At 43.3% G+C, this 1,084,643-nt stretch overlaps 12 protein-coding genes, 1 long non-coding RNA gene and 2 pseudogenes across 50 annotated transcripts; 7 read left to right on the forward strand and 8 right to left on the reverse strand.

The window, feature by feature from the left end:
• Positions 1–48,943: 48,943 nt before the first annotated feature.
• LOC133376669 (uncharacterized) lies at positions 48,944–99,835 on the forward strand. The gene is made up of 3 exons (XR_009760550.1): positions 48,944–49,154; positions 89,197–89,299; positions 99,302–99,835. It is a non-coding gene; the product is annotated as an uncharacterized LOC133376669 (long non-coding RNA).
• Positions 60,356–63,046, forward strand: LOC133376077 (eukaryotic translation initiation factor 3 subunit G-like; annotated as a pseudogene).
• On the reverse strand, positions 94,967–566,220 carry TNS1 (tensin 1). Of its 18 annotated transcripts, none has more exons than XM_061609240.1 (34): positions 566,173–566,220; positions 404,409–404,523; positions 373,630–373,667; positions 272,311–272,349; positions 260,248–260,289; positions 239,991–240,040; positions 238,119–238,290; positions 237,507–237,557; positions 235,719–235,841; positions 223,186–223,250; positions 221,851–221,934; positions 219,235–219,347; positions 215,890–215,950; positions 213,997–214,072; positions 212,819–212,948; positions 210,466–210,531; positions 209,460–209,576; positions 175,280–177,007; positions 167,668–167,754; positions 158,619–158,818; positions 156,857–156,995; positions 149,369–149,461; positions 139,022–139,057; positions 130,617–130,824; positions 126,469–127,346; positions 123,766–123,852; positions 116,562–116,693; positions 114,492–114,584; positions 112,737–112,814; positions 108,165–108,236; positions 106,379–106,547; positions 105,866–105,934; positions 104,351–104,383; positions 94,967–98,162 (listed from the first exon to the last, which is right to left on the reverse strand). In XM_061609240.1, exons 4-34 carry the CDS (start codon positions 272,332–272,334, stop codon positions 98,018–98,020), a joined length of 5,421 nt encoding a protein of 1,806 aa, XP_061465224.1. In that variant the 5' UTR covers positions 272,335–272,349; positions 373,630–373,667; positions 404,409–404,523; positions 566,173–566,220; the 3' UTR covers positions 94,967–98,017. The 18 variants fall into 18 exon arrangements, with proteins under 18 accessions (XP_061465224.1, XP_061465228.1, XP_061465229.1 ...); XM_061609244.1 differs by lacking the exons at positions 167,668–167,754; positions 566,173–566,220 and adding exons at positions 166,365–166,406; positions 438,007–438,274; XM_061609245.1 differs by lacking the exon at positions 566,173–566,220 and adding an exon at positions 438,007–438,274 and having other exon boundaries at positions 156,920–156,995.
• Positions 566,221–590,888: 24,668 nt separating this feature from the next.
• On the forward strand, positions 590,889–624,727 carry RUFY4 (RUN and FYVE domain containing 4). Of its 7 annotated transcripts, XM_061609260.1 has the most exons (14): positions 590,889–591,080; positions 593,781–593,974; positions 596,668–596,730; positions 599,210–599,316; positions 600,363–600,491; positions 601,998–602,104; positions 603,833–603,976; positions 605,126–605,189; positions 606,934–608,943; positions 609,335–609,412; positions 613,479–613,585; positions 615,119–615,265; positions 617,470–617,604; positions 623,612–624,727. In XM_061609260.1, exons 3-14 carry the CDS (start codon positions 596,685–596,687, stop codon positions 623,712–623,714), a joined length of 3,177 nt encoding a protein of 1,058 aa, XP_061465244.1. In that variant the 5' UTR covers positions 590,889–591,080; positions 593,781–593,974; positions 596,668–596,684; the 3' UTR covers positions 623,715–624,727. The 7 variants fall into 7 exon arrangements, with proteins under 7 accessions (XP_061465244.1, XP_061465242.1, XP_061465243.1 ...); XM_061609258.1 differs by lacking the exon at positions 593,781–593,974; XM_061609259.1 differs by lacking the exon at positions 593,781–593,974 and having other exon boundaries at positions 590,889–591,003.
• A 16,289-nt stretch (positions 624,728–641,016) lies between these two features.
• On the reverse strand, positions 641,017–650,178 carry LOC133376671 (C-X-C chemokine receptor type 1-like). Of its 2 annotated transcripts, XM_061609265.1 has the most exons (3): positions 650,069–650,178; positions 648,827–648,986; positions 641,017–644,169 (listed from the first exon to the last, which is right to left on the reverse strand). In XM_061609265.1, exon 3 carries the CDS (start codon positions 644,146–644,148, stop codon positions 643,063–643,065), a length of 1,086 nt encoding a protein of 361 aa, XP_061465249.1. In that variant the 5' UTR covers positions 644,149–644,169; positions 648,827–648,986; positions 650,069–650,178; the 3' UTR covers positions 641,017–643,062. The 2 variants fall into 2 exon arrangements, with proteins under 2 accessions (XP_061465249.1, XP_061465250.1); XM_061609266.1 differs by lacking the exon at positions 648,827–648,986.
• Positions 650,179–719,350: 69,172 nt separating this feature from the next.
• On the forward strand, positions 719,351–754,604 carry ARPC2 (actin related protein 2/3 complex subunit 2). 2 transcript variants are annotated; one of them, XM_061609267.1, is made up of 10 exons: positions 719,351–719,585; positions 730,398–730,432; positions 731,052–731,164; positions 736,155–736,200; positions 736,820–737,006; positions 738,356–738,449; positions 740,751–740,877; positions 747,118–747,218; positions 750,618–750,718; positions 754,165–754,604. In XM_061609267.1, the coding sequence occupies exons 1-10, from the start codon at positions 719,512–719,514 to the stop codon at positions 754,187–754,189; spliced, it is 903 nt and encodes a 300-aa protein (XP_061465251.1). In that variant the 5' UTR covers positions 719,351–719,511; the 3' UTR covers positions 754,190–754,604. The 2 variants fall into 2 exon arrangements, with proteins under 2 accessions (XP_061465251.1, XP_061465252.1); XM_061609268.1 differs by lacking the exon at positions 719,351–719,585 and adding an exon at positions 719,667–719,717.
• Positions 754,605–755,840: 1,236 nt separating this feature from the next.
• On the reverse strand, positions 755,841–775,868 carry LOC133378200 (keratin, type I cytoskeletal 18-like). Of its 2 annotated transcripts, XM_061612981.1 has the most exons (8): positions 775,328–775,868; positions 767,492–767,574; positions 762,510–762,666; positions 761,921–762,085; positions 761,185–761,310; positions 758,891–759,111; positions 757,780–757,808; positions 755,841–755,990 (listed from the first exon to the last, which is right to left on the reverse strand). In XM_061612981.1, exons 1-8 carry the CDS (start codon positions 775,712–775,714, stop codon positions 755,893–755,895), a joined length of 1,266 nt encoding a protein of 421 aa, XP_061468965.1. In that variant the 5' UTR covers positions 775,715–775,868; the 3' UTR covers positions 755,841–755,892. The 2 variants fall into 2 exon arrangements, with proteins under 2 accessions (XP_061468965.1, XP_061468966.1); XM_061612982.1 differs by lacking the exon at positions 757,780–757,808 and having other exon boundaries at positions 755,872–755,990; positions 775,328–775,865.
• LOC133378503 (5S ribosomal RNA) lies at positions 767,786–767,904 on the reverse strand (annotated as a pseudogene).
• A 502-nt stretch (positions 775,869–776,370) lies between the features above and the next one.
• LOC133378201 (intermediate filament protein ON3-like) lies at positions 776,371–806,089 on the forward strand. Of its 3 annotated transcripts, none has more exons than XM_061612983.1 (9): positions 776,371–776,739; positions 785,002–785,210; positions 785,501–785,561; positions 787,590–787,685; positions 787,940–788,104; positions 788,935–789,060; positions 790,333–790,553; positions 792,337–792,386; positions 805,618–806,089. In XM_061612983.1, the coding sequence occupies exons 1-9, from the start codon at positions 776,452–776,454 to the stop codon at positions 805,779–805,781; spliced, it is 1,380 nt and encodes a 459-aa protein (XP_061468967.1). In that variant the 5' UTR covers positions 776,371–776,451; the 3' UTR covers positions 805,782–806,089. The 3 variants fall into 3 exon arrangements, with proteins under 3 accessions (XP_061468967.1, XP_061468968.1, XP_061468969.1); XM_061612984.1 differs by lacking the exon at positions 805,618–806,089 and adding an exon at positions 798,988–799,184; XM_061612985.1 differs by lacking the exon at positions 805,618–806,089 and adding an exon at positions 798,959–799,072.
• Positions 806,090–821,658: 15,569 nt separating this feature from the next.
• On the forward strand, positions 821,659–829,965 carry GPBAR1 (G protein-coupled bile acid receptor 1). Of its 2 annotated transcripts, none has more exons than XM_061612988.1 (3): positions 821,659–822,095; positions 827,597–827,699; positions 828,458–829,965. In XM_061612988.1, exon 3 carries the CDS (start codon positions 828,556–828,558, stop codon positions 829,573–829,575), a length of 1,020 nt encoding a protein of 339 aa, XP_061468972.1. In that variant the 5' UTR covers positions 821,659–822,095; positions 827,597–827,699; positions 828,458–828,555; the 3' UTR covers positions 829,576–829,965. The 2 variants fall into 2 exon arrangements, with proteins under 2 accessions (XP_061468972.1, XP_061468971.1); XM_061612987.1 differs by having other exon boundaries at positions 828,495–829,965.
• A 10,009-nt stretch (positions 829,966–839,974) lies between these two features.
• AAMP (angio associated migratory cell protein) lies at positions 839,975–860,661 on the reverse strand. 2 transcript variants are annotated; one of them, XM_061609270.1, is made up of 11 exons: positions 860,474–860,661; positions 858,945–859,073; positions 858,142–858,261; positions 856,820–856,959; positions 853,268–853,412; positions 852,403–852,486; positions 851,280–851,395; positions 846,054–846,157; positions 844,444–844,534; positions 843,279–843,433; positions 839,975–840,791 (listed from the first exon to the last, which is right to left on the reverse strand). In XM_061609270.1, the coding sequence occupies exons 2-11, from the start codon at positions 859,054–859,056 to the stop codon at positions 840,716–840,718; spliced, it is 1,143 nt and encodes a 380-aa protein (XP_061465254.1). In that variant the 5' UTR covers positions 859,057–859,073; positions 860,474–860,661; the 3' UTR covers positions 839,975–840,715. The 2 variants fall into 2 exon arrangements, with proteins under 2 accessions (XP_061465254.1, XP_061465253.1); XM_061609269.1 differs by lacking the exon at positions 860,474–860,661 and adding an exon at positions 860,298–860,467.
• Positions 860,662–873,499: 12,838 nt separating this feature from the next.
• On the reverse strand, positions 873,500–894,546 carry LOC133378203 (protein lifeguard 3-like). Of its 2 annotated transcripts, XM_061612989.1 has the most exons (12): positions 894,425–894,546; positions 886,529–886,608; positions 886,014–886,099; positions 885,037–885,101; positions 883,259–883,312; positions 882,693–882,743; positions 881,610–881,649; positions 880,242–880,279; positions 877,214–877,301; positions 875,466–875,561; positions 874,963–875,016; positions 873,500–874,179 (listed from the first exon to the last, which is right to left on the reverse strand). In XM_061612989.1, exons 2-12 carry the CDS (start codon positions 886,578–886,580, stop codon positions 874,036–874,038), a joined length of 768 nt encoding a protein of 255 aa, XP_061468973.1. In that variant the 5' UTR covers positions 886,581–886,608; positions 894,425–894,546; the 3' UTR covers positions 873,500–874,035. The 2 variants fall into 2 exon arrangements, with proteins under 2 accessions (XP_061468973.1, XP_061468974.1); XM_061612990.1 differs by lacking the exon at positions 883,259–883,312.
• Positions 894,547–907,179: 12,633 nt separating this feature from the next.
• LOC133376675 (protein lifeguard 3-like) lies at positions 907,180–958,558 on the reverse strand. Of its 2 annotated transcripts, none has more exons than XM_061609272.1 (12): positions 958,051–958,558; positions 925,326–925,543; positions 923,678–923,760; positions 922,600–922,664; positions 920,706–920,759; positions 919,071–919,121; positions 918,287–918,326; positions 915,467–915,504; positions 912,948–913,035; positions 911,410–911,505; positions 910,765–910,818; positions 907,180–907,777 (listed from the first exon to the last, which is right to left on the reverse strand). In XM_061609272.1, exons 2-12 carry the CDS (start codon positions 925,516–925,518, stop codon positions 907,631–907,633), a joined length of 909 nt encoding a protein of 302 aa, XP_061465256.1. In that variant the 5' UTR covers positions 925,519–925,543; positions 958,051–958,558; the 3' UTR covers positions 907,180–907,630. The 2 variants fall into 2 exon arrangements, with proteins under 2 accessions (XP_061465256.1, XP_061465257.1); XM_061609273.1 differs by lacking the exon at positions 958,051–958,558 and adding an exon at positions 927,222–927,275.
• A 4,588-nt stretch (positions 958,559–963,146) lies between these two features.
• Positions 963,147–1,018,288, reverse strand: LOC133376678 (probable hydrolase PNKD). Its single transcript, XM_061609280.1, has 9 exons — positions 1,018,095–1,018,288; positions 983,175–983,290; positions 981,657–981,769; positions 977,070–977,128; positions 976,171–976,263; positions 975,341–975,504; positions 974,704–974,790; positions 973,967–974,082; positions 963,147–967,656 (listed from the first exon to the last, which is right to left on the reverse strand). The coding sequence occupies exons 1-9, from the start codon at positions 1,018,253–1,018,255 to the stop codon at positions 967,483–967,485; spliced, it is 1,083 nt and encodes a 360-aa protein (XP_061465264.1). The 5' UTR covers positions 1,018,256–1,018,288; the 3' UTR covers positions 963,147–967,482.
• On the forward strand, positions 985,085–1,070,209 carry CATIP (ciliogenesis associated TTC17 interacting protein). Of its 6 annotated transcripts, XM_061609274.1 has the most exons (11): positions 985,085–985,572; positions 1,003,692–1,003,733; positions 1,047,089–1,047,242; positions 1,049,947–1,050,147; positions 1,051,674–1,051,729; positions 1,053,714–1,053,800; positions 1,055,408–1,055,578; positions 1,056,856–1,056,980; positions 1,066,032–1,066,108; positions 1,066,432–1,066,520; positions 1,067,902–1,070,209. In XM_061609274.1, the coding sequence occupies exons 1-11, from the start codon at positions 985,321–985,323 to the stop codon at positions 1,068,112–1,068,114; spliced, it is 1,467 nt and encodes a 488-aa protein (XP_061465258.1). In that variant the 5' UTR covers positions 985,085–985,320; the 3' UTR covers positions 1,068,115–1,070,209. The 6 variants fall into 6 exon arrangements, with proteins under 6 accessions (XP_061465258.1, XP_061465259.1, XP_061465260.1 ...); XM_061609275.1 differs by lacking the exon at positions 1,003,692–1,003,733; XM_061609276.1 differs by lacking the exons at positions 985,085–985,572; positions 1,003,692–1,003,733 and adding an exon at positions 1,018,357–1,018,552.
• The last annotated feature ends 14,434 nt before the right edge of the window (positions 1,070,210–1,084,643 follow it).

The following is a 1,084,643-nucleotide window of genomic DNA, read 5'->3' on the forward strand; positions in this document are numbered from 1 at the left end:
TGCCAGATTGGTGCATAATAAGATCTCCCTCATTCATGATTTAACTGTGGATGAGGCAGCCAATCTAGCATGTATAACCGAGACCGGGGTGGGTGAGCAGGGAGGAGTCAGTCTCTCCCAGCTATGTCCACCAGGGCACCTGGTCCAGCATCAGGGTAGACCTGAGGGTCAGGGAGCGGGGTTGCTGTGGTCTATAGGAGATCCATCTCCGTCTGCAAGCACCTGTCCATGTGACTACTGGTCTGGAGTGTTTGCACCTTGTGTTGGGTCAGCGGGACAGACTGGGGATTCTGTTGGTGTACTGCCCACTCTGCTGCCCAACAGACTCCCTAGCTGAGCTGACGGAGGTGGTCTCAGGTGTATTGTTGAGATCCCCCAGATTGTTGGTTGTGGGGAATGTCACCATCCATGCCGAGGCCACCTTATCTGGGGTGGCTCAGGATTTCATGGTCTCCATGACAACCATGGGACTGTCCCAATATGCCATTGGCCCAACACATGTAACAGGGCATACTCTAGATTTGGTTTTTGCAACTGGACATGGAGATGGTGATCTGAAAGTGGGGGGCCTTACATCAGTCCCTTTGTCATGGACAGACCACTGCTTGCTGAAGTTTAGACTTACAGCAGCTTTTCCCCTCTGCAAGGATGGGGGACCTATTAAGTTGGTCTGCCCCCAGCGGCTAATGGATCTGGATGGTTTCCTAAGGGCTCCAGGAAGTTTTCCGGCTGATAGGGCTGGTGCTCCTGTCAAAAACCTGGTGGAATACAGAAATGACACAGGCAGTTGACATGATTGCTCCTGAGTGCCCTCTCCTGTGTAGAGCTCATACAGCTCCATGGTATACCCCAGAGCTGAGAGCGATGAAACAATGTAGGGGACGGCTTGAGAGCAGATGGAGATGAACTCCTGGTGGATGCAGTCACACACTGGTAAGTGCCTATGGTAAGCTGTATTTAGGGGCAGTGCAGGCAGCAAAAAAAACAATACTTTGCTGCCACTATCAAATCATCACTCTCCCATCCAGAGGAGCTCTTCAGAATTTTCCTGGGGCTATTACATTCTGGCCCCAAGGACATGGTAGAACCATCTGAGGCCCGCTGTAATGAATTTGCTAGGCACTTCCAGGATAAAATCTTTTGCATCCGCCAGGACTTAGACTCCAGTATTATAGCAGGTGAATCAAGTGAGGTATCCAGAGCACAGCCTTGTCCTGATTTCTTGGATGAGTTTCAGCTGGTACAGCTTGAGGAGGTTGACAAGGTGCTTGGACACGTTCGTGCAACCACTTCTGGACTGCATCCTTGCCCTTCTTGGCTAATAAAAGCTAGCAAGGATGGAACAGCCGGCTGGGCCAGGGAGTGATTAATGCCTCTCTGTGAGAGGGAGTGGTCCCTGGCCACCTGAAAGAGGAGGTAGTGAGACCACTCCTGGAGAGACTCTCCCTGGAGTCCAGAAAATCTTAATAACTATAGGCCAGTGGCAAATGTTCCATTCCTGGGCAAGATCGTTGAATGAGTGGTGGTAGGCCAGCTCCAGACACTCTTGGATGAGACCAATTAACTGGATCCATTTCAGTCGGGTTTCAGGCCTGGTTTTGGCACGGAAACAGCCTTGGTATGATGATCTCTGTTGGGAGAGAGACAGGGGGAGTTGGACTCTGTTGATTCTCCTTCATCTCTCAGTGGCTTTCAATACCATTGACTGTGGTATCCTTCCGGAATGACTGGCTGAGTTGGGAGGGTTGGCTCCAGAAGGTGGTGCTTGGGGAACATTGCTTGGCCCCATGGATTCTCCAGTATGGGGTTCCACAGGGGTCAGTTCTGTCCCCCATGCTGTTCAACATCTACATGAAACTGTTGGGTGCGGTCATCCAAAATTTTGGGGTGCATTGCCATTAGTACGCTGATGACACACAGCTGTATTTCTCCTTCTCATCCTCTTCAGGTGAGGGTGTCAATGTGCTGAACCGGTGCCTGGTTGGGACAATGGACTGGATGAGGGCTAATAAACTGCGACTCAATCCAGACAAGGCTGAGATGCTGTTAGTGGGTGGTTCATCTGACCAGATGGTGGATGTCCAACCTATCCTGGATGAGGTTGCACTCCCCCTGAAGTAGCAGGTTTGTAGCTTGGGGGTTCTCTTAGAACCATCTCTGTCACTTGAGGCTCAGGTAGCCTCGGTGGCATGGAGTGCCTTCTACCAACTTCAGTTGGTGGCCCAGATACTCCCCTATCTGGACTGGGATAACCTGGCTTCAGTTGTCCATGCTCTGGTAACCTCCAAGCTAGATTACTGCAAAGCACTCTACGTGGGGCTGCCTTTGAAGACAGTTTGGAAACTGCAGCTTGTGCAAAATGCAGCGGCCAGATTGGTAACAGGGACCAGATGGTTCTAACATATAAAACCGATTCTAGCCCGCTTGCATTGACTGCTTGTATGTTTCCGAGCCTGATTCAAGGTGCTGGTTTTAACCTATAAAGCCTTACATGGCTTGGGACCACAATACCTGATGGAACGCCTCTCCTGACACGAACCCACCTGTACACTACACTCAACATTTAAGGTCCTCCTCTGGGTGCCTACTCCGAGGGAAGCTCGGAAGATGGCAACAAGGGAGAGGGTCTTCTCAGTGGTGTCCCCCAAATTATGGAATGATCTCCGTGACGAGGTGCACCTGGTGCCAACACTGTTATCTTTTCAGCACCACGTCAAGAGTTTCCTCTTCTCCCAGGCATTTTTTAACAGCAGTTGAATAGCACGTTTTTAACTTGCCTATAGGTTTTTATGGGTTTTAATTTGGTAAGGTTTTAAATTTGTATACTTGTTTTGAATGTTTTTAATTGTTATAAACCGCCCAGAGAGCTTTGTATATATATAAATAAATAAATAAATAAATAAATACTGGGAACTCCCCCAGGGCATTCAGGAATCCTATGGATTCCATTAGTCTCTGGGGGCAGACCATCTTAATCTGTCCACCACCTGTGCAGGGAAGGATCAGAGCCATAAGTCTAAACTTCACCAGGAAACAGTCTGACCATGACAATGGGTTGACATCGATCCCCCCCCATCTCCAGACCACCCCTTCCTCCATCTGGAGCAAAAACAAAGTCGAGGGTGTGCCCTGCCCTATGCGTCGGGCCAGTGACAACTTGAGATAACCCCATGGTCGTCATGAAGGCCATGAAGCCCCAAGCCGGAACACTAGAAGCAGCCTCAGCATGGACACTGAAATCACCCAGGACTATCGTTCTGGGCTCCTCCATTACCACAACCGAGATGGCTTCTGCTAGCTCAGTCAGAGAAGCTGCCGGGCAGCAGGGTGGACGGTACACCAGCAGCAACCCTAGTTTCCTGTATCCTTGGACCGACACCAGGTGCAGGCCCTCACAGCCAGCTCCAAGACAGAGTGGTTTCTTGGTGACAGAGATGGAAGTTCTGTAGACCACAGCAACTCCTCTCCCATGTCCCTGCAGCCTGTGCTGGTGTTGCACTAAGTATCCAGGTGGCCAAAGCTGGATCAGATCATCTCCTCCCAGCTCACCCACCCAGGTCTCAGTAATGCACACCAAATCAGCACCTTCATCCATGATCAAATCCATGATCAAATCATGGATGAGAGTGGTCTTGTGTACCCGATCTGGCATTAAACAACAACACACACAGGCCAGTGGGCACAGCAGATGCGCAACAAGAAACCCATCTATGAGAGGAGTGGGAGGGAGGAACAAGGCATAAATAGCCTTGTCCTCATCTTCTATGGAAATTCACCACCACCCCATGGCTATACTTCCCTCTACCCGTGATCACTGAAATTGGGGTGGCATCACCCATGTCCCTCCTTACTAAGACTCTTCCTAAACATCTGATATGGACCCAACAAGAGCCCACCAACAAAACCTATCTGAGCCAATTATCCCAGTACACCTCTGCAAGAATTGGGAACAGTCAGACCCACTCAATACTCAGAACTTGTGTTCTGCTTAATTGACACCCAAAGTCACAGAAACTAAATGCAAAACTGACTTGACAGGATTGAGTGTGTTGACATGCGGCAAAGAGAAAAGGATCTGAACATCTTGCTTTTTTCAAGCAAGTACCACTAACAGAGCTCACAAAGAGCAGACAGCAGACAAGAACAAGGTAATACATTGCTTCAATCAACCTTCCCCAAAGTATTGTGATTGGAGAGTCCTGGTAAAACAATTTCTCTGATTAGAAGCTAGATCTGTCAGACCCAAATAAGCTCTTCCTCTTCCCTCTCTCTACCCTGGCAAGCTTCAGGATAAATATTTCAGTTTGTTTGTTTGTTTGTTTGTTTGTTTGTTTGTTTGTTTGTTTGTTTGTTTGTTTGTTTGTTTGTTTGTTTGTTTGATTGATTGATTGATTGATTGATTGATATCCCGTCCTTTCTCCCAATAGGAACCCAGGACAGCAGTAGGAGAAATTAACTTGTTTTTTTAAATGTTCAAATCCAAAAGCACCCCTAAGTGCTTCAGAGGTTCCCAGTTCAGTTCAGGGTGCTTGGAAAGATCCCAAATCTGTCCAAAGTCGCTTGCATGGGATTTGTCCAAATCCAATGCACACACAGCTCTCCAGCAGCAACAGAAGTCTGATTTCAGCACTGCTAGCGTTTCAAAGCATGTGGGGGTAGGACACTGAATTCTCAATTTGGCAAATTCTGCACCCATTTAGAAAGAAAGAAATATTTTGATGTTATTCATACAAGTTATATAATACCGTGCTATTGATAAGCTTGCATCCAATGGCACTTGAAAACCAATCATTTCTCCTCTTTCCAGAGGGGTGCAGATTTTGCCAAACAGATTTTGCCAGATAGATTTTGCTAAACGTTTATTGGCAAAGAAATTCAGGAGCAGAGGATTTGAAGCTTTCTTTCACCTTTCAAGTCTAGAAGTCTCCACTTGGATGTTTAAGATCCAGAATTTTAGCTGGTTTTAGATAAAATATGTACTTTAAACATGTAATCTGGGAAGTGAAAAATGACAGCTTTGTATTTTAACTGTAAATAAAAATAACTGTATATACTCTATCCAGCCATGTTTTCATTTATGAAAGTGGTGCCTGGTGTCCAAACCTGGTGCCCCCAGATGTTTTGGACTACAACTCCCTGACTATTGGCCATGCTGACTGAGGCTTGTGGGAGTTGTAGTCCAAAACATCTGAAGGGCACCAGATTGGAGAAGGCTGCTGTAGTCATTACTGTACTGGTTTGTTGTTGTTTTAACTCCTTTCAGAAATTAATCTGAGCCAGAATTTGACCCTGGAACATTTGAAGTCTTAAAGCATGTGCTTTTGAACATGTGCAAGGTGAATTTCCCATCAAGCCAATACTTCCATGTCCAGCTAGGCATTTAGGATTAAAGGAGTATGGTTTCTACATTAGAGGTATTTTATTCCCAAGTGTTCAGATCAAGACAGCTGAAGTATGGAAGAAGGGGAGTGGACCCCTCTTCCTGGCTGTTGTGATTTGTTCTTCTCTGGTTCTCCCATATTGTTTTGACTGTGATGGGTAAGGGTTTGTGGGTTATGTGCATGCTTTGGAACAAGCTCTACTGAATTCAGTGGGGCTTACTTCTGAGTAAATAAATATGAGTGGCCCCCACTCTCTGGAACTCCCTCCCGTTCGATCTGCGCCATGCCCCTTCCCTGGATACATTTCGCTGAGCCTTAAAAACTTGGCTCTTTGGACAGGCCTTCGGGATTTCCGGGGTGGGCTAATTTTTCTGTGATTGCTTTATAATTATTCATTGATTGCCCTAAATGATTTTATACTGCTGCATTAGTGTTGACTGCATTGTATTCTATTTTGTATTATATTGTATTTTATTGAATTTTAATGTGTACGTCGCCTAGAGTGGCTCTGGCCAGATAGGCGACACAAAAATTAAATTTATTATTATTATTATTATTATGCATCAGGTCCAATTACACAACATTCGCAACCTGTTGAAGTGGTGGGGTGGGAAGTAACATGACTATCTAAAGGGGGGGCTGTAAGGCCATTAATTGTGCAAGTGTACAACCATTGGACAAGAGGGAAATAGTCAGCAACCAGCCCCAGCCCAAATTGTAAAAACCTTTATTTGGTTTGCATCTCCACCTCATGGTTATGCAGCCTTGAGCCCTTATGAAAAATGTTGACATACCTAGGGATGGGCAAATTTGTCAATTTCACTACCTCATTTTTCCAAACTTAAGTTCAGTTCTCCACATTTCCATATCAGTTTGTTAATTTTTTTTAAAAAAAATATCCTCATGAAAATTCATCAGCATTTTAGCATAAATCTCTCTTAATATGCACCTGTTTGTATGCAGTTTTGCCTAATATACACATTTTTGTATGTTATTTTCACTAAGATATGAACTTTGTATACATTACTTGTATACAAGCCAAATCAGGCCCATTCAGACTTTTTGGGCCTCGGCCAAGTTGGGTTCTGACAGTCATAGATTCGATGACCCAGAGCAACCTGGTGCTGTCAGGTGGAGGGGCATCAGACAGGAAAAAGAGGGAGCCTTGCCCCCCCTTTCTGCCTCATGAGCAGAGGCAGCGATCCTCTGGGGGTGTGGATGTTGTTTTGTAAGGGGCTTACCTGCAGTAAAGCTCTTAGCAAAACAGCATTGTGCAGGATCACTCTCTCTGCCCCAAAGCTGGGGGAATGATTCTGGGGGATGCTGTTTTGCAAAGGGCATTCCTGCAGGAAAGCCTTTTGTGAAACAGCATCATAAACAGAGAGATTTTGTCTTTCAGTTCAGGAAAAGCAGGGAGAGATACAACCAAACATACAGAGGAAAACTCCCTCAGAAATACACTGCCAATCAGAGTAAAGATCATGCCACTCTGCCTGGTTGCTAAGCAACACCTCCACTCCCTCTCTTGGTTGACTGACTTTCTAATTACAGAATTAACCCTTAAATTACAAACTGAATTATTCCTACTCTTGCACTTCCAACACATACACACACACCCCACCATCACCACCATCTTAATTGTTCTTAGATGCTGTCTTCACAGGGCCAAAGCAGCAGGGAATTCAATGTAGAATTTGCAGAAGCAAGCAGAAATATGGCAGGGAAGTTCACCAATGCAAATCACACATTTTAATCAAAACATGTATGAGTCCACAGTAGTCCTCTAGAAAAAAAGGCACCTTCCAGCCCAGAAATTCCATGGTTCAGTTTGGCCAACTGATTCCAGAGCTGCTGTGGGTTGGGGGGGGAAAAAGGAAAGAAAGGAATACCAGAATCCAGAGATCTATGTAGCACTATTTCCACAATGTTCTTAAAACTGGAACTCTAAAAGATGACCTAGAAACATAAGTACAGACCTTCTTACAGAGCTTAATCCTTCATATATAGCCTCACTTCACTCTCCCCCCGCCCTGCCCCCCCAGAAATGAATGCAGCATGGCCTTGTGGTTAAGAAAGAAATGAACTCTGGAAAGTCCAGCCTGGGGATTTGGGATGTTTGAGGTCATCCACTTGGCTTGCTGCTGTCTGCATCTTGGTGGGGAGCCAGGGGGGAAAAAGAGCTGTTTCCCCTAAACTGATTTTGTGGGATCAGTAAATTTATCAAAATACTCTCAAAGCCTTTTTAATGACAAAACGTGGGAACTTACCTTCTACCAAACCTCGACTTTTCCATCCTGGAGTAGGCTATTGGTCCAGCTAGTCTGTTATCTTTCCTGGGGCTGCAGCCAATTCCTCATGCCTCGGGAAGACAGTAAGCCTCTGTAAAGCACCTGGACAATTCTACAGGGCTACAAAACTGTGGTGGACAGAGAAAGAGAGAGAGAGCTCTCCTGGCCTCTGCAATGATGTTAACATGCTAAAGCAAGTTATCTGGTTACTTTGTTCGGCTACAAGTGGTAGTGATCAAACCTCCATTAACCAACTCTCAAAATTTAAATTCACTCTGTGGGTTTGGCAGAAGGTTCAAGAGGTTTCATGTCTATTTGCAACAGGCAGCTTGTCTTTCATTGTCCCCCATCCCTTGGGCATCCCACAAATAGTCTGTCTAATTTGAAAGCCAGTTTCCAACTGTGATCACACCTCTCCAGAGGGATCTCTTAGGGTTGTGTTCAACATAGCAGTAAGTCAGATTTTTTTCCCCTTGCACACAGAATGTTTCCCCCTCTTCTCCCTCTGCATGCACCTTAAATCTGTTCTGAGGATTCCCCCAACCCTCTGGAGCAGATGTGGGGATGGCGTGGAACACACACAGGGGAGGAGGGGGGAAATCCCCTTGAACTAGTTGAATCATTCCACTAATGCAAGAATTAAGCTGAATACCACCCACAGAATGAGTTGCTTTGTACATCATTTCACACTTGACTCCGTTCCAGCAGGATTATTCTTCCACCTGTCCGGAATGCCAACATTTTGAAAAATTTCATTGGATCAGTTCTGAAATTCTACCAGGTGTGCCAAGCATCAAGGAACTGCATTGCTCGGGACATCAATGATCCACAGCCTATCTTTTCAATAGCATCCTTTCCCATTCCAGCCAATAAGAGTTCTGGCATGCTAACTGGACATAGAAGAAAGGGTGGTGACTTGCTGCCTTCCTTCTGATGTCATGTACAATCACTTTGACATGGAAAGGATGCAAAGGAGGGAGTTGGAAAGTCTTGAAGCAGTTAGGATTGGCCAGCAGTAGCAAGCCACTAGTGATTCCAAAAGGAAGTTTGGGTGTGTTTTTGATGAGAATCAGCTGGAGCTGAGCACAATAACAATGTAATTTGCTCCTAATGCTAATTTTATTTGAATCATACTTGTAGAAACCAAACATGCAGGGATTTGTTTGACTGGAAAAGGATGAAGGATGCTTTTATGGAACGGTCAAGGTGTATAAACCAGGATGCATCCATGTTGGTTGAGTTTCATGAGTACATTGGTAAAACTTTGTTGCTCTCTCAGTCCATGGGCTGACTGGTCAAAATCATCAGTACAAGCTGTGACTATTCCCAAATGCTCCATGCAACTGTGTTCTATAAGGACATCTTGTTCTAGCTGTTATATATTGCCATGATTACTTGCAGAACATGAGTAATGTTTAAAAAGAAGAACTTGTGTTTTAAGGGCTTGTGTTTCATGCATCGTGTTTTTAGCATGTGTCCATAGTGTACACATTATGTAAAAAAAATAGAATTTTTATTTCAAAAGATGTGTTTTCAAACACACTTGCAATATGATGCACGCTGCAGGGAACCCCAATTGTCTATAGCTCCATGCACTTGTAGGAAAAATGTATTTTCCCATCAAAATGGGTGAAGAACCCACCATAGGTCATTTTGCAGCTTAGATTAAGAGCCAGATTTGAGATTTAGGAACAATGTCTGATCTAGCAAAATCCTAGACAGCTAATTCACAAACTCCACTTCCTTCCTCATCTACTGTCTGTATTTATGCTTTCATTGTTAGATATTCTCTCTTTTCATGTAGTTATTTAAAAAGAAACATTGATTTAACTGTTATTTAAGAAGAAACCATCACCCCACCACCGCCCCCATGTTTTTGGAGCAAACCCCTCAAATCATATCTCCAGCTAGACTCACTTTATCTTCTTAATTTCTGTTCTGGATAAAATGAATGGTCCATCCAGGCAAGTACATATGCTGTCTTCAACACTGACACAAAGTAGATTATTGAAACACAAGTTAGATATAATAGAGCAACTTTAAGTTGTTCATTCAGCAGCTTCTGCAAGCTGCAGTCTGCTTGTGCAATTTTCAAATCAGACACTCTCAAGCGTAATGGCTACTCCTGTGGAAAGGGATTTCTGCTTTCAAGTGTACCCTGCTCACTGCAGGGCCACTGCAGTCTTGCCTATCATCCTGATAGTCCTACTACATCAGGAATAGGGAAGCTGTGGCCCTCCAGTTGTTGCTGAACTACTATTTCTATCAGCCCCAGCCAACATGGCTAATAGTCAGGGATGCTGGGAGTTGTAGTCCAACAATATAAGACTATCAACTGCTTGTAGTCATGACAGCATGCCACTGAACCAGGAATCTAAGGAGGCATCAATTTCTATCCGGCTCTGGGTTCATCACAATCAGTGCTGTTTCCATTCTGCTGCAATTCAGCATCCTCTAAAACCTATGTTATTCAGATCACTATCTGCTATGGCCAATACTTATGTACTTAATTACATAATTAGGTTAGTAATTAATTTCAGTCCATGTCAATGGAAAGGAAATATCAAAAACAATGCAGAAAGCAATGTAATAATTGACATAGCATTTATGGACTTATTTTCGTTCCTCACCTCAGATGACCATGTGAATTGCATGAATTTCCACTCCTGTTTCTGTTTCAGATGGAGTACTTTGACATCCCTAATCTGAACACTAGTTGCTGTGGAACATGAGTGGAAGAGTGCTATTGAGCTCATTCCATGCTTATGGGCCTCCCATTCTATCTGAATCAGGAGGTGGAGGTGTTGGATAGATGCCTGAACAAAGTGATGAGCTGGCCAGACAAGAGCCAGTAAACAAGCTGGATCCCTTCCTGTCCTGACAAAACAGAGATCCTGTAGGTTGGTGGTTCTTAAGTCCAGGAATTAAGGAGATGGCCTGTTTTGGATCGGATTGCACCCCCACCCTCCCTCAAAAGGATAGGTACAGACCTTGAGTGTTCTCCTTTCAAAGGTGGCCTCAGTGGCAAGGACTGCCTATGCCCAGCTACAGCTGGTTCACTGGCTACGGCCATTCCTGGACTGGGATAGCCAGTTTCAGCTATCCATACTCATGATCAGATTACAACAATATATTCTACATGGGCAACCCTTGAAGTTGGCCCAGAAGCTGCAACTGGTGCAGAATGTGGCTGCCCTGCTATTAAGCTAGATGGGATCATATAACACTGATCTCTAAAGGACACAGGACCCAAGTCTATAAAGGAGATCCTCCCCCAATACCAACCAGCCCATATTTTCAGATCAGCTGGGAAGGCTCTGCTGATGATCTCACCAACAGAGATGGCCCATGGTGTAGTGACTGAGGCCTTCCCAGTGACAGCACCCCAACTATGGAATTCCCTCCCTGGGGATATGCAGTTGTCCCACATGTTCTTAAAGATCCAGATGTCGATGGAAAAAATGTGGGTTTGCCCGGCTTTCAGAACATGATTGTTGCCCTAGGTCTGAACCATGTTATCATTGTGCTGCTGTACACTGTTATTATTTTAGTTGTGTTATTTTAAAGATGTTTTTAATTATTTCACACTATTGCTGTAGTTGTTATTATGTTGTTCACTGCCCTGGGCTTTGCTGAGAGGAAGGGCAATATAATCATCGTCAGCAGCAGCAGTAATAGTATCTGGTTGGCTGCCACGGGAACAGAACAGAAAACAACAACAACAAACAACAACAACATTCACTATGGGAACAGAATGCTGGACTAGGTGAGCCTTTGGTTTAATCCAGCATGTTCTTACCTATAAAATTAAAGTAAAATTTGGATGAAGGACAGGAAGGGATGCTATTTTCAATATTACACAGACAGCAAGAACATGATAAACAGATAGACAATGGGAGGCAGTAGCACTGAATAAAGTAAAGTCACTAATACAGCAAATTTAGTTTATATCCATTTTAATTTGTCTCATTTGTCTTTCATCTCTGGCTTCTGCTGCTGTACTGTGGCAGGATGACAATACAGATTTTACATTGTATATGTTTGCAGCTGTTGCCTCACTCTTTGCAGCTGCAGAAGTCATGCTTCTCTCCTATCTTTCGTTTCCTCCATGTCTTCCCACTGAACTGAATTCTGCCAATCATTTATTTGGACCACAGGGACATCTGCTGGTCTAGGGAGGCATGGGATGGGCTTGCTGTCCCTTCCTCGAGTATCTGGTCAAATAAACTATTCGGAAGGCTCCTGCAGATGGTTTTAACCAAGATTGCAGGTGTGTGTTTGTTTTTAAGTTCTCTAGCCAATGAGTAAGCTCCAAGATCAGATTTGTTTGCTTGTCTTTTCTTTCCTGTGACACAGCTGAGCTTGGAAACATTACGGTCAAAGGGTGTGGACTGGACTTCTCTGGAGCAAAGGAAATCAACTTGTTCTGGAACTCAAAAAAACAATACTCTGCACTGTGACAACTTCTGAGAGAGCCTTGAATTGGCTCATGTTTTACTTAAATAATTTGTTTGGAATGGAAAATACTGCAATACCAGCTAGGGTCAAAAGGCCACTGACACTCTAGTACTAATAAGGAAGATGCAGGGACAGCCCTACCATTAGGCAAAGTGAGGCAACTGCCTTTGGCAGCAAATGCTGTAGGGCTATGAGCCATTCCCCTCTGTTGAAGAACAGAGCCACTTATACTACATGACCTGTCATTGATCCCCTCAACTGCTGCCTTCAGGTGGGGTGGAGTTACTTATATCTCATTACCACTGTTGAAGAAAAATTAACCTGCCAGTTCAGCTGGCTTTTGTATGTGGAATGGGGAGGGAGTGCCTTCTTGTCCGGTGCCCTAGAGAGCAAAATGTCTTGGACTGGCCCTAGGAAAGCACTGTTTTCCTTATCTTTGGCCTGTACAACTTGTGGCTCACAAACCCAAATGCAGAGGGACCTTTGCAGGAGGTGAACTCTCCCTACATCCACATCCATTGTTTCTGTGGGTGCAGCCTTTTTATACCCCCCATTCAATCAAATGGAGTGGCATAGTTCCATTAAACTGAATAGGATAAGAGAGACTACACACATGAAAACTTCTGATAGTGATGAGCAGCCTACTCATCTCAGAGGACTTCCTCAGTAGTTTTCATAGGTGCAGTGGTAAAAGCAACCCAGGGTTTGTGGGAGTCTTATAAGACTCCCTGATCCTTGCCTGCCTTTGACATCCTTGTGTGGCCAACAAAGGTTCTAGAGGGGCTTCTTCTGACCCAGGTAGCTGTCATTTTAGAGTTATAGGGCTGGCCAAGTGAGAAGGGGTAAGCTGGGCATTCTTGAATTAGCATCTGAGCCAGAGCGGAATTTGGGGGATATGCAATGTTCGACTCTTCTTTGATGCAAGCATTATGAGCCCAAAAGTGAAATCTGGGCCTGAATCATCAAGCTTCAGTGGCATAATTGTACTCACAGCCAGTTCTGTCATTAGGCAAATTGAGGCAATTGCCTCAGTCATCAGGTGCAGTGGGTGACAAACTAGCACTCCACAGACCTCCCCTCATTTCTCCTGCCAGCCTGTGCGGCCATCCAGTGATTGCCCACCCATGTAGCCACCCAGATTGTTTACGGCTCTTCATATCCATCCCTTCATCATTACTGTTCCTCGGCCTCACTTACTCCTCTCCCCCCTCAAAAAAAGTATTTGTCACTGCTAATGGAGCAGCAACTCAAGCCATGCCTTGGCTGCTCGCCCTCTGAGAAGGGCTGGGGGTCCTTCAGAGCAAGGCATTCTGGGTAAGGCGGCCCAGGAGACTGCATGTGATGCCATGCCTTTGCCACCACGCCTAGACATTCTCAGTCAAATTTAGTTAAAAGTTGTTAAATTCTTAATACTTTTTTAAAGGGAGTTCTAGATCCCTTTCATGCTGGCAGGGGATGATGGGAATTGTAGTCCAAGGCTGTAACCACACTAGTCGCCAGATCAAAGCGTTTCCACTAGCCACAACCAGAGGGGGAACAGGTATATTGGCCAATCAGTTGCGAAATCTCTTAGAAGCTATCTTTTTTTAAAAAAAATGACACTCAAGCTGCTCCCACCAGGTTTTACAGGAAAGAGTGGTGGGGTTTGAGTAGCATCATGTGTCCCGGTTTTCAGAAGAGAGAGGTGGAGATGCACCGGAACCAGCAGAACAGTGAGTGGGTTTCTATCTCCAAACACCTGGAGGGTTCTACATTGGTGATGGCTGCTCTGAAGCAATGAGCTTCTTCTTTTATGAAAGAGAACCTTTTGCACACTGGCGCTTTTCTTAGCAGTATGACATTTACGCTACAGGAAAGCCACATGAAGCTAAGCTGGGGGTATGGTGGTGGTGGGGAGCATCACTGCAGCATCATTCCTCAGCTAGCTATTCCCACATCGTCATCTCACTGACAAATGGAAAAGTATTTTTATTCACAGCTGTTTAGAAAGTGAATGGGTATGCATAAACAATGGTTGATGATATTTCTCTACCGCAGTCATGTCCTCTACGTAGCATTATTCAAAAATCTGTGATGGAAATTAAGGCCAGATCTCATATGAAGTTTACCAGAATCTTTGGCAGCGGAAAAACATGAAAGAGAAAAGCTAAGTAAACATAAACCCAGGAGTAAAAAGCAGTGAGTCTCCAGATGACACTTATGATGAATTTTAAGAAATACTTTAGAGTTCCCTGGGAAGAGGGATTGACCGTTAAACCACTCTGGAAATTGTAGCTCTGTGAGAGGAATAGGGGTCTCCTAACAACTTGCAGCACCCTAAACAGACTGCACTTCCCAGGATGCTTTGGGGGAAGTCATGACTCTTTAAAGTGGCATGACTGCTTTAAATGTATAGTATAGATGGGGTCTTACTTCCAGGGCCTCGGCTATAAAATATGGATTCATATTTTTTGTAATTCTAGTAATTGTTCTTCCAAAGAGGTTGACAGAATTATTGTTTCTTACATAAAAATTAGTGTAGGGAGGTAGCCTGTCTCTAGAAGACATCATTCTGCTTGCTTTACATGCACATGCACACGCACACCTTTCCCAGCCTTTGTCCACAAATTCAGGAGACAATGAAGTCTGTTCCTCTTCCTTCTCATCTGAAAAGGGACGTCCCCTTCAACATAAAAGTGTGCTCATTGGGAGGATAAGCAGAGAACAGGTTGTGAAGAATTATTGGGGGGATGGATTTGAATGTTGGTGGGGTTTCAGAAAGCAAATGCACCCATGGCTCAGCCTGGACCTGTAAGACAAAGATATATAGCTCCTGGCACTGAAAAGTCAGGAGATTAAATGACAAATTTATTCTCTGCAGATTGATTTTTTTAAAAGGCAGTGGCAATTAAACCCAGTCTTCAGGGCATCTCATCATCATCATCATCATCATCATCATCATCATCATCATCATCATTATTATTATTATTATTATTAAAACAAACAAACCCTATATTGCTTAACAAATACAGCTGAGATTGGAATGCTGTTAAAACAACATTTTAAATAAAACTGACCCATCTGTTGCCCATTAAACAATTGTCTGTTACTGCTGCATTCATATAAAAACCTTTTGGCAAGTGAGCGCCACATGTGCTTTATCTTCCAGTGTGGCCTACTAAAAAGGGAATGACCCCAATTTAGGAGTTTACAGAGGTTGCAGGCTTACTTTTTATTTTCCCAGCTGGCCACTGCAGCTGGACTTGTAGCAGAACTTCCAGAACAAAATTTATTTATTTATTTATTTATTATTGGATATATCCCACCCTTCTTCCCAGTAGGAACCCAGGGCGGCAAACAAAAGCACTAAAAGAGATTTTGAAATGCCCATTCGTTGAGAACTAGCTTGAAGCAAATTTGCACCTGGAAGCAGTGAAGGCTGGTCCATAAGGGCAAATGGGGCTCTGTCCCACAACCTCATTCTGCCCTCAACCAATCCTCACCCTCCCTGCCTTCTTTCTTACATCCAGTTCAGGGGATGACCCTGGATGTCAGCTTCCTCCTTTTTAGTCTCAGTGTTGCCCCTTGTAGAACTCAGCAGGGAAGAGGCTGGGGACAAAACTAGAATTAGTTGGTTCTGCTGGTCATTTGGCTCTGGCTCCACCTACTGTTGGGCTCCATGCCTTCTGCCCCACCAGTCTCAGTGGGTGCCAGCCACCAATGCCTGGATGTTTCTTTCATACATGATAGCCCCACCACTAGGGATAAAGGAAAATGTGTATTTCCCTAAACAATATTTGGACCAACACACTATTACTCCAAAGCACCCTCTCCCACTGGGGAGAGCTCGCAATGCACCTTGATTTACTCAAACCTTGGGCCTGATGAAATGGCAGGGATGATGGCTAGAGTGATAGTGGGGGAAAACTCGAACTGAACACAGGCTAGAGCTCATTTTCAAGCCTATCGTGGCAGCAACGAAATCTCACATCTCTGCCACCATTGCGTCCGCTCAGTGTTGTCCAGTGATGCTTTTCTGGGTGGTTTAAGGGTCCTTGGGGCTCTGGCCCTACACTCGATCCTGAGCCCTCAGTTGCTCACTGTGACATGTTTGTGAGACACTTTGCAGATAAAATCACTCGCATCCGGAATGACTTGGACTCCTCATTGACTACAGTTGTGCCAGATGTTGCCAAGACTTCCTCTGGGCATTTTCCTATTGATACATTTCAGCTTGTAAACCTTGAGGATGAGGACAGGACTCTTGGAGAAATGAGGGCCACTACTTGCTTTCTTGATAATCCTTGCCCATCCTTCCTAATTAAATCTTCCATAGGGGAGTGACCATCTGGTTGGCATATTTAATTAATACCTCCCTAAGGGAAAGTTTTATGCCAAGGCTGTAGAAGGAGGCTGTGATAAGACCTTGGTTAAATGTTAGATCCTGCGGATCTTAACAAATTCTGCCCACTCTCTAATCTCTAATTTAAAGTTGTTTGTTTTAGTGTATTTTAATGTCTTTTTAAATGTTGTTTTAAAGTGTTTTTAGTGTTTTTGTTTGCTGCCCTAGGGTCCTGCTGGCAGGAAGGGCAGGATATAAATCAAATAAATAAATAACTCCCCATTGGGGACAAAGTGATTGCAAGGGTAGTGGCTGCTCATCTCCAAGTTTTTCTGGATGAATTAGATTATCTTGAGTAGGCCCTTTTCAATCAGGCTTCAGGCCTGGTCATGGGACAGAGACTGCCTTGGTCGCCTTGCTTGATGACCTATGCCAGGCATGAGACAGGGGAGTGCATCCCTGTTGGTGCTGCTGGACCTTTCAGCAGCTTTTGATCTCATTAACCATGGTATCCTCCTGGGCCGTTTAGCTGGTATGGGATTGGGAGGCATCATTTTATGGTGGCTCCATTCCAACCTGTTGGATGGGTCACAGAAAGTGGTTCTGGGAGACTACTGCTTGACCCCCACATTGTATATTGGGAGAAATGTCCACTAAAATGCTAATGAATTTTCCTGAGGAGTTTAAAAAACAAAAAAAACACAAACACAAACTTATGTGGAAATCTGAAGAACTGATTTTAAGATTAGAAAGTGAGAAACTGAGAGAAAACTAATTTGACAGATTTGCCCATCCTTGCCCACAACAATTGTTCATAAATTCATAAGTTACTGTGCTCAAAGCACCCTCACTTTCTCCTTGGGTGAGTGAGGGCTTTAACTAAATGAAAAAAAACCCTTCTGCTGTACTGCTACTAATCTGTTTGGCAGGGGCAAAGAGGAGATTGAATGGGTGTTTGACTGGTCTCCTGGCCCTGGGTCCTTAAGGCATTAAAGATAGGCTTCTTCTTTTTTGATACCTTATTGTATTTCTAAATTGTGAAATAATATTTGCATTGGTGTTTGGGAACACAACCAGTCCATAGTTTGGGGAAAGCTATTTGGCTGCAGTTAGGAATTTTACAACTCAAGCCCATCCCTTCAAAAGCTGTGTTTCCTTTCCATCAAGCCAAGAGCAAAATGAGCTGGAGCCTGAGAACCAGGAAGAGAAAGCAGTCACATGAGCCAAAGGAGAAAAAGTCAACAGGAATAAGGGCACAGATGATAACAAAACCAGAAACCAGAAATTTAGGGAGGCGGCACTGACCGTGATGGAGAGAGTGTGATGTGACATCACTAGCCAAAACCAAAAGCCAAAAACCTTGAGCTGGGAGGATGGTGGAGGTCTCTGCGCAGTGATTTTGAAGGGGTGTGAAGATGGGCAGAGGAAATGAGAGCCATTCACAAACAGTCACAGCTCCATCTCATGCTCTTTCCCCCTAGTCATCCAAGCCACATGGCAGCTGCCTCTGCTGGCCCAGCACAGGCAAGGCAGCCAGCAGTCATGCTTTGCACACCACAAATAATACAGCATCTCTTTTTTTAAAGGGATCCACCGCTTTGAAGTGCAAGCATTCTATCAAATGTTTCTCACCTGTATGGGTTATTGTGTCCAATTCAGTAGAGGCTTCTATGAGTAGAAAGGGGAGGAAGGAGATTTTTTGCAAATTTCCCCTTAATCATAAAGTCCCTCCATGCTACCTATTCTGTTTCAAAGGGTCCCCCAACCTTCTGGAACAGATTTGGGAAGGCACAGAGGGCTGCAAAGGAAAGGGGCAATCAGCAAAATTGGTCCCTGCCCCCCTTCCACTCATGGAAACCCCAACTATATCAAAAAACCTTCTTCAGCAGAGAGACCCACGGAATATAGCCCACTGGCTTGATTTGGCTTGACCTTTGACATTAGGAAAGTTAGTCTGAAATGGACATAAATAGCTTTCCCCAGCGTGGTGTATTCTAGATGTTTTGGACTACAACTCCCATCATCCCTGACTGTTAGCTATGCCAGCTGGGGCTGATGGGAGGTGGAATCCAAGAACATCTGGAAGGCACCAGGTTGGGCAAGACTGTCACAGACCATCCCTTCAGAACTAGCTGAGGGATGCCCTTGTAAACTGCTATATGAACAATGAAATATAGTACACACATAGTACATCCCCCCTCTCCAAACTCCCACTCCAAAACAAGGGTGAAGGAGGAGGAAGATCATATGCCATTAGTGTTGTAGATACGGAATGGGGAGGCAGTTATGTTATCAGGGGAGAGGGGAATGCAACAGGGTGCTGGTTGCCCCCAAACTGTCTCCCCTTGCAAATAGCCTGGATAGCCTTGGTGACAGTCCCCCTGGGTTGAAATTGCTGCTTGTGAATGCCAGGTCGGTGAATGGTAAAACAACGGCCATTCAAGACTTGATCCTGGATGAACATGCCGACCTGGCTTGTATTACAGAGACCTGGTTGGATGAAGCTGGGGGGGGTAATCTCTCTCAGCTGTGCCTGCCAGGTTTCTCTGTGCAGCAGCAAGCGAGACCTGGGGGGCGGGGAGGTGGAGTTGCAGTGGTCTATCATGATACCATTTCCCTGACCAGGTGCCCTATCCCACAGTATCCAGGGTTCGAGTGTGTGTATCTGAAGTTGAGTGGTCGGGACAGAATAGGGATTCTGTTGGTGTACTGCCCACCCCGCTGCTCAACAGTCTCCCTTCCTGAGCTAGCCGGGGTGGTCTCGGGGTTGATGTTGCAGTCCCCTCGGCTTGTGGTGCTAGGGGACTTCAACATCCATGCTGAGGCCGCCCTGTCTGGAGTGGCTCAGGACTTTATGGCCTCCATGACAGCCATGGGTCTGTCCCAAGTAATATCTGGCCCCACTCATGTCGCTGGCCACATCCTGGACCTTGTTTTCTATGTGGAGGGGGATTATGGTGATCTTGGTGTGGAGGAACTTTCTGTAGTTCCGTTGTCATGGACAGACCACTACCTGGTTGGGTTTAGACTCACTGGGACTCAGAACCTCTGCAGGGGTGGGGGCAGAGCTTGGAAAAGTTACTTTTTTTGAACTACAACTCCCATCAGCCCTTGCCAGCATGGCCACTGGACTGGGCTGATGGGAGTTGTAGTTCAAAAAAGTAACTTTTCCAAGCTCTGGGTGGGGGACCGATTAGGATGGTCCGCCCCAGGAGGAGGATGGATCCAGATGGTTTCCTGTTGGCTCTTGGGGATTTTCCTGTCACCTCAGCAGGCGATTCTGTCGAAGCTCTGGTTGACCTCTGGAATGGGGAAATGGCCAGGGCGGTGGACACGATCGCTGCTGAGCGTCCCCTCTCACGAAGTGGAGCCAGACCAGCCCCCTGGTTTACCAAGGAGCTGGCGGTGATGAAACGAATGAGACGGAGACTAGAGCGACATTGGCGGAAGACTCGGAGCGAGTCTGATCGAACACGGGCTAGAGCCTATTTGAAGGCCTACTCCGTGGCAGTACGGGCAGCAAAGAAAGCATTCTTTTCTGCCACTATTGTGTCTGCAGGGAGCCGTCCAGCGGAGCTGTTTCGAGTGGTCAGAGGTCTTTTACATCTTGGCCCCCGTAGTGATAATATAGACCATTCAACAGACCGCTGCCAAGAATTTGCACGGCACTTTGCAGATAAAATCACTCAGATTCATTCCGACTTGGATGCTATAGTTGATACAGTCTCAGTGGATGTAACTTTGGCTCCTGCCTGTCCAATAATAATGGATTCTTTTCAATTTGTACAGCCTGAGGATGTGGACAGGATCCTTGGAGAGGTGAGAGCCACCACATGTCTTCTAGACCCCTGCCCTACCTGGCTCATTAAATGCGCCAGAGAGGGACTGGCTGAGTGGGTGAAGGGAGTGATCAATGCCTCCTTACAACAAGGCAGAGTTCCAGTGTGCCTAAAGGAGGCAGTTGTAAGGCCTTTGTTGAAAAAGCCCTCCCTGGATCCCTCCATAATGGATAATTATCGGCCAGTGTCCAATATCCCATTTTTGGGCAGGGTAATAGAGCGTGTGGTGGCCTCCCAGCTCCAGGGATTCCTGGATGAAACAAAGTATCTAGATCCATTTCAGTCTGGTTTCAGGCCTGGTTATGGGACGGAGACAGCTTTTGTCGCCTTGGTGGACGACCTACGCAGAGAACTGGACAGGGGGAGTGTGTCCCTGTTGGTTCTGCTGGACCTCTCAGCGGCTTTCGATACCATCGACCATGGTATCCTTCTGGGCTGCCTTGCTGGGATGGGACTTGGGGGCACTGTTTTACAGTGGCTCCATTCCTTCCTGGAGGGACGAACCCAGAAAGTGGTGCTGGGGGATTCCTGTTCGACTCCTTGGCCGTTGGCCTGTGGGGTCCCTCAGGGTTCAGTTTTGTCCCCCATGTTATTTAACATTTACATGAAACCGCTGGGAGAGGTTGTCCGGGGGTTTGGGGTTCGGTGCCATCAGTATGCTGATGACACCCAACTCTACTTCTCCTTTCCACCTAACTCCAAGGAAGCTGTCTTGGTTTTAAACCGGTGTCTGTCATCAGTGGTGGACTGGATGAGGGCGAACGAATTGAAGCTTAATCCAGACAAGACAGAGGTGCTCCTGGTCAGTCAAAAGGCAAATCAGGGAATAGGGATTCAGCCTGTGCTGGATGGGGTTACACTCCCCCTGAAGACGCAGGTTCACAGTTTGGGTGTGCTCCTGGACTCAGCTTTAAATTTGGAGGCCCAGGTTTCTGCGGTGGCCAGGAGTGCTTTTGCACAATTAAGATTAGTGCACCAACTTTGCCCGTTCCTTGAGCCGTCTGATCTGGCCACGGTGACACATGCCTTAGTTACATCCCGCTTGGATTACTGTAACGTGCTCTACATGGGGCTGCCTCTGAAGACTGTTCGGAAACTTCAGTTGGTGCAACGTGCTGCAGCCAGAATGTTAACTGCGGCTGGTTACAGGGACCATACAACTCCCCTGTTACAAAAGCTCCACTGGTTGCCACTCTGTTTCCGGACACAATTCAAAGTGCTGGTGATGACCTATAAAGCCCTATATGGCTTAGGTCCAGGCTATCTGTCAGACCATATCACCCTATATGAGCCTGCCCGGGCCCTGAGATCCTCAGGAGAGGCCCTTCTCTCAATACCTACGTCCTCACAAGCACAACTAGTGGGGATGCGAGATAGGGGCTTTTCAGTGGCTGCCCCGAGGCTTTGGAACTCCCTTCCTAGGGAAGCAAGAATGGCCCCCTCCTTGCAGTCCTTCCGTCGGCAAGCAAAGACTTTTTTATTTCAACAAGCCTTTGGAACTGAAGGCTGTTAAGGACAGGTCTTGAAGGGTGCTGCATTGCTGTTGCCTAACTGTATTATTTTAAACTGAGTTTGAATTATTTTAACTGTATGTATGAATGGTTTTAATACTGTAAATTGTTTAATTTGATTTTAATCTAGACTTTTGTATGTTTTTAATTATATGTGTGCTTTTATCTGGAAGCCGCCGTGAGTTCCAGTTTTGGAAAAAGGGCGGGGTAAAAATAATGATAATAAATAAATAAATAAATAAATAAATATTTTTAAATTCATGTATAAGCATGCTATGTTTTTTAATATAACATTGACAAAGCTTTTAAGTTCTAGAGGGGATGGGGGACCTACTACAGCCAACAGGAAGTGATGCAAACATGGGTAGTTCTGACTCATGCATGTGCAGGTTAATTATTATTATTATATTATTATTATTATTTATTAAATTTATATACTGCCCGACTAGCAATAGCTCTCTGGGCGGTGAACATGGCAATACAATAACATAAGAAATACAATAAATGACACAATATAGTACAAAAATAATGCAATCTAAAATCAATACAATAACATTTTTTAAAATTAAATCAATTTAAATTAAAATGCTTCAGAGAATAAGAAGGTTTTAACCTGGCGCCGAAAAGAAAGCAGAGTCGGCGCCAGGCGCACTTCCTCGGGGAGACTATTCCATAGTTCGGGGGCCACCACTGAGAAGGCCCTAGATCTTGTCATCACCCTCTGGGCCTCCCTATGAGTTGGAACCCGGAGGAGGGCCTTCGTAGTAGAATGTAGTGCACGGGCCGGTTCATATCGGAAGAGGCGTTCCGCAAGGTAACGTGGTTCCGCACCATATAAGGCTTTATAGGTTAATGCCAACACTTTGAATCTGGCCCAGAAACATATTGGCAGCCAGTGCAAGCGGGCCAGAACAGGTGTTATATGCTCGGACCACTTGGTCCTTGTTAGCAGTCTGGCTGCCGTGTTTTGCACTAGCTGTAGCTTCCGAACTGTCTTCAGAGGTAGCCCTACGTAGAGAGCATTGCAGTAATCCAAACACGAGGTTACCAGAGCATGTACCACTGCTGTAAGGTCCTCTTTACTCAAATAGGGACGTAGCTGGGCTACCAACCGAAGTTGGTAAAACGCATTCCTTGCCACCGAGGCTACTTGAGCCTCAAGTGAGAGGGAAGAGTCTAAAAAGACTCCCAGACTACGAACCCGCTCCTTTAAGGGGAGTGTAACCCCATCCAGGACAGGGTATATATCCACCATCCGATCAGAGAACCCATCCACCAATAGCATCTCAGTCTTGTCTGGATTGAGCTTCAGTTTATTAGCTCTCATCCAGTCCATTATCGCGGTCAGGCAACGGTTCAGCACATCGACAGCCTCACCTGAGGAAGATGAAAAGGAGAAGCAGAGCTGCGTGTCATCAGCATACTGATGACAACGCACTCCAAAACTCCTGATGACCTCTCCCAACGGCTTCATGTAGATATTAAAAAGCAGGGGGGACAAAACTGACCCCTGCGGGACCCCATATTGGAGAACCCACGGTGTCGAGCAATGTTCCCCGAGCACTACCTTCTGGAGATGACCCGCCAAGTAAGAGCGGAACCACTGCCAAGCACTACCTCCAACTCCCAACTCCGCGAGCCTCTCCAGAAGGATACCATGGTCGATGGTATCAAAAGCCGCTGAGAGATCAAGGAGAATCAACAGAGTTACACTCCCTCTGTCTCTCTCCCAACATAGGTCATCATACAGGGCAACCAAGGCTGTCTCGGTGCCAAAACTGGGCCTAAAACCCAATTGAAATGTATCTAGATAATCAGTTTCATCCAATAGCGCCTGGAGGTGGCCAGCAACCACTCGTTCCAAGACCTTGCCCAGGAATGGAACATTCGCCATTGGCCTGTAGCTGTTCAAATTGTCTGGGTCCAAGGAAGGCTTTTTAAGAAGCGGTCTCACCACTGCCTCTTTCAGACAGCCCGGGACCACTCCCTCTCGTAAAGAGGCATTTATCACTTCTTTGGCCCAGCTACCTGTTCCATCCCTGCTAGTTTTTATTAGCCAAGAGGGGCAAGGATCTAGTACCGAAGTGGTTGCACGTACCTGTCCAAGCACCTTGTCCACGTCCTCGAGCTGAACCAACTGGAACTCATCCAGCAAAACATGACAAGACTGTGCTCCGGACACCTCACTAGGATCAACTGCTATAACTTGAGAGTCTAAGTCCCGGCGGATACATGAGATCTTATCCTGGAAGTGATCAGCAAATTGATTGCAGCGGGCCTCCGATGATTCCACCGTGTCCGGAGGGTTTGAATGAAGAAGCCGCCGGACAACTCGAAAAAGCTCCGCTGGGCGGCAGAGAGATGATTTAATAGTGGCAGCAAAATGATGTTTTTTAGCTGCCTTCACCGCTCCTACATACAGCTTAGTCGAAGCACTAACCAGAGCATAATTGTATTCGTCGGGAGTTCGCCTCCATTTCCGCTCAAGCCGCCTCCTATCTTGCTTCATCGCTCTCAGCTCCGGAGTATACCATGGAGCTGTATGAGCTCTACACAGGAGAGGGCGTGCAGGAGCGATCGTGTCAACCGCCCGGGTCATCTCCGTATTCCACAGAGCGACCAGGGCTTCAGCAGGAGCGCCAGTCCTATCAGCCGGAAAATCCCCCAGAGCCCTTTGAAAACCTTCAGGATCCATTAGTCTCCAGGGGCGGACCAATTTAATAGGTCCCCCACCCTTGCAGAGGGAAGAGGTTACTGAAAGTCTAAACTTCAGCAAGCAGTGATCTGTCCATGACAGAGGGAGCGTTGTAAGACTCCCCACATCCAGATCACTATCCCTATGTTCAGTAGCAAAAACAAGGTCTAGAGTGTGCCCCGATGCATGCGTTGGACCACTAACATATTGAGACAGCCCCATGGCTGTCATGGAAGCCATGAAGTCCTGAGCCGCGCCAGACAAAGTAGTCTCAGCATGAATGTTGAAATCCCCCAGTACTAATAGTCTGGGGGATTTCAGCAATATCTCCGAGACCACTTCCGCCAGCTCAGTTAGGGAAGCCATTGGGCAGCAAGGTGGGCGGTACACCAAAAGGATTCCCAGCCTGTCCCTCTGGCCCAGCACAAGGTGCAAACACTCCAGGCCAGTAACTGCATGAACATGGTGCTTGGTGAGTGAGATGGAACTCTTATAGACGACAGCAACCCCACCTCCCCGACCGTCAGATCTACCATGATGCTGAACCAAGTACCCCGGTGGGCAGAGCTGAGAGAGACCAACTCCTCCCTGCTCACCCACCCAGGTCTCGGTTATGCATGCCAGATCGGCTGCCTCATCCACAATCAAATCGTGGATGAGGGAGGTTTTATTATATACCGATCTGGCATGTAAGAGCAGCAACTGGAGATCTGAGAGTTGGCTGAGAGGACTACTAACGACCTTGCGGGTGTGGGAAGGACCGGAACAAGGCACAGCCACAACATGTCTGAACCGCGTTCCCCTTACCTGGCACGTCCTTCTCACAGCGCCATACCTTCCTTTGCCCGTCACTACGGCGATTGGGCCCCCCTCAAGTCTCCCCACCTGATAGATGAAACTCTCTCCGAAGCACATAATAGAAACTTATATATACAACAATTATATGTGTAAACAACCATACATACAAACATATAAACATACACACACTCACACATACATTCATATAGCCAACCACCCATTCATCTCAAACCAGATCAACACACCAACATAGTCCCGCACCCTGTGCGCGTAGAAGCTGGCTCCAAGATCTCTCTTCCTTGCAGATGATGACACCTTGAACGGCCAGATGACAATGGTGGCAAAAAACAAAGGCCACCAATAAGAAGCAGCAACCACAGCGGCAATGGTGGAAAAATGCAAGCACAGCCGCAAAAAACGCCAGCAGCAGCAGAGAAACAAAGCCGCACTTGCCACAGGGCACAAGCAGCGGCGACAGCAAAGGGTTAAGGCTTGCTTCAGCGTGGAAGGATGTGGAGAAGACAGGGAGAACTGTGCATTAAAATGTTTTGGCCTGATCCAGTCTTGTCAAGGGGTTTTTATTCAGAATGGAACTCTTGACAGGCATTAAATCATGCTAGGCTGTGACTGATAGTGTGTTTTTCCAGGCATGGGCTGATGTAGCTCTTTGGCAGATGAGGAGAACAATGATTTTTTAAAAAAAAGTTACACAGTGAGAGACTCCTACTTATTTCTGGCAGGCTTCAGATGGGAGTATGTATCATGTTACATCAGCTATCCCTGGGATAGGTGGTCTTTGTCTGCTGTTTATTATTTGTAAATATATCATTTGGTTCATGTGACTTGGATTTGTCTGGACGATGTCGCCAGTGCTGCAGCAGAGGGGAAATGCCTGCTTGGACTTAAGCAAGGTGTGAAAGACTAGAGAGCCAGAGGCTGAGTCTCATATCATGCCTTTCCACAGCTGTCATTCTCATAGGTACGCGCTGAAAGGTGAAAGTCAGAGATTCCTTTCTTACAGACAGCACCTTGCAATATGGAAAGATTGCATGGAAGGGTCAAGGGACAGTAGCTGCCAACATACTGCTGAAAAGGTGTGAGAAATCCCTGACCTGCTACGATCGCAGTCAAAGCAGCACTGACCCTTCCTATTTATTTTTATTTTATTAATTCTTACACATATAGCCCACCTTTCCTCTACAGAGCTCAAGGTGGTGTGCACGGTTCTCCCCTCTCCGGATTATCCTCACAACAACCCTGTGAGGTAGGTTAGGGTGAAGGTTGGTGACTGGACCAAGGTCACCCAGTGAGCTCTGCAGACAAGTGGGGATTTGAAACCTAGTTCCCGGGTGCCAGTCCAACATTCTAACCACTACACATTCAGATTTTCAAATTCTATCCCATCACAACTGGGAACATGCACACTGCCTGTCATGATGTGACATAAATCATTCCCCATATTCTGAATTGTGGGTGTGTGTGGCCCATGTAAGAAAGATGGGGAGGCATGGCCTGCCCAAACAATACCCCCTCGATTTTGCAGGAATCTGAATCAGCAGCACTTCTTTATTACATTTGTATTATCTATTCCACCCCCAAGGACTTCAGATTCCATATGGATTATAGCAGTTTATTCTCATAACCACTATGAAAGGTAGGTTAGGCTGATGCCTGGGGCTACCCAGTGAGCCTCAGGCCTGAATAGGGATTAGAACCCGAATCTCTCCACTCCAACATTCTATCTACTGCACTGAGCAAACTCTTACCTTGGGATGGAAGGGCATTACAGCACACTAATGTTTAAAAAGAAAGTTTGGCTTATTTAAATGGTTGAGAGTTTGGAATACAATGGATGTATGCGCCAAAACTAGTGGGGAATAATTTAAGGTGCTTACCTTTAAAACCCTAATTGGCATGGGGCCCAAACTCCTCCAGGGATCTCTCTCCCTATACCGGGGTAGAGAACCTCAGGCACAGAGGCCAAATACAGCCTTCCAGGCCTTACCTGGCCTTTCAGATTCTCCTCAGGCCACATGCCCTCCCAGGCACACACACCCCATCCCACAGCTCTCACTGATTTGCACCCTCTTTGAGTGTTTTTGCCTGCCTGTAATGTGACTGATAATGCCTCCTGCTTGCCTGGATGGAAGATAGAGAAGGCTTGGTGAGTATATGTAGAAACTAGCCTATTATAAAAAGATCAACTTCTCTTCCATTGCCCCACCCACTTTTGCCTCTGGGCCTGCCCACCACTGGCATTTGGCCACCGGAAAGTTGTCCAGAAAGAAAGGCCCTCCAGTTGAAAAAGATGACCTGCTCCTGCTCTATACCAACCTGCCCATGTCTTAAGATCTGCAGGGGAACCTCTTCTCAAAGTACATTCTACTTCAAGATTAGCCAACATGGTACCATCCAGATGGTGCCATTGCCTATGTTGACTGGGGCTGATGGGAATCGGAGTTCCACAACATCTGAAGGGCATCACATTGGCTAATTTTTATGTGGCAATTAGGGGGAAAGCCTCCTCTGTTGTGGCACCTCATTTGTCTAGAAAGGTGCTACTGGTGTGGACCTTGTAATGCTTTCGGTGCCAGATCAAAATGTTTTGCCTGGGCACTTCAAGTTTTTAAGTTCATCTTACAGTATCCTTACTGCTTTATAATGACATTTTATTATTGTATTAGGACTGAAAAGTGGGACAAATTGTTATTTGAAGGGTCAACTACCAGATTTTATTAAGTAGGTAGTGGGCAATGGGGGAGGCCAAGGGGAGGGAGGGAGGCCAGCTGGAGAGGGAGATGGGCAGTGGGGGAGGAATAGTCACAACAAGCCAGGGCAACACCTCAGCAAGCATCCTGCTCTGCTGCCACTGCCACCTACTTCATCAACAGAGGGTTAGGAAAAGGGAAGTGGTGGGAGAGCAGGACTGTTGCTGAGGAGCTGCCCCGGCCTGACCTTCCTGTACGACTGTCCCTGCTCTGCTTCCCTTCTCCTCTTGGGAGAGGCTCTGGGGTGGCTTGTCAACCTGAAGAAAGAGGAGAAAGTTCATCTGGGAGCCTCGGGAGCTCAGTGAGGGGGTGCCTGGGGTTTCTGTCCCTGGGGTTAGGTGGTAGGGTTGGTGCACAAAGTGTGCAGGACGGAAGCCCCTACTTTTCCATATCAAGCTTTGTGATGAAGTGAACATTGCCTGTTTCTTCTGTCCTGGGAGCAGAGTGTTTCCTTCTAAGTCAAATCTTCACTCCTCACTTACACCTTTCACAACTGATTCATATTACACTGAAGGCATTAAAGACAGCTGTACATCTGAGGACAATATTGTAGAAAAGTAAAGCCAATTTATAAAGAAAATATATCGTTTATACTTAGAACCTTGACTGGAGACGCGAAAGGCCTATTATAAAAGGAGAATATACATAAGGACATACATAATAAAAATGTACATCACCATAATATTTTTATGAGTTGTGTTGAGATATAAATACTTTTTATAAATAAATATATAAAAACATAACTAACTTTGGAAATAGTGTAACATAACTTGGAGTGCCTTACACTGGATATACAAGATGCAACAATTCTATATTATTTTGACATTTGCAATCCTTCCCTTTTCACCCCCGGCAGAACTTTTAACAGTATGTGCTTTCCACTAGTTGCTATGTCTGGGACGAGCTTTGGCAGTTCTCCTGTTACACTTAACAGTATCCCTGTGACATCTGGTTACTGATGAGATTGAGTGGAAGATGGGAGGACTTTGGGAAGACAGCAAGGAAATTAAAAATCTACTCTTTACACACAATAACCCAGCATTCACCAACCAGGTTGTAGTCCAGATGTTTTGGACTATAACTCCCCTCAGCCACAGCTAGCAAAGGGTGCAACAAGCCATGTGTTTATTCACTAATAAGCAAAAAAAAAAAAAAAACCCTGGCGATTCATGAACATACCTATAGCCAACATATATTTCTATCAAACTTTAAAAAGCAGGGAAATTCGGCAGCTATAGTGAATGCACCAGGTGAGCAGGAGACCTGATCTCCTCTCTGAGATATTGTACTGCTCTACAAATTTGTCAAAATGCAAAAACCATTTGGGTTGGTCTTTCACATTCCAATCCACTTCCTGTGTAGCTTGAAGAATGTGGTAACATGTGCCTCTGAGTATATGGTGAGTGGTGGCAACATCTGCCATCTCCAAAGACGAAGAAATATATTTCTGTATGTTTGTTGGTGTTCTTCTTACTTTGCTTCTTTCCAGTGTTACTACTGTTTCTACAGAGAATCTAACCTAGAAAATTATATTTCTCTCATTATTCATCCTAGAAATCTGTGTTTTTATTAATTTCAAAGCCTTTTTATTGGCCAATGTCATATGATGGTGAAGACAGCCTTTTGTGTTTCAAACTGGAGGTTATGCTTTACTTCTATTTTGGGTGCATTTGAATCTGAAACTGCACTTTGATGTAAAATTAGATTGATTACAATATGTTGCTACATACAATGAATCTAGCTTTTGGAAAAACGTGGCCTGCCCAAGATGCCTGTTTTCAGCCTGCTATGCTTAAACCACTCCACTTAAGGAAAGGTGGGCATGGACAATGAAAAACATAGAACACACCTAGAATTTTGCTAGAATATATTTCATCTTCCACTGTTTTATCTTGTGCAAACCGAGACACTCCTCTTGTCCAGTGGAAACTATTCTGTAGAATAATCAGTGCCATTATAGCACAATTGTTTTTGGAGGTTTTTAGTGTTGCAAATTGTTGCTGTACTTCACATACTCACAGAAACAGAAGCAAAAGAAAATGATTTACTATAGGAAACTTCACTAAAATTGTGAAGTAAATCAAACATATTTACAGTGACTATCTGAACTATATCAGCTGTCTTAATATCCTTGCTTCTTTCCTTCTAAAACAAGATCAGCACAGCACATGTCTTGTTTGTTATTTGGGCTGATTGCAGGTGTTGCCATCACTCCCTATATGCTCAGAGGCACGTTACCAAATTCTTCCAAGCTACACAGCAAGTGGATTGGACTGTGAAAGACCAACCCAAATTGTCTTTGCATTTTGACAAATTTGTAGGGCAGCACAGTATCTCAGAGAGGAGGTCAGGTCTCTTGCTCCCCTGATGCATTCACTACTGCCCAATTTCCCTGCTTTTAAAAGTTTGATAGAAATATCTTTGGCTATAGGTATATTCTTAAACCGCAAGGTTTTTTGCCTATTAGTGAATTTCTCTGCTTTTTAATCTGGAAGGTAAGAAATGGAATCCTGTGCAAGTTTGCTGAGAATGGATTGATCATTTGCATGCTTACTGAGTTCAATGGGATTTACTCCCCTGCAATCATGCTTAGGATAGGTGAAACTGACCACAGGGAATGGGGAAGGGGGAGGAGGAAGGGAGCAGGCAGAAGGAGAAGAGGGGAGGAGGGCAGGTTTGATCATTTGCATGCTTATTGAGTTCCATGGGGTTTACTCCCATGCAGTCATGCTTAGGATAGGTGAAACTGACCACAGGGAATGGGGAAGGGGGAGGAGGAAGGGAGCAGGCAGAAGGAGGAGGGGGGAGGAGGGCAGGTTTGATCATTTGCATGCTTATTGAGTTCCATGGGGTTTACTCCCATGCAGTCATGCTTAACATATGTAAAGCTGACCATGGGAGGGAGGGCTAGAGTGGGCAGGGCAGGAGGAATAAGGAAGAGGGGAGAGGAGGAGGAAGGGAGGAGGAAGGGAAAGGGGAAGGAGGGGAAAGGCAGGTCTGATCATTTGCATGCTTATTGAGTTCAATGGGATTTACTCCTGTGCAATCATGGTTAGAGTAGGTAAAACTGACCATGGGGGAAGGGGAGGGAGAAGGGAGAGAAGGAAGGATGAAGGGAGGGGAGAGGGTACCAGAAGGAGGGAGGAGATAGGGAGGGGAGAGGGTACCGGAAGGAGGGAGGAGATTGGGAGAGGAGGGGGAGGAGTGAAGGAAGGGGGAGGGAAGGGGCAAAAGGAAGGTGATGAGAGGGTGGAGGAGGGGAGGGCAGGTCTGATCATTTGCATGCTTATTGAGTTCAATGGGATTTACTCCTGCGCAATTATGCTTAAGATAGGTAAAACTAACCATGGGGGAGGGAAGGGGGAGGGGAGAAGGGAGTGGAAGGAGGTAGAGCATGAAGGAAGTGATTTGAAGGGAATGGGGAGGAGGAGGAAAGAGCAAAGGATGGGCAGGGAACGGGCAAGAGGGAGGGGATAGGAGGGGAGGGCAGGTTTGATTATTTGCATGCTTTTTGAGTTCAATGGGATTTACTGCTGTGCAATCATGCTTAGGATACATGACACTGATGTGGGGGAGGGGCATGAAGGGTGGAAGAGAGAGGGAGGGGAGGAGGAGTGGAGGGAGGGGGAGGGGAGGAGATTGGGTGGGTGGACACTGGGCAGAAGGGAAGCCCCTTTCCTTTCCAAAAAGAAAACATTGGAAACAGTATAATTGCTTTTCAGTGTTTCCTCCACCTTTTTATTCTACAGCAGGCACATGTAGTCTCCCACCCAAATTTAAACCAAAGCTGTCCCTGGCCACATCCACACCAGGCCTTTATTTCACTTTAGACAGTCATGGCTTCTCCCAAAGAATCCTGGGAAGTGTAGTTAGTGAAGGGTGCTGAGAGTTGCTAGGAGATGCCCTTTTCCTCTCACAGAGCTTCAGTCGGAGCGGCTGACTGTTAAACCACTCTGGCCACTGGAGCTCTGTCAGGGGAATAGGAGTCTCCTGTCAGCACACTTTACAAGCTACACTTCCCAGGATTCTTTGGGGGAAGCCATGACAGTCTAAAGTGAAATAAAGGTCTGGTGTGGGTGTGGCCCCCTGATTCGGCAAGCCCAGCAGCTGTGAGTCTGGCTTTTAGAACACTGACAGTTGGTTCTTACTGAGCATGCCTGGCTTTATCATTGACTGTAATGCTGAATTTCTTAAATTAATTAAATATCAGCTAGGCATTTTTTTAACTTTAAAACTGCAGAAGATGAAGGTCAGAGTATGGGGTAAGGTCAGTAATAGGACTCAGAGCTTGGAAAAGTTACTTTTTTGAACTAAACTCCCATCAGCCCAATCCAGTGGCCATGCTGGCTGAGGCTGATGGGAGTTGTAGTTCAAAAAAGTAACTTTTCCAAGCTCTGAGGATTACAAGTACTCTGTTAACATGGCTGATTTTTAATTAATTGTAACAAATTATGAGAACTCTGACAGAAAAAGTCCAAAAGGGGTCAGGTTTCTCTCTCTCTTTTTACACTTTGAACTCTCAATTCTCTCCCACTGTTTTGTATATCACTATGAAAATTTAGAGGGTTGTTAAGCAAGCGTTTCTGAGTTCAGAACTATAAGTTTTGTAATGTTTTGTTTTGAAATGAGCTTATGGGAAGCATCAGAATGGCATGTGGGGGTATTTTCAATTTAACATTGTGGAATGTGAAAAATCCATGCTGGCTATAGCCACTCTTGTGGCTGTATAATCTGGCAAGAGACCAGTGTTGAATGCAGAATACAGCTGTGAGCTAGCAATGCAGATGCACGCAGGTGATTGGGTCAGAGGTTCATTGCCATTCTTGTCCTCAATCTCATCATAGTCTGGATGACAGAAGAAGACTTTTCCAACCGCTCTCAAGGAATGAAGCATAGTTCAATAATTCCCACAGTGAAGAAACTCGGCACTAAACAGACAAAGGCACCAGCTGTCTGAGAGTGGAGAGAGGAGGAGACAAAGAGTAACTGTTCTCCATTCAAAGGCTGATTTGGGTCTTCTTGACATCATCTGCTTTGGGTTAATAGTACAATAGAGGAAGGCTGTCCTTAGCCACCCTACGGTTGGAAGAGAAATTCAATTTTGTTTGCATTTTAATTAGACACTACCTAATGCTAACTCATTGGATCAATGTGTGAAACAAAACACAGCTATCCTGCAAAATTGCTTGCAGAAACGTGCATATTATTCGTTAGAACGGTATACAAAATTGTTAGGAGAAATCCACACAAACCCATTAGGATTTTTTTCCCCACAAAAAAATGCAAATTGCTGTAGAAATGCCGAGAATTGGATTTAAGATTGGGTGGAGAAGAAAAATGGAGAGAAACTGAAATTGACAGATTATTCCATCCCTAGCCCACCCCAATCAGATTCTCATTTAAGGAATCCCCATATCCTTTCAAGCTCAGCCTTCAGTTTGCACAATCCTTGCGCATCTTAGGGAATTTGATTTGCATTTGGGAAAGGGAAGAAAAATATATTGAGTCGGGATCATAAAGTAGGCAGACTGAGCTTCTGCTCTGTTAGCAAAAGAAATTAGCAAGATGGTGTCATGCTGAATTGTTCAAAGGCTGCTACCTGCACAAGGGTGGGCAGATTGTATCATGCGCACAAGTGAGGCTGGGAATTACACATCAAAAATGCTGTGATTACACTGTTGTAACTTTCTTTACTACAAAACAACACATGTTTAAATGAATTAAAAATGTAAATAACAACAACATTCCCTACTCCCCATCCTAATATTTGAAGGTGGAAAGGGAATATGATGGCTTAGAAAGGGGACAGCATGAGATTTCTATGCAGGGCAGTTATTTAAAGGTTCCTTTTTCCTCTTGAATGTGATGTAACCAATTGAATAAATCTTGGAAGTGGAGAGCTAAAGTGACACACTGGGCTGTTTTCAGTGTACTTTTTTAAAATGGATCTTTTAAAACACTATTTTTTTAAAAAAATCATTGGCATATTTGTGCAACAGCAATGGAATGAAAAAAATGCAAGAACAAATTTAAACACTGTTTTTTATGTTAAAAGCTTTTGGGTCAGTGTCATCTTTGCAGTATGGTATTTTGCTTTGCTTTTGAGGAGCTTTTAAGTAGCGCTAAAACCATTATTATCATTTCATTTAAAATCTATTATTAAAGTAATTGTCCAATTGCACCTAAATTAAAAAGTTCTGTACTGCAAATCAAAAACTTGGGTTTAAAAACTGATTTTAAAAGTGTTTTTATATTAAAAAAATAGTGTGCTTAGAATACTTCCTTTCCACACTCCTGCATCACCCCCACTGGTGTGGACAGTACACAGCAGGACATAGATATACCCCTCCCCAAAGGGTAGAGAGTCAACTGCAATTTGTTCTTCTGTTAAGCTGCATGCAGTGATTGTATAAATAAGTGATAGAAGCCACCGGTGTGGAAACACCCATAATCTTTGCAACGCTGTGGTTTCTCATTTTCTTCTGTTACAGCACATTAACATAGCAATTGTGCTATAATTAATCTCTAGTATTTTATATTCCCTAGTTTACTAAACCCCAGTGGACCATTACCACCTGGAAAGACATTACAGTGGAACTGTAATTCCAGCAAAAATGCCAACAGGGCAAGGTTGCTTCTCTCACGCAGTCACTTTGTTCTTCAGCACCTTTGAAGCCAGAGACTGGGACCATTTTGCCTTAGATGCACACACACAAAACCGCTTTCTCCCCAGTCTCCACCCAACCCAAGGCAGGCCTATAAAGAACAAGGCTCGCAACATCCCCCATCCAAATATAGGACGCTCTGATCCCCTTTCCCTACCACAGCCTCGGGGAGGATAATCATGTGGTGAGAGGACATCTGGGGACTGCAGGCATACACAGCCATCCTTCTGCTTGTCACGTACAACAAACTTACATCAACTGTTCCTTTCAGGGTGGGGATGAGTTCCTCCTGTTCTCTCTCTTTCTGAAGTGTAGATATCACGACACAGTGAGACACGGTGAGACCAGAGTTCAATTTCGGAGCCCCCCTCGTAATTCTGGTCTCCGCTTTTATTTTACCTCCGCTTGGAGGCGTGGATTATTTTCTCTCCATAAACAGCCTATGACCTTTAACTATTGTATAACATCACGTACATACATAGTACAACAGCATTATCTACGTGGCAATATGCAGGCAGTTATTTAACCACTACAGATGTCAGTATCGTTTACAGCCATAAAGTTAACCACATCCTGTTTTTCCACTGGTCAGATCGCAATGTCTTGAGAGATAGTGTACTGAGAACAGCAGCGTGGTTTGCCAACGTATGCTGTTCATTCAGTCCACCCCACATCTCCCCCTTTTTTATTTTTTAGCAAAAAGTAATTACTACGTAATGGTCGCGGAGCAACAGGTGTACACGTCTGGAAAAGGTATTGTAAAAAACAGCATAAGCCTATACTTAAAATGAGTAAAAGAATAGCATATCTAAGAATCTGACTTAGCCATCCAGTGGGCAGCCAACTCCAAAGCCACTGCCACCAAGTTGTAGGGGCGTCCTGCAAAATGTTATTAGCTAGATCCTTCAAGTTTTTTACCTGTGTTCTGATTTCAAAACTGTTGTCAGTCAAATTAAAACAGCACATATTCTTTATAGTTTCGCACCCCAACTGATGTTGTAATAGCAGGTAATCTATAGCTGCACGATTATCCAAGATAGCTTGTCTTAATATACCCTGCTCTTCATTTAACAAAGCAATGGCTCGAGAGGTGGCATTTATCATCTTAACATAATTACAGGCTAATTTATGTAATTGATTGCTGTTACTTACTGCCAATGCAGGAAGTCCAACAAGGGAGATGGCTAGTGATACACTTTCTGCTTTATTAAGCAATTCCACCTTGTCATTACAATCAGCCGGCATGGCAACAGCTTCTCGTTTCCTACGTTGGGCTAGCAACTCCCTTTTATGAAGGAAAATGGGAACCAGTCGACTCAGGCAACAGATGGTATCAGAAATATTAGCGGGAACATAATTAAAAGTGGTTTCTCCACATGTCCAAAACCATCCACCTGGTAAAGGAATGTGTCCGTACATACTGGATATGTTAATGTGCTGTGTACAATTCCATGTGGGTCTCCCAACCTTTAGACATCCCTTCTGCACCTTATGTCGACTACAATTAACCATCCGAGCACACGTATTATTAATGGAATTTGCAACATGTGATGTAAATAATTGAAAAGCATTAACAGGCAGCTGGAAGGTTGGAGTTCCCCAATTCGAAACAGTATGATATTTAATCTCTGAAGTATTCATGAACCGCCCAAGTCCTGTAATGTTCCCAATATCCCCAGGTGCTTTGCATACGGGTATTAAACATGTTCCCAACATACCCATTTCCTGTACATGTTCAGTCATGCAAAAGTCACTCACATTTGTCATTCTTGCTAACTGAACCCAGATATTGTGTTGAAACCGCATCCCCAACTCCTGCCCCAACCTGTCAGCCCCGGCGCTTCCTAAAATCCAACAAATGCAAAGTACAAAAATAGAATTTGTATTTAAAGACGCAATTAAAGCAAGAATGGTATTCTCAGTTGTCTTGTCCACCCCGGCTTGTTCCATTGCTTTTTCTGCTTGTGTTGCTAAGTTCTTTATTTGGCCCCAAGTCACGGGAGGTTGCGGAACATTCCGACCACGCTTCCTGGAAGACATCCCAGTATCCTGAAGTTGCAGAGAAAAATTAGGGATGGGATTCTTAAGATTATCGTGCCAGGACATCGTCTTTCCAGGGCCGGATACACCTAGCAGGTACCCACACAGGACCGTCAGGCGTAGACACAGCCGCGTAACCTCGACCCCACGTTATAAGCGGAACTGGGCCTTTCCACTCTGGATTTGGTAGTTGCCGAAACTGCACCCGCGGGGCAGGTAGAGACTCCGACTGCTGAAAATGCCGCTGCGCTCGAGTAGAAAAGGAAAAATGAGTATTGGGAGATTGAGACAAATTTAAATGATTAATGGTAAACAACACTTGTGCCAGCCACTCCTCTTTGGTGGCCAATCCCAGTGGTACTCCTCCTTTTTGTTTTTGTTTAAGCAAATGCTCTTTAAGGGTACGATTGGTACGTTCGACGACAGCTTGACCTGTAGAATTATAAGGAATACCAAACAAATGTGTAATGGACCACTTAGTGCAAAACTGTGCAAATTGCTGTGAAACATATGCAGGACCATTATCAGTTTTTATCGTCTGAGGTTGGCCCATGATGGCAATAGAACGAATGACATGATTAATAACATTCTTAGTTTTTTCCCCTTTCTGAGGAGTTACCCATATGTATCCGGAATATGTATCTACTGTAACATGCAAATACTTCCATGGGGAGAAAGTAGGAAAATGTGTAACATCCATTTGCCACAACTGGTTAACTATGAGACCTCGTGGGTTCACTCCTGGTTCTGGGGATAGAGTTAACTGTGTGCATTGGGGACATTGTTGAATAATGGCAGAGGCTTCCTGGGCAGTAAGATGGAATTGCTTCTGGAGTGCTTTAGCATTTTGATGATGAAGGGCATGACTTTCTATGGGTGTGCAAAGGAGGGCACGAAGAGCCTGATCAGCATATTGATTACCTTCTGTTATATGATCAGCTTCCAGTTGCTCCTTTACCAGTTGGTGCAGAGCTTCTAATTTTTCTTTGGGTAAGGGCCATTGTTCTACCCAAATGGGTATGTCTGTCTTCCATTGTAAGGAAGAGCTGCCTTTTGTTGGCTAATCATTAATAACAATGGTGGTCTGGAATTGCTCCAGTAAATCCCTTCCCCACAGATTTACTGAAATGTCCAAAATACAAGGGCGAATGTGGGCTATACGATCACCATCAAGAGCAACAACTTGTATCCAATCCTTACTCCGTTTTGAATCCTGAGCTCCGCCCACTCCCCACACAGAAGGGGCCACTTCTACTGGCCAAGAGGATGGCCAGTTATGTTCAGCAATTACTGTGACATCTGCCCCAGAATCTATAATACCTTCAAAAATAACATTGTTTAAACAATACTTACGAACCGGTTTCTCCCTGGTCACTTCTGCCAGTACTGCAGCTACCTGTGGATGGAAAGGATTACCTGAAATACTCACACTCGGCGATTTCGTCCTTGTAGATCCGAATCCACCAGTACGTTTTTGGGAGGAAGTGTTCGATGTGAAAAGACGATATGGCAATAACAATAGTTGCGCAAAAGAATCTCCCTTCTTCAACTGAAGGGGAAGGTGACTCCAATACTGAATATAAATAATTCCCTGATAATCAGAATCAATAACACCAGGTACCACCATTATATTATTCTTGGAAGCAGAGGATCGCGGTAGTACAAGGCCTACGGTGCCTTCTGGTAAAGGGCCAGTGAGTGTGGTAGGCATTAAAAGAACTGCTCCAGGCAAAGGAACATCTTTTGACTCTGCATGTATTAAATCAATTCCAGCGCTTCCTTGAGTAGCAGGGGTGGGTACACTTCCTTGAGATTCGGGGCTGGAAGCCTGCCCCAAGTTCAGTTTCCCTCAATAGGACGGGAAGACACATTGGTATTGGTAGTGGGAGCTGAACGACACTGATTAGCCCAATGATAACCCTTTTTACATTTCGGACAGATTTTCTTTGGCCGGTTTGTAACAGTGCCCCCACCTTTAAATGCTCCTCCGCCAGGAGCCCGACATTCCCTTCTGAAATGACCAGGCTTTTGACAATTAAAACAATTGCCTGTAGGTTTGTTACCCTGTCTTAATGCCCCAGCTAACAATGTCATGGCATGAACATGTGTACCTACCTCTGCACAAGCTTGAATCATGTCTCCCAATTCATATTGCGGTCTATGAATAATGTTTTTCAAAATCTTTTTACAGTCTGTGTTAGAATTCTCGTAAGCTAATTTTAACAATAATTCCCCTTGTGCCTGAGGGTTATCAACCTGCCGTGTCAGAGCCTCTTTCAAACGGTCAACAAACTGAAAATAGGGCTCTGTTGCTTGCTGCCGTACATTCGTAAAAGAACGTAAGGGTTCTTTCCCAGCAGGCACCTTTTTAAATGCTTTCTGTATACACTCAGCAGTTCGATGAAATGCGGCTTCAGGCAATACCCCTTGTTGTGCTATGGTAGCAAAATTACCTGACCCATAAATTTGCTCGGGAATGATATTAGCATCCCCAGCTGCTATAGCAGCATGTCTAAATTCTTGGTCCCAAACTACATATTGCGAAGGAGTCAAAATCATCCTAAAGAGATCCTTCCAATCTTGAGGGATCATGTTATATCCAGTAGCTACTCCTTCCAACATCCCTTGTACATAATTAGCCGTAATCCCATATTCTCTTACTGCCTTATTTATTTCTCTAATAACAGAAAACGGAAGAGCTGTCCAAGTTGCTATGCGATTATTAGCATTATTAGGATCTGGCTGATATGTAACGGGAAAAGCTGAAATTGTACCCTCCCAGTCTCCCATTTCTTCCATAGATAATAATCCTGAGGCTGCAGCCTGAGCTATGGCTGCTTTAACCTTCCCAGTAACCTGTTCTTGTTGGACTGGAGGGCTATATGGAGGAGCATTTACAAATTTCTCAATATCCTTTTCAGGTGTAGGTAAAGAAAGTTGGGGATAAAGAGGAGTTTTCTGGTCAGAATTGGCAAACAGCGATGTCTCTTTTATCCCTAAATGACTAATGGCCTCAGCACACTTTTGCCATAATAAGAGATGGTGAATAGGTGCTCTTGGTTCTTCATGTAATTTTCTCCCTATCTTTATCCAATCTGACTGACGTAGTGATCCTTGCTCTGGATACCATGGACATTGACATTGAATTGTTTTTAACAATGATTCAATGTGAGAACGACTTATAAAAGCTGAGGTATCCTGTTTTAAAATTTTTTGTAGCTCTTGTGCATGAACCTTCTGCTGAGCTGACAATTCCCCCCCCATACTCACGAATGGGAGCTGTACGCTGAGGTGCACCGTTGGCTGATCCTGCCAGTGGGTACGAGGGTGTTTGTTCTGAATCACGTCGGGGTCACCAGATGTAGATATCACGACACAGTGAGACACGGTGAGACCAGAGTTCAATTTCGGAGCCCCCCTCGTAATTCTGGTCTCCGCTTTTATTTTACCTCCGCTTGGAGGCGTGGATTATTTTCTCTCCATAAACAGCCTATGACCTTTAACTATTGTATAACATCACGTACATACATAGTACAACAGCATTATCTACGTGGCAATATGCAGGCAGTTATTTAACCACTACAGATGTCAGTATCGTTTACAGCCATAAAGTTAACCACATCCTGTTTTTCCACTGGTCAGATCGCAATGTCTTGAGAGATAGTGTACTGAGAACAGCAGCGTGGTTTGCCAACGTATGCTGTTCATTCAGTCCACCCCACACTGAAGCCACAGAATTTCCCAGTACTACCACCATTCATCCTATTAGATCTTGGAGAGCGAAGCCCCCCTCTGGCTTCCTTCTATCTCAGACATGATGGAAGGGGGGGTCTTTCTTTGTCTCACTATGATGATGATAACCAAATCAGCACTGTTGGGGCTGGGATGCAGGTGACTGTTTTCTCCAGCCAACCTTCATCTCTTAGATTCTAATAAAGGAACACCACCAGGACTGAGGACGAATTACAGGCTCTTTCTTCCACACACCTTGCACAGTGGCATTCAATGCTAAACTGACCTACTAGAGAGAAACCACAGGGCTGGGTCATGGCTGCTTCATCTTAAATTGTGTGAAAGAGCTCAAGGTTTCACATGCAGTGCCTTACATTTTCTCTTTCCAATCTCCCACCCCCACCTACCCCCACTCCATCCAGCCTGCTTGTCTCAGTGTCTGGGCAGACATTACTGTTTCAATTAGAAAGCAAAAAGCACAGGCCCACAGCTGGGCTGCAACCATCTGGATTCAGAGTGGAGGAGGGGGAATGAGGAGCAGTTGGAACCAGAGTTTCCATTTCAGCATGTGTTTAAAAACGGTAGCAGCTGGTTCCCAGCACAGCCCTGATGAGTGCTTCCGCTCACATACATACATATACACATACATACAGACATGGTTCACTGGAACCCTAAGAGGGAGAGTGCATTTTCTCCCCTGCTATACTGGATAGATGCTATGAAACCACTGGAATATCAAGTTTGCGTGTCCAAATTAGTGCTGTGCCAACAATTTATTCTGCATCCCCTCCATGTTCAACACATTTATGAGAAAAGAAATTGCACCTGAAAATTAGCAAAGGGTAATTATCAAAGGTGTCTATCAATTCCTAGCTAAGGTATAGATTCCCCAATTTAGGGGAAAATCTAACGTCTTCCTCTGCTATCATGTACTTCTCATTTATTATCCAGTATTATCATGGGCTAAATCACATGCTTAGCAAAAATAAATTTAAAAATCCCTACTTATATTTTCCAATCCCTTTATCTTATGCCACACACCTTTAAAAGCCAGTTGGTTTTCTGCCACATCATGTCAGCCACTGGTGGAGATTTACAATCATCCTTTTATTACAGTTTCCATTCTCAAACCTCTGCACAATTATGAGATACCTTAAGGACCGCCTGAGTCCTTATATCCCAGCTCAGTTACTCTGATCATCCAGAAGGGCACTGTTAGTTGAACCCTGTGTTACAGAGGCCCAACTGGCCTCCACTAGAAATTGGGCATGCTATGGAATACTCTTCCAGCAGAGATTTAGCAGGCACCCTCAACTGTTAACTGTCAGATGTCTCCTAAAGACTTTTTTAATTCTGACAGGCCTATTCAGTTTAATAGCCAGTCATTTTAATGATTATTCTGTATTGTGTTTATGGTATTTTATGTTTTACTGTATATGTATATCTTGTTGTACACCACCACCTTGATATTTTACATGAGATGGCAATGCACACACACGGGATGGGTGAGAAGTTCAATTCAGCATTTCAAACACAATCTACAAAATTCGCACTGTCTGGAACAATATGAGAATCGAAACACAGCTATCTTTCAAAATTCACTTATATGAACTTTGCAATGCAGTTTGCCAACCGATGTTTACAAAAAGCATATGTTAGGGTAAAGTGTGCCTAAAAATGAATATATGAGTGAAACATACAAAAATTCATTATATGATGACAAATTTCTTGCAACAATATGTACATAAGTCAAAACTGCTTACAAAAATGTGCTTTTTAGGAGAAAATTGCACTAAAATGCTGTAGCGTTTTCATGAGGATTTTTTTTAAAAATCACAAAGTGCTGCAAAAATGTGGAGAACAGGATTTAAGACTGGAAAAATAAGAAACCAAAAGAATCAAAGTGACAGATTCTTTTCATTCCTAATACACACACACACACACACACTGCTTTTAGTAAAAAAAAATGAGGTGCTGGTATTCACAGCTTGATAAAAGTGCTGTAGGCACTAGCACAAAATGGCTGCCACTGGCAGCAAAAAAAGAGGGGATGGAATTCTGTAACTCTGTACAGTGAGAACCATCACAAAAAAAGCTTCCTTTGACTCCCAGCCAAAAGCTCCAAACTGCTCCCCACTCTGGAACCCCAAGTCTTTCAGATTAGATCCATTGATCCTGATACAGCCACAATCTCCAGCCACCTTTCCTATGGCTCTGGGCAAAGTCATATGGTGAATGGGACACTATCTTCTGGGATATCATTTCAAAAGCAGATACTCATGAAAACATCCATTGTTCACCACCGCCACTTATTTGTCAATATAAATGTGGTGCCACTGGGATACCAGATGATAACCAGGATCGTCTCTAAAAACAGCTGATGTTACATTATGTTACTGAAGCCTTCCATTGTAAAGAGTGAAAAATAGCCTCCTTCTGGGTGATAAGAACACCTAATTCCTTTCTTGGTCAACAGGAAGAGAGAGAGAGAGGGAAGGAGGGAGGGAGACTCACTCAGCTGCTCAATTTGCCAAAGGCAGCTAACAAAAAGTCAGATTGGGTGATTGCTCTGACAAAAATTGATGGGAGTCATGTGGCAGGCAGCACGGGAAGGAGCAATCCAATGCAAGGATTTATTATTATTTTTGCTCAAGTTTGCAGTTGCTTGTGGTATGTCGTGCCAAGTGGGGTGTGGAAGCGCAAATGAAATGAAATAAAGTTGAGGCACTGCGTCAAAGAGAGATTGAGCAAATCCATATATTATAAGCATATGGAGGTACTGAGGGCACGCCAGTTGGTTCACCACTAATTGGAAAAGGCCTGCTTACCCTCTTATTGTGGCCATTAGGAGTAACCTCATGGTTATGAAGAGGGAACAAAGGATTAGAATAGAAGACACTCGTCTGTGGATCAGAAAATGTTTTGGGACCCTCTGGATAATTTTAGCAAACTGCAGTGAGTTACTAGATTCATGTGGCACAGGAAAGGACAGACTGGGGGTAGAAAGTGGATGGCACTCTCCCAAGTGCCACCCACAAAATCATCTCCCTGTGACAAAAGGGGAATCAGTACCTTACCTAGGCATGAGTTTAAGTCCCCGCTCATCCATGTGCTCTACTGATTTGCCTCTGGGCATAGTCCTCTATTTCCCATCTGTAGAATGGGAATGTTAGTGATCTGTTATGAGAATAAATGGAGGCAGTTATCCTTAGATATATTTGCTTTAGGAATCATCAGTATTAGTAGTTTTTAACCTACTATACGTAAATGCATAGAAATCATCAGTATTTTTTTTTTACAATAATTTTTATTCAAATTTTCATAAAACATAGAAAACAAAATCATAAAACATTCAAAGACAAAAAACAAAACAAAACAAAAATGATTAAACAAAAAAAAATAAAATGTTGACTTCCCATTTGTCACATATCAAATCAGTTATAGGTCTACAATATATAACAATCCTGTCTCTTAAATCATATTATAAAATCACTTTCCTCCAGTAGTTATCTTAATTAATCATCAAATCTCATAAACATTACTTTATTCTTTCCACAAAAAGTCAAAGAGAGGTTTCAATTCTTTAAGAAATATATCTATCAATTTTTCTCCAAATAAACATGTCAATTAATCCATCTCATTAATAATTATAATAATCTTATTGTCATAACCATAGTCCAAATAAACATTTCGATTAATCCATCTCATCAGAATCTGTTAGGTCCAATAATTTCAATAGCCATTATTCCATTATCCCTATTAGTTCCATCTTCCATCTTCAATAGTCCTGTTAAGTCCAGTAATTTCAGTGTCCAATCTTCCATTATCAGTATTCCATAATAATCTTGCTGTTGTAGCCATAGTCATATAATAAGAGTCTGATGGGAATTTCCTCTATCCCAAATATTTTCTTGCCATCCATTCTGAATAAGTTGCTGAAATACTGTTGTAAAGTCATATCTGTGTTCTTCTTTTTTACAAAATGCACTGGCTCATCTCTTAAGAGTTTTTCCATTGTCACATGGCTGCAGTTAATTCCATAGATTTTCTCTATATCAAGCTCCATCACATCATTCCAGTCCAGAAGATTATCCAAGCCATTGATAACTTTATCTCTAATATCTTCATTAATTTCTTCAGAGATAACGTTAAATTCCAAACAGTAGATTTTATTTCTAAAATCCATAAACTCCAGATCTTTTTCCAATTCCACATTTGTTCCAATCTCCAGGGCTTGTATCTTCCCTTTATTTTTTCTTTTCTCATCTCTGATCTCATTCTCCTCTCTCACAGGATCCCCTATTTCTTTAAACTCCTGCGTCATTTTGCTCAGTTCAATTTTCAGCTCCTTACTACCCTGTCACAGGGTTTGTTTCGTTATCTCAATCTCATCCATTATTTTCTGAAACATAGTTACTTCCAGATTCTCAGCCACTTTCTTGATTGCCATTTTTAAAACCACGAAAACAAAGCAAAACAAAAATAAAGAAAAACCACTTCTTATTTCAGCAACAATTGGGTTAATATTCCAGGCTTGATGACATCAGTATAAACAAAGCAACCTGCCTTATCTCTCTATGTTCAAGAATGCAAAACAAATTTAGTTCCCAGCATCAAAACAGTTAGTGGTGTCGTGAAGAAGCAGATTCGTCAAAACAAAATAGACCAAAAAGAGAATAGTCCCAGACAATATAATATTCCTTGGAATAGAAATCAGGAATAGAAATCCGTCTTCTGTGTATATCTTTAGAATGCACTTCCAGGACAGCTTTTTGCGACAGAAACAGAGATAAGCTGTTAATTTCGTGGATAACAGAGAAGAGTTATAGCTCACCCAGAAGCTGTCCAAAGCCGATCAATCTGACAAATCTCCTTTTGCTGCAACAATTTAAACCAAGTAAAAAAAATAATAGAAAGAAGGGTGCTTGCCTGTTAGTCCGTTCTCTCTTTAAAGAAAAGATAAACGTATCGCTTAAGCAGATAGAGCTTGTTCGAAAGTCCGTCCGGCATTGTTGGCTGGACCTTATCTCATAAATTAATGAAATCCAGTCCTCCCAACAAAAACAGGCTTTTGAGGTTGATCTCTACGTTTCTCCCTGCCCGGGAGAAATTTCATCAGTCAAAAAAAAAATGTTCTGACTGATTTATATCTGAATAAGCTTCTTTTGAGGCGGGAGCCCGTCCCAAAAGCAGGCACAAGCGAAGTCACCCTTCCCAGAAGTCAAAATCATCAGTATTTTTAAAATATGAGATCACATAGCCTTATTTTAAATACTTTCGGGGCTTCTGCAACTTAACCCTCAGCTCCTGAAATATGAGCAAAAGTCTCATGGGGAAACTGGCAACAATCCAGAACTATTATTTGCACTTTCCCAAGGAAGGATAAATTACCCATGTTCCATGTCTACTGAAATATGGATGTATATGCCAAACTGTCAGTACTGGGTAGAGTGTCACATTTTGTTATCCTCGCAGTTAGCAATGATGAAGTGCATCAAGAGTTGGAAGACAAAGATGATGGATGGGATTCAGTGCTAGTCCTACTCAGAGCCGACCCATTGAAGTTTACAGACATGTCTAACTTAGGTTCTTTAATTTTAGTGAGTCTACTCCAAGTAGGACTTAGTTGATTATGACCCTAGAGACAAAAAAGTTTTGAATAGGATGACTATGTGCCCTGTTTTGGAGAGGACTGTTCTGTTTTGAAGAGTTGTCCATTCCAAATCTGCTTTAAAGATAAAGAACTATAAGAAGGGCGAATAGGGGCCTTGAAGTAACTCATCAGCACTGAGCATCCAGTTAGCCCAGCTCTACAAACGAGAGAGAGCCTAAGCTGATGCACCATCTCAGCCAAAATGACAAAGCGTCAAGGTAAAAAGCAGACAGGCAAGTTAAGCACATAGCTGAATTTAGTAATAGGGCAAGGAGGCCAGTGTGGTAAATTCTTCCCTCTTCTGGTGGTAAATAATTTAGCTTTTCAGGTAAACAACAATAAAGAAAAAACATTAAAAAGATGACAGAGAAGCTTTTATACTGACTCCTGGAGGAAAACCAACAGGAGCTGAGGAGCATCTGGTTCAGGATGAATCATCCGTAAGGAATGAAGGTGAAAATGTTTTTGATTTCTCAAATGGGGATGGAGTGCAAATAGGCCAAGAACCTACAGGAGAAATCAGGAAGGCACCGTCCCTGCCAAGTTCCAGATGCCTGGTGAAAAGCAGAGTATACATTTAAAAAATAAATTCATTAAATAAATGTTAGCCAGTCAAAGAAGCCAGTGGGCCAGAAGGGAAAATGTACATGAGGACTACTGCTCCTCAAGGTCCAGTTGCACTTTCTCTTATGAAGGTTTGGGGGGAAAAGTGAGGGGACACAAGACTCCAGGCACCCGCATGGATGAGTGGAGTAGTGGCAAATTTAGAAGTGCAGGGTCCCTTCATAACAGTCACAGCACACCCCACATAACCCTCACAGCCACATCGCCTTCTAAGATTATGCAACCTCCTAAGATTATTTTATTTATTGATTTTTTCCCCTGCCTTTACTCCCAAAGAGACCCAGGGTAGCAATGCAATAAAATTGTATTTTATTCAGTAAAACTAAGGTTTCAGTCTCTGCGATTGATAAGTGAATTGTTTGGACACCAGGAATCCTTGGGGGCCTAAAGAGCTGCTGTTTCCCCCTCCTCTGCACAAGCTAGGGGCTTCTGTCTCCTTGTAATCTCAGTTTGAGATTAGGTACACCTTATAAATTATTTGCTGCAGATTCTACTACACAATAAGTGTGGGTGGATGTTAAAAAAATCCCTTGGTATAGATGTCTACTCAGAGAAACAAGTCTCTTTGTGTTTAATGGGGCTTACTCCCAGGTAAGTGAGTACAGGGTTATAGCCTAGGCTTTCTTGTGAGGAAGGGACAGAGGAGAGTTCAGGATGAAAGGAGTAAGCACACTGGAATACAACTGGGATTTATGCATGCATCAAAACATACGATCATGCCAGATTGGTGGAAGCCTGCAGGTGTACTAAGTGGGGTAGGGGGTAGAGAAAAAAACATGTCATTTCCTTTATAAAGAGGCATCTTTTTGGTTAAAGGGAACAAAGTTTTATGCCTATAATACAAGCACTAAGTCTGCAATCCAGTACATGTCTACTCAGAAATAAGCTTCATTGGGTTCCATGGGACTTACTCCTAGGTAAATATTATTGGATTGCAGCCTAAGTCCCCCTTTGCAGCCATTTTACATCTCCTTATATATCTTCACAACACTCTGTGAAGTGGGGTTGCCAGGCTCAGGGCCTGAGAATGATTCCGTATCTTTAAGAGAAGAGAAAATTCAAAGTGCAGGTGTTCTTGCAACACTGTAATGGGAAAAACCACAAGGTGGAATTCTCCCTTCCCCCTGCACAACTTTTAAAGATACAGAAGATCTCTTGGTTGCCAGGCCCAGCCTTCAAGAGGTCTTCTGTATCTTTAAAAGTTGTGCAGCGGGAAGGGAGAATTTCACCTTGTGGTTTTTCACCTGCACTTGGCTGACTTTTCTCTTCTCTTAAAAATATGGAATCATTCTCAGGCCCTGAGCCTGGCAACCCTATGTGAAGTAGGTTGGGCCCAAGGGCATCAAATAACCTTCATGGCTGAGTGGGGATTTCCAATCCTTTTTGCTCAAAACTGGAAAAAAAATCTGTAGTTATTATGAAGTAGTAATAAATAACCACCACAAATGAATCAGGGCTTGATTTTAACTATTTAGATCTTGAATTTATCCCTGCATGAGCATCTTAACAGAATTGCTATAAATCTTAAATCACTTTCAACCCCCTCCTTCTGAAATACAATGCCTGATTGTGCACTGAATGTAGCATTACCAACCTAAGATCAGACCTACCATAGCATAACTCCACCTCCCCAACAGAAACATCCAGAAACGCACCCAGCTATATAAATATGCACGTGCACACACTTCCCCCTCCCCCAACTTATTCTCCCCCCCCCCCGCTTTCCCTCCCTAACTCCTGGCTTTGGGCTGGAAGAAAACCATACATCCCAGCCTTTTGGGGCTTTTTTTTTTTAAATAGAGAAAGTTAGCAATACACTTTCCCCTCTCTGCTCCAAAAGAGTAAGGTACCAATCTGAGAAGGTTTCTAATTACCGCTTTAGAGTGGAGGGGGCCCCTCCCACACAAATAAAGATCAGTCGCATGGGATTTCATTTGCATCGCCAGAGTTTTCTGATGCTCTTCCTACAATTGTTATTGAGATTCACACTTACCTGGTAGTAAGCCCCACTGAATGCAGTTGGACTTACTTCTGAGTAAGCATGGATAAGGAATGGGTTGTAAAGCTGCCATCCAAAGCACATTTACTTAGAAGTAAATCTCCATTAAACAAAAGTGCGCTCTCGCTCTCGCTCTCTGTCTCTCTCTCTCTCACACACACACAACACACACACACCCCTTGAACAACCCTGTCCTTCAGAAAACTCCTCTCTGGGGCAAAGGAAAGGAAGCACTCACTGGCAGACAACAGCAACTTCAGCATGCAAGGACCCATATACTGCTCCACACTTCCCTTCCCAACTTTTTTTCAAAGCAAGCCCCAATCACTCCTCCAAAGCTTGCTGCTGGCTGGCAGTCTGAGCTTGCAGCAATCATAAGAAAGTAAGTACCTGGGCTTCATTGCCCACCCTCCTTTCTATGTAAACTTCTATCTCTCACAACAACAAACGGTAGGACCCAATTAGTGTGCAAAGGAGATCTACGTTGACTGCTTATTGGCTGTAATGACTGGGAATTGCACAACTTGACTGGCTGTAGAGACAGAAGGACTCTAGGAGGGGGCCATCTTCCAAAAAAGTAACGGGACTGCGTCCCAAGGGAGCTCATTGTGAAAATACACCAGCATAAGTGTTGGCGATGGAAAGATCTGTCAGTTTTGCTTCTCTCGTTTCTCATTTTTCCAATTTTAAGTTCAGTTCTCCACACGTTCTGATTTTTTCTTTTAAAAATTCTCATGAAAATTCTACAGCATTTTAGTGTGAATTTCTCCTAAAAAACACATTTTTGTGGGCAGTTTTGACTTACGTACACATTTTTGCAAGCAATTTGTCATCATATAATGCATTTTTATATGTTATTTTCACTCATGTATTCATTTTCATGTACACTTTCCCCTAACGTGCTTTTCTGTAAACATTGTTTGGCTGGTGTACTGCATTGCAAAATTCTAATAAGCATGAATTTCAAAGGATGGCTGTGAGTTTCTGTTCCCATATTGTTTCACAAAGTGCAAATTTGATATATTCAGCTTGAAATGTGAACTGAATCGAATTTCTCACCCATCCCTAATAAGTGTGTAACAGTTATACTAACTAGGGGCTTGGCTGCACCGCAAGCACCACAAGCCAAGAGGGCTACATTCTAGTGTCCTGTTTCTGATGTCCTGTTTCATTGTTTCAGTAGTGGCTACATCTGTAGAATGGTTTGCCTGTTGGTATGGCCTGAAACTCTTTTTCCAAGAATCCATTTCCAGCATTGATGGCCAAAATACATGTTTCTCTAAGTAAACAGATTTCTTTTCACGTTATGGTTTCCAGTGCAGAAAGCATGCAAACTTACAACAAAAAGCCTGATACAAAAAATGAAATGAATGGGAGAGTGATACCAAAGCACCTAACTCTGCAACATTCCTTGATAGCTATGACTTGAATGTGGTGAGCCTTGTGGGTTCGTACAAATGCAAAGTCACACAAACTCAAATGACAAAACACCTTCAACATCTGACACAAACTGCTTGGCCTCTTCAGCTGGCCTATTTCCAATAGGTGAGGCAGTCTGTTGGCTAAGAACAGCCTTCCCCAACCTGTTGCCCTCCAGTTGTTGCTCAACTCCAACTCCCACCAAGTCCAGCCAGAATGGCCTATAATAAGGGATGATGGGACTTGTAGTCCGAAACATCTAGATGGCACCAGGGTGAGGAGGGCTGGCTAAGATGGGCACTTCAGCATTCTAGGCCTGCTTAGGCCAGAGTTGGAGAACCTGTGGTCCCCCAGATGTTGCTGGAACTACAACTCTCATCATCCCTGAGCACTGGGACTAGGGTTGCTAGGTCAGAAGCATCCCAAACACTGAGATTTCAGGACTGGGCTCTAGTGATGTCATGGGGTGGTACCCTAGTGATATCATTAAGCATGATACATTAAGCATCAACCACAGTTGCTTTGAGCCTACTACTAAAAAAAAATTTATCCACTTGGAAATTAAGATAGAAAGCTAAATGAGGATATTCCCAGGTCCAGCTGAAGTGACAGAATAATTCCTTCTCACCTGTTTAGGGAGCCTAGTTAGGTAACATTTAATCTACCCTACTTGCTTCTGGCAAGAAGGGTTTAAATGGCCTCAGGCCAGGCCAGTCACAAGAAAGCCATTGTAGGAAGAAGGGAGCCTAGTGTTGTGGAGATGTTAGATGGGAGCACTCAGAGTAAAGATGGATGCCCCTGAAGGATGCAATTCTAAGCACACTTACTAAGAGACTAAGCCCCATAGAACTCAACAGGACTTACTTCTGAGTAAATATAGTTAAGATTCTGCTATTGGTAAAGCTTGACTAGGGATCCTCTGCAAAGATATCAATACTAAAATATTCTTGGCAACCCCCTGCCTAGAATGCCCTACCTGTCTTTTAACGTGGCTGCTCCAAACCTCTTTACAGACTTGACCCTTCATGCCAGGGTTGCCAGGTCCCTGGCCTGAGACTGATCCTGTATCTTTAGGAGAAGAGAAAGTCAGCCAAGTGCAGGCCGGGCCTGGCAACCAAGAGGTCTTCTGCATCTTTAAAAGTTGTGCAGGGGGAAGGGAGAATTCCACCTTGTGGTTTTTCTCATTACAGTGTTGCAAGAACACCTTCACTTGGCTGACTTTATTTTCTCCTAAAGTACAGTATCAGTCTCAGGCCAGGAACCTGGCAACCCTACTTCACACACAGAGAGGTTTGGGAAATGGGTAAGAGTTAAGAAGATTTTCTACCATTTCCTGCCTATCCTATGCGCTGCTATAGACTCACTTTGACACCCAACCCAGTTCCAGTGAGTAATAATTGACAGAGAGAAAACACACATGGTTTGGTCTACCTTCACAGGCAAGGTACAGCTTGGGAACAGCAGCAATTGAAGCCACACTTCCCAGTATGTGAATTCTCTTTTTCCACTGTTGGGCAAGAAACAAATAATCATGCAAATAACAAGGTGCATCATCAGTGGGTTTAAGGGGGTTTAGCTGACCACATAGAACCATTGTTGTTGCTTCTATGGCTGTAAGGGAGTAAGGTCAGAGGTAAATGAAATGCAAACAGAAAAACAAAAAACAGTGATGACTTCCTAAATGCAATATCATGCCAACCACAACAAGATTCCTATGAGTAAGGCAGAAAACTCAGAATCTCACAACCAGTCAGGGTTCCTAACTTAAACTAAAAAAATCCTGGCTGCCAGTCAGCCAAGGTGACAGAAATCCCCATGCAGCACAACCTGACCAGGGGGCTGCAGTTAGTGCAGAATGCTGCAGCACGATTGCTGACATAAGTGAGACCCCATCAGCACACAATACCTTTGCTCTGAAATCTGCACTGGTTGCTGTCTTGCTACCAGGCCAAGTTCAAGCTGTGCTTTCCATGTTACAGGTGCCACATAGTACTTGTTCTGCTCTTGTAAGAAATTGATCCTTTAGTGTGGCAGTACCTACACTTGGGAACTCCCTGCCTATTTACATTAGGCAAGCACCTTACCCAGCCCACCCAGGCATGTACAAGCTATTACTCTTTTTATCTGTTTTTAACTCATTGTTGGTTTTATTATTCTGAATGTTTAATGCCTGTCTTCTATTGTTTTTGCCAATAATTTATTTTTTTAATTCCTTCTGTAAACCACTTTGAGGTTTTTTACAATAAAGTGGTATATAAAAGTTGTAAGTAAAATACATCAATAAATTTCAGAGTCATTGTGGCCCTTAGGTCTCTTTCCTCTTTAAGGAACAAAGGAATCTGCCTTATACCAGGTCAGGCCACTTGGTACTATCTAGCTTAGTAATGATGATGTGGACTAGCTTTGGCTCTTCAGGATTCCAGGCAATAGTCTTTTCCAGAGATTGGAGTTTGGACCTTAGCATGCAAAGTACATGCCCTACCACTGAGCTACAGCCCTTCTCCTGTTTAAAAATTATCTTTTAAAAATTTTCTTTTCAGTTTGCTAATGAATGCACAGCATGGGGCAGATCCACACCATGAATTTAAAGCACACTCAACATACATTTGAAGCACATGAATCCCGCCACAGAATCATGGGAACTGTAGTTTGTTAAGGGTGGTCGGAACTATAACTGTGAGGGGGGAAACTACACTTACCAGGATCCTTTGGGAGAAGTCATGTGCTTTAAATGCAAGTTGGATGTGCTTTAAATGTATTATGTGGATCTGCATTACTTCATAAAATTTGCCTACGTATAAGTCATTTTAATTATTTTTAAAAATGTAAATCAGCTACAAAGTTTACTTGGTGACCATGGGCTACTCACCATCTCTCAGCCTAATGTGCCCCTCGGAGTGCAAACAATGGAGGAGGACCATGACCACACCAAGCAAGAAGGGCACACTTAAAATGTAGAGGAAATACTAATGTACAACCATAGTGTGAAATCAGATACATATTGAGACATAGTATGAAGAAATATTTATATAAACATGCATGTCAAAGATGTTTATTATTTATACAACCTGTAAAGATATTTATAGTGCAATCCTATGCATGTTTACTCAGAAGCAAGTCTCAATGTATTCAAACAAAGAAGTGTACACAGGACTGCAAACTCAAATGATAAGCAACTTCACTCACCCAATCAAAAATTCAGAATCATGCCACTTTAAGCTGTTTTGCAACTATTTTATACTTAATTTATGGTTATTGGATTTTAAATGACTTTATTTCTTGTTGTGAGCTGCCTTGGTTTCCAACCCTAACTCAAAAGGTTGTTGGAAAGATTCCATATACACAAATACTGGAGATATAAAAATACATACACCCTGTATAATTAGGGTTGCCAGGTCCATGGCCTGAGACTGATCCTGTATCTTTAGGAGAAGAGGTCAGCCAAGTGCAGGTGTTCTTGCAACTCTGTAATGGGAAAAACCACAAGGTGGAATTCTCCCTCCCCGCTCCACAACTTTTAAAGATACAGAAGACCTCTTGGAGGCTGGGCCTGGCAACCAAGAGGTCTTCTGTATCTTTAAAAGTTGTGCAGGGGGAAGGGAGAATTCCACCTTGAGGTTTTTCTCATTACAGAGTTGCAAGAACACCTGCACTTGGCTGACTTTCTCTTCTCCTAAAGATACAGAATCAGTCTCAGGCCAAGAACCTAGCAACCCTATATATAATAGTTTATTGTCAAAACCAATTGATCATTGCAGAACTTTTTTTTTTTAAGTATTAGTTGCCTACCAAATAAAAGCATTGACCTTTGGGTGAAGGGCGGGTAATACATTCTTATTCTAACAATAATTCTAAGAAAGCCCTGCCTAGATATTTTAAACACAAAAGGATTGGAGAAGGAGAGAAAGATTTACAGCACAATCGTTTGCTATGTTCACTCAAAAGTCCCATTGATTTACAGCACAATCCTAACCATGTCTACTCAAAAGTAAGCCCTACTGAATTCAATGGGGTTTACTCCCATGTGTGTAGGATTAGCATTGCAACTGTACTCCCATAAAGTGGGTAATAGTTTAAAATTTCATATTGGGAAGGTTTTCAAAATAGGCTATAAATTGGACAAATAAACTGCCTTCTTCAACAGCCCAGTAAAATTTAAACTTGTTTGACTCCTTATAATTAGAAAAGTATAACATATTATACACTCATTCAACTTCTGATGTGCAGACAGGAAAAGGAAACTGTTTTCAAGATTTGCAATGCGTTCTAGCTATTGCCTGGAGGTCAGCAAATCTCTTGTCAATCACAACCCTGATTTCACTTATTGGCTAAAAACCTGAAAGGGTGGGGATTGGAGCAGCTGGCTTCTAACAGAACTTGGGGAGGCTAATGTTTTGGTGTATATCTCTTGAACCAGACCACCTAGAAACTTATTTTATTTTTAAAAAATGAAAGCTAAGAGTCTGGTGATTAAGGTGACCCACCTAGAGACCTGGAGAGGACCCAAAAAAACTGGAGTCTCTGGGTGAAAACCAGAGACCTGGCAAACCTTGATGGGACTTATAGGAGTTGGAGTCCAACATCTGGAGGGCCACAGGTTCCCCACCCCTGGCTTAGGCTTTGTTATGTGGCATAAATTAACTTTGAAGTGGAAGACAGAGGCAAAGACAGCCCTAGATATTTTGATGCCTAAGGCAGAACAGCAAATGGCACCCACCCACTCACCCAAATTACGACTGGCACTGCAAGCAAAAAAAACAACCCACAAGTGCTCTCCCCCTTCCAAAAGCAGGCAGCAGGTTCAAAACATTATTCTTGACATGGGCTGATCTGGTTGCTGGGGGGGGTGTCTTCCCTCCCCAAATGCACCATTGTTCCACTGTTTTCAAAAAATATAAATATAGGGTTCCCCCCCCCCATTTTGGCTATTTAAATATATATATATATTATCTAAAGACTGAAGGCTCATGATGAAACTAAGTAGGTCTGAATCTTGGTCAGTGCCTGGATGGCACACTGACTGCCTGAGAACCCCTTGAGTTCTATGATGGAAGAGAGATGGGATATAGAGATAATAAATAAAAATAGATAAAATCATTAGATTCAGTGGCATTCCCGGGGTACTTTGGAGACTTATGGAAACCCCCTTCTGGCCCCATGGTGCACTGGTAAACTGGATTGGAAACTGGAGACTTAACTGTTTATTTATTTATTTATTATTTGATTTATATCCCGCCCTTCCTCCCAGCAGGAGCCCAGGGTGGCAAACAGAAACGCTAAAAACACTTTGAAACATCATAAAAACAGATCTTAAAATACATTAAAACAAAACGTTAAAAACATTTTTTTAAAAAGCTTTAAAAACATCTTTTAAAAAAGGGTTTAAAATTTTATTATTTAAAAAACACATATTAACAAGCAATTCTAACACAGATGCAGACTGGGATAGGTCTCAACTTAAAAGGCTTGTTGGAAGAGGAAAGTCTTCAAAAGGTGCCAAAAAGAGAGCAGAGATGGCGCCTGCCTAATATTCAGAGGGAGGGAGTTCCACAGGGTAGGTGCTGCCACACTAAAGGTAAATTGTTCTAGCTTCACCACGAGGAATAAATTCGGTGTAAATCACACTATAAATTGGTAGTGCTTTTTTTTCCTGCTGACATGATGTGCTGAACGAAGCTGCCACACTAGCTATCAGGATTAGTTGGGCTGAGGGATCGACTTCAGTCTAGAATTAGGCTCTCCTCATTCACAGTCTCCAGTTCACTGACTCCCCCACCCCACCAAGGGTTACAGTGGGGGCTTTTTTTGTGACAGTACTCACTGATCCTGAGTACAGGCACCTCTTTTTTGCCTCCCACAGCAGCCATTTTGTACTGGTGGGGCACCCATGGCACTTTTATCAAGATAAGAATACCAGCACCTCATTTTTTAAACTAAAAAAAAACACCTGGTTATAGTAATTGTTTTTCTTAATGATATGATTCAAAGGACAAATAAATTAATGCAGGGGTTGGGAAGCTCCAGCCTGGCCCATGAAGCTTCCCCATCCAGCTCACAGTCTTCCCTCTTCAGCCCCTTGCCCCCATGGGGGGATGCAGCTGGGAAGGATTAACCCTCCCTATTTGCTGTAAATCCCCCCAACCCAACCCCCAAATCACACACACAGATACACAATATTTATGACTATATCTATTTATTACACACAGACACACACCATTGGTGCCATATGGGGTGATTTTTTTAGTGGTGAAGGGATTGCAACTGGGGAGGGAAGGGTCACAGCAACACACATCCCTCCCCCTGTTGCACGTACACAGCAAACAGGAGCTTTTTAAATAACTTGTGTTGTGCATGTGGGGGGGATTTTCTGGGGGGGATGGATCAGAATGTATGGGGAGGGCAGAGTTAAACCCCTAGCTGTGATCCCCTCCAAATCACCCCCACAAAGCAATTAGACTTTAAATAAGAACCCATTTGCCCAAGCAGAAACATTTAAAAACCCTAACTGCTTTGTGGGAGCTTCCCCCCTCCCCTTCTAAAGTCTAATTTGGCCGGGAGGGGGGACAGGACAGGACCAAGGAGGGGAAGCAGCTGGGGAGCGGAGAGAGAAACAGAGAGAAAAGGGGGGATGACAGAGAAAGAGAGAAGAGAAGGGGAGAATGAAAGAGAATGTCATAATGTTTATGTGATTTTATGATTGTATTTTTCTATTTTGGCTTTAAGGCCATTCTTAGTGGGAAGCAATGTACAAATTTAATTCAACTAGCTTATCCCAAACCTAAGAGAGAGAGAGGATGAGTGAATGGATGGGCCATAGCTCAGTGGTAGGGCATCTGCCTAGCATGCAGAAGGTCAATCCTGGCATCTCTGCTGCCCGTCACTCTACTGAGCTAGATGGACTGATGGTCTCACTCAGGACAAGGCAGCCTCTCATGTCCCTGAGATGGATAGATGTATGTGTGTGCACAAAAGAAAAAGAGTGTCCAGTAGTTCTTGCTCCCTGCCACTGCTGGCACGTGACCCCCAGAAAGCAATGCAACCACAGCCCTCAAGCTGAAAAATGTTCTCCTGCCCTTAACATATGGTAAGGAACTGTGTAATTCTATACAGTGTATAGTATACACACTTACCTCACAGTAAGTCCCATTGAACTCAGTGGGACTTACATCTGAGGAGACACTGGAAGAGTAGCCCAGTCTAGGCGTTGTACTTACAGGCAAGAACAACACGTGAGAGGGGAATGGGGCTGCGCTGAGTAGCCTCAACCTTGATGTTGCATGCTCCATCCACATATTCTGGATTGTGTGGAAGCTTTCACCGCTGCAGCTGTGCACATGGACACCAGGAGGAATGGTTAGTCTGTGTCCAAGAAGTCAGGGGCAGGGCTAATTGGTACAGTCCCACTTAGGTGTGGCTCTTTCCAGTGACCTGAGTGGAGATTTTTATACTTGTCTCCTCAGAACTCCCCTTTATGTTTGATGGGGCTTACTCCCAGAAAGTGCCCACAGGATTGCAGAGTCACTGCCCATGCACTCCACCCCAGATTGGAATAGGCATGCAGTTATTTTTAATATTTAACAGGTATATTGATTTGTAGTCAAATACATTAAACAAAAGAGCAACAACTCTGTGTGGTAGCTTAGGTTGAGACAATATATGTACATAAGCAACAGTTGGTAGTTGTAAGTGGTACAGCATTAATAAAGTATAGCCCCTGAAATGCTGAAATGTATTCTGGTGGAGTCCAGTCCTATATATGTCTACTCTGAATCAAGCCTCATTGAGTTAAGTGGATAAGTATATAGGATTGCAGATTAATTTTTACCTCTGAAAGGAACGCGCTGTCAGACACAGAATTTAGAAGACATACTTTTGTGGACATGTTTGAAAGAGGTGGGTAGGTGGGAAGTAGGGTTGCCAGGTCCATGGCCTGAGACTGATCCTGTATCTTTAGGAGAACAGAAAGTCAGCCAAGTGCAGGTGTTCTTGCAACCCTGTAATGGGAAAAACCACAAGGTGGAATTCTCCCTTCCCCCTGCACAACTTTTAAAGCTACAGAAGACCTTTTGGTTGCCAGATAAAAAAAATTACAAAGGCAACTAGTAAAGTCCTAAAGTTTGCATTTTCCTTTGATGATGGGGAATTGCCATATTGATAAAAAAAGTATTTTTGTTGTTGTTGAAAGGGGTGCTGCGGTGTTTTTTGCAGCACAACACAGGCATGCCTTCATGCCAGTTCAGTACTGGTGGCAACAAAATGACTGTAAAAAGGCATTCCTTGTCTGATGTGATCTTTGAGCAAAGATGAGACATAACAGAAATGTATTGTAAAAGCAGCATTTCAAGTGTAAAATGTGATATTGAGTTAAAAAGTATGTGTGTGTTGGGGTCACCATTGCTGGGGTGAGGGTAGGGGGTGGATGTGAGATTCTGTTAGGCCACTCTATTAAAAAAATATTCTACTACCCTCTGTGTGTGTGTTTATTTTTAATGTTGTTTTAGGCTATTTAGATGTGCAGCAGCCAAGGCCAGCACCTTGTAGGCACTCAATTTTTTTAAAAAAGTAACTTAAGTGTAATTGTAGTGATTACTTTTGTGTAACGGTAAACAAATCAGTTACTTTCAGAGCAATTGTAATGGTAACTTACTACTTTTTGGGGCCATGTAACAGTAATTGTAATTTATTACTTTTAAAAAGTAATCTTCCAAGCTCTGCAACTGCTTCATAGCCAGGAATTAGGATTGGTCCCTTCATTATTTTCTAACATTAACTCTCAAGTAACATGATTTTCACTTCTTATAAATGCAAAAACTCACTCAAAGGGCATTTGGAAAACAAAGTATGTTGAAGTGAGCTCTAGGTCATGCATATTTCCCCAGGCTCCTTCCCAGGGGCGTCACTACCGGGGTGCAGGGGGTGCGGATCGCACCCGGGTGACACCATGAGGGGGGTGACACCCAGAGCCACACACCCTGCACTCCCGCTAGTGATGCTGCTGCCCCCCGGCACCCGGTCCGGTGCACGCTGAAAGCAGGCACCCGCTCGCTGGTGGTGAAGCCTGGACAGGCCTTCCACCGTCAGACTGCAGCGCATGAGAGAGGGACCAGCCACCCCTGTCCATACCGCTGGGAGGGCACGCGCCAGAGGTCCGCACCCCCACGCACTCCCACTAGTGACGCCGCTGCTCCTTCCTTAATGGCATTGAGGACCTAAGCAGGCCTTCCCCAGCCTGGTGCTGTGCTGGCTGGAGCTGATGGGAGTCTAGGCCAAAGCAGCCTTATTCTAAGGTTCTTTGGTTTGCCAAGATTACTCCCCCCTCCCTTTCTATTTTTCCAATTAGTGTTGCTACTAAATACTTTTATGGGATGATTTTAACATTTGATATATTTTCATATGATTTATATCATTTTGTTAGCTGCCTGGGAAACTTTCAGTCAAAAAAGAGGTGATAAATATTTTAATTAATACATCCATGCATAAATTAAAACCTTTATAACATGGTTATAACAATCACAAAAGGCAGTACATTTTTAAAAATTAAACAGCTAGGGCATGTTGAGATGTTAATATTGATCACAATTCTTGCCAAAGACGAATGGCACTTATTTAGGGTTGTTGGGGGTTTGTTGTTGCATTAACTTGGCAGCCTAATCCTAAACATATTTGTTTGGAACTCAGTCTGCTCAGAACTGTAGCCTAAAACTCATGGAACATTTCAGTGTGCTGAGTACAAACATTAAGAGCAAAAAGGGTGGGTGGAATATTGTATAGTGGCTTTGTGTCTGAGCCTAAAGAGTGGGAGAAATGAAAGAACGTCCACTTGTTCAGCTTCAGAAACTGGAAGATTTTTTTTAAGCTGTGGCCCTAAGAAGAATCAGACTTGAAAGTAAGTCTCGCTAGAAATTAATAAACAGCATCCAAGTGAGGCATCTCTAAAATCCCATCTCTTGATCTGTGAGCAAAGGGATGAGAAAAATACTTTCTGGCCTGGGATCCATTTTGCTGGCTGTGGCCTTCATCTGACCGGAGTGGCCGCCAGATCATTGCCCAGAGTGATGAAAGAGTCCCAATCCACCCCACCCCCCAAGGGAGCCTCAAGTTTCACTTCTGGTTGCAGGAAGCCCATGGCATCTTGCCAATGGCTGAGCAGCTATCAGAGCCCTGATGGATGACAGCATCGACCACCTGAGCCAATTTCCACTGGCAGCACCACAGGCCAAGCTTTCATCACCCATCAAGACATCTGTTGGTATCCACTGGGGCTCTGAGGCTCTGTTACAGTGAGGGATATTTTTACAGCTGAGTGATGTGACTGAGATAGGTGAGAGTTGGAGGGCTGAAGGCAAAATCTCAAGACACTTTTCTGAAGGGGGGGAGACATAGGAACCCCCCACAACTTCATGGAAACTCAGGAACCAGAGTCAGGGAATCGATAATGAGAACACTGACAAGTGAGACCACTTCATTAGTATGCATTTTACCCTGGATGACTTTGTGCCCCCTTCCACAGGTACTAGCATGTGGTCATAATCCTGACTGTAATTTGCTTTAAACTTATTTTAATATTGTATTTTCCATCTGCTGTAACCCGCTGTGGGTCCTTATGATGAAGGGTGGTTAAAAAATCGAATTAATCATAATAATAATAACAACCCAATCCTACACATAACTTCTTAGCAATTAGTTCCATTGAGTTCCCATGTTTTGAAAGTCTCATTTGCATGAACATGACATTTTTAAATGCCCAGGGTGCTTTGTACTTTATTTCATACAAACCCCTTTCAGAGAAACTGGTGCAGGCCAATTTAAGTGGGAGAGGTGCATCAAATGTACTCCACCAACCTTTCTAATGAATTGATTTTAAAAAATCTTGGTACTCTGATAGTAACACATTGGTCGGTTAAAGGGGCGGAAGGAGTCAATATTAGGGATGGGATGTGCAAATTTGCTGCCACCCCCTCTACCAACATGGAAAAGGAGAAGGAAGGAGAGGAGGGCCTCCCAGGCCAAATGGTACAGTAGAAGCATTGGCAACAGCCTCTGCAGCAGGGCCAGGCTGCGGAGGAGGGAGAAGAGGATCAGAAAGACAAGGTGCCACACCACGGGGAAGGCAACAGGCTGCAATGGACAAATATCCTCTTGATTCCAATGACCACCACCCCAGAAGTCAGAATTGTGGATATTTGCCCATCCCAGCCTGTTTTCCCCATGGTGTTGTGCCTCGCCTTCCTGTTTCTGCTCTGAGGCCTGGCCTTGATTGGGGAGGCTGTTGGCAAGGCCTCTGCTGTATCATTCAGTCCCTCCTCTCCTGCCGCCTTCTCCATGTTAGTGGTGTGTGTGTGGGGGGGGTGAATTTGTGGCGGATGGATCCCATCCCTAGCCAATATACTCTGACTTGGAATTCATGCTGTAAGATTAATATCTTGGAATGGGAGTCTTAAGTGGGACAGTTCATTCCATTTCCTTAGACTTCTCCCAGCACCGCTGGCACCAAGGTGAGGCTCTTCAGTTAGGGTCTGTGCACAACTCTGATAGGGTCAAGCAACAACAGAAACTGCATCTCCCAGGATGCTTAGCATCTGTTGAGGCCCTCTGCTTGTGTCACACCTGGGGAGTTGTTGGACCTGCTTCCTGAACTTGAGGCCTGTATTTTCCTGCTTATGCTGCTATTGCTTCTCCAAGCCCAACTGGGCAGACCAAGAAGGAAGGAGGAGATTGTGATCAATGTATCGCCAGCAATCTACTCAAGGGCATCCCCCCTCAATGGAATGCTGAATGGAGGTGGAGGAGTGAGCATAAATACTAAGCCAGAGCTTGTAAATGGAGGATCCCTCCTTGTCTCCAAAGGAGCCTCTAAATGGCCTCTAAAAGGAGCCATCAAGCACAGATAGGAAGAGAAGGGCTACCAGGTGAAACTCACCTGCACCTTCCAGATTGAGACCCAGAAGGTCTCAAAGGCTATGGCAAGGTGGTAGAAGTTTGGCAACTTGGAGTTTAATGCTCCTGGCCCAAATGTGGCCACAACCAATGTGAGTGATGATGTCTTCTCGTGAATTTCAACACCAGCAAGGAGGACTTGCACTGCCAAGCAGAGGAGTACCCCATGAACATGTTGAAAGGGCAGAAGTTGTGTCTTGCCAGTTCTGCAAGGGGGATCACTTGCAGTACAGATAAGGACACAGTGGGGCTCTGTACCAAAGGAGCTGGCTGAGCATCTGGGGTTCTCCACAAGCATCAAGGACAAACTGCCAGGAGAACAGGGATCTGTTCCAGCCCAACAGAGCAAGATAGGGAAGTATGCCCACCCAGCCTGAGAGGGTAGGCCATGCAGCCTAACTGCAGAGCTGATGATAATGTCACCATCCATGCCACCAATTTGTCTGAGGATACCTAAAAGACTGGCCTGCAAGTGCTCTTCCATTCTTTTGTTTCCTTATGCCTCATCTGCTTCATCAAGGATGAAACCCCTGACCAATCCAAGGGCTTTGCCTTCATCAGCATGGCTCTGTGGCAGAGCATCTGCTTTGCTCACAGAAGGTCCCAGGTTCAATTCCCAGCATCTCTAGGTGGGGCTGAGAGAGAATCTGGATTGAAGTCCTCAAGAATTGCTACCCATCAGTGCAGACATCACTAAGCTAGATGAACCAATGGTTTGACTCAGTGTAAGACAGCTTCTTATATTCCTATGTTCATAACAGCTTCCACGGCGCTGAAAATGCTGCCAGGGCCATTGCAGCGGTATCTGGCTTTGACTATGATCACCTGATCCTAAATATGGAATGGGCGAGACCTATCTTGGAACTGGCAGGTGAATCGAATTTAAGGGCTCATCTACATGAGGGCATTTCTTTGTAGGAAATAAACTTCTTTTACCATCGATTTTTATTTGCATTGTCCACAGTTCCTGCTCAAAAGTTAGGGGACAATTGCTTTTTCCCATTCACACAAGCAGGCATTCCTCTGGGGAGGATTAGTCTTGCTTTTTTCTTGTGGCCCGCCCTCTAATTATACATCTCCATTCCCTCTGGTTGCTAGGTGACCAAGCATGCTCAGTCTGTTCTATCAGCGGCAAGTAGGTTCCTTTAAAATAAACCTGGAAGTGTGAATATCTGTGTGTTTTCCTGGTAGGATACAGCTGAAATACAAATCTTTGTTTGAGCAGAGTTGTGCTTGTGCGCACAAGTCAGGGGAAGAAGAAATTTGCAGCAGTATAAAAAAAGGCCAGCAGACTGAAGGAGAGCAACTGGAAGTTGTTTGTCAGCCTACAGGAAATAAAATGAACGAAGGGAGGAGGAGGGAGTGGACGTGGCAAGGGGAACAATTGAGATTTTGCTTTATTCGCTGTTCTGCAATGTTTCCCCAACATTACCGCATTATTGGTATTTGGAGGAGCATTCCTGCACTATAGCGTAACAAAAGCAGGACAAAAACACAAACCCCTAATCATCTGTGGGATGAGAAGTTACAGAATTTCAGCAAGAAGCTATGGTGCATGTTTCACTGGCTCCTGCTGGGAGGAAGGGCGGGATATAAATCAAATAATAAATAAATAAATAAATAAAATATGAAACAGTGTGTCTGCTCTGAGACTTTTGCAGACTGAAACAGTAATGAAAGTGGGATAGTGTGTAACAGTCCCAACACCATCATGAGCACAAATCATCAGGAATGCACAATAAAAAGGACATGTGGAGGAGCCCTGTATCCAGTCTTTATTGAGTATTCATTTTGATTTGTTTATAGGGCAGTTATACAACAATGACCATTCATGCTGAATGGCTTGCAGGGTGTTTATATACCTTCCTGTTAGTCAGTCAGTCATCCCACAGTTTTCAATGCATTTCCCCATCACTTTCTAAACTGCAAAAAGTCTGATTCTTTTTTAAAGTAGATTTGTTGTTTTAGGGCGACAGAGAACTTTAATCCACTTTAAATGTGTAAATCTAAACTTCCGACATGCATTCAAATCCCTCCTGCAAAATAGTGAGAGTCTGGAGGCCCACTTAAAATTAAAAACCAGTTAGGAGGTTGGGGTAGGGGTTATTATCAAGGTTTCAGCATGCAGGGACGAGAGATTAGGCCTTCCTTCTCCAGCTGAAATCTCCATAAAAATCATCCTTCTTAGTGCAGCAATTGGTTTTAGGTGACAAAGTGAGATTAATTTGCTATCATTTAATGTTGCAAATGTTTGTTTGGGCAAATATTGTAAATATCTATTTATCCCAGTGATTGTGAAGCCCTTCCTTGTCCATTACCCTTTCTTATGTTTCTTTTTAAAAAAGCTTTTGATCTGTGCAAAATATCTACCTATTCATCATTTCCCCCTCTTTGTTTCTACTCCTTTCCCATTAACCTTGAAAAACTTTCAGCTGCTTTGCAGTTTCACAGACCGCAACCATTTCTTTTGCTCAACCCAGAAAAATTAGCTATGCTCCTGTCTGGCATTATGTTAAGTAATGAGCTATCATGGTATACTGCATGAGCCTAGAAGATGGGTGACCCAAGCTCGAATCTCCACTCAGCCATGAAGCTTACTTGGTGACCTGAGCCAGTCACTACCTCCCAGCCTAACCTATTCCACAGGGTTGTTGAGAGGATAAAAGGGGAGACCATGCCCACTGCCCTGAGATCCTTGAAAGAAAGGATGTTGTTGATGATGGTAATGATGATGATTTATTACCTGTCCTTCATCCTGAGGTCCCAGAGAAGGTTATAGCAGTTTAAAAATACATTATTAAAAACTACTAAAAACACAACATCACAAAAAATAGGGTGGGTCCTAAAACTACACATCTCAGGTGTCATATCCCAAGATAAAGAAATGCATCTTCAGCACCTCATCAGAGTAATCCTTTCCTCAGAATAAGAAATAATATATCAATATTTATTATATCAATACAGGCATACCCCGCTTTAACGTATGCAATGGGACTGGAGAGTATACTTTAAGCGAAAATAACCTTTAAGTGATGCAATTGTCTTCGCTTGTACTACACGCAATCACCACTAGATGGCAGCGGCGTCATGCCAATAAAGTGTACGTTATTGCGAAGCGCACAAATGTTAAGCGGGGTATGGGGACGAATGGAGCATGTACGTTATAGCGAGGCAACGTTAAGGGGGGCAACGTTAAGCGGGGTATGCCTGTATCTTTAAAGCAGCACAAATTTCTTAAGAGGAAAAATAGTACATGCTCAAAATGCTTTCTGGGAGCAAAGCAGGAGGTAATAAAATGTGAACTAAAATGGAGGAGGATTGGCATGCTGCAGTTCCCACTCTCGCCCATTGAAGATGAGGTGGCCACTGAAATGTTCTGCTGATCATGGAGCAACCATAATCATTTCCTGGAGGAATTCTGTAAGCATGGACCAGAGAGATTCTCAGCTCACATGATTATTGCTTTTTGAGTTTTTGATGTCGCTATGGGTTGGCATGGACAACACAAACCCTGCTCAGAAACTCCCTCCCATTCCTCCCATGAATTCATAGAGGACAGCAGCAGGCCCACATTTGCTGGCCCAACTCTCAACATCACTGTCTTCATCAGCTCCACCCTGTTGACCCCTGTCCATTCAGCAGAAAGTCTAAAACATGGAGCCTCCCCTTCAGACTGCCCATTGAACACATCGAGGTCAGAAGGGGCAAGTGTGCCCCTCTTCTCTTCCACCCATCCCCCATTAATGACTGCATGGAGGGAAAATTCTGAACAGAGCTACAGGCATGCATACATTTCTGTTATTCTTTAACCCTTTCCAGCATTGTTCATGAGCTGCTGCCATTTCTGATGGCAGCAATACAGCCACAACGAGCTAAATATTTCATAGGTAAACCTCATGTTGAACTCGGTGAACCAATCCCCAGACCAAAGATCCAAGGAGAATCCAATGGAAATTTTGGATTTATTTATTTTTGCTGGCCTTCTCAATGTTGCCAGTAGTGTTTTCCAGAAAAAAACAGAATGGGTGCCCAGAAATCCAGCACAAAATGCCTCCTCCCAGCCTCTGTTTACAAAATTATAAGATTCCCCCCACCTCTTCTTTTTTTGTCCTAACTATTCTCCCATTACAATAATATTCTTCATCTTCCGTTTGAGTCAGTGCATGGAAAAAATTATTTCACCCTGAAAACATTTCTGATGAATCAATATGGAGAAAGTAATCCCGTGCAAATGAAGAATACTGGGATTTGAGGGGTAAATCACCCTTGAAGCAGAGGCGTCCAGCATGTGAGCTCTAAGAACAAGCAAATCATCCTTAGCTATTTCCAGATGGAAGGGAAAGGATATATTTTCCAGACGCCGTTTTGCATGTTGCACCTATACTTAAAGCAGTTTGGGGTTTTGCCCGTGCCGTAGGAGAATCATAACATGAAATGAGGAACATATATTGCCTAAATTGCAAACAAATGGATGGATTCACAGAGGAAAATCTCCTCCCAAAATTGACCAGAGTTGAAATAAAGGTAGGAGTTCAGAATTAGGAGCCAGGCAGACCAATCCACAAATCAGTTAAATATTTGTAGGAGGGTCGAGCTGATTTAGATTCACTGAAGTCAATAGGAGTGAAGTGGCTCTAAATCCAAGTATTCCAGCTTAAACCATTTGTGGGTTGGGATGAGGCCAGCTGCTAGTAATTTCTCCATCTCTGGGAAGTTTTTTTGACTTAATCGCTTCTGAGTTTCTCTGCACAAATAAGATGGAAGACAAGAGCATTTATTTTGCAGTGATGCACATGAACCGTGTCTGCTCATGGACGGCTGTCCCATGGTGATCATGTCCCTACACCGTGCCCTCTGACCCAATCTCTCTGTACGATCTTCCTGCCACCTCCTTTCAATTGAACTTTAATAGAAATGCAAGGGTATTACATTCAAAATGGCAGCAGCAGTGGGTAAACCCATGGCAACAGTGGATAGGAAGCTTCTGTGGAAGTGCTATTAAGCCTGTGTTTTAACAGGACCTAAACCACTCTATGGCCTCTTATGTTTTTTATGGTGCCACTTGTTCTTCTTGCACAAGTCCCATTGGCAGTCTGGTTCCAGAGACTGATGCAGCCTAAAGGAAACAATCCTGAAAGGGAGGAAACAATTGAGTCCAATGCACTTTACCTGGTAGCAGATAGCAGAATGGGGCAGTGACACTCACCTGATCTCCAGCTGTCAGTGTTGCTGCTGGGATGGAGAGGGTGAGGAAGCTGCGAGGTCCTTCTGGTGCAAATGCATGTACCAAAACACAACCATCCTTTGAAATTTGCACTTTCCTGAAATTTGCAATGTAGCTGTCCAGCCAAGTAACGTGTACAAAAATGTGTATAATTGGGTAAAGTGTGCATATAAATGCAAATATTAGTGAAGATAACACAAAAATGCATGATATTGTGAAAAATTGTGTTGCAAAAATGCATATATCAGGCAAAATTGCATACAACATTCTGTATATTAAAGTCAAACTAAAATGCTGCTAGTTTTTCTTTTTCTTTTTCGAGGACTTAAAAATAATAATCACAAAGTGCTGTGGAAATGTGGATAACTGAAGCAAAGACTGGGAAAATGAAAAACTGAGCGAAACCAACACTTGACATCTCCCCCCCCCATTCCCCCATTCCCTCATCCCTTCTTGTTTCTTATGTATCCCGGATTGAAGAATAGCCCCAAAGGATGGTCTGAAAACCTCTGTCACACAGTTCCACAGCACAGGTTGCCATCCTTTCTTCAATGAACAACAACCTGGAAATGAAATGTAAACAGCTTGGGGGAGGGTTGCAGAAGTGCAAATGCACTTAATAAATTTCAGCCACTGACATGCCTGTCCTCCAGGACATTGTGCAAACGGGAACCCCTTTCCGATGGCTGGCTGGGTTTGTTTCCTCCCCACCAAAAGAGGCAGCCTGCTCTCCTGCCCCTTTCCCCTTTGCTCTTCAAAGGCCTTCTATCTTGTCAAAGGAGCTGAACTGTAACAGGAATAGCATCAGCCCTGGAAAGCTGGCCCAGGGCCTGGATAGAAAAAGCTGCTTGAAAGGAAGCCGCCGACTGGCATGCACGGTGACATACCACTCAGTCCATCCTCTGGCCGAGCGATTTGCTATTGCCCCTTTAACCTCTCCAGCCACAGCTTCCTTTGTAGAGGATGACTAACCCCTAGTGACAAAACCCCATAGGCCATGATGGGGATTATGTTGCTGTTACCAATCCAAACAGCCATGTGAAACTCAACAAGAAGAGAAAGGAAGGAGGGACCATGCCCCCAACACTATTGTCAGGGTAAGATTTGGGGGCACAAGTCCAGGGCCTCGATTTAGCGGGAAAAGCAGGATGCCCCTCCCCCCAAAACACAGCAGGTCTTTCTTAACACATGGAGAAGTACGTGAAGTAATACACGTTATCATCTAAAGAGCCTCCCTGCCCTCCCCCAGTAAAACAATTCAGTCCAGGATCTAAAATTACTTAAATAAACCACAGATAGTCCTTATTTGGGGTGACACATCTGCGTAATACAATAGCAATACTTCACCTTATTCATAGGGTTGCCATATTGCCCGGTTAGCTGGGTTTTACCCGGATTCTATGCATGCCACCCGGCGCCCGGCTAGCCCTTTAGGTGGCCCGGATTCTCAGCTTTAATTTTTTAAAAAATTAAGTTTCTAGGTGGTCCGGTTCTCGAGATATACATAAAAACGTCAGCCGCCCCCCCAACTGTTAAATCTTTCTTTAAACAGTACTGTATAGCACTTTGTAGCTTTAACCCCACCCGTTCAGGATTGCAGCCAATCAGGGATTGTGTTTCAGTTTCATTGACCTTAGGCAGTGTCTAGAAAACAAAATGGTGGTTTCACCCCCTGTTTATCTGAAAATCTCATAAATTGGGTAAGTATATACATTTCAGTTTTTTTTCCTCTTGTGTGCAGGAGTCAGATCTTGGGCAGTGTTTTGAAAACCTTCCCAATGCTTGCTTTTTGTAAAAGCAATGCTAATCCCATATGCCCAGAGTAAATCCCATTGAATTCAATAAGACTTACTTTTGAGTAGACATGGTTATGAATGTGCTGAAAATCAATGGGACTTTGGAGTGAATGTAAAAAAGAATTGCGTTTGTGCCCTCCAGTCCTATTTTAGGTTCCTACCTGCTCGTGGTTACTGCCTGTCTCTAGGCACCACCAGGGACTCCACCAGTCCGGACCGCTCTCTCTTATGATTTCTCTCCCCGCTCTAGCACAGATCTCAACAGATCCCCCTGCTAGGCAACCACCAGTAACGTCCCAATACTAGTATTCCCAGAGACTCTGAATACTGGTATTGTTATTCTCTTCACCGCTGCCACCATTTGTTACAGTTCCCCTTCAGCCTTGGTCATTACCTTACCCTCCCTTCTGGTCTGTGAAACCCCAGCCAAGGATCAGGCCTTTGGTAAACCAAATTAAGTATTTATTACAGATAACAAAGCTAACAAGATTAACAAGATTTCTTCTGAAGGCACATAAGCATATGGTTTTACTCAATACTAATCCGAACTCCACCTCCCTCCTTCTTCACTCTCTCCTGACAAACAACTCTCTCAAACCCCACCAAGCAATCCACTCTTTCTCTTCTCCCCCCTATTCCACAATTTACCACCTCACATTCACCCAGATTTACCTGTCATCCTTTCATTTATACTGTCAGCCATTTTTCACATTCAGCCAATCATCAAGCATTCTATTGCCCATTCACTCCCCCTCCTCTTTCACTACTTACCATGTATACTCTAAACAACCAGCACTTACCATATATACACTAATATATAGGAACATCACATTTCCCCCCCCTTAAACAACGGCAGAGTATTATTCCTGTTCCAGGATTTATACGTCGCGTTAACAAATAAAAGTCTCTATGGGGAAAATGTCTTTCTTTGTTCCTCTGTCTGGTCACGTCACTGCAGTCCCAGCCACTTGCCTGGAAAGTCCATCGGCCAGTACATTGTCCTTGCCTTAAAGCAAGTAGGCAGGGCTTACTTAGGTATTACAGTTTTTATTCTGTAGGAAAGTAATACTGATTTTTTTAAAACTAATACTGATTTTTCTGCAATGACCAACTGGTTTGACAATAAACTATTATATGGGCTGTATGTATTTATACATCTGCAGTGTGTGCGTGTGCGTGTGCGTGTATGGAGTCTTTCCAACACCCCTGTGAGATAGGGTTGGAAACCAAGGCAGCTCACAACAAGAAATAAAGCCATTTAAAATCCAATGACCATAAAAACAAGTATAAACAGTTGCAAAACAGCATAAAGTGGCATGATTCGGAATTTTGGGTTGTGTGAATGAAGTTGCTTATCACTTGAAGTTGCATCTCTGTCCCTGTTTGAGTAAGCCCCACTGAATACGCTGGGACTTGCTTCTGAATAAATAAACCTAGGATTGCACTATAAATATCTTTACAGTTTGTGTAAATAATAAATATATTTGATAGTCATGCTTTTATATAAATATTTCTTCATTTATCATATTTTTGGTTGTGAGATGCTTAGTTTTCTGCCTTACTCATAGGAATCTTGTTGTGGTTGGTATGGTATTACATTTAGGAAAGTGTTACTGCCTTTTGTGTTGTTTTTTTCCTATTTGCATTTCACTTATCTTTAACCTCACTCCATTACAGCCATAGAAGCAACAGCAGCATATGCAAGATAATTAACTCCCATTAGTGATAAGAACAAGAATTTATAATTATTATTTCAATTAAAACAAGAGGCTTATCAATACTTTGAAGAGGACCAGATATTTATTTTCTTTCTGAGCCCAGGACTGGGTCTTTCATGATGCCCGGGGGGGGGGAGCAGGAGAGTAGTCGATAAGACAGACATCCTGGCATTGGTAATCTAATTAGCAAGGTATGTGTGGGGTTGTTGCACACTTCCAGGCCCAGATTCATTTTGAGTATGGAGTTGGAACCTGTGTAGATGTGGTTGATCAAAGGGAGAAGAAATTTTGAGTTAAGCAAAGCTCTGCTTTTATAAAACCTAAGAAACATACAGATACTTTGAATGTCTGAGTGCCTGCACCAGTGGAATACTGGAGGAACTTGTAAAACTTGCTGCAACAGTATTTAGAACTGAGCATGTGGTGTGAAAGACTCCTTTTCCTAACATTTTGGCTTCTTGTTTTTCTCCACCCACCACATCTTTGAAATATATCGTATATGGTTAACCGTACTGTTGCCCTGACTTACTTTATGTTTGTTGCTATTTTGTGTTTTTATTATGTTTTTATATTGATTGTGTATTTTTATTGTTTTTATTATATTTGTAAGCTGTGCTGAGCTCTGTTTTTAACAGCAAAAGGGCAGGATATAAATTCTCTTAATCAATCAATAAATACTCCATAGTGTTGGAAACTAGAGTCTAGGCATTTATGGCTAAAAGTGTTGCTTTTAAAAAAAAGATTTCTCACATCTTTCCCCAGTTTTTGGTGGTAATTCCTAGGCACAAAAACAAAACAACTGGACAATCCAAGTATTAATATGCAAATATTTGCATAATATGCAAATAATATGCAAATAATTTGCATAATATGCAAGTAATTTGCATAATATGCAAATACTTTACATTATATGCAAATTAACCTGTCCGGATTTGTGGAACTGGAATATGGCAACCCTACTTATTCAGCTTTCAGGATTCAAGGTTTTCAAGATGTTTGCAACTTTTTGGCAAGAACTTGGGGGAGTAAAAGGAAACAGGAATGGGAGAGCATAGAAATTGGGAGTGTGTGGTAAGTAAAGGAAGGAGGGCAGAGGGCAGACAAGGGGAAAGGCCAGAAGCTGCAGTTAGGGATGGGTGAATCAGTCGTTCGTTCCTCTGTTTTTTATTTTTTCCTAATCTTAAATTCAATTCTTGTCATTTCCACATCAGTTTGTGATTTTTTTTTTAATTTACAAAAAGCCTTCATGGAAATTGATCATCAACTTAGTTGAATTTCTCCTAATATACACATTTATGTATGCAACTTTGCCTAATATACACATTTTGGAAAACAATTTCCCCTAATATATTGCAGTTTTGTCTGTTATTTTCACCAATATATGCATTCAATGCACACTTTCCCCAAGCACTGCAAAATTTGGAAAAGTACAAATGTCAAAGGATGGCTGTGTTTTGGTTCTTATTAAGGCTGTGCTGAGCCCTGAGCCAAATCAGGCCTATTTGGAGGCATCTAAACCTCGGCAGAGTAGGGTTGATATAGGCCCAGATTTCTACAGGTCGGGTTGGGTGGCTCACAGTGATCTGGAGCTATCAGGGGACAGGGTGTCAGGCAGAAAGGAGAGGCAGGCATGCATAGGAAGACAGAGGTCAAACAGAAAAGGCATCTTTTTGTGGGAGAAGGTAGGTGCCTGTCCTGCCCAACCTCTTCATCTCGCCAGGCCTTCCCAAGCCCCGCATGGTTTCCAATTCCACAAGTGCTGACATGCTGCTCACAAAGGAGCAGGACCCAGCAGGATGGAATCTTCCCGCTGATCAGTTGGGAAGAAAGAGGATTCATCCTGGTGGTCCCAGTCCCTGCTCCTTTGCAGGCGGCTTCCCTGCGTACAGAGAAGCCGCTCACAAAGGAGCAGTGACCAGCACCTCATCAGCCACCTGCTCTCGGGGATGGTCATGAAGAAGGAGGCACAGCATCTTTAAGCATCCTTTAAGTTAAAATAGAGTTTAAAAAACCCATAGCCCCCCCCCATGGCTTGGGGGATGGATCTGGTGCAGGGCGAGTGGTCCCCTGGTCAGGACAGGGCAGATTAGCCCTCCTTGGGGCCCATAGATTGCAGCCACAGGGTGGATCAGGAGGGCTGTGCACAGCCCTGAATCTTGTATTATTTCAGAAAGTGTGAATAGGCAGGCTTGTCTTGAAATGTGAACTCAACTGAATTTCACGCTCATCCCCAGCTGCAGATCACAAAACCTTGAGCCTGGAAGCTCTGTGCAAATTTGTCCCATTCTCTTTATCCGTACAGAATTCCTGGACACAGAACACAGAGAGGGGCTGTAGCTACAGTACTAAAGCAAGCCTTATGCATACAGAAGGCTCCTGGCATCTCCAACTAAAAGGGCAGGTAGCTGATAATGGAAAAGATCCTCCTCTGTCTAGGGCAGCGGTCACTCCAGAGAGTCCATGAACTGGGTGAAAGACACACACACCCATTTCCAATGCAGTAAAATACACTGTGTTTATTTATTTATGGAGGTCCATAGCTTTCATCAGATTCTCAAAGCGATCCGAGACCCCAAAAAGGTTAAGAACCACTGGCCTAGAGAGCCGCTGCCCATCAGAGCAGGCAACACTGGGCTAGATGGACTAATAATCCTTCCTGAGATAAGACAGCTTCCTATGTTCCTGATGTAGACATCAGAGGCTGTGAGGGCTAGGGCTGTCCCTAGGGGGTATGAAGAGGAGCAAGTGCCCCCTGGCCCTGTTCTTTGGGGGGCTTTGCACCTGGCAGTAGTAGCCTTGCTGCCTGGCCTACTCTGCTACCTCCCAGCCAGCCATGCTCTCCACCTCCTTTCTTCCTAGAGCAAGCCAGGGAGGAAGATGGATGAGGCAACAGAGGGGAAATAAAGGCAATTGAGGACGAGGTGGGGGGAAGAGAGACAGTGTGATTTTCAGGGGTCCTGCTCCTCCTCTAGAGATAGCCCAGGGGAGGGATTCAAGGTTCTAGTTCTGGTGTACAAAGCCCTATACAGCTCAGGACCAGAACACCTGAAAGACCGTCTTACCCCTTATATACCGAGTCGATCACTGCACTCTGCAGGTGAGGACCTCCTGCAGATACCATCTTATCAGGAGGTCCATTCTGCACAACATAGGAAACGGGCCTTTAGTGTGGCAGCACCTACCCTGTGGAATTCCCTCCCTTTGAATATTAGGCAGGCGCCATCTCTGCTATCTTTTCAGCGCCTATTGAAGATTTTCCTCTTTCAACAAGCCTTTTAAGTTGAGACCTATCCCAGTCTGCGTCGGTGTTGGGATTGCTTTTTAATATGTTTATTTAAAACCTTTTCCCCCTAAACAATATGTTTTTAACCCTTTTTATTTAAGATATTTTTAAGCTTTTTAAAAAATGTTTTTAAAGTTGTTTTGTTTTAATGTATTTTAAGGTCTGCTTTTATGATGTTTTAAAGCGTTTTTAGTGCTTTTGTTTGCCGCCCTGGGCTCCTGCTTGGAGGAAGGGTGGGATATAAATCAAATAATAAATAAATAAATAATTTACTTTTCAGCACTTGGGACTCTGATCCTTCAAACCAGTAATGCCCACAAAAGTCATTCCAGGGGGTGGGTTAATTTACTTTCTTCTCTGTAGGAGGAAACCTCTGCCTGTCTGCTTTGCACACCAGCAAAAGATATCGAAAGGCAAAACCAACTGCCACATTTAGCAAAGGGCTGACATATGGATTTAGCTGTTGCTTGGTGGCAGGTTGGGGCCAGAGTACATTAAATTGGCCAGCTTGGTTTCTGCGCATTTCCAAGAGACAAAGGCATTGCTTTGTTAAACCCAAAGCTTGGGAGTGGGAATGAATCCTAGACTTTAAAAAAAAAAGCCCTATGGGGAAATATGAGGATTCTGGGCAGAAACCATTCTTGTGAAAGAAGGATTCCAGGCACCACTCCTTTCCCAGTTTTCCTAGTGGGCATGCCAGAATATTGCTGCTAGATCAATACTCTGGGACAGGGTGAGAGAAAGTGGGCAGGGATCTGCTGGTAGATCTCTGGGTAATTTGCGCAAGATCTAAAAGGGTTTCTCAGACTCCCAATTATTTTAACAATAACAACAAAACAAATTTTCCCACCTGCATTAGACTGCTGAAATGAAGAAAGCTAATTTGGGTGGACTTTTGCGTGAATGGAATGTGAGTTCAGTTTAGTTCTAGTACTAAATGTATATTGTAAAGTCTGTTTTTAAGATGTTCTAGTGTGTTTTTAGTCTTTTTGCCACCCTGGGCTCCTTCCGGGAAGACAGGCAGGATATAAATTTAATAAATAAATAAATACTATAAATAAATAAAAACAAATTCCTAGGCTCAGAATGTGCTTAGAAGTGCCCTGGTCTTTCATTAAAACTGTTATGTCTTTTGCATTTGGCTCTGGATGGTAAATATTGACATTCTTCAAAGCTTTTTTTAAAAAGTTTATAACGTTTTGTGCTTTTGTTTGCTGCCCTGGGCTCCAGAGACTTAACTGGATTGGCCAGTTGCTTTGCAAGGAATAGAGGCAGGCTTGCAAAAGCTTTAAAAAGAGCAATTGGGGGCTGAGTATAGACTCTGGAGAGATCAAATGAAAGGTTGCTCAAGGCAATTTTAGATCTTGTAAGCCTAACTTCTATGTAGGGATGGAAAGATCTGTCAATTTCATTTCTCTCAGTTTCTCAATTTTCCAATCTTAAATTCAGTTCTCCACATTTCTACAACGATCTGTAAAAAAAAATTTTTTTAATCCTCAGGAAAATTCTCCACCATTTTAGTGTAAATTTCTCCAAATAAACACATTTTTTAGGCAGTTTTGACAAAGGTACACATTTTTACAAGCCATTTCTCATCATTTCATGCCTTTTTGCATGTTATTTTCACACTTGTATTCTTTATACACACTTCCCCTAATATATGCATTTTTGTAAATATTGTTTAGTTGGCGAACTGCATCCCAAAATTCTAAGAAATGCAAATTTTGAAGGATGGCTGTGTTTTGGTTCTCTTATTGGTTCAGAAATTGCAAATTTGGTAAATTCTGCTTGCAATGTGAACTGAATCAAAATTCTCACCCATCCCTACTTCAAAGTGGGCTTCTAAATTCCACCCTTTGCACCCCTCTCTCTGATGACTTGCCCATCTTTCTCCTCAGACCTTTAACACTGGGAAAATGAGAAACTGAGAGAACCAAAATAGACAAAACTTTTCATCCCTACCCTGAAGTAGGGATGGGTGAGAATTTTGATTCAGTTCACATTGCAAGCAGAATTTACCAAATTCGTACTTTCCAAAACAATAGGAGAACCAAAACACAGCCATCCTTCAAAATTCACATTTATTAGAATTTTGGGATGCAGTTCGCCAACTAAACAACATTTTTAAAAATGCATATATTAGGGGGAAATGTGCATAAAAATGAATACATGAGTGAAAATAACATGCAGTGATGAGAAATGGCTAGCAAAACTGTGTACCTTTGTCAAAACTGCCTATAAAAATGTATTTTGAGAAATTTGCACTAAAATGGAGAATTTTCATTAGGATTTTTTTTAAAAAAAATTGCAGACTGCTGTAGAAATGTAGACAACTAAATTTAACACTGGAAAAATGAGAAACTGAGAGAACTAAAACAGACATCTTTCCATCCCTACCCTGCACAGCCTGTAACAGGGAACACACTGTGGATGAGTGAGGTAAGAAGAAGAATAAAGAAAGGAACTATCTGGCTGCTCAGAATGGAGGCTTTACAGGTAAACCAGAAAGTGTTTGGACCAGTCAGGTGTAAGGCCAGACCAAGAGCATCGTTTACCCAGAGTAAGAGTGAAGCTTTGGGTCTTGTTCATGAGGGAGAAAAAATAGAAAGTAGGAATATGTATAATGGCCTTTACTTCCCTTTGTAGAAATACAGAAGTGCAATGCTGCCATCTAATGGGCAGAACAGGAAAACCATATTTTAAACCTTCCTATTTTAATGTGTTGTAGAAAGTCTTGCCACTGATGCTAAGCTGACCTGTAAAATGGCTAGGTATTACATATGTGCCTAATGCAAAAGGTGCCAAATTCATGAGATGGCTGACCTTCCCAAAATAGGAGAGAGAAGCCCTCGGACTGATCATATGTACAAAGATGGAGAGTCATCTTCCTGAAAGCAGAATTTCCACTAGTGGTCTATTCTCATAAGGTCACACTTCTCCCTGCTATCTCACATGTACAAGGCTGAATGAATTCCCCTCAATATATATCCTAGTGAAGGGCACCCAGCATGCTCCTTATGAGACAGTTGTTGAAAATGCTTTGGAAGACCCTGCTGTACAGAATTTTGCAGCTTGGTGGAGAGAATATATTACTCCTGTTGGGAGCCAGCGACTCTGGATTCCTGATCCATTAATAGTGCTTTAGAGTAAAGGCAACACATGAAGGTTCTTTTGAGGTTGGTGTGACAGACCAGGCTGGGATCCACCTTCTCCATCTGCAGCCAATCCTGTAATTGGAATGTTGAGAAAGGAAGAAAAAATGAATGTTCGGTCAGTTCGGGGTTTGGATCATTTGAGCTAGCAGTTAGCTTGGGAACAGGAACAATATGGATGTAGGTGGTGTTAGTAAAGGGTTAGGGTTAAGCAAGAGAGGAGGTTCAGGGAAAGCTCAAATGTTGTAACCATGTGTCATTCAAGCCTATGAGCCAGCTATGCCTGTTGTTTGTGAAATGGTTTTGGTTTAAAATAAAAAACTTCCTTTGAGTTATCATACTGCCTGGACTTGTTGAATGCTGAAGGAATACAGGTATATTATTCCTGGAACCCATCTGGTTCTTATCACGGGTTTTTGCATTGTCAGGCCTGATGGCTATTCAGAATGGAGCTTTGGGTTGTAAAACTAATCTGGTGAATGCGATCTGAATACTGAATTATACCTAATGGGTATCTTGGTTCAGCTTTGTTGGATCCCAACTTATGTGGGCATTGCTGGGAACAAGATGGCTGACCAGGTGGCTAGGAAAGCTTTGATTTTGTGTTGCCTCTGTCATTTGCAGATGTTAGGAGTTGGGCTAAAAGGATGCTATTGGGTGAGTGGCAAAGGCAGTGGGAGGCAGATTCTACAGGTCAACCGATATTTTCCTTTTGTCCAGTTTTGGAGAACTTCACAGTGTTTCATCTGAAAGGGCTGCAGAGACAAGTCAGTCTATTTAAAGTTCTAATGGGATGCTGCACTCTTCAAAGTGGTTTGTACAGGGTTAGAAGATTGGATTCTGAGTGTTGTAAGCTTTGTGGGGTGGTGGAAACAGTAGATCATGCTATCTGGGATTGCATGAGATATGCGGAAGACAGAGAGCCTCTTCTCTGTAGGTTTAGCAACTTGGGGGTTACAAACTTGATGGTGGGATTTATGAAAAGCTGAGAGATGTTTTAAAATTTTCTGCAGTAGCTGGCAATACTAGGGCCTTTCCTTGGCACTGATTCACCATTAAACTCCAGAAGAAGAAGAGTGTGGTTAGTTGGTTGGAGAGCTTGTGTTGGTTGGTGCTTGATGTTTGTGGTGGATAGCCAGAAGAAGGAGAAGACAGCAGAGGAAGAGGATCAAGGAAGAAGGAAGAAGATGTGAAAGGAAGGCAAAGTGGCTTGGAGGCTGAGGATTTGCTGGAGTAGTTGGCTCAGGCTGAAAAGATGCAAGGAGAGTGTCTACAGCATTGAGGGAGAAGAAATGAGAGGCAGTATGGAATGCTAGGCTCCGGTGTTTGGTAGGAGAGCCACAGGAAGATTCCAGAACAGGACAGCAAAACCAGATCTGCACTTCAATGGGTCAGTAGGAGTTGAAACGGAGGCTTCAACAAAATTCCTCAATGTTAGTGTTGGTGAGGCTTAAATGAAGCGAATACAAGGGCATCTGGCAAAAAGAGCTTTCATATACTAACTACTTCCTCAGAGCTGTCTTGGCTTAATAACAGCAGTGTAAACTAAGCTGTATTTAAGTAACAAGTTAACAAAATGTATACTCATTTAAAGAGACAGCACTATATTAAAGTAACCAAATAAGCTTGTGCACTACATAATCTGGTAATAAATACACGTTAATATCTTTGTCAAATATAGTAACTTGGCAGCCATCTCTCTGTAAAAGCTGACATCAACGCTGAAATTCAGCATCGGCTGAGCTCTGCGAGTGCCACATTCTCCCTAATGAAATGTAGAGCGTTCGAGGATCGGGATATTCGCAGGGAGACCAAAATGCTTATTTACAAAGCCATTGTACTACCGACCTTACTGTATGCCTGTGAAACATGGACCATCTATAGATGCCACTCCCAACTTCTTGAAAGATTCCACCAACGGTGCTTCCGGAAAATTCTGCAAATTACTTGGGAAGATAGGTGGTCTAATGTTAGCGTATTGGAAGAAGCAAAGACCACCAGTGTTGAAACAATGATCCTCCAACATCAACTTCACTGGATTGGCCATGTTGTTCAAATGCCTGATCACCGTCTTCCAAAGAAGCTACTTTACTCCCAACTCAAGGATGGAAAATGGAATATCGGTGGACAGCAAAAGAGATTTAAAGATGTTCTCAAAGCTAATCTAAAAAAATGTAACATAAGCATTGAGAACTGGGAAGCCTTGGCCAATGAGCGTCCCAATTGGAGGTCGGCCATTATCAAAGGTGCCATGGACTTTGAAGAAGCACAAGTACAGAGCGAAAGGGACAAACGAGCTAAGCGGAAGACACGTCAAGCAAATCCTCATCGTGACCATCTTCCATCTGGAAACTTATGTTCTCACTGTGGGAGGCTGTGTGGATCCAGAATTGGCCTCCACAGTCACTTACGGACCCACTGTTAAAGACCTTATCCTGGAAGACAATCTTACTCGGCCACGAGTGATCGCCAATGAATGAAATGAATATCTAACTGCCTTTATACTACATCCACTATATATCCCAGAGTTACCATGGTTATTGGTAAGTTAAGGGTGGAAAGGGTATTAGTGATATTAAATGGTGGCAGCAGTACAAGGTTGGGAAAACCATTGAAGTGGAAATTGTGTTTGTTAACAAAATAAGTAAGGAAAGACCCCCTTCCCTCCACAATCTACATTAACTTTTTCAGCAGCTGATTGTATAGGATCTCTTGGGAACTGAAGCTTTGTGGCAAACAAATAAACAAACAGAGCCAGGGTTTGATAGATGTTTTCACCCAACCATTTTGGTTCACCTTATTTTCAATGATGGATAGATTCCACTGCCCACAAGTTGAATTACAGATTCCCACTTTCTCTTGGGAAACACAAACTTCATGGAGCCTACTGATTACTGCTGATTCTCTGCTAAACAAATCTCCATTAGGTGTTCCAAGACGATACACAGAGTTGTTGGACTTCCCATATTTTGAGGGAATGTATGTCATTACAGAACAAAGCAGATCAACATAAGGTTTGTACTGAGCCATATGTGGCATTCAGCTGACACAGGTCTATGTGCACCTTTCTTATTTAAGTTGTGTAACCTGCAAATCTTGCTACATGGTTCAGAGTTTGGCAAGACAAAGAGATACACTATTAAACAGAACCAAAAAGGGACTGAGGTAATTTAGGCATACAAAAAGAAAATGGCATTATACCAAATTCACTAATAGGCAAAAAACCTTGCGGTTTAAGAACGTACCTATTGCCCACAGATATTTCTATCAAACTTTAAAAAGCAGGGAAATTGGGCAGCTATAGTGAATGTACCAGGGGAGCAGGAGACCTGACATCCTCTCTGAGATATTGTATTGCCATACAAATTTGTAAAAATGCAAACACAATTTGGGTTGGTTTTTCAAAGTCCAATCCACTTGCTGTGTAGCTTGGAAGAATTTGGTAATGTGCCTCTGAGCATATGGTGAGTGGTGGCAATACCTGCCATCTCCAAAGATGGAGAATTATATTTCTGTATGTTTGTTGGTGTTCTTCTTACTTTGCTTCTTTCCTGTGTTACTAATGTTTCTACAGAAAATCTAAACTAGAAAATTTTATTTCCCTCATTATTCATCCTAGAAATCTGTGTCAAATTTATCTTTATTAATTTCAAAGCCTTTTTATAGGCCAATGTCATATGATGGTGAAGACAGCCTTTTGTGTTTCAAATTGGAGGTTATGTTCTATTTCTATTTTGGGTGCATTAACAGTTGAATCTGAAACTGCCGTTTGATGTAAAATCAGACTGATTACAATATGTTGCTACTTCAGCAAAGACTCTAGCTGTTGGAAAAAAGAGGATGCATGTTTTCAGGCTGCTATATTTAAACCACTTTATTTAAGGAAAGGTGGGCACGGTCAATTTAAAACATAGAGCACATCTAGAATTTTGCTAGAATATATTTCATCTCCCACCGTTTTATCTTGTTCAAATTGAGACACTCCTGAGGTCCACTGGAGACTACTCTGCAGAAGTCAGTGCCGTTATGCCACAATTATGTTTGGAGTCTTTTTAGTGTAAATTTTGCAAAGTGTTGCTGTACTTCACATATTCACAGAAATAGAAACAAAAGAAAATGATTTCCTATAGGAAACTTCACTAAAATTGCAAAGTAAATTAGACATATTTAAAGTGACCATCTGGACGATATCAACTGTCTTAATAATGTTGGTTCCTCCCTGCTAAAACAAGATCAGCACATCACATGTCTTGTTCCTATTATTTGGGCTGATTGCAGGTGTTGCCACCATCATCCTATGCTCAGAGACACGTTACCAAATTCTCCCAAACTACACAGCAAGTGGATTGGACTGTGAAAGACCAACCCAAGACTCTAATCACTTCCTTCTCCATTCATGGAGGGGGTGTGTGTACGCAGGGAGGGAAAAGGCATGGATAATCTAATCAAGGGGAGGGTTTTCAAATGTGTATCAAGAAACCACACCTACGCTTGTGGACAGTAGAATCAATCTAGAATGAGAGCAGCATGTTGAGGATGAGCATGAATGATTCCATACTGAGAAAATCTACACTTTTGTGCTACAGACAGGTTAGTATATATACAGTCTATGTTCCCAGAGGGTTCTCCTAGCACATTTCTAGGTACCTTCCTCACTAGAAAGTATGCCTACATAATGTAGATCACTTTTGTTCTATGAAACCCAGAATATGTATGATGGATGGAGCCAAAACAGGGCGGGGGTGAGGAACTACATAGTCAACTTAAAGAACACCACATTTTCATTCCAAATATTTGGTTTTGTGTCTATAGTTTTTCATCCCTAACTATGAAAAGTAATACCATCCCAAACTCTGAGACTGTATTTCAGTCTTGGAAACAAAAAGGGAGATTTTTCCCCCCCGTAGAAGCCAGTCATGGAAAGCATTGCGGCTTTGCCTCCAACCTCATGAAGGAATAACAAGAGCATCTACTAACTAGGCTTTGTCAAAAGGATCTGTGGCAAAGGACATGATTGCTGTTCACTGGAATAAGAGAGAGAAAAGTAAGCCAATGAGGGGGCAGGGATCACAAGGCTTGTTTGACATAGTTGGGTGAAGGGGCTATTGCCACCAGTGCAGTGAATGAGCTGTTGCAGGTAGGGATGCTTGATGAAACTGATGGGGATCAGCATTCCAAAGCAAACTCACCTGAGCTGCAGCTCCCAGATTAATGTGCAGATTCCTACAAGGGAATCCACATTCCTACAAGGGCTACCTTTTACTTTATAGTCCCCCCTCCCTAAAAAAAACCAGGAAGTTATTAGGGCTGTGCATTGGATTCAGCAAATTCCCAAGTCCTAAGCCAAATCTGGTCTATTCGGATGTTTTTGCACCTCAGCCAAGTTGGATTCTGACAATCATGGATCACTATAGATCAGATTTGATAATAGAGCAACCTGGGGCATCGGGCAGGAAGAAGAGGCAGCCACGGCTCTCCTTCCTGCCTGATGAGCAGGGGCAGTGATCCTCTAGGAGTGCGGGTGCTGTTTTGTAAGGGCAAACCAGCATTGCAGAGGATCACGCCCTCTACTCACAAGCCAAGGAAGCGATCCGGGGGGGATGCTTTTTTGCAAGGAAAGCCAAAACCTTTTGCAAAACAGCATCATGCAGGGCAAATTGACCATGCTCTCCCCTTCTCCCTCCCTGCCATATGTTGAATTAGTGGGGTTTTTATTTTTACTGTAATTAAACATGAGTCCCACCCTGAACTTATTTGGAAGTGGCTCCGATCCAAGGCAGGGGGTCCCCAAGTCGACCTAGGGCAGGTTGGCCAGATGCCTCCCTTCCGGACTGGAGCCACAGGGAGGATGTAGGGAGTGTGCTCAGCCCTACAGGTCACTGCTTCTTGAAACAGCACAGTAGCTACCACACACATTGGAAATGAGGCTGAAAATGCCACTGGGGTTCAGGAAGTGACAGGACATAATCATGTTCCCTACTTCCTTCCCAGGGACTGTGAACAGAGAGAAAGAAAAAATAGGTCTGCCTCCATGGTTAATGAAGCCTTCCCTGATTATTCTAATAGCTTTGGAAGGTAGTGAATGTTCCTGTTTGGGATGTGCACCTAAGGCAAAATTCCAATCAGGTCTAGCTTTGTCTCTTTGGAAAGTGGGTCAAATTCAGCTTGGACTACTGCAGAGGGCACCTGCTTTGACTTGGGTTCAAGTGGAAACCTCACTTTAGAAAATCCCTTCATTTTGGTCCCCTCAAGTGAGCCAATCAAACACTGAGGAGGGGCAGAGCTTGGAAAAGTTACTTTTCTGAACTACAACTCTCATCAGCCCCAGCCAGCATGGCCACTGGATTGGGCTGATGGGAGTTGTAGTTCAAAAAAGTAACTTTTCCAAGCTCTGGGAGGGGGCACTCAAAGGGGCCCAGTCTTCCCTGCCAAGCTGTCCTGGTCCCAAAGTGGGAAAGGTTAGGAGCCAGGAGGATGAGGGCAGCAGGCAGCAGCTTCAACAGCTGCTCCTGCTGGCAAGGTCTTTCACCTATGACCACCTGGGTTGACCCATAATGCCCATCGGCCCCATATGACATATATTCAGTCCTGGCAGTTCAGTAGGAGTATGAAGATGGGCAGCAGGTCTAGGTACTGTCACTAGATATTTGAGAAAAATAGGGATGGGTGAGAATTTTAATTCAGTTCACATTTCAAGCAGAATTTATCAAACTTGCAATTTCTGAAATAATATGAGAACTGAACACTGCCAACCTTTTTATGAGGCTTTGATGTGTTTTTAGCACCTTTGTTTGCCGCCCTGGGCTCCTGCTGGGAGGAAGGGCGGGATATAAATCAAATAATAAATAAATAAACCTTTGAAATTCGCATGTATTAGAATTTTGGGATGCAGTTCGCCAACGAAACAACATTTACAAAAATGCATATATTAGTGGAAAGTGTGCATAAAAATAAATACATGAGTGAAAATAACATGCAAAAAGGCATGCTTGCAAAAATGTGTACCTTTATCAAAACTGCCTGCAAAAATGTGTTTCTTTTGAGATGCAATTAAGATGGTAGAGAATTTTTATGAGGATTTTTTTAAAAACAATTCGCAGATTGCTGCAGAAAAGTAGAGAACTGAATTTAACATTGGTAAAATGAGAAACTGCGAGAACCGAAACTGACAGATCCTTCCATCCCTAGAGAGACATCAGAATTCCTAGCTTGCTGCATTTCATAAGAACAGCCCTGCTGGATCAGGCCAGTGGCCCATCTAACCAGCATCCTGTTCTCACAGCAGCCAACCAGATGCCCTAAAGGGAAGCCCAGCAGCAGGACATGAGCTCAAGAGCACTCTTCCCTCCCCTCCAGCAGCCTTAGACTGTAGAGGCAAAGCATAGCCATCATGGCTAGTGCCATCCATAGCCTTATCCTCTATGAATTTGTCTAATCCTCTTTTAAAGCCATCCAGATTGATGGCCCTCACTGCCTCCTATAGGAGTGAATTCCACAGTTAACTATGTGCTATGAGATGTACTTTCTTTTGTCTGTGCAGAATCCTCCAATATTTGGATGTCCACAAGTTCTAGTGTTGTGAGAGAGGGAGAAAAACTTTGCTCTATTCTCTTTCTCCATACCCTGCATAATTTTGTACATTCCTATATCTCCTCTTATTTGCCTTTTCTCTAAACTAAAAAAGCCACAATGCTGTAACCTTTCCTCATAGGGGAGTTGCTCCATCCCCTTGATAATTTTGGTTGCCATTTTCTGACCCTTTCCCAACTCTACAATATCTTTTTTAAGAGGTGAGACAATCAGAACTGTACACACTATTCCAAACGCAGTCACACCATAGATTTATATTACAGCATTATGATATTGGCAGTTTTACTTTCAATTCCTTTCCTAAAGATCCCTAGTGTGGAATTTGCCTTTTTCACAGATGCTGCACACTGGGTCGACATGTTCATTGAGGTATCCACAATGACCCCTGTTGGGGTTTATGAGCTAAAACTACTGTATAGTTCTATCTCTAGCAGAGTAAAAATAGCAAAAATGGAATTGAGCAATAACTAGCCCAACCACCCCCTCACACTGTCTAGCAAAACAAAGCAAACAGTTTTCTTTAGTAAAGTATGTAAAATAGATTTACTCATGACCTTTTCATGTGTATAGTAACTCAAGCTTAGCTTGAAGAAAGAAAGAAGGAAGAAGGTTACTTCAATCCATAGTTTCAATTTCTGTTGAGGAGCAGCTCCTGCTCCTGCTTAGTCCATGTGGTAATGGAGAATTCAAAAGGGCGGAGTGAGGAAGGAGGGAGGACAAAACAACAAACAGGAAACTGCATCACAACAAATTATAGAGCTTTCTTGAGTCTTCCTAGAGATGGCACAACTAACTTACTGTACTAAAGTATTGCTGCGCACCTCCCCAATCTCCGAGCGGTGAGATTTCCAGGGTCCCTGTGCTCCTCCAGGGTTTGGTTTCCTTTGGGAAGAAGATCAGCGGAGACTGCAGTGTCTTTATGAAATATGGTTTATTTATATACACACATTCCAACCTGAGATTAGGATGGAGGGGTTCAAGGCATCAGCAGTCCAATATCCAGCTTTCCCATAAGTGTTGCAGGAGGCACCCCAAAGGCCATGGTGCAGAGAGCCAGTCTCTCTGTCTGCCTCCAATTCTCAGCAATTCTTGAACACAACTCAAAAACCCAAGCCTCTCCTAGTAGCCAGGAAGAGGGGGGAGGCTCTCCTGAAGAGTTTCAATGACAAAAGGGTCTTCCTGGCCCATTCACTGTTGCTGTGCAACTGATAGACTCATTATCCTACCTGGCCACTCTATTAGCTTAACAAAAGACTCATCTGACTAGCAGAGCGAGTTCCTCATTCCAAGGCACAGGATTCCAAATCAGAGGTTGGAAGGGGACCCACAGGGATCATCCATTCCAAACCCAAACTCATAACAGTATGTACAACCCTGCCCCTCTGGTGGTAGCATGCAAGGTTGCCTATTCTTAATAACCCCAAGGTCTTGTTCCTGGTCAGTCACTGCCAGTTCAGACCCCATGAATGTATTTGTGAAAATGCGTACACATGAAGTTGCAACATTTAATATTTGCTTACGCTGAGTTGCATTCGCCATTTTACTACCCATTCACTCAGTTTGGAGAGGTCCTTTTGGAGCTCTTCAGAATCCTTTTTTTAACCACCCTGAACAATTTAGAATCATCAGCAAATTTGGCCACCTCACTGCTCACCCCCTAACTCTAGGTTATTTATTACCAACTTTAAAAGCACAGGTCCCATTGCCGTTCCTTGGGAGACTCCGCTTTCTACTTTCTACATCCCTCCATTGGGAGAATCATCCATTTATTCCTATGCTCTGCTTCCTGTTATTTAAACATTAGCTGGGTTCCTGGCGAGTTGAGTCTGTAAAGTGATTGTACATAAAAGCTGTGAGCCTGGCCTGGAAGCCCTTTGTGTAAATCTTACCTCACTTGTAATACAAATACCATTATAATATTGGTCTACCTACAGGGTAATTGTGAGGATTACAGAGGTAGCAAGAACTTTAAACTTGAAAGAGATTGGGTACCTGTGGTTGAAGCTTTTTGTTAAAGTCCTTTTCATTTCATGGCACTTGTACACCACTCAGAAAAGTAAGGCAGACATTTTGTCCAGGCATTGAGAGATTATCCATGCAGGAGCATAGCCTTCATACTAAAGACGCTGCTTTTACCGTCATGATAGATTTGCAAGGTCCACATTGGTTCTCAATGGAAGCTTCATATCCACTGTTTTCCATTCACACTAGTAGGCGTTCCTCTAGGAAGAATTAGTGCCGCTGTTTCCTTGTGGCCCTGCCCTCTAATTTTACATGTTTACTTCCTCCAGTTGGAAGCTGAAGCCAGGAGAGTGCCTCAGTGTGCAATTGACAAGAAAAAATGCAACTGACTAGACCCCCCCCCTCTCCCTTTTTCCATTATCCAAGCCTGAATGAAAGGTGGATGGGGGGCGAGTGAGTGAAAGGCAAAGTAGGCAGTGGCTGCGGCAGCTTTTGTGGGCAGCAAAGAGAGAGGGAGCAGGCAATAGGGCATTAAAAGAGAGCCCACCCACTAAAAATATCAAAGCAAAGCACCTACAAGGCGTGGCCAGCACAGCTGAGACGGCTTTTCCTTTCCTTTTCACCTTATCAGCAGATTGGGTTAACACGGATTTAAAGGGGAAAACTGCATGATAGCTTCTGCTTGCCTGCAACGTCATGTGAACCATGTGAATTACCAGAGGATGCAAGTAGCACCAGACACACACTATAGTGTGCGGTTCCATACAATGTTGATAGGGGAGCTCCGATGCGTACCAACAACTTACCCCTAAATGATTCTTCAGTTATTTTAGCAAATGCATGGTAAGCAGAGAGAGGAATCACCAGCAGAGTATTTTAAGATCAGAAGAGGTCACACAGTAATTCTTGGTGCCTGAAGGATTGGCATCTGGGCGTGATGTCTGAGGATGGGATCCAACACAACCCTAAGGCAATCATTCTGTCAGTGGAAGTGCAAGGATTTCTGCTTGCACAATGGAATGTTCTCCCCTTCTCCTGGGCACCCTGAACTGTATTCTAGGCGTTCCCCCAAGCCTCTGGAGTAGATTTCAGAAGGGTGTGGTGTGCATGCAAGAGGGAGGGGGGAGTCCCATTGCACAAACAGAAATCCTTGCACTGACAGGACTCATTAGCAGAATACTGCTCTGAGGTGCTTGGCTGGCATTTATTGTCTAAATTTAACATTATTTGTTTTTGGGACCCTCTTTTTCCCCTAGGAATAAAAGACAGCCGACAACATTTATTTGATTAGTCTCAAATTATTAAAGCATTGATGGCGGGGGGGGGGACTGGTGTCCCTCCCGATGTTGTTGGATTCCAGCTCCCATCAGCCCACGCCATCATGGCCAATTGTTAGGTCAGATGGGAGCTGTAGTTTAGCAGCATCTAGAGGGGCACAGATTCCTCCTCCCTGATTTATTGAAATGGTCACATTACAACACAACTCTTGGAGCAGATGTATACAACATTGGACTGCCACTGGAAAACTATCTCCTGCATCCATTTCTCTTCAACACAGCTCCCAGCTATCCTAACTAGTAACTCACCTTGCCCCACAACTTCCTGATACCATGATGCTGTACATTTCCCATGCCTGTGATCATTGGCTGTTGATGGTGTCAGAGAGGGGGAACAAGGAACATTCATCCTGATTGGCTTGTGGGGTGTTTGCACATCTTCTGTTAGTCATTCATTCAATCCCACACTTGCCAGTGATATTTTCCCATCACTTTCCAAACAGCAAAAAGTCTGATGTATTTTAAAAGTGGGTTTAAAAGGGTGACAAAGCCTTTTAGGTTTCCACATTTAAAGTGGATTAAAGTTCCAATATGCCCTTAAATCTCTCTTGCAAAATGCTGACATTCTGAAGGCACATCCCTTGTTTCCTAAAGAGAGCAGGAGTGGTAAAGTGTGGAATGTGAGAATCCTACCCACCTAACTGGTGGAAAAGAGTTCATTAGGTGCAATATATCCAAGCATGATGTAGATGTGAATGACCTCCCCACTTTCTCTGTTGGTTTCCAGTGTAACTTAACTGAAAAATGGTTTGACTTGGGATAAGACAGCTTCTATATTTCTATGCAGATTTTTCTCAGCTCTTTATCTCATCTTCCCCCAGCACCCTTTTTCTTCCTCCCCTTTCTTTCAGCCACTTTTTCACTTGTGCCCCTGCCATTTAGCTTTTCCATCTTCTTTTACCTGCTACCTCCTGGGAATCTTCCCACTTGGATTTCTACTATTGCTTCTCACTAAGATCACTCTACTCCCCTTTGCTGCTAAAACAACTTTTCATTTTCTTCCCAGGTTTTGTCACATTTTTGGAAAGTCTTCTCAGTGGCTATAATGTCTGTAACTGTTCTGTGACATCACAGCAACTCAGCCAGTAGCAGCAGGAGGATGATTACAGGTAAAGACTGTCAGTTTTTAGCCTATGATATATTTTTTTAAAAAACAGTCCCCCATGTTCTCACTGAGAACCTCTCACAAGCTTGTTGATCACCAACTGAACATGAGCCAACAGTGCTATGTGGCTGCAAAAAGGCAAATGCTACATAAGGCTGCATTAACAGAAGTATAGTTTCCAAATCAAGTGAAGTACTAGTTCCCCTCTATTCGGTACTGGTTAGGCCTCATCTTGGTACTGCATCCACTTCTGTACACTACTTTAAGAAGGATGCAAGCAACCAGAACAGGTTCAGAGGAAGGCAACAAGGATGATGAGGGGACTGGAAACAAAGCCCTATGAGGAGAGACTGAAAGAACTGGGTATGTTTAGCCTTGAGAAGAGAAGACTGAGGGGAGATATGATCGCACTCTTCAAGTACTGGAAAGGTTGTCACACGGAAGGGTCAAGATCTCTTCTCGATCATCCCAGAGTGTACAACATGGAATAATGGGCTCAAGTTACAGGAAGTCAGATTTTGGCTGAACACCAGGAAAAACTTCCGAACTGTTAGAACAGTACAACAATGGAACCAATTACCTAGGGAGGTGGTAGGCTCTCCTACACTGGAGGTGTTCAAGAGGCAGCTGGACAGCCATCTATTGAGAATGTCCCCCCTGCCTAGGAATGAAAGATTGTTTTCCATTCTGCACAATATTCACTGCATGTGGCACTGTTTCCAATTGGCTGCAGTTGGTATTCTGCCAAAAACTACATTATTCATCTTGCATGTCCACTGTGGCAAAATGTTTTATAAATGTCATTGTTATTACATTATTCTGCCCTGTTCATTTCAGTGCAAAGGGAACACAGTGCAGGTGTAATCAGGTCCGTATCGTTTGTGGATTGAAATCAACAGCAGCAGCAAATACTGTTTTGGCTAGATTGTTTTCTGTTCTGGACATGGATGAATAAGCTTTGGTCACATTTTCTGTCATCCCTACTCCTGCCTTACTCAAGCTCCCCAACCAGACCTTTTGTTGCAGAGGCTGGGGTGCTCTAGGGAGAAGTCAACATATGCCTTAACATTTGCTTAAGTGATAATCAGTGACAAACTAGGTATGTGAAAAAGCCCTCCTAAAACTGCTATTGGTCTTCTTGAAATAATTTTAGCCTTCCTCTACATTCTTCAGGTTTTTTGGCCAAGCAGGATTGGCTACATTCATCTCAAATTTCACTTTGGGCAAAATTCAAGGGCAACTCTAGAGCCAGCTGGGGGCTTCCTCTGTTATGCTTTGCAGTATACAAACTCTTTGGTGTGAGAGTGCAAGGGAGTAGGAGTGAACACAGCCACCACCATGATTTCCCTGTGCAAAAAAGTAGAGAGTCTTTATTCCTTCACTCCTTTAAAGTTCAAGATACAATTCCAGCAATCCAGACACCAAGCTGGGCATTGCAAGCAACAGTATATTTCATATAATTGATTTTGTTTAAAAACTTATCATTTATAAAGCCATACATGGAACTGCAATGAGTCAAGATAGCTGTACAAAGGGAAAGGAAAGCTTAGTTGTGCATGGCCCATTCACATAGGAACCATGAGTGATGCAGAGCCGTCTCTTATAGAAGTGACAAAAGTTATGGGCACAAAGATACAAAATATAAAGGGGAATTCTCTCTGTATAAATACATAGAAAGAGGGTTACTTCTGGGTTTCCCCCATCCCCTCTTGCTCCTCTTTGCATATGTGCAAGTGTGCATTTGCATGTTTGGTGTGTGTGTCTGTGTTTTAATAAAATTGGGAGGGAATGCAAGAAGGAAAAAAAAGGTTCCTTTAAAATACTGATAAGAAATCTGTAACCATAACAACAATGGCAGTCATAAAACAAAAACAAAAAACAGTTAATAGACTTTTTAAACTCCGGATCTGTACTGCTTATATTGGTTGCTTTAGCTGCAGTCCTAAGCATGCTTAAGCTACAATTCTGTATACACTTTCTTGGGACTAAACTCCATTGCCCTCTTACTTAGGGGTAAATCTCACGGATGTACTTCCTAGTAAACATTTTTAGGTTTGACCATTTGACTTTAATCTGGAAATGACACTGACCTCTAGCGGACCTACTTCAGCATATATTGAATGCAACTACTGGAAATCAATGGGATTGCTCCAGAAGAAGTCATTCTCTGCTGCTCTTTGTAAAGGTCCCTACCGTAACAGAAACCAGCACCTTAGTCCTAAACCCATTATTTGTAGGATCCCATGATTTAATGGACATTTCCAAGGAATATGGTTAAGAGTAAAATTTGTGAACCTCAATATTCCTGTGCCATTTTATGATTTTTTTCATTACGTCTTTTAAAAATAGCCCTATAGCCCCCCCCCAACAGTGTCAGGTATATTGGATTGCTTTAGCTAATGGAACATTTGGACAACAGGTTTGTGGATGTGCTGCCAGGTTGCCATTACTGGGGCACTGAATGAAAGAGGGACCGTGTTGAACAAGGTCCTTTAGTGTGGGGGAGAATGTTGATGGATAGATCAAAATGCTTTACAGACACTATTATGGCAAAGAATGGAACTACTACTTTTAAACTTACTGGACGCTTTACAAGGGGGCTGGAATAGGAAATGCTAGTCTTTATTGTTTTGCATGACAGAAGCTATTATGTTCATATATAAGGTTGGGAACTTATTACTCATGCAGGCACAGTTAATTCATTTAGTCTTCTCCCACTTGATTTTTAACTGACCTTCTTAGGTCAATCATAACACTCTCCCACTCCTCCAAAAATGCTCACATTCTTTCTGTTTCTGCTCTAATAAATAAAATTGCATGAAGTATTTTATTTACAATTCAAGAATGTTTTTTATCTTTTGAAAATGTGTATTAGGAGGGAACAGGGAACCCAGTGAATATAATATTTTATGGATGGATTCAGCTTGACAAGTTTGCTTTGTTTTAAACAAATTAGTTTGGGCTGACTTCTCTTGTCAGTGCAAGCTGACTGGAGATGAGGATTGTGTGAACATTTTTAGCCTCCTCTCTAGAAGTTAGATAGATCCAGCGAGGTGCAACAATGAGAGAAAGCGAGAGAAACTTAAGCATGCTGAAGAGGTTTGAAGCTAAAGTGGACAGCACTGTCCAGCCCTTTCCTATAGTTAAATATATATTTTCATGGCACCATTATACAAGTCAGGGGGCAGTGACCCACCTCCCAACTGATTTAATAATGCCTACTTCATCTGTGTCACATTATGTTGGGATGGCATGCATGTGGGTACTATGATTATGGTCATCTAATGCATAAAAGGTAGATCCAGCAATGGCTATTATCCATGATGGCCAAGGTACACTCTTAAGATTTTTAGTGGGCAGCTGATCACAGGCCAATTTTTCAGACAATGTCTGTGCCTTCTGTCTTCCAGAAAGGCCAGCAATTAAGCAGGCATAATGTTCACTCTGGAATTTAGCAGGGTACATTATTATGCCTACCAACCACTGGTTTGTTAGTTTGCCAAATATTTCATGAACCCACAGGATGGAATCAACCCAAATTAAGCCTGTTTTAAGTCAACCATGATCAAATTACTAAATCTGATTGCCAGAAGAGAATAATGGGCCGGTTGCCTCTTCATGTTCTTCCAGTGTGTTCACTTCAGATGCCTGGGAACAGGCTATTGAATGGTTTGGGGCATTGGTCTAGTATAGCAGTGTATCCTTATGACTTTGGCCAGTATTACATTAGCCAGCTACAATATTAGCTAAAAGCCCTATGTAGTGTAACAGTGTAGCCAGTCACCACAATGTAGACTTTATTTGGACGTCAAATAACCTCTGCAGTAGTAAAATATTCAAAATCTTTGCCAATGTAGGTAAACTACCCAGAGACAAAAAGGCACACTGCTTTCTCTAATGCTGTTTACTTTCAGTTTCTTTCAGAGGCATTTAGGAAGGGAATTAGCATTAGAAAATGGTTACTTATTTGAAGTGATATTTAAAACAAGCAATTGCAGCAACTTTAGGGGAAAATGTGGGATAGGGGGCTGTAGTTTTTATGTGTTAAGGCTTAGGGAATAGGATGTGAGGGTATCTGAATGGCTTTGTTCCTGTTCTCATGAAAACATCTTACTATGGCTTCCCAGTAACTTTCCTCAAATCTCAAGTTATATATAAAATTAGTTATCACCACCCAGCTGTTGGAAGGGTGATCAGAGTTTCACACATTTGCTAGAGAAAAACATAATGTAACAAATGAAAGTCACTAGGAAACAAGATTTAAAAGAAAACAGACAAACAAACTAAACAGGTAGGAAAGGGGCACATACAATAAATGTACAACCAACAGAAAGAGGAAAGTGCATTTCAAACAGGTATCTTTGGCAAGATTATGCAGTTCTTTGTGCACAGAGGAGGGTGTCTGTGTGCATGTGTATAAAATATAAGACCTTCTATTGGAAATGTTGAATTATTACTACATTGCATACATGGGATAAACGTAGATATCAGTCCCAGGCATTGGAAAGGAGATGGTGCCTTTCAAATAGGAGAATCTTCTCTTGAGCTCTTTCAAAGAAAATCAACAAAGGGCACAAGTTTGTTTTGGGGGTTATAGCAGCTCCTCCAGCATTTGGGGTTTGGCAGAAGGCAAACTAAACCAGTTTAGAATAGAGGCCCTCTCACCTGTGTCACAACAAGCCTTCCTAACTAAGCCAATGAAGAAACTGTGGCTGAGACAAAACAACAACCCAACCCAAGGATGACTCATTGAGTAAGCCGCTCACTAGCATCCTGGGCAAGTGGCTAGGTGGGGATCAATGGATAAAGAACATGGTGTAGGCTAATAGCCCCCAAGACAAAGGTAAAACAATCTGCTGCCCCCTGAAGTTGTGACAGTATTTTGAAAACTGGTTGCTGTCTTCTCACATACATAAGGATGTTCCTTTCCTGGGTTGGCACTGGCAGTCCATAAAAATGGACTGGAGGTGTACATTGAAATTTGAGTTGTCTTCTTTTGAGCCCTGCCCTATGGCTCTTAGCATAACTGGAGAGGCACACTGTCAGTTCAGGGAAGGAAAGGAAGGGTGAATAAAAGTCATACTCTTGCTGATCCAATCAAGATATACACAGAAATGGTTGGGTCTGGGGGAACTGTCATTACCCTGGCAACTGCTTGTGCCTCTTTGGGTTCTCTTCTTCACATGCACTTTGATAACCCTGGATCTAGAGCCACACTGGAGGAGCCACACTGGGAACCTGATCAATGAAAAATTGGGATAATAAATGCAAAAGTTACTCCTAAAAATTCAGCTTTTGTCTTGAATGCAAACTGGAATAGCAAAAACTTACATAATGTGATTAGCTTTGCCTCTGAAAATAAAGCCATAATTAGCAAGTACACCTAAAATGTAGGGATCTTTAAACTTTCCATCTTCAGCTAGTGAGTTAGTAAAGGAGCAGTGAACAGCAGGTATTCTGTTTGACATGCGTGTGCTTGCCATGATATTTACTTATATGTGACCACTAGAAATATTATATCAAGGTTCCTTCCTTTGAATGACAAAATAAAAATGAACCATAAAGTCTCAATACCACTCTCTGTGGCAGGACAGCAAATGATGACGTGGAAGGGTGAAATTGCAAATTTTAATTTTTGAAAGCAGTGAAAAAATGAAGTCTGAAAAATAGAGACTTTCAAAAAATATATATATTTATAATATTTATATATATATCTATAGACACAGTGTTTCTCTAATTGGTTAATGGCAGGGTGAGACAGTCGCAGGTGAGGGAAGGGAATTACCTTGCTTGAATTTTGCAGAAGGAGGGAATTATTTGCAACCTAGAAGATAATAAGCTATCACAGTCTCCAGTGTCCCATCTGGATGGGACAGAGCCTGGACAATAACACCAAAAACTGATGCTCCCACTCCATCCAAGGGACTGTCTGAACAATAGCTCTTGGATGCAAAACTCATGCTTTATACAGTATCCAGAAATACATCTCTCTCCACACACTTTCACACATATGCACACCGCTAACCCTTGCATCACTCAGCAATGAAGCACTAATTTATATATGCTCACTTGCTCATTACTAAAAATGAGGTGGTGGGGATGGGAAATGTTCATATTCTTGCACTGCCCTGTAGCATAATATCAAAATATATTGCTTTTAGGGGGCTCAGGAGAAGGGATGGACATAATCTTTTGAAACCTTGCCCATGTCAATAATACTAACCAAATAAGCACTTTGCACTAACTTATACATACAAAAGTCTATAATATAGACTGGGGTGGGGGGGTTATGGAGGGAGATGCAAATATCAGAGGAGGTATAAGACAGATTAAAAGAATTATGGCAAAAAATAAATACTTTTTGTGTAAATTTCACTTAATTTTTTTTTGATTACCTTACATTATTTTGTCAGTATATTTCATACATACATACATACATACATACATACATACATACATACATATATATATATTATATCAAGGCAATGAGAGAGCCATACTCTCTAGGAGAATTTAGGTGTCTACATAACTTGGAAGTCACATTTCGACTTTAAGTGAATGCTGCATGACTTCATATTGAAGTATCTCATCAACGCATGGCCTATCCCTAAAGACCTTCCCTCGCTATTTCAGGTTCTGTTTTATCAGATATCTTGAGGGAATTTTAGGGGAAGAAGCTTTTCATCAATTGCTTTTAGTGGAGAAACCTCTTGGAGGGCATCAGTCCAACCCACCCAAACTGTGCGCTATTGAGTCCCATTCAGTGTTATCAGCAAAGGATGTGAAGGGCTTACAGCCCACATGCTCTGTATTTGTTGGCTCAAGTTATTGCCATGCATGCTTGTCTCTTCAGAAGCTTTTGACCAGTCCCCATTGGACCAGCTGACAAAGCAAGCCAAAAGTGACTCGCTTTCAGCAGGAGCCTTGACTCTAGGTTAAGTAGAAGTTGAAGAATTCACAATAAACCCAAAGGATTTGACAAGTGGGAACATCTATTTGTCCATTCAGCATGTGGGATTTGCCAGCTGTAGATGCTTGAGAGGATGATAAGAAACTCCCACAATGCTATAGGAATCCTAGGCAATAGAAGAATCCCTCCACAGCCAAACAAATATCTCCTGCTTTCCTTACCCAGAGCCATTAGGGAATAGACAGCAATTCTGTGCACCTTCGCCCTCAATTAGGAATGCCAGAAGTCATGCTAGCAGAAAGACGGATTTGTGATGTTAGCAGAAAAAGACATAGTTCCTCTGCAGTTGCCACAAAACTACCTCATTTGCTATGGAATTTGCTGTGCAGGAAATGATTTGCAAGGTAGGAACTGCCTCCCTATCCACAACAAATGTCAGTCAACATTGCTAACTATGGGCTAGCGGGTCAGTGCAAGATCTGATGCTTGATGCTTCCAGAAGCAAATGCAAAGCTTAATGCGGCAAAACAATGAACTAATTCTGCTAAAAACCAAATTTGGAGCCCCAAATGGATATAGATTAACCAGCTATGGCCACTGGTTTTTGGAACAGGTATGGCCATGCTTAAGCCAAAGCTCACACCAACCTGGGTCTTTTTAAATCATTATTCTTAGTGGCTTCAAAATAAAATCTCCCCCCTCCCCATCACCAAATCATTCATTTTGCCTTTGCGTAACTGAGTAATTTCCAAGTAAGATAGAAAACGTGCATGTCTTCCAAAGGAGAAGGGATAAACTTGGACAGGGTTGTTTTTCCCTTACACAGGAAAGAAATGGCACTCCCAAAGTGCTAGTATTTTCAAATTTTAGGGACAGAGGTGATAGGACAGTTTTCCTGTTCATATGATCTACCATGGACCTCTTTGCATAGAAACTAGAAGATACTCTTTTGATTTGGCTAGCATACTCTTGAAATTAGCTGGGCAGGACTCCTTCCTCTGCAACTCTGGTATACAAATTATATGTGCACATGCATGTGCACTCATATTGGGGTGTGTGCACGTGTGTGACTCTATTGGTTAAAATCAGAACTTCTCACCTCCATAGTACATCTTGCACTGCTAGGACGTCCTCTAGCTGGAGTAATGGAGGCCTATCTTCTCGGAAGAAGGGGAGAATATTGGTGCCAACAATTCTGAATAACCCTCACTTGAAACTCAGCAGAGGCATGACCCTAACATTGCAAATTTCCACAGATACTCATCAGAACATGTGCACACCACACAAATGCGCACACCCAGGCACACATCCACACACCCCATATATTCAGCAGTTGAAGAGTTGGGAGCAATTACTTTCAGAAAGGGGTACCAATAATTGCTTGTTTGGCATGTCTCTCAATGTGATTCCTGCAGCTCACGTATACATGATTTTAAAAAGTTTGCCTTATTTTCTAAACAAGCAACTACTATATAGTCCTACCCCACAAAAGTTAATAAGATCCGTGCTTTGGCCAGTGGGGCTGAATTCTCTGATTTCATGCTGATCCAAAAAGCCAAAATTGTCTCCACCTCTTGAACTTGGCAGGGAAAGGCGATGGTGTCAGTTCCTTGGTTTCTGCTATGTACGGACATTTGGTTGGTTTGGGCTTTCCAGCAATTCAGACCTTTTCCCCTCTCCATCTTTCTCCCACCCCCATTGGTTCACTTCCCTCTCTCACAATGCACTTCCTCGCACTCGTTCTCGGAACAACTCCAAGTCCTTCTTCAAAATTCAAGGGCAAGAAGCTGCCTTCAAGGGGAAGGTGTCAGTTCATCTCTTCTGAGCAGAGCCGAGCATGACCCTGGAAACAAAGTTGACAATGGCGCCAGCTGGTTGATTGGGGTCCAGCTCAGCAAAGAGATGGCACACGTTGTCCGTTGTACTGCCTTGCTTCCGAGCCACAAAGCCAAAGAGTCTGCAGAGATGAGAAAGAAATGGGGGGGGGGAATGCATGTGTGAGAGAAAGCACACAGGAAAAGCCCACAGCTGTTTGTGGAGCAGTGATTGGTACCAAACTTAACACCCCTGGTATCATACCTGTGTTATCAGATAAGCTATCTACATATTCAATCTTCTACCAGTGGAACTTGAGACAAAACAAATGTACAACATTTTATGTGGAATGGGAGGGGGTGGGAAGGATGTGAATTACCAATGCTAAAATCTCATTGTCTTAATAAGGACAACATGGGTTTTTTCCCCAATTAGAACTTTTTAAAGGAAAGTTATAAATACTAGATGAAAGAGAAAGAGAATGTGATCCTGCTCCTGTCATTTCTAATTAGAGAGAGAGAAATCCAGACAGCTGGAGGTTCTAATAAAAACTCCCCTTGCTATAGACAGTACCTAAAATTAGTGGGGCCCATAAACCCTTAAGGTCCTGCTCCCAAGCTACTCAGCTAGCAGCAACATCAGGAGGAGAATGAAGAAACATAACCAGAGAGAGGAAGTGGCTGAAACTAGTCGCAACAGCTTGGCTTTTAATGAGACTTTTTTTCCAGTAAAGAAAAAGTATCATATTAAATAAAACAAACAATTTCCAGTGATGTACAGACTTTATACAGTGTTAGGTTCGTGTTACAGCCATATTAGACTTTCTGGAATCAAGCAACTAATAAATCTAATAAATAATAATAATAATTACAGGAATATTCCTCAGTTGTTGAATTGGAAAAAAAATATTAGTCTGATTACATTTTTCTATTTCATATTTTAATCCTATTTATTTTGCTAAACGAAAATGGAAAATCTTGGAAAGATATAAACAAGTCTCTGCATTTTAGTAATTGCAGAGAAGAAAAGGAGCTGAAATATTTTTCAGTCTCTTGCTCTGTCTGGTCGCCCTCCCCCCACGTCCCCCTTTGGATACATATGAAATGTGACCTCAACATGAAGTACCTGACTCCCCAGTGTGAGTATTGACAAGTTAACAACAGACAACAGTTTTTAAGTGAGTTGGACATTGGTATGATAGACTGCCATCACTGTTCGCGGTATACACATTCATTAATTATTCTGCTCTTGTCTCTAAATAAATTTTATATTTTTTTGAAGAATTGAAAGAACATGGAAAACCAGAGATGAGAGAGGGACAAGGACACACACCGTGGCAACACTGGCTCTTTCATAGTCCTTGCAACTTTCTGGAGAAAAACCACAACTATTGTCTGACTCCAGTCACAAGCAGAAATGCCAAAGGCATTGCCCTGAACCAGGAAGGGTGATTTACAGCAGGGAGGCAGGTGTCTGTATGTGGGGCCTTTTTGCCGGATTGGGAGCTGTATGTGCACACAGTTCTCATGGCTGGATCTCCACATCCAGAAGCCAGGGTTATGTATGCAGTTCCATTTGACTGATTCACATATGCAATGCCAAGCATGGTATTGACAGGATTGATAATTAGTTGGGGGTGAAGCTGCCTGAACCCAGGGCCTCTCCCCATTCCCTAGAACAGATAACCTGCACCAACTGACTAGGAAATGGGCACGTGCTGCTGCACGTAACTTTAGGAACAGGTCATTTTCCTTTTTGGTAACCAGACTCTCTTAAATACTTATTATTCAATTGTGTTCTCTGGTGTTGTTTTTTAAATCAGCATTTTCCATTGTAAATGAAGTGAAATTTGACCTGGTTTAAATAGTTTCCTTAAGCAAACAATTAAAAAATCCAAGCAACTTCATGGGCAATGGAGGATTCAGCCAGGATGACTTCCCTCAGGATTTCCTCACAGAGTTTAAAAACATTGAGCTATATCTCTGGAGATTTATTCTACTCTACTCGATATTATCAGAGGCGGATTCTACCCTTCTTTGTGATATGAATATGTTATTTGGAGAAGTAAACAATGATGCAATATGGCAGTGGTATATTCCTCCATTGGGAATCAGGGGCCATATAAACTCATGTGGATTATCCATGTGCCTTTGTGATTAGGAATGGGCTTTCCCACTTGTTCAGAAAAATATGTGTGCCTAATTGTCATGACAGGAGCGACAGGGAAACTCAACACTTGTGTAACATAAAGGCCAAGCTGGCCCCTTTCCCTAAAACAAAATAATTTCCTGGAACCTTTTGGCTCTTAGATCTTTCTCAGTCTGGCATTGCCTGCTTTCAAGACTTCTAGACCTCAGAGTTGGGACATACATGGAATGTAGTGGTTCAGTTCAGACCAACTCTCCATCTGATTACTTCTTCTCATAGCTGTGTGATCCAGGACCAGGTAGGCCATGTCTGGAAAACCTGTGAGAATTCACTAATAGGCAAAAAACCTTGCGGTTTAAGAACATACCTATAGCCCACAAACTTTAAAAAGCAGGGAAATTGGGCAGCTATAGTGAATGCACCAGGGGAGCAGGAGACCTGATCTCCTCTCTGAAATATTGTACTGCCCTACAAATTTGTCAAAATGCAAACACAGTTTGGGTTGGTCTTTCACAGTCCAATCCACTTGCTGTGTAGCTTGGAAGAATTTGGTAACATGTCCCTCTCATACGGTGAGTGGTGGCAACACCTGCCATCTCCAAAGATGGAGAATTATATTTTTGTATGTTTGTTGGTGTTCTTCTTACTTTGCTTCTTTCCTGTGTTACTAATGTTTCCACGGAGAATCTAAACCAGAAAATTTTATTTCCCTCATAATTCATCCTAGAAATCTGTGTCAAATTTATCTTTATTAATCTCAAAGCCTTTTTATTGGTCAATGTCATATGATGGTGAAGACAGCCTTTTGTGTTTCAAATTGGAGGTTATGTTCTATTTCTATTTTGGGTGCATTAACAGTGGAATCTGAAACTGCCGTTTGATGTAAAATCAGACTGATTACAATAGCTGTTGGGAAAAAGAGGATGTATGTTTTCAGCCTGCTATGTTTAAACCACTTTATTTAAGGCAAGGTGTTCATGATCAATTAAAAACATAGAGCACACCTAGAATTTTACTAGAATATATTTCACTTCCCACTGTTTTATCTTGTGCAAATTGAGACACTTCTGAGGTCCACTGGAGACTATTCTGCAGAGGTCAGTGCCATTATTCCACAATTATGTTTGGAGTGTTGCTGTACTTCACATATTCATAGAAATAAAAGCAAAAGGAAATGATTTCCTATAAGAAACTTCACTAAAATTGCAAAGTAAATTAGACATATTTGAAGTGACCATCTGAACGATATCAACTGTCTTAATAATGTTGCTTCCTCCCGGCTAAAACAAGATCAGCACAGCACATGTCTTGTTTCTATTATTTGGGCTGATTGCAGGTGTTGCCACCACTCACCATATGCTCAGAGGCACATGTTACCAAATTCTTGCAAGCTACACAGCAAGTGGATTGGACTGTGAAAGACCAACCCAAATGGTGTTTGCATTTTGACAAATTTGTAGGGCAGTACAATATCTCAGAGAGGAGGTCAGGTCTCCTGCTCCCCTGGTGCATTCACTATAGCTGCCCAATTTCCCTGCTTTTTAAAGTTTGATAGAAATATCTGTGGGCTATAGGTATGTTCTTAAACCGCAAGGTTTTTTGCCTATTAGTGAATTTCCCTGCTTTTTAATCCGGGTGGTAAGAAATGGGATCCTGTGCAAGTTTGCTGAGAATGGATTCATCATTTGCATGCTTACTGAGTTCAATGGGATTTACTCCCCTGCAATCATGCTTACGATAGGTGAAACTGACCACAGGGGATGGGGAAGGGAGGAGGAGGAGGGAGGGGTGGAAAGGCAGGAGAGAGGACTGGGATGGGAGCAGGCAGGAGGGGGAGGGGAGAATAAGGACAGATGTGATAATTTGCATGTTTATTGAGTTCAGTGGGATTTACTCCCATGCAATCATGCTTAGGATAGGTAAAACTGACTGGGGGGGAGGAACGGAGGGCTGAAGTGGACAGGGGAGGAGGAAAAAGGAAGAGGGGAGGGGAGGAGGAAGGGGGAGGAAAGGGGAAGGAGGGGAAAGGCAGGTCTGATCATTTGCATGATTATTGAGTTCAATCGGATTTTCTCCTATGCAATCATGATAAGGATAGGTAAAACTGACCATGGGGGAGGGGGAGAGGGAGGGGTAAGGAGCATATTGGAGGAGGGCAAAGGAAGGGGGAGGGGAGACCAGGATTGATCATTTGCATGCTTATAGAGTTCAGTGGTATTTACTTCCGTGCAATCATGCTTAAGATAGGTAAAACTGAGGAGGAAGGGAAGGGAGAGGAGGGGGAAGGATGGGATTGGAAGGGGAAGGGGAGGGGGAGGGGCAAAGGAAGGGGGAGGGAAGGGGCAAGAGGGGGGATAGGAGGGAGGAGAAGGGAGGGTGGGTTTGGTCATTTGCATACTTTTTAAGTTCAATGGGATTTATTTCTGTGCAATCATGTTTGAAAGTGGAAATGGACTGCCTTCAAGTCAATCCTGACTTATGGCGACCCTTTGAATAGGGTTTTCATGGTAAATGGTATTCAGATGTGGTTTTGCCATTGCCTTCCTCTGAGGCTGAGAGGCAGTGACTGGCCCAAGGTCACCCAGTCAGCTTCATGGCTGTGTGGAGATTCGAACCCTGGTCTCCCAGGTCGCAGTCCAACACTGACCTGGGGGAGGGGCAGGGAGGGGAGGAGATTGGGTCGGTGGGCACTGGGCAGAAGGGAAGTGCCTTTCCTTTCTAAAACGAAAACATTGTGAACCGTATCATTGCTTTTCAGCGTTTCCCCCACCTTTTTATTCTACAGCAGGCACATGTAGCCTCCCACTACGGTTGCCAGGTTCAGGGCCTGAGACTGATCCTGTATGTTTAGGAGAAGAGAATGTCAGCCAAGTGCAGGTGTTCTTGCAACACTGTAATGGGAAAAACCACAAGGTGGAATTCTCCCTTTCCCCTGCACAACTTCTAAAGATACAGAAGTTGTGCAGGGGGAAGGAAGAATTCCACCTTGTGGTTTTTCCCATTACAATATTGGAAGAACACCTGCACTTGGCTGACTTCTCTTCTCCTAAACATACAGGATCAGTCTCAGGCCCTGAACCTGGCAACGCTACCTCCCACCCAAATTTAAAACAAAGCTGTCCCTGGCCACATCCACACCAGGCCTCTATTATACTTTGGACAATCATTATTTATTTATTTATTGTATTTATATACCGCCCCATAGCCGAAGCTCTCTGGGCGGTTTACAATAACTAAAAACATTAAAAACAAATATACAAATTTAAAAACACATCTTTTAAAAACAATTTAAAACACAATTTAAAACAATTTGTCATGGCCTCTCTCAAAGCCATGGCTCAAAGCCAATCACGGCTTCTATCAAAGAATCCTGGGAAGTGTAGTTAGTGAAGGGTGCAGAGTTGCTAGGAGACGCCCTGTTCCTCTCACAGACTTTCAGTGAGAGTGGCTGCCTGTTAAAACATTCTCTCAGTGGAATAGGAGTCTCCTCGCAGCACCCTTCACAAACTACACTTCCCAGGATTCTTTGAGGGAAGCCATGACTGTCTCAAGTGAAATAAAGTCTGGTGTGGGTGTGGTCCCCTGATTAGCTAAGCTCAGTAGCTGGGAGGCTTTTAGAACACTGACAGTTGGTTCTTACTGAGCATGTCCAGCGTTATCCTTGGCTTCAAGCCAAAATTTCTTAAATTAATTAAAAATCAGCCAGGCATTTTTTTAACGTTTAAACTGCAGAAGATGAAGGTCAGAGTATGGGTAAGGTCAGTATTAGGATTACAGGTACTCTGTGAACATGGCTGATTTTTAATGAATTACAACAGATTATGGGAACTCTGACAGAAAAAAGTCCAAAAGGGCTCTGGGGGTTTTTCTCTCTTTTTAGACTTTGAACTTTCTATTCTCTCTGACTGTTTTGTGTATCGTTATGCAAATTGAGAGGGTTGTTAAGCAAGCGTTTCTGAGTTCAGGACTGTAAATTTGGTAAGGTTTTGTTTTGAAATGAGCTTATGGGAAGCATCAGAATGGCATGGGGGGTATTTTCAATTTAACATTGCGGAATGTGAAAAACCCATGCTGGCTATAGTATACAGCCACTCTCGTGGCTGTATAATTTGACCACTATGAGAAGGGCCCCTGTTCTTTCTAATGTTCCAACACTGAGCCTGAAAACAAAACAGGACTTACTTTGCAGAGCCATCACTGTCTGACTTAGTCCACCTGAGGAGATAAGAACAGCCTTTGGTTAATTTTTATAGGGACAGCAAACCACGATGATCCTAAGGTCAAACACTGAAGTATGTTGGAGTAATTACTGTGGGGCATGGAGATGGGGAGGCCTGGAGGTAGGCCTTTGTCTGGCTCAGTGGCTAGTTATTTGATCCCTATCTCTTCTGCCTGAAAATAACAAATAATTACAGCCAAGCAAGGGGATGAACCACATCTTTCTTCTACTGTTGTGAGAATCTCCCCCGCTCCCAGCTAACTTATCCCTTTATTCTTCTGATAAATTATCTGCTGCCAGGAAAATATTAAGACTCGATTCTCAGAAGTGTTGTGAGTATAAACTGTTGGGAAAATGACTCTGAAATTCAAGCCCAAGATGCTGCTATAGTGCCTTCACTGACCACTAGACAGCATTGATAAGCAATGAGCAATGTAATTTTTGCAGTCCCTTCCAGCCAGTCTTGTGTAATTGCATGTCAAAAGATTTATGCCAATAAATGCCCACATAACTGACCCTTCATTACTGTGCAAAGCAAATGGAGTGAAACTTCAGTCAAGTTCAGCTTGTCATCTTTGTTCCCCATGCAGTTCCTTACACAGGAAAATCAAGCATGTGAGGAGTCTAGAAATCTCACCTACTGTTGATCATTTCTTGTCTTGTTGCTTAAACGTATTTCTTGAAACAATGATTTTTGGGTCTGGAAGTGAATGAAAGCACCTTGCAGCAGCATCACAGAGGAATAGCAGTTTAATGACAATGATTTCTGCTCTCATGTGGAAACTGGAAACTGAGACAGCTTCATGCTTTCTCAGAAGCAGAGCAAGGGAATGCAGGATTCTGAGAAGCTAGCCCACTTCCCATTGTTCCAATGTATCTCACCACTCCAGCCAATGATAAACATTAGTTCTAATAATGATGTGTGACCTAACATCTCCTATATTTCACCTTGTTCAGCTGTGGGTTAGTGCTGGTTGTTAATAAGGAACTTTCCGGACATTTTCAGGTGCTGACTCTTAGTCACCTGAACCGACAGAAATTAGGAGCTCCTTGATGGATATGAACCTGTTTTATGAAACTGCCCATTCTTTCAGAGGCCCTGTTCCAGTTATGGCTACTTGCAGTCAACCAGTAATGGTGCCCCAGTGACTGCATTAGCTTTTAGGGGCTAGTCTCCTGAACTTTTAATGAATGATGCATTTCACTCCTGCCTTCTCTGTCTTTTCTTGCTACTTTTACTGTTTATATTATTCCTAAAAAATTAATTATTGCTCAAATATTGTTTTTAAACTGCTTATTGTTAGGCTTTTTGTAAGCTGACACTAAAACATTAAGAATAAAATTCTATAAATAAGTAAGGAAGGAAGGAAGGAAGGTACTAGGAAACAGAAAGACAACATTTTTCTAATCTAGACTGATGTATGTACCTACAAGTACTTGAGTTTCTATAAGCAGGAAAAAAATCCAATGTCACTTACTTTCTCTTCTGTGGATCCACATCACAGAAGGTGACACTGGTGATGGGATAATGTCGTCTGAAGAACAGCCTGAAACAGAAATATGGATAAGAGTAAGTGATATAACTATCTGAAATGATGAATGATGATGGGTCCATTCTCACAAATAATCAAACAGTCCCAGGCTAAGCTTGAACATCAGTACCATCCAACTACACATCAGGTGCAGATGTTATGGCACAGTGACAAACTGTCTGAGCTCTTCATCAGTCATATTCAAGACTAATGAAAGACTGTCTGGCAAAGATTTATTCAATGCAAAATACCCTTAGCTTTATTTGATGCCTTGCAAGATGTCATTATGGCAACACACAAGTCTGAAATGGCTTATGCTGCTGTTGAGAGCTTTACCTGTAAGGCAGAGAGTAACTTAGGGAACTTCTCACTAACAAAACCAGTAATGGGTATGTAATGACAGAACTCTTTTCCAAAGGCCCAGATCACCCTGAGCCCCAGACCATATTTTGCTCTTACTTCCTCTGGTTGTCTGTTAAGGTGATTCCTTGCGTCGAAACTTTGAAGTGGACAATGGTGGCAGACGGTGGGGTGTCAGCGGCCAGTGTCTCAGTGATAGCTTTGGCGATGGCCTGTGGCCCTGTTAACGATTCCATCTCCACTGAGTTAATAAAGAGCACATTGCAGGCTGGGGGGAAAGAGTGGCACATGTATGAGTGGGACGGCACAATGCAGGAGACTAGACACACAAAGGTTTAAGCAGGCTCAATCCTGCTGTTGCTTGGACTGTGAGGAGGATAATGTACCCGTGTCTTTGCAGCCCATTTGCTAGGGAACGTGGATCAGATTCGGACTGCCTTTCTGCAAGAAGTCAAATCAACAAGCAGGGCTCTTTTGTGTGTGACAGTACTCACTGGTACAGAGCACCAGCGCCTCTTTTTTTTTGGCTGCCCATAGCAGCCATTTTTGAGTATTGGTACCTCATTTTTTTTACCAAAAAAGCACTGACTGCAATGTTAACATTTCAGTAATTAGAGGGCCTACACTCTACGAAACCTCAGTGAAAAACAAAACCAAAAACTTCAGTCAAAAATTTATAAGTGAGTACACTAAATCAATATACAGTGTTAACTCCCCAGTTTATACAATCTCCAAGTACTGTGCATCTCAGAAGCTGCAAACCTGCATACACCAGATCAATTTAAGCTGCCTAGCTGCGTGCAGGATTGCACTAAATCAACTTTACTTTCCCAACCCAGAACCCCCTCCCCAAATTGGCCACTTTCAAATGCCATAGACCAGTCTTTGGACTACAGCTATAACCATCCCTGACCACTGGGCAAGCTGCTGGCTGGGAGTGGTGGGAGCTGAAATCCAACAACATTTGGAGAGCCATAGCTTAGCCATCCCTGCCATAAAACCCTTCTGGTTCCATTGTCCACTATCTTTATTCCAGTTCCTGATCCTGCTGGGATCATTGTAACCTTCTTCTAATGGCTAATTTCCAAGCCAGATTTCCATTGGTCAAAACGAGTAGATAGTATCAACCATCTCCCAAGAACACTAGAAACGATTGCTTTGTTTTTATATAACCAACAACAATAGTACAGAAGTAGGGAATTGCTAGAAGTCTTAATTTTGCTTAGGCAACTGACAGTCAAGTTATGGATATTGGTTGGGGTGCCTGTGACATTGTATGAACAACTTGGCTGATATTTAAAACTGTTCAAAAAATAGCAAAGCTGTCTTCAACTAAACTTTCAGAAGTAAATTTTAACATTTTAAATAAATTGTTTTTAAAGTGCGGTGAAATTACAATACCACACAACAAGATTTTAAACATTATGAAATTACAAATCCTCACAATGAAACTGGAACACTCAGATAAAAAAGTAATCGGTTTAAAGTTTAAAGGACAAAACACAAAATGGGCACTGCTATCTCATGCCCAGTATAAGTTATATTTATGTATAAGTCCCACTGAAGCCTCTCTTGGAGGAGATAGCTGACTTTGCACTGCTCCATGTGCAAAGAACTGCAGAGCTTAAAATATACAATGAAGGAGGAAAAGGACCATGTCTATGTGTGCAGAGCTTGCTCTGTGTACTCTTAAATTAAGTAGAAATGATATTTTTAAGAAGTTTTCATGCAGTGCAATCCTATGCATGTTCACCTGAAAGTAAGTTCCAGTGACTGTGTTTAGGCCCCAGGCAAGTATGCAAAGGATTGAAGCCTTAGATTTTCATTTCTGTAAAAAGATCCCAACTGGTTGAAATGACTTTCCCTTTCTATTTGAACAGCTCACCTGCTCCCTGTTTGAGCAAGCCTGTTGCTGAGTTGCTCGATGAGGTCATCTCTTTTGTCTCATCCATGGGATCTTTAAAGAAAAAAAATGGAAGAGAAGTTATTGATCATTGGCAAGCACTCTTCAAAGTGCACATGCTCAGGCCCAGTTAACACATCCATGTTATCTTGCTGTACTCACAATCAAAGCAGTTAAAGAACATTAAAAGGGTGCAGATTAATTTCCCCTTAACAACTCTAGCAATACATTTTTATGTATGGAAAAAAGGTTCTCTCTCATCTTTGTACTTTTGTAAACAGAACCAGTGGGAGGTAGCTATTACATGTTAACTAAACTGGAGCAAACAGGATTGTCTTGAATTTACGATACAGGAACAAAAGGTTATTGCCTTTTACAGAACTTTTTTCTCTGCATGTCTCCCAGGAGACAATCTCTCTCTCTCTCTCTCTCTCTCTCTCTCTCTCTCTCTCTCTCTCTCACACACACACACACACACACACACAGAATTGTCACTCACTAATATCGCTGCTTTCTATTTTTCTTTCAATGAACCATGCTGGCAACAGAATTTATGTTTACTAAAGGTCCTTACTATTCCTTTATTAAATATGTGCATTTTTTTCCTCCAGTTCCCTTGACGTAAGTCTAAGGATGGGGGAGGAATCTGCGGAAGCTGGATTCCAAAGCGGATTCACCTGATTTAATCTAGATCAGATCATGAGTCCAGTTTAGAATATGCAGTCTGGCAGATTCCTTTACAAGATGGCCCAAAGGCTCCAGCGTTGCCTCTGCCCCCTTTTTTATTTTTAATTCCTTTTCAAAAGTTCTAGAGAAGTCTTCCAGCCATCCATGGTCTGAGCAGCTAGTGCACAGGGTCTTCTTGCTACCAGGCACTTTGAACAGAGGAATAAGTTCCCCTGGGAGCAACTGGACTTGATGATGTTCCCATTGCTCTCAGAGGGAATTGTATGGTAAAAACATGGCAGCCACCATGTAAACACTTTATTTATTAAATATAAGCATTCTTTTTTCTCCAGCTCCTTTTCTGTAAGGGCTCATGTTTTTGAACGTATATTTGTGTTGTATCCAATTAAGTCCAACTCAAAATTGACCCACTGAAATTAATGAACCTAAGCTAGTCATGAGTATTAACATCATAAGAACATAAGAAGAGCCTGCTGGATCAGGCCAGTGGCCCATCTAGTCCAGCATCCTATTCTCACAGTGGCCAACCAGGTGCCTGGGGGAAGCCCGCAAGCAGGACCCGAGTGCAAGAACACTCTCCCCTCCTGAGGCTTCCGGCAACTGGTTTTCAGAAGCATGCTGCCTCTGACTAGGGTGGCACAGCACAGCCATCACGGCTAGTAGCCATTGATAGCCCTGTCCTCCATGAATTGGTCTAATCTTCTTTTAAAGCCGTCCAAGCTGGTGGCCATTACTGCATCTTGTGGGAGCAAATTCCATAGTTTAACTATGCGCTGAGTAAAGAAGTACTTCCTTTTGTCTGTCCTGAATCTTCCAACATTCAGCTTCTTTGAATGTCCACGAGTTCTAGTATTATGAGAGAGGGAGAAGAACTTTTCTCTATCCACTTTCTCAATGCCATGCATAATTTTATACACTTCTATCATGTCTCCTCTGACCCGCCTTTTCTCTAAACTAAAAAGCCCCAAATGCTGCAACCTTTCCTCGTAAGGGAGTCGCTCCATCCCCTTGATCATTCTGGTTGCCCTCTTCTGAACCTTTTCCAACTCTAGAATATCCTTTCTGAGATGAGGCGACCAGAACTGTACACAGTATTCCAAGTGCGGCCGCACCATAGATTTATACAACGGCATGATCATATCGGCTGTTTTATTTTCAATACCTTTCCTAATTATCGCTAGCATGGAATTTGCCTTTTTCACAGCTGCCGCACACTGGGTCGACATTTTCATCGTGCTGTCCACTACAACCCCGAGGTCCCTCTCCTGGTCGGTCACCACCAGTTCAGACCCCATGAGCGTATATGTGAAATTAAGATTGTTTGCTCCAATATGCATAATTTTACACTTGTTTATATTGAATTGCATTTGCCATTTTTCTGCCCATTCACTCAGTTTGGAGAGATCTTTTTGGAGCTCTTCGCAATCCCTTTTTGTTTTAACAACCCTGAACAATTTAGTGTCGTCAGCAAACTTGGCCACTTCACTGCTCACTCCTAATTCTAGGTCATTAATGAACAAGTTGAAAAGTACAGGTCCCAATACCGATCCTTGAGGGACTCCACTTTCTACAGCCCTCCATTGGGAGAACTGTCCGTTTGTTCCTACTCTCTGCTTTCTGCTTCTTAACCAATTCCTTATCCACAAGAGGACCTCTCCTCTTATTCCATGACTGCTAAGCTTCCTCAGAAGTCTTTGGTGAGGTACCTTGTCAAACGCTTTTTGAAACTCTAAGTACACTATGTCCACTGGATCACCTCTATCTATATGCTTGTTGACACTTTCAAAGAATTCTAATAGGTTACTGAGACAGGACTTTCCCTTGCAGAAGCCATGCTGGCTCTGCTTCAGCAAGGCTTGTTCTTCTATGTGCTTAGTTAATCTAGCTTTAATCATACTTTCTACCAGTTTTCCAGGGACAGAAGTTAAGCTAACTGGCCTGTAATTTCCGGGATCCCCTCTGGATCCCTTTTTGAAGATTGGCGTTACATTTGCCACTTTCCAGTCCTCAGGCATGGAGGAGGACCCGAGGGACAAGTTACATATTTTAGTTAGCAGATCAGCAATTTCACATTTGAGTTCTTTGAGAACTCTCGGGTGGATGCCATCCGGGCCCGGTGATTTGTCAGTTTTTATATTGTCCATTAAGCCTAGAACTTCCTCTCTCGTTACCACTATTTCTCTCAGTTCCTCAGAATCCCTTCCTGCAAATGTTAGTTCAGGGTCAGGGATCTGCCCTATATCTTCCACTGTGAAGACAGATGCAAAGAATTCATTTAGCTTCTCTGCAATCTCCTTATCGTTCTTTAGTGCACCTTTGACTCCCTTATCATCTAAGGGTCCAATCGCCTCCCTAGATGGTCTCCTGCTTTGAATGTATTTATAGAATTTCTTGTTGTTGGTTTTTATGTTCTTAGCAACGTGCTCCTCAAATTCTTTTTTAGCATCCCTTATTGTCTTCTTGCATTTCTTTTGCCAGAGTTTGTGTTCTTTTTTATTTTCTCCATTCGGACAAGACTTCCATTTTCTGAAGGAAGACTTTTTGCCTCTAAGAGCTTCCTTGACTTTGCAAGTTAACCATGCTGGCATCTTCTTGGCCCTGGTGGTACCTTTTCTGATCTGCGGTATGCACTCCAGTTGAGCTTCTAATATAGCGTTTTTAAACAACTTCCAAGCATTTTCGAGTGATGTGACCCTCTGGACGTTGTTTATCAGCTTTCTTTTTACCAATCCCCTCATTTTTGTGAAGCTTCCTCTTTTGAAGTCAAATGTGACCGTGTTGGATTTTCTTGGCAATTGGCCACCTACATGTATGTTTAATTTAATAGCACTGTGGTCACTGCTCCCAATCAGTTCAACAACACTTACATCTCGCACCAGGTCCCGGTCCCCACTGAGGATTAAGTCCAGGGTTGCCGTCCCTCTGGTCGGTTCCATGACCAACTGGTCTAGGGAATAGTCATTTAGAATATCTAGAAACTTTGCTTCTTTGTCATGACTGGAACACATATGCGGCCAGTCTATGTCCGGGTAGTTGAAGTCACCCATTACTACCACATTTCCTAGTTTGGATGCTTCCTCAATTTCATATCTCATCTCAAGGTCTCCCTGAGCATTTTGATCAGGGGGACGATAGATCGTTCCCAGTATTAAGTCCCTCCTGGGGCATGGTATCACCACCCACAACGATTCTGTGGAGGAGTCTGCCTCTTTTGGGGTTTCGAGCTTGCTGGATTCAATGCCTTCTTTCACGTATAGAGTGACTCCGCCACCAATACGTCCTTCCCTGTCCTTCCGATATAGTTTATATCCAGGGATAACCGTATCCCACTGGTTTTCTCCATTCCACCAGGTCTCCGTTATGCTCACTATATCAATGCTCTCCTCTAAGACCAAGCACTCCAGTTCTCCCATCTTGGTTCGGAGGCTCCTAGCATTAGCGTACAGGCACTTGTAAGCAGTGTCTCTCTTCAAGTGTCTTTGGCACTTGTGGTTTGGCCTGTGGTAATTTTGCTCTTCTGAATTGATATCCTGTGCCCCTGCTCTCACAATGCCTACTTCTAGGCCTACCCCTTTTAAAATTTCATCAATGGGTCTACCCTAAGTAGGACTAACATTGACTACCACCCATTGTTTTAACTGTAAAACTCAAAGAGGTGAGCTTGGAGAGGAAGGTTCTAGAACATATAATTGGGCCATTTGTATCAAACTAGGAATACAAAAGAAGTCTTGAACACAAACGTGGGAGTATTTCTCTCTCGCACACACACTCCTGAGGAATATTCTGGAACATTATCTCCATGTACTCTGCCTGAGTCCAATGGTTGCTTTACACCCAACAAATATATATTGATGTTAACACCTTTACCTTGATTAGGAATGACCAGCTTGCAGGGCAAGGCCAGAGGCATGATGGAGTGCTGGTACACCAGAGCTGACAAGCAACCTGGGAAGAGAAAGGAATATGTGTTCAAAGTGGAAGATAGTTAATAGTGTGATGTTGGTGGCACTCAGTTTCTGCTGCTGTAACCTATCATGATGCTATGCTTACCCTTAGCGATGTCTATACAATGCACCAAATGAACAGGATACTTAGTTATCTAAAAGTCCAGGATCAAATTCTGAAAACTGTTGCTCAGATTACTTCTTATTCCAGGAGACACCCTCTACTGCTTCATTTCTCACTAGTGTCTAGCTCTAAACCTTGTCTTATTCCAGTGATGTTCATTCTGTTGCCCAGGGCTCCTCTTGTGGCAAATGCCCTCAGTACTTTAGTTTTAGCCAGGATTTGCTTGGCATCATAAAGTGTTTGCCTATGCTGTTTTTAGGTATACATGGCAATTAGTTGCTTAATAGGAAACAAGGGGAAATTTCAGAACCTCAAAGAAGCACTTAGGGCTGATACATAACATATACTGTACAGAGACTAGCATAGCTACTGCTTGCCCATAGCTGAATATCATGCTGCTTTGGACTTGTAACTGACTGGCAAAGTCCCTGTGCCATTTTCAAAGGGACATATCCTGCTAACACATGCAATAAATGAGCCAATAAAATGAAGTAAAACATCACAATAGTATGTTAAAAATACTGTCGATGTCCACTCAGTTGTAGCATGCCCAGCCCTTATTTGGCAGTGCTCTGTGTACATTCAAAGGGATACTGGACAATAGCTGCTCCTAACTAATACTTTGGAATTTTGGCTTTAATAGATGTATCTTTGTTTTTTTTTGTTTTTTTAAAAATATATTTTATTTGCAAGAATTTATTATACATAATAAACAATTCAGAAAAATATACTAATATTAAGAAATGAATATCAATACAATTATTGTGATGCAACTTGGTTTTTTATATACCCTATTCCCTGGTACCAGAAGTCGCAAAAATATATTTATATATTTCACCCCAGCCTCCACAAGAGGGCAGGATGGGACAGAGCATCTATCTTCTGTTGTTATTTCACCTTCCACACACATCTCAAGGCAATTTATAAAATACAATAAAAACAGCTAAAACACAGTTTAAAACAATATAAAAAATAACAGCAGATAAATTTAATAACAGTACATAGTAGACACTAATGGCAGAGACCAATTCATCTAGCTGGGAAAGCTTGTGGGGACAAAAATGTCTTCCATTGTTTCCAAAAAGTGCAGATACTGGGCATCTGTTGCATCTCAAGAGGAATGCTGTTCCACAGAACAGGGACAGTCACATCAAAAGCCTGGTTCCGAGTTACTGTGGAGCAGGCTTCTGATATCTTTGGAACCTGGAGAAGCCCTTTTGCACATCACCTACTGGGTGTATAGGGGATAATGCAGTCTCTCAAGTAACCTGGTCCTGAGCAGTGTAGGGCCTTATACCTTCACCTTGGCCCAGTAGCAGATTGGCAGCCAGTGCAAATCCTGCAAGCGAGGTACTATTATATGCTGGCAGTTGTTGGCCCCACAAGCAACCTAGCCACCATGTTCTGCACCAATTGCAGCCTCCGGACCAACCTCAATGGTAGCCCCTTATCTTCTATAGGACCCAAGATAAAGGGATGGGATCAAGCTATTTATAAAAAGCAGAGGGAACAAAAGATTTATCATTTTTTAACACAAAATAATAATTTACTTACCAAAATTTGGTTCATTGGGGCATCCTTTTAGTTTCACACCTTTAGGGCTAGTTTCTATCAGGAAGTGCCTAACCAGCTCATTAGTGATATCTCCTGTAAGGGCAAACCAATATTTCAGAAGAGATTCTAATTAAGATATAGAAATTGGGCCATAAACCAATATCATGCTGCCCTTCATTGAAAAATTAAGGGGAAATTAATTTTTCACTGAAAAATTAAGGGGAAATTTCTCATTTATGACAATTGATCTACACTAGGGATGGGCAAGAATTTCGCTAAAATCAAACCTGGCACTAGATTTCTCTATAGTCTGAACATTCAATATCTTTACAGAACAATACTGAATGCTGCAAACCTCTGTGGATTTTCCCAACAGAGTTTTTTTTTAAAGAGATATCAAATACAACAATATCATTGTATTTTCTGTGCTGTGCTGCTGTGCAAAGTGAAACTGACCAGTATGGTTCTTTGCTGTGCTAACATGAAGGATGAGGTTTTGCTTTGCTAAAGTGAAAGTGATTATTTATTTATTTATTTATTTATTTATTTATTAAATTTATTAGTCACCCATCTGGCTGGCTGTCCAGCCACTCTGGGCGACGTACAAAATAAAAACATACGAATACATTAAAACATTAAAAATCTCAACAATAATAATAAAACCTAACCCACCCCAGTACGTATAGTAGGGCCCTGCTTTTCAGCACTCCGCTTTTTGGCATTCCACTAATACGGCGCCAGAGGGGCGATCAGCTGTAGTGCGGGGAGCTTCAGGGGCTAAGCACTGCCAAGCAGCTGGAGCTCCCTGTGCTACAGCTGATCGCGCGCTACAGCTTATCAGCTATAGTGCACAATCAGCTGTAGTGCGGGGAGCTTCAGGGGCCAAGTGCTGCCAAGTGGCTGGAGCTCCCCGCGCTACAGCTGATTGCTGTCAGCTACAGCCGCTGCGCTCCAGCTGACAGGGATCAGCTGTACAGTACAGCTGATTGCGCCGGAGCAGCAGCAGGCTTCGGGCTATGTCCCACTTTCCGGCAATTTCTGCTTTTTGGTGGGGTTCTGGAACATAACCCGCCGTATGAGTGGGGCCCTACTGAATCTTTGTTTTGCTAACCTTGCACTGTTCAGCATTATTGCTTTGCTAAGGTAAAACTGACCAGCATGGGTTTTTGCTTTGCTAATGTAAAACTGACCAGGCAATCTCTCCTTTTCTTTCAGGGTAACTGACCGTGCCATCTCTTGCTTTCAGTGGGGCAGGGAGAGAGAGATAGAGTATGATTAAGGAACAGAAGGAGGAAGCGAAGGTGGGGATTGAGGGGGTAGACACTGGGTAGGGAGAAAGTTCCTTTCCTTTTCTTTCAGAAAGGAAAACACTGTTAGAAATAACAACAATATCATTATTTTTCAGGAGGAAAAAAATAAAAGGATAGCAGAAAAATAATAAAAACAGACCACCTGCTAATTTGGCAGAATGCAATCTGAACCAGGACCAGCAAGCAGATCCCATTCCTAATCTATGCTACATGTTGGTGGCAGGTTATTTCCTCTTGTTGAGCTGACATGAACACTTAGAATAGAAAGACAGCCCTCCGGCATGTGTACATTTGATTTCTAGCAACTAGAAATCGCCATGTAAGAAGCAATGCAAGCTGGTCCTCAGCTTCACTATTTATGGCACAAGGCTGTTGTACTGACAACACAAGATGGCATAGCTATTTGCAATCCAGATTAAGAATGTGCTGTATAGGGAACTAATCATATCAGTCACAAGCCCCAGTTTCCCCTGCCACAGCTCAGTTCCCTTTTAGAAAAGTTTTTGATGGCATGCAAAATTTCTCTCTGTTCCACGATTATAGAACACATTTGGAACCTACTTTGAAAACATAGACTTACTATTAGAACAAGCCACAAATGTTGGCAGGGATATGTATGCAATGGAATAGCCCTAATATATCCCATTTGCATTAACTGATTTTGGCAAGGTTGAGAGAGATCTGCCGTTTATGTGCTCTATGAGAGCTAAGGGGCAGATTGGGTGGGGGAGAGACTGTTAAAAGCAAAAGAAGGCTGTACCTTTCTTGCTCTGTTGTAAAACACCAGGAGGAGGAGAAGCAACTTTCATGGCCAATCCATAGGCACCCCGGAAGGAGTGGCTGTCTCGAATGATAAAAGCCCCAGGTTCCTTGTCTTTCAGCAGCACAATGGCTGGGAAAGGAGCAGAGCATATCACATGCGATTAAATGGATCCAAGCAGTAATGAACACTTAGTGTACAAATATAAAAGAACTTAATAGGTAACAGAATGATTAAATGTGCAAGAAAGGGCTCTGAGGCTGAATGACTCTTGCTTTCTTAATAGTGATGGACTGACTCTTGCATTTAACTTGGAATCAATCCACTGGAAACATTCATTAAGAAAATGTACTCCCCACCCCACATTGAGTTATCCTAGGGATGGCAACAGGGGCCAGGAGGGCCATAGCAAGCTACAAGGCAGGCTTTAGGCCCCCTCATATTTCTGATAATTAAACAGAAATATGCCAGGATCCTAGAGCAGCAGCGGTCAGCAGGGAAGCACAGGCAGGTCAGTGTTGCTCACCTGCCTTCCCAATTTTGAACTCCCTGTGCCTTGCCCCTTCTCATCTCAGCAGCAACAAGGTGTTGGGAAGGCATATGAGCACCGCCCCATTCACTGTGTCACCCCACCTGTCTATGGCCTTCATGCAGACTCTAAAGTGCCCACCTCCAAAAGGACCACCCCATTATGGAAAAAAGCTCTGATAAGATCTGCAGCCACTCTATCACTTTTCTAAGCATTAGGCATTCCTATGAATATGGGCAACAGCTGTCATGACAGACGGGTGCATACTCTCAAAGATGACAATAGTCAAAGTTCCTTCTCATTTCATGTGCAGTGGTGGAAAAAAGGATACAGTCTTAAACAAACAAATACAAACCACACAAGTCATTCTCAGCTGACCAGGCAAAAGATTCCTACTAAAGTGCCTTCCATTCAAATTCTATATAAAAATATGTATTTTCAAAGGAATTGATGAGAAACCAAATGGCTTTGTTGCATAAGAAAAGCTACAAAGACAATACAGTGCCAGCATTCACCAGCTTGTTAAGCAACATATTTTGATAGAGGCTCCACAGAAAGATAAAAGTTCTGCACTGCAACCCCACAAGCATTAACGGATCTTGAGGCTTGACAAGTGTTACCAGTTCAACACTGGAAGCTCAGGTCAACTGGAACTCTGCACATGCCCTGGAAATGTTTTTCCATTTTGGCTTTGTTTGAGCAATGAGTGCAACACTACTGCAAGCAATGAGAGAAAGCTACAGAATTCAAGCTAAGTATCTTCCCATCAGATGTGAAGTCCTAGTGGTTTCCTCAAAATATCCTCTCCATTGTAGCTGCAGTACCAGGAACTTCCCCACTACAGCAGCAATAATATTAGTGCATGCCTAATTAGTTGTCAACCTTTGCCATATCTAATCCGGGTCTGTATCTCTATGTTCTTATTCAGGTATTAATTAACTCAAGGAAAGTGACAACTGGGCATTCTCCAGAAAGCATATTTCCTCCGTAATTACATTGTCTAAATTTAAGTTTCCTTTGAAACATCTTCAACTTTCCCCACAAGGGAAAGTTACATGGCTTGTGAGTTGTGATTGGTCTAAGACCACTATTTGTGCCTTTTGTAATTTAATGACCTTCTCTCTACCCCTGTCCTTAACATTATCACCTTTGTGTTAGAGGTAATATGCATCAGGAAGTCACTTTTCTAAATGTGGGCATCTCTCAATCCCCGCGTTGTTCAGTCTTTCTTTACTGTGGGAGTACCATGCTCCACTTTTCTCTCCAGTTCAGTCCCTTGGATATTGTCTTACTGGACTGCTCCACACTGCTTTTCCCCAGCCCTGTGGATGTCTTCAAGAGCCAGGCTTTTTCTGCTTAGCAAGATCCCATAAATTGCCCCCACTCCCCACCTTAATGCTTCTCAAACATGTTTGTTGTTTTTTGCTTGGATTAGTCAGGACCCTTGTAGGAAGCACAAGCCAGTGGTATCTCAAAAGGAAGCTTTTAATTTTTTTCAACCTTTTTAACCTTATTGGGAAGAGCCATGGGGTGGTGTTGGTTCTTTCTTTAATGTAATCCTGCACTTCCTTTTCCTGTTCCTCCCCCCTCAATTATGTTTTAACATATGCCATCTGGCGCAATAATATTGCATTTTAAGTGTTCTCTATACGTTAGTGATATCCAATGGAAATTATATATAAACTTTAGATATATCCCCCCCCCAAAAAAATATGGTGCAAAGGAGTAAGCCTATATAAAGAGCCCTACTGGACCAAAAATTTATCTAGCCCAGTCATCATCAAGATGCCTCTGGCAAGCCCTGAAGCTTGGCATGAAAACAATTTCCTTCTCCTGTTGTTGCTCCCTAACAGCTGGCATTCCCTCTGAACCTGGAAGATGCATCTAGCTATCATAGCTAACAGCCACTGATAGCTTTATCTACCATTAAGTTGTCTAATCTCCTTTTAAAGTCTTCTAAGTTGGTGGCCATCACTACATTTTGTGGTAGCAAATTCCATAGTTTAACTATGCACTGCGTGAGGGAAGTACTTTCTTTTGTCTCTCTTGAATCTCCCAACTTCTGTCTTCATTGGATGGCCCTGAGTTCTAGTGTTACGAGAGAGAGGAAAAAACCTTCTCTATCCAGTTTCTTCACACCCGATAGAATTTTAGACAACTCTATCATGTTTCTCTTTATTTGACATTTTTCTAAACTAAGAAGTCCTGATAATTGTAGCCTCCTCTTATAAGGAACATTTTCCATGTATTTTATAAAAATTGTTAATCTGCCTTATATACTGTTATATATTATTATGTACCATTTGTTTGCATGGAAGTATGGAATACATGGCCAAGAAATAAATGTTATCTATACTAATTATTATTATTTTCTCTAAGTCCTTTCATTTCTTTTAACACCCTCACTCATTATCTGTGTAGATTCTGATATCATTTGTGAGCTTCTTCCCTTTACGGATGCTCTAATTTTCTCTCAGAAAACTAATAGCTTTCCCTCTAAGAGCCTCCCACCTCTGGACTTTTAGCCTAGTAATGGGTTATGATGTCAGCAGTAAAAACTGTATCATGGGACAGAAAAATGGCACTGGGAGTTATTGGGTGGAGAGTGAGGGGATTCAAAACATTAGCAACATCACAAGTATGGGAAAAAAGACACGTTCAGGCCTGGTCTATTTCCCTTCTTTAGGGATGTTTTCTCATCCACTTGTGCATTTTAATGTGAATGTCCTTCTGTGACTTGATTAAGAATGGCCTTGCCCCAGAGAATCTGATCTGAAGCAGGGCCAGCCTCCATTCAGCAACAGTCACTTTACGCTTGCAAGGCGAGACATGAAGGAAATGAGGGGACGTGTTCTTGGATTAAGGACGGATCTGCAGCGCTGGGCTGCCAAGTGCCTCAGCTGTTGAATGGGTGAGAGGAATTGCTGTTGACAGAGACATAAACAAAGTCCTTTAAAGGGGTCATCCACAATTATCTGAGTGGCAACTTAACAGCATTGCCTGGGCACAGAAGCACATTATTAATCATTATTCAGTGGCCTATGACCAAAATTGTGACCAATATGTTTGCGAAATCTCTAAGCCTCAATATATTGAAGACCCCAATATAGCATATTCTTATTTGCTTGTCATTGCGTGTAAACTTGAAGCCTCATTGGCCTAAATTAATGTATACACTATGATTTTTAAAAAAATGTAATATTTAACATAGCACAATACTACTGAAGTTATTAAGCTACTATCATTGGGTGCCTCCCTTTTTTCAGTCACTGTGGTATAGCTCTTCATGCACGGTCGCATGTCAATAGAGGGATTTGAAATGTGTAGCCACGTCTGTTGTAGACTTCCCCGTTACATGTGTTATTAGTGGTTCTAACTATCTATTTTAGGAGGTGAGAAATTGCACAGAGGTGAGGATGAATTGTTAATCTGTGCTGGGCATGAAACTGTACGCTGCTGAAGCTAGTACAAACAGCAGAAAGGTCTACATTTCAAGGCACTCTTAAGTGGAGAAATGTCTTGCTCCAATTTCATATTACCCACTGGATCTTTCTACAGATCGCTTTGCATTTCTCTCTCCATACCAGTGGCCAAGCTTAATATCCACTTAGGCCTAAATGTTGCAATGCCAAATGCAGGTTTGTGTGGAAAAAAATCCTGCACTCAGGTTGCTGAAATGTGTGGTGTAACGTCAATGCACTGTGTGCTTCCTCATCCATGTTCTATATTATAATTGCTACTGGGAGGGAGCAGGGAAGCTCACAGTATGATGACATCACATGGTGTACAAACATTACAGGGAAGAGGGGAAATGTATTCAGTGGTGGACTTGTTTTTAATATCCCATCTGGTTGTTCCCTTAGTGAATCAGCAATTGGAGACTTCTAAGCATCATCCGCCTCTACTGATAGCTTTTCATCTGTCATGGATTTTTGGCACAAGGGTGATCAGTGAAAAGTTGAGGCTGTAATGTGGCACAGCAGATGAGACAGACAGAACCCAGCCTCTAAAGACTAAACTAAAGATGTCATTATTCACAATTTTTATAAAATGTGCTTAAGCTGGCTGCTCTTACTTGGAAGGAAAAGCTGCATTTAGGGGGCCATTTTGGAACATGTTTACTTGGTTTCCCAGCCACCTGCCACCACCATGACAATTTGTCCCCAAAGCTGCTATTTACTTCAGGAGCAAATGGCAACCAGGTGAGGGGATTTTCAACAGGAAACAGGTGAGGGGCCACAATCCAGATCAGGAGCACATTCCAGGGTGGGGCCCTACATGGCTGCTTTTCCTTCAGAACAAAAGTAGTCAGCTTAAGCATGCTCTATAATAAGCATTATTAACCTAATAGGCAGTATGGCCCTTAGAGCCAGTTTCAACACTACATGTGTAGGTTGCTGAATATCCCTTATGTGCAACAGAACCACTTAGTGGGCATAATGTTTTAACATCTCCTAATCACACACAGCATCACCATGCCAACATAGTGCATCCCTGTGGTGGCAAGAGCTTATAGATAGATGCAGTTGGAATAATACACAGGATAAGAAGTTTTAAGGCACTGTGCCCATCACATGGAGTTCTACCATGGGGAGGAGCTATTCATCTGCCTTTCCATGAGAGCCAAAATATTTAAATTAACCCTAACAAAGAGCCAGAGAAAACTGGCAGGCACAGATTGAAGCCCGACAAATTCTGAATATTAGTGGATTTAAAGAATAATAATTGAGGGATAGATATATAGAAAGCTCTGGTGCTCTTTAAACATTATAGGGGCATCATGGGAGATGCTTTTTCTGTGGAGTCCTCCCACAGTGCTCCTGCAACATGTGGGTGGGGCCAGCTGCATGGGTCCTACTCACAGAATCACATCTCTGTTGCCAGTTCTGTGTAGAAAACACGCATGATTGGTCCCACCATATTATTATGGACCCTTAAACATTGCAAGAGGACTATTAGGCGAACCTATGGAAAAACACTTGTAATGATTAAATGACACCCCATCCCAACTCTTCACATTATAAGTGAAATGGAAGGCAGTGTGATTTTATTACCCTTATGTAGAGTAGTTGGACAGAAGAATTTATTCCCTAGTTTATGAAACAAGCTTGAGAAGTCTTCGTTGTGTGCCACTATCATGAAGCGCAGCTAATGTGATCTGTTTCCTGCCCCTCTCCATACTCATTCTAAGGTCAGATCCACACCATACATTTAAAGCACTCTTATAGTGCTTTACCAGTCATGGTTTTCACCCCAAAATCCTGGGAACTGTAGTTTTGTTAAGAGTTCTGAGAGTTAGGAGACTTCTCACAGAGCTACAATTCCCAGCACTCTTTAACAAACTACCGTTCCCAAGATTCTTTGGGGGAAGTCATGACAGTTAAAGTGGTATAAGATTGCTTTACATTTATGGTGTGGGTATGACATAAGTCTTTGTTTAAGAATGTGAAAAGTGGATGGTATCATCTTGTCTGTGAGTATGTGCACATGAGGTGCTGTGAAAAAGGGCGCTGGAAAGGAGAACATTTGCTGCAGACATTATTAAAAACAACGGCTTAAACAATTGCTTAAAAAAGAAGATAAACACATTGCAGGGGGGTGGAAGTTACCTAGAGAATTGTAAGAAACATTTGGACAAGCATCTGTTAGGGGATACAGGATATTCTGCTTTAGGATAGGGTTTAGACTAGAAAGATCCATTGCAATTTCTAACCCTTTCCGATTCATTTTGTTTTCATTTTCTGGGTCTTATAAAAGTTTCAGAGTAAAATCCAACTCCCTTTGAAATTAGAGAAGGATTCCACTGTTTGGATTTAATTTGGAGGAGGGAGAGGAATACAACTAAACTTTCCATTGCTGAGCAGAGGAACAGGTAACATCCAAAAGCTTTGGACTTGTCCATCACAACTTAAAATAGCCATCAGACACAACTGGCCACTGAGTGAATCGATGCAGTGACGTGTGGATGAAAGGATATCTCCTTCAAAGGATTAAGCTACTTAATTGCATTTTATTTTTAATACTGTCAAATTGGCTAGGGTTCAGAGGATAGAAACAAAGAAGGCTAAGTTTTTGGAATACCAGTTCTATGAGGGAATGGTTGAAGGAACCAGAACTGTTTAGTCTAAAGATGTAAAGATTTTAAAGGGACGGTGAGGTGATGAGATTACTGTTTTCAAACATACAAAAGAAGCATCTATAAAGAGAATGTGAATCCACCATTTTCTGCCAAGTCAAAGGCTTATGTTGGCACATGAACATTGTACCTGCCACCACAGTCTAGGGGCTTGATGCAGACTAAATCTAGATTCTGCATTAATTTCTTCCATCACTAATGCCAATGATTCCATGTATTCAGCCAAACTATTCCTGTGAGATATAGCCTGTGGTAATGAGAATGTTATCACATTTGGTGCAGATGTATTGTAAAATGGCTAATGGTAATCACCCATGGCTACTGCAGAATCATTGTGGCTTGCAACAGGGGCTCAAGAGGACTTACAAGTGAGTCCTGTCCTAATGAAGCATCCTGGAGAGGAGGGGGAAATGGAAGAATTTGGTATTTCCTTGCTCATTTTGCAATTTCTTTGGATGCCAAGTCACACATATGCTTGGAAGTATGATTGCCATGTATTGTTTGGTGAGCCACCCTGGTTTGCTAGATCAGAAACTCACCTTGCTCCCTGGAGATCTCTGGCTTGTACCAGTACTTGGAGGTATCCTGGACAAACTTCACGTTAGCTCTAGTCTCAGGGCTGCTATCTAATAAACAAGGAAGAGAAGCAAATGGAAGGTGAAGAATTCAAGGAAAGGAAAGTTTACAGGGTCTCACCAAAATAATGCAATTTTATTCCAAACAAATTCATCTGTGATAAGTAACCACCTATAGTGCTTTTGTGTTTACTAATAAGGAAAAGAATTAGAACCCCACTCTGTAAAGCTCATTTCATGCAGACAAGTTAATTCTGAACATCCTTATGGATCAATGGCAGATTTATATCATTCAGTGGAATCGAAATATATTTAACTGCTTTTGATCACATTTGTCTTGTTAGCGTTGCCTCTGCCTTCCTCTCTGTTCTGCCTTCCCCCCACCTTGTCTAAATTAAGACTATAAGCTGTTTGGAGCAGGGGCCTGTCTTTCAGTTATGTTATTCTATAAACTGCTTAGAGGTTTGATGATTCAGCAGTTTATAAATCTTGTTAAATAAATAAATGTACGCTGAAGGCATTGTAATCCTAAGGTATAGTCGAAGCTTTAGACTCTAGAAGAGCAGGGTAACCTGTAGTCCTCCAGATGTTGTTGGACCCTATAACTCCCCTCATAATTCCTGACCCTTGGCTATGCTGCTAAGGCTGATGGGAGCTGTAGGCCAACATCATATGAAGAGTTACAGGTTCCCCATCCTAGTCTAAAGAACATAAAGTAACAACCTTACTGAAGGAAAGCAGGTCTGGGTCTGTTTAGTGCCTGGATGGGAAACTATCCAGGAACATTATATATGTCTGGAGTTCCATGATGAAAGCTAGGTGAGATATTAAAACAGCAACATTTGTGGGAAGGTTCATACAATCATCAATTAATAAATGTTGTTAGTCCAGAATAAGGGCATGGTATATATGCTCACAAATTTATTTATTACACTTATATCCCATGTTTCCTTCCAGGAGCTTAAGGTGGGTGTGACTGGTCCTCCCTGAATTTTATCCTCAAAACAACCATGTGAGACAGGTTAGGCTGAGAGGAAGTGACTGGCCCAAGGTCAGCTAGTGAGAGCTTCATGGGCTGAGTAGGGATTTGAATCTGGGTCTCCCCAATCCAAATCCAACATTTTAACCACGACACCATGCTGGCTCTTAATCAACAAAGCAAATGAGAATCACCTTAAAAGACTCTCATAAAAACACATGTTTATCAAGGCTACTGAGGGGAATAAGTAAAAGTGGATTCAAGCTGCAGCTGTACATTGGACAATGAAAAATCTGTGAAAGAAAAACTGGGAATAACCTTCCCTGGGAAGTCTCAAAAGAAGACTCAATGCATATCTGTCAGGAGGTAGCCGACTGAACATACTTTAAGAGCCGCTGGAAAAGCTGAAGTCTCTTCCAATTCTGTATTTCTGGAATTATCCTATGATGGTGATATGGCTTTAAAACTTAAGGCTTAAATAATGGTTAAAACCTCAGACATTACGAGTTGAAGAGGTACCTCCACACCCAATACCATGTTCAGTGAAGAATGATACTTTTATCCACTCAAACCATGCCAAACCACATCAGAAGCAAAAAAAACACGAGGGGAACCTAGTGCATCAGGGTAATGGTGCCTGTATGACACACTGCAGAATACCTACAGGAAGTGGATCATTTCAGGAAAATTCTTGATGGTGATCAGAGCCTCACCCATTAAGGACTGATAAGTAGGGCATATAATTGATCAATTGCTTGCTGTGACTGAAGTACTGATCGTACTTTCTCTGAAAGAGCAGGTTTGTAGTCTGGGGGTGCTCCTGGATCAATCTATTTTGCCAGAGGCCCAGGAGACCTCAGTGTCTAGGGGTGCCTTTTACCAGCTTCTGCTGGCAAGACAGCCACTGCTGTTTCTGCACCAGGATAGTCTGACCGCTGTTGTCCATGCACTGGTCCATGCACTCCAGGTTAGATTACTGTAATGCACTTGAAGTTGGTCCAGAAGCTGCAGCTGGTAAAAAATATGGTAGCATGGCTGCTCACTGGGGCAGGGTATCACCAACATGTCACACTGCTGCTGAAAGAAGTGCACTGACTGCCCATTAGCCCCTGTGCCAAGTTCAAGGTCCTGGTTTTGGTGTAGAAAGCCCTATGCAGTTTGGGACCAGGATACCTGAAAGATCGTCTTACCCCTTATATACCCAGTAGATCACTACGCTCTGCAGGTGAGGGCCTCCTGCAGATACCATGGTGTCAGGAGGTCTGTTCTGCACAACATAGGAAGTGGACTTTTAGCGTAGTGGCCCCTACCATTTGAAATTCCCTGTCCATAAATATTAGGCCAGCACCATTTATGTTATCTTTTTGGCACCTACTGAAGACATTCCTCTTTCAATAAGCCTTTTAAGTAGATACCTTATCCCAGTCTGCATCTGTGTTGGGATTACTTTTATAGATGTTTTTAATGCTTTTTAAAAACAATATGTTTTAAAAGATACTTTGTTTTAATATGTTTTAAAGTCTCTTGTTTTTAAGATGCTTTAGTTTTTAGTGTTTTTGTTTGCTGCCCTGGGCTCCTTCTGGGAGGAATGGCAGGATATTAATCATAATCATAATAATAATAATGCCCCTCGTTCCTATAAAACCTGCTCCTCAGGTGAGAAGTAGTAGCAAGAACTGAGATATTACCTGGCATCGAGAATTTGGAGAAATCTGGCAGAGTATGATGAAAGGCCATGCTGCTCCCACTGCTGGGACTGGACATACCACTGGAGATGGGCGAAGAGGTCTTGCCATTCACTGTGGCATAGTTAGGCAGACTGTTGGACCGATCCCCCGATGACATCCTTCTCTTTTCTGGGAGCAGTGGTTGGGTTGGGGTGGGACTGCCTTGCCGGTAGACTGCTGAGTCAGGGGAAGAGGAATGTGGGCTACTAACTCCATGGTAGTAGGCTGGGGAAACAGGAAAAGATGGGGTAGAGGGAGCTTGATAACCTGAGGCACTGCTTTGGCGGGACAGCGTTGGGCGCTTCTCCTCTGGAGTTGAGTATCCATATATGATGTGCCGATCCAAGTTGGGACTCCCAGAGACTGTGGATGCGCTGCCTCCCATTACAGGCTGGTGCCGATTAAGATTTGGACTCCCAGGTGTTGCAACGAGGTTGCCATGTGGCCCCATTAAGTGCCTGCTCATACTTGGGCTTCCTGGAGCAGCTACCATGTTGGCATTGACAGCTCTTCGCCCAAATCCAGGGCTAGGGGGAGTGTTGGTGGCTACTGTTCTGTGGAGAGAGTGGGGGCTTCCAGGCATAATCTGGACCCCAACTGCATTGACTTGGGGCTGAGGCCTTGGGTGGCTATCTTGTTGAGTGCTGGCTCGGCCATCGGGGAAGTCGGTACTCATATAGGCTGGGAGGCCCTGAGTTGATGTAGATGTGTTTTGGTAGCTGCTGTGTGGCGACAGCCCCTGAGAAAGATTGGTGGATTGGAAGCTGGACTCAGCAGATGGCTGGGAAGGTATGGCTATGCTGGTACTGTTCTCAGAAGGGTAGCTACTTATAGAGATCCTAGGGAAAGCAATGGGAGAGATCAGAATTCATTATCATTCATTATTCAGAATTCATTATTCCTAAAAAACATGATATAGAGCTGGAGGTAACATGGCCTTTAAGATTCAAGCATAGCAAAACCTACCTTGTCAAAATCTCTTATCCAAAGTTTTTGTTACTCTTAATTCTCCATGAGTGCCTCATGTAGTCTGAGGTCATCATGACCTTAAACCAACCAACTAACCAACCAAGTGCCATATCCAGACTCCTCCCTTTGATATCTACTCAGATAAATGACAGTATTCCTTTTTTGTTAAGAATGTTCACATTGTGCTTCTTTCTTCCTGCCATAAACTTTCAGTGGAGTCAAATCATTTCCTGTAAGGCTGTCATTTTTGCTTCATCTTTAAATTTCAGTTTGTAATCCATTATCTGATTCTATGTGTGTAAACATTTTGGAGGGGGAAATATTTTACAGTAAGCTGAGGATGGAACCTTTTTGTGTGGACAAATATATGTGTATGTCAACATGGTGTTAACAAAAATGCCTGTACTTGCAACCTCTACCCACAATCCATTAAGAAAACAAGAGCACTGCATTTAATAGAAACATTGGGTTGTATTCAACACAGTGCTAAGTAGATTGTTCCATCAGTGCAAGGATTTTTCTTTGTGCAACGGAACAATCTCCTCCCCAGATGTGCCGTTTCCCCCAACCCTCCAGAACAGATTTGGGGATGGCACATAGTATGTAGGAGGAGGAAAGCAGGAGAACCGCATTGCACTAGTGCTAACTATAGCACTAGCACAAAAAATAGTTGAATACCGCTCATAGGAATCTGTCTTATGTCAGAGCTTTGGTTCATCTAGCTCAGTATTGACTACATTTACTGGCAGTTGCTCTCCAAGATTTCGGATACATTTTTTTCCTGAGACCTATCTGGAAATGCTGGGGATTGAACCTGAAACATTGTGCATGCAAAGCATCACTGAACTACAACACTAACATTTAGTGCAGTCCACTGCAAATTTGTTTGGTGTGAAAGCCTGGTCTTTAGATGCATCATATTTACATAGAATACAACAAAAGGAAATATGTTTCTGAAGAAAAATGACAATAAGGAGAATAAGATAACATATGTTTTTCTCTGTGTATTGATTTATTGTTGCATGAGCTGTCACAAAAAAGACCCACCCCCAATTGAAGAAGGTTTATCTAAAGCCTGGCCTACAACCTAAAAAAACTCAATAAAATGATTTGGAGGGGGTGTAGGTCAGTGGGAGAGCACGTTTTCCATGCAGAAGGTCCAAAATTCAATCCCCAGCACCTCCAGGCAGGGCTGGGAAAGACCCATTTTTGGAAACCCCAGAGATCCCCTATCAGTCAGTATAGACAGTAACAAGCTAGATGAACCAACACTTTGGCTCAGTATAAGGCAGAGTTCTACATTCCATGATTAAAGTTCTGTTGAAATTCAGGGACATAACCCATCTTGACAAGAAACCAATTATACAATGCCCATTCATCCTTGTGGCCTGATTAGAACTTTGCAGTGGACTAAATGAAGTGGTCTGTCTAAACAAGGTTGTGTGGGTGGATGATGCAAGCATTGGTATAAAATCAATGGAGTAGGGAGTTAACAGCCTCTTTGGTTCTTTTCCAAATGTGACAAGAATTCTAAATTCTGTTGCATTTATGAAAATATAAATTAAAATACTGATAAGCACTCTTGGTGCTCACCTTCCTAAAACTAGTCAACCAGCACACCCCCATCACTCCAAGAGGAAAAGTGGGGTCATTCTTTATCTTGTCTTTCCTTATTCTAACTGCAATAAATCCTTCCGTATTCACTTATATGCCAAGCCCACAAATGAATATGAAGATAACCATTTCACCTATGCATACAAAAACACCTTTATCTCCGCCCCCATGTTTACAGCTTTACATATATACCAGGAGCGGGGAACATTTTTCAGGCCAAGGGCCACATTTCCTCAAGAGCAACCTTCTGGTGGCTGTAAGCTAGTGGTGGGCAGGGCCAAAAGCAGGCAGTGCAATGGATGTGCTTCTTACTTTTGTACAACAGTCTACATTCCAGCCATGCAGAAGTTTCTAACACAGACGCACATATCCATCCAGGCAAGTGAGAGGTCATATTACAGTTCAAGAACATATTTCAGCCTGGAAAAAATATTCCAGAGGGTGTGGAACAGGGCCAGTGAAGGGTGTGGGCCTGCACAAAGTCCCAAGGGCCAGTATCCTGGAGGGCTGCATTTAGCTGCCCAGCCTGAGGTTTCTCTTTTATTCATACCAGACCCTCTAATGATGCCTCTCTCAGAAAATGGCCCCATTTCCCCCCATTTCTCCCTTACTTCACACACAGAAGCATCTTTTTGTACAACCCTAGGCACATGCAATCCATATTGCCCACACTATTTTTTTTATTTTTGTACATACATATAACATTGTGTGCTTCTTTTGCACATAATGTTACTGGATTTGCTCATTTCCACAATCTTTGATGCATGCTTCATTTCATATTTTCACAACCCTTTGTAAGTACAAGTATTTTATGTTCACACATGTACACACTGACGCAAGCTCCTACATACTTCTCACATCTTCCTCACACTTATGGCAAGTTCATACATTCAGGCTTCTAGTATGTTGCCATACGGTGGTCCAACAGGGAGCACTTCCCAGCTTGGCTCTAATCTGAGGATATTTGCCTGACATGGTAAGAAGCAATGAACATGGCAAACCATCATGTGATCTGTCCAGTCTTGTGCTTTGTAGAAGAATCACTGCAAAGTGAAAACTGAAGCTGCAGGGTATATTTACTGCCGATCATGAACTCCAGAATATTTTTTGTCTCTGCCCCAGCCACCATCAGGTCTGGCTCTGGCCACCACCATCATATGGCCCTCAACAGATTCCTTTGAGAAAAATGTGGCCCTCAGCAGAAAAAAGATCACCCATCTCTGTTCTAGTCCATGCATGATACAAGAAAGGGCGGAGGAACCTATAATGACTGAAGCAGTTAGGATTATCTCCCTGCAGGACAAATGCTTTCCTGATCAGTTGACTCCAAAAGCATGAGTTGGCATGGCCTCATGTCTTCTATTTGGAGAAAACAGCCTCCCAAGATCATGCATGGAAGAGTTTATATATGTAAGCAAAAGGGCTGCAGTCTTATTGCTAGCTGTCATAGTGGAGCCCTACATAGTCCAAGCAGTATGTGACATCATCAGCCTGTTGAGATTGGTGAATTACAGCAAATTCCTTACCCATCCATGCTGTGCACTGGGCTGCTGGCAGCAACAGGGCTTGGCGAAGTGAAGGAATTGGGAAGGGACCCATTCCTCATTGATGTTGTCTCGGTGTTGTAGGCCTGTGGTGCTAGGGATGTCTGAGGCTTCCCAACAGAGCTGCCACTGCCGCCACCCCCACCTGCTGCTGCTGTACGGGCCACTGATTCCACATAGCTCCGGGGCTCTGAAATGAGGCAGAAAGAGAGAAGCAAAGATGATGAGTGAAGTGTCTGAAGAAGGGGGCCATAAAATCCTTTATTTTACTGCTTTTACAACTGATAGTCCCAATTGACATAGCTTACAAAAAATTCCATAACATACATACAGAACAATAGCAGCAATCTAAATTGCTAACATTAAGGCAAGCATCAATTGGGTCCCAAAAGCAAATGAGCTTAACGTGGAGGCTGGGGCAGATTCCTTCCCCTTCTTTCTGAAAACCTGAGAAAGGACCATTGAGGCTTTCTACTCCATGATCTTGCAACGCAGGAGTTAGATCCACACAGCCAAACTCTCCTGTGCACAATGCCTCCTGACTGCGGTGTAGAGAATGTAACATATCACCTGAACGATGCAATAATAGAGCTACCGGGCTTTGTGTGAGCATAGTGGTTTGGCAAAGTGCACAACCTCCAAAATCACTGCCAGGTAGAGTTGGCTGTGGTTGACCTGTGGACACATCTTCCGTGTGACTGTGAGACTAAGCATGATTGCTGATCAGGAAGTACTGCATACAGAAGAATTTGACTGTGTAAACTGGCCCTAAAAAGCTTCAAAAACTGACAGAAGCTTGGACTGCAAATACAGCTTTTCTCCCTGCCCTCCTCCACCACCACCTTCCTTGAAGGCAACCATGCAGTGGAAATGTCCCTTGGGAACTTGTTTTACTGCCCAGCTAATCTTATGGTTACCATAAAACAATTATCCTGGAATTTTAATTTCAATCTCTTTCCATATAATTTAGGAGCATTTCCTCTTCTGTCCACAACGATCACAAACAATGTTTTTATATATAACTCTGTATGTGCACGTGTGTGTGCATGCCACTGCACTCCTTTCCCTTCTCAACACTGAACACTCTAGGTTCAAAAGCCTTTTCTCACTAGTCTTGTGTTCCAAATCCTTTAGTAGCAACGTTGCTCTCTTCTTGAGAATAAGGCTAAAATGGTGAGAGGGATTCTAATGATAAGTATACCCAATGTGAGAGGGACTCTGATATTAAGTGGAAAGAAGGGGGGAGGCATAATTCACAAGTTCCATCTCTGAACCACATGAACTGGAGTGCGCCTCCACTGATTTCTGATGCACTAGCTGGTACAGTAGGACAAGTCCAGGTGTTTGTGTACTCTGGACAGAGTCTCAGGACTGTGGCCCCTTCCCTTCCTAGCCATTACCTCCTTCTTCTCATCCCAGTTGGAACAAATAGAACCATCATCTTCCCTTGACTCCTCTTAGGATCTTGCTGCCACCCACTCCTACTCTTGCCCCCATCCCCTCCTTTCCTAGTGGAGAATTTGGAAAGGCCATTTTCCATTCAACTCTTGTGCCATTGTCATGCAGCCATTAGTTTTTCCTTTTTGGTAAGGTTATAAGCAGTGATTTTAAATCCTGGTACAACTGTAAAATGAGCTCACAACTTGAATGTTTCATAGGCCTCACATCTTTGCAATTCAGTGGATCACATCTCAAAGTAGCTTGCCAGTTCTCCAGGGCAAGGGCCAGTTTTTGCCACACCCAACAGGCAGAGAAAGAATCTTAAACAGAGGGAAGCCACAACCCTACAATCTTTAATACACAAGTATCAGAATGGTCATAACTTATCTAATGGAAGAGGTTGAAGGACATAAGCAGGGAGAGCTTTTTCAGCAAGACAAGATGGGAGAACTTAACATAGAACACGGAAACATCATTTGAGAGGGGTCTTATCAATGAAGACTAGGAGAGGTCTGATAGGTAGACTTATCAGAATTGCAGTTGAAATCCATAAAAGACAAACAAGAATGTGCAAGGCAGATAGAATCAAAATGCAGGACTTTGAACTCTTTAGATGTTTCTGGGTTTTGTGGTAAATCAACATTTTGGAAAGGGGACATTTCTTTACAAGAAATTGCTGGAATTCTAGAGGAAGAAGGGAGAAAAGGGTCAAGTAATGCCTTGCATCTGAAAAATGTGAAATGCAGACTTGTTCAGTGTCAATAAGGGGGTCATATTGGAGAATATTTGGAGAGATGCACATTTTAAAAATGAATTTAAAAATAAATACAATAAATTCATGTCCAAAATTCTCAACGAACACCCTGTGTTACCTGCTCACAGTTTGGAAATGTTCTCCTTACTGCAAACAACTGCAACTGGGAGTGTGATCTTATAAATAAAATAAAAAAATAATCTTGAAGGCAATTAAGCCATAATTTTTAAATTCTAGACTGCTGTTTTTCAACACAGGATATTCTCTACAAGCAGTGCCTTTTTGCAATGAGTGAACAAATCAGGACACTGGTCCACCATCATGTACTCATTTTTCAAATCCATGTGGCTCCAGGGAACACAAATACTGATGCTACTATTTAATGGTAAAAAAATACACTCTCCTTTCAACACTTTTGTCAGAAAGCATCAAGCTTGAAATACGCGCCAAGATACACCAGAGAGCAAACTAGGAACAAAGTTCCAGTAGCACCACAGTCAGGCAAGGTGTAATCTTCTTCTGAGCCTTGTAATTGGTGGGATAAAATGTGTGCAAACTGTACTTTGGGGTTGCTCTCTCAACACTTCTCATTTGGAAAACAAATAAGCATGGGCCTGGTTTTACGAAGATGAAGTTGGATTTCTGAACTGGCAAAACAAATCCGGCGGCCAGGCTCTATCCTGTTATGTCCAAAGTTGTTTTTGCCAATTAACCAAGCCCACCAAGGAAGGAAGGAAGGAATGGTATGAGGATAAAGAAGGTTCGTCTGCCCTCTTCATACTGAACATTCCATAAGGCAAAAGCCCAAACAACAGTCTTGGCCAAACCAAGAGAGGCCATGGACGTTTGGTTGTCTTGGTACTGGGCTGAAGTGTAGCCTCAAAAGATTTGCAAAATGCATAATAGGCTTTTATGCTACTTAAAATGATTACATCTGTTACACATTTCCTGCTCCCCTCCCTAACTAAAAATAGCCCGGCTCTGTATCCATGAGTTAGCTTGCAAGAGGCTAATGAGAAACTCCCAGGAAAAGCCAAAAACTCCTGTTAAATGGGAAAAGAAATTATACTTTTTTAAAAAAATTAATACAAATATTTTAAAAAAAGAAATGTTAGCAGGTGATGAAGATGGAAGCCGAAACGTTTTGGTAATACAATAAAAACCTCTGTTTTGTTAATCACAATTACGTGCATATATTTTTAGGTGATTCATGGAATCCTTATAGGGATCCAGAGCAAGCTTGGGTGAAGTTCTGTTTGTTGCTTTCAAAACTGTCTATATATATTGAAAAACGGACGCCTTTCAAGTCGATTCCGACTTATGCTGACCCTATGAAGAGGGTTTTCATGGTAAGCGGTATTCAGAGGGGGTTTACCACTGCCTTCCTCTGAGGCTGAGAGGCAGTGACTGGCCCAAGGTCACCCAGTGAGCTTCATGGCTGTGTGGGGATTTGAACCCTGGTCTCCCAGGTCGTAGTCCAACACCTTAGACCCTCAAAAAATGTGAAAAGTAAATTTCTCTTTGTCCTCAAACCAAGGGGTTCAGGGATGCAGGATAATAGCAAAGACCAGGAAAAAAAGGTGGGACAGCAGAAATTGATGTATCCCATGTCATTTGTTTCTTCCTCATATATTAAAAATAAGGGTGAGCTGCTTTTCGTTTAGGATATTTTTTCCTTTGTGAATTTTTTTTCTCATTCTGGTATATAATTCCCTACCACCACCCCTGCTCTGATACTAAAGCCTTGCCCAGACGTCATCCAGGCCTATACACATGCTAAGTTCTAAATCCTAGCTGTGTGCAAATTATTCAAGTGATATTGAAAAATTAGCATGAACAAACCATTTGTAAATGCTAAATGGATGAGAGAATACAAGTCTTGGATCCCATGCAAGAATCACTTGGCAAAGCTCCAAGTCCTGTGCCATATTACACTATATCTAAAAATACCATCTCTGTATTAATATGTGAAGCAAGCAAACAGTTTGTTGTGTGGTAGGAAATAAAAAGGGAGAGACTAAACAGACACCCCTATGGGGTTGGGTAACATGAAACAACCATGTTAACATCACTGGTTACATTCTCCTATAGCCCATATGAAGAGTGTGTGTGTGTAGATTTCCATCCAGCATCTCCTAACTATCACCGAGCAATCAGGGAGAGCTACCCATTGCTGGCAAACTCTGAACATCTTGCTAGAGCCATCAGCAGGCCTCCTGTTGTAGCATTTCGCCAGCCTCCTAATTTGCGCAGACTGTTGGTGAAAGCTGTGCTTAAGCCACCTATCACCAATCCAGGGTCTCATCCTTGTCACTCCAAACGCTGTATCACCTGTGTGTACCTCAGGGAGACAGCTACTTTTACAAGCCCTAGGACAAGCAGGACATATTACATCAAACAGAACATCACCTGCAGGTCCTGCAATATAGTTTACATCATTGAGTGCAAAAGACCAGGATGTCATATCCAATATGTAGGAAAGACCACAACTGACCTACGCACGCGCTTCAGGAACCACAAGTCGGCAATCTTGACAAAAAAAATGGAGCAACCAGTTGCAAAGCATTTTAACATCGAGGGTCACAGCCTGTTGGACTTTTCCATAACAGCGATAGAGATGCCAGCAGATCCAGCAGCATTGACCAAAAGGGAGAACTTTTGGATATACTCTCTGGACACATTGGCACCACATGGCCTGAACCTGGAGGACAGTACCACCACTACTTAGCTTCTGCAAATGAAGCCCCTCTGAGCGTTCCATCCTCAAAGCTCTATAACTGCCCCTTGGTAACAGCAGTTGCATGTTAGCAGCTGATGAAGGCGGAAGCTGAAACATTTTGTTAATACAATAAAAACATCTGTTTGGTTAATCACAATTACGTTTATATATATTTTAGGTGATTAACGGAATCCTTATAGGGATCCAGAGCAAGCTTGAGTGAAGTTCTGTTTGTTGCTTTCAAAATTGTCTTATATATATAAATAATATATATATATATATACTGTCACCCGAATTCACACACACACACACACATATGTATAGATAGGTAGATAGATTAGATAGGTAGATAGATTAGATAGATTAGATAGATTAGATAGATTAGATAGATAGATTAGATAGATAGATTAGATAGATAGATTAGATAGATAGATTAGATAGATTAGATAGATTAGATAGATTAGATAGATAGATAGATAGATAGATAGATAGATAGATAGATAGATAGATAGATAGATAGATAGATAGATAGATAGATATACATACTGTCACCTGAGTTCATACTTTCAAATATTAAGTACTGGCAACATTCAAAATTCACTACAGACTAGCACAATCAGTTTGCATCTGTACTGGAATTGTTTTAAAGATGTTTTTATTTATCTATCGCTTTTTGTTTGATACCCTGGGCTCCTTGGAAGGAAGGGCAGGATATAAATTTAATTAATTAATTATGCTATATTACAAGAGTCCAGGTGCCAAAAGAAGTGGTGATTGATTAAAGGATTCTGTGCTTATGTCCTTATATACATTCTTTATTTAATGCGTTTTAAAGTTGAAATGTCACCAATGTGGGGGACAACCTGATCACAGTGAGGAGGGAGTTCCATAAACAGGGAGCCTCCACCACGAACACCCTGCTCTTGGTAGCTGCCCCAGGGACCTCACTAGCTGGTGGCACCATGTGCAGAGACTCCCCAGCAGATCTCAGAGCATAGGTTGGGAATATCCAGGAGGCACTCCTTCTTTCTATGGTGCATACTGAGGGGATGGGGACCAATATCTTCAATAAACTGTATATTTTTAAAAAAATGGATATTATGATTCTGGGACTGAATTAATGCAGAAGTGGAAAAGTGTGGTCTTAGGTTATGCACTTTTAGGCTAACAGACGTTTCATCAAGAAAGGTGTAATGGAGAAGAGATACTGGCCCTCCCAAACACGATTTCAACTATATAAAGCTATGCTTAGGAAACAAGTCCAAAGGTGAGATGCTTTTGGAGAGATCACCTGAAAAAGAAATGTTTGCACTTCAGTATGCCTGACCAGCAGGGCTGGGCAATCCCCATAAACATCTTGCTTAAGTTTTATCTCAGTGACATTCTTTACCTACAAGCAGCTGGACATCCTGTCCAGAGAATGTTTAGGATTCCAACTGGGTTTTGTTTGAGATATCTAAAAATGTAGCAGCCCTCCAACAGGCTAAGCTAAACCCCAGCTGGGTTCTGTCCAAAACAACATTTTAAACTTGTGAACTCTTCTCTTGGCTTTCTACTGATTTTCACTCCCCTAAAGGTCAGTAGAGCAGCACATATCTTGGGGATTATTAGGAAGGCAGGATCTTTGCACAGTTATGGAGCTGTGCCTAAATGCAGAAAACAAATGTCTGGGGGCTAGGATGAGGAACTTGTGGTCCTCCAGATGTTTCCAGTTGTTACTGGGCTTCAGCTTCCATCAGCCCCAGTCAGCATAGTCAGGAATGATGGGAGATGGAGTCTAACAACACCTGGTTCTCCAGCCCTACACGTAGAGTTGAGTTGTGTTGTAGTCTCTGCACCCGTTTTTATTTATCTCTACACAATGGAGCTGCAGTGGAGCCATGTTTTTTCCATGGTTTTTTTGAAAGCAGGTCAGGGAAATGTTTAACATAAAACCATCAGAGATGAAAGGCTTTAAAACCCTCTGTTCTCACGCCTCGTATTGGTCTTCTGCAGAGACTGCAGCATTAACAGCTCCATTTAGTTTTTAAAAACTCAGCAAGACTGTATAAGACTCAGGGGGTTGTAGCCAACTAAGTCCTACTCAGAATAGATTCACTGAAATTAATGAATTTAAGGTTAGTCATGTTCATTAACTTCAATGGGTCTACTCTGATTAGGACTAACAACTACTACAACCCAGGATCATAAGTCATTTGGTTCATGCTTAGCAGCAACAGATTATTGTTGTGAGTTGCTGTTGCTATGAGCAGGGATGATGCAAAAAGGAAAAGGGATCCCTAAGCACTACTTACAATTGTGATGCAATTACAAAATGATGCCTAAATATGCCACCTGCAGTGATATTACATACATGTGCAGTTGGGAACACATAACTCATGTCTGCTTCAAAAGGTTGTTGTGAGGATACAGCACAACTCTGAGGAATGGTGGGATGCAAAATGTAACCAACAGACAAACAAAGAGCACTAGATATTATTCCAATCATCAGCCTCATCATGACGATATCAAAAAATAAAATAAATCTTCATCTGCACTAAGTAATGTAATGTGTAAATAGAAAGACTGACTAGGAGAAGGGAAATGCCACTGCAAAACCCAGGCTTTACCTTTGTGGCACTGGAGCTGTTTCTTGGCAGTCTGGCCCTATGCCAATGGTTAACATCTGAAAACACACTTGCACCACCTGCTAGGTGATGGTGGCATGAGACGCAACCATGTCGTGATACCTATCCCTCATGGTTCCAGTTTTCATATGTCAGCCATTTAGCATGGGATTGGTTCATGTGGAAGTGGTTTCCATACTGGGGAATTAACATTTCTATCAGGCATCAAGATGCAATCTACTTGGAAAGAAGCCCCATTGAACTCAACAGAGATTACTTCCAAGTACACTTGTGTGGGATTGTGCTGCTTATCTCACACCTAGAGAGGCCAGTGTTGAAGAAATGATACCAGGAATCTTAACTCACTAAGACTGATGCACAGTCTCCAAAAGTGCCACATCTGCTACAGAAAACTACAAAACAATGGCTCTTAAAATACGGTTTGGTAGAAGTGGAGACATTTGCTCAGGAAATCTGGCTTTTTGCGAGGCATTTTAAAATAGAAAATCTGTCTTTGCATCAGCACATTCACATCAAGGAAGCAGAAAGTATTCTTAGAAAAGTAATCGCCTCCCTGCCAATTTCTTTGCTCTCGTTTATTTACACATAGATTAATTTCTGTGTAAAACAGCTCCTGGCAATCTGTGGTGCAGTGAAATTCTGGGAGGGAAATGGCGTTTTCTTCACTCTTCTGACCATACACAGCAAACCTGGCAGATGCCTTGTGGCAACTGGCATTAACAGTGGCCTACAATCCTATTCATAGGGTCTCCATATGTTGGAATCGACTTGAAGGCAGTCCATTTTTTCACTAACATGTTGTTTTGGCCAAGTAGTTCATGTAAAATGAAAACAATTCCCTCCTTACCTCTGTCAGATTCAGCTACTGTCTCCCCATTTAGTTCTGAGGGGCAAGAATAGAAGAAAGAAATGTTTGCGGAGGGAAAGGTGGACAGTGGCAAAGAAATGAAAATGGAGGGAAGGAAGAAAAAAGTGAAATTCAGATTAGCAGGATTTTGCTTAGTAATCAACTGAGAATATCAGAAGAGATTGTTCCTAGTTTAAATTATGCTAGATCTGAACCATATAAACACCACAAATCTACTTCTAAGGATCCTGAATGTCTGTAAAACATTATTAGGAAATGGATTGGCAATTTCCATCATCACATACCAACTATGCATTCCTAAGGGCTATTTTAAAATGAACTCTGTACCATACCATTCTTCAATAAACTCAGAAGTCTAGCACTCAATCCGAGAGTTAGAAAAACATGAAAAACGTATTTCGTTTTTAAGACAGTACATGTGTAGATTTTCATCCTGTGCCCATTTAAACCAGATTTTCATATTTTGCAGATGAAAGCAATAAACCTTTAGATAGTCTTGGGAAACCAATGAGCATAATCACACAAGATATTGCTAGAGTAAAAGATCCTGCTCATATCAGAGAGAACACATACAAGGAGAGGTTCCCAGGGCTGAATAGTGGCCAGCATACTTATCATTTCTAAGAGTACTTCCAGATGACCTGTTTATTGAGCATTCATCCTGATTTGTTTGGAGGGAGATTAGACAACGCTGGCTATTTACTGAGCATTCATTCTTTCCCTCTCCAGCTATCACATCTGCCACAAATGTATATGTATCCTGAACGACTGATTGAACTGGGGAAAGAGTGCCACTCTCCTCCACCTAAGCCGCTGTTTCTTGACTAGACTAACACAAGCAACTATTTAGACAGCTTTTCAATTTGTCATCACTGATGACACTGAGGGCCAATGTGGCACTTTCTGTTCTCAGGATATATTCTGGTTCCACATGGTCTCTCTCTCTCCTCCACTTGCACGCTCTCAGTCACAATGCCTTTGTTTTACCTTCTTTTAATTATACTTGGAAGAGGCTTAAACAATCATTTCTTGCTCCCAGAGAGGCTAATCAAGACAAGGTTTGTAAACCATTGGCATGAAGCAGCTCTAATAATGAATCAACACACACTTTTCATATTAATAAGTTCCTCATCTAGCCACCTTAACTGTTTTTAGCCATGTAGTAATACACACACTGGGGATGGGATCCATTGGCCATCACCAGTTTGAAAGCATTCCATCGACCTAACAGGCTGGTAGTCATTTGAGTTCATTCTCTGTCCAAAAACCACTGCTCTTTTATCTCTGTTTTCCCTTTGGAAAAAACATTGACATTAATTTCAATATTTTGAAAGGAAATATCAATAAATTAAAGGAGAGGTCAATAAGTTGAAGGAAACATAAAATATTGATATTAGTATCAATATTTTAGATGCATTTTTTAAAAAAAATCTATTTCTGAAAATAGCAGCAGAAAATCACTATATAAAAATCCAAACTGCAATGATAGCAAATGAGCAAATTAATGGAAAATTTGGTACCAAATCTGAATTAGGCAAAATTTTAGCACATCTCTAGCACACGATAAAAAAACCCTACAAAAACGCTGACCAGCCTGTTGGCTTACACTGAGTTATGCAGCACAGACCAGTGGTCCTGGCAAGCTAGTCTCTTGGATTGGCTTTTTATTTTTTCCTAGATGAATGTCCTAGCGGTCAATTGCAAAGGTTAGTTATTTCAGTTCCAAATCGAGGATCTGGGCGTGGAGACAGAGCAAGCGTAAGATAATTTTACTTCGACCTGATGTTCTTAAGCCTTTGGGGAAACCATTTTTCCTCCAGTTTTGCATTATCAAAAGCCTCCAAATGGCAAAGGATCCTGTGTTGCATTAAAAATAACTGAAGGAGAGTCCTGCCCAAGACATTTTGCTACCTGAGATGGAAAAGCATGCACGCACATAAACATGTCAAGATGCATAGTCCCAAGGCCAGACAAGTTATTTTGGCACCTTAAGCAGAAAATCCCACAAGCACCAATCCCCTCCTCCTGACAGTAAAGATATAGCAAAAATACAGCAATAGATTGCATAACTATGTTTTTTTATTTTATTTTTTTTATTATAGATGTGTTTGTCACCCTGGCCTCCTTGGGAGGTAGAGCAGGATATAAACTAACTAAAATAAATATTTGCTGTCCCCAAAAATCACATACCTAAGGTAGCCACCTCATGCCTAATGGTATGGACAGTTCTGCCTGGGAACCATATCTTGAACCATATGTATAATGCATATGCCATACTTTTCCCCCAGCTTGCTTCAATTGGCAGGCGTATGTGGCATATAGATTGGAATGGTCTCACCATGACATGCTTGGTCACTTGCTGGTTTTCAGCTAACCTGGTCCTGAACAGGGATCCACTTTAAAAGCTGATGCAAACACACAAGGGTGCGTTTAATACCTGAGTCTGTCTCACCTGAGAATGTACATAGGGGAGAGTGCTTGTTTAAAAATGCCAAGGAACTCTCTACACATGGAAAACGTGTATGTTGGACAGAAGGCTTCTAGCCTAGCCTTGAGTCCTCCACCCACCCATGCACGCTCTGAGATGCTACAGTTAAGTAAACAACTTTACAATCTGCTCCAACATGCACTTCCTCAAACTGGACATAAGCAAAGTCTGATAGCATCCCATTATTCAAGAAATTAATCGTGGTCTCTAGTATTAACTAAGAAGCCAAACTCTCAGTCTGCAGTTATTGTTGTTTTTAAAAAGTACGACATGTTCAATAGCCTTTTATGGTGTTAAATATTGTCCAGACAGTGGCTGATTATAATCATGGAGATGGGATAATCTTGTAAATATATATATACACATATGCCAGGCTTGCTTGGGGTTTGAGTTTCCATCTTTCCTAATCAACCTCAACTTATTCATGCTTGTGCAAGAATCTGTAGCAGGCACCTCCATGCTCATGTAAACTTTTGCAAATATTGACCCAGTATCTGAACACTCAGTTTAGGCAGCAAACTGCCATTATTGGGGCTGACCTACTGTCCTTCAGCTGTTGGATTTTATCTCACATCTCCCAGTTTGCTTCATTATTCACATTTCTTATACTTACCTTTTAAGAATCTCAGATCAGTTTACACAAATTCTTCCCCACCTGCCTGGCAGCTCCTCTATCCAGACACTGACCAGTGTAAAATGCGCTTAATTTAATAAAGCATTCTGGGGCCTTATACCTGTTGTTCAGTAAAGCAAGCTATGAGACTCACAGACAGGGATTTTTAGTGAGTGCAATAAACGGGTTAAGCAGAGCAGAACAGAGCGCCAGGTTTGTCAAGGTCAGCAGCTGGCGGGCAAGTAGATAAGAAGGAACTTGCAGAAGCTCTGGTGTGGGGGAAAGTAGTTTGGAGAGAGAGAACTGTTCTTTAGTATTTTTGTCAGTAAAGACTCTTACAAGAAACTTGCCTGGCCTGGCTTATTTACTGATCTATGCATCCCTAGAATTTCTTCTTTGTATGATCTCTATACGCACACACCAACAGGGGTTATGGGCCCAGCTTATCATACAAAGTAAGGGGTTCAAGTGACGTTGCTGCAGAGAGAAAAGAAAGTGCAAGAAAGAGGCAAGTAAGAGTGGACAACATGGCTGTAAACCTGTCATCCGGGATGCCGATGGAGAGACTGAATGCTGTAAACTACTCCAGCTGGAAATGGAGAATGAGAGCAGTTCTGATTAAAGAAGATTTGAATGATGTCGTAGAAAACCCCCCTCCGGCAGCTCCTTCAGCAGCGTGGATGAAGAAAGATGAGAAAGCGAAGGCTTTTATTACTCTGGGGCTGTCTGATTCTCAACTGTTGCTGGTGAGTAATGAGCCGACAGCTAATCAAATGTGGGAGAAGCTAAGGGCCGCTCATGTGCAGCAAACCGCAGGGAGCCGGCTGTGTTTAGCACGGAAACTTTATCAGATGCGTTTTACAGATGAAGTGACTATGACAGAGCATCTGGCTGAATTTCGTAGATTATTTGCTGAACTTCAAGAAAGAGGAGTGCATCATAGTGACATTCAGATGGTCTATATACTGTTATCTTCATTTGATCGAAAATGGGATGTACTGGTCTCGAGCTTAGAAACTTTACCAGATGGAAATTTAAATTTGGACTTTGTAGAACAAAAACTTCAACAAGAATGGAATAGGAGACAAGAGAGTAAGAAGTCTGAATTAAAAGAGACTGATGCTGTACAACAACATCAATATCAAAGAAACAGGCAAGAGAATAAAATATGTTATTTTTGTGGGTCCCGAGGACATATACAGAGACATTGTTTAAGTAAGAAGAGAAATAACAGGGACTTTGGACGTCAGAGAACAAGCGTGAACTTTATTACTAAGGAGGACAATAAACTAATTAACTCTAAATGGCTGTTAGACAGCGGAGCGTCTAATTGCCTGATCACAGACTCTAGTTTATTTTACACATCAAAGCCAGTGCAGGAGAAGATTTATCTGGCTGACGGATCGACTCAGGACGCAATTGCAAGAGGCACGCTTAAGTTAAGTAATTTGGGAACTATATTGACAGATGTGTTATTAGTTTCTGGTTTAAAATATAACATTCTATCGGTACGAAAACTAGCTCAAATAGGTTGTAAAATTACATTTGAAGGGGATAGATGTTTTGTGAGAAAAGATGGTGAAATCTGTATGCAAGGGAAATTACAGAACCAAATGTTTATGGTAGAGAGCAAGCTTGATAAACCCACGTGTGCCTGGATAGGAGTAAATAAAAACAAACACGAAAACTGTATACATGAATGGCACAGAAAATTAGGGCACGCACATTTTGAGAAAGTGAAAAATACTCCAAAGCATAGTCAAGATTTGGAACTAACACATTGTGAGCATGTGGATGAATGTGAGGTATGTTATAAAACAAAAATGACGGTGACTCCTGTAAATAAGAGCTGTGAAAGTACTACCACTAAACCCTATCAGCTCATACATGTGGATTTGGCTGGACCTTTCCAGTGTTCAAAAGGTGGGGCAAGATTTTATTTAGTGATTGTAGATGATTTTTCCAGATTTACACATGTGTTCTTATTGAAAAAGAAAAGTGAAGCAGAAGATAAATTAAAGGCATTTATACAGAGGACAGAGACACAATATGGGGTTGTTATCAAAAATATCAAATCAGATCAAGGTGGTGAATTTACCAGTAATTCATTTAAAACATATTTGGAAAAGAAGGGAATAATCCAAAGTCTCACTGCTCCCTTCAGCCCATCCTCCAACGGAACTGCAGAGAGGAGGAACCGGTCACTGCAGGATTCAATGAGAGCCATGCTGGCTGATGCAGATATGAATAACACCTATTGGGGTGAATGTATTCTGTACACTGCTTACATTCAGAACCGCCTTGTGCACAGAGTAATAGGCATGTCTCCATATGAGAAACTGACTGGAAGAAAACCCAGGGTGAAACACATAGAGCGTTTTGGAGCAAAATGCTGGATGCATGTGTCAAAGCAGAAAAGGCATGGTAAATTAGCTTCAAGAGCTCAGGCAGGTCGTATTTTGGGATTTCAGAATTCATATTATAGAATTTGGTTGCCTGAGAAACAACAATTAGTATTAAGTAGAAGCATAAAGGTGATAGATAAACCTTGGAGAGACAGTCAAACAGTAATACTTGATAGTGCGAGCAAGCAGGAAGCAGCAGATGTTCCTTTTGGGCATCAAATACCATTAAGAACCGCATTGACTGACTTAATTCAAAGTGGCAAACGTACTGTGAAAAGACTGAGAAGTGAAGACATAGCAATGCAAGATAAAGAGGTGCCAGGTACTAGTGCAGGAACAAGTGCAGACACAGGTGCAGGACCAAGTAAAATTGAGAGTGAGGAAGAAATGGAAATAGATACTGTTAGACGGTCAGAAAGAAAAACGAAAGGAAAACCACCTCATAGATTCACATTTAACGTTACACAAAAGAATGATGAAACAGATGAACATCCCGTAGAATGGGAGAAAGAAGGGCCAATAGACAAAGAAACAATGGATCTCATGTGGAAATACTGTATTGAAGAATGAAATATAAATGAGTGTTATCAAATAAAAGTGAACAAAACTCTGTAAAACTTGTATGAATAAAGAAAAAAAACTGAAATGTAAATGTAAATAGATACTGTAAGGAAACATGTACTGATGTGTATTGAAATGAAAAGTTAGATTGTATAAAAGTAACAATGAACATGTAGTTTTGTAATCTGTGAGTCTCAGGTGGGGGCTGTTGTTCAGTAAAGCAAGCTATGAGACTCACAGACAGGGATTTTTAGTGAGTGCAATAAACGGGTTAAGCAGAGCAGAACAGAGCGCCAGGTTTGTCAAGGTCAGCAGCTGGCGGGCAAGTAGATAAGAAGGAACTTGCAGAAGCTCTGGTGTGGGGGAAAGTAGTTTGGAGAGAGAGAACTGTTCTTTAGTATTTTTGTCAGTAAAGACTCTTACAAGAAACTTGCCTGGCCTGGCTTATTTACTGATCTATGCGTCCCTAGAATTTCTTCTTTGTATGATCTCTATACGCACACACCGACAATACCATGCTTAGGTATTGTTTTGGTGAGAGTCTTCAACAAAAGTGCTTCTGGGGCATTGGTCCAATTGGTGATAGGGACCTGTTTGTGGGTCACCATGTAGAAATACATGGTGCAAAATGTAAAAAGGGAGTTCCCAAATGCATGTCTGGTCTAAGGATTGGTCATTGGTCTGAAAACATTGAGGAGCATAGTTCTGTGAAGATGGCTACTAGGTGTACAAATGAAAGTGAGCTGGTGTAAAGTAGCAAAGTAGGAAGTCCCACGTTTGAACGTCACCTCTACCATGAATTTGCACCAGGTGACTTTAGGCAAGCCACTCTTTCTCCATCCCCTATATGCAACATGGAAGAAAAGTAGTGCCGACAAGGTTGTTCTAAGGTTTACAACATGATGCATGTGAAAAGTTTGTACTTTTGAGGCACTATATAGACGTTAAGTGTTACCATTGCAAAGGGTGGAGGGGAAGGGGCAGCACGATCACTACTTCATCTGTCCCTGACCTCCATATATTCAAGCTCCCACCCCCCCGGAACAGGGGCCTACATATGTACACCCCAGCACATGTAGGCTCCTTACATATCATCTATACCCTCCACTTTTGTGGGTGAATGGACACACATATGTCCCTCTGCAAACAGGACTTTGGAACACATTAATATCAGCATGGTGCCAACTATCTGCAGAGGACAGTTTATATAGTCACAGAGGTTTCCTAAGCAAATGCCACTGATAATTAAGATACGACAAGCAAACTAAGTGTTGCGTGACACACCTAAGCTAACAGACTGGAAAACAATTTTGCAATATCTCAGCTCCTCTGCAACTGGAGCTCAGCTGCTATGGGTGGCCACCATCTTAGATTGCCCAAAATGCAGTGCCTGGTGTTGACAAAACAAAGTGCTCAGTAAGGACAATCTAAGTCCATCTAAAAGTACCACTGCCCACCAGTTAAACATATCTGGAGGAAGTGGAGGAGTGGTTGCTCCTGCCTTGGCCCAACACAGTACCACTGCTTGCTGGCATCATTGCCAGTCACTCACTGGCTCCTCTAAGATGTGTTTGCTCTGTGGGTGGTGGCAGCAGTGCTTCTGGGTGGAAGGCAGCTGAGTCTCTACTTGGGTCTGATTTGTGGTTGGTAAACATGTCTAAGGGGAGTAACAGCAGCAAGCAGCAGTGCCAGGTGGGGCTATAGCAGATGCAAACAGGGGACCAGCCAGGCTGAGCAGGAGCCCCACCAGCAGGGCGAGCAGGGCTGGCAATGGGCCACTCCAGACCCTGGGGCCAGAACCATTGGCAGGTGCCTGACCATGCCAATCTCTGGCCCTGCCCTGGATTATTGTCTTCTATTGATCTGGTGTGTCAATGGTAACGGGATTGATCAGGGTAACTGTGTATTTAGGATTTACAAATACTAGCAATTTGTCTTTCTCAGTTCGAGACCTGGTGTAGCACAGTGGCTAGAAGTCTGGACTGTGAGTCAATAAATTCCTGGTTTGAATCTTACCTCTGCCAGTAACTAATTCTCCTTTTGCCTTCCCGCCCCATCTGAAATGCAGTGATAATAATACTGATCTACTTCATTGAAATACTCACTATTACTAATGAGATTTTTGAGCCTTTCCATTACTTAACAGACTGCCTTCATGCACCCATCTAATACTTCACATCACAGCTATAAAACTGTGTTTTAAGCTACTGCTGCCCATCCAGTACTGTGGGAACCATCCAGAGGTGTTTTGTTTTATTCATAGCGTAAGCTCAAGCTCTCACTCCAATGCTGATTTCAGTCAGGAAAGTTCACCATTCCGTTCTAACCCATTTCACCAGACTTTAAAGCACTTTAAAAGGGGCTTTTTAGACACTTTTAAAAGAGAACACAGCAGAACCCTAAAAGGAGGATGGAGGAAGGGGTCTTGCGTACACATGATCTGGAATCCATCTGGAACAACCTGGGACAGCTAATCTATAACAGGGGAGCACTTAGCAGTGGGGTCAAGGGCTTCCTTACAGGGAAGAGGCAGAAGTGAGGTATTTCTTCATTCAAAAGTCTGTCAGGTTAAAGTTTCATTAGCACAGAGCCTCTCAAACAGTCTGTGAGATGAGAACCACATGTAAAGTAGAAGAGAGAGAGAGAGATTGCTATGATGGGTAAGCATACACACACACAAATAAATCCTGGCACTAATTTTGTTTAGATTGTCTCCACTTATAGGTTAAGCTAAATGGAGTGCCAAAAGTTTGAATTTAAAAGAGAGTGGCACGCAGGAAGATAAAATAAATAAAGCCAAGGTGCCACATCAGTTTTCCACCGTATCATTAGCTGGGACCTACCAGATGTTAGTAAGTCCTGGCCTCTGGGTGGATGGGAGAGCAATATTCTAACTAATTCTCTGCAAGTATTTCAAAAGAGTAAAGTCTTTGCTTTACTATTTTGCTTTGATGTACGTTCTCCAAGGTACAATGTAGCTGCATAACCATCGCCTATTTAAAGAGTGGCTTGAAATATATTCCATTAGAGCAATTTTATACTAAGTAGCATATCTTAGTTACTGAAACAAGGTCTCAACATCTGTGTACCTACAAAAACTGGAACAATACTGAATATTATACGCAGGGTCACACCCAGTAACTCACTGATTTGTATTCTGCATATAAATGTAAATCCCCAGATACTGATATCATCATCATCATCATCCCGCCCTTCACCTTGAGGTTCCAGGGTGGGTTACTACAGTTTAAACCACCGTTCTTCAGTTTAGGGTCCTCAGATGTTGTTGGACTATAACTCCCATTATCCTTGGCCATTAGCTAAGCTGGCTGGAGTTGATGATAGTCTGACAACATCTGAGGATCCAAGGATGAAGAACAGTGGTTTAAAATAATTGAAAATTTCAAGATGTCATTCCTTTGTGCCTCAATCGTGTTAAGAAGAGTCAACTTCATCGGTATCCCGATGAGATACTTATCTGAGCCCCAATGAATTAGCTGCATGTGTCTTTTGAAGCATATGGGGAGATGTGGTTCCCCATCCAGAGACCATATCACATGCAATAAGCTGCAGATTATTTGAGTTGGATCAGTGCCATAGAAGAGTTGCATATGATTGAATCTGTACAAAAAAGCCCTTTAAGGGCAAAATTATGAGGAATTTCAGGCTCACCGCAAATTTCAGAATGTGCATCCAAAATCTGAGCCTTATAGTTGAAATCCAAGTTCTGTGACATTTGGTATCCAAGATAGACAAATAAGTTCAAATCTGATTTGTATTTTCCTCCCAAATCTGCCTTGGTTCTTTAACTTAACATTTATCTCCCAATGCCATCCATAATTAAAACTAAACAAGGAACTAAAGAATATTTGAACATCAAATAGGCAAGAGCAGAACTGAGGACAGAAAACAACTTTTCATACCACAGACCTTGATGACGGCTGATAGAACTCACCACCACAGGGGCAATATCAAGGCCCGGGCTTAGTAAGATTTGAACAAAGACTGCAAGAACAGCAAGACTATTTGCTAGAACAGCTGGTGCTGTCCAGCTGAGGGAAGAAAAGCTGTAAATCTATCTCAGATGGGGTGAATAAAGTCTGCATGCATTTGATATCTTTAAAACTACTTAATGCAAACTTTGTGCATCTTCCATATTGGAAATGGGGCAACAGGCTGGACAGACAACATATAATATCAAACAATGTTGCTATTCTCCATGATACCAGCCTCTCCGTTACTGCACTACTTTCACTTACCTCCCGTCTGCTGCAACAAGATCTCAGCTGGGTTATGAGGTTTTAGGCCCAGTGCTGACAGCGGAGTTTTAGCCAGTCCTGGTGGAGATCGCACTGTTGTCAAAAAGACAGAGGGAGAGAGAAATTTAACAGCAGAACATAAATAGATGAATTAAATTGCAAAGGTAAGAAATCCAGATATCGCCAGCTTTGTTGTTAAATGGCAGTTTATAGCAAAAGCTAAAAAACATGATTGTAACTGAATCCTGGCTATGACTGGAACTGCTCAGGGTGAGTGGTCTCCTGAAACCATGAGAATGGAGCTGCCGACAGTAGGCCCCCTACATCTTTGGCTAAGAAATAGCTTCCCCTTTGAAGATAAGAGATCAAGCCAGCCTTCCAAGTCTATGTGCATAAAAGAAAAAGAACCTAAAAATTGCTGGAGAGTAGAGAGTGCTATCTCTTCAGTAGTGTGTGATTTCTTAAAGCAAGCAGATCTACAAAATGGAAGCTGAAAACTCTGCCTTTGGCATACTGGGAATAAAGATTTATTAATGCCATAGTCTTACTAATGTCTTATCAAGCTCTTTTGTCAAGATGTCTCTCCAAGGTTTGCACGTAGCTGAGAGGACTTCATCATCCCAGAACACTTGCTAGGGCTACAATTCTACAGCCAACTCTAACATCTTGCCCTGTGTTGGCACCAGACTTGGTGCAACTGGTCAAGGACATTTGGTATTCATGTGCCCAACAATGACTGTGATAAATATTTGTGACAGTTTTTTTCCCTTAATGGTAGCTTTTGTGGAATTATGTGCAAGGTCAACTTACTCCAGATTTTCAGCAAGTCAGAGCTTATCCTTATTCAAAACACATGCCTCCAGCTTCTAATGGCATGACAAATAGTTTTATATTATTCACATTTTAGATCTCGGCCCAACATCTACCATATTATGTTTGCTCTAATAGCAAGAGTGTAACTACAGATGTCTTTTCAGATGCTGTACTGAGCCTGTAATGAAGCAACAAGTAGTCCAAGCCCTAAGTCCCACTGACATGGAACTAAGTGCTCATGTTCCATAGCAGCACTGGATCACTGATTAATTTATCTGGACTGCATCTGATAACTGCACAGGACTGTAATCCTTCTGCCTCTGTTCCTCTTTATGGAACATCCCTTGAAAATATCTGCAGGGCAGATACATCCACATTTCCATCTCTCTCTTTTCCAAACATTGAAAAGTTTTCACTACATCTCCACCATACTTCCCATTTATGGCTCTTTGGGAGATTATAAGGTTAATGCAAAAACTTCCAGGTTTCTCTCTATGTGCTCAGGAAAACAACCCAAGGAAAAGCAGAGACAACCTTGGTACCAAATGACCACAGCATTCCCATCCCATTACCAGGATGTTTGAAGAACAATCATGAATGAATAGATGACATCATCCTATGTCACAGTTTTGCCACAAGGTAGACATGGCATCTGCAAAGATCACGAGACAAGAAGAGGGATTCCTAAACATTGTATACCAATGGCATTGTATGCCACAAACAGCATACATCATATATGTAGATGTGGATGCTTACACTGATGACATGAATCAACAGAGTATTTGCACAATTTCATCAACATATGTTTGATGCCTAGCCAATCAAAAAGAAGAATAACATTTAGGACTGCCATGCATATATACACAATATATAGCACAGTAAGCAGCAATGGAGCAAATAGATGCAGATGTATAAGTGAGATGTGTATGAAAGAGCAAGTCTCACAAAATCTCTTTCTAATGTGGGTTTCTTTCCTTTTTTCATTCTCCTGCTATCTTTGCTACTGATAGCACACTTCACCAGCTCCAAACAATTTACGCTTTCTAACATGAAGCTCAAGTTCTTGCATAGTGGGCGTACCCAGACAAGTGAAGTACTATTGTCGATTAAGGAAACATTTGACACATTCTCCATTACTTGCATTGCAATCCTCTGACTTACGGCTTCAGATGGGCACCCACGCCGGAGTCACAGCAGAAGGAGGGAGGGAGGGAGGAGGCAGGGAGGCACATTAAAGGAAAGCCAGTTACCAAGAGCATATATTTCATCATTGGCCAGCTAGGATTCATTGCTCAGTGCCAATAAGTGACTGGGAAACAAACGATTCCACAAACAGCAATTGAATGTCGAAAATATCAAATAGCTCAGTGATCAATCTGCATCCTCCAGAGCCTATACAGCACTTTATTTTTGTCCTCAAACTGTGCAAGTCTTGTGGACTTTGTTGACAGTTTGTGGTTAAAGATGATAGGCATGTGTTTAACACAGCGCTAAGCAGATTACTCTGTCAGCACAAGCATTTCTGGTTGTCTGATGGAACTATCTCCCCTTTCCTCCCCCCAGCATGCTGTTCTGGGGGTTCTCCTGGCCCTCTGGAGCAGATTTGGCAAGGAGGGGAAAGTCTTGTTGCACTAGTGGGAATCCTTGCACTGGCTTCCACTAGTGCAATGAGTTAGTTTAATATAGCCCATTGTTACCAAAATTATTCACAAAGCGGATCTGGAACTGTTCAGCGGTCAAGCTATACAGTCACATACTTAACTGTAAAGCTACCTTCAGTCTTCTACTCTAAGAATAAGTAGCAGGCCCAGGCTGCAGAAGGCTTTTGAAACATCATCCTAACTCAACAGAACCAGAATGAATGGACATCTCTGCTATATCACAGCTGTACATGTAAAGCAAGAGTCAGTCATGATGAAGGCTTTGCACACTTATTTGGGAGTAAGTTCTACTGAAATCACTATCACTTCTGAGAAAAAATGTATGGGATTGTGCTGTGTGTTCCCTGGAAAGCAATGGAAGTCACAACTAAGCTACGCTGATTGTTCTCGTGTTATACAACTAAAAGCATATAAATGTTCCCAGCAAAGGACTTTTAAGACACTTTCTGCACTGACAGTGAGGTGCTCACCAAGCAGATTACACAGCCTAGCCAAGCTAGGATTATGAGGATCAGATGTACTCTTATTCAGACGTTGAAATGTGAACACTATGGCCCTTATATGTCAATGTTAGTGGACTGTCTGAAGGAGACACAGCTGAAGTGTGGGAGATTCTATTTTCCCTATAACTTTAGGACTTGTTTTAAGCATTAAGCTACTTGTTGCTGCTATTTCTCAGGGACTCATTCACCTTGGTGCTACATATCTATGTTATGGTTCGCTCTGCATTGGGAAGAAGGAGGCTAGGTTTTAAAAAATACCTGCTAAAATCTATGAATCACAGTAGGTGCTAATAACTAGAGCGCTAATATGTGGGAGTACCAGGGCTATTCTGTAATACAAGCTAGCCTCTTCTGGAAGCAACAGTATAGTTTCCAGTTTAGAGTCATAATGCTCTGAAAATATCCCTACTTGGAGATATTTGCTGTTTCCCAGTTGTTCACTGACCCACTGCTGTTAGTTTACATTTACCCATGTTAGCACTGGCCTGATGAAATACTGGCAGAACTGTTCAAAGCCAAATGAATTACTTTAAAAACCCACCACCAAGTTATCAAGGATTAGTCAGAGGCATGCTTGACTAAAAAAGTAAAGGAGACAGAGCATGCAATAGGAAGTTAAAGACCAGGTTTTCTCTCACAGCTTCAGAAGCTGAGCTACCACTGACATCTTGAGACGTCTGTGGATTACAATGCCTGGGCTTATAGCAGCAGCATCCATGGCATAAACATGTCAGATGTGCAGCATTTAATAACATGGACTTACTTTACACAGAGAGCCAGTGTGGTGTAGTGGTTAGAGTGTTGGACTACAACCTGGGAGACCAGGGTCTGAATCCCGACACAGCCATGAAGCTCACTGGGTGACCTTGGGCCAGTCACTGCCTCTCAGCCTCAGAAGAAGGCAAAGGTAAACCCCCTCTGAATACCGCTTACCATGAAAACCTTATTCATAGGGTTGCCATAAGTCGGGATCGACTTGAAGGCAGTCCATTTCCATTTTACTTTACACAATTATACTTATATTTTAACTGCACTATACAACTTACAAGCTACTGTCACAGTACAACTTCATTGTCAGGAATGACTCTCTCAAATCAGCTACTTCCTTTGGAACTTCTTTGTCAGATGGGTGGAATACCTGTCAGCTGAGAGTAAGGTAACTAATCACTCAGCTAAATGGTCTACAAGACAGTGCCTCTATGTTGGCCTGATACAACTTCAAATGTGATCTATCTAAGAAAAGCAACCCTGATAAATATTATCTAAACACTTAAATTCCATATTTGGGTATAGCAGTGTATATACTGGTATCTAAATTGGCCCAAAGGCTTGATTGGGCTCATTTACAGGTCTCAATTTGGCCCATGGGGTCATTTTCCTCAAACAATACTGACCTGTTCCACACTTCATATGTAACATCAGGTGTGAGGCAGTTAAGGACATGGCTACAAAGGAACAAACCAGAGCTTAAAGTGACCTCCTGGTTGTTCCTTTGCCAGTGGGGCTTGTTGACAGCACTGACCAGATGTAAACAGACTTCAAAGGGGCTTCCTATAACTTTGATGACGCACTCTCAGCACCAGTCAGACCCTTTGAGCTTTGACAGGTGGGCAGAGCCTTCCACCTGTCAAAGATGGCCTGTGAAGGATTCCAGTACAGAGAGAGAGAGAGAGAGACATTTGCCGCTATATTTGTCCCTTCCACTGAAGAGCTAGAGATGAAAGAGTACATGCACCTCTTTGGCCTCTGGTTCTCCAAGCTTTGGACTGTAAAGGTACATTTGCACCCACTGATGCTATAGCATTTTTGCTGTTGATGGCTTTGCCATCTCAAGGGTACTTTGTCCTCAACTTTCTTTCATTCTTTCATTCCTTTTTTGAAATATTCAAACCTGCATTTAAAAAAAAGCATATCTACATGTTGTTGACTTCCATTTGAGGACCGAAGATGTAACAGATGTGCAACGCAGTAAATGTTCTAAAATGACATCCTTCTAGAACAGAAACCAGACATTTAATGTGTGTGTGTGCCCATGCACACATACATGTACACACATATGGAAAAAAATGTTTTATCTGGGATATGCTCTCTCTCCCTCTTTCTTAAATTTATGCCCCATCATTGGAGTCCAAAAGGAGAGAGAAAGAGAAAGACATAGAGATTTGTTACTTTTGTATCCCACCTTGCCATCAATTAGTGCTTACTTCAAATCAGGGTTGGGGGACCTTTTTCCTTCTGAGGACTACATTCCCTTATGAGTAACCTTCTGGGGTCCATATACACGCAGTGGGCACATACACAAATACATGCCCCATTCACATCCATCCACCTGCTGCCCAAATCCACCCATCCACCCAAATCCACCCATTGAAACATCCACGCCCCATTCATCCACATCCACTCATTCACACACCCCTCCCATTCACATATCCACACTCCCACAATTCAGACACATCCATATAACAGGGTCATATTTCCTTTAAGCTCTCCTTATGCAACCTCCCTGAGATTTCCCCTCCCCCACTGCTCAGCTGATTGGCAGAAACATTTGAATAGTGTGGAAAATGTAGCTGCAGAAGGGCAGGATCTGGGAGGAGAGGTTGGCAGCCCAGATAGGATGGTCCTGTGGGCCCTGCTTTAAATGCCACACTTCATTTTTATAAGATTTTGTACACTACATGATCTGGTTCCAATTTACAACTGGCAGTTTTTGGAAGTGCAAATAGAGAGTAGATCAAACTGGAAAAAGGGTCCAAAACACTGTGTGTTTGGGATAGAAGACCAGTGGCTCTTTCCCCACAAAGAATGCATCTCTCCATCTGTTCTGCATAAGCATGTGTCCTGTTGTGGAGGTATTTCAAGCGGGTCTTTAGGGTTTGGGTTAATTTTCATCCCATCTGCACAAAACAGCTGCCCCCCCCCCCCAAAGAGACAGGAAGCCACATAAAAATTGCCTAAAGTAGGATCTGCATGCCAAACATCCATACTTTAAATAAATCTCTTTTGGGACATTCCATAGCTAGGCTCAGGTGTTAGGCTTAACCCGTTTCTTTTTTCTGTCTCATCAATATTGGCAGGTTTGGGGTATTGTTTTTATGTCTAGAAAGGCAGTTAAAGGTGCTGTGACTGACTGACATGTGTAACAGCAGTTTTATGGATGGAGCATTTTACTGTTTCCTCCTGAAATACATTGAAAAAATAAATAAATCCCTGGAACACTACACTGGTCAGCATATCTCTGAATGATCAGACCAAAGGGATTTCTGTAGCTTACGCACAGGGGCTTGAACATATGCTTTTATATGTCAGTCAGGGAAATATAATTACTGATTAAAATCCATGATCCTTCCAGATACTTCACAGGATGGGAAATTCTTCATTCATAATAACAATGACCAGAATGTATGACCATCTAGAATTTATGAACTGGGAATCTTCACAGTACAGAATAAAATTTCCACAGCAAGAAAGCAAATTTACCTATGAAAGTATTGTCAAAGAGGTTCATAAATCATGTCATTGTTATAAGTACATTTCATACCTTGTATGATTAACTACTAAGTGTTGCTAATATATATGAGGAAACTATTCTGAGTATTATATGACCTTCTTTTTAAGCCAACTTTGTGCTTTGGTCCATGCTAGGGAGAGCAAGTTTTTGACATGTCCAGCTAATTTAATTATTCCCCCCCCCAACATCTAGGCAGGCATGTATTACGTACCAAATGAAATGGGTTTCTCTAAAATAGACCTCCACAACTGACATCCTACAAAGCCAAATAAAGTCCACCAGGCATATACCATGGTTTAACAACCACACCACACCCCAAGATTGTGATCCCAAATTGACAATAAGCACAAGAGGATTACCAAGCCCCAATTAGGCCACCATACGTGGCTGGTGGGCTTCACTCAGCTTAGTGTATGATATGTTGTGCAGTTCTGCTCTGTCTTAACTGCAAAACCTTTACACAATAAACAAAAGAGTCTTGTGGCACCTTGAAGACTAACAAAAAAGTCAAGTGGCTACAAGACTCTTTCTTGTTTGCTGCAATGCCACCACTCTGAAATTTTTTAAACAATAGTGAACCTTCATATCTGGTAGGCAATGTGAAGGAGAGTGCAGGAGACAACACAGGGCTCTATTGTTATGGTTCATGTTGACATCTAGAAATGTGGCTCCTCTTCACCACTTGCTGGTAGCTAATAGCTCGGATCGTATTCTACGCCCCCAAGAATTGCAAAACTTTGTTGTGATTAGAATTATTGTGGATGAATGCATACTTATTGGTGGTATCATGAGAAATTTACATCAAGCAGAGATGAAAGGTGATGGGGGAAGCAGCCAAGACTGGCAGATGGACAGAAACGAGAAAATGAGGGTGTGATTAAAATGGTGGTGGGTGTTGGGAAGCTGAGAACGGTTTGACCAAATGCTTCTAAGACTGGCTTTGCCAAAGCCATCCACCAATGCCCCTCTCCCATCCCTTTGCCCAGGCCATGGAACTTACACAGGTTACTGTAAGGGGTTTGTGGTGAGACAGGGAAGGCAGGGGTTGGGGGAGAGGTCTCACCACCACTGGAGGGTGGACTGCTTGGAGGGGTTCCCTGCATCTCTTCAAAGGCCTCCTTGTAGCTGTGGAGATGGGGCTGTCAAAGAGAGAGAGAAGAGAAAGCAGAGTAAGTTCCCAACATTCAGTACCCCTCTGTCCTCTCATTAGCAAATTGGGCAGGAGGAATGTCTGCCTTCTTTTTGCAAGATGCCTTTCCCCCTGATCTGGTCCTAGTTTTAAACCCTATGACTCCCTTTCTTGTCTTTTCATCCCTTTCTTCCACCCCTAATTTCAGAGAAATTTTTGCTTCCATGATTATCTTCTGATCCCCATACTGGCAGGAAGGGCTCCTTCAGATGACCTCTTAACCAAGCATTCATCCTGCTTTGCTTGCACAAAGCTTAAGTCTGGTCTTTACTTAGCATTCATTCTGATTTGTTTGCAGGGTGATTATACAACAATGAGCATTCACCCTGGTTTGTTTGCATGGAAGTTATGTATCTTCCCGCCCACTGACATTCATGCCACAGTTTTAAATGGATTTCCCTGTCACTTTCCTATTTGCAAAAACCCATGTGTTTGTGGGTTTTTTTAAGTGGATTTGTTGTGCTAGGGTGAGAGTGATTCAATGCACTTCATTTGTGCAAACCTAAATTTCCAATATGCACTCAAATCCCTCCTGCAAAATACTGGCAGTCTGGAAACAACTAGAGAATGACCAGAATAGGAGGAAATGGTGGTGGCTCTTTCCAGTTTCAGCAACACGTGTCAATTTGTAACCAATTTTTTTATCATTCTCTTTTAAAAATTAGAATGGTCCTCTTAAAATGTTGACTTAGCTGTTGTATTTACACTAGTTAATAGTGTTGGACTACGACCTGGAAGACCAGGGTTTGAATCCCCACACAGCCATGAAGCTCACTGGGTGACCTTGGGCCAGTCACTGCCTCTCAGCCTCAGAGGAAGGTAATGTTACCTCTGAATAGCGTTTACTATGAAAACCGTATTCATAGGGTCACCATAAGTCGGAATCGACTTGAAGGCAGTCCATTTCCATTTTCAAGGACAATTAAAATATTCAGTACTGTATGGAAAACAGGCTTTTTCCTGACTCTTCGGCAAAATTGTAAAGCCATGCATTATGCTGAATAGAATAACGGTTGTCGACTGTTTCCATAACACATTTGACAAAGGGTAGGTTTTTGAAAGGTGGGAATCAAAAGAATTGGAATGAGATGTTTATTTTTAGGACCCACCCTATTTTGTGTGATGTTGTTTAGGTTGTTTTAACTGCTTTTAATTATGTGTTCAAAATTGTTGTAACCTGCCGTGGGGCCTTTGGGTGAAGGACGCGTAACAAATTCTAATAATATTAATACTAATAACAACAGCAATACAGGTTGCAACTGGTATTCCGTCATTTATGATGCTGAAAGTGGGAACAACCGTGGAAATTTCAGAGCCCCAAATTATTGCAATCACCTCCAAAACTGAAGAAGACACTTCCACCCAAGGAATATTTAGGAAGGGCCACCTATGCATGCATCATTTACTTACTCCATTCCACTGCCGAACTAAATTCTTTCCCCTTCAAAACCCTGGCCTTTTCTGCCTACTATCAAGCACTGAGGTCAAAAGGCTACATGCCCTTCTGTGTTTCCATTCACGCGAACAGTAAGGTCAGAAGGAAAAATAATTTTAAAAAGAGAAAGAAAAGCACCTCCTTGGGCCTTCCTCCAGGGTTGGCAGCGATGGTGCTGACTACCTCTGGTGAGACACAGTGAACTGGAGAACGAACTGTGGGGCTTCGTGGTGAACTAGAGTCCTGGGGACTGTTCTCATACTGGCCTTCACTGGTTGTACGTCTCCTGATGGGAGCTTCAGTTTCTTCTGGCAACTTCTCCCGTGGTGACTGTACTCCTGAAAGTTCAATTGTACTGTGAGAAAAGTGGGGTTTCAAGCATGGGATGAGCTTTAACGCATTTAAAACATCTTTATGGGTCAGTATTCAGATCTTTGGGCTATGTCCTGGCATTGGAAAGAAAGAGGACATGGTATAGAGGCATCAATTAATTAGGAGAGGAAATAGGCAAGTCATTCAATTTCTGCTAGCAAACTATAGTAAAAAAAAACCCACAACCAAGCACAACTCAAAATTGCATTGACCCAGTTCATACATTTAAAGATCACCCCATAATGAAGCAGCTGCACTGGAGACAGCATTAGCCATGAAGTTCATCTGAAGCCAAATCCCCAGGAGGCCCTGCTCATTTCCTCTCTCCCCTTCTAAGCAGGGCTTCTGGAGAATCCGGCATTGGCATGGATGCTTTGCATCATACTTTACTCCTCTTGCATGGCTGTGGCAGGGGGGTGCTGTGATAAGATTTGTAAACATATGAACCAGGGCATTGATTTTGGTGGGGTGTACTTAGAGCAGGGAAACTTAACAGTCTGATTGGTTTTTTTGGTGATCAGCTTCCATGCATCTGATGTTGCCAAATGTTCTTTGACAATGTGGACATCTCTGTCACAGAGATATATCTCCTCTTATCCTCATACCTTCCTCCTCCTTGCTCCAACATGTTCGTTTTAATGGTCCAGGAAACAGTTGGCAGGATAGGCAGATACAAGAGTTAAGAGAAAAGTCAGCTCAAGGAGTTGGAAAGGACCGATAACCCACATGATCCACCCTGCTTCCAAAGGTCTGACAATCCCACCCACTACCTACCAACTCCCTACAGACCTATACAATGCATTCCAGACCACAGTGAGCCAGAAGAAACGGGACAGTGCTTGTGGAAGAAATAGCTCCAAGAGACTCAAGCAACTGAGCAAAGCCAAACACTGAAAGGGAAAGCAAAACTCCCCAAAGCCACAAGCACTAGCTAACCTGACCCGGAAAAGAAACCTAAAGAATTATAAGCCACTTGTTGTTCCTCAACTGTCAGAGCCAATCTAAGGCAACAGAGGGGAAGGTTCTATTTTCTGAAGTAGTGCATCTTAATACATGCTTTGCGACATTTCAGTGGCTCTTTACCCCACAAGCATATGTTCCCTGACTGAATTGTGGGAATTGTTGATTGGTGAGGGTGCTGAGAACTCTCTTAGTGGTCCCTAGGTTTGCTTCCCTGCCCCCAACTAACATTCTCAGACTATTAAACTTGTTTATGTCAGTGACGTTGCCAAAATTTGTAACGAGATGTTCAGAGTACAAGCTTCTTTCATTTGGAACTTCTGAACTAATCACAAACTTTTCCAAACTTTGGGCTCAGCTCACCCAAAGTTTGCCCTGGCCCCAGTAGCAGCCCTCCCCCTCCCACTATTAACATCACCATAGTGGACCCTTTCCGTTTCCTGCTGAAACTGACTTGGTGGCAACAGCATAGAGAAAAGTTCCTGCTGCAGTGGTTATTGGGCCCTGGAACACTGTAGCAGCATTGTGGGTGCCAACACCCTTAAGAAATGTAGGTTTATTACTAGGAAGCCCAGGGGAAAGCCCAGGTAACTGTGTTGCAGCAGCATTCTGAGAGCTAATCAAGGTTGTAAGAGTAGCCTTTTACTTGCTGCTGCCAGGTAAGTTGGGGGGAAAGGGAAGCAGCTTGTTGGGGCACCTTTGGGCATCATTGTGTTCCCAATAACACTGTCGGGAGTGCAACAAGACCTAGAGCTCAGAGTGGGCTCCAGCTTAAAATGAGCTCAGCATGGGCCTGCTCTGAATCAAGCCCACATTAGCTTTTTCTAGGTGAGCCCATTCCAAATTGAGCCTTGAGTCTGTGGGTGGATATTCCCTAAGATCCCTAGCAACCCCCTGCCAAGTTCCTCTAGTATGCACCGATGTCAAAATGAATCTCTGGTTTCAGCAGAGATTAACAGCGAAATCCTGAAAGTCATCTGTTGTAATGGTTTTTGTTAACATGAAGAGGTGGTTGCTAAGAAAAGCACCTGCAACATTTCAAATGTACCCTGCAGCTGTAAAACAAAACCGCAGTGCCAGGGAACACACGTGGTCAGAGCAAGCAAGAGACATCACACTGTCATCAGTTGTGAAGCTATATAACATATTTGTTGCAATGACTGGACTACTTCTTTTTCTTAAAAATAAACCTTCCACCAGAGAGAAGGGTCTCACTCACTAAAGGAGGCAAGCTCGTTTCACCTCATTTCCTTAAGTTCTGCAGGCGCAAACTTTGGAGATACTACACTTCAGGATGTTCAAGCCCCAGCTACGGAACAGAGCCAGGGATCTGGATCATGTCCCAGACCACTTATTCATCTTCATTTATATAAGCAGCAATGAATTTGCTCCCTCACATACCCACCTGGCAAACACGCACACACACACACACACACACACACACACACACGGCCTTGGGAGACATCCTTAAAAAGTTTATAAAACTTGTGGGATTTTTGAGCTGCTTCTGAGTCCCTTGGCTAATCTGGTTCTCTCCATGATTAGTAACAGCTATGCCATTTTCTCAGCTGCAGAGTGTTTTGCCTTTCACACAGGGAGAGAAAGAAAAGGGATTTTTTTAACAAAAAAGACAAAAGGAATCGGAATGCACAGATTTTAAGCAGTGCTCTGAAATTCCCAAAGCAGAAACACGCTTAGGAAGAGAAAGAGGAGGGAGCCCCAATCCATGGCAACAGAAGCAACCACAATGCAACATCCGGAATGAAGGAGTAGTAAGCTCAAACAGCACCACACACAAAATTCAGTAAGTAAGTAAAGTAACAGAATTTTGTGTGTGTTTTCACACACAAAAGCAGTAGGGCTGCTAACTAATGGGCTCAAGTCCAGGGCCTGTGCCACCATACAGCTCAGTGGCCCCCAAGCATCCCCCAAGACTCCCCAGTGGTGCACAAGGTAGGAAGCAAATGCTACATTGGCTGCCGAGGCTCTAGCTGCCCACCATTTTAATTTTAAAAATTGCTAAGCCCAGGGCAAGAACAACAGAAAGCTAAGCCAATCAGACAGCAACTTTGGGGTTATGAAGCCAATGACAGAGAGCACCAAGGGTAGAGGGCTAGGGGGCTTGATCTATCCTCCTGATGCTGTGGCACTCTCATTGGCCCTATGGCCCCAAAGCTGGCATCTGTTTGGGAAAGTTATTCTCATCCTGGTGTTAGCCATTTTTAATAATTAAATGGTGGGTAGCTTGAGCCTTAAAGTTACTGGCTGGTGCAGCACTTCACTTTGCAGTGTGTGCCAGCCAGCCAGACAGCAACTTTCCCATATTAGCCTTCTGCAAACCAGGTCAGGGAGGGAGAAGAGTGTGGCTCCCACCAAGGCAACAATGATAACAAAAGGTTAAAAAAGCCAAAGCAATGTACCAGGAAAGGAGCAAACTGGAGGGCCATAGCCCACGGGGGGCCCTCACACTTGGCAGCACCTCTATGCGAGACAGATCCCTTTCTGCAAGCACTACTGCCTGGCTCTTTTTAAATCTTGTAAAAATCCTTTCCAGGCATTTTTGAAAAGTTAAGCTATAACAGTCAAGTTTCAAGATTGTCACATTTCAATGAACTAATATATGCAAAGTATATATTAATTTTTCTTTTATCTGCCCTTGTCACTGCAGCAGCACGAGACTTCCCCTTAAGAATCATGGAGCTGGAAGAGATCCAGTGAAGAGCAACTGGATCCAAATCCATGAATCTCTAGAGCGGAAGTGGGTGGCTCCAGCTATTTCCAAATTGTGCTGTCTTCCTTGAATTGCCTTGAATTTTGAAGCTGAGAATAACACATTTTCAGGGATAATGCCCCTTTTGTTTATACTCACATCATTTGGCATCAACAGGCGGTAGATGGATGGAAGTTGGCTTCTTTTCTAAAACCCTTATCCCCACTGAATCATACTTTTTAGAGTTGCTGGCATAAGCCTGAAGGTCAACACAAGCTTAACTTTGCAACTTTTAAGTTGTATCCTAAACATTATGAGCACATAGTAAAAGCAAGACATCAGCTTTCCACACCAGGAGATCTTGAAGAAAATCACAAGCCTGTTCTCTGAGTTGAGAGAGGAGCATGGGGTTCATGAAGGAAGGAGGGAAAGAGAGTAAGAAAGTAACAGCCTTGCTGGATGCTTGAGTGGGAAATTCATTTGTAAACAGTGAGATACAGGCAAAGGTCAGTGCCCACTGCAATGGGAGCAAAAATCAGAATGATTCTGCTAACATGTGCAGGGAAAGATGCCATTGCCCTCTGATGCAATGCATTCCATTCAACTCCCACACCAGAAGAGTAGCTGCCATAATTTCTTTTGTATTGCTGCTCCAGGCCCATTTCAAATGTATTCCACCCCAGGCTTCAAACCCTTTGTACCAAACTTTAGAAATCCTTCCATTCCTCCTGCCTTAATATGATTTACTTCCCTTTTCCTTTTAAAGTGGAGGGGGAAAGGAGACCAGGACCAGTGTTTCAGAGCCAAGAGTAGTGATGCCTTGGGTCAGGGTGAACAGGCTCCCTGGAATTATTGAGAAATTAGGAAAAGCTGAGCAGTGGCAAAAGTGCCAGTCCATGAAATTACCTCTCTGGCACTCTCTTTCTTTTGTGTTATATTTACTAGCAAAATTCTAAGCTGAGAAGATTTGTCCCAACCTTAGAGAAAAGCCACCATCTTCTATAACCTTCAATCGAGTTCTTCAGCCACATTGGGGAACAAAAGTTCCCTCCCGGCATTAACTGAATCCAGCAACAAGTGAGGGCCATCAAGAAACTTTGGATCGAGGGGCAGCTTCAAGGTGAATCACCAAGTTGGCAGTAGAGAACCCTACCAACAGGGGCCAAACTAGACATGCTGGGGCAACCACACATATTACTTGCATGCCTGCACTGTTTACATATAACTCAAATCTATTATTTATATGGAGATCACAGGTGAGGGGAGTTAAACCATCACCACTCCTCTGGGTCTCTACCTTGCTGCATTTTCTTGCTTGATGTACCAGAAGTAAACTGGGCAGGTAGAAAATTACTGAAGGTAATGGACCACAGCTCAGTGGAGTATCTGCTTTGCATACAGAAGATCCCAGGCTCAATCTCCAGCATCTCCAGGTAGGGCTGGGTGACCCCCCGTCTGATATCCTGGGGAGCTGCCGTCAGTCAGTGCAGAAATGCATAGTGTACGTATAACTCTGAAGCAGCATCAGTACATGGGCACTGGTCGTAGCTCAGTGGCAGAGCATCTGCTTTGCATGCAGAAGATTCCAGGTTCAATTCCTGGCATCTCCAGGTAGGGCTGGGTGAGATCTTGGGGAGCTGCTGCCCGTCAGTGCAGACAATACTGAGCCAAATGGACCAATGATCTGACTCAGTATAAGGCAGCTTCCTTTGTTTTATCCCTGGCATCTCCTGTAAAAAAGGGATAAGGTAGGAAATTGTGGGAAAGGCTCCCTGAAACCTTGGAAAGCTGCTGCCAGTCAGAGTAGACCAGCTTTCCTTAGCCTGTTGCCCTCCAGATATTATTGGGCTACAAATCCCATGAGCAGCAGCCAGCATGACCAATGGTCAGGGATGATTAGAGCTGTAGTCCAACAGCATCTGGAGGCACCAGGGTGGGGTAGGCTGGAGTAGACACTACTGTAGTACATGGACATCTAGTCTGACCTGGTATGAGGCAGCTTCCGATATGAAACTTCCTATGAAAGCAGCAAGGTATTTCCTCCTTGCTATTGCTGCCTCTTCACCTGCTCTCTCTGAGCAAGCAATTAAGCAAGCAGTGGGAATTTCAAGGAGAAGCAGCAGTAACCTCTGTACACTTTGTCCTCTGCTTCTGGGAGGTGTTGTATGGATCGGGACCCAGAAGGAGAGGCAAGTGAATGAGCAGCAGAAGTTCATATATGCATTTACATGTATATTACCTTGTAAGTAAATACATAACTTTGCTTTTTTAATGCAGATTAAGTTCCTTCATCTTCTGTTTAATTGAATATGATGGGTTAACTGCATACTATTACACTCAATGACCTAGGGGAAAACATACCTTTTTTTAACCATTTGACTGCAAAGCACAGCCTGTTGATGTACATAAGAGCAGGACTGCTGGATTAGACAAAAAATGGAAATGGACTGCCTTCAAGTTGATTCCGACTTATGGAGACCCTATGACTAGGGTTTTCATGGTAAGCGGTATTCAGAAGGGGCTTACCATTGCCTTCCTCTGAGGCTGAGAGGCAGTGACTGGCCCAAGGTCACCCAGTGAGCTTCATGGTTCTGTGGGGATTTGAACCCTGGTCTCCCAGTAGTCAGGCAGGTGCTTTTTGGAAACCAACAAGCAGGACATGAAGCCAACAGTTCTCACCCAGTCCCCCAGCAACTGGTATTCAGCAGTACGCTGTCTCTGAACATGGAGGCTCCATTTAGCTATAATGGCTAATAACTACAGTTGGGTGAATTATATTTTGTATTACTCTACTCTTCAAGGATTCAGACAGCATACTTTATTTGTTAATGTGCATATTTCCTTTTGTGTGTATGAAAACCTCCTCTGGCATTCTGGAGCAGATGCCAAAGGAATATTGCAACAGCAACTCCTCCCCTCTCAAAGACAAAATGGAAGATTATTCACAAGAAATAAGAACACAGGGGCTTAATTCACAAGACCACACTTGTGCACATAGGAAACATTCTTTCATTAATATAGTTTTGCATCTGGTTTCTTATTAATGGAATTATATCCAGAGCAGCATTATAGCCCAGTTCAGAGATAGCAATCTTGGCTTAGTAAACCATTGTTTACTGGACCGAGAATGAGCTGCATGCTCTCACGCTGTTTCCTGTGACATCTATGGTTTAATCTCTGCTTACAAAGTTGGTTTGGATGTCGCATAAAACTGTTGTTTCACAAGCCAAGGTAGAAGCACTGAAGTTGGGTGCATGAGGAAAGAGGAGAGAGGAGAGGAGGGATTGTTTGAATACACAGCTTGCTCTCAATCCAATAAACCATGGTTTATCAGAAGGAAATCATAACATCTCAACCAGGCTTATTACATTGACAACCCAGGGCATGTCTCTGGGGGCACCCCACCAATATTAAGAAGTTCTTCCATTTTAAGTAAAAAAAAAAAAATCTCTTCCCATTTTAGAATGTTATGGTCCCATGGGAACATTAAGGAAAAATGTGTACATGGGGCCCAGAAGCAGTGAAATAACACAAGAGCACATTCCTTTAGCCTACTGCTCTCTTTTGAGTGTGGCATGCTATGATATACATCTTCCACTCCACTAGAATTAATTTGAGAATTGTATGCATACACCATAGACCATCATTCCAAGGGGAGACTGTAAGCCAAAGTGACAGGCTATCAAGCATACAACATGCTGCTGCATTCATCCTGAAGCAGTGTGTGAGAGAGGCAAAGTCTATGAGATATTTTCTTTGGGCCACAGTGGAGGATAAGCAAAAGGCAGTGTCCAAGTCAAACAAAGCTGTGTGAAATTTTTACAGGAGTACAAATACCAAACCTGTAGGGAGAGAGGTGGATGGATTCAGAAGACCCAAGTATCCTGTATTGGGGCAAATGAAAGAGATAAAAAATATAAAAAATAAAAACAACCTCTTCTGTTAGAATGGCAACCAGTACTTTTGGGGGTATAGAGATGACACACATCAGCAACCATTTCAGACGTATTCCAAAGACCACTGAGAAAATGTCTGTTAACTTTTATACACAAAGGCTGCTACACCAATGAAAGAGACAAATAAACAAAACAAGCATCCAGGAGCCTTTGCTGAACATGATGTTCTAGTGAAAACATCTCTTCTGGCTCCAAGAGCTCACGTTCCATAAACCCCATATGCACAACAGGGACACTCTGGAGCATCCACCCTTTTAAAATCCCATTGACAGGCTCCTTTCTTCAGTTCTGAGTAGGACTGCTGCCTCTAAGAATGTACACACATCCACTTGCTCACTTCTCCTGCTAGCCATCCAGAACTAGAAGACTCTCTCCTGATTCTAGTTGATATTGTGGAAAGATTTGAAGTAAATCACCCCATTGATTTAACACACATAGTCCCTATATAAACTTTGGTGTGTGGCCAAAGTCTACAATGGGTGACCATCCCACCAACAGACTTTAGTCTTCCTTTTCACCTCCATCCTCACCCATACAAATTCCTCCCCTCAGTATTTATGGAGACATTGACACAGCACCAATAACAAAGCAGGAGCAAGTGTGGTGCGCATTGAGATAAACAAGCCTACACACACACACCAATCCTTTTGCAAGTGATTTCTGGTTATACATCACAGATGAGCATCACACGTAGCAAATGAATTCACCAACAAGCTCATTATACACACTGCAAGGGGAAAGTAGGAGGAAGCACAACCATTGGTTTTTTAAAAAAGAAGGAGCTTTGGGGTTAGAGCAAGGCTGTATTTAGAGTCCAATCATGATAGGCACAAATATACCACTCAGAATTCCTGATGAATACCTGTTTATCCAGCAGAACACAAAGCTGTTATATGTGAAGAAGGTACCTGGCAGTGTCAGAGGCAATCCTGAACATTGAAAAAAAGCAGATAATCAATTTTTCGGGCCTTTCCCTCTGCAAATTAGGAGACAATCCTATTCTAGGTTTTTCTAGTGCGAATATGGAATGGACTCTAAATATCCACATCCTTCCATTCCTACAGTGTGGAAAGAAACCCCGCCTTTCTGCTCTGACGTCCATGCAACAGCAAGGGAGCCAGCAACCATGCAAGAGATCCAGGGAAGGGAAGACTGAAGAGAAAGGAAGAAAAGCAGCAACAGAACAAACCAGAAAAGGAGAAGGATCGCTGTCGATGAAGAGGAGGATGGGGGCTTTTCATGCTCTTCCGGATGTCCCGGAGTTTGGCGTTGTAGTCTGACAGGGGGAGACGGAGGTAGGATGGATAGGAACAGAGGAGCAGGACAAGGTCAATCAAGGATGAAACAAAATCCATCATGGTGAGTGAGGTGGAGAGAGAGAGTAATCAGAGACAGAACAAACATCAAAACAGACAAAGGAGAAGGGGGGGAACACAAGAGAAAATATTAGTTGGAAATATACCCCAGATCTAAAGAAACTGTAATATGGGGTATGGGTGGGTCATCATCAGAATATGATACCAATAAACCAATTCAGTTACCAGCTTCTTCACAGGATCTTGGGTGAGTAAGGTGACCTCAGAAGTATGATTTGTGGGGTAATAAATTCCATGTAGATGCTTAACTTCCTTTGGATTCAAGAGGAGTTAGACATTTATACTACATGACTGATAATCCTTATCTTCCTTGTATGGTGTCTCTGGGCCTCAGATATCAATCTGGAATTTGGGGAAGACGCTTCTTGGTCTAATTCACAGAATAAGCATGCTGACTGTAGACACTGAAATATTACAAGATTGTGGCAAGACAGGGCTTTGCAGATACACTGGCAGAACCAATCTGGCACTCCCACTGGTGCACCTGCACAGACCCGCAACTACCTTTCCCCACTCCTGCACTGTCCTGTTAAGTGGCAGCAACATCACTGTAAGGCAGGCAGTGGCACAGCACCATCACACCAGCTGCTCCAGCAAGAATGTGATTAGAGGGCCCAAAGGTGTGACAGACCATAGCCAGCAGCATCAGAAGCCAGCACTGCTGGGAGCCTGTCAAGGACCACATCCCGGCAGGGGCTGACTGCAGCTCCCACCTGCCTCTGCTCTTTCTTGCTTCCTTCTAAATGTGGATGAGCAAGAAAAAGGGAAGCAGCCTGCACTTGCCATGCTCTGTCTTGCTGGGCAGTGGTGCAGAATGGGTACAGAGGGGGGAGTAAGTGAATGGGCAGCTGTGACAATGGCAAGGAAGGCCCACTGAAGGCATCTTGCCCAAGGACCCACCTCAGATCTGGAAGTGGATGCTGAGAATAAGGGCATTATGCAAATTTGGGCAGTATGTAAATAGAGCACAAATAACCAACAGTGCTGGTATACCTTGTGGCTTGAAGAGGGATTTCCAAGAGAGGGTAAACAAAATGCACAAACAGGAATGAAATGATATGTGGAGGCATCTCTGACTCAGCTACATCATGCTAATTGTTTCAGGACTTCCATTTCAGGTCCCCAGGGGTCTTGAGCCAGGCATGATTTGCAGTAGTTAGAGTAATGGTGATGGTGAGTCCTCCTAGAGGCCTTTTGCCTTAATCGTTATAGGACTGCTCCCATCTTGCTACTGCAGTAGGAAATCTGAGTTCTCATGACAGTGTGAACCAGGCAGGAGGATGATCTGTGAAATTCCACACATACTCGCCTTGGAACAAACAGGCAATTTATAGTAGCATGCATTGTAAATAACATGCTGGCCCCTGAGCTCTCTTGCACTCTTTTCCTCTCTCACAGCTTGTTCTGGCCAGTTCCATTCCCTCCACTCTCCTCCTCTTCATTCTTTAGCTCCTGCCAGATCTCTAGCTTCACTTCATGTTCTATGATCATGGGTCACTTAACACTAACTGTGAGCCTTGAGTACAAGCTCTTGCTTCCACATCAGCTATTCTTTCCCCAGGATCTAAGGACATAAAGTGCCCTGGGATTGTATGTTGGCTCATATGCATCTCAGGTAAAAAGCTCCCATGATATAACAACACTCTGCAAGGCTGCCATGTGTCCCCATATCAGGCACTAATGAACTGCGACACTGCACATGTCGCAAGCAGGTAATTCTACACCAGTTTCCTCCCATGTTTTTAATTCAAGTTTGCCCATCCACATTACTTATCATAGTATACGCACAGAAGACAGGAGATAATAGGTTGGCAAATTCCTGCCTGCAGCGTGGCCATGGGGGAAGGTAAGCAATGATGTCATCATCATACCCTGCAGCCAGACATATCTTTCCATATCAGTCTGTTCGAGTGCTAAGATCTTCGCAGGAGGCCCTTCTCTCAGTCCCGCCACCCTCAGGTACATCTGGTGGGAAAACAGGAGAGGGCCCTCTTGGTGGCCGCAAGGCTCTGGAACACCCTCCTTTAGGGAGTTTAAACTGGCTCCTTCCTTGCTTTCACACTGACAGGTGAAAGTTTTTCTATTGCAACAGGCAAAATGACAGAATGGAAGGATGTAGAAGTATGTGTTAGTTGTGCTTATATATATAGTGCTTTTCTTTGGGCTCAGAGTTCTGGGTCTGTTTAGTGCAGCTGCCAGTCTTTCTAGTGCTGAGGATTTGTTATCAGCAGAGTCTCAGACCTCTATAACCACCAGAAAAGCATCCCAGTCTCACTGGAAGCTCAGTAATCTGTAACAGTTGCAGTGGCCTTGCCATTCCCCTGGTACTATCTATAACTACATGTAGCAGTTGTACCCATCAGATTAATCCTATTTCCTTGATGATATTATACATTATATATCTCCTTGATATTATACATGAACTTACATGTAAATGTGTATTATGCTCCTGAAAACCATTAGCTGGAGAGCAACAGTGGGAGAGGGCTGTCACCTTCAAGCCCTGCTTATGGACTTCCTAGAAGCATCTGGTTGGCCACTGTGGGAAACAGGATGGTGAACTATATGGACCACTGGTCTGATCCAGCGGGGCTCTTGCATTCTCAAGCTCAAATCAAGTTTTGCTGTGCGTTTGTGTGTTGTTGTTTTCTACTGCAGCTTGAGCCCAGCTTCCCCCTACCTTCACAATGCATTTGACAAATGTAATGACCATCAGATCAAAACACTGATTCATCAGTTTGTCTCGTGCTCCTCTTATGCTTCAGGTGGGCTTCCTACATTTCTTCTTACTTTTTAAGCACTAAATGTAGGTCTCAAACTTTTTTAAAAGGAAGAATTGTTTTTGCAAAGCACCGAAAAACTGGTCTGGAGGCGATGGGGGACATGGCCTAGTGATGTCACCAATTTCCAGAAAATCAGCTGTTAATAGCTAGCTTGTGCTGTGGACACACAGACCTTGTCTCCCCTGAGCCCAGCCCTCAAAAGAAAACTGAACATCTAAAGAAAATGTGGTGAGTCCATTTCTGTAGCTCCTCAAACCATGTACATCCATACACACCCTTAGCTGTGCCACAGTGACTCAGCCTCCAGCTTGGCTTCCCATCCTCTAGTCCTCCTTATCCCAGAACCAAGCCATTTCCCTTCAGCCAAATACTTTTAATGGCTGAGGCCTAGGAGGTGAACTGGATGGAGCCAAGCAGCTGAGCCTGGCATTGCAGGTTGGATTATGTCTAGGACATTTCTGAGGAGCTCTGCAATTACAACAAATTATGTCTTAATTACCAGACCCAGGAATTGCTAGGGCCACGGCTGCATACTGGAAGCAGACATCACAATAGTCCTTAAGCAGCGGTGTATTGTGTTTGTTGAGAATCTGAAATGCTTTAATCCCAAAGACTGATAATTTTGGAAAATGTCCCCCACCCCATCCTTGCAGTGTAACCCATAATTTATGCCTGGGCAACCCAGTCTATGGTGTGACCTGTGAAGAATTAGGGAGGATGCTCAGGGTAATGACAGTATGGGGGGGGAAGTCTCTATTCTGGGGCAGCCCATTAGCACCCACTGAAAGAGAAACTCAGCTATACACATCAGAAGACATTGAAAATACCTAAGACAAGTCACACATCCATGTGCGTCCTGCATACTTATACACAGCATGGAATGGAATCTAGCCTAATGGTGATGAAGGTGATGCAGGCTTCTGGACAATGTCTGCTTGAAGGGATGGATCAAACTGGATGTGTTTGACTGAAAAGGTGACCAGTAGGGGACAGAGGACTAATTTGGGTTTGGATTTGGTACAGAGAGGAAAACTTACACCCTTAAGCCCATATATTTTCCTCTCTGAGGATTACAGCAGCTTTTGGGGAGGGGTGATTTAGACTGGGGCTAGGAGAGCAAGAGGTTGGACCACCTCATTACTCCCCCATGCCATGGTTCCAATCTAAATTGCCCCCTCCCGCATGACAACATTTTCTGAAATATTAAGACATAGGAGCTCAAAACATGGAGCTCCTGCATCCTGCCTGTTTGGACCCTTGGATGTCAAAGAAGTGACCAGAGGAGGAGGATTTGGTGTTCCCACCTATGTCTCTCCTTGTGACTTCCAGAACCAATTCTCCCCCATTCCATCATCTTCAGTCCATGCCTTCCCCTCTTTTGTTGCTTTTACTATTGCTTGAGTCCCTACAAAACATCCTGAATTTTGCAAAAGCCATAAGCAGAATGAACGGTATGGATTACACCCATGTAAGCAAAACTGCATAATTTGTTCTGAGTCAATTTCAGTTCCTTTGGGGCAGAGAACACAGAGCCCTGCCCAAGACTGCCAATGCTCTGGACTTCAGAGGAAGGCATGAAAGACGCTCCCAAGGCTATGGAATATTATACTTTTCTGGGTGTGGTTGACATTTCCTTCCTGACTCAGTACGTAGCAGCAAAATCATTAAAGGCCCTTGTGCCACTTACTCAGTGAGCATAACATTAAGTCAGAGCCCTGCCTTGTTTACAGCAGCGTCCTGAGCAGTTCCTAAACTCCAACCCCGCCATCTATATTGCGTCATATGTTTTAATGTCAAATACCAATAAATTACAAATCAGATATGTTGGCTTTCATCTGTTTTAAACTGCAGGTTTGTGGCAAGCTCAGCAGAAGCTTGGCAATGGCCACTAGGACCCAGGGAGAGACATCTAAATCTAGACAAATATGTCTGACTGCCCCAGAGCAACAATGGCTCCATGTACAGGGAACAAGTATGAAGTCTGGATGTACTCATGGATCCATTTTTGTTACTTGAGGCATGGTGGCGTCAGCAGAAGAAGCTTCAGTTGGTAAGATGGCTATGGTTGTTCCTGGACCAAGGCAGCTTGGCTGCTGTGGTCCTGGCATTGGCAATCAACACAACAACAACAAAGCTTTATTGCGTATAGCCATAGGCCATTTATTGCCATAGGCCTTTGCAAAATACAAAAGGGTTTTCAATAAAAGTGGGGTTAAAACATCAAATAGGCTAAAATAGGCCGGAGTTAAGAGAAAGTCACATGGTGTTATAGGTCTTGATGTGATTCACTCGCAGCTTCTTGGCGGCCAGCGCAAAATTAGCCATGGAAAGTGTTACTTGTTTAGCCTTATCACCTAGGAGCTCCACTATCAACTCCCGGGAGCAATTGCCTGGGTGCAAGTGAATGTAACGGGCCAAGAATTTCCTTCTAGGATCATCGTACAACGGGCAGTGTAACAGGTAATGGGAGATGTCTTCTATACAGTTACACCCATAAATGCATCTCCGTTCCTTGGATGGAATCCCCAGATATCTCCCATCGAGGAAGGCTGAGGGCATCATTTGGAACCTGAGTTCCGTAAATGCCCTACGAAGGGGGGCGTATGACAGAACCTCAAAGTAGTGTGATCTGGCATGATTAACTTTGAATAGGGGGTACCAAGGGGAAAAGGGGGCAACAGCAATTGTTGCCCAATCTTGACACGCGCTGTGATCAAGATCCAATTCCTAAGGGCATGTGGACTGAGGCTTAGGAATTCCCTCATGGAAAGATTGTTCATCTCCAACTTTACTTGGCACCAGTGGGCCCACCCCCCGTTCTTGAGCTGCTCCAACCAACAAAGTTTAGTGAGAGAATGCTCATCCATCCTATGTATTCTGCACCAGTATCTAAAGTAGGCTAGATCGATTCTGGCTGCAAGTGAAGCGAGACCAAGCTCCGCTCTGAGGTGAGCTACAGGGGCCCTGTGAGGGAGTCCCAATATCTGTCTCATGAACTTATCATTGGCAATCTCAAAACTGGATTACTGAAATGCACCTCTATGTGTGGCTTTCCTTGGGCTTGGTTCAGAAGCTGCAGCTGGTGCAGAATGAAGCATATAGGTTGCTGACTAGGGCTTCCAACATGCTGTTGGGTACAGTTCAAGGTTTTGCTTTTAGCATTTAAAGCCCTAAATACCTTGGAGCCAGGTTACCTAAGCAACCACCTTGCCCTACCTATCCCAGCCTGGCAACTCCATTCCTCAGATGGGGCACTTCTGAGAGTGCTGAATGCCCCAGAGGTGCACTTAGTTTATATTAAAAACTAGACTTTTAGTGTTGCAGCTCCTCCAGAATCAATTACCAGCCAAAATTAGACAAGTGCCTCACATCTTTATATTAGGCCCCTACTGCAGACGTTTATTTATGAAGGTTTTCCCTGAAGTGTGACCCAGTCATTTTGTGGAATATTAACTGTGTAACAGTAGAAATGGTTTTATTGTTTCTAGTTTATTAAGATTGTATCTTTGTATTTTATCTTGTTTTATCTTATCATACATAGCTTTGGTTTTGGCTATGAAACTATTTCTAAATCTATAATACAAATAAAATAAAATAAAATCTACAAAAAGCTTGGGGAAAGGTTTGCAATGATCACTGTTAATTTATGCTATAAGGAAACTAAATGTCAATTATGGGTAGCTAACATGTAGCAGGGATGCCACAGGTGGGTCTACAGGCAGCAGGGATTTGAGGTGTTTCTGGACAGCAACAGGAGAGTCCTGGCTATGGGTCAAATTCAGGGCTGAACTCCTGCCTGCTCCCCAGAGGCAAAACCACCCCAAGGCAATGTGGACCATAGCTCAGTAGGAGAACATCTGTTTTGCATGCAGAAGGCCCCAAGTTCAATCCCTGGCATCTCCAAGTAGGGCTGGGAGAGACTCCTGGGTGAAATCCTGGACAATTACTGCCACCATCAGTACAGACAATACTGAACTAGATGGACCATGGTCTGACTCAGTATATTACAGCTTCCCATGTTGGCATGCTGCTCCACATATGGACTACAGTACATATCAGACTGGTATTAATACTTTGGCTTTAAGTATAGCATGTTTACCAAAAAAAGCCAGTCACCACTGGCATAGATAGGTCCTAATACATGTGCATGTGTTTACAAGTATGACTGGAAGAGTACCCCCAGAACTGTCATCATAACTTCCTATTTTCTAGCCACACCAGCTAACTCTGACTTCCATCATTTTTCCTACTTCAGTGCACCTCATTCTAAAACTCTTCAACATAGTCATCTAATGTGGGCTGTAAACTCTTTGGACATGAACCATGAACTTGTGTGTGATGCACAGTGCCTAGCTCATTGCTTGGTGCTTAATAAATAGTTAACAGCCAAAATAGCTATAAAGGACATGTTTAGAGAGGGGCTGTAAATAAGATGTTCAGTTCCTTTAAACAGATGGGTTTTGTATTTTGTACTTTGTTCCACCATAGGAACAGTTCATTTTAGTCATTCGACTTTGGATTAAGCCACCTGAAACAAGTCATGTCCCTAGAGATGCACCTTTTTCCTACCACCCCTAAAAGATATGGGAGAAAAAACATTTGAGTCCCAAGGATAGAGACTCCAGACAATAAGGCTTCCTACCTGCTACCCTCTGGGCCACCAGACCTTCAAGGTGCAGAGGCTCTTCCTCAGAGGGCCGAGAAGGTTCTTCAAAATTCTCTGCATCCTTTATTGGTACCTGGGCTTGAACTGTCATCACGGGAGATGGGGGTGATGTCAGCAGGGGATGTGCCATGGCACGAGGCCTAGGAGATGTAGGAGGGCTTCCTGCAGTCTGGCCATAGCTCCTTGCTTGTGATACAGTTGGCTGCTGGTTCTGATAGCCATAGGGCGAATAGGCCTCTCTGTAATCCTGCACTGGGTACTCTGGCTCTCCAGCATTGTGGAGCAATAATTTTGTGGGATGAGCTTTAGATGCTGGTTCAGGCAACTGGGCCACAGAGGTGCCCATGGAGTTGTGTGAAGGGCTTCCTGGAATAGGGCCAAAAGGATTGAGAGACTTTGGCTGCACCACCTGAGGGCCAGTCACAGGCTGAGCAGACACTGAAAGAGCCACTGGGCGTGGCTTATCTTCTCTGGAGGACACCGGGACACTCTGGGATTTGTGCATCATGGAGACAGAGGGATCCAGGTCAAGCATTAGCATGTTGAGGGCCTCAATTGACTGCTCTATTTCCTTCTGAGAGGCCACCCTGGGGAATTCAGGGATGCTGATGCTTTGAGGCGGTGCTGCTTGTGAAGGGCTGGGCTGAGGGCTTGCACTGGAAATGCTGGGACTTTGGCTCTCACAGCCTCCATCTTGTTGACGGGAAGGTGGTCTGCTGCCTCCACTTTGCTGTTGCCAAGAGTTAAGTCCCCTCTGGACAGCTTCCCGGCTACTCGTGCTCCGGGCTGGTGCCTGGGGGAGCTGTGGGGTCTCAGCAGTAGCTGTGGGGAAAGACTGTGACCGGTATATGCTGTTTGGGTCATAGCCATATGGGCACTGCTGGCTGGAGGCTGGTGGCTGGAGTTGTAACCAGCCAGGAGTGGGGAAGCCATGCTGATAATAGTCAGCCAAATTTTCCTGGGCAGACACTGAAGGACGGATGTGCCCGTAGGGATCCTGGGGGTGACGTCCCATCATGCTCCGCAAGGAGTTCTGATTGTTGTAGGGGTAGCCACCATTGATCACCGTCTCTGAATCATGCAGCTTGTCTATGCCATTGAAGTTGGATGACCCATTGGGCAAGGAGGTAAGGCTCTCCATCCGGGGGGCCTCATGGTATCCCATGTCACTAGTGTTGGTGGTGCCATCGAACGATGAGAGGGTACCCAGGCTTCCCACACTATGCCCGTCCTGGTTGGGCAACTCATCGTCCAAAATGTCCGTTTCCCTCTCAGCCACCAAGCTGGCGGCTTCCCCATTGACGTGCACCTGAGCTGGAATGATGTGGCAGCCAGATGCAGTGGAGGCGACCACTGCTCCTCCACTGGGGTTGTGGTTATGCATGGTGGCTTCGTTTTCCAACCCAAAGCCACTGAGCAAACTCTCGAGCTCCTGCTTCTCCTCAGGGGTTAGTATAGGATTGTTTCCTCCACTGCTGCTGGGGACTGTGGACACTGCCTGCTCATCAGTCCTGTCTGTCTTGGTGGAAGCAGTAGAGTTTCCTGAATCACTGCTGACCGAGAGTGTGTGCTCAATGTGGTTGGGCGCAGCTGAGAGAGTAATGCGGTTGGTGTTGACAGTGCCGGTGCTGCCGTGGAGTGAGTCTTTCTTCTTCACCTTGGCATAGAGGCTACCATCCAGAGGTCCTTGGGTGTGCCCAACCTCTGCAAGGAGGAAAAGAGAAGGAAGACAGGAAAATCAATATTTGTTATGCTGCAAAAAGCTAAATGTTCCAAGAAAGGCACAAGCAATACCTGGGTTGGTCATTTGCACTTAGCTACAATAATAAGGGACCCAGTGATCCTGCCAACCTGCTGCCAAATGTTATGACATCATGTCCCCTCCAGGCCTCTGAAGACAAGAGACGCCAGAGTGTCTCTCTGAGGGTAGCACAGCCCCTACCATGGTCTGCTCCCACAGGAGTTAAACACAGCCAGAGAAGCACTGATGGCTAACTGGAACAAAACACATTTACTGGCTATTTTACTTTTTGGGCTGTCATCAAAACACAGGCTGTTTTGTAGCAAATGCACCAGCATTGATCCAGGGATACATGAAACCTCTTCTGCAAATGGAAAACAAGCTGGGAGAGGTTGTGAGGCCACGAAAGGAGAAGACCAGAAGATCATCTAGTCAAGGCTTCATTACGTTGTGACCCACCAAGACAAAGGACTTCAATACACCTATTTTGCTGCAAGGCCTGGAACAACAAAGACAGGAGAGCCCCAATACACAGCTGGTGGGCTGTGTTTGACTTGGTGAGTCACAAGTTGTGTGGTCGTGTGGCCCTGATGTTGTACAACCCTGACGTAGTGCGAAGGCAGAATCCTCCCACCGAAGACTCAGAGCATGCTACCCCCTCATAACAGAGAAGCCAACTACTAGCTTTCATCCAATTGAGTACTTGACTGAAAGAGAGAAGTACCCAAAGTGTGCCATGCCAGAGGAGCATGCAGATTTGTCTGGCATCTAATTCAAGAGACCAAGAAGAGTGGGAAAATGTGAAAACCTCATTTCACCAACTAAAATACACACACACACACACATTGGGTTCACTTTGCAATCCAAAATAAAACAAATGGTCTTGACAAAAAAACCCGAAATAATCCAGCCGGTGTTTCATTCTGTTTCTGATTAAGATGTAGCAAATCCAAGAATTATCTGTTTAATTTCCCCTCAACACCCATTTAAGTGATTATTTTGTTCTGCCCTCCTCCCAAATATCAATTCAGAGTGAGTGCCATGCAATGAAGGAAGCTTGATTTAAATATGAATTAGGCCAAACCTGATTGGCTATGTGGCATTATCACATCATGACACTAATGTGGTGCCTGATTGGATGGGATCACTCCAGAAAATAGAAGAAACCCTAACCAAATAAAATAAAATAAATGATACAAAATTAGCAGTGAAGAGAAGAAATAATGGCTATGAACAGCCCTGGAAAAAGTTTTTTAAAAAACATTGTTTGTGCATTTGTGTTGTGGAATATTTCAGCCAGCTGAAAGTACACTTTTCACTCTGAAAATGTTCATGGTTTCATTTCAGGGCAGCCCTACAAGAATCGAACTTGAGGTGGTAGTTCCTCTTTTAATTATGAACAAATAATCTACAATATAGCTCACCATAAGAGTTGTTCAGATTGTTTTATATAAACCACTTAGATGTTTTTCTGATTAAGGGATATATTAATGTAGACAGACAGACAGATAGATAAGCAAGCAAACAAGCAAGAATAAACCTCTGTTTACTTGCCTACCATTACCTCACAAGGGAAGACCCATCTAATTTTCACTGGAACCAAGGGAACTAAGCAATTTTATAGATAGTTATGGGGATGAACCTTATCCTGTATATGGTTTGCAAGACAAGATAGTCATGTTTCTAGATCTTTGATCTTCTCCACAGATGTGTGATTACCCGCCTTCTTTGGGTAATTTATTTTAGCAAACAAAAACTGTGGCAAAGACTTTGGTGGCCATTTACATTGGTATGGAGGACCCACCTATTCTGCTTCAGCTGCACTGGCAGCCTATATGCTTTTGGGCCGAATTCAAAGTGCTAATAATGACCTTTAAAGCCCTGAACAGTTTTGTTTATTTTGTATATTTTGTTTTAATATGTCATGGCTAAAAATCTTGGTGGCTAATAAATATATTGAATGTCATGTTGTGCAATCGCCACTGGGAAACTGTATGGTCTCATTAGATCATATATTGCTTTCTCTTTGCAAATGAGGTTTCAAGACTGCTCCATGTAGGGATTTTAAGCATGTATGGGCTATAGACTAAAAAGAAAAATGGTTTTTATACTTCAATATTTAATCACACAGAAACAAAGCAATCTGAGGGGGTAATTGTTCTAACATGAGTTCCAGTTCACATTGGAGGACCCTTTTTTCTTACCCAGAAACCTTTTGCCTCTTTTTTCTTAGGTCCCCTGTGAGGTTTCCTGGAACTAACTGCACTGCAATATGGAATGCTTTCATTTAGGGGAAAAAGTGACTTCTATCTGGCAATGAGCCAAGGACTGGCTTCAGGAACGGAAGATGGGCTAATGGAAGAGTATGAAGTCAGACAGCAAGCACTTCCGAAACTGCCCCATAATGCTAACCTTCTAGCAGGAAGCTGGCTTTCTTTCCTACAGAACACCCCCTAAGCAAACGTGTGTGTAAATGCATGCACACACACATGCGCGCGCACACAGAGAGAAGCAGCAATGAACACTGGAACAAACGTAGATTCAGAGCAGCAACGATGCAAAGCCATCGAGCAAAGGAAATTGTGTTGTTTTCATTGAACACATACCCAACTTTCCTCCCCTCTTCTTGGGTACCAAAGATGTGGAATATTTAAAAAGAGGCAAGAATATCCAACTTGTGTTTGTATGCAGGGATAATAGTGTATGCACATTAGAGATTCTGTGCATAGACTAGATTGTGTTCATAGACTAGAGGCACAAAATCAGATTTGGTATCGAATCCTGGGATAATCCGCAAGTCCATCTCGTCGTCGAATAGGCTCCTACTCTTTGTATGCGCTTGCGGCTATCAGGAACACTGGGTTTTTTTTAAAAAAAAAATCTGCACTGAGAATTACGTAATTATTTATATAATTACTTTTGTAATCTGCTGCTGTTGTATTCGTTATATAAATTATACAGCAGCATAAAGAATAACAGAAAAATTATGTAATTTTCAGAAAAAATAAAAATAAAAAAGAGAACTGGGAATTGCACTAACTAGCAGAACACAATTTATGGCAAATCATAACTGGTAGCCATTTGATGAACTGAAAAATGAAATGTTATCAGATAGCGGACCCCATTCCTAATGCACGCACACACACACAAATGTACACATTCATACATGCACTCAGAATAATCACCACCACTGGCAAGAGGTGGAGTAGTTTGGGTGAGCTCTAAATGAAGGGGGTGGTTTGGGCAAGGAGATTAGATGACAGGGTGGGTGAGCAAAGTGAAGCGAAGTGAGCAGGGGTGACACAGAGTAACCACTAAGAAATAAACAAAGAGACAGTTGTTCCCAGTACATGTGTAAAGAAGAAAGACCACACAATATACATTCTTTCATACACTAGCAATTACTGAATGGCAATATAGATACACATTCAGCACCAATCCAAAATTTATTTAAAGCAACTGTTTTCCAGTGAACATACATACATCCTCACAAAGGTGTGGCCGTAAAATATACTAGTTTACCTCCCAGCGTTTTCTATATATCCAGCTAACCCAAGCCTAGCAAATAATTTCTGGCCTCTTTCGAGAGGTAACTCTCCCCACACTGTTTCTCTGAAGTGACTTTTCTCACAATGGTTATTTGTAGCCCAGGTTGCTGGTCGGCTGGCATGCCTCTCACTTGGCTTTAAAAAGATGGGATGAAGCTCTAACATTCTTCCCAAGGGCTGGGCAGCCACACATACATAGACCTCAAATCAACTGGTGAACTTTGTGGGGAAGCCACAAAGTAGCACTGAAGGAGAAAGTTTGCTTTACTCTCCCCCTCTTCTTGAAGGAACCATCAGCTATTGAGAGCCCTCAGCCCTTCTTGGTGCTGTAACAAGCTAGTCTCTGTGGATAAAGAGCAACTGTGGCCTGGGCGAATTTGTATAACCATGTCCCTTGGTATTGATGCTGTGTAAGGCGGATGGGGCAGGCCAGCTAATTAGAAACAATGTGATAGAAGAACAGAATGCACAAAGCTCCACAACCATCTTCATTTAGAACCCGCCTGTTGCTGCCAGCAGAACCATCTCCAAGTTATTCTGCTGCCAAGCTCAAGAGTTTATTTTTTAAATTAAAAACATAGCCAGAAGACATCCCAGAATGCACTCTGGGCATCATTCTATTTGAAGGGCCCATGGTAACACTAGCAGGGGGCAAAGAGGAGAGAGACTCATCCTTTCCCCAAATGCCACTTTCACAGAGGAAAGAGCAGATTAATAGTTCCTCCAGATGTCATCATTCATCCTGATTGCTTGCACAAAGCTTATGTGTTGGTTAGACTATGTCCGGTCTTTACTGAGCATTCATTCTGATTTGTTTATGGGGCAATTATATGACAATGAGCATTCATCCTGATTTGCTTGTGGGGTGCTTACATGTCTCCCCATTATTTATTTGTTCATCCCACACTTTTCACTGCATTTCTCCAGCATTTTTTCAACCTCAAAAAGTCGTTAAAAATAGTACATTTGTTGTGCTAGGGTGACAGAACCCTTTAATCTACTTAACTGTGCAAACATAAAGTTCTGGCATGCACTGAATACCTCCTACTAAATGGCTAACATGTGGAGGCACCACAAATCACTCACCGAAAGAAGGGTGGGGGTACTTGAGGATGTTTTGGTGCTCAGGTTCCATGGAACATATCTTGCTATGTAGCCCACTGATGATGCTTATAATGGACCCAACAATATTTGTAGCAACTGGTAAGTTCTCATCGATGTATGACAGTTCAGGGTCAAACCAGATGTGATGTAAGAGATCTGTGATCAGGCTGGCATGCTATTTTGTTTATTTTTTAAATAAAATAACAGCTGCAGGGAACTGTTGGAACTATTTATTTTATTTAACAAAATTTAATTGACCGCTTCATCAAAAAGAAGAAATATCTCTAAGTAATTTACATATAATAGTGTAAAATGTTTCCGAGCTAGATTCAAGGTGCTGGTTTTAACCTATAAAGCCTTACATGGCTTAGGACCACAATACCTGATCGAACGCCTCTCCCGACATGAACCCACCCATACACTACACTCAACTTCTGAGGCCCTCCTCCAGGTGCCTACTCCGAGGGAAGCTGGGAGGCTGGCAACAAGGGAGAGGGCCTTCTCAGTGGTGGCCCCCAAATTATGGAATGATCTCCTTGACGAGGTGCACCGGGCGCCAACACTGTTATCTTTTCGGCGCCAGGTCAGGACTTTCTTCTTCTCCCAGGCATTTTAGCAGTGTCTTTAAATTGTTTTTTTATTTTTTTAAATTGCGTTTTTAAATTGTTTTTTTGTGTTTTAAAATTTGTATATTTGCTTTTATTGTTTTTAATTGCTGTAAACTGCCCAGAGAACTTCGGCTATGGGGCGGTATAAATGGTTTATCAAATAAAAATACAGATAAAATCAAGACAATTATTGTTGTCTGTATTTCTCTTTATAGATGGCATTATAGTATAGAAATAACATGCTGCTTTAATGCTGGCACTTTTGGACATAATTCTGTCACCCTAGTACAACAAATAATCCAGAGGGGTCAGTGGACCACACAGAGGCTAGAACGGGGCTAGTCACATAAAAAACTATGGCACCCTCTACCTTTCCTAGAGGTAGCTGTTTAAGCCAGCACCAAGACAGTTGCTCTCTGTTCCATTCTCACTGCTGGGAGCAACATGCAGCACCGTTGGTGTGCCATTCTGTTTTCTTGCACTGGCTTCTCTAAGCTCCACAAACACACATACAACATGCTATTAACACAGAAGTCCTAGGTTTTCTTTCAAAGCTCATGTTGTCAAGCCCCCTGAATATATGGTTTTGCTTCCTATAGGCAGTAACCCCTTGGCAGTCTTATGTAATTACAAGGAAAAGGGTAGATACAAGATCTGAACAGGGTGGTTCATGACAGATGCTCTTGGAGGTCACTGATTCATAGGGTCGCCATAAGTCGTAATCGACTTGAAGGCACATAACAACAACAAAGGGAGGTGTTGTGCTCCACATTGTCTCTTTTTCTTCATTCTAGGAGTCCTTTCAAGGAGATCAGCATTACTACCAATACACTGCTATCATGCAGAACTGCTATATGTGCCACAAACAAGAGTCTAATGGTTAAAACTACACTTACATGCCCTCTTTCAATAGATTTATTTTAACATTTTATTGGTCTCTCTTTCTTGCACATACTTAATGAATGTTTCCAGCTTGCAAAAGGACCATTCCCTCCAACCAACCACCCCCAAAGCTGGATGGAAAAAAAAATCTGTTGCGATGTCCAGCCTAATAGTAACAGGTGCCCTTCTTGTCAATCTCCTCTGTTACGGTAATGAGTGCCAGCAGAGCCATTCAGTCAAGTGGCACGAAGAGAGAAGGAGGAGGAAGAACACCCGTTTGTTTATTGACCCAGCTGCCAGAGCTGTCAGAGGTATTTGATACTGCAGTGGTATGAAGGGGGGAAGAAACTGCTGAAGCTATCTGTATTGATTCAGCCAGTAAGAACAGGGATTGCAACACCAGGAGATAACAAACCTTTTCCTCTCCAGATCTCCCTGTCTTTGATTTACTGATGGACATGTACCATACCCTGTCTTTGCAGAGACACATCTGTCACTGAAATGGATAATAAACCCGTACATAGTATACTAGTATCGCCAAGCAGTTTTCTATTGCCTTGCATCCTTTTCTACATATCTGCACCCCTTGCCCAACATACAAAAAAAAAAAAGTCTGTGTCCTGATATACAAAAGATATAAAAAGAAGAAGTGGTAAAGAAGGTGGTGCTGCCAACTGGGACTGTGTCCAGCTTTCTGAAAATGATGAAAGTCAATTCCAAATATACTTTTGCAAGCCTAGGTGGCGTCAGTTCTATGCCTGCGTAAAAATACAAATGAGAAGGAATCGTTTACATTGTTTACTGTTGTTGAAGTAAACAACAGCCCCTAGGGCAGAGAGAGTATAAAATCAAGTCTTTAGCTTTTGGTGTATTGGGGTAAGGGAGATTGGTTTTATTCCTCAGAGTTCAATCACTATGCCCTCAGGATTTGAGCAAACAGGGGGCCAGCTTTCAACTACTGTTAAACATGTGTTACCCTGAGAGTTACATTTGGCAGAAATCAGCCCACCGTCCCAACCATTGGCCCCAGAGAGTACCGATTTGCACTCAAAAGCTCTGGGTAAAGCTTTAACATCCCATCACCCTTGTACCGTCCAGAGATATTGCATGACAAGTCTGAACACAAGGCAGATGGCAAAAACATCTTGAGGGGGCATGCCATGAAGATTAACTTATGCAAGTTCCATCAGGTTAATACAAGGCTTCTATGGATGTATTTTGCAAAATATATATATATCACAAAGCACTTTGCCTTAGGCAAATTTCTAGTTTGCTTGCAGTAAAGAGTGGCATCTGTCTGCAGCACCAACCCCAATGCTCTCTCAGCAAGTGCGCAAAGACCCTGAGGACACAGCTATGCAGTAGTTCCACTGGGAGAGCTCTAAGCACTCTGTACTCTGATCCTCAGTGCCAGCCTAGATTCTGTTATGAGGCTGGCAATACCCAGAAGCTATTCCTTGCCTCAGCACCATCACCTCAGGTGGGAAGCACTGAACTTGATCCCACTTTGCCATGCCCTAAGCATAGATCATCCCAAGAGAAAAACTAAACCCTAACACAGGGAAGGTGAACTCACCATACAGGAAAGCCTCTGCAGCTGGAGAGAAACTGGGCTTGGCTGTTTACTTTTTAGAGCTGAAGTGTACGGCTGCTCCTGCAAGACCCCGCAGAAGAAGCACACTGCCTTTCCATCTGTCAGGCATGGGAGTGAGGTTTATTTTTCCCCTGGCTTGTAGGAAGCGAGTGGGATAAAGCCCTGTCTGTAATTTCAGCCAGTCAGATCCCGAGGGGTTCACTTATCATCCCGTAGTTATGTGATTTCAGAAATGACATCACAGAAGAGGCAGAGTGACCGGAGTGTGGAAGAAGGAGGGCTGCTGGATGCTCCTAGCCACTAAAATGCTCAACAGAAGACACTAAGAGGCACAGAGAGTTGGGGAGTGGTGGCAAGGAAGGGGGGGGAGGAAAAGAGGTGGAGAAAGAGAAAGAATGACAGAAAGGAGTGGGAAAAGAGTGCACAGGGAGGGAGGGAGGGAGGGAGGGAAAGAGGGAAGGAGTTAAGAGAGAGTTCTGCCCAAAGGGGAGGAGACCAGGGACAGAGCCAGATCATTCCTTTCCATTCCATACTCGCCAAAACTTTTCTCTTTCTTCCAGAGGGACTTCACACAATCACAGTAAGATTTTTCCAGCTGCTGAACAATGAAGGCATGGAAAGGGATAATTTCCCCGCCCCCATTTTAAATAAGGGGAGATGACATTTAATTTAAATGGCAACGTTCAGCTGTGCTGAAGCTCATGCACTGATGGGTTTAGACTATCAGAAAATTAAAGATCAAGGCAGGAATGTAATTGATTCTCCACACTTCTTGGCACTGGCAATGCTCCCTGTTTCCCTCCTTCTCTCTAAGCTCCTGTCATGTTCTTTCTCCCCAGCCCAGTTCCTCGGTAGTGGAGGTGCCAGCTTTCCCCTGACCCTATGGCAGACTACACTGAGGAGGCTGCCTTAACTCAAAGTCATACCTGTGCGTGTGGCAAGGCTGAGAGTTTGTGATTCGCCACAGAATCATAGAGTTGGAAGGGACCTATAAGGACATTGAGTCCAACCCCCTGCTCAATGCAGGAATCCCAACCCAAAGTTGTTCTCCTCCATTGGATATTTTTCTCCATTTCCTCTACAGTCTCCCATTAGCCCCCAATTCATGGAGTACTTAATGTTCATTTTCATTTTCAGTCATTTTAATACATCAATAAATCTGGGAAGGGCAACCAAGAGTAAAGCAGGTGCAATGGCATGGAGCTGGCATTGATGTCTACTGGAGACATGGGATCCATCTGTGATGAACAAAGTTTGAGATGGCATGCATTCTGCAGTACTCTGACCATTTAGTAGACCTTCTGGTCTGTCAGTAGTGGATTGCTCTGAAGTCAATTCAAATGGCCATTGGTGAGAGCTGCAAGTCTATCATGTTTGCAGAATAAACTGCCATGATGGGCCCAGAACAGGATCCTGCTCACTCAGCTGGTTTTTAAAAATAAATAAATTGCCAAGACTGTTCAGACAGAGGCTGGAAACATTACTGTTGCATACTGAGCAATATAGTCATCTGATGCTCCTGCTATATTAACAGCCAGATGCAGGACAGTGAGATCTTTAGGGTGTGCATGTTCCAACCCCCCCCCCAAAAAAAACCAATTCCAGCCAAATGCACTTATTGTTCTAACAGAAAAACAGAATTGTTCTAACAGAAAAAAAGTGCCTCCTTTCCTTTCAGAGGAAGGTAGGTGACATCATCCACTACTTCAGCGATCAATGGACAGTGGCAGGGTCTGCTCCTGAAAGGTGAAGCCAGTTTGCAGCATGTAGCTCTAAATACATTTCCAACTGTCCTGAGTGTTGGGGATTGCAACAGAAAGGTGAGATATAAAGGGCTGTAGCTAAGTGGCAGAGCTAAGTGGCATCTGCTTTGCATGTAGAAGGCCCCAAGTTCAATCCCCAGCACCTTCAGGGTGAGACCCCGATCTGAAACCTGAGCCACTGCCAGTCAGTGTAGCCAGTACTGAGCTAGATTGTCTGGCTCAGCATAAGTGACTTTCCTATATTCCTGAATTGTCTGGAATATTGTCTGGCTCCTCAAGGGACTGTTGTTGGACATTTGCTGGGACCCCCAAGACTGAAAAAGGACCCACTGTCCTGACATCAGGATCATTCTCACTTTGTACAGAGCAGCCAAGAAGGTCAGAGGTGACATGAGAGAATTCTCAGGTAGTGAATCCCACCTATTCTGTGTTAAGGGAGAGTCAATGAGGATGCCTTTCCTGAAGTCCCCCTCCCTCCAAAAAAATCTGGAGCTAGTGCCAACAAGTGTTTCCTTCTTTTTGTTTTTAACCATTTGCATTTCTGTAAATGAGGACATGGGTCACTTGCAATCTCCATATTCAGGAGGCTAGTCCCTATGCTACTTCTTGTGAGTCCACTGGGTGTAGCAGGATCAGCATAAGCAACAAAATACTAGTGCACCAAAACTGCAAGGGCAGCTCTAAAAACCATACAGTGCGAAATATCTATTCCTTGAAGTGCTTTCTCAAAGTGACATCTGGAACCCAACTAAAACAGCATAGAGCTTCTAGAATTGATAGTGGAGATGGGCATCCTATCTAACAATAAGGTGGTGGTGGAGGATATTTATTTAGAAGCCCAAACAATTCCAGGGAATAGTCTATATCAAGCAGATATGGGAAGATATATCTTCCAATCTCTAAGGCTTAATTCCAGAGCTGGAAGGTATTTCCAGAGGAGATGTCATCATTTCCACAATCGTTTTCACATAATGCTCTGCATCTCAGTGCAGAGCTGGCCGTATTCACAACAAAGGCTTTGGCACTGCAGTAGTCAAGAAGACGTCCCGCCAGCTCCTAGGTCTGCACCTTGAAAACCCAGGCCATGGCTGTCCATGCCAACAAAATGGGGAAGGATTAAAGAAAGTAGATTCCTCTTGCTTTAGTCAGCTATTGAAAGGCAAGGAGACAGCCTCCATCTCCCTATGGGAAAGAATGAGGGGGGAAGGAGGGAGGGAGAGCAAAGGAGCCAGACACAAGGATGAAAACAAAAGCCTTGTGCTTGCTGATGGGAGTTTCATATGGGTTGTCAATAGCTTTAGCAGTTCAGGCTGACCAAAAGCCCTATTCAGTATGAAAGGCAGTCAGTCACTCACCTCCATCAGCTTTTTGTGGTTTGAAAGTGCATTGACTATTGTGGTCTTTCCACTCACAAGATCATCTGCAATCTCATCCTGGCATGAGACTGATGCCACACTCCCATTTTAATGTTTCTGAGGAGGCCAGGGCAATGCACAGTGCTCAAAGTGACCCATATGCCTGCTTGATGGCAAATCAAAGAATATCACCAGCAGTGTTCGGCAGGGCCCAGATTGCCCCTGGTGAGGAAGACTCCCTTCCTCTGCCGCAGAAAGAGACAGGATCAATAACAGCCATAGACAAATCAAGAACAGATAAGAAGACAGCTGCACAACAGATATGCTTCCCAATGTTTTTTGAGAGAATACTGTGTCAAGGTCTGTCTAGGTGAGCTGAAGAAGAAAAGTTGTCTCAAATAAGAAGTCGTTTTGAGCAAGATGCATTAAACCAGGAGGAGTCCATGTAGTGCTCTCTAGATATGGTTGGACTACAACTTCCACCATCCACGACTACTGGCCATGCTGGCTGGAACTGGTGGGAATTGAGAGTCCAACAACATCTGGAGGGTGCTATGCTGGCTATCCCTTGCTTAAGCATTCCCTTGAGAAAGAGTTTCCTTGCAATGTGCAGCATATATTATGCAGCTCATCCCTCCTCTTTACCACTAGGTAAACTCATGTTCTAGACCAGTGGTTCCCAAACATCTTTCCCCACGGACCACTTGAAAAGTGCTGAATATCTTGGCAGACCACTTAATGATTTTTCTGCCTGTTGTAGTATGTATAATACAATTAAAATTATGCAGCTTCTAGCAGAGCGTATTTTTTCAGGCAGGCTATGGACCACCTGAACAAAGTTCGCGGATCACTGGTGGTCCACAGACCAGTGGTTGGGAACTGTTCTGAAGTGTACAGCTGTGTATCTGGCCGCTTGTGTTCATTGTATTTCACATGCACTCACCATCATCAGTATCTGCTTTTCTCATTTCTGAATACTAAAAGGATATCTTTTCATTTCCATGCTTCAGCCAATGCGTCAGTATTTGCCAGTCCATCTGCCTCATCCAGATGGATGACCAGATTCCCCTACCAAATTAAGTCAGACTGTCACCAAGTGCAAACTCAGTAACCACAGACTGAAGGCACTAAATTAAAACACACTCCAAAAGCGGAGAAGGACAACTGTGTAGCCAACAGGACAGAGACTCAGTGCATGTTTGCTCACTGCCTTTGTTCAGACTCACAAACTATACATCTACTGAGCTGATCCCTGGACTGATGCCTAAGGTGGAATGCTCCACGTAGAAGAATATTGTAGAAAACCTGACTTGATTCACAACCCTGGCACTTTTGTTACCTAAACCTGCAAGGTCTATGCATAAACTTCCCAGTCATTGCTATGAAATGGGAATGGGAACAGAAAGGAATATCCTGGAAAAGGGCATTACCGGCTGGCTAGAACCCTGAACAGGATAAATCCAAAACTGAAACATATTGTTGCAGGTCTCTATGCTATTTTCTAACAAGACACTCAGCTTAGGGCACCACGTTATGGGAGCTTACATGACTCCTTCAACAGGATTCATCTCACCTCAAGTAATCAGCATAGATGCAAATGGTCAAAAGCCCTTCCTTCCCATGACCCCATTCCCAAAGATGAGGCAAGACCAGATCAAAAACCAAAGATATGACCCAGGCCTTTTCTTCCTCATAGACAAGACAACAAAGAGCTTGGATGACTGGTGGCCTCAGTTCTAACCAAAAGATCTTGAGCTTCCCAGTGTAAATAAAATATTCAAATTTTTGTAAAGAAACTTTCCTACAAGATTTTACAAAAGAGAAGCTTTTCTCGTTGTATTTTCCCCAGCTGAAGACTTAGGTAACCACTTAACACATTTCAAAAAAGACTCTGAAAGTGATGGACTATGGATTTGGGCAAAGGAGCAATTGTTCCAAGAAGAAAATAACTATTTTACATTCAACAAACACCACAGAATGATGTTAATGATATCCCAAGCCTACTTTCTGGCTTCAGCACAGCCATTTTTCTTTACCTTTTACTAGACTCAGTAGTATACAAGGCAAATCATAATTCTATACAAACACACAGCAAAATGGCTTACAAAGGCAGAGAAGACCATTCCCCTCTTTAAGTCTTTCTTTGAATTTTGAACATAAACACCATCTTTGGCTCCATTCAATAGTACAGGTTGTGTTCTGTTCAACCATGCCTAGCAGATCTTGGGCACAAAACAAATACAAAATAGTAGCAGCAATGCCCCCATTCTTGCAAATATTTCAACAAAGTGATGTATGCAAATGAGCAGTGCCCATGATTCTCCATCTCCCCTCTACTGCCCCTTAAATACTACTGACATGTTGGGATCTCATCATTTTCCGAAGATGGCCAATCATCATAACAACACAGGGTGGCCACAAATACACATAGACAGAAGTGGCTGCCAGGAACAGTCTGTTGATATTCATCTTCACATCCTTCCCACATGAATGTCCCCTGATCATTTCTATCTCTCAGTGTCCCAGCATGATTTAAGAACCCACAGTAGCTTGGTTACATTCCCTGCCACTCTCCTCCGTCCTCAAATGCTATTTCTGAGACAGCCACAAACCCCTGGACAAACAGGATAAATATGGTGCCTTACAGATACAGTCCCTTAAATAAACGTTCTGGGAGATCTATTTCTATTGGCCCTGCATGGTTAGGCCCAGATTTATTTACTGTCTCTGCGGCTGAGACTGGGCTGAATTTTTATGTCCATAGAGCTGGTGGGAATTAAAGGAAGGGTACTTTGGGTGTTAGATGGTAGAAGGTTTTGACCGATCTTTTCTGCACACAATAGTTAGGAATCAATTTCTAATATACTATTCTAGAGCAAGGTGAGGTCAAGTGGGAGCAATGACTCAGTTCCAGGGACCACTGGATGATGTTGGTTATTTTGATCCCTATCAATCTGGCTTTGAGCCTTGTTTTGATTTCCCTTGTAGATACCTAAAGACCTACAGGGGAGTGTGAGTCTGCTGATTTCCTTGGACTGTTCAGTTGCTTTCACTACCATCAGCCATGGTATCCTTCTCGGTTATGTGGAGCTGGTGTTATCTCAATTTCATGTTTTCTCTTCTACCTGCCCTACTGGTGATGGTGGAGGACTCCTTCTCTGTCACATATAGTACATTGGGTATGTACATTGGGTTTCTACAAGTTCGGTATTTTCCCCTATGCTATTTTATATCTACTTAAACCACTGGAGAAGATTGTTCAGAGATTTGAGGTAAAGTATCATCAGTAAATTGACAATACTCAGATTTATTTCTCTTTCTTACTGGATCCAGGTGAGATGAGAGATGGCCTAAACCCACTAACTAGCTGGAGTCAACAAAAGATTGGATGCATATAAATAAACTGAAGCTCAATTCAAACAAAAAAGAAATGTTGATAGTGGTAGGTCTGACTTATCTGGTAGTATGTGGATCCCAAATTATGGATGGGATTGTACTCTCTCTAAAAGGTCAGTTATGCAATTTGGGGGTGTTTCTGGAGCCTGGTGATGGCCATAGCAAGAAATGTTTTTCACCATGTGGGTGATTCTCTTGTTGTGATCACTCCTAGGAAATAGTCACCTGCCTTAGCATGATACATGACTGCTATAATTGCTTTTAAAAGTTCAATTAGTTGTAAATATGACAGGCTGCTTATTAGCAGAGTGATCAAAGAACATTTGTGCTGTAGCTCACTGGCAGAACACTTGCTTTGCATGCAGAAGGGCCAAAGTTCAATCCCTGGCATCTCCAGGCAGGGCTGGGAAAGATTCCCCATCTGAAATCCTGGAAAGCCATTGCCAGTCAGTGTAGGCAATACTGAGCTAGATAGACCAATGGTCTGACTCAGTATACGGCAGCTTCCTATGTTCCTAACAGATCTTCACTGGCTTCTAATCTGTTTCCAAGCACAATTAAAGCACAGATGTTAACATTTAAAGCCCTAAGTGCTCTTGATCCAGTTTATATTCGAGAATGCTTCCCATACAATCCTTCATCCACATGCTCTAGATTTGAGGACCATGAATATGGCCTTCTTTATAGTGGCACCCTTAGCATGGGACTCTCTCCCCAAAGAGGCCTGGCACAACAGCTAAGCCTTTAAATTCAGGTTTCTACAAACCTTTTCAACAGGCTTTGGGGAATATAGCTATCAGTGAATGAATGACCTCTCAAAGATTTTCATGTTGTTTGAATCTGTTAATTTTTTTTCTTTCTTTTGCTGCTGCTGAAGTATTGCTAACGTGTTTTTAAAATATTTTTTATTATTACATGTATAATGTTAAATACATATCATTTTTATTATTTTGTACCATGTTTAGTCTATCTGAGGGTTCCATCGAAACATGCTTAGCAGGATACAAATTTAATAATAAATAAAGTGATATATCAAAGCCAGTAAGCATAGAGCAATGATGATGGGATAGTGGGCAGGCAGCAATTAGTATGTGTAGCATTTGTGGCTAGATCTAAACCACTAAGAATGATTTACGCAGTGTGCTTGAGTTCTGGAAGGCATGAAGGCAAGGTGCAGTTTGTGACCCTGATCCTAACCCCTGGGTTGCAAAAAAATTTTTTTTTCTGATGGTCCTTTGAATATACATACTTAAAAAAAATTAAAAACAAGCAAAGGATTTTAGGGTCCCACTCTTTATCTATGAAGTTCATGTCCCTGTAAAACTCTACAAGAGGGTGTCTGCAGACCAGAGATTTGCCTTTTAAGGGTGCACACTCGAAAAGAGCCATGATCAATTCTTTTAATATTTGCATTTATCCACATTACTCTTCTAAATGTACTGTTCAAAGTAAATACATTAACTGATGCCACTTTTGAGAACTGAATAATAGATATGGATGTTTCTGTCTACTTTTCTAACTTTTGTAAACATTAGTCAGAAGTCTTGCCACTGGATTCTAGTAAACAATTTCCTAATAGTTTTTCTGATTTCTGATCCATCACAAGGACTCACACAATGCTGCAAACATAGAAAGACCAGGCAAGCAATTTGCTCCAACAAGGCTGGAGGTGAACTGAGGCTTTATGGCATCCAGTCTTCCCCTCCTAAGTTCCACCCCCTTGCCTGAAGAGTTTGAACCCTTAAAAGGTCAATCTCCGGTCAGCAGACAAGTACTTCTTTCTGTGGCCTCCTGCTGAACACTCCCCTGCATTTCTGGGCAGGTACAGTGGAGCACGAGGCATCTGAAATGGACGTAGAGGAAGGTATCCACAAGGGCCCGGGCTTGGATTCTACAAACCCTTGACCACTTGTCAAGAACCTGTTCCAATTTCCTCAGCTAGTGGAATAGCAGTCCTAGCTTATTCTCCTCTGACTCTGGAGCTTGAGGGCGGGGCCATGACTATAGCTGCACGGGAGCTGAGCTCTTGTGGTGAGTTTTTATTTAATCTATTACTAGCAAATTCTCCTTCAAAGGTATACATGCAACTAACATTAAATGCAGAGGGCAAAGGACACAAAATTATTCTGGGAGTATGGGCAGGATGCAAATACAGGGTGTAGTGATAGGCTTCTGTCTGACAGGGGAACTTCACCTATGAAGGGTCCTTAAAGTTTGGGCATGCCCTGCTTCATGCTATGACATAAAGGTGACAAAAATATCTGAAATCCTGCCTAAAGCCAATATTTATAGCCTTGTGGGTATTAACAAGCCAGAGAGACAAGACACTTGTGCCGCAAGCAGCAGCTGTGAGCATTTTCCATGCCACAACCCGCAATGACCTCACCGGCAAACTAGATATAGCCCCCCACTTACTACTCTGCTCCCTGGTGTGAAGGGAAATGATTTACAGGGGCTTCAGCAGTTAACCCAATGAATAAAAAAAAATGATACCAAAGATGGGGAGGGATCGACACAGTGGGCTGTAAATAACAATATGGACTAGGCAGGGAAAGCATGGCAAACATCTGAAGACAGAGAGCCCAGTGTAACGTATACATGTGCTGACGACAAAAGGGAGCTACTGCATGAGTTCATAGCACAAACATGTGTACAGAAGTAACCAACACGCACACATGGAGACACAGATCAAACATGTTTTCCAAAATACACAGAAAAGGCTATTTTTTGCTTATCCTGAAGAGCCAAAAAGTTTAGAATTCTGCACTAGCAACGCTTCTGAATTATCCATTCAGAATCTATGTAAATTATACACATAAGGAAATACGTGCATTATTTTGATTATATTTTTCCAGTTATTCAATCTAGTCTGGGAAATTTATGACCTATATTTGTGTAATCTGAAACACTCTTCCTGACCTTTTTGAATCAAGGGATTTAATGTAGAACTTATTCTGATAGAACATCCTTTTCCAGCCCAGTGCCCTCCTAATGTTTTGGGCTAACATGCTGGCTGAGAAGTATTTGGCACTTTTAAGGTCTTAGATTAACAGTGTTCCCTGGAGATAATCCTCACTTTATTCAAGGAACTGAGAATCAGAAGTGATTAGAATTGCCAAAAAACCTGATTCCTAAAACCAATCCGTTGAACAAGAACACTAATACTAATCTGATCAAGTTCCATGCAGGGAACCCTGGATCACGCTTCCTGAGAACCTACCCCATAGTTTAATCAACATTAAGCATCCCCTCTCCTAACAATGCTACTGAAATCACAATTCCTTCCCTCATTGTTGCTTTTTGCAAGTCCTTGGTGTTTTCTTGGCTGACAAAGCTATTTGAATATTATCATTTACGTTTATATCTTGTCTTTCCTTCAAGGAGCTCAAGGCAGTGTACATAGTTCTCCCCCTCCCATTTTATCTTCAGAACAACCCTGTCCGTTAGGTCAGTCGGAAAGATAATGACAGTCCCCAGATTACTCAGTGAGCTTCATGGCTGACACACTAGCATGCTAGCACTCCAGATGACAGAAGCATAACACCATAATTCAGAGAAAGAAAGGGAAACTAATTAAACCAAAGCATTTACCTACAAACAGCAGTTTTTAAAATTCAAAGTAATTTTCCATGAGGTGGCACGATTGAATTATGATGTTATTGTTATTACTATTACTAGCCATTTGAGCTTCACGGCATGTAACAGACATTTGGAGATAAATATATGTTGAAAAGTAGTAGGGCATCCCACTGTGTGCAGAAAACAAATGGCTTTACTCCTCACCCTCATTTTAGTTTCTGATCCCAACATAGAAAAACAATTACCTTCTAGACACACAAGCGCAGCAAGAAACTGCACAGCCGCCTGCCTCACAACAAGCTCTCCTGGTAGGGACGTCTGCTGGCACAAGGCCACTGGGTAATTAGAGTGCAGCAGGAGTGATTGCTTCTGGCAGCCTGTCACAAGTATTGCGAAGATACATCCTTCACTCTGCTAATCCAGCATTTCAGAGAAAAAGGGGTGGAAGTTCTTGTGGCCCTGCCAAGCAGCTGCACTTGCAAAAAGCTTCGCATTCTTCTTGAGACGCCCTTTTAGGATGCAGTTCACCATCCTGCCCATTATACCTTTCTCCTCATGGAATTTACCCCTCTAAAAGACCTCTTAGAGCCACTTTACAGCAAATTGGAAACACACTGAAGAATAAGCCTATGTTGATTAAGCTGGTACTGGAGTGAAGTTTCAATATAAATTGGCTAACTTGCTTTTTCAATGTACCGAAAGAGATAGAGAATTCCATTTCAGACACCTTAAAGATGAACACTTTTAAATGATATAAGTTCGCTTGGGCTAGAGTTCTTTTCATCAGATGCATGAAGTGTCAAAGTGAACCCTAGTCTATGAAAGCTTATGTCACAATAAAATGGATACTCTTAAGGTACCACATGACAAGCCAATTTGTTGATTTGCTACCACAGACTAAAATGGTTAAACTCTTTAAATACAGTTACCCATTGCAAGCTTTCAAGATGGGGGTGGGAGGGAGAGAGATTACAAATAACTAAGTGACAAAAAAGTAAATAGAGCATGTGGTTTCTCTGTAGTATTTACATATGAAAGCCGTGGTAGTTTGCCATTAACATCAAGGCCTTGCAGCATTGCCTGTGGCCATAAACTACTGGGACCGAGTGAGGTACCCTCCAGATGGTGCTGAACACCACATCCCATCTACACCACCCAACATGGCCAATGGTCAAAGATTTGGGGAGTTGTAATCTAACAACATCTGGAGGACACCACATCATCTATCCCTGCTATAAACTTCGAATGGAAAGTGAATTCCACAATTTTTGCAATGAGATAGCTCTTGCGAGTCAGGCAATGATTACATTTTAAAGTAGGCCTTGTGACACAATCTTTTGAGCACAAGTCTACTTGTAAGTCTATCAAGTGCCACACAGCTCTTGGTTGTTTTTGGCATACTACACTACATTAACAATGATTAAATACTGCAACTTATTGGTATATACCTTGTGATGTCTGAACTGTGCACTGGAGAGTAACTTACAGATGCCTACGAGCACAAAGCTGTACTGAGATCCTGCAGTGCACGTACCATGCCACTGTACTGGGAACTATCTTCTCAAGAAGGAGGATGAATAAAAGGGCAGTTTTCTGGACAAGTGCCAGCCTCTGTTCTCTGGAGGTACCATGAAACTGCACTGGCTCTTTCCCATGACTGGTATGTTTTGTGTTGTTTTTTTCCTATAGGGCTCCAATATTCCACTACCATCCTTCAGACTTCCAGGAAACCAATGCTATTGCAAAGGAACTCTTAATGAAGTTCTTGATCAGACTGTGACCTCCCCTCATCTCAAATCCCTCTTCATCTAGTAAGCATTGAGGCGGGAATTCAACTGGAGGGGGACAGAGCTCTGGCCAAACAATGTAGCATCTGTAACAGAGGGGCTATCTTTGGAAAAGTCATTGGCATTGCCTCATCCATGTGACCAGGCTCAGCATGGCCCAAATGCATTTGCAAGGGTTGTGAAGTAACTTGCCAGTGGCATAACGGAATGAGATATTTGGCTCAGCTGAAAGAAACCACAGCAGAGACTTGTGCTTAAACGCAGGACTGTGGAGTCGGTACGCCAAACCTTCGACTCCGACTCCTCTATTTTTCTACTGTCCGACTCAGACTCCTTCATAAATGGCAAATGCATATTAACTAGTAATAACAAATTTACTGTAGTAATATGGTAGCACAAGGCATTTCATCACCACCACATGAATCATCAGGCTAGATTGATAGAACATAAAATATATTTATTTGATTAAAATTTCTGAAGAAGAAAACTTTCCTAAATTCCTATGAAAGTTTTTATTTTGAAGCCGGAGTCGGTACATTTCTACTGACTCTGACTCTGACTCCACCCAAAATTGCTTCCAACTCCGACTCCACGACTCTGACTCCACAGCCCTGCTTAAAAGGGTGGCGTTTCTTAGAAGATACAAACTTTAGATTGGCAAGAAATATATCAGCCCTGAGTTGTTATTGCTAGCAAGACCCAAAATCCCCATTGGCTTCATTTTCATCTGCAAAATGTTGAATTTTGCAGTAAGTTTCATATGGGTTTATGTACCTGAACACTAGAAATGGTATACACTGGTAAAATTCACTGTTATACATAGCAGTTTTCAGTTGGGGAATAAAAGATGGCAGAATATCTCCACTCTCATAGTTTTAAAGATAGACTGGAACTGCAGGATCCCTTCATCCAATGGATACTGCTATTTTCTGGTCTCTCTGCTGACATGTCAGCCACTTCCTTTTGGGGCAAAAAAACCTCATGGATGGGGTACAGAATCTGTGGTAAATATGGTCATGGCAAAAATGATGGAGGCAGCAGTAGAGTATGTGCTTTGCATGCAAAACAACAACAACAGGTTGGATCATCCCTGGCAATTTTGGGTAGCAAGGTTGAGAAAGATTTCTGTCTAAGACAGGTGTAGGGAACCTTGGCCCTCCAGATATTACTGAAGAACAACTCCCATCATTCTTGGTCATTGGCCTTGCTTGCTAAGCTGATGGGCATTGTAGTTCAGCAACAACTGTATGGAGCAGTGGTCTGACTCTGTATGAGGAACATTCACTCTGTAAAACTCTGGCTCCAGACAAGGCTGTTGTGCACGTAACATGCCACCTGCAACCTGACAGTGTTCAGCCTTCAGGGGAAAAAAACAACTTGTGGCCCAGACAGCAATTTCTGGCAGGAGCTATTGTATCTCTGCAGAAATGTGCTAACTCTACATTGGAAAAAGAAAACAGGTTCAGATGGACAGTTCCTTTTCATTCCCCCATGACCCACCACTTCATTCTGGAAAATCTAGCAAAAACACACTGCACAGACAAGCTGCTTTTAGAGTTTCAGCCCTTCCAATGTGCTTGTGCACCAGGGAAGGGGGGTAAATGGTAGGTACGCTCATTTGATCACCCTAGATCAGCATTTTTCAACCAGTGTGCCTCCAGATGTTGTTGGACCACAACTCCCATCAGCCTCAGCCAGCATTGCCAATGGTCAGGAAAGATGGGAGTTGTGGCCCAACAACATCTGGAGGCACACTGGTTGGGAAAGGCTGCCCTAGATCAACAGCTCGGCCACTTCAACTCTGTAGCTGTAACTATATCTGTAGTAGATGTAGTTACTACATTCATTAACCCAATTAACTGTTACCCAGGCAAAGATTTCTTTCAAAGAGGCTAAATTAGCCAAAAAATTGCACGCTTGCAAAGATGTTCTGCACCTCCATAATATAGGGGTATGCAGAGCCTTCGTCAACACTGCTCCCCCTATGCCACTGATACCCAGTTGGACTGAACACCCACTCCCTTCTGAGCTCGAGACTAAATCTTCATTATGCGCCGAGGCTCCATTAGAGGCGAGGTCTACTCCAACCTATGATGAGAATGATATTTTAACTAACATGGAGTATGATCCTGCCCCAACCTCTACTCTATGCCCCCCTGAACCGCTGAATGAAGATCCGGGGAATGAAACATTTGCCACAGAAGATTATGATTTACTCAAGTCTTATGGGGCCTTACCTTTTCAAGCCCAAACACACATAATATCGAGACTGGACACTCTTAGATCTCGGCTACTTATTTCCTCTCAAACTGTCAAAGGCTCCAAGCTGGTTATACAGGCGGAAATCAATCCTGTTGCTGATAAGTATTCCTCATTGGACCCCGTGTTCCCCTGTGTATGAAGCAGTGAATGACTCAACCATGACACTGTCGAAATTACCTAAGTTGTCGGCCCCGAGAGGCCAGGGGCCCTCTGAGCAGAATATTCTTACAAATATAAATTTTAGTCCCACATCCCTAAACGGACAAAATCAGGAGATTAAAGGTTTCCCAAAAGGGGGACAGGGCAAAATGAGAGCTTTTGATGGCTCCACTCTGCAAAGTGCTCCCCCCACTCTCCTTAATGCCCCTAGTGTATGGCCGATCGAAGCAGACCACCTTGGGCCTCCTTTAACTTCCACCGGCCCTTCTGATGGCACTGCCGATTCTTTTGATAATGTGGTGAATCTCACAGCCTGATATAAAATACCTCGGTCCGAAGATCTGTTATGTATAGTCTCCTGGAACGTGGCGGGCTGGACCAATAAGGGCCCAAACCCCTCATTTTTCATGTTCCTTAACCAACATCATATAATAATGCTCCAGGAGACCTGGCTCACAAGCGAACTCTATTTAAGTGGGTTCGCAAATTATTTTCTTGAGGCAGTTTCTAGCCCTGACGGCGGTCGGCCAAAAGGCGGTTTAGCGACATTGGTTTCGACTAAATTGGATATTACGGTACTGAGCATAGACAGGCTGGAAAACATATCACTGATCTTGTTGTTGAACTTGCATAACGACCTTCTTTTGCTAATTAATGTGTATCTCCCCCCACTTGCCAAATACCAATTAATAAGGGAAGTCTGGTCGAAACTACAAGAATATATTCTTAAATCTCTGGCCAAGTTTCCCCAAGCATATGTTATTTTGGGTGGGGATTTCAACGCTAGGACAGGCGTTAACGACGAAGCCTTATATAATCACTTTCACCTAGCTCCCCCATTATCCGATCTTCCCCCCTCCTGTTCGAGTAGACACTAAGGACAAAGGCTGCAATTTTGCTGGCCTTTGATTCCTTCAAATTACCCACGTCTGTGATTTGGTTATCCTGAACAGTGGGGTGTTGGGCGACCTGCATGGCGAATTCACCTACGTCTCGTGCCGTGGGGCGTCTATCATCGATTATATAGCGGACTCCTCCAATTTGGCGGAGAAAGTCTCCAGGTATTCGATAGGGTTTAGAGATGATGGTGATCATCTACCTCTGATCTGTTCCTTTAAGTTGGGTCGCAAAAGGCTGTTTCTGGTTCGCGAACCCACCCTTAACCTGGCGCCCGATAGAAGAAACACCTGTATCAGATGGACCCCTGCCACCGCCATTAAACTCTCCAAATCTATACACTCCGCTGAGGGTACTGGCCTCAGGAATAAGCTTCTGCAAGAAATTACCCCGTCCTCTGTTTGTATCTTATACCAGGAGCTGGTGGGGTATATAAATAATCTTTTAACCTTTAATACCCAGCCATGCTCAGGCACCCTGGAACGGATGTCAAAGCCTTGGTACGACAAGGATTGTGTAGCATTGAAGAAGACCCTGTTGTCCACCTATAGAAGCTATCAAGCCTCAGAGCTATCAGTTCTCCCCAAGGAATACCTGGCCACTAAAACGCGCTATAAGGCTTTAATAAAAGCCAAAAAAAAATCCCATCAAGAGGAGTGCTAGAAAAACTTAATAGCAGCCTCCCGGCTAAAAGACTCAAGAAAGTTTTGGAAATTGGTAGCCGTGGGTCACACGACTGCCCCCCGAGTATCGACTACCATATTCCAGCCGGTGAGTGGGAATCATACTTTGCTGGCATATTTGCCAAGAGTCATAATCTTGACAGCCCTGTGTGGGTTGACGCTCATACATTACCCATATGGCCACCGGTCCCTGTGTGTGAGACAGCCGCACTCATCGATAAACTGAAATTAGGCAAGGCGCCTGGAGTTGATAACATCACCCCTGAACTCCTTAAAAAACATCAGGATGGTGGGCTCCTATCCTTGCGGCGTTGTTCATGGCCATAGAGAAATCGATCTCAATCCCTGACGATTGGCGTATGGCCATCGTAATCCCTCTCTACAAGAAAGGCCAATGGACGGATCCGTCCAATTATAGAGCAATTAGTCTCCTCGGTGTTATAAGCAAACTATATGCAAGCCATCTTCTAGAGAAGCTTAACGCATGGATGGAGGACGAAAAAGTCCTGGCCGTTGAACAGGCAGGCTTTAGATCAGGCTGCTCCATAGTGGACTATGGACTAGTCCTTCAGCATCTGGCTGGAAAATACTCTTCCCATAAGGGAGGGGCCTTATTTACTGCCTTTATAGATCTCAAAGCAGCTTTTGATTCCATACCCCGTGAGAGACTGTGGTTGAAATTGTTGGAGACAAACATCTATAGACGTTTGGTCTCTTTAATCCGCTCTCTGCACGAGAGGACTCAAATAAGGGTAAGATGCAATCAGGCTGGCCACTTGTCAGCCCCGATCACCTCTACTAAGGGAGTAAAACAGGGCTGCGTGTTGGCTCCCTCCTTATTCAGTATCTATATCAACTCGCTGACAAAATGCCTGTCAACAGTAAATTCTCATCCCCCAGTTTTGGCAAACAAACACTTAACATGTTTATTGTATGCAGACGACATAGCCCTGTTATCTCAAACGCAGGTGGGCTTACGTCGCCTACTAAGAGAACTTGCCTCCTTTTGTGTTGACGAACTTTTAAGAATTAATTATGAGAAATGCAAGGTTTTAGTTTTCTCCAGGAGGAGATATAAATATCGCTGGCGAATTGATAACCACAGCATCGACCAAGTCAATGTTTTTAGTTATCTTGGCATTGCCTTCCAGTCTTCAGGCTCTTGGAATGCGCATTCTGTTCGGTCTGTGGCGACCGCACAGAAAATGGTAAAAGCTCTATTGGCCTTCTTTTATACAAAGGGTGGACAGTACATTCCAGCAGCAGCTCAGGTATTTAATGCCAAGGTACTCCCCCAACTTCTCTACGGGATCCAAATTTGCAGTGGAGGTAATTACTCACTGTTGGAGGGGGTACAATCCAAATTTATGAGGTCCATTCTGGGCACCCCGAGTTGCATCCCCATTGTGACTTTACGCTTGGAACTAGGTGCTCTTCTGATTGAGACCCGCATTTGGATGTTAAAATTCAGCTATTGGCTGAAGTTACTATTTCAACCCTTAGGACTGGCCCCACTAACTTTGGAGGATACCTTTCAATCTCAATGGAAGCAAGAAATGATCAATAAACTTGGAACTCTTGGTTTCTCACTTCCTGCGATTGGGGCCTTAGGCAATATGACCGCCAAAACAACAATTATCCAACGCCTCAAAGATATTGAATTTCAGAACAACCTGAGCCTGGTTGCAGCTCATTCGCACTGTTTTATTAATGTTAAACCTTGTATCCCTGTTACTTACATTTCAAGTTTACCTACCCCGAAACTTAGGAGAGCTTTTACCCTAGCACGATTCAATACTTTGCCCTCAGCACTATTGGAGGGTAGATATAGGGGTGTTGCATATCGTGACCGGATTTGCCCTTGTGGAGTAGAGGTGGTGGAGACTGTGAACCATGTGTTGCTCTACTGTCCTTTTTATTCCGAGCTCCACCTCAAGCTCATTTCCCCACTTCTGTCCAATTGTTCTTCATGCTCAGAGGTTACGATTTTGCAATACTTACTGGAAGACTCAGATTCCCGGACCACTGCCAAGGTTGCCTCATTCTGCGTAGCTGCTATGGCTCGCAGGAGGGATTTAATGTGTTGTGCACTAGATTAAGGTACCAGCTAGCTCAGTATGTGGAGTTAGTTAAAAATGTCCCTGTATTGTGATGATAATGTATTGGATTCTGTGTTCTCTGATACCCAGAGGTCTTGTAACTATAATTGCTGGTCTTGGACCGTAATAAAGATTTTACTAACCCAATTAACAAAATATCAAATCCAGACTGTGACCCAACATCACCAGCTGCTTTGCACTTTGGAAAATAAAGAAGCAAGTTGCACTGGCAAAGAACTTGCACACTTTCCTTGTAGTAGTCAGGAAGAGAATTTGTTTCATTCTGTTATCCTTCTTTCCCCCCCCCCCAAGAAGGGTCTTGCACATCACTGAGAACTAAACCATCATTGTCCAGAGAGACTTGCCATCCTTCACTGTTTGTATCTCTTGTGTTAGTGTTCTGGGGATGAAGCTACCATCTGTCCAGTCTCACTCTGACTTCCTCAGACTCATGCCAACTCCTCCTGACCAACACAGACACTTATTCTTGCAGTGCCAGAAACTCTGCATGCAGTTCCATCGCCAAATAAGGCAAGAAAAACTAAATAAGGAACATTCTGCCTCCACCCTAGTCCAGCCCCCTGCCCTGTGCTGACCATGTATCCTGATAAGAGCTTCTGCTAGGCAAAATTTCCAAACAGCTTGGGGTTGTCTGTTCCTTTCCCCCCTTTAAATTAATAGTACATATGCAAAGGCACTGAACACCAAGGCCTCTTACTGCTCTGATACAACAGCTGCTGAAACCAGACTGACCAAACATCTGCCTAGATCCAAACTTGTATCTCTGCATCTCCTGGAGTACATCAGACATTACATAATATATGGGCAGCAGGAAGCAGAAGTGATTTGCACTTCCTGTTCTTCGTGCTTGCTTGAAGAGAAAAACTTTCACCACCTCTCCCATCCTATCCTTCCATGTTATTTAGAGTCAGTACAGAAAAAGGAATGTAGAGAACAGGGAGGAAAGTCCCAAATGCAAAACAGAAAAGAAAATGCAAATCCAGTTCACAGAAGACTTTCTGTAATCTGAGCATGAATTTGCACAGACATCTGGCATAGAATCTACCGGGAAACTGGACCTATAACAAAGCAGATTATTTATTATTTAAATTATTTAAAATGTATGTACTCCAGTATTTAAATCCAAACAGTTTGTACGAAAGCACTTCGAGGCAGCCTGCAACCAGATAACAAAAACATTAAAAAAATTTACTTCAGAGTGGGGAAAATATGTGTAGCAATTTTGATGGGGATTACTTGAAATTAAATTTCAAGAACAGACACTCCTGCTTCAGGAAAGTACTGCTATCCTCAGGTAGATGGTCAGTGTGCTCCTACCATCTGTCTACCATCTGTTGTGAACAGATTACGGTCCTCATTGTGGAGTCGGTCTCTCCAGGTAGAGGTGGGGAAACAGATGCCCATGGACTAAATGCAGTACTTTGGGCCTCTTTGTTTGGCTCCCAGAACTCTTCCCAGCCACAGGCTCTCTCCTCAAGCCACACACCCCTCACTGGCCACACTTTGCACCCTCTTTTGAGTGTTTTTGCCTGCCTGGAATGTGTCCTTGAACTCTGACAATGCCTCTAGCTTGTCTGGGTGGAGGATATAGAAGAGTGTGTTGATGTGTGCAGAAAATGTCCTACCGTGCAAAGGTATAGTTTACACTGCCCACTTTTGCCTCTGGCCCTACCCACCACTGGCATTGGGGCCCTCAGAAAGCTTCCCACAAGGAAATGTGGCCCTCTGGCTGAACAAGCTTTCTCAGTCCTGTTCTTCTAACAGTTTCAAATCTATAATGTCTACTCTGAAGAAAGACCCGTTGTGTTCAGCAGGGCTCACTTCCTAATTAGGGTATACAGAATTGCAACCCAAATCTTTGTGAGGTTAGCTTCTCTGACACCACCATCACCACTATGGCAATACTAGCCTTGATCCTGCTTCACTAAAATGAAGAAGATTGGGATACCTTTACTGCAGAGCTGAACGCCTGTTTACTCCTTTTTTAACAAATAAATGAAGAGCTTTCTATTGCCTATATCCTTGAAGAATGTGTCAGAAGTTCTCCAATGCTCCAGCTGTGAGGAAGAGAAGCAGAGCAGCAGAAGAAGAGGACGAACAGGACTGAATACCAAACCAAACTGAAAAATGAACCAAGCCCTCTTAAGCATATTTCTGGCTCAGTTCACCTGAGTATTTTCCATGTGGTTGCCATGCAAAGACTTTGGCCAGCAAGTAAAGATTCAGCATTAGGAAATACAATCCCAACTTTCTCTTCTCCACACATCTTCTGCCTTCTGAAAACACAGGCCACGTGAAAAGCAAGGAGAAGCCATAAATACCAAATCTTAAGCAAAAACCTCTTCGACATTTCCACAACCATTCATTATAATTAATGTTTCCTTGCATATGGGATCAAGTGCTCCAGGAAAGGAAACCATTACACACCTTACAAGGGAAAGGAATGAGTTCTACATGGAAGATTGGCAGCCTTGTGGGGCCTATTCAGCACAAACGCATAAGGCATTACTGTTTCTCCACATCTGAGAATTTATATTGTGAATCCTATAGCTGGAGACAGTGTGTTGTGCCTGAATGGCAGAGAATTCTGCAAATGAGCTTGGATTTTTCAAAGCGTGGAGACAGTTTCTATTAATCTGTGGGTCTCTACATATAAATATGATCCCTCAAACTACCTACCCTTGTTCAGCCCAATGCAATATTTGAGTGCATTTAAACATGCTTTCACATATACCGATACATTTCAGATACATTTAAATAACTATTTTAAGCACAAAGGCTGTAAGACGTCAAAGCTCTGCTAAACAATTTTCTCAGTTCTATGAAATCACAGGGACAAAGGAGGTTTTAGAGGTCCCTGTTTCCAACACAAATAATAGAAATCAGTGTCTACATAGTATAAATTAGAAAGGACTGTGAGGAACAGCTAGGAGTTTGAGAAAAAGAGATCTGATGCAGCAGGTGTTGCTTTACCGGTAAGGAGCAGAAGTCAGAACTGTTTGTGTCCATCTCAGCAGTCACCCTAAGCTTCCAGGCATAATCCTCAGCACAGCACCCCTATCGCTTTAGCCTATAGAAGGGATGGGAAACCTGTTGCACTCCAGGTGTTGTTGGACTCCAACTCCCATCAGCCCCAGCCAGCATGGCTAATGCTCAGGGATGATGGGGGTTTTATAGTCCAGCAACATGAGACACAGGCTCCCCATCCTTGGCCTGAATCACTGGGGTTATAGTGTACCACAAAATATAAATAAAGAATGTCAAAAAGTATTCTACGATAGGAAATCTTTTTGTGATACGCAACCATTTGGCTCAAGTGAGAATGCCAGAATACAAACAGAAACAAAACACTCCCAAGATTCACTCCCTCAAACAGAACCAGAGAATGGAGAGATTCTCGCCTCCCCCCCAAAAAAATAGGATGACTAGACAGACAGCAATTGGTAGTGGATGCAAGGAGTTCCTCTGTTGCACACATGGAGTTTCCTTCATTTCACAGTCTTTTCTGCATGTGGATCAGTTGCTTCCACTAGAATTCATTGGGGATATGCACTTAAGAGCTTTGTGAGGAAATAATATCTGTATACAAAGTCTCCCAGGAGAAAACATTCTCATTTCTTTAGCACCATCCTAAAATCTGAATGGAAGGGTGGGTGACACACACACTGCCAACTCCAAGCACACCCAGAGAATTTTAGGATTAAATAAAGACATCTTGAGCCCAAGAGATCACAGAGGCCAATATGAATCACTTCGTTTTCCAAGGTTGATCCAATTTTTCTGTTTGGTTGGTAATTGTGGTGATAGTACAACACATTGCTTAAAATTCTTTCTCCCCCCACAACAACACATGTGAAAGAGGCTACAGAGAACTAGTGCCCAGACTCCTGACATATTGATAACATCATCCACGTAAGAAAATGATTAACTATAGGCTTCTGCTGGATGAGAGGCAGTTAAATCGTGCGGGTGCCATCATTTGCTACATGATTTTGATTGGATTATACACACACACACAGGTCTTATCTCTGTTGCTTAGTTAGATGCCTTGAATGTTCAACACTGTTCTTTCTGAAAGATGATAAGCAAAAACCTCTCTACAGCTTTGCTGGGTAGGAACTTATTTCTGCCCATCCAAATATAAATGCTGAAGCACTGTCATTTGAGAAACTGTGTCACGACTGCAGCCTGTGCTAGGAGCAGCACTGGTGAGCTCATGTTGAGCTATCTGGTACACCCATCACGTGTTCAAGTCAGTGAGCCTGCCGTGCCTGTTTTCTTCTCTCAGTGAAGAATCCAGAAGTTACCCCACGGCCAGCTTTTACAGTCGCTACCTATAAAGCTAAGATGGGAGGGAAGCAACACCATTTCAGCCAGCTCAATAGCTGGAGTGCTCTCTCTTCTCTCTCTCCCTAGGAAGCTGAAACATTCTGCCTCTCTGTCCCTCACTATGAAGACTTGGGTGAGACTCCACAGAACGTCTTGGCTTCGCTCTCTGTACCTTATCATACACACCACTCTGGCACTTTGCAAACATTCATGCCATCTGTTTCTCAGGCAGGGCCCATTTGCAGCCCGTGACCTTCAGGCTGTCCAGAAAATACATCTGTTCCCACCTCTCCCCATTCCTCTTCATGAGCTGGCTCTGAGGCAGGCCGCCCGTGACAGTCTGTACTATGCTTGTGGGCAGGGACAGGAGTGACCAGGACTTAGCAACTGAAAAACCAAGGCAAAATAAAATACTGTTGCCAAGTTTGTTGAGTGACCTCAGTAGATATTGGCCCTAAGCAAAGGAAGGAACCTTTTAGTGTCGTCATGGGATTCTACTAGAAAGGAAGCAAACATCAGATGATCCCAAACCAATTTAATTCTGCTAGGCGCAGTGGTCAAGGCAAGGGGCTGTCTGACTAAAAGGTGTATTTGCAGTGGCTATTTGCATTAGCAGTTGCTTCCTTATGAATGAAACCATTTTTTGCCCACTGAGGGGGAATTCCAGACATGACACTAAAAGCATTTTCTGAGCCTCTTATTGAGAGTGTTGTTAATGCACAGTAGAAAGCGAGAGAGCAAATGTAGGTTTGGCATTCATATTACAAGCAGCTTAAAAGAAAAACTGATTTTAGCATCATAGAGGAAAATGTTGCATGCATTGGTTCACATTAATCTTCCAGTTCTGTAATCAACAGTTGATTTTCAACAGAACTGCAGGAAAAAGCCCCCTCTCTCTTTACCTGTTCTGCTGTAGTTGTGCTGTAGGACTTTGGATACTTCATAAGAACTGCTGGGTAAGGTCAGAACAATGGTTGATTCAACCCACTGTCCTGTTTCCAAAGTGTATTGTAGAATAATCCCCCCCCCAAAAAAAGCACTTTTACAATAAAGCTATTCATCCAAAGCCATTCATTCCCAAGCATCTAACAGACTGAGGTTTATGGAGATCCTGAGCATCTCTGTTGAACAGCCATTGGCATCTCAGAACGCATTTAATCCATTTGGAGCTCCACTTATACTTCCACTGTTGGCATTATTCCACACCAGAGAATTTCACAAAACAAATATGCTGCTTTGAGGTTTTTTTAAAAGACAGCTGAATATATCAACTTCAGTGTTATATGCTGACACCCAGAAGTGGGATATCTTGCTCCCTACCCTTGTTTTAGAATGTATCTGATCTTTGATTTTCAAAAGGCCACCATATACATTTTTGCAGCTACTTAATTGCAAGTTTGCAGCACTTGCCTGTCTGTGTACTAGTTGTTTTTCTCTATCCCTTTTGCGTCATTCTATGCCCAGTCCGTCCTCCCCACACAGGCACTTCCTTTGTCAGATTGTTCGGTAGGAAGGCCACCATCTAATTCTGGCATTCTTCAAACGTGTGGCCACACTAAGGGAAAAGGCTCAAAGTAGAAATTGCACAAGCATTCTAACATGAAGGTTTGGTTTTCAAGAACTTTCATTCAGAGACAGGGATAGGAATAACAGAACAGAAAAATACTGATTGAGCCCTATTCAGGGATTGTGATTCCTTGCTTGACTCAGATCTGGCTTTAAACAAAGAGCCGATAATATAACCCTTGTTCTTCTAGCATCCCCTATTCCTTCCCTCTCAGTATTGTTTTGTTACCCTCTCCCTCTGTCTCTGTTCCACTGTCAAATTTGGACTGTAAGCTTCTTGGGGCAGAGGTCTGTCACTTGCTTCTGCTTTTTAAAGTATCATGTGCATTGATTGGGCTAGGTAAATGCTAACAAGCCATGAAGTACTGATGAACCTTTTCCTGCTACATTTCTGGAGCTTCCCCTTTCATAAGAATAGTCCCAATAAGCACCTGTCAGGTGCCTACAAATACTTATATTGTCCTAAAATGTTATCTAAAAGGATGGGGGGGAACCACTTGCAAATGACACCGATGGCTGAGGATGATGGGATTTGCAGTCCAAACCGTCTGGAGGGGACCAGGTTGGCAAAGAGGGGACTAGAGGTTGTACATCTGTCAATCTGTTATATAAAATTTGGATCACAAAACTAAAGTGTAAAATAGTGGTAGTATTTATTTCATGCAAATCAAAAAGCATATCCCTAGTATACCAAAAATCCTATTTCTTTACCTAAGCTGGCATTTGTCAGACAGCACACAAGCATGCCTGCACGTGGAAGCAATGGGAATCTGGGCCACCTACCTTCCATGCTGTCTTCACGGCGGATGTTGAAGTTTTCATAGGAGTCCCTGCGGATGAGTGGATCTGAGGTGTTGTAGTCCACTGAGACACTGGGGCCGTTCTCAAGATGCTCCATGCCTATGAAGCAAGGAAAGCATGGTTTCAGTAACGGAGGTAGCCAAGATCTTTATGTGCCTACTCAGTCAAAAAAGATGTCATCAGAGGGAAATGAGATAAAAGTGAAATGGGACACAGATGAAAGTATCATTGGTGTGAGACCCAGGGGTCAGGAAACAAGGAGACTATCCAGTCACAACAAGGATGGTACAAGGAGAAACCAGAGCCAGAACTGAGTCACAGCTACAGAGTCTGTTCAAGGTAGCAAGGAGTAGGGAGAGGCTGCTGGTGGGGTGGGAAGCCATGGAAGAGCTTGAGCACAAGCTGGGCCATAGCTCAGTGGTAGCACATCTGCATGCAGAAGGTTCAAAGTTCAATCCTGGCATCTCCAGACAGGACTGTGAGAGACTCCATTCTGAAACCCTGGAGAACTACTGCCAGTCAATGTAGATAATACTACAATCTGACGTGGTATAAAGCAGTTTCCTATATTCCTAAAACCAGATAAACTGCAACTCAAGCAAAGACCTGAGATTGATCTGGGAGATTTTATTCCTACAAGAGTCAATGGTGGCCATCCGGGAATGTCATGGATGGAGCGTCAGTCAACATGGCAAGCATGTATGGGAGATGAAGCTGTCAGCTGATGTGGCTATGCAAGACCTGGTGCCTCAACTGGATCAGTAGCTGGCTGCTAGCTATGATGGTGCTGATGAACCCAAACTTCCCAGCGCTGGCACAAGGGGAGGAGGAGGCCTAAATCAAGGTTACCTGCAAAGGATGACAAAGCTGCAAGGGGATCAAACAGTGGCTGCATCCAGGGATCTGTAATGCCTGGGAATGGGGGGGGTAGACAAAAGTGGGACAAAGAATGGGTGCGGTAGGTGCTAGTGGGTGGAAAACACAGTACCTTGAATCTTCTCAGGGCCATAGGAGAACACAAACTCCACCTTCCCATACTCTGGAAACCGTTCATCTGTAATGAAAAAAGAAGTCAGAAAGTTATTCAGGATATCTGTCCATACTGATTGAGATATTCAGGATATGTGTATGTCCATACTGGCTGAAGACTGGGGCAATATTTCTCCTTTTCATCTTCTTCAGGTGAGGCTGTTGCTGTACTGAACCGCTGCCTGGCCGCGATAATGGACTGGATGAGAGCAAACAAACTGAAACTCAATCCTGACAAGACTGAGATGCTGCTAGTTGGGGGGCCCTCTGCTCAGATGGTTGATGTCAGACCTGTCCTAGATGGGGTTACACTCTCCCTAAAGGAACAGGTCCGTAGTTTGGGGATCTTATTAGATCCGCTTCTGTCACTTGAGGCCCAGGTAGCCTCGGTGGCACGAAATGCGTTCTACCAGCTTCGGCTGGTAGCCCAACTACGACCCTATCTGGACAGGGAGAACCTAGCCTCAGTTATTCACGCTCTGGTAACCTCTAGATTGGATTACTGTAATGCTCTCTACGTAGGGTTACCTTTGAAAACGATTTGGAAACTTCAGCTAGTGCAGAATGCTGCGGCCAGAGTTCTTACTGGGACGAAGAAATTCGATCACATAACACCTATTCTGGCCCAACTGCACTGGCTTCCAATATGTTTCCGGGCCAGATTCAAAGTGTTGGTCCTTACCTATAAAGCCCTTAACGGCACTGGACCGCAATATCTGATGGAACGCCTCTCCTGCTATGTTCCTACCCGTTCACTCCGCTCGACGTCTAAGGCCCTTCTCCGGGTCCCAACCCATACAGAGGCCCGGAGAACAGTAACAAGATCTAGGGCCTTTTCGGTGGTGGCCCCCAAATTATGGAATGCCCTCCCAGATGAGATATGCCTGGCACCTTCTCTGTCATCTTTCCGGCGCCAGGTAAAAACCCACCTCTTCACCCAGGCATTTTAAAGTATTTCAGCTTTTAATCTTTTTTTTTTAGTTTTCTTTCACTTTGTTTATATAATGTTTATATTGTCTGCGCAATACACACTTGCTGTATTTTAAATATTGTGGTTTTATCATGTTGTACACCGCCCTGGGAGCTGCTAGCTATAGGGCGGTTTAGAAATGCAACTAAATAAATAAATAAATAATACCCAGCCTGCAAGGAAAGCTGCATTCGGTAGGGATCTCTTAGGGGATATAGGTACAGAGACAACTGCTTCAATGCCCACACATCCTAGGAAAAGATTTCTGGGGTCTCATGCCAACAAGAGCATGTCAATTTTTATGACAATGAGTACCATGAAGAGTGAGGGGATTTCTCTAATTATCTAGTGCTACAAGACGGCTCATCTTGAGACAGAAACCATACAGCCCCAGGTGTAGACACAGCACTGGCTCTAGTGAGGGTGTGCTTATGTCATTTCTTCCTATCCCTGCACTTCTTGGAGAAGACCAAACTGATCACAGCCAGCAAACCATCTCACATGTCATTAGGCAACTCCCCCTCCTCTAACATGCACTGGCATTACATTAATAATGCACAAGAGACCTTTTTCCTTTGGATGAAAGTAACACTAAAGAGGTTTGTTCTTGGAATGGCTGGCAGCCATGTAGGAGTCACTCACATGATCCGTTCAAGCACTTATCCCTGCCCACCACTGGCAGAACAATTAGAATGACAGGAGGCCCATTCCTGCATCTGGTATTTCAATTGCCCAGTAAAGTTGAGGTGGTGGTGCAGAGAGACTCTTTTATGCACTTCCAGGCCAACCAACTAGACAATTTGAAGTCTTTAACTCTCCTGATCCTAATATATACTAAAAAGTAAAAGCTTGGGACCAGTTCACTTGAAGGATCACCTTGCCCCATATGTGCCTACTTGACCACTTTGATCTGTGGAATTTGCACTTTTATAAATGCCATATAATGTTCATTCCAGATCTGGCAGGAATTGATCTTTTAGCATGGCAGCATCTATACTTTGGAATTCCCTGTCTGTTAACATTAGGCAGGAACCCTCACTATACAATTCTGGATGCCTGCTTTTTTTAAAAAAAAGACTATCCAGTTTTTAGTGTTTTTATCTGTATTTGTTATAATTATTTCATATTGTTTTATGTACACTGTTATTAATGGGTTTATGCACACACACACACATTTCTTTATACTCTCTAGTGCCAGTACATGAAAGGGGTATTACATGAAAGTCATGGCACCGGGGGGGGGGGGGGGAATCCACGCTCCCAAAAAAGCATTTTTCTACAACGCAATCCTCAGCTGACCAAGCCAGCTTCCCTTCATTCCTGTTTATACAATTATTCTTACCTTTAAAGGCATCGTCCAAGTCCTCTTTATTGAAGACAATAGCCAGGTCATGAATGGCACAGGTATGGAACTGCACTCGGAAGATCACATCTCGTGTTGGGCTACGGAACTCTTTGTGATAGCATTTCAGCTGCCAGGGAAGAAGAGATGGGGAGAAGAAAAGAATCATCAGCTTGGGGATTTGCCAGGAAGTGAACCATTCTCTCATCCCCATGGCTGTGGGCACACTAGTCATTTCAGAAGTAGCAAGAATGATTTTTCTGGCTGTGTTTTGAATTGACTCTGCCCTTGTCTGGACATACCTCCCTGCCCCACTGCTAACTTCAGGTTTTTTAGGACTGCCCATAGAAAAGTGTTAGGCCAATCACTGTCTCTGCCTCAGCTTGCAACAAAGTGTTTCCATTGGCCACACCTGGAAGACAAATGGGTAGATCTACCAATCAGTTGTGAAATCTGCCTGAAGCTGATTTAAAAAACAACAACGAGCTGATCTGACTAGGATTTTAGAGTAGCATCATGTGCCCCAATTTTCAGAAAAGAGAGGTGGAGACGCACTGGAACTTTCACAACAGTAAATGTGTCTACCCCATATCAACTGTGAACTATTCGGGCGTAAGTAAACTTTGGTCTACAGCTTCTGCATTTCTCAGGTATCCTATTCTGGTATCACCAAAAGAGAATCATCAACTAAAGCTGCATCTAGGGATGAATGAATCTGTCAATTTCAGTTCCTCATTTTCCCAACTTTAAGTTCAGTTTGCCCCATTTTTGCATCAATTTGCAACTTTTCTTTAAAAATTCTCCATGAAAATGTACAGGCATTTTTGTGTGCATTTCTCCTGACACATACATTTTTGTATGCACATTTGCCTAATATACACATTTTTTTGCAAGCAATATCCCCTAATATAATGTTTTGTATGTTTATTTTCACTAACATACGCATTTTGGTAAATAGTTTTTGGTTGGAGAAATGCATCACAAAATTCAGAGAAGTGCACATTTCAAAGGATAGTTGAGTTTCGGTCCACTTTTTGGTTCGGGAAGTGCAAATTAAAATGTGAACGGAACACATTTCTCCCCCATCCCTAGCTGCATCCAGTGAGCCAAAGCCCCACAATGGCAGAAAATGGAAACAAAGCAAGCAAACAAACAAAAAAGCCATGTTTGACTCGTACCAAGATGTCTCCCTTTAAGAGTAGCCCAGGCTCTATAGTGATGCAGATGCTGGTCTGGCTGTCTCCCTGGACATTGCTACAGAGAAGAATGAAGAAGATAAGCAAAGAGGACAGACTCTGAACAACCAGGCAGTGGGGATGTTATTCCCTAAATCCATGTCCTGATAGCAGCTTCATGTACTCGGGGTAGAACTAAACAGGAAATTGAGGTGAAAATACTCAGGAGTACCACCAAGTATGGGAATTTGGGGCTACCTTTGTTGGCTTTGTGCTACAGCTCCCAACCAATACTGATCCTGCTAGCCTATTTAGACTTGTAAAGGTCAGCACAGTAGATCAGCACTGTGAACATGTCAATTATGCAAGACAACCTATATCAAATAGCAAAGACGTAAGTATCTACCATTAAAAAGTTACCGTCTGGCATTGCTTGCATGCCAGGTCATCTTCACACAGTCTTTGTCCCAAAATTTACCATGACTAGTTTGCACAATCTTTACCTCCTTCTCTAGGCAGATATACTCAGCGCTTCCACTTATGAGTTTCTTATTGTGGAAGTCACTACCTTGTAAACAGGTACTAATCCTTCCTACAGTGTTACATGTATGTGTCTAGACAAATGTTTGCCCACTCTTTCAACTTCCCCCCAATGTCCTATTGTTGCTCCATGGCAAATGGAGTGTCAGTCAGTAAATTAATCAACCAAAGCTTTTGTTGGTCAAAAGTCAGTCTGGACAAATTTTAATTGGTGGGGTTGCAACTGAAGGACACACTTGTTGATATGAATGAAAAAGAAAATATTAAAGAGAGGCTTTCTTTTTATCTCACATTTCCTTCACTATTTTGAATAAAAAACCTCTACTAAAGTAGTGTAGATTTATTTAATATGCACATTTGTATTTAATTAATTAAATATAATGAAGCACTAAATTAAAAATAATTAAGCAGTCAAAATTCAGATGGGTAGCCAGTTTAAAAAAATATATGTAATTGATGAACACCTGTAGTTGTTTCATTGTACAACAATTTGTAACTTTCCTTGGAAGAAAAGCGAGCTGAATTCAGCTTAACACTGTATTTATTTATGTATTAAATTTATATCCTGTCCTTCCTCCTAGAAGGAGCCCAGGGCGGTAAACAAAAGCACTAAAAACACTCTAAAACATCTTTAAAACAAAAGACTTTAAAACATATTAAAACAAAACATCTTTTAAAACATATTAAAACAAAGCATATTTAAAACATATTAAAACAAAACAACTTTAAAAAGACCTTTTTTAAAAGCTTTAAAAAATCTAAAAAAGTAATTGCAGCACTATAGACATAGTAGATTATATTTTTCCCACATGGAGATAGCCTCCATGTAGAAAAAGGTTGGTGTCATACACAGATAGTCTTAAAAGCTGGTCCCATAAATGCAAGTATGTGTGTAATATCTTTGGCTGTGAACACACCATACATTTTAAGCACATTTCCCACCCCCAAAGAATCCTGGGAACTGTAGTTTGTTTAAGGGTGCTGGGAATCATAACTCTATGAAGGGTAAACTTCAGTTTCCAGAATTCTTGGGGGGGGGAGCAATATCCTTTAAATGTACAAATACACGGTTTATGGCTTGAGTTTCTTCTCCCACCCTTTGCTATGCCTATGAAGCTCCAGAGGTTTTCAGGGTAGGGACTATCTCCCTCCTTCAAGATTTTCTTAGATCTGGCAAGGCAGATTGCACAGGTGTGTGATATCCCAAGAGCAAAGTATAGAATGATGTGGGGCAAGAGGCTGCCAAGAGCCTTCCATCCAAGAACCAGAGTGAGGAGTATCCCTATGATTGGAGGAACAGAGAGAAAATTGAGTGCTGGAAATCAAGAGTAGTACCAACTCCAAGGCAATACTTACTAGATTCCAGATGTGTAGACAGGCTGCATAGCCTGGTATATCTTGAGGAAGGGCCGGCAGCCTAGAAAACATAAATCAGAGACAGAGAGAAAAGGACCTTCATTAGTCAGGGAGATGTTACAGAGAAAGGAACACAAACAGTTAGAGTCCAAGACAAACAGTCTAGCCTGGGGGAGACGTTTTCAGTGACACTGCCCTCCCTGCAGCTAACAGGACCAGGTCTATGACAGTGACAGATGCCCTGAAAAAGAACACTGCATGGTCAAACAGTAAATCTTCCTTTACTTTGAGGCATATGAGGTTCAGATATCCCCCAAAGGTGCTGCCTAACTCCTGCACCCAGCTCTTTGTTGCAGAGGTGTGCTGAGTGTCCAAAGCCCAGGAGAGAGAAAACCAAATGAACTAATGCAGCATTCAGTTTGGCAGTCAAATAAGGAAAATAATCTGCCAGCCCAGCACATTCGCATTAGATAGGGATTATTGTTGTTGTTTAAATGTATTACCCACCCTTCACCCAAAGTTCACAGGATGGGTTACAACAGTTTTAAAATACATTATTGAAACCAATTAAAACAACCTAAAATCACAACATATCCTAAAAATATACGTCTCAGGTATCAAGGGCCAGGATAAAGAGGCATGTCTTCAGTATTCACCTAAAACTTGCCAGATGCAGCTCAGTGGGGAGGAAGTTCCATAATTTATGGGCCACCAGGCAGAATGCCCTCTCCCGGACTACCACCACCCGAGCTTCTGAGGGTGGTGGAAATACCAAAAGGGCCCCCTCCACTGACCTCTCAAGAGGGTCTGTAGGGAGGGAGTTGGTCTTTCAGATATTTGGGACCTAAGTCATTTAGGGCTTGAAATACTAGCCTGAGCATCTTGAATTGGGCCTGGAAACAACCATGCAACCAATGCAGCTGTTTTAGAACAGGGGTTATATGAGGTCTAAAGGGAACTACCCTGGACTCCTGCTGGGAAGAGGGGCGGGATATAAATCAAATAAAAAATTAATTAAATAAATAAATAAAACCCCTGCCAGTAATCTGGTCACTGCATTTTGGACCAGTTGAAGTTTCCAAGACATCTTCAAGGGCAGCCCTACATAAAGTATATTGCAATAATCCAGTCTGGAAATTACCAGAGCGTGTAGTACTGTGGCCAAGTCATCTTTATTCAAAAGGAGCCGAAGCTGGCAAACTAGCTGGAGCTAGAAAAAGGCACTCTTAGCCACTGAGGCAACCTGAGCCTCCAGTGACCATTTATTTATTTATTTATGGTATTTGTATACCGCCCCACAGCCGAAGCTCTCTGGGTGGTTTACAGCAACTAAAAACATCAAAAACAAACATACATATTTAAAACACATCTTTTAAAAACAATTTAAAACACAGTTTAAATTTTTTTTTAAAAAAAGTTGGATGCAGGAGTAACTCCACCTGCAAACCTATTCCTTCCAGAGGAGTGCAACCCTGTCCAGAACAAGCTATCTCCCCACCTCCCAGACATGAGAATTCTGGACACATAACACCTCTGTCTTTTCAGGATTCAGCCTCAATTTATTGGCCGCATCCAGCCCATCACCGGCTCCAAGCACCTTTCTAGCACCTCAACTGCCTCTCCTGATTCAGATGGAACAAAGAGACATATCTGGGTGTTGTCTGCATATTAAAGATACCTCACTCCAAATCTGCTGATGACAGCTCCCAATGGTTTCATGTAGATGTTAAACAGAATGGGACACAAGATGGAACCCTGTGGAACACCACAGGACAGCATCAATGGTGCTGAACAATAGGCTCCCAAAACTACCTTTTGGGAGTGGCTCTGGAGGGATGAGTGGAACCACTGAAGCAGTGTCCCCAATCCCCACCCCCCTGAGATGCTCCAGAAGGATACCATGGTCAACAGTATCAAGATCAAGGAGAACGAGCAGAGTCACACTCCCCCTATCTCTCTCCTGACAGATGTCATCAATCAAGGTTGCCAAGGCCTGAAGCCAAACTGGAATGGATCTAAGGCATCAGTTTCCTCCAAGCATGCTTGAAGCACCTTCTTAAGCACCTTGCCCACAAAGGAGATATTTGCCACTGGATTATGTATATCAGATATATAACTGATAAATATCAATTAACAAAGACAGTGTTGGGCATATGACCATATAGTTTTTAGACTCCTAGAAGCTTGGCATTCACATCATGGAATGGATCTCTCCATCATTATGACAATTTACAGAGGGGTAGCTATGTTACACTATTGCAGAAAAACCAATGAAGAGTCCTGTAGTACCTTTAAAAACTAACCCATTTGATTATGGCATCAGCTTACATGAAGTAGAGTCAAATGCATGAAGTGCATGAAATGCATGAAGTTGCAGTTATATCTATGCAAAAGAATCAATGGACACAAATCTGGTAACACCAATGGCAATATTCATAAGTCAAAATTGCAACATTTCAGTCTACTGGGATGCTCTGCACCTGATCGTAAGATGGCGCCATATTAGCAAACGCCGAAAAGCAGGGCCCTACTGTATATATGCCTGCCAACACTTCATGCACCTAATGGATATGATCTAGTTCACAAAAGCTTATGTCATAATAAAATTTAAGGTGACACAAGACTGTTGTTCCAATATTGTGCTGTGTCTTAAGAGTTATCATAACTGACTAAAGGGAATACTGGTGTTACGAAGCATGGCTGTTCTTATGCTCTTATCAAACATCCTGAACTGGAATTGAATAACTGTGGGGACATTCTCCCCTAGGAGCTTATAATGGTTGTTAATGCAGGTGGGTGGAGGAATCTGAGCTATCTTTCAACAGGTAAGAACATCTTCTCCAGTTTGATGTGATAGTGTAACACAGCTTGCCAAAATAAGCTGCTGAAAGCTAAAGCAATGGGTTAAAGAGCTGCAGTTGTGACTGTGACTGAGACTGGCCCAATGCATGTAATTGAATTAAGAGGCAGAACAGTGAGGCAGTAGAACAGACTGCATAACTACAAATATGGGACACCAGTTCTGAACACTCCCCCAAGTAAAAAAGAAACAGAAAACTAGCACGTCAAGGAAAATGGTTCCAAATGAGCCCCTTCTGTTATCACTTTCTATTTGCAAGGAGTTTGTAACATAGAAGAACATTCAAAAACACGAGCCCCACCCTGCATTCTAAAATTGTACAGTTCAGTACACACCACAGTATTCTATCACTTTACTCTGTTGCATCTGTGGGTCTGTAGAGAAAGGTGTAAATTATGGGATTCCTGATCAACCAACATGGTTATCTTTCAGTCTCTTAACAGTTATGTTTGTATGGTATTGGCTGGATTGGAAAAGCCAGTTACCTCCTTGAGACTCAAAGTTGGGGATTCCATGCATGATGACATGATGCAGGAAGAGGGGCTTGTTATTCATTTTGATGGTGCCAGACAGCAAACCACTGAAGTAATGGACATACCTAGGGAAGAAACCAAAACAGAAGTCAGGCAGTTAGTTGGAGCCTCCTTAAGGATTGATGCTTCAATGAAGAAAGCAAACAGTCTGTGAATTTGGATTATTCTTTCTTTGTAATTTGTGCTAAGGTCTCTAGCGCTTACACTTCTAAATGTGCTTGTTTTCTAAATTGGCCTCATAATTAACTTCCCTTAAGGTATCTCAGAAGCTGGCACAGAGGATTTTGACTGACAGAACTTGCTTGGAATTATTGTGTGGTTTCCCCAGTTTCAGGCAGCATAGGGTCTGTTTTTGAATCATCTGCCTGACAGTTCTTGGCACAGGGCAGTATTCAACTAAATCCTTGTGCTAGCAGAACTAGCACAAGGGGATTTCCCCCTCCTCCACCTGTGTGAACCCCACACTTTCTCCAAATCTGCTCCAGTGTTGGAGGGACACCCAGAACAGATTTATGGGGTGAAGCGGAGGGAGAGAATGTTCTGTTGTGAAGGAAACATCCTGGCACTAATGGAACGTTGGACTTAGTGCTACATTGAATATAGTCCACTGATTTTATTCTGGGGTACCAACCAGTGATTTGCATTCAGTGTCAAAGCTTGCCAACGCAATTATGATCTTGGATAGATATCGTCATTTGTAGTACAGCATCAAGGAAAATGCAATCTTGTTACATGGCTGCATTTACGCTGTGTTGGTGTCTCCCATCCTGGGTAACCTAGAAACATAATCTGGGTGTCTAGGTATACGTTTCTGAGGTCAACAGAGCCATTGAAAATGGTCCTAATAGCACTAAGTCAACCTGTGATTAGACACTCAGGGTTGTATTCAACATAGCGCTAAGATGATAATGGCATAATCACAAGCATTTCTGCTTGCCCAGCAGATCAATGTCCCCTCTCCTCCCCCTGTACACTGTTCTGTAGATTCTTCTGACCCTCCAGAGCACATTTGGGAGTGCACGGGAGCACATGGAGGGGGGAGAGGGGGAAAGTCCTGTTGTGCTAGCAGGAATCATTGCACTGGCTTCTACTAGTGCAATGATTTCGTTTAACATGGCTCCCATATTCTGTTTCTAGGTTACCCAGGAGGTGTGACCCTCCCAGGTTCCATTCCGTGAATGCAGATGTCTACCTAAGTCTCTTCTGTTCTTTGCATGCATTATCTACAGTGCCCACAGTTCACTAATCAGTTTTCACTTTGCTACAGGGCTCTATATCAGGGACAGGACTGTTCCACTTTATATGCAGGCAACCGGCTGCAGTACTTAAAAGGCTGACATGAAAAAAATGTTTATATTGTGTAACTTAAAGTTCATATTTTGATGCTGAAATAATCATGGATTATGCCCTTTAAAAGCCCTTTAAAAGGAGAGTGCATGCTGAGATGTTGATAGTACCTACAAAACTGAAGGACTTTTGTCCATTAAAAACTAAAGACACGCCTTGGCTGGCTCCAGCACCATCTAGTGAAACTGAGTGGAAATACATCAGAAGTCTAATAGGTATCCTACTAGCAACTTTTAATAATTCAGCACAAAAGAGAGAGTGGGCTCATCCACATGGGAGCATTACTTTGTACAAAAAACACTGTTTTTACCTCGGTTTTCTCTTTGCACTGTCCACAGTAAGGGCTCAATGCCAGCTGCAAACATTGTATTTTCTATTCACCCTGAGGGGAAGGATCAATCATGCAGTTTCCTAATGACCACATCCTCTAATTTAACATTTCCACTCCCTCTAGTTGCTTGGCAACAGAACATGCTGCAGTGGGCTCCTTTAAAAAAACTTGGAAGTGTAAATATCTATGTTTTCCCTGGTAGGATATAGATGAAATACAAATCTTTGTTTGAGCAGTGTTATGCTTTCGTGTGCAAGTTGGGGGGGGGGGGAAATAAAGGCACCTTTTGCAACAACATAAAAAAGACCAGCAGAATGGAGGAGAGCAGCTAGCAGTTGCATGTAAGCCTACAGGAAACAAAATGAGGGACGAGGAGGAGAAAGTGGGCGTGGAGAGGGGAACGATTGACACCCACCTAAAAGCATAGGAGCAAAGCATCTGCAAGCACTAGAAAAATGGAGTGAAGAGGTTTTTTTCTTCCCTTTTCATATTATCAGTGGATTGGGTTAGTACGGATTTACAGGGGGGAAACTGTGTGATAGCTTATTTAGTTTTTATTATTTATTTATTATTTGATTTATATCCCACCCTTCCTCCCAGCAGGAGCCCAGTTTCTGTTTGCTAGTAATGTCATGTGAACCATGCGAATTAAAAGGAGAGGGGAGTAGCACCAAATACACAGTAAACCACCGTGTAGAAAAGCCCAGACTCTCTTTGCAATGTGAGGAACACTCTGAGCTTTGCTATCTATGTTCTCAACCTGGGAACACTCATGTTGAATATCTCACAACAAAGCAGTCTGTTTTATGACTAGTGTGAGAAAGTAGTACAGAACCCATGTTCAATAGACGGCAGAAGAAAATCCTCCTCATTCTGCCCTCCAGACTAACCTCTTCTGTGATGGCTGCCCCACTGGGATCACCTTGTCCTCGTAGAACCTCTTCATGGCAAACCGGTCCAAGGCTTGGTCGGCACTGTGGAATAAACAGAAATGTTGGCACAGACATAGTCCATGGGAGATGGAAAAGGTACTAGCTGAGTTGATAGAAAGGAAGGGCCCCAAGAAATATGTGGGTTCTTCCTTAATGATGTATTCAGGGAGTTTCATTAGGGATTTTGGGCTGCAGTCCCAGGAGCAGCTAACACGGGACTCTCCAGATGCTGGTTGACTCAAACTCCTTTTATTCCTGACCATCGGCCATGCTGAATGGGGCTAATGGGAATTGTAGTCTAACAGCATCTGGAGGGCACCACATTGGCTACCCTGCTATACACACTCACCTGGAAGAAAATCTGATTGAATTCAATGGAACTTCTGAACAAACATGTATAGGATTTCACGGTCACTCTGGGTCATTTCAAGCCTTCTCCCCACATTGTCACAATTTTTGTTTCAAATTTAAAAATTCTAACATTTATAGGGATCTTATCAATGAATTAAACATTTAGCCAGTTAACTGCATTGATCCAATAAGTCAATTGAAGTTTTAATATCTTCAGTACCACAATGGATCTTCATATATCACATCTCATTGTTTCTTTCTCTGTTGTGGTAGGTGTGTAATCTTGTCATTTACTAGAGATTCTGCCTCCATTAATATTACTTTTTTTCCCATAGACCCCTGTGGGACTAAAACATTGAGATCCAGAAGATGAAAGACTCTGCAGTCAATCTCAGCAGCCCTAGCATATGGAAAGACACTTCATGTTCTCATCCCTCCTCACTGGTCTTGCCTTCCAGCCTCTCTCTCTCCCCCCTTCTCTGGCCACCTTCCTTCATGCTCATTCACTGGAGCATTGGTCAGCAAGAAGCTTTCTTGGGCCCTTTGCTCCCTTATAAACTAAACAGAGAGGCTTTCTCTAGCTGCCAAAGAAATGTGGGCAATATCTCCCACTCACAGGGGAATGGAGAGAATTATTTCCCATTAGGTGCTGGAGTTCCACAGAACACCATCACGGAGGTACATATAAGCACCACCAGTTTTGATGCTGCACACCAGAGAGAGCATGAATGCCTGTAAAATGGTGGGTGAATTAGGCCTTTACTTCAGAATAGTAAGTACCAAAGTTGCTTTCTGGGCTGCTATGATAATTTCTAAATGCTAAGGTTGCAGAGACTCCAAAGAGCCCATTCCCTTCCCCCCCTCCACCTTCTACCACCAGTATCACACTAAAACTATAGTCTTCGCTGACCCTCACACAAACATGGTGTGAGGCTCTCTTACCTGGCTGAAATGTTGCTGTAGTGCATGTAGGCGGCAATAACTACCCCTGTCCGGCCTCTGTTCCCCTGCAGGAGAATATGAGCAAAACAGGAGGTTTAGAGTCACCAGTAATAATGCCTTGGTAAAAGAGAAAGCACTTATTTGTCTTCACTAAAGGTGCCAACAGGATGAAACTCTCCAAAGTGAGTAGAACAATTAGTGACAGGAGCATCTGTTTCCAGTCTGTGTCAATTTTACCTGTGTACACCTGTTTCCACTTTAATCTGCTTTTTTTTAAAAAAAAAATCCACACCAAAAAATGCATTCAAATACATATTTTTAAAAATGTATTTATGCATTTCTAAATGTATTTTGATACTTTTTTTGCACTAAGAACTGTGGCAGAACATTCAGAAAACATGAAAGCCGATGGACTATAAAGTTCCAATCTACACATTAGTCCAGAAGTTGCAAGTATGGTCAATTAGTTCTGGACTTTGCAAAGAAGTCCTTTCTCAAGCATAAGAACCACATCCCACTGATATGCTCTGTTTTTTGAGAGGAGCAGACCAGCTAGCCTATTACTGGAAATGAAAAGAATCAAAGGTTATGTTGGCTGGCAGGGAGAAACCATCTGGACGATTCTTCTTCCGAATCTCTCTCCTTAGAATGCATTTCCCACCAGGAAGGTGTGACTGGTCAATAGGTGTCGCTGTTCCCTTTGAGACTGACTTAGCTGGGGGGAATCTAAGAAGCTGTTGAAGAGCTCTGATTTTGCTGCATCCTCCCATACCCTCACTCTCCCTGCTGTGAAGAAAAGACTTCTCAAAAGAAACCTCCGGTCCACCTACAGTCACATCTCAAACACAGAGAGGAAGAAGAAATCGCTCTTTGTGGTACCAGGGAACTATTTTAATATGAGAAAGCCACTACACTGCAGTCAATAATGGAGAGCTGTGCATATATCTTTGCTCGGCTCTGGAGCCCTTGGGTGTAGTCTAAGGCAGATTGCTATGTTGAAAATTAGAATATGATTGACTGATGCCCCACCTTTCCTCAAAGGTGTTCAAAAGCACATTCTTCTCCCACACCTTTTTATCCTCACCACAACCCTGTGAGGTAGGTTAGGCTGTGAGATGGAGGCTGTCTAAACTGTGCTTCATGACTTTGAACCTGGCTCTCCCCAGTTTACCTACCTCTCACATATTTATGAATGTTACAAAGGCTGTATGTCATATCTTTGCATATTTACTCGTAGCTGCTGCTTTGGGTTTGTTTTTATATACATGATAAATTACTACTGAAAAGTGGCAGTATAATTTTACTCTCTTCACGCAGCAACCCACAGCCACACACAACGGGAATGAACAGAATGGCAATGCAAAGGAACAACAGCCCAGCTGCATCCTGCCACCCCGGCAGCACAGTCCAAACGCAACAGCTTCAGCATAACCTTAGAAATCTAAATGTATGCATACTGACAGCACACCAATTAAATGCCACTGCATATGCCAAAGGGCAAGGAAACTGTGGTCCTCCAGATGTTGTTATTATTATTATTATTATTATTATTTATTAAATTTATATCCTGCCCTTTCTCCCACTAGGAGCCCAAGGCCTTGTTGGACTCCCCCATCATCTCAGACCTCTGGCCATGCTGGCTGTGTCTGATGGGCACTGGAAGTCCAACAACATCTGGAGGAACAAAGGTCCACCACCCCAACATACACAGATTTGTCAGATGTAGGGTTTCACCCAGAAAAGTCAGGAAAGCCCCATATCTCCACTGTTGAAAATCTATGGACCTAAGGGCCAAACTGGATGTGGTGGGGCAGCCATGTTTATTCACCTGTCTGCCCCATTCACATATATAAAGTAGTTCCCCCCCCCCATGAAATAGGGTGTGCGAGTATGGGGAATGAAGCCACCTATTTCCCTTGCCTTTCATCACTGCGCTCCATTGCTTTAAGTCAGGGTGAGTCAGTGTGGTGCCCTCCAGATGTTGTTGGCCTATAATTCCCTTCACAAAGATCACTGATAAAAGACTGCTTATAAGATGTGTTTTAGAATATTTGTAACTATGCTTTATTATTTTTAACTGTGTTTTAGAATGTTTTTAATTGCCATTGTATTTTTGGAATGTTTTTTAGACTGTTTTCAGTATGTATTTCCCCCCTTCTTTTTCTTAAATTATTTTATGTTTGCCGCCCTGGTCTCCCCCGGGAGGAAGGGCAGAATATAAATTCAATATATAAATAAGTAACTGGAGCTGATAGGAGTTGGAATCTAACAATATCGGGAGTCTACCCCATTGACTACCTGTGCTTTCAGCCATTTTGTCTCAGTTGAACTCCAATACTGGAAATGAATGGAACACTGGAGATACGGTGTGCAGTGAAGTAAGGGGGAAAGGGGTTAACACCCCCTCATCTATGTGCTCAATTCCATTTTTAAAAAATAGTCTTCACCCCAACCCTGCTTTATAAGGTATCGGTACAGTTTTGTGAATAAAACATGGCTGCCCTATCACATCTGGTTTGGTTCAGAGTCTGTTCTTAGGGTTTAAATTATTTTATTTGTTGTACTTAAAAACTTGATCAAACCAAAGCAGGTTACAGCATAAAATCATAAAACACAACGCAATTCAATACAATATGGTAAAAACACAAAAAGGGAATAAAACTCATAAAAAAGCAGTGTGATAAAAACTGAAGTGGCAGATAAATTGCAGTACCCTTCAGACTGGGGTAAACTATTGGCCTTGGGGAAAACTAATGGCCTTGCAGGATTGATCTGGGTTTGAGATCTTGGTCAATAAGCTGACATTAAACTCCATTTCCTCATTTTGGACATAACAGGGAATTTAGTGTGTAAACAGGAATTCAACAGGGGAGGTCAAGGGGGAGGTCCCTAAAAATAAATTTAAAAAATACTAATTCTTCTTGTACAGTGCACCACATACCAGTGGGACTCTCAAGTTTACCCTGAAGTAGGAGAGGACAAAGCATAGGCCACTCCAAAACAAGTAGTTAGAAAGAAACAAAAGGTAGAAGAGAGTATGAATGGGAAGCATACTCCAGTGGTTGTGACTTGCAAGGTGTGTGCCATGTTTGTTTTCTCGCCTGAGAACAACATGGCGTACACGTGCAACAAGTGCAAATTTGTGGCACTGTTGGAAGAAAAAGTGAGAGGCCTGGAATAGCAGGTGGCCACACTGAGGACTATAAGAGAAGATGAAGAGTTCTTGGACAGAATGCTGGAACAACAGCAGCAAAGAGTAGTGGAGGTGGAAGAACAACAGCATGTGGTAGAAGAAGAGGAGACTGCTTTGGAGAGGAACAACAAAGTGGAGGAAACTCCATAGAAAAGGGTGACAGTTAGGAGCAGAAGAGCTAGAAGACACCCTTCACCAGTGGAACTATGGAACTGCTTTCAACCACTCAAGGATGAGACTGGAGGACAACCTGTGGTGGAAGAATTACAGGAGACCCCATGTGACAATGAGCAAGAGCTGAAGCTCAATCAAGCAGGGACAATGAAACCATGCCCCACAACAAGAGAAGAGTACTAGTAGTGGGAGACTCCCTACTGCATGGGATCGAAACCCAAGTATGCTGAGAAGATCCGTGGACTCGCCAAGTATGCTGTCTACCAGGAGGATGGATTAGAGATGTGACAGAAGGGTTGCCATCACTCATCACCGACAGGTATCCCTTTCTCCTCATCCATGTAGGAACAAATGATACTATGCTATGAAGAAATCACATCAGACTTTGAAGCTCTGGGAAGGAAACTCAAGGACTTTGGGGCCCAGATAGTTTTTTCATCCATCATTCCAGTACTTAGAAGAGGAGTAGAAAGGGAAAGAAAAATACTCCATGTGAATGAATGGTTACGAAGGTGGTGCCAACGTGAGAGATTTGGATTCTGGGACCGTGGGCTATGCTTCCTGGAAGATGGACTGCTGGCAAGTGATGGATTGCATCTCACAAGGACTGGGAAGAATCTGTTTGGCCACAGCAAGGAGAAGTTCATCAGGAGGGCTTTAAACTGAATTCTAAGGGGGAGGGAGACGTAAACTTGGTGGTAGCAACTGATGAAGGCTTGTGCACAGTAATGGGAACAGCGGATCTCTCAGTGGCTTTTGATACCATTGACCACGGTATTCTCCTGGACCGCCTGGAGAGGTTAGGCATAGGGGGCACTATACTGCAGTGGTTCCATTCCTTCCTCTCTGGTAGGTACCAGAGAGTGGCATTGGGGGATGAGGTTTCAGATCCTTGGCCTCTCATTTGTAGGGTTCCACAGGGTTCCATCCTCTCCCCGATGCTGTTTAACATCTATATAAAACCGCTGGGGCTATCATCAGCGGATTTGGGCTGCAGTGTCACCAGTATGCGGATGACACGCAGCTCTATCTCTCATTTAAATCTTCACCGAGGTTGGCTGTAGAAACCCTGTCCAAGTGTCTGGAGTTGGTGAGTGGCTGGATGGGAAGGAACAAGCTGAAGCTAAACCCGGACAAAACCAAGGTACTATTCATGGGAGACAAGAGAAGGTTGGGGGATATTGACCTGGTGCTCAATGGGGTACAACTGCCCTTGAAAGACCAGGTCCGCAGCCTGGGGATCATTCTTGACTCCCAGCTGTCCATGGAGGCTCAAGCCTCGGCTGTGAGCCGGGCGGTGCTGTATCAACTCCATCTGATACGGAGGCTGCGCCCCTACCTTCCCACCTATCTGCTCCCACTAGTGGTACATGCCCTGGTCTCCTCTCGCCTAGACTACTGTAATGTGCTTCTATGTGGGGTTACCCTTGAAAACGGTCCAGAAGTTGCAACTGGTACAGAATGCGGCAGCTCGCCAGATTAAAGGCAGCCGCCGGCAAGATCACATTACTCCAGTGTTAAAGGAGTTACACTGGTTACGTTATTTTCCGGGCCCAATTCAAGGTGTTGGTTTTGACCTTTAAAATCCTGCATGGTTTCGGCCCAGTCTATCTGAAAGAGCACCTCCAGCATCATCAGCGATGCCGCTCAACAAGATCAGCCTCAAAAGACCTTCTTTGCATCCCACCAGTTAAAACAGCTAGACTGGTGAGAACTAGGGAGAGGACTTTCTCAATTGTGGCCCCCACCTTGTGGAATTCCCTGGCTCTTCAGGCAGGTTTTTGGGGTGGGTTAGATTTTACTTACTGTTGATTTTAATGTTCTAATGTAATTATATGTTTTTATTATGTACGTCGCCCAGAGTGGCTGGACAACCAGCCAGATGGGCAACTAATAAATCAAATAAATAAACAAACAAACAAACAAACAGAGAGATCGGCTCTAACAGGGACCAGTAACAGTCCTCAGAAAAATGTAGTAAGGAAGCCAAGCCATAAATCACGTCTTTGAAGTCTGTATACTAATGCGCAGAGCATGGGAAACAAGCAGGATGAACTTGAACTCTTAATACAGGAGGGTAATTACTTGATAGGTATAACTGAAACTTGGTGGGGTGATTCCCATGACTGGAATACAGCAATTGAAGGATATAACTTGTTCAAAAGGAACAGAAGGAATAAAAAGGGAGGTGGAGTCGCACTATATGTTAAAAATATATTATCGCTGCACAGAAATACAGGAAGATGAGCTTGGTAGCTCCACCGAGAGTATATGGATTAAAATTAATGGGGCAAGTAATAAAAGGAATGTGGTGCTTGGAGTCTACTACCGACCACCCAATCAAGGAGAAGACGAGAATGTAACTTTTGAAAAGCAAATTGCCAATGTTTCGAGGAGGCATGATGTAGTAGGAATGAGGGACTTCAATTATCCCAATATCTGTTGGGAGACAAATTCTGCCAAACACGGCCCCTCCAAGAAATTTCTGACTTGTGTTGCAGATAACTTTCTCCTACAGAAAGTGGAGGAAGCAACCAGAGGATCAGCTATCCTGGACTTGATTTTAACCCAGCCTTTCCCAACCAGTGTGCCTCCAGATGTTGTTGGACCACAATTCCCATCTTTCCTGACCATTGGCAATGCTGGCTGAGGCTGATGGGAGTTGTGGTCCATCAACATCTGGAGGCACACTGGTTGGGAAAGGCTGTTCTAACCAATAGAGATTATTTGGTGGATGAAGTGGCAGTTATGGGAATTCTGGGGGAAAGTGACCATACCATACTTGAATTCTGGATTTTAACAGAAGCAAAAGCTGAGAGTAGCCATACGCGCACCCTGGACTTCAGGAAAGCTGATTTTAATAAACTCAGAACAATTGTAAGTACAATTCCATGGCAAGCCACCCTAATGAGAAAAGGAGTCCAAGATGGGTGGAGTTTCTAAAAAAGGAAATTCTAAAAGCACAATGACAAGCAATTCCAACAAGGAAAAAAGGGGGAAAACAGCAGAAGAAGCCAATGTGGCTTCACAAAAAGCTTAGAGCTGACCTGAAAACAAAAAAGGACACATACAGGAAGTGGAAAGAAGGCCAGGCCACAAAGGAAGAGTACAGGCAGGTATCACGCAATTGCAGGGATGGTGTCAGGAAGGCTAAAGATGAGAATGAGCTGAGGTTAGAGAGGGATGCTAAAAGCAACAAAAAAGCTTTCTTCAGGTATGTCCATAGTAAGACAGAGGAAAGAAATGGTGGCACAGCTACTCAATGGGGATGGCAAAATGATGACAAAAAAATGGAGAAGTGCTCAATTCCTACTTTGTCTCAGTCATCTCCCAAAAAAGGGTCTATGACCCTCCCAGGAAACATGAAGTAGAAGGGGCAGGATTGGAGCTTGAGATTGATAGACAAACGGTCAAGGATTATCTAATCACTTTGAACGAGTTCAAATCAGGAGGGCCCAATAAACTGCATCCTAGAGTATTGAAAGAACTGGCTGAAGAACTCTCAAAACCACTGTCTCTTATCTTTGCAAAATCATGGAGGACTGGTAAAGTGCTGGATGACTGGAGGAGAGCTAATGTTGTCCCTATCTTCAAAAAGGGCAAAAAGGAGGAACCGGGGAACTACAGAACAGTCAGCCTAACATCATTCCCTGGAAAAACTCTGGAGCAGATTATAAAGCAGTCAGTCTGTATGCACCTTGAAAACAATGCAGTGATTACTAGAAGCCAACATGAATTGATGAAGAACAAATCCTGCCAAACTAATCTTATCTCGTTTTTTGATCGGGTAACCTACCTTGTAGACTGTGGGAATGCTGTGGGCATAATATATCTCAACTTCAGCAAAGCTTTTGACAAAGTGCCCCATGATATTCTCATTAGCAAGCTAGCTAAATGTGGGATGGATGGAACAACTATCAGGTGGATCCACAGTTGGCTCCAGAATCGTACCCAAAGAGTGCTTATCTATGGTTCCTTCTCAAATGGGGTGAAGGTAATGAGTGGGGTACCACAGGGCTTGGTCCTGGGCCCAGTGTTCTTCAACATTTTTATTAACGACTTGGATGAGGAGGTACAGAGCATGCTTATCAAATCTGCAGATGATACAAAATTGGGGGGCACGGCTAATACCGTGGAAGACAGAAACAAAATTTAAAGGGAACTTGATAGGCTGGAGCATTGAGCTGAAAACAACAGAATGAAATTTAACAGGGATAAATGCAAAGTTCTACACTTAGGAAAAAGAAACCAAATGCAGTGTTATAAGATGGGGGATACTTGGCTTAGCAATACGACATGCGAGAAGGATCTTGAAATTGTCGTTGATCACAAGCTGAATATGAGCCAACAGTGTGATGTGGCTGCAAAAAAGGCAAATGCTATATTAGGCTGCATTAATAGAAGTATAGTTTCCAAATCACGTAAAGTATTAGTTCCGTTCTATTCAGCACTGGTTAGGCCTCAACTTCAGTACTGCATCCAGTTCTGGTCTCCGCACTTTAAGAAGGATGCAGACAAACTGGAACAGGTTCAGATCAGGGGACTGGAAACAAAATCCTATGAGAGACTGAAAAAACTGGGCATGTTTAGCTTGGAAAAGAGAAGACTGAGGGGAGCTATGACACAACACTCTTCAAGTACATGAAAGATTGTCACACAGAGGAGGGCCGGGATCTCTTCTTGATCATCCCAGAGTGCAGGACATGGAATAATGGGCTCCAACTGCAGGAAGCCAGATTTCGACTGGACATCAGGAAAAACATCCTGTTAGAGCCATACGACAATAGAACCAATTACCTAGAGAGGTAGTGGGCTCTCTGAAACTGGAGGCATTCAAGAGGCAGCTCGACACCATCTGTCGGGAATGCTTTGATTTGGATTCCTGCATTGATCAGGGGGTTGGACTTGATGGCCTTATAGGCCCCTTCCAACTCTACTATTCTATGATTGTATGATACTATGAAACAGACAGGATTGGAGAAGTGAATTCAGCATTCAAATAGGGAAAGGAGGGGAAAGGCATGGGCCCCATATGCTTTCATGGCTTAAGTATGGTTTTTAAAGCCTGGAAGTTTGCATCTGAAAAGGCCATTGGGACTGAATGTCATCAGCATTTTGATGACATCTCACCCACAAAATCACATGCAATCTCTCAAAGTAGCTCCATGTAGATTTCAGAACAAAAGAGGGCCATAACTATCAATGGCAGAAAACAAAAGGGATTTGCCCAAAGCTGTAACCCAAAACGCCTGTAATGAATCCTCCACATTTATCTGACAGATATCAAATCCGTTTATCGAAGAAGCTAAGATACTGCTATCGGAAGATATGCTTCCTTCCCCTTTTGCAACTTGCTGAATGCCTAATCTCCCATCCAACTTCCACCCCTACTTTACCTACTATGCTGTGCTGACCCCCTTCCAATATTCCTGTCTCACATCATACTTTGCCTACATTTCTGAGTGAAGCCTAATGAGTTCAACAAAAGAGCAAGAACCTACTACACAAATACTTCCTTAATGAGCAATAACACTCTCTAGGCTCATCTACATGGTGGTTTACTCTGTGTTTGGTGCTACTCACATCTCCTTTAACTTTGCATGGTTCACATGATGCTACTGGCAAACAGAAGCTATCACGCAGTTTCCCCCCTGTAAATCCATACTAACCCAATCCACTGATAATATGAAAAGGGAAGAATAAAACCTCTTCACTTGCTTTCTCTAGTGCTTGTAGACGCTTTGCTCCTATGCTTTTAGGTGGGTGTGTTAATCAGTCCCTTCTCCATGTTCATTCCCTCCTCCTCCCTTCGTTCATTTTATTTCCTGTAGGCTGACAAGCAACTTCTGGTTGCTCTCCTCCATTTTGCTGGCCTTCTTTATGTTGCTGCAAATGGTGCCTTTATTTTATTTTCCCCTTAACGTGCACACAAAAGCATAACACTGCTCAAACAAAGATTTGTATTTCAGCTGTATCCTACCAGGGAAAACACAGATATTTCCACTTCTGGGTTTTTTTAAAAGGAACCTACTGTAGCTGGTAGAACAGACTGAGCATGCGTGGTCAGCTTGGCAACCAGGAGTGGAAATGTATAATTAGAGGGCAGGGCCACAAGGAAAAAGCGAGACTAATCCTCTGCAGAGGAATGCCTGCTTGTGTGAATGGGAAAAAGCTATTGGCAGCTAACTTTTGAGCAGGAACTGCAGACGATGCAAATGAAAAGTGAAGTAAAAGAAGTGTATTTCCTATGAAGAAATGCTCCCATGTAGATGAGCCCTCTGTCCTCATACAAAAGCAATGAAAATAACGACATGCCCAAATATAGCAACAATGCTGCTTCATCAATGTAATACTGGCAGCACCAGGGCCGGCCCTACCATTAGGCAGAGCGAGATAGCTGCCTCAGGCAGCAGATGTTGTGGCAAGGAAATGGGGTGAAGTATTGGAGGAGAGATATGTGTGTGCTACACACAGCCTGTCTACTACCCTCAGGTGCTATGGAGGAATAACATTCAACTGTCAGTGTTGAAATAAGATCCACCTTCCAATTGTTTTTTGCTTAAGGCAGCAAAATGTCTTGGCCTGGCCCTGAGCAGCACAATGACAACAAAAGAGAGAAAATGCAGAATATATATTCCATATGCTACTGGCCCAGGTTCAAGGTTCTTGTGTTGATATACAAAGCCCTGAACAGCTTGGGTCCAGGATACCTTAAGGACTTCCTGAGCCCTTATATCCAAGCCCGATCACTGAGATCATCCAGAGGAGCACTGTTAGTTGTCCCCCTCAGCCAGAAGATGGGCATCTTGTGCTGCCAGTCTCATGCAGCAGAACACTCTTCCGGCAGATTTTCATCAGGAATCCTCGCTTTTGACTTTCAGGCATCTCTTGAAGACTTTTTTTGTGCTGACAGGCCTATGCAGCTATTTAAAATGTTTCTTGAGTAGCCAGTCATTTTAATAATTGTTTTGTATTGTTTTAAAATGTTCTTATGTTGTTGTACACTGCCCTGATGTTTTGCAAGAGGGCAGTATATAACTACTTTTATAAACAAACATGCGGCAGCTCCAACAATAAAAAAAACAGATGGATTGCAACATAAATTCACCCCCTAATAGTAACAACAGAAAGAGTAGCCACAATACAACAGAAGTGGAACAGCCTCCACTGAATGCTCTCCAAAGACACTGCAAACACGTGCTCATTTTTATACCAGGCTTCCGTCAAACTTAAGAATGGTAGTTTGGTGAAAATGTTAAGAATTATGTTAAGATACCCCAATCCTACCTCACATGCAACGGTGCCCAAGATGCCCACTGGAAAGAGAATTATTTTTAAACCACTTCAAATCTGTGGTATAGAAATGCCCCAGAGCACAATCCTTGAATAAGTGCATTATGAACTCAAGGAACAACAGCGAGGCAACACACAGTTATTCACAGAATAACCACAAATATACAGCAGTGCCAAAGTACAATGATGATAAGAATGCCATCACATGGCAGCACCCACAATCCTGAGAGCTAAACAGAGAGAACAGGAAGTGCTGGTGGGAAAAGCAGGTACTACTTCTATCACAGGGACACCGTACAGAGATTCTTCATCCTGTTTTCACCACCATCTGCCAATGAAGACAATTCAGGGAAGAGCACAGGCTGAGTATCTAGCTGAGCATGGGCTTCTAATGCAGGGGTGAAGAACTTGTGGTCTTCCAAATGTTGTTGGACTCCAAACTCCCATAAGCCACAGCCCACATGGCCAGTGATTGATGATGGAAGTTTTACTCCAACAACATCTGGAGAGCCATAGATTTGCTGTCCCTGTTTTAGGGTCAGATATGTATAAAATGTTTTAAAAGGTGACCGTGCAGAAGCACCATGTGTACTGCCACTCAGCTCATGTGCCTGGTGTTTTTTTTCCTTCTGCTTCTAGCAGCTCCACGTTCGTGGCAATAAAAATGGCTACTTCTGTTCATGGCCAACCATTTACCAGGAATATGAAGCCGGAGGAAGTGGTGGAATCCTGAGCACAGAGTTGTCCCTCAAGGCGTGTGTTTGTCATGGGTTTACTGAAGCGGGATGAGCTTATTTTTTTGCAATTATTTCCTGTCTATATCAGGCCAGATTCAGGGCTCTCGTGCAAGTGTACAAAGCCCTGCACAAATTAGGCCCAGGATACCTTAAGGACTGCCTTATCCCGTAAGTCCTAAGCCAGGTGTGGGGAACCACTGGCCCTCTAGATGTTGATGCTGAACTACAACTCTCATCAGCCCAAGCAAACATGGACAAATAGCAAGGGATGATGGAAGTTGTAGTTTAGTAATATCTGGAGGGCCATAGGTTCCCCACACCTGTTCTAATCCAATCACTGATGATATTGGAAGATTCAAGACAGACAAAAGAAAGTACTTCTTCATGCAGCAGATAGTTAACCTATGGAATTCACTCCCACAGGAGGCAGTGATAGCCACCAACTACGATGGCTTCAAAAGAGATTAGACAAATATATGGAGGATGAGGCAATCAATGGCTACTAGCCACAGTGGCTATGCTCTGCCCCCACAGTCAGAGGCAGCATGCTTCTGAATACCAGTTGCTGAAAACTGCAGAAGATGAGAGTGTTCTTGCACTCAGGTCCTGCTTGTGGGCTTCCCATAGACATCTGGTTGGCCACTGTGAGAACAGAATGCTGGGCTAGATGGGCCACTGGCCCAATTCAGCAGATGCTTCTTATGTTCTCTGGATGAGCATATTAGTGGTCCCCCATGGACCAGAAGCATGACTTATGTCAACGAGGAGTCATGCCTTCAGTGTAGTAGTCCAGCTCTATGGAACTCTCTCCCATTAGAAATCAGGCAAGCACCATCCCTGGTAAGTTTCAGATGCCACATTAAAACAGTTTTATTTCAGGAGGTCTTTGCATGATGAATACTGCCCTAATGTTTCAATTTTCTGATGTTTTGTCCTATGTTTAACATTTTGTACATTATATTTTTTATTTTTTTCCTGCAAGTGGGGTATACATTTCATAAAGAAAGAAAGAATTCAAACTACTCTGAGGTTTCATTTGCTATAGCTACCTATCTTCTCCTTTCCCATGGCACTCTAATCAGTGGCAGGAACCACAGGAACACTCCCCAGAGGAAACTCTCCCCCTTCTCTCTCACCTTATTGTGAAGAACCACCACATTGTGAGGATCAGCATTGAGCCATGTATCCATGGCCTTGCAGATGCTGCATATCTTCTCCAGGGCAGGTGTGTGCAAGTCGGGCCATCCAAAATCCAGCACCTGTGGCACAAGGAAAGAGAGGAGGTTTCCAAGTAAGAGGAAGAAGAAAAAGGGAAGTGTTAAGGAAGATGAAGATTCCCCTTTAATACTTTTGGTTAGAACAGGCTGTTTTACTAAGGTATTCTATTTTACAGGGCTGGCCCTACCACTAGAGAGGACGAGGCAAGCTCACTTCAGGCACAAGATAAAGGGCACCAAATTCCCATAGTACTGTGAAGGTCAGTACAGGGCCATTCCCTTTTGTTTTCCTGGGGAGGGATAAGAGTGTGATGTTGAAGCTGTTTTGCCATGGCTAGCACAAGATTCTGTCCCTTTTGAGTCACGCAGTACAGTTTTTTAAGGTGTCAGTATTATGTCAAAGTTTAAGGATATAATATAATGACAACATTTTAAATTTTTTATTATGTCTTCTAAATGTTTGTAAGATGAGTCTATGGAGTGTGGTCGCTAAAATATTCTGTTTATGCTTAAGACCACAGTGTCTTCTCCTCTATATTGATTTGAGTCTGTTTTAATGTTTGTAGCTCCTGAAGAAGGACAAGTTCCGAAACACGTCGAGCTCACAATAAATTTCATCTAGCACCAGAGCTTGTCTCTCTTTCCTGCCCCATCTTAAATCTAACCATAGTTCCATGGACTGCAAGCCTTTCTAGAATCTAATTCAGCGACCCCAATGTAAAACCCCAAAGTTTCTTCCTTCTGGGATCTGACAGAATCACAGCTTTTTTCTGGTTGTCAAAAAGATGCCCTTTGCATTGTCACTGTCTGTGAACCCAGGTGAGTCTTCCTGGGCCAGAGACCTGTTGTTTAAATATCCAGCACAGCATGATAGGATCCAAATATATGGCAACTGATTTTATTTTGGGAACTTTCCCTGAAACAACAGCTCTTGACCTCTCAGAAAAACAGCTTTGGCATTTGGACTCTGGGGCCCTAATGCTGCCAAGCTCATTTTCCCTGAGCCACTGAGGACACAATAACTCACCTTCATGTTCTCAAAGTCATGAGCAATACACTTCTCCATTCAGTCATGAAGGATGACAAATTTGAGAAAATATACTTAGGTTGTATCCAACAAAGTTATTCCATTAGTGCAAAGACTTCCACTTGCAGAACGGAACTTCCCCTTCCTCTCCTCTCCTCCATGCCTCCCTAAATCTGCTCTGGTGGGTTGGGTGAAACCCCAGAACAGATTTGGGGGTGTACAGGGGGAGGAGAGGGATGGGACATTACACTGTGCAAGCGGAACTCCTGTCGTCCCTGTTTGTGCAGGGACAACTTCATTGGATACAACCCACTGCGATGTTAGAGGACATCTTCCTCCAGTCAGGGACTGAATAAATACCTTCAGGCTTTGCCCTTTTGCTCACCGAGAGCTGAAGGAGAAAGGATGGATATTCAACAGGTGGAGAAAGAGCAATGGCAGCATCCCATAAACAAACCCAAATCAGGGAAATCCCCACCCCCAACAATGCTTGTTGTGTTCAGCACAAATGTAAAAATTGGAATTGCCACTTTTAAAAAAGTGTCTATTAAAAAAGTGATGTACTTCTCACACTTTGCCCACCCATCAATGGAAGAAAAGAGTTTTCTTCCTCGCCCTGTTACTTCTCTCTCATTTACCCTCTCCACCAGAACATTTATCCATAAACAGCTCCATCTTACCTTGGAATGGAGCTTGCTGATGTCATGTCTCCTCTCTGACAGGTTAAAAAGCTAGTGGAGGGGAAAGAAATATACACTGTTAAAAGAGTTGGTTTGTGGGGGTGGATGAAGGCCTGTGGGCAACAACATGGTAGAAAACTGGATGAGAGCTACAGAATTACAGCATGTTTCCCCACACACACACACGCACAAGTGCTTTTCTTTTTTGGTATGTGTGTATGTATGTATTGATTGATTGATTGATTGATATCCTGCCCTTCCTCCTGGCAGAATTGCAAACATAAGTTTTATACTATAACAACAACAACAATACACATTCTAGATTTGCACAGTACAGAATCCAAAATGTGCCATCATAATTAAAAGGGTTTTTTTAAAAAAGAAGTCAATAGAGAAGGGATGGATCATTGGCCAGGAAAAAGATCCAGACTTTGGTCCAGACCAATCACAAAAAAAGGATGAACATCTTTGATATAAGATATGAGCATTTGTGGGAAGTGGAGCACAGTGAGAGGTGCCAGAATGCAGCATTCACAGAATATAGTTGCTTCCCGTGCAATTTTTCTGAAGAAGACTGTGTAAAACTGAATCATAATCTTGCACAGTTCTTACCAGGTAACTGTCCCCATGCTTGGATTTAAGCATTTGCGCCACCTCCTTCAGGTTGCTGCAGAAGGTCTGCTCCTCCGACAAACTTGCAAAGTTGACGGCAATGATCCGTTCCGTGACATAAACCAGGTCTAGTTCACAAGTGTCCTCCATGGCCTGATTTAGGCTCAAGCTCCTAGGTCAAAGAGAAGCAACTGAATAGTCAATGGTAGGGATATGAGCAAAGGTTTGAAGATATGAAGGCTGGGTAGTCAGCCCCGAACACTGTTTCACTTTGCTTCTGCTGACAACTCTTGAACATGTTCATGGAGCGTTACAAGTGGGCTTCTGAATATCTTTTAAAGTTGTTCCGTGGAGGTTTTAATTAAATCAACACGTGATTATGAACATTTATCACAAGTAAGGTGATACTACTGCTCCCAGGAAGAGAGAGATCATTCTCAGCATTTCTCTTTGTGCTTCTCTTTCATTGGTACAGTTCTGCAACACAGAATATAGGTCCATCGTGCAGGACTACTGATGTTATATGTGGAAATCTGAACCCTAGGTATAACCAGAGACTCCAGCAGCCAGAGGAACTATTGTGAGAATCATTTCAACTAAGAAATAAAGGAACATTAAGAGGTATTGTTGCATAATAAGTATGTGTGTATGACAGTGTGCATGAGTGTCTGGGGGAGGGGGAACATTTTTTTGTATGAGGGGCAAAATGCTGAGTGATAGCATTGACACTCCGTAACAAAAGCATAAGGTGTTAAGAAAACACATTTTTTAAGTGGGGATAAAACAACAAAGACTCTTGTAGCACCTTAAAGCCTACCAGAATTATTGTAGCATAAATGTTCATGGACTAGGGTTCACTTTTTTCAGGAATGAAATTCACAAATGTTCAGCTTTTAATAAATGTCCTGAATTCAGAAACAGGCTGCCAAAGATGCATGTGTATCCATGAAGGGGGAAAAAACAAAAACAAATGTTGACTTTTTGTACAGGATGCTCTGCACCCTGCAAAATAATGTTCTGGACAGAACTTAAACAGGGAACAAATATCAGCATAGCACCCTATGCAAGAGCAGATTAATAAGAACGTTTTCTAAGAAGCAGCATGAGTGCACATGAGCTCATATTAAAGCCAGTTTTGAATGAGTAAATAAATAAATAAATACAATGGGTACTAGTGATGATGGCGAGACACAAAATGCCTCTGAATGCTAGTTACTGAGGAGAAATAGTAAGAGAGGGCTACTACCCTCCTGTCCTGCTTTTGGGCTTCCTAGAGGCATGTGGTTAACCACTGTGGGAAACATGATAGGCCTTCAGTTTGATCTAACAGTGCTCTTTTTATGTCCTTAAGGTTATTCCATTCCATTCCAAAATGGGAATGATGCACAGTTCATCTAGTTCTCTGTGCTTTTCAGACAGGAGTCATGTGCAACATGTGCCAGATCTCTGTGCCTTTAAATGAGAACAAAGCAGTGTAATGCCAGGTCTGAAACATGAACATACGAAATAGCTATTTGGAAAAATCCTACCCTTGTAAAAATGGCATATTAGCTTTCGTAGATAAGCTATTTGAACATGTGTTATCAATTTTCAGCAAGACAGAAATATCCATGGAAATAATAGTGAGTTTTGCATATCCCTAATGATGAATAGTGTAAGAACATCAGAAGAGCCTCACTAGATGAGGCCAATGGCCCATCTAGTCCAACATCTTGTTCTCACAGTAGCCAAGCAGATCCCCATGGGATGCTCACCAGCAGGACCTGAGTGCAAGACCCCACTGAGTGCAAGACCCCACTTGCGATTCCCAGTGTTTGGGGTTTCACAAGAAAGACTCTCACCGGAGTAGTTTCACCAACCATCGAGCCTTACCTTGAGGGTTTACGTCGTGTCTGAATAATTTTGGGGGACTTGGCAAACACCTAATAAAATGAGAGTGACAAAAAGAGAAAAGGGCATATTACTAGAGTATTTTACTTCAGTGTAGAGTGACACATTCAGCAGGAACAGAACCAATTGGTCTCCTTCTGCCTAGCTTTCAGATCCCATACTGATGGCAAAGGTAGAGCCTGACCTGAAAAATATAATGTTAATGCGGCTGCAAAAAGATATTTTCTGCTTCCATACACAAAATCTTCACTTTCTAAACATTTCATAAAACCTAACATTGGTACATCTATATTTAAGGTTTTTGAGTTTCAGATAGGCTGAAACCTTTTTCTTTTCCTATCTCTCAGGTGTTTGCATAGCCATCAGTACTGCACCCAGCATTCCTTCAAATGTTTCCTCACTGAAGATCACCAATGGAGCAAATTGAGGATATTTTCCTTATTTTACAGCTGGACAAATGAAATCCAGAGTCAGTACCGATGTCCTAATGTCACATCATGTTTCTCCTCCAAGAAGGAGTTCATGTGGAAGATACTACTTTGTATTGCCAAAGGAGGGGGGGGATTTTATAAGCAAGATGCACAAACTAAATTCCTGCTCCTGCTCAATAATCCTTTCTGCAATCACTTTCCAATACTGCTTGATGGAAAGAAAGGGATACGTCAGATTCAGGTCAACTGACAAGTGCCCCAAACTGGCATGGAAGGGAGCTCTGAGTTAAAATGTGTGTAGATATTGGAGGCTGACTCCCCGAAGTCCAGAGCTTCACATTAATAGCACTTGCATTCAAAGGGGTTGCTTAAAGGGGTGGCACAATTTGTAGGTTGCCCCTCACCCCCAATTTATGTATAGATGTAACTGAAGCCATTCACCTTCACTAGTGGCCAAGGAACGTAATGATCCCTTTCAAGGATGCAAAAGTTCCCTGTACTGGCACCTGCACTGCACACCAAATGAGAGATGTGCTCCAGCATGATCAGTAATGTCATAGCAGTTACTGGCACACACTCTTCAAATGATGCACCAAAATCACTTGAGGCAACAAAAATGTCTTGGGCCAGTCTCAATGATGTCTGAAAGGACTTGCTCTTTGACAAATAGTGCTGCTACTCAATCCTGGTGGGATGGTTTCCACAGGTCTGATCTTACAGCGACTCCTCTTCATCAAGGAGCAAATGCTTTTAAGACAACACATAAAATCAACACAGAAGAGCTTCAGGCAGTTAACAGGCTAGCTTACAGGCTACCTAATAGCACCCTTGTTTTCTCTGGACTGTCTTTCCAAATCTGCAAAGTTGTGACCACCTGCAGTTTTGAGATTGTGGCCAGAAGGCACTGTTAAATAGGATGGCTCTGGGTTGAAAAAAGATTGCAGGTCAAGTATCACCACACAGTTTTTCTTCTATAAAGATTATCAGTTCAAAACTTCAAAACAGAAGAGGCACTGTGAAATCATAGGGTCTGAACAAAATAAGGGACCATCCAATATGATCTATGGAGCAGTGATTTGTTCTGAAATAAATAAAGAATCATCATTCTTTATTTCCAAATGCATCCCCGTGAACTTCCTGGCCTCTTCCTGGTTTAAATGAGGGGTCATGGAAGATATCATTTACTGGTGACAGTTAAGCTCTGTGTAGCAAAAAGATCCTTTGGGAGTTCAACAGCCTCTCAATAAGCCCAAACCCTGATAGCTGTGGTGGTGAAACGAAAGTTCATGCCACAGATATTGGCAGGTAAGGAACTACATATGAAAGTCTCACAAGAAAAGAGTATAAACAGGCAGATGAGAACAAACAGGCAACAGTGAGGCTGGAGAAGAGCTGTAAAACATACAGGCAAGGAGCAGACGCTATTTTAAACTGCATAGGTAACTGATACATATAATGCTAAATGTGTGAGTTGCTTTCTGTTGGGGTTGTTGTTGTTGTTGGTGGGTTTTCCTAGATGAAGAAATATACCTATTCATCAATATGAGAATGTAGTATTGCTGAGTACCTTGTAGTGAAACTGCTGTGCATCAACTTGCATACTACTATAAGTATCTCCAATAACAAAGTTCAATCAAATCGCAATTATGAAAAAATGGGGTATTCCTCAAAATGAGATATAGTACCTTCATTCACAATACAGGTTTCCTCCCAAGTAGCTAGGATGACTTTTCAGACTATGAGTGCTTCCAGACAGTTGTGGGATTGGTGCTCTTCCTGCATGTAAGGTTTTTTTTTTTTTTGCAGTCTACACAACATCATTTGCATCAACACAACTGACAATGTTTTTTCTCCATTTAATCCTTTACGAGGAAACTCAGATGTGTCCAATGACCCATTTGTGATATCTCAACGACCTATTTGCAAGTTAAGCTGGGGTGGGTGTGTTTGGAAGCCCCCTCAAATAATGGAGAAGGAGAAAGAGGTTCTCACAATCCCGTCTCACTATTCCTTCGCCCTCCACAAATCTTCTTGCACAAGGAAATGCAACACTGAATCCTCCTATCCTTCAGAGTCTTAATGCCAGCTTCCCAGCAGGTGGGTCACTGTTATTTACTAGGAGGGAGAAGGGATGGGGAGAGATGGTTAAGAAGTCAGGGAGGTGCAAACGCACCAACAGGAGTGCTAGATTGGCTCTCCCAGAGCATTTGCACTACACCAACCTCCCACCACCTCACCCCGTTTTCTCCCGGTAAGCAACAGTAGCCCCTTTGCTGGGAAGGTAACATAGTGGCTCCGCCACACCTGGGGAGCCGCTTCTGGGCCCTGGGCTATTAATATATTGCCTCAAGATGTTTATGGAGATGCCAAAGGCATGATACTCTTGCCATATGTAGGAGTTATGTGATTGCCCCAGCCACATTCAATTACTTGTTCAGGACAGAAACAGCACTACGACCCTGCAGAGGCCTAGGGTGGCTTTGGCATCTGCCATTAAATCTCAAACTTATAACAAGCCTTGTGTTCTTTTCCTCATCAGGGACCCCCCCCCCAAATTAATCAGATTAGGGGGGAGTCTCTGCACATTGGACAGAAGAGGTGAGAAACTGCTTAACCCTTTTCCCTCTGATAGTTTTCCAGCTCAGAATCATCCTTCCCTGGCTGGTTTTTTTTAAAACCAACAGTGGAAAAGGTGCCTGTGACGCCCTTCCCTGGCTCTCCCTGTCAGGTTCCTACCTGCTTGTGGCTACTGCCTTTCACTAGGCACCACCAGGGACTCCACCAGTCCGGACTGTCCTTTTTTATGGTTTCTCTCTCCGCTCTAGCACAGATCTCACTAGATCCCCCTGCTAGGCAGCACCACCAGTCACGTTCTATCACCAATGTTCCCAGAGACCTTGCCTGAGTCTCCCTCTATCCGGTTACTTTTGTGACTGCGTGCTTATGCTGTTCCCAACCCCCTTGTATCAATGTAGATAACTCATATAACTCGGGGTTGCTCTGGAAACTTGTAATGTTATTATTCTCCTCTGCACCGCTGCCACCATTTGTTACTGTTGCCCTTCAGCCTTGGTAATTACCTTACCCTCCTTTCTGGTCTGTGAAACCCCAGCCAAGGATCAGGCCTTCAGTAAACCAAAATAGTATTTATTAAATAACAGAAATAACAAGATTACTTTTCTAATGGTACTTAAGCATATGGTTTCATCTATTCCTGTGATACTTGACTTAGCATTAACTAGAGCTCCCACTCCCTCTTTCTCCACACTCTCCTGACATCCACCACCTAACACCCACAACACCTCTAAAACACCTCACAAAAAACTCTCCAATTCAACTGTCATTCTTCCATTTATACTCTCAGCCATTCAAACGCTCAGCCAATCATCCAGCATTCTACTGCTCACCTACTCCCCCCTCCTCTTTCATTCCACTTACCATGTATCTTCTATACAAACAGCACTTACCATATTTACATTAATACAGGAACATCACAGTGCCCATGCATTTTAAAAGGGGCTACATTTGGGATTTTAGGTGTTGTCTTTAGTTTTTATTGTTTTATGACAGTTGATGTCTTAGTTTTATGATGGCTTATGTTTTGCTTTTGTAGTATTTTATTGTTATTTTTTAATGGTGTTGCTATTGTACACCATCCTGGAATCTATGTTGATGAAGTTTTCTTTTTTTAAGTAAGTAAGATATGGGGACCCTGTTTCTCTTTCTTCACATGTGAAAACTAGGTTGTTTTGCCCATAGAGTTAAACAGTTTATATAATCTGCCCAGGCTGATTTTGCTTTTTAAAAAATAGAAGAAGCAGCAGCAAGGAAGAGAAACAGAACTCCATGCAATGCCTTGGCTGAGCCTACTGTGTTTCAATTCCTTGGTCCTACTAGCAGAGATAATTGGGTAATTAGCAGCCCCAGCTTACAAATACACAGGGGATGAAGGCCCTAACAAGGATCATTAGGAGACTATTTATCAGTCTGGGCAGAACAAAAGCCACAAGGGAGGGAAGAGGAGGAGGAGAACTGCAGGAAGTAATTTAAGGCTGTGTTGAGTGTTTCATTTTCTTGAAAGTCAGTAAAGCACTGGAAGGCCAGTGGACTCAATATCAACACAAGTCCAGCTATACTGCACAGGCACATAGGAGGTTCTGCTCCCCTCACTACCATTAAGATATGAAAGAGCACTTTTCTAGTCAAAGTATTTGTGCCTGGATTCCAACACAGTAGAACCTAGTGGACTGAATCCACTACCCTTCAACACATTGATTCAATTAGATAGGTCAGGACATCTGTCCTCCACTGAGGGTAAGAAAATATATGGGGCACTATACTAGGACATCCTATACATGGCAAATTATCTGTGATGTTATCAAGGGAATATCTGCTACACAGATTTTCAGGCTCTGTCTTGCCACTGCAGCAATGTCAGTATTACTCTAGGATGAACTATCCTATGACTGAATGTTCCCATGTAAAGAGACATAATTTAAATGCTCCCTTGTAAAGAGTCTTATACCAAGGCTATTGTTGGCAAATAATTGGGTGTTAGAACAAATTAAACCAGAACTATCACTAGACGCTCAAATGATGAAACTGAGGTTATCGTACTTTGGACACATAATGAGAAGACATGATTCACTAGAAAAGACAGTATGCTGGGGAAAACAGGAGTAGAAAAAGAGGAAGACCAAACAAGAGATGGATTGATTTCATAAAGGAAGCCACCGATCTGAACTTACAAGATCTGAACAGGGTGGTTCATGACAGATGCTACTGGAGGTCACTGATTCATAGGGTCGCCATAAGTTGTAATCGACTTGAAGGCACATAACAAGAACAACAAATGATTGAGGATGGCTATAGTACTCAACACTGCATTGTGCCTGGTACCATCAGCAGCATGGACAAGTGTGGGGTGTGCATGACAAACTGTGCACCACACATGTTTAATGAGCATCTGATCTGTGCAAATGCATACAAGCAGATTCAGCCTCAGACAATAATTTGGAAAGCTGTGCATGGCTTTTTTTCAGTCCACTTCTAATAATTCAGATCTTAATGCTGCAAGTTTAGCATTCCAGAAGAAGAATCACAAACCACTCTTTGAAACCAAGACCTGTAGATTAACTGGGTTCTTCTGGCAATCCCACCCCATATATATGGTCTGCCTAGTAAACGTCGCAAGACGCCACCCTAAGAGTCAGAAACGACTTGCACTATAAGTGCGGGGACACCTTTACCTTTACCTTTTTTCTGTTTGACAGAGCTTTGGCTCACATTCCTGACAGTACATTAGTATTTTAAAACAATTGGTGAGTCCCAAAGATATAGTCTGGTTGGCATGGAGTGGTTTCTCTAAGTGTGCTCTCTTGTCTTCTGTTAAAATAATTTGATGAGAACTGTGCAATTCCATATAAATAGTGGCCATGCAGACTTATAGATCAGCATCCTCTGTATTCTATATGGCAGCCTTCCACAACCTGGTGCCCCCCAGATGTTTTGGACTACAACTCCCAATGGCCAATTGTTAGGGATGATGGGAGCTGTAATCCAAAACATCTGGAGGCCCCTGGGTTGGGAGGGGACTGCTCTACATTGTTTCTCACAACGGACTAACTTAATGAATTAGAACAATTATGCAAAAGCCACTTTCCTTCATGCATAAGATGCTGTGTGCTGCATAGAAGCGAAACATTCCCTGTTCACAAAGTGTACAATCTTGATAAGCCTCTCCACTTGAGGGATGCATGAATTGCAGTGGGAGTAGAAAGTGCAAGGAGAGTATAAAGACAATAGGAGCTTTGCCCTAATTTAAGAGGGGGAAGGGTGGTATGCTAGTTTAGATAGCAGCATCAGAATTTTGGAAAGGTGGAATCAGATCTGCTGCTACAGAGCTACTGATACATTACCTTCCTCTAGGTCCTAGAGTCTAGGATAACCCTCCTAACTAAACACTGTTCCAAGATTTTCTAGGACATTTAAAAGCCACTATCTCAATACACCCTGAACAACTTGAAAGACTAATTTGGCACACACTGATCCACTGAATAATTCAACAGTTGATAGCTTTAACATGTAAATGACAATTATGTGAATGAGGGCAAAGCCTTGCCACTGGATGCTACAGAATTTTGGATGCAGGGAATTTCACAGCCCCATTATAACTCACTTGGAGCAGCCCAGTAGTATGGCTTACAGAGTGCCAGCAGAAAACATTGCCGTATGCAGCAAGAAGGTCTCCCAAATCCATTAGAACTGAACTCTGGTTTGCCTTGGCTTGGGCCTTCGTGGATCAAAATGCCAGGAGGAAATGGCTCAGTTGTCAGAGCAGGAAGCTTTTATTTATGCACCATTCCCATGGCCCCAAAAATTCCATGTGTGTTCAGTTTGTTTGACAACTTTGTGACCTCAGCTGAAACAATAAGTAGGGGTTCTAATTAAAGAAATATCTGACAGGGATAAAATTGTACATTCAACACCTCGCTTGTTTTAGTACCTTCAGTTAAAACCATTTTTAAAAAGGAAAATAATTTAACCTCTCATTGCAAGGTTGCTCACACTCATGTCCAAACTTACTTGGCACTAGCTTGCAGAGCTTTAACCACCCTAACATATAATCAACTCCTTTTAAAACAGCTGCTGGATTATAGAGGGTCCAGTAATGGAAAAGGCAAGTGAGAGAACAATGACAAAGCAGAATGGCGAACACAAAGGAACCATGATGGGTGATCATTAGGGATGGGGGAGAAATTCGATTCAGTTCACATTTGAAGCTGAACCTATGAAAGTTGCACTTTCCAAGATACTATGAGAACTGAAACACATCCATTCCTCAAAATTTGCACTTATCCAAATTTTGCAATGCATTTCTCAAACCAAAGAATGTTTTCAGAAATGCATATATTGGGGAATGTTCATAATAATGTATAGTGAAAATAACACACTAAAATGCATTCTATCATAATACCGTTGTATAAATCTATGATGGGGCCACATTTGGAATACTGTGTGAAGTTCTGGTCGCCTCATCTCAAAAAGGATATTATAGAGTTGGAAAAGGTTCAGAAGAGGGCAACCAGAATGATCAAGGGGATGGAGCGACTCCCTTACGAGGAAAGGTTGCAGCATTTGGGGCTTTTTAGTTTAGAGAAAAGGCGGGTCAGAGGAGACATGATAGAAGTGAATAAAATTATGCATGGCATTGAGAAAGTGGATAGCGAAAAGTTCTTCTCCCTCTCTCATAACACTAGAACTCGTGGACATTCAAAGAAGCTGAATGTTGGAAGATTCAGGACAGACAAAAGGAAGTACTTCTTTACTCAGCGCATAGTTAAACTATGGAATTTGCTCCCACAAGATGCAGTAATGGCCACCAGCTTGGATGGCTTTAAAAGAAGATTAGACAAATTCATGGAGGACAGGGCTATCAATGGCTACTAGCCGTGATGGCTGTGCTCTGCCGTCAGAGGCAGCATGCTCTGAAAACCAGTTGCCGGAAGCCTCAGGAGGGGAGAGTGTTCTTGCACTCGGGTCCTGCTTGCGGGCTTCCCCCAGGCACCTGGTTGGCCACTGTGAGAATAGGATGCTGGACTAGATGGGCCACTGGCCTGATCCAGCAGGCTCTTCTTATGTTCTTATGTTCTTAGAAATTGCTTGCAAAAATGTGTACATTAATCAAACCTGCATACAAAAACATGTTTATTGTTATGCATTAGCAGAGAATTTAACTAAGAGGCAGTAGAATTAAACTATGTGTGCTGTGCAACTTACCTGAAAGGAGCAGGCTTTTACCTTGGATTCAGTTCATTAAGACTTTATAGACTTTGTAAAATAAGAAAAGCTACTTTATTTATAGAAATACATAGATGATACGAAAGGCATAACTAGTTATAACTAACTAAGTTGGAGGTGCAATGGCCAGGTTTGGTCATTTGTCCCATGCTGGAGGAGAGGAAAAATGTCTCCTCTTCCTCGGCTGGATGGAGAAGAAGGAAGGACGGAGAGGAAGGAAGTGAGGTCAGCTCTCTGAAGGTACCAGTTTCAATGGAAGACAGGTAGAGGAAACATGTAAGGCAAGGCAGCCTAGCCAGCTGAAGGACCCTCTCCATATCTCAGTGTAGGAGTGCAAAGAAAACCAAATAGGAGTTGCTTCTGCCACACTTCTAACATTTATTAGGAAAAAGTTGCACTAAAATGCTGAAGAATTTCATGAGGATTTTTTTTAAAAAAATTGCAAATTGCTACAGAAATGTGGAAAACTGAATTTCAGATTGGAAAAATGAGAAACTGAGAGAACTGAAATTGACAGATCGTTCCATGCCTAGTGGTCATTATGGGTTTGTCTACGTCTACATGTGTTATACCTTGCTGAATTACATTTTACACTTATGGAAGCAAAGGGGGCGATGGGTGTTGTGTTAAATCTGGTATCAAGTATAATTAACAGATCCCCAACCAGAACTCACTGAAAGATACCTGCCGAGCTTTTCTTAGAGCCAATTAACACATTACTGTTATTCACTGATCCTTCAGAAAGATAGGAATCAGATTGCTCCCATTAGAAGGGTAGCACAGGTAATTTCATAAGGAAGGTTTCTGCATGATCCTCTCCTGGAAAATCCTGAGACAGGCTCAGGTTTGATGCACACTGTGCATCTTAACAGATTTGCAAAAAAAAAAAAAAAGCCATGTGTATTCAGTTCAAGCGTGACTGTATCATGGACATTCAGCCTATGGAAGTGGGGGGAAAGCAGGGAGAAACGAAAGCAAGACTTCAGGCTTTTGCTGTATTGTAGTGTTTGCTAGTGCTCACTTCCCTTGAAGAGAGACGTCATCTCTTCCACATCTAATAAGCTCTATGGAAGGTGAGGGAAGGTACATCAAATGGCACAATTACAATTAAGTTACAATTTTAATTAAAACAAAACAAACTGACAAATAAAAATGGAGAATTGATCTTCCCACCCTATCACGACAAATGAGCTAGAGCTCTCTGTATAGAAACTGCTGCTTCCAGGGACATTTAAAAGCAGACAAACCACAGTCCCAGAGTGTCCTGTTTCAGATGCCAAAACCCAGGACTTTGGTAATTTTTAAAAAAATTCTCACAGGACTGCAATTGTACTTCTGCAGGAAAGTTTAAACATGGGTGAAAAATCAGAAGTAGCTGTGTTTCCCTCTTTCCTCACTTTATTGTTGAATGGTTCTGTTCTCTTCTGCATTTCTCGCCCCCGAATTTCATTTTAAATAGGATAATTTCTAAAATCAATTCCAGAATTGAAGCACATGCAGTCTGCTACACAGCTTTCAGTTTCTTTGGTTCATTTGCCCCTCCCTACTCATGTCAACATTATAGCAGTACACATGCACTGTTAAAGATGAATAATCCTTTTTACTGATGTGTGCATGCACCACACAAAAAGAATCTCGATAATCCCATACTTACAATCACATCAAGATTACATGCCCCTGTTTTTACTAATGCACATCTGTGCATCAGTAATATAAGGGGAGGGGAGATGGAAAGCACAAATACACTGAAGGAATCGAAAGATATGGAATACTGCAAATGCATAGACCTCTGTAATGAAAGAGAGCAATCGACCTTTGGTCAACGAAAGACAGCAATGGAGAATTCCTACTGCATCTGATCCACTTCTGAAACAAGACTGGGTAATTCAGAACTTCAAGATCCAGTGAGAAATTCAGACAAAAGAGAATTTTGGAAGCAAGGCAGAAGTCTCCCATCTAGAGATGTGAAGGCCTGGGAAAAAAACAGAAAAAAAAGAGGGGGGTTCCATCCCCCCTCCCAATTTTTTGGAAAAACACCAAAAAAAGGCTTCAGGAGAAAAGGGAGATAAAAGGTCCCCCCCAAAAAAAATTTTCTCATTTTTTTCCTGGGCCTTCACGTCTCTACTCCCATCCTCTCTCACACACAAGGCCTCTCTCCCACAAATGCTCACTTCTACCATTTTCTTCCACACACATGCATACACAGAGACACAACCATTTTCATAAGCATGCATACAAAGAGGCTTGAACATTCTCTCTCACACACACACACTGAAATATACAAAACATCTGCACAAACACTGTGGAAAACACACACTCTCCCACAAGCACACATACACATCATTAAACCACCTCTCCCATACATAAAAATTAGCATACACATATGCATGCATTCCACATACACAAGCCAATCAGACTGGCAGCTGAATCTTACTTCAACACTGGTGAAGGGACAGTGTCCTCCACCATACCTGAGGGCTGCGGGCTAGTGTGGGGGTGCAGGTGAGGCCACATGACACAAGCAGTTCTGTCCTCCAACACTTCACCATCACTCCCCGATTCCCCATCCCAGCATATGCTGAGGCCTGAGGCGGCTGCCTTCCTGTTCCTAAAGGTAGGGCTAGCCCTGTTTATTCTATACCTCGGGTGGGAAAGGGTGTGCTTTCATTTTCATCTGGGGGTGGGAAAAATCCCAGCCCTAGCTGAAGGGGAGAACAGATCTAGGTCACTATGCAGCCTCCCCTTACCCAAGTGGATTCATGCAGGCAGGGTGACATGGGGGTTTCATCACACACTAATGGCTTGGCTTCAGGGGGCTGCAGATGTCACATGTAGACACTGACGTATATACAGAAACAGCTTGTATCTCTTAACGCTGATACATCTGCCAGTACTTTCCCAGCACTGTCTGTGCTTGCTTCGATGGCTAAAACTGACATACACACAGCATGTTTCCATTTATTAAAATTGGTTAACTCTGAAATCTTATTCCTTTAGATACATACAAGGGATTTTTAACAAACACAGCAAAAGAGAAGCCCGTGCAACATACTTGAATGCTTGATATTATCTAAATTGCCAAAAAGAAAAGAAAAAAGGTTATGTTTTATTTTGGGGGAAGGGGGCAGCCTCACACAAGCATTAAGGTAAAAGTTTTAAGCCACAACAATTCAGCCATACTCCATCAGGTCCCTCTAAGTTTGGTTAGACTATATCACAAAATGAGTAGATTCTCAGCACCAAATAAAGTTCACACTGATAAGAAACATAATCCTGATTATATGTGGTATACAATATTCAGTCTTTAAAATAAGAACTCTGAGGAGTCTGCTGTTTTGGCAGCTTCATAATGCTGCTTGAATTTTCTCCCTCCTTGGTGTCATCCATAGATACCCAAATAGATTACTCAAAGGTAGCTGAACCTCCTGGCCTGGATGAAAGTAAGAAAAACAGCTATATCCACAGCCAGGTCTGGATTCCCTTTCTTCAAAACAACACTACATGATACTGCTCAAAAGAGCTGTGTGAAAGAACAATGAGGGTGCAGGAGTCACTACAGTTGTTTTAGTTAAAAAACAACTATTGTTTATAGCCATATAAAGTTCTGGCCCAAAGATTCCAACCTGCCTCAGACAGAGCTCAATGCAACCCACCCCTTTGGAGATGTTTAATTAATTCCCCACCCTATTCTATGTGCAAATCCAATTACAAGATTTGGTGCCTCCACCCCCAGCACCAACACACAACACACCCTTCCAACCCTAAACAAAGGCTTACCTTAGGAAGAGTAACACTTTTGTTAATCCATTTCCAGGGCATGGTGCCCACTCTACCTGAAATCTCCTTTCAGAGCAATCCCTCTCTTCTCCACCGAGACTCAATCCAAGGAAGTCCACAAGAATAAAGGGACAGGGCTTAATCAAACTGCACAAGCCTGGCACCACAATATCACAGTAGACACCATGCTTGGGGTGGTCAGTCTCTGATGCTAATGTTTGGTCCCTGTGGTTGAGCTCACAATGCAACATGCTAACCACAAACAGCTCTCCTGTTGTTATTACTGCAGATGGAAACAGAGCCCCACCCCTTCCTGAAACTGTCTCCCCAACACACACACACACACACCACGAGGAACAGTCAGGCAGATATCAGCTGATAGGAGTAACAGCTTCCAGGCGAATTAAATGCTATGAAGACACTCTATCCAAAATTCAGGACCAGGCAGGAACAGTATGAAAATTACAAAAGGTTTCTTTCTAAAGGCTGGGACCCCAGTTATCCTAGAGAGTTACCCTCAACATCACTTTCCTTTTTCCTGTTTGACACACACCTTGCTTTGATTTCTAGAATGGTAGTCATGACAGTCTGTTGTGGCACAAGCAACAATGACCCACAAGGCACCCTGCTTCAGTTACCAATGAGAAATCAAGGCCACTGCTATAGAACACGAGACTGACAGTTAAATTCATAGAAATGGAAGGTAAAAAAGAGATCATTGAGTTTATTCTCCTCTGAAGTAACAATGTGTAAATCTGCAGACACAAAGGTCCCTAACAGATTAGCATGCATGAGTGGTTTTCAAGCTGTGTTCCTTGGAATCCCAAAAAATTCATCAGGGGTTCTTCAACAAGATCAATAAAATGGCAGGCAAGTTTCCCTGAAAGACAGCTTGCCCATTGCCACTACCAATCATTCCTAACATATGCAGATGTGCTACATGTGTTTTTTTCAGTTTACCTAAGGCCCAGGTAAAAACATAAGAACATAAGAAGAGCCTGCTGGATCAGGCCAGTGGCCCATCTAGTCCAGCATCCTGTTCTCACAGTGGCCAACCAGGTGCCTGGGGGAAGCCTGCAAGCAGGACCCGAGTGCAAGAACACTCTCCCCTCCTGAGGCTTCCGGCAACTGGTTTTCAGAAGCATTCTGCCTCTGACTAGGGTGGCAGAGCACAGCCATCACAGCTAGTAGCCATTGATAGCCCTGTCCTCCATGAATTTGTCTAATCTTCTTTTAAAGCCATCCAAGCTGGTGGCCATTACTGCATCTTGTGGGAGCAAATTCCATAGTTTAACTATGCGCTGAGTAAAGAAGTAGTCCTGCCCAGTGGTCTGTGAGAACCGACTATATGCCTCACAATAAGCCTCCTGAATCTTTTGCAGCACACAGGGTTTCTCCAGCAGATATGCAATGCTCCTTGCCCCATGGGTCAGTATGGAAGACTTTCCTGAAGGCAGAAAGTTTGAAAATACACTGTCCAGATTAGATTATGCTAAGTACAGAGAGAAGGAAGGACGAAAGTATATACAACACATGGCTAGCCCCATCCCTTGGATAGATTGAGCATGGGTCCAGGGTGACAGGTCTGGACATGGTGCTTTTGCAAGCACTTATTGCATGCCATCCTCCTCCCTGTTCCCATTACTCCAGCTCTACTCAGTTAGCTGGAAAACAAACCAGAAAGGTGCATTATGGTTCCCTAGCAAGTGCTAGACATATTGCCCAGTGCCTAACCACTTCCAGGCTACATGTAATTTGGCTTCTTCCTGATGCTTCCACTTCCTGAAACTGTGGTTTTTCCGTGGCTACTTGTTCCTATAAATCTTTCTATAAACCAGGGATGGGGAACCCACGGCCCTCCAGATGTTGCTGGACTACAACTTCCATCACCCCTGACTATTGGCTGTGCTGGCTGAGGCAGATGTTAGTTAACATCCAACAATATCTGCAGGGCAACATATTCCTCATCCTTTCAATAAATGACACCCCCTCCAACACATCAAGATCTGTGTTACTTTCCAAATGATTAATTTCATACATTTGTAGGTTGCTTTCATCCATGCAGGAGCACCCTTCTAATAAGGAGCCATGGAAGAATTACAAGAACCTTAGACAATTTTAACTGAGAACAGGCATTAGGGAGAGGAGACACAGATGCCCCCACCACCACCAATTTGCTGCCTCCATCAGAGGCTAGGGTGTTTGCTATCAACAACAGGATCTTTTCTTTAGTGATTTCCTTTGGAAAACTTGTTTGAGGAGACAGATAAAAACCTTTCTGCATAAGATCTGTGAGGTACAGTTATCTTATTTGGAGGCTTCTAGTGAACATTGTTGCTGATGTGTTATTTGTGATGTAGAATTGCTTTCACTCATTTTGATGGTTTCTTTTTCTTAAAAAAAAATCTGTTTCATGTATTTATGAGCCTTGCTAGCTGCCCTGAGGGCCACTTGAGCTGCCCATTTGCTACCGGGCCAAGTTCAAGGTTCTAGTTTTGGCGTACAAAGCCCTATACAGCTTGGGACCAGGATACCTGAAAGACTGTCTTACCCCTTATATGCCCAGTTGATCACTGCGCTCAGAAGGTGAGGGCCTCCTGCAGATACCATCTTATCAGGAGGTTCGTTCTGCACAATATAGGAAATGGACCTTTAGTGTGGCGGCACCTACCCTGCGGAATTCCCTCCCTGTGAATATTAGGCAGGCACCATCTCTGCTATCTTTTCAGCACCTTTAGAAGACTTTCCTCTTTCAACAAGCCTTTTAAGTTAAGAACTATCCCAGTCTACATCTGTGTCAGAATTGTTTAATATGTTCTTTAATAATGTTTTTAACCCTTTTTTAAGGTTGTTTTTAAAATGTTTTTAATGCTGTTTTGTTTTAATGTATTTTAAGATCTGTTTTTATGATGTTTTAAAGTGTTTTAGTGCTTTGTTTGCCGCCCTGGGCTCCTGCTGGGAGGAAGGGCAGGATACAAATTAAATAAATAAATAAATAAATAAATAAATAAATAAATAAATAATAAAACTAATTCATTTCACATTGAAGCTAACCACTTTCTACTTATAGAAGTTGCCTGCACCCAGTTTTGAGTGATTCCTCCCTCTCCACCCAGCTGTCTGTGCCACAGCTCAGACCATTCAGGAGAGTCCTAAACCTGGTGTGAAGTATTGGTTCCCCTCTATTCAACACTGGTTAGGTCTCATCTTGAGTACTGTGTCCACTCCTGGACATTGCACTTTAAGAAGGATGCAGACAAACTGGAACAGGTTCAGAGAGGGGCAACAAGGATGATCAGGGGCCTAGAAACAAAGCCCTATGAGGGGAGACTGATAGAGCTGGGCATGTTTAGCCTTAAGAACAGAAGACTTCTTAAGGGGAGATATGAGAGCACTCTTCAAGTACTTGAAAGGTTGCCACACAGAGGAGGGCCAGGATCTCTTTTCGATTGTCCCAGAGTGCAGGACACAGAATCATGGGCTCAAGTTACAGGAAGCCAGATTTCAACTGAACATCAGGAAAAACATCCCAACTGTTACGAGTGGTACAACAATGGAACCAATTATCTAGGGAGGTGGTGGGCTCTCCAGCGCTGGAGGTCTTCAAGACGCAGCTGGATAGCCACCTGTCAGGTATGCCTTGATTTGGATTCCTGCACTGAGCAAAGAGTTGGACTTGATGACCTTTTAGGCCCCTTCTAACTCTACACTTCTATGATTCTATGACTTTTCAAGAGGGCAGGGCAGGGGGAAATGCAGAAGAGAGGAGGGGATGGAAAGTCTCCTTGCACCAACACTCTGATGTGTGACACCTCCTATAATCCAAGCCACTTTCACTGCACATTGCAGGGGATTGTTGGGAGTAACTGGGAAGCTGTCTTTCAGGAACTTTTGTCCACCACCATTGATTTTCTTAAGGAGAAATACTCCTAAAGCTTTCCCAGTATACAGTATGAAAACTCACTGCAAAAAAAAGTTGTAAAAAAACTGGATAAAATAAACAAATCCCTTATATTGTTGATGACCCAAAACGAACAAAGATAACTACTGCATGTAAAATTACAATCATGCTCCTCAAAGACATCACTGAATAGTAAGGGGTACCATGGCTATGAATAGACACTCAACTCTGGGGAGAGGCATATATTAATGTTTAGAGGCTACACATGTAATGGAAAAAAGGGGACAGTGCCAGAAGAATCTTGTTTTCCTAAACACACAGAAGCCTTGTTCACTTCAAATCCACATGATTTGATTTCAGCTTTCCTAATTATTAAGAATTTGGACTGGAGTGCCAAGGAGGGAGCAACCCATCTCATGAGCAGCAGCTACATCCCCCTCCTTTACCCCAGGCAATGGGACTGAATGTCATGGCCCCTTCGGAGGACTCATCAGACGAGGATGACTCGGGAGTAACAGCAGCAGACCCAGAAGCAGCAGACCCAGAAGGAGAAACGGAGGAAACTCCTGAGAACCCAGCTCCTTCTCCCAGAGCACCCCAGACACAGCTGAAGCCCTTCAGCCAGACGCAGTCAGTGAACAGGATACTCCCCCCTCACCTGCAGAACGTAGACAACAGAAGGTCAGGCAGGAGAGGGGCAGGCCTGTCCACTTAAGGCCAAAACGCTGATGGTTCACACCTGCTGACAAACCTGCTCCTTAAAAGTCAAACCTTGGTTTCAGCTTGTTGCTGACTACAACATCAGGTGTGGCTTTGTGTGTTTCCAGATTTCCTGAACCTTATCTCGGACTGACCCCTTAGCAATTGAACAAGGACCTCTACTGACCTCACTTCTGGACTTCTGGCTTGGCACATAAGCTTGGAAAAGGCCTTGCCCTTATCACGCTTCATCCTTGTTAGCCTGGCAGATTTACGACCAGGCTGCCAGCTAAGGACTTTCCCACCCTGGTAAATGCCCAGGAATTTCCAGCCCCTGCCTGCACTGCTGTCTCAGTGCAGAGCTGACACTGAAGGCCCTGTAGTGTAAAGACAACCACAAGGGGCTGGATGAGTCTATCTGGAGAGGCATCCAGTGGCATCCTAGTGTAAAAAGGAACACAGCTAATGTAAGATGGGTTGGAACCCACATTCCATCTAGCCTAATATTCTGGGCAGGTTTTACTAGATGTTTTAGGTGGATGTCTAAGCAAAAAAACCCAAACTTCTCTGGAAGACAAACTGGGATTGCCCAGGAAGCACTTCCTCATACCTTTGTGTATGTTCAAGGGCCATTAGGCTTGGGGCAAGAGGTTTTACATATGTCCTCAAATAATAATAGTTATGTTTCCAGAAATTCCTTGAATCTCATAAAACTTCCATCCTCTGAGAGTAGGTGCAGTTACATTTCTGAAGATTATCTATTTGTCTTTTCATGTTTCAAAATGTTTAAAGTGAAGGATCACACATTCCAGTTGTTACATCTGTGATTAGGAAAATAGCTTCTTGCAATTTAGCTAATCACAGAAGTAGACCATGCAGCCTTTGTGACTCTGCACTTCAGACATTACCTTCACATGCAAGTTGACCACCCATGGGAACAGTTATTTACAGGGGTTTAACAGCTGGACAACTCCCAAAGTACTAGCTTTCCATCACTCTTACATACTGATTCCTACAGGTTTGATAACATTTCAGCTATACTGTATATAGAATGAAGCAGGCGAATGGCACACTGGAATTCCGAATAGCAGAAATATAAAAGTAACCAAAACAAGAACATGCACACACAGTGGAAAGGGACAAAATATTCTTTCAAAATTTTTACTCTGACAGCAATGTAATACAATTATCCAAGTGAGTTTCACACAGTTTCTCTTCATCAGAATAACAAATTTAATGTACACCACAGTGCCAGTAGCTGAGAAGACTGCCTATGTGACTTCTAGTCTTTTTGCAGTGGCATGTACTGTGGCTTACTACTGAGTACATTAAATGTGTTCCCTGATCAACAGCTGCAGTGCTTCAAATGCAAAAAGATAATTTTATTGCATTTTCATTGGGAAAAAAACCTTCTGTGAGTTTCCATGTCTTTTTCCTGTTTGCGAGTTGGTATAACCCTTCTTCTGTTTCATAACCTAATGGAAAACCCAGTCAGGAGCTCTGCAGAATAAGATGTCTCACAGCTCCAAAAATGCACACAGAACAATCCCCCCACTTCATAAACACTACACAGAACTCCTAAGAAGGGACCACACATTTCTCCTCATTGCTTCAAAACATGACTTTGTTTTGGGGATTTGGGAGGAAATTTTTATCTGGCATTCCTGAACAGTCTTTTCCAAAAATTGTGTTGTGTGAGATAAGAAGAAAAGCTGTTTTCTGACATTTCTCAAAGTTGTTTATTTCCCCAGAAGTTTTATTGTGTCCTTAATTATTTGTTCTTATTGTACAGGATATGTTACCATCATCTTTTCAGGCAGGCTTTTGGGGTGGGTTAGGTTTTTTACTGTTATGGTTTTAAATTTTAATGTATTATTTTATCTTGTACGTCACCCAGAGTGGCTGGACAACCAGCCAGATGGGCGACTAATAAATAAATAAATAAATAAATAAATAAATAAATAAATAAATAATAATGTCTTTCTTTCTGGAGATGTTTCTGCACCCTTTAGATATAAGCTTGCTACTGTTCTCAGTCCCAACATATATCTGCTATGCAGCAATCAATGGTTCTCCAATATGAGTTGGGGCTCATTAGGGAGGCACAAGCTGTTCCCAGGAGAAACTCAAGCCCCTCCCCTGCCAGTGACCCAGTTCACACTAGGGATGTGCTAGAATTCTGCCCAATTCGGATTTGGTACTGAATTTTCCATTTATTTCTTTTATTGGCTATTGTTGCAGATTACATTTTTATGTAGTGATTTTCCACAGCTATTTTCAGAAACGGCTTTAAAAAAAAAATCCATGTCTAAACTATTGATATTTATATCAATATTTTATAGATATTTCCTTTGATTTATCAAGGTTTCCCTCAATTTATTGGTATTTCCTTTTAAAGATTCAATACTTCCTTTACAAATATTAATATTAAAATCAGTATTTTTTTCAAGAGAAAAATAACAGATCGGTAAAAGGAGTGGCTTGTGGACAAAGAAGAACTTGAATTGATACCAACCTGTTAGGTTGACGGAAGGCTTTCGAACACGCACCACCCAACAGATCCCATCCCTAGTTCACTAGTAATTCTAAGCCAAACCATATCTCAGTCTGAATTCCTGACTGTGAGTGGTCCCAGAAAAGACAGTGCAAATGTTTTTCTCCTCCTCCAGTCTTCCTGCCACTACAATACTGTGAGTTAAGTCATGATATGGCTTAACATAGTGTCCATACCTGGGCTCACAGTTTGTCTCACTCCAGACAAGCCACAAGCTGTAATCAAGGTTTACAGCTCATGATTTGTCTAGGGCAAGACAAACCACAAAACCAGGCTGACATGCTAAGGCAAACCATAGCCTAGCTTAAAGCAGTGCAGCAGCAGCAGGCCAGAGGAAGAGCAAAGCAACTGTGATCTCCTGTCCAAAGCCTGCATGCATGGTTCACTCTAAGCCATAGTTTGCATTGGCATTACAGATGAACTGAGCCAGTGTGCATCTTGACTAGGTGTGATTCAGCACAGCAATATCCATCAATCAGTGCAATACAGAAAACTGTGCATGTCATGTTCTGTTTGACCACACTGAAGTGGTCTTATGACTCATTCCGAACATATCAAGATCACAACTCAGCATGCCAGTTCAAAACATGTCCATCCACTGGAAATCAACATGTGCTGGTTTGAAATAAGACTGTAACCTGAATGCAGAATACACAGGGGACTCTGGAGCAATCTTAAACTGGGCTTAGCAAGACTCATTGTGACAAAGTTCCTTCCCAAACCCCACTTCCTAAATCATGTCATGTGTGATTGTTTACTAATAGTTCTTATGGCTTGATACTTGACTGCAAGATTGTTTGCATTATGTTCACAGACCTGAGAAAGCTGCTGCTTGACAGTGAGATGAAGTGCTATTGCTAAATGGACTAGAGACATAGTAGGATAAGCAAGACTGAAGATTAAAGGATGTGGCGCCCTGAGATTTTGGAGGGAGATTGTGGAGAGAAAGACAGAAAAGCTGCAGAGAAGTAGATGGGAAGCCATGTGACAAGGAGCAGAAGAACTGGTCACAAGGCAATGGGGCACTCCCTCTCCTAAATGTACTCTGCTGTAACAGAGGCAAGTCATTTCACTTACCGGGGTGTCTACGTGCTTCGCAGGATTCTCCTCAGTGGATGGCTGTATAAGAGAGAGAGAAAGATAAAGTATGAAGGCTTAGCTCAAGTTCAAAGTTCCCCCACTTATTTATAGTACTAAACTGCATATTCTCAGGCAACGTTCAGAAATCCCACTTCCTTCCCATAACTGAGGAAAGAGATTCAAAAGGTCAGGAATCCCTGTAAGCTGGGCCAGTCTCCTTAGTTTGTAACAAAGTTGATTTTTAATGGACAGAGAGGAAGTTAATGTTTAGTGCATAACAAATCACTCAGAGAACCACTTTTAAATTTTTATTAACTCAAGAGATCTGCATCGCCATGTTAATCGTAAAAAAAAAGAAATTGTTACCATTACAACTCTGTGTTTTCATTTAGTCCAGGGGCCAGCCCAAGACATTTTGCTACCTAAGAGCAAGATGGCACACACCCAACAATTCCATATGCAGAAGCTAACTGGACTAGCAGCTGAATCTTGCTGCCAACACTGGTAAAGGGGCAGTATATCTGACAGCAGCAGGCTCACTTAAGGGGCACAGGGAGACACTGCATGGCACACACAGCCCTGCCTTTGGGAATGCAGAAACAACCAGGGGGGCGTGGTCAAAGCCTCCAGTGGTGGAGTCTTAGTGGAACTGGCTGGACCAGGGAGATGCCACTTCACCCTCTACCAGTATTTAATCCCAGAAGCTTGTCAGAGGAAACCATCTCAGTCAAAAACTGAGAGAAACAACCAGAGCCTTAGGGTGGCAAAAAAGCAATCTCCCATGAAGGCTCCTTTTTCAGCAACGCTTATGACCGGCTATTACTCATTTCTAGATTATATGCCTCATCTACTGGTGCTTTTTAAAAGGACTGGATGGTTGAGCTGAGCTACTGGTCTCCTGGGTGTATGCATGGCATATTGGGACAACAGCAGAGATACACAGGCTTCCGCATTACACAGTCACTTTTTTTTCCAACACAAGTTGTCCTGCTGGACTGCAGGAATAGTATCTTGTACCTTGTTGCTAGGACCAAGCAATGTCCTCTCCTTTCAGGGCAGAAGCCTTAGCTAAATGACATAGAACACCATTTGCCTGCGGAAGGTCCCAGGTTCCATTCCCAGATTCTCCGGTTACAAGGATCTCAGGGATCAACATTGAGAAAGATCCATATCTGAGACCTTGGAGAGCAACTGCTAGTCAGAAGAGACCATGATGAACTAATAGTTTTTCTCAGTAACGGGCAGTTTCATAGATTCAAATGCCTTCTAGAAGACATATGAAGATAAAGATGTGACAGCCTGGGGAAAAAACTTTTTTCCTGCTTCCCCCCTATTTTTTCCATTTTTTTTAAAAAAAATGAAAAAGCAGGGAAATTGGTTTTTTTCCTGATTTTTTCTGGGCCTCCACATGTCTAATGAAGCTGCCTTTAATGATCTCTATTATCATAGAATAGTTGGTCTACACCAACTCAGAAGTAACATATACACTTATCCTACCCAAGCAAGCATTCTGGGGAGTTCCTTTGCAACATGGAATCAAGCTTGCCATTTTCAGCTCATGACAAGGCAAGGGATACCAGCAACTTGTTGCTGATCCAATTCTGATTTAATTCCAGTGAACTGAAAGGCGGTTCCATCCCTTTTGTTTGTTTGTTTTCACTATCTTCTGTGTTTATCTGGTTCAACACTGCCCCCCAGCAAGGTTAGAAGGAAATTTAATGGGTTAACACCACTATGTTCAAAAGACAAGCCCAGAGAGTCTTCTCAACTTGGCCACTGACTCAGTGTTCATGTTAAAGAGATTCTCTAGACTTGCCTCCTATTCTCTGGCATATTAACCCCTTAAATGTGCAGAAGGGTGGGAAAAGCGAAAGGAAAAGGTGGAAGCAAAGAGCAGTGGACTCAGCAGTGTCTCCGAGCCGGGCTAGATTGTGGAGATAGAGGAGGTTCCTTGCATGGCAAGCTCTGGTGTGGGACAAGCAGCAGTGGCTCAGTGGCAGCAGCAGTGGGGGGCTCCGGAGCCATGGCACCTCACAGACCTGCAGGCAAAGGCACAACTCTCTTTCTCTCTCTCTCCCATGATTCCTCTGTCACACCCCAGTCTTCCAGATCGCTCCCCTTTCCTTCCTCCCTTCTCTTCTTTCCCCCTACTTCCCTGGTTGCTTCATTTTCTGTTCAGCTGCTCAAGTGCCATTTTGAGTCTTGAAAGCACATAATGCTCCTGCAGCATTATGTATATTTCAAGGGAGGAGAGTAACTCACCTCGCCATATCATGATGAAGGGGTCAGTTGAGGGGGACTTAAGCGAAATTCTCACCCAATGCAAATCTGGTGTCAAGGAAAAGCCACTGAGTTTGTAGCAAGCATGCTCCCTCCACAAACAGAGTGAACAAGTGAGCTATTGTAAAATCTGGTGTCAAAATCTGACTGAAGCACCCATCCTTAGTCAAGGCCTACCCACCCATCACTACATCAGTCATTCAACTGATCAAGAAAACTAATTAGTTCACAATAGTCACTTTGCAACAGCCACAATGGTTTCCAAATTTTAAAAAGTCACAAGGAAAATCCAGTTTTATTTACAATTTTTCACAATTCGTATTGCAAATGTTGACATCAGAGCTAGGCATTGGGGGGGGGTGACAAAAAACTGGGAGTAGTAACAGATGCCAGTTCCCTGACTCATATGTTTGGTTAAATAGTCTTTGAGTTTTCCCCAGCAACTTGCCAATTTTTATAGATTACTTACAAGTAGTAAGTGCAATTCTTCAGGACTGGGTGATTACCATGACGACTTTCTCAGTTATGGAGCTGATTCTGTGGAATTCTCCATTTAGTCAGATCCTCTGGGTGGGTTCCCTTCAGACCCTTAGAAGAGGGTGTAGGACCATTTAGTTCTGAAAAGCTTTTAGAGATGGCTAATTGAACTATTCTTCTTATTCTTTGCCATTTTATTTGATTTTCTTTGTAATATAACATCTTTTTCTTTTACTATTATAATTTATAATAATGTTTGGCTGTTTTATGAACTTTTTAGTTCAATTTTAGTGTTATTTTAAATAGATGTAATTGCGCACCATCTCAAGGACCTTATTGGGCCAAAGTCAGCATACAAATTGAATAAATAAGCTAATCAATTTCTCCATCTACTCTTTCCAAAAGTAAAGAAAGAAAAAGAAATGCCTTTGTAGGAAAAAGCACATTTGGTTCCTTGCACAGAACAATGTTAAATGTCCCAGATGTAATTCAATTAGCAACCTGAGCTGTGATCACCCAGAAAAGCAAGGGAACCCAACTCATCTCCTGAATCAGCTATAAAAGCTGGGGCTTCCCCCCCCCAAACTGATGTAAATAACAGAAGCAGCAAGGCTCAGTGCCACTGGAGGTAGATGCTCCTCTCCAAGCCAGCAATCATGAAGCACAATCCATGCCTAAGGTAGTTCAGATGCACATAAGAGACCCCTGTTTTCTGTGGCTTATGTGTTGCTCTGCCAGAGTAGTGGCTAAGACGCTTTGCTGGAAATATTAAAAATAAAACCTCTAGCATATTAGTCCTGACAGCAGTTCAAGGCAACACTCGGGATCTCAAATTCTCATTTGTTGTTGTGTACTAATTACGAATATTTTTAAAAATATTGCTCACAGCTTTATTTATTTATTTATTTATTGAAGGGTTTTTCAGGAGTTCAGGTTTCCTCTTTAGTTCACATACTGCTTCTGTACATTAATAGAGCAAAATATCCTGCTCTATGCCTTGTTCACATTTCTGAATAGCATTTTAGCTTACATCTGGAAGAATGCATCAGATTGGACCTATGATCCAGGAGAGTCCACAATTTAATCAGGGTTGCCAGGTCCATGGCCTGAGACTGAACCTGTATCTTTAGGAGAAGAGAAAGTCAGCCAAGTGCAGGTGTCCTTGCAACCCTGTGATGGGAAAAACCACAAGGTGGAGTTCTCCCTTCCCCCTGCACAACTTTTAAAGATAGAGAAGACCTCTTGGAGGCTCAACCAAGAGGTCTTCTGTATTTTTAAAAGGTGTGCAGGGGAAAGGGAGAATTCCACCTTGTGGTTTTTCCCATTACAATGTTGCAAGAACACCTGCACTTGGCTGACTTTCTCTTCTCCTAAAGTACAGGATCAGTCTCAGGCCATGAACCTGGAAACCCTAAATTTAATTGAAGTATTTTTCTTACAAGTTGCAGCCCTAATTCTGAGAAGAGAGGACTATTTCAGCCCTATGCACTGCAAAGTACGCATGACAAATCAAGGATAAGGATTTGACCCAACATGGCCATCTCCTCACATCTCTGCGTAGCCAAGATGCTTTCATGCAAATGAGAAACAAGCAGAAACTTAACAACAGGGCAGGCTGGGAATTTATGACCAGCAAAAATATTGCAGAATGGAAAGGAAGGGAACATCCACCTGAGAAGAGGAATGGCTAATGGTAACATGCTTCCTGAGAAATATGGATTCCTCATGGCTGCTGTTTTAAGGGAAGATGTTTGCTTCACTTAACTTGGGAAGCATTCACTGGCAAGCATTGACTTATAATCCTCCAAAATATTTCCCACCGGCAACTGCTAATGCCTACCAGCCAAGGAACCCTGAGCATGCCACACTGTATCTGCACAATGGTGCTGTTGTGGATATACTGTGGGCTCCTGGCAAATGTACAGGTTTTTCGGCAGCCCTTCAGGAGAAGCTGGCTCCTAGCACACCACACAGCTTCCTTGACAAACCCACAATAACAGTCCCAAAGAGACCAGAGCATGTGCCTTCAACAGATAAACGTCAATGGCCAGACTGGGAAGCTCTCTTAGGGCCCTCGCATTTGTTGTGTTTACCATCCAAATATGCCCGTGTGTGCACAGCGATTAATCTGCGTATTGAGATAATAAGAGGCAGACCACTTGTGAAAATAGACTTACAGAGCAGCTGGCAGCAAAGGAGCATGAAAACAGAGTCAAAATGCCCTGTTGTGACCAAGGAGAAACAATTGGATTTAAAGAGGCATGCATGTGGCTTGGCAGGGATTGCAGCAGGTACCTGAATGAGACCAGCTCTAAATGCTAACTTGGCTTGTTGCCTATCCGGAAGGGGTGTAACACTGAATGGCCCAAGAAGACAGAGTTCTGTATGCCAACAAGACAGCTACCCAAGCAAGTTGCTTTTTGGCAAAGGATCATAGGGCATTTGGAGGGCTCTAGACCTTGGTATGTCGGCTAAAGAACAGACACACACATATCAAGAGTTACCAGATTGGAACTTCAAAAATAATGGCCGACTGGAACTGAGTTTGGTCTGATTCTGCAATCTGTATTTCAAGCAGGAGACAACCATGTTATGTTTATCACTACCATCTGATAAGATATACTTTCTCCGAGCATGAATGAACTGTTTAGCTGCCAGAGCTAAGATAAGGATAGAAGTCCACAAGTTCTGCCCACCCTTGGCAGCTAAACAAATGTTGAGCTCACTATCAACCAGTCCCTCCCCAAAGGGGCAGGGTCAAGTGCCTGACATATCAATAAACTTTGGGGGTGCTTCTCCAGTGCACCTTTGGGGAATTATCCCCCATTCTCCTCCCCAGCTCCAAACAGGAGAGGATGATGGAGGCTCATCCCAGCTGCAGAGAGCTTTGGAGGTGCTCTAAATAATTCCACAGTCTCCAGCTTAGAGCTGGGATTGGGGGCTTGTCCCTGTTGTGCTTGTGTGCTCAGCTTCAAAAGTGCTCTGAGCACTTAAGAAACCTCCCCTCTTTCCCAACTCAGAGATGGAGAGGGGATTGGAAGCTTGTCTCTGTCACATTGAACTTCATGCCTGCCACAGAAAGGAGGGGCTCACCATGGGAAGCACAACAAGAGAATGTGTGAGATTTGTTGGGATTTTAGATAGATGATAGACAGACAGATAACATCTTAAAAACAAAAGACTGTAAAACATATTAAAACAAAACATCTTTAAAAACATATTAAAACAAAACATCTTTAAAATATCTTTAAAACACAACTTCAAAAACATCTTAAAAAGCAATTCTAGCACAGGCACAGACTGAGATAAAGCCTCTGCTTAAAAGGTTTGTTGAAAGAGGAAGGGATTATAATGCTGGTGAATATGGCTAATCTGACAGTATGTTCCTCTTGGGCTTCCATACACACAATGGCCCCAACCCCAGCACTGCTGTATGCTAAAATACCATTACAGCCACTGATGTTGCTGAAATTCATATTTCCTTGGCTAAAAATACAAACCATGGGGATGTGGAATGATTGCCTTAAACACAAAATAAACATTACAGACTCAGTTCTTCTCTGGCTCAGATTATCATCTAAACTAAAGCAGAACTCGGAACAGAGAACTCGAAACGTTTCCCTCCCTCCCATTCCCACCTAGCTACTGCTCTAGAGACAGCAGAAAGGCATATCTCTCCTTACCTGGCACCTGGAAGAAATGTTGCTACAGCAGCATCTCAGGTGAAAGGGACTCTGGGAAATATAGCTGATTCTCTGGGCAAAACTGCATATTTTAGGATCTCCAGTACCCAGGATGCTGCAGTACTATTGTGTAGCAGCATCAGGGCATGTGTGAGAGAGTTGACATGCCAGTGGCAAAGTAGCATGGATTGGGAGGCCCAGTGGGGCAGCAGTTTTGAGACCATTTAGAACTTGGCAGGGGGGAGGATAACTTTTTCTTCCAGTTCTACAATGCTTCATGTTATTGACAGCCCCAATCCAAATCAAGCCTGGGGGAGACTGTCCATTACTAGTCACAGCTTTTATAATGAGAAAACAAGAAACACCTATGAAAAGGAGGACATGCCTCCTGCTCATGATACTTGTTTATGTCAGCGCAGATGGAACATGCTTCTTTTAGAGAGCTTCTTTTAGAGTTCTTTGCTCCTCTTTCACAGCAACTTGGGGCTTTTCAAAGCTTTGAGCCAGAGTACCCTGCTGCCTGTCTAACAGCTTCTGACTTACTCACTTATTCGAGATTTCCAGGACAAGGAAAGGCCAAAAATAAAGATTTGGGTAATAATGACAAAGTCCAAAGAAGCATCTGCTGGAATTATTGTGTTACACTGGAAAGCAGTGCCAAGCACTCTGAAAGAATATGTGACACAGAGCTTGTATAGCCTCAGCTGTGTCTGGCAGGAGGAGGACCGTTCTAAGAATGGAAAGGGCACAGGAGAGGTAACAATTTGATGGGCATTTTGGAGATGTGGGTTTGAACTTGGTGATCTGCAGTGAGATCTGCAATGGAGCCAAATGCCTGATTTCACTCCAAGTGTAGAATGCTTACATGGTCTGAGACTGTGGCCATGCAAGTTAAGGGATATCCAGGAATGATGCCTCTACACTGGAACTCTAAAAAGGTTGGATAGGCATTCCACATGCATCTACATGTGCCAGGGTCCACAGCCTATGTTCTCCATGCACTCCTGCTTTAGTGTTAGAAGTTGCTCCACAGATGCTGCACCCATGTAATTTTAGCGGCAAATCAGAAAGCCTGATCACCTCAAATCAAGATGCGGGAGGGGGTGTCCCTGTGACCTTGCTCTAGAATATGGAGCTAAAGGTGCAGGCTCCCCTCTGTGATACACAGAAGGTTCATGTGGACATTGTGGGTCAGTTAAAGTTTTCATCACCAAGTAAGAGAGGCAGACAAACCATTTTATCACAGAAGACAGCTAGAGACTTATGGCACCAACTGTATAAGCAAATAGGGTTGCATGGTGTAAACTAATAATACCACACTAGCACAAGTGGGCTGACAAAACCAAATGCTACCCAGCAGCAACCCATCATATTTGGGGGGGGCAAAGGTGGGTCCATATAAAAGCAACTATTAAATTCAAAAGGGATCCCAACTGTACTGAAAAGACACCGCTCATGAATATTATAGAATACTAGAATAAGCTCACTATTCAAGCTTAACCTATCCACTCTCAACCTCACCTCTGTCAGTCTGTCTCTCCACACTTTAGCACTTAGCTCAGGCCCACCCTCCACAGGAAAGCTCCACTCCCAAGGCACAGCGAGCAAGACAGTAAGTTGATTATTGGGTCCCAGAAAATATGCAGCAGTCTCTCTATTCTTTACAAATTAGCTTTGGCTACAGCAGCAGGCCTTTTTGTGTGTGCCTGATCATCTCGGGGTGGGGGACTGGGGTCACCTTCCTCAGCCAACCTTTGGGGAAGGGGTTCTAGGTCCCTCTATGCTCCCCATGTCTTGGATCCCTCCCACTAAGTGGCCTGTGGGGACTGGCTGAGTCCATATTGTATACAGGGGAAACTAAAATTCTGCATGCAGAATAGCCTGTGCAAAGTTTGCATTTACCTAATTCTTCAAGCCCATGTCAGCGTGTTTTTGCATAACTTTGAAATTCAGGGCAGATATTTATAATGGGACAATGACAAGGGATGGATGGAGAATGAAGAGAGGATGCTCAGAAGGGTGAAAATTAGGGATGGGGGCATGTACGGAGTTGATTAAGTAGGAATGCACTGCTTTGGACGGTAGCTAGTTTTACAGGAGAGGGTACAGAGTGGCGGTGGGCTACAGTGTTTTTCTGCCAGCAGTTCCCATAACAACAGCTGCAAACACTCTCTTGCCACCTCTTTCTCTGCAACATGGGGGTGAAGAAACACATGAGATCAGAGGGCCAGGTCTTGTCAGGGGCCATCTACTGCTGATCACTAATGTAGACTTTTCCCCCAACCACCACAAGCCACCCTCATACTGCTTCTGACTTCTAAGGCTTCTGCAGATGCTGTTCATCTTTTTGCAAGTTTTCCCGCTACAACCACATGGGCTAAAACAATACTCCTTTTTAAAGTGGCAGGCAGAGCTTCTTCAGATGCCACCAGATTCACTGCTAGAAAGCCAGATTACAACCGCTGGACATGCAGATGTCTATACTCCTAGATCACTTTCAGACAACCTTTTTACTGCCATTCATCCTGATTTGTTTGTGGAGAGGTTATGCAGTGTCACATCAATAGCCATCCCACATTTTTCTGTGCATTTTCCTTACTGCAAAAATAAAAGTCTGTTTTTTGGGGGAAGTGGGTTTGTTGCACAAGAGTGCCAAATCCATTTTAAATGCATAACCTGAATTTGCTAGTAGGCAACAGAATCCCTTCCACAAAATAGCACAGAGAATCCCTTCCACAAAATAGCACAGTCTGGAAACACCTCTGGTTTATTTTTCCTGAGCCAAGGGCATACCAGCTCTGCAGCCCACTGTAGCCCACTGTAACTGTGATTTCCAGTTTCCCACTGTGGAAACTGTCCGTGCCACTAAAGGGAAGGCCTCAGTTTTTAATGTGAGTACCAGAAAAGAGTTGTATTCTTGGAATGGAAAATGTTAGCCTTTGTAATCCCAAGTAGGAAGAGTAGGAAGATGTTTTGTCTTCAGACTTCTTTTTAAAAATGTCAGAGGGGTCCTTGGCTTCACTGTTTGCAAATAGACTTCTTGCACAGCTGCTACAGCATAGACCCCAAACAAACCTCCTCCTCCCACCTACCACCCACCCTCTGGGTGAGCCAAGGACATGATTTCCAAAGTTAAACTCTGATTTATTCAGGCTGGGCCCTACAGTGCGATTGGACCAACATGTGGGTGTTTTTAATATGTAAGAGTTGCAAACCAATTTGGAGCTTTTGCTAAGCCAACTCCACCCTTTCCAGATCTGGGAGGGATGGAATCTGCCAGAAGAATCTGCCTTTGCAGGCTGGACACTTTTTCACATGAAAACAAAACAAAACAAAATTAAAGGAGAATCATGTTAAAGTGAGAGTCAATCGTGATAGTGCTGGAATGCACCACACAGATAATGAGAGAACAGCATTTCAGTGTAGCAGTTCTTTGCTTCGTACAGGAGTTCCAATGAACACAACAAGGCCAGGGACATTGTTAGCAGGTGGCCCAGGGGACCCAAGGATCTGGCACTTTTGCACCATGCCCTGGATCTCCCTCCCCTTTCCCTCCACCCTCCCATTTTTAAGCTTTAAAATGCTGACAGAGAAATTGGGTGCAGTGGAAAGTTCAGTGCTGGTTGGAACCTCAGCACCAGCAGTCTTAGTTTGACCCAAAGCATCTGTTCATTTCAAGTAGCATATGCACAGATATGTCATGGCCCTGTGCCTCCAGAGCCCTAAAAATACCTAACACCCCTGCACAAGGTTTATTCCCATGGCAATGTCCAATTGGGGCATTCTCTTCAACATTAGAAGGAATGGTGCTAGGCTGCTCCACCGTTCCAGGATGCAGCAGAGTTTTTCTTTGGGGGGGGGGCTGCAACCACCTGGTCATAAGTAGAAAATCATTTCCTGAGTATTAGAATTCAGCAAGACCATCCCTCTGAAAGACACCCCATATCCCGTCTACTTATATGGGGACAAAATGGTCCTGCAAAAGTATCAGGGGCATGGTGGGTATTTGGGGGCCACATATCACTACTTTGCCTATGTAAGGAATAAATAGCAAAGGCTTGCTATTCTGCCTTCTCAGCAGTGACACCCTATCTTTGGAATGCCCTTCCTAGGGAGGCTCCCCTGGCACTGACCCCAATGTCTTTTCATCACCAGTTAAAGAAGTTTTTAATTTTCTGTTTTAAACTATTTCTTTATTTAAGGCATTCACACACCATTTAATCATAAACATTTCCAAGTGGTTTTAACCTGAATGACAAGCAGCCATTTCAGATGTAACAATTGTGACTTTCTACACCATTGTTTAGGAAGTCAGGAAATAACTTTGGACCCACATGTTCCCCATTCATCACTCTCCTCCCTTTTTTTGGCATGGCAACCCTGGTCTGTTTAAACCGGGGTTCCCCATTATATATGAAACAGGGAACTCTGTATTAACGTTAGTTAATTAACCAGGACTTTAAACCATGGTTTGATCGTGTTAGTTTAAGATCTTGGTTAGTAAACTAACTTAACAGAGTTCCTTGTTCTGGTCACATCAGGGAATTCTGTTTTAAACAGATCAGGACTGAAATGCAGAATGTGGGACACAAAGATAGGAAGGGAGGGGAGGGGAGAGAGGATAGCATATGCAGGCCTGCCCCTCCTTCTGGGCATCCTTAACTGTAGTTTAGGAAGCTGTGGTCATTATGTCCTATCAGGCCACTGTCTCAGTTTTAAACTTTATTTTTGTGCCCCTCTTCTGTTTTTCATTTTATTGCTGTTTTCTATCGTTCTTTTAAATTTTAGTGAACTGCTCTGAAAGTCCCTGGAGTTGAAGACTGGGATACTGTTGTATTGTAGACAATTTAAGAGAGACACCAGAGATCAGTCTTCATCCTCTTTATTCCAGCCACATTCTGCTCCACCCGTTCAAACTCCTCCCCTTCCTGCTCTATATCTCCCAGCCTTATTTTACTACCAACCCCAATATGCAATTCCCTTAGCAAGATATCACAGATACAAATGCTTTTTTAAAAACAAACAAACCCCACAATAAATAAATAAAGCCTTTATAGTATAGAAATGGATCCCAAGGTTTTTTTTGTTAAGCTATCTAAAAGATATTCTTTGGCAGGATAAGAAGATAGTATTTACTATCATATTAACAGCAAAGAATGTATATAGAAACTAGACAGTGTGTCATGATTACAAGGATGATTTGACAGTCTTTATGGCACTAATAGGACAGATTGACACATAATATACATGTTTAAGAAGGACAATATAGAATTAACTCCAGTTTTGACAACTGGACATACTTTTTTTGAAGGATATGTGTAGCCCAGTACTATGCATCAGTAAGCACAGTAAGCAGTATGCAACCAAATTCACTTAGTATGAAACGTATGTTTGTTTACACTGTCTATTTTTTCCCCTTTTATCTGTTTGTCATATATTTTTATAACACCCAGAAAATCAATTAAAAATAAACTCATGTGTGGCTGAAACACACTGTAAGTTTGCAGGCTCTCCAGTTGCCTGTCTTTCTGCAACCTGTGCGCAAATGCCTTTGGTGGTTAAGGTGGCAGCAGAGGGGAGAAAGCAGCAGCCAAAGGGAAAGAAGAAACAGGTCACTTACCAGCTCATGATTGCCAGCAGGCATGCAAGGCGTGGCAGCCTAAAGGGCAAAGCACAAAAGAAAACAGTTTTAGAATCCTTGCACTCACAGGAAAGAAAGAAAGAAAGAAAGAAAGAAAGAAAGAAAGAAAGAAAGAAAGAAAGAAAGAAAGAAAGAAAGAAAGAAAGAAAGAAAGAAAGGGCAGCTTTATTAGCATTATCTGTGCAATGTAACCACCTCCCTTCCACCACCCAAGAGCAGCCCTACCAGTACTGAGCTGTTCCACCTGAACTGGGAAAATGCTCCCCGCCCCACTAACTGGAATCTTAACCAGACCTCTGAGTAGTTGCTTGGGAAAAGATCCAAAGTATACAGACTTCAAGACCCCACTGTAAGATCCCTTATAAGTCTGCTTCCACAGCAACTGCCCAGAGGTGAAAAGTCATATCAAAGTGGCAGTCTAGGGAGGATAAGACACATTCTGGACTGCTTCAAGCTGTCATTCAGAGAAGACAGGAGGATCACCAAGACCTGCTGAGGGGTCTTGCGTTATGAAGCAAAAGGTGACGGACAGGGAGTTGGGTTACACAAAACGGGTACTGCTCTTCTGAATTTCATATTTAAACCTTTTTTGTTTTTTTACAGCCTGAAGCAGAAACACTAAATAAGAGTCTAGAGTCAGGGATAGTGACAGTGACAAATGTAACAGCCTTTGAAGATAATTTCCCTAAAGCTCTCTAAGACCCATTCAGTCAGCTTCTCTGAACAGCAGAACATTCAATTTCTTGCTGGGTTCTTCATTCTAGTTAAATGCTAATTCTTTCTCTCCCCAAAATTATGTTAAACTTTAAGCACCAGGCTAAATATTAAGACTTTTTCGTGGCAGGGCCACATCACTATAATCCCATCCCCTACTATCTCCATCGAGCCTCCTCTTTGACTGTTTTCAAATGGACCATTTCTAGCCATTTCTTGAATGATTTTATGCTGGCTGAAGCTTACTTTTATATTATACTGTTACACATTTTGAAGTATTGTTTTTTAAATTATTTTGCTGTTAGCTGCCTTATGAGGACTTGGTCCCAAAAGAGGGTGTGTGTATGTGTCTAAAATATTCAGCCTGCCAAAACTATTTTCCATCTTTGCACATGGCTGCCACGTACAAATGACCACAACTTGAGCCACTATTGAGACTGCAGCTGAACACATTCACGATTAAAGCCTTTTCTGGCATGGATGGGGAACTTATGGATTTTCGGATGTCGTTGGATGCCGAATTCCATCAGTCTCAACCAGCATGGCCAATTGTCAGGGATGATAAGCACTGTAGTCAAGCAACATCTGGAGGGCCACTGATTCCCTATCCTTACTTTATAGAATCAGTCCAGCCTGTCTCTGAAAAAGACAAACTCCATGAGAAGATTCCTTCTATTTCTAGCATTCTAATGCCCAATGAAGATTTTTCTGCAAGTTCTGAAATCTCACACTGACTCCTTGCTAGGCTTTGCACATAAACACTGTTGAAGACAGTGCTCAAGCACTGTGGGGCAATAGTTAATAGAACTGGTTTCATATCATGGACTGACACTGCCAGATCAACTTTTAAGAAGAGAGGCCACTGCAGCCCTGTAGTCTCTCTGGCATGTGGAGTTCAGTCCACAGTCCTGTGCAGTAATAATAAATAAATCCTCCATTCTATAGGTCTTTAACAGTTTGATGAGGTAGCTTCTTACAACCACTGGTACACATTAAAATTGCAGAGAACAGGAAAGCAGGAATGAACAGATAATGGGGCAGTCGCACTGGATCCCACCAGTCCTACAAATGTGGGTGGTAGCCTTTCTTCCTGACCACAGACACACCATGTCCCCTAAACCATGGAGTGTGAGGGTGGTCTACTTTTGAAATGCATTAGTTATCCAGATGTTCCCCATATCATTGTAAAGCTAGTGAATGAGCCTGACAGGAACCATATCATCTTTCACGCTACTTCAGGAACAATCAGATTTAAAATGCATTACTTTTAAATTGGGGTTTCCTTCTTCCCCTACTTGGCTCTGAAGCAATTGATCATCCCTTCCTGCCCCCCTGGGATTATCATTAACTTTGAGTTTGATGGCGCAAAGTTTTGTTAAAAAATTATAGGACCCCAGAATCATTGTTATCATTATAATCATCTTTACCATTATTATTACCGTTTATCATATCATCATCATTGTTGTTGCTATTTACAGCATTTTAGTGTACATAAAGCTTCACAGTATTTACCACATTTTTCCTCACAGCAATCCTGCAAGATAAACTAATAATAGCGACTTGCCCAAGGCCACTAAGTAGGTGAGGAGAAAATTCACATTCTAACCAAACCCTTTGATTCACTGTACCACATCGGGCTCACTTTTTTTTGAGGGTGGGAGGAGAGACAAGTACTTGCAAAAGCCCTCAAAAAGTCAAGAAAGTTGGCCACAACCAGAGGGTCCTCATATCCACTTAATTAAACACCCATGTTATGAAATATTTGTAAAAGAACAAAAGGGGACGGGGGAAGAAATTTTCCACAGATGCCAAGTAAACACCAGGTCCAGCCAAAATATAGTTCCACTCATTTCCAGAGACAATTGCATTTGGCCTTGTCTATTATAATGTGCCAATTTTTTATTTTTATTTTTTTCCTTCTCTTGCAGTGGAGTCTACCCACAACCCTTGCTGCTGTAAAAAGAAGAAACTCATTACAATATTGACTTCCAAACAGTAGAGGGCATCAACACACTGAAGCTGTGAGAGCTCCCAGGAGCCTGTCACATTTTGAACTATTGTGCAGGCTTTGCCCTTCATCTTCACAGAAACAAACAGGTTCATTTTCTGGATAAGATGCACTTGGAATCAAGCACTCTTGACGTACAAAGTCAGGCAACCAAATATCCTCTGAACATCACAGCAAGCAATGCACAAGCCTGGCTGATTCAGCAAGAAGCCACCAGCCTGGATTTGAACTTGATCCAGTCTGTTCCTCTTTATTAAAAGTAAAATAATTCTTCCCATATCACTCTGCTGTACATTGTTGCTCATTCTGCCAAAAGGAACTGTCCTAAGCCTTCCAACACACACTAAGGTCTTCTCAACAGGAAGTATCTCCCCGAATTTCCAGTGAATTGTACTGTTGACCCAGTATATAATTTGCAGGAAAAAACTCTGTGGCTAAGAACTATTTCTGGCTGAGCAAAGTGAGCCCCAGCAGTCAATGTGATGATGTTTCACTCTTTGGGTGTGTACAAATGTAGCCTTTGAAATACACACGGGTCATTTTCCCCTAGAGAACTTTTATACATAATGATTTGCAATTGTACACACCTTCCCACCGTAATATTTGTTAAAGCCCCAGCTGCTACCCGCACCATCTATACATGCTGGTGATCCAGTTTGCCAACTAGAGTGCACTGGCCGTCTCTATTCCCCTCCCCTCAATTACTGTTCCCATGCCCTCTGAGTGCTGCCAGAAACAATGTAATGCCCTGCTGCAGCTGTGCATGTTTAATTCTACCAACCTTTATTTTATTTTATTTTTCATGGGTCTTTCAAAAGATAGGATATCAGAAAGAGATGGGCTGGAAACTGGTGTATTGATATGTTGATACACAGTTTGTTCCCTGCTTTTTGATCTCTCGAGTGATGTGCTATAATTGTGGTGGCTGCTTCTAAGTTGTTCTTGAATCTTTTTCCTCCCCCCAAATATCTAGAAGATTGAGGATTTCTTGTGTTTTCCAGGAAATACCTCTTCCCTTTCCATTTACTGATATACCATTGTCCTCTATTGCAAAAGCACCAACCCCTGCCTTTACTGGAAAGGGGAAAAGGTGAATGGTTACAGAAATGAGGGGCAGTGGCACAGCCCTGCAACATCAGAAGGTCCAGTCCAATAGGAGGTCACCTAAGGAAGCACTCTCTGTGTACACATTCAGGCAGCAAGTGCTTGAGAAGTACATGCTTGGGACAAAACAGATTATAGTCATTCCAGCAAAAGGCACTTTAGATTAATGATTAATGAATAGTGTGAGATAGAGATGACATGGGGATGATGTTGTGCGTACAGCACCCAAAAATGTGCCTGCATCCTGCACTGGATACACATTAACACTATAGCATGTACACAGGCATTGTCTGTCCTGTAATTGCAATCACTTTTTAAAGCAACAACTAAATGATTTCCAAACAGACCTTTCTGAGCAGAAACCCCAGTATAATTTTCATGAAAGCAGAGTAGAGCTGTAAAACCAAAACTGGCTTTCTCGAAATTGGGTCCGTAAGAATCACACAAGTAATGTAGTAGCCAGAAAGGATGCCAAGGAAGACCAGCAATTACCATTTCAACTGTAGCTTATTGTCTACTGTTTGGCTAAAAAACACAAACCTGGTTACAGAAAAGATAGTTGAGTGGTGTCCCTTCTATTGCTATGGAAGATGTGTGCAAGACTGAAGATGTAGAAGTGGAAGAATCTGTTTAGGTTATCAGAGATAACTGGTTCTTTTAAGTCCTTGGTTTAGTGAAGAAGAATGATAAACAACAAGAAGGATCATTTTATCATATGTGGTGGCTGTGTAAAAAGGCAAAATCATTTTGGGCACAGATAGGTAGGAAGATGCAAAAAATTCTAAAGATAAATATTCAATCAAAACCAGAATTTTTTTTATTGGGTTTTATGGATAAACAAATAGAAAAGAAATATGGAAGAATAATATTATATATGATTACGGCAGCAAGATTATTATATGCACAAAAGTGGAAAATGGAATCAACACCAACAATGGAAGAATGGCTATTGAAATTAATGGACTTAGTAGAAATGGATAAATTGACATGTTTACTTAGAGAAAAATCGACAGATACATTTCTTAAGGAATGGAAGCCTCTCTTAGACTTTTTGTTGAAAGATCAAAATAAAATGATGATATTGGGATTTGACGATTAATTAAGACAGCCTATGGAGAAAAGGGATTCTGTATGTATATATTAAGGGACAGGTTTGACGTATATTGTATACTTATAGCTGATCTGCGACAAATCGGAAGTCAACTATTTTTTTTTTTGTTGTGGTGGTATTGTTATGTTTTTTTGACTTTGTTTGGTTTGTTTTTTGAAAAATTTGAATAAAAATTATTAATAAAAAAAAAAGAATGATAATCTGAAGAGGATAAATGGACAGTACAAAAAAACCAGTGGCCAAGTGGTATATCATAGGGTGCATGTCACCACTACACAAGCTAGCTGTCTGTAGTGTCTTGCTACATAGTAAGGCATCTTTTAATACTGCACCATTTGGAGATTAAAAGGCAGATTTAAGAGGACATTCAGGGCACAATCCAGTGCTAAAGATCCTCCAGCTGAGGGGAGAAAAGATTCACAGAAGGCTCACTATGCCCGTGGAATGCCAGATGCGCTGCCACCGTGAGAGATACAGTAGCAGAACAGCCCAGATATGTGAGAAGAATGTGCCACTAACAAAGCCATGTTCTGGTGGAATGGATGAAATGGAGCATAGTCGAGGGCAGGGACAGGGATGGCACAGGGGAGGAGCACACTTCTGCCATATCCTGCGCCTCTTCAGTTCACGGCCATGTCCCTATTGATGGCACAACTTTACACCAGCCAGATTTGGCACAAAGAGTTTCTCTCCCATTTACTTTGATGAAAAGTGGAAAACCCTGAAAACTAGCTATTTACAAATCGATGACTGCCCTGCCCACATTGCCATGACAGACCATAGGGTTGGCAACATAGTGCTCAAAGGCACATACGTGCTTGGACAGGCCTTTCTTGGATCCTGCAGGGGGGGCCCCTCTGAAATTAAGACTTGAAATAAACATTCTATTGTAGCCAGTAGCATAGGCTGCAGGGTGTGTGCTTGGTTGGTTAGGGGGGCAGGGGGCACTACAGTCTTTCTAGTTTACAAATGTGTCCATGGGCCCAAAAGGATTTGAGACCTCTAATGTAGCTCAGCTCAACTCACCTGAACAACATCCAATCACAGCACACCACCATTGGTATATAAACCACACACAGGGAGTCCATAACTCTGATGATATAGGGTAGCATTCAACAAAGTACTAAGTTTCTCATTCCATCAGCACAAGGATTTCTCCTTGTGAAATGGAACATTCTCCCACCTCTTCTCCTCCCGCCCCCTCCACATCTGTTCTAGAGCAGATCTGGGGGAGGGTGTAGGGCACACGGGGGGGAGAGAGGGAGAGAAAGTCCTGTTGCACAAGCAGAAAGCCTTGCACTGACAGGAGGGAGGTGAATACCACCCATAGTGTCTGCAGCATGGGGCCATATGTCTCCATGTTGCACACAATTAGAGCTCACAAGGGGGAACTGTGGTGATGAAAAATTATGGGGAAAATACACTTTTCACACATAGGGAGCACTGTGGACAAAACAACTTCACCTCACACATGGGAACCTGACCACATTGCTCACACTTCTCTGCCTAGAACCCTCATAGGGACTTCACCTTGGGGCTCCAGCCTCAAACACCCACCATCAAATTCAACCTCTATATTTATTTATTTATTTATTTATTTATTTATTTATTTATTTTATTAAATATATCAGGGTATTCCAGGGCAGAAAATGCCACAGGAGTAAGCGAGGAAAGTGGGGGAACACTTGCTGCTAAGCACAATTGACTTGTAACTGTCTCATATACCTGCCCCTCATCCCCTTTGTCATATGTGAACTTACTGCCTCAGCTACATTACTCTAATCTGCTTCCTTTCCCCCCCCCCAAGTGTTTCCCACAGGGTTTTCCACACAGGTAATCATCCTGTACACTCGAAGGTAAGCTCTCTGTTGGCAAAGGCCAGGCATACCATCTGACCATTGCTACTGCTAATCCAAACACTGATTAAAACTTTGGCCCTGGAGGAGCACAGCTGGGGTGCATGAAACAGACCAAGAAGCCACTGTATGTGTACGTGTGTGCACACGTGCGCACACACAGTGTTTCACTATAATCCCTGAAGGGGAAGTATACTACAGTCTCCCTCTCTTCCATGAGCCTCTTTGGCTGAGCACCCTTGTGGCACTGCTCATCCTCATGAGCTCCAGTTGTTCATTTTTCTCCCTGTGTGTCTTCCTTCGTTCTCAAGCAGGCACAAGATCAATCCTACATCCTGTTCTATCCTGACCAAGATGGGAGCCCACTCCATGACCAGAAGAAGTGGCCAGGATACTCCTGCTTGTTCCTCCATTACTTGTTCAAGGCAGGATCTTGTACTTCTTCAGTCATGGAGAAATGTCTGAGCAGTGGTGTCCAACCATTTTTTTTATACTTGCCAAAATTGTGGCAAGTGTTCACCACATAAAACAATTAACTGTTTTGAGGGTAGAAAAGTACACAATAATGTTCTGAATTATTTATCGATAGAAATAATAATAAATCTGACAAATATTTTCATTAAGTCATGCAGGGAAATCAGGCACAAAATCTCAATTCCGCCTCTAAATTTTTGCAATATCTGCAACCTATATTTTGATTGCACCATTTTTACCACAGAAAAAGCTGAACCAAAAACTGAAAACACTTTTGGCATAACTGTATTTAAAACCACAAACTCATTTCAATTTAAAATATGGATCTACTTCATAACGACTGAATCATCTTTGAAATGTTGAGTGCTTTGAAGTAAAATCACATCTGTCTCGAAAAGGTGTCTCTCCAAATAAAGATTCCTCACAAGCTCTCGAGACAGTCGAGAACTGCAGATGTCAAAGTGCATTTTGCAGCATAGAGGACTCAATGACAAATCTGTCGTTGTTAAGGGTAGAGGGTGGTCACTTTTTTGAAATAGAACTTGTATAAAAGAATTGTATTAAAAAAATTATTTTAAAAAAAGGTGGCGGAAGTAAAGTGCCAATTTGCCACACTGGTCAATAGCCATTTCGCCAAATGTGGTGAGTGGTAACCATCTTGGACATGATAGATTTAGAGCTAGCAAACTGCATTCAGGGATCACAAAAACTGCCCAGTGCATTCTGCATGACCATGGAAGAGGCTGTTTGTGGATGGATCATATGCTCAGTGGCAAACCACCACTGCGTTATCAACCCAGCAAAACCATGTCTGGGCAGCTAACATGAATATATGGATGATTTCTATGGAATATCACAATGTTCTTTTTGGCCACAAAAGAAATCTGAAGTCTGGAAACAGTCTATGAAACACGGCAAGAAGCAGAACAGCAACATTGTAATAGAGATTTCAAACCTCATTGGGTAAGTAGAGCCTTTGGGCCTGAGTGCAATGAAGCAAGAGATGCTGTTTGTAGCTAGCTAGACAATTAGCCAACAGCATTGGAAAATATATGCTGAAGAATGTTTCCCCCTTATTCTGACTCTTCAAAACTATTTGCTGCACCCCCCCAAAGAAATGTCTCAGCTAATTCACCAAGTGACCAAACAAAGCTCATACGAAAATGTTTGCTCTCCCCATTGCATGTCACGCCCTGCCTGTCAGACACACATTCCTGCATTATCATCCTACTGATGGCTGAGAAGAGGTTTTTTTCACACTCCTAATTATTTGATCTGTTTTCCCACCCAAGGGCTCCTCAGCATTACTGCTCCCTGGCCTGCACTGAACACATTCCAGCGACTGTGTTTGTGTTCTCTCCTCTGTTTTGTTATGGGTTGAGTGGTTGTGGCTTTTTTTTTTAATTCTAATGGAGAAATGCTACCATAAAAGGACCTTCTCCTAGCCTTCAAGGCTGGCCCTGATCCACAAAGCGCAAGGAATGTTCTGCTTGGACCCACTTGTAAGTTACAAGAGATTTTGGCTCAGGGAAGATATTATGTTTACACAGCATCTCCAGGCAATTGCACAGAGAGGACCAATATTTCAGAAGCACCCTCTGGGTCTCCTGTAGCACACCTGAAACAACCACTTTCATTAATTCAAAGAGTCGCTTTCTTTAACCACACAATCATTTGTGCAATCAAACTATGGTTGAGCCATGTGGGTTTGTGAGTCTGACCAGCAGCAGGTCCAGAACAGACAAAACAAAATATTTCTCCAAGCAATGTATAATTAATGTATGGAATCCACTATCATAAGATGTGGATGTGGCCACTGCCTTAGTTTGCTTTGTTTTTTAAGGATTTGACAAATTATTGGAGGAAAATCTCTAAACTGCCATTAGTCATGAAAGCAAAATTGAACCTTTATGTTCAGAGTCAGTATACTGCTGACAAGGGATGACCCAACCATTAAGCAGAGTGAGGCTGCCTCCTCATGCAGCAGATGCTGGGGGTCTGGGGACAGGATGGCAGCAAGGTGTTGGAGGACATCCCATAATTTAGCCTTATCATCAGTGTTGAAGACTGAAATGCCAATCTGGTACGCTTCTGTAAATGGAATCCGGGGGTGGGGGAACCTTGTCCTTCCTCATTCAGCAAAATACCTTGTGCTGGCTCTGAGTGAATACCAAATGCTGAAGAGAGTGTATGGTTGCCATCATCACACCCTTGTGACCTTCCAGAGGTATCTGATTTTTGGTAACTACATGAACTGTGGCCTGATCAAGATTCTTGTGTTCTTACAACAAGACCCAACATCCATTCAGTTCTCCTGCCAACACAGAGATAATAATTTAGGGAAATAAGCACATTGCAAAATGAAACTATCCCTTTTGGTATGTATCATGGAGCACTTACTAAGTTCTACAGAGTTATAAGGTCTGTAGCACCTTATATAAGGGATGCTACTTTTAAATAAGGACCATCCCTTCTATAAGCAAAGGATAGCTGGTAATCCTACCCCCATATCCATCCTAGCAGTAAATTCAGTTGCCATATAAATTGAAACTTGAGCCTTATAATATTTTTTTTAACACACAATAGAAGCTGCTCGTGTGCAAAGGCACAAGAAAAGGTTGGCATTTGTCAGTGAGAGAATGTTGTACATGCATGCAACAAGCGCTTGCTTCCCTGGAATTCTAGCTTTAGATTGAAATATCATATCAACAGGGAACTTCAGTCTTGAAGATTCCTCAGGTAAGAATTAGAATCAAAAGGGTGGTTTGGTTTTTATTTCTTTGTAAAGTACTCATTGTACCTTTGTCTGTTTGCCACTTGTGTGTTTCTGCTCCACTGCTTGTAGATTAATAACACATTTATTTTGTGTTTTGTGCATCGAGGGTTCAGCAAGTTCTTGATTGCACTTGTGGTTGGCACACAAATGGCACACATGCCATGGCAGTGGAAAAGAAAACTCTGCTCGGATGTTCATCAAGTTTTTAAAGTCAACACTGGTGAAATGAATTGCTGAGAGGAAAATGGAGGTTGCACCAGACAAGAATCCCAAAGTATAAGGGGAAATTCCAAATAATTATCAATCCATCCACTTCATTACAATCAACTAAACTAAAATAATATAGTGAGTTTGAGCATTTTTCTCTATATATAAGTTTTGCAAATTCAGACATTTTAAAGTCATAATGATCACAAATATCATCTGGACTAACCTCTCATCTAGCATTATCCAGTATATTTGTCTATTGTGGGCAAAACAGCATTTTCTTTTCCTGTTATATACACACACATATAATTTCACCATGAGGCTCACCAAAAGCATTCTTCCTCCATGTGTTGCCTGGCACTATTACACCTTTAATCCCTGAGATTCTGGGCACTCAAATCAAACAGTCCAATATGGTATATGTAATTCTATCCCACATGAACAGGTCATGGATTTCCCCAGGACCACTACATCCTGTTAACTCTTCACCTCTCACATACAGCACCTGTGACTCACCATGCAGCTTCAGGGATTGGAGCTATACTGCAGCACAGTGAATGGCCGTAGTTCAGAGACAGAGCAGAAGGCCCTAAATTCAATCCCCACCACCTCTAATTAGGATTGGGAGATAACCCTGTTTGAAACCCTGGAGGACCACTGCCAGTCAGAGTAGATGGTACTGAGCAAGATGGACCAATGACCTGACTCAGCATAAGGCAGATTCCTATGTTCCCATGTTCTAGTGAAGCCCACTGATTGTTACTTGAACTTGGTACCAAGAATTTGAGTCACTGACATTTCCATATCCACCTTTTGATGCCATTTGCAAATGTGGTAACCCTGTAAGATACACATTGGTGACATTCCCTCATTTTATTCTCTCTCCATCAGAAAGAAATGTTTAACACTCCACAATGAAGAACAGGGGACAACAGGAGAGACTTACCAAAAACATATGGATGACATATCAGCCAGATAAACTGTATTCTAAACTGCATGCAAGACAAACGTGTGGTTCATTGGCATGTGATTTTGTTGCCTAACATCTTGTCTTTGCTCTTACCCATGATATCTACATATGCCTCCCCGCTCTAATAGTTGCCCCACTAGCAAATGGCAAAGCGATGCTTCAGCCTGATTGCTGGCCACTAAGATGAAGGGCATTCACTTTGATCATGACCTCTCCTTAGCCATCTGATGTGTTTTTCTGTGTTGTCCTATCTCAGTAATGGCCTCAGCAAATCTTCAAATAAAAGCTTCCCATAATCTGCACTTCACCAAAGCTCTCTGGTGTCTGCGGCACTTCTGATTGTTGGCCCAGCATGAAAGCCACTGTGCACATGGGATCCATCAGCCTGCAAAGCCAGACACAGAGCAGCGTTGATAGCACACCAGGCTCATATTCCAGGACTGAATTTATGCAGCAGGAGAAGCGATGGAAAGATTGGCACATGCAATCTGAGCTCAAATAATGAAGTAGGTACACTGAGTGGCACCAGATATTTGGGGGAAGGGATTATGTAGCACAACACAAATATTCTGCCCTGGACTGAAGCGGTTGTTCCAGAACAGATGTAACCTGCAAATTCAGACACGTTAAAGTCAGAATGATCACAAATATCATCTGGACTACCCTTTCATCTAGCATAATCCAGTATATTTGTTTATTGTGGGCAAAACAGCATTTTCTTTTCCTATTATATACACATTTCTGGCCTGGCTTATTTAATGGACAAACTTGTGCTAGATTGTCTTCTGCCTTTAAGGATGAGGAAGAGTTTGGATACTCTCAGATGGAATCAGTGCTGTTCATGCGCACAAATTTTACATACCAGCCACATGATTCCACCATCAAAATACCTTTTTGAAATTTCATTTTGATTAATAACCCATTATGAATCCGCAGTCAGCACTGGTAAAGATGCTTGGTTGTACACTTCAATGTTGTTGTTTTTAATTTTGGTGGGTGATTTGTCATGTGTGTGGTAATAATTTGATGAGGGGTCCCTATACTACAACTCTATGTCCATTTGCTCCTCCCATAAGCACATCCTGGCCATTTTGTTCTGGCAGCCCAAAGGATCTAAACATGCCTATTTCCACCAATTATTGCATACTGAAAGCACATTGAAATTTTAACAACTCTGTCTGAAAAAGCTGTTCTCTCAAGATCTTAACATGCATGGGGGATTACCTAGGAGATTGCAATTGCAGTACGTACATTGGGATTTTAAAAAGAAATTCATACACAGGTCTTGTGCAAGACCTCTATATCAGAATTTTGGCATAGGTAAGTATCACATCACTTCTGATAACTTGTTTATTGAGCATTCATCCTGATTTGTTTGTAGAGAAATTAAATGACATTGGCTACTTAATAAGCATTCATCCAGATTTGTCTGTGGGGAGATTAGACGATGTTGCATCAAGCAAATGTTATCTCACACTTTCCAGTGCATTTTCCCATCACTTTCCTTATCACAAAAAGTCCGATCTTTTAGCAAAGCGGGTTCGTGTCACAGGAGCTCCAATATCAGCTTTAATTGTGCAGCCTGGATTTGCTGGTATGTGATTGAATCAAACCCCAAAATAGTGACAGTCTGGAAGCACCCTCAATCTTGCTCAAGCCTCTGCATTAAAAATTATTTTTTTAAAAAAGAAATGGATGTCCCTCACACACACACACACCCCAAAAAGCATAACCCTCTGGGTTGCATTCAGTGTAGCGCTAGGGCAATCATTCCATCAACGTAAGGAGTTCTCCTTGAGCGATGGAACGATCTCCCATTCTCCTCCCTCCCTTGCGCCGCTCAAAAAGTTAGTGAAATACCACCCTCTTATTTTGCCCATTGTGAACAGGATGTCTAGAAGCTGGCAATGTTTGCTCTCACACTCCTTCACATTTCCTGGGGATGTATATGTAAATTGTGTATATATAGTTGCTTGGGCTCACAGGTGCAGAGATACTGCATAGATACCCAGAATGGGAAAAGTTGAGGGCAGGGGAGCAGCAGTGATTGAGATGAGGGCATGGAAGCACTCCATCAAGGGCTACCCGATAGCGTGCATGGGAAACAGTGGAATAACTATGAAAAAGTCTAAAAAGGATGCGGGGGGGCAGTTGCATGCCAATTGAGCACACAGAAAAGTTGGATCTGAATGACTTACTGGTGACATGAAGCCCCTGTCCTGAAGTACACCCTTTGTGTAGGTCAACTGAGAGTTTTCCCTCTGAGTTCTGAAAAAAGTATGATAGAAAATCATGTCCATTTGAGCACTCAAGTATGTATTGGTTTAGCGGAACTGCACAAAATCTCCAGCAAGCTGACCTCACAGTCTTTTTCTTTTCTCTAACTATAACTCTGGGGGTCTCCACAAATGCATAAAAATTGGTGGCTAAATATTTCTGTCTGCCTTACCCATGACTGTGCCCACCACACCAAGATGAAGAACTCCACATTATCTGATTAACTCCTTGCACCACAGGAAAGGAATACTGGCTGATCTAACTGTACCAGCCAGGGTATTATACAGCCACGAGAGTGGCTGTATACTATAGCCAGCGGGGATTTTTCACATTCCGCAATGTTAAATTGAAAATACCCCCCATGCCATTCTAAGGCTTCCCATAAGCTCATTTCAAAACAAACCTTTACAAAACATATAGTCCTGAACTCAAACACTTGCTTAACAACCCTGTCAATTTTCATGGCGATACACAAAACAGTCACAGAGAATAGACAGTTCAAAGTGTAAAAAGAGAGGAAAAAACCTTAGAACCCTTTTGGACTTATTTCTCTGAGAGTTCTCATAATCTGTTGAAATTCATTAAAAATCAGCCATATTCACAGAGTACCTGTACTCCTAATACTGACTTTGCCGCATACTCTGCCCTTCATCTTCTGCAGTTGAAAAGTTGAAAAAATGCCTGGCTGATTTTTAATTAATTTAATAAATTTTGGCTGGAACCCAATGATAACGCGGAGCATGCTTAGTAAGAACCAACTGTCAGAGTTCTAAAAGCCTCACAGCTGCTGAGCTTAGCTAATCAGGGGGCCACACCCACACCAGACTTCATGTGAGACAGTCATGGCTTTCCTCAAAGAATCCTGGGAAGTGTAGTTTGTGAAGGGTGCTAAGAGACTCCTATTCCCCTGAGAGAATGGTTTAACAGTCAGCCACTCTGATTGAAGGTCTGTGAGGGGAACAGGGCATCTCCTAGCAACTCTCAGCACCCTTCACTAACTACACTTCCCAGGATTCTTTGAGAGAAGCCATGACTGTCCAAAGTGAAATAAAGGCCTGGTGTGGATGTGGCCAGGGAAAGCTTTGGTTTAAATTTGGTAGGAGGCTACATGTGCCTGCGGTAGAATAAAAAGGAGGGGGAAAGCCTGAAAAAGAATGATTCTGTTTACGTTTTCCTTTTCGAAAGGAAAGGGGCTTCCCTTCTGCCCAGTGCCCACCCACCCAATCTCCTCCCCTCCCACTCCCTGCCCCTTCCCTGGGTCAGTGTTGGACTACGACTTGGGAGACCAGGGTTCGAATCCCCACACAGCCATGAAGCTGACTGGGTGACCTTGGGCCAGTCACTGCCTCTCAGCCTCAGAGGAAGGCAATGGTGAAATCACCTCTGAATACCGTTTACCATGAAAACCCTATGCAAAGGGTCGCCATAGGTGGGGATTGACTTGAAGGCAGTCCATTTCCATTTTCAAACATGATTGCATAGAAATAAATCCCATTGAACTCAAAAAATATGCAAATGATAAAACCCACCCTCCCTTCTCCTCCCTCCTATCCCCTCCTCTTGCCCCTTCCCTTTGCCCCTCCCCATCCCCTTCCAATTCCCTCCTTCCCCTTCCCCCTCATTCCCTTCCCCTCCCCATGGTCAGTTTTACCTATCTTAAACATGATTGCACGGAAGTAAATACCATTGAAGTCTATAAGCATGCAAATGATCAAAACTGCCCTCCCCTCCCCCTTCCTTTGCCCCCCTCCAATACGCTCCTTCCCACTCCCACTCCTCCTCCCCCATGGTCAGTATTTCCTATCCTAACCAAGACTGCATAGGAGTTAATCCCATTGAAAATAAGCATGCAAATGATCAGACCTGCTTTTTCCCTCTCCTCTCCTCTCCTCTTCCTTCCTCTTCCCCTGCCCACTCCTGCCCTCCCTACCTCCCTCCCTCCCCCGGTCAGTTTTACCTATCCTAAGCATGATTGCACGGGAGTAAATCGCACTGACTTTAATAAACATGCAAATGATCAAACCTGTCCTTCTCCTCCCCTCCCCATCCTGCCTGCTCCCATCCCAGTCCTCCCCTCTGCATTTCCTCCCCTCCCTCCTCCTCCTCCTCCCCTCCCCATCCTCTGTGGTCAGTTTCACCTATCCTAAGCATGATTGCAGGGGAGTAAATCCCATTGAACTCAATAAGCATGCAAATGATCAATCCATTCTCAGTAAACTTGCACAGGATCCCATTTCTTACCTCCCGGATTAAAAAGCAGGGAAATTCACTAATAGGCAAAAAACCTTGCGGTTTAAGAACGTACCTATAGCCCACAGATATTCTATCAAACTTTAAAAAGCAGGGAGATTGGGCAGCTATAGTGAATGCACCAGGGGAGCAGGAGACCTGAACTCCTCTCTGAGATATTGGACTGCCCTACAAATTTGACAAAATGCAAACACCATTTGGGTTGGTCTTTCACAGTCCAATCCACTTCCTGTGTAGCTTGGAAGAATTTGGTAACATGTGCCTCTGAGCATATGATGAGTGGTGGCAACACCTGCAATCAGCCCAAATAATAGAAACAAGACATGTGCTGTGCTGATCTTGTTTTAGCAGGGAAGAAGCAACATTATTAAGACAGTTCATATAGTTCAGATGATCACTTTGAATATGTCTGATTTCCTTCGCAATTTTAGTCAAGTTTCCTATAGGAAATGATTTTCTTTTGTTTCTATTTCTGTGAATATGAAGTACAGCAACTTTTGCAAAATTTATACTAAAAAAACTCCAAACATAATTATGGAATAATGGCACTGATGTCTGCAGAATAGTCTCCAGTGGACCTCAGGAGTGTCTCAATTTGCACAAGATAAAACAGTGGGAGGTGAAATATATTCTAGCGAAATGCTAGGTGTGCTCTATGTTTTTAATTGACTGTGCCCACCTTGCCTTAAATGAAATGGTTTAAACATAGCAGGCTGAAAACATGCATCCTCTTTTTTACAACAGCTAGAGTCATTGCTGAAGTAGCAACATATTGGAATCGGTCTGATTTTTCATCAAACTGCAGGTCCAGATTCCACTGTTAATGCACCCAAAAGAGAAACAGAACATAACCTCCAATTTGAAACACAAAAGGCTGTCTTCACCATCATATGACACTGACCAATAAAAAGGATTTGAAATTAATAAAAATAAATTTGACACAGATTTCTGGGATGAATAATGAGGGAAATAAAATTTTCTAGGGTAGATTCTCTGTAGAAACATTAATAACACAGGAAAGAAGCAAAGTAAGAGGAACACCAGCAAACATACAAAAATATAATTCTCCATCTTTGGAGATGGCAGGTGTTGCCACCACTCACCATAAGCTCAGAGGCACATGTTACCAAATTCTTCCAAGCTACACAGCAAGTGGATTGGACTGTGAAAGACCAACCCAAATTGTGTTTACATTTTGACAAATTTGTAGGGCAGTCCAATATCTCAGAGAGTTCAGGTCTCCTGCTCCCATGGTGCATTCACTATAGCTGCCCAATTTCCCTGCTTTTTAAAGTTTGATAGAATATCTGTGGGCTATAGGTACGTTCTTAAACCGCAAAGTTTTTTGCCTATTAGTGAATATACATGGGCAATCAGTACTAATCGTACCAGCTGTTGTAGCTGAGTGTAATTACTACCCACCTACAACTTCCATACCTATGACTACCTCATGATAAGGTAATCAGCTGTAAACACAAAATAGTTAACCAGTGTGCAGCCCAATCCTATGCATGTTTACTGAGAAGTAGGTTCCACTAAGTTCAATGGGACTTACTCCCCAGCAAGTATGTTTAAAACTGCAACCTTACTTTCTTACTCCTGATTCAGATTGACTTCTAGTCTAAGGATGCTCCTGTGGATACTCCTCCTTGTACCTTAACACCAAAGATGATGTACAGGGAAAGCCACCTGAATAAGAAGGTACCATGTGGTCTAGGAGACTTCTGTGCAAATATTGTAGGTTGGTTGTGCAGACCCTGCTGCCATGCAGATAGAAAAGGAAAAGTCTGAGTGCAGCTTATATACAGTAGGGCCCCACATTACGGCGTTCTGCTGATGCGGTGCCTTTCATTTTCAATTTTAAAGGGTTTTTTTCCCCTTTTGCGACGTTTTGCGCCATTTTCGCATCATTTTTGCGTGACGCGGCCCATTAAAGTCAATGGGGTTCCGCTTTACGGCGGCGGTCCGGAACGGAACCCGCCATATAAGCGGGGCCCTACTGTAACACGGGAGGGTGGGAGGGCCCCATATGACTGCATCTTAATGCTTATTTCATTTGTCCCAACTTTCACCCATTCCACACCTGAATTCCACTTCCTGGCCCTCTTTCAAGTTTGTGCAGCAAATGCAAACACTGAGAACACTGAGTTTTCAAAAGCTGCAACTATACCCACACATGAACAGTCACTCTGACTCAAAGAGCACAACAGCAGTAACTACCTCATATTCTCCTAGTACCTTATAAAGCCCTGGAAGCATGCTGTCTCCCAGTAAGAGCTAGTGCAGGGCTGATAGAAAGCAGGCTGCATGTGGCTACCAGCACATCCCTCTGCCAAAGTGTCGTGCAGAGGCAGAGCACCACAGTGCTGAAGGATCATGCTATTACTCATCTGGCTTGGAAGTGCTGCCCATTCTCATCCATCAAGCTGCCCGTAACTCTTATGCTCCTTTGCTCTGTGCCATTCCTGGAAAGCCAATCTCAGCTCAGCTCCATTTGTTCTTGACCGCTGATTCCTTCCCTTATATAGCTTTTTCCCCTTTTAGTGTTGGGAGGGGAAGAAAAGAAATGCACGGGAAATAATTTTCCTTGAGAGGAGGGGGAGCGGTCACTGAATGATGCGATCACCTGACTATTTGAAGTTGTTCAGCTGGGAATGCTTTGGGAGTGAACACACAGCTGGACCAAGGCATGGTAACTGCTGCTTGTTTGTTGAGAAATGCTCATGTGGCGCCACAGGCATGTGATTCCTAACCCTGTACACAGCATTAGTGAAATCTGACATCTGTGTTTTCAAATGGGCACTGGCAACAGTGTAAAGAGAGACTTCAAAAACAAGGTCCTTGAAAGCCTGCCTTATGGTCCAACACTTGAAAAGAACGCACCCGTGTGAAAAGTTAACACATTGGCTTCGGGGTACATTGTCCCTGAGAAGGTGTGTCCCACTGAGACATCTCCCTCTCACATACAAACATAGAATCATAGTATAGTAGAGTTGGAAGGGGCCTACAAGGCCATCGAGTCCAACCCCCTGCTCAATGCAGGAATCCAAATCAAAGCATTCCCGACAGATGGCTGTCCAGCTGCCTCTTGAATGCCTCCAGTGTTGGAGAGTCCATGGATTAAACCAAAGGCTTGTTTAGTCCAGCAGTTTTGTTTCCCACAATGACCAATCAGATGCCTATGAGCATCCCACAAACAGGACATGAGGACATACACACACACTTAATGGTGGAAATCACTGTATGTTCCATTCCATTCTTCCATCAGCTGTTCAGGTGGGCATGTGGCTGATTTATAATGCGTGAAGTTACCCAACTGTGTTGTTACAATCAATAATTTCTTTAAATTATTTTTTGGACAAGGTTGCTTGGACAAGATGCCCATAGTACTGAATGCAATGGATATTAAGTGTGCATCTTAAGTATTTTAATCTTATTTGTTTCATGCATTCCTCTGAATTCCTTCCTTTTTTCTTTTTTAATACGGGCACTTTCAAATAGAGTTTTTTTAGTGTAAACGTATGGATGGATCTCTGACTCAGACTCTGATCCAAAAAGGAAGATCAGGAAATTAATCAGGCCTGCATAAGAGGCACAGCTCAAACTAGGACTTGCAGCAGGAGAAAATCTCATGCACCCCTGTATCTCCTTCTGCGCTACTACTTTTCATACTTTGGTTTGCTAGAATTGGGGATGCCCAGTAATGAAAGGAACCACCATCTAAGCTCAGCCTATGGAATACGAAGAGCTGTTCTGAGACATTCTGGAAGCAATCAATTTGTTATTCACTGCCTAACACAGAAGACAAACGCAGATGCACTTGTCATGTGCACTTGTATGGAGTAAACCAGGTGGTTTACTGCATACAAAGGTCATCACTGGTTGATTTCATCCCATATTCATAAAAGCAGTGTATGAACTGAACCTCAAGGTGCTCTGTGCAGATGGTACAAGAAGAAGTACCCAGCGTAGATCAGGTCACTCACACCACAACTATAAGGGCCTTCTTGTAGCAAAAGTATTGAGGTACAAGCGTATGCAAGAACACAATTTTCTACCCCCTTGCCCTTCGTTCTCTTCTCCCACATCCAACCTGTTCCCTCAGCTAAAGAGAGCATTCTCCTCTCTTGAGTCATCTCAGCTACTTTAATCTCCTCCTTCAACTAAAAGACTTTCCTAATCTAATTTCCCTCTCCCTGCTGCCATCTGACTCTCACCAGTTTATTCTCCTATTTGAAAAGCCTTGCCTCTCTGTGTAGATTGCAAGCCTTCTGAGCAGAAATTGTGACATTTCTGGGTTCTGTACAAGTGCTCAGCATGCTAGTGGCATTTTATGAATATTCAGTAGTCAAAGCTTCAGTTTTAGAGACAAGAAAGTGGGTTAACCAGCAGACCACCAAGAGAAAACATTCATGTAAAGAGAAATTTAAAAAATAGTGTTTCTAGATATGAGCCCTTCCTTCTGCTTCAGCCAGAGCTCAGTGAAAGAAGCAGAACAGCCTTGAGCAATGACCAGCTGAGCTTTGCGGTCGATGGGTGAAATAATACGCAGACAACAGCAGCTATGGTTGAATCAAGGGCCACTTTATTAAATTATAAACAAGAACGTTTAAAGCAACCTGCAGAGGTGAAACCTAAGTGCGGGAACTAACTATAGGCAAGCAGCTTGCCCTACAGCTCTCGGGCGACCAGCCCCTGCTGGGGCAAATGGCAAGCCCCCTTTTGCTTACCCCTTGCCCCGGCCACACCTTGTAGGTGAGTAGGGAGGCCTTCCCACGTCACCACCCCCCGGGGCCGTAGAACCCTCAGGTGGATGAGGTAAGTTGGCCCCAAAAGCAGTCCATATCCTGCCCTCGGGCCGTATAACCCTGAGAGACAGGCCTCCGGAACCACCAATCACCTTGAAAGGTGCCTAAGGGGGCCACCTAGCTGTCATTACCTATTTCCCCTCCCGCACTTTACCGAATCCGTGTCCAAAATATGTCCACGTTAATAATTTGATTTGAACCAAATTAGCCAAAACACAGCCTATTAATCACGACACCCTCTAACCCAGTTCCCTCCATCCCCCAAAGTGTGGAGCAGGCAAAAAACCTGCCCGCCAACAAGGGTGGGCAGGATAAAAATTCCTACTCAGCCCCGAAGCGACCATGGTCACACTGTAAAAGAGGGAGGGTGGGACGGGCGTCGCGAGCCAAGAAGAAGTTGGAGGGGGCTGAGCGGGCTTAGAGCTTCGCGCAGGTAAGCGAAGCTGCATATACAGGCAGATTACTTCAGTCTTCATGATGAATTAGGGAAAGTAGTGGGTGGGTGGGTGGATGAGTGGGAGATGTTTTATATGACCATTGCCCATAGTTCTCTCCTCTGCTTCAGGAAGCTCCTCTAGTTCGAACACAGTTGGCAGACATCCCAGTGCCTTGTGTCACAATGGATTGTTAGGCCCATTTCTGATGCAAATGCAACTCTTCCTTTTGGTATTTCTTCTACCAGATTCTTTAAATGTTCCTCCTGGAAATGTCATGTGACCATGGCAGATTAGAAGCTTAAACCAATGGGGACGGGGACCAGAGTAGAATAGTGTTAATACAAGGCAGTTCCTCTGCACAATGTATATGCTGAAAGTCATGAATGGCTTCTGAAGTTCATAACATGTTCATTCTTTGAAGTTAATAACATTCTTTCCCACAGTCCTTCTGCTCTGAAAGTCTGGATCACTGTAACAATTCTTTGGTAGCCCATCAATCTTTACTCACATCAAGCCTAGTTGCACTCTTTCTATTCGGTGTCTCTTGATACTAATGTGAACTTCCTTATCTTAACCACACTTCCATTTGCCTTTAATCAACAGCTTTACTACAGTTTCAATATCAGGCAGTAGTGTAGCAGCAAATTCAGAAGCTCAGAGTCCCTTCATAATAGTCACAGCCACGGCCCCACAGCCACCCCCCACAACCACACCCCCTTCCAAGATTATGCAACCTTCTAAATTTATAGAATAATCTGGACAAGCTTGAATGCTGTTTTCTGCTTCCCTATCACTGTCACCATTTGACTGCCCTTTCTCATTGCCAGAGATATTGCTTGAATTACTGAATTCATTGTCTACACATTTATCTCCTGATGCTACCAAATTGCTTGATGACATACATGGGATGCTGTGCTTAGGATTCACTGACTCTTCTTCTGCAATTACAGTATTCCCAAACTTCACAATTTGTGTTGGCTTTCTGAAGTAGGAACTAAAAGGTACTCCTTTCACTCTCATTGGCTCAATACAAACGACGAGGAAACAAGTTAAAAGACCCTTCTCAGTGGCTAACACTGAGACCCTTTCATGCTTATTGGCCCACAGGATGCTGGAGACATAGGGACCCTGCTGGAAAGTAAGGGGTCTAAGGCCCTCTAAGACCCTGGACGACTACATCCCTGATCTCAGGTCTCAATTTATTTATTTATTTATTTGATTTATATCCCACCCTTCCTCCCAGTAGAAGCCCAGGGCGGCAAACAAAAGCACTAAAAACACTCTAACACATCATAAAAGACTTTAAAATATATTAAAACAAAACATATTTTTTTTAAAAAGCATTAAAAACATATTTTTTTTAAAAAAAACTTTTAAAACATTAAAAAGCAATGCCGATATTTATTTCATTTGATTTATATCCCGCCCTTCCTCCCAGTAGGAGCTCAGGGCACAAACAAAAGCGCTAAAAGCACTCTAAGACATCGTAAAAACAGACTTTAAAATATATTACACAAAACACCTTTTTTTAAAAAAAGCTTTAATATATATATATATTTTTTTAAAAGGTTTAAAAACTTTAAAAAGCAATTCCAACACAGATGCAGACTGCGATAAGGTCTCTGCTTAAAAGGCTTGTTGAAAGAGGAAGGTCTTCAATAGGCGCTGAAAAGATAACACAGATGGTGCCTGTCTAACATTTAAGGGGAGGGAAATCCAAAGAGTTAAGTGCCACTACACTAACATTTCCTATGTTGTGCGGAACAGACCTCCTGATAAGATGGTATCTGTAGGAGGCCCTCACCTACAAAGCACAGTGATCAACTGGGTATATAAGGTGTAAGACGGTCTTTCAGGTATCCTGGTCCCAAGCTATATAGGGCTTTGTACACCAAAACCAGAATCTTGAACTTAGCCTGGTAGCTAAGAGATAGCCAGTGCAATTCTTTCAACAGCAGTGTGACGTCTTGGCAATAACCTGCCCCAGTGAGCAGTCTCGCTGCTGTATTTTGCACCAGCTGCAGCTTCCAAACCAACCTCAGGGCAATCCCACATAAAGCACATTACAGTAATCCAACCAGGAGGTTACCAGTGCATGGACAACAGTGGTCAGGCTATCCCAGTCCAGAAATGGCTGCAGCTGTCTTACCAGCTGAAGCTGGTAAAAGGCATACCTGGCCACTGAGGTCACCTGGGCCTCTAGCAACAAAGATGGATCCAGAAGTATGCCAAGACTATGGACATGGTCTTTCAGAGGGAGTACGACCTTATCCAAAGCAGGCAACTGACCAATTATCCGAACTCAGGAACCACCAACTCACAGCACCTCTGTCTTTTCAGATGTTACAGAGAAATAAAGCTGGGTATCATCAGCGTATTGCTGACATCTCGCCCCAAATCTCCTGATGACCGCTCTCAAGGGCTTCATATAGATGTTAAACAGTATGGGGGACAAGATGGTACCTGGCAGCATCCTACAACTGCAACACCTGCAATCAGCCCAAATAATAGAAAGAAGACATGTGCCGTGCTGATCTTGCTTTAGCAGGGAGGAAGCAACATTATTAAGACAGTTGACATAGTTCAGATAGTCACTTTAAATATGTCTGATTTACTTTGCAATTTTAGTATAGTTTCCTATAGGAAATCATTTTCTTTTGTTTCTATTTCTGTGAATATGTGAAGTACAGCAACACTTTGCAAAATTTACACTAAAAAAAAGTCCAAAAATAATTGTGGCATAATTTCACTGACTATTCTGCAAAATAGTCTCCAGTGGACCTCAGGAGTATCTCAGTTTGCACAAGATAAAACAGTGGGAGATGAAATATGTTCTAGCAAAATTCTAGGTGTGCTCTATGTTTTTAATTGATGATGCCAACCTTTCCTTAAGTGAAGTGGTTTAAAGAAAACATGCATCTTGGGCAAGCTAAGTTTGTTTTTTCCAACAGCTAGAGTCATTGCTGAAGTAGCAACATATTGTAGTCAGTCCAATGTTACATCAAACGGCAGTTTCAGATTCAACTGTTAATGCACCCAAAAGAGAAATAGAACATAACTTCCAATTTGAAACACAAAAGGCTGTCTTCACCATCATATGACATTGACCAATAAAAAGGCTTTGAAATTAATAAAATAAATTTGACACAGGTTTCTAGGATGAATAATGAGGGAAATAAACTTTTCTAGTTTAGATTCTCTGTAGAAATAGTAACACAGGAATGAAGCAAAGTAAGAAGAACACCAACAAACATACAAAAATACAATTCTCCATCTTTGGAGATGGCAGATGTTGCCACCACTCACCATATGCTCAGAGGCACATGTTACCAAATTCTTCCAAGCTACACAGCAAGTGGATTGGACTGTGAAAGACCAACCCAAACTGTGTTTGCATTTTGACAACTTTGTAGGGCAGTACAATATCTCAGAGAGGAGGTCAGGTCTCCTGCTCCCGTGGTGCATTCACTATAGCTGCCCAATTTCCTTGCTTTTTAAAGTTTGATAGAAATATCTGTGGGCTATAGGTACATTCTTAAACTGCAAGGTTTTTTGCCTATTAGTAAATTAGAAATAGGGGATGCTAAGGAATGAGGGCCAAACTCGACAAAAAGTAAATCACAAGAATGAATGTCACATATCTCTATGGGTTTTTCATTACTTCCTATATTACATTTTAGTAAACCACCCAGGGGGAGCAGGGGGAGCTCTAGTGACCTGTGGGGGGCGGGGGAAGTTCTGGTGACCCATTGGGGGGCAGGGGGAAGCTCTGGTGGCCCATTGATGGCAGGAGAAGGTCTGGCAACCCTTGGGGTGGGGTGATGCTCTGGTAACCCATGGGGGGGCAGGAGGAAGCTCTGGTGACCTGTGGAGGGGGCAGGGAGCTCTTGTGACAGCAGCCGAGGTTGGCAAGTGAAGCAAGCAGGGGTGGCAGCCCCTAGTATTTAAATAACAGCAGTAGTGGGTATGTGATTCAGAATGTGGCACACAAGGAGTTTTTAATCCTGTTCCCTGTGCCACAATCCTGATGAAAATTCCCTCCCTCAGAAAAAATACTGCTATTTGGGAACCTGGGTAAGAATCTCACCATTTGCACTAAATGATTCATACACTATGGAAGAATTGGTGCTTAGGCTCCTAGGCAATAAAAGTCAAGAAACAATATTAACAATTTAAAGCATAGCAGGTGCCCATAAAAGTACAATGAATTTGTGGTGTGCTGCAAGTGGCGGAACATAGACAGTATCTGTAGGATTCCTGAGAAACAGAATAAGCCAGATCCTCAAACCATTAGGGAAGGGGGAGGAGGTTACAGTGGTTTTTGGTTTTTTGTAGACCTGATTTTAAGAGAGACGAAAAAGGAGTTGATGGAAAACTGCCCCAGATGTTGCTCAGTGGTTGGTCCTTCAACCTAATGCATATCCTCAGGCTTTGCTTCCTTTCCCAGAGAGGAAGAAGGAGAGTTCTGCACAGTATGTTTCCTCCCTAGCTGGAAACTCTGGGAAATGCTGAAAAGCCTCCACTGGGAGAAAAAGGGGGGGGGTTAGTGACACAGCAAAACAAAAAAGCAATCTGATTAATTGCTCTGAGTTTAACAAATGCCATTTCTCTTCAAAATTCTAGATGCCTGGATTCTCCATTTCTCAGCAGGCAATTTTCTGTCTGCCCTGTCAGTTCTGCCTGTTTACAGATTCAGGGTGTTGACTGGCTCAGTTGCAAAGCATGGCAAAAATACTGTCTTGGAACAAAAAAGCACACAAAAGTTATCTTTGGGATGTGTGAATGTTATGACCTACAACTGCAAGAGCTGTCAACTCCCTCAAAAATAAATGTTCAGGGAGAATTTTTCATTTAATTAAAAAAAATGCTGGCTTTGCTGAGCACCATTACATTTATAAATGGTGAGCTCTCCAAAACTCTGCCTAATCTCCTTGGGATTGCGACCCACTGCTCTAATGCAATCCAGTGTCTCTGGGGCACAGGCAAAGGTTTAAGTCCGCAAAAGTATTTCTATAAAAACAGGGGCTTCCCTGTTCACTTGAATGTTGGGGATACAATCCCATTACACATAGGATGCATGCCACAGCACTGAAAAGCACCCTCTGTTTGCACAAGAGCTTTTAAAGCCCTATGGAGCTTCAGAAAAGAAATGGTTAGCTGCTGGATGATAGGCAATATTTGGCCTACTGGACAATTTTATCTGGCCCCACATCTTAATCTAAGTGAGGTGAAAGGTTTGCCCACTCATAGGTAGGGATGGAAAAATCAGTGTATTTCTGGTTCATGTCACTTTCGCATGTGTTCAGTCACAAGCCTGTTCCACCCAGTCTCCATATTAATCTGCAACTGCATGAGCATTCACATTTAAATAATTTTTTAAAATATTTTCTCTCAAAATGTACATTTTGACATTTTATTTTATTTTTAGCAGAGAACTGCAACAGAACATTCAGGAAGTGTGAAAGGCAGTGGATAACTAAATTGTGATCTGCACAAATAGTCCAGGAGGTTCGGGTCAGTCCATATCAAAATTACAAAGATCAAATTCATCAAACATCCCTCCTCTTTGTAAGAAAAACAACAGTTGCATGTGAGAGACATGATTCATGCTTTAATGCTGCATCTGGATCCATTTTAATCGGGGTTTTGGCATTGGGACTGCCTTGGTTGCCCTATATGATAACCTCTGTCAGTGGAAAGACTAGGAAGTGTGCCCCTAGTGATTCTCCTTGATTACTCAGTGGCTTCTGATGCTATCATCCATGGTATCCTTCTGGAGAAACTGTCTGCATTAGGGGTGGGTGGTACTGCTTTGAAGTAATTTTGCTCCTACCTGGATGGTCAGCTCTGAAAGGTGGTGCTGCAGAGGTACTATTCAACCTCATGGAGCCCACAATATGGGGTTACACTTACTTACTTACTTACTTACACACACAGCATGCTATTTAACTTCTGCATGAAGCTATCTGGAGTTCTGGAGTGTGCTATCATCAATATGCAGGTAACACACAGCTTTATTTCTCCTTTTCATTGTAATAAAATGTGATGGTGGTGGTGGATGTGCTGAGCCAGTATCTTGGCAATGGACAGGTAGAGAGCCAATAAACTGAAACTCAGTTCAGACTAAACAGGGACTCTGTTAGGAGGTGGCTCCACTGCCTGGAGAAGTGTTGTTCAATCAGTTCTGAAGGATCAGGCTCATCGCCTGGGGGATACTCCTGAATCCATTGCTACCACTGAAGGTACAAGCGGCTCTGTGGCATGGAATGCCTTCTATCAGCTTCAGCTAACTCAGCTATGTCCCTATCTGGATGTGGATAACCTAGCTTCAATGGTCTATGCTGTGATAGCAGTTATCAAACTATAAAGTTATGTGTTATATGTCAGACTGCTTTTGAAGGCTGTCCAAAAACTGAAGCTGGCGTAGAACTCAGCAGCCAGACTTTTAACAGGAACCATACAGTCTGAGCATAGTACACTGATTCTGATCCATCTGCACAGGCTTCCAATATGTTTCCAGGTCCAATTTAAAGTACTGGTTTTAACCTATAAAGCCTCACACAGATTGGGACCCCAGTACCTCATGGAATGCCTCCTTCAATGATTCTACCTGGACATTAACGTCATTGTAGGAGGCCTTTCTCTGAGTGGCCCTCAGGCAAAAGTTTGAAGTTTGGTGATGAAAGAGAAGACTTTTTCAGTCGTGGCCTCTGTTTATGGAATGCTTTCCCCAAAGAGAGTTGCCTGGCATCTACTTCAACATATTTTCAACAACAGACAAACAATTTTCCCCCCTAGGTATATCTTATCGGTATTGCTGGGGGGTATTATTTAGTTGGTTAATTTTATGATGATCTTGTTTATGTGGCTGGGAGGGGTAGAGTTTTGATTAACAAACTGAGATTTATAAGATCACTTATAAAAAAGATATAAAATGTAAAAACAAATATTTTTGTTTGTTTTATTATATGTTTCATATAAGGTGATTAATAAGTGACATAAATCATAATCATCTCCTCTCTTTGGATTGTATATGAAATTTTCCTGCTATGCCCAATGCATTTATTGTGAAGCATCGGTTTTATTTTGGAGGCAGATCATTGCGTGAGGAGACCAGTTTGATTGGCAAAATACATTTTTGTTTACCTAGACCATTGTGTGGAGAAGAAAGCAGCCCTCAACATAGAACTTGACCATTTCTACTTTAGATCACAGTAAACTTTTACAAAAGCAACAACTATGGACAGTCAAATATATAATGACAAGAGTATACTGTAATCTGGGGAAGCAGTCCAAGGAACAAAACTAATGTAACAAAATTCCAAATAAGAAGAGGCAATGGGATGTTGTTACATTTAATGTGCAGCTCCCTACACAACAAGCAAATCAAGCATCAGTTCCTCAGTCATGAAGAATCAGTTGTGTAGTCTCCAAAACCACCTCTTCTCTTAACAGATTGAGATGGGTAGTCTCCTCTGCCAACCTTTCCTAACCTTCTAAGAAACTCCAAGGAACCAAAGCATGAAAGTATGGAAATGAGCTGCCACAGAGACTACATCATCTATCCTCAGCATCTCTCATCAGATTGTCCATACGGCCCCAGTATATGTGCACCTTCACCATATTTTGATTAGTCAACTGATTCATGCTCATCGAAAGTATACCACTAAAGCTAAAAAAAAGATTTCATGAACATTCAATGTTCAACATTCAATATGTTGAAAATTTAGGATTTAAAGAGTGAGAGTACCCTTTTCCCAATTGATTTCTGTAGTTGTTAGAGCAGTTAGCACATCAATACCTGATGGAACACCTCTCCCGACATGAACCCACTCGTACACTATGCTCAACATCCAGGGCCCTCCTCCAGGTGCCTCCTCCGAGGAAAGCTGGTAGGCTGGCAACAAGGGAGAGGGCCTTCTCAGTGGTGGCCCCCAAATTATGGAATGATCCTTCTGACGAGGTGCGCCTGGCGCCAACACTGTTATCTTTTCGGCGCCAGGTCAAGACTTTCCTCTTCTCCCTGGCATTTTAGCATGTGTTTTTAAATTCATATATTTGTTTTTAATGTTTTTAATTGTTGTAAACTGCCCAGAGAGCTTCAGCTATGGGGCAGTATACAAATGCAATGAATGAATAAATAAATAAATAAAATCAGTGACATTTATCCTTTCTCATTCCTCTCCTAATGAACGTCATATTGAACATAAGTTTTAGTTTGACGTTCAATAGGAGAGGAACAGAAGAATGATTTGTGTTTTTATGATTAATTTGAATTTATCTAATCTATTGTATGCTTTTTAATTTTTATGTACACCACTTAGAAACTTTGGTAATTAAACAGTATACAAATAGCTTAAATAACATTAAAGAAAAATGATTTTGAACCCTGACCTGCAATAACTATTGTTTTAGCTTGTGACATCACCCATTTCTGAGGACTAACACAAAAAGAAACTCCAACAGATGAAGCCAATACCCCCCCCCATGAAATACCACACAAACCTGAAATAGCAAACGAAAAGCTTTTGTTTTTCATGCCTGGGTTATTTTCTTATCAAAAATAAGAATGTCTACACGAAATTCTCAAATGCAAGAGTTCATCTTCCTTTACTACCACCACTTCATTTCTGCTCCACAAGGAAACTAATTTGGCTTAAACAACCACCAATCTGAATCAACTGAAAGGCCTAACAACATCCATTCTATTTGTATGGGAATTCTAGCTTGGAGAATGGAAATGGCCACTTAACTGGTTAACACAACACAGTGCCTTTCAGGAATCCCTGGATGTCAGTGGAAGATACTTTGCATGAAATTATCTCCAGGATAGATGGGACCCACCTTTACAGCTTTCCTTCCTGACACACAAAATACAGTCCCATTGCCTCTTTTCCCCAACCTCTGAACATAAAATTACAGACACACCCAAGGCTAAAGCCAACACATTATTTGAGCCTTGAGAAAATGAATACAAGAGATGAGAGAATAAGATTTTTTTTAAAAAATTGAAAGATCACATAATATAATCCCTGCAGTATCATTCTGCTGAGTCTTCTTGTGGAAGAGCGGAGTACACGTCTCCGCTGGTGAAAAACAAACCTGTGTTCTGCAGTCTTCTCTGGTTCTTGATCAACAAGTTATATGTTTTTGGGATGCAAACCCAGATGATTAAGTCAAGGGAGCTCAGCTACAGGATGGAAGGGTGGAGTGTGGAAGTCAGTCAATCCATGAATATAATACCATAATCCATTAATTTACTCCCATCTCCCCGAAAACATATGAGCCACTTCATAAAAAATGCCTGTGTCATCATGCTATGACTGATGTCTATTTTCCCCTCCACAGACACAAATGCAGTTTTTAAAACTGTATTCTGTTACATGCCATGGAGCTGGGGGCCACATACATCTCAAAGGTAGACCATTTAATGTATTTTACTGAAAAAGAATCTAGGAATCCCTTTGCAACTACATCCTTTTGAGCAATATGTGAAAAAAATTGCTTCCTTTCGTCTGTCCTGAATCTACTGCCAGTCAGTTTCATTGCATTTCCTCAAGTCAAAGAAGAAATTTTAACTTCCCTGCATAATTTTACAAAAATGTTTTTTCTTAGTCTTTTCCCCTAAACTACAAAGATCCAAATGCCTTTCCTTACAGAAAGGTTGATTCAAGTCCTTGATCATTTTAGTTGCCCATTTCTACAACTTTTCTAACTCTAGGATATCCTTTTTGAGATGAGGCAACCCGAACTGTACATGGAGCTCCAAATGCAGTTGCACCATGATTTGTATATGAAGGCATTATTATACTGGCAACTTTATTTTCAATCCCTTTACTAATACTTCCTAACATAGATTCTGCCTTTTTCACAACCAAAAATGACTGAGTTGCTTGATGATCTCTCAGTGTTGCTAGGGAATTATAGTACAAGATGGGCATGCAGCTGAACATTGTCTTTAACAACTTCACAACACTCTTGTCTATAAGTCATGATGACTTGGCTACTGGGGAAAGTGTCCACAGTCCCATTGTCATCAGCTGACAGCTCCATCTTCAAACAAGTTCTGCTCTATCCCCTTATCCTCCTCATGCAGAAAAGGAACTGGAAGTGATGGTGTGGGTATTTGGTAGAAGGGAATTTGGGGGGCCAGATGGAAGGTTTTCATGATTCTAGCACTGGGACTGGGGACCCACACGCCCTAGAGTGGAGATACTACAGCTATCTACATAGAAAGATGGTTTCTCATTGAGATATCATAAGGGGTTCAAGGAATCAAATTCTGAACATGGTCCAAAAGCAGATCCTGCCTTCACAAGTACAAAAGCAGGACATCAGTTTGAAATATGCCTTGCTAGTAATAATGAATTGAGCACGAGTTTCCGAGTAAGAATGATTTAAACATGGCAGTCTGTAGCACAGAGAAGCTGGAAGAGTGCCAGTAGGTTTTCTGAACCCACCCTCAAAATGTGAAAGAGGGGGAACATTCCACTCCTACTTTCACTTTGCACCCACACACACACACAATATTGCACTGACACCCCAAACCAAACTGGAAGGCTCCTGTTGGCTTTCCACAGATATCCCTGACATTTGCCCCTAACATTTGTCTTCACTACAGCTGCCCAATGTTTCCATCAGTAGCATGTCACCATCTCTCACAATAAATTCCTTTGCAGAAGCTCAATAATATGCCTCTGCCTTATTTTTTTTCCATGCATGAGACATTTTCTTACAGCCTCAGATAATATTCTGTTTATACAACATGAGTACGGGATGTTTCTTTTGCATTAATTTTTTTTCCATCCAAGGATACAGTTTTCTCAGCTGTTTTTCTCACAGAAACACAGCTTGTACCTCCATTACTATCCTGACTTCTCAAATACTCAAACCCTTGAATTTACAATCCCACTCAGATGTACAGGAGAGACAGAATGGAATGCTGAACAATGGATCCCCAAGGAAGGAAGGATCCTCTGGATCAGGAAAGAAGACATATTGTCCAAACATTTAGGAGCTTCCTTGTATCTCTTTGTTACCAATCAGCTTCAAATCTACTTTGTGGTCAGGTTCACAGGCCTTTTTTATACCCAGCTTGGGGTATAGTCTGAGACACAGGGAACTGAAGTGGTTTGGCCTGAGTCGCAGGGTGAGTCAATGGTTTGGGATCATCAGAGGCTTCCCTTTCCTTCTGTAGAAACGCACATCCCTAGACAATACATTGGATAAACAATTAAAACAGGATGCTAGATGGATGAGAACTGCTCAGCTAAAATTAATCTAAGTCATTATCTAAGTCAGAGTTGTCAGCAGCCATTGCTAGCCATTTCAAGGTACAATGGGGACAAGTTTGGAAGTCTTGCATGGGTGGAAGGAAAGTCCTTCTATGAGATGCTTTTCCAGACATTCCCACCAACTATCAACCCTTTGCTATTGTCATGTAGTGTCACTGGAATGTAGTGTCATTATGGGCAGGGTGGTGGCAGCTGTCAATTGGCTTCTGCCAAGAAAAGCCCACTGCTGCTGCCACCACAGTTATATAGTTTTGACAGCAAAACTATATTTTTCTAAAGATGTACCAAAATATCCTGCCAGACTTTATTCAGCAATGGGACAAAAGATGTCCCTAAAGGTATGAAGGAGAAGGAAATTTCAGTGACATTTGGGAGGGGGCAGGGAGTTGATGCATACATTAACTTTATGAGGCAGTTGAGAAATTTTTTTCCTTCTTCTGCTAAGCCACGAGTGGGGAACCTTTGGCCCTCAAGATGTTGTTGAACTACAACTCCCATCAACCCTGGCCATGCTAGAGTCCAATAACATCCGGAGGGCCAAAGGTTCCCTACACATGTGCTAAACTTTCTCTTATCAGCACAAGACTTTGCAGCATCTCCACAGCCTCCTGGCTGGCTGTACGTCCTGAAATACCCATGGGAGGAGATGCCAGAAAGCCTTGCATGACTATGAGATGAGAGGCTTTTTAAAATAAAAGTTTGAAGGGAAAGGAAAGCCCCTTGGCTGCTTTGTAAAGTAAAGGTAAGCACCAATCACCAAACCCCCAAACATGCCAAAATCTAGTATAAAGAACCCTGGACAATCATTTTTCCTTGTTTGTTTTTTTTACTTATAATGAGGTTTTTCCTATGTAAATATAAAAAAACGAAGAACAGTAATATATGCCTTTTGTTAGTATATGATAGAATGTGCTATTCTCAGGCCCTCTATGTTTGTTCTCTTATTTAAGTTTCTATTACTTCTATTATTTCTTATACATATAGATAATGTAACATGTTTCTTAGGAATGAAAGATATATGGAAAAGTAGATATTTATAATATGTTGGAACACAAATGATAAAGTAATGTCCTTTTTTCTTTCTTGTGTTATAACTTACAATCTAGGGGGGAAAGTTTTCTTTTTTAATTTAATAAAAATGAATTTTTTAAAACTGCTGAAAATTTTACCACAGTTCTCCTATCCCTGAAAAAAACAGAAAAATTTGCCCACTTTTGCAGTATTTTTCTTTTCTCTTTTTGCAAAAAAAAAAGGGGGAGTCTATGGTATAAACCAGGGATGGGGAACTGTGACTTTCCAGATGTTGCTGAACTACAATTCCCATCTTCCCTGACCATTGGCCATGCTGGCTAGGGCTGATGGGAGTTGGAGTCCAACAACATATGGAGAGCCAGAAATTCCCCATCCCTGCTTTAAAATGGGGGGGGGGGAAGAGAGGAAGCCACTGCCACCACAGTAAGCAACCTCCTGAAACAATGTAAACAATTTTGCCACATCCCTGTACCCCCAAGTTTCAGAGGCCCCAAATCACCCCCACCCTCAAAATCACTGAAAGGAAGTCTTTAGTGTTTTTGGTCCATGCTTCTATTCTGCCATGCCTGGAAGACGAAACATAGTTGCCCCTCCAAGTCCTGTACCTGTATAACTAACATGCACTTCAGTACTCAGACTTCTGCTGTAACGTTTCAAGGGTTAACTGGAAAATCTGTTAGAAGAAATTGGGAGACGCAATCTAGTGTCTAGCAAAATGAGTTGAGGCAGGATTCTTTACACCAGAGTGATGCCTATCTCTCATTTTTAATTAATAAAGAATGTCTAGAGGTAAAAATGCCATGTCTATTTGATTACATTTATACTCTGCTCTTCCTCAGGCATGCTAAGAACACAGAGCATCTGGCATGTGGCTCCCAGGCAGGATTCCAGTCGCACAGCCTATAGAGCCAGACTGGTTTAGCTTTAGTAGCGGACGTACACGTTCAAGCTATTCACCTTGCTCACCTGCCCAACAATTCTGTATGTTAGAAAGCATGTCTAGTACTGACCTGAAGTTACCTGCCTACAACAACATTTCCCCATTGATGTCCTGGGCATGGGGTATTAATCATAATTCTAATATTGTGGGGGTTGCCTACAGTTATATCTACTAGTCTAGCAGTATTGGGATAAGGAAGGCAAAGACGGTCCCAAATTCTCTTGTAACTACTGTGTTTGGGCATCCAATCTTCACTGTATTCAGTAGCAGATGGTGGGGCAGAGTTGTTCACCTGGCTTCCAATGCCGTGCATCACTGCCAGCTACTGAGAGCGGGAAGGACAAGGCAGCAGGGAGCTTAGTGCAGTGCAGGCGCAGCAGCACAGCCAGCCTGATGTCTGCTGGTTGTGCCCACACCATGCCAAGCTCCCCACTATCCGGCCCCTTCCACTCTGAGAAACTGGCAGGTGAGCAATGCAGCCCCATCTGTGCTGTTTGTATTTAATTCCCAAACACTTATGCCTCTCATCGATATCTGTCTGTCATTTATTGGGGAGACAGGTTTCAAATGTTGTTGTATATGAGAAAAATAAACAAAAGGGAACAAACCAAAGAAGGTAAAACAGTAAGCTTTTGTTGACTGATGTAGAAAGTATCCAAGCTTTCAAATTTCACATAATTCCTTCAGCAGCACTACCGGAAACATTTGCAAGCAAAGAGAAAGGTGTGTATGTATGAGTGAGTGAGTGAGTGAGTGAGTGAGTGAGTGAGTGAGTGAGTGAGAGACAGAGAGACAGAGAGACAGAGAATGTGGTTGCGTATGTATGTATACACTCACACATTGGAATATAAATGAATGAAAAGCGTATTTTTTATTTTCATGTTTATATTCTAGCATTTTCTATATATTCCTGAAAGGCTTTTCCATTTCCATTCTGCCTTCTGAAGAGTTCTGAGAACATCTGGAAGCTTGCATACAGCTACATACAACCTAAATTGACCCAAGGGGAAATATAACTTTGCCTATTTTGTATCTTAAGAATATAAGACAACCTTTGCTGGATCAGACCAAAACCATATCTAGTCAAATATTCTGTAAATTTGCCTCAGGACACACACACACACACAGAGGGAGCATCTGCCCAAAACGTGGACCTGCTCTTACCCTACTGCTTAGCAGCTTTATTTTGGTGATAGCCATGATCCATTCAAGCTGATTTAGATGGAATCTGACCTGAAAGTGACCTCTAAAAGCTGGATTCTTTCCAGGTTAGGTTCCCGACTACTGGTGGGGAATATGTTTCTGTGGAAGGAAAGTGAGTGGGCTTGTTTGAATTTAGACCTTAGTGAGGTGACATGGAAGAAGATGTTTAATGCAACATTGGCAACAATTTGGTCACAGAGAGCTTTGCCTCTTTGGTTATAGTGGTAGAGCCTTTGCATCTAAACACAAAGTCTTTGCTGCTCAGGGAGATAAGCCACACTCTGCAGAGTTAATACAAAACAACATATAGCCATATGGTTGTCTCATCTGCATACTGAAATGAAAGATTAAAAATGGTTGGCGCAGGCATTAGGGCCATATGACTGCAGATAGCAATCTCAGAGACCATCACAGGACCATACAGTGCAAGATCATCAGTTTTCTGCACACTCTGATAAGCCCACAATCTGGTGCTCAGCAGAAGAGATGACTTGATTCTTATGTGTCATAGAGGGGACATAAGGAGGAACTGTGAACATTAACATTATCTCCAAGAGATAGAACATTATCAGGAAGTTACACCGCTGAATACGAATGCAAGCATTTTATCCTAGTTTAGAACAAACTATTTTCGAACAAAAAAATAAAAATAAAATGTTTCATTTCGGCTACAATCATTATTAAGAAAAGGACAGAAGATGCTTCCACACTGGCCCTTTCTCTGGAGTTGCTATCTTTTGTTCATTCACTTTTTAAATAAGGAATCCATACAATTACACTGTTAAATCATTACATTCAAGTTGTTTTTTAAAATCTGATTTGTTGGTTTGTTTGTTTGGCCTTCAAATGCATTTAAAGGAAGAGCTTGTCCAGTGTGGACAGGCAAACTACTATTAGGGCTTTTAAGGGATACTGCTCATTCAAGTTCAAGTCTAATAAAGGTTTGTTCTAATGCTAATTGAAAGCTTCCTGTTTGCAGTTTTAACCAGTTTTATTGCTTCCTTGGTCAGCACCATTGACGGATTAATGATGTATTGTCAGTTATTTAGACAACTTTTGTCCTCTGTGTGTGGGAGGATATCAAAATACTAGTTTCTTTACTGTTTCCTCCATCTTTTTCCCACTATAGAGAAACAATCCTATTTTAGTATCAAGACAAGAGACAGATTTTAAAAATAATGGAAATAAATGAGAAATTTATACACACCCAGCCGGCGACAAAAGGGCAATTCAGCACCAGTTCAACTAGACATACTGACCAAGGAAGTAATAAAAAGACTGAACCTGAAAACAAGAATCTTTCAATTAGCATTAGAACAAAGCTTTATTAGACTTGAACTTACTTGTGAGTAGATATTACAGGAGGATGTTATATAGAGAGAAGAGCATTGCTAGTTAAAATAGCACTAAATTAGCTGCTGTGTAGAACATCTATTTTAATTCTGCTTCCAGCTAACTGTGGAAAAGCAATGCCTCAGCAGCAATAAAAGGGCTCTAGAATGGAAGCAACCAGAGTTGCAAAGAGTGATGAGCCATGGGGATGCAATGCTTTAGAGCAGTGATTTTCAAAATCTTCAAACTGAAGCCCAGGGGTCCTTGGAAGATTATCAGATCAGCAGTGGTAGATGTGCTTGCCTGAGATAGACTGTTTGGCTAGCAATGCAGGGTTACAAAGCTGTCTTATGATGAGCTAGAACATTGATCCATCTAGCTCAGCACTGTCTACACTGACTGGCAGGAGCTCTCCAGGATTTCAAGCAGGAAGCCGTCCCAACCCTGAAGATGCTTCAAGTGACCTTAGCCTACATGCAAGGGATCCTTGACAAAAGGCTCCTTGAGCTACTACAAGAAATGAAGCTGTACTGAAAGAACCTCACAGAGATCCACCTAACTTCTCCCAAAAGGCTCTGAAGTGACAACTTTAATGTGGAGATGGATGCCTTCCTAGGGAGAAAAAAGTATTTTAGTAAAAGGCAGAATTAAACATATTCAGCTTGCTTCTGTAGGTGCTATGCAGCACAAAACATGCATTCCAACCAAGAATGCTACTCCCTAGGAATCTTCCCGTCTTCATTTTTTCCCCCAAAAAGGGAAATTTCTAGCTTTTATAATGTTGCAGGAAAAGTCTGAAAATGTGCACAGGCTATGGAAAGGGAGCTGTGCAATGAGCTTCCAGCGACACAGGGGGTGGGATGTTCTGTTCTTGGCACAGGTCTCCCATTCCTCACCTCGGCTTCTAGCCCTTGGCCCTGGAACCATCTGTTTTCCACCTTTGCCCATTTCCACCATCCTTCATTGGTCTTTTATTACACCCAATCTTGCCAAAATATTCCAGCAAGAAATACCAAATGAAAAAAGGGACAACCAACCAACACATATTACTGGGTGCTAGATTAATGCCAAATAGAAATAAAGGCCACACCGATTAACAAACCTAGAATTAACTCATACACACCACACACACACACAGCCTGGGCTCTCTTCATATGATTTCTATGACCTACCATCAGCTGATCAATTAATCCACCCAAACTGTAGCTAAATCAATTTTACTGTAATAGCATCTATATCAGGGGTTTGGACAGGAACGCACATTTCAAATTTTGAGAGAGTGCGGGGGGCACTAGTCACAAAACGGTTGCCATGGGGGCATGGCATGACACAAAATTAGAGAGTAGCCATAGTGAACCTTTTCCCATAATTGCATTCCCATACTAGAAAAGGTTTGACCTCAGAATTCACTCATTGGCTAAAAACATTGAAAGGCAGGAGCAGCCAGACTGGCTCATTTAACATAAATAGCTTAGCACAGTACCTGCACATTTTACTTTATAGTTTTCTTTCTAGTGTTAGAGACTTACTTTTAAAAAAAGAGTAATTAAAGCTCAGATTCTGGGCTACCTGCTGGGGGCACCACTGAAGACCTTCAAGGGTGCCATGGAGGCGACAGGTTGGTGACCCCTGATCTATATTATCAAAGACTAACACTTTGTTAGTAAACCCAAAAATATCCTGCAGTGGGGCATTGCCATAGTTAATGCATTGTATTTTGGAACTATAAATCCACTGCATTCCTTTGAATTCAAATATGTGCCTTATAAGAGGACAAGAAATACAAGAAAGCCCAATGATCCCACTGGCATCCACAATCATACATCTATCAGATCTCTCCCACCTTCTTTCCCAAGGATTCCATTCCCATCTGGCTCTAACTTGTCCTGCCATGGAATCCCAGCTCCTTTCTGGACAGCTATGTCTTCATTTATTTAAAAACTTGGATCACTGATAAAATATTAGTAGCACTTGAAACATTGTAATCTGAATTTAAGAAATACCATTACAAATGGCATCAGGAAGTCTCATATTTATAGCCTGGTGTTTGTTCCAGATCAGATTTAAAGAGATTATAAGCAAAAGCAAAAATGTTTCTGTTTTTCCTTTCTTTCTTGTATTACTATTCTTACTATCTGCTAGGCCAATCCTACTCATTAGTCCACCCTTCCTGGAATCTAAGTTCAAGCAAGGGTCTTTCTGGCTCACATCTTCACTGCCAGGAAGAGGATTCTACTTAGTTGACAATTCTGTGTCCATAAAGCAGCAGTACCCCACAGCCAGGTTGGTGTGTTGATTCTGCAGGGTTAAAAATGAAGGAAGATTTCTCTTTAAGGACCAAGCTAGGTGAGATGATGATGATCTGTGATTTGATCTCCCATCTCTTTAAAAGTTTACAAAAACAAACACACACTGGGGATATTTGAATCAAGACCATGACACTGAGGGAGGCCTAGTTTAACCCTAACCCCCCCCCCCACACACACACAGAGTGCTATCAATGAAAAAAAACTGCCTCAAAATTACTTGCTTCTTTAGGAAAAACGTAGGGTGCTTCCACACTGGAAAGTGTGGAACAACACTTGCTTGATGAAACATCACCTGAACTCCTTGCAAACAAATTAGAATGAATGTTCAATAAATAGCTAACATCACATGAACTCATTGCAAACAAATCAGGATGAATGCTCAACAAACAGGTCATCTGGAAGTTACCTCATTTGGGTCAGAAGATGTCATTACTGTCAGAACCACCCTTCATTTTATAGCCTTTAAAAACAACCCAATAGCTATAAATCTTGCCCAGCAGCTGTCAGAACATTGCCTGTTTTGTGCTTGTAGAGTGGGAGGCAGGATAACAAAACTCTTGAATACTTCCTAGAAACGTTCATTGCTGTGCGCTTTTGAGCAAGGCGGCAGGCAAGTGACAGCTTCCTACTTATTGTTGTTTGCATAAAGGGAAGATTTTTATTTGCAGCTGGGACTTTCAGTTTGCTCTGTTGGCTCCCTGGCCTAAAAAGGCAAAGTTTACAAAGCATCTCTTTGGGACTCATAGAGGGTGATGTTGAAAATTGGCTCAAAACCATCAGCTTCGAAGTCTGCAGATGATCTCCTGACCCAAAACCTGAAATTTTGCCTTGACTTTGTATCTAAATCCACTCTCCCATAGAACCCTGTCCTGTGTGATCCTATGCTTACACATATGCAACAACACTTGTATGCTTCTAGAGGACATCACAGTTACTATAAGGAACATCTAGACAGGGCCAGACCAATGATCCATACAGCCCAATATTCTGCCTCCAACATTAGGTGGAAAGAAAGAGAAGAATTGACATTCACCACCTGCAAATTGCTTGCAGCAACCCTTTTTTTAAAAAAAGTTATTAAATTAGAAAGAGTATTTTGCAGCTATGTGATTTTATATTTAGAGCATGCGCTACTGCTGAGTGTGTGTGTATGACCTGATCTTCCAGAGTTCTAAATTGTACAAACAGCCCACATCAATGGAATGCACTCCCTGCTTGCAGAAGTTCAGCCCTAACATGTGGAGAGTTATGGGAGTGGCAATGGCGATGCAATGGAAAGGGTGGGGCCAAAAAACACATCCACACACTTGCTATAACATTTTGAGAGGGACGCCTGAACAGGACTTGTGTATGCACACCCTCGCATGCCTGTGCTCCCATATTCATATTTATGCCTTATGGTAAAAAAAAAAATTGGTTAACCAATAAACCAAACAGACTGACTGACATTTATACACATATTTAGGTTTAATAGCTGACCTATTCATAAAACTTGGGGCAATTTACATAAATATTTACATGGCAGTGGAGGTGGGGGGAGAGAAAACTCATTTCTTGCCCGTCAACTGATTTCCCAGGCAGAGATAATGGCATCCCGTTCAGGATTGTCAGCTTTTTAACAGCCACTGTAGTTATGACTTTCAAGTAAACTTGGTGTGCAGACATTTATTTCATTTCATTTCTTTTAGATTACTAATATCCCACCTTTAATCAGAAAATATTAAGGTGGGTCACAATCACCACAATTCATACAGTAAAATATGCAGTATCAACAACAAAAAAAGACAAAATATCAAACATCTTCCAGCTGAACATGAGTCTCGGTTACCAGAATCCTGTGTAAAAGCCATGTTTGGAGCTGATGCCTAAACACCAGCTGATTTTCTATGGACAGGGAGTTCAAAGGGCAGAGTGTCCACACAGAGACAGCCTACATTAGTAGGCATTAGGCAATCATGTTCACCTCCATGCTGTGAAATTTCCAGCCACCAAGTGCTGCACATCAAGCTTCTCTAAAAGGCACAAGAGCAGGCCATTCTGTTTATTTCTCTCAATAGTTGGTAGCCCTACCCTGAAAAGAAGATCCTAGTCCTTGACAAGTTCTCACTCTAGTGTGTGCGTGTGTGTGTATGTTAACGAAGATTTCAATTCAGTGCTAGTCCTGCTCAGAGCAGACCGACTGAAGTTAATGCACATGACTCAATTAGGTTCACTGATTCCATTGGGTCCACTCTGAGTAGTCAACCCTATGCTTAGGGACCAACTTAGGTGGCATGATTGGGCTCATGATCCTATTGCAGCCAAGAAACAGGTCCATGGTATAAAAATCCATCCCTTCCCTCTACTACTATCCCAGTGCTCTGTTCTCCAACCCAACCATCTCTAGTGCTTTGTTCAATCCACTGAAGAAGAATCCTGAGGCATCCCTGCTCTCCCCTCCAGGCCTGTTTCCCTGATCAACCCACACACAGGACACCAAGACCAAATAAGGAGAGACACCTAGCATGCCAGCAAGGCTATCAATCTCCCCATCTGTCGTGTTTCTCACACACAAACACTGTGGAAAGAAAATGGCCTCTGGTTGATACAAAATGTAGGAACAGCCAGCGTGGTGGGATGATGCTGCAGAGCCATTCCCTCCATGGGGAGTAAAAGGACAGGGTGGCCACAAGGTCAGGGGCTGCATGGGTGCCCTGCCAAAGCCAATCCTGTATTTTGCCAGTATGCCCACATAGCTCTGATCTCACTGTCACCCTACCTCAGCCCACACTATCCATGTAAACAGCACCAATGCCAGTATCGGGAGAGCCGCTCTGTGGCACAGCCCTGTCTGCTTCTGCCGCTCTGGGCTCCTTCTGGGAGGAAAGGTGGGGTATAAATTTAATAAATAGTAATAACAAAATAATCAAATGAAAGTGAGAATGCTGTAAACCATGTTTGAAAAGAACCACTTGCCTATGGCAAGAATTACTAATATGGGTACATGTGAGCAGGTGGCCTAATAAATGTTTTGACAGGTTAGTTACTTTTACAGACGTCTTTGAAAGGCAGCTAAAAACCATGGAATGTATGCATTTCTATACCTTCAGGTCAGAAGCCTGTGTATTTTCCAGAGGCCAATGCAAAGCTAGATCCCACTTTTTTTCAGAAACTCAAAACTCAGCATAAGCTAGCAAAGTAGTTAATGTCCCTTTCACCAAATCACAAAAGCATTATTTTATTTTATTTTTACCAGCCAGCTAAGAATACCAATAGTTACATGTGGCAAGATACCAGGGAAATGATCTATTAAGCAGTAACAAAATGGGGGTAATGGAAACTCTCTACATGGTAAACTAATTTTAAAATGCACAAATAATGTTTTAACTTCTCCAAACGCCTGTGAGTTTTAACTTCTGGAAGAAAAAGAGAAAAAGAAGACAAAGTCACCTGCAGATTTTTAGCCTACTTAATATGCTAATCAAATTCCCTTTGCACCAACTCTCCCAGCTAAACTCATCTAGAGTTTGCTATGTCCGTCTACCCAGATAAATGATTTACCAGCTTTGATTTATCCCTGGCAGCAGCCACCAGCTGACATCTGAAGGCAGTGGGGGGGGGTCTCATTTATAAACATCTGCCTTACCTTATGGGTTTACTTCCTGGCTTGCGTCCTATTTCCCAAGCGGAGGCAATGACCCCCACCCCGGTAACCAATATACTGAGTTCTTGCTCAGGATGAGGGTAGGAAATCCAAGTTGGCATCATCCACTTATTCCAGGCCAGCACACAGCCTCAGGGAATGCTACTTATGTCTGCTACAAATACAGGTTTTACCTGTCACACACACAGCCAAATCCCATACTGGAATGGGCACAATGCAAAGTGGTGAGAAAAAAAGCCAGCGCAAAGTTTGATGCTACTGACCTGTCACTTACCCTTCCGCTGGGTATGATCAGTTACTTCACAGATGAACAACAGTTTCCTATCTCTGACCTTAGGCTTGAACAAAAATAACTGTTTCCCAGTTGCCCATGTTAGTACATTCATGTTTAGCTTTCATGCTACAATTCTTCAATAAATGTTAAGCTAAACTACTGCATTCATTTTGAGCTGCCTCCATCGGGATGCTTTTTCACATTCCTTCACATCTTTAGTTCCCATTTTACAGAGTTGAACCTGTGCAAACATCTCAAGCTGTTGTGTTACATATACCAACCTGCCACATTCTCACTCCACTGAATGCATCTGATAAAGAAGTACATGGTTGCCAATGGATGTTCACACAACAATCAATCACTTGGCCTCCTAAGAGTCCCTAACACTACTACAGACATGGCTACCCTCCTGGAATTTTCCAGGGACTGGCACTCTGGCATCCAGTGAGTTCTTGTCGATTATCCCAAGTATAATGCAAATTAACCACAATGCCTGGAGTACACAATACTCTTACACATAGTATAGTCTTTGCTTAACCCCTTCATTACTGATCCCAACTCATAACTTGTTACTCTTGGCTTTCTCCTTTTCCTTCCCTCTGTTTTCTTCTCTACAGTTAAAATTTAGATTGTAAGCTTCTTGGGGCAAGGACCTATCTTTTCTGCTTACAATGTACTGAATCCTGTACCTTGATAGCACTATATAAATAAGATCAATAAACTTCTTCTGCTTCCTTCAATAGTTTTTTGTATCTCTAGCATTTTTGAAATACTGGGAATCCTTTAGTGAATGATCTATGATTTGCTTTTGAATGTTTGAACAGCTCTCAGCAGACTGGTGTCCCCATTTTGTTACTGGGACTCCTTCATTCTAACATTCACAAAACATATATAGCGAGCAAGCATGTCCAACCTGTGATTAAAAAGTTAAATAGCACCAGGATGTACTGCTTTTGCAACAAACAGAAATTTTGCCAAGAACCCCATCCAAGAAAGCATGATGCTGTGGCCAGCTTTCTGATGCCAGACCTAACAGCTCAGCTGAAGTGTACGCCTATGTGCTGGTCTCCTCCCTTTCTAGGCTGGGAGGATTTCTTGGATCCATGTACGCTAATGAAAACCCAGGCAGGGAGACATGGCCAATCCATACAAATGTGACTCAGCACAACCCTGCCAAACATTCTTAGTAGTGCCAACCAGCATGTCTGTTAGCCATCTGGTTCCCACTCTGGGCGTGCAATAAAATAAACAATACAATCCCACGTAACAGGCCAGAATAATGGAATACATGTACATGCCCCAGAGCATATCAATACATTTCTTCCCCCACCCCATGACAGCATGCCTGATGCACATGTTTGAAAGCCTTCACATGTGAGAGGCTTCACATGCTAAGCACTCTGAAGCCAATGAGAAAACTTACACCAAGACACCTTTCATTGACAATAAGCATGACATGTAATGGCTGGAAGGTACACATGTCACTCACCACACAGACTACCCAACCCATAAGAGTTTCCTTGCCAGTGCCAGTTGCCACAAGCAACATGATGCCACCTTAGGGCAACATTTCCACAAGTCTCCATATAGTGGCTACAACTTTGACAATTGGACACTAGTGTGTACAACCGTAGAGATGAAAAGAGCCAGTGTGGTGCACTAGCTGGAGATAGTGTTGGACTTGATCTGGAAAGACCCATGTTCAACTCCACACTTAGCCATAAATCTCACAGGGTGAAATTGAACCAGTCATGATTTCTTAGCCTAATCTTCTCTGAATGGTTGCTGTGTAGTAAAATGGGGGCAGCTATATGTATTGCCACCTGAGCTCCTTAAGGGAGGGGTGGGAAAATACAGTGGGATACCATCCATTGACACTCCAACAAGAGAAAAGCAGAGTCTGTGAATGCATATGAAGATTACAACGTGAAGCAGGGAAAGAGTAAGAGGGCACAAGGTGAATGTGTCAAAAGGAAAAAGCATATGTTTAATCAACAAACAATATCCTTGCATATATATTCCCATTGCAAATCTGGAAGTTCAGAGAGTAGTTATTGGCTCCAGAGCTTCCACTTAGTTACACTTGGCAGTATGTAAGCACAACACTGCCTGCAAAACTCACTTCAACCTCAGACCAAGAGCAATTTGCTGTTATTAGATCTGAACTAAGATACTGCAAGAACCAGCAGGCTTGGGAAAGGAGGTCTGTCTCCAGAGGCGAATACCACTGGCCTATCTCAGACATCTTTAAATGCCACTCCCACCCACCCTCCCCCTTGTAGAAGACAGCAGCCACTTGAATGATTTATACCTGGTGGGAAAGGAACGGGGGGGGAGTTAAATTAAAAAGTCTTAGAAATCATATTTTCCAACTCTAAAGAGAAACTAGGATGGAATGGATTAGGATTAGGCTCAAGAAAAGAAGATGAAGTAGTATAAAGTAATTGATTTGCACAACATGAAAGAACAGAGATCAATTGTTGTCTGCAGGTGCCGAGGGTAGCGGTAACAGGGAACCAGTTTTCATTTTATAAAGGTACATTTAGGGTTCATGTTATACTCAGAAATGTTGAAAAATGTGGATATGTCACTCTGTTTGATCTGAATACAAGCCTTGGAGTTATGCAGAATGTATTGCCAAGGACTGGAGGTGAGAGGTGGGAAGGAGAGGGAGTAAGGTCAAAAGGTGAAAGCACTAAAGTATACATGCCTGTGATTAAATGTTAACAGAAGCTTTCTAACAACAGTGAAAGCAGAGTACAATCCTAACCCACTCCCTGAATGTTAATGGGTGGGAAGGGTAGGACTGTGTGTAACTGCACGAATGGAGGATGGCAGGGAAGCAAAGTGCCAATGGGGGAAAGGATGGGGTGCTTCACCTCAGCAGAGACCCCAGTTTCAACCACATGGGCTGAAAGCTATTGCTGATTATTCTCTCACCAGTGGTAGTAATCAAAAAGCCCTGAAACAGGGCATTTCAGGGGAGAGATACCAATGGCTTTGGATCTGTTGGACTAAATCCACAGTCCCACAACCCCCCCCCCAAAGATGTCAATTCTTGGGCTCCTAGATATGGAAAATTACAAGAAATCCTTCCCACCCACCCACCCATCCATCCAGTGTGAGCAGGCAGGGATTGGGATGTGCTGGTGGTAGATCTGCCACATCGCTCCATACCATATTCCATTTAGGATTAATAGCAGAGGATTAAGGAGATTCCTTCTTGCCTAAAGCTCTAGGAATTCATATCCCTGCCCTGTCGCTAGGGATGGAAGGATCTGTCAATTTCGGTTCTCTCAGTTTCTCATTTTTCCAATCTTAAATTCAGTTCTCCACATTTCTGCAGCAATATGTATGTTTTTTTAAAAAAAAATCCTCATGAAAATTCCTCAGCATTTTAGTGCAAATTTCTCCTAATAAACACATTTTATCCATGTTCACTAATGCACACATTTTTGCAAGCAATGTATCCTAATATAATGCATTTTTAATGTTTTCACTAATATATTCATTTTTATGCACACTTTCACTATATATATGCATTTTTGTAAACACTGATTTGAAAATTTCATCACAAAATTTGGCTAAGTGCAAATTTTGAAGGATGGCTGTGTTTCAGTTCTTATATTGTTTCAGAAAGTGCAAATTTGATATATTCAGCTTTAAATGCTAACTGAATCAAAATTCTCTGTCATCCCTACCTGTCCCTATCCCAATTATTCACCACACCTACCTTAGGGAGTAGGATGCCTTCTAATACTTATGGCCCTTACTTATGATCATGCAAAAGTCCCACTGTTGACATGTCAACAATATTCTTCAGCAATACACTGAAGAAACATTGAAGAGGCACAGTGCAGCCAGCCATTGTTGGAGTGGCTAGCAGAAGGTATGGGATGGTCCGTGGAGACAACTAAGTGTAGCCAGTCCAAACAAGCAGAGAATAAAAACACTTCCCAAACAAGGGGAAAGAAACTTGGAGCTTCTCAAAGAGTTCCACCAGCCGCAGGAAGTTTCATTAGCGCTACACCCTTCCACAAAACAATGCACCAACCATGCTGCTTTAAGTGCCAAAGCAGATTTGTTTAAAAGAACTGCAGCTCTTGGTTAAATGTTTGGACTGCTTTGCTACAGCCTGTCCCTTTTCAACCCACTCTAAGAACATGAGAAAAGCCCAAACATAGGTTAAAGCCACGTAGTCATCTCTAAACGTTCACAGCATTCCTCCTATGCAGGAAAATTGGTTTCATGAGAAAGTAAGAAATGTGTAAATCTAAAGCAATTTGGGGGGGGGAAGGTACTGGTTAGTTTAATTTACCCAGGTCATATTTTCCCACTATAACTTAACTATGTGCACTGGTAGCTAGTGTGTATACATATTTATTTATTTTAACCTAATTGTGGGTACCCAATCACCTGCAAACAGTGCCTATTTGGACAATATGATGAATACTATCTTCACTGGAGAAGTGAATCTAAAACTCCTAGCAGAGAATTTTGAATATTTTAGTTTTCTGAAACTGAGATACACAAGAAGAGGACTGGCCACCTGTTTTCAACACAGAGGTAAAATGTTAAGATGGCTCTCCCCAGCACAACTTACTTCTCTATTTATCTCACTCTGCTGCCACTGTCACCACATGGCAGGCAGCTTTTTAAAGTTTTACAAAATTATTATAAAATCAGACAAAATCTACCACACTTAATGGCTTTTGATATAAACAGAGGGTGCACATCTCCACTCAGGACCTGACAAAATCTGAATCAGGGCCATAAAATAAAACAAATGTCCCTAAAATATTGAAGGGCATGGCATATTGTACTCTGATCCTCAACACACAGGAATCACTCCAGACAATGCTAGAGATGTTTCTGTTTAATTGATATAAATGGGACATAGGTTAGAACTTAAAAGGCCATTTATTTCAGAAACTAAACGCTTTCCCAACCTTTTCCTGAATTAGGCCCATTATGTGATTTCAACTGAACTTTTTTCCATATAATATTTAATGCTGATATGCCATACAATATTTATTGGTGGTATGTTTATTACTGTGGCTGGGCTCAGAGGTTCTGTGCACCAAGGTTCAGAATGTACCTCTAAACAGGCATCTTGCCACATATCTGCATATCAGTCTGTATTTATGATGCACAACTCAGGGTCCTTCTGCCTGGAAAAAAATGACCCCTTTGCTATCGTCCCCCCCCCCCACAAGTGAGGGATTCCTCCCTGCAACCAAGAATGCTCTCCAATATGCCCAAGATCCCTGCCATAACATGCAGTCATTCCTCATCTTTTCTCTAGCATGCACTATGACATTCTGCCTAGAGGTTGTTGATTTCTGCAGCCTCCAGCGGGTCATAAGTAACTTCCTACAGCGGCCTCTGTTTTGCTTTTTTTGTAGAATGACGCATCTATTTCCAGGCTTGCAAGGGCTGTTTCCTTTTTCAAAGAACAGATCACAGACCAAGCCTAAATCCATCTGTGCTTAAAGTTCTGTTCAGAGTGTGAAACCAAGCCAAGCATACCATAGTTTTAGCCTAACATTCTTTCGGAATGTCAAGCTTCTCTTGAAAACTCTCCCAAGAAAATAAGAGCATCTGGGGTACAAGACAGATACTTGCCATGCTAAGGTACTTGAGAAAAAACCCCTTAAATTTCTACATCTCATGATTTTGAATTTCACACCTCCAAATTACATCAGCATTAATTAAATCACCAGAACACCTACTTAAGGACCTGACATCCAAGACAGAGAGGCGATTCCAGCCACAGATACTTCAGACTGGAGAGTGGGCAGAATAATCCTATATTTTACTTAATAAAACCCCCACGGTCTGTCCATATTGCTATTAAAGGATGGAGCAATGAAAGCAGGTGAATATGGACAGCTTTGCAAAGAGGTTGCAAATATCTATTGGAAAGTGGGTACCTGCTGCCTGGTTAATGAGGAGCTTCGTTTAAGATGTGGAACAAACTATCACTGAAAAATGTGAGTAACTTTGAATCCGTGTGCTTTGAGGGATTCTCAGTTCAAATCTGGACCTGTTGCTGACTCTGACATTCAACCATGACAACTTCAGCTTGTCATAACAATCTCTACTAAAAATCAAAGCTAATATTAGCTGCAGTCCATGTGACACATTGATTTCACCATTGACATTTGCTAAATACACAAACATGCTACCCAAAAAAAACAAACCAAAATCACAGATAAACAATCAATGACAGGGATCTGTTCAACTCTGATTGTGAAGTTATCAAACGTGGCAAGTTATGAGTGTGCTCATCTCCACATTGATCATTTAGGAAGCTGATCAAATTTAAACTCTGCTTTACAAGTTTGGTATAATTTTATTATAATTACTTTGGGAAGAATTATAACCCCTTCCAACATAAAGGAACTTTACTACTTTGAAACCTAATTTTGGCAGTCTGTTCTAACTGCTGGCTGCCAAGCCTCACACCCTCCACCCAACTACTTGTCTCCATAATTCTTGCCCAGCTAATGAACCAACAAATGGAGGGACAGAGTTTAAGTGCAGGCACCCAACCTCAGCTCCTCATTCCCTTCTTCACCTTCTCACTGTAGTTACTGTTGAATCGAAAACTATCCTATCAAACTTGCCTGCTATATTCCCTTATGCCAGCTAACAGTGGTGCTAGAGGGTTATGGGTGCAGAAAGTCAGCCAGTCTCCTTTACATACCAAATAATAGATACACTGTCCCAGCAAAAGGGAAGGAATGCACAAGCACACACAACTGAAAATAGATTACCATGGGAACAAAAGAGAGGTACAAAACATAATCCATCAACAGCATGTTCCAAACTTCCTTCAGATGTTCACTGCCTCCCCAAAATGTTCAGCTGGTTTTTTTTAGTTAGCTGTCATCATTTTACAATTCTTGTATAATTCTAGCCACCCCTAGATTTTTTTGTGACTCAAATGAATAAATTCACACATTTCAAGCAAATTCTGCAGTCACTTCTCCCAACTTCCCTATTCAATCAAGCAGGCACAAAAATGACAGATAAACAACAGTACCTGGTTCATTACGCTTCCAAAATCCATCTCGCTGGGTTGTTTTATTTTCAGATTGCACCTCCAAGATGATTACTACATCCAAGGGACAGGAAACTCTTGGCCTCACCTTAGTTAGCTTCTCCTTCTGCCATAGTAAAGCAAGAACCAGCAATTGCTTGTGCAAAAGTTAGCCAGCACTGATTATGTTAGTCAAAGCTGGCAGAGAGGGAAGAAGTTACACAGTATTCTGTCGAAGGGGGAGAGGAGCCAAGGTCTTAGATTCGGACATCAGTGAAAGGGGAGACAGACCTGTTTGCCTCAGGCTTTCTGGGGTGGTGAGCTTAGGAAAGGAGTGTGCAGTGTGATTAAGCAGAGAGGAAAAAGCTTTCAGATCTGACTCGAAAGGGATTTTCCTTCCCAATCTCCACCTTATTAGCACAGCCTCTTCCCCCCCCCCATGCATCACTGTCCAAGTACAACACTGCACACGCCCAAAAACAACACCACTTGTTGTGCGGGACTCTTTTTTCCCCCCTCTCTCCCTTCAGCTTTAATGGGCATGGCATCCATAAGCCAGCCCATATGAAGAATTAGTGTGGGAGTCAAGGGGGAGGAGAGCAAGAATGGACAGTTTGGAGGTTGAAATAAAACACTGCAAGTGCCCTATGCAAACTGGCTGCCTGTCTGAGTCTTATCAGCCTGTCCAGACACATAGCTGAAAAATCTGGCACATCAACCATGCCACTGTGGTGCAGAGTGGAGTAGAACAGGAGGTACCAGGAGGGCCTCCTGGGGACTGGCCCAGACACTTCACTTTACACTTCTCCATCTTAGAAAATTACATCTCCACAGAGCTCATATTGGCCTGGCCTACACACACAGGTGACTATGGTGAGAATGGGGCAGCATAGTTCTGTGGTCACCGAATCGAATCGATTGTACTACTTTCAATGGTGACTGGTGCCTATACGGACTGGCAGGGCAGAAGGCAAAGACAGCAACAGGTGGAGCTTGAGCCAATGACAGGCAGAGCCAACTAATTTTAGTTTTGTCCCCGTCCTCCTCCTCCCTGCTGAGTTCTATGAGGGTAATTATTGAGACTAAAGAGGAAGAGGAAGCTGACAGGCAGGGCCACCCCTGAATTGGTTGTAAGAAAGAAGCCAGGGAGGTGGGAGCTGGCTGAGAATACACTGAGGTTGGTGGGGCAGTGCCCCATTTGCCCGAATGGACCAGCCTCCACTGACCCCTTCAGACTGCAGGGGAGTGAGCCACATTTGTTAATGTTTAATAGTTTCCTCTAAAAAGAACACTAACACAGCAGGAAAAAGGCTGACCTATATATTTTCTCCCTGGTATGCTACTTTTTGTTGCAGGGATTTTAATATGGTAGAACATTTAAAAAAAAAAAAAAGCACCTCCTTACTTGCACTCTGAGAGGGTGTAGTCTACCACCTCAGGATTTACCCACTTCACTCTGCTGCATGTATAGACAAACCAGACATTTATTCCACTTTAAACAGTCACGGCTTCCCAAAGAATCCTGGGAAGTGTAGTTTCAGAAAGGTGCTGAGAGTTTCTAGGAGACTGTTATTCCCCTCAAAAGAGCTCCTATTCCCAGAATTGTCTGGGAAGAGGGATTGACTGTTAAACCACTCTGGCCACTGGAACTCTGTCAGGGGAATAAGTGTCTACTAACAACTTTCAGCACCCTTCACAAACTACACTTCCCAGGATTCTTTGGGGGAAGCCATGACTATTTAAAGTGGAATAATAGTGGAATAAATGCCTGGTGTGGATATGGCCAATGCCAGATAAATCTCCATTTCCAAAGAAAATCCATAGTCCAGATAGCCCACAGTCCTTAAGAGTGTGATCTGTTCTCATATGACATAGGAAGCTGCCTTATGCTGATTTCTGAATAATTATGCATTGGGTTGTGCTGTAAGGCTAAGAAAGAAGAATAGAGAGACTGCATTTCTATGGCTTGAAGAAAACTGACACGTTACATGCAAATGTTTAACCCTCTCCTCACCAGCCATTTTTCTGATGGTAAATATGTCTCAAGCTGCTTCTCCCCCACCCCAAAGTTCTAGAAGTGTGTTTACAAACCATGGTGGGGAACTTGTGGCCTTCCAGATGTTGTTGAACTCCAACTCGCATCAGCCCCAACCACCATGGTCAATGGTGAGAGATGGTGGGAACTGTAGCCTGACAACATCTGGAGGGTCACAGATTCCCTTGGTTTACAAGGGCATACACGTGTCTTTGGAACCCTGTGGGGTAGAAGGGAAGCAGAAGGGCAGGGGGTAGGGATGTTTCTGAGAAGGAAAATGGCTAATAGGGGGATAAAAGATGTGCCCAGAATAAATCGACTTGTGCCCAAAGGCTGCTTTTTACTTCTGATTCCGTAGGAGGCTATTACTGAAACAACAGAAGTTTAGAGCCTAACAATGTTAAGAGAAAAAGGGATGCCCACTTAATATAGTTTCTGTGCCAGGCTCCACAGTTTTCATTAAACAGGTATAAAATATACATAGCATTGCCCTTTTGTTAGCCCACCCTTTCTTACCTGAACCCCCAACTCCTGCAGGATCCCAGAGAACACAGAGAAATTGATATTTTGCATTCATTTATTCACGGCAGATGCTAGCATTCACTGGGTATGGATGATACAGCAACAAAATCCATGCAGCAGGAAGATTCCACTGAGTTCTTTTTAAACTGCCCAAACATATGGGCAGCTGGACAGTTCCTTAAAGGGCAGTTCCTTGGAAGACAGCACAAGAACTGGTCTCCCCCTTACTTCTGGGACTAATTCTACTTTTTTGTAAAATTCCATCAGCTCAAAGGGGAATCACACTGCATACATTACGATTTCACCTCACACACACCTCCCTGGCCAGAAGCCTACCTCCCAAAACTCAGCCAGCCCTTTATGAGTCAAGCTTTCCGGGTGCCTCCCCCTCTTCCCATCCCTATGCTACTTTATTGCACATCTGGATCCAGTTGTGGCTTGCACATTAGGGGCACTTGGGGATGGCTGCTTCTAAAAAGCTAGCGCCGCCAAATGTTTCAAACAAAAGAAGAAAGAGAGGAGAAAATTTTAAAATCAAGTAAGTCTGAAGGGATTTGCTGCTGTTCTCAGACTCAGCCACGACAGCTTGCTGAAGATGGCAGCTTAGATGAGGAGCCTGAACAATGGTATTACCATGCAAAGTGCCTGGTCACTGTGGAATCGTTTAGAAAACAAGAGATGACATACCAAGATGAGCTCTCAATGATGTAGAAAGGCAAAAAAACTCACACGGTATTGCTAGGCAAATGAATGAAGATCCACAGGTCTTCCTCCCAGCTTGCTCTTCCACAATTCTTCCTGTCTGTGCTCAGACTGTTTCAATTGTGTCCACCCCTTCTCCACTTCTGTACAGCAGTGTGCTGAGCTGAAAGATGGTGCCCAGAAGAGATTCATTGTTCATGAATTGATTTCTTCAGTATGCAAAGTGTCCATCTGACTGCTGGCAATTGGCATCTTGTTTATTATTTATACGATTTATGGACTAATATTTTAGCTTGAAATCTTCCACTTTCCTATTGTAGAGGGCAGTGCATTTTCTTTTTGGAAGGCTCAGTGGATGGGTACTGAATTTTCCCTCACATCATTCACCAGAGCAGACAAGTTGCTGATGACTAACCAATCCAACTACAGCCAGCCAGTGCCTCTGTGTTTCTGTTACCTGCCTTAGATATGGGGAGGGAGTCCAGGAGGGCACCACAGATGGCTGGTGGACTGCACTGGGCTCGATAGCCACAAGTTGTGCATACATGAGCACAGCCTCCCTCACTAGAAGCCTCACCTCCTTCCAGACTGTTTGGGTTCCTCCAGACTGTCACTCCTTTGCAGGAGGGATTTAAGCACATGTCAAAACTTTAGGTTTGAACCATTAAAGCAGATTAAACGGGTCTGTCGCTCCAGCACAACAAATCCACTTTAAAAAAAGGAATCAAGAGACTTTTTGCAATTTGGAAAGTCATGGGGAAATGTATTGAAAGTTGTGGGGTTAGAAACCTGCTCTGTGTTCTGCAGGTTCCAGTGCGTTTCCACCTCTCTCTTCTGAAAACAGGATACACAGTGCTAGTCAAACACCACCCCTTTGTACTGTAAAACCTTGTGAGAGCAGCTTGAGTACGTTTTTTGTTTAAATTCAGCTTCAAAGAGATTTCGCAACTGATCAGCAGATCAACCCATTCCCCCTCCAGATATGACTAATGGAAACACTTTGCTGTAGACGACTAGTGTGTTCACAGCCTGGGATGAACGAATGATTAACAGGAAGACATATAAATACCCCACAAGCAAATCAGAATGAAATCGGGATGAATACTGATTGACGTAGAACTGTCCCACAAGTAAATCAGGTTCAACACGCTCTATAAACAGGTCATCTGGAGGGGGCAAAGGGCAGCCCTTGATGAGTCAATCTTTGGGGTGTTTCCCTCTCTTGCTCTCTCTTCTTGGTACCTCTCCCTGTTGGGGGCAGCATCTGGAGCTGCTTTCTTTCCCTCACTCACACGGCTGGTAATATCCTTGATCCTTGTTTTCTTCTTATTCTCTTGAAGAACTCATTTCCCCCTTTTCCTTTCTTAGATTACCATTTAATTATTTTGTTCGTCATTCTTCTTTATATTCCTCCTTTGGCTCTCATTCTCTTTTGACCTTCAGTTACTTGATTCCAAGAACTTCTGTTTATCGTTTTCTACCTTCCATTTAATCTACTTCCTTTGTGGACTCTGCAACTTCATTGCTTACCTTTGCACTTTCTTTCTCACTTGACTATTTTGCTCTATCGTCTTCTGGATCATGCTGTCTTTCTTCCTCTCATCCTGCTCACTCCAAGTGTTCATTATCTCCATGCTTCTGCTCATTCTGCAGAACGTCTATGGGTCTTCTTCTCCTTCATTAAAGGTTTGTGCTTTCTTCTCTGTGCCTTTGTTCTGTCCCAGCCTAGGTAATTTACTTATTCTTCTCTTATTCATATTCATTCACAATCCCCTACTCTTTCCTATTTTAACTTCACTTCTTTAATCTGCTCTTTGTCAACAAGCTTTTAGCAAATTCTTTTTGAGTAAGATTTTTTTCCTATCAGCTCTTCATTCTTGACCCTTTCTTCTGCTTTGTTTTCTTCTGTTATTTCTTCTATGTCATTCAGATGCTGTTTCCTTTGCCTTTTTCCCTGTGATTTACCAAATCTGTTTCCCCTGGATTTTCCCTCCTTCCCTTTTACTCTACTTTCCGAGAGCTTTATAAATAAATACATAATACACCTTTCTGAAATACAGCTGCCCTTTAGGTCTGTCCAACAATGGTCAGGATTACAAGAATGGACAGGTTCAGGAATGGCCGATTCCTCTTGATCCAAGCACAAGTAATATTAAACAGCATGGGCTGTATCAGTTATGCATCAGAGAAAATGTACTGCCAACAGCATTTAGCATGGATCAACATTTCCCCCTTTTTAAAATAATACGTGTACAAGAACCAGCTCTTTGTTTTATGTTTATTTGCTTCTTTGTAATTAAAAAATGTCTTCTTATCCACAGCTACAACTGGTGGGCAGTGTGGTCCACAGGTCACCAATGTGGTGCCCTCTAGACCTTGCTAGAGATCACCTCCCATGGGAATTGTAGTCCAATAACATATGGAGGGCACTGCATTGGCTACCCCTTATATGATGGAAGGAAACACAGATGTTTCTCTTTAAGACTGGATTATTGTTTTTTCTGTCAATGCTTATTCCAAACTCTGTTCTCTGAGTGGATCAAGGTACATGAACAAACTGAGACCTTTATGATGGTATGCACTACTTATCTGTGCTACAATAACCCTGTGGAAGTTATCAAGTTAACGCTTCTAGTTCAGATCACAACAGACAGGCAGAGCTTGCTGATTCAGGCTGCATCCCTCTGACTCATTCTGCCAGTTGGCAAGAGAGTTAAAAGATAGTCTAGTGAAGCTGCTGCTGAACGTACAGCAAAGGAATGATACAATGTGCAACCACTATAAATGTCAACTCAAAAAACACACAAAGCCATACATGGGTATTGCCAAATAAAATGAAAATGTAGCCATATACTTCTATCTTGGAATGGCTTTTTACAAGCATTCTTCATCATACACATGAAAAAGATGACAAGCCCAAAGGGCATTATGAAGTTATCCCATTTTTAAATTTCTTTTCTTCTCTTTGTGGTACAGTATCAAATTATCCTGCATTGAAAGACTACATCTGAAGCATAGGACAGAAACTCATGTGATCTTTGTGGTTCCAAATACCAGTTGCTGGAAACCATGAGAGGAGAAAGTGCTCTTTGCACTCAGGTCCTGCTTGCAGGCTTCCCACGAGCAACTGGTTTGCCACTGTGAGAACAGGTTGCTGGACTACATGGGCCACTGGTCTGATGCAGCAGGCTCTTCTTATGTTGTTATGATTAAGAGAGCTAAACTAGTTATTGCACAGTGATGTCTAATGATGCTATGACTATACATGGAAATTACAATAAAATATTCATTTAAAAAGTAACAGCCATGCATACATCATACACAGCCATATCACCATGGGGATCCTAAAGTAAAAGTTGCTGCTTGTACACTGATCAGAGCAAGCCTGCCCTACTTTCAGACTGTGCATCAGATTCCTGACCAGCACTAGAAGTAACAAATCTGGGAATTTTGTGACTATTCTGTGTGAGGGCTGAAAATCAAAGAGTATGGGTATGGCAAGGGTCAGTCATTCACTGATTAACTTCCTATCCTTGAAGGAATCTTCAAGTGACTGACCTTTAAGAAGCACCCAACTCTCTCAACATTTACATTTCATTGATCAGTGACTTATAACTATAAATACCCATTTCTGTGACAAACTTAATATATATTTATTGCTGATGGTAGACTTTAGGATTTCTGCACCCAAATAACTGTCTTACATGAAGGTAGGTATGTTATACAAAACAATCCATTCCTAAACAAAGCAGCTATAGCACATTGATCTAAGCTAGACTCTCATTAACTGAAACAGACAACAGTCAGATCATCTGGCATATAGGACTGGTAGGATACTGCACATCCTGGAGTAATTGACAAATATAGTTTACATAGTCCATCAAAGTCACTTGCCAAATTCAGCTTGGGGTAACACTACTAATTAGAACCCTACTGTAATCCACCTCTCAATCCCACCCTAAAATCTCTTTCACTACACAAAAACTATTCCCATTTACAACATCCAACAATGCTGCCTGGTTCTAGGCAGGTGCTTTTTCACTCTCTGGAGCTGTTGCGTGGAAGCCTTGCATGATGCTCTGAATTGTGTTAGCATTACTTTGACTGCCTTGTCATTAATGAAGTGAGTAAAAAGGAAGTGAATGTCCAGGGACAGGCACACACTCCATTTCTCCAAGTGCAATGGCATTCCTGAGATTCCAACAGCTTCTTTCCAGGCTCTGTGAACTGCACTTCCTTGGGAAAACATAAAAAAAATTACATCTTCCACACAAAAAAGTGCAGAAATCCTGGGAAATATTGGGTACTAGAGAAACAAGAGATTCCTGCTGAAAGACAATGTCCCAAGCACTGCAAATGGAAAACCACAACAGAAGTCCAAGATTCATGAACAGAAAAGGTAATTCTTATTAGGGTTGTCCTTCCCACAAAGCCAGCTAAATGCTTGGTTACTTCTGGGCTAGCAGTGCCTGATAGTAACTCTTTAAGGGAAAATTTGTGCAGAAAAATTGCACAAGCTGATGCAGATGAGGGACGAGCCCAGGTCAGATTTCCAGTGGCCAAAGGCCTGGGTTTCCATTTCCTTCATAGCTCTATGCACTTCACCATGAGCAAAAAGAAAGCAGAGTTATGCTAAGTATGTATATCTGATTAATTTGCATTACATTTCCCCCTTTCAGGCACATAACTTATATTTTTAGCACAGACTATACCCCCTCCATAAACATGACTTAAGGGCCAATGGCTATGTGCAACCTCAAACTCCTTTTGTGCAACCTGCAATCGTGGAATCTTGAGGATGCCAACTTCATGTAAAATTACATGACAGACAGACAAAAAGGCAAATACAAGTAAGCCCAGGCTTTCCACTGCTTCCTAAGCGCATATCAATGTAGGGAGTTTTGTAAGAGCTTGAATGAGGTGACCTAGTACACCTCACTCTCACAAACACCACTGTCAACAAAGAAAGGTGGAATCATAGACACTGTTCATATAGTGGAATACTGGAAGAAACCCCATACCCCACACAATATGGTAGCTCCTCTCGCCCCCTCTTTTATTTTCTCTTTTCTATCCTAGAGCCCTCCAGAAATACTTTTTATTGTACATTCACAACGATTTGTGCTCATCATGGCACTGGGACAATTATACAAGATCCCACTTTCAATACTGTTTGTGCCTGCAAAATGTTTGGGACAAGCATACTGCTTAGTTTCCAATCAATGCATGTCCCATAGTTTCCTGATGAAATCCGGTAACTTTTCATGCCACAAATGTTTGTTGGGGGGGGGGGTTGGCCCATTTGTGTTGCCCTATAGTGCAAAAGTGCCCCTCCAGATGGCAATAATGTGATAACATGAGGAAGCATCACAGAATACCTAATAACGCAGAATGATGCATGGACAGTCCAGTATAAATCAACCACTAATGCACTGTCATTGCATCAATGATAGATTACGCTAAAAAACCCCACCAGTCTAGAGGGGTCCCTTGTGTATTCTGATGTCAAATAAGCATTGTGTGAAACTCTTTCTGGGGGCATGCTCTAAACTCATTCTGGCCAAAGGCAGGATAATTCAAGCAAATGGAAAATTTTAATGAGAAACATGCTTCCACTTATTAGGCTGATACAGGGCATATTTTGATATTGGCAAGAGGAAAAGGAAGATCTCCTCATGCAGGCTAAGGAATAGCTGCTTTTCTTCTCCCTTTCATGTGCAGCAGAGATTCATGAGCAGAGATTGTAGCCCCAAGCAGCTAAAGGAAGGTGTTTCAAAGTTATCCTCAGAGCTGGAAAGCAATGACACATCCCAGAAGCATCCCTCCCAAACCTTGTAGGAGGAAAGCATCGCCTCTGATCCAGACAGTGACACAAAAGCCTACTTCCTGTTCCCAGCCATTTTTCAAGAAGCCAGCCAAACAATGTGTCTAGAGCAAGTGGGCGTAAAGAGAACAACTGGAGTTAGAGGTGAGGCACCTCTGAAAAGTTTAGCAGGGCCTGGAGACTGGGAGGAGAAAGCTGAATTCCCACTAATGGTCAGATGGAGATAGTCTCTCTGACTCCACAGTTTATGTGGGGCTTCCAATTAGAATCTCCTGTGTCCACAGTATAGAGTTTTCTCATACAGCACATAGTTAAACTATAGAATTTGCTCCCACAAGAGGCTCTGATGGCCACCAATTTAGATGGCTTTAAAAGAGAATTAGAAAAATTCCTGAAGGATAAGGCTAAAGGGCTACCAGCCACGATGGCTACATTCTACCTCCATGTTGGAAACAATATGCCTCTGAATACCAGTTGCTGGGAAATGCAGTAGGGAGAGTACTGTTGAACTCATTGCTGCTTGTGGGCTCCCCATGAGCATCTGGTTGGCCACTGTGAGACTAGGATGCTGGACTAGATGGGTCTTTGGCCTGAATCAGCAGGGTTCTTCTTCTTCTGTTTTATCCTTCTGGCCTTATTCACAAGTCTGGCACTGTCACTGTAAAGATGCACAGTGCCAGTTCCCTTTTGTTCCATTTCTCAACTTACAGAGCAGACACAGGGCAAATAACTGTGTAGCATCCCCAATCCTCCCGCCTGCTTGACTACAGTGAACTGTTGAAATCTCTGAATCATCCAATGGAGAAAGAAAGTTGTCACACCCACTCCTGGAAGAAGCCCTGCTACTTGGGGCAGGAAACAAAGAAACCCAATGGAGAAGAAAGTCTGTTATCACTAAGAGATGTCACGAGGCCTAAGAATTTAGGCAATGACTTGAAGGTGGAGCCATTTAAAGCATTTTATTGTCATAGAAACCAGTGTGGGTTAGGCAGTTATTAGGCCCTTTCTCCCATCAGGTATATTCCAATCACATGTGTGATTCTAACAGAGGAACTTTTTTAATGCCAGTACTAATAATGCCACATCGTGTCTGTACAAAACAGATGCAAGAAAGGAGTAGCCTTGCTGTGGTGGGAAGCAGGAAATTTATTTATTTAACAAAAAGTATATATCTCTTGATTGTAATGAAATATACAAAGAGGTTTACAAATATATATCAATAAAACACAGTTAAAAACAGGTATTTATAATTGTTCAGAGACATCATAAAGTACAGAGATAAACATTGTGTCTGCCCATCTACTTGCAGTTTTTAATGTTAGTTCCACAAGAGCAACTCTGAGGTGTTCCAAATAAGTTTCCAAAGGGGAGGAAAAGAACAGGCTCCTGCTTTGCTCTCTGAGATACAAGATACCGCATTCCCTGGATACTTGCTGTACAAAAAGCCCACATGTTTTGGATTCCCAAGAACAAGAGGGTGGGTATGTCTGTACTGTAAGGAGACAGAAAAGCAGCACAAATATGCTTAACACCACCATCATCACCAGGTTAAGAAGGCATAGGCAAAGCCAGGGGGAAAGTGCTAAGTTGCTCCTCACTCTTCTCTGCACTTGGGTTTGCCCAGATCCCTTCAGTAACTGTCCTCAGAACACAATGTTCAGGCTCAACCAAGGCTTGGCTCCCAGGCTTCTCTGGCTGCTGTCCAACAGCCTGTTTAATAATGTACACATGGGCATTAACTTAGATTTCTGAAGAGGGGAAAAACACCACACTAGTTTGCAAAAACAAGCAGCTTGTGGCTCAATAACATAACACATTGTGCAAAGCAGATACCATGTCACTATAAATGAACAGAGTGAGGTATGAGGATCCCAGTATAAGGGTCAACAGTGAGATATTAGATCTGTGATACTTGTGGAAAGCACAAAAATATCCAGGCAATGTTGAGTATTCCCCTCAAGGATCACAACATTCCCAACAAAATGTAAATAATACATTGTAAGTAAAACATAGTAACTTTTCTGTGTGTGTAGCAGTGCTATACACACAGAAAAGTTTGGACAGCTTGATAAACCATGGTTTGTTGGAATGGTAATGAGCCTAGGCAAGTCTCAGGCCTGTGAGCCACCCCCACAATCCTCCTCCAGTAAGCCGCAAAGAGAAGTTTAGAAACAATTGCTTCTGTTTTTTTATTAACCCACAGCTTCTTATTTTATTCAAACCTGACAAACTATGGTTTGTAAGTAACTCTGGTTGGTTTAAAACAAGCCAATTTCAAACTATGGGTTACGAAACTCACTTGTTTCAACAAACCATAGTTAAGTTTAACCACAGTTGGACAAAAAGCTAAAGTGCAGTTAACCAAATATGAAAGTAAAAGCTTCCAATCTCCTCCTTGTGGCCGTTCCAGAGCACAGGGGAGTGTGCAAGTTCAAGATTCATCTAGGCTCATTCCCATCATGATAAACCATTGTTCAGATATGGTTAGTGAAAGCTAGACATAGAATGGGGAAACAGCATTGCTATACACACAGAAAAAACTATATAAAGTGTAGGGAAGACATGAGTAGTCAAATACTCAAGTACCCACCACTACCATCTCTACCATCTCCCCCTTTCTCTGCCCTCCCGAAGACCCAGAAAAGATACCCTGGGGACAGAAAAGGAGAGGCAGCAATTGCAGGTGCTCCTTCTCTACAGCAGAGTGTCCTTTCATGTCAAGAAGGGGACTAGTACTACAAAGCTCAAAATATGACACCATTCACATTCATTTCTTGTAACAGAGGGACTCAACATTTCTGGTGCTATATTATCAGATTGTCTCCAAGTTGAAACTGTAAGCTAAAAAAAAAAAAAGAATACTTGCAATCTTGAGCTTTCTGGTTCAATGGAAATGGACTGCCTTCAAGTTGATCCCAACTTATGGCTACCCTATGAATCAGGTTTTCATGGTAAGCGGTATTCAGAGATGGTTTAACATTGCCTCCCTCTGAGGCTAGTCCTCCCCAGCTGGCTAGGGCCTGCTCAGCTTGCCATAGCTGCACAAGCCAACCCCTTCCTTGTCCGCAACTGCCAGCTGGAGGACAAATGGGGTCCTTGGGACTATGCAGCTTGCCCACAGCTGCACAGATGGCAGGGCACATAGCCCCTGAGCCACTCACTGTGGGGGTATTCTTTAGCTGGCCCTTGACACCCACGAGACATGAGCAGGGATTTGACCTCACAGACTCTGGACTCCCAGCCAGGCTCTCCTCCCCACTGTGCTAAACTAGCTGTACAGGGAAGAGATTATCTGAATGACTCCAGGTCATTTAATCCCCCCCCCCAATTTTCCCTTGTAGCAGTTTACATAAGTAGCCACTCTTGGCCGTCAATAAAAATTACATAACCAAGAGGGATCTTGCCACTAATGCTTATAAATCAATTACTGTTGTTCTTGGTTTTCTTGCTGTGCCTGCCTATGACAACTTAGGATCGCTTCAGCTTGTGCAAGGCTACCTGAAAAGAGGACAAGGGCCAAGTCTGCAATGCCCTATCTGAATCTAAGCCACCAGGAGCTGGCCTATTAATTTGATCCTGAGTTGAGCCAGAGAGCACGCCCATACTGCAAAATATCCTGCCTTTGCTGCTTCCAAATAATCTACAACTCCATTAGCCATACTTTCTGGCTGTGCCCAGAAGCTGTAATACACCCTTTTCCACGGTTCATTTGCTTATTATTTTATTTATTTTATTATATGATTATTATTGCTTGTTTCTTAACTTTACCATAACATGGCTCTCTGGGTGATATAATTTTTTAAAAACTTTTTATTGTACAAAGTACAAACTGTACAGTTTTCAAAAGCTATAATCAAATCCCATAACAGGGCAGATAAAACAAAATCTAACTAAATTGAAATTCACCTAGTCATGTGGACAGCTAAAATCATGTACAAGCTCCCCATCTCTTTCCAAGCCAAATTCAAGGTGCTGGTCTTAATCTATAAAGCCTTATATAACTCAGGATCCCAATGCCTAACGGAATGCTTCTCCCAGCATAAACCTATAGAACCCTGACAGCATCATCAGAAGCCCTTCTCTGAGTTCTCCCTCAAAGGGAGTGACAACTAGGGACAGGACCTCCTCCGCTGTGCTCCTCCCACCTATGGAATACTCTCCCCAATGAGGCCCACCAGGATCAACTGTTATCCCTCCAGCACCATGTTAAAACCATCATCTTTTCACAAGCAGTTATGAATTTATTATTTAAATTATTTATATATGTAATCATTTGCATTTTGAAGCGGTGTACATAAAAAAATCCACACATAAAATAGTAAACAAACCATACATAAAATAAACAATAGAACAATAAAATCATATAAAACCAATTTGATGGAATATGATGAGTTGTGTGCTATGTCTTATATGTTGGGGTAGATACTGCTGATATTGTTATTATTAGCTTTTTAGAGATCGGATTGGTTTTTGCTGTGTTACCATTGTTAATAATTTCTGCCTGTTTTCAAAAAGTTTTACTTTTTTGTATTTTTTTTATTTGTTACAAGTCACCTGGAGACTGATTGAGGTGACAAATAAATTTATTAATTAATTAATCATCCAAGCTAAAACATGAGAGCTAAGAGCAACACAGCCACAATAAAAGCAAAAATAATATTGGTCTTTAGTAATGCTAATGATGAAAGAGGATGTTAAAAGAATATTAAGAGGACTGGAAAAACAGTTCAATGTAGATGCCGGACAAGCCTCCCCAGGGAGAGCATCCCATAGCCAAGGGGCCACCAAGCCATCTGTCAGGAATGCTTTGGTTTGGATTCCTGCACTGAGCGGGGGTTGGACTTGATGGCCTTATAGGCCCCTTCCAACTCTACTATTCTATAAGAAGGTCCTCTCCCTCCTAGCCACCCTCCCCATAAATTAGAATGAGATTGCATTTGAAGACAAACTTCAATTGATGATCTTAGGCATGGGTAGGCAGAGAAAAATGCATTCCTTTAGGTACAGCCCTTAGGTACAGCCAGGTATCATCTGTGCCCTAGGACAAAAAATGCTATACTTTTACTGATATTAAATAAAGATGATGCCAAATAAGAAAGGCAGGAAGCAAGCAGGCCTGAATTTAAGCCAGGGCTCACTAAGACTGAGCTGCTGAACCAGGAGCCTCAGAACTTATCAGTGCCAATCCTGAAACATGTGAAATAATAATAAAGGGGAGATGTATCTGAGCAAATAAGAAGCCCAATTTTACTTCCCCTGTGAGTGCCCACCTGCCACACCAAAACACATCTAGAATAAGATACAGCCTTCAAGTCAGAGGGCACAAGCTACAGAGTGGGACATCAACAACACTTTTTTTTAGAAATTAACCTCCAGAAGCAAAGCAAAGAAGAAAATGTCCCTAAGGTTGCCCCATACATAGAAATAATGTGAGAGATTTCACCAAAATGTGCTGAATGCCCAGGTGGTTGAGACAGAAGCAAGATACATGGGAAACCAGCACTCCGCTCCTTTTCTGATTAGGAGAGCTCCCATTGACAAAGATGGAATTATTTCAGCATCATGCAGACTGAACGTGACAGGAGACAATTGAATATAACTGGGAGGCAACAAGGGAGAACCAAGGATTCTTTCTGTAGGGTGGCCAAAGGCTGCTGTGCAATATACTGCCAAGTAACAAATGTAAAGTAGACTTGCACCTTCCAAAACAGCACCATGCTGGTTACCTACATAACCACTATACAACAGTGGCTTCCTTCCATAAGACAAACAGTATAGGTTATACACATTATGAGCAATGATAGGAAGAAACACTGCTAGTTTCTTGTGTCGTATATTTTGTTATAGTGTTCTTTGCTTGAACTTGTGGCCTAATGTGGTATACAGGAAAGGGAAGGAGATGGGGGAAGGGATAAAAATATGTTTGCACTTCACAGATTCAGAGCAGGCCAACACCCTTCATAGTTCTTTACATGAGCCATGAAAACAGAATGCATTTGTTTCACTGACCTCTCTGAATCCTCAAACTCATGAGCGTCCCTGATGGTCCCAGAAGGGAAAGGCACGGGACAGAGTTCACCACTTCCCATGCTCTTTCCATCCTGGAATCTGGGAAGAAACAAATCTCCAGTGGCAGATGGATGCAGACCAATGCAAGAAGCATCTTCAACCTCCTTTTTCATGCTCATTTAAACTTCTCTCACTCTCCCTCGCTCTCCCTCTTAATATCTCAAGTTCTCGAAGCCAAACATCCAGGAGGAAAGCCACAGAGGGTGGAGCAGGAAACTTTTTGAAGCAAATTACTGCTGTTGAATTCTCACTTCCAGGTTAACAGATTAGGCATTAAACATTGGCTGCTCCCATTGGCTGTAGAAGGAGGAGAACCATTTCACAAACCAAGATTTATATTACAGCAGCTAACCTATTGGAAAGATGCCTATGCACTACTAAGAAAAGAGTCAAGACAGATCCAAACACAGTGAGTTTGTCCACATGGCACCACTTCCACCACAGCCAACTCTACCCTAGGCTAGAGGATTTAAGCTAGCGCATAGCCCAGCAACCACAAGACTCTTTCCATGTTTTGGAACAAAGAGCAGTGCCTACATAGGGCTTTAGTCAACTCAGATTGTACCCATAGAATCAGCGCCAGCCAACAAAAGCGCACACAGTACTTTTACATTATCTCTTTAAAAAGAAATAATGGAGTTACTAAATCCAACGTTAGCATGATAAGATGAAAGAGTGCCACCTGCTGATGTGGAACCTAGCAGATAATAACTGGTCTTGATTTAAATGGAGGATGAATAGAAGCTTTTGTTTGTTTCCTTGTTCACTTGCTTGCTTCCTTGCTCAAAAAAGGTCTGTAAGAGGAATTTCTGAGGTGAATTTTCAGAGATTTTGCATTTTTTGTTTCATTTTTTTGGTTTTTTGCATCAGAAGTTGTTCTTTTGATGAGGTCAAACTTTTCATTGAAAAAAAATACAACCAATAACAATACAGTTATTCAGACTGCTCAATCACTGAGAGTTTGCAACCCCACTTAGGGCACATCTGCAGCGCGGGTGAGACAGAAGCACCAGCCATGCATTTTGTACAAGAACCAGCTATCATTTCCAAAGTCAGGAAACTACATATTTTCCCTTCCTTTGAACAATGGAAAGCTGCCAGGTGGGTATGCAGCTCTTTGCATCTGTGGCAGGGCATTCCACTGTGATCTTCCCTCTCATCTAGCTAGACAGCTGAATTTTCCTCGGTAGCATAATCCCTAGGCGATGAACTTCGGGTATGTCTTATGGAAGTCTCTCTCTGTGGTACATTTGTCAGAGCCTGAACAAAAAGACCACGTCTGGCAGTACTAGAAGCTCCTCTCTTGACCTGTGTCTCTGCCTGCTGCAGCCCAAGAGTCCAGGTCATTTCCCAAGCTCCAAAGTTTTTCACATCTGGACAGCTGGTGAGGAATAAAGGGAGTTGAGGAGGGGGAGGCTTTGCTCAAAAGCCCCATGGGTGAACAGCCTCAAACAAGGAATACGCCAAAACAGGGGGTGGTAAGGCAGCCTCTTGCCCATGAGCAAACTTCTCCAGCCTGCACAACCTCAAGAGAAGGAGGCAGTTGGTAAGGAGGCAGGAATTCTCATAGCCATGTTGACCCTTGAGATAATTCCTTTTCTGGCTACAAGAGCAGCTTTAACACGGTTATTCTCAATTCTTAATGATTCCCAGTTGATGTGCTGCTCATTCCTGGACTGGCATAATTTCTTTTCCTGCACAACTGGGTTTTTCTCTGCTTCTGAACTTTCTCCACTTTGGATCAGATCCTGACTGATTATCAACAAGCCAGTCTTTGGGCTAGCATTTCTCCATCCAAGTCTACTCATGACACAAGAAACATCTCCCAAACTGCCTACCATGCAATTTGATTTGGTTCTTGGGGTGAAAATCAGATGTGCATACATCTGTTAAATGCACACTTACTGGTTTGGCTACCATGTTGGGGAGGGGGTGCCTACTTTTATCACTAAGGCTACCTCCAGACAATCAAGTTTTTTGCAGGAGGGATTCAGCTGCACACTGTAAATTTAGGTTTATGCAATTAAATTAAAGTGCTCTAATGCAACAAAGCCACTTTTTAAAAAACAACAACTGACTTTTCACAATTAGGAAAGCAACAGGGAGATTCATCCAAAAGTGTGGGATAAATGATTGATTAGCAGGGAGATGTATAAGAAGAAAATCAAGAAGAATAGTCATTGTTGCATAACCTCCCCACAAACAGATCAGAACAAAGACTCAGTAAAGAGCGGACATTGTATAACTTCTGTGTAAGTTTTGTGCAATCAAATCAGAATGAATACTCAATAAAACAGGTCATCTGGAGGAGACCTAAATGAAGTGTGCAGTGGATCACGGCTCTTGTGCTATGGGTGGACCTGGATAGAGAACTGCCAGCCCAAAGCCTGGCTTGTTGATAAAACCCATCTTGCTCTCCTGCCTTACCTATCCATGCCCTTCTGCCTGAAGACTCTCTTTCTCTTTTTCTCTCTCTCTCCCTCCCTCTCTCTCTCTCTCTCTCACACACACACACACACACATTTCCAGTATCAGATAGAGATGGGGAAGAATATTCGCTAAATTGGACTTAGTACCTGATTTTGACTGAATCCGACAGTCTGCTGTCTTTTCGGACTGGCACTGATTCCTTGCAACAGGCTGCAACTGTAATCGGCATGACTTTTTTAAAAAGCCCCTCCCCAATTTTACATAATTATCTTCATAATTACAATCGCTATTATCCATTAACTTCCATGGATTTACATAAGCATTTATGTTGAAAATTACGTAATTTTTTCACCACCAAAGAACAACAGCAGATCGAATCGGCAAGTCCAAAAGCAAGTGGGAACAAAAAAAGGCAGATCAGGATTGAAGGATGGACTATCGGAATAAAAGCAGATCGGAACGAGGCAGCAAACCCCATCCCTGGTATCAGAGTGGGGCTGCAGCGGGGTGGGGAATTAAAGCAGAGTAGTTTGGGGAGGTAAGATGGGGGAGGCGGGCAGATTTTCCTCCCAACCCGTGTGCCCCGTTTAGTGACAAAAATAGAAAAACCCAACCCTACTTTATAGCCAAATTAGTACACTTGGGTTGTCCTCAGTGTAGCACTTGTTCTGTCAGTGCAAGGGTTATCCCTTGCACAACGGCACATTGTCCCCCTCTCCTTCCCCTCTGTGCCCCCTAAATCTGTTCTGGGGGTTCCTCAAACTCTCCAGAGCAGATGTGGGTACAGCGCTGGGCATACGCAGGGAGAGGAGAGGGGGAAAATCCCATTGCACTACTGCTAATCCTTGGGCTAACGCAAATATTTTGCTGAATACCCTCCCATATGTTTCACACATCTGTCCTCAATTGGCAGAAAATACTAGGCGAAATCTGCAAGAGTGAACACATCAGCCCACAAAGAGTACAACATCTTTCTGTTCCACAAAGAGTTCTGCTTCAGTACAACACCTTTCTGTTCCAGAATGCTGTCCCTCTCCTTCTTGCCAGGATCAAACATTGTTTCGCCTTATTGCATTTTTTATCTGAGGGTCTGCATCTTATGCCTACTTCGTAGGAGTGTTTCTGTTTCTCCTGTCAACAATGTTGGCTGCTTAGTATCATCCCTAGTGGATAGACATTCTTCCCATAGACAGATTTTTTTCTACATACAAACATCAATAAGTAGAGATTGGGTTGTAAACTGCAAACCACGGAGCATAATCTAAACCAGGAGATGAACGGCTATCTCGGAGTTCAGATGTCCCAAGCATGAAAGGGACCTCTTGTGCATACTTAAAGATCTCTTATGTTTACCAGTGATAAACAGAAATTGGAGCAAGGCATTTAAACTAATCCTCCTTCTCCATTCCCTGCTGCTCCCCACCATCACCAAATACAAAGGTGATCATACAGTGCTAAGCAAAACAGAGGATCTGTAGCAGCAGCATTGTTCTCTAATTACCAGCTGCTTTTGAGAAGTCTTAAGAAGACACCCTCTGGCATGGCTGGTTCTTTTTCTTTTCTTTCCCCTCTGTTGTGGTAGAGAGTTGTCTGTTATTTATACTTGCAAACCAGTCGTTGCTTTTCTCCTGCTCATGCATCCAAACATACAACCCAGCTGGAAGTGAACAAAGAAGGTCCCCGTTTTAAGCCTCACAGTGCAACTGCTGTCACACAGACTGCCAATGATTAATGGCCCACATTACTCCTGCTACATCAGCACCACAGCATCATATGGACAAATGGGAGATGGGCACTGACCCTCTCATGCAGCAGAGTAAGTGACCTACTCTAGGAGAAACATAGGAAGCCATCTTTTACAGAGTCAGACCATTGGTCTCTCTAGCTCAGTATTGTCTAAGCTGACTGGCGATGGCTCTCCAGGGTTTCAGAGAAGGATCTATCTCAGCCCTACCTAGAGATGCTAGGGATTGCACCTGAGACCTTCAGCATGCGAGGTAGATGTTCTACCACTGAGCTACGGAAAGATGAAGGCAGGAACTGATGACTGAATGGTGCAACAATGTTGGCACTAGTGGAGTGGGGAGGGTGGTTACCATTTGGGATCCACTTCAGGCAACAAAGTATCTTGGGCCAGCACTGCCTGAGATTAGAATGGGGAAATGTTTCAGGGAGCAGATAGACATATGCATGTATAAAAACACATGGTAAAAACAGAGAGGGCCTTCATACGAAGCAAGATGAGGTACTCATCGCAAGTGCTTGATTTCAGGTGACATTCGAGGCAACCGAGTGGGAAACAAAGAGGTATAACTAGAAGAGCAAGCTCTTTCATGTGGCACTTTACTGATGTGAAACATCACAAAGAACAATCTTGATGTGAACATAGTAACACAAGAAGTTGCCTTATACCAAGTCAGACCATTGGTCCCTCTAGTTCAATACTGTCTACACTAGGGGTTTCCAAAGTGTGGTCCGTGGACCACCACTAGCTTCATTCAAATAGTCCTCAATGTCTGTAAAATAAAACAACTAAAAATCATACAGCACCTAGCACAGTGCATTACAATTGCTACAACAGTCAGAAAAACCAATAAGTGGTCTGCCAAGACACTCAAGCGTCTGTGGAGAAAAATTGCTACACCCAACTAACAACCACTGTCCCAGGTTTCATATAGAGACTATTTCCTGGCCCTACCTGGAGATGCCAGAGATTGAAGCTGGGATGTCTGCATGTAAAACAGATGCTCTACCACTGAGCTATGGCCCCTTCTCCGACTGTACATATGACTGTGCTTACAAACCAAAATTCTTTTTACATGGTGTTTTACCAATGTGCTGGGGCACATCCATCCATCAAACCCCACACAAAAAGCATAATGATGCGTTCATATGTACAGTCCCATCAAGGCTGCTTTTTTGCAGGGTTTTATGAATACACAGATGGACATCAGTAGCATAACATGTGGGGCAGAGAAGGGGATGCAGATGAACTGAAGGGCTGGCCAGACTGCATACTCTTCAGTTCTTGAATTAATTTTAGAAATTCTCCTAAACCAAAATTCAAGAGAAGTGGAACTCACGCAGGGCAAAGACCCCACAGAACTATCAAGGAAAGGACTGGGGGACAAGATTCACTAGCTCCTAGTTGAACTATGCAGTTTTTGTTGGGAAGCTTTCAAAAACATTAATCCTTATTTCATGTATGTTTGCTTAATATAAAATGGAGGGAGGGATTCAGAAACAGAGTTCAGAAATATAACATTTCTGTACGTCTATAAAAAGTTCATCCTAAATATAAGTTGGTACAGAAATATGCCTTATTTCTACAAAGGTGGGGGACTGTAAAGCAATATGCAGGACTAAGGGATACTCCCTCTGCAGGCCCATAAATTAAGCCACATTCCTTAAACCCAAGAGTTCTGCACATTTTAAGAGGGAAATAGCAGGAACAATATTCTCTCTGTTGGGTCATGCTCTGCCCATGAGTTTATGCAGCTGAGAGTCTGCTGCATTACCTGTTTATACTAGCATTTGCCTAGTGATGTCTTTTTCCCTACCCTTCTGCCCCTTAATCCTTCTCATTGCCAAGGTTTTGCTCAGCCACAATCCTCCCCCCCTTGTAGTTTCAAATGGATCAAGTGTGCTAATCCTTAACTCAACATACACATACACTTTAGCAGGCTTCAAAGGGACCTTTCACCTTGAAACCCCAGGGGTGATGACATCACACCAAGGAATTGCTGATCTATACCATTAAGCAGGGCAGAATTTACAAGGCAATGAGATACTCCTCTCTTGATCTCAGCAACAGCATCTTTAACAACTATATATGTGCTACTTGTATATGAGGCAATCACAGTCGCTGGTGAGAGGTGAAATGAAGAACACACAATCTCCACTTGCTGATTTTGCAAAGCAAATCCATAACGGCACTATCAGCAATTTAGGGTCTCTCAGCCCAACCACTTTATTGCACAAGAAATACAAAGATTTGCAGCAAAGGGTTGAGATGACTTTGCTCGATATATATATATATTTATTTACAACATTGATCTACTGCTTAATCATTTGCATTTCTAAGCGGTGCACATAAAAATGAGCCATTACATAAAATGAAAAAGTAAAAGCATCATAAAACCAAACACTGCCTTAAAATGCTTGCTGGAATGGAAAAAAAGTCTTAATCATGCACCTGAAGTTCAACAAGAGGGGTGCCCGTCTAATCTCAGTTGGACGGGAGTTCCACAGGCTAGTGCCCACTACACTGAATGCACAGTTTTTAATTGTTACAAACCATGCATCTGAGCCATGGGGGACCACTAACAGAGACTCCCCCAAAGATCTCAGTGACTGGGCCGGGATATGAGGGATCAGGCGGTCCTTAAGATATCCTGGACCCAATGTAGAGTAGGGGTAGCTAACATGGTGCCCTCCAGATGTTGCTGGAATCTAACTCCCATGGGTCCCAGCCAGTATGGGCAATGGTCAGGGATGATAGTAGCTGTAGTCCAACAACATCTGAAAGGCATTCTACAGGCTATCCCTGATGTAGAGCTTTAGTTGTAGAGTTTTCACATCGTTTTAGCACATAAACTGCAATCTTTTGTTACTAGGAAATTGTAATTCCTCCCTCAGTTTTAGGGCTCCTCCAGAATGTTTTATTGCGGATGTGTTCTGCAACATGTTCTTGATACAATAATAGTGCATTAGCAGTGGATTCATTCTGCTTTAATTTGTTCTGTGATGCTTCTCCAATGCTACCACATTACTGCTGTCGAGGGGCTACAATCCAACAAAAGCAGGACAAAAATAAACCAGAATATTTGTAGTATAAAAAGCTACAGAATTTCAGCTGGAAGTTGCGGAATATGAAAAACTGCTTAGTAGTGAAGCAATGTGACCACTCCCAAAATTTTGTAGGCACAAACAGTATTGAAAATGGGATCGCATGTGACTGCCCCAATAGTATTAACAGCACAAATCATAATGGATGTGCAATAAAAAAAGATATCTGGAGTAGCCCTTACATCCACAGACTACTCAACAAAGACACAAATGCAAGGCCTGACCAGCAAGAAACCCAGATGCCAACTGTCCCACATCTGCCAAAGCAACACTATTACAAGATAACATAAGCCAGAACATCAAGGATTCATTCACCTACTCATCTATCACCATGATATATGCTATTATCTGTCACCAATGTGCTTCTCCATTAATTTTCTACAAAAGACTAAATGGACACAAATCTGACATCAGAAAGGGCAATATTTGGAAACAAGAGGAAGAATATTTCAACCTCCCAGGCCATTCTATTGCTGACCTGAAAGCAGCCATTCTTTAACAAAGGAACTTCAGAGGGTAATCCAATCATGAAACTGCTCAATTGCAATTTATTGAGACAAATCAATCCTATCACTTCTGGCTTGAAAAGAGACTATAATTTTCTATCCCAATACAGCTTTTAATTATGTTAAGACTGTAAGGATGTTTATGTTGTCATTAATTACTGCTGTCGCAAGTGGTCACTCAGATCAAGTAATCAAGTAAAGTAATTAGCAACTTCTTATTTCACTTACATTGAAGCTTTATGAAACTGTCGCAGACTGAATTTCTTTGCATTTAATTTTCATCTGACCTCCCTATTTCATTGTTTCTCTCTACACCCATGTGCATGTAGTGCCAGCTGAGGATAACATCTGATGGAGTCCATGAATGTTTATCCATTAGTAGATGTGTTAGTCTTTAAAATGCCACAATATGCATTTCTGCTGCAACAGACTAACATGGCTACTCTTCTGGAAATGTGGCCTCTGGAAAAGGAAGCCTTGGGTGGCATTGTTGTTCTAGTGAGAGGGCAATTTATAATACTTGTATCCTGGGCTCTTATTACTTGCATAAGAATCTTAGCCAGTGTTTAATTGGCCCTAGATTGATACCACTGAAGATACACCCTGACTGTAAAAGGAATAGAGTTTTCAGGAAAAACAGATATAAATTTACTATTTATTACATTTCTATCCCAGCCATCCTCCAGAGAAATCAGGGTAAGATACAAAGTGCTTTCCCACTCGACTTTTTCCTCACAACAACCCTGTGAGATACATTAAGACTAGCCAAAGTTTCCCAGTGCACTTCATAGCCGAATTGAGATTTAAACTAAGGTCTCCCCAGCCCCAGACCAACACCATATCTGATTCTTGTTACAACTTACAAACTAAGAAGTTACAAACAATTTTTGGGTTTCTTCAAAGGAAGCAAAGAACCTGGATTATTATTTTTTTACTATCTGGAAGAGCCTTTTTCTTCTAGGAACTCTAAGCAATTCACTGAGACATCTAGTGGCTGAACAGCACACTGCAGATATAAGTGGAGACCACGCTGTCCAACAACTCAGCTTACAAGCACTCCTCCTTCTTGTTACAGAAATTGCCCCTCATGGAGAAGACAGAGGAAAACACCATTGACATCCTAGCAGTTTGGGTACAATCCTGAGGACTGCTCATTCCATCACTTGCTGTACCACTTTGTCTAATGAAGTTGTCACTCACTGGCCCATGAAAACCTTGTCAAAGTGAACTGCTTAGTTTTTAAAGATACCACAAGACTCTTTGTCATGCCACAGTGTCAGATTCCTGTAGTCCAATTTCTCCTTGCTCTGGATGTCTCTTCTATTCAGATTATAAATTCATCCTGATAGGAAGATGCCCTGCCACAGAGATGAAGCCAGCATTGTCCACATAGGGCCCTATTGCTCCATGGTCCAGAGCAAAACGAGTAATATCTGCAGAACCTCAGCTCTAGTAATGTTTTAAATCAGCAAGTCTATGCTTCCTAGAGTCACTATAGAGGATTCCTTTTGGGGCTGTTTATCCAAAAGCACAAAGAAGGTAACAGGCCAACTTCACAGCAGTACCCTGTCTATGTATTTAACAAAATTTATATATTGCTGGAATGTAAAGACCTCTAAGCGGTTTACAAAAAACATTAAAATTATAAATAAAACAGTTTAAAACATATAATTAAAACATATTTTAAAAAATTAAAACAGCTACTAATTAAAAAAATTAAAGCAGATCAATATCTATGTGTCTGAATAGGCTTGCCTATACAAAAAAGTTTAAGCAGGTGCCAAAAGGAATACATTATTCTTCATAGCACTCTCATGCAGCTTCAGAAACAAACAAACTGTGAGACTAGTGGGGGGGAGTATAGAGTGTCAACCTTTGCAACCTTCCTTTTGTAATCAGGGTATTACATAATATTTGCTAAGACATTCTGCATTTTCTGTCCAAGAGACCCTTCTTCCCAAGGTATCTCTCCCCTTGATTCTTCTTACACTAATATTCTTCAAATATGCCATATGCACCTTGAAAAGGTTGTATGATCTTTGTATCATTCATCACTCCAATAGGCCAGATGTATCTTGGAAGGGCTATTCCCTTTGTCTCCTCCATTGCTGGCCATGGCTAATTCCAAGATGGAAAACTGCATGAGGCATCCACATCTATTCCTAGCTCAAGCTTGGGAAGTAGAAGATACCAGAGTGCCACTGATTAGTTTTTATTAATATTGAACCTTCCAGAAGAGTCAAATGGACCATGAAACAATAGCATCTTGTCCAAAAATTCAAGTTAACAAGGGCCAATGTGATCACCTGACCGTCTACCACAGATTTTCAGGGGCAGAGGAAAAAAGGAGATAAATACACATCTGAACAACTCTAGGAAGGGCTTTCCCAGCAATGTGAGCTGTTCCAGAAGCCCCTGGCTTTTGCCTGTGCAAGAGGCTAAGCTCCTGTAAGGAACAGCTCTTTTGCCCCCCAATCCCTCTCCAACTGGTTGCTGCTGGGGGCTGCTTTTTCATGACCAGCCTCATGACGTTCAAGCATAACACTGACCAGATGTCAGCAATTTTAGCAATCGAGTGCCAAATAGGTTTGGAGCCAATTCAAGGAAACAGTTTCTCCCCTGGGGGAGGGGGGGGGAGGGGGAGGGGGACGGGGAGTGTTCCACATCCCCATGACCAGGAATGCAGGGAAGAATAATTGCCAAAATGTTGAGGTAAGTGCTTATTAATAGCACAGACTAACTTTATGGGCAGCCCTACAGCGTTGTTGTATGCGGCAAGCAACCTCCGACCTCCCACACCGGGGCTCTCAAGACATCAACTCAGGCCAGTAAGACTCCTAAAGATGCATCTATCTATAAGACATGACAAGTGAAAGCTTTGCTCCTCTCAGCACAGCTCAGCTGAAGCACGGCCTCCAGTCCTATGTCCCGTCTTGTTTGGAAGATACTAATGAAAGCAGAAAAAAACTTCTGAGGAGGGCAATGCAGGGTAAAATCCTAAATCCACTTTTTAAAATAACGGCAACAACTCTACAGTAGTCCTGCTGTTAAACAAAGATACCGTTCCAGAATAAATTGGTAAGATTGTCAAAATATAATACTAGGAATGTTGCTTATGTCAAATTGTCCAAGGATCAAGAGCTGCATATTCTCTCCTGAGCAGGTAAATTCTCTTGCGTGTGCCTTTAAAAAAAGAAAAAAACAAGGCAAATCTGCATATTTGAAAATGTTTGAATGGTTCCTTGTAGCTGTTCATAATACAGGAAGTTGTGGGATGGCATGATTTCTTGTGGCCAGTTAACTTCAGTTCAGTTTACTGGCCCAATACAATACTATATAAAATAGCAATAAATGCTAGCATGAGAGCCAGCATGGTGTAGTGGTTAGAGTGATGGACTAATACCTGTGAGAACAGCGTTCAAATCCTGATTCAACCATGAAGCTTGCTGAGTGACCTTGAGCCAGTCACAGTCTCTCAGCCTGTTGTGAGGACAAAATGGAGAGAGAGGAGAACCATATACACTGCCTTGCGCTCCTTGGGGAAAAGGTGGGGTATAAATATAATAAACAAATAAATAAATAGTATTTATTTATTTATTTATTAGATTTATATCCTGCCCTTCCTCCAAGGAGGAGCCCAGGTTGGCAAACAAAAGCACTAACACTCTAGTCTAAAACATCATAAAAACAGACTTTAAAATATATTAAAACAAAACATGCTTAAAAAATTAAAATAAAATATCTTTAAAAACATCTTTTTTTAAAAAAAAAAAAGCTTTAAAAAACATATTTTTGGGGGGGAAAGCTTTAAAAACACATTTAAAACATATTCCAACACAGACGCAGACCGGGATATGGTCTCCACTTAAAAGGCTTGTTGAAACAGAAAGGTTCTGATCAGTACATGCCAGTACAGTACAGATCAGATTTCCAGCAGTGAGAGAAATGAGGAGAATCTGGTGCTCTGCAAAGAGCGATGTCCCTAACCAGAGTCCCCAGTCCCTGCTCATCTTCCCCTGCTGATCTCCCTTCCTTTTATTTTATTTAAAATATCTCTGTCTCACCCTTCTACCCTATAATAGGGCACTAAGGGCGGCTTAGAAACATAAAATCAAACAAGTACATAATAAAATTGTAAACAGTAAAATCACAAAAACATTAAAATAAATTAAAATACATAAAATACTATATATATATATATATATATATATATATATATATATATACACACACACACACACACACACAGGGATTGGTACTAAAAGGACTACAAAGGTAAAATTTAACGTAGAAGACATAAAATCAGTGTCATGTTCTACCTTCAGTCCCTCCAAAAGTTTCTCCAGAACAAGATTGTTTTCAGAAGTCTCCGGAAAACCAACAGGGAGGGAGCAGAGTGAACTTCTTGGGGTAGGGTATTCCAGAGCTTGGGGCCACAGCTGAAAAAGCTCTCTCCCGCATGCCCGTCAATCTAACATCTTTCACTCCAGGCATGCAGAGGAGACCAGAGGCAGATGATCTTAAATCCAGGATAGGTACATAGGGGCGTAAGTGGTCCCTCAGGTACGTTGGTCCAAGGCCGTTTAGGGCTTTAAAGGTCAGAACTAGCACTTTGAATTGGGCCCAGAAACAAATTGGGAGCCAGTGGAGTCGATAAAGCACAGGGGTGATATGCTTCCTGCGCCGTGCTCCAGTTAACATTCTGGCTGCTGCATTTTTAACCAACTGCAATTTCCGAAACGTTTTCAAAGGGAGCCCCACATAGAGGGCGTTATAGTAATCAAGCCTCGATGTCACCAATGCATGTGTCACTGTGGCCAAGTCAACTGCCTCCAGGAATGGACGCAGCTGGTAGACAAGTTGGAGTTGGCCAAAAGCACTCCTGGCTACCGCAGCAGGGCAGGATCCAAGAGGACTCCCAAACTGCGGACCTGCTCCTTCAAGGGGAGTGCAACCCCATACAGAACAGGTTGCAACGCCATCCTTGATGTAGTTTTTCCCTTGACCAGCAGTACTTCCATCTTGTCTGGATTAAGTTTGTTTGTTAGCCCACATCCAGCCCTTCACAACCTCGAGGCACGGGTTTAGGATAAGCACGCCCTCCCTGCAATCAGGTGGTAGGGAGAGATGGAGCTGTGTGTCATCAGCATATTGATGACATTGTACTCCAAATCTCCTGATGACCTCTCCCAGTGGTTTCATATAAATGTTAAAGAGCATGGGAGACAGAATGGAACCTTCAAGCAGTAGTCTCCCAGCACCACTTTCTGGGTTCTGTCCGTCAGGTAGGACCAGAGACACCGTAAAACAGTGCCTCCCAATCCCATCCCAGCTAGACAGTCCAGAAGGATACCATGGTCGATCGTATCAAAGGCCGCAGACAGGTCCAGCAGCACCAACAGGGATGCATTCCCCCTGTCTGATGCCCGGAGTAGGTCATCAAGCAGGGCGATCAAGGCAGTCTCTGTCCCATGGCCAGGCCTGAAGCCTGATTGAAAAGGGTCTAGATAGCCCAATTCATTCAGGAAAACTTGGAGCTGAGCAGCCACTACCCTCTCAATCACCTTGCCCAGAAAGGGGAGATTAGAGACTGGGCGGAAGTTGTTAGGATCCGCAGGGTCTAATGAAGGCTTTTTAAACAAAGGTCTTATCACAGCCTCCTTCAACAATGTTGGCATAGAACCTTCCCTTAGGGAGGTGTTAATTAAATATGCCAACCACTTCCCCTCTGGCAGATTTGATTAACCAGGATGGGCAAGGGTCAAGGGAACAAGTAGTGCCCTCGATTCTCCCAGAATCCTGTCCACATCCTCAGGCTTTACAAGCTGAAAAGTATCCATAGAAAAATGACAAGAGGAAGCTTTGGGGACATCTGGCACAACTGTAGTTAATGAAGAGTCCAAGTCAGTCCGAATGCAAGCAATTTTATCTGCAAAGTGCCTCGCAAACATGTCACAGCGAGTGACTGAGGCCTAATGTAGGGCCAGAGCCCAAAAGACCCCGAACCACCCAGAAAAGCATTGCCAGATGACACTGAGCAGACACAATGGTGGCAGAGAAGTGCCTTTTCTTCGCTGACATCACTGCCACATGACAGGCTCGAAAATGGGCTCTAGCCTGTGTTCGATCAGAAGCAGACTGAGTTTTTCTCCATTGTCGCTCTAGCCATCGTCCCTGCCGTTTCATCAGGCCCAAGGTTTGAGTAAACCAAGGTGTATTATGGGCCTTCCCTGGTGGGAGAGGGCGCTTTGGAGCAATAGTGTCCACCGCCTGGGTCACCTCCGTATTCCAGAGATTGACCAGGGCTTCAGCAGTATCACCAGCCATGCTGGAGATATCCCCCAGAGCATTCAGGAAGCCTTCTGGATCCATGAGTCTCCAGAAGTAGACCATCTTAATCGGCCCTTCACCCCTGCGAAGGTTATTGGGGGCACAAAGTCTAAACCTAAAGTTCTTACACATTCCTGCCCCAGATCTTACCAAAAGAGTATGCAAATTTGAAGAAGGGCTGCATTAGGGCACAGCAATCAACTCTTTGCTATGAGCTATGTTGGAAACACACATGCTTTGTCATGCGAATACGCATTACCAGAGGGATGTAACATTTTTCAAATGCATACATTTGTGCAAAAGGGATAGAGATCAAGTTGCCACTATGGCAATCTAAGGCAGTAGATCCCAACCTTTATGACAGGACCCCTTCTGTAACCTCAAAAAATTTCGTGACTCCCGCATGTTTATTGTTGCCCCTCCTGCTTCTGCTACTCTAGCCAACACCACAATTGGCATGCAGGCGGAAAAACAGAGGCAGAAGAGAGAGAGAGATCCACCTGGCAGGAAATTAAAGGCCAATATTATGTAAAAAATTTAAACAGACAGTTCACGCAAACCTATAGGCAAAATCAAAATAGGAGCAAACTTGGGAGCTGGGGGTGGGGATGGGCAAGTAGGAGTGGGCAGACAGAGAAATAAAAGAGAGGAAGAAGTAATGCAAAGGGAGGGGGCAGGGTTAGAAGGAGGAAAGGTGTGTTCAGTTGTGGGTGGGGGAGAGGTTTGGTGGGTCAAAAGGCAGCAAGTAAGAGGCAGTAGCAGCTGGAAGAGTGAAGAGGAGCAGCCACTGGGAGGGAGGACATTTGGGACATGAGGGCAAGGAGGGGAAAGAGGGGGAGGGTTGGAGTAAAGTAGGCTGTGCATCCATTCTAGGTTCTTCCTTTCTTGGAGTGACATGTGGTGGCAGTGAGACCTCAAAACAAATACATGTGGTCCCAGTCCTCTTCTTTCCCTCACTCCCCGCTCCTGTCCCCTTACACCAAAGGGAGGGTGTCCCATGAGAAGGAGAAAGGGAAGTAGACGGTGAGGGTGAAGATGGAATCCTCCTCAACCACCGCCTCTTTCTCTCCCTCTCTTCTGAGGCAAAGAGTGACCTCCCCTTCTTTTCTCTCCCTCAATGCCCCCCATCACTACCCCCCTTCTTGTTAGCCTGGTAATGACCTGTGTGGGACTATAGGCAAATGCACGGGTAGGAGAAGAGTGTGCTGCCACTGCTGCATGCCTCTTTCTGTGTGATTCACGTTGCAGGAGTCTGGTGGGTTATTGGAAAGGGTTGCCAGAAGGCCAGAGGACCCACCTTCCTTTTTTTTTATATATATATATATATACATACACACACACACACACACACACACACACCTCCCATTCAGTACATTCGCCGCCATGTCTGCACTCTTCTTCCGCTATTGCTGCTCCCGCCACCTGCAGCTGTTTCAGCCGTCCTGAAGGCTTTTTAAAACAATTAATAAAGAATTCCTCTCTTGGCTCTTTGCGCCCCCCCAGGACGACTACCCAGCCCCTCTGGGGGTCATGGACCCCAGGTTGGGAACCACTGATCTGAGGGCAAAACTAAGCATGATGTTAAATGCATTTTTGCATTTTTATTTATTTAACAGAAATTAAATACCAATTAGAAAAAAAGACCTCTACGCCATTTACAAGACAGTCTAAAATATCAATTTAAAATATAGAAATATGAAAAATAAGATGTGTTTGTATGTATATTTGTGTATATATGTATGTATACACACACAGAGTAATTTTAAAACACTTATAATGCCTGGGCAGGCTTGCTGGAACACAAGCATTTTTAGCAAGCAGAGAAAACAATACAGTGAAGGTGCCTGCCTAATATCAATGGGCAGGGAGTTCCAAAGTGTAGATGCTGCCACACTAAAAGATCAATTTCTTGCATGTGCTGAACAAATACTATATGGTAGTTCTGAAATGCCAGCTCAGTATTAGGTCTGTACACACAGAACTCAAACCCTGTTTAAGCACAGCGTAACACCCACCTCTCTTAGACACCAACACATGCAGTCAGTATCCATGTAAAAGGGACCCTACATGAATTCACGGGTACCAAACACCTGAACAGGGCATCAGTATTGGCGCTATGTAGTTCAGACTTTGGGGGTACCTTGGGCAAGATACCCATAATCCCCTCAGTGGGCCCCTCTCCCTGCCACTGTCCTTTCTGCCCATTCGGTTGTCCTCTTCTCAGCCATCATCACTGCCCAAAGGACAAGGATTTAGGCAACAGAAAGCTGCTTTCCTCCTTCTGCTGCTCCTACCATCATCTGCATACTTGGAGAAGCAGGTGAACAGCATCCATTACAAGGAGAAGAAGGAGGAAGAAGAAGAAGATGATGATCACGGGGCTCTTTAGATCAGCTATGGGCCCTCTGCTGAAGTATGGGCTTTGGTAGTTGTCCAATGATGCCATATCGTGACTCTGGCTCAGATAGAAGTTCCACCATTTGGGTTTCCACTGACAAAGTTCTGTGCTTAACTCAGGGATGGTGAACTTGCAGCCCTTTGTTGTATGGCCCATGGGCAGGAATGATGGGAGCTGCAAGTCCAGCAACATCTGGAGGGCCACAGGTACTCCATCCCTGGATGAATAACATATGAAAACATTTAACTGGTCAGTCATCTGTCACATGCTTAAACCCACATTTGCCCAAGCTGTCCCTAGATGATGTCAGGATAGATCTCTACATCTTGAGCAGCTACCAGGCAAAGGCTAGATACAAACCCTAGAAAAGAAATCTTGCCATTTGCTTATGGAAAAGATGTTGCCTTCTAAATGAGTCTCCCATTACGTTAATGCTTCAGACCAAAGCATCCAGAGGAAACCTTGTCTTTTCACAGTCCATGGTATGTGCAAAGCTCTCCTTCAACACCACATTTCAAAGGAGTTGATTTTTCTCTTATCCCCTTTTTCCAATGTCCAACTTTCACATCCATACATAGAGATCGGGAATACCATGGTCTGAATGATCCTGCTTTAGTGTTCAGTGATACATCTTTGCATTTGAGGATCTTTTCTAGTTCTCTCATAGCTGCCCTACCCAGTCCTAGCCTTCTTCTGATTTCTTGACTATTGTCTCCATTTCGGTTAATGACTGTGCCGAAGTATTGATAATCCTTCAGAAGTTCAATGTCCTCATTGTCAACTTTAAAGTTACATAAATGTTCTGTTGTCATTACTTTAGTCTTCTTGACGTTCACCTGTAGTCCTGCTTTTGTGCTTTCCTCTTTAGCTTTAATCAGCATTTGTTTCAAATCATTATTGGTTTCTGCTAGTAGTATGGTATTGTCTGCATATCTTAAATTATTGATATTTCTCCCTCCAATTTTCACACCTCCTTCATCTTGGTCCAATCCAGCTTTCCGTAGGATCTGCACACAGATTAAACAAATAGGGTGATAAAATACAGCCCCGTCTCACACCCTTTCCGATGGGGAACCAATCGGTTTCTCCATATTCTGTCCTTACAGTAGCCTCTTGTGCAGAGTATAGGTTGCGCATCAGGACAATCAGATGCTGTGGCACCCCCATTTCTTTTAAAGCATTCCATAGTTTTTCATGATCTGCACAGTCAAAGGCTTTGCTGTAATCTATAAAGCACAGGGTAATTTTCTTCTGAAATTCCTTGGTCCATTCCATTTTCCAACGTATGTTTGCTATATGATTTCTGGTGCCTCTTCCCTTTTTAAATCCAGCTTGGACATCTGGCATTTCTCGCTCCATATATGGTAAGAGCCTTTGTTGCAAGGCAAATTCACTGTATGCCAATGACGGCAAATTTGTGTATTTTCGTGTACACTATTCTCCAGATGCAATTCCAGGAGCCAGAGCTATCCAACTATCTAATTAACACAGATGTGAAGGTTGAGAGGGGAAGTTGGAAAAAACAGGGGGGAAACAGCTTGTTTTTCCATTTTTCTGGGTTTTCAGGGGAAAGGGGAAAACAACAACTGTTTTTCTCAATTTTTTCTGGATTTTTTCTGGACTTTCACATCTCTACTCATGAACGGTCAGGCTTTATGGTTAAGTTGGGATCACCTAGCAGCAGTAAGGACTGATATTGAGCCTAAGCACTTGGAAGGTACACAGCCATTGACTGAGGGGCAGGGGAAAGAGGAAGGTGAAGCTAAGGAATTAGTGCTTCCTGAAAGATTCCTTCAAGAGACAGCTTGGCAGTTGTGCATTAGACGTAATTTAGTAAAATATAGGTGAAACAAACATGGAGACTTAGTGGCCATGTGTGCAAGCAATGCTAAACCAGGTTTAGCACTAAGCAAATGAGCCCAAGCAAAGCACCAAGCTCATGCACAACACACACACACACAATCTCAACTCTTCTTCTCACCATCAGTTGGAGAAAAGAGCGCAGCAGAGCTTAGTTTCACTTTTAAAGGATTAAGGGAGATGGGGAGGCATAATTCAGAAGGTACCTGGTTCAATCCCTGGCATCTCTAGATAGGACTGAAAGAGACCCCTGCCTAAAATCCAAAGAGCCAGTCAGTGCAGATAGTTCTGAGCTAGATAGACCAATGGTTTGACTTGCTATGATGGCTTCCTATGTTCCCAGCTTGGCATTAGTTTTGAAAAAATCTGGATGAGGGAGAAGATCCCGGAAGACTTTAAGGATGCCATAATTATCACTCTTTTCAAGAAGGGTGATAGAACAGATTGTGGGAACTACCGAGGCATCTCTCTTCTAGCTACTGCAGGTAAAATCCTTGCAAGGATCCTCACAAATCGCCTCCTACCTATCTCAGAAGACATCCTCCCTGAATCCCAAAATGGTTTCTGCCCTTCCAGGGGGACAGTGGACATGATATTCTCTGCACAACAGCTTCAAGAAAAATGCAGGGAGCAAAACCGACCTCTGTATATGGCGTTTATTGATCTGACTAAGGCCTTTGATATTGTAAATCGAACTGCTCTCTGGACCATCCTTCTGAAAATTGAATGCCCTGATAAATGTGTGAATATTTTGCCACTCCTCCATGACAACATGATGGCAACAATTTTGGAATAACAATGGCTGTCAAAGTGATCCATTCAAAGTGGGATCAGGCGTCAAACAGGGATGTGTCATTGCTCCAACCTTATTTGCTATTTTCATCGCCATGATTCTACACTTTGTTCAGGGGAAGCTTCCCACTGGCATGGAAAACATATATCGAACAGATGGAAAGCTTTTTAATCTCAGTAGGCTGAAAGCAAAAAGTAAGGTAATTACAACCTCTGTTGTAGAACTTCAGTATGCCGATGATAATGTAGTCTCCGCACATTCAGAGGAAGATCTTCAAACTATCCTAAATGTCTTTGCAGAAGCATATGGAAAGCTTGGCCTCTTGCTTAACATCAAAAAATACCCAGCAGGTGCGAACCAATCCCTCTGCAGCACCATCAATCCAACTTAATGGTGCGACGCTGGAGAATGTCGATCACTTTTCTTATCTTGGCAGCTATCTCTCTGTAAAAGCTGACATCGACGCTGAAATTTAACATCGTCTGAGCTCTGCGAGTGCCGCATTCTTCCAAATGAAGCATAGAGTGTTCAAGGATCAGGATATTCGCAGGGAGACCAAAATGCTTATTTACAAAGACATTGTACTACCGACCTTACTGTACGCCTGTGAAACATGGACCATCTATAAACGCCATTTCCAACTTCTCGAAAGATTCCACCAATGCTGCCTCCGGAAAATTCTGCAAATTACTTGGGAAGATAGGCGGACTAATGTTAGCATATTGGAAGATGCAAAGACTACCAGTGTTGAAACAATGATCCTCCAACATCAACTTCGCTAGACCAGCCATGTTGTTCAAATGCCTGATCACCATCTTCCAAAGCAGCTACTTTTCTCCCAACTTAAGGATGGGAAAAGGAATACTGGTGGACAGCAAAAGAGGTTTAAAGATGTTCTTAAAGCGAATCTAAAAAAATGTAACAAAAGCATAGAGAACTAGGAAGCTTTGGCCCATGAGCGTCCCAATTGGAGGTCGGCCATTATCAAAGATGCTATGGACTTTGAAGAAGCATGAGTACAGGGCGAAGGGACAAACGAGCAAAGCGGAAGGCACGTCAAGCAAATCCTCATCGTGAACATCTTCCATCTGGAAACCTATGTCCTCACTGCGGGAGGCTGTGCGGATCCAGAATTGGCCTCCACAGTCACTTACGGACCCACTGTTAAAGACCTTATCTTGGGAGACAATCTTACTCGGCCACGAGTGATTGCCAATGAAATGAATGATTAGATTTGAACCAGAAATCCTAGTTTAAAGCAAACAATGGTTAGTCTAACTAGCCAGTTTTGCAACCCATAGTTTGAAGTTGGCTTATTATTGTTGTTACTATTATTTATTTACTTACTTCCCATGAGGCATCCCAAATCAATTTAAAACACAATGAACATATATGGAACAATTGCATATACAAAAACAGTTAAACCATTTTAACATTATTATGAAACTCGCTGTTTGTTTTAAACCAGGATTCCTGGTTCAAATGTAACACTAATCCGTGACCCTTTAAAACAAACTAAACACTGACGAGCTCCTTCTGGCCACATGGGAGGAGGAGAGGTGCTGGGGAGCACACAAGCCTGACATTTCATTCAGGCTCATCCACTAAACCATGGTTTAGAGTTGTGTGCAAATATGACCAGTGCTTCTTTTCCTGACAAGCAGAAGCATGAGCAAACTTTTTTAATTACCTTTATCAAAAATTAGCAGTAATTCTAGGGCACTATGGTAGTAGCACTGGCTCAAGGGCTGCTTGATGCCCTTGGACCTTCCTTCTCTCCAAACAATATGAACCCAAGCTGTACAAAATATACCTGTGCAGACACAGCCTAGATATCTGCATTTATCTGGCTAAGAATGCAAAGTTGGGTGATGCCTTTCTCAAGTGAAAGGTCTATGCAACTGTTCTTCAACTTGAATCCCCAGTAGGGTTGCCAGGTCCATGGGCTGAGACTGATCCTGTATCTTTAGAAGAGGTCAGCCAAGTGCAGGTGTTCTTGCAACTCTGTAATGGGAAAAACCACAAGGTGGAATTCTCCCTTCCCCCTGCACAACTTTTAAAGATACAGAAGGCCTCTTGGAGGCTGGGCCTGGCAACCAAGAGGTCTTCTGTATCTTTAAAAGTTGTGCACAGGGAAGGGAAAATTCCACCTTGTGGTTTTTCCCATTACAGAGTTGCAAGAACATCTGCACTTGGCTGACTTTCTCTTCTCCTAAAGATACAGGATCAGCCTCAGGCCAAGAACCTGGCAACCCTAGTCCCCAGATGTTGATGGACTACAACTCCCACAATCCCTTGACCAGTGGCTAAACTGGCTGGGAATTATGAGAGTTGTAGTCCAAGAACATCTGGGGACCCAAAGTTGAAGCACAGTGGCTACATCATGCATACCTATGAGAAGTCAGAATCCAAAATTCCAGCCCATGGTCCTGCACTCCTCACCCACCACATATAAAAGAATAACACTAGAATGCACAACAGAGTAACAAAGTTCCATAAGCCACCAAAACAGCTGTCCTATTTCAGAGCATAATTTTTAACCACAATTGCTAGCCCTCTCTCTCTCTCTCTCTCTCTCTCTCTCTCTCTGTGTGTGTGTGTGTGTGTGTGTGTGTCCCCTCAAAACATACCTCTCCCTCACCACCATTTCCACCTCTTGCCTAAGCACACAGCCAGATTTATAGGTAGTACTACCCATTAAAGGAAGCATTGAGAAACACAGCTAGAGCAAATACAGAAACCCTTAAAAACAAAGAGCAAACAAAACACATCAGCATTTAACTGACTCCAGTCATGTGACGAGCAGAACACTACAAGCAATGAAAGGGGCACTAGTTTAAACACACAAAAGGTGACCTTGGCCGTTAAAGCACATGCTCCTGAAAGGCCACAGGCCGCTGCAGACCTGAATCCAATTCTGTGCCAGTTCACTGTGCCATGAACTCCCAGAGTGACCTTGGGCATGTCCTTATCCCTTTCTTGGGGCCTCCATTCCTGCCTTAATCTTTTCTTTCATGAAACACCGCCAGACGCTTTAACCTTCCCTCACACATCACATATTCTCTAGAATGTTCCAGCCATTAATATCCCCCCTCAATCATTCACTTCCTCTTCAGCCCACATTTCTTACCTACAATCCACTGCGCTGCATTGGGAAGGGAATGTAAATTGTGTAAATTATGGGTATTATTTACTCTGGGATCATGGCTAGGAAAAAAGGACTGAGAAGGAAGCATTCTCTCAGCCATTTCCTACTGATGTCATCCAGTGCAGTCGACAGCATTATGGATTTGGAGTAAGGAGGCATGGGTTGGTTCCACTCCATACTCAGCCATGAACTTACCTGGCTGACCTTGGGCAAGTCTCTACACCTCAGCTTGTATTACCTCACAGGCAGAGCTTGGAAAATTTACTTGTTTTGAACTACAACTCCCATCAGCCCCATCCAGTGGCCATGCTGGCTGGGGCTGATGGGAGTTGTAGTTTAAGAAAGCAACTTTTCCAAGCTCTGCTCACAGGGCTGTTGAGAAGTTGGGATAATCCTGGGCTTGCTACTCTGAGCTACTTAGAAGAAGGGCAAGATACTAAGTAGAAAGGTAGGGGACCTTAAGGTGAAGGGTCCTTATAAATAAAATAAAATACAAATAAATATATTTTATAATAAAATAAAAAAAATAAAATGGATAAGATAAATAATGCATCTCCCCTGTAAGTCCACCTTTTCTGTGAAGCCTTTGGCTACTTCCCCCAGCTCCCCATACGAAATAAAGTACATATAGCAGTATATGCGATATAGCATATGCAGTAGCTTCTATTCATCCCTAGCTATCTTTGCCTCTCCCTTTTTGTCTTCTGTCACCATTTAAACTATAAGCTCTTTGGGACAAAGATTTTTTGTTGTTGTTATGTCACTTTGTAAAGCTCCATTTACACTGATGGTGCTGAATACACACCAATGATATTCTTATGTCTCAGCCGGTATTTCCAGTGGCTGATTTTTAAGTTACGGTCACCATGCAGAATCCACTGGAAACTATCCCTCACAGTGGCAACTCTGCATATTGGCCATTATGTAGGAGAGCTTTTTACCACGTGTATTGCCCATTGGAGAGTCTCTCTGTGCCAGTGCTGCACAGTCCGTGATGACTGGTGGTGCTATTGATTCTCTTCATATCACTGGGGTGAGTCACAGAGTGAGCTACACTAAATGTTTGTGCTTCCTTTGTGGAGCTGCTGTTACATGAAAGTATTTCCAGCTGCTTCTATGTGGTAACCACAACCAAAGAATCAGTCCTTATCCACACAAGTCACTGTAGATTTTGGCATCAGTGTAACAGCAACTACTGAAAGCAACAGGGGATTGCTGGGAGCCATTGTTTTTAAGAATCAGCGGAAGGAGAAGGGGAATAGGTCATTGTACAAAGGCTTACAGGCCAGAGCAGGTGATCTCTTATCTTTCTACAAAAGAGAGACCTGTCAGCTCATGGCAGCTACTACTTGTATGCACTGGACCTAGACAATAAGAACCAGGAGGAGAGGAATTCAGCTCTTTTGTTTACATTTAAAGTAGTCCTGCAAGGTACTGTGGAGGTGTGCTATCTTTACTCTGTTTATTATGAAATGTATACCATGCTCTACAAAAAGGCTTGTCCCAGGGTGGCCTATAACTGCAAGTTTAAAACTCATAATAATTAAAAGCATTAAAAGCCAGTTCCAGAGGAAGTAAAACTATTAGAAGGCCTGGGGAATTTTAAAAAAACGTTTCTACCTGTCATCAAAAAGATAACAAAGGTGGTGCCAGACAAACCTCTCTGGGTCGACAACCAGGGTCCAACCGCTTGGGAAGCGAAGCTTGAATCTATCTACTTCAGATGGTGGAGGCACCTGGAAGACAGCCTCCAAAGATCTTAGCGTGCATGCAGGCAATTCTCTCACAGACACCTGGCAGCAGCCATACCATCAGGCTACAGGAGAGGGAAAGAGTTCTTTGAACTGTTTCTACTGTAGGTGATCATTGTAAGAACTTTGTTTCTTAGAACGGATGCCCCTGTTTGGTTTTTCCTCCTCCCTCCTAATCCTTTTTTCCTTTTTATGTCATGCTTTTCATATTGTAAACCTGAGAATAGGGGCTGTCTTTTTGATCTCTGTAAAACACTCTTGAGAGGTTTTTATTTGTTTGGGGATATTTTTGCTGAAGATCGAGATAAAAATACTTTAAATAAATAAGTAAATCCTTCAGGTTCTCTGGACCCAGTCCCTATAAGGCTTTGAAATGAAGCCCCAGTACACTGCATTATGCCCAGAAACAGACTAGGGTCAGTATTTAAGCACTAGCAAGATGTCATTCCACTTGCCTGGTCCCATTTAGCAGCCAAGCAAGTGTTATCACATTACATAATGCCCACAGCCCCTGCATGTATTCTTTTCTTTTGCATATCACCTGCACTGTATATTTTGTTGGCTGCATCACACAGAAACTTATAACCAAAAGAAGTTCTCAATAATCCAAAACAAAGAGTATGATTGATAAAATATATGCTAAGGGCTATGATCCTAACCAACTTATATCAAAGCGCATTCCACTAAATTCAATGTGACTTATTTCAGCCTAATATATTCTAAGACTGGGGTGACAGGAATAAATCAAAGCATAAATAATGGATAATGAAAACATAACACAGCAATTGATTTAAAAATGCATTAAGTTAATGGACTGTATGGGCTTGGAGGTGTTCAGTGAGGTTTGCCTTAATTTTTCATTGAAGTGCTTTCCTTTACTTTTTCTTTTTGTTAAATTAGATGTGGTCTGCAGCCATATCCAAAGTACCTTAACATGAGGATTTGACTTGGGGGCACAGAATCAAGTACAGTCACCAGAGATGCTTCAAAAATGACTTTACCATGATGGGTCATCATTCCCATCCTGGCTTTGACACCATGTGATGGCACCGATTTATATAGTTAGTACTTGCAGACATTATGGCTGCAACAAGCATGACTTGGCACAGGAAACTCCTTTTGGGCAGTATTTTCATGGCAACCATAAGGTATGCTCTATGTCTGGCAGATGCATTCTCAGATCCATACATTCTACCTTTCTTGAGTGGCCAACTCCTAAATTATTCCTGGTCTCATCAACACTTCTGAATCAAAACTCGCTTAGGAAGTTTGTATATGTACTCATTAAAGTCCGTATTAACATGAGCCAGGCTTACATAGGATTTGTCTGAGGTAGTAAGCTTAAGGGAAGGATTTATACAGAGTAGAGTGGTGTATCATTCTATTACCACCTATGGTCATAGCTGACCAGGGTAATACCAATACCAATGGATAACAAATGACAAAGAAAAGGCAGAAGTGCTCAATTCCTACTTTGGCTCAGTCTTCCCCCCAAAAAGGGTCTATGACCCTCCTGGGAAACATGAAGTAGAAGGGACAGGATTGGAGCTTGAGATTGATAGACAAACAGTCAAGGAATACCTAATCACTTTGAACGAGTTCAAATAGGCAGGCCTCGATAAACTGCATCCTAGAGTACTGAAGGAACTGGCTGAAGAACTCTCAGAACCACTGTTGTCTATTATCTTTGCGAAATCGTGGAGGACTGGTGAAGTGCTGGATGACTGGAGGAGAGCTAATGTTGTCCCTACCTTCAAAAAGGGCAAAAAGGAGGAACCAGGGAACTACAGAACAGTCAGCCTAACATCAACCCCTGGAAAAACTCTGGAGCAGATTATAAAGCAGTCAATCTGTAAGCTCCTTGAAAACAATGCAATGATTACTAGAAGCCAACATGGATTGATGAAGAACAAATCCTGCCAAACTAATCTTATCTTTTTTTTATTGGGTAACCTACCTTGTAGACTGTGGGAATGCTGTGGACATAATATATCTCAACTTCAGCAAAGCTTTGACAAAGTGCCCCATGATATTCTCATTAGCAAGCTAGCTAAATGTGGGCTTGATGGAACAACTATCAGGTGGATCCACAGTTGGCTCCAGAATCTTACTCAAAGAGTGCTTATCAATAGTTCCTTCTCAAACTGGGTGGAAATAACGAGTGGGGTACCACAGTGCTCGGTCCTGGGCCCAGTGCTCTTCAACATTTTTATTAACGACTTGGATGAGGAAGTACAGAGCATGCTTATCAAATCTGCAGATGATACAAAATTAGCTAATACTGTGGAAGACAGAAACAAAATTCAAAGAGAACTTGATAGGCTGGAGCATTGGGCTGAAAACAACAGAATGAAATTCAACAGGGATAAATGTAGTTCTACACTTAGGAAAAAGAAACCAAATGCACAGTTATAAGATGGGGGATACTTGGCTCAGCAATACGACATGTGAAAAGGACCTTGGAATTGTCGTTGATCACAAGCTGAATATGAGTCAACAGTGCGATGTGGCTGCAAAAAAGGCAAATGCTACATTAGGCTGCATTAACAGAAGTATAGTTTCAAAATCGCGTAAAGTATTAGTTCCCCTCTATTCAGCACTGGTTAGGCCTCAGCTTGAGTACTGCATCCAGTTCTGGTCTCTGCACTTCAAGAAGGATGCAAACAAACTGGAACAGGTTCACAGGAGGGCAACAAGAATGATCAGGGGACTGGAAACAAAGTCCTATGAGGAGAGACAGAAAGAACTGGGCATGTTTAGCTTGGAGAAGAGAAGACTGAGGGAAGATATAAAAGCACTCTTCAAGTACATGAAAGGTTGTCACATAGAGGAGGGCCGGGATCTCTTCTTGATCATCCCAGAGTGCAGGACACAGAATAATGGGCTCAAGTTGCAGGAAGCCAGATTTCGACTGGACATCAGGAAAAACTTCCTGTTAGAGCCATATGACAATGGAACCAATTACCCAGAGAGGTAGTGGGCTCTCCAACACTGGAGGCATTCAAGAGGCAGCTGGACAGCCATCTGTCGGGAATGCTTTGATTTGGATTCCTGCATTGATCAGGGGGTTGGACTTGATGGCCTTATAGGCCCCTTCCATCTCTACTATTCTATGATCATATTTCCTATGACTGAGTTCTGAACCAGTTATGCTAGCCACAGTGTTAAAAGAACAACATGGGGGGGAATCCCCTTCCTGCACATAACTCATACTTATGAGTATGATTGATGCATAGTACATCCCATATCAAAGACAATATGCCTCTGAATATCAGTTGCTGGGATCATTGAGTGCTGTTGTGCTCAAGTCCTGCTTTGGACTTCCTGAACAGAATACCGGACTAGATGGTATGATCTAGTAGGACTCTTAATGTTCACTGAGGTTCCCTACATAGTATCATTGGCAACTGAGACCACTACTTTGTGCAAATGAAGAATTGCTAAATCAAATCCAAGATCCCTACAAAAGTTCAGCTCTTCAACTAGTTAATCAAAATCAGCAGTGGCATACAACACTTCACATGCTGTGCATACAGATTTATTTTGCTATCCCCTGTAGTCAAACAGGTTTTCCAGGATTTCAACATGGTACAAAAACCTGCCAAGCCTGTTTGCCAGAGCCAAGAGTGGGATGAGTACATGCACCATGAGCAGTGATCCCTCTTTCAAACTGTTATTTCTCTGAAAAAGCTGCTGTCTGTCCCCAGCCTAAAATAAGCAGGATGAGTTCTGCAAGAGGCCAGCTATGATTCACAAAGAGTGCAGAGCAAAAATTGTGTAAAACCACTGGTTATCCATAAAAAGCAATATGAAAGTGTTCTAATCTTTTAAGAATGTGACTGGAATACATGCAAATATTAGAAAATCTAAGATAACATTATTGATTTTACCTTCACCACAGGGCAGGTTTATAGGTCAAAGGAAGGAATTTAAATCTATCTCTTGGATTTGCTGCTAACAAATATGGAATAATCACCTAAGAGATTCTGTGCAAAGAGATGAGGTTAGAACAGGGAATGGAGTGTCGTAAGATGGCAACATAGCAGGGCGGTGGTAGACGGGTTGTCAGTTAGGGGCAATCCAACATCCAAAGGAAATATTTTAAGAACATAATCATCATGGAACTCCTTGTCTTGTATATTTTCCACTGAAGAATTTGCTAAAGCAGCAAAGGATTATCAGCAAAATTGCCTAAAATATCTGACCACATATCAGCTGCTTCACACTCAGCATTTTCCCTACATGCAATACATTAGTGTTATGAGCAAACACAGCGTAAAGTGTAAAGGTTACCAGTGTGTAAAGGTCACAAGGGTTTATTTTTCCAGTTATGCATTTGTTGGGGACCCACTATCAATTGTAGTTTCAGAAAAAGTATACACCAACAAAAAGATATGCTATTGTATACTGTGTATACTATTCCACACACCTCAGTCGTCCATGCTCTGGTAACCTTGAGATTGGACTACTGCAATGCACTCTACGTGGGGCTGCCTTTGAAGACAGTTCGGAAACTACAGCTAGTGCAAAACGCAGCAGCCAGACTGCTGACGAGGACCAGACGGTCCGCACATATAACACCTGTTCTGGCGCGTTTGCACTGGCTACCTATTTGTTTCCGGGCTAGATTCAAAGTGCTAGTTTTGACTTATAAAGCCTTACACGGTGCGGAACCACAATACCTTGCGGAACACCTCTCCCACTATGAACCTACCCACTCACTACGTTCAACATCTAAGGCCCTCCTCCGAGTCCCGTCCCATAGGGAAGCTCGGAGGGCTGTTACTAGATCCAGGGCCTTTTCAGTGGTGGCCCCCGAATTATGGAACAGTCTCCCCAATGAGGTGCGCCTGGCACCTACTCTTCTATCTTTTCGGCGCCAGGTTAAAACCTTTTTATTCTCCCAGGCATTTTAATGTTTAATGTTAAGTTAATTTTATACCAAGTTGTTAATGCTCAAGCTGTATGTTTTTAGTGATTTTATCTGATTTTTATTTTACTGTATTGTATTTTATTCCTTGCTGTGAACTGCCCAGAGAGCCATAGGCTAAGGGCGGTATAGAAACGGAATGAAATAAAATAAATAAATAAATAAATAATAAAATTGCATGTGCATACAAACTTCAAGAAAAGGATCAAAGGTGTTATTTATATTAAAATAGATGGATGAATTTGTGATTTTGGAGGGGACACTTAATTTTTTTAACAGACGGCGACACTGAAATTTGGGTCATTTGTCAAACAACAAACAAAGGTTTAGAAAGGAGGCAAAAGTGTGTGTGTGTGTGAGAGAGAGAGTGAGTGAGAGAGAGAGAGAGAGAGAGAGAGAGAGAGAGAGAGGCCAGAACATCCTTATTAACATTCCTGCCAAATTTCCTCAACTTGTATACATTTCCATCTTCCAAATGCTGACACTTCCAGTGCATGATCTGGTCACACAGTCATGAAGCTCTAAAACTATGTTTTTGAGAGCACTGCCTGCTTTGTATTATGAAACATATATTCTGAGGAACATTTCCAGTTTCAAATGCACAGCTGATAATACTCAGAGGAACAACAACGACATATGCAGTACAGACAACAGTACCGAGTCATCGAGAAGCTCAGAGGGTAATGACAAGATCCAGGGCCTTTTCTGTGGTGGCCCCCGAATTGTGGAACAGTCTCCCCGAGGAGGTACACCTGGCGCCTACGTTGTTATCCTTTCGGCGCCAAGCTAAAACCTTCCTATTCTCCCAGGCATTTTAATATATTTTTATGTATTTTAATGTTTTAATGCTTTAGTTATCTTAAATATTATTTAGTGTTATTATGTATTTGTATTTTATATCTAGTGATTTTTGTTGACTTATTGTATGTTGTACACCGCCCAGGGAGCCACTGGCTATGGGCGGTTTATAAATGAAATTAAATAAATAAATAATCTGTGACTTCCAAAGGCCCAAATAGATCTTTACATGGAATTAACAATGTGTTTACTTCAGCTTCTTTAAACATAATATACCCCAAAACATCAATCCTTGTTGTCTCTTGAAACATACTTTCTAAGTTTTTAGATGTATTATAATGCATTTATATGTAGAAGTGGGACCTGCAACAAAATGGTGTTCTTGTTCAGAGTTCTAGCCAGCCAGCCATGCCTTCATCCCAGAGTGGATAAGCTGCAAGCACACTAACTCACTCCCCTGCCCCTGGTTTTCCATTTTTCTCCCAATCAACATTCTATGATTCCAGAAAGTCATCGACCATGCTCAGTTCTTGTTGTGCTATTTTGGAGGGAAGGTCCTCCTTTGGGATTTATAAAATGTGTTGCATTTCAACATACCTCAGGGGTCACCTAAGCATGCTGATAGCACCCTGACTTTGGCTTAAAAAGAGTCGGCACTCAACCACTCAAGTTCACCATTAGAGAAAATGATGGTGCTTCCCGCCTGCACTTGCTGGAATATTTACTACATTTCAGTGTCATGCTTATATTTTTTTTTAAAAAAATAGCATCAAAACAAACACGGTCAGATATGAACCCTTTGTAGACAGAATACACACATACACACACACACACACACAGAGAGAGAGAGAGAGAGAGAGAGAGAGGAGATTGCAACATCCCACCCAGATTATAAAAGAGATTCACAAGCTATTTGGAGCTTCTCTCTTGTACCAAGTAACAGTTGGGGTGGGGCTTTCATTGAGGCAATAGTGCAGGAGGAAGGAGTTATATAGTGGTTAACTTTGCATACATTATGGCACTAAATGTGATGAGGGAGAGCAACAGCTGATCAAGATACAATTCTAGAGAGAAAAAGAAAAGAAAAAGAGAGAGGTTTAGAAGATAACACAATGCCAAACCACATGTTTAACATCACGTGCAGTTTGGCCCCAAGATTAGTATTCTTTTTCTATGAGGCACCCATTTTAACAGTAAAAAACTCTGGCAGCTAAGCACAACCCAAGATGTGATATGGCTTTAGAAAGAGATATTAACAGTATCTATCACATGCAAAGAATTACACACTGTGTCCCCTATCTCCAATCCAGAGCTCTATGCACATTCCAAAGCACTCAGAGAGCTCCTGCACAAGCATAATTTAAACAGAAGGAACAACTCTGTGCATACCTTCTTTCACAAGCATAAAGGTGCCTAGTATGTGCAGTGAAGTTCATGCTGCACACACAAGGAACAGCTCATCAATGCACCTGGCCCCGCCTTATTGTTGGCTTGTTTCAGAAAGTCTGTCCCCTGCCCCCAAGTGAAGATGCAAGTGCTAACTTGGAGCAGCACAATTTTGTCATCTTACCCAACTTTGTATGTGGAGTACATCCATCTGTCAATCAATCAACCAGTCAATCAATCAATCATATTATGATGCTTTTGGGAGCTGTGTAGATGTCATGCCTAATAGGGGCCTACCCCCTAAATGTTTTCATTTTTCTTTCTACTCATCTGATAAATCATTTTTAAAAAAACGAAAAAATCATTATAAAACACTGTATAATACTCCTCTAGCTTAAAGGCACTAAACCTGGATTCTGCATGTCTTTACAATAACACTATTTGCTCACATACATATATGTGCCTAGTATCTGCTCTATGCTAAGTCATTTATCACCTGGCCGAAGCTGGGCCCTATGGCAGGATTCTGTCCTGCTTGCTGCCTGTGATACAGTCACATTTTTATACACCACAACTAACCAATTCAAAAATTTCAGAGGTTGCCTTGACATCAACATGGAGGGCCTAACAGAGTTTATAGAGTTTTGGAAGACTAAATACAATACCAATTACTTTGCTATAATTTAGTATTTCAATTGTTTCATTTTAAACTTAAAATAATGAGATTTTGATTAAGTTTATTAGTTGCTCATCTTTTTTATGCTGCTCATTCAAATTCTACTATGTGATTGCAATATGTACAGTGTATTGTGCCTGTGTGTGTGATAAAAATAATTAAAACAGAAACTTTATACATCTAATGAGACTATAGAATCAGAAATAGATTTTTTTACATATGTGACTCCCTCCACATAAGATGTTTGCATTGCATGGTATTACTTATAAGCAACTTCATTAGAGAGGAAATGGTTGGTGATTCAGTGCATCACCTCTGCTGAGAGAATGTCCTCTGACTATAAAAGTTGTCTTAGCCACTGACTTAGCCTTGGAAAGTTCTGGGGTAATGGAGTGCCCATCAGCAGTAAAAAGGGACATGATATTGTCAGAGAACATGGTAGTAATGGGAGGGGGGAATGGAGGACGTCCAAGACTTTTATGAGTTGACTGGAATTGGTAAGTATATAACTGCTATTCATTCTAAGACCCAATTTCCTTTGTCTGTGGCATGAGATCTAAATTAGCAGTGGAGTTAGTAATGAAATAAAACAGGCATTTCTGCATCACAATTCAAATTCTGGTTTCCAAGCTATTAAACTAAAACTCAGAGTGGAATTTGTATCCCCATGAATATTTACATGGTGGCCAAAGTGATCTGTTTGACTCCAGTTAAGTTGTAACAAACTTTTAAAACTGAACTATGTCACATCAAAACTGAATGGAGGACCACTTTGCATAACTGGGTCAAGCATCACTTACCACACCGTAAGAATGTAAAAACAGCCTGTTAGATCCAGCCAGTGATCCACCTAGTCCAGCATCCTCTTCCAAAGTGGCCAACCAGATGCATGGAAGCTCACAAACAGGACACAAGTGCAACAGCACTCTCCTGTGGTTTCCAGCAGCTGGTATCCAGACGCATACTGCTTCCAACAGTTTAGGTAGAACATAGCCATTGTGGCTAGTACCTGTTATCCTCCATGAATTGGTCTAATCCTGTTTCAGAGCTATCTAAATCACTGGGCATCATTGCCTCCTGTGGGAGCAAATTCCGTAGTTTTAACTATGTGCTGTGTGAAGAAGTACTTTCTTTTGTCTGTCCTGAATCTTCCAACAGTTTCATTAGATGACTATAAGTTCTAGTGTTATGAGAGAGGGAGAAAAACTTTTCTCTATCCACTTTCTCCATGCCATGCCTAATTTAATACACTTCAATTATGTCACCTCTTTTCTCTAAACTAAAATGCCACAAATGTTGTAACCTTTCCCCATAGGGGAGTTGCTCCATCCCCCTGATCGTTTAGATTGCCCTTTTCTGAGCCTTGCTCCTTCCTGCTTGGACTAAGCTTATGATTCCTTATTGTCTGTATCCTGCCAGCTATTCTTATCTCCATTTCATGCTATCACTCACTGATGCCATCTCCGTCCAGCAGTCTGGTACGTCATGGCCATACTCCATCCTGGTCCAACACACTACTAGCTTCTTCTGAAAATCTGATTGAGATTTCTTCACAATTCTCGTTTCTGATCATGTTTTTATTTCATACTTCTTTCTTCTTACCTTAACCTGTTTTTCCCTGGCACAAATTCCTTGACCAGTTCATCAATGTTGTCTTAGATTTCCCACTGTTCTAGGTGATCTGCTCACATCGCAACCCTAATCTTGCTTTGACCTGTATCCTAAGGCTGATCTTTCACAAATTCTCTGTGTCTTCCACTAGTGCATCCGGTAGACCATATTTATATTGAGAGCTGAGTAATAGATTTAAGTATATCTGTTCCCATCCCACTTTCAAACACCCTTCACAACTACTCAACAAGCCCTTTCTTTTTCCATAATTCCATCCCTGCCTCCTTCATACACTGCTTACAAAGCCCCTATTTAATATCCAGACCATCTTCACAAGACATCCCATTGGGTGCTGCTGGTACACATGTCGGCATACATCAGACAGGCCAACAGCCTTATTAGCTTCTAAGAGTGAAGAAACGAACAGAGAAAACCAAAGGGTTCTGGCAAGGAGGTGATCCTTTCAGAACAAAACAGAAGAAACGTCCAAAAAAACGAAGATGAAGAATGGAGAATAGGGATTGTCAGAGCCATTAGCCTAACCATGGCAGATCAAAGAATCATTGAATTACAGTCAAAACCTTTGAGGTCATCTAGTCCAGCACTCTGCTGAATGCAAGATCTGCAATGCAGGATGCTACTATAGCATCCTTGGCAGATGGCTGTCTAGCCTTCCAGATGCAAAGACTGACAGATAACTCCAGCATCTCTGAACAGCAGAACCTAGAAGCGGTATGGTGGTCCATCCAGTTCTAATCTGGCACACTATATGGAGTAGCACACCATTATTCCCTCCTTCTCTACCTCTGCATGTCCATGCAGTGATGGCAGACAAATTATGGCCTATATGTCTAGGCCAAAATCACAGTCCCCAGATAAAATCCCAGAATTGGCTCACTATCTATGGGCTCTATACATAAGGCCACAATTTGGATATGTGAGGAGACTAGAGGTGGGAATGCCATCCCATGCCAGATGAAGAAGTCAGGAATATTTGTGCCCTCTCCACACAAATGGCCAGATTCAAACTGGTCCAGAATGTTGACCAATTGTCCACTGCAGGGACAATGTAGCAAAAGGCCAATAAGAGGGCAGATCCCTTTGCACAATTATGAATATGTGGTCAAAGAAACACATGAAATGCCACCCACCACTACCTCCTATTCAACCATGCAAAAATCCCAAGTAAGGATATGCTACCTGGCACTTTATCAGTCACTGGAGTTTTAAAATTTCCCATTGGCACCAGTTCCATGGAAGTGAGCAAAGGATGGTAGCAAAGGGACAACAAAAGAAGAGCACACAGAGCTAAGTGTATCCGCCTTCAACAAATGGCAGCTCCTACCAAAACAAAATTACATACAATACTATACAATGCAATACACCACAATATTAAAGTCTCACTAAAACAAACAAATGCCCAGCCCAAATGAAAGTGGCTACCTGTGGTAGGCTGGGGCTCTTGGTTGAAGCAGAAGCTTTCTGAAGTTTGGGCATTTGAGGCACAGCCCAGAGTGCAGCCAAAATGAGCCATGTTTGTGCCAGTCAGCTTGATTTTGGTGAGTACTACCACCCCATTCTAACACCATCACCTCGGCTGAAGCCTGGATTGTTGTCACCCTCTGTGAATAGCAGCACAAGGACTTCATTATCTCTTTACTTTGTGGATAATATGTCCAAAAACTGCTGACACTAAGTCTACCAGGCTTCTAAAAACCAAAACAGTCCATCAGAGACAGAGGAGTGGACTTCTAGAATCCAGATTTACTTGAAGGTCCTGAGGAAGTCACAGCCTCTATGCTTAATCTGTTAAGTGGGAATAGTATAGCAGGATGGCACAAGGACCAGTCCCACAATAAAAAAAGATTTAAAAAAACTCGCCATCAAGAGCCAAATTGAATGCATCATATTAAAGCACAGAGCAGGCAGAGAGAGAGAGATTCTTCTGTAACTCAATTCATCTGTTCCAGACATCCTTGACTGCTTCAAAGGGCATATGACCTTCTAATGTGAGTTAGCAAGGACAGAATAATTCTCAGGTGGTTACATTTATTTTATAGCCTTGCCTGCGGATGAGGAGAGATTGTTCACCTTGAGAGCTTTAGCAAACCTTTCCTGCTAATACAGCAGTCTCCTCTGGAAAGAAAGAAAGAAAGAAAGAAAGAAAGAAAGAAAGAAAGAAAGAAAGAAAGAAAGAAAGAAAGAAAGAGCCTAGGTAGACCGCCATAATACTGGGAAGGAATTTTTCAAAAGACTCACTGCAATTTTTTTTTAAAAAAAAATACAGCTCAAGGTAGCTACACTGCTCTCCTTGCAAGCTACTCAGGACAGAGGTGCTCCCCCACAGTTTGAAACAAGAGCTTCCAGACCTGGTAGGAACCTGGCAAATTTTACCTTGAGCAACAATCACAGCTTTTTTTCTTTTCTTTTCTTTTTTTAGACAAACCAAGTACAGAGGAGAGAGAGAGACAGAGAGAGAGTAGGAGAGCAACAGAAGTTCCCTGTTCTTCATCCAAATGACTTTTCAAAGAAGATTCACACCAGACAGAAGGAAAAAGTAGCACAAACCGCAATGTTGTTGTAAGACAATAAGAATAGAAACAAGCCACTCTCTTACCTTGGCTTCACATTTCTTGTGACAGGAGAGCTTACAACCTGTACGGAAACAGAAAGGAGGGAAGCAAAGACGGGAGGGGGGATGAAAAGAAGAGAGAAATTAAAAACAAGAACCTTAGGTTCCAAACCGAAACATTCAAAATACTGGAGGAAGAAAAGGGGCCTCACCCAGGAAAAAAAACGGAAGCAAGGCAAGAAAGAACAGATGAGTAAATCCCCCTCCAAACCCCCCTCCACACACACACAAACTAGAGTGTGTTACAAAAGGAGCCGCTTCCAGGCTTTTTGAACGACTCCTGCAAAAAGGGGGAGAAAGGCTACACACCACCCGCAGGAGGAGAAAGGGAGGGAAGGCAGAGGGAGGAGAGGGAAAAAAATAACCCTCTCGGCACGCTGGCACCTAGCCAAAGATAGCCCAGGCTGCACAGGTACAGCAAAGCGCGCCAGCCCGCTCCAACAGCTCCAGTTCTGGGGATAATACTAAGCACATTGTTTGGGAGCTGCCTGCCAGCCCACTACGCTGTCAGAGGCTGCCCTGAGGCTCCACATTTTTTTCCTATTTCCACCCCTCCTTTCGTGACTAAACTTTACACACACACACACACACACACAAATGGGCTGAGCCCTCCCTCTTTTGGGGAGTCATGTTTCTAAGTCGTTAACTCCAGCAAGAATGTTGAAAATGTACAGGCTATGCTCTCCTCCTTAGGAGGCAGCATCACTTTACGGTTGTATGGATTTGGAACAGGACCAGAAAAAGAAAAGGGGGGGGATTGTTCCTCCCTCCTCCCCCTGCCCAAAAATCTAGGTTATGAAACAAAAGGATGAGCTTGCTTGGCCTAATTTTCTCATCTCACCTTGTTTGCTTTGTTCAAACTCTTGTAAAACGTCAATGGACAAGACAGCAAAATGTTTTGTTATTATATCAATCATTTTGGTTCAAAAAAAGGGCCTTACAATCTGTTTTCTCATAAGAGCCCTATGTGATAGATCATTAGCGTCCCCATTTTATAGAGGAAGAACTGAGGAGAAAGAAGTAGAATTGCACCAGGCCAACCACTATATATATGAATCCATGTTCGGGAGTCCTACGCTACTCAATGAACCAATAAAACAAACCAATTTACAAAGAACTGTGACAAAAGTTCAACTAAAAATGTTATATTTGAAAAGTAGCAAGTGCAATGTCTAGGCTAAGGGTTCCCAAACTGTGGTCCATGGACCACAGGTAGTCTGCGTGCTTCATTCAGGAGATCCATGGCATGTTCACATTAGATAGTCATACTGATTTTTAATTGCATTTTATTGCTTCTTTTAATTTTCATATTGTATTTTCTTGTTTTACAGTTTGAATTCTACGGAATGCAAATTGTAATACAGTACAATATAAGGAATAAAAGAAACAATAAAAATACAATGTAAAATCATGCAGCACAGTGTAATACAATTGCTACAACAGGCAGACAAATCCTTAAGTTGTCCACCAAGATCATAAGCAATTTTAAGTGGTCTGTGAAAAAGAACGTTTAGGAATCACCAGTCTAGGCCATGTTCTAACGGGGGGGGGGGGAAGAGAGGCTTTTGCATTGTTGCTTCCTTGGTATCCACATCCAACATGGAGATATCACCTTCTGCAACCAATACCAGTAGTCCACTCAAGGAAGACCAGCAACAAATAAGAGAGGAAGATTTTGTTCGAAAGACTGCTCTTGCTTGTGGGCATCATGACAACCAGCTCTTCCCAGCCACTTGCATCAAAAAGCGGGTGGAAAGATGATCATTTTGTATAATACTTTCTATTTTATCCCTTCTTATTAGAACAATTCCCAATAGCTGAAAGTTGAAGCTGGTCGCATTTTCACTGGAAACCTGGCATTTCTTAGCTGTGTGGACGTGGGCAGGCTTTATAGATCGGTGGGGATTCGAACCTCTATCATCCCTGGCTCAAGTCCAACTTTCTATTCCCTGCTACAGGGGTAGGTATGGGGGAGAAACTCAATTCAGTTCACATTTAAAGCCAAATATACCATATTTGCACTTTGCAAAGCAATATGAGAACTGAAACACAGCCATCCTTCAAAATTCACTTTTATCTGAATTTTGTGGTGTAATTCTCCAACCAAAGTTTACAAAAATGCATATATATGGGGAAAGTGTGCATAAAAATCAATATATCAATGAAAATAACACATAAAGATGCATTATATTAGGAGAAATTATTGCAAAAATGTGTACATTAGTCAAAACTGCATACAAAAAAGTGTTTATGAGGGGGGAAATCAGACCAAAATGCTGAAGAATTTCATGAGGGTATTTTTTTAAAAATAGGAAATTGCTGCAGAAATGTAGAGAACTGAATTTAAGGCTGGAAAAACAAGAAACTAAGAGAACTGAAACTGACACATACTTCCATCCTTAAACGGGTGGGCAACCTGGTGCCCTCCAGATGTTGCTGGACTACAAGCCTATCATCCCTAACCATTGGTCATATTGGCTGAAGCTAACAGGAGGTGGAGCACAACAACACTTGAGGGCCACTGCTTCCTCAGCCCTGCCCCTCAAGCCACCAGTTCATCTTAACTAAGAGAAAAACTGGGATATTGTAATAACAAATTGTTCACCTAGATCAGGTTTAGGAAACCTTTGGTCTTTCACATGTTGCTGAACTACAACATCCATTATCACTGGCCACTGGCCATGCTTGCTGGGGCTGATGGGAGTTGTAGTTCAGCAACATCTGGAAGGCCAAATTTTCCCCACACCTGACTTTGAGGATAGGTGATGGACATTCTTGCTAGTTTAAGGATGAAGGTGTGGAGGGAAATATGGGGGAGGGTTTTTTTCTTACTTAAACTCCCTTGAGGCTTTTAAAAATCTTTCATGATTTTTTTTAAAAAGTCATTTAGCCCTCGAAAGAGCAAAGCCAGATGCATTGCTTTTGCTCGTCTTTAATGTTCTGGCGTTGTGTTAGCACATGTAATCAGGGCAGTCACATAAAGTATTGCAAGGCTGTGTGCATTTAAAAGTACCTTCTATAAAGCATTCCAGGTGGGACAAGGGGAACGGAGGACTTCCGATCTATAAACACATATGTGGAATTTCATAAGAATGATGCCTTAATTCCACCAGCACAAGCTCTCTCCACATCCCTCCCCAGCGTTTTGGTACAAACCTTGATAATATCACTTCCCAGTGGCATCAGTTCCAAGTCTCATCTGCTGCCCCTGGGAAGCAGACCCTTTCCTGCAAGGCTAGCCCAATGCCCTGCATGGAAGGGCATTAACTTCTACAGAGCAATGCTATATGTATGCTAGAATCTTACAAGGACAAACAGAAAAGGCACAGAATGTGGTACTGAGTGCAAACTTCAGATTCCTGAAAATCCCAGATTTCATTTGCAAAGTGCTTTAAATGTGTGCCAGTGCCTGCCGGAACCTCAGAAACTGATGTAGTGGCTGTATAAGATTTCTAGGGGCTGGAGATGAGACGTCCTTCATAGTAACTTGTCCATCCCCATGACTAACAAAACCAAAATAAATTCTGCAAAACAGTAAAACCAAACTAACTGCTGAGCAAATTATGCAAACTAAAGAGAAATAATGCACACTTGTGCTATTTTCATAATTTATTCAGGTTGCAGAATTCAGCATTTCCTGGCACACCGTTTAAACTGCTTGGGTACAGATGGTGCAGCACATTCAAAACCTGTCTAAGCAACACACATAGTGGAGGCAAGTAACAGGCTGCTTTCACATTAGCCCCCTTTCTTTTGAAATGGCATCATTCATTCCCTCAGATATTACAGTGAATCCAAGCAACGTCACTGCCAAACTGTTGCAATCCAGTACTTTTCCTGTTATCTTCCCACTGTTTTTTGGTTTGTGGCACTTTAAAAAAAATTGAAATACATTTGCAATGCCATCCTGTCCAGCAGGAAGTGGCAAAGTATTATTATAGCAGCTAGGAGAAGTTGCCCTGATTAACAATGTCGATGCTCTACCATTTCCTGGTTGTACTGTCTTCCCTGGGTGCCAGGCCATTCTTAGTTTTTATTATTTATTAAATCTGTATCCCAACTTTCCACCAAATGGTGCTCAAGGCAGCTACAGGTTCTGCAGTGTGGTTCCTTCCACCATTACTTTTAAATACATATGCTGCAATTTTTAAAAAAATCATTCATTTGATGCACTCCATCTCACGTTTTAGATCCTATTTTCCTTTCCCATTGGTATACAGCAACACAAGTATGTTTAATATAAATACATAAAATCTCCCTGCAATAAGAAGAGGGAAAGCCGTTGCTATCACTGGCAAACAAGAAGTGGATTGCCAAAGCTGGAGTCCTTCCCCTAGCCAGCATCAGCCACTGGAGAGACCATCCAAGTTCACCTTGCCGCAGCCAAGCAAAAACAGATGGCAAAGGAACCCCAGGGCAAGCAGTGGAACAGCCAGCTGACCAGGGGAGCACAGCACACAATGCATTGTGAAGGAACCCAGCCGGAATGGAATGGGGGGGGGGGAGGCTGACAGCAGGGAATGCAGTTGACAACTGTACATAATACAATGAGCATGCCAATATCCGCACAATACGACCCATTTCCCTTACTTTCTAGGAAATGTCCCACTGAGGCAAATGGGACCTACATCCAATTAAACATACTCAGAATCTTGCAATAAGATTTTTGTTTTTAAAGGGCAATTCAGTTGGGGGATGGGGAGGTGAAAGGGAGTCAGAGAAAGGGCCAAGGATTTCAGCTACAGACTGAAAGATGTCATCAAAACACAAGGTGTACCCATAGGTTGACAGAAGGCCTGCTGACTGAGAAACCATGAAGGGATAGACCTGGTATACAAGTTTCTCAAAGGTCAGGTCTACCAAGCCTCACCGTCATTCAGTCATCATTCAGATCTGGTAGATCTGTTATCTGACATTAGTTTTATGTGTACATACTTTGTGTCTGTTGCGACCACAAACTAAAAAATCCCTGCAGTCACCTATGGATCCAAACACTACCCCTTAGTGTTTATAGGAGGGAAAACAAATTTGGCCCTGTTTCCATGGGGCTCAGAAATCAGAGGACAAACAACAAATGTTTGCAGATGTTTTTTGCATGATTTTAAGGGTTTAGTTCCTAGTTTTGCTCTGACAGAGAAGCAGCCCAGCAATTCCACCCAGCTGTGGCCTGGGAACTAACATACAAGCACAATCTTTGCCGTTTTTTTGTGGCTTATGGGGAACTTTAACAATATGCAAGTGACATGTAATCATATGGCTCATGGTGGATTTCCTGGGTGGCCTTCCTTGCTGAAGAAGTTGTTCACCCTTGCAGAAAAAAGTATGTATTTCAGATTTATTAGTTTGTTGATTTTTAATGTGTTGCTGGTTGATCTCTCGCTTCATTGTGTGAGTACTTAGTAAAGAAGAGATTCCAACACATTTCACTGCTTGTTTTATGGAATGCAAACTTCACCTTCATTAAAACTGATCAAAGAGCTTGTAGTGTACATACACCAAGCTGGTTTTAGTCATTTCAGTTTTTCAGAGCAGTTTATACACATTGTCTCACAAATCCCTACAATAGCCCTACAAGGTACTCCAGTACTGTTAATCTCACTTTGCAGACTGGAGTCGGGGTGGGGTGGAAAGAGGCTGAAAGTGAGAGAACTGACTTGCCTAAAGCCATCTCCCCATACAACTGAAGGGAAACTTGAACTGGTGAGTTTCCAGCAGTACCAGCCCTATGCTTGACCAAAATAAAACTACATGGTAAACAGCTTGTGGTTTATTCGCACTACAGGTCATAACAGGGGGCCGGATAGTTCCCTGCATGGCTTCTAATTAGCCTTATGGTTATGTATGTTTAAAAAAACTCCATTGTCATGTATCCTTTTCCTGGGAATATGATCAATATAGAACAGGGGTTCCCAAACTGTGGTCCGCGGACCACCAGTAGTCTGCAAGCTTCATTGAGGTGGTCCACCACATGTCTGTATGAAATATTCATATTGATTTGTTTCACTTCATTTGTATTACTTTTGTTACTCATATATATGGAATGAAAATTATATTACAAATAACAATACCAAATAAAAGCAGCAATAAAAATACACTTTAAAAAATCATAGCATCTAGCATATACTGCCTTCAAGTTGATTCCGACTTATGGCGACCCTATGACTAGGGTTTTCATGAGGCTGAGAGGCAGTGACTGGCCTAAGATCACCCAGTGAGCTTCATGGCTATGTGGAGATTCAAACCCTGGTCTCCCAGGTCGTAGTCCAACACCATAACCACTACACCACACTAGCATAACGCATTACAATTGCTACAACATGCAGAAAAATCATGGTCTGCCAAGACCCTCGGCGATTTCAAGCAGCCCATAAGGAAAAACCTTGGGAACCAGTGATATAGAAGACACTGGCTGTCATTGCAAGGGGAATGAATACAGCAGGGTGTCAAGTGGGACCAGCTCCTTCTTTAATCCAGATTAAGTGCTGTTCTCTTCATGCTGGTACTGAATTCACCCAAGCTGGAGATGTGGCCCTTTTGAAATCTGTCAGCACCAGCACCTGTGTGCCCTTCTGCTTTCCACGTATGGCTCGATCAATTTTAAGGGGGCCACATTTCTAGATTTATGCACTGTGAAGTCTCCCTCCATCCCTCCCCCCTGCTCATTCCCCCAAGCCCAAAACTTTGGTGCACTGCCAGCTGAGCCTTGGGTTGGGTCAAGTTCAATCACCCCAGAGCGGTTTACATTGGCGGCTGCAGCCCTTGCCAGAAACAGCATTTGTTACTTTGATACACAAGACAGCCATTGTTCTTAGCAAGGAAAGGTTACAGGAGCAGGGGATTGCTGTACAGGATATGTTACCTTTGCATTTTTAGGCCAAGATTCGAACAACAGAAAAAACCTGGCCTAGCAGCTAGCAGAAGAGGAATAGGAGCTAGGGCACTTGGGGCTCTTCTCAGTCCTCTCTGTCCTTTTTTTTAAAAAAAAATGAGAGACTCAGGGAAAGAATGCAGCCAAGTCCAGACTTGTTAACTGAACTTTTCTGAGAAGTGGGCTATCAATATCTGAGCTAATCTGCCCCTCTGACAGTTTTTGAACCTTGTTCATCAAAACCTCTCTTTGTTCTGGTTAGTTTTATCTGAAGTACTCTCAAGTGTTTATAATTTTTATTAAGCTTGCCTAAACAGTGTTGCAGGCAACTAGGTTAAGTTATGCAATGGCTGAACTGCTGAGTCAAACTAGACCATGAGCCCAGCAAAAGAATTAAGGCTGCAATCTCATACATATTTACTTGGAGGTAAGGCTCAAGTGAACATTGCAGGACTTAATTCTGAATAAAAATGCATGCCGGACTGTGCTGTAAGAGAAGTAATATATGCTCCATTCATGAGGTTTGCAAGTGATCTTGTGCTGAGATTAGAGTCCCCAAATGGGATAAATGGGCTCTCCAGACTGGTGTTTTATTGAAGGCGTATTCTGCAACATGCTCCTTACACAATAATAGTGCATTAGTGATAGATTCATTCCGCTTTAGTTTGTTCTGTGATGCTACCACATTATTGCTGTCCAAAGGAGCTATAGCACAACTAAAGCAGGACAAAAATAAACCAGAAGATTTGTCGTATAAGAAGTTATGGGATTTCAGCAGGAAGTTATGAGATATGCACTGACTGGAAATGAAGCAATGCGACCACCCCAAAGGTTTTGCAGGCACAGACAGTATTGAAAGCAGGACCACCTATGACTGCCCCAATAGCATCATGAACTCCAATCATAATGAATGCACAATAAAAAAGATGCCTGGAGGTGCTCAGAATAATTAGTATTTATAGCCAGTGGCAATACCAACACATAAGGACAGACTTACAGGAGAATAAGAACATAAGAAGAGCCTGCTGGATCAGGCCAGTGGCCCATCTAGTCCAGCATCCTGTTCTCACAGTGGCCAACCAGGTGCCTGGGGGAAGCCCGCAAGCAGGACCCGAGTGCAAGAACACTCTCCCCTCCTGAGGCTTCCGGCAACTGGTTTTCAGAAGCATGCTGCCTCTGACTAGGGTGGCACAGCACAGCCATCACGGCTAGTAGCCATTGATAGCCCTGTCCTCCATGAATTGGTCTAATCTTCTTTTAAAGCTGTCCAAGCTGGTGGCCATTACTGCATCTTGTGGGAGCAAATTCCATAGTTTAACTATGCGCTGAGTAAAGTACTTCCTTTTGTCTGTCCTGAATCTTCCAACATTCAGCTTCTTTGAATGTCCATGAGTTCTAGTATTATGAGAGAGGGAGAAGAAATTTTCTCTATCCACTTTCTCAATGCCATGCATAATTTTATACACTTCTATCATGTCTCCTCTGACCCGCCTTTACCCTAAACGAAAAAGCCCCAAATGCTGCAACCTTTCCTCGTAAGGGAGTCGCTCCATCCCCTTGATCATTCTGGTTGCCCTCTTCTGAACCTTTTCCAACTCTAGAATATCCTTTTTGAGATGAGGCAACCAGAACTGTACACAGTATTCCAAATGCGGCCGCACCATAGATTTATACAACGGCCTTTTTGTTTTAACAACCCTGAACAATTTAGTGTCGTCAGCAAACTTGGCCACTTCACTGCTCACTCCTAATTCTAGGTCATTAATGAACAAGTTGAAAAGTACAGGTCCCAATACCGATCCTTGAGGGACTCCACTTTCTACAGCCCTCCATTGGGAGAACTGTCCGTTTATTCCTACTCTCTGCTTTCTGCTTCTTAACCAATTCCTTATCCACAAGAGGACCTCTCTTATTCCATGACTGCTAAGCTTCCTCAGAAGTCTTTGGTGAGGTACCTTGTCAAACGCTTTTTGAAACTCTAAGTACACTATGTCCACTGGATCACCTCTATCTATATGCTTGTTGATACTCTCAAAGAATTCTAATAGGTTACTGAGACAGGACTTTCCCTTGCAGAAGCCATGCTGGCTCTGCTTCAGCAAGGCTTGTTCTTCTATGTGCTTAGTTAATCTAGCTTTAATAATACTTTCTACCAGTTTTCCAGGGACAGAAGTTAAGCTAACTGGCCTGTAATTTCCGGGATCCCCTCTGGATCCCTTTTTGAAGATTGGCGTTACATTTGCCACTTTCCAGTCCTCAGGCACAGAGGAGGACCCGAGGGACAAGTCACATATTTTAGTTAGCAGATCAGCAATTTCACATTTGAGTTCTTTGAGAACTCTCGGGTGGATGCCATCCGGGCCCGGTGATTTGTCAGTTTTTATATTGTCCATTAAGCCTAGAACTTCCTCTCTCGTTACCACTATTTGTCTCAGTTCCTCAGAATCCCTTCCTGCAAATGTTAGTTCAGGGTCAGGGATCTGCCCTATATCTTCCACTGTGAAGACAGATGCAAAGAATTCATTTAGCTTCTCTGCAATCTCCTTATCGTTCTTTAGTACACCTTTGACTCCCTTATCATCCAAGGGTCCAATCGCCTCCCTAGATGGTCTCCTGCTTTGAATGTATTTATAGAATTTTTTGTTGTTGGTTTTTATGTTCTTAGCAACGTGCTCCTCAAATTCTTTTTTAGCATCCCTTATTGTCTTCTTGCATTTCTTTTGCCAGAGTTTGTGTTCTTTTTTATTTTCTTCATTCGGACAAGACTTCCATTTTTTGAAGGAAGACTTTTTGCCTCTAAGAGCTTCCTTGACTTTGCTCGTTAACCATGCTGGCATCTTCTTGGCCCTGGTGGTACCTTTTCTGATCTGCGGTATGCACTCCAGTTGAGCTTCTAATATAGTGTTTTTAAACAACTTCCAAGCATTTTTGAGTGATGTGACCCTCTGGACTTTGTTTTTCAGCTTTCTTTTTACCAATCCCCTCATTTTTGTGAAGTTTCCTCTTTTGAAGTCAAATGTGACCGTGTTGGATTTTCTTGGCAATGAGCCTATGTCTGCAGCCTTAGCTGTAATGTTCAGGCTTTAGAAATATTGTATCAGTTGAACTCTGCTAATAACTTCCAAATCCAATTTAAAGTGCTCATTCTGACCTTTAAAGCCCTAAATAGTTTGGCACTAAGTAACTTTATGGACCCCTTGCACTCATATGAGCCTGCTTGGGGCCTAAAATGAGATAATCCATGGACACCTATCTTGCAGATGCACAAGTGGGTACAATCAAGCTTGAGAGAATATGAGGCAGAGCCATTTGGGTGGTAGCCCCTCTCCCAGAAGATGTTCGGCCCCATCCCTGTTTTCTTTTAGGCGAGCCCTAAAGACTTTTCTTTTTCCAACCCACCTTTGGTTAGGTAACCAGTGTGGTTTTAAACTTGCTTTTACTGTTGTTAGTGGAACAGTATCTAATGGCTGTAATTATGATATATGCTATTTTTGCTTCTGTGTTGCTCTGTTAGCTTTTAAATTTAAAAAAATTCTAATCCTTAAGTAGCTTTAATGATCAGATTGGTAATGTTGTCATCTTATACTATTTTGTTACAATTTTTGATTGTGAGGCTATTTGAAAGGACCTTGGTCTTGAAAATGGCCTAACAATCACTTAAATAATTAACAATAAATAAAATTTAAAACAATATCAAGTATCTTTTGGGAGCTTTGTTTTTAATGACAATGTAAGGATGCAATCCAAATGTATGTAACTATGAAAATACCTGTGCCAGGATGCTTGCGTTTACTTGCAGTCAAAGAGTGGGATCACAACGCCGAGTGCAACAGCCAGCAAATGATTCCAGAACAATACTTATTAACTCACATGTCAAACCTTCACCACAGTAAGCTTACTTAACCTTGAAAGCAGTGGGGGCTGGTGGTTCCAATGTCAGTGGGGCAGTGAATCCGCTCCAGGTTTTTGTTCAAACTTTCAAGGAGCTGTCCAAAGTGCTGAGGTTCGCAGCCCTGACTGGAGACACCAGAGTTGGGGAAATGTTTTTTTCCCTACCTCATGGGAGGAAATGGAAATTTTGGGGGAAATTAAAATATAGACACGGTAATTTTCCTATCAGATCTAAACTTTTCTCCTTTAAGAACATAAAATGCATTGTGTATTAGCACATAAAATTTTACTGTTTGATGTATTTATGAAATTTAAAAGTATAACTACTTTTATGTGTTATTCAAACCAAAAATTAGTTTTATTCAAACAAATAGTTATTCTGCACACCCAGTAGTAGAGATGATGCAGCAAGCCATTGCAACCAAAAGTATCTAAACCAGTGGTTCCCAAACCTTTTTCCCCATGGACCACTTGAAAATCTCAGCAAACCACTTAAATGACTTTACTGTCCGTTGTAGCAATTGTATTGCATTGTGGTAGGTGCTGAATGACTTAATAAAATAAATGAAGCAATAAAAATACAATTAAAAATTAACATGAATATTTAATGTGGACCACCTGAATGAAGCTCGTGAACCACTGGTTGTCCAAGTAGGCCAGTGGCAGCTGCTGAGCACTTTGGACAGCTCCTTGAAAGTTCAAACTAAAACCTGGAGTGGATTCACTACCCCGCTGACATCAGAACTACCAGCCTCTGCTGCTTGAAAGCTAAACAGTCCTAGGAAGTGTCACTTCATTCCCTGCTCTACAGACAAGCTCTCTCTGTAAAGGGTCCTGAATGAACTATCTAGCCTTCCTGAATCTTGCTTCCTACTTCTTCAGCTGATCAGCAGTGGACAGAGGCCACTGGATTGCACAATAAGCTTTCTCTCACTCTCCCGCTCCCCCAACACACACACACACACACATATCCCAAGGCCCACAAAAATTGGGAAATTTTCACTGAATTACTTTAAAAAGGTTTCCAGCCAAGCCCTCCAACTTCCTCTTTTTCCTCATATAACTCAGTTGTCCACACAAGCAACTCAATATTCCAGGTTTGTGACACAGTAATATGAACTTCATAGCTAGAATTATGCAAATCATAAAAATTCTTTCTTCTTCTGTACTTTAAGGTTTTCTTGCCTGCATAATTCAGACCTTCCCCCCCTTAAGAAAATGCAAAGTTTTGAGAGGCACATTGTTAACAGATGCATAATTCTGTTTTCTCTGACTAAAAATCCAGACACATAATGGCCAAGTTCCATGGCTACATAAACCATGGTTTATGAAACTGTGGATAAGCACTGTGGCCATATGCTCCTCTCTCACTCCTCCCCTCTTCCTATCAATCAGATTCTGGCTTATTATCCCAGTTTGTTAAGTGATCTTAAGCCAAGAGTTTTCCAGTTCAGATGTAACAGGGAATTCTGGGTTAATCCAAGTCTGGATCTCCCTGCTGAAGCCAGCACTGATACAACGAAGAAAGGAATAGGGTGAAGGGGGAGCATGCAGCAACAACACTTGTCCCACAACTTCATAAACTGTGGTTTATGAAGCTATGGATGAAAGTCAAAACACACACTATATCTATCACCAATATGACTGTCTTCCCCAATAAAAAAAGGACAAATACAGAAAGAAAAAAGTGTCTGGTTTTATTTTTTTAATCCAGTGTGATCATTTTTATGATGAGCCCTTCATAATCATTTTTAATTTAGCTATTCATTGGGTGCATTCCTTTTCCCTCTACAGCTTGCAGTGTTCATGTTTTATCATCATTCCTCTCCTTTCCCTACCTTCACCTCCACTTGGGGAACCGGCAAAGGCCAGTCACAACTGGAAATGAACAGGAAGGATAATAATCAAAAGCTATTTATTTTTAACTTTTTTATACTGTCTTTCCAAAACAGGTCACACAAGGCAGTTCACAAGTGTAGCAAATGTACAACACCAGCTCAGCCCACCAGCAAAGCACCATACTGGATCTCAGTGCTACCCATTAAGTCTCTGTTGGTGGTGCTGCTTCTGTGCACCAACTCATTCCTGACAAAGCACAGCAGTGCAGCAAAGGGATACTAGTACTACATCACTCAGGGTAGATGGGTTTACCATGCACACCATCATGAGTCAGAGGTAGTATGCCTCTGAATCTCAGTTACTGGAAACTGCAGGAGAGGAGAGTAATGTTGCACTCAGGTCCTGCTTTCAGACTTCCCATAGACATCTGGTTGGCCACTATGAGAACAGGATGCTGGATTAAATGGGACACTCTCCTGATCCAGCAGGGTTCTACCAGACATCTGGCTGTTAACAGCTGCTAAAAGACCAGCAATTTGACATTGAAAGTAGCTGCAAGCAGTTATGTAACGGCAAACTACTCTAAGGCAAAAATATCAGGTTGTAAAAAGATATTTAATTGAGTGGGGGCTCGATGAATGATTTGCACTTACATTTTTAAGGTCTAATTCAACCACCCCCAGCCTAGTGCCCTTCAGAGGTTATGGACTCCAACTCCCATTAGCCCCAGCCAGCATGGCCCATGGTCAAGGGTGATGGGAGTTGTAGCTCAATAGCATCCAGAGGGTGCCAGTTTGGGGATGGCTAGTCTTCAGGTTAGCAAATAGGTAAGGCATTTCTTCCCCAGGACTGACTGAGACAACAGGAAAGTGGCAGAACATGCCAGGATGATGGTGCCTCCTCCTGTATCATGAATAGACCCAATTTGTTTACTTTAATTAAAACTAGAATTTGGATCCTGGGATCACGGGCTACACTTCCTAGAAGTTAGACTGCCTGCAAGTGATTGTTTGCATCTCACAAGGACTGGGAAGAATGTGTTTGGCCACAGCATGGCGAACTTAATCAGGAGGGCTGTAAACTGAATCCTACAGGGAAGGGAGACATAAACTTGGAGTTAATGTCCAAGGACATTAACTGAGAGAACAGGAACTGAGGGAACATCTCTAATGGGGTCCAATAATGGTCTTCATAAAAATGCTGGAGGGAAGCCAGACCGTAAATCACATGGTCTTCGATGTCTGTATATTAATGCCCAGAATATGGGAAACAAACAGGATGAACTTGAACTCTTAATACAGGAAGGTAAATAAAACTTGATAGGTATAATTGAAACTTGGTGGGATGACTCCCATGACTGGAACACAGCAAGGATATAACTTAGTCAAAAAGAACAGAAGGAATAAAAAGGGAGGTGGAGTCGCACTATGTGTTAAAAATATATATCCCTGGACAGAAATACAGGAGGATGAGCTTGGTAGCCCAACCAAGAGTATCTGGATTAAAATTAATGGGGCAAGGAATAAAAAGAACATGATGACTGGAGTCTACTACTGACCACCCAATCAAGAAGGATGAAACTTTTGAAAAGCAAATTGCCAATGTTTCGAGGAGGCATGATATAGCAGTAATGGGGGACTTCAATTACCCCAGTATCTGTTGGGAGACAAATTCTGCCAAATTCAACCCCTCCAAGAAATTCCTGACTTGTGTTGGGAGATAACTGTATCCTACAGAAAGTGGAGGAAGGAACAAGAGGATCAGTTATCCTTGACTTGATTCTAACCAATATAGATGATTTGGTGGATGAAGTGTTAGTTAATGGAACTCTGGGGGAAAGTGATTATGTTATACTTGAGCTCTTGATTTTAAAGGAAGCAAAAGCTGAGAGTAACCATACATATACCCTAGGCTTCAGGAAAGCTGATTTTAATAAATTCAGAACAATGATAAGTAAGGTTCCATGGCAAGCAACCCTAATGAGAAAGGGAGTCCAAGATGAGTGGGATTTTCTAAAAAAGCAATTCCAACAAGGAAAAAGGGGAAAGCCAGCAGAAGAAGCCAGTGTGTCTTCACAAAAAGCACAGAGATGACCTGAAAACAAAAAAGGACACATACAGGAAGTGGAAGGAAGGCCAGGCCATGAAGAGTACAGACTGGTAGCATGGAATTGCAAGGATGGCATCAGGAAGGCTAAAGCTGAGAATGAGCTGAGGTTGGCAAGGAATACTAAAAGCAACGAAAAAGCTTTCTTCAGGTACATCCATAGTAAAAGCCAGAGAAAAGAAATGGTAGTACAGCTACTCAATGAGGATGGCAAAATGATAGCAGATAACAAAGAAAAAGCAGAAGTGCTCAATTCCTACTTTGGCTCAGTCTTCTCCCAAAAGAGAGTTTATGACCCTCCTGGGAAATATGAAGAGCAGGATTGCAGCTTGAAATTGATAGACAAATGGTCAGGGAATACTTAATTACTTTGAATGAGTTCAAATCTCCAGAGCCCAATGAATTGCATCCTTGAGTATTGAAGGATCTGACTGAAGAACTCTTGGAACCAGTCTACTATCTTTGTGAAATCATGGAGGATGGGTGAAGTGCCGGATGACTGGAGGAAGGCTAATGTCCCTGTCTTCAAAAAGGAGGAACCTGGGAATTACAGACCAGTCAGCCTGACATCAATCCTTGGGAAAATCCTGGAGCAGATTATAAAGCAGTCAGTCTGTAAGCACCTTGAAAATAATGCATTGATTACTAGAAGCCAACATGGATTTATCAAGAACAAATCCTGCCAAACTAATCTTATCTCTTTTTTTAAACTGGGCAACTTGTCTGATAAGACTGTGGGAATGCTGTGGACATAATATATCTCAACTTCAGAAAAGCTTTTGTCAAAGTGATATTCTGATTAGTAAGGTAGCTAAATGTGGGCTGGATTGAACAACCATCACGTGGATCCACAGATGGCTCCAGAATCATACTCAAAGCGTGCTTATCAATGGTTCCTTCTCAAACTGCAGGGAGGTAATGATCGGGGCACCACAGGGTTCGGTCCTGGGCCCAGTGCTCTTCAACATTTTTATTAATGACTTGGATGAGAAGGTGCAGGGATTGCTTATCAGATTTGCAGATGATATAAAATTGGGAGGGAAAGCTAAAGGACAGAAGTCAAATTCAAAGTGATCTTGATAGGCTGGAGCATTGGGCTTAAAACAACAGAATGAGATTTAACAGGGATAAGTGCAAAGTTCTACAGTTATGGGGAAAAAACCAAATGCACAGTTATAAGATGGGGGATACTTGGTTGATCACATGGTGAATATGAGCCAACACTGCAATGCGGCTATAAAAAAGGCAAATTAAGAGAAGTATAGCTTCCAAATTGCATGAAGTACTAGTTCTCTATTCGGCACTGGTTAGGCCTCAGCTTGAGTACTACATCTAGTTCTGGAAACCGCACTTTAAGAAGGATGCAGAAAAACTGGAACAGGTTCAGAGGAGGACAAAAAGGATGATCAGGGGACTGGAAACAAAGCCCTATGAGGAGAGACTGAAAGAACTGGTCATGTTTAGCCTTGAGAAAAGAAGACTGAGGGGAGATATGATAGCACTCTTCAAGTACTTGAAAGGTTGCCACACAGAGGAGGGCCAGGATCTCTTCTCGATCATCCCAGAGTGCAGGACACAGAGTAATGGGCTCAATTTACAGGAAGCCAGATTTCAACTGAACATCAGGAAAAACTTCCAAACTGTTAGAACAGTACAAAAATGGAACCAATTACCTAGGGATATGGTGGACTCTCCAATACTGGAGGTGTTCAAGAGGCAGCTGGACAGCCACCTGTCGGGTATGCTTTAAGTTGGATTCCTGCATTGTGCAGGGGATTGGACCTAATGGCCTTATAGGCCCCTTCCAGCTCTACTATTCTATGAAAACTCCACACTTAACCTACAGAAAACTCTTATCGTGGTGTCATCCTACTCTACAGTTGAGGCACACTAGAGTCAAAATAAGCACATCCTCACTATATACAATAATACAGTTGTCTCCTCAGAGAAGCTCACCTCTGGCACCTATGCTGCTGTCTTTTAGGCACCATTTTATGACCTCTGGGTTTTCATATCGTTTAAGCAGTTGTAATTTCTTTGTTGCTATTCTTATTGTGTTGCTTTGATTGCAATTAATTATATGTTTATAGATTTTATTGTTGTTGCTGCATGCATTATTTGGCACCCTGGTAACCCTAATTATTGAAGGTGCAGGAGATACATTAAATAAACAAACAAGCAAATATAATTGTCTCAGTGCTGGCTTCTGAACTAGATGACTTTTGGGTCCCGTCCAGCCATACAATTTAGTGGTGCGTGGCAATGGCACAATAAATGGAACAGAGCTTAACATCCATAGATCTCCATGTTATGATAAGATGCAGCCATGGCAGCACTCCCAGTTGATGTGCATGACCCATACCAGCAAGCAGTGTCTGGGTGGCCACTTAAAATGTCATTGCATTGGGGGGTGGGGGGAAGCTGTTCCATATGATAAATTCTTCATGTGCTGCACTTCATCATGAGAATCTGGCACCTTTCTCTAGATTTTCCTAAATTTGGTTGGGCGGGGAGAGAGCGAAAGAGAGACTCCATTTAGCAACTGCCAGTGGCACTGTGGACTGCTGCAATATTATAGCTTGCATCTTTCTCCAAGTGCAATTTACCCAAGAGCCACTTAAACGGAAGCACGCTGAAAGGTTCAGAGAACCCGAATAGATGGAAAACCGCCAAGAGGTAATCCAAATTCCCAGAAGTGCCAGCATCCTTAAAGCTAGAGGAGAAGCGGCCTCGTTCCTCTTGAATTTCATTTATTATTGTTTAATTTTAATTGTTTTTCTATAGCATTTTTAGCTTGCAAAACATTTCACCATTCTTATCTGGAAATTGACAGTAATGGCCTCCTGGGAGTAGAGAAAAGCACTCTGGAATTACAAGCATCTGAAAACTCCTCCAGAAACACTTGCATTTGTTAATATTTTACCCAAATTAAGTTCTCATTTCTGATACAGTCCAGTCACTTGTAATGCACCTCATGACCAAGAAATGTTTGCAAATAAAACCAGCAGCTATTAGCTCCCCAACAGAACAGGAAGCAGCAAACTCTGTTTAGAGTCATATGAGAAGGTGATGAATAAATAGGCAAGATGCAGGAAGCTGGTATGATGTAGAAAGCAAAATGCTGGGTTTGGGCTTTTAGAAGAATTGGGTTCAAATCCCTGCTTTGCCACAAAGTAACTAAAATCTAGTTCCCATGGACATGTTCCTAATTTGATGCAAGGGATGACTTGCATGTCTCAGTGAATCATCTCAGATCCAACACCGCAGATGAAACTTACATGCTACCTGAAACCATCTCAGAAGCTCATCCCTTAAAAACAATGGAATCCACATGATAATAAACTAAGCAGTGCACACTTATACACAAATCAGCTCCTAGTAGGGCTAGTCATCACCCTTGAGCCTTAGCTTCTCCATTTATAAAATGTGAGCTCAGGTGACTTCGCGCACAGGGTGGAGGGCAAGCAACATATAACATTGTAATGCACAATGCACATTTTAAAAGGGGCATACATTTTTTCACTTCACCCAGTGCAGGAACCCCATTCGTGCCATCATTTTCTGTGTTAAATCAATTTGAGAAGGTAGGATCAGGGATGAGTGTGCTAGCTCTGCTTTTCCCCTCCTGATCACCATCTCAGTTGTTAACCATGAGTTACAGGGCAATTGTATACAGTGGGGAGCCTGCTCTGCTTATTCAGACAAGGTTCCCTGCTGCAGACTATTGTCTTTCAGCTCATGTTCTCCTGCAGACAGTTGTCCTGTAACTCATGGCAGGCATCAGGGAAGGCAAGCAGAGGATACAGAGCTAGCACACTCATCCCCACTCTCCCCCCACACATACTGCTTTAACCCAGAAGACTAACACCTGCACAGGGCTAGAGCAACTAGAGGAATGTAATAGAAGCCCTACTGAATCAGGCCAAGCATCCATCGTGTCCAGCATCCCATTTACTACAGTAGTTGGCCAGATGCTTCTGGGAAGCCCTCAAGCAGGTCATGAAGGCAACAGCCCTCTTCTGCTGTTGCCTTCCACTGCACACAGAGCTGGTATTAGTGGCATACACTCTCTTTCTGAACCCGGAGGTTTCATATAGCCATAATAACGAAGAGCCACTAATTTATTTATTTATTTAATTAATTAATTTAATTTATATACTGCCCTAAGCCCGAAGGCTCTCTGGGCGGTGTACATAAAAGATAAAACAAGCACAGTGTATAAGTACAATAAATACAATAAATCAAAAACCAAAAACAAACAAACAATAAAAGAACCAAACAACGTCCAAAATACAAGATAATAGTGAAATACTGTTAAAATACACTTTAAAATGCCTGGGAGTATAAAAAGGTTTTCACCTGGCGCCGAAAAGATAGTAGCGTCGGCGCCAGGTGCACCTCATCGGGAAGACTGTTCCACAGTTCGGGGGCCACCACTGAAAAGGCCCTAGTTCTAGTCACCACCCTCTGAGCTTCTCGATGGGATGGCACTCGGAGGAGGGCCTTAGATGTTGAGCGCAGTGTACGGGTAGGTTCATATTGGGAGAGGCGTTCCACCAGGTATTGCGGTCCCATGCCGTGTAGGGCTTTATAGGTCAAAACCAGCACTTTGAATCTAGCCCGGAAACAAATAGGAAGCCAGTGCAGACGGGCCAGAACAGGTGTTATATGAGCGGACCTTCTGGTCCGCGTCAGCAATCTGGCCGCTGCATTCTGGACTAGCTGTAGTTTCCGAACAGTCTTCAACGGCAGCCCAACGTAGAGCGCATTGCAGTAGTCCAATCTAGAAGTTACCAGAGCATGAACAACTGAGGCGAGGTCGTCACTGTCCAGATAGGGATGTAGCTGGGCTACCAATCGAAGATGGTACAAAGCATTCCGTGCCACCGAGGCCACCTGGGCCTCAAGAGACAAGGAAGGATCGAAAAGAACTCCCAAGCTATGAACCTGTTCCTTCAAGGGGAGTGTAACTCCATCAAGAACAGGATGAACATCCAGCATCTGGGCAGAGAAGGCACTCACCAACAGCGTCTCAGTCTTGTCTGGATTGAGCTTCAGTCTGTTAGCTCCCATCCAGTCCATTATCGCAGCCAGGCAACGGTTTAGCACGTTAACAGCCTCACCTGAAGAAGATGAAAAGGAGAAATAGAGCTGCGTGTCATAAGCCTATCCTCCATGGATCTGCATAAGCTCCTTTTAAATCCATCCAAGCCAATTGGCATTACTACACCTTGCAACAGTATACTCAGTCGATAATGCACTGTGGAGAAGGGCAAGCTCCAGCATAAGCACTGGCCATGTCCTTTGGCTCCCCACATTTTAGGGATCGTAAAGGCAACTCAAAAGAGCTCTGTTTTTATGATTTTTAAAGTGTTTTTAGTGCTTCTGTTTGCCGCCCTGGGCTGGGAGGAAGGGCAGGATATAAATCAAATAATAAATAAATAAATAAATAATAGAGATGCCAGACAAGAGGGGAGGGGGGAAACTGGAAAAAAAAACAGGCCTGGCTGTTGAGTACATAGAAAGAGGGAATGGGGTGGAGTAGCTATTGCAATATTCAAATAAGTGCCAGTCTGCCCAAAAGAAGGGATAGCGTGATTGGTTCCCTAAGGCCGGGCCACCAAAAGAAGACTCAAGCAACAAGCTAAGAGTGCAAGTTGCAACAAAGCAAATATAGGTTGGATACTGTAGGCAACATCCTAACTATAATAAATGTTGGGCACAACTGGTTGCAGAAGATATGAAGACCCTTCCTTTGCAGGAAATTTTAAAGAAGTTGGAACCATCAGAAAGAGTAGCCCGCAGTCATCTGTGTCATGAGCCCTGTCAAGAACTCCTGCCAAAGTGGGCAAGAGGAGGAAGAAGACTAGGATCTGGGGGAAGGGCCCAGTGGTCTGCAACAGGAGGTTGCAGTTGAACACTTGAAACCAGAGCAGTCTTTGGTAGTCTGGCCAGTGACAGCCCCTTACCTACTAGTCCAGAAAGTTGACTGAGCCTGAGCAGAACTACTTGCCATCCAAGATGCCTTTGAGGTTTGACAGCATCACCTGGAAGGGGCTCAGGATGTGATGGAGGTCCAGACCAACAACCAAAACTTAGAGAGCCTTCAGATGGCCTTGAAGCTCAATCAGAAACAGGTGCAGTGATCCCAGTTCTTTGCACACTTTCACTTCTGAACTGTTTACATCCCCGGTACTCAGAATCAATAAGCCTATGCACTCTCTCGCAAGCCAGAATACAATGGCCCACATGAAGCATACACACCCTGTCTTATTATTCTACTGGACAAAATAGTAGCAGCCTCTTGCACAGACCCCTGGATCAAAGAACTGAGAGTTGCCCAGGATGAGACCCCTTCACTGTGGAGAGGGTGCAAGAGCTGCAAGACCATCCAGCAGAGGCAGAGCTGGGCTTCACACAGGTCGAGAAATTTCTATACCACTGTGATGCACTGTACATTCCCCCGGAGAACTACAAGCCAAGGTGATGAGGCAATGCCACGATAATCCAACCGCAGGCCACTTTAGGCAGTATAAGATGCTCCAAGCAGTGACTCAGGAATTCTGGTGGCCTCAGGTTTGGCATGATGTAGACTGATATGTTCAGACATGTCCCATGAGTATGAGGGCCAAGAATGCCCAGGGCCACCAGCGGGCCTTTTGGAGCCCTTGCCCACAACAACAGATCCTTGGAGAGTGGCGATACTGGACTTTATCACTCATCTGCCCACCCTTCCAGTGACAAACCACAGTACCTGTGGTGGTGAATGCCTTCAACAAAATGGTCCATTTCATGCCCTGCACACACCTTCCCACAGCGAAAGAAACAGTCCAGCTATTTGTAAAGCATGTGTTCCCCCTGCATTGACTCCCCAAATGTTTGGCCTCAGGTCAGGGACCCCAATTTACCATGTGCTGCTGCAGTTGCTAGAGACAGATGGGCAAACTGAGCACACCAATGCCACTCTGGAACAGTATCTACATTGCTACATCAATTATCAGCAGGACAATTGGGCTTCCCTCCTGCCATTGGCAGAGTTCACCTATAACAATTCAGTGCATTCCTCTACACAACAGACCCCTTCTTTGCCAATTATGGGTATCATCCCTGTTCCTTCCAAAACCCCACTGTAACAACAGCCATTCCAGCCGTGACAGAGTACATTCAGGAGCTGCAAGCCATGCAACAGCTATTGCAAGAACAAATGGAGAAGGCCAAGGCTATGCATAAGAGGGCTGTGGATCAACATTGGCAGGTGGGAGAAGGGATCCACATAGGCAACCGGGTCTGGTTATCAATGTGCTACTTGCAAACAATCACCCAGTGCTGTAAAGTTGGAAGCTCGCCAAATGGGGCCATTTGAGGTGAAAGCCCAGATCAACCCTGAGGCATTCTGACTCCAGTTACCAGCCTCCATGCACCTCCACCCAGTGTTCCATCAGTCACTTCTGATGCCAGAAAGGCTGTCACATCCATATCGGGAGGTCCAGATACTTTCCCACCACCAGAGTTGATAAATGGACATGAGGAATATGACCAACCAAAGGTGGCACAACAAGGAGAAAGTGAGGGGAAGGGCAAGAGAGGAGAGTACAGCCCAAACACTTGCACCTGGCTTCATAAACCATGGCTTATAAAGCAAATGCAGCACAAACATTCTAGGACTTCTGAGCAATCCAATTACTTGAAATTGAGGTAGACTGGCCACCTTGTCTACCAAAGGTTTCAGGTTAGCTGTATTCTGGGGAGTTATCAAAAGCTGGAAAAAATCTCTTTTAGTTCTGGGTGCCTCCTTCTGGAGATTTCTCTTAAACGTCCTGTTGCTAGACTAAGATGGATTCCTCCTGAGAGTTCCCCTCTGCTTCCTCTTCCTCTTCCAACCTCTGCTTTCCTCAACCAGCTTTCTACCTCTGACCTCTGGAACAGCTGAAATGTCAGAGACTGCATATATACCATACGTTTAAAGCACATTATTTCTGCCAAAGACTCCTGGGAACTGTAAAGAATGCTGGCAATTGTAGCTCTGTGAGGGGTAAATAACAGTTCCCAGGGGCCATTGGCAGAAATAATTTGCTTTATATGTATGATGTGTAAGCAGGCAATGGCTATATTTATTCCAGGAGGTAAAAACCTCCTCGTGCTCATGCTCAGGAAAAAAAGCACAAATAGAAGACCACAAAGTAATAAGTGGGGACCCCTGGTGGAGCCCACTTATGGTCTCCCAGGTCTTTCTAATTAATCCACATTCCATTGAAATTTCATTTGGCACAACAAGGTAGATTACATGCATGCACACACATACACAGAAAGAATATACAATTTCAGCTACAGTTCTGCAACAAACATCCTATTAGTTTAAAACATTAAAGCATTTGGGCCTTCCTGTTTAGCTGGGGCTTCTCTCCTCAACGCTGCAGCAGGATTAAGTCGTGCAAGCACCATGCAACAGAGGTACATCAGCTGGGAGAGAAGCCTTAATCAGCCCAGATTTCCAAGCAGACTGGTGTTTTAATCAGCCTTTAAGCATTTTCTGTCTCTGTGGTTGTTTCCTGCCTCAGGGAACACAGGAAGCGGGCATTGTTGAAGTCTCAATAAGCATTTCCTCCTTGTCTGAGACATCGGAAAGAGAACTGTGCACCTGACCAGGTCCGATAAAAAGAACTTGGCTGAACATATGAACACAACTTGCTGCCCAGTGACTTCCACCTGATCTGTATCAGCTGTGTCAGACTGACAGTGTAAACTACTGAGGTTTGCTGTGGGACATCCCATTCCTTCTGGGACATGTGTGCTGTTTGAGTCACATGCAAGATGGGAAGGCAATGGCCTTCTATTCCTACAATAACCTTTGGTTCAACTTTACTAATTCATGTTATTTATGCATCCTTTCCCTCCCAGAGACCACCCTTCCACCAGCCAATAACATGCAGCCAATCCTGTCTGAGAGTACAGGAGCTCTAAACAGTTGTTCAGCAATGCATTACACAAATAGAAAGGAGAAAGAGATGTATTTATTTATTTATTTGTTTTTATTAAAAATATTTCTATCCCGCCCTTCTACCCTATAATAGGGCACTCAGGGCGGCTTACAAAAATAAAATCAGACATGTACATAATAAAATTGTAAGCAGTAAAATCACAAAACATTAAAATAAATTAAAATACATAAAATATAATTAAAATGCATAAAATACAATATATATATAAACATACACACATATACATATATATAGGGATTGGTACTAAAGGGACTACAAAGATAAAATTTAACGTAGAAGACATAAAATCAGTGTCATGTTCTACCTTCAGTCCCTCCCAAAGGCTCTCCAGAACAAGATTGTTTTCAGAAGTCTCCGGAAAACCAACAGGGAGGGAGCAGAGCAAACTTCTTGGGGTAGGGTATTCCAGAGCTTGGGGCCACAGCTGAAAAAGCTCTCTCCCGCATGCCCGTCAATCTAACATCTTTCACTCCAGGCACACAGAGGAGACCAGAGGCAGATGATCTAAATCCAGGACAGGTACATAGGGGCGTAAGCGGTCCCTCAGGTACATTGGTCCAAGGCCGTTTAGGGCTTTAAAGGTCAGAACCAGCACTTTGAATTGGGCCCGGAAACAAATTGGGAGCCAGTGGAGTTGATAAAGTACAGGGGTGATATGCTCCCTGCGCTGTGCTCCAGTTAACATTCTGGCTGCTGCATTTTTAACCAACTGCAATTTCCGAAACGTTTTCAAAGGGAGCCCCACATAGAGGGCGTTACAGTAATCAAGCCTCGATGTCACCAATGCATGTGTCACTGTGGCCAAGTCAACTGCTTCCAGGAACGGACACAGCTGGTAGACCAGTTTGAGTTGGCCAAAAGCACTCCTGGCTACCGCAGCCACCTAATATTCAAGCAGCAGCGCAGGATCCAGGAGGACTCCCAAACTGCGGACCTGCTCCTTCAAGGAGAGCGCAACCCCATCCCTGATGCAGTTTTTCCCTTAACCAGCAGTACTTCTGTCTTGTCTGGATTAAGTTTCAGTTTGTTAGCCCACATCCAGCCCTTCACAGCCTCCAGGCACGGGTTTAGGAAGAGCACGCCTTCCCTGCAATCAGGTGGTAGGGAAAGATAGAGCTAAGTGTCATCAGCATATTGATGACATTGTACTCCAAATCTCCTGATGACCTCTCCCAGCGGTTTCATATAAATGTTAAAGAGCATGGGAGACAGAATGGAACCTTGCGGTACCCCACAGGCCAACAGCCAGGGGGTCGAGCAGTAGTCTCCCAGCACCACTTTCTGGGTCCTGTCTGTCAGGTACGACTGGAGCCACCGTAAAGTTATAGCTAAACCTATAACTTATGATGGTTCAAATGAATGCCTGTACATTTCTCTCTTTTCCATCTTGGGCTCTGATGATCTTTTGGATGGGTTACTAAATTCAGAGGTGCTGCTTGCTCTACCCTCTACAGAGACCACTGATAGACAATTCACACAACCATTGTGCTCACGGTGAACCTGTTTTGGATACTGATGGTTGTCATTCTGGGTTCAAAATGTGCTCTTAGTGAATAATTGTGCAAGTGATTAATCTTGAAGCACAAGCCATAATTTTGCATGACATCACTCACCTCACTTTTGGAAAGTGTGTGATGTCAAAGCCTGTGAGATGATGAACTACTCACAATCAGAGCACAACAAGGAAGTTGTTAATAAGCCTAGACAAGAAATAGATACAGGCTCATCTAGTAAGGCCAAAGGTTTATGTGCCTTGACCATGAGTCAATTCTTTAACCACCTAACGCTATAAGTTATGTGTCAGAGTGTAACAAAAAGAGGACAAGCAGCAAACAGGGTGCCTCTGCCTCCTAAACTGATGTAGATAATAGCGTTCCTTCCTACACAGGTGCATCTTTCCCTCTAATATTTTCTCCCAAACCATTAAAAACAAACACCAGATGCCCCACCCAACTCTGTGGAATGAGGCCCAAGCCTGCAGAGAAAACTCTCATTGTCTTATTAGATGAAAGGACCCTTTTTATTTTAAAAAATGGACCTAGGTTAGGGTTTGGTAGGGTCAGGAGTGTGCCTCCATCATGGAACGTGGACAGCAGCTATGAACCTAGTTGTTTGTTTTGAGCTGTGTGTGTTTTGGTACATATAGCAAAAACAAGCTGGCTAACAGAACACATTTAATTGGAAAGATCTCTTTGTGGGACACACATGATCCTGATTCAGGCTAAAAGATCAGTCAAGAGCAGATTTCAAAGGTGCCAGAAGGGGGAAAGGGGTGGAGAAGAGTTGTGTAGCATCAGTGTTCACTCAGTTAGCATTTCAAACATGGCAACAACCAGAGCCTGGAAAAGTTACTTTTTTGAACTACAACTCCCATCAGCCCAGTCCAGTGATCATGCTGGCTGGGCTGATGGGAGTTGTAGTTCAAAAAAGTAACTTTTCCAAGCTCTGGTAACATCCTAAGCAAATATAATTAAAGTATGCTCTGGATCAGAGCTTGGAAAAGTTACTTTTTTGAACTACAACTCCCATCAGCCCAATCCAGTGGCCATGCTGGCTGGGCTGATGGGAGTTGTAGTTCAAAAAAGTAACTTTTCCAAGCTCTGCCTGGATGTAATGTTTATTTGAAGGGGCTACTAAACTACGACAGGCACACGTATGAATGAATGAAATACAATAGGTAATTCACAGCCCAGCTTTTCCTTAAAAAATGCTGCCAGATCTTTAACATCCAGTGCTTCTGTTTTAAAACTCACTCTGAAATGAGTGTATGATATCCAGCTTCAGGCTGATCCTACATCCTTGGACCCTTCACACACAACAAACTTCCTACATGCACATCACTTTTACTCTTACCATGCCTACACTACATTTGACAAACACACAAACATTTATTTCACCATGCACACATGCAAGAAGAAATCTCAACTGTGTGCAAATGTGCATCAGTACATGTATCTATTTCACTGTGGAAACCAGTCTCTGCTTACAGCTTCCCACCACTTGAGAAGCGTACACAAGGGATACATTTCCTATACTGAATTGATTAATGAGTAATGCAAGATGGCATGGATATAGCTATCCTGGATTGCATGAGGGCCAAGACTAAAGTTACATGCAGACTCGTGGCTGAAAAAGCTGTGAGACCATTTTGTCTGAGTGTGGCTCAAAACAAATCTGCACCCAGCTATACACATCTTTATTGTTTGATGGAATACACCCAGCCCTCCTGCTGAGCCACCCACTGCAAAGTGTTTCCACTGGACACACATTGGAGTTGCAGCGGGTTCATAGACCAAACAGTTTTCAAGTTGGTGTGAAGCTGGCTTGAAGGGAAAAAGCAACCAATCTCAAAAACTTCAGATTTTGAGTAAAAAGGGGTGGAACATGATGAACATTGTGTACACCCGGATTCAAAAAACAGAGGTGGAGAAGCAATGAAGCCAGTATAACCACAAGTGTGCCTGCAGCCTGACATTTGTTCTTGAATGAGGTTTAAAAATGGAAGCAACAAATGTTAAAAGATCATTAGTGAATTGTTGGGGGGGGGGAGTAATTTGGAAATGTAATGCTGAAAGGAAAGAAAAACAGAAAAATAATGAAATAATTTTTTTAAAAATGTAATTGTTAGGGTGAAAATTACCCTACTGTGGGGATGGAGAACCCCAGGCTCCGGGGCCAAATGTGGCCCTCCAGGCCTTCCTATCAGAAGCTCAGAACTCTCCCCAGGCCCCACCCTTCATCAACCTTAATTAGTACTCTCCTGGAGTGTTTTTGCCTGGCTGGAATGTGTCTTTGAACTCTGCTAATGCCCCTTGCTTCTCTGGATGGAGGATAGAGAGGGGTGTGTGAATGTGTGTAGTAACAAACTTACTGTACAGATGTAAAATTTACATTCATTGCCCTGCTCACTTTTGCCGCTGGCTCCACTCATCCCTGGCATGTGGCCCCCAGAAGGTTGCTCAGAAGGGAATGCAGCCCATTGGCTGAAAAAGGTCCCCCACCCTTGGCCTATTCTTTGTCACCTACCAACTGCCTGTCTCATTCAGTGTGCACCAGAAGAGTGAATCATTAGAGATTAGATTGTTCTTGAGGACGGTTGGCCAAAGTCTAAATGTCCCTTCCCAAAATCTTCATATTGCCTACAACAACAGAGCACGTTCCCCAACTCTGCTGCGTTTTTCCTTCCCAGGAATCAACCAACAAATCCTACCGCTGCACTTCAGCCCCTTTGCAACCTCGGCTACTCATCACCCATCTACCACCTCAAACTACACCACTTCTTTCCTCAGCCCAACCCACCATTCCCAGTGACTGCCTATCTTTGGGACCCAAAGAGTTCACGTCATTGCATCCAGCACCTCATCCTCTTCATAGGCCAACCCTATCCCTCTTCTCCAGGGGATGGGAGAACCCTAATTCTTTACCAGCCCCTAAGCAGCTATGCCCAAAGGAGCTGCTTTCTGCAGTTTTGTTTCTTTTACTTCCTTGAACTGCACAGGAGTTGCATTTGACATGCTCAGAGACCATGTTTGGTTCACATGACAAAGACAGATTTGCCCCCCCTTCTCTGTAATGAGGCAAACATAAGGGCTGGTCCATACATTATGAAGTAGCAGCAGAAGGGTGTGGGCAGCATTTGTTTTCTGGGATGTATGGATGCATGGCACATGAGTCCCACTTCCTCTATGACAGTAGAAGTGAGAAAGACATATGAATCACTCATACTTCCTCTTTTGCCACCTTTTTGCAATACGTGACATGGCTCAGAGGGACACAGCCTATCTGAAGAATCAGTCAGCACACAGTGATTTTACATGGGGAGGGATGAGATTCACAAGCTTTTTTCTCTGCACTCAAGCTGCAAAACTGATCTGAATCTCCCAGGGTATAGCCTGGAGCACACAGTGGCTACAAGTGCTTAAACCTGCAACCAGAGCTGATGCCTACAATAATTCTTTTAATAATCATGACTGAAGAATTCCAGAGCATGTTCTCCTACCTATTGGGCTTGACAAAAGCTGCAATTGCTGCCAGTGCATGAGGGCCTAGTATCAATCCACTTAAGCACAATTTAAATGCAACATTGCGACATGAAAAGCTCTTACTCACAAAGTAGTTCCATGGGGCCAGCACCACACTTTAAAAAGTGCTTGCCTATGCCCATATACCATGTCAAATCAGTTCAGCATTTCCTGGGTTCACAGACTGCTGGAATACCATCACTGCACATGTATAGGCTGGCAAAGGGGGTAGCCATCTTTTTTAAATGTCAGAACTCACATGGTGCACCTACATGAGTAAATGCCTTGTGAATAGCAGTGTTATATTTCAATCAATGAGTTTCATCAGGAAAGCCCAAATTTCTGTAAGCTTTGCTGAAGATCACACTCTTCCTGCTTCAAAAAGTTTCCAAGTCTCATCTAGACATTTCACTTACCGCATGTGTAAGACCATGTGGTGTTTATTTTCATTTGTAATTTCTACCATGTGCAAGTGGCATGCTGGGTTGTCCACTTCCCCTTCAGGAACCCACCTTCTGCATAGCACTCAGAAATTTTGCATGGGACACAAAACTTTTGAGTCACGTCATGTGTCTATCCCAGTCTTTGGGTCCCCAGATGTTATTGGACTACAACTCCCATCAGCCCCAGCCAGCATGGCCAATTGTCAGGAACGATGAGAACTGTAGTCTAGCAACATCTGAGAACACAATGGTTGAGAAAGGCTGGTCTACCCAATCAACTGGTGTGAGTGCCCAAGCATCTGAATGACTGTTGATTATTCTGCATCCAATTTTCTATGGTTGTGCTTGATAGAACTGGTACTTTGAGGGGTTTGCTGTTCACAGAGCTAATAACATACAGTTTGCTAGACTTTGCTATTAGATTTCTGGTTGTGCCTTTCAGGTTAATTTGCTAATTAAGAAGTGAATTATGTGTTACATTCACACCATGTCCAAAGCTTCCTGGTAAAGCAGCAAGGAAGCTGGATGAAAAGCTATAAAGGTCACTAACATGCTCATTTTGACACCTTTCCTGCCTCAACTGGGATCACATGTAGGTAACTAACTGCACCAAGCAGATTCCATTCTATTCACCAAACACTACTACAGAAAGAAAAGTTAGAAGATGCTAAGTGTGACATCCTGTGGCCAGCTGCAAAACTACAGTCACCAAAAGACCATCTGGAAGACATAAGCCTTGGAAACACCAGGAAGCCTTATGAAAAAAGCATTATTTCCATCATTTCTGCTCCCCACTGGCTTCAAGATGACTCTAGGTAGCTACAAATGACTATGTGCTCCACAGTCACAGTGACTACATGTCAACTTACCACAGTGTTGCAATATGGAAGCAGGTCACCTAGAGCATCTAGCAACATAGTGAATTTTGGGATGCCTCTGTTCTCCAATATAGCTATAGGTGCATGGTTTTGTTAAAAAAAACTCTGCTGTGTTGCATGGTCAGATGCTACAGAGAGAATTTGGAATTGCCATAGTTACAGGCACACTACAGTATGTTAGAAGCTCATAATGGATTCAACAGTCATTTGTAACCACCCACTGGAGCCCAGAACAAGTGTGAGCATCTTTTGGCCCTCCATATGTTGCTGAACTACAATGCCCATCAGCGCAGCAAGCATGGCCAATAGCCAGGGATTATGGGAGCTGTAGGTCAGCAACATCTGGAGGCCCAAAGGTCCTCCACATCTTTTCTAGAATCTCCACATAGTTCCCCCCCCCCGTTCTAAAATGGGGACTTCACTATTACTTGTTCCATCCTGGAAACTATTTTTCTTAAATTTGTATCCCACCTTTTTCCTAGGTGGTCACTGAACCAAACTAGATGTGTGTCACTTCAGCAAGGTGGTGGCTTCATGTGCCTTGATAACATACCCTGTGACACTGCTTCTACCTTAGGCTAAGGATGATGCAGATTGTCCATGTGATGTGAATTTTGGCCAGTGCAGTATTCCCCAACTTGAATCAGCTTCCCTTCCCCACCCAACAAACTAGCAATATTTGGTATCCATTGTGATATCTCATGCTCACCCGCACTCACCTCGGCAGGTGCTACCCTCCCGGGTAATAGCCTGACGGCATATCCCACATGGTTTCACTTTCTTGAAGCTCTTCACTTTGAAGGTGTGGGATGTGGATGCTTCAAGGTCCTCAGGCTGCAGGGGAGGGGAAACACAACATTGTCAAAAGGAGTAAAAGCATCCTTCATTTCTAAACCAGTGAATGGATTAAAAATTGGTCTGGGTTTAATAAGCGCAGCTCATTAAGGCCCAGCTTTTTTCACCAAGGAGGGCCCATCCAACATCTACTGCAGGTTGTTCCTCATTCAGCTACAACACAACTGGCAACAAAAGCTCTCCAGAGTAAGCAAATGCTATGCCTGGGAACAGAGACTTAAATCTGCCAATGCTGCCTAAAACCAGAGGTTAAGGGAGGGGCAGATTCTATGGCAGCTCATTTATAATTATGGGGATCCTGCACATGCCCAGAGACAAGCTACTTTCTTCCAGTCTGCAAACCCAAAGAATTACAGTTCTAGCAACTGAAGGACATGGAAGCAGTGTCCCTGCTAAATTTCAGGTGCCAGGTTTAAAAGGGTTTATTTCAGCAGGCCTTTGTACCATATATGCTGTTCTGGTGGTTTAACCTCCTGTATTTTAATTTATGTTTTCAATTGTGTGTATAGTATGTTTTTATTTCTTTAAAGCCATGTCTGGGACTCAGGTATCATGAAAGGCAGGGTATAATTCTTTAAAAAAACAAGATTCAAGGGCACTTCATATATCTTAGTTTGACAAAGAAACACATGAACATGCATAAACATCAGAGGGACCCATGTGTGCAATTGTGGCTTTACCCTACAAGTGAGGCCCAAGCATTTTCATCCCCGAACAAGTATGTATTTTGCACTCCTGAGCACCATTCAAAAATGACTCAATACAATTGTGTTTTATATCTGGGAGCACAAAACATAACATATGGAACAGCTCTGAGATGCCACCTGGTCTTGAAACATTATGCTGTTTAATGTTTTGCTGATATTTGGTTTTATCATAGTCTTTTTATTATCATTAATTATCATCATTATTATTATCATTACATTATCATCATTACTATTATCATTATTTGGGTAGTTCAGTAGAAAGGGAACTAATAATCATCCAAAAATAAATAAATGAGACTGAGTTTTTCAAAAGTTTCTAGGACCCATCATTCATTCATTCATTCATTGCACTTGTATACCGCCCCATAGCCGAAGCTCTCTGGGCGGTTTACAGCAATCAAAAACATTAAAACAAATATACAATTTAAAACACATATTTTAAAAACTATTTAAAACACAATTTTAAAATTTAAAACAATATAAGAACAATTTAAAACACATGCTAAAATGCCTAGGAGAAGAGGAGTCTTGTCCTGGCGCTGAAAAGATAACAGTGTTGGTGCCTGGCGCACCTCGTTAGCAAGGATCAGCTAATATTAAGTGCATCCTTTAAAGTACAACAAAAACTGCATTGTGATTGGATGAGAGTGGCCAAACTAGATGTGGTGGAGGCAGCCAGTTTAGTTTTTCACATGTCTGTCCCATTCACATATAAACTGCAGACAGAGCTTGGAAGTAACTAGTTACACGTAACAAATTACTTGTAATTTATTACTTTTTTGAGTAACGAGTGGGTAACTTCATTACATTTTGCTGGTAATAGAACGAGTAGTAACTTCATTACTTTTGAGGAGTAATTGTAATGTTTCCAGCATTACTTTTGCGCATTACTTGGGGGGGAGCAGGGGACGTCTTCTGCTCCTCTGATTTGTGAATAAAAATCATGTGCTTCAAATTAGGCTTCTGTGCAGCGTTGTTCTTCCTTCATGCTCTGTGGGTGCTTAGGAGGTGATGATGGTGGACGTGGAGAGCGAGATGGGGTGGAGAAAACAATTGTTTAAAAATTGACAGGAGTGGAAGGAGAAAAGAGCTGGAGGCAATATATATATACAAAAAATATGTGTGTTGGGGTATCATCATTGCTGGGGGTGGGGTGAGGGGATGCCAGATTCTGTTATGCCATTCTGTTAATATTATGAAAAAAAACATTCTACTACCGTCTGTGTGTGCGTGCTTATTTCTAATATTGTTTTAGGCTACTTAGATATGCAGCAGCCAAGGCCAGCACCTTGTAGGCATTTTTTTTTAAAAGTAACTAAAATGTAATTGTAGCAATTACTTTTGAGTAAAAGTAAAGTAATCAGTTACTTTCAGAGCAATTGTAATTGTAATGGTAATTACTACTTTTGTGGGCCATGTAACTGTAACTGTAATTTATTACTTTTTAAAAGTAATCTTCCAAGCTCTGACTGCAGAAGACACACACACACCTCCCCACACTCTGCTTTCTGGCATTTGTCTCCCAGTCCAGCTTCAACATTGGAAGTGAGACACATTGGGGAGAAAAGCACTTCAAGCAATGGACAGGGGAGAGGTATGGTGGGGTAGGAGTCAGCTCCCCTCACCCACTGTGTGCCACATTTTATTTTGGAATAATCAGAGCTCACCCCACACACAAATAGGGCACTACATGAATATAAAGAAACATAGCTCTCCCCATCACATCAACTTTGGTCTCCTCCAGACGACCTGGTTTACCAAGCATTCATCTGCTTGCACAAAGGTTATACGGTGGTTAGACTGTGTCCAGTCTTTTAATAAGCACTCATTCTGATTTGTTTGTGCGGAGGTGACATCTTCTCATTCCTCATCTATTCATCCCACACTTTTCAATGCATTTCCCTGTCACTTTCCAAACTGCAAAAAAGCCTCTCTTTTTTTAAAGTGGATTTCTTGCACCACTTTAATGGTGCAGACCTAAATTTCAGGCATGTGCTTGAATTTCTCCTGCAGAATACTGACAGGCAGGAGGCAACCTTTGATTCTTACTGAGGATCGGACTGAGGATTCTTATACTAAAGGTGTACTTCTTCACTGCACCACTGGGTGCCAGTCTCTGATGCTAATCCACCAGCAAAGCAAGTTCTGGGTCAGATACTAGCTCAGACATCCCAGGGACAGCCCCTAGAGTTACGAACCTTGTTAGCTTTTATACCAAACACTTGAGTTGTGTAGCAGCATTCTGCCTACTGGCTAGTGGGCTCTGGGTTACTCTAAAAACTTTTGCCAGACAGCAATGCTTCTGGAATTAGGGATTGGGGACAAGCTACAAAAGCGGTGCTTAGGGGGAGGGTGAAAATGAGGTATCAGGACTCAATACCCTGATAAAAATGCAATGGGTGCCAGCATAAAATGGCTGCTGCAGGCAGCAAAAAAAATAAAAATAAAGAGGTGACAGTACTCCATACCAGTGAGTACCATAACAAAAAAGCCATGTGTAAAATTATTAGATTTCTGAGTTGTGGAAGGAGAATATTTTTAAAAAGGGAAATTGAAAGTGTAGATATTCAGGGTGTAGATAATTTTGAAATTTTGTTTAATCTGTGCAAACCTTTGACACTAGTTACAATCACAAATGGTAAAGCTTGGAAGTCCCACCATGTATAGTGAGAGGTGCATCGCTTCTATTGCTGTGTGTGCTAGTCAGGTAGCTCCACTTACCTGGATATCATTCTTTACCCCAATCCAGCAAGAGAGCCCCACATAGGCAAGCAGCCTTCTGTATGTACTGCACCTACATCTAGATGCACAGCCCCAGCTGCAGTATTGCCATGTGCATCCCACTTGTTCTACTGAATTGGCTAGATGATTATCTTTTAGTAGGAATGGTGATGCACATCTGCATCCAAGGGGGCACCTGTTGCGTGTGACTAGCTGCCTGCAATGACCGGAGGACTGAGGTTCCTGTCAGCTAATCTCATTAAGCTAAAGTATGAGACTTGGTCACACTTATGCCTCTCAAGGGTAAAAAGTAATTATAGAGCTTGTGGGGGGGGGAGCGCTGAGTGTGAAAACCACGTTGACTCAAAGAGACCAGCTCTTGAGTCCAGGACAGAACACAAAGCCCCTCTTGCCTCTTTCAGGTTTGCTGATGATGCTGTGAGGAAAGGAGCACAAAACAGAAAACAAATATAACCAAGGGTATATCTGGATAAGTGCATGCTAATGTAATTATTTTTAAAGTTTTGTTTTTACATCTTGTCAGAAAAGACTGGAATACAGTATATGTATCTCAGGAGAGTGAAGGATCTGACTCATAGCCTTGGCAAGACAACCCCTTTGGTGGTGTTGCCTAAGATGAAAGTCTCACAAGTGCATCAAATGTAGTTTCACAGCCTTTCTACTACGAACATTGGGTAGCCAAACACAGTGGCCATAGCTCAGTGGCAGAGCATCTGTGTTGCATACAGGAGGGTTCAAGGTTCAATCTCCGGTATCTTCAAGTAGGACTCCAAGAGACCCACCGGAAATCCTGAAGAGCTGCTGCCAATCAGTAGAGACAATACTGAGGTAGATAGATGTATGGTCTGACTCTCAGTAAGTCAGCTTCCTCTGTTCCTAAACAAAGGAGTATATTGGCCTTGCCACATCCACACCACATGCCACCACCCACCATTCATTCATTTCTCATCCCCTCCTCTCAATGGAAACATAAATGGACTGCCTTCAAGTCCATTTCGACTTATAGCAACCCTATGAACCAGGTTTTCATGGTAAGCAGTATTCAGAGGGGGTTTACCATTGCCTTCCTCTGAGGCTGAGAGGCCATGACTTGCCAAAGGTCTGGGCCATACCAATTCTCTCCCCAACATAGAGATTGAGTGCCTGCCTCCATTCAGGCTCCAAGGTTGTGCCAAGAAGAGGGCCATCATGCTGAGGCAGCATCCTTCTGGGACTGGATGGAAAGGAAATCAATCCCCTCTTCTCTCTGTCACCCATCCTCAAGGGGATGGGAATACCTGAGGTAGTACTATTATGGCACCAGCGGTCTCCTTCAAGTGTCCCTTCCTACCTTCCTCCAGCTTTAGAAGAGGGAGCTGCCCTCTGCTTGGCAGCAAAACTCTTTAATACCCAGTGTCCAGCACTACATACCCATGTCCCTTGACAGACTTTGGCCATTCGTACTTGAACGCTCCCTGGGACCTCGGAGAAGTTGGAAGCGTGAATGCTGGTTGATTCAATGCCTCAGCCACAGACAGCCAGAGTCTCAGTGATGCAACACATCACCAGGTGTAGGGGAGCTCTACTACAGCCTTCCCCAACCTGGTGCCCTCTAGATGTTTCAAACTATATCTCCCATTATCCCTAACCATAGACCATACTGGTGGGGGCTGTGGCCCAAAATATCTGGACAGCACAAGGTTTGGGGAGGAGGCAGCTGCTCTACCTAAATAAAACCCATATTGCTCTTAGGAGCAATATTGACTCCTAACAAAGTGCTTCTAGTCTGCAAAATGTTTTGAAGCCTTGATTGCGTTTAACACCACATTGGGAAAGCCAGCATTGCTGTGTGGAGAAAGATAATGACTTGCCCAAAGGCAATATAATGAGTCCACGACAGACACAAACCTGAGTTTCTAGATCCAAGTCCAGTTTTGTTTGTTGAACTGCACTAAACCTTGTCACCTCACATTCACTTAGGTCTCTGGACCACCAGGACAGAATTCAGAATGCCTGAACCATTTCCTTTACACTTTTCTTCTCTCAAATGCCACCCAAGCCAACCTTAACCAGGTATATCAACCCTGAGATCTCTCTATCTCAGAAGTTCTACTGGTGCACATCTGTTTTGACTCGCACCCCCAAGCTCATTCTCCATGCAGGCCAAGTTGAAGATTTTCACAGGCTCTTACAAAATTACATATTTATGGGAGCAGCCTCACTTTGCCATGCTAATTTATATCAGTGATTTCAGAGCAGAGCTTGGAAATGTTGCTTTTTTGAACTATAACTCCCATCAGCCCAATACAGTGGCCATGCTGGTTGGGGCTGATGGGAGTTGTAGTTCAAAAAAGTAACTTTTCCAAGCTCTGTTTCAGAGTTCTTAACTTGGACTTCTCCCACAATTGATAATTTTGAAGTGAATCACGAAAACACTCTGGAGGCACTTCTTTGGAAACACAGAAGAAATATATCCTTTTAAACTGCTTTTTTATCATCCTGAGTATGTGAACACAAAGAGGAGGGGTGCTAAACTGCGTTAAATAATATGCTCATTTCATCTAGCACCAGGATTATGCAAAACAATAAAGTAAAGCTGCACACTCACTTTCTTCACATCATTTAAGATTTAATAAAACCTCAAGGGGGGAGGGCACTCAGCACTTTGCCCTCACAGTCCCAAATCTTAGCCCAGGTCTCTCTGCTGTAAGAGAGTTACCTGATCATGGGTTTCCTGTACTCAGATGACCTCTGTTCCTTACTTCCCCAAGCAATTCTTACTCGCAGCCTCAAGGAAGGGCTGAGGGGGGGGAGAGAGAGGCTGTTTTTTTAATTTGCACATGAAGAATGAAGCATTGTCAGGCTGATAAACTCTATGTCTGGATTCCAGACTGCAAACACATTCCCCCTTCAGAACTCTCTCACGCATGCATACACATGCCAGTGTTTCCACCAGATGCTGCCACTACTCTGAATTACTATTACCACTTCAGCTGATGCTATTTTAATCTGCTGATGCTGTTTCAATTTGTTTAATGAGTTGTCATATATAATTAAAAAAAACTATTAAAAAGGCAGCCAGCACTGAACAAATAGTTACAGTATGGGACTTGCATAGGGTTAGAAGGGTTAAACCTGGAGACTGGAGTCATAGGGTGGCATTCAATGCTAGCCTTACTCAGAGTTAGAGATGTAAAATTTCCAGAAATTTTGAAGTCATGGAAAAAAAAGGGGGTTTTCCTTTTTTTCAGAAAAAAACAGAAATTTTCAGAACAATTGAAAAAATGCAATATTAGCACTTTATACAGATTGAAAGTCACTTTGTTACTTCAGGAACATCAAATGTAATTATGTACAAGTTGGTCTGGCATAAAATTATCACATTTGGTATATTAAAAGCAGAGCTTGGAAAAGTTACTTTTTTAAACTACAACTCCCATCAGCCCCAGCCAGCATGGCCACTGGAGTGGGCTGATGGGATTTGTAGTCCAAAAAAGTAACTTTTCCAAGCTCTGAAAAAGTACATGTTATTCAAACAATTATTACAAACTGAATTTACTTTTTAAATTTTTTACTTTTTTTGTAACAAATGGATCTACAAGCACCTGAACTGTAAGGAACCTCTTTCGTTTTGCCAGTTTATGAGGAGTAGTCAAAAAACAATTGGGGGAAAAAACAGAAGAAACCATCAACAATAACAAAGAAAATATGTCTCCACAGTGTCAGACATACATAAAGCATCCATTCCCATAAAAAGAACTGAGAAAAGGGGGGGGACCAAGATTCAATGAAACATTTTATTCATCATGCTAAAATAAAATATTGCATAATCCACTTTTCTTCATTTTTTTTCCAATTTTTCAGAAAAAAACAAAAACCAATCGCACATGGCCCTAAGCCAGCCCCCACCTGCCTGCCTATTTACAACTAGCACTGGCTTTCAGCTTCCTCCTCTTCAGCCTCAGTGTTGCCCTTGTAGGATTCAGCAGGGAGGAGGGTGGAGACAGAACTAGAATTGGTTGCTTTTGCTTGTCATTGGTTCTGGTTCCATGTACTGTAAGTCCCCCTGCTTTCTGCCCTACCAGTCCCGAATGGTCAGCAGCCACTACTGAGTGGGGCAAGTTATATAGCTGCTTCAGCTAGTGCTGCCACGTCTTCACCTGAAGAAATAAAGTTATATCCTACAGCTACTTCATACCACTAGCCTAGTGTTACACACTAGTAGCAGGTAGCAACATCGTTTGTTTGTTTTTAAGTGCACTTATTCAACTCCCTATCATCTAACTGTTCTTTCAGGAGAGTGTGCATTTATATTTATAGGCTCAAAGAATTGTCACAAGAGGGGCTTGCTTGTGCCTTGAGTAGCTAGGATGTGAAACCAAATTCCCAGAGGAGAGCAAAGGGAAACCTGCTCATGAAGTCTGAGGCTGAGCAAGGCTCATCTAAATCTGGGGTGCCAAGGGACCATCTCATGTGCTTCATTTATACATGTGGGCCTTTCAAATCCAAAATGAGTATTTTCTACAAACAACCTTAGGGCCAAAGCAGACACAAAACCATTCATGCAATTAGCAATGGCACAAGCCCCCACCCCTCAAGTAAGTAATAGATGTGGGGGAGACAAGGATCTGGAATGGGACCTCCACTCCTAAGGGGAACTTTCCTTCCAACACAAATAGCAATGTGAGGATCCCAAACCACATTTGGACCACAAGAAGTCTGTAGTTCTTGTCATGCCAGCTTGCCAGCCTTACCCTGGCCTGCATTTAAAATGGCTAACTCCCAAAGCCTTATGGGGAATTATTCCCCTTGACATCCTCCCTGTTAGCTTGCTAGCAAGCAGTTAAATCTTTGATGTTCTTTCATCACTGTGACTTGGTAATTTTTATAACACAGCTGTACCCGCTTACAGTAATTTTGCACCTTCTTATCAGTGGAAGGGGCCTGGTTCCGTCAAAGCCGTAAAACTCCTTGCTTTGTTATGGGAAACCAAGAGGAGGCGCCAGGTGCTGTGGGAACATCGTTTTTTCATCCCTTTGATGAAAATGTTAATTGGTTAATTGTCTCCGGCTGGGAGGAAATTTTCCTCCATAAGAGGAGGCTCAGAACTCTGGGTTTGTGTCCCACTTCGGAGCACCACCTTGCCTATGATGATGTTCTGTTGTGGCTCCATTTACATCTTGACTTGCAACTCCCTGAGGGGAAGAAGGCTATTCACTGAGAGATCCTATGCTCTTGTAAGTATAGCTAGGCAAACAGCTTTGTTATTTTGATTTGTGCCAAGAAACTTTCCTTTATCTTTTCTACTAAATACCTTACCCATTTAGGTGTATGGTTTTAGGATTCAATTTGCTGCTGCAAATTATTTGTGTGTACCTTTTTGCTTTTTGTAACCTTTTTATGCTTTTCTTATTTTCTTTTTAATAAACTTTAATTACTTTAAACCAATGTGTGTTTATTCCAGAGGAAGGGGTCAGTTCCTAAATTCAGTCCTTGCCATTTGACCACAACTACCGTGTAACAGAGAAATGTTTTTACCTAAGACTTCAGAAGGGGCCAGGAGTGTATCTAGACTCTGGTCCTGAGAGGCTCAGGTGTTTAAGTGGGCTCTGGGGTTCCCTTCACCCCTGAGTAGCTAACCAGTTGAAGGGTGGTGGCAGTACTACCTTGCAGGGTTGGTGTTGACGTGCACAACCTTGGCAAACCAGGATTTGCTGGGATCAATTGCCCAAGGCTGGGGATTGACCCCTAGGACAGTGAGAGCAGACGGGGAGGGGTTCCCCGTTTTCACTACATGGTGGCAGAGGTGGGATCAAAAAGGACTGGACCTATCTCTGAGTAAACATACTCTTAAAAAGGTACATTTTGGAAAAATTGGAAATTATTTAGTTAAAGGTTTCTGGCACAAAGGGTTATTATTTTTGTAAAGTCAGGATGTTTACGAGATCTAAGCAAAAGAAGGCATTAGATCAGAATACTGCTGAAAATAGCGAGGAGGAACAAACAGATTTGTTACCTCAAGGCGATTTCGAAGCAGCAGGAGGCAGCGCTGAGGTGCCGCCGTTACAAACAGTTACTCCAGAGGGAGAACTGGTGTCATCACCCGTACGGAGTTGACGAAGTATGGAGAGTCAAGCCAGCCAGAGTGGGTGTGTGCCACCCATGGATATGGGGGCTGAAATGCATAACTTCTTCTCAAAACAAATGGCGCTTATGGCTACTCTTGTGCAACAACAGCAGGTGTACCAAGCCCCACCGAGCCAAGAACTGAGGTCTGGAAGAGTGTGCTTGGGTGGAGCTGATCCAGCAGACTTTCCGTTTTACCAAGCGGGAGAGGATATTTCAGAATTCTTTTTAATCTTTGAGCAAGCATGTTTGGACCAGTCATTAGATAAAAAATACTGGAAGAAAATCCTACGCACTCAAGGAAAGGGAGAATTGAGAAGTTTAATGTGCAAACTCCCTCGAGAATTAGCCGATAATTACGAGAACTTTGTAAAGTTGGCAACAGCGCAATTCACACTATCTACCAGAGCGTGTTACCAAAAGTTTGAGACTTTGCAGAAAAAGCCAAAAGAAACGTTCTCAGCATTAAGCGCCCGCACTGCTCAAGCAATGGATTTGTGGATTTCCGCTGCAAAAGCTGATACTTTCGAGCAATTAAAGACAGTGTATACTCTTGAGAAATTTTACAAGATGCTGCCGAAAGAGCTTGCAGCTGCTGTGAGAGGAAAAAAACCAAAGAGCATCCAGGAAGCAGGACATCATGCTGACGAACTTGACTCCTTTCAGGATAAAGATGAATTGCCTAAGGCTTATGTTAAAAAGCCGGGAAACTTCAAAGGTAGCCAGCAGGCAGGAGGAGGAAATGAATGGAAGAAAAAAACGTGGCCGCCTGTAGCCAAGTTGGAGGAGAGAGGAGAGAGCTCTGCTTCTGCCGCCACCGTTGCTTCCACTGCACGCCCAGCAGTTTACCAACTGAGTAAAGCAGTTTTGGAGAATCTGTATTTTTTATGCAAGCAGCCTGGGCATAAAAAGGTTCAGTGTGCCCAGTTAATTAAAAAGCCGAGTTCTGGAACCAACAAGGGAACTAAAGTAGCTGTGGTCCAGAGAGCCCGTGACTTCGAAGAACCGGGAGGGCAGTTGTCTCCAGAAATCTCTCGTTGGTCTTCCTCAGCTTCCAGTTCAGAGAATGACTGGGAATTTTCGGCTCCTAGTGCTGAAAACAGCCCTGTCACCCCGAAAAGCAGCGTTTTAAAAGCTCCTGCGGTGAGTGTTATTCAACCGGGACTGGGAAAGGAGAAGGGGGGAGGAAAGGTGAAGCCATCCCCTGAAGAGCCCCATGGTGGGAAGGGAGAGAAAGAACGACTCCCTGAAGACAGCGCTAGCTATCCATGTTTGCCCGGTCAAGCTGCTTGGTCCAACAAAATGTTCAAAGAGACAATTTTTGTGAACTATGTTAAGCTAATTGCATTCAGAGATTCAGGAAGTGAGGCTTCCAGCTTATCTTGTCATTTAATTCCGCCTGAATTAATTTTAAAAGGGGTAAAAGCATCAGTACATGTTTATGGAATGACTAACAAACTTTGATGTGGCTGATGTCTGGATTTCATACAAAAATTGGTCAGGAAAACATAGAGTGTTGATTCATGACTATTCTGACCAATTTTTTGACTTCCTCCTTGGAAATGATATTGCTTACGCATGTTATTTACATAATTTGAAAAATGGGGATGTTAATATGAATGCCATAACCCGTAGTACAGCTAACAAAATGGAACAAGAGTCCAGTATCAAACGTTTGCCACTAGATGGTGCTGTGGCGCAAGAAGTCTGTGACTCAGACCAGCCTCTGCCAACCAAAGTTGGGAATATGAATGTTTCTGATCCTAACAGTGAGGGCATGGAAGAGCTAAAATTGGACTCTGCTCGTTCCACTGCATTTAAAGAAGCCCTTCTTCAAGATGATAGCCTACAAGTTTATAGGGATGCTGCAGTAAATGCTCCCCTGGAACTATCTAAGTCTGTGATAGTAAGATTCTATTGGAAGAACGGATTGCTGTATAGAGAACATGTGCCCCAAGGTGCTTCTGTGGATTGGAAGCCTGTCAAACAGCTTGTGGGGCCATCGGCTCATAGGCTGGAAGTTTTGCAACTGGCGCATGATACTATCAGTGGGGGTCATTTAGGAATAAAGAGAACATTGGCCCGGGTAACCCGATAGTTTTATTGGCCTCAGATTGCCAAAGGAGTACAAAATTTCTGTAAAAGTTGTCTAACCTGTCAATTAGTAGGGTATGCCCGTGATCACCCCAAAATGCCAATGAAAGTCTCTGAGATTGTAACAGAACCATTTGCTAAAGTAGCGGTGGACGTTCTTGGTCCACTGAATGTGGCTTTGAGTGGAAAAAAAATCATTTTGACTTACATAGATTATGCAATGCGTTTTGCTGAAGCGGTAGCTTTAAGTACCATTACTGCAACTGCTATCTCAAAGGCTTTACTAGACATATTTTCTCGTTGGGGATGCCCTAAAACTATCTTGTCAGATCAAGGCCCAGGCTTTGTAGCCAAACTGACTAAGAAGCTATGGGAGATTTCTGGGATAGAACATGTGACTTCTGTTGCTTACCATTCTCAATCCAATGGTCTTTGTGAACGTTTGAATGGGATTCTGGGAAAAATGCTAAAAGCTCATGCTTTAAAACACCCTGGTAATTGGGATGTGGCCTTGCCTTTTCTCATGTTTGCGTACAGAGATACCCCCCAAGCCAGTTTGAAATATTCTCCAAATCAGTTGGTGTTTGGGAGAGACATTGCAGGTCCTTTGTCCTTACTGAAGGCAGACTGGGAGGGGAAGATGGAATTTTCTTCTGTGCCAGTGACTACATATTTGCAAAACTTGCGTGAGACCTTAAAAAATGCATTAGAGACTGCTCATGAGAATCTAGCAGAGGCCCAGAAACAGCAAAAGGCTTATTATGATTCTCATACCAAAGCACGTCAATTTGCAGTTGGCTCTGAGGTCCTGGTGTTAAAACCTTAGCCAGGGTCTAAACTGTCTGTGGCCTGGACTGGCCCAATGGTAATCAAGGCACAGTTAAGTGATACTAATTATTTGCTGGCCTACCCCCATTCCAATAAAAAGCCAAGGATCTATCATGTCAATACCCTTAAACAGTTTTGGTCTAGAGCAAAATTGGTTCTGGCCTGTACTAAGGCTAGAGAGCATGAAGAAAAATTTGTGGACTTGGTTGCTGAGAGTCAACAAGAGAGTGGCATTGACGAGGCTTTTTTTGCCTGACAGTTTGGCTTATGAACAACGCATGCAGCTACGTCAGGTTTTGACAGGTTTTCAGTCTTTGTTTTCAAGTAAGCCAGGTAAAACCCATCTGGCAAAACACTCAATCCTAACAGGTGACCATCCACTTATGCAGTCTCCACCTTACAGAGTAACTGGATCACATGCTAAGGTGGTGGAAAGAGAAATTCAAGCTATGTTAGATCTGGGGGTTATTGAACCTTCTGTTAGTCCCTGGTCATCTTCAATTGTGTTAGTGGCCAAGAAGGATGTTAATGAAATTCGTTTTTGTGTGGATTACAGGAAATTAAATTTAATAACCCAAGTGGATCCATATCCTTTGCCCAGGATGGACCATCTGATTGAGAGATTGGGAGCTGCTAAGTACATCACCACTTTGGACTTAACCAAGGGTTACTGGCAAGTGCCCTTAGATGAAGATGCTGTATTGAAATCTGCTTTTGTCACTCATATGGGATTGTACCAGTTTAAAATGATGGGTTTCGGTTTAAGGAATGCTCCTGGAACGTTCATGAGATTAATAAATTCTGTTTTAAATGGTTTAGGGGATTATGCTTGTGCGTATCTGGATGATATAGCGGTTTATAGTACTGACTGGGATTCCCACGTGAAACATTTAAGAACTGTATTTCAAAGGCTGCAGGATGCAGGTTTTACTATAAAAGCTCAGAAGTGTCAATTCGGGCTGGGAGAGGTTTCTTATTTAGGCCATAAAGTGGGTAGTGCCTGTCTGAAACCCCTGGATGCTAAAATCGAAGCAATCTCTAATTGGCCAGTGCCTCAGACTAAGAAACAAGTTCAGTCTTTTTTAGGACTTGCAGGTTACTATAGGAGGTTCGCCCCTCATTTTAGTAGCATTGCAACTCCCCTGACTGATCTGTGTAAAAAGTGCAAACCTGCACGAGTTGTATGGTCTGAAGAGTGTCAACAGGCCTTTGAGGCTTTGAAAACTGTACTAGTAAACTACCCTGTTCTGAAAGCTCCAGATTTTGCTGAACCCTTTGTGGTACAGACTGATGCTAGTAATTGTGGTTTAGGTGCTGTGCTTTTACAAAAAGACACAGATGGAGAATTACACCCTGTAGCATATCTCAGCAAGAAGTTAATTCAGCGAGAGCGCCATCTAGCAACGATAGAGAAGGAGTGTCTTGCTATAGTTTGGGCCCTAGAGAAATTAAGGACTTATCTTTGGGGCCAACACTTCGAACTACAAACAGATCACTCTCCCTTATGCTGGTTGTCTAGAATGAAGAACTCTAACCAAAAATTATTGAGATGGGCACTATTATTGCAAGATTTCAATTTTTCCATAGATTATGTGGCTGGGAAATTAAATAAAACGGCCGATGCCTTATCTCGTATGCATAATTTAGATGATTGATGTATGGTGCTGATGACTTGTAACTGCTACTGACTATTCTTATGCCTGATGTTTTAATATGGTTTGTGTAACCCTGATTTTATGGTTTTTATGACCTATGCCTGTATTTTGGACTATGAGTTTGCTAATGTCCTTTTATGATTTTATATAATAAAGTATGTAAGGTTTTAGAGGCTTAGGTTTGACCACTGTGGGGAAATTAGGTTATGGTTGTTGTTAAATGTTGTGGGTTTTTTCCTTTTTTTTTATTAGCCTTCTTTCCCTTCGTATTAACCAGAGGCGATGAAACCAAAGGTGATCAACCTTTGATGTCATCTTTTTCAAAAAGGGGGCATCTCATGGCAGTTTGCCAGCCTTACCCTGGCCTGCATTTAAAATGGCTAACTCCCAAAGCCTTATGGGGAATTATTCCCCTTGACATCCTCCCTGTTAGCTTGCTAGCAAGCAGTTAAATCTTTGATGTTCTTTCATCACTGTGACTTGGTAATTTTTACAACACAGCTGTACCAGCTTACAGTAATTTTGCACCTTCTTATCAGTGGAAGGGGCCTGGTTCCGTCAAAGCCGTAAAACTCCTTGCTTTGTTATGGGAAACCAAGAGGAGGCGCCAGGTGCTGTGGGAACATGGTTTTTTCATCCCTTTGATGAAAATGTTAATTGGTTAATTGTCTCCGGCTGGGAGGGAATTTTCCTCCATAAGAGGAGGCTCAGAACTCTGGGTTTGTGTCCCACTTCGGAGCACCACCTTGCCTATGGTGATGTTCTGTTGTGGCTCCATTTACATCTTGACTTGCAACTCCCTGAGGGGAAGAAGGCTATTCACTGAGAGATCCTATGCTCTTGTAAGTATAGCTAGGCAAACAGCTTTGTTATTTTGATTTGTGCCAAGAAACTTTCCTTTATCTTTTCTACTAAATACCTTACCCATTTGGGTGTATGGTTTTAGGATTCAATTTGCTGCTACAAATTATTTGTGTGTACCTTTTTGCTTTTTGTAACCTTTTTATGCTTTTCTTATTTTCTTTTTAATAAACTTTAATTACTTTAAACCAACGTGTGTTTATTCCAGAGAGAGGAGTCAGTTCCTAAATTCAGTCCTTGCCATTTGACCACAACTACCGTGTAACAGAGAAACGTTTTTACCTAAGACTTCAGAAGGGGCCAGGAGTGTATCTAGACTCTGGTCCTGAGAGGCTCAGGTGTTTAAGTGGGCTCTGGGGTTCCCTTCGCCCCTGAGTAGCTAACCAGTTGAAGGGTGGTGGCAGTACTACCTTGCAGGGTTGGTGTTGACGTGCACAACCTTGGCAAACCAGGATTTGCTGGGATCAATTGCCCAAGGCTGGGGATTGACTCCTAGGACAGTGAGAGCAGACGGGGAGGGGCTCCCCGCTTTCACTACAGTCCTGACTACACATTATGGCAAATACAAGGCTGCTACCAAAACCAAATTCCCTATGTTGCAAACTTTGCCCATAGAGGCAATCACTAGAGAACCAGGCAAAATTGCAGGAGAGGCCAAGCCAAATGAGGGAGAAAAGCTCAAAAACAAATGACTGGAGTCTGGACTAATACAACGGTTCAGAGACAGCAAGACTAAGGGAATATAAGAAAGGTAGGAATAGAAAGGAGGAGCAAGGTACTAATAATTACCTCTTCCAAGTTCCAAGGCAGGGAAAGTAAAGAGAAATGGCTTCCTGAATTTCACCATGACATGCAGGGTGATGGTCATGGTTGGCTTTTGGCAAAGGCTAATAATGAATCAAATTCTTTGGTGGCCAGTTCACCTGGATATTCTAGACAGCAAGCACATGAGCTGTCCAGAAGCATACCGATGAAAGGGTTTATTTCAAGCAATGATGGAGTGAACAGTGGTAGGATGCCCTTGAGCTGAAGTTCCAAAGGTATGAAAAGCTTTCTTGGGGATAACACTGGCTTGTCCTTCTCACAAGAGCCCAGACTAAGTTTAAAAAAAATGGCTGAGAAGCAGGGAGATGAGGCTAGGGAACAGGATCTAGCTAGGTTGAAGAAGTAATTTGACTCCTGCAGGCATCCACAAAGTCAGAGCAGGCCTGAAAAAGAGCAATATAGAGCAGCTTCCTGGAGGATTCCAAAAAGCTGGACCACATGCGGTCATTTATAGAAAAGAAAGTTCCGGATGATGTCAGCTCTAATACAAACGGTGAACCCATTAAGGATGAACTGAAGGGACATTAAATGACAAAAAGCCTGGGTAGTGAACTGTCAGAAGGGATCACAATACAATTTTCCCACCAAAGAGTGGCACAGAGACCATGAGGGGTCTCTGGCTAATAAGAACTCACAGCCAGGTAACTGAGGTGTCCTGTGTGGAGAAAGATGGAGACATTTCCCAGGAAATGTAAATTTATACTTAATCCAATTACTGATAGGAGATGCTTGCTGAAAGATGCCTTAATATTAGTTTCCTTGAGTTAATTAATAACAAAGTAAGGTTGTCTACTTGGATTAGATATGGGGAAAGTTGTGGAGAGTTAATTACACTTACATTATCTAGAGGCTCATTATGCACATTTGCTGTTGAGGAGAAATTGTGTGTACAGCAACTAAGATGGAGAGGTGATTGGCAGGAACCACCAGGGCTTCCCCTGATGGGAGAATACTTAGCTTGAACTACAGTACCTTTGTCCGTTTCCTTGCATAACAGCACTCTCACTTATCAGAACAAAGCCAAAATAAACACCTTATTCCAGGCAGAGTTCAGGCTGAACTGAGCTTCTCAGTAACAATAATTTCACACTGTGTTTCCCCATATCACACTAGCAGCAGTAAACACTCAACATCACATCACATCAAGGGTATAAGTCAAGTGTGGAGAACCTTTGGACTTACAGATGCTACTGAACTACAACTCCCATCAGCCCCAGCAAGCATGGCCAATGGCCAGGGATGACAGTTCAGCAACATCTAGAGGGCTAAAGATTCCCTGAGCCTGATATAAATAAAATTACACATTACAAGGAAATTGGGGAGAACATGACTTTCAGCAGCAACCTCATGCCTGCTGTAATATATAGTTTGGCCCTGAGATAAAAATGGTAAGATGTCTTATTTTGAGGGCTATCTTGATTTTAAAAGGCTGCTCTCCAGAGCCTGTGAGAAGACAGGAATGACAGTGGGGATTCCTAGAGAGCCAAGCCAAGACATCAGCAGCACAGATAATGAAGCAATTCCACTTGCTACGTTTGGTCTCAGAGAGCAGCCAGTCAGGGGACTTCCCAGGAGGATCGCTCCGCCTGTGCTGCCTCTGGGACGGGCTCCCGTCTTGGTGGAAACTTTTTCAGTTTTAAAAACAGTCAGAAGGGCTTTTTGACTGGGGAAAATTTCTTCCGGATAAGGAAGAAACGTAGAGATTTTCCACAGAGCTTTGTTGTGTTTGTTGGAGGCTGGAATTCTGTGAAAGAAGGTCTTCCAGCAGCTCGGACAGAGCTAGGATTTCCAACCAGCTCAACTGATTGAGCCGTTTTTTTTTCTTCAAAGAAAAACGGATTAACAGGCAAGCATTTTCCTGTCTTTTCTCATTATTTTGTTATCAATACAGCTAAAGAGATTTGTCAAAGAACCAGCAATTAAGAAACCCTGGGTGAGTCATAGCTTTCTCTTTTATTCACAGAGCTAAGGGGAAGAAAATATAAATAGTTTATCTTTATTTTTATTGCAAAAAGCTGGCATGGAATTCAGCATTATAAAGATTACAAACGGCTGAGGGGTTTCTAATTTAAACAGAAAAAATTTTTTTTATTTATAAGACTTTTGAGTAATATATGTCTGGGACTATTTTTTCTGGTTTACTTTTTTTTTTTCGACGAATCTGCTCATTCTTCCTGCTACTAATTATTTGGATGCTGTGAATTAAAGTTGTTTTGGCACTTTTGGACATACAAGAGATAAGGCAGTTCGTCTTGTCTAGAGGGTGACGTCAGCTGGCTTGAAAGATTAACTCCTTTGTAACTGGATAAAGAAATAAACTGTTCTTTGCTTGGGACATTGGAAATTGAAGGGATTGTGTTTTTTTTTGTTTTAAGAATGACAATCAAGAAGGTGGTTGAGATCATGGATGTACAAGAAGGGACTTTCTCTTTAGATATGTTTCAGAAAATAATGAATGAGACTAAGCTAACAAAACAAGAACTCAGACATAACAGACAAGTGATGATAAGTGAATTTGGCGAAATGAGACAGGAGCTGAAAGAAATTCAGGATTCTATGAGAAAGGAGAACAAAGATAAATTTGGAAAATTAAAAAAGGATGAAAGAAAAATTAAAGGGAAGGTTCAAGCCCTGGAGATTGGATTAAATATGGTCTTGGAAAAAGATTTGGATTTCCTGGCTGTGATGGATCCTGGAGACAAATATTACTGTTTGGAATTCAGCGCTGTCCCTGAAGGAATTGGTGAAGAGATTGGAGATAAAGATATCATTGGTTCGAAAAAATTCATGGACTGGAAGGATTTGATGGAACTTGAAATGGAGAAAGTTTACAGAATTAATTCCTGTTTTGTGACAATGAAAAACCCTTCAAGAGATGTGCTAGTGCATTCTGTAAAAAAGAGGAACAGAGATGTGGTTCTGCAACAATACTTCAGTGATACGTTCGGAAATGATGGCAAGAAAATATTTGTGATGAAGGAAATCCCTATCAGACTCTTATTATATGACTATGACAGCAAGATTATTGGGTGCGTAAAGATGGAAGATGGAATCAACACAGATAAAGGAAGAAGAGCGATTTGAAATTACTGGATTTAATAGACTTGAAGAGTTGGATTAATTGACATGTCTATCTAGAAAAAAAATTGATGGACATATATCTCAAGGATTGGAAACTTCTCTTTGACTTTTTGTAGAAGAATAAAATGATATGATGTTAATGAGATTTGATACCAACTAAGATAACTGCTGGAGGAAGGTGATTTTATAATTTATCAAGAGACAGGTTTGTTATATATTATAGACCTATAGCTGAACTACGACAAATCGGAAGTCAATAGTTTTTTTTCTTTTTGTTGTATTAGTTTTAATTTGTGTTTTTCTTTTTGTATTGTCTTGTTTTTGAAAATTTGAATAAAAATTAATTGGAAAAAAAAAAAAGAGCAGCCAGTCAGCAGGCAGGAACTAGTGCAGCCTCTTTTTCCTCTGTTCAGAGCTAATCATGAGAGGACATGAGCAATGTGTCACCTTTTTAAGGATGGACAGATCAGTCTATTTCTGATCTGTGTCAGTTTTGAATGTGTTCAGTCGTAAGTCACTCCCATTTTTCATTCATTTATTTTTAAAAACAGAGTTAAAATATTTATTTATATTGTACCTATTGTCCTGTAAAATATGCATTTTTGTACACATTCTTCTCCAAGATACATATTTTGTATGTGTTGTCTCCCCCCCTTATTTTAGCCGAGAACTAAAATGCAAAATTAAAAGGGGAAATGCACAGTCTGAAGGATACTTGCATTCTGATCCACAACTTAGTCCAAGGAATACAAATTAGGTCAATTTGCTTAAAAATGCAGGCCATCAGAAATTCTCCAGCAATCCTATTTCCAGCTTCCAAAGCCTCTCAAGATGCCCAACAACTGTTTCTTATTCCATATCATAAGAACTCTATGCAGAAAGGTCATTTATTTCTGATCTCACACCTTCAGGGCACCTTTTTTTAAAAAAAAAATTATCTAGAAACACTGCTAGGAATGATGGAAGAAAATCAGGAGGTTAAGGGCAAGTCTGGGCTCCCTTCCTCTCTTTCCTCCAAAACATTTGGAGCAAGATTATGTTGCTGCATTATCAGTCAGCAGACAGTCAAGTTGACTGGAGACTGACCCCATGCATCAAGGATAAAGGTTTGTGTTTTGTTTTTTTATGCCACAAATCTGGATGTTTTATGATACAGGTCCCAAGAGAATCCAGCATACAAGCTTCTCCCCCCTCTCCCAGCCCCATAAATAGCTTTGGGGGCTTTTATATTTGATGGTCCCCATGGAGAGATTAGGGCACAGTTGCTGAATTAAGAATAATCAGGCCAGTTCCCTTCCTGCCCCCCCAAGCCACTCCATCGCTCCACACCTCATGTCCTAACAATACCCAGCTGTTTGTACAAGCTAGGCTGGCAAGGAAGTTCCCAGACCTTGACCCTCAACCTCCTCGGATCATGTTGGCTCCAAGGGGCTGTGGTAGAAAAAGGGCCCCTTTTTCCCAATTCCCTTCCCACCCAGGGGAAGGACAACCCATGAGTCAGGTCACATGAGCCTCATGGGGTTACAAGGGGGCAGCCAGTGGCGAGCAAAAGATTCAAGATATGTGGAGGAGGGGATATTAATCTTGGACTTTTCCCCCAAAGATGTTGTCAGTGTAAAACTAAATCTCCCCTTCCATGGTGACTCAAGACCTAATTAGATTAGCATCTTTGTTGAGCAGCACTCAGGCACTTAATGAGGCTCTTGAGAGAAAACAGTGCAGCTGCTTCAGACAAGGAATATTTTGCTTGGAGATGCAAACATTCTTTGGGGTGTCATGAATACTTTATCATCTGCATTTTTCTGCCCCACCCTTTAAAAAAAATGAACTCGCCCCATCTCCCCCCAAACCCCTACTCTGAATGTTTAATGTGTCTCAAGAGTTGCAGATATGGTCACAAAAACATGGACTAAAATTGTGTGTATATATGTACACATAAAAAGAGAAATGCCTGCCTTGCAGCAGAGGCTCTTAAACACTGGCTGCATACGCACTATACATTTAACATACATTTAAAGCATATTTTGCCCCCCAAAGAATCTTGGGAACTGTAGTTTACCCCTCACAGAGCTACAATTCCCAGCACCCTTTACAAAGTACAGTTCCCAGGATTCTTTGGGGGCAGTACTTCAAATGTATGGTGTGCATGCAGCCACCATCACACAAACCTCCCTAAGCCAAGAAAAGAATCCTAACCAATCAGAAACAAGATAAAGCAAACAACTCATCTGACTGCATTCCCCCTCAGAACAGAAATGACTGAAACACACACATATATATTGTTTTTAAGGATGTAAGCAAGCAAAAAGCATACAAAAGAAAAAGACAGAAGAGATGCTCTGTACTCTCTTCCAGCACTAAACGTCACATGCACAGCCTCCTGCTTTTGCACTAAATAGGACTAAGCAGGAGGGAGGGGGTAATATTTGGAGCTCTGCCTTCTGGCTGCATAATGGCAAACGCTGGGGTGTGATGAGAGGATACCTCAACTCCCAAACAATGAGGAGAGTTGTCAGCCCACACCTACACACAGAGTGGGGGGGCAGGGGGGGAAAGAATACTGGCAGGCATGAAAGAATAGACTGCTCTCAGTCAGAGGCTAGGAGAAGGTAGACCTAAAAACTGATGTTGTCAAGTTGAGAAACCTGAGCGATTCTCCCACCTCAAGTTTGAAAGGGACCAAAAGGTAATCTAATTCATTACTCTGCAAGAAAGACAGACCTGTGCAATAGTGACCTAATCCAGCACTTTACCTGAGTGCCCTAATCCCTGAGGATTGTGATTTATGTGAGTTCCCTCTATAATACTAAAGGGCAAACAACCCCTTTTCCCACTCTAAACTTTGCGCTCTAGATGTGCTACGTAACAAATGAACATGCAAATGAGGAGGTCATTGACACACACACCCATAGCCTTTGCCTTTATGCTTCAGTTTTTCTACCAATAAAATGGGTAAAGGATCATGTCCCCAGTTCCTCCACTATTAGCAAAAGCAGTGCTAGCTAGATGAAAATCTTCATGGGTATTATGAGCCTAGATAAAGAGTGATCCTAAAACAAAAAGGTAAGTGCTGTGGATAGGATGCCTGGAGAGGTGGAATCCTCCCAGTAAAGCCAAACAAACAAAGATTCAGATGAGGATTTGACCTCTTACCACAAGGCATCTCTGAACCCTTCCCAAGTGGGATAGAGCCAATTTCCTTGTCTTCTTCCATCTGTGGGGCAGACGAATGCCTACAGGGCATCTCTCCAGCCTGCTGTCTTTGTGTTATTTTATTCCAGGTCAGCCACTCCCAAGATCTGCCCCAAACGTGGCCTTTGTACCACGGTAGTCTAAACAACAGGATTGCAACCAGACAACTTAGAGGCCCAGCCAGACTGGGAACCTAGTAGTTATCCCAAGATCACACAGATACATGCTATTTTCCCCATTATAAGAAAAGGGTGGAGACCCACCGTGCTGTTTGCAGTATCCAAGCTCTCTCCTCAGAAGCCCACAGCTTCCTTAAGGAACCAGGGGGCCATTCAAAGGGAACAGTGAGAATAGGTTTGGCTGGAGCACACAAGCTGAAGACTTTAGACACAAGGAGAGGATCAGAACTGAGATTTAGGGTTGACTCTTAGCTGGAAACCAAAACTTCAGGAAAGATTCCAACACAAATATTTGAGAAACCAAAGCTGCGTTGGGATGGGGGATGGAGGGACAGTATGTATTGGTTACATATCCACACAGTGTCCAGCTGCAGACAAAGATCCTGGCAACCACACTTTAAGATTCAATCACCACTTGCTGATTTAACCCTGTTTATAGCCATAACGAGTACAAAACCAGAGGGGATTTTCAGAAATAGAGGCAAGATGAAATAATACAAACCCAAAAGACAGGCCTGCTGTGAACACACATTCTACAGCGCAGTGCAAGACTGAGGGACCTTCCCAGATGACACCCCTGCCCCCTCCACATGTGTGTTATTGTGAGCATTAAAATAGCATCAACTTCCATCCAGTATCAGTGAGGCAATATTGTAATCAGTGGCAGGGATTTCTGCATAATACTTGGAAGTGGAGGGGGTGTCATTCGGGGAACATGTGCTTCAGCGGCTCTGAAGAGCTGGAGTGCATGTCTTGTGAAGTGGAGGAGGAATAGAGGGAAGGAATGCACAGTAGTTCACTTATAACAGTTTTAAATGGTACAGAAGACAGAGGCAGGACTTGTGTTTCAGTCACAGTGATAACATGACATTCTGCACAGCCACAACCTGGACAACCATCATTTCCATCCCAGCTGAAGTCCCAAGGGGCAAGCAACATTTCCTCAGTAACTACTTTGTCACTGAAAATATAGTTCCTCATGCTTCCATGCCTAGGAAAATGTGGTCCCTAGGAATGGAGGCACTAACTGGGAAGACTGCTAAAGAAGATATTACAATCCGAACCTGTCCACAGATACGCCCTTTTCTCCCAGGGTATTTCATTCCCATACAGAGCAAAGAAGCACTCCCACAGTACACAGCTGCATGAATCTTGTAGGCCAGACAAATGTGAGTTGCTTTCTAATCAGGATCTCAGGCGGGGAGGGGAGTGACACAGCGCATGCATTGCATGCTGTCCCCCTCATCTCGCTTTGCTTCTAAGTCAAGGCAAAACAATCCCTGAGCCCCAAAAGCAAGCTTGCATTCCCGCACTCCACCCTCACCCCACCTCACAGCAATGATAGGCAATGCGGGGAGGGGGGATTAGCCTGTTTTGTTTCCAGACCATTTCCTCTGTTCCTCCAAAGTTGGCCCCAGACATCACATTACATCAGAGCAAATAAAGATAGAGACTGCTTCTTTCAGGCTAGGCTTGTAAGGGGGGGGAGGCTAAGCCAAGAAAAAGCAGGCCGAGTGCTTGCATGCAGGTTCCCTGCTGCTGCCACCGCTCCCCACATTTGTAATCTCAGATAGTGGGAGACAGGAGACAAATACACTCATTCAGGAAAGTTTAAAGGGATACAGGAGGGGGAGCATGAGAGGCTGCCATATACCAGTTGAGACCATGAGTGCATCTAGCTCAGCATTGTCCAGACTGACTGGCCATGGCTCTTCAGGGTTTCAGACCACGGGGGCATGAACCCGGGGTCTTTTGCACAAAAAACATGCAAAGCTATGGCCCTTCCCATAGCGGGGAGGGTGATACAGTTCGCACTCCTGGCATTATATCATTTTTGCCACAAAACTCTTCATCCAACCACAGAGAGAAATGTGAGAGACCCTCTTCTCGTACCGGCAATTCAGTATGTCTCAGAGTATATCTGAGTATATCTCAGAGGATGCACACAGTAGAGGCAAAGTCCATGCTCCGGAAAAAAACCCAAGAGGGGAAACAACCAAACTTGGGAGACCCAATTGCCATCAAAGAGAGAAGTGGCTGAAGTCAAGGGGGGCAAGATGCCTTCTCCAGTGGCCTGTGTGATCCAATCAGGAAAAGGTCCTAAGGGAAAGCATCTTCTAAAATGTGTGTCTTCCCCCTTTCCATCTACAAAAACATTCAAAGTAAGGAGAATATAAATTAAAATATTTGCATACAAATGAGCACTAGAAGGATTTTTTTAAGAACTTCCTTTCGCACCCCAACTTATTCAAGTCTAGCCTAGCCAAGCAGTAAGAGGACTTTCACCAATGTTTTGCTGAACATTTTTTAAAATTTGACTGTAGCCCAAACCAAAGGTTCAGACCCAATTTGCTCCCCACCCTGGGACTTAATCTGAATCCATTTGCAGCAATTGATCACGTAAATACATCCCATAACCACAGCTATGGTTTCTATTTAAAAAAAAAAAACATGGGCAGGGGAGCAACTATTCATGGCATTTATAAATCTGGCTACACATGGATGGAACTGTTTCCATTCCCAACCTTTGGGTCCACAGATGTTGCTGGACTACAACGCCTTTCAGCCCCAGCCAGCATGTCCAATGGTCAGGAATGATGGGAAATGTAGTCCAGGAACATCTAGGGACCCAAAGGCTGGGAAAGGCTATTTTAGACTGTAAGCCTGAGGGCAAGGACTGCCTTGCTACTGATCTTCATAACCTACATGGAAGCCTTTTCAGCAAACAAGCATAGTAAACATGCTTTAAATAACTAAACAAATAGCAGACAAGTCAATGTGGAAATTGTTCTCTGATGTAGAAAGTGTAAAAAACCCTGCTGCTTAACCTCTAAATTATGGTCCTCCACCACCACCAAATGCAGTCATGGAGTCCACTTTCAGTGGAATAGTATCAATGTACAGACATAAGCTGAAACAATCACCTAGGATTTAAGACATATTAATATAGGGCTCTTTACGAAGGAAAAACTATGGACTTTGGCATGTGGAAAAGCATACGACAACCAACCCGTAACATTTATTTTCTTCTCTTTTCCCTCCTGCTTGAAGAGGAAAGCGTGGAAATGTGATAGTAAAACAATCCTTATGGGTCATCTTCCAAAACTGCAAAACTTTATGTTGCATCCACTAAACCCTTCTATATATATTTCAACACTAATATAATGAAGCTCCCATACCAGAGTTTTGCCACGCAGAGAGATTTAAACCAGACTGATTTCTGAGCTTACCCCCAATGACAGTCAACATCTAATTTGTATCTCTTTAAATAAATTAGCAAATTAGACATTACTGGGCAGAGCGAGAAAGAGACACTGAGCAGCAATGGCTCCTTGCCTCTTGTAACATCTAATCAGACCCTCCCTTTTCTTCCAGAGTTTCCGAAGGTGGGAAGTGGGATTGAGAATGTGACTGCAAGGTTACAGAGGAAGGAAAGCAGATGCGGAGACATCAGAAGCAGGTAGAGGAAGGGGAAAAGGAAATGCACTCCAAGAATTGGATCATTTTGCTAGATTATCAAGCAGGTGGAGCATAGAATGTCAGAGAGTGATCAGGAGATAGCATAGTTGTGTTGAAGTCACTGGGTAGATGGGGGGGGAAATGAGTTAAGGTAAACATATAGAAAATACAAAATTTTGATTATGGGTAAATCAATCTCTCATATGCCCATACATGTAGTACTGTATACTGTAATCATGTGATGACAGCCTTCTAAATGCTGTGGAGTCATGGTGGCAGGGGCAAGCGGGCAAGGGGAGAGAAGGCCGGCAAGTGGGAGAGGGAGGGAGGGAGCCATGGCAGACAGGCTAGGCTAGCCAGGGAGAGGCAGTGGCAGGGAGGCAACGGCCTAGGTGAGATGCAAACGAGGCAGAGCTGCAGACAAGCTGGTGGCATCCAAAAGGTTGACAGGGGGAAGGGTTCAGGAAATACCCTAAAGATATCTGTGCTGGATATAAAGAACAGTGATGCTTCCCTGAGATTGTCCAAGGGAAGCATGTCTAGCACCCAAACATTTGAGCAAAACTGCCACACCACCTTTATAATCTAAAACAGCCTCCATCGACATGGTACCCTCCAGATGTTTTGGACTACAGCTCCCATCAGCCTGATGGAATTTGTAGTCCAAAATAACTGGAGGGTACCAGGTTGCTGTAGGCTGATCTAAAAGATGGAAGAAAGTCTTGTTCTTAGACTCAGTGAATGCCATGGGGAATATTGCTCATTACAATCTCTAGCTAAGACAGCCTGGGAAACAACTGTGACTAGAAGTTTCCAGTCTATCTAACTCTTATCCCTTTCCTTACACCACATGCCTGGAAAGTCACTAAGTCTCCCATCAGCGAAAGTGACAGAAGCCCATGGGGCTCTGTGACATCCACCCTACCCCACACACTCAATATCCAAAGCATCTTCTTCAGCACTTTAGCCTGTTGACCTTGTCAATTATTCCCTTGTACTTGTGACCTCCAGCCCTCCAGGGAAAAGGTATCTAAGCATTCCAGAGGGAAATCCAATCACAAAAGTAGGAAATGGAGAGAGGAGATATAACTGCCATAGCCTTAAATAGGCCCATCCAAATTGTTCCATGTCAATAGGCCTCACATAGGTTGGGCACAGGCACAGGCAAAAGTGGTGACAAACAGAGCCAGAAAGCATCATAAGTGGAAAATGTGAAATACTTGTAAAGAGGATTATCTCAATGCAGACAGTGGCATAACAAAGCTATTTGCTGCCCCACAGTCCATCCAGCAAACTGATATATGGCATGCCAGCCCAATCCTACATCAAGGGGAAGGGCCAGAGCTCAATGGTAGAGCACATGCTCTGCATCCAGAAGGTCCCAGGTTCTTTTCCCAGCATCTCTAGGTAGGCCCGGGAGAGACCCCAGTCTGAAAACCTGACGAGCCACTGCCAGCTAGTGTGGACAATACTGAGCTAAATGAACCAATGGTCTGAACAGATGAACCTTTGATGTGAGGCAGCTTCCTTTGTAAGTGCATAGAGGACAGAAAGGATAATAGCTATGCAGCATAAAGGCAGATTAAGGCAGTCCTGGCAATGTGGGAAGACAGGCCAAGGGCCAAGAGTGCCCTCTTAAGGCCCATCATAGAGAGGTGACCTTGCAATGTCATGGTGGGGCCTGTAAAGTACACCTAATAGCTCCCTATGTTGCTACTTTTATCACTGGGATGTGTGGTGCAATAAGGCACAGCCTGAGCCAATTATCCACAAAATCTACTGGTATAAATTCAATTGAACTCTACTATGTTTTTCTGTTTAGAACCCAGGATGAACTCAAGTGAAGAGGCACCTGAAAAAGCAAAAGTAGTCATTCATTACCATGAGACCAAGAGCTAGGAACTTAATTTTGCCACCTGTCCCTCCAAAATACAACTGGGCAGGAGAAAGATGCCATATAAGGTGGTAACTGTTCCCACCTGAATCTGTAAGCCTAGAGGAGACATGATTCTTGTTTCCAGTTATAATGATAAGGGTAGCCTTCTCTGCAGTAGTGGATGGGTGGGGACAGATATGCTTACCTGACCTCCAAAGCAGGTGAGTAGCTGCTGCTTACCAGGAGGAATGAGGCAGCAGTGAAGTCGATGCAGAGTCAAACATACAATCTGGCAGAATCTTGCACTCCTGGCAATGTGTTTGCACCATGCTACCCTCCATGCTGCCTTGCTCCTCCCCCTCCAGGTAAGCAGTAGCCGGGAGGTCAGGTAAGTGCCTCTACCACATCACCCTGTCCACTACAGCTTCTCCAATTGTGCTCTTTCTGGATGATAAGAGACCTGTCAGATCAGGCCAGTGGCCCATCTAGTCCAACATCCTGTTCTCAGTGTGGCCAACAAGTTGCCCCTGGGAAGCCCGCAAGCTTGGTGTTGATGGTGGGGGAAGAAAGTTTTACTTTCCCATGCCTTTAACTTCCTCCATAGTTTTGTTATAAAGCTGCTCAACTATTTGATTTTCATTTTGACTCAAATAAATAAATAAATAGCCAAGCATCCCTCTCAAATACTCATTTACCTCTCCCTTCCTCTCATCCCAAGAAGTTTACCCCTCAAGCCACACTCTCCATCCACTTGCCACACTCGCATACATGTTTTTATTGCAGGACTCCCACATCAAGAGCTCAACTGCTGCCTTTCAAATTGCTGTCTAATTAAGAGTAATTGTTCTCATTAAATTCACAGGCCAAGGCTGCCATCAAATAGCAAGAGAGCTTTACTAAAACACACAGACTGTATCATCCCTGAGCTACACGAATGGGAAATCAATCATGCCTGGAGCTAACCACAGTGACAACTAGTGTGGTTATTTATTAAGAAAATTTATGCCCCAACCTATCAGCTTAGCATTTGGGGGCAACTAAGTTTACTTGCACAGCAACCTCAGAAGCACTGTTAGTAACCCTGAAATCAGTGTATTCCTCCTTCTTTGTGAGCCAGGAATTATATTGGAGTCAAGATGTTAGTGATATTTCAAAGAAAAACATCAACACTCAGAACAGATGATAATATTAATCTAGAATACACACTCTGATGGTAACAACACCATCTTATCCATGTTTGCCTAGAAGTAAGCTCTACTGTGTTAAAATGGGATTTTACTCTCAAGTAAGCATGGCTAAAATTGCATGCCCAGAGCCCATGTGACTTTAGTCAAGTCATTTCATCTGTGGGGGGATAGAAGAATGAAGCACAGCCAGCATAGACCAGACCAGCAATGATCCACCCAGCCGAGAGCCTGTCTCTGGCCATGGCAAATACTGGACAGATCAAAGCATCAGAAAGCCTACAGGGCACTTAAGCATCCTTCTATACTCTAGTTTGTTCTTTGGTGCCAAGCATATAGTAATGTCCTGAGCATGAAAATTTCACTCCAGAAAGGTTTTGATTTGCTTACTAATCCTCAAGGAATTTGATTAGACTTTTATATTACTGATTTAATATTTTCTCATTTTACACTAGAATTGCATCACTGGTTGCAGCCTGCCAATGCACTACCCTGCTCATTAAAATGTGTCAAAGAACCCAAGCCTACCTCCCCCACCCCCTCAAATGACACTGGATTAAATGGCCAACTGATTAAATGGAACCCTGCTTACTGGGAGAAGCAAAGTGGTGGAGACTCTGGCATTCTGCAGGTACACTTGCAGGAGCACTGGATTGGCTCTGCTGGGTTGCCCACACCATTCTGACATCCCTGCCACCTCACCCCTCCCTCAACCAGTAATTGGTAGCAACTCCTTTGCCTGGAGGTCAGCAGCAGCAGCAGCCATTACTTCTATCTGGCCCTCAGGGGTTTTACTATGCGACACCCCTCCAGAGATTATACACTCTCGGCCTAGGCCACATGCCTTTCATTGGTCCTCCTCAATGCTTTTACCTGGCTGGAATGCATCCATGAACTCTTGCTTGTGGGTGCGGGTGTGAGTGGGTAAATGAAGAAATCTGTTTTTCGTTTGGTTTACTGTGTTGTGCAAATGAGATCTTTCAGTCAATGTGTGATATTCAGTCATACATTATTAATATAGGACCATCTTTGTAGATAGCACTTTACAAAAAACAGGGATGATAGGTCCCTTCCTTAAGAGGCTTACAATCTAAAATAGATACAGGAAGGGGCATAGGTAGGCAGGAGAATATGTGACTGTTCTATTTTTAAAAAAGTAGATTATGGTTTGTATTCAGCGTAGAGCTAAGACTCCATCAGGTTTAGGATTTCTCCTTGCACAACAAAATGATCTTCCCATGCATGCCCCCTAAATAGGTTCTAGGGGTTCCCCCAAGTCTCCAGAGCAGATATAGAGATTGCACAGGGCACCTGAGGATGGGGGGATCTCACTGTACTAGTAGTAATCCTTGCACTAGTGCAAAAAGTTAGTTGAATACCACCCTAAATATTTTCAGTGATCACATTTTTATTTAATTCAAATTTTATTTCAAACAACATTTTTAAAAAGACATTTAATGTAACTGATTTTAAATTTTTAAAATCCCATTTTAAAAAAAAAATCTGATATTTTAAACATAATTGAACTTCTATCCTTGCGTTTTCCTTTATTACATAAAGTTTGCACAAACTTTGATGCTGGCTCCTACAAATATGATTGGCACCTAGGAATTAAAAATATTTTCCAGGCTTCTCAAGTAACTTTATTAAAATGCCCCTGATTATCATTAACGGCTCTGAATCAGAAAAGGGTGCTCTCAATGTTTAGTTTCTGGATTTGAACTAATATCTGATCACCGAATAGCATTTTTACTCCAAAAAAAGCTGACACTGGTCTTTCACCTCTCTCTTTGGTGCTTTTGGAAAAGTAGGAGACTTCCTGGTAACTTCTATGTTCTTCTCCCCAAACTATCAGATTCCAACAAGCTGGAAATGATCAACAGAGACTGGAGTTCCAGGTTAGTACCCCATGCTGTTAAAACATTTCCTCAAAAGCATCTGGAACTGGCCATTTCCAGATAAAGGATGCTAGGCTCAATGAACTTTGTGACCTAGGGAGGCTACTCCCCTGTTCTTGTCCAAGATGATAAATCGCATCACATGTCAGCCCCATAGTATAAATCATCACAATAATATCCCCCTGCAGCAAAAAAAAAGAAAAACCATGTGAACACGTTGTGATCTTGCATCACTGGAGAGCTTCAATAGCTCATTAAGGAGCCAGCAAGCAGAACGTGGAGGAGTTCACTGTCTGAAAACATACACAAACATACTACTATATTTTTAGACATACTCTACTTTCATTTAAATGCTTCCATGCATTCATATTGATCTCTGGAACCGAAGGGGGATCCAACTTGCTCACAGATCCTGTAGCTTATCATTCTTTGAACACAGGGCCCTGATGGCAGAAAAGTGGATTCTGCTCCCTCTGTACACATGGAAGGACTACCTCATATACACTATACATTTAAAGCACATTTCCCCAAAAGAATGGTGGGAACTGTAGTTGTCCTCACAGAGCTATAATTCCCAGTACCCTCAATAAAATAGTTCCCAGGATTGTTGGAGGGGGGGTTCTAAATGTATGATGTGCAAGCCCAGGAGCAAGAAACTTTCCCTGAGTCCAAGGGATGCTGGGCTTGTTTTCCCCTTTAAACATAAGTGTTATGCCTTACGAAGGCTTAAACTCTTCACATCTCGTTCATATATTTAGACTACTCGTATAAGTAACTGCCTCAACTTTGGCAACATTCACACAAATCCGTTAACTGGGAATAGATGGGGAAAAGGTTCTTGGGCAAGACTGATCATGGACCAATTCATGCACTGAAATCTCAGCTCAATGGCCCCATGTCAAATGGTTTTCCAGGGCATGGAGCGTTCTGAAATCAAGATGCGTGTTGGCGCATTCACAAGACCAGTCACCACATCAAGAGTGTCAACTAGTGTTAGCATACATTGTAAAAAACGCTTGTGTGAATCAGCACTTCTGAGAGTCTATCCTGCAGCTTGCTCCTGTTTCTATAAGTAGGGAGACAGCCAAAACAAAACAAAAATCCACCACTTTTCTTCAGGATGCACCATTTTGCTTATTCCGCAAAGATCAGTAAAAATACCTTACTACTTTGAAGCAGTACTAGGTGGTGCTGCGAGAGTATCTAACTACACTGGATCTTCCACCCAGATTAGGGAACCTGCCACTCCATCACCACTCTCTCACCCTGGGAGACCAGTTCATAGTCCAAACCCATTTTGACATTTGCAGAGCTCTCCCCCCCCCTCTTCTTGGCTTCATTCCGTCCTCCAATCACTCCCCCACTCTTTGCCTTTGGGACCACCCAAAGCATCACTATGGCAACAAGGCAATGTCACAAACAGCGGGTTGTAACTGTAGGGACCAGGCAGCCAGGCTCCATTCTGAAGAAGCAGAGTTCTCTTTTCATGCAAATATTTGTCCGATTAGTTATGTCCCGAATCCCCCACTCCCAGGCTGAGCAACAACGGAGCAAATCCTGCCTTACTACAAATGGGTTCTCCGGGTGGCGTTCAAGTCATTGTCCCAAAAGTATCGGAATTTGGCTAGCAGTATTTACACAGCATTGAGAGGAAGCACAAATAACGCTCTTTAAAAACAGTGATTTTTGGCACTTCCTGCTGTGCCGCCTATGGTAACACCTAAAAGCTGGCATTTTTCAACAGTGTTTCCCTCCCATAAGAAGCAATGCCTCCAAGTTTAACGGGTTTTGCTTATAGTCACACAAACCACATGCAGCAAGTTACCTGACCCACAAATTACGGAAAAGCAGTAAGTGACCAGATTTATTTATTTATTTATTTTATTAAGCTTATATACCGCCCGACTAGCAACAGCTCTCTGGGCGGTGAACATTAAAAATACAATAAAAATAACACAATACAGTATATCACAATACAAAACTGTACAAAAAACTGTACAGTCTAAAATCAAAATATAATAATTTAGAATTAACACCCAGATCCACTGGAAATCCTAAGACGCAAATGGAAAACACCCTTCTAGTCTAGTGGGTGGTCTCCAGTGTTTTAGTTCTCACGTTTGGATCGGTCTCCCCGACCACTACTTGCATGACCTCCTCTCCAAATGGCCAAAGAGGCGTCTCACTCTGCACAGCTCATCTTGGCCTCCTTTCCCTGCCAGGCCACTAAAGAAACGGGCGAGTGATCTGGCGCAGATAAATAGAGAAAATAGATTTCTCCCGCACGTGAAAACTAATGGCACTTTAAAGAGGAGAGAAAGGAAGAAAAAGGCTTTTAAGCCCAGCGCCCCCTGGTTCCCTGCAGAGTTCTCCAGTGGCAGAGCGAGCGGGAGAGGTGGACATCTGCTTCCCAGCAAGCATCAAAGACTTTCCTTGCAGTCATATCCAGATGGAATCCTTTAGCGGGACTTCCCTCTCTTTTTCCTATCCCGTTCTCCCTTCCCGAACACAGTGCAGTCGAGCCTTTGAAAACCCATCCATCCATCTATCCATTCGCATGCGCTCGCACACACAAAACGCTTCCACTACATCCCATCCTGCAGCTACCCTGCTCGGACATTTAGTCCAAGTAGAATAAAATGCTCCGTCCCAGTCCCTACTGGAAACCCCGCGACCCGCCCCCTGCTTGCTTTGCAACGCATGCGACCCAAATGAAAGAAACTTTGGAAGCCAGGAAAAAGATGCTGCCGGGTGTCGTCCGAAGACGTCTACGTACCCAAAGCATGCAAGACAGGCAAACCCAGGTCATTCTGTCACCAGATCGGTCCCTTGGGAGACTCAGTGAAACCGAGAGCATAACAGCGTAAGCTCATCCGCACATCCTCCGATTAGCCAAAGAGTAGGCAGAGACAAGGTGTCAGCCCGACGCTTTTCAGTTCGCAGCAGCAGCAGCAGCAGCAGAGCATGTGCCTCTCCCGCGGCTGCCGCCTCTTCGCCTTCCTTTCCTCGCGTCACCGCAGATTCCTTTCCCTTTTCGCTTCTGCTTGGGCCAGCTCCTTCGCCTCTTACGGAAAGGGAGAGGGGCGGTACCTCCAAAAAAGCCCTCTCTTTATTGCTATAAACTCCTCCCCTCTAGGCCCCGCCTTGCTGGGCAGCGGCATAACTTTACCGCGCTTTTATATAGTTTAATGGTTGAAAGGCTGCTGCGTTTCAGCGTCAGGCCCTTCCCCACAAGAGAAGCAAAGGGGGGGGGGGAAGGGGGAGAGAGAAATGAAACACGCTTCTATATTTGTTTGGGGAAAGCCGGGATTGGCGAAGCTCGATACAAAAAGTCACTTAACTCATGTTCAGGAGAGTCTCAGATTTAGATTCACATCCCATTAGCAGTGAAATTCATGTTGTGGGAATTCGGCTCAGAACTAGCTGCAGGCAAGTCGAGCATTAAAGATGACAAAAATCAAGATGCAGGCCTGAATTCCTCTGGGTGGGGGGTCATGTCATGTCTATATTTGTGCAGCGCGGAACATAATTTTGGTGTTAAACATTAATTAGCAGAAATTCTTTTCAGAGGCTTTGTTTCTTTGTTTTTCAATAACGGAATTTGGTTTCTGGCCAGTCAGTGTTTATGCCCAAATCTGACATTTGAGTTTCGTTACCAAAAAGGGGGGGGGGATTTCATCATGCATCCATGACTCTGCAGGGGAAACAAAAAGAGGGGTGGATCTTTTGGCTGGATTTCCTTAAATGTTCCTACAATCAAAACTTCTGCAGTCCACACACCAACATCTAATTCCAGAATTAGGATTTTGACAGATTAAAAAGAGAGAGAAATAATTATTGTAAAATTTAGTGTTACAGGGAGGATAGCCTTTCCCAACCTTTGGGTCCCCAGATGTTGGACTACAACTCCCATCAGTCCCAGCCCGCATGGCCAGTGGTCAGGAATTATGGGAATGTAGTCCAGCAACATCTGGGGACATAAAGGTTGAGAAAGGCTGGAAAGTGTTACAAATGCATATTCTCCTGAATTGGTTTTGGAACCTTACCAAATCCATACTCCATTTGGAAAATTAAGTGTGTGCATTAACCTTCCTTCATTCTCTGCAAGCATCTTAAGACAGATGCACACTCATATATATTCATAAAGCAGGCTTAATTGGCCCTTGCTTTCAGTCTTACACATTACTGAATTCCAGTTCTTGTCACACGAAATGCCCCAAAAGAAAAAGCAGCCCCAAGCCACCTCGTCCCAGTTAATGTGCCTCCAACGCCTAGGCCAGTGGTTCCCAAACTGTGGTCCTTGAACCACACACGGTCCACGAGCTTCATCCAGGTGATCTGCAATGCATCTGTAGATTTGTGATTGAAGACAGGAGACAGCACATCCATCATATTAAATATTCATATTGATTTTAATTGTATTTTAATTGCTGCTTTTATTTCAATTATTTACAATTTGAATTCTATGCAATACAATAAAATACAATATATGAGAAATAAAAGAAGCAATAAAACACAATGAAAAATTCACACTGCATCTAGCACAGGGCACTGCAATTGCTACAACAAGCAGAAAAATCATGAAGGGATCTACCGAGACCCTGAGCAATTTTGAAGTGGTCTGTGGGGGGAAAGTTTGGGAACCCCTGGCCTAGGCAGTAACTGTAAGGGACTGAATGAAAGATGGAACTAAATTTGCTTCCAGGAAGGGGCTTAATATTACAAAAGAGTCATTTTTCCTGCTGCTTCCTTTTTTTCCCTTTAAACTTGCCATATTTTCCCTGGAAAGAGACCCAGTGCCTGCAGGAAGAAGAAACCATCGCCCCAAGGGAAGGAGAGGCTGCTGCTCTTGCTGCTGCTGCTGCCGTGGGACCACCACCTCCACCACCCTTCCCAGAGGGACTTCTGCCTGGCAGGACCAGGCCCCAGGTACCCAGCCAGCCAGGACTGATTCTTACCACCTGTCCCTCTTTGGAGGGATACATAAGCCGGCTGGCTGAGGTGGCCTGGGAGACCCAGTGCTTGCAGGAAGAAGAAACCATTGCCCCAAAAGAAGGAGAGGCTGCTGCTCTTGCTGCTGCTTTCTTTTTCTTTTTCTTACTTTTTTGTTGGTGTGTTGATGCAATTTGAGATGAATGGGTGCCTGATTATATGAATGTATGTCTGAGTGAGTGTGTATGTTTATATGCTGTATATATGGCTGTTTTTATACATTTAATTGTTGTATATTTTAGTTGTATTATGTGCTTCGGAGAGAGTTTTATCCATCAGGTGGGGAGACTTGAGGGGGCCCCAATTACCGTAGTGACGGGCAAAGGAAGGTATGGCGTTGTGAGAAGGACGTGCCAGGTAAGGGGAATGCGGTCCAGACATGTTGTGGCTGCGCCTTGTTCCGGTCCTTCCCACACCCGCAAGGTCGTTGGTAGTCCTATCAGCCAACTCTCAGATCTCCAGTTGCTGTTATTAAATGCCAGATCAGTATATAATAAAACCTCCCTCGTCCACGATTTGATTGTGGATGAGGCAGCCGATCTGGCATGCATAACTGAGACCTGGGTGGGTGAGCAGGGAGGAGTTGGTCTCTCTCAGCTCTGCCCACCGGGGTACTTGGTTCAGCATCATGGTAGATCTAACCGTCGGGGAGGTGCGGTTGCTGTCGTCTATAAGAGTTCCATCTCACTCACTAAGCACCATGTTCATTCAGTTACTGGCCTGGAGCGTTTGCACCTTGTGTTGGGCCAGAGGGACAGGCTGGGAATCCTTTTGGTGTACCGCCCACCTTGCTGCCCAATGGCTTCCCTAACTGAGCTGGCGGAAGTGGTCTCAGATATATTGTTGAGGTCCCCCAGACTAATAGTACTGGGGGATTTCAACATTCATGCCGAGACCACTTTGTCTGGCGCGGCTCAGGACTTCATGGCTTCCATGACAGCCATGGGGCTGTCTCAATATGTTAGTGGTCCAACACATGTATCGGGGCACTCTAGACCTTGATTTTGCTTCTGAGCATGGGGAAAGTGATCTGGATGTGGGGAGTTTTACAACACTCCCTTTGTCATGGACAGACCACTGCTTGCTGAAGTTTAGACTTTCAGTAACCTCTTCCCTCTGCAAGGGTGGGGGACCTATTAAAATGGTCCGCCCCCGGAGACTAATGGATCCTGAAGGTTTTCAAAGGGCTCTGGGGGATTTTCTGGCTGATAGGACTGGCGCTCCTGCTGAAGCCCTGGTCGCTCTGTGGAATACGGAGATGACCCGGGCTGTAAACACGATCGCTCCTGCACGCCCTCTCCTGTGTAGAGCTCATACAGCTCCATGGTATACTCCGGAGCTGAGAGCGATGAAGCAAGATAGGAGGAGGCTTGAGCGGAAATGGAGACGAACTCCCGACGGATACAATTATGCGCTGGTTAGTGCTTCGACTAAGCTCTATGTAGGAGCAGTGAAGGCAGCTAAAAAACATCATTTTGCTGCCACTATTAAATCATCTCTTTGCCGCCCAGTGGAGCTCTTTCGAGTTGTCCGGGGGCTTCTCCATTCAAACCCTCCGGACACGGTGGAATCATCGGAGGCCCGCTGTAATCAGTTTGCCGATCACTTCCAGAATAAGATCTCATGTATCCGCCAGGACCTAGACTCTCAAGTTATAGCAGTAGATCCTAGTGAAATGTCCGGAGCACAGTCTTGTCCTGTTTTGTTGGATGAGCTTCAGTTGGTTCAACTCGAGGACGTGGACAAGGTGCTTGGACAGGTACGTGCAACCACTTCGGTACTGGATCCTTGCCCCTCCTGGCTGATAAAAACTAGTAGGAATGGAACAGGTAGCTGGGCCAAGGAAGTGATAAATGCCTCTTTACGAGAGGGAGTGGTCCCGGGCTGTCTGAAAGAGGCAGTGGTGAGACCACTCCTGAAAAAGCCTTCCTTGGACCCAGACAATTTTAACAGCTACAGGCCAGTGGCGAATGTTCCATTCCTGGGCAAGGTCTTGGAACGGGTGGTTGCTGGCCAGCTCCAGGCGCTATTGGATGAAACTGATTATCTAGATCCATTTCAATCGGGTTTTAGGCCCGGTTTTGGCACTGAGACAGCCTTGGTCGCCCTGTACGATGACCTATGTCGGGAAAGAGACAGAGGGAGTGTAACTCTGTTGATTCTCCTTGATCTCTCAGCGGCTTTTGATACCATCGACCATGGTATCCTTCTGGAGAGGCTCGCGGAGTTGGGAGTTGGAGGTACTGCTTGGCAGTGGTTCTGCTCCTACTTGGCGGGTCGTCTCCAGAAGGTAGTGCTTGGGGAACATTGCTCGACACCGTGGGCTCTCCAATATCGGGTCCCGCAGGGGTCAGTTTTGTCCCCCCTGCTTTTTAATATCTACATGAAGCCGTTGGGAGAGGTCATCAGGAGTTTTGGAGTGCGTTGTCATCAGTATGCTGATGACACGCAGCTCTACTTCTCCTTTTCATCTTCTTCAGGTGAGGCTGTCGATTTGCTGAACCGTTGCCTGGCCACGACAATGGACTGGATGAGAGTTAACAAACTGAAGCTCAATCCAGACAAGACTGAGATGCTGTTGGTGGACGGGTTCTCTGATCGGATGGTGGATATATACCCTGTCCTGGACGGGGTTACACTCCCCCTAAAGGACCGGGTTCATAGTCTAGGAGTCTTTTTAGACTCTTCCCTCTCACTTGAGGCTCAAGTAGCCTCGGTGGTTAGGAATGCGTTTTACCAACTTCGGTTGGTAGCCCAGCTACATCCCTATTTGAGTAAAGAGGACCTTACATCAGTGGTACATGCTCTGGTAACCTCACGTTTGGATTACTGTAATGCCCTTTACGTAGGGCTACCTTTGAAGACAGTTCGGAAGCTACAACTAGTGCAAAATGCGGCGGCCAGATTGCTGACAAGGACCAAGCGGTCCGAGCATATAACACCTGTTCTGGCCAGCTTGCACTGGTTGCCAATATGTTTCCGGGCTAGATTCAAAGTGTTGGTATTAACCTATAAAGCCTTATACGGTGCAGGACCACGATACCTTGCGAAACGCCTCTTCCGATATGAACCGGCCCATGCACTACATTCTGCTACGAAGGCCCTCCTCCGGGTTCCAACTCACAGGGAGGCCCGGAGGGTGATGACAAGATCTAGGGCCTTCTCAGTGGTGGCCCCCGAACTATGGAACAGTCTCCCCGAGGAAGTACGCCTGGCGCTGACTCTGCTCTCCTTCCGACGTCAGGTCAAAACCTTCCTATTCTCTGAAGCATTTTAAGTTACACTGATTTACTTTTAAAAATGTTTATTGTATTGGATTGTTGATTGTATTTTAGTATTATTTTGTTATTCATTGTATTTTTATGCTATTTTATGTTCACCGCCCAGAGAGCTATTGCTAGTCGGGCGGTATATAAATTTAATAAATAAATAAAATAAAATCTGAATGAAATGGGGCGGGGATATGAGCTGGCACTGTGCTACCAATGAAGTTGTGCGATACTTTTAAAAACTTGCATTTACTTGCTCTCCCACAAGAAACACCCATCTGGAAGCACCCTCAATGTGCTTCAGCAGAAACCCAGCTCTGGCCTCCCAGTGAAGAAAGGACTTGAGATCAACAGTCAAGGAGACCTCACAGCCATTCCCCTCAGGGCAGATGTCCAACATTCTCAGATAGGAAGTAACAGCCTCTGTCGCAGGCAAGTCTCTTAGACTCTCTCCCTGCCTGCGCTCCATTGTGGCTTTCCAGCAGGCTTCAAGTGAAATCAGCTGAGAGGCACCCCACCTGGCCCACTGCTTGAGCTTGTTTTTTAAAAAATGGAGGCAACAGCAAGAAACGTTGATCTCACTCTGAGGAATTCACCATGTTGGGTTCCCTTTCTGCCCTGAGTACCTAATCCAGAATCAGTTGAGGCTTCCAGTCTGTTGAGTCAAAATCTGTCAAGTAAAAAGTTGGGAGATGGGGCCAGAGCTTCTCAGAAGCTCTTTAGCTTGCAGACCAGGCAGATCTGACATCTACAAGGGGGCAGCTATTCTACCCAGGATCAATGTCAAAGATTTTAAAGCTGATTTGCACAAGCCCTGCCCGTTGGAGCAAGTGAGAAGAGCAACCGTCTCCACGATACCATCCTCCACTGATGGAGAATGACTGTAGGGTCATTTCCATCCCCAAGGCTCTAACTCTACAGACATGATCCCCAATACATGGATGGTGGGGTTAGAACTGATGTTGGTGGAAGTAAGTCCACGAAGTGTAGCCCCATTCTCTCTCCCTCTCTCCACATTATTGTAATTGCAAGAGTTGAACACCCAAATAAGACTTCTCTCTGTGCTATCTAAATATCAGGTGCAAGACTGTTCCCGTACAATGCAGATAAAAGAGACATCATAGTTTATTAGTAAAAGAAGTGGGTATTCCACAGTGTTGTTCAGCATGCATGCACACACACACTTAAGCCCAGTTGCTTCACCTTGCCTGTCAGCATGCATGTCAGCCATCTTAGATAATGGCAAGCAGGCATGCTGACATGTGAGGTGAAGCAACCAGATGTATTTAAGTGCCCGTGAGCTGTGTGCATGTGCTGGAGTGATGCTGGCTGGGAGAGCAGAGCTCCTGCTGCACAATCCATGCCACCAGCCAGTTGCATGTGACTCAATGCTGGCTGGAATCGCAGAGCAGGAGCTTGACCCTCCCAGCTGCGGGGGACCTTAGCAAGGGCCCTACCCAGAGCCCAACCCGACCAATTGCTGGTGCCAGGCCTGGGTCTCCTAACAACTCTCAGCACCCTTAAACTACAACTCCCAGGGGGGGGTTGGGGGGGAAGCCATGACTGTTAATATGGCAGAAGAGTACTTTAAATGTATGGTTCAGATGTAACCCCAGTCACAGCCCTGAAAGCACATGCTTTTAAGGATGTGCAGTGTGACTTCCATCATCATCACTTACCTCACAGAAACCCCGTAAGTTCTTAATGAAGAAAGCAGAGCTTGTAGACCACAGGTTATGGCTCCCAGACAGGCTTGACGGATGGGCTTGAGAAGGAGGACATATCCCTGGGTCTACACAAGAGGCACACCACAGCAATCTTAAGCAGGAGCTAGAGAATTATCTCCAATTTGGAAGTCCTTCCTTTCATTAGAGACTCCTTTCAATAGATTAGGAGATGTGAAGGACAAGAACACTATAATCATATAGACTGTGGAACTGGGAAGGGCAAGAACTCCCAGTCACAGGACCTGGGGATCAATATAAGCCCCTTTTGCAGTAGTCTTCAAAGGGACTCACCAGCAAAACTTCCTCTTGCCTAACCCAGTAACTTAACGCATGCTCAGCCCACTTCATTACCCCTCATGGCCACTCCTGGTATCATTGGTGGCTTACTCTCAAAGCCCAGTGAACCAATGAATGGTCCCAGTGTTCAATGACACAAGAGGGAGACAAAGACTGGTGGGCAGAGGCTTCCAAAGTTAATACATCAAAAGACAATTTGTTCCATCCATAGTCCACTTCACAAAACTACACAGCGGCATGAGACCCTAAGAAGAATGTAACCTTGCTAAAGATAGGAGAGTTCACTCTCACACTCACACATCTCATGGACAGCGAGATGGGTGGTAAAATAGCCTTAATCTGGCAAATCTGGAGCTGCTGAAGTGACTGCATGTGTCTTCACCCTCCTACTACCTCAACTCTAACGGTTTTTCTTTCTTGGGTTTCCTCAAGCCAGCTGCTCTGGTGCTGGCGTGTCCTGCCAATTGAGATGCCTTATTAAGACCAGCTTGGGCCTGGAAGTCTGTTTCTCCCCCACCCCTCTAAATGGCCACGCTTACATTTGGTTCATATTTCCTTTCACCAACACACAGAATTCGGTTCACGTTCGATTTCCAGATTAGACAAGCCTTGGAAACGCAGCAGGGGGTAAACCAACGATTGGCAGCTTTGAAAGAAAGAAGTAAATGTGGGGGAGAAAAAAGCAACCATGCTTTTAAAGAAAGAGAGAAAGTGTATTATCTTTCTTCTGTAGATACAGGGTGCTAGGGACAAAGGCTTAGGTGGGTTGGCTGATGCACTGTGCAATATGATCTGAGCTAAAAGACCTAGAACTATCAGCCTTGAAATGGATATGGGGAAGGCCCATAGCTGGTATAGCACAGTGGGGAGGAGAGCCTGGCTGGGAGTCCAGAGTTTGTGAGTTCAAATTCCCGCTCGTGTCTCCTGGGTGTCAAGGGCCAGTTAAAGATCACCCCCACAGTGAGTGGCTCAGGGGTTACATGCCCTGCCTCCTGTGCAGCTGTGGGCAAGCTGCATAGTCCCAAGGAGCCCAGTTGCCCCCCAGCTGGCAGTTGCGGACAAGGAAGGGGCTGGCTTGTGCAGCTGTGGCAAGCTGAGCAGGCCCTAGCCAGCTGGGGAGGACTAGCCTCAGAGGGAGGCAATGGTAAACCCCCTCTGAATACAGCCTACCATGAAAACCCTATTCATAGGGTAGCCATAAGTCGGGATCAACTTCAAGGTAGTCCATTTCTATTTCATAGCTCATTGGAAGAGCATGTGCTTTGCATGCAAAAGGTTGCAGGTTCAATCACCACCACCTCCAATTAAAAAGGATCTTAAGTTAGCAGGGCTGGTGGAAAACATTTTCTGTCTCAGTCCACAAGGAGAGCTGCTGTCAGTCAAAGTATACAGTACTGGGCTAGATGGACCAATGACCTGACACAGTATATGCCCAATTATAAGCCGATAAATGCAGCCTTGCAAATATGCTCATAGAGATTATTAGCCTGCCTGAATATACCCACCTACATTTGTGACACACAGGCAGCCTAAAGTGGGGGGAAAGGACAAAAATAGTTTACCAGAGCTTCGTTGCTTGGTCACCTGGAGGAACGGCTGGCTCTTTGCAAGACTAAATGAATGTTCTGGGGGCAAAGTCTGTCACAGTATCTGTGGCATAAAGGCTCCATGTCAAGCTGATGGTGGCAAGAGGGACCTCCTGGCACATGCTCCCCAGTAGCTCATTCAGCTACGCTAGCAGCTGCCCCTGGCCCAATCCCATTGCCCTCTGGCTGGTCCAGGGCTGCTTTCACACATGGGGCTGATTGCATTAGTTTAACAGATTAAAAAGGTAGTGTTTCTGTCCCGATTTCTAAAATCCCTTTCACACTGCAGTACCTGTTGCATTAAGGAAAAGCAGCTTTTTCAGGCAATATACCAGCATTTTGCGCAACTGTCTTTCACATGGCTTGTTTTCGTCCCTCACCCATGCACACTGTTCCCCACTGTGTAGGAGGTCTAAGATCTCGTCCTGTTGCCATGCAAGCCCTAACGCACTGCATGCTGGGATGCCTGTCACATGAGCAGCTGCAGCTAATAAAAAACTCCTGCAAACTTTCAGATTCCCAGCCTTGCTAATGGATTATTTCTGGTATCATTTATGAAGGAAATAAGCGCTAAACATTCACTACATTCCACTCGAATTCTGGAGCTAGCTTATGCGTCGTGTGAAAGATCAAATATAATGTGCAAATTACCAGGTAAGAAATCGTCAGAATAACAGGATAAAGTGAAGTGTGAAAGCAGCCCAGAATTGGCTCGGAATCTGCCACAGCCATGGAATATTCATCTTCAGTCCAAAGCCACAACTGGGTTATGCCCCAGCGTAATGTGGGTCATGTATCATCAGCACCATTTTCTTCCTCTGGTTATTTTTTAAAAAGAGTAAGAGAAGAAGAAAGAGATGGGGGGAGCGTTGAAGAAGGAAAATGGAGCAGGGAAAAACAGAGAGACAGAGAATGAGACAAACTGCTGACTTGCAAACAAATGGGCCCAAAATGGTGGATTAAGACTAAAAAGTGAAGCCCAGGACTGACTGCTGCCCTAGACAACAGTAGGGTAGTATGTATGAATGGTACCACTGCAAATACTCACCAGAGCTTACTGTATGAGGATGGAGGCCCAGTGGAACCAGTTTGTCCCTGCGTTTAAGGGTTTCTTCCAGGATATGTTAATGTATCCTGAGCACCAAAGGAGGAAACTAGACGTAAAGCTAAATGCACAAACACTGCCACAAAAAGTGACTGCCACACCTTCAGCTCCCTGTCTCCTTCCGTAACGTATCATTGACATCCCATATTTCCCCATGGCCCTGTCAGCAGCACACAATGATGTAAAGTAGGGGTGGAGAAACACAGAATGTCATGACATCAGGCCATGGGTTCAGTTCTGCTAACCAGCCTTTCCCAACCTTTGGGTTCCCAGATGTTGCTGGACTACAACTCCCATCACCCCAGCAAGCATAGCCAATACTCAGGAATTATGGGAACTATAGTCCAGCAACATCTGGGGACCCAAAAGTTGGGAAAGGCTGTACTAGACATTATGAAGAGGGAGCTAAACACTGGTGTGTTCAATGTCTGGCTGCCACTGAATGGACCTGTGGGCTTTTTCACATTATACGTTACTGGTTTCCAACTTGAAACTGTTTTAGTGTAGGACTCTGAAGGAACTTGAAAGCAGGATCAAAGACATTTGATCCATTTAACAGAACATTATACTTCTGCCATGTATATTCCAGGTTACATTGTGCTAAGCACATAAAACAGCAAGGCTTAAATATACCACAATAGATATAGTCAGGGCAATTATCTGGAAACATGACCGTACAAGTGGGTTTCCTGTGGAGTTGTGGCATAAAAATCTTAGGCACCTATGGGGCAATCTCTTAAAGTACATCTAATACCTCTAATAATTAGTTCATTCTATTGTTATTCCACTCTTTTGCACAGCATTTTTGGGTCGCAACAACCCTGTGACCAGGCTAGGCTGAGAAATATGTCATGCCAAAGTCTACTCAATTTGCTTTGGTCCGTGATGGAAAGATATCCTCCATCAAAACCAGAGAGAGCAGCAGGCCTGGAGGATGAGAGACCTCACTCAGCAAAGCCCTGTTTGTGACAGTGCAACAATGCTGCCCTTTATCCGGTGCCACAGCAGGGAAGAGAGGAACCACCACAGCTCTGCCTTTCCTTTGCCTAGGCTCCATCCAAACTCAGCCACAGCCACACTGAGCCCAGCATGGAGGTATCAATCAATGATGTGGCTTTGTAGATTCTGATGGATAAAACCCAGATTTTGCCATCTTTAGGGAATTTAATGGTCGGTCATCCAAATAACAGAAATCTTAGTCAATTAATTCCAGGGGTTTCATTCATTAAGCCAACTAATTAATTGGTTAAATTGGAATATACCAGGGGTGGCCACTCCGTGGCTCTCCAGATGCTGCTGAACTACAGCTCCCATCAGTCTCAGCCAACACAGCTCATGGTCAGGGATGATGGGAGCTGTAGTCCAGCAGCATCTGGAGAGCCATGGAGTGGCCACCCCTGGAATATGCCATTGTTATCATTTTGGCACCAAATATTTATTTGCCCAGGCATTCAAAGTTTTGTAAGCTGATTAGTAATTAATTTTCTCTGTTGCTTTTAGCTGTTTTATTTGTTTGGATGGTGTATTTCAGTATGTATCATTATTTCATTATCTGGTTGGTTGGTTTACTTTGTGTTTTGCACCGCTCTCCTACCCACCCACCCCAGTATCTGTATGGATGAGAGGCAGATTCTACATATTTTTAATAAAACAAATTACATATACAGTAGGGTCCCACTTCTCAGCACCCCACTTTTCGGAGTTCCGTTAATACGGCACCAGCAGGGCAATCAGCTGGGGGGGGTAGAGCTCCCCTCACTCCAGCTGATCGCACCTGGCGCGATCAGACCCCCACTCCAGCTGATGGCGCCCGAGGAGGGGAAGATCTGATCTTCTCCTCCTCTGGTGCAATCAGCAGGTTAGGTTCCAGACCCCCGCACTACAGTTGCTCCGCTTTTTGGCAGTTTTCACTTTCTAACGGGGGTCTGGAACCTAACCTGCCGTATGAATGGGGCCCTACTGTATATATATTTAGAAAATATCTTAATTGCTTTATATTCAAAAGAATTTCAAAGCAATGTACAAAACAAATCAGATTCAATACAATATTTTAATGATAACATTGTAAACTACTTAAAGGTCTTTTGTTCTAGTAAGCAGTATATACATTTTGTTAAATAAAAATAAAATAAAATGAATGTGAGTAAACACAAATATCCTGAAGGAAACAACACACTTTTGTCATGTTGGTATCATTTTGGGGGGTGATATATGAATGTGTCACAGCAGATACCATCTTAGAAGCATTTCTTGTTTGAGGGAGAAGGGGAAATGCCTCTTCTAAAGTGGTGCTTGTATTAAAAAGAAATCATTTTTTAAAAAAATGTGCTGCCCAAATAACTGTCAATACAGAGAGTGTTTTTAAAAATTGATTAAATGTTGGAGCTCTCATCTATAGACACTGGGAGCATAGCATTCTAAGGTTGCCAGGTCTCCTGATTTTGACCGGAGACTCCAGATTTTTGGGGTGTTCACTAGGTAAATCACCTTAATCTCTGGACCCACAGCTTTCATTTAAAAATAGTTTCTTGGTGGTCTGGTTCCCGAGTTATACACCAAAATGTCAGCTGCCCCCTGCAACTTCAGTTAAATGAGCTCGTAGCTGGCTGCTCTAATCCCGCCCTTTCAGGTTTGTAGCCAGTAAGTGAAGTCAGGGTTGTGATTGACAAGGCAGTAACTAGAGCCCTTTGCAAGTCAGAAAACTTGTTTTTTCCTGCTTTTCTGAAAATCTCATCAATTGAGGAAGTATATAGCTTTCAGTCTTTTTTCTCCTGTGTGCAGCAGTCAAACTAGTTTAAATTTTCTTGGGCTGTTGAACAGGGCACTGTTTTGAAAACCTTTCCAATATGAAGCTTTAATCCAGTACTTGCTTTTCTGTGAGTAAAACTGCAATGCTAATCCCACATACCCAGATTGAATTCAATAGGATTTACTTTTGAGTAGACATGGTTAGGATTGTGCTATAAATTGATGGGACTTTTGAGTGAACATAGCAGTGTGGTGTAGTGGTTAAGGTGCTGGACTACGACCTGGGGGACCAGGGTTCAAATCCCCACTCAGCCATGAAGCTCACTGGGTGACCTTGGGCCAGTCACTGCCTCTCAACCTCAGGGGAAAGCAATGGTAAACCCCCTCTGAATACCGCTTACCATGAAAACCCTATTCATAGGGTTACCATAAGTCGGGATCGACTGGAAGGCAGTCCATTTCTATTTCAGCAAAGAACTGTGTTTGTGTTGTAAATCTTTCTCTCCCTCTCCAATCCTATTTGTAAAAGTAATTAGGCAGGGCTTACATAGGTATCACTGCTTTTATTATGTAGGAAACTAATACTGATTTAATTTTTTTTAAAAAAGGTTCTGCAACGACCAACTGGTTTTGACAATAAACTATTATATGGGGTGTATGTATTTTACATCTCCAGTGTGTGTGTGTATATCGAGTCTTTCCAACAACCCTGTGAAGTAGGGATGCAGACTGGAAACCAAGGCAGCTCACAATAAGAAATAAATCCCTTTAAACTCCAATAACCATAAAAACAAGTATAAACTATTGCAAAACAGCTTAAAGTGACATGATTCTGAATTTTGGGTTGGATGAATGAAGTTCCTTATCACTTGAGAGTGCACACTTCCCTGTTTGAGTAAGCCCAACTGAATATATTGGGACTTGCTTCTAAGTAAACAAACATAGGATTGCACTATAAATATCTTTACAGGTTGTGTAAATAATAAACACATCTGATAGTCATGCTTATATGTATGCACAGCAGCCGAGGGTCAGTAGTCGGGGAGGGGGAGTGGCAGTTATTTATCGAAAGTCTTTGGTTTTCACCAGACCTCCTCTCTGTGAGACCAAGGTGGCAGATTGCATGTACTGGAGGTTGGGACCAAAGGGCAGTCTAGGGATTTTGCTTGTGTACCGTCCACCCCGCTGCACGACGGACTCCCTGGCCGAGGTGCTAGAGGTGGTCTCATATGTACGAGTGCAGTCCCCAAACCTTTTGGTATTGGGGGACTTCAATGTGCATTCGGAGGCCACTCTCACTGGGGCACCTCGGGACTTCTTGGAAACCATGGATTCCTGGGAGCTGCACCTTATGTCTATGGGGCCCACCCATGTAGCCGGTCATGCACTCGACCTTGTGTTTGTCTCGGGAGAGGAGGAAAGTGATCTGAAAATTGGGGGTACATCCATCACCCCCGTGTCATGGTCAGATCACTATTTGGTGAAGTTAGACTGCTCGATGCCACAAACCCTCCATGGGTGTGGAGGACCTATTAAGATGGTCCGCCCCAGGCATTTGATGGATCCTGATGGATTCCTGAACACGCTTGGGGATTTACCAGAGCAGGCACACAGCCACTCGGCTGAGGCCCTGGTAGAAGGTTGGAATACCGCAATCACCGGGGCATTAGACCGGGTGGCTCCGAAACATCCTCTCCCCCTGAACAGAGCTCAGACCGCACCATGGTTTACTCCACGGTTGTGAATTCTGAGGCGGGAGGTGAGATGACTAGAACGCCGGTGGCGGAAGTCTCACTCTGATGACGATCGAACACATGTTAGAGCTGCGGCGGCAACCTATCATGTGGCAATAAGGGCAGCAAAAAGAGATTTTTATGCTGCCTCTATTGCTTCTGCAGAGTGCTATCCCAGGAGACTGTTCCAAGTGATCTGGAGCCTGGTCGGTCCAGTTGCTCCGGAACCGATGGAACATGATAAGGTCTCCTGTGACGAATTTGCAAAACATTTTGCGGAGAAAATCGATCGTATTAAGAGTGCTATTCCGTACACTGTCGATACAGTGAGTGAGCCAGAGGTGACTAGTAAAGCTCCGGTGCTGTGGGATCGGTTCCAGCTTCTTCCATCCGATGAAGTGGACAAGGTGCTTTCAACCTTAAAGCCAACCACCTGCTTACTCGACCCTTGCCCATCATGGCTCGTTATGAGCTGCAAAGATAGACTGGGTGAGGGGATTAAGCTGGTGGTAAATGCTTCATTCGAAGAGGGAGTAACGCCATCAGCGCTCAAGGAGGCAATAATAAAACCAGTTTTAAAGAAGCCCTCCTTGGACCCTTGAAATTTGAACAACTTCCGCCCAGTTTCAAATTTACCATTCTTAGGCAAGGCGATTAAGCGGGTGGTGGCAAAGCAATTGCAGGTGCACTTGGAGGAAGCAGATTATCTGGATCCATCTCAATCGGGCTTCAGGCCTGGACATGGGACTGAAACACCCTTGGTCGCCTTGGTGGATGATATGAGGAGGGCGTGGGATAGAGGCGAATGCACCTTCCTTGTCCTCCTTGATCTCTCAGCGGCTTTTGATACCATTGACCACGCTATCCTCTTGGACCGCCTGGAGAGGTTAGGCGTAGGAGGCACTGTATTGCAGTGGTTCCACTCCTTCCTCTCTGGTAGGTACCAAAGAGTAGCATTGGAGGAGGAGATGTCGGATCCTTGGCCTCTCACTTGTGGGGTGCCACAGGGTTCTATCCTCTCTCCGATGCTGTTTAACATCTATATAAAGCCGCTGGGGGCAATCATCAGGAGTTTTGGGCTGCGGTGTCATCAATATGCAGATGACACGCAGCTCTATCTCTCATTTAAATCTTCACCAAGGTTGGCTGTAGAAACCCTGTCCAAGTGCCTGAAGTCGGTGAGGCTGGATGGGAAGGAATAAGCTGAAGCTGAATCCAGACAAAACCGAGGTACTGTTTGTGGGAGACAAGGGAGGGTTAGGGGATATAGACCTGGTGCTCAATGGGGTACATTTGCCCCTGAAAGACCAGGTCCGCAGCCTGGGGGTCATTCTTGATTCCCAGCTGTCCATGGAGGCTCAGGTTTCAGCTGTGAGCCGGGCGGCGCTGTATCAACTCCATCTGATACAGAGGCTGCGCCCCTACCTTTCCAACCATCTGCTCCCACCAGTAGTACATGCCCTGGTCACCTCTCGCCTAGACTACTGTAACGCGCTCTACGTGGGTTTACCCTTGAAAATGGTCCGGAAGTTGCAACTGGTGCAGAATGCAGCAGCTCGTCTGATTAAAGGCAGCCGCCGGCAGGATCACATCACTCCAGTGCTAAAGGAGTTGCACTGGTTACCGGTTGCTTACCGAGCCCAATTCAAGGTGTTGGTTCTGACCTTTAAATCCCTATACGGTTTCAGGACAGTCTATCTGAAGGAGCGCCTCCAGCATCGGCAGGGATGCCGCTCAACAAGATCAGCCTCAGAAGACCTTCTCTCGATCCCACCGGTTAAAACAGCCAGACTGGTGAGGACCAGAGGGAGGGCCTTTTCAATAGTGGCCCCCACCCTGTGGAATTCTCTCCGAAATGATCTCCGCCATGCCCCTTCGATGATGAGCTTCCACCAGACTTTAAAGACCTGGTTCTTCAGGCAAGCCTTTGGGTTGGGTTAAGTTTTTATTGTTGGGTTCTAATATTTTAACATTTTAATGTTTAATGTATTTTACTTTGTACGTCGCCCAGAGTGGCTGGACAACCAGCCAGATGGGCGACTAATAAATATAATATAATATAATAATAATAATAATGATGATGATGATAATAATAACAATAATATTTCTTCATACTATGTCCCAATAAGTATCTGATTTCACCCTATGGTTGTACATAATTATTTACTCTACACTTTAAGCGTGCCCTTCTTGCTTGGGGTGGTCATGGTTCCCCTTTGTTTTTATCCTGAGGGGCAGATTAGGCTGAGAGATGGTGAGTAGCCCATGGTCACCCAGTAAACATTATAGCTCATTTCCATTTCAAAAAATTAATTAAAATGATTTACATGCAGGCGTTTAAGTAGATCCACACAATGCATTTAAAGCACATCAAACATGACTTCCCCTAAAGAATCCTGGAAAAGGTAGTTTCCCCCTCACAGTTATAGTTCCCATCACCCTTAACAAACTACAGTTCCCATGATTCTGTGGTGGGATTCATGTGCTTCAAATATGCGTTGAATGTGCTTCAAATGAATGGTGTGGATCTGCCCTAGGAATGATGTGCATTCATTAGTAAATTGAAAAGAATTAAAACTTTAAAAAAAAAAACAGGGGAAGGGTTGTAGCTCAGTGGTAGGGCACATGCTTTGCATGCAAAGGTCCAAACTCTGGAAAATACTATTGCCTGGAATCCTGGAGAGCCAATGCTAGTCCATGTAATCAGTACTGAGCTAGATAGTACCAAATGGCCTGGGTTGGTATAAGGCAGATCCTTTGTTCCCAAAAGATGAAAGAGACACAAGGGCTACAGTGATTCTGCAATTTATTTAAGTATTTTACTTACAACTTTTATATACCACTTTATTATAAAAAACCTCAACACAGTTTACAAAAGGAATGAAAACAAAATTATTGGCAAAAACTGTTAAAAACAGGTATTTAAAAACATTCAAAATAATAAAACCAACAATGAGTTAAAAACAGATTAAAAGAATAATAGCTTTTACATGCCTGGGTAGGCTTGCCTAAACAAAAAATGTTTTTAGCAGGTGTCAAAAAGAGTGCAATGAAGGTGCCTGCCTAATGTCAATAGGCAGGGAGTTCCAAAGCATAGGTGCTGCTACACTAAAGGATCAATTTCTTATAAGAACAGAACAAGTACTATATGGCACCCTTAACATGGAAAGCACAGCTTGAACTTGGCCTGGTAGCAAATCAGCAACCAGTGTAGATTTCAGAGCAGATATATTATGTGCTGACAGGGTCTCACTCATGTCAGTAATCATGCCACAGCATTCTCCACTAACTGCAGCCCCAAGTCAGTGCTGTGCTGCATGGGGATTTCTGTGACCTTGGCCGAGTGGCTGCCAGGTATTTTTAGCGTTGGTTTTCGGTTGGGAACCCTGAGTGGTTGTGGGATGCTGAGTATTCTGCCTTACTCAGAATCTTGTTGTGGTTGGTTTGGTATTGCATTTAGGAAATTATCACTGTCTTTTGTTTTTCTTTTTCTGTTTGCATTTCATTTACAGTAGGGCCCCCACTCATATGGCAGGTTAGGTTCCAGTCCCCCGCTGAAAAGCGTAAGCTGCCAAAAAGCAGATCAGCTGTAGTGCAGGGGTCTGGAACCTAACCCGCTGATTGCGTCGGAAGAGGAGGAGATCACCTGTAGCATGCTACACCTGATCTTCCCCTCCTCCGGCGCGATCAGCTCGAGTGCAGGAGTCTGATCACCCTGAGAAGATCAGTTGTAGAGCGCTACAGCTGATCTTCCCCTCCTCCAGCATGATAAGCTCGAGCTCAGGGGTCTGATCACGCCAGAAGAGGAGATCAGCTGTAGCGCTCTACAGCTGATCTTCCCCTCCTCCGGCAAGATCAGCTGGAGCACAGGGGGCTCCAGCCACCCCTCCAGCTGATCGCCCCACTGGCGCCATATTAGTGGAATGCCGAAAAGCAGGGCACCAAGAAGCGGGGCCCTACTGTACCTTTATCCTCACTCCCTTTCATCCATAGAAGTAACAACAGTGGTTCCATGCACTCCACTCAACCCGCTTAACCTCACAGATGATGCACCTTGTTGTTTGCATGATGGCTTGTTTCTTACCCAGTAGTGGTAAAAGAGAATTAACATACTGGGCAGCATGGCTGCAATTGTTGTTGTTCCCAAGCTGTTGCCTATTAAGGTAGACCAAATCATGTGTGTTTTCTCTCTGTCAGTTGTTCACTGGAATTGGGTTGGCTGTCAAAGTGAGTTTATAGCAGCCCTGAGGGGCGACAGAAAAGAGTAGAGAATCTTCTTACTCTTATTCATTTCTCAGACCACTTTCTGAAGTGAAGGGTCAAATCTGTAAATAAATTTGGAAGAGCCATATTAAAAGGTAAGGGCAGAGCATTCCAGGCAGGGGGTTGCCAACCCTATTTCAATATGGATATTCAACACAATCCAAACCATAACTTGTGAGAAATAAGTCCTGTTGAGTTATATTGGCCTTAGTCCTGTAGAAAGTGTGTTTAGAATTGCAGCCTTCAGGGGCATCCATCTTTACTCCTGAGTGCTCCCATCTAACATCTCTACAACACTAGGCCCCTTTCTTCCTGGAATAGCCTTCTGGTGACTGGCCTGGCCTGAGGGCACTTAAACTCTTTTTGCCAGAAGCAAGTAGGCTAGATTAAATGTTCCCTACCCAGGCTCCATCTTTTAGCTAAGATTTCTATCTTAATTTCCAATCAGATAAATGTTTTTGTTTGAAAGGTATCTGCCAAGCAACTGTGGTTTATTTCATTCATTCATTCATTCATTCATTCACTATTTATTTATTTATTATTTGATTTATATCCTGCCCTTCCTCCCGGCAGGAGCCTAGGGTGGCAAACAAAAGCACTAAAAACTTTAAAACATCATAAAAACAAACTTTAAAACACAATAAAACAAAACATCTTTAAAAACCTTTCTTAAAAAAAGCTTTCAAAACATCATCTAAGATTTATTTATTTTTTAAAAAAGTTTAAGAACATACTAAAATGCAATTCCATCACAGACACAGATTGGGATAGGTTTCAACTTAAAAGGCTTGTTGAAAGAGGAAGGTCCTCAACAGGCGCCAAAAAGATAACAGAGATTGTGCCTGTCTAATACTTAAGGGGAGGGAATTCCACAGGGTAGGTCCCGCTGCACTAAAGGTCCGTTTCCTATTTTGTGCAGAACGAACCTCCTGATAAGATGGTATCTGCAGGAGGCCGTCATCTGCAGAGCGCAGTGACTGACTGGGTATATATGGGATAAGACAGTCTTTCAGGTATCCTGGTCCCAAGCTGTATAGGGCTTTGTACACCAAAATTAGAACCTTGAACTTGGCCCGGTAGCAAATGAGCAGCCAGTGCAATTCTTCCAGCAGCAGGGTGACATGTGGACAATACCCTGCCCCAGTGAGCAGTCTCACCACCACATTTTGCACCAGCTGCAGCTTCTGGACCAACCTCAAGGGCAGCCCCACATAGAGTGTATTACAGTAATCCAGCCTGGAGGTTACCAGCAGGATAACAGAGGTCAGGATATCCCAGTCCAGAAACGGCCGCAGTTGTCTTACCAGCTGAAGCTGGTAAAAGGCACTCCTAGCCACTGTCACCTGGGCCTCTAGCAACAAAGATGGATCCAGGAGCACACCTAGATTACAAAACTGCTCTTTCAGAGGGAGTACGACCCCATCCAAAGCAGGCAACTGACCAATTATCTGAACTCAGGAACCACCAACCCACAGCACCTCTGTCTTGCAAGGATTCAGACTCAGTTTATTGGACCTCATCCAGCCTACCACAGAGTCCAACCAGCGGTCCAGGGCTTGCATGGCCTCTCCCAATTCAGATGTTATGAAGAAATAGAACTGGGTATCTTCAGCATACTGTTGACACCTCACCCCAAATCTCCTAATGACCACTCGCAAGGGCTTCATATGCATGGGGGACAAGATGGTACCCTGAGGCACCCGACAGCACAACTCCAATACCCATCAGACCAAGTCGGCCCAGAAGGATACCATGGTCAATGATATCAAAAGCCACTGAGAGATCAAGTAAGAATAACAGGGTCGCACTCCCCCTGTTCTTCTCCTGATAAAGATCATCCATCAGGATGACCAAGGTCGATTCAGTCCCATAACCAGGCCTGAACCCAGACTGGGATGGGTCAAGATAATCTGTTTCATCCAAGAGTACTTACAATTACTGCACCACAACCCTCTCAATCACCTTCCCTAAAAAGGGGGTATTTGCAACCGGTTGGTAGTTGTCACAAACCAATGGGTCCAGAGTGGGCTTTTTCAGGAGTGGTTGGATCACAGCTTCCTTCAAGGCGCCCGGAACCACTCCCTCCCGCAATGATGCGTTGACCACACTCAGGATCCACTCAGTCAAACCCCCTCGGCAAGCTTTAATACGCCAAGAAGGGCAAGGGTTGGGAGGACACATTGTTGGCCACATTGTCACAAGCACCTTGTCTATGTCATCAGGCTGCATCAACTGAAACCATTCCCAAGATGTTGCCACAGACGTTGCACTGGACACCTCACTGGGGACTACAGTAGATGTGGATGAGGCATCATGACTACTACCGAGGTGAGCAACTTTACCCTCAAAGTGCCTTGCAAACAATTCACAGTGGGCCTCCAAAGCGTCTACAACTCCATTTCCTGGAGTTGATGTCAACAGACCCCTGATAATATGGAAAAGCTCCACTGGACGGCTACTTGAGGATGCGATGGAGGCAGAGAAGTAGGCCTTCTTCACTACCCTCACCGCCACACAGTAGGCATGGTTATGATATTTTACTCGTGCCCGATCAGCCTTACAGCACGTCTTTCGCCACTTGCGCTCTAGCCGTCGTCCAGCCTGTTTCACCGCCCTTAGCTCACTGGTGTACCAAGGTGCAAGCCGGGCTCCACAGTGCCAGAGAGGGCGCTCGGGGGCAACCATGTCAAGAGCCCAACACACCTCACTGTTCCACAGCATGACAAGGGCTTCAACAGGATCACCAGCTCTGTCTTCTGGGAACTCCCCCAGGGCATTCAGGAATCCTGTGGATTCCATTAGGCTCTGGGGGCGGACCATCTTAATCTGTCCACCACTCCTGCAGGTAAGGATCAGAACTATAAGTCTAAACTTCACCAGGAAGTGGTCTGACCATGACAATGGGGTGACATCCACCCCCACCATCTCCAGACCACCTCTGCCTCCATCTGGAGCAAAAACCAAGTTGAGGGTGTGCCCTGCACTGTGTGTCAGGCCAGTGACAACTTGAGACAGCCCCATGGTCGTCATGGAGGCCATGAAGTCCCGAGCCGGAACACTAGAGGTAGCCTCAGCATGGACATTGAAATCAGCCAGCACTATTGTTCTGGGTTCCTTCAACACCACAGCCAAGATGGCTTCCACCGGCTTGTCAGAGAAGCTGCTGGGCAGCAGGGTGGACGGTACACCACCAGCAGCCCTAATGTCCTGTCTCCTCAGCCCAACATCAGGTGCAGGCCCTCACAGCCAGCTCCAAGACAGAGTGGTTTCCTGGTGACAGAGATGGAAGTTCTGTAGACCACAGCAACTCCTCCCCCGCTCCCATCCCTGCAGCCTGTGCTGGTGTTGCATCGAGTATCCAGGTGGGAAAAGCTGGGTCAGATCAACTCCTCCCAACTCACCCACCCAGGTCTCGGTAATGCACACCAACTTAGCCCCTTCATCCACAATCAAATCATGGATGAGAGTGGTCTTATTGTATACTGATCCGGTGTTAAACAAAAATACACACAGGCCAGTGGGCACAGCAGATGAGCAATGAGGAACCCATCCATGAGAGGAGTGGCAGCAAGGAACAAGGTGCAGATAGCCTTGCCCTCCTCTTCTGTGGTAATTCACCAGCTCCTCAAGACTATATTTCCCTCTACCCGTGTTCACCGAAATTGAGGTGGCATCACCCACATTCCTCTGTACTAAGACTCCTCCTAAACACCTGATATGGACCCAACACGAGCCCACCAAGAAAACCTGCCTGAGCCAATTATCCCAGTAGGCCTCTGTGAGAACTGGGAACAATCATACCCATTCAAAAATTTTCACACAGGGCATATCTACTCCCACTCCTGTCTCACACCCGGGGAGGGCCAGCCTTCTGCCAGTTACAGACTCTCACTCTGAAGGCATCTGGCGACTTTCTTCTATCATTCAGTTCACTGCATAGGCTCTCACCCTGTGCAGGAACTACACATGCACCACACGCCCTCCCCACCACCAATCTCCTCTAGATTGGTTTGACAGAAAAATAATAAAACATTTTTTTTTAAAAAAAGTAATAGAATGGTTGATGCTTAATGTATCATGCTTAATAACATCACTTGGGCTCACCCCATGACATCACTAGGGCCCACCCCAAAAATCTCAGGGTTTGGGATGCTTCTGACCTGGCCACCCTACAGCATACCCAGGCTCACAAGAGACATATTTCAGTATACCTAGTGCAAATTGAATTTGGAAAGCAACGGGGATGAAGCGAGTTCTCCTTAAAGTAGCCTTTGTCTAACTGGAGCTGATGGGAGTTGTACATCTGGAGGACAACAGCTTAGCAAAGAATGCCTTAAAGAATTACTCTACAAATCAGAATGGCTACATCCCAGAACTATGAGGCTCATGCATGGGTTATGAGCAGATGCCAAAATCCTCTCAAGAAACAGAAGGTGTTGTTTCAATGTCCCACTACCTAGATGCCAAATAAAGGGACCTTATCATGGAAGGGTCTTGATGAGTGCACAACAAAAGAGGAGGAGAAAGGACAAGGGAATCCAAATAAGTCACTTTTTGTATTCTCACCCCCATCAATGTCCCTTAAGTCATTCTGAAAATGAAAGCCAGTAAAACAAGATTAAATATTTTACATTTTGCATTCAAGGCACTTCTTACTGCCAAGTTTTAAGACTAAAGCATAGATTTTATTCGATCTCTTCATAAGCTCTGGTTGTAATTGACTTGCAGCTGACATCTTGGCAAGTTTATCCTGCTAATTAACTTGCAAAAGAACTCTAGTCTTGTGTAGCATTGCAACTCAGCTCATGAAAATAGCATTCTCAACCCAGATGGGACAGGAGAACTGCTTATTATTGCATCCGAGTGAGGACAACTATTTGCATATTTCTGATCAGTTATATAAACCAACTGCAACTAGCCTAGGTTGCTACTCAGGGCCTGCAACCCCAGCACAGGTTCCTATCATCATGCAGGATGCACTTTTATTACCACCACCCAATAGTGTAGTGGCAAACAGGGCCAGCACCAGGCATGCCAGGGCCCTTGGACACCAGTTTGCCCTGGGCCCATGGCACCAGACTGCAACCCTCCATGCAGGCCATGTGGGGCTAATAACCCCCCCGTGAGCATCCCACTTACCTTTATTGATCCTGTAAATTATGTGCGCGCTATGCAGGCATGCCTGCCATCAACCAAGATGGCGGTGGGGGCATTAGCCCCTTAGGGAAGCCTCTGCCACCATCCTGGTTGATGGCAGGCATGCACACACAGCGCACACATCATTTACAAGAACGATAGTGGTAGGTGCACGTGCATGGCCCTCACTATATTGGGGGGAGGTGCCTGGGAGCTCCCACTTCGTGATCCGCAGGAGGGTTGGGAGCTGCCACTGCCGTGGATCACAGAATGGGAGCGCTACCATTCCACCCTAATGGGGCCCCCTCAGGAGCCCCTCTGGGCCACAGGGGCCCTCAGCCAGGGCCTAACCTGGCCACCCCCTGGTGCTGGCCCTGGTGGCAAATTCAGAAGTGCAGGGTCCCTTCATGTTAATCACAGCCATGCCCTTTCCCCACTGTAGGGTTGAGAATGAGATCCCTGTTAATGCCTAGGAACCAATAAGCATGAAAGAGGAGAGTGTTAGCAGTGAGAAGAGTCTTCTCATTGTTTGACTTACCTCCTTTCACTCTTATTGGCTCCAATCAGTAGGAAAGGACAAGGAAGCATGTTAGAAGACTCTTCTCAGTGGCTAATACACTCCTCTTTTGTGCAGATTGGCTTGTAGGCTGCTGGAGACATAGGGACCCTGCTGTGACTGTGCTCCCAAAAAAATAAAGGGTCTAAGACCCCACATGACTACACCCCTGCCACCACTCCTAAAAGAAGTTCTTGCTAAGGAAAATTAAGGCATGCTCCATATTTCCTCCAGGCAAAACACATGAACAAATATATCCCTAAAGATGCTGGGCAAACAAATATCTAAATGTGTTTTGTTGCCCTTTTGTTTTCATTGATAGTCCCCATCTAAATAGTAAATGCTATAGATCTGTCCTGCACAGGATCAAAAGGCTAGAAAAGATATCAAAGGGCATCAAGTTCATTCAGTGCTGGGATTTCCTAGAATTCAAAGTATCCCCCAACAGATGCCTCACAGTCCCACTCAATGATTTCCAGAGAGATTCCACAACAGCTACAGTTACAGCATTTCTTTCATGTGATGTTTAACAGCAATTCCTCCCACCAGCTCCCCCCAAAACCCTCAACATTAGCTACGTCCCAACGTGGACATGACGATATACATTCATATTCCTTTGTCTTGGGGAGTGGAAAAATTCAGAGAAAGTCTTGATTTAGAGCTTCAGAAACAAACAGTGCAGGAGGCCGTAAAGTGGATCCAGAGATCTCTCTCCCATCCACTCTGACAAGCCTCTTTTTTGTGTGTGTTCCCTGCCTCCCTATCAGTTTACAGCTGTGCTATCAAAGAGCCAGCTCATTAAAGTCCTTTATCACCTCATAAGTGCTTTTACTGCTGTTTCCCCTCCTATTTAAAAAAAAACTTTACAAAGTGTTGGCTGTAGCCAATACAGTTCATTGCCCAGCTGATCTCATTGCCTGATGAGATATCCTTCACCCCCCTGGAAGCACTCAAGAGACAGAAGGCCACAAACAGATGGTTGCCAATTTGGAGACATGAAGACGATACCAGTACTGCACCTTGATCCAAGGTAAGGAGAGAAGGATGTGGCTGCTGTGCCTCCTCCGGGAGTCTGTTAGTCCCTTCATCCACTCTCCTTTTGCCTGCTGTTTTTTAACAGCCCTGTAAGGTAGATCAGTATCATTCTGCTCATGTTGCAAATGGGGGACTCAACCAAGAGGTACTAACTTCCCTTGAACCACCTGGTGCACCTAGGGCACTTAGGAACTAAGGGACTTCCTAGTTCACTCTCTCAGCCACTACACCACAGCACCTCCTCTACTACACCAGGAGCTCAAGGGCCACATTCCACCATGGGCAACCTTCCAGGGGCTGCATGCCAATGTTGGAAAAGACCAGAGGCAAAAGTGGGTGGAGCAACAGGTGTGACTCTTGCCTTTGCACTGTGGGCTGCATTCCAACTATGCAAACGTCATTGGTGTCTGCATGCACCACACACAACCAGGTGACCAAGATACATGATCAAGGACACATTCCAGCCAAGCAAAAGGTGGGTGCAAAGAAGGACGATGAGGGGCATAGCCTGAGGTTAGGGAGTATGGACTGAGAAGGGGCGTGGATTGGGAAGAGTGCTGAGGGCTAGATAGAGAGGCCTGGAAGGCCGCATTCAGCCCTTGGCTCTGAGGTTCCCCAGCCCTGTCCCACATCAACACATAATGTATAAAGGCCAAAAAAGAGTGTAAATGGTAGATGATTACATCAGAAGCAAGTACTGCATATGAACAACAGAAGCAGAGGCATTGCAATACAAATTACCACAAGAACAAAATGAAACGATTTGAGGGAAGCAATGCATAAAAGAGGCCATCAAAACGGCACTTTGCATTTACTCCTACTATCAAGAAAGCTCCTGTTACACCTATTGGTTTCCTGCCTCCACCAAAGGTCTGCAAAGCAAGGTTTCCTTTTTGTCTCCAAGTTCAGAAGGCAGGATGGTTCGGTGTCACATCTGGAGGCTCCAAAATAAAGAAACTAATGTTGACCCCACCCCTTGGTTCTAAGGTATTTGTTTTCAAAAGAAAACATTTAAGATTAGGTAATAGCAAATTTACAAATCAGACTACGGATTATTTATTTGTTACATTTATACCCCACCTTTCGTTTCATGAAAGAAACCCAAGGCAGCTTACATATCATTCCCAGGTGGTCTCCCATCCAGGCACTGACCAGACTTGATCCTGCTTAGCTTCAGCAGGGAACTGGCCCCATGTGTCTTCAGACCATAGCCTGGGACCAGGCTAGCGACCAGAATTTTTAGAACAGAATTAGGCACTGATGGAACCTCAACATTCAGTCATTAGATGTTCCTTCAGAATCTTGCTTCTCAGGAGTATAATATGTTATACTTTTCTAATTATAAGGAGTCAAAAAAGTTTAAATTTTCCTGGGCTGCTGAAGAGGGCAGTATATTTGTCTAATTCATAGCCTGTTTTGAAAAGTTTACCAATATTAAATGTTACTCCATTACCCACTTTTCTGGGAGTAAAGCTGCAATGCTAATCCCACATACCTGGAAGTCAACCCCATTGAATTCAGTAGAGGTTACTTTTAAGTAGACATGGTTAGGATTGTAAATCAATGGGACTTTTGAGTGAACATAGCAAAGGAACATGTTGTAAATCTTTCTCTCCCCCTCCAATCCTTTTTTTAAGCAACTAGTATATGGTATTGTCTTACTTAGAATTATTAGAATTAGAATTTATTACCTGCTCTTCACCCAAAGGTCAATGGTTTATCTGGTAGGAAACTAATACTGATTTTTTAAAATAAGAAATGCTCTTCAATGACCAACTGGTTTTGACAATAAACTATTATACAGAGTGTATGTATTTTTACGTCTCCTATGTGTGTATATATGGAATTTTTCCAACAACCCTGTGAGGTAGGGTTGGAAACCAAGGCAGCTTACAAGAGATACATCCACTTAAAATTCAATAACCACAAAACAAGATTTCACTCTATGGTTGTACATTATCATTTCCTCTACATTTTAAGTGTGCCCTTCTTGCTTGGCTATGGTCTCCCTCCATTCTTTTCACCTTGAGAGGCAGAATAGGCTGAGAGATGGTGAGTAGCCCATGGTCACCAAGTAAACTTCGTAGCTGATTTCCATTTCAAAAAATAAGTAAAACGATTTATATGCAGGCAAAGTTTATGAAGTAAAGCAGATCCACATGATACTTTTAAAGCACATCCAACTCGCATTTAAAGAACATGACTTCCCCTAAAGAATTCTGGGAAGGGTAGTTTCCCCCTCACAGTTATAGTTCCCACCACCCTTAACAAACTTCAGTCCCCATGTTTCTGTGGTGGGATTCATGTGCTTCAAATGTGTGTTGAATGTGCTTTAAATGAATGGTGTGGATCTGCCCTAGACATGTTGTGCATTGATTAGTGAACTGAAAAGAGCAGTTTTAAAATATAATTTTTAAACAGGGGAAGGGTTGTAGCTCAGTGGTAGGGCACATGCTTTGCATGCAAAGGTCCAAACTCTGGAAAATACTATTGCCTGGAATCCTGGAGAGCCAATGCTAGTCCATGTAATCAGTACTGAGCTAGATAGTACCAAATGGCCTGGGTTGGTATAAGGCAGATCCTTTGTTCCCAAAAGATGAAAGAGACACAAGGGCTACAGTGATTCTGCAATTTATTTATGTATTTTACTTACAACTTTTATATACCACTTTATTATAAAAAACCTCAACGCGGTTTACAGAAGGAATGAAAACAAAATTATTGGCAAAAACTGTTAAAAACAGGTATTTAAAACATTCAAAATAATAAAACCAACAATGAGTTAAAAACAGATTAAAAGAATAATAGCTTTTACATGCCTGGGTAGGCTTGCCTGAACAAAAAATGTTTTTAGCAGGTGTCAAAAAGAGTGCAATGAAGGTGCCTGCCTAATGTCAATAGGCAGGGAGTTCCAAAGCATAGGTGCTGCTACACTAAAGGATCAATTTCTTATAAGAACAGAACAAGTACTATATGGCACCCTTAACATGGAAAGCACAGCTTGAACTTGGCCTGGTAGCAAATCAGCAACCAGTGTAGATTTCAGAGCAGATATATTATGTGCTGACAGGGTCTCACTCATGTCAGTAATCATGCCACAGCATTCTGCACTAACTGCAGCCCCAAGTCAGTGCTGTGCTGCATGGGGATTTCTGTGACCTTGGCCGAGTGGCTGCCAGGTATTTTTAGCGTTGGTTTTCAGTTGGAACCCTGACTGGTTGTGGGATGCTGAGTATTCTGCCTTACTCATAGGAAACTTTTTGTGGTTGGTATGGTATTGCATTTAGAGAATCATCACTGTCTTTTCTTTCTTTTTATATTGGCATTTCATTTACCTCTGACCTCACTCCCTTACATCCATAAAAGCAGTAACTGTGGTTCCATGTGCTAAGCTGTTGAAAGTGGGTCAGGCTCAACCCTCTTAAACCCACAGATGATGCACCTTGTCTGCATGATGGTTTGTTTCTTGCCCAATAATGGTAAAAGAGAATTCACATACTGGGAAGTGTGGCTTCAATTGCTGTTGTTCCCAAACTGCTGCTTGTGAAAGTAGACCAAACCATGTGTGTTTTCTCTCTCTCAATTATTACTCACTGGAATTGGGTTGGCTGTCAAAGTGAGTTTATAGCAGCCCACAGGATAGGCAGGAAAGGATAGAGAATCTTCTTAACTCTTACTCATTTCCCAAACCTCTGCAGTGAAGGATCAAGTCTGTAAAGAAGTTTGGAACAGCCACGTTAAAATGCAGGCAGGGTATTCCAGGCAGGGTGTTGCCAACTCTGCTTTGATACTGATATCTTTGCAGAGGATCCCTAGTCAAGCCTTACCAACAGCACAATTCTAACCATATTTATTCAGAAGTAAGTCCTGGAGTTCTATGGGGCTTAGTCCCTTAGTAAGCATGTTTAGAATTGCAGCCTTCAGGGGCATCCATCTTTACTCCTGAGTGCTCTCATCTAATATCTCCACAACACCAGGCTCCCTCCTTCCTACAATGGCCTATTAGTGACTGGCCTGGCCTAAGGGCACTTAAACCCTTTTTGCCAGAAGCAAGTAGGCTAAAATAAATGTTCCCTACCCAGGCTCCCTAACAGGTGAGAAGGAATGATTCCATCACTTCAGAGGGACCTGGGAACACCCTCATTTAGCTAAAAATTTGTATCTTAATTTCCAATTGGATAATTTTTTTTTGAGTGGTATGCTTCAAGCAATTATTGTTGATGCTTAATATATTGTGCTTAATGACATCACTAGGGCCCACCCATGAAATCTCAGGGTTTGGGATGCTTCTGACCTGGCGACCCTACTTACCACACATATTGAAAAATCCTGATATTGGCTGAATGTTGTAGTTCCTGCAGTACTTTAGTCCTAAACTAGATAGGATGATGGAAATCTGTGAGTGGATTATACTTTCTATATATTTTTGCAAAAAGCAGCCACAGAGAAGCCCGTTTTGCATCAGGATCATGATGCTGGAGGACAAATTATTCTCCCTTCCATTGTTTTCCTAATGAAAATGGACCTTTACCCTCCAGCTGCTGTTTAAGGAAAGTAATGGGAAAATGCACTGGAAAGTGGTGAATAACACTTGCTTGACACAAAGTCATCTGATCTTCCCGCAAACAAATCAGGATGAATCCTTATTCAATAGCCAACGTCATTGAATCTCTTCACAAACATATCAGGCTGAATGCTCCTTGAACAGCTCACTGTGATTTGTGAGGCAACCACAGAGGCACAAAAGTATCTGGAGCAGTAACTAAATGCAGGGATGGTCAATAGATGTCTCCATGCCCAGATGTGGCCCCCAAAGTAATTTCATGTGGCCCCGATGACCCTACAAAACCTGAACCAAAGCGTGGCAGAAAACCAATTGCTCACAGTATTTCTTATGTTATTGTATCTATAACTCACGTGCAAAGACAAATCATTGCTTCCAATCTGCTTCTTGAGAAGATTGTCCAGCAAACAAATTAGTTCCTAACTCTTCCTCCACTCCCAATAATGATCTACCATCTGAATACATTTATTCCACTGTTGCAGAGTTCTTACTAGATTATGCCAATGTTTAGATTATGAGCATCAACAAGGAGCTGAGACTGTATGTCAAAATACCAATTTCCAGACTAATATCTGAAGAATAGAGTGATTCCCAAGAAATTGGCCATTCTCCAATTTATACTGAACAAAGGAAAATATTGAATAAATTACAGAGTAGTCAGAACCAGCTGGAATTCAAAATGGCAGCTGAAATTGGGCTCTCAAGAGTCTGAAACTGAGGAATGGAATTCTTCCTGTGACTTTTGCATGTGACTTGCATGAGCTTCTCCTTGGTCCTCACACCTTTGGTTTGAGTGTATCCTGATTTAGCCATGAATGCCTGCTTATTCCTTCCCAACCTGTGCAGCTGGTGTCTCAGTCTATGAGCCTCAGTCTTCACCCAGCACAGACCTTCGGGCAGTGTGTAAATATTAGAAAGAGGTGGACAGTTTTTTCTTCTTCTGATACTCCCCATCCTTCAGATTTCAGACATATTCTGTGAGAAGGAAATCCTGCTTTGCTTAGCCAGGAGTACCTTCCTTCCACCAGTAACATCTGAAAGCAAATCTGCAACCTTGTCTTTCAACAATGCCTCTTTAAGTCTGAGCACTGGCTACAGCAACATGTTGCAGGTAGGACTGCCCAAAAAAGAGGCTTCCAAAGCTTCTGCTGTATAGAATCTGGTGGATCATTTTCTGGATCAGCTGTCAAAATATCAAATCAGAACAAACAAAAAGCCACTGAATCAGACACTTCTGTCAACAACTCCATTGGTTACCAGCACACTTTCAAATATAATTTGCTGTCCTGACCTACAAATTGCTCAACTGTTTGAGCTCTGTACATCTTAGAAATCTCTCTTTCAACAGGATCTCTTTAAGAGATGCCTGACTTAAAATCACCATCTGGGCAGCAGGAAAGGTCAGGAAGGGCGGACAGAGAGGCATTATTGAAGTGGCATTATAATTCTGTAACTTCTTCCCAAAGGAGGCTCCAGCTGCAGCCCAATTTTGCATATCTGTGTCATTTTTGTTTAGAAAGATAGGGGGTTTGGGCTTGTTTATTTTTGGCAGACAGTTTGAAATTCGCTGGTAACGTAATTCTTATGTGATATTATTATTCGCTTTATGATGCTTTAAAAGAAAAAATAAAATTTGGGGTATTTCGCTGAATGCATGTGAAATTTACTGATGGCTGTTTTTGAAACAGATTTTGTTTCCCAGTTGTTCACAGCCCTGAACTCCTGGAGAAAGGCAGGATGGAAACATAATAAATAAATGTGAAATGAGCAAAGGGTCATTTTTTCCCCCCCTCTCCTCTTGGAAATGTTCCAACCATGCAAAGAGGGAGATAAATAAACTTTGGCTATATTTAACTGAGGGAGGGGGGGAGTGAAATTTGAAGACATCAGGCAAAAAACCTCCAGATTCCTTATGAACACCCTAATGAAGGTTTCAGATCGGAGACTTCATTACACTCTGGGCATCAAAAGGAGCTGATCCATCCAACAAGACCCCCTTGCTGGGCCAAGAGGCTATTTGAACCCCTCATCAATCAGCACTAGCTCACTAATTACCTTTAACGACAGCCCAGGTGTCCTGTTGTAAGGGCCAAGGAGCCAGCTAGACCATTTCACAGTTCCCGCCTGCTCTATAAATCTTAGCCATGGCCCATTCACCAGCATAATGGATCTAGGCTGCCCTTCGGTGCTCTTCTGAGGGGAAGGGTCAAGCGGCATGGGGGGTGGGGGTGCAGTTCATCAGCATGATTTAGGGAATCATTAAAAGGTGTAATGGGGAGAACTGCAGATTAGCCTTTATTGCATTCCCCCACCACCAGGAAGGACTCCAGCCACTTAGCAACCAAGAGGCTGGGGGAGAGACAGAAGACATAAGCAATCCCATTCGCAGTTGCACTGAACACTGCACTTTTCACCCCTTCTTGTCAATCCCTTTTATTAAAGCCCAAACTAGATGTGCATTTCCTGGATTGTTTGCTTTGCCACATCTCACAACAGTTCAGGGAGCAACGTTTGGGGACATCCCCCTCCCACAAATCAGTGATCTGTCCCAATGGAGGGAGAGACCATGCAGTCATTTCAGGAAATCAGGGGGATATCCTGCTTAGCCAAACTACAACTGCTGTACCATGTTCCCCGTGAGAAGTGCCCTATGAGTCAAGTTGCCAAGATGAGCCCAAGAAAGGGCTTCTGTACCTTTAAAAGTCAACCAGGAATGGTTTCCGTTACCCCTACAACCCTTGGGCATAGGGAAGACTGATCCATGCCAATGTCATTCTTAGAGGGACAGGGCTCTTTTCAGGATCCAGGCCAGCCTTTCCTAACCTGGTGCCCTCCAGATGTTTTGAATTACAGCACCCACAATCCCTGAAAATTGGCCATGCTGACTGGAATTGCTGGGAGTTGCAGTACAAAACAACTGGAGGGCACCAACTTGTGGGAGGCGAATCAAACATAGACCAATGACAAGCAGAACAACAACTGTGAGCCATCTCTGTGCACAGGAGCCTAGCATGCTACCTTATTAATTATGCAAATTAAATTTGAGTGTGTTTTTATTTAACCTAGATTATTCTGCCTCTAGAGGCCTAACTAGATGGAGGAAACATGGCTGACATCTCCCTGTTAAAATCTAGCAAAAGAAACATGTGCCATGTACGTATTTCCCATTTCGGTCTTGTTCATCAGTAGGCTTACTCTGCCCCATGTTGCACTTCATGTGCCTTCTGGAGAACATCTAGGATTAGTTACAAATTGATTTTACAATTGATGCATTAGTTTGCTGCAGTTTTCAGTTTGAATATTCCATTTCCCCACTTACAGGTTTACAATGTGCACCTGCACATTTGCACACCAGTTTAAATTAAAGCACAAAAGAGAATCGCAAAGTGATTCTGCCACCTGCAAACTGCATATACACAGTGGTCTGAGTAAAAGTCCGAAAATAAAAAACCAGAATGATGGCAGATCACTCAAGTGTTTGCACTGTCCAGGAACTAGTTCAGGCAATGCAAAATCCAGAAATCCAAGCAGGAAATTTGGAAAGGGAGAATGTTATAAGCAACCCAAGTGATGTTCATTGCATTCATGAATATAACAAAGTCTCCCTCTTAAAAAAAAAACCTAGCTATTTTCGGGAAGACGCGTGGCAGAAATTCAAGTCAGCTCTAGCATCCAACTAAGCCCTAAGATTATGTGGTTTTAAAAAAAAAAAGTGCAGGGGAACATAAGCTGCTGCCTTATACACATCAAGCTCACTATTGCCTACCCTGACTGGCAGCAGCCTTCCATGATTTCATACTCTGGGGGTGGGATTCCCAACCCTAACTGGAGACACCAGAATTGGCAACATTGTTTTTTTCTATCCGGGGGCAGGGGGGAATAGAAATTTGAGGGGAAATTAAAATATAGGCAAGGTAATTTTTCTTATCAGATCTAACCTTTTCTCCAGTAAGAACATAAAATGCATTGTGTATTAGCACATAAGATTTTACTGTTTGAGATATTTATGAAATGTAAAAGTATAACTACTTTTATGTGTTATTCAAACAAAAATTTAGTTTTATTCAAACAAAATACTGGGCAAATCCAGTAATAGAGATGAAGCAGCAAGCCATTGCAGCTGAAAGTATCTAACCCAGTGGTGCCCAAACTTTCTCCCCCCACAGACTACTTGAAAATCTCAGCAGACCACTTAAATGACTTTTCTGCCTGTTGTAACAATTATAATATACTGCAGGTGCTGAATGATTTTTAAAATAAAAGAAGCAATAAAAATACAATTAAAAATTAACATTAATATTTAATGTGGACATGCTTCAGACCACCTGAATGAAGTTCATGAACCACTGATTGTCCACACACCAGAGGCAGCTGCTGAGCACCATGGACAGTTCCTTGAAAGTTCGAACTAAATCCCGGAGTAGATTCCACTGCCCCACTGCCATGAAGCCATGGATCACAATTTGGGAACCTCTAATCTAAATGTATCTAAGGTTTTGTCAATTGAGAAAATAGCAAGGGGAGGGGGGATATTGGAAGTATCAACAAAAGGAAGTTTTCATCATTTAGACTTAGAAATAGTCTTCCCTTCATAATGGATAATGTCAGCATTAGTGAGAAAAAGAAGCTTGCATCAGGGCCAAGTGGATGGCACATTAAATTATTGATTTATTTTAAAAGTAACTGCAACGGTAGGATGGGGGAGCTGAGGGAGGTGGGAGGGGGAGAGAGAGAGTCAGGATTGAGACTGTATTACATGGGGAGGGTTTGATTAACCATTTTCCCCATATCAGAATCCTGTTTCCTCTCCCACCCACTGCCATTTTCTCTTCTTTTCTCCTAGGCCCTCATGTCTTTAGAGTGGGAACCAGACACTAGTCAAATCAGGAGATTAGGAGCAGGAGTCCTATCCCGACTATTTGAATTTTATTTATGAACTCTCAACTGACACATCCACCCAACATTCCATTTTTCTAAGCAACCATGAGAACTAGAAACATGACTTCTTTACATACAGAAGCAAAGAATTTCTGACTACCAAATTTTACAGCATATTCCATCCTAATACAGCAAAACTGCAAAACCAAAAGCCCACTCTGCTTATGCAATATCTCTATTCCACCTGAACTATCTGCCCCCAGCCACCTAAGGCAGAACCTGAGGATTGTATAGCCATGACTGTCTTATTATTATTTATTACATTTATACCGCACCTTTCCTCCAAGGAGCTCAAGGTGGCATACAAACATGGTTCTCCCCCTCCCAATTTTATCCTCACAACAACCCTGTGAGGTAGGTTAGGCTGAGAGATAGTGAGTGGCCCAAGGTCACCCAGTGAGTTTCATGGCTGAGTGGGGATTTGAACCCTGGTCTCCCAGGTCATAGTCTGGCACTCTGATATTCATCAATTCATTCCTCTAGACCAGCCTTTCCCAACCTTTGGGTCCCCAGATGTTGGACTACAACTCCCATCAACCCCAGCCAACATGGCCAATGGTCAGGAATCATGGGAATTGTAGTCCAGCCACATCTGGAGACCCAAAGGTTGGGAAAGGCTGGTCTAGACACTTATTGAAACCAGTTTTAATGGTGGCATTCACAACCCCACATTAATGGTGTACCATGTTAAGCAATGGTCCTTTTAAGTGTTTTTGCACACCAAGCTTCACCAGGATTTTATTTATTTATTTATTTATTTATTTTAAAGCTATAGATACCACAAAGTAGAACAGAACAATTGCAAAATTTTCCATCAATAAAGGAAGTAACAACAGTCCCAATCAAGAAGTCCTGGGAGTCTTGTACATAAAAGGGGTGAAATTATTTAGCGTTTCACCCAGATTTTATGTGAAAAGGTAAATAAAATGTTCTCCTATTTCTTCCAAATGGTAGGTACCAAACTAGGAAGTATCTGGACAGGAGACCTCCACATATGCTTATCTGACTTCCTTGGAGAAAATATAGAACTCAAATATAACGTATCAATTTTCTAAGCTGAGGAGTCCTGGCTTTAAACACAATTATCCTGTGGAAAGGATCACCAGCTGGTAGACAGGAGATTGCATCTGCCCCCACCAGATGAGTATCATCTGTCCCACTCATTGCCAACCCAGAAGCAGAGGGGCCTATTGATGGGCCATCAGCAAGTCCACCTTCTTCCTGAAATGGAGCTCCCAGTAAAATCCTTCCTGTGTAGAATCTTGGGGCATTTCACATCCTGATAATTCCTGTCACCCTCTGCTTTATCTTCCCAAGCCACTGCGTCATTTTCAAGGGTGAGGCAGCTAGAACTGTTCACAGGATTCAAGGCAAGAGAGAACCACTGTTTTTTCTGTGGAGAGGCTCTGGGATTTCTCTCCATCTCCTCTACCCCCATTATTCTCTTTCCTAATTGTCCCTAAAATTCTGTTTTACATATTTGACAGTGGCAATGTATCACTGCAGGGTTTTTCCAGGCAGTGCATTCCATAGCAATTCTGAGGTTTCTTCTCCCAGCTCCATCCTGATGTGACTTGCTTCAGGAGAGACCAAAAGAAAAAAAGCCCTGCTAAGATCTGCCATTTCCTTGCTCATCATCCCTCATATGTAAACACCATACTTTTAAAGAACATTATTTGCCCCAGAGAACCCTGAGAACTGTAGTTTACTCGTCACAGAGCTACAACTTCCAGGATTCTTTGTGGAAAATAATGTATGATGTGTATACAGCACAAGATGCTGGTTCAAGTGGTTGTCATCTCACACCTTTGATTCTTTGATCTCTGTACATCTTATATTGATATCCTCATGTTGGCCTCCTTCTTTGTGAGGCCTTGGTATAAGATGGTAAGGAAGAGGCAGGTTCTGATGGCTTTTTGCTGGGTTCCCCATTCTTCATTATGGGGTTTGTGCAGGAGACATTCCTGTTGGACTTGGGTCCATGTTCCCATCCAGACCAAGGAAAATGTACATGCAAACACTAACTGCACTGAAGCAGCAAACTATCAGGCACAGCAGAAAGAGGTAGGAGATGGTGCAAGCGGGGGGCACACTGATTCTAACTCTAAGTCAGAGGTAGGGAACCTTTGGCCCTCCAAATGTTGCTGAACTACAATTCCCATCAGCTCTAGCAAGCATGTACAATGGCCAGGGATTATGGAAACTGTAGTCCACCAACATCTAGAGAGCCGAAGGTGGGGAACACCTCTAAGAACAGAAAGTAACAAGATCAGGCATTGCTATCAGCCATTACGATTTCAGAGCTGGGTTTATTCCCCAAAACCAACACCACCATCCCCGCTTTCTTTCTTAGTACTTTGATCTTCTAGAGCCGAACCCCTCATCCCTTTTGAAAATGAAATAAACCAGAGTAAATCAGTGTCTGCCTTAACAATGAGCCTTGCTCTCTACCCCACATCTTATTTAATCAGAAGAAAAGTGGGACTAGGAGAAATCGCAGATAGCATCTTGGGGAAACTATTAAGCTGCCAATAGCCAAAAGATTAATGCTCAGGGTTTTTTTAAAGGCTTGCTAAGATCTCATTTAGTGGAAAAATATGTCTTCCAGTCAAACAGCAACAGAGGCAGTTTCCTGCCTTAATTAAAAGGTTCAAGAAGGAGGGGTGGGGGAAAGAAAAACCAAAGGAAAGTGACATTATGCTTTCACAAGAGGATGGTCTAGTAGGGCCCAGCATGTTACCCATGGGGCCAGACAATGGCTGCATCTTTGCCATCTTAGGTATAATGGCCAGAATGCCATTTGGCAGGCTGTTCTAAATGGAGCCACCTCCAAGAGTATATGGTTAATTATACCCTCTTATTTTTAAAATGGATAGTCCCTCATTTGTAGTAATTTCCTCTTCGCATTTTATGAGTTTAAAGTGGTAATTCATAGGATAAGACTAATGAATATTCATGAACATCAATATCCTGTAGCTTCTGTGCAACTGAAAATTGCGCAGGCAACCATAAATGAGAGAAATATTATTTAATACAACAAGAGATCTGGCATATGAATCCATGGCAGAATACAGAATGGTCCCAGTCTCCCCAAATACACACACACAAAAAACAACAGTCTAGAATTGTGCACAACTTTTCCAGTAAGAAAACCCCAGTTCTATCTTCAAAATGATGCCCATCAGCTTGTACACACATTTAACTTGCTCTTAAGGCAAAGCTGGACTGGGGAAGAAGAGACTGCAGCACTTCTAATTTCCTGGCAGAAACTGGAATACAGAGATAGGAGAACATGGGTGTAGAACCTCACTAGACCTTAGGAGATGGTTCAAATCCCTCTTCCAAAGCTCACAGAAACATAGGAAGCTGCCTTATACCAGGTCAGACTATTTGACAATCTAAGCTATTACTGTCAGTCCTGACATAAGGGTTCCACAGCAGCTGTCCAGAGGGCTCAGGTAGAGGCCTTTTCCTTTGCCTGTTACTTGATCCTTTTTAACTGAGCATGCCAGAGACTGAGAACCTGGAACCACAATGGTAGAGCAAAGTGTGTGCTCTACCACTGAGCCACAGTCCCACCTCTGCCAGATTTACTAACATTTGTTTCCCCCAGCTTCCCCATTCACTGTACATATTAAATACCCTTCCCTTGAATATGAGTCAAGCTCTTAGGAGCCAAACTAAAAGTGTGAAGTAGTAAGTGGAAATTGGGATGAAGGAACAGGAACCTGAGAGTCAAAACTGAAAACTATACACCAGCTCTGTCTAGAACTCCTCTGGTGTCTGAGTCTTGAAAGTATGCTGCCTGCCTCCTTTCTGCAGTAGCCATGAGGGCTAGAAACATACCTTCTTTTTAAAAAGACAAGCTAGCTTGAGGATTTTTGACATAACCCTTCAGGTTCTGTGCTTCACTGCCACATCCTGCATGGCACTTCATGACCACATCCAATGCTCATTTCTAGACCCTGGCCAATAACCCTTCCCCATCCGGTGCCGTTTTCTATCACTGTGTCTCATTACCACAAGTCATCTATAAAAATATTATTGCCATCTCTTGGCCTCTTCCACTCAGATGGTGACTGTCCAGGTTGCTTTAATTTATTCTCCATCCAATATTTTTTCCACCAGAGCTCAGTAATTTATACCATGTACACCTCCTGCCGTCTTGCAGAGCCAGCCCATAAAGTAGGCCTCCTCACAGGCAGCTGGCATGAAAGCTGCTCCGCAGAGAAAGCTTGCCTCGCACAGCATTGCAGGAATGTCCCCCAATGCTTTACATCTTTGGGCAATTACACAGATATATATATATATATACACATACACGCACATGTTATTCCCCAGCAAAGGGTTTTTTTTAAAGAGCTTTTGTCAAGAGCTAGACAAGATTTCTTCCAGATGAATCCATGACATGAATGAATGTGAGTCAGAAAAAGGAACGCCAGATACGAACATATTTTACCTTCATGCTTTTTGCACAAGTGACCTGTGCAACAGGAATTTCCATCCTGTCTTTCTCCTCTCCAAAACAATGGCCTGTTTTGGATGATCATATCTCAGCGTAACAAGAAGAGATATGCACAAACTTTTTGCCCACATAGCCCCTTTGCACAAGCCACAAAGTCCGTAATTAACCACAATTTTCCATTTTGTCTACACCAGGACACTATGGTTACTTCCAAATGACCTGTTTCATGAGCATTCACTCCAATTTGTTTGTGGGGAGGTTAGATGACATTGCATCAAAGCAAGTGTTATTCCACACTTCCCAGCGCATTTTCCCATCACTTTATTTATCAGAAAAAGTCCAATCTTTTTGGAAAGTGGGTTTGTTTCACGAAAGCTTCAAACCAACTTTAATTGCACAGCCTGAATATGCTGGGATGTGATTGAATCCCACTCAAAAATAGTGCAGTTTGGAAGCACCCTATGGTTACCAGCTTTGGAACAAAGCAGGATATTAATCTACGGTCTAAAGTTGGTTTAATGCCTTGGATTGTTCCAAAACTGCCAACTACAGTTTCATACTCCAGACAAAACAAGAACTTATGATTAATTAGGCTGCAGATAAGTTGTTTCAAAAGCAGCCAGACCATTTCCTAAGACTGAGTTTTGAAACAAGTCTGCTTACAGCTGGACACATCTCCCTTCCCCACTGCTGATTAGGGGCCCCCACAGCAAAGTACTGGGCCAATCACAATGTCTGTCTGAGCCTACAGGAAAGCATTTTCATTGGACACGCCTGGAGTGGCAACAGAGTTGATAGCCAATCAGTTTTTGAAGCCTGTGTGAAGCTGTCTTCAAGGTAAAGCATGCTGGAGCTGCAACTTCCAAGGTTTTGGAATAAAAGGATATGGAGTTGGCCTGATGCCGTGTGTCCCCACATTCATTGGAGGTGCACTGAAGCCAACAAAACTACAGGTGTGTCTGTACCCTTAGAGACTTCCTGATTTAAGTTACAATTCATGCAAAGCAACTGGTTGCAGAAGCAAAAGTTTTGTTCATGTCTCAGCTTCTTATTACGCTGAAATACATTTAAGGGCAACCACTGTGTCAGCAAAGGGCTGTGTTTTGGTTGTTGTTTTAAAGGCACTTTAAATGCTCTGAAAGAGGAACAAGAAGTATATTTTCCCCACCCTAATCAATCATTTAACATAAAATTCCTTTGACCAGAAAAAAAAATCCTCTGTGTCATGCACATGCGTCCATCTGCCCCATACTGGTTGGTACTCCATTGTGAAACCACAAAAAATGTTCACCTGCTGATCCTCTTCCTCTTATTAACCAACAGCAAACCTACAGCCATATATCTACAGAGGAAATCCTACCACACAAGAGAGTCGTTAAAGTCATGATCTGGACATCTGGCATAATCCAGATTGACCTCAAGCATTACTCACCAAGAAAAGCTGGAAAGGATTTTGCATGCATGAAGCATTACTTCACAGAAAACACACACACAGCACAATCACATTAAGGTACAAAGGATGAACATAAGAAGCTGCCTATTCATTCCTCTAACATAGTATTCTCTACTCTGACTGGCAGTGGCTCTCCATGATCTCTAGCAGGAATACTTCCCATCATCTGCTACCTGCATGTTAGGTGTTTCCTGTACAACTAGGCTTTCAGGTATTTGAAGACAGCTTTCATGTCTCCCTTCAGCCTTTTCTTGTTCAGGCTATATGCACCCAACTCTTTCAACAATGCCATTAGGAGTTCATTTCCAGATCCTTTGCCACCCTGGTCATCCTCCTGTGGACATACATTTGTCAATACCCTTCTTAAAATGTGGGGTCCAGAACTGGACACAGTATTCCATATTGGGCCTGACCAGCTCAGAACAGAGTAGAGTCATAGTCCTCTACCTGTTTGTTTATGCTACTTGCATGCAAATCCTACACACAAGGTGATTGGGACAAGTACACTAATCTCTACCCTCATCATCCTTTTCAAGCTGAATGGCAACGTCTGAAGCAGGGAACCTCATACGATTTAGAAGTCTGTTCCAAATCCCACGAATAGGGGATGTTTCAGATTCAGCCTCCAACTTAAGAACATAAGAAAAGCCTGCTGAATCAGGCCAATGGCCCATCTTGTCCAGCATCCAGTAGATCCACAAAAGCACTGTTTAGGCAGGGAAGTAACAACTTTACTCTGAAGCCAACATACTTATAGCCTACATATGAAAATCAGTGGAAAGAAATCTCTAGCTGAATGACATTGCTCTCTGTGAAAAGAAGGTTTCACACCTGCATTTGGCTTGATAGAACTGGGGCTAATTGCTTTCCCAGACTCACACTGTGTTTGACAGCTGCAGCTATTTCTGAGCAATTCTGATTATTTCTCAAACACAACCACATGAGCTTCTATTAATATTTTACATTTCCCACTGTGCGGGCAGAGAGCTGCAGTTTTGCACATTTCTTTGCTTGGGCTCACCATCCAGTTTCTAACTAGAAATTCACATGGGAAGGAAGATGCGACCACCTGACACATGGCAGAGCTTCTCTAGGGCTTCCTGGATGGATGGTCGCAGGAGTGCTTCCCTGTTGGTTCTTCTTGATCTTCCTGTAGCACAGGTGTAGAGAATCTTGTGTCCTCCAGATGTTGTTGAACCACAACTTGAATCATCCCTGGCCACTGTAGTTTAGCAATATCTGGAGGGCCAAAGGTTCCCCATCCCTGCTGTAGCATTTTACGTTGTGAACCATGACAGGAGCATTCAACCAGTTCTGCACTATTTGCACTGCTGTGACCTTCTGATTCAAATGTAAGGCAACTGCTCTAATCTTTAAAGCCCTTCAGTGTATCTTACCTCTTCCCATATGAACAGACTCACCTTTCAAAACCTTCACAGGAAACCTTACTCAATGTAAGGTTAGATTAAATCATTAGATTAAATTGTCAATACTTAAGGAACAGGGCTTTCTCAGTGGTTGGTTCCAGTTTTGTGAAATCATCTCTACCCAAGTCCACCAATGTTTCTCCCACCTGGTCTCCAGGCACTTTCATTAAGGATTTTAGTCAAAGGAAGGAATGTGCTTTGGTCTTGGTGGTGGTGCTGTTTTAGGTGTTAATGTTCCCAGGTTTGGTATTTATGTTTTGTTTGTTTATGGTGTTATTTAGTATTTAAAACTAACTGATGTTGTGAGCCACTTTGAGCAACTTTGATTAAGAGGAATATAAATGTTGTAAACAAGTAAATATGTTGGGTTGAATCCAGAATGAAACATGATTAAGGCATCAGAAGTAAGCTCCATTACTCAGAAGTAAACTCTACTTGGTTCAATGGGACTTATTCCCAGGTAAATTTGTGTGGGATTGCAGCCTAAAACTGTAATCCTAACCCCATTTACCTGGGAGTAAATTCTGCTAAATTCAATGGGACTTATTTCTGAGTAGACACAGTTAGGATTGCAGCCTAAGTCTGGATCCAACCATTTGTTTCCAATAAAATTATTATTTTACTAGGATAGATATGCAAATTTAAATTCCAGCTTTTGATAGATATTGCTTGGTAGTTTAGGGCACTTCCAGTCTGTCAGTTTTCATACTGGCAAATTCAGGTTGTGCAATTAAAGATGATTTGCCGCTCTTGGTGCAACAAACCTGCTTCCACAAAGGATCAGACTTTTTGTGATAAGGAAAGTGATGGGATAATGCATTAAAAATGTGGGATGCTTGCTTTGAGGCAACTTGTCTAGCATCCCCACAAACAAATCAGAATTAATGTTCATTTAAAAGCCAATGCTATCTAATTTCCCTGCAAACAAATCAGGATGAATGTTCAATAAACAGACTATCTCGAAGGGCCCAGCAACAGGTGCAAAAGACATACTGTTAAAATTAAAGAAGCGCAGGAATGCGCTCACAGTCCTTTCAAACAAAAAGTTTACTCCTAGTTAGCTTTCTTTGTTTCAGGAGCCTAAGTTAGGTGGAAAAGTCATTTTGTTGTTATCGTTAAACAATTGAGATTCAGCAACCCTTGACAATCTACTGGAAATTACCCAGAGATCTACCATTAGATCCAGATCTACCTCCTGCTCATTCCTGATCTAGATTGTCCCCCACATGGGAGGCTTAAAACAGGATTGAGCTTCTATTTATGTTAATATCTGATTTGTGATAATGCAGAAGAGAAAGTAAAAGAAGGCATTTGTAATGGTTTTACACTGGCGTTATGAAAGTATTTTGAGAGGGGCCACTTGAAGTCTGGCAGCCTCTGCATTCTACATCTACACAGGAGCTATTGACAACCTCGCTCCTACAGGAACCTATAGCCCTTCAGGTGTTGCTGAACTACAACGCACATCAGACCCAGCATGCATGGACAATGGCCAGGGATGATGTAGCTCAGCAACATCTGGATGGCCAAAGGTCCCCCCACTCCTGTCCCAGAGCAAGGCATTGCTGCTGGAAACACAGCAGAAGCAGTAGCATAATGAGAAGGGAAGCAACAGCCCAGCCAAAAAAAATGACTTTCACAGTGCACCCCAAGGTTCCAGTAGGGCAGAAATCTCTGAGTGCATCAACCCATTCAAGAATTTGTTTTCATAAAGATCCTGCAAAATAATAAAAAGATAAACGAATGTATTTTTTTAATGCAGGTCTGAGGATCTACTTTTTCCTGGCAAAGATTTTGCTTTTATTTTTTATTTTTTACAGCACACAGTCCTAGTAGCTATTCCACCAGTTTGCTCCATCCCATCTACTCTGCATTTGCATGTCATGATAAGAAGAAACCACGGTTTACTGTGCATTAATTTCAGAGCTTGGAAAAGTTACTTTTTTGAACTACAATTCCCATCAGCCCCAGGCAGCATGGCCACTGGATTGGGCTGATGGGAGTTATAGTTCAAAAAAGTAACTTTTCCAAGCTCTGATTAATTTATATAGCTTTATATGCATGAGCCAGTCATGTCTGAGTTGCTTCTCTGTGCACATGCTGGGGAGAAACAAACCACAATCCCTGGTGTAGCATTATGTCCGAACTAGGGATTGTAGCTTATTTCACTGAAATAAACCTCAACAGTAAAGTAAAAAACAAACCTTGGGTTATAATAATGGTTTGTTTAGAGTGAAACAAACCACAATCCCTAGTTCAGACATAACATTAAGCCAGGGAATGTGGTTTGTTTTTCCCAGTACAAGCAAGGAGAAGCTAAGGCAACAGGATGGGCTCACGCTAGGATTAATGCCTTACTTACAATGATATGCAAATATAGCCATTCCTTAAAGCCTGAGCTGTTCCATTTCAGGCTAAAGGTTGGGGTTCAGATGATTAGATGCTTCTTTTCTATATAAATATTGCCTTCACATGTAAACTAGCTTGTCAAGGAAAAGGCTAGGTTAGAATCCTTCTCCTTGGCATGCTTGCTTTCTATGTAGATGTATTTATTGTATTGCTTTGATGAACATTCAGTCCTCTGAGCCCCCACCTACAGTCATATATGGGTGGGAGCAAATTTGTTGTGCTAGAGTTCCAAATCCATTTTAATTCTGAAACTTGAATCTGCCAGTATGCCGTTGAATCCCACCTGCAAAATAGTGGTAGTCTGGAAGTGCCCACTGTTTTAACATCTCATGGCTACCATTTTCCTTCTTTAATAAACAATGCAATCCTAAACACAGTTGCTTTTGGAAGCAAAATCCACCGAGTTTAATGGGAGTCGCTTTTTGGTAACAACATTATCTCTTTCTTCCCATGGGCAATCAGTTCTTCTCCTTGGATGTCACATTTTCCCCAATTCATCCCCCCCCCAAAAAAAAGCTGGAGATTTTTTAAAATCCTTTCGTTCTGCAGGTTTATATATTCATGCTTTAACATTTTCAATCCCATTGTACACCACTTGCAGTTAAACAGGGACAGCCTTTTATGGTATCGCTCCCCCTGTGACAACACCAGCAGAACACAGCATGCATACATATCTCTTGTAATTTCTCATAAGAGAAACTGGGAGAGCAACCTGCTCTGTCTTTTGCTATTCTTGAGAGACCCTGTCTATTACTTCATTGTTCTGGGGCTTCATCCCTTCAGCTTTCAGTCCTATAGTCCAACTAGACCACTGGGGAGGAACCACAACTAAGGGTCTCTCCAGACTGGTGGGGTGGGAGGGTTGCAGGTGTATTCTGCAAATGCAATTGACACAGGAATAATGCATTAGTGGTGGGTTTATACTGGATTGTTCATACATCATTCCACCATATTAGTTGTTTTGTAGTGCTTCCCCAATGTTAGCACATAATTGCCTTCTGGAGGGGCATCCTTGATGCTGTAACAAAAACAGGGCTAGGGGGTATAAACCAGAATATGTGTGATATTAAAAGTTACAGGATTTCATCAGGAAGTCAAGGGACCTGCACAGATCAGAAACAAGGCAGTATATCTGCCCCCAAAACTTCCGCAGTATTGAAAATGGGGTCACACATAACTGCCCCAATGCCATAATGAGCACAAATCATCATGAATGCACAGTAAAACGGACATCTGCAAGGGCTATCAATGGGTAGAGCATATGCTTCGCATGGGGAAAGTCTCAGGTTCGATCCCTATCATCTCCAGTTAAAAGTATCAGCTAGCAGATGAAGGGAAAGACCTCTACTTGAGTCCCTGGGGAGTTTCTGCCAGTCAGAAGAGGTAAGAGTGGACTCAATGGGCCCAACAGTCTGATCTGGTATAAGGTAGCAAGTTGTGTTATGTTGGTCCCTGTGCATTTTACAGCTCTGACATTTTAAATAGGAACTGCATAGAGTGACCATGTGTCCTACCTTACATAGGACAGTCTATTTGAAGGGTTCAAGTTCAATTTAAAGTAAAAAAACTCTAAGAAAGGAGAACAGAAGGAGCCTTGAAGCTGCCCATCAACAGTTTGCAGCACCTAGACAGCAGACCGAGCAGGCACATAGATCACCTGGCCACAGTTTTGTCCACCGTGGTGAAGTGCAGTATATTTCTATTTAAATTATAACAATTATTTTGAAATTTGCATCTATACATATATATGAGCATATTCAAATTTAATTCAAACATGCTTTAGACCTCTCTCCTTTTTTTGTGATGTATAAATGCCCCTCTCACACATACACCTGCAGGAAATGGAGGAACTTGGTATAGGACAGCTGGCATTTTCCACCAGGCCAGCTCTGAGCTTTGTCCACCAGTCATGACCCTTCATTCAAATAAGAAATCCCCCTAAAAAACAAGCAAAGAGGCAAAGAAAAATCTCCCAGGTTCTGTCATTAAAGAGCAACCCAAGCACTGGGCATGGGCTCCCAATGGAAAGTGGGGGAGGGGCAGGGCTCAAGGCCTAACTGCCTCCCTCTCCATGCAGCAAGGCCTTATTTCAGGCCGTGAAGACACAAGAGCTGATGAGAGCATATGGAATCCATGTGGAAGGCTTTGGGAACTGCAGTGGCCATTTCCTGCCCTTGGCATTCCTTCACTTGGAAAGGAAGCAGATGTGGGAAGGGGGAGCTGTTGTTGAGTCAGCCATGGGAGTGGTCTTCAGACAGAAGGGATGGAAGTGTTCCTCATGCAAGGGTTGGCATTCCCAGAGGTGCTGAATTGGAGGTACCTATACATATCTGTGAAAGAGACTACAACCAGGTTTACCTCATTTGGGCTAAAGCTGAAAGCATCATAAAGTTAGCCAGTGTGATAAATGGATATACTATGCACATATCTTAGAGACAGGAACATCCTGGCTCAAACCCAAAGACACTTGCATGCAGTATGGTGTATCTAAAAACTACAGACAGGTGGCACATAAAGGAAGATTTGCATTTCCATCTGCACTGCAAGATAGAGGCAAGGGTGCATTCTCAGCCTGGCCTCATCTGCACTGTGTGGCAATGATGGAGATCAAATTGACTAGGCCATGTCAATGAATATTCACATCACTTTCATGTGCACTGGCCAGCATATCCACTTGCAGTAGTATTCAGGGCCAACTGGCACACGCAGATGTCCACATCTACCATTCATGCAGTAGGATCCTTTTCCAGTTTGTGGACAGAGAATAACTTCCATACTAACAAGCTTCATAATATTCACTTATGGCATACATGTTGAACCATGATGCCTTTAAAAAAAAAAAAAAGGAACCCTAGTCTTATGGAACCCAATCTCATCTGATCTCGGAAGCTAAGCAGGGTCAGGCCTGCTTAGTACTTGGATGAGAGACAGCCTGGGAACACAAGGTACTGTAGGCTTAGAGGAAGGCAATGGTAAACCACCTCTGAATACCTCTTGCCATGAAAACCCTATGAATGCATCCAAAAAAGATTCATAGGGTCGCCATATGTCATAATCGACTTGGAGGCATATAACAACAAGAAGTCTCATGGAAACTCTTTTATCTCCCTGATATTGTTTGTTCTTGAGATCACATACTTAAAAAGAACCCAAGCAGCTGCCTAATCCCACAGGCTAAAATCACCTGTGCGCATTGGCCCTCTAGCCTGCACACATCAACTGTGATGATAGTGTGCCACAATTACAAGGCAGGTGCACATAAGAGCACCAACCAAGTAAAGAACGCCCAGGTGACGCAAGCCAACACATATACTACAGACTAAGGCAGAAAAAAACCCAGGTAAAGGAAAACTAAGTGACTTTCCCAAAATCAGTTGCACATTGTTTGGAGCAGTGTTATTGAATCAACGAAAAAGTGATGGCTCAATACCATTGCCCCTCAGCCACCGCACTCCTTCCCCCAGTTGATGGGATGATCCAGTAGGTTACTTGCTGATGCGCTTGCTTTGTTCACTTTAACACATTTGTCATTCTGCAGCAAGAAGAATAGTTTCATCATCATATTGCTCAGATTTCAAGGCGTAAGCAGACAGCCTTGGGCTCCAAGGGCAATATCTCACCCACGTAGGGCAACATGTGTGAGGCTCTTTACCTCCTGCTGGGACATGAGAGATCATGGCCTTGGAGAAAGAGTTAGGAGCGGAGCTCAGAGAAAGGGGGGAAAGCATTGAGGAAAATGATAAGGGAGGAGGATTTACACACTGGAAGCAGAATAATCCTGGAGAAACCAGCCCAACTGGAGACACTATTGTAGAGAGGCCACTAAACCATCCCATGTGGGGCCATATATGTGCTGCTGGGAGATAAGTGTCACTTATTCAAATCCACTCTGGTATGATTCTTAATGAAAAGCACTAAAAGTGACAAAAGTCAACACAATCCCTCTCCTTCCCCCCCCCACTTCTCCCCCACCCCTGGAGGAGATCCCAGGCACACAGCAAAATGAGAACCAATTATTGACTCTCATGCACACAGGGATTGCATAAAGCAAAGATACCTGTTCCAAGCAGAGTGTCTAAGCCAAGTTCTGATGCTAATCCCCTTTGCAGAAGATTCACAAATGAAAACAAAACAAGCAGCTTTAGAAACCACAGCTGAAAGTGCTGGGGGGCAATATACATGTCAAAAGTGAAAGGGCTGAGCATGGGCAAATGGGCCACAGCTTGGTAAATTCAACTCAACCCTCCCCCCCAAAAATAAACAACAGAAGATTTGCAAGGTGTAACAAGCCTTGGATGTACCAAGGCCAATTTCTCTATGCACAATAAAGACTACCACTATGAGGGCCAAACTCCTTCCTATTTATTTATTTATTTATTTATTTAGTTGCATTTCTAAACCGCCCTATAGCTAGCAGCTCCCAGGGCAGTGTACAACATGATAAAACCACAATATTTAAAATACAGCAAGTGTGTATTGCGCAAACAATATAAAACATTATATAAACAAAGTAAAAGAAAACTAGAAATAAAATAAGTAAGATTAAAAGCATAAAATACATTAAAATGCCTGGGTGAAGAGGTGGGTTTTTACCTGGCGCCGGAAAGATGACAGGGAAGGTGCCAGGCGTATCTCATCTGGGAGGGCATTCCATAATTCGGGGGCCACCACTGAAAAGGCCCTAGATCTTGTTACAGTTCTCCGGGCCTCTGTATGGGTTGGGACCCGGAGAAGGGCCTTAGACGTCGAGCGGAGTGAACGGGTAGGAACATAGCGAGAGAGGCGTTCCATCAGATATTGCGGTCCAGTGCCGTTAAGGGCTTTATAGGTAAGGACCAACACTTTGAATCTGGCCTGGAAACATATTCCTAACACTTTCCATTCTGTTTTTGTTCCCATCAGTTACAACTACTACCTGTGTGCCAGCATGGTAAGTGCTTGTCACCTCCATTAAAAGTTTAATGTGTTTACTGATATGTGAAGTTGTCTTAGACAACACTGGTTGCAATTAGCTCATGCAAAATATGCAGTGCAAAAGCTAAGTTGAGAAGAGCTCAGATCTGCAAGTAAATCAGCACAACCTGCCAAAATAACCTTTACAAATTTCTTAGGACATGTGCAAACATGCACAATATGAGCAGTGGGGGGAACTATTAAGACCCCTCCAGGCATCTTTTTTATTGTGCATTCATTATGCTTTGTGCTCATGATGGTATTGGGTCAGTTATATGTCATCCCACTTTCACTATTATTTGGGCGTGCAAATGTTGCAGGGCAGATGTACTGCTTTGTTTCCAATCAGGGCATCCCATAACTTCCTGCTGAATCCTGTAATGTTTTACACCACAAATGTTCTGATTTATTTTTTTGCCTCACTTTTGCTGCACTATAGTACCAGAGTGCCCCTACAGATAGCAAAAAATGTGATACCGTTGGGGAAGCATCCCACAAAACAGCTATCATAATGGAATGCTGCGCAGTGCAACATAAATCCACCACTAATGCACTGTTATTGTGCATGTCAATTACATGTTGCAGGATACACCGGCAAAAAACCCCAAATGCAGTCTGGAGGGGCCCCACATTCACACAAACAATTTCCTTCATAGGATCAAGCTCAGAGGAAACCAATTAGATCTGTTTCCAGCAGGAGCTTGCTGCGCACAGCACCTGCTGGCTTGTGTCTATGCTGTCACTGCTTCCCTCAGCAGTTTTTAATTCCTTTTTTTACAAGGAAAGAAGAAAGCTAATGAACAATCATTCAGTTGAACAAATATGCATCTTGCATAGGGCCAGCTCTGGGCTTGAGGGAGCCCTCAGCAAAGTACCCTCCACTGGACCATACACACACTGGTGGGCCATCAGCAGGCTTATGTGACAGAAGCAGTGTTCCAATGGGTGTCTGAGAGAGACTGTTTTAATGTCCTGTAATGCCAAAAAGAAACACTATGTTTGTCGAATTGTGGGACAATTAAAGGGTAGCTCCCCCCAACCCCAGCCACCTAGGATTTATTGCAGCATGAGGAAATAAATATTTAAGATGTCAGTAGGGGGTCCTGTTGGGATGCTGGGGCTCTGGCAGTGATGCCTGGCCTGATGCTGCACTTTAAAAAATGAAAAAGTGGACAGTCTGCCTGATGTATGCAAGGAGGGGCTATGACAGTCTGTCCTTTTCAGTGAAAAGGCAGTGAGCAGTTGGGCACACTCTATGGGGGGGGGGAATGTGCTCTTTTCAGGTGCTTTTGTATGGACCTTGAAAAACCAGAGCCACTTCACACAATGCCCTCAGAAGCCATGAGTCTTCCAATGCAAGTACATTTGACAGGGAGCTGCAACCAACTGAGAGTTCCCTGTAATCCACGTCAAATGTGTTTTTAAATTCTACAGATAACGTTTTTGGAAAAATCTACCATGGCAGGACAGCAATGCACACTCTGATCAACCCAGTCATACACATCTGTGTAACGGTGCTCTGATGATCCCTGGTCAGTGGAGGGCAGGCTGATGATGGAATGCGCTTATTTCATCAGGGAGGTTGCTGAAGTAGCAAAATCCAGGCGAGGGGAACAGCCAAAACTGAGAAAGGAAAGAGAAGGAAAAGGCATGTGCTGGCAGGATCAAGAATATCATACCCCAGCACCACTCCAGTTCCAAAGGAACTGGTACGATGGCTGTGTCTTAGGATAAATACCAATATTGCTTCTTTTGGCAAAAGAGTGAGTTGCAGGAGTACTTCTGTGAATGAAAATCATGACAGCGGAAATGTTCCCAAAACATTTTGACTAGCAGATATCCCAGACTAGGGCAAACTTGTGTGGCCCAACTGCTTTTGTTCTGGTAACATCATCTAAGGAAGCCTTCCCCAACTCAGAGCCCTTCAGATGTTGTTGGACTATAACTCTCATCATCCCTGACCACTGGCCATGGTGTTGGGGGCTGATGGGAACTAGAGTCCCAGTAACATATGAAGGGCATATGAAGGCTGGGGAAGATTGATCTGAAGTGACAGAAAGATCTTTGTCGCTAAACTAGTTATTGGCCATTAAGATAAGCTTGCAAGAGGTTAGCTCAGGTCCACATTGGAATCAGAACCAAAACATCACAATAAACTTTAAAATGTACTCTTCCATCTACAACATCTTAACCTTTTCACTTTTTTACACATACTTAGGGCACTCTAGGCTTTTATTATTTGGCGCTCTTGCACAACAAATCCGCTCCCCCCCCGTTGGACTTTTTGTGGTAAGTGATAGGTAAATGCACTGAAAAGTGTGGGATAGCACTTGCTTTTACACAATGTCATCTAACCTCCGAGGAAACAAATCAGAATGAAAGATTTAATGCTGGCATTAAATAGCCAGCATAATCTAACTTGCAAACAAATCCGGTTCAATGCTCAATAAAGAGGTCCATCTGGAAGAAACCTTAGAAATAGCCCAATGCTATAATCCAAATTATAGCATGTATTAAAACACACAATCGGTTTTGCTTTGCTTTCTTGTCATCATAAGGTATAAGGTAAGTGGGCTTAATGCAACAGAGAAGTGATCTGTAGGCTAAGTTCCATCTCCTACACTCTGGATTTTCCCTACATAAAAACTCCAGCAGCAAACCCTGCTCATAATCAATGCATACCTGTGAAACTGAAGGAGTAGTCTAAGCCTGAAATCCTATGCACAATTATGCATCGTCACAAACAGCAGCTTTTGGGGGGGGGTTTGAAGTGAAGGGGTACTTAATGCTTTCTCCACCCACAACTTCTCCCTCCCTATTGGCATCTTCTCAAAAGATGCCCCCTCCACCTCACCCCCAGCCTGGTTCCAGATATGAGGATAAACTATGCTGCCCACAACCAATGTAAACTTGTGTAATGGGAAGGCATTGAGGTGGAGAAACTGTGGGTGAGGACAGGGTTAAGTGCCCACCACCACAAAGCTTTTCCACTTTAAAAAAAGGCTTTTGTTACACATGTTTGGATGCAGAATTGCAGCCTATAGTTTTTTTCTCACTTGCACACACATCTCTGAAGGTCAGACTACATGTTACCCACAATCGCATTGCCTTACTGCTGTATTTTTGTAAGCCGCTCTTTTTAGCTAAAGAATGGGGTATACGTCCTTTGAATAAATAATTGTATTAAAACTTAGGCAGCTGCTTCTTTTAGGGAAAAATAACTACAGAAGTGAGAAATTTGGGGATGAAGAAGATCTCTGAGAAGTCTTAGTTTTGCCTGCCCACTGTTTTCTGCCACCACTTCCCTCCACTCAGCAGCTTTTCAGACATGCAAGACTCTTACAAAGGGGTATGTGGGCCAAAGTGGTTAGACAGGCAAATGCAATGGGAGAGGAAAGGATTAAGTACCCCCTCCTACCTCGCAGTTTTTCCATTCCAAACCTCACACTGGAGCTGTGCTTCTACATATGTTTGTGTGCTGTACACTTTGGCTCTTAAACCGGTTCTTACTTCAATCCAGTTTGGAACCACTTTTGGTCATGTGAATGCAAGTTTGAGACTGGCCACAATGCTCATTCACTTGACAAATAACCCTCCTCTGCTTCCACCTGGTCAACATCCAGCATTAACACTGCAGCTTCATGAGGCTACTGAAGCTTCACACTGGAAGAGCACTCAGTTGAGCTTTCTTTGGTGGCCCTCAAGCTGCAGATACAAGAGGCCAAAACTGTCTCCCTCACTCCAAATTTTGGCTCAGGGCTGTAATTTTACTCTTGTAGGGCTTCTAAGGAATTTGATGGTTATCTAAGCCAACCCCCTTGAGTTAAGGCAAGGGAGCATGTGACTTCAGATGCCTGCAGTCCCTCACCATGATTGCACTAGGCATTCACTGTTGCTCCAGAACAGGGAAGACTGACTGCCAGGTGTCATTGGACTCCAAGTCCCATCAACTCTGGCCACCTTGGTCAATGGTCAGGGATGATGGGAGCTGTAGTCCTGTAGTATCTGGAAGGCTACAGGTTCCCCATCTCTGCCCCAGAACAATGTGATGAAAACCACTTCTGACCCCCTGCAACACAAATGTCACTGCACAGCATCCCCTTCATGGCCTCAGAAGAACATCAAATACAAAGGGTGCATGAGGCAGAAGGCATGAGCTAATGCCCTGGCCCCTCACTGCTGTCAGCTAATAAACCTGTGTGGTACCATTGCACTGGAACTAATTTGGCCTTGCTATACATCCCACAGCTAGCCAGCTGGCAAATCCTTGCTCAGAGCACTTTTTGTACCCAAGACAAAAGCTGCCTTCTCCCCACCCACCCCCATCTCCAGAGGCATTGGTTTGGCTGAAGCAGAACTGCCGATGGTCAAACACTCACTCATTCACACCTTGGAAACCACTGCAGTGTAGTGAGGAGGGCAGAAGCTTCAGAGCAGAGGGACAACTTGGCCCCTAAGCTCCCTGCTAAGCAAACAGAGGAGAGAACTAATCATCATGATAAAAGAGCCAGCACAGGGAAGCTGGACTGCAAAGTGCCTGTGGTGCAAGGCAACTGCTTCACTCAGTTGGAACAAGCCACTTTGCTAAAGGACCCTGCAAGGGCAAAGAGAAGCAGCAAATCCAGTTGCCTGCTGCTGCTGCTTTCTGCCACACAGCACTGCTGTGTGAAAGAAACTGCAGCTACCACCGGGCCCCCAAGCAACTGGGATCAGAAATAAGCATTCTCCTTAGCTCCGTGCTCTCCTAGCACAGTTCCTCCAATCTCCAGCTCTGATTATGCTCCTCAGTTCTAACCTGCTGCCAGATAACTAACCTATCAGAACTCATTATAGGCCAATAGTCCATTCAGCCCAGTATCCTGTCTCCAGCAGTGGCTACGTATGGATACTTATTCCAGCAAGAAGATTAAACTCTCTGTTCTCCCTTTCCCACTGCAGCCTACAATCCACCTGTTCTTCCCCATAGCATCTTATAGCACAATCCTCACTATTACTCAGAATTAAGTCCTATTGAAGTTAGTGGGGCTTACTCCTAGGTAAGTGGGGTTAGAATCACAGCCTATAGACATAGAATCCTATATCCTATGCCTAAAAAAATGCAAGGATGGTAGCTATGCTGCAAGCGGGATAGCTTTCCACTGACCCCTTTTTATTCTTAGTTTTAAAATTAAATATATTTCAAATGCATTTATAAATAGCTGTTTTTTCCAACAAAAAACAAAATGGCACAGGCATGAGGAATGAAAATGTGTACTGCACATCGTCAGTCATACCACAGGCACTATCCAATAGGTATTTTGCACAACCATCTTTTGCACAGCATTCATTAATGCAACAGGAACACAAAATTCTGCTGTCTTGATTGCTGGGGAAGTGCAATTCCCCAACAATAAGCAACTTCTTTCCTACATCCTTTGGTCCTTGTCAAACAGGCCTCCCCTGGAGCAGATATGTACATTGCTAGCAGGCAATGATGTATTTATTACTATTCAAGTTGCAACATTTGCTCTAGGTGCTAGAAAATTAAGACATCACCAACAACAACAAAACCTTAGTGGGGTGAGTAGGATGTGCTCTTGCTCTATCATGGCTGTAGTATTTATACATAAATTAATGGGGAGGATCAGTGTGCCTTTTGTCCTAGAGAGGAAATTTCATTCTAATTTTGTGGCTGTTGTTCCTTCCTGTATATTGATGAAATATGTTTGATGCAATATGATTTGAATTTTTATATGTATTTTGTATTTTCTTTTACATGTACTGACTTGTAGTAGCCTACAGCTCTGAGCAATAAGGATTCTATCTATCAACAGTAAATGTACTAGCTGTGAGAAATATATTTTAGTTTCCCAGAACTAATGAGAAACTACTGCATGTTTATTCCATATTCAATGACTTTGTGTATTGTGTGATCATTCCACAACTGCACTGCATTATAAGTGAGGAATTTGGTATTCCACACAAAATTCTGTCTTCTGAGAATCTCGGGTTTCACTAAAAATAAAGTTTCTAGGCCTTAAGACTGCAATGAAGGGCCTGAATATGCATTTGCAATGCCAAGTGAAATATCAGGAAGCTGAGGACTGGTGCAGATGTAACTATGATTCTCATGTAACATCAGCTGAATAGCCAGTAGATTGCATGCTTACTCCCCACAGCAAACGCTTCTGCCTTAGCTATAGTTAAGGAATAGGTCTTCACTGACATTAACCTTGTTTAAGGTGAACCAGTTTCTATACGTAAGCAGGACTTGAAACCAGGGTCTAAATCTGATTAATAAACTTGGTTAAAAGTGGTTAATAAACTTGACCATGGTTAACATGCGAGGTGAGTGTGGTGACATATTCTGTGCCTGTGGTTCAGGCAAAAGAGAACTGTTTGCTTCAGGAAGGTGAAAAGTCTGCTTGGGAGGAATGCACATTCCCCCACTCTTGGTCTGTTATCTGTAGGCAAGAGTAACCATTACATCTGCACTGATCCTGAGAGGGGACTGAGCAGGATTTTAAGTGAGTGGAGGGGAAGGCTTCATTTTCTGCAAGATAAGCAAATATATGCACATTTACTCAATTCAGGTTTCAGAATTCAGCTCTTCTTAGGCCAGAATTTGGATTCCATTGGTACAGAATTTTTATTTTATTTCATTTTACTGCAGACTATGGACAGCCGATTATAGATTTATGATGCCATGTTCCCCTGTTGTATTTCACATCTATAGCCCTGGCAAACCATTTTTTTCCTGCAGGAATATTGTCCCAAATCCTTCCTGGCTCCTTCATACTCAGCCTGGGAGAGTTTGAACCAGTGAAAAAACATAGGGATCACCAGTGCTGGGACATGGTCTTTCTCTAGCCTCGGGACCAGGAGTGTAGCTCAGTGGTAGAGCATCTGCCTGGCATGCAGAAGATCCCAGGTTCAATCCCCAACAGGTTCAACTCCAAGCAGGGCTGGGGGAGACTCCCTGTCTGAAATCCTGGAGAGCTTCTGCTACTCAGTGTAGACGATACTGAGCTAGAGGGACCAGTGGTCTGATTCAGTATACGGCAGCTTCCTATGTTCCTATAACTCCAGTCATTTGGAAACATACAGAACATGCTTCCAGACAGCTGCATAGGCAAACCAATCCAGTTTCGAAAGCAAAGAATGCTCAGAGCCCAAAACATCCTTTAGGCTCATCCAAATGCATTCCCAAACTTCATGTCTGCATCAGAAAACCTTAACTGGAGAAGTTCTGCAGAAGATTCTCCGACACTGACTTCCTTCTCCCACAGATCAAAGGATGCAGAGTGGGTTGCAAATCTCCATGAAAAACTTCTGATCTGTAGGGTCCAGAAAGGTGCTTCAGAGAATGATTACCTTTGCTTCCTTCCCACTGTCTGGGTGCTGGTATGACTGAGAAGTAGGTAAGAGCTGCTCCCCACCCCAAAATAAGAAATCAAGGGAGGACAAGCCAGGAAAGAAAGGAGCACTGCGGAGAGGAAGGCAGAAAAATAGTGCAATTGTTTGCTGACCAAGTTCTTCTGTTATTATTATTTTACTTTATTGCTACATTCCACGGGGGGGGGGAGGGAGAGAAGGAATTCCAAAGGAATTCCATTCTCTGGCCACACTATTTTCAGTTCATTCTCACGACAAGATGGGCCATGATTTCCCCAGAACAGACACACTTCTGCTGCTTCATCACTGACTGTTCTCCAGGCAGGCTTTAATTTGGCAGGGTCCCCTTGTGCCGCTAGTAGTGTCATGCCCTCCTTCAAGACATGGGGGGATTTTTACAAAACAAAAAGAAATGCCTGACGCCAGATGCTGCTGTGATGTGTCACCCCCTGGTGGCCCAAACATGGCTGGGCAAGGAGGAGAGGGCTGGCTTCTGAACACTATGCCTAGACTGGGGGGGGGGGTCAGCGTGTAATTTGAGACGCCTTGATATCCCTATCCAGAACCTACTGGGGATTTTATTCCTCTCTTTGCAATCCCCTCTCCCATATATCTACCTGGGTAAACTGAGCTTTTACTGTTTCGAGGTGCCCGTGTGTGTTTCCCTTTTGTTCAGAGCCTTCCCAAGAATGCAGCAGCAAAGTGATTGCAGCTCCCAATAGCAGCGTCTTTCCTGGTCCCCTACTGGTGACAGTCCCAAAGGGAACCAGGAAAGGACAATCCAGAGTCCCAGAAGAATTCAGGCAATTGGGATAACCAAGATGTGGAGGAGATGAAACAGGCCCTCCCCTTGGAGCATTCCTCAGAATGTGCAACCAAGGTGCAAATCGAGCAGGAGGATAGTTGTCAGCCCTGGGGGCCCCTCTCAGTGCAAGATTGTCTGACGCTCTGCTGGAGGTGGAGAGGCCGGGGAGGAATCACGGGATCCAGGAGCAGTGCCTTTTTGCACGGAGGGTATGAACCTGTGCGGATTTCTGTTAGCTCAAGGAGAAGCCAAAGAGGGTTGCACATGTGGGTGAGCGGATGGTGGTGCAGAGATGAAGTGCACAGTGGCGAGTGTGTGTGTGTGGAAGAGGGGTAAGGGTATATAACACCCCGCGTGGATAAGTGGCGGATGGCGTGCGACAGTTTTGCAGTGCTCTCGTCACAGCGACCGTCTCCCAGTGTAAGCGGGCGAGAGCGCGGAGGAGCTTCTGCAGCCTGCGAGGCAGCGAGCCTATCGCGGCGTGTGTGCCTGCGTCTCCATGTGAGATTTTGACAGGGTAGGGTCGGTAAGCGGCTGGAGAGTATTCGACGGCCTCACGGCCAGCAAGCCTGATGGAGGGGGGAGCGGCTGAAATTGTGCGGCGCGGAGGGGGGCAACGAGTGACAAGGCGGAGTGCGCTGAACAATAAAGGCGCCAGCAGGTTTTGTGTAGCGCGTGGGGAAATGACCGGGAGAACTCGAAGGGAGACCGATTTGCCTTCCTGAACGGCGAGGTGACCTCTTCGGGAACGCGAAATCCCCCCACTACGCAGCTAGTTAGACACCGCCGTCTCTTTACCTCTGCCCACCTCCGCCCGAAATCTAGCCCTCCCCTTACCTCCCGGTGCAGGCAGAATCGCAGGGGCAGGAAGCACGAGAAGAAGTATTTTCCCCAGCGGATCAGGGACGCGAAACACCAGCTCAGGCGCGTCATAGCTGCTGCTGCTGCTGCCGCGGGGCAAAGGATCCCGCTTCGCCCCAAACTGGGGGTCCCCGTTCGCACTCCAGACCCCCCCTGAGGTGACTGAGGAGAGCGGGGGTCCTTCCCAGCCGAAGAGAAAGGGAGGAAGGTGGGCGGCCAGGCAGGCTGGTGCGGCCGCGCCGCGTCCCTCTGGCTTTCTCGGTCGCAGCCTCTGCAGAGCCCTGCGCGCCGCGGCGCCTTCTTCGGGCCCGCCGGCGACAGCAGCAGCGGAGGAAAAAATTGCTGGAGGAGAAGCGGCGACTTGTGAGGAGCCTCCGGGTCGTGGGGCAGCAGTGCCGGTCAGATGGATTCCCTCTTGGCACTGAGTCGCCGCACGCGACTTCCCGACCTGCTGAGCGCTGGCGGCGGCGACACCGCCCCCTCCCTCCTCCTCCTCCTTCTTCCCGGTAGCGGCAAATGGCAGCGCGGACTTTCCAGCCCCGCAGTGCGCGTCTGGGCACAGGGCGACGCTGCGCTGGATCACCACCCTCCAAGCCGCCGGGGAGCGCTCCCAGCCGCGCGGCGGGGAACAGGGAGAGCAGGGAGGCGGAGACGCACGTGCCGCAGCCGCGACCCGGACCTGCCCTCTCGCCCAACCGGACCGCGAAGGACAGCGTTGCCTTCCTGGCCGGCCAGCCTGCGTAGAGGAGCGAGTCGCGCTTGCTTCCCCAACGAGTCTATCGTAGGAGTCGCTCAGCCTTCGCGGCTTCGCCCCTTCGTCTGTAATCGACGCCGCTCCCTTCGGCGTGTGTGCTTCAGTGACGGATTGTACCATTAAAAAAAAAAACAGCCCCCGACTCACTCCATCCCCAAATTGTTCTGTTAGTGGACGATTAAAACACACAGTTCCCCCCCCCCATCAAACCATCTCCGTCAATAGCTAATCGAAGACCTTAGTAATATGCCCCCCCCATCGATGGGCATGTGATTGCCTTCTCTTGACCTCCGCAGTTTGTTAACCATCATCCAAACTCCAGGCTTGCCATGATGATTAACCAGTTAGCAGCGCATCCCAATGAAGAGCTGCATAACTGGCACTCCTGATCATATATCCACCAGAATGAAACGGGCTCTGAACACACACATGCACACAAATGCACGTGGTTTCGCTTTGGTGCCTGAAGAGTATCGCTGCGGGGCACTTGGAAAGGAGCGGAGATGCTCTTGCTAGTTTAACCAAATGAGTCCTAGCTTTGAGGGGAAGAGAGGAGAGCCATCTGAGCTGTAGTGATGTGTGCAGAGACAGGGATGCAGAAGCAGGTGGAACTCTGCAAAGCCTATGATGTAAGGCATGATGGCTTTAAAAAAGAAAGAAAGAAAGAAAGAAAGAAACGAAGTAACATGTGGGACGTCTCAGTTGAGGAACTTCACTCCAGGGCAGCCCAGCTGCCCAACAAAGAGACTCTTTCTCAGACTCCTCACTTACCTGGTACTAATGCAGCATCCATATGCATGCCTACAGTCAGGTTACATCCAATTAGGATGCATCAGTGCAAGGCTTTAGGTCTAGAGATGGCAACATGTTGGTGACGTCCATGCTAAACAGGAATGCAGGGACTTTGCTACACCCAACATTGTGCCTTCCACTTGGGCCCCACCCAGATCCTAAAGCCCAAAACCATACAGGATGTTGCAGATTAAGTCCTCATCATCACAAAGAGTTTTCAGAAACACACTTGCTGCTAATGCATACCAGTAGTGTAGTGACAAATTCAGAAGTGCAGAGTCCCTTCACCTTAGTCACAGCCATGCCCCCTCCACTTTTTTTTGCTGCAGGGTGGAGAATGACATCCTTGATAATGCCTTCTCCCAAAGACATTCCCAGGAGCCAATAAGCATGAAAGGGGAGAGTGTTAGCTACTGAGAAGAGTCTTCTCAGTGGCTGACTTACCTCCTTTCACTCTGATTGGCTCCAATCAGAAGGACAAGGAGGCAGGTTAGAAGACTCTTCTCAGTGGCTCACACTCCTCTTTCATGCTTATCGGCTTGTAGGATGCTGGCGACACAGTGGCCCCACTCCCAAAACAGTAAAGGGTCTAAGACCCTCCCAAGACCCTGGATGACTACACCTCTGATGCAGACATGGTGAGCACAGGTGCAGCCTACTCCCTATTGGCTACATCCAAACCTTTCCTTTTTCTAATATCCAAGCTGCCTCATTCTGAACCAACATCTGTCTTTTCAATAAACCACCAATTCTTTTTTTAGGGCGGGGAGATGATATAACCTTTTAGTACAACGTTCTGCATGTACTCACACCCCAGCCAAGGATAAGGAACAACACTCACTTTGAGTGCTTACTTGCACACATATTGGTTTGCTGCTGGTTGGATGCTTATTTGAATCTAATTGGCTCAGTTCCCCTGGTTTGGAAACATCCCAAAAAGGGGTGCCCTGCTATTTACTTGGTTCTGGGCAGCAGCAGCAGAAAAGCCATGCCGACAAGAAACACGTTGTAGGGTGGGAAGGTTGGGGAAGAGAGCCACAAGACTACAAAATAAAGGTGCAGATTCAATGGCACAGTTACATAATTTTAGACTCAGGATGTAATGACCTTATAGGGTTGCCCCCTCATAGATGGTAGTGTATATTACTCCACAATTCATAATGTAGTAAGCCAGCCCTGTTGCATTGGGGGCCGTCCTGTTCATTGTGCCAAGTGGGCCCCTGGACGTCTGCCCCAAAGTACTGACCCGACAACTCCGCAGGGCACAGACTCAATTCAGGGATACTGGTGTCATGAAATACTTGCTGTGATGGTGTTTGGCATAAAAACCAAGGCAACTCAGCAGGAACACGACATTCATCAGTTAGGATGTACCGTTCCAGAAAAAAAAAGAGCTATTTTGCACCATGGTGTACAAGGTCAGTGATAGCCTATGACAAGGTCCCTTCAGAAGATACTAATTTAAGCCTTCACTGCCAACAGAAAAAAATGTGGCATGAGTTGGACCAAAGGCAGAGAAGTAAAAAAACCCAACAACCCTAAATTAAATGTAGTCTAAATCCCAACAGTGTCCTCTGAGTAACGGGGGCAGTTGTGCTCTGTCAATGCCTTTGCCAAGCCCAAAGCAACCAAACTCAATAGACTTACCTCTTGATTCTTACCCTGATTCAAAGATAGCCCTCCAACTGGAAGCCACATGTGACCTATCAAGACTGAATTCCTGTCAGCAGGACCCCCAAGAGTCTGACTCTTAAAAGTAACTTAACATCAGTTAAAATTAAATTAATGCTAGACGATGGGCTGGCATGGTGAAATATAATGAGTCCATCTAGCTCAGTACTGTCTGCAATACTGAGCTAGATGGACTCATTATATTTCACCATGCCAGCCCATCGTCTAGCATTAATTTAATTTTAACTGATGTTAACTGTCTGCAATACACTGATTGGCAACAGCTCTTGTTTCAGAAGAGATATTCCAAGCACTACCTGGAGATGCCAGGGATTGCACCACATGCTTCCAAACTTCACCAGTGCTTGACCCCTGTTTACAGCAGTGCAAGACGAACTGTTGGTTCATGGCTGTAAGTTGTTCATGCAGCAAAATGCAGAATGGAATACTCCCCTAAAAGTACGGAAAGAGAAATTCACCTGTGCACAGTCCTCGGAAGCACAAATCTCTTGCCAGTCAGATAAATGGATGGGATGATAAATGGATGGGATGCAGTGACAAATATAGGATCCACCAGGCTTTTAGTAAGTAGATTGTTGCAGAGGAAAGTCAGCATGAGTTAATGTCAATTTGTTCAAGAAGTTGAAGAATATTAAACCACTGTTTGTCACTATGGGCTGATGCACAAGATATCCTCACTGATAGAAAAGCCTTATGGGAGTTGTAGTTCAAAACATCTGGAGGGTACCAGATTGGCAACAGATGACATGGTGCCAGGGTATGGTCTGAAGGCACATGAGGCCACTCCCTTGCTGAAGCTAAGCAGGCCTGGGTCTGGTCAGTGCCTAGATGGGAGACTACCTGGGCACCACATGTATGCCACATTGAGTTCCTTGATGAATGAAAGGCAGGATATAACTGTAAGAAAATAAATAAATAAATAAATAGTGGTTGGGAAATACTGTTGTCCCTGTGCATTGGGTTTATTTACTAAGATAAACGTTGTTGTTATGTGCCTTCAAGTCGATTACGACTTATGGCAACCCTATGAATCAGCGACCTCCAAGAGCATCTGTCATGAACCACCCTGTTCAGATCTTGTAAGTTCAGGTCTGTAGCTTCCTTTATGGAATCAATCCACCTCTTGTTTGGCGTTCCTCTTTTTCTACTCCATGATGTTTTCCCCAGCATTACTGTCTTTTCTATTGAATTATGTCTTCTCATGATGTGTCCAAAGTATGATAACCTCAGTTTCATCATTTTAGCTTCTAGTGACAGTTCTGGTTTAATTTATTCTAACACCCAATGATTTGTCTTTTTTGCAGTCCATGGTATGCGCAAAGCTCTCCTCCAGCACCACATTTCAAATGAGTTGATTTTTCTCTTATCCGCCTTTTTCCCTGTCCAACTTTCACATCCATACATGGGAATGAGATAGGGAATACCATGGTCTGAATGATCCTGCTTTAGTTTTTGGTGATACATCTTTGCATTTGAGGACCTTTTCTAGTTCTCTCACAGCTGCCCTACCCAGTCCTAGCCTTCTTCTGATTTCTTGACTATTGTCTCCATTTTGGTTAATGACTGTGCCGAGGTATTGATAATCCTTGAGAAGTTCAATGTCCTCATTGTCAACTGTAAGGTTACATAAATCTTCTGTTGTCATTACTTTAGTCTTTTTTACGTTCAGCTGTAGTCCTGTTTTTGTGCTTTCCTCTTTAACTTTCATCAGCATTCGTTTCAAATCATTACTGGTTTCTGCTAGTAGTATGATATCGTCTGCATATCTTAAATTATTGAAGTTTCTCCCTCCAATTTTCACACCTCCATCTTGGTCCAATCCCGCTTTCCGTATGATATGTTCTGCGTACAGATTAAACAAATAGGGTGATAAATACACCCCTGTCTCACACCCTTTCTGATGGGGAACCAAACGGTTTCTCCATATTCTGTCCTTACAGTAGCCTCTTGTGCAGAGTATAGGTTGCTCATCAGGACAATCAGATGCTGTGGCACCCCTATTTCTTTTAAAGCATTCCATAGTTTTTCATGATCTACACAGTCAAAGGCTTCGCTGTAGTCTATAAAGCACAGGGTGATATTCTTCTGAAATTCCTTCCTCCGTTCCATTATCTTTTTTTTTTTTCAATTAATTTTTATTCTAATTTTCAAAACCAAAATAATACGAAAAGGAAACAACACAAATCAATAACTAATACAATACAAAAAAAATACATATATATAAAAATATTGACTTCCGATTTGTCATAGTTCAGCTATAAATCTATAATATATAACAAACCTATCTCTTAATAGATTATAAAATCGCCTTCCTCCAGCGGTTATCTTAGTTGGTTTCAAATCTCATTAACATCATATCATTTTAATATTCCACAAAAAGTCAAAGAGAAGTTTCCAATCCTTGAGATATATATCAATCAATTTTTTTTCTAAATAAACATGCCAATTAATCCAGCTCATCAAATCTACTAAATCCAGTAATTTCAAAACACTATAATTCAACTATAAATCTATAATAGGTAACAGACCTATCTCTTAATAGATTATAAAATCACCTTCCTCCAACAGTTATCTTAGTTGGTTTCAAATCTCATTAACATCATATCATTTTAATCTTCCACAAAAAGTCAAAGAGAAGTTTCCAATCCTTGAGATATATGTCAATCAATTTTTTTTTCTAAATAAACATGCCAATTAATCCAACTCATCAAATCTACTAAGTCCAGTGATTTTAAATCGCTCTTCTGTCATTATCCATATTGGGTCCATCTTCCATCTTCCATCTTTACGCACCCAAAAATCTTGCTGTCATAGTCATATAATAAAAGTCTGATAGGAATTTCCTCCATCACAGATATTTTCTTGCCATCAAATCCAAACGTATCACTGAAGTATTGTTGCAAAGCCGCATCTCTGTTCCTCTTTTCCACGTGATACGCTAGTACATCTCTTGAAGGTTTTTCCATTGCCACAAGACAGGGATTAATTCTGTTAACTTTCTCCATTTCAAGTTCCATCAGATCCTTCCAGTCCAAGAATTTTTTTGAACCGATAATATCTTTATCTCCAATCTCTTCAATTCCTTCAGGGACAGCGCTGAATTCCAAACTGTAATATTTGTCTCCAGGATCCATCACAGCCAGGAAATCCAAATCTTTTTTCATGTCCATAATTAAGCCAATCTCCATAGTTTGAACCTTGCCTTTAATTTCTCTTTCATCTTTTTTTTGTTTTCCAGATCTATCTTTATTCTCCTTTCTCATAGAATCCTGAGTTTCTTTCAGCTCCTGTCTCATTTCATAAAATTCAATTCTCCATGCTTGTCTATTATTTCTCAGTTCTTGTTTTATTGAGTTAATCCCATTCATTATTTTCTGAAACATGTCTAGAGATAAAGTCCCTTCTTGTACATCCATAGTCTTCTTAATTGTCATTCTTAAAGCCAAAGGAACAAAACTCCTTCAATTTTCAATGTCCCAAAGAGCAGCTTATTTCTTTAACCAGTTACAAAGGAGTTAATTTTTCCAACAAACTAACGTCACACGCTAGACAGCCCTTATCTCTTATCTGCCTGAAAGTGTAAGAACAGCTTTAGTTCACAGCGTCGAAATAGCTAGTAGCAGAGAGAATGAGCAGATTCGTCAAACAAAAAAAGTAGATCAAAGAAAAATAGTCCCTACCATAGATCAAAAAGATTTCTTATCTCCTCCAATCAGAAATCTCTCGCCCGTTGTAATCTTTAGAATGCCATTTTCCATGTCAGCTTTTTGCAATAAAAAAAAAGATAAGCTATTTATATTTTCTTCCCCCCTAGCTCCGCGAACAAAAAGAGGAAAGTCTTACCTCACCTAGGTTATCTCAATTGCTGTTACTTTGACAAATCTCTTTAGCTATATAGATAAGAAAATGATGAATGTAGACAGGAGGATGTTTGCCTGTTAATCCGTATAAAAAAAAACAACGGGTCACTTATCCAGCTGAGCTAGCATAAAAATCCTCGCTCTGTCTGAGCTGCTGGAAGACAGACGATTCTGACGAATTCCAGACTCCAACAGTCAAAACCAAGCTATGTGGGAAATCTCACGTTTCTTCTTTAACCGGAAGAAATTATTCCCAGTCAGAAAAGAGCCTTCTGACTGAATTTAACCTGGATAAGTTTCATCCAAGACGGGAGCCCGTCTCAGAGGCTGCACAGGCGTAGGGATCCTCCTGGGAAGCTGCCTCCGTTCCATTATCCAACGTAAGTTTGCGATATGATCTCTGGTGCCTCTTCCCTTTCTAAATCCAGCTTGGACATCTGGCATTTCTTGCTCCATATATGGTAAGAGCCTTTGTTGTAGAATCTTGAGCATTACTTTACTTGCATGGGATATTAAGGCAATAGTTTGATAATTACTGCATTCTCTGGGATCCCCTTTCTTTGGAAGTGGGATATATATTGAACGCTTCCAGTCTTTGGGCCATTGTTTAGTTTTCCATATTTCTTGACAAATTTTTGTCAACATTTGGACAGATTCAGTTTCAGTAGCTTGTAGCAACTCTATTGGTATGCCATCTATTCGTGGTGATTTGTTTCTTCCAATAATTTGAAGAGCAGCTTTCACCTCACATTCTACAATTTCTGGTTCTTCGTCATATGGTTCCTTTGTGAATGAATCTGTCATCCTTGCATCTCTTTTATAGAGTTCTTCAGTGTATTGCTTCCATCTTCCTTTTATTTCATCTCGGTCAGTCAATGTGTTCCCCTGTTGATTATTCAACATCCCTACTCGTGGTTTAAATTCCCCTTTCATTTCTCTAATCTTTTGGAATAGGGCTCTTGTTCTTCCCATTTTGTTGTCCTTTTCTATCTCTATACAATAACTATTGTAATAGTTTTCTTTGTCCCTACCTACTAGTCGTTGTATAGTTGCATTTAGGGTTAGATGCCTTCCCTTTGTGCTCAAATGTTATTGACTAGATTCAGAACATTCTGTTCCCCTGGAGAATTCAGGACCACAGAAGATGAGCCAAGTCAAAAAGGGTAAAATATCAAAGAAGGATAGCATTGCAGTCAAGGTATCCCTAAATCTAGGATCACCAAAATCTAGGATGGAATGAGAGTGTGGAACATTTTATCAAGCATCAAATACTGTTTTTTAAGTTGTTGATGTTGTTTTTGTTGTTTAAAAAAGATACTCGGTTGAGTCGACTAGTTTTACTGACCAAGGCTTTGCATTCTCCTAGCCCAGGTGTAGTGATAAAATGGTCTTAAATTAGATTACATTAGATTTTGGAATGTTGTTCCTGTTTTTCTCTTGTCTCCATAACCTCCATATTGGATGGTCCCCCAAAGCTGCATTTGAGTTTGTATATAGATTGCATCCTGCCTCCCTCCAGTCTTTTTTTTTTAATCTGCTCTAACTTATTTCATGCAAATTGCCCATTTCCTGTATGGTCCTATCCCTTGTTGTATAAAGACCTGCAAAGGTTACTGTTTCTTTCTGGCAAAGAAAACAGTTGCTTAATTAGTGGACTCACTAAATAGTTCATAGCTTTCCTCATAATATGTAAGCCCTGTGGCAAACCTACTCTGCTGAGAGACATTACTTATTCCATTGCCGCCATTCTGTTGTTATACCTGACTAAATGTGAAACATAAGATCTGTATGAAATTAATAGCACAATCCTACTCAGAAGTAAGCCCCACTGAGTTCAGTGGGATTTATTTCCAGGACGGGTAAGTGATTATAGAATTGCAGCTTAAGTTTGAAAACTACCTGATTCTGGCAACGTCAGTTAAGAAAGTCTGGGATTGGCTGACTAAATTGTGATGCCACCTGGTCCCTGGATAGGGCTTTTAAAAAAAATACAATTAATTTCAGAAGAGTAGTCTTAGTAATCTGTTCAGAGTTTGGAAGATTACTTTTAAAAATTAATAAATTACAGTTACAATTGTATGGCCCCAAAAGTAGTAATTACCATTACAATTACAACTGCTCTAAAAGTAACTGATTAATTTTTCTCAAGCGTAATCACTACAATTACATTTCAGTTACTTTAAAAAAACACCTACAAGGTGCTGGCCTTGGCTGCTGCACATCTAAGTAGCCTAAAACAACTTTAAAAATAAACACACACATACAGATGTAGTAGAATAATCCTTTTTATCCATAAGATAGCAATCGTGGTCTTTCCGCTGGCAAGGAAGGTGGGGAGGGAGGCAGAGGCCACTACTCAGATCTTTGCACATCAAACCAAATGCAACACACACACCCTCAGCCAGCAAGCATAATCTCTCTCACTTAACCACTTCCCAGACCCAGCCCTGCCACCAACCAAGGGGCACTCACCCAAGCAAAGATTTTCCCCTGAGAGGCAAAAAAGTTAAAATACTGCAAATGCAGCACAGCAGCCAGAGAGGGTGGTGGAGGCCACTTTGTGTGCCAAGTGCAAACACACACACGTAATCTTTCACCTCCACAGTTCTTTATCTCCATTCTACTGCTGCCTCCTTCTCCTCCTTTATCCATGTTCTTGCCCACCGGCTCCTTTTTCCCTCCACTCCATTCTTCACCACCACCATCCATTTTTTTTCAACAACTGTTTTCTCCTCCTCCAAGAGAACTTCTGTATCTTTAAAAGTTGTGCAGGGGGAAGGGAGAATTCCACCTTGTGGTTTTTCCCATTACAGGGTTAATCTTCTCTTAAAGATACAGGATCAGTCTCAGGCCCTGAACCTGGCAACCCTACTACCCACCCACAGAGCATGAGGGAAGAACGACGCTGCACAGAAGCCCAGTTTGAGGCACATATTTTCATCCACAAATCAGAGGAGTAGAAGACTTCCCCTGCTTCCCCCCCCCAAAGTAATGCCCAAAAGTAATGCTGGAAACATTACAATTACTCCACAAAAGTAATAAAATTACTCCTAGTTCTATTACAATCAAAATGTAAAGGAATTACCCAATCGTTCCTCAACAAAGAATCTAGTGGCACTTTAAAGCAGAAGAACCTGTGGCCTTCTAGCTGTTGATGGACCAACTCCCATCAGCTCCATTCTACATAGCTAACGGTCAGGGATGATGGGAGCTGTAGTTCAACAACATCTGTAAGGCTAGAGGTTCCCCATTCTTACCTTAAAGACTAACAAAATTATCATGGCTAACAAGCTTCCATGGATTAGACTCCACTTCATCGGACCTCACTGTTTACATTGTTTCTCTGCGCACCCATGTGTACATATATCTGCTAACTGAGGACAACACCATGTATCAGATGAAGCAGAAGCTAATCCATGGAAGCTTATGCTTTAATTTGTCTTTAAGGTGTCACAGGACTCGTTGTTGTTAAATTTGTTTTAGAAAGCTTGGCAAAAGTGTTTATTTGGATACCTTTGATCCAATGGCATGTCTATGTTTTAACCTTATGCTGCTAATGAAACTCGAATAATGAAACTCTAAGCCCGAATTCTGTGCTTATAATAGCAACCATCATCTACCCAGGGGATGTTTTAATAATTGCACATGTGAGCTGTTTGTTTTGTCTGAAAGTGAAGCATCTGTGTGCTGTTTCCTTTTTAAAAGCTGTTTTTAAGTATATCTCATTTGCCTTGGACATTCAAAAATTCTACCCTGTTTCTCAGAAGCCGTACTCAATTGCTTCAATCCTGAGCATCTAGATAGGTGGAGGGAGAAGGAGCAAAGACCCTTCTGTAGTCTAGAAAGAGATGGTATCCAGTCTTCTTCCATCCTATACCCATAGTCTTGATCGCTTTACAGGTCTCTTGACAGACTGTTGCAGAGGATCATGGCCTGATTCAGTCTTCTCTGTTGTGTTTTCTCTGTGGTGGGCAAACCTGAGATAGCAGGAGTCTGGGATAAATTTGGATCAGGCTGCATCTTTTAACAAAAGGGCAGCACCACAACAAAAAGGGAGAGAAGATCAGCATCAGTGTCTATGAAGGAAACTGCTTCCCTTCCCACCTGGTGAATAGGTTTTTTTTCTCAAAACACATTGGGATCATTTGCTTTGTGAATAAACAATCTCATGTAATACTGGGGTTTTGTTTTATTTGTGATTTGGTCTGATTTTCTTCATCACATTGGGTCTGCACCTTTGGCTCCCTTCCTTTACACCAAGGTATGTTTATTGACTGTTCTCCTGTGGGTTGCAATCATTAATGCTGCCAAATCCATGCAGAAATGTACCTGCCATGCAACTCTTTTGACCAAGTCTGAAGGCACAGGTTCAAGTGAAGGCAGAGGCAGTGATGGAGATCATGAGCACTGCTTGGACAGGAGCCCATCTCTGATCTATGTGAAGGCTGCTCTGAGTAATTTGAAGAAAGAGTAAGGGTAAAAACATTTTGTTACCAGTGGGGCTGATTGCCTCACAGCAACCCTAGCAGAGAATGGGGTTCATTTCCTTGCTTGGAGCTATTTTCAAGCTTCCCTGCTGTTGTCAAGTTTGCACAGGCATAGCTTATATGCAGCATACACCCTTAAAGTAAATTAGATTTACCCTGGGGTAGTTGCTATGATGGAATGCCATCTATTAAGACACACACACACACACAGAGAGAGAGAGAGAGAGAGAGATTGAAATCCAACCTCAAAAAATAGGCCTAGTGACAGAATTGGCTAGGAGCAAAAATGTATATGCATTGCTACTGAAATGTGCATAAAAATCAATTTCAACTTTAAACTTGCAACAAAGATTGACATACATAAAACATATGAATGAAAGTTCTAAAACACAAAGATTATTAACTCAACAATACAGAGTGATGCTTTAACATCAACCTAATGTGACAAACAATGGTAAAATTAATGCTAAGGGCCCCTGGTTCAGAGGTAGGCTTGCAGCTGCAGGAGATAAATGCTGCATTGTGTACTTTAAAAATTCTTTATATTTCTGTAGCACTTTAGAGTGTTCAATCCACCTCATGTTATCTTAGTGATTGGCTTACAACAGCTTTGTAAGACAGGTCAGTATCATCATCATCGCCATCATCATGTTGGGGATGGGTTGGTGGGCTGAAAGAATATTGGCCATTTGGCAAGTTCCTCACAGAGATGAGGAGTAAACTAGGGGATTTAAGAATACAAGCCCTGCTGGATCAGGCCAGTGGCCCATCTAGTCCAGCATCCAGATGTCTATGGGAAGCTAGCAAGCAGGACATCAGTGCAAAGCACTCTCCCTTCCTGCAGTCTCCAGCAGTAGGCATTTAGAGGGATTACTGTCTCTAACAGTGGAGGGAGAACATGGCCATCATGGCTGATACCTATCAATTGTCTTAATAAGCCACTGTTAGCCTTTTATAATTTCCTGGTTCACTGTCCAGGCTCTTAGCCACTATGCTACACTAGATGTGATAGGCATCACACAATAACAATGGGCAGACCAGCTCTCAGAATGGAGCTCCTGGGCTAGGCTGGCCTCAAGGCTAATCCTTTCCTGTCAAAAACCCATTTCTTGCAGATGAAAAGAGACAGAGGTCCACATTTGGGCATTCATTTCTATGACCTAAGCAAGACTCATATATTGTTTGCATCCCTTAAACAATTCAGTACTAGGTGGTTAAGCCGAGCTGTTGCGATCAGCTCTACTGATTACATTGCAAGGGAATGCAAGCACAGCACAAAACCCCGCAGGCCACCTACTAGCACAGGAAGGAGTTTTGGCACTGCACTGCTGTTGGATCTGACCTGGATCTTTCCCTCCAAGCCAAAACATGCAGAATACTAAGCTTCTGTCTATAGTATAACTGGCCATAGCCATAGCCGTAGCCATAGCATTAACCTACAGTGCCAGGCACACACCTGCTCAGATTTTTTATCCAAGTATCATCATCATCATTATCACAACCACCACCACCCAATCTTCACCAGTAGGTCCCAGGGTAGGTTGCAACAATATCAAATACATTATTAAAAACAGTTTAAAACAAATGACATATGGCATATTACAGAATATTAGAGATGACAACTTACAGAATGACAGTGTAGGAAGCAGCATGGGTCTGATCCTGAAAATGTCAACTGTGTATCCAGTTCCTGTGCCCCTTGTAATGTGTAGTAAAGCTAAACCCACACCCTGACATCATTTCACTGTGCAGTTCCCTACCCCACATCCTGCAGAGCACAATGGCATCAAGGCATGTCATGCTATGTGTTAGGAACATAGCAATCTGTCTTTAGCACAAGGGTGGGGAACCTGTGGCCCTCCAGATGTCACTGAACTACAGCTTCCATCATCCCTGACCAATGGCCATGCTGCCGGGGCTGATGGGAGCTGGAGTCCCAACAACATCTGGAGGGCCACAGCTCCCCCACCCTTGCTTTACCAGCTCAGGCTGTTGGCCCATCTAGCCCTGTATTATTCGTCTTTGCTGACAGCAGCTTTCCCATCATCTACTCCCTGTTCTTTTTAACTGGATAGGCCAGGGACTGAACCTGAGACCTTCTGCATACAAAGCCCATTCCTTCTCCATGTTACTGAGGGGAGATGGGAACTGGACACAGGGCAGTCATCTCCTTTGGTAGCCCCGTGTTTCCTATAATACATCAGTTCTGTCTGCAGCACTCTGGTCTGGAAGCTGCTGCTGAATTAGGCAAAAGCCCTGAGTTTGCACAGCCATAAGTATCTCATGTGAGGAGGTTGAGTGGGAATCATTTTTTCCTGCTCAGACATGCATGGATGCCACTTTTGCTGCCATCCTCCCCCCCTTTGAAAGTCTCCCACCACATGTAAGCTGAAAAACAAGGGCTCCATCTGCACTATAAATTTAAAGCACTGTGATGCCACTTGAACAGTCATGGCTATCCCCCCAAAGAATCCTAGGAACTTTAGCTTGCTAAGGGTGCTGAGAGTTGTTAGGAGGCCCCTATTCTCCTCACAGAGCTACATTTTCCAGAGTTTTCTGGGAAGAGGGATTATTAAACCACTCATTTGAAAATGGAATGGAAATGGACTGCCTTCAAGTTGATTCTGACTTATGGCGACCCTATGAATAGGGTTTTCATGGTAAGTGGTATTCAGAGGGGGTTGCCTCCCTTTGAGGCTAAGAGGCAGTGACTGGCCCAAGGTCACCCAGTGAGCTTCATGGCTGTGTGGGGATTTGTTGTAGTCCAGCACCTTAACCAATACACCACACTGGCTCTCACCTCATTTGAAGGGGGTGTCTATTTGAAGGGCAGCTCAGTTGAAGTCTGATTTAATGATAAAGAACTATAAGAAGGAAAAGCAGGGGCCATGAAGTTGCCTATCCACAGTGAGTATCTGGACAGCAGACTGAGCAAATACACAGGTTACCTGGTCACAGCCTTCCCCACTATGCTGAAAATACTGTACTTCAGTTTAAATTAGAGTAATGATTTATAAACAGACACCTATACATATTCATGTCCTCTTTTATCTTTTTTTAAATCTTTTTTGTGATGCATTTCCACCTTTTTGGCAATGTGTAAATGGCCTCCCTATAGTCTAGTAATCAGCCTTTCCCAACCAGTGTGCCTCCAGATGTTGTTGGACCACAACTCCCATCTTTCCTGACCATTGGCAATGCTGGCTGAGGCTGATGGGAATTGTGGTCCAACAACATCTGGAGGCACACTGGTTGGGAAAGGCTGGTCTAGTTGCACAACAATCCTTACCACAATCACAGTGACTGAGTACAAGAATATCCTGGATGATAAGCCTCCATAAATTTTCAGTACTATGTTTCAGAAGCAACATTTGCTCCCCTTCAAAGTGATGCATCTTGGACAGCTCTTCTAGCCCAAATTCTAGTGGCACCTTCTTGGAATTCCAGATGTTTCCAGTATAGAAACTTGAGATCAGCTACTGCCTACATCACCTTCAGCTCAGCACTGTAGCAAACCCCCAATGCACAGTAGCATAAGAAGCTGCACTGGAGCCATGGTCCTGTCAAACACCCCTCCTCATTCAGACCAGGATATCTTTATGATAGGCAAGATTATCAAATTATGTTGAGGCCACCACCAATCCAGATGTTAAACAATCCTTGCATCTTCAGTATGAACATCCTAGCAAAGACCTCATCAGAGTCCCTCTCCTCCGTTTTGTATGATGCATGCCAAACACCTAGCAGAGTGAATGAACTATCAATAAAATAAGTCAGGGAACCAAAACAGAGAAAGAGAAACAACACTCAGTCTGGTCTGAAACATGCCAGATGGCAAGTGGCTTAGCCTCAATGCCAGGCAACACTTTCTGCATGCATTTCAATGCAACAACATACATAAAGGACAAGTGGTTTCTAATTTCCTTCAGAGAGGTGGCTGTCCCCCTTGCTGCCTGTTGTGCCAATGTCTTTCCAGAACTAATACATGGTGGGGGTGTCAGGAGCCCCTTTTCCTCTCCCATCCTGATTCTTCTGCAGCCTGGTGCAATGGAACGCAGAGCTGACATTGCTCTTGAGAGAGTCATGGCTTAGGGCTGGCCTCGCCTCAGGAACACTTGGCTAATTACTCTGCCAGGGACATTAATCAGTGAATTGTCAGCAAGGCCTCACACAGCCTTTGCCCAAGAACCCCTCCACCCTCTTCTTCCAACACTAGCCCATTTGCTTTATTGTTTCCAGAGAGCTCAGGCCCAACTAATTTAATTTGTGTTCTGACCAAGGACGTATAGCCGTCCTCTGGCTTCAGCTGGGAATGGGGAGGAGAGAAGCAGCTCCTTTAAGCTCACACTTCTCTCCCATATGCATAAGGGCTGCCATGGGCTGAGATCTCCCAGGCACTCACCAATAAAAAGGCTCAACATGGCAGCCAGGCAAGTAAAACAATCTTATTTAAGGTCACCAGGCCTGGCACCAGCGGGTAGTCAGATCAGGCACTGGCTGAGGGCCCCTGTGGCTGACCAAGGGCCCCTGTGGCTGGGAGGGTAGAGCTCCTGCTCTGCAGTCCCCACCAGCATCAGATTGCAGGGTGTGACTGCAACCAGATGGTGGCATGGATCATGAAGTGAGAGTACCACTCTCCCAAGCACCCCACCCACCCACTCACACGCTTAAATATGCCTGGTCATGCCGCCTCTTGTGTTGCCGCATCAGTGCGCTGTGTTTGCATGTCTGCCTGAGGCGAGGCCAGCCCTAGGCCATCAACATGCCCCCGCCGCTATCTTGGGTGATGGCAGGCATGCACACTGATACAGGCAATGCAAGAGGTGGTGTGACCCGGTGTAGTTAAGAAAGCATGTGTAGGAAAGCAGGGGCCTGCTGCAATCTTGTGCCAGCCCTGAAAGTTACCACACACAAAAATGTGTGCAATATGCATCCTTTCGATGTTGAGGAGCAAAGGGTATATGACAGTGTTGGCTGGTGCCCATTGGGACTGGTAGGGCAGAAGGCAGGGGGACCAATGGTAGGTGGAAGCAGAGCCAATGGCAGGCAGAGGCAACTAATTCTAACTGCCGACTAATTCTAATTTTGTCCCCATCCTCTTCTCTGCTGAAGCTGAATTCTACAACCAGCAACACTGAAACCAAGGAGGATGAAGATGACAGGCAACACTCCTCCCTGGACTGGTTGTAAGGAAGAAGGCAGGCAGGTGGGGACTGGCTGAGGGCAGAGTGAGGCTGGTGGGACAGTGCCCCATTCACCCTAATGGAACAGCCTCCACTAGTAAGAGAAGCATGACAGGGATGGAAGAGGGCAAGGCATGTTTTGCTGCATGAGGAGAATCAGCTGAGGGCACCCCCTTCCCCAAGTCAAAGTCATAGTAACCAAGGCTGGCCAAGTTATTCTGGCACATGAGACTGTAAATCCCACAAATGCCTCACCTTGCGAATAAAAATACAATAATAATAAATTAAATAACTGTCCATTTGCTGCCCTCTTACAATGCTTCCGTGGCAAGCGACCCTAATGAGAAAAGGAGTCCACAATGGGTGGGAGTTTCTAAAAGAAGAAATTCTAAAGGCATAACGGCAAACAATTCTGTCAAGGAAAAAAGGGGAAGCAGAAGAAGCCAATGTGGCTTTACAGAAAGCTTAGAGATGACCTGAAAACAAAAAAGGACACATAAAGGAAGGGGAAGGAACACTAGACCACAAAAGAAGAGTACAGACAGGTAGCATGGAATTGCAGGGATGGTGTCAGGAAGGCTAAAGCTGAGAATGAGCTGAGGTTAGTGAGAGATGCCAAAAGCAACAAAAAAGCTTTCTTCGGGTATATCCCCATGTTTAAAGAGAGAGAAAAGAAATGGTGGCACAGCTACTCAATTAGGATGGCAAAATGATAACAGATGACAAAGAAATTGAGATGTGCTCAATTCCTACTTTGGCTCAGGCTTCTCCCCAAAGAGGGTCTATGACCCTCCTGGGAAACATGAAGTGGAAGGGGCAGGATTGCAGCTTGAGACTGATATATAGGTCAGGGAATACCTAATCACTTTGATTGAGTTCAGATCTCCAGAGCCCAATGAACTACATCCTAGAGTATTGAAGGAACTGGCTGAAGAAGGCTTGGAACCACTGTCTATTATCTTTGCGAAATTGTGGAGGACTGGTGAAGTGCCAGATGACTGGAGGAGAGCTAATGTTGTCCTTATCTTCAAAAAGGGCAAAAAGGAGGAACCGGAGAACTACAGACCACTCAGCCTGACATCAATACCTGGGAAAATTCTGGAGCAGATTATAAAGAGGTCAATCTGTACAACTTTGAAAACAATGCACTGATTACTAGAAGCCAACATGGATTTATCAAGAACAAATCCTGCAGACTAATCTTATCTCATTTTTGATCGGGTAACCTCCCTTGTAGACTGTGGGAATGCTGTGGACATAATATATCTCGACTCCAGCAAAGCTTTTGACAAAGTGCCCCATGATATTCTAATTAGCAAGATAATGGGCTGGATGGAACAACTATCAGGTGAATCCACAGTTGGCTTACAAACTCAAACTCAAAGAGTTTATCAATGATTATCAATGATTCCTTCTCAAACTGGGGGAGGTAATGAGCGGGATACCACAGGGCTTGGTCCTGGGCCCAGTGCACTTCCACAAATTTATTAATGGCTTGGATGAGGAGGTGCAGGGAATTCTTATCAAATTTGCAAATGATGCAAAATTGGGAGGGATAGCTAATACCTTGGAAAACAGAAACAACATTCAAAGGGATCTTGGTAGGCTGGAGAATTGGGCTGAAAACAACAGAATGAAATTTAACAGGGAGAAGTGCAAAATTCTACATCTAGGAAAAAGAAATCAAATGCACAGTTATAAGATGGGAGATACTCGGCTTAATAATACTACATGCAATAAGGATCTTGGGATTGTTGTTGATCACAAGCTGAATATGAGCCAACAGTGTGATGTGGCTGCAAAAAAGGCAAATGCAATTTTAGGCTGCATTAACAGAAGTATAGTTTCTAAATCGCGTGAAGTATTGGTTCCCCTCTATTCAGCACTGGTTAGGCCTCATCTTGAGTACTGTGTCCAGTTCTGGACACCGACTTTGAGGATGCAGACAAACTGAAACAGGTTCAGAGGAGGGCAATGAGGAGCAGGGGACTGGAAACAAAGCCCTATGAGGAGAGACTAAAACAACTGGGCAGGTTTAGACTTGAGAAGAGAAGACTGAGGGGAGATAATGATGATGATGATGATGATAATAATAATAATAATAATAATATAATAAACTTTATTTCTACCCGGCCCTTTTTCCAATAGGACTCAGAGCGGCTTACAACTAAAAACGACACCAATTAAAACATACAGAAGTATATTATTAAAAAAGAATTAAACTATGAGAAAAATTAAAACCATAAAATATAGGTTAAAAACAACGGACAATTTAAAATAATAAAATCATATAATGTAGTCACCAAACCTATGATGCTTAATCCTGGTCGTTCTCTATCCCAAATGCCCGTTGAAATAAAACAGTCTTTACTTGTCGCCGGAAAGACAGCAAGGAGGGAGCTGATCACACCTCACTCAGAAGGGAGTTCCACAGCCTAGGGGCGGCCACCGAAAAGGCCCTATCTCGTGTCTGCATCATATGTGCTTGCAAAGGTGTGGGGAACACAAGAAGGGCCTCACCTGAAGATCTCAAATCCTGGACAGGTTCATGTAGGGAGATACGATCTGTCAAATAGTCTGGACCTGAGCCATATAGGGTTTTGTAGGTCAAAACCAGCACTTTGAATTGTGACCGGAAAAAAATTGGCAGCCAGTGGAGCTGTTGTAACAGGGGAGTTGTATGGTCCCTGTAACCAGCCCCAGTTAGCACTCTGGCTGCAGCTCTTTGTACCAACTTAAGTTTCCGAACAGTCTTCAAAGGCAGCCCTACGTAGAGTGCGTTACAGTAGTCTAAGTGGGATGTAACCAAGGCATGCATCACCCTAGTCAGATAGGCAGCTCCAGGAATGGGTGCAGCTGGCGCACCAGTTTTAATTGGGCAAATGCGCTCCTGGATACAGCAGCAATCTGGGCCTCCAAATTCAAAGCTGAGTCCAGGAGTACACCCAAACTGCGAACCTGAGAATTCAGGGGGAGTGCGACCCCATCCAGCACCGGTTGAATCCCTATTCCCTGATCTGCCCTCCAACTGACCAGGAGTACCTCTGTTTTGTCAGGATTTAATCTCAACTTGTTTGCCCTCATCCAGTCCATCACTGATGCCAGACACTGGTTTAGGACCTGTACGGCTTCCTTGGCTTCAGGTGGAAAAGAGAAATAGAGTTGAGTGTCATCAGCATACTGATGGCACCGAACCCCAAAACCCCGGACAACCTCTCCCAGCGGTTTCATGTAGATGTTAAATAACATGGGGGACAAAACTGAACCCTGAGGGACCCCATAGGTCAATGGCCAAGGGGTCGAGCAGGAGTCCCCCAGTATCACCTTCTGGGTTCAGTCCTCCAGGAAGGACTGGAGCCACTGTAACACAGTGCCCCCAAGTCCCATCTCAGCAAGGCGGCCCAGAAGGATACCATGATCGATAGTATCGAAAGCTGCTGAGAGCAGGGCGTCACTACTGGGGTGCGGAGGGTGTGGCCCGCACCCAGGTGTCACCATGAGGGGGGTGACACCCAGAGCCTGAAATGCACCTGAAATGATTTGTACTGCATGGCATGATATGAATGTATCAAATACAGAATAGAATATAATAGAATTAATGTAAACACACATGCTAATTGCTGGCAATATCACAATCATGCTTCTTCTGCACTTCTGAATACATATCAGATGAAGTATTCACTAGAATCTCAGCAGTGGAGCGTGCTTTACAAATTGCTTCTACTTTGAAATCACTGCAGGATCAGGTAGCTTTTTACTCTGCCTTAGTTTGGTAGGATGCCTAATACCTGATTGTTTGTTCTCTGAATGCCCAAATGCAGATAAAGCATGCACCCTACAAATAGCAACTAAAAATTCCTCTCTCTGTTCCAGAGTAGGTCACATGATGATGCATTTCATGTTGCCTCCCAAATTCTCACTGGCAGGTTATTGAAAGAGGATTGGTTGTGGCAGAGCCTGCATATAACACAAACATTCTAATTATTCACTAATAGGCAAAAAACCTTGTGGTTTAAGAATGTACCTATAGCCCACAGATATTTCTATCAAACTTTAAAAAGCAGAGAAATTGTGCAGCCGTAGTGAATGCACCGGGGGAGCAGGAGACCTGACCTCCTCTCTGAGATATGGTACTGCCCTACAAATTTGTCAAAATGCAAACACAATTTGGGTTGGTCTTTCACAGTCCAATCCACTTGCTGTGCAGCTTGGAAGAATTTGGTAACATGTGTCTCTGAGCATATGGTGAGTGGTGGCAAATGCAGAGGGGAGGACTGGGATGGGAGCAGGCAGGAGGGAGAGGGGAGGAGAAGGACAGGTTTGATCATTTGCATGTTTATTGAATTCAGTGCGATTTACCCCCATGCAATCATGCATAGGATAGGTAAAAGTAACCGGGGGGAGGGAGGGAGGGAGGGCTGGAGTGGGCAGGGGAGGAGGAAGAAGGAAGAGGGGAGGAGGAAGGGAGAGAAGGGGAAGAAGGGGGAAAGCAGGTCTGATCATTTGCATGCTTATTGAGTTTAATGGGATTTACTCCTATGCAATCATGGTTAGGATAGGAAAAACTGACCATGGAGGAGGGGGAGGGGGAGGGGGAAGGGGAAGGAGCATATTGGAGGGGGCAAAGGAAGGGGAGGGCAGGTTTGATCATTTGCATGCTTATAGAGTTCAATGGTATTTACTGCCGTGCAATCATGCTTAAGATAGGTAAAACTGACCTTGGGGAGGAGGAGGGAGAGGGGGAGGGGGAGGAGGGGAGGGGGAGGGAGGGGCAAAGGGAGGGGGAGGGAGGGACAAAGGAAGGAGGAGGGAATGGCCAAGAGGGAGGGGATAGGAGGGAGGAGGAGGGTGGGTTTGATCATTTACATACTTTTTGAGTTCAGTGGGATTTATTTCTGTGCAATCATGTTTGAAAATGGAAATGGACTGCCTTCAAGTCAATCCTGACTTACATTGACCCTATGAATAGGGTTTTCATGGTAAACAGTATTCAGAGGTGGTTTTACCATTGCCTTCCTCTGAGGCTGAGAGGCAGTGACTGGCCCAAGGTCACCCAGTCAGCTTCATGGCTGTGTGGGGATTCAAACCCTGGTCTACCAGGTTGTAGTACAACACTGAGCTGGGGCAGGGGCAGGGAGGCAAGGGGAGGGTAGGAGATTGGGTGGGTGAGCACTGGGCAGAAGGGAAGCCCCTTTCCTTTCCAAAAGGAAAACATTGTGAACAGTATCATTGCTTTTCAGCGTTTCCCCCACCTTTTTATTCTACAGCAGGCACATGTAGCCTCCCACTCAAATTTAAAACAAAGCTGTCCCTGGCCACATCCACACCAGACCTTTATTTCACTTTGGACAGTCATGGCTTCTCTCAAAGAATCCTGGGAAGTGTAGGTAGTGAAGGGTGCTGAGAGTTGCTAGGAGAAGCACCATTCTCCTCACAGAGCTTCAATCAGAGCAGCTGACTGTTAAACCACTCTGGTCACTGGAGCTCTCTCAGTGGAACAGGAGTCTCCTCTCAGCACCCTTCACAAACTACACTTCCCAGGATTCTCTGAGGGAAGCCATGACTTTCTCATGTGAAATCAAAGTCTGGTGTGGGTGTGGCCCCCTGATTAGGCAAGCCCAGCAGCTGTGAGTCTGGCTTTTAGAACTCTGACAGTTGGTTCTTACTGAGCATGCCTGATGTTATCATAGGCTTCAAGCCAAAATTTCTTATATTAATTAAAAATCAGCCAGGCATCTTTTAAACTTTTAAACTGCAGAAGATGAAGGTCAGAGTATGGGGCAAGGTCAGTATTAGGATTACAGGTACTCTGTGAACATGGCTGATTTTTAATGAATTTCAACATATTATGAGAACTCTCAGAGAAAAAAGTCCACAAGAGTGGCTGTATGCTATAGCCAGCATGGATTTTTCACATTCTGCAATGTTAAATTGAAAATACCTCCTTCCCATTATGATGCTTCCCATAACCTCATTTCAAAACAAAACCTTACAAAACATATAGTCCTGAACTCAGAAATGCTTGCTTAACAACCCTGTCAATTTCCATGGCAATACACAAAACAGTCAGAGAGAATAAAGAGTTCAAAGTCTAAAGAGAGAGGGAAAAAACCCAAAGCCCTTTTGGACTTTTTTCCGTCAGAGTTCTCATAATATGTTGAAATTCATTAAAAATCAGCCATGTTCACAGAGTACCTGTAGTCCTGTTAATGACCTTGCCCCATACACTGACCTTCATCTTCTGCAGTTTAAAAGTTAAAAAAAATGCCTGGCTGATTTTTAATTAATTTAAGAAATTTTGGCTGGAACCCAATGATAGTGTCAGGCATACTCAGTAAGAACCAACTGTCAGTGTTCTAAAAGCCAGACTCACAGCTGCTTGGCTTGCCTAATCAGGGGGCCATATGATGTTCCTGCTTATATTGTAAATATGGTAAGTGCTGGTTATATAGAAGACATATGGTAAGTGGAGTGAAAGAGGAGGGGGAGTACATGAGCAGTAGAATGCTGGATGATTGGCTGAGCGTTTGAATGGCTGGGAGTATAAATGGAAGAATGACAGTTGAATCAGGGAGGTGGATGTTGGAGGTTTAGAGAGGTGAAAGAGAGGTTTTGGTGGTTTTTGGAGGTTGTTGTTGTTGTTGAGAGTGAGTCGGAGTTCTGAGGCAATTAATGAGAAGTAAAGTACATGTCAGAACATATATGAAACCATAAGCTTGTCAACAAAGTAATTAAGTAATCTTGTTATTTTTAGTGTTCAATAAATATTTCTTGGTTTACAGAAAGCCTGATTCTTCAGCTGGGATACACAATCCAGAGTAACCAAGGCTGAACAGTAATTGTATCGAATGGTGGCAGCGGCGGAGGAAAAGATATTGTATCCAGTACCACAGAGAAACCCAGGGCTGTAAGCTTCAGTGCAAGAGGCTGCAGGGGGGTTTGGGAATTACCTATACCCAAGGTATCGAGATAGCCTGGCAGAGACTAAGGCACAGTCTAAAGGTTATAAGACATACAGAGTGTTGGGTAGTAAGGCCTAGCAGGGGGATCTTCTGAGAACTGTGCTAGAGCTGTAAAGGGTAAGAAGAAAACCTGACGTTCCTGTCTGCTGGTAGCCACAAGTGAGAGCTTCACAGGTGGTGCCGGGGGAGGATGTCACAGGCCACACCCACACCAGACTTTGTTTTCACTTGAGACAGTCATGGCTTCCCCAAAGAATCGTGGGAAGTGTAGTTTGTGAAGGGTGCTGAGAGGAGACTCCTATATCCCTGAGAGAGCTCCAGTGACCAGAGTGGTTTAACAGTCAGCCTTTCTGATTGAAGCTCTGTGAGGGGAATGGGGCGTCTCCTAGCAACTCTCAGCACCCTTCACTACCTACACTTCCCAGGATTCTTTCAGAGAAGCCATGACAGTCCAAAGTGAAATAAAGGTCTGGTGTGGATGTGGCCAGTGACAGCTTTGGTTTAAATTTGGGTGGGAAGCTACATGTGCCTGCTGTAGAATAAAAAGGTGGGGGAAACGCTGAAAAGCAATGATACTGTTCACAATGTTTTCCTTTTGGAAAGGAAAGGGGCTTCCCTTCTGCCCAGTGCCCACTCACCCAATCTCCTACCCTCCCCCTCCTCCTACCCTCCCTGCCCCTGCCCCAGCTCAGTGTTGGACTACGACCTGGTAGACCAGGGTTCGAATCCCCACACAGCCATGAAGCTGACTGGGTGACCTTGGGCCAGTCACTGCCTCTCAGCCTCAGAGGAAGGCAATGGTAAAACCACCTCTGAATATCATTTACCATGAAAACTCTATTCAAAGGGTCACCATAAGTCCAGTCGACTTGAAGGCAGTCCATTTCCATTTTCAAACATGATTGCACAGAAATAAATACCATTGAACTCAAAAAGTATACAAATGATCAAACCCACCCTCCTTTCTCCTCCCTCCTATCTCCTCCCTCTTGGCCATTCCCTCCCCCTTCCTTTGCTCCTCCCCATCCCCTTCCAATCCCCTCCTTCCCCTTACCAAATTCTTCCAAGAGTGTGGTGTAGTGGTTAAGGTGTTGGACTATGACTTGGGAGACCAGGGTTCGAATCCCCACAAAGCCATGAAGCGCGCTGGGTGACCTTGGGCCAGTCACTGCCTCTCAGCCTCATGAAAACCTATTCATAGGGTCACCATAAGTCGGAATTGACTTGAAGACAGTACATTTACATTTACACAGGAAGTGGATTGGACTGTGAAAGACCAACCCAAATTGTCTTTGCATTTTGACAAATTTGTAGGGCAGTACAATATCTCAGAGAGGAGGTCAGGTCTCCTGCTCCCCTGGTGCATTCACTATAGTTGCTCCCATCTTGCATCATCCCTGACCATTAGCCATGCTGGCTACAGCTTGTGGAACAACATCTGGAAGGTCACAGTTTCCCAATCCTTGGTTTAAACTATGTTCCAAAAAGCCTGGATCAAACTATAGTTTATGATCCTAGCATATTCACTAACCAGAGTTTACCCAAGTTCAGATATAAGTAAGTGGAAGTGCCCAAACTTCTCATGGCAGTGCTGAAGGAGGAGATGGGACAGAGGACTGCACAAGCCTGAGGCTCATGCACCAAAACTAGGCCATTAGGCATTTGAGATGGTTTCTTTAAAGTATACATCAAAAAACATAAAAGTATGGATGAAGCAAATAGGTTTTTGGAAACACAGTTTTCTGTATCATAAAGGCACATTCATCAGAGAGATAGGACTGGCTGCAGTTTCCTTTTGAGTATATGCAGTGGCACTGCAGAGCTTATTGCTATATGATATGTCCAACACACTGAGTGCCTTCACTGTTCCAACCCTAAATTTCCACAGCTCTTCAAAGTATGTTGTAATGCCTCACCTTGATACCTTCATCTATCCCATGAACAGCACGCATGGCATGGCAGGATGACATTCAAGCATACATACAGAGAATGCTGTGGGTCGTTGGTTTTTACCCCATTTCCATTCTCCCACCCCCCAAAAAAATATTCTGTCCCGATTTGCTACCTTTTCTTCTCAGGCAGATTGGATAACCAGAAGTACCTGTGATGCCAGCCTAAGTGAGCAGCATGTCCCAATCATTCATTTTACAAATATCATCACTGTCATTTGGGATCCCAGTGCTGACACAGCAAAAACAGTTCTGCAGATGAGGCTTTAGACAAGCTATTGGCAATGATTCCAAAGACTTTTTTTTTTTTGACTGGGAGCCCAGCAATTTTGTTATTTAAGTAATTAACTCACACAATGATCTAAGAGAGCAAAGGCTTAATCATAAGGGAGGCCTAGGGAAGTGGCAGCAGTGCTGCACAGCACAGATTTAATATTTAGCCATAGCATAGCATAGCAAAACACATACCAGAGTCTGATTTTCTCACTCAAGGCTGATTCCTTTAACAAAAAAAGTGAAATTTCAGGCTGGGGAGAATCCATTGTCACTATGAGGCAAATGAAGGAGGAAACTGAGCTCTGAAAATAGGAAAATAAAGGAATAGCAGAAGCAAGCTGAGTATTCAAAGAATGCCAAGAATTTTTTCTCAGTCCTGAATTCATAAAATCTGCAGCTTAATATGCATTGGTTGGTTCTGGATGAAGGGATCTCTTCCATTTGCAATGAAAGGGTGAGGATAGAAGCAGTAACACTGGTGGAAGACCAAGAAGCGCAGTAACACCCCTGGGCAGTGTTTGCCCAACTGTGCACTTTTGCTGCAAGGAAACATCTCCTCACAAAACATATTACTAGAGATGTCCACGTGACCTACTTTACAGTCCTGTATTTGAAGGCATCCATTTGAAGGGCTGTTTGGTCCAAGTCTGGTTTAAAGATAAAGAACCATACGAAGGACGAGTGGGAGCCTTGAAGTTGCCCATCCACAGTCAACAAATGGACAGCAGACTGAGCAGGCATGCAGGTCACCTGGGCACTGTCTTCCCAAGATGGTGAGATGTATTGTATTTCTATGTAAATTATAAGAATGATTTCTAAAATTGCATTTCTATAAAAAAAGTATATGCAAATATCAGCCAACTATCTATCCTTTTTTATCTTCTTTTTTGATTATGAATTTCTGCTTTTTTTTGTGATGCATGTGGCCAGCCTATATAGTACAGAAATGTCATCAACTACCTTCCTAAGAGCTTGTACCCCATAAGAAAACAGGGGCAAATGATATAAATCCCTGCTGAGCACTGCAAAGGGATAAGATCTCTCTATTTTCCACAATCAATGTGCAAGGAAGGTGGAGGTGGAGGTTCAGCATTGTTTAAGGAGAGGGGAGGCAATGTGTCTCCTCCTCCAACTTTCTCTCCTCTTCTTTCCAAGGCAACAATCCTGCACATTGTTGCCTGTGTGTAAGTTCTGTTCTTCAAAGGAAGTCTGTGAAGGACTGCAGCCATAAGCAACATTTTCTTTCTTTCCCCCCCCCCAAAAAAAACCTCTTTTTGCGTTAAGGTCCTTCCAGCACAATCAAATCTATTGTATAAAAAGTAATTATTTCTCTTCTGCGTGCATGTATGGCTCGTGGTCTGCTTGCTTCCCTTCAGTGTTGCAGGGACTATGCACTATCCAGGCTCTTAAAAGTGCAATGTTTTCTACGTAGGAAGACAAGAGACCTCCTTCCTGTGTGGAATTTGGTTATGTGGGGCGGCTCAGGACTTCATGGCCTCCATGACAACCATGGGGCTGTCTCAGGTTGTTACTGGCCCAACGCATGTGTCGGGACATACTCTTGATTTGATCTTCGCCACTGGGCATGGAGATGGTGATCTGGTGGTTGGGGGTTTTTCATCTACCCCATTGTCATGGACAGATCACCGCTTGCTGAAGTTTAGGCTCACAGCAGCCCTTTCCCTCTGCAAGGGTGGGGGACCTATTAAATTGGTCCGCCCCCGGAGACTAATGGATCCTGAGGGTTTCCAAAGGGCTCTGGGGGATTTTCCGACTGAGAAGACTGGCGCTCCTGTCAAAGCCCTGGCTGAGTTGTGGAATACGGAGATGGCCCGGGCGGTTGACACGATCACTCCCATGCGCCCCCTCCCATGTACAGCTCATACAGCTCCATGGTATACCTCGGAGCTGAGAGTGATGAAGCAAGAGAGGAGGAGGCTTGAGTGCAGATGGAGGCGAACTCCCGACGAATGCAATTATGCCTTGGTAAGTGCCTGTTCTAAGCGATATATAGTAGCGGTGAGGGCAGCAAAAAAGAGATATTTTGCTGCCACAATTAAGGCATCTCTCTCCTGCCCAGTGGAGCTCTTTAAAATTGTACGAGGGCTTTTACATTCTGGCCCTCGGGATATTATAGATCCATCTGTAGCCCACTGTGATGAGTTCGCGAGGCACTTCCAGGATAAGATCGCATGCATTCGCCGGGACTTAGACTCCAATATTACGGCAGTGGGATCTAATGAAGCATCCAGAACACGGTCTTGTCCTTATTTATTGGATGAGTTTCAGTCTGTGCAGCTTGAGGATGTTGACAAGATCCTTGGACTGGTGCGGGCGACCACATCTGTGCTGGACCCTTGCCCCACTTGGCTGGTGAAAGCTGGCAGGACCGGAACCGCCAGCTGGGCCAAGGAGATAATAAATGCCTCTTTGAGAGAGGGAGTGGTCCCTGACTGCCTAAAAGAAGCGGTAGTGAAACCGCTCCTGAAGAAACCCTCCTTGGACCCAGATAACCTGAACAACTATAGACCTGTGGCGAATGTTCCGTTCTTGGGCAAGGTGCTGGAACGGGTGGTTGCCGGCCAGCTCCAGGGGCTCTTGGATGACACTGATTATCTTGATCCATTTCAATCCGGTTTTAGGCCCGGTTTCGGCACTGAAACAGCCTTGGTCGCCCTGTATGATGACCTTTGTCGGGAGAGGGACAGGGGGAGTGTGACTCTGTTGATTCTCCTTGATCTCTCAGCTGCTTTTGATACCATCGACCATGGTATCCTTCTGGGAAGACTCACGGAGTTGGGAGTTGGGGGTACTGCTTGGCAGTGGCTCCGCTCCTACTTGGTGGGTCATCACCAGAGGGTAGTGCTTGGGGAACATTGCTCGATACCCTGGACTCTCCATTGTGGAGTCCCGCAGGGATCGGTACTGTCCCCCATGCTTTTTAACATCTACATGAAGCCGCTGGGTGCGGTCATCAGGAGTTTTGGGGTGCGTTGTCATCAGTACGCTGATGACACACAGCTCTATTTCTCCTTCTCATCTTCTTCAGGTGAGGCTGTTAACGTGCTAAACCGTTGCCTGGCCGCGATAATGGACTGGATGGGAGCTAACAGACTGAAGCTCAATCCAGACAAGACTGAGACGCTGCTGGTGAGTGCCTTCTCTGCCCAGATGGTGGATGTTCATCCTGTTCTTGATGGGGTTACACTCCCCTTGAAGGAACAGGTTCGTAGCTTGGGAGTTCTTTTCGATCCTTCCTTGTCTCTTGAGGACCAGGTGGCCTCGGTGGCACGGAATGCTTTTTACCATCTTCGATTGGTAGCCCAGCTACGTCCCTATCTGGACGGCGACGACCTCGCCTCAGTTGTTCATGCTCTGGTAACTTCTAGATTGGACTACTGCAATGCGCTCTATGTTGGGCTGCCCTTGAAGACTGTTCGGAAACTACAGCTAGTCCAGAATGCAGCGGCCAGATTGCTGACGCGGACCAGAAGGTCCGCTCACATAACACCTGTTCTGGCCCGACTGCACTGGCTTCCTATTTGTTTCCGGGCTAGATTCAAAGTGCTGGTTTTGACCTATAAAGCCCTACACGGCATGGGACCGCAATACCTGGTGGAACGCCTCTCCCAATATGAACCTACCCGTACACTGCGCTCAACATCTAAGGCCCTCCTCCGAGTGCCATCCCATCGAGAAGCTCGGAGGGTGGTGACCAGAACCAGGGCCTTTTCAGTGGTGGCCCCCGAACTGTGGAACAGTCTCCCCGATGAGGTGCGCCTGGTGCCGACGTTACTATCTTTTCAGCGCCAGGTGAAAACCTTTTTATACTCCCAGGCATTTTAAAGTGTATTTTAACTGCATTTCACTATTATTTTGCATTTTGGACGTTGTTTGGTTCTTTTTTGTTTGTTTGGTTTTGGTTTTTGATTTATTGTATTTATTGTATTTTTACACTGCGCTTGTTTTATCTTTTATGTACACCGCCCAGAGAGCCTTCGGGCTTAGGGCAGTATATAAATAAAATAAAATAAATAAAATAAATAAATAATTATTTCTCTTCTGCGTGCATGTATGGCTCGTGGTCTGCTTGCTTCCCTTCAGTGTTGCAGGGACTATGCACTATCCAGGCTCTTAAAAGTGCAATGTTTTCTACGTAGGAAGACAAGAGACCTCCTTCCTGTGTGGAATTTGGTTATGTGAATAGTGTGGGCACTGAGCACCTATAGTTTCTTTGTGTGATGTGCCTAATGATGAGCAATACAACTCTCCTCAATATGCATGCAACATTTTATTAACTTTTAACAGTTTTTTAAAATCTTTTTAAGGCTATGTACTCTTTTCTTGTGGTGCAATGTGCATTTTGGCAGATTAAAGAATTGGCTGAACATCTACTTATACCTGGTGACAGATGCAAAAGACACTTGATCATACCTCTAATCAGGTACAAGAAGGAATTTTGGCAGGCACAGCTTGTCATGTAGAGGTGAAGAAAGCATTTCCATCTTCTATGCAACCATTAAAGTTACAGGAGCTCTATGCTCCTTTATATCCTACATCCGTCCCTCAAACAGATCATTCCTTCTCCTCCCCAGTATCCATTACATGAAGACAGGATATTACACTACTGTAATTGATTGAAAAGGGATGCATAGCAATATTGCACAAAGACTGATCATGCCGAAAGGCCCTTGGAATAAGTACATCACATCTAGTGGGTGACTAATTTGCATTTTAAATAGATGCAAAGGTGCCCACATCTCAGACTTCTCCACTAGCTAAGCAACCACTAGAGGACAACAGCAGCCCTCCCTAACTGTAATATATGCATGTCCATACACATACATATGTGCTCTCTTTCTGTCTCTCCCTCTCTCTACGTCAAATTCTTTCATTTCAATGAAATAAGGCAAAAGAGTAAGGACCTCTATCTACTTAACACTACTGCCCTATTCCTATCCCCCCCCCCCAAAAAAAGTATTGGGGATATAAAATTTCTGTAACAGTAGCAATCCCATCTATTTGGCCAGGTCTTTGATGAACCTTTTGAGATGTTGTACAAGAGATGGCACACAGAGGACTGCAACAGAGAGAGTTATTGATAGAATTATTGGTAACAGACCCAAAACCCATCTCAGTCAGGATCCTATCATCATCCATCTCCCAAATCCTTTATCAAGGCTCTCTGCTAAGGGGAAGAGCCAGGAGCTGCAGGCTGTCCAAGTGAGGAGATGTCCTACTACCAAGGTCCAAAAACATCTGCTTCTCTCTGGCCCAGGTTGTAGCACTGAAATGAAAAATGCTCATGCAAGCTTAAGCCACATGAACTGGAGCATCATGTCTACATCGTGAGAAGTAATAGTTCTACTCAATTCCGCACTGGTCAGACCACATCGCGAATACCGTGTCCAGTTCCAGTTGCCACAAGGGAGAGTGATGATCAGGATCCAATTGTACGAGCTGAGTGTAATTATGTTTGAGAAGAGAAGACTATGAGTAGACAAGACACCTGTCTTCTAATATCTAAAGAATTGTCATGCAGAAGATTAAAAGAATTTCTTCCCTGTAGGTCCAGAGGGCAGGACTGGAACTAGTGGGTGAAAATGGCAAGGAAGCAGATCAGGAGAAACTTCCTATTGGTAAGAGCTCTTTGACAGGGGAACAGATGGCCTCAAGAGATGCTGAGCTCTCCTGGAGAGTGGAGATTGGATGGCCACCTGCAACAACTTCTGTAGCTGATTCATGCCCTGAACAAGGGACTGCACTGGAAGAACACCAAAGTCTCTTCCAGCTCTAATATTCCATAATGAAATTGGGGTATGCCTGTGCTGTTTTCCCCTACGGTCATCACAGAGCCTTTGAAGCTCCAGAGCAGTTGGAAGAGCCACAGCCCACAAAAACATCTAAGGCCTAGGGAATTGACATTTTCTATTGTTGTCCTTCATGTATCACCACTGCCTTTTAAAATAATCTTAATATGTTATTGTTATTCTGTATTTATCTTTTTACTTATTGTCAGTGAACCTGGAGGTTTGTTCTCAGGAAGAAAGGCAGGATACAAATATTTTAAGTGAATAAATAAATCATCTCCAGATGTTTAACAGAGTGCTTTTTCAGCATACAGAGTGATTCAGAGGTCTCCAGCCTTTGAGGGGCCTGGGGGTACATTTGGAAATATAAGAAACCATTGTGAGCACCCCAAAATACCAATTTCACTGAAGAAAAACTGGTGACATTCAGAAACACAAAAGCAGGCAAAACAACCATTTGGGCCATCCCAAATGTAAAACACAGTCATAAAAAGTAGGCGTCAGAACAGACAACCCCTCTCCTAACCAAACAACTAACAAGGGGAGGGTTATTTTTTTAATTGGGAAGGGCAGATGGCCATGATGGGTGCAAACAGGGGTGTCTGAAGCCATAGAACTTTAGGGCTAGTCAAATCTTTAGGCTGCATCCTTGACCCTTTTGTTTCATGTACATTTTCTTAAGTGACTGCTCAAGGTTCATTAAAAGGCACCAAAACCACACCAACAAGACGTATAAGCAACCTATAAATAGACAATTGTTATATGGGCTCCTGCTGGGAGGAAGGGCGGGAAATAAATAAATAAATAAATGATATGGTTGAATCCACCCAGCAGAGCTCTTCAGAATTGTCCGGGGGTTATTACACTCTGGCCCCAGGCACATGGTAGAACCATCTGACGCCCACTGTAATGAATTTGCTAGGCACTTCCAGGATAAAATCTTTAGCATCCACCAGGACTTAGACTCCAGTGTTATAGCAGGTGAATCAAGTGAGGTATCCAGAGCACAGCCTTGTCCCGATTTCTTGGATGAATTTCAGTTGGTGCAGCTTGAGGACATTGACAAGGTGCTTGGACAGGTTCATGCAACCACTTCTGTGCTGGATCCTTGCCCTTCTTGGCTAATAAAAGCTAGCAGGGATGGAACAGCCGGCTGGGCCAGGGAAGTATGTCTGTCTGCGAGAGGGGGTGGTCCCTGGCTGCCTGAAAGAGGTGGTAGTGAGACCACTCCTGAAGAGACACTCCTTGGACCCAGAAAATCTTAATAACTATAGGCCAGTAGCAAATGTTCCATTCCTGGGCAAGGTCCTGGAATGAGTGGTTGCAGGCCAGCTCTAGACACTATTGGATGAGACTGATTATCTGGATCCATTTCGGTCGGGTTTCAGGCCTGGTTTCAGCACGGAAACAGCCTTGGTCTCCCTGTATGATGACGTTTGTCGGGAGAGAGACAGGGGGAGTGTGACTCTGTTGATTCTCCTTGATCTCTCAGCGGCTTTCAATACCATCGACCATGCTATCCTTCTGGGAAGACTGGCTGAGTTGAGAGTGGGAGGTACTGCATGGCGGTGGTTCCTCTCCTACTTGGCTGGTCAGCTCCAGAAGGTGGTGGTTGGGGAACATTGCTCGGCACCCTGGACTCTCCAGTATGGGGTTCCATGGGGGTCAGTTCTGTCCCCCATGCTGTTCAACATCTACATGAAACCGTTGGGTACGGTCATCCGGAGCTTAGGAGTGTGTTGCCATCAGTATGCTGATGACACACAGCTCTATTTCTCCTTTTCATCTTCTTCAGGTGAGGCTTTCAATGTGCTGAACCGGTGCCTGGCTGCGACAATGGACTGGATGAGGGCTAATAAACTGAGGCTCAATACAGACAAGACTGAGATGCTGCTAGTGAGTGGTTCTTCTCACCAGATGGTGGATGTCCAACCTGTCCTGGATGGGGTTGCACTCCCCCTGAAGGAGCAGGTTTGTAGCTTGGTGGTTCTCCTAGAACCATCTCTGTCACTTGAGGCTCAGGTAGCCTCGGTGGCATGGAGTGCCTTCTACCAACTTCGGTTGGTGGCCCAACTACGTCCCTATCTGGACAGGAATAACCTGGCTTCCGTTGTCCATGGTCTGGTAACCTCCAAATTAGATTACTGCAATGCACTCTATGTGGGGCTGCCTTTGAAGACGGTTCGGAAACTGCAGCTTGTGCAAAATGCAGCAGCCAGATTGGTGACAGGGACCAGACGGTCCGAACATATAAAACTGATTCTGGGACGCTTGCATTGGCTGCCTGTATGTTTCCAAGCTCGATTCAAGGTGCTGGTTTTGACCTATAAAGCCTTACACGGCTTGGGACCACAATACCTGATGGAACACCTCTCCCGATACGAACCCACCCATACACTACGTTCAAGATCAAAGGCCCTCCTCCGGGTGCCTACTCCGAGGGAAGCTGAGAGTCTGGCAGCAAGGGAGAGGGCCTTCTCAGTGGTGGCCCCCAAATTACGGAATGATTTCTGTGATGAGGTGCGCCTGGCGCCAACACTGTTATCTTTTCAGCATCAGGTCAAAACTTTCCTCTTCTCCCAGGCATTTTAGCATGTGTTTTAAATTGTTTTAAAATTTTAAATTGCTTTAAATTGTTTTTAAAAGATGTGTTTTTAAATTTGTATATTTGTTTTAATGTTTTTAATTACTGTAAACCACCCAGAGAGCTTCAGCTCTGGGGCGGTATAGAAGTACAATAAATAAATAAATAAATAAATTTAAGTTGTCTCAAGCCTTCTTAGTCCTTTGCTTCCTGGCCCCTTCCATGGCATAGAAGTGGCTAAAGAGAATGGCAGAGACTGTGACACCTCTATCTGTGCAAGTCCACTGTGACACCAGAGAATATTAGCCCAATATATCAAGAGAGGCAGGACAGGCAGAGTCAGGGGTGTCACTACCAGGGTGCGGATTGCACCCGGGTGACACCATGAGGGGGGTGACACCCAGAGCCGCACCCCCCCGCACTCCCGCTAGTGATGCCGCTGCCCCCCGGCACCCGGTCCGGTGCACGCCAAAAGCAGGCGCCTGCTCACTGGTGGCGAAGCCTGGACGGGCCTTCCACCGTCAGCGTGGAGCGCGGCGAGCGCGCGGAAGACCACCCACCCCTGTCCATGCCCCTGGGAGAGCGCATGCCGGATGTCTGCACCCCCCCGCACTCGCACTAGTGACGCCGCTGGGCAGAGAGACTGGAGGTCAGCAAGGTGATTGCAAGTGTGAAGAGGTCAAGAGCAAGGAAAGGCATGCAGGATCATCAAGACATGTGCTTTCTATTATTCATTACAATGAGATTTTGTGCATATGATCACACACAGCATATGTGTACAAAATGTACATGAATATCCCTTATAGCTCAACCATGCCTATTCTCTGGTATCTGTTAGCATCGCCTGTTAGAGACAGGACACAGGATGGGTTTTCTGGCAGTAGCATGGTTCTTAACTTCACTGATCCTCTGACAAGAAAAAGTACTTTTTCCTATTCATGTTCATTTTTACCCAATTATAGTTTCAATCCAGTAAATGAGCAGAATGATACAGAAAGTGTTTTCAGCTGAAATGGTTTTACATACACACATGTGCACCGCATTTAGGGATGTCAGAACCTGACTATGATGTGCAGTGTAAAGAAGAGGAATGTTGGCAAGAATGACTGAGCTGCTTTGTGAAAAGCATCATGTGGACTTTTATCTCCTGGATGCCTACCAGAGAACCGGGTTAAAGGAGGGAGAAGCATGGGTTTTTATCAGAGCCAAGGTGCTGATGACAGAGAACAGCAGGCCTTTTTTTCTACGAAGTGGTAGGATTTTCCTCAGTTAGGACTCCATTTTAGTGAGAAACCACCAGCTTCCTTCCCCAGGTGAGAGAGCCCTGTCCATCCCTTCTTATTTTCAAGGATTGCTGCAACTCTTAGCATGAAGATATGGATTACACAGGTACACAGCTCTTCTTGGAGACTTGAACTATGCATCTAAAGCAGGAGTAGGGAACCTCTCAGAATTGTTGGACTCCAGCTCCCATCAGCCTCAGCCAGCATGGCCATGGTCAGGGATGATGGCAATTGCAGACCATCAACATCTGGAGGGCCACAGGTTCCTCACTCCTGGCTTGAAAGGTCTGATGAGGTCAGGCTGGCCCTACAATGCAGTAGGGTGACATGACCTGCTTCAAGTGGCACCGTAGTTGTGAGGGAGAGGATACATGGAGGCAGGGATCAGTGTTTAAGGTTGCAGTCTTATTTCCTGAGAGTAAAGCCATAAAAGTTAATGGGATTCACCTCTGAGTGTCTCTAGACACAAATAGGATTGTGCCATGAACGATGCAGCAAGGCTTTTCTAAGTGTTGTCCCTAGCAGGGCCGGGGGCACACCCTTTGGGTTCTACTTCAGGCAGCAGAATGCTTTGGGCTGGCGCTGCCTGAGGGAATCTTGTCCTCTCCCCTAACCCACTTCCAATGTGGAGCTGGGGTCTTCATAGCAGATGACAGAAAAGTAGCACAAAAAAGAAGGGCAAGGATGAACAAGATGGCACCTTGCCAAGAGTGTTCACAGGGCCAAGGATTTGTTTGTTAAAACACACTAAAATGTCTCAAACAAGTGGGTCAAGTCACTTATAACAGGAGAAAGCTTTGGGAGAAAAACAATACAAAAATGAAACAATCAGCACCAGCCAATCTGATCTGGAACATATAAATATATATATCAATCACATACATTCATACCTACAAACTATACAGACACAGAGCATCCTTCTTACCAGATGTTTTTCATGGTCCTTTACTGCTGTAATTCATCATAGCAGAGTTTGTTGAAAAGTGGCTTCCTTTCAGGAAAACCATCTTTTCCCCCCTTTCGCCCCAGACAGTAGAGATGGAAGGATCTGTCAGTTTCAGTTCTCTCCATTTCTCATTTTTCCAATCTTAAATTCAGTTCTGCAGAAATGTACATTTTAAAAAACAAAATCCTCATGAAAATTCTTCAGCATTTTAGTGTGAATTTCTCCTAACACCATTTTAGTATGCAGTTTTGACTTCTTGTTATTGTTATGTGCCTCCAAGTCGACTACGACTTACGGCGACCCTATGAATCAGTGACCTCCAAGAGCACCTGTCATGAACCACCCTGTTCAGATCTTCTAAGTTCAGGTCTGTGGCTTCCTTTATGGAATCAGTCTATCTCTTGTTTGGCCTTCCTCTTCTTCTACTCCCTTCTGTTTTCCCCAGCATTATTGTCTTTTCTAGTGAGTCATGTCTTCTCATTATGTGTCCAAAGTATGATAACCTCAGTTTCATCATTTTAGCTTTTAGTGATAGTTCTGGTTTAATTTGTTCTAACACCCAGTTATTTGTCTTTTTTGCAGTCCATGGTATGCGCAAAGCTCTCCTCCAACACCACATTTCAAATGAGTTGATTTTTCTCTTCTCTGCTTTTTTCACTGTCCAACTTTCACATCCCTACATAGAGATCAGGAATACCATGGTCTGAATGATCCTGACTTTAGTGTTCAGTGATACATCTTTGCATTTGAGGATCTTTTCTAGTTCTCTCACAGCTGCCCTCCCCAGTCCTAGCCTTCTTCTGATTTCTTGACTATTGTCTCCATTTTGGTAATGACTGTGCCGAGGTATTGATAATCCTTGACAAGTTCAATGTCCTCATTGTCAACTGTAAAGTTGCATAAATCTTCTGATGTCATTACTTTGCAGTTTTGACTAATGAACACATTTTTCCAAGCAATCGGTCTAACATAATGGATTTTTATATCTTATTCATTATTATGCATATTTTCCCCTTATACATACATTTTTGTAAACTTTTGTTGGAGAACTGCACTGCAAGATTTGGATCAATTAGAATTTTAAAGTATGGCTGTGTTTTGGTTATATTGTTTCAGAAAGTACAAATTATGTAGGTTTACCTTTAAATGTGAATCAAATCAAATTTCTCCCCCATCCCTACCTGACAGAGACTTTGACAGCTGCTGGACAGGCAGACATTGAACAAGCAACAGGAAATGTTGCACCTGCTGAATTTCATCCTCTCCTGTCTCACAGTTGTTAAAAGCATACAACCTCTGTCAGAAAAAAAAATTGTGGGCTACTATTATGCAAACCTAAGTCCAGTTGTCTGTTCTCTCCCCCCCACCTTAACATCTTCACTGGATGGGGTGTTCCTTACTCCAGGGTTCAAAATGTTCCTAAACTGGGCCGTTTTAATCTGGCAATCCAACCCTAAGAGAATTGTACAGGCATAGTAAGGGCGAAGAAGGGAGATTCACCTGCAAATACTGGGGAGAGGTAGGCAAAGTCCAGCAGTGGGAACAGGGCAGGGTCATCTCTAGGGCCTGGGAAAGGGAAAAAATGCCTGCCTCCCTAAAGAGGCCTGTGATTCAGACTGCCGCCCTCCATCTCGAGCCAAAGGCTTCTCAGTGCTTCTCTCTCCCAAGTGTGATAGGGAAGCAAGAAGCCTTGTTTGTCTCACTCTTGGATGGTGTCCAGCTGTGACGGATACATCAAAGAGGGATTGGGAACAAAACCCAATGAAGGCACGGCCCTGGGAGTGGGGAGAACAAGAGCTCCCGGGCGGCACATAAAGTAGTTTTGCAGAGGGCCCGGCCATCTGCAGGGGATTGTCTATAAGCCCCCAAGACAGCAATGCTTGGAGATAAGGAAGGGAGTGACAGCCAGCTACCTAACTGTGATTACAAGGGCCCTTTCAAGGATACAATGAGTCACTGGGAAACATGGAACAAGCAGGGACAACATGAAAGGGAGGCGACCTTGGCCCATAGGAAGATCAAGGTGAACAGAACAAAGGCTGGAGCTGGGAATATAGAGGAAAAGGCCATGTAGAAGAATGTGGTGGAGGGGAACCACTTTACAAGGAGATGAAAAGGAAGAACAGTAGGCCCAAACTACAGTTGTCACTTGGGGGCTGTCAGGGCACCTGAGCTTTAACAGTGGCCTCACAGTCAGAAATCTAACCGGTGAAGTTATTTCTGGCTTTAGTGTCACTTAGGCAGTGTGAGCTAAAATGCTTGAACTCCTACCTGTCAGAGTACTGTTAAATTGCATTGAAGAGTTTATTGATATGGGGTCCTCTTGGTAGGAAGGGCAGGATATACATTTAATAAAAAATAAATATATAAATAAATTTAACAAATAAATAAACAATAGTATTCCCAGGAGCTCCCAGGATTCCCAGGAAACAAGGTGACCATTCTAATCCCAGTTATCTCAGTTGGCTGGGAGCCTGAGGGCTTTTCCCTTAAGACACTTCTGTGATTTAATTCCAACAATGGTAAACTAAATTCCAGGACCACAGCATCTAGAACTGATGCAGTCATTCCCCATAAGGCGTGAACATAACATGTTTTAGCATAAGCATTTTGCTGTTCAGCAATGTGTATAAAGTGTGTGCGCATGCACTAATCGGGTGTTAGTCCAGGGATAGCCAACCTGGTGCCCTCTAGATGTTGTTGGATCACAACATTTCTGGGCAAGGTAATAGAGCGTGTGGTAGCCTCCCAGCTCCAGGGATTCCTGGATGAAATGGATTATCTGGTTTCAGGCCTGGTTATGGGACGGAGATGGCTTTGGTAGCCTTGGTGGATGACCTACGCAGAGAACTGGACAGGGGGAGTGTGTCCCTGTTGGTTCTGCTGGACCTCTCAGTGGCCTTCGATACCATTGACCATGGTATCCTCCTGGGCTGCCTTGCTGGGATGGGACTTGGGGGCACTGTTTTACAGTGGCTCCGTTCCTTCCTGGAGGGGCGGTCCCAGAAGGTGGTGCTGGGGGATTCCTGTTCGACTCCTTGGCCATTGGCCTGTGGGGTCCCTCAGGGTTCAGTTCTGTCCCCCATGCTATTTAATATCTACATGAAACCACTGGGAGAGGTTGTCCGGAGGTTTGGGGTTAGATGCCATCAGTATGCTGATGACACTCAACTCTATTTCCCCTTTCCTCCTAATGCCAAGGAAGCTGTCTTGGTTCTAAACCTGTGTCTGACATCAGTGGTGGATTGGATGAGGGTGAACAAATTGAAGCTTAATCCAGACAAGACAGAGGTGCTCCTGGTTAGTCGAAAGGCAGATCAGGGAATAGGGATTCAGCCTGTGCTGAATGGGGTTACACTCCCACTGAAGACGCAGGTTCGCAGTTTGGGTGTGCTCCTGGACTCAGCTTTACACTTGGAGGCTCAGGTTTCTGCGGTGCCCAGAAGTGCCTTTGCATAGCTAAGACTAGTGCGCCAACTGCGCCCGTTCCTGGAGTTGCCTGATCTTGCCATGGCGACACATGCCTTAGTTACATCCCATTTAGATTACTGTAACACGCTCTATGTGGGGCTGCCCTTGAAGACTGTTCGGAAACTTCAATTGGTGCAGCGAGCTGCAGCCAGAATGCTAACTGGGGCTGGGTACAGGGATCATACAACTCCCCTGCTACAACAGCTCCACTGGCTGCCAGTTTGTTTCCGGTCACAATTCAAAGTGCTGCTTATGACCTATAAAGCCCTATACGGCTTGGGTCCAGGCTATCTGCTAGACTGTATCTCCCTATATGAACCTGCCCGGGCTTTGAGATCCGCAGGAGAGGCCCTTCTCTCAGTCCCAACACCCTCACAAGCACGATTGGTGGGGACGTGAGATAGGGCATTCTCGGTGGCTGCCCCTAGGCTTTGGAATTCCCTCCCTAGGGAGGCAAGAATGTCTCCCTCCCTGCAGTCCTCCTGTCAGCAGGTGAAAACTTTTTTATTCCAAAAGACTTTTGGAACTGTTGGTTCCTAAGGATGGGGTTGAAGAGGGTGCTGTATTGTTTTACTGTTTTATCTATACTATCTTAAAGTGAGTTTTGAATTACTCCAATTGTATATTTAAATGGTTTTATTATTGCACATAGTTTAATTGTATTTTAATGTAGATTTTTTGTTTGCTTGTAATTATATGTACTTTTATATCTGGAAGCCGCCTTGAGTTCCAGTCCTTGGAAAAAGAGCGGGATAAAAATAAAGATAATAATAATAATATAATAACTCCCATCGTCCCTTTCCATTGGCCATGCCGGCTAGGGCTGATAGAAGATGAAGTCTAAGAACATCTAGAGGTTACCATATTGGTTACTCTGCGCTAATCTATGCTGGCTGAACCAGATCCCTTTCTTCATTCCTATTTTAGATGCACCAACGGAGATGCCATCATTACATGTGGTAAAACTCTTGTGCAAGTTATATTCTGTAAGTTATCTAGTAAGTTGTCCAGCAATATAAGTGCTGTTAAGGAGCAGTGTAGTTTGAGATGAGATGTTGAAATAGGCCTCCTGCTGCAATTCCCTGATGACGACTGTTCAGGGTAAGACTGCTAAGCAGTACTGCCTCGCTCTACTCCACTGCATTCTTTTAGGAATGTAGGAAGCTGCCTTATGATGCATCAGACCATTGGTCCATCAAGCACCGCTTTTGGCTAGTTGGCTAACTGGCTGCTGTTTTCCAGGGCTTCTTTCTACAGGAGTTTTTCCCAGCTCCCAGGAGTCTTACCTGGAAATGTTGGGGACTGAACCTGGGAGCTTTTGTACATAAAGCTTGTGCTCTACTATTCAGCTATGGTCCTTCCTTCATAAAGGATCTTTATCCTTTCCTGTACTACTATTAAGGCTCCTTCTAGGAGGAAGGGCAGCATATAAATTTAATAAGCAAATAAATAAATAAAAATATTAGTAGTAGTGATACTTAGTACTTTATACCCACTTACCTGGAAGCAAGCCCCACTGAACTCAGTGGGACTTACTTCTCAGTAGATGCATATAGGAATGCACTGTTCAGAGTACTTCATATATACACCAGGGGGTGGGTCAACATTAGGCTTGCAGGAGCTACTTTTACTGAGATCTACCAACAAGAGGCTGATATAAAAGACATACAATTAGAGATAGTGACACAGTTTGCATGTAACTCTGAGCCAAACTATGGCTTAGCCCTGAGTAATGCAGTAGCAACAGGACCAAGTGAGGAGTGCAGTGGCTGTGATATTCCCTCCAGGAACCCACATGTCTGCTTACATGTGAACCAGGCCAGTGACTTGCACTAGATCATCCAATGAGCTTCATGGCTGGTTGGGGATTTGAATCTGGGTCTCCCCAGCCCCAGTCCAACATTCTAATCCACAGGTAGGAATCTCCAGCCCATGGACCACATTTAGCCCACCAGGCCTCCCCATTTGGCCCACCAGGCTCTTTCATGCAACCAGCACCTACCTGCCCTACACCTAATATCTATATGATATCAGGTGTGTGGAAGGTAAGAGCGGATCTTGGCTGAAAGAGGCTTTGCAGGCACTACCAACTGTAGTCTAATTGCGTTATACCACATAGGCATTTATGATGTTGCAGGATGAGCCAAGAAGCACTGTGCACAGCTAGCTTCTGCTGCAAATTGGCAAAACTGGTTTTCCCTGAATTTGATCTTAAAGAAATTATTCATTGGTGAGGTCACTTCCTCAAAATAATGTAGGTTTGTGTGCACCCTGAGAGATTCATTCTCGCTTGAGCTAATCTTCCCCATCCCAAACAAATCCTCGTTTTCAGAAAAGGACTTAACTTCCATCTTCCAGTTTGTCAAGCTTGGCTGAAAATCCAGCCAAAGATGACACAACAGAAACTGCTGGAGTGGATCCATTCTGTGTGCTTTTGAAACCTTCCCCTTCTCTTAGTGCCTAATTGGCATCTGGACTTTAAAAAAAAATCTATCTGGCCCAGGTTTGGGGAATTAAGGTCTTAGAAATCACAGGTAAGGTTAGTGCAACACAACCGATAAGTCATTTGCAAAGATAAACGTTCTCACTTAGGAGTTTATTTCCCCAGTGAGCTGCTTGAGCCAGAACAGAATCCAGAGCCTTCTCATGAAGCTCATCTGCAACCATGGCCCTGCAACAGGCTGCATTTGAGAAGGAAGAATCTTTATTTTGGCTTTGTGTTCTGCTGCAGCACCTAATTCCAGATGTCAAAATCACAAAGGAAAGATTGTACTGATTTTTATTTACTTATTTTTAAAACAGAAAAGTATAAGATTTTAAAAGAGGGTCTGCTAGCCTTCTTGGACTGATGACATAGATGAAAGCTGGGTTGTCAATCATCTATGATTTTACAGCCTAGCTGCAATTTCATTCTCTTGACTAGATGCAAGAACTGGAGAATGGAAAGCCAGAATAAAATTCCTGCGGAAACATGATTTCTTTGCATGGGGATTCTGGCTACACATTTTCATCTTGTAAGCCTTCAAATTCTGCTGTTCCTGCCCTACCAAAGTGTTCTGTAGTATTTAAGACGAATTGGGTGAACTCTAGGTTTACATGGACTCTGAGTTTATAGGTAGAGGTCTAGATCTAATCCAAAGCAATTGCTTCCCTTATGTGACTCAGGTAGTGCACCCCTGCCCCTGGACTGGACTGTTTTAAAATTGGGAAACTTGTGACAATTAGTAGCCATGCTTAAGAGCTGAATTAATGTACCCATTCTGGCTTTATTTTGTTACTGGTGCTGTAAGCAAGCCATAGATGCTCCAAGCCTGAAGAAAGGTAAGAGGAGGAATTCTCCAAGGTATGTTTTGATCATATGATCGTGCTTACCCACCATAAAGCAGAGATTAGTGGAAATGTTGTTGTTATTTATTAAATTTGTATCCTGCCCTTTCTCCCAAAGGAGCCCAGGGCAGCAAATATCAAAATGTTAAAACAATACAATTTAAAATAAAGCAAAACATATTTAAAACATTTAAAGACAATTAAAACCATATAAAACATTTAAAAAACAAAATCCTTCTAAAACATGTAAAAATAATGCTGTTGGACTACAACATCCATCAGCCCCAAGCTAGCGTGACCAAAGGTTAGGGAAGATGGGATGGGAGGCAATGGAAAATGGTCCTAGCTGCATTTTTAAAGAAAGTCCCCTCCTGTCCTAGAACTCAGGATGACTGGAATTCAGTGTCATAAATAAATAGGGTCCAGGATACCTTAAGGACCACCTCCCAGCTCGATCACCAAGGTGGTCAGGAGGAGCACTGCCAGTTATCTCCCGTTTTATAGAGGCTGAACTGACATTTACCAGAAGTTGGGCATTTAGTGTTGCTGGTCGTATTCTGTGGAACACTTTTCTAGCAGAGATTTGCCAGGCACCCTTGCTTTTAATTTTCAGGTGTGTCTTGAAGACCTTTTTATGTAGACAAGCCAATGTAAGTGTTTAATTTTTTTGATCAGCCAGTCACTTTAATGATTTTTTTACAGTTTTTATGGTGATTTATATTATATATGTATATATATTGTATACTGTCATGTTATATTTTATGCATTGGCAGTATATAAATACTTTTTATGAATCAATAAAATGAAGAAACATGCAATGTGAGGTCAAATGGAAGGTGCTATTAACTGTGAACCTATAACTATAGCTGCATCTACAAGGTGGAGTCTTTGTGGAGCAACAGCGCTGTGGAAAAGTAGCAAATGAGTACACACTGTACAGCAGATTGTTGCAGTCATCAAACCAGAAGTGCTGGGTGCAAGGTGTGTGTGTGTGTGTGCGTGTGCGCGTGCGCATGGGTGGAAGTCTTACAGAGAAAAAATTCCAACAAGAAGCACATAATCAATGCCCACAACGATCAAAGCAGGAAGCTGCTCCTGTTCCAAAAAAGAGATGTTGGTAGTCCCTTTATCACTCCAGGGAGAGAACACATAGAGTTCCATAGAGTTTCTTCATTAAATATGCTTTCTCTTTAATTTAGCTTAATTTAATTTAATTTAATTTAATTTAATTTAATGAAAAAGTCTCCCTATAGAAAAGGGGCAGCATGGTCCCAGACATTGTGGTTAGCCAGCGGGCCAGAAACCCCTGGGAGTTCATTTATTTCCCCCTCCTTCCCAAAATAAATTCGACTATAATAGCCATTTGGCCTGTGGCCACAGAAGCACAGCAGACACCATCAGATCCAGCGGATTGAGAAGTATGAGTGCATCCTTCCCACCCAACAAGGCCTTTATCACAATGGCAAGCTGCTCTTTGGCTCATGGCCAAAAAACGCTGCCTTTTGGAGAGGGCAATCTTAGAACAAAGATTGTTCAATACAAAATTCAAATACAAAAATTGTATTTCCTGGGGTGTTTTCCCCCCTGGCCTATACACACATACACACATAAAATTGAAAATATGTGAACTGTCCAGATCCTTCAGGATATAATTCAAAGAAGTAGATAAGCAACCCAGTTCACAATCCAAGAGATATATGTTTAACAATATTTATTTATTTGGTCCAGACTGGGTGAAAAGGCAGAAGATTTTCAATTTCCCAGGGAAACGAGATAGGAAAGTGATTAGTGTTGCCTGCAGCCAGACAGCCATGAGGAGGAGGAAACGACAGTAAGTTTGGGCTGTGAAATACAGGGGACTTGGTCAGAAGCCATCTCATAAGGGATTTGTCAATGGCAATTTATCTGAGATGAGAAGGGGCAGAGGTCATCTTGATTTTACATCATTTTTCATCATGGCCAACACGCTTGGTACAAGGAGGAAATGTTGGTTACCAAAACAGCAAGTCAGACTTGAAACCTCACAGGTTTGGCACAGAATCTGGAAGGAAGCTAAGGGAGAGCCAGAGGGAAAACTGAAGTGATTTCAACCCACCCAGCACTCCTTGGATCGGGACAGTCTTATGCTTAAAATGCTCAGGATTGTGCAGTGTCATACCACCACCTTCTTTCCCCATCCAGCCCCCTTGGACACCCTTTACTTTGAAAGGTTGCCCCTTTTTGCAGAAGGTCATCATAGTCCTATATAACACACTGTGTGTCCCATTTTTCTATGGTTTGAATAGCAATACAGCACAATGGTGTACCTAATTGTCAGGGATTATTGCTTCAAAGCATCCCTTGTTTTTTCAGGAAACATGGGTAATACACAACATCTTGCCTCAAGAAAGCATGCAGCTTTTCTGTTGTTACTATTTCAGCCTTGCATTTTGGATAAAGCTTTACATCCTTACTATCATCCTTTGGAAAATTGGTTTACACAAGGGATGGGGAACTTGTGGCCCTCCAGATATTGCTGGATTCCAACTCCCATCATCCCTGACCATTGACCATGCTGGCTGGGGCTGATGGTAACTTGGAGTCCACAATAACTGGAGGGACACAGGTTCCCCATCCCTGGAACAAACGCACACACATACACACACACATGGTGGTGACCCATACTGGTAGCTGCTCTAATGTATATATGTTTGTTTGTTACATATCCCTCCTTTCCTCCAAGAAGTTCAAGGCAGCATCCATAGTTCTTCTGACCCCCATCCAATTTATCTTCATAACAACCTGTGAGGTAAGGTAGGCTGAGAGACAGTGACCGGCTCCGGGTCACCCAATGAGCTTCACAGCTGAGTGGGGATTTACATCCAGGTCTTCCCAAGTATAGTCAGCACTCTAGCCAGTACATCACATCATACAGTGGCCAGTGGCCACTATATCACACTGGCTCTCCCAGTAGGCTCTCTGATATATCTTCCATAGTAGGCTATAGGGCATCACCTGGAGAATTTAGGAGTAAAGCCTTCTTTGACTGGGAAGACTTTCAGATTTGTTTTGGTACTGTGATTGTTTTATATCCCACCCTTATAACACTCAGGCTGGCTTGCATACAAAAAACAAAACAATCAGGGAAAAGGTCACCAAAAATTAAAAACAAAGCTCAACAAAATCACAAAGGAATAAATGTGTCAAAAACATCTTTTTGAGTTTTTAGTACAATATTGAGATTTTAAAGAGAACTTATAATAATATAATAATATTATGCAATCTGATCACTGATATCACACAGAGTAGGACATCCTTTCATCCTTTCATTTGCTTGTGTCTGTCTGGCTTATATTAATTTTTTGGCTCCAAGATGGGTATCTGCAGACAGAACCACAACTGAAGGATCTGCCCATTGTCCCACCATTCCCTGTGCTCTAGTGGCAGTCGAAAGTAGTTCATGTATCTCACTGTACACAGTTTGTTATATTTCTACACTCTTTCTTCAAAGAGTTCAGTGCAGCTTGCATATGATTCCCAGATGGTCTCCCATCCAGGCACAGTTCAAGACAAGACCCATTTGGCTTCACTGGTTGCTTGAAGCTTCACTTTCTTGAATTGTATCTCCTTGCTGCATGGCTTTTGCACAGTGGTTGAGCATCACTTTTTGACCAATGTATGGCCAGCTCAATTTATCTGCATTGTGGGAAGGCTGCAAACATAGTGTTAGTCTCCACTTTGGGTTCAAGGGAGCTTCAAGGCTAATTCATACAACCATTCTGCATGTGAATTAATGCTGATTTTTCTCTCCAGTCGAGACTGCAGTTTGTACTAGCTGAGTAGGTCACATAAAGACTCCCCCACAGTTGTGTATGGATGTGCGTTCTAGAAGCTGCATGTATAATAGTGGACATAACCATGATTGGCAGGGATGGGCCCATCTGATCCCTTTAGTTTAAGGAAAATGGGCAGGAAGAGGGAGTTGCCATCCATGTATTCTATAGTGGTCATACCAGTTGGTCCTCTCTAGATGGGCTGCCATATGCAACACTATTCTGATTGAAGAGATACAGTCTGCCCTGAAACCTTTCCTCCTCTGTTTGTTTTGCAGGTTGCTTTTCAGTGGGATATTATTGCTGACATACTATGCAATCAAAAATGCACTCTAAGGCTAGAAAATCACATTCGTACACACACGACTGCTGCTGTAGACACGTTAAATGCACATCTCATTCCTTGCCCTGTATAGTTACCTTACTTTGCCCATGTCGCCTTCACTGGATGCTGAATCTTAAATCAGGCAGCATCAGAACCACATGGCTCAAAGCTCTTTCCCTTCCTTTGCTCCCTGTCCTGGAGGCTACTGGTCAAGGAAAACCCATCATTTCTAGGAGGGGAGAGTGAAAGGAAGAAGCTTGTGGTTGTGTTCCACCAAAAAACTCCATAGACATTTATAGCACCCTCTTTCTAGGAAAAATAAGGAAGTGGTACAGTTAACAGCTTGAAACCACACCTCACATCACACACATACACAGAGTCGTGCAAGAAAAGGATATTAGTTGAAGAACATCTACACCAGCATGCTGCTGAGCAAAGCAGGTTTCCAAATGCACTGCATGGGCACTATGGGGATGGGCACTTTCATTGTCAGGGTATTTGGAATTCAGCACGCACAACCAAAAGATAGGATGAGCATTATGGTTAGAGACAAAAGTCACAGAGCCAGTAGTTAACTCCAGACAGCCTTTCTCAAACTGATTGCTTCCTATATATTAATCTGCTAGCATAGCTGCCCTGTCATTCAGATTTCCCAATTCTTCTGTTCCTTTTCCATTGGGTTTAAAGCCTTTGTGTTGTGCTGACACAGGCTTATTTTATTCCCCCTCCCCATTTAAGTCCACCTGTTTAAGAAAGATAAAGACTAACACAGAAGCCAATCGGAAAACCTGAGAGAGAGAGAGAGAGAGAGACAGACAGTCAGACAGACAGACAGACATCCCGACCCTGGGTGTCTAGGGTCCTCTTTTAAGGCATGCAGCAAAGCAGTTGCAGCTGCACCACCAGAACTCCAAGTTGCAAAAGGATGCAGCAAAGGCACCTGGGGTGCTTCAGCTGGGGTCCCGATGCCATGCTGAACTGTAAGGTGCTTACGCAGCAAGGCAAAGGTGATGTGGAATCATGAGGGCCACTTTAAACATGACAGATCTCCTGTACAAAGAGCTCTCTCTTGTGCATGAGAATACAATATGGATTCTTTTGCTGAGTGATTGATTGCACATGCATCCCATGGGGAAGGTGGGAAAGATATGAAGTGTACATGGGGGTAACAGAGACTGCGGGCAATCAGTGCCAACCATAGTCATTTTCAAACATTCTCCTCACCCCACCACCTCATTGGTAAAATGATGCAAATATACAGAGATAAGAAAATATTGTCCCCACCCCCACAAAATCCACTCTCTCAACCATTGCTTTGGAGGGAAGGAGGGTATTGATTTGACATGGTAAGCAGGCTGCCAGGAATGGAGACTAGTTAGGCAGCCTGGTCAAATGGTCAATTTCCTTTTGGGTTGAAATGATATACCATTTTCCTGACTGGAGATCTGTCTCCCCTTATCACTTTGTTGCTCATTTTCCAGCCTTCTATCTAAATCAAAAGACTTTACCCCCTACTCAGGGGTTCTCTGTGTGACTGTGATCACAATACAGAATATACAACAAGGTTTCTTCCATAGTATCCAAGAACACTGAAAATCTTGTGTGTGAGAGAGATGAAGAGCTAAGATGGATATTGTTCTCAGAATTCCAAAGGCAGATTCTGTAAAAACCTTAAAAAAATAGAGTCTTCTGTATGTCAAGAAATAGAACCCTATCTACACTACAGATTTATAATGGTTTTATACCACTTTAACTCCCATGATTATCCCCCAGAGTATCCTTGGAACTGTGGTTTTATGGGATGTTGAGAACTATGTTAAGAGATCCCTAGCCCTCCCCTTATTTAGAGTTCTGGAATTCACTGGGAATAGGGAATGACTATTAAATTGGTTTAAGACTGACGTCTTCATATTCTAGTGTGGCTATCAGGAACCTCCGCCCCCGGAGACTAATGAATCCTGAAGGTTTTCAAAGGGCTCTGGGGGATTTTCCGGCTGATAGGACCGGCGCTCCTGTTGAAGCCCTGGTTAATCTGTGGAATGCGGAGATGGCCCGGGCTGTCGACACGATCGCTCCTGCACGCCCTCTCCTTTGCAGAGCTCATTCAGCTCCTTGGTATACTCCAGAGTTGAGGGCGATGAAGCAAGATAGGAGGCGGCTTGAGCGGAGATGGAGACGAACTCCTGATGAATGCAACTATACGCTGGTTTGTGCTTTCACCAAGCGGTATATAGGAGCGGTGAGGGCGGCGAAAAAACAATATTTCGCCGCCACTATTAAGGCATCTCTCTCCCGCCCAGCGGAGCTTTTTAGAGTTGTCCGAGGGCTACTCCATCTAGGCCTTCAGGACACTGTAGATACTTTGGTGGCCCGCTGCAATGAGTTTGCTGAGCACTTCCAGCATAAGATCTTACGCATTCGTCGGGACCTAGACTCTCATTTTATAGCAGTTAACCCTAGTGAGGTGTCTGGTGCACAGTCTAATCATGTTTTGTTGGATGAGTTTCAGTCGGTTCAGTTCGAGGACGTGGACAAGGTGCTTGGACAGGTACGTGCAACCACTTCGGTACTAGATCCTTGCCCCTCTTGGCTAATAAAAACTGGCAAGGAGGGAACAGTTGGCTGGGCCAGGGAAGTGATAAATACCTCCTTGCGAGAGGAAGTGGTCCCTGGCTGTCTGAAGGAGGCAGCAGTGAGACCACTCCTGAAAAAGCCTTCCCTGGACCCAGAGGATTTCAGCAGCTACAGACCAGTGGCAAACGTTCCATATCTCGGCAAGATCTTGGAACGAGTGGTTGCTGACCAGCTCCAGGCGCTATTGGATGAAACCGATTATCTAGATCCATTTCAATCGGGTTTCAGGCCCGGTTTTGGCACTGAGACGGCCTTGGTCGCCCTGTTTGATGATCTATGTCGGGAGAGAGACAGAGGGAGTGTAACTCTGTTGATTCTCCTTGATCTCTCAGCGGCTTTTGATACCATCGACCATGGTATCCTTCTGGAGAGGCTTGCGGAGTTGGGAGTTGGAGGCACTGCGTGGCAGTGGTTCCGCTCCTACTTGGCAGGCCATCTCCAGAAGATAGTGCTTGGGGAACATTGCTCGACACCGTGGGTACTCCAATGTGGGGTCCCGCAGGGTTCGGTTTTGTCTCCCATGCTTTTTAACATCTATATGAAGCTGTTGGGTGCGGTCATCAGGAGTTTTGGAGTGCGTTGTCACCAGTACGCTGATGACACGCAGCTCTACTTCTCCTTTTCATCTTCTTCAGGTGAGGCGGTCAATGTGCTGAACCGTTGCCTGGACGCGACAATGGACTGGATGAGAACTAACAAACTGAGACTCAATCCTGATAAGACTGAGATGCTGTTGGTGGATGGTTTTTCCAATCAGGTGGTGGATACATATCCTGTCCTGGATGGGGTTACACTCCCCCTAAAGGAACAGGTTCGTAGTCTGGGAGTCGTTCTAGACTCTTCCCTGTCACTTGAGGCTCATGTAGCCTCGGTGGCACGGAATGCGTTCTACCAACTTCGATTGGTAGCCCAGCTACGTCCCTACCTGAGTAGGGAGGATCTTACATCAGTAGTACATGCTCTGGTAACCTCATGTTTGGATTACTGTAATGCGCTCTACGTAGGGCTACCTCTGAAGACGGTTCGGAAGCTACAGCTGGTGCAAAATGCGGCGGCCAGACTGCTAACAAGAACGAAGCGGTCTGACCATATAACACCTGTTTTGGCCCGCTTGCACTGGCTTCCAATACGCTTCCGGGCCAAATTCAAAGTGTTGGTATTAACCTATAAAGCCTTATACGGCGCGGGACCTCGATATCTGTCGGAACGCCTCTCCTGCTATGAACCGGCTCGTACACTACGGTCTGCTACGAAGGCCCTCCTCCGGGTCCCGATTCATAGGGAGGCCCGGAGGGCAGTGACAAGATCAAGGGCCTTCTCAGTGGTGGCCCCCGAACTATGGAATAGTCTCCCCGAGGAGGTTCGCCTGGCGCCGACACTGTCATCCTTTCGGCGCCAGGTTAAAACCTTTCTCTACTCCAAGGCATTTTAATTTTTTGTTAATGATTGTAATGTTTGTAATTTGATTTTAGCCTTTGCTGTTTTTAGATTGTGAAATTTGATTTTAGACTGATGTTTTTGTATTATATTGTATTTTATTGTATCTATGTTCACCGCCCAGAGAGCTATTGCTAGTCGGGCGGTATATAAGTTTTAAAAATAAATAAAATAAATAATACAGATTTAAGCCATATCCAGCCATTTTGCAGCATTTGTTAGGAGTATCTTTTGCCAGTTATGTCTGATAATGAAGCCACAACTATCTTTATTTGGATCCAGCAAATATCATGTGTGCCTCTGTAGCATGTATTTTCTAGTGCAGTTCAACCCTGGGGTACATACAGCCCACACCTTATCTCTATGTAATGTTTTAAAAGTAAGATCCTATGAATATAACTCATCTTGCACCCTCAAAGAGCATAATTCTATCATGGTCTCCCAAAGTGGATTGCATGTATCCCTGCTGTGCTAGAGACAGGAAGAGACTGAAAGAGAGGGCAGTGCAAGGAGGAAAAATTTAAAAATGTGGGAGAAAAATGCAGCCAGGAACTCATCTAAAGGAATGTAGTAGGCAGTGACAACCTAGAGATGGAAGGCTGAGCTGCTAAATAGATCTTTGCTGGGTGGGCAGAGTGCATTAGAGGGTGGGATGACAAGTTCTAGTCCATTAGGATACAGGGAGAGACATTCACATGGGACCTGTCAGAAAACGATGGCTCAGGGGCAGCATAGCAAAACCATGGGTTTAAGGATGTAATGTCTACTGTGGATCTTAATTCTGAAGGAAGGAACATTAGATCTAAGGAAAAAGTTGTGTTTGGAAATAAGCTTCCCTCACAGCAGTTGATGCATTCCATCCCCCCCACACACACACACACAAATAGGGAGCTTGGGACACAACTGTTGCTTCAGAAGTCAAGCAACTCACACCAGGAGCTTATATAGGAGCTGGAGGCTCCACCCCTTCCTGTCTCTCAGCAGTCAGGCAGGTGCTTCCATCCACTTCTCCTTTCTTCCCAAGTAGCCTTGTATGTGGTTCGCTGAGCACGTCAGTGGTGGCTCTGAAGTTCCACACTGGCTACTCTGCTTCTGTGGCCCTGGGGGGAAAGGGGTGGGGAGATCTGAGAGGAGCCAGACACGAACCGTGGTTCAGATTAGAAGTGGGGCTTTGCAGTGCATGAGGCGCTGCTTCTCATCCAGCAGGCACCCTGTACAAAATGAGGCCTCTGTCTTTGAGACTATATATATAGGCCTCTAGGGCATCCTCTCATTGTACTATGGCATGGAAAGGTGATGGAAGGGAGCCCAAGGTTGGTGCTGTTGACCAGGCAAAGGGCAGTGCTTCTGCAATCCCTTAATGTGAGGTGAGGTGAGGGCTCAGAAGAGCAGGGCAGGGGACAAATGTGGCCTTTTCTGCTATGGGCCATGCCCATAAAACTAGAGCTTTGATTCCAACTAGAGCTTTGTTTCATTGCTATATAATCGTAACGATGGTAAATTCATGCTATGGTGACACTCCAGATTAGATTACTGTAACAAACTCTACATGCTGCTGCCTTTGAAGAGAATCCCAAAGAGTATCCTGAAATTATCTACTGCCTTTTATGGAATGATCATCTGTCACTTTTAACCATTTCAGTTTTCTGCTGTCTGTTTAAGATGGTTTTGTTTAGGTGAGCTTTACATTAAACTACATAGGCTTTTATGCTGACTCTGATGTTTTAATAGCCCTCCACACTGTTTCTTTCATTCCTTTCTGTTTTATATTTGTGAGGGTTGGTGGGTTTTTTTTGGCATTTTTATTTGTGTTATGACTTTGTTTTTATCCACCTTGAGTATAGATTTTGACCCCAGAAAGGTGGGATAAAAATACTCTTAAACAAACAAGTAAAATGTATTTAAATCATCAGTCATGGTTTCTTTTTTTAAAAAGTGCAATTAATTGAAAAAGAATTTGCAAAGTTGTTCTGGGGTCAGAGGAAAATGATTCCACAAGTCCTATTCATTGCTGGCTTCTTCAGCACACTCACATGTTCACTGTCCTGAGCTTAGCCCTCTCTCTCTCTCTCTCTCTCTCTCTGTGTGTGTGTGTGTGTGTGTGTGTGTGTGTGAGAGAGAGAGAGAGAGAGAGAGAGAGAGAGAGAGAGAGTCTACTTTATATGGGTGTATATTTAAAACTGGATGTATGTGGTTATGGCCAAGCAGGGTTGTTTTTTTCAAAAAAAAAAAATCAGGATAATTTTGCATCCTGAAAGGAATGGTTTTGGTTTTGTTGTGTTTTTCAAGTCTGTTGAGAGAAAATAACACAGTGAGTTAGCAATCATTTTCAGGGCTATAGTCATGCACTGCCCTTTTTGTAGAAAAGTAGCCTAGAGAAGGAACTGGGAAAATGGTACCCCATCAACTAAACCTGACATATTCCCCTCCTTAACAACCCTGGGAGAGTGTGTATAAATGAGTGCAAGAAAAGAAAAACACCCTTGCCTCCTTTTTTCTTTTGGAGTGAAAGACACAACTGTCACATCAACATCACATTTTAGGGCAGAAAAGAAAGGAGATTTGTCTGAAACTGAGGGATCTGAGCAAGTGGGCTGAAATTAAGAAAGATACCATGGCATTCTTTGGCCTGAAGGCCCTCCTCCGGGTTCCAACTCACAGGGAGGCCCGGAGGGTGATGACAAGATCTAGGGCCTTCTCAGTGGTGGCCCCCGAACTATGGAACAGTCTCCCCGAGGAAGTACGCCTGGCACCGACTCTGCTCTCCTTCCGGCGCCAGGTCAAAACCTTCCTATTCTCTGAAGCATTTTAAGTTACACTGATTTACTTTTTAAAATGTTTATTGTATTGGATTGATGATTGTATTTTAGTATTATTTTGTTATTCATTGTATTTTTATGCTATTTTATGTTCACCGCCCAGAGAGCTATTGCTAGTCGGGCGGTATATAAATTTAATAAATAAATAAATAAATAAAATTGAAGGCTTTTTGAAAAGGAGCCATTCTACTGACTTGGGTTGTATTTTATCCCCTATTTGGAAAGAGGACTCATCCTGGAAGTACAGCACAGCCTTGGGTACCAAAAGAGGGTTCTGCAACAGAAAAGATTCTACCTGGGCCCCACTGGGATTGGTAGGGTGGAAGTTAGGAAGCCCAAGAGTAGGTGGAGCCAAAGCCAATGGCAGTCAGAGACAACTAATCCTAGTTTGGTTCCCATCTTCCTCCCTGTTGAGGGGCAATACTGAGACTAAACAAGAGGAAGCTGCCAGCCAAGGCCATCCCTTGGAGTAATTGTAAGTAAGAAGGCAGGAAGGTGGGGACTGAGTGACTGAGGAAAGACTGAGATTGGTGGGCCAGAGCCCCATTCACCTGAAAGAAACAGCCTCCATTGTTCTGCAAACTCTGTAAATGTCTCCTCACTGCTTCTCTCTCACCTTCTTCTAAAGTCCCTCTTCCATTAGTGAAAGGGGATCCTAACGATTTCCACAGCAACTGAACAGATGTCACAAACAAAAGATTATCTTCAGGCTGAGGTTAATCAGAAGCCAGTGAAATTAATCTCAAAACAAGCCAGTGACGCTTTGCAGAAAAATGTGGCAGGCAGGCAAGTTGGCATTCCCTGCTGGGATAACTATCTAGTGCATAATTTCTAAAGTAAAAAGGTAAGAGATGGTGAGATTCAAGGCTGCCCCAGGGCTGTGCCATCTGCCCTGGGGACTCCTGGCTCCTGAATTCTATTATTATGTGGACAGGCCATGGTTAGGGGGTAGTGTGGATAAAGCACTCTGCCAGGACCAACCCAAGGTATTTTGCTGCCTGGCACAGTATAGCAAATCTCTAAAAAAACCCAAACACCATCCCATTAAAGTGCCTGGTATCCAGTGCTGGCTAAGTTATTTTGATGCCTGAGGCAGAAAATCCAACTCCTTCCCTTAGGTGTAAAAATACAATCATCATAATAAAAAAATAACAATTTACTGACCTTTCATGACTTCTCAGATCAGCTGCCTGAGACAGTCATCTTGCTCTTTCTAATGGTAGGGTGGCCTTGCACTCTGCACATGCTCAAAGTTATCCTTGTTTTGCATATTCCAGGAGTCAGCTGTGATACTGAAATCACATTTTTTCCACTTGGTGCATATAAATTAAGGTTATTGCTTTCCTGTTCTGTTTTTTATGGGCCCAGAATAAAAATTCAGGGTTGTTCAAGCTTAGCTGCTTTTGATAAGAATGAGAATTCTTATCAGTTAATGCTTTCAGGCGTAATGTAAACACTTTGGCTAATCTGACTGCACACAAAAGCTTCCTTATAATCTGAAAAAAGGCTGTTCAACAAACAAAGAAAGGAAATTGCACTCCAAGAAGGATCTTGTCCCTCTCTGAACAGAGTGCTAATTTGAAATGGAGCATTTGAACTGACTGAGAGTGCTTTCATGTGTGAAACTTAAGTCAGGTTGGGTTTAAATCAGTTTGCCATGCAAATATAAAGACCACATAGCCAGAAAGTACTTTCAGATTACAAATCTCTTGCTATTCTACATGAACAGCATTCACCTGTGGCACCAATAGTGAGATAACCCCTTATGACAATGGCCCATAAAAATTACAACTCAGTATTTTGCCATAAGTCGGAACTGACTTGAAGGCAGTCCATCATCATCATCAATTTGTTATGAATGACTTCACAAGTTTTCAGAGGGTTGTGTTCAGTCCTTCTACCAGTGGATTTAGTTATTACAATTCAGTTTGTCGCTTTGTGTGAGTCAAACTAGGGACCCCTCCAGGTATCCCTTTTCCTGAGCATTCATGATGATTTGTGCTCATGATGGTATTGAGGCGGTTACACACAATCTCACTTTCAATTTGTGCCTCCAAAAGTTCCAGGGCAGTCACACTGCTTTGTTTCTCACCAGCCCATGTCCTGTAGCTTCCTGCTAGAATCCTGTAACATTTTATACCACAAATATTCCAGGGTGTTTTTTCTCTTTTTGACTCACTTTTGTTGTGCTATAGTGCAAAAGTGCCTCTCCCGATGACAAATAATAGGATAAGATAGAGGAAGCATGGCAAAACAACCAATAAAGCAGAATAAAGTGTGGACAGTGCAGTATCATTCCACTAATGAATATTATTGTATTAATGATGGGTTGCAGAATACTCCCACAAAAAAAATGCACCAGTCTTGAGAAGGTCCTGATATGAGGTGACAATTAACTGAGCAGCCTTGGGATCAGGTAAAGGAATGGAGGAGGGAAGTTTGTTTCCCTGCCATGGTCCCCACAAAAATAACCTCTCAGCAGCTTCTATATCCATTTCAAGGGAAGCCTCCATTGGACGCAATAGATAGAAGCTTCCCTTGAATGCAAATAGTAACTTCTGAGAGATTGTGTGGCAGGCAGAGAAAGGGATTGACACCACCAGCATCACCACTCATAGGGTTGTTTTTAGCTCTGAGTTACAGTAGACCCACTGAAATTAATAAACCTAAGTTAGTTATGTCTATAAACTTCAATAAGTTTACTCTGAGTAGGACTAGCATTGAATACCACCCATAGTCCTGATATATCTGGGTGGAGGAAGGAAGTACAGTGGGCGAGACAACATGGAGAGCAGGAGATGTGCCTTGGTGACATGGGGCAAAGGAAAGGGGGGAGGTGTCTTGGCGATGTGGGGCAAAGGGAGAGGGAGGTGCTTTGGTGATGTGGGACAAGGAGAGGGGGAGGGGTTGGTGTACAAAGCATGCAGGGGTGGAGCTCCTAGTGTATAATTTTTTTTAAAAGCCTATTAATTCGTGCCCAGTTTGGTCCACAGTTGCATCACCCAGTGGAAAGCACCCTGACAGTCCCCTTTATTATAGCAACAGGTAGAAAAGAATTACAAGGCAGCCGATAATGCCAATAAATGCATGGGCAGTTGAAGCCAAATGAGTGCCACATCACACTTGCTGCTGGAAATCAAAAATGGCAAAAATGGAATGATATCAGAATGAATTGAAAGGAGGGGGCATCTTTGGCTACCTTGGGAGTTTCACAAGTCAGCTGGTTCCCTGCAATCCTCTGGAAAAGAGCCCAAGAGCAGCAATAAACATGGACTGGGCAGGGATAATCCAATGAGAAGGACTGCCAGTTATGCAGAGCCGTTTAGTGGAATCCAAACTGATGCTAGCTAGAGCATAAGGGAGAGCTCAACAGGACAGGTCCTTGGTACGGTGGTGATCCAGCTACAGTGTAAGCTTCTCTATGTGGGGTGGCATGTTGACTGACAGACTGGGGGAATACGTGAAGGGGGAATGCCGCCTCTTATTTTTGCACTGGGAATATCTGAGGGAGCAACAGGCCAACACAGTCTTCCATCATCACACAGAGAGAAGGCCTGCTTATTATATGGTGACAAGTGAAATTATGAGTGTGTGTAGGTACATATTTGCCTGCTAATGACTCCTGTGCAGTTTTCTCCAGGTGATCTTGCTTTGTCCCTCTCCTCCACAACTGTGGATAACATAAGGATGCCAGGAATCCACTACTTCAGCATTCCCCAAGCTGGTGCCCTCCAAATGTTTTGGACTATAGCTCTCATCAGGACTATGCTGCCTGGTGCTGCTAGTAGTTGTAGTCCAAAACATCTGGAGGGCTCCAGCTTGGGGAAGGCTGCTCTACTTGAGCACCTCTCATTTCCATATAGCCCCAAAGAACATTCTTCAGAGCCCTCTAAAAATACTGCAGTTTACACAGCCCCATAGATTCCCAGAGAGCAGAAATTCTTCCCCCTCCCCAGCAGCTTCACCACAAAGAACAGACACCTCGTGACTCCACGTAGGATGAGGATAAATGTGTGGTACTTAATGAACATGTCAGCTGCTTCAACAAAATACTTTAGTGAAGAGCTGAAGACCACTGACAACCTATTTGACTATTTTTAATCATGTTTTTATCCCACACTTCTCTGAGAAGCTTAGGGCAGCATACATGGGCACAGGACATTTTATTTTCACAACAACCCTATAAGGTAGGCTAATCAACCAAGATCGCAATTCACCCAAGGCTACCCAATGTGCCTCATGGCTAAATAGGGATTTGAACGTAGGCCTCCCTACTGACTGATTGATTTCATTAGTTATATTTATTAGACATCTCATAAAAACAGTTTTCTAGATGTCATAGAAAAATCAGGTTAAACATAACAATAAACACAGTACTACAATAGAAAATTCATAATCTACTATATATTTTGGAAAGTTGTTTGGTATGCATTTGGTCACCTCTTAAGATATCATAACCAAATTTTGCCTGGTGGTTCCTGAGATCAAGGAGCAGGTGTTTGTCTATGTCTGGATAGAATTGAACATCATTGAACAACGAGTGGTTGCTGACCAGCTCCAGGCACTATTGGATGAAACCGATTATCTAGATCCATTTCAATCGGGTTTCAGGCCCGGTTTTGGCACTGAGACGGCCTTGGTCGCCCTGTTTGATGATCTATGTCGGGAGAGAGACAGAGGGAGTGTAACTCTGTTGATTCTCCTTGATCTCTCAGCGGCTTTTGATACCATCGACCATGGTATCCTTCTGGAGAGGCTTGCGGAGTTGGGAGTTGGAGGCACTGCGTGGCAGTGGTTCCACTCCTACTTGGCGGGCCGTCTCCAGAAGATAGTGCTTGGGGAACACTGCTTGACGCCGTGGGTACTCCAATGTGGGGTCCCGCAGGGTTCGGTCTTGTCTCCCATGCTTTTCAACATCTATATGAAGCCGTTGGGTGCAATCATCAGGAGTTTTGGAGTGCGTTGTCACCAGTACGCTGATGACACGCAACTCTACTTCTCCTTTTCATCTTCTTCAGGTGAGGCGGTCGATGTGCTAAACCGTTGCCTGGACGCAACAATGGGTTGGATGAGAACTAACAAACTGAGACTCAATCCTGATAAGACTGAGATGCTGTTGGTGGATGGTTTTTCCAATCAGGTGATGGATACATATCCTGTCCTGGATGGGGTTACACTCCCCCAGAAGGAACAGGTTCGTAGTCTGGGAGTCGTTCTAGACTCTTCCCTGTCACTCGAGGCTCATGTAGCCACGGTGGCACGGAATGCGTTCTACCAACTTCGATTGGTAGCCCAGCTACGTCCCTACCTGAGTAGGGAGGATCTTACATCAGTAGTACATGCTCTGGTAACCTCATGTTTGGATTACTGTAATGCGCTCTACGTAGGGCTACCTCTGAAGACGGTTCGGAAGCTACAGCTGGTGCAAAATGCGGCGGCCAGACTGCTAACAAGAACGAAGCGGTCTGACCATATAACACCTGTCTTGGCCCGCTTGCACTGGCTCCCAATATGCTTCCGGGCCAAATTCAAAGTGTTGGTACTAACCTATAAAGCCTTATACGATGCGGGACCTCGATATCTGTCGGAACGCCTCTCCCGCTATGAACCGGCTCGTACACTACGGTCTGCTACGAAGGCCCTCCTCCGGGTTCCGACTCATAGAGAGGCCCGGAGGGTGGTGACAAGATCAAGGGCCTTCTCAGTGGTGGCCCCTGAACTGTGGAATAGTCTCTCTGAGGAGGTCCGCCTGGCGCCGACACTGTCATCCTTTCGGCGCCAGGTTAAAACGTTCCTTTATTCCCAGGCATTTTAATTTTAATTTTAATTTCAATTTTTGTTAATGTATTGTGATGTCTGAAACTTGATTCTGAGCCTTTGCTGTTTTAGACTGTGATATTTGATTTGAGACTGTGATGTTTTTTGTATTATATTCTATTTTATTGTATCTATGTTCACCGCCCAGAGAGCTATTGCTAGTCGGGCGGTATATAAGTTTTAAAAATAAATAAATAAATAAAATAAATTTTGAATCAAGATGGTGGAGTGAACTTTTCAAAACTGCACTGATTTTGACCACTGATTTCAAAACTGCAGTGATGTTTTGGTTCCTTTGAATTCCTGAGCAATGCCGGGTATGAGGCTACTAATTAAATAATAAAATCTGCCCCAGCATAAAATCTAAATACAAAGGCAAACTTTTTGAACACCACAGAGGCTTTCTGCTTAGAATTTATTTGGCTGAGACAGCAAAATAAAAAGGCTGTTTTACCCCATACTGTATCTATAATGTATAATGTATTGACTACACAGCCAACCTGGACTCTTATGAAACAGTCCTGACTTTTCTTGTCTGGAGTGGGCATTCTATAAATTGCATCTCTATTCTGTAGCAACTACTTCCCAAGGGAAAGATTACCATTGTGTAGGTGGTAAGTTTAATATTTGCAAACATAGAATGATATGGACCCTGCAGAGCTCTTTCAAAAACCCCCTCAAAATCTAATGTCTTTGTGAGGGAAGCAAACAATGATCTGTGCAATCAACAGCTGGTCAGGTGGCAACCCTATCTCCTCCAATGTTTCCTATGGTTTACTTTTTGATGGCACTCTAGTTACCTGGAAAGTTCTTTTCTGGAAGAGAGGGGTATTCAAATTCATTATCTCAGATACAATAGCATTCGCATCTGCTAGTGATTTTCAAATGCTATCCCTTTAGGGACTCCTTTCTTCATTGACATCTGCAAAGAATCCCCTTTGTTTTTTGCCACGGTAGCCTTGTGCATTGCAGAAGATTCTGGGCATCTATCATACAGTCTGTTTGTTCATCCCAGGTCTGTTGGACCTCTCATCTATTCCCCTGCATGGTGCCATCAGGTTAGGACTTCAGGACAGTAGTCCAAGGCTTCTCTTGGCAGAATGAGCAGAAGGCCACACACCCACATGACAGGGATTGTCATTGACATGTCAAGATTGTGTGTTGATCGTTGTGTGCCGATCTACCCACATAAAACAAATTCACACACAGGCATCTTCCAACCAAACCAAACCAAACCAAAAGTCCCATGGCGATCGGCGAATGGCGACGGGGGCAGGACTGTGAAATCCGGAAGCCCCTAGTCATGGACCGACACATGGGCGGTGGATATAGACTCAGTTGTCCCGGCTCAAGGACCAAGGCAGTTGAGTAGTTTGGCAGCTATATCCACAACTGAGCAATCCTATTCAGGAACCACTCTGCTCACCCCGTATGGGGAGGGGGCTAGAAAAGGTGCCCTAAACATAGTCTGCCTCATCTCTCTCCCTAACTGGATTACCGCGTCCAGTCGGGTCACCACTTAGTGGTCGCAAAAGACAATTGAATTTTGGAACATGGAATATACGGACATTGTTGGACAATACAGATAGTGAATGTCCTGAACGCAGGACTGCCATAATCATGAGGGAGTTGAGATGTTTTAATATTGACATAGCAGCACTCCAAGAAACTCAGACAGCAGGAGAAGAACAACTGAAGGAAGAAAAAGGAGGTTAAACCTTCTTCTGGAAAGGACTGCCTGAACAAGAATGACAAATACATAGAGTAGGTTTTGCTATTAAAATAATCTTGTGAAGCTCTTGTCAGAAGTTCCTATTGGCATTAATGAACAACTCTCAACTCTCTGGTTAAAACTTGCCAAAAACCAACAGGCAACTATTCTAAGTGCTTATGCACCAACATTAGATGCTGATGAAGATATCAAGGAAAAATTTTTATAACTAGCTGGACACCACCTTATCAGAGATACCTAAGGAGGATAAAATTATCCTCTTGGGCGGTTTCAATGCAAGAGTTAGGCGTGATTTTGATTTATGTCCAGAAACCATTGGGAAAGAAGGAGTTGACAATAGCAACCTGAATGGAATGCTACTTCTGACTAAATGTGCAGAGCATAATCTTGTTATTACAAACACACTCTTTCACCAGAAAAATAAATTTAGAACATCATGGAAGCACCCTCGGTCAAAACACTGGCATCTCCTGGATTACGTAATTGTCCGTGCCAGAGGTCTTCATGATGTACTCCTCACTAGGGCCATGGCGAGTACTGATGACTGCTGGACAGATCACCGATTAATTCGATCCACTATGGCCATTAATATTGTTCCTCAACATAGGCTCCAAGGAAGAAAACCAAGACGTAAAATGAACATCCATGCCCTTCAAGATCCTATTAAGTGAGCCTGCTTTCAAATAACTCTCAAGAAACATCTACTGACAGAACTCCCTGAAAATGTTGAGGAACACTGGATTAAACTGAAGACATCCATTATTGCAGCATGTGAACAAACTATTGGATACCAAACTAAGAAACATCAGGATTGGTTTGATGAGAATGATAGTGAGATTGAACATATCATCGACAAGAAAAGGAAAGCCTTCCAGATATGGCAAAAAGACATTAACTGTGCTGCTAAGAAAAAAAATCTATGACAGTGCAAAGGCTGAGGTCCAAAGAAGAACTAGAGAACTTAAGAATGCCTGGTGGATAAAGAAAGCTCAAGAAATCGAGCACTTTGCAGATGCTTACAATGCTGGGGGCTTTTTTAATGCCACAAAGGCCATCTATGGACCAACAAATTATGGTGCAAATCCCTTACGTTCAATGGATGGTACCAAACTTCTTAAGGATAAAGAGTCTATTGCACTGTGCTGGAAAGAGCATTACCACAATCTCCTTAATCGTAACTCTATTGTTGCTGGTGAGGTCTTCTCGCAAATTCCACAACAAACTAGAGACGAGTTTGCAGTATCCCCTAATTTGGATGAAGTCAGTAAAGCCATCAATCAAATGAAGAAAACAAAGCTAGTGGACCTGATGGAATTCCTGCTGAGGTCTTTAAGAAGGTTGGCCTGAACTTACACAACAACTTCAGAAGCTCATCGAAAAAATCTGGATGAGGGAGGAGATCCTGGAAGACTTTAGGGACGCCATAATTATCACTCTTTTTAAGAAGGGTGATAGAACAGATTGTGGGAACTATCAAGGCATGTTCCTTCTTGCTACCGCAGGTAAAATCCTTGCAAGGATCCTCACAAATCGCTCCCTGCCGATCTCAAAGGATGTCCTCCCCGAATCTCAAAATGGTTTCCGCCCTTCCAGGGGGACAGTGGACATGATCTTCACTGCACGACAGCTTCAAGAAAAATGCCGGGAGCAGAATGGACCTTTATATATGGCATTTATTGATCTGACTAAGGCCTTTGATACTGTGAATCGAACTGCTTTCTGAACCATCCTTCTGAAAACTGAATGCCCTGATAAATTTGTGAATATTTTGCGACTCCTTCATGACAACGACAATTTTGGATAACAATGGCTTTCAGAGCAATCCATTCAGAGTCGGATCAGGCGTAAAACAGGGATTTGTCATTGCTCCTACCTTATTTGCTATCTTCATTGCTATGATTCTACACCTTATTGAATGGAAACTTCCTACTGGTGTGGAAATCATATACCGAACAGATGGAAAGCTTTTTAATCTCAGTAGGCTGAAAGCAAAAAGTAAGGTAATGTAAACCTCTGTCGTAGAACTTCAATATGCCGATGATAATGTAGTATCTGCACATTCAGAAAAAGATCTTCAAACTATCCTAAATGTCTTTGCAGAAGCATATAGAATGCTTGAGCTCTCACTTAATATTAAAAAAACCAAAGTGCTTCATCAACAGATGTGAACTAGTCCCTGTGTAGCACCATCAATCCAGCTTAATGGTGTGACGCTGGAGAAAGTTGATCACTTCCCGTATCTTGGCAGCCATCTCTCTGTAAAAACTAACATCAATGCTGAAATTCAACATCGTCTGAGTGCTGTGAGTGCTGCATTCTCCCGAATGAACCATAGAGTGTTCGAGGATTGGGATATTTGCAGGGAGACTAAAATGCTTATTTACAAAGCCATTGTACTACCGATCTTACTGTAAGCCTGTGAAACATGGACCATCTATAAACGCCACTCCCAACTTCTTGAAAGATTCCACCAATGCTGCCTCCAGAAAATTCTGCAAATTACTTGGGAAGATAGACAGACTAATGTTGCATTTTGGAAGAAGCAAAGACTACCAGTGTTGAAACAATGATCCTTCAACATCAACTTCGCTGGATGACCATGTTGTTTGAATGCCTGATCACAGTCTTCCAAAGCAGCTACTTTACTCCCAACTTAAGGATGGAAAATGGAGTATCTGTGAACAGCAAAAGAGGTTTAAAGATGTTCTTAAAGCGAATCTAAAAAAATGTAGCATGAACATTGAGAACTGGGAAGTCTTGGCCCATGAACGTCCCAAATGGAGGTCAGCTATTATCAAAGGTGCCGTGGACTTCGAAGAAGCACAAATACAGGGCGAACAGGACAAACGAGCTAAGCGGAATGCACGTCAAACAAATCCTCATTGTGACCATCTTCCATCTGGAAACCTATGTCCTCACTGTGGGAGGCTGTGTGGATCCAGAATTGGCCTCCACAGTCACTTACAGACCCACTGATAAAGACCTTACCTTAGAAGACAATCTTACTCGGCCATGAGTGATCGCCAATGAATGTCCACATTCTGAAATCATTGAATTAATATAGATTGCTATCAAAAGAGCACCTTCCCCCCCCATCACAGCATAAGGGAACCCAAATACTCTTCCGATTAGCCCAAGAGATCCATGGCTTGAAAACCACTAGCCTTTGGTGCTCTGACTGTCTGCTATAAGGCATCACAAGCCTTTTCACCTTTCTCCATTTCTTCCAGTATCCCAGCTGGCAGCAAAACATCTGTGAACACACTCTCTCTCCACACCATACACTTAAAGCACTCTTGTACCACTTTAACAGTCATGGCTTCCCACAAAGAATCCTGGGAACTGTAGTTTGTTAAGCATGCTTAACATTGCCACCCTGGGCTCCTGATGGGAGGAAGGGCGGGATAGAAATAATAAATAAATAAATAAATAAATAAATAAATAAATAAATAAATAAATAAATAAATAAATAAATAAAATAGGCATTGTAGCTCTGTGACAAACAAGCTATAGTTCTCAGGATTTGGGGGGGGAAAGACATGACTGTTAAAGTGGTATAAGAATGCTTTAAATGTATGGTGTGGATGTGTTGCACCCTTGCACAACTCTGGAGAAGAGAAAAAAATAGTCTCCCTGAGCAAAAGAAAAAAGAAACAATCCTCAAATAGCCTGACCAATGCTACTCCACCGCAGCTTAAGTATAGACCTCAGGGGCCCAAAAATAGAGAGTAAATGCCTTCTGGATAAGCTGTTTTGGGCACTGTGGGTTTGCTAACCCCATAGGTGTGCGAGGCATGCCCATACTCTCTGGTGCTGTGTTCATATTTGTGACTGAGAAGCATAAAATAGGTCTCAAGTCTTGGGTGTTCTTTCTTTCCTTCTTTCTTTGCACAGAGTCTTTCTTAAGATTCTTTCTATTCTGGGCTGTTCCTTCCTCCTAAGTGCTGGTTGCGGGGAGAGGAAGAGTGACTACTATTCTCACTTTGAGTGAGACTGAAACTGGCACAGGTGCAGAGAATCAGCACTGGAAGAGACCCATTGCAAACTTGTGCCCTAAGACTGGATAATTGTGGGCCTAAAGCATCTGCAATGGATACTTGTATGGCCTTTTCCCAAAGATCTCCAAGCTCTGATATGCCAGCTTCCATAGGCAAGTTGACTACTACAATAGCAAGAACATTTCTCAAAATATTTAATTTGAATAATACTTCTCTGTGCTTCAACCCCATTGTTCATATCATCAACAAATAGGCTGAACAACTATTTTTCCTCTTCTTTCTGGAATACTTTACAATGCACCATGAACGTCAGGAAGACTCCCTCAGGAATGACTTGACTTTCATCTGAATTTATTTATTTATTTATTAAATTTATATCCCACCCTTCCTCACAGAAGGAGCCCAGGATAGCAAATAAATGACAAAACACTAAAAAACTATAAATATTTTAAAAACAAACAGCTTTTAAAGAAAACATTTAAAAACATCTTTGAAATAATTGCAACACAGACCCCCAACTGGGGTTAGGTTCCTCTTAAGTGCTCCATCCTTCAGATGCCTAACCCAGCTACTCTAAGATCCCTCATCTAATTCCCAGCTTGCCCTCTATGCTCTCATTCACCTAACATTCCCTTCAGACTCTCCCTCAAATCCAGCCTTATCTCCCAGGGCCTTATATACTTCTTCACACAGCACCACGTAGTCAAACTATGGAATTCACAACTGCAAGATGTAATGCTGGCTAGTGACTTGGATGGCCTTAAAAAGGGATTATGAAAATTCATGATGGATAAGATCAGTGGCTACTAGTCATGATGGCTATTTTATCTCCAGTATCAGAGACAGTATGTCTCTGATATGCCAGTTGCTAGGGATCAAGAGCAAGAGAGGACTATCATGCTTATATCCTGCTTGTGCACTTCCCATATGCATCTGATTAACCACAATGAGAGCCAAATGCTGGACTAAATAGGCCTTTACTCTGATCCAGCAGGGAGCTTATGTTCTCATGGCATTGCTTTATAAAATGGCTCATCCTGTCTCAGATCCAAGGTCTGTCTTGACTACAGGTTGCCCTTGTCCATACAACTGATTCCTTGTCTGTCTAGGAGAAGATTCAAGTGTTTCTTATTTTAGATGTTTTGAATTAGCTCCCTTTTATACACAGTCCATTTCTCTCCTGCACTAAAACTGCTGTTTTTGCCTCCTATCCAAATACAGCTAATTCCTTCCTTTCCTTGGAACACTAGGAAAAACTTCTTGATGGGAAGAGGATTGTATCAGTGGAATCAATTACCTAGAAGGGTAGTGGGCTCTTCTTTCCTGGAGGTCTTTCTTTAAGCAGAGGCTGGACAGCTGGGAGTATTTTAATTCTGGATTTCTTAAAGCAAGCAAAGGGCTGGACTAGATAGCCAGCTTTCTGATTCTATGTTGTTGCCATTCATCTTCTGCCAAATAAACATTGCTCCTACCTCCGGTCACCAACCCAACTGCCACGTCAGCTTTAGGACCCATCCAGTGCCCCTTTAAGTTGAAATGGGTCTTTCTGCATTGACACTGATATTGCATTGACGCTCTTGCAGGAAGTATGCCATTGAATGCCAGTTCCTGGGACTTGCAGGTAGGGAGAATGCACTCAGCTCCTGCTTGCTGGCTTCCCAGAGGCATCTGGTTGGCCACTGTGAGAACAGGTTGCTGGACTAGATGGGCCTTTTGGTCTGATCCAGCAGGGCTCTTCTTAGGTTCTTATTATGCACATTGAACATTTGCTCTTCCAGAACTGCCAAGATTTGGCTGTTGCCTGTTACTGTGTTGCAGGTAGGTAGAGCGGGATCAGTTCATACAGCCCTTCAGCTTTTGACATCCCCAGTTTCAATCTATAGCTGTAAATTAGTGTCTAAAGTTGGAATGCAAACTAGACTGACTCAGACAATGGCAGTGTGACTAGGATTACAAAACACCTTTTATGTTCATTTATTTATTTAAACATATATCTTACTTTATCAGTAAAATTTCAAGGCAGAGTATTCCCCGCCCCCCCAGAAAAATGTCCCAGAAACGTTCAATCTGAAACCAACTCAAAGAAAACAAACACATACAAGCATAGCAGACCTGAAGCCATGGCTTCTCAGCTGTCAAAGGCAGATTGGAAAACAAATGTTGTCTTTAAATAGACAGGAGGGAGGGGGGCTGAACACACACCTCCTGTGGGTGGGGCAGAAGCATTCTAAGGTTTCACAGGTTGCAAAAGGTTGTGTACACTGTGAAGTGACCTGAATTAAGAATGGGGCGGAGGGGTGGACAGGCCCACCCTTGAGAATTTTTGAATTGTTTGCAGATCCCAAGCATATATTTCCTCTCTATCCAATGATGCATCTTTTCTTCCTTTTAAAATCACAGGGTGTCAGTATCTTTCTCAACACAGAAAATTAGGACCAGTTCACACAATCACACTGCTGGTAGCCAGCAGTTGCTGTTTGGGCAACTTATTTGCTATGTGCTCAGTACAATCTTGATGTGTCCACCTCCAACAACGATTGTACAGGGCACACAGCAAATAAGTTGCCACTCTGGGCATGTGCTCAAAAAATAATAATAATCACAGCTGGTGCCTGTGACAATGTTTAAGGCGATCGATTTGACTGAGTTCACTTCACCTGACACACCACTCTTTCCCTCTGTCTCTGTGCCTTCAGTTCCTTCCTCGTGCATGGTTGAAAACTGCAGCCTCCCCACCCTCAGCACTTCCCTCCAGTGGTGGCTGGTGCCCATTGGGGACTAGCAGGGAGCCCAACAGTAGGCGCATCCAGAGCCAAGGTCAGGCAAAGGCAACTAAACCTAGTTTTGTACCTCACTCTCCTCCCTGCTGAGTTCTATAGGGGCAACACTGAGGAGGAAGCTGACAGCCAGAGACAGCCACCCCTTGGACTGGATGTAAGGAAGGCAGGAAGGCTGGCGGGGGCTGGCTGAAGGCGGACTGGTTGGTGGGACACTGCCCCATTCGCACCCTCTGCGTCTTGCTCCTGAAATGGCCGCTGTTGCCACCTTGGAGGCGTCTCCTGCACACCTGTCAGAAGTCTGCTCCTGCTCAGCTCCCTCGCATCCCTTCTTTCCTCTGGACTGGGAGGTATTGCCGCCTTTTAGTCGCCCCCGCCCCCCTCCCCAAGTTTCAAACTTTTCTGAGGCGTCTGTCTCCATCGGTCATAGCCTCCGGCCGCTCGTATCTCCCACCCTCTCTTCCTCTCTCTCCCCCGTCACCTGGAGGAGTCATGACGTTCTCGGGACTTCTCACTCACCCTGGGTAGCTGCTTCCTCTTCTCGGTGGCCGCCGCAGCCGCTCGCCCTTCGCGCCTCAGGGCCCCAGGGGCCCCAGGGCTCCGAGGGCTCTCCTCACAACACACCAGGCTCACGGTGCATCCCATCCAACCCGTGTCCCATGCACTGCCTCCAGCGGACGGCCAGGGGATTCAGGCAGCCGAGGAGGCTGGCTCTACCCCGATGGGCTCCAGGCTTTCAGAGCGCCAGCTGCCCAGAGGAGGGGCGGCGGGGGCAGCAGCAGCCAGTGCCCCAAGCTGCAGGCTCCAGGCCGGGCACGTCCAGGGAAGAGTGGCTTGAGCGCTGAAGACGCTGCCTGGCTCACACGCCCCCCCTCTGCTCCTCCTCCTCTTCCCCTCTGCTGCCTGAGGCTGGAGGAAGGCACCTTCTCTCCCCCCCCCGCCTCTCACACATATCCTGACTTCTCTCTGCTGCTGTGCCTCTCTCCAAAAGGGCATGTGGAGGGGGATTCAAGGATTCCCCACCCCAAGCACACGCCTTGGTCACTAAGGGCGGCGGCGGGGGGACTCACAGAGGCAGAGGAATGTCGCAGAATCAGGTAGCACCATGCCTAGAGAGAGAGAGGAAGGATTGTGTGTCGCCTCCCTGGACGAGGCAGCCTGACCCATTTGCTAGCCCAGGAACTGTGTCCCAGAAACAGAGAGAAAGATTCGGACAAGCTGGCCCCCACGACCACTCTCCTCTGAAAGCAACACAGGAGAAATTGTGCAGGAGGGCTGTGAGGAGAGACAGAGAGATGGCATAACAGGGCAGGGCACCCTGACAGTGGACTGGGTGAGCAGGAGAAGGAAGGACGCATGGACAGGGTGGGGTGGGGGCAGAAGGAGCCCAACTCTAAAAAATCACATCTGTAAGGTGGAGGAGAACCCCAAGAACTGTCATCTATTATTGGGGAGGGGATTACGCCACAGGGATGTAGTTATAAGACGCTGGGCCCAATGTAGGACCCTGCAGAGTTGCGCTGCGGAACGGAGAGTATTGAGTGAGCTTATGTGTGTGTGTTTGAATCTTTGCTAAGATTCTACCTTCCCTGCAAATTAGTCAGACAGAGACTTTAAGCTTTAAAATAAGAAAGAACTACTTTATTCTGGAAGTACATGCTTGATAGGAAAGAGTCCTATATCTAGCTAACTAGCTATGTTGGAGCAGCAAGCACTGATCCCAGTGCTGGCCCTCATGCTGGATGAGAGGAGAGACAAAGGAAAGATGTTTGCTCCCCTCTCAAGAAAGAAGAAGACTGGGAAGGAGGGAAGGAACTAGGATCAACATCCTTTGCATATCAGTCTAGCAGGAAGGAAGAGACAGCAGGAGATCAAAGAGTATAGCCTAGCAACCAAGAGGTCTCCTCTCTAGCTACCCCTTTTAGCCCCATGCAGCCTCAACCCACAAGTTGGAGTTGAACCTCATACATTCCAACAGTAGTTGTCCAGGGTCTCTGGGGTCTTAAACACCTTATTTTGGGGGAAGCAGGATCTCTGTGTGTCCAGCATCCTAGAAGCCAATCAATGTATTAGCCACTGAGAAGAGGCTTCTAACATGCTTCCTTGTTCTTTCCTGCTGACTGGAGCCAATCAGAGTGAAAGGAGGTGAGTCAGCCACTGAGAAGACTCTTCTCAGTAGCTAACACTTGTATAGGGGATAGCTAGTACTGTATAGGGGATGGCTAGTATCTCAAGAAAGAAAAGAAACCAGGTGGGTGGGCCTTAGCTCTGTGGTAGAGCACATCTTTTGCATGCCTAAGAGTGAAAGTTCAGTCCTTTGCATCTCCAGTCAAAAGATCTCAGTAGCAAAGCTGCTAAAGCCTCTGCCCCATTCAAGACACAAAGAGCCCCCACCAGCCAGAGCAGCAGACAACACAGAGCTAGATGGATCAGTGGGCTCACCCAGTATAAAGCAGTGTCCACCCATCATTCTGTCTACATTCGCAACTGGTGAGGTTTAGGGATGAGGTTGATTTTATTTTTATTAGATTGTGTGAGACTGAGTTGCTCTGTTAGAGAATTCCCTCTAGTCTCCATGGTGAGAAAAAACACAGGAAATAAAAAGAGACGTGTTTACAAGCAGGCCTAATGTCCTATTGCGTGGGTGTGCAATTTCACAATTCTCACTAGAGATTTTGAAGGGGGATGCTTGTCCAGTTGCTGGTTGTGTCAAGAAATCCCTGAATTTCTGAAAGTTGCTTGCTCTAGCTCTACCCCCCCATATGTCCCAAGACATAACTGGAAACAGCCGGTGCAGCTTGCCCCTTATTTGTCTCTGATTATGTTCCCAGTTCTACATTTTGCACTGGGAATATAGGTGCCTCATTAAAGAGGCTCTGGGTTTTTTTTCATAAAGTCCTTCACTACATCAGAACAGACATCATGAGGAATATTGTCTCCTGAAAGCTTGCCCATAAAATTATAGGCAAGAGTCTATATGCTCACTAGAAAATCTATTTTGTGATGAGGCATTTGAGCCTGCCAGTTCAAGCAAAAGGCAAGCATGCTTACCCATAAGTAAATGTACTTTCAGGCAAGTAACTTTGAAACAGCAGGCTCGGACACCAACCTATGACTAAACATACTTGAAACATATTTGCCCCAGTTCCAGCTCAGTGTCTGGATAAAGTAAGATTGTCACCTATGAGAAATCATACCATCTTATATTAAAGAAAAGATTCTTTAAAAAGTTAGTCTCAAGGTGCCATTGAACACCTCTTTATTATAAAAGGGTAGCTTTCATAATATTTATACTTGAAACAAGCATTCCATCCTGTCAATTCAAGTGCCAGGCTGGAATCCATCTACTTCCAGGTGGATTTACTTGGAGATAAATCCACCTGGCTTAAAGTATTACATTTGTCCTTGTTGCGCCACACCCCTCATCATTCATATTCTCATCTTTACATGAATGTATCGAACAAATGCTAGAAACAATAAACAACAAGGGGAAACTGAAAAGAAACAAAGAGAAAAGTGGCAAAACAGGCTGGTGCAGAGACCTAGGGTCCTTCCAGATGTCCTTTTTATTATGCATTCATGATGGGTTTTGCACATTATGGTATTAGGATCATTGTACTTGATCCCACTTTCAAAACTGTTTGCACCTGCAAATGTTTTGGGACTGACATATTGCTTCATTTCAACCTGTAGCTTCCTGCTGAAATCCTGTGATGTTTTATACCACAAGTGTTCTGGCTTATTTTTTTGACCCACTTTTGTTGCGCTACAGTGCAAGAGTGCCCTCCAGATGTCGATAATGTGGTAACATTGGGGGAGCATCACAGAACAACTAAAAAAGTGAAATGATGATTGGATGGTCCAGTATACATCCACACTAAGGCACTATTATTGTGTCAATGAAATGTTGCAGAATACACCTACAAAAAAACAAAACAAAAAGTCTGGAGGGTTCCCTAGTTTTAAATAAGAGAGACTACAGTTTGGCATCTAGTTACTCAAGCATAAGTCCCACTGAAGCCAGTGGGGCTTGGTCGTACATAGCAAGACTCTTCATCACAACATGGACATTTATACTGCATTTGGATTGCAGGGGGGGTGCAGGGGGGGTGCAGGGAAGGGGAGAAGGAATCTCCATTTTTAAGATCTAGGCAATAATCATAGAAGGATACCTATGTTTTGTGCTCAGATATCACTGGTTGCTAGGGTTGTTGATTAGCTTTTTAAAATAAATCTTTTTGAAAACCAAAAAGAAGTTTGGTGCCTGCAGTTCTTATTAGTTCTTTTTGTGGCTGTTGGAAGAGCTAAATCAGAGGAGAGAGGAGTGGGAGAGCAACAGTGGAGACAAACAAAGGCAAGTCTAGAAGAGGAACAAGCTGAGATTGCAATTGTAGACTCTGTGAGTCATTGAGTGTCTTTTTTGGGCTATATACAGGGACAGAGCCTGTGACCCTGACCAAACAGGGGGAAGATGACTGCTGTGTCATTTAGCACTGATTCCTTCATGGGGGGAAGTGGAGACCAACTTGAAATCAAGTCTTTTCTAGACTTTGGTTCTTCAAGTGCAACCATTTGAAATATCTCTGCTATTTTAATGATTAAACCAGGCACTTGCATATCCTATGCAGGGAAAATATAGTGAAAGAAGTACAACACACACTTCCATTCATGTGAATCTCACTATTTAGATCAGGCACAGGAACTGTGTGGTCTGCCTGATGTTCTTGAGGCTACATCTCCCATCATTCCTAAACTTTGTCCATTCTGGCTGGGACTGATGGGAGTTGCAGCCCAACATCCACAGGTTCTGTCCTCACTGCTTTAGATATACACCGCCAGGTTTTTGATGAGGTTTTGAATGAATAGCAATGTATACCTATGATAAGTATGTTCTCCAGCTCTTCTTGTAATAACTTTCAACAGCAAAACCTTACATCATCAGGAGCTATGTGTACTTTTTTGGCCCTGACCTGGGCTTAGCCCAGTTACCCAAGATACAATTGCCAGAATATTTGTGTTCAGTTCATGTGATGGCAAACTGGACTTCTTTTGTCAGTTTGTGCAGACTCCTTCTCTGCACGTTGGGACATAGTGTACGCAGGTCCCTGTGCAGACAGGCAAGCTGGACACCTGGGGATTAAGTGCAGTGAGGGTGCAGGGCCTGTGGACACAATCCTACCCTTCACCCCATGAGTACCCTGTAAGAACAGGACTTAATTGTTGCTTCACTGCTGTCTCCACCAAGCTGCCCCAGGTAGAAATGAAAACTGCAGAATAAAACAATGAAGTCCTGATCCACTGATCCAATCTTAATAGCCTTCAAATGTCTGGAGGCAGGCCCTTTTCTAACCAAGAATGCAGCCAGGGAAGGGAGTTAGTCTAACTCATGTGGACTCTGTCCTTGTGCCTTCCCTCCCGCCCAGCATTTGCCATTACCACTATCAATTTCCTTCATAGGGTGAAAGCCCAGGTCAGTTCCCTGCCGGGGGTGGGGGTACATTCCTGCCATATCTCAACTAATTGAAATCAGGAGTTGACAACCACCAAAGGGCATGGGAATGGGGTTGGGGTGGGTGAGGTTTGTTTGACAGAACCAACTCTTAGAATTCAAGTCGTGTCTAGGAGTGCACATCTCTGCAGCTAAGGGACTATGAGCCCTTCCAAGCACTCAAATGCATGCATGTTACAAAGGGGTCCACACAGTTCTCCAGGAGGTCTTGCATGAGACCACCAGGAGGTGCTGCAGTTCAAGATTGTCTCCTAAATAAAGAGTACTAGTTTGGGTTGCTGATTTGCCCCCCCAACCCACAACAGCACCAACTTCTGCTTGGCTGCCTCTCCCTCCTTGTTTGACTGCGCTGTACAGTTTGAATAGAGAAAAAAGGGGGAGGCTGCTTACACACCATACATTTAAAGCACATTTAACACACACACGCACACACAAATCCTGGGAACTGTATTGATGATGGTATACCATTGTCTGAAGGAAAGCACACACCATACATTTAAAGCACATTTCATGCACATGGCTTCTCCCAGTGTATCCTGGGAACTGTAGTTTACCTTCACAACTGTACAATTCCCTGCACCCTTAACAAACTACAGTTCCCAAGATTCTTTGGGAGGGGGCGGAAATGTCCTTTAAATGTATGGTATATATGTAGCCTTGGTGTGGCTGAGCAAAAGCCCAAGCAGAGACATGGTGAATATTACCAGCGAATTATATGAATGAGATGAGACATAAGAGAGCATGGCTGGGGCAATGAATCATAGATGGATGAGACTGAACTTTCTAATCATAGAGGGCATCTAGCCCACTTTCTGCACAGCAAAAGGAGCATTCATCAGAGCTAAGCATGACTCTCGATATGTGCACTGGGCTTATTATCTTGATGATCATGGAGATGGTTACAAGGAAATGTGGGGAGGAATTAGAAACAATACCACATCTGTTTTTGTTAACACGTCTCTTCTCTGTGTATCATGCCATTGGGAAGCAATCGCTTTGGCCAGAGCTGTAAATAAAGGTATGTTACTAAAATGAGATGTGGTCTCCTCTCTTTGCACATGTGAGAAATAAGGAAACAAGTGCAAAGCCACCCTAAATCATCCCCTCTTGAAGCACTGTCTGGGATGTCTCTGAGGAAGGGCTCTATAGCCTCATTAGGACTTTTTCTTCTTCCTCGGTTTTTCCTTTATGGGTAGCCCAATTGGTGCCCTCCATATGCTGCTGGAGTCAACTCCAATCAGCCCCAGACAGCATGGCCAGTGATCGGAAATGACGGGAGTTGTAGTCCAATAACATAAGACTATCATCACATTGGCTACCCTGGCTCTGCTTCATACTCCCTACCTGCATTTTAACAGCCTTGACTGCTTCTCCTCCAGTTACATCCCCTCTCTTTTAAAACTGCCTACTTGGGGCTAAAATGATTGAAGGAAATGGATGAAGGGGCTAAACCACTTGTTTCTTTCAGTCATTCTTTGTAATCCTTGTTATCTCTTCAACTTTCTGCAGTTGACATATCTTTTCTGCAGTTGACATATCCTTCCTCAAATGACCAAGCTGAAGCCTGAAATGCAGCCTGATACAAGAGCCACAGCAGGGGTGTGTGCGTGCGTGTATGCATGCACACATGGATGTGTTCAAACATTGTCAAATGTGAGAACAGGAAGCACCAGCAGCTCAAACTTCCTCTTCTTCCTTTGCCTATGTATTAAAATAAAATAAAAATCATATGACAGTTTAATAAATGACATCTCCTTCTGATTCCCAAATGGAAGACTGGAGCCTACCAGTGGGTTGGGCAGCCAGCTGCTGCTTAACTCAAAGGATTGTTCTTTATTCTATATTATCACAGTCTACACGTCAAAATGTGTGGCTTCTGTTTCAGAACACCAAAGATGTGGTGAGCCCTTATTCGGTAACTTCCCATCCAGCAACCATAGCTAGGGAAGTTGCCTTTTGACAGGTTGCCAGGTTGCCAGAGAACAAATGGTGAAGGGGATTACAACAGCTTTGCATATAAGTGTTGGGAGAGGTGATTGCCTCTCCCAACTCCATTTCATCCACATGGATATTCCTCTTCCCTCTTCTGTCTCCAGTTTCCCTTCCCCTGTGCCTCCACACGTTTCCTTCTCCCCACCTCCCAGCCTACCATGCCACTGAATTTCTCTATATTATCCTGGTGTTCAGCAGAATGATAACCTTCTCCTAGCAAAATATGTTTCTCTTTTAACGTCATTGCCAGAAACACTGAGATTTGCAGAGGGAGTTTTTAGACAGCTTCCTCCACACTAATGTATATCTTCTCCTGTGGTGATGATTTTACTTTGTATGTATGCATGAAAAACAGAGATGATGTCAGGGTTACCATAGGAAACTAATTGTCCTAAATGGTGAGCTGCACTGAGATCTTCTCCCCATTTAAACATTAACAGGAACAGTTAATTAAATGCAGTGTTCTGATCTGGAGTTTATTATATCTGACTTTTCTCTGTGCTAATCCTAACACTGGCAAGATGTGTGTGTGTGTGTGTTTGCATATATGTGCACCTGTAAATCTATTGGGACACAATCTTCTTGTACATCTCAGATTGGGATCTAAGGTGATTAATATGAGGTGATCTTAGGATTGATTACCAAGTTTAAAAAATGCAACTTAAAAGCCACAAACTAGGATATCCAAAATCTAGCCAGTGAGAAATAGTGGATAGATTGATGGACTTGGACCTACAGTCTGGTCCACCTTGAAGCTCACTTGCTACCTTTGGACAAGTCATGATCTCTCATCCTACCAAATGGGGTTGTTGTCAAGACAAATGGCATAACTTCACGGGAGTTGGAAGGAGAGTGGTGTCATATTTTCTGCTGCAGATTTTGTAATCAGGAGACTGGAGTGTGCCATGAAGGAATTTAATTTGAACAGTGCCAACTTCTACAATGATATAAGAACATAAGAAGAGCCTGCTGGATCAGGCTAGTAGCCCATCTAGTCCAGAATCCTAATAACAGAATCTAGTTTTTGCTCTAGATTTTAAGTCTTATATGGTATTTCCCAGAAATACTTCCTTCTGTCCCACCACTTCTAGAACACTTTGGTTCCTACTAATAATCACTATGATTGATGGTGGGTTATAAAATTGATAAATCAATTATAATCCAAGCGAGGTTAATTCCCCACTCTGTGCCAAAAAGATATGTAAAGCTACAGTTTATTTTATTTTTATTGCATACATTTATATACCACCTTTCTTCTGTCATGGAACTCAAGACTGCATACATGAGGTTCCCAAGTGATCTCTGTTCTAGACACCGACCAATCCCAGACCTACTTAGCTTTAGTAAGGTAGCTACATCAGGGGCCCTCAGAAAACAACACTGTCAAAAGTATTTGGTGTTCATGGAATTATATTAGGAAGATGTTCCAGCTTCATTTTGCAGAAAGGATTTCCCATGATTCTTGAAAATGGACAACTTAGGTAGTATGTCTGGTTGCCAATGTTATAGCACTACTACAAAAGAGGTATTGATGAGCTATCAGTATGCAGGGAATTAAGAAAAAACAAGTCTAGTTTCCTACATATGTCAATGTATAGAAACTGGCATTAGCTCAAAGTTTCTAAAGCAGTAGATTTACCTCTGAATCATGAGATTGGATCAGACAGTTGGGGTCTAGAAACTACGATTCCTACAAGCAGTTTGATTTCAGCAACATTCCATGGCTGGACAGCTCCATGGACAAGGAGCAACCAGGTCTCAAACCAAATTCTGATCCAAGACACACCCAGCAGCTCTACAATTTATATACAGAATGAGGCAGCAGGAGGAAAATACATGATCCCCCAAGAAAGGTAGAAATGCTTGCAAGCTTCCCTTTTTGATGACATTATTCTCATAGATATGGTTAGTGTCTGCCCAATAAGGCAGAATCCCTTGGTGGATTTTTAATGAAAATGTTAACACTCAAGGGAAATTGAAAAAAGCATCCTAATTCAGGGCTCTCTCTGGGATTGAAACAAGAAATCTCCCTATCTTAATTGGCAAGGAAGTTGCTCACCTGGCTACACATGGAAATTGTTCCTAAGACCCAGTGCCTGCAGGAAGAAGGAGAACATCGCCACCCAGGGAAGGAGAGCCTGCTGTTGGAACACCACCTCCACCACCCTTCCCAGTGGGACTGCTGCCTGGCAGACGTGCCTCCTGCAGGACCAGGTCCCAGGTACCCAGCCAGCTGTGACTAATTTCCATCACCTGTCCCTCTTTGGAGGGATACATAAGCCGGCTGGCTGAGGTGGCCTGGGTTTTTGTCTTTTGTTTTGTTTTTGTTTTCTTTTGGGTGCCATTGGTTTTAGCTATGGGTGGGTTCGGTTTCATTTTATATTGTAGTTCTTGGGTTTTTATGTAGTTTGTATGTTGTATTTTACTTTATCTTGTTCGCCGCCTAGAGTGGCCGCTTGTGCGGCCAGATAGGCGGCCTAGAAATGAAATTTATTTATTATTATTATTATTATTACTAAGGTTTTTGTGAGTTTAAAAAACAAGAGTTGTTCATTATCCCAGGACTGTATGACCATCAGCCAGTTATAATGTCCATAACTGCAGAAACAGCCATCCATAATTCACAGCACCACATGGCCAATATAAAAAAATCCAACATTTGTTTTAGAGGGTCCCTCCACTGCAGAGGAAAATGGCCACCTGCTACAGAAGCATGTGCTAACTGTACCATCAACAGAATCGAGAAGAGGAAGCCAATGTGGATATGGGGGGAAGGGAAAAACAACCCCCCTCCTCTCGTGTCCTTTAAACCCATCCTGCAATGTAAAGGGAAAGAGCTGTAGCTCAGGAGTGCATCTGCTTTGCCTGCAGAAAGTCACTGGTTCAATCCCTGGAGTCTGCAGTAAGGCGGCGACAGATCCTTGTCAGAAACCCTGAGTCAATATAGACAATACTGAGCTATATGGACCAGTGTTCTGACTCAGTGTAAGGCAGCTTTCTCTGTGTGTTGGCAGAGTGGTTTGATTTTAAGATTTGGCTCTGGCCCCTCATTCAGGTTTTGTGGGCAGAGCCTGCCAGGGTATTAAAAATGGATGAATCATTGAAAGCCAGGCGTCAAGTGGCAATGTCATCTTTGATTGAGAGAAATGCTAATGGCCACACAGGTATCTGAGCTCAGGGAATCAATTCCTTTTAAGAGGCATTTGTCATTAATTAAATTATTCACAGTGTTTGTGTGAAAGTGAGGTCGGCATGTTACAACAGATACAACAAAACTCCAAGTAACAATAGAAGCTGTCCCTGTAATAATGATGAAGTGGAGTCTATTTCACATGTTTTGCTCAATTGCAGTTATTACGAAGGGGCCAGAAAAGATCTAATACACCCTATTACACAGTCTTTCCCAGGCCGCTCTTCTGAATCCCTTTTCACTGTTTTACTTGAGGGCTCTGATAAAGCAATTACTGAGCAAGTAGCAAAATTTCTAAACTTGGCCATCTTGACCAGACCCTGCAAGATTGTTAATGGTAATTAAACTAATTGAGTTGCTTTTGCTGTTTGTTGTAGTCTTTATCATGTAGTTTTTAATCTCATAAAACTCAATACTATGTTCTGTATTTGTGGTCAGTTGACTGTAAATAAAGATTGATAAAAAATCAGGTAGTGAATAAGACTGTTGACCATTTTGACAAGATTCACACAAACAATGTGGCAACTGGGAATTCTAGCCAGGAGGAATGACCAAGAGCTCTGGTTGTTAGATCCACATGTATGTTAACAAGCAATGAGACAACCTCTCAAAATCTTGAGGCAATGATGGGATGTTTAGACAGAGAATGGGTGTACATAATTTCTAAAATAAGAAGGTAAAAAATAAGTATAGTTTCCAAATAGTGTGAAGTACTAGTTGCCCTCTATTAAGGAACTGGTTAGGCCTCATCGTGAGTACTGTGTGGAGTTCTGGACACCGCACTTTAAGAAGGATGCAAACAAATTGTAACAGGTTCAGAGGAGGGCAACATGGATGATCAGGGGACTGGAAACAAAGCCCTGTGAGGAGAGGTGGAAAGAACTGGGCATGTTTAGCCTTGAGAAGAGAACACTGAGGGGAGATATACTGTTCAAGTACTTGAAAGGTTGCCACACAGAGGAGGTCCAAGATCTCTTCTCAATCATCCCAGAGTGTAGGGCATGAAATAATGGGCTCAAGTTCAGATTTTGACTGAACATCAGGAAAAGACTTCCTAACTGTTAGAGCAGTATGACAATGGAACCAATTACCCGCGAGCCAGTGTGGCATAGTGGTTAGAGTGTTGGACTATGACCTGGGAGACCAGGGTTCGAATCCCCACACAGCCATGAAGCTCACTGGGTTACCTTGGGCCAGTCACTGCCTCTCAGCCTCAGAGGAAGGCAATGGTAAACCCCCTCTGAATCCCACTTACTATGAAAACCCTATTCATAGGGTCGCCATAAGTCAGAATCAACTTGAAGGCAGTACATTTACATTTTTACCTAGGGAGGTAGGGGGCTCTCCAACACTGAAGGCATTCAAAGGGCAGCTGGACAACCACTTGTCAGGTATCCTTTAAGTTGGATTCCTGCACTGAGCAGGGGGTTGGACTTGATGGCTTTATAGGCCCCTTAGAACTCTACTATTCTATGATTCTACGATTCTATGTAGGGACCTTGGCTGTTCAGAAAACCTTTGTATATTATGTTAAGATGTGAGTGAAGTACTAAGTTTAAGGTGTCACTGTCCATGGTGGACTGCAAGTGCATTGGTATATGGGAAAAAACACCCTGGCCTTGAGATACTGCTGGTGTAGAGTTTCTTTTGAGGACCTGACCCAGTGGTGCAGTTAGGGCATTTTAGAATCTGGACTTAATGGTCTCCTTTTTACATGGTAAAGTGTTTTACTTTACTTACTTCAAATGATTTAAAGCCTCTTCCCTTTTCTTTAGATGGTAATGTGTATTACTTCATTCACTTCAAAAAGCCCAGCCCTGCTGCATTTGGGGTCCCTCCTGCTCATTCTGCTGAATGGGGCCCTGGACATCAGTTCCACTGTCCCAGCCTCAAGGATACAATTTAGAAATTGGGCTGGGTGGGTTGGAATGGCCCTTTCCTCAGTTTTATATGTCATTATTTCCCAGGAGTTGTCATGGTGTGTAAATTTTTTAAAAATGTGTTTTTAAATTTGTACATTTGTTTTTAATGTTTTTAATTGTTGTAAACCGCCCAGAGAGCTTCGGCTATGGGGCGGTATACAAATGCAATAAATAAATAAATAAAACTAATGGTCTTAAGGTATAGTCCCTTTTTACTGCAATTAGATCTTGATCATTTCTTACAAGAAGCCTTGGAATCTTGCCACAGATTTTGTTCCTCCTCTATTGAAATTTCTGTGCCCTCTACTGTAAAACCTAGAAAAGTGCTCCTGCAGGGCTTTGTTTACATCAGGAGTGAGGAACCTCAGGCCCGGGGGCCAAATGCAGCCCTTCAGACCTCTCTGTCTGTCCCCTGGAACTCTCCACAGGACACAACCCTCACTGGTCCTGCTCTGCACCCTGAGTGTTTTTGCCTGGCTGGAATGGGTCCTGAAACTCCACTATGCCTCTAGCTTGTTGGGACAGAGGAGAAAGAGGGGTGTGTGAGTGTTTGTAGAAAAAGGCCTACTGTACAAAGGCAAAAATTTACATGTTTGCCCAACCCACTTTTGCCTCTGGCCCTACCCACTGTTGGCAAGTAGCCTTTGGAAAGTTGCCCTGAAGGGAAAAAGGCTCCCCACCTCTGGTTTATATGCTTAGTGCTACATGGGGTAGGCATTGCTCTTAGCCTGGGCAGTTCTGTGCCCCACTGTGGTTATGGGCATCAGTATACTCACAGGCACCTAGGAAGACGCTTAGACCAGGTGAGATTATTTGTCCATCCAGCTCAGTACTGACTCCTCTGGCTGGCAGTGGATCTCCAGAGTCTCAGATGGAGAAGGGTCTTCCCCATCGCTTACTTGCTTCCTGGTCTTTTCACTGGAGATGTCACAAGGTCACTGTGCAGATGTCAGGGACTGGTCCTTCTCACACAGAAAACTTGTGCTCCATCTGCCACTGAGTTCTGGGCCTGCATGGCCTGCCTGAACAGCAGCCACATTCTTGCTCCTACCCGTGGAGTGAACATTCAATATTTGAAGTATTGCTCCTGCCAGCCAGCAAACAAACAAGTGGAGAAATGTATGCAGACTTTCTCTTCACTCCCCCAGCCCAGCCCTGTCACACGGGCAACAGGAAAATACTCTAGTAGCAAGAGGCCGTGTTAAGACTGAAAATATTTACCTGAAAGAAAGACTGGCACAAAAGAACCATCTAGCCCGGTCGGTTATTAATAAGCATTCCTAGCTGTAGCTAGATTGGGCCCAAAACACATTTATTAGGAGGAGGCTATGAAGATAATGTGGAAGAGTGGGGCTGATAGATTCAGGGTCACTCTTCCACCCCCTTGGTAATGCATGGGCATTGCTTTCTCAAGAGTCAGTCCCCTCCTACTAAGGGTCTGAGGATGTTCAGTTGAGCTTTTGTCTTGGTGACATATCTCTGGCTTTGCAGCAATCAAGCATTGTCTCATTCCTGATATGTGCTGGCAGCCTCTGCTGTGTGACAGGTTTTCGCTTGTCAAGGCATGAAGAGCTGTGCTAGAAAGCCAGAGCAGTGGGGGTGTTTTAGGCACTATCCCATAAACAGCCTTTAGGTATACACTGGACAAGTCATAAAGGCAACTTGGCTGCACCAATTATTTGTGAGGCCAGGAAAAGACCGATTCCTTGTGAGACTGGGTGCATCCTGGGATGTGATTCCACAACACCACACAGCTGAAAGAGGAATTGCTGGCAACTTCAGGAAACAGTGGTGTGGGCTCAGTGCTCGGTTGTTAAATCCCTGCTCCCAGGAAACCCCCAGGACTCTAGTCTAGGGCTTTATTCTGCTCATTAGCTATAGATCAGGGTCTAGATCACACTGAGACAATAAGCCTATTCTTGGTCTGTACCTCTTCAAACTACTCGTAGAGAGCTCACATGATCAAATGTATGCGTGTGCATGTATGTGTGTGTGAGAGAGAATGTGATATATATATGGAAAACTGGCATGTCAGGGGAAATGGTCCTTTACCCTGACATATGGTTTTCTATGTGCAGGGAATATTTTAGAATGAGAGGGCATTTCCGTTATGTGATTCCCTGAGCAGAATCCAGCATAGCATTAAGGGGACATTCCATCAGCACAAGGATTCTCGCTTGTGCAAGAGAACCTTCTCCCCCTCTCCTTCCCTCGCACACCCCCTAAATCTGTTCAAAGGGTTCGCCAAACTCTCCGGAGCAGATCTGGGGAGGGTGCAGGATACACACAGGGGGAATAGCGTGGGGACTGACTCATTGCACAAGAAGAAATCCTTACATTAATGGCATGTGGTAAATGAATATCGCCCCCTACCTGTAGTCTGACTGAAGTGATACCAACAGCCTAGAGACAAACTGACTAGGCTTAGGAGTCAGTGCCAATGTGAGAGGGCCACCAGGGCAATCTTGAGCATGTCACTAAATTAAGGGCACTGCCAACAGGGTTGTATGAAATGGCAGCTACGTGGGGGGGGGGGGAGGAAGGAACACCTCTACCCTAGGGAAACAATGGACTTCTCAGCAGTAACATGTGAAGGCATGAAACACACTGCTTACAGAGACATTTGTCAGGGAGCTGGGAATGGTTACAGCTTCTTTTTGAGCATATTGATTCATGGCATTTTTATCCCACCCTACTTTCAAGGAGCTCAGAAAATTGTACATATCTTCCCCACCATTTCATTCCCACAACAACCCTTTAAGGCAGGGATGGTAAGGCAAGGGTGGGGAACCTCAGACTGGGGCCTAAATACAGCCTTCCAGCTCCACTTCAGGCTCCCTGTGTGGTCCTTGAGACTCTCCACAGGTCCCACCCTTCATCAACCCTAATTAACACTCTCCTTGAGTGTCTTTGCCTGACTGGAATGTGCCCTTGAACTCTGACGATGCCTCTTGGTTGCCTGGATGGAGGACAGAGAGGGGTGCGTAAGGGTGTCAGTGTGGGAACAAGCCTACTGAGCCAAGATAACCTTCATGTTTGTTGTTTGCCCACTGTTGTCTCTGGCCCCGCCTGCCACTGGCATGTGGCCCCTGGGAGGTTGCCCAGAAGTGAATGTGGCCCTCAAGCTGAAAAGTGTTCTCTAACTCTGCTATAAGTGATGCTAGCTTGAGAGTGAGTGAGTGAGTGAGTCTGTGTGTGTGTGTGTGTGTGTGTGTGTGAGTGAGTGAGTGAGAGTGTGTGTGTGTGTGTGTGTGTGTATGTGTGTGTGTGTGTGTGTGTGTGTGAGAGAGAGAGAGAGAGAGAGAGAGAGAGAGAGAGAGAGAGGGAGAGAGAGAGAGAGAGAGAAATTGGCTCAAGGTTACCTGATGAGCTTCATGGCCAAGTGGGTTTGGATCCAGGTCTCTTCAGTCCTAGTCTAAGTTCCCAACACAGCATGCTCAGTCACCCCCTTGCTGCCCCCAAAAGCCCCCTCCCCATTTTTATTTTATTTTTTAAGGGTTTTGGGATTGCATGGGGGAGGTTGCCTCTTTTGGGTAGCGTGTTTGCTTTTCTGTGTCTGCATTTTATTGGGCTTGGGTAACATGTAGGTGATTTACCTAGATTTGAGGAGGGGGGCTCTGAACGTCACTGATTTTCTTTCTATAACATGGTCGTTTTTGGTGCTCACCACAGTTTCTTAGATTTCAAAATGTGCCCTGGGCCCACACTGGTTGTTATTATACTCAGTGACAAACCCAGATTTGCTTCTGTAACATGCAAAATGGCCCTCTGTGAAAGTCTGAATTTTTATCATCACTGCAAGAGGAATTTGAGTCAGAGGGGCTGTCCCTCTCTTTTTCATCAGCTTAGAACTAGGCATTGATTCTAGACTTGTCTTTTTGAGTTATCCTCCTGTTTTTCCCTCTATGCCCAGTAGATGGTGATAGTATACCTTGCACAAATAACTCATTTTAATGTAAAAAAAAAACCAAGAAGGATTGCTGGATCAGACAAATGTCCTACCTATTTCAGCATGGCCAATCAGATGCCTATAGAAAGCCTGAAAGAAGGACCTAGGGACAACAGTACTTTCCCCACTTACAATTCCCAGTAACTATTATTCAGAGGCATACTGACTCTGACATTAGAGATAGAACATAAACATTGTGGCTACTAGTAGCTACTGATAGCCTTATCCTTCATGAGATCCAGTGTGTTTCAGGGGTTAGAGTGCTGGACTAGGACCTGGGAGACCAGGGTTTGAATCCCCACTAAGTCATGAAGCTCACTGGATGGCCTTGGGCAAGTCACTGCCTCTTGGCCTAACCTACCCCCCAGGATTGTTGTGAGAATTAAATGAGGAGGGGGGAAACTATGTATACCGCCTTGAGCTCCTTGGAGAAAAAGGCGGGATAGAAATGCAATAAATAAATAAATTTGTCTAATCCCTTTTTAAAGCCATCCAAATTTGGTGGCTATCACTACATCTTGAGACTTGCACATGTGTGCATAGAGAGACCACTTTTATGCTCCCCATCCACATACTTCAACCTTTGTGTCTGTGAGGGGTTTGTTGGAGTAGATGCAAGATATGTTCTTAAAAAGGCAAGTTTTATTAACAGTTTAAGGTTTTAGGCCTGTGGCTGGTAGGGACCCTGCTGCTTTCCAGATGTTGTTGCTACTCAAACTCCCATCAGCCCCAGCCAGCATGACCTATGGTCAGGGATAATGGGAGTTGTATCTAGGAACATCTGGAGGGCCAAAAATGTTCCCCACCACTGCTGTAATTCCAAACACTTACCAGGGAATAAGCCCCATTGAACCCAGTGGGGTTTACTTCCTGAGAAAAATGCACAGCTGTTAAGGAATGTTGGGTTTGTGACTGACATTAAAAGAAGATTTATAATTATATTTTTATGGCATTTCAGGAAATTATAAACAGAAGGAGGCGAAAACAGGTGACAGAAATGTGTAATTCCAAAAGGAACGATTAGGAAAATAATGTAAGGTAATGTAAGTGAAATCAATGATTTGAGGGCAAGATATGGTTTCAGGAAAGCTGGTTGATGCCTCATAAGTTTCATTTTGTACTCCTGGAAGCAATTTCTGAGCACACCATAGGAACATAGCAACACCGGAAGCTGCCTCTGCCAAGTCAGAGCATTGGTCCATCTAGCTCAGCATTGTCTACACTGACTGGCAGCAGCTCTCCAGGGTTTCAGATAGGGGTCCCTCCCTGCCCTACCTGGAGACACCAATGATTGACCCAATGGCCTTCTGTATGCAAAGCAGGTGCTCTACCACTGAGCTACACCCTTCTCCAAAACACGTATGCATAATGTTATATGAAACTGAATTTGGTTACTAGTTTCAAGTTCCTTATTTGCTTGAAAATTTGATACACTGACTTCCGGGAAGGGTTGCTTTGCCTGTGCTGCCTCTGAGTCGAGCTCTCGTCTCAGAAGAAGCTTTTTCAGCTTTAAAATCAGTCAAAATGTTCTTTTTGACTGGTAAAGATTTTCTCCCGGACAGGGAGAAACGTAGAGATTAACCACAAAGCCTGTTTTTGTGGGGAGGACTGGATTTCATTTATTTATGAGAGAAGGTTCAAACTGCAATGCCAGACGGACTTTCATCAAGCGCTAGCTGATTACAGCGACACGTTTATCTTTCCTTCAAAGAAAAACGGACTTTAACAGGCAGACAAGCTTCCTTCTTTCTATTTTCTTTTTTCACTTGGTTTAAATTGTTGCAACAAAAAAGAGATTTGTCAATGAATCAGCTGTGAAGAACTTCTGGGTGAGTTATGGCTTTTCTCTTTCACTCACGAAATTAAGGAGGAAAGAAATCGAAAAAGCTTATATTTGTTTTTATTGCAAAAAGCTGTCCTGGAGGTGCATTCTAAAGATACCAACGGAAGAGGGATTTCTATTTCGAGGAGGGGAAAAAAAAATATTTTTTTTGAGTCTATTTCATTTTGACGAATCTGCTTGTTCACGACGCCACTAATTGTTTTGATGTTGGGAACTAAGTTTGTTTTGTATTCCTGAACACATAAAAGATAAGGCAGGCTGTACTGTCTACACTGATGTCAGCAAGCCTGGAATATTAACCCAATTGTGGCTGAAATAATTTTTGTTTCTGTGGTTTTAAGAATGACAACCAGGAAAGTGATTGAGACCATGGAAGAAATTATGTTTCAGAAAATAATGGGTGAGATTGAGATAACGAAACAAACCCTGAGACAGGGTAGACAGGAGATGAAAATTGAATTTAACAAAATGACGCAGGAGCTTAAAGAAATAGGGGATTCTGTGAGAGAGGAGTTTGATGGGATTAGAGATGAGAAAAGAAAAATTAAAGGGAAGCTACAAGCCCTGGAGATTGGAACAAATGTGAAATTAGAAAAAGATTTGGAGTTTATGGATGTTAGAAATAAAGTTTACTGTTTGGAATTCAACGTTGTCTCTGAAGAAATTAATGAAGATTTTGGTAGTAAAGTTATCAATGTCTTGGATAATTTTCTGGACTGGAATGATGTGATGGAGCTTGACATAGAAAAAATCTATGGAGTTGGCTACAGATATGTGACAGTGGAGAAACTCTTAAGAGATGAGCCAGTGCATTTTGTAAAAAAGAAGAACAGAGATATGACTTTGCAGCAATATTTCAGCAACATATTCAGAATTCTTGACTGGAATGATGTGATGGGGCTTGACACAGAAAAAAAATATGGAATTAACTACAAATATGTGACAATGGAAAAACTTTTAAGAGATGAGCCAGTGCATTTTGTAAAAAAGAAGAGCAGAGATGTGACTTTACAACAATATTTCAGCAACATATTCAGAATTGATGGCAAGGACATATTTGTGATGGGGGAAATTCTCATCAGACTCTTGTTATATGACTATGGCTATGACAGCAAGATCATCATGGGATATTGATAATGGATGAATGGATACTGAAACCACTGGATTTAACAGGACTATTGAAGATGGAAGATGGAATTAATATTGATAATGGAAGAATGGTTATGGAAATTATTGGACCTAACAGATTTGACGAGATGGATTAATCGATATGTTTATTTGGACTATGGCTATGACAACAAGATTATTATGGGATACTGATAATGGAAGAATGGCTACTGAAATACTGGACTTAACAGGATTATTGAAGATGGAAGATGGAATTAATATAGATAATGGAAGAATGGCTATTGAAATTATTGGGCCTAACAGATTTGAATCAGATGGATTAAGCGACATGTTTATTTGGAGAAAAATTGAAAGATATATCTCTCAAGGAATTGAAACCTCTCTTTGACTTTTTGTGGAAAGAATAAAGTAATGTTTATGAGATTTGATGATTAATTAAGATAACTACTGGAGGAAAGTGATTTTATAATATAATTTTAGAGACAGGATTGTTATATATTGTAGACCTATAACTGATCTGCGACAAATCGGAAGTCAACATTTTATTTTATTGTTTAATTGTTTTTGTTTTGTTTTGCTTTTTGTCTTTGAAAATTTGAATAAAAATTAATGATAAAAAAAGAAAATAAAATTTGATACACTAAAAAAGAAGGGAAGTTCTTTTTAATCCCCTAAATAAGCTTTGGGACACCTGATATCGTATACATCCATGACTGGGGAACTCTCCTCTTTGAGCCCAACAGTAACTTCTTAAGTCAAAATTATCATACTTCTGCAACACTCATAAATGTGTGATGACATCATAAGACATTTTTTAAAAAGGAACAGGAGGTGCCATCCCAAAATATGCTTCAGGTCACCACATATCATACATTGACACATCTGTAAACAGATGTTAATTGACACAGACCTTAATAAATATCACCCTAACAAGAGGCTCCTTGACAGAATTAAAGCTAACCATGTAAGCCACCAGTTCAAAAAACATGCATGAAAACCCATAGAAATTCTAGGATGCAGGAAAAGAGGAGGGGGAGAAGATGTTGGCTGAAGCAAGAGTAAAGGGGAGGTGCATGGGTGTATGATTTGTGGTTGCCTGAAGCATATTCTGGGTAGGGCATCCCTGGTTCCTTATTTTTTCTCCCTACCGATTTTGGCTATTGTGGCTGTACATAGGTGTGTTTGACTGTGCCTTGCACCTGAAGGAAGCTCCAGGCTGGGTGGGATCCAATGGCATCTCACAGAAGACACTCTGCCAGATGTGTTGGTGTATGATTTGGTGGTTGTCTGAAGTGTGCATCCCCTGTTCCATTAAAAAATGTGACTCTTGTTGGTATGTGCGCATAGATACACTTGACTTTACCATGTGCTTCAGGAACCTCTGGGCAGGAGAGAATCCAATGTCATCTCATAGGGGACAGTCTCCTGGATGGGTGGGTATGATTTATTGTGCCCCAAAGCATAGTTTGGATTGAGCACCCTCAGTTCCTTTTTTTTAAGGCTATTTTTTGTGTGCATAGATGCATTTGACTGTTCCATGTGTCCAGAGTATGCTCTGAGCTGGCAACACCCAATGCATCTCATAGTCATAGAGGACACTCTCCCAGATGTATGGGTGTATGATACATGGTGGCCCAAAGCATATTCTGGGTTTGGCACCCCCAGTTCGTTTAAAAAAATATATATTTTGGCTGTAGTGGGTGTATTTGAATGTGCCTTGTGCCCAGAGGAAGCTCTGGACTGGGCAGTATCCAGTGGCATCTCATAGAGGACACTCTCCTAGATGTGTCAGTGTTGATATATGGTAGCCTGAAGCATATTTTGGGATAGGCACTTCCAGTTCCTTGTTTGTATTGTCTTATGATGTCATCATACATTTATGAGTGTTATTAAAGCATGACAATTTTAACTGAAGGAAAATATTGTTGGGCTCAAAAAGGACATATATGACACTGGTATCCCAAAGCTTATTTTGGAGTTCAGAGACATAAGATTTACTTTGGGTTCAGAGACATATGGACTTTCCTTCTTCTTTTTTAGTGTTTGGAACTTTTGAACAAATAAGGAACTGGGGAACTAGCAACCAGCTTCAACACCGTCAGCAACATTTGTAAATATATACACTTTCCCCCTCCTTGAACATAACATAAGAACATAAGAAGAGCCTGCTGGATCAGGCCAGTGGCCCATCTAGTCCAGCATCCTGTTCTCACAGTGGCCAACCAGGTGCCTGGGGGAAGCCCGCAAGCAGGACCCGAGTGCAAGAACACTCTCCCCTCCTGAGGCTTCCGGCAACTGGTTTTCAGAAGCATGCTGCCTCTGACTAGGGTGGCAGAGCACAGCCATCATGGCTAGTAGCCATTGATAGCCCTGTCCTCCATGAATTTGTCTAATCTTCTTTTAAAGCCATCCAAGCTAGTGGCCATTACTGCATCTTGTGGGAGCAAATTCCATAGTTTAACTATGCGCTGAGTAAAGAAGTACTTCCTTTTGTCTGTCCTGAATCTTCCAACATTCAGCTTCTTTGAATGTCTGTGAGTTCTAGTATTATGAGAGAGGGAGAAGAACTTTTCTCTATCCACTTTCTCAATGCCATGCATAATTTTATACACTTCTATCGTGTCTCCTCTGACCCGCCTTTTCTCTAAACTAAAAAGCCCCAAATGCTACAACCTTTCCTCATAAGGGAGTCGCTCCATCCCCTTGATCATTCTGGTTGCCCTCTTCTGAACCTTTTCCAACTCTGTAATATCCTTTTTGAGATGAGGCGACCAAATTCGGCCGCACTATAGATTTATACAATGGCATTATGATATCGGCTGTTTTATTTTCAATACCTTTCCTAATTATCGCTAGCATGGAATTTGCCTTTTTCACAGCTGCCGCACAGTGGGTCGACATTTTCATCATGCTATCCACTATAACCCCGAGCTCTCTCTCTTGGTCGGTCACCGCCAGGTCAGACCCCATGAGCGTATATGTGAAATTCAGATTTTTTGCTCCAATATGCATAATTTTACACTTGTTTATATTGAATTGCATTTGCCATTTTTCTCCCATTCACTTAGTTTAGAGAGGTCTTTTTGGAGCTCTTCGCAATCCCTTTTTGTTTTAACAACCCTGAACAATTTATTGTCATCAGCAAACTTGGCCACTTCACTGCTCACTCCTAATTCTAGGTCATTAATGAACAAGTTGAAAAGTACAGGTCCCAATACTGATCCTTGAGGGACTCCACTTTCTACAGCCCTCCATTGGGAGAACTGTCCGTTTATTCCTACTCTCTGCTTTCTGCTTCTTAACCAATTCCTTATCCACAAGAGGACCTCTCCTCTTATTCCATGACTGCTAAGCTTTCTCAGAAGTCTTTGGTGAGGTACCTTGTCAAAAGCTTTTTGAAACTCTAAGTACACTATGTCCACTGGATCACCTCTATCTATATGCTTGTTGACACTCTCAAAGAATTCTAATGGTTACTGAGACAGGACTTTCCCTTGCAGAAGCCATGCTGGCTCTGCTTCAGCAAAGCTTGTTCTTCTATGTGCTTAGTTAATCTAGCTTTAATCATACTTTCTACCAGTTTTCCAGGGACAGAAGTTAAGCTAACTGGCCTGTAATTTCCGGGATCCCCTCTGGATCCCTTTTTGAAGATTGGCGTTACATTTGCCACTTTCCAGTCCTCAGGCACAGAGGAGGACCCGAGGGACAAGTCACATATTTTAGTTAGCAGATCAGCAATTTCACATTTGAGTTCTTCGAGAACTCTTGGGTGGATGCCATCCGGGCCTGGTGATTTGTCAGTTTTTATATTGTCCATTAAGCCTAGAACTTCCTCTCTTGTTACCACTATTTGTCTCAGTTCCTCAGAATCCTTTCCTGTAAATGTTAGTTCAGCTTCAGGGATCTGCCCTATATCTTCCACTGTGAAGACAGATGCAAAGAATTCATTTAGCTTCTCTGCAATCTCATCGTTCTTTAGTACACCTTTGACTCCCTTATCATCCAAGGGTCCAATTGCCTCCCTAGATGGTCTCCTGCTTTGAATGTATTTATAGAATTTTTTGTTGTTGGTTTTTATGTTCTTAGCAATGTGCCCCTCAAATTCTTTTTTAGCATCCCTTATTGTCTTCTTGCATTTCTTTTGCCAGAGTTTGTGTTCTTTTTAATTTTCTTCATTTGGACAAGACTTCCATTCTCTGAAGGAAGACTTTTTGCCTCTAAGAGTTTCCTTGACTTTGCAAGTTAACCATGATGGCATCTTCTTGGCCCTGGTGGTACCTTTTCTGATCTGCGGTATGCACTCCAGTTGAGCTTTTAATATAGTGTTTTTAAACAACTTCCAAGCATTTTCGAGTGATGTGACCCTCTGGACTTTGTTTTTCAGCTTTCTTTTTACCAATCCCCTCATTTTTGTGAAGCTTCCTCTTTTGAAGTCAAATGTGACCATGTTGGATTTTCTAGGCAATTGGCCATTTACATGTATGTTTAATTTAATAGCACTATGGCCACTGCTCCCAATCAGTTCAACAACACTTACATCTCGCACCAGGTCCCGGTCCCCACTGAGGAGTAAGTCCAGAGTTGCCGTCCCTCTGGTCGGTTCCATGACCAACTGCTCTAGGGAATAGTCATTTAGAATATCTAGAAATTTTGCTTCTTTGTCGTGACTGGAACACATATGTGGCCAGTCTATGTCTGGGTAGTTGAAGTCACCCATTACTACCACATTTCCTAGTTTGGATGCTTCCTCAATTTCATATCTCATCTCAAGGTCTCCCTGAGCATTTTGATCAGGGGGACGATAGATCGTTCCCAGTATTAAATCGCTCCTGGGGCATAGTATCACCACCCACAACGATTCTGTGGAGAAGTCCGCCTCTTTTGGGGTTTCCAGCTTGCTGGATTTAATGCCTTCTTTCACGTATAGAGCGACTCCGCCACCAATACGTCCTTCCCTGTCCTTCTGATATAGTTGATATCCAGGGATAACCGTATCCCACTGGTTTTCTCCATTCCACCAGGTCTCCGTTATGCTCACTATATCAATGCTCTTCTCTAAGACCAAGCACTCCAGTTCTCCCATCTTGGTTCGGAGGCTCCTAGCATTAGCATACAGGCACTTGTAAGCAGTGTCTCTCTTCAAGTGTCTTTGGCACTTGTGGTTTGGCCTGTGGTAATTTTGCTCTTCTGAATTTATATCCTGTGCCCCTGCTCTCACAATGCCTACTTCTAGGCCTACCCCTTTTAAAATTTCATCATTTCTTTGGTCTTTATCCCAGGGGGGAGGTTTATTCCGAACCGAACCTTCCTCAGCTCCTGTCGGGTTTCCCCCCTCAGTCACTGTAAAAGCTGCTCTGCCACCTTTTTAATTTTAAGTGCCAGCAGTCTGGTTCCATTCTGGTTCAAGTGGAGCCCGTCCCTTTTGTACAGGCCCGGCTTGTCCCAAAATGTTCCCCAGTGCAAAATGCATGAGATGAACTGGATGTTTACTTGGATATGTGCTTATAAATATGTCACTTTCTGGGGCCCTCCAAGGCGCTGCGGTGCACCTACTACGTTGTGTACGTTAAAGACCGATCCTGGCATAAACCCACCTGCTTTGCTGTCATCTCACAGTTGTCTTGAGAGCACGAATCTTGCCAACCGCAGTACGCACACACTGCACTAATATGTGCGACTTTGCTCTTCCTCTTTGGGGAAAGGAAGCTGTGTCGACTGCGGCTGCGGCGCCATCGGAGGAAAAGGCATAGATTAGACTGTCTTGCTCCAAGGAACAGGTGTCCCTCCGAGATGCTGCTTCCTGGTTTCCGTTTACAGGTACAGATCGGGAGTGGCGGAGGGAGGAGCTTGCTTTTCTTATCCTGGCCTAAGAATCGGAGAGTAAAGGCGTGCAGGTAAATCTCTAAGCCAGCCTGCTGCCGCGTTCGCTAGTGACTAGGCCGTATTGTGCTCTTAACTCCACCCCTTAAGCTGCACGGGAGAGTGAAGGACCCACCCTTGTCACTTTCACACAGGCTCCTCGCCCCTTAATTAGTCTGCAGCATTCGGACTGTTGCACTGAAACTGATAAGAAGCGTCTCCAGAGTTTGCCTCTAGTCTGGTCAGTTTCAACTCCTGCGCAACTTTGTGCGCAGTCTGAATGTTCCCCCTTTCGGGCGCAAGTTGTACAGGAGTTGAAATTGACTAGACTAGAGGCAAACTCTGGAGACGCTTCTTATGACTTATCCAGCATTAAGAGAGAGAGCAAGAAAAAGAAAGATCAGCAGAATGGCTGTTCTCCCCGTCCTGCCTCTTCTCTCCCTTTTGTGGGTTGGGTGTCCTGCTATTGCATTCGAATCAGGACTTGCAAGACTAAAACCCACAAACACCAGTTTGTGCACTGGACACTGTTGAGGGATTGACTGTGTGGATCAGGCCTCCATCACTGCTGCCTTTCCTGGAATCCAGGGGGATTTCCTCATCTGCCTGAACATCATGCTTTGCCTTTGGGAAGTGATGACTGGTAGAGGAAAGAGGAAATTGCTCACAGATCAACCTCAGTTCCAACAGATGAATCCAGATACACTAGGACAGGGGCCAGCCTTTTATGCAGTGCCAGCTGAGACCCAGCCTCTCAGACCAGCAGGTAGGTGTGGAGCTCCGTTCCTCTAGCTACACAGAAAGGCATAGGAGCAGAGTCCGATCATTGGTGGACTCTTGCTTAAGGAGTGCAGGGAAACCAGGGGAGGTGCAAGGGATGCTAAGAAGCAGGCTTAATCTGCATACAACTAATCCAACTGTCCTCATATCCACCTGCATCAAGCACAAGCTTCAGAAAATCTCACACAGATGCTGTGACTAGTCCTCAATTTTTTTGGATGCACATTTTCAATTTCTTGTAGGAAAAAGTCAAAGAGGTATCTGTGAGGTAGGGTGCTCCATGCCAGAGAGTGTACAGGCTAGAGGGACCTTCTGAAAGGGGAGGATCTTCAGCCTAGATGTGTGATAATTCTCATGCAAGTCTGAGAATCGAGGGCCTCTGGGTGAGGGTGAGGAATGGGACCTGTTCAACCTTTGTATGCAGATATATGAGAATTCACATATTTGCACACAAGACTTATTTTGGTGCCAACCGTTTTGGGAAAGAAGGGCAAGAGTTCCTAGTGTGGCCAGCATGCCTCAGGCAAAAGCATGTGTGGAAAGGATGCTGGATGGATGGATGGAGAAGGGGGGTGTCTTTCTTTCTTTCTTGCCTTATGCTGAGTCAGACCTTTGGTCCTTCTAGGTTAGTATTGTCTACACTGACTGGCAGCAGCTCTCCAAAGTTTCAGATAGGAGTCTCTCTTGGCCCTACCCAAAGATCAGGGCCGCATTATAACTTTCATGGGCCCTAGGCACTTTTGCATTCGTGGGCCCCTTCGTCCATAATAATATCAATATTAAAAATTGTTTTTGATATAACTTTAAATACTACAACATTTTATTTTTTCTGTTTTAGGCAAAATTTAATAGATTTTCATGGGTCCTAAAATTTCATTTTTTTCTGATGTGAGAAAAAAATTAAAAGATTTTCTTTGACCCTAAAAGTTCATTTTTCTTCTTCTGATTTTAAAAGAAATTAAAGCATTTTTGTGGCCCCTAAAAGTATTGTGGGCCCTAGGCACTGTGCCTACTGTGCCTAATGGATAAGTCGGATGTGCCAGAGATACCCAGGATATAACTTGGGACCTTCTGCACGCAAAGCAGATGCTCTACCACTGAGCTACAGCCCTTCCCAGGACTTGACTGGCTCTGTTGTGCAGCAGGGTAAAGCAACCTGCTTTAGGTGGCACCAGGAGTGGGGTGGATGGGGGACAGAAGAAGGCAGGAATTTGGTGTAGCAAGACTTATAAAAAATTGCTCTGGGATGGGTGGAGTGCCATTGGAACTCCACATCAGGCCGTAAAATGGCTTAGGCCAGTGCTGGTAGCGCCTATGATGACAGTAGCAGAATATGTGTGTGTGTGGGGGGGAGAGACCTTGACATCCTTTTCAGTGTCTTTCTTACATAAATAATAGCAGGCTGTTTCCTTTTTGCAACACACTTGGGGGTGTTTCCAGATGGGTGTTGATTGTGAGATGGGGACTGCTCATGCATGCACATTTTTTCACAGGATCCACATGACATTGTTGGCATCAAAATGCCCCCCATCCTCCCCCCCCCATTTAATGTCAATTTCTCCTTGCCAGGAAATTAATTAAAAAATTAATTAAAAAAACATTGTTACCCATGACTCATTTGCAATATTAAACCCCCATCTGGAAGCACCCTGGGAATGTGGAGTGAAAATGGACAAGGAGATTGCCAAGGTCACTGCTTCCTGAGCAGGAACATGGTAGATTGGGCCCTCTGGCCCACCCACAGTCTTATTGGCAAGAACTGCTGTTAAAACTAAAACAGGATTTGTCCAACATCTGATATAATTCCCCCACCCCTCATACACATGTCTCCTTCCCCACCTCATCCAATTATTACATGTGCCTCTGTGCAGGCAAATTAAGATGGAGGGTGGGTGTGTTTCGCCAGCACAATGTAGTGTGCCCAGCTGTCCTGTAAATAAAGATTTTTTTTACAGAAGTTTAAAAAGTGGTGGAACAAGGGACAGGAAATCTGGAACCCAGCAAAAAAGACCCAAGGCCCAAGCCCCCTTGACCCTACCCTCTTACAACATCCCTGGCAAGCTGGATGGAGGGGGCCACAGAAGGATGTGGGTTGAGAAGCCCTAGAAGAGGAAGACTGGGCAATGTGTGGGAGAGAAAGGCAGAAGCAGTAAGTGAATAGCTGTGTTGTGGGCTGGTGAAGGCTGCAGATCGCTGTGAAAGACCTGGTCTGGCAAATGCTGGCCTTTTGAGACTAGTCACTTTTGTTCCTTGTGTGTTTAGGGAAGGAATGATTGCTCAGAGTCTTGGGTCCTTCTCAATGGGGAAACAACACACATCAGATTTTTCCTTCAGCATTACACCATTGCTAGTCACAACAATCAAGTATCAGGAACATGGTATGTTGTCTTCCCATAGGCATGGGGTAATGCTGCTGTAAGTAATAGCTAATCATGTGCATGTTCCCCTCTAATTTTTGTTTTAGAACAGGAAGGTCTACCACTGGGGGATGAGGATCTCTGTTTGATAGAACTCAGTTTTTAAAGGGGTGATACAGATGAATGAAATGGCTGATCATTGATGTTGGAGAAAAGGTAGCCTTACCTGTGTTGTCAACTTTTAAAGGGGGGAGTGTACATGAGTGCTCCACTGCTACAGAGGAAGTGTGTCTAATACATTTTTAAAACACACACCCATAAACTTTGCAAAAGTTTAAAAATGATGTAAGCACATGGGATTGTGCCACTTATAATTAGTGATATTACCAGCACTGTCCCAATAGGGACCCATGATGCAGGGCACTTCTAGATGACCTGCTCATTGAGCATTCATCCTGATTTGTTTGCTGGGAAATTAGGGTAGAAACACACTCACTGTTCTGCCGGTTCCACTGCATCTCCTCCACCTCTCTCTTCTGAAAACAGGGGCATGTAATGCTAGTCAAACCCCACCCCTTTTTACTGTAAAACCTTGTGGGAGCAGCTTGAATGCATTTTTTATTGTTGTTGTTCAGCTTCGCAGTGTGGCGTAGTGGTTAGAGTGTTGGAATACGACCTGGGAGACCAGGGCTCGAATCCTCACACAACCATGAAGCTCACTGGGTGACCTTGGGTCCGTCACTGCCTCTCAGCCCCAGAGGAAGGCAATGGTAAACTACCTTTGAATACCGCTTACCATGAAAACCCTAATCATAGGGTTGCCACAAGCCAGGATTGACTTGAAGGCAGTCCGTTTCCATTTTTCAGCTTCACAGAGTTTTCGCAACTGATTGGCAGATCAACCAGTCCCCCCTTCAGGTGTGGTTAATGAAAATGCATTGATCTGCCAGCAAGTGTGTTTACAGCCTTTAGATGACATTGGTTATTTATTGAACATTCACTCTCATTTGTTTGCGGAGAGATTAGGTGATGTTGTATCAAAGCAAGTGTTCTTGCACACTTTCCAGTGCATTTCCCCATCACTTTACTTATCATTAAAAGTCCAATATTTTAGAGAAGCAGATTTGTTACACAAGACCTCTCCATCAACTATCATTGTGCAATCTGAATTTACTGGTATATGATTGGAAGTAACGATAGTATGGAAGCACCTATATGCAGCCACTTTCCACATGGCACTCAACTATTGCCAATCGCTGCATTTAGCTGAGGGAAAATTCATCCCCCCACCCCTGTTTGAATGCTGCAAAAATGTGATATCTCTGCAGAAGAAGTGCTCCTTTAAGGAAAGACACCTGGATTCTACAAACACACAGAAAAAGGAGTTAATGCATCTTTATTGTTAAAAAGAAGATAAAAATCATCTGGAAAACCTGTGCTGTACTTTCAGTTGCTTTTCCCTAAGTGGGAAATGGTGCAGAATGATCCTGTTCTTGTATTACTGGCTCGGGATTGTAGCCACTGCTAATCCTACTCAGAGTAGACCCATTGAAGTTAAAGGACATGACTCACTTAGGTTTATTAGTTTCAGTGGGTCTGCTCTTGAGTAGCTGGAGAAAGCCCTCTTTTTTCCCTACTTATTGCTATTTAGAGTCACTCTGTCCTGATGAAGACAATTGTTGAAAGGCATTTTTTTAAAAGTATTTTTAAATTTGTATAGTTGTTTTTAATGTTTTTAATTGTTGTAAACTGCCCAGAGAGCTTCGGGGCGGTATACAAATGTAAATAATAACAACAAACAACAACAACAACAACAACAATAACAATAATTTGGCAATTTAATCATATTAGCAATTAGCTCATCCCCTTTCTTGTGTTTCTATATCACTTTCTCTGGTGACTCCCTAACTGTCCCAGTGTTACTGGACAACACATTGGGGCAACTGGAAGTCTAGAGGGAGGAGAGCAACTGCTTTGCATTCCCCTCCCCTGTATGTTATTCCTGGAAGGAAGTTTAAAAATAGGGGGTGGGAGCCAATTGTGGTGCATCACATGTGTAACAAAATTCCCTTCTTTATAATGCTATGTTGAATAGATAGGGACTGTGGGAGAGAGAGAGAGCTAGAAGAAGAATGAAGAAACAGAAATGAAAGTTACCTGGTCCCATTTATGCAGGGGTGCAAACATCCAGCCTCTCTTTCTGGCCCTCTAGTCTCCCTAGACCATGACTTTTCTTCTCTACCCATGCCACACCCCTCACTGTCCTGGCTCCACCTCCTCTTTGGCCTGGCTGGAATGAAGTTTACTGCCAAACGATAAGAGTCACCTCTGTTGCTCTCCCCACATTTGGTCCACCCACTGTTGGCTTTGGCCCCACCTCCCACTGGCAAGTGGCGCCTGGAAGGTTGCCCATGAGGGAATATGGCCCTTGGACTGAAAAAAGCCTCTCCGCCCCTACCTTAATGAATGGCTGTTTCCTTTGTAGGAAGCTGAGGCAGAGCTATGGCTGATGACAAAGAGCTTCTTCGTGTGGTCAAGGACTTAAAGAGTAAGTTCATGGGGGGCCCTCTCTGGCATTCTTCTTCATATTAATATTATTCTTCTCTGTGGTATATTTGGAAGCTGGACATATCTTTCAAGTATCCACTATATTGGCAACATATTGTATGATATCAGTGTTTGGTGGTGGGTATCTCCTTTCCTAGCTGACCTCAGAAAATACTCTTGGTGACAATATAGGAGCCTGTTCCCTCATCCTTCCCCTTGGAAGCTATCCATGATCTCATACACCTTCCAAAGATACAGCCAACTACTGTTGATACTAGTTTGCCCCAACCTAGTGTCCTCCAGATGCTTTGGACTATGACTCCCATAATCCCTGACCACATACCATGATGATAATTATAGTCCAAAACAGCTGGAGGGGTCCAGGTTGGAGAAGACTGGCCTATCCTGACAATGCTCCAAGGTTCAGCTCTCCAGGATTTACAAAAGAGGACCTTGACCAGGTCTGCTACCTGAGATCATTTACCTGAAGATGTTGGGGACTGAATATAGTGCAATTTACATGTAAAGCATTGCTGTGCCACTCAGCTGTGGTCTCTCTAGAACAGTGATTCCCAACGTGGGCAGGAGCGCCCCCCTGGGGGGCGTTACAGCCTTTCAGGGGGGCATTGGCGTGACTACAAACTTTAGGGGGACGCTTGGGTTCATTAGGGGGGCATTGACATTTGGCGGTCTGATGCGACAGTTGAAGCATTTAAGTTTAATTTTATTTAATACACAAATCATTAATTTTTAAACTGTTTTGTCCCCAGTTAGAATGTATTTAATAGTCTCAATTCATGGAAATAGCACTATAAATAGTGTGCACTCTTTAATAAAGAAATTCTGAATAGCGGCCAGTGTCATATCAAGGAATGGGGATATTAGCCACGCCCTGGCACTAGGTAATGTTCTGATGCTGTCTTGAGGGATGTTGGAACCAATCACGAGAGAGTGTTTGATAAGCTGGGTGTATTGGTGGAGGGTATTCTTCCAACGGATGAGTGCCGTGTGCAAACGGGTGACGCAGACAGTTATTCGCTGGTTTTCTTCAGGAATGGGACACACTCGCTACCCCTTGTTTCTGTGATGTTTAAATTAACTTGTTTAACAAAACAATGCCGGTAAACTGAATGAGTTTGTTGTTAAGTAACACAGTGTATTCTATTGGTTCATACTGTGTGGACTTAATTAGTTTTTGCTTATGTTTTTAGGATTTGTGAAATAAGAAACAACTCCTATATCTGCAATTTGTTTCTTGCGTGTATTTTATGGATTTATATACTCCAGATATTGCGAAGTTAGCCAAAACTCATCAAACTCAAGGATCACACTAGTATTTTATAATAAATCTCATTTTATTTACTTTTCTATAACTATGTATGTATATTAATAAATCATACTAAGAATTCAATGTGTAATCTAAGTGCAATAAAAAGGCATGATAAAAACGATCAGTAATAATAATTGAAAATACCTTTTATGCATTACTCATATTTTAAGGGAAAAATAGGAAGCATTGGCATATACTTAATCTGAGGGGGGCGTTGGGCACAAAAAGATTTTGCAAAGGGGCGTTGGGTCAAAAAAGGTTGGGTAACTCTGCTCTAGAAGGAAGCACAGTATCGGTTTGAGCTGTCTATCTGATTTGGACTCTCTGAGACTGGCATTGTGTATAACTGATGGGTTACTCATGCACTGGAAAGAACTTGCCACAAAGCCACAGGAAAGAGCCACAAACTAGGGAAGAAGGAACTCAAAATGAGATTATTTGCCCAAAGACCACATACTTGTGTGGGCCTTGAAAGCTTGCATGGTCTTACTTACATGAGCATACAAAGCCTAACATTTGACTTTGTTGCAATGAATTAGCCAGAGTTGACCAGTACATACCATGCCTCCTCGCCACCCATCAACCTCCATCAAAGAAGTCCCAGAGTGCAGGACATTAAAAGCCCTGTTCATTTCAGATGGAAGGGTCAGGGTCACACCTGTTGGTCCTGTCCCCAAGACCTGTAGACACTGATGTACATTTAATCCCATAGCCCCTCTTTCTTCTACCCTTCCCCAATTACATGGCTTTCAGGGATGAGTCTGCTTTCCCCTCAATAAGGCAAGTGGGATGAGAACACCAGCAAGGTAGGAGTTGTGACTGTATCCTGAGCTCCAGCTTGCTGGACTGCACATGCTTTTCATGTGCTCCTTCACCCATCTCTTTTCTGCAGGCAAGCACACACATGTACAGCATGATTTTGAGAGTTGTCTCACTTTTTTGGTTAACTATTTTGTACTTCTCCAAATCTCTGGGTTCCCCTGATCATGGAGACCTTTCCCCCTTGTTTCTCAGAGGCACTGCTTTGGCTACAAAGCTGTGTCGGCACACTCCATCCGAGTTCAGTATTAGAAGGAGTGACACTGTAGCCGGACTCAGACATTTCATGCTTTGGAATGTGACTAATCATCACACCCATTTCCTTGTCTAGATACTGTGACTGAGCTAAACAAAAACTACCGGGAACAAGGGCTACCAGTGACTGATGGTAGTCGGGAGCTGCAACAGTTCTGTGCCCAGCTGGAGTTCTTGTTGCAGGTATGGAACCCCTAACAAGCTTTGGTTTCTAATATGATACAAAAGGGCATTATTTGCTTCTTTTACACTGCAGGGTACATCATGGGAATGGCAGTTTAAGTAGGTGTGCCCACTACATTTGAAACATGTGAATCATGCCCCACTTTTATGCTACTATCCCCATGAGTCAAGAGGCCCTTTCCACATCCTATACCAAACTGAAGATGGTACTCCAGGGTATGTCCTCTTAAACTGTGTGATGAGAGTGCAGAGTTTTGATTTGTTTTTAACTTTTCTGTGCTGCAACTCCAATCCACTAATTGGAACCCCCCAAAAGGCCCAACTTCTTTCGCTATTTAAAAAAAAGCAAACCCTGCCCTTTCACTGCAATCACAACACTCAGGGCAGCTTTCAATATGTTGAAAACACAAGAAGAGCCCTGCTGGATCAAGCCAAAGGCCCATCTAGTCCAGCATCCTGTTCCCACAGTGGCCATCCAGAAACCCATGCACCGCAAGCAGGACCTGAGCACAAAAACACTCACCCCCTAGCAGTTCCCAGCAACCGATATTCAGAAGCAAGTTAACAATTTAACACCATAAAACATCCGTGTGTATAAACCTGGACCCTGAGATCATCTTCAAAGGCTTTTCTTCAGATTCCTGCCAAGTGGGATGCAATGGGTTGCTACTGTGGAACTGGCCTTTTTTGTGGTGGCACCCTGGTTATAGGATGCCCTCCCCAGAGAGGCTTGGTTGGTGCCTTTCTAAGACTCTATTTCAGCACTAGGTGAACACCATTTCATTTCAGGCTTTTTAGATTTGTTTACTTTTAATCCATTGAACCTTGTAGTGAAGTTGCTATGTATCTTATAATTGTTTGATTGACTTGCAACTGAAATGCTCGTGTAGCTTCTTATTGTTTTATTGATTGGTGTTGTATGGTATTGTTGCCTTGCACCCAGAGAGAATTATTATTGGGTATGGCATACTGCAAAAAAATATATAAAAACTAACAACACCATTACTATTCCCCCCCCACCTGCTGCTGCCTCTTGATCATTATAGTATGATTTGAAAGAGAAGAGAAACCTCTTTGGGCAGAGGAAAGACTACTGGGACTTTCTGAGCCGAGTCTTGACAAGGCTGCACAGCGGTGTACATGCAGGAGTGCAACACATTGCCACCCTGAACAAAGTAAGCTTGGCTGATATATTACGTGAGCATGGTGTGGAAGACGGGATGCATATTTAGGATGGGAGGAAAGGAGAATGGGATATATATCAGTGTTCTATTGTTCAAGGTGATGCTCATATCAACCCATAGGGGTTAACAGGGCAGCATCCTCCAGCCTGGTGCCCCCCAGATGTTGTCTGGGCTGATGGGAGCTGTAGTGCAAAACATCTGGACAGCACCAGCTTGAGAAAGCCTGTAACAGAGAATGCCTCAGTTCTGGGCTGCTCAAATATTCCTGGCAGAAGAGTTTATGTCATATTTTCAGGGCTGGCCCTACTGTTAGGCAGAGGGAGGTGACCACCTCAAGCAACAGATGCTGAAGTTCCTCTGGTTGTTTTTCCTGAACACCCCTCCCCAGCTGTTCCCCTATCTTGGAGGGCAGATCATCATATGCTATGTGGCCTGTCCTAGGCCCCCTAAAACCAGCTTGCTGACTCTGGTGTATAGCTAATGCTAAACTGATATTCAACTGACAGTCCAGTCAACTTTTCTACATGGAATTAGGAGGAGAGACCATGGAGTTGGATCCAGAGTTGTTGTGAGCAGAAGACCACTCACACAACAGGTCTCTCCTGCTCCTCATTCCCACTGCAACCTCCTGTGCCCTCAGAAAAGCTTCTGTATATGGCCAGGTGACCCTCCTGAACAGTGTGACACTTGGGCTGCAGAGGGAGGGGGTCATTAGCAAAAACTTGGATAGAGGTACTTTGCACGAACAGACTTCACAAGTAGGAGGCAGCTCATGTTGAATCTCACTGAAACTGATTGAGTTATCTATGCTATTTCTGGTTTTATTATGTTGTTGCTGTCTTTTCATCTCACCTTGCAAATTTGTTTGTGCACACGCATGCACTTGTGTGTGTGTGTGTGTGTGTGCGCGTGCACTTGCCACTCCATGCATCTGATGAAGTAAGCAAATGCCACATGCCACATATCAATATGTTAGACTGCAGTCCTATACACACTGACTTGGGAGTAAGCCCTACTTGACACACTTTGTTGTTAAGATGAAATGAACGTTGCTTTGAACATAGCCTAAGCTGTATATAAGGGAAAACTGTAGTGGATGCAGTGTCTCCCACCACCACCACCACCACCATCATCATAGTGATCATTGTTGTCGTCATCATCATCATCATCATGCTGCAGTGGTGGGAATGATTTCAGTTGCACTTTTCCCTTCTATGGAGCTAAATGAAGTACAAGAGAGTCCTGCCCTTTATGGAGTCTTGCAAGCAAGGCTCTATGAGAATGTAGCATGATGGCCATCTGCAGCCATTACATTATTTCAACCTGATGGGAAAAGCAGAGATGTGGACTGACAGCAAGCAGGTAAAGCAAACCATAGGAAGTTTATAAGAAAATTGATCCCAGCCCAGGTGGGGTAAAGATGGTGTGACTCATATAACAAATGGGACAACTTTAGAGGCTTTCCTACTTTGAATGTGAATCTGTTTCCCTTGGTAGCTGAAAACAGGTGTGGGGAAGGGACGTGCTTTCATTCGCTATTGCCTGGTCCATCAGCAGTTAGCTGAGACTCTGCAGCTTTGCTTCATGGAGCCAGAGGTCATCAGGTGAGAATGCGCTGAGCTCAGAGAAGAAAGTGGCTTAGCAGGGGGAGAGGAAACTTGAGATGCAAGAGAACAAGGTTGCAAGCTTTTTGCAAAAGGGAGGGTCAGAACAATGGAGAAATTGGCATAACACTAGGATCCCCAGTGTGGCACCACAGTGCCCTGAGGTGCACCCCCTCCCAGTACCTGCCAAGGCTCTCTGTCCCTCCTCTTCTTCTTTTTTAATAATTAGGCTCTGTTTTTGGCTTGGAGGGCTGCTTGCTTCTTTTTTATTCATTCATTCATGCAGTAAAGGATTTATAAATTGCATCGCAACAAATGTTTCTGAAGCAGTGTGCAACAGAAATATCAAACCCAACATGTGTAGTAACAATGAAATGCATGTAACAGTGTAAAAAAACCCAGCAACCCTAGACTTTAAGAGGATCACATTTCACAATTCTGAATATGTTTATACAGGAGTAGCCTGAGGTTTTTTAAAATCTGTGCTTCATTTATTTTGAGAATAAGCAAGAAACAGAAGCATACACAGGTTTGAGGGGGCCCTGCCACTTTCTCTTCTTCCCCACCCTGTGCCACCCTGCTTTGTCCCCAGTGCTAACACCCCATATTGTCACCTTCCATGAGCCCTGGCTGATCCACTCTCCTCTTACATACTCCCCCCTAGGGTGGCAAGCTGCAGTATGCTGTGAATACAGTTTGGGATTCAGGATTTGGTTGAATCTGGTGTACAGCCCTTATTTTCAGTACAGTGTCAAGAGCCATGTCTGTGACAATGAGGAGACAAAAAAGCCATATTCTGCCATGCTGAGCAAAATATTCAAATGCTTTTATGCCCTTTCCTACCTTTGCCCTCCATTATTCTCAGGCCCTCCCATAGCATGAGTGGGGCCTGGGACAAAAGCATAGTTGGGGGCCCCCGTCTTCGTCTTGGCCGAGTCGCCGTGGGTGCGCAGGCACCAGTCCCGGAACTGCCATCCCAGCTCGCTGTCCCCGGGGTGGCTACCGCTCGCTGACCGCAGCAGGAGATGCAGTGGCGGCTTCAGCATGGCGGGTGGGCGGGCAGGTGAGCGAGCCCCTGTCCCGGGCAGAGAGAGAGAGAGCGCTGCACCCTGCCTGGCATGGTGAAGGTGAGCAGGCAGGGAGGGAGGAGCCGGCTGGTGAGCAGATCACCAAGCGTGGGGGCCCCCCAAAGCATGGGGGCCCTCCAAAGTGTGGGGCCCAGGGCAACTGCCCTGCTTCCCAGTGCCTGGGGCAGCTCTGATTATTCTGAAGAGTCTGGGCCTGGTGGTCTGATCTTGTTCATCGTTCCAGTCTCTCTGGGTTTTCAATATTTTCACTGGCTCCCTCCCCCGCAACCCCTCCCAAGAGCTCTCCTTTTTCCTTCCTGGAGCTCCCCATCTGACGTGTTTTTATTTGAAGAAGATACTTCCAACAGGGAACCTACAGCCCTTCAGATGCAGTTGGACTCCAGCTCCTATCAGCCCCCTGCCAGCACAGTCAAGGGTCAGAGATGGTGGGAGGTGTAGTCCAACAAAATCTGGAGGGCAGCAGGTTCTCCATCCCTGCTTTATGGGCATGCTATTAATAACTTTGTATTCTCAAGTTGCTTGATAGGATGGTGTCCCCTTTCTAAGCTGGTTATACCTCCTGAGATCTGGCCCATAGTGGGAATGGAGGCAACACACTCTACTGGAGTTTTTAGTATCTGCCATGCTTTGCTCCTTGCAGTGAATGGTACTACGCACGCAGCCCCTTCTTGGATGAAAAGCTGTGGATGGACATCTTGGGCTTCCTCTATGAACTAGATGGTGTTGCCTTTCACCTGGCACTCCGCAGGGGAGATCTGGATGCTGCATGGCCTATGGTCTCAGAGTAAGTAGCAGGAGCCAAAGGTTTTCCAGAATGCAGGGAACCAGGGATGCAGATGCAGCCTCCTGGTACCCTTTAAGGCCCACAGTCCCCCTGGATCTGCTCCCTCTCAGTCCCATCCCCAACTGAATTCCTCCTTATGCTTTTCCTCTATGAGTGACAGGGCTCCCCCCCTCCCCTCAGTCAGTCCTGCTCCCATTTCCATCCCCACTGGCTCCTTTCCACTCATTGATCGAATATGCATATCTCCCTCCACGGAAAATGTCCCAGCTGGATTTACTTTATTTATTTGATTGTTTATTTTATAAAATTACCTCTTAATATAATCAATTTTAAGCAGTTTATATTAAAAAAAGAAAAAATACAATACTAACATTTGGTAAAATTTCCTAAAAATGAGATAAAATGTGCACCACAAATAATACTGAACAATGTACAAAAGAAAACATTCAAAATTAAGAGTCAGAGTCCAGGAAAGCTTGGCTAAACATATACATTTTTCAGAAGCATTTAAAGGTCATTAGCGTCTCTGCCTCATAAATTAGCCAAGGGAGGGCATTCCAGAGGGTGGGTGCTCTCACTGAGAAGGCCCACTTCCATGTTGTCACTAAGTGACAATCTGTTGATTATGGAACGACAAGCAGTGTTCCTCAGATCTTAACCAATTAAAAGACAATTCCTCCCTCAAAAAGCTTATGAGGTGAGAAGGGATGCAAGAAGGCATTGATTTCCATTCTACCCCATATTCATCACATGTAGTGCTGTTTCCGTTCCACTGCAGTTCAGTTTCCAACAAATACTATGTTACTTGTCTTGCTCCACTATGATGAAGTTTTATATAATTAATTACATTATCATGACATTATTCCACACTATTTATTTCAATGCAAAGGAAATTAAATGCAAATTGGTGAGGGAAATAATCAGTTACATATTCCTAGGTATCATTTGTGGACTGAAAACATCAACAGCAAATACCAGTCATATTCAATGGATTGCTTTCTGTTTCAGACATGGGACAAATAAGTAAACATCAGCAATTTCTGTATCTGTTTCCATTTTCATTAGAATTCTTCAGCATCCCTAGAAGTGGGAGATGAAATATTGTTGTGACCAGCATTCTTGCAGATCCATTACTTTTGTCTTTTCTAGAGCTTTGCCACGATGTTCCAACCCAGTTGCTGTGCACTTTCAGGAGGAGAAAGCATCACCTGAGGTACATAATCCCCCATTTCTTGCCTATCCCTTGTGAGATACTTCCTGCCAGAAGACCCCAGCAATGACTTCACTGCTTGCCTTGAGGCTTTCCTTTCCCATTCCTGAAAATGGAACAAGACCCTGCGTCCTCTTCCCACCCCAAACACAGGAGAGCTGTGGTGGTACAGTAACCCTGGCCTCATGTACAGATTGTGCAAGTCACTCTGGGAGTCGTCAGGCTGAAGTGCGGTCTATTCCATTCTTGCTGTAAACAAACAAATCATTGTATTATTTAGATTCTATCCAAAAATGGTTGCAACTGGCTGCGGAAACAGCCTCTCCCAATTAAAATTCATCGCTAAGTGACTCAAGTTCCCATAGAAGATTACTCTAGAAGGAGAATGACTAGACAAAACTAGTCACCTGTCCTCCATGTTAGTAACCTGAGATGTGGTACATATCTTTCAGTTATGAGATGTGGTACATATCTTTCACTTATATATATATATATATATATATATTTCAGAACTGAAGGTGAGATAACTTCCCTTCTGACATGTGATCTGAACAATCCCCACCATCCTGTCAATCTGTGTGACAAGCTATCCTGAAAGTCATCACTGCATGGCCCTGCAGGTTGTCCAAAACATACTACTCTTGTTCTGCGGCATTGACTGACACTGCTATGGAATAGTGACACTTACCTAATCTGGACCTGCTGTTACATGTCTAGTTATTGGATGCAGAATGAACATCCTCACCAAACTCTTCTTTAAGTCATAGTATAGTCAGGGCCTTTTCTAGCAAGGGATTAATTGCAACAGAACTTCAGATTGTTCATGGAGAGCAGTTGATGTCCTGAGATGCTAACTGCTGTAGCACTTGACCGAAAGAAACACATCCTTTAACTTGGGAAACTGGGAAGGGGAAGTCACTGGCAGTTTATCTCAGTTGAGAGATGAATAGGGGCACAGATGTACATAAGAGTTTATCATCAACCCAATCAGAGCAATTTACTCTTCCTAGCATATGAGTGAAAGATATTGAACTGAAGATATACATACTATCAAAGCTGAAAGCTGGTTTAGTAATCAAAGTTGCCCCATCCTTCATAGTTCATCCTCTCTTTTTTTAGCAGCTCTTTATAATCCAGTCTTTAATTTATTTTTTTTAAGGCAAACAATTAGAAACAGTGCAGAACTGTGACTGGGAATAGGTAGGAATGGGGGGGAGATATGGCCCTCCCACTGGCCCCAGTCAGCATAGCAATAAGTTGGGGATAATGGGAATTAGAATGCAACAAAATCTGTAAGGGCACAGGTGCCCCACTCCTGGATTAGGAGATGTCCTAGTGGTATGGGATGTAGTCAGTCAACACTCTCCACAGCTGGCTTTTCTGCAGCTCAGACATGCAGAACCAGTTTTGTGGGGTTAACCCTAAGAGAGAAAAAACTACACTTGTATAAAACACTCTGAGGGCACATCCAAACCTGTCCCCATAACTCTACAAATGTGGTGTTTGTCTTCATCCTATCTTGAATTTAAAAAGGGGGTTCCTAATTTGACAGACTCTAGGTTGTTATTCAACATCTAATTTCCTCTTCAGTTCATAGTAGTGGCAGTGAGTGATGCAGTTTTCCAGGACCTCATGAGCCGGTGACAACTTTTGAATCATTGTAGCTCTAGCACCTACTGCTTCTCTCATTTCCAAGGATACAGCATGATACCCTGTACCAAATAATTTATTTATTTGTTGACAATAGGCTGAGAACTCAAACAGACATTGCGGGAGCTACCAAGGAGCCACCAAAAGTCATGAGAGAGCACAAAGAACCATCTGTGACCAACAGGCCATTGAATCGACTGCTGATGATCTACTCAGGACTGGGATGGAACATTCCGTGGAGAAATGGGTTGGCATCTGGAGAAGCAGAAAGAACAATCTGCTGCAGATGGGTTGCCTCCTGAAGCTGAACCCTTTCATGGAAAGGGATCCTACTCCTAGCAAGGAGATGCAGAGGGCAAATGGTGAACTGCAGGTCCAAGTGGACAAGAAGAGCAGGGAGCAGCCAGGCAACATCTCTTCCACCCAGGAACTACACTCCCTGATTTCTCAGTCAGAACACTGCCTCTATGGAAAGATGGAGAGACCATCTACTGAAGGTCTTGGCTGGTGGAAGCAGAAGGATTTCAGAACACCGATGTGGGAGCTCGGCACTTTGCAGCAAAAGCTGGCCCAGCAGCAAGAGGAGAACATAGCTCTGAGACGAGCTCTTTCTGAGGAAAACCAGTCTCTGAAAGAGGAGTTGGCAAAACATGAGCAGCAACACAAGGAAAAAATGGATGAGGAGGAAAAACAGCAACAAGAGCTGGCCGAGGTAGTAAGGGCCCTCAGGGAGGCAGAGCGCAAGGCAGCCAACCTGACCAGCGAATGCCAGGAGGCCTGGTCCAAGAAAGATGCTGCTGAGAGGTCTCTACAGGAGGCAGAGCAAAGGCTGAGTTCTCAGGAGGCAGAGAGGAGGAAGCACCTGGCAGACATTGAGGCCCAAGAGTTGAGGCAGCAGCAGCTGGTCTCTCGGTGCCAGAGGCTGCAGGAGAAACTGAAGGTGTGCGAAGACAGTCTGGTAAAGTGGGAAGCCCAAGCAGTGGTCCTGGAAAGCCAACATGGCCATCTGGAAATGGCTGAAGAGCAGCCAGAAAGGATGAGCTGGAAGGCAGCAGAAAGGGAAAAACATCTGACTATGTTGGAGTGGAATCTCCTAAGGGAGAAATTGGAAAGAAGCCTTTCTGAGATACAAGTGCTAGAGAGAGAGAAGGAGGTTCTTATGGAAACTCTGGTGTCCCAGGGGCAAAGCGTGGTGTTTTCAAAGCTAGAAATTCAGGACTTTCAGAAGGAGCTGTCAGTGTGCCGAGAGCATGTTGTCACTCTCCAGGTATCTCTAGAGAAGCAGGAGAAGGCCCTCAGGCTCAAGGAAGCAGCAAGTCAGGACTTGCAAAGAGACCTAAAGGACCAGTCAGCCCAGCTACAGGGAGTCTTGGAGAAAAATACTACACTGGAAGCTCGGTTAGAGGAAGTGGCCAATAAGAAGTCTCAGTTGGAAGCTCAGGCTGTTGAGGAGCAAGCCAGGTACGAAAGGACTTTGCAGGGACTGGCGAGCCAGATGGGAGCTTTTGAAAATAAGGTGGGCATGCTGCAAGAGGAGAGACAGCAGCTCCAGGCCACCTTGCAACAAGCCATTGAACAAAGAGAAGTCTTGGCAAAGCAAGCAGAGAGCATGATTGCTGCCCTGGAGGGACAGGCCCAGGAGGCTATGCAGCTTAGGAGCGAGCTGGAGAAGTTCAAGGCCGCCAGCCAAGCACTACAGAAAGCCTCGCAGGAGGAAAACGAAGCAGTGGCCTCAGCTCTAAGGGAGGAGTGCCTGCAGCTGAAAAATCAAGTGGAGCAACTGGAGCAGGAGAAAATGAGAGTCACTAGCATGGCAGTGAAGCTGAGCAAAGATTTGAAGCAGGGTTGGGAATGGCCCACAGAGGAAGGTGCTCTAGAGAGGACATTGGCTCCTTCTGCCATTGTCATGGACCCAACCAATGGAGTTGGAGATGAAGAAGCCAAGGGCCTAGTCAAGAAGAGGGGCATCACAGAGGAAAATAGTCGTGGAGTGGCAGGTTCGCAGCTGATGAACAAAGAGGTTCTTCAGGTTGATGTACTGCAAGATTTGGAAAGTCCTGTCAAGAAGGGGGCCAGTGCCAAGCATAGAACAGAAACCCATGAGAAGGTAGGAGCCTCTTCTTCCATGTGCAATGTGTTGATACATAGTAGCTGGGAAATAGTATACTGTTGATCCTGAGCACCCTTCCATATGCATACACTGCCTGTAACTGGCATCCCTCTCCTCTAGTGAGAGAAGACCTAGGAAAGGGGTAGCCAACAAGGTGCTCTCCAGATGTGGTAGAACCCCAGTTCCCATCAGCCCAAGCCAGCATAGCCAATGGCTAGGGATGCAGAGAGTTAGAGTCCAACAACATCTAGAGGGCACCACATTTACTACCTCTTATCTAGGGCAAGTCTAGACCCCAAACCAAAAGCAAAAGGAACTACCACCATGTCAGCTGCCAATATATCCTATGATAGCTTGTCAAGGTACTAATGATGTTAATTATCACCAGCCTCCATACAGAGATATGATCGCCAGGATTCAGTGGAAAGAAGCCTTGTCAATTCAACTGGTTTATATCTGTAGAAAAGTAAGTAGGGCTCTGATGAGTCAGAACTGGAAATGTCAGCTCCTTTTTGTACAGAGACTACAGAGCAAGACTCAGTCCTGGAAATAGAAGTTTTTCTGGGTTTTTTTTACTTCTGTAAGGGTAAGGTAAGGTGAGAAGCACAGAGAGATGGGATAATACTGATAACTTATGACCTTTATGACAGCCATAATTCTCTTGGTAGTTTCTGGATCTGGAGAGAGAAGGCTCATGGGATGTCTTTATGCTTATCCAGCAAGGAAAAAGAGAAGAGGGGAGGAAGTTGGCAAACAGCTTTACAGTGAAGGATTTTTAAGGGTCAAAGATTAAGTATTAGCTGGCATCGAATCAGAGCCAAAATTAATTTGGAAATTTGGGGACATACAATTTGTATTCAGTTTCATGCATTTGGAATAAGAATGCAAAAAAAACCCTCCCATAGCTTTGACGTTTGAGTTCCATAGTCCATATTTTAAATTTTGAATTTGGGGTGGATGAAGCTTTTTGTCTGGAACTCCAGTTTTAGCCAACGACTAGCCTTCCATGACAAATCTGGAGTTTCATTATTCAAATCTGGAAACAAACTAAAAACCTGATACTTTTTAAAAAAAAAATGAATCCCCTAATATATATATATATTCCTTACCTTAAAATCTTCATATTTCTGTAGCATAATCTCAAGAAGAAGAAAATGTTGGAGTCAGGAACAACATTGTATTACAAAAACAAAACTTTTGTTGTTTGTTACTTAGGTTTGCTACACATGTAAACATAATCAAAACACTTTAAACAAAACTGAGATGTTTAAAATACAATTTGTATTACATTGTTTACAACAAGTTAATCCATATTTCAGGAATAATGGCTCTGATCACCAATAAACATTGTGAGTCCAATGGCCAGATGTGTTTAAACCTTACCGTCTTCTTCAGAGGCAAAAAAAATGACAAAAATATGTTCAGGTTTGCATAGATCAGGAGTTATTTTCAGCAGTTTCTTCAAAGAAATAGGCATTGTGGAAGATCCTTTACTCCCCAGACTGTCTAAATCTAGGTGTGGGTTTAGTTGCTAATTAGTTGCTAAAGGCTATTTAAAACAGGCATTATATTTGTTTCATATCCTGATGAACATTTTCAGGAACTTGAACATCAGGAATGGCAACTAAACCCATCTGTCTAGATTTAGAGAGGTTTAGATAGGGCAGCCAAAATGGAAAAAATGCATCACCAGAAAAAGGAGGTGGTGGATATTTACATAACATTTGCATATGTCCTGTGAGGTGGTGGGCAGGAAGTAGGGCAAAGGCGCAAGGCAGCTTAGTCAGTCTCCCTCAGCATCCACAGTCCCTCCAGCCCCCTTGGGACAGTCTCTCTTTACGCAAGCCCAGCACCAATGCTCCCACCCGAGCTCCTGTTCAGCTCTCCACCAAGTGCTACCGCCACCGCCTCCCTCCACCTCTCATTCAGATCGGATCATAGTTCTCGTTTTTTAATTTAAAGAAAAATGTAAGCAGCCTGCCCAAATAACATATCCATTTCCCAGCTCCTTCCCACAACCAAATACGTAGCTAAAGACTTTCCTGGACATTTTTTTCTTAGTTAATGTTATTTGTTATTTACTTTAATTTTTGTAAATTGTATTGCTTTTATTGATATATTGTTATTGATGTATTTTTATATTTCTGTTTATTTTTCTTTGTAAGCTGCCCTGAGGGCCTTTGGCAGAAAGGCGAAGTATAAATAAATTTAACATAACATATGTTAATTTATATGTATAGACACAAATGTAGAAATAATTACTATTATTTAAATAGCAAAACCACACATCTCACCATAGCATGGAAGACAGCGACCAGGTGACCTGTGTGCATGCTCGGTTTGCTATCCGGGTGCTAACTATTGATGGGCAGCTTCAACACCACAGCCAGTAGCAGTTAGTGGGGCAGTGAAGGTGGCGTGGCGTTATGTACTTAGCTTCCAGACATCAAGCATCGCTGTCCCTTTCCAAGACGGAGAAAGGAGGGGCAAGGCATAGGGAGCAAGACATGGTGTGGGCACAGCGGCAGGAGCATCAGATTGGCTCCACTATGCCCACACTATACTGTGCTCCCTGCACCTCACCCCTCCCCTTATCGGATACATTGTGTCCGGAAGCCAGGTATGCAATGCTGCCCCACTTTCATTGGCCCACCAATCACTATTGGCTCCTCAGCTGCTGTCCCTTCTTAGAGTTCTTTCAATTACAACCATACTTGGACCGGATGCCCTTCAAATAGAGGACCGTCCTCTGTAAAGTAGGACACATAGCCACCATAGGCTGAGAGGCAGGCGCATGGCTAAGTCCCACTGGTCACCTGCATTCTTAACCCTTGCTTTTCATAGTATCATATATCCAAAGAAAGGGCAGAGCTTGAAAAAGTTACTTTTTTGAACTACAACTCCCATCAGCCCAATCCAGTGGCCATGCTGGCTGGGGCTGATGGGAGTTGTAGTTCAAAAAAAGTAATTTTTCCAAGCTCTGGAAGGGGATGTGTGTAATATATTTTCATGACCCCTACTATGTGGTTCCTTAGTTGTTTTGTTGCCTTCTTTGCATCACCTTAAGAACCAGTTGCAGTAACTGGCACTCATATATATTCTTGGTAGGTCAGAAATTGCATGGAAACACATACAATCAGAGTTCAAATTACAAATGAATAAATAAACATTCTGAGCCTCAGCAGTTGTGTACTCCTGGATTCCCAACAGCAGTCTAAAGAAATACAGAACCTTTAAACCAACTAGATTATCCAAGCTAAGAAGTTATTTTCCTTGCTATAGAAAACAGGTGGGCAATACTTTCAATGGAGGAAGTCAAAAGTCCCCTGATGATCTCCATTGAGGCCAGCAGCATTGATCTTATGCATAGAATGACCTGGAGTCAGGAGGTGAACACTGAGGTAGCCAAGTTGGCAGGTGGCACCAAGTTATTCATAGCAGTGAAAGCCAAGAGGACGGTAAAGAACTCCAAGAGTAGCTCTCCAGACTGGAGTGAATGGACCACAAAATGGTAAATGTGGTTCAATACAAGTTAAATATTAAGTGCTGCACATTGGGACAAAAAAACCCAACCACGTATGCACCAATTATTTATTCATATAGCAGCACAAACAATGTTCATGGTGCTGTATAGAGTACAAGAGGACAGGAATTGCCCAGAGCACTCAATATCTATAATTTGAGAGGATAATAGTTTGATAGATTACAAACTGTTAGAATCTGAATGTTGTGGTTGTGGTGGATAGCTCAGTGCAAACATCAACTAAGTATACAGTGGTAGTGAAAAGAAAAGATTCCACCTTAGGAATCATTAAGAAAGGTACTGAGAAATAAAACTGCCAGTGTAATTCCTTTATAAGAATATGTAGTGTGGCTACATATGCAATATGGTGTTTAATTCCGGTTGTTGCATCTTAAGAAAGATACTGTAGAGCTGGCAAAGGTCTTTTTCTTTTTGTACAAGGACAAGGAGGTGAAAAAATCTCTTGACTGTTTTGGAGGTGCTAGCTAAATAGAACCTCCAGGGTCAGAAGCAGTATACCTTTCCATACCAGTTGGAGAGGATAATTGCCTTTGTGCTTTGCTTCTGGGCTTCCTAGACGCATCTGTCTGGCCATGGTGGGAAACAGGATTCTAGACTAGATGGACATTTGGTCTCATCCAACAGGGTTGCTCTTAATGTTCTTAAAGGATTTCTATATAAGGCCTGACATATTGGTAAAGCTTCATGATGGAAAGCATTGTGGGCAAAATTATGGCTTAATTTTAGGAATCAGGAGTGCTGGACAAAAGGCAGCTAAGTAGTTCTGAAGTCTAGAAATCCATGACTGACAGCATTTTCTGAAGAAATTCTGCCCCAGCACTTAATTTTGCAAATGCAGCCAAAATCTTGCAAATGCAACTGTAGTATTCCAAGCCTGGGTAACACCTCCACCTATACTTGCTCTTTGTGGGATGGTCTGTGTGGTGTCTCTAACTGGACCACATTAATTTTCTGCTGTGCTCTCCTCCCCTTACCTGATTCCATTTAGTGTTTAACTCACTATCTGAAGAAAATAACAGATGATGTTCAGCAAGCTAAGCAAATGCTCATGGCCAAGGAAAAAACAATGACACATCTCATGGAACAGCTGAGCCGGTAAGGGCATGAACCTACTTCTTTTAATATTATGTTTAAGGGCAGGGGTGTAGCTCAGTGGGAGATCATCTGCTTTGCATTCGAAAGGTCCCAGGTTCAATCTCTGGCATTTTCAGGTAGGACTGGGAAAGACTCCCTGTCTGAAATCCTAGAGAGCTGCTACCAGTCAGGGAACTGAACTAGATAGACCGATGGGCTGACTCAATATAATGCAGTGTGCTGTGTTCCTATAAACAGAAGTGGGGAACTAAATCTGGCCAGTGGACTGAATGTAGAACTGGCCAACCTCCAATGGGCCACTTTTGACAGGTGGGTGGGGCCACCCACATATGAATCACCTGACATCATATAATGCCAGGTGATTCAACTTCAAAGAATTACCAGGGCACTCTAAATGATGCTCCAGATTCTTCCTTTGCTTCCGTGGCTTGAATTCAAACCCCAGCTACAAAGATTACTGCTGAAAGTGAGGCTTGCATTCAGCGCTGAATGTAACCTTCAGTTTCAGTAGGGATTGGTTCCACTCAGGAGTTCGGACTGGGAGCTCTCAAGTGGAGTTGATCCCAATAGGTCTAGTATTTGACGCAGAGTGTAAATTCAGCACAGAATGAAAGCCCTGCAGAGATTGGCTTCTCAGGAGATCCAGATAGGAGCTCTCAAGTGGGTGTCATCCCAGCGGGCCTTGTATTTGGCAGGTGGGTGTGACTGCAGAAAAATGATCTCACAGGCCAAATTAGGACCCCTGATGGGCCTCCTCTTGCCTGCTGGCCGAAGGTGACCCATGCCTCCTATAAAGGTAAAGTCCTATCAGAGGATGTGGAAATGGAGACTCGTTTGTTAATTGCAGCGCAACTGACTATAAGTCACAAGTTGGACAAGACAAACTCATTCTCTGTAGATGACTGGTGTTTGAAAGTATGGAACATGACTTTTTCAGTGAAGCTCATAAACATGATAAAAGTAAAGGGAGGCAGCAAGATAATTTTTTATTGAAAAATGCAGTCTTTTTATTCAATATTGGAATGATAGAGTTCATGACACTGCATATGCCTATTCTGTTTTGGGGTGGATCTGAGAGATGGTATACTGTTAGGACACATTTAATTGAGCTACCTTGTGGCTGACAGTGATATAGTAGTTTATGTATCATCCATGCATATTATATGTTATTTGAAGTTTATTTTGTTCTCTTTGCTGTTTTGGATGCTTTTCATGCCTAAGGATGATGTATCAGTGTATAAATTGTAACTTTGTAGTAGCAGCACTAGTAGCGGTAGTAATAGCAGAGTCTTATTTTCCTAATTCCCTAATGAAATGTATGTTGTCAGCCTCACAATCCCATCTCCTCATCACCGCCCATCTTGTGCTCTCAGTTTTCTTCCCAGTTTTCCTGCATTAGGAAAATGTAGAAAAAGGTATTTTATCAAATCCCAGGATTCTTTGGAAGAAGCCATGACAGTTTCAGTGGTATAATAAAAGGATAGATGTTCATAGTGTGGACTTCACATTCAACAGCCTCTTCCTCCTGCTTAGGTCTCAGCAGGAAAAAGACCAGCTGCTGCTTTTGCTGGAGAAAAGCCGCCAGGAATCAGAGGAAAAGGAGAAGAGATACAAAGGAGAGCTGTCAGAGCAGGGGGAGCTCATTGGCAACATGAAAGGGAAACTGCTGGAATTACTGCGGTGAGTAAAGAGTGCAAGAGGAACGGGAGAAAGGGAGCAACCCCCCTTTCCTGGTGCTGGTTTTGGAAATGCAGACTAGGGAGTGGGGGGAAGCCCCCCACACACAGAGAAATCAAAACATGCTAGATACGATAGAGGCCAGCCAGAGTCACATCCCTCCCGCTAGAATCCTCAGCTGTGGTAAAGTGATGAAGTACAGGATTAGAGAGATTAGAGAGAGAGAGAGAGAGAGAGAGAGAACACGAACAGCAGTACATGGCATAATATTCAGTTGATTAAGATCAGGACAACTGCAATCTAATGTATAGTTTCCTGGTAGTAAGCTTCACCATGCTCAGAGGTGCTTAATTCTGACTGCACAGGTTCAGCTTGTAAAACAAGTTGGAACCCCATCATAGAAAGGGGGGGGGAATATCCAGCAGCATGCTTATTTTCCTCATTCTCTGACTTTCACTATATGCTAGTTTGTCACAAACAGCCCTGAAAGCCTCATTATCACCTCAGTCACTTGCCAAAGCAAGGTAAAAGAGTCTGTCAATGACTCAGGCTCCTTCTTCACTCCAACATGGTTTCTCAGTACTAACTCATCCCTGTTATTCCTTCTGTGTGGGCTGCTTGGATGTTCCTGAAGTGATGGCTCAAAGAAGCTGTAAAGATACTCAGCGGAAAGATGTTAAGGCCTGCGCAGGACATGTTGCTGCCTGTGACACAGGACAAGATACCATTCCACATTCCATGTACAGAAACTGATTAGATTGGCAGCTGAATCTTATTTCAACATGGGCAGCAGGACAACATTCTACATCACTCTTGAGGGTGGCAGGCTAGCTTTTAGTGGGCACAGGACATTCCGTCCTTCATCACCTCACTGCCACTTCCTGCCCCACAGCATCTGCCCCAGAGGCATCTGCCTCAACTCTGCACAATGGTAGGGCAGCTCTGTGCCTCGGCAGATAACATTGTGATGAATGTTATACAAGCAACAAAAAAAGAAAAATATCTTGGTGCTATTGGTCAGCAATATTTGTACTGTTCACTGCGGCCATGCACAATGTCTGAAGAATCAGTCCTTTATAGCTGTTGTACATAATGCCCAATTTGTTGTCAGGCCAAGTTCAAGGTGTTACTGTTGGTATATAAGGCCCTTAAGTGCTTGGGATTAGTTTACTTGTGGGACTGCCTTGCCCCATATGTGCCCACATCAGGCAGGCGCCCTTTAGTGTAGTGGTTAAGGTGTTGGACTATGACCTGGGAGACCAGCGTTGGAATCCCCACACAGCCATGAAACTTGCTGGGTGACCTTGGGCCAATCACTGCCTCTCAGCCTCATGAAAACCCTGTTCATAGGGTCGCCATGAGTCGGAATCAACTTGAAGGCAGTACACATTCTTTTCACTGCCTGCTTGAAACATTTTTGATTAGGCAAGCCTATCCAGACACATAGGTAGGATGTGTTGTAATCTTTTTAATTTGCTGCTGTTTTAATTGTCTTTTTAAAGTTTTTAATTACTTGTTTTAACTGTTTTATTGATAATTTTAATGTCTCTTGTAAACTGTTTAGAGGTATCTTACAATCAAGTGGTAAATAAATTTTATTAAATAAATATATTAGGAGACATTTGCATTAAAATGCTGATGCTTTTTTTGAAAAAATAAATAAACTGATATGGAAATATGAAGAACTAAACTTAAGACTGGAAAAATGAGAATCTGTGAAAAACCAAAATGGACAGATTCATCCATCCCTGGGGTGGGGGGGAGAGACAATTAAGAGGAGATATGAAGGTTATCTTCAAATATTTGAAGGGCACTTGATAGATGATGGAACAAATGTATTTTCTGTTGCTCCACAAGGTAGGACCTGGAAAAACATATTCAAATGACAAGCAAAAGGAATAGATTGAACATTGGGAAGAACTCCCTGAGGAAGGAGCTGTTTGACAGTGAAACAGACTGACTTGAAAGGTGGTGGGTTCTCCTTTGTTTGAGTTTTTTTAACGAAAGGTTGGCTGGCTACCTATCAGGGATCCTATAGCAGCTAATTCCCTGCATTGACAGACGGCTATACTTCCAATACCTTCCAATTATATGATTCATAGGAGGCTCCATCATTTTGTCATGGGATGGTCATGACGTGCTCATTAGCTGCCTATACAGCTAGTGTAAGACAATGATCTTTCTTTGCTTTTGCTTTTCTTCTTCAGGGAAAAGGATGCCCTGTGGCAAAAGACAGAAGGCATTGCTTCCCAAGTGAAGGCATCTTCAGCTCCTCAGAACTCAGGAGTGTGTGTCCAGTGCAAAAAGGATTTCAGGCTCATGTCACGCCGATACCAGTGCAGGTAATGTGTGTCCAATTGCTTGTTTGTGGGGAAGAACAAGTGTGTCAAGGGGAAACAATGCTTGCCAAGGAATAGATTCTACCCCCACCCTGTTTTTGTTTTTGTCCCACACTGGATTCTGCAGCATGTAGGAAAAGAGGGCTTGGCCCTTTGCAGTGAAGACTACCATTGCAGATGGGCAAACTGAGAAGCCAGTCCCAACAGGGTACAGATAGCTATTGAGTTCTGCTGTCAGCCATGAATGGCTCTCTGCACAAGGTCTAGATGACAATGTGTGTCAGCATCAAGTGGCTGAGCATCCCAGAATGCCCTTTTGCATGTGGGGATCCCTGGAAAAGCTCATAGACACATCAGCCTGTTGGCAATATTAGATACGTACTTTGATTTGTACAGTATATTGTTCAAAGGCACTCAGTTACAAAAGGGTGGGGAGGTAAAATTCACCAAACCATGTAGAAATTAATTGGCATATAAGTTGTTTGTGTTTTTTTAAAATATTTTATGTTCAAACACAATAAAAGGAAATAAAAATAAAAATAAAATAAAAACATTGCCAGCTGACATTAACAATAAAATTCTATCAATCCTGATTTAAATGTATAGATTAATATAGGTAGTCCATATGGCAACTAAGTCGAGAAGTGTCTTAAATGCTCTTGGACTAGCAACGAAGCAGGCCAATCCCTTTTCAGAAGCAGGGCCCATCTTTGTTTTCCTACCCCCTCCCAAGTAGTATTTATTACCTCGGCTGTTTCTCGTTTTGTAAGTTAGTCTGCACCTGGATTTGATACTGAGTTGGCCAAAGCCATCTATGGAACTTCACAGTTGAGCAGGGATCTGATCCCAGTTGTTCCATGTCCAAACCCGGCAGTTAATAACTCAGACATTGTCCTTATGGGAACAGTACTTGTAAGTTTTCCCTAACAGAGCAAATGGCAGCTTCTAATGTGGGATGGATGCTATTTACATCAGGGGAAATCACGCCAATAAGGGGTTCACCCCTCCTACCTCTGGTGCTGTGGTCCTGATCCAGTTTGGTGGTGAATGCAGGAGCTTTCCTAGGTTCTTACAGGACTTGTGGCCTAGGTCCAGGGCACAAATTTGTATAAAATTTGAATGTGATAATGTATTTGTATAGACAGGACCACTCAAAGGGGGGGTAGGATGGTCATTTGATCTAAGCCTCAAGCTCAAAGGGGGGCTTAAATTTAGATACTTGTTAACGGGGGGGAATCAAATTATGCCTTACTGTTTTTTGTTTCTCTGTGTTGTCACATTTTATTTTTATTATGGCTATGAGCTTCAAAATCCAGAAGTGCCCTGGGCCTCTCTGGGCCTCTGAGAGGGCCAGTGTATAGATGCCCTTGAGCAAAGATGGCTGGGCTCTCACCAATACAACACGTTGCAGTGAGCCCAGCCATCCTGTACGCAGGCAAGGGAAAGAAGCAGAAGATTTGGAGTCCAGTGCAGAAGACCCAGGGTTCAGAGCCTCTGGGCTACCTCCTAACAACACACATTGGGAGGGGGGTGGTTGTAGCTGCTTTTAAAAAATAGTAAAGAGATGGAAGATCTGAGGAGGGATCTCCAGTCTCTCATCAAGTTAGGCCTTTCTGCTGCATCACACTCATTCTGCAGCTAGGGAGCTGGCGAGACCCTTTGTCAGTAAACAACAGCTGCAAAAAGGGGAAGTCTCGATCCAAAATAAGGCGTGGCTTTCACAAGCAGTGAAACTGGGAAGAGCCGATGAGAAGTGGGAAACATCTCGTGAGCACTGTGACGTCCTTCCCTGGCACCACCTGTGTCACTCTCACTCGTGGCTACCAGCAGTCAGGATCGTCGTGTTTATTTTTACCTCTCTCCGCTCTAGCACAGATCTCAAAAGATCCCCCTGCTAGGACACACTACCCAACACTCTGTGTATCCAATATAACCTCTAGACTGTGCCTTAGTCTCTTCCTGGTTATTTTGATACCTTGTGTCTGTGTATAGGTAATTCCCAACCCCCCTGAAGCCTCTTGCCTATGAAGCTCACAGCTCTGGGTTCCTCTGTGGTACTGGATGTTGATACAATATGTCTTCCTTCACCACTGCCACCATTCGATACTATTTCTTCTTCAGCCTTGGTTACTCTGCCTCCCCTCTGGTCTGTGCACCCCAGCTGAGGAATCAGGCTTTAAGTAAACCAAGAAAATATTTATTGATAACACTAAGAATAACAAGATTACTTATAGATTTCATTGACAAGCATATGGTTTCATATACGTTTCTCTTATGTTCCTAATTCCTACTATTTCCCTCAGAACTCCCAATCCAATCTCTCAACAGCCACCTCTTACTCTCCACATCAACCTCCCTGTCCACAACCACCCTGTCCAACCCCCACCATCCAACAACCAACCAACCACGACTCAACTGTCATCCTCTCATTTATACCTTCAGCCATTCAAACACACAGCCAATCATCATCCAGCATTCTACAGCCCATGTACTCCCCCTTCTCACTCACTCCACTTACCATATTTCCTATAATAAACCTGCACTTACCACATTTATATTACATTCACATACAGGAACATCACAAGGACTTTAATTTTTCAACAGCTTCCTTTATCCAGCTATGTGATGGTACATAGCAGGCAAGGAGGAAAAAGAGAGACAGCTTTGTAGCTTTTTGAGGGTTTACAGAGAGGATATGGCCTTGTTCTCTTTTGCTCCAGGGGGATTGCATACAAAAAAGTGTACATCAGAAGAAATGAAGTGCTGACAAATTTTCATGAGGACTTTAAAAAAAAAAGCAAATTGATGTGGAAATGTAGAGAACTGAACTTAAGGTTGGGAAAATGAGACATATTCACCCATCCCTATTAGAGAGATTTCTTTTCTTTTTGTGTTGCTTCCCTCCTATGAAGCCCAGAGGAGCCGCAGAATAATCAAGGATTCTTTCCTCACCTCAGTTATTGCTGAGGAGAGCTGAATGCTTCACTATGTGGTCACAATGCAAAGGAGCTGTTTCTGTACATGCAAAATAATCATGTGTGCAATCAAGGTTATTGCTTTAGCTTTGATGCCTGCAGCTTCCACATCCCATGAGGCAAGTTGCTTTCGAAAGAGAATCATTTCATCAGTTTTTGGGAGTCGCATCTGGGAAAATTAGAGACAGCCCCGATAACACCTTTGGTTTCTTTGCACATGCATAAATGGCTTCTTTGCATTGTGGCTCATATCTAAACCCTGGGTGGGCAAGAAATGGGTTGTCAGTGTTACATGTCCTCTTGATTTGCAGGGAAGCATGAGGGAGGCCAATTCCTAAAACACACACATGCAAGTCAACTGGGACAGAATCACAAATGCTACAGAACAAGATCAGTAGGATGAAAAAAAGGATAGCAAGGATCTAAGGAACACATCGTTGTTTGTCAATGATTAAGGAAGAAGGTTTTGATTGTTAGATTCAGCAACTTCCACAATTGATCCTGAACCACTTTTTGTGCAAAGAAACCTAACTTCTGAAATCCTAATTTCTATAACTGGGGGAACTGTGAGTGTTGTATTGTTGTGGTGGTTGGCTATTTTGGCCTGCCCTGTGCGGTCCTTGACAAGGACTGGATCTTGAAGGTGCTTAAAAGAGCAGCCTTTTTAAGTGTTAACTTAAAAATTGTTCTTCCCCTGCATCTGTAAATTGATTGGGGGAGAGGGTACATTGAGTACTCATGTTATTTTGAAATTGTTATGTTCCACTTACCATTTTTCATTGGTAACATTTAGAAATGATGCATCACAGACCATAAAAGGGGTTATTTAAATCCTCTTGTTCTCACTCTGAGAAATGTCTCCTGTCATACAGCCTGATCCTGTGTGCTTACTCAGAAACAAGGATCAAAGCAGACAAGGTGCCATTTGTGCAATTAGCAACTGGGTGAATGCCTTTTAAAAAGTAAATTGGAGGCATGGGCAGATCTGGATTGGCACACTGGCATGGGTGGGGTGGGGTAGGAGAATTTAACCCTTTGCTATTCACTACAGTCCTATTCCAGATTGTAGCCCTTGCACTTGTAATTTGTGTTGAAGAGAACGTCTCATTTGCTCCATTAGATACTCCCAATGCAAATTGCAGTCATGGAGGAGGGGGAAATCTGGATCAGGACCACTTTTGGGGGTAAAAGTTAAAACACTCCTACCCCTACCCCCTCACCAGGGTCCCAGTCTGTAATTGGGGGTTTACAGTTGCCCTAAATGTGGGTAGGATTGTAGCCTTAGAATGCTATTCTACACACATTTACAAGCGAGTAAATCCTACTGGATATTTTATTCATTCATTCATTCATTTTTATTACATTTGTGTCCCACCATTTTATAAACATGGCCAAGGCAGTTAACAAAGGTAAAATCCACAATAATACAGTATAATAACAAACAATATAAATCAAATAAGAAAATGTAAAAATAGCAGCCAGTTAAAACTTGGGCTGTGCACAACCTCCCCTAATCAGCCCATGGCTGCAATCTGGAAGGCAGCAGGGCTCATGTTTAATTAGGGTAAAAAAACCTCTAATTAATTAAACATATTAAACATATGATGGGGAAGGAGGAGATGTTGTGCCTCCTTTCCTCCCCCGCAACCAAGAGTGGGATCAATTTATACTTCTCGATGCATCACACAGGAGGGAGCAATCGTTCCCCCCCTTTGCTTATCAGGCAGGAAGAAAAGCCGCAGCTGCCTCTTCTTCCTACCTGATGCCCTGCCCCTTGACAGAACCCGACACAGCCAAGGCCTAAAAACATCTGAATGGGCCCAATTTGGCTCAGTCTTCAGCCAAATTTGGTGCATAGCCCTAGTTGAAACATTATATTAAAATACAGTGAAAGCTCATTATAACATGGGGATGGGGGACAAAGGATGTAATTGAATTATAGGGGTTCTGCATTGTAATGAAAACTGCTGTACTGTATACAGTATTTTACTCGGGGAACATTGTCATATCTGCAGTATATCCAAATCCATGGTACAGTGAGATGTGTTATAACGAGTTTCCACTGTATAGGTTAAAACACAAAGCATCTGAGCAAACAAACTGGCTCTGCTGGCCAAACCTCTGCTTTTAAATAAAAAGGATTTTGCCTACCTGAAAAAGGCTAGGTGGGTCTCCCTTGACAGGGAGTTGCAAAGTTTTGGGCACAACCTTTCTTGCGTTCCCACCAAAACATATTTAAGAGGTTGGCAGAACAGAGAGAAGTGCCTCTCTGGAGGAGCTCAATATCTCAAGACAGGCTCATACGAGAGAAGGCAGTCTTTCGGATTACCTAGTTCTAAATGGTTGGGGCTTGATAGGTCATAACTTCACTTGGAATTGTACCACGCCACATATTGGCAGCCCTGTAACTGTTGTAACCTAGGAATCACATGCTCCCTATAATTGACATCAATCAACAGCCTGACTGCAGCATTCTGAATCTGGTGAAGTTTCCAAACAGTCTTCAAAGGCAACCCCACATAGAGTGTGTAGCTGAAGTCCAAACGAGATGTAACTAAGGCAGGAGTAGCTAATGTGGTGCCCTCTGGATGTTGTTGGACTACAACTTCTATAATCTTTGTCCATTAGCCATACTGGCTGGGGCTGATGACAACTGCCCTCTTGATGTTGCTGGACTACATCACATTGGCTATCCCTGAACTAAGGCATATGTCACTGTGGCCAGCAGTAACAGGACTTGGTTCTGCAAAGGATTGTTCTCTTAGTCTCTTTTCCATCAAGTGAGTAAAAACAAACTGGCTACAGAGCTGATTATCCTAATTGTCAATCATGAATGCAGATCTCGCTTCAGATCAGATGGAAACATGCCAGACACCAAAACACTAGGGGTACTATTCCATGCTAGTCTTACTCGGAGTAGATCCATTGAAGTTAAGACATGACTAAAGATCTACTCTGAGGAGAATTTGAATACAACCCTAAGTCAATCATCTGTAACCAAATGGTTTTATGGTCTCTCTCTTTCTCTTTCTCAGGTTATGCCAGAACATGGTTTGTCATGCCTGTTCAGTGAGCAGCGGGCACAAGGAGCGCTGCTGCCAACCATGCTACCAGAAGAGAAATGCCCAAGACACCTGAACGTTAGGCTCACCAAGCCAGCACATTCTATCCAGTGGCACTGGCACTGCAAGTTCAGTAAATAGCTCCCTCCCTGAGTGCCATCTGGGAATGGATGCAACTTCCTTTGTGGCATTGGTTGCAAACTAATCCAAAAGAAGAGAACCGTATGGTGACAACTGGAGATGTTGCAATGATAACAAGGAATCACTTAAAAATTAAATTCCAGTCAAGAATGAGCCTGAATATCATGGATATTCAAATGGTATAGGGGCATCTCTTGTTATTCCCAGACCCAACACTAGTAGTTAGAAATCTGTTTATATCTGGCATTTCTATGAAGCATGCAGCAGGCACTCTCCACTTGCCTTCAGCCCCTGCAGCCAAGGATTTCCAAAACATCACATTTGAGGGATATAATGCATTGGTTGAACAACCAGATGGATAGGGAGAGAATATACTGTATTTTCTGTCCACCATGAGATGTGGAGAGCTATTTGCAGCCTTATATTCTGTTGTGGCTTGTTGGAGTTGCTTCGAGAAGCAGGCACATGAAGCATTGATATGGTATTGTCACTGAACCCCAGTATAGAATTTGAGCATATGCAAGCTGGCAATTTGAAAGGGAGCAACTTCATGGGAACTCTTCCTGTATTCTCCCATGTGTGCTTAGCTACAACAGCAGTAACACAAAAGGAGAGACATTTTGCCAAACAATACTGTGACCACACCAAGTTCCCAAGAATGAGTTTTGCTTTCTACTGCAATCTTTCCTACTATAGATGGTGGGACCACTTGAGGCAGCTGGGAAGGTGACTGATGTAGAAAAACCATGGGAGAAGACAATCCCTATCACCACCATGGATAGCAGATGTAATGGCACCAACTCACTCTACTTTATTTATTTTTATTCTGACAATCGCTATTGAAAACTGGAATCCATAATTTAATCATGTAATTGCTATGGAAGAAATTATTATTTATGGAGTGGGGATTTAAGAAACTAATTTTAAATTAAAATCATTTGGATGGTTCTGGGTTTTTTCTTCCTTTTTTGTGCAAAAAATATAATTTGTAGTTTTCTGTTTCTCTGGTTTGGCAATGGAGTCCATTACAAAATTCTATTTTTCAATATGTCAGCTGCCGCAAAATGAAGAAACTAATAATGTAGTTAGCAAACTATTTGCAGAATTTGAAATGTAATATTATGTCCTCTGTGTGAACGCTAAATTGTATTGCTCTGTCAGGTTGTAATGTTCATAGAAAGAAGCAGCAAATATCAATTGTGTTTAACTAGGGCTTCAATTTGCTCAACCAAATAAATTAAAACACTTCAACAGGAACATCTTTCTGTATGTGTAGGGGCAATAATCTTTCTCCTGATGGCCACTTGAGACTGGCAAGTTATATTGCTTAGTTACCATCCCTTTCCCCCAGGATATCCTTCCTAGAGTTACCAAGTCAGCAGAGTCCCAAACTCTAAAATTCACAAGGCCGGCTCTGTTGATATCACAAGTATGCCAATTCTTAACCAAGAAACAACAATCTGATACAAAGTTGGAGCCCAGTGAAGGCCCTCCTTTTTCATTATTATTATTAGTAGTAGTATTATGTGGCAAACAAGAGACAGCTATGTAACCACTCCTTAAAAAGGCTTCCAGTTGCTAATATTGCTTCTTGGTGCTCAAGTGGGTGGTCACTGTTCAAATCTAGGCTGCCTTGAATGACATGGACCCATCTGGACCCATTTCAATCCAACTTCAGACCTGGATATGGCATGGAAATTTGTTCACCCTGATGGATGACCTTGTTGGAGGAAAAGGAATAGTGCAAACCTGTTAATTCTCCATGATCCCTTGGCAACTTTTGGGTTGCATCCAACTAAGTTTTACTCAGAGTAGATCCATTGAAAGTAATGGACCCAAGTTAGTCATGTCCATTATTTTCAATGGGTCTACTCTGAGTAGGACTACCATTAGATACAATGCTTTGATACCATCAATGATGGTATCCTTGTGGACTGACTCTGTGTGTGGGGAGTGGGAGGCATGCTCTTGAAGGGTCAGTTCCAGAAGGTTGTTGTGGGGGATTTCTCCTTGACCCCTTGGCACTTGTGCTGTGGGGTCCCACGGGGCTCCCTCTTTTCATCCATGCTTTTAAAAATCTATATGAAGCTGCTGGGTAAAGTTATCCAGGGATTTGCCATCTGTACGCAGATGACACCCAGCTCTAACTCTCTCCTTGTCATCTGCATTAGGTGAAGCTGTAAACGTGCTCAATCAGTGGTGCTGGGCTGAATGGGAGCCAGTAAACTGAAGTTTAACTTTGCCAAGATAGAGGTGCTCTGAGTAGATGGTTCTTGGGGTCAGGGAGAAGGCATTGAACCTCTTCTGAAAGGGGTTCCACTCCCCCTGAAGGATCAGATTTGCTGCTTGGGGTTCTCTTGGACCCAGCTTTGTCACTAGAAGAAAAACAAGTAGCCTTAGTAGCAAAGAGTGCCTTTCATCAGCTTCAGCCTCTTCTGGGCAGAGGTAACTGGCCACAGTTATCCATGTCCTGATAAACTCCCAGCTGGAGTAAGGCGCCTTTGAAAAGTGGTTTGGAAGCTTCCGTTGGTACAGAATACAGATGCCAAAATTTTTACTGGTGCAATGTATGCAGTTCATATCTCAGCAGTTCCCAAAGGGTCCCATCGGCTGTTTGCTTCCAAACCCAATTCAATGTGCTCTTACCGACTTTTTAAAGCCCTAAACAGCTTGAGACCCAGGTAGTGGAAGGAGTGACTTCTCCCCTTTCCTCCTGCCTGGACTCTGAGATCATCAGCCTAAGGCCCTTCTCTCTGGCCTCCTGCTTGTTAGAGGTGCTTTTTCAAAAAATCATGAACTGATATGGAAATGTAGAGAACTGAATTTAAGATTGGAAAAATAACTGAGAGAAACTGAAATGCACAGATTTGTCCAAGCCATCTGTCCTGGCCAGTGATGTAAGTATGGCAGAGGACCCAATTTAACATTGTGTGGGGAAAACAGAAGGGAGTAGAAAAAGAGGAAGGCCAAACAAGAGATGGATTGATTCCATAAAGGAAGCCACTGGCCTGAACTTACAAGATCTGAACAGGGTGGTTCATGACAGATGCTCTTGGAGGTCACTGATTCATAGGGTCGCCATAAGTCGTGGTCGACTTGGAGGCACATAACAACAACAAAGCATTTATAGTGGTGCTGTCAGGATAGGTCTTTATGGTTCCTCTTAGCAGAATACGCAGGAGGGCCTCCAGATGCAGCAGGGCTAGTTTACCACATTTTGAAGTGAAGTAATACACATTGCCATCCAAAGGGAAGGGCTTCTGTAAAACTTGTAAGTGAAATAATACACATTGCCATCTGAGGAGGATCCCACTCTATAGGAGACCACTAAGCCAAGAGTTTGTAATTACTTAGGTGCACCACTGAGTGTTCATAATACACTCAACAATGCTTTATAATTGTAGAGGGGAGCCTCTGGCCTATGGGTATAATTAGGCCTACCAAGCCTCCCCAGGTGGCCCATGGCCTGTGCCAACCTTTCCATCACTGTCATTGTATGATATCAGGCACAGGATATGTAAAGCCACAGCACAAACAAATTCAAAACAAAAATATGGAGCACACCAAGTACACTTCCAATTCTTCCTTTGCAGTTGCATCTTGAATTCTATTTGAATTCAAGCCATGGCTGCAAAAAGGACAATCTTCCTTTGCAGGATTGAATTTGTAACTCAATAGCTTTATATAGCTTTGGCTATGGGGCGGTATACAAATGCAATAAATAAATAATAACCACCTGTCATCATATGACATCAGGTAACTGACATGTGGCCCTCTTCCGGTTCCGGTTGCACCAGCCGGTGAGTTTTATGAAACGTCCTTGGCTTCTTTTTCCATAGCTCTTATTTCAACAATTTTTATCTTTTTTGGACACAACTCAAATGTCTTTCCAACGAACTAATTATACAGTGCTTTGAAAATTGCAAAACCCTGATGTTTTGATCTACAAATCATTTAAACAAATCATTTAAACAACTAAACAGTCAGGCTCAGGTTCTCTTGTATCATCCTTGCTTCTAATAACTAATAGCTAAGTAACTAACTAACCAAACAACTCAAGTCTTTTTCTGAATTCAACTCCCAATTAACTATGGTAATTACAAGAAAAGAAAGACAAAACTTAAGACCCCCACCTCCCTTGCTAAGCCTAGGCGATAAAGAAATGAAAAAGAAAAAGAAACGAATCCAGAAACAACAGGAAGTAACTTTTCTCCCAATACACACTGAATCCCTCTCTGAAGAATTAAAGGGACAGAAAAAAATTACAGACTTTTTCTCAATAATGACGCATCACTATTCTGTCTTAGATCAACAACATACTTCATCCCAACCAACAGACTGGCCCCTCTCCTTAAGGGGCTTTGATCACAGTCATGTGATAGAAACATCTTCCACGTGTCTGGCCGATGAAATTGCCTTGGCTGATTGTCAAAGTGGAAACTTTACAGATTCTTTAACCTTACAAGGTGCTAGTACTTCCATGACACTTAAAACGACATCACAAGAAGCTAATGAAAAGTACACCTCTAAATCTCTTATTGAGACGACCGAGGCATCCCCCGAAGCCATGACCACACATAATATTTCTGTCTTACAGCAAAGGATGCCGGGTTTTTCCTCTGGGGGTCTTCAATTCCAACCTGAAAATTTTGATCTGGATGCCAATTCTCTCCACTCCCCTTCATTGGATGTTCTTCCTGAGCATTCGCCTGGACATACCCTTCCTTTAATAGGCTGGATGTTTATGTTGTCAACGGACTTGGACCATGTCAAAACATATCTAAGTGAATGTAACGCGCTTTTATCATCTTTAGTCGCTATACAGCAAAAGTCACAACCTTCCCAAGTGCACTCTTCTAATTTGCACCCTGTTGTACCATCTGTGTCTACCAAGGCTGCTCATCAACCACAATCACACAGTAAGAAAAAAAAGTGCAATGGAAAAAAAAGAAAAATACTTCCAGTCACACATAGACAAAAGCATAAAAATCAGAAGTCGTATAAAATAGGTCGTAACAACAAGATGAATTTTAAAAAACTTTTTAGATTATTGGATGCCTTGCCTGAGGCACATTCCACAAAATCAACCTCGATGTCAAAAAAAACACACACACATGCAGATGGCATACATATTCCATCTATTAATAACGCCAACCCTTTTATACCACAACCTGCTAAGTTGGTCCCTGGTTCTCCTGTTATTAGGAGTCCAGCTCGCTCTCCACCCCTTCAAGACCCTTGGCAAGACGCTTTAGAGGCCATACCCACAAATCGGTTAAAGGAATCATCAGATCCATTGCCACTCTGGAATCTGGTTCTAAACAGATACAAACTGGTCTTTGAAAATTACCCCAAACCATGGGGTTACATAACATCTGTCGTCAGAAAAAGACACTTTATTAACACCATCGAAAAAGATCTAATTACCTCACTAAATACTGATGACATTAAACAAATAGAGTACCTTTATTTCAATGATAACACTGCTAGGGCAGTGGTTACTTTTACCTCCCAGGAGGCAGTTAATCATATGTGGACTAATAAGGAAGTTTTGATTAACTCAGACATAAAAGTCTTGAGATTTTTTGAAAACCTGGCCTCTCCTAGGAGTTTATTTAACAACTCCTGCAAATCCCAGAACAAAGTTTATACATCGGTACACCCTCTTTCACTTCCGCTGATTGATTTGGATGTATACGAAGAAAAAGAAACTCCTATAGAAGCCTCAAATGCCCAAAAATTCCAGGACGCAGATGATATATTAAGGCCATGCCTTAGTCCTATAACTGTTTACCCCTCAACACATATACTATCTTTGTTGATCGGGACGTCTATCGAGAGTGCCCTGGCGCCTAAAGATGGATGACTAGATCCCAATAATGATCTGTTCTCCCCTGTAGATCTAAATGGGCTAAATAAGGTAAATCCTCAGGAGGCCCACCCAGCTGACACCTTGCAGACAGAGGATCATATGTTGCTACACTCCTTTGGCAATTTGCCTAAGACTGAAAGGGACGGAATTTTAGATAGGCTTGTTCATCTAATACTTCGCCTTTCATCAATCCACGAACACACAGAGATTGAGGAGATTCCAAATACAGAAAGCTCTAGTGATGGGGATTCCAGGCATAAAGCCCATTCATCTATGGATCAAGCCCAATCCCAGAGATCATCGTCGATTTCTTGGCTTTCGGCCTCTCTGCAAGAGAGTCCAATTCCCAGGATCTTAACTGCTACACGAACACGGAAGAACGGACAAGACCTGAGGGGCGTATATAACTCTGAATGATATTGCCTGATTCTCTCTTGGAATATAAGGGGTTGGCTTAACAAATTGAAAGAGGCTGATTTGTTATCTTTTTTCTATGATTTTAAAATTATATGCCTACAGGAAACATGGGTTCCTGCAGATACCCCTGTGTATTTAAATGGATACCAAGCCTTTACCCTCCCAGCGGTAAGATCTAGTAATAAAGGTAGGGGTAGTGGGGGCCTCTGCATTTTTATCTCAGCCAATTTACCAGTTCTTACTGAACCCCTTTTACCAAAATGTGACCACTATATACAGGGTATAAAAATAACAGGCCCCATTTTAGGCGATCTTATCATTATAAATGTCTATATACCCCCGGATATGGCCAGAAGTTTTATTCCAGGCTGCATTTGGGACCACCTTTCAGAGTTCTTATCCCATGTGGCATGCCAATTTCCATCATTTAGAATCATACTTTGTGGTGATTTTAATGCTAGACTGGGGCCTGGGCGTCATGATGGGTTGTCTACGAATCAGGGTCCAGTCACAGATAACCTTACCATCCCTAGATATTCGCAGGATCAGCTTTCTAATTCACAAGGTCTAAAACTTGCCGAACTTACCCATTCACACAATTTAGAATGTCTGCACGGCTCTCCTTTGGATTTGTCTAATGGGGCCCTTACATATTGTTCCTGGATGGGAGCTAGCGCAATTGATTTCACTTTTGTCTCAGATCCCTATTTCCAGAAGTCTACAATTTTCAAATGCTGGATAGAACTGAAAGCGACCACTTTCCTACTCTGACGGTTTTACGCTCTCGACGTTTCTCAATCCCTGATACTTCAGCAAATCTGACGGATTTGCAAAAGGCAGAGCGTAGACGTCGGTGGTCCCCCTTTTAAATTATTCCATCTCACAATCTCTGAATAGTAATACCCTGATCTCTCTCAGGCAAGAATCTACGAATCCTGAGACCGATATTCTTGACTCTTACCAATCCATTATATCTTGTCTCAAACCATTGTTAATAATTAATGGCCCTTCTAAGGCTTTACGTCCATTGGGTAAGAGGTGGTTTGATCAGGAATGTAAAATGGCCAAACAGCATCTAGTATACTACGCTCGTAGATTTATAAGGGATCCTTCTACTGCTACCCGTGAACACCTTGTTTTGCTTCGCTCCTCTTACAAGACATTGTTAAGGAAAAAAAAGGCCCAGTTCGCGATTACTCTATGGCAACAGCTTATTCAAGCTCAGCAAGATGGTAATGATCGCCTATTTTGGGATATGGTCTCGGGCTCGTATGGAGCTGGTAGTCACTCCATAACTAACCAAATCTCAACCTAGGCTTGGCAAGAGCATTTTAATAATCTATATTTTATACCCATAGATAGTATTGCCACTTTACCAATACTCACAGAGATAAACTTACCTAACTGGCCATCGGTTTCACTAACACAAATTCAAGTGCTTATTTCTTCTCTGAGAAAAGGCAAGGCTCCGGGGGAAGACATGATTCCCCCTGATCTTTTTATCAAATTCTCTGATATTAGCCAAATTATTCACTAGGATAAACAATACTGGTATAATACCGGAAGGCTGGAAGCAAAGTGTAGTCATTCCTATTTTCAAGAAGGGACAGAGATGTGATCCACGCAATTATCGCCCTATCAGTCTGTTGGATGTAGGAGCGAAGCTATATAGCAAATTTCTCCTCCTAAAATTAGAGGAATGAGAAGCTGATAACAGAATTATCTATCCAGAACAAGCAGGGTTCAGAAAAGGCCAGAGTACCATAGACCATTGCTTTACTCTCTACTTCTTAGCCAATCAATCGATACATGGACCCACAAAACACCTATATGTCGCCTTCGTAGATCTCGCGGCAGCTTTCGATTCAATAGATAGAGAGCGTCTATGGTCCAAGCTGGAGAATACTAATATTGATAAACGCTTGTTACACCTGATTAGGGAATTACACTCGAACAACACTATGAGAATTAGACTGGGAAACAATTTATCTGATCCAATATCGGTGAACAAAGGTGTAAAGCAGGGCTGTCTTTTAGCCCCTGCTTTGTTTAACCTTTATTTAAATGATATTGTTTCTGAGCTGCAGGATCCATCTTTCTTTGCCCCTTCATTAGGTAATAGGAAGATCACAATGTTAATTTACGCAGATGATATGATCTTGCTATCCCTCACTCCAATTGGCTTAAGGAGATTAATGGCGAACCTGGACACTTACTGTAAAAAGGAACATCTCAAAATTAATTATCAGAAAACCAAAGTTATGGTTTTTGGAAATAGATCTAGACAGCATAAATGGTCCATGGGAAACCACGCCATAGAACAATGTCGTGCTTTTAACTATCTTGGGATCCATTTTCAAGATAATCTATCATGGAAAAGACAACTTGCCGCAGTTAAATGTTCAGCATCTAGGGCCACCGGAGCGATACTTAAATTTTTCAGGTCTGTTGGGGGCCATCAGGTGGCTCCAGCTCTGAAAATCTATCAATATAAGGTTATCTCACAGATCCTATACGGGGCGGCTGTCTGGGGATGGGATGCTCTTTCCTTCCCCACTCTGGAGGCCATCCAGAATAACTTTCTCAAACAGCTTCTTTGTTTACCTCCCGGTACACCTACTGCTCTGCTACGATCTGAATGCGGCCTGTTATCAATCACGGCTCTTATACACAAGACCTTATTAACTTACTGGTCTTCACTAACTAATGCTCCTTCTAAGATCTTGGCGAAGGCCTGTTTTGATCAGGCCACGAAGGACAAATCCTGGAAGCAGAGATCCTTGAACATTCTACAGCAATACCATTTTACATCTAAGTCCCCTCTTTTATTGAATAAGAGTAAAATAAGTGCACAGATCGCTCAACACTCTATATGGATCGATAGGCTAGCCATCCTTAATTCCAAATTTTCAAGGTGGTATACTCTCTATAAACTTGACCACTCAAGGGCTGATTACTTGTCATATCTCCATTCTGTACATTTAAGACATGCTTTTACAGCCCTCAGATTCCAGACTATGCCCACTGCCCTCATCTCTGGCCGTTACCTTCAACTTCCGCGAGAACAAAGACAGTGCATCTGCTTGCTAGGAAAGGTGGAAGATCTCCCACATTATCTCTTAGATTGCCCACTCTATATCCAACCAAGATCCATCTATTTGGATCCCCTGATCAGTACCTTAGGTTCCAAAGATATAGATCAAATTATCTCCTTTCTTCTTGCAGATAAAGACCCTCAAGTCACAAATAAGGTGGCACATTTCGCTTTTGTTGCCCAAAAGTTGAGGGCTAAACATTACAATGTTCTTGGATCTTAGAGATCTTTCGGTTATAAATGTATACACATACTTCTATGTTTTAACGGTTTTAAAGTGATTCTATTTTAATGCTGTTTTAATTGTAAAATTTTAATATGTTTGTTTTATGTTCTTAATTGTGTTGGCCTATGGCCTGGCAAATAAACTTGACTGACTGACATGTGGCCCTCAAGAGGTTGGCCACTTCTGGATCTGGCCCTTTGGTTCTCCACTTCTGCTTTATGATATAAAGGTCCTCTCTCAAAAGTGGAAAACATCTACAAGCTTATCTGAATGGAACAGAACTACTGACTGAGACGTACCCAGATGTAACACCTGGAAAAGGGCAGACAAACTGGTCAATGGTTTGGAGCACCATTAGCGGGATTAATTTGGAAAAATGAAGGAAACATAACGGGGGTTATACAATTATGCAGGGAAGAAAATACACTTTTAAAAAAAAAAAAGGCCAGTGCTATATATCTGCATCATCAGCTGAATAGATCCAGGATAATAATCCTGAATAATGCCAGTTTCATGGAGGTGGCAGAAGTGATTTCCAGTATTCAAGCACTGGTAAAAAAAATCAACCAGTAGCATACATATTGGCTCATCAACCAGCCAAATGGATATTAGCCAGCACCACATCAAATAGCAAACAAAACAGAAACAGAAAAACAAAACACTATTATACAGTAAGAACATTAACTGCTGTGTTGAGCCATTGAACTCTACTGCTGTTTTTCATGCTTGCAACTGTCCTAGTGAGAATATACATCCTCAAACAATTGGACACTGAAATAAACAAGAGTGTTGTCTGTAAGAGGTGGGGACACAATTGAAACAATGAGGAACTTCAGATCATTGTAGTGTGGCTCCTTCTGTATGTGCCACCACAATGAAAACAATGCCCTGGGAAGATTGTCCCATGGTACTTGGGGTGACGCTATTTCACACACAAACACACTTCCCCTATACACAAGAAGTCGTCTGTCTCAACTGCCATTCCTTGGATACAGGAACTTTATCTAATCATTGTCATGAATGAAGATTGTGCTGTCAGTCATTGCCAGCCATCCTGCTGCCAGTGAAAGACCCCAAAAGGACAATGGATACCTTCTTCCCAGGCAATGGGGCAGAAAAGCAGAATCACTTTCATTTGCCAGAGATGGCAGCACATACGCCACTTGGCACCAGTAGACAAGATTCCCATAATCGCTTTGCTTACTATGATTCCCCCACAACAACATTTTGATAAATGGCATTTTAAAATAGGACTGCCTGCTTCATCAGACATTTTAAAGGGGCAAGAATGAAAACCTGCCTGTAAGTTTCATAGATATCAGCTGGTGTTAACTGTAAATTTATAAGCTTAAGGTGAGAGGGAAAGAAACACACCCCAAGCAATTTGATTGGAGAAGATTTATAAAGCTACATGTCCAATCCAGTGGAAGTGAAGTGGTTTTAAATCCAGCTGCTAAGTGCATGCTTCACAGTGAACTCCAATGAGGCCGTATAGAAATGTTTCTGTCTTTGCAGAAAGAAGAGGTTTTAAACAGGCACCAGCTTTTATGTTGTATCAAATATAAGGTGGCCAAAGGTGAAAAAGAGGTCAGGGCTCTTGCTCTTAATACTTCTCTAGACGTTGGAATTTCAGCAGGTGTAGCTTGTCGTGGAAGTGGCAACAATTGCTGAAATCCCTTCTTCTACATAGCTACTAAAGTCCAGTCCTCTTTTGTATCTGCCCACTTGTAGAGAATCACCCACACTGTGACAAATTCACCCTCGATTCTGCGTGGATGATGCTCAGCAAGTGACTTTCTTTTAGGAAAGCTGCTTGCAGAGCATCACTACAACAAACAGAATCGCTGAGGGATCAATCCAGGTGGGGGTGGGGGAATATCAGCCAGGCAGGAAGCTGGGCCTACCTTCTCCTGGAAGATCTTTGATTTTTCACTGGGTTTTCCTGCTCTGCCTGGCTCTCCTTCTTGCCTGACACCCCACCCCCTGACAGTCACAGATAACTCTGGGTCATCCAACCAACCTGTAGTGATCCAGAGCTGTCTTAACCTGACACATCCAAGGCCCAAGTACCTCCAGATAGGCCCAATTTGTCTCTGGTCTTGGTCAAATCTGATGCACAGCCCTAGTTTTTTCAGACTCCCATTGGCTTCAATGGACTTACTCCATTGTAAATACACACAGGATTTCAGTGTTGCATTCAGTTTCATGGGCAAGTTACCCAGCTCTGAGCCTCGCTACGTTGCCATCTGTAAAATGGATATTTTATTGTACTATATGGAGTCAAATACAGTATGTGGCTTGACATTTGGGACGCAGACCCAGCCTCTGTCATTTGCTCAGTATCTTGGCCTTTGTGACTAGCCATGCTCCCCATGGCAGACATTTTGTGGTAATGCCTGTAGTAACGGGTAACGGGTCAGAGTTAAACATCATCTCCAGTTATTAGGGGTTGAAGCTAAGACTCCATCTTTTCGCTTGTTCTTGTAGTTACTTCAATTTTCCCAGGCAGTTGTGTATTAATTAACCTGTTCATCAATAAACAGCCTCTTGTTTTGGTACCTATAAAAGTGAGTAACCCTGCCTTATATGTGTAGGATGTTTTTAACTGTTTTTAATTATGTGTGTTAAAATTGTTGTAACTCGTCTTGGGACCTCTGGGTAAAGGGCAGGTAATATTTTTAGCAGCAGCAGCAGCAGTAATCATCATCATCATCATATGAAAGGGCAGAGCAATCCTAAGTATAGGAAGCAAGTGTGTGGAACTTATACTGACTTAAATAAAGCTGGCATAAGTTATCCCTATTCCAAACCTGGTTCAGGAGTTGGGCTATTGCCAACTGAGCCAATTCGAGCCTGGCAGAGAGAAAATAAGGCGATAAAACAGAGTTTGACTTACACAACCTTTTTGCTGGCATAAATTCCACCAGGTTCCCAGGTCATGTGACTTAGCTGAAAGGTGTACATCTCTTTGCACCATCCTGCCCCCCCCAACAGCCCCAGGCACACCCTTTTGAGGGGATTTACGCCGGCATAAGTTTCACTAAATTAAGTTCCACTGGCTAAACCAGAATAGCCCCAGCTCAGCCAGGTTAAGGGACTAACAGCAGTATCTCCCTGGCTGCGCCAGGATGAGTTAAGCCAGGGCTCAGCTGGCACAGCCCAAGATCTGTCTAAGCCAAACTCGCTCATCCCAGAGGATCTTGTGTTTAGATTGTGCTGAAAGTACTTAACAGTGCCCATGAGAGTTTCTCAGATTTCAAAATGGGGCCATTGTCCTCAAAAGGTTGGTGACCCATTAGCTTTTCCCCCGTTTAAAATAGTGCTGGACGAGGCCTGTCCTGTTCTTGTAACACGAAGCGGCTACTACAGTTTATTTTATATTTCTATACTGCTTTCCTCATAGCTCAAACCTGAATCAGGAGCAACCACCACTCTGCTCCTGTGCTTTTAACAGCAGCTGGCTCTGCAAAGTTTTTCATGGCATAAAGATAAGCACAATCGAATTGCTGTTAAAGGTATGGGAGGGGGAGAGGAAGGAGGGGATGGTAATAAACAAACATGGCACTCTTAGCTCAAACAGATTGCCTAAAAGCCCTTGGCCCTCAACAGTTGCCACAGAAGAAAATGTGCATTCAGTGCATCCTCTGTCCAGCTCTTTTTCTGAATGATGAGGCAACTGGGTGCAACAGTGGGCAAGGGAGAGACCACTTAGCCAACGGTTTGTTCCCCTCTGCAGGCTTCCTGCTGCTATTGCAAAAGGTCATTTCAATGAAATCTCTTAAGCAAGAGGTTTCCCAGTGGCAACTGCAGAGGAAATGCAGAGTTTCTGAACCAAAGAAGCAAAGAAAAGCTAGTGTAGCGTGTACATGTTGTGTATACATATTAGGCCTGTCACTTGATTAAACAAATCTAACAACATGATCAATGTTTACACAGAAGTAAGTCCCACTGAGTTAAAGTGGCTTACTCTCATGAATGTGTACATAAGGTTGCAGCCTTGTCTGCTTAGCTAAGTGAATTTTAGGCAGAGCTTGGAAAAGTTACTTTTTTGAACTACAACTCCCATCAGCCCAATCCAGTGGCCATGCTGGCTGGGGCTGATGGGAGTTGTAGTTCAAAAAAGTAACTTTTCCAAGCTCTGCTTTTAGGTGATTAAATCTAAATGTATTTGCATATCAATCAAACAATAGCTCTGAAGAATGAAAAAAAATCTTTGCTTAGATGATGCACAGACAGCAGGCACCATCTCAGAAGAGGCCAGATGCAACAGAGGATCGGAACCCTGCATCTTTAATAATTGTATAGAAGGAATTTCAGCAGCTGTCCTTTGTCGTACCAGCAATATCTGCTAAAATTTCTACATAGCTATCAAAGGTGCAGGAGCCCAGTCATCTTTTTCACCTGGGCACCACCATTCCTTGGGCATGAAATGCATGTCTGCTGGCAGAAATGAATGGGGAAGCTCTGTTGGCCTTTGTGAAATGTGCCTGTTCTGAGGAGACGTGAAAGGTAGCATCACTCTCTCAGCTGTGTTGTGAGGATGATGTCAGTAGTTTACAGTAGGTAGAGAGGATGTGGGGGCTTTTACAAAAGCTGGTTGGGTAACAGCTGCTTTGGCATCCTGGAAATGACATGTGCCAGCAGTCTTGTGAGTACCAGTCTTGAGTACAAAGGTGGGGAATTCCTGTGCAACCTTAGATTGCAACTGTCTCTGGGACAGAGGCCAGTCACTAGTCAGAACACTATCATCAAAAGATGCCATAAATGGGTCAGGAAAACATTTTGTCCAAAGTAGCCAAAGAGAGACTGCAATAATCCTATCAACCCAATGAACTTTACAGTGCTCAAGGTGGTAGCATTTGGAATTTGAGGACAGGCAAAGGACTACTCAAAATCATCATAAAGAAGTCATAAGCTGTGCTGGTCAGGAAAACATCTTGTTTTGTTCAAAGTAGCCAGAGAAAGAATATAATAATTCTCTAAACCAAATGAACTAGCATCTGGAATTTGAGGACAGGCAAAGGACTACTCAAAATCTTTATGCTCACATGACTTGTATTTTGTGGTGGGATGGGGACAGAAATAACAAAATCTGGGTAGAATTTGCCATCCATGTGGCCTTAGGAGCTCAGTTCATGATATGTAAAAATAGGACAATTATAAGATCAAGTGATAGATGGGCAGTGAAAATATCAGGAAGTTCCCCTTCAATTCTATGCTAATTTCAAGACATGAAAACATTTCTTAACTCTGTTTCAATCTAAATCATGAATCTGTGCATGTTCCATTTTCCTGGCAGCCAGTTAAGACATCTTAATTTGAGAGACTTGCATATGCAAAACATACCCTTGATAAATAGTTGGCTTCCAGAAGGCATCCATAGAAGGCACATTTTTCACACTGATCTGTATGGACACCAACCCACTGCCAAGACCATGGCTGTGAACATACTAGTCACCACAGCAAGGTGTTTCTGTTAGCCACACCTGGAGGGGGAATGGGTTCATCTGCCAATCCATTGCAAACTTTCTGTGAAGCTGAATTAAAAAAAAACCCCACACTCAAGCTGCTCTCACCAGGTTTTACAATAAAAAGGGGTGGGGATTGACTAACGTTGTATGCCCCCGTTTTCAAAAGAAAGAGGTAGAGACTGGAACTGGCAGAAGAGTGAGTGTGTTTCTACCCCATTTGTTGCCTGTTGAATTCTGACTTCAGAATTCAGACTCTGCACAAGTGTTGGTCACTTTATTAAAAGTGTTCTATGCATCTCTCATGCAGACTGGCAGCAGGGTTTCTCTTAGGCCATGGGAAAAGAGGGAGTGGGAGTGGAGGCTGGGTTGTGCTTAAATGCACAGTAATTCACTGTGCCTGAATACAGCAGATTTGCTATAGAGCAAGGGCAGCCAGTATGGCGCCTTCCACATGTAACTGAACTGCAACTCCCGTCCCATCATCCCTGACTGTGGATGCTGGCTAGGGCTGATCAGAGTCGTAGTTCAGCAACTCCTGGAGGGCCACAGATTAGCTATCTCTGCTCTAGGGATTTACCATGGTCTTCGAAGTTGGTTATGTATGCATGCAAAAAGCCACACCGTTGTTATTCAAATTGATGAAGGCAGTATAATTATCACCCTCTGATTCTGTGTCACACTGATGGGAATATATTACCCTTGGTCCATCTATGGATAAAGCAGGAGAAATTCTTTGCAACTCTGGAACCAATGTACAGGGCAGAGAGAGAGAGAGAGAGAGAGAGAGAGAGAGAGAAAGAAAGAAAGAAAGAAAGAAAGAAAGAAAGAAAGAAAGAAAGAAAGAAAGAAAGAAAGACGTTATTCAGTGTGTTAATGACCTACTTATGCTGCATTAGATGCATTCTCAGAATTATATAATATAGACACTGGGCAGTGCCAGGCCAAGACATTTTGCTGCCTGAAGCAGAGGCCAAATACCCCCAAGGCCAGCACTTTAAAACAAGGATGGGGTGGCCTGTGGTCCTCCATAGATTGTTGGACTGCAGCCAAGGCATATTTTTTAAGTTGTAGTTGTGTCCAAAATGGACACCCAGTAGACACAAATGGAAAAATCAAATTTAATCCACAAAGAACACAAATTCAGATTAGAAGCCACTGAAACACTGACTAGAGCAGAGTTATGAATACAGGATCCCCTTTATAAGCTCAAAAAAAATTGTGGAACCCCCCCCCACGCTAATTGTAATTTTAGCCTCTGTTAATTGAAAAAATTGTGTGTGGCAAAATCACATCTCCAAATATCTCTTTCCATAAAATGCTCCCTGCAGACAGGGAGGTGTTGCTTTCTTTTCTTAATGCAAAGGCCCAATCAAAATGGAATCCCTCTACCCCCCTGACAGTCTGAAGGTGTACAGTCCTGTCTCCCAACATCAGTGGGTGACAGTGTTGGACTAAGATCCAGGTTCAAATCCCTACTCAACCATGAAGCCCACTGGGTGGCCTTGGGCCAGACGTAGTCTCTCAACCTGACCTATCTGACTGGGTTGGTGTAAGGATAAAATGGAAAGTGGGGGAGAACCATGTGCACCACCTTGAGCAACTTGGAGGGAAGGTGGGATATAAATGCAATAATAGTTAAATAAATACATTTCAGCTGCAGTATGTGGACCCCAGCCTCAGCCAACCTGCTGAGCTTTTAAATAATAATAATAATCAGCAATATAGTAGTGATGGGGATGCTAGATTGTGAACACAAAAGGGTGGATAGATTGCATTGAATTAAGCTTATTGGGAGTGGTTTAACAATCAGTCCCTCTTCCCAGGGAACTCTGAGAGTTGTAACTCTGTGAGAGGAATAGGGGTCTCATAACAATTCTCAGCATCCTTAACAAACTACAGTTTCCATAACTGTTTGGGGGAGGCTATGACTGTTAAAATGGTATCATAGTGCTTTAAATGTAAGGTGCAGATGTGACCTCACAAAAATTCATTCCAGCGTTAGTTTTAGTGACAAGAACAAAACTAGACAGCTCTTTCTTTACTTGTAGGTACCTGAAAATGTAGACATGATCTCATTGGATGTACACTTTGATTAGAAGAGTTGTTCATTATTTTATTGGATTCTACAACAGCTGTATACTTGTACATAAGGGGATGCATTGTTGTGTAAAACGTTTCCAGTCAATATAGCAACATAATTTGTTGTAGAACACAGACATTGGACATTGTTTCCATTTAAGCATTGAGATTAAACAAGACTAGTTGCTGGGGGAGGGGGGAAACGTTACCCCCACATAAAATGTCTCCAGCCAAAGTGTTGTATTGACAGAGAATGACTTCTAAAGTTGAAAGAAATCTAAAACCTACCTGAAGTTGTCATATTTTCATTTTTCTAATGCAGTACATAAAACTATGCTAACGTTTAACCTCAATATCCATTGCATGTGACACCCAGGTCTTCCTAGACAGCTATACTTGACTGAGTAATTATTTTGAGAATGACTCAAGGCTAATTGCCCATCCACCTATTAATTTAAGGTATACACATATAATTTTCTCACCATCCCCTTTCTGCAAGTCCATATACCACCTACATCAATCTTAAAATTGCTTTTTAAAAAGTTTGGTTATTGAATGTAAGTGTTCCTGTAACAATAAAATTTCTGTGCAAGCACATGTGTTTTCTTAAGAGACCTCAAGCTGCACTCCTATGCACACTTCCATCATGGGAGTAAGTCTCACTAAACTCAGTGGGGCTTTCTTCTGAGTAGGAAGTATTGGATTGTGCTGTAAATGATTCAAGACTGCTTCCCATTGTTGACTATAGCTTCACAGCATATATATATTTCTGTTTGTTGCTTTCAAAACTGTATATATATATATATATATATACTAGAGAGAGAGAGATACACCTATGTGTGATTGTCATGTATAACAATCTACACAAGGGTTTCACCTAATTCCATACAAGGAATTGCTTTCTATGTCGGAAATGGGCAGTGTATTAAGTATTCCTCCATTGCATGCACTTCTAAATGACTGAGTGACTATAAGACAAATAACTAGAGGTACAACTATATAACCTTCCTTTGACTGTTAGTGTTTTAATAACAAATCATCATGTGCTGTACATATAGAAAATATAAGAGAGAGAGAATAGTTTACATGATTCTTTATTAGGCCAACATCTTATCTAATAAAAGATATCTACTTAGTATCTACCAGATCTTCTTATTTGGCACTGCTACCTACTACCTTGGTGGTATCCCTGCCAGAGGCGGGCGGAGGCAGACAATTTCTACCTGAGATGACCTGCATGAACATGCAGACCATTCAGAGCTCACACTAGGCCATCAATTGTTTGTCCTGTGGATGTGAGGCTGAATTTGCCTTGATAATAAGTGAATTGTGGAAATCAGACGTACTATCGCAGAGACATGAGTCCTCAACTGGAACATTTGGAGGCATGGCTTTTTCCTAAAGACCAATGTGGAAATAATTCCGTATAACCCCCACCCCCCTAATTGCATTGACTGAATCACAGTTACAGATGCAAGTTTACAGCAAAATTATATTTATATCAAGCTATATAAACATATTCAATTTAAAATATACCAAAGACAGATATAAAAAAAGGAAATTAAAAAGGAATACAAGGTAGAGAGGGAACTGAGTTTGCTAATTCTCTCTGTATATATTATTTTTGGTTAGGCTCAGATAAAAATGATGGCTGCATCCACCCAATATTTCGTCACAGTATTCTTCTTTAGACAGAATGGATACAGAAGAACAAGAGATTCTTTGGTCATCATTTATAAGGAATTTTACACTATCTTCATTGGACATAAATTGGTAGCCCTCTAGGTTTTAATACACAGTCTTCCATTTGGGAATATTGTAATTGTTTCTTGGAGTACAATACTTTATGTGAACTTGTTCAGATGATTTGGAGAAGATAACCTTTCTGGGTGGAAGGCAATCATATTTGCTTTTGAGGCAAGCAGACAGGAATGGACTCGTGCCATTAATTGGCATTGCTACATCACAGCTAACCCTGGCAGACACAGTTTTTTAAAGCATCTCAGTAGTATCACCTTAGTGAAACTGACTCTTGAAGCCTACTGAAACCTTCAACGTAAAAATAGCTGGACAGTCTCTTTAGTGACCCTGTCCTCCCTCTCTCCCTTCCTCTGGGCATGGCTATTACAGAGTTGTAGAAGTGATGCCAGAGGTAGATGAGAAAGAGGATCCCTTTCTAAACCGAGTCAGGACTTCTTTGCTGATTATACCTCGTGTGACCAAGATCTTGAGGAAGTTGTTCCGGAACTTCTGCCCTATGAAGGCATATATGATGGGGTTTATGCAGCTGTGAACATATCCCAGGATTTCAGTACTTGAAAGGGCTGTGCTAATGCTTTTACGACGGCCACAGTTGTCACCAATACTTCCAGTCCTCAGCAAGGTATCAGCAAACAGGGAGATATTATAGGGCAGCCAACAGATCAGGAAAACAAACACAACAGCCAAGATGACTTTCATTGCCTTCTTTTTTTGGCTGTTCTTGGTCTGGAAGAGCCTGTGGACTGTCACACCATAGCAGAACAGCATGATGACCAAAGGAAGAATGAAGCCAAACATTTGTGGCAGGATTCTCAGGATCACCCTTCTCTCAGATGTTTGATTCCCTCCAATATTCTCATAACAAACCATGCTGGTGGAGTTAGGTGGAAGGAAAACTTCACGGAAAAGGATCACAGGAAGAGAAAGGAGGAAGGAGAACACCCAGATGCCAACACAGACAAATTTGACCCAATTCCTCTTCTGAGTTACTGCCCGAGTTGCACAAACTATTGCCAGGTAGCGATCAATGCTGATAAAAGCCAACAGCAGGATGCCGCTGTAGAAGTTGACTTCCTTCAGGAGTGACATGATTTTGCACATGGGAGTGCCAAAGATCCATTCATGAGCTTTATATACAGCCCAGAATGGCAAGGTGAGTGCAAAGAGAAGATCAGCAATGGCTAGGTTCAGGAGATATACATCAGTGACAGAACGGTTTCCTTTGATGTAGCTGATCACCAGAACCACCAGGGAGTTGCCCACCAGGCTTAAAAGGCATGTCAGGCCATACAGGAATGCCACTATGTACTTGAACAGAGTTGACATATTCTCAGGTTTGCAGGGTTGTGCGGCTTCTACACTGCTGGGGTTGATGGTGTTGTAGTCATAATCACTGTTGTTATACATGAAGCCAAAAAGATCATCTCCAGATAGAGATAGGTCTCCCATCCTTGTGGTCTTGCTCTCGGCCTGTGTAGAATATGAAACCAAAACAGGCACATGTACAAGTTCATTTAAACCAAGGGGGTATATTTCAGTTATGCATGACATTTTGAATGTAGCTGTGTACACACCCTACATTTAAAGCACATGGTTTTCCCCAAAGAATCCTGGGAACTGTAATTAACCTCTCAGAGCTACAGTTCCCAGCACCTTTAACAAACTACAGTTCTCAGTATTCTTTGGGAGAAATAATGTGTTTTAAATGTGCTTTAAGTGTATGGTGTGTTTGCAGCCTAAACTTTTGGATGTGTCAGGAAAAAAAATCCTTTTGCAGTTCTCAAAATGCTTAAGCATTTTAAAAAAGAAGTTAAAACTGCAGCATCTTAAATTCTGATGTTGGAAGCATATCAGGCTGCATACACACCATACATTTAAATCACATTTAAAACACATACCCTCCTCAAAGAATCCTGAGAACTGTCGTTTGTTAAGGATGCCGGATATTGTCGCTCTGTGAGGGGTAAACTACAGTTCCCAGGATCCATTGGGGGAGAGGAAATGTGCTTTAAAAGTATGGTATGTGCTCTCCTTCAGGCAATGTAATATAATCATCAAACAATATAGCTCAAATGAATAATCTAATGATTCAATTCCCTGCAACAATGCAAAGACTATTGTTAATCAGAGTAGCCCTTGTAATCTATATTATACCATACAATGTGCAGAGAACCCAGAGGTGACCAAAACAATTCACTTTGGGGTTGGGGGGGGATTCTCTCCAGACCAAACTCATTCAAGGAAAGATCACAGAATAAAAAGATCTTCTTAGGAATCTGGTGCTATTGGCTCTGCAGGCACATTTCTGAAGAACATCTCAGCCTTGCTGGTGGCACATGGTGGAATTGTTTGCCTTGATTAACTGAAAGGATGGGGCATGTGTATAGATCGTCTTCAGTTATACTAGATCATTTTAACTTGCATCAGGTGAGGACTAGCTCACTATCTGCGTTGTAGAGATGATTATTTTTATTGTTATTTCTTTAAATCGGGGATGGAAAACTGTGATCCTCCAGATATTGTTAAAACTACCACTCCAGCATCCCTTAGGGCTAGCTGTATTGGCTGGGGCATTTGAAGAAGGTGCAGAGGAGAGCTATTGAGAGATGTAGACTGGAGATAAGGGGTGTGGACTTGGAAATGTCCCATGGGTGTGGTAGAGAGGTCTGGAGAGCCACATTTGGCCCTCAGCCTCAGGTTCCCCACTCATGCTGTATGAGAACATATGCCTGGCTGCCTTTTCCAACCAATTGTATTGATTTAATAAAACCAGCCGGGCTTTCTTCCATACAAGCGTGGAAATGTCTGACAACATAGATATACCTGTAGTATGTAAATTCTAGAGAGATCCCAGCTATGCAAGTTGAATGGCAAACCATTCTGCCTACTGAAAACAAAGACTGGGTTTACCTTCAATCCACAGAGGCCAAAAACTATTTAAGCAGAGATGTTATTTAATTTTTAGAAGTGTTTTTTGTTCCCAGTTGCTTTGTATCACATGATAAGCCTGCTTTTCAAATATCTGTTTTTTGTTTTAGTTTTAGTTCTCTTTCATTTCTGTTGTTTATTGTGTTTATTTTTTAAAAAGAAGTTTGATAAACCACTGAAGAAGTGATCAGGCCTGGTGCCAGCTGGCTGGTTGGGGGCAGCTGCTGCTCCATGACCCGTGCTAGTGTCAGACTGTGGGGCCCAGTGACCCAATGCTGCTGCAGTTCGCAGAGTGGGAGCTCCCAGGCAATGCCCCCCCCCAGTACAGGCAGCACTGGCTTAAATAAGCCAGCCACTCCACCTACCTCCTGCGTTGTCATTCCAGCACACTGCGTGCGCAATGCCTACCATCAACCAAGATGGTGGTGGGATGTCCCTAAGCAGTTTACACCCCCACTGCCATCTTGGGTAATTGAAGGCGTGTACACAGAGCATGCTGACGCAGAAGGTAGATGGGGCGGGCAGCCCGTGCCACCTGCATTGCGAGGGGGGGTTGGGGGGAGTATTACACTGCAGACCTGGGGCAGGCTGGTGCCCAAGGGCCCAGTCATGCCTGCCACCAGCCCTGGAAATGTGTTTACATTCATACACACACATAAATGCATGAAGGGCACATATAGATACTGGGCAGCCAAAAAATAATATACAATAAAGTTTGAGAATCTCTGCATTACAGGAATATTAGGCCAATATTGGGTGCTTCCAGATGACCTGTTTATTGAACATTCATTGGGATTTGTTTGCATGGAGATAAGGGCTACACACCATAACATTTAAAGGACATTTATTTTTCCCAAAGAATCCTGGGAACTGTAGTTTGTTAAGGGTGCTGGAGATTGTAGCTCTGTGGGTGGTAAACTACAGTTGCCGTGATTCTTTGGGGGAAATAATATACTTTCAATATATTATGTTTACATGACCTAAGTCTCACTGGCTATTTAATTAGTAGTCATTCTGATTGTTTTGCAGGGAGGTTAGATGATGTTGCTTCAAAGCTTTCCACTGCATTTTCCCTTTACAAAAAGTCAGATCTTTTGGGAAAGTGAGTTTGTTGCACAAAGCCTTCCAATGAATTATAATTGCACAACCTGAATTTGCTGGTATGTGATTGAATTGCACCCTAAAATAACAACTGTCTGGAAGTGCCCATTGTCTACTATGAGGACACCTCACTCACAACATTTTCCCTTTATAATACCGCCCAAGTGGGGAAACATATATCTGTGTACAACATGATATACCCTCCTGATGTCTTGGACTCCAGCTCCCATCAACCTCAGCCAGCATAGCCAATGGTCAGGTTTGGTGGGAGCTGTAATCTACAACATTTGGACAGCACCCCTGCACAGCATCATGAAACAGATAAAAGTGTTTATTTTTCCATTATAACTTCTAAACATGTATAATAAGCTCTGCAAAACATACATGTGGGCTATTTTTTTCTTTTTCTGTAGAAAGGATATGTCAGTATAGGTAAAACTACACATGTGAAGTAGTCTTCACTTTACAACGCTGTGGGGAAATCTGTGTCAACAACTTCGTTGCTTTTGTTGTCTTTGTAAGAGGAAGTGTGAGCACACCTCTTTCCCAAGATATATGTCATGTTTGCCATGCAAGTCTCATTTCTAAGGTCTGCATTGATAATGCAGCTGTAAACTGAGGGCTGCCTCACACGCAATTTTTTCCCCTACAGTGACATACGCCCTCTGATTTAAAGTTGGTGAACAGCCGACGCTGGAGATATCACTCCTTTATCTATTTTCAAAATTCAGACGGACTCATTTATGTGCAAAGAAAAGTCAACAAATAGGTGATACTTCTCATTATTCTTAGCATTTGTATGATTTGTAAATTAGTGGTATGATGATGAGCTCAATGAAGATTTGGATATCCCGGTTCTAAAGCCCTGTTGTAACAAGCCAGGGAACACAATTTCTTTTGCTTGGGAACTTCCACTGAGATAGCACCTCCTGTGATTGGATGCTTCGTTGGACTGACGTTGTAAGCTCCCTTTTGCTCTGCTGGCTAGTCCAGTGGAATCCAGCATATCTGCTGCATAGCCAGGCATTCCATGAGGGAGCTGTATGTAACACATGCTGCATACCATGCTTGGTTAGGCATGCTGCAAAGAAAAAAAATGTGTGGCATGTTGCAATGCCAATCTGTGTTGTGTAAATCACCAAGCCCTACGAAATGCATATGGAAACTCATGCAGAGGTGCAACTGCTTTTGAATACCTGGCAATTATTTCCTCTATAAATAGGTGCTCTGCTCTAGAGGCAGCTTCACATTCATGCTGAGCAAAGAACACTTGTACTGTTAACTGCACCCTTCCACTATATAAGGGCAGCAACTTCTTCCCTTCACCTTCCTTTTTCTTTCCCAGTCAAAATTTAGACTGTAAGCTCTTTGAGGGCAAGGACCTCTCTTTTTGGCTTATGAAAGGCAAAGTATTGAGAGAGCTGTAGCAGCAGCAGCAGCAATATAAATAACAACAACTTATAATAATTAATAACATCATCTACATCTCATTGCCAGTTTTAGAACCCTTCTCTAAATAGCTGTTCCACCTCAGACATCATTCCCTATCAGTTCCAGATTTGTGATCTCTGTATAAACAGCTACCCCACATTAGAGATAGCTGTACTCCACAGTGCATCGCTTCATATTATAAATGTCCCCGTTCATTTGGACATCTCTCTCTCTTTCTCCCTCTGTTTTCTTTTTTCTGATTATTATTTAAATTGGGAGATATGCTCATCAATTCAATGATAAATTATGATCAGTGCTATAGTATCATATTTAATAAGGATTTAAAATGGAAAATTTAACATTTTACACAAAATCATCTTTAGTAAGATTTTAGTGTGCAGACTGGCAGTGCAATGCAATGTGAATATAATTACTGTGATGAACAATAAGGATCACAGTATCAAAATGTTGCAGCAGCTTAACTTCTAGCTTTCTGGACAATTACTATACATCTAGAGGTACAGAAGCGCATTTAGAACTTTAGCGCTTGGAATATCAAGTCTTGCATATTAATATATTGTTCCTAATACATTCATGTATTGTCCTTATCATCACTCTCATCCTCAACCTCACTCTTATGGAAAGTTAGCCAGGGTCATCCACTTACCTGCCTGCTTTAGAGAATTGTCTTGACAGCACAAAAATGTGATGCCGAAGGTGCGAATTTTCAAGGGGGAACTGGCCTTTGCAAAACTTCCCTCCACAGTGCACAAGGAAGAACATTAAGGCCTCATTTGTATTACCTCAGAGCTTGGTTGAGGAATTGGCTGTGGATGAATATAACAGGAAACAGCTCAAACTGTGATCAGTGTAGTGGGTGGCCACCTCAGTTCCTTCAGTGCCTGTGGATTCCCAAACACGATACTGAACTTGATTACTAGTTCACAATTCCTTACTTGCATAGAGGTTCAAAATATATGTGTGGCTATGTCATTTGGGGTGGCCTAAAACGTACTGTGGAGTGCACAGCTACAGATCCTTATTCTTTTCTACATATTTTGGCTTTTATGACATGGAGGCATCACACTTGACAGGGCCCTGCACCCAAACAAAGAGTTGAGCCAGATGCAATTCAATGCCATCTCACAGAGAAGACTCTCCTGGAGTCACGGGAATATTATTTGAGGTGCCCCAAATCTTATTGTGGGTTGCACAGCCCCATTTGTAATTGCCATCTGGAGTCATCATCACACATTAATGAGCATTGTCTGGAAACAGCCGTTCTGATTGCATAGAATGAGTGTGGATTTTGAAGGAAACAGTCCCCCACTCACAAAAATATATGATATGGGATATATATTGTAGACTGAGCACAAAAGAAGTTATGAATGTGTGGGGATCGAGGACAGGATCTATTGACATTATGCTGCGCTGTCATCTCTGCCTTCACACTTTCAGGATCCAGTTTGATCACATCTTCCAGCCTGCCCCTAAATTATGGCTAAGAGCACACATCATCACAAGCCTGCTGCATGTGTGCTGTTTAAGGATTTGATCTAGTGCAAATGCTTGGTGTTGTATGGCAGGATTTGTGAGATCCATAATACATCAGAGAACCAGTGCTGTGCAGAAGACAGACAGGTGGACATGAACCCTGGACACTGGGGTTCCACTACTGCCATTGTCTCTCAGTCTTATTCTCTAAATGTGAAATAGACTTCCGGTTCCGGTGTCAGGTGAGTGGCTGGTTTCCCCCGGTTGTCTGTTTAACATCTTTAACATCTTTAACTATAACTGGGAAACGCTTGCTCAAATTTATTACCGCCTTGCCCTCAGCTGCTAAGGATAGCACAGACCTTATTTATATTTCACTCCAGACTGGAAAACTGTGCTCTAGCAAGGCACTTACCAAAAACCAAGCTGCTGGCTGCTGTGGCCTTGAGGATACTCCCACTTTGGGTGAAAGAACAGAGTGCTCATTAATGAGCCTAGCTTGCTCCGACGGCCTTTAGAGCCGTGAGCTTTCCAGTAGCTTATCAACAGCTCTCTGCAACCAGGCTTTTGGAAAAAGAAAAGAAAAAACTCCTGGCTCGTATTTGAATTTTTATTATTATAACACTATAACAACCAAACATTAGGTAATCAATAACAAATAATCACTCACATGGTTCTGACTAGGAAAGCTTGGAAAGCTCTAGATGTTAGCTCACCACTTAAAAGTATAGCCACCTGGAGTAACAGATGGAGAAGGAAGAGGTCCCGGGGAGATCTTTGCTCCCCATATTCTGAAGAAAATGTCATTGAAAATCAGCAAAACCAGTTAAAAATTACTCATTTTTTCCCTGCCATTTCACACAAGCAGACTGTGAATTTGTCTACGCAAGCCACACCCTTCCCCTGTGACTGGTCATTTACAACCAAGAATCACATGCAATGGAGGAACGATACGCCTTCAGCTCCAAACTTGGCAATAGAACTCGCATTGGCAAAGAATGATGATATGGAAAATTTCACACAACACCTCTCCTTTAACGAGGCAACTAAATCAACCTCATCTCTTCCTCCCCGGGGGCAACATAAACGGACATCTTTGTCCCCTGTGGAGCCTTTGGGGAGTGTTAGCGCTATTTCTGAGCTGACTTCATCTGAAGAGCTAAGCATGCCAGACCTGTGTATGAGTACAGCTGAGAGAGACAGGGGATGGGACACCAACCGTAATATAAAAACAGACCCCTATCAGCAGTGTACACAAGCCGAAAGGATGGATTCTGATCAGCATCTCTTAATATCTGGTGGGCTGCTTACGATGGCAACAGAGCTAAAGCTTATAAAAGCTTTTCTCAGTGAATGCAATCAGCTTCTGATGACTCTGGCGGAGTTTCATCAAAAACTTCCTATTCCTCCCCAGTGCGAGGATCTGGCTACCCGCCACCCTCAGTCAACAACAGATAGGCCCATGGGGGGTCAGATTCCGACTCCCCCCATTAGTTCGGGTGGTGTTACCAAAAGAAAAAGGAAGCCTCTTAAGGTAAAAGAAAAAAAGAAAAAACCAAAAACTTGAAAAATCAAAAACTGCCCCGGGGCAATAAAATGAACTTTCAAAAATTATTTGATCTTCTGGGCCAACCAAAGCCATGGGAAAAGGGAAAAGAGGTTGGCCCCCGCCAAGAGAGCACTGGTGAAAACTTCCCACCAACGATCCAAGAGCACGCACCCAATATGAGCCCTTCTATCACGGCCTTGCCCTCGCAAAGGGCTCCCACATGTGGAGGCCAGGAAAGTAATGCTGTAATACAAGATCCGTGGCAGGAGGCCCTACGAAGGGAGCCTTCAGTTCCAACACAGTTAGATCCTAAACGGAATCTAGTATGGAACCAAGACAAGCTGGTGCTTGTAGACTTTCCCAAGCCCGCCGGCCTATTGCCTCAACACGATCGCAAATTACATTTGTTGGAGGTCTTAAAGTGCTGCCCTATGATTCATCTACAAATGGCGGATGTAGCCCAGGTGGAATATCTTTATTTTAATGGCATTAACACACGCGCAGTAGCCACCTTCTCTTCACAGAAGGTGGTCAGTCAAATTCTTTACCATAAGGAGGCCCTGGCACAGGAAGGAGTCGTAATTCTTAGGTACTTTGAAAACAAGGCCCCTCCTCAGGACTTGCTCCCCCGATGGAGGTACTGTGGCTCCTCCCCTCAAGAAGAGAAGACAAAGAACTCAGGACCTCTTATTGACTTGGATCCCATAGAACTAAACATCAGAGGGGACAAAGTTTCTCCAACGGAATATCTCAGGCCTGTGGACCTGCCTAAACAGGAAGAGAGACAGTTATCCGTTTGGCCTTTTGACCCCCTCGATGAGGATGAAAACGCACTGCTGCACTCCTTCGGTTCCCTCCCACTAAGTGGTAGATTGGGAATTTTGACTGGACTTAATCAAATGAAACTTTATCTAGAAAACATTCACTTGCAGCTATCTACGGATCCTTTATCTATCCCCTTGTTGGTTAGCTCAAGGAATGGAAGGATGCAAGCTCCATCCTCCCTCAATAGTGATATCCCAATTTTAGGGCCTCAGTCCACAAAAGAAGGAAGCCTTGTAATGAGTTGCAGCACTTCAGCACCTGCTGATATTTCACCCCCTCTCCCTACAAAGAGAGAATTGGTTAATTCCATCTCACCCGGCTGTTGGCAAAGGATGAGGCAATTAGAGGAGGCAGAATTGGGTGACCCGCCCCCCCATGGGATTGTTGAGGCGGGGAGCCCCATTCCACCTATACCTATTGAGGTAAAGACGCTCTGCCCTCAAACCCTGGCTGCGACCCGTGGGAGAATAGATGATGTGATGAGATCTAAGAGTGCTCCCAAAACAAATCATAGGGAGAGTGGCACCCTGGGTCAGGAGCTGCCCACCCTCCGCCATAAAGCGAATGGTTGTGTTTACTACCCTAAGGGTGCTGATTTAATTAGCCAGGACTGACTACTCCCAATTTTATCTTGGAACATAATGGGTTGGGATAATAAATTCTGTGATGCAGATTGGGTCTCTTATCTCCAAAAATTTAAGATTATCTGCCTTCAGGAAACCTGGCTCCCTCCTGAGAAGGCTCCACTTCTCCATGGTTTTCGGGTGCATATTAGCCCTGTGACAAAACCTAATGTCAAAGGATGAGCTAGTGGTAGACTTAGTACGTTTATCTCGGTTGACCTTTCGGTGGAGTCTGAGCTTTTGTGTTATAATTGCCCACAATACATGCAGGTTATTAGACTCGTGGGTAATTCAATAGGCTCCCTCATTTGTATTAATGTCTATTTCCCCCCAGCTATGGCCAGGTCTGTGGGCCCCGATTCTATCTGGGACCAATTGTCAGACATATTGTCCAAAGTAGGGTGACAATTTCCTGCCACGAGTGTGATACTATGTGGTGACTTTAATGCCAGAATGGACATCAGGGTCTCTTCAAACCAGGGTCCCAGTTTCATCTCTCCGCTGGACAATAGGGTTTCTCAGGATACCCAGTCTAATAAACAGGGCTGCAGATTGGCAGAATTACTCAATCTGTTCCAGTTAGAATGCCCCCATGGCTCAGGAGTGGATGTATCTAAAGGTGCTTATACTTATATGACTAGCAGAGGAGCCAGTGTGATCGATTATATCTTTGTATCGGAGATTTTGCAATCGGAGGTTGTAAGGTTTCAAGTAGACAACAGGGTGGAAAGTGATCATTTCCCCCTGATGCTCTATCTCAAGCTTCCTCATCCATCCCCATCCCACCCCAGGTATAACCCCGAGGGAATGCAGGTCCCAGAATGGAGAACTTGTTGGTCTGCTTCCATTCATACCACGATGGCGTATCTCCTGTCCCATGAGCCCCTACAATCACTTAGGCAAAAACTTCTGAACTCGGAGGGGGAGACTCTGACCCATTATCAAGCCATCACTAATGTCTTAAGACCTTGGCTGACCCAGAAAACATCCTTGGAGTCTCCTAAGTACTGGGCTAGCACCTGGTTCGATACAGAATGCAAATTGGCTAGAAAACATTTGATGAACTATGCTCGGAGAGCAACTAGAGATCCAGCAACATTCTCCCGTGAGAGTTTAATATCTTTAAGATCAGAATATAAGGCTCTGATAAAATACAAAAAGGAGACATTTGCCAGATTAGGTTGGTACCAACTGGCACATGCGGTAACGGATAGAAATGAAAGCCGTTTCTGGGAATTGGTGACAAGAGGGACTCGTTCAAAAAGCCCTACGATATCATGCTTGATTCCCGCTAGGGCATGGCATGACCATTTTGCTAACTTTCAGTTACCCTAGTTTGCAGACTGGGAGTCCCTTCCTTTGTTATGGGACCCATCACTGCCCCAATGGCCGCCAGTTTCAGCTGCCCAAATAAAAGAACTTATCTCCGCCCTCAGGCAGGGTAAAGCGCCAGGCGAGGACATGCTGCCCCCAGAAATCTTCAAAAACTTCCCCGATTGGTGGGCCCTGGTTCTGGCCAGTCTGTTTACGCAGATAAATAACACTGGAGTGTTCCCTGAAGGGAGGAGCCAGAGTATTATCATCCCAATTTTTAAGAAAGGTGAGAGACAAGACCCAAATAATTATCGTCCTATTAGCTTGCTGGATGTAGGGGCTAAGCTATATGCCAAATTCCTTTTGCGGAAACTGGAAGAGAGAGAGGAGCCCAATCAGGTCATCTTCCCTGAACAAGCTGGTTTCCAGAAAGGTCAAAGTACAATAGACCACTGTGCTTCCCTCTACTTTATAGCCAAACAATCTGTGCATGGCCCGACCAGACATTTGTATACCGCTTTTGTCAATTTGGCAGCCGCCTTCGATTCCATAGATAGGCCAATGTTATGGGGAAAATTGGCAAAATCTAATATTGACAGATGGCTGCTGTTTCTAATAAAGACGCTATATTCTAATAACACTGCGAGAGTTAGGGTGGGCATCTCGGGTTCCCTAACAGATCCGTTCGCAGTTAACAAAGGGGTAAAACAGGGCTGCCTCCTAGCCCCATTCTTATTCAACTTTTATTTAAAAGATATCATCACAGCAGTTTCGGGTCCAGATCTTTTTTTCTCCCTCTGTGGGACCAAGGAAAGTGTCTATGCTCCTATATGCGGATGATATGATTTTATTATCTATCACCCGCATAGGCCTAAGAAGGTATCTGGAAAGACTCAATAGTTACTGTGACTCTGAAAAGCTCCAAATCAACTACTCCAAAACAAAGATCATGGTTTTTGGAAATAGGCCCCACAATCTTAAATGGTCAATAAACGGCCATCCGATTAAGCAATGCCAGGTATTCAAATATCTGGGTGTTTATTTCACCGATAACCTTTCCTGGAAGAAGCATATTGAATTTACCAAAATTACAGCTTTAAGAACTTGTGGAGCTATTCTTAATTTTTCCTGCTCAACAGGGGGTAATTTAGTTACACCTGCACTGAAAATCTTCCAGAGCAAGGTATTAGCTCAGTTATTGTATGGAGCTCCCGTCTGGGGCTGGGAGGATTCTCATATACACTTTCTTGAGACAGTCCAAAACAATTTCTTGAAAAAACTCCTGTTACTGCCTATCAGTACACCAGCGGCCTTTCTGCGTGCAGAGGTGGGTCTCCCCTCTATTAGAGCACGGATCCATATTGCTCTGCTAAATTATTGGAGAGCTACTCCACTCGCCCCAGCTAGGCTAATTTTAAAAACCTGTGTCGAAAGAGTCCTAAAGGATAAATGCTGGTCTTCCCAATTTGTGAAGATCTGCCATTCTTACCACATACCCCTGCATGTCCTCTCAACTTCCATCAACAAGTCCAGGCTTAGAGAGGCCATCTTTCAGCATAGTGCCTGGCTCGACAGGCTGGCAATAATTAACTCTAAATTCTCCAAATGGTTTGGAGTTTTTAAATGTGATCATTTTAGAGCAAGATATCTGGACCAATTCCTAACGATAAACCTCAGGCAGGCATTTACAACCCTTAGGTTCCAGACAATGCCAAGTGCAGTCCTTGAAGGCCGATATAATCAGACCCCCTGGTCCCAGCGGCTATGCATTTGTGGGGGTTTGGTGGTGGAAGATCTGCCCCACTATTTGCTAAAGTGCCCACTTTATATTCACCCACGTGCCAAATTTTTGAATGGCCTTTTGCCCCATGTGGACCCTGAACAGATAGCTCCCACCATCGCTCTTCTCCTGTCCGATACTGACCCAACGGTCACGTACCGTGTTGCTATTTTCGCTCTGGCAGCGCAGAAGCTCCGGATGAAATTTCAAGCAGACCAGCCGTAGGATAGCCAGCCTCCTGTCAGGATACTGGTAGTCAGCAGGTTTCTGGTAGATATGTTGAACTGAAATTCTATACTGGACTTAAGGATATACCCCTGACATTTTAATCAAAGTGCTTCTTTTAATGAGTTTTATGTATATAGACTGTATGATTTTATATTGACTGTATGATTTGCAGAGGCCTATGGCCAGGCAATAAAGTTTACAATTACAATTACAACAATTAAATGTGAAATAAAATAAAATCAAAGTGATTTAGGGTTCCTCCAAATGACCTGTATGGAGCATTCATCCTGATTTGCTTGCACAAAGCTTACACAGACATTAGATTATGGGCCACTCCAAACTTGTATGTGTGGAGGTTTTGCAGGTGTATTCTGCAAAATACAAACAATAATAGTGCATTTGTGGTGGATTTATACTGGACCGTCAACACACCATTCCACTTTATGCTTTATTCTGTGATGCTTCCCAAATGTTACCAAATTATTTCCATCTGGAAGGGCATTCTTGGGCTATAGTGCAACAATAGTGGGACACACACAAAAAACCCCAGAACATTTGTGGTATGAAAGTTACAGGATTTCAGCAGGACATGCACCAAATGGAAACAAAGCAGTATGACTTCCCCAAAACTTTTGCAAATACAGATGTTATTGAAAGCGGGATTGACACCATCATGAGTACAATGCGCAAATCATCATGAAAGCACAATAAAAAGGACGGGGAGCTATATTTTTTTGATAATATTTCTATGCATTAAAATAAATTTCAGAGTGGTTTACAAAAGCAAAATACATATTAAACCACTGTCACAGATAAAAGGCTGTATCTGGACTTTATTGAGCATTCATTCTGATTTGCTTATAGGGCAGTTGTTGTTTTTTACAATGAGCATTTGGCCTTCATTCATCCAGATTTGCTTGCTGAGTGTTTACACATCTTCCCATTAGTCATTTGTTCATCTTATATTTTTCAATGCATTTCCCCATCACTTTTCAAACTGGAAAATGTCGGGGGGGGGGGTTCTAAAAAAAAGTGGGGGTTTTCTGCTAGAGTGACAGAGCCCTTTAATCCACTTTAAATACACAAACCTAAAGTTGTGGTATGCGCTTGAACCCCGCCTACAAAATACTAACAGTCTGAGACATCGTTACCCTGCAGGGCTTTAATGAAAGAAAACATAATAAAGGTGACAAAGCACTGTGCAGATGTTGAATAATGGTAAGTAGATGTCCAGCTCTCTTTATAAATTTCCAGGAAGAGAATCTGCAATGGCCTGGGGCTATTGATTCAACTGGTCAAAGTAACAGAGTTAAGAAGTTTTCTTCCTGATGCCTAATCTAAGTATGGCATCCTGTGTCTTAATTCTCAGCCACTCCTTTCTCTCCATCAATAGAATGCTATTGCTCAGTTGCATTGTGGCAACCTTTTTAGGAATGGAAGACAGTTTATCACAAATATTTATTATTTTTTAAAAGGTTCTCCTGGGAGTGGGGAAGAAATTTGATTCAGTTCACATGTAAAGGAGAATCTATCAAATCTGCACTTTCCAAAACAACCAAAACACAACCATCCTTCAAAATTTGCGCTTATTAGAGTTGCCAGGCCAGAAGCATTCCAAACCCTGAGATTTCAGGAGCAGGCCCTAGTCATGGGGGGTGGGTCATAGTGATGTCATGTGGCAGGTCCTAGTAATGTCACGAGGTGGTCTCTAATGATGTCATTAAGTATGATACATTAAGCATCAACCACAGTTGCTTGGAGCATACCATTCAAACAAAAACATTTATCTGATTGGAAATTAAGACAGAAAGCTAAATGAGGGTGTTCCCAGATCCAGCTGAAGTGATGAGATCATTCCTTCTCACCTGCTTAGGGAGCCTGGGTATGGAACATTTAATCTAGCCTATTTGCTTTTGGCAAGAAGGGTTTAAGTGCCCTTAGGCCAGGCCAGTCACCAGAAGGCCATTGTAAGAAGAAGGGAGCAAGTTGTGGAGATATTAGATAGGAGCACTCAGGAGTAAAGATAGATGCCCCTGAAGGCTGCAATTCTAAACACACTTACTAAGGGATTCAATAGGACTTACTTCTGAATAGATATGGTTAGAATTGTGCTGTTGGTAAAGCTTGACTCGGGATGTTCTGCAAATATATTAATATCCAAGCAGGGTTGGCAACCCCCTGCCTGGAATACCCTGCCCCTGCCTTTTAACATGGCTGCACCAAACGTCTTGACAGACTTGAGCATTCACTTCAAAAAGAGGTTTGAGAAATTAGTAAGAGTAAGAAGATTCTCTACCCTTTTCTGCCTACCCCGTGGGCTGCTATAAACTCTATTTGACAGCCAACCCAATTCCAGTGCGTAATAATTGACAGAGAGAAGACACACATAGTTTGGACAACCTTCACAGGCAGTAGCTTGGGAACAACAGCAATTATATTTATTTATTTATTTATTTTATTATTTATTTATTATATTTCTATACCGCCCCATAGCCGAAGCTCTCTGGGCGGTTCACAACATATAACATCCAATATACAATTTAAAAACATATATTAAACTTAAAATAATTATACCAAAAATACCTAAACATAATTAAACATATAAACAACTACAAAACTCAGTGCTAAAATATTAAATGTAAAATGCATTAAATTGATTGAATATTAAGATGTTAAGATGTAAATATTAAATTGCTAAAATATTTAAAATTATAGGTGTTAAAATTCCTGGGAGAACAGGAAGGTTTTTACCTGGCGCCGAAAAGATAACAATGTTGGCGCCAGGCGTACCTCATCAGAGAGAGAATTCCATAATTCGGGGGCCACCACAGAGAAAGCCCGTTTTCTCGTTGTCACCTTCCGGACTTCCCTCTGGGTAGGCCCCCGAAAGAGGGCCTTTGTTGTTGAACGCAGTGTACGGGTAGGTTCATATCGGGAGAGGCGTTCCATCAGGTATTGTGGTCCCAAGCCGTGTAAGGCTTTATAAGTCAAAACCAGCACCTTGAATTGAGCTCGGTAGCATATAGGCTACACTCACCAGTATGAGAATTCTCTTTTACCGCTCTTGGGCAAGGAACAAACCATCATGCGACCAACAAGGTGCATAATCAGTGGGTTTAGGAGACTGAGTTGAGCGCAAGTCAAACCAAATTGTAAACAATATGTCTCCTTTGGGGGGGGGGTTACCTTCCTTAAGTTGCCTGTACGTTTTTCCATAAGCACTATATTCCAGACTGTTCAATACCAGAATTCTATATTTTCACTTGCTAAATCTTTCCAAAAGTGAGTGATGGTGACCAGTGCTGCTAACAGATAGCTAATCAAAGTCTTATTACTTAAATCCAAATCCTCATTCAAAAAAAGATTTAGTAATGCCAGCTGCAGCGTTAAGTTAGTCTGTTGACAAACTATTAAGCCAATTTCCTTAGCTACCACAGCCCAAAACGTTTGAATCTTTGAGCACTCCCACCCTATATGCATGTTCCTACTTCTTGACATCCTCTCCAGCATAGCAGTGATAATTCTGGATTCATAAATAATAATTTTCATGGTATTAAATACCACTGATACATAAGTTTTAATGAAAGCCCTCTGTGTTTAGCCCCAATTGTTTGGAAAAGTGGTTTTTGACATTGCATCACCTAATCTTCTCTTTCTGCTACCTATTTCTTGTTCCCAATACATTTTTACATCTTGGATATCCTCACTAACACTTTCTACTAGAATTTTGTAAACATTTGATGCCAATCCTCTGGAGTCCTCTGAATAACTTATCAATTTTTTCAAATCTAGAAGATCTACAAGTTGCATTTTGTTTAATTATTGTTTATTCAGAAAATCCCTAATTTGTCTTCATAACAACCATGGGAGTAGAAGTTCCTGCAGCCGTTGTTCATCATCTATTGGATTTCTATTAATATCATGATATTATAGTTTGATTTTTGTTGAAGAACAAAGGCTGGAATGCTAAGTGAATCAAGGGAGACACTGCAAGAGTTAATTGCTGCCTTCTTTGTCCATGTCATGAGCATCACCAGCATGTATCTAATATCCATTTTTAACAAAGAGAGAAAAGGAAACACACAATGTATGGACAATTTTTACATCTAAAAAGAATCTGTACATTACAATATGTGTATAAGTTAGAGGCAGTCCAATTTTCCAAGGATTTATATGTTAAAGGGCATGTAAGTTGAGTGGTTACGGTGCATAGTAACTGGCCATTGTGCACATTCACCAGGCCTTATGGAGAATGTGCACATTAACCTTCAAGAAGAGGAAATAATACACATTTCCTGGTCAACATACATAATCTCCAACAGGCATTGGGAAATGTGCATATACCGCCTGATGTTTGTACATTCTCCTGTCATTATGCATAATCCCCAACAGGCCTTGGGGGAATGTGTATATCTCATCAAACCTTTGTACATTGATTGTGTACTTTGATTACACCCCCCTTAATATATATTCATTAACAGGCAAAAAACCTTGCAGTTTAAGAACATAGTTATAGCCCACAGATATTTCTATCAAACATTAAAAAGCAGGGAAATTGGGCAGCTATAGTGAATGCACCAGGTGAGCAGGAGACCTGACCTCCTCTCTGAGATATTGTACAAAACAAAATTTGGGTTGGTCTTTCACAGTCCAATCCACTTGCTGTGTAGCTTGGAAGAATTTGGTAACATGTGCCTCTGAGCATATGGTGAGTAGTGGCAACATCTGCCATCTCCAAAGATGGAGAATTATATTTTTGTATGTTTGTTGGTGTTCTTCTTACTTTGCTTTTTTTCTGTGTTACTACTGTTTCTACAGAGAATCTAAACTAGAAAATTGTATTTCCCTCATTATTCATCCTAGAAATATGTGTCAAATGGATTTTTATTAATCTCAAAGCCTTTTTATTGGTCAATGTCATATGATGGTGAAGACAGCCTTTTGTGTTTCAAATTGGAGGTTATGTTCTATTTCTATTTTGGGTGCATTAACAGTTGAATCTGAAACTGCAGTTTGATGTAAAATCAGGCTGATTACAATATGTTGCTACTTCAGGAATGACTCTAGCTGTTAGAAAAAAGAGGATGCATGTTTTCAACCTGCTGTGTTTAAACCACTTCATTTAAGGCAAGGTGGGCATGTTTGATTAAAAACATGGAGCACATCTAGAATTTTGCTAGACTATATTTCCCCTCCCACTGTTTTATCTTGTGCAAACTGAGACACTCTTTTTTTTTTTTTACAATAATTTTTATTCAGATTTTCATAAAACATACATAACAAAACCATAAAACATTCAAAGACAAAAAACAAAATCAAAAATAGTTAGACAAAAAAAAATAAAAAGTAAAATATTGACTTCCCATTTGTCACAGATCAAATCAGTTATAGGTCTACAATGTATAACAATCCTGTCTCTTAAATCATATTATAAAATCACTTTCCTCCAGTAGTTATCTTACTTAATCATCAAATCTCATAAACATTACTTTATTCTTTCCACAAAAAGTCAAAGAGAGGTTTCAATTCTTTAAGAAATATATCTATCAATTTTTCTCCAGAAAAGCATGTCGATTAATCCATCTCATTAATAATTATAATAATCTTATTGTCATAACCATAGTCAAAATAAACATTTCGATTAATCCATCTCATCAGAATCTGTTAGGTTCAATAATTTCAATAGCCATTATTCTATTATCCCTATTAGTTCCATCTTCCATCTTCCATCTTCAATAGTCTTGTTAAGTCCAGTAATTTCAGTGTCCAATCTTCCATTATCTGTATTCCGTAATAATCTTGCTGTCATAACCATAGAAATATTAACTTCCCATTTGTCACAGATCAAATCAGTTATAGGTCTACAATGTATAACAATCCTGTCTCTTAAATCATATTATAAAATCACTTTCCTCCAGTAGTTATCTTACTTAATCATCAAATCTCATAAACATTACTTTATTCTTTCCACAAAAAGTCAAAGAGAGGTTTCAATTCTTTAAGAAATATATCTATCAATTTTTCTCCAGATAAGCATGTCGATTAATCCATCTCATTAATAATTATAATAATCTTATTGTCATAACCATAGTCAAAATAAACATTTCGATTAATCCATCTCATCAGAATCTGTTAGGTTCAATAATTTCAATAGCCATTATTCTATTATCCCTATTAGTTCCATCTTCCATCTTCCATCTTCAATAGTCTTGTTAACTCCAGTAATTTCAGTGTCCAATCTTCCATTATCAGTATTCCGTAATAATCTTGCTGTCATAACCATAGTCATATAGTAAGAGTCTAATGGGAATTTCCTCTATCCCAAATATTTTCTTGCCATCCATTCTGAATAGGTTGCTGGAATACTGCAGTAAAATCATATCTCTGTTCTTTTTTACAAAATGTACTGGCTCATCTCTTGAAAGTTTTTCCCTTGTCACATGGCTGCAGTTAATTCCATAGGTTTTCTCTATATTAGGCTCCATCACATCATTCCAGTCCAGAAGATTGTCCATGCCATTGATAACTTTATCTCTAATATCTTCATTAATTTCTTCAGAGATAACATTGAATTCCAAACAGTAGATTTTATTTCTAAAATCCATAAATTCCAAATCTTTTTCCTGTTCCACGTTTGTTCCAGGCTCCAGGGTCTCCTCTCTCACAGGGACCCCTATTTCTTTAAACTCCTGGATCATTTTGCACAATTCAATTTTCAGCTCCTTACAACCCTGTCGCAGGGTTCGTTTCGTTATCTCAATCTCATCCATTATTTTCTGAAACCTAGTTACTTCCAGATTCTCAGCCACTTTCTTGATTGCCATTTTAAAAGAAAAATATAAGAGAACCACTTCTTATTTCAGCAACAATTGGGTTAATACTCCAAACTTGATGACATCACAGTATAAACAGAGCAGCCAGCCTTATCTCACTATGCTTAGGAAAACAAAATGTAGTTCCCAGGATCGAAACAATTAATGGCGTCGTCAGGAAACAGATTCATCAAAATAAAATAAACCAAAAAGAGAGTAGTCTCAGACAATATAATATTCTTCAGAATAGAAATCAGGAATAGAAATCTCTCTTCTGTGTATATCTTTAGAATGCAAATCCAGGACAGCTTTTTGCAACAAAAACAGAGATAAGCTGTTAATTAGTGCATAGCAGAGAAGAGTTATAGCTCACCGGAAAGATGTCCAAAGCCGATCAATCTGGCAAATCTCCTTTTACTGCAACAGTTTAAGTCAAGTAAAAAAATATAGAAAGAAGGGTGCTTGCCTGTTAGTCCGTTCTCTCTCTAAAGAAAAGATGAACGTGTCGCTTTATCAGATAGAGCTTGTTGAAAATCCGTCCTCCTTTGTCGGCTGGACCACGTCTCATAAATCAATGAAATCTAGTCCTCCCAACAAAAATAGGCTTTGAGGTTAATCTCTTCGTTTCTCCCTGCCCGGGAGAAGTTTCATCAGTCAAAAAAAAAAGTTTTGACTGATTTATATCTGAATAAGCTTCTTTTGCGGCGGGAGCCCGTCCCAAAAGCAGGCACAGGCTAAGTCACCCTTCCCGGAAGTCCCAAACTGAGACACTCTTGATGTCCTATGGAGACTATTCTGCAGAATAGTCAGTGCCATTATTCCACAATTATTTTTGGAGTTTGTTTAGTGTAAATTTTGCAAAGTGTTGCTGTACTTCACATATTCACAGAAATAGAAACAAAAGAAAAGGATTTCCTATAGGTGTCCCGTCCAGAGCCAGAAGGACGAGGCTGAGACGAGGGTGCAAGTAAATCTCGTTTTATTGGAGTAATGGATACGTCAAAGGCATTGCGCTTCATAGAAAACCCTGTGCTAACTCACTAGAATTCCTAACTACACTCTAGACATGCTCTGCGGCATATGAAGGAAGTTGACTCAGCAACTCCCCGCTGTGAGTGGCAAGCTTAAGTAGGGAACTTTTTCGATCGTAGTCTCTGACTCCTTCGCACGTCCTGTCTCTGCCCCGTTCATTTCTCATGGCGGCTGGAGCGAGGCAAGGGGGGGCGTGTCTCCAATGGCTCATCGGAAGACACCTGCTCCTGAGCAACGGGCTCGAGGTCAGGGGGCTGCGCCACGCTGGTAGCATCCTGGGAACGGCTGGGCAAAGGAGGAGTTGGCACTGTCTCTGGAACTTCCCCTAACAGGTCCTCTGCAGGAGGTGGGGGCGGCGTGCTCTGTTCCTCAGAGATCGCGCCTTTCATGGGAACTGGCTGGAGTTCGGACTCACCCCCTTCCCCAAGGTCCTGCTCAGACTCAACAACTTCCAAATCTTCTGCATCTTCTGGCAGCGGAGGTGCTTGAAACTCATGCCTCCCCACTCCCTGTTCCTTCTGGGATAGCTGAGGCTCAACAATAGGAAACTTCACTAAAATTGCAAAGTAAATCAGATATATTTAAAGTGACTATCTGAACTATATCAACTGTCTTAATAATGTTGCTTCCTCCCGGCTAAATCAAGATCAGCACAGCACATGTCTTGTTTCTATTATTTGGGCTGATTGCAGGTGTTGCCACCACTCACCATATGTTCAAAAGTACATGCTACCAAATTCTTCCAAGCTACACAGGAAGTTGATTGGACTGTGAAGGACCAACCCAAATTGTGTTTGCATTTTGACAAATTTGTAGGGCAGTACAATATCTCAGAGAGGAGGTCAGGTCTCCTGCTCCCCTGGTGCATTCACTATAGCTGCCCAATTTCCCTGCTTTTTAAAGTTTGATAGAAATATCTGTGGGCTATAGGTATGTTCTTAAACCGCAAGGTTTTTTGCCTATTAGTGAATTTCTCTGCTTTTTAATCCAGGAGGTAAGAAATGGGATCCTGTGCAAGTTTGCTGAGAATGGATTGATCATTTGCATGCTTATTGAGTTAAGTGGGATTTACACACACACAGCGGGCAATCATGCTTAGGATAGGTGAAACTGACCACAGGGGATGGGGAAGGGAGGACGGGGAGGAGGGAGGGGAGAAAGGGCAGAAGGGAGGAGGGGGACAGGAGCAGGCAGGAGGGGGAGGGGAGGAGAAGGGCAGGTTTGATCATTTGCTTGTTTATTGAGTACAGTGGGATTTACTCCTGTGCAATCATGCTTAGGATAGGTAAAACTGACTGGGGGGGAGGGAGGGAGGGCTGGAGTGGGCAGGGAAGGAGGAAGAAGAAGAGGGGAGGGGAGGAGGAAGATAGAGGGGAGGGGAAGGAGGGGAAAGGCAGGTCTGATCATTTGCATGCTTACTGAGTTTATTTATTTATTTATTATTTGATTTATATATCCCGCCCTTCTCCCAGCAGGAGTCCAGGGTGGCAAACAGAAATGCTAAAAACACTTCAAAACATAATAAAAATAACCTTTTTTATCATTAATTTTTATTCAAATTTTCAAAAACAAAACAAAACAAAAATACAAATTAAACAATAAAATAAAATGTTGACTTCCGATTTGTCGCAGATCAATTATAGGTCTACAATATATAACAAACCTGTCTCTTAAATTATATTACAAAATCACTTTCCTCCTGTAGTTATCTTAATTAATCTTAATTAATCATCAAATCTCATAAACATCACTTTATTCTTTCCACAAAAAGTCAAAGAGAGGTTTCAACTCCTTGAGAAATATATCTATCGATTTTTCTCCAAATAAGCATGTCAATTAATCCATCTCATCAAATCTATTAGGTCCAATAGCCATTCTTCCATTATCAGTGTTAATTCCATCTTCCATCTTCCATCCTTGCACCCATAATAATCCTGTTAGGTCCAGTAATTTCAGTAGCCATTCTTCCATTATCAGTGTCCCATAATAATCTTGCTGTCATAGCCATAGTCATATAATAAGAGTCTGATGGGAATTTCCTTCATCACAAATAATTCCTTGCCATCAATTCTGAATGTGTTGCTGAAATATTGTTGTAAAATCATATCTCTGTTCTTCTTTTTTACGAAATGCACTGGCACATCTCTTGAGAGTTTTTCCATTGTCACATATCTGTAATTAATTCTATAGATTTTTTCTATGTCAAGCTCCATCACATCATTCCAGTCCAGAAGTTTATCCAAGACATTGATAACTTTATCTCTGATATCTTCATTAATTTCTTCAAGGACAACGCTGAATTCCAAACAGTAAACTTTATCTCTAATATCCATAAACTCCAAATCTTTTTCCAGTTCCACATTTGTTCCAATCTCCAGGGCTTGCATCTTCCCTTTAATTTTTCTTCTTTTTTTTTCATCTTCTGATGCTTGTCCAGTTGTATCTCTGATCTCATCAACCTCCCCTCTCACAAAATCCCCTATTTCTTTAAGCTCCTGCTTTATTTTGCCAAATTCAATTTTCATCTCCTGTCTGTCCTGTCTCAGGGTTTGTTTCGTTATCTCAATCTCATCCATTATTTTCTGAAACATATTTACTTCCAGGATCTCAGCCACTTTCTTGATTGCCATTCTTAAAACCACGAAGAAGGAAAAAAACACTTCTTATTCGAGCAACAAAGGGGTTAATATTCCAAGCTTGATGACATCACAGTGTAGACAGCACAGCCTGCCTTATCTCTTATATGTTCAGGAATGCAAAACAAATTTAGTTCACAGCATCAAAACAGTTAGTGGCATCGAGAACAAGCAGATTTGTCAAAATGAAATAAAATAGTCCCAGACATATAATACTCAAAAATTCATAAATCAGATTTATTTTTTTCTCTTCGGAATAGAAATCCCTCATCTGTTTGTATCTTTAAAATGCACAATTCCAGGCCAGCTTTTTGCAATAAAAACAAAGATAAGCTATTTCAATTTCTTTCCTCCTTAATTTCGTGAATGAAAGAGAAGAGTTATAACTCACCCAGGGATTCTTTATAGCTGATTCATTGACAAATCTCTTTTTGCTGTAACAATTTAAGCCAGATGATAAAAATAGAAAGAGGGGTGCTTGCCTGTTAATCCGTTTTTCTTTAAAGAAAAGATAAACATCTCGCTTAATCAGTTAGAGCTTGTTTGAAAGTCCGTCCGGTGCTGCTGGCTGAACCTTCTTTCATAAACTAATGAAATCCAGTCCCCCCAACAAACACAAGCTTCTGTGGTTAATCTCTACGTTTCTCCCTTCCCGGGAGAAAGTCTTTACCAGTAAAAAAAAAACGTTCTGACTGATTTTAAAACTGAAAAAGCTTCTTCTGAGACGAGTGCTTGTCTCAAAGGCAGGCACAGGCGAAGCAACCCTTCCTGGAAGTCAATAAATAAATACTTACCTGGCAGGGGAGACACCATGATCAATAAAAATAACCTTAAAATACATTAAAACAAAACAACATTAAAAACATTTTTTTAAAAACTTTAAAAACATCTTTTTAAAAAGGATTAAAAACATATTAAAAAACACATATTAACAAGCAATTCTAACACAGACGCAGACTGGGATAGGTCTCAACTTAAAAGGCTTGTTGAAAGAGGAAAGTCTTCTAAAGGCGCCGAAAAGATAGCAGAGATGGTGCCTGCCTAATATTCAAAGGGAGGGAATTCCACAGGGTAGGTGCTGCCACACTAAAGGTCCATTTCCTATATTGTGCAGAACGAACCTCCTGATAAGATGGTATCTGGGACTTCCGGGAAGGGTGACTTAGCCTGTGCCTGCTTTTGAGACGGGCTCCTGCCTCAAAAGAAGCTTATTCAGATATATCAGTCAGTTTTTTCTTTTTTTTTGACTGATTAAACTTCTCCCGGGTAGGGAGAAACGAAGAGATTAACCTCAAAGCCTATTTTTGTTGGGACGACCAGATCTCATTAATTTATGGGACGAGGTCCAGCCGACGAAGGTGGGACGGATTTTCAACAGCAAGCTCTATCTGATAAAGCGAACGTTCACCTTATCTTCTAAGAGAGAACGCACTAACAGGCAAGCACCCTTCTTTCTATATTTTTCTTTTACTTGACTTAAATTGTTGCTGTTTAAAAGAGATTTGCCAGATTGATCGGTTTTTGACATCTCACTGGGGAGCCGTAACTTCTCTCTGCTACGCACTAATTAATAGCTTATCTCTGTTTTTGTTGCAAAAAGCTGTCCTGGATTTGCATTCTAAAGATACACACAGAAGAGGGATTTCTATTCCAGATTTTTATTTTGAAAAATATTATACTGTTTTGAGACTACTCTCTTTTTGGTCTATTTTATTTTGACGAATCTGTTTCTTGACGATTGCCATTAATTGTTTCGATCCTGGGAACTGCATTTTGTTTACTTAACTATTGGAGAGATAAGGCTGTCTGCTCTGTTTATACTGTGATGTCACCAAGTCTGGAGTATTAACCCAATTGTTGCTGAAATAAGAAGTGGTTTCCCTATATTTTTCTTTTAAAATGGCAATTAAGAAAGTGGCTGAGAATCTGGAAATAACTATGTTTCAGAAAATAATGGATGAGATTGAGATAACGAAAATTGAATTGAGTAAAATGAAGCAGGAGATTAAAGATATAAGGGTCCCTGTGAGAGAGGTGACCCTGGAAGGGGTCCCTGTGAGAGAGGAGACCCCGGAGATTGGAACAGGGGTCCCTGTGAGAGAGGAGACCCTGGAGACTGGAATAGGGGTCCCTGTGAGAGAGGAGATCCCGGAGATTGGAACAAACGTGGAACAGGAACAAGATTTGGAGTCTATGGACTTTAGAAATAAAATCTATTGTTTGGAACTCAATGTTATCTCTGAAGAAATTAATGAAGATTCTAGAGATAAAGTTATCAATGGCATGGATTATCTTTTGGACTGGAATGATGTGATGGAGCCCAATATAGAGAAAATCTATGGAATTAACTGCAGCCATGTGACAATGGAAAAACTTTTAAGAGATGACCCAGTGTATTTTGAAAAAAAGAACAGAGATATGATTTTACAGCAGTATTTCAGCAACCTATTCAGAATGGATGGCAAGAAAATATTTGGGATAGAGGTAATTCCCATCAGACTCTTACTATATGACTATGGCTTTGACAGCAAGATTATTATGGAATACTGATAATGGAAGATTGGATATTGAAATTACTGGACTTAACAAGACTACTGAAGATGGAAGATGGAAAATGGAACTAATAGAGATAATAGAACAATGGCTACTGAAATTACTGAACCTAACAGATTCTGATGTGATGGATTAATTGAAATGTTTATTTTGACTATGGTTATGACAATAAGATTTTCATAATTAGTAATGAGATGGATTAATCGATATGCTTATCTGGAAAAAAAAAATTGATAGATATATTTCTTAAAGAATTGAAATCTCTCTTTGACTTTTTGTGGAAAGAATAAAGTAATGTTTATGAGATTTGATGATTAAGTAAGATAACTACTGGAGGAAAGTGATTTTATAATATGACTTAAGAGACAGGATTGCTATATATTATAGACTTATAACTGATTTGATCTTTGACAAATGGGAAGTCAATATTTTACTCTTTATTTTTTATTTTTTTTTTTTTCTTTTTTTCTTTTTGTTTAACTATTTTTGATTTTGTTTTTTGTCTTTGAATGTTTTATGATTTTGTCTTGTATGTTTTATGAAAATTTGAATAAAAATTATTGAAAAAAAAAAAAAAGATAAGATGGTATCTGCAGGAGGCCCTCACCTGCAGAGCACAGTGATCGACTGGGTATATAAAGGATGACAGTCTTTCACATATCCTGCTTCTGAGCTGTATAGGGCTTTGTACACCAAAACTAGAACCTTGAGCTTGGCCCGGTAGCAAATGAGCAGCCAGTGCAATTCTTTCAATAGCAGGGCGACATGTTGGCGATACCCTGCCCCAGTGAGCAGTCTCGCCACTGCATTTTGCACCAGCTGCAGCTTCCGGACCAACCTCAAGGGCAGCCCCACATGGAGTGTTTTAACCTATGCAGTTTTAATTAAATATATTTATTATAGTTAAATGATTTTGTGGTTTTAGCCCTTAAGGTTTTGTATAGGAGCTAATCCTTATATTTATTTGTCCAGTTTTGTCAAAAATTAAATCCGATCTAACTCCTATCGTTAATGAGTTTTAAATCGCATCTGTCTCAATGAAATTGTAGCAGTTTAATAATCAGTCTTTTTGCTGTTTGTTTGTATTTTTGCTACCTGGTCTAATGACTGTAATAAAGAATTCTGATTCTGATTCACATAGAGTGTATTACAGTAATCCAGCCTGGAGGTTACCAGTGCATGTACAACAGTGGTCAGGCTAGTTGAATGTGATTTACTCTTGTGCAATCATTGTTAAAATAGGTAAAACTGACCATGGGGGAGGAGGAGGGGGAGGGAGAAGGGGAAGGAGCAGATTGGAGGGGGGCAAAGGAGGGGGGAGGGCAGGTTTGATCATTTGCATGCTGATAGAGTTCAATGGTATTTATTCCCGTGCAATCATGCTTAAGATAGGTGAAACTGACCATGGGGAGTAAGGGGAGGGGGAGGAGGGGGAAGGGGAAGGAGGAGATTGGAAGGGGATGGGGAGGGAGTGGCAAAGAAGGGGAGGGAAGGGGCAAGAGGGAGGGGATAGGAGGGAGGAAAGGGGAGGATGGGTTTTATCATTTGCATACTTTTTGAGTTTCTGTGCAATCATGTTTGAAAATGGAAATGGACTGCCTTAAAGTTGATCACGACTTATGGCAATCCTATGAATAGGGTTTTCATGGTAAATGGTATTCAGAGGTGATTGTACCATTGCCTTCCTCTGAGGCTGAGAGGCAGTGACTGGCCCAATGTCACCCAGGTAGCTTCATGGCTGTGTGGAGATTCAAGCCACTGACCTGGGGGAGGGGCAGGGAGGGGAGGAAATTGGGTGGGTGGGCACTGGGCAGAGGGGAAGCCCCTTTCCTTTCCAAAAGGAAAACATTGTGAACAGTATCATTGCTTTTCAGCTTTCCCCCCATCTTTTTATTCTACAGCAGGCACATGTAGCCTCCCACCCAAACAGAATCCTGGGAAGTGTAGTTAGTGAAGGGTGCTGATAGTTGCTAGGAGACGCCCTGTTCCACTTCAATCAGAGTGGCTGACTGTTAAACCAGTCTGGCCACTGGAGCTCTCTAAGTGGAATAGGAGTCTCCTCTCAGCACCCTTCACAAACTACACTTCCCACGGTTCTTTGGTGGAAACCATGATTGTCTCAAGTGAAATCAAAGTCTGGTGTGCGTGTGGCCCCCTGATTAGGCAAGCCAAGCAGCTGGGAGTCTGGCTTTGAGAACACTGACAGTTGGTTCTTACTGAGCATGCCCGACACTATCATTGGGTTCCAGCCAAAATTTCTTAAATTAATTAAAAATCAGCCAGGCATTTTTTAAACTTTTAAGCTGCAGAAGATAAAGGTCAGGGTATGGAGCAAGGTCAGTAATAGGATTACAGGTACTCTGTGAACATGGCCGATTTTTAATTAATTTCAACTGATTATGAGATCTCTGACAGAAAAAAGTCTCTCTTTTTAGACTTTGAACTCACTACTGTCTCTGACTGTTTTGTGTATCGCCATGAAAATTTAGAGGGTTGTTAAGCAAGCGTTTCTGCGTTCAGGACTAAGTTTTGTAAGGTTTTGTTTTGAAATGAGCTTATGGGAAGCATCAGAATGGTATGGGAGGTATTTTCAATTTAACATTGTGGAATGTGAAAAATCCATGCTGGATTCATACTCTTGTGGCTGTATAATAACAGGGGCTGAAAACCCTATTCATAGGATTCCCCTAAGTCAGGATCGACTTGAAGGCGGTCCATTTCCATTTTCCCTAAATGGGTGATTCAAAAGTCTAGTTTAAGAGTGGATAACATCACTATACATTCATTATTAACAGCATGTCCTAATATTAACACAGATAGATTGTTTTGGTCACTGGAATTGATTAATTTGCTTATAATATAAAACACATTGTAAATAAGCATTGGCACATTGTGCAAAACTTACCAGGATGCCATAGAACCCCGCTCTTGGATTTTTGCAGGACCCAGAAATAGGCTGACAGATTGGTCCATTCTGATATTTATCATACACAGGGTACAAAATCTGATTGGACATTATAAATGTTGACATTGTACTTGTGCTCAAACTGTGGAAAATAAAGAAATTGTCCATCCAGTGGATAACAGGAAGTTTATGTTTAGGTCCTTCACCAATTGTAATTCTCCTTATGTGGTGTACATAACCAGATTCTCACGTGCAAAATTATATGTAGGGCAGACCATTAGACCACTTAAAGTGGGCAATTATAGAACACAAATCAAATATTTGTAATGGTAATCTGGAAGCTTCACTTTCTAAACATTTTTGGAAAACAATCAGACTTCCTTGGACTTTCATTTCTTTGCAGTTGGAAAGATTTAGTCAAGTCCATACAAAAGGATAGTCACGCAGCAAGAGGTTTTCTGGATATACACTTTAAATATCATGTCTCCTGCTGGTTTAAATGATGAACTAGATCTATCTGTGTTTTCGTAAATATTTCTATAAGTTGTAAATATAACATTTTGTATTCTTGCTCTTGACTTTGTTAGAAGGTTAGACATGTTCCTTTAAATGCATTTCAAGGCATGTTTCACATTAGAGTAGACAGGCCCCTATCATCATTTCATCTGTGTGAATTTAAGAATTAGCAACTTCACTCATATGAGACCTTACTTTGATTCATCCCAGTGAGTAGCTTTTATATATTCACCTCTTTGATGAATGAAAAATCTTCATTATTGGACTACGGGTTTGGATCTTTTGAGAATTTAAAATGTTTTAAAATATATTATGTTATCTTGTAAATAGGATGTTTTCTACCTTTTAAGTTTGTATATTTCAGTAACTGGATTCACAGGTTTTTATTGCATTCAGATGCACAGCAGCATCCAAGAAAATGCAATATTTCAATTAAATTATGCATTATGGTCCTACATTATATACTGTATGTTAGTCAATCTGCTTAATGTTTTTCTTAACAATATGTTTTCAGGATTCATGTATTGATATTTCTCTGAAAGAAAGAAAAATTCACAAGAATGCAGAGGCAATAAGGGGTATTTAGTTGACATTCATATGTGTACTCCAATTATTGAAGAAGCAATTAAATGAGCTTCAGTCCAGGAGATCTTGTTCTGTATTTACTGGAGCATAGCTTTGTTATCCACATGTGCTGTATTGTCGGGATAATTTTAGTGTTGTGTATACAGCCAGTGGAGACTGGTCTCCTGGGACACAGCCCTCCCAAGGAGAACATCAACCAATTTTTAAAACCTCCCCCCCCCCAAAAAAAAAACCTCCACAAAGATCCCTAGCATCCCTGCATGCTAGGAGGATGGGTGGGAGCATGGGAAACAAAGGCCAGCCGCCACCTTGCTTAGAATGACAGTAATTGCAGCCTCTATGGAACTAAAAAGACACAGAAGCAAGCACTTGCATACCCTGAATGCTGTCCCACAGAACAGACCACTGCAGATGAGATTGTTTTTGTGTTATGGATTTCGGTTTTATGCCATCCTTTCTCCAAGGTGCTCAGGGCTAAGGATCAGACCTGGCCTCATCCTATGGAAATGTGAATCTTCTCCATGTTATATCATCTGAAGGGCTCAAGGTAGTGGAGACTGGTCTGGTCCTTTAGGCAGTGGTGGCTGGTGCCCATTGGGACTGGTGGGGTGAAATATAGGGAGCCCAAAGAGTAGCTGGTGCCAATGACAGGCAAAGCCAACTAGCTCAAATTTTGTCCCCATCCACCTCCCTGCTGAGTTCTACAAGAACAACAAGGACGCTGAGGAGGAGGAAGCTGATAGCCAGTGCTACCCCCTGGACTAGATGAACTGAAAAAGCAGGCTGATGAGGGCAGATTGAGGTTGGTGGGGCAGTGCCCCATTTGGCCTAATGTACCAGCCTCCATTGCTATAAGGGCAAATGGGGCACTGTTCCACCAACTTCAGTCAACCCTCACCCACTCCCCTTCTGCCTGCCTTCTTATTTACAACCAATCAGGAGGTAGCTCTGTCTGTCATTGGCTCTGGCTCCACCTTCTCTGGGTCTCCCTGCCTTCCACTCCAGAAGTCCCAATGAGCACTAGCTACCAATGCATATAACTGTACTTACTGGAAAATAGCCTTGTTGTCCATATGTACTGTATTGTTTGGACAATTTCAATTTTTGTTATTTTGGTGGCCTTGGTTTGATTTGCTCATTCATTCAATATTTTCATTTGGTTTCTGTGACTTTTTTGTTTAGTGTGTGTGTGTGTGTGTGTGTGTTGTACACATTGGGAGCCTCTTCTCTGTTTTTGTTACCAAATAATCGTTTGCTATCATAATTGCCTGACTGGCATGCAGGAAATCTTCGAACAGTGCCCCTCACTGCTCTCCTTACAACTTCCCAGCAGAGGGAACTGTTGCTCAGCTATGAAGAATGGATGTCTGGAAACCTAGTACAAGTGCCAATAAATGTAATTATTTTTTGACATTTTTAGGCGATGCAGGGATGTTGGGCTTAGGTGATGCTTGTCAAACAAAAGCAAAGGGAATTTTAGGCTGTAAGAATATAGTTCTGCATTGCATAGCACACGGATGTACAGTATATAAATACAGCAAAACAGAATTTGCTGCAAAATTCATCTGCATTGTACATTTAAAGGACCATTTTAAACAGTTATTGCTTATTTCCAAAACTTCTGAGAACTGTAGTTTGCAAAGAGAGCTCAGAGTTGTTAGGAGGCCTTACAGAATTGCAACTCCCACAGTGGTTTCCTTTTTCCCAGGGAACTCTGGGAATTGTAGCTTTATGGGGGGGAATAGAGTCTCCTAACAACTCTCAGCACTCTTAATAAACTACAGTTCCCAGAAATATTCTGGGGAAGCCACGACTGGTATAATACTGCTTTAAATGTATAGTGCAGATGGGGCCTCAGCTCTTCTCTCTGACCTATGGGTGGTGTAACCCTAAAAGCTGAGAAACCAGGCTGCAGAGACTGGCTTCTCCATCACCTTTCTGCCTGGTGCTCTTACCACGGCTCTGCTCCTTCATTTGGGGACCTGCCCACCTTGGCCATGCTTGATGTGCAAATAATGTTCTTGGCATCAGAGTCGTTCCCAAAACCTTCTTTCTGCACTCATAAAACTTGATTTGTTTTACTGTGAATATTTTCTCTTTCACACACACACAGATACAGAGAGGAAGAGTGCAAACATTGTCCTGGCTCCGCCTGTTAGCTTTGGGGGAGTCTCCCTCCTTTTAGATACATTAGTAACTGAAATCCTGCTGACAGGTAGAACTACATAATTGTTTCACAAGGGATCAGAAAGAATCTCAGCGCATATAAAACTGTCTAATAAAATGCAACACACTGAGATGGGAAGGACTGATCTTATCCACCAGCAAATAGCTACTCCTTGCCTTCTGGGGAACAGAATACATGCCGATGGAGTTTAGCAAGTCAAAAGGGAAACTTCCTACAAATTCTGGATGCTGTCTTTCCAGACACAGAAAGTAAGGGCCAAATGGGACGAGACATTGTCTCATCATGTACTTTCCCTTGCATAGTTATTGCATATATTATTTTTTAATAAATAGCTGGCAGGAGGAAAAGTGAATTGGGGAGGGTGAGAGAGAGGCGAGGCCAACCCCTTATCCCAACCACAGTCCAGACTGCAATCGCCCCATCCCCAAATCTGCCATTCACATGTTATTGGAGGCATTGCACTTTTTCTGTATGTTCAGTCTTACATCCATCAGAAGGTATAGAACAGCTGTGGTGGGTGGGGAAGGTCCAATTCACCCAAGTGGCTATTTGTGAGGACAAAATTGAGTTATACACACACATACATATGAAATGTTTTGTTTTGTTTCCTTGGACTTGAATCCCGCTGTTCCTCCCAGTGGGAGGACAGAGCAGCTAACAATACAGCACAACAATAAAAAATAACATTAACATCATAACAACATCTACAACGTAACAGCAACAGGAGACTTTAAAATGATGATAGATGCTTTATTAAACAAATGCAGAGGTAACATTACAGCTAATTTAGCTTTTAGGGAAATAGAGGGATATATTGAGATTTCTAAAGCCAGAAGTCAGAGACATAGGTACACAGACATGTAGGTATAATTCTAATTCTAAGATCAATTATATATGCATTCCTTTCCAATGGCCACATGCCAGTGGTGGATGGGGTCAGAGGCAAAAAGGGGTGAGGCAATGAATGTAACTTTTACCTTTGTACATAGGCTACTTTCTACACACTCCCTCGCCTCACCCCTTTCTATCCTCCATCAAGGCAACCTGGAAGCATTAGCAAAGTCCTAGGATGCACTCCAGCCAGGCCAAATCACTCAAGGAGGGTACAAAGTGCTCTGGATTCAGCCAAAGGCCAAGCCAAATCGGGCCTATTTGGAGGCATTTGGGCCTCAGCTGAGTCAGGTTGAGATAGCCCCTGATCACTCTGGACACTGTACCCGACCCATAGCGATCTGGGGCTATCAGGGGACAGAGTGTAGAGCAGAAAGAAGAGACAGGCATGCACAGGAAGAAAGAGAAACAGGAAAAGGAGGCACCTCTTTGCAGGAGAACGTAGGTGCCTGCCTTTACCACCTGACCTCTCCTTCCCACCAGGCCTCCCCAAGCCCCACACACCCTTTCATGAGCAGCTTCCCTCACGCAAAAGAGCGGCACCCCACTGTAAAGAATCCTGTTGCTTATTAGCTGATAAGTGGGAGGATTTATTCTGTGCTGTGCCGGGCACTGCTTGTTTGCAGGTGGCTTCCCTGCATGCAGAATTCCATCCTGTGCTGGTTGCACCTGCCTGCTCTCCGGGGAAGGGGGGAGGAGATGTTGCACCTCCTTCCCCCCCCAATCATATTCTTAATTTTAAAAAATAGCTTCAGGGCGAATGCCTGGCTCTGCTGTGCTCCATGTGTGCAGGAAGAAGGAAAACCTATGATAACTAGGGATGGGTGAGAAATTTGATAAAGGCAAACTGTATATTGGACTACCCCACAGTTCACGTTTCCACTGTCTTTGAGGAGCAGTCTTGTTTGCTATGAGCTTCTGCAGCTTTTCCCCAATAGCAGATTTTTTTTCCAAGTGGTGAATATAATGACATTGTTATTAATGACATCTTTGATCTGAACTACTGAAATGTGTATTCCCTTTAACTTCTGTGGCATTGATGACAGTCACCTTAACCTATATTATTTGATTTTTAAGCTGTCTCCCCCTTGTATCTGTTTCTTTTTTAAAAATGTCTGTGACTTAAGCCAAACTCATAGTTCTTTATTAGTCTGTAGCCTCAGGCAGGCAAAAAGCATCTCGCCATGAACACACTGACTGAGGTGAGGATGGAAGCAACACAAGCTGGTTAACTGTAAGTCAAATAAGTTGGTTAACTTTACAGGCTAACTGTAAGGTCAAGAACTCAGAAGACAGCAGCACTCAAGGCTTGAAGATAAATTGGGTTCAACTTTCAACTTTCAAAAGTATATCACGCAGCTGAGGTGGGGGTGGGAGAAATCAACTGAACAGACCTCATTTAATTGCATGGGAGGGAAAACATTTGTCTCCTCTTCTCATACAGATAATAACCCTGAGGCAAGATGCCTATTTGATGGGCAATTACCTGGCCCATTTATTTTTGAACTGAAAAAAATTGCAGGACATTGTTAGAAAAAAACAATAGCATTACTTTTTAGCAATGGAAAAAGATGAAATTGGAACAGCAGAAAATAACGAAGCACTAACTACAACGGACTGTAACCAGCTGCCGGTTTGTCAAAATGACAAATGAACTGGTACGAACTGCAAGCTACATCCCTAATGACAGCCTAAGCCTTTGGTTTGTATTTTAAAGGTTTATGCATTTATGTATGTTAAAAAGTGTTATATTATGATTAAATATTCTACACTTTTAAGAATATCTGACAAGAAAATTCTTATTTATATTTATATTATATCTTTATAACTCCCAAAGGAGAAGTATTATACTCCAAAACATGTACAGCTAAATAAAAGTCTTATAACAGTATGCACCAGGGCCTGTTCTCCTCTTTGGTTTTGATTCTACTTAGCTTCACCAGGTTCTGCTGGTGGGAGACCTCCACCGTCACAAAGGTTCCCACTACACCCAATGAAAGCATGAGCAAGCAGAAGATACTGCCAGTGATATCCCCACCAGTCATAGCCAATGTAACTACCAAAACAGAGCATTTATGAGGTGGGGAGGATGTAATTGGCCCAGCCAAAGATCCAGTGGATCCAAAGCTGGTCCGGTTACTGGTGATGGGCCTGATCCAGGCCTGTCTGCTGCACCAGCCTGGAGCTGGCATTGTGAAAACTGGCGGTTTGACTACTTCCTCTCCCACTGCCCTGGCCAGCGTGAGTGGCAGGGCTTCAGATGCAGCTACATCTCTACCACTTGGCTGAGTCCTGTTGCTCCCAGTTGGGATTTAGAATTGCTCCATAATACAGCATCTTGCATATGAGGGATAGATGGATGAGCCTATTTGTATTTCATGTCAGTTTTGCATGCATTCAATTATAAGTCCATTCTGTCCTGTTTTCTGTAGACTTTTAAACATTGCATGGGAAAAAATCATATTTAAATTGTACACAATTTTGCATGCACTTCCCCTAAAATATGCATTTTGTATCCTTTCCTATGCATTTTTCTCTAAAATATGCATGTTTGTGTGCATTTTGAGTGCATTTGTTTTAGTTTCAGCACAACTGTAGTTTATTTGTGTAGACATTTTTGAACTGAAACTGCATTGCTAAATGTGAAGATGTGTGCAATCTGATTGTTAACTACATTCTGATCTAATGATCAGCTAAATATGTCCGTTCAATATATCAGCTCAATAGCTAAATATGTCTTTAGACTCCACTTACAATTAACTGTTACACACAAGAAATTTAATTTGAATTGAAGTTTCTAAGGCTGAAATCCTCTATACGCACTTACATTTATGAAGCTTCCTTATAGGATTGCACTGTAAAACTCAACTGCCATTAGCAGGCATGAAACAAACTTAACAAAATTGAGACAGGAGCTAAATCAGAAAAATTAAAGCAATTCAATTAATTAAAAGACAGAAGTACAATTTTAAGTTCATGGTGAAAAAATCTACAAGGGAATTTAACAAAAAAGGCTATGCAAGAGAAATTATTTTAAGTTTATACACAATTATCCCAAACAGGGAATTCATCTTGTTACTCTGAGAAGTCCTCAAACAAAACTGGGAGCTTTATGCATGGAAACTATCAAAACAAGTGGATGTATACAACTCTATTTTATTACATCATAAATATATAAAAATTGTCTCACCACTCTAGTGTCAAGTTAGAAATGTTCAGTGTTTTCATCAATTTGGAAGAGTTCCTGCGTCCACACAAGTTTATCTGCACATGACTAAATCTTGCAGTGGCTTGAGGGAACTCTTGAGCCCTTCCAATGCCTTTCCTCCCACTTTACTCTATGGTGCCTCATATGCAAGGTTACTCTTATACATTAACAGTCGCCAAAACTTTTTCTGCAAATCTAAGCAACGATAAAATCACATTGCTGACACAAATACTTTTCTTGCGGATCTAAACAATTTGAACATACTGAGGCCACGGTGAGAGATAGTGGGGAGCATCTTTCATCTCCCACCTCTATTCTGCCCCCCCCGCTGTCAATAGACGCAGTGCCTGCAGGAGGAAGGGGACCATTGCTGTCCAGGGAAGGAGAGCCGTTTGCTGTCTGCCAGTCAGCCAGCCTGCCTGCCTGCTGGCTTGCTGCTGCTGCTGCTCGGCTACCACCACCACCACCGTCTCCCTGTTGGACTTCTGCTCGGCAGGTGTCACGCCTTGCAGGACCAGGCCCCTGATTTCTTCCACCTGTCCCTTCTCTGGAGGGGATACATAAGCTGGCTGGCTGAGGTGCCTCCTGCTTTGTCTGCCTTTTTGTGGGTCTTGAGTCATGTGCCTGGGTGAGGGAACTCAGAGCCAAGTGGGGAGACCTGAGGCGGTCCCCAATTAGTGTAGTGACGGGTCAAGGGAGATATGGCGTTGTGAGGATGACTTGCCAGGTAAGGGGAATGCGGCCCAGGCACTTAACGACTGTGCCTTGTTCCGGTCTTCCCCACACCCGCAGGTTTGTTGGTTGCCCTATTAGCCAGCTCTCAGACCTCCGGATGCTGCTCCTAAATGCCAGATCGGTGCATAATAAGATCTCCCTCATTCATGATTTAATTGTGGATGAGGCAGCCGATCTGGCATGTATAACAGAGACCTGGGTGGGTGAGCAGGGGGGATTCAGCCTCTCCCAGCTATGCCCACCAGGGTACCTGGTTCAGCATCAGGGTAGACCTGAGGGCCGGGGAGGGGGGGTTGCTGTGGTCTATAGGAGCTCCATCTCCCTCTGCAGGCCCCTGTCCATATGACTACTGGTCTGGAGTGTTTGCACCTTATGTTGGGTCAGCAGGACAGACTAGGGATTCTGTTGGTGTACTGCCCACTCTGCTGCCCAACAGACTCCCTAGCTGAGCTGACGGAGGTGGTCTCGTTTGTACTGTTGAGATCCCCCAGACTGTTGGTTCTGGGGGATGTCAACACCCATGCCGAGGCCACCTTATCCAGGGCGGCTCAGGATTTCATGGTCTCCATGACAACCATGGGACTGTCCCAATATGCCATTGGCCCAACACACGTAGCAGGGCATACTCTAGATTTGGTTTTTGCAACTGGACATGGAGTTGGTGATCTGAATGTGGGGGGCGTTGCATCAGTCCCTCTGTCATGGACAGATCACTGCTTGCTGAAGTTTAGACGTACAGCGGCTTTTCCCCTCTGCAAGGGTGGGGGACCTATTAAGTTGGTCCGCCCCCAGAGACTAATTGATCCGGATGGTTTCCAAAGGGCTCTGGGGAGTTTTCCAGTTGATAGGGCTGGCGCTCCCGTCGAAACCCTGGTTGAACTGTGGAATACAGAAATGACCCAGGCGGTTGACATGATTGCTCCTCAGTGCTCTCTCCTGTGTAGAGCTCGTATGGCTCCATGGTATACACCAGAGCTGAGAGTGATGAAACAATATAGAAGACGGCTTGAGTGCAGATGGAGACAAACTCCTAGTGGATGTAATTATACACTGGTAAGTGCCTATGGTAAGCTGTATTTAGGAGCAGTAAGGGGAGCAAAAAAACAATATTTTTCTGCCACTATCAAATCATCACTCTGCCACCCAGCGGAGCTCTTCAGAATTTTCCGGGGGCTATTACACTGTGGCCCCAGAGACATGGCAGAACCATCTGAGGCCCGCTGTAATGAATTTGCTAGGCACTTCCAGGATAAAATCTTTAGCATCCGCCAGGACTTAGACTCCAGTGTTATAGCAGGTGAATCAAGTGAGGTATCCAGAGCACAGCCTTGTCCTGACTTCTTGGATGAGTTTCAGTTGGTACAGTTTGAGGACGTTGACAAGGTGCTTGGACAGGTTCGTGCAACCACTTCTGTGCTGGATCCTTGCCCTTCTTGGCTAATAAAAGCTAGCAGGGATGGAACAGCCGGCTGGGCCAGGAAGTGATTAATGCTTCTCTGCGAGAGGAGGTGGTCCCTGGCTGCCTGAAAGAGGCGGTAGTGAGACCACTCCTGAAGAGACCCTCCTTGGACCCAGAAAATCTTAATAACTATAGGCCCATAGCAAATGTTCCATTCCTGGGCAAGGTCCTTGAACGAGTAGTTGCAGGCCAGCTCCAGACACTCTTGGATGAGACCGATTATCTGGATCCATTTCAGTTGGGTTTCAGGCCTGGTTTTGGCACGGAAACAGCCTTGGTCGTCCTGTATGATGACCTTTGTCAGGAGAGAGACAGGGGGAGTGTGACTCTGTTGATTCTTCTTGATCTCTCAGCGGCTTTCGATACCATGCTATCCTTCTGGGAAGACTGGCTGAGTTGGGAGTGGGAGGGACTGTATGGAGGTGGTTCTGCTCCTACTTGGTAGGTCGCCTCCAGAAGGTGGCAGAGCTTGGAAAAGTTACTTTTTTGAACTACAACTCCCATCAGCCCAATCCAGTGGCCATGCTAGCTGGGGCTGATGGGAGTTGTAGTTCAAAAAAGTAACTTTTCCAAGCTCTGGAAGGTGGTGCTTCGGGAACATTGCTCGGCACCCTGGACTCTCCAGTATGGGGTTCCACAGGGGTCAGTTCTGTCCCCCATGCTGTTCAACATCTACATGAAACCTTTGGGTTCGGTCATCCGGAGCTTTGGAGTGCGTTGCCATCAGTACGCTGATGACACACAGCTCTATTTCTCCTTTTCATCTTCTTCAGGTAAGGCTGTCAATGTGCTGAACTGGTGCCTGGCTGCGACAATGGACTGGATGAGGGCTAATAAACTGAGGCTCAATCCAGACAAGACTGAGATGCTGCTAGTGGGTGGTTCTTCTGACCAGATGGTGGATGTCCAACCTGTCCTGGATGGGGTTGCACTCCCCCTGAAGGAGCAGGTTCATAGCTTGGCGGTTCTCCTAGAACCATCTCTGTCACTTGAGGCTCAGGTAGCCTCGGTGGCATGGAGTACCTTCTACTAACTTTGGTTGGTGGCCCAGCTGCGCCCCTATCTGGACAGGGATAACCTGGCTTCAGTTGTCCATGCTCTGGTAACCTCTAAATTAGATTACTGCAATGCACTCTACGTGGGAGTGCCTTTGAAGACAGTTCGGAAACTGCAGCTTGTGCAAAATTGGTAACAGGGACCAGACCGTCCGAACATATAAAACCAATTCTGGCCCGCTTGCATTGGCTGCCTGTATGTTTCCGAGCTCGATTCAAGGGGCTGGTTTTAACCTATAAAGCCTTACACGGCTTGGGACCACAATACCTGTTGGAACGCCTCTCCTGATATGAACCCACCCATACACTATGCTCAACATCTAAGGCCCTCCTCAGGGTGCCTACTCTGAGGGAAGCTCAGAGGGTGGCAACAAGGGAGAGGGCCTTCTCAGTGGTGGCCCCCAAATTATGGAATGATCTCTCTGATGAGGTGTGCCTGGCGCCATCACTGTTATCTTTCCTCTTCTCCCAGACATTTTAGCATGTGTTTTTAAATTGTTTTAAATTTTTTAAATTGTGTTTTAAACTTATATATTTGTTTTTAATGTTTTTAGTTACTGTAAACCACTCAGAGAGCTTTGGCTATGGGGCGGTATGCAAATACAATAACTAAATAAATAAATAGGAGAGAATTTGCTACACTGGCTCCCACCTGTCAGTCATCTTATCTCGGATGACATCAACTTGATCCAATCTCTGCCGAAAGCAGCAGGGCTTGCATTCAGTGCCAAATTTAAGCAAAGCTAAGACTTTGCCTGTGCTATGCCTGATATCATGTGATGTCAGGTGAGTGGTAGAGGGGCGTGGCCAGTCAAGAACAGCCTAGTGGATCATATTGGGTAGCCTGGAGGTTCCACATCTCTGTGTTATTGTTGGAGAATAGGAAGCTTCTTTCTGATGTGAAATTTCTAAGCAAGACCAGTTGACTTTTGCAACACATTACCTTTTTTTGAGAAATGTTTCTGTTTAACAAATAATTTTACAAGAAGAGATTAAAGGCTAGGCAAAGTTGTTGAATAAGTTCATACTGGATGGAAAGATTTCAAGAATCAAATTATCTTCTATGAAAAAAAAAGTATATGTAAGAAAGGCCATGCATGCCCTAATTCAGGAATGGCCAGATGTGGAGCTCTCCAGATGTTGTTGGACTCCAACTCCCATTATGCAAACCACTGGCCATGCTGGCTTGGTGGGATGTTGGAGTCCCAACAAGTTCTGGAGTTCACCACATTGGCTATCAGTATGCCTCATTTATGATACTGTTGTCTAGTTGCTCAATCTCATTGACCAACTTTGGGTTTCCCAGCCTAGAGATGATGCATATTTTTGGTTGAAAAGCAGTTTCCTGAGATGCTTCATGGTGGGTGGAAGAAAACAAACATGAACATTTCTTAGGTCAGAAACTAATCACAAGATTATGGCTACTTCCATAGCATAACAACAAATGTGAAATTAGTCCAAACACTTCTCCACTAGTGTCTCTTATTATCAGTGACAAAATTTAATTTACACAATGAATTAGAAAATTTCAACTGGTGGGAATTACATTGTTGTTGTTATATTCCTTCAAGTCAGTTGTTGTTATGTTCCTTCAAGTCAATTTTGACTTATGGCGACCCTATGAATCAGTGACCTCCAAGAGCATCTGTTATAAACCACCCTGTTCAGATCTTGTAAGTTCAGGTCTGTGGTTTCCTTTATGGAATCAATCCATCTCGTTTGGCCTTCCTCTTTTTTGACTCCATTCTGTTTTTCCCAGCATTATTGTCTTTTCTAGTGAATCATGTCTTAAACTTAGTTGACAGAGAACCAGAATAACTATGGAGTGAAGTCAGATACATTATCAGGCAAGAATGCAAAAAGACAATACCTCTAGTTAAAAAAGATGAAACAGATTATCGTGACCCATTCCAGTCTGGGCTCAGTCCTGGTTATGGGACTGAAACAGCCTTGGTCGCCCTGATGGATTACCTTTATTGGGAGAAGGACAGGGGGAGTGCGACCCTGTTACTCTTACTTGATCTCTCAGTGGCTTTTGATACCACTGACCATGATATCCTTCTGGGCCGACTTGGTGAGATGGATATTGAAGGCACTGTTATACAGTGGTTCGGATCCTATCTCCAAGGTCATCTTCAGACAATAGCATTGGGTGATTATCTTTTGGCCCCCTGGCAGTTGTGCTGTGGGGTGCTGGAGAGTACCATTTTGTCCCCCGTGCTATTTAACATCTATATGAAGCCCTTGGGAGCACTCATCAGGAGATTTGGGGCAAAGTGTCAGCAATATGCTGATGATACCCAGCTCTATTTCTCTGTAACATCTGAACTAGGAGAGGCCATGCAAGCCCTGGACCACTGCCTGGACTTGGTAGTGGGCTGGATGAGGGCCAATAAACTGAGTCTGACTCCTAGAAAGATGGAGGCGCTGTGGGTTGGTGGTTCCTGAGTTCAGATAATTGGTCAGTTTCCTGCTTTGGATGGGGTTGTATGCCCTCTGAAAGAGCAGGTCTGTAGTCTAGATGTGCTCCTGGATCCATCTTTGTTGCTAGAGGCCCAGGTGACCTCAGTGGCTAGGAGTGCCTTTTACCAGCTTCAGCTGGTAAGACAGCTGCAGCCATTTCAGGACCAGGATAAGCTGACCACTGTTGTCCACACACTGGTAACCTCTAGGCTTGATTACTGTAATGCGCTCTATGTTGGGCTGCCCTTGAGATTGGTCCGGAAGCTGCAGCTGGTGCAAAATGCTGCAGTGAAAGTGCTCACTGGGGCAGGGTATCGACAACATGTCACCCTGCTGCTGAAAAAATTGCACTGGCTGCCCATTTGCTACCGGGCCAAGTTCAAGGTTCTAGTTTTGGTGTACAAAGCCCTATACAGATTGGGACCAGGATACCTGAAAGACCATCTTATCCCTGATATACCCAGTTGATCACTGCACTCTGCAGGTGAAGGCCTCCTGCAGATACCCTCTTACCAGGAGGTCTGTTCTGTACAACACAGGAAAGAGATCTTTAGTGTGGTGGCACCTACCCTTTGGAATTCCCTCCCGTTAAATATTAGACAGGCAACATCTCTGTTATCTTTTCGGTGCCTATTGAAGACCTTCCCCTTTCAACAAGCCTTTTAAGTTGAGACCTTATCTCAGTCTACATCTGTATTGGAATTGCTTTTTAATATGTTTTTAAACCTTTTTTTAAAACCCCCCCAATATGTTTTAAAATCTTTCTAAAGATGTCTTGAAAGTGTTTTTTAAAAAAAGTTTTTAAAGATGTTTTGTTTTAATGTATTTTAAAGTTTGTTTATATGATGTTTTAATGTGTTTTTAGTGCTTTTGTTTACCGCCCTGGGTTCCTACTGGGAGGAAGTGCAGGATATAAATAAATAAATAAAAAGAGAGAAAGACCTCAATGGATGACCGAAGAAACTCTTAAAATGGTTAAAGAGAGAAGGAAAGCAAAAGCAAAAGAAGATAGAAACACTGTCAGAACCCTAAATGCAACAATACAGCGACTAGTAGGTAGGGACAAAGAGAACTATTACATTAGTTATTGTATGGAAATAGAAGAGGACAACAAAAAGGGTTGAACAAGAGCCATATTCCAAAAGATTAGGGAAATTAAAGGGAAATTTAAACCAAGAGTAGAGATGTTGAATAATCAACAGGGGAACACACTGACTGACTGAAATGAAATAAAAGGAAGATGGAAGCAATGCACTGAAGAACTCTATAAAAGAAATGCAAGGACGACAGATTCATTCATGGAGGAACTATATGATGAAGAACCAGAAAGTTTAATATGTGAGGTGAAAGCTGCTCTTAAAATACTTGGAAGAAACAAATCACCAGGAAGAGATGGCACACCAATAGAGCTACTGAGACTGAAGATTTATGTAACTTTAAAGCTGACAATGAGGACATTGAACTTGTTAAGAATTATCAATACCTTGGCACAGTCATTAACCAAAATAGAGACAATAGTCAAGAAATCAGAAGGCTAGGACTGGGGAGGGCAGCTATGAGAAAAAGAGAAAAGATCCTCGAATGCAAAGGTGTATCACTGAACACTAAAGTCAGGGTCATTCAGACCATGGTATTCCCGATTTCTATGTTTGGATGTGAAAGTTGGACAGTGAAAAAAGTGGGTAAGAGAAAAATCAACTCATTTAAAATGTGGTGTTGGAGGAGAGCTTTGCACATACTGTGGACTGCGAAAAAGACAAATAATTGGGTGTTAGAACAAATTAAACCAGAACTATCACTAGAAGCTAAAATGATGGAACTGAGGTTATCATACTTTGGACACATATTGAGAAGACACGATTCACTAGAAAAGACAATAATGCTGGGAAAAACAGAAGGAAGTAGAAAAAGAGGAAGACCAAATGAGATGGATTGATTCCATAAAGGAAGCCACAGACCTGAACTTCCAAGATCTGAACAGGGTGGTTTATAACAGATGCTACTGGAGGTCACTGATTCATAGGGTTGCCATACGCCATAATCGACTTGAAGGCACATAACAACAACAACATGTCTTCTCATTATGTGTCCAAAGTATGATAACCAGGGCCAGTTCTAAAGGGCGGCCAGGTTAGGCACTGGCCTGAGGGCCCCAGAGCTACAGGATCCCCTGAGGGGCCCCTGAGGGGCCCTCCGCTCCCTTCCAAGATCTGCGCCCCCCCACGCCTCCACTTACCTGTCAGCCGGTTTTAGCATTGCCCTTAATGAAGATGGCAGCTGCAGCTTCCCTAAGGTACAGAAGCCGCTGCCGCCATCTTAGTTGATGGCAGAGATGTGCGTGCGTAGCATGCACGTGTGCCATCAACAAAGATGGCGGCGGAGACTTCATTCCCCTTAGGGAAACCACGGCCGCCATCTTCATTAAGGGCAATAGTAAAGACTAGACAGGTAGGGGGGCCGTGGGGGGCAGTGCGGGGGGCACACACGTGCACACCTACCCACCCACCCACTTGGGGAACCAGGGCAAGTTGATGCCCAAGGTCCCCTGCATGCCTGGAGCCGGCCCTGATGATAACCTCAGTTTCATCATTTTAGCTTCTACTGATAGTTCTGATTTAATTTGTTCTAACACCCAATTATTTGTCTTTCTCATGGTCCATGGTATCCACAAAGCTCTCCTCCAACACCACATTTCAAATGAGTTAATTTTTCCTTTATCCACTTTTTTCATTGTCCAACTTTACATTATATAGTATATCCAAATTTAATTACATATCCAAATTTAAAGAACATGTGGCACACTGTAGAATTATAGCCCAATGAGTTAGTCTGAAAATACAATGATATATGCATACTATCCTGCTGGTATTATTTTCAAATAATTGTCTTTAATATGAACTAAGTGGAGTCTGGCAATCACTAAGATAAATTAGATTTATCTGCACAAAAGGAATATAGACATAGTCTATATGCAGACATTATTCATTTCCTTTCTAATTCAGTTTGAATTTTTCTGCATGCCCACAGTTCCAAATGCAATGAACATTTCACTTTCCTCTGATTGTGAACTAAGCCTGCAATCCTTCACTCACTTACCTGAAAGTAAGTCCCCATGTAGTCAATAGACTTACTTAGGAGTAGGTTTTATAGGATTGTGCTATAAAACTCTCAAAGTTTTATTTGTGTGTCTGAGTTTTATGAACATCAGAACAAGGAAGTGAAATAACAGCCTTTTAAATCAGGTGCTAAATTGTATCGGATGGGAACAACGCCAGCCCCTTTTGATGAGTAAAAAAGAATAAATGCAAAACTGCCCAAGAAAGAAACTAAGCAAACACAGGTGTGCCCTCTTTTCATTCCATCCCCTGGAAGTTAGACCAGAGCGGTCCTTCAAGGTCTTTGCTCAGTTCTTATTCTTCATTCTGTGGCCTTTCATACAGTTGACCATGATTTTCTGCTGGACTCCCTTCATGACCTGGGGTTTTGCAATTCGGTCCTTAGTTGGTTTGCTTCTTATCTGTCAGGCCATTCACTTAATGTGTTAACTGGATGTTTTGCATCATATTCTTTTCCCTTCTTGGTTGGGGTTCCACAGGACTCAGTCCTGGGCCCCTTGTTGCTTTCCCTCTATATACACTGTCCCTGGGTAATCTTATTTGATCTCACCCAGCCTCATTTAAGCTGACCGGGGGGGGGGGGAGGTCGCTGAGTCAACGTCTCAGAGTCGTGAAGTTACATTTAGCTAGCTCTAGTGAGATGCCAAGTTCTGAGTAAGCATAGATAGATTCATGAAGCATACTGAATTGAAGCTCTCACTACAATAAAATAAAAAACCTCAACTGTGTCTGAGTCCGAGTTCTTCAACTTCAGGCTGTGCACCTTTAAAGTTGATTGGAGGATAGGGAGTAAGAACTAAAAGGGATTTTTCCCCTCCCTTTGGTTTTGTGGACAATGATTATATTATGAAAATGGCATACATCATAGAAGTGCCCGTAGGAAAGTAACCTGCAACATTTCAGAAGATTGGGGATGGGCTAGGGAGTTATGATGAAACAGCTTCAGACATGTGTTCTGCCCAATTGTTACTACAAGTCACAGAAACTATGAGCATATTTGACAGGAGTGGATGTGTGAGCTTGTGGCATAAAAGCAGAAGGACTTCAGTGTCCACCATCTTCCAAGCAAGCACCACTAGCAAGATTAGTAAAGAGCACAGAATAGACAAGGACAAGGTGATACATTACTTCAACACCCCTTCCCCATAGCTGTGGGATTGGACAGTTCTGATAAAATCATTATCTCTGATTAAAAGGTACACCTGTCAGTTACAAAAGAGCTCTTCCTCATTTCCTACTGCCCATCTTGATGTGTTCCTTATATGGTAAGGTTGGGGATAAATTTCCCTGTTGGCAGATACACTATCTGCAGCACTTTTTTAAACATCTGAATCTCTGAAGCACTTCAGAGGTCCCCACTTTAGTTTGGGGTGGCTTGGACAAGCCCCAAATCTCTCTGAAGTGATCCCACTTTGGTTTGGGATTTGTCCAAATCTTTTGCACACCCCTACCCTACCCTTACCCAGCTGTCCTCAGAGTGCAGTGGAGGAACGTGTCTCATTGCTGCTGCTGAAGTAACATCCAGCTGTCAATCTGATCAGCTTCTGTACACAGAATGATGGAAGGCCCCCCTGTGTCCTTCAGTTCCAGCTAAACCTCGAGCTGGCCCTGAAGCAAAAGGGGAAAGAAGCACCTGTTCATCCAGCTCATCTCCTAAAGCATAGCTCTGCTCTCTCCCCAGCAGCGTACTGAAGCATTACCATAATTATTTTAGAACACAATTCTCCATAGTGAATTACACCACCCTGTCACATCACCAATGCTTTTTTGGAGAAAGAAAGAAAGAAAGAAAGAAAAAGAAAGAAAGAAAGAAAGAAAGAAAGAAAGAAAGAAAGAAAGAAAGAAAGAAAGAAAGAAAGAAAGAAAGAAAGAAAGAAAAAGAGGCACTGGCCTGGTGTTCATACCATGATAAAAGTGCCAAGGGTACCTGCACAAAATGGATGCCATGGGCAGCCAAACAGAGGTAACAGTACTCCATACTGGTGAGTACTGTCACAAAAAGTAGTAAGCCCCAGTATAGCATACTTATACAAATACATCTTGCAGATACTGAGGGAACCAATCGGGGGGGGGGGGAGAGGCACTTTGAGTAGGAGAGAGTCTTTGCCAGTGATTGAAACTCTCTAACCTCTGCAAAGAAAAGAACAGGTTGGAACAACCTCTGCTGTCTCCCACCACCAACACTGACGCCCAACTGCTACGAATGATAGGTTGTACATGTGCACTGTCTATGCTACCAAGGAGGAATAATATCCAAAGCCACAGAAAGCAGCACAACGGCACTACCTCTCAGATAAATGGATCTGGGAATTTAGGTCACTGAAGGAAAGCAAGCCATACAGGGTTAGCAATCAAATGAGTGCATTTTTGTCTACTCTTTGGCAGACAAATTAGACCTCGCCCTACTGCCTACTTTGATTTGGAAATTGCCCTCTGGTTTTGAGCTCCTTGCCTCTCCCTATTCCATAATTTGGCAGTTTGTTTCTACAACCTTTTTTTTTAAGGCAAAGTCTGATGGAAGAGTTAGATCAGATTCCACAGAACATTTCAAGCATGGGAGATGAACAGATTGATCCTATGGTTTAATTACATTGGCAGCAGCTATATCTGGCTTAACAGTAGCACGTAACATAATTGCACCCCTATGTGCTCACAGCAGCACACAGAGCACAGAACTAGGTAGACAGAAAGGAACCAAAGTGTTCTTTCCAGTGCTGGCTACTATGGTGCAATAGGAAAAAAGCAGCAACTGACACCAATCTACTGTATATCTATATCAGGGGTCCCTATATATGTATATGGTATCAGTCCCCTTGCGGCAAGAGCACACGTCTTCAAACAGTCACTTTTTTTTTGCCAGGCAAACACACAGGAAAAGGAGTGCCAATCCATTCACAACTATCCCATTGGATAGGAAGCATGCAGGGCAGTCCCATTAGTTTGGACTGACAATGTGTCCTACATTACAGAAGACAGCCCTCTGTTTGAAGGTATCCTCTCTTTGAAGAGTCCAGGAAAAGCTAAGAAGGGAGAGCAGCCAGCAGGGGCCTTGGTGTTGCCCATCAATAGTTACCACATGGACAGCAGAACTGAGCAGGCATACAGGTCACTTGGTCACAGTCTCCCCTGCTATGGTGACTTGTATTTCTATTCTAATTAGAGTGATTATTTCTCAATGTGCATCTAAACATATAAATCAGTGTATGTGCATTTTAAGCAGATATGTGTTCTTCTCTTGAGTGATGGGGTTTCCTTTAATTTTTTTGTGATGTACACCGCTTGAATTGCCAGAAAACTTCCACATCCCACTGTGGGGAAAATGCACTCACACAGGTACTGACTAGAGCACTGCTAACAACACAGTCATTTCAGTGCCCCTGTAACTCAGGAAACAAGGTTTCTGCAAGAGGAAGAGCTACAACCACACAAGAAGAGAGAAGCCACAACAGGAAGTGCATGGGAACCACCCCAATGAACTGCTGGGTAGCTCATTTGAAAAGGGTGCATGGCACTCAGGGTCGGGGGAGGTGGAAACAATTCATCACATGTTGTTTTATTGTTCCTTTTACTTTGATTTTAGAGTTATTTTTATTACTCCGATTTTAATAAAAATCCCAGGTAGATTGGATTTATTTTACTTAGAGTATTTGTTATCTGACCAGAACCCCCAGGTCACAATAAAAGTAGCCAGCTTTTTTGCAGCAGCTATTGATTGTCGAAAAGTAATGACTAAACAATTCTCTTTTTAATTTTAATATTTTAATTTTATTGTTTTAATATGCAGTAAGAAGGTATCTCACAAGAGTGACTATGTTTAATGCTTCTTTTAAGTATTGTTGTGCATTTGTGTATTTGTATATGTTCAGTTTGGTCTATGACCGTAAATAAAATCAATCAATCAAACCAGAATTAAAGCAACCATACATGGGGCTGGAGCATAGCCCAGTGGAATAGCAGAGGCTTAGTTCCCAAGAGTTTGCAGGTTCAATCCCTGACTGCAGTTTGAGAAGGGAAAAGGCTGGGGAAAAGACACACACACACACACACACACATCCCTTAGGCAGAGAGAGAGAGAGAGAGAGGTGATGGAGCCAATCAAAGGGACCAGTGTGTAAACCAAATGTCATATATGACCCAGTTGTGTACCAGGATACTTTACATTTTGCTCATCCTCTCTGATCTCAACTAGTCACACTCCCTCCTCCCTCCCCATTCCCACTACTTGCTGGCTCCTCCTCCACCTCCCCCCCCCCCCCCCGTGGCTCTACCCTCCATACACATCCTTGCTGCAACTGTGATAGGTTGCCAGCCAAGGGTGTGTCTCAATAGAGACACTGAGATATTTGGTTTCGCTCTTCCCACCCTTGTTCCACTCTCTAAGGCCCTGGACAAGATGCAGATCCCCAAGCTCTGATGGGGCATTTTGGTGAAAAATCCACTCACACACACAAACATGCACACATGAAGCTCATAGGGGAGACAATCAAGCTGAGTAACAAGGCAGATGCTCCCAAACTCCTAACTGTCACAGGCGCTGGAACACAGCTGTTAACAGACACCCCATCCATTGAGTAGAATCATTGGTGGAAGAAGTTCTGCAAGGAAAGCATAGGAATCATGCTACCAACCTTTCTCTTCTTGCAGGTGCATGATAGCTAGCAAGACAACAGGTTCATCTTTCCCCATCTCTGATGAAACAAATAACTCTCCTCCACCAAAAGAATCCAGAAATAGTGGCTCCATATGATCGATAAGCAAACATTCCTACAGAATGTTATCACACATCATTCCAAGTTGTGAATCTAACTTAGCCTCACCTTTGTCTTCACTAGTATCTGCTTCTTCCTAGTCCCATCCCTCTTCTCAGTCCCTAACATCTCCCCCAATTTTTGACTTGTCCATCTAACTTAGGGTGCATCTAACTAACTCGATGAGCTCTGTAGCCTGATCTTTTGCATTTTTTATTTGTTTAAAAAGAGGGTAAATAAATACACCTGCAGAGGGGAGGAATTAGAATTGGGGCTGTGGGAAAGGCAGCTCCAGGTCTGAGGGGGCCATAGGACGGCTGCCCAGTGGTCTTCCCAGCAGGCTCCCCCATCCCTGGATTATCAGGTGATAGTTTTTGGTAAACATATGAACATAATTACAGTGCGGAAAAGTAAATGGCTTCAAAAGCAGCTCCATCCATGCAGGCCTGGCACTCCTATCTGTGCCAGGTATATAAAAGTCCTGGCATTGGCAGTGAGCCTTGCCAGGGCCCCAGCATCTTCCAAGCATGCCATGTGGTGTTGTCAGGTGTGGCTGTGGCTCTGGGGCAGGGGTTAACCCTTACTCCAGGGGTGGCTAACATGTGGCCCGCCAAGTATTGTTGGACTCCAACTCTCATCAGCCCCATCATGGCCAACAGTCAGGGATGATGAGAGTTGTAGTCCAACAACATCTGGAGGTCCGCAAATTAGCCACCACTGTTGTACACCCTCTGGGCAGGAAGTGTATTGTAGATTAGTAGCATATCATGCCATACCTTATAAAAATGGGCACATTTAAACATCACATATCCAGATTTCCACAGAGGAAGGAAGATGGATATAGCTAGGAAAATGGATATAGCTAAGAAGATGGGAATAAATAAAATATAGCTGATGATAATGGAAAGTTTTTAAACTGGGAGGGTAGTGGTGTGCATTGTGGATCATTTCCACAAGCTTTGAAACTATTTGAACAAGCATGGCAGGAAAGTTTGGATATTGGAGGCAATCCTATGCACATTTTCCTGGGAGTAAGACCCATGGAACACAGTGGGACTTACTTCCAAGCAAATATGCAGTGTTGCACTATAGACTTGTCTCATAAGACACACCCTGAAATCCAAGAGATACATTGATTCCTTCCTTCTGCTGCTCTCATGCTGCTGACCTCATGGTATGAGGAAATGCAGCCCATCCAGATCTTATATTCATTAACTCAGATCACAGTCCTATATCAATGTTGAAAGAAAGTTAATTAAACACTCCCTGATGTGGTATTTTAAAACTGTCGATTAAATTTAATTTATTTTTCTTTTATTTTCCATTTTCACTGTCCTGGCACAGGGAAATCTTAATTGATCTGCCAAGTCTATTGTCCTTATCTTAACAAAGTTGAGAAGCAGTTCTTTCAGGAAATTCTGGTTTGATCTAGTTCAACTCCTGCAGGGTTTATCACATTGATTTTAATTTCTAGGACCAAAAGCATACAAGTAACACAGGTTATGGAATCTTATAAAAACTATGTTACATTTTAAGAGAATTTGGTACAAACAAAAATAAACTGCTGCCACACTTCCAATAAGATTATGAGTGGCTATGAAGTTAAATCAAGCATAAAAACAACAGTCTACCACTCACATCAGCAGAACTGCTATCTTCCAAATGATTCACATGCTACTAAATATTTTAGGCTGTATTCCCAAGCATTCTTACCAAGAAGTAAGACCCTAGAACAGTGGCCTGGTTTGCACATCACACTAAGCCAAAGTTAAGTTAAACTATAGTTTATGAAACAAACCATGCTTAAACCACTTGTTGCCCCACACAAAATCAAACAAACTGGCTTGTTTTGTGAGAGCTTGGCTTGTTTTCTCCCTGCCTGCTTCATACTTCCATCCCAATATGCCTAAGCCTTTCCAAGCCCTACTACTGGCGTTGCCTCACCACGTCACCATGCTCCTTCTCATTGACTGGCTGTGGGCCAAGGTTGTGGAAATCTTCTCAGAGTTCTTTGCCAGCTTTCATGAATGGCCAAATCATTTATTATTAATAATTAATTTTTATTTGCAAATTTAATAATAAAAGGAACAAAAAATAAAATAAAAAATACTGAATGTACAAAAATAAAAAATAAATTAAAGAAAAATAATATAGGAATACTAATAATAACAACAATAAACCAGCACCAGTTTACATTACAGATACAGTACCCATCAGTATATGAATTTTGAGTTAAGCATGTAAGTTAATATAAGCCCTCCAGATGTCCAAATAGGTATCCACTCGAAATTGACATCTATTTGAAATATATTCAAATGTAACCAGGGCAGTGAGATCTTCAGCCCATTGTGTAATAAACAGTGGGTACTTATCTTTCCAGACTCAAAGTGTAAGTCTCCTAGCAACCATAAGGACTCACAAAGTCCACTTTTGCTGTCCTTCTGTTAACCCCCATACTACAGGAATATAATTTAAAAGAGCATCTGCAAATATCAAGGATTTCACCAGTACAAAATTAATACAGATAATGTCAGAACAGAAAGAATATATCACTAGACAAGCCCACATCATAAGCCTCAATGAGGCATTCTCAACATTACTCCTCCAACATCTTTCTGTATTAGACAATGTCTTTCTATTCAAATGTTGTAGAATCCGATATAGAGTCAAAATATTAATGTTTTCTGAATCAGTCTAAATTTGAAGTCTAAAGAAACACACCATATAGATTCTAAAGCAATTTCCCACTGTTTAGGCAGTATAATACATTCTAATTCCCTATTCCACTTCCCTTACAAAGATCCATTAAACATTTATAAACTGTTATGTGTTTAGCTTTCTGTAAAGATCCAACAATTTATGAGATGCAGAAACACTCAGAGCAGATGAGTGAACAGCCAATTCCTTCAGTGTGCTGGTGCTTCCAAGGTGCTCTGATGCATCCCTCTCCTCTTTTAAAATATAAAAACCCAGCAGTGGAGCTTTTGGATGTGCTTAGAATGCCGTCCAGCTGTAAGCCCCACTAAACGTAATGGAGTTTACTTCTGCGTAGACATGTATAGGACTGAGTTATAATGTGGATAGGGGAGAGGAGGAAAGTAAAGAGGAAAAGAAAAATGGTGTTTTGAAATTGAGAAGGGTGAGAGAAAGAATCCTCCAAATGACTGCTTATGGGGGGAAACTTAAGATAAATTTGTCCAGGGTGTGCGTGTGGCAAACCTTAATTAACTAGGTGACTATCTCAACAGAGGTATTTTTCTTCCCTTTGAAACATTTTTTAAAGTCCCATACTCTCTTGCATGACTTGTAAAATGCTAGTAACAGGCTTTAAACTGTTAAAAATGAGTAAAGTGGTGAAAGCTGATTATAATGGAGAATAATCCCTTTCATTTTCCATTTAAACTTTCATCTCCACTCCTGTCCAGTGAAGGAAGGACGAGGCAGAGGAACATCCTTAAAGAGATGCAATCTATTTAGGGGGGACAGAACAGAAGTCCCTTTAAGATTTCATCTCCACAGTGCACCATAGCTGTGAAGCAGAGGTTGGAGATGGAGGTGTTGGGTGGGAAATAGATCCTGTTACCAGGCAAATGTAACAGTGACAACATCTTCACTAACACAGCCTGTGAGCATTGCTGAGCATAGAGAGCAATTTCATTTTTCAACCACTCTTGGCTAGTATCTTTGCACCTTGTACCTCTGTAGCTATGGTTAAGGAACTGTCCAGGTTCTCACATAATACTAAATCATAGTTAAGATCAGTAAGTCAACAACAAACCATGCCTTCACTAACAAACCATTGGTAAGGTGCTGGGCTGGGTTTGCACAGAACACTAAACCATGTTTGGTTAACTAAGGTTTATTTAAACCATGGTTTAATAGTATGTTCAGACCAGGCCTGTAGGACTTGCAGTTGCATGAACATGCTCACAATCAGGCTATAAGCTGGGGGGAGGAGATTAAATATATTCAGTTGGATCCAGACTAAGTTAGTTGAACTTAGGTCCCACTATAATCAGCAGGACAAATTAATTACAGCATTAAGTTCCAGTGATCTCATAACCTAATTTAAGTCTGGATCCAACACATCTCTGCCTGGATGGCATAGAGGCAAAAGTGCCTCCTGCATCTTACTACATCATGTTGAGTCTATTTCCACAACTTCTTCAGCACATGACAGCAATGGAAATACATTATCTATGCTGACTCCCAGACATTTAATCCCATTAGAAGTCAGTCATGTACAAATGCTGGCATGAGGTTAATCTTGTAAAAATGCAAACACAATTTGGGTTGGTCTTTCACAGTCAAATCCACGTGCTGTGTAGCTTGGAAGAATTTGGTGGGTGGCCACTGGCCAAAGGGAAAGCCCTTTTCCTTTCCAAAAAGAAAACATTGTGAACAGTATCATCGTTTTTCAGGGTTTTCCCCACTTTTTTATTTTACAGCAGGCACATGTAGTCTCCCACCCAAATTTAAACCAAAGCTGTCCCTGGCCACATCCACACCAGACCTTTATTTCATTTTAGACAGTCATGGCTTCCCCCAAAGAATCCTAGGAACTGTAGTTTGTGAAGCGTGCTGAGAGTTGCTAGGAGACACCCTGTTCCCCTCACAGAGATACAATCCCCAGAAGAGGGGCTGACTGTTAAACCACTGTGGCCACTGGAGCTCTGTCAGAGGAATAGAAGTCTCCTATCAACTCTCAGCACCTTTCACAAACTACACTTCCCAGGATTCTTTGGGGGAAGCCATGACGTTTTAAAGTGGAATAAATGTCTGGCATGGGTGTGGCCCCCTGATTAGCCAAGCCAAGCAGCTGTGAGTCAGGCTTTTAGAACATTGGCAGTTGGTTCTTACTGAGCATGCCCATGCTTATCATTGACTTCAATGTTAAATTTCTTAATTAAAAAACATCCATGCATTTTTTTAACTTTTAAACTGCAGAAGATGGTCAGAGTATGGGGCAAGGTCAGTAATATTATTACAGTTACTCTGTGAACATGGCTGATTTTTAATTAATTTCAACAAATTATGAGACCACTGACAGAAAAAGGTCCAACAGGGGTCTAGATTGTTTTTCTCTTTTTACACTTTGATTTGATTCTTGATTCTGAGTGTTTTGTGTATCGCCATGAAAAATTAGAGGGTTTTTAACCAAACGTTTCTGAATTCAGGACTACAAGTTTTATGAGATTTTGTTTTGAAATGAGCTTATGGAAAGCATGGGTGGTATTTTCAGTTTAACATTGCGGAATGCAAAAAATCCATCCTGGCTATAGTATACAGCTACTCTTGTGGCTGTATAATCTTTGAGTATCAGATTCTAGGGCAGGGATAGCCAATGTGGTGCCCTCCAGATTTTGGGGACTCCAACTCCCATCAGCCCCAGCTATCGTGGCTAATAGTCAAGGATGATGGGAGCTATAGTCCACAATATCTGGATTCCAGCTGGGCACCACATTGGCTCTACCTGTGCTAGCGACAAAGATTGGGGATGCTAGAGAGTGGTCAGCCAAATGCCTCTGGGAAAGCCATAATCAGGGATGAAGACAACAGCTCATCACCCCTGTTGCCTTCATGCCCAGCTTGTGGCCTTTGTAGAGGGAACTGGCTAACTACTGCTGGAAAGGAGGCTAGGCTAGATGGACTTTTGGTCTTCAGTAAGACTTACTCCCAAATAAGCATGCATAGGACTGCAGCATTAAACATCTAGCTGCATGATGCCAGCTGGAGACTGGCAATACTGTTTTAAACCAATAAATGAAAAATAATTATTTAAAAAAACACATATAAATCAGGGATTGGGAACCTTTTTGCCCTGGCAGGCCAGATGTTTATCTTACCCCCACAGGTCAACTTTGACAAGTGGGCAGGACCATACTCCAGTTAATCATCTGACATCATCATAACATCATGTGATTGACCCCTGTCAAAAAGAGCAACACTTTCCAAATGCCCAGTCACCAGATGATTGCTGGGTGCTTCAGAAGCACTGCACTAGGTGCTTTCAGCCAAGACCTGCCCTTACCTGCCCCACACTAACATCATTTCCCCATCATTTATATCAGGGGTAGGAACCTCTCGCAGGCCAAATGGGGAGGCATGGCAGGCCAAATTTGGCCTGTAGGGGGCAGAGGTTCCCCACCCCTATACATTCCCATATAAATTACAGAAAAATGACAAATTATCATTGCTCATAATAACACCACAATCTAAAGTTCAAGAGTATGGGAAGAAAAAGAGGGAAGTGAAGGAAGGGAGAGAAAAGGTTAGTAAGATAACAGAGGAGGATTAAGAGGAAAGGCATATGGGACATGAAATAATTGTGGACAAATGTAGTTATGCAATACTAGCCAAATACAGTACTAATCAAATTAACATGACAAACCCGTATCAACATAATATTGACTACAAAAAGGTGACCCAAATAAAAATGTCTTACATACAGTGGCTTTATGTGCAGCTCATTATAGTTAAGAGAAGAACAATAATATACACTGAAGAGGGAAGTTCATAGCATGTTTATTTCTTTCACTACAATCAGAGCGGAGCCATTACATTATTTAAGTTTCCATGAAGGATCTCACCAGTTAAAAGAACGACAAAGGCAGAGAGGCTTCTAGTGCTAGAAAAAAAATGTCCCCATATACTTCATAATTTTTCTGGCTATGAATCCTTCACGGTGATTACCGTACTGTGATTACAGTACTTTCTCAAGGAGATCAATCCCACCCACCCCACATTACCAAATCAGTCAGCAAATTGTTAAAACTATAGTTGTAAAACCTTGCGCTCTGGAAGCCGAGTATTTGTATGATTGAGATGGAAACTCCTTAACCACAAGGGTTTGATACAATGAAGCTGTTGATGGCTTTTGGCTCCAGGTTCTGTGGAACATGTTCCAATATAATAATGACCAGGAAGCAAAGATCCGGTAACATATCCTAAATTCATTAGGGCTTTTGAGTTTGATACTTTAAAAAAACAACTTTTAACAAAGAGTTAGCACCTTGCATCAGTACTTTCACACCCATTCTCATCACACCTTGGCTAAAGGAGCAGACTGATCTACATTGTTTAAAAGTTAACAGCACGGCCTTATACCTCTTTACTGGGAAGTAAGGTCCAGTGTATGGGGCTTACACTTTAGTTAATGTGTTTAGGATTGCACAGCCTAACTATAACCAAAGCTGAGTGCTTGTTGAACTATCAAATGAAACAGCAAGAAACTGTAATTAATTACAATGTCTTCCCATTATTTGTTAGAAAAGGAAAGCAGTTAAATATTTCTGATTTAGAAAGTAAGTCGGGGTGGGGGACTTTTCAGGCCTTGGCAAAGAATGTAAAAAACAAAACCATTTCCACTATTATTTTCATCTGTTTGTTTTCATTGTCTTTGCTAGAAGCATAATTATATGCAAAGATGTATCACTGAACACCAAAAGATGGGTGTGAAAGTTGGACAGTGAAAAAAGCGGGTAAGAGCAAAATCCACTCATTTGAAATGTGGTGTTGGAGGAGAACTTTGTGCATACCATGGACTGCAAAAAAGACAAATAATTGGGTGTTAGAACAAATTAAACCAGAACTATCACTAGAAGCTAAAATTATGAAGCTGAGGTTGTCATACTTCAGACACATAATGAGAAGACCTGATTCACTAGAAAAGACAATAATGCTGGGAAAAACAGAAGGGACTCGAAAAAGAGGAAAATCAAACAAGAGATGAATTGATTCCATAAAGGAAGCCACAGACCTGAACTTATAAGATCTGAACAGGGTGGTTCATGGCAGATGCTATCAGAGGTCACTGATTCATAGGGTCGGTCGCCATAAGTCTTAATCGACTTGAAGGCACATAACAACAACAACAAGGTTTCCTCAGTGGTGCAGCATCTGGATCCTTCTCTGCCACTAGGAGCAGATATTCAGCAAAAAAGCCTCACCCTGGGCTGGACAATAGGGTAGCATCCCTTCTCCCACTTCTACTCAGGCAGGTGAAGAAAACAAATATTGAGGCTGGTTTGCTGCCCAAGTACAAATTGGGAACTTTGTTGAAGAAAATAATAAAGAAAATTATTGTGATATTCACACACTAGAGTTTAAATGAGTACACAGTAAGTGTTGGGTACTGCCACGTTTGGCTTACGTATACACCTCCACAAACTCTGCCTCACCCAATCCTCCTCATTGTAAATATTTGTGATGTTAAATAAGTGTTAAGTTGCCATTACATTAACCAGTGTTAAATACGCAGCAGAGAGCCAAGGACAATTACAACTCCATGCAAAATGTTTGTGTTACAGTGGTGTGTTTTTTTAAGTGTCTGCTGACAAACGCTGGCAAAGAGATGGCTGGCAAACTTTTTTCAGACCATTGATGGCTAACCATCCCTCTGAGAGCCACATACCAGTGGTGGGCATGGCCAAAGTAAATCTGTGCATATGCATGTGCCTACATGCACATACAGATCACACATTAATACTTACCACACATACAGCACACATAAATCCCACATATAGAGCACACACTCCACACATGAACACACACACAAGTAGTCACGCACATACACTCACAGGCAGACAAACCTCTCTCTCTCTCTCTCTCTCTCTCTTTCTCTCTCTCTCTCTCACACACACACAGAGATCACTAGGAGTGTGTGGGGGTGGCGGAGCGAATTCTGTGCAGAGTTAGAAGCCGTGTTTCCACCCCCTCAGCTCCAGTGCTGCTTTTTATTCTTCACAGAAGGATCTGTGTAGAGTAAACCAGTGGGATTTCCACCTCTCCCCACTTCAGCAGTGGTGATGGTGATAAGCACTGCCTTTTATTCTTTACAGGGAGAAAGATTTTATTTCCCCATCTCAGCAATGAGAATCTCAGCAGAGAGATTGGATGATATCACATGCTCTGCCTGCTCCTTAGATAACATTCTTTAAAGAGCGGGTAACGTGCTTTATATCCCAAAGTACTGAGATTGGGCAATAACATTTGGGGGGCTGGCAGGCTTGGCATTCCTGATGGCTTGGCATTCCCGATGCAGCGTGCATGTTAGCCACCTCTGCTTTAAAGGTGACTCAGTTTGGACCTGTAATTTGCATTGTTAAAGCTGCAATTCTATACACTGCAGCAGGTTGAGAACTTTATTCAAGAAAATAAAATGAATGGGTTGTTTCACACACACCACAGTTTAAATGGATACTGTTGGGGTACTGTCAATGTTTGACTTGCATACACATCTCCCCCACCTGGGTGTAAGCTCCACTAGAAGCAGTGGGATGTAAGAATATAAGAAGAGTCCTGTTGGATCAGGCCAATGGCCCATCTAGTCCAGCATCCTGTTCTCACTGTGGCCAACCAGATACCCATGGAAAGCCTGCAAGCAGGGCCTCAGCAAGCACAATAGCACACTCCCCTCCCCTCAGACATACTTCTGAGTAGAGGTACAGAACTGAACTGCGTGTATATGGTCTCCAGACCCAGCTGAAACAAGCACCATAATGCATACTCTAAGCAGAGGTCATTTAGAAAGAGCTATGGATTTGGAGGGCATGTTTGACCCCTGATTCTTTGCAAGGAGTTGTTGACACAGCAACTAAATTACATCCAATCTCTCCACCCTACCCCACCCAATCCTCATTTTAAATAATTGTGGTTTTTAACTGTCAAATTGCCAAGAAGAGTTCCTTAACTCAAGTCAGGGAACAAAAAGAAAAGGTAGAACAATGTCCTTCTTGTGGGATAAACACAGCTATTAGTATATGAGGGAAAAGGGGCTCCACCTGTTTACTTATCAGGGTGAGTGTGTTTGCTGGAGGGAGGGGGTGTAACTCCATTCTATACCATCCTGAGCCAGATTTATTCTTCCTTGAAATACATCTTTGACAGATTTCTCCCATATGTGTAGTGAAACACGTCAGCTTTATTATTAACAAAAGCAGGTAAATTAATACGACAAGTTAACAGTGGGTCACTGCTGACATTCATATAATAGACAACGCCTGTGTTTCAACAATTCTGACTCATTTCTAACATGTAAGTATTAATTTTTAAAGCAACAACAGAGGTATACATGGCTTTGTACTGCATATTAATCAGGGCCGAGAAGCTATTATTTGGCAATGGCTTTCCAGAAGCAGAAAACCCATGACTTGGGATTGAGCCAATTTGACAACAACCATCCAGCATCTCAACACAAGAGCTCTATACATTTTAAAGGGGTAAGGAGTGGAGAGGTTGTCTGTGATAGTCCAGAGATTGCCAATCCAATGCCTGTGGGCACTATGGCATCAGAGAACATTTTCCTTGATACCTGTAGACACCATGGTGTCCACAGATGCATTTATTTTAATTAAATAATTTTTATAACACTTTACATTTAAAAAAAACTCTATGGGGGTTTATAACCTATCTTAAAACATCAAATAGAACATTAGAAAATATCAAAATAAAAATTACAAAGGAAAATCAAATACAAAATACAGTAAAAGATCCACATTTAAAGCAGCAGGATTAGAAGGAAAACAAATTATTCTCTTAAACAAAAACAGAAAAATTACAAATAAAATCAAATACAAAAATACATTAAAAAATTAAAATTAGAATTGTGAGCTTTTTTTTTTCCTAGCTATGTTCCTGTGCCTTCAAGAACTGCATGACAGGCAGAACTTCAGTTTGGAAACCTTTTCCTTGCATGGAAATTTACTGGGGGAAATAATTTCCCATTTTGAAAGTTTGCCTGGCATACAGCTATCAAAGGCCCAGGAGCCTTGACTGGGAAACCCAGGTGGCAAGTCACTCCCTTGCCCTTAATTTTGTTAGGCACCACTGCTGTCCAGCTATGCTTCCCCTCCCCTCCCTCTGGAGATGGCAGCGCAGAGCAGTTGCTGAAGCTGGAAGGGGTTGGAGCCCTTGCACTCCAGTTGGTTTGGAAGGATACTTGGAAAGTAAGGGGCAGAAGTGGTAGGGATGGCTTCCCCGCGTGCCTAGTGGCCCATTCTGTTTGCTTGCTTGCTGCCCACAGGCCATGTGGAGCTGGTGGCAGGCACTTAAGAGCCTGCTGGATCAGGCCAATGGCCCATCTAGCCCAGCATTCTGTTCTCACAGTGGCTAACCAGTTGCCATAGGAAACCCACAAAAAAGGACTTGAGGGCAAAAGCACTCTCCCCTCCTGTGGTCACCAGCAACTGGCGTTCAGAAGTATGCCACTTCTGACTATAGAGGCAGAGCATAGCCATCCTGGCTAGTCACCACTGATAACCTTTTCCTCCATAAATTTGTCTAAGCCTCTTTTAAATCCATCCAAGTTGATGGCCATTACTGCCTCTTGTGGGAGTGAATTCCATAGTTCCACTTGCTTCACCCCATGAAAGGGCTCTTTTTTCAGTGTTGGTGTGGGGAGGAAGGAGCCGTGGGGATTGCCCCATTTGCTCAGCTTGTTAGTGCCCGCCAGCCATATAGAACTGGCAGCAGGCACTTCCTTCATCCTTCAGCTTTTCTGAATGGGGAGGGGGTGGATTGCTCAAGTATACTGTGTGTGTGTATGAGAGAGAGGGGGGCACTTGGGCAGAGAGGAAGGGAGAGTAATGTGTGTGGTCTCTGTGTGTGTGCGTGTGTGAAAGCAAGACAGAAATAAAGGGAGGGGAAGGTATATATGACAGGGAGTTGTGTACATGTGGTGTGGAGAGAGTGTGAATGTGTGTGAGGTGGTATCTCTCTGTACATATGTGAGAGGGGGGTATCTATGTATGTGGTCCATGAAAGAAAGGGAGAGATGTATGAATGCTGTGTATATGTAAAGTGTATGTATATGAGTGTATGAAAGAAAAATGCATGTGCGCCTGTGGTCCTTATGTGTGTTGTTAATGTGCTGTGTGTGCAAGACAGAGTGTAATGTGGCCACTTTATTTTTTCTAATACTGGGGAATGCTTCCTTTTCGTTATTTGATAGCAACAGCATCATTGCGTATGAAGGAAAATCATTGTTGTGTGATCTTCACAATCATGACTAGTGGGTCATAAATGACTTCCCATGGTAAGTATGGGGTTGTCTGGGGGAGGGAAGGTGAACAGCAGTTAATATGCTTTTTCTAATTATGTGTGATGCCATGCCCCACACAACCATTTTGTGTTATGCCATGCTCCCACATCAGCCATTTTGTGACTGGCGCCCACAACACTTTCTCAAATTTGGGCCCATTGGTCTATGACAGCCTTTCCCAACTAGTAGGCCACCAGATGTTGTTGGACCACAACTCCCATCAGCCTCAGCCAGCATTGCCAATGGTCAGGAAAGATGGGAATTGCAGTCCAACAACATCTGGTGGCCCACTAGTTGGGAAATGCTGATCTATGACAATTACCAACCGGTCGCAAATACCCCCTTCTTAGGGAAGGTGATTGAGAGGGTTGTGACGCACCAATTGCAAGTACTCTTGGATAAAACAGATTATCTTGACCCATCCCAGTCTGGGTTCAGGCTTGGTTATGGGACTGAATCGGCCTTCGTCACTGATGGATTACCTTTACCGGGAGAAGGACAGGGAGCGTGTGACCCTGTTACTCTTACTTGATCTCTGAGCGGCTTTTGATACCATTGACCATAGTATCCTTCTAGGCCGACTTGGTGAGCTGGGTATTGGAGGCACTGTTTTACAGTGGTTCCAATCCTATGTCCAGGGTCGTTTTCAGAGAATAGCATTGGGTGATTGTCTTTCGGCCCCCTGGAAGCTGTGCTGTGGGGTGCTGCAGGGTACTATCTTGTCCCGCATGCTGTTTAACATCCATATGAAGCCCTTCAGAGTGGTCATCAGGAGATTTGGGGTGAGGTGTCAGCAGTATGCTGATAATACCCAGCTCTATTTCTCTGTAACATCTGAATCGGGACAGGCCTTGCAAGCCCTGAACCGCTGCCTGGACTCAGTGATGAGCTGGATGAAGGCCAATAAACTGAGTCTGAATCCTAGCAAGATGGAGGCACTGTGGGTTGGTGGTTCCTGAGTTCATATAATTGGTCAGTTTCCTGCTTTCGATGGGGTTGTACTCCCTCTGAAAGAGCAGATCCGTAGTCTGGGGGTGCTCCTGGATCCATCTTTGTCACTAGAGGTCCAGGTGACCTCAGTGGCTAGGAGTGCCTTTTACCAGCTTTGGCTGGTAAGACACCTGTGACTGTTTCTGGTCCAGGATAGACTGACCACTTGTTGTCCACGCACTGGTAACCTCTAGGCTTGATTACTGTAATGCACTCTATGTTGGGCTGCCCTTGAGGTTGGTCCGGAAGCTGCAGCTGGTGCAAAATGCAGCAGCAAGACTGCTCACTGGGGCAGGGTATTGCCAACATGTCACCCCTCTGCTGAAATAATTGCACTGGCTGCCCATTTGCTACCGGGCCAAGTTCAAGGTTCTAGTTTTGGTGTACAAAGCCCTATACAGATTGGGACCAGGATACCTGAAAGACCCTTATCTTATCCCTTATATACCCTTATATACCCAGTCAATCACTGCGCTCTGCAGGTGTTTCCTGCAGATACCATCTTATCAGGAGGTTCGTTCCGCACAACATAGGAAACGGACCTTTAGTGTGGCAGCACCTACCCTGTGGAATTCCCTCCCCTTAAATACAGTATTACACCACACCTGCCCTGTGGAATTCCCTCCCCTTAAATGTTAGATAGACACCATCTCTGTTATCTTTTCGGCGCCTATTGAAGACCTTCCTCTTTCAGCAAGCCTTTTAAGTTGAGACCTTATCCCAGTCTGTGTCTGTGTTGGAATTGCTTTTTAATATGTTTTAAAACCTTTTTTTTAAAAAAATATGTTTTTAACTTTTTTTAAAAAATGTATTGGAAGCTTTAAAAAAAATGTTTTTAAAGATGTTTTGTTTTAATGTACTGTATTGTAAAGTCTCTTTTTATGATGTTTTAAAGTGTTTTTAGTGCCCTGGGCTCCTGCTGGGAGGAAGGGCGGGATATAAATCAAATAATAAATAAATAAACAATTGAAATGTGCCCACTGGTCCAAAAAAGGTTGATGTCCCCAGTGCTAGTCAATGCCAGCAAGTCTTCTCCTACCACTAAATTGCCGCACCATCTCTTGAGTTCTTGAAGCTAAGCAGGTCTGAGACTGGTCAGTTCCTGGATGGGAAATCGCCTAGGGACCACATGTATGCCACCTTGGGTTCTATGATGAAAGAAAAGTGGGATACACATGTAATAAATAAATAATAATAAACTAACAAATATGTGGTGGTGTAGTGGTTAAGGTGTTGGACTAGGACCTGGGAGACCAGGGTTCGAATCCCCATACAGCCATGAAGCTCACTGGGTGACCTTGGGCCAGTCATGGTATCTCAGCCTTAGAGGAAGGCTATGGTAAACCCCCTCTGAATACTGCTTACCATGAAAATCCTATTCATAGGGTCACCATAAGTCGGAATCGACTTGAAGGCAGTCCATCATCAATAAATATCTGATGTTGCAGTCCTCAAGTGAGAAAGTTACATTATTTATATATATATATAGCACCAGCAGTTGTACATGGCACTTTATAGAGCACAAGATAATAGATCCCTGCCCCAAGGAGCCTACATGAGAAACTGCAGAAGAAAGGAAGCAGATACCAGGGTAAATAGGAAAGCAAAATGTGGTTGCTTCAGTTGCATGGCCTCAAGCTAAGGGTGCTTCCAGATAAGGACCTTATACTGCAAACAGGTGATTTAGATCTGATTTTTCCATGTGTGCATTTGACAAGTTAGTTTCCACACATTCCTGTTTTTTCCAGTCATAATATTAATTGCTATCCTGTCACTTGCCATCCACACCAGAGGAATATACATGTGCTGTCCTTTTTCTGTGCTGCCCTTCAATCATTCCTCCTGCGCCCCTCCACTTCATTTTTCCATTTTAGGTATTTTTGTACCTGCACACATGGAACTTCCCAGGAAATTCACAAAAGCAGAAATTACGACCCTTATTCACTTAGTTGTCATGTTGTACAATGGGCAAAATGGAGGAGCATGTGTGTGTTCCATTTCCATCTGGGTTTTTAAAATAATAATACCAAGGTCTAGTGCAGAAGTGATAAAGGGATCTTGGCAAGACTTCCATATAAACTCAAGATATGTATTGCAATTAGGGATGGGTGAATAAGTGCATTTTGGTTTCTCTCAGTTCCTTAAGTTTGGTTCTCCGTATTTCCACATCTTTTGGCAATTTTTTTTTTTTTTTAAGTTCTCATGAAAATTCATCAGCATTTTAATGCAAATTTCTCCTGGTATACACATTTTTATGCAATTTTGAATAATATATTGCATTTTGTATGTTACTGTCACCAATATATGCACATATTCAACTTTAGTAAATGCATTTTTATACATATTACATGGCTGGAGCATTGCATTGCAAAATTCAGAGATGTGTGAATTTCAAAGGATGTCTGTGTTTCAATTCACATGTTTTGGAAAGTGCAAATTAGGTAAGTGCAAACTGAATAGAATTTCTCCCTCATCCCTAACTGTGATAACTGTTTCCAAGAAAATCCCCCACATTTACTCTTTTGAGGATCTTGAGAGAATATCTCCTCTGAACAGGGCATGTGACAATCAGCATCAGTAGGTTTCTTTTGCTGGTATTAGGGAGCTGCTGGCAACACAATGACTAGGTTGTGTTCAGGTGTGGAGTACACAAAAGTAGTGTATCGCAAGCAGGAGCAAGCAGGAGGTGCCGGCCGGGGTGTAGTAGACCAGGTGAGACTGTTGATACGGGCGGAGGCGTGGGCGTGGTGGTTGCTGGTGCTCTGCCTCTGTCACTGCGGGCGCTCTCGACGTTGGCGTCGCCGGGACATCGTGGGATGCCGCGGCCTCGGATTTTAGGCTTCTCCCATCGCTGTTGCGCTGGGCGTGGCTGCTGCTGCAGCCTGATATCGAAGCGCTGTCGGCCAGGCCTGTGCTGCTGCGGTTTGCCGGGGTACAGTCGTTGTTGTTGCTACCATTGCCACCATTATTATACTGCTGCTGTGGACGCCTTGAGTGCGGATGCTGCTATTGTTACTGTTATAGCTTCGGTTGCTGCCATCATCTGGCCTTTTACTATCTTGGTCAAGCTGGATTGCTGTTGCTCCTGTTTGTGAAGCGTTTAACTCTTGTGTTATGGTTCTAGTTAAGGTTTGTGCGTAGTATGAATGGAGTCTGAGTGTTATGAATGGTGTCTGAATTGTTGTACTTAATTTATGTATTGTTTGAGGGTGAATGAAATTGAATGTGTATAGAGTACGTGATTGTGAATTTTATATATTTTTACTATGTGCCTGGGAGAAAGGAATCTGCTCCGATCGGGGGGACTTTTGGGGCCCCCAATTAATATAGTGACGGGTAAAGGGAGGTATGGTGTTGTGAGGAGGACAGGCCAGATAAGAGGAACTCACCACAGACAAGTTGTGCCTGTGCCTTGTTCCGGTCCTCCCCACACCCGCAGGAATGTTGGTTGTCCTATCAGCCAGCCCTCGGATTTCCAAGTGTTGCTTTTAAATGCCAGGTCGGTATCTAATAAAATCTCCCTCGTCCACGATTTAATTGTTGATGAGGGTGCCGACCTGGCATGTGTAACCAAGACCTGGGTGGGCGATCAGGGAGGAGTTGCTCTTTCCCAGCTGTGCCCACCTGGATATACGGTTCAACACTGTGGTAGATCCGAGGGCCGGGGACGTGGGGTAGCTGTGGCCTATAGGAGTTCTCTCTCGCTCATCAAGCACCCTGTCCAGTTGACGACTGGTCTGGAGTGTCTTCACCTTGTGCTGGGCCAAGGAGACAGACTGGGAATCCTGTTGGTGTACCGCCCACCCTGCTACCCAACAGCTTCCCTAACTGAGCTGACTGAGGTAGTCTCGGAGGTATTGTTGAGGTCTCCCAGACTATTGGTACTGGGAGACTTCAACATTCATGCCGAGACTGCTCTTACAGGGGCAGCTCAGGACTTCATGGCCTCCATGGCAACCATGGGGCTGTTTCAATTTGTTACTGGCCCAACGCATGTGTCAGGGCATACTCTTGATTTGATCTTCGCCACTGGAGATGGAGATAGTGATCTGGAGGTGGGGAGTCTCTCTACAACCCCATTGTCCTGGACAGATCACTGCTTGCTGAAGTTTAGGCTTACAGCACCCCTTTGCCTCCGCAAGGGTGGGGGACCTATTAAGTTGGTCCGTCCCCGGAGACTAATGGATCCACAGGATTTCCAGAGGGCTCTGGGGTTTTTTCCAGCTGATAAGACTGGCGCTCCTGTCGAAGCCCTGGTCGAATTATGGAACACCAAAATGACCCGGGCCGTGGACACGATCGCTCCTGCGCGCCCTCTCCCTTGCAGAGCTCATGCAGCTCCGTGGTATACCCCGGAGCTGAGAGTGATGAAGCAAGAGAGGAGGAGGCTTGAGTGCAGATGGAGGCGGACTCCTGACGTATGCAATCATGCCTTGGTAAGTGCATCCACTAAACGGTATATAGAAGCGGTGAGGGCAGCAAAAAAGCGATATTTTGCTGCCATTATTAAATCATCTCTCAACCGCCAAGCGGAGCTCTTTAAAGTTGTACGAGGGTTTCTCCACTCTAGCCCTCTGGACATCTTAGAACCATCTCAAACCCGCTGCAATGTCTTTGCAATGACTTTCCAAGATAAAATCTCATGCATCCGCCGGGACTTAGACTCCAATATTATGGCAGTTGAACCTAATGAGGTATCTGGAGCACGGTCTTGTCCTCATTTATTGGATGAATTTCAGTTGGTACAGCTTGAGGACGTTGACAAGGTACTTGGATTGGTGCGAGCAACCACTTCCATACTGGATCCTTGCCCCTCTTGGCTAGTGAAAGCTGCCAGAGTTGGAACAGCTGGCTGGGCCAGGGAAGTGATAAATGCCTCCTTGAGAGAGGGAGTGGTCCCCTGCTGTCTGAAAGAGGCGGTGGTGAGACCACTCCTGAAGAAGTCCTCCCTGGACCCAGATAATCTGAACAACTATAGACCGGTTGCGGATCCACCAGGTGGCGACCATCGGAGCAACAGGGTAAGCTGTGAGCTCTGCTAACCCTGCAGCCTTTTCTTCGAAAAAAGCCTTGACACAAATTACAAAACTCCTCTTAAAAATATCTGACGGAACCAGGAATACCTCCTGCAGAGTTAGATCAACAGCAGTACTTCTCATTTTGACAAAACAACCTCTCACTGGACACATCGTGAATCAAAGTAACCCGAAAACATTAAAATGGCAGCGAAAACATCAACATCATCAAAAAGTGAGTTAATGCAGCCCTTAATCCCTGATTCAGAGCAAGATCCAGCTACAAGCCTCCTCTCTACGCAAATTGCCTCCTTACAAAGTTCACTGTTTCAAAAATGGGACGATAGCTTTAAGATCTTAGATAAAAAAATCTCATCCCTGTCAACCAAAATGGCCGACGTTGCTAAAACTGCAGATGAGGCCTTAGATTTAGGCACTCAACACACAGAGGTGATCAAACACATTATTCGCAATCAAAAAGAAATATTAACCCGCGTCGATGACCAGGAAAATCGAAGTCGTTGCCGGAATTTAATAGTGCGTGAGATTAAGGAATGGACTGATAATAAAAATATTATTCAGGTTTTAATATCTTGGTGGTCAGCAACCATGCCAGAAGCAGGCATTATTGCATCAGACATAGAACGCGCACACAGAAGTCTGGGTCCTCGCCCAAAAAATAATGCCCCTCCTAGAGACATTATAATTGCATTTTATAATTTTGCAAAAAAAGAAGAACTGCTTAAAATTGCACGTACAAAAAATCAAATCGAATTCGAAGGCAGCCCCGTCTTATTTCTACAGGACCTGAGCACTGCAACACTGCAAAAACGTAAAGCATTTCGCCCTGCTACAGAACTACTAAGAAAAGAAGGCATCAAATATCGGTCGGGCTTCCCATTTGCGCTAATAACAGAAATGGATGGCATTCAACATAAAGCATCAACTAAAAAAGACATGCTAAATTTACTGGCACTATTCAACATCAACTCTCCGTGGGACGAAGAAGAAACAGAATCAGATGAGCTGTTCAACATGTTACTTGACTGTGACAACTGGAAATCCTTCCCTCATACCATGAGACGCAGAAGACGTCCAAGAGTGGACACAGTCAGCAACTCAATGACTACTCACAGAGCACTAAGATCCACATCTACAAGAAAGAAATGAACATTCACGGATGGATCACTATAAGAATCAACATACAAACAGATTTCTCAAGGACTGAATCACAAATTTCTAACATGCACAAAGGCTAAGTTGGTGCAATTTATCACAGGCCAGGGTTGGCAGAAACATAATGAGCTATTTAGTTAAAAGTTTTATCTATTTGCTACTATTCAAATTTATACTATCTTATTCTTCTCTGAGGTAATAAACCTCAGAAATTCGACCGACTAATACAGGGCTGTCAATGACAACACCTGTAAGCAGAGTAAGCTTACTCTGTCTTTTATTAGTCAGGTACGGGGGTTACATGTTGGGGGGGAAGTTATGTTTTATTTGGGGTTTTCAGAGCTACACATTCAATATATGTTATAATATATGGTTAAATACAGAAATGTTAAGATGGAAATGGTACAAAGATAAAGGATATTGGTATATTCAGGTGATCAAAACAATCAATGTACTTATCTCTAATGGCTGAACTTAAAATACTAACTCTAAATGTAAGGGGCATGGGAGACGTAATCAAAAGACGGAGAGTTTCAGACTACATCAAAAGTCAACAACCCTCAATTATATTTCTTCAAGAAATATATAAACCAAAACCTAACTATCATCTTCTTCCACATAAATATTTTGGTAAGCAATTCTTAGCTACGGGAGGAAATCACTCAAGAGGAGTAGGAATTATTTTTGCTAAAATATTAGATTTTCAGGTTCAAAAACAACAAATAGACCCAGAGGGCAGGATCACTACAAAATCGTAATTACACCCTAGCTTCAATTTACTCTCCTAATACTAATCAGCTAAATTTTCTATCTAAAACACTCAAAAAACTTCAGAAATTCGCCTCAGGTGAAGTTCTTATAGGCGGGGATTTAAACATATGCAGTGACCCTATACTAGACAAAAGCATACGACTACCAAAATCGCTTGCAAAAACATCATCTCCCATACAGTCTCTACTACAAAAACACGGGTTAATAGATGCATGGCGCCACATGAATACTAATATCAAAGATTACACATATCAATCACCCAGATTTAAAACTTTCTCGAGACTAGATTACATCCTAGTATCTTCAACACTCCTCACTAATATCACCAAAGCAGAAATATACCCTAGATTGGTATCAGATCATGCTGCAGTAGGAGTAAATTTAAACACCCTAAAATACACTCCATACAACTCAATATGGAGATTTGATTCTTCCCTTACTACTGATCGATCAGTCACTAACATACTACAAGAAAAATTAAAAGAATATTTTGAATTCAACACTACCCCTGACATTACAATGAACATTTTATGGGATGCAATGAAAGCAACAATGAGAGGTCACTGTATAAATAAAATGGCCAAAAAGAAACGTCACACCGACCCAATTAAAACCCAATTATTAAAAGAAGTGGACAAATTAGAATCTCAGCATAAACAAAATAATTCAGACACCACATTAGGAGAACTACAACAGAAAAAAAAAGAATTAGAAGCTATAGATTCTATGAAAATAGCCAAATCTCTCTGGTATACTAAACAAAAATACTATGAATGGGGAAATAAACATTCCAGATTACTAGCTCATGCTCTAAAATCACAATATACAGCTACTACAATTACAACAATTTCACATCAAGAGTACATAACCTCTGATATTAAAGAAATTAATAAATGCTTCATGGATTTTTATAAGAAACTATATAATACCACACCTATTAAAACAGAGGAACTCCAAAATTTTCTCCTTGACTTTTCCCCACCCACTCCTTCAGATGCTCAAAAAACACTTCTAAACCAAGATATAACAACAGAAGAGGTTTCTACGGCAATCATAAACCTCAAACACAATAAGGCACCTGGATCAGATGGCTTTAATAGCACATTTTATAAAATCTTCAAAGATATATTAACTCCACACCTCACACAATTATTTAATTATATTTGGTCAGGTGGAATTATCCCAGACACCTGGAAAACATCCCGTATAATAGTTATACCAAACCAAATCAAAAGTGGAATCCTACCGCCCAATAAATCTTCTTAACCAAGATCAAAAATTATTTACTTCTATATTAGCAAATAGAATCAATTCAATGATAACTGATCTTGTTCATGTAGATCAAACAGGATTCATTAAGGGAAGACATATATCTGATCCCATCAGAAGACTGCTTAACATCATATATCACGCCAAAACAAACAAAAATCCATTAGGTATCTTATCCTTAGATATATACAAGGCCTTTGATCGTTTAAACTGGAACTACCTAATTAAAGTACTAGATAAATATAAATTAGGAAATAGGATACTAAACATGATTAATCGATTATATGACATCACCACTGCAGTAATTCGCACTAATAATCTGGATTCTGACCCCATAATAATACAAAGAGGCACGAAACAAGGATGTCCTCTCTCTCCATTACTATTTGCTCTGGCTCTGGAACCTCTAGCCATGAAATTACACTCACATGCTCAAATACAGGGATATAAAATTAATACGACTGACGAAGAACATCTATTAAATTTATATGCAGATGACATGACATTAATGTTAGGAAACCCATCACAATCAGCCTCAGCACTTAAACTGATGCTTGAAACATTTACAGAAATATCTGGTCTTAAAATAAATTTCAACAAATCCTCTATAATGTTTTTTCATGTTGGCCCTCAAGACCAATTGACCACCCGCAAAATACTGGGAATTAATATATGTAACTCTGCTTTTAGATACCTGGGAGTTTTAATTCCCAAAAATACATCAAAACTGTTTTATATTAATTATTACCCTTTAATACGAAAAATGAAACTAGATCTCAATAAATGGAAAAAACTCAATATAACCATATTAGGCCGAATAGCGACCGTTCGCATGAAAATAATCCCCAGATTTCTTTATTTATTTCAAGTACTCCCTCTTCTTATTACACATACCACTATTCGCAAATGGCAAACCATGATAAATAACTTCATCTTTCAAAATAAAAGACCAAGACTAGCAATGACATCCTTTTACACACACACAAGTTCTGGAGGTTGAGGTCTTCCGAATTTACATTTATATTACATAGCATTTCAACTTCGCCAACTTAGCTTCATCATAATGAAATCAAAAAAATCTTGGATTAGATTAGAAGAAAATATGTTATCGAAAGGCAAGATTTAGAATCTACCCTTCTTACCAATCACCCACACATGGATTAAAACTATTAATAATCCATATACAAAATCCACATTCTCCATCTGGAAACAATGGCAATTAAAATTATCTTCAATATACTCCCCTTTAACTCCCTTACCTGCTTACCCGAAAGCAGGAGATGACTTCTTGAAAAAATATATAGAAATAGGAGAGGAGAAAAATTATTTTAGATTGAGAGATTTTTTCCCACAAGGTAACCCAATCACTATTCAACAACTAAAAATTGATATTCCATCTTGGAACTTAGATTGGTTACATACATACCAATTACAAACTACCCTAAAGGACCCTCAAATCAAAACAAACGCTACTAAAAATATCACACAATTTGAAAAAATATTACTAGATAGTGGTCGCTCTGGTAAAGGAATAGTCTCTAACCTATATAAAATATTACTAGAAATTGATATGGGAAAACTGACAGGTCTGAAAAACCAATGGGAAAAAGATCTGGGATATCAGCTAGAAACATCTGAATGGTCTTCAATCTTTCATTCTAAACACAGCAAAACAATTTCTGCAACACATAAAGAAACTATGCTGAAAACAATTCACAGATGGTATTATACACCAGTACAACTCTCTCATATATCTTCATCAACATCTCCCTTATGTTGGAGAGGATGCAATCAGAAAGGAACATACTTCCACCTATGGTGGAGTTGCCCACAGATCAAAAAATTTTGGACTTCAGTACATACCGAACTTAACAACATTACGAAAGAAAAAATACACTTAACACCGGAACTATTTTTATTATCTTTATTCAAAGATGAAAACAAAACATTAAAATCAAAACATCTGCTATGTAAACTACTCATAGCAGCGAGACTAACAATATTACAATACTGGAAAAATCAAGATGGACTTAACTTGCAGATTTGGTTCAACAAAATATGGACGATAGCTATATTGGACAAAATCACGCTGCATCTTCGATTTCTAAGAGGTGCTGCAAAACCGGAATTGTTCACGTCAGTATGGTGGAACTACATGGAATACACCTCACAACGAGACCTACATACCCAGCTTTCTTCATCTGCAAAAACTATCTGGTTTTCCTAAACGAATAATAATACTCCTACAATTTTAAACCATCTCATGTTAATATTGTATTTAATTTTCATTCACTACAATAATCACCTGTATACCAATACTTACCAATATACTTTCCATAACATAGCACATAAACCGAATCAAAACAGAAATTGGCTCTAAAGTGGGGGGAGGGGGGAGGGTATTAAAGTTAAATTGATGTCTTTTTGTATCATTATATTATTCATGTTAAATTACTATGAAATCAATAAAAACAATTAAAAAAAAAACTATAGACGGGTTGCGAACATCCCATTTTTGGGCAAGGTTTTAGAGCATGTGGTTGCCAACCAGCTCCAGGTACTCTTGGATGAAACCGATTATCTGGATCCATTTCAATCCGGTTTTAGACTCGGTTTCGGCACTGAAACAGCCTTGGTCGCCCTGTATGATGACCTATGTCGGGAGAGAGACGGGGGGAGTGTAACCCTGTTGATTCTGCTTGACCTGTCAGCTGCTTTTGATACCATCGACCATGGTATCCTTCTGGAGAGACTTACGGAATTGGGAGTTGGAGGTACCGCTTGGCGGTGGCTCCGCTCCTACTTGGCGGATCGTCTCCAGAAGGTAGGGCTTGGGGAACATTACTCGATGCCCTGGACTCTCCATTGTGGAGTCCCGCAGGGATCGGTCCTGTCCCCTATGCTCTTTAACATCTATATGAAGCCGCTGGGAGCGGTCATCAGGAGCTTTGGAGTGCGTTGTCACCAGTATGCTGATGACACGCAACTCTATTTCTCCTTTTCATCTGCTTCAGGTGAGGCTGTTAACGTGCTGAACCGTTGCCTAGCCACGATAATGGACTGGATGAGAGCTAACAAACTGAAGCTCAATCCTGACAAGACTGAGATGCTGTTGGTGGGTGCCTTCTTGACCCAGGTGGTGGAAGTTCAACCTGTTCTAGATGGGGTTACACTCCCCCTGAAGGAACAGGTTCGTAGCTTGGGGGTCCTTTTCGATCCATTCCTGTCTCTTGAGGCTCAAGTGGCCTCGGTGGCACGGAATGCGTTCTACCATCTTCGGTTGGTAGCCCAGCTACGCCCCTATCTGGATAATGTTGACCTCGCCTCAGTCGTCCATGCTCTGGTAACCTCGAGATTGGACTACTGCAATGCACTCTACGTGGGGCTGCCTTTGAAGACAATTCGGAAACTACAGCTAGTGCAAAACGCAGCAGCCAGACTGCTGACGAGGACCAGATGGTCCGCACATATAACACCTGTCTTGGCGCGTTTGCACTGGCTACCTATTTGTTTCCGGGCCAGATTCAAAGTGCTAGTTTTGACTTATAAAGCCTTACACGGTGCAGGACCACAATACCTTGCGGAACGCCTCTCCCGCTATGAACCTACCCGCTCACTACGTTCAACATCTAAGGCCCTCCTCCGAGTCCCGTCCCATGGGGGAGCTCGGAGGGCTGTTACTAGATCCAGGGCCTTTTCAGTAGTGACCCCCGAATTATGGAACATTCTTCCCGATGAGGTGCGCCTGGCGCCTACTCTTCTATCTTTTCGGCGCCAGGTCAAAACCTTTTTATTCTCCCAGGCATTTTAATTGTGTAATGTTAAGTTATTTTATATCAAGTTGTTAAATGCTTAAGTTGTCTGTTTTAGGGATTTTATCTGATTTTTTTACTGTATTGTACTTTATTCCTTGCTGTGAACCGCCCAGGGAGCCATTGGCTAAGGGCGGTATAGAAATGGAATGAAATAAATAAATAAATAAATACCTGAAAGATAATCTTATCCCTTATATATCCAGTCAATCACTGCTTTGTGGCTACTCTTTGGAATTCCCTTCTCTTAAATATTAGGCACCATTCTGTTATCTTTTTGGCAACTTCTTTAGAGCCTCCTCGTTCAATAAGCTTTTTAAGTAGAGACCTTATCCCAGTCTATGTCTGTGCTGGAACTGCTTTTTAAGATATTTTTAAAGCTTTTAAAAAAACATGCTTTTAAATAAGTTTTGTTTTAATATGTTTTTATGTCTTTTGTTTTTAAATTGTTTCAGAGTATTTTTAGTGTTTTTATTTGCTGCCCTGGGCTCCTTCTGGAAGGGCGGGATATACATTTAATAAATAAAAATAAGTAAGTTTTTTTAAAAAAAAATTAATATTACATTTGTATCCCACCTTTCGTCCAAGGTCAACATGAGGTACAGGTTTTGTTTCCTTTTAAATTTATTTATTACATCATGCCTTTCTTTCATCATAGAACCCAAGGAGTTCTGGTCTCCCATCCGGGCACTGACCAAACCCAGACTGCTTAGCTTCAGCAAGGTGATGGCCTCTTGTCCCTTCACACCATAGTCTGGGCCTGCTATTGGATTAGAGTAGAGAATTGTTTTACATGTATTTTTACTTTATTTTGATTGTATTGTTTTATCACTGATGTATTTGCAGCCCTGTGCACCTTTGGGGAGATAATAAAATAAATAAATAAATAATATGGCTCTCCTCATTTTATCTTCGCAACAACCCTCTGAGGTAGGTTCCAGTGACAGCCTAAGGTCATCATCCATTGAGCTTCATGGATGAGTGGGGATTTGAACCCTTGTCTCCTAGGTCTTAGCCCAATAACAACTACAGTATACCACACTGACTCTAGGTGGCTGGGCTATCCAGGTACGTAGATCGGCTCAGCAGAATGTCAGAAGGATGCGCACGTGCTTCTGAGATCAGGCGGTATAGCACATCTGGTGGCACCTGCGAAGCTGCAGGAGACGAGGGCCTCTGGGACTGCAGCCTTCATAATTCGCAGCAGGCCCACTACTAAACAACATGCACGCGCGATCCAGCATAGGAAAGAACAGCGCTAAGGGCGAGAACATTACTAAGCTGCTACACAGCTTCCGCAAATTTCCTACGCAAGTCTCTGGTTGGAAGTTAAGAAGCGCATGCGCTCTCCCTTCTCCCCAAGCCCGGAAGTGACACACAGTGCTTGCCCGGCGAAGGTGGGTGGGGCCCCTGTGGCGGAAGCGGCTGGAGTCGGGCGGGTCCCCGGTGCGGCGCGCTTCTCAGCTAGGTGGTTTTATTTTCCCCTCCCCTGTTCCCCTTGCCTCCTCCTTCCCCACCCGGCTTCCGTACCCCTCCTCACCTCGTCCCGCCCGCAGTCGTCGCCATGATCCTGCTGGAGGTCAACAACCGCATCATTGAGGAGACACTGGCGCTCAAGTTCGAGGGCGCGGCCGCCGGGTGAGAGAGAGTGGGAGTGGCAGAGGCAGTGGAGAAGGCGGAGGAGGGCGACGGGAAACGACACGGGGTCGTTAGCCCCACCGGCCCCACGGGCTGCCTCCCCACTGACGGAGCGGGAGAGAGTGGGAAGAAGTAGGCAAGGCTCCCTAAAGGCAGGGTGGGGATTCTAGGCCTACCTTCCCTTCCCCCTAGTATACATTATCCTGCTGTCTCCCAATTATTTTTTTGCTATCTGCCAGAGTGGAGTCCCCCCCCCTTAACTGAGGGCAGAGACTTCAACTTCCTTTGGGCGGCAGCCGAATGGCCCTGACGAGGGCTCCGGTTCACACTCAGTGAGCTCCCTTCTTCAGCCTCTAAATAAAACTGACTCATTAAGGTGGACCATCGTCCCCGTGCGGGAGCGTTTTGTATCGGTGCTCCCCTCCCCTCCCCCTATCTGTCAAAACGCCTGTAGCTATGAGTCGGTGCATTGGTGCTTGGTGGTGGTGTTCCTAAAGGGAAAGGGTGTCCACTTACTCAGGGGGTGGATTCAATCGGTGGTGGCCTTTTTGTAATAAACAGCCTTTGAATCAATTGCAGCATAACAGACTCTAGACAGATCACACCGCATGCTTCCACTTCCCCATGCTCACCAGGAAGTGCCGTTTTCCCTGGCAGCTGACTTGCTCAGCCTTGTTTTAAATCAGGGTGTGTTTCTTAGCTTGTACATACAGTGCACATTTTAGATATATGTGACAAAGTGGCTGAGTAGCCAAGTGTTTCTTAATAGGTTAAGAAAACATCAGAGGAGGTTATGGTATCCCCATTTGAGGGTTTTTCAGGCTTGGCTGGATACATCATTATATGAGCCTGCAGGATATTTTTCTGCTGTGTATGTGTCCTGGACACAGTGTTAGTGAATCTAGATTTTACCGTCCCTGTTGTTGGAGGATGTGGGTGTATCCAGCTTTTACTATAGCTTATGTGGGCTGTTTTATGTTATAGTGGTAGGAGGTCCGATATTCAGTCCCCAGGATCTCCAGGAGAGAATAGCAGGGACTCCTGTGTGAAACCCTGGAGAGCCTCTGCCAGTCAGTATAGACATTACTGAGCAAGATGGGCCAATGGTGTAGCTCAACGTAAGGCAGTTTCCTATGTTCCTATATTGTTGTAAGAGCTTTTTTGAGATACTTAATACTGGAAAAATTTGTCTCATGATCACAGTTTAGTTCCAAGGTAGCTGACACGTTGTGACTAATCTGTGTTAAGTGAATATGTCTCCTTAATAACAAAACTGCCTTTCAGGACAACCTACTTCAGCATTCTTTGTAAGGATCCTAGAAAATAGCAGATGATAGGTAGACTGCAGTGTCCAGCAGACCATCTTCTGCTTACCCTCTGCACAGTAAATATAGAAACCATTTAGCTTTATACAATTTGGGTCACATGTTTGTGCTTAATGCAAGTGCTTTGTCTCCTGGTATGCTGACATCTGGTAGTCTGACAGCAGCATCATACACTATATTATTTTTGCTGATAACCTTGAGAGGGCTGCATTTGGAGAAAAAAGATACAAAATTAATAGCACATTGTGGTGTACATGTTGATCGCACAAAAAATACTCTCTGTTTGCCCAAGGCTATTACAGTACACTGAGGAGCATTTCCTGTCAGAGCTTTTAAGTGTGTGTGTGTGTGACTTCTGTAATGCAGTAAATGTAGCTGAATGTGCAGCATTTGGCCAGGTTCAGCCTCTTAACTCCAGTAATCGCTTTTGCGTAGGCCTTATTTGCTCACTACAACATGATACCCCATGGTAGAATTGTGTGAAGACACCTGGGGAGCAATTAGGCATTACAAACTAGTTTTATACTTGCAAGCAGCAGCACTAACCATACTTGCTGATCTAAGTGTTCATAAGTTCAACACTCTCATACAATGCATCATCTTGTGGTGTTTCTTATCATGGGACATTTCACAGTTGTAGATATGCAGAATTTTAGCCTTGATGCTGCATTAGATTGCATAATATGAATTAACATGCAACTTGCAGCAGTTGTGTCTCGACTCTTTGGGGAGCCCTGGCAGTGAAAGCACTCTAATGTGCCTAGTCAAATGGCAGGCAGGCAGAAGCTATTGCTAGTAGCAAACCCAAAACAGGAAATTCTGAGGTAGGAGAGGGACTGAGCTGACACAGGATCTGCCCTGCTGCTGTCACATGATGGCAGCGGGTCCAGTTTGTGCCTCTTTACTGCATCAACCTAAGGCATTTTGGCCAGTGTGAGCTGTGGATGCTGCACTGGCTGCAACACTCCTTCAAACCCTGCTGCTGGTGGTGTAGGCTTAGGATTGCAGCCTAAGTGACCCTTGCAGTGCTATCCAATTGATTTGCTTATGCATCAGGGAAAATAACAAAAAGGCTTCTCTAGAACTGTGGTATGATTAGCATTTTAGGTGTATCAGAAGAGAGGAAGTTGAAGCTTCTGCATTTTAAGCTCATGTCTTCCATGTCCAGACAAGCTCAAAACGAAGACAAAGGTCTCAAGTGAGTGCTAAACTATTTGTTTCAAGCTGAGTCATCTCTTAGTATACACAATGGGTGTGCAGAGAGCTTTTTCTCCCTGCATTTATACATTTGAGAAATACTCGTCAACCCCACAATTTGGAGTGCTGCTCCTTTGAAACAGGCAATTAATCTATCAATGTTTAATCTGAAGGAGCATATTGTATTTGATTCTCTCTCCTTGAATTTTTAAGACATGTCTTTCAGTTGCAACATGACAAGCATAAACAGAGAGGTAACAGGTACTTGTGCTGTATTTAATAGTAAGCATACTTAAATGCGAGAGCCAGTGTGGTGTAGTGGTTAGAGTGTTGGACTACAACCTGGGAGACCAGGGTTCGAATCCCCACATAGCCATGAAGCTCAATGGGTGACTTTGGGCCAGTCACTGCCTCTTAGCCTCAGAGGAAGGCAATGGTAAACCATTTCTGAATACTGCTTACCATGAAAACCCTATTCATAGGGTCGCCATAACTCAGAATCAACTTGAAGGCAGTCCATTTCCATTTCCACACTTAAATGCATTAGAAACAGTGAAATCTAATGGTTAGGATACTAGGCGTACATTAGGGAGCTTGTTTCTCACTTCTGTCATTTGGTTTTGTTTGAACTGGGTCAGCCTATGGTAGTTCATTTGATGGAACAGCAAATCCTGTTTTAGAGAATGTTGGATAAATTAAGGTATTACAGTCAGATTAATAACATGAGGGCAGTGATACACCAAACTGCATACAACTTTATTAAAAATTAAAATTCTGGTGATCTATTTCAGGAAGTCGGAGCAGGGAGAGTGGATCCAATCTTTTCCATGCTCCCTCTTGAACAAATTATAGTAGCATTGTAAATATATCCACAAAAGTTAAAAAGCTTACAGAAGAATTTACCAGCTTGCTGTGGCTGCCAGAAAAGGAGGTGCAGAGGTTTGTTCCTCCTGTGTTTCTATGCTGGGGGCAAAGGCGGGACAGAGCCCTCCATCTCTTCTCCACCAGCCAACTCACTTACCTCCATAGAATTCCTTCTTGCCTATGGCTACAAGGCTACTGCTTAACTGCAAGGCTAGATTATTGGTGGAGATCCTTTTTTTAAGAGTTATATGTGCTGTTGGATTAGAGTAGGGAATTGTACACATAGTGGCTACGTGCACACCATACATTTAAAGCGCACCCCCCCCCAAAAAAAGAATCCTGGGAATTGTAGTTTCTCAAGGAACTGTAATTTGCTGGGAATTGTAGGTCTCAGGGAGGTAAATTATAGTTCCTAAGAATCTTTGTGCTTTAAATGTATAGTGTGTATGCAGCCAGTTTCTGTTTACACACATCCTTTTCAGCTAGGGAGAGGCTCACTGAAGTATGCTTTTGCATGCATATTGCCCCTAGTTGAATATCGTGTGTCGTCAGTTTGAACATATTTACACACCACACTTAAACTGGAATATTAGTCTATGTAATATTTTATAGAATAGAGCACAAGATATTTCCAGGAAGGATCTGGCTTTTGCACCATCTTTTAGATCTTGTTTCTTTCATTGTATACCTGCATATTGGTGAAAACACTTACTTGGCTTTGCCCACGGGTGTTATGGAACGTCAAGTTATGTGTGTTGGTCTTTTTAAAACAAATCTCTTTGGAGCAGCCCAGACTGCTATGAATTCCCTGCTATCAGTGTTGGTGGGTGTATTGATCTGTGAGGATTATGCCCACACAGCTTATGCTGTGCTAAGTCACACTTTTTGGTTGCTTTAACTGTTCTGTCTTTTGTTTTTAGTGTTTCTATATAGGATATTTGTCACGACTTCCCAGATTATGATGGACATGAAGTGGCAGACAGAAAAACTTTAGTTTAGATTTGTAGCTCTTGATGATTCATAGTAATCTGGAAAGCTGTTTTAGGCATACTTTTTATTCTGCTTTAAAGGTTCTGTACACCTGGTAGAATGGGGTTTTATTTGGATCTAAATTCTCAATTACTTTGACCAGCTTGGAACAAAAATCAACATCAATAATCATGGGGTTCCTTATTGACTATTCAGTTATGTTTGTCTATTACCAGTATGTAGCAGCCTCTGATCAGTTGCCACCTGGTGGACTTGGAGGACATAATTGATTAGTCCATACATCTGTTATAGAAAATGTTTCTGAAGTATCCATACAGTAGGGCCCCGCTTGTCGGCGCCCCGCTTGTCGGTGTTCTGCTAATACAGCGCTGCCAGCGGGTTGATCATCTGTAGTGTGGGGAGCTCCAACCACCGCACTACAGCTGACAGGGCTCAGCTGGAGTGTGTGAGCTCCCCGCACTACAGCTGATCGTGCGCTACAGCTGATCGTGCGCTACAGCTGATCGTGCGCTACAGCTGATCGTGCGCTACAGCTGATCGTGCGCTACAGCTGATCGTGCGCTACAGCTGATCGTGCGCTACAGCTGATCGTGCGCTACAGCTGATCGTGCGCTACAGCTGATCGTGCGCTACAGCTGATCGTGCGCTACAGCTGAGTAGGGCCCCACTTTCCGGTGGTTTTCGCTTTTAGGCGGGGGCCTGGAATGGAACCTGCCGTATGAGTGGGGCCCTACTGTATGTAGATTTTTTTTCAGGCCATAGTTTCTTAATGCTAGCTAGTGTTCACCATCACCACCACCTTGTTGTTATGGAATACCACACACCACAGCAGAATGTCAGCAAAATGAATGTTTCTGCAGTCAGTTCACATACTACTTTTTTGCACAGATTGTATATTGGAAAATCCAACATGTGCAGCTGCCCTTGGTATCCACTTCAAGTCAGGTGACGCCAAAGTTATGTACCCCGTTCACTTTAATCCTGCTTCTCTCATGCCTTTTATCTGAGGTAGTGTAATAAAGAATAAATAGACATACTAGACTGGCTGAAGAAGGGAGGTACTGCAGTGGAAAAGTTGGACTTCAAATAGACTGTTTAAAGCAAATTTGTATTTTGCCCTTCTCCTGAAAAATATAGTGTTTGGAGCAGCGGACCTAGCACCATGACAAGATGACATACCAGTTGATCTTTTCCTTATGCTGATGCAGATACTTTATCAGAACTAGTATGTTTATCATTCTGAATGCAAACATTTTTACTTGAATGGAAATTCCACTGATTTCAGTGGGACTTTTTGTACAAGTAATTACGCTCAGGATTGCAACATCTGGACCTGGCAGTTCCATATCTCCTCAAGTCCATGTCCCACATGTTTTCAGCACGGTGTAAGGATTTTAAATGAGGTATAGCTCAAGTTTGTGGTTGTGAATGCATGACAGTAGGACAGTTTAACTAAATGCTTGAAATGTGGTAATTTCCTGTTCTAATGTTTATTTTTGGCACAGTGCTCTTACCAGATTCCACCATAATCTATATTAGTACATCCTGTCCATCAATTCCCCAAAGCTGTGTAGACTCTGTGGCATACGAATTGATCCCATGTGCAGTCCAGGGTATAATCTTTCAAATGGATTTTTGTTTGTCCTACAGAAATGGGAGATGAAATTGGTCTGAAGTCCTCAATTTCCTTTACTATTCAGACCAGGCATTAATTGTGAACTGATCTCCTAATTAGGCTTCCTTTCCCCTGTGTGCCTTGGCCCCCAGTTCTGTCTAATGTAGCAGATGAGAAGCAAGTTCTGCACAAGATACATAATTATCTCTCTTCTCATTTTATTAATTTACTGTTAGTCTGAGGCATTTGGCTTGTGTCCGAGCGAAAATTGAGGAAATGCTGTCAGATGGGGATTTGACGTTGGTTTTAAGCATGTGCTGGCTTAGATCCATACTTGCTACCATTCTGTTATCATTGGTATCTAATTAGGAGTTCAAAAAGTACAGCAACTTGAAATGATATACAACTATCATTAGGCAGAGGGAGACAGAGGCCTGCAAGAACAGATTAGATGGGCCAAAACCAATTGTCATCGCTAGCATTAGGGTAGATGTCCTTGGAATTGGATTCAGGAGGATTTGTATGGCCTGAACTCAGTGCCCATTAATGTTAATGGAGAAAACAGACAGCTGCCTCTGGCTGAAATCATTGCCCTTTTTTAGCCTCCAAATTCAGATGAGCTTGTCAAAAACAGGTCTGTCTTGCATTTAGAATCTGTTACAGGCAGGGGGCTAGCTGCTGGGTGGTATTTTTGGTTTGTGAGCCTTTTTTGTTTGCTGCTTGGTGCAGAATAATCAGTGTAGCAGAATGCAATTCTTTGTAAGTTTAAAGATAAATCTGGCTACTCATTTGGATTGGGAAGGAAGCCATCAGGAGTAGCAAATGATTTCATGTGTTACCAGTGGAGTAAAGCTAATTGTATACCAAAATTAAAAGCTATGGATCTTATATTTGTGGCATTAGTGGTACTTGCTGACAAATGACATTATTGTCTGATGTTATTAGTCCCTGGCCTTAGGGCTGTGAACTTTTGATCATTCACTCCAGACTTCCATGCTATGTTTAGGGGCCACCACAATGCATATGCCTGCTCATGGTTTCTCAGCCTGGATCTTGGGGTCTTGCCAGAAGTATGCAGGTTATAATTTAATAATAATAATAGAAAAAATAATAATGAGAAATCCTGGAAACTGTAGGCATACTCAGCAGCCCATTAGTAGCATCAAGATCTCAGAGCTGCACTTTGTTCATTAAAGGTTTTTCCAGCCCGCTAGCTTTATATTAAGCCATGTAGTAGCAAGTACTTAGCAGTTCTAACCTGTCCTTTTCGAGATGCATTGAGGAAGTCCAGTTCTGTATCCAGCAGCTTTAAGCAGTAACATCTTCAGACGGATGGAGAACCTTTTGTGACATCATCATGTTACATGAATGATAGACAGGGTGTCCCACCCACCTGTCAAAATCCCTTGCGTGTGGATTGCGATAGTAATGGGGAGCAGAGAAAGAAAGCATTGGCAGCGAGCGGGACTTCTCCTGTGCTCTGGTGATGCTTGCAAAAGGCATTTTCTTTTTTCACTCACCATCAGGTGACAGGGAGGGGAGAAAGAAAGGGGCATTTTGCAAGCAAAAGCAATGGAGGGGACTTCTCCCATGCTCTGCCAATGCTCACAAAAGGTACCTCTTTCTGTTTCCCTTGGCTGTACGAGCTTGTTGCCAGTAGGAAATAGGCATGCACAGCCAAACTGAGCAGGATTTAGCCCCCACTCATCAGCTGACAAGCAGGGGGCTAAATCCTGTTCTCACTACAAGCGCCTATTTGTGCAGCTAAGTCAGAATTGAACCCTGCCCTCCAGCCCATCAGCTGAGGTCACGAGTGATGTCAGCTGATTGACAGGTGGCCATGGTTTGTGGAAAATGGCCTCGTGGGCAAACTGGATCCCCTGGCAAGCCAAGGTTGGCTCATGAGCTGGAGGTTCCCCACCCTGTCTTAAGGGAGAACAGTAACCAAAGATACACTGGAAAGAAAATGGTAAACTGTCCTAAAAGTACCAAATTGATTCAATTTGTTATTTGATTTCAAATACAGGTACAAAAAGTCCCAAAGGCATGGGGTATTTCACCCTTTGTAATGGAAGAAGAATCATGATTATAATAGTGATAGCTTCTAACAGCTGATAATGAGTTGAGATGTATGTTTAGAAAATAACAGAGCAATCTGAGCTCTTAATCCCAGCTGGTCATGGGGTGTGATGGAGCATCATAGCCATATCCTCAGTCCTGCCACATAGAATATGGGGCAGACAAAATCGTGCTCTGCACTACTTTGGTCTGGAGCTGGTACAGCTACCAGGCCCAATGCTATTAACTAATGTGAGTGGAGCTGGCTTAAGATCCAGTGGATTCTGGGCTGGCTTAGCCCCTCCCTGCCCCCTAATGCCCTGTTTTGGGGGTTTTTTTGCAGGCTGTTGTGGGTGAAAATCCTGCTGGTACTTCCACCTGCCTGCACTTTTGATAGGCACAATGGGGAACTCTGCATCAGAAGAATCACTCCACAGTTGGAGGGCAATGGAACATTTGTTAAATGTACATCCCATCGTTCCTCCAAAGCAAAGCTTCCGCCTCATCCAGCATCTCTGCACCACCCAATATGGCAGGATGGAAGGGTTGACAGAGAGGTGAAAGTGAGATCTTTCTCACTGGGGAAGCAGCTTGAAGGAAGCACCAGAGAACTGCACGAATGACAAATCCCTTTTGAGCCATTCTTCTGTCCCACCTGCAGATCAAATAGTATAGTGCAAACGCTGGGCAGGTGGGGTGAGAATACTGGTTGAGTTGCCAATTTAAAATTGTGTGGGCAGTGTGTGTTCATGTCACTAAAGCAAGAACCGTTAAATGGATGTTTAGGAAAATAATTTGCCTTCTGTATTCCATGTTGGTGGTCACAAAATCTGAGCTGACTGATTTCAGAAAGGAGTTTTAGAATGCTTGGAGGTGAATTGTTTTGCTGCTTTAATTGTCTGCATGGCTGTGTTTTATGTTCCCATAATATCTGCATTGGGAATGAATTTGGTGAGCATACAAAAGATGGTTGCTTTCTTTTTCCTGCTTGAGAACTTCAGTGTGTGGGTGGGGAGCCTGCCTGTCTCGTTGCCTTCTGCTCCTAGCTAGTAAAATGCTCTTGCTACCTCAATCCCAGTCTGCCAGTCATACTTAGCTGTGTGATGACGACGACTTGTGCTTGTAAATTAAATCCATCTTCTAGCTTGTGTTGATAACAAACAGAGATTAATTTGAGAGCATATGAAAACTGCTCCCTACTCAAGATAATTCAGTGGGGTTATTCCCAAGTAAATGGGGTTAGGATTGCAGCCTAAATTGTGAAGCTCAAGTTGCTTACATTGGGGTAGTTCCATGAAAGCTGATATAGTAGGACTGTAGTCTTTTAAACTCCAGATGGTATATAAAATTTAAGAGCAGTCTGTAAGTAACTGGAAATAATTTCAGATATAAGAAACCATATTTCCATTTATTCTGCTTGGTTCTCTTTTGTGCCCCATATCTAACTCTGATAACTATCTAGAGCAAACTTCCCCAACCTAGTGCCCTCCAGATGTTTTGGAGTACAACTGGCCAGTGGTTGGGGAAGATGAAAATTGTAATCCACAATATCTGGAGGGCACTAGGTTGTCAAAGGCTGGTCTGGAGCTTTCTGTAGTATCTTAATCTTCTCAAAAGTGTTAAAAAGTAACATGGCTCTATTGACATGAATCAAGAGGAGGTCGTCAACAAAAAGAGGCATGAAATATGTCTGTGGTATTGATTATTTACTCATTTAGTGCTGTATATAGACACAGCTTAAGAATTTTAGCAATTTTTCACTTGAGCCTAGCAAGAAGGCAAAAGCTTGAAGTTAAAATTCTGGGTGTCAAGTTCAACCATGCATACAATACTGAATCAAAAGATATAGTTCGGAAACTATTTGTCTTTTGCTACAACAAAAAAGTTTTTTTCCAGTTGCTTGTGGTTCTTCATGAGCACTAGACAGCTTTATTCAACCTGAATAAAAGCTAGTTTCAACAGTCCTTCTTTGGGGTGGGGAAGAGTTGACACAAAAGAGGCTTCCTTGACCACAAGGTTGGTCATACTTTTGCATAAAAACTAAAATTCAACTAGTTTGCTTGGAAGTTATTACAGCTCAGACCCAACAACAAACATGGCGAGGCGCTGAACGTCAGGTCAGTCAATCAGAAATGAGATGCGATGACAAGAGGAATACTTCATCAGTGATACCACTGGATCAGTCAATGCCTATTATGAAGAGGGAGGCTTTATGAGCCAAGTCTGTGGGCCAAGTAAGGTTAGATTTTCTGGGCCAAGAGACTTACTTGCTTTACATTTTCTAGTAACCTGTTGAGGTACATCCCACCAAGATTGCTGATGCAGTAGATAAAAGTACTTGATATGGAATATAGTACAAATCAGTTTCAGCTTCAGTTAGGAACCTTTTACAGTGGCATGTGCCTGTTCTGTAGCCAGTAAAATACTAGCAATATCAATTGTTATCCTATAGCATACAAAGGAAGGAGAGAAGTTTTGGAGACTTGTTTACTTTAAGAAAGCAATATGTATGGGCCAGGGTTATATTTATAATCCTGATCCCTTGGGTGTCTGAGGCTGTTAGGGATTCTCTGTATTAAGCCCAGTGGCATAGCTAATGCATTGCAAATTCTATTTGCAAAATAGCTGCAGATATGCTAGAAAGCATACGGATCAAAAACTGGCATTCAACTTTTTGTGATTAAGTGTCCCTCAATTCCTGTAAATTTTTGCAAAGGCCTCATCTTATTCTGACTGCTGTTTTTTATGTATGTGTTTTTCCAGAAACAAGCCTGAGGCTGTAGAAGTAACATTTGCAGGTATGTTTCATTGTATAAAATTCCTTGTGATAAAGAACTGGTAGTAAAAATGCAATCAGGATATCTTAGGGACCTCCTGAACCCTTACATTCTAGCTCGATCACTGACATCATCTGTAAGAATGGCCTTGGTCATTCCGAGTTGGAGAGGCTCATTTAACAATGACATGAAAGCAAGCCTTTAGTGTCATTGGCCCAGTAGTCCTCTGGAATGCTCTTCCAACATAGATTTATCAGGCGCCTTCTATTTAAACTTTTAAATGCCTGCTGAAAACTTTCTGTTCTGCCAGGCTTATGCAGGCAATTAAGAAGATGTCTTTTTATAATAGTTGACTTTTGTTTTTACTGTATGGTTTTTTATTTGTTGTAAACCACTTTGACATTTTTCAAAAATGAAGTAATGATATACAAATATGTATAAAAAATTTAAATCCCCATTGCATTGCCGGGGTTGTGAGCACTGTGCCCCTTTTATTGATTGTGCATGCATAAATGAAGCTTTGCCCCCTGGGATGTTAATGTCATCTCATGCTGAAGTGTCTGCTGCTCATCCTGTTGAAGTTGTAGCTAGGTTGAAAAATATGCAAGAACTTCTCATCTCTCAAATGTTTCCTTCCTAGACTTCGATGGAGTTCTTTACCATATTTCCAACCCTAATGGTGATAAAACAAAGGTTATGGTCAGTATTTCTCTAAAGTTCTACAAAGAGCTCCAGGAACATGGTGCTGATGAGGTGAGAACGGATATATTCTATAGTCGTCATCCTGCTACTTTGTTCATGGCCTCTGTGTATCTGTCTTGACTAACTCTTCAGTGGTATTTGATCATCTTTAATTGAATTAATAAAACTAGGCATTGCCAGTTCGTTATCTATGGTGAGCTGCTAAACACTATCACTGGGCAAAGATGTTTTAGACATAATTCAATATGCTGGTTTGTTTTGGGCACAATTCAACATGCTGGTTTGGCTTGCTTAGCCCAAACTTTTTTAGGCTCATCGTATCTCAGAACACTTCCTTGCCTTATAACTTTTGTCTTCATGAACTGCAACGATCTTCGGGTCTCTCAACACTCCTGTTGTGAGAACAGTTTATACTTGGGGCAGCACATGTCCATGATCACGTGCAACTGAGGAACTCTTTTCCAAGGAAGGCATACTTGGTCTCAGTCCTCCATAGTTAAATATTTCTTTTCTGTCAACACTTTAGAGATTGATATGCTGGTGATTTTGACTGCTGGCTCAGTTTGTGTTATAATAAAGCTGTGTTTACCTGTATTTGGATAGTAGGCTTCATTATAAACTACTAATAGTGTCTTGCTCATTCTCCATCCCATTCTCCATCACTGGCTTGGCAGCCAGTTATTTCATTGTTGATGGACTACTTTCTAGTTTTGTTGCATTCCACCTAAGCAACCACTTCCTAGCCAGTTAATTCTTTTCTGTACTTGAAACTCTTTACTGTAGAGTCAAGAAACACATTATGCTCATACTCCTAGAGATAGTAGAGCATCTAGCATTATCTCAGTTCCAGTTAACGAACCTCTGGTCCTGTCAGTAAGGTAAAAAGACCAGGGTGGCTAACTCCAATCTCCCCGCTACCTAGAGCACCTTTTAATGACAGTGCTCTAGGTAGCAGGGAGGTTGGAGTTAGCCACCCTGGGCTGTGCCATTGACACCTGGGGAGCTTGTTAGGGAGAATCACTGTGGAAGCTGCTACATCTGCTCTAGCAGCCCTTTCGAAGCAGGATCTCTCTAGGTCTGCTTGGATCTATTTGCAGGCTGCAAGGGCTCTCTCTGCTTCGGTAGTTGATGTGTGAAGTGGCAAGTTTGGTTCATGTTGAGCAGAAAGTCTCAGAAAGTCAGCGAGCCATTTATGGTAGAATGAACAGGCTTCTCAATGCTTGTGGTTGAATCTCTCAGCAGAAAGTGTGACTCAGTTCCTGAAATGGGTTTCAGATGTTGCATAACTAAACGGGGGTTTATGCTGCATTGCTTAGCAAGAGCAGATGCTGCAGTTGGTGTGGGGCATATGCAGAAAACTAAGGAAACAATTTATAAGATTATTTGAATTGTATACAGTGGCATTTGAAAAGAGGCACGGACTTAAAAAAAACTTGGAAATTTTTAAAACACATGTTTTTAAACCCTGATGGCTGCTTTATTCAAGGAAAAGTAGCTTTGTTTCTGAGCAGAAAAGCATGTCGGGGTGGTGATTTAATTCTCTCCCTGCCTGATATTTCTTCTATATCTCCCATCTACCTATGTGTATGTTTTTGGATCCATATGCATGTTTAGCTTTGCAAGTTTGCTGGAACCCTGCTGGGTAGGTGGGTGGGTGGATTCCTTATAGAGGACTTGAGTTGAAACAGAAAACCAAAGGATAGGAAAAGGAAGCAGTCTATGAAATCAGTTTCTTTGTTCAAAGCTGATTTCCATAAACAAAGTGGCCATGAGCATTTACAAATGTGCTCTTGCTTATAGTGTCTAGTTAAGTCTGACGTTCTGGCCATGAACAATAAAAGGTGGAGAGAAACTAGAGCTGCATCAGATGAATGGAGACAGTTCATGGAACTGTCAATGAACTCCTCTAAAGACATGTGGAGCAGCTAAGGCCTGAAGAACCCCCATGCTGCTACTGTCCCAGGGTTGACTGGGATATTGCCAGTGTTACTGTCTCACTCCCTCCAGAGCAACTTTCATTCTCCCCCCCCCTGCCATTTAACATTACAATGACTACTAGCCCTGATGACTATTCTCTCTCTCCATGGTCGGAGGCAGTATGCTTCTGAATACCTGTTGACAGAAACCACAGGAGGGGAGAATGCTCTTGCACACTCAGGTCCTGCTTGTGGGCTTCTCATAAGCATCTGGCTGGCTATGGGAGCAGGATGCTGGACTATATGGGCCATTGCTGTGATCCAGCAGGCTCTTCTTACATTCTTATGGTTGTCCAGAACACCAGCAGCTTGGCCCCAGTCTGGCTGGCTTGAGAGCATTTGGTGGAATTGACCTGGTAAATGTACTGTTTGTATTGCAGCTGCAATACTAGACCTAGTATTTTCTGGCCCAACAGAATGACTATCGAAGGTAGAATGCAAAGAGGAATTGAGGAAAGGGAAATTGTGTGAAAGGAAGTCTCTCCAGGCCATATAGTGTGTAAGGCCAGTCTTGTGTTAAGCAGAAGGAAACAATATTGGCAATGAACAGTTTATTAAAGGGTTACCTTAACAATGGACTTTGTAAATCTTTATTAGATCATGTTGGCCTGATGCCTCTACAGGGGTGGAGGAGACAGGAAAGTCTTAAAATGAGATCAGTTTTGCAGCACCTATCGATTTGTTACTTTCCATGAAGAACTCGTAACCCAGTAAAAGTCTTAGGTTTTACCATACTTGTTTGAATGCAGTATCTGATTCTGTGAAAGAATGGGAGCTTTAGTCATTCTGAGGACAGATTGAGAGAGTTAAGAAACTGATCCAAATAAACAGGACACACTCCAGTTCACTCCCAGTCCACTTCACTTTCTCCCTGTAGAGAGGGAAGAGTATGCCTGGTATTTTCTTGCCACAAAAAATTAGAAGTTTTGCAACTGAGTCAAACAACTGGCAGTATCTGCAGCAGGAACTGAGGAAATGCATGAGCTCTGTGAAGGAGGCCAATATGACACACTATCTCAAAAGCTTGCCCTTTTCTTTTGTAGCAGCTATCTCTGAAGTGGTATTTATGGCTTTCAAAAATCCTGCTGCATGGAAAACATTCATTTACACTGCTGGTAGTGTGGGAGACACTTCTCCATAGCATCTTCTCATGCGGTTACAAATAAGTGTGAATGGGGTCTAATTTGTGCCAGAGATCTGAGCTTTCTGTCAGTAGCATTATGATGAAGGCTTCACTAAACCCTATCTTTGTAAGCTGTGGTGGCAATTCTTGTGCAGTTCTGTTCCCAATCTACTTTGCTCATAAGCTGTCTGGATCTTCTCAATGTCAATACAAGTGTGCCTTTGCTAGGTCACTGAAGTACGCAGCTGAGTGGTTGTGCTCACATTTGAACTAACTCAGTAGTAAAGCTGCTGTTCAGGTGTTTTGAAAAGACTGAAATTCCAGTCAGCGTACAATACATAGGTACTCCTTGTGTATGTAATGATGTGGTTGGAACAAATAAAAAATTCTCTATGTGTACTCTGTTGACAGTAAAGCACTTTTCAGTAATTGGATCTTAGACAAGATGTTAAAGTCTAGTATATATTCCACCAAGATCCAGCCTGGGATCAAAGTGCTACCATCCTTTATGGCAGCCTTTCCCAACCTTTGGGTCCCCAGATGTTGTTGCACTACATCAGCCGCAGCCAGCATGACAAATGGTCAGGAGTGAGGGAACTGTAGTCCAGCAACATCTGGGGACCCAAAGGTTGGGAAAGGCTGCTTTATGGCTTTTGGAAAGCCTATGTATGGGATTCAATTGTCTCCAGCCTCTTGTTTTTCTATGTGAATCCATAACCTCTAACAGAATATCTTGTGACATTGGGTAGTATTCACTACTCAGTAGACCCACTGAAATTAATGAATCTAAATTAGTCATGTTAACTTCAGTGGGTCTACTCTGAATACTACTAGCGTTGAATACCACCCTTTGCTCTTTCTTCCCAAATTAAAGCATCACCAGTAACAGGCTTGTTAAATGTATGAAGTAGAGAAGGTTGAAATTAGGGGAAGGGGTGTAGCTCAGTGCATCTGCCTTGTATGCCAAAGGTCTCAAGTGCAGTCGCCAGGATCTCCAGGTAGGGGTGGGAGAGATTCCTGCTTGAAACCCTGAAGAGCTGCTGCGGGTCAGTGTAGACAATATTGAACCAGATGAGCCAATGGTCTGACTTGGTATAAGGTAGCTTCCTATGTTCCTGCGAAATTCATAGCTCAGTAGGGGGGGAAAAGACTCTGGATGGTTCCATCTGAATGAAAACAAATCACTCTGAATGATCCCCAAGATAGTGAGCATGGGTATGTATGGCTGAAACACCATAGAATTATTTGGTATTATCCTGGAATAACCTTTAAATCTAGATTCTATCAACCAGGATGGAAGAGCCGCCCTGGGCTCCTGCTGGGAGGAAGGGCGGGATATAAATCGAATGAATGAATGAATAAAATATTGTCTTCCCAGGACACCGAGTGTAGGAAATGCTAAATTTAAATGCATAGTTTTAAGTATATTAATTTGCTCCTTGCCGCTTGTATTAAAATAGTGTAATTGGAGTCACTGTTACAGGTACTATTGCAATTGATTCATTATAGGTCTGTTTGGTTTAAGTGCTCACTAACGAGCTTCCTCTCCCAGCTTCCTGCAATGGCAGGGGAATTTTTAGAAAGAATGCTAACAATCAAGCCACTATTTCAAGTACATTAGGCTGAGATGTTCTACCCTGAACTGAGCAGCATTGAAATAAGTTCCCCAGCTGAGAAGGTACAAAGTTGGTGATCTTGGACTTCACCATGTAGTGTATTTACCTAGATTCTATAATACCTCTGCCTTGGGAATTGCAACTTGAGGTGGTTGGGGAAAAAAATGGGGGGGCACCTGGATAACTACTCTGAACATCAGGAGTGACTAGAACAAGGGTTCAGGCTTATAAAAGCATTGCGCTAGTGAAATACAGGAAAAATGCTGAAGAGACCACATAGGAAGGCACATTGAAGCTCACAACACTTTCCTCTGTCTCTTTCCCAGTTGTTGAAGAGAGTGTATGGAAACTACTTGGTAACTCCAGAGTCTGGTAAGCCGCTGCATAATTTGTGCCCTGATACTTGTTCAATTTGCAGCTCCAGTATAATTATTCCCTGCTTTTCAAAAAGAGAAAATACTTTCCACATTTTCAAGCCAGCTCGCAGTTGGGATCTCCTTGTCACAGTGCTATTTTTAAAAAGCGCACACACACACACACACTTCGATGTTCCACATGGAGTGCTGAGAACATCAGAGCTCTATTTCTCAACAGCTCAAGCTATGATTCTGGATCCACCCCCAAGCAAGCCTCCGCTCTTCTAGTTAGGGATTCTTTGTTCTGTGTAAAGAGATTGACAAGCATTCAAAAGCTCTGGAAAACCATGGTTACCTGTGACAGTACTGCTTCCCACTCATTTGTTACAAAACACGGGCTGGAACTGCTTTCCCCAAGTCTGAAAGAAGGAACAGAAGTGATTGCCTCATGTGAGGGAGAAAGACATGTTTAATGTATCAAGCACTTAATTTGAATGTCCAACCAATGGCAAGTTAGGAAGAAATAACTTATGAATGACTGATCCAGCACTATATTGCTTTCTCCTGAATGATCTACGTAAGTCTGATGAAAGGGAGGGGAAAGTTGTGAGTACTATATTATTTGCCTGTTTTAGGTTACAATGTCTCTTTGCTGTATGACTTGGAGAACCTTCCTGCTGCCAAAGACTCCATCGTGCACCAAGCAGGCATGCTGAAACGCAATTGCTTTGCCTCAGTCTTTGAGAAATATTTCAAGTTCCAGGAGGAAGGAAAGGATGGAGAGAAGAGAGCTGTCATCCATTACCGAGATGATGAAACTATGTAAGAATAAACTGGCCTTCCATCTCCCGTATCTTAAAATCTGTTTCCAAACTGTGAGGTTTAGAGATATTCAAAAGGATTCTGTATTCACCTGTGCACTGCTGTTTGTCAACCAGAAGCTCCTTTAGACTGGTCAGTAGCAAAACTGTGCTTGCCCATAGATAGGTGTTGACATTTAATTGTGCCTGAGGCTCTGATTTATAACTTCACAGTGCAGTTTTATATATACATGTGTCCCTTAAACATTAGAGGGGTCATTCAAAGGAATGTGCAGTAATTCTTGGGAATGAAAGATGTTGTTGAATTGAGCCCTCATCCACTTCATTGTTTTCATGGTTGGAATTGGACTTGAACATTTCTCTCTCAGAGGTGTGGGGCAATGTACACAAAACAGCTACTACATGGAGGCAGCTTTAGACCGTACTCTATAGTGTGGCAAGGTGTTCATGTACATCAGCTTTCCCTGCAGTTTTGGGGAAATCTCCACAATACTTCAAGGTTTGGGGAAGGGGGTCCATATTTTGACTTGGCTCAACAGCTGGCTATTATTTGTGTTTGCTACCAGCTCCTCCCCAAGGTATGATCAAAGGGCTCTGGGGAAGGAAAAGGTGGTTTTCTTCCCTCTCTCACACAGTTTTTGCAGAAGACAGGTGTTAAATTGCTGCCTTCTGCAAAAGCCCAAAATAAAGGCAAAGAAAGACCCTCTCTTCTCCTCCAGTTCTCTGCTGTTCACAGTTCTCTGTGCTGTTAGGGCTGGCCTGGTCATGCCATGCAGTAGGGTAAAGTGACCTTCAGGCAACACCATAAAGTGGTTGAGGGGATAGATTGCAGCAGGAATTTGTGTCTGAATGATGCAGCAAGAAGGTATTGGCTCCAGTGGAGGAGCAGGTCACCATTTTGGTTCCACTTCGGGCAGTAAAATGTTCTGGGCTAGCACTATATGCTGGGCATGTGGGGCAGGGTTAGTCACTATTGGCAATCTGGCAAGTGAATTGTCAGCTAGAGATCTCTGCTATAGGAAATAAAGTACTCTCTATGTGATGGCTGTCTCACATACACAGTCTCCCTTTGGTATAGGGAAGGATGTTGCATATTTCATGCTTTAAAGGTCATCACATCTTTGTCACAAGCCATCAGCTCCATTGACTTGTTGATAACTTTCCTACATTTGGGTAGACAGCAAGAGAGGCATGGGGAAAAAAGATACTGTATTTTTGTGGTTTTTAAATAAGCTCCATATCTGAATAATATATTGAATAGTTACTGATTTGCCCTTTTTATCCCTTGGGTTCTCTGCACTGAAGATTTAGAACTCTGAAGCAGTCTGCTTCTTGTCTCCTCCTTCCTAGGTATGTTGAATCAAAGAAGGACCGTGTCACAGTTGTTTTCAGCACAGTATTTAAGGATGACGACGATGTAGTGATTGGAAAGGTGTTTATGCAGGTATTCCCGTTCATATTCTATAGGGTTCTAGTTGTGTGTGACTGGTGCATTCATCCCAGGAGTACCATTGTGCTGTTAGCTGTGAAATGACCCCCCCCCGGTAAGATTGATTGACATCAGTAGTGCCTTTGGGAACCTATTTGTTATTGTAAGAATATCATGCTAGGCTCCTAAAATCACTAGGTGTAAGACAAAGAACTCTGCCCACGGGTTTGCAGTGTAAAGGACTGTGGGATGAGGGTATGGAACTACACTATCAGAATTGTGTTCCCGGCTGTGACACTGTACCTCCTAATCTAATTCCAAAATCCACCCCTTTATATTGTTCTTATGAATTGCCTAAATGCTCTAGGCATTCTATGATGATTCAAAGGTAAACAGGTCTTACTTTGCAGGCTTACAGTGTAGTAAAGTCTAGGTACATAAGGGAGAAAATATGAAAGACACAAGGGAAAGGAGAGACAGTCAGGGAAAGCCAGAGTAGAAAGGTAGGTCTTGAAGTGTCACTTGAATTTGTTGGTTATAAAAAAAGGAGCCTAATGTTACGTGGGAGTGTGTCCAATGTACAAGCAGCAGAAAGAGAAAAGGAGCCCTGGCAGGAGTTATAGGTGGTAAACTTAAACATAACTAACAACAACAAAAGGTTTAAAATGAAACTGTGGCTTAGTGTTGCACACGGATGGGGGGGTGTCACTGAGTCACAGGAGCTTGCTTGCCCTACTCCATTTAGTGACATACTTCACGTTAACCCAAAAAGCTGCTTTTCTCATAACAAACTCATTAATCAAACTCCTGAGTGTGTTCTAAGTTAAAGCAAGAGGCCATGTTGAGGACAGTGGAGGAGGACAACATGCATAATATCTTAAATATATTTACTCAAAAGTAAGTTGCATTGGTTTTAAAGATACTTAATTTCTAGGAGATAGAGACCATATTGATTTCAGTTTTCTCATCCAGTTTCCCCTAAGAAATTGCAAGCTTTAGATCTTTCTTAGTTCTAGATGCTGAAGTTGTAAATTCAGCAAATGTTCTGAACATCCTTATTCTTGAGTCTAGTACATGTATTGCATGACTTGGTCTATCAAAGCATAACATTTTAGTCTGTTTACCTCTACCTACCCTGTACACTTGTTTGTTACTATGATAATGATGAACTGCCTTCAAGTCCATTCCTACTTATGGCGACCCACATGGTAACCACTGTGCCTGTTTAGAGTAGATAGTATCAAAATATTGGCAGCATATCTTGAAACTTAATAGACCCAAATTCTAGTGCACCAAGACATTTCAGAGCATTGGAAGCAATGCAAAATGGGTTCCTTATCTCCTAAATTATAACATTTCCCAGGCAAGATAACATGTATCTCGTTAATGTTTCATTTAAGCTAGCTATGATTCAGCTTTTAATCAGCATTTATTTAAGCTGCTTCAAATACCCTATCTTTAATGAAGCATCTCTTGAATCAGTTATGTTTGCTGATAACAGGAATGGATCTTGGCAGTGAATAATACAGTTGTAAAGCACCTGAGTCAAGAGCAAGTGTAATTCTTTGTGGCAATAGTTCTCAACTGTTCTTCCATGGCCTAGTCTTAGATTCTACATCATGCTTCAAATGGACTGCTCTTTTCCCTTGTGTTTGTATTCCTAATGGAGTTGCTAGGGAAAAAATGCTAGGGCTTTGCTACAGTTTCCTAGAAATGACACAGGACTGTGTCACTAAATCATTCTTAAAACCAGTGTATTAAAAAGCACACATCCTTTCTTTAAAGGATAATTGTTGAAGTGGCATTACCAAGTGATTTCGATTCTAGGATGAGATATGATAGCAGCTCAGAAGTTATAGTAGCTGCTGCTGTTGTTAAAATTTGTTACCTGCCATTCATGAGCAGGTGCCAGGGTGGGTTACAACAATTTAAAATTCAATAATAAAATTCAAAATAAAACAGATTACAATCACAGGAATAAGATGGGTCCTGAAAACATACTCATCAAGTGTCAAGGCCATGGTGAAGAAGTGTGTCTTCAACGTTTGCTGAAAACTGTACAGCAAAGATACCAGATGCACCTTGTGAGGAATTCCATTACTTAGGGGCTGTCACAGAGAATGCCTTCTCCCGGGCCACCATTTCTTGAACTTCTGAAGGTAGCAGAACTACTAAGAAGGTCCCCTCTGCTGATCTCAACACCCAAGAGGGTCTGTAGGGAAGAAGAGAGAGATAATAGTTGCCTAGGCTCAGAGAGGGAATGCCTGGTGTCTTAAGTATCTGATTAATATTATCTTTCATCCTTTCTTATCCCAGGAGTTTAAGGAGGGTCGTCGTGCCAGCCACACAGCTCCCCAAGTGCTTTTCAGCCACAGGGAGCCTCCCTTGGAGCTAAAAGATACCGATGCAGCGGTAGGAGATAATATTGGATACATCACCTTTGGTAAGTGGGTGCTATTCTCAACTGGGTGAGTGTACCAGGTGAAAACTATTTTCCCATAACAATCTTATTTGACTTGTTAAGTCCTCAATGGCACCTTATTATTTCACAATAGATATCCACAATAAGAGTATATATAAATAAATTTCAATATTAAATTGGTTAAAACAATTGAATAAATAAAATTGACTTCAACTCTAATGCAGATAGCAACTGGGATAAAAATCTCTACTTTGGCTTATTGAAAGAGAAAGGTCTTCAGTAGGCGGCAAAACGACAGTGGTGGTTCCTGTCTGATGTGTAACAGGAGGGAATTCCAAAGAGTAGGTGTCACCACACTAAAGGCCCAATTGCTGCATATGTGTGGAACAGATCTCCTGATAAGATGTGTGTGCAGGATGCCCTTTCCTGCAGAGCGCAATGATTGTCCCACCATTTATATACCCAACCAATCTTATAGATATCCTATCCCAAGCTGTGCAAGGCTTTGTACACCAGTATCAGCACCTTGAACGTAGCTGATAGCTAATTGGCAAACAGTGCAATTTGTACAGTGTAAAGCTTTGCTTGCATAGTTCAGGAGCCAGTAGAGCTTTGGAAATGGCTTTTGCATCTAGAGCAGTGGTGGATGATATGCAGTACCTGGCATGTTTTGTTTGGGGCACTATCTTGGACATCCCTAGTTCTGCAGCGCAGTTGAAAGATGTTTCCAGAGCACTGTCTAGTCCTATTTAACTGGATGAGCAACAGTTAGTCTCCTAGCATCAGAGACGATCACTGGAGAGCAGTACCCCATGGATGCATTTCAGTTAGACAAGTTAGGCAGTAGACAAGGCGGCTGGGGGAATGCATCTGCTCACTTGACTGTCTCTTGTCAGTCCTGGCTTATAACACTAGCAGTATAGGGTTTGTTTACAAGCATTTTTACCTCTCTCTTTAACAAATGCCCACCAAGTGGCTTATTTGCACCATGTAACATGCCAAATTGCTGTTTGAGATCAATACATTTGGCATGAGCAAGTAAACTAAAGCTTAATCCAGACCCAATGGCAGTATTGTTGGTGGCTGATTTGATGAACCAGGAAGTACTATTCAGCCTGTTGTGGCTGGAGTTGCAAGTGCTGGTGCTTACCTGTAAACCCAGGATGCCAGTATGAGAAGAACTGCCTTGTCCCACATACACCTATGTCTATGCTGTGAGGTAACCTCCTTTGGGTGCTCTGCCTCTGGAAGTTAGGCAGATGGTGTCTAGGCAGAAAGCTGCCTTAGCTGTGGTGCCCTGTTTATGGAAAATGCTTTCCTCCAGGGAGGCTTGTCTGATTCTTACATTTGAGTCTTCTCAGTGCTAGGTTTCCTCAGGCTAATTTATTTGAGTTTGAATTTATTTTAATTCTATTGCTCTTACAGTTTTATGGTTCTGTTTTTAATATTTTTGATGTGTTGGATTTTATTCCTTGCTTTAATTTTAATATTATTAGAAGCTAGCCTGTGGTAAGCAACAACATAAGCAACAATGAAGGGTAGGATAAAAAAAATCTTAAATCAATTAAAGAAATACCTGGAGTCTTTACTAGGTTGTGACGAAGAAAAAAGGGTTTTCAGCTTATATAGCTGTAGAGATAAATATGGTGACTGCATGTGCCATAAACTGAAAAAACTGGAAGTCGAGTAGAGTACTTGGTTTCTTGTTTGGGGTTCTTCAACCCTGATTTCTACCCCTTTCAGTATTTTACAGAGCTAGCTCAAGGACTCAAGGCAAAAGATGATGGGATGAATGTGCCTGCTGTTGTGTCTGCCTCCCTCATGATAGGCAAAATATCATCATGTGCTTCTAACTTGGGCAAATCTGTAGGTTTCTGTTGTGGGGTATTTGCAATCTATCCCTCACTGTTGAAAGAGTATGTTAAATTGAGAATTAATTCTTTGGTCCTGTAAGATGAGATGAGAAGTACTCAGGTATTTAATTAGACCATTTTGTAATAAAAGCGATCAATGAAGAGGTGGATGTTCACCATGATGGGGAAGGGCCATAGCTCAGTGGTAAAGCATTTGCTTTGCACGTAGAAGGTCTCAGGTTTAATCCCTGGCCTCTTCAGGTGGGACTGGGAATGTCCCCTGTCTTTACTAGTGAATGATGTCTTCTCATTATGTGTTCAAAGTATGATAACCTCAGTTTCATCATTTTAGCTTCTAGTGATAGTTCTGGTTTAATTTGTTCTCACACCCTATTATTTGTCTTTTTCGCTGTCCATGCAAAACTCTCCTCCAACACCACATTTCAAATGAGTTGATTTTTCTCTTACCCACTTTTTTCACTGTCCAACTTTCACATCCATGCATAGAAATTGGGAATACCATGGTTTGAATGATCCTGACTTTGGTGTTCAGTGATACATCTTTGCATTTGAGGACCTTTTCTAGTTCTTTCATAGCTGCCCTCCCTAGGCCTAGCTGCCTTCTGATTTCTTGACTATTGTCTCCATTTTGGTTAATGACTGTGTCGAGGTATTGATAATCCTTGACAAGTTCAATGTCCTCGTCAACTTTAAAGTTACATAAATCTTCTGTTGTCATTACTTTGGTCTTGACGCTCAGCTATAGCCCTTTTGTGCTTTCCTCTTTAACTTTCATCAGTATTCGTTTCAGATCATTACTGGTTTCATCTAGTAGTTTGGTATTGTCTGCATATATTAAATGGATATTTTTCCCTCCAATTTTCACACCTCCATCTTAGTCCAATCCCACTTTCCGTATGATACGTTCTGCATATAGATTAAACAAATGGGATCATAAAATACAACCCTGTCTCATACCCTTTCCGATGGGGAACCGATTGATTTCTCCATATCCTCTCCTTACAGTAGCCTCTTGTCCAAAGTATAGGTTATGCATCAGAACAATCAGATGCTGTAACACCCCCAGTTCTTTTAAAGCATTCCATAGTTTTTCATCTACACAGTCAAAGGCTTTGCTGTAATCTATAAAGCACAGGGTGATTTTCTTCTGAAATTCTTTGATCCAGTCCATTATCCAACATATGTTTGCGATATGATCTCTGGTGTCTTTTCCCTTTCTAAATCCAGCTTGGACGTCTGGCATTTCTCGCTCCATATATGGTAAGAGCCTTTGTTGTAGAATCTTGAGCATTACTTTACTTGCATGGGATATTAAGGCAATAGTTCAGTAATTACTGCATTTCCTGGGATCCCCTTTCTTTGGGATTGGAATGTATATTGAATCTTCCAGTCTGTGGGCTATTGTTTTATTTTCCATATTTGTTGATGAATTTTTGTCAAAGTTTGAGCAGATTCCATCTCAGTAACTTGTAGCAGTCAATTGGTATGCCATCTATTCCTGGTAATTTGTTTCTTCTAAGTATTTTAAACGCAGCTTTCATCTCACATTCTAAAATTTCTGGTTCTTCATTATATGGTTCCTCCGTGAATGAATCTGTCATCCTTGCATCTCTTTTGTATAATACTTCAGTATATTGCTTCCATCTTCCTTTTATTTTATCTCAGTCCGTCAGTGTGTTCCCCTGTTGATTATTCAACATATTGAACGTTCGTGGTTTGAGTTCACCTTTGATTTCTCTGATCTTTTGGAATAGGGCTCTTGTTCTACCTTTTTGTTGTCCTCTTCTATTTCTGTACAATAATTATTGTAGTAGTTCTCTTTATCGTTACGTACTAGTTGTTGTATTCAGGGCTGTGGAGTTGGAGTCGGAAGCAATTTTGGGTGGAGTCAGAGTCGGAGTCAGTAGAAATGTACTGACTCCGACTTCAAAATAAAATTAATATTTTAATATTAATTTATTAATATTAATACATTAATATACATTTGCCATTTATGAAGGAGTCAGAGTCAGTCAGACAGTAGAAAAATTAATATACATTTGCCATTTATGAAGGAGTTGGAGTCGGACAGTGGAAAAATAGAGGAGTCAGAGTCAGAGTCGAAGGTTTGACATACCGACTCCACAGCCCTGGTTGTATTATTGCATTTAGGGTTCTAACCATGTTTCTCTCTCCTTTTGCTTTTGCTTTCCTTCTATTTTTAACCATTTTAAGAGTTTCGTCAGTCATCCATTGAGGTCTTTCTTTTTAGTTAGAGGTATTGCCTTTTTGCATTCTTCCCTGATAATGTCTCTGACTTCCTCCATAGTTCTTCTGGTTCTCTATGAGCTCGGTTTAAAGCCTAAAATCTGTTCTTGTTTGATCTTTATATTCTTCTGGGATGTTATTTTAATTGTATTTTGGCATTGCGATTGCTTCTTCTTTAGCTTTACTCTGATTTTCGATATGACCAGTTCATGATCTGTACTGCAGTCTGCTCCTGGACTTGTTTTTGCAGAAAGTATGGAACTTCTCCATCTTCTGCTTCCAATTATATAATCAATTTGATCCCTATATTGTCCATTTGGTGATCACATGTATAGTCACCTTTTCAGTTGCTCGAAAAATGTGTTTGCAAGAAACAAGTTATTGGTTGCACAGAATTCAATAAGTCCTGCTTCATTTCTGTCTCTTAAGCCCCATTTCCCCACAATTTCTCGTTTTTTCTCTTCCCTACGTTTGCATACCAGTCCCCCATGATTATCAGAGCATCCCGTTTTGGTGTGTGATCAATTTCTTCCTGTGCTTCTGCGTGCAATCTCTCCATATCCTCTTCTTCTGTGTTTGCCGTTGGAGCATAGACTTGGATGATGATTATGTTGATAGGTTTTCCGTTAAGTCTCATTGATATCTCTCGCTCAGACCTTGCGTTATACCTCCTAATTGCTTTTGCTACATCACTTCTCACTATTAAAGCAACCCCATTCTTTCTTAATTTCTCATTTCCTGCATAAAATATTTTGTAGTGGCCTGATTGAAAATGTAAATAAGCAGAGGGTGGCTAACATCCAAATGGGAAATCAAAAAGAGGAGGTCAAAGACCAAGATGCTGGAAAATGGGAACTTTTATTTTTGATAAAACCCAACGAGTTTCAGCCTGTTATCTACAGGCCTTCATCAGGGGCTATGGTAAGCCAAACAAAAAGGACAAATTAACTCTACACACATATAAAATCATACACATATACATAGTACATATAAATCTTTTGAACAGTCTAGTACTCACATAATAGCTTGTAAGATTATAAGACAAGCAACACGCTTTCTGTACTGTGCCAATATCAAATGTCTCAATGAGTAATACAATGGATTGTCTGTATATATACACAAGGAATCCTAAGCGAAGTACAGGTGAATGCAATAATGTTCCCTTTTGCATGTGGAACAGCTGACACCTGGATGCAAAGAACAAATGAGGGACTAAGGGAAATTTCTGAAATTTACAATAGGGGAAGAAGCTCAAAATCTTCATTTAAACCACTAGGGGTCATTGTTTTTAAAGTTAATATCCAAGATAACTCTTTTCTCAATAGAATATCTTCATTCTCTCCATACACTTTCTCCAAAACCCAAAATCTTAGATCGGCTGTGGAATGTGGGCATTGGCTATAATGGCCCACTAGAGGGGCTCCCATCCTTTTATTCCTTAAGTTGCTAAGATGCTCTCCTATGCGTTTTTTAATCATTCTTGAAGTCTGACCCACATACATTTTTGAGGAGCCACTCTGTATCACGTAAATCTTGGTCTTTGACCTCCTCTTTTTGATTTCTGATTGAAAATGTCCCATTCTTGTCCATTTTAATTCACTCATGCCAAGTATTGTAATATTGATAAGTTCCATTTCTTGCTCAACAATTTCTAACTTTCCCTGGTTCATACTGCATAATACCTCTTCTTTATTCAGGAGCCACGGTGCCTGCGGGGGTGTATAGCTCAGTGTTTGGTTTATCTAGCTACCTGAGTGGAATAGGATGGGGATTACTGAAAAATTGCACAAGAGGTACTCAGGGAAGGATCTTGATGAAAGATCCGGATGAGTGAACACTTCACTGACACCGGCATTTTGTAAGATTGAGGAGCATAACTAAGTTGTAGAAAGTTGAAGTTGTAGATAGACCTTGTTTTCAAAAACATCTAGGGTCTCCAGGTATCCCATTAAGACAAGCATAATCCAGATGTGCAGCATAGGAAATGATTCCATTATAGCCCATCTGTACAAATGCTGCAAATTCATACTGTACATGGTATTGATCTTGTGAATGGATCTCATCCCAGGAATAGAGGTGTTTTTGTTGCCTTGTACTGCTTGATAGAGAGTAACAATTTCCTGTTACCTTCTCTTTGCAGTTCTGTTCCCCCGCCACACTAGTGCTGCTGCCAGGGACAACACCATCAATTTGATCCACACATTCCGGGACTACCTGCACTATCACATCAAATGCTCCAAGGTACTGAAAGGGTATTCTGAAATGCTTTCCATCTCAGGAGATACAGAACTTCTCTTTCATATGCATAACATTATTCTTGACTGACATCCACTTCATTCTTGCACTCATGCATCTGAGTTTTGTTTTGAAATGTCAACTTTGTCACTGCCCAAACTTAGCCTGTTTGACCAGGAAGAGAGACAGTGTGAAGCCTCAGTCCAGATAGTCGCAGAAAAGATTATATCACTTCAATAAAAATATATTTCTCTCAAAATACACCTGCTAGGAGGCCAGCGAGACAGATTGGGAATTCTGTTGGTGTACCGCCCACCTTGCTGCCCAACAGCTTCCCTAGCTGAGCTGACCGAGATAGTCTCGGAGGTGTTGTTGGGATCCCCTAGACTTTCGGTACTGGGGGATTTCAATATCCACGCAGAGGCTGTCTTATCAGGGGCAGCTCAGGACTTCATTGCCGCCATGACAACAATGGGGCTGTCTCAATTTTCTACTGGACCAACGCATGTGTCGGGACATACTCTTGATTTGATCTTCGCCACTGGACATGGAGATGGTGACCTGCAGGTGGGGTGTTTTTCATCTACCCCATTGTCATGGACAGATCACCACCTGCTGAGATTTAGACTTACGGCGTCCCTTTCCCGCAAAGGTGGGGGACCTATTAAGTTGGTCCGCTCCCGGAGACTAATGGATCCTTTGGGTTTTCAGAAGGCTCTGGGAGATTTTCCGGCTGATAAGACTAGTGCTCCTGTCAAGACCCTGGTCAAACTGTGGAATACGGAAATGACCCGGGCTGTTGACACGATCGCTCCTGCACGCCCCCTTCAATGTAGAGCTCATACAGCTCCGTGGTATACCCCGGAGCTGAGAGTGATGAAACAAGAGAGGAGGAGGCTTGAGTGTAGGTGGAGGCGAACTCCTGACGGATGCAATTATGCTTTGGTAAGTGCCTGCACTAAGTTGTACATAGAAGTGGTAAGGGCAGCAAAAAAGTGTTATTTTGCTGCCACTATTAGATCATCTTTATGCTGCCCAGCGGAGCTTTTTAAGGTAGTACGTGGGCTTTTACACTCTGGCCCTCAGGATACTACAGAGTCATCTGAAGCCCGCTGCAACAAGTTTGCGGGGCACTTCCAAAATAAAATTGCATGCATCCGTAGGGACCTCGACTCTAATGTTAGGACAGTTGAATCCATTGAGGTACCTAGATCACGGTCTTGTCCTCAGTTGTTGGATGAGTTTCAGTCGGTGCAGCTTGAGGAAGTTGACAAGATGCTTGGACTGGTGCGTGCAACCATGTCGGTACTCGACCCTTGCCCTTCTTGGCTAGTTAAAGCTAGCCGGGCTGGAACTGCTGGCTGGGCCAAGGAACTGATCAATGCCTCCTTGAGTGAGGGAGTTGTCCCTCGTTGTCTCAAGGAGGCTGTAGTGAGACCTCTCTTGAAGAGGTTGTCCTTGGACCCAGATAATTTGAACAACTATCGACCGGTAGCGAATGTTCCATTTCTGGGCAAGGTCTTGGAACGGGTGGTTGCCAGCCAGCTCCAGGCGCTCTTGGATGAAACCGATTATCTAGATCCGTTTCAATCTGGTTTTAGGCCCGGTTTTGGCACAGAAACAGCCTTGGTCGCCCTGTACGATGACCTTTGTCGGGAGAGGGACAGGGGGAGTGTAACTCTGTTGATTCTCCTTGATCTCTCAGCTGCTTTTGATACCATCGACCATGGTATCCTTCTGGAGAGACTCGCGGAGTTGGGAGTTGGGGTACTGCTTGGCAGTGGCTCCGCTCCTACTTGGCGGATCGTCTCCAGAAGGTAGTGCTTGGGGAACATTGCTCGATACCCTGGACTCTCCATTGTGGAGTCCCGCAGGGATCGGTTCTGTCCCCCATGCTTTTCAACATCTACATGAAGCCTCTGGGTGCGGTCATCCGGAGTTTTGGAGTGCATTGCCATCAGTATGCTGATGACACGCAACTCTATTACTCCTTTTCATCTGCTTCAGGTGAGGCTGTTGATGTGCTGAACCGTTGCCTGGCCGCGATAATGGACTGGATGGGAGCTAATAAACTGAAACTCAATCCAGACAAGACTGAGATGCTGTTGGTGAGTGCCTTTTCCGCTCAGATGGAGGATGTTCATCCTGTTCTGGATGGGGTTACACTCCCCCTGAAGGAACAGGTTCGTAGTCTGGGGGTTCTTTTCGACCCTTCCTTGTCACTCGAGACTCAGGTAGCCTCGGTGGCTCGGAATGCATTTTACCATCTTTGTTTGGTAGCCCAACTACGCCCCTATCTTGGCGGTGATGACCTCGCCTCAGTTGTTCATGCTCTAGTGACCTCTAGATTGGATTACTGTAATGCACTCTACGTGGGGCTGCCCTTGAAGACGGTTCGGAAGCTGCAGCTAGTGCAAAACGCAGCAGCCAGACTACTGACGAGGACCAAGCGGTCCTCACATATTACACCTGTTCTGGCCCGTTTGCACTGGTTGCCTATTTGTTTCCGGGCCAGATTCAAGGTGCTGGTATTGACCTATAAAGCCTTACACAGTGTGGGCCCGCAATATCTGATGGAACGCCTCTCCCGCTATGAACCTACCCGTACACTTCGTTCGACATCTAAGGCCCTCCTCCGAGTACCGTCTCACCGAGAGGCTCGGAGGGTAATGACAAGATCTAGGGCGTTTTCGGTGGTGGCCCCCGAATTGTGGAACAGTCTCCCCGAGGAGGTACGCCTGGCACCTACGCTGCTATCCTTTCGGCGCCAGGCTAAAACCTTCCTGTTCTCCCAGGCATTTTAATATATTTCTATGTATTTTACTGTTTTAATGTTTTAGCTATGCTAATATCATTTAGTGTTACTATGAATTTGTATTTTTATCTGTGATTTTGTTCATTTATTGTATTATTGTATGTTGTACACCGCCCAGGGAGCCATTGGCTATGGGCGGTTTATAAATGAAATTAAATAAATAAATAAGCAAAATAATAAATAAATAAAAGCTCATACATTAATTGGCACATAAACAGTGACAGATGATGAGATGTAGTGCAGGCTCCACCAGTATCTTCCACAATTTGGTGTATCAGGTTGTGCAAAAAACCCCACAAAAAAACTTGTCCGTGGAGGTAACCATATAATTAAGTACAGAGGAGCCGAGTGGTCCCGTGGTGCAATAAAAATCCCCCTTTTTAAACTTTGAGTTTGGCAGAGGATAAAAAGAGCGACAGGCTTTACCACGAGCTGCACTTGAGTTGTCACAGACCTCATTGTTGGCATTAGTGCAGAGACTCTCATCAGGCTATTATATATAGATCTTGTAGAGTGAACAGGTGAAATTTGAAATTCAAAGTTCCAAGACAGATCTTACATCTTCAATTTGTATTTTAACCAACATGCAGGCTTACATTCACACGCGCATGAGAGCAAAAACATCAGATTTCCTCAAAGTGCTGAATCGTGCCCGGCCAGATGCAGAAAAGAAGGAAATGAAAACAATCACGTAAGTATCGAAGGAACAAATTTCTTTCTCTGCTTATGACCCTTCTTGTTCATCACTTGGTATAGTTCAGACCTGAGGAACAGAGGAACTTGAATAATTTAGCATTATTATCTAAATCATGGCAGCACAGAGATAGGTTTGATTGTACTTGGTGTAAATATCCTGCCTTGTTTGGAAGTCGTTAATCATGGTTTCCTGCTTTGGGTAGTAGGAAGTTGTTAACTCTGGCATCTTTACTTGTTTGCACCTGTCATGCAAAGGGGCTATGTATGGTTACAGGAAGTTCATTCTATTTTGACTCATTAAGCAGAAATATATGTTCAGACATGGTCATTACCTCAGTAGTTGAAGATGTGATGACCTTAACAGTGCACCAGACTCTCCATGGATAGTCCTCCTCCCAAAAACATTAGTTGACCCAGTTTACCGGTGGCTAAATTAATCCATTTGTATTACCTGATAAGGCTTCATGCTTGTGCAGGTGGGCAGTTAGCCTACACATGAAAGGCACGGGTAAAGTCATTGCCTAATTCACATGCAGTGACGTAATTGAGCTGGTCTGAAAAACTAGTTTTGAAACTGGGTCTTTGTGGTGAGGGAGACAATATGTAACCCTGAAGGAGGACATGAATGTTATAAGAAAGCTTATGATCGTCACTTAGTTGGAATACAACCATTTTGGCAAGCTCCTTAGCAAGGGAGAATCCCCCCCCCCACTCCTTGATCCTTTTGGAGAGTTTGCTACTGCATCCTTTGGCTCAAAATACAAGTGCAGGCTAGAAACTGCACCTATAATTTGTTAATTCGTCTTCTCATACCTGACTGTTCTTCTCTCTCCTTAAATGTAATGAGGCATGAAGACCAGTGTAGTTAACACGAGGAACTGAAATTAGCAGTTCACCTTTGGATTGCTGATTCTGTGGAGGCAGTACTGTATTTTTTCCCTTCTTTCATTGCATTGAAGGGTTTTTGAGTTCAGGGTATTATCTGGTTCCTCAAGGAAAAGGCTGGTAATGCCTGAGACTAATTTGGTACTTCAGTTCTTTGAGGTGCCATTGATATGAATCCACCGTATACTGTAGTTTTATGGGGAAACAAGTGAACATGTGTGGGAATAGGCTTGCTGGTCACACAGCCTGTAGAGTGTGCATGTATACAAATAGAATCTGTTAAGGGCTCTTCCAGCATAGCATATCTTACCTATAGGGAGGGGGAAATGCTTTAACTGATATAGACACCCTTAATGCTTCAAGAATCAGATTGCAAACTCATTCCTTTTCTAAGATTCTCTTTGCCCATTTTTTTATTGGTCGTTCTCTTGACCGGTGTCATGCAGGGAGGCAACCAGGGCAGCTGAGGCTGAAATAAGAGGTGATGGATTGGGCCAGTGAAGAAGCAGACAGGTTGGCCCAACAGTTTTTTCAGCTGTCAGACAAGGGAGGCAAGCAGATTGGTTTGTGAGAAGATAAAACAACTGGTATGGGCCATACATGAAGATGCTGCTGACTTATCTGACAGGATATTTGGTCTCTGACCTGGGGCAATTTGTTAATATTGTCAGTCTGATTTTCTTACTGTGATGAGGCACCATAATGTGGGAATTTGGCAGAAGGGCTAGAATACAGATAGTGAGCTTGAACATAGGTGTCCCAGGATTTTTTTGGGTGGTGGTGGTGGTGGATTAAATCAGACTGACTCCTGCTATCAACCCCAAAGATTAGACAAATGCACAGATATAGGAGCCTTGTGATTTGCAGTTTAGATTGTTAAAGGATGACTCTGGCCTTACCCAGAAATCAGTACACATATCTCATTAAATGGGTGTCTGGCTTCCTTCTCAGTAGTTCAGCTTCTGTGTTAAGCAGTCTTTAGTTATTGTAAAAAGTAAATGTACTGCCTTCAAGTCGGTTCCGACTTATGGCGACCCTATGAATAGGGTTTTCATGAGGCTGAGAGGCAGTGACTGGCCCAAGGTCATCCAGTGCGCTTCATGGCTGTGTGGGGATTCGAACCCTGGTCTCCCAGGTCATAGCCCAGTACCTTAACCACTACACCACACTGGCTCTCTTAGTTACTGTATGAAAATGTATTTATCCTTAAATGAGCTGGGATAACTGCTTCCTGGGGTGGTTGGAAGTTGTGACCGCTTAGGAACATACTGTTACTTGTACCTGTTCAAAATCTCCTTTCTTTGGCATCTGGCAAATGTCCTGGGAAGCTTCGCCCCTCTCCCCCCAAATTGGCAAATTCTAGTGTTAGACTTAAATAGCTAGGGGTCGGGCATGTAGTGTAATACCTGCTTTTCAGGATTACCTTTTGACTTTTCTGGGTTTGGTCCATACCTTGTAGCAAGGATAGATATCCTTTAGCCCTTGGGCCTAGTCCAGCCTGCCAGGCTTTCCAGTCTAGCTTCTCAACCCATCCTTCCTGGACCAGCAAATTGTGCCATCCCCTACTCCTTTGCTGATTGACAGAGTTCAGCTGAAGAGTGGAGACGCCCCCAGTGGTCATCCCTAATGTGGTACACTGGGTGGGGAGTTTGAGTAGGGAGAGAAGGGGGGCAGTCCCTGTGCGTGTTTAAGGGTATGTGTGTTAGGAGTATGAGTGATTGTATTTGTGTCTGGCCCTGCTCACTACTGGAATGTGGCTCCTGGCAGCTTTCCACCAAAGTAATGTAGCCGTCCATCTAAACAAGGTTCCCTATCCCTGCATTAGCAGCACAGTGACGGTCTTAAGATTTTTCCTTTAGATCAAGTGACATTTCCAAGCCTAAAGTTAATAGAGTTCAACAGTCCTGTCTACAGCCATCATGCTCCTTTCCCTTCCTCCAACTTCGAATGCTGTCCTCAGGGTGGCTTCTCATATCATGTTCTCCAACTAAGTAGAAGTAACAAAGATAAATGTATCACAATAGTTGTAATAGGTGGGGGTGAAAGGGAATATTTGTGTGAGCCTATATAAAGAGCTACATTTTCACCTGTAAAATGCACAGAAGCAAGATACTTTCTAGTGGCTGCTTTGATGGAATATGTATTTAATTCTAGTACCAGCTTCTGAATCTGAGACATATGCTATGTAGTGTGAGGAGATGCATCCAGTGTGTTCTCAGTAGCCCCCTTTCTCTTGATATGTGTGTTTAAGTTTGCACCATTTACCATGTTGTGAATGTTTCTAGGTAGTGTGGTATACCTAGGAATCTGCAGACAAGAAAAACTCAGTTGTGGTGAATTCACAAAATAAGTGCACTTGCATACTTCATCCTGAAGTCTAGCATTAGAATTGATGGGTTAGTGGTACAGAGCAAGGAGTGATAAGACACCTGGGCCACTTGTGCTAACAGAAAGCAGTAAGTATGTAAGCTATGAAGCCAGGAAGCTGTCAGGTGTGGTGATGTAGTCACAGTGTTCCAGAGCCACTCTAATTCTTGCCCTCTGAATTTTTGCCAGGGGGAAGACCTTTTCATCCCGTTAATGCCTGAGGTGAGGTGAAACGAGACAACTGTGGCAGAAGGCTGGACTTGCTACCTGATAATCGTAGCTTTTAAACGTTGCACCTCTCTGGGCTCTTAAGGAAATAAATCCAATCGGGTTTTGTTTTCTACACACGTTTGGGAAGTGATCTGCGGAATCGAGCTGTGCTTGCAAGGACTTAATAGTTCAAACAAAAAACAAACCTTAATTCCATTTTGATCAACTTTACTTTCTTTCCTTCCCCCCCCCACCCCTTTTTCAAGCTATTTTGCTTTGCAATATGTTTACCGGTAATGAGTTGCAGTATTTCTTATGAGAATAATGCAATATTAACTTGTTTTTCTTTTGAGTTCACAACTCCTGTATCTGAAGAAATATTGTTGGGGTTCATTAATAAAGGAGATCTTTCTATCTTACCAATCATGATGTATGCGTATTCATTTTTGAAATGAAATGAAATGAACTGCCTTCAAGTCGACTCTGATTTATGGTGACCCTATGAATATGGTTTTCATGGTAAACGGTATTCAGAAGGAGTTTGCTATTGCCTTCCTCTGAGATTGAGAGGCAGTGACTGGCCCAAGGTCACCCAGTGAGCTTCATGGCTGTGTGGGAATTTGAACCCTGGTCTCCCAGGTCGTAGTCCAACACCTTAGCCACTATACCATACTGGCTTTCATTCATTTTTAACTATGCATTATTAGTCTGTTCCCACACAAAATCAGAAAAGGGATATTGGAAAAGAGAATATAAGTAAGATGCCCAGACAGTTCTGCAGAGCCTTTACAGCAGCTTCCAGCTTCTCTTATCAGAGTAATGTTAACAGGCTCACTTAAACAGAAAAGTAAGTTTTCGAGTTTGAGGCAAACTTATTTTGCATGTCAAAAAGGGGAGGAAATGACCCAGGCACACATTAAGCATAACAATGCTTGCTTTTGAATTGTAACTCCTCCCTAGGATCATGTCAATTCTTTATAGCACCTAGTATTCACATGGGGAAATTGTTAGGCATGGAAGGGTTAAGTCTGCTGATTTCACTCCCCCACTTTTTCCATTATTTTACCAAATATGGGGCTTGTCATGCAATTATCTACAACGATTCTCTGGCAATACTCCTAGTGGAGAACTCCACTGATGCTGTACACTGCTAGTGCTATACTCCTAGGAAAGGTTATAGGTGCAAGAATTGTGATCTCTGAGGACTCTGTCCCATCCTGATTAGTAGGTCTTGTAGCAGGTCTCTGTTGCTGAGGTCCAAGCAGTTAAATCACCACGGGTGTGATGTATGAATTAGATAAGACTACCATTGTGTTAGATTATTCTGATGGTTAACACAGATGCTCCAATATAGGGGGAAAGCGACAGTTCATATCTGAAGAGAAGTATTAAATCGCTGTCTTCTGCTTTGTCTTTGGGAATTTAGTAAAGGTGCAGTTGCCTTTTCTTCATTGCTGCTATATGGAGCCATAGTCATATGTTCATGGGAGACGAGAGTCAGCAGCACTTCATCATTCCAGTGCTATAGATCCAGTTTATGTAAGCCTCTACCTCTGTATTCAGGGTTGCCTTTTTAATATTGATTCTGGCTAATCACAGTAAGCTATGCAAGCAAATGTCATGACAGTATATCTACAGTTGCTAAACGTTCTTTTATTCAGCAGTAAAAGAAATTGATACAGGGATTAGCAAAACACACTAGAGAAGTTACCGAATCACTTCCTCAGATCTCTGTACCACCACTCGCCCATCCACAATTTCTTGTGTGGTGACCACCACCTTCTTAATTGTCTGTCGCCTGGTGTCTGCAAGAGAAGGATAAATGTAATTCGTTAGAGAGAAAAGCCTAGGTTGGACTAAATCAGATGTCAAAGCAGGAGGAAGCAGGAGGAAGCAGGAGCCATTCATATTTCCAGCAGGCTCAAACCAAAAATGCCCACAATTTGCAAAATCATGTTTTATGGGTATTTGTTTTTAGATTTGCATTATTAAGTATGCTTACATACAACTACCTTCAGTTCTCCAGTTGAGAATTGCTCACCATCTGCATTTACCCCATGGGGGGGGAGGGGAACACTCATGTCTTTTTTTAAAGAGGGCTGCATTAGGCTGTTAAAATGGGACAACCTGCCAGGCACATACTGCATTTGTTCTGAAGGACCTACGCTGGCTACCTAATATGATACCAGGCCAAATTCAAAGTGCCTGTATTCATAGAAAGCCTCCCTCTATGGCTCAGGATCTGAGTATCTAGTAGAACACTTTCTCCCATAGGTACCTGGACAGACATTGAGCTCTGGTGGGGATGCCACTTTGCTAATTCCATATTTGCCTAGAGTAGATAGATGTGTTCTCAGTACAGCCCTCCCTTATGGAATTCCCCCAATAAGATCTAAACAGACTCTTAAAACTTGCTGCCAGTTATTTTTTTTCTCCCAGCCTTTTGGTTGATTGATCTTGATTGCACTTTGTACTCTATGTATTTGACTGTGAAGTGGTTTTAATTTGTTCTCAAATGTGTTTACCTGCTCCTGTAAACTGTTTTGGTCAGCATATTACCTGAAGAGCAGTATATTAGCTAAATAAAAACTTTCCTCCTGTGTTGATCCTCCCCTTCAAATTACAGCTTTAATAGTTGCATTTGTATAAGAGGGTCCTCTAAAGAATCAGAACTACAGGCAGTGCATAGCTCTGTCCACACACAGTTAGGATTTGATGGCAGGGGGAAAAGGAAGGGATGGCTGGAATAGTCAGGTGGAGCAGAGGTCTTGAGTCTTAAGTGCAAAACAAACTACCTGCCTATTCTCACAGAGTCTAAGACGGGTAGATATGCGCTGCTTTCCCCCCACTCTCAAATGTTTACCCTTCCTCCTATCTATCTGCATGAAGAAGGGGAGCTCTCATCATGTGCCCCCCCCCCCAATAGCACTGGCAATAGCTGAGGGGTGCTCCAACTATTCAGAGAAAATCTTATTCTTGGGGTTGTGGGCTGGGGGACAGTGAACCAGGAGTTTTGAAACTAGGTAGGTCTAGATCTGGTCAGTGCCTCAATAGCCACCTGCAAATCCTATGTACACTGCCTTTGAGTACCTGGAAGAAAGATGGTAACGCACATTTTGCTATTTTATAAGTAATCTCAAACTTGCTTTAAAAAAAAGTCTTAAAAGACTTGCTGTCGTTACACTGCTAGATGCAGCCTCCAATTGAGGCTACAGCTGCTGTTTAGCAATGAAAAAACGCACATCCTTGCAGTCCAGCCCTAACTTATTCTATTAAAGCTTTGTTTGTATCCATCATCCTTTGATGCATAACACCGACTTCCTGAAGATATTGGAGTGCAGCCACCTGGCCTAGGACAACATGTGCTTGGAGCCCCTGTGGATGTTGAATAATTACTCAATTTAGTGTTCTTCAAATCAAGCCATATCCAGATGAAGCCTGTTGGTAGAAAAGCAGCAACAGAGCCTGGGCAAATCTTTCAATTAGGAGCTGGGAGACTGGAAAGCAGCTTTCAGGCAGACATAGAAATGCAGAAGCAGGTAGCACTGCACTAGCTAATGTCTCTCTACTGCTACATCACAGAGAGTTACTTACCTGCTTTGCCTGTCCTCAGCAACTCCTCTCTGAAAATACAAAATGCGGCAGCTGTTTGTGTGCTTTGTCCTAGGACAATTTGTTTGCCATGGGTGCTTCCTGCTACAGATTTGCTTACACACCTATGTCGCAGAACTCATTGTGTTAGCTCATACAGCCATAGTTCCCATCTACTGCCTTAAAGTCAGTGTGTTTCTCAAGGGGCTTAAAGAAACAATTATAACCCTTCATCACTCCTAGCTTGACAAAAGAGATTAGATCCTGGGAGTGCTCCTGCATCTTCTATAATGGTTTGAGACAAAAATTTCACTAGACATGAGCTTTTCCCATCAGACTGCTATAGTAGAAAACTAGCACCAGTTGTTTTTTTCTTTTTGCTGTTCTGAATGATGCAAGATCCTTTCCCAGGGTCTATATCTCAAAACCTCTTATCCTAATTGATGGCCTCTCACCATTCATGATAAAAGTTGAGTTGCCTGCTCTAACCCTGAGGAATGTCAGCTCAAAGACAGCTAGCTCAGTCATGTACTTATTGCAGCAGGTTGTGTGTTCGAGTCTTGCATATGATACAGATATATCAAATCTTGCACTGTTCTGTATACTCTGACCTAGGGAAGAACAGCAACACACAAATGACTAAAGGAAAAAGGATAGCACAATAAACCTCCTAACACTATGCTGTGCCCAGTGTGCAGGTAGCTCCTATAGACACGCACAGACGTTAAAATGACACATGGGTGCATTTTTGTTATTAGGAAAGAAGTTAGATATTTCCAGATACATGTAGTAATAGAATAGTTCTGTCCTACTGATAAATAAAACTTAGAATTTTGACTGAATAGAGTGCCTGGTAAACTAGCAGATGTAGGACTGTGGAGACATTGGTTTGTATCCAGTAGAGTACTCAGTAAGTGTCCCATCAGCAGAAGGATTTCTGCTTGTGCAATGGGACTTCCCCCTGCCCCACTCTTCACAGTGTTTCCAAAACTGTGCTAGAAGATTGGAGGAGACTCCAGAACAGATTAGGGGGTGCATGGGGGGAAGAGAGGAAGAAGTCTCATTGTCCAAGCAGAAATCCTTGCTCTGAGAGGGAGCCACGACCTTTTCTTACCTATCTGTTGCCCCATTGATCAAGCTACGGTAGTGTTCAATCTCATTCTCGAGCCTGGTCTTGAGGTCTAGCAGGGCCTCATACTCTCTGGCCTGCCTCTCCAAGTCAGTGCGGCAGGATGCCAGATCATCTTGCAGCTTGGTGATGACATGGTTGAGATCAGCCATGTTACTGTGATAGTGGTCTCCTGTGTTCTTCAAGGTGTTCTCCAGCGTGTCTATCTGCATCACAGAATGGTTTGTGTTTATACAGTGAACAGAATATGATGCCCTGACTTACATGGCAAAGCAACTTCTCCCCCACCTGTGTAGAGAGCAGGGTGGCAGATCCTCCCCCTATGTTTTCAATATAAAAAGGACTTTCGTTCATAGAGGAAGAAGGGGGGATCACACAGAATGTTAGAAGCCACACACTGAAGCTGGGTGCGTTTTTATAGAGCGTTAGGCATGTATTTTTATATATTTAGGCATGTATTTTTAGGATCCACCTTGTTTGGGGATTTTAGGTTGTCTTTAAATTGTTTTTAATGTCCTATTTTAACGTTGTTGTAACCCACCCTGGGACCTTTGGGTGAAGGGCAGGTAATAGATGATGATGATATAGCAACATCAAAAAAGTGAATATTGGCCAAGACCCCTCCAAATTCCTAAAAACCCAGCTCCCTTAGTTAAATGGGTTTTAGATCTCTTCTTTCTTGAACAGTACCCCCCAAACCCCATGTATATTGTCTCACACAAAACTGCTTTTAAAACTGAGCAGAGTTTTAAAAATAGTTTTATTTGTAGAGGGAGGGGCCAATTGTGCAAAGAAAAACAAAAGACAAAACGGTCCACAGGGCTAGCACAAGCCTCTTGTGTAAATTTAAGTCTGTCTTGGGATCCAAGCCATCTCTTGTGCAGCTTTTTGCCATCGTGAAAAAGTGTTTCTTTTTTTCTCTACCGCACCTTTACGTTTAAATCATATTAAAACAGCAGAGCCAAAACTAATGACATTTGACAGGACAATCAGATGGAAAGGAGGCTAGTGTTCCTGTAATAGAGATGTAGGGGATCTTTGGCCCTCCAGATGTTGCTGAACTAGTTTCCACCATCTCTGGCCATTGGCGATGCTTGCTAGGGCTGATGGGTGTTGTAGTTCAATAATATCTGGAGGGCAAAAGTTCTCCACACTTACTCTAATAGTTATGTAGCTGAAGAGTGGCATGGTGCCACTCGTCATGCAGAGGTGAGAAAGCTGCATCCAGGAATGAAAGATTCATTCATTCATAGCAGCAACAAGGACCAAAAGTGTAGGGTCCTTCTTAAAGTAGTGTCTGTCACTCCTGGACCCCAACAGGTGCTGGGAGAAAATCAGAGCTGGTCCAACTATTATGCAGAGTGGGAAGGCCATCCCAGGGAGTGGATGTGGAGTGCAGTGGGAGGTGCTGAAGGACCGTGACCCCATTGCCAGTGCTGAAGTCTGGTCAGCTGCTGCATGTGGAATGGGGGGGCACTATCTCATCCTTCGTGTCAGACAGCAAAATGTCTTCAGCCAGCTCTAGGTGCATCTTATTCTACTAAATACAAGAGTAGGTGCTCTTCCTAACAACCCCGTTAGCAACATCCCTTCAAAAGCTATACATTAAAAAAAAAAATTAACCAATGCAGACATTATAGTTTCACTACTAAGCCAGCTCCCTCAGCCTGATAAAGAGTTCAGGTACACTAAAAAATCTGCTTGCTATTTTTTGTGGCACTTTGATAATAACAAAGAGATGGGGGGGGGTCAACTAAAAGTGGCAGTTTAACCCTGGCCCATGAATGCATGACACTCTTTTTCTGCTTATTTGGATGTCTTTCTTGAGCAAACTGTATATATACAGAACCAGAGTAGTGTAGCGGTTAGAATGCTGGAGGAGGACCTGGGAGACCAGGGTTCAAATCCCCACTCAGCCACAAAGCTCACTGGATGACCTTGGGCCAGTCACTGTCTCTCAGCCAAACCTACTTCACAGGGTTGTTGCCAGGATAAAAATGAGGACGGAGACAACCATGGACACCACCTTGAGTCCCTCAAGGTGGGATATACTTGTAATAAATAAATTTTGGCATTGCAGTTGGCTGTCACCATCATTCCTGCTATGAAAAAAGTGGTGATACTTCATCCCTGCCCTGTTACACCGTGCTTTTAATTTGCCTTGTGTTATTAGCATTACAGGAGAATAAAGCTCTTCACAGCTCAGAAGAGCTGCCCCAAAGTGGTGCCTACCGGCTATACTGGGAATTGGGAAGGAAAGGAAGCACCCCTCTTCTTACCATTTTCTGCAGAGTCTGGCGTTCAATCTCCAGACCTTGCAACTGCCGACGGAGCTCCATCAGTTCACTTTTGGCTTCTTCCAGTGCTTGGGTGTTCACATCTGTTTCTTCAGACAGGGAGTCAAACTGCAAAGGGGAAGGATGGCAGCATGGGGGAGAAAGTTAGAGGGTGGGGAAAGAGATCCATGCTGTGTCCTAGGAATTGACAGATCTGGCCTTTTCAGTTTCTTTCAATTTCTATTTTATAATCTTAAATTCAGTTGTCCACATGTGCACATCAGCTTGCAATCATTTTATTTTTAAAAAAGCCCTCATGAAAATTCATCAGTATTTTAGTGCAAAATTCTCCCAATAAACATGTTTGTATGCAATTTCGCCAAATATATATATTTTTGCAAAGCAATTTCTCTGAACAGAATGCGTTTGCATAATTTTCACTAATATATGCATTTGCATAATTTTCACTAATATATGCATTTGCATAATTTTCACTAATATATGCATTTGTAGGCACACTTTACTCTAATAGATGCATTTTTGTGCACACTACTGGCAACTGCATTACAAAATTCAGGGGAGTGAGAATTTCAAAGGACGGCTGTACTTTTGTTCTCATATTGTTTCAGAAAGTGTGAATTAGGTAGATTCACCTTTAAATGCAAACTAAATTGAATTTCCCCCCTGCTCCTACTCAGCCCCTACCCCTGCCCTTCTCCCGGTTCCCTCTTTTCCTCACCTTGGCTTTGTACCAGTCCTCAGCATCCGCACGGTTCTGCTGAGCCACTCTCTCATACTGGTTGCGGATCTCAGCGATGCTCTCACTCAGGTCATGCTTCTGTGGATTATCCACCTGCACTCTGATGTCAGATTTGGCAATCAGACCATTGAGAGCCTCTACCTCCTGCAGGCAGCGGTAAAGGGGAGAATGCCTGTCAGGTTGCAAAAATTAAGATGGCTTTCCGTGAAGCCTTTGGCACCATATCTTAGTCCCCATAAGAAAGCCTGAGGTATATGTAACTGAAATAAATGCACACTCTTATATTTTTCCACATTGGTTTACCACTGCCTCCCCTTCCTCTGTTCTCAGATTTTTTAGACTATAAGCTTCTCAAACAACACTGCCCAGCATGACCACACATTTCTCCCAGAACCTGACCCCATGCAGACTAGAGAACTGCTTCCTAAAGACAGCATCCAAGGTTCTGAAGCACACTGTAGGAAACAGATTCATGTGGGTGTACAATGCCAATGTAGATATGGGCAGTGGGGAATGCTCAGATTTGGATGTTCCCAGCACTGCTTATACCCCTTACTCTGCCTGTTACCTCGTTGTGGCTTTTGCGTAAGTGGGCTAGTTCCTCTCGGAGGGACTCCAGGTCCCCTTCCAGCTTCAAGCGCAAGAAGTTGGTGTCATCAATCATTTTGCGCAAGCCTTGTGTGTCCTTCTGCACACTGTCACACACAGCCTGCTCTGCATCCAGCCTGGAAAAAAGAAAGGACAAGACAAGAAAGAAAGAAAAGAAAGCAAGTTGCAATGCCAAAACCCAAGTGCCTGAAAAGAAGTGCTGATCCTCACTTTACTATTTGTACTCAGGTGCACATTCAAAAGATGTTCTCCCAGGCCTTTTTAAAAATCATAATCATATTTTAAAAAACGCTGTTTAACTATTGATATTAGATAGGATAAAATGAGTCTGTATCCTAGCAAGACAGAAGAGCTGTGGGTTGGTGGTTCCCAGGTTCAGATAATTGGTCAGTTGCCTGCTTTGGATGGGGTCATATTCCCTCTGAAAGAGCAGGTTTGTAGTCTGGAGGTGCTGCTGGATTAATCTTTCTCACTAGAGGCCCAGGTGACCTCAGTGGCTAGAAGTGCCTTTTACCAGCTTCGGCTGGTAAGACCGCTGCAGCTGTTTATGGCCTGGGATAGCCTGACCACTGTTGTCCATGCACTGGTAACCTCCAGGCTGGATTACTGTAATGCACTGTATGTGGAGCTGCCCTTGAGGTTGGTCCCAAAGCTGCAGTTGGTGCAAAATGTGGTGGCGCGACTGTTCACTGGCTAATGAAAGAATTGCACTGGCTGCCCATTAGCTACTGGGCCACCAGGGACGGCTCCAGGCATGCCGGGGCCCTTGGGCATCAGCTTCCCTGGGCCCCGGGGTGGCACACACACGCACACAACCAACCCCCCACGCCCCCACCTATCTGTCTCCTGTCCCTAAGGGGATGACGCCTCCACCACCATCTTTGTTGATGGCACGCGTGCATGCTATGCTTGCACATTTCTGCCATCAGCTAAGATGGCGACAGAGGCTTCAGTACCTTAGGGAAACCACAGCCGCCATCTTCGTTAAGGGCAATGGTAAAAGACAGCAGACAGGTAGCTGGGGGGGGCGCAGATCGTGGAAGGGGAGTGGAGGGGCAGCTGAGGGGCTCCCTGTAGCTCCAGGGGCTGCCAGGCCAGTGCCCCACCTGGCCGCCCTTTAGAACCGGCCCTGTGGGCCACGTTCAAGATTCTGGTTTCGGTGTATAAAGCCCTATACAGCTTGAGACCAGGATACCTGAAAGATCATCTTACCCCATATATACCAAGTCAATCACTGCACTCTGCAGGTGAGGGCCTTCTGCAGATACCATCTTACTAGGAGGTCCATTCTTCACAACATAGGAAATGGACCTTTAGTGCGGCGGCACCTACCCTTTAGAATTCCCTCCCCTTAAATATTACAGGCCCCATGTCTGTTAACTTTTTGGCACCTACTAAAGACCTTCCTCTTTCAACAAGCCTTGTAAGTAGAGACCTTATCCCAGTCTGCTTCTGTTTTGGAATTACTTTTTAAGATGTTTTTAAAGCTTTTTAAAAAGATGTTTTCTTTTAATATATTTTAAAGTCTGTTTTTAAGATGTTTTAGAATGTTTTTAGCATGTTGTTTGCCACTCTGGGCTCCTTCTGGGAGTGAGGGCGGGATTTACATTTTTGTAAACTGTATTGTTCTTTTCTGATGTGTATTTTGTATTTGTGTTTAATTTTTGTGAGCTGTCTTGAGTACCTTTTTGGCCAAAAGGAAGCATAGAAATAAACCGTAACATAACATAACATATAAGCTTAATAAATATTTTAATATTTTTGCCTCTGCTTTTTATGGCGGTTGGGATGTATCTAGCCCTTAAAAGTTGCTTTATTTTTCTATGATTGTGTGAATATGGCTAGCATTTCTTTGCTCTCTCTTCTGGTCATTGTTTTTCTAACTATAGTTTATTATTGTTGTTGTTATTAATTAACATTAACAATATCAACAACAACAATAATGTATATCCTGCCCTTCCTCCCACAGGGAGCCCATTGACAATTAAATGTTATATTAATATTATATAGATACACACAGAGACAGTGACATTCATGAACAGGACAATCCTGTGCATAGCTACTTGGCAGTAATAAGTCCCACTCTGTTCAGTAGGGCTTACTCCCTAGTAACTATGTTTAGGATTGCAGCTTAAGCATGACAAGCGCATGCGTGTAGAATTAGATGCTTGTCTTTTTTAAAAATGTAGAAGTGGCTCTCTGAACTTTTATTGATTGTGGCTTCCAAAGGCTCAAATGTATATTTTTGAAAAAACATAATTTTAAATTCCTGCCCCATCATTCAGCTCCAAAAGCTCAAAGCAGTTTTCATGATAAAAAGCCAATCACACGATAAGAACAAAAGCTTTTCAATAGTTCCCCAAAGCATGGTAGGAAATCAATGTTTTCTTTAAAGGCTCCAACAGTGAGTATCTATCTAGAGGATGTTCCACAGGGAAGGCCTTGCCACTAACAGATATGAGTTTGACCTCTACCTGAAGCAAAGGAATTCGAAGCAGAACCTTCTGTTATTATTTTAGTACATGATACAAAGATGTTCATATCGGAAAATCATACCCCATTTCTCACTGACGTGGCTGGGTTGTACAACTTCAGACTGCAAGTAAGAGTTCACATGATTGAAAGCTCTTCTTTCTATATAAAAACATTCCTCCACAGTTTTCTGCATGAGAGAATTTTGCATGGAGGACCATTCAATTGCTGAGTCTTTACCTGCCATCTGAAAAGGTACACTTGAGAGTTTACTTCCTCAGTGAGAACTAGGATTGAGATGCGGAAGGGAATTCATACTAGAATAAAGTGAGGATCAATGCCTGAGAGACATTTAGGCCAACAAATATCGGAAATGAGAAGAGGCCAGGGTTACTGTTTTTTAATTAGATCAGGGAATAATAGTGGTTTCCATTCTGTTCCATTTCGATTAGTCGTTTCTTCATTTTCAGTCCCTGAATTTAAGCATTTGTCCACAAGATTACTTTATTAAAATGTGAGTTTGGTTAGCATAGTGAATATCTTTTTTTGTGAAGAATTTTTATTGGTTTTAATAATAATGTACATATAGACATCAGAAACAGGTAGCATACACTCCAACTTCAGTAGATGTCACCGATTGAAGAAGATGACAGATAAAACAACCATTGCACAAAATCAAAACATGAAAAACAACAAAACAACCTCAGTGACCTAGAATAGTTAATGTCAAGCTCACCACTTCAACTTCATAGAGCAGCCATTCCCAACCAGTGTACCTCCAGATGTTGTTGGACCACAACTCCCATCAGCCTCAGCCAGCATTGCCAATGGTCAGGAAAGATGGGAATTGTGGTCCAACAACATCTGGAGGCACACTGGTTGGAAAGGCTGTCCTAGAGCATCTGCTGTAATCCACTGCATTAAAGGGTTAGGCTTGGACCACTTTGTCTTCAAACTCTATGTCAGCCACAGACTCACTGAATAGCCTTGGGGGGGAATAGTCAGCCTCTCTCAGGTCCAAACTACATATGACTTTAATCAAGTCATTGCCCTTGAAGCAGGATTTTACTTGCAGAAAGAGTATGTGTGTGTGTTTGTTCAGTTCCAGATCATTCAGGACTCTGGTGTAGGGGTAGGGGGCTTTAACTTCAGAACTGATATATATCACTGGCCCCAAACCTGCACATTGCAGTGGGGGTTCCATTTGCTCCATTTTCATAGCGTAAAACGTCAGTTGACTATCCCAGGGTACTGTCATAAGAATGAATAAGAGTGTGTTGTGTTTCTGTACTCACACCATGCAAATATAGAATTGGATATTTGCTACAGATTTGAGCAGCCTAAGAATCTCAGTTCTACATCTCTAGATAGCCGGTGTAATCTCGTAAATTAGACACGGACTGAGATCCAGTGGCCAGGGGTTCAATGAGAGATATGCATCTTTCAAAAATATGCAAATCTACAATGTTTACAAAAGTCAAAGAATTCAATTTCCCTTGGTGCAGAATTGAGAAGGTATTTGTGCATCTTTAATGCATTATATTCAGAAACTAGACTATAAATTACTAATTATTTTCTATGCCAAATCTTGACATCTATTAAACATTTCAGCTAATGAAATGACAACATGTCAGAATGCTGAATAAACTGTTTATTTTTGTGGCAACATCTCTGACATTGAATCTTCCCCATTTCAGAGCCCAGATGTTGAACGTATAATCTGCCTGAATTTCTCCTACACTGTGAAAATTGTTGTTCAGCTAAAATCTATTTAGTGAGCATGCAAGTTTGTGATTTTTAAACATTTAAACCAGGGTTACTCGTAATCAGGACTCAGAGGAAAATATACATTCCCCTCCCCAACCCACATATGCTTGGATGTACAGAACTTTTTGTGAAGAGCAGTATAGTTGCAGAAAGAGAAATGGGTAAGTGAGGTGCAGTAAGGGTATTAGGGTAGAAGGTCATGAATGGTGATCATGAGGAACAGGCAGTTAGCCATGGATGGCACAGAGACTTCATCGTCATGACACAGACATCTTTTACAGGCAATGCAATCACAGGGACTCGAAACACTGAGTGAAGCAGCCAGTGCTGAAATTTTCAGTTCTATGCCAAATATTCATTTCAGTATACAACTTCAGGAAGTGAGCTAGTAAAATTCCTCCACAAAAAGTAACATATGTTAAAAGTGTGATAGCCAGTTAGCACCGATTACTGTTAAATTAATTAAGCAGGAAGTGAGAATGTGTCACTTTGAACCTGTGAAAAAAGAACCATTTAAAGGGATCCTGATTTTTGTTTTTGAGTCTTCTTTGAGTTATGGAATAGGAAATTCCACATACACACACCCAAAGACTTCCTTTTGATTTCCCCTCACGATTAGGTTTCTGGAACAGAATTATATACTCCCTCCACATGCACACTTTTATGGCACAGTTTCCATAAAGGGTTGCAAGCTAAACTTACTTATGCTTGAAGTCATCAGCTGCCAGTCTGGCATTATCGATTTGTAGAAGCAGCCTGATGTTCTCCAAATTGAGATCTTCCACCTGTCATGGAAAGGGGCAGCTATATATCAATAATGCATATACAGCACAATCCTATACAAAAATCCCATTATGTTTAAATAGGCTTTGTTGTTGTTATATGCCTTCAAGTTGATTATGACTTATGGCAACCCTATGAATCTTTTTTTGGATATATTCATAGGATTTCCATGGTAAGAGGTATTCAGAGGTAGTTTACCATTGCCTTCCTCTAAGCCTATGGCATCCGGTATTCCCAGGTGGTCTCCCATCCAAATACTAACCAGGCCTGACCCTGCTTAGGTTCTGAGATCAGATGCGATTGGGTGTGTTCAGGGTAGTGTGGCCATAGGCATTAAATAGGCTTACTCCCAAATATATTCCTTAGGATTGGCACTTTAAAGAACTCTTACTCAGTACATCCTGGGCAGAATAATAATAATAATTTAACTTATATCCCACCCTTACTCCCAAAGGAGTCCAGGGTGGTGCAAACATCAACACAACATTTTAACAACAACAACAACACAAAGAAAATACATATAAAAACAATCTAAAACAGTTACAGATTTAAACATTCTTTCATCCAGTGATCACTTGGTGCTAGGAACAGTCTTCTTCAGCCATCAAATGCCTAGGTGGTCAGGAATGTTTTAAAATTTCTCCTGAAAGTCAGTAATGAAGGAGACAAGTGTATCTCATTGGGGAGGGCATTCCAAAACTGGAGAGCCACCACTGAAAAGGTTCTGTCAAGGGTCAACACCAACCGTGCAGCCACTGGTGGCAGTACCACCAACAAGGCCTCATTTGCCAATCATGTATTCTTTAATTCAGAAGCTAGTGACACTTCTCTTAAATTTGTCAATTGTGTGGCAGAACAATTCTGACAAAGTCCCCATATACTCTTACCAAATTTGCAATTATTTGTCTTACAAAATCTGTCAGGATCTGGAATGGAGCCTTCTCTCTGGTGGCCCCAGTTCCCTGCTAAAACAGATTTCTTTAAGCCTTAACTTTCAAGTCTTAAGAAAACACTGCAAATTTTTCTTATCTCAGCAGTCATTTATATGACTAACTAGACTATTAGAAACTTTAATTTTATTATAACATTCTGCAAGGGAGTGGGGATAGTGTTTTTTAAATATGTAATTAAACATTAAACACAAATAAAATGGATGAGATATAAATTAAATTCATAACTAACTAATAAATTACAGCACTAGAATCAGATCAAAAGTCTCTAGTCCAATATTGTTCTCCAAAAGAAGGCAGGCAGTTGCTTCTAAGACAGTGGTGCATTTAGGTAATATTAGCCTCTGGATTTCCTTAATGGTCTTACCAGGGACCAGGACGGGGGAAGTGCTCTTTAGATGGTAATGTGTATAACTTCAACTAGTCCATAATTATAGTAAGCCAGGCCTGCCCTGTTGCATTTAGGGCCCCTCCTGTTCATTCTTCTGAGTGGAGCCCTGGACCTCTGCCCCAAAGTCCAACCCTGGTGGTACCATTCCTCTAGGAGTACAAAAGGAAGAAACCGTGGCTATTAGTGCCTGACAGTACAATCCTACACATCTACTCATAAGCAAGTCCCACTGAGTTCAACTAGTCTTACTTTCAGGTAAATGGGTACCTGTATATGATTATAATAGTGACAGAAGAACTTCCAGCAACTTTTGAATTCCAGCAGGTTTCTGGTTTGGTGTATACAAATATATCTTGATTTAAACTGACTGCCATGACTTTGTCCTTATACATACTATCCTGTTACCTGCATCATCACATATTCTCTGCTCCTGTTGAAAACTAGAGGAACCTTTGAAGCTAACAGTGAGTTGCAGCTTGAATAATCTAAAGTATTTGCAAAACAAATGAACATATTTGTTTTGATCTGTATGGCTGGTGGGTTCTTTGAACCACTGCATTTGGTTATACAAAATAAAATCTAGGAACTGAGGGCTATAATGTTTGGCTCAGAATGGGCGGTTTATGGGACTCCTTTGGGTTGATGAATAACTTGCTGGTAATGAGAATCTGAATTATTTTGAGCATTCAAGTCAGTGTTCCTTCTCTTTCAAATGTTACACCAATAAGCTTTTTTTCCTACAGGCTATCCCAGCTGGATCATGTTCCATATGGTTCTAAGTCAAACATGGTGTTCCAGGTGGCTAAACTAAAAAGGAGTGACTTATATTAAATTTTATTTGGGACAGTTAAGCCTCTGACAATGATTGGCTACTCTGGTAGGATGGAAAACAAAGTTGCCACCATTCCAAGTACACAGGCAACAAAGCTATCAATGTCTACAATCCTATTTCTATGAGGGAAGGGAAAGGTATTCATTTGGCTGGGACTGAACCTTACACAACTCCTTGAACAGGAGGAATTTTGTATAACAAGCTGAAGATTAGGAAGAGGTTTTACTAGGGGGAGAAGCTAAGTAATATGGGAAACATGGAGAATGGAAGGGTGAAGAGTAATCAATGAATGAAAAACAGGAATCTGAGGAAGATGGGGAGACACTTGAGGACAAGGACAAAGGAGGTTGGGAACCGAGGCAAAAGAGATAGTAATGGAAGAAGGAGCTCTGAACAAATCTCAGGCCAAGCATACTGGTCTGGAAAGTAACTAGTTCAAAGGACAGCTGTACAAGTCCCAAGGGCCTACAGAGGGTTCAGACTCTGAGTTTTCACTGTGAGGGCTCTGGCCCTCCTAGAAGAAAAGTTATGAAGCAAAATGTGCAGGTGCACTTTGAAGCAATTGCTTTGTTAGATGCAAGCCAGCCTGCTCCCACCTTGCAGTGTTGTTAGCCAATGGGTGAAGTTAGACCTGAGACTGATGATTGCTTTAGAAACATAAGGTTACACACACACACAAAAGCAAAGAGTTACATCAACTCATTTTGAAGCTGTGTTTTGGTCTTCCTTGGTTCACGTGTAACTGTCATTTTTCTCTAGGCTCAGACAATGGAGAAGGGACTGCTTGATTAGTTTTGAAGGTACTTCTCATTTAAAAACGTTTCCCATCTTCCGTCATAGGGAAATAATTGATGACCAGGGGGAAAACCTGAGAAATCCAAGACTTTAGTTCAGCTGTGACTGGACTGGTCATGTCCACCAAAAAACAAAAAGTAGTAGCAGTGAGAGTTTGTGCCCTTTCCAACACAAGTTTAATTTCATGAAAAAAAATTCCTGAAAATATAAACACTTAAAAAAAACCCTACTAATGCAAATAAAGCCAATCATTGGTATCGTAGGGTGTGTGTGTGTAAAAAGCATAGGTTACAATAGCCCTGCAATGTAGCACAGTGCTGCAATACTAATATTGCAGGGAGACAGCTGAGAGAGTAGTGTATGACGAGCCTGCAGTATAGTCCAATGTTATTATCTTGGTGTGTTGGGTGTTCACCCCACCCCAGCAAAGTGTAATTTGGGGGCTCTGTTAAGTTACTTTTAGCAACAACATGGGGGAAGGGAAATTAAATGAGGGGGGGAAAGGGGATTCTAGGAGGTGGGTTGTTACTGCTGGTATAAAACACTACAGTGGATATATTCATGTCAAAGGCTCAAATGAGAGAGAGATGTATGACGTGCTGATAACATTGCTGTCATTATCACAAAATAAAAATAACAAATGCTCTTAAGAATTCACTGCTTGCTTTATCACAATTTGTATTTATCCAAGCATGGACATATGAACTTTGGTTACTGTGAATCTTAAACCTCTTTTAGCCAGCTCACCCCCCACTGGCCATTTGAAACACCAAGTCTCATCTTGCACTAATCAGCCTAAGATGATTTGAAAAAAGACCCACTGTAATATAATTGGTTTACAATTCATGAAGTGTGAGATTTACTCCCATGATTTAGGGTTGGCAGTTGGCACTGGAGAAGACAAAGCTTCCTGCATTTAACACAAAAGAACCTCCACAGAAATTCAACAGGTTAAGCCTTTTCTAGTATAGAAATACAATTAGCTTTACCTGTTTACATTCTGTCTATCAGACTGTTTGTGAGCAGCTCTTGATTTATTTCTGGGCCCACCCCCACAACACAGAATACAAATCTGCATTCAACACAAAATGTATGCAAATATTATGCAGATTTGTGCCTCCCCTTTTGTGAGTGGAGTGAAGATCCTAATCCACAGAGCAGACTGGACTCAGAAAATCTCATTGCACTCCTGCCAGCATAACATAAACATTACAGCCACAGGTCCTATACTAAAGGCCAAGCAGAAATTGCTGGCAGAGGAGAGGAATTTTATATATAGACTTGAAGTAATCATCTGGTTCTTTGGTCACAGGCTCTAGTCTCTTCAGTATTTGGATAGGCCAATTATAAACTGTTTAGAAACTGAAAGACTACATTTAGCCACCCTGGGCTCCTGCTGGGAGGAAAGGCAGGAAATAATAAATAAATAAAGGAGGAGTCACCATGTTAGTCTCTTGCAGCAAATCCAATAATGAATCTTGTGGCACCTTAAAGACTAAAGGTGGTATTCAGTGCTAGTGCTACTCAGTGTAGACCCACTGAAGTTAATAAACATGGCTGAGTACAACTTAGCTGAATACAACCCTGATAGTATGTAGTCCACAAAAGTTTATGCCAAAATATATTTGGCCATTTTTGAGGTGCTACAAGACTCTTTGTTTTCACATATACTTTGTAACTTTTTAAAATGACAGAATTGACACAATTTAAATACTTGTGATGGACACAACATTGCTGATGATGAGGAACGGCTGTACGTGACGTTTTCCACACAGGAATAAAAACTGCCATTTCTAAAGGTACTTATTAAGGTTCAGGTGAGTTGCCCTTGGACTGCAGAGTTGAGGGGGGACACTTTGGCCCCTTCCATCACCTAGGGAACCAAGGGACACTGGGGGGGGCTGCACCCCCTACTTTCCATGAAGAACATAATGGCAAGGACAAGACCAAACTGGTCCCATCCATCATCTGGAGAAGGAGCGGCTGCAAAGAACTAGTTCTACCTCCCCATCAAAGTGCTTCTTGCTTACCAAATTTCTGATGTCAAAACGACCACTTTCTTCCTCTACTGCATGAGTGGGGAAGCTGTGGGCATCGAGACACTGCTAGATGCCATCAGTCATAGTCATCTTGGGCAGTAATCAGGGATTATGGGAGCTATAGTCTAGCAACTTCTAGAGGGGTCCTCCATCTCTGCTTACTGTTTCCTTCTAGATCCCTTGTATGTCTTGTCTTTTTTAACATGCAAGCCTGAGGACAAGGCCTGTCCTCCTTTTCCTTTTAAAATTGATGTGAACCACTTTGGAAGCCAATATCTGAAAAGTGGTCTAAGAACATAATAAATCAATGCATGAACTGTTACTCATTTTGAGCCAGTCAAGTGTTTTATGTGCAGAATAGCCTTTACAGACTAGCTATAAGAGCCTCATAAACTGCCAGCTAACACTCAGCTCTGGAACAATTCATATGAATGAAACTACCATGTAGTCAGCCCAGGTTAGATGCTGCACATCTTGGCACCTTTCGACCTTGGTGTTACAAGAATGTGCTGAAAACCAGTTAGGCAGAAATGTATATTCTACCAAGTGGTCACACTGGTAAACCACACCCACCAAATCAAAGGCTCGGGTTTCTATTTACACTCAAATATGAGCTTACAACAGGAAAACCTGTGGAGTCGTGGCCCTGAAACTAATACATTACAGCTGTGCTTTATTTGGAGGGGGAGGGGGTGTTTGAGAAGGGAGGATTATGTGCTTTTTCCAAGGAAGATATTGCAGCCACACATTCTGGATCCTCCTTGCTCATTGTTTGGACAGGCAAATACCCTGTACAAGGAAGAAAAGAAAGTCAATTTCTTTGTTTATTTTCATCAGGATTTGTTTATTTTCAGACAACTAATGATGGAAAGGGAAGGGGATGGAAATAGACTGGTATTTTTACCAGAGTCTGCTGATAAAGCTGTCAAGAGAAAACAGCCTCAAAAAATTATATGGGTGTGTGAGAGATTCAGAGATACTTGGAAAGGGTTGGATGCTTTCTGGGAAAGTAGAAAAAAGATTTAATTACATCTGCTTCCTTGTGCTTTCGGCTCTATCACTGAGACAACTATTTCCCTCTATGCAGAGGCACTTTCCCATAACACCTTTGGGGCTACTGCCATTGGAACATCTTCTCTCTACTCATCCATGAATGGGACCATGTGGGTAGAACTCATAGGAAGACACTTGTGGCAATACAAGTCCAGAATACAACACCATCTGCTTCACACAGGGAAAGCGAGAGAATAAAAGTTGCTCAGACAACCCAAGCACACGAGATCAAGGTTCCAGTAGGCAAAATATTTTTCACAACATTGATTTCTTCAACACATGGGCAACTTAGAGTTTTCATCTTTACTTGACAGTCCTTCTTCCAAGATGTCCCTTGCCTCATCTCTGCCCTCTCCCCTGTCTGTACCACTCTTCTCCTCTACACACCTGTTTAATACCAGGAATATTGTCTTCACCACCATCCACTTCTCTCCAAAATGCCTCTCCTCCTAACAGTATTTAGCAATTTAATCTATCTTTCAGAGTTCTTTTAAGGATTATATGGTAACAAGCCCATGGATATAAAGTGCTCTGAAACACCCTGGCGCACTTTTCAAACAACCCTGAAAGACAGGCACTCCTTATTGCAGATGGGTTTAGGGCAGAGACTGGCTCCATTGTTATTATTATTATCATCATTTATTTATATAGCACCATCAGATGCGCATGGCAGTGTATATAAAATAAAATGAGGGCAACCAAGGAAGGGAGGGGAAACAAACAGAGGCCAAAGCAAGGATTTCCAATACACATCCTTGAGGCATCCAAATTATAGGGAGGGGAAAAAACCCTAAATTCCAAAAGCTTTGGAATAAAGGCAGGTTTTTAAATACAAACTGAAATTGAGGGAGCAGTCTGCAAGTGCTCTGGGAGACCATTCCAGGTACTGTACTGTATATGGAGCAGTAAGAGAAAATGGCCAAAGTCCAGCTAAAGAGCACCTGGTGATTTTGGTGGTGATTTTAATGTATTAATGTCTTTATGTCTATTGCTCATTGTAATTTTATACTTCTGATTGTACGTCGCCCAGAGTGGTTGGATATCCTCCCAGATGGGCGACTAATGAATCCAATAAATAAATAAATAAACCTGTTACACCAGTTCTCCTCCTGTTCCTGTTTCCACAGCCCTCTCTTGTCTAATGCATCCATGCAAAATCTGTAATGTGTCCCCTTGACCACAGACTCCACTCACCCAGTTTCTGGCTCCTTTCCACCCATGCCCACACTTTTCATGTCTGCTGATTTCCCTTGACCGCCGTGGCTAAGTTTGTTTGCCCGAATCACCTGGAGTTATCTGCACTGCAAACACCTGTACACCCCCATGCTACAAATGCTTCTGCACATGCACGTTTTCTACTGAGTCCCACAGGACATAGTGCCAAAGTAGGTGTGCACAGAACTGTGGCCTTAGCTGGTGTAGCTTTGTTTGGGTTTTACGAACTGCTTGTGGCAGTCGGGTCTGGTGTGTACTGATCTGCAGGTGATCATCTGTACAGGATGCAACCCTGGAGAAGAAGGTGGACCATCGCCTTTCAGGCCCACTCATTCTATTTTGATACCCTCTCTTGCTAAGCCCATCAGCCTTTTCCTTCCCGTCACACCCACATTCCTTTCCCACCTTGTCCTATCAGGTTTTTCATTCCCCCGCTTTCATCCCCGCTCTCTGTCCATCCCGACTTGCTGCGCCCCTCACCTGCTTGCGCAGCTCGGCCAGGGGCCGCTCGCAGGCTTCCCAGTCTTTATGCCCGGTTGCCCCAGCCCTGCGAGCTCGGATGGCGGCGATCTCCTCTTCCAGGGCTCGGTTGGCCGCCTCCAGCCCACGCACCCGCTGCAGGTAACCGGCCAGGCGTTCGTTCAAGCTCTGCAGCGCCACCTGCTGCCGGCCCGGGCCCAACAAGATGGGAGCCACATCTGCGCTGGCTCGCGCCGCCGGGAGCACCGCGTGCAGCCGAGACAAGGAGAACCAAGAGTCTGAACCGCTGGAGCTGCCGCGCACGGAGCCAGCGGAAGAGCCGGGAAGGAGGCGCACGGAGCCAGCCGACAGAGAGCCGCTGCGCGGCCGGGAATAAGAGAAAGACATTCTCCACCTGGCTCGGTCGGTGCCTGCTGCCCGTTATATCCACTAAGATTCTCATGCCCAGGTAGCAGCCAGCCAATGGGAAAGAGTCTGGCTTACACATTGGTGGGATACCGACCATGAATTCTCATAATATGCATGGGCGGAGAGAAACCCGCCCATACAAGAGAAATCTTATTTGCATAAGCCTCCACTGTTTGCATGCGGGATGACAGCTTTCACACAAACTCAACAGGAGTCGGCAAACCTTTCAGGTGCTCAGCTTGAACTACAGAATAATCTCACCTTTTCTACCCCCCCCCAAAATAAATCAAACAATGAGAAAGACTAAAGCCCCGCCTTAATATTAACTATGAATAGCGAGGCGAAGGATCAAAGAGACGGAGCTATGCAAATAACTGGGCAGCGCTCGTGTGTAAGAAGTCTATGCACTGAGGGGATTTTAGTGGTATCCCTATTGGACGAGCGAGGCTGTAGGGGCACGGCTATACAAATGAGGTTGTAACTCCCTCGAGGGGGATACGGGAAGCGCGAGTGAATGTCAAAAGATGCCATCGCGCGCCACGTTAAGTGAAGGGGAACGGGGGGCGGGGGAGCCGATATACCAATAAAGTGCCTTGATAGGCGAGGGGGGGCGGGGCCTTCTGAATTTCCCCTGTTTTAAGCTCGGGCCGGGCCCTGGGCACCTGTATCCTCTCTCTTGCCTGCCCTTCGAGGTCAGGCGCTCTCGCCCGTTCACCATGAGCAGCAGCTACCATCGCCCAGGGAGCCTGAGCTTCAGCAGCCGCTCCCACGGTTCCCTCCCTAACCGAAGCTCTTTTTACCGGGCCAGTCCGGGGAGCTTTCAGCCGGGGCTCTTCCGAGGATCCTCCAGTGCTCTCTCCGGCTCTCCCCTTTTCGCCTCGCCCGCGTTCCTTCTCTCTTCGCTGCCCACTTTGGAGATTGACCCGAAGCTGCACCAGATGCGCACGGAGGAGAAGGAGCAGATCAAAGGGCTCAACAACCAGTTCGCCTCCTTCATCGACAAGGTGCAGCCACGGATGCGCGTGGGGACAGAACGTGGTCTCTGGGGTGGGTGGGGGTATGTGTGTGAGAGAGGTGCTGTGGGAGGAGACACAGTGGTGTAGCTCACACTGAAAAGGTAGCATTTATAAAAAATTGAGTCAACTTCTATCACTATGTTTACGGTGACAGAGCCCAGTTTTAACACTGAAAAGTGTTGAAGTTGTTATTACTACCCAGTTTTAATGGGTTAATGCTGACGATTGTTTATGTCGCTTCCAATAGGTGACACTCAGAACACGTAAAGAGTGTTTCCAGTCCATTCCCAGTGCGTTTATTGAGAAGCAACTAATTTATATTTATTTAAAAGACGTCTAAACCCTTCTTTTAAAAAAAAAAATCAATGCGACTTGATTTTATAAACTCTGTGATTATAAAAGCCACAAATCACTGGAATACAATATCTTATTTCAAGCAGCAACAAGTTAAAATGAGAGAGAGAGAGAGCACACAGCAACAAAACAAAACAAAACAAGTGCAGGACTGGACAAAAAGCCCAGTTCCAAAGAGCATGATAGGAATTTATACTGGGCAAGGCTGCAATCTGTACCTGAAAGTAAGCTCCACTAGAAACCAATGACAGTTATTTCTGAGTACATATGTAAAAAGATTGCACTGTAGATATTGCAGGGAGCACAGTTAAGCCCTTAGGGTTCTGGGAGTTCCTGGCAAGAGATTAATTTTGGGGGCGTTTAAAGATATGAAAGCAAGCTAGGCTTAAATTTTTCACTAAATTGTATACATGAAGCTGCAATGGAAGTATGGAGAAATGTGTTGGGATACATTCCTTGTGTTCAATTTTTGTTACAACTGGAGTGGAAAATATTACTGAGTGTTATATCAACACTACACTATAAATACATGAATACAAGTCATCAACAAGAAGAAACAAGCAGTTACTTGCATAGTGATACACTTACATAAACAGGAACAGCAAAAAGCCTAAAAAGGATATTGTATGATATCATGGTAGGGGGGACATATGGTGAATTGGTGATAGTCAACAGCACTAATAAATAACAATATCACAATTAACCATTTAAGAGTCAATTCTCTAGTACCCTAATCAATGGAATGAACTTTTTGACCCTTCTTGGAAACGAAGTCCTCAATCAAATCACAGTAATCCAAACTTTTCCAATGTTATGTTCAACTGAAATCAGTACAAATCCTATTAGGACCCAGTAACCAGGAGTTCTTGCCCCATAAAACAGCACAAATATCCAGTTCAGCTTTGAAAATTACCTCTCACTAGGCAGAGTTACAGGTACAGTGATAATAATGCAAAGTGCTTCACATAAATTGGGGTTAATATGGTATCTTTAAAATTACACGTATGCATAAATTGTCAGACCACCAAAGCTATGCATTTTTTAATATTATATAACAACAAAACTTCTTGATATCAACCAGCAGCTTGGTGTTTGCCCTCAAGGGTTAGGTTTTAGTGTTACTGTTGGAATTTTAAGGTTTTAATGTGAATTGTATGTTTTATGTTGTGCGTCGCCCAGAGCCAGATGGCGACTAATAGATTAAATAAATATATAAATAAATAAGAGATATCTTGGCAGCCCTTTTCAAAGTCATCATCTCCTGTTTTAGTCAAAAAGAATCCATACTTGTCCTTAAACTGCACCACTTGCTTAAATAAATCATCTAGGTGAACAATTGTTTCATCCACCATAACGATAAAAGAACTGTATGCAAAATTTGTCTTTTTAATCAAGAATGGGGGGAGGGGGTAAATTGATGTTTCATCTAGGGAAACTCTGTGTTTCTCTCTCACATGCTGCTGTGGGAATGTTCTCTCTACTGATACCCACTACTGATGAGGATAGGCTTGGCTTAAGGGTGGGGGGATCTGCCTGTATTTTTCATAGGAAGGGACTTGCTTGGCCGCATTGCTGCTGAGTTAAAGGCAAGGCAGACTAACTATAAAGGAGGCAGGCAGGATTTAGTACAAGATCTGGAGGGCCCAAAGTGTGAGGCCCCAGTTTGCTCCCCCAAAAGCCATCACTGCTCCTCACCATTAGTTTTAAAATAAATTTTAAAGAGTTGGGAGTTATGATCAAGGATCTAGTTTGGCTGTAAGACAGATTAATGATCTATCTAGCCCAATACTGTTTTCTTTGACTGACACAACCCTTCAAAGCCTCTTTCCCAAATCTTTTACAGATATATTTAATAGGAGATTCCAGGAACTGGACATGGGGCTTTCTGCATGGAAAGCTTTGCACTTTGCCTATATATAGGGAATGAGACAGATGCAATCTCCTTTAACAACGAACTAACATATGTTCAGATGATTGTCATATTCGCAATCAAAACTGATAAAGACTAGTGAAGGGGCGGGATTTTTCATCCCCACTAGGGATGGAGGAGAAACTCAATTCAGTTTGCATTTAAAGCCAAATTTATTAAATTTGCTCTTTCGAAAACAATATGAGAATTGAAACACAGCCATCCTTGGAAATTTGCATTCTTTCAAATTTTGCCATGCAGTTCTCCAGCTAAGCAATTTTTACAAAATGCATTACATTGGGATAAATTGTCAAAACTGCATACAAAAATGTGTTTATTAGGAGAAATGTTCAATAAAATGCTGAAGAATTTTCTTTCTTTTTTTTACAATAATTTTTATTCAAATTTTCATAAAACAAACAAAACAAAATCATAAAACATTCAAAGACAAAAAACAAAACAAAACAAAAATGATTAAACAAAAAAATAAAATGTTGACTTCCCATTTGTCGCAGATCAGTTATAGGTCTACAATATATAACAATCCTGTCTCTTAAATTATATTATAAAATCACTTTCCTCCAGTAGTTATCTTAATTAATCATCAAATCTCATAAACATTACTTTATTCTTTCCACAAAAAGTCAAAGAGAGGTTTCAATTCTTTAAGAAATATATCTATCAATTTTTCTCCAAATAAACATGTCGATTAATCCATCTCGTTAATAATAATAATAATCATCTTATTGTCATAACCATAGTCCAAATAAACATATCGATTAATCCATCTCATCAAAATCTGTTAGGTCCAATAATTTCAATAGCCATTATTCCATTATCCATATTAACTCCATCTTCCATCTTCAATAGTCTTGTTAAGTCCAGTAATTTCAGTGTCCAATCTTCCATTATCAGTATTCCATAATAATCTTGCTGTCATAGCCATAGTCATATAATAAGAGTCTGATGGGAATTTCCTCTATCTCAAATATTTTCTTGCCATCGATTCTGAATAAGTTGCTGAAATATTGTTGTAAAGTCATATATCTGTTCTTCTTTTTTACAAAATGCACTGGCTCATCTCTTGAGAGTTTTTCCATTGTCACATGGCTGCAGTTAATTCCATAGATTTTCTCTATATCAAGCTCCATCACGTCATTCCAGTCCAGAAAATTATCCAAGCCATTGATAACTTTATCTCTAATATCTTCATTAATTTCTTCAGAGATAACGTTAAATTCCAAACAGTAGATTTTATTTCTAATATCCATAAACTCCAGATCTTTTTCCAATTCCACATTTGTTCCAATCTCCAGGGCTTGTATCTTCTCTTTATTTTTTCTTTTCTCATCTCTGATCTCATTCTCCTCTCTCACAGGATCCCCTATTTCTTTAAGCTCCTGCGTCATTTTGCTCAGTTCAATTTTCAGCTCCTTACTGCCCTGTCGCAGGGTTTGTTTCGTTATCTCAATCTCATCCATTATTTTCTGAAACATAATTACTTCCAGATTCTCAGCCACTTTCTTGATTGCCATTTTTAAAACCACGTAAACAAAACAAAACAAAAATAAAGAAGAACCACTTCTTATTTCAGCAACAATTGGGTTAATATTCCAGGCTTGATGACATCACAGTATAAACAGAGCAGCCTGCCTTATCTCTCTATGTTCAAGAATACAAAACAAATTTAGTTCCCAGCATCAAAACAGTTAGTGGCGTCGTGAAGAAGCAGATTCGTCAAAATAAAATAGACCAAAAAGAGAATAGTCCCAGACAATATAATGTTCCAAAGTTCATATTTTTTATTTTTTTCTCCTCGGAATAGAAATCCCTCTTCTGTTTTTATCTTTAGAATGCACTTCCAGGACAGCTTTTTGCAATAGAAACAGAGATAAGCTGTTAATTTCGTGAATAACAGAGAAGAGTTATAGCTCACCCAGAAGTTCTTTAAAGCTGATTCATTTGACAAATCTCTTTTTGCTGCAACAATTTAAACCAAGTAAAAAAAAGAATAGAAAGAAGGGTGCTTGCCTGTTAGTCCGTTTTCTCTTTGAAGAAAAGATAAACGTGTCGCATTAATCAGATAGAGCTTGTTCGGAAGTCCGTCCGGCATTGCTGGCTGGACCTTTTCTCATAAATTAATGAAATCCAGTCCTCCCAACAAAAACAGGCTTTTGAGGTTGATCTCTACATTTCTCCCTGCCCGGGAGAAATTTCATCAGTCAAAGAAAAAATGTTCTGACTGATTTATATCTGAATAAGCTTCTTCTGAGGCGGGAGCCCGTCTCAAAAGCAGGCACAAGCGAAGTCACCCTTCCCGGAAGTCCCAAAATGCTGAAGAATTTTCATGAGGGTTTAAAAAATCACTAATTGCTGCAGAAATTTATTTATTATTTTATTTATTTTATTACATTTTTAGACCGCCCTATAGCAATAAGCTCCCAGGGCGGTGTACAGCATAATTGCTGCAGAAATGTGAGAACCAAATTTAAGATTAGAAAAATAAGAAACTGAGAGAACCCCAAATGATAGATCCTTCCATCCCTAATCCCTTCACTATTTTTATTAAGCAAATGCTAGACTATCCTATGTTAATGATTATAAACTCGGAACGTGTTGTCTGGTGATGTAATCTGTAGCAGAGTTTCCCCAACTTCCCAAAACCAAGATCAAGGAGGGGAGATTTTTCTTCATCTTAATCACACTGTTCAATCTGCCTAGCTGTAAATAATTGGTTTGCTTAAACAGAAGCTTGAGGTCTTTATTCTGGGACCCGGAAGTAAAACAAGATCTGATGTCATTGTGAACTGTAGAATGTAGAAGTGCAGGTTTTAAAATGAATGTGAATCTCAAAATCAATATGATCAAATTGCTAAAGTTTCCTAAGGTGTGGTCTAAGAGAACTGCACAAAAGACTTTTTTCATGCACATGTTACAGATTGTTTGAATCCAATGTGGATTTCCTCCAGAAACATTCAGTAATTTACAGTGCAATTCTATAATACCTACACAGAAGTCCCGTTGAATTTAGCAAAGCTTACTTTCAGGTACAGGACTTCAGCCTCAGTTGTGCATTTGTGTTGGGGGCGGGGGTTCTTTCCAATCCAATAAAATGCTTTCTTTGAAAACAAAACATTTTATTTTGAAAATACAAACCAGTTCTAAGACACACCATTTTTTAAAAGTTAGTGAATTTCATAATTCACATACCTCCAATATCCAACAGGAATAACTAGATCAACTCAAATAACAAACTTTCACCTCATGATGGAGTGACACCCCCCCCCCGTAGGGAGATTGCTCCATCCCCTTGAAAACACTTGTGCTCTAACTTAGTTCTATTCCTTGTACAGCTTCTATACATTATGCAGACTTTTCTTTTTCAGAAGAGGAGCTGTAATCTCACATGATGAGTTTGCAGTTCCCACATTGCATTGCTCATGCAACTATACAATTTGTGTGAGCAATTTTTTTAAATTGCATTCGGAGTCAACTTCTCAGTGTTCATCTAGTGATGTCAACAAGTAACAAGGCTACTTTATACAGCCAATAGAATTATAGTAAAAGACTTCACCTCGGATGCAGCTGATGGCCTAATGAATATTTGAATGCTTCCCCCATAAAAACCAAACACCTCTGCTTGAATATAACTGCAGTCATGCTAATTTTTCTATGTGCAAGAAATTATTTTGTGGAGGAGCATTCTATAATGCCTCTCTAAAGGAAAAGCTTTATCATTTGATTCTGCAGATCATATAAACTCACAGAAGTTGAGTGTCACTATATTATTAATCACACACTGTGCACTCATAACCAGCACAATGAGGATTGACTTGAGTGCTTTTTAGTCAATGTACCAAAACACATGGTTTGTTCTCATATTATCATAGTGCTGGTTCCTCTTATGCATGCAGCTTCTCAAGACACACACTCCATCTGAAGAAACATTTCACAAGTTTATTCCAGGTAATGCTGTTAGGAGATCAGCTCACCTGTGAGGGGTGCTTTATATGTCACAAAATTCCTACAGAGGAGTCAAAGATGTAAATGTTGCATTGTGCAGAAGAGAAAATTTCTCACCCCTCCATAACGAGCTGTAATTGCCAACTATTAAAGATGCAGGCAGCCTAGCCTCCTTAGCCTCTGAGCATCCTACACACATGGTGCACTTGTGCTAGGAATCTCTAGCCAGTTGATGCATGCAGCAATCTACATACATGAGGAATCATTACCTGTGATGCACTACACATGGGATTCCCTCAAAATCCACCATGCCAATCAATGCAGAAACGTTGAAGGTACAAAGCAGCCTTTAAAAGCTGCTTCTGAAATATCCCTAGCTATTACCATACCTGTAAAAGTGACCCCTTTGGATGGGTGCTTGGAATCCTCATCTATGGCTAATAGGTTGCTTGTTTTATTAAAAGTATATCCGATGCAAGACAGAGGTAGGATTGGGCCATTATTTAATGAAATTTACAGAACAATGAAATAGATGCCTTGTGCCCCCTGGTGGATGAATATGTCAAATGCTAGTTCTTTATTTCCATGAAAGTTTTCACTACAGAACAACCACTGCTTCAGTTAACCAACTCTCCATATCCCCTCCTCCAGTATAACATTTTGGTTCAGAGAGAAAGGATGCACAGTGATCTTGCTCCTATCACAAGACTCCTGATCTTCCCCAAAGTTTTCTACTTCTAAGTGAGGGGGGGACTGCAAAGAATAACACATCTTTCCCCAATTCCAGATTTGGGAAGTGTGGGGCAAGGGGGAGAAACAAAAAATCTATTCTCAACTGTCTGTGCAATAACAAGCAATGTAGTCACTGAAACTTTCTCATTTAGAATACTGATGCCATCATTCCTTCCTTTCCAGTGTTCAGGCATGAGTGTTGTTGCCTTTGTGGCCAAAAAGGCACCACACACACAGATGAAAGAAATAGCAGCAAACTCAGGGAAAGCCTGAGGTTTGCAAGAGTACAAAAAAGAGTTTAGAAAAAAAATATTGAGGGGAAACCCCAAAACAACCCAGTGATGACTGAGTGTGCTTTGTGGCCAAGGAATGCTGACCGACTGTGGGGTGAGTGGGAGAAGGAATGGAATGAGCTATAGCAGGAGTGGCGAACCTTTGGCCTTTGAACTACAGTCCCATTAGTCCTTGCAAGCATAGCCAATAGCCAACAATGATGGGAATTGTAGTTCAGCAACATCTGGATAGCCAAAGGTTCCCCATACCTGGGGTATAGCAAAGGAGGACACAGCTAACTAACTAGAGCAGTGAACTTGAGCGCTCCACACTGCAACACTTTCTTGCAGTTTCCACTTTGTTCTATCAATTCTTGTTTATGTACATGTGACCACAAGGCTATTGCAGCATGAAGTTATGGATAATAGTCATTTCCAGTGATGGCAAATGCCAGGAGGGGAAGCCACTTCCTTCTCCCAAGTCTCCTTTCGTTTGTGTAAAATGAGAGCTCTAGATCAGGATGGAGCAAGCAACTGGATTTTTCACTTGGGTGTGAAAACCTCTTAAGACTAACTCTGTAAGATGAGACTGACTAGGGTGGCATCTCTTTTTGCCTTGCATTCTTTCTCTACTCTGTTTGCTCTGGTGGAGAGAGAAGGGCAACAGCAACCTGCAGATAGGGACCTCACTAGGAAAATCCAGCATATGCCACCCCTGTTAATATTGCATACAAGGGTTTTTTTTTCTTGTATGATGAATTCCAAAGATTTTGTTCATTCCAGGTGGTGATAGGAAAGCACTGAGCATCTGAAAATCCAAGCATTAAACCCCAAGGGTTTGATTATGTACATAGTGGACTTTAGAGATCATGCACAAATAGCCAAACAGAAGTCTTGCCTGTCCAAATGGCCCCTGAACTGTATGAGGGTGTGGTGGGATCGTGCACCCTGAACAAATCTTTCAAGGCTTTCTCCCTGCCCTAGTGCCAACTTTATCTTATTATTTATCCATCCTTCAAGGTGCGAACATTAGAGCAACAGAACAAAGTGCTGGAGACTCAGCTGAAGCTTCTGAAAGGCAAAGACCAGTACAAATCTAATGTGGGGCGCATCATGACAGCCCACAGCCAACCCCTTAAGCAGCAAATTGATGCACTGAACCAGGAAAAGATGAAGTTGCAAAATGAGCTGGACCACATGCAGGCCCTTCTGGAGGAACTGAAGAGCAGGTGGGTTTGCAAGGGGTAGACATGTTAAACATCATACTTGATGGTGTGGTGAGTACAAGCTGAGATGTTACATGCACAGCAAGATGAGAAGTGACAAGCAGATGCTTGGAAGATGAGCTACAGATGCTGTGGAGACTGGAGAGGGTTGTGTGGAGTGGAGAGGGTTGGGAAACACTATGTAGATGTTCAGCCTGATCACCCTATTTGTCCATCAGGCTATTTGGAAGGGGTTCTCCACTGCACCTCACAGAGAACATTTTCCTCATTCTCATTTTCTCTCTGACCTGTAGGTATGAAGATGAAATCAACCGCCGTAACCAACTTGAGAATGAATTTGTGGTGACCAAGAAGGTGGGTCCCAAAAGCAAAAACAGTACTGATGCCAAGAAGAACTGGTAGGGCTTAGGGTTCCTACCAGGAATCAGTCCACAGCAGTTTCCCTCTCCTCTGCAACAACACTCCAGTGGCTAGCATCCCATTCTCAGGAGATACAAGTCTCTTAGCAAAACACTTACCAATAAGGGCAGAGTTGCAGCTGCAGCATAGTCCAAGCAAGCCAAGGTCAAGCACAGAATCAGTCTAGGTCCAATCCATGACCCAGAGGTAAGGTCAGGTCCAAGGTCATTATCGCAGGCAATTCAGGCAAGTTACAGCACAACAGGGGTACTGAAGCCAGAGATCTGTGTTGTTTGCAGCAACCAGCAGGCTCAAGAGGGAGATCTCACATACTCTGGTGTCCTAGGCTACACCTTTACTATAGCAGCTGGTATTGAAGGAGTTTCAGGGATTGATTACTTATTAGGAGACCTCTTACAAGGAATGCAATAGCTATAGGTCGGCAGACACATGCTATGTCATTGGTGTTTGACCTAGACCTTTTGGCATCAGCGTTCTTGAGGACTGGGGGTTGACTCCACCTCCTCCTCTGAGAGTTCCAAGAGTTCTTCAACTGGTATCCCCTCAGAGGGCCCCTCAAGGAGATCCTTAGCACTGGTTCCAGGGGACCATGACTGCTCAAGATCCTCCTGGGGTGACTGATTCATCCTCCGAAGACTGTGTTTGGTAGCAGGTTAGACAATCTATGGCAGTGGCCAACATAGTGCCCTATACATGTTGTGAAAGCCAATGGTCAGGGATGATGGGAGTCGTAGTCCAACAACATCTGAGAGGAATCATGCTGGCTACCCCTGAAACAGCATATTAATCCAGCATCCCTCCTACTGTAGAGGTCTAAGATGGTCCCAGTCTTCTATTGTTGCTTCATCATCAACTACCTTACTTCTCCTGCTTACCTTTCTCCTCCTCTCTTCCTGTCCAGCACCTCTGGTGGCTGGACAGGTACCTGAGTTTACTCCCTGTCTGTCTCTGGAATGGAGAGAACCTCCACTGCAAGCTGTTGAAACAAGCTTGCCTCCAGACCATGCATGTTTGCCCATGGAAAAGATAAGGTACGCATGCTCCACACAGTCTGGATTGTCAGGCTTCTTGAGTCATCTTTCTCAGTGCTTCCAATAGTGAAGCTGCCCCTCCTCTTGCTTTCACAATTGCCAGTCAACTGTGCAAGAGGCTCTCAGGTAGACAGCCGCCACACTTTCCTTATGTCTAACCCAAAAGTTCCCAAACTGTGGTGTGTGGATAACCATTGGTCCAGAAGCTTCGTTCAGGTGGACAGGAGTGTGTTGGCAGAAATACACTTAAAAATCATACAGCATCTAGCATAGTGCATTACAATTGGTACAAAATTGGTCTCCCAAGACCCTCAGCAATTTTCAAGTCATCTGTGGGGGGGGGAAACATTTGGAAACCACTGCTCTAACCCCAGGTGGTAGTGAAACCTGGGGTCCAAGGGAAATACTTCTGAGGGGAAGCAGACAGAGCATACCACATACCTGTCCCAAAATAGCTTGCTTTTCTCTGCCTTATGCAGACATGTGGTGTGATCCAAATGGTCTAAGCACATGAGAGGGACATTATCCCATTGAGTTTGGCAGAAATGCATGAATGACCCCAGCAGCCAAGTTTAAGAAGTTTATTTAGAAAAGGCAGGAGAACAAAGGTAAAAGGTAGAATGGTGGGGAGAGAGGGAACACATCAGTTCAAGTATATGTACTATTGCAGCTACTCACAATCATGAGTCTGGTCTCTTCACTTGTAGCAGCGTCAATGGTCAGATGGAAGCTGGGGAATGAAGGATAGTTAGCAACAGTCCAACAGTCATGTAGCCACGAAAATGCCCGAGTATTGTGGGCTTTCAGGGGCTGGATGCACTAAAACAATGAACCAGAAACCTCAACAGTGCCCAATATATTAAGGTGTTGTATAGAGAATCCTGTTCTGACCCTAGCATGGGGTCTGCTGACTACTTCTCTCCTGTGACAGGACCTGGATGACATCTACTTGCAGAAAGTGGATGTTGAGTCCAAGCTAGAGAGCATCTCTAATGAAATCAAATACATCAAGCAGCTCTTTGAAGAGGTGGGTGACAAATGGGAGAAGAGATGTGGATGTGTTGGGAGGGTGAGTGGAACAGGGAGGGATTGTTGTCCCATCTTGGAGTTGGTGGCCCCTAGAAAGATCACTGAGAGAAGAAGAGGTGGTGCAAGGATTTGGTGTAAGAAGGGCCTGGATTCTGCTCCATTATTAAGTTTCCCATCTGGGATGACCTGTAATCCTAACTTCATCTACAATTTAGGTGTTATTCTCTCTCTCTCTTTCCCTGCCACATCCAGGAGATCCGAGAGTTGCAACCTCAGATCCAAAATGCAATGGTCACAGTGGAGATGGACAATAACCGGGAATTGGAGATGAAGCATATAATTGATGAGGTGAAGGAACAGTATCAGGCCATGGCAGCCAAGAGCCGTGATGAGGCTGAACAATGGTGCAAGAACAAGGTGAGGGTACATTTCCATCACCCTGCAGTTATATCATGGCAGTGCATTCCACATATGTGAAAGTGCATGCACACATACAGAGGCACAAGGGCATACTCAGATGCTGGTAGCAGCAGGTATTCCATTTTGCTCCTTCTCTGATATTAGTCTTTGGGTTATAAAACTGAAAATTCTAATCTGCTAACTTTAGCTGGAGCTAGATTTAAAACGGGTAGCTTAACTTTCTGTTCCAGAAAGACAGGACAGACGCTGGAAATAGAGGAAAGCAATCTAGTATTGCTCTGCAGTTCAGTGGGATCAAGAAAACTATTTACCAAATTAGAAGGCCACTGAAAATTCAGTAACAATGTTCTTATGTACGGTATCAATATTTTCTGGGCAACATTCCTCTCTCCTAATGTCTGATCACAATTAAAACCCAAACATTTTGCTTATTTTCTCCATATGAAAGAAACAATATATTATATTGAATGCTCAAAAATGAAAATTTAATGCTAACAGTGCCAGATCTGTTTCATTCCATTTATATTTCAATATATAAGTTTCATTCAATTTATATATCAATACAAAAGTGTTGTTCTAAGTGATTTTTTAAAGAGAATTGACTGGCTTTCCTAACATGTATCTTTTACCACATTTTTATTAAAAATTTGGGAGGCCCTTTGGGGGCCAAGTAATAGCTCATGGGCCTCCAGCGGACCATCTCCTCCCTAATGTGTCTGACAACTTCACTGCTCAAAACACTGGCATTCTTTGTCATGAAACTTGCATGCATCTTGTACACTGTCATGTTGACTAAAACCTCCTGATCCTTCTCCTTGTCCTTCCAGTTTGATGACATGGCGAGGCAGTCCCAGAAGCACCGTGAGGAGTTGAAAAACATCAAGGGGCAGATCGCTGAGCTGACACGCTATGCCCAGCGTGTTAATGGGGAAATTGAGGCCTTGAAGAATCAGGTGAGTTGTCTCTGGATGGAAAAGCAAGATGAAGGTTGGGAATGTACAATAATGGGGAAGTCAGAGTGAACCCACAAACCATTCTACATACTCCACCTTTCCTTCCTGAACCATCCCAATCATTCTTTGATCGCATTTCAGAGGTGGTTTGTAATCTAACTCTGCAAGTGCCCTCATTTTCCATAAAGACATGCATTAACTGCAGGAGGAAGTGAAAGGGTGATTTGTTCTTGTGGGGGGCAGGCTTCAAGGAGCTACTCCACATCTCCACTCAACGTACACTGCTAGCTAAGTGGGACCAGTGGTCCAGAAGGCCTTCAGCTGCTTCCAAAGGTCTTCAACCCAAACACTGCTTTTTCTTGATGGGTGACTTAGGTTGCTTCCAGATGTCTCTTTTGTTGAGCATTCATCCTGATTTGTTTGCACCAAGTTTGCAGGGAGGTTAGATGACATCACCTCTTTATTGAGCATTCATTCTCATTTGTTTATGGGGAATCAATTTTTATTCCACATTTTCCAGGGCAAAAAGTCCAATTTTAGTGGGTTTATTGCCAAATCTTCCACTGTAATCTCATGACCTGAATTTGCCAGCATGTGATTGAATCCCACCCACAAAATAGCAACATTCTGGAAGTGGCTTAGCAACTTCCTTATATTAGAAGAGCTGAGAAATTATGGGCACTTCCAGGCTGTCTGTGTTTTTCAGCGGGATTCTATCACATACTGGCAAATTCAGGTTGCGCAGTTCCAGTTGATTAGGAGGTATTGCACAACAATCCCACTTCCCCCAAAGATCTGGTTTTCTGCAATAAGGAAAGTGGTGGGAAAATGCACTGGAAAATGTGGGATAGATGCAACGCCATCTAACCTCCCCACAAACAAATTGGAATGAATGTTAATTAAACAGGCAACATTGTCTGACCTCCCTGCAAACAAATCAAGATGAATGCTCAATAAACCGGTTATCTGCAAGTGCCCTGTGTCCCACAATTGAGGAACAGGGGGAAAGATTCATTTTCCCCAAAGCTTTCTTGGACTTCTCTTTTGCTATTCAAGCTGGCAGTTGTGGAAAGGAGAACAAGCATTCACAGCCAATTCTGTATCTCAAAAACAGGAAGGGTGTTTTCCCATCACACCGCAGCAAGAGGCAGGCCTTGCCTACAGGGCCCAGCTACCTCCTATTTGCTACTGTGGGCTTTCCACCATGTAGCTTCCTATCAGAGAGGTGGAGATGAAAATGCCAGCTCACAGCTCCTCTCTCCTCCCATCCAGAGAGCCAGCCTGGAGAATGCAGTGGCGCTGGCTGAAGAGCAAGGGGAACAAGCGGTGCAGAATGCTAAGGCCACCATCCAAGACCTGGAGGAGGCGTTGAGGCGGGCCAAGCATGACATGGCTGGCAAGGTGCGGGAATACCAAGAGCTGATGAACATCAAGCTGGCCCTTGACATAGAAATTGCCACTTATCGGAAACTGCTGGAAGGAGAAGAGAATCGGTAAGGAAGGTCTGACTGGTTGAACTCGCCATGCATCGATGTTGGTGGTGGGGGTTTTTTTGGTGAATCAGTTGCTCTATACATGGACATCTTCTAGGGCAGCTTTTCCCAACCTTTGGGTCCCCAGATGCTGTTGGACTACAACTCCTATCAGCCCCAACCAGTATGGCCAATGGTCAGGAATAATGGGAATTGTAGTCCAGCAACATCTGGGGACCCAACGGTTGGGAAAAGCTGGTCTAGGGAAACTGGGAGAAGCAACTGCTGGGAAAATCTGCTCCTTTACCATCAGAAAGATGTTCCTATACTATCACATTGGAAGCTGTCTTATACAGAGTTAGACCAATGGTTCATTGAGGTCAGTATTCTCTACACTGACCGGCAGCAGTTCTCCAGGGTTTTGGGCAGGAGCCTCTCCCAGCCATACCTGCAGATACCGGGGATTGAACCTGGGACCTTCTGCATGCAAGGCAGATGCTTTGCCACTGGGCTGTGGCCCTTCATGTGTTAGATTGCAGGTATATGAATGGAACAATTACAAGAGAGAGACAAGGAAGTGCCTGAATGGGAAAGAGGACACTGCAGAGAGTAGAGTGGCAAGACACTCCCAAAGGGCTTGAACTCACAAAAGAACAAAATTAGCCAAAAAAGAAGAGGAAGAATTAAATCCAGGCAACAGTATGGATTTTGATTATCATATTTGGCTGTAAAAAGTCTTAAGGCTGCTGGCTATTGGCTAGGGTTGAGACAATGTGAATGTATTAGGAGCAGAGGAAGCTGCCTTATACCAAGTCAGGCTATTGGTCAGTTTAGCTCCATGTTGTCTCCTCGGACTGCCAGTGGCCCTCCAGGGTTTCAGACAGGAGTCTTTTTTTCCACTCCTACAGGAACTTAGGACCTTTTGCATGCAAACAGTGTATTCTACAACTAAGTTTTGCCCCCTCCCTAAAAGGAGCAGGGTTGTTGTTTTAATGTTCTTTGAGAATGACAGTTAGTGAAAAATTGTACTTGAGGAATGTTACTTTGCATCACAGGTCGTAAAGAGGAGGTGGGGAGGCTCTAGCCCATGGGCAAACTTGGTCCTCCAGGCCAAAACCTGAAACCTTGCCCACCTGCCCCACACCTAACATCATATATGACAACAGGTATCAGGCAGGTGGAAACACAGCTGGAGAAAGCAGGACTGAATTTCCCGTGCATCAGCTGGTGGGTGGGGAGTTCAATTCTGCTTGGTTTAGGCATGCTAACCAGTTCCCATGGGGAAAATGTCTGGTGTGTGCTCGAACCCTGCGGTAATCAGGACTGAAACCACCACCACCAAATCCAACTGGGTTCAGGTATGCGAACCAGTTCCTGCTGGGAATTGGCTGGTGTGCCTGAAACCTGCAGAAAGCAGAATTGAACTCCCTGCGCATCAACTGATGGGCGGGGAGTTCAATCTTACTTGGGCAGTATCTCCTCATGGAGATGCAAATTGCTCACTCCCTGATCATCAGATCGCTCATTTGATGAGCAGAGGGGATGTGTGTGTCCCACCCATAAGGGCCAACTTTGACAGGTGGTTGGGGGAGCAATCTGATGATCAGGGAGGGAGCAATTTGTATCTCCATGGGGTGCTGTGCTCCACCTATCCCACCACTGTCTACTTTCTTTACAATATTTGCTGCTGCCACCACCAAAATCAACGAGTTGTGGGGGGTGTGAGAAAAATGCCGAGGAAGGCTGGATCAGGCCCTTGAACCATCCCTACTACACAACATGCTTTTCCCTCCCCTTCTCTCAGGATGGTTGGCCAGGCTCCAAGTTATCAGTACAACGCTATTGACAAACTAGGTGAGTACCTTTCCTGCTCTGGTTCCTTAGAATAGTAACAGATCGAGCTGCTCCAAGCACATGGTAAAAATGGGTGCTCATGAAATTGAATCATTTGGTAACTCCATCAAACTATCCTGTTGTCCTCTGGATGCTTCTGATAACATTGTGGCTTCGCCCTATGGGCCTTTCTAGTTTCCTCCTTCTCCCTGCCATGCATTTAAGCATGTCCTGACAAGAGCTGAAACAACGTGGGTCTCAAACGTTTCCCTCAAACTTCTCCTTTGTTAATGTTGATGTCATATATCTCTGCATTTTTCAAATATTTGTTGAATATTTGATATGTGCGTTGGATGCTTGATGACATTTAATTTTAATATTTGATATCTGTCAGTCTGATACAGATTACAGTTCTTGATCGTTGATGTGCAGTGATATTTAGCATTTGAAAGGGAACACTTTCTGTCAGGTGTGTCTGTTTTGGCATCCTTGCAGAGGACCCTTTGGGGTATGTTCTGAGGTATACAGTCAGCTATTGGGAGTTGAGAATGTGCCTTAGAACAACTGTGGCTATACATTGCAGAGGAATATCAGTCATGGTGAGCCAGTTGATTTTTTGAGAGGTGCTGATCCACCATTATTGAACATCTCATTGAGCAATCCCTAATACATTTCAAAGGAAACACATTGTTTCCCAAAACTCAGCTAGAAAACCACCAGGTTATGTTATGTTATTTATTTATTATTTGATTTATATCCCACCCTTCCTCCCAGCAGGAGCCCAGGGCGGCAAACAAAAGCACTAAAACACTTTAAAACATCATAAAAGCAGACTTTAAAATATATTAAAACAAAGCATCTTTAAAAACATTTTAAAAAAAGCTTTAAATACATCTTTTTTAAAAAGAAAGAAAGAAAAGGTTTAAAAACATATTAAAAAGCAATTCCAACACAGACGCAGACTGGGATAAGGTCTCAACTTAAAAGGCTTGTTGAAAGACGAAAGTCTTCAGTAGGTGCCAAAAAGATAACAGAGATGGCGCCTGTCTAATATTTAAGGGGAGGGAATTCCAAAGGGTAGGTGCCACAACGCTAAAGGTCTGTTTCCTATGTTGTGCAGAACAAACCTGATAAGATGGCAGGAGGCCTTCAGCTGCACAGTGCAGTGATTGATTGAGTATATAATGGATAAGATGGTCTTTCAGGCAGGGCCGGCGCCAGACATGCCAGGACACATGGTCACCAGCTGGTCCTGGGCCCTGGCGCACGCATGCGAACACACACACATACATACATGTGCATGCACGTGCACCTACCTGTCTCTCGCAGGGAGGGAGCTTCTTCTGCCTCTCTGTTCACTGGCTCCATCTCTTCTGTCTTTTGCAGTTGCGTGGGCTGCTAAGCGCGCAAATAGCTGCCATCAACTGCTTCAGCCCCTTAGAGAAACCTTGGCCGCCATCTTGGTTAATGGCAATCCTGCGTGCACAGCCCATTCAGCCACAAAAGACAGGAGAGCCGGGTAGGTGGAGGCAGAGAACGGGCGGGCTGAAGAAGCTCCCTCTCTGTGATCCGCGGCAGCTACTCTGCCGTGGATTGTGGAAAAGGAGCAGTTCTCCTCCCCCACCCTATCAAGAGGATCCTCAGGGGCCTCTGTGGCTCCAGGGGCCCTCGGCCAGGGCCCGATCTGGCTGCCCTTTGGGACCGGCCCTGCTTTCAGGTATCCTGGTCCCAAGCTGTATAGGGCTTTGTACACCAAAACTAGAACCTTGAACTTAGCCCACTAGCTAATAGGTAGCCAGTGCAATTCTTTCAGCATGGGGTGACATGTTGGAGATACCCTGCCCCAGTGAGTGGTCTTGCCACTGCATTTTGCACCAACTGCAGCTTCCGGACCAACCTCAAGGGTAGCCCCACATAGAGCACATTACAGTAATCGAGCCAAGAGGTTACCAGTACGTGGACAAGCCTATCCTGGTCCAGAAATGACCACAGCTGTCTTTCCAGCTGAAGCTGGTAAAAGACAATCCTAATCACTGAGGTCACCTGGGCCTCTAGTGACAAAGATGAATTGAGGAGCACCCTCAGACTATAGACCTGCTCTTTCAGAGGGAGTACGACCCCATCCAAAGCAGGCATCTGACTAATTATCTGAACTCAGGAATCACCAACCCACAGCATCTCCATCTTGCTAGGATTCAGACTCAGTTTATTGGCCCTCATCCAGCCCACCACCGAGTCTAGGCAGCAGTCCAGGGCTTGCATGGTGTCTCCTGATTCAGATGTTACACAGAAATAGAGCTGGGTATTGTCACCCCAAATCTCCTGATGACCGTTCCCAAGGGCTTCATATGGATGTTAAACAGCATGGGGGACAAAATGGTACCCTGTGGCACTGCACAGCACAACTGCCAGGGGGCCGAAAGACAATCGTCCAATGCTATCTTCTGAAAATGACCCTGGAGATAGGATCGGAACCACTGTAAAGCAGTGCCTCCAATACCCATCTCACCAAGTCGGCCCAGAAGGATACCATGGTCAATGGTATCAAAAGCTACTGAGAGATCAAGTAAGAATAACAGGGTCGCACTCCCCCTGTCCTTCTCCTGATAAAGGTCATCCATCAAGGCAACCAAGGCTGATTCAGTCCCATAACCAGGCCTGAATGAGATTGGAAAGGTCAAGGTAATCTGTTTCATCGAAGAGTACTTGCAATTGCTGCACCACAACCCTCTCAATCACCTTCCCTAAGAACGGGTTATTTGCGACTGGTCAGTAGTTGTCGCAAACTAATGGGTCCAGGGTGGGCTTTTTCAGGACCGGTTGCATCACTTCCTCTTTCAGGGTGGCTGGAACTACTCCCTCGCGCGACTATGAGTTGATCACACTCTGGATCCACTTGGTCGAACCCCCTAGGCAAGCTTTAATAAACCAAGAAGGGCAAGGGTTGAGAGGACACATTGCTGGCTGCATCGTCACAAGCACCTTGTCCACGTCATCAGGCCGCATCAACTGAAACTGATCCCAAGAAGTTGTAGCAGACGTTGCACTGGACACCTCACAGGGGACTACAGTAGATGTGAATGGGGCATCAAGATTGCTACGGAGGCGAGCAACTTTACCCTCAAAATGCCTTGCAAACAATTCACAGTGGGCCTCCAAATGGTCAAAAACTCCATTTCCTGGAGTTGATGTCAACAGACCCATGACACTAGAGAAAAGCTCCACTGGATGGCTACTTGAGAATGCAATGGTGTCAGAGAAGTGGGCCTTCTTCACTGCCCTCACCACCGCAGAGTAGGCACAGTTATGATTTTTTATGTGTGCCTGATCACAGCACGACTTTTGCCACTTGTGTTCTACCTGTCATCCAGCCTGTTTCATTGCCCTTAGCTCACTGGTGTACCAAGGTGCAAACCGGGCTCCACAATGCCAGAGAGGGCACTTAGGGGTAACTGTGTCAAGAGCCTGACGCACCTCGCTGTTCCACGGCGTGACAAGGGCTTCAACAGGGTCACCTGCTGTATCTACTGGGAACTCCCCCACGGCAGTCAGGAATCCTGTGCATCCCATTAGTCTCTGAGGGTGGACCATTTTAATTTGTCTACCACCCTGCAGGGGAGGATTGGAGCCATAAGTCCCCAGGAAGTGGTCTGACCATGACAATGGGGTGACATCCACCACCCCCCATCTCCAGATCACCCCTTCCTCCATCCGGAGCAAAAACCAAGTCGAGGGTGTGCCCCGCCTATGCGTCGGGCTGGTGACAACTTGAGACAGCCCCATGGTCATCATGGAGGCCATGAAATCCCAAGCCGGAACACTAGAGGCAGCCTCAGCATGAATATGGAAATCACCCAGGACTATGATTCTGGGCTCCTTCAATACACCAGCTGAGATGGCTTCCACCAGCTCAGTCAGAGAAGCTGCAGGGCAGCAGGGTGGATGGTACACCAGCAGCAACCCTAGTCCTTGGCCCAACACCAGGTGCAGACCCTCACAGCCAGCTCCAAGGCAGAGTGGTTTCTTGGTGACAGATGGAAGTTCTGTGGACCACAGCAACTCCTCCCCCCTGTCCCTACAGCCTGTGCTGGTGTTGCACCGAGTATCCAGGTGGGCAAAGCTGGGTCAGATCAACTCCTCCCAGCTCACCCACCCAGGTCTCAGTAATGCACACCAAATCGGCACCTTCATCCACAATCAAATCATGGATGAGAGTGGTCTTATTATGTACTGACCTGGCGTTAAACAACAACACACACAAGCCAGTGGGCACAGCAGATGAGCAACGAGGAACCCATCCATGAGAGGAGTGGGAGGAACAAGGCATAAATAGTGTTGCCCTCGTCTTCTATGGCAATTCACCACATCCCCATGGCTATACTTCCCTCTACCCATGATCACTGAAATTGAGGTGGCATCACCCATGTCCCTCCTTACTAAGACTCCTCCTAAACACCTGATATGGACCCAACACAAGTCCACCAACAAAACCTGCCGGAGCGAATTATCCCCGTAGGCCTCTGCGAGAACTGGGAACAGTCATACCCATACAAACTTTTTCACCCAGGGCACATCTACTCCCCCTCCTGTCTCACACCCAGGGAGGGCCAGCCTTCTGCCAGTTACAGACTCTCACTCTGAAGGCTTCTGGTGACTTTCTCCTATCGTTCAGTTCACTGCACAGGCTCTCACCCTGTGCAGGAACTATACATGTTCCATACTCCCTCCCCACTACCAATCTCCTCTAGATTGGTTAAAAAAAAAAGCAGCGGGTAGCACCCTTGCCCTTGGGACTCCCTAAAGGGTTCTCCAAGGGCAGCCGGGCTTTTATGCCCCCTGACCCAGCCAGGAGCTGATGCAAGAGGCTGCAAGATTAACTGCAGCCTCTTTCTGGAGCCAGGGTCAGGCTGGGGGTCCCAGTCCTTGCAGCATTTACCAGGGACTTCAGCTGTCTCAAGAGACAGCAACCCAGAGGAGCGAGCAAGCAAGCACCCAGATGCTCAGATACTCACTCCCAGGGCAGGTCTTCTCCAGTCCCCCAGTGCTGCAGCTGTTATTTACTTATTATTATATCTCTATGCCTGTATGGAACTCAAGGTGGCGTACTTGGTTCTCCCTTCTCTATTTTATTCTCACATCAATCCTGCAAGGTAAATTAGGCTGAGAAACAGTGACTGGCCCAAGGTCACCCAGCGATCTTCATGGCTGAGTAGGGATTTGAACCCCAGTCTTCCAGGTCATAGTCCAACACTCTAACCATTACACCATTGGGTCTCATATATTTGATCGCTGACATACAATTGTATTTAATATTTAATATGTGATATGCAGTGGTATTTAGTATCTGACAGAATATGATAGCTAACATGCAATGGTGATTAGCATTTGATAGCTGATACCTTTTGAGATTTCATATTTGAAACCTGCCAATATCAAAACAGTTAAAAGATGCCAACAAGTTGATAAACATGTGAATTTTGAATCTTGAGTTAAACATTTAAAATTCCAGAAATGCTCAAATTTTGAAGGTTAGATTTCTCATTCAAAATCTGCATGGGAAATTTGCCCAGTATAGAACCATTGGGAAATGTGGGCATTACCCTGTGGTGGGTCCACATATCTTCCTGCCCATAGCTGTGTGTTTCCAGCCAACTGATCCATAGATGAAACCTAGGGCTGTTCTTGTTAGTGTCTTTTGCTACCTCTTCATTTGTGAAAGTAGTTACCCGAGAAGGTTAAGTCCCAGAAATATAATTTATTACCCACCCTTATGAAAAGGTCCCAGGGCAGGTCTCAACAATATAAAATACAATATTAAGCCAAGATTATAGGGTTGTATTCACTTAAGTTCTACTCAGAATTGACTCATTGAAATTAATGAACCTAAGTTAGTCATGTCTATTAACTTTAACAGGTTTACTCTCAGTAGGACCAGCACTGAATACTATCCACAGTCCACATCATTCTCTAAGTTACTGCAACCGCCATCCCATAAACAAACCCTCTGTGATGGAATAGGGAGTCACTGAAATTCAGTTCCCCTGCCCCTTTTCACTTTCTTGGCTTGAGTAAGCACTCGCTTCCCTGCCCTGCCCCTGACAGAAGAAGATCACACACTAAAAAAGCAGAGATGGCGTTCCAGGAGTGGAGTGACGGCACAGGTGACCTAGATATTTTAAAGGGTGGATCCATGCCTCTTGAACTGGGTGCTTAACATTAAATGGCCAACAAGGAATCACAATTTAATGTGATTTATTGGGTGTCTCTTTTCATCTGTAAACCTACATCCTTCATCTTAGAATTCCATCCCTGTTCAAGACCCTTTGAAGTACCTCGGATTGGGTATCCTTGATCCGTCTCCACTAGCGTGAAATATCTTCCTCTCATATATGGTTCTGTGTCTTTGGGTCTCTCTCTCTCTCTTTCCCCAAATTCATGTAGATTACTTTCTTAGTGGAAATGGCTAGTTGGCCTTCTGGTTGTGGACCTTGCTTGAATGGCGTTTTTAGTTGCCTCTTCTTTCTCAAATCACTATGGGGAGCCAATCAGGAGTCTCTTGCTTATAGCTATCCTTCTTTCATATTTTGACCCAGATTTCTAAACCCATCCATTGCTTATGCAGCTGGGCTCCTGACACAAGGGATGGTGCTATCCTCCCACAACGGCGCTGCTGGGACTCCCTTTACCAACAGCAGCTCACTGAAGAGGCCTGTGCTGATCAAAACCATTGAGACCAAGGATGGGAAGATCCTTGCTGAGGCCAGTCACTTCTCAGAGAAGTAGCTGTGGCAGAACAAGCCAACGGGGCAATCAGGCTCAAGTGCTTAAAAATAAATGCTTGTTTTAAAGCCTTCTATGTATCATTGTTTTCTTTACTGCCCATACAGAGGGTATATCCAAGCCATCACAGGTAGCCGGTGTGACACATTCCTTTAACAAAGGGGTGGGGAATCAGTTGTTGCTGAAGAACAACCCCATCAGCCCCAGCCAGCATGGCCATTGTTCAAGGATGATGGGAGTTGTGGTCCAGCAATATCTGGAGAGCCACAGGTTCCCCATCCCTGGTCTGACATTTGTTAGTGGAATTCCCAGAAATGTCTCGGCAGCGCCAAGTTTCTTCCATGAGTCCTGAGAGCAGCTCCAGGCATTTCATTCCTAATCTCCTGATGCTGTCTTCTTTTTGTGCTTGTGCGTCATAGGTTTATTGTCTGTGCTTACACTGAAACAGGAGGTTTTGACCTCCCTAGATAATGTGTACAAAGACCTGGGCCAAGCACGCAAATTCTTAAGGCAGTAGGAGGGATGGAGATTGCAAGTTAAGAAGATGGGATTCCCCCTGGGTGGAGGGGATTGGAGCATATGCTAGGAAGGTAGCTACTTACCATGTGGCAGTATCCATTTTACAGTAGTTCAAACACCAGCATATACAAGAGCCAGTTCTGTGCTAGAGCATAGATAGGTTCTGTCAGTTGCCATGCTCTAGCACAGGGCTGGGCATCTTGCAGCCAGAAGGGTGTATGTAGCCCTCAGCCTAATGTCATGTGGGTGGGTGGGGAAGAAGCCCAAGGGAGGGAGAGATCATGAGGAAGAGGAGCCAGCATGGGAGAAAGAAGGGGGGGAAGTCCTCTGCAAGTAACCAGTTCATCTCTGGCAAGAGCAATCTGTCCCTCCCCCAGCAGCCCACTGGAGGAGGAGTAGCCTTGCTAACTCTTGGCTCTGGTTCTGCCATTCACCCATCCATTGCTGGCATATGACCTCTGGTAGAAGAAACAACTAGCCTTGCATTATTTTGACCAAGAAACAACTCAAGAGGAGTCTTAAGGTCAGTGTGGAGAACCTGTGGCCCTCCAGATGATGCTGAACTGCAACTCCCATCAGCCACAGCAAGCATGGCCAATGGCCAGGGATGATAATGGGAGATGTAGTTTGGCCACATATGTTCTATGGGATGAAATAAAGCCAGGGTGAGGAACCTGTATCCCTCCAGATGTAGTTGGACTATAACTCCCAGAATCCCTGAACAGTGGCCATGCTGGCTGGGGCTCATGGGAGGTGTAGTTCAGCTACATCTGCTGAGAACTAGGTTTCCTATCAGTGAGGTAAACTGATGTAGTCAGAAAGGCTTTTAGGATAGCAGCCAAACCTGTCTTTCCCATAAAAAAACTGGAGTTACAATGGTGGGATTAGCCTCCTTCCAAAAAATGTTCCTGGGTACACCCATGCACTTTTCCCTATGTAAATGAAGAAGTGCTATTCACTTCTTGGGGGGAGAGTACATTGCTGCACTTGTTGGGGGGGGGTCACCATTGCAGTGAGGGCAGCAAGCTCTGCCTCTTGACTTCTGATTCTGGGTGGTTCTGGCTGCCAGTACTGAGAGAAAGCTTTGGGATATGCAATTTGCATAGAGACAAACTGTGTGTGCACACACACACATGCACACACACTCTGTTCACTACAATGTGCAGGCCCCTGTTTATCCACCTGCTGCCCCCTCCCAACATAATGAAGGGCATTTTGCTATATTTCAATGATATACTCTCCAACACATCACCAGCAACAACCTAGTTATGGGTCTCTCCCACTGATTTATGGTGCTGCTGAGGAACTACAGCTCAGTGGCAGAACACCTGCTTTGCATGCTGAATGGCCCAGGTTCAGTCCCTGGCATCTCCAGCTAAAAACATCAGATAGTAATGACTTCTCCTAGAGCACCCAGACAGGGGGTGCCAGTCAAAGTAGAGAGTACTGGGAGGAGGCAACTTTCTTTGATTCAGACCAGCTAGGATTGCCTGCTCTTGGATAATAAGACACCATTTGTCTTCAGTAAGATCACTTCCAAACTAGAAGTTGTTCATGCATTTCTATACTACCCACTTATATTGGCTTCATACCAGTTTGCTTTAAGTCTCATGGTTTCCCACCAAGAGAAAATTGGACTTGTGGTCTGGTGGGGTTGCTAGGAATTCTGTTACACCTCCCTAGACCACCTTACACAGAACTACAGATCCCAGAGTTTATTGGGGGAGAGAATGGCTGTTAAAACCATTTTAACCAGGGGTGGGGAACCTATGGTCTTTCAGCTGTTACTGGACTTCAACTCCCATCATCCCCATCAGCATGGCCAATGATTAGAGATGGTGGGAGTTGTAGTCCAGCAATATCTGAACAGCCAGATTCCTTGCCCCTGATTTTAAGCTTGTGGTGTAAATATGCCCTTAGTGCAAGGGTGGGGGACTTATTGCCCTCCAGATGTTGCTGGACTACAACTCCCACCATCCCTGATCATTGTCTGAAGGCGAAAGACAAAAAAGGCACTTTAAGGGCATAACCCTAGTCTGTTGTGGAATATTGCCTATGATAGCACATTCCATAGTAAACCAGTTAAGGCAGGTGTGAGGAACCTGTGGCCCTCCAGATATTATTAACCAGATGTTGCTGGATGACCACTTCATTCATCCTTGACCAATGGCTATGCTGGCTGGGTCTGATCGGAGTGTTCAGCCACCTCAGGAGGGCCATGGGTTCCTCCACCTTTTCCCTGAGAAGGTTGCTGCTGATTACAAACAATGCTTTCCTATCTGTCTAGCCCTTTCCTAACCCCAACGGAGGTAGGCAGAGCAAAGCAGATCAGGGGATGGACCCTTATGGCACTCCTGACAGCGAAGAAAGAATTAAGAGTCTGCAAGACACGACAGGGTGTACTGGACATTTTACAGTTGGGTTGATGGCTCTTTCTTGGATATTGGACAATGCTGAATTCCTGTCTTGTCCAGGCTAATCCTGGATATTTGGCATTGCTAGCCACTCCCTCCCTCCTGTTTCATGCTAGGAAGGGGTGAGGGAATCCAACCCTTTGGGTTTTGTTTAAGAAACAAAAGTCATTGTTTGTCCTTAAAAGGCAAGGTGGTACTTTTGGAGACTGGAATATGGCATAACGTAGGCCTTCTAGAGAACCGAGATGGGATGACGTTCATAGGGGAGAAGCACAATGGTAGTCTACATTTGGAAAGATCAGATGCATTCAAGAAGGGAGGTAGCCTGTGTACAAAAGATAAATTGCTTGGAACTAATTTTTTTCTGAGTAGAAGCTTTGCCACTTTTATGTCCTGAAGAGAATTTAGCAGAGCATTAAAGCTACATAGATTGAATAATTCTATGATGGAGTGAAAAACAACTTGAGCAGGGATGTAGTTCATAGGTCTTGGTACCCAAACCTGCACAACCCTCCACTATTGTCCCCCAGTACTGGGGATGAGAAGGAGAGTTGCTCTTTATGCTGATTTAAGGGAGCATGCTGAGAAGAATTTAAATCCCTATCCCAAGAGGGATAGGAACATGGGAAGCTGCCTTATATTGAGTCAGACCATTGGTCCCATTAAGCTCAGTATTGTTTGCACTGACTGGCAGCAGCTCTCCAGGATTTCAGATGGGAGATTCTCAGCACCACCCAGCAGCGTAGCAGCAAATTCAGAAGTGCAGGGTCCCTTCACGTTAGTCACAGCCACACACCCTCCTTTTTTTGCTGCTGGGTTGAAAATGAGATCCTTGTTAGTACCATAACAACAGACATCCCTAGGAGCCAATAACCATGAAAGGGGAGAGTGTTAGCTATTGAGAATGGTCTTCTCAGTACTGACTCATTCATTTAACTCAGGAAAGGGCAAGGAGGCATCTTAGAAGACTCTTCTCAGTGGTTAACATACTCCCCTTTCATGCTGATTGCCTCACAGGATGCTGGAGACACAGGGACCCTGCTGGGACCCTGCTCCCCAAAAAGTAAGGGGTCTTAGACCCTCCGAGACCCTGGACGACTACACCCCTGGCACCACCTCAGATGCCAAGGATTGAACCTGGGACATTATGCATGCTAAACTGATGCTCTACCATGGAGCTATGGTGCAGGAAACCCGAGGAGCACTCAGGTCTACTTGCAAGCTTCCCATAGGCATCTGGTTGGCTATTGTGAGAACAGGATGCTGGACCAGATGGGCCTTGGTCAGATCCAGTGTGGCTCTTCTTATGAGGCCTGTCTCTGAGACCTTAACCCCCTCAGACCCCCTATTCCCTTCCCAACACAACTGTAACGTCTCAGGAGCCCTGAGTCCTGGTGCCATTCATTGTCTACTAGATCCTCCATGTTTTTTAAAATTGGACCACAATTTCCCATCAGTTAAGACAAAAGCCAGTGAGCCTAGCATATTTGCTTTCCTCTGTAACGTGTAGTTTGGACCACCTCTAGAGTCATCTGGAGCAGTCTACCTGCTCCCTGCTTCTAATTGACAGCAGTAGAGAGTTGGCTTAAGGGTGTCTGTTTCTAGCACTGATCCTCGCTAACGCTGGTGGGAACCTGTGGCCCTCTAGATGTTGTTGAACTCCAACTCCCATCAGTTCCAGCCATCACGGCCAATAATCAGGGTTGATGGGGACTGTAGTCCAGCTGTTTGAAGTGGGGCAAGAGCAACTCCTGTTTGCTCCTGTTCTTTTGTTTGTATTCCAAAGGGAAGATAGAGTTAGGGTCCTCCAGATGGCTAGGCTTGTCTACCTTTACCTGTGCTCTTCTCTACCTAACTTCCTTCCGTTGTAGACTGATATGCTCAGGGAAGCTTATCTGTCCTTCCTTCTTTTGTCTTCTCCTTCGAGGAGAGAGGAGACATCTTTGTCTTTGTTCTCTCTCCTGAGCCATGAGGGCAATACCCAAGTCTGGGCATTGCACCTCCAACTTAGTTAGTTAGGGCTCATCCAAACTGACCACGATAATCCACGTTTTCCATATACGCTTTGTCATCTGACAGTCCCCACTTTGCCTGAAAATTCGCTCTTTTCCGATCTGAAAAATATGCTTTTTTGCGCCCACACACGCAGCGGGAAGACCCTTACATTCTTTTTGCTTTTTCCCAGCTCTGCCTGAAACACCACCCCCTGTCAGCCAATTGGTCCGCAAAATATGATGTATGCTCCTCTCCCCCTTTGCACCAAAGCACAATAACGCACATGTGCTTGAACGTAAGAGCGCAAAAGTTTGAATTTCCTGTTGGTTTGGTAGTAGTGGCTGTAATGGAGTTGACCGAGTTTTTGGTTCTTGTACAGCTCCACTTACAGCTATTAAATTTCTGCCTTGTGCAGTTGAGGGCAGCCAGAGCCCAACGGGCACCTAGACAGTGTCGTGTGACACCCCGGAGCCCAGGAACAGCAGGAGCCCCAGCAGCGCTGAAGCCATGCTGAGCTTCCTTGGCTCATGCAGGGGTGGTGGTGGAGGAGGCTACTTCACAGCAGCTGCACCGGTGAAACTTCGGGATAGGAAGCGCCGCGATGTAGCGAGCTCAGTGCAGAGGGAGGTGGCAGGGGCGGCTACATTTTCTTCCATTATGGCAACATTGTTCACAAGCGAGGGCTTGGGGGAGGGGGATATCCATCTCCCCCCTCGCACCCCCTCCCACCCAGCGCCCAGCAGCCTATCCTAGCTAGGGAACCCCACGTGGCTACTGGATCCCTCGATTCTTGGGGGCTGCTGGTGGTGGTGCTGAGTGCAGGGCCTCCCTTCCCCCCTTTTGCGCACACACACACACGCTGGACATATTCTCCAGGAACAATTTGTAATAGGAAGGCATGCAGGGCGAATGAGGTTAGAGCTGCTAAATATCCTTTCCTCTTTCTCCACTTTGAAGTGTTCCCTCTGATAAAAGAGAACTGCAAACCACTTATCTGACAATAATTGCTGTATTGTTTGCTTGCATTTGCGATATATCGCTAAACCAAATGTATGTGGTTTTGCCTTTTTGCATATTAAATTTTCTGGGGGTAAACATGCCTGGCAATTCCATTTTTTTCTCATGGAACTGCAAGCAAGTAACAACGTGTCATGTCTAGGAAGGTAGACGACCAGTCTCTATGGTTGCGAGCGCCCGAGATGCTCTAGCAAACCACTTATATGATATTTCTTCCAGTACAGTATTGTTGTTTGCTTGTATTTGTGATATATCGCTAAACCGAATATATGTGGTTTTGCCTTTTTCCATATCAAATTTTCTGGGGGTAAACACACCTGGCAATTCCACTTTTTTCTCATGGAACTGCAAGCAAGTAATGACGTGTCATGTCTAGGAAAGTAGACAACCAGTCTCTATGGTTGCAGGCGCCCGAGACGCTCTAGCAAACCACTTATATGCCAATAATTCCTGTGTCTTTGTTTGCTTGTGTTTGCGATATTTCGCAAAACTGACTGTACGCTTTTCTGCCTTTATGCATATTGCAGTTTCTGGAGATACACACGGCTGGCAATTCCACTTATTCCTACAGAACGGAAAGGGGGGTATTGAGGAGCTGCTACTACTTGCTTCTTTTGTAAAGAATGGCAGGAAAGCTGAGAGTTTAATGGGGAGCACCCCCTTCTTACAGAACCAACTTCTCCTGGGGTGACGTGGCAGCTTTGTGACTCTGCGTATTTGCACACACCCGCCCAGGCACATTCTGGATTCAAGTTGTCCTTGTACCTTTCATTCCCCCCCCCAAAGGTCTCATAAATCGAATACCACGCAAGAATGCGAGCTGGGACTGTGATGTTCCTATATTAATGTATATATGGTAAGTGTTGGTTGTTTAAAAGATACATGGTAAGTGGAGTGAAAGAGGAGGGGGAGTGAATGGGCAGTAGAATGCTAGATGATAGGCTGGGTGTTTAAAATGGCTGAACGTATAAAAGGAAGAGTGAGAGTGGAATCTGGGGGGAGAAGAGAAAGAGTGGGTTGCTTGGTGGGGTTTGAGAGAGTTGTTTGCCAGGAGAGAGTGAAGAAGGAGGGGGGTGGAGTTCGGATTAGTATTGAGTAAAACCATATGCTTATGTGCCTTAAGAAGAAATCTTGTTAATCTTGTTAGCTTTGTTATCTTTAATAAATACTTAATTTGGTTTACCAAAGGCCCGATCCTTGGCTGGGGTTTCACAGACCAGAAGGGAGGGTAAGGTAATGACCAAGGCTGAAGGGGAACTGTAACAAATGGTGGCAGCAGTGAAGAGAATAACAATACCAGTATTCAGCGTCTCTGGGAATACTAGTATTAGGATGTGACTGGTGGTTGCCTAGCAGGGGGATCTGTTGAGATCTGTGCTAGAGCGGGGAGAGGAAAAATAAAATAAAGGACAGTCCGGACTGGTGGAGTCCCTGGTGGTGCCTAGAGACAGGCAGTAACCACGAGCAGGTAGGAACCTGACAGGGAGAGCCAGGGAAGGGCATCACACGTGGTGGCAGTAGCGGTGGGATACGAACAACAGAGAATCCAGATACGAATACTAGAGAATCCAGAACAGTGGTGTGGCAAACAGAAATAACAAAACAAGATTTCTTGTGAGAGTGACTGGCAAAGAGTGTGTGGCAAAGAGTGAGTGAACTCAAACACCATGGCTGAATACATAAATGAAAAGAGAGGAGCTGGTGGAGAAGTGCATAACATTCAATTTACCTCACGAGGGTAAAGGGGTAGATGAATTGAGGGTAGCACTTATAGGATTTGCAACTGCCCAGCAAAAACAACCTGTCAGGGAAGAGACCCCAGAAGGATATTTAAGCAATCCCGCTTATATAGAGTACTTGAGAGAGAAGTTAAGATGGGAGGCTGAGGAAAAAGACAAGCAGAGGGAGTTGGAAGCTGAGAGATTGAGGATGGAAGGTGCAGAGAAGGAAAAACAGAGGGAGTTGGAAATTGAGAGAATGAGATTGGGGTTTGAGGAGAGGGAGAAGCAACGAGCATTGGATGCTGAATTACAAGTAGAAAAGTTAAAATTTGATAGAGAGAAATTTCACTCTGAGGAGACAAGGAAAGACAGAGATGGTGCAAAAATAAAAATTACTCCAAAGGACTTTGCTGTCTATGAGCCTGGTCAAGATCCTCAAATTTACCTCAGCACCTTTGAAAAAGCAGCTCAGTTGTGGGGGCTACCTGAAGATAAATACATGCAGTATTTATCAAACCTGATCAAAGGGGAATTGGCTGAGGTATACCAATATTTCCCCTCAGACAGGCCCGTCACCTATGCTGAATTCAAAGAAGCAGTGTTTAAAAGATTCAGATTGGGGCCTGATTATTTTAGAAAGCTTTTCAGAAACTGCCAGATACAGACAGGGAGGTCTTTCGTGGAGCTGGGGGCAAAACTGATGGACGTATTTGGGAAATGGCTGACAAGTGCAAAAGCTCAGTCTGTGGAGGAGGTGAAAAACCTCATGATATTGGATCAATTATACCATCAGTTACCACCAGAAATAAGGCTCCTGGTCAAAGACCGTTCCCCTACATCGGTGCAGCAGGCCGCAGAGATGGCGGATCACTTCGCCTCCAACAGAACTGGCTGGGGGGGGGGAAACATCAAGAGATTTTAAACCCAGACCATATAGTGCTGGCAGAAGGGATGTGGTACCACAGCGAGTGAGTCCTCCAGTAAAATCTGAAGGGCACAGGACACCCCAGAGTGGATCTGTGTACCCTAAAAGTGAGGATAAATTATGCTACAAATGTGGTAGACCGGGGCACCTACGTTTTCAATGTGAGGTTGCCAACCCCATTAGTAATTCTGCTCAGACAAGGGCAGTGAAAACAGAGCCCAAGGCTTTAGAAACAGTGAAAAAGGTTCAGTTCTGCCAGATAAACTGGACAGAAGTAACAGACCTTGATTCAAGTCTGAGAGAGGAAGTGAGTGTACAAGGGGCAAATTATTGGGCATTGCTTGATACTGGTGCCGCTCAGACATTACTGAGGCCAGATTTAATAAAATCTGAGGTAATATTACCTCAGGAAACTGTGACTATCCAAGGAGTGAGGGGTCAACCAGAAAGTTTGCCTGTGGCCCTAGTGGAAATGACTTGGAGAGGCCGAGAGGGCCGATATAAAGTAGGCATTAATGCCCAGCAACAAGAACCAGTAATACTGGGAAGAGATGTAATGGGAGCCTAAGGAAATATATATGTAGTGACCAGACAGCAAATTGGCAGAGAAAAAGAAGCCATATTAAGGGGGGCTGAAACAAACAGGGTGGAATCTGTTAACCAGCCTCAGGTCACCATAGCAACCACTAGCAGGCCTGCTGAAGGAGACAAACTGTATCAAGTGGTCTCTGATAAGAAAGAAGCAGAGCAATTCAGGGAAGAGCTGCATAAAGATATAAGTTTGAAGCAGATAAAGGAACAAGCTCTGACCCAACAGATTCCTTTCACTGACAAACTGAGGAATCAAGCTGTGTGTGAGAATGGGATTTTATATAGACTGTGGATGCCCGCTGAGAGAAAGGATGAATGTGAACCAGTGAAGCAATTGATAGTACCTAGCAAATACAGAACCAGATTGCTAGAGGTAGCCCACGATGTCCCATGTGCAGGACATCTGGGAATAAAAAAGACCAAGAGGAGATTGGCGGCACACTATTATTGGCCAAACATCTCCAAAGATGTAAAACAACATTGTCTATCTTGTGGAATATGCCAAAAGGTGGGAAAAAGTGGAGTAAAGACTAAGGCACCCTTAAAGCCCCTTCCTATAATTGGACAACCCTTTTATAGAGTGGGAATAGATTTGGTGGGCCCTTTTTCCAAACCCACAAGGCATGGCAAGAAATATCTAGTGGTGGTGGTGGATTTTGCCACCAGGTACCCAGACGCAGAAGCACTAAGATCTGTAGAAGCCCCTGTAGTGGCAGAGGCTTTATTAAAAATCTTTATGAGGCTGGGTTTCCCTCATGAAGTGCTGACGGATCAAGGCAGTGTATTCATGGGAGAAGTGATGCAATGTATGTGGAAATGTTGTGGTCTAAAACATCTAAAGACCACTACTTACCATCCCGCCACTAATGGGTTAACAGAGAGATTCAATGGCGTTTTGAAGGGCATGATCAGAAGCTATGTTCAAGATCACCCACAAGACTGGGATGAATGGTTGGGATGCTTCTTATTTGCATACAGAGAAGTCCCTCAGGAGTCAACAGGCTTCTCACCCTTTGAACTCATGTTCACTAGAAAAGTGAGGGGACCTTTGGAACTATTAAAAAATTCATGGGAAGGAACCCTGGGAGAGTACAAAACATCTGTAGTAGATTTTGTATTGGAATTCCGCAATAAATTAACATCAATGATGGAGGTGGTGGAAAAGAATTTGAGTCAAGCACAGGAGAAGCAACGTTACTGGTATGACAGAACAGCCAGGGAACGTGTGTATGATGTGGGAGATATGGTTATGGCGTTCATACCCAGGAAACATGACAAATTACAGGCTAACTGGGAAGGACCATATACCATCAGAGAAAGTCTTGACACAGTGGCATATGTAATCACCACAGACCAATTAAACAAAAGCATAGTGGTTCATGTAAATATGTTGAAGCCTTACCATACCAGGGATGTACAGGTGTTGCAAGTTACCTTATTCCCTGAGGGAAGTGGGCCTGAACTTCCAGATTTGGTACAGGAAAGCAAAGACAAAGGAGGGGTAGATCAAGTGGAATGGTCAGAGGAGGTGAAGGAGGAAGTAAAAGAAGAGATTCTGAGAGTTTTGAAAACCTATAGGAATCTCTTTAGTAATAAACCTGGCCGAACCAGTATAGCCAGACATTCCATTGATACTGGAGAGCATGCCCCAGTCAGATCTGTACCGTGCTGTGTGAATGGGAAAGTTGTGAGTGAAGTAATCTGTGTGGGACATGGGGTGGGGAGTGGGAAAGTCACCCCCTTATGGAGCAAGGTAGAGGCAGTGCAATTGTGGCCTATCCCCTTGCATGAATTAACAAAGAAGAAGTGTTCTGAGCGTGTGGTATGGACGGATGAATGTCAGAAGGCTTTTGATCTACTGAAGCAAGCCTTGTGCCAAGGACCCATATTAATAGCACCAGACTATGAGAAACCATTCATCGTGGCTACAGATGTGTCGGACCTGGCGCTGGGAGTCATCTTGCTACAGGAGAGAGAAGGCACCAGACATCCAGTGGCGTACCTGAGTCGCAAGCTGACGCTGAGGGAGAAAAACTATTAGTCGGTCCAGAAGGAGTGCCTAGCGGTCGTGTGGGGACTGAACAAGTTGCGCCCATACGTGTGGGGACAAAGATTCACAGTGACTACGGATCATCGGGCCTTGTTATGGTTGCAGACTATGAAAAACCATAACACTATGCTGCAGAGGTGGTCCTGGGCCCTACAGGACTATCAAGTGGACTTCCAGTTCATAAAAGGCAAGGACAATGTACTGGCCGATGGACTTTCCAGGCAAGTGGCTGGGACTGCAGTGACGTGACCAGACGGAGGAACAAAGAAAGACATTTTCCCCATAGAGACTTTTATTTGTTAACGCGACATATAAATCCTGGAACAGGAATAATACTCTGCCGTTGTCGGGAGGATGAGCTGGGCTCCTGGGGGGTTGCCAGAAGAGGATTCAAATGGCTGGCAGAGGGAGGAGGGAGGAACTTACCCTCTGTGGAGCGAAGCCGAAACAGAGGACATGCCAGAGATAGGGTCGCCTAGCAACAGGGAGCCTGAGAGCCTTGAAGTTTTAGAATCCCCCCCAGACATTCCCAGGCCCTCCCTTCTCCGCGGCTCAGAGCAAGAGGGAGGGCTGATCACAGCAGAAAGGCGGAGAGATGGTTTACCCTCAGCTCCTCCTTTATCACCCATAGGGGAATCGGACACTTCAGAAGAGGAGGAGGTGATGCCTCCCCCCTCACCACGCACACGCAGACGGTTGAAAAGACAGGAGAGAAGGGGGGAAGGCGGGCAGTACCTGAGGGGGAGTTAAGGAGGAGCGCGCCCGTTTAGCCCCTTCTTAAAGAACAGGCGGGAAGCAGCCCCTTGCTCTGTCAACTTTCTCCCAATGTCGCAGGACCTGTATCCCTGTATTGCTTCATGAGAAAGCGCAGTCTTTGTTGGACATTACTCTAATAAAACACGAATTAACTACAACCGCTGGTCTGGTTCCTGAGTCGCATCCTGGGCCTGACAGCTTGACAGAGCCACCTAAATCACCCTCAACGCTCTCTTCACTTGACTGGAACAAGATGTCAAAGGGAGCAGCGGGGGGGACGAACCCCACTTCTGAGACGGAAGAAGTGAAACTCTTGAGGACTAAGGTAGTTGAATTGCAGACGGATGTCCAAGCCCTGCTAGCAGCAGTCAAGGCGCTGAAGATGGATAATCAAACCTTGAAGGTCACGATAGACCAGATGCAAACAGCCCCTCCAGCTGCCGCAGTAAAGGTTCCCATTGGATTGCCCCCAAAATACGCAGGACAAAGTGATCAGTTGGCAACTTTCGTGGCTCAATGTGAGTTATATCTGGATGTCAGGCACATGGAGTTTCCAGATGATGGGGCTAAAGTGGCCTTCGTGATTAGCCTCCTGGAGGGAGAAGCTGCAAAATGGGTGACTCCGTATCTCGTGAGAAAAGATACTGTCTTAAGAAGGTACAGAGGATTTATACAGGAGATGACCGAGATGTTCCAAGACCCGCAAAGAGCTGAAACAGTAGCGTGGCAACTAGGCGCTCTGAAGCAAGCTAAAGGGACTGTTTCCGAGTACACTAACGCTTTTAAAATTCTGTCCCAGGAAACTGGTTACAATGACGCCGCCCTGATGTTTATGTACTGGAGTGGATTAAATGCTGAAATCCTGGATGAGTTGGCCAGGACCTCCCCCCCCCCGCTGACCTACCAGGGCTCATCCGGCTATGCCTACAGATAGATCACCGGATGGAAGGAAGGCGCCTGGAAAGGAAGCAGGAGGTCCCGAGATACTCAGCCTCGGCATCTCGCAGCAAGACCCTTCCCTCTGCAGGAATGGCAGGTAATGCAGCTGAGGGACAGGGAGGGGCTAGGCCAAGACTGTCGGAAGAAGAAAAGGAAAGACGACGCCGAGAACGTTTATGCTTTTATTGTTCAAAGCCGGGCCACGTGGCCAGAGACTGTGGACTAAAAGGGGGGAAAGCTGAGCCGTCGGGAAACTAGAACACCCAGTCCACGTGCAGGCCGGTGGACTGGGGGCAGCGTTGTATAAAGGCCCCCCAATGATCCAACCTCCCTCAAAGGGGGTGTTGGTCTTGCCTTTTCGGATTACAACTTCCAGAGGAGTGGTGTTTAATTCCACTGCCTTAATTGACAGTGGAGCCTCCACAAATTTTATTGATGCAAAGTTAGTCAAGCGTCATGGAATTTCCCGGTGGAAACTGAACGCTCCCCTAGCTGTGGAGACTATCGATGGGAGACCCCTGAAGTCAGGAGGGGTGACACAAGCCACGGAGGAAGTGAAACTTCAAATCCCCGGGCACGAAGAGTTCATTTCGCTATACATGTCAGATCTCTCGAACTTTGAGGTGATTCTGGGAATGCCCTGGCTAGCAAAGCATGAACCCACAATAAGTTGGAAGGAGGTGGTGGTGTGGTTCACCTCACAGTATTGCCAGGAGAACTGTCAACCTGAAGGAATCAAGAACTCCTTAGCGGGGGCAGTGCAAGAGATCGAGCAAGTGACCCTGCCGCCAAAGTATGAAGAATTCAAAGATGTGTTTGATGAAAAGGAGGCAGAGACTTTACCCCCCCACCGCCCTTACGACTGTGCGATTGATCTAGTGCCAGGAGCCAGCATTCCATCAGGGAGAATCTACTCTCTCACAGAGATTGAGAGGGAGGCCCTGAAGGAATTCCTGGATAAAAACCTGAGACGAGGATTCATACGCCCCTCACAATCCCCTGCTGGAGCACCACTATTGTTTGTGAAAAAGAAGGGGGGAAACTCAGACCCTGTAACGACTATCGCGCATTGAACCAGATCACCATCCCCAACAGCTACCCGCTGCCCCTGATCTCAGAGTTGTTGGACCGACTGCGCTCTGCAAAAATCTTCACGAAGTTGGATTTGAGAGGAGCGTACAATCTGATCAGGATGAAGCAGGGAGATGAATGGAAAACAGGGTTCTTGACCGCTTACGGACAGTATGAATACCTGGTCATGCCGTTCGGACTTTGTGGAAGTCCAGGAATTTTTCAAAAATTCATGAACGACGTGTTTAGAGACTTGTTGGACACATATGTAATCTGTTACTTAGATGATATCCTGGTGTTCTCAAAGAACCAGGAAGACCACGACCAGCATGTGAAGACGGTGTTGCAGAGACTGAGAGAAAATCACCTGTATGCTAAATTAGAGAAATGTGGATTTGACCTCAAGTCTCTAGACTTCCTTGGATATCGAATCTCAGCAGAAGGCGTGGAGATGGACCCAGGGAAAGTAAGCTGTATATTGGACTGGGGCCAACCTGTCACCAAAAAGGATGTACAACGGTTTTTGGGGTTTGCCAATTATTACAGAAAGTTCATTCCAGGGTTTTCCAAACTGACAGCTCCTCTGACTGACTGTTTAAGGGGAAAGAAGAAGTTTCAATGGACAGAGAATGCCACCCAGGCCTTTGAGGAGCTGAAGAGAAGGTTCGCTTCCGAGCCCATTCTGCACTTTGCTGACCCGACCCGCCCTTTCATCGTGGATGCTTCAGATTTTGCTATCGGGGGGGGTCCTTCTGCAATTAGACCAAGAAGGAAAGGAGCTGCACCCCTGTGCGTACTTCTCTCGGAAGTTAAAGCCTGCAGAGAAGAATTACACAGTTTGGGAGAAGGAGCTGCTGGCCATCAAGGACTCTTTTGAAAACTGGAGACAATACCTAGAGGGGGCCCCTCATCAGATCGAAGTGCGCTCCAACCACAAGAACCTGGAAAGCCTCCAAACTGCCAGAAAGCTGAACCAGAGACAAATAAGATGGTCCCAGTTCTTCACCAGGTTTAACTTCAAGATCACTTACCAAGCCCAAGCCAAAAACCAGAGAGCTGATGCCTTATCCAGACAGCCACAGTACAAAGAAAGTGAATCCGAGGACCAGCCTCAGTACGTGATCCCGCCAGAGAAATTAATGTTGGGATCATGCCAGTCTTCGTGGGAAGAGGAACTCAAAAAGGCACAACAAGAAGATGCAGACGTACTAAAATATGGGCAGGAGACGGGACAAAGTCAAGACTCAGAAGTAACCTTTCACTGGAGGAATGGACTATTATGGTTCAAAACAGCCAGATATGTGCCAGAAGGAGAATTAAGGCTCAGAATCCTACGCCAGTGCCATGATTCCATCACAGCGGGACACTTTGGGATTTACAAGACCATTCAGAACGTGGCCAAGGACTTCTGGTGGCCTAAAATGCGTAGGGATATTGAAAGCTATGTAAAGTCCTGCTCTGTCTGTCTGCGGACAAAAACACAAACAGGAAAACCAGCAGGACTGTTACAACCACTACCTGTCCCACATGAACCCTGGAAGGATCTCTCCATGGATTTTATAACTGATCTACCCAAATCCCAAGGAATGACAGCCGTTTTAGTCGTGGTAGATCTACTCACCAAAATGGTGCATTTCCTCCCTTGTGCAGGGGCCTTAGAGGCTAAGAGAACGGCCAAGTTATTCATCAAAGAAGTCTACCGACTGCATGGGTTGCCAAACAGTGTAGTCTCAGACCGAGGAACTCAGTTCACAGCCAAATTTTGGAGAGCAATGTGGAAACAGTTGCAGACGGAATTAAAACTCTCCTCCGCCCATCACCCCCAGACAGATGGGCAGACAGAACGCTTGAACGCCGTTTTGGAAAGATATTTACGAAGTTATGTGTCCTATCAACAGACTGACTGGGTATCATATTTGCATTTTGCAGAGTTCGCCTACAACAATTCTCTACACTCCAGCACTCAACAAACCCCATTCTTCGCGAATTATGGATTCCATCCTAAAGTCTTTCCAAGCAGCTCAGAAGGAATGCTGGTACCGGCAGCTGAGGACTTCCTAAAAGAATTGCAAGCGGCGCAACAAACACTGAAACAGCAGTTAAACGAAGCCAAAACAGAGTACAAGCGAGTTGCTGACCTGCACAGGAAGGAGGGCCCCCCCCTTCAACCAGGAGACCAGGTATGGCTGTCCACCCGTTTCCTCCAGATGCCGGGCAAATGTAGAAAATTACAAGACAAAAGGGTGGGTCCTTTTGAAATAGAAACTCAAATTAATCCCGTGGCGTACCAGCTGAAGCTACCTGACACGTTTAAAATACATCCTGTGTTTCATCGATCCCTCTTGACGAAAGCTGCCCCTCCCAGTGAGCTGCGGCCGGAGGAGCCTCCTGGGTCCCCACTCCTGATAAATGAGCAGCTTGAGTTTGAAGTTGAGGAAATCTTGGATTCCAGGATCAGACGCCACAAGCTGCAGTATTTGATTCACTGGAAGGGCTATGGAGTGGCTGACAGATCATGGGAAAATGCAGATGATGTGCATGCTCCAGAGTTAGTAAAACTTTTCCATCAACGTTTTCCTCACCGCCCCAAGCCAGACAGGGGGAGGGGGGCACAGCTTGAGAAGGGGGATGGTGTCGGGAGTTTTTTTTAAGCCGTTGTTTTAAGGGGGGGGAAATGTGATGTTCCTATATTAATGTATATATGGTAAGTGTTGGTTGTTTAGAAGATACATGGTAAGTGGAGTGAAAGAGGAGGGGGAGTGAATGGGCAGTAGAATGCTAGATGATAGGCTGGGTGTTTAAAATGGCTGAACGTATAAAAGGAAGAGTGAGAGTGGAATCTGGGGGGAGAAGAGAAAGAGTGGGTTGCTTGGTGGGGTTTGAGAGAGTTGTTTGCCAGGAGAGAGTGAAGAAGGAGGGGGGTGGAGTTCGGATTAGTATTGAGTAAAACCATATGCTTATGTGCCTTAAGAAGAAATCTTGTTAATCTTGTTAGCTTTGTTATCTTTAATAAATACTTAATTTGGTTTACCAAAGGCCTGATCCTTGGCTGGGGTTTCACAGACCAGAAGGGAGGGTAAGGTAATGACCAAGGCTGAAGGGGAACTGTAACAAATGGTGGCAGCGGTGAGGAGAATAACAATACCAGTATTCAGAGTCTCTGGGAATACTAGTATTAGGACGTGACTGGTGGTTGCCTAGCAGGGGGATCTGTTGAGATCTGTGCTAGAGCGGGGAGAGAAAAAATAAAATAAAGGACAGTCCGGACTGGTGGAGTCCCTGGTGGTGCCTAGAGACAGGCAGTAACCACGAGCAGGTAGGAACCTGTCAGGGAGAGCCAGGGAAGGGCGTCACAGGGACCTCTGGCTCCACTGCAAGGTTCCTGACCCCCAAGCTTTTCTAGAGTGCAGCGCTCAGTGGTGGCTCCCAGCTCCTCCCCATTCTCTCTCTCGCTCTGCCTGCCTCTCGCTCCCCGTGTAGGCGGCGGCGTCAGCGTCAGGGAAGAGCCACTGAGAGAGGCTTCCCAGCAGCTTCCCACCACTTTGGGGCAAAAATGGATGCTCCGTTGCCTTCACCCCCCCTCCTTCTCCCTTTCCGTCCCGTGGCTGTTTGCAAAGCGCCAGCAAAGCGAGCTCCCTGCACCAACCAACCGCACTTGAGCGAGACCAGCCAGGAAAAGGCAGGCTTTACAAACAGCCACAATTGCAGATCTCACCCGGAGCGGCCACCCAGTTCGCAGGCTGGCTAAAAATAAACGGCTGTAGCTGCGCAGTGTAATTGCAGAGCCCCCCCAACACCATACCATTGCTCTGATTGGTTCAGTTTTCCCAGGCTTTCCCTGGACATTCACGCACATGCGCAAAAGTGGAAATACATGATTGGCTGCGAACGAGGGAAGGGGCACGGGGACCGCCCACAGCTCTAAAGTCCATGGTATTGCATCCGAGAGCCTTACAGTACAGCAGATGATTCCCGATTTAAAAAAGCAAATCACATTTTTTGCGGTAATGCAACAGCGGATTTAACCGTGCGAAAATGCGCAAAAGCGCGGGATGTCATATGGACGACTGAAAAATAATGAATACACAAAGCGATCATGTCACACATTATACAGTCATCTGGATGAGTCCTTAGTTAGAACTAGGTATGCCTTTCCTATCTACTATGTATGTCTATAAATAAAGCAGCTTTTCTTATTTTACTAAGCCTTAAGTCTCAGCAATTTAAATGCAGGGTAAACGCCTGCTTCTTAGGTAAATATGCACACTGGCACATGCAGCTCAGACCGCTCAGTTACTCTCCACATGCATAACACCAGCAACATCTGGAGCAGGCTCCCCACCCTTGCTCTAAAAGGATCCAGAATCCTGCTATATGCACAAAAACTGCTGTATGCACAAAAAGCCACACACAGAGAGCTGGGAAAAGAGCACAGGAATCTTGAATCCAGACTAGTCTTTTATAGACAACATTTTCACCTGTCTCAAGCAACTCCCTCCTCAATGGAAAACACCTTGCAGTTGCCATCCTGTTGTTTTTCCCCCTCATACCATAGTACAGCCTTTCCCAACCGGTGTGCCTCCAGATGTTGTTGGACCACAACTCCCATCAGCCTCAGCCAGCATGGCTGAGGCTGATGGGAGTTGTGGTCCAACAACATCTGGAGGCACACCGGTTGGGAAAGGCTGCCATAGCAAATGTGCCAAATTGTCTCTCCTGGTAGAAAGAGAGTGGGGTGGGACAGATCACCTACAAGAGCTTGAATTGTACAGTGATCCTTGGCCACTGCTTGGGCTATATAGTTTCCCTCTTCCCATGCATAGATACACAGATTATAGAAAACCACTAATTTGTGGCTCAAAGCATAACAGTAGTACAACCAACATGTCGGGGGGGGCAGTGACCACATGTAAAACTGCACAGGAGTGGGATAAAAATATTAGTAATAATGAGGCAACTCAACTGAAGCTGCTTCATCATGGAGAAGTCAGGATATGGTGGAGAGAGAATGCACCTTTCCTTCAAGGTCCTAAATCAGAAGCAACTTTTTGATCTCCACTTGGCCTTCTGTTCCCATTTTTGTCCAGACTCTATGAACTTACCAGCAAATCTGGACAAATGGAGGCTAGTACAATCAGTCAACAAAAACTGTAAGAAAAGTTTCAGATATAGCAAGAACATAAACAGTTAAAAGCAGAATAATATCAACTGTTCTAAAAGGCCTGAACAATAAAAAAAGTTTTCACTGCATTGAAAAGAGACAACTTCTCCTCTGCTTTTAAAGTGCCTACATATTACTGCAAGCCAGAGCTTGGAAGATTACTTTTAAAAAGTTATAAATTACCATTACAGTTACATGGCCCCCAAAAGTAGTAATTACAATTGCTCTGAAAGTAACTGATTACTTTTCCTCCAAAGTAATCACTACAATTACATTTCAGTTACTTAGAAAAAAACACCTACAAGGTGCTGGCCTTGGCTGCTGCACATCTAAGTAGCCTAAAACAACATGAAAAATAAACAAACACATACAGAGGTAGTAGAAAAATTATTTTTATTCATCAGATAGCAATGGTGGTCTCCCCACTGGTAAAGGTGGGGGGAAGGGAGGCTGAGGCCACTACTCAGATCTTTGCACGTCAAACCAAGTGCAACACACACACCCCTTAGCCAGCCAGCATAATCTCTCTCACTTAACCACCTCCCAGACCCTGCCCTGCCACCAACTAAGGGACACTTACCCAAGCACACATTTTCCCCTGAGATGCAAAAAAGTTAAAATACTGCAAATGCAGCACAGTAGCCAGAGAGGGTGGTGAAGGCCAGTTTGTGTGCCAAGTGCAAACACAGTATTCTCTCTCTCTCTCTCTCTCTCTCTCTCTCTCTCACTCACTCACTCACTCACTCACACATGCACACACACACACATCATTTTTCACCTCCACAGTTCTTTATCTCCATTCTGCTGCTGCCTCCTTCTCCTCCTTTATCCATGTTCTTGCCCTCTGGCTCCTTTTTCCCTCCACTCCATTCTTCACCACCACTATCCATTTTTTAAAATCATTGTTTTTTCCACTCCACCCCATCTCACTCTGCGCCTCCTCCCTCATCGCCTCCTACCCATCCACAGAGCATGAGGAAAGAGCGACACTGCACAGAAGCCCAGTTTGAGGCACATGATTTTCATCCACAAATCAGAGGAGCAGAAGACTTCCCCTGCTCCCCCCCCCAAGTAATGCCCAAAAGTAATTCTGGAAACGTTACAATTACTTCACAAAAGTAGTAAAATTACTCCTAGTTCAGTTACAATCAAAATGTAAAGGAATTACCCACTCATTACTCAAAAATGTAATAAATTACAAGTAATTCGTTACTTGTAACTAGTTACTTCCAAGCTCTGCTGCAAGCTTACAGTCTAATTGACACCACACAAAAGGACAAAGGAATACGGAAGGAAGAGGAAAGCAAACCAAGCACTGGAGCAGAGGGTCCTTCTGTCCAGGTTGATCTCTCCCCCCGCCCCATGCTATGATGGTCCTGTGATTGGCACTCATCGCCCTGGAGAGTAGTAGACGCCAGGGTGTGCCTCCCTAGTCCATGGGCAACTGGAAACTGGAGCAGAGTGTTCATTCTGTGTTGTCAGCCAACACAGTGGCCCCTGAGAGGAGTAAAACTGTTTAGAGATATGTAGAAGGAATCACTTAGGGTAATCTCTTAGAGAATTACTTGAACAAAGGAATTTCAGAAGGAGGCTTCCATGAGACACTGCTGAATTACACTATCAAGAAGTTGAACTCTATTCATTTGGGCCTAAATAGAGACAATGGCCTCCTTTCCCACTACAAATATGAATTAACTCAACATTGCCAAATTGGCTGTTTTATCTGGACAAGAGGCTACTGTAAGGACAGAATATGGAGAAATCGATTGGTTCCCAATCGGAAAGGGTACGAGACAGGGGTGTATTTTATCACCCTATTTATTTAATCGATATGCAGAACATATCATACGGAAAGCAGGATTGGACCAAGATGAAGGAGGTGTGAAAATTGGAGGGAGAAATATCAATAATTTAAGATATACAGACAATACCATACTACTAGCAGAAACCAGTAATGATTTGAAATGAATGCTGATGAAAGTTAAAGAGGAAAGCACAAAAGCAGGACTACAGCTGAATGTCAAGAAGACTAAAGTAATGACAACAGAAGATTTATGTAACTTTAAAGTTGACAATGAAAACACGTCAAGGATTATCAATACCTTGGCACAGTCATTAACCAAAATGGAGACAATCTTCAAGAAATCAGAAGGCTAGGACTGGGGAGGGCAGCTATGAGAGAACTAGAAAAGGTCCTCAAATGCAAAGATGCATCACTGAACACTGAAGTCAGGATCATTCAGACCATGGTATTCCTGATCTCTATGTATGGATGTGAAAGGTGGATAGTGAAAAAAGAGGATAAGAGAAAAATCAACCCATTTGAAATGTGGTGTTGGAGGAGAGCTTTGTGCATACCACAGACTGCAAAAAAGACAAATAATTGGGTGTTAGAACAAATTAAACCAGAACTATCACTAGAAGCTAAAATGATGAAACTGAGGTTATCATACTTTGGACACATAATGAGAAGACATGATTCACTAGAAAAGACAATAATGCTGGGAAAAACAGAAGGGAGTAGAAAAAGAGGAAGACCAAACCAGAGATGGATTGATTCCATAAAGGAAGCCACAGAGCTGAACTTACAATATCTGAACAGGGCGGTTCACAACAGATGCTATTGGAGGTCACTAATTCATAGGGTCACCATAAGTCGTGATTGACTTGAAGGCACATAAACAACAAAATCACCTATCACTGCTATTGTGAAGGGTCACCAAGCTTATTTTGCAGGTATTCTTTCTAGCTCTAACTAAATGGTCACAATCTATACTTCTTGCATGCAATCTTTTCTTCATCCCACCGCTTACATCTCCCCACCTCACCCCTTACAACCATGTACATATGCAGCTGAGGATTACACACTTCATGCATTTGATGAAATAGACTCTAACCCACAAAAGCTTATGCCATAATACAATTTGTTAGTCTGGAAATGGTGCAAAAATAGGCGTTATAAAATGCCAATAAAAGCAGAATATGAGCAGGAGCAAATGTGTGATGTGGAAGAAGTAGGTTCTGGGGTTTGGCACCAAGAAGAACCCAGCCAGCTTGCTGGCTGGAGTGATTGATTCTGTTCTGTATATTTCAGCAGAATGTGAGCAGAGTGTTGCAAGGCTCTCCTGCATTTAATAATTCAATCCACATGCGCTGGAGCTGAGTTGTTACATTTAAAAAAATGTTTCTGGGTTGAGCCCCTGACTCAGATTAAGTCCTCTTTAGTTGTTTAGTGGTGTGTGAAACCTGGAGCAGCTTAGTAGAATTTCTGCAGGGCTTTAGCATGGAGCTTCCTGTGGCAGTATCACTAATTTGCCTATAGGGTGAGCTTTTGTAGGCAAGAAGGCACATCATCCCCAGCTAACAGAGGCACCTTAGTCTCTAGTGCAGCACTGCACCTTCTGTCAGCCCAGGGCCACTAGGAGGCAACTGAGGCTCTAAGCAAACAGAGCCTTAACAGAGCTGGACTTGGCAGCAGCTTGCAAAGAGGCGTGACTATACAATCCTGAGGAGGAAAATGCTGTGGGTTGCTAGCAGCTTCAACAGTCTTTTCTTCTCCTCAAAAGGGCCATTATTGTTTTGCTGCCTGCCTGCTCAGTTCCCTTTCTGGTTATGGTCAAAGACATGTTACTATCCCACAGCAACTGAGGATGGACCAGCAGCACTTGCCCGGAGGGGGCATCCAAGAAGAACCTGACAAGTGCACATTCTCACCAGCGCATGGTTGGATGCAATGGGACTTGGTGACCACAGGAGCTCTGCCTAAGAGAAGGCTGGGAAAACTGCAGAAGGTTAGTATACGCCTGTCTGATTGTTGGTCTTTCATTCCGATTGGAAGGGAGGGAAGGAAGAACCCAGGCCACTTGTCAGTCACTGGGTTGCATTACTCAACTGAGCCCCATCCATACAAGTTTGTGGAATAGAACTCCCACCCGGTAGAAACCAATCTCATTCACTTTGGAGCATAAATAGCATTCTTTCTCCATTAGCAATCAAGGATGCTAAGGCTTAACAAGTTTCTCGATGGTGGGAATAGCTCCCAGATCATGTTCCACAAGGGCCCTTTATGCAGACTCCCCAGGATTTCATGGATACAGAGCACTGACAAGTGCTGAGGGCTGGGAAAGAGCAGGGCAGTGTTCTTAGGACAGCAGTTCTATAACACATGGACACTTAGCTGGGGATGGGGGTAAGTCACACCGAAACTGAAATTGCATAAAAAATATCAGAGTCCCTTAAAATATCCTACAAGATTCCCTGTGCATTTTCTTTTGAAATAAACTGCTTTATATGGAAAACTCTGCTCTTAAATGAGACTGCAGAAACTGGAAAGCCTAACAGGGTCTGGATCCAGTCCACAAGTTGTTCACTGTTAGCTGCTTCTTGAGGTTTGAGACCGTGATTTAGAGTGTTTGATCCCTATAGGCTCCCTGCACTAGCTACAGGGGGTTTCAGTTGATGAAGGTTTCCTGCAACAGCAAGGATGGGCCTCTAGCTGTTTTGGACAACTCCCAATCATACCTGACAAGTGGCCATGCTGGCTGGGGCTGATGGAAGTCAACAACATCTGGAGGGCCGCAAGCTCCCCATCCCTGCACTACAAGTTTTTTGTTAGGGCCATCACTGTTAGAGATTTGTTGGCAGATTAACTGGTGCTGCAGCTTGAAAATTGCAGTCAACCTTGCAATTTGGTCTGTTTAAACATAAAAGTGTCACCACTTTTTTTCTCTCAACTTGGCATGCATCCTTTAAGTAATCTCAGTTCCATTATCATTTCTATTTTTAATAAGCTAATATCAAACTTATTTGTAAATCCACCTTTCCCCTCATCCTTTTCTCTCTCCTGACTCTTTTCCTGACTGCAGTTTCTGACCTACATATAATAAGGCTAGGACATTACGCTAAATAACAACAATAATAACAATGCATAACTGCTTCGCAGATTAGCGTGTTGATTCCATTCATAAAATGATTCCTGCTGAATAATGCCCCATGAAATATCAAAAAATTTTCACATGTGGTACTTTCCAATCCATGCACCAGTGATCAGCACAATGAAAAATGGAAATGGCCTGCGTTCAAGTCAATCTCGATTTATGGCAACCCGATGAATAGGGTTTTCATAGTAAGCGGTATTCAGAGGGGGCTTACCATTGCCTTCCTCTGAGGCTGAGAGGCAGTGACTGGCCCAAGGTCACCCAGTGAGCTTCATGGCTGTGTGGGGATTCGAACCCTGGTCTTTCAGATTGTAGTCCAACACCACTACACCACACAGGCTATCTGATTAACACAATTGCTGAACTGAAATACTGCTGATGTATTGCAAGAAATAAAAGGTTCCTATGATTCCCAAAACACTCACTGACAGAAGATGCTGCTAATTGCTTCTCTATGTTTCACTGCTATGTTTGCCTCTGTCTAATCTGAGCAATGATTCCCATAGGAAATGGCACCTCTCTTACTAATTATTATTCTTTCAATAGACAGTGCAATTGGGGTGTCCCAGACAAGTACCTTGCTTATCCCACTCCAATGTATTTTTTAAAAACTTCTGATTTTATTTTGAAAACAGTTCCTTTTAACATCTCATTTTATTGGTTTTAATGTATATTTTATGTAAACCACTTAGAGGTTTTGATGATTAAGTAGCTTATGTTAAATAAAATAAATACATACACAGAAAGAGAGAGACAATTAACTTTCATCCAAGCATACTTAGGAATATGTATAATACATTGGGTGATGATAATAAAGGAAAGGACTCTGGGCTACAGTCCTGTGCACACGTACCTGCAAGTAAGCCCCATGGAAGTCATTGAGACTTACAGTGAATCCAATACAGAAGTAAGCTCCATAGGGTTCAATGGGACTTACTGCCGGGTAAGTGTGCATTGGATTGCAGCCTTAATTCTTAATAGGGCTAGAATTAAGCCCAGTGGAGTTGTTGTTGTTGTTGTTGTTATTGTTGTTGTTGTTATTTATTGCATTTATATACCACCCCATAGCCGAAGCTCTCTGGGTGGTTTACAACAATTAAAAACATTAAAAAATATATACAAATTTAAAAAACACATTTTAAAAAAGCAATTAAAAAATTTAGTCCCAAGTAAGTGTGTGTTGGACTGCCAAAGAGTGTTTTTATTTATTATCATCTACCAATTTATCCTAAGTATTCCTAAGCATGCTTGCTTTAAAGTTAACTCCATCAAAATAAATAGGCCTTCAGAGAAAATGTAGATGGGAGCATTAATGTGAAATATTTATATTTCAAAAATCTAACAAATGGGACAAAGCTGATCCCCTCTTGCTCCCCATACATGATATGCATGTTGCCCTTTCTGTCACTCCTCACCCTTCATTTTTTCTTCCTGGTGCCACTGATTCATTCACACACACTGTCCTTATTTGCACAGAACTCTAAGCCAAATCACGGTTTAGTGTGAGTGAAGAAACATTCAAGCTTCCGGAGAGGAGATTGCAGCCGCGTTGCTCCTCCCTGGTTGTTTTGCTACTGCACTGTGCTGAGCTGTGGACAAACCTTGGTCTGGGCAGATCTAAACTGTGAGCTAGGGTGCAAATGACACATTAAACCAAACCATGGCTTAGCAACAGCAGCAAAACAACTAGGCAGAAGCAAAGCAACCACAATCTCTTCTCTGGGAGCACTAAGCCATGGTTTGGCTTAGTGTTATGTGCAAATCTTTTTGCAAATCTTATGTGCAAAAGAGTTACAAATCTTTTTTGCAAATCTTACATGTGTAAAAATGAATTGACTTCCAATTTCAGTTCAGAGGCGGGGAAGTGTTCTCAAGCTGATAGACATTTGGGCAATGCAGCTTCAACAGCATAACATTAACCTTTTGTACAGGCTACCACGGAATGGGTAAGCTTTTATTTTGCTTCTCATGCTAGTTGCTGTTAAAACGCTTGAATCCCCCTCTGTCAAACAAGCCCCTCCTCATCTTGTTCCATTTTGTTTCCAGAAAGTCTGCAGGGCCTCAGTAGGGGATGATTTCTGCTGGCAATTATGTCACCCTAATAGCTTAATTGACTCCTCTTATACACAGCCAGATGGTAAGAGTCTCCCTCTAAAGAGCCTGTTGCCTCTTCTTTATGAGCTTGTCCAAATAACATCCCTGGCTCTTTTAGTGGCTCTTGTCTGTAGAGTAGCTGCAACCTTAGATGATGCCACACATATTTCTCCCTGTCAAGAATAGCTAACTTTGGTCAAGCTGAAATGGGCCACCAGAGAGGATTCTGGGAGCCCATGATGGCCTAAGACTCCCCACAGGGGGAGATCCTCAGCTCAGGGTTAGACAAACAATTTACAACCTGGGCAGGGGGATGTAACGGATCCCTAGCTATTATTCCTTACCAGCTTCCTGGGATTAGAAGTCAGGAAGAAGGGGTGTGTAGATCAGAACCCTTGGGTGAGACCGGACGGTTCCCTTATCTTTAAAGGCTTCAAAGGAGTAGACCCTGCAGAGTTGGGAGATGGCTGTTTATTTATTTATTGCGCTTGTATACCGCCCCATAGCCGAAGCTGTCTGAATTTTGGACAAGCTTCCATTTCCTTGGTTGCCTTGCCCAATGGGTAACGCCCATCAGGGTTTAAGATAACAATATGTCTTCAACTATGAAAGCATCTGGTTTTAAATCTGTTACTAGATCTGCTTACAAGCCTATAGATATGGCCCTTGAACATGCATTTTCACAGAAATATCATGCTGGGGATCTTTACTGGAGATGATTACACACCACAGATGTTATTGCAACAGACATAATCACAACTTTCTTACTTGGGGGAATGAGCCAGAACCAGCAAATGCCAATCTAAATGAATATATTTATTATTTATTTACATCCTGGAGTGACTAAACCTTAGTTTGTGGGCCTCAACGGGACCTCACAACCACATTTTCCTCACTCCCCAAGACAACACCAGTTTTGACGGCAGTGTCAAAAAGAGGGGGGGGGGAATACACACAGCACTGGGGTGCACCCTGATGTGGTGATACCCAATAATCTGATTGATCATTTGATGTATGGAGAGAGGAAGGAGCAATAGCGCTCGCTCCTCAGCTGATCGTACATCTAGTTCGTGTGAGAGGGAAAGAGAGTGTGTGTTTGATGATCACACCCACTTTTTGCCATACCCACTGCTGGTATGCAGCTCCTGGAGGGATGACCAAGGATCTTGGGCCAAAAAAGTTTAGCCACCCCTGATTTACACAAAATGATAGGCAGCAAGTAAAAAGGTTTGGCAACTTGAAGTGCCAACAGAGAAAGATAAAATACCTACCTGGTTAGCTGTTACAAGTGGTCACTCAAACTCACATTGCCTCTACCAGAAATTTAAACAATTCCCATTTGAGATACATAGAGAGGCAAAGATATACCTTATATGGAGTGTATGCAGGCACTAGAGAGCCAGGCGTCAGGTTTGAACTAACACAAGGGTTCAGGGGTAGAGACGAGGGGAAGAAAGGTAAGGGATGGGAAGGGAGAGCAAGTTGCTATTAATTACCTGTCGTAAGGAAGGGAGAATGAAGAGAAGTGGCTTCCTGAGTTTCACCTTGACAGGCAGGGACATAATAATGGCTGTGTCCTGGGTTTCTGGTAAAGACTAATCATTAATTTATTTGGTGGCCAGTCCACTTGGATATTGACAGTGAGCATGTGAGCTTTCTAGAAATATCCAGGAAAAAGTGATTCGGGATGAAGCAAGGACAGTGTGACTGAAGATAGGGTAACCTTCATTGATCACAGCAGCTATGTCTTCTCAACACCCTGGGTGCCAGGAGCCCTCCGAAGAAGTCTGAAAATAGAAAAAGCTTTTCTTCTGGTTTGTGGTTCCCACAAATGTCCTGACTGATCCTGAGAGAAAAACAACAAACATGGTTGAGAAACAGGGAGGTGGAGAGAGAAGGCAAGGGTAAGAGGTCTAGTTAGGCTGAAAAAGAAGGCTTGCTCTCATAGAAACCACAAACCTGAAAAAGAGCAACCTGGAGCAGTTTCCTGAGCAGATGACTGGACAAAGTGGGGACTGGTGGTCCCTGGTTACAGAAAAAAGATTTCTTGAGTGGTGTAACCTCTGTCACAAAAGGTAATCTTGTTAAGGACAGCTCAGAGCAAGGCCAAAATAAACACATAATTCCAGGGCATGTGCAGCATTCCAGTTGAACCAAGCTTATAGGTAGCCACATTTGGCAATACTTCCCCTAGTTAAAAAGATACAGAGAACTTCAATGTCTCCACACCTTACTTATTTTCTTTTGTAATGCTGTTTCAGAAAGACCCAGGATTCCACTGAGAAGCTTCTAAAGGCACTGCACAATCCTATACATGTTTACTAAAAAATAAACCCCACTGAGTTCAATGGTGCTTACTGCCCGGTAAGTATTCATACCAGCCTTTCCCAACCTTTGGGATGTTATTGGACTACAACTACCACCAGCTCCAGCCAGCATAGCCAATGGTGAGGAATGATGGCAACTGTAGTCCAGCAACATCTGGGGACCTAAAGGTTTATAGGATTGTAGTCTAACAGACCTGTGGATGTTACCATGTATTTTGATGACTTTGGAATATGGATTTGCGTTTGCTGTCCATTCTGTTGTGAGTAGCCATGAGTAAAGTGTACACTATTAGACTGGCTACCCCTTGTGAGTTCCTCCCTCACCCCCATTTGATGGATTTTGCCATAAACCAGGAATGGGCAACCTATGGCCCTCCAGAAGTTGTTTTACTACATCTCCAATCATCCTGACCATCGGCCATGCTGGCTGGGCCTGATGGGAGTTGGAGTCCAAAAATGTCTGGAGGGCCACAGATTCCCCATCCTTGCCATAAACCCATTGCTTGTTTCCACCAATTAAGATCCTACCAGAGTATTTACCCTATTGGCACAGCAACAACTGTATGTTTTTTATAGATTTTGTGTTATTATGCAGAATAAACTGAGACATGTTTAAACAAGATGTGTTGAGGCTAATTGTTCTGCTAAATTGTAATTACTCTGTTTGGAATGACTCCTTGGTGTCAGGATTACTTGTGTAATAACTAATAAATACAACCATGTCATGAAATCTTTACTCTGTCTTGTTTGGAAAGGAAGTATAATTACTGAGCTTACCTTCTCCTGCCTTTGTAGAACAATAAAACTGGATGTTTTCTCATTTCCATTGAAGACCATGTCAGAAAGCACAAAGGAGGGGGGAATCCTCACCAGACGCACCAACTGAGAACAAGATGCAGAAGCTCCTCATATTCTGGCTCTCACAGCCCCTCTCAGCCTTCATCATTTTGGCCAACATCTTCATCATCATTGGGATCCTCTTCAACCGGAAACTCCATGGCACCACCAACTGGTTCTTCTTGAGCCTACTCTTTGCTGATCTTCTGGCTGGAGTAGCCCTTCCATATGTTCCTGAGCTGTCCTTTGAGAAGGACCTGGACTACCACAGTTGCTTCTTCAACCATGTGGCACCCAACTTCTTTTTCCTCGCTTTCCTAGCCAACTTGCTGGTGGTGCACTATGCAAAGTATGTGTGCATCATCCACCCATTGCGCTACCACTGCTCCTGGGTGAATCGCTGGGCTAGTCTTTACATACTCCTAGCCTGGACAGCTCCTTTGATCTTTGCCTGCCTCCCACTAGCTTGGAATCAGTGGAAGCCCCATGCCAACTGTTCCTTCAGTTTGGTCTTCCCCATTCCTTACCTCTACCTGGAGACCTATGGGTTCCTCATTCCAGCCATCCTTGCCATGACCTTTATGTGCATCCAGGTGTTGTGTGTAGCCCGAAGGCAGCTAAAGAACATTACAAAACTCCTTCATTCAGTGAACCAAGGACAGGCCCCTTCGGAGCTGGAGCAGCAACTGGAACTGAGAAGCGCTAAGAGCATTGCCAGCATGTCCCTTATCTTCTTGGTCTGCTGGGTGCCATACATTGCTTGCTTGAACATCTCACTGCTATCTATAAACCATAAGGTCGGTCCACTACTTCTCATTATTGTCACCTGCATCGGCACTGGCAGTGCAGCTGCAGTACCCATCATCCTCAGTTTCAGCAACCGTCAGTACACACAGTTTTGGATGGATATGGCCACCAAAGTCTGTGGAGGCTGCTGCCAAAGACAAGGGTGCAGGGAAAGGCGAGCCAAACCAAAGGCTAACCTGCCACAGGGACATCTTTGCCCCACAGAGGCAAACCCAGTTGAGGCACCAGGCGGTCACCTTCCTAGTTCAGAGGCAGCAAATTGTCTCTAGCAGCAAGAAAAACCATGACATGCATAAAACTATCTACCAGGAGTGTAAGGCAGAGTTTTGAAAAAGGTCATGGTAATAATCTATAAGTCGCCCTGTACTTCTTTTGGCCAAAAGAAAAGACTACTTTCCTGCCCCCGTTTGATTTCCCTGACTGGACTGTGAATTTCCCATGGATAAGTATTACTTCTATGTTTGTTGATCATTAATGGAATCCGACACCCAATTATCAGATTAATTGGCTTGATCCACCAGGCGTATTCCTGGTTTTTTCACAGTATCTGTACTCATTGTTGCCCGATGCAACAGAATCCCCAACGACTGGGTTTCTGTGGATGACTTTGGTGCTCATCAAAGCAGAATTAGCTCTTTATGTGGAAACCTTCACATTTTCTGACCATATGCTAAGCTTTCTACTGCTGGCATCAATTTATTTATTTATAATTACATTTACATCCCACCATTCCTCCAAGGAGCTCACAGTGGTATACAAAGATGGTCCTCTCCTCCCAATCTTATCTTCACAACAACCCTGTGAGGTAGATTAGGTTGAGAGATAGTGATTGGGCCAAGGTCGCACAGTGAGCTTTATGGCTGAGGATTTCTAACCACTATACCACACTGGCTCTAAGAGTTTTAACTGTGGCTGGATTGTACCTCTTGTGAGACAGCTACCCCATCTGTCTGGGAGAAAGGGGTGGGACTATTATGCTGCTTGGAGAATGATGGTAGCAAAGATTCCTGTGGCACAGGCACCCACATTTATGGAGGTAGTATAGCAGTAGCCTTCAAACTAAAATATACCTGGATAACTATCTTCAGGTCTTCTTTAGGAAGCTTGGCCCACTAAATTAAACAAGGTTTGAGAAGTCAAGAGGTTATGGCTTTGCAAGCTTTGATTTCCAAAGAAGGAGGGGTGTCCTATTGTACTGGTCAGCAAACACATCATTCATAGCATGAGTGTGACTCAGGAAGTCTGTAGTTCTTCTGTGTGAAAGCATAACTATATATTCACTAATAGACAAAAAACCTTGCGGTTTAAGAATGTACCTATAGCCCAGAGATATTTCTACCAAACTTTAAAAAGCAGGGAAATTGGGCAGCTATAGTGAATGCATCAGGGGAGCAGGAGACCTGAACTCCTCTCTGAGATATTGTACTGCCCTACAAATTGGTCAAAATGCAAACACCATTTGGGTTGGTCTTTCACAGTCCAATCCACTTCCTGTGTAGCTTGGAAGAATTTGGTAACATATGCCTCTGAGCATATGGTGAGTTTTCATGGTAAACAGTATTCAGAGGTGGTTTTACCATTGCCTTCCTCTGAGGCTGAGAGGCAGTGGCTGGCCCAAGGTCACCCAGTCAGCTTCATCAGCACAGCACATGTCTTCTTTCTATTTTTTGGGCTGATTGCAGGTGTTGCCACCACTCACCATGTGCTCAGAGGCACGTTACCAAATTCTTCCAAGCTACACAGGAAGTGGATTGGACTGTGAAAGACCAACTGAAATGGTGTTTGCATTTTGACCAATTTGTAGGGCAGTACAATATCTCAGAGACGAGTTCCCCTGCTCCCCTGGTGCATTCACTATAGCTGCCCAATTTCCCTGCTTTTTAAAGTTTGATAGAAATATCTGTGGGCTATAGGTACGTTCTTAAACCGCAAGGTTTTTTGCCTATTAGTGAATGTTATTTTGTTGTAAAGATGAACCTATGGTTTACAAACATGAGACCATCTGATTTGAAAACAAAAGTTTCTAATTTTGGTTACACCTTTGGGATTTTTCTACTGACTTGCTATGGTTTACTTTGATTTAATGATACATTTTTGTATAACTATATTAAACATGGTTGATTAGACTGAATTGTTTATTTATATTCTTTATTTTAAAATATTTTATACTGCCTTTTATTCAAAATAACATCCCAAGGCATGAAAGGTATAAAACATTTCAATAAAATTACAGTGAAACATGATACAGTATACAAGCACAGTAGGCCAAGAAATAGCTACAGCTGAACATAAGTAGCCAGAAAATGGCTGGATGAATAAATAGGTTTTAAACAGATGGCAAAAGCACACTACTGTAGGTGCCTGCCATATCTCAGAAAGAAGGCAGTTCCACAAAGTAGGCAGCACCATGAAAAAGGCACTCTCCCAGGTTGCTGCAAGATGGATTAATGCAAATCATGGACCAGACAGTAAGGCAGGTTCATATGGAAGGTGCTGTTTCAGGTATCTGGCTTACAAGTTGTTTAGGGCTTCATAGGTCAACAGAAGAACCTTAAGCTTGGCTCAGTAGCAAATTGGCAATGGCAGCCAGTGCAGTTACTTCAAGAGGGGTGCAGTAGGAAACTCCAGTTAGCAACCTAGCCACTGCATTCTGCATCAGTTGCAGCTTCCAAACAAACCTCTCAAGGGCCACCCCAAATACGAGTGCATTACAGTATGGGCAGAAGGATTCTAAGCATTGCCTTCTCTGCACTTTGACACAGAAGCCCAGGTACTTCCAGGGTCTCTGCTATTTTCTTGTAGAATGGCCGTGGGAGGTATTTAGTCATGCCTCTCCTTCCAGCTCAGAGCTTTGTTTTTTGCAGGTGATCTAATACAAAAGTTCTGCCAGTCTTGAGGTTGCCAATGGGTCACTGCAGACAAGCTATTCCTATCCAGAAGCAGTAAGTTGGTGTATCAGTCCAAGCTCTCTCTCTCTCTCTCTCTCTCTCTGTGTGTGTGTGTGTGTGTGTGTGTTTTTAGATCCCCCACTATGACACTGTCCTATATTTGCTTCATCCTGGGTGATACATCCAGGTTGGCAAAACAAACAGAGCCCAGTGGTGCTTCTCTCACCACATCCCAACAAATGCATCCTCCCAGTGTTTGCTGACAGCCAGGTGGGATGTACAAGCAGTAGCATCTACCACTGTTTGCTACAGAGGAGTAGTTAGCCATTCCATCCCCAATGAGGGGATTCATGGCTCATGATTATCCCCTACCCCCCACAATGTGAAGGATGAGAGCTCGTAAACTTCCCATTAAGAAGCAAACTGGCCGCAGGAAAGAGGCAGCGGTCAGTCACTCTGCTGAGATGCAAAATGTTACATTCATCTCTCACAGCTTCCTGAGACGCAGTTTTGACACTGAAACGCAGAAGCTCATCCATCAGCCTAGGATCTTAATCAGAAGGGACTGGAGGTTACAACATGAAAGGGCCAGTCAAGCAGAGGTAACACAAGTTACAGCAGGTGCAGATACGTGTTACTAACAGACATAACAGCTTTGCCTGATCATGCTGTGATAAGCTGCTGCTCCTTTCAGTAGGCTTGGAGCAGCTGCCATCAATAATAAATGAGAAAGCCAGTACAGGCAGGATTCTAAGGATTGCTTTGCCTTCTCTGCAGTTTGACACATCAGCCCACGCATTTCCAGGGTTTCCACTAACTTCTCATAGAATGACAGTGGGAGGTATCCATCCAATCCTGGCCCTCTCCGCCCAGCTCAGAGCTCTGCTTTTTGTAGGTGACCTAACAATACAAAAGTTCTGCTGAGTTTCAAGTGGGAGCAATAGGAGGAGCTGGTCAGTTGGATGCTTTTCTTCCCTGAAGATGCTGTAATTGAGGATGCAGAGATGGGTGGAATGCTTGAAAAACATAAAAACCAGCCACGGTCCAGTGTTTATTGTAGTATACTATGCTGTGGTAACAGCAGCAGCAGCACTAATTGGAAGAGATCAAAGTCAGCACAGCACAGGTCTGCCATCCATCTCTGACTCATAACATTCTGCTTTCAAGGCCTACAGCCCATACTGGTCCCCTTCTAAAACACTCTTTTTCCTCCATGACAGGAGAAAGACCCTTAATGCTCCTATACTTCAGATCAGGGCTGGGGTGCCTGTGGCCCTCCAGATGTTGTTGGACTCCAGATCCCATCAGTCCCAGCCCCGACAATACAATCTTTGTTAGATTGCAATAAACTCTCACAGTTCTGATCATTTAAGCTACTATATTACATATATTTCTCCGAACTTGTGGTGATGCTGATTGCATCAGTGGAACAGAAACTCTTCTTTCCAGAGCACATTTTGCATGTGCTGTGGCCCTTCCACATTGCTACCATGGAATGCAATGGTAGTAGGGGTCTGCCTTTACTTTTAACTATTTCATTATAGAAAGACAGCCTGCTAGTTCAGGAATCCTCTGGATTCAACCATTTCACTGACTTTCATGTGGTCTTGCTTGCATCTCTGACCAACAGCACAATCCTAACCATGTCCACTCTGAGGTAAACATTATTTAATTCTATGGGGCTTAACTTCCAGAAAGGTGGGGTTAGGATTGCAGCCATAGTCATTTCTGTTAAAGGAGAAGCCTGATAATCTTTTGCAGTGATATAACTCTGAGGCCATGTCGATTCTATGGTTGTCTACACTACAGCTTGGAGGAGGTTGGGAGATGAAGAGCCAATGTCAGATGTACTTTTCATAACAAAATGTACTTTTGCTGCCCTGGGAGGAAGGGTGGGATACAAATTCAATGAGTAACTTTACAAGCAATGTCTGTGTATTGTCTTCTATACCCCAGCACCTGTCTTCTCTCAAGGACATTGTTCAATGATTCTAGTTTATATGCTAAAATGCTGATGTGCCAAAAGCTTTGCATTCAGGGAGAATTATCCTTGTTTAATTATAGTATGACACTGGTGTAATTAATGCAGGACTATGATGCAGGGGTAGCTAATGTGATGTTCTCCAGGTGTTATTGGACTGCAGCTTCCATCTTCACTGACCACTGGAATGCTGGTTGGGGCTGATGGGAGTTGGAGTCCAACACCATCTGGAGGTAACTATATTAGCTGTCCCTGTGAGTAGGGCTATTAGTGCCAGGGACTGGATATAATTTGCTGGGGATCAAAAGCAGGAATGTGCAATTGTGCCCTCCTTGTGAGCTTTGGAGGGGCATTTGGTTGGCCACTGTTTTAAACATTGTTGTAAGTCACTCTGAGACCTTCAAGTAACAAGAAGTAATAAATCTAGACACGACTAGGTAAGATTGGATGGATGGATCTTTGGTCTGACTCAGCAGAGCATTCAGTTCTCTACACCATCACTTTTTTCCTCTCCGATTTCCTGCCTGATTGCGTATCTAATAACAGCATCACACATGAACAAGCAACTATGCCTTCTTTCTGAAACTTTAAATGTCAAAATTTCATTTTACAGTTCAGAAGGCATGGTTGGCTGGGGTCTTTTTTGCTCTGGTTAAATCACCTTTTCCAGCTTTCTCAAAACCCATACCACTAAATTGACATTGATGAATTGATGTATGGCTTGGATGCGGTCATGCTGGCTCTCCAATGTCATTTTTCTAACTATTTATGGTTCAGTTCTGGACTGCAAAATAAAGGCCAACATTTTCCCAAGACCATAGATGTTTACACTTACAGACTGTTTATGAAAAAAAATATTTGTGGCTTTTTCAATAAAAACCCCCTTGGCTTTGAAATTACTGTACAACATTCATACATTGGGAAACAAAACCATGTAGTTAATAAGAGAGATTGAGGCATCATATACATGGAGAGTGGCTAACATGAAGCCCTCCAAATAATGTTGGACGACAACTCCCATCATTCCTGACTATTGGCCATGCTAGCTGGGGCTAATGGGAGTTGGAGTCCAAACATATCTGGAGGGCCACTAGCCACACCATGTATGTGCACCAACCTCTCTCAAGCTGATACTCCCATCAGCCTTAGCCACCTTGGTTGGTGGTCAGAGATTAAGAGAATTGTAGTCCAAGTGGGCTGCCAGAGAAGAAAAGCCCCCTCCATCATGCCCAGCATAAAAATGCAGTGGTCCACTGCAAGAGGGATAGGGGGATTCTGTTCCTCTTCTGCCAGCACCCAGCAGGCTAATAAACAGGTGTTTCAGGCTAGCAGCTTTTGTAGATTTGTTTACAGGACTGATTTACGTCAAGGATAATGGCAACTCATGGACTGCTTTCCTCAGACCAGGTGGCTCAGAAAGATTGTTGCTGACTGTTGGCTGGCAGTTCATTGTTGAAGCAGGCATGAACTTCTAAAGAAAAATTTCAGGGCAATAGTGTGGCTCTTCATGTTTGTCCTTACGGCAGGGCACTGCTTCATGGAAATAGTCTTTACAAAAGCAAATCATGCAAGCCTGGTTGTCGGGGATGAGGGAACAAAAGCCTCTGAGTATTTGGTAAAACAAAACAAAAACTTGCTTTGCGAACAAGCAATTTTAAAAATTTGCCAAACAAACCAATCGCAAGGTAAGGCACTGCTACACACAACTGATATACATGGAAAGAAAAGAAACTTTGTTGGATGGTTGCCTATGCAACAGGCTTCTTTTTCCCTTCACTGCGTACACAAAAGACAAAAACTCACAAGCCTGTTTGCAGGTGATGCAACCCAATTACAATTTGAGCCAAAGGCTGTGTATTTTGGGGTGGTGAATTCAACTGTCACTACTGGAAAAAATATAGAAGAGGACAATGGAATGACTAAAGGTACTGCACATCTTCTGTTTAGGGTGCTGTATTAAGATATTAGGGCCATGATCCCAAGAATTCTTTCAGCACATGTTGAGTTACCCCTCCCCTTGCTTTTCCCCCTGCTGGTTAAATCTTCCCATCCCAGTGACTGTCATGATTGCTGAGCACACGCTGCTATTAAGCTTTTTCCTTAGCTTTGTGCTGCTCAGCTGACCAGGCAAGAATGGTGAAAAGGAGGCTGGATTGCAGAAAAATTTTAAATCTTTATCTGGAACCTGCCCCCCTTCCTGCTGCTCTACTGATCAGTGGAAGGGCATATTTGGGCCACATAAGATTAGGCAGTGGGTCAGAAGCAGAAATATAGATTGCACACTACTGAATAAGAGATACAAAAAAGGCATGTTTCTTGGAAACTATGCATACTGACCAAAGAATGTACAAAATGCACTCCACACATGCACATTACCCAAGGCCTATTGGAAATTGTGCATAACGGCCAGAGTCTGTACAAAATTCAATCAATAAATGCACTTTTCCCATGGTCAGTTGGAGTTTATATATACTGACCAGGAAATGTGCACAATTCCGTCTTCATGGAAAGATTGGATGGTTGTTAAGCACATTAACTGCTCAACATACATTTCCCTTTACATACATACATTTTATATTCTGTTATTGTAGCAAAAGCAAAGAAAGAAAGACCCAGAATTATTGTCAGCTGCTCATTTATTACACGGTCCTAACTGAACCAAAGATCAGAGGAGTTGGATTGTAACTGGCAGATAATCCGTTTTTTAAACAAAGATCAATGTTCTAATCCACATTGCTGCAGAGGAAGGCTTGAAAAAGCCGATGGCAAAAATCTATCAACGTCTGAAAACAGGAGGGCGTTGGGAGAAATTTGTAGGATGACATCTAGAAACCCCCTTTCTAGAGGGCTGTAGCTCAGTGGCAGAGCGTCTGCCTTGCTCAAAGAAGGCCCCAAGTTCAACCAGCATCTTCAGGAAGGGCTGGGAGGGACCCCTGCCTGAAACCGCAGAGAGCTACTGCTAGTCAATACAGACAATACTGACCTAAGGCAGCTTCCTGTATTTGTAGCAACTGCATAAAGAACTTCTGTAAAGGTGCTATGAATGCTACCTAATTTATGGCTATAGATATAGATCTATAGAAAAGCACAGGATATAACTGTCCTGGGAATGCAAACACTGCAGAATGCAGCTAGGAAACGCATGATGTGTACACACATTAACATCTTCTTCCCCATAGAAAACTGCTATTTAAGAACAAAGGTTCTAATCCAATCCTCTCTTTCATGTGCTTATGAGTGATTTTTGGATTTTGTGTATGTGTGTGTATGTTCCTGTTCAATGTATTCAAATATGCATTGAACTCTGCTCTCCAACCTGAATTTTGAAGTGGCAGTCACAGAAGGGCTGTACCACAAGCTCTCTTTCAACTTGCAGTTCATTTCTTTAGTACTACACTTCAGGAGCTCCTGTGCTACTCCTGGGGCCAAGAAAGCATCCCCAAAGGAAAGGGTCTTGCACCACCCCCACAGCTTGAGTACAGTACCATTAACCCTGTGTTCAAAAGATGCCTCCTGTCCCCTTGAGTTGAGACCTATGCCCAGGAGGGCACAGCACATTAGGGCTTTTATGGCGCAGCAGCAAGGCCATCATTTCCTCTATTTCCAAGCTATAAATATTGTTGCTGATGTAGCCATAACTGCACCATCCCCACACACAGAAAAGGGAAGCATCAGTAGGTTTGGGGGACCTAGAGGTACAAAAAAACCCTAAAACGGGAAGGGACAGCCCAACAAGGACTAGACATCTTCAATAGCCACAACATGTTGATTGGGAGGAAAAACAGAAATCCAGGGTTAAAGGAATGGAGTGGTAGGAATCCTAAAACCATAGGACTCCACGCTGCAGCATTTTGTTGCCAGTCCCACTTACATTATACCCATTACTGTAGCTTTTCTGAAGGATGGTCACAACGTTGCACCCTACTGATTTCATGATTGTTCAGTCTTAGGCAGCTGATGGGATTGGGAAACAAGTCTGTGCCCCAAGGCTGAACTGTGCCAAGAAAGCAGGCTGGTACAAACACCAGGCTGTCCTTACGTCAAGCCCTTACAACACTCTTAACCCCAAGAGACAAACATCCTTCTGCTTTTTCAACTATCAATATGGGCATGAAAAGGAAAAAGATGAAAACTGAAAAAGAGAGCAGGGACTACCTCGCTCTAAACGGCATGTCTATAAGATGGGGCAGAAGGTCCCTTTCAAGGACAGCCTATCACCACTGGCTGCAGGAGAATAAAAAAAATAGCAAGCGTGAAAATCTGGGACTCTCCCTGGAAGGTCTTCGCAGAACTCAAGAGGTAGGAAGGCAGCTTGGTCCAGGGATTTGTTTGCCAACAGCATCCAAGCCCTACTATGCCAAAAGCCAGATATTAAAAATACCGGATTATTTGGCTAGTTTCACAGAAACTGGGATGCATCATTTGAAAAAGCAGGCTCAATTGAAATGTTTGATGAACACTTTTAAAGATTCTTGTGCATATCTTGTGCATATTTCCAGAATGTTTAGGCAAACAGAAAGATGGCCCATGCTGGGTAATGTGGGAGACTTCAAGCAAGCTCCCAACCTCCTGAGGGCTTTTTAATGGTGTGATGGCTATTTCTCATCAAGAAGACCTGATCAGGCCAGTACAGACATAACTGGGTAGCTCTTATTACAACCGGATGATCAGAGCAAAGGCCCTACTAAGCAATGACATCTGAATCAATTCCCCGGAAGAGCAGAGAGCACAGAGTGAAATCCAACACTGCCCCCAGTCTATTAGCAGATCAGCTTTTAATGCAGTGAAAGGAATCCACTAAGGTAAGAAAAGCAGTAGTTTTTGCCCCTTCCCCTACATCCCTACCTTCTGTGCTGTTTTGGAGGGTCCCCCAACTCACTGGAACAGATTTTGGGGGGCCCTGGGGACTGAAGCACCCCCCCAAATTGCCCCTCCTTCTCTTAAGTTAGCAGATGTGAAGTTATGGATCAAAAGACATTTCAGAAGTACAAAAGAAATAGTGCATTTCACCCCTATTTTCTAGTCCATTTCTAAACACCACAAGACAGACTTCTACAGCACTCAACCTTAGAAACCAAGTGTCTTCTGCTAGTGGGACAGGTTCTCTGAACCCAGCTTCATTCCTCTGTCCCAGGAGATCCTGAATGTATACCCTACCTCTTGTTATAAACACCTGCATGTCCTTCCATCTCCAGAGTCACATTTTAACAGCTCTATGAGCTTCTCTGTTACCTCTCCTAAAGAGGCACCGCAACCCGTTTCTTAAACACTTTCCCATCATCTCCTCTCAACATGGCAGGAATGAAGGCACTTCTAAAGGAGTAGCTGGCACAAATACAGTGCGTGATTCCAGCATTCTTCTCCCCCCCTTTCTGAGTCAGTAAACATTGCACAAGCCGTGAGGCAGAGGAAGCCCCCCGTAATTCCTACCAAGGCCATTACAGCATAAAAATACCACACACAGGATGCCTAGAATGCTGAACCTATATGCACACATCTGGCTGATAACAGGGTGAAGTCAGTTATGCAGTAAAGTTTACTGAGTAAACCAAGGACCGCTGAACACTACCCAACAGAACCGCCAACTCAGCTTTCTCTGCTGAGACCAAGGAACTGGGTGGTAGGGGAATAAGGGCTGCTTCCCGTTTCTTTTCCATGAATTCATTCACTTCCTCTTTCTAGCCTGGCAGGCACGTAAGCAGACATCACTTAAAAAAAAGGCTGGTCTACAGTTGGAAGGAGATGTCACGTGACTGTCTGTTTGACCATGGACAAACAGGCCCCAAAACCAAGCATGCCTTTGAAAGTGGTAGCCTTCTTTTTTATTATTGCATCATGATGTCATGTGATAACAAAGGCAGGAGCGATTGTATGAACACGCTGTGAGTTTTTGCTTGACAGATTCAGGGCCCAACCCCAGGGCTGATCCATTCAGTCACCCATAAGATGATGTTCCCAAGACAATGTGCGAGCATCAGAACTCAGACTAAAGCTGTTCTCTCCCTGCCCAACCACATGATTTGCTCATCCAAACCAGGGGCGGATATGCTTTCTTATCATTTCAGAAGGTTGTGAAGCAATCCACCAGCTCCAGCTTATGGAGGGGAGCATGGAAGACAATGCCTCTGATTAACAGGGTTTTTGCACACTTCTTTACAAGTTATGCACAGGGGAGCCATACTTGAATCTGGGAAAAATGCAGCGATCTTTTCTTTTTTAGGCATTGTGCATCTTTCCCACCACAGTCATGCAGATGATCTGTCCCTAGACCAGACGCAGTGTGTTCTTGCAGCGTTGTGGCTCTACAGAGCACCAGGCATGGGGAATAATTAAAAGTCTCACATACAAAACTCCAAAAATTAGCCCTGGGACAATCAGGGACAGGGTGGCAAAGTTTTCTCCTCCAAAAAAAGGTTAGATGCCCCTTAGGCATGATCACAATAACCCCGCCCACCCCACCACAGTCCCACCGGTGTGGCCGCCTGCATCCACATGGGCCTGTTTCTTCACAGTGCCAGTCACTGCCCAAGTGGAGCACTGTTAGCGGTCAGGGCGCTGCACACAGAATACCTTGGCCTGGTGATCGCCAGAAGTGGTAACCACAATGGAGGCATCTCTGCAAGAAAGGCGAGAAGAAGAGAAAGGACAATTATTATGAATCGATGCCATTGCAAATTTTTACAACACAAGCCTAACTTTCTTTTACTCAGGACCAAGACCCATTCACTGCAGTGGGGCTTAATCCCAAGTAATGGGCAAAGTACCACAATCGCTCTTTCATTCAGCTTCACAATGCTGGCGAGGGGCAGAAAATGAGTCCCATTTTATAAACAACAAAGAAAGGCAAGGAAAGTCCAAATACCCAGGGTTACCTAGGGATGACTTCTAGCCCAAATCCATTATTCTCTCTCTGCCAAGTACGCGTTTTCATTAATTGTACCTGCACTGGCCTTTATATAGGAACCACCAGTGGTTGTGTAGTGTTGGACTAGGGCCTGGGAGACCAGGGTTCAAATCCCCACTCAGCCATGAAGCTCACTGGGTGACCTTGGGCCAGTCACTGTCTCTCAGCCTAACATACCTCACAGGACGTTGCGAGGATAAAATGGGGATGGGGGGAACCATGTACGCCACCTTGAGCTTCTCGGAGAATAGGACATAAATGTAAGAAATATAAATACAGAAAATAAAAAAGGACAATTGGGAAGGGAGGTGGGAGGTGGGAAAGAGCTTGGAACTTATGCTGAGAAACACTTTGGAAAGTGCTCCTGGAAACCCCCAAACTTGCTGCAGCATCTCAGTCCGAACACATCCTCTCACGAACTGCTCCCGGTTTAGTCCCAGGACTCAATTCCCAAACCCAGGGCAACTGATCCTGGCAAGGCACAAACCTGTGCCTCTCTTACAAGGGCTGAGCAAACCAACCTGCAAGGTAGGTAGACTGCCACCACCTCTTAAACCTTGTCACCCATTCTGGGCCAATGGGAAACCCAAAGAGCCAGAAATAGACCTGCCAAGGACTCCAACAGACAAGAACCAAAGGTACACTCCTTGTCCTGGAGCCTTTAGGCAAAATACCCAGATATACAGTAGGGCCCCACTCATATGGTGGGTCAGGTTCCAGACCTCCGCCAAAAAGCAAATCAGCTGTAGCGTGGGGGTCTGGAACCTAACCCACTGATTGCGCCGGAGGAGGAGGAGATCAGCTGTAGCATGCTGCAGCTGATCTTCTCCTGCGGTGCAATCAGCTGTAGCACACCCTTGTCCTGCTTGTCGCCTTAGTCCTGGAAAGGGATGAGCTCGTCCGGAGTGCCCAGGTCATTCCCGCCTTCGCAGCCACAAACAGGGACGGCCACCACTACCACCCCTACGGGCACGCGCACACTTCCCCCATTGCTTCTCTGCTGTTAACTACCCTTTTCTCCACCACTACCCGTAAATACATATTTTCCCCATATAATACACTTATACTCTCTTCTCCATTTTTATTTTAATTATTGGACAAACAACGTTACAACTGAGGGGAAAGGGGGGGAACTCTTAAGGGGAAAAGGATATTTTGTACAAAATAAAGAGTACAGTAAATCAAAAAAGCAGGAAATTGGACCTTCTTGTGTATCTTCTCCTCCGGCACGATCAGCTGTAGCGCGCGATCAGGGGGAGCAACAGCTGGTCGTGCCGGAGGAGAAGAAGGGGCAGAGGACGGGGCTGGCGCAGTATTAGCAGAACGCCGAAAAGCGGGGCCCTACTGTACGGTGGTCCATGGCTAATTGGCCAAGATGCTGGATTTAGAGCCAAATCTCCCCTGCAATGAACGCACACTGGTAAATAAGCAATAGCTTTATTAAATAAAATGTAAGTGCACAAACATAGCAGCAATATAGTTCCTTAAAACCACACACCCGAGGGCCAAGTAAAATACAGAGTTACAATCACAGACAAAAATAACAAAACTGTCTAGCCTAATCTATGCTTACAATAGAGCTAAACAGCACTCTACCTCATGGTTCCACATCTCCCCAGAGATGCATAGCTTGCATAGCAGAAGGAACATGGAACCTCAACATCAGATATCACAGAGAACACTGAGGGACAAAGGCTAAGGTCTGAATCCTATTCTTATGGGAAAATGCCCAGCAACAGCCAGGAATTAATTAGCCAATCAGGGGGCTTTCTGATGATGAAACCTTCTAGAGCTTTCACGCCTAACTGTCATGCAAACACCAACCTTCCCAGCCAGTGGCCTTGAAGTACCAGTCTCCACAGATAAGCAGGTGTTCTTGCTTATAGCTTAATTAACTAGCTTCAGCTGTGAAAACTGCCAACTCGTGGCCTTCTCAGAGGTCCCATTTCAGGCAAAATGTTTTCCCCACAATTCCTTGCCTCAGAACCATTTTAATTTTTAACATTTCAAACCAGGCGTTCTTGACATATCCCCCTCCTGATCTACTAACTCCAGCATATTTCCACAACTGTGCCAATGTCCCATGTAACCTGACTGACAGCCTTGCTTAAGGCTCTCAACCCCCTCCCTCCCCTCACACCACCTCCTCCAATCCCTCTGCCCTCCCTACCCAAAATGGCTCTTGCTCCAGGCACTCACTTGTTCAAAGCGAAGTCCAGGATTTCAGCGGAGTGGCCTCGGTACTCACTGATCAGCTTGCCTGAACGCGCATCCCAGAGGCACACAGCCCCGCCCAGGCTGCAGGTGTAGACCACAGGTGAGCTCTCTTCCCACAGGAGCTGCACAATCCCTGACTGCAAGTACAGATGGAAAGGGCATTATTAGTCACCCACATCCCCACCCTCTTAACACAGAACCAGCCCCTTCACCTTCCCTTTAGGTCTCCCCTCCCTGCCAGGTTGAAAGAAACAAAATCTATCAACTATCTAAATCAGAGGTAGCTGGACACCAAGCCTGGCCTATAAACCCAGTGCATGCAGCAATCAAGCTGTCACAGCACTGTAAAATGCCAATTCATATACAGGAAACAGGACAAAAGGAAGTAAAGCTTAGAAAATGGGGGCCTTCCCCCAATATTGGCTCTCCCATAGCAGGGTTTAGATGTTGCTTCAGTTCATGCAGGTTTCCTGCTAGAACAGGGATGGGGAAGCTGCGGCCCTCCAGATGTTGTTGGACTCAGCTCCCATCATCCCTGACCATTTCGCATGCTGTTTGAAGTCCACCAACAACTGCAGGGCCACAGGTTCCCCAAGCAGTAGGCAAAAAGACATATGGGAAAAGGTTGCAACAGAGCCAGAGGGGCAGCTCTACACAGGGGTCAGACCACTTGCTAGAGGTAATATTCTCTGAATTCATAGCAGCAGACACACACCTCCTCTCAAACCATTGTGTTCTCTAGAGAGGCTATCCATCAGGATCAGCGTTTTCTCCCCAACAGAGAAATGCTCTGTACACTCATCTACCTGTCTCCAGAGGAGATTGGGGCCAAGATGGCGACAGAATAACAGCTTGCCTTAGAGTCTCTCCTTAACCTGTCTCCAGATCACTGCCCTGAAAACAGGCTTCTGGAGTACGCTGGTGCCTTCACAGTCCCAGCTAATTCTGAGGGGGCTGGGTACTTACCTGAAGCTCCTGTCTCCAGCAGAAGACCCTCCAGCGAAGGTCCAGAACCATGGCTCCCGTGGACAGCTGCACTCCTCCTGGATTAACCCCACTGCTATGGCCTAGCACCTTAGAATGCCTTGTGCCAATAGCAGTTCTGCACAATACCCCTAGCGATCCCGAAAGGAATCTTCTCAGTTACCTCATGCTGGCACTTGTGTCTCAGAGTCTGTGTAACAAGGTCATAAATAGCCAAGGTCCCATCCAAATAGCCAACAGCTGCCAGTGGCATCCTGCATTCCAACAAAGCAGGAGAAAGAGGGCTTTTTAACCGTAGACTTCATTGTGCACTTTTTGTGGAAAAGCAGGCTATATGTTTTATATAAAATAAATAAATCCATCAAATAAAATGTGTGCCATCTCCTGCCAGTGGAGTGGGAACCTTCCTGCCTCACCTGAGGAGGATAGTCATTCAGAAGTCACCAGACTGGCTCACATTTCTTCAGAAAAGAAGCAATGCGATTGCCGCCTGAAAGGCAGGGTCTTTTCAACAGGACAGCAGATAATCAAGATGGTTTAAATGGCACGGGATCCAAAATACACCACATGACTTTGGCAGACATGCCCATAAATATTTCCAGGAATTGTGTGTTCTGCCATTGTAGTACACGGTAGTAGAATTCGATCCTGGTCCCATAATTTAGCCTCCCACAAACCTCATTTATTTATTTAAGTAAGTATCCTTTACGGGTTCAGTTCTTAGGATTGGAGATAGACTGGAAAGCATGTGGGCAATGCCTGATGAAATCTCAGAAGCCAGTAGTCTTGTGAAGACATCCCCCCCTCCCCGGCAGATCTTTTTATCTGAAGTTTGCTTTTGATCTATTTCAGCTGCTTCCCATTATAATTTTGTTTGCTATTGAGGTTTTATTGGAAAATGGACATGGACTGTCTTCAAGTCAATTCCGTCTTATGGCTACCCTATGAATAGGGTTTTCATGGTAAGCTGTATTCAGAGGGGGTTTACCATTGCCTCCCTCTGAGGCTAGTCCTCCCCAGCTGGCTAAGGCCTGCTCAGCTTGCCACAGCTGCACAAACCAGCCCTTCCTTGTCCGCAACTGCCAGCTGGGGGGCAACTGGGTTCCTTGGGACTATGCAGCTTGCCCACGGCTGCTCAGGTGGCAGGGCACGTAACCCGAGCCACTCATTGTGGGGGTGATCTTTAGCTGGCTCTTTACACCAAGGAGACACGAGCGGGGATTTGAACTCTCAGACTCTGGACTCCCAGCCAGGCTGTCCTCCCACTGTGCTATACCAGCTGTTTAGGATTTATTATTATATTGCAATTTAAATTGTTGTAAGCAGTCCTGTGTGTGCATTAGAACGGTAGGAAAGAAAATCTCATATATATCTAGGTCTAAGCTATACACTAGATCAGCCTTTGCTAACCTGGTACCCGCCAGATATTTTTGACTACAACTCCCATCAGCCCCATCAGCACAGACATGGTGGCTGGGCTGATGGGAGTAGTCCAAAGCGCCTGGTAGGCACCAGGTTGACGAAGGCTGCACTAGATTATGCAGCAGGCAGTTGCCCCAGTCTGTTCATGCAAATCACGGATGGGGAACCTGTGGTCCTCCAGATAATGTTCGACTATCACTCCTATCGTTCCTGACTACTGACCATTCTGGCTGGGGCTACTGGGAGTTGGAATCCAGCCAGATCTGATGTGGTTACAGGTTCCTTATACCTGATGGAAAGAGCTTGCTTCTTTCAGCAATCCGTTTCAAAGATTCAGAAGAGAATACTCACATCCTGCAGAAACCCAGGGACTCAACCGAATTGGATTCAGCCTCCTCGGCCTCCTCTGCAGAAGGCTTGGGGGCAATGCCCTCTGTCTTGAAGATGGACACAACCTGCAGGGGAGAACAGCCAGCAACAAGTTACTCCCTGTGGCCAAGATCCAACACCACCATTGCTGATCACAGTGCTGGAAGCAGTATGCAGCACCCAGTAGCCAAATCCAAAGAACCTACAAACTTAGCTAACAATGCAACAGGAGACACCTGGAGAGCAACACAACAACTGACACCAGGGTAAAGACATCATGGGCATCCTTACTGGCCAACCAGGAGTTTGTTGTAGCCAGGACCTCCCCATTCCTGCAATATCCCCGACATTGTGCTACGTTCCTGAAATGCAGCACAATCTCAAGAGGGAAATCTCCAACTGTGCAGAGGAGAGCTGGTGAGGAAGGCAGAAAATCAGTCCTCACACACCATGCAACCGTTCAGAGATGGAGGAGACGGGGGAAAAGAGTGGTTTGCTCTGCATCTGTACCTGATTGGCACTCTGAGTTCAGGACGCCTGGCGCGCAGCTCCCTCTCCCTTCCAGCTCCAAGCAGGAGATGCCCAGCAAGTGGAGAGCCAAAACAAATACCGGGCTTCAGCCTTTTCATCTTTAACCCGGCTTTGAGGAAGCCTCAGCTTTGTCTCACTCACCAGAGCTGGCGGTGGCAGTGGAGGAGAGGGGCAAGCAAGATTACAAAACCCCTGACCATCCCCTACAAGACCTACAATTGCCCCAAAAATGTAGATGTGCAGCTAATATACGACATAGAAGAGATCCAGTTGCACCAGCTAGGGGTAGAAGAAAAAGGAGCCCTATTTGTAGGAACTGCTGTGTACAGTGGCTGGACCTCTGAAACCCTCTGGTGCCAGAAGGTTGACAGTCAGCACATGACTTGGACTAAGAGCAGGGAGATAAGAACATAAGAACATAAGAACATAAGAAGAGCCTGCTGGATCAGGCCAGTGGCCCATCTAGTCCAGCATCCTGTTCTCACAGTGGCCAACCAGGTGCCTGAGGGAAGCCCGCAAGCAGGACCCGAGTGCAAGAACACTCTCCCCTCCTGAGGCTTCCGGCAACTGGTTTTCAGAAGCATGCTGCCTCTGACTAGGGTGGCACAGCACAGCCATCATGGCTAGTAGCCATTGATAGCCCTGTCCTCCATGAATTTGTCTAATCTTCTTTTAAAGCCATCCAAGCTGGTGGCCATTACTGCATCTTGTGGGAGCAAATTCCATAGTTTAACTATGCGCTGAGTAAAGAAGTACTTCCTTTTGTCTGTCCTGAATCTTCCAACGTTCAGCTTCTTTGAATGTCCACGAGTTCTAGTATTATGAGAGAGGGAGAAGAACTTTTCTCTATCCACTTTCTCAATGCCATGCATAAATTTATATACTTCTATCATGTCTCCTCTGACCCGCCTTTTCTCTAAACTAAAAAGCCCCAAATGCTGCAACCTTTCCTCGTAAGGGAGTCGCTCCATCCCCTTGATCATTCTGGTTGCCCTCTTCTGAACCTTTTCCAACTCTAGAATATCCTTTTTGAGATGAGGCGACCAGAACTGTACACAGTATTCCAAATGCGGCCGCACCATAGATTTATACAACGGCATGATGATATCGGCTGTTTTATTTTCAATACCTTTCCTAATTATTGCTAGCATGGAATTTGCCTTTTTCACAGCTGCCGCACACTGGGTCGACATTTTCATCGTGCTGTCCACTACAACCCCGAGGTCTCTCTCCTGGTCGGTCACCGCCAGTTCAGACCCCATGAGCGTATATGTGAAATTAAGATTGTTTGCTCCAATATGCATAATTTTACACTTGTTTATATTGAATTGCATTTGCCATTTTTCCGCCCATTCACTCAGTTTGGAGAGGTCTTTTTGGAGCTCTTCGCAATCCCTTTTTGTTTTAACAACCCTGAACAATTTAGTGTCGTCAGCAAACTTGGCCACTTCACTGCTCACTCCTAATTCTAGGTCATTAATGAACAAGTTGAAAAGTACAGGTCCCAATACCGATCCTTGAGGGACTCCACTTTCTACAGCCCTCCATTGGGAGAACTGTCCGTTGATTCCTACTCTCTGCTTTCTGCTTCTTAACCAATTCCTTATCCACAAGAGGACCTCTCCTCTTATTCCATGACTGCTAAGCTTCCTCAGAAGTCTTTGGTGAGGTACCTTGTCAAACGCTTTTTGAAACTCTAAGTACACTATGTCCACTGGATCACCTCTATCTATATGCTTGTTGACACTCTCAAAGAATTCTAATAGGTTACTGAGACAGGACTTTCCCTTGCAGAAGCCATGCTGGCTCTGCTTCAGCAAGGCTTGTTCTTCTATGTGCTTAGTTAATCTAGCTTTAATAATACTTTCTACCAGTTTTCCAGGGACAGAAGTTAAGCTAACTGGCCTGTAATTTCCGGGATCCCCTCTGGATCCCTTTTTGAAGATTGGCGTTACATTTGCCACTTTCCAGTCCTCAGGCACGGAGGAGGACCCGAAGGACAAGTTACATATTTTAGTTAGCAGATCAGCAATTTCACCTTTGAGTTCTTTGAGAACTCTCGGGTGGATGCCATCCGGGCCCGGTGATTTGTCAGTTTTTATATTGTCCATTAAGCTTAGAACTTCCTCTCTCGTTACCACTATTTGTCTTAGTTCCTCAGAATCCCTTCCTGCAAATGTTAGTTCAGGTTCAGGGATCTGCCCTATATCTTCCACTGTGAAGACAGATGCAAAGAATTCATTTAGCTTCTCTGTAATCTCCTTATCGTTCTTTAGTACACCTTTGACTCCCTTATCATCCAAGGGTCCAATTGTCTCCCTAGATGGTCTCCTGCTTTGAATGTATTTATAGAATTTTTTGTTGTTGGTTTTTATGTTCTTAGCAATGTGCTCCTCAAATTCTTTTTTAGCATCCCTTATTGTCTTCTTGCATTTCTTTTGCCAGAGTTTGTCTTCTTTTTTCTTTTCTTCATTCGGACAAGACTTCCATTTTCTGAAGGAAGACTTTTTGCCTCTAAGAGCTTCCTTGACTTTGCTCGTTAACCATGATGGCATCTTCTTGGCCCTGGCGGTACCTTTTCTGATCTGCGGTATGCACTCCAGTTGAGCTTCTAATATAGTGTTTTTAAACAACTTCCAAGCATTTTCGAGTGATGTGACCCTCTGGACTTTGTTTTTCAGCTTTCTTTTTACCAATCCCCTCATTTTTGTGAAGTTTCCTCTTTTGAAGTCAAATGTGACCGTGTTGGATTTTCTTGGCAATTGGCCAGTTACATGTATGTTTAATTTAATAGCACTGTGGTCACTGCTCCCAATCGGTTCAACAACACTTACATCTCGCACCAGGTCCCGGTCCCCACTGAGGATTAAGTCCAGGGTTGCCATCCCTCTGGTCGGTTCCATGACCAACTGGTCTAGGGAACAGTCATTTAGAATATCTAGCAACTTTGCTTCTTTGTCATGACTGGAACGCATATGCAGCCAGTCTATGTCCGGGTAGTTGAAGTCACCCATTACTACCATATTTCCTAGTTTGGATGCTTCCTCAATTTCATATCTCATCTCAAGGTCTCCCTGAGCATTTTGATCAGGGGGACGATAGATCGTTCCCAGTATTAAGTCCCTCCTGGGGCACGGTATCACCACGGTATCACCACCCACAACGATAGATTGGGCTGAAATAGCCTTCACAGGCTTGTTGTGAAGATGAAAGGACGAAGGGGAAAGCACCTTGAACTCCTTGGGAAAAGGGTGGGATAAAAATGCATTTTTTAAAAATGCTGTTCCCCAGACACAAGAGCAACAAGGCCAGTAAAACACAAACTGACCAACTGCTACCGCCCCTTAGCAAAACGGGCAGTACAAGCTGTTCACTGAAATGAACCGAGATGATTTCCTGGATGAATTGGACTATCTAGAACCTTTTCAATCAGGCTTCAGGCCTGGTCATGGGACAGAGACTGCCTTGGCCGCCCTGCTTGATGACCTACTCCAGGCATCAGACGGGGGAGTGCATCCCTGTTGGTGCTGCTGGATCTCTCGGCGGCCTTCGATACGATCGACCATGGTATCCTTCTGGGCCATCTAGCTGGGATGGGATTGGGAGGTACTGTTTTACGGTGGCTCCAGTCCTACCTGACGGACAGGACCCCGAAAGTGGTGCTGGGAGACTACTGCTCGACCCCCTGGCTGTTGGCCTGTGGGGTACCACAAGGTTCCATTCTGTCTCCTATGCTCTTTAACATTTATATGAAACCGCTGGGAGAGGTCATCAGGAGATTTGGAGTACAATGTCATCAATATGCTGATGACACACAGCTCTATCTCTCCCTACCACCTGATTGCAGGGAGGGCGTGCTCTTCCTAAACCGGTGCCTGGAGGCTGTGAAGGGCTGGATGTGGGCTAACAAACTGAAACTTAATCCAGACAAGACAGACGTACTGCTGGTCAAGGGAAAAACTGCACCAGGGATGGGGTTGCAACCAGTTCTGGATGGGGTTGCACTCCCCTTGAAGGAGCAGGTTCACAGTTTGGGAGTCCTCCTGGATCCTGCCCTGCTGCTTGAATATCAGGTGGCTGCGGTAGCCAGGAGTGCTTTTGGCCAACTCAAACTGGTCTACCGGCTGCGTCCGTTCCTGGAGGCAGTTGACTTGGCCACAGCGACACATGCATTGGTGACATTGAGGCTTGATTTCTGTAACGCACTCTATGTGGGCTGACTTTGAAAATGGTTTGGAAATTGCAGTTGGTTCAAAATGCAGCAGCCAGAATGTTAACTGGAGCACGGCGCAGGGAGCATATCACCCCTGTGCTTTATCGACTCCACTGGCTCCCAATTTGTTTCCAGGCCCAATTCAAAGTGCTGGTTCTGAACTTTAAAGCCCTAAACAGCCTTGGACCAATGTACCTGAGGGACCGCTTACGCCCCTATGTACCTGCCTGGGATTTAAGATTATCTGCCTCTAGTGTCCTCTGCGTGCCTGGAGTGAAAGATGTTAGACTGACAGTACTCCAAGAAGTCCGCTCTGCTCCCTCCCTGATGGTTTTCTGGAGACTTCTGAAAACAATCTTGTTTTAAATAAATAAATAAAATAAAATGATCACACTCGCACACCCTCTAGGCTGAAAAGGTTCCCTGGTATATTCATTCCAGCACGGAGGGAAGAAGGCACTCACCTTGCCAGTTGCAGAGTTCACCAACTTGGCATGGCAGTCAACAGAGCCCGTCAAGACTAGGCTGCCATCCTTATTGCTAGCCACACATGTCAATGGTCCCTGGTGCCCGTCCTGACCTAGATGTTAAAGTGCAAAGATCACACAACCAGCTATGGAGGGTGCCTAAGTGAGCACAGGTATCTTCCATGTCCTCCTTTATCACTGCTAGTGTCTTGAGATAAGCTGTCCTCTCCTTTTATTGACTATTATATATGCATTACATTGACAACAAAAAAGAACAAAAATACAACAACCTTTTCTATAAGAAAATATAAAGACAATTATAGAGGCAAGTCTAGTTATTATTAGTTATTTGCCTCGACACTCAATACCCTGTCATCCATGAGTAGAAGTGCCCCAATGGCCCTTGGGTAATGCAAATTTATAAGGAATGTTAATCTACCATCACCCTACTACGCCAGCCCAGTGACTGATGAAGATGTGTTGCTGTCTTCAAACCAATCCATCTTAGTTTTGCTGCAGTCCAGTGGATACTCATAAAAACATAAGTGGAGCCCTGCTGGATCAGGCCAGAGGCTATCTATTCCAGCATTGCCCACAAGGAGATGAGAAAACAGACAAAAATAACAGGACTCCCAAAAACCATTTGTTTTGGTTAAGGACATGAGAGCAATACCATTTCCCACTGTTGTTTGCCAGCAACTGGTATTCAATTGATACTAGTGGTAATATGCAGCCATCATGATTAGTAGCCATTAACAGCCTTATCTCCATGAATTTGTCAACCCCCCTTTTTAAAGGTGGCAGTCACCATTACCTTCTCCAAGTAGAGAATGCCATTATACCAAGGTACAGAGAGTGACATTATGCCAAGGTGCACAGGCTGTCCGATGAGACCTTTTTTTAGCTGGCTGACTCAATAACTGCCTTGGGATTTCACATGTTCCTTGGCCGCCGTCCACATTCCCCCAAAGACTCCTTCCTGCCAGTACACTTTCTGTACACAACAAGTGCTACAAAAACGGCTTCTGAATAAAACCTATTCTGCTCCTCAATGAGATATGACAACCTTGTTCCTGCTTTCTGACAGTAAATGGAAATGAGAGAATGAAATCTTTGTTACCTTTGAGGACATGCAGTGAGCTGCCCTGCTTCAGATCCCAGATGCGCACAGTCCCATCTTCATAACCAACCACAGCTCTTTTCCCTGCATTGAGCATCTTCATGTTAGTCACTCTCTGTTATATCCAGGGGAATTCCAAAGAGGCCCAAGAGCCCACGCCAAAATAATCCCTTGCTACTGCATCTTTCCCCTACCTGGCACCCTCCAAATGTTTCAGGCTACAACTTCTTTCATTGCTGGCCATTGGCCATGCTGGTTGAGGCTGATGCAAGTTGTAGCCCAAAACTTATGGAGGGCACTATGCTGGGAAAGGCTGCTTCTGTGCGTAAAGCAACTGAGGATGTGCTTGGGAGTACAAAGCTTCACAGTGACTGCATTCGTACATAACATTAAACCAAGGTTTATTTTAACCATTTTTTCTCTAAACAAACCACAAGTTGTCTTACAGATGAGCAAACAAGATGCAGCTTGTTTCTACAAAGCTTGGTTTGTTTTCCACCTGGCCTTGCCTCATGTCTCTGTAACTAGGCAAGTATCTGGGATGGAGTGGCCAAAGAAACCGTCTTTAAGCAATGCTGTTGGGTTCAGATGTAACACCAAACCATAGTTAAAAGACGTCATGAATCATGCTCCAGCAAAAACAATCCTATTGTACTTTGTTGTCAGAAAACACACCGAAATTACTCTATTGGGCTGGGTTCAGACATTCAACCAACCACAATTAGGCTAAACAAACCATGTTTTGGGGACAAACCATGCTTTAGCATCTTGTGTGAACCAAGCTGGTGTCTCCTGCCACTGGACAATCCCACCCCTGTAGCAATTATGCAAGTCTATCCCTACTTCCCAAGCCCCCATTCCTCACCATCAGGAAGGATATGACCACATGTAGCTGGACAGGTTGGCCCTTGGAAGGTCTTGCACTCTCCACTAGGAATCTTCCACATCCAGGAGTTGCCATCAGCCGTGCCAGCCAGAAGGACATGGGACTGAGGGTGCCATTCCATCCACTGGGATCAAGGAGGAGAGAGAAAGCAATAGGTTGGGAGGTAAACAGTACCAGAAAGGAACCAGTTGTTTTGCCAAGTGACCAACAAGTTCTTGCTCACATAGTGTACACTATGCAAAAAGCTCTCTGACAGCCAAAGCTTAAACATGTTCCCAAGAAGTCCAATGACCTAACATTTATATAACACTTTGGATTGTTAAAAGACCTTCATGGACATTCTCTCAGTATTCCTTACAACCACACTGAAAGAAAAAGGCGAGGGGAAGCAGCGAAGACAGATGGTAGCTTGCCTAAGATCATCTAGTAAGTTTGCAGCCCGAGGTGAGATTTTAGCTGGAGACTTCCAGCCTCATAGCTTCTACTGTTTAGCCACTACATCACACCTTCTCTCAAGTATGCCCCACCACATCCAACAGGCCTGTCTTAGGGGCTGCAACCTAGGATACTGGTTATGTGATTGGCACACCATGACACTTCCATGCAATTTTGTTATCCTTTGTATGACTGGTGACAAAGGTGATGTGATGGCGATGTGATGATGACAAGGAAAACTGAATGTGTAAAACTAACAACCATGCAGCAGTCACAACATTATAATTTGAGCTGAAGGTGTAGTGTAGCCTATATTTCATCTGTTCCAATTGGAAACTCACAAATATAACTTCAAACCTACAAAGCAGTGCATTTATTTCAGAATAAATAATTTCATTTATTTATTAAATTTATATCCCACCCTTCCTCCCAGAAGGAATCTCGATCACTACAGTTTTATCACTAGGAACCATTCAGCAAATCACATATCAATTAACATTACTAAGCCAAAAGGCACTGAACTACAATAAAATAAAATGCTTGCACAGCTCACAAGTAACAGAAGATACCACCTCCCCAGGAAATTGGTTGCACTGCTGATAGTCCATAAACCCCTTCTGGGGGGCCAGTTTCATGTACAGGTATGCCACCTTGATTTCTTTTGAGGCCTGTAAACTCATTCCAAATTCATGGATGATAAGGCTATCTATGGTTACAAGTTACCTCCAGGATCAGAGGCAGCATACCTCTGAATACCAGTCACTGGGGAACAGAAGTGGAAAAAGACTACTGTGCTCTTGTCGTGCTTGTGGGCTTCTCAGAGGCATCTGGTTGGCCACGGAGGGAAAACCAGATGATGGACTAGATAGGTTTTTGGTCTGATCCAGCTGGGCTCTCTTTACGTTACTCCAGTCTGTTTCTAGAAATGTCTTGCTGGCCCAAAGTTCATTCAGTCCAGCATTCTGTCCTGAAATACACAGACTCCATGTATATCTATCATAGGTAAGAGCTGTGATGTATTCTCCAAAGATCTCTCCAGTTCTTTTAAGAAGAGCCCTTCTTTTGGTCGTCTTTGGAACGCAACATCAGTACTTTGTTAAAAGCACAAAAGGATGGCAAATAACAATCCCTCATCACTGTTAGTGTAATAATTCATACCTTCTAAGCTGTTGCTGTGTTGCTAAATTAGTTTAAGCAGCACAGCAGAGAGTAACAGCGGTTAGAAATGCGAGTGTGCCAGCGTGTGTGTGCATTTCCCTAAGAAAACAGGCTTTTACCCTGCATCAGGATCACTGAGACTTGAGACTTAGTAAAATAAGAGCTACTTTATTTATAGACATACATAGTAGATAGAAAGGCATACCTAGTTCTAACTAACTAACTAAGTTGGAGGTGTAATGCCCAGGTGTGGGAGTTGACCTCATGGCTAGGAGAGAGAGACGAGACAAAAGGTGTCTCCGCTGTCCCAGGCAGTCGGAGAAGAGGAGAGGGTGGAAGGAGAAGGGGCAGGTAAGCTTCCCTAAAGACGTAACAGTCTAGCAACAGAAGGAAGTCAGTCAGAGCATCACAGGTAAACAAGCCTATCCATCTGGAGGACCCTAGCTCTATCTTCCTTCTGGAGCACAAACAAAAGAAAACTCTTGCCCCACTTCCAACATAAGCGTAACACTCAATTTGGAGCATTTGCAAATAGCAAGATCAGAACAATCGATCATCAGTCGGCTAGAGGGAACTGGTGAATTGTACCCTTCTCACTTGCACTAATCAAACTCCATCTAGGATAAGTTTTCAAAATCAGTCATCCTTCTTCTGTGTAAGGAACATGGTCTCTTTTAACAAGAATAAACACTCAATCAGTAGCCACCCAGTATACAGCACTTTCTCCTTAACTGAAATCAGTATGGTTTTATCCCCATTACTACTTCAAATTTTATTCTACGTTTCCACTCTAGTTCCCGTTGCTAATTATTTCCATCTTCTTATTGCTAATTGTTTCCATATTCTGTGTATTTAACTTTCCCTTGGCTCAAGGAAAGCCTGTCACATTCATCTGCTATTCTATGTCTAAGTAGTAAGGACAATGCCTTATTTATTCATAAAAATACTTATATACTGCAGTTTCATTTTTAAAAAATCAGAGCAGCGTGAAACAGTTATAAATACAATAAAACCACATAACTAAAATCACAGATCCCTGGCTAACTGTAGCAGACTTTTTTTCTTTTAAGTGTCTTCACAAGCCTGATGGCTGTTGGAAGTGGGGCAAGAGCAACTCCTGCCTTGTTCTTTTGTTTATGTTCTAGAAGGGAGATAGAGTTAGCGTCCTCCAGATGGCTAGGCTTGATTACCTTTACCTGTGATGCTCTGACTGACTTCCTTCTGTCATTAGACTGATATGTCTTAGGGAAGCTTATCTGCCCCTCCTCCTTCCGCCCTTTCCTCTCTTCTCTTCTTCGACTGTCCAGGAGAGAGGAGACACCTTTGTCTCTGCTCTCTCCCTCCTGAGCCATGAGGGCAACTCCCAAACCTGGGTGTTGCGCCTCAAACTTAGTTAGTTAGTTAGAACTAGGTATGCCTTTCCTATCTACTATGTATTTCTATAAATAAAATAGCTTTTCTTATTTTATTAAGTCTTAAGTCTCAGCAGGTAAAAGCCTGCTACTTAGGTAAACGCACACACTGGCACACATGCATCTCAGACCATTGCAGTCTTTGCTAATATCTATACAAATTTACATAACAATGGCAAATAAAAGTTTTCAACAAATGTTTAAAATATTTTACAGAAGACACCTGCTGAATCTCAATTGCAAGAGCATTCCACAAGAGTGGAACAATAACACTGAAGGCTCAGTTTCATGTTGACATCAGATGAGCCTCAACAACCTGGGGGACAACCAATGATGTTGCGACAGATTATCTCAGTGATTGAGCTGGGATATGAGAGTTCAGGCAGTCCCTAAGGTACACTAAACCTAAGTTGTTCAAAGACCTTGGAACTCTCAGCATAGCACATCAGGACTGCCATGGCTTTCACTGGGAAATTGTCTCATGGCAAAACATTTGCCTTGGAGCTTGCAGGCCCCTGTTTCTTACCTCCAAGTCACCCACTTCAAAAGACCAGATCTCCTCTTTGGCATCTACCCGCCAGACTTTGATCAGTCCACTCATGTCACCTGTGGCCACGAATGTGGAGTCATGGCTGAAACCAGCACAAGTAACAGAGTCTTTGTGACCTAGGGATAGTGAAAAAAAGAAGAAGGTAATGCTTTGGGTGCCAGAGATATTTCAAGTAATTAGGAGTAGCAAGGGCACAGCAAGGTTTCATGAGATCAGAATTATAATTTTGAGACTTTGGTACTGCAATTTCTGCCCTTACTATTGCAATACTCCCAGTTAATCCCACCAGTGCCCAAACTTCTCCTCAACAGCCCATCCTACCTTCCACCTGTATACTGGATAACAACATAGTCCTATACATATATATTCAGAAATAAAACAGATTAAGTTCAACAGGGCTTACTCTCAGGGAAGCGGATACAGGGTCGCAGCTGAAGAGACTGAGCAGTATACCAGGAAGTGCCTGATTGAAATCTCACCTATGCCACAAACTCACTTTGTGGCCTTCGGCAAGCCCCCCTCCCTCTGTACGCCACTCTCTCACAGCCTCACCCCACTCCCTGACACCACGTGCAACATCAAGATAATACTACTAGCCCACCTTACAAGCTTTGGTATGGAGTACAACACAATAATATCTATGAAGGACTCTGGACACTGTAAGGCACCATATAAACGTTTGTGTTAGTAATACAAATACTCCTGCTATTAGTATTTGTTTTAAGAAGCATAGTCTACCTTTCCTCAGTAGACTAGCATCACACACACATCAACACATCCTGTCTCAATACAATGAGCCATGCTGTAAAAAAGGGATGGGAGAAGCAGCAGCCCTTCCAGTGTTGTTGGACTCCAACTCCCATCAGCCCCAGCCAGCATGGCCAATGGCATGCGATGATGGGAGCTGTAGTTCAACAACATTGGAAGGGACATAGGTTTCCCAGCCCTGCTGTAAATATTTCTTTTTAGTAGAAAGGGCTGTTATGGACTATGTTCTTAATTTGGAGTCATCCACAAATGGTAATCTACAGGCAGCTCTTTATATGCCAGAAATAAAAAATGGGGGGGGGAGGTCACCTCAAAAATATAGATGTTTTCCTTTCTTACTTCTCACTATGTAAATCACATTGGAAGAATTTCAAATATAGGTCACTTTATTCTTGGGGCTATCCAATAGAGAGGAGTCTCTGTTGTTAAACTGTTTTATGCTGACCCCAGCAACACGATGCAAGTCAACTATGGGAAGGAGAGTTATAAGATATTACCCAGCAGAGCCTGCCTGATTTGGAAGGCCTCACCTGAGCATTCGAAGAGGAGCTCACCATCACTGAGGCGCCACACAAAGGCCTTGTCATCTTCGCCACCCGTCACTGCCAGCGTGTTGGTCTTGGGATCAAGGCCGACACAGAAAACAGATGCTAGGGGGAACAAGCAGAACAATGTTAATAACCAATGCCAGGCACCTCACACACAGTGTCTTACTGTGGGCATTCAAACAAGGAATCAAAAGGACAAGAAAGGGAAAAGCTGCACCCCTCCAGATAGTGCTAGACTACAGCCTCCACCATCCCAGGCGACTGGCTGGGGGTTGATGGAAGCTGAGAGTCAAACCATATCTGGAGGGCCACAAGTTCCCCATCATTAATTGGGGTATGTCAACTCTCTCCCTTGAACAGCAAGCACAACTTTAAGGAAAGAAAAGGGAAAGTGATGCACACTCTCAGTTGAAACAGCCCTACCCAGGAGCCACAACAGTGCAACACTATAGGTATTGCATAGGTGGTCCCACTCCCTTCCTTACTCAAGGGTACCTGGCCTTTTAAGGCAAAATGAAGGCATGAAAACAGTGCTGTGTTTCTACTTTGGAAAATACCAGCAGAGGAGTTCACATCATCAATGGAAAATCATACAAGCCCCTGAAGAAAAGTCGAGTAGAACACACCAAAGCTGGATTAATCCTTCTTCGACCAGGTTTACTTTGCCAACAAAAAAACTAGTCTTGCATAGAATCCCTACTACCTGCCAGTTGGGAAAGGAAGACATGAATTTGGTACACTAGATAACAAGTAGGATGTTTAGTCTCATTCCTGTACCAGCTCACCAGTGTGCTTGGAGAAGGTGACCTCACTGTCATCTTGGGCCTCCATGCCTTCCTCCGCCCCCTCATCATCCTCCCAAGCGGCTTCCTCTTCATCCAAATCCACATCTTCCATTTCATCAGCTAGATCATCTGTAGAGACAAATAAAGCAATTTTTGAAAAAACCACTCAGCATCAAGGTTTCCCCCTCAGCATAAGTAAAAACAGATGTGCTGAACTGCTGCCTCTCTGCATACTCCTACTATCCAGCTTAGAAAAGGAAGATGCACCTCATAGAGCAGACTGTCCACCTCAGTGCAAAACCACTTGCAAATGAATCAGACAAGTTGCAGAATTCACCACCCCTCCCACTCCATGAGGCAGAAATACTTCCTTTATCAGAGCCTGCCCCCTCTTTTGTTTACTTTTACACCATGTTGAATGTCAGATTGTAAACTCCTTAGGGCAGAGATCTGTCTCTTTGTAATCTACAAAAAAACATGCACAGTATATAGAACAATAACCTTCTCCACCCTCCTCTCTTTCTCAATCTGATTCTTACTCTTGTCCCCCACCCCCACCAGTCTCCCTTCTCCTGTTCTCTCTGGATTTGCCAGTCCCTCAACCCTACACCTTACTGTAACTAAGCCAAAGGACACGCAGTTAAAATAATCACATATTAGTTCCATGGCTCCATTTCCCTCACCTTCTGTTGTTTCCCCATGCCCATTTTAGACTGTAAGTCTCTTCAAGTAGCAACTTGTCATACCTGTGCTTTTTAAATTTTTTGAGCAAGAGGGTCTCTGATCCCTTCAGGCCAGCTTTAAATTGGCCCCATTTCCAGATATATAAATAATGATGTTGACAAACACTTGGACTACCTTTGAATGTATGCATTTGTGGCCAGAGAAGTGCAGGATATAGTTCACTGTGTGTTGGATTATTCCCTGTACGATTCCCATAGGGTTAGGTTCTTGAAAGAGAGTCAATTTCCTTTTTGAACAGTAAGGAGAAAATGTTATGCACCAATTGGCAGGAATAAATATGTTATATGTAAGATTTCTAGGTTTGTACCAACAGCCAAACAGATCAGTCAAAAATTAATAACAGAAAATGGGGTCCAACGTGCTGGGGATCATCAAAATACATCTCTCTGCTTTACATGTAGCCTTCTGATGACCAATAGCTTTTAGCAAATAAATTTGACTAACTGACTACAACGATACCTAACGCATTAAGTCTCCTGATTTCCAGCGTGGTCTCACTTTTTTTTTCTCCCCAAAGTCCCTATAAAGGGGAAGCGTAACCCCGTAATCACAAACCCCGTCCTGGACCCCCGATCTCCAGTGTCCAAGCCCCAGCCTCTCCCCTCTTACCAGGTCCAGGCGGCTCAAAGTCCAACACCTCCACGACCTCCTCCGCGTCCCCCTCCCCATCTTCGCCTGCCATGAGCAAGAGCGTCTCCGACCCCTCCGAGGCCGGCTCTAGATTTGCCCCGTCTCCGGGTTCCGCCATGCTGGCTTCAGCTCACCAGTCCCCCACATGCGCTTACCCTATTCTTTCTGGCCACTCTCCTCCTTTCCTCCCCTGGTGTGGGGAGGAGTCAGAGTCTCCAGCGCCAATTAGCGAAAGGAACAAGAAAGGACTAGCGAATCTAGGCCTTCAATACGACCTCCCTCATTCGCTAGTTTCACGTTCCGAGCAGAGAGTAAGTGCCGTCCACCCCTTGTCTTCTATGAACTCTTTGCTGCCCATGTGACCTTGAGCCGCCATCAGTTCTGGGCCACGAAAGGGAGTCATGGGAGTTGTAGTCCCGCATTTCTCTCCTCCCGTTGTCTCACTCTCCGGCCTGTGGCAGGAGGGAACAGAAAAGAGCTTTATCCAAGATGGCGGCTGTTCGCGTTCGAATACAGGGTAGGGGAGCCGCGACTGTATGTAAGGTGGCTGTGCAATGGATCTTTGTGGGGATAAAAGACATCGGGGAGGAAAAAGTGATCGGGTTGGCTGATGAATTAGGAGACTGCTAGGAAGAGCGAGTATTGAGGCTGATTAGGAGAGAAAGAGGACTTTAGCAGCCCAAACTAGAGGAAGAGGCACCTAATATTTATTTCTTAACATTCCACCCTCCCCCCCTAAGGCGGCATATATGGATTTTTCCTACTTTTTTTTCACTTTACAACAACCCTGTGAAGTAGGTTAGGCTGAGAGAGTGACTGGCCCAAGTACACTTAGGGAGCTTCATGGCTGAGCTGCGATTAATAAACAGATAACCCCAGTTAGGTTTCGGTGCTCTACCTCCCATCTGCTTGCGCACCCTCCAGTGTTGTTTATTTATTTAAATGCCACCTTTGGGGCCCAAAGGCCCTCAGATCTGCGAGCAGCAGATTAAAACAAAATATACAGTAAATGCCATAAATCAATCGGCAAGCAAAAAAACCTCGGACAGCAAAATCGCAACGTAGGAAGGTTGGAAAGAAACCCTTCCCAAACTAGAAGATTAAAAGGTACTGTAACTGCTTCCTTCTGCCCCTTGCAGAATACAGGGAGAGTCCTTTGGAAGCCCTAAAAAGGGAGTATTTGTAGATCTGAGAAGAAGCAGAGAGAGACTACCACCATTAGACCGAGATAACAGAAAGAAAGGAGAACACACAGAAAAGGCGAAGTGCACTTTGGCAAGGCTCAAAATGTGTCCATGTAGGGCATTCCAATAATTTGTTTCTTGCAAATACATTTTTTGAGCAACCAAAAAGACGACTGTACACATGGACAGCACCAGATGGTCAATATAGGAATCAAGTTGATTATATAATTGGTAACAATTATAAGATAGAGAAGTTCCATACTTTCTGCAAAAACAAGACCAAGAGCAGACTGCGGTACAGATCATGAACTGGTTGTATTGAAAATCAGAGTAAAGCTAAAGAAGAACAATGAAGCAATCATAATGCCAAAATACAATTTAAATAACATCCCAGAAGAATATAAAGATCAAATAAGGAACAGATTTGAGGCTTAGTTGACAGAGAGTCAGAAGAACTATGGAGTGAAGTCAGAGACATGATCAGGGAAGAATGCAAAAAGACAATGGTTAAAAAGAAAGACCTCAATGGATGACTGAAAAAACTCTTAAAACGGTTAAAGAGAGAAGGAAAGCAAAAGCAAAAGAAGATAGAAACACGGTCAGAACCCTAAATGCAACAATACAGCGACTAGTAGGTAGGGACAAAGAGAACTATTACATTAGTTATTGTATGGAGATAGAAGAGGACAACAAAAAGGGTAGAACAAGAGCCCTATTCCAAAAGATTAGAGAAATGAAAGGGAAATTTAAACCAAGAGTAGGGATGTTGAATAATCAACAGGGGAACCCACTGACTGACCGAGATGAAATGAAAGGAAGATGGAAACAATACACGGAAGAACTCTATAAAAGAGATGCCGGGATGACAGATTCATTCACGGAGGAACTGTATGATGAAGAACCAGAAATTTTAGAATGTGAGGTAAAAGCTGCTCTTAAAATACTTGGAAGAAACAAATCGCCAGTAACAGATGGCATACCAATAGATTTGCTACAAGCTACTGAGACTGAATCTGTCCAAATTTTGACAAACATTTGTCAAGAAATACGGAAAACTAAACAATGGCCCACAGACTGGAAGCGTTCAATACATATCTAAATTCCAAAGAAAGGGGATCCTAGGGAATGCAGTAATTATTAAACTATTGCCTTAATATCCCATGCAAGTATAGTAATGCTCAAGATTCTACAACAAAGGCTCTTACCATATACCTTGCTGTACACCGCCCTGAGAGCTCGTTGCTATAGGGCGATTTAAAAGCATAAATAAATAAATAAATAAATAAATAAATATGGAGCGAGAAATGCCAGACGTCCAAGCTGGATTTAGAAAGGGAAGAGGCACCAGAGATCATATTGCAAACATACGTTGGATAACGGAACGGAGTAAGGAATTTCAGAAGAAAATCACTCTGTGCTTTATAGATTACAGCAAAGCCTTTGACTGTGTAGATCATGAAAAACTATGGAATGCTTTAAAATAAATGGGTGTGCCACAGCATCTGATTGTCCTGATGTGCAACCTATACTCTGGATAAGAGGCTACTGTAAGGAAAGAATATGAAGAAACCGATTGGTTCCCCATTCTGTTTAATCTGTATGCAGAACATACCATACGGAAAGCGGGATTGGACCAAGATGAAGGAGGTGTGAAAATTAGAGGGAGAAATATCAATAATTTAAGATATGCAGACGATACCATACTACTAGCAGAAACTAGTAATGATTTGAAACGAATACTGATGAAAGTTAAAGAGGAAAGCACAAAAGCAGGACTACAGCTGTACGTCAAAAAGATGAAAGTAATGACAACAGAAGATTTATGTAACCTTAAAGTTGACAATGAGGACATTGAACTTGTCAAGGATTGTCAATACCTCAGCACAGTCATTAACCAAAATAGAGACAATAGTCAAGAAATCAGAAGAAGGCTAGGACTCGGTAGGGCAGCTATGAGAGAACTAGAAAAGGTCCTCAAATGCAAAGATGTATCACTGAACACCAAAGTCAGGATCATTCAGACCATGGTATTCCCGATCTCTTTGTATGGATGTGAAAGTTAGACAGTGAAAAAAGTGGATAAGAGAAAAATCAACTCATTTGAAATGTGGTGCTGGAGGACAGCTTTGCGCATACCATGGACTGTGAAAAAGACAAATAATTGGGTGTTAGAACAAATTAAACCAGAACTGTCACTAGAAGCTAAAATGATGAAACTGAGGTTATCATACTTTGGACACATCATGAGAAGACATGATTCACTAGAAAAGACAATAATGCTGAGTAGAAGAAGAGGAAGGCCAAACAAGAGATGGATTGAGTCCATAAAGGAGGCCACAGACCTGAACTTACAAGATCTGAACAGGGTGGTTCATGACAGATGCTCTTGGAGGTCACTGATTCATAGGGTCGCCATAAGTTGTTATCAACTTGAAGGCACATAACAACAACAACAGGGCATTCCCGGGTCAATTTCTCTGTGTGTGCATTTGTGTGCTGTTGTCCACACACGAGTGCTTTCAATTTTATGCTTTTGAAATCTTTCTCGGCGTTTCTCATCCACAGTTGGGCAGTGTTTGATGGGATATATTCATGCCACCTGTGATTGTTCCCTCTCCTTAATTAGTTCTTCCCTATGCTTCATGAGTTCCAGAAAGCAGGTCCAGTTCCGTTATGCAGGCAGGTATTTGTTTACCTGTGTGTGCACACCTAAAAAGGAGCTGTTTTTTGGGGGGGGGATTAAAAACAACACAAACTGTATCCTTTCCTTTCAGCTGATGGAAACAAAATGGAAATAGGATATATAGCAGTACACAGCACCCAGAGAAATATCACCATACACAAAAAACCTGCCCACACAATGCACTTCAGTGGGTCCACAGTTGGGTAATGTCCATTTTTTATATTGGATTTCCTTCCCTTACTGGATTGTCCCAGAATTAAGAAAATCTGAATTTAATGGGGGGAAGATGCAGACTGCCAGCAGGTTGAGGAGAACCTAATATGGATAGCACCAAAAGCAGCTTCAGGTCCACATTAAAGTCCCATGTGGACTGGCCCACATTACTTCTGTCCTGAGAACAACTGTGCCTGCTGAAATATTCTTCTATACAATTTGTTAAAAGTATAGATGACGCTATTGTCTTCTGCATCTGATGTGTGTTTTATTCCCCTGCCAGAATTGGTTATATCAGAGTTGTCCTGATGATCAGGCATATTAGGAGATATTTTGCAGTGTGATTACAAACACACTATGGATCAGTTATCTCTTAAGACATCTTGGACTGTACTGCATGCTTATTTGGGAACTTTGTTGAGGCTACCTATGAGCACATGTTCACAGGGTCAGGCTGTTGGGCACATTTTCATATACATAAGCATAAAGGGTGAAAGTTACTCATTTCTTACTTATTAGCAGCATAGGCATCCTAATCCACATTAGTTGTGAGTTCAGAACCCAGCATCAGTAGATAAATCTAGAAGAAGCTATTATAAAAGTACCATTTCATACATATATTGTGTCCCCTTTGCAGGTCTCATTTCTGCCACTTTGAGCCGAGCTGCAGGCTTAATTGTGCCTTTCAAAACTACCAGATCCTTCCAGAGTAGCCACAGGGCTTTTGAAGAATTACAGACAAAACCACAGTCTGGTGGAGAGGTCTATGCAAATGTGGAATATATCCGCACGAAGAAGGCCAAGAACCCCATGAAGACAGTTGGCATTGCTTGGTGAGCATTGTGTTATCAGCTTGTTTTATGATCTTCTCAGTACCCCCCTCCCCCAGTTCACTGTCATTCTCACAGCCTATGTCAGATAACCCAAGTGCTAGGGAGCCCTTAAATACATGGGCTGAGTTTGAAAGTAGAAGAAGTATATCAGTCTCCTCGCAGGGATAGCAGCAGGAGGCTGTGATTGAGACTGAAGAGCCCTGAGCAAAATCTAGCTGGCTGGAACCATGTCGTTGCCTTCTTATTTATTATTTGCATCTCCCCAGGGCCATTGGGTTCCCTTGTGGCATCATCCTTTTCCTCCTCACTAAGCGACAAGTGGACAAAAACCGTCTGAAACAACGGAAAGTCCGTCAGAAGATGAAGGCGTCAAATGAGGGAGAGTATGAAAGAGGCCGATACAGGACAGCATCACTAGGAACAGAAGGGCTTGCCAAAACAAAGTCCTAGCCCTGGGATGCCAAGTGACTCGAACTCCAAGTCCTTTCCGTTGTTGAACTGCTATATTTCCGAGTATTCCCATCGTGCAGTTATTGGCTTCAGCCACCAGCAAATATCCTGGTGAATTCTCTGCACCTACTTGGGGCACAATACAGTAGTATATGTAATATAGCCAACTGATTCTTCATTTTGCCTTTGTGTGGAGTTAAGCAGAGGTTATCAGTAAGTTCCCTACAACCAATAATCATCAGCATTAGAAGTGTCCTAGGGCAAGAGGCACAGTAGTTTGGCTTGACATCATGTTGTTGATCTCCTGGGTGAAGAATGATCTTCTGTTAGGTCTGGATAATAATTAGGGATAAAATTATAACAACAGAGACAGTAGTAATGTAAGCAGCGCTTGATAGTAAGAACCCAGTAAAGCCCATCCTCCTGTAATTTCTCTGTAGATGAGCAGCATATTTTAGGAATAACTGTGTGTTTGCCTTCTCATCACGTTGCTTTAAAAACTGGCCAGAGGTGGGACCAGGTCATACCATTTGCAGCTTGCCAGATTGGCATAAAAATGTCCCATTAAATCTTTGAAAATGAAAGTGTTAAGGCTGATTTATTACAGATGCTTGGGAAGAATCCAAGCAGGCTTATTTTCTTATGCAGCTTTGAGTGTGTGGTGAACTGACTGTCCATAATCCCACAGAATTAGACATGCTAAAGCCAGTGATTTCATTCAGCAATGTGTGACATCCACCACAATATTTAGTTTCCTAAACACTTGTGGTAAAATTATTACTGGATCCTTTTTAGAATATCAAATCACCTGTAACCTTATAGATTACTACAGTGAGCAAATGCCGTTTGTGACCATTTTTGAGATGTTGTTCCAACTTTTCTTGCATACCACTTCCATACACAGCAGCTTCTGCTAGCCTACTCACCTATAAAAGTGTTTTGTTCGTTCCACTGTAATGTAATATTTGGCACAAACACCACTCACAGCTTCCCATAACTTTCCTAATGGTCAGGATAATGTAGCGATAACAACGAGCTGTGAAGTGAAGTAAAAGGAACAGATGTCTCTGTAGGCAGTTCCACAAACCATTAATTGACCAGGTACCACATTTAGAGTATTATTAAATAACATAGATTAAAAGTATAACTTTTCAGTGTTCTCTACCACTACCAACACCCCAGTGCATAAATTTTAGCAGAACTAGTATTTAATTCTCATAGTTGGGTGTCTTTCACTTTTTTTTAAAGAGGTGTTGGTACTTTTTATTACTTCATGCCAATTTTGGGGTGGGAATAAGCAAAGCGGGGCTGAAAAACCCTGCAGAGGCCATCCTTAATCATTCCTGCTCTCTACAGTGGAGGTATGTGTTTTATGAGAAGTAAAGGGACCATGTTGCCTGTTCTGGGCACAGTTTCTGTCTCCGTTGCTTATGGAAGGCAGGATTCAGAGACTTCCATATGCTCAAAAGGATGGATGACACCTACATCCAGCTTATAGGATTCCTGCAGGCACACAAAAAGTACACCACTGTGTATCAGGACATTGTTCAGCAATGGAAGCCCCACTATGTGCTGCACATTTCAGCAGAACATTGTGGCCAGGCTTTCTTTGTTTGCAGTACTGGGGCTGATGTGGGCAGAGATGGACTCTACAGCCTCTATTGGGCCTCCTGTACTTATACGGCTGGGAAGGAAGAAGCTGGCTATACTTGAACCATCTCATTCTCTGATGGCTGGATCTGAGATAGCCAAAACATGGCAATCTGTTTGGCTGCTCTTTCCCATCCTGATTAGTTCATCCAGCCCAAGAAGAATTCAGGGGATTCTTACCCTACTCTTGAAATGCTTGTTCTCTCCCCATCTCCATCTCACAGAAGAGTCTTTGTTTCTAGGATACAGTGATATGGAAAGCCTTTATCAAAAGGTTACATCTTCCATGGTTCTGTCACAGATATTTTAAAATATCTCTGAGAAACTGAACAACATGTGTATCTTCAAGAGCACCTTTTATTTTTTATTAAGAGGAAAGGAATCCAGACCACTGAAGTTGTGAACGAAATCTGATCTGGAAATTCCAAATCAGGCTCCTATTGCTATTTGACATCCCATTTGTATCCCACTCTTCCGCAAAGGACAGTATACAAATAGGTTCTGTCCATTTTATTTTTGTACAACCACATCTGAAGCGATGAGATGAAATTTGCAATTTATACCAAATTATTCAAAGAACAAAAATGGAATGCAAGAGCACTAAAAGCATCTCTCCAAACTGGGTGGATCGCCCAAAAAATAATGTTTTTTGCAGTTCAAAGCTAATGTAAGTGATTCACATTTGGTAGGGGGGATAAATACAGTGCCTTGCAAAAGTAATCAGACCCCTCACCAATGATCTCATATTACTGAATTACAAATGGTACATTGTAATTTCGTTCTGTATGATATTTTATTTTGAAACACTGAAAATCAATTATTGTAAGGTGATACTGGTTTTAAGTTGGGAAATGTTTGTAAGAAACATAAAAAACTGAAACATGTTGCTTGTATAAGTATTCAACCCCCACACATTAATATTTGGTAGAGCCACCTTTCGCTGCAATAAGAGCTTTAAGTCTTTTAGGGTAGTTGTGTACCAGCTTTGCACACAGTGACGGAGGGATTTGGGGGCATTCTTCTTGGCAGATTCGCTCCAGGTCGTTCAGGTTGGTTGGACGTCGCTTGTGGACCGCAATTTTCAAAGAGCGCCACAGATTCTCAATGGGATTGAGATCAGGACTCTAACTGGGCCACTGTAGGACATTCATCTTTTTGTTCTTGAGCCACTTCAATGTTGCTTTGACCTCGTGCTTGGGATCATTGTCCTGCTGAAAAGTGAATTTCCTCCCAAGCTTCAGTTTTTTAGTGGAAACAGGTTCTCTTGAAGTATATTCCTGTATTATGCTCCATTCATTCTTCCTTCAGTTTTAACAAGATGCCCAGTCCCTGCTGATGAGAAGCATCCCCACAGCATGATGCTGCCGCCACACTTCACTGTAGGGATGGTGTGTTTTGAGGCATGGGCAGTGTAAGGTTTGCGCCACACAGTGCTTTGAGTCTTGGCCAAAAACCTCTATCTTGGTCTCATCTGACCACGAAACCTTTTCCCACGTTGCAGCTGGGGCACTTTCATACTTTCTGGCAAACTCCAGACGTGCTTTCAGATGGTACTTTCTGAGTAATGGCTTCTTTCTTGCCACCTTCCCATACAGGCCAGTGTTATGCAGAGCTCCTTATATGGTTGACTGGTGCACCATTACTCCACTCCCAGCCACTGAACTCTGTAGCTCCTTGAAAGTGATTTTTGGCCTCTGGATTCTTTCACAAGTCTCCTTGTTTGAGCGCTGAGTTTTGAGGGACGGCCTTTTCTTGGCAGTGCCTGGGTGGTGTGATGCAGCTTCCACTTCCTGATTCTTGATCCAACTGTGCTCACTGGGATATCCAAACACTTGCATATTATTTTGTACCCTTTTCCTACTCTGCATTTGTATTACATTATCTCTCACTTCTGTAGAATGCTGTGTGGTCTTCATTTTCCTTTAGATCCACAGCCTGACAAATGATCCTTCAACAGTGGGGGGTTTATCCTGACAATGTGACAGCAACTTTAATGGTTCACAGGTGGAGGCCAATGGTAAGGTAACTGTGTCCTCAATAGGGCAATTTCCTTCATGTGTATAAACTGGGAGCTTCCACTGCACATGGGTTGAACAATTATGCAAGCAACATGTTTCAGTTTTTTATGTTTCTTACAAACATTTCCCAACATAAAACCAATGTCACCTTACAATAGAGTTTGAGTTTGTGTTTCAAAATATGATATCATACAGAACAAAATTACAATTTTCCATTTGTAATTCAGTAATATGAGAGCGTTGGTGAGGGGTCTGATTACTTTTGCAAGGCACTGTAAATCCTAACTTCGCATATACACGGATGGGAATGAATTGGGGGTGATACAGCAGAAAAGTGAAATTATTTATTTATTCTATTTATTAGTGGCTTTTTTCAAATTGGAAACTCAAAGCAACTTACAGTATTAAAAACAAGAATAAAAACATCCCCAAATACTTAAACATATAAAAACAAAATCTAACTTCTCCCCACCTGACTAAAAACAAACAGAAAAACTCCAAACTCCTGGGTGAATAAATGTTTTTACCTGGAACCTAAAAACAGACAGTGATGGTGCCGGGCGTGCCTACCTGGGGAGAGCATTCCACAAATGGGGAACCACCACTGAGAAGACCCATTCTTGTATTGCCACCCTCCACATATCACTTGGAGGGAGCACACAGAGAAGGTCCTCTGATGATGAATGCAGGGTCCAGGTTGGTTCATGTGGGGTGAGCTGGTCCTTGAGATATTGGGGTCCTGAGCCACATAAGGCTTTATAGGTTAAAACCAGCACTTTGAATTTGGCCCGGAAACTAACTAGTAGCCAGCGCAGCCATACCAGAATTGGTATATGTTATGATTGTCTTGTCCCAGTCAGTAGTCTGGCATCTGGATTCTGTACCAGCTGCAGTTTCTGAACCATCTTCAAAGGCAGCCTCACATACAAGTACACTCTTCAAGTACATGAAAGGTTGTCACATAGAGGAGGACCGGGATCTCTTGTCGATCGTCCCAGAGTGCAGGTCACAGAATAATGGGCTCAAGTTGCAGGAAGACAGATTTTGACTGAACATCAGGAAAAACTCCCTAACTGTTACAGCCATACGACAGTGGAACCAATTACCTAAAGAAGTAGTGGGCTCTCCGACACTGGAGGCATTCAAGAGGCAGCTGGACAGCCATCTATCGGGAATGCGTTGATTTGGATTCCTGCATTGAGCAGGGGGGTTGGACTTGATGGCCTTATAGGCCCCTTCCAACTCTACTATTCTATGATTCTATTACACGTTGCAATAATCTAACCTAGAGATTAGCAGAATGTAGACAACAGAAGTTAGACTATCCATGTCCAGATAGGGATGTAGCTGGGGCACCAGCTGAAGCTGATGGAAGGCACTTTGCACAAGCAAAGCCACCTGAGCCTCAGGTGACAGTGGATCCAGTACTCCCAAGCCATGCACCTCTTCCAACAAAGGCAGTGTAAACCCATTCAGAGCAGGCCATGCCACACCCATTTGATCTAGAGAACAACCCATTAACAGTGCCTCAGTCTCATCTAGATTAAGGTTCAGTTTGTTGGTTCTCATCGAGTCCATAACAATGGCCAGATATTAATCTAGCACACCTGCAGATGTAAAGCAGAAATAGAGCTGTGTATCAGCATCTTGCTGGCAATGCACTCCAAAACTCCAGATGACCCCACTCAGTGGTTTCATGTAGATGTTAAACAGCATAGGGGATAGAACTGAACCCTGTGGGACCCCACATTGAAGGCTCCACAGGCCCGAGTTTATTTATTTTATTAGATTTGTCAGTCGCCCATCTGGCTGGTTGTCCAGTCACTCTGAGCGACATACAGAAAAAGCATACAAATACATTAAAACAGTAAAAGCTCAAGCAAGAATAATAAAAACTTAACCCTCCCCAAAGGCCTGCCTAAAAAGCCAGGCCCAGCAGAAGTTCATCATAGCGGGGGCATGGTGGAGTTAACAGTCCCCAAGCACCACCCTTTGAAAATAACTATTGACTAGGACTGGAACCACTGCAAACCAATGCCAACAGAAGAATACTATGGATGATGGTATCAAAAGCCGCTGAGAGGTCAAAGAGGATTAACAGGGACACAGTCCCCCCATCTCTCTCCCAAGAAAGGCCATCATACAGGGCGACCAAGGCAGTTTCCGCCTACAAATTGGAGTTGTAGTTGATACATCAATGAAAACGTTGATCCTACTGTGCAGCAGTTTGAAAAAGGTGAATTTCATGCTAGGGCTCATTTAGAAAAGGATTGATGTTTCAAGATGGTGGGCTCCTTCACTGGAAGTATTTAAGCAGGGGCTAGATAGCCATATGTCAGGGATGCAGTATTTTGTATTGTGCAGGGGATTGGACTAGATGACCTTCAAATCCCTTCAAATTCTATGAAATAAAAATGACAGAATGCTTGTGCCTTTATGCAAATCTGATGTAACAACAATGGGAATACAGTTCTGGTCCACACATGTCAAAAAAGATATTGTAGAGCAAGAAAAGGTGTAGAAAAGGGGAACCAAAATGATCAAGGAGCTGAAGATGCTCACCCAGAGGTAAGCTTAAAAACATTTGGGGCTTTTAAGTTCATAAAAAGGTGAGGGGAGGAATGACAGATGTGTAAAAAGATGCATGGTGTGGATAGAAGTTTTTCTCCCAATGAATAACACAGGATTCCAGTGGCATCCAGTGAAGCTAGTGGTGGGGGATTGAGCAGACAAAAGGAAGTACTTCTTTACACAGTACTTAGTTAAAACAATGAAATTCACTACCACGAGATATGATGGCCATGGACTTAGATGGGTTTAAAAGGGAATTGGACAAACTCTTGGAGGATCAGATAATCAGTGGCTACTAGTCATGATGGTTATACATGCTGCCTCTAAGTTCAGAACCAGCATGTCACTGAACACCTGTTGCTTTGAAACAACAGAATGACAGGATATGTGCATTGTAGGCTTCCAATAGGCATCTGGTTCAGTACTGTGAGAGATGGAATGCTGGACTAAATAGGTCTTTCATTTGAATTAGCAGAACTTGTAGGAGAGACTGGGACAAAACCTCCTAGTGGACTTAATGAATGTGGGGAGTTACAATCCCTAGTTCATACTCAACACTATGTGGCGACACTAATGTGGTGCCTGTGAGCAGGAGCCTCAGCTTTCATTAAAAAAAAAGCCTCTAGCCCTCCTCATAACAAAGTTATGAAGCAAAATATGCAGGGACCCTTATGAGCAATTTGTGTTAAATGAGTCAGCCTGGCTGTTCCCACCTTTCAGTGTTTGTAACCAATGAGTAAAGTCAGAGCTGTAATTGATAAGTGAGTTGTTTGGAGCTTCTGGTTTCCCCTCCCCCTTAGTGTACTTTTCCTGCCTCTATCTTATTTTTAGTCCTTGGAATCTCTGTAGATTTTCCCTTTCTTTTTCCTTTGTAATCAGGATACATCTTTCCTATGGTGGGTTCATATGAGATCAGGTAGTTCCTAGAAGTTACTTTCTGAAAATATTACTACACTGTAAAGAATTTTCCCTCCCCTACAAAGGCAAGTGTGAAAACTTTGCAAGGAGGCTTAGGCATGTTTCCTGCTGTGCAGGCAGGAGCTAAAGACCAGGCAATCATTAAGAATTCACTGTATAATTAACTTACAGTACAATAGTATATGTCTAGTCAGAAGTTGTGTTTAATAGGGCTTTCTGCTTGGTAAGTGAGTACAAGATGGCAGCCTAAACTTTGGTTTTGGGTTGGCATTGGGGAAAAACAGGGTTCTTGTGCCTTTAACAGCTGTGTGGTAGGCAGTAATCCAATGAATTAAGCATTTTCTAGTATAGAAATACAATTATGAGAAAAGCTTCACTGTGCTCTCTAATTTTGTGTTATCCCATGTCTTCATGGCAGCCATTTTGGAACTGGTGCTCACAGTGGTCGCTCAAAATTGGAAACATGCTCACTGATCCAAAAAGGTTGGCAATCACTGATCCAACTATATTACACTAAGATTCCATAGTGCTATATTAATGTGACAGTTGTTAACCTCTAATATGTCACGCTACAAGAATTGACAGCTGCCTTATTAAATAAAACTTCGTATTTATTTGCAATTACAGGTAACAGCTTTGGCTTTTATTGCAAGAGCCAGAATATTTCTTGGTTGCATATATTACAGAAAAATGTAAAAAATATAGGCCCTAATCCAGCAAAATCAATTTGTGTTCATGTGACATTGACACCAGTGGGTTCAAATTAATTGTGACTAACTTGTCTCACTGATTTCAATAGGACCTAATCACAACTAACATTTTCTGCATTGGAGCCATACAATACAATAGTGAAAGACTTTTTATACAGTATACTGCAGAATTTTAGTGGCAATATTAATATGCATTAGTGGCAATATGGATGTGCAGAAACCTTGTATACTACCAATATATATTATGATAGGATCCCTGTAAACAATACAGTCATGTGCTGGTGCAAAGGGAAAAGGCAGAGAATCAAGAAATAATACCTTCCCCTTAAGCTGCTAAGGAAAAGGGTTGTATTCATCTAAGTCCTACTCAGGGTAACCCTATTGAAATTAATGAACCTAAGCTGGTCATGTCTATTAACTCTGCTCTGAGTAGGACTAGCACTGAATACCACCCAAAGTTCTGGCCCTAACCACAAGTGCCCAGTCCTTAATTCCTGCTCACAAGCCGGGTGAAGGAGAGGAAGATGTAGATGACATCCACATAGATCTGGATGGCTCCATAAATATAATCCTCGGGACTGATAGCATACTTCTTGTCCCCAAGCAGCAACTGAGTATCATAAGCAAGGAACTGTAGGAAATCACAAAGCAGCAATTAGTCACACCATTGCATTGCTGTGAGTGAGGAGGGGAGGGAAGTCTAATTCTGACTGGGATCATAGTGGGGGCAAAGAGTTGAAGCTCCCCTACCCCATGCCACGGTCCCTCTGATCCCCCCTCTCTGTCCTGGCTTTTGAAGATAATAGAAGCTATGTGGGACCAAACTACATGAGTAAATGTGACCAGTTTGGCCCCAAGATCCCCACTTTCTTCCAGTCATTTGTAAACTTTGTTTCAGCTTATTTCAGTGTAGCAAAGCCAAAAGCAATCACTTTAATTTGTGGTTGCAGATAAACTTTCCAGTTTCATTTGCACAAGTGAACATATTAACACCAAGAAAGCCCAGTCTTTATTTTCTGGCACTTTCCTACCAGATTTGTAACCACCTCCCAAAGCAGCTGCTCCTGGGATTTAGCATGCATCTAATGATGATGAAGATGCATTGCACAGTACTGTCATCTGCACCATGTTCTGGCTGGGAAGCAAGACAGAAATGTAAGAAGTAAATAAATAAAGCAGCCTGTGCTATAAATCTAAAGATGCTGCACAAAGCTACCTCTCCAAAGCTCTCACTAGCTTCACTTGCCTATTATGCAGTTAGTCTGGAATAGCCAGGGGATCCTAGTAGGGTGCCTGCTTGCATAACCACAGTCATGATTAGCACAACACACCAAGAGTGTTCAAAATGCTGCGCATATTTTATCTCAGGAACAGGTATCTCAATTATTGCAATAGATGGCAAATCTCTACTAACCAGAGTGAAGGCAATGGCAGAAATGGCTGAGTAAAGCATGTGGAGCCAGTACATCTGCAAGAAGAGAAAATGAGCATCAATGAGTTATATATCTCTGCATGAGAAAGGATAAGTGGTTATCTAGTGAGAGCCCTCCTGATAATTATTTATTTAGATTTCTTAGTTGCCTTGCTCAAAATGTTCCAAGGCAACTTACAGAAATATAAATACATACAAAACAAATACATTTAAATGGAGAAAATATTGTGCACTGAATGGGTCTTTCCAGCAGCAGGAAGAAGGAATTAAACTGAATTTCAAAACATGCCTCAGTGAAATGGAGAAGAAATAACTCTTTGAGAAAATAGAGAGGTTGGGCAGGGAGATTTATAATTCACAGCCTCGCAAAACAACCCTCCCTCCACTGAACAGACACAGATCAACTGGAATCACCATGCCACTGAAAGCATTGTGGCACTGTTGATCTCATGTGCCAACCAGTTCCCCGTGCCTCAGCCACTTACGTATTTGCAGGTCAGGACAATGGCAGTGACAATACTAGTCACCGTGAGGACAATGGCCAGGATACAGAAAAAGCCACGCCAGCTCGTGATATCCACCTGCCAATGAGAGTAACGCAACATGGAGGAAGTGGCGATATCTCATTGCCCCTCTGGAAGTATTATTGCCAAAATGTCAGTGATTAAGGAACTCTAAATCAGAGGTGAACAACTTTTTTTGTACTGAGGGCTGCATTCCCTTGGGTGTATTCTTGTCAGGGCCTATATGCCAGCAGTGGGAATGAGCCAGAGACAAAAGTGTCCTGGATTAACTAATCTATTAACTAATCTCAATTTTCACCATGGCTACTTCAGATTAGAAGTAAGCGTGTCTCTGTTTGATTATGTTACTCTCAAAAGAGTATACAATTTTTTTTTAAAGTACAACAGACAAATAAAGCCACAGGTCAGAAAAGCAAATTAATACTTTTCTGATTTCAGTATGCTATATAATCACAGACAGACATATGGAGAGTGCTCTTGTGCTCAGGTCCTGCTTGTGGGCTTCCAACAGGCATTTGGTTGGCCACTGTGAGAATAGGTTGCTGGACTACATGGGCTACTGGCCTGATCCGGTAGGCTCTTCTTATGTTCTTATAGCAGAAGCACAAAGAAAGGGGGGGGGAATCCCACAAATGCTGAGAAAAATGCATTACTTGGGAAAGCCCTACGCGTTTTGGCCTCTAGTATATTGGGCCTTCATCAGGGCCTATAAAGAAGACAATGCACTATGTTACTACATATAAATGGACAATTATAAACTACAACACAAAATGCTGTCCATTTTTTGTTTCCAGTTCTTATGGCAGAAGCCTACTAATTTGTTCTCAGACAGCTGGGAGAATACTTCTTTGCCCCTAAGCCATGCAAGCAGGAAAAAGGTGCTGTTGTTTTTAAAAATCAGTTTCTTTTTATGAAATAAAACACCGTCCCTCCCAATTTTCTGAAAATACAGAAAGAAGGTCTCCATTATTCAATATAGAGCTGATCTGAAAGTTAAAAACAGAACCAAGAGCACATAGCATAAGATTCCTAGGAACTGAGTACTTTGGAATGCATATTTGAATGTTTCCTTGCTCCTGTCCATGAAAGGTAGCATGCAAGGAAAAGGCCTCTAATTTATAACTCTTTATGTGAACCAGTTTTCTGCATGCATTTACCATTTTGGAGGGGCATTCATTTGTAGAGATGTGAAAGGCCGGACAAAAACCAGAAAAATGGGGGTGGGGGTGGTTTTCTTTCAGGTTTTTCCTAAATTTTTCCATTTGTTTTTCTGGGGGGAAAAACAGAAAATGGGGGGGGGGACAATCTAGGCTTTCACATCTCTAGTAATTGGCCTGCATTCTTAAGTGTACAGTCTGGAGGGCTTTTTTTTCCTCCTGAACATTAGCTCATGATAGCTGCTGTACAAAAGAGAAGGATGATTGTTCAACCAAACTCATTATATGGAGGACTGTGTTTCAATCAGATCAGATGTACATAACACTATGACAAAGAATTTCAGCTATGGGCCTTTCCCACAGAGTGTTCTTTTTGCCCTAACCACGTGCAGTGCTCATGCAGTTATGGGGGAATCCAGGCAACATTCTGAAATGTAGTGCTTATGTTGGAAGGATGGGATTAAAACATGTTTAGCTAAGGCAACATTTCCACTGCAAGGCAATCACCCTTGCTAGGCCTGCTAACTCCACTGAAAGGAGGGGTCACCTCACCTTTGTCTGAAAGGAGAAAACAGTGACGATGATGGTTACAATTGCTGTGATGATCATGGCAAGGATTACAGACTTGCTGTCGTACGTGCTGAATACAAAAGGGTTAAAAAAGTAAGCATACTTTTTTGTTAAAACAGTTTTATCATTACATAAGAGTAACAAAAAATTAAGACAAAATATACTTTTCAGACATAGTGGTTTGTATTCAAAGTTCTGTGCACATAGTTTCACTGGAGCAACATAGAGAGCTATCTTAAACTGAGTCAGACCATTGGTCCACCTAGCTCACTACTGTCTACACTGACTGGCAGTGACTCTCCAAAATTTCAGATGGGTCTCTACCAGCTTTACCTGGAGGTGCTAGGGAACGAAGCTATAACCTTCTGTATGCAAAGCTGATACTCTGCCACTGAGCCAAGGCCCTTTTATTTCCTCTCCTCTCCCTGTGCTCCCCCACAATCTGCTCTGGAGGGTCTCCCAACCCTATGGAGCTGATTTTGACAGCACATAGGGGACAAGCTGAAGGGAACAGGAGAGGAAGAGGTAGCTCACTTGCATGCACAGAGGTTCATTGTCCCAGCTGAGCTGCAGCATTCGATATGGCCCTGTTATAGCCCAAAAAATTCCACTTCCACCACTGCATTGTCAAAAACATGTACATGTTCATATTTTTTCACAAAAAAAAATTATTTCATAAAAATCCACTTGAATGTTTGCTTCTCTTGCAGTGCACTCCTATGCATGTTTACTCAGAAATACATCCCACTGTGTTCAATGGGATTTCCCCCATAGTAATTAAAAAAAAAGTTTAAAGGTTTTTGTAAGGAGAGCCTGAATGACCACCTATCAGGAATGCTGTAGCAGCAGATTGCCTGCATTAGTAGGAGGCTGGAGTAGATGACCTTTGAGACAGTTCAACTCCATACATTTATGATTCTAACTTTGTTTAGGTAAAGGTAAAGGTGTCCCCGCACTTATAGTGCAAGTCATTTCCGACTCTTAGGGTGACGTCTTGTGACATTTACTAGGCAGACCGTATATGGGGTGGGATTGCCAGTTCCTTCTCTGGCCTTTCTTTACCCCCCAGCACATGCCAGGTACTCATTTTACCGACCACAGATGAATGGAAGGCTGAGTGGACCTTGACCCCTTTTACCGGAGAAACTTTGTTTAGGACAGTAGACTTAACTTTGCATAATTAGTTATTGTTTCACTACTACCTCCCATACTTTTTATCAGTTACCTTTCCATATTTAGCTAGTACATGCAAATATTTCCACATTTTTACTATACAATTTTTTGCAGCCATATCCATAGGGATTAGTAATTAAAAGAAGGGGATGAAAAGGGATGTGCCTTAGTGTATGGAGGTATAATTTAATTGTGCCCTACTATAGCGGGAACTGGCACAATCTTAATTTTGGTTGCAAGGATCTTAGACTGAGTTAGAATGCTTGATACTGGGGGGGGATCTCTGATCCAAAGATGGTGCCCACTTGCATATATGCAATTTTTTAAAAATGTCTTAATCCTGCAAATTGTCTATTTGACAGGCAAGAGGGCACATATATACACTGGAACATATATACAGTTAGACCACTGGTTCATCTAGTTCAGTATTTTCTACACATTCATTCATCAGCTATCCAGGGTTTCAGCCAGGGAACACTCCCAACCCTACCTGGAGATGCCAGGGATTGAACCTGGGACCATCTGCATGCAAAGTAAATGCTCTACCACTGAGTTATGGCCCATCCCCAATCCCAGGGTCATTCCTTGTCCCAAACACCATGATTTCACACCCTCCCCAAATCAGCTTGAGGGTTGGGAGAACTCTAAGAACTGATTCAGGGGGGGGAGAGAGAAACGTTCTGTTGTACAAGTGTAAATCCTTGTGCTAATGGAATGAGAGACAGCACTATTTTGATTTCAAGCCTCTAGCTAGATTGTGGTGTGTGGCTAGATATATCCTAAGAATGCTTGCTGGTGCACATAGGTAGCCCAAAAATGCAACCTTGGACCTCTGTGGTGGCACATGAAATGTATATCACACTTGTTACTTTTGAAACAATTGATTTTGGGGTATAGGGGAAGAATCGGCAGAAATAAGTAACTGGCAATCCTATGTATCATGAACAGACTACTGGATTCAATAGGCAAGGAATAAAACGTTGCTGTGTTGTCTTTCAACCCAACTAAACCAAGATTAAAAATGAAATCATCCACCTATTACTCAGAGAGGTTCCTTCAGCTTTTCCCCTCACACAATATGTCTTGTCAAGAATACGTTAAAATTAAATTACAAGGATCTGAGGAGGGCATCCAAGTGCTTGTTCTGCAGTGGCACCATTAGAAAGTGGCACCATTAGAAAGTCTTCTAATGCAGTAAAAATGCTGCAGAATGAACTTTAATATTAAAACAGCCCTTAGCTGTCCAACGCCTTCTACGTTAAAGTTTACCTTTGTAGTCCCTTTAGTACCACTCCATTATATATGTATATGTTTGTGTGTGTGTGTATGTATATATATAATTTTATGTATTTTAATTGTATTTTATGTATTTTAATTTATTTTAATGTTTTTGTGATTTTCCTGTTTACAATTTTATTATGTATGTGTTTGATTTTATTTTTCTAAGCCGCCCTGAGTGTCCTATTATAGGGATTATAGGGTAGAAGGGCGGGATAGAAATATTTTTAAATAAATAAATAAGAGGTGACACAGGCCTTCAATAAAGGTGCTATATCCCAGAATGCACCACTGATGATATATAGTGTTTATGGACAAAAGCTAAAGGATGCTTGTTAGAAGATTCATGTAAACAGAGGGCTTTACTTCCCAAGTTAATACTAGAACTAGATTTTCCAAGTCTGTGCCAATTAATCATTTTTAAATAATTAACATTTAACGTTTTGGCACAATATCTTTTTCCACCCAGGTTGGAGACTTTTTCTAAATCCATCTCAGAAACAGTTTCCTATTGCATAGACATCCAGCACACCATTTCCAGTTACCATTTGTACAATACCTAGCAATGGCGCAAGTCATGAATCCCATGGCCATGGTCTAGGAAAAAACAGAAAAGGAAACAATTAACAGAGCAGGGTGATCAGTTGTAGGAATGATGGAGTTGGGAGTCCAACATCTGGAGGGCCAAGGTTCCCCATCTGATGGAGCTGCCATGTGGGCCAGGTCATCATGCACCCCACCCACTCCTGATGCAGGCCCGCCCACTCTTGGGTGATGGTAGGTGTGTGCTGATGTGGGAGGTAGGTGGGCGGGCAGGCCTATTTAAGCCCATGCTACTCGCATGGGGGGGTGTTGCCTGGGAGGATGGAGCTCCTGCTCCACAATCCACAGCAGCATCAGGTCACTGGCTGTGATTCGCCCTATGACCTGATGCCAGTACAGATCGCAAAGTTGGGAGCTCCACTGTCCCAGCCTAAGGAGGGGCCCTTCTAGACCACAGGGACCCTCAACTAGTGCCCGAACTGGCTAGACATTTGCGCTGGGCCTGCATGTGGGCAATACCAGGTTACAGTTGATAAATAAGAGCTGCTTCATGCAGAAGCATACCGCACCTGATATTCCTCACCACTTAAAACATATCGCTTAATAACTCACTATTTGCTCACTAGTCACTTTGAGACTTTTTTGGGGGTAAAAAGCATCTAACAAATGTAAATAAAATAATGATGATGATGATATTTTATATGAAAGTGCAGTTTGGAATTTTTTTAAATAAATAAATATTGAAGATGTTATCTGCCTCCACTAAAAATACTATGTGGAGTTAAAGTAGGGGATATGAAAGTCAATACAAGGAGTATTCTACCTGTAATGCTTCCATGCGGTACAGGAATGGTAAAATTCCTAAAATAACTGAACACTTGTGTTAGGGATCCTGCATCAATAATTAAGAAACTTTGTGCAATTAAACATTGGAGGAAATGACAGAGTAAACATGCTAATTAACTGAATAATGCACAGAATCTGGGATTGGTTGGCTGGCAGCTTTACATGAGCAAAGGTATTTTGCTATAAAAGACGTAATAAATATAGTCCCTGGGTCAAGACCAAGGCTGATTTCTACTGTCTGCATTTGAAGGAAAAGTGGGAAAGGTAAATTGTAGCTTTGCCTGACAGTGAAGTGAGGAAATAATACAATATCTTTGGCTGAATGCGCTGACTCATTTGGGTTCATTGAGGATGTGATTGTTTGCTTGCAAGTATTTTCTTTACACAGTAAACTACTTTGGACAAATTATCTTTGCTTGAAGACTTGTGACAAGTCAAATACATTGCCCTATAAATCATTTTCATCTCAGACCCTTCTTCCATCACCATCCATCTTTCCAATATATTCAGCCTACACCCCAATAAAAACTCTGCGTACGAAGATAGTCATAAGGATTATGTTCCATGGAAAGCGCCTCCTGAAAAACAGACAGAGATTACATGCAAGTGGTCTTACCTCAAGAAAAGGAGCCATTTTGGCAGAAGTCTTACAAAGGTTCCTCCAATGTGCCCATATCTCCACTGCCACTCCTTAGCCACTCTGCAGAGCACTTCTTCATTTGTTCCCATGGCTTGCCTGCTCTAATCTCCTTGACCCTCCTTTGTTTTGTTTCACCCTGCCTTGGATGCAAAGTTAATCTCCCACTTCTGCCAATACAAACACTGAGTTCTGGCTTCCCCCACCCATTTCCACCACCACCATTTTGAATGAAGAGAGATGCCTGCTACCATCTTTCTATTTTGTATTTATTTTCAATTTTAAAAATTTATTAAAATGCTTGTATATTGCTTTTTACTTTTTAAAATGATTTCTTACCTGTCCACCCTAAGGTCCCAAGGCAGATAATGTATACCAGGTCAGCACCTTCATCCACAAACTATGAATGAGTGTCTTATTATGCACCAACTTGGCATTCAATAATGCATTGCCAGGCTAGAAGGCAAAGTGCTAGAGTAGCCAGGCTACCCAGAAGAGGGGCTGGGCTGCAAAGTTCTATCCCCTCTTCTTCTCAGATAACCCATCTCTCTCTAAATGCCATATCTTTCCCATCTTATACAAAATACCCTACACCAACCCTCTCACTCACAAATTAATTCATCCATACACTCTCCCCTTCACTCACTCATTCAATTCCACCTTTCACTTGGGGTTATCCACTCTACCATCCTCTGGCTCTCTCCTAGAGTTATCACTCATCTCCCACCCACATCCAATAATGTTGGTGTCCCAACCCTCACCCAAGACATCACCCATCTGCCCCATTTATGCCCCTAGCTATAAGCTACCTGCAGGGGGAAAAGAGGGATGGGGGAGTACTACTGGAAGATGTCTTGCAAGGTCACATCTCATTATCCAAATGGCATCTCTTTGGATGAGTCCATCTTCCCTCCCTCCAATGAATCCCAGCAAATTCTGAAACTCTGTTTTGTGTGATCACAAATGAAGCCAACAGATACTTACTGGATGCTTCTACAAAAGACCAGGACAAAGTAGCAGATCAAGAATATAAAACTGGGATGGGGGGGAAAAAAGACAGACATGACCTATCTAAAACTGACTGGCAACTCTAATAAACAGCCTTCTAAATTTAGGAGGTCCCCCATGCCCTTCTTGTACCATGAGGGGAGACAATTATTTCTGTAAAGTAGGCATCTCCCATTAATTGATCGTGTATAATTTTGTATTTTATTTTATAGAATTTATATACCACTCAAACAGCAAACCTCTAAGCATTTTACATAAAACATAAAATATATGTTAAAATTAGCAATAAAATCAAATGTTATATCAAAGTTTCTTCAGGAAACTATGGATTAAGGAGGCAGAACATGTTTCCTCTGGTGAAGGGTACCATGTGCTACTGCCTAAAGAATCCCTTTGAACAACACAGCCTGAAGCCATTAGGAAAGGGTAGTGATGGAAGTTACAGTAGAGAAAGTCAGAGAATCTGCCAGTAAAGCAATCTGTCTTGGCAACAGATCAAGAGTGTCATTTGGCCCTGCATCTGTAAAGAGAGTGATACTTACTAAGATATATAGTACAGTGCAATATGACTTCTCACAAAAAAGCTCACAGGGCGTCTGTGGAGAAGGAAGACAGTGTGAGATGAGATACTTGTCATCATCAAGAATTATCAAGGTATCAATCTACTTTGCCCTATGTAACTCTGTAAGGTGCCATGTACACTAATGGTGTGACACTGAACTTTATGTGTTTAAATTAAAAATATAGTTTCCCTCATGTTGCTTTAAAGTAAAAAGTGCTAGGCCTGTTTGGAATTATAGCATAGGCAAACTGACAGCTTGCTTGTGTATTAATTTGCTGACAGTTAATTTACTTGTGTGTGTGTTAGGAGAAATGCTAATTTGCTGACTTGCATTATCATTGTTTGTTTAAAGCTGTGTTTGCAAAAATAAGGTCTCACGCTTTTGTTGCAATGTCCAGCTGTACTGTAGAAAAGTATCAAAATTTGTTGCAGATACAAGGTCAAATTGAGCAAAACAAGTTGTGAAAAACAAGTCCAAATATGGATCAGGAAGAAAGGGGATGTTACCAGAAGGAGATGGGCAGGGATTAAAGTGATGTAAATATGATCATAATGATGTATGCATAATTAGTAAAACCAAGGTGATAAAAGACTTGACTGTGCCTAGTTGAGTCAGAACTAGCTTGCTATTTCTCCATGTGCACGTGTTAGCAATAAAGATACTCTTTCTCCATCTTTGTTTCGTCGTTTCTGAGACTCTATTGGGTGAGTATCTGGAAGCGGACCCCAGCCACTAGGACCCCAAAAAGGGGCTAGGGCGATTTGTTTATAACAATGGTGCTGTGTACAACATCAGTGTCATCCCCATCCCCATTGTGGAAATACAACACAGAGTTCCACTTTCCCACTGGAATTCAATGCATAGAAGACATTTAAGATCTCACTCACACCTTTGGATTGATCTTGAACTACTTGGCCATTACTCAGGGCTCAAATCCAGCTCCTGATTGACCTATGCTCACAACTATGCACTTTTGGGGTATGCTGTTAGCAAAACAAACATACAATACACAGCTCAGAGAAGAGGCTCCCAAGGTAATCCTAATTTCTGTGATAGATTTCCCCATTTTTTACTTCTGCTAGATTCAACAGAGTTCCCAGGAGTTCCAGAATTTTGCATATCAGGCACACACACAAAGAGGCAAGAGGCATTTCTGCTGCAATGTACTGGGCACATCACCAGCACAACTGCTAGTAGGGACTTTGCACTGGATTCAGCTGAGGCTGAAGCCAAATCAGGCCTATTTGGAGGCATCTGGGCTATCTCAGCCCTACTCTGCTGGCAGAGTAGAGTAGAGACAGCTCCAGATCTCTATGGGTTGGGTTGGGTTGGGTTGGGTTGGGTTGGGCGGCCCAGAGTGATCCGGGACTATCAGGGGATGAGGTATCAGGCAGAAAGGAGAGGCAGACGTGCCCAGGAAGAAAGATAAAATGGGAAAAGGAGGCACCTCTTTGCGAGAGAATGTAAGTGCCTTTCCTGCCCAACCTTTCACCAAACCTCTCCACCACCACCACCCACAGTATCCAAATCCCCTTTGCAAGTGGCTCCCTTTGCCACTGCAGAATTGCAGAACAAATTTTGCAGTATTGTTTTTTCTGGCTTTAGGTGAATGGCACAATTCCATCTGCTACAACACAGAATCTGAATTTCTAACCGGGATTAAATGGGGACAGATGTCAGAATCCTGGAATAGAAATACTCCATTCTGTTAATCCCTAACTTTACAGTTCTAATGACAGCTGCACCAGAAAACTTACGCAAAGGTGAAGACTGCAACAATGCCCACAGTCATCAGCAGCTGAAGGGTGATGATGCTGTAGACCTGGTCATAAAGACGAAGAAGATGGGGGTATTGGCATACTTACACAAATTAAAATGACCATGTTGCTATTTACAGATTCCAAGATAGTCAGGCAGCAAGATCAGATTCATGAATGCTGGCAGTTGCTGAACTGTATACTGGAGCATCATGATCCTGTCATATGGTCTCTCTCTCTCTTTCACCACTATTCACATAAAAACAGTTCATGCTTATATTTCATACTTATGTTTATAATTCATACTTATGTTTCTTCCCATCATCATCAACTGCAGTCTGCCACAGGTGTGCTAAGTTCAGCAATATTAGGTCTTGCAGGTCAGGCCAACAGTTTGTTAAATTTCACCCATGCTAGCCTTTTGTACTGTAGTGGAAGATTATAGACCTACTAAAAAGCGTGGGAAGAAAGAGGATACTTTAAAATAATCAGTTATGAAATAGTTCAAGGGTTCCCAAACTGTGGTCTGTGGGCTTCATTCATGTGGTCTGCAGTGTCTGTGGATTTGTGGAGACAGCACATCCATCACATTAAATATCCATTTTGATTTTTAATGGTATTTTTATTGCTTCTTTTATTTCTTATATTGTACTTTATTGTATTATGATTTGAACTGTATGGTCAACCACTGCGACAGACAGACAGATAGATAGATGCATGCATGGCTGGATGGATGGGTAGGTAGGTAGAGACAGGGAGAGACAGACAGAGGGGCAGCACTGCCTGCATTTGACCCCTTTGAAGGAGATATCACTAGAGACTCTCCAGTAGTAATATTTGATTTATTTACAAATATACAAGTAGAGCATAGGTGGAGGCAAGCAGCATTCACACCCCTAGAAGGCAACAGACCCCATCTACTCCACATTAGATCTCCAGGGAGAAGTACCTGCACCCCAAGGTGACTGTAGACTTACTTTGCGAATGAAAGTTTGACGGACATTCTTGTCAACCCAATAAGCAATGCGGAACCCCCCATCTTCCTCAACAACACAGCTCTCATCTGTCAAGAGGTGACAAACAGCAACAGTAGTTAATATAAATTTTCAGCAACAAGATCTGGGTTATCGTAGATTCCGCACTAGCTGGAAGTAGAATTAAAACAGTGATTCTACACGGCGTATAATATTGCACTATATTATCCATCAATATCTGCTGCAATCCCAGCAATTATTGGCACCCCACCACCGCCAGTGGCTGCCATCTGCGTTTTAAAAAATGCACATTAAATGTTCAGTTAACATCACATCTAGTTTGGCCCTTGGCTTGCCTGGTACCTGACTCCTCACACTTCGAACTCTCAGCTTTCCTCCTTGCTTATGGAGCTTCTCCTGTCCCCACCTCAATACAATATTCTTTCTCCTCTGCCCTCTGTCACTTTCCTCACAGAATCTCTGCATTTTATTGGGTGTGCTTAAACATGCTCTCCCACCTTCAGCTCCGGTTTTCTTGTCATCATAGGGAGGTGGACTAATATCCGGCATGATGTCTCAATGAAGCTTACTGCAACACCTGGAAAAGCAAGGATGAATACATTTGTTATCACCTCTACCTTATATTAGAGCCCTGGGTGCTTAAAACAAACAAAACATACAGGACGCAGAAGACAACAAGCCCAGCCCGGAGGGAATACCTCCTTCTGTGACCCATTGGCTCTGAACGTGCCAGGCCAAAACGACTATTCAGAGAAACCCAATAAAGTGTGCAAGACAAAAACTGCAAGACAAAAGGTGTTGGATCCGGAGCATTTGCTTATCTCCAGTGAGACTGGCCCACAGAAGAGAATGGGCTTACTGTGTCCCCTAAACTTGATCTGTGCCTTGATGCCAAAGTCTCCTAGTGCTCCCAGGAGCAGAGTCTTTTATTGCAGGTTCTAGCACCTTCAGTACTACTTGATAATTGACAGCCTATAGGCAAGCCACTTTTTGAAAACAGTGAGGTAGGTAGTAGTAGCTGCTGAGTTTCAGTAACAAATAGCTTCTTACTGAGCAGCTCGTTACTGTTCTCTTCACATAAGCCTTTGGGAGGAGGTAAGAAGCGTATTTACATGGCCTCTGGAACAGGGGGGCAGGGGGGCTAAGCTGAGCCCCCCCTGAAATGAACAGGCAAAATTGATAGTGGTACAGCAGTGTCCTTACGTTCTGGCAAAAAAATGAATGGTTTCCTGCACTGCCACTACAAAGAGGTCTCCAGAGCATGAGAATCCCTTCTGTAATCTATGGAGACCACACCAGGAATGTTAACAAATTATTGTGTTTATTTTGTTCTGTTTTCATCAAGGCCTTTGCCTGGCACCCATCTTAGGAACAGTTCCAGCCAGCAAACTGGAGCATGCTCTGTCTCCCTATGCTATAGCAATACATCTGGCCTTTGGCCATGTAAACTATGCAGAATACTACACCTTCTCCCAGTTGCCTAGAAATCTGTGCTGGGGTAATTGGATTTCTTCCCCACAGCTTTCTGTCCCATTATTTTGAGTGTATTTTGTTCACAAAAGGGGATCACACCTTAAAAAGTAACACTTTCTCTTTAAAAGTACTTTCATTGAGCTAACAGAGGGCCTGCTTCTTGCAGCTGGGAGAACTCGGGGAGGAGAGCTTTGCAGCAGCCATTTTTAATCTGTATATTGGAGCCCTACTGAAGGTTAAGAACAAAGGCCTGCAACACAGTTACTCAGAATCGTTCTTGAGTGAGTATAATGTTTTATAAATGTCAGCCTGAACTAAATGCTACTCATATACTACAGCTGAAAGTGTAGGATTCTCCAATTTTCAAACAGTTTAACATAAGCAGGTTCACTAACTTAATGCAATTATTTTCATAAATAGAGATTGTAGGGACAGTAAAAGCCGGAACGGAACGGAACAGGCCAGAACGGGCCCTTTATAAAAGAAATTGATGCCAAAAACATTGGAATGTGTTAGAGACACTTGAGAACAACATTTAGGAACAAAAACCATTCCGATAGGATTTTTATTAACCCTTTAACAATCAAAATGAGCTCCAGAACGGAATGAAACAGCCCGGAATGGCGACTTCCCAGCGAGCCAGACCTCCCAAATTCACCAGTCCCACATGACTACATGGGATGCATGCAATAAGACACAAAACTTCCACGAAAACCACGTTCTGATACCCATTCCGGGCTATGATACGCTTTTACGTAAAACAGCCCGGAACGGTGACTTCCCAATCAGCCAGACCCACCAAAATTCACCAACCACACCTGTTGCTGCGTCTCCTTTTGTTGGGAAATGGGAGATAACACAGGATGACCCAGGAACCTCTGGGGTGATCAGCAATACCCTTACTTGCTCTTTGTAGGTCCACTAAGCAGCACTATTGGTGCTCCTACCAGGTTGCGAATGGCTGGTGAATTGGGGAGAGAGAGAGAAAGAGAGATTGGAAGGGCAAGTCGGCTGGCAGAAAGGGGAGAGAAATAGAATTTGCCTTCTGTGAAATAGATGTACTATCACAGGAAAAAAATTGGGTTCAAAGAAGTGCTCTTGTGTGTTTGGGCTCAGACTCCACCTCTGCCTTGTATTCAAGTTCTGGGCCAAACCTCACCAGTTTGCTTTCTGTGAAATGAGTTTCTGACACAACTACTTTCAAAATCAAGGGTAGTAAAGTCTGGAACCTGTGGGAGGGACTCCCACTCATTGGGCAGAGCACATGAGGTGGAGGCAGAAGAACTTTCCACTCAAAAGGCTCTCAGGCAAGAAGGCTGGAGAACAGGACCTTGGACAGCCACTGCCAGTCTGAGGGCCAAACTAGATGAGATACCAATCATGCAATAAACAATTGCACGATGAGCTTTGCAACACTAAATTGAAGGTGCAGGGCAGCTGAACCCTAGTGAGGTCCTCACATGGGGGCTTTAGTCCCTGCACCTGCTATTAACATTGGGGAATAATAATAATAATAATAATAATAATAATAATAATAATAATAATAATAATAATAATAATTGTACCACCTCCTTTGCTGAAAATGCCACACCACTGTACCAGTGTATATCAACAAAATCACAAAACAAAGCAATCAGATGTCAGGGTTATTAGCTATATTCTTTGGAAAAATATGAATCCAGTAAAAATAAACACACATAGCAAGAACTAAAACAATGTATACAAATATGTGTAAATACATCATCGAGTGCAAAAGACCAGGATGTCATATCCAATACGTAGGAAAGACCACAACTGACCTACGCATGCGCTTCAGGAACCACAAGTCGGCAATTTTGACAAAAAAAGTGGAGCCACCTGTTGCAAAGCATTTCAACATTGAGGGTCACAGCCTGTTGGACTTTTCCATAACAGCGATAGAGATGCCAGCAGATCCAGCAGCATTGACCAAAAGGGAGAACTTTTGGATATACTCTCTGGACACATTGGCACCACATGGCCTGAACCTGGAGGACAGTACCACCACTACTTAGCTTCTGCAAATGAAGCCCCTCTGAGCGTTCCATCCTCAAAGCTCTATAACTGCCCCTTGGTAACAGCATTTGTATGTTAGCAGCTGATGAAGGGGGAAGCCGAAAAGTTTTGTTAATACAATAAAAACCTCTGTTTGGTTAATCACAATTTCGTTCGTATATATATTTTAGGTGATTAACAGAATCCTTATAGGGATCCAGAGCAAGCTTGAGTGAAGTTCTGTTTGTTGCTTTCAAAATTGTCATATATATACATATATATATATATATATATATATATTCTAAAACAACATTAGGATATAAATGTAACATAGTATAAATAGCAGCAACTGAACCAATATTTTTGTAAACATTTTGCAAAATAAATAGAACACGTGTACTCTTTTATGCAGGTAGGCATGCAAGATCATTTCAAGTATAGAACAGTATTTATCAACACTGAAAACAATCATATAACATTAGACAAGATCATGTTATAGAGGAAAACATTTTTGCCTGTGGCATGGATTCTTCATTTGTCACAACACTTTGGACATTTGAATATGCCACGAGGAGCTTGATTTATCTCAAAGCAGGACAGATGGTACCAGTTCTGACAGACTCCCTGGAAGAGAATCATTGTGTCCTCCTTGGGTTTCTTGCACAGATTACCCATTAAACACAATGACCAAGATGAATTATAATACTGTTGTACTGCTGAAGATAAGAATGCAATTGTAGACAATGATTCTTTAGGCACATTGAGACAGGAGTGTTGAAATTGTTCATGACTTTCTGATTTATTTGTTTCTTTGTTCTCTGCTGCTGTCTCTGAGTTGCTCTTGGTTGTGGAAGTAATGCATTCTTGCTGAGCAGTTCCGTAGCAATCCACTGCCGTACAGGGACCATGTCTACTGGGAAGGGGATTGGAGAGCCACTGCACAACACATGTGCAAACAGACACACAAACACCCCACAGTTGGAAGAGTCCTTTTGAACTGGTATGTCAAGAGGTGCATGAATGATCCACTCTGACCAATTCATTACTGAAGCTGACTGCATCTCTATAAATGTTTGTAGCATGTTGGTGTACTTGGTGGAGATGCCATGTTTGGAATCAAGATACAGAATAATTTTCCACTTGAAGAACACAACCATTAGTACCCAATGAGAACTGTGTACATTGGTGGGGATGAGCCAGATGTCCTTCATCACAACATCCAAGTTTGTGCCAAAGTTATGAACACTTGTTGTGTATCCCTGTAATTCCATGGACTGCATAATAAATGGGCTGAAGACACACACGTCAACATCTGTACTTGTCACAGTCTCTAGATTTGTTCTAGTAATTAGGAATTCCTCAATTACAGTGTCAACTAGCCAGTTTTGATTCAGAAGAGACTTCATGTCATCTGCATTGATGTAGACTCTTTGTATGTTTGAATTTCTCATGCGTGGATAGCATGTTATAGAACATGTTATTTTCCCCCCATCAGCTCTCCTTGAGTAGGTTTTTGAGGGGTACTTGAAAAATACGGGGCTTCCTGCTCAAGATCAAAGGCAATAATCACCTTTCCTTGCTAGCAGCTTGATTTTCATTTTTCTCATTTCTCTGTTGGGAGGCATCAGTTGTAGTATAACCGTGCATCAGAAGGGAATCTGATGCAGCCAATATGGTTAACTCATCTTTTTGTCTAGGTTTCTTTCTTCCAGATTTTCCTTTTCGTCCATTCATCCTCAATTTCTTCAGAGAATACATCACCTTTGTCCGGTGAAGACTTTTTCCTACAGACATCTGTGCTGCCATAATATGGTAGCATGTCCTGGAACTGTTGCAAGAACATGTTTCTTTTGGAAATAATTTCACCACATATTCCTTCTCATGTAATCCTCTGATAAGGAAACAGCCAGACTGTGCTTGTAAAAATATGCGGTTTTGCTTTACAATTAAATCTGCTAGACCTTCCATAGTCTTTGATTTACGGTCTTTTCTTTGAAGTTCAGGCACACGGTCTGTGTCCATCTTTCCCTGCTTTATGAAATGCACAATGTCATCTACAGGAACACAGTCTACTGGAAACTGTGTAGTATCAGGATTTAATTTTCTGATATTATGTTCTGCTAAGAGGTGGTAATTTCCAATTCCACACAATCCTCTTAAAATTTCTTTTAGGTAATATGTCTGAAAGAAATAAAAAACCAAAACCATTTCATCCATGTTCAGTTCCTTCTCACTGCATAGCCTCTTGAACACTGCATTCATGCTTTCAGACACATTTGTAGTAATGCCACTGGTTTCCTTATAGATCCCTCTTTTTTCCAAGAGCCATCTTCCACAGTTTGTCATAACAACTTTTCTCAGCTTCTGATCAAAATAGTTGAGGAAGCCTGTACTCCACTTTACTTTCAATTTGTGCAGCAATTTCAGAAACTCCTCTTCACTCTCACTATCCAGAAGCTAAAGAATATTGTTGGTGTAAACTTTCCGATCACCTTTCCCTCCTTCCTGTGAAGAGACCCAGAATTCCACATCTTTTATAATATGGTTCCAGCAAAGGACATGTGCACAGCCTGGAATAGCTTTCTCAATAGCATGCACAATGGCTGCATCTCGGTCTGTGACTATCACAGTGGAATCATTGTTGATCTCGGGCACACGTTTTCCTATAAATAAAAAAAACCGCTCATGCACATTTGTTGTGTGCTTATCATGGATCAGTATGGCCAAAGGGATTGCTGGGATCTCCTCAAAGAAAGCACACTGGAAAATTAAAGGTGACACATAGAAGTCTCCAAGCTGAAAGGTTGTGTCATAAGACAAAAGTGTGTTTGGCTTCAACATTATCACCTCTTCAAATATGCTAATAATTTCTGGAAGTGCCAAAATTACAGACACTTCAGGGAGAAGAGTGAATTCACATACAAACCCTTCCAGAGCATAGTGAAGCTCATACACACCATATAAATCATCATGGCTGATTCTGTTTTTCTGTTTCTCATACTTCAGTTTATTTTTTATTTGTTGTGTATCTTTAGGCAGCATTACTTTCATATGTTCAGCTGAAACTATTGTTGTTGCTATTTTACGCTGGTAAACTTTGCACGGGCCAAAGTGTTTCTGCCCCATAGCTTCTGACAATACAGAGGCATGGTACGTACATGACATCTCATGGGATATTTTTTCATATTTCCATGAGGCACAGATGGTTCAGGTCTCTCATCCTGTCCAAGGTAATGGACAATTACTCTGCCTACACTTCCATCAGGCACTTCATATGCATATCTGTGAAACAACACTTGCTCTGCGTTAAATAGTCTTTGAAAGTATATCTTTCGTACCAGAGGATCCCCCCTTGGCAACAAATGCCTTCCTTTTTGAATCCATTTGTACTGATCACATCTCCAGTCATCTTTTTTATGTTTGTGGCCTTCGTAGCTATAGACAAACAGCTGCCCACATTTTGGCTTAGCAGCTGGGAGAGTTTATATTTTCCCTGCTACTGGGTTTTCCAAAATCTCAAGGGCTTCAAATGGTGAAAGTTGCTCAAACTTATGCATGTATACTACACTCATGGCTTTTCTGCTGTAGGTAATGAGAGAAGACACTACTTGCTGCCACTGAGCCACCTCCACAGTACAAATATAGCATACCTGGGCTGCTGCCTTTTTGGTCTGAAAAAAGAAGGGATCATCCTGTCTGCAGAGACCAACAGATCTTATAGTGCCCCTAGTGGGAAGAAGAGTAAACTGCAGCTATTCTCTAGCACCAAAAGCTATCTGTAGTTGCATTCAATACTAGTATAGCTTACTACAAAAACCTTGCTAGGAAAGAAAAACAACAATGTTTATAGTATTGTTTATAGTATTATAGCCCGGAACGGGTATTGGAACGTGGTTTGCGTGGAAGTTTTGTGTCTTATTGCATGCATCCCATGTAGTCATGTGGGACTGGTGAATTTGGTGGGTCTGGCTGATTGGGAAGTCGCCGTTCCGGGCTGTTTTACGTAAAAGCGTATTATAGCCCAGAACGGGTATCGGAACGTGGTTTGAGTGGAGGTTTTGTGTCTTATTGTATGTTATGGCATGCATCCCATGTAGTCATGTGGGACTGGTGAATTTGGGAGGTCTGGCTCGCTGGGAAGTCGCCATTCCGGGCTGTTTCATTCCGTTCCGGAGCTCATTTTGATTGTTAAAGGGTTAATAAAAATCCTATCGGAATGGTTTTTGTTCCTAAATGTTGTTCTCAAGTGTCTCTAACACATTCCAATGTTTTTGGCATCAATTTCTTTTATAAAGGGCCCGTTCTGGCCTGTTCCGTTCCGTTCCGGCTTTTACACCGTCCCTACAATCTCTATTTATGAAAATAATTGCATTAAGTTAGTGAACCTGCTTATGTTAAACTGTTTGAAAATTGGAGACTCCTACACTTTCAGCTGTAGTATATGAGTAGCATTTAGTTCAAGCTGACATTTATAAAACATTATACTCACTCAAGAACGATTCTGAGTAACTGTGTTGCAGGCCTTTGTTCTTAACCTTCAGTAGGGCTCCAATATACAGATTAAAAATGGCTGCTGCATGTGTCTCTAACACATCCCAGTGTTTTTGGCATCAATTTCTTTTATTAAGGGCCTGTTCCGTTCCGTTCCGGCTTTTACACCGTCCCCATTAAAAATGTTTTGGTAGGTCTGATTAGAGAAGTCACAGCCAAACAGAAAGCACCGGTCAGATACCCATTGCCCCCCCCCCCGAATCTTAGCATGAGAGTTACATTTGGACCGGAACTTTGGGCACTTGGCACATTTTCCCTGCCCAGAGACATGCCCGTCTAGACTGAAGTGATTCCCTCCTCCATGCGGCTTGGCACACAGATACCCAATTCCTTGCCCCAATCCCCAACATCCTTACCTTAACCCGTCTGACTCTGGCAGACTGGCACCTCCTATTACCAAAGTCTTTTCCTGAACAAATGAACAACAGCTTTTCGATATAAACCCCAAGAACAATGGGAGAAAAGTTCCAAGAAGTGAAGGGGAAGAAATGGGATGGGAAATAAATTTGATCTCCTTGCTATTGTCTGACTGAAACAGACCCTGGGAAAAAGCAAGAATGCCCCCAAGAGGCGAGCCAGAGCTATTGCAAACTTCCCTTTCCTCTTCAGCTCAGGGTAGCCTCGTAGGAGAAACAACAAAAGAGTTTTGTAACATTTTAAAGATACCATAGGTTTTCATTTGACCACCAGAGCATGGAATGTTATCCTAACTTGGTAAGTATATTATATACAGAGAGGGAGGGAGAGAGGGAGGGAGGGAGGGACTGTTAACAGTGAAGTTAAAGGGAATTTCCTGTTTGTATGAAAAATAACACTAGTTGTGGTTAGAGTGTCAAGACTAGAACCTGGGAGACCAGGGCTCACTTTCCAGCTCTGCCTTAAAGTTCACTATGTGACCTTGAGCCGGTCACTGTTCCTCAGCCTAACCTACTTAAGGCATATTTAGGAACAAGCCAAGTAAGCCATGGTTTAGGGCCTCACATTATGAGGGCCCTTCTAATATGTTGAAGATGACTAAAAAGTTCTGTTGTAATTGAAATCACTTTGGCTTAAATAACCTTTGATATAAAATCCACCAACAAAATTCTGAGCTCTGACCTCCCTATCCCAATCAGGGTTGTCAGATTCAGGGCCTGAGAATGATTCTTTACCTTAAAGAGAAGAGAAAATTCAGCCAAGTGCAGGTTTTCTTGCAACAATGTAATGGGAAAAACCACACGGTGAAATTCTCCCTTCCCCCTGCACAACTTTTAAAGATACAGAAGATCTCTTGGTTGGCAGGCCCAGCCTCCAAGAGGTCTTCTGTATCTTTAAAAGTTTTGCAGGGGGAAGGGAGAATTTCACTGTGTGGTTTTTCCCATTACAGTGTTGCTAGAAAACCTGCACTTGGCTGAATTTTCTCTTCTCTTAACGATACAGAATCATTCTCAGGCCCTGAGCCTGGCAACCCTAATCCCAATCCACACTCAATCCCTTCATTTTCTGTTCCAAGGCTGTTGGACTACTTGCATCATCCACAGGTTGCCCAACCTCACCTCAGACCTCAAGAGGAGACAATGGGTGCTAGCCTACCAACACATTCTGAAGTCCTGTTCCACACCAAGCATCGTTTCCATTAATCCCCTCCTCACCATTTCCCCAAAACTTTTTCTCTTTATTTTTTATGGTGTGGGGCCTCAGCATGTCTTAATCTGGTACTGCTCTAAGGGTTGTTGTGAGGATTTATTTTATTTATTTATTTATTTATTTTATTACATTTTTAGACCGCCCTATAGCAACAAGCTCTCAGGGTGGTGTACAACAGGGTAAAAACAGATTAAAATACATGTGGGTATGAGTACAATACAATAGAAAACATTTTTAAAAACAAAATTAAGACAAAAGATTAAAATTAAAATAAATGAAAATTAAATTTAAAATGCCTGGGCAAAGAGGTAGGTCTTTACCTGGCGCCGAAAAGATAACAAAGAAGGCGCCAGGCGTATCTCATCAGGGAGGGTGTTCCATAATTCAGGGGCCACCACTGAGAAGGCCCTAGCTCTAGTTATTGCTCTCCGGGCCTCCCTATGCATTGGAACCTGGAGAAGGGCCTTCGACGTCGAGCGCAGTGACAGGGTAGGTACATAGCGGGAGAGGCGTTCCGCCAGGTATTGCGGTCCGATGCCGTTAAGGGCTTTATAGGTAAGAACCAACACTTTAAATCTGGCCCGGAAACATATTGGTAGCCAGTGCAGCTGGGCCAGGACAGGTGTTATATGATCAGATTTTTTAGTCCAAGTAAGAACTCTGGCCGCAGCATTCTGCACCAGCTGAAGTTTCCGAACCGTCTTCAAAGGTAACCCCAGGTAGAGTGCATTACAGTAGTCCAATCTAGAGGTTACCAGAGCATGGATAACTGTGGCGAGGTTCTCCCTGTCCAGATAGGGTCGTAGTTGTTGACGTGTGTGCGTTGTTGCGTGAAACAGCATACATTACGTTGGAGTTAAGTTGAGCAAGAAACTTCTTCAGAGCATTAGAGCATGTTAAGAGTCTTTATTAAGACATTACGGCCAAAGGCTTAAGAGTAAATACATGTAGAGTTTCTTCAGTCACCCCCCTTCTGGTACCTCTCTCTTCAAAGGCAAACACAGAACACCAGCCTCACAGTTCAGAGGCAATATTCAGAAGACACAACTTACAGACTCTGTTAGAACTTTCCCAGTTGCTATCTCACGTTACCATGACAACCGCTGGCCTTGGATGTCTGCTCACTCTCAGGCCAAGAGATAACAGTTACTTCTCCAAACGTGCAGGCTTTATGGAAAACAACTAGAGACAGTAATGCCTATGGGTCACAGCCCAACATACTCCCCTTTTTTTTTTCATTAAGACTGCAAATACTTTCCATTGCATCTATAACTTTTCCATTTCAGCAATACATTTCTACAATACAAAGGTAATACATTTCAATACATTGCATCATACAGATCCATATTACATCTCAGTACATTGCAGTACATTTCAGAACATCTCTGCACATTTAGCTAAAACTTTATTCAATCAAACTTTGGCTGTGCACATGTCAAATACAAAGTGTCAGAATCCATTTCCACTAGTTTATGCATTCCAGGACTGGATACTAACCCCACTGTGAATTTTTCAGGTGGTTTCCCTATGTTTGATCTTGTAGAACGTCTTAAAGGTACCAGAGCTTCTGCTCTCTCAACCCCCCCATCTGTGCTTGTGCTTGGCACAGCCTGCGCAGGAGATTCCATTTCCTCAGCCTTACATTTCTTCGATCTGCGTTTTGCACAAATGAGCTCATTCAAAGCATCTCTGAGAGGTATTTGTGTGCCTTCCACTTTAATGTCAAGATCTGGCTTAAATGATTGTTCTTGTGTGTCATCTGACCCTGTAAGAACAACTGTTTCCCTTTGATCCCAAGGTTTTTCTGAGACTTTAATGCTTCTGCTCAGAATTAACTGCTGTGTTTCTGGACACCAAACTCTGAAATATGCATTCTGAAACCCCAAAACAAAACCTTGCTGTGCCCTCGGTGCAAGCTTGCCCCTCCTTTTTCCCTGTGGAATGTGGATCCAGCATCTTGCCCCGAATTTTTGAATGTGTTGTATTTTCGGTTTTCTGCCAGTGATTTTCTCGTAAGGAGACATTCCAAGTGCACTGTGTAACACCCTATTGTGAATGTAATTCGCATAAAGAATTGCTTCTGCCCAAAAAGAATTCTCTAAACTGCAATCCATCAGCATGGCTCTCATTGCTTCCTGAAGCACCCTATTTTTTCTCTCAGCAGATCCATTGGAAAACGGGCTAAAAGGAGCTGTGAAAGTCTGGCGTATTCCCTTACTCTCAAGGAAGTCACTTAATGCTTTGCTTGTGAATTCCCCCCCCCAATCTGAGTGAATCGCTTTCACAGTGACATCATGTTGAGTTTCGATTCTCTTAATGAACAGTTTCAGCTTCTGCTCAGCTTCACTTTTCTGCTTAAGCAAATAAACATGAGTGTATTTCGTAAAATCATCAACCAGTACCATAAAGAATTTCGCACCTCCTCGTGAAGCATTTATTGGCCCTGATAAATCAACATGAACTAGCTGGTAGGGAGCTGTTGTGGTTCTTTCAGCCTCCCGGTTAATTGGTGCAATAGTCATTTTAGCTTTATGACAAGAATCACAATCCATTATCTGTCCACAATCCTTCAATTTCATGTTTTCACTATGCATGGGGGTTTTCTTAATCGTGTCAAGGTTTGCATGCCCCAGCCTTTGATGCCATTCATGAACGCAGCCCTGATGTACCTGTGCCTCAGCGTTTAACACAGCACACCCTGTTTGACTGCTCTTTATTACAAACTGTGAATCATTAAGGCTTCCCTGCAAACACACTTGATCTCCCCTCATTATATAACATTGGTATTTGTGGAACAATATAGAAAAATCACAACTCACCAGTTTTCTGACTGACAATATGTTATGAGCCAATTCCAGAACAAACAAACATTCTGACATTATCCCAAGTTTATTAAATCTCACCAGTCCTCGGGCTTCCACCCTTTTGTGTGATCCATCTGCAAGTTGCACAAAATCCTGCTCATCTGTAGATGTGTAAAACAAACTCCTGTCTTTAATTAATATATGGCTTGCACCGCTGTCAAGAATCCAGTTAACAGGTCCTAAATCTTGAGACTTCTGTTTACAAACAAAGTTCACACTTCCCTGCTTCAAGCCTCCGTCCCTGGAGTTTCGCTTGACTGCACAGTCTTTCTGGAGATGCCCACGAGCCCCACAGGCATAACAAGCCTTCAGCCTTTGATGCTCTTGCTTGTTTTCCTGTCTGCTGCTGCTTTCTTCTTTCAGCTTGGCTCTTTGCTTTTCCTCAGCACTTTTCGCCTCTTGTCTCCGCTGCCATTCCTGGGTCAGCTTTTCCTCAATAAACGCAACGTTCAGACCTCCGTCAGGCATGGCTTCGAAAGCCATGACCATATTATTCCAAGTCCCATCGAGCGAAGCCAGGATCAGATAGGTCTTCTGAAGTTCAGAGTGTTCGACGCCTCGGTCCGTCAGCTCAGCAAACAGGCGTCTGAATTCCGTGAGATGCTCACACATTTCGCACTCACCCGTGAAGCGCATTTGATAAAGCTTCCATGCCAAACACAATCTAGATCCCACAGTCTGTTGCACATGAAGAGCCTCCAACACGTCCCACATCTGTTTAGCGTTTGTAACATCTCTCATGTGTAGCAGTTGAGAGTCAGATAGAGCCAGAAGTATAAAAGCCTGCACCTTCTGATCTCTACGCGTCCAAGCCGCAGTCAGTACCACCGGAGTGGGTCCATCTATTGTGTCCCATAAATCCTCTTTTATCAGCAAAGCCCGCATCCTCGGCTTCCAGCTGCCATAATTCTTTTCCGTCAATCTTTCCATTGGCAAGCCTCCCCCAGACAGGTTTACAGCCATGTTCCTCACCTCCATCTGGTACAATCAATCAAGCTGCCCTCTGGAACTCCGTCTGCCGTTCAGACCAGCAACTTACTCCCGTGTAATGCGCTGTGGATCTGGGCCCATAACCCCTGTTGACGTGTGTGCTTTGTTGCGTGAAACAGCATATATTACGTTGGAGTTAAGTTGAGCAAGAAACTTCTTCAGAGCATTAGAGCATGTTAAGAGTCTTTATTAAGACATTACGGCCAAAGGCTTAAGAGTAAATACATGTAGAGTTTCTTCAGTCACCCCCCTTCTGGTACCTCTCTCTTCAAAGGCAAACACAAAAGACCAGCCTCACAGTTCAGAGGCAATATTCAGAAGAAACAACTTACAGACTCTGTTAGAACTTTCCCAGTTGCTATCTCACGTTACCATGACAACCGCTGGCCTTGGATGTCTGCTCACTCTCAGGCCAAGAGATAACAGTTACTTCTCCAAACGTGCAGGCTTTATGGAAAACAACTAGAGACAGTAATGCCTATGGGTCACAGCCCAACAGTAGTTGGGCTACCAGCCGAAGCTGGTAGAACGCATTCCGTGCCACCGAGGCTACTTGAGCCTCCAGTGACAGGAGCGGATCTAATAAGACCCCCAAACTACGGACCTGCTCCTTTAGGGGGAGCGTAACCCCATCTAGGGCAGGTCGGACATCACCCATCTGGGCAGAGAGCCCCCCCACCAACAGCATCTCAGTCTTGTCAGGATTGAGTCTCAGTTTATTAGCTCTCATCCAGTCCATTATCGCGGCCAGGCAGCGGTTCAGTACAGCAACAGCCTCATCTGAAGAAGATGAAAAAGAGAAATAGAGCTGCGTATCATCAGCATATTACTGGAAACGCACTCCAAAACTCCTGATGACCTCACCCAGCGGCTTCATATAGATATTAAAAAGCATGGGGGACAGAACTGAGCCCTGCGGGACCCCATATTGGAGTACCCAGGGACTCGAGTAATGCTCCCCAAGCACCAGCTTCTGGAGACGATTCTCGAGGTAGGAGCACAGCCACTGCCAAGCAGAGCCTCCAACTCCTAAATCCGCAAGTCGCCCCAGAAGGATACCATGGTCGATGGTATCAAAAGCCGCTGAGAGATCAAGGAGAACCAACAGAGTTACACTCCCTCTGTCTTTCTCCCGACAGACATCATCATACAGGGCGACCAAGGCTGTTTCTGTACCAAACCCCGGCCGAAAGCCCGATTGAAATGGATCCAGATAATCAGTTTCATCCAATAGAGCCTGGAGCTGGCGAGCGACCACACACTCTAAAACCTTGCCCAGGAATGGAACATTTGCCACCGGTCTATAGTTGTCAAGGTTTTCAGGGTCTAAGGAGCGTTTTTTTAGGAGCGGTCTCACCACTGCCTGTTTCAGGCAGAGTGGTACCACTCCCTCTTGTAAAGAGACATTAATCACCTCCTTGGCCCATCCGGCTGTTCCATTCCTGCTAGCTTTTATTAGCCACGAGGGGCAAGGATCCAGAGCGGAAGTGGTCGCCCGCACCTGTCCAAGCACCTTGTCCACATCCTTGAGCTGTACCAACTGGAATTCATCCAATAAAACAGGACAAGACTGTGCTCCGGACACCTCATTAGGTTCAACTGTTACAATATTGGAGTCAAGGTCCCGGCGGATGTTCGTGATCTTAACTTGGAAGTGTCTCGCAAACTCATTACCGCGGGCTGTTGATGGTATTATTGCGTTCTGAGGACCAGAGTGTAAAAGTCCCTGAACAACTTTATAAAGTTCCGCTGGGCAGTTAGAAGATGACTGAATGGAGGCAGCAAATTACTGCTTCTTTGCTGCCCTCACCGCCTTCACATAGAGCTTGGTAGAGACCTTCACAAGTGCAAGATTACAGCCGTCGGATAAAATGGAGAGAGGGAGAACAATGTTTGCATGCCATCTTGAGCTCCTTGGAGGAAAGGCAGGATATAAATGTAATAAATAAACGAGAGGATTTGGAAGTCCCCAAGTCAGCAGATTTCCTCCTGGGTACAGGCCTTGTCCCCAAAGCATGTACTAACTATCACTGTTTGAGCCCAACACAGGGAACCTGGAATGCTATTTGGAGGATTTCAGAACTTCCAAGCCAAAGGGTTATGATGGCTGACACTCCCCAGAATTGCATGACCAACACATAACACATGCAGATGGACACTGTGATGTTCCTGTATTAATGTATATATGGTAAGTGCTGTTTGTATAGAAGATACATGGTAAGTGGAATGAAAGAAGAGGGGGGAGTAAATGAGCAGTAGAATGCTGGATGATTGGCTGAGTGTTAGGATGGCTGAGAGTATAAATGGAAGGAGGACAGTTGAATCTGGGTGGATGTGAGTGGGTTGTTTTGGTGGAGTTGGGAGGTGGGTGTGAGTTGGTGTATGTCAGGAGAGTGTGGAGAAAGAGGGAGGTGGAGTTCGGATTAGTAATAAGTCAAATATCACAGTAATAGATGAAACCATAAGCTTGTAGATCATTATCAAAGTTATCTTGTTATTAATGTTATTTAATAAATACTATTTTGGCCTGATCCTTGTCTGGGGTTTCAGAGACCAGAAGGGAGGGTAAGGTAATGACCAAGGCTGAAGGGAAACAGTAACAAATGGTGGCAGCGGTGAAGAGGAGAAGATAACATTATAAGTATCCAGAGCAACCCCGAGTTATGAGTTATCTGCATTGATACAAGGGGGTTGGGAACAGCATAGGCACGCAGTCACAAATGTAACCGGATAGAGAGACTCAGGCAAGGTCTCTGGGAACATTGGTTGTAGAACGTGACTGGTGGTGCTGCCTAGCAGGGGGATCTATTGAGATCTGTGCTAGAGCGGAGAGAGAAACCATAAAAAAGGACAGTCTGGACTGGTGGAATCCTTGGTGGTGCCTAGTGAAAGGCAGTAGCCACGAGCAGGTAGGAACCTGACAGGGAGAGCCAGGGAAGGGCGTCACAGACACACTTCCCTCTTTTGATCACTCCAGAAACAACTGCCTTGAGTCATGTCATTAATTGAGTTTGAGATTGTAGACTCACTAAATGAGGTTGCAGGTGGACACTGTAACAGGCTAAGGGCTATTTTAGGGTTCAGAGCTAGTCACTTCCCCAGGGCCAGCCTACGACATTTTGGTGCCTAAGAGGAAGAATACGCAAAATAACCTGTTGAATAGGAACACTTTCCAGAAAATTTTCCAAGGAATCCACATCATGGAGAGCTACTACCAGAGAGTAGCACTTGGGGTCTTCTGCTCAACATTTTGTCCGTCGTGAGGTTCTACATTTTATTTTGGCTCTCATGCTTTTTAACATCTATGTGAAACTGCTGGGAGGTGTCACCAAGAAATCTGGAGCTGTCATCTGTATGCTCATGACACCTAATTCCATCTCTCCCATACCATCTGAATTGGGAGACTCTGTGCAAGTGCTAGACCAATGTCTGGAGGCAGTGACAGACCAATAAACTGCAACTGAATCCTCACAAGACAGAGGCTTTGTGGGCAGGTAGTTCCCAGATCTGAAAATAAGGTGGACACCCTGTTCTGGGTGGGGTAATACTCCTCCTTAAAAAGCAGGTACAAAGGATTGTATCCAATGTAGTACGAAATAAGTGTCCCATCAGTGCAAGGATTACTGCTAGTGCAAAAGGACTCCTCCCCCCTAAATCTGTTTTAGGAGTTCTCCCAACCCTCTGGAGCAGATTTGGGGAGGTTGCAGGACACATTGGAGAGGAAGCTCTGTTGTCCTAGAGTTAATCCTTGTGCTGATGGGACATATTACATGAATACCACCCATAGCCTGGGGGTTTCCTTGTGCCACTTGAGGCTCGGGTAGCCTTGATGGCAAGGCATACTTCTGCACACCTCCAGCTGATTTGCCAGCTATTGCCATAGGATAACTTAGCTACAATGGTCTGTGCTCTGATAACCTCATTGTGGGACTATTGCAATTCACTCTGCATGGGGCTGCCCTTGAAGACTGTTCAGAAGCTGGAGCTGGTGCAGAATGTTGCTACTCATTTGTTACTTGGGGCAAGGTAGGATCATGAAAGCACTGCTGCCAGTGAGCTACCAGGCCCAATTCAAGATGTTAGTACTAATGTGCAAATCCCTGAATGGTTTGAGACCCAAATACTTGAAAGAGCACCTTCCCCAGTAACAGTCACTCCAGGTGTTGAAATGTGTAGCAGAGCCCCCCCCCCCAATGACTATGGCTGTTAGGAGGAGGGAATGATACAAGCAGATCCTTCTTAGTGGCAGTACTCCCAGCTCTGGAATTCCATCCCTACCAAGATCATGCTGTCTCCCACAGTATTCTCATTCAGGAGCCAATTAAAGACCTATCACTGTTTTGCAGGTTAAATTATCATGTGTTTCCACTGACCACATACACAGGCTCAAGCTCTCTGTATGATATTGGTGGTGAATAGCTTTCAAGTCAGAACAGAGTTGTGAAATCAGAGACTTTAATACTTTTTCTTTTTTCTTCACTGCTCATGTTTTTGCCCCATATTTTCTACTCTATTCTATCCCAGATTTCTTTAAAGAGAACAAGCCCAAAAACTAAAGCACAGTCACATCTCTTACTCGCCAAACCTATTACCACAGCCAACAAATCCAACTGCTGAAGGTTGTGGGCAGTGGTAACATTGATGCCACTTCCTACTTACTACCTGACAGGCAGGCTGCCTGCCTGAGATGGTGCTGAGCAGAGCTTGGGGCCTGCATGGCATGCTTGTACCATCTTAACAGCACAACTGCTGTCCCAGCTTTGTGTATGTCATTGAGGTGAGTGAGAGAGAATGCTGACAAAACATGGCACGTAGGGCTGGCCTGGAGCTCCCCACTCAAGTATTGTTGACAAACCCTGAGGTCCCCCACAAGTTAACCCATATCAGCTGCAGTGGTGCACCAGGCCTGAACAACAGGTACCGAAATAAGATTAAGATTCCACATGCACATTCTAGAATAGTCGTTCCACAACCTGGAGCCCGCCAGATGTTTCTGGACTACAACTCCCATCAGCCCCAGCTAGGACCAGTACATTAGCCAGAGGAGCATGCCTCTTGACAGTTCTGCCACTTTTGAAACAGCTGATCATGCACTGCTGTTCAGTTCACTTTTTGCCCTAGAAGGCATCTACAGTTCTCTCCAGAGCCGGCTCTCCTCCAAGCTGTCTTAATGTTCTTTTAATGTTTCCATAACAGGAAGCTCTTCCTCCACTTCTCCTCTCCCCCTGTTGGGGTCTCGCAGGGAACCATTATTAGACATCTGCTCTTTTCTCTGCTCCAGCCTTTCCCCAACCTGTTTCCCTCCACGTTTTAGACTACAGGTCCCATCAGCCCCAGCTAACAAAGCTGTCCCTGGGTGACCTCATCAAATCACATGTGCTTTCAGTACCACCAAGTTCCACATCTGTACCCCTGAACTGTCCCTCACTCCAATCCTGATTTCCCCCCTATATTTCTGCTTGCTTTGTCATAATCTGAAACACAGTATGTCCAGGACTGAACTAATTTTTCCTCCCAAGCCTTCCTATCCCAATATACTTTCCCTGTTGTTATGTGCCTCCAAGTCAACCACAACTTATGGCGACCCTATGAATCAGCGACCTCCTAGAGCATCTGTCATGAACGACCCTGGTCAGATCTTGTAAATTCAGGTCTGTGGCTTCCTTTATGAAATCGATCCATCTCTTGTTTGGCCTTGCTCTTATTTATTTATTTATTTATTAAATTTATATACCGCCCGACTAGCAATAGCTCTCTGGGCGGTGAACATAAAATAGCATAAAAATACAATGAATAACAAAATAATACTAAAATACAATCAACAATCCAATACAATAAACATTTTTAAAAGTAAATCAGTGTAACATAAAATGCTTCAGAGAACAGGAAGGTTTTGACCTGGCGCCGGAAGGAGAGCAGAGTCGGCGCCAGGCGTACTTCCTCCGGGAGACTGTTCCATAGTTCAGGGGCCACCACTGAGAAGGCCCTAGATCTTCTCATCACCCTCCGGGCCTCCCTGTGAGTTAGAACCCGGAGGAGGGCCTTCGTAGCAGAACGTAGTGCACGGGCCGGTTCATATCGGAAGAGGCGTTCCGCAAGGTATCGTGGTCCCGCACCGTATAAGGCTTTATAGGTTAATACCAACACTTTGAATCCCGGAAACATATTGGCAACCAGTGCAAGCTGGCCAGAACAGGTGTTATATGCTCGGACCGCTTGGTCCTTGTCAGCAATCTGGCCGCCGCATTTTGCACTAGTTGTAGCTTCCGAACTGTCTTCAAAGGTAGCCCTACGTAAAGCGCATTACAGTAATCCAAACGTGAGGTTACCAGAGCATGTACCACTGATGTAAGGTCCTCTTTACTAAAATAGGGACGTAGCTGGGCTACCAACCGAAGTTGGTAAAACACATTCCTAACCACCGAGGCTACTTGAGCCTCAAGTGAGAGGGAAGAGTCTAAAAAGACTCCCAGACTACGAACCCGGTCCTTTAGGGGGAGTGTAACCCCATCCAGGACAGGCTATATATCCACCATCCGATCAGAGAACCCATCCACCAACAGCATCTCAGTCTTGTCTGGATTGAGCTTCAGTTTGTTAACTCTCATCCAGTCCATTGTCGCGGCCAGGCAACGGTTCAGCAAATCGACAGCCTCACCTGAAGATGAAAAGGAGAAGTAGAGCTGCGTGTCATCAGCATACTGGTGACAACGCACTCCAAAACTCCTGATGACCTCTCCCAACGGCTTCATGTAGATATTAAAAAGCAGGGGGGACAAAACTGACCCCTGCGGGACCCCATATTGGAGAGCCCGCGGTGTCGAGCAATGTTCCCCAAGCACTACCTTCTGGAGACGACCCGCCAAGTAGGAGCGGAACCACTGCCAAGCAGTACCTCCAACTCCCAACTCCGCGAGCCTCTCCAGAAGGATACCATGGTCGATGGTATCAAAAGCCGCTGAGAGTGTTACCACTGCTGAATAGGCATGCAGCCCTGATTTTATCTTTGATCTCTCTCCCCCTCCCTCCTTTGTTCCCCATGTTCAGTCCATAGCCAAGCAATATCAGTTCACCCCTTACAACAGTTGTGGGGAACCTTTGGTCCTCCAGTTGTTGCTGAATTACAACTCCCACTGGCTATTAGCCAATGTTTGCTGGAACTGATCAGATATTACTGAACTACAAATCTCAAGGGCCAAAGGTTCCCCACATCGGCCTTACAGCATTGCAGAAATACAGTTCTTCTTCCCTGTCTCCGCAGCAAAAATTCTGATCCATGCCTTGGTCGCCTCTCAACTAGACTACTGCAGTCTTTCTGATCTTCCATTGCTTCACCTTGGTCACCTCATACCTCACTGCAAAAACCATTCACCTTTCTTGTTGCTCTGACCACGTGATGCCCCACCTTAAAATCGCCGCACTAGCAATCCTATGCATGTTTACGTTGAAGCAAATCTAACTGTGTCCAGTGGTAACTGCTTCCAGATCAGCATGCATAGCCATGGGAGTATGCCCCACTGAACTTGGTGGGACTTAATTCTGAGCAGACACTTACAGGATGACATTAGTATTGCAAAGGCAACCAGTGTATCCCACCCACCCCCTGCCCACATTCACATCCATCTAGGAGATTTTATTCAAAAATATATATTTTATTTGCACTTATATAGTGGAGCCCTGAGACTCTAAATTTTCTAATTGGAAGAGTCCTCTAAATTTTAGATAAGTATGCTGACAAAAAATACAAATAAGAGATAAGCTGAAAGGACTAGGATACAACACACTAATGTTGTGATACACATTCACGTATCCAGAGCACTAGATACACAAAAGGGGCTCCACATGTGGAAATAGAGGAATAAAAGACATTTTACAAATTAGAGTCAATATCTACAGTGTATACAATGTTTCATCTCTTATCTTTATCACTGTCCACTATGTGAATCCCCTAGTAGCTTCTATACATTCTAGAGGAGAGAGCAACACAAGATGACATTATATTCAAAAAGTCAAAGTAGGGTTCTCCTGAACTTTTGGGGAGAGTTGCCAGAAGTCCTTGCACAGATGTAGGATCTCAGCTTCCTAATCTCTGCTGCCCACAATCTGCAAGAGGAAGGTGAAGATGTAGACGATGTCTGTGTAGATCTTGAGGGCTCCGTAGACATATTCCTCAGGGCTGATCGTGTGTTTTCTGTTCCCCAGCACCAACTGGGTATCATAGGCAAGAAACTGTAGGAAGTCATGAGGAAGTGGTTAGTAACAAGTCTGAAGAAATTATCTGAAAATAAAAGCATTCTGTGCCCTTTATGGGCATGGAAACACATAAGATCTAGGCTTGGGGCCTGCTTCACATGAAAGAGAAACATACCTGCATGCACATCCTATAAGAAACCAGAACCGACCAAAGCTCCCTGAAGGATTGACAATGGCATTAGCAGGTAGTGCTGGTGGTGATAACATTATAACGAGGATGAGAAGCCTGTGGCCCTCCAGATGTTGCGAACCTCTGAATGTTGTTAGACTCCATCTCTCATCAGCCTTAGCCAGCATGGCCAATGCTCAGGAGTGATGGCAATTGTAGCCCAGCAACAACTGGAGGGCCACAGGTTCCCCATCCCTGATTTACGAGTGAAAAACAACCTTGGGTCCAACTAATAGAGGGGTCACCAACCACAAGGGCCTTCATTGGTGGCCCCAGGAAGGGGAACCAGACTCTGATCTTTTTGTTTAAGCAAGTCTCTAGCCCTCCTAAAAAGAAAGGTCTTTAATGTTCAGATACCCTTCTAAGCAATTTCTGTGAAATGAGCCAGCCTAGCTGCTCCCGGCTGTCAGTGTTTTAATCCAATGAGTGAAGTCAGAGCTTTGATTGATAAGTGAGCTTTTTTGGACACCAGGCAGAAGTCCCAGGGTCTTAAAGAGCTTCAGTTTTCCTTTCTCCTTTAGTGCACTTTTCCAGCATCTGCCTTTTCCCCCTAGAAGTCCTTGGAATCTCTGTAGTTTGCCCTTCCTTTTTACCTAGCAACCAGGATGCATCTTTCCTGTGGTGGGCTTGTCTGAAATCAGGTATTTCCTAGAAATGATTTTCTGCAAATACTACTACACAATAAGTGTGAATGGATGTTAAAGAATCCCTTCCACAAATGGCAAATGCAAAATGTGAAAACTTTGCAAAAAGGCTTAGGCATGTCTCCTGCTGTACAGGAACTGATGTTCAGCCACTCATTAAGAATTCACTGTATAGTTAACTTACAGTATAATACTATACATGTCTACTTCGGAAGGAAGTCTCTTTGTGTTTAATGGGGCTTAGTCCCAGGTAAGTAAGTACCAGCTGGCAGCCTATGTTTTGGTTTAGGACTGGCACTGAGAAAAACAGGGTTCTTGTGCCTTCAACGGCTGTATCACTACCAGCAGGACCAACAGGACACAGCTGAGGTTGTGGGGGGGGGGGGGAGAAAGGACAGTATTCTCTCTAATTTTGTGTTATGCCATACCCCCCCCCAGCAGCCATTTTGTGTTATTCCATGGACCCATAGTAGCATTTTGTGACTGGTGCCCTCAGCACTCTCTCAGAATTCGAAATGTGCCAAAACTCTTACTCTCTTATATTTTGTTGTATTTTATTATGGGATTTTATTGTATATATTTGTATTTCTTTGTTGTACACCGCCCAGAGAGCTATGCTAGTGGGGCGGTATAAAAATTTAACAAATAAATAAATAAATAAAACGTTTGTGACTCCTGAACTAATATATTTGTCCCACGACTTCAGAAATACTGTCTTATCTCCTACCATTTTTATTTCCATTCAATAGATTTCAAGGGAAAAATTTTCTCTATCACCCTCTCCATCCTCCCTGCTGACCCTTCATTACTCCACTTTGGAGCACAAGCTCTTTATCTTTGCTTAAAAGCAGGTTTGAATATTCAAAGTTAAAACCTTACGGTTCAGCAAATAATGACACTAATTGAAACATGGTGAGTATGAAGCTCTTTAAATATTAGCTGGAAAAAATATTAACTCTGGCTTTAAATGTTTTTTAAAGCAGAAAAAAGAGAGAGCCACACATTGGCTTGGATCTCAAGTTAACAGTGCAATCCTATACTAAGAAGTAGGTCTCAGTGAGTTCAGTGGGGTTAGTTCTTGGGGAAGCTTCTGAACAATGTGGAATATGGCAGTGTGAGGAGGGGAGGAGAAGACAGGAAACTTCCATGAATTTGTTGAAGTTAAACTTATCTTGGGATCCAAGCCACTGAGCCTCATAAGTAACAAGAAAAATGTCTGTGAAGGCAGGCATGTTATCAAGCTGGGGTAGGCATAGGATTTGCCAGTTCATAGAAAGCTGTAATATCAGACTAGCAAGCTTTAACCTATGGTTGAACGTGTATGTATGAATAGTAAACTAAATATTCCAGTTTCATTTGTGCGTTGTTTCACAATCCATGGCCAATATGCCCCATCTTTTTAACTTTCCTACCCATAATCTCACACTCCTTTCCATTCTTAGAAATTAGCTTCCAAAATCCATGTATTTTTGGCATACACATCTTGCTTTTGAAGAGAGAGAGAAAGAGAAACTACGTAACCACTCCCCTTGTCCAAATCAGCCCACCCCCATTTGGTCCAGGAGGCTTGTAATTAGCTGCCTGCCCAGTCACTTAAAATAACTAAAATTGTTTCTAAGTGACAAGTCCAAGTCCCCACTGCTGCAGAGATTGAACCACAAATGTAGGAGCCACACTTTAACAACAGGAAACCAGATTCAGCCACTAAGTCTTTAAATACTGGATGGGAGACAAAGAGCCAGCACACAGCCTTCCTTGAAGTTGTACACAGGGCTCTTTCTTGCTCTTCTGTTCTTACAACCATGGGCCTTTACACTATTAAGGAGGTGGAATAAATGCATTTGAAAAGGGAGTACAGCAGCCACCCATCCCAGCTCCCCATTTTCTGGCTTTAAAGCCAGAAGGCAGGCAGGGATGTGAAAGAGGAGCTAGGAGGGGAGAGACTAAAATGAATGGGGCATAGGGGATGGACAATAATTTCCTATGTTATTATTATTTACAACACGGTACAGAGGATAAACACAAGATGTAGGCAAGGTTGTTGTTTCCCACCAATGCTAACTGCCTTGAGTCCTATTGAGGTAGGACACGCAACAAGCCTAAATGACTTGTTACTATTTATACACGCGGGCATCAACTTCTTTACTAACCAGGGTGAAGGCAATTGCGCCAATGGCAGCATACAGCATGTGGAGCCAATAGATCTGCAAGAAAAGAGAAATGATTGTTACTCTGCAACAGAGCGTTTTAAATTTCATTTAAAACTTTACTGAGAGTTTTTCTAGACCTCTTCATGTGGCACAAATAGAAGCATATGATGGGAATGAAATGTGAGCATCGTTACAGAACACATTTAGAGGGATTGGGGGGGGGGCGCAGAAAGGACTGAACCTTTCAAAAAGGAAGGTTTGATCATCCACAACCTCCAAATCACAACTAACTTCACTGAGGCAGGCATTTCGTCAGTTACAGTTATTTATCAATAGAAGTTGATAATTGATGTCAATATGCAGTGGTCAAATTCAAATCACATACACATGACCTATTATTTGGAGCTGTAAAGCAGGGATGGGAAACCTGTGCCCTCCAGATGTTTTTGGATTGCCAACTTCCATCAGAGACCCACACAGTATGGCCAGTGGGCAAGAATGATGTGAGGTGGAATCCAGAAACATCTGGACAGCTACAGATTCCCTTCCCCTGCTATAAAGAAAGGTTAAAGTGTCAGATCCAGAGGAACTATTGCATCTATCATCAATCCCATCCCCATCAAGTTTCCAGTGTCAGTTACTTACATACTTGAAGGCCAGAACTATGGCTGTGATAATTCCAGTCACCATGACAACAATGCCCAACACACAGAACAAGCCAGCACAGGATGTGAAATCCACCTGCCAACCAGAGTAAGACACATTTTGAGGGAAAGGTGCAATTAGCAACTAGTTCATTCTACACACCTCAATTTCTCAGGAAGCAAACACTTCATTGTGCAAGAAAAATATGCATTCTTTAAATTGCTGGAGCAGGGGTAGAAGGAGATTCCACACTTTGGTGTTACATATTTTTGTCTCATAGATAATGCACAACCAATAACTATTTGGTGAAGTACAGAGACACTGCTTCTATTTCATACACATTGTATTTTATCAGTATCCATTGTGATTTTTATTATAAATACAATAAAATAAAATTCAGGAAAGTCCAGAGGATCACTGCCAATCTTGAAACGATACTTTGGAGACCACATCAATCACTTCCCCACCACCACTGAGCTTTTACAGCCCAATTATATGTCCTTTCTAGCTATGAAGACTCTACTACTGGGCTCTTCTCCTCCACTACTGTCTGGAGAACATAGATTTAGTAAATCCTAGCATCTTGACAAAGAGCTAGAATAAATTGACCTTGAGATCTTGAGCAGACCCCTAATTTGATGCTGGGGGCATAAGGCAGGACAAGTGCATACTCCCTCTGCATCTTCTATATGTTATGTAGATTTTCAGCCAATATTTGTATAATTATGATACTTCTGCCTCACACATAGCTTCTGAGATTTCATCAGGCATTTCAAGCTTGTCTGACTAGCCACTTAATCCACCAATGGAGGACAGACCTCTTAGTACACAAATTTAGCATGCATCAAAGGCAACAACACACAAGGCATCTATCAATCCATTTGGACAGCTTATAGTAGCAGTAGGGAACTTCCAGCTGATGGGCCAAATTAGACCTGGTAGGGGTCCTAAATTGCCCCATAAGACCGGTTTCCTCAAAGCATGCCCACCTACCCCATATCAGAGTTCATATATGATGTCAGGTGTGAGGCAAGTAAAGATATGACTGCAAAGGAACAATTGGGAGCTTTACGTGCACTCTTGATTGTTCCTTGGCAAAGGAGGGTTGCTGCCAGAAAACTCTGCTGGGATTAGCTACACTACACAGTTTGCAACTGGAACTCTGTAGTGCAGCCAATGTCTACCTGAAGTGGGGCTTTCTGTAAGCGCCAACTTACAGCAAACCCCATAGGGAAATGCTTCCTTTGCCTGTTTGAAATTCCATGCAGGCAAATAAAGTGGGGTTTGCAGCTGCTGCCAAACTACTGATCAGTGCAGCGGCAAGCCCCACTTTGTTTGCCTGTGCAACCAATCCAAGTGGGCAAGTGACTATAAGCAGCACTGAGAATACAGAAAGGTCAGCTTCATCAAACCTCAGCTATTAAAAAGCATCAAGAAACTTCTGTGGTGACACACTTCAGATAACATATTGGAGACATATGTCTGACCCAAATGTCTGAACACACTGATGTTACTTCCAAGAAAGAAACATGTCTCACCTTTGTCTGGAAGCAGAAGATGGTGACAATTATGGCCACGATAGCTGTGATTAACATGGCAAGCAAAACAGCCTTTGTATTGTACATGCTGCAAATAGAAAGCTAAATTATTATTTTACCTAAAATGTTTTGTTCGTTTGCATTATGACAACAGTATCTTTTGCTACTGAATCTTACGTGCACATTTTAGGGCTAAAGTCAGGACTATTTACATATCAATAACAAGGAAATGTAAAAGAAACATGTCACAACAGAAGAGAATTAATGCTGTTGAGCCATTAAGAGAAGCAACATTATTTTGAGTTAGTATTTTACTTCTAAATGCATTTATTTAGAAGCAAGTTGTATTACAGCCCAAGTTGTCTTACCTTACTACTCAAACCTTTGCACTTAACAGCCTTTTTTTGGTCACTGGATTGCTCTACATTTTTTCAACAAATGCTAGTGACAGGTGCCTATTATAATTAAGTACTTTCGGATGAGAAATGCTAACATATTTCAGTATACTATGACAACTGAGAAATTTTCCCATCCACTCTGATTCTAAGCAATTTATTCAGGAATATGTCCTCTTGATGTTAACTGGGCTCTCTTCCAAATAAAACATAGCTATAGTTTAGGCAGACATGTATCACAAAAGAGGCTCAAAAGCACCACAAATACACTTTGAGGCCACATTTTAATACACCCTATAACATAGCAGTGAATCAAAATATGGTATTCTATAGTCACTTGGCTAGCTACTCCATCACCATTGCCACCTCACCTTGGAGAAACAAAGCACTCCACACCCTCTTGCCCAACTGAGATGGATGAGTTTGTGGCTGAAAATTGCTTTCATTTCCCAGGAAACGGTTTAGCAACAGCAAGTGGAGAGATCATGCAGCGGAGGCAACTATTTTGCCAGCCTCTTTGATACTGCTGCTGACACTTCGTCACACCTTGACCCTCTTTCCAATATATTTATTTATTATTTTATTTATATCCTGCCCATCCTCCCAGCAGGAGCCCAGGGCAGCATATACATCAGTCTCACATTTTAGGGGTATAGTCAGACAGAACTTCCCTTACATACACACCTCAAGGCAAGGAAGATGCATCATCTTTTCTAGATGAGTCATGCATTCCCCTGCTCACTCTAGAGTGGGACTTAAATGAGTGTGTTAGGTGTAAGTTGAACATTCCAGAAATGATATTTCAGATATTTACAGCTGAATAGTCATATAGCAATAGATGGTACAAGGAACAGAAGTATGCTTGGGCCAAAGTGGTTTTCATCAAGATAATACAGTAACAAGTTTGTGGAGCATCTCCAGGGCCTTCAAACCCCTGTGATTAAATCACAGCCATGAGATTTGAAATGCATGCCATCTTTGTGAAAGTAACCTTCCCTGCAAAAGTCTCATCCAGATACAAGAGAGAGACAGAAAGGAAGAGGAGAGATGCCTTATACTGAATCAGACCATTAGTCCATCTACCTAAGTATTGTCCACACTGACTGCCAGAGGATCTCCATTATTTCACTTATGGGACTTTCCCAGCCCTACCTGGAGATACCTGCTGCATGCAAAGCAGGCACTCTACCACTGAAGTACAGCCAATCCCTGTTGACAGCACACTGGATAACAACTCATTAGATTTTTAGCCAGAGGGACTCCTCCCATGTAGGATCCACTGTGCCAGTCTGGCATTTGAGTGATATCCTTTGGCCTTTCATAGTAACTAGGCCAGAGGCAAAAGGAGTTGTGGAGGGAAGAACAGGTATAAAACTTGCCCATGTATGGGGAGGTAGCACAGCCTTGGCCCACAATTTTCCTCCAGTAAAACTAGCTGCTAACCACAATGTTATGGTCACATAGTTTGAAATGCTAGGAGAGTACTCAATTCTCTTATAGGAATACTAGCAGTCTTGTACTTTGTCCTGCTTGGGAAATATAACAAAAAAATCATTGAAGTTTTGAAAGGTTCAGTCCACCATCTTGATTCAAAATGGCATCTAATTGTATCCAAAAAGATGAAAACCTGCTCCTTGATTTCAGGAACCATCACGCAAGACTTGGCTATGATATCTTAAGAAGTGTCCAAATACATAGCGAACAGACAACTTTCCAAAATATATAATAGATGAGGTTGGTGGCCAAGTGCAGGTATGAGAGCTCTATTATGGATTTTTCCACTCAATAAGATGATACGTAATACATTATACAACATCCAATAGTTAAGCAGGCCTGTATCAAGAAGTAGTCCATGAATGGTAGCAATTGTTCAGAAAAATCTGTACTTAAGGATGTTTGCTAGAAGCTTAAGAGAAAAACTGATTGTTTGGCTAACAAAAATTGGATCTGTTTTTTTCAGGGACATTCTAGTTAACTACTGCTGAATTTTAATTGTTCATTTTTTTAGGCATAAGATTCTTAAGTCAATACAGTCCCAGAAAACCTCCCACTAAGCAGACATTCCAGAAGCTCAAGTTTAATTGCTAGAAGGAAAGAAAAAAAGATGTTACTTTTGTATCTTACCTAGCAATGGTGCCTGTCATGAATCCCATGGCCAGCGTCTAGAAAAAAACAGAAACTGAAGTTGATCACTGCTGCTATGGCATATCGCCAAAAATGCTCCATATTCTCAAAGAGCTTCAGCTAGCTTCGAATTAAAACCTGATGAAGCTTTTGTCTCTGGTACTTTCTGCTTACGGTTACCCTTATGAAATAAGTACAATCATGGGAAATTGCACAGCTAGTAGGACAAGGAGGGAACTCTAGTTCCAGTCCCTAAATGGCTTAGCACCAGGTTACCTTAGAGGAGGGGTGGTTAACCTGTAGCCCTTCCATTGTTCTTGGACTCCAACTCCAGGCAGCCCCAGCCAACATAACCAATGGTCAGGGTTGATGAGAGTTGGAATTCTACAATACCTGTTTGCCACTCTCACCTTAGGAATTGCTTGCTCCCACATGATTGCCCAGGAACTAAGATCAATATCAGAGTACTTGCTCTCAGTGGCACCTTGGGAGATTTGGGGAGTGAGCACAAGCAATACAGGGCTTTTTTGGTAGTGGTGCCACAACTCTTGAAGATTCTTCCAACTGAAATTTGTCAGGCACTCTCTTTGTATCTCTTTCACCAGAAATTGAAGACACTTGTATTTCAATAGGCTGCATACACACCATACCTTGAAAGCACATTCAAAGCACATTCCCACCAAAGAATCTATAGTTTATCCCGCACAAAGCTGCAGTTCCCAGCATTCTTAAACCAAGTTCCCAGGATTCTTTGGGACAAAAAAAGTGCTTTCAAAGGTATGATGTGTACACAGCCATTGTGCAACATCAAATTTTATTATTGCTAGTTTTAATGCACAGCATATTTTATCTTTGCTGCTGTTAAGCTTTGGTTTTGCTTCACTTTTAAGTGTTTATTTATATTAAGTTTTTGGGGGGAAATGGTTGCTGTGTATGTACTTTTTACTAATTTTATGATATGGCTTTAAGATTATGTGTCACTCTGGGGACTTTTAGTAGAAGAGCAGGATATAAACAAATTATTTTATTATTAATCTCTTAACAAGAATGCTTTTGCCAACCCACAACACCATGATCCACGCAGAGAGCTAATACATTCATAAAAATGGGACCTTAAGAACAATAAATATCTTTTAACTAAACTGCCTGGAATTGCTGCAGCACAGTAAGAAAAAGGTCTCCAAAATGTAATACAACTATATATACCTGGAAGAGTTTTGTATGGAAAGGAAGGATTCTCCATAATAGCATGTAGCTTTCAAATCTAGAACTAGACTGGATGCTGACTGTTTGAAAATCTTTTGCTTAGGTTAAGCTACATGCAAATTATTTCAGGTGTTGTCTGGAATATAATGCTAGACTAGACACAGAGGATTTTGTATCTTTTGCAGTTGTGACTTTTCTGGAATTTTTACTTTTCAAAAGTTTCAATCAAAAACACATCAAATCTATGCTTCTTAGTCTATCTCAGGACCATCTATACTGGTGTTACACTAGGGCCAGGGAGGTTTGAGCTCACATAACCATGAAGTTCATAGGACAAGACCTTGAGCTGACACAATCCCTCAGCTGAACCTACCTCATAAGGCTATGAGGAGGATGGGGAAGGGGCAGAACAATGCATACTAGGGCTGTGCACTGGATACAGCCAAAGCCTGAATCCCAAGCCAGGCTGATTTGGGAGAATCCAGACTTCACCCAAGTCAAATGGAGATAGCCCTTGACTGCTTGGAGCAACTGTTATGCGCCCCACAGAGAACTCCTGGCAAAGCAAGCAGAAGGGGGATGAAGACTGGGATCCTGGAGATGGTCTCAGTGATCTACCAAGGGAGTGGGATGAGACTAGGCAGGACTTCAGCAGTCTGGCTAGTGAGACTCCCACCCAGAGGCACCTATTGGGCGAGGAGCCTCCTCCTCCTGCGCCTCCTGACTCCCCCTGCTCTCCCAAGCCGCCTTCCAAAATGACTCCGTCTCAGCCTACCGGGGAGGAGGGGGAGGGGGAGGAACAGCAGGCAAGACCAGGGAAGTGGGAGGAGGACTTGGTGGAGATGTCTCAACCACCATTGCCAAGGGCGCACTGGCAATTGTGCAGGCATGAACAGACTGAGCCTTCTCTCCAGCCCCTGCGAAGGAGTGCCCGTTTGCTTGTCCAGTCCTGATCCGGGGGACAGTTCCCATGCAAGTAGAGAGGCTGCCCCAAGCCTACTTAAGTGGTCCAAGCAACATGTTATTGTGACATCTTTGCTTGAGTAGCTTTGCCTGTCTATGCCTTGTAGAGTTGTAGAGACCTATGTTGTCTGTAAGCTGATCTATGAAATGCTCTAAGCTGAGATTTTGCATTAAACATGACAGAAAAAAACACACCAGTGAGTCCTGGTCTGGATCTAATGGGGTTGGCCAGGACTGCAACCTGAGGCTGTCAGGGTGGGGCATCAGGTGGGAAAGAGAATGGGCAGGCAGACCCAGCACGTTCCCCCACATGGACCACACTGAGGAAACAGCACCCTGCAGGACTGAACCCTCTTCCTCGCAGTGCGGAGGGGGGAGGAGACCCACTACCCCCAACTGTATGTTTCATTAGGATTTTAAAAACCCTAATTAAACATCAGCCCTGCTCTCAAATTGATTCAGGGAAGGATCTTGGTTGGGTGTCCCTCAGGTTGGCCCAGTTTGGGGAGGGCTGTGGACAACCCTATATATGCAACCCTGAGCAACGAGGAAGAAGGGTGGAATAAAAATGTCACAGAAGAAAATTTCTCCCACCACCATGGGGATTCCACTACTAGCAGCCCAAGCCCTGCAAGCAAAATGTGTCCTTACAAAGACTGTCAGAAGGATGAGATTCCATGGGAAGCGTCTCCTGGAAGAGATTAAAAAGACAGAATATACGTAAGCAGTGCCACTTCAAGGAAGGACATCATTTTGGGACATACATTTCAGCATATCCTCCCAGCACTAGCCACAGACCTTTTTCCATCTGAAGCAAAGAGGTCAGGCATGTCCCAATCCTACCCTACCCTACCCTTTTTCTTTTCTGAAAAGAGAAAACAATGAGACTGGAGGCAGGAAAATGACACCCCCTAATGAAATTTGCTGTCTTGAGCAACCGTTTCCCATTGCTGGATGCAAGGGTAGCTCTCAAATCATCTAGTATTCCCCACCAACCCTCAAAGAGAGTTCTTCACAGCTCATATCTCCATCAATTTCCCCCACAGACCGCTTCAAATTCTCCTTCATACCTCCTTTCCAACCTAATATAACATCCTCCTTTTAACAACATATATAACTTTTATTATGGGGTGTTTTTGTGCGTGTGAAAGAAAAAGACCTACAACAATGAACTTCCTACATTTCTGTTCACAAGTTAGTTACACCCGGGTCCCACAGGCATCTGGCTGGCCACTTTAACAATAGAATGGTGCACTAGATAGGTCTTTGCCCTGATCCAATAGGGTTCTTCTTATGTATTTTGGGAATTGTTGTAGAGAGAAATGTTCCCATATTGCCCGACTCCCAACCATTTCAAATCCTGGCATCATAGGCAGCAACTCGTTCACCCACTAATATATCCCTCAGTCACCAAGTATATCCCACACACACTCACCGTGGGCCCTCACAGCATACCAGCACCAGGTAAGTGACAAAGAATACAGCGCTGGGGGAAGGAAGGAAGAGTTATATGTTTGAATCATAGTAGGATCTCATATCTATAACAGCTTAGCACTTATCCACCCACCCACAGACACAAAGACAGGCATTTCAGATGCATTAGCAGCTAATTTTGCTGCAATGGTAGTGGTGTGGGACCTGGGCTCCTTTGGGAGGATGGACAGGATTTAAATTAACTAAATATAAATAAAATGACATTCAGGCCACTCCTGAGCACCATTCCCTGTACCTCAAAGAGAACTTTAGCCTCAGTTGCTTTCTCTCTATACGGTACATCATATCTCAGCAGATCTAGGCTTGTCTACTGCTGCTTCTGCTATAAATTTTATTCTTAAGCACACAGAGTTGATGGGATAGACCAGGGGTAAGGAACGTATGACACGCCAGATCTTGCTGAACTACAGCTCTCATCATCGTTTACCACTGGCCATGGTGGCTGAGGCTGATGGGAGCTGGAATCCAACAACACTTGGAGGGCCATAGGTTCACCATCCCTAGGAGAGATGATCAGTTATCACTAGGCTTGTTTCACCAATGACAGGATATAGCTGATTTGTAGTCTAATCTTATTTCCAGGTGAGTGTGCATAAGTCCCACAGAGTTCAACAGGACTCACTCACAGGTTAAATGTGCAGCTTTAACATTATCTCCCATTCACCATGCTCCATGACAAAGTTCTGTACTCAAAATAGAAATGGGAATTTGAGGGAAAGATGTAGCTGAGTACGAACATCCTTATTAACACCAAGACAATTAATTATTATGGCCCCATCCCACCTCCAGCCTTGCCAAAGGGTGACAACAGAGGCAGGCAATGTGTGTAAACTGATGCTGGTATGCATCTAACCATATAGAAACAAGTTGGGTGCTTGTAATGTCTCGCCATGCAATGAAGTCATTTAAATCAAAGATCCACCCCTGCTACCACAGGCACAGTTTTCAAGTTTCTGAAGAACCCCGGGCAAAATGTCTGCCTGTCCCTGTAGAGGAGTGCCCTGTTTGGCCCACTCTGGCAATTTTTAATCCTTGCTGGACTTTCAAGTGCTATGAGAGCATTGATGGCTTTGGGAGAGCCACAAGGCCTGGGGGTCAGCTTGGCAGGCCCTCCAAATATCCATTGGCACCACTTATTTGCTTGGCCATGCCAAGTACTGATGCCTGCCAGAATTCCCAGTTACAAGCAGGCCTCACAGGGTAAGAGGCCACCTATAACTACCCAGATTTGTAGCAGCAGAAAGTACAGATGCAGCTCATGGTGTTGCACAAAGCTCAGAACTGGGCCCAGAGCTGTATTTGGCAGCACTGTCCTATCAGCATACAGGCGGGCCCCGCTTATACGGCAGGTTCCGCTCCGAACTGCCTCCATAAAGCGGAAATCACTGTAAAGCGGAACCCATCGAGCATAATGGGGCGCGTCGTGCAAAAATAACACAAAAATGTCGCAAAAGTGCAAAATCGGCTTTAAAACAGGGAATTTCCCCTAATTGAAAGCCACCACATTAGCGGACTGCCAGAAAGCGAAGCGCCGGTAAGTGGGGCCCTACTGTACTGGAGAAAAGGTGATACTTACTAAGATACATAATATACAGCAACATTTCTCCGCACAAAACTGGATACAGGTTCACTGGGGAGAGAGTGAAGATTATATGGGATAAGAATCTTCTCCAACAATCATCATTGGGGTTGGGTAAACTGAATACACATAGCTTCACTTTTAAAACTGATCAGGATGCTGGCTCTTCAAGAAAGCTTTATAATCCCTTCACACTCCAATTCTGATCTCCCCCTCATTGCTAAACACGAAGATTTTTCCATATGTCATCATCATAATAATCGAATTAATTGAATCCTAGCAAGACGGAGGCACTGTGGGTTGGTGGTTCCTGAGTTCGGATAATTGGTCAGTTGCCTGCTTTGGATAGGGTCATACTCCCTCTGAAAGAACAGGTCCGTAGTCTGGGGGTGCTCCTAAATCCATTTTTGTCACTAGAGGCCCAGATTACCTCAGTGGCTAGGAGTGCCTTTTACCAGTTTCGACTGGTAAGACAGCTATGGCTGTTTCTGGACTGGGATAGCCTGATCACTGTTGTCCATGCATTGGTAACCTCCAGGCTGGATTACTATAATGCACTCTATGTGGGGCTGCCCTTGAGGTTGGTCTAGAAGCTGCAGCTGGTGCAAAATACAGTGCGAGACTGCTCACTGAGGCAGGGTATCACCAACATGTCACCCCGCTGCTGAAAGAACTGCATTGGCTGCCCATTTGCTACCAGGCCAAGTTCAAGGTTCTAGTTTTGGTGTACAAAGCCCTATACAGCTTAGGACCAGGATACCTAAAAGACCGTCTTATCCCTTATATACTCAGTCGATCACTGTGCTCTGCAGGTCAGAGCCTCCTGCAGATACCATCTTATAGGAGGTCCATTCCGCACAACATAGGAAACGGACCTTTAGTGTGGCGGCAACTACCCTGTGGAATTTCCTCCCCTTAAATATTAGACAGTTGCCATCTCTGTTGTTTTTTTGGTGCCTATTGAAGACCCTCCTCTTTCAACAAGCCTTTTAAGTTGAGACCTTATCCCAGTCTGCGTCTGTGTTGGAATTGCTTTTTAATATGTTTGTAAACCTTTTATAAAAAACAATGTTTTTAACCTTTTTTTCTTTTTTAAGATGTCTTCAAAGCTTTTTTAAAAAATGTTTTTAAAGATGTTTTGTTTTAATGTATTTTAAAGTCTGTTTTTATGATGTTTTAAAGTGTTTTTGTGCTTTTGTTTGCCGCCCTGGGCTACTGCTAAGAGGAAGGGTGGGATATAAATTAAATAATAAATAAACAAACAAATAAATAATAATGAATAGATGAAAAACAGAAGACTGTTAAGACATGCTCCAACTGCAGTATATAGTCTAGTAAACATCTAAAATGAGGCCACAACTAGTTTTTCCTTTGGCTGTAAAAAAAACAAAGTTTCTATTTCCCTGGTGGTATTAACCCCAGTAAATAATAATTCCATGTGAAGCACCACAGAGGGGAACATAAAAACAGCATTCACTGCCAAAGATACAAACTGTTGGATTTATTTCCTTACCACCAGTGGCTGAGTTAACACTAAAGAACTAAATCATCACCAGTGTTTTTCCAATAGCATATATATGAATAACTATTCTGGCGTTAGTACTGATGAAAGCTGAAAATAAATATTCTGAGGTTAGACATAAACAAAAAGGGAGAAATACATCATTTCAATTACAGTTATTTTATGGACAATCCTCTACAGCAGGTGTGGAGAGCCTGTGGTCATTCAGATATTGGCTGAATGACAACTCCCATCAGCCCCAGAAAACATGACCAATGTCCAGGATGATTGAAACTGGAGTTCAGTAACATCTGGAGAGCCAAATGTTCCCCACACCAACTTTACATGGAAAAGCAATATTGGTCTATGTGTGTTAGAGCAAAGACTTACACAAAGCTAAAGACTGCAATAATACCCACAGTCAGGAGCAGCTGCACTGAGATGATGCTGTAGACCTGGAAATGAAGACCCAGAACACATGTGAGGCTACACACCAAGTAATTCCCACCTAGACACTGAAAGCGCAAGGTAACCATATCTTGAGTCATGTACTGTACTTTGGCTCCATCAAAACATTAGCCTCTTCCACAAGTATTTATTTTATTCAGGAATAGTTTCTCTCACATGCATTTCTCTACCAAGAGAGCATGAAAATTCATTCCACTGCTATCTGAACTATAGGAAATTTTCAAAACCACCACAGATCATAAAAGAAAAGGGCTAGATGCTTCCAATGAATCATGCCACAGTAGCCTGTGCTTTCCCTGTTTGTTGGCAGACTGGAGTTTCTTTAGCATCATACTGGGCGTTTATTATTGACTCATTCCCTAGACTAGAGCAGGTGGGGGAACCTTTGGCTTTCCAGATATTGCTGAGCTACGACTCCCATCAGCCCCAGCAAGCATGGCCAATGGCCAGGAATGATGTAGTTCATTAACATTTGGAGGGCCAAAGGTTCCCCACACCTGCCCTAGAGGAATATAAACTGAGTTAGGTGCCCCCCCTCCATATTATTTGGAGGAGCAAGGAATGCATTGCATTCCCACAGAACTGCTTCTCACCTAGGTATTTGGATGAAGGCATATTTGGGCTTAACTGTCCTTCATTGCAGTTCTGTTTCTGAAACACAGACAGCCACACAAACATAGCAGAAGGGGAGCTTCAAAAAACTAGCTGACAAAGCAGCATTATTTATCTTATAACACTATTAGCCAGCTTTTCATTCTCTAAGAGGAGTCCATGTCCCTATCAAGTCTACATGCCTACTTGTGTCCCTGAAATCACAGTTCATTCCTTCTGCAGAATGGGGCAGCACTCTTTCTAGCAGCGCGAACAAATTCCTTTGTGGAATTTGCAGCAGATTCTCTTCCTGCTTTGCAAACCAGCAGACTAGTTTCTTCCAAGAGAGGTATCCATTAAAGCACAGGCTGCAATGGGGACCATGCAGCAGCAATTCCTAAACAGTTACCTTGCGGATGAAAATGTGTCTGACTTTCTTATCATCCCAGTCTGCTACATGGATAGCCCCATCCCCTCCGCCATAGGTATCGCCTGTCAAAAGAAGACAAGATGAAGTTACCTTCTCCATGGTATTTATGCCTCATTAACAGCACCTGCCCTAGCTGGAGAAGGGAATAACCCAGGGCTGGCATATTATCTTCAGAACCTTCTGTGTTTGTTTGTGGAAACATTCCCCCCTCCCCCAATACAGTAATCTCTTTGAAAAGCTGAAGGTCTCTCAGTGCCCTGGAGCCCTAATTTCACTCTTCTCTAGCAGCTGTCTTTCACTAAATGCACTGTCTTTTTTGTGCTCTCTCTCTGCACTGATCACTCAGATTAATTAGAACTCAGCACATCGGTATTTATTGCCAGGAAGCTGCTACTGACCCCAATCTACTTCTTGATCGTAAGTACTCTTGAAGCATTAAGTTCCTGCTCTTCTTAGACAGATTTATATGATTAGAAATGTCTTTCACCCAAAAGACACAGTGTGTTCAGAGAGGCATTCCCTTAGTTCTTAGCAAACAATGCTCCCATGTTAGTAGATCAAAAGGAAAGAGTTGCCTACAGTATCTTAGGCGTTCACTCTCAATCCCTCCTCCATGTCTGTCAGTCTGTCTCTCTTTCTCACACACATACGCAATATAACTCTGCATTAACATAACCTAGATTGATCACACCACCATGGCTCCATATTCAAAAGCAAATGAGAACATATATGTATGTATGGACAATGCGTATGTATATATGTATATGTAAGCATGAGGGATATGTCTTCTCTTACCAAGCTGACAGAGTATAAAATGGCGATTAAAAATATGTTTAGAATTAAATCAAGGTGGGGAATTTGTGATCTTCAGGATGTTGCTGGTCTACAACTCCCATCATCCCCAAACATTGGCTATGTTACCCAAGAGAGTAATGAGAATTGGAGTCCAACAACATCTGGAGGGTCACAGGTTTCTCATCTCTAAGTAAAATAATGAGGATTAATAATCTTTAGTCTAGTTTTCTTGACCCAAGTCACATAGAATAGGTTATCTGACTCATCATCCAGTCCATTTCTTCTCCAACCAACCCTCTGCTTATTGTTTCATTGAAATGCTGTAACCACCAACTAGTCCAAGGTGCAGCTTCAGGGAACTTCACTTTTCTCTTCCCCACCAGATCCCATGGAACTTCAGAGCTGAACAGAAGCACATTCCAGCTCTAACCATCAGCTAAGAGGCCAAGGGCCACTGGGAAGCCAAGACACACTCCGCCTCTCAGGAAGAACATCCTGGCAAAGACCAATGTGGCCCCTTTCATAAGCTAGAGAAGGAGCAGCTGCTAAAGTGCCGGCTTTCCTCTTCCCTCCTCATTTCTCCCCACCCTTCTGCATTGTGTCTATTAGACTATGAGCCTGCAGTCAGGGTCTGTCTTATCATGTTATATCTCCACAGTGCTTAGAGAATGTTAAAGACATTTTACAAGGTAATCATAATTATAACCTTCAGCATTTCCCTATTCTTTTAGCCATCTAGTCATGGCATTTGACTTCTCCATTTTTGTCCGCTTTTCAGTTAAAGCCAACCCGCTCATGAATATGAAAACAAAAACAAAGCCTAACAGCTTACCAAAGCCCATTGGGACTGTAGGCATAGGAGGAACTGGCTGCCCATAACCCCCTGGTTGCGAGTAGCCTCCAGGCTGTGGAAACCCACCACCGTATGGTGGAGGTTGTGGATAACCTCTAGGATATCCCCCTGGGGGTGGAGGATAGAGGGGGTTCCGATCGTCGTAGCCAGGAGGAGCTGTGGGATGTGACATGATGTCTCAGGCAAGGCTCACCGCACTGAAAAACAAAGAGGTAAAATCCCATTATCACCTCTGCCCTTTCTTTCCCAAAAACATGCACCATACTGAGTACAAGCCAGACAGATCACCTACATTCATTCTGCTTGTACCTTGTTTGTGCATCAATCCAAAAGTGGCCAGCAGAGGGAGCCATAAGGTAGGAAAGGCTACACTGAAAAAGCTGTCCTGCAGAGCACCTTTGCCAACCTAGGGCCCCCCAGATGTTTTGGATTATAACTCCCATCTGTCCCAGCTGGCTGGTTTGATGGAAGTTGTAGCCCAAAACATTCAGGTTGGGAAGACTGCAATGAAGGATCCTAAGACTGATGAAAGAAGATATTACCACTGAAGATGGCTGGTGGGGTCAGAGGTCATGTATCCTCACTGGATCGTCACCTTGTAGTGGTAAGTGGGCTTGCGTGTTCTAATGAACCCTGTGAGCGATGCCATCAGGAGTCATGTACTCCCAGCAAGGTCACCCATGGCAGTAAGGTCAAGGGAGAGGAACAAGACAAAGAATGATCCAAGAAAGTCCTCAATGGCAGAACAGGCAGAGGATAACAATGTGTACGTTACAACAGCTATGAAGGTGGATGAAAGTCGCAGCAGATAAAAGACTTCCAGTCGTTGTGGTATCCCATGCCACTGGGTCAAAGCCTTTTTCTGTCAAGATAGTGTGTTGATCGGCGTGCGCCGATCTCCCCACATAAAACAAATTCACACACAGGCGTCTTCCAAGCAAATCCATCTGGAAACATATGTCCTCACTGTGGGAGGCTGGGTGGATCCAGAATTGGCCTCCACGGTCACTTACGGACCCACTGTTAAAGACCTTATCTTGGAAGACAATCTTACTCAGCCATGAGTGATTGCCAATGATTCCTCCAAACATGATGCTTTCTAATTTGGCTCCTACTGAGTTTTTAATTTTTAGATGGTGTCGTAGGTAATCTTCACCTTTTGCTAGCTCTTTTTTTTTGTTCACCACCTTCCTAGGGACCTGCGAGTTCCAGCTAGGGCTTGAGGCAGAACTGTGTAACTATTAGTTTCTCAAAAATGGGGAGGTTTCTTCCCCTTCTCTTTTCTTCCCCACCCCACCCCCCCAATGGATGCATTTTACAATCTGTTTTGTCCCTCAAGAGACTAATCCAATTTTGGATTGGCAAAACTCCTTTCTGCATTCTAACTCATGACTGTTATGAAACAGCAGGCTTCGGGAACAACTGTGCCACTCCCAGCTTTTTCTTCCTCTTGCCTGACAGGACACTGCCTTATTCCATGTCAGGCTATTAGTCTAATCCACCATTGTTGATTATGCTGACTGGTGGTTGCTCTCTGGGATTTCTGACAGCTGTCCTTCTCAGCCTCACCTGGAGGTGCTGGGGATTGAACCTAGGATCTTCAGCATCCAAAGCATATACTCTACCACGAAGCTATGGCCCTGAGTTCTGAAGAACTCAAAAGCTTGCTTACCATTTGGTGACGTTTTTGTTGGTCCAAATGTTGTTATTTTTTAAATTATTTAATCAACTTATAAGCTGCCCTATAAATGAAATCCTCTGGGCAGCGTACCAGTATTCATAGGTATTTCTAGAAAAATAAAAATCGCTTTAAGAACAGAGCAGAGGGGGAAAGAGTCTTTGCAACACTAAGGCTGCAATCCAATACACACTTACCTGGGAGTAGGTCCCATTGAAACCAATGGAGCTTTCTTTTGATTAAACATGTATTGGATTGTGCTGTAAGTCAATTAGAACAAAGGCCAGAGTGATAAAAGATTCACAGAATTAAAACAGTATAAAACCACAACAGAGTTTAAAAGGTATTGCCCTACTGAGCATAAAGAAAAGGTAATTGTTTGAATTAACAAAAAGCATAGGAAGCCATGATGAAAAGTTTCAAAATATTTTTATGCGTCTCTAAACCCTGTCTGGTCCCCCTGAGAGAGGATAAGAACTCTTACTAGTATTGCTGCAAACAGAGGGACCCTCTCTTTTATCTTTAGGGAAGGTTCTGATACTAAAGGAGGGCATCTCCTAAGAACATCTCCTAAAGAAGATCTCCTAAAGGAGGGCATCTCCTATTGAGAGGGAAGGCTAGAAGATTAAGGGTTTACTCATAGAAGGCAAAATAATAAAAAGTAAAATAATTTATGCTCCTGACCCCACCCCAATCCTGAAACCTGTATGATTCTGAATCGGATAGGGGATAGAACAAGAGTCACCAACGTGGCACCTGCAAGCACACGTATGCCCACAGAAGCCTCCCTTGGGGCCTCCAGGGTCCCCTCGCCCATTCTTTCCCCTCCTTTTAAATAAGTATCCTATCATACTCAATAAGCTGCAGTGAATGCTTGGTTGTGATGCATGTGTGAGAGAGTGTGCTGATGCCCATGACATTTTCTCTGGTTTGGAAATGTACTCAAGGGCCCAAAAGGTTGGTGCCCCCCCCTATGTAGAACACAGTGAATGTAGACGCTTGGAGGCTCTACACCTTTGGACTGGGACATAGCCATTATTCTCATTATGATCATGTATCTCCATTTGTAACTCAAGGTTGTTACAGACAGGGTGGTTCTGGTGAGAAGGCAAAAGTACAATTTCTCCCATTTCTACCACAACAGACTCTGAGTGGGGGGAGAGGAGAATTTGAGCTTCCAAGCATGATACAGCACAGACTCACAAATTTAAAAAAAATCCAGTCGCCTGGGGTGACCACAAGCTACATTCAGGAAACCAAGCAAGAGCCTCGTGTGCTCTTGCACACCCCTTGATTCAGAGTTGCTTTGTTGTTTAATTGCATTGGCAATTTTGCTGGATTTCATTTTTTGAACTATTGATTATTAAAATAATTTTAATTATTGTAAGCCACCTATTGGCTTACAAGACCTATTTAATTATTGTAAGCCACCTATTTACCCTATTGGCTAATACAATAATGTTTTAATTATTGTAAGCTACCCTGAACACAGTGAATAAGTGAGGTGGGCAATTTAATAGAAAACTGCTCATATATATTTTTTCACACATACTGTAAGGCAAGAAAGCAGTAGCTAGTTAAAAAAAAAAAGCTTAGAAGTCAGGGAAGGGTCCTAGAACATCCCCAAGATGATAAATATTTACACAGTAGAAAATTACACATTTAGACTTTTTTTCAAAGTGGTAGATAAAAAGAAGGTTGAGAAGCTTAGCAAGGGCAGCAGGCAAGACTGTATAATAATAATTGCTCCAGAATGCAGGACCCCGAATAATGGGTTCAAGTTGCAGGAAGCCAGATGTCAACTGAACATCAGGAAAAACATCCTAACTGTTAGAGTGGTACAGCAATGGACCTAATTACCTAGGGAGATGGAGGGCTCTCCAACACTGGAGGCATTTAAGAGGCAGCTGGACAGCCACCTGTCAGGGATGCTTTGATTTGGATTCCTGCATTAAATGTGGGGTTGGATTTGACAGCCTTATAGGCCCTTCCAACTCTATTATTCTATGATTTAATTAACTGTATAATAAGTAGCAAGTGGCATATCTGAACAGCAACACTTTGGAATGTCGGCGTCAGGACTTTTTAAAATATACTACCATTCTCATTTCAGATTTCTCTAGTGACTCCCTAAAGGCGTTCATCTATTTTGTTGCTCATATATATGGTCTCCCAGGAGATAGGATGGTCCTCTTGAATATGTGTGCTGCCAGGCAGAAGAGAAAGAGAAGCCTTCCCTGGACATAAAAGTAGCTAATTCTGCAATACCACCAGTGTTATAACACCCAACAAATGATTATTCATACCAGGCTTTTGCACATGATGATAGTTAGAAGCCAAAAAAGGGGGTAACACAGGAAGAAGGGGGGTACAGCCTCAGGCCAACTCAAGTTTGAGATACTGGAAGAAACATGCAAGTATTTCCACCACTGACCTCGGTTTCCTTTCAACATACTTCAGGGGGCTGCACACCAGCCTTTTTGTCCTTATGCCCATTAACACACTCTGAACAGAATCTCCAGAGCACTCTGCCCACAGTTGGGCACTTGAACATATGACATTTATTTATTTAATGTATTCATATCCCTCCCTTTTAGAGTAAAACCCTTACAAGTTGTGCCCACATTGTTCTCAGTTACCACCATACAATGGATGACTGCAGCAGAGAAACGCTCATTAAATACCCCCGCCTGAGTTTCAGCCCAAATGCCTGCTTATTCCATGGCCCTACCCCCATTTGTCAGTGCTTCTTACACATGCCAGGAACAGATGCTATGACCGGGGTGCAGCCCAGAGGCTGCATTCACTTCTGGAGAACCTTCCAGAGGCCATATGACAGCAGACGGTGTAGGCAGAGGTATGAGTAGGGGAAGAAATGAATATACATTTTATCTTTGTACAGGAGGCTAATTTCTACACCCACTGACACACCCCTCTCTATCCTCCATCTAGGAAGAGCTGAAGGATAAATTTCAGCCAGGCAAAAACACTAGGAAAGGGGGTGAAACATGGCCTGTCAGGGTCGTGGCCTGGAGAGAGTCTCAAGAGCCAGAAAGAGGCCTGGGGGTGGGGGAACACATTTTGCCTCTAGGCCTAAGGTTCCCCACCCCCATGCCATGGTCATGATGCTAGTCCCTAAGGCAGGACAATGCCAGAGTTGCATAGCCACTCATCCAGCACAGTGTGGCAAGTTAGAATTCCCTCAGGCAATCGGTGAAAGACGCTTTTGTAAAAACTGGAAGAAAGGTTATTGTCTCCCCATCCCACTCCCGTTTCAGGATACAGATGTGTTACAAAGTTAGGGGTAGTTACTTCTGTGGAGTTCTTCACAAGGCCGGAAAAGTCCAACTTGGAAATAGGTCCTTGTGAGAGAGATGCTGTACAAAATTCTTGCTACAGTGCTAGGCAATAACTGGATACACTACTAGGGTGGCAAACCCAAGGATTAATGTACAGTATATCACCAATTCCACAAGGATCAGGGCTCAGGGGCAGAGCATGTGCTCTGCACACAAGAAGTCCCAGGTTTAATCCTTGGGATCTCCAAGCAGAGCTGGGAGAAACTCCCTGCACGAAATCCTGGAGAGGTGCTGCCAATCAATGTACAGAATACTGAGCTGGATGGACCAATGGCCTGGCTCGGTATAAGATAGCTTCCTATGCCGTACATCCCTTCACAGTCATAGGAACAGATGCTGCAGCTCCAGTCTCTCTTCTGGAACAAACTGTGCCTCAGCGGTGGCGGCGGCAACTGCTGAAATAGAAGTGCCTACTATGAGCACAGAGGCTGCCAAACTTTGATTCCAAAGAATGCCTGCCTAGTTACAAAACACTGACACTCCCTTCTGGCTTGTTCCCACCAACCAGCAGTTTTCGAGAAAGCAAGTTCTCTGCAGGAAAAGGGAGCAAGTTTCTTCTGAGGAGACCTGCTTTTGGGGTGAAGTGCCTGTGTGAACAAACTCATTTTGACCAATCCCAAGTAGGAAAATGTATGGAAGCCTTGGGAGGGACAGGAAAAATGGCAGCCATGCCACAGCAGATGCCAATCCTTTCCACCTTCTTGTCTTTTTCAAAAAATCTAGGGATTTACACAGTGGGGAGAGGGTGGAACTAGCAGGGGAGTGAAAGAAACAAAGTGTGCTTCATGACAGAACACAAGCTATGAAAAGTAGGTCAGAGGAAAGAGAGGCATCTCCTTCCTGGATATATAATGCAGCACTCACCAAACAAACAGGGATAGTTTGAGGGACAGCTTGAACACAGAGGCTGAGTACACACAATACATTTAAAGCATGTTCCCACCTCACCCCCAAAGAATCCTGGGAACTGTAGTTTACCCCTCAAAGAGCTATAATTCCCAGCATCTACAAAGAAAAGGGTTGGGTAACCCCCCCATTGGACATTTGCATTAAATAAGCAAGCCAATCACATTATTTAGCTAGTTCTGAGTGTTTTCTTTTTCTTGTCATTGACATAGAGGTCACAATTAGCATTCTAATAATTAATTTGTAAAATGGTGTAAAGGAGAGTGTTCTTCCTTGTTTTCTATGGCTTTTTGGTTTTGGGGGGGGGAGAAGGGAAAGAGAAAGAAAGTGGTCAGATCCAGAAAGAGATTTGTCAGCAAACGCTTTCTGAATGCCAGAAATAACTGGGCTCTTCCAAAGGGAGGCCATGGAAACGCTGGCCTTCATATCGGTCAAAGACTAAATTTGCACCTCATTATTTATCCATCCTTGTTCACATAAGAGGCTGGGCTCTGGTGCCCTGAATTGGCGCTATAACAATTCACAGAGTTGAAGCAGAAACCGATAAGCGAAGGAAGTTACTTCAATCAAGCCACCACAGCTTGTGCAAGAGTCACTTTCCCCTTTCCTATCATCACAGCTAACTCAAACCATTGCTTTCATTTGCAACACATGATATCACACACCACATTCATTTCCTGGTTGGCAAGAACGACAGAGCATTCTAAATTAGAATCCAAAAGTATTACAATTACAAAGGAGCTTCTCAATGATCTCATCTGATCAAATCCTAATAGGAGCGAGGGGTAATGAAATGTACAAGCATCAGTTTTTATAATAGTTCGACAGTAACACAAGTCAAAGGAAGTCACAAATTGAAAGAGAGAGAAAAATCAGAGACCTTTGACCCTATAAAGCAGTGACGCGGAGCCTGTGGGCCTCCAGATGATGTTGGAATACAGCTCTCATCATCTCTGAGTCCATTGGCCATACGGGCTGGAGCTGATGGGAGTTGGAAGTTAACCAACATCTGGCCCACATTTACACCATACATTTATTGCACTAGAGCTCTCTGGAAAGAGGGACCAAGGGCCCATCCATACCTCCTTTTAATCTGCTATCTAAGCCCCTTTTGTTTCCATTAATTCGCCAGTGTCCATATGACGGTCCCCACCATTACTGACTTTCTCATACTTAAATCCCCATTTTCCCTTCCCTGCTATAAACTGATTATCATTGTGTCTCGATTATTCACTGCTGTAAGATCTGTAGTAAGGACATCTTGCCCCTTTTTTTGCATTATGGGCGGTTCACAGGGGTAGGCCCCACCCTCTGTCCATGCCTCCTCCTCCTTTCGTATAGCTCATTCGTGCTTCTGGTACTGAACCTGGGCACTTCCTTCTCACTTCTGTAGCTGTATCACATTGCCCATTGTTTTCCCATTTGTTTTTTTTTTTAAATCTATATTTTGCTATCAAACATAAAAGCAATTATTTAGGCAGAGTATCACTTTTCTTTTTTAAAGCTTTTTTGCTGTATTACACCAACAATCGAAAAAATGACTATTCCTTGAGACCACAGAATGCACCTCTTTCCTTCACTATATTGAATACAATAATACAGGTTTATATTGTATAAATAACTTTCAAGTACTATGTACTGTGCTCTATGTAACTGTTGGAAGTGGGGCAACAGCAACTCCTGTTTGGGTTCTTTTGTCTGCATTCCAAAGAGAAGATAGAGTTAGGGTCCTCCAGATGGATAAGCCTGCCTACCTTTACCTCTGCTGTTCTCTACCTAAGTTCCTTCAATTGTATATGCTCAGGGAAGCTTATCTGCCCCTCCTTCCTTTGTTTCTTCTTCTTCTACTACTGTTCAAGGAGACAGGAGACATCTTTGTCTTTGTTCTCTCCTGAGCCATGAGGGCAATACCCAAGTCTGGGCGCTGCGCCTCCAACTTAGCTAGTTAGTTAGAACAAGGTATGCCTTTCATATCTACTATGTATTTCTATAAATAAAGTAGCTTCTCTTATTTTACTAAGTCTTAAATCTCAGTGATCTCAATGCAGGGTAAATATCTGCTACTTAGGTAAATACAGACACTGGAGCACACACACATCTCAGACCGCTGACAATCTCTGTATGTATATATATATATATATATATATATATATATATATATATATATATACACACACAAATTTCCACAACAGTAACAGCCGAACGAAGGGTTTTTGAGTAAAAAAAACCTTTTGGTTGTTTTTGCTTGTGTGTTTTGCACTCAATCGAAAAATCAATTATTTACAAATGCACATTTTTGCATTTTCATACAAACATACATTTTTATATAAGATGACTTGTGGATTTTCAAGGCTTAGGAATGGCGTTTGTTTTCCTTGTACTTTGGTGAAGGGTACTGTTAATTTTACCATTTTGCACATACATTTCCTGTTTATGTTTTGATGCTTTTTAAGAAATGGTAAATTAACTTCCAGTCTGCAGACACCTTTAATTATAGGTCTTCCTTTCCTTTCTTTTCAGGTAACCATTTTCTGCAGCCCATGGTTGGAATAGGATGGAAAACATCTGCCCCTCTGATTTCTGAGCAGGTTCTTAGTACTCCTCCTAAAATCATTCTTGTAGACCCTCCCTCATCTGTTTGACCCTGTATCTTTAATTCCCTACTTGAGGTCTAGATCTTTTTTTTCCTACATAAAAACCTGCGCATGTGCATCAATTAAAAAAAATCAGATATTTCGCGCTCTTCCAGTGGTGTGCCAGAACAGAAAAACAAAAGAAAAGCAAAAGGACCTTTAAAGACCAATCACGATAAAGGGACAGACTTAGAGGAATGACAAAATGCAAAAGTAAAATACACAAAACAAACCCCACCGACATGATGTCTGAAAATCCAGGTTTCAAAAAATAAACCCGAGCACAAACAGGACATATATAGATCTCGACGCCATCAATCAAATATGAAAAACATAGATTTTGAGGTTAGGTATGGATGGGCCTTGAATGCTAAACCACTTGGGACCCTTTACAAACCACATTTTCCAAGCCATGACTGTTTAAAGTGGAATGTTAATGGAATAAATGTATGGTGTGAATGTGGCCCTGGAGGGCCCTGGGTTCCCCATCCCTGCTATAAAGGTTTGGAAGTACACTGAACTGTACCACGACAAACAGCACTATATATCCCACATCATCAGGGAAAAAGCTGCAGGGCTAGGGCCAGTGGTTCCAGCTGCCCTGAAAGAGGCGGTGAGCTGACCATTTTTAAAGAAGCCCATCCTGGACCCATTGGTTTGTGACAACTACGGCCCGGTCGCAAATACCCCCTTCTTAGGGAAGGGGACTGAGAGGGTTGTGGCGCAGCAATTGCAATTACTCTTGGATGAAACAGATTATCTTGACCCACTCCAGTCTGGGTTCAGGCCTGGTTATGGGACTGTATCAGCCTTGGTCGTCCAGATGGATGACCTTTATCGGGAGAAGGACAGGGGGAATGCGACCCTGTTATTCTTACTTGATCTCTCAGCGGCTTTTGATATCATTGACCATGGTATCCTTCTGGGCCGACTTGGTGAAATGGGTATTGGAGGCACTGTTTTACAGTAGTTCCAATCCTATCTGAAGGGTTGTTTTCAGAGAATAGCATTAGGTGATTGTCTTTCGGCCCCCTGGCAGTTGTGCTGTGGGGTACCTCAAGGTACCATCTTGTCCCCCATGCTGTTTAACATCTATATGAAGCCCTTGGGAGCGGTCATCAGGAGATTTGGGGCAAGGTGTCAGCAGTACACTGACAATACCCAGCTGTATTTCTCTGTAACATCTGAATCAGGAGAGGCCATGCAAGCCCTGGACCACTGCCTGGACTCGGTGGTGGGCTGGATGAGTGTCAATAAACTGAGTCTGAATCCTAGCAAGATGGAGATGCTTCCCAAGTTCAAATAATTGGTCAGTTGCCTGCTTTGGATAGGATCATACTCCCTTTGAAAGAGCATGGCTGTGGTCTGGGGGTGCTCCTGGATCCATCTTTGTCACTAAAGGCCCAGGTGATCTCAGTCGCTAGGAGTGCCTTTTACCAGCTTCGGCTGGTAAGACAGCTGTGGCCATTTCTGGACTGGGATAGCCTGACTACTGTTGTCCATGCACTGGTAACCTGCAGGCTGGATTACCCTAATGTGATCTATGTGGGGCTGCCCTTGAGGTTGATTCAGAAGCTGCAGCTGGTGTAAAATATGATGGCAAGACTGCTCACTAGGGCAGGGTATTGCCAACGTGTCACCCCACTGCTGAATGAATTGCACTAGCTACCTATCAGCTACCAGGCTAAGTTCAAGGTTTTGGTTTTGTTGTACAAACCCCTATACAGCTTGGGACCAGGATACCTGAAATACCCAGTCGATTACTGCAATCTGCAGGCAAGTGTTTCCTGCAGATACCATCTTATCAGGAGGTCTGTTCCGCACAACCTAGGAAGCGGACCTTTAGTGTAGTGGCACCTACCCTGTGGAATTCCCTCCCCTTAAATATCAGACAGACGCCATCTTCTTGGTGCCCCCTGAAGACCTTTCTCTTTCGACAAGCCTTTTAAGTAGTCTGCATCTTTGTTGGAATTACTTTTTAATACTTTTTTAAAGCTTTTTTTAAAGATGTTTTTAAAGTTTCTTTTCAAAAGATGTTTTTAAAGATGTTTTGTTTTAATATATTTTAACGTCTGTTTTTGTGATGTTTTGGAGTGTTTTTAGCGCATTTGTTTGCTGCCCTGTGCTCCTGCTGGGAGGAAGGCCAGAATATAAATCTAATAAATAAATACAGCAGGGTTACCACATCAATATTTAAAAACACAAAAGCCATTTTGAACCTACCATGTTTTCACATACAGTGAATTCATTATCTCCTATGGAAAGGAGACATTTTACTGTAAAGGATTATCCTTTATTCTGTAATGTCACCATTTCACACCACATAATGCTGTCCGAAACTGACATTACAAAATGAAATACACTGAAGGGCATCAAGCACTCTTAAATATACACTCCTAAATAGGAGTTCAACAAGGGAGGACATACCATCGAGCGACATGTGCAGGTTATGCCTCTTCCAGTGTTTAGAGCAGGCGTAGGGAACCTCAGACCTGGGGGGACAAATACTCCATCTGGCCCTTGGGACTCTCCTCAAGCCACTGCTCTGCACCACCCTTGAGAGCTTTTGTCTCGAGGGAACATTTCCCTGAATTCCAGTAATGTCTCTTGCGTGCTTGGAAGGAAAGGTGTGTACACTTGCATGGCTTAAATGCAGCCAACTGTACAAAGATAAGAGTCACTTCTCTTGCTTTGCACACTTTTGCCTCTGGCTATGTCCACCACTGACATGTAGCCCCCAGAAGCTTGCCTATAAGGGAATGTGGCCCATGAACTGATCCATGGATTGGATATAGGGTTGTGCATCAGATTGGGCTGAGTCCTGAGCCAAATCAGTCCCATTCAGATGTTTTTGGACCTTGGCCAAGTCAGATTCTGACGGCCACAGATTGCTACAGGGCAGATTTGATGGCCCAGAGCAACCCAAGGCTGTCAGGAAGAGGAGCATCAGGCAGGAAGAAGAGATAGCCAAGGCTCTCCTTCCCACTTGATGAGCAGAGGCAGTGATCTCCAGGGGAGCAGGTGCTGTTTTGCAAAACAGCATCGCACAGGATCACTCCCTCTGCTCACAAACCAAGGAAACGATCCTGAGGGGTGCTGTTTTGCAAGGAAAGCCCTTTGCAAAATGGCATCGCACAAGACAAATTGACCTGGCTCTCAGTCGGGGAGGGGAGGAGACCCAACATCTCCTTCCTCCTCCCTCTCCCTGCCATATGTTCAATTAGGGTTTTTAACCCTAATTAAACATGAGTCTTACCTCTGAACATATTTGGGAATGGCTCCAGGCCAGGGTGGGTGGTTTCCAGGTTGACCTATGGCAGGTCAGCCTGATTGCCCTTCCTCTGGATTGGAGCCATGGGGTGGATGAGGGTGTGTGTGTGTCTGTGCACAGCCCTAGTTGGATCCTCCAGACTAAGCTGAAATTAGGCCTCATTGAAATCGATGGGATATGTCAGTCTTGTCTTTAGTGCCATCAATTTCAACAATTTCAATTTCTTGTCCCTCATGCTGTCTAACATCTATATGAAGCCCCTGTGAGACTTGGGGGCAAGGTGTCAGCAGTACAGTTCGGTATTGTCAGTGTATTTCTCTGTAACGTCTGAATTGGGAGAGGCTGTGCAAGCCCTGGACTGCTGCCTGGACTTGGTTTTGGGCTGGATGAGTGCCAATAAACTGGGTCTGAATCCTACCAAGATGGAGGCACTGTGGGTTGGTGGTTCCCAAGTTCAGATAATTGGTCAGTTGCCTGCTTTGGATGGAGTCGTATTTCCTCTGAAAGAGCAGGTCCATAGTCTGGGGGTGCTCCTGGATCCACCTTTGGCGCTAGAGGCCAGGTGACCTCAGTGGCTGGGAGTGCCTTTTACCAGCTTCAGCTGGTAAGACAGCTGTGGCCGTTTCTGGACTGGGATAGCCTGAACACTGTTGTCCACGCACTGGTAACCTCCAGGCTGGATTACTGTAATGTGATCTATGTGCAGCTGCAGCTGATGCAAAATGCGATGGTGAGACTGCTTACTGGGGTATTGCCAACAAGTCACTCTGTTGCTGAAAGAATTGCAGTGGCTGCCTATTAGCCACTGGGCTAAGTTCAAGGTTCTGGTTTTGTTTTACAAAGCTCTATACAGCTTGGGACCAAGATACCTGAAAGACAGTCTTATCCCTTATATACACAGTTGATCACTACACTCTGAAGGTGAGGGCCTCCTCCAGGTACCATCTTATCAGGAGGTCCATTCTGCATAACATATGAAATGGACCCTTAGTATAGTGGCACCTACCCTTTGGAATTCCCTCTCCTTAAATATTAGACAGGTGCCATCTCTGTTATCTTTTCAGCACCTACTGAAGACCTTCTTTTTTCAACAAATCTTTTAAGTAGAGACCTTATCCCAGTCTGAGTCTGCGTTGGAGTAGCTTTTTAATAAAGCTTTTGTTTAAAATGTTTTTAAAGATGTTTTGTTTTAATATGCTTTAAAGGATGTTTTGTTAAAGTCTGTTTTTTTGATGTTTTTGAGTGTTTTTTGTGCTTTCATTTGCCGCTGTGGGCTCCTATTGGGAGGAAGGGTGGGATATAAATCTAATAAATAAAATAACAGAAACATGAGTTTGATTAACTTAGTCTCAGTCCAACCCCATATATCTTTGCAACCTCCTCCCCTCAAGTAATAAGCAAACTCTTTTATTCAACAGTGGAGGAACGAGCTCAACTCCAGAGGCCAGAAACTCCACAAGATCAGATACCCAAAGTGCTAGAAGGACAGGAGGATGCCAAAATGACCTGTTAAACAGGTAATGAGTGACTGGAAAATCCCTACCTGCCTGGAAGGGGTATGTGTGTACAGATATTGTCTGAAATTCAGAGAAGGCAAGATACTTCGTATTTGGCAGTAGAATTATTAAAGCATAAAGTAAGAGCTGGGGAAAGGCAACAGCAAAGCCAGGAAAAAAGAGGTAAGCATGGCTCCTGTTCCATTAATTAGAAGTATAGCATGCATAAAAATGAATTGTCAAATTTTGGTTTTTTGGGGGGGCGGGTAACAGCTAAACAATAAACATATAACCAGATAGTGCAAGACCTCTGTCCAGTTACTGTGTCAGCTGTGGAGCTACCACAACAGGAACTAGTCAAGATGAAAGCAGATAGGAATACCTTAAAATAGGTTGTTTTTTCCCTAATGAGCAGATATTGCCAAAGCCATGCTTTCACACAAAAACTTCAGATTGTACCATACAATGAATTCCAGTTCTGGTCTCCTAACTCATACTTGGAAAGGCCCAAGAATGAAGAGGGCTGTGATGTTCCTGCTTATATTGTAAATATGGTAAGTGCTGGTTATATAGAAGATATATGGTAAGTGGAGTGAAAAAGGAGGGGGAGTACATGAGCAGTAGAATGCTGAATGATTGGCTGAGTGTTTGAATGGCTGGGAGTATAAATGGAAGAATGACAGTTGAATCTGGGTGGAGGTTTGGTGGTGAATTGAGGTGGTGGCTGTGAGGTGGTGTTTGGAGGTTGTTGTTGTTGTTGAGAGTGAGTCGGAGTTCTGAGGCAATTAGTAAGAAGTCAAGTACATAACAGACTATAGATGAAACCATATGCTTGTGAAACATTCCTTAAGTAATCTTGTTATTTCTAATTCTTAATAAATATTTCTTGGTTAAATAAAAGCCTTATTCCTTCAGCTGGGATACACATACCAGAGGGAATAGCAAAGTAACCAAGGCTGAAAACTAACTATATCGAATGGTGGCAGCGGCGGATCGGAGGAAAAGACTTTGTATCCAGTACCACAGAGAAACCCAGGGCTGTAAGCTTCAGTGCAAGAGGCTGCAGGGGGGGGGTTGGGAATTACCTATACCCATCAACACAAGGTATTGAGATAGCCTGGCAGAGACTAAGGCACAGTCTAAAGGTTATAAGAGATACGGAGTGTTGGGTAGTAAGGCCTAGCAGGGGGATCTGTTGAGAACTGTGCTAGTGCTGTAAAGGGTAAGAATAAACCTGACGTTCCTGTCTGCTGGTAGCCACAAAGTGAGAGCTTCACAGGTGGTGCTGGGGAAGGACGTCACAGGGGCATCCTATACACACCGCATCATAAAAAAAAGCTTATAAGGAAGCATTCATTCTTGGCTGTATTTGACCATGTGCGAAGAGCTGGATGATAACTTATCCAACTCCTTAACGTTTTATTGAAAAATTGTTCACACATTACTTTTGTAGAGCATTTGTTCATAGAACAGCTTTTTAGAAGAATCAGACAGTGACCATTTCCACAGACCTAACTCACCTTCTGAAAGAATTCTATAAATCTTTTTCTAGAAGGGAGACATGTTTATGTTGAGCAATCACTACACTACAAATTTTATATTCCCCCCTGACACTGTCACCACCACCACCAGCTGTATGTATGTTTGGGGCTGATCCCTTCTCTCTTTGACTGACCTAGATAATTTTTTTTTTTAAGAACTATTTTTTGTTAGCTGCCTTGAAAGTCAAAATTTTGACAAAAAAGCAGACTATAAATTACACTTCCCCTCTTGTGTGTCATAGAAACCTAGCAGTAAAAAAGCATATTTGCAATATATGCTAGTAAACAATTTTACAATAATATAGAAGAGGAGCAAGAAATCTAATATTAAATCATCCAGACAGGTGCATCTGAAACATACTCTCCATGCTGAAGTAGAAACTCAGTGCACAGTAAGACAACTAGTTTAGCGATAGCATGAAGAAAACGAGCAGTGCATCTATTAAGCTGGCTGCAGTTCCTTGTGTATGCTGGTGCCACATGCAATACGGTTGTCTCTTCCTGTGGAGTTTGTTCTATTCTTGGCTCTTCAACTCAGCTCCCGCCCCTCTGAATCAGCCCTCAAGCATTTGACTAACTGAGGCAAAGGGAGCGGCACAGGACTCCACTCCCCAACATGCTAGGCTCAAAGAGGATGGTCATGAGGCAGCAGCTATGAAATAAGGTGGTACTAAGGAGAGCGGGCGCTCCTTGCTTGAAAAGCCTCTGTATCCTGCACATCTAGATTAAATAGCAATTACATCAGCAGCTGAACGAACCACCAGTCGCCACCTTGTCTACATTTATTTATTTAGTTGCATTTTCTGCATTTATATGGCTGTCCCATCACAGGAATTCTGTCGGCAGTTTACAAAGCAGAAAAACAACCACCACATTAAAAAAAACTTGAAACAATTAAAAACACAATGCAACACTCAGTTTAAAATTGAGAGGGCCAGATTGTAAAATATTATTTAAAAGGTCAGATGAAAAGGAACATTTTCTCCTCCTGGCACCAAAAAGATCATTAGGGCAGTGCCAGGCTCTCTAGGAAGACTATTCCGTGAGCAGAGTGCCACTTCTATAAAAAGATCCTCTCCCTAGTCCCTATGTGTTTTATTCACCTCTCTTCATTTGGCAGAGGCACTTTAAGCCAGGGCATCTGCAAAGGATCTTAAGATGGAAGTAGGTACACATGGGAGAAGGCATTCTTTCGGGGAACTACAGTATATCCATTGTTGTCCTACTATGAATGACTAATGAAGTTAGGGAACCATGTGACCTCACTGGGGAGGGGTTGTGGTTTGCTCTAAAAAAAAAAAGAACGTCTTACAGGAGGCAAGCCTTCTCAGATTGCCTGGCAATAAACATTCCAAAATGTGGCTCAATAAGGTACTTCTGGAGAGCCACAGGTTCCCCTGCCTTGATATTGTTGGACTCCCAACTCTCATCAGCCCCAGAATCCCCCTAGCCAATGGTCAGGGATGTTGGGAGTTGTCGTCCAGCAACATCTGGAGGGACACAGATTCCCCATCCCTGAGCTACTTGAAGGTCTGCAGTTTTTGAGTATTAGTTGGAAAAAATATTTATTCTGGGAAGAATTAAAGAGGCAGAGCCCTATGGATTGTGTGATTTCTGGATATTGTCTCTGGTCACAAAACACATAGTTGCCAACACCTGTGAGGATAAATTCCGGGCAATTCCACCTCTGGGAAACAAGTTCTGTGCCCCAATGCTTTAAACCTATGTGTAGGTTGGGATGTACTTGTACATGTAGCCAAGAGAGGACATATATATACACACACAAGTACGTGTACATGCCAGAGTCTTAGTGTAGCGCTGTGATTAAGTCCCCAGGGCAAGGCTTGCAAGTTGCCAGCAGAGAACTCAATTGTAGCCTGTTTTCTCATGCCCAAGCTTTTGGTTTCTTACAGCTGCAACTCTAGGGTCAAAGACTAGTGTTACATTTTTAAAACAGTGGGGCCACTCAGGAAGTGCCCTCTTTGCATTCGGCTCAAGCATACCTTTCTTCATCAGGGTCAGGAAGGAGAAAAAAATGGCACTGCAAGTTTGACACTGTAGCCAACTGTGCATGGCACTGACTGGTTGCCCCCATCATACCAGGAAGAAACTCATCACTACCACCACCACAATCCTAGAACTGTTTTCCACTTTGTAAAAACTGATTCCTAAGAAAATAAAGAGTGGGCAGATAGACCCACGAAGATCCACATGGTGCATCCAACATTAAAAGAAGGGGGAAAGGCCACTGACTAAGCCACCCATTCAGCTCACTGGTTCAGCTGCAAAACCAGGATGGCGTTTGGGTGGGTCCACATGAACTCTCTGTTTGTCTTACATCTGCGTTTACCCTGCAGCTTATCTGGGTGTGTCCTGCACACTGCCTGACATCAGCATAATCTTCCAGGCTACAGCTTTGGTGGTGGAACTCTTTTAATAATTAGCACATCATAAAGATCTTGAATGAGCACCAAGATAACAAAAATCTCTATATGACAGGAAGGCAAGATGGGGCAGGAAAAAATGTCTGACTGCAACAACATTCAAAAAGCAAATGAATTCAGCACTTGAGATCAAGACTACACCACCTCCCCATCCTTGTGGCTTTGGAATCTGTTTCGACTATTCCTCATTTGTCACATCAAGTGTTATATTAGATGTACTTGTGGATGTCTTGGGGGAGTATTCTTACCAAAAGTCATTGCACCAGGAGCTGGAGGTTCGGAGGAGTCAACACTCCTTTCATCCACACCCTCTTAGGTATCTCACATGCAGGAGCAAGAGAAGGCTAATTAGCTCTCACAGTAGTAACTCATTTACGGTAGCTACAATCACAATCCTACCTAACTTACTCCATGACGGCGCAAAGTGCCCTCCCGTCAGGCAGCAGAGCACCAGAAAAGGAAGGTGGTTAGCAACATGTGCTGCCTCAAAAGGAGCAGGTTTGCTTCCCTTCCACCCACACCACTGCCCAACCTCCACAACTGGTCTGTCTGGTTCTGCTCTCTCCCAAAATAGACCTGTTTTCTCTTGAAAGAGAAAAACTCCTACTTCCACACATGTCTAGAAATCTCACGAGGCAGGTGGTATTTGGGCAATCGTGTACATATCTGTTGCATTTCAAATTTCCATAAAGACTGGAACAAGCATATTTGTTAGGACAAATAGACAGGTTGAATCCACTGGATTACTATAAACATATCTGGCAAGAAATACTAAAACTGAACAAAACAATGATTTTAAAGAAGTTATTTGGAAATGGTTCCCTGTCAACATTCCAAAGGAAAGATGTGTCGCTGTTTACACCTTTTTAGCTCTAGTAGGCCCAATATCATGAAAAACACAGTATACGCATTTAATACACGGGGTGGGGGTGGAGGAAGAAGAGAGAAACACATACACATTCCTTTCTTCCATATCAAGTAAGTCCAATAAACTGAATTCTTTGCTTGCTCTGCAGCCAGCCAATTAAAACGCAGAAAATGTATTCACACAGAATGGCCTGATTTGGGTTGAAATCAACAAACATTGACTTCAGTGCATAGTAAAACAGGTCTTCCATGGTCCCCTTTCCCAGGTTATCTCTGTTGAATGAGAGCCCCTGCAGCACAACTCCTTGACACACTACAAGGGTCATGTGAAGAGCCTCTGGCCATGTAACAGGAATCTGCACAAGCAACGCCCCTCGCAAAAACAGAGGAGAGGCTGGTGTGGAGAGGGAGCACATTATGGACTGTTCCCATGTGCCAGGAGGCTTTTCACATCCCTACTTCATGCTGCAGGAAGGAGCCACACTGCAGAGAATCCCAAGTCACAAAGATAACATAAGAGGAGCAGATCACATCCAGAAAGCCAACAGGTGTACAACACAACTAGCTGCCTTCAGTCTGGCAATTCTTATTTCCTTCTCCCTCTGAATCACCACCACCGTCATCCCATTCTAAACTATTGCTATACATTCTAGGTTTGTCCACTACAAGCTCCACTTATTCAACCTCTCAAGAAGGCAATTGTTTCCAGAAAACAAAGCATGACTTCTCTCCTATAGAGAAGCATTCTTGTCCAGGCAGAACAAGCCCATGGAGCTTGCTGTTACACACACACACAGAGAGAGACAGAGAGCGAGAGAGAGAGAGATCTTCATGCATCTGGGCACAGGAGACTGAGATTCTTTCTCTGCTTGAGCTCTGTCCCACAATGCCACCAGCAACCACCATTGCTTTTCAGGAACTGTGAAATCAGATGCAGAATTCAGGGAAGAATTAGGTTTAATGCCATACCTCTTAACATGCCAGAGATAAAAAAACAAAACAGGGTCACTCTTGCAGGCTTATAGCAACCGTAGTCTAATCACCAATAACGGTTTGTCCAGCAAGCGTCCTGGATGTTTTCTGCTCTTAACTGGAATCATTTACACAAGCCACTAATAAAGACAGTGAACCTTTAAGACACTCACAGTGCAATCGTATTCCTGTCTACTCAGAAGTAAGTCTTACTGAATTCAATGGGACATACTCCTAGGCAAGTGGGGTTAGGATTGCAGGCTTAATCCAGACTGAAGACTGAGGTGGCAACTTGCAGGCTTGCAGAGATGCTCTTCTTTCTCACCCCTGCTCATGCAACTCCAACGCGGCGGGAGGGGGGAATAGTAATCACAAGGTCCCAAATATGCTAGCAACTGGGCAAGTATGGCATAGTAGTACCATCTACTCACCAAGAGAAAAGAAGCCTGTTAAAAAGTTCACTAGTTGTCTGCTGAGTCACAGTTATATGTAATTTAGGAACTGGGTGTGGTCCAGCTTCTTCCCTGGAAAAAGCAGCCAGGAGGGAAGGAGCCTAAACCCTATAAAAGGAAAAAGTCCTATAGAGAGTGAGAATGCTCCTGATCTAAGGGTTTCCAGAGGAGCAGCTGTGTTAGTCTGTTGCAGCAAAAACTGCAAAGAGTCTTGTGACACATTAACAACAAACTGATTTATTATGGCACAAGAGCATGCCACAATAAACATTTTAATTATTTAGGGTGCCACAAGAGGCTTGGTTGTTAATGATAAGCGTGTGTGATTTTGCTTTGCTGCCACTGCCAGTTTCACACATATAGAGTGTTGTTTCCTCTCCCACTCCACACTCCCGATAGAAGGAACATGAGAAATCTTATTTTTTAGATTGATAATTCCAGGCTTATGCAGCTGATTTTTCAGCCAAGGAAAACTACAGACAATTCACCAGAGAAAGAACAAGTATCTACACAAATAAATGCAGAGGAACGTGGGAAGCTGCCTTACACTGTGTCAGACCGTTGGTCCCTCTTGCTCAGTATTATCTATACTGACTGGCAACGGCTCTCCAGGATTTCGGCCCGGATCCTCTCCCAGCCCTACCTGGAAGTTCCATTGGAGATTGAACCTGAGACCTTCTGCATGCAAGGCAGGTGTTCTGCCACTGAGCTACGGCCCTTCCCCTAATAACGATATCAAAAGCTGCTCACCAGCGTAATCTGTATTCCATGCCATCTGCTTCCTGACATTGCCTTCTACACAGAACACAGGTATCCTCAACAAACAGGACAGCACTGCTTAATTTGTATAATCCCTTTCACATCCAATAGCGCATAGTTATTCTTGGCCATTATTTTCCACCAACAAGGGGGCTTATATATGTGTTTTACTATATACAGATTGTTTACCTCCCATGTGCTACCAATTCTCTAATAGCCTTATATGGTAGGATATTATTTGACAGAGAGGGAACTGAGAAGGAGGAGTCCTGTCTTGGCCAAGGCCACCCACTGAGTGCATGGTCAAAGTTCAATTTTGAACCCATGTCGTCAAGACCCAAATCCAATGGAGTGTTGATTGGCCAAAACAGAATGGGCTTTATAGGCACTGAGGACTAGGAATAAATTAATACTATTGTGCTTGGCTCCAGCATCCCTTCCAAAATTTCTTTGATTTGCAGGAACAAGAACTAGGGAATCCATCATTATGGGCAACCTGTTCCAGTCATTTACCAATTGGCCTAATGTATAATAGGCAAGACAAGGGGAGGGATCCATTCCCCATGTAAATTTAACACAGCCCAATCCTGTGTACACATACTACTCACAAGTACTACTAGGTTCACTGGAGCTTACTCTCAGATGAGTGTGCAGAGGGTTACAATCGAAACCTATGAACTTCAGAAAACCAAACACAGAGGCTTATTATAAAAAGCAGAAGAATCAAGACAACAGAGGCTTGGCTATTAAACCATTTATCAATGTGCCCCCTAGTTTCATGCTGGGAAATTATGCTACCCATTCCTGCTCTAAAGGCAGCCTTTCCCAACTAGTGGGCCACCAGATGTTGTTGGACCACAACTCCCATCAGCCTCAGCCAGCATTGCCAATGGTCAGGAAAGATGGGAATTGTGGTCCAACAACATCTGGTGGCCCACTAGTTGGGAAAGGCTGTCTAAAGGAAAGCCTGCGATTCTCCAGATGTTATTAGATTCCAACTCCCACCAGCCCCAGCCAGCCAGACCAGTAGTTAAGGATGATGGGACTTGCAGCCCAACAACATCTGAAGGGGTACAGATTCCTCATCCCTGATCAAGAACTAAAAGGTAAAGGCAGGAAGGGCCATAGCTCAGTGGTAGAGCATCTGCTTTGCATGTAGAAGGTTTCAAGTCAATCGCCAGCATCTCCAGGTACAGCTGGGAAAGACTCCCTGTCTCAAATCCTGGACAGTCGCTGCCAGTCAGTGTAGACAATACTGAGCTAGATGGACTCAACGGCCTCACTCGTTATGCTACCTATGTTCCTATGTAAGAGCAGGAATATATGACATCTGAATAGTGCAGGGAGCAGAGGCCTCACACCAGTCTGTTTTTAGCAACGGACTCCAGTGCCCAGAAACTGGATCATTCTGGAAGTGAAGGAAGTTTTTTTGGACAGTGTCCACTACGATCCTATCAGCCTTAATGCAAGCTGAAATTATTTCTAGGTCATGAGATTCCAAAGCACAAAGCAAAATTTTTGACTTCTGTCCTGAACAAAAAAATTCCGTGAGAAACCCCACCTTTTGATTGACTGCCCTGATTTTTTTGGTTCTAATAAAGTGCCTTATACAAAGATTTCTGATGGTAAGTACACACATTCAAGCATTAATAATACTATATTTCTTTTACAACAATATGTTTACTTTGAGTAAACATACTCAAAGTAAGTCCTATTATGTCCAATGGGGTTAATGTCCCAATAAGTGTATTTTATGATTGCATATCACATATGCATATAGCCACTGCAGTTATTAATCCACATGACTTACTATCCTTTCCCATATAGCAGCCTTCCCCAACCTGGTGCCCCCCATGTTTTGGACTACAACTCCCATCAGCCCCAGCCAGCTGTATAGAAACACAGTACAAATTTATATAGAGTTCCGCAATTAGATCTCCTTACATGTTTTGGTTTTTGCATTAATGCTGCTGTGCCAGAGATGGGGGGGGGGCTCCAAACCTGGTGCTTCAGGAAAGAGAGACAGAAGAGTGAAATACCCCCTCCAGCAAGTGCCACTGGTTTGATAAAGCTTGGAGGGCCACCTACCCATTCATAGCTGCATTAAGACATGGAATCACGATTCTCCTACATAATATGGACATTAGCCCCAAGTCAAAATGTTGAATATACATTCATCTACCTGTTATGTTTCTCATAAAACTCTCTTCAAGTCTCCTTTTTCCTTTCCATTCTTTTCCCCCCATGGGTATATAGATCATTTTGCATTTAGCTGGGATCTGGACATTTTGAGTTCTGATTCAAGGTTTTTGCTCCATTTCCAAGCTCAAGTCACCTTTTTTAAAAAAGTGTCCCTTTAGAGCTAAAGCTGGGACAAGGAAAACATATTACAAGCAGGGCAGGGCAGGAAAGGCCTCACTGTTCCATCAGACTATATTTAGCAAGAGGCTCCTACACCAAAAACTGAACCTTTCTAAAAGTGAAAGAAACTTTTCTTGGTGATGTATCTCATGGAATAAATAAGATGGCCACTAATAGCTAGGGATGGAGGAATAATCCATTTTAAACAGTTTTATACATAAGATTTGTCCACATTGGACCATCTCTTGAATCAAGTGCCCACTTATATCTGAGCCGCTCCATTTTCTATTAAAAGAAGAAGCCCAACTACTCATACACAAAATTATAAGAAAAAATACATATATTATACCTACAATACATATGAGAGTCATGCAATACTATATTTATGCAGTATAATTATATAAGTATTTACTTATACCCAAGTATAATAAATAAATATACCCAAGTATTTTTATGCAGTTATATGCACCCTATTCATAGGGTCACCATAAGTCAGAATCGACTTGAAGGCAGTCTGTTTCCATTTTCATATGCATTGTTGTATGCTGATGTGCTGGTTACTTAAGGAAACCTGGAGTGCATGAACATATAATATTATGAGTGTAATAATGCAAGTATTGTTCATATTTTTAGCAGAACTGGCAAAAACTAACTCACTACTCATACAGATCAAGGAGCAAGACAGAAATTAGGAAAAGTCCATGTGGATAAGTTCATCATCAAGAATTTCAGAAAATTCTGTACCTATTCAGGAGGTGTAAACTACCCCAGAGAGCTTTGGCTATGAGGCAGTATATTAATGTAATAAATAAATAAATATTCATACCACTAATTTCTTTTTTTTTTTAAGTGCTGATGCTTAACTTCTCTGGTCTGGATGCTCATATCCTACTTTGTTCCTTTTCTAACTTCACAAACACACACCACTTCATAAATTGACTCAGATTCTTTGTCCCCTATTGTACTGGCTTTCTCACCTTGGCGATGTCACCTATAGCCCATTTTGGATCAAGAGAAGAGGATTTAATATTCCATTTTCTTTCAAAATAACATCTCTTGGGTTCTCTTAAGAGTATGCTCTTGGACTGAATCCTTAAAGGGCTAGACCCCTGTATGAAGAACAGTTCTTCGCTAATGCCCCTATACCTGTAAAATGGGACAAATGTGAAACGGGCAAAGCATATAGAAGTGCTCAATCAGCTGAGATTCAAAGCCTCTGCCTACAAGGCCCCAGAAGTGCATTTTTAACTGGCAGAAAGAACTGGGGATATTTGTGTCAGGGAGCATGAGGCTTGTTTGCTCTTGCAAAGTGCTTTGACAAGCCTAATATTTCCTTCTTTCCTGATAAAGGTATCTGCACCTTTAACAGCTGCAAAACTGGAGGAAATTAAACAGGTGCAGCTTCATGACAGGCAACAATTCGGTCTTAGGATTGGAGCACCTGATACAGCTGCCATGGACATTTCTAAGTGGTATGGAGAAAGTCAGTCAACGTCTGTTGGGAGCTGAGGTGCCCACTAGCAACCTGTTCTGTAGAGGCAGTCATCACAGGATTGATTAAAAGCAGCCTATTTGCAGGAGCCATGATGTATATATTGGTCCAAAAGCAGCCAACACAAAACACCACAGTTTTTATTCTTGGTATTCTGATTGCAAAATATTTTTCAGTTTCAATTACTAAGTTTTAGTACTCTTACTTTGTCCTCAGGTTGTAGTATACAACAAGATTTGACTCAGGGAGGGGGTTTCATCTTCAGCTGCATTCCGCCAATAGTTGCAGGCAGCAGAGAGAGACAGAGAGACAGAGAGAATTACCAGTCCTTTCTTTATATGGGCTCTGCAATGTAGCTAACATTCTGTTTTAAATTAGATTAGACACTTTGCTCAGTAGCATATAAGCAGGGCATCCAAAACCTCTACGTTCATTCTGCAAACCATTTTAAAACCTGTTTAAAAACCCACAGGACAGAGGTCTCTGAGCTTCTGAGGGAACAGAGTTCCACAATATGAGAGCCATCACCAAAACAGCCCTGTCTCCTTTGCCCACCAATCAAATCAACTTCACAGGCAGGCACATAAGTGCAGCCTCTTAGGGCATGCCTCAATGATCATGCAGGTTCATATAAGTGCAGGCAGTCCTTGAAATAATTCAGTCCTAGCCATACTGGCTGGGGCTTATGGGAATTGTCATCCACAACATCTGGAGGTCACCATGTTTACTCTGTACCCAAGCAATAATTCCCAAACCACATGCCACAATAGAACTGCTTGTGTGCTCTGAATGGAAATGGACTGCCTTCAAGTCAATCTCAACTTATGGCTACCCTTTGAATAGGATTTTCATGGTAAGCAGTATTCAGAGGGGGTTTACCATTGCCTCCCTCTGAGGCTAGTCCTCCCCGGCTGGCTAGGGCCTGCTCAGCTTGCCACAGCTGCACAGGCCGGCCCCTTCCTTGTCCGCAACTGCCAGCTGGGGGCAACTGGGCTCCTTGGCACTATGCAGCTTGCCCACGGCTGCATAGGTGGCAGGGCACATAACCCCTGAGCCTCTTACTGTGGGGGTGATCTTTAACTGGCCCTTTACACCCAAAACACATGAGCGGGGATTTGAACTCACAGACTCTGGACTCCCAGCCAGGGTCTCCTCCCCACTGTGCTAACCATGAATTAAAAAAGTAAAGGTAAAGGTGTCCCCGCACCTATATTGCGAGTTGTTTCCAACTCTTAGGGTGATGTCTTGCGACCATATATATGGGGTGGGATTGCCAGTTCCTTCCCCGGCCTTTCTTTACCCCCCAGCATATGCCGGGTACTCATTTTACCGACCACGGATGGATGGAAGGCTGAGTGGACCTCGACCCCTTTTACCGGAGATTTGACTTCCTCCTTCCGTTGGAATTGAACTCCGGCCGTGAGCAGAGCTTCAGCTGCGTTACCGCCGCTTACCTCTCTGCGCCACGGAGGGTCTTACCATGAATTAAAGGATACCATAAATACCCAACCCAAAGAAGAGGCTGTCTGCTGTATCTCTCAATCAGGGATAGATACCCCCCCCCCAAAAAAACATTTTTCTGCCCCACCCTGCATGACCCACTGGTATTGGTGGTGGCAGCAAAACAAATAAAATAAAGTGTACTGGGGTGAGCGGAGACCTCTCTGCCTGCTCAGCGCCCTGAGGGGGATGAAACCTGATCTCCCAGGTTCAAGTCTGACAATCTAACCACCACATCAATATTGCTTGATGAGCAGTTGTTATGTGCCTTCAAGTCTATTTTGACTTATGGCAACCCTATGAATCAGCGACCCCCAAGAGCATCTGTCATGAACCACCCTGTTCAGATCTTGTAAGTTCAGGTCTGTAGAACAGAATCAATCCATCTCTTGTTTGGCCTTCCTCTTTTTCTATTCCCTTCTGTTTTCCCCAGCATGACTGTCTTTTCTAGTGAATCATGTCTTCTCATGATGTGTCCAAAGTATGATAACCTCAGTTTCATCATTTTAGCTTCTAGTGATAGTTTTGGTTTAGTTTGTTCTAACACCCAATCATTTGTCTTTTTTGCAGTCCATGGTATGCACAAAGCTCTCCTCCAACACCACATTTCAAATGAGTTGATTTTTCTCTTATCCTCTTTTTTTCCACTGTCCAGCTTACACATCCATGCATAGAGATCGGGAATACCATCGTCTGAATGACCCTGACTTTGGTGTTCGGTGACACATCTTTGCATTTGAGGACCTTTTCTAGTTCTCTCTTAGGTGCCCTCCCCAGTCCTAGCCTTCTTCTGATTTCTTGACTGTTGTCTCCATTTTGGTTAATGACTGTGCCGAGATAACCTTTGACAAATTCAATGTCCTCGTTGTCAACTTTAAAGTTACATGAATCTTCTGTTGTCATTACTTTAGTTTTCTTGATGTTCAGCTATAGTCCTGCTTTTGCGCTTTCCTCTTTAACTTTCAAAGATGAGCAGGGAGGAGGCAATATTGGTGTGGTGGTTAAATTGTCAGAGTTGAACTTGGGAGATCAGGATTCAAGTCCCCACTCAATAATGAAGTTGTCTGTGTGACTTGGGCCAGTTATTATCTCTCAGCCTAAACCACTTCACAGGGCTGTTGTGAGGATTAAATGGAGAGGGGGAAACCACATGCACTGCAATGAGCTCCTTCAAGGAAAGGTGGGATATAAATGTAATAATACACAAATATATGCACAGATCAGCCTGGGGGGAAGGGGGCTCTCTCTGTGTGTGCCAGCTGCCCTTCCCAGACCTGAGGTTTATATTACCGTGAGGCCCATGGTCTTATCCTCCAATCCAGGAAACAGAAAATTTATGCACTCACACAAACATACCAGGCTGCATAGTGCAGCCCTGAAGAAAAAGGTTGAGAATAGGGTGTGACACACCTAAGCTCTTTTAAAACTCTTTTTTTAAATAAAAAGAAGCATTTAATGTGCTGTGCTGTCTTCCTCCAGAAACCTGGCCAAACTTTCTCCACTGTTCCATTCTGAAGTTTCTTGGAGTAGGAAGGCGTTTTGCCAATTTCACCTCTCAGCACAAGTTGTTATATGTGCCCCTGCAACACTTCTGACTTGAAGGAACAAAGAGGCGAATTGAGGGAAAGGAATCCCAAACTCCCAGCCAAGTTGGAATGAGTTAGAATGGAAAAGTCAAGTCATGCTCCCTCACTTGCTTTGCTGGTGCCTTCTCCAGCTACGGAAGCAGCTGTAGGCTGGGAGAACAAAACAAATGCCTGGGAAGAAACTGATCAGATACATTAACGCAATCCTGTGCCACAGAAACGTTTCCAGTCCTATGCACAATCTGAGGGGCCTGGATTAATCTGGTCTAATTGTCCATACCCTCTGCCTTCCCAATTCTTGCTTCAAACCAAATATGGCGACTGGTCAGATTTGGCTTGGGTTTATAAAAACCATGCTAGTGTTTTAATCTTATTTAGTGCCATGTTTTTTGCTTCCTGTGATGGTCTCAGGTCAATATAGCTGACAACAGTGCAAACAAGTCGATATATGTCTCCTCAGAAGTAACTCGCATTGTGTTCAATGGGGCTTACTCCCAGGTTGCAACCAAAACAAACCTTGAACCTTTTTTTCTTTGGCTTTTCAGCCATTTTAGAGCTGGGTGTGCCTCTGCACAGATGGGTTCCTAAGCTATGCTGCTTAGGCCTTTGCAAACATGAGCTCTTTAATTGAAATTTAAGTATTCAAAGTCAGGACATGCTCTTCCCTAAAAGAAACCTGGAGATGAAGCTGAAATTGGTCTATAGTTCCCAGGTCCTATTTGAAAATTCAAAACAGGGCTGAACAGGAGAACCTCCTTAGGAAAATGAATGGCCAAGAAGATTCATGGCGGCTAATAACCTTCATGTTGGAAGGGCGGGACACCTTGCTAGGTTGCTGCTTGGGAAAGATTGATTATCACCCTCCCTACCCTGGGGGAGAGAAGTTAATATACTCTGTAGCCCCTGAATTGTAAAGTAGAGCATTTGCTTTTGCATGCATAAAACTCACCTGAACACTACGCTCAACATCAAAGGCCCTCCTCTGGGTGCCTACTACAAGGGAAGCTCGGAGGATGGCAACAAGGGAGAGGGCTTTCTCAGTGGTGGCCCCCAAATTATGGAATGATTTCCCTGATGAGGTGTGCCTGGCACCAACATTGTTATCTTTTTGGCACCAGGTCAAGACTTTCCTCTTCTCCCAGGCATGTGTTTTTAAATTGTTTTTTAAAGTGTTTTAAAATTTGTTTTTAATTTTTTTATTTGTCGTAAACCTCCCAGAGAGCTTTGGCTATGGGGTGGTATACTACTACTACAACTACTACAACTACTACTACAACTACTACTACAACTACTACTACAACTACTACTACAACTACAACTACAACAACTACTACAACTACTACAACTACTACAACTACTACAACAACTACAACAACTACAACAACTACAACAACTACAACAACTACAACAACTACAACTACAACAACTACAACAACTACAACAACTACTACAACTACTACAACTACAACAACTACAACAACTACAACAACTACAACTACAACTACAACAACTACAACAACTACAACAACTACAACAACTACAACAACTACAACTACAACAACTACAACAACTACAACAACTACAACAACTACAACTACAACTACAACAACTACAACAACTACAACAACTACAACTACAACAACTACAACTACAACAACTACAACTACAACAACAACAGAGCTGCTAGGAGTCAGCACAGAAGAAAACACTGAGCTAAGTGAGCCCAAAAGGCCTGGCCTGATATATGAAAACTTCCTATGTAGCCCATAGGGATCCTTAGCTCAATGCAACTGATCTGTTACAAGAAACAAATGTATATGTGAGTAAAGAAAAAAATGTATCTAGATATACTTGCATTTTCCAGCTAAGGCTGCCAGCTTCTGTACAGACTCCTATACCAGTGCCTTTAACAGCAACATTATGTATAGACTAGAGACATTCGCAGGTGACACGTGGGATGTGTAACAAAATGCTGCAATGTGGAATGTGCCTGTTCAGGGTTCCATATATCCATATCTTCTTTCAGGATATTCCATTCTATTTCCACCCCCACAATAGGCATTCAGAACTTTTTGGCCACTAGGCATGCTTGGTTCTCACTGAGATGGGGAGCAGGGGTTGTCCTCTTTGCTTTTTCCTAAATATTTGGGATTCCCCCAAGTATATTTGTATCACCCCCTTGTTGCTCAGTAGTTACATAGTCATCATAGCACCTCAATTCACAGTGTGCCTCAAGATTGTTACAATTTTGCAGAAGGGATTCAAGTGCATACCATTAATAATAATAATAATTTCTTACCCACCTTTCCCCGTAAGGTCCCACAGTGGGTTACAATAATATAAAATTCATTATTAAAAACAGTTTAAAAACAAATTGAGGTTACAGGAATAAGGTGGGGCCTGAAAATGTATGTCTCAGGTGTCAAAGGCTGTGGTAAAGAGGTGCACCTTTTAGGTTTGTGTAATTGGATGAAAGTGTTTTGTCACCTTAGTGCAACAAATCCACTTTTTAAAAAGAATCAAACTTTTTACAGTTTGGAAGGTGACAGGGAAATGCATGAAAGAGTGTGGGATGAATGAATGGCAAACAGAGACATACAAACACTCAAGCAGAATGAATACTCTTTGTCGTTGTAACCACTCCACAAGCACATCAGAATGAATGTTCAATAAAGCCCAGATATACTCTAACCTCTGCATAAGTTTTATGAAAGCAAATCCAGATGAATGCTTAATAAATAGGTCATCTGGAGGAGCCCTATAGGATGTTAATTATCTCCATGCTATGAAAAGCTTCACATGCTGATTTCTGTACATCAGGCTGTTGTTAAAGGCACAAGAAGAGGCCAGTGCCTTTATCCTGTTTAGTTGGCAATTCCTAGCACTGTCAGTGCTAATGGGAGCCTTAAAACCAATTAAGAAGCAGCTTCACTAAAGAGGTTTCAGGGTTTCATTATTGTCTTTGGTTTGGATCTTCAATCCTTGAAGTCACAGTACATCCTGAGGTGTGCATGACAATTACTGTGGCCCATAGCTCAAAAGTGGGCTATAACTTATGAAATAGTCCAAAGTATGATGGACTCAAAAATAAAGGTTTGTTCTGGCTGATAAATCAGTAGCCCCCCAAAAAATATTCAGAGGTTTAATGGTTGATAGCCCAGTCAGAAATTAAAAATAATAAGAATGATATATTGTTCTCAGGGATTAATAAGGCCACAAGCTGGCCAAACTAAGAAACTATGCCTGTTTAAAAAAACAACAATGGGACAGAATAAGAAGTCAGACAAATCCAGGACATGAACTGAAAATTTCAAGGAGTTTTTAGTCACAGTATGGCAGAACTGGGATGGGGGGGGTGGACTCCAGGGTTTGTGAGTCTCCACTGAAGGAGAAAAGCAGGTTAAATGTTTTACTATAAAATAAATACATTTGACAGAACTAGGGAGATGGAGTGGTAGAACAGTAAGAGGTGACTGGAACAGAAAGGGATCAGCAAGCAGCAGAACCTGGGACTGGATTGGCCAGGGAGGGGGGAGTCAAATTCCCTTGCTAAGGATGGGGCAGTATCAGCAGACCAAATGTCAGAGAAGATCCCTCAGCACTTGCCCCACCCCATTACATCAACAATGTTTTTACCAGCATGATTCTTGCACAGAGTGCGCACTATTTTCCTCCTCTTCCTTATGGAAACTGCATTTTCTGTCAACTTCTCATCCCTTGTCCTTCTGGGCTCGGCACTTAGGCAAAGTTTTTCTCTAGAGCTGGAAGATTGTTTCATCCCAGTGCCTCATGTCCATTCATGCAGGAAGAGCAGTCATCTTTCATTCTGCCTCCTGCTGCACGGTGCCCAGAAAGGTCTCTCACTCGCTCGCTCACACACACACACTTAAAAGTCAACTCCCCTCTCATGGAAAGAAGTCCTACTTGGGAGTACACCCCACTGAATTAAAGAGGATTTACTTCTGCCTAGTCAGAGCTAGGATTCCACTGTTAATATTTGTCTGTCTGTTCAAGGGATTGATACCCCCACCCTTCAGTAAAATTCCTCCTATTTATTTGAGGAATTGATATGCTATCCCTTCAGTAAAAATCAGGATGAAACACACAAAGGCAAATCTGAAACACACAAATGAAAGAGATCCTAGACACAGTATAATCACTAGAAGCAGCATAAAAAACATCAAGATATGCAGATTTTGGGGGGAAACCCTCAGCTCTTCTGATTTAAAAAATAAATCTCAGGCTGGTGCTGAGAATGATATCAGGATAGGCCCAAGGCATGTCTCCTTTGGAGAGAGCATTATGGGATACCTTAACTGAAAAGACCCTTTCCCTAAAAACACCTACCTCACCTCAGATCGTGGGGAAACCAGGAGAAGGGCCATATATAGAGACAGGTGAGTGGTCTAACCCCACACATCATAAACAGACCCAAGTGGAATCAAACATTTACTTCTTTTCAAATATGCATATACAGCTTTTCCAGGCAAAACCTACCCAAATGAACTTACAGCAATGCAAAATGACAACTTTAAAAAAAAATCAATCTCAAGAGAAGAAAAAGTAAAGCAGAGGAAAAACTTCCATAATACAGTAAACAGAGGAAGATCAGCAAGGCAATCCTGAAGAGCTAGGTTGATGTCACACATCTCCCTGTGCTTCTGATGGGATGTCTACGCAGTGTCAGACAAACCACACCAATCGCTCAGCATACACGAACACCTGAAGATTTTGTTGTTGTTTTTACCAAAGCCAAACCCTGAGAGGCAAGGGGAAGTAGCCAAACGAAGAGCGAACTGGATCTCACTGGGGGGACCCCCTAGGTTTAATTTGTGCCTGAGCTCAGCCACAGAATCTTTAAATATCTTGGCCAAGTCCTGGAATAGATACAGTAATTAGTTCATCTGAGCAGACACAGAGGGCTCCTCCGTGCAAAGGGAAAACCACACAGTACCCACATGCCAATAATTTCACAAGCAAGCTTAAGCTCCAGGCCCTGCCTTTTGGACATTCAACACTGGCCGCCAATAAGGCTATCACATTACGAAGACCGACCAACCAAGACAGGGCCAGCACAAGGCACAGAAACATCATTGTTTGTTCGCTCCTGGAACAGAACAGGGTTTGCTGTTGTCAAGATAAAAACAGAGGTAGACTCCGCCAAGCGGCTAAGAACCTCGGAGAAGGAAGGAAAGGAGAGTTAAACACCCAGATGAGAACTTTAGAGGGCGGGAGATCCCTGTCTACACGAACCTGGGCGGATAAGAACTTGGCGGGGAGAGGAAAAGATCACTTCTCCTAGGGGTCCCCGTTCCCATCTGCCACAGAACTCGGGGGGGGGGGGCGCAAACACATCTGGCTTCAGCACGAGCAACCCTTTCCCTTACCTCGGTGCTGGCCTTTGGCACTCTGTCCCTTGTCGCAAGCTCCCCGAACAAGGAAGTTTCGTTTTCTGCGGCCGCTACGGCTTCTTCCTGGAACTTTACCACAGTTTCCTTCTCCCTGCCCTTAGGAAAGGAGGACGGCGCTCTCTGAGAAACGAGGGGAGGAGCCACCCGAGAGACTCCCTCTCGGGTCCAAAGGTAATACTGTACGTTGCAGTCTAGTGTGCCGGTAAGCAGAGGACGCCCCCAAGAGGTTTGATCGGGTACTACCATCAGAAAGTTGCGCCGTCCTTCCCGTACTCTGTCCGAGTCTGAATAAGGGCTTAAATGCAGCTTTCGTCGCGCACAAAAGACTCAGCTCGGAGGACATGATAAGCTGCGGCACTTGCGATATATCATCGTTTTGGCCCAGTGAAACCTATTTGGTGTATAATCAAGTTTTGAAGGTGGCAGCTTTCATATTGGGGTGGGGAACCTTTTTAAGGCCAAGAGCTTAATCTCCCTCCTGAGCAAACTTCCGGCGGCCACAGGCCAGTGATGAGTGTGGCCAGAAGCAAAACCTGGGCAGAACTTTTGTAAAGTAGGCTGCATTCCACCCAGGAATGGACTCTCTCAAGATCTACACAAGGGATGGGTGCGAAATTCAATTCAGTTTGCATTTAAAGCCGAATCAATTAAATTCATCCTTTCAAAAACAGTATGAGAACTGAAACACAGCCATCCTTCAAAATTTGCACTTATCCAAATTTTGTGATGCAGTTCTCCAGTTAACCATTGTTTATTATACAGCCACGAGAGTGGCGGCATACTATAGCCAGTGTGGATTTTTCACATTCTGCAATGTTAAATTGAAATGTTAAATTTTAAATTGAAAATACCCCCCATGCTACCAGCCCATGTTGCCAGGCTTGGCCTCCAAGAGGTCTTCTGTATCTTTAAAAGTTGTGCAGGGGTAAGGGAGAATTCCACCTTGTGGTTTTTCTCATTACAGTGTTGGGTTAAGAAAATGAAGGTTGATATAAACATGATATCGGTTTATTTCCCCCTGACCTGACCCCACACTCCAGGTGGCTGGGTAAATAAAAGCCTGAATAAACTGGAGATGACTCCCTTCCTTATGCATTCAATATCAATACCCTATAGATTGTATCATATTGCTGACCCTGAGCACAAAGAAAGCTAATGTTTCTTTTAACATGTCTATAGATTTCTACACGTATCTGTTTGTAAATGCAGAAATGTAACCTGAATGTATCCCCCACTGAAGGGCCTCTCTTGTTTCAATACTCCCCTTTTCCTATCTGTACTTTGTTCTTTTGGCTCCTAGCGCTTATCTCAAGGTTGCACAAACTATGCAAGTGAATGTCTTCAAAAGAAGCAAGATGTTCCTAGCTTTGTTACTTTAAGCACCCATCTTTACATATCTAAAAGTTACTTTGTCTGCAGTTATTTTTCTTGTAGTTTATGACGTCTGCTCCCCATTTTTGTAACCACTGGGGAATCTATATAATCTACTGTATTTCAATAAACGGGGTTCCCACTTCTGAAAGGCAACTTGCTGGCAGGTTTTGGGAGCCCTTTGCAAAGGTAATTTTGGCAACTTATTTCCTGATCTCTGGCAGTGGGTTATTGCTCTCAACTCTGCACCTTCCCGGGTGGATGTGAGCTGAGTAGACAGTGACGGCTTGCATGTTGGGTTTGGAACTAACAACAGTGTTGCAAGAACACCTGCACTTGGCTGACTTTCTCTTCTCCTAAAGATACAGGATCAGTCTCAGGCCATGGACCTGGCAACCCTATAGTCCAGTGACAACTGGAGGGCACCACATTGGCTACCTCTGGGGTACACTATGTAGAATTCAGCCTCAGTGCCTTTAATTTACCATTTTGGTTTTTTTTAAAGCTCATTCCTTCTACAGAGGAGTTTAAAACTCAGATTTTTAAGAGAGTCCACCACTAAGTCAACAAGTATCTCTAGGAATTGTTAATTTTATCTCATGATTCCTACTTTGTTGCTGTTCTGTCTTATGCTCTATATTGTGCAATTGTTTAGGAAAGTTGCATGAAAGAACAATGTCTTTGATAATTGCCAGAAAGGGATTACAACAGTGAGCTACTCAGTCAAACCAAAACTCCTTGCAAGACTGCTATCGTTATAAACAAGCCAGCCATTCTGTGGAAGATCTATGGACAGGACATCCCATTGTTTTGTTTAAAAATCAAAGCAGCTGTGGAAGGACCTAAATCAAAGTGCAGGGCTGTAGTACTGCAGAAGGGGAGGTTAACCCTTTACCTCTCCCTGCCATTTTCCCCACTGAAATAACCTCCACCGCCCATCCATCTTCTGTTTGTCCAGCAGGGCAAACACAGTTACCATACTGGCCATGGCCTACTGTGATTCAGGGTCTTCACTGCTACTTTGATCTAACAGCCTTATGGGATCTTACTGATCTCCCACATCCTCCAAAGAATTACCACATATAAAACCAATATACTTTCTGTGAGCAGTAGCAGGTAACTTAAGTGCAGCACAGGGTCAGTTTCCTTAAGGGAAAGAATACCAGAAACTTGAATTGTGTTTTTATATTTTCAAACATAAAATGGGGGGGGCGCTCGTGTGTCAATCCCCCCAACCCAAAGCAGCAAGACATCCTTGCAGCTCTTTAAGGCTACTCCTGACAGACAGCTGCAGAAACTCAGCTCTTTGAAGGTACTTCTTGCAGACAGCTGCAAGACCTCAGCCTCTCTCTTTTTCTCTTGCCAAATTTAAAACTGACACTACCCTCCCACCAGCAGGCTACTGTTGTCATTTCATAGCTTGGCAAGTATGGTCTGGTTTGCATTCCTAGCTGGTTAATTTTCCATTAATCAACAGAATTTATTGTCAGTGGCCTCCAAGCCCCTACGTGGAAGACCATGGCTTTTTATACACTGATATAATATGAAAACTAAGCTTTACAAGAGATCAGCTGCAAGCCAAAGAAGTTGGAAGCTGATCAAAACAAGCCATATGCGAGTTTCAGCTGCTGCTGCTGCTAATACATATTTAGGAATACAGTCTGAATGAATGCAAACATTAACATATCCAACAGGTTGCATGTTTTTAAACTCCTTTCAGTATGAAGATAACTTGGGTGGCAGCAGCAGCATGAGGACATATGGAAAACCTTTAGTTCTACTACCCCCACCCCAGTATTTTAAAATGACCAGAGTAGGTAGGAATAGGGGGGAGGAGCCTAGCAGCTACTTTCTAAATTCCAAACTCTTGCACAGGAAAAAGTATGTTTCAACTCCTACTTCCCCAAACTGGTGCTGACTCATTCCATCTGGTTCATTTCCAAACTGTAGAGACCGAGAACCTCCACAGGGTGGCAGCCTCTCTTCATCAATATCTTGTAAGGAGGATTTGGGTAAATTCCCAATTCAGTTCAGGCAACCTGAGAAGCTATAAATGCACTACTAACTAATATATATAAGAAAGCAGGCTGCTTCCTGCAATAACTTGCAAAGGTGGAATGGGGAGAACAGGCACTCACTAGGGGAAGGAACCTATATTTTGGCCCTCAGCTCCCAAGATCGCCAGGACCAGACTGCAAAACAGAGTTGCTTGGAAACCAGGATTTCACTAGAGTTAACTTCTCATGTACCTAGCAATGGGAGAAGTGGCACCTGCTAGAATTTTCCGTTCCATGCATCTGTTGAAGGCAGAGTAGTCTTCTCAGGGCCATTGTGCTTCTCATACTGGGGGGCGGGCAAGGGAAGATACTATGTAGATGAACGTAAACTCTGATCTTTACACAGAATGGATTGGCCAAGTATTATCTTTTGAGCATCAGTTTCTTGTATATAAAATGGAAGTTGATAGTGACTTAACTTTATGGCTACAAGCTCCTGTTCTAGAAGGCTCCTCCATGTTCATCCATTCCCCCCAAATGACTTTAAGGAAATTCTGCAGGTGAAATGTCTCCCTGCATTTCTCCTGCTGGAGAGAAGCTTCCATTTTTGCTTGTCAAGCAGCGGGTATATGTGCCCTGCCAGAAAACTGGTAGACCTACCTTGACTAGTTACCATGAAGAGGAATGAATCAAAGGACTGTTATAATATTCAGTAGGCTAAGTAGCAAAACAGTCTTCCGTAAATCAGTTTGTTTCATAAATCAAGGACAGGTAACTTGTAGTCCAAAAACATTTGGAGTGCCATATTACCCATGGGCCCCAGCATGGCCAATGGTCAGGGATGACAGATACTAGTAGTTCAGCAACACTGGAAGGGTCACACATTCCCCACCTCTGGTATACATAGGCAGCTTTGGTCCTAGCCCTTTGCAGTGTTATCCAGGTCAGTATTTGGTTGTGCCCTTTTGGAAAAGCCCCAGGAAGAAGGGCTCCTTATCTTATGGCTACAGGCATTTTATACAAGGAGATAACATCAGGAGAGAGAAAATGAGGAAAGTGGCAACTGTTATGACCTCTAGAAAGAGGTGTCCTGTATCCAGACAGCATTGATCTCTCCCAGCAGGAACCAAGAATATGCTGGTTTCATGTCCTCTCTCACCCTGGAGGAAGGAGATGGGAGGGATGGAGGCAGGTAGGTAGGAAACACAGAAGCCAGGATCAGGGAAAGGGTTCTATAGCTCAGATGCAGGGCACCTGATTTGCATACAGAAGGTCACAAGCATACCTCCACTGTTGTATGCTTCTAAATACCAATTACTCGAAACCACAAGAGGGGAGAGCACTGTTGCGCTCAGGTCCTGCTTGCAGGCTTTCCATAGGAATCTGGTTGGCCACTGTGAGAACAGGATGCTGGGCTAGGTGGGCCTTTGGCAGGGCTCTTTTTATGTTCTTAATCCCCGACATCTCCAGGAAAGGCTGGGAAGATCCCTGACAAACTTTTAAGAGAACTGCAGCCTGTCAGTTTCAGCAATACCAATGGTTGCAGTTTCCTATGTTTCTATAATCACAGCAACTGCTGATGTGGGAGGGAAAGATTGAGAAGCCTCAGTAGAACTAGAAAACATGACAGAAGGTAGCGCAGCAGGATTTTTAGACAATAATTTTTATAGTGCAGAAGTAGACAATTCAAAATGTGTAGAAAGCATTTAGGACATTCCTTTGACTGTGCCAAATGATCCTGGAGAGGGAGGAGAATTGCATATCTGAATACTTCACCATATTAAAAAAACTCCAGCATGTCAAAAGGATTTTTGCTCAGCCTTCTCCCTGATGCGCTAGCTTTTCACTTATAGAGGACCATTTGAAATACGCAGTTTCTTCATATGCATTGTGAAATGGTCCAGCCTAAGAAGTGCAGCACCATATTGATTTATGCACATGCCTTTTAGTACACCATTTTATTTTTTAATCTTTAGCAGCAGGGCATTCCCCACTGTCCTATTCAAATTTATTTATTTATTTAAAATATTTATATCCCGTCATTCTACCCTACAATAGGGCACTCCGGGCGGCTTACAATAAAATCACACACACACACACACAACAAAATTATACACAAAAACACAAAACATTACAGTAAATTAAAATACATGAAGTACAATTAAAACACATAAAATACAATATGCATATATAGACAGACAGGTGTATATATATATGCTGAGATATATGGGGGAGTGATACTAGGAGGACTCAAAAGATAAAAATTAAAAATAAAGAGTGTAAAAAGAGTAAAGTAGCTAGGGGTAGAAACACGCCCACTGTTCTGCTGCTTCCAGCGCATCGCCAGGCAACACAGCAGAGGCCCCTGGGCAGGTTGTGTGACCAAAGTCACTTTCCCCATCACCAAGAGAACATATTACTAACAAAACAAAACTCACAGCCTCCTGCTGCCTCTCCTCACACAAAAACAATTTACAAGCCTGCACTTGTGGAACAGCAGCAGGCTTTGAGAGAAGGGGAGGGGGGAATAATCCAATAGTTTGTAAATCTGTGCATGTTAACTTGTAGTAAGCCCTATTTAATAGCATGACTTGCTTCCAAGTAAACAAGCACAACTGGGCTGCACATTGTGCTCCAGTGAATCCAGGGACAGTAGCCTTTAGTTTTCAGACCAGAGTGAAGGCAGAGTTATCCTGTACTCTTCACTGGCAGTCCCTCTACTAGGGTGGGGTAGGGAAATGCAGGCCTAGGGGCTGAAAGCAGCCCTCCAGATCTCTCTGTCTGGTCCTCAAGACTCTTCCCTGGCTACTCTGCCTCTCCAAAGCCACACTCCTCATAGGCCCTGCCCTTCACCCTAAGTTCTCTTTTCCCTGGCTGGAATGTGGTCTTAAACTCTGATAATGTTCCTTGCCTGCTGGCATGGAGGAGAAATTTGCTAGCCTGAGAAGTGCGCTGTACCCAACTCCCCATTTCTCATTGCACAATCCTCCCCAAACATCCCCCCCATATGATCCATTCCGCATAGTACAGGATATAAATTTCTGGAATGGAGTGGGGAAGAAAATACCTTGCTAGAAAGGCATGTCAGTTTCTCCACGGAGTGTCTTTTTAAAAAGTTTCAGAGACAAGTGCATTGCAGACGCACACAAGAGGGTAGATCTGGGCTGTAAACACACTAGTAGCCAGATCAAAGCGTTTCCATTAGCTACACCTGGGGTGTGTGTGTTGATCTACCGATCAGTTGTGAAATCTCTTTGAATCTGAATTTTTAAAAGACGTACTCAAGCAGGGAGGAAGGGGCAGGATGTATACAAATTCTGGTTATACATGGTTAGAATGTAGCTTCCTGTACAAAAGGTAAGAAGCACATCTATTGCTCTGCCCACTCCTGCCTCTAGCCCCTCCCACCACCACTGGTATGTGGCCCCCAGAAGTCTGCCCATGAGGGAATGTGGCCCCAGCTGAAAGATTCCCCACTCTCCACCGTAGGGACACAGATGGGGAGGTTTTTGACTCTCGGGCCTGAAGATCCAGTTTTCATTCCAAAATCACATGAGACTGTAGCAACACCATACCTGTTTTTATGCCTGAGCTCTTGTGGGTAACCCTTCCTTCCACCAGTGCTCAGCTTTTGTGTTTTAATACAGAGCGATCCTAGGCATATCTACTCAGGAGTAAGTCCCTCTGTATTCAATAGGGCTTACTCCTTTGTAAATGTGTTTAGCATTGCAGCCTAAATGTGTTTTAGAATATGTGTCAGTTTTCTGTTAATAAGATACTAGGTCAATATTACCATACAGAGTAACCAAATATTGTATCACAGGTTTGTCTTTCTTCATTGCTCAATTTCCTAAGAGCATATTTACCACTTTAGTGTATTTTAACACCAAGTGGTTAAACAAGTTTATTGCTAGCCATTTACCACCTTTTTAAGAAGGCAGAAGCAGGAACAGCACTCTTGAGTTTAGTGTGCTGGCGTGCAATACTGCAGCATGTATAGGATTGTGTGTGTGCACCATATTGCTGTTTTATTATTTATTGATATTTAACAATGTTTTATTGATGGATTCTCTGGTTTTACTGATGTATTTCTTTGTAATTTCATTTTATGATACTATTATGTTTTTTGTAAACCATTTAGGGATTTAGCATATTAAGTGGTATATAAATATTAATGATTGCAGCCTGAATGTGATGGGCTCTGTGGTCCAGTCTTTATCTTCCTTCCTGCAGAGTTAAGCAGTATAGGTGTCCATTTCACAATGCAAAAAGATTGATTTCAAAGTTATTACCAACCGTTGAGAGGCTTTAAGAAATACATTTTTTGCCCACTTGAGGTTAAACGCACCACACATAGCATTAAACCTGCATTTTCAGTTTTGTTTTTCTGACACCACAAAGCCTCAACATTTGACACAAGAACTAAAGGTGCAAATTGAAACAGTAGTTCTATTAAAATTTGACAGGAAGAGGTGTTTTTTTTTTAAAAAAAACCCACACGTTTCAAGACTTTGCAAAACAGTCAAACATTTGTAGTGTCCAAGTTGGAGAATACATTGGAATGTAAAGAGTACCAAAATAAAAAGCACAGGAGAATAAACTGTATCATGGGATTTACTATTTTATTTAATCTCTGATGAGTTTTTAAGAAGTTAACAATCTTTTTGGGCTCTCCCGATGACAGCTTTGCACTATACTGCTGACAGACACTAGGGGACAGAAGGAGCCAAATTTAACATACTTTATGTGCATAAATACCAACCACATGGCCACAGTGCTGAGGACTGAGTGTCACTTAACACCCCCACAATGTTAACAGTCTCTTCTAAAAACAACTGGCATGTGACACCAGGGGAAGGAAGCCATGTATCCTATTTATTTATTTATTATTCGATTTATATCCCACCCTTCTTCCCAGCAGAAGCCCAGGGCCGCAATCCTACAGAAGGCCACCCTCTGGGGACTGGTGGGAACATATTCTCAAGAGGTAGGAGGTGGTGGCGGCATGCCTCCTTGGCTCCATTCTCCTGCTTCTGTGGGAAGCAGAGCCATTGTTGACCTAAACTCTAGGCATTCCTGCTAAGAGCTTGTGCTTTGAGAAGCAGTGGGAAAAATGCGAGGTGCATTGCCTCACAAGCCTGGGTATCTTTTTTCCCCAAGTACATGGAGCACAAATCCAAGCTGGCCTAGTGTCTAGGAATATGTATACCCATCTGCTCAACTGTAGAGACAGCCGAAAAGAAAAAATATTAACAGGAGTCAGATGAGAAGAAGGACCAAGGTGAAGATCTGGAAGGGTAGGATCTTCTATCCTTGGATGTAGGTGGTCTTTAAAAAAGGTGCTTATTTGCCCAAGAATAAACTTGGGTGAAGTTCTTGGGGAATAGGAAACGGGGGAAGCTCCTTCTGATGTGCCAGGCAAGAGATGGAAGACCAAACAGGGCCTCAGTTTCACATGTGTGCACCCGTCTCTCCAGATGAGTACACAGTGTTGGAATTGTGCTTATAAGATGACCCAAGAGATGCCCCTGAGCTAGCAAATAGGCAGGCATACTCAACAACAACACACACATACACACAGAAAATAAACGTTCATATTTCAGCTCTTCCCAGGGTTAGCCTTTTACAGCTCCATCCCTCTCCACCCCCACCCCCATCTCCACCTCCATTTCACCCCACAGCAAGCGAGTTGCAGGACAACAGGGCACATGGAGCCATCAAAGCACAACTGGCTTTTAAAGAGATCCACTACATCTTCCATGAGACAAACACTTTTTTCTGAAAAGCTGCAAGCCCCAATCTTCAAGCTACATGGGTAAACAGCACCAACACCACCTTCTGGGGGATGCGGAGCTCAAGAAATGAGCTTCAACCTTCATTTTCACCATTTCACTTCCCGTCGTGGGGGAGATCAGCATCCAAGTAGATCCCTCTTCAGTAGCGTAGAGCCCATTTTGTGGTCAGACTTCTCCTTGCAGAGGCCAGTCCTGGCCCCTGCATGTGGGTACACTCTGCTCCAGCCTGATACCACCCCCAATGGCTAGTTTGCTTTGAAGGCATCCTTCCGCAGTCGCACTTCTTTCAGCACCCGGGCCCGGAAGATGTCCCAGTCCTCATCCCTTTGGCGCTGCAGGCCCATAGCTTCATGCACCTCTTGGGAGTGTGTCCGCAGGAAGGGATTGTATTGTTTCTCCTCACCGATGGTGGAAGGACACTTTAAGGGAGAAGGAGAGAAGTGCACATTGTGAAGGCAGACAACGGACAGCATGCACCAGACACTATCCCCTTAACTCTATGGGTCTGCTGTTTACCTTTGAACTGGGAGTGAGAACAATTAAAGGGACCAGGACTTTGGTCTAAGGAACAAATTGGACTCCCTCCAACTTTCTGTCTGGCCCCTTTCGCTCTTTGGAATTGGACTTCAAATGCTTTTGACCTTGGCCCCTGGATGACTGTCTGCAAGACTTGAAAGCAGCACGGGCAAAAGAAAAAGGTTTTTATTTTCCATGCCAGCGTCCTCCTCCTTGATGTTCTGCAGAGATCCCAACCCAGCTGCCACCACTTTTGCTACTCAAAACTGCAATTTATTGTTAGGTTAAGCACTGCAAAGACCACGACCAAGGCTCACAATCTGTGTTAGTGGAACAATGCCAAAGTGCAGGGAAGATTCAAAATGACTGCAGAGAGATAGGATACGTGGGAGTTGGAGGAACTAGGCAAGTGGCACTGTTGCAGCAAAGGTGGATCCAGAAGGGACTTAAAGGGGAGAGAAAAGAGAAACAATGATGAAAAAAAGAGAAACAATTACAGCACAGGGAGTGTCACAGTGAAATAGACAGGGGGCAGTATTCAGCTAACTTTCTGCATTAATGCAATAAGACTTCCCCTTCTCTCCCTACATGTGCTCCATGCCATCCCCACATCTAACTCCCATAACAGATTTTGGAGGTGCATAGGGGAGGAGATGGGATATTGTTCCATTGCACGGTGAGAAATCCTTGTGCTGACAGAACGATTGCCTTAGCGCTATGTTGAGCATAAGCCTAGGGCAGGAGTGGGGGCAGGTGACAATGGGGCCCAGAAGAACTGTGGATGGAGGGGATCTTTCTCCATGTGTATGCCTATATGACCGTTATGTAAACTTGTATAAATCAACAGAGAGTCAACGGTCTGAAATGCGTGTGTGCCAGTGTGTGTGTTTACCTAAGAAAGCAGGCTTTTACACTGCATTTAGATCACTGAGACTTAAGACTTAGTAAAATAAGAAAAGCTACTTTATTTTTAGAAATACATAGCAGATAGGAAAGGCATACCTAGTTCTAACTAACTAGGTAAGTTGGAGGCGCAACTCCCAGATGTGGGCATTGCCCTCATGGCTCAGGAGAGACAGCAAAGAACATAAGAACATAAGAAGAGCCTGCTGGATCAGGCCAGTGGCCCATCTAGTCCAGCATCCTGTTCTCACAGTGGCCAACCAGGTGCCTGGGGGAAGCCCGCAAGCAGGACCTGAGTGCAAGAACACTCTCCCCTCCTGAGGCTTCCGGCAACTGGTTTTCAGAAGCATGCTGCCTCTGACTAGGGTGGCACAGCACAGCCATCACGGCTAGTAGCCATTGATAGCCCTGTCCTCCATGAATTGGTCTAATCTTCTTTTAAAGCCATCCAAGCTGGTGGCCATTACTGCGTCTTGTGGGAGCAAATTCCATAGTTTAACTATGTGCTGAGTAAAGAAGTACTTCCTTTTGTCTGTCCTGAATCTTCCAACATTCAGCTTCTTTGAGTGTCCACGAGTTCTAGTATTATGAGAGAGGGAGAAGAACTTTTCTCTATCCACTTTCTCAATGCCATGCATAATTTTATACACTTCTATCATGTCTCCTCTGACCCGCCTTTTCTCTAAACTAAAAAGCCCCAAATGCTGCAACCTTTCCTCGTAAGGGAGTTGCTCCATCCCCTTGATCATTCTGGTTGCCCTCTTCTGAACCTTTTCCAACTCTATAATATCCTTTTTGAGATGAGGCGACCAGAACTTCACACAGTATTCCAAATGCGGCCGCACCATAGATTTATACAACGGCATTATGATATCGGCTGTTTTATTTTCAATACCTTTCCTAATTATCGCTAGCATGGAATTTGCCTTTTTCACAGCTGCCGCACACTGGGTCGACATTTTCATCGTGCTGTCCACTACAACCCCGAGGTCTCTCTCCTGGTCGGTCACCGCCAGTTCAGACCCCATGAGCGTATATGTGAAATTAAGATTGTTTGCTCCAATATGCATAATTTTACACTTGTTTATATTGAATTGCATTTGCCATTTTCCCGCCCATTCACTCAGTTTGGAGAGGTCTTTTTGGAGCTCTTCGGAATCCCTTTTTGTTTTAACAACCCTGAACAATTTAGTGTCGTCAGCAAACTTGGCCACTTCACTGCTCACTCCTAATTCTAGGTCATTAATGAACAAGTTGAAAAGTACAGGTCCCCATACCGATCCTTGAGGGACTCCACTTTCTACAGCCCTCCATTGGGAGAACTGTCCGTTTATTCCTACTCTCTGCTTTCTGCTTCTTAACCAATTCCTTATCCACAAGAGGACCTCTCCTCTTATTCCATGACTGCTAAGCTTCCTCAGAAGCCTTTGGTGAGGTACCTTGTCAAACGCTTTTTGAAAGTCTAAGTACACTATGTCCACTGGATCACCTCTATCTATATGCTTGTTGACACTCTCAAAGAATTCTAATAGGTTACTGAGACAGGACTTTCCCTTGCAGAAGCCATGCTGGCTCTGCTTCAGCAAGGCTTGTTCTTCTATGTGCTTAGTTAATCTAGCTTTAATTATACTTTCTACCAGTTTTCCAGGGACAGAAGTTAAGCTAACTGGCCTGTAATTTCCGGGATCCCCTCTGGATCCCTTTTTGAAGATTGGCGTTACATTTGCCACTTTCCAGTCCTCAGGCACGGAGGAGGACCCAAGGGACAAGTTACATATTTTAGTTAGCAGATCAGCAATTTCACATTTGAGTTCTTTGAGAATTCTCGGGTGGATGCCATCCGGGCCCGGTGATTTGTCAGTTTTTATATTGTCCATTAAGCTTAGAACTTCCTCTCTCGTTACCACTATTTGTCTCAGTTCCTCAGAATCCCTTCCTGCAAATGTTAGTTCAGGTTCAGGGATCTGCCCTATATCTTCCACTGTGAAGACAGATGCAAAGAATTCATTTAGCTTCTCTGCAATCTCCTTATCGTTCTTTAGTACACCTTTGACTCCCTTATCATCCAAGGGTCCAATTGTCTCCCTAGATGGTCTCCTGCTTTGAATGTATTTATAGAATTTTTTGTTGTTGGTTTTTATGTTCTTAGCAATGTGCTCCTCAAAATCTTTTTTAGCATCCCTTATTGTCTTCTTGCATTTCTTTTGCCAGAGTTTATGTTCTTTTTTATTTTCTTCATTTGGACAAGACTTCCATTTTCTGAAGGAAGACTTTTTGCCTCTAAGAGCTTCCTTGACTTTGCTCGTTAACCATGCTGGCATCTTCTTGGCCCTGGCGGTACCTTTTCTGATCTGCGGTATGCACTCCAGTTGAGCTTCTAATAGAGTGTTTTTAAACAACTTCCAAGCATTTTCGAGTGATGTGACCCTCTGGACTTTGTTTTTCAGCTTTCTTTTTACCAATCCCCTCATTTTTGTGAAGTTTCCTCTTTTGAAGTCAAATGTGACCGTGTTGGATTTTCTTGGCAATTGGCCAGTTACATGTATGTTTAATTTAATAGCACTGTGGTCACTGCTCCCAATCGGTTCAACAACACTTACATCTTGCACCAGGTCCCGGTCCCCACTGAGGATTAAGTCCAGGGTTGCCGTCCCTCTGGTCGGTTCCATGACCAACTGGTCTAGGGAATAGTCATTTAGAATATCTAGAAACTTTGCTTCTTTGTCATGACTGGAACGCATATGCAGCCAGTCTATGTCCGGGTAGTTGAAGTCACCCATTACTACCACATTTCCTAGTTTGGATGCTTCCTCAATTTCATATCTCATCTCCAGGTCTCCCTGAGCATTTTGATCAGGGGGATGATAGATCGTTCCCAGTATTAAGTCCCTCCTGGGGCACGGTATCACCACCCACAACGATTCTGTGGAGGAGTCTGCCTCTTTTGGGGTTTCGAGCTTGCTGGATTCAATGCCTTCTTTCACGTATAGAGCGACTCCGCCACCAATACGTCCTTCCCTGTCCTTCCAATATAGTTTATATCCAGGGATAACCGTATCCCACTGGTTTTCTCCATTCCACCAGGTCTCCGTTATGCTCACTATATCAATGCTCTTCTCTAAGACCAAGCACTCCAGTTCTCCCATCTTGGTTCGGAGGCTCCTAGCATTAGCGTACAGGCACTTGTAAGCAGTGTCTCTCTTCAAGTGTCTTTGGCACTTGTGGTTAGGCCTGTGGTAATTTTGCTCTTCTGAATTTATATCCTGTGCCCCTGCTCTCACAATGCCTACTTCTAGGCCTACCCCTTTTAAAATTTCATAATTTCTTTGGTTTTTATCCCAGGGGGGAGGTTTATTCTGAACCGGACCTTTCTCAGCTCCTGTCGGGTTTCCCCCCTCAGTCAGTTTAAAAGCTGCTCTGCTACCTTTTTAATTTTAAGTGCCAGCAGTCTGGTTCCATTCTGGTTCAAGTGGAGCCCGTCCCTTTTGTACAGGCCCGGCTTGTCCCAAAATGTTCCCCAGTGCCTAACAAATCCGAACCCTTCCACCCAACACCATCGTCTCATCCACGTATTGAGACTGCGAAGCTGGTCCTGTCTGGCTGGTCCTGCACGTGGAACCGGTAGCATTTCAGAGAAAGCCACCTTGGAGGTCCTGGCTTTCAGCATCCTACCTAGCAACCTAAATTTTGCTTCCAGGACCTCACGGCTGCATTTCCCCATGTCGTTGGTGCCAACATGCACCACGACCACTGACTCCTTCCCAGCACTGTCTACCAAACTATCTAAACGACGGGCGATATCCGCAACCTTCGCACCAGGCAGGCAAAACACCTTGCGGTCTACACGCCCATCACATACCCCACTGTCTATGTTCCTAATGATCGAATCACCCACTACAAGGATCCCTCCACCCCCTGGAGATATATCCACGGCACGAGAGGATAGCTGCTCATCCCCCAAAGAATGGGTCCCTTCTAAGGGATCATTTCCCTCTTCCTCAGCTGGATGCTCTCCTTCCCCGAGACCATCGTTCTCCATGATAGCAGGAGAGCTATCAAATAGACAAATATGTTTCCTGTCTCTTGGACAGTCGAAGAAGAGAAGGAAAGGGCAGAAGGAGGGGCAGATAAGCTTCCCTAAGCAAATCAGTCTGTGACAGAATGAACTGAGTCAGAGCATCACAGGTAAAGGTAGTCAAGCCAATCCATCTGGAGGACCCTAACTCTATCTCCCTTCTGGAACATAAAAGAACAAAACAGGAGTTGCTCTTGCCCCACTTCCAACAATGACCACTTGCATGCATGGTTAGGTGTGGCTAATTGGCCCTAGGAATAATGCCCAGTAACACTGGCAATACTTGAAATGCTCGAGTACTTGAAATAGACAAACTGGAACAGGATCAGAGGAGGGTACCATGGATGATCACGGTACTGGAAACAAAGCCCTATGAGGACAGACTGAAAGAACTGGGCATGTTTAGCCTTCAGAAGACTAAGGGGAGATAAGATAGTACTCTTCAAGTAATTGAGAGGTTGCCACACAGAGAAAGGCCAGGATCTCTTCTTCATTGTCCCAGAGGGTAGGACATGGAATAATAGGCTCAAGTTGCAGGACGCCAGATTTCAACAGCATCAGGAAAAAATTCGTAACAGTTAGAGCAGTATGACAATGGAACCAATTACCTAGGGAGGTGAAGGGCTCTCCAACACTGGAGGCATTCAAGAGGCAGCTGGACAGCCACCTGTCAGGTATGCTTTAAGTTGAATTCCTGCATTGAGCAGGGGGTTGGACTCAATGGTCTTATAGGCCCTTTCCAACTCTACTATTCTTTGACTCTAAGCTATTGACATGTCACATCAAGACAAAATGACAAGACAAGCAACTGGGGTAACAAAGGCACAGCATCCAAGGATGTGCTATGAAGCAAACAGCTTTCCAGGCAAGCAGATCCCAGCCAGGAAAGCACTACCTGCCACATTCCCCCTTGCTGCCCCTCCTCCATCAGTTCTGAACCAGACAGCCACCCCTTTAGGCTTCTGGAAAGGTGGTGCACCAATTTCAAACTCAAACCAGAAACAGATGGTTGGAATAGGAAGACACAGGCAGGAAATTCCCTGGACAGGTGTTTCCAGCTGGGAGAAAGAGCCAGGAAGCTGCTCTTGGGTGAATGCCATGACACCTGCAGTAGATGGAGGCTGTTGAACAAAGGGAGCTTCGGGGGAATGGACATGCGCATGCTGCACAGCAACTTTGAGTGTTTGGTGGCAACAGCCGATCTAAAACAAACACACACCCCACACCTCTCTCACCGTGCTTCTCTTCTCAGCTCGCTGTTGATGTGCCCACTGTAGTTTCTGCTCCAGGAAAGGGTTCTCCAGCTCCAGAAGGCTTGCAAACATTAAACACTCTAAGGCATACTCATGCCCTAGAAAAAGAAAGTGGGTGGTTAACAGGACCTGCTCGGATATAGGGATTCATAGCCTGAGGTTTTCTCCCAGTGTCCCCAGTGGGTGCCCCCCATTTCAAATGGCACCTCCTCCGACTCCTAACAACTGTCCCACATTGGGTCCTGCTTAGAAAGCAATATGCCACGTCTCCTCCGTGCAACCTCTGGGCTGCCGAAATAGGCCAGGCATAGTGCTCATAACCATCGGGCACTGTGACCCACCCCAGACGCACAGCCACACTGTTGATATACACTCCTGCTAGATGCAAGCTGGGTTTACATTTCCCTCAACTCCTAACACAGAGAGATCTAGACTGTGTTTATATACCCAGGTCTCAGGCCTGACCACACATGGCCATGCTCTTAGGATTTCTGGTCAGGTGAAGGGGAGAGAAGAAATGCAAAGACTGGATCACTTGCTGTGGGGAATCCACAGCCCAAGTGCATCCCCTGGCTGCTCTCTGTGGGGCCTGTGCTTTAAACACCCCCCTTTCCCCCTCCTTTATAGCCTATGGGTCTGTGCCAGTTCTAACAGCAGATATGTAGGGGTGAAGAAGAAAAGAGGAGCAAAACGGGAAGAACAGCTATTGCAAAATCCACCTGGCCAAAGCAATGTGTCTTCAGCAAGGCCAGCTGCTGTGTCTAGAGATGCCAGCATCGTTTCTGGTGCCCCTTCAAATATTCGACCTACACAGCCAAGGAACAAAGAGTTAATTCTATAATGAAGAAGTACCAAAACACATTCCTTCCTCCCACATCCAAATAGAAACCTAGGAACATAGGAAGCTGCCTTAGAGAGAGTCAGAACCACTGGTCCATCTAGCTCAGCACTGTCTACACCAACTGGCAGCAGCTCTCCTGGGGGACATTCCCACTCCTACCTGCAGATGCCAGGGATTGAACCTGGGACGGTCTGCATACAAAGCAGGTCCTCTACCACTGAGTGATGGCTGTTCCTCAGATGCCTTATCTCCCCTTCAATGTCCCCTCACTCTCAGACATTACATCTCCCCGTGATGATGACTAAGTCCTCTCTCTCCTCTTCCCGCCAGCCATCTTGAAGGCTGTTCCGGATGTCTCCATGTACATTAAACATTGGGAGCACAAGACCCTAGCGGCAGCTGCCACCCCCTAGTGGCTAGAGGAGACTGGTTCACATTTTATTCCCCAATGGTGAGGAGCAGGACTTTCCCCTTGAGGGAGGGAGAAAGCTCTTTGTTTCCAGCAGCTGACTTACCACAGCCAGAGAGGAAAAGGAGGTCTCCTGAGAAGAGAGAGGCTGGCCCTTCGAAAGGTTTCCCATCCAGCACATAGACCATGTGCCCCACAGTGTGTCCTGGAGTGAAGAGGGCCTTGAAGTTCAGACGCCCTATCACAATGGTCTCTTTGTCCGAGAGGGGGCTAGAACACAACATTGTGTTTGTGGTCACAAGGAGGAAGGAGCAGCACATGGCCAGAATGGCAGGCCTTACTTAGCATGGCATACACGATACAAAGACCCCCTGTCCTTGTATAGCCAAATGCTTCCTGTGGGAAATGACACAGCAGCTTGCCTTTCAGCAGGGATGGGTAACTTCTTCCCCTTGTCAAGGGCCACATTCCCTTGGGAGTAATCTGCCTGGGTCCACATGCCAGTAGCAGGGTCACCCCCTCCCCCTCCTTGCCCAGTGGGTTATTAGGGGGAAGGACTGATTGCTTTCACCAGAGATATGATCAGAGCACTTGTAGAGGGTTTTCTCCAACCTTCCGTTGCTCCACCTTTTCAGCTACCCCCCGTGCCCCATATTTTTCCCCACCTGCTCTCCTTCTGGGGTCCTCCCACCTGCATGAAATTAGGCTGAGGGCTGAAGGTTTGCCCAGTCCTGCCTGAGGAACTGCAGCAACTGCTGCAGAGTTTTGCTGATCCCCAGCCACATTTTAGCAGATGTTAGAACAACTGAAGATTGTTCTTTACAGTCCCTAAGCAGATCTGGGCGAACGGAGGATTTGCCTTTACATTCCAGACTCAGCAGAGGAACATTTTATTCATGCTCATCCACAGGGGAGCAGAAATCAAATATCACTTACTCTGTCAGTTCAGGGATGTCATCATAGCTGCTGCCATAGACTCTGCAGGAGCTGTGCCGCCGCCGCAGCGCTGCATTACCCCCACTGTGATCCCTGTGACAGGAGGTATTATTAAATTTATATCCCACCTTTCCTCTCAGCAGGAGTCCAGGGGGGCAAATAAAAACATTAGAACACTCTAAAACATCATAAAAGCAGACATTAAAATATATTAAAACAAAACATCTTTAAAAACATTTTTAAAAAGCTTTAAAAACCATTTCAAAAGCAATCCCAACATAGATGCAGACTGGGACAAGGTCTCTACTTAAAAGGCTTGTTGAAAGAGGAAGGTCTTCAGTAGGCGCCAAAAAATAACAGAGATGGGCCTGTCTAATATTTAAGGGGAGGGAATTCCAAAGGGGAGGTGCCACTACACTAAAGGTCCTTTTCCTCTGTTGTGTGGAATGGACCTCCTGATAAGATGGTATCTGCAGGAGGCCATCACCTGCAGATCATAGTGACTGACTGGATAAATAAGAGGTAAGGGCTTTGTACACCAAAACCAGAACCTTGAACGTAGCCCAGAAGCGAATGGGTATATCAGCTATAAAGCCACAGGAAAGCTAGTATTTGATACCAATCCTCATTTCACCTACCTAATTTCAATGGCCAGAGCCAGAGTAATATTCCCAAATAAGGCATGATGGGGCAATTTCCTACCAGTTGCCATTTTGAGTTACATCTGGAAGAATCCCAAATATTATATTCTTTCCCATAACCTCTGCTAACTCCGCTTACACTGGTTGCATAGAAAGAGGGTTGCAGAGCATTAGTTCAGAGCACACATATATTTTGAGGCCCTTACACCCCCTTCTCTGCAGCCCATCAAGGGAAAGGGAAGGAGGGAGCTCCCTTACCAATGTTTGTGAGTGCATAGGATGGCCTCCAGCGTCACCCCCTGTTCCTCAATGACTGACTGCAGAGTAAGAAAAAAAGGTTTAGAGGAGTGGTCAGTACCCTGCATCCCAATAAAAAGCGGTGAAGAATGCTAGCCTGAAACACAGGAATCTCCTCCTCTGCAATAAGAGGAACGGGTGCCAGACAGCAAGGTCAGAGAACTGTATGCTATACAAAAACCAGAGCCACAGCACAGCTAGATTGACTGAGAAAGGCAATGCAAGTGATCCTATTTCAGGGGCTAGACAAGTCTAGCAGAAAGCTATTCAGGGGGGATGTGTGAATTAACAGGGCAAGAGAGAGTGGCTTCGCAAAGGACAAACACAGAATAGCATGAGAAGCAAGTTTAATGGGCAAAGAGGCTGGGAATTTCAACAATGAGATTTTTAAAGTGATCTGTTTTCTTTGTAATTGTTTTGATTATATTTTATACATTGCCTTGGGACATCCATAGAAGATGATTAACAACCAACAACAACGGATTTCTTCCTGCCTTAACATATATTATCTCATCCGCACGCAAAGTGACACAACAAACAGATTAAGAAAAGACTCATGCCATCGTACAAGTGAGCATCAAGGCCAAATTATACATGACACCCGGAGATCTGCAACTGATCTCTTAGCAGGAGCACTGTGCAAAAGGGATGCTGGGCCATTTTTGTGATCAAACTCCCCAGCTGCTTTTCTATCTGTGAGAAAGCGGGGGGGGGGGTTGATCACAAAGACAGAGAAAACCAAAAGCCTGCATTTACCCTAGGAGGGGAAAACAGCTGTGCAACTAACTTTGGCCCTCAATTTGGCCCTCAGATTGTGCAGACTCTTGTTATCACATGTGAATTTGGGGAAAAGAGAAGAGCAAGGTTTACTGATGAGAGAGCTTAATTTGCAATAACTGAAATTTAAACTGGGGATTAGTGCATTGTGCCCAGGCATGTAATCCACTGCATCTTGGTCCCAAGGCAATATAAACATTTTCACTGTGTTCCTATTCTTGAATGACCAGGTTTCTTTGCACATTTCTCCAAAGCAGTCCATGCAGCATTATCATCATTGTCTAAATTTGTTAAGTTTCCTAATGCCACAGCCTCTAGGCAATGCGCAATACAATTTTAAAGGGTTAGTGTACGGTTTAGAGCCCAAGATCATGTCAAGCTTTCAGCTACTGAACAGAGCCACCTTCCCCCATTGAATTACCAAGACATCTGTCTTGTATCCACTCCATCCAGCTTACAAGATGATTGAAATTGGGTAGTCAGTTTGCTTATTGCAGTTGCTTCCTAGAGTGCATACAGTCAAAGTGGTTCCTTGGCAAGAGTGTCTTCTGGCTTGCCCTTTGTAGCATTTTCTTGCAGGTATGGAAATATTTTTAGCCTCTGCTTCAGTGGTTATTTTACTGCAATTCACATGGCATCACTCTATATCAGAACAGCACCTAGACAAAAATCCTGGGCCAGTGGGGTGGGAGGACGAATAGTTTTTAGCAGCCCTTCATCCTCCAATTCTGAATCTGGATACCTGACTTTTCCTCCTTGGGCCATCTGGCTGGCTGTCACATCCGGCCACCCAGTGTGTGTCTGTTGGCTACAGCTGAACAAAACACACAGCTGCTTCAAGTATAACAGGAACAGCCGGCTGGACAGGAGCCTTTGAAGGGGAAACACAAAACAAGCCCCAAGCAGGAGAGATGGTGCTCATCACGTGATGCTGCTGCTCTAAACTTGGAATGACCTGGCTGTGGCCAGCTCCTACTTAGCAGATTGCTTCCCTGCAGATGGACAGGAAAGCACAGTCTAAAGCCTCAGGGAAGAGATAACGAGGAGCAGACTTTGGGGAGGGGTTAATCACACATTTAAAATTCTCTTACAGAGATCTTTGGAAGCAACAAGCAATACTGCTGAAGAAAATTCAAACCTATCTGCCTTTAGGTGGGTTGGATGGGTGGCCAAAGAATGTAGACAGCGGTTCACATACCAAGACAACTGTACATTTATAAAAGCAACTGCATGATCAGTTTTCAGTCACTGCCTTAGCAGCACTTGCTCCTGCAAGGCACTTTACTTGAAGCACTCTACTTGAAGGTTCCCCATTCCCACAAAACATGAGAGATGGGGCAGCTGGAGGTCTCAGCGAGGGAATGAGTTATCTTATTATTTTTTAGGAGATGGGAGATTAAGAACAGTATATCCATGCTATATTAAATTCACACCAATAGTTAGCATTTTTATAGTGTCTAGAGTTCAAAATGCTTCACATACATTATCTTGTTTTCATCCTTACAATAAGTTAGGCATTATTATCTCCTGAAATAAAAAGCCAGTGCCCCCCTTTCTCCCTTTAAGACAGGGGTGGGGAATCCTAAGGCCCTCCAGAAGCTCTTGGACTAAAACCCCTGTGACCCCTGATCATTGGCCGTGCTAGCTGGGGCTGATGGGAGTTGCAGCCCAACTGCATCTGGAAGGTCACACACTTTACACCTGTGCTTTAAGAGAACTTGTCTGTACCAAAAAAACTCTCCTATATCATTAACTAGAAAACAGCATCCATGGGAGATGCCTCTTCCCACCAACCCCGCTCCCCACATACCCCAGCAAGGAAAAATAAAATATTTGTCCCGTTCACACCTCTTGTCCTATCTCACTGGGCTGCTGGCAAATGCTAATGGCCAATTCCCCTTTCTCTAAATGATGAATCTCATGGATGCCAAGAAGAGCTGGCTTCCCTGATTGGTTTGTCTCCTTATCTGGCCAGCCCCCACCCCAAGTCTCCAGAGATAAGGAAAATAGTTTCCAACGTTCTTTATCTCTCCCTTTATCTGTTTTTTGCATGTCAGTTGAAGACATTTTATACATTACTCAATCTGGTTTAGCTATAGTACAGCTTATGTAGGGAATTTGTTCTTCTATTGTAACACAGCTTCCTATTTCTTCCACTGTCTTTACAAACAATCTGCTCTTTTAATTATAACGCTGGAGTTGCTGAAGTCTAGCTATGGAGCCCAACCTACTCACACTGCCTAGCTACAGTTCACCCACGCTCTAAGACTGTAAGGAGAGGCAAGAGGAAAGGAGAGACTGAGCCCTTGCCTGGCCAGACCAGGGGGCTTGAATCCTCTTCTCTCAGATTAATCCCCCACAACTCCAGGGACCTCCTAGCCTGGGAGCAAGGAGGAGAAATGGGAAGTCATGGCTACTTTGGCATAACATACAGAATGCTCCTCAACCCTCTCTTGTGAGAGATGTCAAGTGAGGCATGTGCCTGTCTGTCACTTCCCCATAAAGGGAATGGGTGCTGAGAGGCTTCCTACCCAGTGAGGCAATATTCATCCTGTCTATTAAAATAAGACCTTGTGAAGCACAGTGGTTAACTTCCAGGGCTTTCCCCAAAGAATCCCAGGAATTATTACTTGGTGAAGGCACTGAGAATTCTCTAAATCTCAATATCCTCCTCATCCACATGCACCCACACTCACACAACTATAGATCCCAAGGATTCCCTGGGGAAAACAGACTGCCGTTAAATTAGCCAAAATCCAAAGCATGGGCTGCTTCACCCAGTGTAAAAGAAGGGTCATTCCTATGTCCCGAAACAAATTGTCCATGAATGATAACACCTGCAGTAGGACATGCTCTTTGGTGAAGCACAGCTGGCCCACTAGAGCCTCCCTCTGGGAGAGGTTTTTGCATCAGTGGCCTACATGCTGGCCATATGGGGGGGGGCGGACCCTAAGGAATCCAGACTCTTCTACTCAGCTTCTAAGCTGGTGGCTGATTCAAGGACAATACTAGTTCCATCCTGTAGCACAAGGCATGCTGTTCTCTCCTGGTCCTTGCCCTGCCATGGACCCTAGTCTTCTTCATCCAAGGCACCCTTGCACCTTGCTTGCTCTCAGTTCATGCCAAACTACCAGCTCCACGGAGTACACATCAGAGACAGCCAACACGGTGCCCTCCAGATGCACCTGGACTCCAGCTCCCATCAGTCTAAGGCAGCATTGCAATGATCAGAGACAACTGGAGTCCATCACATAAGCTTTCCTTCCATACGCTCTTCATTGGTTATGTGGGTTAGTCTTGGGATACAGAGGATTCTTGTATAAATGCAAGAGGCTGGACCACATGATGACCAAAGCTGTCTATGCTTTCAATATTGTATTGTAATTAATATAAACAAACTGTTTTTCAGAACCAAACCCAGATATGCTGAAAACATTGCTAGGATAAGGTTGCCCTTTCAATTTTTCTGAGTAGATATTTCACAATTCCAGATATAGGAATATAGGAAGCTGCTTTATACTAAGTCAGATCATGGGTCCATCTAACTCAGTATTATCTACACTGACTGGCAGAGGCTCTCCAGGGTTTCAGGCAGTGGTCTCTCCCAGCTCAATTTGGAGCGAATGGAACTTGGGATCTTCCACATGCAAATCAGATGCTCTGTCCCTGAGCTGCAGCCCTTCCCCTTTCAACTTAAAGAATCAAATAAGGAAGGAAATGCTAGTCTCGCTTGAGAGGGAGGGAATAGATGTCACATTTAGCTTCTCTCACCTGTACAGCCAACGGGTCAGAGGGATCCACAGCTGCAGCACAGTTCGAGCCAGTATCAATCACAAGGTAACTGTAGTTATTGGACAAGACAGGGATGGGCAGGATCTTCACTCCTGGGATGACAGGGGCACACAGAGCAAGGAAGGGAGCAGCAAAGTCAGCACAACAGACTACAGCAGATGCCACCGTTTTTATGTTAGTACTGATTCTTAATGCTATCTTGTTAAATCACCCAAAGAATCTTGGAAATTGTAGTTTGTTAAAGGTGCTGGGAATTGTAGTTCTGTGCGGGATAAACTACAGTCCAGGATTCTTGGGGGGGGGAAACTGTGCTTTAAAGGTATGGTGTGTATGCAGCCTTTGAAATAAGGAGCAGGACTTTCTTCCAGGGTAGAAGGCAGAGCTTCCACACACACCTGAGCCTTGACACCTCTCATAAAAAAAGCATCTAATACTCTTAACGGTACTCTGAGAAGACACTCCCAGCAGGGGTTTGGAAGTTAGTTTGTTTTTAAAGCTTGTAAGCATAGTTTAGGACAGAATTCCTGTACCACCACCAAGCTCTAGCTCCCACCAGGGTGACAAAACTTCCCTCAGGGCTGTACTACATCAGACTGCTGGCAGAGATTCACAGGAGTGAATGCTCTTCCATACAAAGACATTCCCTCCACAAGGAAAACTAGCCTGTCAGGGAGAAGGGTTCAATCCTAGGCTTTCCTTGATTTACAGCCCAGGCATTGGTTTAAGGCCTCTGTGAGAACAAGGCCTACTAAGCTTCATGCTGGTTGCCACTGTTGTGAGGAGTCTGTTAAGAGGACTGTTTTATAGGGGGGAGGGTTAAAGAGGGGGGAATAAGTAGAGAACAAAAGGTGGCCCTAAATGCTTACTAGTTTCTTATACTGATAAGAGAAACCTCAGTGCAAATTACATTGAAAGTACAAACACAACACAAGATGAAGCAAAACAATCAGGAAAACAGTTCAAAACACTGGATGCTCTGGAGCAGGGGGTTGTGGTAACTAACAAACCAGCCCATTTAAGCAGCTGTGCAACAGAGGCATTTTTCTTCTTCTGAAGTAGTAGCAGGCAAAAAAATGAAATAAAAAATGCAAACAACCATATGCAGACACCAGCTTCATGCATGTCCAGCTCGCTTCAGAGCTCAAACTTGGAACAACTGAAACTGGACTATGTCCTTTGCAAGAGCTTATACAAAGGGAGATCTAGAGTTCTGCACATGTTTAAAAAAGAAAACCTAAACACAAAACAGAAAGGCCCAATTCTGCCAAATTTGGCTGGGGTGTCTAATTCCCTTGGGTCTTAAATGCCTGGATTTTATGAGGGTTGGGGGGGCATCTCAAGAAGCTGGTTTCTGTGACAGAATTTTGCACTCTGCAGGCATGACCCAGCAGGTGTTGCCTCCAACCATGAGTCACCTTGAAATTTAAGCAAAAACAATTCACCTCCAAGCAACGTATGTTCATCAGAAATGCAATGAAAAAGAGACTGGGCACCTACCACTGAATACCACAGGCTTGGGCACTGAGTGCCCCTGGGGATAACGTTCCCGTGCTTTCTTCACTTGACGCTTGTAGAACAGGTAGCCCAGGCGGGTGTGGGCATAGAGATTATATCTGAGGGACAGAAAGACCAATAGCAAGTCAAGCCTGAACACGTTCATGAACAAAGGCTTCTGGTATAGCATATTAACACCATTCCTTTCATCAAGATTGTGCTTAACCAAGCAGAGAGGTATTAGCTACTGTTGCCTGGATTCTATAACAAAACCAAGATAAATGTATACAAGGCTGTGGGGCACGGACTAAAACTCTGGGAATCTAGCACAGCACAGGCGCACCCCAGCACTTAGCTATCCAGTCACACTGGCAATGCTGTTTCAAAATAATGGATTGTATTTTGAATATGCCACGTCTCTCTCACACACACTGTTTTTTATTATTTTAAGTAATATTATTATACTATCTTATTGTGCACTTTTCACAAACTGTCATACTGAGTGGTTAATCTGTTCAACTGCTTTTCCCAATAGGTTTGCCCTCCTCCCCACCCCCAAAGTTTGAATGCCAATTGAACTGGTTTCATTTCAGCCAGTGCTTATTCCTGCAAAGTTGTTTTGAGTACAAAAATGTTACCCTTGGAGCAGGTATGGTGATATGGAAGAGTGCTTCTGAGCATGTGAAAAATGCCATTTCTTCCTTATTGTGTAAGATGGCTTCCATACATCTGGGATGAGTGAGCAGCAGTCTTTTTTATCAGAGGGAGTAGCTCTCAGGACATTTGGAACTACAACACGTTCTTTTAAAAAGCAGCTGGAACGATTCTTCAGGGGGAACTATGGGATTGTCAAGGCCCACAGCTCTTGTGAATTCTGTTTGGCTCTTCTGTGCAATACTGGGCCTCACATCACAGACAGGGCAGAGGGGAATACTGTCAAGGAATACCAAAGTCTGCTGACGTATGCAAGTAAGTTACGTGGAACTGAAAAGGGAAAGAAGACCCATCTAGACCCAAACCAATTTTTAAAGAATCCATACACCCCCAATTCCACATCTGTTCCTATATAATCAGATCAAACAAGTATTTTATAGAAAGATGTCAGAAAACTCAACTATACCAAACTACCTGCAACATATTTTTCTTTTTTGTTCTGGTGCATTTTCGTATGTTTGGAACGCAAGGAAGGTGTAGGGACAGGACCATCAGCTGATAGGCTGTTAGTATTCCCCTTTGAACCTGACAGATGTCAACCATCTGCTATCATTATGATGTCAGGTGATTGACAGATGTTTGTTGCTAACCACCTGTCAAAGTCTGCCCACAAAGGGTGGGGGAATTAGGGATCCTACCCACCAACCAGAACATTCCCCACCCCTTGTTTAAGCAAGTGATGAAATTGACAAAAAATTCCATCTTGCTGATCTAGTTCCTGATCAACATAAAATATGTTCGAAGAATCTCTCACTCACTCACCCACCCTCCTTGTTGGCCATCTCATCTCTTTTTCACACAAAGTAGCTATTAACTTTATCCCAAAATGTTAAGTACGCTGGGAAACGTAGAAATTAGGATGTACGATGGAATTTAGCAATTCTATTTCACAACAGAAGGAAGGGGGAAATTAGCAGGCCCAATGTTCAATTAAGATACAAAATAAACTCAAGATTGCTTTGACAATGCATATATAACCCTAAATTCTTACTTTATTATTTTCAAAGTACTATATTGCTTTATATGGCTATGTTTTGATCCAACGTTTCCAGTACTGTTATCTCTGAAACCTTTCTCCCCTCCCACTCTCTTGACAGCCGTTCATTGGATACAACCTGAAGAAATTGAGGACTTTGGTAAACTTATTATTATTTATTTATTCTCCTCCCTGCCTTGTTTGCTCGCATGTTGCTGGGGAGGACAAAGAGCGAGCGTCCTCTTCCATGTTGCTGCCGGCACCATGAGGGAGAGGCTCCAAGGCCAAGCCGGCGTTTCCTTGATGGCAGCTGCAGCAGTGGCCCCCACCTGCTCGCTGCATAATGGGTTGCTGCACAACAGCTTCCACAGGCTGCCCAGCAATGGAGAAGCTCCCCACCCGCTGCTCTTCCGACAAGACCCGACTCTGCCCAGCTAGGGCTCCCCGACGCGCCGGAGGATGGACTCCGGCAGAAAAAACAGGCCACATGCTGCCGGGGAGTTGTGCGTCCAGCCCGAGAGGAACTTACGGTGGCACCCACCGCCCCGGAAGAGCTGCAAGACCCACCGCCCTGTTTTCACTTTACCAGCAGCATCGTCGTCCTGGGCCAGGGCATGCAGACAGAGACCCCCAGAGTTAAGCTGCAGTACTCCTGGCCTAAGCCGCAGGCCGCCGAAGTTTCGGACTAGCGTACCGCCTCTTGAAATAGCTGTAAGTTTAGGCAAGATGCAATGCCTTTCCTGGATACTTTTTCTTAATTAATGTTATTTGCTATTTAATTTAATTTTTTGTACAATGTATTGCTTTATTGATGTATTTTTATATTTGTGCTTACTTTTTCAGTAAGCCACTTTGAGGGCCGTTTGGCCGAAAGGCAGGGTATAAATAGACATTAACATAACATAACATCTTCTATATGGAAATAATTTGCTTTTAATGGAGGACTGTACATCTGTAAAACCAACTGACTCATGTCAGTTACAATTTTGAGTCTGTGGGCTTTATGACTGATTATTTATTTATTTATTTGATTTATATCCTGCCCTTCCTACCAGTAAGAGCCCAGGGCAGCAAATTATTATTATGTCCCCCCCCCGTTCATTAGCAGCTCAGTGAGCAAACGTGAATCATGATTAGATCTTCAAACAGAATAGCAAGTTTTGGTAGGAAATGGCTCAAAATGTGAGGCAAACACATATGCAACACCCAAACTCAATAAAGAAACTATAGTAGAGCCATTTTCCAAGCCAGTCCCAGCCAGGCCAAAAGTGAAGAATGACCAGAAGGAGACAGATTTCAGCTGATTGAAACATCAGACTAAGCCACCTACACAATATATGAACTGGAAATCATTTCAGTGTTGTCAAAAAGAGTAATTACACACACACATACTCTCAAAACTAGTATTAGTCTTCCTCTTTGATAGCAAATTGGCAAAACTCTGCAGGAAAGGTACACTGAAACACTGGAGAAAGGCAGAGCACAGCCTTCTACAAACTGGTTTAGACAAAAAAAGAGTATACATGTCATACGTTTAAAGCACATTTCTTCCCCCTCCCCCCCAAAAAATAATCCTGGGAACTGTTAAGAATGCTGGAAACTGTAGCTCTGTAAGGGGTAAACTACAGTTCCCCAAACTCTTGGGGGAGGGACGATTTAAGCATATGGTGTGTAGCCAGAGAAAGAAGGAAGTGGTCCAGAATATGTTTGTTTGTTCATTATTTGATTTATATTCTGCCCTTCCTCCCAGCAGAAGTCCAGGGTGGCAAACAGAAGCGCTAAAAACACTTTATAACATCATAAAAACAGGCCTTAAAATACATTAAAACAAAACAACTTTAAAAACATTTCTAAAAAAAGCTTTAGAATATCTTTTTAAAAAGGGTTAAAAACATTATTTAAAAAACATATTAACAAGCAATTCTAACACAGACACAGACTGGGATAGGTCTCAGCTTGAAAGGCTTGTTGAAAGAGGAGAGTGTTCAAAAGGCGCCGAAAAGGTAGCAGAGATGGCACCTGCCTAATATTCAAGGGGAGGGAATTGCACAGGGTAGCTGCTGCCACACTAAAGATCCGTTTCCTATATTGTGCTGAACGAACCTCCTGATAAGATGGTATCTGCAAGAGGCCCTCACCTGCAGAGCGCAGTGATCGACTGGTATATAAGGGGTAAGGCGGTCTTTCAGGTATCCTGGTCCCGAGCTGTACACCAAAACTAGAACCTTAAATTTGGCCCGGTAGAAAATGGGCAGCCAGTGCAATTCTTTCAGCAGCAGGGTGACATGTTGGCAATACCCTGCCCCAGTGAGCAGTCTCGCCGCTGCATTTTGCAGCTTCCGGACCAACCTCAAGGGCAGCTCCACATAGAGAGCGCATTACAGTAATCCAGCCTGGAGATTAACAGTCCGTGGACAACAGTGTTTAGACTATCCCGGTCCAGAAACAGCCGCAGCTGTCTTACCGGCCGAAGCTGGTAAAAGGCACTCCTAGCCGCTGAGGTCACCTGGGCCTCTAACGAGAAAGATGGATCCAGGAGCACCCTTAGACTACGGACCTGCTCTTTCAGAGGGAGTACGACCCCATCCAAAGCAGGCAACTGACCAATTATCTGAACTCTGGAACCACCAACCCACAGCGTCTCCGTCTTGCTAGAGTTCAGACTCGGTTTACTGGTCCTCATCCAGCCCACCACTGAGTCCAGGCAATGGTCCAGGGCTTGCACGGCCTCTCCTGATTCAGATGTTACAGAGAAATAGAGCTGGGTATCATCAGCATACTGCTGACATCTCACCCCAAATCTCCTGATGACTGCTCCCAAGGGCTTCATATAGATGTTAAACAGCTTGGGGGACAAGACGGTACCCTGCGGCACCCCACAGCCCAACTGCCAGGGGGCCGAAAGACAGTCACCCAATGCTATTCTCTGAGAGCAACCCTGGAGATAGGATTGGAACCACTGTAAAACAGTGCCTCCAATACCCAGCTCACCATGGTCAATGGTATCAAAAGCCACTGAGAGATAAAGTAAGTATAACAGGGTCGCACTCCCCGTCCTTCTCCCGATAAAGGTCATCCATCAGGGCAACCGAGGTCAATTCAGTCCCATAACCAGGCCTGAACCCAGACTGGGATGGGTCAAGATAATCTGTTTCATCCAAGAGTACTTGGGCAAATTGCAGTAACACTGGCTGGGGCTGATGGGAGCTGTAGTTCACAACATCTAGAGAGCACCAGGTTGCTGAAGGCTACAATAAAAGAGGCAGCTTTGCTAGTATTCACTACTTCTTTTGGACTGCCTTCAAGTCGATCCCGACTTATGGCAACCCTATGAATAGGGTTTTCATGGTAAGCGGTATTCAGAGGAGGTTTACCATTGCCTTCCGCTGAGGCCGAGAGGCAGTGACTGACCCAAGGTCATCCAGTGAGCTTCATGGCTGTGTGGGGATTCAAACCCTGGTCTCCCAGGTTGTAGTCCAACACTCTAACCACTACGCCACACTGGCTCACTACTTCTTTTACTTGTCTGTATAAAGAGGCTCCACAACTGTGCTAGAGAGGTACGAGGGAGCTCTAAAAGATTTAAACCTATGCCTTTAAAAAAAGACACACAAAATGTCATCAATGTTGGAGTATTGTTCCTCTTTAGTGATATCACAATCACTATCCAATAGATCTGCATGACAGTCACACAGCCACCTTACATAACACTCAAAGAGTCAGAACAGAAGTGTTAACAGAGTGGAAGATAGTCAGACGAGACAGAGCATTTTCTCTACAACATCATACTGCAGCTTTAGTTCCCTAGGCTCACATTAAGCCCTTAATTCATTTTAGGCATCTACTTGAGTGGTTCAAACCCTTCAAGTAAAGAGTTCCAGCAATGCAATGTTTCCCTTTGCATGGTACCCACAACACAAAAGTGAAATCATAATTGCTCTTCACACTGCATTTTCCCCAGTATCTCAGATTCCTGGAAATTTATTCATAAATGACTCCCAACTCCTAACGGTCCCCTGTCAACACATCAGCTGCCAAAGGAACTGGGGTCATGCTAGTGTCTTCCCTAGTGACTTATGGTAAATACAGCAAGAGGCAGCTGGCTGCAGTTCATGATTACGGTGAGCAGAGCTGAGGACAGAAGCAAAAGCAGAGCAGCACTGTGAGCGTTGGTAGAGATGAATGTGGGTTGATCCAGCAGAGACTCTCCTTGGATTAAAATGTCAGATCCTATAGCTGAAATCTACTTCAGCATTAGCCACCAGTCCTTTTTGCCAACAAAGAAAAGCCAAGCGCTTGACTGGTCAATGACATTCTTTAGCATATCAGCTGAGCGCACCAGCAAAGGCCATTCAATCAGTATTGCATACAGTGTGTTACACACAACACCACATTTCTTCAGTCGCTTTATCTCAGAAAATAAAGCCTTATGGAATTTTACATTCACAGAAGTTTGAAATCCAGCCAGCTTCCCCCAGAGTAGTTTCCTGGAAGACAGACCAGTCTTCAAGCTGTGTCCACAGTAACTTCCTCCAGCAAATTGGTCTGAGAACACAGACTCTCCATGTACTGTCAACTATTGTTTAGGATGAGCTAATCCCAACCAAACGGTGACCCTTGCATGCCTTCAGTCCAGATCAAGAACGACCATGTAGATCAGGGTGGGGAATTTCCCACCCACAGGCCAAACTTGGCCCACTAGGCCTCATCATTTGGTCCATGAAGCAATTTTGGGCAAGCCATGCCTGCCCACCTGCCACCATACATACTGTTTTGAAGCCCTTTTGTTTTGTTTTTTCAATAATTTTTATTCAGATTTTCATAAAACATACAAGACAAAATCATAAAACATTCAAAGACAAAAAACAAAATCAAAAATAGTTAAACAAAAAGAAAAAAACAAAAAAAAAAAAACAAAAATAAAAAATAAAGAGTAAAATATTGACTTCCCATTTGTCAAAGATCAAATCAGTTATAAGTCTATAATATATAACAATCCTGTCTCTTAAGTCATATTATAAAATCACTTTCCTCCAGTAGTTATCTTACTTAATCATCAAATCTCATAAACATTACTTTATTCTTTCCACAAAAAGTCAAAGAGAGGTTTCAATTCTTTAAGAAATATATCTATCAATTTTTTTTTCCAGATAAGCATATCGATTAATCCATCTCATTACTAATTATGATAATCTTATTGTCATAACCATAGTCAAAATAAACATTTCAATTAATCCATCACATCAGAATCTGTTAGGTTCAGTAATTTCAGTAGCCATTGTTCTATTATCCCTATTAGTTCCATTTTCCATCTTCCATCTTCAGTAGTCTTGTTAAGTCCAGTAATTTCAGTATCCAATCTTCCATTATCAGTATTCCATAATAATCTTGCTGTCAAAGCCATAGTCATATAGTAAGAGTCTGATGGGAATTACCTCTATCCCAAATATTTTCTTGCCATCCATTCTGAATAGGTTGCTGAAATACAGCTGTAAAATCATATCTCTGTTCTTTTTTTCAAAATACACTGGGTCATCTCTTGAAAGTTTTTCCATTGTCACATGGCTGCAGTTAATTCCATAGATTTTCTCTATATTGGGCTCCATCACATCATTCCAGTCCAGAAGATTATCCATGCCATTGATAACTTTATCTCTAGAATCTTCATTAATTTCTTCAGAGATAACATTGAGTTCCAAACAATAGATTTTATTTCTAAAGTCCATAGACTCCAAATCTTGTTCCTGTTCCACGTTTGTTCCAATCTCCGGGATCTCCTCTCTCACAGGGACCCCTGTTCCAGTCTCCAGGGTCTCCTCTCTCACAGGGACCCCTGTTCCAGTCTCCAGGGTCTCCTCTCTCACAAGGACCCCTATGTCTTTAATCTCCTGTGTCTCCAAACAATAGATTTTGTTTCTAAAGTCCATAGACTCCAAATCTTTTTCCTGTTCCACGTTTGTTCCAATCTCCGGGGTCTCCTCTCTCACAGGGACCCCTTCCAGGGTCACCTCTCTCACAGGGACCCCTATATCTTTAATCTCCTGCTTCATTTTACTCAATTCAACTTTCAGCTCCTTACAACCCTGTCGCAGGTTTTGTTTCGTTATCTCAATCTCATCCATTATTTTCTGAAACATAGTTATTTCCAGCTTCTCAGCCACTTTCTTAATTGCCATTTTAAAAGAAAAATATAGGAAAACCACTTCTTATTTCAGCAACAATTGGGTTAATACTCCAAACTTGGTGACATCACAGTATAAACAGAGCAGACAGCCTTATCTCTCCATGCTTAAGTAAACAAAATGCAGTTCCCAGGATCGAAACAATTAATGGCGGTCGTCAGGAAACAGATTCGTCAAAATAAAATAGACCAAAAAGAGAGTAGTCTCAGACAATATAATATTCTTCAAAATAAAAATCTGGAATAGAAATCCCTCTTCTGTGTATATCTTTAGAATGCAAATCCAGGACAGCTTTTTGCAACAAAAACAGAGATAAGCTATTAATTAGTGAGTAGCAGAGAGAAGTTATGGCTCCCCAGTGAGATGTCAAAAACCGATCAATCTGGCAAATCTCTTTTAAACAGCAACAATTTAAGTCAAGTAAAAGAAAAATATAGAAAGAAGGGTGCTTGCCTGTTAGTGCGTTCTCTCTTAGAAGATAAGATGAACGTTCGCTTTATCAGATAGAGCTTGTTGTTGAAAATCCGTCCCACCTTCGTCGGCTGGACCTCGTCCCATAAATTAATGAGATCTGGTCGTCCCAACAAAAATAGGCTTTGAGGTTAATCTCTTCGTTTCTCCCTACCCGGGAGAAGTTTAATCAGTCAAAAAAAAAAAAAATCTGACTGATATATCTGAATAAGCTTCTTTTGAGGCAGGAGCCCGTCTCAAAAGCAGGCACAGGCTAAGTCACCCTTCCCGGAAGTCCGTTTTGAAGCCCTTTTGCAAGCAACCCCACTTTGCTCTTTGAACCTCTGGTTTTTGGAACTTTAAAACAACCAGCGTAGGCTGTTTGCAAAAAGGTTTTCAAACAGCCCCACACTGCATTTTGAAGTCCTCACAGTCGGGGCTTCAAAGCAGAGCATCAACTGGTGTCATAGCAATGCCAGATGACTGACAGGTAGGCGGTCCTCACTATCAAATTTGGCCCAGCAGGGGTGGAAAGAAGGTCCCCACCTTCATCTAGCTCTTCAAACTAACTTTGCCAACAGCAGAAATATAAGAAATCAGCAAGGGTTAGATGACTGCAAAATAAAAAACATAGGTCCTTAGGGCAAAGTCACAGAAACATAAAAAGCTGCTTTATTCTGTGTCAGACCATTGGTCCATCTAGCTTAGCATTGTTGGTGGCCTCAACAAGGCACCATTCAGATGTTTTGGATGACAACTGCCATCATAATCAGGGGAAATTGGAGTTGTATTCCAAAATATCTGGAGGGCACCAGGCTGGGGAAGGCTAGTCTGCACTGACAGACAAGGTGCTCTCTAGGATTTCTAATGGAATCTTTCCCAGCCCTGTCTGGAGATGTCAAGGACTAACACTGGGATTTCTGAATGCAATGCATATGCTCCACCACTGAGCCATAGCCCTTCCCTGATCATACTTACTCAGCAAGCATGAACCCACCAGTTTATCCAATTCTAAATGTTCTGAGAAATACTACTAATCCTTAGCATGCAGATAAGGAAGGAAGAATTGCCCTGCTGAATAAGAGGCCATCTTCCTAGTCCCAGCAAGGTGCAGCCAGACGTCTCCAAAAAGCACACGGACAAGGCAGGACAGTAGTGCACTGGATTTTGCCAAGGCCAGAACCAAATGAGGCCCATTTGGACCTTTTGGGGCCTCAGCAGAGTCAGGTTCAGACAGCCACGGCTGTCCTTCCTGCCTGAGTGCCACCCCACAGAATTGCTCCCTCTGCTCATCAGCAGTTGAGCTAAGGGAGCAATCATGAGGGGTGCAGGGAGTTGCAAGGGGCTTTCCTGCTGAAAAGCCATTGCAAACCAGCATTGTGCAGGATCACTCCCTTGGCTGAGGTGACGTAGCAATCATGTGCAGAATTGACCTCACTCTTGGCTAAAAGGTGAGGAGATCATAGAATCACAGAGTTGTTGGATGTTGTATCTGGCGCAAGCAGATGCCCAGGATGCAGAACAGTATAGTGACAGGCTAGATTCCAGTTGAAGCAATGAGCCAGACAAGTAATAAGTTTTAAGAGTCACTTTACTGAGAATAGAATATATCACAAGCTCTCTCTCTGTACAAACTCCTCAACCCCCACACCGACTGGCCAGATCTGCTAAGTCTTATAGATAAGGCCAGCTGGTTGCCTTGGATACTTGTCCTTGAGATCTGCATGGACTCTGTGCTTCTTGGCCTTGTAACTCTGCTGTGGAAAAATACATTCAGGCACTCTTTCTTTGCCAACAAGAGTTAGAAGAGGCCTATAAGGCCATCAAGTCCAACGCCCTGCTCAATGCAGGAATGCAAATTAAAGCTGCCTCTTGAATGCCTCCGGTGTTGGAGAGCCCACTATCTCTCTAGGTAATTAGTTCCATTGTTGTACCGTTGTACTGTTGTACAGTTAGGATGTTTTTCCTGATGTTCAGTTGAAATCTGGCTTCCTGTGACTTGAGCCCATGATTCCATATCCTGCACTCTGGGACTATCGAGAAGAGATCCTGGCCCTCCTGTGTGTGACAACCTTTCAAGTACTTGAAGAGTGCTATCACATCTCCCCTCAAATCTTCTTTTCTCAAGGCTAAACATGCCCAGTTCTTTCAGTCTCTCCTCATAGGGCTTTGTTTCCAGTCTCCTGATCATCCATGCTGCCCTCCTCTGAACCTGTTCCAGTTTCTCTGCATCCTTCTTAAAGTGTGGTGTCCAGAAATGGATGCAGCACTCAAGATGAGGCCTAACCAGTGCCGAATAGAGGGGAACCAATACTTCACATGATTTGGAAACTATCCTTCTGTTAATGCAGCCTAAAATAGCATTTGCCTTTTTTATAGTCACGTACACTGTTGGCTCATATTCAGCTTATGATCAACAACAATCCCAAGATCCTCCTTGCATGAAATATTGCTGAGCCCAGTATCCTCCATTTTACAACTGTGCATTTGGTTTCTTGTTCCTAGGTGTAGAACTCTGCACTTATCCCTGTTGAATTTCAGGGTTTTTTCAGCCCAATGCTCCAGCCTATCAAGATCCCTTTGAACTTTGTTGCTATCTTCCAAGGTATTAGCTATCCCTCCCATTTTTATATCATCTGCAACTTTGATAAGCATTCCCTGCATATCCTCAGATGCAACATCTCCTTCCCTTGTCCCCCTCCCAGCCATATGTTTAATTGGAGGGTTACCCTAATTAAACATTATCCCTGCCTCCTAACTTATTTGGGAGTGGCTTCGGGTGGATGGTCCTCGGGTTGACCCAGGGTAGGTAGTCCTGACGTCTCCCCCCCCCAAAAAAAATTGGAGCCACAAGGTGGTTCGGGAGGTCTTTGTACAGCCCTAGTAGTAATCCTCCTCTTTGTCCTCAGCATTCAAAATTATACTGTCTCAGATTTGGGAGTGTCCACTTGACTATCATAGCTAACAGGCATTAACAGACCTATCATTCATGAATTTGTATGGTGTCTGAAGACACATGAGGCCACCACCTTGCTGAAGCTAAGATGGGCTGGGTCTTGTCAATGCCTGGATGGCTAACCCTCTGGGAACCACTGGTACATCAACTTGGGTTCCATGATGGAAGAAAGGCAAGCTATAAATATAGGAGAAAGAATAAACACATACATAATTTTTAAAGTGAGCTAAGCTAGCACTTTCCCATATTCAAAGGTCTTCATGTATGTACCACATTCAACAGGCCACAGTAGGTGAGGGTTTCTGGCTTATCTTTGTTGTGCATGCTGCTTGATCGCTCCCACTTCACTCCTCCCCAAGCGCAACCAGGTGAAAAAATAAGGAAACTGCAACTGTATTTGGCTTCCTGTTATATCCAACCCTGGAGTCCTGGTTTGTTTCTTCCTAACTAGCCAGGATCACAAACCAACCTTACTTATTTATTACATTTATATCCCACCTTTCCTCCAAGGAGCTCAAGGTGGTGTACATGGTCCTCCCCTCCCCATTTGATCCTTACAACAACCCTGTGAATTAGGTTAGGCTGAGAGGCAGCACCTGGCCCAAGGTTTATTTATTTATTTATTTTATTAATTCAATTTATATACCGCCCCATAGCCAAAGCTCTCTGGGCGGTTCACAACAAGTAAAACATCTAATATACAATTAAAACCACATATCAAGCAATTTAAACATACATTAATGATATCAAAAATTAAAGCATATGTATACACATACAAATGCATATTAAATATTAAAAGCTGAAATACTAAAATACTAAAATGCTAAAAAGCTAAAAACTAAAACGCCTGGGAGAAGAGGAAGGTTTTTACCTGGCGCCGAAAAGATAGTAATGTTGGTGCCAGACGTACCTCATCAGGAAGAATATTCCATAGTTCAGGGGCCCGGAGGAGGGCCTTCGATGTTGAGTGGAGTGTACGGGTAGGTTCGTATCGGGAGAGACGTTCCATCAGGTATTGTGGCCCCATGCCGTGCAAGGCTTTATAGGTTAAAACCAGCACCTTGAATTGAGCCCGGAAACATATAGGCAACCAGTGCAAGCGGGCCAGAATCGGTATTATATGTTCGGACCACCTGGTCCCAGTTATCAGTCTGGCCGCTACATTCTGCACGAGCTGTAGTTTCCGAACCGTCTTCAAGGGCAGTCCCACGTACAGAGCATTGCAGTAGTCTAATTTAGAGGTTACCAGAGCATGAACAACTGAAGCAAGGTTTTCCCTGTCCAGATAGGGGCGTAGCTGGGCCACCAGCCGAAGTTGGTAGAAAGCACTCCGTGCCACCGAGGCTACCTGGGCCTCCAGTGACAGGGATGGTTCTAAAAGAACTCCCAAGCTACGAACCTGCTCCTTCAGGGGGAGTGCAACCCCATCCAGAACAGGTTGAACATCCACTATCTGGTCAGAAGAACCACCTATTAACTGCGTCTCAGTCTTGTCTGGATTGAGCTTCAATTTATTCGCTCTCATTCAGTCCATTATCGCAGCCAGGCATCGGTTCAGCACCTTGATAGCCTCACCTGAACAAGATGAAAAGGAGAAGTAGAGCTGCGTGTCATCAGCATACTGGTGGCAACGCACTCCAAAACTCCTGATGGCGGCACCCAGCGGCTTCATATAGATGTTAAAGAGCATGGGGGACACAACTGACCCCTGCGGAACTCCATATTGGAGAGCCCAGGGTGCCGAGCGATGCTCCCCAAGCACTACCTTCTGGAGACGACCCGCCAGGTAGGAGCAGAACCACTGCCAAGCAGTACCTCCAACTCCCAAATCCGCAAGTCTCCCCAGAAGAATACCATGGTCGATGGTATCGAAAGCCGCTGAGAGGTCAAGGAGAACCAACAGAGTTACACTCCCCCTGTCTTTCTCCCGACAAAGGTCATCGTACAGGGCGACCAAGCCGTCTCCGTGCCAAAACCGGGCCTGAAACCCGATTGAAATGGATCCAGATAATCGGTCTCATCCAAGAGTGCCTGGAGCTGGTCTGCAACCACTCTTTCGAGGACCTTGCCCAAGAATGGAACGTTTCCTACTGGCCTGTAATTGTTAAGGTTTTCTGGGTCCAGGGAAGATTTCTTCAAAAGTGATTTCACTACTGCCCCCTTCAGGCAGCCAGGGACCACTCCCTCACGCAGTGAGGCATTAATCACTTCCCTGGCCCAACTGGCGGTGCTATCCCTACTGGCTTTTATTAGCCAAGAGGGGCAAGGATCCAACATAGAAGTAGTTGCTCGCACCCATCCAAGCACCTTGTCAACGTCCTCAAGCTGCACCAATTGAAACTCATCCAAAAAATCAAGACCAGGCTGTGCTCCGGATACCTCATTTGATTCAACTGCTAAAACATTGGAGTCCAAGTCCTGATGGATGCAAGAGACTTTATCCTGGAAGTGCCTAGCAAATTCGTTACAGCGTGCTTTGGATGATTCTATCATGTCCCTAGGGCTAGAATGTAATAGCCCTCTGACAATTTGAAAAAGCTCCGCCGGACGGCAGATAGAAGATTTAATAGTGGCAACAAAATATTGTTTTTTTGCTGCCTGCACTGCTCCAAAATACAACTTGGTATAGGCACTTACCAGAGCATAGTTGCATCCATCAGGAGTCCGCCTCCATCTGCACTCAAGCCGTCTCCTATATTACCCAGGGAGCTTCATGACTGAGTAGGGATTCGAACCCTGGTCTCCCAGGTCCTAGTCCAACATCCTAACTTTTGGGTCCCCAGATGTTGCTGGACTACAATTCCCATCATTTCTCACCCTTGGCCATGATGGCTGGGGCTGATAGGAGTTCTAGTTCAGCAACATCTGGGGACCCAAAAGTTGGGAAAGGCTATGCCAACCATTACATCACATTGGCTTAAACACACACCTTATATCATGGTTTGTTGTTTACTTACACATCTTGGCTTGTTTAGGGAGCAACAAACCATGACTGTGGCCTCCAACATCCCAGGAACCCAAGCGTAATTGTGGCTTCCTTTCTCCAACTTGCAACAGGGGAAGAATAAAGTGGGAACAATCCAGAAGTGTGCATTAGCATGAAACACTGGCTTATTGTGGTGTGTGAATGCAGGCACATTATCTCAGTAGTTTTTTTTATCTATCCTATAGACCAGTATATTATCCCCATATTGCACATGAGGGAAGCAGAGGCTAAGAAACAGTGGCTTGCTTAAAGCCACCTAGTAAATCTATGGCAGAGGCTTCACAACTCAGCCACTCTATCACCACACTAGCACCTCACATTGCAAATAAATGTACTGCAAAAGCACACTTCATCATTAAGAATAGCGGTCTGTGTTTGATTTCAATCAGTTGTCAGAACAGCTTTATGTAACAAATAAAATATGCAGGTTCAACCTTTCCAGGCAACTCAAATTGATATGGATTTACTTACAATCCCTCTATCTTTGGGAACAGCGGTGACTGGGTTAAAACAGCTGCAGCTTTGTTCCTTTTTCAAATGCTCCATCATTCCTCGGAGTTTCCTCATCTTAAGAGATTTTTTTCTTTAAAGCCAGCAGTGGCTGATTTACGAGAAGGATTATGTCCCAATGAGAAGAACATTTTGCTACTTACGTAGAAAGGCAGTACAATCCTGGCATTTATCCACCACCACCACCCATCTTCGATCTACTTAATTGTTTTGTTTACTTGCCCATTCACCCACTTTTCTAGTAGAGTTACAAGGTGTCTGGACTAGTCTGGGGACCAAGACACTCTTTCTGAGAGGGAGTTGCTCTTATGAGCTTGCCTTGTCTCAATTAATTTAAATGGGTGTATCACTACGGTTTTGCCTGATTAGTGTCCACAATTCGACAAAATAATGTTACACACACACACGCAGGGGTGGGGAATATACAACCTTCCAGGTAATGTTGGACTCCCATCAGCCCCCAGCCAGCACCGTCAATGGCCAAGGATGATGGTAATTGGATCAGATCTGGAGGGCTACAAGTTTCCCATTCCTGCTTTAATGGCTATGGATGGTTCCTTAAACAGGAAACTCATCTGTGGGGATTGAGTCCAAGACAAGTGCTTGGGCAATTCTGTGTGAGAAAGGAAGTTTGACAGCGTTTTAAAATGTAAAGAAAGAAAGAGTTGCAGGCTGGGTAAAGGTGAAGGGCCTCTCACCCCAGAGATCTGATGTGGAAAGCTCTGATGCCTTGTAGAAGTGCCCATGTGTTCTGCTTGTGTATATTTGCAAGAGTCTGTGCTGTTTTACAAAGGCACCATGTGCCTCCAGTGCTATTTTATCCAAAGGAAACTAAGGCAGCAGTCCCATACAAACTTACTTGGGAACAAGCCCCACTCGACTCAGTAGGCCTTGCTTCCAAGTAAACATACATACAGGATTGCACAGGACACTTGCCACTGCTGTCCCCGCACTGCTCAAGGAAGTGGAGAGCATGTAACAGTATCAAATAAATCCATGTTCTGAACATTTGTCCAAAGTTAAACCCCTTCATGACACTGAGCAGTCTGAAGGGTCAAACAGTTGAAGGTGGTGTTGGCAGCATCAAAAAAAGGAGCATCAAGATCTTAGTAATTTTACCATTGCTTATCAAGTTAATCACTCTTTTAGTATTATGGCCACAAAGCAACTAGAACACCAGTGGAAGAATTCCCATTATGAACAACACTGAGCATGGTCTAAAGCTCATTATAGAGCCAGGAGAGGCTGGTCCATTATGGCACTGCCCCACCAACCTCAGTTTGCCTTCAACCAGCCGCCACCTACCTGCCTTCTGACTTACAATCAATCCAAGGGGTGGCTCTGGCTGTCAGCTTCCTTCTCCTGAAGTATCAGAGCTACCCTTGTAGCTCTCCCAGCAGGGAGGAGGATGGGGAAAAAACTGTAATTACTGTAGTTGGTTCTGCCTGTCATTGCCTCTGGCTCCACCTACTGTTGGCCTTCCACCTTACCAGTCCCAATGTGCACCAGCCACCATTGTATAGAGCAGCCTTTCCCAGCCAGTGTGCCTCCAGATGTTGTTGGACCACAACTCCCATCTTCCTGACCATTGGCAATGCTGGCTGAGGCTGATGGGAGTTGTGGTCCAACAACATCTGGAGGCACACTGGTTGAGAAAGGCTGGTATAGAACTACAATGTAGCAGTTATGTAAGCAGAAAAAAGGACACCTTTTTGCTACCACTATGTCGCAAAGACACAAGAGCCAATCAGCAGAGCCATTTCAAGTGATGAAAAAAATCTCCTTCATGCAGACCACAATGACAACTGTATTGATCCTTCAGCAGCCCATATCTGTTAAGCACTTTGCAGACAAATCACTCATATCTGTGCTAATCTAGATGCCACTATTGATACAATTACCATGTGTTACCATATCTTCTCCTTGCTGCTACTGTTGAGATATATTTCAGTTACAGAGTCTGAGCATGTGGACTAAGCACATGGAGAGGCACACCCTGTTTACATGACCCATGTACTTCATGGTTGATGATGATAAAAGTAATAAATAACCCCTGCCTTTCTTTCATCATGGAACTCAAAGCAACATATATAAGGGTTCCAAGGTGGCCTTGCATCCAGGTACAAATCTAAATTGGGTTAGCTTCACAGCAAGCTAGCTGCATAATATGTCCTCAGACCATATGCTAGGACAGGCGTAGCCAATATAATTTAAAAACAGGAGGCAGATGGCAGAAATAGACAGACATGTCACCATGCAAGGAAGTTAGCAATGCGATTCTCAAAGGATCTGTACTGGGACCTGTGCAATTTAATTTATTCATAAGTGATCTGGTAAACTGTAAGTTAGACAAATGTTCATATGGCACAAATGGATTCAGGATAGTGAAAACCCAGGCAGACACTGTAGTCCAGTTTGGATGTCTGGCACCCACAGATATTAAACACCTAAACAGGGTTATTGAAGAGCTCCAAAACAATTTCTCCAATCTCTGTGGATAGGCAACAAAATGGAAAATGAGGTTCAAAATAAGGAAATGAAGTTCAATATAACCAAGTGTACAATGATGCACACTGGGGCAAAAAATAACAAGATGCCAGCTTCATCTATATACTGATGGGATCCAAGCCAGCTGTAACTATCCAGAAAAGATCTTGAGACCAAATAAATTCAGTGTGCAGCAGCAATGGAAAAAAGACAAATTCCATGTCAGGGATTACTAGGAAACAGATTAAAAATAACATTGCTAGTATCAGAGTGCCTTTACTAGGGATTGGGGAGAAATTTGATTCAGTTCACACTGAAAGACAGATTAATCAAATTTGCAATTTCCAAAAAATATGAGTACTGAAACACAGCCGTCCTTTGAAATTTGCATTTACCTGAATTTTGCAATGCAGTTCTCCAATCAAGCGAAGTGTACGGAAATGCGTATATTAGGGTAAAGTGTGCACAAAAGGAATATATTGGTAAAAACAAAATACAAAAATGCATTATATTAGGAGAAATTGCTGGCAAAAATGTGTACATTAGTAAAAACTGCATACAAAAACTTATTAGGAGAAATCCGCACTAAAATGCTGAAGAATTTCCATGAGAATTTTTTTTAATAAAAAAATTGCAAATTGCTGCAGGAATGTGGGGAAATGAATTTAAGATTAGAAAACTGAGAGAACAGAAATTGGCAGATCATTCCATCCCTAACCCATTCATTTATTTATTATTAAATCTAGGACGTAGTCATATATGGACAGCTCTTGTCACCATATGTCAAAAAAGGTATCAGAGAGCTGAAAAAGTTACCGAAAATAATAACCTTTATCAAGTGCTTGGAGCACCCTGAGCTTTTTAGTTTAGAAGGAGAAAAAAAGATGACCAAGAGACAGAATAGAGGTTGATAAAATTATATATGATGTGGGAAAAGTGGGAGAGATGTGATTTTATGTTGTTCCTCTTAGAACTCAGGTTGACCCAAAGAAGTGGAAAAGCAGGGCACTGATGACAAATGTAAGAAAGTACCTTCAAACACCAACTCCTAAGCTACGCCTGATGGAGGAAAACACAAATCATGCACTGCTAGTGCAATCAAGGGGTAACACAAAACAGATTATGCCTGCAAATAAAACAGAGGTTAAAGATAGAGAGGGGGAAAAAAACAGTAATTCTTCAGCCAAGATAATTCAAATGTGTGTCATCTACCAGAACAGAAATCTTTTCAGCAAAAGGAAAGAGGAAAGAATAACTAACAGCCTTTACCAGGCAAGCAGAAACCAACAGTTTAACACAGTGATTCTCAAACGGTGCGCCGCAAGAGGTGACTAGGTGTGCTGTGAATATTATGAAAGCATATTTTAAAAATGAGTAGAAACCCATTTGTATAGAGATTTATTTTTATTCATAGTTTAAAATATATTAATATATTTTTAATTTTGTACATGAAGTGCGCCAGAAAATTTTTATATGTTTTAGAGTGCGCCGCGAACCAAAAAAGTTTGAGAACCACTGGTTTAACAACTGGCTGGTCTACCTAATAATTTGTGCCAACTACTGCAGCTTCAAGTGGAACTTGTGATCCAGGCCCATCTGAATTCACTCATTTTCCAAACCTGAAGCAACACAGGGATCTGCCTTACAGAGTCAGACCATACGTTTATCTAGCTCAGTACTGTCTACACCGACTGGCTGCAGCTCTTCAGAGTTTCAGGCCGAGAGTATCTCCTTGCCCTACCTGGAAATGCCAGGGATTGAACCTGGGGCTTTCTACATGCAAAGCAGATGCTCTACCACTGAGCTATGGCCCCTTCCCCACATCTTCCATGCCTGTGCCTTGCCACTATGCAATTCATTTTTGTGTGGAAATCAGAGCAGTGCTAAAACAGGAAGTCAACTGATAGAGTAAATAAATAATATTCAAACAGTCAACTGATCAGCATGCCAATTCTACCAAGGCCTTACCAACATAGGACTTTTCTCCACTAACCCAGCACCACAGAACGCAAGCTGAACAAGGAAGAACTCTTCCCAGACTAAATGTAGAATGTGGCAAGGGAGCTAATTCCACACTAACATTGTACCTTGAGTTGTTTTGATAGCTATGGGCATAGCTTCCAGTTCTCATCTTCAGTATTGGTGGGCAAGGGGTCAACTTATGTGGCCTTCTGGGTCTACTAAGAGAGTATCAGATTTCTAGGAAATAACAGATGCATAAGAAGCACCATTAGGCTCTTTATAGAGATTAAGAGTACAATATGTAAAAGTTAAACCAGACAAGATGGAGGTACTGTACTGTTGGTCAGTATGACTGCTGATCTGGATGGAGGTTTGTAACTCATTCTGGATGGGGTTACAATTTCCTCATAGAGCTACACATTCAGAGTTCTGACTGACATTTAAACCACTCTGGTAACTGAACCTCTTTGAGGATAATAGGAGTCTCCTAACAACTCTCAGCACACTTCACAAACTACACTTCCCAAGGTTCCTTGAGGGAAGCCATGAATGTTTAAAGTGGAATAAATGTATGGCGTGAATGTGACCTTAGTTGGCTCTGGCTCCACCTATTAATGGCCTCACTGCCTTACCAATTCCACTAGACAGCAGTCACTACAGCTCCATAATGGTGCCCCCCCAAGACTTCTGTATTAATTATTTTGTTAAGCCCTGGCATATGTATTGCAACTGCAGCCTCCACGATATTTCTCTAAATGTATTGAGATCTTGAGAGAATAGCTCCTCCAGGCTAGGTTCTTCAAAATTCCAACATGCCTTCAGGTTCCACACCAACTGGTGAAAATTGGCACACTTGCATAATTTAGGCTGCCAGAAATAGAACAGCTAGATTGTACTGAGGTGAGGAGCAAACCAAAGTATGGATGTGACAAATCACTACCACACACACAACAAACTGCCCACCCCCAAAAATATCCTACCACACTTGCACACCAGCAAGTCGATTACAACTTATAGCGACCCTATGAATCAGCGACCTCCAAGAGCATCTGTCATGAACCACCCTGTTCAGATCTTGTAAGTTCAGGTCTGTGGCCTCCATTATGGAATAAATCCACCTCGTTTGGCCTTCCTCTTTTTCTACTCTCTTCTGTTTTTCCCAGCATTATTCTTTTTTCTAATGAATCATGTCTTCTCATTATGTGTCCAAAGTATGATAACCTCAGTTTCATTTTAGCTTATAGTGATAATTCTGGTTTAATTTGTTCTAACACCCAATCATTTGTCTTTTTCGCAGTCCATGGTATGCGCAAAGCTCTCCTCCAACACCACATCTCAAGTGAGTTGATTTTTCTTTTATCTGCTTTTTTCACTGTCCAACTTTCACATCCATACATAGAGATCAGAAATACCATGGTCTGAATGATCCTGACTTTATTCAGTGATACATCTTTGCATTTGAGGACCTTTTCTAGTTCTCCCATAGCTGCCCTCCCCAGTCCTAGCCTTTTTCTGATTTCTTGACTATTGTCTCCATTTTGGTTAATGACTGTGCCAAGGTATAATCCTTGACAAGTTCAATGTCCTCATTGTCAACTGTAAAGTTACATAAATCTTCTGTTGTCATTACTTTAGTCTTTTTGGTGTTCAGCTGTAGTCCTGCTTTTGTGCTTTCCTCTTTAACTTTCATCAGCATCCGTTTCAAATCATTACTGGTTTCTGCTAGTAGTATGATATCGTCTGCATATCTTAAATTATTGATATTTCTCCCTCCAATTTTCACACTTCCTTCATCTTGGTCCAATCCTGCTTCCCATATGGTATGTTCTGTGTATAGATTAAACAAATAGGGTGATAAAATACACCCCTGTCTCACACCCTTTCCGATGGGGAACCAATCGGTTTCTCCATATTCTGTCCTTACAGTAGCCTCTTGTGCAGAGTATAGGTTGTGCATCAGGACAATCAGATGCTGTGGCACCCCTATCTCTTTTAAAGCGTTCCATAGTTTTTCATGATCTACACAGTCAAAAGCTTTGCTGTAATCTATAAAGTGCAGAGTGATTTTCTTCTGAAATTCCTTGGTCCGTTCCATTATCCAACATATGTTTGCGATATGATCTCTGATACCCCTTCCCTTTCTAAATCCAGCTTGGACATCTGGCATTTCTCGCTCATATATGCTAAGAGCCTTTGTTGTAGAATTTTAAGCATTACTTTACTTGCATGGGATATTAAGGCAATAGTTCGATAATTACTGCGTTCCGTGGGATCCCCTTTCTTTGGAATTGGGATTTATATGGAACGCTTCCAGTCTGTGGGCCATTGTTTAGTTTTCCATATTTCTAGACAGATTATTGTCAATTTTTGGACAGATTCAGTCTCAGTAGCCTGTAGCAACTCCACTGGTATGCCATCTATTCCTGGCAATTTGTTTCTTCCAAGAATTTTAAGAGCAGCTTCCACCTCGTATTCTAAAATTTCTGGTTCGTCATCATACGGTTCCTCCATGAATGAATGTGTCATCCTGGCATCTCTTTTACAGAGTTCTTCAGTATATTGCTTCCATCTTCCTTTTATTTCATCTCGGGCAGTCAGTGGGTTCCCCTGTTGATTATTCAACATCGCTATTCTTGGTTTAAATTTCCCTTTCATTTCTCTAATCTTTTGGAACAGGGCTGTTCTACCCTTTTTGTTGTCCTCTTCTATTTCTATACAATAACTATTGTAATAGTTCTCGTTGTCCCTACGTACTAGTCATTGTATAGCTGCATTTAGGGTTGTGACGGTGTTTCTATCTCCTTTTGCTTTTGCTTTCTTTCTCTCTGTAACCGTTTGAAGTTTCTTCAGTCATCCATTGAGGTCTTTCTCTCTTTTTAACTAGAGGTATTGTCTTTTTGCATTCTTCCCTGATAACGTCTCTGACTTCATTCCATAGTTCTTCTGGTTCTCTGTCAACTAAGTTTAAAGCCTCAAACGTGTTCCTTATTTGATCTTTATATGCTTCTGGGATGTTATTTAAATTGTATTTTGGCATTATGATTGCTTTGTGGGTCTTCTTTAGCTTTACTCTGATTTTCGATACAACCAGTTCATGACCTGTACCGCAGTCTGCTCCTGGTCTTGTTTTTGCATGAAGTATGGAACTTCTCCACCTTCTGCTACCAATTATATAATCAATTTGATTCCTATTTTAACCATTTGATGATGTCCATGTGTACAGTAGTCTTTTCGGTTGCTCAAAAAATGTGTTTGCAAGAAAAGTTATTGGCTTCACAGAATTCAATAAGTCTTTCTCCTGCTTCACTTCTGTCTCCTAGGCCCCATTTCCCCACAATTCCTAATTCTTCTCTGTTCCCTACTTTTGCATTCCAATCCCCCATGATTTTCAGCACATCTTGTTTTGGTGTGTGATCAATTTCTTCCTGTACTTCTGCGTAAAATCTCTCAATTTCTTCTTCTTCTGTGTTTGACGTTGGAGCGTAGACTTGGATGACGGTTATGTTGATAGGTTCCCCGTTTAATCTCATTGATATCACTCGCTCAGACCTTGCACTGTAGCTCCTAATTGCTCTTGCTACATCGCTTCTCACTATTAAAGAAACCCCATTTCTTCTTAATTTCTCATTTCCTGCATAAAATATTTTGTAGTTGCCAGATTGAAAATGTCCCATTCCCGTCCATTTTAGTTCGCTCACGCCAAGTATTGTAATGTTGATGCGTTCCATTTCTTGCTTGACAATTTCTAACTTTCCCTGATTCATGCTTTTCACATTCCATGTTCCTATTGTGTGCATCGTATAACTCTGGACTCTTTCGCATCTGTGCGCATCAGCCTCTGGGCTTCCTTTCGGCTTTGACCCAGCTGTGTCATTAGTCACAGCGCTACTTGTATTTGTCCTTTGTTCTTCCCCAGTAGCTCGGTGAGTGCCTTCTGACCTGGGGGTCTCATCTTCCAGCACTATCTCGTGTTGCATTTTGGATACTTTGTTCATAGGGTTTTCGTGGTAAGAGATATTCAGAGGTGATTTACCATTGCCTTCCTCTGAGTTTGGATGCATCGTAGTCTGGTGTTTCAGCTTTGACCATTCCACCTTGGGTGCCCCTGTTAGGAGTCTAACCTCTTGGTCTAGACTCCTGAGAGCATTGCTGTAGTTTCTTCAACACTCTCAAACCTCATCACCACATTAAGATGTGCATCCTAGAAGGTGGGATAATTTTTACTTAATGAATCTTCTGTGGCAAGAGGAAATCTGGATTAAATGTTTAAAAGAGTACAGGCTGGCATTTACATCATGTGGACAGTGCAAAAAAAAATGCATGCATGAGCATCACAAATTCCACAATAAACCTCCATCTGGATGGATGCACTGTAACTCTTGTAAGCCCTCCTTGGGAGTGTTTTTGTCCTGAAAGCTGGGGGCATAAGGGACTTCAAAATTATCTGTTTCTTCAGCATTCATCCTGATATGTTTGTGGGGAGGGATGATGTTGCATCAAAGTAAGTTTTATCCCACACATTCCAGTGCATTTTTCTGTAACCTTCCTTATCACGAAAAGTCCAATCTTCTAGGAAAGTGTATTTATTGCCCAACACCTCCCAATCAGCTATAATTGCACAATGTGAATTTGCCAGTATGTGACTGAATCCCACTTAAAAATAGTGATAATCTGGAAGTACCCTAAATCTATTAAATAAGATTAAATAAATACATAAAAAAGAAAATGGGTGTGCTTAGGACTCACTAATTTCAATGGAGTTTACCGTACTTAGCTTTCTCTGGAGAGGATTCATTTTTTAAATGAACACTTTCTGCCAGGGCAGTGGAGTCGGAGTCATGAGCAATTTTGGGTGGAGTCAGAGTTGGTAGAAATGTACAGACTCTGACTCCGATTCCGACTCCTTCATAAATGGCAAATGTATATTAACTAGTAATAACAAATTTACTGTAGTAAAATGGTAGCACAAGGCATTTCATCACCACCACGTGAATCCAGAGCTTGGAAAAGTTACTTTTTTGAACTACAACTCCCACGAGCCCAATCCCTGGGGCTGATGGGAGTTGTAGTTCAAAAAAGTAACTTTTCCAAGCTCTGGATTCACGTGGTGGTGATGAAATGCCTTGTGCTACCATTTTACTACAGTAAATTTGTTATTACTAGTTAATATACATTTGCCATTTATGAAGGAGTCGGACAGTAGAAGAATAGAGGAGTCAGAGTCGGAGGTCTGGCGTACTGACTCCACAGCCCTGCTTTCTGCATATAATCTCTTGCACAGCATCTGCAACATAATAAGCAGGGCTGGGAAGAATAGTTTGAATCCAAAACCTAGCATCAAATGTTTTAAGGTATCAGGCCCTCTACAGGGTCAAGAAAGTATTTAAAATCTAGCATCAAAAATTTGGGGACCCCAACATCTTAGCACTTTATGCCCTACAACAAGGGAAAACTGAAATAGGAATGTCTGTGCAACTATCATCACCTTGCCTCTATTTTAAATTACTACCTGACACCAATGGTGTCATTTAGGGACAGATGGACATTACCCTCAACAACGCATCAGATGATGTCTATATTTCTAACCAACTCACAGTCCACCTCACAAGGTGACTGTCATTACAAGCTATTAAATGTTAAATATAAACTGTTATATGCGTGTCAAAGACACAAAACTCTTGGTTAAAAAACAGGTTGACAACATTGCTATAGTTATTATGAAGCATTAAAACGAATGCTGTCAAAAATGCTTCTTTTCCAATTTCTGAAGAATCTTGCTTCACTCTCACCCAGTATCTGAATCAGCATCCCGGACTCTCAAAGCAAAGATTCCATTTCTAAAAATGTACATTTCTTGGAAAGGCTTGTCCCAAATGTGGTAGAAGCAGCAATATTTAGACGGTACCGATTACATGCGGATGGAAGGGCAGGTTAAGCAGGTGGGTGGGACAAACCCTAAAGCAAAGCCCTGTACTGTCTTTTATAGAATTAAAAAGTCCCCTTCTGGAGGGATCACAATCTCCCCACTGTTAAACTCTGAAGTGCTTACCCAAACAAAACATATTAAGAATGCAGTACCCCAAAACTGTCAGTGTTAGGCACCCTCAAGGAGCCTGTTCTTTGCAATGAAGTGGCATCTGACAGCAATTAAGCAGGCTACAGCTACTCGGTCAGCATCCTGATCAGCCAACACTGCAGCTTGGAACAATCAGGCCTGTGAATGGGCTCAAGCAAGTCCATCTGTAGCCTTACTGTAGTGTACAAGTACTGCTCAAAACACCACTCTCTGGAAACGTTTCGAGCAGGCTCGGAGAATGCGTCTTTCCACCCCGCAATTCCCCAGGCACACGTGCACACATACCAGCTAAGGTCTTTGTATTGCACCTCCAAAGACCAAAAACACAGATAAGGATCAAAAGGGTCAATCCCCCCCCCACTCCTTGTTGACTTTAGAGCAAAATGAGTCAGAAGGCACAAAGTCCCTCCATGTTGAGCTTTTAAAAGCTTTAAACAGGATTCCAGCAGCCTGCCACCAAACTAACTCTGTTAATTGCCTATCATGGCAACAAGACACACAGAAATGTGTTTTCTAGGGCATATTTTTTTGGGGGAAAAGATGGCTAGTGGCATGAGGTCTCACCAGTGTGTAATTTCCAGAGCAAGCGGTGTTGCAAGTGTTGTTTCTTTATTGCTGGAGAAAAGGCCTTGTAAGTGGTAGTACCTGAACTATAGAGAGGCTCTTCTGTCACCTACTTTGCCAGTTAAAGACCCTTTTATCTGTTTCAGCTCAAGTTTGTTTTATCTTTGCCATTATTTTTATGCTGCTTTTATATTGTTACTGTTCATGTGTTTTACTGTATGTATTTCAATTTGTTTTTATTTTTTGCTGCAAGCTACCCTGTGAACTTGGTTATAGGGGAGCACATTAATATTTTAAGTATCTAACTTCCCCCCCCCAATCCTGCTCTTCCTCTAAGGAGTTGCTGGTTGTGGACACTGAAGATGGCAGGGAGCATGGTCTTTCCTAGCCTTTCTATTTTGAAAACAGGAAACTTGGTACCCTTCAGATGTTTTGGATTCCAGCTCTCATCAGCCCAGCCAGCATGGCCAATGGCTATGAATAGGAGTTATAATCCAACAACATCTGGAGGATCACAGGTTAGCCACCCCAGTTTAAAATTAACACTGTGCAAGGACTGCAACCTAAGTAGTGGTGAGTGGCCAAAAGTCAGCTTCATGAGCAAGCATTTGACTTTGGTTCCCCACTCTGGCTTAAGTCCATCATTCTAACCACTACCATGTCACACCAGATACAATAGTGAGAAAGAAAACCACTGTGTATATGCTAAAAAACTATTCTTACTCCATACATCCCAGCGCTAAGCCCTATTTCCAAGAATTCATGTGCCACAAAGAACAAAGACCTGGGTCAGGTGTAGTAAACATTTGGCCCTCTGGATGTTGCTGAACTACAACTCCCATTATCTTTAGCTATTGGCCATGCTGGCTGGGAGTTGTAGTTCAGCAACATCTGGAGCGTAAAAGGTTCCTCACCCCTGACCTGTGTTTTGTATTCGAAGTGACTGAGGGATGGGCGAATCTATCAATTTCAGTTTCTCAGTTTCTGATTTTTCCACTAGGAGTGCTTCTGGATGGCCTGTTTATTGAGTATTCATCTTGATATGTTGGCAGGAGGGTTAGATGATGTTGTGTCAAAGCAAGCGCTATCCTACACTTTTCAATGCATTTTCTCATCATTTTCCTTATCACAAAAAGTCTGATCTTTTGGGGAACTGGGTTTGTTCCACAAAACCTCCTAATCAACTATATTTATACAACCTGGATTTCCAGAGAAGAGACTGAATCACACTTGAAAATAGCAACAGTCTGGAAATGCTCTAGAAGCTACTCTGGGCTTTTTGTATGTTTGTTTCATGAGACGTCATTCATAGATTTTTAAACTTTCCACCATAGCAATTAAGATCTAAAGGTTTGCGTTAAAAAAAGCTGGAAAACTACAAGTGACATCCCAAATATGTTTAGTAGACAGAAGCTGGAAGGAACTTTCTGGAGCTAACGTTTGGAAGCAGATTTCAGATCGGGCTGCAAACTCTATGCATCCAAAATGCCTAACTGCCTCCTCATGGTGGCTGAAGCTAACATGTGATTTAGCCTTGTAAATAAATGCACACGTGGAATCCCATGGAGGGAAAGCAGCTTTGGGTACTGCATAAAACTAGGAGTTTATTCTACATGAAAGGCTGCTTTACATGAAAGTAGTCAGGGCTTCATCATTAGAAGCATTTTCAACAAGCAGTGGACCTCCATGTATGTTAGCTGCAGACAACAGAATATTTGCAAGCCAGAGCATTAGAGGTTTGGATTACAAAAGCACACAATTATAAAGCACAAGCTTGCAAAATCCAGAATCTTATTAGCTACAAGAAGAGATAGCTTGCCAGAGCAAGTCAGGACCAAAACAGACAAAGACATAAGCAATCTGCAGCTGGATCTCCAGATGTGTTAAATATAACCTAAAAGCAGCCATAGGACTCCCCAAATTTGGGGTGGCCAGATTTTTTTTAAAAAGGACGCAGCTTCTGCACTTTTAATAATTGCATAGAAGAAATTCAGCAGGTGAAAAAGCTGCAACTTGCTGAAATTTCCTCTGCTACACACAAAGGAACAGGAGCCCTGTCCTCTTTTGAATCTGGCTACCATATCCAAATTGGATTTGGGGAGTGGGGCTGGAAATGACTGGGTGGGGATGGAAATGACTGGGTGTCCCTCCCCTCCCTTCCCCAACTGCTGATTTCCCCAATCTAAAATACCTCACCCACCATCTTCCACAACATTCAGCAGAGAATATACAGGTACCGGTCTATTCTCCACTCCGGGATAAACAGCACTGCAGGAATGCTCACCTTCTAGGAAAACAAAATAAAATTAAAAAGGCAGCAGCACAAATGCAATTGGTTCCCAAGACTTTGACGAAACTTTTATCCAGGAAAAGCTAATGCTTCTTGATAATAAAAGCCTCTGACAACTTTTCTCCTCCAGCTCACTTAAGAAGGAGTGTCACTCCTACGACTTCTCACTCATTGGTAGAGAGTATAACATTATCTTCTACTTGAGCCTGCTCAAGTAATACAAGGTGCCTATAGCGCTTCCATGCTTTCCCACCCTGCAGGATACTTATATTTAAATGAAGCAGCATTGAACCACCAATCAAATGACTGCCCATCATTTGACCACTATCAATTGCTACGGGAAGTCAGGAACACTCTTGTGTAAATGGCCACCAAGTCCAATATTTATTAGGGTGGGGACTAATTTTTATACCACCTTTAGTGGCATAGTTGGCTTTCATGGCAGTTTAATATAACCTAATAAAAAGGACAGTATACTTAAAAATAAATCAAACGGTAGGTAAAATGTGAAAGTGTGTCAGTATACAAAAAGATCAAATAAAGGCAGCAGTGACTCATTACCAGACTGACCAACTTGAGATAAAAAAACCAAAAACGAACCTCAACGAATACAGCTTTAGCTCAGCAAAAAGGATAGACCTCAGCTGGTTCTTAAATAATGTGAACAAAGGTGGCAAGCAGATCTACTTTTGGAAGAAGTTCTACAAATTGGGTCACAACTACATAAAAAGAAGTCCTCTCCCTCTAGTCGCCTCCAAAGGAAAAGATATCCGGAGTAGGACATCTGATTATGATAGCTGATGGGCAGGTACATGAGTAAACAGGCATATTTTACAGTGGCAGGAATGCAGGCTCCTTGCTTCCCCAGTACTAAAGAAGACAGGATGTGGTTTGTGGAGCCTTATGGCCTAGCATTCAGTTGCCCTGTGATTCCCACCCCTCTAACCATGTTCTCTGAACAGGGAAGGATTGTATGTACTCCCCTAGGGTCACACAAGCACACACACACTCATTTTAGAGCAGAAAACTCTTTTCATTAAGCCACAAGACCTAGTTTTTCCCAACTGGCATTTCTTTACAGGAACAGAGAATTCCTTAATCAACTTGTTAGATGCAGTGATGTATTTGTCTAGCTGAGGCAGGGGGGGGGAATTCTGACCTGACCTTGGTGCTACGTTTTCTGGAATGAGCCAAGTAGGAATTAATCTCTGGCTACTTCCAAAACACAACCACTATATAGTTCAGTGCTCTTTTTCATAATTGAACAGAGTGTTATATTCTGAAAGGTCATGCTGATCATGTGAATAAACTAATAAGAATAAAGTGAAAAACCGGAACTACCAGACATCCAAGAAGCTGCTGAAAATGAAAGCATTGTGTTTGAGAAGTTCATTGAGTTGTGCAAAATTACATCAAAACAAGAAGGATATAAGCATTGCTTTAATTAAAACTTTGAGTTAAATCTAAAGAAATGGTCATAACTATGTAACATTTTTAATTTTTCTCTATGATATATGGCTTGAGCCCATACATCCTTCCAAAGATTCGGAGTAAAATCCTTCTTCGTATGCACTTTTCATTGCAAAACTTACATATAAGTCAACAGCATAGTCCTTCTAGGTTATTGTCACCTGCACCACAGTAAACATTGTCACCAAACTTCACCCACTTGCCATTTATAAGTGATTTTTTTCCTGTACTCAAGAAGTACTAAGGGCAAAAAATATTCTTCCAAATCCCAAATAAATCAGATATTTAGATTGTACACCTTTTTGGCAGGGACTTTTCATTGTTTTATTTTATATACAGTGCCATGTATATTTGATGGTGTAACAGAAACAAATGATATAATAATAAATGATAATATTTAGGGTACTTTATGTTTTTATTTTTTGTCTCTGCTAGTGTAACAGGTTGGGGTAAAAAAAAATCAAACTAAAAGTAATCCAGGGAAGCAGATTTCAGTAACCACATGGACTTTTCGTTCTGAAAATCAAGAAGAGTCTGGGACAAAAACAAAAATCCAAAAAAATCCCAACGGGTTCCTGTGTTTGGGCTATTTGTTGTCCCAGCTCATAGAAAGTATTGGGATTTTTTAAAATAAATGTCCCATGAGGTTTTTCAAACAAAAATGAATCCAAGGAAGCAGATTTACATGCCTTTCAGCTGGCACTACAAATGAGAGTTTAGTTTGGGACATTTTACTACCCCAAGATACACTGAGATTTGGCTGTGAGTAGTAAAATTCCCCCATCTCCCCAAAATGTTTGTGCTTGAAAGAATGTTAAGACAATCCATTCACTCTTTGCTCACCCCCAAACTTGTATCATGAGGATTAACAATATTGCCCTGCCTTATACCATCACCATAAACATCACTAAAATACCATGAAGTGGAGTCAGAGCGTAAAGGAAAAGTGATATACACATTATTCCTTCTATTTATGATGTTCAGGCTGCAAGTATTATTGCTTATGTGGCCAAAACTGTACCACCCACACAAGAGAGAGGTACCAGCAGGCTTGGTGGAACCTCAAGGTTTGTGGAAGTACAAATCTGGGGGGGGGAGGATGGAGTGACTGGATACTTCTGAGAACCCTGGCAAAGCATCGCATTTCTAGATGGCTGAGGATTTTTTTCAAGGTGCCTGTTTGTTGCATAAAAATGGTACTTAAGAGCACCTTGTTATGAGATATTTATAATATCCAAGATTTTAACAGAACCTTCACAGGAATATTTCACCAGCTAGCTTCAGAGTCCCTTCTGATGCAACAACAAAAAGTTGGATGCATTCATTCTGCAAGACTCCCTATTCAAGGGATGCATGTGTCACCACAGCACAATTCAACCGCCCCTTAATTGTTTTTTTTCTGGTTCTCAAAAGATTTTATATTTACTTGCATCAGTGGAAGAAAACAAGCAGCACAGAAAAGATCCTTGCTTGGGATTAAATCTTATTTCCAGAGACATTCTGCCATCCTCATTCGGCAAATGCCATTCTCCATCTTCATAATGACTTTTTATTCCATGCGCCAATGCTTAGCTCTGTTCCCAGTTATTACCAAGTCATACATCTCCAACCCCCAACTCCTCAAACATAATGTTTTTAGCAAAAACATTTCTTTTGTGATGGTGCCAAATTTGGATATAGAAGCCACAAAGGATGGGGAAGTATCTAAGGGGGAAGGGGCTGTAACTCAGTGGCAGATCACATGCTTTACATGCAAGAAGTTCCAGGTTCAAACCCTGACACCTGAGTAGGTCAAGAAAAGACCTCTGTCTGAAATGCAGAATAGCCAGTCAGTGTAGACAATGTGTCAGATCTCTTAAAGGACCTTGCATAGTTCTCTGCTGCCTGCCTCCCATCATCTCTCAATACAAGAGCCTTTTAGTATCCACTGCATCAGGGATGGAGAACATGTGGTCCTGCAGGTATCGTTGGACTACACCTCTCATCATCCTTGACCACTGGCCATGCTTGCTGGGGCTGATGGGAGCTGGAGTCCAACAGTATCTGGGAGGATACCAAGTTCCCCATCCATGCATTAAAAAATTGAGGAGGGGAGTCTTTATTATTATTTATATACCACTTCAAACTGGCATGTCTAAGCAGTGTAATACTTGAAGACCTATTAGAAGAAAAAAGGAATTACAGTTATCTCCCACATGGTGCACGTTGAAAGCCTTTTCCTCCTCCTGCTTTTCACAATACATGCATCTTTTCCTGAAGCAACCAAGCAAGAGCCTTTCCTTCTGCCACTGGGCTTTCCCCTTTGTCAGCTCTGCACTGAGTCAGCAGTGGGGGTTGGAAATTCCTGGGTCGTTAGCAGGGAAGGGAAGTCCTTAGCCGGCAGACTGGTTGTAAATCTGCCAGGCCAACGAGGAGGGAACCTGATAAGGGCCAGGCCTGTCTGAAGCTTACTTGCCAAGTCACAAGTCCAGAAGCGAGGTCAGTAGAGGTCCGGGATCAATTGCCAAGGGGTCAGTCCAAGAGATGCTGCAGGGAAACTGGGAATACACGAAGCCACACCTGACGTTGCAGTCAGCAACAAGCTGCAGCCAAGGTGTGCCTTATAAAGAGCAGGGTTGACAGCAGGTGTGAGCCCTCAGCGTTTGGGCCTTAAGGGGACAGGCCTGCCTCTCTTCTGCCTAACCTTCTGCTGTCTACGTTCTGCAGGTGAGGGGGGAGTATCCTGTTCACTGTCTGCATCTGGCTGCAGGGCCTCTGCTGTATCTGGGGTGCTCTGCAGCTGAGGGGGAGAAGGAGCTGGATTCTCAGGAGTCTCTTCCGTGTCTCCTTCTGGGTCTGCTGCTCCTGGGTCTGCTGCTGTTACTCCCGAGTCGTCCTCATTGGAGGAGTCCTCTGAGGGGGCTATGACACCCTTCTACATCAACCATGACCTTCAGGTTAAAGTGCTGCTTCCTCACCATCTTTCCCCTCAGACTCTTTCTTCCTACAGAGTGCTGCTTTGCCATGCTATGGTTCTGGCCCATTCGGCAATTCTATACTCCACAGCATGGAATTCAGCATGCACAGACTAGTATACATTTTTGGAAATTGCACAAAGAATGAACGTGCACACAGCATTTCTAATAAATGAATGGGGATCTCCAGAAGATAGGGAAAAATATTTTCATGTCCAGCTTTGTATGGGACCAGAAAACTGCTCTTCTTTCCCCTGAACAACAGGGAGCTTTCTAGAGAACAAGTGCATGTATGTCAGATGTTGAGAGCAGCTGACATTCCCATGAAAGGCTGGCAAAATGAAACTGTGGCAACTGTAGGGACAGGAAGGCTCCAGTTATTTCAATTTATCAGTGTGCAGAACAAAAACACATTAATCACATCCCATTAAGTATTGTGTAGCAAGCTAAAACTAAGCGATCAGAGCTGCAGAACATGCAAATTCTTTGGAGCTCATATATGCACAGATGGGATTATGAAGACCAGCCATCCATTTTACTGTACTCTTGTATTTTTAGAACACATATACTTATTGCAAATATAAAAGAACATTCAACATCAGCTCACGTTAAATTCAGATTGATGGACGATTGCTAAGCATATTTATGTCCAAATAGATACCCAAACAAGATTGACAATTATAAGTTACATATTCAAATGTAGAAAGGGCAGTTAAGATCTTCAGAGAATGCAGCAATGGATGGTGGGTATTTATCCTTCCAACTTTGAAGTACAAGTCTATTTTCAACCACAGGCATCCAGTTGGCCACTGTGAGAAAAGGATGTTGCACTAGATGGGCCATCGGCCTGATCCAGCAAGCTGCTCTTACGTTCATAACGGCCCACAGGATCTATTTTCCTTGTCTATCCATTAATTCCATGTTGCAGGAATGTAATTTAAAAGGCCTTTTCCAAAACAAAGTTAATATGAACAACCATTTCTGTTGAAAAAAGACACTACAGGACATGCCCACATCATGAGGCATTATCAGCATTACATCATACACAGCTGTAACACAAATCTGGCAGTCCCCTAGATCATGGGTGGTCAGACTTAAATGTTGAGGAAGTATCAAAAGGGAAGGGCTACAGGTCAGAAGTAGACTACTAGTTTTGCATTCCAGAAGTCCCAGTTTAAGCTCTGCCACCTCCAAGTAAGGCTTTGGTTTTTTTTAACAGAACTCTTAAGATCTACTAACCAGAGGCAGGTGCAAAAGACATAGGTTAGAATTAAAGAACAGGCCACCTCTGAAAACATTCAGAGCTGAAGAATGAGTTTCCCATATCTAAAGTGAACTGAGCTCACAGCCCTTTCATACAAAAATCCACTCCTGGTTACCTTTCTTCATTTCAGCAGTCTAATTTAGGCAGGAAAAGTATTTTGGCTGTTGCAATCCTTAAACGGTTAGGGAGCCATGAGTGCCTACAGACTTACTGAAAACCACACTGATATCTACCAGCAGATCCCAAACTACGTTCAGCCCACTCCAACCCTAGAATAATCCACTGCCTTCAACATATACTTGTACAGGAAAATTCATTAACAATGTACACACGCATGCATGCATACGTACTGAGGCTCCTTAAATACTATTAATAAAATGCATGGAACTGCAATCTCCCTCCTCCAAAACCAATTAATTCACCGGGTTCCAGAGGGATCGGCGCCCAACCATGCTTAGTGTCAAAGCAAATGTGCGCGGCCCCTAATATGGACTTTTAATTCTAGCGCTGGAAAACTACTCTGAATTAATATCCTAGATAATCACCCAGAATATTCCCCCTACCTGGACACTTTTATACCTAGGCTAATGCCACCTTGCTCCACGACAGCTCCAGGCCCCAAAACCTACAGACACCCCACACCCAATATAACCCCGCTTCGCCTCGTACCAAAGCAGCTTTATCCAAGATCTACATACAATTCCCATGGCCAACATCTCAACCAAGCCATATTTACATTCTACTTGTAAAATCCAGTTATGTCTCCAGCCGATCCCTCACATCCACACTCCCCCCACCCTCAACATACCTTCTTCCCACACAAAACTCGATTTAAGCAGCTAAACAGAGTCCTCCCCTCCCCCGAACTTCTCCTTCCTCCACAGTGTAGTTTGTGATCCCCCTCTTTAAAAAAAAATCCAGACCTCCCCTCATTAACCTCGTTAAGACTTCTCCATTTATAGCACTCGTCGGATCACAAAAATCTCCCCCCTCCAACTTGCCTCGTCCGAGAATGCCCCAGGCCCAGACCCCTCTCTCGCACCCACCGCGGAAAAGACCCCCCACCCCCGCTCCAAACTCACCCGATACGGAACAGCAGCGGACCCGCCAAAGCCATGGGCATTCGGTGAAAGCGATGCCTAGCCCCACACCAGTAAAAGACGCTGCTCAGGGCCCTGCAAGAAGAAGCGGCGAAGGTTACTACCAGCGCTCGAATCCGCAGCAGCCAGCCCAGCCAAGCCATGCTCTGCGGAGGCAGCGCGGCAAGCAGCAGACCCGCCCCCCTTGCCTTTAAAACACCCCTCCCGCCTAGGGCATAACGTGGTCTAAACCCGCCCCCTTGGAACGCCGTTTTTTCCGAGTCGGAGCGCGGTAGTAGTAGCAGCTTCCTGCTTGGGATGCAGTGCCTCCCTTAGGGGTCTTACCGTAAATGCCAGAGGTGGTCGTGGGGGCCTATCGGTATGTGTATGAAATTGGTAAATCCAAAAACCAAGCGTCGGGCTTATTAATCGCGTTATCATCATTGTTAAAATATGTGACGGTAAGTATGTCAGTCTTTATAAATGTGCAGTAAAAATGTTAAAACATATCCGTCTCAGCAATGGTGAACCTTTTTCCTGATGATTCTACCGTATAATAAATCTACAGTCTTGGCCTTCTTCATTCAACCTGGTACTCTCCAGATTTTTGGACTACAATTCCCACCAGCTGCAGCTAGCACGGCTAATGGTCTGGGATGATGGGAGTTGTAGTCCAATGGCGTTTGGCGCACATCAGGCTAGAGAACCCCTGCTCTCCACTCCTTAGGATCCATCCCCAAGGTAACAGCAATATACACTCAATTAAAAACATGGAACAGCTATATCATAAAACCAAGAACCAGAAAGAGTGCAACAAAATGGCGTAAGGACAGCTGATTATCTTCTACTGTTCCCAAATGCCCTCTGAAATAGCAGGTTGAACCTGCTTGCCCCAGCCTCTTTAATTAGGGTATTTCTCCTAGTAAATACACTTGTTGCAGGGCAACTGCATTTTCCCAGCTGTCAGAGAGCAATATAATATTTCCTACTTATTGACTGCATTTTCCCCACTCCACAGTAGGGCAGTGGTTCCCAAATTTGACTGACATTGCTGATGATCACTTAATCATTTTTCTGCCTGTTGAATTCTAATGCACTGTGCTAGAACCTATATGATTTTAATTGTATTTTTATTGCTTTTATTTTTATATTGCATTTTGTATTATATATTTCATTGAATTCAAATTGCAATGTAATAAAATACAATATAAGAAATAAAAGAAGCAATAAAATACAATTAAATTCAGTAAGAATATTTAATGTGGACATGCCACGAACCACCAGAATGAAGCTCATGGACCACAGTCTGGGAACCCCTACACTAGTGTATTTGTTTCTGTTCTGAAGTGCAGTGTGTGAACTGTGATACCTGTTCCATAGTGCCACTAACATCAAATTCCCCACTCCCATTTTATGAGCATTTACAATTGCACTGGCAATTAAAGTACTACCATTAAAATACTACCATGCACAGGCAACTTGGAGACTGCTTTCTGCTGCACAATTTCAGATGCTGAATTGTCTTTTTAAAAAGAGAGTGTTCCCCCCCCCCAAACACCTGTGAGGTTACTCACTGCACTAATTCCAAGACATGTGCATGTTTACAGAGAGTGTCGTCTTAATAGGATTCACTCTAAAATAAATATGCTTTGTTTTTTAAAGTATTTTCTCCCCAAGGTTGTTGCACACTCCACACTCCACACCCCCAGTGCTGAAGCATATGTTTACTTTTGTTTAAATACACATCCATACACTGGTGAACGTTATGTTCCATATTCAGTGCATGAGAGCATGATATTATACTACTGGTGATGAAGTGGGGTAGTACTTCTATAGCATTTTCAAAACAGCCTTTTTTAATGCCTACAAAGATGTCAGTAATATTAACATAATGTGGTTATCTGTGCTTCAAAACTGTTCCAATCCTTTAATTTAATAGAATCATAGAATAGTAGAGTTGGGCCTATTAGGCCATCAAGTCCAACCCCCTGCTCAATGCAGGAATCCAAATCAATTTTAAGCAATTTGAGCTTCCTTATGATATCAGGAACACATTTAAATTATGGGGAACTTTTTATTATTATTAATATTCTTTGTAGTACTTTTTGTGTCTATTATAATCCTTATACATTCAGATGATGAGTCACTGAAGTTGGTAATAAATATTTTACAATAGAGGGAATGAAGATTAGGGACTTTTTCAGATTCTTTTTTAAAATACAATATTTTTTTTGAGAGTGTGATATTTACTGTTGGCCTTAATCCAATCCTAGCAGAATAGCCATGTCCTACACAGCAGATGTGGAAGGAATAGCCTTGCTACATCATGAGGATAGTCACCATTGGTTTTGTCACTTTATTTTTTTTAATCAGGTTCACAAAATAGCAGACCACTGCTCCAGGGACCTTTTGGTTTTTTTACAAGTTTTATTTTATTTTTAACGCACTGCATTAACATTCATTTACTTGGGTATAACCGTAGAGGAGAATTCAGCTTCTAAGTGATGTGTGTGTGTGTGTGTACGTGCGCACGTGGAATGTTACCTACTTATTCCTATCTCTGTTTTCCTCTTCTTTTGCTGAACTCTTACCTTGTCTTCCTATTTCCTCAGTCTCAGAGCTGCCTGCTCACAGGTTTAGGGAATGACCAGACAAAAAAGGCAGCTTCATGAATCATGCCTTAGAATAACCTTCCCCAACCTGGTGCCCTTCAACTGTTTTGGACTGCAACTCCCATCAGCCCCAGAGGCCCAATCAGTCAGTCATGCTGGCTAGAGTTGATAGGCATGTAGTCCAAAACAAGTGGAAGGCACCAGCTGGGGGGTGGCTGTCCTAAAAGGCAGATTCTTTCACATTCTTATTAAGAGACTGGGATGAGAGGAACTTCCTGTCGTGCCTAATGGTAGGGCTGGCTCTCAGCAGATCTAAAACCACTTTGTTAGCTTGTGGAGGAAAATATCAAAACCAAAGAAACATAATTTAAGAACTTCTTGCAGACAGAAAAATCCCTATGCTATAGGGATGACTGGAGGTGTTCCTTGAGAGTTGTTCTAGCCTGAGCCTCCAGATGGTGCAACAATACAGCAGCAGTAAAGTTTTTTTCCTGTCTTCATGAGCAAGCAAGTATTCACACTATTTTTAAAAATACTGTTTATGTTGGGTTTGTTTTTGTGATGCAGGTTCTTTAATACCAATTATGAGCAGGTTTGTTCCCAGGAAGCCATTCTAGGAACTGAGTTGCTTCCTGGAAACCAAATTTGTTCAGAGCTGTCTGCAAGGGTGGGGTTTGATTGTGCATGTGCTGGTTTTCACTGATATCTCAGAAAAGATGCACAACAGGGTGCAATGGTGGGAGGGAAGTAGTCAGGCTTAATTAATGATTTTCTGAAGAAACACTTGCAAGATTTTATGTTTCTTCAGGATCACCTTAATTTGTGGCTCACATTCCACTTTTCACCTTCATTTTGTTTCATTCTATTTTGTTGTAATCTACTCTATGCTTTTTTCTATGGTAAACCTGTCTGTTACTATGGCAACACAGATATCATAGAGATGGCTTTAGAGTTTAAATGACATCCATACAAGGCATAGGGTAATTAAGGATTTTGGGAACGGGGAGGTGACACATAAAATATTAGCCTCTGAACCTGTGTGTAATATATTAGGCTATGAACACACTAGCCACCAGAGCAAAGTGTTTCCATTAGCCACACCTGGAGGGGGAACAGGTTGATCTGCCAATCAGTTACGAAATCTCTTTGAATCTGAATTTTTAAAAAATGTACTCAAGCTGCTCCCGCCAGGCTTTCCAGAAAAAAGGGGCGGGGTTTGACTAGCATCATATGCCCTGTTTTCAGAAAAGAGAGGTGGAGAAGCACTAGAACCAGCAGAACAGTGAGTGTGTTTCTACCCTTACAACCAGTGCTTTTTTTGGTGACTGATACAGAGTACTGGCACCTATTTTTTGTTGCCCGTGGCAACTGTTGTGTGAGCCACCCAGGCACTGTTTATAAAATATGAATACTGGCACCTAGTTTTTACCAAAATACTGATTTCCACAGTACAATGTCTCGACTAGTGTGGTATCCTGTGTACATGTGTGTAAGAAGAAGCGACTTAAGTGAGCAACCAGAAATAGATTTAACACTTGGTTGGTTAAATGTTTCATAACTCATCCACTCAGTTCCTTCACTTCTCCTCCCCCCCCCCCAAATATATACTCCAGGCCAGTTCTTCCCTCCAGTAATGGCCGATATTCATCCTGCTGTCCCACTTGAGCTGCCCAATTTCCCTGCTTTTTAAAGTTTGATAGAAATATCTGTTGGCTGTAGGTACTTTCTTAAACTGCAAGGGTTTATTTGCCTATTATTGAATACATATATATTGACTTCCACTGCAAGTCAAATATCTAACTGCAACAAAATCAACGAGCCATATCTTCTCTGCCCTCAGGCAAGACTGGATTATTACCAATACTGCAAGTTAAGCACATTCCTGGAGGGACTGTCTGAATGATGAGGGGAAAATGCACCCTAAGCTTTTAGTATGTTGTTATATACCTTCAAGTCGATTACAACTTATGGCGACCCTACAAATCAGCGACCTCCAATAGCATCTCTCATGAACTACGTCTTCTCCTTATGTCTCCAAAGCATGATAACCTCAGTTTCATCATTTTAGCTTCTAGTGACAGTTCTGGTTTAATTTGTTCTAACACCCAGTTATTTGTCTTTTTCGCAGTCCATGGTATGCACAAAGCTCTCCGCCAGCACCACATTTCAAATGAGTTGATTTTTCTCTTATCCACCTTTTTCACTGTCCAACTTTCACATCCATACATAGAGATCGGGAATACCATGGTCTGAATGATCCTGACTTTGGTGTTCAGTGATACATCTTTGCATTTGAGGACCTTTTCTAGTTCTCTCATAGCTGCCCTCCCCAGTCCTAGACTTCTCCTGATTTCTTGATTATTGTCTCCATTTTGGTTAATGACTGTGCCGAGGTATTGTCATTGTCAACTTTAATGTTACATAAATCTTCTGTTGTCATTACTTTAAGTCTTTTTGATGTTCAGCTGTAGTCCTGCTTTTGTGCTTTCCTCTTGAACTTTCATCAGCATTTGTTTCAAAATCATTACTGGTTTCTGCTAGTAGTATGGTATCGTCTACATATCTTAAATTATTGATATTTCTCCCTCCAGTTTTCACACCTCCTTCATCTTGTTCCAATCCCGCTTTCCGTATGATATGTTCTTTGTACAGATTAAACAAATAGGGTGATAAAATACACCCCGTCTCACACCCTTTTCTGTTGGGAACCAGTTGGTTTCTCCATATTCTGTCCTTACAGTAGCCTCTTGTCCAGAGTACAGGTTGCACATCAGGACAATCAGATGCTGTGGCATCCCTATTTCTTTTAAAGCATTCCATAGTTTTTCATGATCTACACAGTCAAAGGCTTTGCTGTAATCTATAAAGCACAGGGTGATTTTCTTCTGAAATTCCTTTGTCCGTTCCTTTATCCAACGTATGTTTGCGATATGATCTCTGGTGCCTCTTACCTTTCTAAACACAGCTTGGACGTCTGGCATTTCTCGCTCCATATATGGTAAGAGCCTTTGTTGCAGAACTGAGATATTGTATTGTACTGACCTACAAATTTGTGAAAAAGCAAACACAATTTGGGTTGGTCTTTCACAGTCCAATCCACTTCCTGTGTAGCTTGGAAGAATTTGGTAGCATGTGCCTCTGAGCGTATGGTGAGTGGTGGCAACACCTGCAATCAGCCCAGATAATAGAAACAAGACATGTGCTGTGCTGATCTTGCTTTACAAGGGAGGAAGCAACATTATTAAAACAGTTCAGATAGTCACTTTAAATATGTCTGTATTACTTTGCAATGTTAGTGAAGTTTCCTATAGGAAATCATTTTCTTTTGCTTCTATTTCTGTGAATATGTGAAGTACAGCAACACTTCGCAAAATTTACACTAAAAAAACTCCAAAAATAATTTTGGAATAATGGCACTGACTATACTGCAAAATAGTCTCCAGTGGACATGAGGAGTGTCTCAGTTTGCACAAGATAAAACAGTGGGAGGTGAAATATATTCTTGCAAAATTCTAGGTGTGCTCTATGTTTTTATTGACCGTGCCCACCTTGCCTTAAATGAAGTGGTTTAAACATAGCAAGATGAAAACATGCATCTTGGGCAGGCTAAGTTTGTTTTTTCTAACAGCTAGAGTCATTGCTTAAGTAGCAACATATGGTAATCAGTCTGGTATTACATCAAACTGCACTTTCAGATTCAACTGTTAATGCACCCAAAATAGAAATAGAACATAACCTCCAATTTGAAACACAAAAGGCTGTCTTCACCATCATATGACATTGACCAATAAAAAGGCTTTGAAATTAGTAAAGATAAATTTGACACAGATTTCTAGGATGAATAATGAGGGAAATAAAAATTTCTAGATTAGATTTTCTGTGGAAACAGTAGTAACACAGGAATGAAGCAAAGTAAGAAGAAAACTGTAGTGCATTGGCCCTCCAGGCTTGCCATACCAGGAACTGCTGAGTCAGCCCCAGGCTGTGGTGGTTTTAGTCCAGGCCTGCCTTACAAGCAGCACCATGCTGTGGGCCTTGTTCTCTGTTTATAATTAGTTATAGTAAAGTTCTTGTTGTTTAGATCATCTGTGTGGCCTCTTCCTTCTTGATACTTTTCACTGGCAACGAGGATGGGATCTACTGAGGCACACAGAGTGTTTCTTCATGTATTAGAGGCTGAAAGGGAGTTTCTCCTTAGACTGGATTAGGACATCAGCTTGGGCCTTGTGGAAACCACTGCAAAACACTCCAGGTCAGTGTGTATCTTGTGGAATATGACCAGCCAAGGGCATCATGAAGAATTTAACCCTGCATGTCCCAGCAAGTGGGAAAGTTATGCAGCCAGGCTGGAGTTTTACTTAGTAGCAGATGGCATTATAGAGTCAGAGAGGAAGCGTGCTGTGTTACTCAGTGTCTGTGGGGCAGACACTTTTGATTTAGCCCAGGCCCTCGTAGCACCAGCAAAACTTGCTAATATATCTTATGAGGATATCCTGAATGCTTTACAAGGACATTTCTCTCCAAAACTGTCTGAAATGGCATGTAATTCTTTCTACAAACGAAATCAGGGCTCAACGGAGAGTGTGTCACTGTTTGTTGCTGAACATAGACGCATGGCAAAACACTGCAATTTGAGGAGATGCTGTGTGATCATCTGGTCTGTGGGTTGCATGATGAGGGCCTGCAAAAGGACAGCTCTCATTCAATACTGCATTAGAGGAAGCTCTGACTACAGAAGCAGCAGCAGCAAGCACCCGAGAAATGCGCTTGGCAAAAAACTCATCCTGTTCAGAAATCCAGCTGGCTAAAGATTCAAATCAACAACTTCTAGAGATCCACAGGCTGCAGTGCAAATGCTCATCAACCAGAGTAGGTGCTGCAGGACCTCCGAGATCCAGACAAGTTTCTCCAGTGAAATGTAAGAGCTGTGGCGGATCCCATGAATGCCGTGCCTGCTGTTTCAGAGGTGCACAGTGTCAGTATTGTCAAAAAGTTGGGCATATTGAGCGAGTATGCCAAGCCAAAGTAGAAGCAGCCGCCCCCAGAAGTGCGGTGGAAGGGAAAACACCATCAAGGACACAAAGCAGTGCCACACACACTATACAGAAGTTTTCTACATATGACAACGCAGAGGAGGTGATTAACCACATCAAGCCAGGGTTTCAGTACTCCACCAATGTGAGGAAGGTGAAGGTGACAGTCACCATCCAGGGCACTCCATGCACCATGGAAGTTGATTTGGGCTCAGGTTATACTATCATCTCATCAGAAACCTACCAGCAAATATTTCCTTTTGGGGGCCCACAAATTGTCCCTTTCTGCTCCAAACTTACTGATTACCAGGAAAATAAGGTTCCAATAAAGGGCGTCTGTGAAGTTGAGGTGCATGACCAAACTTTCCATGGAACTTTACAGTTATTGGTTGCTCAAGGGCATTGCACCAGTCTCTTTGGGTTAGACTGGTTTGAGCCATTGGGCATTGCTTTCACAGGGGTCCACCAGATTGGTGAATAATTATGGGATAGCATCCTAAATTATTTCAAAGCTGTTTTTGATAAAGGTCTTGGGAAATATAAGGGGCCTCCTATTTCGTTGTTCTTGGATCCTACTGTGGCCCCCATCCATATGAAACCCCATCGTGTTCCGTTTACACTGCGAGCAAAGATTGATGCTGAACTTGATCGCCTCATAGAGCAAGGCATCTTGGAGCCAGTGACACACACTACATGGAAGACACCCATTGTCACTCCATTGAAGGCCAATGGCGACATTCGTATTTGTGGTGACTACAAGTGCACTATCAATAAAGCCCTGCATCAGCATCCATATCCAATCCCAGTGGTGAGTCATCTTGACATCACTTTCACAAGGAAAAGTTTTTGCAAAGTTTGACCTGGCCCAGGCCTATCAGCAACTGTCTGTGGATGATGCTACTGCCGATGCTCAGACTATCACCACTCATCGTGGAGCGTTCAGAGTAAAATGCCTCCAGTTTGGTGTTTCTGTGGCCCCTGGAATTTTTCAGAGCTTAATGGAGGACATTCTCAAAGGAGTATCTGGTGCCATACCATATTTTGATGATGTCTTGGTTGCCGGCAACTCCATTGCTGAACTTGCCTCATAGGTGTGGGAGCTGAGAGCGATGAAACAGCATAGAAGACGGCTTCAGTGCAGATGGAGGCGAACTCCTGATGGATGCAATTATGCACTGGTAAGTGCCTACACTAAGCTGTATTTAGAGGCAGTGAGAGCAGCAAAGAAGCAACACTTTGCTGCCACCATTAAATCATCTATCTGCCATCCAGCGGAGCTTTTTAATATAGTCCGAGGGCTATTACATTCTGGCCCTACGGACATGGTGGAGTCATCGCAGGCGCGCTGTAATGAATTTGCTAGGCACTTCCAGGATAAAATCCCTTGCATCCGCCAGGACTTAGACTCCAAGGTTGTAGCAGTAGAATCGAACGAGGTGTCCAGCGCACAGTCTTGTCCTAATTTTTTGGATGAGTTTCAGTTAGTACAGCTTGAGGACGTTGACAAGGTGCTTGGACTGGTGCATGTGACCACTTCTAAGTTGGATCCTTGCCCTTCTTGGCTAATAAAAGCTAGCAGGAATGGAACAGCCGGCTGGGCCAGGGCAGTGATTAACGCTTCACTGCGGGAAGGAGTGGTCCCTGACCTCTTGAAAGAGGCGATTATAAGACCACTCCTGAAGAAAACGTCCCTGGACCCGGAAAACCTTAACAACTACAGGCCAGTAGCTAATGTTCCATTCCTTGGCAAGGTCCTGGAACGAGTGGTTGCCAACCAGCTCCAGACACTCTTGGATGACACCGATTATCTGAATCCATTTCAGTCGGGTTTTAGACCCGGTTTCGGCACGGAGACAGCCTTGGTCGCCCTGTATGATGACCTCTGTCGGGAGACAGACGGGGAGTGTGACCCTGTTGATTCTCCTTGATCTCTCAGCGGCTTTTGATACCATCGACCATGGTATCCTTCTGGGACGACTCACTGATTTGGGAGTGGAGAAGATGGCGGCAGAGACGGACGCTCGGTAGGGAGCTCCGCGTTTCAGCTCTTAAAAAACCTTCAGATGCCATTATTCCACCTACTACATTGCCATCTATCTGCCTGTTTACCTGTCTGCATGTCATCACGGACTGGCTATTGTTGTCTACCTGCATGGCTGGGGACCTTGGCTCTGCTGCTGCTCGCTGTTGTCGCTGATGTCGTTGCGGGGCGTGCTGCCTGGGCCGGCCTCGTTTTTGTTGTTGGTGCCGCCTGTGTGCGTTGTTGCTGCTGTTGGGCTGTGCTGTGCTGCTGCCGGCCCGTTGTCGCCGTTGCTACCGTGGCTTTGCTGCCTGGTTGCGGTCGTGCCGCCCTTGGGACGCCATTGCTGCAGCCGGATCCGCCGCGTCATCACCGTCGCTGCCCGCCCGTGTGTTGCCGCTTCTGTCGCTGCGGACTGTGCTGCTGCCCGTCGCTGGCTCGCCCGGTTGTGTTGCCGCCCAGAACATCGTTGTCCGTGCTGTTGCTGCTGCCGTTCCCGCCGCCGCTTTTTCGTTGCGGCCTATCGCGCCGGGGCCTCTGGTGCTGTTGTTGCCGTTGCAACCTCTCTCGCCGGGCTTGCTGCTGCCATCTGCTGGTCGTTCTTGGTGCGGCGGGACGCGGCTGCTGTGACTGTTGCTGCTGCTCTGCCATTGTTGGATCGCTTCGGGTCCGTTCTGTCGCTGCTGGGCTACCATCGCAGCGGCTCTTGCTGCTGCTGCCCGCTATTACTGTGGAGCGGGGCTTGGACGCTGGTGTGGAAGGATATTGTGCTGGGTTGACTGGAGTGTGTATGGATACATGGATGTGTGGATGTGTGACTGAGATATAATTTTTAATTATATTGATTTTAACTGTATTTTATTTTGTTTTATTTTTGTTATTTATCACTTGGGGGTGAGTTTATGGTCTATTATTGTTTTAGACTGGGTGGCCTGTTGATTGGCGGGCAGGGATAGAGTATGTGCAAGTCAGGAGGGGATGTGACAGGGGAGGTGAGGGGCCAAGTCATTGAAAGACTGGGCGGCAGGCGCTGGAAAGGTGCTGTAGGCAGACCACGCCAGCATAGGGGAACAGGGGGTAGATGCATTATACCCATCCCCTGTTCCGGGTCTGCCCAAAACCAGACGATAACTGGGGGACGCAAGGTTCCTACCGACCTTCGTCTGCTGTTGTGCAATGCCAGGTCTGTGGTACAAAAAACTTCACTAATCCACGACATGATCTTGGATGAGTGTGCAGACCTGGCATGTATTACAGAGACTTGGCTGGATGAGGCCTCTGCACCCATTCTCGAGGCCATGTGTCCGCCAGGTTTCCGCTGCGCACAGCAGCCGAGGGTGGGCAGGCGGGGAGGGGGTGTGGCAGTCATTTACCGGGAGTCCTTAGTTTTTGCCAGATCTCCTCTCCATAGGACCAAGTTTGTTGACTGCATGTACTGGAGGTTGGGCCCGAAGGGCAGTTTAGGGATCCTGCTGGTGTACCGCCCACCCCGCTGCACAGCAGACTCCCTGGCCGAGGTGCTGGAGGTGGTCTCGGCTGTACGGGCGTTGTCCCCAGAATTGTTAGTGCTGGGTGACTTCAACGTGCATGCCGGGACCACTCTCACTGGAGCCCCTCGGGATTTCCTGGAAACCATGGCTTCCTGGGAACTGCACCTCAGTAATACTGGGCCCACCCATGTAGCCGGTCATGCTCTCGACCATGTATTTGTCCTGGGAGAGGAGAAAAGTGCTCTGAAGTTGGGAGTGGTTCTTTCCACTCCTGTGTCATGGTCAGATCACCATCTGATAAACATGGACTTCACGCTGCCACACCCTCTCCGCAGGGGTGATGGACCTATTAGAATGGTCTGCCCCAGGCGCCTGATGGATCCTGATGGATTCCTGACTGCGCTAGGGGAACTGGAACCTGCTGAAGGTTGCCCGGTTGAAACCCTGGTGATGGAGTGGAATGGAAAGATCACCGGGGCGTTAGACCGGGTGGCTCCAAAACGTCCTCTCCCCCTGAATAGAACTCAGTTAGCACCGTGGTATACACCACGGCTGCGTATTCTGAGACAGGAGGTGAGACGACTAGAACGCCGGTGGCGGAAATCCCGCTCCGAAGGTGTCCGGACACAAGTTAGAGCAGCAGTAACTGCCTACCAAGTGGCAATAAGGACAGAAAAGAAGGCTTTCTTTACTGCCTCTATTGCGTCTGCAGAGTGCTGTCCCAGGAGGTTGTTCCAAGTGGTCCGAAGCCTGGTCGGTCCAGTTGCTCAGGAACCCTTGGAACAGTCAAAAGTCAAAAGTGACACTTTGGCTAAGCACTTTGCTGATAAAATCGAACACATACGGAGCTCGATCCCGTGTGCCGTGGATACAGTGAATGAATCGGAGTTGACCGGTTGCATGCCGGTATGCTGGGATCATTTTCAGCCTCTCTCTTCTGAGGATGTGGACAAGGTGCTCTCGACTGTAAGGCCTACCACCTGTCTAACTGACCCTTGCCCATCGTGGCTCATCATGAGATGCAGAGAGAAGTTGGGTGAGGGGATCAAGGCGGTGGTAAACGCATCCTTGAAAGAGGGTGTGATGCCATCAGCCCTCAAGGAGGCAATTGTAAAGCCCATCTTAAAGAAGCCCTCCTTGGATCCCCAAGTTTTTAGTAACTTTCGCCCAATTTCGAATTTACCATTCTTGGGCAAGGTCATTAAGCGAGTGGTGGCCAATCAGTTGTCGACACACTTGGATGAAACGGATTACTTAGATCCATACCAATCGGGCTTCAGGACTGGTCACGGAACTGAAACAGCCTTGGTCGCTCTGGTAGATGATATGAGGAGGGCATTAGATAGGGGAGAATTTACCTTCCTTGTCCTCCTCGATCTCTCAGCGGCTTTTGATACTGTCGACCGCAGTATCCTTTTATATCGCCTAGAGGGATTGGGAATAGGAGGCACTGTATTACGGTGGTTCCGCTCCTTTCTCTCTGATGGGTACCAACAGGTGGCATTGGGGGAGGAGGTTTCAGACCCTTGGCCTCTCAATTGTGGTGTGCCACAGGGTTCTATCCTCTCTCCCATGCTATTTAACATCTATATGAAGCCGCTGGGGGCAATCATCAGGAGATTTGGGCTGCAGTGTCACCAATATGCGGATGACACTCAGCTCTATCTCTCATTTAAATCTTCACCAGAGTTGGCTGTGGAGACCGTGTCCAAGTGCCTGGAGTCCGTGAGTGGATGGATGGGAAGGAATAGGCTGAAACTGAACCCCAACAAGACCGAGGTACTGCTCGTGGGGGACAAGAGAAGGTTGGGAACCGTTGACCTGAAGTTCAATGGGGTGAGTTTACCCCTAAAGGACCAGGTCCGCAGCCTCGGGGTTGTACTTGATTCCAAGCTGTCCATGGAGGCTCAGATTTCGGCTGTGAGCCAGGCAGCTTGGTACCAACTACACCTTATACGTAGGCTGCAACCCTACCTTCCTGTTCATCAGCTCCTACTGGTAGTACATGCCCTGGTCACCTCTCGATTAGATTACTGTAATGTGCTCTACGTGGGGTTACCCTTGAAAACGGTCCAGAAACTACAACTTATTCAAAATGCGGCGGCTCGATTACTCACAAACAGTCGTCACTGGGACCACATCACGCCAGTGTTGTTTGATCTACACTGGCTTCCAGTTGTTTTCCGGGCCCAATTCAAGGTGTTGGTTTTAACCTTTAAATCCCTACACGGTCTCGGCCCAGTTTATCTAAAGGAGCGCCTACAACGCCACCAATCATGCTGCCTGACAAGATCAGCCACACAAGACCTTCTCTCAGTCCCGCCAACCAAAGCAGCTAGGTTGGCGGGCACTAGAGAGAAGGCCTTTTCAGTGGCGGCCCCCACCCTCTGGAACTCCCTCCCACAAGATCTTCGGCACATCTCTTCCCTGAATATGTTCCGCAAGGCCTTAAAGACCTGGCTTTTTCAGCAGGCTTTCGGGACTTCTGGGGAGGCTTGATATTCTTCTGTTTTAAATGCCTCCTATTATGTATTGTTTGCTCTTATAATTTATATATTTCACTGTATTTTTATATTGTATTCTGCCATATTTATTGTATGTACGTCGCCTAGAGTGGCCATTGGCCAGATAGGCGACACATAAATTAAATTTATTATTATTATTATTATTATTACTGTATGGCAATGGTTCCGCTCCTACCTGGTGGGTCGTCTCCAGAGGGTAGTGCTTGGGGAGCATTGCTCGGCACCCTGGGATCTCCAGTATGGGGTCCCGCAGGGGTCAATTCTGTCCCCCATGCTTTTTAATATCTACATGAAGCCACTCGGTGAGGTCATTATGAGCTTTGGAGTGCGTTGCCATCAATATGCTGATGACACGCAGCTCTGTTTCTCCTTTTCATCTTCTTCAGGTGAGTCTGCCGACGTGCTGAACCGATGTCTGGCTGCGACAATGCACTGGATGAGAGCTAACAAACTGAGGCTTAATCCAGACAAGACTGAGATGCTGCTGGTGGGTGGTTCCCCTGACAGGATGGGGGATGTTCGACATGTTCTGGAGGGGGTTGCACTCCCCCTGAAGGAACAGGTTCGTAGCTTGGGAGTTCTTTTAGATCCATCCCTGTCACTTGAGGCTCAGATAGCCTCGGTGGTGCGGGGTGCTTTTTACCAACTTCGGCTGGTGGCCCAGCTACGCCCCTATCTGGACAGAGGGAACCTTGCTTCAGTAGTTCATGCACTGGTAACCTCGAAATTAGATTACTGCAATGCGCTCTACGTGGGGCTGCCTATGAAGACGGTTCGGAAACTGCAGCTTGTGCAGAATGCGGTGGCCAGACTGCTCACGGGGACCAGACGGTTTGACCACATAACACCAATTCTGGCTCGCTTGCACTGGCGGCCTATCTGTTTCCGGGCCCGGTTCAAAGTGCTGGTTTTGACCTATAAAGCCTTACACGGCACAGGACCACAGTACCTGTTGGAACGCCTCCCCCGTTACGAACCTGCCCGTACACTACGTTCATCATCAAAGACCCTCCTCCGAGTTCCCACTCATAGGGAAGCTCGGAGGGTGGCGACGCGGAAAAAGGCTTTTTCTGTGGTGGCCCCCGAACTGTGGAATGATCTCCCAGAGGAGATACGCCTGGCGCCAATGTTACTATCTTTTCGGCGCCAGGTTAAAACTTTTCTATTCGCCCAGGCTTTTTAACATGCTTTTAACATGCTCTTAACTTGCTTGTATGTGTGGATATTGTTTTAATTTTTAACACTTTAAATTTTTAATGTGTTTATATTATAGGTTTATTGTACTTCTGATGTTTCTTGTCTTGGGAACCGCCCAGAGAGCTTCGGCTATGGGGCGGTCTATAAGTTTAATGAAATAAATAAAAATAAATAATGTACTGCACTGTTTTGCTGTTGCTGGTCTCTGGGTCAAGCATGAGAAATGTGTATTTGGTGTTTCCCAAATTGAATTCCTTGGCTACAGTATTGATGCCGCTGGCATTTAGCCTACCCTGGAAAAATGTAGAGCAATTCATGAAACTCCAGTGCCTCGTAATAAACAGGAACTCGAAGCCTTCTTGGGACTCCTGAATTTCTATTGCGCCTTCTTGAAACATAAGGCTACAGTGGCAGAACCATTGCATTGCCTTCTTGACAAGCATGCTGCATGGAAGTGGACAGCCCGGCATGATAAGGCTTTCCATGATGTAAAACACCTGTTATCGTCTGACATTGTCTTGGTGCACTATGATGAACAGAAGCCCTTGTTTCTCATGTGTGATGCATCTTCATATGGTATTGGAGCTGTCCTGAGCCACCAACTTGAGGACTCTCGTGAGGTGCCTATCACCTTCTACTCCAGAACAATGTCTTCAACAGAAAGGACTTATGCCCAAATTGATAAAGAGGCCCTGGCTATTGTGGCTAGCGTAAAAAAAATCCATGACTATGTCTATGGTCGACCATTCACTATTGCTACTGACCATAAGCCGTTATTGGGATTGTTTGCCCCTAACCAGCAGGTGCCTCAAATATTATATCCACGCATGTTGCAGTGGGCGATTTTCCTGAACGCATACAATTACACATTGCAATATCGGCCTGGTAGGAGCATTGCCCATGCTGATGCTTTGATCTGCCTCCCTCTCCCTTCTGCTGGGGTTGATGAAACCCTTCTGCTGGATGTGCTGTTATTAGAGTCGTTACCAGAACCACTCCTCCATGCTGGGAATATTGCTACTTCATCGTCTAAGGACCCAGTTCTTGCCCATGTTCTCAACTGGGTGTGGAGGGGATGGCCATTAGGGAAGCTTGAGGAGAAATTCAGACCATTTGTATCCAAACAACATGAACTATCAATGCACAAGGAAGGCCTCCTGTGGGGAAACAGAGTTGTCATTCCTACTGTGTTGAGACATCGGATGTTGGAGGCCCTACATATGGAACACCTTGGTATAGTGCGAATGAAGGCGCTGGGACGCAGCTATGTATGGTGGCCCAAGATAGACAGCAAGATTGAAGAATGCATCAAGAGATGTGAGAAGTGTCAGGTTTCAAGACCAGCTCCACCACATGCCCCAGAGAAGGTGAGAAGTTCTTAGAACGCTGGAACAACAGCAGCAAAGAGAAGTGGAGGTGGAAGAGCAACAGCATGTGGTAGCAGAAGAGGAGGCTGCTTTGGAGAGGAACAGCGAAGTGGAGGAAACTCCATGGGAAAGGGTGACAGGAGCAGAAGAGCTAGAAGATACCCTTCACCAGTGGAACTGTGGAACCTCTTTCAACCACTCAAGGATGAGACTGGAGGACAACCTGTGGTGGAAGAATTACTGGAGACCCCATGTGACAATGAGCAAGAGGCTGAAGCTCAATCAAGCAGGGGCAATGAAACCACGCCCCACAACAAGAAAAGAAGAGTACTAGTAGTGGGAGACTCCCTAGCTGCGAGGGATCGAAACCCAAATATGCCGAGAAGATCCGTGGACTCGCCAGGTATGCTGTCTTACCAGGAGGACGGATTAGAGATGTGACGGAAGGGTTGCCATCATTCATCAAGCCCACTGACCGGTATCCCTTTCTCCTCATCCATGTGGGAACAAATGATACTGCCAAACGGAGCTATGAAGAAATCACATCAGACTGTGAAGCTCTGGGAAGGAAACTCAAGGACTTTGGGGCCTAGATAGTTTTTTCATCCATCCTTCCAGTACTTAGAAGAGGAGTAGAAAGGGAAAGGGAAATACTCCATGTGAATGAATGGCTACGAAGGTGGTGCCGATGTGAGAGATTTGTATTCTGGGACCGTGGGCTATGCTTCCTGGAAGATGGAATGCTGGCAAGTGATGGGTTGCATCTCACAAGGACTGGGAAGAATGTGTTTGGCCACAGCATGGAGAAGTTCATCAGGAGGGCTTTAAACTGAATCCTAAGGGGGAGGGAGATGTAAACTTGGTGGTAATGACTGATGAAGGCTTGTGCACAGTAATGGGAACAGAGAGATCGGCTCTAAATTTCCTTGTAACAGCCCTCAGAAAAAAGTAGTAAGGAAGCCAAGCCATAAATCACATGACCTTCGATGTCTGTATACTAATGCGCAGAGCATGGGAAACAAGCAGGATGAACTTGAATTCTTAATACAGGAGGGCAATTATGACTTGATAGGTATAACTGAAACTTGGTGGGATGACTCCTATGAGTGGAATACAGCAATTGAAGGATATAACTTGTTCAAAAAGAACAGATGGAATAAAAAGGGAAGTGGAGTCACACTATGTGTTAAAAATATATATCCTTGCACGGTATTTTCTGCTAAATTCATCTCGCAATTACTATATGGTGCCCAGATAAGTGTCTATGGCAGCTATACCTCCTTTGAAGCTATTCAAACCAAGTTTCTAAGGAACATATTGGGTACCCCCCCATGTGTCCTGAACACCAAATTATGCCTTGAAGCTGGTCTGACTACTATCGAGGCTCACATATGGGTGCTCAAATTTAGGTACTGTCTAAAACTGATTTTTGCACCAGTCGGTTTGGCTCCCCTCGTGCTATCGGATAACTATCAGTCAAAATGGAAGAAATCCTTACTTACTAAACTCGCCGTTCTAGGTTTCTCCCCCTCAACCACCCTAGCGTTAGGCTTCTCCCAAGTAAAGTCGGCTATTACGCAGAGAATACTTGATATGGAATTCCAAAACCTCCTGTCTCTTGCTGGTCTTAGCCCTGATCTTAACCTTTATCCTAAGCTTTTTACCCCAACGCATTATCTGGACCTCCTCCATATACCCAGACTCAGGAAAGGATTCACACTGGCCAAACATAATGTCCTACCATCTGCACTTTTAGAGGGTAGGTATCAAAAAATCCCATTTGCTGAGCATCACTGTCCATGCGATACTGGTGCTGTAGAGACTGTAAGTCATGTTTTATTAGAATGCTCTTTTTATCACGACCTTCGTAGTTGGTTTATTACCCCTATCCTACAGATGTTTCCGGGTAGGGATGTTGCTTTTTACGTAGAATACCTTCTACCTGATTAAAAAAAACCTAGTAATATCCAAGGTCGCAAGCTTCTGTGATGCAGCGATTAAACTCCGAAAAGAGCTGACAAATCAACGATCATTGCAATTTGAAGCATGTTTTTAGACTGTGTTTATATGCTGATTAGCATACAAGTATTGCACTGTTAATTCCTTTTATGATGTTTTTATATTTTGTACTGTGATTTCTGCTGGTCATTGACTGTAATAAAATCAGTCAATCAATCAATATATCCCTGCACAGAAATTGAGGAAGATGAGCTTGGTAGCTTCACCGAGAGTATCTGGATTAAAATTAATGGGGCAAGTAATAAAAGGAATGTGGTGCTTGGAGTCTACTACCAACCACTCAATCAAGGAGAAGACGAGAATGTAACTTTTGAAAAGCAAATTGCCAATGTTTCGAGGAGTCATGATGTAGTAGTAATGGGGGACTTCAATTATCCCGATATCTGTTGGGAGACAAATTCTGCCAAACGTGGCCCCTCCAAGAAATTTCTGACTTGTGTTGGAGATAACTTTCTCCTATAGAAAGTGGAGGAAGCAACCAGAGGATCAGCTATCCTGGACTTGATTCTAACCAATAGAGATGATTTGGTGGATGAAGTGGCAGTTACGGGAACTCTGGGGGAAAGTGACTACACCATACTTGAATCTGTGATTTGAACAGAAGCAAAAGCTGAGAGTAGCCATACGTGTACCCTGGACTTCAGGAAAGCTGATTTCAATAAAGTCAGAACAATTGTAAGTATGGTTCCATGGCAAGACACCCTAATGAGAAAAGGAGTCCAAGATGGGTGGGAGTTTCTAAAAAACGAAATTCTAAAAGCACAATGGCAAGCAATTCCAACAAGGAAAAAAGGGGGGAAACAGCAGAAGAAGCCAATGTGGCTACACAAAAAGCTTAGAGATGACCTGAAAACAAAAAAGGACACATTCAGGAAGTGGAAAGAAGGTCAGGCCACAAAGGAAGAGTACAGGCAGGTATCACGGAATTGCAGGGATGTTGTCAGGAAGGCTAAAGCTGAGAATGAGCTGAGGTTAGCGAGGGATGCTAAAAGCAACAAAAAAGCTTTCTTCATGTACTTCCATAGTAAAAGACAGAGAAAAGAAATGGTGGTACAGCTACTCAATGAGGAAGGCAAAATAACAGATGACAAAGAAAAGGCAGAAATGCTCAATTCCTACTTTGGCTCAGTCTTCTCCCAAAAAAGGGTCTATGACCCTCCCGGGAAACACGAAGTAGGATTGGAGCTGGAGCTTGACAGACAAACGGTCAAGGAATACCTAATCACTTTGAATGAGTTCAAATTGGCAGCGCCCAATAAACTGCATCCTAGAGTATTGAAGGAACTGGCTGAAGAACTCTCAGAACCGCTGTCTATTATCTTTGCGAAATTGTGGAGTACTGGTGAAGTGCCGAATGACTGGAGGAGAGCTAATGTTGTCCCTATCTTCAAAAAGGCCAAAAGGAGGAACCGGAGAACTACAGACCAGTCAGCCTAACATCAATCCCTGGAAAAACTCTGGAGTAGATTATAAAGCAATCAATCTGTAAGCACCTTGAAAACAATGCAGTGATTACTAGGAGCCAACATAGATTTATGAAAAACAAATCCTGCCAAACTAATCATATCTCATTTTTTGATCGGGTAACCTCCCTTGTAGACTGTGGGAATGCTGTGGACATAGTATATCTCAACTTCAGCAAAGCTTTTGATAAAGTGCCCCATGATATTCTGATTAGCAAGCTAGCTAAATGTGGGCTGGATGGAACAACTATCAGGTGGATCCACAGTTGGCTCCAGAATCGTACCCAAAGAGTGCTTATCAATGGTTCCTTCTCAAACTGGGCGGAAGTAACGAGTGGGGTACCATGGGGCTCAGTCCTGGGCCCAGTGCTCTTCAACATTTTTATTAATGACTTGGATGAGGAGGTACAGAGCATGCTTATCAAATTTGCAGATGATACAAAAATGGGGGGCATAGCTTATACCGTGGAAGATAGAAACAAAATTCAAAGGGACCTTGATAGGCTAGATCATTGGGCTGAAAACAACAGAATGAAATTCAACAGGGATACATGCAAAGTTTTATACTTCGGAAAAAGAAACCAAATGCACAGTTATAAGATGGGGGATACTTGGCTCAGCAAGACGACATGTGAGAAGGATCTTGGGAGTTGTCATTGATCACAACCTGAGCCAACAGTGTGAAGTGGCTGCAAAAAACGCAAATGCTATATTAGGCTGCGTCAACAGAAGTATAGTTTCCAAATCGCACGAAATACTAGTTCCCCTCTATTCAGCACTGGTTAGGCCTCATCTTGAATACTGCGTCCAGTTCTGGTCTCTGCACTTCAAGAAGGATGCAGACAAACTGGAACAGGTTCAGAGGAGGGCAACATGGATGATCAGGAGACTGGAAACAAAGCCCTATGAGGAGAGACTAAAAGAACTGGGCATGTTTAGCCTTGAGAAGAGAAGACTGAGGGGAGATATGATAGCACTCTTCAAGTACATGAAAGGTTGCCACACAGAGGAGGGCCAGGATCTCTTCTCGATTGTCCCAGAGTGCAGGACACAGAATACTGGGCTCAAGTTGCAGGAAACCAGATTTCGACTGGACATCAGGAAAAACTTCCTAACTGTTAGAGCCATACAACAATGGAACCAATTACCTAGAGAGGTAGTTGTCATGGCCCCGTCGGAGGACTCATCAGACGAGGATGACTCGGGAGTAACAACAGCAGACCTAGAAGGAGAAACGGAGGAAACTCCTGAGAACCCAGCTCCTTCTTCCCCTCAGCTGCAGAGCACCCCAGACACAGCTGAAGCCCTTCAGCCAGACGCAGACAGTGAACAGGATACTTCCCCCTCACCTGCAGAACGTAGACAACAGAAGGTCAGGTAGGAGAGGGGCAGGCCTGTCCACTTAAGGCCAAAACGCTGATGGCTCACACCTGCTGACAAACCTGCTCCTTAAAAGACAAACCTTGGCCTCAGCTTGTTGCTGACTACAACGTCAGGCATGGCTTTGTGTGTTTCCAGATTCCCTGAACCTTATCTTGGACTGATCCCTTGGCAATTGAACCCGGACCTCTACTGACCTCGCTTCTGGACTTCTGGCTTGGCATGTAAGCTTGGAAAGGGCCTTGCCCTTATTACGCTTCATCCTTGTTAGCCTGGCAGATTTATGACGAGGCTGCCAGCTAAGAACTTTCCCGCCCTGGTAAATGCCCAGGAATTTCCAGCCCCTGCCTGCACTGCTGTCTCGGTGCAGAGCTGACAGTAGTGGGCTCTCTGACACTGGAGACATTCAAGAGGCAGCTGGACAGCTACCTGTCGGGAATGCTTTGATTTGGATTCCTGCATTGAGCAGGGGGTTGGACTTGATGGCCTTATAGGCCCCTTTCAACTCTACTATTCTATGATTCTATGAGCCCAAATTGTGTTTGCTTTTTCACAAATTTGTAGGCCAGTACAATATCTCAGAGAGGTGGTCAGGTCTCCTGCTCCCCTGGTGCATTCACTAGAACTGCCCAATTTCCCTGTTTTTTAAAGTTTGATAGAAATATCTGTTGGCTATAGTTACTTTCTTAAACCACAAGGTTTTTGCCTATTAGTGAATTATATAATGCAGGAAGAAAAATCACATTTTTAAGCATTAAAGAAGGCTTGTTCTTTAGCCACAATGATGAATTATTCTTCCGCTTAGGCCCCATCTGCTCTATACATGGCTCACATTCACACTATACATTTATTCCACTATTATTCCATTTTTAAAAGTCATGGCTTCCCCCAAAGAATTCTGGGAAGGGTAGTTTATGAAGGGTGCTGACAGTTGTTAGGAGAGCCCTAGTCCTCTCACAGAGTTACAGTTGTCAGAGTGGTTAACAGTCAGGCTACATTCAGACATGGGGTTTATTGCACTTCTGTACTGATTTCTAATGTTTCTTTCACACTGCAGTACTTGTTGCATTATGGAACTGTGGTTTTTTGATCAATATACCATGTCACAGTAAATGTTGTTCACACCAGTGGACGTGGTATGAAATAACAATGAATGTCAGTGGACATGTCGCTACTCCCCCACCCTTTCAGCACATGCACATTTCTGCTTCCCCTTGAGATTCCCTCATAAAAATGGTGGGAAAGAACCATATGCTGGTATACTGTGCCAAATTTAGTGGCTTTACACCTGTGATTTTCTGGGTTAATGGGGTTGCAAACAGATGTTTTCTGGAAGCAATTAATATGGAAATGAGCGCTAAATGTCCACTAGATTCTGCTAGATTTCCAGAAGTGGCTTTTACATCATGTGAAAGATTAAATAAAATACAGAAATTATCAGGTAAGGAAACATCAGGAAAACAGAATAAACTGCCATCTGAATGCAGCCCCAGTCATTCTCCCCAGAAAACTCTGGCAATTGTAGCTCTGTGAGGGGAATAGGAGTCTTTTAACAACTCTCAGCACCATTCCCAAACTACTCTTCCCAAGATTCTTTGGGGGAAGCCATGACTGTTTTAAGTGGAATAATAGTGGAATAAATGTAGTCCATTTAAAGCATTATTAACAGTCATGGATTCTCCCAAAGCATCTTGGGAATGGTGGCTTGTTTGGGGTGCTATTGTTAGAAGACCCCTCTTCCCCTTACAGAGCTACAGTTCTCAGAGTTCCCAGGGAAGAGGGATTGTTAAACCACTCTGGGAATTATAGCTCTCTGAGGGGAAGAGGAGTCTCCTAACAACTCTTAGCACCCTTAGCAAGCGAAGAATGTTTTGGGAGAAGTCATGATTGTTCAAAGTGGTATAATACTGCTTTAAATGAACCTTTAAAAAAACAAAAACCTTTCCTTATGATATTTTCTTGTGTAACAACTGTGGCAGGGACTATGCATTTTCCAAGTCCTCGAAAGTGCCATGTTTTGTACTTAAGAAAATGTATACTTCTCCCAGATAAAACAACAGAGAATCTTGAGACTACAAGGTTTTTGTATTGCCCCAGCAGACTAATACAAAAATTCCCTCCGACAGCGAAGACTTTGCTACTGCAATTGCTTTATGGAATGTGGCAACATGTGTCAGGGAGTATCATTGCCCCATCCTTTTAGTACAGTGAGTGACAAATAACACAACAGCCCAATCATGCCCGATCATGCATTATTTTGTGAGCTTGCTTTTTAAATTATTTGGTGGCTTGAGCTCACTTATTGTGTGACCCCAATACTGGAGGATTCGGCCAGCAATGCTTTTTTAAAAGGGGACAAGGATCAGCACCAAGGCTAGCCACCACCCAGTCTTGCAATTTTTAAAAAAAATAGTTTTCTAAAACACCATTTGGAGCTGTTTGCTCCCCCTGTCTAGGACTTCAATACGTATATTCAGCAAAGCTTTTTCTGAAGCCAAGCTACTCTTCTGCCCCATCCATCATGTACAGCCATTATACTGTCACTGGATCAGGACTTGGGAGAATATTGTGCAAAGAATGACATGTGGAGACGTGCCTTGGTTGGTGGTGCAGAAAGTTGAAAACAAAACAGCATGGCTATATCTTTTATATCCTGCAAGGTATTATTCCTGTGATCTCTAATTCCTAGCTAATGCCCCCTCACCCTTTGCAATCTTCCCTGTTAGAATGCAGAATCCTATGAAAAGATGCCCTCAGTACTGTAGCTCCAAGAAAGTCCTGTTCCTTTAAGAGGTGGGAAAGAAGGCTGTTGCTGCGGAAACCAGTATATACATGACAGCCTCGCTGTGGGAGGAAAGAAAAATCAGTGAGTCTAGACTGGGAGGCCTTAGGATTAATGTGGGGCTGGCTTCTGTTTTTTTGTTGTATGCTTATTTGCATCCTGGGGAACCACATGGGTGGGATGAAATAACCGGGATGAAAGCTGTTGGGGGTAGCATTTGAGGCATTCATTGGTAAGCAGGCAGGGACGGGCAGGTTGCTTCATCATAATGTTGTACAGAAGGACAGATGAAATGTGAGTGGAAGGAAATATGAGGACACTGCAGCCGGTCTCTGTTCTCCCAAATTCAAATGAATGCTTCATTGATTGCCAGCCTGGGAGCCATCCAAGTGTTATTAAAATAAAATCCCCAGCCTGTCATCTCTGTTCAGGACAAGGGAAGTTCATCCATGTAGGACAGAAGTGGCTAACCTCTGGCCCTCCAGATGTTGCTGGACTCCATCAGCCTCAATCATCATGGCCAGTGCTCAGGGATGATGCGAACTGTAGTCAAGCAACATCTGGAGGGCCACATTTTCCCTGCTCCTAATCTAGGAATTCCCATCTGTGCAGATTTGGACATTTTAATCAATTCTAAAGCAAATGCAAGTTTTGCCCATCCTTACTGTGTCCCGTTCTCTCTCCTGGAATCCCTTCTTGATGGTACAGTTTTTGCTCACTGTTTTACATGCAGGATAGTGGGAGTTTAGTGCTTGGTCATTTTGTAATGGTCTCTCCTATCTTTGTTCTTTAGATCAGATATTATCTCTTATCGTCTGATGCTTCTCTTTTCCACTGCCTACCCACTTGTTCCTTTTTTGGCTTTGACTAGGATGTTGTTGTGATTTCTAATTTGCCTCCTTGTTGTCTGTGTAGGCCTGAATTCTGTGTTTTGTGAGAGCCTGGTTTATCTTTGTAAATGCCACAGTGCTGTTGTGCTTCTCCAGAATCCCACTTCTATTCAGGGTGTTCTAATGCAGCTCATCTGTCATGATATTTTCGCCAGAGTTTCTTGTGGGAGAGCTATGAATGAGTATACTTATATGTGCCCTTTCTATAGCAAAGGTAAGAGAATGTGTGGCCCTCCAGAGATTATGCTGAACTACATTTCCCATCATCTCTGACTATTGGCCATGCTGGATGGGGCTGATGGGAGTTGCAGTGCAACAATATCTGAAGGGCCACAGGGTTCCCATTCTATGGGGTAGGGAAAAGGAGGTGGTTTCAATGAGACAAAAGACAGGGCCATTATCAGTTTTATACCAGTTTAATGTTTATTTATTTATTTTAAAATTTGTATATCACTTAATTGTCAAAATGGTTTGCATAGAACATAAAATATATATTAAAATTATCAGTAAAAGTCAGAAGTTAAAAATAAGTTGACCTAAAAAATTCTTAGTATACATAAAATCAGTAATTAAAAGTATACATTATAAAAAAGAAAATAAAAAATCTTATTAAAATGCAGTGCATGTCAGCTTTACATATTTGGATAGTTTTCCTAAATAAAATAGTTTTTAGCAAGTGCTGAAAACAATACAGCAAAGGCACCTGCCTGTAAATGTGCAGGGAGTTCTAGAGGGTAGGTGCTGCAACACTGAAATATCAGTTCCTTGCAAGTGCAGAACAGGCTTCTCCCAAAGACTCCTGGGAATTGTGGCTTAGTGAAAATTCTCTGTTAGAGACCCTACCCCTCCCACAAAGAACTATAGTTCTCAGAATTCCCTGGGGAGAGGGAAGATGACCCCAATCCTTCCTTGTATTCTCAGGGATGAACCTGCCAAAAGCCCAGACTGGAAGAACAGCAGAGAACTTTTAGTACCCACCAATGAGGTGACATGACACCAGGCACTACACAACAGACCATCATTGTGCCTGCATATGTAAATTTTAGGCATGCCATGCAGCACCTAATAAGTGCATTAGCTGCTCTGGATCCTTAACTTTCATTAATCTCCTTGTAGACTGTGGGAATGCTGTGGACATAATATATCTCAACTTCAGTGAAGCTTTTGACAAAGTGCCCCATGATATTCTGATTAGCAAGCTAGCTAAATGTGGGATGGATGGAACAACTATCAGGTGGATCCCAGCTGGCTCCAGAATCATACTCAGAGTGTTTATCAATGGTTTCTTCTCAAACAGGAGGGAGGGTAACGAGCAGGGTACTGCAGGGCTCAGTCCTGGGCCCAGTGCTCTTCAACATTTTTATTAATGACTTGGATGAGGAGGTGCAGGGAATGCTTATCAAATTTGCAGATGATACAAAATTGGGAAGGATAGCTAATACCTTGGAAGACAGCAACAAAATTCAAAGGGATCTTGATAGTTGTTGTTTCCAGCATTGGCCCAATGTTGTTTTCAGTATTGGACTGTAAACAGAATGAAATTTAACAGGGATAAGTGCAAAGTTCTACACCTAGAAACAAGAAACCAAATGCACAGTTATAAAATGGGGGATTCCTGGCTCAGCAATACTGCATAAGAGAAGGAACTTGGGATTGTTGTTGATCACAAACTGAATATGAGCCAAACATGTGATGTGGCTGCAAAAAAGGCAAATGCTATTTTAGGCTGTATTAACAGAAGTATAGTTTCCAAATCGCGTGTAGTATTGGTTCCCCTCTAATCGGCACTGCTTAGGCCTCATCTTAGGCCTCATCTTAAGTACTGTGTGCAGTTCTGGACACCACACTTTAAGAAGGATGCAGAAAAACTGGAACGGATTCAGAGGAGGGCAACATGGATGATGAAGGAAATAGAAACAAAGCCCTATGAGGACAGACTGGAAGAACTGGGCTTGTTTAGCCTTGAGAAGAGAAGACTGAGGGGAGATATGATAGCACTCTTCAAGTACTTGAAAGGCTGTCACACAGAGGACAGCCAGGATCTCTTCTCGATCGTCCCACAATGCAGGACACGGAATAATGGGCTGAAGTTGCAGGCAGCCAGATTTCAACAGCATCAGGAAAAACTTCCTAACCATTAAGAGCAGTATGACAATGGAACTAATTACCTAGGGAGGTGGTGGGCTCTCCAATACTAGAGGCATTCAAGAGGCAGCTGGACAGCTACCTGTCGGGTATGTTTTAATTTGGATTCCTGCATTAAGCAAGGGATTGATGGCCTTATAAGCCCCTTCCAACTGTACAATTCAGTGATTCTATAATTTGCAATTATAATTTACAGCTTGGGTGGATATAAGGGGGAATGTGCCATGCTTTTTCCCATGTATTGTTGTCACTGTACACAATGTCAAATCCCTTGTCTTAGATATATTAACTAGGTTCTTCCCAGTGTTGGTGTCATGTTGATTTCTTCACTGAGACTCTCCAGAGGATCTACAAATAACTTCTGGCCTGTGTTATAGAGGAATATACAGTTAGAATCTATAGGTTGTTCGCTTTGCAAAGAGCTTTACCAAGGTTCCACTAGATTTACAACCACCCTGTAAGGTAATCGCTGACACTCCTATTTTACACATGCAGAATTAAGTCTGAGATGGTAACTTGCCCTGGACTCCTCAAAGAGGCAGGCATAGCATTTTAATTCTGTTCTGGACTCAGAAGTGTCTAGATATTTTCATTTACTTCTTTTTAAAATTGATTTTATAACAAATTAAAGAAAGAAAAGAAATAAAGAGAAAAAAATCAAATAAAAGAAGAAAAGATCCCAACAGCTCACATTAAAAATACAATAATCATCTAGACATTCATCTTAATCTCAACATATAAATGGATATATGCCATCCAAATGTCCAGATAGGTATCCACACGAAGGTGACATTTATAAGAAATGTGTTCAAATGTAGCAAGGGCAGTAAAGTCCTCAGACCATTGTTTAATAGGCAGTGAGTGTTTATCCTTCTAGGCTCAAAGTATAAGTCTCTTGGTGACAATTAAGGCTTGCAAAAACCCACTTTTGTTCTCCAGCCATTAGTTCTCATACAACAGGAATATAATTTAACGGTACATGGACATCTGCGAATATCAAGGATTTCTCCAATTCAAAATTGAGATGGACACAACTTTATACCAAAAAATATATCGCTAGACATGCACACATCAAGTGACATTTCCAGCATTACGCCTCCAGCATTTGTCTATATTACACAGTGCCTTCCTTTGAAGATGTTGTATAGTCCAGTATACCTGAAACATCCATTTTTGGGTGATCAATCTCAATTTTAAGTCTCAGGAAATGTTCTATATGGATTCTAAAGCAATTTTCCATTGTGTAGGTGGTATTGCACATTCTAACTGAATGGAATAGGGAGTTAGGATGGACTTTCATTTACTGATCTTCAGGAAAGTATTTGACTAGTTATCATCATCACCAATAAAGATAGTTATTCTGCTACAATCTGAGGTAGGAGGGGACATATTCAGAGAAGAATATGGCAGAACATATGAAAGATGCCAGTCTTTTCTGGTCTTAGCAGATGAACAGGTAAGATAGCTCTGCTGCTGCTTCCCCAACTTTGTGTGGTATTTACCAGAAGCAACCCCACACACACAATTGGAAGAAAATGCACAAATTACAGTGCCCCCTTTATGTACTTTAATTTGGAAGTAAATCCCACTGTATTCAATGGGCCTTTCTTACTTGTGTGCATAGGAGTGTAATCTTAATGCACTTGATTTGCAAACTACATGTATAACATGCAAATTAAGTATGCAAATATTGATATGGCAACCCCGTAAAAAACATGTGGGCAACCAACAAGTGGGGCCAAGATAGGGCTGAAAAAAATGAAAGCCTGTGTCATTTAAAGAAGTTTAGACTACAATCCTATACCTACTTACTTGGGAGTAAGCCCCATTTAACTCAGTGGGACTTACTTCTGAGTAGACATGCATAGGATTGTGCTGCCACTCACTTCTTCACCAGCTCTGCTGTATACGACCCAGCATCTTTGAAAAGAATAGTATGTAACCTGTTATAGAAGGATTGCAGCTATGCAGCTTCATAAGCGTGTGTTTACAGCTTCATCCAGTCAAGCTTGAGGTACTGCAGTTAGGGTCTGCTTCCACTCTGCTTGTCTAATCTGTATACTTTCCCCCCCAGAATTCCTCATCTCAGACCTTTCAAAAGGGCATCCTTCCACATACTCATCTCTCCACAATGCTAAAAAAGAACTCGGAAGAGGTGACAGAAGAGGTACCAATACAGAAAATTCCAGCTGCCAACAAGGGGGCAGTGGACTTCCTCTCACTCATTGGTGGGTGCCCTTTTAGGGGGTGAGAGATTCTCATGCACTCTATCTCAGAGTTCTCCCCTATGTAAGTGGAGCAGCTGACAGCCAAGAACATTTTCAGTATTGACATTTGAAAATGAAGGGATCTTGGGGCCAAATTATGACACTAGGAAGCACATCGTGTGTTTCTTTCCTCTTTTATTCATAGCAGACATGGGGTGAGGTGTGTTTTTAGTTGATACTTCAGCAGACATGGAGGGGAAAGGTTTAAACCTTCCCTTCCAGTTGCAGTTCCAATGAATTGGAACCAGTGGGAGCTTTTGTTGTTTCCCCCCGGAAGTAATAGCAGGTGTGGGATGGAGGCATTTTCACTGGGACTGTAACAGGGAAGGGAAGAAAGAAACCTCCCCTGCCAGCATGCTGCAGTCCCAGTGAAAATTGGGGCACCTCTCCACGCCTGTTGTTATGAAAGAATGGAACAGTGACATGATTCCCAGTTTTTAGTGTCGTATCTAGTTTGCTCAGTTCTAAACTGTTAAGGAATTCTGTTGGTCATAATAGGCATGAATCTGTCACTAAGCTTCCTGCTAACTTCTAAAGCAAAACCAACTTTACTGTCTCCACCAGCCAGCCTTCCATCAAATGCTTAGCTGCCTCCCCATCCTCCATTACTGCTTCTGATTGTCATGAAACTTGGTTCCGAGTCTTTCATGGTTTGGTCACATGTCTGTGCCTGACCAAACCAAATCCAATAATTCTCCCCTGCCTTTAAAAGGAAAGGCTGTGGGATGTAACTGTGGCGGCAGACAATACTAGCTGCTTCAAAAGCAGCCTGACTGTTTTTTTGGCTTCAGTTTAAAACACATTTAAAATGTGTTTGTCCATGGCTGAACATACCTCCCTTCCCTACTGCTGATTAGGACCACCCACAGAAAAGCATTGGGCCAATCACTGTGTCTGCCTGAGCCTACGGCAAACTGTTTTCATTGGACATACCTGGAGTGGCAAAGGCCAATCAGTTTTGAAGTCTGTGTGAAGCTGACTTCAAGGTAAAACTTGCCTGAGCTGCAACTTCCAAGTTTTTGGAGTTAAAAGGAGGCAGAGCTATACTAGCGTTGTGTGTCCCCACATTCAGAAAACAGAGGTGGAGATGCACAGAAGCCAGCAAAGCTACAAGTATGCCTCTACAGTAGGGCCCCACTCATATGGCAGGTTACGTTCCGGACTCCTGTGGAAAAGCGAAAACCGCTGAAAAGCGGAGCTTATTGAATGGAATGGTGTGCGAAGCCTGAAAACCGCCGTAAAAGCAGAACAAGTGCCATATGAGTGGGGCTTTAGTCTAATTGCATCTAATTGAGACCACCGCATTAGCGAAGCACCGTAAAGCGAAGCGCTGTAAAGCGGGGCCCTACTGTACCATGTATTATACTGGAATGGTGTCGGCCATTTCATGAGCCACCTTTGAGGCCTGGTACAAGCTAAAAAACAGGATAGACACTAGATGGCTGATTGATTAGATAAATAAATAATAAAAGAAAAATAGTGGCCAATTTCTTTGGAGGACTTTATGGAGAAAGTTTTTTCTAACCAATCCATGCATCTGATAGTTAGTACCCCCTGGACGGATATAGGTTTTATGCTTCCAGACTGAGTTGCAAGATGATATGTCCTAAGGCAGGGATGGGGAACCTCAGGCCATGGAGCCAAATGTTCCTCTGGGCTTCTCTGTATGATCCTTGACACTTTCCCCAGGCCATGTTCCTCACTGACCCTGCTTTGCACCCTCCTTGAGTGTTTCCCTAGCACTGAAATGCGTCCTTGCCCTCTGATAATGCTTCTTGCTTGTCTGGATGGAGGATGGGGTGGTATATTTAGAAACTACTATTCAAAGTCTATGATCCTCTGTGGCGCAAAGTGGTAAGCGGCAGTAACGCAGCCGAAAGCTCTGCTCACGGGAAGTCGAATCTCCGGTAAAAGGGGTTGAGGTCTACTCAGCCTTCCATCTATCCATGGTCAGTAAAATGAGTACCCGGCATATGCTGGGGGTAAAGAAAGGCCGGGGAAGGAACTGGCAATCCCACCCCATATATACGGTCTGCCTAGCAAACGTCGCAAGACATCACCCTAAGAGTTGGAAACGACTCGCACTATAAGTGCGGGGACACCTTTACCTTTTTTTACTATTCAAAGTTAAAATCCACATTTGTTACTTAGCTCACTTTTGCCTCTGGCCCTGCCCACCATTGGCATGTGGCTTCTGAGAGATTGCCCAGGAGGGAATATAGCCCTTGGGCTGAAAATGGTTCCCTATCCTGCTTCCCCCATACTTTCTTCTGGCCTGTTTCTTAATGGCCTTCTTAATGGATCATGGGCAAATGTCCAGCATATAATGAGCAAGCAACTGGCAAGCCTTGTGGAAAGTCTGGGGGAGAAGTGAGATAAGTGCAGCTTGTGTGGATTCAAATTTAGGAGCTCCTTCCTTCTATTCTTCAATAACAGATGATTTAACATCTCCATATATATCCTGGTGTGAATCTTAGGTCTCTGCCCATGAGTTTTAGAGTTGGATGTACCCCATCTACCCAAATGTATCCCTATGTGTCTTATTTTTGGCATCCACCAACAATAACTCGTATCCATGCATGAGGGACATTTTTTTCATCCTGAGTGGGAGCAGGTTTCTCTCTATTTCTCCTGAATGATTAAGTTTTACCTTCTTAACTCTCAGAAGTAAAAGAGATCAAGCCCTGCCTTTTTGAAGAATCATTGGTTGCCATCTCAGAGAATGGAGAAACCATAGGAACATTCTCCATCTCGGTGGAGTGGGCCTGCTATTCACCAGATGGCTGGAACGAAGAAGACTGTTACCTGGTCCGTGCAAACAGCAAGGGGACCATTGACGGCATCCCTTGCACGACCTCCATTACAGGTAACTTCACTGTGATAGTTTGGCAGGAGGAGGATGGTATAAAGAAGGAAGAGATTGGACAAGCTCCTGTGTCCAAATAATAGCCTTCAACCCTCAGGTTTTAAAATTGGTGACCTTGAAACTATGGCTGCGGTGATGGGGCTGTAGTATTAGAATATGAGATTTAAGAAAAAAGTATTTGTAGCAAACTAATGTAGTCACTGATTTTTATTCCTAGTCCCGTCCCTCCTTAGTCTGATCCCTATCTCGGACCTAAGTGAAGAAAAAGGTGAACAACGTTTGCTTCCACAGACTAAGGCTCTTTTGTGCTATTGGTCTTCTGCAATCAGCAGAAATCAGAGTTAACAGCTGTGGACACAGCACTTAATATTCTGCAATATCCCTATTAAAGCCCCACGATTCCTGTCCCTGTGAGCAAGATTCTAATATAGTTAAAATCAGTCCCATTTCCTTTAATGGGACTCCTAGCCTAGGAAAAGTGTTTTAAACCTGCAGCCTTCAATCAGCAAAGACCTTCCAGTTGCATGTGTTTTAAAGCAGTTCCTTCTCGTAGCTGGCAGCTATTCCCTTGTCACTAGCAAAAGACCTTTAATTTTTTTAAAAAATATATTGTTTCTTAATGCAGCTGCAATCGATTGAATAAAGGCCATACAGTATTATTTATGCACTCATACCCACTTCCCAAAGCACCATGCTGTGGGTCCTAGGCTATGGTCTGAAGGCACATGAGGCCACCACTAAGTAGGTCTTGGTCTATTCTGTGCCTGGATGGGAGACCACCTGGGAACCACAAGAATATGCCACCTTGGGTTCTACGATGAAAGAAAGGCAGAGTATAAATAAAATGAATAAATAAAATAATAAATAATTCTAGCCATTATGCTTTTATTATGTAAATATGTTTTGGATCTGAGTTTGTACAAGGCTGCCACTTTGAACCTTCTGTTCTCGCCTTCTGGCTGTTTGCCTGACTGGAAGAGCAACTGGGCAATGAATGCAGAAAAGCAGGGCTTCACCAAAAACAGACCACTTCTTCCCCAGATGCATCAGTAGCGCTGTGCCAGTTCATACTGGACAGGCTGGTACTACAGTTGTATTGTATTGTAAGTAAACAAAGAAATTGCCACAAATTAGGTCTGGGGGAAAAAGACAGAAGGAGCACGGAAAACACCAGAATGCAACTGTTTGGAAGAGATGTCATCTCGATCCCCATAAAAGTGAATGAATAAATGAATTATGTCCATTTCAGAGAAGTAGGTAGTGTGGAATCAGCCAAATCACAGTAGATTTGACAGTCCTCACAGTGGTCTCTAGTAGCTATCAGATATAGCTTAAGGAATATTCAGAGAAATGCAGGCAGATTCAGAGGCACTTGGTGAAAACTGGGGGGTTTCCAAGGGTAATAAGGGGCAAAGGGCAACTTGAGTTTGGTGGCAAGATTGGCATGTTGGGATACGTTGCTGGGAGTGTGCAGATGGCATTAACTGTAACTGTTTATTTTATACCTTTATCTCTTTCTGTATCAGGGTATATAACAAAGAGACTGGAGACAGTGGAGCAGCACACAAAGGAAAGTGTGAGGGTAAATATCTCCTTTTTTGCCCTTCGGCATGGCCAGCAGGGTGCCAGGTAACGCCTAAACATCTGCAATACTGACAAGATTTCCCCTCCCCTTATTGAAGTGTGGAGGGCAAGTCTTGTCACTTTCCCATTTGCAGATTTCCTTCATCATCTCTGTTTTCTGCTCTCCTGGGAAAACTGACAAGGTTAGATGCACTTAGGTTCCAAATCAACAGAATATCCATCCCATTCAAAAGCAGGATGTTTGAAATACAGAACATTTTTGTCTTTCAAACATGCACACACCAGAAGCAGGAGGCAATTCAAAAGGATAATAAATACCCATAGTCTATCTAAAGTCCATTTAAGACAATATAGTACCTGAGACAGAAAATCCAGATGATGTCACTACAGCAATTTAAACATTAATTAATTAATTAACACCCATGAATTGGCACCCAGCAGCTTCCTTCTAACATAGCTTACTCTGCCTACTTGTAAGGCCTTAGATCTGCTTATATTTCTAGGGGTTACTGAAGGTGTGATAGATCAGTCTATAATTGCTCTGAATTTTCTCCAACTCTGACAACCTGTTTATTAAGCATTCGTCCTCATTTGCTTATGTGGTGTTTAGACCATGGACAGCTTTTATTGAGCATTTGCTCTGACTTGTCTATGGAGCAGTTATATCACAATGAGCATCTGAGTTGCTCGTGGGATGGTTTGGGGAAAATAGCCTTACAGGCCAAATTGGGACCCAAGCCATGCTTAATTAGGTTCATGGGCCAGAGGTTCCCCATCCCTACACGAAGGTGACAGAGTGCTTTAATCCATTTCAGTTACACAGGCCTAAAGTTCTGTTACGTGCTTGAATCTCGCCCGCAAAGTAGTGACAGTCTGGAAGCACCCTCAGTATGGAAAAAAATCCTCTAGGCTAGGGGTTCTTAACCTGGATGAGCTTCATGAGGTCCACAAACCGGGTGCAAAAAATATCAATTTCCAATGCAATAATATTTGTTTGTTTGTTTGTTTATTTATGGGAGTCCATAGCTTTCATCAGATTCTCAAAGGGGTCCATTACCCAAAAAAGAACCACTGCTCTAGGACTTTCTGGTGGTACTGAGAGCTCCTGCTATTTGCCTTGTGTCCATGGGTAGTAGGACTTTAAAGTATGGCCCTTTAATGTGGGATTTGTTCCCATTAGAGATAAGGCATACTCCAACAATCCACTCTATTAGATGCATGCTTAAGACTTATTTACCCAAGACTTTTCCAAATGAATTTTTAATTATTATCCACTGACCATCTTGCAGTGTTGAATTGCCATTTCAACAGTATTAGTTTTGGTGTATTTTATTTTTGGTTTTCTGTTCACTGCTCTAATATATTACAATATGAGTGATCATATGTTTTTTAAAAATAAATAGTTTGTGTCTAAGGGTGTTAAGCACATGAAGTGTTTTATTTAGGATTACCTCTCTTTGATCTATATAAAATCTTTTCAGAGGTTTTTAGAGCGGTGTGGGGCTCTTGGCAGAAGGGCTTTCAAATACCCCACACTGTGATTCGAAGTCCCAACAATCAGGGCATTAAAGCACAGTGTTATCTGATGTCATAGTGGCTTGGCAGGGGTGGGAAGGTAAGGATCAGGTCCACTGGCTACAAAAGGTTCTCCATTCCTGGATTTAAGTCATGCCAGATTAGCCCCACTGAAACCAATGGATTTAAGTTGGGGGGTTTAAGATCAAAAGATCCCAAGGGTCAGTGAGGCGGGCTTTAAGATGGGGAAGTCTCTCTATTTGTCCATAAGCTTTTGTCTTTCCAGAGAGGCAGAATTCCTGTATAGAGTCTATAGCTTGGAGCTATAGCTATTCATTAGCGCACCTAGGTAGGAACCCTGCAGTCTAGGTATTCTTAATTAGAAATGAATACTGTTGCAGAAAAAAACAAAAAGCAAAAGGGTTCTTTGGCATGTATGTGTCACCTGTATTCCCTCTTTTCCACAGTTTACGGAGCATCCAGTGGAAACTAGGACGCATGTGGTGAAACGCCAGGGCCAGCTTTTTGTGAGCAAAACTGTGGTGGAAAGAGATGTGAGTAAAGTGTGTTGTTTCTGAAAGGATCTGGAAAGTCAACCCCCAGTCCTCACCAGATTGAAGGAAATAATCCCACTTGTAATTTATAGTAGTTAACCAGTTGTAGCATACCAGGTTCCATTGGTGCTATGGATCAGTTTTTCCCCTATCCATGTCACTTTCACATGTGGTCACCTACAGTATAACTCTGTTCCATCATGATTCCCCATTAAATCCCCACACGAAAACATGCATTTAAATTCTTATTTTTAAACATTTTTTTCAAACTGGAAAGTGACCACACCATACTTGAATTCTTGATTTTAACAGAAGCAAAAGCTGAAAGTAGCCATACACGCACTCTGGACTTCAGAAAAGCTGATTTTAATAAACTCAGAACAATTGTAAGTATGGTTCCATGGCAAGTGATCCTAATGAGAAAAGGAGTCCAAGATGGGTGGGAGTTTCTAAAAAAGGAAATTCTAAAAGCGCAATGGCAAGCAATTCCAACAAGGAAAAAAGGGGGGAAACAGCAGAAGAAGCCAATGTGGCTTCGCAAAAAGCTTAGAGATGACCTGAAAACAAAAAAGGACACATACAGGAAGTGGAAAGAAGGTCAGGCCACAAAGGAAAACTACAGGCAGGTATCATGGAATTTCAGGGATGGCGTCAGGAAGGCTAAAGCTGAGAATGAGCTGAGGTTAGTGAGAGATGCTAAAAGCAACAAAAAAGCTTTCTTCATGTACTTCCATAGTAAAAGACAGAGAAAAGAAATGGTGGCACAGCTACTCAGGGAGGATGGCAAAATGATAACAGAAGACAAAGAAAAGGCAGAAGTGCTCAATTCCTACTTTGGCTCAGTCTTCTCCCCAAAAAGGGTCTAGGACCCTCCCGGGAAACATGAAGTAGAAGGGGCAGGATTGGAGCTTGATATAGACAAACTGTCAAGGAATACCTAATCACTTTGAATGAGTTCAGATCAGCAGGGCCCGATAAACTGCATCCTAGAGTATTGAAGGAACTGGGTGAAGAACTCTCAGAACCGCTGTCTATTATCTTTGCGAAATCATGGAGGACTGGTGAAGTGCAAGATGACTGGAGGAGAGCTAATGTTGTCCCTATCTTCAAAAAGGGCAGAAAGGAGGAACCGGGGAACTACAGACCAGTCAGCCTAACATCAATCCCTGGAAAAACTCTGGAGCAGATTATAAAGCAGTCAGTCTGTAAGCACCTTGAAAACAAGCAGTGATTACTAGGAGCCAATATGGATTTATGAAGAACAAATCTTGCCAAACTAATCTTACCTCATTTTTTGATCAGGTATAACCTCCCTTGCAGACTGTGGGAATGCTGTGGACATAATATATCTCAACTTCAGCAAAGCTTTTGACAAAGTGCCCCATGATATTCTGATTAGCAAGCTAGATAAATGTGGGCTGGATGGAACAACTATGAATCGTACTCAAAGAGTGCTTATCAATGGTTCCTTCTCAAATTGGGCAGAAGTAACGAGTGGGCTATGCTGTACTAGCTGTCATAAAATTCCCCCAGGACAACCTTCTAGACAGCTTGTTGGTTGAGGTTTGGTGACAGATGTCTTGCATTTCCTCTCCTCTCTCCCACAGGAAGAGATCCACGTTGGCACATTTTCTTACAAATGTGCACACCTTCATGGTCTAGTCTCAGACTCTGCCAATCTCCTTGTGCTGCGGCTGATGGCCAGGAGACAGACTGTCCCACAGGATGCTATTTTCCTCTCATTTGACACTGACCAGCACATCTGTACCTCTACCTACGTATGTCTGACAAGTGGACTCAAGGATCTCATTATAGCAGTGCAGTAGAGGCACCTTAAAATCTTGGCAATATATGGGGAAGTTTGCCTTAAGAAAAACCTGTGGATCAGTGGTAGAGTACATGCGTTGAATGCAGAAAGTCTCAAGTTCAGTGCTTGGCATCTCCAGGTAGGGCTGGGAGAGACCCCATCTGAAATTCTGCCAGTCACTTGACACCAGGTGTGGCTAATCTATGGCCCTTCAGATATTGCTGAACTGCAGCTGTCAGCATGGCCAATGGCAAGGCATGAGGGGAGCTGCCTTTCATTAACAACTGGAGGGCCCAGGCTGACCACTCTGGTCTAAACTGACTCAGGTTAGCCAACCCTGTTTTAGGCAGCACTTCGTTAGATGGATTAGTGGTCTAACTCAGGAATAAACATGTTGGAGAATTTCAATGAAAATAGATATAGGAGTGAAAATTGCCAATGTTTGTTTATTCATCCCACATCCAGAACAGAAATCAATCCAGCTAATACAATTGGTATTCACTCTTCTTGTTGCTTTCAATTGGCAAATGATACATAATTAATTACATTCTTTTCCCATTTGCACTTTGTTTCCTTTGCATTTAAATGAATAGGATGAAAAAACATAATGACAATGTAACTTATATAATTCATGCAATTAATTATGTGAATTATGAAAATTACATAATTTCGCCACAGCAGACAGTGAGGCAAATATCATAGTTTTTGGTGGAAGATGAAGTGCAGTGGAATGGAAACAGTGCTGCATGCAACGAATACAGGGTGGAACAGAAAATGATGCCTTCTTTCATCCCTGTTTAGGAACATAGGAAGCTGCCTTATAGTGTGTCTGTGACTTTCTTGCACCACTAGTCTAACTTATCCCAGCATGCTGACTCCATCCCTTCTTTGAGTCTTCCTAAATAAAATATCCATAGGATTGGAATTGGTGGGAAAATAAAGTGAACAGGAAAGATAAGTTGAGCCACAGGATAGGAAGACATGGAACTGGGATGCAAACAAGACAAGAGGAGAGGGGAGGTAGTCAGAAATGAAGCATGGACCCAACCAAGATTGCCCATTTGTCTACGCAGAGCCAGCCCTTGGTGGACAGAATATCTAAGCAAAAGTGGATGGGCTGTCCCTGTCCAGATTTGACCAAAATAAGCTGTCCAACTGATGTTAAAGTAAACTGTATTCTCACATAAGCATAATAAGCACCACTGTTTTTACTCCGCCACACCTTCTCATTCATCTATCCCTTCCCAGAGTGCCCTGGGCTTCCAGAAGCAGCAAGTAGGTAATGAAGAGGTGGATGTCTTTGTCATTGAGAGAGCTGTGCACTCTATGGATGAGGTCCCCCTGTCCTGGCAGTTCTACTTCCTGTCAGATGGGTAAGGAAATCCCAGTGTAATCTCTTGTGCCCAACCCTCTCCTGCTGCATATGGTGTGATTAATTCCCTGCCTTTGCCTCAGTATATCCCCTAACAGTCTTTTCTACTGCCTTCTTACTCATAGGTTTCTTGGGGCTTAGTGCTGCAGCCTGGTTTTCCCTGGGTAGCATACCATCAGGTGGGTAGTAGCGCGTCCTAGTGTCCAAAAGCAAGAATGCATTAGAGTAAAGACTTTGGCTGCTCCTTCCGGCTTGACCCCATTCCTTTCCTGCCTTTGTCCTAGGTTGGATCCTTTAGCCTTAGCTCTATCTGAGTCTGTTCCTTGTTATTTCTCTTGTCAATTAATTTTCTTTTCTTTAGTGTTTGTCTTTCTTCTGGTTGGTATATTTTTATATTTAAAAAAAGAATTGGGGGCCCTTCCTGAGCTTGCCTTGATTGCGGTGGAGTTTTTTTGTAGAGCCCAGAGTGTCTCCCCTCCTCGGCCTTCCCTTCCTGTCCCCACTCGCTCCTCAGAGATTGCTTCTGCAGCTCTTCTGGCCCTATACTTCCCTGTCTTTGGGAGCCTATCTTTCGGAGCTCATGACTGTGATTCCGATTGTTCCTGGCCTTCTGCTTCCCCTTCTCTCCAAGCTCGCAGCTGCAACTCTGATCATCTCCAGAGCTTGGAGCAACAGTCCTCTTTCGCCTGCCCACCCACCTTGGAGCTCGCAGCTGCAGTTTCGCCTCTGGAGCTTGAGCATCCCTGGAACTCACTGTGGCAGCTCATTTGCTTGTAGCGATCCCGTCTCTGGCAACGATGGTGGCTTCCACATCTCCAGCTTCCCGTCTCTGGCTCCCTTTTCCCCTGCCCCATCTGGCTCCCGGAGCATGCGGCTGCAGCTCCACCCCATTCACCACCCCTTCCTTAGTGAGTTTCCTCCTCTCAGTGAGCTCTTGGAGGGAGCCACCATTTTGTTTGATGCTTCCCACCCATTATTCCTTCATCCGCCATTTTGGTGGTCATTTTCCCCACTCTTTTTCTTCTTCTGTGTCACCTGTGCCTGTTTGTTCCTGGTGTCCTGTTTCTTCCCCTCCCTGTATAAGGCACAGGCACAGAAAAGAAGGAAACAGAGAAGAAAGGGAAGACGTCATAAGGGTTAGGGCACGGAAAAGAAGGGAACAGAGAAGAAAGAGAAGACATATAAAACATAAAGAAAAGAAGAAGGAAAAAGGAGTTGGCTGCTTTGAGGTCATACCGCTGCCCTCTACTGTGGGCATGTTTTTACTGGCCTCCCTTAATCCACCGCACCCCTCTACCTGTGCATGTGTTGATTTGTTTGCCACTGCACCCCGCAGTCTGTGTGTGTGTGATGGGATTTAACTTCTTCATTGGACTATTTATATCCTGCCTGGTACCGCTCCCCTCTACCGTGTGCGTGCTTACTATGGCTGAGCTGCCTCCCGCTGCACCTATGGAATCAATTACAGAACTGCAGCCACTCATCTTTGACGTGCAGCAGCTAGTCCCTTCGCAGCCACCAACAACTCAGGTTGTGCTTAAAGCCAAGTCATCTAAGCATAGACTTTCCAAGCACATTCCCTGCAAATGTGCCAAGAAGACACTTCCCTCTACTAAACAAGTGGCTAACAGACAAGCTCGTTATATCAGTCTTCCGTCTTTATGTGATGCTTCTGTTGACAGTTAGAGACTGGAAGCCATTTTCCATTCGCCTCTTGAGTCTTCGGAGGAAGAATTTGAAAGCCCAGACCAGCCTCCAGTGGTGCCTCCTCGCCAGGGAGTTCCCCTCTGACAACCCCTGACCCCCATGTCTGAGCAGCCTGGACCATCCATAGCTTCACCACAGCCTCAGTTGCCCTTGGATTCTCTTGCATGTGTGGCCCCTTTGCAGGGTCTGCTTCTGAACTAGACATTTCTCTCTCAATTCAGAGATGCACTGCTTGGTTCCATCTTCTCTGAGATTCAAAGACCTGCCCTCATCTCTACACATCGGGCCCAACCCTCATCCTTGTCTGAGGTATGTCTGGAACAACAACAGGCCTTGTCTCCTAACTCCTTTGACTTTTCCAGAGGTAGGGCCCAACATGCCCTACAGGCTGAGGCTGATACACTTGATCTCTTCCTAACCCCTGAGGGGGAAGAAGCAGAGTGGAGCAGGGAGTCGGATGGAGAGGAAGAGTGCTCGCATCATGTTTGATTCTTCAGACTACCTTGCCTTAGTCTGCAGATCCTTAAGCACACTGGGTCTTGATGGGCCAGTATCTGAACCCAAGTTTTCGGTTCATTCCTTCCCAGTGCCTGACCCTCTCAATAAAATTGTGAAGGAGGAATGGGGTCATCCTTTTCAAGCATGTCATGTGACAACGTTTGCTAACAAATTTTATTCACTAGATCCTGACTTCATTAATTTCTTTGAAAGTTCCTTCTATGGATGGGCCTATTTCTGCTCTTGTTTCCAGATCTCTCCTTCCCAAGGAAGGTGATTCTCAATTCAAAGACCCATCTAAGTGGATCTGGACCCATCTGGATTTCACTCTTCGAAGAACCCATGAAGCTTCCACATATGCAATTTGAGCTTCTTGTGCGGCCTCCTTGATCACCAGAGCCTCCATGATGTGGCTTGATGAGTTACTTGACGACCCACAGCCTGACCAGGCTAGTTTTCACAGGATCCTGGTCAAGCTGCAGCTTTTGTGGCAGATGCATCGCCTGACGCAAACACAATTTGCTGCTAGGGCTATGTACACACATGTGGTAGCTCACTGCACCCTTTGGCTACGTCACTGAGATGCTGACAACACCGCTCATATCGACCACGACCCCCTATTCTGGTTCCCTCTTATTTGGGAATGAGGCCCTCAAGGCGGTGCTCATTGATCCCAAGGATAAGAGGAAACCTGTGTTAGCCACTACTAAATGAGATAATCACAGAGCCGCCACAGATAGTCGTCTTACCCATACCAGCAGTCCTTTCGGTCTTTTCGGGCTGCAGGTAGGGGCCATGATTTTCATTCTTCAAGAGGCTGCTGGAACATATAGCAATTCTTCAGCCACAACCAGAATCAGTTCTCCAGACGCCAGAGGCACACTCCACCTGCTGGTCATGAAGGACATCAGCAGTGCTGATACTGACACCATCCTAGTAGGTGGCAGACTCCTCCATTTTGCCAGAGCTTATAGACATGTAACAATGGATGCATGGGTGAGAGATACTGTGATTCAAGGTTACTCTATAGAATTGTGGGAGTTTCCTCCTCAAAGGTTCCTACCGTCCTCCCTCTCCACCTATCCCGAGAGGTGGGCAGAAATGACAGAGGCCATACATCACTTGCTGTTTATAGGCGCTATAGAGCCAGTGGCTTCCTCTAAATTTTACTCAGGTGTCTACTCCATTCCCTTCGAAGTGCCCAAAAAAGATGATTCGTGGAGGGCAATCCTAGATCTCAGATTCCTTAACTCCTTTGTCAGGCATCGGCAGTTCAAGATGGAGTCTCTGGCATCGATTGTGGAAGTGCTTCAGGAAAGAGACTTTTTGGCTTCTGAAGGAAGCCTACCTGCATGTTCCCATCCTAACCAACCACCAAAAGTTCCTGAGATTTGCCTACGATCAGGCTCACTTCCAGTACTGGGCCCTTCCGTTTGGTCTCTCGTCAGTTCCGAGGATGTTCACAAAGCTGATGGTTGCTCTGGTCATGCACCTTCCACTCTGGGGGATCCACACCCACCCCTACCTGAACGATCTCCTGGTACAGGCACCCTCCATGTACATATCACCCTCGATGCCTTGAGGGAACACAGCTTCCTCGTGAACGTAGAGAAGAGTCACCTGATTCTGTCGCAGTGTCTGCAACACCTTGGCGCCATATTGGACACAGCCCAAATGATGGTGTTTCTGTCTCCAGAGAGGATAGCTGCCACCATCCACACTGCTCGCCATCTGAAGACCAGAAGGATGGAAGATGTGATGCTTCTAGCCAAGGCCTTGGGACTCTTAATATCCTCCATTCACATCGTCCATTCCAGTGGGCTCTTCGGGCTCTTCAGCTGGACATCATCAATTCCAGATACAGGAGAGTACATCTCCTGCTCAGCTGAAGATGTCGTTTCGTTGGTGTGCAGTGACCAAGAATCTACAGAAAGGAACTCCCTTCAGAGAACCCAAGAGGACCCTGATTATGACCAATGCCAGTCTCCTGGGATGGGGTACCTGTCAGACCACGACCTGGCCGACCACCTGTCTCACACTGGCCCCAGCACAGATCTCTCTCGATCCCACCACTAGATGCCACTACCTGGCACACTGTAACACAATGCTGCCCTGAAACTTTGCCTTAGTCGCCTCCTTTAGCAGACTGCTATTAAGTGTCTAGGTACACTTTCAGGCCACAACCCCTCTGTAGCCTTCTGTCTCTAAAGTCTACAGACTGGGTTGCCTTGGATACCTGCTGCTGTTACACTAATCATTCACCACTGCCACCATAGATTCTGTTTCCTCTCTGATATTTGCTCTGCCCACTCTTCTGCAGTGTATGTATCCAGCCAAGGATCAGGCGTGTTGTTAAACCAAAGAGGTTATTGAATAACACAGGGAATAAACACAGGGAATAAACAGGATTCCTTTAGATTCAGTTGTCATGCGTGTGGTTACATATAAACGTTCTTCAACTTCTTAGTTACTTTTACTTCATATACATTAGCCCTAAAACCTGCCTCATTACCTGCCTAAAACACATCCACCCTCTTCAACTGTCTCTATTCCAGCCGTTCAACTGACTCCAACCGACTCTCCACCCACTGTCAACTGTCTTTCTCACATATATACGTTCAGCCACCCAGACGCTCAGCCAATCACAACACAGCATTCCTCAACATTCCATCACATGTACTCCCCCTCCCAATTCACTCTACTTACCATATTTAACCTACAAAACTGACACGTACCATAAATATTGTACAAACATTATAGGGCCATCACAGTGCCCATTGCAATTCCCTCTTCATTCAAGGCCAGTGGATAGCTACTGAGCAGTGTCTCAGCATAAACTTGCTGGAGTTGTGAGCAATGCATATGGCCTCCACTTTCATCAGACACTGCATCAGACAGACGTTCTCATTGGGACTGACATCAGTGTGAAAGCTCATTTGAACCATCAGGGCAGCACACAGTCAAGGGCAGGCAGAATCAACTCATCTTCAGTTGGGGCGAATGTCACCTGCACTCCCTGAGAGCAGAGCATCTTAGCAGTGACCTCAATATCGCAGCAGACTGGCTCAGCAGAAAATAGGTTCTTCCTTGGGAGTGGAAACTGCATCCCAGGGTATTCCATGAACTGCACCATCTGTTCGGTCCCTTTACAGTCGATCTCTTTGCCTAGACTCAGAATGCTCAGTTTCCAATATTCTTCGCCTGGTATCATCAAAGCAATAGACGGGCTGTCAACTCCTTGACCAAGAGGGGTACGCTATGCCTTCCCTCTGGTTCCTCTGTTGGGACGCACAATCAGGAAGATTCGTCAGGAGTATGCTTTAATTGTTCACTTGGCTCCTTACTGGCCATGCAGGCCATGGTTTTTGGATCTACTAGCTCTCTTGATCCAGGAACCATGGTACCTACCAGTGTCGCCAAGCATGTTATCTCAGGGTCCAGTTTGTCATCTGGACACCGAATGGCTGAGTCTGACAGCCTGGGTGTTGAGCGGAATCACTTGAGGCATTTGGGGCTTTCTAAGGACATTATAGCTACCATCTTGGCCTCTAGAAGGCCTTCCACAGTCCATATATATCAAGCCACATGGTCAGCCTTTGGTGCATGGTGCATTAAACATCAAATCTGTCCCTCCAGGGCTAAGCTTAATCACCTATTAGAGTTTCTCCATGCAGGTGTCTCAATAAGATTGAAGCCTAATACTGTATGCAGGGAGGCCTCAGCTGTCTCGTCCACATTGTCCATGTGATCAGACCAGCCTTCTCTTGGAACACATCCCTTGGTCAAGCGTTTCCCGAGGCTGGCTTCTCTCCTGTCACCACCTGTAGTTCATCGATTTCCCTCTTGGAGCCTTCCAAAGGTCCTTCAGACATTGCAGCGTTCTCCTTTTGAACCTCTGCACTCTACATTATTATGCTTGCTCTCATACAAAGTCCTGTTTCCCATTGCAGTTACTTCAGCCTGGAGGGTCTTGGATCTGGCAGCTTTATCCATTGCCTGTCATCTCTGCATCTTCCACAATGACTCTGTGATGTTGTGTCCAGATCCTACCTTTCAACCTAAAGTTTCATCCATCTTTTACTGTGGTGAAGATATTGTCTTGCCTTCCTTTTGCCCTCAGCCAACTCATTCCCTCAAGAGGGCCTAGCACTCCCTGGACGTACATCGAGCACAGAAGGTTTACCTGGCTAGGACCTGAGACATTCATCTATCTGAGTCTCTTTTAGTCTCATTTCATCCAAGGACTTTGGGGAAGAAGGTTACCAGCTCAACGCTCTCTTTGGCTGCAGACTTGCATTACTCTGATCTATGAGTCTCTTTGGATACCGGTGCCTCCAAATGTCACAGCCCATTCTACAAGATTGGCGGCCACTATTGCTGCCTTCACAACCAATGCACCCATTGCAGATATTTGTAAGGTGGCTGTGTGGTCCACACCAAATTCCTTTATTAGATACTATAAGATAGATCATTATGCTTTGGCAGACGCCTCATTTGGTAGGCAAGTTCTACAACAGGTACTATCATCCTCTTAGGCAGCCTGGGCATACCCTACTGGGACTGCTTTGGTACATCCCACCTGATGGTATGCTACCTGGGGAAAACGGACTATTGATCTCACCTTAGGTGATTTTCTCAAGTATCATACCATCAGGACCCTCCCTGTTGGGGGGGGGGGGTTGCCTACCTGTTCTGCAGATAATTTTCGCTATTGTTTAATAACTCTTCCACTTGTTTCAATTTAATACTGTTTGTTTTACATTATATAACATTTACTTCTAAGGCTGTTCTTACTGGTGTTACAGTTGTTTACTGTTTGTGCATATTTCCTGTTCAGAGTCAAACTGTGTATTAGTATAATTGCTGCTCCTTTTATTATTGTCTGGCTGAGAGTGTTCTGTCTGAAGAGAGATGTCCAGATCCAGTGCACAGTTGGGTGGAATGGAATGGGGTCAGGCCGGAAGGAGCAGCCAAAGTCTTGACTCTCTTTGGATACTAGGCGGCGCTACTACCCACCTGATGGTGTGACACCTGGGAAAACCACCTTTCAGGTGAGACCAACGGTCCGTTTTCTTTGAATTCCAGTACTTTAAAAAAAAATCATTGGAACAAATACCCCAAGTGAATTCTTTATTCCCACTTCCACAGTGAGCAGGCTGTGTGTACTACTGACTGAATCTCCCCTCCCTCCACTCCCCAGTCTCTCCTAAGAACTTTACATAAAACAAGTAAATTACATCCCGTATTCAAAATAATATGAGAAATAATGGTGAAGGGAAGGCAATTATATCTTCATATGCTTCCAGGTAGTATTTTTAGATTCTTTTAAAGAATATCTGGTATCTTTTAAAGAATGTTTGGTATCTTCTGATACCAATTGTCTCCTGAATGAACAGCAACTCCCATAATTCTTTGCATTACTGCTGCCACAGCAGAGCAGTCTGGGAGAAGGGTTAACAAGTCCTCTGGAAGGAAGTGCCTGTACCTTTAAATCAGGGGGTGGGGAACTTCAGGACTAGCCCTCCGCACTAGCCCAGGCCATATCCCCCTCCCTGGGCCACACATCTCACCAGCCCTTCTTCCCACTCATTGACTGCATTAGCCTGACTAGAATGTGTTCTTGAACTGTGATAATGGCTTGCCTGGGTGGAAATGGAGAGGTGTCTGGCTGGGTGTAGAAACTGCCTTTTGTGAGGTTGGAAGGTAGTCTGCTGTACGATAAAAGATAATCACATTCACTGCTCCTCCCACTTTTGCCTTTGGCCACACCCATCACTGGCATGCAGCACCCAGAAGCTGGCCAATGAATGAATGCAGCCCTCAGGCTACGAAGGGTTCACCGACCCCTGCTTTAAATGCTCTGAGGCAGCAGTAAAAGGATGCAGCCGTTGCACACACATACATCTTGTCTGTTCCTTCTCTGGTCCCTTTGCCTATTATCCTCCCTCACAGCTTGTGGCCAGCATGACCCTAAGGGTAGAAACCCACTCACTGTTCTGCTGGTTCCAGTGCATCTCCACCTCTCTCTTCTGAAATAGGCACATGACACTAGTCAACCCCCCCCCTTTTTTTTTTTTACTGTAAAACCTGGTGGGAGCAAGTTTTTTAAATTCAGCTTCAAAGAGATTTTGCAAATGATAGGCAGATCAACCCATTCCCCTTCCAGGTGTGGCTGATGGGAACACTTTGATCTGGCCACCAGTGTGTTTACAGCCTAATTTGAGCAAGGCAAGGAAGTTCTACTGGAGAAACGTGATAGGTGCAGTGGCTGCATTCTTTCTCAGTGTCTTTAAAAGTATATAGGCACTGTCTCCGGGTGAGTTCTTGGCAGCCCACAATGGAATGGGAAACTTCTACACACTAGTGCAGTGTTCTTCAACTTTGTGTCCCCCGGTGCTGGTGCTGTTGGACTATAATTCCCACCATCCACAGCCAGTATTCGGGATTGATGGGAGTTGTAGACCAACATTATCTAGAGATCTAAGGTTGAAGAACACTGCACTAATTGATGGGTAAGTTCAGATTCCCACCAGAGTAGTAGTATTCTGTCAAACTGTGGGGTGGGATTGAGAGAGAGAAGGAAAGAGAAAAGAATATTATGCATCTTCAGTACCCATCAAAACACATTTGCTAATTGATTAACAGAAAGAAATTGTGAATGTCGTGACAGAAGAAGTTCCCATTTGTAGGCCTGGCATGTCCCATGATGATCCATTCACAGCACATCCTGAAGGCACCAGAGTCCCATGCAGCTACAGTCCTGTAGGGCTCCTGCCTGTCTTTTACAGTTCCACAGACAAATACAGAAGAGTCCACCTGGCTAGTTTTCCTTCTTGCCTCCACCCAGGCATTTATCTCGTCGTGTCCAAGTTGGATCCCCGGCCACCATGGTGATCCTGCAGATGCCCATTCTGATTGACACAGGTAAAAAAACAAAAGGAATCTGTTAAACGTGCAACAGGCTTCTTTGAGAATGCCGTTATTCTAGCATTCCCTCCCCTCCCCAGGCAGTTGGTAATGATCACTAGTGGCAATTGGGGTTTTTAAGGGGATCTCTACCGGCCTTCATTGGGGGCAACAGCTGGGAATGAACCAGCTGGACAAAAAATACAGGAACACTTTCATTTTGACATGGATTGTATTTGAATTTCACTATTCAAAAAAGAGTAATGGCTTTCTAGTATGTAATATACTACCGTCTCTAATTTCCATATTAATGCTTTCATTGAATTTCCACCCTTTTCCAGATGAACCAGACCCTCGTCCTGTCTTCAAGAAAATCCCCCTGGACTGGGAAGAGGATGTGGAGCTGTATTCCAAGTTCTTAGACAGAAAGGTGAGTTGTTTGACAGCTGGACCCTTGCTCCCCAACCATGCCAGCTGTTGTCAATGGCCAATGTACACGTGGCATTAAGAGATGCATGAGTGACATTCTCAACATTTTATTTTTACTTAAAGCAGTTGTGGTGTTTAGGATTGGGCTTTACAAGGCTAGTTTTATTGTTTTATATTATTTGTATTATTTTTAATTGTTTTTAGATTTTTAAGTGCCTTTTACGGTTTTAAGGTTGTGCATAGTTTAATTGTATTTTAATTGTATGTTTTTCTATGTGTTTAACTACATGTAGTTCTATTTGTAAGCCACCCTGAGTTCCAGTTTGGAAAAAGGGCGGGGTAAAAATAAAGTTTCAATTCAATCCAATTGTGGTAGAGCACCAAACTGGATAGCAGCAGCAATACTGAAACAAGAAAGATTTGTCTCCACACACACAAACTTCCCCCCCAGTCTAAACACCCTTCTAGCTGCTGTTTGTCCTGGCTGGGGAGTGGGAGAATACAGGTACGCATATCACATTACACATATTTAGTAAAGTTAAGTGAGTATATTGGGGCTTGCTGCATAGTAAGAATGTTTAGGATTGCTGCCTTTATGGGGAATAGCAGAGAGAAAAATATGTCTGTTGGATCCACACTAAGTTAGTTGCACTTAGGGCACTTCCAGATGTCCTATTTATTGAGCGTTCATCACTCACAGCAGCATTGTGGGGAGGTTAGACAACGTCAGCTGTTTATTGAGCATTTGTTTTGTTTGCAGGGAGGCTATATAACACTGCATCAAGCAATTGTTATTCCACACTTTCCAAAGCATTTTCTCATCAAAGCAGCAAAGTCTGCTTTTTTGTGGGGGGGGAGGGGAGAAGGGGGTACGTTGCACAAGAGCACAAAATCAGCTTTAATTGCATAACTTGAATTTTCTGGTATATGATTGAATCCCATCTGAAAATAGCGACAGTCTGGAAGCGCCTTTAGTTCCCACTGAAATCAGTGGGACTTAACTCATCCCATTGATTTCAATGGGACCTAAGTGCAACTAAGTTTGGATCCTACCCCATGAGTTTGCAGTTTAATGCATAGCCTAGGGTGAGAGGAAAATCATAGCAATAACCAAAGAGATGAAAGGGTGGCACAGCTGTGACAAGACTACCAATGAGATGAGATAGGGAGGATGTAGCCAGGGAGTGCCCAGGAGTTGGTGTCATGTTGTGTATGTCCTGGCCACGCTAGCATTAGTCCATGCTTTCCAAAGGGTAGGAGTGTTTCTAGAAACAAAACTTAAACTGTGCTGAGAGAGTAGACCTTGACCTCATTTTTACCCCAGTTTATTGCCTCTGCTTGAGGGCCCCTCTTCTAATGAGGGTTTGGTTTCTCGTCCTCAGGAGGAGCTGCAAGCAAGCCACGCCACATATGTGCGGCGCCATCCAGAGCTCAATGCACTGCTGGCAGATTTCTTACAACTGCTGCTGCTGCGCAAGCCAGTCGATGTGGTCACCTTTGCTGCAGAGTTCTTTGCCCCCTTTTCAGCTCAGCGCCCGCCATGCAGGTCATTTCAGTCATCTGACAAGCCCAGCCCCTTTCGCAGCCATGTCTAAACTTATTCCAGCAGAAATAAAGGATCCAGGGAATGACTCTGGAACTTCTAGGAACTGTTTTCGGAAGTTGCCGGGAGACTCCTGGCTCAGAGGGGTGGGTGACAACTACTGTAGTGCCCAGGGTAGCACTCACACAGACTCAGTTGTTCTCAGCCATGCTGCCTCCCAAAGGGTGTCAGAGCACTGCTGTGAGTAGAAACTGAAACAGCTATTTCTCCACACAATGCAGAACTGGTGAGCCTGTAAGTGGGAAGTAGTGGAAAACCTCTGGAATGTGACATTTTAAATCAAAAATGTCCTTATAAAAAAAAAAAAGTAGTAATTTACACCAGACTTCTCTGAATTTCTAATTTTGGCTGTAGCTACTAAAGTGCAGCCCCCCTCTCCCCAAAAATGGAATCTGTTGCTACAAAATAAACAACAAAAATTAAGACCAAAATACCCCTTTTTTCCAACTTTTGAAAACAGATAGAGTTTAAAAAGTGTGTCCAAATATACAGACTTTGAGTGGAAGAACAGCTAATGGCTGTGAAAAAACATTCACTCACCTGATTCAGATAATCACAAAGTATGGCCAGATCTGGAAAGCTACAGTTTGTTGCAAAACACAGCCAGAAACTTCTCACCTATCACATGAAGGAGGGTAGAAGGGTAGGAGTGAATGTTCCAGCCCATGGCTCACACCTACTCATTCTTTTTATATCTTTACTGAGTCACTGTGTTTTGTTCATATGTACCATCTTCACCCCAGGATGGACCTGGAAGAAAAACAGTTCTGTGCATTTTGGGCAGAAACAGGCTGTGCAGTATGCTGATTGGCTGGGGGCTTGTCATGTAACAGGCCCTTTTTCCCAAGACCAAGCCTTTTAACAAATGTGGGTTTTTAAAGCATAAACAAATAAATAAGGCCTCAAACAATTAGTAATGCAGATAAACTTGCAAGTGGCCCTTTTAAAAAAAAAAAAATTAAGAAGTGGATATCTTCCCCAAAGACTACAAGTAAATGCAAAAGATATGGACAGATCTGGAAAAATACTTGTATTCACTCACTTCGGAATAGTGTGATGTTTGCAGGACTTTCACAAGGCCATTTTTGTCTTGGAGAAGAGAACACTGGAGATGTGGGGTATTCAAATTTTGTCTTTGTTAACAACCTGTATGTACAGCTGTTCCTTAATTGTACCCACAACAACACAGTCCTTTTAGCACATTATCTCATCCACCCCAGGAGTTTGCTTCATAAAGAGATTTTGCTTGTGTGTGTGTGACACTGAAAGTGTTTTCCCTACAGGAAGGCTAGTCCTTGTAGGAAAAACACCTAAACGGCATCGGACCGCAATACCTGGTGGAACGCCTCTCTCGCTATGTACCTACCCGTTCCCTACGCTTGACGTCGAAGGCCCTTCTCCGGGTCCCAACTCATAAAGAGGCCCAGAGATCAACAACTAGATCTAGGGCCTTCTCGGTGGTGGCCCCCGAACTATGGAATGCCCTCCCAGACGAGATACGCCTGGCGCCTTCTCTGTTATCTTTTCGGCGCCAGGTAAAAACCTACCTTTTCGCCCAGGCATTTTAAACATTTTAAACATTTTAAATTTAATATTTTAAACCTAATATGGATCTTAATTTATAAACTCAATGGCAATTCTATTTCAGATTTTTATCATGTTTAATGTTTTTATAATTGTACTATATTTTTCACACTTGCTCATATTTTAATTGTGATTTTATCTGTTGTACACCGCCCTGAGAGCTTTCTGCTATAGGGCGGTCTAGAAATATAATTAAATAAATAAATAAATATTTATAGGGACAGCCCTCAGCCAACCATAGATACATGGTGATTCTAATACTGGTGGCCAGAGCTTGGAAAAGTTACTTTTTTGGACTACAACTCCCATCAGCCCACTCCAGTGGCCATGCTGGCTGGGGCTGATGGGAGTTGTAGTTTAAAAAAGTAACTTTTCCAAGCTCTGCTGGTGGCATCCGATTCTGTAAACAGAATAAAACCATATATATTACTTGTGGTTAAACAGTCTTAAGAGCAGGGATTCTTACAATCTGTTTTAGTGTAATAAACACAGAGTTGTTGTAACCCATTTCTCATGTTTTCCTTTGATATTACACTTTTGAAGTGAGGATGTTTTCCAGCACTGGCTGTGCTCTATTTTTATTTTTAAACAGGGGAAAATGAAAATCTTTCCTGAAAACATTGTTATAAGTCCCTCTGATGCCCCATGTCTTCTTGGCCAACCCCTCTGTCTGCTCCTCAAAATTAATAAGTATTTAAAGACCAGGTACTACATGCATAAGGCACTTGGGTCCTTCCCACTCAGTGGTCATCCTGATCCCAGATGGGCAATAATTCTGTGGGAAGGACCTGCATGTGGCCCCTGCCCTCATTGTGCTGGGCCTTTAACATTACCCCAGGGTTGTGGAATACTATGGAAAGGTACCTCCCACACCATTGCTATAACATCTAAAACAGATGTGGGGAAACTTTTGCCTGGAAGAGTCCAGATGTTGCTGAACTACAGCTCTCACCATCCCTGGCCATTGGCCATGCTTGCTGGGGCTGATGGGAATTGGAATCCAACAACATCTGGAGAGCCACAGGTTCCCCACATCTGTTCTTCAGGACACCATAACTAACCAAGAAAGGTGTTTTTGAAAAATAAGGAGGAGCAGTCAGGAGAAATTAGAGGAAGAACAAAGTTCCACAGCAAAGCAAAGCATAGTGTACTTGCTAGCCTACACTTGTACACGTAGGCTAGGAATCATTAATTGAATGCTCCAGGGGTCAATTCCAACCTTCTGAAGACTCTGCTAGGCCACCCGTCCCCCATAACCAGCCCAAAATAAGATGGTAGGTGGAAGGACCAGCAAAGCTGATGTGGCAGGGAGACTTATTTGCAGTCCGATTTCTAGGGTGAGGTTGGAGCATAGCCCATCCCTTTATATAGGAGGGTAGACAATAGTTTTTGAGAGTTGGGATATGACTGAGATGCTGATTCAGCATCAAGTGAGACATGTTTTGCTTCCACATCCTGCACAAATAAGCAAAATGTGATAAAGAAGATTTGAAACCATGGTTGTCTGTTCTGAAGAGGAAACGGCTCTCTGGAAGCAAAGATAACTCTTTTTGAACAGATGAAATGAATACTAGTGGTTTAAAACATTTTTGAACACCCCATCCTCAGTTATAGCTACTCAGCAAAAAATAATTCATTTCAATGGAGATCACATTTATGTAACCTTTAAGTTTGCATCTCTGAATGTCTTGCATAATATGAGAACAAAAGGAAGCTACAGACCTGAACTTACAAGATCTGAACAGGGTGGTTTATGACAGATGCTCTTGGAGGTCAGTGATTCATAGAGTCACCATAAGTCGTAATCAACTTGAAGGCACATAACAACAACAACAACAAATGGGTAATGGCTTCCAGGGCCTATCTTGCCTTTCCAATGTTTGCTTTTATATGAGTGATAAAAGTATACAGTATACTCATTTACATACAACCATATGCTAGACGCCTAGTGCAATCACACATTACTAGTATGCAGATGGCACCCAACTCTGTCTTTCTGTTCTATTTGAATTAGGAGAGGTGCTGAACTGGTGCTTGGAGACAGTGATGGGCTAGATGTGGGCTGATAAACTGAGGCTGAATCTTGAAAAGGCAGAGATGTTATGTGTCTAGAGTTCTCATGTCCAGGAGGTGGGGAAATGGCCTGTTCTGGATGTGGTTGCGCTCCCCTGGAAGTAGGAGGTTCACAGCTTGGGGTATTCATGGATCCAACATTGAAGGCTCAGGTGGCTTCAGTGGCTAGGAGTGCCTTTTTCCAGCTCCTCCTGGTTCACCAGCTTCACCAGCTTCAACCCCTTTTAGACAAAGATGACTTGGGCACAGTATTCCATGCTCTGGTAACTTCCAGATTGGATTATTGCAATGTGCTCTATGTGGGGCTGCTCTTGAAGACAACTATGAAACTTCAACTGGTCCAAAATGCAGCAGCCAGATTACTGGCTGGGGTTCCCTTTAGATCTCATATAACCCTTGTTTTAAAACAGCTGCACTGTTTGCCAGTTCATTTCCAGTCCCAATGAAAGGTGCTCACACTAGTGTTTAAAGCCTTAAATGACTTAGGTCCCAAGTATCTGAAAGACTGTCTTCCTCTCTACAGACCCTCTCTGGCATTGAGATCATTGGGGGGGGCTTTGGGTAGTTCCACCACCCTTGGAAACTCAGGACACAGCGGCCCAGGAGACAGAATTCTCTGTGGCAGCCCCTAAGTTATGGAAATCCCTCTCCACCAAGGTGTATCTGGCAACTTCGCTGTGCAGTTTTAGGCGAAAGCTGAAGACACACCTCTTTACCTTGGTCCTTGACACCGGAGACACGTATTTTTACAACCCACCCTATTTTTGGATTTTAGGTTGTTTTGAAATTGTTTTTAATGTCTTATTTTAACATTGTTGTAACCCGCCCTGGGACCTTTGGGTGAAGGGCAGGTAATTAATACTAATAACAGCCTGCCTGCAGGCAAAGAACTGATTAATTATTCATCTTATTTACTTATTTATTTATACCCCCTTTCCCATAGAATACATCCAAAGTAGCTTCCAAAAGTTAAAGCAACCAATAATACAATCTTAAATGGGAGGGGGGGGAGATGATGATGCAAAACATAATAAAAATGCCACACTAAAATCTTTATAATTAAAATAAGCAGTTGTTCACATCATATGCCATAATTACACTATCAGCATATACGGTGCTTTACAGAGAACACAGCAACAAAATTAAACTAAAAGCAGGTCTCTGTCCCACAGAACTTAACATTTCACTCCCATCCGTTTAGCTCATGGTCCTCATTAGAAATGCATTGTCTTAAGAAGAGCCCCACTGGGTCAGACCAAAGGCCTGTCTAGTTCTGCTTCCTATTTCCCACAATGGCCAACCAGATGCCTCTGGGAAGCCCAAAAAAGGATATGAGCGGCACAGCCACTCATGTCCCCCTAATGCTGTTCCTCAGCAACTGGTATTCAGGGTTATGATGCCTCTGATCCTGGAGGTAGTATACAGCCATCATTACTAGTAGTTCTTGATAGCCTTCCATTAATTTGTTTAATCTCCTTTTAAAGCCATTTAAATTGGTGACATCATGGACTGCCTTCAAGTCGATCCCGATTTATGGCTACCCTATGAATAGGGTTTTCATGGTAAGTGGTATTCAGAAGGGGTTTACCATTGCCTTCCTCCTCCCCAGCTGCCTAGGGCCTGCTCAGCTTGCCACAGCTGCACAAGCCAGCCCCTTCCTTGTCCGCAACTGCCAGCTGGGGGGCAATTGGGCTCCTTGGGACTATGCAGCTTGCCCACGGCTGCACAGGTGGCAGGGCACGTAACCCCTGAGCCACTCACTGTGGAGGTGATCTTTAGCTGGCCCTTTACACCCAGGAGACATGAGCGGGGATTTGAACTATAAAACTATTCACTAATAGGCAAAAAACCTTGCAGTTTAAGAATGTACCTATAGCCCATAGATATTTCTATCAAACTTTAAAAAGCAGGGAAATTGGGCAGCTACAGTGAATGCACCAGGGGAGCAGGAGACCTGACCTCCTCTCTGAGATATTGGCCTGCCCTACAAATTTGTCAAAATGCAAACACAATTTGGGTTGGTCTTTCACAGTCCAATCCACTTGCTGTGTAGCTTGGAAGAATTTGGTAACATGTGCCTCTGTGTAAAGGGTAGATTGTACTGTGTGCAGAGGCAGACATCTTCCTCATCTACTGCAGGAAAGCAGGAATAGGGTGGGTGGGGCATCACAGTAGCCATCATCACAACTTGTAGAAATGAAATCTGCATAGTTTAACTTATGCAGCATGTGAAAAAGTATTTCATTTTGTCTGTTCTTCTGAGTCTTGCATCATTCAACCTTATTTGATGATCCTTCATTCTGGCATAATGAGTGAGGGAGAAAAGTTTACTCTGCACATCATGCATAATTTTATAAATCTCTACCACATCATCTCTTAGTCAACTTTTTCTGAACTATTTAATGTTGTAGCTTCTACATATGGGGGGGGCTTCTCACCTTTGATCAATTGGGGGGAGGGTTTCTGAAGCTTTTTGAGCTTTTTCATCATTGGCAGAAGTCTCCTTGTATGATTCTCCTAAAAGTACAGGACTCCTGTAAAGACCTGATAACCTCTTTTACAGAGCTTGGAAACGTTACTTTTTTGAACTACAACTCCCATCAGCCCAATCCAGTGGCCATGCTGGCTGGGGCTGATGGGAGTTGTAGTTCAAAAAAAGTAACGTTTCCAAGCTCTGCTCTTTTAACTTCTTGGCCCATAGGCTGCTACAAAGATCCCTTGCTTATCCACTCCTCCCCTACCAATAGTGCGTAGCCTTCCAGTTCCCCTGTCCCTGGAACCTATGTGATCTTTTAGCCGAACCACTTTGTCAGAGCTTGGAAATAATTCATTACTTTTTTGAGGAACTAGTGAGTAATTCCTTTACATTTTGATTGTAGTAGAACTAGGAGTAATTTTATTACTTTTGTGGACTAATTGTAATGTTTCCATCATTACTTTTGGGCATTACTTGGGGGGCAGAGCAGGTGAAGTCTTCTGCTCCTCTGATTTGTGAATGAAAATCATGTGCCTCAAACTGGGCTTCTGTGCAGCATTGCTCTTCCCTCATGCTCTGTGGGTGGGTAGGAGGTGACAAGGGAGGAGAACAGATTAATTTAACTAGAGAATGTTTCACTCGATCTCAGCCAAAACTTGGACTGGTCCTTGGACCTCAAATATAATCTTGTCAACTTGAAGGAGATACCCGCTGCAATGGACTTAGCCGCAGAGTTGGCAGCGGCTGGTCCCCTTGCTTCATCGCCGCCTGGAAGTGAGGCTAATTTAAAGGACCACCCACGCAGGCGATCCATAGACCCCCCAGTCTGTAGTGGGTTCCGGCAGTCATCTATGGACCCCCCCTGACTCCCCGCCAGGGCTTCCAAGTTTCAAACCACCCATTGAAGGATGGTTTTTTACAATACTGGAGGACCTCGACCACGTTAAATCATTCCTTTCCAAATGTAATAGCCTCCTAACCACTCTGGTGGAATATTTCCGAAAGCTCCCCAGAGAAGTGACTGCCAACAATAGCCCTTGCACGGTGGATACCCAAGTTAAGTTCCAACCACCTCCCAGAGTGTCGCCTGCTCATATTCCACCTAGTCATTCTCCAACCAACAAGAGAGTGCGTGGCCGGCAGGGAAGCATCCCCAAGAAAAATGTTAAAAACTCCAAACCCCCTTGCTATAAGAAGATGAGGTATAACCGCCTTTTCCAACTTTTGGATGGACCACAGACGAGGGGCCCAGCATTAAAATCCAGCAGGGGAGCTAGGCACAAGGAATCTGATGGTGTTCCTATGCCACCCTGCTTACACACACGTATCTCCCCTCTACCGTCTTCCCAATCGCATTCAGTACAAAACCTGCCCCGAGACCTGATGATGCATATCTCGGGCGCTGCGCCTCCTTATACGAAGCAACCCTTGCAGGACCATATCACCACCACCCACTGGAACCTGGTTTTGAACCGGTGCAAATTGGTACTGATGAATTACCCTAAACCTGTGGGATTTGTGCCGCAACACAAGCGTAAATTCCACCTTCTAGACATCATGGAGTCTGCTCTTCTAAGCCAGATATGCGCAGCTGACATCGTTAGTGTCAACTACTTGTTCCATAACTATAGCAACGTGAGGGTGGTGGTAACTTTTAGGGATTGGAGCCTTGCAAGTAGGCTGTATACTTGCAAGGAATATTTTATAGTGCGTGGGATCACTGTTCATAGACTTTTGAGAACGTGGGGCCCCCTTGAATTTTGAGGCTCCCACACCCTCGGAAAGCTGATCAGGACTCAAAGTTTTCTACACTTACCCATGTAACTGATGGTAATATCCCCTCTGGACCAGGTCCTCCTCTTCATCTTGGGGATGGCTCTCCAGCACCCTCCAAGTCAATGTGTTTAATGTCTGAGGTGACCGTCCCCTTGGATACCAAAGAACAGCAGCTGGTGGAATCTTTCCAAGCCTTAACAGCTAAAGATCAAACGGAAATTATAAGAAAGTTGGATATACTAAAAACGTATTTGAAGAATTTGCAGGCTGAACAACTCAGCCTCACCCCTGCAAGAAAATCCCCCGAGACCCAGATAGTAATGGCACCTGTTCCCCGGCCCCTTGAGAGGAGTCTACGACGTAAGGAAGTTTATTCACCTACCCATCAATCCAATGCAAGAATCAACCCAGATGGTCACTGCAGTGCCTCGAAAGGTGGCAGAATCCTTTTGGCCTCATCTAAAGTTATCGAGGAACCCAGATTACCCACTTGCCCCTCGTGGACCGACATGCGATTTCTGGAGAATGGTGAATTAGGCTCTCCGGAGAAAGAAGAGGGCCCTTCGGGTCCACCCCATATATATGCAGGGACTATCATCTCTAACGTCAGCAGATGCAGTCTATCCCTGGAGACAATTACCCCATTAGAAGGTGCCCTGAAGTGACCAGGAAATCATCCTCCCCTCTTGGCAAGATCCAAGTTCCACCGACGGGATCAGTGCGTCAACAAGTTCCTTGGGTCGGATCCATGGTAGTGTCAAGAGAACGCTTTCTTTTCCCTTGGAAGTATTCATCCCTGCTTGTTTAACCCAGTGAGCTTCGACACGGGGCATCCACGGCAGCCGATTTCTCCCAACTCCCTCATTCCTTTGAGGCTGCCGCCCAATGAACTATCCACGGAAATATCCCGTGAAATGACCCCAGCCTTGCTCTGGGCTCCCCAGAGGCGGGGTTCCTCGGCGGTCAGACCCAATCTGATAAACCCTATACACCTTGTATCTTGGAACATCGCAGGATGGTTTAACAAGTTGGCTGACCAGGATTTTATTTTATATCTACAGTCTTTTGATATTATATGTCTCCAGGAGACCTGGCTCCTGGAACTTAATTTCCTTCTGTTGCAGGGCTTTAGGGTTTGGGAGCACCCTGCGGTGAAAGTTGCCCACCCAGGCCATGGTAAGGGAGGTCTAGCTATCTTGATCTCCACTACCCTGGATGTGCAGATTACTGAGGTTTGCAGTCCTTCGCCAAGTACTTGCCAAGCACTGATAGTCTACGGACTTACGGTGCTTCCCATGATCTGTGTGAATGTTTATCTACCTCCCTATTCCTCCAGAGCCGATTTAGGGCTCTGGGTTGAGTTAGAGGATTTTGTGGAAAATCTCCAAGCCAAGTATCCTTCCCACTTGCTTCTCATATGTGGAGACCTAAATACCAGAATGGGAATTAATTTCTCTCTGGGGAAAGACCTTTGGCTAGACCCTGATGATTTCATTAGTCTCTCTCGTTCTTCTCGTGATCAGACAACTAACAAATATGGGTACGCCCTTTTTTCGTTAATTTTTAAACTCCACTTAGTGTGTTTGAATGGATCCTACTTGGACCATTCCAATTGCCATTTCACGTACATTTCTGACAAGGGAGCTAGTGTTATCGATTATATCATCGGGACACCTTCCATTATCTCCCTTGTCCAGTGTATGACTCTAGAGGACAGGGTAGAAAGCGATCATCTTCCGCTAAAACTCATATTCCATCCTCAAAACTCCTGCCCCGCAGCAAGGACAGTCCCCCATATGCCCGGATATTTGCAGGGGGTTAGACGCCTAAAATGGTCTCTAGGAATCGATACTAACTTAGGCCGGACCTTGGGGTCAGACAAACTTCTATATCTCCGCCTTCTGGCCGTCGAATCCCCAGGGTCCATTCTCCAAACTTACCAGGATATAATTAGTGAAATAAGACCCTTGGTCACATTGACCCTAGTTGATAAAATCCCAAGTAGTTCCCGGACATGATTTGATAGTGACTGCAGAGCCAAGAAAAAGGAGCTCTGCCAATTAGCCAGAGTGCTGATGCGCAATGGCTCTGCCGAGACTATATCTCTCCTTCGACAATGCCGAAGAGAATACAAAACTACACTCAGATTGAAAAAAAGGGCTTTCCATGCTGATAATTGGAAAGCCCTGGGTCTCGCATTAAAGGAGGGAAAGGAGGCTAAATTTTTGGAACTAATTCAGAGTGGACTTACAAGCACCGCCCATCGGGTAGCTCCACCAGTTCTCCCTGAATCATGGGTGTCCCATTTCTCTAATATTTTTGAAGGTAATGTAAGTACACCCTTGGTATCTTTAGAGGATTTATCTATCTTCCCATCTTGGCCACCTGTGTCCATTTCAGAAATCCTGGATTTAATTTCCCAGCTCCGCCCTGGCAAGGCTCCGGGTGAGGATATGATTCCCCCCGAGGTTTTTCTCTCAGACGCTAACTGGTGGGCCCCAGTTTTGGCTACCCTCTTTACATACATAAATTCCACAGGTGCCATTCCCTCCAGCTGGCGAACTAGCATTGTTGTTCCTATTTTTAAGAAGGGCGATTCCTCGAACCCATGGAATTACAGACCCATCAGCCTCTTAGATGTCACCTCTAAATTATATGGACAGTATTTATTAAATATGCTCCTCGAGTGGGAGTCTAGTAACTCTATCCTGCATGAAGAGCAAGCTGGGTTTAGAAAAGGCAGGAACACAGTTGATCAGGCTTTTGTGTTGCAGCATTTAATACACAAGACTACAAAGGGCCCAAATAAATATTTGTTTGTGGCCTTTGTAGACTTTACTTCCGCTTTTGACCTCATAGACAGCAACTTTTTGTGGTGTAAACTGGCCCAGACCAATATTGACAAGAGACTGCTTTATCTTGTCAGGTCCCTTCATCAGGCCAACACTCTGCGGGTGCGGTTGGGTCTGCAGGGCATTTTCTCCAGAGAGATCCGGATAGAAAGAGGAGTGAAGCAGGGTTGTATTCTGGCCCCTTTTTTATTTAACTTTTTTATAAATGACATTGTTCCCGCAATGGCCTCCCCTTCCTTCCCCCCCCCTTCAATTGGCAACCGTAAGATTCCACTACTACTTTACGCGGACGATTTGACCCTGTTATCTTTAAACAAAATTGGTCTCAAAAGGATGTTATCACACCTTGGCTCTTATTGCATGGAACATCATTTGGTTATCAACTACGCTAAAATGAAGATAATGTCCTTTGGTAAGAAAAGGGCAATCTCAAACTGGGCCCTCAACGGACGCACACTGGAGCAGGTCCGTTTATTTAAATATCTGGGCATATGTTTTAGTGAGAATCTTTCCTGGAAATCTCACATAAAGTCAACTAAACTTGTGGGTGGTAGATCCCTAGCGCAACTTAGAAGTTTCTTTTACGCTAGAGGGGGTCAATTGGTCAGCCCCATGATTAAGGTTCTTGTTGCCAAAATTTTAGCTTCTATACTTTACGGGACTGAACTTTTGGGGGAAACAGCAAAGCGGGAGATAGAATCGCTGCAGAATAAGTTTCTAAGACAGATTCTTTGGCTCCCTTCCGGAACACTGGCAGTGCATCTTAGAGCAGAATTTGGGCTACCCTCACTTGCGGCAAGAATTGACCTAGCCTACCTCAGATATTGGGGTAGACTTCACAGCTTGGCTGCCCATTCTCTCACCAAACTCTGCTGGTCAGAGCAGTTAGCGAACGGGGGTTGGGCTTCTAGAGCTCAAGAAATGTTGAAGCAGTATAACCTTCCTCTGGGGGAGTTTTTGAGTCTCAGTCCATGAGCCCTTAGGAATCGAGTCTTCGATTATGCTGCGAACCAAGACCGGGTATCCATTTTAGTAGCCCCCTTCTCTCCTTGGTACCCTCAATTTAAACTGAAACATGCCATATCGCAGTATTTCAATGTTCTTACACATGCACCCTTACCCAGAGCTTTTTTGGAGCTTAGATTTCAATCAATGCCGTCTGCCTACTTAGAGGGGAGATATTTGGGAACTCCACTAGAATAACGGAGATGTATCTTTGGGTGTAACTCTGTAGAGGATATTATCCACTATTTGTTATACTGCCCACTGTACGATGACCCTAGATGGAAATTTCTGGCCCAATTTATTTATTCTTGCCCAGACAAATGCCCACAGGAGCTTGTTGTGGAGCTTCTAAGCGAAAATTCGAAGCAGGTGTTCATTTTAGTAGCTAACTTCGCATTGGCTGCTAGGAAGTTGCGTGTGACTTATGTTCAAAATCATAAAATCCCGTAACTTATTATTAAAGCACCTTGGTCTATTTTAATTAGTTGGATGTTTTAACTGTTTATCTTGTTGTATTTTGTAATGGCCTATGGCTAAACGCAATAAACTGACTTGACTTGACTTGACAAGGGAAGAGGTGGAGAGGGAGACAGGATGGAGTACAGAAAACAATTGTTTTTAAAAAATGGACAGTGGTGGAGAAGAATGGAATGGAGGGGAAAAGGAGCCGGAGGGCAAAAACATGGATAAAGGAGGAAAAGAAGGCAGCAGCAGAATGGAGAGAAATAACTGTGGAGGTGAAAGATAACAACTTGTGTGTGTGTGTGTGTGTGTGTGTGTGTGTGTGTGAATGAGTGTGTGAATGAGTGAGTGAGTGAGTGAGTAAGTGAATACTGTGTTTGCGCTTGGCACACAAAGTGGCCTCCACCACCCTCTCTGACTACTGTGCTGCATTTGCAGTATTTTAATTTTTTTGCAACTCAGGGGGAAATGTTTGCTTGGGTGAGTGTCCCTTTGTTGGTGGCAGGGCAGGGTCCAGGAGGTGGTTAAATGGGAGAGATTATGCTTGCTGGCTGAGTGGGGGGGGGAGGTTGCACTTGGTTTGACGTGCAAAGGTCTGAGTAGTGGCCTCCGCTTCCCTCCCACCTCCCTTACCTGCGGAGTGACCACCATTGCTATCTTATGGATAAAAGGAATTATTCCACTACCTCTGTATGTGTGTGTTTGTTTTTAATGTTGTTTTAGGCTACTTAGATGTGCAGCAGCCAAGGCTGGCGCTTTGTAGGCAGTTTTTAAAAAGTAACTGAAATGTAATTGTAGCGATTACTTTTGAGAAAAAGCAACCAGACATTCAGAGCAATTATAATTGTAATGGTAATTACTACTTTTTGGGCCATGTAATTGTAACTGTAATTACTTTTTAAAAGTAATCTTCCAAGCTCTGCACTTTGTCCCCTTGACCATTTTTCTTCAACTCCACATCTCCTCAACCCATCATTTCCCACTGCCTGTTCAGTCTGCCTTCCTTTAGTTTCCCTGGCTGTCAGTCATTCCTTGTGTTTTAAGGTTGGTCCTGTGCCGTTTACAGCTGTGACAGAAGCAGAAGTTCAATAGGTGAAACTTTCCCACATTGTATCTGTGTACACACGGACATTTCTCTCTCCCGCTGCATTGTATCTGCCCACATCCCGGAGGGGGGAAGTAGGTACAGAGAGATGATTTAACTATGGGACCTATTTGCTTTCAATTTGGCCTAGTGCCTTATTGGGGGATGGGAGTTTGTTTTCAAACAAAGTACTAGCTGTTCCATTGAGACGAAGTCCACATGAGTGCCAGTAACTTGAAGTTTGCTCTTGGATGACTAATGTAATGTCATGTTTTGAAGTGTGGTGAAATCTGGAGAATTTCTACCCACCCCAAACCAGTAAAATCCCTCAGCCCTTCCTCTTAAAAATCACATGCCTCATGGTAGAGAAAAGAATGAGAATGTGTACATAAGGTTATCAACTGGCCAGGCAAGAAAGCCCCAGCTTGTTCTGCTCTTTGTCCCTTTTATGAACAGCTTGATCGGCAGAAATAAAGCAGGCAAAAGTTTTAATTGCCTCAAAATAAATGCCATCAGCTGCTAATGTCTGTAGATCAAGCTGCTCATAAAGGTACAGGAGCAGGATCCTGGAAGTAGGAATGGACCAATCGGTCTATTTCCATCCTTGTCACTTTTGCATGTGTCCATTCATAAGCCTGTTCCATCGTGTTCTGCATTAAGCTGCCTTTAAAAAAATATATGAACAAAAATTTGTGTTTAAAGAGTATTTGTGAGCATTTACATACAAATGCATCTTTCTAAATATATTTTCCTTGCAATGTATGAATTTCTAAATGTCTTTTATTATATGATATGCATTGTATACATATTTTAGCAGAAAAAGTTGAGCCAAGAACTGTATCATAACATTGGCAGAAGTGTGAAATCTGAAAAACAACTATGATCTGAACAGCACAGTACTACGGAAGGTGCAAATCAGGTATGTACACATTGAAATCGGCAAAAATATATTCTTCAGTCATCCCTGCTTGTAAGGTGTACAGACATACAACACTGTTCCATCATTGGAGAAGACAGAATAATTCCTCTTTTGCAAACAAAGTGCTAATTATACTGCTGCACACCACTCTCCAGTGTTGAAACCAGGAACTGCTGTTGCTCTGAGATAAAATGCCTATTTAGGTTCCTTTTCATCTCATTCAGCTACTTTACTTCCCAGGGTGCAATGACCCCAGTCCAAAATTCTGCATGATCTTCTGAGGAAGTGAAGAAATGTATTGGTTACCTTCTGTCTCCCCTTTTTCATACTTGCTGTGCCATCACTTTTCTTTGGGCGTGAACTATGCTTTGTGTTTTACAGTTAGTCCTGCTTCTGGTCACATTTGGACAGAACCTTCTGGAGCTTAGCAAATGGGATTACAGTGAGGTAGATCCTGGGGTGACTGTTTTGTGCTTGGATATAAATGAAGGTCTAATATGTTACAGAGAAATACACATCCCAGAGTTTGCATGAGTTAGCAGATTCTGTTGCTGGAAGGGGGATTCACAAGTGATCCTAAGAACTGGGGCTGATGAAAAGAATGGGTAGCTTTTGAATTCATATGCCAGAAGGATGTGATTTATTTCAGTTGTCGAGCATGCAGTCCCCTCTTTTACTATGTCCCTGGGTGGGGCATCCTTGCTACAGGGGATGGAGCTACTGCCACTGCTGGTTCAAAACTACTTTTAAATTACAGTAGGTCAGGGCTTGTTGTTGGTGAGCTGTAATACTATTAGGTTTACAAAAAATAGTTTGGTTTAACATGTGTTAAGGGCTTTCCATGTTCACTAATGCTGGGAAATTGCTGTTGTTAAGGGTCACGCCCAGGGGTGTAGTTGTGCAGGGTCTTGGGGGGTCTTAGACACTTTACTTTTGGGGAGCAGGGTCCCAATGTCTTCAGCATCCTACAAGACAATCAGCATGAAAGGAGAATAACCACAGAGTTAACCACAGAGAAGAGTCTTCTAACATGCTTCCTTATCCTTTCCTGCTGATTGGAGCCAATCAGAGTGAAAGAATGTGAGTCAGCCAGTGAGAAGACTCTTCTCAGTAACTAACATACTCCCTTTTCATGCTGATTGGCTACCAGGGACTGCTACTGTGGGAGAAGATGTGCAGGGGAAGGACTGAGGAGTGTGGAAATGACTATGAAGAACAAGCATGTGAGTGAGGGAACATGGCTGTGAGGGGGCATGACATGACTTTCATGAAGGGACCCTGCACTTCTGAATTTGCCACTACCCTACTGACCACTCGAGGAGCTCACAACAGTGGTGGTTCATGAGGGAGGTAGAGGCAGTGGTGTCCTCTCATGGGGGCGGCACTGCACTTGTCAAGATGGAGCATGAAGGTAGCAGCAAGGTCAGGGGAGCTCTGGGTTGGCAGTGCAACCCTACTGGGAGCCCTTGCATGTTGCTGGTTAGCTGGAGTGTGAGGTTTGGATTTCAGACCTCTGTCCTTAATTTCTTGCTGTGAGCATAACACAAGGTGAGCTTGTGTTAGCCCTTGGATAAAGGGCAAAATGTATATGTGTGTGACAAAGAATCTATCAAATGGATAATCTTTCAAACACGCTAAATAAAAAAAACAGGCCCATCAGAGCTTCTTTGGTTTTACAGTGCTGCCCTGAGTTTTTTGTCACTGGAGTACAAAGTCAGCAATGGAACCTGATGCCTAGTTCTGCATGGTGAATGGTGTCAAACATGATAGCACTGATCTGGGCTGTTTTGTGTTGCCAGGAAATGCTGGGAGGACTCTGCAAGATGCTGCATATTTATTGCAAAGTTTCATACTTGAGCCACTGAAGCTATTCAGTAAGCCATTGCCAGGTCAGGTTATAAAGTGCATAGCTCTTGTTTGTATTGCACCATGGCATGTATGCGTGGAGGGAGGATGGGGGTGAAATTTGATTCAGTTCACATTTCAAGGCAAATTTACCTAATTCACATTTTCCAAAACAATATGAGAACCAAAACACAGCCATCCTTCAAAATTTGAAATTCTGTGAATTTTACAATATAGTTCTCTAACTATGCAATGTACAAAAATGCATACATCGGGGTAAAGTGTCCATGAAAATGCATATATTGGTGAAAATATCATCAGAAAATGCATTACGTTAGGGGAAAATGCTCTGCAAAACTGTGAATATTAGGCAAAATTGCAAACACAAAAATGGGTATATTGGAAGAAATTTGCACTAAAATGTTGATTAATTCTCATTAAGATT

Source organism: Rhineura floridana, chromosome 2 (genome assembly GCF_030035675.1).
Source record: "Rhineura floridana isolate rRhiFlo1 chromosome 2, rRhiFlo1.hap2, whole genome shotgun sequence".
Lineage (NCBI taxonomy): Eukaryota > Metazoa > Chordata > Lepidosauria > Squamata > Rhineuridae > Rhineura > Rhineura floridana.

Bases quoted from the DNA above. Each gene is read 5' to 3' on its own strand.
- TNS1 (XM_061609241.1), bottom strand. From the start codon at position 438,087: ATGCTCTCGGTTTCACTGAGTCTCCCAAGGGACCGATCTGGTGACAGA. The intron at 139,058-149,368 runs GTAAGTGAAAGT...CTTGCCCCTCAG, and splicing joins CTTGTTGCAGCAGACGGGAG to AACTAAATGGGGAGACAGTA. The intron at 108,237-112,736 runs GTAAAGGTGTTA...TTTTCTTTAAAG, and splicing joins GCTGGTCATTCCTAATCAAG to ATCCCATGGATGAGACAAAA.
- RUFY4 (XM_061609260.1), top strand. From the start codon at position 596,685: ATGGCTGATGACAAAGAGCTTCTTCGTGTGGTCAAGGACTTAAAGA. The intron at 599,317-600,362 runs GTATGGAACCCC...TGATCATTATAG, and splicing joins AGCTGGAGTTCTTGTTGCAG to TATGATTTGAAAGAGAAGAG. The intron at 609,413-613,478 runs GTAAGTAGGGCT...GATTCCATTTAG, and splicing joins TGGTTTATATCTGTAGAAAA to TGTTTAACTCACTATCTGAA.
- LOC133376671 (XM_061609266.1), bottom strand. From the start codon at position 644,148: ATGGGAGACCTATCTCTATCTGGAGATGATCTTTTTGGCTTCATGTAT.
- ARPC2 (XM_061609267.1), top strand. From the start codon at position 719,512: ATGATCCTGCTGGAGGTCAACAACCGCATCATTGAGGAGACACTGGCG. The intron at 719,586-730,397 runs GTGAGAGAGAGT...GTGTTTTTCCAG, and splicing joins TTCGAGGGCGCGGCCGCCGG to AAACAAGCCTGAGGCTGTAG. The intron at 731,165-736,154 runs GTGAGAACGGAT...TCTCTTTCCCAG, and splicing joins AGGAACATGGTGCTGATGAG to TTGTTGAAGAGAGTGTATGG.
- LOC133378200 (XM_061612981.1), bottom strand. From the start codon at position 775,714: ATGTCTTTCTCTTATTCCCGGCCGCGCAGCGGCTCTCTGTCGGCTGGC. The intron at 762,086-762,509 runs GTAACAGGCAGA...CGCTGCCTGCAG, and splicing joins TACGCAAAAGCCACAACGAG to GAGGTAGAGGCTCTCAATGG. The intron at 757,809-758,890 runs GTAAGAAAAGGT...TTGTATTTTCAG, and splicing joins ATCAATGGGGCAACAGATAG to AGAGGAGTTGCTGAGGACAG.
- LOC133378201 (XM_061612983.1), top strand. From the start codon at position 776,452: ATGAGCAGCAGCTACCATCGCCCAGGGAGCCTGAGCTTCAGCAGCCGC. The intron at 785,211-785,500 runs GTGGGTTTGCAA...TCTGACCTGTAG, and splicing joins CTGGAGGAACTGAAGAGCAG to GTATGAAGATGAAATCAACC. The intron at 787,686-787,939 runs GTGGGTGACAAA...TGCCACATCCAG, and splicing joins TCAAGCAGCTCTTTGAAGAG to GAGATCCGAGAGTTGCAACC.
- AAMP (XM_061609269.1), bottom strand. From the start codon at position 860,436: ATGGCGGAACCCGGAGACGGGGCAAATCTAGAGCCGGCCTCGGAGGGG. The intron at 859,074-860,297 runs GTAAGAGGGGAG...TTGTCTCTACAG, and splicing joins CTTTGAGCCGCCTGGACCTG to ATGATCTAGCTGATGAAATG. The intron at 856,960-858,141 runs GTGAGGCCTTCC...CACTATCCCTAG, and splicing joins GCTCCTCTTCGAATGCTCAG to GTCACAAAGACTCTGTTACT.
- LOC133378203 (XM_061612989.1), bottom strand. From the start codon at position 886,580: ATGCCGGATATTAGTCCACCTCCCTATGATGACAAGAAAACCGGAGCT. The intron at 877,302-880,241 runs GTATTGTACAAA...TTTTGTATTCAG, and splicing joins ATGACTTGCGCCATTGCTAG to CACGTACGACAGCAAGTCTG. The intron at 874,180-874,962 runs GTTAGTAGAGAT...GATTTCCTACAG, and splicing joins CTGCCATTGCCTTCACTCTG to TTCCTTGCTTATGATACTCA.
- LOC133376675 (XM_061609272.1), bottom strand. From the start codon at position 925,518: ATGTCACATCCCACAGCTCCTCCTGGCTACGACGATCGGAACCCCCTC. The intron at 919,122-920,705 runs GTAAGTATCACC...TCCTTCCCCCAG, and splicing joins GCTGTATATTATGTATCTTA to CGCTGTATTCTTTGTCACTT. The intron at 918,327-919,070 runs GTGAGTGTGTGT...AATCTCTTCCAG, and splicing joins GTATGCTGTGAGGGCCCACG to GAGACGCTTCCCATGGAATC.
- CATIP (XM_061609274.1), top strand. From the start codon at position 985,321: ATGGACTCCGGCAGAAAAAACAGGCCACATGCTGCCGGGGAGTTGTGC. The intron at 1,047,243-1,049,946 runs GTGGGTGCCCTT...CTTAACTCTCAG, and splicing joins GGACTTCCTCTCACTCATTG to AAGTAAAAGAGATCAAGCCC. The intron at 1,066,521-1,067,901 runs GTGAGTTGTTTG...TCTCGTCCTCAG, and splicing joins CCAAGTTCTTAGACAGAAAG to GAGGAGCTGCAAGCAAGCCA.
- LOC133376678 (XM_061609280.1), bottom strand. From the start codon at position 1,018,255: ATGGCTTGGCTGGGCTGGCTGCTGCGGATTCGAGCGCTGGTAGTAACC. The intron at 976,264-977,069 runs GTAAGGGAGCTC...CTCCTGTCACAG, and splicing joins CTATGCACTCACAAACATTG to GGATCACAGTGGGGGTAATG. The intron at 967,657-973,966 runs GTGAGAGAGGTG...TCTCCCTTAAAG, and splicing joins GAGCTGAGAAGAGAAGCACG to TGTCCTTCCACCATCGGTGA.